General features: G+C 43.3%; 3 protein-coding genes and 1 long non-coding RNA gene across 7 annotated transcripts; 2 read left to right on the top strand and 2 right to left on the bottom strand.

Moving 5' to 3' along the window:
* Window positions 1–307472: 307472 nt before the first annotated feature.
* On the bottom strand, window positions 307473–655503 carry MID2 (midline 2). Its single transcript, XM_088444211.1, has 10 exons — window positions 654841–655503; window positions 634702–635411; window positions 518822–518917; window positions 446567–446674; window positions 434905–435053; window positions 426753–426880; window positions 425255–425398; window positions 343258–343419; window positions 328713–328920; window positions 307473–308597 (listed from the first exon to the last, which is right to left on the bottom strand). The coding sequence occupies exons 2-10, from the start codon at window positions 635359–635361 to the stop codon at window positions 308189–308191; spliced, it is 2064 nt and encodes a 687-aa protein (XP_088300337.1). The 5' UTR covers window positions 635362–635411; window positions 654841–655503; the 3' UTR covers window positions 307473–308188.
* On the top strand, window positions 377498–379391 carry LOC148508644 (uncharacterized). The gene is made up of 3 exons (XR_015869561.1): window positions 377498–377952; window positions 378360–378427; window positions 379256–379391. It is a non-coding gene; the product is annotated as an uncharacterized LOC148508644 (long non-coding RNA).
* Window positions 655504–666600: 11097 nt separating the features above from the next.
* LOC148508642 (uncharacterized) lies at window positions 666601–820254 on the bottom strand. 3 transcript variants are annotated; one of them, XM_088444209.1, is made up of 10 exons: window positions 819912–820254; window positions 819571–819649; window positions 773111–773218; window positions 752002–753633; window positions 743325–743424; window positions 731798–731949; window positions 718462–718574; window positions 711594–711674; window positions 675779–675901; window positions 666601–666889 (listed from the first exon to the last, which is right to left on the bottom strand). In XM_088444209.1, the coding sequence occupies exons 2-10, from the start codon at window positions 819623–819625 to the stop codon at window positions 666815–666817; spliced, it is 2439 nt and encodes an 812-aa protein (XP_088300335.1). In that variant the 5' UTR covers window positions 819626–819649; window positions 819912–820254; the 3' UTR covers window positions 666601–666814. The 3 variants fall into 3 exon arrangements, with proteins under 3 accessions (XP_088300335.1, XP_088300334.1, XP_088300336.1); XM_088444208.1 differs by having other exon boundaries at window positions 819571–820254; XM_088444210.1 differs by lacking the exon at window positions 752002–753633 and having other exon boundaries at window positions 819571–820252.
* Window positions 820255–968471: 148217 nt separating this feature from the next.
* On the top strand, window positions 968472–985009 carry LOC148508641 (uncharacterized). Of its 2 annotated transcripts, none has more exons than XM_088444254.1 (11): window positions 968472–968552; window positions 970979–971213; window positions 972691–974127; window positions 974736–974828; window positions 975382–975486; window positions 976217–976326; window positions 976734–976925; window positions 977829–977991; window positions 979515–979680; window positions 983966–984060; window positions 984324–985009. In XM_088444254.1, the coding sequence occupies exons 2-11, from the start codon at window positions 971066–971068 to the stop codon at window positions 984416–984418; spliced, it is 2604 nt and encodes an 867-aa protein (XP_088300380.1). In that variant the 5' UTR covers window positions 968472–968552; window positions 970979–971065; the 3' UTR covers window positions 984419–985009. The 2 variants fall into 2 exon arrangements, with proteins under 2 accessions (XP_088300380.1, XP_088300381.1); XM_088444255.1 differs by lacking the exon at window positions 968472–968552 and adding an exon at window positions 970507–970532.
* The last annotated feature ends 168424 nt before the right edge of the window (window positions 985010–1153433 follow it).

The raw sequence follows: 1153433 nt of genomic DNA, 5'->3' as shown, positions 1-1153433 counted from the left end.
GCAGGGTGCTGTGACATGGTGTAGGTTGATATGATATTCAGGGTGCTGTGGTGACATGGTGTAAGTTGATATGAGATGCAGGGGGCTGTAGTGACATGGTGTAGGTTGATATGAGATGCAGAGTGCTGTGGTGACATGGTGTAAGTTGATATGAGAAACAGGGTGTTGTGGTGACATAGTGTAGGTTATATGAGATGCAGGGTGCTGTGACATGGTGTAGGTTGATATAAGATGCAGGGTGTTGTGGTGACATGGTGTAGTTTGATATGATATTCATGGTGCTGTGGTGACATGGTGTAAGTTGATATGAGATGCAGGGGGCTGTAGTGACATGGTGTAGGTTGATATGAGATGCAGAGTGCTGTGGTGGCATGGTGTAGGTTGATATGAGAAACAGGGTGTTGTGGTGACATAGTGTAGGTTATATGAGATGCAGGGTGCTGTGACATGGTGTAGGTTGATATAAGATGCAGGGTGTTGTGGTGACATGGTGTAGGTCGATATGAGATGCAGGGTGCTGTGGTGACATGGTGTAGGTTATATGAGATGCAGGGTGCTGTGACATGGTGTAGGTTGATATAAGATGCAGGGTGTTGTGGTGACATGGTGTAGGTTGATATGAGATGCAGGGTGCTGTGGTGAAATGGTGTAGGTTGATATGAGATGCAGGGTGCTGTGGTCACATTATCTAAGTTGATATGAGATGCAGAGGAATGTGGTGACATGGTGTATGTTGATATGAGATGCAGGGTGCTGTGGTGACATGGTGTAAGTTGATATGAGATGCAGAGACTAATATGGTGACATGGTGTATATTGATATGAGATGCAGAGGAATGTGGTGACATGGTGTAGGTTGATATGTGATGCAGGGTGCTGTGGTGACATGGTGTAAGTTGATATGAGATGCAGAGGAATATGGTGACAAGGTATAGGTCGATATGAGATGCAGGGTGCTGCGGTGACATGGTGTATGTTGATTTGAGATGCAGAGAAATATGGAGACATGGTGTAGGTTATATGAGATGCAAGATGCTGTGGTGACATGGTGTAAGTTTATATGAGATGCAGGGTGTTGCGGTGACATGGTGTAGGTTGATATGAGATGCAGGGTGCTGTGGTGACATGGTGTATGTTATATGAGATGCAGGGTGCTGTGACATGGTTTAGGTTGATATAAGATGCAGGGTGCTGTGGTGACATGGTGTATGTTGATATGAGATGCAGGGTGCTGTAGTGACATGGTGTAAGTTTATATGAGATGCAGGGTGTTGCCGTGACATGGTGTAGGTTATAGAGATGCAGGGTGCTGTGGTGACATGGTGTAAGTTGATATGAGATGCAGAGGAATATGGTGACACGGTGAAGGTTGATATGAGATGCACAGTGCTGTGGTGACATGGTGTAAATTTATATGAGATGCAGGGTGTTGCGGTGACATGGTGTAGGTTATATGAGATGCAGGGTGCTGTGGTGACATGGTGTAGGTTATATGAGATGCAGGGTGCTGTGGTGACATGGTGTAGGTTATATGAGATGCAGGGTGCTGTGACATGGTGTAGGTTGATATAAGATGCAGGGTGTTGTGGTGACATGGTGTAGGTTGATATGAGATGCAGGGTGCTGTGGTGACATGGTGTTGGTTGATATGAGATACAGGGTGTTGTGGTGACATGGTGTAAGTTGATATGAGATGCAGGGAGTTGTGGTGACATGGTGTAGGTTGATATGAGATTCAGAGTGTTATGGTAACATGGTGTAGGTTATATGAGATGCAGGGTGCTGCGGTGACATAGTGAAGGTTGATATGAGATGCAGAGTGTTGTGGTAACATGGTGTAGGTTATATGAGATGCAGGGTGCTGTGACATGGTGTAGGTTATATGAGATGCAGGGTGCTGTGGTGACATGGTGTAGGTTATATGAGATGCAGGGTGCTGAGACATGGTGTAGGTTGATATAAGATGCAGGGTGTTGTGGTGACATGGTGTAGGTTGATATGAGATGCAGGGTGCTGTGGTGACATGGTGTAGGTTGATATGAGCTGCAGGGTGCTATGGTGACATCATGTAAGTTGATATGAGATGCAGGGTGCTGTAGTGACATGGTGTAGGTTGATATGAGATGCTGAGGAATGTGGTGACATGGTGTAGGTTAATATGAGATGCAGGGTGTTGTGGTGACATGGTGTAGGTTGATATGTGATGCAGGGTGCTGTGGTGACATGGTGTAAGTTGATATGAGATGCAGAGGAATATGGTGACATGGTATTGGTTGATATGAGATGCAGGGTGCTGTGGTGACATGGTGTAGGTTGATATGAGATGCAGGGTGCTGTGGTGACATGATGTAAGTTGATATGAGATGCAGAGGATTATGGTGACATGGTATAGGTTGATATGAGATGCAGGGTGCTGTGTTGACATGGTTTAGGTTGATATGAGATGCAGGGTGCTGTGGTGACATGGTGTAGGTTGATATGAGATGCAGGGTGCTATAGTGACATGGTGTAGGTTGATATGAGATGCAGGGTTCTGTGAAGACAAGGTGTAGGTTGATATGAGATGCAGGGTGCTGTGGTGACATGTTGTAGGTTGACATGAGATAAAGGGTGTTGTGGTGACATGGTGTAGGTTGATATGAGATGCAGGGACTTGTGGTGACATGGTAATGGTTGATATGAGATTCAGGGTGCTGTGGTGACATGGAGTAGGTTGATATGAGATGCAGGGTTCTGTGGTGACATGGTGTAGGTTGATATGAAAAACAGGGTGTTTTGGTGACATGGTGTAGGTTATATGAGATGCAGGGTGCTGTGACATGGTGTAGGTTGATATAAGATGCAGGGTGTTGTGGTGACATGGTGTAGGTTGATATGAGTTGCAGAGGAATATGGTGACATGGTGTAGGTTGATATGAGATGCAGGGTGCTGTGGTGACATGGTGTAATTTTATATGAGATGCAGGGTGTTGCACTGACATGGTGGAGGTTGAAATGAGATGTGGAGTGTTGTGTTGACATGGTGTAGGTTGATATGAGATGCAGGGTGCTGTGGTGACATGGTGTAGGTTGATATGAGATGCAGGGTGCTGTAGTGACATGGTGTAGGTTGATATGTGATGCAGGGTACTGTGGTGACATGGTTTAAGTTGATATGAGATGCAGAGGAATGTGGTGACATGGTGTAGGTTGATATGAGATGCAGGGTGCTGTGGTGACATGGTGTACGTTGATATGAGATGCAGAGGAATATGGTGACATGGTATAGGTTGATATGAGATGCTGGGTGCTGTGTTAACATGGTGTAGGTTGATATGAGATACAGAGTGCTGTGGTGACATGGTGTACATTGATATGAGATGCAGGGCATTGTGGTGACAAGGTGTAGGTTATATGAGATGCAGGGTGCTGTGGTGACATGGTGTAGGTTGATATGAGATTCAGGGTGCTGTGGTGACATGGTGTAAGTTGATATGAGATGCAGGGTGCTGTAGTGACATGGTGTAGGTTTATATGAGATGCAGGGACTTGTGGTGACATGGTGTAGGTTGATATGAGATTCAGGGTGCTGTGGTGACATGGTGTAAGTTGATATGAGATGCATGAGGCTGTAGTGACATGGTGTAGGTTGATATGAGATGCAGAGTGCTGTGGTGACATGGTGTAGGTTGATATGAGAAACAGGGTGTTGTGGTGACATAGTGTAGGTTATATGAGATGCAGGGTGCTGTGACATGGTGTAGGTTGATATGATATTCAGGGTGCTGTGGTGACATGGTGTAAGTTGATATGAGATGCAGGGGGCTGTAGTGACATGGTGTAGGTTGATATGAGATGCAGAGTGCTGTGGTGACATGGTGTAAGTTGATATGAGAAACAGGGTGTTGTGGTGACATAGTGTAGGTTATATGAGATGCAGGGTGCTGTGACATGGTGTAGGTTGATATAAGATGCAGGGTGTTGTGGTGACATGGTGTAGTTTGATATGATATTCATGGTGCTGTGGTGACATGGTGTAAGTTGATATGAGATGCAGGGGGCTGTAGTGACATGGTGTAGGTTGATATGAGATGCAGAGTGCTGTGGTGGCATGGTGTAGGTTGATATGAGAAACAGGGTGTTGTGGTGACATAGTGTAGGTTATATGAGATGCAGGGTGCTGTGACATGGTGTAGGTTGATATAAGATGCAGGGTGTTGTGGTGACATGGTGTAGGTCGATATGAGATGCAGGGTGCTGTGGTGACATGGTGTAGGTTATATGAGATGCAGGGTGCTGTGACATGGTGTAGGTTGATATAAGATGCAGGGTGTTGTGGTGACATGGTGTAGGTTGATATGAGATGCAGGGTGCTGTGGTGAAATGGTGTAGGTTGATATGAGATGCAGGGTGCTGTGGTCACATTATCTAAGTTGATATGAGATGCAGAGGAATGTGGTGACATGGTGTATGTTGATATGAGATGCAGGGTGCTGTGGTGACATGGTGTAAGTTGATATGAGATGCAGAGACTAATATGGTGACATGGTGTATATTGATATGAGATGCAGAGGAATGTGGTGACATGGTGTAGGTTGATATGTGATGCAGGGTGCTGTGGTGACATGGTGTAAGTTGATATGAGATGCAGAGGAATATGGTGACAAGGTATAGGTCGATATGAGATGCAGGGTGCTGCGGTGACATGGTGTATGTTGATTTGAGATGCAGGGTGCTGTGGTGACATGATGTAAGTTGATATGAGATGCAGAGGATTATGGTGACATGGTGTAGGTTGATATGTGATGCAGGGTGCTGTGGTGACATAGTGTAAGTTGATATGAGATGCAGAGGATTATGGTGACATGGTGTAGGTTGATATGTGATGCAGGGTGCTGTGGTGACATAGTGTAAGTTGATATGAGATGCAGGGTGCTGTGGTGACATGGTGTATGTTGATTTGAGATGCATGGTGCTGTGGTGACATGATGTAAGTTGATATGAGATGCAGAGGATTATGGTGACATGGTATAGGTTGATATGAGATGCAGGGTGCTGTGGTGACATGGTGTAGGTTGATATGAGATGCAGGGTGCTGTGGTGACATGGTGTAGGTTGATATGAGAAGCAGGGTGCTGTAGTGACATGGAGTAGGTTGATATGAGATGCAGGGTGCTGTGGTGACATGGTGTAGGTTGATATGAGATGCAGGGTGCTGTGGTGACATGTTGTAGGTTGATATGAGATACAGGGTGTTGTGGTGACATGGTGTAAGTTGATATGAGATGCAGGGAGTTGTAGTGACTTGGTGTAGGTTGATATGAGATGCAGAGTGTTATGGTAACATGGTGTAGGTTATATGAGATGCAGGGTGCTGTGACATGGTGTAGGTTATATGAGATGCAGGGTTCTGTGGTGACATGGTGTAGGTTATATGAGATGCAGGGTGCTGTGGTGACATGGTGTAGGTTGATATGAGCTGCAGGGTGCTATGGTGACATCATGTAAGTTGATATGAGATGCAGGGTGCTGTAGTGACATGGTATAGGTTGATATGAGATGCTGAGGAATGTGGTGACATGGTGTAGGTTAATATGAGATGCAGAGGAATATGGTGACATGGTATAGGTTGATATGAGATGCAGGGTGCTGTGGTGACATGGTGTAGGTTGATATGAGATGCAGGGTGCTGTGGTGACATGATGTAAGTTGATATGAGATGCAGAGGATTATGTTGACATGGTATAGGTTGATTTGAGATGCAGGGTGCTGTAGTGACATGGTGTAGGTTGATATGAGATGCAGGGTGCTGTGGTGACATGATGTAAGTTGATATGAGATGCAGAGGATTATGTTGACATGGTATAGGTTGATTTGAGATGCAGGGTGCTGTAGTGACATGGTGTAGGTTGATATGAGATGCAGGGTGCTGTGGTGACATGGTGTAGGTTGATATGAGATGCAGGGTGCTGTGGTGACATGGTGTAGGTTGATATGAGATACAGGGTGTTGTTGTGACTTGGTGTAGGTTGATATGAGATGCAGGGACTTGTGGTGACATGGTGTAGGTTGATATGAGATTCAGGGTGCTGTGGTGACATGGTGTAAATTGATATGAGATGCAGGGTGCTGTAGTGACATGGTGTAGGTTTATATGAGATGCAGGGTGCTGTGGTGACATGGTGTAGGTTGATATGAGAAACAGGGTGTTGTGGTGACATGGTGTAGGTTATATGAGATGCAGGGTGCTGTGACATGGTTTAGGTTGATATAAGATGCAGGGTGTTGTGGTGACATGGTGTAGGTTGATATGAGATGCAGGGTGCTGTGGTGACATCATGTAAGTTGATATGAGATGCAGAGGAATATGGTGACATGGTGTAGGTTATATGAGATGCAAGATGCTGTGGTGACATGGTTTAAGTTGATATGAGATGCAGAGGAATATGGTGACATGGTATAGGTTGATATGAGATGCAGGGTGCTGTGGTGACATGGTGTAAGTTTATATGAGATGCAGGTTGTTGCGGTGACATGGTGTAGGTTGATATGAGATGCAGGGTGCTGTGGTGACATGGTGTAGGTTATATGAGATGCAGGTTGCTGTGACATGGTGTAGGTTGATATAAGATGCAGGTTGCTGTGGTGACATGGTGTATGTTGATATGAGATGCAGGGTGCTGTAGTGACATGGTGTAAGTTTATATGAGATGCAGTGTGTTGCGGTGACATGGTGTAGGTTATAGAGATGCAGGGTGCTGTGGTGACATGGTGTAAGTTGATATGAGATGCAGAGGAATATGGTGACATGGTGTATGTTGATATGAGATGCACAGTGCTGTGGTGACATGGTGTAAATTTATATGAGATGCAGGGTGTTGCGGTGACATGGTGTAGGTTGATATGAGATGCAGAGTGTTGTGGTAACATGGTGTAGGTTATATGAGATGCATGGTGCTGTGACATGGTGTAGGTTATATGAGATGCAGGGTGCTGTGGTGACATGGTGTAGGTTATATGAGATGCAGGGTGCTGTGACATGGTGTAGGTTGATATAAGATGCAGGGTGTTGTGGTGACATGGTGTAAGTTGATATGAGATGCAGGGTGCTGTGGTGACATGGTGTTGGTTGATATGAGCTGCAGGGTGCTATGGTGACATCATGTAAGTTGATATGAGATGCAGGGTGCTGTAGTGACATGGTGTAGGTTGATATGAGATGCTGAGGAATGTGGTGACATGGTGTAGGTTAATATGAGATGCAGGGTGTTGTGGTGACATGGTGTAGGTTGATATGTGATGCAGGGTGCTGTGGTGACATGGTGTAAGTTGATATGAGATGCAGAGGAATATGGTGACATGGTATTGGTTGATATGAGATGCAGGGTGCTGTGGTGACATGGTGTAGGTTGATATGAGATGCAGGGTGCTGTGGTGTCATGATGTAAGTTGATATGAGATGCAGAGGATTATGGTGACATGGTATAGGTTGATATGAGATGCAGGGTGCTGTGTTGACATGGTTTAGGTTGATATGAATTGCAGGGTGCTGTGGTGACATGGTGTAGGTTGATATGAGATGCAGGGTGCTGTAGTGACATGGTGTAGGTTGATATGAGATGCAGGGTTCTGTGAAGACAAGGTGTAGGTTGATATGAGATGCAGGGTGCTGTGGTGACATGGTGTAGGTTGATATGAGATAAAGGGTGTTGTGGTGACATGGTGTAGGTTGATATGAGATGCAGGGACTTGTTGTGACATGGTAAAGGTTGATATGAGATTCAGGGTGCTGTGGTGACATGGTGTAGGTTGATATGAGATGCAGGGTGCTGTAGTGACATGGTGTAGGTTGATATGAGATGCAGGGTTCTGTGAAGACAAGGTGTAGGTTATATGAGATGCAGGGTGCTGTGACATGGTGTAGATTGATATAAGATGCAGGGTGTTGTGGTAACATGGTGTAGGTTGATATGAGATGCAGGGTGCTGTGGTGACATCATGTAAGTTGATATGAGATGCAGAGAAATATGGAGACATGGTGTAGGTTATATGAGATGCAAGATGCTGTGGTGACATGGTGTAAGTTTATATGAGATGCAGGGTGTTGCGGTGACATGGTGTAGGTTGATATGAGATGCAGGGTGCTGTGGTGACATGGTGTATGTTATATGAGATGCAGGGTGCTGTGACATGGTTTAGGTTGATATAAGATGCAGGGTGCTGTGGTGACATGGTGTATGTTGATATGAGATGCAGGGTGCTGTAGTGACATGGTGTAAGTTTATATGAGATGCAGGGTGTTGCCGTGACATGGTGTAGGTTATAGAGATGCAGGGTGCTGTGGTGACATGGTGTAAGTTGATATGAGATGCAGAGGAATATGGTGACATGGTGTAGGTTGATATGAGATGCACAGTGCTGTGGTGACATGGTGTAAATTTATATGAGATGCAGGGTGTTGCGGTGACATGGTGTAGGTTATATGAGATGCAGGGTGCTGTGACATGGTGTAGGTTATATGAGATGCAGGGTGCTGTGGTGACATGGTGTAGGTTATATGAGATGCAGGGTGCTGTGACATGGTGTAGGTTGATATAAGATGCAGGGTGTTGTGGTGACATGGTGTAGGTTGATATGAGATGCAGGGTGCTGTGGTGACATGGTGTTGGTTGATATGAGATACAGGGTGTTGTGGTGACATGGTGTAAGTTGATATGAGATGCAGGGAGTTGTGGTGACATGGTGTAGGTTGATATGAGATGCAGAGTGTTATGGTAACATGGTGTAGGTTATATGAGATGCAGGGTGCTGCGGTGACATAGTGTAGGTTGATATGAGATGCAGAGTGTTGTGGTAACATGGTGTAGGTTATATGAGATGCAGGGTGCTGTGACATGGTGTAGGTTATATGAGATGCAGGGTGCTGTGGTGACATGGTGTAGGTTATATGAGATGCAGGGTGCTGAGACATGGTGTAGGTTGATATAAGATGCAGGGTGTTGTGGTGACATGGTGTAGGTTGATATGAGATGCAGGGTGCTGTGGTGACATGGTGTAGGTTGATATGAGATGCAGGGTGCTGTAGTGACATGGTGTAGGTTGATATGAGATGCAGGGTTCTGTGAAGACAAGGTGTAGGTTGATATGAGATGTAGGGTGCTGTGGTGATATGGTGTAGGTTGATATGAGATAAAGGGTGTTGTGGTGACATGGTGTAGGTTGATATGAGATGCAGGGACTTGTTGTGACATGGTAAAGGTTGATATGAGATTCAGGGTGCTGTGGTGACATGGTGTAGGTTGATATGAGATGCAGGGTGCTGTAGTGACATGGTGTAGGTTGATATGAGATGCAGGGTTCTGTGAAGACAAGGTGTAGGTTATATGAGATGCAGGGTGCTGTGACATGGTGTAGATTGATATAAGATGCAGGGTGTTGTGGTAACATGGTGTAGGTTGATATGAGATGCAGGGTGCTGTGGTGACATCATGTAAGTTGATATGAGATGCAGAGAAATATGGAGACATGGTGTAGGTTATATGAGATGCAAGATGCTGTGGTGACATGGTGTAAGTTTATATGAGATGCAGGGTGTTGCGGTGACATGGTGTAGGTTGATATGAGATGCAGGGTGCTGTGGTGACATGGTGTATGTTATATGAAATGCAGGGTGCTGTGACATGGTGTAGGTTGATATAAGATGCAGGGTGCTGTGGTGACATGGTGTAGGTTGATATGAGATGCAGGGTGCTGTAGTGACATGGTGTAAGTTTATATGAGATGCAGGGTGTTGCCGTGACATGGTGTAGGTTATAGAGATGCAGGGTGCTGTGGTGACATGGTGTAAGTTGATATGAGATGCAGAGGAATATGGTGACATGGTGTATGTTGATATGAGATGCACAGTGCTGTGGTGACATGGTGTAAATTTATATGAGATGCAGGGTGTTGCGGTGACATGGTGTAGGTTGATATGAGATGCAGAGTGTTGTGGTAACATGGTGTAGGTTATATGAGATGCAGGGTGCTGTGACATGGTGTAGGTTATATGAGATGCAGGGTGCTGTGGTGACATGGTGTAGGTTATATGAGATGCAGGGTGCTGTGACATGGTGTAGGTTGATATAAGATGCAGGGTGTTGTGGTGACATGGTGTAAGTTGATATGAGATGCAGGGTGCTGTGGTGACATGGTGTAGGTTGATATGAGCTGCAGGGTGCTATGGTGACATCATGTAAGTTGATATGAGATGCAGGGTGCTGTAGTGACATGGTGTAGGTTGATATGAGATGCTGAGGAATGTGGTGACATGGTGTAGGTTAATATGAGATGCAGGGTGTTGTGGTGACATGGTGTAGGTTGATATGTGATGCAGGGTGCTGTGGTGACATGGTGTAAGTTGATATGAGATGCAGAGGAATATGGTGACATGGTATTGGTTGATATGAGATGCAGGGTGCTGTGGTGACATGGTGTAGGTTGATATGAGATGCAGGGTGCTGTGGTGTCATGATGTAAGTTGATATGAGATGCAGAGGATTATGGTGACATGGTATAGGTTGATATGAGATGCAGGGTGCTGTGTTGACATGGTTAAGGTTGATATGAGATGCAGGGTGCTGTGGTGACATGGTGTAGGTTGATATGAGATGCAGGGTGCTGTAGTGACATGGTGTAGGTTGATATGAGATGCAGGGTTCTGTGAAGACAAGGTGTAGGTTGATATGAGATGCAGGGTGCTGTGGTGACATGGTGTAGGTTGATATGAGATAAAGGGTGTTGTGGTGACATGGTGTAGGTTGATATGAGATGCAGGGACTTGTTGTGACATGGTAAAGGTTGATATGAGATTCAGGGTGCTGTGGTGACATGGTGTAGGTTGATATGAGATGCAGGGTGCTGTGGTGACATGGTGTAGGTTGATATGAAAAACAGGGTGTTGTGGTGACATGGTAAAGGTTATATGAGATGCAGGGTGCTGTGACATGGTGTAGATTGATATAAGATGCAGGGTGTTGTGGTAACATGGTGTAGGTTGATATGAGATGCAGGGTGCTGTGGTGACATCATGTAAGTTGATATGAGATGCAGAGAAATATGGAGACATGGTGTAGGTTATATGAGATGCAAGATGCTGTGGTGACATGGTGTAAGTTTATATGAGATGCAGGGTGTTGCGGTGACATGGTGTAGGTTGATATGAGATGCAGGGTGCTGTGGTGACATGGTGTATGTTATATGAGATGCAGGGTGCTGTGACATGGTTTAGGTTGATATAAGATGCAGGGTGCTGTGGTGACATGGTGTATGTTGATATGAGATGCAGGGTGCTGTAGTGACATGGTGTAAGTTTATATGAGATGCAGGGTGTTGCCGTGACATGGTGTAGGTTATAGAGATGCAGGGTGCTGTGGTGACATGGTGTAAGTTGATATGAGATGCAGAGGAATATGGTGACATGGTGTAGGTTGATATGAGATGCACAGTGCTGTGGTGACATGGTGTAAATTTATATGAGATGCAGGGTGTTGCGGTGACATGGTGTAGGTTATATGAGATGCAGGGTGCTGTGACATGGTGTAGGTTATATGAGATGCAGGGTGCTGTGGTGACATGGTGTAGGTTATATGAGATGCAGGGTGCTGTGACATGGTGTAGGTTGATATAAGATGCAGGGTGTTGTGGTGACATGGTGTAGGTTGATATGAGATGCAGGGTGCTGTGGTGACATGGTGTTGGTTGATATGAGATACAGGGTGTTGTGGTGACATGGTGTAAGTTGATATGAGATGCAGGGAGTTGTGGTGACATGGTGTAGGTTGATATGAGATGCAGAGTGTTATGGTAACATGGTGTAGGTTATATGAGATGCAGGGTGCTGCGGTGACATAGTGTAGGTTGATATGAGATGCAGAGTGTTGTGGTAACATGGTGTAGGTTATATGAGATGCAGGGTGCTGTGACATGGTGTAGGTTATATGAGATGCAGGGTGCTGTGGTGACATGGTGTAGGTTATATGAGATGCAGGGTGCTGAGACATGGTGTAGGTTGATATAAGATGCAGGGTGTTGTGGTGACATGGTGTAGGTTGATATGAGATGCAGGGTGCTGTGGTGACATGGTGTAGGTTGATATGAGCTGCAGGGTGCTATGGTGACATCATGTAAGTTGATATGAGATGCAGGGTGCTGTAGTGACATGGTGTAGGTTGATATGAGATGCTGAGGAATGTGGTGACATGGTGTAGGTTAATATGAGATGCAGGGTGTTGTGGTGACATGGTGTAGGTTGATATGTGATGCAGGGTGCTGTGGTGACATGGTGTAAGTTGATATGAGATGCAGAGGAATATGGTGACATGGTATTGGTTGATATGAGATGCAGGGTGCTGTGGTGACATGGTGTAGGTTGATATGAGATGCAGGGTGCTGTGGTGACATGGTTTAGGTTGATATGAGATGCAGGGTGCTGTGGTGACATGGTGTAGGTTGATATGAGATGCAGGGTGCTGTAGTGACATGGTGTAGGTTGATATGAGATGCAGGGTTCTGTGAAGACAAGGTGTAGGTTGATATGAGATGCAGGGTGCTGTGGTGACATGTTGTAGGTTGATATGAGATAAAGGGTGTTGTGGTGACATGGTGTAGGTTGATATGAGATGCAGGGACTTGTGGTGACATGGTAATGGTTGATATGAGATTCAGGGTGCTGTGGTGACATGGTGTAGGTTGATATGAGATGCAGGGTGCTGTGGTGACATGGTGTAGGTTGATATGAAAAACAGGGTGTTTTGGTGACATGGTGTAGGTTATATGAGATGCAGGGTGCTGTGACATGGTGTAGGTTGATATAAGATGCAGGGTGTTGTGGTGACATGGTGTAGGTTGATATGAGTTGCAGAGGAATATGGTGACATGGTGTAGGTTGATATGAGATGCAGGGTGCTGTGGTGACATGGTGTAAGTTTATATGAGATGCAGGGTGTTGCACTGACATGGTGGAGGTTGAAATGAGATGTGGAGTGTTGTGTTGACATGGTGTAGGTTGATATGAGATGCAGGGTGCTGTGGTGACATGGTGTAGGTTGATATGAGATGCAGGGTGCTGTAGTGACATGGTGTAGGTTGATATGTGATGCAGGGTACTGTGGTGACATGGTTTAAGTTGATATGAGATGCAGAGGAATGTGGTGACATGGTGTAGGTTGATATGAGATGCAGGGTGCTGTGGTGACATGGTGTAAGTTGATATGAGATGCAGAGGAATATGGTGACATGGTATAGGTTGATATGAGATGCAGGGTGCTGTGTTAACATGGTGTAGGTTGATATGAGTTACAGAGTGCTGTGGTGACATGGTGTACATTGATATGAGATGCAGGGCGTTGTGGTGACAAGGTGTAGGTTATATGAGATGCAGGGTGCTGTGGTGACATGGTGTAGGTTGATATGAGATTCAGGGTGCTGTGGTGACATGGTGTAAGTTGATATGAGATGCAGGGTGCTGTAGTGACATGGTGTAGGTTGATATGAGATGCAGGGACTTGTGGTGACATGGTGAAGGTTGATATGAGATTCAGGGTGCTGTGGTGACATGGTGTAAGTTGATATGAGATGCATGGGGCTGTAGTGACATGGTGTAGGTTGATATGAGATGCAGAGTGCTGTGGTGACATGGTGTAGGTTGATATGAGAAACAGGGTGTTGTGGTGACATAGTGTAGGTTATATGAGATGCAGGGTGCTGTGACATGGTGTAGGTTGATATGATATTCAGGGTGCTGTGGTGACATGGTGTAAGTTGATATGAGATTCAGGGGGCTGTAGTGACATGGTGTAGGTTGATATGAGATGCAGAGTGCTGTGGTGACATGGTGTAGGTTGATATGAGAAACAGGGTGTTGTGGTGACATAGTGTAGGTTATATGAGATGCAGGGTGCTGTGACATGGTGTAGGTTGATATAAGATGCAGGGTGTTGTGGTGACATGGTGTAGTTTGATATGATATTCATGGTGCTGTGGTGACATGGTATAAGTTGATATGAGATGCAGGGGGCTGTAGTGACATGGTGTAGGTTGATATGAGATGCAGAGTGCTGTGGTGGCATGGTGAAGGTTGATATGAGAAACAGGGTGTTGTGGTGACATAGTTTAGGTTATATGAGATGCAGGGTGCTGTGACATGGTATAGGTTGATATAAGATGCAGGGTGTTGTGGTGACATGGTGTAGGTCGATATGAGATGCAGGGTGCTGTGGTGACATGGTGTAGGTTATATGAGATGCAGGGTGCTGTGACATGGTGTAGGTTGATATAAGATGCAGGGTGTTGTGGTGACATGGTGTAGGTTGATATGAGATGCAGGGTGCTGTGGTGAAATGGTGTAGGTTGATATGAGATGCAGGGTGCTGTGGTCACATTATCCAAGTTGATATGAGATGCAGAGGAATGTGGTGACATGGTGTATGTTGATATGAGATGCAGGGTGCTGTGGTGACATGGTGTAAGTTGATATGAGATGCAGAGACTAATATGGTGACATGGTGTATATTGATATGAGATGCAGAGGAATGTGGTGACATGGTGTAGGTTGATATGTGATGCAGGGTGCTATGGTGACATGGTATATGTTGATATGAGATGCAGAGGAATATGGTGACATGGTATAGGTCGATTTGAGATGCAGGGTGCTGTGGTGACATGGTGTATGTTGATTTGAGATGCAGGGTGCTGTGGTGACATGATGTAAGTTGATATGAGATGCAGAGGATTATGGTGACATGGTATAGGTTGATATGAGATGCAGGGTGCTGTGGTGACATGGTGTAGGTTGATATGAGATGCAGGGTGCTGTGGTGACATGGTGTAGGTTGATATGAGAAGCAGGGTGCTGTAGTGACATGGTGTAGGTTGATATGAGATGCAGGGTGCTGTGGTGACATGGTGTAGGTTGATATGAGATGCAGGGTGCTGTGGTGACATGTTGTAGGTTGATATGAGATACAGGGTGTTGTGGTGACATGGTGTAAGTTGATATGAGATGCAGGGAGTTGTAGTGACTTGGTGTAGGTTGATATGAGATGCAGAGTGTTATGGTAACATGGTGTAGGTTATATGAGATGCAGGGTGCTGTGACATGGTGTAGGTTATATGAGATGCAGGGTGCTGTGGTGACATGGTGTAGGTTATATGAGATGCAGGGTGCTGAGACATGGTGTAGGTTGATATAAGATGCAGGGTGTTGTGGTGACATGGTGTAGGTTGATATGAGATGCAGGGTGCTGTGGTGACATGGTGTAGGTGGATATGAGCTGCAGGGTGCTATGGTGACATCATGTAAGTTGATATGAGATGCAGGGTGCTGTAGTGACATGGTGTAGGTTGATATGAGATGCTGAGGAATGTGGTGACATGGTGTAGGTTAATATGAGATGCAGGGTGTTGTGGTGACATGGTGTAGGTTGATATGTGATGCAGGGTGCTGTGGTGACATGGTGTAAGTTGATATGAGATGCAGAGGAATATGGTGACATGGTATTGGTTGATATGAGATGCAGGGTGCTGTGGTGACATGGTGTAGGTTGATATGAGATGCAGGGTGCTGTGGTGACATGATGTAAGTTGATATGAGATGCAGAGGATTATGGTGACATGGTATAGGTTGATATGAGATGCAGGGTGCTGTGTTGACATGGTTTAGGTTTATATGAGATGCAGGGTGCTGTGGTGACATGGTGTAGGTTGATATGAGATGCAGGGTGCTGTAGTGACATAGTGTAGGTTGATATGAGATGCAGGGTTCTGTGAAGACAAGGTGTAGGTTGATATGAGATGCAGGGTGCTGTGGTGACATGTTGTAGGTTGATATGAGATAAAGGGTGTTGTGGTGACATGGTGTAGGTTGATATGAGATGCAGGGACTTGTGGTGACATGGTAATGGTTGATATGAGATTCAGGGTGCTGTGGTGACATGGTGTAGGTTGATATGAGATGCAGGGTGCTGTGGTGACATGGTGTAGGTTGATATGAAAAACAGGGTGTTTTGGTGACATGGTGTAGGTTATATGAGATGCAGGGTGCTGTGACATTGTGTAGGTTGATATAAGATGCAGGGTGTTGTGGTGACATGGTGTAGGTTGATATGAGTTGCAGAGGAATATGGTGACATGGTGTAGGTTGATATGAGATGCAGGGTGCTGTGGTGACATGGTGTAAGTTTATATGAGATGCAGGGTGTTGCACTGACATGGTGGAGGTTGAAATGAGATGTGGAGTGTTGTGTTGACATGGTGTAGGTTGATATGAGATGCAGGGTGCTGTGGTGACATGGTGTAGGTTGATATGAGATGCAGGGTGCTGTAGTGACATGGTGTAGGTTGATATGTGATGCAGGGTACTGTGGTGACATGGTTTAAGTTGATATGAGATGCAGAGGAATGTGGTGACATGGTGTAGGTTGATATGAGATGCAGGGTGCTGTGGTGACATGGTGTAAGTTGATATGAGATGCAGAGGAATATGGTGACATGGTATAGGTTGATATGAGATGCAGGGTGCTGTGTTAACATGGTGTAGGTTGATATGAGTTACAGAGTGCTGTGGTGACATGGTGTACATTGATATGAGATGCAGGGCGTTGTGGTGACAAGGTGTAGGTTATATGAGATGCAGGGTGCTGTGGTGACATGGTGTAGGTTGATATGAGATTCAGGGTGCTGTGGTGACATGGTGTAAGTTGATATGAGATGCAGGGTGCTGTAGTGACATGGTGTAGGTTGATATGAGATGCAGGGACTTGTGGTGACATGGTGAAGGTTGATATGAGATTCAGGGTGCTGTGGTGACATGGTGTAAGTTGATATGAGATGCATGGGGCTGTAGTGACATGGTGTAGGTTGATATGAGATGCAGAGTGCTGTGGTGACATGGTGTAGGTTGATATGAGAAACAGGGTGTTGTGGTGACATAGTGTAGGTTATATGAGATGCAGGGTGCTGTGACATGGTGTAGGTTGATATGATATTCAGGGTGCTGTGGTGACATGGTGTAAGTTGATATGAGATGCAGGGGGCTGTAGTGACATGGTGTAGGTTGATATGAGATGCAGAGTGCTGTGGTGACATGGTGTAGGTTGATATGAGAAACAGGGTGTTGTGGTGACATAGTGTAGGTTATATGAGATGCAGGGTGCTGTGACATGGTGTAGGTTGATATAAGATGCAGGGAGTTGTGGTGACATGGTGTAGGTTGATATGATATTCATGGTGCTGTGGTGACATGGTGTAAGTTGATATGAGATGCAGGGGGCTGTAGTGACATGGTGTAGGTTGATATGAGATGCAGAGTGCTGTGGTGGCATGGTGTAGGTTGATATGAGAAACAGGGTGTTGTGGTGACATAGTGTAGGTTATATGAGATGCAGGGTGCTGTGACATGGTATAGGTTGATATAAGATGCAGGGTGTTGTGGTGACATGTTGTAGGTCGATATGAGATGCAGGGTGCTGTGGTGACATGGTGTAGGTTATATGAGATGCAGGGTGCTGTGACATGGTGTAGGTTGATATGAGATGCAGGGTGCTGTGGTGACATGGTTTAGGTTGATATGAGATGCAGGGTGCTGTGGTGACATGGTGTAGGTTGATATGAGATGCAGGGTGCTGTAGTGACATGGTGTAGGTTGATATGAGATGCAGGGTTCTGTGAAGACAAGGTGTAGGTTGATATGAGATGCAGGGTGCTGTGGTGACATGTTGTAGGTTGATATGAGATAAAGGGTGTTGTGGTGACATGGTGTAGGTTGATATGAGATGCAGGGACTTGTGGTGACATGGTAATGGTTGATATGAGATTCAGGGTGCTGTGGTGACATGGTGTAGGTTGATATGAGATGCAGGGTGCTGTGGTGACATGGTGTAGGTTGATATGAAAAACAGGGTGTTTTGGTGACATGGTGTAGGTTATATGAGATGCAGGGTGCTGTGACATGGTGTAGGTTGATATAAGATGCAGGGTGTTGTGGTGACATGGTGTAGGTTGATATGAGTTGCAGAGGAATATGGTGACATGGTGTAGGTTGATATGAGATGCAGGGTGCTGTGGTGACATGGTGTAAGTTTATATGAGATGCAGGGTGTTGCACTGACATGGTGGAGGTTGAAATGAGATGTGGAGTGTTGTGTTGACATGGTGTAGGTTGATATGAGATGCAGGGTGCTGTGGTGACATGGTGTAGGTTGATATGAGATGCAGGGTGCTGTAGTGACATGGTGTAGGTTGATATGTGATGCAGGGTACTGTGGTGACATGGTTTAAGTTGATATGAGATGCAGAGGAATGTGGTGACATGGTGTAGGTTGATATGAGATGCAGGGTGCTGTGGTGACATGGTGTAAGTTGATATGAGATGCAGAGGAATATGGTGACATGGTATAGGTTGATATGAGATGCAGGGTGCTGTGTTAACATGGTGTAGGTTGATATGAGTTACAGAGTGCTGTGGTGACATGGTGTACATTGATATGAGATGCAGGGCGTTGTGGTGACAAGGTGTAGGTTATATGAGATGCAGGGTGCTGTGGTGACATGGTGTAGGTTGATATGAGATTCAGGGTGCTGTGGTGACATGGTGTAAGTTGATATGAGATGCAGGGTGCTGTAGTGACATGGTGTAGGTTGATATGAGATGCAGGGACTTGTGGTGACATGGTGAAGGTTGATATGAGATTCAGGGTGCTGTGGTGACATGGTGTAAGTTGATATGAGATGCATGGGGCTGTAGTGACATGGTGTAGGTTGATATGAGATGCAGAGTGCTGTGGTGACATGGTGTAGGTTGATATGAGAAACAGGGTGTTGTGGTGACATAGTGTAGGTTATATGAGATGCAGGGTGCTGTGACATGGTGTAGGTTGATATGATATTCAGGGTGCTGTGGTGACATGGTGTAAGTTGATATGAGATGCAGGGGGCTGTAGTGACATGGTGTAGGTTGATATGAGATGCAGAGTGCTGTGGTGACATGGTGTAGGTTGATATGAGAAACAGGGTGTTGTGGTGACATAGTGTAGGTTATATGAGATGCAGGGTGCTGTGACATGGTGTAGGTTGATATAAGATGCAGGGTGTTGTGGTGACATGGTGTAGTTTGATATGATATTCATGGTGCTGTGGTGACATGGTATAAGTTGATATGAGATGCAGGGGGCTGTAGTGACATGGTGTAGGTTGATATGAGATGCAGAGTGCTGTGGTGGCATGGTGTAGGTTGATATGAGAAACAGGGTGTTGTGGTGACATAGTTTAGGTTATATGAGATGCAGGGTGCTGTGACATGGTATAGGTTGATATAAGATGCAGGGTGTTGTGGTGACATGGTGTAGGTCGATATGAGATGCAGGGTGCTGTGGTGACATGGTGTAGGTTATATGAGATGCAGGGTGCTGTGACATGGTGTAGGTTGATATAAGATGCAGGGTGTTGTGGTGATATGGTGTAGGTTGATATGAGATGCAGGGTGCTGTGGTGAAATGGTGTAGGTTGATATGAGATGCAGGGTGCTGTGGTCACATTATCCAAGTTGATATGAGATGCAGAGGAATGTGGTGACATGGTGTATGTTGATATGAGATGCAGGGTGCTGTGGTGACATGGTGTAAGTTGATATGAGATGCAGAGACTAATATGGTGACATGGTGTATATTGATATGAGATGCAGAGGAATGTGGTGACATGGTGTAGGTTGATATGTGATGCAGGGTGCTATGGTGACATGGTATATGTTGATATGAGATGCAGAGGAATATGGTGACATGGTATAGGTCGATTTGAGATGCAGGGTGCTGTGGTGACATGGTGTATGTTGATTTGAGATGCAGGGTGCTGTGGTGACATGATGTAAGTTGATATGAGATGCAGAGGATTATGGTGACATGGTATAGGTTGATATGAGATGCAGGGTGCTGTGGTGACATGGTGTAGGTTGATATGAGATGCAGGGTGCTGTGGTGACATGGTGTAGGTTGATATGAGAAGCAGGGTGCTGTAGTGACATGGTGTAGGTTGATATGAGATGCAGGGTGCTGTGGTGACATGGTGTAGGTTGATATGAGATGCAGGGTGCTGTGGTGACATGTTGTAGGTTGATATGAGATACAGGGTGTTGTGGTGACATGGTGTAACTTGATATGAGATGCAGGGAGTTGTAGTGACTTGGTGTAGGTTGATATGAGATGCAGAGTGTTATGGTAACATGGTGTAGGTTATATGAGATGCAGGGTGCTGTGACATGGTGTAGGTTATATGAGATGCAGGGTGCTGTGGTGACATGGTGTAGGTTATATGAGATGCAGGGTGCTGAGACATGGTGTAGGTTGATATAAGATGCAGGGTGTTGTGGTGACATGGTGTAGGTTGATATGAGATGCAGGGTGCTGTGGTGACATGGTGTAGGTTGATATGAGCTGCAGGGTGCTATGGTGACATCATGTAAGTTGATATGAGATGCAGGGTGCTGTAGTGACATGGTGTAGGTTGATATGAGATGCTGAGGAATGTGGTGACATGGTGTAGGTTAATATGAGATGCAGGGTGTTGTGGTGACATGGTGTAGGTTGATATGTGATGCAGGGTGCTGTGGTGACATGGTGTAAGTTGATATGAGATGCAGAGGAATATGGTGACATGGTATTGGTTGATATGAGATGCAGGGTGCTGTGGTGACATGGTGTAGGTTGATATGAGATGCAGGGTGCTGTGGTGACATGATGTAAGTTGATATGAGATGCAGAGGATTATGGTGACATGGTATAGGTTGATATGAGATGCAGGGTGCTGTGTTGACATGGTTTAGGTTTATATGAGATGCAGGGTGCTGTGGTGACATGGTGTAGGTTGATATGAGATGCAGGGTGCTGTAGTGACATGGTGTAGGTTGATATGAGATGCAGGGTTCTGTGAAGACAAGGTGTAGGTTGATATGAGATGCAGGGTGCTGTGGTGACATGTTGTAGGTTGATATGAGATAAAGGGTGTTGTGGTGACATGGTGTAGGTTGATATGAGATGCAGGGACTTGTGGTGACATGGTAATGGTTGATATGAGATTCAGGGTGCTGTGGTGACATGGTGTAGGTTGATATGAGATGCAGGGTGCTGTGGTGACATGGTGTAGGTTGATATGAAAAACAGGGTGTTTTGGTGACATGGTGTAGGTTATATGAGATGCAGGGTGCTGTGACATGGTGTAGGTTGATATAAGATGCAGGGTGTTGTGGTGACAAGGTGTAGGTTGATATGAGTTGCAGAGGAATATGGTGACATGGTGTAGGTTGATATGAGATGCAGGGTGCTGTGGTGACATGGTGTAAGTTTATATGAGATGCAGGGTGTTGCACTGACATGGTGGAGGTTGAAATGAGATGTGGAGTGTTGTGTTGACATGGTGTAGGTTGATATGAGATGCAGGGTGCTGTGGTGACATGGTGTAGGTTGATATGAGATGCAGGGTGCTGTAGTGACATGGTGTAGGTTGATATGTGATGCAGGGTACTGTGGTGACATGGTTTAAGTTGATATGAGATGCAGAGGAATGTGGTGACATGGTGTAGGTTGATATGAGATGCAGGGTGCTGTGGTGACATGGTGTAAGTTGATATGAGATGCAGAGGAATATGGTGACATGGTATAGGTTGATATGAGATGCAGGGTGCTGTGTTAACATGGTGTAGGTTGATATGAGTTACAGAGTGCTGTGGTGACATGGTGTACATTGATATGAGATGCAGGGCGTTGTGGTGACAAGGTGTAGGTTATATGAGATGCAGGGTGCTGTGGTGACATGGTGTAGGTTGATATGAGATTCAGGGTGCTGTGGTGACATGGTGTAAGTTGATATGAGATGCAGGGTGCTGTAGTGACATGGTGTAGGTTGATATGAGATGCAGGGACTTGTGGTGACATGGTGAAGGTTGATATGAGATTCAGGGTGCTGTGGTGACATGGTGTAAGTTGATATGAGATGCATGGGGCTGTAGTGACATGGTGTAGGTTGATATGAGATGCAGAGTGCTGTGGTGACATGGTGTAGGTTGATATGAGAAACAGGGTGTTGTGGTGACATAGTGTAGGTTATATGAGATGCAGGGTGCTGTGACATGGTGTAGGTTGATATGATATTCAGGGTGCTGTGGTGACATGGTGTAAGTTGATATGAGATGCAGGGGGCTGTAGTGACATGGTGTAGGTTGATATGAGATGCAGAGTGCTGTGGTGACATGGTGTAGGTTGATATGAGAAACAGGGTGTTGTGGTGACATAGTGTAGGTTATATGAGATGCAGGGTGCTGTGACATGGTGTAGGTTGATATAAGATGCAGGGTGTTGTGGTGACATGGTGTAGGTTGATATGATATTCATGGTGCTGTGGTGACATGGTGTAAGTTGATATGAGATGCAGGGGGCTGTAGTGACATGGTGTAGGTTGATATGAGATGCAGAGTGCTGTGGTGGCATGGTGTAGGTTGATATGAGAAACAGGGTGTTGTGGTGACATAGTGTAGGTTATATGAGATGCAGGGTGCTGTGACATGGTATAGGTTGATATAAGATGCAGGGTGTTGTGGTGACATGGTGTAGGTCGATATGAGATGCAGGGTGCTGTGGTGACATGGTGTAGGTTATATGAGATGCAGGGTGCTGTGACATGGTGTAGGTTGATATAAGATGCAGGGTGTTGTGGTGACATGGTGTAGGTTGATATGAGATGCAGGGTGCTGTGGTGAAATGGTGTAGGTTGATATGAGATGCAGGGTGCTGTGGTCACATTATCTAAGTTGATATGAGATGCAGAGGAATGTGGTGACATGGTGTATGTTGATATGAGATGCAGGGTGCTGTGGTGACATGGTGTAAGTTGATATGAGATGCAGAGACTAATATGGTGACATGGTGTATATTGATATGAGATGCAGAGGAATGTGGTGACATGGTGTAGGTTGATATGTGATGCAGGGTGCTGTGGTGACATGGTGTAAGTTGATATGAGATGCAGAGGAATATGGTGACAAGGTATAGGTCGATATGAGATGCAGGGTGCTGCGGTGACATGGTGTATGTTGATTTGAGATGCAGGGAGTTGTAGTGACTTGGTGTAGGTTGATATGAGATGCAGAGTGTTATGGTAACATGGTGTAGGTTATATGAGATGCAGGGTGCTGTGACATGGTGTAGGTTATATGAGATGCAGGGTGCTGTGGTGACATGGTGTAGGTTATATGAGATGCAGGGTGCTGAGACATGGTGTAGGTTGATATAAGATGCAGGGTGTTGTGGTGACATGGTGTAGGTTGATATGAGATGCAGGGTGCTGTGGTGACATGGTGTAGGTTGATATGAGCTGCAGGGTGCTATGGTGACATCATGTAAGTTGATATGAGATGCAGGGTGCTGTAGTGACATGGTGTAGGTTGATATGAGATGCTGAGGAATGTGGTGACATGGTGTAGGTTAATATGAGATGCAGGGTGTTGTGGTGACATGGTGTAGGTTGATATGTGATGCAGGGTGCTGTGGTGACATGGTGTAAGTTGATATGAGATGCAGAGGAATATGGTGACATGGTATTGGTTGATATGAGATGCAGGGTGCTGTGGTGACATGGTGTAGGTTGATATGAGATGCAGGGTGCTGTGGTGACATGATGTAAGTTGATATGAGATGCAGAGGATTATGGTGACATGGTATAGGTTGATATGAGATGCAGGGTGCTGTGTTGACATGGTTTAGGTTTATATGAGATGCAGGGTGCTGTGGTGACATGGTGTAGGTTGATATGAGATGCAGGGTGCTGTAGTGACATGGTGTAGGTTGATATGAGATGCAGGGTTCTGTGAAGACAAGGTGTAGGTTGATATGAGATGCAGGGTGCTGTGGTGACATGTTGTAGGTTGATATGAGATAAAGGGTGTTGTGGTGACATGGTGTAGGTTGATATGAGATGCAGGGACTTGTGGTGACATGGTAATGGTTGATATGAGATTCAGGGTGCTGTGGTGACATGGTGTAGGTTGATATGAGATGCAGGGTGCTGTGGTGACATGGTGTAGGTTGATATGAAAAACAGGGTGTTTTGGTGACATGGTGTAGGTTATATGAGATGCAGGGTGCTGTGACATGGTGTAGGTTGATATAAGATGCAGGGTGTTGTGGTGACAAGGTGTAGGTTGATATGAGTTGCAGAGGAATATGGTGACATGGTGTAGGTTGATATGAGATGCAGGGTGCTGTGGTGACATGGTGTAAGTTTATATGAGATGCAGGGTGTTGCACTGACATGGTGGAGGTTGAAATGAGATGTGGAGTGTTGTGTTGACATGGTGTAGGTTGATATGAGATGCAGGGTGCTGTGGTGACATGGTGTAGGTTGATATGAGATGCAGGGTGCTGTAGTGACATGGTGTAGGTTGATATGTGATGCAGGGTACTGTGGTGACATGGTTTAAGTTGATATGAGATGCAGAGGAATGTGGTGACATGGTGTAGGTTGATATGAGATGCAGGGTGCTGTGGTGACATGGTGTAAGTTGATATGAGATGCAGAGGAATATGGTGACATGGTATAGGTTGATATGAGATGCAGGGTGCTGTGTTAACATGGTGTAGGTTGATATGAGTTACAGAGTGCTGTGGTGACATGGTGTACATTGATATGAGATGCAGGGCGTTGTGGTGACAAGGTGTAGGTTATATGAGATGCAGGGTGCTGTGGTGACATGGTGTAGGTTGATATGAGATTCAGGGTGCTGTGGTGACATGGTGTAAGTTGATATGAGATGCAGGGTGCTGTAGTGACATGGTGTAGGTTGATATGAGATGCAGGGACTTGTGGTGACATGGTGAAGGTTGATATGAGATTCAGGGTGCTGTGGTGACATGGTGTAAGTTGATATGAGATGCATGGGGCTGTAGTGACATGGTGTAGGTTGATATGAGATGCAGAGTGCTGTGGTGACATGGTGTAGGTTGATATGAGAAACAGGGTGTTGTGGTGACATAGTGTAGGTTATATGAGATGCAGGGTGCTGTGACATGGTGTAGGTTGATATGATATTCAGGGTGCTGTGGTGACATGGTGTAAGTTGATATGAGATGCAGGGGGCTGTAGTGACATGGTGTAGGTTGATATGAGATGCAGAGTGCTGTGGTGACATGGTGTAGGTTGATATGAGAAACAGGGTGTTGTGGTGACATAGTGTAGGTTATATGAGATGCAGGGTGCTGTGACATGGTGTAGGTTGATATAAGATGCAGGGTGTTGTGGTGACATGGTGTAGGTTGATATGATATTCATGGTGCTGTGGTGACATGGTGTAAGTTGATATGAGATGCAGGGGGCTGTAGTGACATGGTGTAGGTTGATATGAGATGCAGAGTGCTGTGGTGGCATGGTGTAGGTTGATATGAGAAACAGGGTGTTGTGGTGACATAGTGTAGGTTATATGAGATGCAGGGTGCTGTGACATGGTATAGGTTGATATAAGATGCAGGGTGTTGTGGTGACATGGTGTAGGTCGATATGAGATGCAGGGTGCTGTGGTGACATGGTGTAGGTTATATGAGATGCAGGGTGCTGTGACATGGTGTAGGTTGATATAAGATGCAGGGTGTTGTGGTGACATGGTGTAGGTTGATATGAGATGCAGGGTGCTGTGGTGAAATGGTGTAGGTTGATATGAGATGCAGGGTGCTGTGGTCACATTATCTAAGTTGATATGAGATGCAGAGGAATGTGGTGACATGGTGTATGTTGATATGAGATGCAGGGTGCTGTGGTGACATGGTGTAAGTTGATATGAGATGCAGAGACTAATATGGTGACATGGTGTATATTGATATGAGATGCAGAGGAATGTGGTGACATGGTGTAGGTTGATATGTGATGCAGGGTGCTGTGGTGACATGGTGTAAGTTGATATGAGATGCAGAGGAATATGGTGACAAGGTATAGGTCGATATGAGATGCAGGGTGCTGCGGTGACATGGTGTATGTTGATTTGAGATGCAGGGTGCTGTGGTGACATGATGTAAGTTGATATGAGATGCAGAGGATTATGGTGACATGGTGTAGGTTGATATGTGATGCAGGGTGCTGTGGTGACATGGTGTAAGTTGATATGAGATGCAGAGGAATGTGGTGACATAGTGTAGGTTGATATGTGATGCAGGGTGCTATGGTGACATGGTATAAGTTGATATGAGATGCAGAGGAATATGGTGACATGGTATAGGTCGATTTGAGATGCAGGGTGCTGTGGTGACATGGTGTATGTTGATTTGAGATGCAGGGTGCTGTGGTGACATGATGTAAGTTGATATGAGATGCAGAGGATTATGTTGACATGGTATAGGTTGATATGAGATGTAGGGTGCTGTGGTGACATGGTGTAGGTTGATATGAGATGCAGGGTGCTGTGGTGACATGGTGTAGGTTGATATGAGAAGCAGGGTGCTGTAGTGACATGGTGTAGGTTGATATGAGATGCAGGGTGCTGTGGTGACATGGTGTAGGTTGATATGAGATGCAGGGTGCTGTGGTGACATGTTGTAGGTTGATATGAGATACAGGGTGTTGTGGTGACATGGTGTAAGTTGATATGAGATGCAGGGAGTTGTAGTGACTTGGTGTAGGTTGATATGAGATGCAGAGTGTTATGGTAACATGGTGTAGGTTATATGAGATGCAGGGTGCTGTGACATGGTGTAGGTTATATGAGATGCAGGGTGCTGTGGTGACATGGTGTAGGTTATATGAGATGCAGGGTGCTGTGGTGACATGGTGTAGGTTGATATGAGCTGCAGGGTGCTATGGTGACATCATGTAAGTTGATATGAGATGCAGGGTGCTGTAGTGACATGGTATAGGTTGATATGAGATGCTGAGGAATGTGGTGACATGGTGTAGGTTAATATGAGATGCAGAGGAATATGGTGACATGGTATAGGTTGATATGAGATGCAGGGTGCTGTGGTGACATGGTGTAGGTTGATATGAGATGCAGGGTGCTGTGGTGACATGATGTAAGTTGATATGAGATGCAGAGGATTATGTTGACATGGTATAGGTTGATTTGAGATGCAGGGTGCTGTAGTGACATGGTGTAGGTTGATATGAGATGCAGGGTGCTGTGGTGACATGGTGTAGGTTGATATGAGATGCAGGGACTTGTGGTGACATGGTGTAGGTTGATATGAGATTCAGGGTGCTGTGGTGACATGGTGTAAATTGATATGAGATGCAGAGGAATATGGTGACATGGTATAGGTTGATATGAGATGCAGGGTGCTGTGGTGACATGGTGTAAGTTTATATGAGATGCAGGGTGTTGCGGTGACATGGTGTAGGTTGATATGAGATGCAGGGTGCTGTGGTGACATGGTGTAGGTTATATGAGATGCAGGTTGCTGTGACATGGTGTAGGTTGATATAAGATGCAGGTTGCTGTGGTGACATGGTGTATGTTGATATGAGATGCAGGGTGCTGTAGTGACATGGTGTAAGTTTATATGAGATGCAGTGTGTTGCGGTGACATGGTGTAGGTTATAGAGATGCAGGGTGCTGTGGTGACATGGTGTAAGTTGATATGAGATGCAGAGGAATATGGTGACATGGTGTATGTTGATATGAGATGCACAGTGCTGTGGTGACATGGTGTAAATTTATATGAGATGCAGGGTGTTGCGGTGACATGGTGTAGGTTGATATGAGATGCAGAGTGTTGTGGTAACATGGTGTAGGTTATATGAGATGCAGGGTGCTGTGACATGGTGTAGGTTATATGAGATGCAGGGTGCTGTGGTGACATGGTGTAGGTTATATGAGATGCAGGGTGCTGTGACATGGTGTAGGTTGATATAAGATGCAGGGTGTTGTGGTGACATGGTGTAAGTTGATATGAGATGCAGGGTGCTGTGGTGACATGGTGTAGGTTGATATGAGCTGCAGGGTGCTATGGTGACATCATGTAAGTTGATATGAGATGCAGGGTGCTGTAGTGACATGCTGTTGGTTGATATGAGATGCTGAGGAATGTGGTGACATGGTGTAGGTTAATATGAGATGCAGGGTGTTGTGGTGACATGGTGTAGGTTGATATGTGATGCAGGGTGCTGTGGTGACATGGTGTAAGTTGATATGAGATGCAGAGGAATATGGTGACATGGTATTGGTTGATATGAGATGCAGGGTGCTGTGGTGACATGGTGTAGGTTGATATGAGATGCAGGGTGCTGTGGTGTCATGATGTAAGTTGATATGAGATGCAGAGGATTATGGTGACATTGTGTAGGTTGATATGAGATGCAGGGTGCTGTGTTGACATGGTTTAGGTTGATATGAGATGCAGGGTGCTGTGGTGACATGGTGTAGGTTGATATGAGATGCAGGGTGCTGTAGTGACATGGTGTAGGCTGATATGAGATGCAGGGTTCTGTGAAGACAAGGTGTAGGTTGATATGAGATGCAGGGTGCTGTGGTGACATGGTGTAGGTTGATATGAGATAAAGGGTGTTGTGGTGACATGGTGTAGGTTGATATGAGATGCAGGGACTTGTTGTGACATGGTAAAGGTTGATATGAGATTCAGGGTGCTGTGGTGACATGGTGTAGGTTGATATGAGATGCAGGGTGCTGTAGTGACATGGTGTAGGTTGATATGAGATGCAGGGTTCTGTGAAGACAAGGTGTAGGTTACATGAGATGCAGGGTGCTGTGACATGGTGTAGATTGATATAAGATGCAGGGTGTTGTGGTAACATGGTGTAGGTTGATATGAGATGCAGGGTGCTGTGGTGACATCATGTAAGTTGATATGACATGCAGAGAAATATGGAGACATGGTGTAGGTTATATGAGATGCAAGATGCTGTGGTGACATGGTGTAAGTTTATATGAGATGCAGGGTGTTGCGGTGACATGGTGTAGGTTGATATGAGATGCAGGGTGCTGTAGTGACATGGTGTATGTTATATGAGATGCAGGGTGCTGTGACATGGTGTAGGTTGATATAAGATGCAGGGTGCTGTGGTGACATGGTGTATGTTGATATGAGATGCAGGGTGCTGTAGTGACATGGTGTAAGTTTATATGAGATGCAGGGTGTTGCCGTGACATGGTGTAGGTTATAGAGATGCAGGGTGCTGTGGTGACATGGTGTAAGTTGATATGAGATGCAGAGGAATATGGTGACATGGTGTATGTTGATATGAGATGCACAGTGCTGTGGTGACATGGTGTAAATTTATATGAGATGCAGGGTGTTGCGGTGACATGGTGTAGGTTGATATGAGATGCAGAGTGTTGTGGTAACATGGTGTAGGTTATATGAGATGCAGGGTGCTGTGACATGGTGTAGGTTATATGAGATGCAGGGTGCTGTGGTGACATGGTGTAGGTTATATGAGATGCAGGGTGCTGTGACATGGTGTAGGTTGATATAAGATGCAGGGTGTTGTGGTGACATGGTGTAAGTTGATATGAGATGCAGGGTGCTGTGGTGACATGGTGTAGGTTGATATGAGCTGCAGGGTGCTATGGTGACATCATGTAAGTTGATATGAGATGCAGGGTGCTGTAGTGACATGGTGTAGGTTGATATGAGATGCTGAGGAATGTGGTGACATGGTGTAGGTTAATATGAGATGCAGGGTGTTGTGGTGACATGGTGTAGGTTGATATGTGATGCAGGGTGCTGTGGTGACAAGGTGTAAGTTGATATGAGATGCAGAGGAATATGGTGACATGGTATTGGTTGATATGAGATGCAGGGTGCTGTGGTGACATGGTGTAGGTTGATATGAGATGCAGGGTGCTGTGGTGTCATGATGTAAGTTGATATGAGATGCAGAGGATTATGGTGACATGGTATAGGTTGATATGAGATGCAGGGTGCTGTGTTGACATGGTTTAGGTTGATATGAGATGCAGGGTGCTGTGGTGACATGGTGTAGGTTGATATGAGATGCAGGGTGCTGTAGTGACATGGTGTAGGTTGATATGAGATGCAGGGTTCTGTGAAGACAATGTGTAGGTTGATATGAGATGCAGGGTGCTGTGGTGACGGTGTAGGTTGATATGAGATAAAGGGTGTTGTGGTGACATGGTGTAGGTTGATATGAGATGTAGGGACTTGTTGTGACATGGTAAAGGTTGATATGAGATTCAGGGTGCTGTGGTGACATGGTGTAGGTTGATATGAGATGCAGGGTGCTGTGGTGACATGGTGTAGGTTGATATGAAAAACAGGGTGTTGTGGTGACATGGTATAGGTTATATGAGATGCAGGGTGCTGTGACATGGTGTAGATTGATATAAGATGTAGGGTGTTGTGGTAACATGGTGTAGGTTGATATGAGATGCAGGGTGCTGTGGTGACATCATGTAAGTTGATATGAGATGCAGAGAAATATGGAGACATGGTGTAGGTTATATGAGATGCAAGATGCTGTGGTGACATGGTGTAAGTTTATATGAGATGCAGGGTGTTGCGGTGACATGGTGTAGGTTGATATGAGATGGAGGGTGCTGTGGTGACATGGTGTATGTTATATGAGATGCAGGGTGCTGTGACATGGTTTAGGTTGATATAAGATGCAGGGTGCTGTGGTGACATGGTGTATGTTGATATGAGATGCAGGGTGCTGTAGTGACATGGTGTAAGTTTATATGAGATGCAGGGTGTTGCCGTGACATGGTGTAGGTTATAGAGATGCAGGGTGCTGTGGTGACATGGTGTAAGTTGATATGAGATGCAGAGGAATATGGTGACATGGTGTAGGTTGATATGAGATGCACAGTGCTGTGGTGACATGGTGTAAATTTATATGAGATGCAGGGTGTTGCGGTGACATGGTGTAGGTTATATGAGATGCAGGGTGCTGTGACATGGTGTAGGTTATATGAGATGCAGGGTGCTGTGGTGACATGGTGTAGGTTATATGAGATGCAGGGTGCTGTGACATGGTGTAGGTTGATATAAGATGCAGGGTGTTGTGGTGACATGGTGTAGGTTGATATGAGATGCAGGGTGCTGTGGTGACATGGTGTTGGTTGATATGAGATACAGGGTGTTGTGGTGACATGGTGTAAGTTGATATGAGATGCAGGGAGTTGTGGTGACATGGAGTAGGTTGATATGAGATGCAGAGTGTTATGGTAACATGGTGTAGGTTATATGAGATGCAGGGTGCTGCGGTGACATAGTGTAGGTTGATATGAGATGCAGAGTGTTGTGGTAACATGGTGTAGGTTATATGAGATGCAGGGTGCTGTGACATGGTGTAGGTTATATGAGATGCAGGGTGCTGTGGTGACATGGTGTAGGTTATATGAGATGCAGGGTGCTGAGACATGGTGTAGGTTGATATAAGATGCAGGGTGTTGTGGTGACATGGTGTAGGTTGATATGAGATGCAGGGTGCTGTGGTGACATGGTCTAGGTTGATATGAGCTGCAGGGTGCTATGGTGACATCATGTAAGTTGAAATGAGATGCAGGGTGCTGTAGTGACATGGTGTAGGTTGATATGAGATGCTGAGGAATGTGGTGACATGGTGTAGGTTAATATGAGATGCAGGGTGTTGTGGTGACATGGTGTAGGTTGATATGTGATGCAGGGTGCTGTGGTGACATGGTGTAAGTTGATATGAGATGCAGAGGAATATGGTGACATGGTATTGGTTGATATGAGATGCAGGGTGCTGTGGTGACATGGTGTAGGTTGAAATGAGATGCAGGGTGCTGTGGTGACATGATGTAAGTTGATATGAGATGCAGAGGATTATGGTGACATGGTATAGGTTGATATGAGATGCAGGGTGCTGTGTTGACATGGTTTAGGTTGATATGAGATGCAGGGTGCTGTGGTGACATGGTGTAGGTTGATATGAGATGCAGGGTGCTGTAGTGACATGGTGTAGGTTGATATGAGATGCAGGGTTCTGTGAAGACAAGGTGTAGGTTGATATGAGATGCAGGGTGCTGTGGTGACATGTTGTAGGTTGATATGAGATAAAGGGTGTTGTGGTGACATGGTGTAGGTTGATATGAGATGCAGGGACTTGTGGTGACATGGTAATGGTTGTTATGAGATTCAGGGTGCTGTGGTGACATGGTGTAGGTTGATATGAGATGCAGGGTGCTGTGGTGACATGGTGTAGGTTGATATGAAAAACAGGGTGTTGTGGTGACATGGTATAGGTTATATGAGATGCAGGGTGCTGTGACATGGTGTAGGTTGATATAAGATGCAGGGTGTTGTGGTGACATGGTGTAGGTTGATATGAGATGCAGGGTGCTGTGGTGACATGGTGTAGGTTATATGAGATGCAGGGAGCTGTGACATGGTGTAGGTTGATATAAGATGCAGGGTGCTGTGGTGACATGGTGTATGTTGATATGAGATGCAGGGTGCTGTAGTGACATGGTGTAAGTTTATATGAGATGCAGGGTGTTGCGGTGACATGGTGTAGGTTATAGAGAAGCAGGGTACTGTGGTGACATGGTGTAAGTTGATATGAGATGCAGAGGAATATGGTGACATGGTGTAGGTTGATATGAGATGCACAGTGCTGTGGTGACATGGTGTAAAGTTATATGAGATGCAGGGTGTTGCGGTGACATGGTGTAGGTTATATGAGATGCAGGGTGCTGTGACATGGTGTAGGTTATATGAGATGCAGGGTGCTGTGGTGACATGGTGTAGGTTATATGAGATGCAGGGTGCTGTGACATGGTGTAGGTTGATATAAGATGCAGGGTGTTGTGGTGACATGGTGTAGGTTGATATGAGATGCAGGGTGCTGTGGTGACATGGTGTAGGTTGATATGAGATACAGGGTGTTGTGGTGACATGGTGTAAGTTGATATGAGATGCAGGGAGTTGTGGTGACATGGTGTAGGTTGATATGAGATGCAGAGTGTTATGGTAACATGGTGTAGGTTATATGAGATGCAGGGTGCTGTGGTGACATGATGTAGGTTATATGAGAAGCAGGGTGCTGTGACATGGTGTAGGTTGACATAAGATGCAGGGTGTTGTGGTGACATGGTGTAGGTTGATATGAGATGCAGGGTGCTGTGGTGACATGGTGTAGGTTAATATGAGATGCAGGGTGCTGTGAAGACAAGGTGTAGGTTGATATGAGATGCAGGGTGCTGTGGTGACATGGTGTAGGTTTATATGAGATACAGAGTGTTGTGGTGACATGGTGTAGGTTGATATGAGATGCAGGGACTTGTGGTGACATGGTAAAGGTTGATATGAGATTCAGGGTGCTGTGGTGACATGGTGTAAGTTGATATGAGATGCAGGGTGCTGTAGTGACATGGTGTAGGTTGATATGAGATGCAGGGTGCTGTGGTGACATGGTGTAGGTTGATATGAGAAACAGGGTGTTGTGGTGACATGGTGTAGGTTATATGAGATGCAGGGTGCTGTGACATGGTGTAGGTTGATATAAGATGCAGGGTGTTGCGGTGACATGGTGTAGGTTGATATGAGATGCAGTGTGCTGTGGTGACATCATGTAAGTTGATATGAGATGCAGAGAAATATGGAGACATGGTGTAGGTTATATGAGATGCAAGATGCTGTGGTGACATGGTGTAAGTTTATATGAGATACAGGGTGTTGAGGTGACATGGTGTAGGTTGATATGAGATGCAGGGAGCTGTGGTGACATGGTGTAGGTTATATGAGATGCAGAGTGCTGTGACATGGTGTAGGTTGATATAAGATGCAGGGTGCTGTGGTGACATGGTGTATGTTGATATGAGATGCAGGGTGCTGTAGTGACATGGTGTAAGTTTATATGAGATGCAGGGTGTTGCGGTGACATGGTGTAGGTTATAGAGATGCAGGGTGCTGTGGTGACATTGTGTAAGTTGATATGAGATGCAGAGGAATATGGTGACATGGTGTAGGTTGATATGAGAAGCACAGTGCTGTGGTGACATGGTGTAAATTTATATGAGATGCATGGTGTTGCGGTGACATGGTGTAGGTTATATGAGATGCAGGGTGCTGTGACATGGTGTAGGTTATATGAGATGCAGGGTGCTGTGGTGACATGGTGTAGGTTATATGAGATGCAGGGTGCTGTGACATGGTGTAGGTTGATATAAGATGCAGGGTGTTGTGGTGACATGGTGTAGGTTGATATGAGATGCAGGGTGCTGTGGTGACATGGTGTAGGTTGATATGAGATACAGGGTGTTGTGGTGACATGGTGTAAGTTGATATGAGATGCAGGGAGTTGTGGTGACATGGTGTAGGTTGATATGAGATGCAGTGTGCTGTGGTGACATCATGTAAGTTGATATGAGATGCAGAGAAATATGGAGACATGGTGTAGGTTATATGAGATGCAAGATGCTGTGGTGACATGGTGTAAGTTTATATGAGATGCAGGGTGTTGCGGTGACATGGTGTAGGTTGATATGAGATGCAGGGTGCTGTGGTGACATGGTGTAGGTTATATAAGATGCAGAGTGCTGTGACATGGTGTAGGTTGATATAAGATGCAGGGTGCTGTGGTGACATGGTGTATGTTGATATGAGATGCAGGGTGCTGTAGTGACATGGTGTAAGTTTATATGAGATGCAGGGTGTTGCGGTGACATGGTGTAGGTTATAGAGATGCAGGGTGCTGTGGTGACATGGTGTAAGTTGATATGAGATGCAGAGGAATATGGTGACATGGTGTAGGTTGATATGAGATGCACAGTGCTGTGGTGACATGGTGTAAATTTATATGAGATGCAGGGTGTTGCGGTGACATGGTGTAGGTTATATGAGATGCAGGGTGCTGTGACATGGTGTAGGTTATATGAGATGCAGGGTGCTGTGGTGACATGGTGTAGGTTATATGAGATGCAGGGTGCTGTGACATGGTGTAGGTTGATATAAGATGCAGGGTGTTGTGGTGACATGGTGTAGGTTGATATGAGACGCAGGGTGCTGTGGTGACATGGTGTAGGTTGATATGAGATACAGGGTGTTGTGGTGACATGGTGTAAGTTGATATGAGATGCAGGGAGTTGTGGTGACATGGTGTAGGTTGATATGAGATGCAGAGTGTTATGGTAACATGGTGTAGGTTATATGAGATGCAGGGTGCTGTGACATGGTGTAGGTTGATATAAGATGCAGGGTGTTGTGGTGACATGGTGTAGGTTGATATGAGATGCAGAGGAATATGGTGACATGGTATAGGTTGATATGAGATACAGGGTGTTGCGGTGACATGGTGTAGGTTGATATGAGATGCAGGGTGCTGTGGTGACATGGTGTAGGTTATATGAGATGCAGGGTGCTGTGACATGGTGTAGGTTGATATAAGATGCAGGGTGCTGTGGTGACATGATGTAGGTTGATATGAGATGCAGAGGAATGTGGTGACATGGTGTCAGTTGATATGAGATGCAGGGTGCTGTGGTGACATGGTGTAGGTTATATGAGATGGAGGGTGCTGTGACATGGTGTATGTTGATATGAGATGCAGGGTGCTGTAGTGACATGGTGTAGGTTGATATGAGATGCAGAGGAATGTGGTGACATGGTGTAAGTTGATATGAGATGCAGAGGAATGTGGTGACATGGTGTAGGTTGATATTTGAGGCAGGGTGCTGTGGTGACATCATGTAAGTTGATATAAGATGCAGAGGAATATGGTGACATAGCATATGTTGATATGAGATGCAGGGTGCTGTGGTGACATGGTGTAAGTTGATATGAGATGCAGAGGAATATGGTGACATGGTATAGGTTGATATGAGATGCAAGGTGCTGTGTTAACATGGTGTAGGTTGATATGAGATACAGAGTGCTGTGGTGACATGGTGTAGTTTGATTTGAGATACAGGGTGTTGTGGTGACATGGTGTACATTGATATGAGATGCAGGGTGTTGTGGTGACATGGTGTAGGTTATATGAGATGCAGGGTGCTGTGGTGACATGGTGTAAGTTGATATGAGTTGCAGAAGAATATGGTGACATGGTGTAGGTTGATATGAGATGCAGGGTGCTGTGGTGACATGGTGTAAGTTTATTTGAGATGCAGGGTGTTGCAGTGACATGGTGTAGGTTGAAATGAGATGTAGAGTGTTGTGGTGACATGGTGTAGGTTATATGAGATGCAGGGTGCTGTGACATGGTGTAGGTTGATATAAGATGCAGGGTGCTATGGTGACATGGTGTAGGTTGATATGAGATGCAGGGTGCTGTGGTGACATGGTGTAGGTTATATGAGATGCAGGGTGCTGTGACATGGTGTAGGTTGATATAAGATTCAGGGTGCTGTGGTGACATGGTGTATGTTGATATGAGATGCAGGGTGCTGTAGTGACATGGTGTAGGTTGATATGAGATGCAGAGGAATGTGGTGACATGGTGTAAGTTGATATGAGATGCAGAGGAATGTGGTGACATGGTGCAGATTGATATGAGATGCAGGGTGCTGTGGTGACATCATGTAAGTTGATATAAGATGCAGAGGAATGTGGTGACATAGCATATGTTGATATGAGATGCAGGGTGCTGTAGTGACATGGTGTAGGTTGATATGAGATGCAGAGGAATGTAGTGACACGGTGTAGGTTGATATGTGATGCAGGGTGCTGTGGTGACATGGTGTAAGTTGATATGAGATGCAGAGGAATGTGGTGACATGGTCTTGGTTGATATGAGATGCAGGGTGCTGTGGTGACATGGTGTAAGTTGATATGAGATGCAGAGGAATATGGTGACATGGTATAGGTTGATATGAGATGCAGGGTGCTGTGTTAACATGGTGTAGGTTGATATGAGATACAGAGTGCTGTGGTGACATGGTGTAGTTTGATATGAGATACAGGGTGTTGTGGTGACATGGTGTACATTGATATGAGATGCAGGGTGTTGTGGTGACAAGGTGTAGGTTATATGAGATGCAGGGTGCTGTGGTGACATGGTGTAAGTTGATATGAGTTGCAGAGGAATATGGTGACATGGTGTAGGTTGATATGAGATGCAGGGTGCTGTGGTGACATGGTGTAAGTTTATTTGAGATGCAGGGTGTTGCAGTGACATGGTGTAGGTTGAAATGAGATGTAGAGTGTTGTGGTGACATGGTGTAGGTTATATGAGATGCAGGGTGCTGTGACATGGTGTAGGTTGATATAAGATGCAGGGTGCTATGGTGACATGGTGTAGGTTGATATGAGATGCAGGGTGCTGTGGTGACATGGTGTAGGTTATATGAGATGCAGGGTGCTGTGACATGGTGTAGGTTGATATAAGATGCAGGGTGTTGTGGTGACATGGTGTAGGTTGATATGAGATGCAGGGTGCTGTGGTGAAATGGTGTAGGTTGATATGAGATGCAGGGTGCTGTGGTCACATTATGTAAGTTGATATGAGATGCAGAGGAAAGTGGTGACATGGTTTATGTTGATATGAGATGCAGGGTGCTGTGGTGACATGGTGTAAGTTGATATGAGATGCAGAGACTAATATGGTGACATGGTGTATGTTGATATGAGATGCAGGAGAATATGGTGACATGGTGTAGGTTGACATGTGATGCAGGGTGCTGTGGTGACATGGTGTAAGTTGATATGAGATGCAGAGAAATATGGTGACATGGTATAGGTCGATATGAGATGCAGGGTGCTGTAGTGACATGGTGTAGGATGATATGAGATGCAGGGTGCTGTGGTGACATGATGTAAGTTGATATGAGATGCAGAGGATTATGGTAAAATGGTATAGGTTGATATGAGATGCAGGGTGCTGTGGTGACATGGTGTAGGTTGATATGAGATGCAGGGTGCTGTAGTGACATGGTGTAGGTTGATATGAGATGCAGGGTGCTGTGGTGACATGGTGTAGGATGATATGAGATGCAGGGTGCTGTGGTGACATGTTGTAGGTTGATATGAGATACAGGGTGTTGTGGTGACATGGTGTAAGTTGATATGAGATGCAGGGAGTTGTGGTGACATGGTGTAGGTTGATATGAGATGCAGAGTGTTATGGTAACATGGTGTAGGTTATATGAGATGCAGGGTGCTGTGACATGGTGTAGGTTATATGAGATGCAGGGTGCTGTGGTGACATGGTGTAGGTTATATGAGATGCAGGGTGCTGTGACATGTTATAGGTTGATATAAGATGCAGGGTGTTGTGGTGACATGGTGTAGGTTGATATGAGATGCAGGGTGCTGTGGTGACATGGTGTAGGTTGATATGAGCTGCAGGGTGCTATGGTGACATCATGTAAGTTGATATGAGATGCATGGTGCTGTAGTGACATGGTATAGGTTGATATGAGATGCTGAGGAATGTGGTGACATGGTGTAGGTTAATATGAGATGCACAGGAATGTGGTGACATGGTGTAGGTTGATATGTGATGCAGGGTGCTGTGGTGACATGGTGTAAGTTGATATGAGATGCAGAGGAATATGGTGACATGGTATAGGTTGATATGAGATGCAGGGTGCTGTGGTGACATGGTGCAGGTTGATATGAGATGCAGGGTGCTGTGGTGACATGATGTAAGTTGATATGAGATGCAGAGGATTATGTTGACATGGTATAGGTTGATATGAGATGCAGGGTGCTGTAGTGACATGGTGTAGGTTGATATGAGATGCAGGGTGCTGTGGTGACATGGTGTAGGTTGATATGAGATGCAGGGTGCTGTGGTGACATGGTGTAGGTTGATAGAAGATACAGGGTGTTGTGGTGACATGGTGTAGGTTGATATGAGATGCAGGGTGCTGTGGTGACATGGTGTAAGTTGATATGAGATGCAGGGTGCTGTAGTGACATGGTGTAGGTTTATATGAGATGCAGGGTGCTGTGGTGACATGGTGTAGGTTGATATGAGAAACAGGGTGTTGTGGTGACATGGTGTAGGTTGATATGAGATGCAGGGTGCTGTGGTGACATCATGTAAGTTGATATGAGATGCAGAGGAATATGGTGACATGGTGTAGGTTATATGAGATGCAAGATGCTGTGGTGACATGGTGTAAGTTGATATGAGATGCGGAGGAATATGGTGACATGGAATAGGTTGATATGAGATGCAGGGTTCTGTGGTGACATGGTGTAAGATTATATGAGATGCAGGGTGTTGCGGTGACATGGTGTAGGTTGATATGAGATGCAGGGTGCTGTGGTGACATGGTGTAGGTTATATGAGATGCAGGTTGCTGTGACATGGTGTATGTTGATATGAGATGCAGGGTGCTGTAGTGACATGGTGTAAGTTTATATGAGATGCAGTGTGTTGCGGTGACATGGTGTAGGTTATAGAGATGCAGGGTGCTGTGGTGACATGGTGTAAGTTGATATGATATGCAGAGGAATATGGTGACATGGTGTATGTTGATATGAGATGCACAGTGCTGTGGTGACATGGTGTAAATTTATATGAGATGCAGGGTGTTGCGGTGACATGGTGTAGGTTGATATGAGATGCAGAGTGTTGTGGTAACATGGTGTAGGTTATATGAGATGCAGGGTGCTGTGACACGGTGTAGGTTATATGAGATGCAGGGTGCTGTGGTGACATGGTGTAGGTTATATGAGATGCAGGGTGCTGTGACATGGTGTAGGTTGATATAAGATGCAGGGTGTTGTGGTGACATGGTGTAGGTTGATATGAGATGCAGGGTGCTGTGGTGACATGGTGTAGGTTGATAAGAGCTGCAGGGTGCTATGGTGACATCATGTAAATTGATATGAGATGCAGGGTGCTGTAGTGACATGGTGTAGGTTGATATGAGATGCTGAGGAATGTGGTGAAATGGTGTAGGTTGATATGAGATGCAGGCTGCTGTGGTGACATGATGTAAGTTGATATGAGATGCAGAGGATTATGGTGACATGGTATAGGTTGATATGAGATGCAGGGTGCTGTGTTGACATGATTTAGGTTGATATGAGATGCAGGGTGCTGTGGTGACATGGTGTAGGTTGATATGAGATGCAGGGTGTTGTAGTGACATGGTGTAGGTTGATATGAGATGCAGGGTTCTGTGAAGACAAGGTGTAGGTTGAAATGAGATGCAGGGTGCTGTGGTGACATGGTGTAGGTTGATATGAGATAAAGGGTGTTGTGGTGACATGTTGTAGGTTGATATGAGATGCAGGGACTTGTGGTGACATGGTAAAGGTTGATATGAGATTCAGGGTGCTGTGGTGACATGGTGTAAGTTGATATGAGATGCAGGGTGCTGTAGTGACATGGTGTAGGTTGATATGAGATACAGGGTGCTGTGGTGACATGGTGTAGGTTGATATGAAAAACAGGGTGTTGTGGTGACATGGTGTAGGTTATATGAGATGCAGGGTGCTGTGACATGGTGTAGGTTGATATAAGATGCAGGGTGTTGTGGTGACATGGTGTAGGTTGATATGAGATGCAGGGTGCTGTGGTGACATCATGTAAGTTGATATGAGATGCAGAGAAATATGGAGACATGGTGTAGGTTATATGAGATGCAAGATGCTGTGGTGACATGGTGTAAGTTTATATGAGATACAGGGTGTTGCGGTGACATGGTGTAGGTTGATATGAGATGCAGGGTGCTGTGGTGACATGGTGTAGGTTACATGAGATGCAGGGTGCTGTGACATGGTGTAGGTTGATATAAGATGCAGGGTGCTGTGGTGACATGGTGTATGTTGATATGAGATGCAGGGTGCTGTAGTGACATGGTGTAAGTTTATATGAGATGCAGGGTGTTGCGGTGACAAGGTGTAGGTTATAGAGATGCAGGGTGCTGTGGTGACATGGTGTAAGTTGATATGAGATGCACAGTGCTGTGGTGACATGGTGTAAATTTATATGAGATGCAGGGTGTTGTGGTGACATGGTGTAGGTTGATATGAGATGCAGGGTGCTGTGGTGACATCATGTAAGTTGATATGAGATGCAGAGAAATATGGAGACATGGTGTAGGTTATATGAGATGCAAGATGCTGTGGTGACATGGTGTAAGTTTATATGAGATACAGGGTGTTGCGGTGACATGGTGTAGGTTGATATGAGATGCAGGGTGCTGTGGTGACATGGTGTAGGTTACATGAGATGCAGGGTGCTGTGACATGGTGTAGGTTGATATAAGATGCAGGGTGCTGTGGTGACATGGTGTATGTTGATATGAGATGCAGGGTGCTGTAGTGACATGGTGTAAGTTTATATGAGATGCAGGGTGTTGCGGTGACAAGGTGTAGGTTATAGAGATGCAGGGTGCTGTGGTGACATGGTGTAAGTTGATATGAGATGCACAGTGCTGTGGTGACATGGTGTAAATTTATATGAGATGCAGGGTGTTGCGGTGACATGGTGTAGGTTATATGAGATGCAGGGTGCTGTGACATGGTGTAGGTTATATGAGATGCAGGGTGCTGTGGTGACATGGTGTAGGCTATATGAGATGCAGGGTGCTGTGACATGGTGTAGGTTGATATAAGATGCAGGGTGTTGTGGTGACATGGTGTAGGTTGATATGAGATGCAGGGTGCTGTGGTGACATGGTGTAGGTTGATATGAGATACAGGGTGTTGTGGTGACATGGTGTAAGTTGATATGAGATGCAGGGAGTTGTGGTGACATGGTGTAGGTTTGATATGAGATGCAGAGTGTTATGGTAACATGGTGTAGGTTATATGAGATGCAGGGTGCTGTGGTGACATGGTGTAGGTTATATGAGATGCAGGGTGCTGTGACATGGTGTAGGTTGATATAAGATGCAGGGTGTTGTGGTGACATGGTGTAGGTTGATATGAGATGCAGGGTGCTGTGGTGACATGGTGTAGGTTGATATGAGATGCAGGGTGCTGTAGTGACATGGTGTAGGTTAATATGAGATGCAGGGTGCTGTGAAGACAAGGTGTAGGTTGATATGAGATGCAGGGTGCTGTGGTGACATGGTGTAGGTTGATATGAGATACAGGGTGTTGTGGTGACATGGTTTAGGTTGATATGAGATGCAGGGACTTGTGGTGACATGGTAAAGGTTGATATGAGATTCAGGGTGCTGTGGTGACATGGTGTAAGTTGATATGAGATGCAGGGTGCTGTAGTGACATGGTGTAGGTTGATATGAGATGCAGGGTGCTGTGGTGACATGGTGTAGGTTGATATGAGAAACAGGGTGTTGTGGTGACATGGTGTAGGTTATATGAGATGCAGGGTGCTGTGACATGGTGTAGGTTGATATAAGATGCAGGGTGTTGCGGTGACATGGTGTAGGTTGATATGAGATGCAGTGTGCTGTGATGACATCATGTAAGTTGATATGAGATGCAGAGAAATATGGAGACATGGTGTAGGTTATATGAGATGCAAGATGCTGTGGTGACATGGTGTAAGTTTATATGAGATACAGGGTGTTGCGGTGACATGGTGTAGGTTGATATGAGATGCAGGGTGCTGTGGTGACATGGTGTAGGTTACATGAGATGCAGGGTGCTGTGACATGGTGTAGGTTGATATAAGATGCAGGGTGCTGTGGTGACATGGTGTATGTTGATATGAGATGCAGGGTGCTGTAGTGACATGGTGTAAGTTTATATGAGATGCAGGGTGTTGCGGTGACAAGGTGTAGGTTATAGAGATGCAGGGTGCTGTGGTGACATGGTGTAAGTTGATATGAGATGCAGAGGAATATGGTGACATGGTGTAGGTTGATTTGAGATGCACAGTGCTGTGGTGACATGGTGTAAATTTATATGAGATGCAGGGTGTTGCGGTCACATGGTGTAGGTTATATGAGATGCAGGGTGCTGTGACATGGTGTAGGTTATATGAGATGCAGGGTGCTGTGGTGACATGGTGTAGGTTATATGAGATGCAGGGTGCTGTGACATGGTATAGGTTGATATAAGATGCAGGGTGTTGTGGTGACATGGTGTAGGTTGATATGAGATGCAGGGTGCTGTGGTGACATGGTGTAGGTTGATATGAGCTGCAGGGTGCTATGGTGACATCATGTAAGTTGATATGAGATGCATGGTGCTGTAGTGACATGGTATAGGTTGATATGAGATGCTGAGGAATGTGGTGACATGGTGTAGGTTAATATGAGATGCAGAGGAATGTGGTGACATGGTGTAGGTTGATATGTGATGCAGGGTGCTGTGGTGACATGGTGTAAGTTGATATGAGATGCAGAGGAATATGGTGACATGGTATAGGTTGATATGAGATGCAGGGTGCTGTGGTGACATGGTGTAGGTTGATATGAGATGCAGGGTGCTGTGGTGACATGATGTAAGTTTATATGAGATGCAGAGGATTATGTTGACATGGTATAGGTTGATATGAGATGCAGGGTGCTGTAGTGACATGGTGTAGGTTGATATGAGATGCAGGGTGCTGTGGTGACATGGTGTAGGTTGATATGAGATGCAGGGTGCTGTGGTGACATGGTGTAGGTTGATAGAAGATACAGGGTGTTGTGGTGACATGGTGTAGGTTGATATGAGATGCAGGGTGCTGTGGTGACATGGTGTAAGTTGATATGAGATGCAGGGTGCTGTAGTGACATGGTGTAGGTTTATATGAGATGCAGGGTGCTGTGGTGACATGGTGTAGGTTGATATGAGAAACAGGGTGTTGTGGTGACATGGTGTAGGTTGATATGAGATGCAGGGTGCTGTGGTGACATCATGTAAGTTGATATGAGATGCAGAGGAATATGGTGACATGGTGTAGGTTATATGAGATGCAAGATGCTGTGGTGACATGGTGTAAGTTGATATGAGATGCGGAGGAATATGGTGACATGGTATAGGTTGATATGAGATGCAGGGTTCTGTGGTGACATGGTGTAAGATTATATGAGATGCAGGGTGTTGCGGTGACATGGTGTAGGTTGATATGAGATGCAGGGTGCTGTGGTGACATGGTGTAGGTTATATGAGATGCAGGTTGCTGTGACATGGTGTATGTTGATATGAGATGCAGGGTGCTGTAGTGACATGGTGTAAGTTTATATGAGATGCAGTGTGTTGCGGTGACATGGTGTAGGTTATAGAGATGCAGGGTGCTGTGGTGACATGGTGTAAGTTGATATGATATGCAGAGGAATATGGTGACATGGTGTATGTTGATATGAGATGCACAGTGCTGTGGTGACATGGTGTAAATTTATATGAGATGCAGGGTGTTGCGGTGACATGGTGTAGGTTGATATGAGATGCAGAGTGTTGTGGTAACATGGTGTAGGTTATATGAGATGCAGGGTGCTGTGACACGGTGTAGGTTATATGAGATGCAGGGTGCTGTGGTGACATGGTGTAGGTTATATGAGATGCAGGGTGCTGTGACATGGTGTAGGTTGATATAAGATGCAGGGTGTTGTGGTGACATGGTGTAGGTTGATATGAGATGCAGGGTGCTGTGGTGACATGGTGTAGGTTGATAAGAGCTGCAGGGTGCTATGGTGACATCATGTAAATTGATATGAGATGCAGGGTGCTGTAGTGACATGGTGTAGGTTGATATGAGATGCTGAGGAATGTGGTGACATGGTGTAGGTTAATATGAGATGCAGGGTGTTGTGGTGACATGGTGTAGGTTGATATGTGATGCAGGGTGCTGTGGTGACATGGTGTAAGTTGATATGAGATGCAGAGGAATATGGTGACATGGTATTGGTTGATATAAGATGCAGGGTGCTGTGGTGACATGGTGTAGGTTGATATGAGATGCAGGGTGCTGTGGTGACATGATGTAAGTTGATATGAGATGCAGAGGATTATGGTGACATGGTATAGGTTGATATGAGATGCAGGGTGCTGTGTTGACATGATTTAGGTTGATATGAGATGCAGGGTGCTGTGGTGACATGGTGTAGGTTGATATGAGATGCAGGGTGTTGTAGTGACATGGTGTAGGTTGATATGAGATGCAGGGTTCTGTGAAGACAAGGTGTAGGTTGAAATGAGATGCAGGGTGCTGTGGTGACATGGTGTAGGTTGATATGAGATAAAGGGTGTTGTGGTGACATGGTGTAGGTTGATATGAGATGCAGGGACTTGTGGTGACATGGTAAAGGTTGATATGAGATTCAGGGTGCTGTGGTGACATGGTGTAAGTTGATATGAGATGCAGGGTGCTGTAGTGACATGGTGTAGGTTGATATGAGATACAGGGTGCTGTGGTGACATGGTGTAGGTTGATATGAAAAACAGGGTGTTGTGGTGACATGGTGTAGGTTATATGAGATGCAGGGTGCTGTGACATGGTGTAGGTTGATATAAGATGCAGGGTGTTGTGGTGACATGGTGTAGGTTGATATGAGATGCAGGGTGCTGTGGTGACATCATGTAAGTTGATATGAGATGCAGAGAAATATGGAGACATGGTGTAGGTTATATGAGATGCAAGATGCTGTGGTGACATGGTGTAAGTTTATATGAGATACAGGGTGTTGCGGTGACATGGTGTAGGTTGATATGAGATGCAGGGTGCTGTGGTGACATGGTGTAGGTTACATGAGATGCAGGGTGCTGTGACATGGTGTAGGTTGATATAAGATGCAGGGTGCTGTGGTGACATGGTGTATGTTGATATGAGATGCAGCGTGCTGTAGTGACATGGTGTAAGTTTATATGAGATGCAGGGTGTTGCGGTGACAAGGTGTAGGTTATAGAGATGCAGGGTGCTGTGGTGACATGGTGTAAGTTGATATGAGATGCACAGTGCTGTGGTGACATGGTGTAAATTTATATGAGATGCAGGGTGTTGCGGTGACATGGTGTAGGTTATATGAGATGCAGGGTGCTGTGACATGGTGTAGGTTATATGAGATGCAGGGTGCTGTGGTGACATGGTGTAGGCTATATGAGATGCAGGGTGCTGTGACATGGTGTAGGTTGATATAAGATGCAGGGTGTTGTGGTGACATGGTGTAGGTTGATATGAGATGCAGGGTGCTGTGGTGACATGGTGTAGGTTGATATGAGATACAGGGTGTTGTGGTGACATGGTGTAAGTTGATATGAGATGCAGGGAGTTGTGGTGACATGGTGTAGGTTTGATATGAGATGCAGAGTGTTATGGTAACATGGTGTAGGTTATATGAGATGCAGGGTGCTGTGGTGACATGGTGTAGGTTATATGAGATGCAGGGTGCTGTGACATGGTGTAGGTTGATATAAGATGCAGGGTGTTGTGGTGACATGGTGTAGGTTGATATGAGATGCAGGGTGCTGTGAAGACAAGGTGTAGGTTGATATGAGATGCAGGGTGCTGTGGTGACATGGTGTAGGTTGATATGAGATACAGGGTGTTGTGGTGACATGGTTTAGGTTGATATGAGATGCAGGGACTTGTGGTGACATGGTAAAGGTTGATATGAGATTCAGGGTGCTGTGGTGACATGGTGTAAGTTGATATGAGATGCAGGGTGCTGTAGTGACATGGTGTAGGTTGATATGAGATGCAGGGTGCTGTGGTGACATGGTGTAGGTTGATATGAGAAACAGGGTGTTGTGGTGACATGGTGTAGGTTATATGAGATGCAGGGTGCTGTGACATGGTGTAGGTTGATATAAGATGCAGGGTGTTGCGGTGACATGGTGTAGGTTGATATGAGATGCAGTGTGCTGTGATGACATCATGTAAGTTGATATGAGATGCAGAGAAATATGGAGACATGGTGTAGGTTATATGAGATGCAAGATGCTGTGGTGACATGGTGTAAGTTTATATGAGATACAGGGTGTTGCGGTGACATGGTGTAGGTTGATATGAGATGCAGGGTGCTGTGGTGACATGGTGTAGGTTACATGAGATGCAGGGTGCTGTGACATGGTGTAGGTTGATATAAGATGCAGGGTGCTGTGGTGACATGGTGTATGTTGATATGAGATGCAGGGTGCTGTAGTGACATGGTGTAAGTTTATATGAGATGCAGGGTGTTGCGGTGACAAGGTGTAGGTTATAGAGATGCAGGGTGCTGTGGTGACATGGTGTAAGTTGATATGAGATGCAGAGGAATATGGTGACATGGTGTAGGTTGATTTGAGATGCACAGTGCTGTGGTGACATGGTGTAAATTTATATGAGATGCAGGGTGTTGCGGTCACATGGTGTAGGTTATATGAGATGCAGGGTGCTGTGACATGGTGTAGGTTATATGAGATGCAGGGTGCTGTGGTGACATGGTGTAGGCTATATGAGATGCAGGGTGCTGTGACATGGTGTAGGTTGATATAAGATGCAGGGTGTTGTGGTGACATGGTGTAGGTTGATATGAGATGCAGGGTGCTGTGGTGACATGGTGTAGGTTGATATGAGATACAGGGTGTTGTGGTGACATGGTGTAGGTTGATATGAGATGCAGAGTGTTATGGTAACATGGTGTAGGTTATATGAGATGCAGGGTGCTGTGACATGGTGTAGGTTGATATAAGATGCAGGGTGTTGTGGTGACATGGTGTAGGTTGATATGAGATGCAGAGGAATATGGTGACATGGTATAGGTTGATATGAGATACAGGGTGTTGCGGTGACATGGTGTAGGTTGATATGAGATGCAGGGTGCTGTGGTGACATGGTGTAGGTTATATGAGATGCAGGGTGCTGTGACATGGTGTAGGTTGATATAAGATGCAGGGTGCTGTGGTGACATGGTGTAGGTTGATATGAGATGCAGAGGAATGTGGTGACATGGTGTAAGTTGATATGAGATGCAGGGTGCTGTGGTGACATGGTGTAGGTTATATGAGATGGAGGGTGCTGTGACATGGTGTATGTTGATATGAGATGCAGGGTGCTGTAGTGACATGGTGTAGGTTGATATGAGATGCAGAGGAATGTGGTGACATGGTGTAAGTTGATATGAGATGCAGAGGAATGTGGTGACATGGTGTAGGTTGATATTTGAGGCAGGGTGCTGTGGTGACATCATGTAAGTTGATATAAGATGCAGAGGAATATGGTGACATAGCATATGTTGATATGAGATGCAGGGTGCTGTGGTGACATGGTGTAAGTTGATATGAGATGCAGAGGAATATGGTGACATGGTATAGGTTGATATGAGATGCAAGGTGCTGTGTTAACATGGTGTAGGTTGATATGAGATACAGAGTGCTGTGGTGACATGGTGTAGTTTGATTTGAGATACAGGGTGTTGTGGTGACATGGTGTACATTGATATGAGATGCATGTTGTTGTACTGACATGGTGTAGGTTATATGAGATGCAGGGTGCTGTGGTGACATGGTGTAAGTTGATATGAGTTGCAGAAGAATATGGTGACATGGTGTAGGTTGATATGAGATGCAGGGTGCTGTGGTGACATGGTATAAGTTTATTTGAGATGCAGGGTGTTGCAGTGACATGGTGTAGGTTGAAATGAGATGTAGAGTGTTGTGGTGACATGGTGTAGGTTATATGAGATGCAGGGTGCTGTGACATGGTGTAGGTTGATATAAGATGCAGGGTGCTATGGTGACATGGTGTAGGTTGATATGAGATGCAGGGTGCTGTGGTGACATGGTGTAGGTTATATGAGATGCAGGGTGCTGTGACATGTTGTAGGTTGATATAAGATTCAGGGTGCTGTGGTGACATGGTGTATGTTGATATGAGATGCAGGGTGCTGTAGTGACATGGTGTAGGTTGATATGAGATGCAGAGGAATGTGGTGACATGGTGTAAGTTGATATGAGATGCAGAGGAATGTGGTGACATGGTGTAGATTGATATGAGATGCAGGGTGCTGTGGTGACATCATGTAAGTTGATATAAGATGCAGAGGAATGTGGTGACATAGCATATGTTGATATGAGATGCAGGGTGCTGTAGTGACATGGTGTAGGTTGATATGAGATGCAGAGGAATGTAGTGACACGGTGTAGGTTGATATGTGATGCAGGGTGCTGTGGTGACATGGTGTAAGTTGATATGAGATGCAGAGGAATGTGGTGACATGGTGTTGGTTGATATGAGATGCAGGGTGCTGTGGTGACATGGTGTAAGTTGATATGAGATGCAGAGGAATATGGTGACATGGTATAGGTTGATATGAGATGCAGGGTGCTGTGTTAACATGGTGTAGGTTGATATGAGATACAGAGTGCTGTGGTGACATGGTGTAGTTTGATATGAGATACAGGGTGTTGTGGTGACATGGTGTACATTGATATGAGATGCAGGGTGTTGTGGTGACAAGGTGTAGGTTATATGAGATGCAGGGTGCTGTGGTGACATGGTGTAAGTTGATATGAGTTGCAGAGGAATATGGTGACATGGTGTAGGTTGATATGAGATGCAGGGTGCTGTGGTGACATGGTGTAAGTTTATTTGAGATGCAGGGTGTTGCAGTGACATGGTGTAGGTTGAAATGAGATGTAGAGTGTTGTGGTGACATGGTGTAGGTTATATGAGATGCAGGGTGCTGTGACATGGTGTACGTTGATATAAGATGCAGGGTGCTATGGTGACATGGTGTAGGTTGATATGAGATGCAGGGTGCTGTGACATGGTGTAGGTTGATATAAGATGCAGGGTGTTGTGGTGACATGGTGTAGGTTGATATGAGATGCAGGGTGCTGTGGTGAAATGGTGTAGGTTGATATGAGATGCAGGGTGCTGTGGTCACATTATGTAAGTTGATATGAGATGCAGAGGAAAGTGGTGACATGGTGTATGTTGATATGAGATGCAGGGTGCTGTGGTGACATGGTGTAAGTTGATATGAGATGCAGAGACTAATATGGTGACATGGTGTATGTTGATATGAGATGCAGGGGAATATGGTGACATGGTGTAGGTTGACATGTGATGCAGGGTGCTGTGGTGACATGGTGTAAGTTGATATGAGATGCAGAGAAATATGGTGACATGGTATAGGTCGATATGAGATGCAGGGTGCTGTAGTGACATGGTGTAGGATGATATGAGATGCAGGGTGCTGTGGTGACATGATGTAAGTTGATATGAGATGCAGAGGATTATGGTAAAATGGTATTTGTTGATATGAGATGCAGGGTGCTGTGGTGACATGGTGTAGGTTGATATGAGATGCAGGGTGCTGTAGTGACATGGTGTAGGTTGATATGAGATGCAGGGTGCTGTGGTGACATGGTGTAGGATGATATGAGATGCAGGGTGCTGTGGTGACATGGTGTAGGTTGATATGAGATACAGGGTGTTGTGGTGACATGGTGTAAGTTGATATGAGATGCAGAGTGTTATGGTAACATGGTGTAGGTTATATGAGATGCAGGGTGCTGTGACATGGTGTTGGTTATATGAGATGCAGGGTGCTGTGGTGACATGGTGTAGGTTATATGAGATGCAGGATGCTGTGACATGGTATAGGTTGATATAAGATGCAGGGTGTTGTGGTGACATGGTGTAGGTTGATATGAGATGCAGGGTGCTGTGGTGACATGGTGTAGGTTGACATGAGCTGCAGGGTGCTATGGTGACATCATGTAAGTTGATATGAGATGCAGGGTGCTGTAGTGACATGGTATAGGTTGATATGAGATGCTGAGGAATGTGGTGACATGGTGTAGGTTAATATGAGATGCAGAGGAATGTGGTGACATGGTGTAGGTTGATATGTGATGCAGGGTGCTGTGGTGACATGGTGTAAGTTGATATGAGATGCAGAGGAATATGGTGACATGGTATAGGTTGATATGAGATGCAGGGTGCTGTGGTGACATGGTGTAGGTTGATATGAGATGCAGGGTGCTGTGGTGACATGATGTAAGTTGATATGAGATGCAGAGGATTATGTTGACATGGTATAGGTTGATATGAGATGCAGGGTGCTGTAGTGACATGGTGTAGGTTGATATGAGATGCAGGGTGCTGTGGTGACATGGTGTAGGTTGATATGAGATGCAGGGTGTTGTGGTGACATGGTGTAGGTTGATAGAAGATACAGGGTGTTGTGGTGACATGGTGTAGGTTGATATGAGATGCAGGGTGCTGTGGTGACATGGTGTAGGTTGATATGAGATGCAGAGGAATGTGGTGACATGGTGTAAGTTGATATGAGATGCAGGGTGCTGTGGTGACATGGTGTAGGTTATATGAGATGGAGGGTGCTGTGACATGGTGTATGTTGATATGAGATGCAGGGTGCTGTAGTGACATGGTGTAGGTTGATATGAGATGCAGAGGAATGTGGTGACATGGTGTAAGTTGATATGAGATGCAGAGGAATGTGGTGACATGGTGTAGGTTGATATTTGAGGCAGGGTGCTGTGGTGACATCATGTAAGTTGATATAAGATGCAGAGGAATATGGTGACAGAGCATATGTTGATATGAGATGCAGGGTGCTGTGGTGACATAGTGTAAGTTGATATGAGATGCAGAGGAATATGGTGACATGGTATAGGTTGATATGAGATGCAAGGTGCTGTGTTAACATGGTGTAGGTTGATATGAGATACAGAGTGCTGTGGTGACATGGTGTAGTTTGATTTGAGATACAGGGTGTTGTGGTGACATGGTGTACATTGATATGAGATGCAGGGTGTTGTGGTGACATGGTGTAGGTTATATGAGATGCAGGGTGCTGTGGTGACATGGTGTAAGTTGATATGAGTTGCAGAAGAATATGGTGACATGGTGTAGGTTGATATGAGATGCAGGGTGCTGTGGTGACATGGTGTAAGTTTATTTGAGATGCAGGGTGTTGCAGTGACATGGTGTAGGTTGAAATGAGATGTAGAGTGTTGTGGTGACATGGTGTAGGTTATATGAGATGCAGGGTGCTGTGACATGGTGTAGGTTGATATAAGATGCAGGGTGCTATGGTGACATGGTGTAGGTTGATATGAGATGCAGGGTGCTGTGGTGACATGGTGTAGGTTATATGAGATGCAGGGTGCTGTGACATGGTGTAGGTTGATATAAGATTCAGGGTGCTGTGGTGACATGGTGTATGTTGATATGAGATGCAGGGTGCTGTAGTGACATGGTGTAGGTTGATATGAGATGCAGAGGAATGTGGTGACATGGTGTAAGTTGATATGAGATGCAGAGGAATGTGGTGACATGGTGTAGATTGATATGAGATGCAGGGTGCTGTGGTGACATCACGTAAGTTGATATAAGATGCAGAGGAATGTGGTGACATAGCATATGTTGATATGAGATGCAGGGTGCTGTAGTGACATGGTGTAGGTTGATATGAGATGCAGAGGAATGTAGTGACACGGTGTAGGTTGATATGTGATGCAGGGTGCTGTGGTGACATGGTGTAAGTTGATATGAGATGCAGAGGAATGTGGTGACATGGTGTTGGTTGATATGAGATGCAGGGTGCTGTGGTGACATGGTGTAAGTTGATATGAGATGCAGAGGAATATGGTGACATGGTATAGGTTGATATGAGATGCAGGGTGCTGTGTTAACATGGTGTAGGTTGATATGAGATACAGAGTGCTGTGGTGACATGGTGTAGTTTGATATGAGATACAGGGTGTTGTGGTGACATGGTGTACATTGATATGAGATGCAGGGTGTTGTGGTGACAAGGTGTAGGTTATATGAGATGCAGGGTGCTGTGGTGACATGGTGTAAGTTGATATGAGTTGCAGAGGAATATGGTGACATGGTGTAGGTTGATATGAGATGCAGGGTGCTGTGGTGACATGGTGTAAGTTTATTTGAGATGCAGGGTGTTGCAGTGACATGGTGTAGGTTGAAATGAGATGTAGAGTGTTGTGGTGACATGGTGTAGGTTATATGAGATGCAGGGTGCTGTGACATGGTGTAGGTTGATATAAGATGCAGGGTGCTATGGTGACATGGTGTAGGTTGATATGAGATGCAGGGTGCTGTGGTGACATGGTGTAGGTTATATGAGATGCAGGGTGCTGTGACATGGTGTAGGTTGATATAAGATGCAGGGTGTTGTGGTGACATGGTGTAGGTTGATATGAGATGCAGGGTGCTGTGGTGAAATGGTGTAGGTTGATATGAGATGCAGGGTGCTGTGGTCACATTATGTAAGTTGATATGAGATGCAGAGGAAAGTGGTGACATGGTGTATGTTGATATGAGATGCAGGGTGCTGTGGTGACATGGTGTAAGTTGATATGAGATGTAGAGACTAATATGGTGACATGGTGTATGTTGATATGAGATGCAGGGGAATATGGTGACATGGTGTAGGTTGACATGTGATGCAGGGTGCTGTGGTGACATGGTGTAAGTTGATATGAGATGCAGAGAAATATGGTGACATGGTATAGGTCGATATGAGATGCAGGGTGCTGTAGTGACATGGTGTAGGATGATATGAGATGCAGGGTGCTGTGGTGACATGATGTAAGTTGATATGAGATGCAGAGGATTATGGTAAAATGGTATAGGTTGATATGAGATGCAGGGTGCTGTGGTGACATGGTGTAGGTTGATATGAGATGCAGGGTGCTGTAGTGACATGGTGTAGGTTGATATGAGATGCAGGGTGCTGTGGTGACACGGTGTAGGATGATATGAGATGCAGGGTGCTGTGGTGACATGTTGTAGGTTGATATGAGATACAGGGTGTTGTGGTGACATTGTGTAAGTTGATATGAGATGCAGGGAGTTGTGGTGACATGGTGTAGGTTGATATGAGATGCAGAGTGTTATGGTAACATGGTGTAGGTTATATGAGATGCAGGGTGCTGTGACATGGTGTAGGTTATATGAGATGCAGGGTGCTGTGGTGACATAGTGTAGGTTATATGAGATGCAGGGTGCTGTGACATGGTATAGGTTGATATAAGATGCAGGGTGTTGTGGTGACATGGTGTAGGTTGATATGAGATGCAGGGTGCTGTGGTGACATGGTGTAGGTTGATATGAGCTGCAGGGTGCTATGGTGACATCATGTAAGTTGATATGAGATGCAGGGTGCTGTAGTGACATGGTATAGGTTGATATGAGATGCTGAGGAATGTGGTGACATGGTGTAGGTTAATATGAGATGCAGAGGAATGTGGTGACATGGTGTAGGTTGATATGTGATGCAGGGTGCTGTGGTGACATGGTGTAAGTTGATATGAGATGCAGAGGAATATGGTGACATGGTATAGGTTGATATGAGATGCAGGGTGCTGTGGTGACATGGTGTAGGTTGATATGAGATGCAGGGTGCTGTGGTGACATGATGTAAGTTGATATGAGATGCAGAGGATTATGTTGACATGGTATAGGTTGATATGAGATGCAGGGTGCTGTAGTGACATGGTGTAGGTTGATATGAGATGCAGGGTGCTGTGGTGACATGGTGTAGGTTGATATGAGATGCAGGGTGCTGTGCTGACATGGTGTAGGTTGATAGAAGATACAGGGTGTTGTGGTGACATGGTGTAGGTTGACATGAGATGCAGGGTGCTGTGGTGACATGGTGTAAGTTGATATGAGATGCAGGGTGCTGTAGTGACATGGTGTAGGTTTATATGAGATGCAGGGTGCTGTGGTGACATGGTGTAGGTTGATATGAGAAACAGGGTGTTGTGGTGACATGGTGTAGGTTGATATGAGATGCAGGGTGCTGTGGTGACATCATGTAAGTTGATATGAGATGCAGAGGAATATGGTGACATGGTGTAGGTTATATGAGATGCAAGATGCTGTGGTGACATGGTGTAAGTTGATATGAGATGCGGAGGAATATGGTGACATGGTATAGGTTGATATGAGATGCAGGGTTCTGTGGTGACATGGTGTAAGATTATATGAGATGCAGGGTGTTGCGGTGACATGGTGTAGGTTGATATGAGATGCAGGGTGCTGTGGTGACATGGTGTAGGTTATATGAGATGCAGGTTGCTGTGACATGGTGTATGTTGATATGAGATGCAGGGTGCTGTAGTGACATGGTGTAAGTTTATATGAGATGCAGTGTGTTGCGGTGACATGGTGTAGGTTATAGAGATGCAGGGTGCTGTGGTGACATGGTGTAAGTTGATATGATATGCAGAGGAATATGGTGACATGGTGTATGTTGATATGAGATGCACAGTGCTGTGGTGACATGGTGTAAATTTATATGAGATGCAGGGTGTTGCGGTGACATGGTGTAGGTTGATATGAGATGCAGAGTGTTGTGGTAACATGGTGTAGGTTATATGAGATGCAGGGTGCTGTGACACGGTGTAGGTTATATGAGATGCAGGGTGCTGTGGTGACATGGTGTAGGTTATATGAGATGCAGGGTGCTGTGACATGGTGTAGGTTGATATAAGATGCAGGGTGTTGTGGTGACATGGTGTAGGTTGATATGAGATGCAGGGTGCTGTGGTGACATGGTGTAGGTTGATAAGAGCTGCAGGGTGCTATGGTGACATCATGTAAATTGATATGAGATGCAGGGTGCTGTAGTGACATGGTGTAGGTTGATATGAGATGCTGAGGAATGTGGTGACATGGTGTAGGTTAATATGAGATGCAGGGTGTTGTGGTGACATGGTGTAGGTTGATATGTGATGCAGGGTGCTGTGGTGACATGGTGTAAGTTGATATGAGATGCAGAGGAATATGGTGACATGGTATTGGTTGATATGAGATGCAGGGTGCTGTGGTGACATGGTGTAGGTTGATATGAGATGCAGGGTGCTGTGGTGACATGATGTAAGTTGATATGAGATGCAGAGGATTATGGTGACATGGTATAGGTTGATATGAGATGCAGGGTGCTGTGTTGACATGATTTAGGTTGATATGAGATGCAGGGTGCTGTGGTGACATGGTGTAGGTTGATATGAGATGCAGGGTGTTGTAGTGACATGGTGTAGGTTGATATGAGATGCAGGGTTCTGTGAAGACAAGGTGTAGGTTGAAATGAGATGCAGGGTGCTGTGGTGACATGGTGTAGGTTGATATGAGATAAAGGGTGTTGTGGTGACATGGTGTAGGTTGATATGAGATGCAGGGACTTGTGGTGACATGGTAAAGGTTGATATGAGATTCAGGGTGCTGTGGTGACATGGTGTAAGTTGATATGAGATGCAGGGTGCTGTATTGACATGGTGTAGGTTGATATGAGATACAGGGTGCTGTGGTGACATGGTGTAGGTTGATATGAAAAACAGGGTGTTGTGGTGACATGGTGTAGGTTATATGAGATGCAGGGTGCTGTGACATGGTGTAGGTTGATATAAGATGCAGGGTGTTGTGGTGACATGGTGTAGGTTGATATGAGATGCAGGGTGCTGTGGTGACATCATGTAAGTTGATATGAGATGCAGAGAAATATGGAGACATGGTGTAGGTTATATGAGATGCAAGATGCTGTGGTGACATGGTGTAAGTTTATATGAGATACAGGGTGTTGCGGTGACATGGTGTAGGTTGATATGAGATGCAGGGTGCTGTGGTGACAGGGTGTAGGTTACATGAGATGCAGGGTGCTGTGACATGGTGTAGGTTGATATAAGATGCAGGGTGCTGTGGTGACATGGTGTATGTTGATATGAGATGCAGGGTGCTGTAGTGACATGGTGTAAGTTTATATGAGATGCAGGGTGTTGCGGTGACAAGGTGTAGGTTATAGAGATGCAGGGTGCTGTGGTGACATGGTGTAAGTTGATATGAGATGCAGAGGAATATGGTGACATGGTGTAGGTTGATTTGAGATGCACAGTGCTGTGGTGACATGGTGTAAATTTATATGAGATGCAGGGAGTTGCGGTGACATGGTGTAGGTTATATGAGATGCAGGGTGCTGTGACATGGTGTAGGTTATATGAGATGCAGGGTGCTGTGGTGACATGGTGTAGGCTATATGAGATGCAGGGTGCTGTGACATGGTGTAGGTTGATATAAGATGCAGGGTGTTGTGGTGACATGGTGTAGGTTGATATGAGATGCAGGGTGCTGTGGTGACATGGTGTAGGTTGATATGAGATACAGGGTGTTGTGGTGACATGGTGTAAGTTGATATGAGATGCAGGGAGTTGTGGTGACATGGTGTAGGTTTGATATGAGATGCAGAGTGTAATGGTAACATGGTGTAGGTTATATGAGATGCAGGGTGCTGTGGTGACATGGTGTAGGTTATATGAGATGCAGGGTGCTGTGACATGGTGTAGGTTGATATAAGATGCAGGGTGTTGTGGTGACATGGTGTAGGTTGATATGAGATGCAGGGTGCTGTGGTGACATGGTGTAGGTTGATATGAGATGCAGGGTGCTGTAGTGACATGGTGTAGGTTAATATGAGATGCAGGGTGCTGTGAAGACAAGGTGTAGGTTGATATGAGATGCAGGGTGCTGTGGTGACATGGTGTAGGTTGATATGAGATACAGGGTGTTGTGGTGACATGGTTTAGGTTGATATGAGATGCAGGGACTTATGGTGACATGGTAAAGGTTGATATGAGATTCAGGGTGCTGTGGTGACATGGAGTAAGTTGATATGAGATGCAGGGTGCTGTAGTGACATGGTGTAGGTTGATATGAGATGCAGGGTGCTGTGGTGACATGGTGTAGGTTGATATGAGAAACAGGGTGTTGTGGTGACATGGTGTAGGTTATATGAGATGCAGGGTGCTGTGACATGGTGTAGGTTGATATAAGATGCAGGGTGTTGCGGTGACATGGTGTAGGTTGATATGAGATGCAGTGTGCTGTGATGACATCATGTAAGTTGATATGAGATGCAGAGAAATATGGAGACATGGTGTAGGTTATATGAGATGCAAGATGCTGTGGTGACATGGTGTAAGTTTATATGAGATACAGGGTGTTGCGGTGACATGGTGTAGGTTGATATGAGATGCAGGGTGCTGTGGTGACATGGTGTAGGTTACATGAGATGCAGGGTGCTGTGACATGGTGTAGGTTGATATAAGATGCAGGGTGCTGTGGTGACATGGTGTATGTTGATATGAGATGCAGGGTGCTGTAGTGACATGGTGTAAGTTTATATGAGATGCAGGGTGTTGCGGTAACAAGGTGTAGGTTATAGAGATGCAGGGTGCTGTGGTGACATGGTGTAAGTTGATATGAGATGCAGAGGAATATGGTGACATGGTGTAGGTTGATTTGAGATGCACAGTGCTGTGGTGACATGGTGTAAATTTATATGAGATGCAGGGTGTTGCGGTGACATGGTGTAGGTTATATGAGATGCAGGGTGCTGTGACATGGTGTAGGTTATATGAGATGCAGGGTGCTGTGGTGACATGGTGTAGGCTATATGAGATGCAGGGTGCTGTGACATGGTGTAGGTTGATATAAGATGCAGGGTGTTGTGGTGACATGGTGTAGGTTGATATGAGATGCAGGGTGCTGTGGTGACATGGTGTAGGTTGATATGAGATACAGGGTGTTGTGGTGACATGGTGTAAGTTGATATGAGATGCAGGGAGTTGTGGTGACATGGTGTAGGTTGATATGAGATGCAGAGTGTTATGGTAACATGGTGTAGGTTATATGAGATGCAGGGTGCTGTGGTGACATGGTGTAGGTTATATGAGATGCAGGGTGCTGTGACATGGTGTAGGTTGATATAAGATGCAGGGTGTTGTGGTGACATGGTGTAGGTTGATATGAGATGCAGGGTGCTGTGGTGACATGGTGTAGGTTGATATGAGATGCAGGGTGCTGTAGTGACATGGTGTAGGTTAATATGAGATGCAGGGTGCTGTGAAGACAAGCTGTAGGTTGATATGAGATGCAGGGTGCTGTGGTGACATGGTGTAGGTTGATATGAGATACAGGGTGTTGTGGTGACATGGTGTAGGTTGATATGAGATGCAGGGACTTGTGGTGACATGGTAAAGGTTGATATGAGATTCAGGGTGCTGTGGTGACATGGTGTAAGTTGATATGAGATGCAGGGTGCTGTAGTGACATGGTGGAGGTTGATATGAGATGCAGGGTGCTGTGGTGACATGGTGTAGGTTGATATGAGAAACAGGGTGTTGTGGTGACATGGTGTAGGTTATATGAGATGCAGGGTGCTGTGACATGGTGTAGGTTGATATAAGATGCAGGGTGTTGCGGTGACATGGTGTAGGTTGATATGAGATGCAGTGTGCTGTGTTGACATCATGTAAGTTGATATGAGATGCAGAGAAATATGGAGACATGGTGTAGGTTATATGAGATGCAAGATGCTGTGGTGACATGGTGTAAGTTTATATGAGATGCAGGGTGTTGCGGTGACATGGTGTAGGTTGATATGAGATGCAGGGTGCTGTGGTGACAGGGTGTAGGTTATATGAGATGCAGAGTGCTGTGACATGGTGTAGGTTGATATAAGATGCAGGGTGCTGTGGTGACATGGTGTATGTTGATATGAGAAGCAGGGTGCTATGGTGACATCATGTAAGTTGATATGAGATGCAGGGTGCTGTAGTGACATGGTATAGGTTGATATGAGATGCAGAGGAATATGGTGACATTGTGTAGGTTGATATGAGATGCACAGTGCTGTGGTGACATGGTGTAAATTTATATGAGATGCAGGGTGTTGCGGTGACATGGTGTAGGTTATATGAGATGCAGGGTGCTGTGACATGGTGTAGGTTATATGAGATGCAGGGTGCTGTGGTGACATTGTGTAGGTTATATGAGATGAAGGGTGCTGTGACATGGTGTAGGTTGATATGAGATGCAGGGTGCTGTGGTGACATGGTGTAGGTTGATATGAGATACAGGGTGTTGTGGTGACATGGTGTAAGTTGATATGAGATGCAGGGAGTTGTGGTGACATGGTGTAGGTTGATATGAGATGCAGAGTGTTATGGTAACATGGTGTAGGTTATATGAGATGCAGGGTGCTGTGGTGACATGGTGTAAGTTGATATGAGATGCAGAGGAATATGGCGACATGGTATAGGTTGATATGAGATGCAGGGTGCTGTGGTGACATGGTGTAGGTTGATATGAGATGCAGGGTGCTGTGGTGACATGATGTAAGTTGATATGAGATGCAGAGGATTATGGTGACATGGTATAGGTTGATATGAGATGCAGGGTGCTGTTTTGACATGGTTTAGGTTGATATGAGATGCAGGGTGCTGTGGTGACATGGTGTAAGTTGATATGAGATGCAGAGGAATATGGTGACATGGTGTAGGTTGATATGAGATGCACAGTGCTGTGGTGACATGGTGTAAATTTATATGAGATGCAGGGTGTTGCGGTGACATGGTGTAGGTTGATATGAGATGCAGAGTGTTGTGGTAACATGGTGTAGGTTATATGAGATGCAGGGTGCTGTGACATGGTGTAGGTTATATGAGATGCATGGTGCTGTGGTGACATGGTGTAGGTTATATGAGATGCAGGGTGCTGTGACATGGTGTAGGTTGATATAAGATGCAGGGTGCTGTGGTGACATGGTGTAGGTTGATATGAGATACAGGGTGTTGTGGTGACATGGTGTAGGTTGATATGACATGCAGGACGCTGTGGTGACATGGTGTAGGTTGATATGAGCTGCAGGGTGCTATGGTGACATCATGTGTTGATATGAGATGCAGGGTGCTGTAGTGACATGGTGTAGGTTGATATGAGATGCTGAGGAATGTGGTGACATGGTGTAGGTTAATATGAGATGCAGAGGAATGTGGTGACATGGTGTAGGTTGATATGTGATGCAGGGTGTTGTGGTGACATGGTGCAAGTTGATATGAGATGCAGAGGAATATGGTGACATGGTATAGGTTGATATGAGATGCAGGGTGCTGTTGTGACATGGTGTAGGTTGATATGAGATGCAGGGTGCTGTGGTGACATGATGTAAGTTGATATGAGATGCAGAGGATTATGGTGACATGGTATAGGTTGATATGAGATGCAGGGTGCTGTGTTGACATGGTGTAGGATGATATGAGATGGAGGGTGCTGTGGTGACATGGTGTAGGTTGATATGAGATGCAGGGTGCTGTAGTGACATGGTGTAGGTTGATATGAGATGCAGGAACTTGTGGTGACATGGTGTAGGTTGATATAAGATTCAGGGTGCTGTGGTGACATGGTGTAAGTTGATATGAGATGCAGGGTGCTGTTGTGACATGGTGTAGGTTGATATGAGATACAGGGTGTTGTGGTGACATGGTGTAGGTTGATATGACATGCAGGATGCTGTGGTGACATGGTGTAGGTTGATATGAGCTCCAGGGTGCTATGGTGACATCATGTAAGTTGATATGAGATGCAGGGTGCTGTAGTGACATGGTGTAGGTTGATATGAGATGCTGAAAAATGTGGTGACATGGTGTAGGTTAATATGAGATGCAGAGGAATGTGGTGACATGGTGTAGGTTGATATGTGATGCAGTCTGCTGTGGTGACATGGTGTAAGTTAATATGAGATGCAGAGGAATATGGTGACATGGTATAGGTTGATATGAGATGCAGGGTGCTGTGGTGACATGGTGTAGGTTGATATGAGATGCAGGGTGCTGTGGTGACATGATGTAAGTTGATATGAGATGCAGAGGATTATGGTGACATGGTATAGGTTGATATGAGATGCAGGGTGCTGTGTTGACATGGTGTAGGTTGATATGAGATGGAGGGTGCTGTGGTGACATGGTGTAGGTTGATATGAGATGCAGGGTGTTGTAGTGACATGGTGTAGGTTGATATGAGATGCAGGAACTTGTGGTGACATGGTGTAGGTTGATATAAGATTCAGGGTGATGTGGTGACATGGTGTAAGTTGATATGAGATGCAGGGTGCTGTTGTGACATGGTGTAGGTTGATATGAGATGCAGGGTGCTGTGGTGACATGGTGTAGGTTGATATGAGAAACAGGGTGTTGTGGTGACATGGTGTAGGTTATATGAGATGCAGGGTGCTGTGACATGGTGTAGGTTGATATAAGATGCAGGGTGTTGTGGTGACATGGTGTAGGTTGATATGAGATGCAGAGGAATATGGTGACATGGTGTAGGTTATATGAGATGCAAGATGCTGTGGTGACATTTTGTAAGTTGATATGAGATGCTGAGGAATATGGTGACATGGTATAGGTTGATATGAGATGCAGGGTGTTGCGGTAACATGGTGTAGGTTGATATGAGATGCAGGGTGCTGTGGTGACATGGTGTAGGATATATGAGATGCAGGGTGCTGTGACATGGTGTAGGTTGATATAAGATTCAGGGTGCTGTGGTGACATGGTGTATGTTGATATGAGATGCAGGGTGCTGTAGTGACATGGTGTAGGTTGATATGAGATGCAGAGGAATGTGGTGACATGGTGTAAGTTGATATGAGATGCAGAGGAATGTGGTGACATGGTGTAGATTGATATGAGATGCAGGGTGCTGTGGTGACATCATGTAAGTTGATATAAGATGCAGAGGAATGTGGTGACATAGCATATGTTGATATGAGATGCAGGGTGCTGTAGTGACATGGTGTAGGTTGATATGAGATGCAGAGGAATGTAGTGACACGGTGTAGGTTGATATGTGATGCAGGGTGCTGTGGTGACATGGTGTAAGTTGATATGAGATGCAGAGGAATGTGGTGACATGGTGTTGGTTGATATGAGATGCAGGGTGCTGTGGTGACATGGTGTAAGTTGATATGAGATGCAGAGGAATATGGTGACATGGTATAGGTTGATATGAGATGCAGGGTGCTGTGTTAACATGGTGTAGGTTGATATGAGATACAGAGTGCTGTGGTGACATGGTGTAGTTTGATATGAGATACAGGGTGTTGTGGTGACATGGTGTACATTGATATGAGATGCAGGGTGTTGTGGTGACAAGGTGTAGGTTATATGAGATGCAGGGTGCTGTGGTGACATGGTGTAAGTTGATATGAGTTGCAGAGGAATATGGTGACATGGTGTAGGTTGATATGAGATGCAGGGTGCTGTGGTGACATGGTGTAAGTTTATTTGAGATGCAGGGTGTTGCAGTGACATGGTGTAGGTTGAAATGAGATGTAGAGTGTTGTGGTGACATGGTGTAGGTTATATGAGATGCAGGGTGCTGTGACATGGTGTAGGTTGATATAAGATGCAGGGTGCTATGGTGACATGGTGTAGGTTGATATGAGATGCAGGGTGCTGTGACATGGTGTAGGTTGATATAAGATGCAGGGTGTTGTGGTGACATGGTGTAGGTTGATATGAGATGCAGGGTGCTGTGGTGAAATGGTGTAGGTTGATATGAGATGCAGGGTGCTGTGGTCACATTATGTAAGTTGATATGAGATGCAGAGGAAAGTGGTGACATGGTGTATGTTGATATGAGATGCAGGGTGCTGTGGTGACATGGTGTAAGTTGATATGAGATGCAGAGACTAATATGGTGACATGGTGTATGTTGATATGAGATGCAGGGGAATATGGTGACATGGTGTAGGTTGACATGTGATGCAGGGTGCTGTGGTGACATGGTGTAAGTTGATATGAGATGCAGAGAAATATGGTGACATGGTATAGGTCGATATGAGATGCAGGGTGCTGTAGTGACATGGTGTAGGATGATATGAGATGCAGGGTGCTGTGGTGACATGATGTAAGTTGATATGAGATGCAGAGGATTATGGTAAAATGGTATAGGTTGATATGAGATGCAGGGTGCTGTGGTGACATGGTGTAGGTTGATATGAGATGCAGGGTGCTGTAGTGACATGGTGTAGGTTGATATGAGATGCAGGGTGCTGTGGTGACATGGTGTAGGATGATATGAGATGCAGGGTGCTGTGGTGACATGTTGTAGGTTGATATGAGATACAGGGTGTTGTGGTGACATGGTGTAAGTTGATATGAGATGCAGAGTGTTATGGTAACATGGTGTAGGTTATATGAGATGCAGGGTGCTGTGACATGGTGTTGGTTATATGAGATGCAGGGTGCTGTGGTGACATGGTGTAGGTTATATGAGATGCAGGATGCTGTGACATGGTATAGGTTGATATAAGATGCAGGGTGTTGTGGTGACATGGTGTAGGTTGATATGAGATGCAGGGTGCTGTGGTGACATGGTGTAGGTTGATATGAGCTGCAGGGTGCTATGGTGACATCATGTAAGTTGATATGAGATGCAGGGTGCTGTAGTGACATGGTATAGGTTGATATGAGATGCTGAGGAATGTGGTGACATGGTGTAGGTTAATATGAGATGCAGAGGAATGTGGTGACATGGTGTAGGTTGATATGTGATGCAGGGTGCTGTGGTGACATGGTGTAAGTTGATATGAGATGCAGAGGAATATGGTGACATGGTATAGGTTGATATGAGATGCAGGGTGCTGTGGTGACATGGTGTAGGTTGATATGAGATGCAGGGTGCTGTGGTGACATGATGTAAGTTGATATGAGATGCAGAGGATTATGTTGACATGGTATAGGTTGATATGAGATGCAGGGTGCTGTAGTGACATGGTGTAGGTTGATATGAGATGCAGGGTGCTGTGGTGACATGGTGTAGGTTGATATGAGATGCAGGGTGCTGTGGTGACATGGTGTAGGTTGATAGAAGATACAGGGTGTTGTGGTGACATGGTGTAGGTTGATATGAGATGCAGGGTGCTGTGGTGACATGGTGTAAGTTGATATGAGATGCAGGGTGCTGTAGTGACATGGTGTAGGTTTATATGAGATGCAGGGTGCTGTGGTGACATGGTGTAGGTTGATATGAGAAACAGGGTGTTGTGGTGACATGGTGTAGGTTGATATGAGATGCAGGGTGCTGTGGTGACATCATGTAAGTTGATATGAGATGCAGAGGAATATGGTGACATGGTGTAGGTTATATGAGATGCAAGATGCTGTGGTGACATGGTGTAAGTTGATATGAGATGCGGAGGAATATGGTGACATGGTATAGGTTGATATGAGATGCAGGGTTCTGTGGTGACATGGTGTAAGATTATATGAGATGCAGGGTGTTGCGGTGACATGGTGTAGGTTGATATGAGATGCAGGGTGCTGTGGTGACATGGTGTAGGTTATATGAGATGCAGGTTGCTGTGACATGGTGTATGTTGATATGAGATGCAGGGTGCTGTAGTGACATGGTGTAAGTTTATATGAGATGCAGTGTGTTGCGGTGACATGGTGTAGGTTATAGAGATGCAGGGTGCTGTGGTGACATGGTGTAAGTTGATATGATATGCAGAGGAATATGGTGACATGGTGTATGTTGATATGAGATGCACAGTGCTGTGGTGACATGGTGTAAATTTATATGAGATGCAGGGTGTTGCGGTGACATGGTGTAGGTTGATATGAGATGCAGAGTGTTGTGGTAACATGGTGTAGGTTATATGAGATGCAGGGTGCTGTGACACGGTGTAGGTTATATGAGATGCAGGGTGCTGTGGTGACATGGTGTAGGTTATATGAGATGCAGGGTGCTGTGACATGGTGTAGGTTGATATAAGATGCAGGGTGTTGTGGTGACATGGTGTAGGTTGATATGAGATGCAGGGTGCTGTGGTGACATGGTGTAGGTTGATAAGAGCTGCAGGGTGCTATGGTGACATCATGTAAATTGATATGAGATGCAGGGTGCTGTAGTGACATGGTGTAGGTTGATATGAGATGCTGAGGAATGTGGTGACATGGTGTAGGTTAATATGAGATGCAGGGTGTTGTGGTGACATGGTGTAGGTTGATATGTGATGCAGGGTGCTGTGGTGACATGTTGTAAGTTGATATGAGATGCAGAGGAATATGGTGACATGGTATTGGTTGATATGAGATGCAGGGTGCTGTGGTGACATGATTTAGGTTGATATGAGATGCAGGGTGCTGTGGTGACATGGTGTAGGTTGATATGAGATGCAGGGTGTTGTAGTGACATGGTGTAGGTTGATATGAGATGCAGGGTTCTGTGAAGACAAGGTGTAGGTTGAAATGAGATGCAGGGTGCTGTGGTGACATGGTGTAGGTTGATATGAGATAAAGGGTGTTGTGGTGACATGGTGTAGGTTGATATGAGATGCAGGGACTTGTGGTGACATGGTAAAGGTTGATATGAGATTCAGGGTGCTGTGGTGACATGGTGTAAGTTGATATGAGATGCAGGGTGCTGTAGTGACATGGTGTAGGTTGATATGAGATACAGGGTGCTGTGGTGACATGGTGTAGGTTGATATGAAAAACAGGGTGTTGTGGTGACATGGTGTAGGTTATATGAGATGCAGGGTGCTATGACATGGTGTAGGTTGATATAAGATGCAGGGTGTTGTGGTGACATGGTGTAGGTTGATATGAGATGCAGGGTGCTGTGGTGACATCATGTAAGTTGATATGAGATGCAGAGAAATATGGAGACATGGTGTAGGTTATATGAGATGCAAGATGCTGTGGTGACATGGTGTAAGTTTATATGAGATACAGGGTGTTGCGGTGACATGGTGTAGGTTGATATGAGATGCAGGGTGCTGTGGTGACATGGTGTAGGTTACATGAGATGCAGGGTGCTGTGACATGGTGTAGGTTGATATAAGATGCAGGGTGCTGTGGTGATATGGTGTATGTTGATATGAGATGCAGGGTGCTGTAGTGACATGGTGTAAGTTTATATGAGATGCAGGGTGTTGCGGTGACAAGGTGTAGGTTATAGAGATGCAGGGTGCTGTGGTGACATGGTGTAAGTTGATATGAGATGCACAGTGCTGTGGTGACATGGTGTAAATTTATATGAGATGCAGGGTGTTGCGGTGACATGGTGTAGGTTATATGAGATGCAGGGTGCTGTGACATGGTGTAGGTTATATGAGATGCAGGGTGCTGTGGTGACATGGTGTAGGCTATATGAGATGCAGGGTGCTGTGACATGGTGTAGGTTGATATAAGATGCAGGGTGTTGTGGTGACATGGTGTAGGTTGATATGAGATGCAGGGTGCTGTGGTGACATGGTGTAGGTTGATATGAGATACAGGGTGTTGTGGTGACATGGTGTAAGTTGATATGAGATGCAGGGAGTTGTGGTGACATGGTGTAGGTTTGATATGAGATGCAGAGTGTTATGGTAACATGGTGTAGGTTATATGAGATGCAGGGTGCTGTGGTGACATGGTGTAGGTTATATGAGATGCAGGGTGCTGTGACATGGTGTAGGTTGATATAAGATGCAGGGTGTTGTGGTGACATGGTGTAGGTTGATATGAGATGCAGGGTGCTGTGGTGACATGGTATAGGTTGATATGAGATGCAGAGTGCTGTAGTGACATGGTGTAGGTTAATATGAGATGCAGGGTGCTGTGAAGACAAGGTGTAGGTTGATATGAGATGCAGGGTGCTGTGGTGACATGGTGTAGGTTGATATGAGATACAGGGTGTTGTGGTGACATGGTTTAGGTTGATATGAGATGCAGGGACTTGTGGTGACATGGTAAAGGTTGATATGAGATTCAGGGTGCTGTGGTGACATGGTGTAAGTTGATATGAGATGCAGGGTGCTGTAGTGACATGGTGTAGGTTGATATGAGATGCAGGGTGCTGTGGTGACATGGTGTAGGTTGATATGAGAAACAGGGTGTTGTGGTGACATGGTGTAGGTTATATGAGATGCAGGGTGCTGTGACATGGTGTAGGTTGATATAAGATGCAGGGTGTTGCGGTGACATGGTGTAGGTTGATATGAGATGCAGTGTGCTGTGATGACATCATGTAAGTTGATATGAGATGCAGAGAAATATGGAGACATGGTGTAGGTTATATGAGATGCAAGATGCTGTGGTGACATGGTGTAAGTTTATATGAGATACAGGGTGTTGCGGTGACATGGTGTAGGTTGATATGAGATGCAGGGTGCTGTGGTGACATGGTGTAGGTTACATGAGATGCAGGGTGCTGTGACATGGTGTAGGTTGATATAAGATGCAGGGTGCTGTGGTGACATGGTGTATGTTGATATGAGATGCAGGGTGCTGTAGTGACATGGTGTAAGTTTATATGAGATGCAGGGTGTTGCGGTGACAAGGTGTAGGTTATAGAGATGCAGGGTGCTGTGGTGACATGGTGTAAGTTGATATGAGATGCAGGGTGCTGTAGTGACATGGTGTAGGTTGATATGAGATGCTGAAAAATGTGGTGACATGGTGTAGGTTAATATGAGATGCAGAGGAATGTGGTGACATGGTGTAGGTTGATATGTGATGCAGTCTGCTGTGGTGACATGGTGTAAGTTAATATGAGATGCAGAGGAATATGGTGACATGGTATAGGTTGATATGAGATGCAGGGTGCTGTGGTGACATGGTGTAGGTTGATATGAGATGCAGGGTGCTGTGGTGACATGATGTAAGTTGATATGAGATGCAGAGGATTATGGTGACATGGTATAGGTTGATATGAGATGCAGGGTGCTGTGTTGACATGGTGTAGGTTGATATGAGATGGAGGGTGCTGTGGTGACATGGTGTAGGTTGATATGAGATGCAGGGTGTTGTAGTGACATGGTGTAGGTTGATATGAGATGCAGGAACTTGTGGTGACATGGTGTAGGTTGATATAAGATTCAGGGTGATGTGGTGACATGGTGTAAGTTGATATGAGATGCAGGGTGCTGTTGTGACATGGTGTAGGTTGATATGAGATGCAGGGTGCTGTGGTGACATGGTGTAGGTTGATATGAGAAACAGGGTGTTGTGGTGACATGGTGTAGGTTATATGAGATGCAGGGTGCTGTGACATGGTGTAGGTTGATATAAGATGCAGGGTGTTGTGGTGACATGGTGTAGGTTGATATGAGATGCAGAGGAATATGGTGACATGGTGTAGGTTATATGAGATGCAAGATGCTGTGGTGACATTTTGTAAGTTGATATGAGATGCTGAGGAATATGGTGACATGGTATAGGTTGATATGAGATGCAGGGTGTTGCGGTGACATGGTGTAGGTTGATATGAGATGCAGGGTGCTGTGGTGACATGGTGTAGGATATATGAGATGCAGGGTGCTGTGACATGGTGTAGGTTGATATAAGATTCAGGGTGCTGTGGTGACATGGTGTATGTTGATATGAGATGCAGGGTGCTGTAGTGACATGGTGTAGGTTGATATGAGATGCAGAGGAATGTGGTGACATGGTGTAAGTTGATATGAGATGCAGAGGAATGTGGTGACATGGTGTAGATTGATATGAGATGCAGGGTGCTGTGGTGACATCATGTAAGTTGATATAAGATGCAGAGGAATGTGGTGACATAGCATATGTTGATATGAGATGCAGGGTGCTGTAGTGACATGGTGTAGGTTGATATGAGATGCAGAGGAATGTAGTGACACGGTGTAGGTTGATATGTGATGCAGGGTGCTGTGGTGACATGGTGTAAGTTGATATGAGATGCAGAGGAATGTGGTGACATGGTGTTGGTTGATATGAGATGCAGGGTGCTGTGGTGACATGGTGTAAGTTGATATGAGATGCAGAGGAATATGGTGACATGGTATAGGTTGATATGAGATGCAGGGTGCTGTGTTAACATGGTGTAGGTTGATATGAGATACAGAGTGCTGTGGTGACATGGTGTAGTTTGATATGAGATACAGGGTGTTGTGGTGACATGGTGTACATTGATATGAGATGCAGGGTGTTGTGGTGACAAGGTGTAGGTTATATGAGATGCAGGGTGCTGTGGTGACATTGTGTAAGTTGATATGAGTTGCAGAGGAATATGGTGACATGGTGTAGGTTGATATGAGATGCAGGGTGCTGTGGTGACATGGTGTAAGTTTATTTGAGATGCAGGGTGTTGCAGTGACATGGTGTAGGTTGAAATGAGATGTAGAGTGTTGTGGTGACATGGTGTAGGTTATATGAGATGCAGGGTGCTGTGACATGGTGTAGGTTGATATAAGATGCAGGGTGCTATGGTGACATGGTGTAGGTTGATATGAGATGCAGGGTGCTGTGACATGGTGTAGGTTGATATAAGATGCAGGGTGTTGTGGTGACATGGTGTAGGTTGATATGAGATGCAGGGTGCTGTGGTGAAATGGTGTAGGTTGATATGAGATGCAGGGTGCTGTGGTCACATTATGTAAGTTGATATGAGATGCAGAGGAAAGTGGTGACATGGTGTATGTTGATATGAGATGCAGGGTGCTGTGGTGACATGGTGTAAGTTGATATGAGATGCAGAGACTAATATGGTGACATGGTGTATGTTGATATGAGATGCAGGGGAATATGGTGACATGGTGTAGGTTGACATGTGATGCAGGGTGCTGTGGTGACATGGTGTAAGTTGATATGAGATGCAGAGAAATATGGTGACATGGTATAGGTCGATATGAGATGCAGGGTGCTGTAGTGACATGGTGTAGGATGATATGAGATGCAGGGTGCTGTGGTGATATGATGTAAGTTGATATGAGATGCAGAGGATTATGGTAAAATGGTATAGGTTGATATGAGATGCAGGGTGCTGTGGTGACATGGTGTAGGTTGATATGAGATGCAGGGTGCTGTAGTGACATGGTGTAGGTTGATATGAGATGCAGGGTGCTGTGGTGACATGGTGTAGGATGATATGAGATGCAGGGTGCTGTGGTGACATGTTGTAGGTTGATATGAGATACAGGGTGTTGTGGTGACATGGTGTAAGTTGATATGAGATGCAGAGTGTTATGGTAACATGGTGTAGGTTATATGAGATGCAGGGTGCTGTGACATGGTGTTGGTTATATGAGATGCAGGGTGCTGTGGTGACATGGTGTAGGTTATATGAGATGCAGGATGCTGTGACATGGTATAGGTTGATATAAGATGCAGGGTGTTGTGGTGACATGGTGTAGGTTGATATGAGATGCAGGGTGCTGTGGTGACATGGTGTAGGTTGATATGAGCTGCAGGGTGCTATGGTGACATCATGTAAGTTGATATGAGATGCAGGGTGCTGTAGTGACATGGTATAGGTTGATATGAGATGCTGAGGAATGTGGTGACATGGTGTAGGTTAATATGAGATGCAGAGGAATGTGGTGACATGGTGTAGGTTGATATGTGATGCAGGGTGCTGTGGTGACATGGTGTAAGTTGATATGAGATGCAGAGGAATATGGTGACATGGTATAGGTTGATATGAGATGCAGGGTGCTGTGGTGACATGGTGTAGGTTGATATGAGATGCAGGGTGCTGTGGTGACATGATGTAAGTTGATATGAGATGCAGAGGATTATGTTGACATGGTATAGGTTGATATGAGATGCAGGGTGCTGTAGTGACATGGTGTAGGTTGATATGAGATGCAGGGTGCTGTGGTGACATGGTGTAGGTTGATATGAGATGCAGGGTGCTGTGGTGACATGGTGTAGGTTGATAGAAGATACAGGGTGTTGTGGTGACATGGTGTAGGTTGATATGAGATGCAGGGTGCTGTGGTGACATGGTGTAAGTTGATATGAGATGCAGGGTGCTGTAGTGACATGGTGTAGGTTTATATGAGATGCAGGGTGCTGTGGTGACATGGTGTAGGTTGATATGAGAAACAGGGTGTTGTGGTGACATGGTGTAGGTTGATATGAGATCCAGGGTGCTGTGGTGACATCATGTAAGTTGATATGAGATGCAGAGGAATATGGTGACATGGTGTAGGTTATATGAGATGCAAGATGCTGTGGTGACATGGTGTAAGTTGATATGAGATGCGGAGGAATATGGTGACATGGTATAGGTTGATATGAGATGCAGGGTTCTGTGGTGACATGGTGTAAGATTATATGAGATGCAGGGTGTTGCGGTGACATGGTGTAGGTTGATATGAGATGCAGGGTGCTGTGGTGACATGGTGTAGGTTATATGAGATGCAGGTTGCTGTGACATGGTGTATGTTGATATGAGATGCAGGGTGCTGTAGTGACATGGTGTAAGTTTATATGAGATGCAGTGTGTTGCGGTGACATGGTGTAGGTTATAGAGATGCAGGGTGCTGTGGTGACATGGTGTAAGTTGATATGATATGCAGAGGAATATGGTGACATGGTGTATGTTGATATGAGATGCACAGTGCTGTGGTGACATGGTGTAAATTTATATGAGATGCAGGGTGTTGCGGTGACATGGTGTAGGTTGATATGAGATGCAGAGTGTTGTGGTAACATGGTGTAGGTTATATGAGATGCAGGGTGCTGTGACACGGTGTAGGTTATATGAGATGCAGGGTGCTGTGGTGACATGGTGTAGGTTATATGAGATGCAGGGTGCTGTGACATGGTGTAGGTTGATATAAGATGCAGGGTGTTGTGGTGACATGGTGTAGGTTGATATGAGATGCAGGGTGCTGTGGTGACATGGTGTAGGTTGATAAGAGCTGCAGGGTGCTATGGTGACATCATGTAAATTGATATGAGATGCAGGGTGCTGTAGTGACATGGTGTAGGTTGATATGAGATGCTGAGGAATGTGGTGACATGGTGTAGGTTAATATGAGATGCAGGGTGTTGTGGTGACATGGTGTAGGTTGATATGTGATGCAGGGTGCTGTGGTGACATGTTGTAAGTTGATATGAGATGCAGAGGAATATGGTGACATGGTATTGGTTGATATGAGATGCAGGGTGCTGTGGTGACATGATTTAGGTTGATATGAGATGCAGGGTGCTGTGGTGACATGGTGTAGGTTGATATGAGATGCAGGGTGTTGTAGTGACATGGTGTAGGTTGATATGAGATGCAGGGTTCTGTGAAGACAAGGTGTAGGTTGAAATGAGATGCAGGGTGCTGTGGTGACATGGTGTAGGTTGATATGAGATAAAGGGTGTTGTGGTGACATGGTGTAGGTTGATATGAGATGCAGGGACTTGTGGTGACATGGTAAAGGTTGATATGAGATTCAGGGTGCTGTGGTGACATGGTGTAAGTTGATATGAGATGCAGGGTGCTGTAGTGACATGGTGTAGGTTGATATGAGATACAGGGTGCTGTGGTGACATGGTGTAGGTTGATATGAAAAACAGGGTGTTGTGGTGACATGGTGTAGGTTATATGAGATGCAGGGTGCTATGACATGGTGTAGGTTGATATAAGATGCAGGGTGTTGTGGTGACATGGTGTAGGTTGATATGAGATGCAGGGTGCTGTGGTGACATCATGTAAGTTGATATGAGATGCAGAGAAATATGGAGACATGGTGTAGGTTATATGAGATGCAAGATGCTGTGGTGACATGGTGTAAGTTTATATGAGATACAGGGTGTTGCGGTGACATGGTGTAGGTTGATATGAGATGCAGGGTGCTGTGGTGACATGGTGTAGGTTACATGAGATGCAGGGTGCTGTGACATGGTGTAGGTTGATATAAGATGCAGGGTGCTGTGGTGACATGGTGTATGTTGATATGAGATGCAGGGTGCTGTAGTGACATGGTGTAAGTTTATATGAGATGCAGGGTGTTGCGGTGACAAGGTGTAGGTTATAGAGATGCAGGGTGCTGTGGTGACATGGTGTAAGTTGATATGAGATGCACAGTGCTGTGGTGACATGGTGTAAATTTATATGAGATGCAGGGTGTTGCGGTGACATGGTGTAGGTTATATGAGATGCAGGGTGCTGTGACATGGTGTAGGTTATATGAGATGCAGGGTGCTGTGGTGACATGGTGTAGGCTATATGAGATGCAGGGTGCTGTGACATGGTGTAGGTTGATATAAGATGCAGGGTGTTGTGGTGACATGGTGTAGGTTGATATGAGATGCAGGGTGCTGTGGTGACATGGTGTAGGTTGATATGAGATACAGGGTGTTGTGGTGACATGGTGTAAGTTGATATGAGATGCAGGGAGTTGTGGTGACATGGTGTAGGTTTGATATGAGATGCAGAGTGTTATGGTAACATGGTGTAGGTTATATGAGATGCAGGGTGCTGTGGTGACATGGTGTAGGTTATATGAGATGCAGGGTGCTGTGACATGGTGTAGGTTGATATAAGATGCAGGGTGTTGTGGTGACATGGTGTAGGTTGATATGAGATGCAGGGTGCTGTGGTGACATGGTATAGGTTGATATGAGATGCAGAGTGCTGTAGTGACATGGTGTAGGTTAATATGAGATGCAGGGTGCTGTGAAGACAAGGTGTAGGTTGATATGAGATGCAGGGTGCTGTGGTGACATGGTGTAGGTTGATATGAGATACAGGGTGTTGTGGTGACATGGTTTAGGTTGATATGAGATGCAGGGACTTGTGGTGACATGGTAAAGGTTGATATGAGATTCAGGGTGCTGTGGTGACATGGTGTAAGTTGATATGAGATGCAGGGTGCTGTAGTGACATGGTGTAGGTTGATATGAGATGCAGGGTGCTGTGGTGACATGGTGTAGGTTGATATGAGAAACAGGGTGTTGTGGTGACATGGTGTAGGTTATATGAGATGCAGGGTGCTGTGACATGGTGTAGGTTGATATAAGATGCAGGGTGTTGCGGTGACATGGTGTAGGTTGATATGAGATGCAGTGTGCTGTGATGACATCATGTAAGTTGATATGAGATGCAGAGAAATATGGAGACATGGTGTAGGTTATATGAGATGCAAGATGCTGTGGTGACATGGTGTAAGTTTATATGAGATACAGGGTGTTGCGGTGACATGGTGTAGGTTGATATGAGATGCAGGGTGCTGTGGTGACATGGTGTAGGTTACATGAGATGCAGGGTGCTGTGACATGGTGTAGGTTGATATAAGATGCAGGGTGCTGTGGTGACATGGTGTATGTTGATATGAGATGCAGGGTGCTGTAGTGACATGGTGTAAGTTTATATGAGATGCAGGGTGTTGCGGTGACAAGGTGTAGGTTATAGAGATGCAGGGTGCTGTGGTGACATGGTGTAAGTTGATATGAGATGCAGAGGAATATGGTGACATGGTGTAGGTTGATTTGAGATGCACAGTGCTGTGGTGACATGGTGTAAATTTATATGAGATGCAGGGTGTTGCGGTGACATGGTGTAGGTTATATGAGATGCAGGGTGCTGTGACATGGTGTAGGTTATATGAGATGCAGGGTGCTGTGGTGACATGGTGTAGGCTATATGAGATGCAGGGTGCTGTGACATGGTGTAGGTTGATATAAGATGCAGGGTGTTGTGGTGACATGGTGTAGGTTGATATGAGATGCAGGGTGCTGTGGTGACATGGTGTAGGTTGATATGAGATACAGGGTGTTGTGGTGACATGGTGTAAGTTGATATGAGATGCAGGGAGTTGTGGTGACATGGTGTAGGTTGATATGAGATGCAGAGTGTTATGGTAACATGTTGTAGGTTATATGAGATGCAGGGTGCTGTGACATGGTGTATGTTGATATAAGATGCAGGGTGTTGTGGTGACATGGTGTAGGTTGATATGAGATGCAGAGGAATATGGTGACATGGTATAGGTTGATATGAGATACAGGGTGTTGCGGTGACATGGTGTAGGTTGATATGAGATGCAGGGTGCTGTGGTGACATGGTGTAGGTTATATGAGATGCAGGGTGCTGTGACATGGTGTAGGTTGATATAAGATGCAGGGTGCTGTGGTGACATGGTGTAGGTTGATATGAGATGCAGAGGAATGTGGTGACATGGTGTAAGTTGATATGAGATGCAGGGTGCTGTGGTGACATGGTGTAGGTTATATGAGATGGAGGGTGCTGTGACATGGTGTATGTTGATATGAGATGCAGGGTGCTGTAGTGACATGGTGTAGGTTGATATGAGATGCAGAGGAATGTGGTGACATGGTGTAAGTTGATATGAGATGCAGAGGAATGTGGTGACATGGTGTAGGTTGATATTTGAGGCAGGGTGCTGTGGTGACATCATGTAAGTTGATATAAGATGCAGAGGAATATGGTGACAGAGCATATGTTGATATGAGATGCAGGGTGCTGTGGTGACATAGTGTAAGTTGATATGAGATGCAGAGGAATATGGTGACATGGTATAGGTTGATATGAGATGCAAGGTGCTGTGTTAACATGGTGTAGGTTGATATGAGATACAGAGTGCTGTGGTGACATGGTGTAGTTTGATTTGAGATACAGGGTGTTGTGGTGACATGGTGTACATTGATATGAGATGCAGGGTGTTGTGGTGACATGGTGTAGGTTATATGAGATGCAGGGTGCTGTGGTGACATGGTGTAAGTTGATATGAGTTGCAGAAGAATATGGTGACATGGTGTAGGTTGATATGAGATGCAGGGTGCTGTGGTGACATGGTGTAAGTTTATTTGAGATGCAGGGTGTTGCAGTGACATGGTGTAGGTTGAAATGAGATGTAGAGTGTTGTGGTGACATGGTGTAGGTTATATGAGATGCAGGGTGCTGTGACATGGTGTAGGTTGATATAAGATGCAGGGTGCTATGGTGACATGGTGTAGGTTGATATGAGATGCAGGGTGCTGTGGTGACATGGTGTAGGTTATATGAGATGCAGGGTGCTGTGACATGGTGTAGGTTGATATAAGATTCAGGGTGCTGTGGTGACATGGTGTATGTTGATATGAGATGCAGGGTGCTGTAGTGACATGGTGTAGGTTGATATGAGATGCAGAGGAATGTGGTGACATGGTGTAAGTTGATATGAGATGCAGAGGAATGTGGTGACATGGTGTAGATTGATATGAGATGCAGGGTGCTGTGGTGACATCACGTAAGTTGATATAAGATGCAGAGGAATGTGGTGACATAGCATATGTTGATATGAGATGCAGGGTGCTGTAGTGACATGGTGTAGGTTGATATGAGATGCAGAGGAATGTAGTGACACGGTGTAGGTTGATATGTGATGCAGGGTGCTGTGGTGACATGGTGTAAGTTGATATGAGATGCAGAGGAATGTGGTGACATGGTGTTGGTTGATATGAGATGCAGGGTGCTGTGGTGACATGGTGTAAGTTGATATGAGATGCAGAGGAATATGGTGACATGGTATAGGTTGATATGAGATGCAGGGTGCTGTGTTAACATGGTGTAGGTTGATATGAGATACAGAGTGCTGTGGTGACATGGTGTAGTTTGATATGAGATACAGGGTGTTGTGGTGACATGGTGTACATTGATATGAGATGCAGGGTGTTGTGGTGACAAGGTGTAGGTTATATGAGATGCAGGGTGCTGTGGTGACATGGTGTAAGTTGATATGAGTTGCAGAGGAATATGGTGACATGGTGTAGGTTGATATGAGATGCAGGGTGCTGTGGTGACATGGTGTAAGTTTATTTGAGATGCAGGGTGTTGCAGTGACATGGTGTAGGTTGAAATGAGATGTAGAGTGTTGTGGTGACATGGTGTAGGTTATATGAGATGCAGGGTGCTGTGACATGGTGTAGGTTGATATAAGATGCAGGGTGCTATGGTGACATGGTGTAGGTTGATATGAGATGCAGGGTGCTGTGGTGACATGGTGTAGGTTATATGAGATGCAGGGTGCTGTGACATGGTGTAGGTTGATATAAGATGCAGGGTGTTGTGGTGACATGGTGTAGGTTGATATGAGATGCAGGGTGCTGTGGTGAAATGGTGTAGGTTGATATGAGATGCAGGGTGCTGTGGTCACATTATGTAAGTTGATATGAGATGCAGAGGAAAGTGGTGACATGGTGTATGTTGATATGAGATGCAGGGTGCTGTGGTGACATGGTGTAAGTTGATATGAGATGCAGAGACTAATATGGTGACATGGTGTATGTTGATATGAGATGCAGGGGAATATGGTGACATGGTGTAGGTTGACATGTGATGCAGGGTGCTGTGGTGACATGGTGTAAGTTGATATGAGATGCAGAGAAATATGGTGACATGGTATAGGTCGATATGAGATGCAGGGTGCTGTAGTGACATGGTGTAGGATGATATGAGATGCAGGGTGCTGTGGTGACATGATGTAAGTTGATATGAGATGCAGAGGATTATGGTAAAATGGTATAGGTTGATATGAGATGCAGGGTGCTGTGGTGACATGGTGTAGGTTGATATGAGATGCAGGGTGCTGTAGTGACATGGTGTAGGTTGATATGAGATGCAGGGTGCTGTGGTGACACGGTGTAGGATGATATGAGATGCAGGGTGCTGTGGTGACATGTTGTAGGTTGATATGAGATACAGGGTGTTGTGGTGACATGGTGTAAGTTGATATGAGATGCAGGGAGTTGTGGTGACATGGTGTAGGTTGATATGAGATGCAGAGTGTTATGGTAACATGGTGTAGGTTATATGAGATGCAGGGTGCTGTGACATGGTGTAGGTTATATGAGATGCAGGGTGCTGTGGTGACATGGTGTAGGTTATATGAGATGCAGGGTGCTGTGACATGGTATAGGTTGATATAAGATGCAGGGTGTTGTGGTGACATGGTGTAGGTTGATATGAGATGCAGGGTGCTGTGGTGACATGGTGTAGGTTGATATGAGCTGCAGGGTGCTATGGTGACATCATGTAAGTTGATATGAGATGCAGGGTGCTGTAGTGACATGGTATAGGTTGATATGAGATGCTGAGGAATGTGGTGACATGGTGTAGGTTAATATGAGATGCAGAGGAATGTGGTGACATGGTGTAGGTTGATATGTGATGCAGGGTGCTGTGGTGACATGGTGTAAGTTGATATGAGATGCAGAGGAATATGGTGACATGGTATAGGTTGATATGAGATGCAGGGTGCTGTGGTGACATGGTGTAGGTTGATATGAGATGCAGGGTGCTGTGGTGACATGATGTAAGTTGATATGAGATGCAGAGGATTATGTTGACATGGTATAGGTTGATATGAGATGCAGGGTGCTGTAGTGACATGGTGTAGGTTGATATGAGATGCAGGGTGCTGTGGTGACATGGTGTAGGTTGATATGAGATGCAGGGTGCTGTGGTGACATGGTGTAGGTTGATAGAAGATACAGGGTGTTGTGGTGACATGGTGTAGGTTGACATGAGATGCAGGGTGCTGTGGTGACATGGTGTAAGTTGATATGAGATGCAGGGTGCTGTAGTGACATGGTGTAGGTTTATATGAGATGAAGGGTGCTGTGGTGACATGGTGTAGGTTGATATGAGAAACAGGGTGTTGTGGTGACATGGTGTAGGTTGATATGAGATGCAGGGTGCTGTGGTGACATCATGTAAGTTGATATGAGATGCAGAGGAATATGGTGACATGGTGTAGGTTATATGAGATGCAAGATGCTGTGGTGACATGGTGTAAGTTGATATGAGATGCGGAGGAATATGGTGACATGGTATAGGTTGATATGAGATGCAGGGTTCTGTGGTGACATGGTGTAAGATTATATGAGATGCAGGGTGTTGCGGTGACATGGTGTAGGTTGATATGAGATGCAGGGTGCTGTGGTGACATGGTGTAGGTTATATGAGATGCAGGTTGCTGTGACATGGTGTATGTTGATATGAGATGCAGGGTGCTGTAGTGACATGGTGTAAGTTTATATGAGATGCAGTGTGTTGCGGTGACATGGTTTAGGTTATAGAGATGCAGGGTGCTGTGGTGACATGGTGTAAGTTGATATGATATGCAGAGGAATATGGTGACATGGTGTATGTTGATATGAGATGCACAGTGCTGTGGTGACATGGTGTAAATTTATATGAGATGCAGGGTGTTGCGGTGACATGGTGTAGGTTGATATGAGATGCAGAGTGTTGTGGTAACATGGTGTAGGTTATATGAGATGCAGGGTGCTGTGACACGGTGTAGGTTATATGAGATGCAGGGTGCTGTGGTGACATGGTGTAGGTTATATGAGATGCAGGGTGCTGTGACATGGTGTAGGTTGATATAAGATGCAGGGTGTTGTGGTGACATGGTGTAGGTTGATATGAGATGCAGGGTGCTGTGGTGACATGGTGTAGGTTGATAAGAGCTGCAGGGTGCTATGGTGACATCATGTAAATTGATATGAGATGCAGGGTGCTGTAGTGACATGGTGTAGGTTGATATGAGATGCTGAGGAATGTGGTGACATGGTGTAGGTTAATATGAGATGCAGGGTGTTGTGGTGACATGGTGTAGGTTGATATGTGATGCAGGGTGCTGTGGTGACATGGTGTAAGTTGATATGAGATGCAGAGGAATATGGTGACATGGTATTGGTTGATATGAGATGCAGGGTGCTGTGGTGACATGGTGTAGGTTGATATGAGATGCAGGGTGCTGTGGTGACATGATGTAAGTTGATATGAGATGCAGAGGATTATGGTGACATGGTATAGGTTGATATGAGATGCAGGGTGCTGTGTTGACATGATTTAGGTTGATATGAGATGCAGGGTGCTGTGGTGACATGGTGTAGGTTGATATGAGATGCAGGGTGTTGTAGTGACATGGTGTAGGTTGATATGAGATGCAGGGTTCTGTGAAGACAAGGTGTAGGTTGAAATGAGATGCAGGGTGCTGTGGTGACATGGTGTAGGTTGATATGAGATAAAGGGTGTTGTGGTGACATGGTGTAGGTTGATATGAGATGCAGGGACTTGTGGTGACATGGTAAAGGTTGATATGAGATTCAGGGTGCTGTGGTGACATGGTGTAAGTTGATATGAGATGCAGGGTGCTGTAGTGACATGGTGTAGGTTGATATGAGATACAGGGTGCTGTGGTGACATGGTGTAGGTTGATATGAAAAACAGGGTGTTGTGGTGACATGGTGTAGGTTATATGAGATGCAGGGTGCTGTGACATGGTGTAGGTTGATATAAGATGCAGGGTGTTGTGGTGACATGGTGTAGGTTGATATGAGATGCAGGGTGCTGTGGTGACATCATGTAAGTTGATATGAGATGCAGAGAAATATGGAGACATGGTGTAGGTTATATGAGATGCAAGATGCTGTGGTGACATGGTGTAAGTTTATATGAGATACAGGCTGTTGCGGTGACATGGTGTAGGTTGATATGAGATGCAGGGTGCTGTGGTGACATGGTGTAGGTTACATGAGATGCAGGGTGCTGTGACATGGTGTAGGTTGATATAAGATGCAGGGTGCTGTGGTGACATGGTGTATGTTGATATGAGATGCAGGGTGCTGTAGTGACATGGTGTAAGTTTATATGAGATGCAGGGTGTTGCGGTGACAAGGTGTAGGTTATAGAGATGCAGGGTGCTGTGGTGACATGGTGTAAGTTGATATGAGATGCAGAGGAATATGGTGACATGGTGTAGGTTGATTTGAGATGCACAGTGCTGTGGTGACATGGTGTAAATTTATATGAGATGCAGGGTGTTGCGGTGACATGGTGTAGGTTATATGAGATGCAGGGTGCTGTGACATGGTGTAGGTTATATGAGATGCAGGGTGCTGTGGTGACATGGTGTAGGCTATATGAGATGCAGGGTGCTGTGACATGGTGTAGGTTGATATAAGATGCAGGGTGTTGTGGTGACATGGTGTAGGTTGATATGAGATGCAGGGTGCTGTGGTGACATGGTGTAGGTTGATATGAGATACAGGGTGTTGTGGTGACATGGTGTAAGTTGATATGAGATGCAGGGAGTTGTGGTGACATGGTGTAGGTTTGATATGAGATGCAGAGTGTAATGGTAACATGGTGTAGGTTATATGAGATGCAGGGTGCTGTGGTGACATGGTGTAGGTTATATGAGATGCAGGGTGCTGTGACATGGTGTAGGTTGATATAAGATGCAGGGTGTTGTGGTGACATGGTGTAGGTTGATATGAGATGCAGGGTGCTGTGGTGACATGGTGTAGGTTGATATGAGATGCAGGGTGCTGTAGTGACATGGTGTAGGTTAATATGAGATGCAGGGTGCTGTGAAGACAAGGTGTAGGTTGATATGAGATGCAGGGTGCTGTGGTGACATGGTGTAGGTTGATATGAGATACAGGGTGTTGTGGTGACATGGTTTAGGTTGATATGAGATGCAGGGACTTATGGTGACATGGTAAAGGTTGATATGAGATTCAGGGTGCTGTGGTGACATGGTGTAAGTTGATATGAGATGCAGGGTGCTGTAGTGACATGGTGTAGGTTGATATGAGATGCAGGGTGCTGTGGTGACATGGTGTAGGTTGATATGAGAAACAGGGTGTTGTGGTGACATGGTGTAGGTTATATGAGATGCAGGGTGCTGTGACATGGTGTAGGTTGATATAAGATGCAGGGTGTTGCGGTGACATGGTGTAGGTTGATATGAGATGCAGTGTGCTGTGATGACATCATGTAAGTTGATATGAGATGCAGAGAAATATGGAGACATGGTGTAGGTTATATGAGATGCAAGATGCTGTGGTGACATGGTGTAAGTTTATATGAGATACAGGGTGTTGCGGTGACATGGTGTAGGTTGATATGAGATGCAGGGTGCTGTGGTGACATGGTGTAGGTTACATGAGATGCAGGGTGCTGTGACATGGTGTAGGTTGATATAAGATGCAGGGTGCTGTGGTGACATGGTGTATGTTGATATGAGATGCAGGGTGCTGTAGTGACATGGTGTAAGTTTATATGAGATGCAGGGTGTTGCGGTAACAAGGTGTAGGTTATAGAGATGCAGGGTGCTGTGGTGACATGGTGTAAGTTGATATGAGATGCAGAGGAATATGGTGACATGGTGTAGGTTGATTTGAGATGCACAGTGCTGTGGTGACATGGTGTAAATTTATATGAGATGCAGGGTGTTGCGGTGACATGGTGTAGGTTATATGAGATGCAGGGTGCTGTGACATGGTGTAGGTTATATGAGATGCAGGGTGCTGTGGTGACATGGTGTAGGCTATATGAGATGCAGGGTGCTGTGACATGGTGTAGGTTGATATAAGATGCAGGGTGTTGTGGTGACATGGTGTAGGTTGATATGAGATGCAGGGTGCTGTGGTGACATGGTGTAGGTTGATATGAGATACAGGGTGTTGTGGTGACATGGTGTAAGTTGATATGAGATGCAGGGAGTTGTGGTGACATGGTGTAGGTTGATATGAGATGCAGAGTGTTATGGTAACATGGTGTAGGTTATATGAGATGCAGGGTGCTGTGGTGACATGGTGTAGGTTATATGAGATGCAGGGTGCTGTGACATGGTGTAGGTTGATATAAGATGCAGGGTGTTGTGGTGACATGGTGTAGGTTGATATGAGATGCAGGGTGCTGTGGTGACATGGTGTAGGTTGATATGAGATGCAGGGTGCTGTAGTGACATGGTGTAGGTTAATATGAGATGCAGGGTGCTGTGAAGACAAGCTGTAGGTTGATATGAGATGCAGGGTGCTGTGGTGACATGGTGTAGGTTGATATGAGATACAGGGTGTTGTGGTGACATGGTGTAGGTTGATATGAGATGCAGGGTGCTGTGGTGACATGGTGTAGGTTGATATGAGAAACAGGGTGTTGTGGTGACATGGTGTAGTTTATATGAGATGCAGGGTGCTGTGACATGGTGTAGGTTGATATAAGATGCAGGGTGTTGCGGTGACATGGTGTAGGTTGATATGAGATGCAGTGTGCTGTGTTGACATCATGTAAGTTGATATGAGATGCAGAGAAATATGGAGACATGGTGTAGGTTATATGAGATGCAAGATGCTGTGGTGACATGGTGTAAGTTTATATGAGATGCAGGGTGTTGCGGTGACATGGTGTAGGTTGATATGAGATGCAGGGTGCTGTGGTGACAGGGTGTAGGTTATATGAGATGCAGAGTGCTGTGACATGGTGTAGGTTGATATAAGATGCAGGGTGCTGTGGTGACATGGTGTATGTTGATATGAGAAGCAGGGTGCTGTAGTGACATGGTGTAAGTTTATATGAGATGCAGGGTGTTGCGGTGACATGGTGTAGGTTATAGAGATGCAGGGTGCTGTGGTGACATGGTGTAAGTTGATATGAGATGCAGAGGAATATGGTGACATTGTGTAGGTTGATATGAGATGCACAGTGCTGTGGTGACATGGTGTAAATTTATATGAGATGCAGGGTGTTGCGGTGACATGGTGTAGGTTATATGAGATGCAGGGTGCTGTGACATGGTGTAGGTTATATGAGATGCAGGGTGCTGTGGTGACATTGTGTAGGTTATATGAGATGAAGGGTGCTGTGACATGGTGTAGGTTGATATGAGATGCAGGGTGCTGTGGTGACATGGTGTAGGTTGATATGAGATACAGGGTGTTGTGGTGACATGGTGTAAGTTGATATGAGATGCAGGGAGTTGTGGTGACATGGTGTAGGTTGATATGAGATACAGGGTGTTGTGGTGACATGGTGTAGGTTGATATGAGATGCAGGGTGCTGTGGTGACATGGTGTAGGTTAATATGAGAAACAGGGTGTTGTGGTGACATGGTGTAGGTTATATGAGATGCAGGGTGCTGTGACATGGTGTAGGTTGATATAAGATGCAGGGTGTTGCGGTGACATGGTGTAGGTTGATATGAGATGCAGTGTGCTGTGTTGACATCATGTAAGTTGATATGAGATGCAGAGAAATATGGAGACATGGTGTAGGTTATATGAGATGCAAGATGCTGTGGTGACATGGTGTAAGTTTATATGAGATGCAGGGTGTTGCGGTGACATGGTGTAGGTTGATATGAGATGCAGGGTGCTGTGGTGACAGGGTGTAGGTTATATGAGATGCAGAGTGCTGTGACATGGTGTAGGTTGATATAAGATGCAGGGTGCTGTGGTGACATGGTGTATGTTGATATGAGAAGCAGGGTGCTGTAGTGACATGGTGTAAGTTTATATGAGATGCAGGGTGTTGCGGTGACATGGTGTAGGTTATAGAGATGCAGGGTGCTGTGGTGACATGGTGTAAGTTGATATGAGATGCAGAGGAATATGGTGACATTGTGTAGGTTGATATGAGATGCACAGTGCTGTGGTGACATGGTGTAAATTTATATGAGATGCAGGGTGTTGCGGTGACATGGTGTAGGTTATATGAGATGCAGGGTGCTGTGACATGGTGTAGGTTATATGAGATGCAGGGTGCTGTGGTGACATTGTGTAGGTTATATGAGATGAAGGGTGCTGTGACATGGTGTAGGTTGATATGAGATGCAGGGTGCTGTGGTGACATGGTGTAGGTTGATATGAGATACAGGGTGTTGTGGTGACATGGTGTAAGTTGATATGAGATGCAGGGAGTTGTGGTGACATGGTGTAGGTTGATATGAGATGCAGAGTGTTATGGTAACATGGTGTAGGTTATATGAGATGCAGGGTGCTGTGGTGACATGGTGTAAGTTGATATGAGATGCAGAGGAATATGGCGACATGGTATAGGTTGATATGAGATGCAGGGTGCTGTGGTGACATGGTGTAGGTTGATATGAGATGCAGGGTGCTGTGGTGACATGATGTAAGTTGATATGAGATGCAGAGGATTATGGTGACATGGTATAGGTTGATATGAGATGCAGGGTGCTGTTTTGACATGGTTTAGGTTGATATGAGATGCAGGGTGCTGTGGTGACATGGTGTAAGTTGATATGAGATGCAGAGGAATATGGTGACATGGTGTAGGTTGATATGAGATGCACAGTGCTGTGGTGACATGGTGTAAATTTATATGAGATGCAGGGTGTTGCGGTGACATGGTGTAGGTTGATATGAGATGCAGAGTGTTGTGGTAACATGGTGTAGGTTATATGAGATGCAGGGTGCTGTGACATGGTGTAGGTTATATGAGATGCATGGTGCTGTGGTGACATGGTGTAGGTTATATGAGATGCAGGGTGCTGTGACATGGTGTAGGTTGATATAAGATGCAGGGTGCTGTGGTGACATGGTGTAGGTTGATATGAGATACAGGGTGTTGTGGTGACATGGTGTAGGTTGATATGACATGCAGGACGCTGTGGTGACATGGTGTAGGTTGATATGAGCTGCAGGGTGCTATGGTGACATCATGTGTTGATATGAGATGCAGGGTGCTGTAGTGACATGGTGTAGGTTGATATGAGATGCTGAGGAATGTGGTGACATGGTGTAGGTTAATATGAGATGCAGAGGAATGTGGTGACATGGTGTAGGTTGATATGTGATGCAGGGTGTTGTGGTGACATGGTGCAAGTTGATATGAGATGCAGAGGAATATGGTGACATGGTATAGGTTGATATGAGATGCAGGGTGCTGTTGTGACATGGTGTAGGTTGATATGAGATGCAGGGTGCTGTGGTGACATGATGTAAGTTGATATGAGATGCAGAGGATTATGGTGACATGGTATAGGTTGATATGAGATGCAGGGTGCTGTGTTGACATGGTGTAGGATGATATGAGATGGAGGGTGCTGTGGTGACATGGTGTAGGTTGATATGAGATGCAGGGTGCTGTAGTGACATGGTGTAGGTTGATATAAGATGCAGGAACTTGTGGTGACATGGTGTAGGTTGATATAAGATTCAGGGTGCTGTGGTGACATGGTGTAAGTTGATATGAGATGCAGGGTGCTGTTGTGACATGGTGTAGGTTGATATGAGATACAGGGTGTTGTGGTGACATGGTGTAGGTTGATATGACATGCAGGATGCTGTGGTGACATGGTGTAGGTTGATATGAGCTCCAGGGTGCTATGGTGACATCATGTAAGTTGATATGAGATGCAGGGTGCTGTAGTGACATGGTGTAGGTTGATATGAGATGCTGAAAAATGTGGTGACATGGTGTAGGTTAATATGAGATGCAGAGGAATGTGGTGACATGGTGTAGGTTGATATGTGATGCAGTCTGCTGTGGTGACATGGTGTAAGTTAATATGAGATGCAGAGGAATATGGTGACATGGTATAGGTTGATATGAGATGCAGGGTGCTGTGGTGACATGGTGTAGGTTGATATGAGATGCAGGGTGCTGTGGTGACATGATGTAAGTTGATATGAGATGCAGAGGATTATGGTGACATGGTATAGGTTGATATGAGATGCAGGGTGCTGTGTTGACATGGTGTAGGTTGATATGAGATGGAGGGTGCTGTGGTGACATGGTGTAGGTTGATATGAGATGCAGGGTGTTGTAGTGACATGGTGTAGGTTGATATGAGATGCAGGAACTTGTGGTGACATGGTGTAGGTTGATATAAGATTCAGGGTGATGTGGTGACATGGTGTAAGTTGATATGAGATGCAGGGTGCTGTTGTGACATGGTGTAGGTTGATATGAGATGCAGGGTGCTGTGGTGACATGGTGTAGGTTGATATGAGAAACAGGGTGTTGTGGTGACATGGTGTAGGTTATATGAGATGCAGGGTGCTGTGACATGGTGTAGGTTGATATAAGATGCAGGGTGTTGTGGTGACATGGTGTAGGTTGATATGAGATGCAGAGGAATATGGTGACATGGTGTAGGTTATATGAGATGCAAGATGCTGTGGTGACATTTTGTAAGTTGATATGAGATGCTGAGGAATATGGTGACATGGTATAGGTTGATATGAGATGCAGGGTGTTGCGGTGACATGGTGTAGGTTGATATGAGATGCAGGGTGCTGTGGTGACATGGTGTAGGATATATGAGATGCAGGGTGCTGTGACATGGTGTAGGTTGATATAAGATTCAGGGTGCTGTGGTGACATGGTGTATGTTGATATGAGATGCAGGGTGCTGTAGTGACATGGTGTAGGTTGATATGAGATGCAGAGGAATGTGGTGACATGGTGTAAGTTGATATGAGATGCAGAGGAATGTGGTGACATGGTGTAGATTGATATGAGATGCTGGGTGCTGTGGTGACATCATGTAAGTTGATATAAGATGCAGAGGAATGTGGTGACATAGCATATGTTGATATGAGATGCAGGGTGCTGTAGTGACATGGTGTAGGTTGATATGAGATGCAGAGGAATGTAGTGACACGGTGTAGGTTGATATGTGATGCAGGGTGCTGTGGTGACATGGTGTAAGTTGATATGAGATGCAGAGGAATGTGGTGACATGGTGTTGGTTGATATGAGATGCAGGGTGCTGTGGTGACATGGTGTAAGTTGATATGAGATGCAGAGGAATATGGTGACATGGTATAGGTTGATATGAGATGCAGGGTGCTGTGTTAACATGGTGTAGGTTGATATGAGATACAGAGTGCTGTGGTGACATGGTGTAGTTTGATATGAGATACAGGGTGTTGTGGTGACATGGTGTACATTGATATGAGATGCAGGGTGTTGTGGTGACAAGGTGTAGGTTATATGAGATGCAGGGTGCTGTGGTGACATGGTGTAAGTTGATATGAGTTGCAGAGGAATATGGTGACATGGTATAGGTTGATATGAGATGCAGGGTGTTGCGGTGACATGGTGTAGGTTGATATGAGATGCAGGGTGCTGTGGTGACATGGTGTAGGATATATGAGATGCAGGGTGCTGTGACATGGTGTAGGTTGATATAAGATTCAGGGTGCTGTGGTGACATGGTGTATGTTGATATGAGATGCAGGGTGCTGTAGTGACATGGTGTAGGTTGATATGAGATGCAGAGGAATGTGGTGACATGGTGTAAGTTGATATGAGATGCAGAGGAATGTGGTGACATGGTGTAGATTGATATGAGATGCTGGGTGCTGTGGTGACATCATGTAAGTTGATATAAGATGCAGAGGAATGTGGTGACATAGCATATGTTGATATGAGATGCAGGGTGCTGTAGTGACATGGTGTAGGTTGATATGAGATGCAGAGGAATGTAGTGACACGGTGTAGGTTGATATGTGATGCAGGGTGCTGTGGTGACATGGTGTAAGTTGATATGAGATGCAGAGGAATGTGGTGACATGGTGTTGGTTGATATGAGATGCAGGGTGCTGTGGTGACATGGTGTAAGTTGATATGAGATGCAGAGGAATATGGTGACATGGTATAGGTTGATATGAGATGCAGGGTGCTGTGTTAACATGGTGTAGGTTGATATGAGATACAGAGTGCTGTGGTGACATGGTGTAGTTTGATATGAGATACAGGGTGTTGTGGTGACATGGTGTACATTGATATGAGATGCAGGGTGTTGTGGTGACAAGGTGTAGGTTATATGAGATGCAGGGTGCTGTGGTGACATGGTGTAAGTTGATATGAGTTGCAGAGGAATATGGTGACATGGTGTAGGTTGATATGAGATGCAGGGTGCTGTGGTGACATGGTGTAAGTTTATTTGAGATGCAGGGTGTTGCAGTGACATGGTGTAGGTTGAAATGAGATGTAGAGTGTTGTGGTGACATGGTGTAGGTTATATGAGATGCAGGGTGCTGTGACATGGTGTAGGTTGATATAAGATGCAGGGTGCTATGGTGACATGGTGTAGGTTGATATGAGATGCAGGGTGCTGTGACATGGTGTAGGTTGATATAAGATGCAGGGTGTTGTGGTGACATGGTGTAGGTTGATATGAGATGCAGGGTGCTGTGGTGAAATGGTGTAGGTTGATATGAGATGCAGGGTGCTGTGGTCACATTATGTAAGTTGATATGAGATGCAGAGGAAAGTGGTGACATGGTGTATGTTGATATGAGATGCAGGGTGCTGTGGTGACATGGTGTAAGTTGATATGAGATGCAGAGACTAATATGGTGACATGGTGTATGTTGATATGAGATGCAGGGGAATATGGTGACATGGTGTAGGTTGACATGTGATGCAGGGTGCTGTGGTGACATGGTGTAAGTTGATATGAGATGCAGAGAAATATGGTGACATGGTATAGGTCGATATGAGATGCAGGGTGCTGTAGTGACATGGTGTAGGATGATATGAGATGCAGGGTGCTGTGGTGACATGATGTAAGTTGATATGAGATGCAGAGGATTATGGTAAAATGGTATAGGTTGATATGAGATGCAGGGTGCTGTGGTGACATGGTGTAGGTTGATATGAGATGCAGGGTGCTGTAGTGACATGGTGTAGGTTGATATGAGATGCAGGGTGCTGTGGTGACATGGTGTAGGATGATATGAGATGCAGGGTGCTGTGGTGACATGTTGTAGGTTGATATGAGATACAGGGTGTTGTGGTGACATGGTGTAAGTTGATATGAGATGCAGAGTGTTATGGTAACATGGTGTAGGTTATATGAGATGCAGGGTGCTGTGACATGGTGTTGGTTATATGAGATGCAGGGTGCTGTGGTGACATGGTGTAGGTTATATGAGATGCAGGATGCTGTGACATGGTATAGGTTGATATAAGATGCAGGGTGTTGTGGTGACATGGTGTAGGTTGATATGAGATGCAGGGTGCTGTGGTGACATGGTGTAGGTTGATATGAGCTGCAGGGTGCTATGGTGACATCATGTAAGTTGATATGAGATGCAGGGTGCTGTAGTGACATGGTATAGGTTGATATGAGATGCTGAGGAATGTGGTGACATGGTGTAGGTTAATATGAGATGCAGAGGAATGTGGTGACATGGTGTAGGTTGATATGTGATGCAGGGTGCTGTGGTGACATGGTGTAAGTTGATATGAGATGCAGAGGAATATGGTGACATGGTATAGGTTGATATGAGATGCAGGGTGCTGTGGTGACATGGTGTAGGTTGATATGAGATGCAGGGTGCTGTGGTGACATGATGTAAGTTGATATGAGATGCAGAGGATTATGTTGACATGGTATAGGTTGATATGAGATGCAGGGTGCTGTAGTGACATGGTGTAGGTTGATATGAGATGCAGGGTGCTGTGGTGACATGGTGTAGGTTGATATGAGATGCAGGGTGCTGTGGTGACATGGTGTAGGTTGATAGAAGATACAGGGTGTTGTGGTGACATGGTGTAGGTTGATATGAGATGCAGGGTGCTGTGGTGACATGGTGTAAGTTGATATGAGATGCAGGGTGCTGTAGTGACATGGTGTAGGTTTATATGAGATGCAGGGTGCTGTGGTGACATGGTGTAGGTTGATATGAGAAACAGGGTGTTGTGGTGACATGGTGTAGGTTGATATGAGATGCAGGGTGCTGTGGTGACATCATGTAAGTTGATATGAGATGCAGAGGAATATGGTGACATGGTGTAGGTTATATGAGATGCAAGATGCTGTGGTGACATGGTGTAAGTTGATATGAGATGCGGAGGAATATGGTGACATGGTATAGGTTGATATGAGATGCAGGGTTCTGTGGTGACATGGTGTAAGATTATATGAGATGCAGGGTGTTGCGGTGACATGGTGTAGGTTGATATGAGATGCAGGGTGCTGTGGTGACATGGTGTAGGTTATATGAGATGCAGGTTGCTGTGACATGGTGTATGTTGATATGAGATGCAGGGTGCTGTAGTGACATGGTGTAAGTTTATATGAGATGCAGTGTGTTGCGGTGACATGGTGTAGGTTATAGAGATGCAGGGTGCTGTGGTGACATGGTGTAAGTTGATATGATATGCAGAGGAATATGGTGACATGGTGTATGTTGATATGAGATGCACAGTGCTGTGGTGACATGGTGTAAATTTATATGAGATGCAGGGTGTTGCGGTGACATGGTGTAGGTTGATATGAGATGCAGAGTGTTGTGGTAACATGGTGTAGGTTATATGAGATGCAGGGTGCTGTGACACGGTGTAGGTTATATGAGATGCAGGGTGCTGTGGTGACATGGTGTAGGTTATATGAGATGCAGGGTGCTGTGACATGGTGTAGGTTGATATAAGATGCAGGGTGTTGTGGTGACATGGTGTAGGTTGATATGAGATGCAGGGTGCTGTGGTGACATGGTGTAGGTTGATAAGAGCTGCAGGGTGCTATGGTGACATCATGTAAATTGATATGAGATGCAGGGTGCTGTAGTGACATGGTGTAGGTTGATATGAGATGCTGAGGAATGTGGTGACATGGTGTAGGTTAATATGAGATGCAGGGTGTTGTGGTGACATGGTGTAGGTTGATATGTGATGCAGGGTGCTGTGGTGACATGTTGTAAGTTGATATGAGATGCAGAGGAATATGGTGACATGGTATTGGTTGATATGAGATGCAGGGTGCTGTGGTGACATGATTTAGGTTGATATGAGATGCAGGGTGCTGTGGTGACATGGTGTAGGTTGATATGAGATGCAGGGTGTTGTAGTGACATGGTGTAGGTTGATATGAGATGCAGGGTTCTGTGAAGACAAGGTGTAGGTTGAAATGAGATGCAGGGTGCTGTGGTGACATGGTGTAGGTTGATATGAGATAAAGGGTGTTGTGGTGACATGGTGTAGGTTGATATGAGATGCAGGGACTTGTGGTGACATGGTAAAGGTTGATATGAGATTCAGGGTGCTGTGGTGACATGGTGTAAGTTGATATGAGATGCAGGGTGCTGTAGTGACATGGTGTAGGTTGATATGAGATACAGGGTGCTGTGGTGACATGGTGTAGGTTGATATGAAAAACAGGGTGTTGTGGTGACATGGTGTAGGTTATATGAGATGCAGGGTGCTATGACATGGTGTAGGTTGATATAAGATGCAGGGTGTTGTGGTGACATGGTGTAGGTTGATATGAGATGCAGGGTGCTGTGGTGACATCATGTAAGTTGATATGAGATGCAGAGAAATATGGAGACATGGTGTAGGTTATATGAGATGCAAGATGCTGTGGTGACATGGTGTAAGTTTATATGAGATACAGGGTGTTGCGGTGACATGGTGTAGGTTGATATGAGATGCAGGGTGCTGTGGTGACATGGTGTAGGTTACATGAGATGCAGGGTGCTGTGACATGGTGTAGGTTGATATAAGATGCAGGGTGCTGTGGTGATATGGTGTATGTTGATATGAGATGCAGGGTGCTGTAGTGACATGGTGTAAGTTTATATGAGATGCAGGGTGTTGCGGTGACAAGGTGTAGGTTATAGAGATGCAGGGTGCTGTGGTGACATGGTGTAAGTTGATATGAGATGCACAGTGCTGTGGTGACATGGTGTAAATTTATATGAGATGCAGGGTGTTGCGGTGACATGGTGTAGGTTATATGAGATGCAGGGTGCTGTGACATGGTGTAGGTTATATGAGATGCAGGGTGCTGTGGTGACATGGTGTAGGCTATATGAGATGCAGGGTGCTGTGACATGGTGTAGGTTGATATAAGATGCAGGGTGTTGTGGTGACATGGTGTAGGTTGATATGAGATGCAGGGTGCTGTGGTGACATGGTGTAGGTTGATATGAGATACAGGGTGTTGTGGTGACATGGTGTAAGTTGATATGAGATGCAGGGAGTTGTGGTGACATGGTGTAGGTTTGATATGAGATGCAGAGTGTTATGGTAACATGGTGTAGGTTATATGAGATGCAGGGTGCTGTGGTGACATGGTGTAGGTTATATGAGATGCAGGGTGCTGTGACATGGTGTAGGTTGATATAAGATGCAGGGTGTTGTGGTGACATGGTGTAGGTTGATATGAGATGCAGGGTGCTGTGGTGACATGGTATAGGTTGATATGAGATGCAGAGTGCTGTAGTGACATGGTGTAGGTTAATATGAGATGCAGGGTGCTGTGAAGACAAGGTGTAGGTTGATATGAGATGCAGGGTGCTGTGGTGACATGGTGTAGGTTGATATGAGATACAGGGTGTTGTGGTGACATGGTTTAGGTTGATATGAGATGCAGGGACTTGTGGTGACATGGTAAAGGTTGATATGAGATTCAGGGTGCTGTGGTGACATGGTGTAAGTTGATATGAGATGCAGGGTGCTGTAGTGACATGGTGTAGGTTGATATGAGATGCAGGGTGCTGTGGTGACATGGTGTAGGTTGATATGAGAAACAGGGTGTTGTGGTGACATGGTGTAGGTTATATGAGATGCAGGGTGCTGTGACATGGTGTAGGTTGATATAAGATGCAGGGTGTTGCGGTGACATGGTGTAGGTTGATATGAGATGCAGTGTGCTGTGATGACATCATGTAAGTTGATATGAGATGCAGAGAAATATGGAGACATGGTGTAGGTTATATGAGATGCAAGATGCTGTGGTGACATGGTGTAAGTTTATATGAGATACAGGGTGTTGCGGTGACATGGTGTAGGTTGATATGAGATGCAGGGTGCTGTGGTGACATGGTGTAGGTTACATGAGATGCAGGGTGCTGTGACATGGTGTAGGTTGATATAAGATGCAGGGTGCTGTGGTGACATGGTGTATGTTGATATGAGATGCAGGGTGCTGTAGTGACATGGTGTAAGTTTATATGAGATGCAGGGTGTTGCGGTGACAAGGTGTAGGTTATAGAGATGCAGGGTGCTGTGGTGACATGGTGTAAGTTGATATGAGATGCAGGGTGCTGTAGTGACATGGTGTAGGTTGATATGAGATGCTGAAAAATGTGGTGACATGGTGTAGGTTAATATGAGATGCAGAGGAATGTGGTGACATGGTGTAGGTTGATATGTGATGCAGTCTGCTGTGGTGACATGGTGTAAGTTAATATGAGATGCAGAGGAATATGGTGACATGGTATAGGTTGATATGAGATGCAGGGTGCTGTGGTGACATGGTGTAGGTTGATATGAGATGCAGGGTGCTGTGGTGACATGATGTAAGTTGATATGAGATGCAGAGGATTATGGTGACATGGTATAGGTTGATATGAGATGCAGGGTGCTGTGTTGACATGGTGTAGGTTGATATGAGATGGAGGGTGCTGTGGTGACATGGTGTAGGTTGATATGAGATGCAGGGTGTTGTAGTGACATGGTGTAGGTTGATATGAGATGCAGGAACTTGTGGTGACATGGTGTAGGTTGATATAAGATTCAGGGTGATGTGGTGACATGGTGTAAGTTGATATGAGATGCAGGGTGCTGTTGTGACATGGTGTAGGTTGATATGAGATGCAGGGTGCTGTGGTGACATGGTGTAGGTTGATATGAGAAACAGGGTGTTGTGGTGACATGGTGTAGGTTATATGAGATGCAGGGTGCTGTGACATGGTGTAGGTTGATATAAGATGCAGGGTGTTGTGGTGACATGGTGTAGGTTGATATGAGATGCAGAGGAATATGGTGACATGGTGTAGGTTATATGAGATGCAAGATGCTGTGGTGACATTTTGTAAGTTGATATGAGATGCTGAGGAATATGGTGACATGGTATAGGTTGATATGAGATGCAGGGTGTTGCGGTGACATGGTGTAGGTTGATATGAGATGCAGGGTGCTGTGGTGACATGGTGTAGGATATATGAGATGCAGGGTGCTGTGACATGGTGTAGGTTGATATAAGATTCAGGGTGCTGTGGTGACATGGTGTATGTTGATATGAGATGCAGGGTGCTGTAGTGACATGGTGTAGGTTGATATGAGATGCAGAGGAATGTGGTGACATGGTGTAAGTTGATATGAGATGCAGAGGAATGTGGTGACATGGTGTAGATTGATATGAGATGCAGGGTGCTGTGGTGACATCATGTAAGTTGATATAAGATGCAGAGGAATGTGGTGACATAGCATATGTTGATATGAGATGCAGGGTGCTGTAGTGACATGGTGTAGGTTGATATGAGATGCAGAGGAATGTAGTGACACGGTGTAGGTTGATATGTGATGCAGGGTGCTGTGGTGACATGGTGTAAGTTGATATGAGATGCAGAGGAATGTGGTGACATGGTGTTGGTTGATATGAGATGCAGGGTGCTGTGGTGACATGGTGTAAGTTGATATGAGATGCAGAGGAATATGGTGACATGGTATAGGTTGATATGAGATGCAGGGTGCTGTGTTAACATGGTGTAGGTTGATATGAGATACAGAGTGCTGTGGTGACATGGTGTAGTTTGATATGAGATACAGGGTGTTGTGGTGACATGGTGTACATTGATATGAGATGCAGGGTGTTGTGGTGACAAGGTGTAGGTTATATGAGATGCAGGGTGCTGTGGTGACATTGTGTAAGTTGATATGAGTTGCAGAGGAATATGGTGACATGGTGTAGGTTGATATGAGATGCAGGGTGCTGTGGTGACATGGTGTAAGTTTATTTGAGATGCAGGGTGTTGCAGTGACATGGTGTAGGTTGAAATGAGATGTAGAGTGTTGTGGTGACATGGTGTAGGTTATATGAGATGCAGGGTGCTGTGACATGGTGTAGGTTGATATAAGATGCAGGGTGCTATGGTGACATGGTGTAGGTTGATATGAGATGCAGGGTGCTGTGACATGGTGTAGGTTGATATAAGATGCAGGGTGTTGTGGTGACATGGTGTAGGTTGATATGAGATGCAGGGTGCTGTGGTGAAATGGTGTAGGTTGATATGAGATGCAGGGTGCTGTGGTCACATTATGTAAGTTGATATGAGATGCAGAGGAAAGTGGTGACATGGTGTATGTTGATATGAGATGCAGGGTGCTGTGGTGACATGGTGTAAGTTGATATGAGATGCAGAGACTAATATGGTGACATGGTGTATGTTGATATGAGATGCAGGGGAATATGGTGACATGGTGTAGGTTGACATGTGATGCAGGGTGCTGTGGTGACATGGTGTAAGTTGATATGAGATGCAGAGAAATATGGTGACATGGTATAGGTCGATATGAGATGCAGGGTGCTGTAGTGACATGGTGTAGGATGATATGAGATGCAGGGTGCTGTGGTGACATGATGTAAGTTGATATGAGATGCAGAGGATTATGGTAAAATGGTATAGGTTGATATGAGATGCAGGGTGCTGTGGTGACATGGTGTAGGTTGATATGAGATGCAGGGTGCTGTAGTGACATGGTGTAGGTTGATATGAGATGCAGGGTGCTGTGGTGACATGGTGTAGGATGATATGAGATGCAGGGTGCTGTGGTGACATGTTGTAGGTTGATATGAGATACAGGGTGTTGTGGTGACATGGTGTAAGTTGATATGAGATGCAGAGTGTTATGGTAACATGGTGTAGGTTATATGAGATGCAGGGTGCTGTGACATGGTGTTGGTTATATGAGATGCAGGGTGCTGTGGTGACATGGTGTAGGTTATATGAGATGCAGGATGCTGTGACATGGTATAGGTTGATATAAGATGCAGGGTGTTGTGGTGACATGGTGTAGGTTGATATGAGATGCAGGGTGCTGTGGTGACATGGTGTAGGTTGATATGAGCTGCAGGGTGCTATGGTGACATCATGTAAGTTGATATGAGATGCAGGGTGCTGTAGTGACATGGTATAGGTTGATATGAGATGCTGAGGAATGTGGTGACATGGTGTAGGTTAATATGAGATGCAGAGGAATGTGGTGACATGGTGTAGGTTGATATGTGATGCAGGGTGCTGTGGTGACATGGTGTAAGTTGATATGAGATGCAGAGGAATATGGTGACATGGTATAGGTTGATATGAGATGCAGGGTGCTGTGGTGACATGGTGTAGGTTGATATGAGATGCAGGGTGCTGTGGTGACATGATGTAAGTTGATATGAGATGCAGAGGATTATGTTGACATGGTATAGGTTGATATGAGATGCAGGGTGCTGTAGTGACATGGTGTAGGTTGATATGAGATGCAGGGTGCTGTGGTGACATGGTGTAGGTTGATATGAGATGCAGGGTGCTGTGGTGACATGGTGTAGGTTGATAGAAGATACAGGGTGTTGTGGTGACATGGTGTAGGTTGATATGAGATGCAGGGTGCTGTGGTGACATGGTGTAAGTTGATATGAGATGCAGGGTGCTGTAGTGACATGGTGTAGGTTTATATGAGATGCAGGGTGCTGTGGTGACATGGTGTAGGTTGATATGAGAAACAGGGTGTTGTGGTGACATGGTGTAGGTTGATATGAGATGCAGGGTGCTGTGGTGACATCATGTAAGTTGATATGAGATGCAGAGGAATATGGTGACATGGTGTAGGTTATATGAGATGCAAGATGCTGTGGTGACATGGTGTAAGTTGATATGAGATGCGGAGGAATATGGTGACATGGTATAGGTTGATATGAGATGCAGGGTTCTGTGGTGACATGGTGTAAGATTATATGAGATGCAGGGTGTTGCGGTGACATGGTGTAGGTTGATATGAGATGCAGGGTGCTGTGGTGACATGGTGTAGGTTATATGAGATGCAGGTTGCTGTGACATGGTGTATGTTGATATGAGATGCAGGGTGCTGTAGTGACATGGTGTAAGTTTATATGAGATGCAGTGTGTTGCGGTGACATGGTGTAGGTTATAGAGATGCAGGGTGCTGTGGTGACATGGTGTAAGTTGATATGATATGCAGAGGAATATGGTGACATGGTGTATGTTGATATGAGATGCACAGTGCTGTGGTGACATGGTGTAAATTTATATGAGATGCAGGGTGTTGCGGTGACATGGTGTAGGTTGATATGAGATGCAGAGTGTTGTGGTAACATGGTGTAGGTTATATGAGATGCAGGGTGCTGTGACACGGTGTAGGTTATATGAGATGCAGGGTGCTGTGGTGACATGGTGTAGGTTATATGAGATGCAGGGTGCTGTGACATGGTGTAGGTTGATATAAGATGCAGGGTGTTGTGGTGACATGGTGTAGGTTGATATGAGATGCAGGGTGCTGTGGTGACATGGTGTAGGTTGATAAGAGCTGCAGGGTGCTATGGTGACATCATGTAAATTGATATGAGATGCAGGGTGCTGTAGTGACATGGTGTAGGTTGATATGAGATGCTGAGGAATGTGGTGACATGGTGTAGGTTAATATGAGATGCAGGGTGTTGTGGTGACATGGTGTAGGTTGATATGTGATGCAGGGTGCTGTGGTGACATGTTGTAAGTTGATATGAGATGCAGAGGAATATGGTGACATGGTATTGGTTGATATGAGATGCAGGGTGCTGTGGTGACATGATTTAGGTTGATATGAGATGCAGGGTGCTGTGGTGACATGGTGTAGGTTGATATGAGATGCAGGGTGTTGTAGTGACATGGTGTAGGTTGATATGAGATGCAGGGTTCTGTGAAGACAAGGTGTAGGTTGAAATGAGATGCAGGGTGCTGTGGTGACATGGTGTAGGTTGATATGAGATAAAGGGTGTTGTGGTGACATGGTGTAGGTTGATATGAGATGCAGGGACTTGTGGTGACATGGTAAAGGTTGATATGAGATTCAGGGTGCTGTGGTGACATGGTGTAAGTTGATATGAGATGCAGGGTGCTGTAGTGACATGGTGTAGGTTGATATGAGATACAGGGTGCTGTGGTGACATGGTGTAGGTTGATATGAAAAACAGGGTGTTGTGGTGACATGGTGTAGGTTATATGAGATGCAGGGTGCTATGACATGGTGTAGGTTGATATAAGATGCAGGGTGTTGTGGTGACATGGTGTAGGTTGATATGAGATGCAGGGTGCTGTGGTGACATCATGTAAGTTGATATGAGATGCAGAGAAATATGGAGACATGGTGTAGGTTATATGAGATGCAAGATGCTGTGGTGACATGGTGTAAGTTTATATGAGATACAGGGTGTTGCGGTGACATGGTGTAGGTTGATATGAGATGCAGGGTGCTGTGGTGACATGGTGTAGGTTACATGAGATGCAGGGTGCTGTGACATGGTGTAGGTTGATATAAGATGCAGGGTGCTGTGGTGACATGGTGTATGTTGATATGAGATGCAGGGTGCTGTAGTGACATGGTGTAAGTTTATATGAGATGCAGGGTGTTGCGGTGACAAGGTGTAGGTTATAGAGATGCAGGGTGCTGTGGTGACATGGTGTAAGTTGATATGAGATGCACAGTGCTGTGGTGACATGGTGTAAATTTATATGAGATGCAGGGTGTTGCGGTGACATGGTGTAGGTTATATGAGATGCAGGGTGCTGTGACATGGTGTAGGTTATATGAGATGCAGGGTGCTGTGGTGACATGGTGTAGGCTATATGAGATGCAGGGTGCTGTGACATGGTGTAGGTTGATATAAGATGCAGGGTGTTGTGGTGACATGGTGTAGGTTGATATGAGATGCAGGGTGCTGTGGTGACATGGTGTAGGTTGATATGAGATACAGGGTGTTGTGGTGACATGGTGTAAGTTGATATGAGATGCAGGGAGTTGTGGTGACATGGTGTAGGTTTGATATGAGATGCAGAGTGTTATGGTAACATGGTGTAGGTTATATGAGATGCAGGGTGCTGTGGTGACATGGTGTAGGTTATATGAGATGCAGGGTGCTGTGACATGGTGTAGGTTGATATAAGATGCAGGGTGTTGTGGTGACATGGTGTAGGTTGATATGAGATGCAGGGTGCTGTGGTGACATGGTATAGGTTGATATGAGATGCAGAGTGCTGTAGTGACATGGTGTAGGTTAATATGAGATGCAGGGTGCTGTGAAGACAAGGTGTAGGTTGATATGAGATGCAGGGTGCTGTGGTGACATGGTGTAGGTTGATATGAGATACAGGGTGTTGTGGTGACATGGTTTAGGTTGATATGAGATGCAGGGACTTGTGGTGACATGGTAAAGGTTGATATGAGATTCAGGGTGCTGTGGTGACATGGTGTAAGTTGATATGAGATGCAGGGTGCTGTAGTGACATGGTGTAGGTTGATATGAGATGCAGGGTGCTGTGGTGACATGGTGTAGGTTGATATGAGAAACAGGGTGTTGTGGTGACATGGTGTAGGTTATATGAGATGCAGGGTGCTGTGACATGGTGTAGGTTGATATAAGATGCAGGGTGTTGCGGTGACATGGTGTAGGTTGATATGAGATGCAGTGTGCTGTGATGACATCATGTAAGTTGATATGAGATGCAGAGAAATATGGAGACATGGTGTAGGTTATATGAGATGCAAGATGCTGTGGTGACATGGTGTAAGTTTATATGAGATACAGGGTGTTGCGGTGACATGGTGTAGGTTGATATGAGATGCAGGGTGCTGTGGTGACATGGTGTAGGTTACATGAGATGCAGGGTGCTGTGACATGGTGTAGGTTGATATAAGATGCAGGGTGCTGTGGTGACATGGTGTATGTTGATATGAGATGCAGGGTGCTGTAGTGACATGGTGTAAGTTTATATGAGATGCAGGGTGTTGCGGTGACAAGGTGTAGGTTATAGAGATGCAGGGTGCTGTGGTGACATGGTGTAAGTTGATATGAGATGCAGAGGAATATGGTGACATGGTGTAGGTTGATTTGAGATGCACAGTGCTGTGGTGACATGGTGTAAATTTATATGAGATGCAGGGTGTTGCGGTGACATGGTGTAGGTTATATGAGATGCAGGGTGCTGTGACATGGTGTAGGTTATATGAGATGCAGGGTGCTGTGGTGACATGGTGTAGGCTATATGAGATGCAGGGTGCTGTGACATGGTGTAGGTTGATATAAGATGCAGGGTGTTGTGGTGACATGGTGTAGGTTGATATGAGATGCAGGGTGCTGTGGTGACATGGTGTAGGTTGATATGAGATACAGGGTGTTGTGGTGACATGGTGTAAGTTGATATGAGATGCAGGGAGTTGTGGTGACATGGTGTAGGTTGATATGAGATGCAGAGTGTTATGGTAACATGTTGTAGGTTATATGAGATGCAGGGTGCTGTGACATGGTGTATGTTGATATAAGATGCAGGGTGTTGTGGTGACATGGTGTAGGTTGATATGAGATGCAGAGGAATATGGTGACATGGTATAGGTTGATATGAGATACAGGGTGTTGCGGTGACATGGTGTAGGTTGATATGAGATGCAGGGTGCTGTGGTGACATGGTGTAGGTTATATGAGATGCAGGGTGCTGTGACATGGTGTAGGTTGATATAAGATGCAGGGTGCTGTGGTGACATGGTGTAGGTTGATATGAGATGCAGAGGAATGTGGTGACATGGTGTAAGTTGATATGAGATGCAGGGTGCTGTGGTGACATGGTGTAGGTTATATGAGATGGAGGGTGCTGTGACATGGTGTATGTTGATATGAGATGCAGGGTGCTGTAGTGACATGGTGTAGGTTGATATGAGATGCAGAGGAATGTGGTGACATGGTGTAAGTTGATATGAGATGCAGAGGAATGTGGTGACATGGTGTAGGTTGATATTTGAGGCAGGGTGCTGTGGTGACATCATGTAAGTTGATATAAGATGCAGAGGAATATGGTGACAGAGCATATGTTGATATGAGATGCAGGGTGCTGTGGTGACATAGTGTAAGTTGATATGAGATGCAGAGGAATATGGTGACATGGTATAGGTTGATATGAGATGCAAGGTGCTGTGTTAACATGGTGTAGGTTGATATGAGATACAGAGTGCTGTGGTGACATGGTGTAGTTTGATTTGAGATACAGGGTGTTGTGGTGACATGGTGTACATTGATATGAGATGCAGGGTGTTGTGGTGACATGGTGTAGGTTATATGAGATGCAGGGTGCTGTGGTGACATGGTGTAAGTTGATATGAGTTGCAGAAGAATATGGTGACATGGTGTAGGTTGATATGAGATGCAGGGTGCTGTGGTGACATGGTGTAAGTTTATTTGAGATGCAGGGTGTTGCAGTGACATGGTGTAGGTTGAAATGAGATGTAGAGTGTTGTGGTGACATGGTGTAGGTTATATGAGATGCAGGGTGCTGTGACATGGTGTAGGTTGATATAAGATGCAGGGTGCTATGGTGACATGGTGTAGGTTGATATGAGATGCAGGGTGCTGTGGTGACATGGTGTAGGTTATATGAGATGCAGGGTGCTGTGACATGGTGTAGGTTGATATAAGATTCAGGGTGCTGTGGTGACATGGTGTATGTTGATATGAGATGCAGGGTGCTGTAGTGACATGGTGTAGGTTGATATGAGATGCAGAGGAATGTGGTGACATGGTGTAAGTTGATATGAGATGCAGAGGAATGTGGTGACATGGTGTAGATTGATATGAGATGCAGGGTGCTGTGGTGACATCACGTAAGTTGATATAAGATGCAGAGGAATGTGGTGACATAGCATATGTTGATATGAGATGCAGGGTGCTGTAGTGACATGGTGTAGGTTGATATGAGATGCAGAGGAATGTAGTGACACGGTGTAGGTTGATATGTGATGCAGGGTGCTGTGGTGACATGGTGTAAGTTGATATGAGATGCAGAGGAATGTGGTGACATGGTGTTGGTTGATATGAGATGCAGGGTGCTGTGGTGACATGGTGTAAGTTGATATGAGATGCAGAGGAATATGGTGACATGGTATAGGTTGATATGAGATGCAGGGTGCTGTGTTAACATGGTGTAGGTTGATATGAGATACAGAGTGCTGTGGTGACATGGTGTAGTTTGATATGAGATACAGGGTGTTGTGGTGACATGGTGTACATTGATATGAGATGCAGGGTGTTGTGGTGACAAGGTGTAGGTTATATGAGATGCAGGGTGCTGTGGTGACATGGTGTAAGTTGATATGAGTTGCAGAGGAATATGGTGACATGGTGTAGGTTGATATGAGATGCAGGGTGCTGTGGTGACATGGTGTAAGTTTATTTGAGATGCAGGGTGTTGCAGTGACATGGTGTAGGTTGAAATGAGATGTAGAGTGTTGTGGTGACATGGTGTAGGTTATATGAGATGCAGGGTGCTGTGACATGGTGTAGGTTGATATAAGATGCAGGGTGCTATGGTGACATGGTGTAGGTTGATATGAGATGCAGGGTGCTGTGGTGACATGGTGTAGGTTATATGAGATGCAGGGTGCTGTGACATGGTGTAGGTTGATATAAGATGCAGGGTGTTGTGGTGACATGGTGTAGGTTGATATGAGATGCAGGGTGCTGTGGTGAAATGGTGTAGGTTGATATGAGATGCAGGGTGCTGTGGTCACATTATGTAAGTTGATATGAGATGCAGAGGAAAGTGGTGACATGGTGTATGTTGATATGAGATGCAGGGTGCTGTGGTGACATGGTGTAAGTTGATATGAGATGCAGAGACTAATATGGTGACATGGTGTATGTTGATATGAGATGCAGGGGAATATGGTGACATGGTGTAGGTTGACATGTGATGCAGGGTGCTGTGGTGACATGGTGTAAGTTGATATGAGATGCAGAGAAATATGGTGACATGGTATAGGTCGATATGAGATGCAGGGTGCTGTAGTGACATGGTGTAGGATGATATGAGATGCAGGGTGCTGTGGTGACATGATGTAAGTTGATATGAGATGCAGAGGATTATGGTAAAATGGTATAGGTTGATATGAGATGCAGGGTGCTGTGGTGACATGGTGTAGGTTGATATGAGATGCAGGGTGCTGTAGTGACATGGTGTAGGTTGATATGAGATGCAGGGTGCTGTGGTGACACGGTGTAGGATGATATGAGATGCAGGGTGCTGTGGTGACATGTTGTAGGTTGATATGAGATACAGGGTGTTGTGGTGACATGGTGTAAGTTGATATGAGATGCAGGGAGTTGTGGTGACATGGTGTAGGTTGATATGAGATGCAGAGTGTTATGGTAACATGGTGTAGGTTATATGAGATGCAGGGTGCTGTGACATGGTGTAGGTTATATGAGATGCAGGGTGCTGTGGTGACATGGTGTAGGTTATATGAGATGCAGGGTGCTGTGACATGGTATAGGTTGATATAAGATGCAGGGTGTTGTGGTGACATGGTGTAGGTTGATATGAGATGCAGGGTGCTGTGGTGACATGGTGTAGGTTGATATGAGCTGCAGGGTGCTATGGTGACATCATGTAAGTTGATATGAGATGCAGGGTGCTGTAGTGACATGGTATAGGTTGATATGAGATGCTGAGGAATGTGGTGACATGGTGTAGGTTAATATGAGATGCAGAGGAATATGGTGACATGGTATAGGTTGATATGAGATGCAGGGTGCTGTGGTGACATGGTGTAGGTTGATATGAGATGCAGGGTGCTGTGGTGACATGATGTAAGTTGATATGAGATGCAGAGGATTATGTTGACATGGTATAGGTTGATATGAGATGCAGGGTGCTGTAGTGACATGGTGTAGGTTGATATGAGATGCAGGGTGCTGTGGTGACATGGTGTAGGTTGATATGAGATGCAGGGTGCTGTGGTGACATGGTGTAGGTTGATAGAAGATACAGGGTGTTGTGGTGACATGGTGTAGGTTGACATGAGATGCAGGGTGCTGTGGTGACATGGTGTAAGTTGATATGAGATGCAGGGAGCTGTAGTGACATGGTGTAGGTTTATATGAGATGAAGGGTGCTGTGGTGACATGGTGTAGGTTGATATGAGAAACAGGGTGTTGTGGTGACATGGTGTAGGTTGATATGAGATGCAGGGTGCTGTGGTGACATCATGTAAGTTGATATGAGATGCAGAGGAATATGGTGACATGGTGTAGGTTATATGAGATGCAAGATGCTGTGGTGACATGGTGTAAGTTGATATGAGATGCGGAGGAATATGGTGACATGGTATAGGTTGATATGAGATGCAGGGTTCTGTGGTGACATGGTGTAAGATTATATGAGATGCAGGGTGTTGCGGTGACATGGTGTAGGTTGATATGAGATGCAGGGTGCTGTGGTGACATGGTGTAGGTTATATGAGATGCAGGTTGCTGTGACATGGTGTATGTTGATATGAGATGCAGGGTGCTGTAGTGACATGGTGTAAGTTTATATGAGATGCAGTGTGTTGCGGTGACATGGTTTAGGTTATAGAGATGCAGGGTGCTGTGGTGACATGGTGTAAGTTGATATGATATGCAGAGGAATATGGTGACATGGTGTATGTTGATATGAGATGCACAGTGCTGTGGTGACATGGTGTAAATTTATATGAGATGCAGGGTGTTGCGGTGACATGGTGTAGGTTGATATGAGATGCAGAGTGTTGTGGTAACATGGTGTAGGTTATATGAGATGCAGGGTGCTGTGACACGGTGTAGGTTATATGAGATGCAGGGTGCTGTGGTGACATGGTGTAGGTTATATGAGATGCAGGGTGCTGTGACATGGTGTAGGTTGATATAAGATGCAGGGTGTTGTGGTGACATGGTGTAGGTTGATATGAGATGCAGGGTGCTGTGGTGACATGGTGTAGGTTGATAAGAGCTGCAGGGTGCTATGGTGACATCATGTAAATTGATATGAGATGCAGGGTGCTGTAGTGACATGGTGTAGGTTGATATGAGATGCTGAGGAATGTGGTGACATGGTGTAGGTTAATATGAGATGCAGGGTGTTGTGGTGACATGGTGTAGGTTGATATGTGATGCAGGGTGCTGTGGTGACATGGTGTAAGTTGATATGAGATGCAGAGGAATATGGTGACATGGTATTGGTTGATATGAGATGCAGGGTGCTGTGGTGACATGGTGTAGGTTGATATGAGATGCAGGGTGCTGTGGTGACATGATGTAAGTTGATATGAGATGCAGAGGATTATGGTGACATGGTATAGGTTGATATGAGATGCAGGGTGCTGTGTTGACATGATTTAGGTTGATATGAGATGCAGGGTGCTGTGGTGACATGGTGTAGGTTGATATGAGATGCAGGGTGTTGTAGTGACATGGTGTAGGTTGATATGAGATGCAGGGTTCTGTGAAGACAAGGTGTAGGTTGAAATGAGATGCAGGGTGCTGTGGTGACATGGTGTAGGTTGATATGAGATAAAGGGTGTTGTGGTGACATGGTGTAGGTTGATATGAGATGCAGGGACTTGTGGTGACATGGTAAAGGTTGATATGAGATTCAGGGTGCTGTGGTGACATGGTGTAAGTTGATATGAGATGCAGGGTGCTGTAGTGACATGGTGTAGGTTGATATGAGATACAGGGTGCTGTGGTGACATGGTGTAGGTTGATATGAAAAACAGGGTGTTGTGGTGACATGGTGTAGGTTATATGAGATGCAGGGTGCTGTGACATGGTGTAGGTTGATATAAGATGCAGGGTGTTGTGGTGACATGGTGTAGGTTGATATGAGATGCAGGGTGCTGTGGTGACATCATGTAAGTTGATATGAGATGCAGAGAAATATGGAGACATGGTGTAGGTTATATGAGATGCAAGATGCTGTGGTGACATGGTGTAAGTTTATATGAGATACAGGCTGTTGCGGTGACATGGTGTAGGTTGATATGAGATGCAGGGTGCTGTGGTGACATGGTGTAGGTTACATGAGATGCAGGGTGCTGTGACATGGTGTAGGTTGATATAAGATGCAGGGTGCTGTGGTGACATGGTGTATGTTGATATGAGATGCAGGGTGCTGTAGTGACATGGTGTAAGTTTATATGAGATGCAGGGTGTTGCGGTGACAAGGTGTAGGTTATAGAGATGCAGGGTGCTGTGGTGACATGGTGTAAGTTGATATGAGATGCAGAGGAATATGGTGACATGGTGTAGGTTGATTTGAGATGCACAGTGCTGTGGTGACATGGTGTAAATTTATATGAGATGCAGGGTGTTGCGGTGACATGGTGTAGGTTATATGAGATGCAGGGTGCTGTGACATGGTGTAGGTTATATGAGATGCAGGGTGCTGTGGTGACATGGTGTAGGCTATATGAGATGCAGGGTGCTGTGACATGGTGTAGGTTGATATAAGATGCAGGGTGTTGTGGTGACATGGTGTAGGTTGATATGAGATGCAGGGTGCTGTGGTGACATGGTGTAGGTTGATATGAGATACAGGGTGTTGTGGTGACATGGTGTAAGTTGATATGAGATGCAGGGAGTTGTGGTGACATGGTGTAGGTTTGATATGAGATGCAGAGTGTAATGGTAACATGGTGTAGGTTATATGAGATGCAGGGTGCTGTGGTGACATGGTGTAGGTTATATGAGATGCAGGGTGCTGTGACATGGTGTAGGTTGATATAAGATGCAGGGTGTTGTGGTGACATGGTGTAGGTTGATATGAGATGCAGGGTGCTGTGGTGACATCATGTAAGTTGATATGAGATGCAGAGGAATATGGTGACATGGTGTAGGTTATATGAGATGCAAGATGCTGTGGTGACATGGTGTAAGTTGATATGAGATGCGGAGGAATATGGTGACATGGTATAGGTTGATATGAGATGCAGGGTTCTGTGGTGACATGGTGTAAGATTATATGAGATGCAGGGTGTTGCGGTGACATGGTGTAGGTTGATATGAGATGCAGGGTGCTGTGGTGACATGGTGTAGGTTATATGAGATGCAGGTTGCTGTGACATGGTGTATGTTGATATGAGATGCAGGGTGCTGTAGTGACATGGTGTAAGTTTATATGAGATGCAGTGTGTTGCGGTGACATGGTTTAGGTTATAGAGATGCAGGGTGCTGTGGTGACATGGTGTAAGTTGATATGATATGCAGAGGAATATGGTGACATGGTGTATGTTGATATGAGATGCACAGTGCTGTGGTGACATGGTGTAAATTTATATGAGATGCAGGGTGTTGCGGTGACATGGTGTAGGTTGATATGAGATGCAGAGTGTTGTGGTAACATGGTGTAGGTTATATGAGATGCAGGGTGCTGTGACACGGTGTAGGTTATATGAGATGCAGGGTGCTGTGGTGACATGGTGTAGGTTATATGAGATGCAGGGTGCTGTGACATGGTGTAGGTTGATATAAGATGCAGGGTGTTGTGGTGACATGGTGTAGGTTGATATGAGATGCAGGGTGCTGTGGTGACATGGTGTAGGTTGATAAGAGCTGCAGGGTGCTATGGTGACATCATGTAAATTGATATGAGATGCAGGGTGCTGTAGTGACATGGTGTAGGTTGATATGAGATGCTGAGGAATGTGGTGACATGGTGTAGGTTAATATGAGATGCAGGGTGTTGTGGTGACATGGTGTAGGTTGATATGTGATGCAGGGTGCTGTGGTGACATGGTGTAAGTTGATATGAGATGCAGAGGAATATGGTGACATGGTATTGGTTGATATGAGATGCAGGGTGCTGTGGTGACATGGTGTAGGTTGATATGAGATGCAGGGTGCTGTGGTGACATGATGTAAGTTGATATGAGATGCAGAGGATTATGGTGACATGGTATAGGTTGATATGAGATGCAGGGTGCTGTGTTGACATGATTTAGGTTGATATGAGATGCAGGGTGCTGTGGTGACATGGTGTAGGTTGATATGAGATGCAGGGTGTTGTAGTGACATGGTGTAGGTTGATATGAGATGCAGGGTTCTGTGAAGACAAGGTGTAGGTTGAAATGAGATGCAGGGTGCTGTGGTGACATGGTGTAGGTTGATATGAGATAAAGGGTGTTGTGGTGACATGGTGTAGGTTGATATGAGATGCAGGGACTTGTGGTGACATGGTAAAGGTTGATATGAGATTCAGGGTGCTGTGGTGACATGGTGTAAGTTGATATGAGATGCAGGGTGCTGTAGTGACATGGTGTAGGTTGATATGAGATACAGGGTGCTGTGGTGACATGGTGTAGGTTGATATGAAAAACAGGGTGTTGTGGTGACATGGTGTAGGTTATATGAGATGCAGGGTGCTGTGACATGGTGTAGGTTGATATAAGATGCAGGGTGTTGTGGTGACATGGTGTAGGTTGATATGAGATGCAGGGTGCTGTGGTGACATCATGTAAGTTGATATGAGATGCAGAGAAATATGGAGACATGGTGTAGGTTATATGAGATGCAAGATGCTGTGGTGACATGGTGTAAGTTTATATGAGATACAGGCTGTTGCGGTGACATGGTGTAGGTTGATATGAGATGCAGGGTGCTGTGGTGACATGGTGTAGGTTACATGAGATGCAGGGTGCTGTGACATGGTGTAGGTTGATATAAGATGCAGGGTGCTGTGGTGACATGGTGTATGTTGATATGAGATGCAGGGTGCTGTAGTGACATGGTGTAAGTTTATATGAGATGCAGGGTGTTGCGGTGACAAGGTGTAGGTTATAGAGATGCAGGGTGCTGTGGTGACATGGTGTAAGTTGATATGAGATGCAGAGGAATATGGTGACATGGTGTAGGTTGATTTGAGATGCACAGTGCTGTGGTGACATGGTGTAAATTTATATGAGATGCAGGGTGTTGCGGTGACATGGTGTAGGTTATATGAGATGCAGGGTGCTGTGACATGGTGTAGGTTATATGAGATGCAGGGTGCTGTGGTGACATGGTGTAGGCTATATGAGATGCAGGGTGCTGTGACATGGTGTAGGTTGATATAAGATGCAGGGTGTTGTGGTGACATGGTGTAGGTTGATATGAGATGCAGGGTGCTGTGGTGACATGGTGTAGGTTGATATGAGATACAGGGTGTTGTGGTGACATGGTGTAAGTTGATATGAGATGCAGGGAGTTGTGGTGACATGGTGTAGGTTTGATATGAGATGCAGAGTGTAATGGTAACATGGTGTAGGTTATATGAGATGCAGGGTGCTGTGGTGACATGGTGTAGGTTATATGAGATGCAGGGTGCTGTGACATGGTGTAGGTTGATATAAGATGCAGGGTGTTGTGGTGACATGGTGTAGGTTGATATGAGATGCAGGGTGCTGTGGTGACATGGTGTAGGTTGATATGAGATGCAGGGTGCTGTAGTGACATGGTGTAGGTTAATATGAGATGCAGGGTGCTGTGAAGACAAGGTGTAGGTTGATATGAGATGCAGGGTGCTGTGGTGACATGGTGTAGGTTGATATGAGATACAGGGTGTTGTGGTGACATGGTTTAGGTTGATATGAGATGCAGGGACTTATGGTGACATGGTAAAGGTTGATATGAGATTCAGGGTGCTGTGGTGACATGGTGTAAGTTGATATGAGATGCAGGGTGCTGTAGTGACATGGTGTAGGTTGATATGAGATGCAGGGTGCTGTGGTGACATGGTGTAGGTTGATATGAGAAACAGGGTGTTGTGGTGACATGGTGTAGGTTATATGAGATGCAGGGTGCTGTGACATGGTGTAGGTTGATATAAGATGCAGGGTGTTGCGGTGACATGGTGTAGGTTGATATGAGATGCAGTGTGCTGTGATGACATCATGTAAGTTGATATGAGATGCAGAGAAATATGGAGACATGGTGTAGGTTATATGAGATGCAAGATGCTGTGGTGACATGGTGTAAGTTTATATGAGATACAGGGTGTTGCGGTGACATGGTGTAGGTTGATATGAGATGCAGGGTGCTGTGGTGACATGGTGTAGGTTACATGAGATGCAGGGTGCTGTGACATGGTGTAGGTTGATATAAGATGCAGGGTGCTGTGGTGACATGGTGTATGTTGATATGAGATGCAGGGTGCTGTAGTGACATGGTGTAAGTTTATATGAGATGCAGGGTGTTGCGGTAACAAGGTGTAGGTTATAGAGATGCAGGGTGCTGTGGTGACATGGTGTAAGTTGATATGAGATGCAGAGGAATATGGTGACATGGTGTAGGTTGATTTGAGATGCACAGTGCTGTGGTGACATGGTGTAAATTTATATGAGATGCAGGGTGTTGCGGTGACATGGTGTAGGTTATATGAGATGCAGGGTGCTGTGACATGGTGTAGGTTATATGAGATGCAGGGTGCTGTGGTGACATGGTGTAGGCTATATGAGATGCAGGGTGCTGTGACATGGTGTAGGTTGATATAAGATGCAGGGTGTTGTGGTGACATGGTGTAGGTTGATATGAGATGCAGGGTGCTGTGGTGACATGGTGTAGGTTGATATGAGATACAGGGTGTTGTGGTGACATGGTGTAAGTTGATATGAGATGCAGGGAGTTGTGGTGACATGGTGTAGGTTGATATGAGATGCAGAGTGTTATGGTAACATGGTGTAGGTTATATGAGATGCAGGGTGCTGTGGTGACATGGTGTAGGTTATATGAGATGCAGGGTGCTGTGACATGGTGTAGGTTGATATAAGATGCAGGGTGTTGTGGTGACATGGTGTAGGTTGATATGAGATGCAGGGTGCTGTGGTGACATGGTGTAGGTTGATATGAGATGCAGGGTGCTGTAGTGACATGGTGTAGGTTAATATGAGATGCAGGGTGCTGTGAAGACAAGCTGTAGGTTGATATGAGATGCAGGGTGCTGTGGTGACATGGTGTAGGTTGATATGAGATACAGGGTGTTGTGGTGACATGGTGTAGGTTGATATGAGATGCAGGGTGCTGTGGTGACATGGTGTAGGTTGATATGAGAAACAGGGTGTTGTGGTGACATGGTGTAGTTTATATGAGATGCAGGGTGCTGTGACATGGTGTAGGTTGATATAAGATGCAGGGTGTTGCGGTGACATGGTGTAGGTTGATATGAGATGCAGTGTGCTGTGTTGACATCATGTAAGTTGATATGAGATGCAGAGAAATATGGAGACATGGTGTAGGTTATATGAGATGCAAGATGCTGTGGTGACATGGTGTAAGTTTATATGAGATGCAGGGTGTTGCGGTGACATGGTGTAGGTTGATATGAGATGCAGGGTGCTGTGGTGACAGGGTGTAGGTTATATGAGATGCAGAGTGCTGTGACATGGTGTAGGTTGATATAAGATGCAGGGTGCTGTGGTGACATGGTGTATGTTGATATGAGAAGCAGGGTGCTGTAGTGACATGGTGTAAGTTTATATGAGATGCAGGGTGTTGCGGTGACATGGTGTAGGTTATAGAGATGCAGGGTGCTGTGGTGACATGGTGTAAGTTGATATGAGATGCAGAGGAATATGGTGACATTGTGTAGGTTGATATGAGATGCACAGTGCTGTGGTGACATGGTGTAAATTTATATGAGATGCAGGGTGTTGCGGTGACATGGTGTAGGTTATATGAGATGCAGGGTGCTGTGACATGGTGTAGGTTATATGAGATGCAGGGTGCTGTGGTGACATTGTGTAGGTTATATGAGATGAAGGGTGCTGTGACATGGTGTAGGTTGATATGAGATGCAGGGTGCTGTGGTGACATGGTGTAGGTTGATATGAGATACAGGGTGTTGTGGTGACATGGTGTAAGTTGATATGAGATGCAGGGAGTTGTGGTGACATGGTGTAGGTTGATATGAGATACAGGGTGTTGTGGTGACATGGTGTAGGTTGATATGAGATGCAGGGTGCTGTGGTGACATGGTGTAGGTTGATATGAGAAACAGGGTGTTGTGGTGACATGGTGTAGGTTATATGAGATGCAGGGTGCTGTGACATGGTGTAGGTTGATATAAGATGCAGGGTGTTGCGGTGACATGGTGTAGGTTGATATGAGATGCAGTGTGCTGTGTTGACATCATGTAAGTTGATATGAGATGCAGAGAAATATGGAGACATGGTGTAGGTTATATGAGATGCAAGATGCTGTGGTGACATGGTGTAAGTTTATATGAGATGCAGGGTGTTGCGGTGACATGGTGTAGGTTGATATGAGATGCAGGGTGCTGTGGTGACAGGGTGTAGGTTATATGAGATGCAGAGTGCTGTGACATGGTGTAGGTTGATATAAGATGCAGGGTGCTGTGGTGACATGGTGTATGTTGATATGAGAAGCAGGGTGCTGTAGTGACATGGTGTAAGTTTATATGAGATGCAGGGTGTTGCGGTGACATGGTGTAGGTTATAGAGATGCAGGGTGCTGTGGTGACATGGTGTAAGTTGATATGAGATGCAGAGGAATATGGTGACATTGTGTAGGTTGATATGAGATGCACAGTGCTGTGGTGACATGGTGTAAATTTATATGAGATGCAGGGTGTTGCGGTGACATGGTGTAGGTTATATGAGATGCAGGGTGCTGTGACATGGTGTAGGTTATATGAGATGCAGGGTGCTGTGGTGACATTGTGTAGGTTATATGAGATGAAGGGTGCTGTGACATGGTGTAGGTTGATATGAGATGCAGGGTGCTGTGGTGACATGGTGTAGGTTGATATGAGATACAGGGTGTTGTGGTGACATGGTGTAAGTTGATATGAGATGCAGGGAGTTGTGGTGACATGGTGTAGGTTGATATGAGATGCAGAGTGTTATGGTAACATGGTGTAGGTTATATGAGATGCAGGGTGCTGTGGTGACATGGTGTAAGTTGATATGAGATGCAGAGGAATATGGCGACATGGTATAGGTTGATATGAGATGCAGGGTGCTGTGGTGACATGGTGTAGGTTGATATGAGATGCAGGGTGCTGTGGTGACATGATGTAAGTTGATATGAGATGCAGAGGATTATGGTGACATGGTATAGGTTGATATGAGATGCAGGGTGCTGTTTTGACATGGTTTAGGTTGATATGAGATGCAGGGTGCTGTGGTGACATGGTGTAAGTTGATATGAGATGCAGAGGAATATGGTGACATGGTGTAGGTTGATATGAGATGCACAGTGCTGTGGTGACATGGTGTAAATTTATATGAGATGCAGGGTGTTGCGGTGACATGGTGTAGGTTGATATGAGATGCAGAGTGTTGTGGTAACATGGTGTAGGTTATATGAGATGCAGGGTGCTGTGACATGGTGTAGGTTATATGAGATGCATGGTGCTGTGGTGACATGGTGTAGGTTATATGAGATGCAGGGTGCTGTGACATGGTGTAGGTTGATATAAGATGCAGGGTGCTGTGGTGACATGGTGTAGGTTGATATGAGATACAGGGTGTTGTGGTGACATGGTGTAGGTTGATATGACATGCAGGACGCTGTGGTGACATGGTGTAGGTTGATATGAGCTGCAGGGTGCTATGGTGACATCATGTGTTGATATGAGATGCAGGGTGCTGTAGTGACATGGTGTAGGTTGATATGAGATGCTGAGGAATGTGGTGACATGGTGTAGGTTAATATGAGATGCAGAGGAATGTGGTGACATGGTGTAGGTTGATATGTGATGCAGGGTGTTGTGGTGACATGGTGCAAGTTGATATGAGATGCAGAGGAATATGGTGACATGGTATAGGTTGATATGAGATGCAGGGTGCTGTTGTGACATGGTGTAGGTTGATATGAGATGCAGGGTGCTGTGGTGACATGATGTAAGTTGATATGAGATGCAGAGGATTATGGTGACATGGTATAGGTTGATATGAGATGCAGGGTGCTGTGTTGACATGGTGTAGGATGATATGAGATGGAGGGTGCTGTGGTGACATGGTGTAGGTTGATATGAGATACAGGGTGCTGTAGTGACATGGTGTAGGTTGATATGAGATGCAGGAACTTGTGGTGACATGGTGTAGGTTGATATAAGATTCAGGGTGCTGTGGTGACATGGTGTAAGTTGATATGAGATGCAGGGTGCTGTTGTGACATGGTGTAGGTTGATATGAGATACAGGGTGTTGTGGTGACATGGTGTAGGTTGATATGACATGCAGGATGCTGTGGTGACATGGTGTAGGTTGATATGAGCTCCAGGGTGCTATGGTGACATCATGTAAGTTGATATGAGATGCAGGGTGCTGTAGTGACATGGTGTAGGTTGATATGAGATGCTGAAAAATGTGGTGACATGGTGTAGGTTAATATGAGATGCAGAGGAATGTGGTGACATGGTGTAGGTTGATATGTGATGCAGTCTGCTGTGGTGACATGGTGTAAGTTAATATGAGATGCAGAGGAATATGGTGACATGGTATAGGTTGATATGAGATGCAGGGTGCTGTGGTGACATGGTGTAGGTTGATATGAGATGCAGGGTGCTGTGGTGACATGATGTAAGTTGATATGAGATGCAGAGGATTATGGTGACATGGTATAGGTTGATATGAGATGCAGGGTGCTGTGTTGACATGGTGTAGGTTGATATGAGATGGAGGGTGCTGTGGTGACATGGTGTAGGTTGATATGAGATGCAGGGTGTTGTAGTGACATGGTGTAGGTTGATATGAGATGCAGGAACTTGTGGTGACATGGTGTAGGTTGATATAAGATTCAGGGTGATGTGGTGACATGGTGTAAGTTGATATGAGATGCAGGGTGCTGTTTTGACATGGTGTAGGTTGATATGAGATGCAGGGTGCTGTGGTGACATGGTTTAGGTTGATATGAGAAACAGGGTGTTGTGGTGACATGGTGTAGGTTATATGAGATGCAGGGTGCTGTGACATGGTGTAGGTTGATATAAGATGCAGGGTGTTGTGGTGACATGGTGTAGGTTGATATGAGATGCAGAGGAATATGGTGACATGGTGTAGGTTATATGAGATGCAAGATGCTGTGGTGACATTTTGTAAGTTGATATGAGATGCTGAGGAATATGGTGACATGGTATAGGTTGATATGAGATGCAGGGTGTTGCGGTGACATGGTGTAGGTTGATATGAGATGCAGGGTGCTGTGGTGACATGGTGTAGGATATATGAGATGCAGGGTGCTGTGACATGGTGTAGGTTGATATAAGATGCAGGGTGCTGTGGTGACATGGTGTAGGTTGATATGAGATGCAGAGGAATGTGGTGACATGGTGTAAGTTGATATGAGATGAAGAGGAATGTGGTGACATGGTGTAGGTTGATATGAGATGCAGGGTGCTGTGGTGACATCATGTAAGTTGATATAAGATGCAGAGGAATGTGGTGACATAGCATATGTTGATATGAGATGCAGGGTGCTGTAGTGACATGGTGTAGGTTGATATGAGATGCAGAGGAATGTAGTGACATGTTGTAGGTTGATATGTGATGCAGGGTGCTGTGGTGACATGGTGTAAGTTGATATGAGATGCAGAGGAATGTGGTGACATGGTGTAGGTTGATAGGAGATGCAGGGTGCTGTGGTGACATGGTGTAAGTTGATAAGAGATGCAGAGGAATATGGTGACATGGTATAGTTTGATATGAGATGCAGGGTGCTGTGTTAACATGGTGTAGGTTGATATGAGATACAGAGTGTTGTGGTGACATGGTGTAGTTTGATATGAGATACAGGGTGCTGTGGTGACATGGTGTACATTGATATGAGATGCAGGGTGTTGTGGTGACAAGGTGTAGGTTATATGAGATGCAGGGTGCTGTGGTGACATGGTGTAAGTTGATATGAGTTGCAGAGGAATATGGTGACATGGTGTAGGTTGATATAAGATGCAGGGTGTTGTGGTGACATGGTGTAGGTTGATATGAGATGCAGGGTGCTGTGGTGACATCATGTAAGTTGAGATGAGATGCAGAGAAATATGGAGACATGCTGTAGGTTATATGAAATGCAAGATGCTGTGGTGACATGGTGTAAGTTTATATGAGATGCAGGGTGTTGCGGTGACATGGTGTAGGTTGATATGAGATGCAGGGTGCTGTGGTGACATGGTGTAGGTTATATGAGATGCAGGGTGCTGTGACATGGTGTAGGTTGATATAAGATGCAGGGTGCTGTGGTGACATGGTGTATGTTGATATGAGATGCAGGGTGCTGTAGTGACATGGTGTAAGTTTATATGAGATGCAGGGTGTTGCGGTGACATGGTGTAAGTTGATATGAGATGCAGAGGAATATGGTGACATGGTGTAGGTTGATATGAGATGCACAGTGCTGTGGTGACATGGTGTAAATTTATATGAGATGCAGGGTGTTGCGGTGACATGGTGTAGGTTATATGAGATGCAGGGTGCTGTGACATGGTGTAGGTTATATGAGATGCAGGGTGCTGTGGTGACATGGTGTAGGAAATATGAGATGCAGGGTGCTGTGACATGGTGTAGGTTGATATAAGATGCAGGGTGCTGTGGTGACATGGTGTAGGTTGATATGAGATGCAGAGGAATGTGGTGACATGGTGTAAGTTGATATGAGATGCAGAGGAATGTGGTGACATGGTGTAGGTTGATATGAGATGAAGGGTGCTGTGGTGACATCATGTAAGTTGATATAAGATGCAGAGGAATGTGGTGACATAGCATATGTTGATATGAGATGCAGGGTGCTGTAGTGACATGGTGTAGGTTGATATGAGATGCAGAGGAATGTAGTGACATGGTGTAGGTTGATATGTGATACAGGGTGCTGTGGTGACATGGTGTAAGTTGATATGAGATGCAGAGGAATGTGGTGACATGGTGTAGGTTGATATGAGATGCAGGGTGCTGTGGTGACATGGTGTAAGTTGATAAGAGATGCAGAGGAATATGGTGACATGGTATAGTTTGATATGAGATGCAGGGTGCTGTGTTAACATGGTGTAGGTTGATATGAGATACAGAGTGCTGTGGTGACATGGTGTAGTTTGATATGAGATACAGGGTGCTGTGGTGACATGGTGTACATTGATATGAGATGCAGGGTGTTGTGGTGACAAGGTGTAGGTTATATGAGATGCAGGGTGCTGTGGTGACATGGTGTAAGTTGATATGAGTTGCAGAGGAATATGGTGACATGGTGTAGGTTGATATAAGATGCAGGGTGTTGTGGTGACATGGTGTAGGTTGATATGAGATGCAGGGTGCTGTGGTGACATCATGTAAGTTGATATGAGATGCAGAGAAATATGGAGACATGGTGTAGGTTATATGAAATGCAAGATGCTGTGGTGACATGGTGTAAGTTTATATGAGATGCAGGGTGTTGCGGTGACATGGTGTAGGTTGATATGAGATGCAGGGTGCTGTGGTGACATGGTGTAGGTTATATGAGATGCAGGGTGCTGTGACATGGTGTAGGTTGATATAAGATGCAGGGTGCTGTGGTGACATGGTGTATGTTGATATGAGATGCAGGGTGCTGTAGTGACATGGTGTAAGTTTATATGAGATGCAGGGTGTTGCGGTGACAAGGTGTAGGTTATAGAGATGCAGGGTGCTGTGATGACATGGTGTAAGTTGATATGAGATGCAGAGGAATATGGTGACATGGTGTAGGTTGATATGAGATGCACAGTGCTGTGGTGACATGGTGTAAATTTATATGAGATGCAGGGTGTTGCGTTGACATGGTGTAGGTTATATGAGATGCAGGGTGCTGTGACATGGTGTAGGTTATATGAGATGCAGGGTGCTGTGGTGACATGGTGTAGGCTATATGAGATGCAGGGTGCTGTGACATGGTGTAGGTTGATATAAGATGCAGGGTGTTGTGGTGACATGGTGTAGGTTGATATGAGATGCAGGGTGCTGTGGTGACATGGTGTAGGTTGATATGAGATACAGGGTGTTGTGGTGACATGGTGTAAGTTGATATGAGATGCAGGGAGTTGTGGTGACATGGTGTAGGTTGATATGAGATGCAGAGTGTTATGGTAACATGGTGTAGGTTATATGAGATGCAGGGTGCTGTGACATGGTGTAGGTTATATGAGATGCAGGGTGCTGTGGTGACATGGTGTAGGTTTTATGAGATGCAGGGTGCTGTGACATGGTGTAGGTTGATATAAGATGCAGGGTGTTGTGGTGACATGGTGTAGGTTGATATGAGATGCAGGGTGCTGTGGTGACATGGTGTAGGTTGATATGAGATGCAGGGTGCTGTAGTGACATGGTGTAGGTTAATATGAGATGCAGGGTGCTGTGAAGACAAGGTGTAGGTTGATATGAGATGCAGGGTGCTGTGGTGACATGGTGTAGGTTGATATGAGATACAGGGTGTTGTGGTGACATGGTGTAGGTTGATATGAGATGCAGGGACTTGTGGTGACATGGTAAAGGTTGATATGAGATTCAGGGTGCTGTGGTGACATGGTGTAAGTTGATATGAGATGCAGGGTGCTGTAGTGACATGGTGTAGGTTGATATGAGATGCAGGGTGCTGTGGTGACATGGTATAGGTTGATATGAGAAACAGGGTGTTGTGGTGACATGGTGTAGGTTATATGAGATGCAGGGTGCTGTGACATGGTGTAGGTTGATATAAGATGGAGGGTGTTGCGGTGACATGGTGTAGGTTGATATGAGATGCAGTGTGCTGTGGTGACATCATGTAAGTTGATATGAGATGCAGAGAAATATGGAGACATGGTGTAGGTTATATGAGATGCAAGATGCTGTGGTGACATGGTGTAAGTTTATATGAGATGCAGGGTGTTGCGGTTACATGGTGTAGGTTGATATGAGATGCAGGGTGCTGTGGTGACATGGTGTAGGTTATATGAGATGCAGAGTGCTGTGACATGGTGTAGGTTGATATAAGATGCAGGGTGCTGTGGTGACATGGTGTATGTTGATATGAGATGCAGGGTGCTGTAGTGACATGGTGTAAGTTTATATGAGATGCAGGGTGTTGCGGTGACATGGTGTAGGTTATAGAGATGCAGGGTGCTGTGGTGACATGGTGTAAGTTGATATGAGATGCAGAGGATTATGGTGACATGGTGTAGGTTGATATGAGACGCACAGTGCTGTGGTGACATGGTGTAAATTTATATGAGATGCAGGGTGTTGCGGTGACATGGTGTAGGTTATATGAGATGCAGGGTGCTGTGACATGGTGTAGGTTATATGAGATGCAGAGTGCTGTGGTGACATGGTGTAGGTTATATGAGATGCAGGGTGCTGTGACATGGTGTAGGTTGATATAAGATGCAGGGTGTTGTGGTGACATGGTGTAGGTTGATATGAGAAGCAGGGTGCTGTGGTGACATGGTGTAGGTTGATATGAGATACAGGGTGTTGTGGTGACATGGTGTAAGTTGATATGAGATGCAGGGAGTTGTGGTGACATGGTGTAGGTTGATATGAGATGCAGAGTGTTATGGTAACATGGTGTAGGTTATATGAGATGCAGGGTGCTGTGGTGACATGGTGTAAGTTGATATGAGATGCAGAGGAATATGGTGACATGGTATAGGTTGATATGAGATGCAGGGTGCTGTGGTGACATGGTGTAGGTTGATATGAGATGCAGGGTGCTGTGGTGACATGATGTAAGTTGATATGAGATGCAGAGGATTATGGTGACATGGTATAGGTTGATATGAGATGCAGGGTGCTGTGTTGACATGGTTTAGGCTGATTTGAGATGCAGGGTGCTGTGGTGACATGGTGTAAGTTGATATGAGATGCAGAGGAATATGGTGACATGGTGTAGGTTGATATGAGATGCACAGTGCTGTGGTGACATGGTGTAAATTTATATGAGATGCAGGGTGTTGCGGTGACATGGTGTAGGTTGATATGAGATGCAGAGTGTTGTGGTAACATGGTGTAGGTTATATGAGATGCAGGGTGCTGTGACATGGTGTAGGTTATATGAGATGCAGGGTGCTGTGGTGACATGGTGTAGGTTATATGAGATGCAGGGTGCTGTGACATGGTGTAGGTTGATATAAGATGCGGGTTGCTGTGGTGACATGGTGTAGGTTGATATGAGATACAGGGTGTTGTGGTGACATGGTGTAGGTTGATATGACATGCAGGATGCTGTGGTGACATGGTGTAGGTTGATATGAGCTGCAGGGTGCTATGGTGACATCATGTAAGTTGATATGAGATGCAGGGTGCTGTTGTGACATGATGTAGGTTGATATGAGATGCTGAGGAATGTGTTGACATGGTGTAGGTTAATATGAGATGCAGAGGAATGTGGTGACATGGTGTAGGTTGATATGTGATGCAGGGTGCTGTGGTGACATGGTGTAAGTTGATATGAGATGCAGAGGAATATGGTGACATGGTATAGGTTGATATGAGATGCAGGGTGCTGTGGTGACATGGTGTAGGTTGATATGAGATGCAGGGTGCTGTGGTGACATGATGTAAGTTGATATGAGATGCAGAGGATTATGGTGACATGGTATAGGTTGATATGAGATGCAGGGTGCTGTGTTGACATGGTGTAGGTTGATATGAGATGGAGGGTGCTGTGGTGACATGGTATAGGTTGATATGAGAAGCAGGGTGCTGTAGTGACATGGTGTAGGTTGAAATGAGATGCAGGAACTTGTGGTGACATGGTGTAGGTTGATATAAGATTCAGGGTGCTGTGGTGACATGGTGTAAGTTGATATGAGATGCAGGGTGGTGTTGTGACATGGTGTAGGTTGATATGAGATACAGGGTGTTGTGGTGACATGGTGTAGGTTGATATGATATGCAGGATGCTGTGGTGACATGGTGTAGGTTATATGAGATGCAGGGTGCTGTGACATGGTGTAGGTTATATGAGATGCAGGGTGCTGTGGTGACATGGTGTAGGCTATATGAGATGCAGGGTGCTGTGACATGGTGTAGGTTGATATAAGATGCAGGGTGTTGTGGTGAAATGGTGTAGGTTGATATGAGATGCAGGGTGCTGTGGTGACATGGTGTAGGTTGATATGAGATACAGGGTGTTGTGGTGACATGGTGTAAGTTGATATGAGATGCAGGGAGTTGTGGTGACATGGTGTAGGTTGATATGAGATGCAGAGTGTTATGGTAACATGGTGTAGGTTATATGAGATGCAGGGTGCTGTGACATGGTGTAGGTTATATGAGATGCAGGGTGCTGTGGTGACATGGTGTAGGTTACATGAGATGCAGGATGCTGTGACAAGGTGTAGGTTGATATAAGATTCAGGGTGTTGTGGTGACATGGTGTAGGTTGATATGAGATGCAGGGTGTCGTGGTGACATGGTGTAGGTTGATATGAGATGCAGGGTGCTGTAGTGACATGGTGTAGGTTAATATGAGATGCAGGGTGCTGTGAAGACAAGGTGTAGGTTGATATGAGATGCAGGGTGCTGTGGTGACATGGTGTAGGTTGATATGAGATACAGGGTGTTGTGGTGACATGGTGTAGGTTGATATGAGATGCAGGGACTTGTGGTGACATGGTAAAGGTTGATATGAGATTCTGGGTGCTGTGGTGACATGGTGTAAGTTGATATGAGATGCAGGGTGCTGTAGTGACATGGTGTAGGTTGATATGAGATGCAGGGTGCTGTGGTGACATGGTGTAGGTTGATATGAGAAACAGGGTGTTGTGGTGACATGGTGTAGGTTATATGAGATGCAGGGTGCTGTGACATTGTGTAGGTTGATATAAGATGCAGGGTGTTGCGGTGACATGGTGTAGGTTTATATGAGATGCAGTGTGCTGTGGTGACATCATGTAAGTTGATATGAGATGCAGAGAAATATGGAGACATGGTGTAGGTTATATGAGATGCAAGATGCTGTGGTGACATGGTGTAAGTTTATATGAGATGCAGGGTGTTGCGGTGACATGGTGTAGGTTGATATGAGATGCAGGGTGCTGTGGTGACATGGTGTAGGTTATATGAGATGCAGAGTGCTGTGACATGGTGTAGGTTGATATAAGATGCAGGGTGCTGTGGTGACATGGTGTATGTTGATATGAGATGCAGGGTGCTGTAGTGACATGGTGTAAGTTTATATGAGATGCAGGGTGTTGCGGTGACATGGTGTAGGTTATAGAGATGCAGGGTGCTGTGGTGACATGGTGTAAGTTGATATGAGATGCAGAGGATTATGGTGACATGGTGTAGGTTGATATGAGATGCACAGTGCTGTGGTGACATGGTGTAAATTTATATGAGATGCAGGGTGTTGCGGTGACATGGTGTAGGTTATATGAGATGCAGGGTGCTGTGACATGGTGTAGGTTATATGAGATGCAGGGTGCTGTGGTGACATGGTGTAGGTTATATGAGATGCAGGGTGCTGTGACATGGTGTAGGTTGATATAAGATGCAGGGTGTTGTGGTGACATGGTGTAGGTTGATATGAGATGCAGGGTGCTGTGGTGACATGGTGTAGGTTGATATGAGATACAGGGTGTTGTGGTGACATGGTGTAAGTTGATATGAGATGCAGGGAGTTGTGGTGACATGGTGTAGGTTGATATGAGATGCAGAGTGTTATGGTAACATGGTGTAGGTTATATGAGATGCAGGGTGCTGTGGTGACATGGTGTAAGTTGATATGAGATGCAGAGGAATATGGTGACATGGTATAGGTTGATATGAGATGCAGGGTGCTGTGGTGACATGGTGTAGGTTGATATGAGATGCAGGGTGCTGTGGTGACATGATGTAAGTTGTTATGAGATGCAGAGGATTATGGTGACATGGTATAGGTTGATATGAGATGCATCGTGCTGTGTTGACATGGTTTAGGCTGATTTCAGATGCAGGGTGCTGTGGTGACATGGTGTAAGTTGATATGAGATGCAGAGGAATATGGTGACATGGTGTAGGTTGATTTGAGATGCACAGTGCTGTGGTGACATGGTGTAAATTTATATGAGATGCAGGGTGTTGCGGTGACATGGTGTAGGTTGATATGAGATGCAGAGTGTTGTGGTAACATGGTGTAGGTTATATGATATGCAGGGTGCTGTGACATGGTGTAGGTTATATGAGATGCAGGGTGCTGTGGTGACATGGTGTAGGTTATATGAGATGCAGGGTGCTGTGACATGGTGTAGGTTGATATAAGATGCGGGGTGCTGTGGTGACATGGTGTAGGTTGATATGAGATACAGGGTTTTGTGGTGACATGGTGTAGGTTGATATGACATGCAGGATGCTGTGGTGACATGGTGTAGGTTGATATGAGCTGCAGGGTGCTATGGTGACATCATGTAAGTTGATATGAGATGCAGGGTGCTGTAGTGACATGGTGTAGGTTGATATGAGATGCTGAGGAATGTGTTGACATGGTGTAGGTTAATATGAGATGCAGAGGAATGTGGTGACATGGTGTAGGTTGATATGTGATGCAGGGTGCTGTGGTGACATGGTGTAAGTTGATATGAGATGCAGAGGAATATGGTGACATGGTATAGGTTGATATGAGATGCAGGGTGCTGTGGTGACATGGTGTAGGTTGATATGAGATGCAGGGTGCTGTGGTGACATGATGTAAGTTGATATGAGATGCAGAGGATTATGGTGACATGGTATAGGTTGATATGAGATGCAGGGTGCTGTGTTGACATGGTGTAGGTTGATATGAGATGGAGGGTGCTGTGGTGACATGGTATAGGTTGATATGAGAAGCAGGGTGCTGTAGTGACATGGTGTAGGTTGAAATGAGATGCAGGAACTTGTGGTGACATGGTGTAGGTTGATATAAGATTCAGGGTGCTGTGGTGACATGGTGTAAGTTGATATGAGATGCAGGGTGGTGTTGTGACATGGTGTAGGTTGATATGAGATACAGGGTGTTGTGGTGACATGGTGTAGGTTGATATGACATGCAGGATGCTGTGGTGACATGGTGTAGGTTGATATGAGCTGCAGGGTGCTATGGTGACATCATGTAAGTTGATATGAGATGCAGGGTGCTGTAGTGACATGGAGTAGGTTGATATGAGATGCTGAGGAATGTGGTGACATGGTGTAGGTTAATATGAGATACAGAGGAATGTGGTGACATGGTGTAGGTTGATATGTGATGCAGGGTGCTGTGGTGACATGGTGTAAGTTGATATGAGATGCAGAGGAATATGGTGACATGGTATAGGTTGATATGAGATGCAGGGTGCTGTGGTGACATGGTGTAGGTTGATATGAGATGCAGGGTGCTGTGGTGACATGATGTAAGTTGATATGAGATGCAGAGGATTATGTTGACATGGTATAGGTTGATATGAGATGCAGGGTGCGGTGTTGACATGGTGTAGGTTGATATGAGATGGAGGGTGCTGTGGTGACATGGTGTAGGTTGATATGAGATGCAGGGTGTTGTAGTGACATGGTGTAGGTTGATATGAGATGCAGGAACTTGTGGTGACATGGTGTAGGTTGATATAAGATTCAGGGTGCTGTGGTGACATGGTGTAAGTTGATATGAGATGCAGGGTGCTGTTGTGACATGGCGTAGGTTGATATGAGATGCAGGGTGCTGTGGTGACATGGTGTAGGTTGATATGAGAAACAGGGTGTTGTGGTGACATGGTGTAGGTTATATGAGATGCAGGGTGCTGTGACAGGGTGTAGGTTGATATAAGATGCAGGGTGTTGTGGTGACATGGTGTAGGTTGATATGAGATGCAGAGGAATATGGTGACATGGTGTAGGTTATATGAGATGCAAGATGCTGTGGTGACATTGTGTAAGTTGATATGAGATGCAGAGGAATATGGTGACATGGTATAAGTTGATATGAGATGCAGGGTGTTGCGGTGACATGGTGTAGGTTGATATGAGATGCAGGGTGCTGTGGTGACATGGTGTAGGTTATATGAGATGCAGGGTGCTGTGACATGGTGTTGGTTGATATAAGATGCAGGGTGCTGTGGTGACATGGTGTATGTTGATATGAGATGCAGGGTGCTGTAGTGACATGGTGTAGGTTGATATGAGATGCAGAGGAATGTGGTGACATGGTGTAAGTTGATATGAGATGCAGAGGAATGTGGTGACATGGTGTAGGTTGATATGAGATGCAGGGTGCTGTGGTGACATCATGTAAGTTGATATAAGATGCAGAGGAATGTGGTGACATAGCATATGTTGATATGAGATGCAGGGTGCTGTAGTGACATGGTGTAGGTTGATATGAGATGCAGAGGAATGTAGTGACATGGTGTAGGTTGATATGTGATGCAGGGTGCTGTGGTGACATGGTGTAAGTTGATATGAGAAGCAGAGGAATGTGGTGACATGGTGTAGGTTGATATGAGATGCAGGGTGCTGTGGTGACATGGTGTAAGTTGATATGAGATGCAGAGGAATATGGTGACATGGTATAGGTTGATATGAGATGCAGGGTGCTGTGTTAACATGGTGTAGGTTGATATGAGATACAGAGTGCTGTGGTGACATGGTGTAGTTTGATATGAGATACAGGGTGCTGTGGTGACATGGTGTACATTGATATGAGATGCAGGGTGCTGTGGTGACATGGTGTAAGTTTATTTGAGATGCAGGGTGTTGCAGTGACATGGTGTAGGTTGAAATGAGATGTAGAGTGTTGTGGTGACATGGTGTAGGTTATATGAGAAGCAGGGTGCTGTGACATGGTGTAGGTTGATATAAGATGCAGGGTGCTATGGTGACATGGTGTAGGTTGATATGAGATGCAGGGTGCTGTGGTGACATGGTGTAGGTTATATGAGATGCAGGGTGCTGTGACATGGTGTAGGTTGATATGAGATGGAGGGTGCTGTGGTGACATGGTATAGGTTGATATGAGAAGCAGGGTGCTGTAGTGACATGGTGTAGGTTGAAATGAGATGCAGGAACTTGTGGTGACATGGTGTAGGTTGATATAAGATTCAGGGTGCTGTGGTGACATGGTGTAAGTTGATATGAGATGCAGGGTGGTGTTGTGACATGGTGTAGGTTGATATGAGATACAGGGTGTTGTGGTGACATGGTGTAGGTTGATATGACATGCAGGATGCTGTGGTGACATGGTGTAGGTTGATATGAGCTGCAGGGTGCTATGGTGACATCATGTAAGTTGATATGAGATGCAGGGTGCTGTAGTGACATGGAGTAGGTTGATATGAGATGCTGAGGAATGTGGTGACATGGTGTAGGTTAATATGAGATACAGAGGAATGTGGTGACATGGTGTAGGTTGATATGTGATGCAGGGTGCTGTGGTGACATGGTGTAAGTTGATATGAGATGCAGAGGAATATGGTGACATGGTATAGGTTGATATGAGATGCAGGGTGCTGTGGTGACATGGTGTAGGTTGATATGAGATGCAGGGTGCTGTGGTGACATGATGTAAGTTGATATGAGATGCAGAGGATTATGGTGACATGGTATAGGTTGATATGAGATGCAGGGTGCGGTGTTGACATGGTGTAGGTTGATATGAGATGGAGGGTGCTGTGGTGACATGGTGTAGGTTGATATGAGATGCAGGGTGTTGTAGTGACATGGTGTAGGTTGATATGAGATGCAGGAACTTGTGGTGACATGGTGTAGGTTGATATAAGATTCAGGGTGCTGTGGTGACATGGTGTAAGTTGATATGAGATGCAGGGTGCTGTTGTGACATGGTGTAGGTTGATATGAGATGCAGGGTGCTGTGGTGACATGGTGTAGGTTGATATGAGAAACAGGGTGTTGTGGTGACATGGTGTAGGTTATATGAGATGCAGGGTGCTGTGACAGGGTGTAGGTTGATATAAGATGCAGGGTGTTGTGGTGACATGGTGTAGGTTGATATGAGATGCAGAGGAATATGGTGACATGGTGTAGGTTATATGAGATGCAAGATGCTGTGGTGACATTGTGTAAGTTGATATGAGATGCAGAGGAATATGGTGACATGGTATAAGTTGATATGAGATGCAGGGTGTTGCGGTGACATGGTGTAGGTTGATATGAGATGCAGGGTGCTGTGGTGACATGGTGTAGGTTATATGAGATGCAGGGTGCTGTGACATGGTGTTGGTTGATATAAGATGCAGGGTGCTGTGGTGACATGGTGTATGTTGATATGAGATGCAGGGTGCTGTAGTGACATGGTGTAGGTTGATATGAGATGCAGAGGAATGTGGTGACATGGTGTAAGTTGATATGAGATGCAGAGGAATGTGGTGACATGGTGTAGGTTGATATGAGATGCAGGGTGCTGTGGTGACATCATGTAAGTTGATATAAGATGCAGAGGAATGTGGTGACATAGCATATGTTGATATGAGATGCAGGGTGCTGTAGTGACATGGTGTAGGTTGATATGAGATGCAGAGGAATGTAGTGACATGGTGTAGGTTGATATGTGATGCAGGGTGCTGTGGTGACATGGTGTAAGTTGATATGAGAAGCAGAGGAATGTGGTGACATGGTGTAGGTTGATATGAGATGCAGGGTGCTGTGGTGACATGGTGTAAGTTGATATGAGATGCAGAGGAATATGGTGACATGGTATAGGTTGATATGAGATGCAGGGTGCTGTGTTAACATGGTGTAGGTTGATATGAGATACAGAGTGCTGTGGTGACATGGTGTAGTTTGATATGAGATACAGGGTGCTGTGGTGACATGGTGTACATTGATATGAGATGCAGGGTGCTGTGGTGACATGGTGTAAGTTTATTTGAGATGCAGGGTGTTGCAGTGACATGGTGTAGGTTGAAATGAGATGTAGAGTGTTGTGGTGACATGGTGTAGGTTATATGAGAAGCAGGGTGCTGTGACATGGTGTAGGTTGATATAAGATGCAGGGTGCTATGGTGACATGGTGTAGGTTGATATGAGATGCAGGGTGCTGTGGTGACATGGTGTAGGTTATATGAGATGCAGGGTGCTGTGACATGGTGTAGGTTGATATAAGATGCAGGGTGCTGTGGTGACATGGTGTATGTTGATATGAGATGCAGGGTGCTGTAGTGACATGGTGTAGGTTGATATGAGATGCAGAGGAATGTGGTGACATGGTGTAAGTTGATATGAGATGCAGTGGAATGTGGTGACATGGTGTAGGTTGATATGAGATGCAGGGTGCTGTGGTGACATCATGTAAGTTGATATAAGATGCAGAGGAATGTGGTGACATAGCATATGTTGATATGAGATGGACGGTGCTGTAGTGACATGGTGTAGGTTGATATGAGATGCAGGGTGTTGTGGTGACAAGGTGTAGGTTATATGAGATGCAGGGTGCTGTGGTGACATGGTGTAAGTTGATATGAGTTGCAGAGGAATATGGTGACATGGTGTAGGTTGATATGAGATGCAGGGTGCTGTGGTGACATGGTGTAAGTTTATTTGAGATACAGGGTGTTGCAGTGACATGGTGTAGGTTGAAATGAGATGTAGAGTGTTGTGGTGACATGGTGTAGGTTATATGAGATGCAGGGTGCTGTGACATGGTGTAGGTTGATATAAGATGCAGGGTGCTATGGTGACATGGTGTAGGTTGATATGAGATGCAGGGTGCTGTGGTGACATGGTGTAGGTTATAAGAGATGCAGGGTGCTGTGACATGGTGTTGGTTGATATAAGATGCAGGGTGCTGTGGTGACATGGTGTATGTTGATATGAGATGCAGGGTGCTGTAGTGACATGGTGTAGGTTGATATGAGATGCAGAGGAATGTGGTGACATGGTGTAAGTTGATATGAGATGCAGAGGAATGTGGTGACATGGTGTAGGTTGATATGAGAAGCAGGGTGCTGTGGTGACATCATGTAAGTTGATATAAGATGCAGAGGAATGTGGTGACATAGCATATGTTGATATGAGATGCAGGGTGCTGTAGTGACATGGTGTAGGTTTATATGAGATGCAGAGGAATGTAGTGACATGGTGTAGGTTGATATGTGATGCAGGGTGCTGTGGTGACATGGTGTAAGTTGATATGAGATGCAGAGGAATGTGGTGACATGGTGTAGGTTGATATGAGATGCAGGGTGCTGTGGTGACATGGTGTAAGTTGATATCAGATGCAGAGGAATATGGTGACATGGTATAGGTTGATATGAGATGCAGGGTGCTGTGTTAACATGGTGTAGGTTGATATGAGATACAGAGTGCTGTGGTGACATGGTGTAGTTTGATATGAGATACAGGGTGTTGTGGTGACATGGTGTACATTGATATGAGATGCAGGGTGTTGTGGTGACAAGGTGTAGGTTATATGAGATGCAGGGTGCTGTGGTGACATGGTGTAAGTTGATATGAGTTGCAGAGGAATATGTTGACATGGTGTAGGTTGAAATGAGATGCAGGGTTCTGTGGTGAAATGGTGTAGGTTGATATGAGATGCAGGGTGCTGTGGTCACATTATGTAAGTTGATATGAGATGCAGAGGAATGTGGTGACATGGTGTATGTTGATATGAGATGCAGGGTGCTGTGGTGACATGGTGTAAGTTGATATGAGATGCAGAGACTAATATGGTGACATGGTGTATGTTGATATGAGATGCAGAGGAATGTGGTGACATGGTGTATTTTGACGTGATGTAGGGTGCTGTGGTGACATGGTGTAAGTTAATATGAGATGCAGTGGAATATGGTGACATGGTATAGGTCGATATGAGATGCAGGTTGCTGTGGTGACATGGTGTAGGTTGATATGAGATGCAGGGTGCTGTGGTGACATGATGTAAGTTGATATGAGATGCAGAGGATTATGGTGACATGGTATAGGTTGATATGAGATTCAGGGTGCTGTGGTGACATGGTGTAGGTTGATATGAGATGCAGGGTGCTGTGGTGACATGGTGTAGGTTGATATGAAATGCAGGGTGCTGTAGTGACATGGTGTAGGTTGAAATGAGATGCAGGGTGCTGTGGTGACATGGTGTAGGTTGATATGAGATGCAGCGTGCTGTGGTGACATGTTGTAGGTTGATATGAGATACAGGGTGTTGTGGTGACATGGTGTAAGTTGATATGAGACGCAGGGAGTTGTGGTGACATGGTGTAGGTTGATATGAGATGCAGAGTGCTATGGTAACATGGTGTAGGTTATATGAGATGCAGGGTGCTGTGACATGGTGTAGGTTATATGAGATGCAGGGTGCTGTGGTGACATGGTGTAGGTTATATGAGATGCAGGGTGCTGTGACATGGTATAGGTTGATATAAGATGCAGGGTGTTGTGGTGACATGGTGTAGGTTGATATGAGATGCAGGGTGCTGTAGTGACCTGGTGTAGGTTGATATGAGCTGCAGGGTGCTATGGTGACATCATGTAAGTTGATATGAGATGCAGGGTGCTGTAGTGACATGGTATAGGTTGATATGAGATGCTGAGGAATTTGGTGACATGGTGTTGGTTAATATGAGATGCAGAGGAATGTTGTGACATGGTGTAGGTAGATATGTGATGCAGGGTGCTGTGGTGACATGGTGTAAGTTGATATGAGATGCAGAGGAATATGGTGACATGGTATAGGTTGATATGAGATGCAGGGTGCTGTGGTGACATGGTGTAGGTTGATATGAGATGCAGGGTGCTGTGGTGACATGATGTAAGTTGATATGAGATGCAGATTATTATGTTGACATGGTATAGGTTGATATGAGATGTAGGGTGCTGTGTTGACATGGTGTAGGTTGATATGAGATGCAGGGTGCTTTGGTGACATGGTGTAGGTTGATATGAGATGCAGGATGCTGTAGTGACATGGTGTAGGTTGATATGAGATGCAGGGTGCTGTGGTGACATGGTGTAGGTTGATATGAGTTGCAGGGTGCTGTGGTGACATGATGTAGGTTGATATGAGATACATGGTGTTGTGGTGACAGGGTGTAGGTTGATGTGAGATGCAGGGACTTGTGGTGACATGGTGTAGGTTGATATGAGATTCAGGGTGCTGTGGTGACATGGTGTAAGTTGATATGAGATGCAAGGTGCTGTAGTGACATGGTGTAGGTTGCTATGAGATGCAGAGTGCTGTGGTGACATGGTGTAGGATGATATGAGAAACAGGGTGTTCTGGTGACATGGTGTAGGTTATATGAGATGCAGGGTGCTGTGACATGGTGTAGGTTGATATAAGATGCAGGCTGTTGTGGTGACATGGTGTAGGTTGATATGAGATGCAGGGTGCTGTGGTGACATCATGTAAGTTGATATGAGATGCAGAGGAATATGGTGACATGGTGTAGGTTATATGAGATGCAAAATGCTGTGGTGACATGGTGTATGATGATATGAGATGGAGAGCAATATGGTGACATGATATAGGTTGAAATGAGATGCAGGGTGCTGTGGTGACATGGTGTAAGATTATATGAGATGCAGGGTGTTGGGGTGACATGGTGTAGGTTGATATGAGATGCAGGGTGCTGTGGTGACATGGTGTAGGTTATATGAGATGCAGGGTGCTGTGACATGGTGTAGGTTGATATAAGATGCAGGGTGCTTTGGTGACATGGTGTATGTTGATATGAGATGCAGCGTGCTGTAGTGACATGGTGTAGGTTGATATGAGATGCAGAGGAATGTGGTGACATGGTGTAGGTTGATATGTGATGCAGGGTGCTGTGGTGACATGGTGTAAGTTGATATGAGATGCAGAGGAATATGGTGACATGGTATAGGTTGATATGAGATGCAGGGTGCTGTGGTGACATGGTGTAGGTTGATATGAGATGCAGGGTGCTGTGGTGACATGATGTAAGTTGATATGAGATGCAGAGGATTATGGTGACATGGTATAGGTTGATATGAGATGCAGGGTGCTGTGTTGACATGGTGTAGGTTGATATGAGATGGAGGGTGCTGTGGTGACATGGTATAGGTTGATATGAGAAGCAGGGTGCTGTAGTGACATGGTGTAGGTAGAAATGAGATGCAGGAACTTGTGGTGTCATGGTGTAGGTTGATATGAGATGCAGAGTGGTATGGTAACATGGTGTAGGTTATATGAGATGCAGGGTGCTGTGGTGACATGGTGTAAGTTGATATGAGATGCAGAGGAATATGGTGACATGGTATAGGTTGATATGAGATGCAGGGTGCTGTGGTGACATGGTGTAGGTTGATATGAGATGCAGGGTGCTGTGGTGACATGATGTAAGTTGATATGAGATGCAGAGGATTATGGTGACATGGTATAGGTTGATATGAGATGCAGGGTGCTGTGTTGACATGGTTTAGGCTGATTTGAGATGCAGGGTGCTGTGGTGACATGGTGTAAGTTGATATGAGATGCAGAGGAATATGGTGACATGGTGTAGGTTGATATGAGATGCACAGTGCTGTGGTGACATGGTGTAAATTTATATGAGATGCAGGGTGTTGCGGTGACATGGTGTAGTTTGATATGAGATGCAGAGTGTTGTTGTAACATGGTGTAGGTTATATGAGATGCAGGGTGCTGTGACATGGTGTAGGTTATATGAGATGCAGTGTGCTGTGGTGACATGGTGTAGGTTATATGAGATGCAGGGTGCTGTGACATGGTGTAGGTTGATATAAGATGCGGGTTGCTGTGGTGACATGGTGTAGGTTGATATGAGATACAGGGTGTTGTGGTGACATGGTGTAGGTTGATATGACATGCAGGATGCTGTGGTGACATGGTGTAGGTTGATATGAGCTGCAGGGTACTATGGTGACATCATGTAAGTTGATATGAGATGCAGGGTGCTGTAGTGACATGATGTAGGTTGATATGAGATGCTGAGGAATGTGTTGACATGGTGTAGGTTAATATGAGATGCAGAGGAATGTGGTGACATGGTGTAGGTTGATATGTGATGCAGGGTGCTGTGGTGACATGGTGTAAGTTGATATGAGATGCAGAGGAATATGGTGACATGGTATAGGTTGATATGAGATGCAGGGTGCTGTGGTGACATGGTGTAGGTTGATATGAGATGCAGGGTGCTGTGGTGACATGATGTAAGTTGATATGAGATGCAGAGGATTATGGTGACATGGTATAGGTTGATATGACATGCAGGATGCTGTGGTGACATGGTGTAGGTTATATGAGATGCAGGGTGCTGTGACATGGTGTAGGTTATATGAGATGCAGGGTGCTGTGGTGACATGGTGTAGGCTATATGAGATGCAGGGTGCTGTGACATGGTGTAGGTTGATATAAGATGCAGGGTGTTGTGGTGACATGGTGTAGGTTGATATGAGATGCAGGGTGCTGTGGTGACATGGTGTAGGTTGATATGAGATACAGGGTGTTGTGGTGACATGGTGTAAGTTGATATGAGATGCAGGGAGTTGTGGTGACATGGTGTAGGTTGATATGAGATGCAGAGTGTTATGGTAACATGGTGTAGGTTATATGAGATGCAGGGTGCTGTGACATGGTGTAGGTTATATGAGATGCAGGGTGCTGTGGTGACATGGTGTAGGTTATATGAGATGCAGGGTGCTGTGACAAGGTGTAGGTTGATATAAGATGCAGGGTGTTGTGGTGACATGGTGTAGGTTGATATGAGATGCAGGGTGCTGTGGTGACATGGTGTAGGTTGATATGAGATGCAGGGTGCTGTAGTGACATGGTGTAGGTTAATATGAGATGCAGGGTGCTGTGAAGACAAGGTGTAGGTTGATATGAGATGCAGGGTGCTGTGGTGACATGGTGTAGGTTGATACGAGATACAGGGTGTTGTGGTGACATGGTGTAGGTTGATATGAGATGCAGGGACTTGTGGTGACATGGTAAAGGTTGATATAAGATTCTGGGTGCTGTGGTGACATGGTGTAAGTTGATATGAGTTGCAGGGTGCTGTAGTGACATGGTGTAGGTTGATATGAGATGCAGGGTGCTGTGTTGACATGGTGTAGGTTGATATGAGAAACAGGGTGTTGTGGTGACATGGTGTAGGTTATATGAGATGCAGGGTGCTGTGACATGGTGTAGGTTGATATAAGATGCAGGGTGTTGCGGTGACATGGTGTAGGTTTATATGAGATGCAGTGTGCTGTGGTGACATCATGTAAGTTGATATGAGATGCAGAGAAATATGGAGACATGGTGTAGGTTATATGAGATGCAAGATGCTGTGGTGACATGGTGTAAGTTTATATGAGATGCAGGGTGTTGCGGTGACATGGTGTAGGTTGATATGAGATGCAGGGTGCTGTGGTGACATGGTGTAGGTTATATGAGATGCAGAGTGCTGTGACATGGTGTAGGTTGATATAAGATGCAGGGTGCTGTGGTGACATGGTGTATGTTGATATGAGATGCAGGGTGCTGTAGTGACATGGTGTAAGTTTATATGAGATGCAGGGTGTTGCGGTGACATGGTGTAGGTTATAGAGATGCAGGGTGCTGTGGTGACATGGTGTAAGTTGATATGAGATGCAGAGGATTATGGTGACATGGTGTAGGTTGATATGAGATGCACAGTGCTGTGGTGACATGGTGTAAATTTATATGAGATGCAGGGTGTTGCGGTGACATGGTGTAGGTTATATGAGATGCAGGGTGCTGTGACATGGTGTAGGTTATATGAGATGCAGGGTGCTGTGGTGACATGGTGTAGGTTATATGAGATGCAGGGTGCTGTGACATGGTGTAGGTTGATATAAGATGCAGGGTGTTGTGGTGACATGGTGTAGGTTGATATGAGATGCAGGGTGCTGTGGTGACATGGTGTAGGTTGATATGAGATACAGGGTGTTGTGGTGACATGGTGTAAGTTGATATGAGATGCAGGGAGTTGTGGTGACATGGTGTAGGTTGATATGAGATGCAGAGTGTTATGGTAACATGGTGTAGGTTATATGAGATGCAGGGTGCTGTGGTGACATGGTGTAAGTTGATATGAGATGCAGAGGAATATGGTGACATGGTATAGGTTGATATGAGATGCAGGGTGCTGTGGTGACATGGTGTAGGTTGATATGAGATGCAGGGTGCTGTGGTGACATGATGTAAGTTGATATGAGATGCAGAGGATTATGGTGACATGGTATAGGTTGATATGAGATGCAGGGTGCTGTGTTGACATGGTTTAGGCTGATTTCAGATGCAGGGTGCTGTGGTGACATGGTGTAAGTTGATATGAGATGCAGAGGAATATGGTGACATGGTGTAGGTTGATATGAGATGCACAGTGCTGTGGTGACATGGTGTAAATTTATATGAGATGCAGGGTGTTGCGGTGACATGGTGTAAGTTTATATGAGATGCAGGGTGTTGCGGTGACATGGTGTAGGTTGATATGAGAAGCAGTGTGCTGTGGTGACATGGTGTAGGTTATATGAGATGCAGAGTGCTGTGACATGGTGTAGGTTGATATAAGATGCAGGGTGCTGTGGTGACAAGGTGTATGTTGATATGAGATGCAGGGTGCTGTAGTGACATGGTGTAAGTTTATATGAGATGCAGGGTGTTGCGGTGACATGGTGTAGGTTATAGAGATGCAGGGTGCTGTGGTGACATGGTGTAAGTTGATATGAGATGCAGAGGATTATGGTGACATGGTGTAGGTTGATATGAGACGCACAGTGCTGTGGTGACATGGTGTAAATTTATATGAGATGCAGGGTGTTGCGGTGACATGGTGTAGGTTATATGAGATGCAGGGTGCTGTGACATGGTGTAGGTTATATGAGATGCAGAGTGCTGTGGTGACATGGTGTATGTTATATGAGATGCAGGGTGCTGTGACATGGTGTAGGTTGATATAAGATGCAGGGTGTTGTGGTGACATGGTGTAGGTTGATATGAGAAGCAGGGTGCTGTGGTGACATGGTGTAGGTTGATATGAGATACAGGGTGTTGTGGTGACATGGTGTAAGTTGATATGAGATGCAGGGAGTTGTGGTGACATGGTGTAGGTTGATATGAGATGCAGAGTGTTATGGTAACATGGTGTAGGTTATATGAGATGCAGGGTGCTGTGGTGACATGGTGTAAGTTGATATGAGATGCAGAGGAATATGGTGACATGGTATAGGTTGATATGAGATGCAGGGTGCTGTGGTGACATGGTGTAGGTTGATATGAGATGCAGGGTGCTGTGGTGACATGATGTAAGTTGATATGAGATGCAGAGGATTATGGTGACATGGTATAGGTTGATATGAGATGCAGGGTGCTGTGTTGACATGGTTTAGGCTGATTTGAGATGCAGGGTGCTGTGGTGACATGGTGTAAGTTGATATGAGATGCAGAGGAATATGGTGACATGGTGTAGGTTGATATGAGATGCACAGTGCTGTGGTGACATGGTGTAAATTTATATGAGATGCAGGGTGTTGCGGTGACATGGTGTAGGTTGATATGAGATGCAGAGTGTTGTGGTAACATGGTGTAGGTTATATGAGATGCAGGGTGCTGTGACATGGTGTAGGTTATATGAGATGCAGGGTGCTGTGGTGACATGGTGTAGGTTATATGAGATGCAGGGTGCTGTGACATGGTGTAGGTTGATATAAGATGCGGGTTGCTGTGGTGACATGGTGTAGGTTGATATGAGATACAGGGTGTTGTGGTGACATGGTGTAGGTTGATATGACATGCAGGATGCTGTGGTGACATGGTGTAGGTTGATATGAGCTGCAGGGTGCTATGGTGACATCATGTAAGTTGATATGAGATGCAGGGTGCTGTTGTGACATGATGTAGGTTGATATGAGATGCTGAGGAATGTGTTGACATGGTGTAGGTTAATATGAGATGCAGAGGAATGTGGTGACATGGTGTAGGTTGATATGTGATGCAGGGTGCTGTGGTGACATGGTGTAAGTTGATATGAGATGCAGAGGAATATGGTGACATGGTATAGGTTGATATGAGATGCAGGGTGCTGTGGTGACATGGTGTAGGTTGATATGAGATGCAGGGTGCTGTGGTGACATGATGTAAGTTGATATGAGATGCAGAGGATTATGGTGACATGGTATAGGTTGATATGAGATGCAGGGTGCTGTGTTGACATGGTGTAGGTTGATATGAGATGGAGGGTGCTGTGGTGACATGGTATAGGTTGATATGAGAAGCAGGGTGCTGTAGTGACATGGTGTAGGTTGAAATGAGATGCAGGAACTTGTGGTGACATGGTGTAGGTTGATATAAGATTCAGGGTGCTGTGGTGACATGGTGTAAGTTGATATGAGATGCAGGGTGGTGTTGTGACATGGTGTAGGTTGATATGAGATACAGGGTGTTGTGGTGACATGGTGTAGGTTGATATGACATGCAGGATGCTGTGGTGACATGGTGTAGGTTATATGAGATGCAGGGTGCTGTGACATGGTGTAGGTTATATGAGATGCAGGGTGCTGTGGTGACATGGTGTAGGCTATATGAGATGCAGGGTGCTTTGACATGGTGTAGGTTGATATAAGATGCAGGGTGTTGTGGTGAAATGGTGTAGGTTGATATGAGATGCAGGGTGCTGTGGTGACATGGTGTAGGTTGATATGAGATACAGGGTGTTGTGGTGACATGGTGTAAGTTGATATGAGATGCAGGGAGTTGTGGTGACATGGTGTAGGTTGATATGAGATGCAGAGTGTTATGGTAACATGGTGTAGGTTATATGAGATGCAGGGTGCTGTGACATGGTGTAGGTTATATGAGATGCAGGGTGCTGTGGTGACATGGTGTAGGTTACATGAGATGCAGGATGCTGTGACAAGGTGTAGGTTGATATAAGATTCAGGGTGTTGTGGTGACATGGTGTAGGTTGATATGAGATGCAGGGTGTCGTGGTGACATAGTGTAGGTTGATATGAGATGCAGGGTGCTGTAGTGACATGGTGTAGGTTAATATGAGATGCAGGGTGCTGTGAAGACAAGGTGTAGGTTGATATGAGATGCAGGGTGCTGTGGTTACATGGTGTAGGTTGATATGAGATACAGGGTGTTGTGGTGACATGGTGTAGGTTGATATGAGATGCAGGGACTTGTGGTGACATGGTAAAGGTTGATATGAGATTCTGGGTGCTGTGGTGACATGGTGTAAGTTGATATGAGATGCAGGGTGCTGTAGTGACATGGTGTAGGTTGATATGAGATGCAGGGTGCTGTGGTGACATGGTGTAGGTTGATATGAGAAACAGGGTGTTGTGGTGACATGGTGTAGGTTATATGAGATGCAGGGTGCTGTGACATTGTGTAGGTTGATATAAGATGCAGGGTGTTGCGGTGACATGGTGTAGGTTTATATGAGATGCAGTGTGCTGTGGTGACATCATGTAAGTTGATATGAGATGCAGAGAAATATGGAGACATGGTGTAGGTTATATGAGATGCAAGATGCTGTGGTGACATGGTGTAAGTTTATATGAGATGCAGGGTGTTGCGGTGACATGGTGTAGGTTGATATGAGATGCAGGGTGCTGTGGTGACATGGTGTAGGTTATATGAGATGCAGAGTGCTGTGACATGGTGTAGGTTGATATAAGATGCAGGGTGCTGTGGTGACATGGTGTATGTTGATATGAGATGCAGGGTGCTGTAGTGACATGGTGTAAGTTTATATGAGATGCAGGGTGTTGCGGTGACATGGTGTAGGTTATAGAGATGCAGGGTGCTGTGGTGACATGGTGTAAGTTGATATGAGATGCAGAGGATTGTGGTGACATGGTGTAGGTTGATATGAGATGCACAGTGCTGTGGTGACATGGTGTAAATTTATATGAGATGCAGGGTGTTGCGGTGACATGGTGTAGGTTATATGAGATGCAGGGTGCTGTGACATGGTGTAGGTTATATGAGATGCAGGGTACTGTGGTGACATGGTGTAGGTTATATGAGATGCAGGGTGCTGTGACATGGTGTAGGTTGATATAAGATGCAGGGTGTTGTGGTGACATGGTGTAGGTTGATATGAGATGCAGGGTGCTGTGGTGACATGGTGTAGGTTGATATGAGATACAGGGTGTTGTGGTGACATGGTGTAAGTTGATATGAGATGCAGGGAGTTGTGGTGACATGGTGTAGGTTGATATGAGATGCAGAGTGTTATGGTAACATGGTGTAGGTTATATGAGATGCAGGGTGCTGTGGTGACATGGTGTAAGTTGATATGAGATGCAGAGGAATATGGTGACATGGTATAGGTTGATATGAGATGCAGGGTGCTGTGGTGACATGGTGTAGGTTGATATGAGATGCAGGGTGCTGTGGTGACATGATGTAAGTTGATATGAGATGCAGAGGATTATGGTGACATGGTATAGGTTGATATGAGATGCAGGGTGCTGTGTTGACATGGTTTAGGCTGATTTCAGATGCAGGGTGCTGTGGTGACATGGTGTAAGTTGATATGAGATGCAGAGGAATATGGTGACATGGTGTAGGTTGATATGAGATGCACAGTGCTGTGGTGACATGGTGTAAATTTATATGAGATGCAGGGTGTTGCGGTGACATGGTGTAGGTTGATATGAGATGCAGAGTGTTGTGGTAACATGGTGTAGGTTATATGATATGCAGGGTGCTGTGACATGGTGTAGGTTATATGAGATGCAGGGTGCTGTGGTGACATGGTGTAGGTTATATGAGATGCAGGGTGCTGTGACATGGTGTAGGTTGATATAAGATGCGGGGTGCTGTGGTGACATGGTGTAGGTTGATATGAGATACAGGGTTTTGTGGTGACATGGTGTAGGTTGATATGACATGCAGGATGCTGTGGTGACATGGTGTAGGTTGATATGAGCTGCAGGGTGCTATGGTGACATCATGTAAGTTGATATGAGATGCAGGGTGCTGTAGTGACATGGTGTAGGTTGATATGAGATGCTGAGGAATGTGTTGACATGGTGTAGGTTAATATGAGATGCAGAGGAATGTGGTGACATGGTGTAGGTTGATATGTGATGCAGGGTGCTGTGGTGACATGGTGTAAGTTGATATGAGATGCAGAGGAATATGGTGACATGGTATAGGTTGATATGAGATGCAGGGTGCTGTGGTGACATGGTGTAGGTTGATATGAGATGCAGGGTGCTGTGGTGACATGATGTAAGTTGATATGAGATGCAGAGGATTATGGTGACATGGTATAGGTTGATATGAGATGCAGGGTGCTGTGTTGACATGGTGTAGGTTGATATGAGATGGAGGGTGCTGTGGTGACATGGTATAGGTTGATATGAGAAGCAGGGTGCTGTAGTGACATGGTGTAGGTTGAAATGAGATGCAGGAACTTGTGGTGACATGGTGTAGGTTGATATAAGATTCAGGGTGCTGTGGTGACATGGTGTAAGTTGATATGAGATGCAGGGTGGTGTTGTGACATGGTGTAGGTTGATATGAGATACAGGGTGTTGTGGTGACATGGTGTAGGTTGATATGACATGCAGGATGCTGTGGTGACATGGTGTAGGTTGATATGAGCTGCAGGGTGCTATGGTGACATCATGTAAGTTGATATGAGATGCAGGGTGCTGTAGTGACATGGAGTAGGTTGATATGAGATGCTGAGGAATGTGGTGACATGGTGTAGGTTAATATGAGATACAGAGGAATGTGGTGACATGGTGTAGGTTGATATGTGATGCAGGGTGCTGTGGTGACATGGTGTAAGTTGATATGAGATGCAGAGGAATATGGTGACATGGTATAGGTTGATATGAGATGCAGGGTGCTGTGGTGACATGGTGTAGGTTGATATGAGATGCAGGGTGCTGTGGTGACATGATGTAAGTTGATATGAGATGCAGAGGATTATGGTGACATGGTATAGGTTGATATGAGATGCAGGGTGCGGTGTTGACATGGTGTAGGTTGATATGAGATGGAGGGTGCTGTGGTGACATGGTGTAGGTTGATATGAGATGCAGGGTGTTGTAGTGACATGGTGTAGGTTGATATGAGATGCAGGAACTTGTGGTGACATGGTGTAGGTTGATATAAGATTCAGGGTGCTGTGGTGACATGGTGTAAGTTGATATGAGATGCAGGGTGCTGTTGTGACATGGTGTAGGTTGATATGAGATGCAGGGTGCTGTGGTGACATGGTGTAGGTTGATATGAGAAACAGGGTGTTGTGGTGACATGGTGTAGGTTATATGAGATGCAGGGTGCTGTGACAGGGTGTAGGTTGATATAAGATGCAGGGTGTTGTGGTGACATGGTGTAGGTTGATATGAGATGCAGAGGAATATGGTGACATGGTGTAGGTTATATGAGATGCAAGATGCTGTGGTGACATTGTGTAAGTTGATATGAGATGCAGAGGAATATGGTGACATGGTATAAGTTGATATGAGATGCAGGGTGTTGCGGTGACATGGTGTAGGTTGATATGAGATGCAGGGTGCTGTGGTGACATGGTGTAGGTTATATGAGATGCAGGGTGCTGTGACATGGTGTTGGTTGATATAAGATGCAGGGTGCTGTGGTGACATGGTGTATGTTGATATGAGATGCAGGGTGCTGTAGTGACATGGTGTAGGTTGATATGAGATGCAGAGGAATGTGGTGACATCATGTAAGTTGATATAAGATGCAGAGGAATGTGGTGACATAGCATATGTTGATATGAGATGCAGGGTGCTGTAGTGACATGGTGTAGGTTGATATGAGATGCAGAGGAATGTAGTGACATGGTGTAGGTTGATATGTGATGCAGGGTGCTGTGGTGACATGGTGTAAGTTGATATGAGAAGCAGAGGAATGTGGTGACATGGTGTAGGTTGATATGAGATGCAGGGTGCTGTGGTGACATGGTGTAAGTTGATATGAGATGCAGAGGAATATGGTGACATGGTATAGGTTGATATGAGATGCAGGGTGCTGTGTTAACATGGTGTAGGTTGATATGAGATACAGAGTGCTGTGGTGACATGGTGTAGTTTGATATGAGATACAGGGTGCTGTGGTGACATGGTGTACATTGATATGAGATGCAGGGTGCTGTGGTGACATGGTGTAAGTTTATTTGAGATGCAGGGTGTTGCAGTGACATGGTGTAGGTTGAAATGAGATGTAGAGTGTTGTGGTGACATGGTGTAGGTTATATGAGAAGCAGGGTGCTGTGACATGGTGTAGGTTGATATAAGATGCAGGGTGCTATGGTGACATGGTGTAGGTTGATATGAGATGCAGGGTGCTGTGGTGACATGGTGTAGATTATATGAGATGCAGGGTGCTGTGACATGGTGTAGGTTGATATAAGATGCAGGGTGCTGTGGTGACATGGTGTATGTTGATATGAGATGCAGGGTGCTGTAGTGACATGGTGTAGGTTGATATGAGATGCAGAGGAATGTGGTGACATGGTGTAAGTTGATATGAGATGCAGAGGAATGTGGTGACATGGTGTAGGTTGATATGAGATGCAGGGTGCTGTGGTGACATCATGTAAGTTGATATAAGATGCAGAGGAATGTGGTGACATAGCATATGTTGATATGAGATGGACGGTGCTGTAGTGACATGGTGTAGGTTGATATGAGATGCAGGGTGTTGTGGTGACAAGGTGTAGGTTATATGAGATGCAGGGTGCTGTGGTGACATGGTGTAAGTTGATATGAGTTGCAGAGGAATATGGTGACATGGTGTAGGTTGATATGAGATGCAGGGTGCTGTGGTGACATGGTGTAAGTTTATTTGAGATACAGGGTGTTGCAGTGACATGGTGTAGGTTGAAATGAGATGTAGAGTGTTGTGGTGACATGGTGTAGGTTATATGAGATGCAGGGTGCTGTGACATGGTGTAGGTTGATATAAGATGCAGGGTGCTATGGTGACATGGTGTAGGTTGATATGAGATGCAGGGTGCTGTGGTGACATGGTGTAGGTTATAAGAGATGCAGGGTGCTGTGACATGGTGTTGGTTGATATAAGATGCAGGGTGCTGTGGTGACATGGTGTATGTTGATATGAGATGCAGGGTGCTGTAGTGACATGGTGTAGGTTGATATGAGATGCAGAGGAATGTGGTGACATGGTGTAAGTTGATATGAGATGCAGAGGAATGTGGTGACATGGTGTAGGTTGATATGAGAAGCAGGGTGCTGTGGTGACATCATGTAAGTTGATATAAGATGCAGAGGAATGTGGTGACATAGCATATGTTGATATGAGATGCAGGGTGCTGTAGTGACATGGTGTAGGTTGATATGAGATGCAGAGGAATGTAGTGACATGGTGTAGGTTGATATGTGATGCAGGGTGCTGTGGTGACATGGTGTAAGTTGATATGAGATGCAGAGGAATGTGGTGACATGGTGTAGGTTGATATGAGATGCAGGGTGCTGTGGTGACATGGTGTAAGTTGATATGAGATGCAGAGGAATATGGTGACATGGTATAGGTTGATATGAGATGCAGGGTGCTGTGTTAACATGGTGTAGGTTGATATGAGATACAGAGTGCTGTGGTGACATGGTGTAGTTTGATATGAGATACAGGGTGTTGTGGTGACATGGTGTACATTGATATGAGATGCAGGGTGTTGTGGTGACAAGGTGTAGGTTATATGAGATGCAGGGTGCTGTGGTGACATGGTGTAAGTTGATATGAGTTGCAGAGGAATATGTTGACATTGTGTAGGTTGAAATGAGATGCAGGGTTCTGTGGTGAAATGGTGTAGGTTGATATGAGATGCAGGGTGCTGTGGTCACATTATGTAAGTTGATATGAGATGCAGAGGAATGTGGTGACATGGTGTATGTTGATATGAGATGCAGGGTGCTGTGGTGACATGGTGTAAGTTGATATGAGATGCAGAGACTAATATGGTGACATGGTGTATGTTGATATGAGATGCAGAGGAATGTGGTGACATGGTGTATTTTGACGTGATGTAGGGTGCTGTGGTGACATGGTGTAAGTTAATATGAGATGCAGTGGAATATGGTGACATGGTATAGGTCGATATGAGATGCAGGTTGCTGTGGTGACATGGTGTAGGTTGATATGAGATGCAGGGTGCTGTGGTGACATGATGTAAGTTGATATGAGATGCAGAGGATTATGGTGACATGGTATAGGTTGATATGAGATTCAGGGTGCTGTGGTGACATGGTGTAGGTTGATATGAGATGCAGGGTGCTGTGGTGACATGGTGTAGGTTGATATGAAATGCAGGGTGCTGTAGTGACATGGTGTAGGTTGAAATGAGATGCAGGGTGCTGTGGTGACATGGTGTAGGTTGATATGAGATGCAGCGTGCTGTGGTGACATGTTGTAGGTTGATATGAGATACAGGGTGTTGTGGTGACATGGTGTAAGTTGATATGAGACGCAGGGAGTTGTGGTGACATGGTGTAGGTTGATATGAGATGCAGAGTGCTATGGTAACATGGTGTAGGTTATATGAGATGCAGGGTGCTGTGACATGGTGTAGGTTATATGAGATGCAGGGTGCTGTGGTGACATGGTGTAGGTTATATGAGATGCAGGGTGCTGTGACATGGTATAGGTTGATATAAGATGCAGGGTGTTGTGGTGACATGGTGTAGGTTGATATGAGATGCAGGGTGCTGTAGTGACCTGGTGTAGGTTGATATGAGCTGCAGGGTGCTATGGTGACATCATGTAAGTTGATATGAGATGCAGGGTGCTGTAGTGACATGGTATAGGTTGATATGAGATGCTGAGGAATTTGGTGACATGGTGTTGGTTAATATGAGATGCAGAGGAATGTTGTGACATGGTGTAGGTAGATATGTGATGCAGGGTGCTGTGGTGACATGGTGTAAGTTGATATGAGATGCAGAGGAATATGGTGACATGGTATAGGTTGATATGAGATGCAGGGTGCTGTGGTGACATGGTGTAGGTTGATATGAGATGCAGGGTGCTGTGGTGACATGATGTAAGTTGATATGAGATGCAGAGTATTATGTTGACATGGTATAGGTTGATATGAGATGTAGGGTGCTGTGTTGACATGGTGTAGGTTGATATGAGATGCAGGGTGCTTTGGTGACATGGTGTAGGTTGATATGAGATGCAGGATGCTGTAGTGACATGGTGTAGGTTGATATGAGATGCAGGGTGCTGTGGTGACATGGTGTAGGTTGATATGAGTTGCAGGGTGCTGTGGTGACATGATGTAGGTTGATATGAGATACATGGTGTTGTGGTGACAGGGTGTAGGTTGATGTGAGATGCAGGGACTTGTGGTGACATGGTGTAGGTTGATATGAGATTCAGGGTGCTGTGGTGACATGGTGTAAGTTGATATGAGATGCAAGGTGCTGTAGTGACATGGTGTAGGTTGCTATGAGATGCAGAGTGCTGTGGTGACATGGTGTAGGTTGATATGAGAAACAGGGTGTTCTGGTGACATGGTGTAGGTTATATGAGATGCAGGGTGCTGTGACATGGTGTAGGTTGATATAAGATGCAGGGTGTTGTGGTGACATGGTGTAGGTTGATATGAGATGCAGGGTGCTGTGGTGACATCATGTAAGTTGATATGAGATGCAGAGGAATATGGTGACATGGTGTAGGTTATATGAGATGCAAAATGCTGTGGTGACATGGTGTATGATGATATGAGATGGAGAGCAATATGGTGACATGATATAGGTTGAAATGAGATGCAGGGTGCTGTGGTGACATGGTGTAAGATTATATGAGATGCAGGGTGTTGGGGTGACATGGTGTAGGTTGATATGAGATGCAGGGTGCTGTGGTGACATGGTGTAGGTTATATGAGATGCAGGGTGCTGTGACATGGTGTAGGTTGATATAAGATGCAGGGTGCTTTGGTGACATGGTGTATGTTGATATGAGATGCAGCGTGCTGTAGTGACATGGTGTAGGTTGATATGAGATGCAGAGGAATGTGGTGACATGGTGTAGGTTGATATGTGATGCAGGGTGCTGTGGTGACATGGTGTAAGTTGATATGAGATGCAGAGGAATATGGTGACATGGTATAGGTTGATATGAGATGCAGGGTGCTGTGGTGACATGGTGTAGGTTGATATGAGATGCAGGGTGCTGTGGTGACATGATGTAAGTTGATATGAGATGCAGAGGATTATGGTGACATGGTATAGGTTGATATGAGATGCAGGGTGCTGTGTTGACATGGTGTAGGTTGATATGAGATGGAGGGTGCTGTGGTGACATGGTATAGGTTGATATGAGAAGCAGGGTGCTGTAGTGACATGGTGTAGGTTGAAATGAGATGCAGGAACTTGTGGTGTCATGGTGTAGGTTGATATGAGATGCAGAGTGGTATGGTAACATGGTGTAAGTTATATGAGATGCAGGGTGCTGTGGTGACATGGTGTAAGTTGATATGAGATGCAGAGGAATATGGTGACATGGTATAGGTTGATATGAGATGCAGGGTGCTGTGGTGACATGGTGTAGGTTGATATGAGATGCAGGGTGCTGTGGTGACATGATGTAAGTTGATATGAGATGCAGAGGATTATGGTGACATGGTATAGGTTGATATGAGATGCAGGGTGCTGTGTTGACATGGTTTAGGCTGATTTGAGATGCAGGGTGCTGTGGTGACATGGTGTAAGTTGATATGAGATGCAGAGGAATATGGTGACATGGTGTAGGTTGATATGAGATGCACAGTGCTGTGGTGACATAGTGTAAATTTATATGAGATGCAGGGTGTTGCGGTGACATGGTGTAGGTTGATATGAGATGCAGAGTGTTGTGGTAACATGGTGTAGGTTATATGAGATGCAGGGTGCTGTGACATGGTGTAGGTTATATGAGATGCAGGGTGCTGTGGTGACATGGTGTAGGTTATATGAGATGCAGGGTGCTGTGACATGGTGTAGGTTGATATAAGATGCGGGTTGCTGTGGTGACATGGTGTAGGTTGATATGAGATACAGGGTGTTGTGGTGACATGGTGTAGGTTGATATGACATGCAGGATGCTGTGGTGACATGGTGTAGGTTGATATGAGCTGCAGGGTGCTATGGTGACATCATGTAAGTTGATATGAGATGCAGGGTGCTGTTGTGACATGATGTAGGTTGATATGAGATGCTGAGGAATGTGTTGACATGGTGTAGGTTAATATGAGATGCAGAGGAATGTGGTGACATGGTGTAGGTTGATATGTGATGCAGGGTGCTGTGGTGACATGGTGTAAGTTGATATGAGATGCAGAGGAATATGGTGACATGGTATAGGTTGATATGAGATGCAGGGTGCTGTGGTGACATGGTGTAGGTTGATATGAGATGCAGGGTGCTGTGGTGACATGATGTAAGTTGATATGAGATGCAGAGGATTATGGTGACATGGTATAGGTTGATATGAGATGCAGGGTGCTGTGTTGACATGGTGTAGGTTGATATGAGATGGAGGGTGCTGTGGTGACATGGTATAGGTTGATATGAGAAGCAGGGTGCTGTAGTGACATGGTGTAGGTTGAAATGAGATGCAGGAACTTGTGGTGACATGGTGTAGGTTGATATAAGATTCAGGGTGCTGTGGTGACATGGTGTAAGTTGATATGAGATGCAGGGTGGTGTTGTGACATGGTGTAGGTTGATATGAGATACAGGGTGTTGTGGTGACATGGTGTAGGTTGATATGACATGCAGGATGCTGTGGTGACATGGTGTAGGTTATATGAGATGCAGGGTGCTGTGACATGGTGTAGGTTATATGAGATGCAGGGTGCTGTGGTGACATGGTGTAGGCTATATGAGATGCAGGGTGCTGTGACATGGTGTAGGTTGATATAAGATGCAGGGTGTTGTGGTGAAATGGTGTAGGTTGATATGAGATGCAGGGTGCTGTGGTGACATGGTGTAGGTTGATATGAGATACAGGGTGTTGTGGTGACATGGTGTAAGTTGATATGAGATGCAGGGAGTTGTGGTGACATGGTGTAGGTTGATATGAGATGCAGAATGTTATGGTAACATGGTGTAGGTTATATGAGATGCAGGGTGCTGTGACATGGTGTAGGTTATATGAGATGCAGGGTGCTGTGGTGACATGGTGTAGGTTACATGAGATGCAGGATGCTGTGACAAGGTGTAGGTTGATATAAGATTCAGGGTGTTGTGGTGACATGGTGTAGGTTGATATGAGATGCAGGGTGTCGTGGTGACATGGTGTAGGTTGATATGAGATGCAGGGTGCTGTAGTGACATGGTGTAGGTTAATATGAGATGCAGGGTGCTGTGAAGACAAGGTGTAGGTTGATATGAGATGCAGGGTGCTGTGGTTACATGGTGTAGGTTGATATGAGATACAGGGTGTTGTGGTGACATGGTGTAGGTTGATATGAGATGCAGGGACTTGTGGTGACATGGTAAAGGTTGATATGAGATTCTGGGTGCTGTGGTGACATGGTGTAAGTTGATATGAGATGCAGGGTGCTGTAGTGACATGGTGTAGGTTGATATGAGATGCAGGGTGCTGTGGTGACATGGTGTAGGTTGATATGAGAAACAGGGTGTTGTGGTGACATGGTGTAGGTTATATGAGATGCAGGGTGCTGTGACATTGTGTAGGTTGATATAAGATGCAGGGTGTTGCGGTGACATGGTGTAGGTTTATATGAGATGCAGTGTGCTGTGGTGACATCATGTAAGTTGATATGAGATGCAGAGAAATATGGAGACATGGTGTAGGTTATATGAGATGCAAGATGCTGTGGTGACATGGTGTAAGTTTATATGAGATGCAGGGTGTTGCGGTGACATGGTGTAGGTTGATATGAGATGCAGGGTGCTGTGGTGACATGGTGTAGGTTATATGAGATGCAGAGTGCTGTGACATGGTGTAGGTTGATATAAGATGCAGGGTGCTGTGGTGACATGGTGTATGTTGATATGAGATGCAGGGTGCTGTAGTGACATGGTGTAAGTTTATATGAGATGCAGGGTGTTGCGGTGACATGGTGTAGGTTATAGAGATGCAGGGTGCTGTGGTGACATGGTGTAAGTTGATATGAGATGCAGAGGATTGTGGTGACATGGTGTAGGTTGTTATGAGATGCACAGTGCTGTGGTGACATGGTGTAAATTTATATGAGATGCAGGGTGTTGCGGTGACATGGTGTAGGTTATATGAGATGCAGGGTGCTGTGACATGGTGTAGGTTATATGAGATGCAGGGTACTGTGGTGACATGGTGTAGGTTATATGAGATGCAGGGTGCTGTGACATGGTGTAGGTTGATATAAGATGCAGGGTGTTGTGGTGACATGGTGTAGGTTGATATGAGATGCAGGGTGCTGTGGTGACATGGTGTAGGTTGATATGAGATACAGGGTGTTGTGGTGACATGGTGTAAGTTGATATGAGATGCAGGGAGTTGTGGTGACATGGTGTAGGTTGATATGAGATGCAGAGTGTTATGGTAACATGGTGTAGGTTATATGAGATGCAGGGTGCTGTGGTGACATGGTGTAAGTTGATATGAGATGCAGAGGAATATGGTGACATGGTATAGGTTGATATGAGATGCAGGGTGCTGTGGTGACATGGTGTAGGTTGATATGAGATGCAGGGTGCTGTGGTGACATGATGTAAGTTGATATGAGATGCAGAGGATTATGGTGACATGGTATAGGTTGATATGAGATGCAGGGTGCTGTGTTGACATGGTTTAGGCTGATTTCAGATGCAGGGTGCTGTGGTGACATGGTGTAAGTTGATATGAGATGCAGAGGAATATGGTGACATGGTGTAGGTTGATATGAGATGCACAGTGCTGTGGTGACATGGTGTAAATTTATATGAGATGCAGGGTGTTGCGGTGACATGGTGTAGGTTGATATGAGATGCAGAGTGTTGTGGTAACATGGTGTAGGTTATATGATATGCAGGGTGCTGTGACATGGTGTAGGTTATATGAGATGCAGGGTGCTGTGGTGACATGGTGTAGGTTATATGAGATGCAGGGTGCTGTGACATGGTGTAGGTTGATATAAGATGCGGGGTGCTGTGGTGACATGGTGTAGGTTGATATGAGATACAGGGTTTTGTGGTGACATGGTGTAGGTTGATATGACATGCAGGATGCTGTGGTGACATGGTGTAGGTTGATATGAGCTGCAGGGTGCTATGGTGACATCATGTAAGTTGATATGAGATGCAGGGTGCTGTAGTGACATGGTGTAGGTTGATATGAGATGCTGAGGAATGTTTTGACATGGTGTAGGTTAATATGAGATGCAGAGGAATGTGGTGACATGGTGTAGGTTGATATGTGATGCAGGGTGCTGTGGTGACATGGTGTAAGTTGATATGAGATGCAGAGGAATATGGTGACATGGTATAGGTTGATATGAGATGCAGGGTGCTGTGGTGACATGGTGTAGGTTGATATGAGATGCAGGGTGCTGTGGTGACATGATGTAAGTTGATATGAGATGCAGAGGATTATGGTGACATGGTATAGGTTGATATGAGATGCAGGGTGCTGTGTTGACATGGTGTAGGTTGATATGAGATGGAGGGTGCTGTGGTGACATGGTATAGGTTGATATGAGAAGCAGGGTGCTGTAGTGACATGGTGTAGGTTGAAATGAGATGCAGGAACTTGTGGTGACATGGTGTAGGTTGATATAAGATTCAGGGTGCTGTGGTGACATGGTGTAAGTTGATATGAGATGCAGGGTGGTGTTGTGACATGGTGTAGGTTGATATGAGATACAGGGTGTTGTGGTGACATGGTGTAGGTTGATATGACATGCAGGATGCTGTGGTGACATGGTGTAGGTTGATATGAGCTGCAGGGTGCTATGGTGACATCATGTAAGTTGATATGAGATGCAGGGTGCTGTAGTGACATGGAGTAGGTTGATATGAGATGCTGAGGAATGTGGTGACATGGTGTAGGTTAATATGAGATACAGAGGAATGTGGTGACATGGTGTAGGTTGATATGTGATGCAGGGTGCTGTGGTGACATGGTGTAAGTTGATATGAGATGCAGAGGAATATGGTGACATGGTATAGGTTGATATGAGATGCAGGGTGCTGTGGTGACATGGTGTAGGTTGATATGAGATGCAGGGTGCTGTGGTGACATGATGTAAGTTGATATGAGATGCAGAGGATTATGGTGACATGGTATAGGTTGATATGAGATGCAGGGTGCGGTGTTGACATGGTGTAGGTTGATATGAGATGGAGGGTGCTGTGGTGACATGGTGTAGGTTGATATGAGATGCAGGGTGTTGTAGTGACATGGTGTAGGTTGATATGAGATGCAGGAACTTGTGGTGACATGGTGTAGGTTGATATAAGATTCAGGGTGCTGTGGTGACATGGTGTAAGTTGATATGAGATGCAGGGTGCTGTTGTGACATGGTGTAGGTTGATATGAGATGCAGGGTGCTGTGGTGACATGGTGTAGGTTGATATGAGAAACAGGGTGTTGTGGTGACATGGTGTAGGTTATATGAGATGCAGGGTGCTGTGACAGGGTGTAGGTTGATATAAGATGCAGGGTGTTGTGGTGACATGGTGTAGGTTGATATGAGATGCAGAGGAATATGGTGACATGGTGTAGGTTATATGAGATGCAAGATGCTGTGGTGACATTGTGTAAGTTGATATGAGATGCAGAGGAATATGGTGACATGGTATAAGTTGATATGAGATGCAGGGTGTTGCGGTGACATGGTGTAGGTTGATATGAGATGCAGGGTGCTGTGGTGACATGGTGTAGGTTATATGAGATGCAGGGTGCTGTGACATGGTGTTGGTTGATATAAGATGCAGGGTGCTGTGGTGACATGGTGTATGTTGATATGAGATGCAGGGTGCTGTAGTGACATGGTGTAGGTTGATATGAGATGCAGAGGAATGTGGTGACATCATGTAAGTTGATATAAGATGCAGAGGAATGTGGTGACATAGCATATGTTGATATGAGATGCAGGGTGCTGTAGTGACATGGTGTAGGTTGATATGAGATGCAGAGGAATGTAGTGACATGGTGTAGGTTGATATGTGATGCAGGGTGCTGTGGTGACATGGTGTAAGTTGATATGAGAAGCAGAGGAATGTGGTGACATGGTGTAGGTTGATATGAGATGCAGGGTGCTGTGGTGACATGGTGTAAGTTGATATGAGATGCAGAGGAATATGGTGACATGGTATAGGTTGATATGAGATGCAGGGTGCTGTGTTAACATGGTGTAGGTTGATATGAGATACAGAGTGCTGTGGTGACATGGTGTAGTTTGATATGAGATACAGGGTGCTGTGGTGACATGGTGTACATTGATATGAGATGCAGGGTGCTGTGGTGACATGGTGTAAGTTTATTTGAGATGCAGGGTGTTGCAGTGACATGGTGTAGGTTGAAATGAGATGTAGAGTGTTGTGGTGACATGGTGTAGGTTATATGAGAAGCAGGGTGCTGTGACATGGTGTAGGTTGATATAAGATGCAGGGTGCTATGGTGACATGGTGTAGGTTGATATGAGATGCAGGGTGCTGTGGTGACATGGTGTAGGTTATATGAGATGCAGGGTGCTGTGACATGGTGTAGGTTGATATAAGATGCAGGGTGCTGTGGTGACATGGTGTATGTTGATATGAGATGCAGGGTGCTGTAGTGACATGGTGTAGGTTGATATGAGATGCAGAGGAATGTGGTGACATGGTGTAAGTTGATATGAGATGCAGAGGAATGTGGTGACATGGTGTAGGTTGATATGAGATGCAGGGTGCTGTGTTGACATCATGTAAGTTGATATAAGATGCAGAGGAATGTGGTGACATAGCATATGTTGATATGAGATGGACGGTGCTGTAGTGACATGGTGTAGGTTGATATGAGATGCAGGGTGTTGTGGTGACATGGTGTAAGTTGATATGAGTTGCAGAGGAATATGGTGACATGGTGTAGGTTGATATGAGATGCAGGGTGCTGTGGTGACATGGTGTAAGTTTATTTGAGATACAGGGTGTTGCAGTGACATGGTGTAGGTTGAAATGAGATGTAGAGTGTTGTGGTGACATGGTGTAGGTTATATGAGATGCAGGGTGCTGTGACATGGTGTAGGTTGATATAAGATGCAGGGTGCTATGGTGACATGGTGTAGGTTGATATGAGATGCAGGGTGCTGTGGTGACATGGTGTAGGTTATAAGAGATGCAGGGTGCTGTGACATGGTGTTGGTTGATATAAGATGCAGGGTGCTGTGGTGACATGGTGTATGTTGATATGAGATGCAGGGTGCTGTAGTGACATGGTGTAGGTTGATATGAGATGCAGAGGAATGTGGTGACATGGTGTAAGTTGATATGAGATGCAGAGGAATGTGGTGACATGGTGTAGGTTGATATGAGAAGCAGGGTGCTGTGGTGACATCATGTAAGTTGATATAAGATGCAGAGGAATGTGGTGACATAGCATATGTTGATATGAGATGCAGGGTGCTGTAGTGACATGGTGTAGGTTGATATGAGATGCAGAGGAATGTAGTGACATGGTGTAGGTTGATATGTGATGCAGGGTGCTGTGGTGACATGGTGTAAGTTGATATGAGATGCAGAGGAATGTGGTGACATGGTGTAGGTTGATATGAGATGCAGGGTGCTGTGGTGACATGGTGTAAGTTGATATGAGATGCAGAGGAATATGGTGACATGGTATAGGTTGATATGAGATGCAGGGTGCTGTGTTAACATGGTGTAGGTTGATATGAGATACAGAGTGCTGTGGTGACATGGTGTAGTTTGATATGAGATACAGGGTGTTGTGGTGACATGGTGTACATTGATATGAGATGCAGGGTGTTGTGGTGACAAGGTGTAGGTTATATGAGATGCAGGGTGCTGTGGTGACATGGTGTAAGTTGATATGAGTTGCAGAGGAATATGTTGACATTGTGTAGGTTGAAATGAGATGCAGGGTTCTGTGGTGAAATGGTGTAGGTTGATATGAGATGCAGGGTGCTGTGGTCACATTATGTAAGTTGATATGAGATGCAGAGGAATGTGGTGACATGGTGTATGTTGATATGAGATGCAGGGTGCTGTGGTGACATGGTGTAAGTTGATATGAGATGCAGAGACTAATATGGTGACATGGTGTATGTTGATATGAGATGCAGAGGAATGTGGTGACATGGTGTATTTTGACGTGATGTAGGGTGCTGTGGTGACATGGTGTAAGTTAATATGAGATGCAGTGGAATATGGTGACATGGTATAGGTCGATATGAGATGCAGGTTGCTGTGGTGACATGGTGTAGGTTGATATGAGATGCAGGGTGCTGTGGTGACATGATGTAAGTTGATATGAGATGCAGAGGATTATGGTGACATGGTATAGGTTGATATGAGATTCAGGGTGCTGTGGTGACATGGTGTAGGTTGATATGAGATGCAGGGTGCTGTGGTGACATGGTGTAGGTTGATATGAAATGCAGGGTGCTGTAGTGACATGGTGTAGGTTGAAATGAGATGCAGGGTGCTGTGGTGACATGGTGTAGGTTGATATGAGATGCAGCGTGCTGTGGTGACATGTTGTAGGTTGATATGAGATACAGGGTGTTGTGGTGACATGGTGTAAGTTGATATGAGACGCAGGGAGTTGTGGTGACATGGTGTAGGTTGATATGAGATGCAGAGTGCTATGGTAACATGGTGTAGGTTATATGAGATGCAGGGTGCTGTGACATGGTGTAGGTTATATGAGATGCAGGGTGCTGTGGTGACATGGTGTAGGTTATATGAGATGCAGGGTGCTGTGACATGGTATAGGTTGATATAAGATGCAGGGTGTTGTGGTGACATGGTGTAGGTTGATATGAGATGCAGGGTGCTGTAGTGACCTGGTGTAGGTTGATATGAGCTGCAGGGTGCTATGGTGACATCATGTAAGTTGATATGAGATGCAGGGTGCTGTAGTGACATGGTATAGGTTGATATGAGATGCTGAGGAATTTGGTGACATGGTGTTGGTTAATATGAGATGCAGAGGAATGTTGTGACATGGTGTAGGTAGATATGTGATGCAGGGTGCTGTGGTGACATGGTGTAAGTTGATATGAGATGCAGAGGAATATGGTGACATGGTATAGGTTGATATGAGATGCAGGGTGCTGTGGTGACATGGTGTAGGTTGATATGAGATGCAGGGTGCTGTGGTGACATGATGTAAGTTGATATGAGATGCAGAGTATTATGTTGACATGGTATAGGTTGATATGAGATGTAGGGTGCTGTGTTGACATGGTGTAGGTTGATATGAGATGCAGGGTGCTTTGGTGACATGGTGTAGGTTGATATGAGATGCAGGATGCTGTAGTGACATGGTGTAGGTTGATATGAGATGCAGGGTGCTGTGGTGACATGGTGTAGGTTGATATGAGTTGCAGGGTGCTGTGGTGACATGATGTAGGTTGATATGAGATACATGGTGTTGTGGTGACAGGGTGTAGGTTGATGTGAGATGCAGGGACTTGTGGTGACATGGTGTAGGTTGATATGAGATTCAGGGTGCTGTGGTGACATGGTGTAAGTTGATATGAGATGCAAGGTGCTGTAGTGACATGGTGTAGGTTGCTATGAGATGCAGAGTGCTGTGGTGACATGGTGTAGGTTGATATGAGAAACAGGGTGTTCTGGTGACATGGTGTAGGTTATATGAGATGCAGGGTGCTGTGACATGGTGTAGGTTGATATAAGATGCAGGGTGTTGTGGTGACATGGTGTAGGTTGATATGAGATGCAGGGTGCTGTGGTGACATCATGTAAGTTGATATGAGATGCAGAGGAATATGGTGACATGGTGTAGGTTATATGAGATGCAAAATGCTGTGGTGACATGGTGTATGATGATATGAGATGGAGAGCAATATGGTGACATGATATAGGTTGAAATGAGATGCAGGGTGCTGTGGTGACATGGTGTAAGATTATATGAGATGCAGGGTGTTGGGGTGACATGGTGTAGGTTGATATGAGATGCAGGGTGCTGTGGTGACATGGTGTAGGTTATATGAGATGCAGGGTGCTGTGACATGGTGTAGGTTGATATAAGATGCAGGGTGCTTTGGTGACATGGTGTATGTTGATATGAGATGCAGCGTGCTGTAGTGACATGGTGTAGGTTGATATGAGATGCAGAGGAATGTGGTGACATGGTGTAGGTTGATATGTGATGCAGGGTGCTGTGGTGACATGGTGTAAGTTGATATGAGATGCAGAGGAATATGGTGACATGGTATAGGTTGATATGAGATGCAGGGTGCTGTGGTGACATGGTGTAGGTTGATATGAGATGCAGGGTGCTGTGGTGACATGATGTAAGTTGATATGAGATGCAGAGGATTATGGTGACATGGTATAGGTTGATATGAGATGCAGGGTGCTGTGTTGACATGGTGTAGGTTGATATGAGATGGAGGGTGCTGTGGTGACATGGTATAGGTTGATATGAGAAGCAGGGTGCTGTAGTGACATGGTGTAGGTTGAAATGAGATGCAGGAACTTGTGGTGTCATGGTGTAGGTTGATATGAGATGCAGAGTGGTATGGTAACATGGTGTAGGTTATATGAGATGCAGGGTGCTGTGGTGACATGGTGTAAGTTGATATGAGATGCAGAGGAATATGGTGACATGGTATAGGTTGATATGAGATGCAGGGTGCTGTGGTGACATGGTGTAGGTTGATATGAGATGCAGGGTGCTGTGGTGACATGATGTAAGTTGATATGAGATGCAGAGGATTATGGTGACATGGTATAGGTTGATATGAGATGCAGGGTGCTGTGTTGACATGGTTTAGGCTGATTTGAGATGCAGGGTGCTGTGGTGACATGGTGTAAGTTGATATGAGATGCAGAGGAATATGGTGACATGGTGTAGGTTGATATGAGATGCACAGTGCTGTGGTGACATGGTGTAAATTTATATGAGATGCAGGGTGTTGCGGTGACATGGTGTAGGTTGATATGAGATGCAGAGTGTTGTTGTAACATGGTGTAGGTTATATGAGATGCAGGGTGCTGTGACATGGTGTAGGTTATATGAGATGCAGTGTGCTGTGGTGACATGGTGTAGGTTATATGAGATGCAGGGTGCTGTGACATGGTGTAGGTTGATATAAGATGCGGGTTGCTGTGGTGACATGGTGTAGGTTGATATGAGATACAGGGTGTTGTGGTGACATGGTGTAGGTTGATATGACATGCAGGATGCTGTGGTGACATGGTGTAGGTTGATATGAGCTGCAGGGTACTATGGTGACATCATGTAAGTTGATATGAGATGCAGGGTGCTGTAGTGACATGATGTAGGTTGATATGAGATGCTGAGGAATGTGTTGACATGGTGTAGGTTAATATGAGATGCAGAGGAATGTGGTGACATGGTGTAGGTTGATATGTGATGCAGGGTGCTGTGGTGACATGGTGTAAGTTGATATGAGATGCAGAGGAATATGGTGACATGGTATAGGTTGATATGAGATGCAGGGTGATGTGGTGACATGGTGTAGGTTGATATGAGATGCAGGGTGCTGTGGTGACATGATGTAAGTTGATATGAGATGCAGAGGATTATGGTGACATGGTATAGGTTGATATGACATGCAGGATGCTGTGGTGACATGGTGTAGGTTATATGAGATGCAGGGTGCTGTGACATGGTGTAGGTTATATGAGATGCAGGGTGCTGTGGTGACATGGTGTAGGCTATATGAGATGCAGGGTGCTGTGACATGGTGTAGGTTGATATAAGATGCAGGGTGTTGTGGTGACATGGTGTAGGTTGATATGAGATGCAGGGTGCTGTGGTGACATGGTGTAGGTTGATATGAGATACAGGGTGTTGTGGTGACATGGTGTAAGTTGATATGAGATGCAGGGAGTTGTGGTGACATGGTGTAGGTTGATATGAGATGCAGAGTGTTATGGTAACATGGTGTAGGTTATATGAGATGCAGGGTGCTGTGACATGGTGTAGGTTATATGAGATGCAGGGTGCTGTGGTGACATGGTGTAGGTTATATGAGATGCAGGGTGCTGTGACAAGGTGTAGGTTGATATAAGATGCAGGGTGTTGTGGTGACATGGTGTAGGTTGATATGAGATGCAGGGTGCTGTGGTGACATGGTGTAGGTTGATATGAGATGCAGGGTGCTGTAGTGACATGGTGTAGGTTAATATGAGATGCAGGGTGCTGTGAAGACAAGGTGTAGGTTGATATGAGATGCACGGTGCTGTGGTGACATGGTGTAGGTTGATACGAGATACAGGGTGTTGTGGTGACATGGTGTAGGTTGATATGAGATGCAGGGACTTGTGGTGACATGGTAAAGGTTGATATGAGATTCTGGGTGCTGTGGTGACATGGTGTAAGTTGATATGAGATGCAGGGTGCTGTAGTGACATGGTGTAGGTTGATATGAGATGCAGGGTGCTGTGGTGACATGGTGTAGGTTGATATGAGAAACAGGGTGTTGTGGTGACATGGTGTAGGTTATATGAGATGCAGGGTGCTGTGACATGGTGTAGGTTGATATAAGATGCAGGGTGTTGCGGTGACATGGTGTAGGTTTATATGAGATGCAGTGTGCTGTGGTGACATCATGTAAGTTGATATGAGATGCAGAGAAATATGGAGACATGGTGTAGGTTATATGAGATGCAAGATGCTGTGGTGACATGGTGTAAGTTTATATGAGATGCAGGGTGTTGCGGTGACATGGTGTAGGTTGATATGAGATGCAGGGTGCTGTGGTGACATGGTGTAGGTTATATGAGATGCAGAGTGCTGTGACATGGTGTAGGTTGATATAAGATGCAGGGTGCTGTGGTGACATGGTGTATGTTGATATGAGATGCAGGGTGCTGTAGTGACATGGTGTAAGTTTATATGAGATGCAGGGTGTTGCGGTGACATGGTGTAGGTTATAGAGATGCAGGGTGCTGTGGTGACATGGTGTAAGTTGATATGAGATGCAGAGGATTATGGTGACATGGTGTAGGTTGATATGAGATGCACAGTGCTGTGGTGACATGGTGTAAATTTATATGAGATGCAGGGTGTTGCGGTGACATGGTGTAGGTTATATGAGATGCAGGGTGCTGTGACATGGTGTAGGTTATATGAGATGCAGGGTGCTGTGGTGACATGGTGTAGGTTATATGAGATGCAGGGTGCTGTGACATGGTGTAGGTTGATATAAGATGCAGGGTGTTGTGGTGACATGGTGTAGGTTGATATGAGATGCAGGGTGCTGTGGTGACATGGTGTAGGTTGATATGAGATACAGGGTGTTGTGGTGACATGGTGTAAGTTGATATGAGATACAGGGAGTTGTGGTGACATGGTGTAGGTTGATATGAGATGCAGAGTGTTATGGTAACATGGTGTAGGTTATATGAGATGCAGGGTGCTGTGGTGACATGGTGTAAGTTGATATGAGATGCAGAGGAATATGGTGACATGGTATAGGTTGATATGAGATGCAGGGTGCTGTGGTGACATGGTGTAGGTTGATATGAGATGCAGGGTGCTGTGGTGACATGATGTAAGTTGATATGAGATGCAGAGGATTATGGTGACATGGTATAGTTTGATATGAGATGCAGGGTGCTGTGTTGACATGGTTTAGGCTGATTTCAGATGCAGGGTGCTGTGGTGACATGGTGTAAGTTGATATGAGATGCAGAGGAATATGGTGACATGGTGTAGGTTGATATGAGATGCACAGTGCTGTGGTGACATGGTGTAAATTTATATGAGATGCAGGGTGTTGCGGTGACATGGTGTAGGTTGATATGAGATGCAGAGTGTTGTGGTAACATGGTGTAGGTTATATGATATGCAGGGTGCTGTGACATGGTGTAGGTTATATGAGATGCAGGGTGCTGTGGTGACATGGTGTAGGTTATATGAGATGCAGGGTGCTGTGACATGGTGTAGGTTGATATAAGATGCGGGGTGCTGTGGTGACATGGTGTAGGTTGATATGAGATACAGGGTTTTGTGGTGACATGGTGTAGGTTGATATGACATGCAGGATGCTGTGGTGACATGGTGTAGGTTGATATGAGCTGCAGGGTGCTATGGTGACATCATGTAAGTTGATATGAGATGCAGGGTGCTGTAGTGACATGGTGTAGGTTGATATGAGATGCTGAGGAATGTGTTGACATGGTGTAGGTTAATATGAGATGCAGAGGAATGTGGTGACATGGTGTAGGTTGATATGTGATGCAGGGTGCTGTGGTGACATGGTGTAAGTTGATATGAGATGCAGAGGAATATGGTGACATGGTATAGGTTGATATGAGATGCAGGGTGCTGTGGTGACATGGTGTAGGTTGATATGAGATGCAGGGTGCTGTGGTGACATGATGTAAGTTGATATGAGATGCAGAGGATTATGGTGACATGGTATAGGTTGATATGAGATGCAGGGTGCTGTGTGGACATGGTGTAGGTTGATATGAGATGGAGGGTGCTGTGGTGACATGGTATAGGTTGATATGAGAAGCAGGGTGCTGTAGTGACATGGTGTAGGTTGAAATGAGATGCAGGAACTTGTGGTGACATGGTGTAGGTTGATATAAGATTCAGGGTGCTGTGGTGACATGGTGTAAGTTGATATGAGATGCAGGGTGGTGTTGTGACATGGTGTAGGTTGATATGAGATACAGGGTGTTGTGGTGACATGGTGTAGGTTGATATGACATGCAGGATGCTGTGGTGACATGGTGTAGGTTGATATGAGCTGCAGGGTGCTATGGTGACATCATGTAAGTTGATATGAGATGCAGGGTGCTGTAGTGACATGGAGTAGGTTGATATGAGATGCTGAGGAATGTGGTGACATGGTGTAGGTTAATATGAGATGCAGAGGAATGTGGTGACATGGTGTAGGTTGATATGTGATGCAGGGTGCTGTGGTGACATGGTGTAAGTTGATATGAGATGCAGAGGAATATGGTGACATGGTATAGGTTGATATGAGATGCAGGGTGCTGTGGTGACATGGTGTAGGTTGATATGAGATGCAGGGTGCTGTGGTGACATGATGTAAGTTGATATGAGATGCAGAGGATTATGGTGACATGGTATAGGTTGATATGAGATGCAGGGTGCGGTGTTGACATGGTGTAGGTTGATATGAGATGGAGGGTGCTGTGGTGACATGGTGTAGGTTGATATGAGATGCAGGGTGTTGTAGTGACATGGTGTAGGTTGATATGAGATGCAGGAACTTGTGGTGACATGGTGTAGGTTGATATAAGATTCAGGGTGCTGTGGTGACATGGTGTAAGTTGATATGAGATGCAGGGTGCTGTTGTGACATGGTGTAGGTTGATATGAGATGCAGGGTGCTGTGGTGACATGGTGTAGGTTGATATGAGAAACAGGGTGTTGTGGTGACATGGTGTAGGTTATATGAGATGCAGGGTGCTGTGACAGGGTGTAGGTTGATATAAGATGCAGGGTGTTGTGGTGACATGGTGTAGGTTGATATGAGATGCAGAGGAATATGGTGACATGGTGTAGGTTATATGAGATGCAAGATGCTGTGGTGACATTGTGTAAGTTGATATGAGATGCAGAGGAATATGGTGACATTGTATAAGTTGATATGAGATGCAGGGTGTTGCGGTGACATGGTGTAGGTTGATATGAGATGCAGGGTGCTGTGGTGACATGGTGTAGGTTATATGAGATGCAGGGTGCTGTGACATGGTGTTGGTTGATATAAGATGAAGGGTGCTGTGGTGACATGGTGTATGTTGATATGAGATGCAGGGTGCTGTAGTGACATGGTGTAGGTTGATATGAGATGCAGAGGAATGTGGTGACATGGTGTAAGTTGATATGAGATGCAGAGGAATGTGGTGACATGGTGTAGGTTGATATGAGATGCAGGGTGCTGTGGTGACATCATGTAAGTTGATATAAGATGCAGAGGAATGTGGTGACATAGCATATGTTGATATGAGATGCAGGGTGCTGTAGTGATATGGTGTAGGTTGATATGAGATGCAGAGGAATGTAGTGACATGGTGTAGGTTGATATGTGATGCAGGGTGCTGTGGTGACATGGTGTAAGTTGATATGAGATGCAGAGGAATGTGGTGACATGGTGTAGGTTGATATGAGATGTAGGGTGCTGTGGTGACATGGTGTAAGTTGATATGAGATGCAGAGGAATATGGTGACATGGTATAGGTTGATATGAGATGCAGGGTGCTGTGTTAACATGGTGTAGGTTGATATGAGATACAGAGTGCTGTGGTGACATGGTGTAGTTTGATATGAGATACAGGGTGCTGTGGTGACATGGTGTACATTGATATGAGATGCAGGGTGCTGTGGTGACATGGTGTAAGTTTATTTGAGATGCAGGGTGTTGCAGTGACATGGTGTAGGTTGAAATGAGATGTAGAGTGTTGTGGTGACATGGTGTAGGTTATATGAGAAGCAGGGTGCTGTGACATGGTGTAGGTTGATATAAGATGCAGGGTGCTATGGTGACATGGTGTAGGTTGATATGAGATGCAGGGTGCTGTGGTGACATGGTGTAGGTTATATGAGATGCAGGGTGCTGTGACATGGTGTAGGTTGATATAAGATGCAGGGTGCTGTGGTGACATGGTGTATGTTGATATGAGATGCAGGGTGCTGTAGTGACATGGTGTAGGTTGATATGAGATGCAGAGGAATGTGGTGACATGGTGTAAGTTGATATGAGATGCAGAGGAATGTGGTGACATGGTGTATGTTGATATGAGATGCAGGGTGCTGTGGTGACATCATGTAAGTTGATATAAGATGCAGAGGAATGTGGTGACATAGCATATGTTGATATGAGATGGAGGGTGCTGTAGTGACATGGTGTAGGTTGATATGAGATGCAGGGTGTTGTGGTGACAAGGTGTAGGTTATATGAGATGCAGGGTGCTGTGGTGACATGGTGTAAGTTGATATGAGTTGCAGAGGAATATGGTGACATGGTGTAGGTTGATATGAGATGCAGGGTGCTGTGGTGACATGGTGTAAGTTTATTTGAGATACAGGGTGTTGCAGTGACATGGTGTAGGTTGAAATGAGATGTAGAGTGTTGTGGTGACATGGTGTAGGTTATATGAGATGCAGGGTGCTGTGACATGGTGTAGGTTGATATAAGATGCAGGGTGCTATGGTGACATGGTGTAGGTTGATATGAGATGCAGGGTGCTGTGGTGACATGGTGTAGGTTATAAGAGATGCAGGGTGCTGTGACATGGTGTTAGTTGATATAAGATGCAGGGTGCTGTGGTGACATGGTGTATGTTGATATGAGATGCAGGGTGCTGTAGTGACATGGTGTAGGTTGATATGAGATGCAGAGGAATGTGGTGACATGGTGTAAGTTGATATGAGATGCAGAGGAATGTGGTGACATGGTGTAGGTTGATATGAGAAGCAGGGTGCTGTGGTGACATCATGTAAGTTGATATAAGATGCAGAGGAATGTGGTGACATAGCATATGTTGATATGAGATGCAGGGTGCTGTAGTGACATGGTGTAGGTTGATATGAGATACAGAGGAATGTAGTGACATGGTGTAGGTTGATATGTGATGCAGGGTGCTGTGGTGACATGGTGTAAGTTGATATGAGATGCAGAGGAATGTGGTGACATGGTGTAGGTTGATATGAGATGCAGGGTGCTGTGGTGACATGGTGTAAGTTGATATGAGATGCAGAGGAATATGGTGACATGGTATAGGTTGATATGAGATGCAGGGTGCTGTGTTAACATGGTGTAGGTTGATATGAGATACAGAGTGCTGTGGTGACATGGTGTAGTTTGATATGAGATACAGGGTGTTGTGGTGACATGGTGTACATTGATATGAGATGCAGGGTGTTGTGGTGACAAGGTGTAGGTTATATGAGATGCAGGGTGCTGTGGTGACATGGTGTAAGTTGATATGAGTTGCAGAGGAATATGTTGACATGGTGTAGGTTGATATGAGATGCAGGGTTCTGTGGTGAAATGGTGTAGGTTGATATGAGATGCAGGGTGCTGTGGTCACATTATGTAAGTTGATATGAGATGCAGAGGAATGTGGTGACATGGTGTATGTTGATATGAGATGCAGGGTGCTGTGGTGACATGGTGTAAGTTGATATGAGATGCAGAGACTAATATGGTGACATGGTGTATGTTGATATGAGATGCAGAGGAATGTGGTGACATGGTGTATTTTGACGTGATGCAGGGTGCTGTGGTGACATGGTGTAAGTTAATATGAGATGCAGAGGAATATGGTGACATGGTATAGGTCGATATGAGATGCAGGGTGCTGTGGTGACATGGTGTAGGTTGATATGAGATGCAGGGTGCTGTGGTGACATGATGTAAGTTGATATGAGATGCAGAGGATTATGGTGACATGGTATAGGTTGATATGAGATTCAGGGTGCTGTGGTGACATGGTGTAGGTTGATATGAGATGCAGGGTGCTGTGGTGACATGGTGTAGGTTGATATGAGATGCAGAGTGCTGTAGTGACATGGTGTAGGTTGAAATGAGATGCAGGATGCTGTGGTGACATGGTGTAGGTTGATATGATATGCAGGGTGCTGTGGTGACATGTTGTAGGTTGATATGAGATACAGGGTGTTGTGGTGACATGGTGTAAGTTGATATGAGACGCAGGGAGTTGTGGTGACATGGTGTAAGTTGATATGAGATGCAGAGTGCTATGTTAACATGGTGTAGGTTATATGAGATGCAGGGTGCTGTGACATGGTGTAGGTTATATGAAATGCAGGGTGCTGTGGTGACATGGTGTAGGTTATATGAGATGCAGGGTGCTGTGACATGGTATAGGTTGATATAAGATGCAGGGTGTTGTGGTGACATGGTGTAGGTTGATATGAGATGCAGGGTGCTGTGGTGACCTGGTGTAGGTTGATATGAGCTGCAGGGTGCTATGGTGACATCATGTAAGTTGATATGAGATGCAGGGTGCTGTAGTGACATGGTATAGGTTGATATGAGATGCTGAGGAATGTGGTGACATGGTGTAGGTTAATATGAGATGCAGAGGAATGTTGTGACATGGTGTAGGTAGATATGTGATGCAGGGTGATGTGGTGACATGGTGTAAGTTGATATGAGATGCAGAGGAATATGGTGACATGGTATAGGTTGATATGAGATGCAGGGTGCTGTGGTGACATGGTGTAGGTTGATATGAGATGCAGGGTGCTGTGGTGACATGATGTAAGTTGATATGAGATGCAGAGTATTATGTTGACATGGTATAGGTTGATATGAGATGCAGGGTGCTGTGTTGACATGGTGTAGGTTGATATGAGATGCAGGGTGCTTTGGTGACATGGTGTAGGTTGATATGAGATGCAGGATGCTGTAGTGACATGGTGTAGGTTGATATGAGATGCAGGGTGCTGTGGTGACATGGTGTAGGTTGATATGAGTTGCAGGGTGCTGTGGTGACATGATGTAGGTTGATATGAGATACATGGTGTTGTGGTGACAGGGTGTAGGTTGATGTGAGATGCAGGGACTTGTGGTGACATGATGTAGGTTGATATGAGATTCAGGGTGCTGTGGTGACATGGTGTAAGTTGATATGAGATGCAAGGTGCTGTAGTGACATGGTGTAGGTTGCTATGAGATGCAGAGTGCTGTGGTGACATGGTGTAGGTTGATATGAGAAACAGGATGTTCTGGTGACATGGTGTAGGTTATATGAGATGCAGGGTGCTGTGACATGGTGTAGGTTGATATAAGATGCAGGGTGTTGTGGTGACATGGTGTAGGTTGATATGAGATGCAGGGTGCTGTGGTGACATCATGTAAGTTGATATGAGATGCAGAGGAATATGGTGACATGGTGTAGGTTATATGAGATGCAAAATGCTGTGGTGACATGGTGTATGTTGATATGAGATGGAGAGCAATATGGTGACATGATATAGGTTGAAATGAGATGCAGGGTGCTGTGGTGACATGGTGTAAGATTATATGAGATGCAGGGTGTTGGGGTGACATGGTGTAGGTTGATATTAGATGCAGGGTGCTGTGGTGACATGGTGTAGGTTATATGAGATGCAGGGTGCTGTGACATGGTGTAGGTTGATATAAGATGCAGGGTGCTTTGGTGACATGGTGTATGTTGATATGAGATGCAGCGTGCTGTAGTGACATGGTGTAGGTTGATATGAGATGCAGAGGAATGTGGTGACATGGTGTAGGTTGATATGTGATGCAGGGTGCTGTGGTGACATGGTGTAAGTTGATATGAGATGCAGAGGAATATGGTGACATTGTATAGGTTGATATGAGATGCAGGGTGCTGTGGTGACATGGTGTAGGTTGATATGAGATGCAGGGTGCTGTGGTGACATGATGTAAGTTGATATGAAATGCACAGGATTATGGTGACATGGTATAGGTTGATATGAGATGCAGGGTGCTGTGTTGACATGGTGTAGGTTGATATGAGATGGAGGGTGCTGTGGTGACATGGTATAGGTTGATATGAGAAGCAGGGTGCTGTAGTGACATGGTGTAGGTTGAAATGAGATGCAGGAACTTGTGGTGACATGGTGTAGGTTGATATAAGATTCATGGTGCTGTGGTGACATGGTGTAAGTTGATATGAGATGGAGGGTGGTGTTGTGACATGGTGTAGGTTCATATGAGATACAGGGTGTTGTGGTGACATGGTGTAGGTTGATATGACATGCAGGATGCTGTGGTGACATGGTGTAGGTTGATATGAGCTGCAGGGTGCTATGGTGACATCATGTAAGTTGATATGAGATGCAGGGTGCTATAGTGACATGGAGTAGGTTGATATGAGATGCTGAGGAATGTGTTGACATGGTGTAGGTTAATATGAGATGCAGAGGAATGTGGTGACATGGTGTAGGTTGATATGTGATGCAGGGTGCTGTGGTGACATGTTGTAAGTTGATATGAGATGCAGAGGAATATGGTGACATGGTATAGGTTGATATGAGATGCAGGGTGCTGTGGTGACATGGTGTAGGTTGATATGAGATGCAGGGTGCTGTGGTGACATGATGTAAGTTGATATGAGATGCAGAGGATTATGGTGACATGGTATAGGTTGAGATGAGATGCAGGGTGCGGTGTTGACATGGTGTAGGTTGATATGAGATGGAGGGTGCTGTGGTGACATGGTGTAGGTTGATATGAGATGCAGGGTGTTGTAGTGACATGGTGTAGGTTGATATGAGATGCAGGAACTTGTGGTGACATGGTGTAGGTTGATATAAGATTCAGGGTGCTGTGGTGACATGGTGTAAGTTGATATAAGATGCAGGGTGCTGTTGTGACATGGTGTAGGTTGATATGAGATGCAGGGTGCTGTGGTGACATGGTGTAGGTTGATATGAGAAACAGGGTGTTGTGGTGACATGGTGTAGGTTATATGAGATGCAGGGTGCTGTGACAGTGTGTAGGTTGATATAAGATGCAGGGTGTTGTGGTGACATGGTGTAGGTTGATATGAGATGCAGAGGAATATGGTGACATGGTGTAGGTTATATGAGATGCAAGATGCTGTGGTGACATTGTGTAAGTTGATATGAGATGCAGAGGAATATGGTGACATGGTATAGGTTGATATGAAATGCAGGGTGTTGCGGTGACATGGTGTAGGTTGATATGAGATGCAGGGTGCTGTGGTGACATGGTGTAGGTTATATGAGATGCAGGGTGCTGTGACATGGTGTTGGTTGATATAAGATGCAGGGTGCTGTGGTGACATGGTGTATGTTGATATGAGATGCAGGGTGCTGTAGTGACATGGTGTAGGTTGATATGAGATGCAGAGGAATGTGGTGACATGGTGTAAGTTGATATGAGATGCAGAGGAATGTGGTGACATGGTGTAGGTTGATATGAGATGCAGGGTGCTGTGGTGACATCATGTAAGTTGATATAAGATGCAGAGGAATGTGGTGACATAGCATAGGTTGATATGAGATGCAGGGTGCTGTAGTGACATGGTGTAGGTTGATATGAGATGCAGAGGAATGTAGTGACATGGTGTAGGTTGATATGTGATGCAGGGTGCTGTGGTGACATGGTGTAAGTTGATATGAGATGCAGAGGAATGTGGTGACATGGTGTAGGTTGATATGAGATGCAGGGTGCTGTGGTGACATGGTGTAAGTTGATATGAGATGCAGAGGAATATGGTGACATGGTATAGGTTGATATGAGATGCAGGGTGCTGTGTTAACATGGTGTAGGTTGATATGAGATACAGAGTGCTGTGGTGACATGGTGTAGTTTGATATGAGATACAGGGTGCTGTGGTGACATGGTGTACATTGATATGAGATGCAGGGTGTTGTGGTGACAAGGTGTAGGTTATATGAGATGCAGGGTGCTGTGGTGACATGGTGTAAGTTGATATGAGTTGCAGAGGAATATGGTGACATGGTGTAGGTTGATATGAGATGCAGGGTGCTGTGGTGACATGGTGTAAGTTTATTTGAGATGCAGGGTGTTGCAGTGACATGGTGTAGGTTGAAATGAGATGTAGAGTGTTGTGGTGACATGGTGTAGGTTATATGAGAAGCAGGGTGCTGTGACATGGTGTAGGTTGATATAAGATGCAGGGTGCTATGTTGACATGGTGTAGGTTGATATGAGATGCAGGGTGCTGTGGTGACATGGTGTAGGTTATATGAGATGCAGGGTGCTGTGACATGGTGTAGGTTGATATAAGATGCAGGGTGCTGTGGTGACATGGTGTATGTTGATATGAGATGCAGGGTGCTGTAGTGACATGGTGTAGGTTGATATGAGATGCAGAGGAATGTGGTGACATGGTGTAAGTTGATATGAAATGCAGAGGAATGTGGTGACATGGTGTAGGTTGATATGAGATGCAGGGTGCTGTGGTGACATCATGTAAGTTGATATAAGATGCAGAGGAATGTGGTGACATAGCATATGTTGATATGAGATGCAGGGTGCTGTAGTGACATGGTGTAGGTTGATATGAGATGCAGGGTGTTGTGGTGACAAGGTGTAGGTTATATGAGATGCAGGGTGCTGTGGTGACATGGTGTAAGTTGATATGAGTTGCAGAGGAATATGGTGACATGGTGTAGGTTGATATGAGATGCAGAGTGCTGTGGTGACATGGTGTAAGTTTATTTGAGATGCAGGGTGTTGCAGTGACATGGTGTAGGTTGAAATGAGATGTAGAGTGTTGTGGTGACATGGGGTAGGTTATATGAGATGCAGGGTGCTGTGACATGGTGTAGGTTGATATAAGATGCAGGGTGCTATGGTGACATGGTGTAGGTTGATATGAGATGCAGGGTGCTGTGGTGACATGGTGTAGGTTATATGAGATGCAGGGTGCTGTGACATGGTGTTGGTTGATATAAGATGCAGGGTGCTGTGGTGACATGGTGTATGTTAATATGAGATGCAGGGTGCTGTAGTGACATGGTGTAGGTTGATATGAGATGCAGAGGAATGTGGTGACATGGTGTAAGTTGATATGAGATGCAGAGGAATGTGGTGACATGGTGTAGGTTGATATGAGAAACAGGGTGCTGTGGTGACATCATGTAAGTTGATATAAGATGCAGAGGAATGTGGTGACATAGCATATGTTGATATGAGATGCAGGGTGCTGTAGTGACATGGTGTAGGTTGATATGAGATGCAGAGGAATGTAGTGACATGGTGTAGGTTGATATGTGATGCAGGGTGCTGTGGTGACATGGTGTAAGTTGATATGAGATGCAGAGGAATGTGGTGACATGGTGTAGGTTGATATGAGATGCAGGGTGCTGTGGTGACATGGTGTAAGTTGATATGAGATGCAGAGGAATATGGTGACATGGTATAGGTTGATATGAGATGCAGGGTGCTGTGTTAACATTGTGTAGGTTGATATGAGATACAGAGTGCTGTGGTGACATGGTGTAGTTTGATATGAGATACAGGGTGTTGTGGTGACATGGTGTACATTGATATGAGATGCAGGGTGTTGTGGTGACAAGGTGTAGGTTATATGAGATGCAGGGTGCTGTGGTGACATGGTGTAAGTTGATATGAGTTGCAGAGGAATATGTTGACATGGTGTAGGTTGATATGAGATGCAGGGTGCTGTGGTGAAATGGTGTAGGTTGATATGAGATGCAGGGTGCTGTGGTCACATTATGTAAGTTGATATGAGATGCAGAGGAATGTGGTGACATGGTGTATGTTGATATGAGATGCAGGGTGCTGTGGTGACATGGTGTAAGTTGATATGAGATGCAGAGACTAATATGGTGACATGGTGTATGTTGATATGAGATGCAGGGTGCTGTGGTGACATGGTGTAAGTTAATATGAGATGCAGAGGAATATGGTGACATGGTATAGGTCGATATGAGATGCAGGGTGCTGTGGTGACATGGTGTAGGTTGATATGAGATGCAGGGTGCTGTGGTGACATGATGTAAGTTGATATGAGATGCAGAGGATTATGGTGACATGGTATAGGTTGATATGAGATGCAGGGTGCTGTGGTGACATGGTGTAGGTTGATATGAGATGCAGGGTGCTGTGGTGACATGGTGTAGGTTGATATGAGATGCAGGGTGCTGTAGTGACATGGTGTAGGTTGAAATGAGATGCAGGGTGCTGTGGTGACATGGTGTAGGTTGATATGAGATGCAGGGTGCTGTGGTGACATGTTGTAGTTTGATATGAGATACAGGGTGTTGTGGTGACATGGTGTAAGTTGATATGAGACGCAGGGAGTTGTGGTGACATGGTGTAGGTTGATATGAGATGCAGAGTGCTATGGTAACATGGTGTAGGTTATATGAGATGCAGGGTGCTGTGACATGGTGTAGGTTATATGAGATGCAGGGTGCTGTGGTGACATGGTGTAGGTTATATGAGATGCAGGGTGCTGTGACAAGGTATAGGTTGATATAAGATGCAGGGTGTTGTGGTGACATGGTGTAGGTTGATATGAGATGCAGGGTGCTGTGGTGACCTGGTGTAGGTTGATATGAGCTGCAGGGTGCTATGGTGACATCATGTAAGTAGATATGAGATGCAGGGTGCTGTAGTGACATGGTATAGGTTGATATGAGATGCTGAGGAATGTGGTGACATGGTGTAGGTTAATATGAGATGCAGAGGAATGTGGTGACAGGGTGTAGGTAGATATGTGATGCAGGGTGCTGTGGTGACATGGTGTAAGTTGATATGAGATGCAGAGGAATATGGTGAAATGGTATAGGTTGATATGAGATGCAGGGTGCTGTGGTGACATGGTGTAGGTTGATATGAGATGCAGGGTGCTGTGGTGGCATGATGTAAGTTGATATGAGATGCAGAGGATTATGTTGACATGGTATAGGTTGATATGAGATGCAGGGTGCTGTGTTGACATGGTGTAGGTTGGTATGAGATGCAGGGTGCTTTGGTGACATGGTGTAGGTTGATATGAGATGCAGGATGCTGTAGTGACATGGTGTAGGTTGATATGAGATGCAGGGTGCTGTGGTGACATGGTGTAGGTTGATATGAGTTGCAGGGTGCTGTGGTGACATGATGTAGGTTGATATGAGATACATGGTGTTGTGGTGACAGGGTGTAGGTTGATGTGAGATGCAGGGACTTGTGGTGACATGGTGTACGTTGATATGAGATTCAGGGTGCTGTGGTGACATGGTGTAAGTTGATATGAGATGCAAGGTGCTGTAGTGACATGGTGTAGGTTGCTATGAGATGCAGAGTGCTGTGGTGACATGGTGTAGGTTGATATGAAAAACAGGGTGTTCTGGTGACATGGTGTAGGTTATATGAGATGCAGGGTGCTGTGACATGGTTTAGGTTGATATAAGATGCAGGGTGTTGTGGTGACATGGTGTAGGTTGATATGAGATGCAGGGTGCTGTGGTGACATCATGTAAGTTGATATGAGATGCAGAGGAATATGGTGACATGATGTAGGTTATATGAGATGCAAAATGCTGTGGTGACATGGTGTATGTTGATATGAGATGGAGAGCAATATGGTGACATGGTATAGGTTGAAATGAGATGCAGGGTGCTGTGGTGACATGGTGTAAGATTATATGAGATGCAGGGTGTTGGGGTGACATGGTGTAGGTTGATATGAGATGCAGGGTGCTGTGGTGACATGGTGTAGGTTATATGAGATGCAGGGTGCTGTGACATGGTGTAGGTTGATATAAGATGCAGGGTGCTGTGGTGACATGGTGTATGTTGATATGAGATGCAGCGTGCTGTAGTGACATGGTGTAGGTTGATATGAGATGCAGAGGAATGTGGTGACATGGTGTAGGTTGATATGTGATGCAGGGTGCTGTGGTGACATGGTGTAAGTTGATATGAGATGCAGAGGAATGTGGTGACATGGTGTAGGTTGATATGAGATGCAGGGTGCTGTGTTAACATGGTGTTGGTTGATATGAGATACAGAGTGCTATGGTGACATGGTGTAGTTTGATATGAGATACAGGGTGTTGTGGTGACATGGTGTAGGTTGATATGAGATGCAGGGTGCTGTGGTGACATGATGTAAGTTGATATGAGATGCAGAGGATTATGGTGACATGGTATAGGTTTATATGAGATGCAGGGTGCTGTGGTGACATGGTGTAGGTTGATATGAGATGCAGGGTGCTGTGGTGACATGGTGTAGGTTGATATGAGATGCAGGGTGCTGTAGTGACATGGTGTAGGTTGATATGAGATGCAGGGTGCTGTGGTGACATGGTGTAGGTTGATATGAGATGCAGGGTGCTGTGGTGACATGGTATAGGTTGATATGAGATACAGGGTGTTGTGGTGACATGGTGTAAGTTGATATGAGATGCAGGGAGTTGTGTTGACATGGTGAAGGTTGATATGAGATGCAGAGTGTTATGGTAACATGGTGTAGGTTATATGAGATGCAGGGTGCTGTGACATGGTGTAGGTTATATGAGATGCAGGGTGCTATGGTGACATCATGTAAGTTGATATGAGATGCAGGGTGTTGTGGTGACATGGTGTAGGTTATATGAGATGCAGGGTGCTGTGACATGGTGTAGGTTGATATAAGATGCAGGGTGTTGTGGTGACAAGGTGTAGGTTGATATGAGATGCAGGGAGTTGTGTTGACATGGTGAAGGTTGATATGAGATGCAGAGTGTTATGGTAACATGGTGTAGGTTATATGAGAAGCAGGGTGCTGTGACATGGTGTAGGTTGATATAAGATGCAGGGTGTTGTGGTGACAAGGTGTAGGTTGATATGAGATGCAGGGTGCTGTGGTGACATGGTGTAGGTTGGTATGAGCTGCAGGGTGCTATGGTGACATCATGTAAGTTGATATGAGATGCAGGGTGCTGTAGTGAGATGGTGTAGGTTGATATGAGATGCTGAGGAATGTGGTGACATGGTGTAGGTTAAAATGAGATGCAGAGGAATGTGGTGACATGGTGTAGGTTGATATGTGATGCAGGGTGCTGTGGTGACATGGTTTAAATTGATATGAGATGCAGAGGAATATGGTGACATGGTATAGGTTGATATGAGATGCAGGGTGCTGTGGTGACATGGTGTAGGTTCATATGAGATGCAGGGTGCTGTGGTGACATGATGTAAGTTGATATGAGATGCAGAGGATTATGGTGACATGGTATAGGTTGATATGAGATGGAGGGTGCTGTGTTGACATGGTGTAGGTTGATATGAGATGCAGGGTGCTGTGGTGACATGGTGTAGGTTGATATGATATGCAGGGTGCTGTAGTGACATGGTGTAGGTTGATATGAGATGCTGGGTGCTGTGGTGACATGGTGTAGGTTGATATGAGATGCAGGGTGCTGTGGTAACATGGTGTAGGTTGATATGAGATACAGGGTGTTGTGGTGACATGGTGTAGGTTGATATGAGATGCAGGGACTTGTGGTGACATGGTGTAGGTTGATATGAGATTCAGGGTGCTGTGGTGACATGGTGTAAGTTGATATGAGATGCAGGGTGCTGTAGTGACATGTTTAGGTTGATATGAGATGCAGGGTGCTGTGGTAACATGGTGTAAGTTGAAATGAGAAACAGGGTGTTGTGGTGACATGGTGTAGGTTATATGAGATGCAGGGTGCTGTGACATGGTGTAGGTTGATATAAGATGCAGGGTGTTGTGGTGACATGGTGTAGGTTGATATGAGAAGCAGAGGAATATGGTGACATGGTGTAGGTTATATGAGATGCAGGGTGCTGTGGTGACATGGTGTAAGTTTTTAAGAGATGCAGGGTGTTGCGGTGACATGGTGTTGGTTGATATGAGATGCAGGGTGCTGTGGTGACATGGTGTATGTTATATGAGATGCAGGGTGCTGTGACATGGTGTAGGTTGATATAAGATGCAGGGTGCTGTGGTGACAAGGTGTATGTTGATATGAGATACAGGGTGCTGTGGTGACATGGTGTAGGTTGATATGAGATGCAGAGGAATGTGGTGACATTGTGTAGGTTGATATGAGATGTAGAGGAATGTGGTGACATGGTGTAGGTTGATATGTGATGCAGGGTGCTGTGATGACATGGTCTCAGTTGATATGAGATGCAGAGGAATGTGGTTACATGGTGTAAGTTGATATGAGATGCAGGTTGCTGTGGTGACATCATGTAAGTTGATATAAGATGCAGAGGAATGTGGTGACATAGCATAGGTTGATATAAGATTCAGGGTGCTGTGGTGACATGGTGTAAGTTGATATGAGATGCAGGGTGCTGTTGTGACATGGTGTAGGTTGATATGAGATGCAGGGTGCTGTGGTGACATGGTGTAGGTTGATATGAGAAACAGGGTGTTGTGGTGACATGGTGTAGGTTATATGAGATGCAGGGTGCTGTGACAGGGTGTAGGTTGATATAAGATGCAGGGTGTTGTGGTGACATGGTGTAGGTTGATATGAGATGCAGAGGAATATGGTGACATGGTGTAGGTTATATGAGATGCAAGATGCTGTGGTGGCATTGTGTAAGTTGATATGAGATGCAGAGGAATATGGTGACATGGTATAGGTTGATATGAGATGCAGGGTGTTGCGGTGACATGGTGTAGGTTGATATGAGATGCAGGGTGCTGTGGTGACATGGTGTAGGTTATATGAGATGCAGGTTGCTGTGACATAGTGTAGGTTGATATAAGATGCAGGGTGCTGTGGTGACATGGTGTATGTTGATATGAGATGCAGGGTGCTGTAGTGACATGGTGTAGGTTGATATGAGATGCAGAGGAATGTGGTGACATGGTGTAAGTTGATATGAGATGCAGTGGAATGTGGTGACATGGTGTAGGTTGATATGAGATGCAGGGTGCTGTGGTGACATCATGTAAGTTGATATAAGATGCAGAGGAATGTGGTGACATAGCATATGTTGATATGAGATGCAGGGTGCTGTAGTGACATGGTGTAGGTTGATATGAGATGCAGAGGAATGTAGTGACATGGTGTAGGTTGATATGTGATGCAGGGTGCTGTGGTGACATGGTGTAAGTTGATATGAGATGCAGAGGAATGTGGTGACATGGTGTAGGTTGATATGAGATGCAGGGTGCTGTGGTGACATGGTGTAAGTTGATATGAGATGCAGAGTAATATGGTGACATGGTATAGGTTGATATGAGATGTAGGGTGCTGTGTTAACATGGTGTAGGTTGATATGAGATACAGGGTGTTGTGGTGACATGGTGTAGGTTGATATGAGATGCAGGGACTTGTGGTGACATGGTGTAGGTTGATATGAGATTCAGGGTGCTGTGGTGACATGGTGTAAGTTGATATGAGATGCAGGGTGCTGTAGTGACATGTTTAGGTTGATATGTGATGCAGGGTGCTGTGGTGACATGGTGTAAGTTGATATGAGATGCAGAGGAATATGGTGACATGGTATAGGTTGATATGAGATGCAGGGTGCTGTGGTGACATGGTGTAGGTTGATATGAGATGCAGGGTGCTGTGGTGACATGATGTAAGTTGATATGAGATGCAGAGTATTATGTTGACATGGTATAGGTTGATATGAGATGCAGGGTGCTGTGTTGACATGGTGTAGGTTGATATGAGATGCAGGGTGCTTTGGTGACATGGTGTAGGTTGATATGAGATGCAGGGACTTGTGGTGACATGGTGTAGGTTGATATGAGATTCAGGGTGCTGTGGTGACATGGTGTAAGTTGATATGAGATGCAGGGTGCTGTAGTGACATGTTTAGGTTGATATGAGATGCAGGGTGCTGTGGTAACATGGTGTAAGTTGAAATGAGAAACAGGGTGTTGTGGTGACATGGTGTAGGTTATATGAGATGCAGGGTGCTGTGACATGGTGTAGGTTGATATAAGATGCAGGGTGTTGTGGTGACATGGTGTAGGTTGATATGAGAAGCAGAGGAATATGGTGACATGGTGTAGGTTATATGAGATGCAGGGTGCTGTGGTGACATGGTGTAAGTTTTTAAGAGATGCAGGGTGTTGCGGTGACATGGTGTTGGTTGATATGAGATGCAGGGTGCTGTGGTGACATGGTGTATGTTATATGAGATGCAGGGTGCTGTGACATGGTGTAGGTTGATATAAGATGCAGGGTGCTGTGGTGACAAGGTGTATGTTGATATGAGATACAGGGTGCTGTGGTGACATGGTGTAGGTTGATATGAGATGCAGAGGAATGTGGTGACATTGTGTAGGTTGATATGAGATGTAGAGGAATGTGGTGACATGGTGTAGGTTGATATGTGATGCAGGGTGCTGTGATGACATGGTCTCAGTTGATATGAGATGCAGAGGAATGTGGTTACATGGTGTAAGTTGATATGAGATGCAGGTTGCTGTGGTGACATCATGTAAGTTGATATAAGATGCAGAGGAATGTGGTGACATAGCATAGGTTGATATAAGATTCAGGGTGCTGTGGTGACATGGTGTAAGTTGATATGAGATGCAGGGTGCTGTTGTGACATGGTGTAGGTTGATATGAGATGCAGGGTGCTGTGGTGACATGGTGTAGGTTGATATGAGAAACAGGGTGTTGTGGTGACATGGTGTAGGTTATATGAGATGCAGGGTGCTGTGACAGGGTGTAGGTTGATATAAGATGCAGGGTGTTGTGGTGACATGGTGTAGGTTGATATGAGATGCAGAGGAATATGGTGACATGGTGTAGGTTATATGAGATGCAAGATGCTGTGGTGGCATTGTGTAAGTTGATATGAGATGCAGAGGAATATGGTGACATGGTATAGGTTGATATGAGATGCAGGGTGTTGCGGTGACATGGTGTAGGTTGATATGAGATGCAGGGTGCTGTGGTGACATGGTGTAGGTTATATGAGATGCAGGTTGCTGTGACATAGTGTAGGTTGATATAAGATGCAGGGTGCTGTGGTGACATGGTGTATGTTGATATGAGATGCAGGGTGCTGTAGTGACATGGTGTAGGTTGATATGAGATGCAGAGGAATGTGGTGACATGGTGTAAGTTGATATGAGATGCAGTGGAATGTGGTGACATGGTGTAGGTTGATATGAGATGCAGGGTGCTGTGGTGACATCATGTAAGTTGATATAAGATGCAGAGGAATGTGGTGACATAGCATATGTTGATATGAGATGCAGGGTGCTGTAGTGACATGGTGTAGGTTGATATGAGATGCAGAGGAATGTAGTGACATGGTGTAGGTTGATATGTGATGCAGGGTGCTGTGGTGACATGGTGTAAGTTGATATGAGATGCAGAGGAATGTGGTGACATGGTGTAGGTTGATATGAGATGCAGGGTGCTGTGGTGACATGGTGTAAGTTGATATGAGATGCAGAGTAATATGGTGACATGGTATAGGTTGATATGAGATGTAGGGTGCTGTGTTAACATGGTGTAGGTTGATATGAGATACAGGGTGTTGTGGTGACATGGTGTAGGTTGATATGAGATGCAGGGACTTGTGGTGACATGGTGTAGGTTGATATGAGATTCAGGGTGCTGTGGTGACATGGTGTAAGTTGATATGAGATGCAGGGTGCTGTAGTGACATGTTTAGGTTGATATGTGATGCAGGGTGCTGTGGTGACATGGTGTAAGTTGATATGAGATGCAGAGGAATATGGTGACATGGTATAGGTTGATATGAGATGCAGGGTGCTGTGGTGACATGGTGTAGGTTGATATGAGATGCAGGGTGCTGTGGTGACATGATGTAAGTTGATATGAGATGCAGAGTATTATGTTGACATGGTATAGGTTGATATGAGATGCAGGGTGCTGTGTTGACATGGTGTAGGTTGATATGAGATGCAGGGTGCTTTGGTGACATGGTGTAGGTTGATATGAGATGCAGGATGCTGTAGTGACATGGTGTAGGTTGATATGAGATGCAGGGTGCTGTGGTGACATGGTGTAGGTTGATATGAGTTGCAGGGTGCTGTGGTGACATGATGTAGGTTGATATGAGATACATGGTGTTGTGGTGACAGGGTGTAGGTTGATGTGAGATGCAGGGACTTGTGGTGACATGATGTAGGTTGATATGAGATTCAGGGTGCTGTGGTGACATGGTGTAAGTTGATATGAGATGCAAGGTGCTGTAGTGACATGGTGTAGGTTGCTATGAGATGCAGAGTGCTGTGGTGACATGGTGTAGGTTGATATGAGAAACAGGGTGTTCTGGTGACATGGTGTAGGTTATATGAGATGCAGGGTGCTGTGACATGGTGTAGGTTGATATAAGATGCAGGGTGTTGTGGTGACATGGTGTAGGTTGATATGAGATGCAGGGTGCTGTGGTGACATCATGTAAGTTGATATGAGATGCAGAGGAATATGGTGACATGGTGTAGGTTATATGAGATGCAAAATGCTGTGGTGACATGGTGTATGTTGATATGAGATGGAGAGCAATATGGTGACATGATATAGGTTGAAATGAGATGCAGGGTGCTGTGGTGACATGGTGTAAGATTATATGAGATGCAGGGTGTTGGGGTGACATGGTGTAGGTTGATATTAGATGCAGGGTGCTGTGGTGACATGGTGTAGGTTATATGAGATGCAGGGTGCTGTGACATGGTGTAGGTTGATATAAGATGCAGGGTGCTTTGGTGACATGGTGTATGTTGATATGAGATGCAGCGTGCTGTAGTGACATGGTGTAGGTTGATATGAGATGCAGAGGAATGTGGTGACATGGTGTAGGTTGATATGTGATGCAGGGTGCTGTGGTGACATGGTGTAAGTTGATATGAGATGCAGAGGAATATGGTGACATTGTATAGGTTGATATGAGATGCAGGGTGCTGTGGTGACATGGTGTAGGTTGATATGAGATGCAGGGTGCTGTGGTGACATGATGTAAGTTGATATGAGATGCACAGGATTATGGTGACATGGTATAGGTTGATATGAGATGCAGGGTGCTGTGTTGACATGGTGTAGGTTGATATGAGATGGAGGGTGCTGTGGTGACATGGTATAGGTTGATATGAGAAGCAGGGTGCTGTAGTGACATGGTGTAGGTTGAAATGAGATGCAGGAACTTGTGGTGACATGGTGTAGGTTGATATAAGATTCATGGTGCTGTGGTGACATTGTGTAAGTTGATATGAGATGGAGGGTGGTGTTGTGACATGGTGTAGGTTCATATGAGATACAGGGTGTTGTGGTGACATGGTGTAGGTTGATATGACATGCAGGATGCTGTGGTGACATGGTGTAGGTTGATATGAGCTGCAGGGTGCTATGGTGACATCATGTAAGTTGATATGAGATGCAGGGTGCTATAGTGACATGGAGTAGGTTGATATGAGATGCTGAGGAATGTGTTGACATGGTGTAGGTTAATATGAGATGCAGAGGAATGTGGTGACATGGTGTAGGTTGATATGTGATGCAGGGTGCTGTGGTGACATGTTGTAAGTTGATATGAGATGCAGAGGAATATGGTGACATGGTATAGGTTGATATGAGATGCAGGGTGCTGTGGTGACATGGTGTAGGTTGATATGAGATGCAGGGTGCTGTGGTGACATGATGTAAGTTGATATGAGATGCAGAGGATTATGGTGACATGGTATAGGTTGATATGAGATGCAGGGTGCGGTGTTGACATGGTGTAGGTTGATATGAGATGGAGGGTGCTGTGGTGACATGGTTTAGGTTGATATGAGATGCAGGGTGTTGTAGTGACATGGTGTAGGTTGATATGAGATGCAGGAACTTGTGGTGACATGGTGTAGGTTGATATAAGATTCAGGGTGCTGTGGTGACATGGTGTAAGTTGATATGAGATGCAGGGTACTGTTGTGACATGGTGTAGGTTGATATGAGATGCAGGGTGCTGTGGTGACATGGTGTAGGTTGATATGAGAAACAGGGTGTTGTGGTGACATGGTGTAGGTTATATGAGATGCAGGGTGCTGTGACAGTGTGTAGGTTGATATAAGATGCAGGGTGTTGTGGTGACATGGTGTAGGTTGATATGAGATGCAGAGGAATATGGTGACATGGTGTAGATTATATGAGATGCAAGATGCTGTGGTGACATTGTATAAGTTGATATGAGATGCAGAGGAATATGGTGACATGGTATAGGTTGATATGAGATGCAGGGTGTTGCGGTGACATGGTGTAGGTTGATATGAGATGCAGGGTGCTGTGGTGACATGGTGTAGGTTATATGAGATGCAGGGTGCTGTGACATGGTGTTGGTTGATATAAGATGCAGGGTGCTGTGGTGACATGGTGTATGTTGATATGAGATGCAGGGTGCTGTAGTGACATGGTGTAGGTTGATATGAGATGCAGAGGAATGTGGTGACATGGTGTAAGTTGATATGAGATGCAGAGGAATGTGGTGACATGGTGTAGGTTGATATGAGATGCAGGGTGCTGTGGTGACATCATGTAAGTTGATATAAGATGCAGAGGAATGTGGTGACATAGCATAGGTTGATATGAGATGCAGGGTGCTGTAGTGACATGGTGTAGGTTGATATGAGATGCAGAGGAATGTAGTGACATGGTGTAGGTTGATATGTGATGCAGGGTGCTGTGGTGACATGGTGTAAGTTGATATGAGATGCAGAGGAATGTGGTGACATGGTGTAGGTTGATATGAGATGCAGGGTGCTGTGGTGACATGGTGTAAGTTGATATGAGATGCAGAGGAATATGGTGACATGGTATAGGTTGATATGAGATGCAGGGTGCTGTGTTAACATGGTGTAGGTTGATATGAGATACAGAGTGCTGTGGTGACATGGTGTAGTTTGATATGAGATACAGGGTGCTGTGGTGACATGGTGTACATTGATATGAGATGCAGGGTGTTGTGGTGACAAGGTGTAGGTTATATGAGATGCAGGGTGCTGTGGTGACATGGTGTAAGTTGATATGAGTTGCAGAGGAATATGGTGACATGGTGTAGGTTGATATGAGATGCAGGGTGCTGTGGTGACATGGTGTAAGTTTATTTGAGATGCAGGGTGTTGCAGTGACATGGTGTAGGTTGAAATGAGATGTAGAGTGTTGTGGTGACATGGTGTAGGTTATATGAGAAGCAGGGTGCTGTGACATGGTGTAGGTTGATATAAGATGCAGGGTGCTATGTTGACATGGTGTAGGTTGATATGAGATGCAGGGTGCTGTGGTGACATGGTGTAGGTTATATGAGATGCAGGGTGCTGTGACATGGTGTAGGTTGATATAAGATGCAGGGTGCTGTGGTGACATGGTGTATGTTGATATGAGATGCAGGGTGCTGTAGTGACATGGTGTAGGTTGATATGAGATGCAGAGGAATGTGGTGACATGGTGTAAGTTGATATGAAATGCAGAGGAATGTGGTGACATGGTGTAGGTTGATATGAGATGCAGGGTGCTGTGGTGACATCATGTAAGTTGATATAAGATGCAGAGGAATGTGGTGACATAGCATATGTTGATATGAGATGCAGGGTGCTGTAGTGACATGGTGTAGGTTGATATGAGATGCAGGGTGTTGTGGTGACAAGGTGTAGGTTATATGAGATGCAGGGTGCTGTGGTGACATGGTGTAAGTTGATATGAGTTGCAGAGGAATATGGTGACATGGTGTAGGTTGATATGAGATGCAGAGTGCTGTGGTGACATGGTGTAAGTTTATTTGAGATGCAGGGTGTTGCAGTGACATGGTGTAGGTTGAAATGAGATGTAGAGTGTTGTGGTGACATGGGGTAGGTTATATGAGATGCAGGGTGCTGTGACATGGTGTAGGTTGATATAAGATGCAGGGTGCTATGGTGACATGGTGTAGGTTGATATGAGATGCAGGGTGCTGTGATGACATGGTGTAGGTTATATGAGATGCAGGGTGCTGTGACATGGTGTTGGTTGATATAAGATGCAGGGTGCTGTGGTGACATGGTGTATGTTAATATGAGATGCAGGGTGCTGTAGTGACATGGTGTAGGTTGATATGAGATGCAGAGGAATGTGGTGACATGGTGTAAGTTGATATGAGATGCAGAGGAATGTGGTGACATGGTGTAGGTTGATATGAGAAACAGGGTGCTGTGGTGACATCATGTAAGTTGATATAAGATGCAGAGGAATGTGGTGACATAGCATATGTTGATATGAGATGCAGGGTTCTGTAGTGACATGGTGTAGGTTGATATGAGATGCAGAGGAATGTAGTGACATGGTGTAGGTTGATATGTGATGCAGGGTGCTGTGGTGACATGGTGTAAGTTGATATGAGATGCAGAGGAATGTGGTGACATGGTGTAGGTTGATATGAGATGCAGGGTGCTGTGGTGACATGGTGTAAGTTGATATGAGATGCAGAGGAATATGGTGACATGGTATAGGTTGATATGAGATGCAGGGTGCTGTGTTAACATTGTGTAGGTTGATATGAGATACAGAGTGCTGTGGTGACATGGTGTAGTTTGATATGAGATACAGGGTGTTGTGGTGACATGGTGTACATTGATATGAGATGCAGGGTGTTGTGGTGACAAGGTGTAGGTTATATGAGATGCAGGGTGCTGTGGTGACATGGTGTAAGTTGATATGAGTTGCAGAGGAATATGTTGACATGGTGTAGGTTGATATGAGATGCAGGGTGCTGTGGTGAAATGGTGTAGGTTGATATGAGATGCAGGGTGCTGTGGTCACATTATGTAAGTTGATATGAGATGCAGAGGAATGTGGTGACATGGTGTATGTTGATATGAGATGCAGGGTGCTGTGGTGACATGGTGGAAGTTGATATGAGATGCAGAGACTAATATGGTGACATGGTGTATGTTGATATGAGATGCAGGGTGCTGTGGTGACATGGTGTAAGTTAATATGAGATGCAGAGGAATATGGTGACATGGTATAGGTCGATATGAGATGCAGGGTGCTGTGGTGACATGGTGTAGGTTGATATGAGATGCAGGGTGCTGTGGTGACATGATGTAAGTTGATATGAGATGCAGAGGATTATGGTGACATGGTATAGGTTGATATGAGATGCAGGGTGCTGTGGTGACATGGTGTAGGTTGATATGAGATGCAGGGTGCTGTGGTGACATGGTGTAGGTTGATATGAGATGCAGGGTGCTGTAGTGACATGGTGTAGGTTGAAATGAGATGCAGGGTGCTGTGGTGACATGGTGTAGGTTGATATGAGATGCAGGGTGCTGTGGTGACATGTTGTAGTTTGATATGAGATACAGGGTGTTGTGGTGACATGGTGTAAGTTGATATGAGACGCAGGGAGTTGTGGTGACATGGTGTAGGTTGATATGAGATGCAGAGTGCTATGGTAACATGGTGTAGGTTATATGAGATGCAGGGTGCTGTGACATGGTGTAGGTTATATGAGATGCAGGGTGCTGTGGTGACATGGTGTAGGTTATATGAGATGCAGGGTGCTGTGACAAGGTATAGGTTGATATAAGATGCAGGGTGTTGTGGTGACATGGTGTAGGTTGATATGAGATGCAGGGTGCTGTGGTGACCTGGTGTAGGTTGATATGAGCTGCAGGGTGCTATGGTGACATCATGTAAGTAGATATGAGATGCAGGGTGCTGTAGTGACATGGTATAGGTTGATATGAGATGCTGAGGAATGTGGTGACATGGTGTAGGTTAATATGAGATGCAGAGGAATGTGGTGACAGGGTGTAGGTAGATATGTGATGCAGGGTGCTGTGGTGACATGGTGTAAGTTGATATGAGATGCAGAGGAATATGGTGAAATGGTATAGGTTGATATGAGATGCAGGGTGCTGTGGTGACATGGTGTAGGTTGATATGAGATGCAGGGTGCTGTGGTGGCATGATGTAAGTTGATATGAGATGCAGAGGATTATGTTGACATGGTATAGGTTGATATGAGATGCAGGGTGCTGTGTTGACATGGTGTAGGTTGGTATGAGATGCAGGGTGCTTTGGTGACATGGTGTAGGTTGATATGAGATGCAGGATGCTGTAGTGACATGGTGTAGGTTGATATGAGATGCAGGGTGCTGTGGTGACATGGTGTAGGTTGATATGAGTTGCAGGGTGCTGTGGTGACATGATGTAGGTTGATATGAGATACATGGTGTTGTGGTGACAGGGTGTAGGTTGATGTGAGATGCAGGGACTTGTGGTGACATGGTGTACGTTGATATGAGATTCAGGGTGCTGTGGTGACATGGTGTAAGTTGATATGAGATGCAAGGTGCTGTAGTGACATGGTGTAGGTTGCTATGAGATGCAGAGTGCTGTGGTGACATGGTGTAGGTTGATATGAAAAACAGGGTGTTCTGGTGACATGGTGTAGGTTATATGAGATGCAGGGTGCTGTGACATGGTTTAGGTTGATATAAGATGCAGGGTGTTGTGGTGACATGGTGTAGGTTGATATGAGATGCAGGGTGCTGTGGTGACATCATGTAAGTTGATATGAGATGCAGAGGAATATGGTGACATGGTGTAGGTTATATGAGATGCAAAATGCTGTGGTGACATGGTGTATGTTGATATGAGATGGAGAGCAATATGGTGACATGGTATAGGTTGAAATGAGATGCAGGGTGCTGTGGTGACATGGTGTAAGATTATATGAGATGCAGGGTGTTGGGGTGACATGGTGTAGGTTGATATGAGATGCAGGGTGCTGTGGTGACATGGTGTAGGTTATATGAGATGCAGGGTGCTGTGACATGGTGTAGGTTGATATAAGATGCAGGGTGCTGTGGTGACATGGTGTATGTTGATATGAGATGCAGCGTGCTGTAGTGACATGGTGTAGGTTGATATGAGATGCAGAGGAATGTGGTGACATGGTGTAGGTTGATATGTGATGCAGGGTGCTGTGGTGACATGGTGTAAGTTGATATGAGATGCAGAGGAATGTGGTGACATGGTGTAGGTTGATATGAGATGCAGAGGAATATGGTGACATGGTATAGGTTGATATGAGATGCAGGGTGCTGTGTTAACATGGTGTTGGTTGATATGAGATACAGAGTGCTATGGTGACATGGTGTAGTTTGATATGAGATACAGGGTGTTGTGGTGACATGGTGTAGGTTGATATGAGATGCAGGGTGCTGTGGTGACATGATGTAAGTTGATATGAGATGCAGAGGATTATGGTGACATGGTATAGGTTTATATGAGATGCAGGGTGCTGTGGTGACATGGTGTAGGTTGATATGAGATGCAGGGTGCTGTGGTGACATGGTGTAGGTTGATATGAGATGCAGGGTGCTGTAGTGACATGGTGTAGGTTGATATGAGATGCAGGGTGCTGTGGTGACATGGTGTAGGTTGATATGAGATGCAGGGTGCTGTGGTGACATGGTATAGGTTGATATGAGATACAGGGTGTTGTGGTGACATGGTGTAAGTTGATATGAGATGCAGGGAGTTGTGTTGACATGGTGAAGGTTGATATGAGATGCAGAGTGTTATGGTAACATGGTGTAGGTTATATGAGATGCAGGGTGCTGTGACATGGTGTAGGTTATATGAGATGCAGGGTGCTATGGTGACATCATGTAAGTTGATATGAGATGCAGGGTGTTGTGGTGACATGGTGTAGGTTATATGAGATGCAGGGTGCTGTGACATGGTGTAGGTTGATATAAGATGCAGGGTGTTGTGGTGACAAGGTGTAGGTTGATATGAGATGCAGGGAGTTGTGTTGACATGGTGAAGGTTGATATGAGATGCAGAGTGTTATGGTAACATGGTGTAGGTTATATGAGAAGCAGGGTGCTGTGACATGGTGTAGGTTGATATAAGATGCAGGGTGTTGTGGTGACAAGGTGTAGGTTGATATGAGATGCAGGGTGCTGTGGTGACATGGTGTAGGTTGGTATGAGCTGCAGGGTGCTATGGTGACATCATGTAAGTTGATATGAGATGCAGGGTGCTGTAGTGAGATGGTGTAGGTTGATATGAGATGCTGAGGAATGTGGTGACATGGTGTAGGTTAAAATGAGATGCAGAGGAATGTGGTGACATGGTGTAGGTTGATATGTGATGCAGGGTGCTGTGGTGACATGGTTTAAATTGATATGAGATGCAGAGGAATATGGTGACATGGTATAGGTTGATATGAGATGCAGGGTGCTGTGGTGACATGGTGTAGGTTCATATGAGATGCAGGGTGCTGTGGTGACATGATGTAAGTTGATATGAGATGCAGAGGATTATGGTGACATGGTATAGGTTGATATGAGATGGAGGGTGCTGTGTTGACATGGTGTAGGTTGATATGAGATGCAGGGTGCTGTGGTGACATGGTGTAGGTTGATATGATATGCAGGGTGCTGTAGTGACATGGTGTAGGTTGATATGAGATGCTGGGTGCTGTGGTGACATGGTGTAGGTTGATATGAGATGCAGGGTGCTGTGGTAACATGGTGTAGGTTGATATGAGATACAGGGTGTTGTGGTGACATGGTGTAGGTTGATATGAGATGCAGGGACTTGTGGTGACATGGTGTAGGTTGATATGAGATTCAGGGTGCTGTGGTGACATGGTGTAAGTTGATATGAGATGCAGGGTGCTGTAGTGACATGTTTAGGTTGATATGAGATGCAGGGTGCTGTGGTAACATGGTGTAAGTTGAAATGAGAAACAGGGTGTTGTGGTGACATGGTGTAGGTTATATGAGATGCAGGGTGCTGTGACATGGTGTAGGTTGATATAAGATGCAGGGTGTTGTGGTGACATGGTGTAGGTTGATATGAGAAGCAGAGGAATATGGTGACATGGTGTAGGTTATATGAGATGCAGGGTGCTGTGGTGACATGGTGTAAGTTTTTAAGAGATGCAGGGTGTTGCGGTGACATGGTGTTGGTTGATATGAGATGCAGGGTGCTGTGGTGACATGGTGTATGTTATATGAGATGCAGGGTGCTGTGACATGGTGTAGGTTGATATAAGATGCAGGGTGCTGTGGTGACAAGGTGTATGTTGATATGAGATACAGGGTGCTGTGGTGACATGGTGTAGGTTGATATGAGATGCAGAGGAATGTGGTGACATTGTGTAGGTTGATATGAGATGTAGAGGAATGTGGTGACATGGTGTAGGTTGATATGTGATGCAGGGTGCTGTGATGACATGGTCTCAGTTGATATGAGATGCAGAGGAATGTGGTTACATGGTGTAAGTTGATATGAGATGCAGGTTGCTGTGGTGACATCATGTAAGTTGATATAAGATGCAGAGGAATGTGGTGACATAGCATAGGTTGATATAAGATTCAGGGTGCTGTGGTGACATGGTGTAAGTTGATATGAGATGCAGGGTGCTGTTGTGACATGGTGTAGGTTGATATGAGATGCAGGGTGCTGTGGTGACATGGTGTAGGTTGATATGAGAAACAGGGTGTTGAGGTGACATGGTGTAGGTTATATGAGATGCAGGGTGCTGTGACAGGGTGTAGGTTGATATAAGATGCAGGGTGTTGTGGTGACATGGTGTAGGTTGATATGAGATGCAGAGGAATATGGTGACATGGTGTAGGTTATATGAGATGCAAGATGCTGTGGTGGCATTGTGTAAGTTGATATGAGATGCAGAGGAATATGGTGACATGGTATAGGTTGATATGAGATGCAGGGTGTTGCGGTGACATGGTGTAGGTTGATATGAGATGCAGGGTGCTGTGGTGACATGGTGTAGGTTATATGAGATGCAGGTTGCTGTGACATAGTGTAGGTTGATATAAGATGCAGGGTGCTGTGGTGACATGGTGTATGTTGATATGAGATGCAGGGTGCTGTAGTGACATGGTGTAGGTTGATATGAGATGCAGAGGAATGTGGTGACATGGTGTAAGTTGATATGAGATGCAGTGGAATGTGGTGACATGGTGTAGGTTGATATGAGATGCAGGGTGCTGTGGTGACATCATGTAAGTTGATATAAGATGCAGAGGAATGTGGTGACATAGCATATGTTGATATGAGATGCAGGGTGCTGTAGTGACATGGTGTAGGTTGATATGAGATGCAGAGGAATGTAGTGACATGGTGTAGGTTGATATGTGATGCAGGGTGCTGTGGTGACATGGTGTAAGTTGATATGAGATGCAGAGGAATGTGGTGACATGGTGTAGGTTGATATGAGATGCAGGGTGCTGTGGTGACATGGTGTAAGTTGATATGAGATGCAGAGTAATATGGTGACATGGTATAGGTTGATATGAGATGCAGGGTGCTGTGTTAACATGGTGTAGGTTGATATGAGATACAGGGTGTTGTGGTGACATGGTGTAGGTTGATATGAGATGCAGGGACTTGTGGTGACATGGTGTAGGTTGATATGAGATTCAGGGTGCTGTGGTGACATGGTGTAAGTTGATATGAGATGCAGGGTGCTGTAGTGACATGTTTAGGTTGATATGAGATGCAGGGTGCTGTGGTAACATGGTGTAAGTTGATATGAGAAACAGGGTGTTGTGGTGACATGGTGTAGGTTATATGAGATGCAGGGTGCTGTGACATGGTGTAGGTTGATATAAGATGCAGGGTGTTGTGGTGACATGGTGTAGGTTGATATGAGAAGCAGAGGAATATGGTGACATGGTGTAGGTTATATGAGATGCAGGGTGCTGTGGTGACATGGTGTAAGTTTTTAAGAGATGCAGGGTGTTGCGGTGACATGGTGTTTGGTTGATATGAGATGCAGGGTGCTGTGGTGACATGGTGTATGTTATATGAGATGCAGGGTGCTGTGACATGGTGTAGGTTGATATAAGATGCAGGGGTGCTGTGGTGACAAGGTGTATGTTGATATGAGATACAGGGTGCTGTGGTGACATGGTGTAGGTTGATATGAGATGCAGAGGAATGTGGTGACATTGTGTAGGTTGATATGAGATGTAGAGGAATGTGGTGACATGGTGTAGGTTGATATGTGATGCAGGGTGCTGTGATGACATGGTCTCAGTTGATATGAGATGCAGAGGAATGTGGTTACATGGTGTAAGTTGATATGAGATGCAGGTTGCTGTGGTGACATCATGTAAGTTGATATAAGATGCAGAGGAATGTGGTGACATAGCATAGGTTGATATAAGATTCAGGGTGCTGTGGTGACATGGTGTAAGTTGATATGAGATGCAGGGTGCTGTTGTGACATGGTGTAGGTTGATATGAGATGCAGGGTGCTGTGGTGACATGGTGTAGGTTGATATGAGAAACAGGGTGTTGTGGTGACATGGTGTAGGTTATATGAGATGCAGGGTGCTGTGACAGGGTGTAGGTTGATATAAGATGCAGGGTGTTGTGGTGACATGGTGTAGGTTGATATGAGATGCAGAGGAATGTGGTGACATGGTGTAGGTTGATATGTGATGCAGGGTGTTGCAGTGACATGGTGTAGGTTGAAATGAGATGTAGAGTGTTGTGGTCGCTTGGTGTAGGTTATATGAGATGCAGGGTGCTGTGACATGGTGTAGGTTGATATAAGATGCAGGGTGCTATGGTGACATGGTGTAGGTTGATATGAGATGCAGGGTGCTGTGGTGACATCATGTAAGTTGATATGAGATGCAGAGGAATATGGTGACATGGTGTAGGTTATTTGAGATGCAAAATGCTGTGGTGACATGGTGTAAGTTGATATGAGATGGAGAGGAATATGGTGACATGGTATAGGTTGATATGAGATGCAGGGTGCTGTGGTGACATGGTGTAAGATTATATGAGATGCAGGGTGTTGGGGTGACATGGTGTAGGTTGATATGAGATGCAGGGTGCTGTGGTGACATGGTGTAGGTTATATGAGATGCAGGGTGCTGTGACATGGTGTTGGTTGATATAAGATGCAGGGTGCTGTGGTGACATGGTGTATGTTGATATGAGATGCAGCGTGCTGTAGTGACATGGTGTAGGTTGATATGAGATGCAGAGGAATGTGGTGACATGGTGTAGGTTGATATGTGATGCAGGGTGCTGTGGTGACATGGTGTAAGTTGATATGAGTTGCAGAGGAATGTGGTGACATGGTGTAGGTTGATATGAGATGCAGGGTGCTGTGGTGACATCATGTAAGTTGATATAAGACGCAGAGGAATGTGGTGACATAGCATATGTTGATATGAGATGCAGGGTGCTTTAGTGACATGGTGTAGGTTGATATGAGATGCAGAGGAATGTAGTGACATGGTGTAGGTTGATATGTGATGCAGGGTGCTGTGGTGACATGGTGTAAGTTGATATGAGATACAGAGGAATGTGGTGACATGGTGTAGGTTGATATGAGATGCAGAGGAATATGGTGACATGGTGTAGGTTGATATGTGATGCAGGGTGCTGTGGTGACATGGTGTAGGATGATATGAGATGCAGAGGAATATGGTGACATGGTATAGGTTGATATGAGATGCAGGGTGCTGTGGTGACATGGTGTAGGTTGATATGAGATGCAGGGTGCTGTGGTGACATGATGTAAGTTGATATGAGATGCCGAGGATTATGGTGACATGGTATAGGTTGATATGAGATGCAGGGTGCTGTGTTGACATGGTGTAGGTTGATATGAGATGCAGGGTGCTGTGGTTGACATGGTGTAGGTTGATATGAGATGCAGGGTGCTGTAGTGACATGGTGTAGGTTGATATGAGATGCAGGGTACTGTGGTGACATGGTGTAGGTTGATATGAGATGCAGGGTGCTGTGGTGACATGGTGTAGGTTGATATGAGATACAGGGTGTTGTGGTGACATGGTGTAGGTTGATATGAGATGCAGGGACTTGTGGTGACATGGTGTAGGTTGATATGAGATTCAGGGTGCTGTGGTGACATGGTGTAGGTTGATATGAGATGCAGGGTGCTGTAGTGACATGGTGTAGGTTGATATGAGATGCAGGGTGCTGTGGTGACAGGGTGTAGGTTGATATGAGAAACAGGGTGTTGTGGTGACAAGGTGTAGGTTATATGAGATGCAGGGTGCGGTGTCATGGTGTAGGTTGATATAAGATGCAGGGTGTTGTGGTGACATGGTGTAGGTGGATATGAGATGCAGGGTGCTGTGGTGACATCATGTAAGTTGATATGAGATGCAGAGGAATATGGTGACATGGTGTAGGTTATATGAGATGCAAGATGCTGTGGTGACATGGTGTAAGTTGATATGAGATGCAGAGGAATATGGTGACATGGTATAGGTTGATATGAGATGCAGTGTGCTGTGGTGACATGGTGTAGGTTGATATGAGATGCAGTGTGCTGTGGTGACATGGTGTAAGTTTATATGATATGCAGGGTGTTGCGGTGACATGGTATAGGTTGATATGAGATGCAGGGTGCTGTGGTGACATGGTGTAGGTTATATGAGATGCAGGGTGCTGTGACATGGTGTAGGTTGATATAAGATGCAGGGTGCTGTGGTGACATGGTGTATGTTGATATGAGATGCAGGGTGCTGTAGTGACATGGTGTAAGTTTATATGAGATGCAGGGTGTTGCGGTGACATGGTGTAGGTTATAGATATGCAGGGTGCTGTGGTGACATGGTGTAAGTTGATATGAGATGCAGAGGAATATGGTGACATGGTGTAGGTTGATATGAGATGCACAGTGCTGTGGTGACATGGTGTAAATTTATATGAGATGCAGGGTGTTGCGGTGACATGGTGTAGGTTGATATGAGATGCAGAGTGTTGTGGTAACATGGTGTAGGTTATATGAGATGCAGGGTGCTGTGACATGGTGTAGGTTATATGAGATGCAGGGTGCTGTGGTGACATGGTGTAGGTTATATGAGATGCAGGGTGCTGTGACATGGTGTAGGTTGATATAAGATGCAGGGTGTTGTGGTGACAAGGTGTAGGTTGATATGAGATGCAGGGTGCTGTGGTGACATGGTGTAGGTTGATATGAGCTGCAGGGTGCTATGGTGACATTATGTAAGTTGATATGAGATGCAGGGTGCTGTAGTGAGATTGTGTAGGTTGATATGAGATGCTGAGGAATGTGGTGACATGGTGTAGGTTAATATGAGATGCAGAGGAATGTGGTGACATGGTGTACGTTGATATGTGATGCAGGGTGCTGTGGTGACATGATGTAAGTTGATATGAGATGCAGAGGATTATGGTGACATGGTATAGGTTGATATGAGATGCAGGGTGCTGTGTTGACATGGTGTAGGTTGATATGAGATGCAGGGTGCTGTGGTGACATGGTGTAGGTTGATATGATATGCAGGGTGCTGTAGTGACATGGTGTAGGTTGATATGAGATGCAGGGTGCTGTGGTGACATGGTGTAGGTTGATATGATATGCAGGGTGCTGTGGTGACATGGTGTAGGTTGATATGAGATGCAGGGTGCTGTGTTAACATGGTGTAGGTTGATATGAGATACAGGGTGTTGTGGTGACATGGTGTAGGTTGATATGAGATGCCGGGACTTGTGGTGACATGGTGTAGGTTGATATGAGATTCAGGGTGCTGTGGTGACATGGTGTAAGTTGATATGAGATGCAGGGTGCTGTAGTGACATGGTGTAGGTTGATATGAGATGTAGGGTGCTGTGGTAACATGGTGTAAGTTGATATGAGAAACAGGGTGTTGTGGTGACATGGTGTAGGTTATATGAGATGCAGGGTGCTGTGACATGGTGTAGGTTGATATAAGATGCAGGGTGTTGTGGTGACATGGTGTAGGTTGATATGAGAAGCAGAGGAATATGGTGACATGGTGTAGGTAATATGAGATGCAAGATGCTGTGGTGACATTGTGTAAATTGATATGAGATACAGAGGAATATGGTGACATGGTATAGGTTGATATGAGATGCAGGGTGCTGTGGTGACATGGTGTAAGTTTTTAAGAGATGCAGGGTGTTGCGGTGACATGGTGTTGGTTGATATGAGATGCAGGGTGCTGTGGTGACATGGTGTATGTTATATGAGATGCAGGGTGCTGTGACATGGTGTAGGTTGATATAAGATGCAGGGTGCTGTGGTGACAAGGTGTATGTTGATATGAGATGCAGGGTACTGTGGTGACATGGTGTAGGTTGATATGAGATGCAGAGGAATGTGGTGACATTGTATAGGTTGATATGAGATGTAGAGGAATGTAGTGACATGGTGTAGGTTGATATGTGATGCAGGGTGCTGTGATGACATGGTCTCAGTTGATATGAGATGCAGAGGAATGTGGTTACATGGTGTAAGTTGATATGAGATGCAGGGTGCTGTGGTGACATCATGTAAGTTGATATAAGATGCAGAGGAATGTGGTGACATAGCATAGGTTGATATAAGATTCAGGGTGCTGTGGTGACATGGTGTAAGTTGATATGAGATGCAGGGTGCTGTTGTGACATGGTGTAGGTTGATATGAGATGCAGGTTGCTGTGGTGACATGGTGTAGGTTGATATGAGAAACAGGGTGTTGTGGTGACATGGTGTAGGTTATATGAGATGCAGGGTGCTGTGACAGGGTGTAGGTTGATATAAGATGCAGGGTGTTGTGGTGACATGGTGTAGGTTGATATGAGATGCAGAGGAATATGGTGACATGGTGTAGGTTATATGAGATGCAAGATGCTGTGGTGACATTGTGTAAGTTGATATAAGATGCAGAGGAATATGGTGACATGGTATAGGTTGATATGAGATGCAGGGTGTTGCGGTGACATGGTGTAGGTTGATATGAGATGCAGGGTGCTGTGGTGACATGGTGTAGGTTATATGAGATGCAGGGTGCTGTGACATGGTGTAGGTTGATATAAGATGCAGGGCGCTGTGGTGACATGGTGTATGTTGATATGAGATGCAGGGTGCTGTAGTGACATGGTGTAGGTTGATATGAGATGCAGAGGAATGTGGTGACATGGTGTAAGTTGATATGAGATGCAGTGGAATGTGGTGACATGGTGTAGGTTGATATGAGATGCAGGGTGCTGTGGTGACATCATGTAAGTTGATATAAGATGCAGAGGAATGTGGTGACATAGCATATGTTGATATGAGATGCAGGGTGCTGTAGTGACATGGTGTAGGTTGATATGAGATGCAGAGGAATGTAGTGACATGGTGTAGGTTGATATGTGATGCAGGGTGCTGTGGTGACATGGTGTAAGTTGATATGAGATGCAGAGGAATGTGGTGACATGGTGTAGGTTGATATGAGATGCAGGGTGCTGTGTTAACATCGTGTAGGTTGATATGAGATACAGAGTGCTGTGGTGACATCGTGTAGTTTGATATGAGATACAGGGTGCTGTGGTGACATGGTGTACATTGATATGAGATGCAGGGTGTTGTGGTGACAAGGTGTAGGTTATATGAGATGCAGGGTGCTGTGGTGACATGGTGTAAGTTGATATGAGTTGCAGAGGAATATGGTGACATGGTGTAGGTTGATATGAGATGCAGGGTGCTGTGGTGACATGGTGTAAGTTTATTTGAGATGCAGGGTGTTGCAGTGACATGGTGTAGGTTGAAATAAGATGTAGAGTGTTGTGGTGACATGGTGTAGGTTATATGAGATGCAGGGTGCTGTGACATGGTGTAGGTTGATATAAGATGCAGGGTGCTATGGTGACATGGTGTAGGTTGATATGAGATGCAGGGTGCTGTGGTGACATGGTGTAGGTTATATGAGATGCAGGGTGCTGTGACATGGTGTAGGTTGATATAAGATGCAGGGTGCTGTGGTGACATGGTGTATGTTGATATGAGATGCAGGGTGCTGTAGTGACATGGTGTAGGTTGATATGAGATGCAGAGGAATGTGGTGACATGGTGTAAGTTGATATGAGATGCAGAGGAATGTGGTGACATGGTGTAGGTTGATATGAGATGCAGGGTGCTGTGGTGACATTATGTAAGTTGATATAAGATGCAGAGGAATGTGGTGACATAGCATATGTTGATATGAGATGCAGGGTGCTGTAGTGACATGGTGTAGGTTGATATGAGATGCAGAGGAATGTAGTGACATGGTGTAGGTTGATATGTGATGTAGGGTGCTGTGGTGACATGTTGTAAGTTGATATGAGATGCAGAGGAATATGGTGACATGGTATAGGTTGATATGAGATGCAGGGTGCTGTGTTAACATGGTGTAGGTTGATATGAGATACAGAGTGCTGTGGTGACATGGTGTAGTTTGATATGAGATACAGGGTGTTGTGGTGACATGGTGTACATTGATATGAGATGCAGGGTGTTGTGGTGACAAGGTGTAGGTTTTATGAGATGCAGGGTGCTGTGGTGACATGGTGTAAGTTGATATGAGTTGCAGAGGAATATGGTGACATGGTGTAGGTTGATATGAGATGCAGGGTGCTATGGTGAAATGGTGTAGGTTGATATGAGATGCAGGGTGCTGTGGTCACATTATGTAAGTTGATATGAGATGCAGAGGAATGTGGTGACATGGTGTATGTTGATATAAGATGCAGGGTGCTGTGGTGACATGGTGTAAGTTGATATGAGATGCAGAGACTAATATGGTGACATGGTGTATGTTGATATGAGATGCAGAGGAATGTGGTGACATGGTGTATTTTGACGTGATGCAGGGTGCTGTGGTGACATGGTGTAAGTTAATATGAGATGCAGAGGAATATGGTGACATGGTATAGGTCGATATGAGATGCAGGGTGCTGTGGTGACATGGTGTAGGTTGATATGAGATGCAGGGTGCTGTAGTGACATGGTGTAGGTTGAAATGAGATGCAGGGTGCTGTGGTGACATGGTGTAGGTTGATATGAGATGCAGGGTGCTGTGGTGACATGTTGTAGGTTGACATGAGATACAGGGTGTTGTGGTGACATGGTGTAAGTTGATATGAGACGCAGGGTGCTGTGGTGACATGTTGTAGGTTGATATGAGATACAGGGTGTTGTGGTGACATGGTGTAAGTTGATATGAGACGCAGGGAGTTGTGGTAACATGGTGTAGGTTATATGAGATGCAGGGTGCTGTGACATGGTGTAGGTTATATGAGATGCAGGGTGCTGTGGTGACATGGTGTAGGTTATATGAGATGCAGGGTGCTGTGACATGGTATAGGTTGATATAAGATGCAGGGTGTTGTGGTGACATGGTGTAGGTTGATATGAGATGCAGGGTGCTGTGGTGACCTGGTGTAGGTTGATATGAGCTGCAGGGTGCTATGGTGACATCATGTAAGTTGATATGAGATGCAGGGTGTTGTAGTGACATGGTATAGGTTGATATGAGATGCTGAGGAATGTGGTGACATGGTGTAGGTTAATATGAGATGCAGAGGAATGTGGTGACATGTTGTAGGTAGATATGTGATGCAGGGTGCTGTGGTGACATGGTGTAAGTTGATATGAGATGCAGAGGAATATGGTGACATGGTATAGGTTGATATGAGATGCAGGGTGCTGTGGTGACATGGTGTAGGTTGATATGAGATGCAGGGTGCTGTGGTGACATGATGTAAGTTGATATGAGATGCAGAGGATTATGTTGACATGGTATAGGTTGATATGAGATGCAGGGTGCTGTGTTGACATGGTGTAGGTTGATATGAGATGCAGGGTGCTTTGGTGACATGGTGTAGGTTGATATGAGATGCAGGATGCTGTAGTGACATGGTGTAGGTTGATATGAGATGCAGGGTGCTGTGGTGACATGGTGTAGGTTGATATGAGTTGCAGGGTGCTGTGGTGACATGATATAGGTTGATATGAGATACAGGGTGTTGTGGTGACAGGGTGTAGGTTGATGTGAGATGCAGGGACTTGTGGTGACATGGTGTAGGTTGATATGAGATTCAGGGTGCTGTGGTGACATGGTGTAAGTTGATAAGAGATGCAAGGTGCTGTAGTGACATGGTGTAGGTTGCTATGAGATGCAGAGTGCTGTGGTGACATGGTGTAGGTTGATATGAGAAACAGGGTGTTCTGGTGACATAGTGTAGGTTATATGAGATGCAGGGTGCTGTGACATGGTGTAGGTTGATATGAGATGCAGGGTGCTGTGGTGACATCATGTAAGTTGATATGAGATGCAGAGGAATATGGTGACATGGTGTAGGTTATATGAGATGCAAAATGCTGTGGTGACATGGTGTAAGTTGATATGAGATGGAGAGGAATATGGTGACATGGTATAGGTTGATATGAGATGCAGGGTGCTGTGGTGACATGGTGTAAGATTATATGAGATGCAGGGTGTTGGGGTGACATGGTGTAGGTTGATATGAGATGCAGGGTGCTGTGGTGACATGGTGTAGGTTATATGAGATGCAGGGTGCTGTGACATGGTGTAGGTTGATATAAGATGCAGGGTGCTGTGGTGACATGGTGTATGTTGATATGAGATGCAGCGTGCTGTAGTGACATGGTGTAGGTTGATATGAGATGCAGAGGAATGTGGTGACATGGTGTAGGTTGATATGTGATGCAGGGTGCTGTGGTGACATGGTGTAAGTTGATATGAGATGCAGAGGAATGTGGTGACATGGTGTAGGTTGATATGTGATGCAGGGTGCTGTGGTGACATCATGTAAGTTGATATAAGATGCAGAGGAATGTGGTGACATAGCATATGTTGATATGAGATGCAGGGTGCTGTAGTGACATGGTGTAGGTTGATATGAGATGCAGAGGAATGTAGTGACATGGTGTAGGTTGATATGTGATGCAGGGTGCTGTGGTGACATGGTGTAAGTTGATATGAGATGCAGAGGAATGTGGTGACATGGTGTAGGTTGATATGAGATGCAGAGGAATATGGTGACATGGTATAGGTTGATATGAGATGCTGGGTGCTGTGTTAACATGGTGTTGGTTGATATGAGATACAGAGTGCTGTGGTGACATGGTGTAGTTTGATATGAGATACAGGGTGTTGTGGTGACATGGTGTAGGTTGATATGAGATGCAGGGTGCTGTGGTGACATGATGTAAGTTGATATGAGATGCAGAGGATTATGGTGACATGGTATAGGTTTATATGAGATGCAGGGTGCTGTGGTGACATGGTGTAGGTTGATATAAGATGCAGGGTGCTGTGGTGACATGGTGTAGGTTGATATAAGATGCAGGGTGCTGTGGTGACATGGTGTATGTTGATATGAGATGCAGGGTGCTGTAGTGACATGGTGTAAGTTTATATGAGATGCAGGGTGTTGCGGTGACATGGTGTAGGTTATAGAGATTCAGGGTGCTGTGGTGACATGGTGTAAGTTGATATGAGATGCAGAGGAATATGGTGACATGGTGTAGGCTGATATGAGATGCACAGTGCTATGGTGACATGGTGTAAATTTATATGAGATGCAGGGTGTTGCGGTGACATGGTGTAGGTTGATTTGAGATGCAGAGTGTTGTGGTAACATGGTGTAGGTTATATGAGATGCAGGGTGCTGTGACATGGTGTAGGTTATATGAGATGCAGGGTGCTGTGGTGACATGGTGTAGGTTATATGAGACGCAGGGTGCTGTGACATGGTGTAGGTTGATATAAGATGCAGGGTGTTGTGGTGACAAGGTGTAGGTTGATATGAGATGCAGGGTGCTGTGGTGACATGGTGTAGGTTAATATGAGCTGCAGGGTGCTATGGTGACATAATTTAAGTTGATATGAGATGCAGGGTGCTGTAGTGAGATGGTGTAGGTTGATATGTGATGCAGGGTGCTGTGGTGACATGGTGTAAGTTGATATGAGATGCTGAGGAATGTGGTGACATGGTGTAGGTTAATATGAGATGCAGAGGAATGTGGTGACATGGTGTAGGTTGATATGTGATGCAGGGTGCTGTGGTGACATGGTGTAAGTTGATATGAGATGCAGAGGAATATGGTGACATGGTATAGGTTGATATGAGATGCAGGGTGCTGTGGTGACATGGTGTAGGTTCATATGAGATGCAGGGTGCTGTGGTGACATGATGTAAGTTGATATGAGATGCAGAGGATTATGGTGACATGGTATAGGTTGATATGAGATGCAGGGTGCTGTGTTGACATGGTGTAGGTTGATATGAGATGCAGGGTGCTGTGGTGACATGGTGTAGGTTGATATGATATGCAGGGTGCTGTAGTGACATGGTGTAGGTTGATATGAGATGCAGGGTGCTGTGGTGACATGGTGTAGGTTGATATGAGATGCAGGGTGCTGTGGTGACATGGTGTAGGTTGATATGAGATACAGGGTGTTGTGGTGACATGGTGTAGGTTGATATGAGATGCAGGGACTTTTGGTGACATGGTGTAGGTTGATATGAGATTCAGGGTGCTGTGGTGACATGGTGTAAGTTAATATGAGATGCAGGGTGCTGTAGTGACATGGTGTAGGTTGATATGAGATGCAGGGTGCTGTGGTAACATGGTGTAAGTTGATATGAGAAACAGGGTGTTGTGGTGACATGGTGTAGGTTATATGAGATGCAGGGTGCTGTGACATGGTGTAGGTTGATATAAGATGCATGGTGTTGTGGTGACATGGTGTAGGTTGATATGAGAAGCAGAGTAATATGGTGACATGGTGTAGGTTATATGAGATGCAAGATGCTGTGGTGACATTGTGTAAATTGATATGAGATGCAGAGGAATATGGTGACATGGTATAGGTTGATATGAGATGCAGGGTGCTGTGGTGACATGGTGTAAGTTTTTAAGAGATGCAGGGTGTTGCGGTGACATGGTGTTGGTTGATATGAGATGCAGGGTGCTGTGGTGACATGGTGTATGTTATATGAGATGCAGGGTGCTGTGACATGTTGTAGGTTGATATAAGATGCAGGGTGCTGTGGTGACAAGGTGTATGTTGATATGAGATGCAGGGTGCTGTGGTGACATGGTGTAGGTTGATATGAGATGCAGAGGAATGTGGTGACATTGTGTAGGTTGATATGAGATGTAGAGGAATGTGGTGACATGGTGTAGGTTGATATGTGATGCAGGGTGCTGTGATGACATGGTCTCAGTTGATATGAGATGCAGAGGAATGTGGTTACATGGTGTAAGTTGATATGAGATGCAGGGTGCTGTGGTGACATCATGTAAGTTGATATAAGATGCAGAGGAAAGTGGTGACATAGCATATGTTGATATGAGATGCAGGGTGCTGTAGTGACATGGTGTAGATTGATATGAGATGCAGAGGAATGTAGTGACATGGTGTAGGTTGATATGTGATGCAGGGTGCTGTGGTGACATGGTGTAAGTTGATATGAGATGCAGAGGAATGTGGTGACATGGTGTAGGTTGATATGATATGCAGGGTGCTGTGGTGACATGGTGTAAGTTGATATGAGATGCAGAGGAATATGGTGACATGGTATAGGTTGATATGAGATGCAGGGTGCTGTGTTAACATGGTGTAGGTTGATATGAGATACAGAGTGCTGTGGTGACATGGTGTAGTTTGATATGAGATACAGGGTGTTGTGGTGACATGGTGTACATTGATATGAGATGCAGGGTGTTGTGGTGACAAGGTGTAGGTTATATGAGATGCAGGGTGCTGTGGTGACATGGTGTAAGTTGATATGAGTTGCAGAGGAATATGGTGACATGGTGTAGGTTGATATGAGATGCAGGGTGCTGTGGTGACATGGTGAAAGTTTATATGAGATGCAGGCTGTTGCAGTGACATGGTGTAGGTTGAAATGAGATGCAGAGTGTTGTGGTGACATGGTGTAGGTTATATGAGATGCAGGGTGCTGTGACATGGTGTAGGTTGATATAAGATGCAGGGTGCTATGGTGACATGGTGTAGGTTGATATGAGATGCAGGGTGCTGTGGTGACATGGTGTAGGTTATATGAGATGCAGGGTGCTGTGACATGGTGTAGGTTGATATAAGATGCAGGGTGTTGTGGTGACATGGTGTAGGTTGATATGAGCTGCAGGGTGCTGTGGTGAAATGGTGTAGGTTGATATGAGATGCAGAGTGCTGTGGTCACATTATGTAAGTTGATATGAGATGCAGAGGAATGTGGTGACATGGTGTAGGTTGAAATGTGATGCAGGGTGCTGTGGTGACATGGTGTAAGTTGATATGAGATGCAGAGGAATATGGTGACATGGTATAGGTCGATATGAGATGCAGGGTGCTGTGGTGACATGGTGTAAGTTGATATGAGACGCAGGGTGCTGTGGTGACATGGTGTAGGTTGATATGAGATGCAGGGTGCTGTGGTGACATGGTGTAGGTTGATATGAGATACAGGGTGCTGTAGTGACATGGTGTAGGTTGATATGAGATACAGGGAGTTGTGGTGACATGGTGTAGGTTGATATGAGATGCAGATTGTTATGGTAACATTGTGTAGGTTATATGAGATGCAGGGTGCAGTGACATGGTGTAGGTTATATGAGATGCAGGGTGCTGTGGTGACATGGTGTAGGTTATATGAGATGCAGGGTGCTGTGACATGGTGTAGGTTGATATAAGATGCAGGGTGTTGTGGTGACATGGTGTAGGTTGATATGAGATGCAGGGTGCTGTGGTGACATGGTGTAGGTTGATATGAGATGCAGGGTGCTGTGGTGACATGGTGTAGGTTGATATGAGATGCTGAGGAATGTGGTGACATGGTGTAGGTTGATATGTGATGCAGGGTGCTGTGGTGACATGGTGTAAGTTGATATGAGATGCAGAGGAATATGGTGACATGGTATAGGTTGATATGAGATGCAGGGTGCTGTGGTAACATGGTGTAGGTTGATATGAGATGCAGGGTGCTGTGGTGACAAGATATAAGTTGATATGAGATGCAGAGGATTATGGTGACATGGTATAGGTTGATATGAGATGCAGGGTGCTGTGTTGACATGGTGTAGGTTGATATGAGATGCAGGGTGCTGTGGTGACATGGTGTAGGTTGATATGAGATGCAGGGTGCTGTAGTGACATGGTGTAGGTTGAAATGAGATGCAGGATGCTGTGGTGACATGGTGTTGGTTGATATGAGATGCAGGGTGCTGTGGTGACATGGTGTAGGTTGATATGAGATACAGGGTGTTGTGGTGACTTGGTGTAGGTTGATGTGAGATGCAGGGACTTGTGGTGACATGGTGTAGGTTGATATGAGATTCAGGGTGCTGTGGTGACATGGTTTGAGTTGATATGAGATGCAGGGTGCTGTAGTGACATGGTGTAGGTTGATATGAGATGCAGAGTGCTGTGGTGACATGGTGTAGGTTGATATGAGAAACAGGGTGTTGTGGTGACATGGTGTAGGTTATATGAGATGCAGGGTGCTGTGACTTGGTGTAGGTTGATATAAGATGCAGGGTGTTGTGGTGACATGGTGTAGGTTGATATGAGAAGCAGGGTGCTGTGGTGACATCATGTAAGTTGATATGAGATGCAGAGGAATATGGTGACATGGTGTAGGTTATATGAGATGCAAGATGCTGTGGTGACATGGTGTAAGTTGATATGAGATGGAGAGGAATATGGTGACATGGTATAGGTTGATATGAGATGCAGGGTGCTGTGGTGACATCGTGTAAGTTTATATGAGATGCAGGGTGTTGGGGTGACATGGTGTAGGTTGATACGAGATGCAGGGTGCTGGGGTGACATGGTGTAGGTTATATGAGATGCACGGTGCTGTGACATGGTGTAGGTTGATATAAGATGCAGGGTGCTGTGGTGACATGGTGTATGTTGATATGAGATGCAGGGTGCTGTAGTGACATGGTGTAGGTTGATATGAGATGCAGAGGAATGTGGTGACATGGTGTAGGTTGATATGTGATGCAGGGTGCTGTGGTGACATGGTGTAAGTTGATATGAGATGCAGAGGAATGTGGTGACATGGTGTAGTTTGATATGAGATACAGGGTGTTGTGTTGACATTGTGTACATTGATATGAGATGCAGGGTGTTGTGGTGACAAGGTGTAAGTTGATATGAGTTGCAGAGGAATATGGTGACATGGTGTTGGTTGATATGAGATGCAGGGTGCTGTGGTGACATTGTGTAAGTTTATATGAGATGCAGGGTGTTGCAGTGACATGGTGTAGGTTGAAATGAGATGTAGAGTGTTGTGGTGACATGTTGTAGGTTATATGAGATGCAGGGTGCTGTGACATGGTGTAGGTTGATATAAGATGTAGGGTGCTACGGTGACATGGTGTAGGTTGATATGAGATGCAGGGTGCTGTGGTGACATGGTGTAGGTTATATGAGATGCAGGGTGCTGTGACATGGTGTAAGTTGATATAAGATGCAGGGTGTTGTGGTGACATGGTGTAGGTTGATATGAGATGCAGGGTGCTGTGGTGACATGGTGTAGGTTATACGAGATGCAGGGTGCTGTGACATGGTGTAGGTTGATATAAGATGCAGGGTGTTGTGGTGACATGGTGCAGGTTGATATGAGATGCAGGGTGCTGTGGTGAAATAGTGTAGGTTGATATGAGATGCAGAGGAATGTGGTGACAAGGTGTATGTTGATATGAGATGCAGGGTGCTGTGGTGACATGGTGTAAGTGATATGAGATGCAGAGACTAATATGGTGACATGGTGTATGTTGATATGAGATGCAGAGGAATGTGGTGACATGGTGTAGGTTGATATGTGATGCAGGGTGCTGTGGTGACATGGTGTAAGTTGATATGAGATGTAGAGGAATATGGTGACATGGTATAGGTTGATATGAGATGCTGGGTGCTGTGGTGACATGGTGTAGGTTGATATGAGATGCAGGGTGCTGTGGTGACATGATGTAAGTTGATATGAGATGCAGAGGAGTATGGTGACATGGTATAGGTTGATATGAGATGCAGGGTGCTGTGGTGACATGGTGTAGGTTGATATGAGATGCAGGGTGCTGTAGTGACATGGTGTAGGTTGATATGAGATGCAGGGTGCTGTGGTGACATGGTGTAGGTTGATATGAGATGCAGGGTGCTGTGGTGACATGGTGTAGGTTGATATGAGATACAGGGTGTTGTGGTGACATGGTGTAAGTTGATATGAGATGCAGGGAGTTGTGGTGACATGGTGTAGGTTGATATGAGATTCAGGGTGCTGTGGTGACTTGGTGTAGGTTGATATGAGATGCAGGGTGCTGTAGTGACATGGTGTAGGTTGATATGAGAGGCAGAGTACTGTGGTGACATGGTGTAGGTTGATATGAGATACAGGGTGTTGTGGTGACATGGTGTAGGTTAAATGAGATGCAGGGTGCTGTGGTGACATGGTGTAAGTTGATATGAGATGCAGGGTGCTGTGGTGACATGGTGTAGGTTGATATGAGAAACAGGGTGTTGTGGTTACATGGTGTAGGTTATATGAGATGCAGGGTGCTGTGACATGGTGTAGGTGGATATGAGATGCAGGGTGCTGTGGTGACATCATGTAAGTTGATATGAGATGCAGAGGAATATGGTGACATGGTGTAGGTTATATGAGATTCAAGATGCTGTGGTGACATGGTGTAAGTTGATATGAGATGCAGAGGAATATGGTGACATGGTATAGGTTGATATAAGATGCAGGGTGCTGTTGTGACATGGTATAAGTTTATATGAGATGCAGGGTGTTGCGGTGACATGGTGTAGGTTGATATGAGATGCAGGGTGCTGTGGTGACATAGTGTAGGTTATATGAGAAGCAGGGTGCTGTGACATGGTGTAGGTTGATATAAGATGCAGGGTGCTGTGGTGACATGGTGTATGTTGATATGAGATGCAGGGTGCTGTAGTGACATGGTGTAAGTTTATATGAGATGCAGTGTGTTGCGGTGACATGGTGTAGGTTATAGAGATGCAGGGTGCTGTGGTGACATGGTGTAAGTTGATATGAGATGCAGAGGAATATGGTGACATGGTGTAGGTTGATATGAGATGCACAGTGCTGTGGTGACATGGTGTAAATTTATATGAGATGCAGGGTGTTGCGGTGACATGGTGTAGGTTGATATGAGATGCAGAGTGTTGTGGTAACATGGTGTAGGTTATATGAGATGCAGGGTGCTGTGACATGGTGTAGGTTATATGAGATGCAGGGTGCTGTGGTGACATGGTGTAGGTTATATGAGATGCAGGGTGCTGTGGTGACATGGTGTAAGTTTATATGAGATGCAGGGTGTTGGGGTGACATGGTGTAGGTTGATACGAGATGCAGGGTGCTGGGGTGACATGGTGTAGGTTATATGAGATGCACGGTGCTGTGACATGGTGTAGGTTGATATAAGATGCAGGGTGCTGTGGTGACATGGTGTATGTTGATATGAGATGCAGGGTGCTGTAGTGACATGGTGTAGGTTGATATGAGATGCAGAGGAATGTGGTGACATGGTGTAGGTTGATATGTGATGCAGGGTGCTGTGGTGACATGGTGTAAGTTGATATGAGATGCAGAGGAATGTGGTGACATGGTGTAGTTTGATATGAGATACAGGGTGTTGTGTTGACATTGTGTACATTGATATGAGATGCAGGGTGTTGTGGTGACAAGGTGTAAGTTGATATGAGTTGCAGAGGAATATGGTGACATGGTGTTGGTTGATATGAGATGCAGGGTGCTGTGGTGACATTGTGTAAGTTTATATGAGATGCAGGGTGTTGCAGTGACATGGTGTAGGTTGAAATGAGATGTAGAGTGTTGTGGTGACATGTTGTAGGTTATATGAGATGCAGGGTGCTGTGACATGGTGTAGGTTGATATAAGATGCAGGGTGCTATGGTGACATGGTGTAGGTTGATATGAGATGCAGGGTGCTGTGGTGACATGGTGTAGGTTATATGAGATGCAGGGTGCTGTGACATGGTGTAAGTTGATATAAGATGCAGGGTGTTGTGGTGACATGGTGTAGGTTGTTATGAGATGCAGGGTGCTGTGGTGACATGGTGTAGGTTATACGAGATGCAGGGTGCTGTGACATGGTGTAGGTTGATATAAGATGCAGAGTGTTGTGGTGACATGGTGCAGGTTGATATGAGATGCAGGGTGCTGTGGTGAAATAGTGTAGGTTGATATGAGATGCAGAGGAATGTGGTGACAAGGTGTATGTTGATATGAGATGCAGGGTGCTGTGGTGACATGGTGTAAGTGATATGAGATGCAGAGACTAATATTGGTGACATGGTGTATGTTGATATGAGATGCAGAGGAATGTGGTGACATGGTGTAGGTTGATATGTGATGCAGGGTGCTGTGGTGACATGGTGTAAGTTGATATGAGATGTAGAGGAATATGGTGACATGGTATAGGTTGATATGAGATGCTGGGTGCTGTGGTGACATGGTGTAGGTTGATATGAGATGCAGGGTGCTGTGGTGACATGATGTAAGTTGATATGAGATGCAGAGGAGTATGGTGACATGGTATAGGTTGATATGAGATGCAGGGTGCTGTGGTGACATGGTGTAGGTTGATATGAGATGCAGGGTGCTGTGGTGACATGGTGTAGGTTGATATGAGATGCAGGGTGCTGTAGTGACATGGTGTAGGTTGATATGAGATGCAGGGTGCTGTGGTGACATGGTGTAGGTTGATATGAGATGCAGGGTGCTGTGGTGACATGGTGTAGGTTGATATGAGATACAGGGTGTTGTGGTGACATGGTGTAAGTTGATATGAGATGCAGGGAGTTGTGGTGACATGGTGTAGGTTGATATGAGATTCAGGGTGCTGTGGTGACTTGGTGTAGGTTGATATGAGATGCAGGGTGCTGTAGTGACATGGTGTAGGTTGATATGAGAGGCAGAGTACTGTGGTGACATGGTGTAGGTTGATATGAGATACAGGGTGTTGTGGTGACATGGTGTAGGTTAAATGAGATGCAGGGTGCTGTGGTGACATGGTGTAATTGATATGAGATGCAGGGTGCTGTGGTGACATGGTGTAGGTTGATATGAGAAACAGGGTGTTGTGGTGACATGGTGTAGGTTATATGAGATGCAGGGTGCTGTGACATGGTGTAGGTGGATATGAGATGCAGGGTGCTGTGGTGACATCATGTAAGTTGATATGAGATGCAGAGGAATATGGTGACATGGTGTAGGTTATATGAGATGCAAGATGCTGTGGTGACATGGTGTAAGTTGATATGAGATGCAGAGGAATATGGTGACATGGTATAGGTTGATATAAGATGCAGGGTGCTGTTGTGACATGGTATAAGTTTATATGAGATGCAGGGTGTTGCGGTGACATGGTGTAGGTTGATATGAGATGCAGGGTGCTGTGGTGACATAGTGTAGGTTATATGAGAAGCAGGGTGCTGTGACATGGTGTAGGTTGATATAAGATGCAGGGTGCTGTGGTGACATGGTGTATGTTGATATGAGATGCAGGGTGCTGTAGTGACATGGTGTAAGTTTATATGAGATGCAGTGTGTTGCGGTGACATGGTGTAGGTTATAGAGATGCAGGGTGCTGTGGTGACATGGTGTAAGTTGATATGAGATGCAGAGGAATATGGTGACATGGTGTAGGTTGATATGAGATGCACAGTGCTGTGGTGACATGGTGTAAATTTATATGAGATGCAGGGTGTTGCGGTGACATGGTGTAGGTTGATATGAGATGCAGAGTGTTGTGGTAACATGGTGTAGGTTATATGAGATGCAGGGTGCTGTGACATGGTGTAGGTTATATGAGATGCAGGGTGCTGTGGTGACATGGTGTAGGTTATATGAGATGCAGGGTGCTGTGATATGGTGTAGGTTGATATAAGATGCAGGGTGTTGTGGTGACATGGTGTAGGTTGATATGAGATGCAGGGTGCTGTGGTGACATGGTGTAGGTTGATATGAGCTGCAGGGTGCTATGGTGACATCATGTAAGTTGATATGAGATGCAGGGTGCTGTATTGACATGCTGTAGGTTGATATGAGATGCTGAGCAATGTGGTGACATGGTGTAGGTTAATATGAGATGCATAGGAATGTGGTGACATGGTGTAGGTTGATATGTGATGCAGGGTGCTGTTGTGACATGGTGTAAGTTGATATGAGATGCAGAGGAATATGGTGACATGGTATAGGTTGATATGAGATGCAGGGTGCTGTGGTGACATGGTGTAGGTTGATATGAGATGGAGGGTGCTGTGGTGACATGATGTAAGTTGATATGAGATGCAGAGGATTATGGTGACATGGTATAGGTTGATATGAGATGCAGGGTGCTGTGTTGACATGGTGTAGGTTGATATGAGATGCAGGGTGCTGTGGTGACATGGTGTAGGTTGATATGAGATGCAGGGTGCTGTAGTGACATGGTGTAGGTTGATATGAGATGCAGGGTGCTGTGGTGACATGGTGTAGGTTGATATGAGATGCAGGGTGCTGAAGTGACATGGTGTAGGTTGATATGAGATGCAGGGTGCTGTGACATGGTGTAGGTTATATGAGATGCAGGGTGCTGTGGTGACATGGTGTAGGTTATATGAGATGCAGGGTGCTGTGGTGACATGGTGTAAGTTTATATGAGATGCAGGGTGTTGGGATGACATGGTGTAGGTTGATACGAGATGCAGGGTGCTGGGATGACATGGTGTAGGTTATATGAGATGCACGGTGCTGTGACATGGTGTAGGTTGATATAAGATGCAGGGTGCTGTGGTGACATGGTGTATGTTGATATGAGATGCAGGGTGCTGTAGTGACATGGTGTAGGTTGATATGAGATGCAGAGGAATGTGGTGACATGGTGTAGGTTGATATGTGATGCAGGGTGCTGTGGTGACATGGTGTAAGTTGATATGAGATGCAGAGGAATGTGGTGACATGGTGTAGTTTGATATGAGATACAGGGTGTTGTGTTGACATTGTGTACATTGATATGAGATGCAGGGTGTTGTGGTGACAAGGTGTAAGTTGATATGAGTTGCAGAGGAATATGGTGACATGGTGTTGGTTGATATGAGATGCAGGGTGCTGTGGTGACATTGTGTAAGTTTATATGAGATGCAGGGTGTTGCAGTGACATGGTGTAGGTTGAAATGAGATGTAGAGTGTTGTGGTGACATGTTGTAGGTTATATGAGATGCAGGGTGCTGTGACATGGTGTAGGTTGATATAAGATGCAGGGTGCTATGGTGACATGGTGTAGGTTGATATGAGATGCAGGGTGCTGTGGTGACATGGTGTAGGTTATATGAGATGCAGGGTGCTATGACATGGTGTAAGTTGATATAAGATGCAGGGTGTTGTGGTGACATGGTGTAGGTTGATATGAGATGCAGGGTGCTGTGGTGACATGGTGTAGGTTATACGAGATGCAGGGTGCTGTGACATGGTGTAGGTTGATATAAGATGCAGGGTGTTGTGGTGACATGGTGCAGGTTGATATGAGATGCAGGGTGCTGTGGTGAAATAGTGTAGGTTGATATGAGATGCAGAGGAATGTGGTGACAAGGTGTATGTTGATATGAGATGCAGGGTGCTGTGGTGACATGGTGTAAGTGATATGAGATGCAGAGACTAATATGGTGACATGGTGTATGTTGATATGAGATGCAGAGGAATGTGGTGACATGGTGTAGGTTGATATGTGATGCAGGGTGCTGTGGTGACATGGTGTAAGTTGATATGAGATGTAGAGGAATATGGTGACATGGTATAGGTTGATATGAGATGCTGGGTGCTGTGGTGACATGGTGTAGGTTGATATGAGATGCAGGGTGCTGTGGTGACATGATGTAAGTTGATATGAGATGCAGAGGAGTATGGTGACATGGTATAGGTTGATATGAGATGCAGGGTGCTGTGGTGACATGGTGTAGGTTGATATGAGATGCAGGGTGCTGTGGTGACATGGTGTAGGTTGATATGAGATGCAGGGTGCTGTAGTGACATGGTGTAGGTTGATATGAGATGCAGGGTGCTGTGGTGACATGGTGTAGGTTGATATGAGATGCAGGGTGCTGTGGTGACATGGTGTAGGTTGATATGAGATACAGGGTGTTGTGGTGACATGGTGTAAGTTGATATGAGATGCAGGGAGTTGTGGTGACATGGTGTAGGTTGATATGAGATTCAGGGTGCTGTGGTGACTAGGTGTAGGTTGATATGAGATGCAGGGTGCTGTAGTGACATGGTGTAGGTTGATATGAGAGGCAGAGTACTGTGGTGACATGGTGTAGGTTGATATGAGATACAGGGTGTTGTGGTGACATGGTGTAGGTTAAATGAGATGCAGGGTGCTGTGGTGACATGGTGTAAGTTGATATGAGATGCAGGGTGCTGTGGTGACATGGTGTAGGTTGATATGAGAAACAGGGTGTTGTGGTGACATGGTGTAGGTTATATGAGATGCAGGGTGCTGTGACATGGTGTAGGTGGATATGAGATGCAGGGTGCTGTGGTGACATCATGTAAGTTGATATGAGATGCAGAGGAATATGGTGACATGGTGTAGGTTATATGAGATGCAAGATGCTGTGGTGACATGGTGTAAGTTGATATGAGATGCAGAGGAATATGGTGACATGGTATAGGTTGATATAAGATGCAGGGTGCTGTTGTGACATGGTATAAGTTTATATGAGATGCAGGGTGTTGCGGTGACATGGTGTAGGTTGATATGAGATGCAGGGTGCTGTGGTGACATAGTGTAGGTTATATGAGAAGCAGGGTGCTGTGACATGGTGTAGGTTGATATAAGATGCAGGGTGCTGTGGTGACATGGTGTATGTTGATATGAGATGCAGGGTGCTGTAGTGACATGGTGTAAGTTTATATGAGATGCAGTGTGTTGCGGTGACATGGTGTAGGTTATAGAGATGCAGGGTGCTGTGGTGACATGGTGTAAGTTGATATGAGATGCAGAGGAATATGGTGACATGGTGTAGGTTGATATGAGATGCACAGTGCTGTGGTGACATGGTGTAAATTTATATGAGATGCAGGGTGTTGCGGTGACATGGTGTAGGTTGATATGAGATGCAGAGTGTTGTGGTAACATGGTGTAGGTTATATGAGATGCAGGGTGCTGTGACATGGTGTAGGTTATATGAGATGCAGGGTGCTGTGGTGACATGGTGTAGGTTATATGAGATGCAGGGTGCTGTGATATGGTGTAGGTTGATATAAGATGCAGGGTGTTGTGGTGACATGGTGTAGGTTGATATGAGATGCAGGGTGCTGTGGTGACATGGTGTAGGTTGATATGAGCTGCAGGGTGCTATGGTGACATCATGTAAGTTGATATGAGATGCAGGGTGCTGTAGTGACATGCTGTAGGTTGATATGAGATGCTGAGCAATGTGGTGACATGGTGTAGGTTAATATGAGATGCAGAGGAATGTGGTGACATGGTGTAGGTTGATATGTGATGCAGGGTGCTGTTGTGACATGGTGTAAGTTGATATGAGATGCAGAGGAATATGGTGACATGGTATAGGTTGATATGAGATGCAGGGTGCTGTGGTGACATGGTGTAGGTTGATATGAGATGGAGGGTGCTGTGGTGACATGATGTAAGTTGATATGAGATGCAGAGGATTATGGTGACATGGTATAGGTTGATATGAGATGCAGGGTGCTGTGTTGACATGGTGTAGGTTGATATGAGATGCAGGGTGCTGTGGTGACATGGTGTAGGTTGATATGAGATGCAGGGTGCTGTAGTGACATGGTGTAGGTTGATATGAGATGCATGGTGCTGTGGTGACATGGTGTAGGTTGATATGAGATGCAGGGTGCTGAAGTGACATGGTGTAGGTTGATATGAGATGCAGGGTGCTGTGGTGACATGGTGAGGTTGATATGAGATGCAGGGTGCTGTGGTAACATGGTGTAGGTTGATATGAGATACAGGGTATTGTGGTGACATGGTGTAGTTTGATATGAGATGCAGGGACTTGTGGTGACATGGTGTAGGTTGATATGAGATTCAGGGTGCTGTGGTGACATGGTGTAAGTTGATATGAGATGCAGGGTGCTGTAGTGACATGGTGTAGGCTGATATGAGATGCAGGGTGCTGTGGTGACGTGGTGTAGGTTGATATGAGAAACAGGGTGTTGTGGTGACATGGTGTAGGTTATATGAGATGCAGGGTGCTGTGACATGGTGTAGGTTGATGTAAGATGCAGGGTGTTGTGGTGACATGGTGTAGGTTGATATGAGATGCAGAGGAATATGGTGACATGGTGTAGGTTATATGAGATGCAAGATGCTGTGGTGACATTGTGTAAATTGATATGAGATGCAGAGGAATATGGTGACATGGTATAGGTTGATATGAGATGCAGGGTGCTGTGGTGACATGGTGTAAGTTTTTATGAGATGTAGGGTGTTGCGGTGACATGGTGTAGGTTGATATGAGAGTCAGGGTGCTGTGGTGACATGGTGTATGTTATATGAGATGCAGGGTGCAGTGACATGGTGTAGGTTGATATAAGATGCAGGGTGCTGTGGTGACAAGGTGTATGTTGATATGAGATGCAGGGTGCTGTGGTGACATGGTGTAGGTTGATATGAGATGCAGAGGAATGTGTTGACATGGTGTAGGTTGATATGAGATGTAGAAGAATGTGTTGACATGGTGTAGGTTGATATGTGATGCAGCGTGCTGTGGTGACATGGTGTAAGTTGATATGAGATGCAGAGGAATGTGGTGACATGGTGTAGGTTGATATGAGATGCAGGGTGCTGTGGCGACAACATGTAAGTTGATATAAGATGCAGAGGAATGTGGTTACATAGCATATGTTGATATGAGATGCAGGGTGCTGTAGTGACATGGTGTAGGTTGATATGAGATGCAGAGGAATGTAGTGACATGGTGTAGGTTGATATGTGATGCAGGGTGCTGTGGTGACATGGTGTAAGTTGATATGAGATGCAGAGGAATATGGTGACATGGTATAGGTCGATATGAGATGCAGGGTGCTGTGGTGACATGGTGTAGGTTGATATGAGATGCAGGGTGCTGTGGTGACATGGGGTAGGTTGATATGAGATGCAGGGTGCTGTGGTGACATGGTGTAGTTTGATATGAGATACAGGGTGCTGTAGTGACATGGTGTAGGTTGATATGAGATGCAGGGTGATGTGGTGACATGGCGTAGGTTGATATGAGATGCAGGGTGCTGTGGTGACAAGGTGTAGGTTGATATGAGATACAGGGTGTTGTGATGACATGGTGTAAGTTGATATGAGATGCAGGGTGCTGTGGTGACATGTTGTAAGTTTATATGAGATACAGGGAGTTGTGGTGACATGGTGTAGGTTGATATGAGATGCAGAGTGTTATGGTAACATGGTGTAGGTTATATGAGATGCAGGGTGCTGTGACATGGTGTAGGTTATATGAGATGCAGGGTGCTGTGGTGACATGGTGTAGGTTATATGAGAAGCAGGGTGCTGTGACATGGTGTAGGTTGATATAAGATGCAGGGTGTTGTGGTGACATGGTGTAGGTTGATATGAGATGCAGGGTGCTGTGGTGACATGGTGTAGGTTGATATGAGCTGCAGGGTGCTATGGTGACATCATGTAAGTTGATATGAGATGCAGGGTGCTGTAGTGACATGGTGTAGGTTGATATGAGATGCTGATGAATGTGGTGACATGGTGTAGGTTAATATGAGATGCAGAGGAATGTGGTGACATGGTGTAGGTTGATATGTGATGCAGGGTGCTGTGCTGAAATGGTGTAAGTTGATATGAGATGCAGAGGAATATGGTGACATGGTATAGGTTGATATGAGATGCAGGGTGCTGTGGTAACATGGTGTAGGTTGATATGAGATGCAGGGTGCTGTGGTGACAAGATGTAAGTTGATATGAGATGCAGAGGATTATGGTGACATGGTATAGGTTGATATGAGATGCAGGGTGCTGTGTTGACATGGTGTAGGTTGATATGAGATGCAGGGTGCTGTGGTGACATGGTGTAGGTTGATATGAGATGCAGGATGCTGTGGTGACATGGTGTAGGTTGATATGAGATGCAGGGTGCTGTGGTGACATGGTGTAGGTTGATATGAGATACAGGGTGTTGTGGTGACTTGGTGTAGGTTGATGTGAGATGCAGGGACTTGTGGTGACATGGTGTAGGTTGATATAAGATTCAGGGTGCTGTGGTGACATGGTTTAACTTGATATGAGATGCAGGGTGCTGTAGTGACATGGTGTAGGTTGATATGAGATGCAGAGTGCTGTGGTGACATGGTGTAGGTTGATATGAGAAACAGGGTGTTTTGGTGACTTGGTGTAGGTTATATGAGATGCAGGGTGCTGTGACTTGGTGTAGGTTGATATAAGATGCAGGGTGTTGTGGTGACATGGTGTAGGTTGATATGAGATGCAGGGTGCTGTGGTGACATCATGTAAGTTGATATGAGATGCAGAGGAATATGGTGACATGGTGTAGGTTATATGAGATGCAAGATGCTGTGGTGACATGGTGTAAGTTGATATGAGATGCAGAGGAATATGGTGACATGGTATAGGTTGATATGAGATGCAGGGTGCTGTGGTGACATGGTGTAAGTTTATATGAGATGCAGGGTGTTGGGGTGACATGGTGTAGGTTGATATGAGATGCAGGGTGCTGGGGTGACATGGTGTAGGTTATATGAGATGCACGGTGCTGTGACATGGTGTAGGTTGATATAAGATGCAGGGTGCTGTGGTGACATGGTGTATGTTGATATGAGATGCAGGGTGCTGTAGTGACATGGTGTAGGTTGATATGAGATGCAGAGGAATGTGGTGACATGGTGTAGGTTGATATGTGATGCAGGGTGCTGTGGTCACATGGTGTAAGTTGATATGAGATGCAGAGGAATGTGGTGACATGGTGTAGTTTGATATGAGATACAGGGTGTTGTGTTGACTTTGTGTACATTGATGTGAGATGCAGGGTGTCGTGGTGACAAGGTGTAGGTTATAGGAGATGAAGGGTGCTGTGGTGACATGGTGTAAGTTGATATGAGTTGCAGAGGAATATGGTGACATGGTGTAGGTTGATATGAGATGCAGGGTGCTGTGGTGACATTGTATAAGTTTATATGAGATGCAGGGTGTTGCAGTGACATGGTGTAGGTTGAAATGAGATGTAGAGTGTTGTGGTGACATGGTGTAGGTTATATGAGATGCAGGGTGCTGTGACATGGTGTAGGTTGATATAAGATGCAGGGTGCTATGGTGACATGGTGTAGGTTGATATGAGATGCAGGGTGCTGTGGTGACATGGTGTAGGTTATATGAGATGCAGGGTGCTGTGACATGGTGTAAGTTGATATAAGATGCAGGGTGTTGTAGTGACATGGTGTAGGTTGATATGAGATGCAGGGTGCTGCGGTGACATGGTGTAGGTTATATGAGATGCAGGGTGCTGAGACATGGTGTAGGTTGATATAAGATGCAGGGTGTTGTGGTGACATGGTGCAGGTTGATATGAGATGCAGGGTGCTGTGGTGAAATGGTGTAGGTTGATATGAGATGCAGGGTGCTGTGGTGACATTATGTAAGTTGATATGAGATGCAGAGGAATGTGGTGACATGGTGTATGTTGATATGAGATGCAGGGTGCTGTGGTGACAGGGTGTAAGTTGATATGAGATGCAGAGACTAATATGGTGACATGGTGTATGTTGATATGAGATGCAGAGGAATGTGGTGACATGGTGTAGGTTGATATGTGATGCAGGGTGCTGTGGTGACATGGTGTAAGTTGATATGAGATGTAGAGGAATATGGTGACATGGTATAGGTTGATATGAGATGCTGGGTGCTGTGGTGACATGGTGTAGGTTGATATGAGATGCAGGGTGCTGTAGTGACATGGTGTAGGTTCATATGAGATGCAGGGTGCTGTGGTGACATGGTGTAGGTTGATATGAGATGCAGGGTGCTGTGGTGACATGGTGTAGGTTGATATGAGATACAGGGTGTTGTGGTGACATGGTGTAAGTTGATATGAGATGCAGGGAGTTGTGGTGACGTGGTGTAGGTTGATATGAGATTCAGGGTGCTGTGGTGACTTGGTGTAGGTTGATATGAAATGCAGGGTGCTATAGTGACATGCTGTAGGTTGATATGAGATGCAGGGTGCTGTGGTGACATGGTGTAGGTTGATATGAGATACAGGGTGTTGTGGTGACATGGTGTAGGTTAAATGAGATGAAGGGTGCTGTGGTGACATGGTGTAAGTTGATATGAGATGCAGAGGAATATGGTGACATGGTGTAGGTTGATATGAGATGCAGGGTGCTGTGTTGACATGGTGTAAGTTTATATGAGATGCAGGGTGTTGCGGTGACATGGTGTAGGTTATATGAGATGCAGGGTGCTGTGGTGACATGGTGTAAGTTGATATGAGATGCAGAGGAATATGGTGACATGGTGTAGGTTGATATGAGATGCAGGGTGCTGTGGTGACATGGTGTAAGTTGATATGAGATGCAGAGGAATATGGTGACATAGTGTAGGTTGATATGAGATGGAGGGTGCTGTGGTGCCATGGTGTAAGTTTATATGAGATGCAGGGTGTTGCGGTGACATGGTGTAGGTTATATGAGATGCAGGGTGCTGTGGTGACATGGTGTAAGTTGATATGAGATGCAGAGGAATATGGTGACATGGTGTAGGTTGATATGAGATACACAGTGCTGTTGTGACATGGTGTAAATTTATATGAGAAGCAGGGTTTTGCGGTGACATGGTGTAGGTTGATATGAGATGCAGAGTGTTGTGGTGACATGGTGTAGTTTATATGAGATGCAGGGTGCTGTGACATGGTGAATGTTATATGAGATGCAGGGTGCTGTAGTGACATGGTGTAGGTTATATGAGATGCAGGGTGCTGTGACATGGTGTAGGTTGATATAAGATGCAGGGTGTTGTGGTGACATGGTGTAGGTTGATATGAGATGCAGGGTGCTGTGGTGACATGGTATAGGATGATATGAGCTGCAGGGTGCTGTGGTGACATCATGTAAGTTGATATGAGATGCAGGGTGCTGTAGTGACATGGAGTAGGTTGATATGAGATGCTGAGGAATGTGGTGACATGGTGTAGGTTAATATGAGATGCAGAGTTATGTGCTGACATGGTGTAGGTTGATATGTGATGCAGGGTGCTGTGGTGACATGGTGTAAGTTGATATGAGATGCAGAGGAATATGGTGTCATGGTATAGGTTGATATGAGATGCAGGGTGCTGTGGTGACATGGTGTAGGTTGATATGAGATGCAGGGTGCTGTGGTGACATGGTGTAGGTTGATATGAGATACAGGGTGTTGTGGTGACATGGTGTAGGTTGATTTGTGATGCAGGGTGCTGTGGTGACATGGTATAAGTTGATATGAGATGCAGTCGAATATGGTGACATGGTATAGGTTGATATGAGATGCAGGGTGCTGTGGTGACATGGTGTAGGTTGATATGAGATGCAGGGTGCTGTGGTGACATGTTGTAGGTTGATATGAGATGCAGCGTGCTGTGGTGACATGGTGTAGGTTGATATGAGATGCAGGGTGCTGTGGTGACATGGTGTAGGTTGATATGAGATGCAGGGTGCTGTGGTGACATGGTGTAGGTTGATATGAGACACAGGGTGTTGTGGTGACATGGTGTAGGTTGATATGAGATGCAGGGAGTTGTGGTGACATGGTATAGATTGATATGAGATTCAGGGTGCTGTGGTGACATGGTGTAGGTTGATATGAGATGCAGGGTGCTGTAGTGACATGGTGTAGGTTGATATGAGATGCAGAGTGCTGTGGTGACATGGTGTAGGTTGATATGAGATACAGGGTATTGTGGTGACATGGTGTAGGGTATATGAGATGCAGGGTGCTGTGACATGGTGTAGGTTGATATAAGATGCATGGTGTTGTGGTGACATGGTGTAGGTTGATATGAGATGCAGGGTGCTGTGGTGAAATGGTGTAGGTTGATAAGAGATGCAGGGTGCTGTGGTGACATTATGTAAGTTGATATGAGATGCAGAGGAATGTGGTGACATGGTGTATGTTGATATGAGATGCAGGGTGCTGTGGTGACATGGTGTAAGTTGATATGAGATGCAGAGACTAATATGGTGACATGGTGTATGTTGGTATGAGATGCAGAGGAATGTGGTGACATGGTGTAGGTTGATATGTGATGCAGGGTGCTGTGGTGACATGGTGTAAGTTGATATGAGATGCAGAGGAATATGGTGACATGGTATAGGTTGATCTGAGATGCAGGGTGCTGTGGTGACATGAAGTAAGTTAATATGAGATGCAGAGGATTATGGTGACAATGTATAGGTTGATATGAGATGCAGGGTGCTGTGGTGACATGGTGTAGGTTGATATGAGATGCATGGTGCTGTGGTGACATGGTGTAGGTTGATATGAGATGCAGGGTGCTGTAGTGACATGGTGTAGGTTGATATGAGATGCAGGGTGCTGTGGTGACATGGTGTAGGTTGATATGAGATGCAGGGTGCTGTGGTGACATGGTGTAGGTTGATATGAGATTCAGGGTGCTGTGGTGACATAGTGTAGGTAGATATGGGATGCAGGGTGCTGTAGTGACATGGTGTAGGTAGATATGAGATGCAGGGTGCTGTAGTTACATGTTGTAGGTTGATATGAGATACAGGGTGTTGTGGTGACATGGTGTAGGTTATTTGAGATGCAGGGTGCTGTGGTGACATGGTGTAAGTTTATATGAGATGCAGAGGAATATGGTGACATGGTGTAGGTTGATATGAGATGCAGGGTGCTGTGGTGACATGGTGTAAGTTTATATGAGATGCAGAGGAATATGGTGACATGGTGTAGGTTGATATGAGATGCAGGGTGCTGTGGTGACATGGTGTAAGTTTATATGAGAAGCAGGGTGTTGCGGTAACATGGTGTAGGTTGATATGAGATGCAGGGTGCTGTGGTGACATGGTGTAGGTTATATGAGATGCAGGGTGCTGTGACATGGTGTAGGTTGATATAAGATGCAGGGTGTTGTGGTGACATGGTGTAGGTTGATATGAGATGCAGGGTACTGTGGTGACATCTTGTAAGTTGATATGTGATGCAGAGGAATGTGGTGACATGGTGTAGGTTATATGAGATGCAGGGTGCTCTGGTGACATGGTGTAAGTTGATATGAGATGCAGAGGAATATGGTGACATGGTATAGGTTGATATGAGATGCAGGGTGCTGTGGTGACATGGTGTAAGTTTATATGAGATGCAGCGTGTTGCGGTGACATGGTGTAGGTTGATATGAGATGCAGGGTGCTGTGGTGACATGGTGTCGGTTATATGAGATGCAGGGTGCTGTGACATGGTGTAGGTTGATATAAGATGCAGGGTGTTGTGGTGACATGGTGTATGTTGATATGAGATCCAGTGTGCTGTAGTGACATGTTGTAGGTTGATATGAGATGCAGAGGTATGTGGTGACATGGTGTAGGTTGATATGAGATGCAGAGGAATGTGGTGACATGGTGTAGGTTGATATGTGATGCAGGGTGCTGTGGTGACATGGTGTAAGTTGATATGAGATGCAGAGGAATGTGGTGACATGGTGTAGATTGAAATGAGATGCAGGGTGCTGTGGTGACATCATGTAAGTTGATATAAGATGCAGAGGAATGTTGTGACATGGCATATGTTGATATGAGATGCAGAGTGCTGTGGTGACATTGTGTAGTTTGATATGAGATACAGGGTGTTGTGGTGACATGGTGTAGATTGATATGAGATGCAGGGTGTTGTGGTGACAAGGTGTAGGTTATATGAGATGCAAGGTGCTGTGGTGACATGGTGTAAGTTGATATGAGATGCAGAGGAATATGGTGACATGGTGTAGGTTGATATGAGATGCAGGGTGCAGTGGTGACATGGTGTAAGTTTATATGAGATGCAGGGTGTTGCAGTGACATGGTGTAGGTTGATATGAGATGTAGAGTGTTGTGTTGACAAGGTGTAGGTTATATGAGATGCAGGGTGCTGTGGTGACATGGTGTAGGTTGATATGAGATGCAGAGGAATGTGGTGACATGGTGTATGTTGATATGAGATGCAGGGTGCTCTGGTGACATGGTGTAGGTTGATATGAGATGCAGGGTGTTGTGGTGTCATGGTGTAGGTTGATATGAGATGCAGGGTGCTGTGGTGACATGGTGTTGGTTTTATGAGATGCAGGGTGCTGTGACATGGTGTAGGTTGATATAAGATGCAGGGTGTTGTGGTGACATGGTGTAGGTTGATATGAGATGCAGGGTGTTGTGGTGTCATGGTGTAGGTTGATATGAGATGCAGGGTGCTGTGGTGACATGGTGTAGGTTTTATGAGATGTAGGGTGCTGTGACATGGTGTAGGTTGATATAAGATGCAGGGTGTTGTGGTGACATGGTGTAGGTTGATATGAGATGCAGGGTGCTGTGGTGACATGGTGTAGGTTGATATGAGATGCAGGGTGCTGTGGTGACATTATTTAAGTTGATATGAGATGCAGAGGAATTTGGTGACATGGTGTATGTTGATATGAGATGCAGGGTGCTGTGGTGACATGGTGTAAGTTGATATGAGATGCAGAGACTAATATGGTGACATGGTGTATGTTGATATGAGATGCAGGGTGCTGTGGTGACATGGTCTAGGTTGATATGAGATGCAGGGTGTTGTGGTGACATGGTGTAGGTTGAGATGCAGGGTGCTGTGGTGACATGGTGTATGTTGATATGAGATTCAGGGTGCTGTGGTGACATTATGTAAGTTGATATGAGATGCAGAGGAATGTGATGACATGGTGTAGGTTGATATGAGATGCAGGGTGCTGTGGTGACATGGTGTAAGTTGATATGAGATGCAGAGACTAATATGGTGACATGGTGTATGTTGATATGAGATGCAGAGGAATGTGGTGACATGGTGTATGTTGATATGAGATGCAGAGGAATGTGGTGACATGGTGTATGTTGATATGAGATGCAGGGTGCTCTGGTGACATGGTGTAGGTTGATATGAGATGCAGGGTGTTGTGGTGACATGGTGTAGGTTATATGAGATGCAGGGTGCTGTGGTGACATGGTGTAGGTTGATATGAAATACAAAGGAATGTGGTGACATTGTGTAAGTTTATATGAGATGCAGGGTGTTGTGGTGACATGGTGTATAGTAGGTTGATATGAGATGCAGGGTGCTGTGGTGACATAGTGTAGGTTATATGAGATGCAGGGTGCTGTGATGACATGGTGTAGGTTGGTATGAGATACAAAGGAATATGGTGACATGGTGTAGGTTGATATGAGATGCAGGGTGCTGGGGGGACATGGTGTAGGTTGATATGAGATATAGGGTGTTGTGGTGACATGATGTAGATTGATATGAGATACTGGGTTTTGTGGTGACATGGTGTAGGTTAAATGAGATGCAGGGTGCTGTGGTGTCATGGTGTAAGTTGATAGGAGATGCATAGGAATGTGTTGACATGGTGCAGGTTGATATGAAATGCTGGATGCTGTGGTGACATGGTGTAGGTTGATATGAGATGCAGGGTGTTGTGGTGACATGGTGTTGGTTGATATGATAGGCAGGGTGTTGCGGTGACATGGTGTAGGTTATATGAGATGCAGAGGAATATCGTGACATGGTGTAGGTTGATATGAGATACAGGGTGTTGTGTTGACATGGTGTAGGTTAAATGAGATGCAGGGTGCTGTGGTATCATTTTGTAAGTTGATAGGTGATGCAGAGGAATGTGGTGACATGGTGTAAGTTGATGTGAGATAGAGGGTGCTGTGGTGACATGGCGTAGGTTATATGAGATGCAGGGTGCGTGGTGACATGGTTTAGGTTGATATGAGATGCAGAGGAATGTGGTGACTTGGTGTAGGTTGTTATGAGATGCAGGATGCTGTGGTGACATGGTGTAGGTTGATGTGAGGTGCAGGGTGCTGTTGTGACATTGTGTAGGTTGATATGAGGTGCAGGGTGCTGTGGCGAGATGAAATTGCTCCTGTGTGAAGCCAGGCGTGTTGCTAGTTTATCATTAAATTAATATATATTGTTTTCTATTTTGTAGTATTCAGACAGTGCATAGGTACACGTAGGTATTGGCTTTCATAATGTCTCTCCTGTTTGTATTTCATATTTTTATTAATCGTGTTTTTGTATCAATTTAAAATGAATGATCCTATACAGTGTGATTGATAATCAATATCTTCTTGGCATTAAAGTAACAAGATAAATCGGTGTAACACTGAGAACTTGTGTATTTTCTTGTTATTGTTCCTATAGAAATGCAGAGTGCCGCTGCTGAGTTAACCCTGTTGGTGTTGTTCAATACATTATTTGGTATTTTCTTCTATTAAAGTTGTTACATACAGTAAGTATTAAGCAAATAATAATTTGATAGTCAGTTTAGACCCTCAATTTTTAATAATCTGGACAATATGCTTGGTTTTATGCTTGGTTTGAATTAATAATTCTGTCAATCATCACATAAATTGTATCTAAGTATAACACAATTTCCGTAGTGGTATTTAATACCAAAACATTTGGAATCCAGTTGTAGATATAGTTATAGTAAAGTGAGCATAACATGTTAAATTAAGGTGAATTAGTGGGTTAGGTGTTACTAAGAAACCAAAATAAAGTTTTAGTGCATAAGAGTCACGAGTTAATAAAGAGAACAATAAAAATATGGTAAAGAATTTAATCAGATCTGGGCTTCTGGCTCTGTATGAAAATTGATACCCCACTCACATTAGTCTGCCCCCTCCAGTCTAACTTCCGCTCAACCAGACTTCCTATCACCCACCCACATATTGTGGTGATCCCTCCCCTTCCTATCACCATCTTCCGAAGTCCATATTTAGTAACTTCGCATTTCTGATGACCAACTGTCCCCCCTCTACCTACTTCCCCCTTTCCTTCCCTTTCACAAACTTTTCAAAATATGTTTTGGCTATTGCCTTAATACTGTATGTGTTCTCATACAATTGTTCTGATTATTGCCATTTTCATTTGGCTTGCATTCTGTTCTATGCTTATATTATAATTTGTCTATGTTTTATTACCAGTTTATTATTTATTACCAGTTATTCATATAGCGCACACATATTTCCGCAGCACTTTACAGAGAATATCTGTCCATTCACATCAGTCCCTGCCCCAGTGGAGCTTACAATCTATATTCCCTACCACATGCTCACACACATACACAGTAAGAACAATTAACCTACCAGTATATTTTTGGAGTGTGGGAGGAAACCGGAGTACCCGAAGGAAACCCACGCAGGCACAGATAGCATATCCAAACGCCATACAGTCTCCAATCTCTGACGTGTTTTTCTTCTACACGAAGAAGCTAAATGTGCCAGAGATTGGCTTTTAGAAGTGGTCATCAGCTGTTTTTACTGAACTCTACTACCCCGCAACAATTGCCCGCTGTATGCCATCCACCATTTATCCTACGGCGCTAGCTGGATAAGAAGCAGGTCTGCTGGGTGAGCTGCAAGCCTACACACAGCCCATATCAAATGTATACCTCCAGTATTCTACTACCTGCTAACTACGCTGGTCTCCAATATAGACAGCAGATGAGACCTCACTACAGCCGCCAGCCGCTGACTCCTGCAAGTGAGAGCGGATCTGCTGGGCTGTCAACTACAGGTTTATGTACATGCTGACGAATAGTAAGTCTTCATCATAATACATTTGGAGTGTAAACCAATACAGGTTATATAATAAGAATAAGGCTAATTACGACAATCCTACTAATTACTACATATCCTACTAAAGCCTACTATTACAACAAATTGAGATATTACAATACATTCATATTATTAGGCTAAGAGTGACTTGGCGGACTTATAAGTCAGAATTGTTACCTGTGGAGTCTAAAATCAAATCTGGATTATTTTCTTTTTTATCTACATTTTAAAAAAGGACTGGAGTATAGGGGGTAAATTTACTAAGATTCGTGTTTGGTCGAGATTGCAATCTCGGGTGAGTTTTCTCTATTTACACTGAAAAACTCGGATGAGAATGCAAACTCGATTGAATACACCATCAACCAAACTGGAAAGTTCTTTCAGTGAAAGAGATACACCTGTGGAATTTACCAAGAATCGTGATTACAATCACAGGTGTAATTGTAACAAACTTGGATCAAAGTAGAAGTTTCAAATAGGCCACCTCCTGAGCTGTGAGTTTGGCAGAAACAAACACAGATCAGTGTGATTTGTGTATATTTCTGCCTCTAAACACTACCTAAAGGGTTAATATAAAAAAAAAATTACTTAGAGTCTCCCCTCAAAAAGCATAACCAGCCCAGAGCTGCTCAGCCAGTCATGGTTCCTTAGTATACGAGAAAAAAAAATCTGTATTTACCCCGTACTTTAGGAAACAGCACTGAGCTGCTGAGCATGTCCTGGTTTAAAAATAGGGGGAAAAAATTGCGTTGGGGGTCCCCTCATTTGTTAAAATCAGCACTGGGCTCAAATCCGGCCGGGGTGTAATGCCACAGCCAGGGGACCCTTTCGCTGGGTCATCCTGGCCAAAGCATTATCACCCCAATCTGGTCAGCCCAAGCTGGGGATCTCAGGGGAGATGTGGATCCCCCAATAAAGGAGTACCCCCTCTCCTGAGCACCCCAGGCTTAAGCTGAAGCCCGGGGCTCTTCCCCGCACCCCTGGAGTGGTGGGTGCAGGGGTAATAGTGTTGAAATAATAATGTAAACTATTGTGCTTTACAGTGGAACTACAGGTGTCAGCGTGCCTGCCTTTTGGAACTTGTTGAACTTGTGGAACTACAAGTGCCAGCAGGTGGCTTGCACTCATAACCACGCTGTAAAAAAAATAGTTAAAAAACCACAAGACACACACACTGTAGATTGAACAATTTTATTGCACACACCTACCACACTCACACTTGTGTAGTAATCGAATGGGTTACCTGTAAAAAAAATCCTGTTATAATGCTATTAATCAAATGTTGATAAAGCATTATTTTTATGTTACATTTAATGATTCTTGCTAAACATATTATTCAATCAGCTAACTCCTAACTGACACCACACATTCCTCTTGTCCTGTGAAGGATAACCCCCCCCCCTTCCTTCTCTTTGTATTATTTTGTTGATGTCAGAACTTGATTGGAGTTTGGATCCGGAGTGGTCCCAGGAGTAGTACGTGGGGCCGTTTGCTGGCTTTGAAAAGATGCTGGCCTTAATGGGGTGTGTTTCATGAATGGAGGCAGGTGCAGGAGGTAGAAACTGTGACAACCAAGGGAGGCAAGGTATGTCGGACACTGGAGCCGGAGCTGGAGGCGTCCAAGGACACAGAACCCTCAGGGATGGCAGGACCCTCTATAAGGCAGGCGAGTGGAGCACGCAATGCGGACAGGAGTCAGAGGTGGAACGACCTGGAGCACAGACTGAGAGTTAGCAGGCTCACCATGACAGACTGCAGCAATACAAACAAGGGAGCTCAGGAACTAGCACACAGCTAAGCTGTGTAAAACGTTGCACTGGCAACTAAAGAGCCTCTTGACAACTCTTTAATACCCTAGGTAGTGCAGGATAGGTTGCTAGCCCTCCAGCCCAGGATGTAAGCTGATTGGTCCAATTTAGACATGTGACCTGGATCCAAGATGGCGACGTCCAGTGGTCAGCAGCACTGCTCAGGAATGCACAGCCTGCTGTTCAGCCAGCCACTACACCCGATCTCCAGGACCAGGATCACCTCCAGATCCTGGTACCTGCAGGAAAGACCATGCCAGAGCGCCCTTAGAGGTAAGGTCCGCACCGCTCGTGAACCTGCGGTCCTGGTCGTGACAGTACCCGCTCCTTTAGGAATGGCCACCGGACAGCTTTTAGGTTTCCCTGGATTTTTAGAATGGAAATCACGGATCAGACGAGGAGCCTGGACATCTGCTTTCAACCAAGATTGTTCCTCAGGACCTTAGCCTTTCCAGTCAAGAAGGTATTGTAATTGACCATAATGGAACCTGGAGTCCAAAATATGTTTAACCTCAAATTCTACTCCTCTCTCTGCCTGAATTTTGGGAGACGAGGGTAAGGATTTGAAGAATCGATTGAGAATTAAGGGTTTCAGCAGGGAAATATGGAAGGAGTTAGGAATTTTAAGGTACAGAGGAAGTTTTAACTTGTAGGCCACAGAGTTGATGACATCGGTGATAGGGAAAGGACCAATGAAGCGAGGGGCGAACTTCATGGACGGAACCCTGAGTGGCAAATTGCGGGTAGACAACCATGCTTGATCTCCCACCTTAAGACTTGGAACTGCTCTTCTCTTTCTGTCAGCCCTGAGTTTGTATCGGTGAGATGCTTTCTGAAGAGAGGAATGCACTAGAGTCCAGATTTTAGAAAAACCTTGTAAGGTTGTAGTCACGGCTGGAACATCGAAGATGGGAAAGTTTTTAAACTCAGGTACTCTGGGGTGAAGGCCGTAGACAACAAAGAATGGAGTTTGTCCAGTGGAAGTGTGGTAGGATCTATTGTGTGCAAATTCCGCCCATGGAAGGGAATCGGTCCAGTTATCTTGAGATGAAGTCATAAAAATCCTGAGGAAGGTCTCTAAGTCCTGATTCACTCTCTCGGTGGATCCGTTGGTTTGGGGATGGTATGCTGTAGAGAATTTTAATTTAACCCGGAGCACGGAACATAAGGATCTCCAAAATTTGGCCACAAACTGGACTCCATGGTCCGAAACGATCTCTGCAGGAAGTCCGTGTAGACGAAATATATGAAGGACGACAAGTTGAGCTAATTCAGAGGCTGTGGGTAATTTTTTCAAAGGAATGTAGTGTGCTATTTTTGAGAAGCGGTCAATGACTACCCAGATAGTGGAGAAGCCATTGGAGATGGATAAATCAGTAACAAAGTCCATTGATAAATGAGACCAGTGTCGATTCGGAGTGGAGAGTGGCATCAGAGCTCCTGCGGGAGGTTGTTTGGATGTTTTATGCTGGGCGCATAAGGTACAGGAAGAAATGAATTCAGAAACTTCAGACTTCATTGCGAGCCACCAGTAGAATCATCGTAGAAATTCCAGGCTCTTGCGAATGCTGGTATGCCCAGCAAAACGAGATGCATGTGCCCAAGTGAGTAGTCGTTTACGAAGGGTAGAAGCAACGAAGGTTCTCCCAGGAGGTGGCTGGATCTGGATGGTGGCAAATACCTTGGATTCTAGGACGGTAGTCTCCTTTAGAGCTTCAGAGAGGGTTCCAGAGGAAAAGGAGCGAGAGAGAGCATCTGCCGTCTGATTTAGAGAACCTGGACGAAATGTTAGGATGAAATTAAATCTGGAGAAGAATATCACCCATCTGGCTAAACGAGGACTGAGACACTGGATGTTTTTTAAGAACAGTAAGTTCCGATGATCAGTGCAGACAGTAATTGGAAATTGGGCTCCTTCCAGGAGATATCGCCATTCAGTAAGGGCTGCTTTAACTGCCAGTAATTCTTGTTCCCCGATTCGGTAATTCCTCTCTGCAGGTGAGACATTTTTAGAGAAGTATCCACAAGGATGAATCTTGTTATCTTCGAATTTTTGCGATAAGACCACTCCCACCGCTTCGGACGATGCGTCTACTTCCACAAAGAAAGGACGATTGATGTCGGGCTGTCTCAGGATGGGTGCAGAGATGAATGCCTGTTTCAGCATCTGGAAGGCCGTTTCAGCTTCAGGGAGCCACTGTGAGGGGTTAGCACCTTTACGAGTCAATGCCGAAATTGGCACCACTAGGGTAGAAAAACCTTTTATAAACCGTCTGTAGTAATTTGCGAACCCTAAGAATCTCTGTACAGCTTTTAATGAGTTAGGGCGGGACCAATCCAGAATGGCTTGCACTTTCTTGGAATCCATCTCCAATCCGGAGAACTTGATTGGAGTTTAGATCCAGAGTGGACACAGGAGTAGTACGTGGGGCCGTTTGCTGGCATTGAAAAGATGCCAGCCTTAATGGGGTGTGTTTCATGAATGGAGGCAGATGTAGGAGGTACAAACTGTGGCAACCGAGGGAGGCAAGGTATGTCGGACACTGGAGCCGGAGGAGGTGTCCAAGGACACAGAACCCTCAGGGACGGCAGGACCCTCTATAGGGCAGGCGACTGGAGCACGCAATCCGGACAGGAGTCAGAGGTGGAACGAGCTGGAACACAGACTGAGAGTTAGCAGACTCACCATGACAGACTGCAGCAATACAAACAATGGCGCTCAGGAACTAGCACACAGCTAAGCTGTGTAAAACGTTGCACTGGCAACTAAAGAGCCTCTTGACAACTCTTTAATACCCTCAGGTAGTGCAGGATAGGTTGCTAGCCCTCCAGCCCAAGCTGTAAGCTGATTGGTCCAATTTAGACATGTGACAGTGATGTTCATGTACAAATGAATATAACTTTCTCATGAGAGTGCCTGTGCTCTTGATGTGTCTTCAGAAGAATGATGGATTCATGGTCCCTATTGACAGTGGACTGGTAGGCTTTAATCATAATTTTGCTATACCCTTTACAAAGAAGTCCATCATTAAGTTCATCTGCACTCATGTTAAAAATGTTGGTACTGTATTAGGGTATGCAGTCGGGAAGCCGGCGCACGTAAGCCCAACAGACGGCTTCCCGACTTCATTATCCCAGCGAGGGTTAAATGACAGGCGTCTAATTCTAGAAGCCTGTCATTTTTCCGATGCCGGGAGACCGGCATCCTGATTGAAGTGATGCTGGGCGCCGCTGTGGACAGCCGCGAGGGGGGGGAAGGGTTAGGTTTAGGGCTCCCTGGGGGGACTTAGGGTTAGGCATTTCCCCAGGAGGTTAGGGTTAGGCTAGGGGGAGAGAGGGTAAGGGTTAGGCACCCCCGGGGGGGGACTTAGGGTTAGGCACCCTCCCCGGGGACTTAGGTTTAGGCGGTGGGGAAGGGGGGGTTAGGTTTAGGCACTTAGAGGGGGGATTAGGGTTAAGCCCTGGGGGGGAAGGTTAATTTAGAACATACTTACCTGCGGACGATTGGGATTTTCAGCCGTGTCGGCCTGCTGCTGCCGGGATTTGATAATTCGTATGTATTCCCTGTATTAGAACAGTGTTTCATGCTTTTCAGATATTCTTCCTTTAAATGTCAATGAAAGATGCGAGCTGGAATAATCCAATATTATTGGTGACTGTTTTATTATGAGACATGTTTGTTTTATTAGAACCTTTAGTACTAATTAGTACCTTTCTTGGTAGATGAGATGGTGAAATCCAGGAATGTTATGTATTCTTGGCCCATCTCAGATGTTAATTTTAAATGTAGTATGTTAATATATGTTATATGTTATTGTTACATTTTTGACTGAATACCACTAGGAGTTGTTGTGGGCCTTCCCAAACAATATATCTGAACTAGGGGTGTGCACCGGACACTTTTCGTGTTTTGTGTTTTGGTTTTGGATCTGGATCTTTCTTCGTGTTTTGGATCTGGATTGGTTTTGCCAAAACCACCCTTCCGTGTTTTGGGTTCTGGGTTTTGTGTTTTGGATCTGGATTTTTTCTTAAAAAATAAAAAAAACCCGCTAAAATCACATAATTGGGCCTTTTTTTGTTCCTACGCTATTAATAACCCCAATAACATTAATTTCCACTCATTTCCACTCTATTCTGAACACCTCACACCTCACAATATTGTTTTTAGGCCAAAAGGTTGTACCGAGGAAGCTGGATGACTATGCTAAGCGACACAAGGGGGCGGCACAAACACGTGGCCCATCTAGGAGTGGCACTGCAGTGGCAGACAGGAAGCCAATCAGCGTTATGGTGCCCATTTGCATGTAGCACGAACCCGGGAGATCCGTGCTACATGCATCTGTGTGATTGGCACAGAGCAATGACAGGTCCGTGAGACCCGTCTGTGCTGCTGTGGTAAAAAAAAAAAAAAAAACCTGTGTAAAAAAAGAAAAAAATGGCGTGCACCCCCCCAAAAAAGAGCAACCAGCCCCGGGCATTAGTAACCCAGTGCTGGGTGTGCTTAAATACAGGGGACAAACGACGTAGGGGTCCCCTGTACTTAAGCACAACCAGCACCGGGCTAGTCAGAACCAGCGCTGGTTGCCAAAATACGGGGGACAAACGACGTAGGGGTCCCCTGTATTCTGCGCAACCAGCTCTGGGCTCTGATCCGGTCCTGGTTCTGGAAATATAGGGGACAAAAAATGAGTAGGGTTCCCCTGTATGTTCCAGAACCAGCACTGGACTTTTTCTAGCGGGGGGCTGATGCCACAGCCAGGGGAGCCCTTTCACCGGGCCCCCCAGCCGCAGCATCAACCCTGACCGCTAGTCAGCCCAGGCCGGGGATCCCTGGAGAGCTGGGGACCCCCCCAATAAAGGGGTCACCCTCTCCAGGGCACCCCAGGCCCAGGCTGATAGCCCGGGGCTATCCCCGCCACCCCTGGTGGCGGTGGGTGGCGGGTTGATTGTGTGGTGTGGTGTAAATAAAGAATATCAAACATTGTCTTTACAAGTAGAACTGCAAGTCCCAGCTAGCCTGCCCCGCATGCTGGTACTTGGAGAACCACAAGTACCAGCATGCAGGGCATTAAGGGCCCACTAGTACCTGTAGTTCACCTGTAAAAAAAATGTTTAAAAAAACACAGGACACACACACCGTGACAGTATAAGTTTATTAAACATACATACACACACACACATGTACACATACTCACCTATGTAACCTGTAGCATCGGTCCACTTGTCCGGTAAAGTATCCCTAGGGGACCTGTGAAAAAAAACATACTCACCATCTCCTATGCGAGGTTCTGTCCTCTTCGTTCCAAAGTAGGCATCCCCGGACTTGGCAAAAAAAAAAAAACGAAAACGCGATCCACGAACTTAGTACCGTTCTATAGAACGGTACTTCCCGAATGAGAGCTTAGCGGCGGGGTATCACCATGGAAACCCCGCTGCTAAGCGTTCATTGGCTGAGAGAGGTCATCTCCCGTCTCTCAGCCAATGAACGGCTCCCTCCATTGTAGTCAATGGTGGGAACCGCAGGGTAAACTTTAATAACCTTGCGGCTCCCAGCATTGACTACAATGGAGGGAGCCGTTCATTGGCTGAGAGAGACGGGAGATGGCCTCTCTCAGCCAATGAACGCTTAGCAGCGGGGTTTCCATGGTGATACCCCGCCGCTAAGCTCTCATTCGGGAAGTACCGTTCTATAGAACGGTACTAAGTTCGTGGATCGCGTTTTCGTTTTTTTTTTTTTTGCCAAGTCCGGGGATGCCTACTTTGGAACGAAGAGGACAGAACCTCGCATAGGAGATGGTGAGTATGTTTTTTTTCACAGGTCCCCTATGGATACTTTACCGGACAAGTGGACCGATGCTACAGGGTTACATAGGTGAGTATGTGTACATGTGTGTGTGTGTGTGTGTGTGTGTATGTATGTTTAATAAACTTATACTGTCACGGTGTGTGTGTCCTGTGTTTTTTTTAAACATTTTTTTACAGGTGAACTACAGGTACTAGTGGGCCCTTAATGCCCTGCATGCTGGTACTTGTGGTTCTCCAAGTACCAGCATGCGGGGCAGGCTTGCTGGGACTTGCAGTTCTACTTGTAAAGACAATGTTTGATATTCTTTATTTACACCACACCACACAATCAACCCGCCACCCACCGCCACCAGGGGTGGCGGGGATAGCCCCGGGCTATCAGCCTGGGCCTGGGGTGCCCTGGAGAGGGTGACCCCTTTATTGGGGGGGTCCCCAGCTCTCCAGGGATCCCCGGCCTGGGCTGACTAGCGGTCAGGGCTGATGCTGCGGCTGGGGGGCCCGGTGAAAGGGCTCCCCTGGCTGTGGCATCAGCCCCCCGCTAGAAAAAGTCCAGTGCTGGTTCTGGAACATACAGGGGAACCCTACTCATTTTTTTCCCCTGTATTTCCAGAACCAGGACCGGATCAGAGCCCAGAGCTGGTTGCGCAGAATACGGGGGACCCCTACGTCGTTTGTCCCCCGTATTTTGGCAACCAGCTCTGGTTCTGACTAGCCCGGTGCTGGTTGTGTTTAAGTACAGGGGACCCCTATGTCGTTTGTCCCCTGTATTTAAGCACACCCAGCACTGGGTCACTAATGCCCGGGGTTGGTTGCTCTTTTTTTGGGGGGGAGGACGCCATTTTTTTCTCTTTTTACACAGGTTTTTTTTTTTTTATTTACCACAGCAGCACAGACGGGTCTCACGGACCCGTTAGTGCTCTGTGTCAATGACACAGATGCAAGTAGCACGGATCTCCTGGTCCGTGCGTGCATCTGTGTCATTGAAATACACAGCAGCACAGACGGGTCTCACTGACCCATCTGTGCTCTGTGTCACTGTCAATCACACAGATGCATGTAGCACGGATCTCACGAGTCCGTGCTACATGCAAATGAGCACCATAATGCTGATTGGCTGAGAGCCGTGACAGACGGCTCTGTCAGCCAATCAGCACTTTGCCCATTAAAGGCAAAGGCATTTTTTTTTAAATGGCCGCTCGAGGCAAAACCTCGAGATCCGACAGCAGATCTCGAGGTTTTGCCTCGGGAGAGGGATCCGGGGCAGACAGGGAGATCCGAGCTTGGGCTCGGATCGCCCCGGATCCCCGAAGTTCGGGTGGGTTCGGTTCTCAGGGAACCGAACCCGCTCATCCCTAATCTGAACCATATTATAATGTGCTCAGCATAACAAGCTTATATTACATTGAAGACATACTCTATTTCCCACCACCTGAGGTACAAGTTTGCGTATGGGGGGCATAAGTGGTCCCTATTACTGTACCTATATAAAGAATGTATCATTAAATTAAGTCATTGTTTTTCAATATGAACTGGAGAAATTTCAACTGTAAGCTGTTAAACCCCCTGTACTTTCTCATCTCAAGGTAGTATATGGTTGCATTTATTTCATAGTCATGGTCATGCTAGTATACATCACATGTACAGATCCATGTTTCTGTTATCATTCTACCCATGTATCTTGTCTAACTAGTATATTCACAATTTCTCTGGTATATGATGGTAGTTTCAGAACAAATTGGCTGAGTTGTAGATCTATACACCGGCTGGCTTTTTTAATCAGCCCTCCTATACAAGATACAATTGCCTGCATGGTGGACATATGTTATTTTTGTGCATTTTAAGCAGGGCATAGAAAGTGGGGATTTGGGGGATTTTGAACCATAAAAAGTCCTAATATTTTTTATTCATAGTACCTTTTTCAAAGGCCTTCTAAAATGTTTTCATGTTCTTTCAAATAAATGGCTGTGAGATTTAAAATCAGTTGCTAACAGCAAGCAGTATCTTGTAATTGCCCATAAATATATTTAATAAACTGTTCTCTCCTGCAAAGTACCACATTCATTGGCGTATGCAGAGGGGGTTTCTGAGGACCTAGAAACCTATCCCACCTGCCAGGCTGATACATCAACCCAGCTCCACCAGTCATTTTTTCTGTGAGATCGCACGCCTTGTCTCTGTCTTATCAGACGGCCCTCGGAGCTCCGAATGGGCTGTGATTGAAGCTGCTACCCATGCATGGAAGCTCTTCATAGCCACAGAAATGGACACATCCAGAGGTACTGCTGTGGTGCATAGCTAGTCTCAGGCAGCTCCCATTAGCCATTGAGTGTCAGTGACTCCCCTCTCAGCATTAAACCCTCTTTCTCCCAGCAGCCTGAAACCCTTCTTCCCCAGCAGCATTAAACCCTCACTCCCTGGCAGACTGAAATACTCCACTATCAGCCTGAAATCCTCTCTGCGACAGATTGAAACTCTCCTCCCTTGAAAGAACGAAGACCTCCCTGGCAACCTGAGACCATCCTTTTCCAGGCAGCACAAAACCCTCCCTCCCAGAAAACTGAAACACTCCCTCACCAGCAGAATGAAGCATTCTTTACAGCTCTTCTTGCTGGCTGCACTTCTGAGAGGTGCAGTATGGACGTTAAGTCTATAACATTAATTATGCAAAGTTTAGATCTTCACATTAATACTATTATAATTAGGTATTGCAAAATAGTAATACAAATTGTTATGGTCAGGGCATTGTAGAGAGGAAAATATATTAATAGTAATATTACTCAAATGATAACTGTATATATGAACTGGTTTTTGCAAATGTAAGGTCATTGAGAGAAGGTAAACTGGATGCCCTTTTTATGTTCTTTTGAGGTTCTGTTAAAATTCAACCCAAACAGATCAATAGGAGTCTTAATTACCCTGTGGACAGGAAAAGTCAATTACTTGACAGGCAATAGTAAACATCACCTTTTTTCTATGTCTGCATATAGTTGATTGGAGGATGCTTACCTGGCTCTTAACACAGTGGGAGGTAAACAGTAATTTGGGTAAAAGGGTATTCAGACTATAAGCCCCTCTATATTTTATCTGTTTCTGACTAAATAAGTATATTTCTACCGCAGTTAGAGGTTCCCAAAATCATAGAAATATACCTGAAGTCAGTATACTGGACTGTTGTGATTTGAGAGTCACTAGGATGTATAGTTTAGGATACATGAGGTATCTAGCACTTTGTGTGTTCACTACAAGTGGTTGCAAAAGAGTGGTGTATCATTCTGAATAATGGGCAGAGAGATAGAATATTCATTTTGAGTATTATACTCAACTCTGTACTCACTACTTCAGGACTTGGGGAACTATGCAATTGCAGTCCTGATGCTAATGTAATACCAGTCAAGATGTTACAGTCCTAGACTCTGACCATAGTCAAAGTGCAAATTCAGGAATACATACAGGGATCCGTGACACAAATAGTTCTATATATTTAGAAATAATAATAAAGCTTACCTATAGTGATATATATATATATATATAATAATATATAATAATTGTCAGGTAGATACTGTAGGTGAACATCTTTTTCAATTTTAAAATGATCCATCTGTCTGGATAATGAAAAAAATACATTACGTTGGACCTTTTTTTTTGCCTAATTTGTGTACAGTATGCTAATAGGACTAACAGACTTCTACGTTTTTCAGTCATCCAAATTAAACTTTTAGAATTAGAGCTTCATTGTTTTTATTATAAATGTGTCAACATGTACTGTGATGTTACATTGTTTATGGTTAGGCAGTATGTGAGTCATGTACAGTCTTCCCTTGTAAAAACGACTCAATATATGGTTTAATCATTTTTCTCCTTCTCTTTCACCACTTACTGTGCAAACAATACCAAAGAAAATATCAACAGACATATAAACTCGGCAAGAGCTCTCTCCATAGATTGCTAGTCTTATTTAGGCCTTTGTAATATGTATCACACTGCATGCTTTGTATGGTGCATCTGAATACCAAATGAAAAACTAATTTGAGCCATTATATTAAATGATGTGTGTAATAAGTATAGAAAATGATTATGAAATTGGCCAGTGTTAGCCATTTGCATAAACCTTGGAGAACCCTAAATAGTAAAATTGCCAATCTGGCCAACTGTACATTAGGGAATCTGGGTAACATTATGGTGATAATCTGATGAGGTTAATATAGTGTTAGTCTATAAAATGAAAATGACTTTTCTGTTTTAATTGGTGCAATTTTATAAGTTAAAACACTTCCACATCAGGAAAAGATCTGTTAGAACTGTTCTGTTATAGAACATCTCTATTATACAGTAGTGTACCCAGCGTAGCCAGGATGCAAACATCCCTATCCTATAATGCAGATTAATGTATTTAAAAAAAGAAAAGTGCTATCTAGAGATACAGTATGTATAATAATATACACAGTGATGAGAGTAATACAAATGTATAGTCATATGACTGTAACAACTGAATATACTGCTGAGGTTATAGTCAGAACAAACAGAAAAATGTAGGTTGGAAAGAAAGTAATAGCTGAGACTGGCATAGAAGGATATATGGAGATATAACTGAGAAGAGCAGAGAGCTTCCCAGAGGCAGAGAGAATAGAGAGGGAAAGAAGTAAGTAAAGAGTGAACAGTGTGTGGTAACACGGATTACCACCTATGCTTCTAATGAAATGACATTCACTTATGTGAGTCTTTGTGAAAGCAGAGTGCACGGTATGTGCTGTATCCTGAATCCTAAACTGCCTACACAGCTCCCAGCTGTGTCCTCTATGAGTCATCAGCACAGGGATATCATCCTGTACTTTTCCACCACTGAGGAAATTGATCGCTGCTGTTTTCTAAAAGGATCAGGTAATAAGCGGAATATGTGGCATATGTTTGGGCTGCTGGAAAATAACGCATGCTAAGCTACTGTACTGTAAGAACAATATGTTATTTATACTTCATGAGAGAAAAATCATTGGGGAGTTCAAAAAATACTCGTTATATACAACACATACATTTTGTACTACTTGGTTCCCATTGTATGTCTTATGTTTGAGCTTTAACTATGAACCATGAACCATCTCACCTATGGGGCTTTGTCTATAAAGCTCAGGCATTGTATGTCACACCGCTCATCTGTGTCTAATGTGGATCCACATGAAACTCTTAGCCCAGAATGGGGTTTTGGATAGTTTTCCTGGAGTGTGAGGATAACAAAGATGGATACTTGGGACCTATTATCTGCTCTGGATTTACCAGATATGTTTATTTATTATTATTTGGAGCAAAATAATTAAAAACTACTGAAATATATTTGATAATTGTCTCTTCCCTTGTGCATAAAACCTCTGGCTTTCTCCTCAGTAAGTTGGAAGATTTTGTTATCAAAAAGCAGAAATAACAGGTAAGCAACATACAAAAGTGCATTTATGTGTTTATGAGGTGTTGCACATATTTTACAGTTTATGTAATTCAAAATAAATACATAAAAGAATCAGCATGAAAATACTTTCTAAGCTCATCAAGAAACGGTAAACTTCCCAAGATGCTAGTTATCATTATAAACTTAATGGTGATGAATGGGATTTAAAAGAAAAGTTTGAAAGAAATAATAATGGATAAATAAGGATTGTGCACTTCCCAGACAGTGTTACATCACCAGTGCCCATAGCCTGGGCTGGTGCCAGTAATGCAGGGGACCCCACTGTGTTCATCCTCCGCATTAGCAGGAACCAGCCCAGACTATGGATAGGCTACATATGCTTTGTTTTTTATTATTCCGTATGGATTAAAGCCTGAAGAATTAAGAACATTTGTATTAATTTACATGATTAATACATTGCTGAAATACAGATTGGGAGTTTTTATTTAATTAACAGATTTTCTCACGGTGCCTGTTTTGGTTTTTTTTAGCATTTTTTTAAATATGGTGCTACAGGACAAAGCAGCACCAGCACCACCTGGATGCCAAGTTCTACAAGTGGCAACATGTGCTTTTACCCATGGGTAAGCTGGCACTTGAAGTTCTACACATGCCAACATACCAAGGCAAGTTATGTCTGTCTTACCTTGCTGCTACACCTGTCAGTGTCACATACAAAATAGCTTTTTCTATCACTTAACACTTTATAAACCCAACGCACATGTTATTTCCTGGGGAGTACCACAATTTATTTATTGGGGCAGCAAATTCAGCCCTATGCTGATCAGACTGGGCTTTGTCACAGTATGATAGGAGGAGACCATGCTGCCAGTGTGCCTATTATTGTGTGTCTGTCATAGCCTAGTGCCAGTTGTGGCTTATTGTCCCACCTATAATTGGCAACCAGCCCAGGCTATGAGTGATGGTACATTGAGCATATCTACCTGGATTTGGAGGGGGCTTTTCATGTGTTTCTATAGCCTGTCCCTTGCAATCACCTCTATACTGCCGCACATACCAGTGGTAGGTACATGCAGAACCCATTCACAGCTGAATGGGACATACCTTCCAACTGCTATACAGTTATGATGGCAGATAAGAGCCATAAAATCAGGACTGTCCCACCAAAATCAGGCTTGTTGGAAGGTATGTTAAAGTTGAGGGATTTTATTTAACCTTTCCTCCAGTGCTTGCGTAACCAAAATACTGTATGCCTCTGGGCAGGCATATCTACAGCTGCTTGAACCTCTGCTATTTACCAATTATGCATAGATTTCAGGGGCATTTTTAGAGACTAGTTGGCCTGTGTTCAGGGCATACTTGAGACAAATACAAGGTAACCTATGTATATATCAGGCGCAAAGTGAACACAATTAAAATATAATTAATTAATAGCTATAATGCAGCTCCCACTTGAAGTGCTGGGAACACTTATATGGCTATACAAAACTTAGGAAAATACAGAACAAGGGAGTGCATATAAAATAAGTATTGTTTATTATTACATGAAAAAATCACTAAAAGATAATAAAACAATGAAAAATAGAAACAGTGTCTATAGACAATAAATGCCACTGATTGGTCTCAAATTTCCAGCATAGAATTGACACTTAGATAGTGAGATGTTCCCATTAATTTTATGTTATGGCAGAGGTGCCACATAGTTCATGTGTTCACTCTCCAAAGACTTAATCTCACCACTAATGTTGATGCCCAGCAATATATGTCACAAAAAGGCTGCGGTGGGAGAACGGCCTCTGTGTATTACACTCCCCGGATGTTGACAGATTGTCCCCGCCTGAATACAATGTAGAAGCGGTCCTGGAAGAAACAAATCCACGGCCTTATGTAATATGGAGCGAGACTGTGAGTAAACGTGCACAGTTCAGTATCCAAGGTATCTCACCAATAACAAGTTAAATGTCCAGCAGCCGGTATTAACGTCAAAAAACAGATCTTAATGCATTTCTCCATTATGTATATCCAACGGTTTCATCAGAAGGTGTGGTACATCTTGACCAGGTCAGATATTTAAACTGGCATTATCCAATGATATTAGCCTATCAATTATTGGTAATCAGTAGTGGCAGATGATTTAAATGCTTAATAGCTGTATATAGCTGTTAGTATAAAAATAAATCAATCAATACAAAAATTACATAAAACATTAACAAAGGTTTATAAATCTAAATGGCATCGATAGAGAAATTCTATTAATCACAAAACATGCATATATACTGTATATGAAAAAGCAATTTATTAGAAAGTTAATTTATTAAAAAGTTATATGTTCATTTTCTATCGAAGACACTCCTAATATTGAAGGCTAAGACTTTGCAGCACAGCAAAGAGTGTTATAGGATAGCCTAGTGGGCTAATCGCAAGAGTCAGTAATCACAGGGTCATGAGATCTAATCACCCCAGTGACCTCCAACAAATATATGTCCAAATAAAAAGCCTCTCTCTTGCATAGTAAGTTAAAACGATCTCCACCTCTAACTGTTTTTTTAATATGTTCAACTCCCTGTAAGCTAAGAACCTTGACATCTCCCCCATGTGCCCGTTTAATGTGTTGTGATAAACTATGAGTACGCAGACCCTTCAGAGCATTTCTCCTGTGTTCCAAAAAATATGCGGGTTGTTCTAACGATGTATTGCACTCCACATTTGCAAGTATTATTATGAATAATGTATGAAGTGCGACAGTTTATATTGCTCTGAATATCAAATGATAAACCATTCGAATATGATCTAAACTGTGCACTTTTATCTAGCATAAACTTGCAGGTAATACAGCCTAACTTGCCACACTTAAAATTACCCTTCCTATGAGAATAGATGGCTAACCAGGAATTCAACTTGGGCTCTGTTATCACATTAGACCTATAACGGCTGGGTGCTAGATGTCTATGGAGGTTCATAGCTTTTTTTAAAAAAAAAAGTTATTTAACTTTTGGCTCATCATCAATCATAGTAGATAGTAGATTGTCCATTTTTTAGAAAGGGATAATTCCTTTCTATAACTGCTTTTAGATAACTAGAAAAGGCATTGAATTTAGTAAAAAATTTCAAATCAAATCCATCAACTGGATTTGTTTTATTTCCCTTTATCATACATAACAAAGAATCTCTATCTTTATTCAGAGCCGCTCCAAAGGCAGACTCCATAATTGTATCTGGGTAACCCTGAGATCTAGTTAAATCTCCTGCCTGTGCGTAAAACTGTTCGATGTCTAAACAACTACCTTTTTATTCTATAATATTGGCTCTTAGGGTTGTTTTTTAACCAGGGCCGATAATGACAACTACGATAATTAAGAAATTTTTACAATCAACTTTTTTCTGAAATGTAGATGTCAATATGGTGTCATCTCTGATGAAGAGGGTGATATCCAGGAATGTACAGTAATAGATGTTACGTGCATAGTGCCTGTGAATGTTAAATGTGAGTGTTAGTGTTAGTGTTAGTGTTAAGATGTGATAAAAAAGAAGAAGCTAATTGTAAATCTCCATCAAAAATCAAAAACAAATAGTCTATGTACCGACCATAGAGCACTAGGTTCACACCAAAGGGACCATCCCAGATCAGTTGTTCCTCCAAGCTACCCATATAAAGGTTGGCAAAGCTTGGCATGAATGAAGTGCCCATGGCAGTACCCATCACCTGTAAAAAAAACTTCCCATCAAAGGTGAAATAATTGTGTGAAAGTATAAAGTCAAAGAATTGATGTCTCTTTTCACTAAGAGAGTCATTCATTCTAAGAAATGTGTCCAAAACTTTTTTGTGTGGTATATCTGAATAAAGGGACTGCACATCACAAGTAGGGGTGTGCACCGGCCACTTTTTGTTTGGTTTTGGATCTGGATCTTTCTTCATGTTTTGGATCTGGATTGGTTTTGCCAAAACTACCCTTCCATGTTTTGGGTTCTGGGTTTTGTGTTTTCCATCTGTATTTTTTTGGAAAAAAGCATATAAACAGCTAAAATATCAGAATTTGGGGGTTTATTTGTTCTTACGCTATTATTAACCTCAATAACATTCATTTCCACTCATTTCCAGTCTATTCTGAACACCTCACAATATTGTTTTTAGGCCAAAAGGTTGCACCGAGGTAGCTGGATGACTATGCTAAGTGACACAAGTGGGCGGCACAAACACATGGCCCATCTAGGAGTGGCACTGCAGTGGAAGACAGGATGGCAGTTTGAAAAACTAGGCCCCAAAGAGTATATACTGCAAAGAAAAAAAAGAGGTGCAAGTTGGAATTGTCCTTGGCCTTCCCACCCACCCTTAGGTTGAATAAACAGGACATGCAAACTTTAACAAACCAATCATTTCAGCGCCAGGGTCTGCCACATGACTGTGGCTGAAATGATTGGTTCATTTGGGCCCCTACAAAACAAGCTGGCAATTAATCTGTCCCTGAACAGAGTGACTCTATAGAGGCAAGATGTCGTCCTCATCCTCCTCATCAACCGATTCCTCTCCCTCTTCAGTGTTGTCCTCATCCTCACAGAATATTAATTCATCCCCACTGGAATCCACCACCACAGGTCCCTCTGTACTTTCTGGAGGCTGGTCTTCCTGGAAGAATTGATCATTCATTTTGATGAACATCATCTTCTCCACATTTTGTGGAAGCAACCTCCTACGCCTTTCGCTGACAAGGTTCCCCACTGCACTAAAAACTCTTTCGGAGTACACACTGGAGAGGAGGCAACTTAGGTACAATAGAGCCAGTTTGTACAGGGGCCTCCAAATTGCCTCTTTTTCCTGCCAGTACAGGTACGGACTGTCTGACATGCCTACTTGGATGCTGTCACCGATGTAATCCTCCACCATTCTGTCCTTCAGTCCAGACCAGATGTCCAAACTTGGTCCTGCCTGCCCTGCATCACCACCAGTGGGTTTCTTAGGATATCTAAGTTGTTTCCTGGCAGCCCCAGTTGCTGGAGAAAATGAAGAAGGAGCTGTTGACATGTCACGTTCCGCTTCAGCTGACATCAATGTTCCTCATCAACTTCCTCCTCAGCGCCAGCTACACCAATATCCTCATCCTGTTGTTCATCAACAGTGACATCTTCAATTTGAATATCAGCAAGTGGACTGTGAATGCTCCTTCCAGCACTTGCAGAGGGCGTGCAAAAGGTGGAAAGAGCCACCTCTTCCCGTCCAGTGTTGGGAAGGTCAGGCATTGCAACCGACGCCACACTTGGACTCTCCTTGGGGATTTGTGATATCTTCTTAGAACGCACAGTTCTTTGCTGTGCTTTTGCCAGCTTAACTCGTTTGATTTTTGCAGCGGGAGGAGGGCTTCCATCGTCATGTGAAGCTGAACCACTAGTCATGAACATAGAGAAAGACCTTAGCCGTTCCTTGCCACTCCGTGTCGTAAATGGCATATTGGTAAGTTTACATTTCTCCTCAGATGATTTAAATGTTTTTTTTAAGGTCATTTTCCTGGCTACAGCGCACACAGGGCCTGATTCAGAGCCTGACGCTCTGACCAGAGCGCTCGCTCTGAATCAGGGCCCTCCTACCTAAACTTGGAGTGGCCTCCTGGCCGCTCGCATAGCTGTGGGTGACCACCCACAGCATATGCGAGCGGCCAAAAAGATGGTCGCGATGGTCAAGGCCATCGCGACCATCGGGCTTGCGACGAGACCCTGCGGTAGGGTCTCGGTGACCGCAAGCCTTGGAGTGATTTTGGCTCTATCAGAGCCAAAATCACTCCCACTGACATCACTAGTGATGTCAGTGGGGCCGGACCCAGACTGTAGGCGTTCCCATGGGAACGCTTCCGTCTGGCAACCACGCCCCCGGCACGCCCACCAAAGGGGGTGTGCTGTCACTTACCATCGACAGCACACCCCCTTTGGTGCGAGACCCGGAGCGACGGCTTCCCCGTCGCTAGCCGGGTCTCGTGCATGCGCACGACGGAGCAGCCTAGGGCACCATCGACCCGCTTGCGAGCGCTCAGAGCTCAGGAGCGGGTCTGAATCAGGCCCACAATTCACAACACAGAAAAGAAGAATTTTTTAATTTTTTGGAGTGCACTTTGGGGGGTTACACCACCCTTCAAGAGATGAGCCCAGGCAACACTGGGTACTTCTGCTAGTGTGTGTGTGTGTATATATATATATATATATATATATATAAGGGATGAGCGGGTTCAGATTTCTGAACGATTTAACTATAACGACGTCATTATCGTTCAAAAAAATCGTTCAGTTTCTGAGTTATAACGATAAACGATAATCGTTCATGCGCGTTCCCGTTTGTAGTTCATCATCCATTTCAGACTGACCAGCTTAATGATTTTCATTAAGGGAAGGAACATTTTTCGTTGATCGTTGAAAAAAATCATTGAAAGAATCGTTCATTACACTTCAAAAAATCATTCACTTTTTCAAGGGAAAAACTGAATGAAAATCGTTAACGAAAATCGTTCATTAACAAAATCATTACAGAAAAATAAACAATTTTAAAATGTTTAAATTTTTTGGGGCACTTTGGGGGTTACACCGCCCTTCAACAGACCAGCCGGCCCTTGACTTATGACACAGGTGCACGCTTGGCACTGCTACATTGTTGATGCACGTGCGGAGGAGAACCCCTTTAGGACTACAATGACACAGGAGCCACTGAAGCCCCCCCTCTTTTGTCTGCACACAGCTTCTATGAACAACACAGCCTTTATGGGGCAACAGCACTGCACAACACAGCCCAGCCAGCCCTTATGGACTTTGGACACAACCCATATGGACAACAGCAGCACCAGCACAGCAACCCCCACCCTCCCTCTTCACTGTCCACAGCCGCAGTGAAAAATGGCGCCGACGCGGGGACCTTTTATAGAATCCAAAACCCGCAAGAATCCGACAACAGGATGATGACGTTTTGTCTCGATTTCAGTTCAGAGCCAGGCGGGAAAACCCGAGTCTGACGGTTCCCGGCTCGGATCGGGGGGGCTCGGGGGGGGTTCAGATTTCAAAAATCCTAACGCGCTCATGCCTAATCACAAGTGACAAATGTATAAGTATCCTTCCAGATCAAATCTTTAATTAAATTTAAAAAATTTATGGAATTTCTAATATATGATTTTAATTTCACCATGTATACCTGTAAAAAAGAATCAGCAAAAGCAGATAAATTGGAAGTAAGGGGTCCAACACCTGAAATAATAGGACGCCCAGGAGGTGAATGAAGGGATTTGTGTATTTTGGGCAAATGATAATAGGTGGGAATAATAGGGTGTGCATTAAACAAGACAGAGTATTCGCCCCTGGATATCGCCTCATCCATCAAAGCCCTATCAAGATCACACTGTAATTTCTTCAGAAAAATATTTGTAGGATCTAATGTCATAGGAGTATAAAAATATTGATTATTAAGTTGTCGATAGGCTTCTAAGACATAATCTGTCCTACTTTGAATGACTGTACCCCTCCCTTATCTGCAGATCTAATTATGATAGACTCATCTTTAGCCAAATCCCTCAATGCTTTCCTTTCATTTGGATGCAAATTATCCCTGTTCTTTAGCTTAAAATTTGATGTAGAACAGATATCTTTAAACTCCTTAAGAGTAAGATTATAAAAGTTTTAATGGGTTCACTTTTGCATTGGGTAAAATTCTGACTTCTTTTTAAATTTTTTGAGGAAGGGGTCACACACATCAAATATTGGTTAAGCTACATCAGAACCATTGTTATCATCAAGTTCCATCAAAATTTGAAGAATTGCTTTAACAGAATCATCCACTATAGGGGCCCCATTTATACTTTTATTTCTCAAAGCCTTATTTGTAAAGTATTTTTCCTACAGAGGTCTTTTGTGAACCTAATAAGTTCAACAAATAATTCAAACAATTGTGGTTTCTGTGATGGAGCAAATTTAACCCTTTTGCTAACAACGCTTTTTCACTTTCTGTAAGTTCTCTAGAAGACAAATTAAATATACCCCTATTTCTTAAATCCTTCTTAAATCCTTCTTGCATTTTTGGATACATTTCCTCCTTCCTCCTCTATTTCCTCTGAATCTAATTCTTTTCTTTTGGGGGAATCTTGTTCTAAGAGGCTGTACCTGTTCGTTTTTTTCCACAATGGATATATGTCTTGTTCTCAAAAAGAATTCTGATGACTTTTCTGTTTCCACTGTGACATATATTGCTGGGCATCAACATTGGTGGTGAGATTAAGGGGGGTCATTCAGACCCGGCGCTGAGCGCTCGCAACCGGGTCGAAGCTTCCCCACTGGGCAAGCGCACGTCGGAGCCGGCTCTGACGTGCACATGCGCGAGACCCGGCTAGCGACGGGCGCTCCGTCGCTACGGGTCTCGCACCAAAGGGGGCGAGCTGTCGATGGTGAGTGACACCTCGCCCCATTTGGTAGGCGGGCAGGGGGTGTGGCCGGCCAAACGGAGGCATTCCCGACGGAATGCTTGCCGTTTGGGGGCGGCCCCACTGACATCATTAATGATGTCAGTGGGGAGCTTCCTGCTCGATCAGAGGAGGAAGCTCCCTGGGGCTTGCGGTTGAGGAGACCCAACCTTAGGGTCTCCTCGCAAACCCCGATGGTCGCGAAGGTCTTGACCATAGCGACCATCACCCTGGTCGATCGCAAAAGCTGTGGGTGGTAACCCACAGCCTAGTGATCGACCAGGAGGCGGCACTTAAAAAAGTAAGAGGCCGCCCTCATTCAGAGCGATCGCTTGCAGCAAGCGATCGACTCTGAATGAGGTCCTAAGTCTTTGGAGAGTGAGCACGTGAACTATTTGGCACCTTTGGCATAATATAAGATTAGTTGGAACACCTCACTATCTAAGTGTCAATTCTATGCCGGAAATTTGAGACCAATCAATGGCATTTATTGTCTATAGACATTGTTTCTATTTTTCATTGTTTTACTATCTGTTAGTGATTTTTTCATGTTATATTAAACAATACTTATTTCATATGCGCTCCCTTGTATTGTATTTTACTAAGTTTTGTATAGTCATATCAGGGCATACTTGCCTACTTTCCTGGGAAGTTGCGGGGGGTTCCCGATTTTTCAGATTGCTCCCCGCACCCCTAGAAGAGTAGACATATCTCCTGCATCATGCCCACTTCCTAGTGAAGTGAGGAGAATGAGGAGATTATACAGGGAATTTGCTGGTCCGTACAGGGGAGCAGGGCTAAAATGACATGAATTGCATCATTTAGCCCCGGAATCGGTATGATTCCCGGCAGCGGCAGGCCGACATCAGCAGAGATCCCGGCAGCAGAGGCCCGACAGCGCTGGAAATCCCGATCGTGGATAGGTGAGTATCTACTATCCTAACCTAAACCCCCTATCCCTCCTTAGGGGTGCCAAACCCTAACCTCCCTCCTAAGTGCCTAACCCTAATCCCCCCTCTAAGTGCCTAACCCTAACCACCCCCTTCCCCACTGCCTAAATCTAAGTCCCCCGGAGGGGTGCCTAACCCTAAGTCCCCCCCGGGGGTGCCCAACCCTAACCCTCCCCCTAGCTTAACCCTAACCCTCCCAGGGGTGTGCCTAACCCTAAGTCCCCCCCGGGAGCCCTAAACCTAACCCACCCCCCCGCGGCTGTCCGCTCGCGGCGCCCGGCATCACTACGAGCGGGATGCCGATCGCCGGTCTCCCGGCGTTGGGGAAATGCCGGGCGTCTACATCTAGACGCCCGGCATTTCACCCTTGCCAGGATATGACAGTCGGAACCGGCTGCCAGTATTTAGGCAGTCAGCTTCCCGATTGCATACCTTAGTCCCACCCCTTCCTCGCAGACCCACTAATCACAGCATTTTGCCACAACGGGGGCCGCGCCTATTGATATGAAGAGCCTGGCCCTGCCCCCGAAGCTGCATCTCCTCTCTATGCTTCTCCCAGAGAGGACTTATTTAAAGTCGGTAAATATGGTGCAAGGCCTACTGGCAGACACACATTCGACATTACTGTCATAGTCTCTCTTCTGAAATCTGCATTATATTTCTCCTGACCAGCAAATGAATAGTGCTGGGGAGAGCGATTAGGGGGAAGGGCACAAGATCCCCCATCACTCGGGGGCCCACATGCACTGCACACCCTGCACCTATTGCTAATACACCACTGATACATGCCCTTACTGTAACCTACTCTTACTACTGTTTAGCCACACTCCTTACTGGAGATGATTTTGTTAGGTTGTGGGGAGGGGATTGATTCTGCACAAGACCCTTTTTAAAAAAAATATTTTCTCATATAGCAACATATGTAGAACCAACATCCAATAACTTTTTGGTTTAGATACATAATATCATTGTGTCGGTGGTGTACTCTAAGGTAGAAGCTGAATATACAGTCAGAGGTTTCCTCCCAAAGAGGCGGGAGGGAAAGAAAAAACCTTTTTTGGGACACTCTTTAAAGAAACTATAAGCAAATGTGATAAAATATAATTTTATTAAAAATGCATTAAGAAGGGGTCAGTAGCTCCCTACTATACCCACATGTGTCCATTGGGAAAAAAATATGCATAGTAATCTATGAGGCGAAAATATGTACAGTATTTAACACTTTTGCTAAATTGCTTGTGTCTTAGATAGACACTCCCATATAATATTAGGGGGTCTATTTATCAAGCAGTGCAAAGCGTGGAGAAATGGACCAGTGGAGAAGTTGCCCATAGCAACCAATCAGCTTCTACCTATTATTTTATAGACTGTAATTGATAAATGCTACTTCAAAACTGATTGGTTGCTATGGGCAACTTCTCCACTGGTCCACTTCTCCACACTTTTCACTGCTTGATAAATAGACCCCTAGGTCATGTAGGAGAGATTCCTATAAACAGTATCCACAGCCTTTCAGCCAATGCAATGATAATGTTTTTCACAATTATAAACTTATGAAGAAAAATTAGCTTTTTCTTGAAAACATGGCATGCAAAATTGGTATCATCCAGAAAACATGGTCTGCAGCACTAGAAAACATGGCATGCAAAAATTGTGTCATCCGGAAAACATGGTCTGCAGTACCAATGTATCTGTAAAACCAAGTGCATGTATGATCGCTGTATATCTTATCATGACAAGAGCATCAAATATATATATACACATACATTTGAAACAAACAGTAGTTCCCAGTTTATGTTACTCTGCTTTACCAGGACAACAATTTTTCTGCATTATGTAGAGATTTTTGCCATGGACACCAGATCTACAGCGTTAAATATTTTAAATACATAATTTTCTCCATATTAAATATAAGTAAGGCACCAAGGTATAAAGATTTTTAAATACAAACAGTAGTCTGAGAGCAGTGATTCTGACACTTCTACTTCCTTTCCGAATGATTCTAAGATCAGTGAATGGAAGGTGAGAGAGTGTAAGACTGCGCAGACTGGAAGAACGTTAGTGGTGCTTCTGCTTTCCATGTTGCAGGCATGAGCCTTTCCCTGTTGTCATGTACATTGCAGGGATAGTTTAGTCTGCAGCTGAATGAGAGAGCACCGGAGAGAAGTACCTGATACCGTGGATTTTAGAGATGCCTGCTCCTAAGTATGGCTGTGGACTGGGTGCGTTTATCTGCCGGATCCCGTGTGCGCACCACGGGCATCCGGGTTGAGCTGCTGACGTACGTTTCGCCCATTCGTGGGCTTGTTCACGGGTAGCCTAGTCTGGAGTTCCCCTTCTTCCGGTTATATGCAGGGCTGTGGGGCGTGTATCTCTATGTGTGGCCAATCATCCGTGCGTGAGCCATGAGTGACAACCCACGCAGCCAATGCTGTATATTGTTTACATCTGATATTAATTAAGCCAATCAGAGGTATTTCTTTTGACTGACGATGATAAGAGCTAATCAGTAACAAGACATAGACTAATGATCAGATTTGATGAACGATGAACGATGAATGATTGAACGATTGAACAATTTTTACAATGAATTGAACTATTTCATCAACGATGAATGATTGAACAATTTCTGACAGTATTAAAATGAATGAAATCGTTAAAATCTGACTGCAAACACAGTCAATGTCAGAGATCATTATCTGACATGCCGGAACATGCATTGTTCGTTGATGCATGCCCTACATGTCAAAGATATGAATGATTCAGCAAAATCTTCAGACGGAGCTTGCTCTCATAGCCCCACTATTGGAAGGAGTGCCGGAGATGCGAAAAGGGATCCAAGTGGATCCCTCTGCCGCCTTCTCATGGACTCCCTGGTGGCTGTGCGCATGCGTGACCTTGGGTCATGCATGCGTAGCTGGGGCGACGGGGAAGGAGCTAAGTAATGCAGCTACTTCTGTAGCTGCGATACTAACCGCAGCTGTCCTCGCACTGGAGCAATGATGAATAGCTCCGGTGTTATTTATCCCCTGCTGCGAATTGGATACTTAAGTACCCCTCGCAGCGAGATAATTACTTAATCATCGAAATGCCCCTTAGAGAGAGTGTTATGTAAGTCTAATAGCAGATTATGGGCCCAATTCATTGGTGCATGCTGTTCGATCTCAATGCCGATGTTTACGTAGTTGAGCGATTATTTGCCACAGCGCATACGTGAAATTCTGTAAAACGCTCTGACACATGCGTTACACAAGGTGTACGTTCAAAAATTCTTTTGTGATCGGGAGAGACGGTATCAGAAATGGAGCGGCATGAGCGTTCCTGCGTGGTGACTGGAAAGTGGCAAATAAAATATGTTTTGTGGGCGTGTTATGGGTGTTTTATGGGAGTGTTATGAGCATATTATGGGTGTGTTATGGGAATGTCATGGGTGTTTTATGGGTGTTATGAGTGTGCTATGGGAGTGTCATGGGCATGTTATGAGAGTGTTATGGGAGTGTCATGGGCATGTTATGGGAGTGTTTAGGGGCGTGTCATGAGCGTGTTATGAGTGTGCTATGGGAGTGTCATGGGCATGTTATGGGCGTGTAATCAGCGTGTTATGAGTGTGCTATGGGAGTGTCATGGGAGTGTCATGGGCATGTTATCGGAGTGTCATGGGCATGTTATGGGAGTGTTATGGGAGTGTTATGGGCATGTCATGAGCGTGTTATGAGTGTGCTATGGGAGTGTCATGGGAGTGTTATGGGAGCGTCATGGGAGTGTCAAGGGAGTGTCATGGGCATGTCACGAGCGTGTTATGAGTGTGCTATGGGAGTGTCATGGGAGTGTCATGGGCATGTTATGGGAGTGTTATGGGAGTGTCATGGGAGTGTTATGGGAGTGTCATGGGAGTGTTATGGGAGCGTCATGGGAGTGTTATGGGAGTGTCATGGGAGTGTCATGGGAGTGTTATGGGAGTGTCATGGGAGTGTTATGGGAGCGTCATGGGAGTGTTATGGGAGTGTTATGGGAGTGTCATGGGAGTGTCATGGGAGTGTTATGGGAGTGTCATGGGAGTGTCATGGGAGTGTTATGGGAGTGTCATGGGAGTGTTATGGGAGCGTCATGGGAGTGTTATGGGAGTGTCATGGGAGTGTCATGGGAGTGTTATGGGAGTGTCATGGGAGTGTTATGGGAGCGTCATGGGAGTGTCATGGGAGTGTCATGGGCATGTTATGGGAGTGTTATGGGAGTGTCATGGGAGTGTCATGGGAGTGTTATGGGAGTGTCATGGGAGTGTCATGGGAGTGTCATGGGAGTGTTATGAGAGCGTCATGGGAGTGTCATGAGCGTGTTATGAGTGTGCTATGGGAGTGTCATGGGAGTGTTATGGGAGCGTCATGAGCGTGTTATGAGCGTGTCATGGGCATGTTATGGGAGTGTTATGGGAGTGTCATGGGAGTGTCATGGGAGTGTTATGGGCATGTCATGAGCGTGTTATGAGTGTGCTATGGGAGTGTCATGGGAGTGTTATGGGAGTGTTATGGGAGCGTCATGGGAGTGTCATGGGAGTGTCATGGGCATGTTATGGGAGTGTTATGGGAGTGTCATGGGAGTGTCATGGGAGTGTTATGGGCATGTCATGAGCGTGTTATGAGTGTGCTATGGGAGTGTCATGGGAGTGTTATGGGAGTGTCATGGGAGTGTCATGGGCATGTTATGGGAGTGTTATGGGAGTGTCATGGGAGTGTCATGGGCATGTTATGGGAGTGTCATGGGAGTGTCATGGGCATGTCATGGGAGTGTCATGGGAGTGTCATGGGCATGTTATGGGAGTGTCATGGGAGTGTCATGGGAGTGTCATGGGCATGTTATGGGAGTGTTATGGGAGTGTCATGGGTGTGTCAGTGACAGCAGTTGTGTTCTCAGATGCACAGCCAGCGGTGTTACAGTGTGCAATTGGGTGTTTCTGTGCTTGCACATTCAGGTGTTTGCTACTGTACCAGGGGAAGGCTGATACTACTATTTGCATATTATCGCAGACGCACAAGCACACGCAGTAGAGTCTTTGAACCAGGTCATATATGTAGGCTAATATTAGATCCAAGTTGCAATGGATCTTCCAGTAGTGATGTCAGCGATAATCTGATCTGGTGACATCAACTGGTTTCCTAACAACATCATAGTGATATCACCGGGTTTCCATGTCTTGTTCCTGCTTTGAACGATGAAATGCTCATGCACTTCTACACTTTGAACACTGTGCTAGGATTGTAATCCTTACTGACAGTCAGTCAAAAAAAAACATTCACACCTACTGTATCAGCAAGAAAACAATAACATTGATCAACATTTTACCTCCAACAATATCAAAGAATATATAGGGCTGTGAACCCCTTATTTCAGATTCATATGCCCCATTCTGTTGCAGATACTGCTACTGCTTTTAATTGTATATATATTAAAAAAACAGTATATGTGTCAGTAAAAAAATTATATCCATAAGTACATTTCTAAAAACTTGTATAAATAGTAGGTGCGCAGAAACCAACAGTTTTTGTCCATTCACTAACCTGAATCTAACATTGCTTACCAATTATCTACCCTGGCTCAGTAATATGCACTATTAACTTCATGTTTTTTTACTTTATAATCTCTTTATTTACAAAAGTGGGAGACAACCACATACTAACAAATTATACATTATCAAAGTACAAAGAAAAGCAAAGAATTGTTACAATTTGCAATGTAAAAATATGAGAGATTTGTCAAATCCACTTTGTTTTTTTAACTTTTTGTTGCATATTGTAAAATGTACAACAGTAAAACAACATATTAAGTTCAAGTTTACTATTTTGTTGCACTGATTTGGACTAGTTGTGTGTGCAGTAGGTCCACAGTCTTGTATAATCATCAAATCTTACCTACTGTAGTGTTATTAGATTTCCTAATCTATCAAGATATCTGCAAAAGTCTACCTGAACTACAGAGAATGCTATCAGCTAAACAGAGCTAATACTTTTCTAGCTATGGGGCTGATTCAAAGATGTACGGTACACCAATGGTTAGCGCACTTCTCTGATCATAGTCACTCTGTGCCGGTGCAGGACCAGTACTGCGCATGTGCCGTACAGGTCTGTGATGCCGCACGCAGAGCGGCAGCAGACTGTCAGTGATTGACATGCTGATGCTGTTTCTGGGCGGGGAGGGGGCGGCAGCGGTTGGGGGGGAGCGGCCAGGATCTCTGTTGGCTGATGGAGATTTCTTGGCCTCTTTTGAGCAACTGCGATTGCAGGCTTGAGTGACCCCATGGTCACTCAGCCAGCAGAAGATCACGCAGATGATCCGATGCGTCCACTGATGCAGCTCAGATCAGTAATGCACGCAGGAAGCAGCACGCCTCCTGATGCATTACAATATTAGTGCTATCGCAGCTGCTACCATGTTAGCTGCGATAGCAAATCATCCGAACCTGAATCACTCCCTATCAGGGGCGTATCTATAATGGGTGCAGGGTGTGCGGTGCACAGTCCCCCCTGGCATCAGAGCCTGAATCACCCCCTATCAGGGGCGTATCTATAATGGGTGCAGGGTGTGCGGTGCACACTCCCCCCTGGCATCAGAGCCTGAATCATCCCCTATCAGGGGCGGATCTATAATGGGTGCAGGGTGTGCGGTGCACACTCCCCCCTGGCATCAGAGCCTGAATCACCCCCTATCAGGGGCATATCTATAATGGGTGCAGCGTGTGCGGTGCACACTCCCCCCTGGCATCAGAGCCTGAATCACCCCCTATCAGGGGCATATCTATAATGGGTGCAGGGTGTGCGGTGCACACTCCCCCTTGGCATCAGAGCCACTGACCCTTTTTATGCAGCAGGAGCAGCAGGGGTTGTTGCGGGGTGCGATTTGTGTGCAAGAAGTGCGGGAGCTGTTGAAGCTAGAACATACTTGCCTGCCCTCCCGATTCGTCCGGGACCATCTCGAAAATTGGGTGCTGCTCCTGGCCCTCGAGAAAGGCAGGTAAGCCTCCCGGCAGCCGCTGACCTCACCGCCCCCCCCCCCCGCAGTTACAATGTTGGCAAGTAACGTCTACAATCTATCTGCCGAGGTTTCAGTTTTGGTGGCAGCCAGCCCCAGATGTCATGGAGGGGGCAGTAACACTATCATTATGTCTATACAGAGCAGCAATTTCTGCATATTTTAAGGACAGAATTGAATAATGAAGAGGCCCCTAAAGCTCTCTAAGCTAGCACTCAATACCAAGATCACATTGACACATTTGATCAGGTTCCCTGACTGAGACAACTGCATAGCAATATATTCTAGGAGCACATAGGGAATTTGACACATAATAAGAATGACAAGATTTTAAACCCGTGGAAGAAAGTAAGCCTGCAGCGCTTCATGCGCCATTCAAACCCATTCAACCTTGCTATAAGGACAGCAATGTAAAAGTGGCAAAGCTTGTGAGCAGGTTGGCCTTTTTAATGCTGCAATTTATAATATACAATGTACAGTATGACACTGTTAATGTATGGTTATGTTATACTGCTAATATTGAATGCAATATCCAGTACACTGATATACTGTATGTTAAATGTGAAAATAGTAAAGCATTTATTCATATATAAAAGATATGGGAGTTGTACAACACTTTGATGACTCTGCCTTGTGGTAACTGCAACTATTTTATTAATATGCTTTAAAGAATTTCAGAGCATCGTGCTACATATTACTGATCCTGGGGAAAGAGAGCACACTAAAGCTAAGCAATCAAAATAAAAAAAGCTATTACATGGTTCACAATTACATTCTCTGGTGACACAAGTGGAATTCAGAATTGGCGGAGTTCTAGCCACATTGTCTGTCCCATGCTAATTCCTCTCCCACCAGCTCCATGCTGGCATTGTACATAATTCATGGGTAAAGATATGTATTTATTTATGTTTTGAGTTCTGGTTTCAGTTGGCATTTGCCACTACAATAAGCTTAGCCATGTATGTTTACATTATCTTAGGGTTTGGAGTTTAGCATATGGTTGAGAGTTAGAAGCTAATGGTACGGTAAGTTATATGGTTGGCTTTATGGTTTTGTAACCCTTAATTGAAACCCTGACCTTAATAATTTTATTTCAAATATTAATTAATTTGTGCTGTAGACATTAATAAGCATCCCAGAAATCCATGTAAGATTGGGCTGGGAGGGGACTGTATGGTGAGTTGTAGGAGTAGATTTTGTTCTGAAATCATGTTACCAATGGACTGGCCATGGCAAACCAGCCCAACCTGTACTCTAAATCACAGATTACAACTATAGTGGATCATAATAGGGGTTCATCTGCTCAAGTCCAAGAGCAGTAACCGAGCTCACAGCTTTGCGTCCATCTGCCTTAGGGCCATGCAGAGCTGAATTATAGACAAGGAAAACTAGGCGCTAGTACCGATGCTCCACAAACTCATTTATCCTCCTTGCAACAAACAACAACATTAGTAATAACACAGAGAGGAGATGGGTGACTGTGGACTGAAATTAGTCCTGCAGCATCATATTGATAGGCACAATCACATACCCCTCATTTGCTTCATTTTTATGGGTGCTTGTAAAGTAGCTCAGGGTGCAATTCATGAGGATTATCTGTGAGAGAGAGAGAGAGAGAGAGAGAGAGAGAGAGAGAGAGAGAGAGAGAGAGAGAGAGAGATACATGGAGGCACACGGGACTCCCTACTATACTACATGGAGGCACTGCATATCAGTGCATATTGGTGTGCTGTTGATATTTTGCATCTACATACAGTATGTGTAGACCAGCCCCAGAACCAGGAGAGAGGTGCATGTGTCAGGACAAGTATAAAGCCGAGGCTGAATCATACATATTTTAGTATAAAAGCAAATAGGGACATAAAAATAAATGTAAAACTTCCCTTTTTCTATAAAAACTAGTACTCAGCCCAAGGAAGCAGTCAGTCTGAACCGGGAAACGCATTGCTTTTAGGAGAAAAAAGGAAGTTTTATTTTTATTTTTATGTCCTTGTTTTTATACTGAATGTCTTTTATACACTGTATATAATATTTCATACATAATTTGTTTATACAAGTTTCTAAAATGAACAAAATGTGTTAACATTAATTAACTTAATAAATATGACCATTTGAATTTATCGCTAGATTACTGATGATATGGTAAAATGAATATACCATTTGATCTTCACCTATTTTTTGAGAATTAACTCATCAGTGATTTATTTTATGGGAATTATTCCCTACCCACACTGGATAATATTAACCATGTAAGACCAACAGATATTGGACTCTTATAAATGATTGTCTAATGCTCTTTCTTATCCTAAATAGGGTTAGAATTATTTAAAAACCACACAAGTTATAAAAACAGAATACACAATTGCTTTCCCCCTCTCTTTTACATATCATCAGACTGAGAAGTTCGCGAATAATCACTGAGAAATACGCCACGATCATCAGTTGCTCTCGTAACCACTGGAGGACAATGATGCAATACTATTAATTATTCATTAATTAACCATTAATACTATTAATTTTTGCAACTACAACATGCAGTTGAAATGTTATCAAGGTGAGCATTTCGCATATAGGTGTCTCACCTCAAATTTTTTTTTTTCTACAAAAAATTGGTTATACTATTGTATGTTGTTTTTTGTTTCCTTCTTTGTTGCATTTGAGTTATAAACTACCTAGAAAATTTCCTTATTAAGCACCAGATATACCAAAACACTGCAACTTAACCACAAAGAGCCATTAGGTTGGTCTCATTACCTGGCCGCAGATCCAGAGATGCAATGGGGAATCATTTGGCGCAAGTTAACACAAAAATAAATGTGTTGTGAGTACTTGCAAGTTATGAGTCAGCTAGATTGCCTATTTCAGAATACCCTTATAATAATATCGGCATTTATCAGTCCTGCTGTGATTTTTATTGTGTATAGTTACTAGGGGTGAGCGGGTTCAGATTTCTGAAATCCGAACCCCCCCGAGCCCCCCCGATCCGAGGCCGATCCGAGTCAGGCTCGACTTTTCCCGCCTGACTCGGATCTGAAATCGAGGTAAAACGTCATCATCCCGCCTTCCGGATCTCGCGGGTTTTGGATCCTATATAAGGTACCCGCGTCGGCGCCATTTTCTCACTCGGCTGTGGACAGTGAAGAGGGAGGGTGGGAGTTAGGGCTGGCTGGGCTGTGTAGTGTAGTGTAGTGTAGTGCAGAGTAGTGTTGTGCTGCGCTGTGCTGCTGTTGTCCATAGGGGCTGTGTCCACTACTTCAAAGTCCATAGGGGCTGGCTGTGTTGTGCTGTGCTGCTGTTGTCCATAGGGGCTGTGTCCACTACTTCAAAGTCCATAGGGGCTGGCTGGACTGTGTTGTGCAGTCAGTTGTCCATAGGGGCTGTGTCCACTCCAAAGTCCTGTGCAGTGTCCCAATCCTAAAGGGGTGCTGTAGTGTTGTGCAGGGGGTGCTCTGTCCATCAGGGGTGCTCCCCCCAAGTGCTAAAAAAATATATATTTTTTCTGTGTTTGTGAATTGTGTGCGCAGTAGCCGCACGTGCATCAACAAAGTAGTGCCAAGCGTGCGCCTGTGTCATAAGTAAAGGGCCGGCTGGCTTGACCGTTAAAGGGTGCTGTAACACCCAAAGTACACTCCAAACCAAATAAAAAAATATTTTCTGTGTTTGTGAATTGTGTGCGCAGTAGCCGCACGTGCATCAACAAAGTAGTGCCAAGCGTGCGCCTGTGTCATAAGTAAAGGGCCGGCTGGCTTGACCGTTAAAGGGTGCTGTAATCCCCAAAGTACACTCCAAACCAAATAAAAAATATTTTCTGTGTTTGTGAATTGTGTGCGCAGTAGCCGCACGTGCATCAACAAAGTAGTGCCAAGCGTGCGCCTGTGTTATAAGTAAAGGGCCGGCTGGCTTGACCGTTAAAGGGTGCTGTAACCCCCAAAGTACACTCCAAACCACATAAAAAAATATTTTCTGTGTTTGTGAATTGTGTGCGCAGTAGCCGCACGTGCGTCAACAAAGTAGTGCCAAGCGTGCGCCTGTGTCATAAGTAAAGGGCCGGCTGGCTTGACTGTTAAAGGGTGCTGTAACTCCCAAAGTACACTCCAAACCAAAAAAATATATATTTTCTGTGTTTGTGAAATGTGTGCACTGTGGCTGCACGTGCATCAACAAAGGAGCAGCGCCAAGCGTGCGCCTGTGTCCCATAAGTAAAGGGCCGGCTGGCTCATTTCTTAAAGGGTGGTGTAACCCACAAAGTGCACTACTCTCCAGCAAAAATAAAAAAATATTTTCTGTGTTTGTGTGCGCCTTAGCCGCACGTATATATCAATATAACATAAATGGAGGACCAAACTTTCTCCGATAAAAATAAAATAGGGAAAGATCAAGAACCACTTCCTCCTAGTGCTGTTGCTGCTGCTGGAAGTTGTTCATCATCCCAGAGAGGAAGGAGGAACACCACTACTTTTACTAAACAATTGACCCTCCAACAGTCCCTAGCGATGAGGATGAAGTACGACAGCAGTCATCCTGAAGCAAAACGTATAACTGAGGCCTTGACTGCTATGTTGGTGTTAGACGTGCGTCCGGTATCCGCCATTAGTGCAGTGGGATTTAGACAATTGATGGAGGTAGTGTGTCCCCGGTTCCAAATCCCATCTAGATTCCACCTGCATCCTCAAAGCAGCAGCGGCAAGCGTGCGTCTGTCTGTTAAAGAGTGGTGTAACCCTCAAAGTGCGCTCTACAAACAATAAAAATAGTCTTCTTTTTTTTTTCTGTCTTTGTGAAATGTGTGGGCTGTAACCGCATCTGCATCCTTAAAGCAGCAGCGACAAGCGTGCGTCTGTCTGTTAAAGGGTGGTGACACCCTCAAAGTGTGCTCCACAAACAATAAAAAAATTCTTCTTTTTTTTCTGTCTTTGTGAATTGTGTGGGCTGTAGCCGCACTTGCATCCTCAAAGCAGCAGCGACAAGCATGCGTCTGTCTGTTAAAGGGTGGTGTAACCCTCAAAGTGCGCTCCACAAACAATAAAAATATTCTTCTTTTTTCTGTCTTTGTGAAATGTGTGGGCTGTAGCCGCATCTGCATCCTTAAAGCAGCAGCGACAAGCGTGCGTCTGTCTGTTAAAGGTTGGTGACACCCTCAAAGTGTGCTCCACAAACAATAAAAAAATTCTTCTTTTTTTTTCTGTCTTTGTGAATTGTGTGGGCTGTAGCCGCACTTGCATCCTCAAAGCAGCAGTGACAAGCGTGCGTTTGTCTGTTAAAGGGTGGTGTAACCCTCAAAGTGCGCTCCACAAACAATAAAAATATTCTTTTTTTTCTGTCTTTGTGAAATGTGTGGGCTGTAGCCGCACCTGCATCCTTAAAGCAGCAGCGACAAGCGTGCGTCTGTCTGTTAAAGGGTGGTGACACCCTCAAAGTGTGCTCCACAAACAATAAAAATATTCTTCTTTTTTTTTTCTGTCTTTGTGAATTGTGTGGGCTGTAGCCGCACTTGCATCCTCAAAGCAGCAGCGACAAGCGTGCATCTGTCTGTTAAAGGGTGGTGACACCCTCAAAGTGTGCTCCACAAACAATAAAAAAATTCTTTTTTTTTCTGTCTTTGTGAATTGTGTGGGCTGTAGCCGCACTTGCATCCTTAAAGCAGCAGCGACAAGCGTGCGTTTGTCTGTTAAAGGGTGGTGTAACCCTCAAAGTGCGCTCCACAAACAATAAAAATATTCTTTTTTTTTCTGTCTTTGTGAAATGTGTGGGCTGTAGCCGCACCTGCATCCTTAAAGCAGGAGCGACAAGCGTGCGTCTGTCTGTTAAAGGGTGGTGACACCCTCAAAGTGTGCTCCACAAACAATAAAAATATTCTTCTTTTTTTTCTGTCTTTGTGAAATGTGTGGGCTGTAGCTGCACCTGCATCCTTAAAGCAGCAGCGACAAGCGTGCGTCTGTCTGTTAAAGGATTACATCGGTGACAGCATCCAAGTAGGCATGTCAGACAGTCCGTACCTGTACTGGCAGGATAAAGAAGCAATTTGGTGGTCCCTGTACAAACTGGCTCTATTTTACCTGAGTTTCCCCCCCCTCCAGTGTGTACTCCGAAAGAGTGTTTAGTGCAGCCGGGAACCTTGTCAGCGAAAGGCGTAGGAGGTTGCTTCCACAAAATGTGGAGAAGATGATGTTCATAAAATTAATTATCAACTCTTCCAGGGAGACCAACCTCCAGAACGTACAGAGGGACCTGTGGTTGTGGATTCCAGCGGGGACGAATTAATACTCTGTGAGGATGAGGATGTACACAACACTGAAGAGGGTGAGGAATCGGTGGATGAGGAGGATGAGGACGACATCTTGCCTCCATAGAGCCAGTTTGTGCAGGGACAGATTAATTGCCAGCTTGTTTTGTGGGGGCCCAAACGAACCAATCATTTCAGCCACAGTCATGTGGCAGACCCTGGCGCTGAAATATTTGGTTTGTTAAAGTGTGCATGTCCTGTTTATACAACATAAGGGTGGGTGGGAGGGCCCAAGGACAATTCCATCTTGCACCTCTTTTTTTTCTTTGAATTATGTACTGTTTGGGGCCTAGTTTTTCAAACTGCCATCCTGTCTGCCACTGCAGTGTCACTCCTAGATGGACCACGTGTTTGTGCCGCCCACTTGTATCTCTTAGCATAGTCATCCAGCTACCTCGGTGCAACCTTTTGGATATAAAAACACTATTGTGAGGTGTTAGGTGTTCAGAATAGACTAGAAATGAGTGGAAATTAAGGTTATTGAGGTTAATAATAGCATAGGAGCAGAAAACCCCACAAATTCTGTGATTTTAGCTGTTTTTATGCTTTTTTAAAAAAAAATACAGATCCAAAACACAAAACCCAGAACCCAAAACACAGAAGGGTGGTTTTGGCAAAACCAATCCAGATCCAAAACACGAAGAAAGATCCAGATCCAAAACCAAAACACGAAAAGTGGCCGGTGCACACCCCTAATAGTTACTATAATTATTCTAGATGAGTGTTTGTAGCAAGCACATCCTGTCAGTTCAAATTCTCTCTTTATTATATATTCGTGCTGGATATTTCCTTAGTTACTGCAGCTTATTGTTAAATATATGATGTTTATGCTCCTTTAATTGTTATTCTATAATGCATATTGTTGTTCCTGTGAGGCAGTTGTATGTTACAACAAAGGAATCAAGTGCAATACATTCTCTGAACCCTAGAACTGCATTTTCTGTCTATATGATATAAGAAGGAGGAGGGAAAGCACTAATCTACTTTGGTCGGGCTAGTATTGTAGCTGCTTTGTGTAATGAGAGCACTACAAAACCTCACTATGCATGCATATAAGAACAATAGAGTGGACTCAAAGTGCATACAATTGCCCTTATTAGTGATAATGAATATAATAAAAGGACAAAGTCAATCCATATGTAAAATAAAGGTGGTTTATCTGGGAGAGGAATAAAGCCTCATGGAGAGATTATACCCAAAGGAACAAGGTAAATTATATACCTGGATTTTTGTATTGAAGTGCAAGGTACGGATATCACAGCAATATGACAGCTTCTGTACAGAAGCTCATTCAGACCTTTGTCCTGGCCAAACACGGAGCTGCCGATCGGAGCTGACCTCCGATCGCAACAGCGCCGGGGGGGGGGGGCAGCGGCAGGCAGGGGGAGCTGCGCCTTGGGGCAACAGCAGAGCCATCAGATGCCCCTGGGCATTCCAGTCACCCCTAGGCATTTGCTTATAATGCCTATGCCTAGGGCCGGCTCTGTATCAAGCCTTGAAGAGAGATAAAGTGGAGAAGAATCAGCTTTTAGCTGTCTTTTAAATGACAGTTAGAAGCTGATTGGTTGCTATGGGCAACTACTCAACTTTATCTCTCTCCAAGGCTTGATACATCTCCCCATTTGTCTTTTTAAATTTTTAAAAAAATTATAATAAATATTTGATTTTTTTTTTAAACACTCTTGAACACATTACTTTCATCATCACAATTTTGTTAAGTGTCTTTTCTCTTTAAACAATTAAGGGCAGGGGTTAAAGTGAGCCGGAACGGGGCAACCCACTAAACCCCGGCATCGCAGGGAGGCTCCATATGCCGGGCGCCCGCAGAGATTTTGTTACCAGCGGGTGCCCCGGCTCCCTCCTCGCAGCCCAGCCGGAGGCTGGAGCTCACTCATGAGCTCCGGCTTCTGGGTCCCGCTGTGTGCAGTGCACTATGGGACAGACATCATGACGTCATGATGTCTCTCCCATAGTTCAGACTGAGGAGCAGCCAGGCGGACCAGGGGGACCAGACGATAGCGGACACGGGAGCGGGGCTTTAGGTAAGTATTAATTTTTTTTTTTTGTGTAAGCGGCTTCACAATGGGGAACATTACTACAGGGGGCACTACTACTGGGAGCATTACTCAGGGGCACTACTACTGGGGGCATTACTCAGGGGGCACAACTACAGGGGGCATTACTCAGGGGTTATTACTCAGGGGGCACTACTACTGGGGACATTACTCAGAGGGCACTACTACTGGGGACATTACTATTGGGGGCATTACTCAGGGGCACTACTACTGGGGGTATTACTAAAGAGGAGCATTACTATTGGGGGCACTACTACTGGGGCACTACTACAAGGGTATTACTACTAGGGACACTACTATTGGGGCACTATTACAGGGGGATTACTAATGGGGGCATTGCATAGGGGTCACTGCATAAGGGGCACCACTCCTGGGGGCACTGCATAAGGGGGGCTCTGCATAAGGGGCACTACTACTCTGGGCTCTGCATAAGGGGCACTACCACTGTGGGCACTGCATAAGGGGCACTACCACTACTGGGGGCACTGCATAAGGGGCACTACCACTACTCTGGGCACTGCATAAGGGGCACTACCACTACTGTGGTCTTTGCATAAGGGGCACTACCACTGTGGGCACTGCAAAAGGGGCACTACCACTACTGAGGGCATTGCATAAGGGGCACCACCACAGTGGGCATTATGTGTAAGGGGCACCACTACAGTGGGCATTATATGTAAGGGGCACTACTGCTGTGGGCACTGTATAAGGGGCACTACTACTGTGTGCATTGTATAAGGGGCACTACTACTATTGGCATTGTGTATAAGCATTGTGTAAAAGGGGCACTGCTGTGTTTCACACATGTATAAGAGACACTACTATGTGGTGTAATGTGAATCAAGAATGTCCTACTGTGTGGCGTAATTTGTATCGGGAATACTATTACGTGACAAACCCCTTTCTTTTGAGACAACTCCCCTTTTTTCAGTGCGCGCTGTCCCTTTATTTACATTGCACAACAGAGGGTCGTGAGTTCCACCACTTCTCTAGGATCACTTTAAGCACTGATTAAGGGGCATATCGAATTGCAGGTGAAATTTAAAAAAACCTCAGGGCGCTGGGTTTTTCCTATTATAGAAATTAACGCTCCTTTTTCCTTTTTCAGCTTCAGAGCTGCAAGTCCTTTTTTTCCTAAAATCGTTATTTTAAGGGAAAATTGTTGGGATTTGCTTGAGAAACCCTAAGACCCCCCCCCCCCTAATGACTAATTAAGCAATTGGAAGTTTCTAAATAGCTTAATTACTCCAATAATTATCATTGGTTGTTAAAACCATTAATGGCCTCAAATTATACAAACATAAGGATGTTGTTAATACTTACACCCCAAATTTATTTAAGGTATTTATTTAAACGAAAAAAAAATAATTGCTTTATGTTCTTTCTTTCTTTTTAATTGGCCTAAAATGTCCCCAAAATCAACTTTTTTTCATTTTTCATTTTATTTGTTTGTAATAATACAAAATAGTTTGCTTTTTTAAAAAGCAATATATATATATATATATATATATATATATATATTTTATTTATTTTTTATATATATATTTTTTTTTCTTTGGGACTGTAATAACCATTATTACTGTTACCCAATATTTTATTTTATTTTTATTTTTTTAGGGTTATGTTCCCCATTTTTTTTAAATATATTCCCCACTGGGTTTTGGGTGAAAAAAATTAGCATCCAATTTTTTTCTAATGGATACTGCAGGTAAAGGAAGCATGTCTATAAAAAAGTTGGACGCAATCCCCGAGTCAATTGGATATGCACCTTAGAGTGCCCGTCCTTTAGCAAGGATAATACCAATTCCGTCAGTAAGCTTGAAACAGAACAAGAAAGGAAGGAGTATTGAAACTAGGAAAAGTACAGTGAGGAAAGTTTACCTTTAAGTGCAGCTCATGCCAATGGCAAAAAATGGGTGCCAGCCCCACCCCCTGAGCGCATGACATCATCATGTTGTGCACAGGGGGTGGGGCTGCCTGCACCAGGAAGTGCCCGAAGTATCCTGAGGGCGCTCTGAGAGGCTGTACAGACTGCAGGGTGCATGCCTGGTGTGTTCAAAGGACACTCCAGGCAGCACTGCAGATGCAATACTGTCTGCAGGGTGTCGTTCTGGGCTACTGGACATCCATGGTGTGATCCACTGAGCCCTGTGCAGAAGTGTATACTGATAATGTGAAGGTGGATGCATCTTGAAATGTGTATGGCTCTGCATTTGTGCAGAAATATGCTATGTTTCCCTGTTCTTGTTTGTATGGCTTTTAGATGATCTCTACTCTGACATATCTTCTGTGGGAACCCCAACAACACTTCATTATCAGTTGCTTCTCCTGTGCCGGAGGCAGAAGAATTTTACATTTAAGTATTCCATTACATCTTGGGAGCGCCCGAGGTATAACAATGGACCTCAGAAACAGACAGTTGTAATCTCTTTCTCTATAGAAAATAAAACAGTTCTAGTACTAGTGCTGACGTTGCTATTACTATTATACACAATTGTATTTTGTTGTCTTATGCATGAATTGATTTATATAGCAAATACTTTTTTAATTTGTAAGACCATAATTCACATGTAAGCACCCAAGGTGCAAGATTTGGTTGACAATACATTCTTAGATTAAGGAAAATGTAAACATATATTTATGGAACAAGTCATGTTGTTAGTGCAAATTACTTTGCGGCTCTAGTAGAAATCGCTCACTACACTAAACATAATCAGAACATACTTTTCAGTTGATAGGTAAAACTATTTTATGTAATATTGAGTAAGAAATTCACTGGAGGTTGATAAGGGTTTGCTGCTAAGTCAGCTCATACACTATGTGGATTATATTTCTTGGGTTTGTGAACACAGAGTAGAGAGATGTTAAAATCTCATTGTTCTGGCTTCTGTTCTAGGCTCCTCTGGGAACCGCTGTCTGCAGTACTTAATTCTGAGGCTTTATTCTGCAGTAAACTGATTGTCTGCATGGTAATGATAAGGCACCATTACAGGAATAATGTTTAGTGATAATGAGAGACACATTTACTGAACATTTCAAGTACATTTAGATTCTACACTTTACTACAGTGTGCTTAAGTAGATTTTTTTATCAATCAAGCTGAAATGTAATATTTACGGCAAACTTGTGGAATTTCCACAGGGACAGTTACAAGACAAGAATCTGAAACATACTTGTTGATCCTAATAGTGTCTGTCACCTATATGCAGGTACATTTTTCCATTTGCTTTGCTCAATGTACAGTATGAGTGGCTGAGAGAAATGGGGCCTAAGTTTCAATAAATATTGTGCAAGATTCTCCATATTAAATTGTGTATCAGACACTTTTGTAGAAAATAATTGCCAAAGTAACTAATGTGCAGTATAGTTACATTAATAAATAATAACTCTGTTAAGCAAAGTGACCTAAAAGTCAAGTTGTAGGATAAAAGAAATGTGGCTGCTCCTACTGTATGCCTACATCACTAGAGCTTGGTAATGTCTATTAGTATACCTGCCCTTCCACACTAATAAACACACGGTAAGCTAGGGGTGGGCAATAATCGGCCCCCCAGATGTTGTAAAACTACACATCCCAGGATGCCCTGCTACAGTTTTGCTATTTGGCCATGCTAAAAATGTTACAGTGCATACTGGGATTTGTAGTTCAACAACAGCTGGTGGGCCTCTTATTGCCCACCCCTATCAGATAAGCATATTAAAAAGACAGGACAAAAGAGTATTAATAGTTCTGTAACCACCTAAAATGTTAACATTTCTTTACAATTTTAGAATGCAGCACCCCATTCTCATGTGCTAACATGCTCGTGTTTAGGGGGCACAGAGTGAGGGTTCCCTGTTCTTCCCCCAAGTTGTTGTAGTCATTCCCTCTCCAGTGGATCTATGTATTCATGATGGGGACATGGCCACACATCCTTAAATACTACAGCCTGATATTATTATTGGTAAAAGTGCAACACATGAAAAGTACATGGAAATTCATAAGACATACATTCATATTCATCTGTTTTATCCATTAATTTCCCTGCATACAGTACTGTACCTCCATAACTTTATGTTCGGACATTTAGTGGCCTATCCAGAATTGGCTGTAAAATGGGCATACATTACACATTACAAATGTGCTAGGAAAAATAGCATATTACTGCACATATGCAAAGCTGTACAAATCATGAAATGCGTATGAGTCTGCATTAGCAGCATACAGTGTGCGCCTAGTTTTCTACAAATAATCATCATCAGTGTGAACTATCGATGTATATCCGCTTACTTACTGGTCTGCATGGATCCTGACATTTGTAAATGTGAGATTTCCTCCCCTATCTGGTCATAACTGTAAGTACAGTATGTTCGGAATGTGCTCCATTCTGCATTCTGGCATTTGCATGCACTGATTACTGAGCATGAGAAGTTCTAAATATTGCAAAAATATTGTACGCAAATTTGTTGGAAATGATGTGTGTGCAGGTGTTGTAATCTGAAGAGTCGATAGCCCTTTTCCTTAACCAGTGATTGTGGTTTATTCAGCAGTAGCAGGTACAGTCGTACTCACTGTTATATATACATTGATCAGGAGCAGAGCTTGAGTGAAGTGAGACTTCATACAGCTCACCAGCAGGTGTCCATTGCTCCTGCACATGCACAGTATTACATATGGCAGCCATCTTGGTATAGCCTCCCTGAAGGGACATTAAGTGTCCCTGGAGGGACATTAAGATGGAGTCAATAACCCCACTAGTTACAAGCTTCTCCATGTTACACAAACATTCAAATAAAGATTTCTCTTAGCAACCTGTAAAAGAAATTTGTTAAACACATAAAATTACATTATCATATCATGTGATTTTATCTTGGCCTCCTTGGAAGATACTTTAGCAAAATTTCCTTTTCTTGTAGCATGGGCCTTAATAACAGACTCTCGACTCATGAACTTGGAAATGCTGCAACCATCACAATATTTGATGCTTTTAGAGGTATATTAACTAAAGTGAGAGTTTTTAGAAGTGGAGATGTTGCCCATAGCAACCAATCAGATTCTACTTAACATTTAACTAGCACCTTCTAGAAGATAATAGCTAGAATCTGACTGGATGCTATGGGCAACATCTCCACTGGGGGGTGGTCCAAAAATGCAGGTGTGTCTGCCCATTTGAACGCCGTTTCATGGCCGTGCATAACTTAGCCACTGCAATTACATATGCAGCATGAGAGCTCACTGCATGCATGCAGACTTGCAGTGTCTGCAGCTGGTCAGACCTATTGTAAATGTTGTGTGAATGGCTGATGTGCATCGATGGTACCGATGTTTACACAGAAGAGCAATATTGGACTACTATAAAAAAGCAGTAGTGTGCGTCTTTATGCCAGCTGAGCTTTGGCAGCACTGCATTCCTTGCTGTCACACTCTGCTCAAATTGTGTGACTTACATTACCATTTGCTGCAGGTCAGGATTTCTGCCTGACCTTGTTCGGGAACCATGCACTGACATCACCATCATGCACTATGTCAGCTGGTAGCATTCTTCCAGTGGGAGTGCTCCTGCCTCAGCTGACCTCAACAGCCTATCAGGGACTGGCAGCAGAGTCATATCCCCTGTAAGAACTCCCACTGGTGCCAGAGCAAAGAGTTGCTTCCCAGTGTTAAGTTCTATCCTGTGGCTCCTTCGTGCAGAATACCAGCACTGCTACCTGGCTCAATATCTACAGTTTCTGAGTTCTGATTTGTGTGCTGCTGTATTCCAGTTTAGGAATCACAAGCTGCTGCAGTGAACTTACTTAGCAAACATCAGTTGCAGTCTATTATCCAGCTCAGTGCAATCACCAGCTGCACTGATTAGAGGATTCCTGCAATCAGCCTCTGCAAGTCTGTTCCTGACCTTGGCTTTGTTTCTGACCTGCTTCTGTCTAATCCCTGGTACTGCATTTGGTAATCTGGTTTGACCTTGGCTATCCTCTACGACCTGCACATGTCTGCTCTCTGGTACCTTGTTGTCCGTTTGGTTCAGACACGGCCTGTTCACTACGCTGAAACTCTTCTCCACTCCAACCAGAATTCACCAGCACCTGTATATGGGAACCTATTCTGAGGGCCGCGACCTGTGTGTCGGATGCAGCCAAGTCCATACCCTCTTGCAAGGGGCCCTGGTGAACACCACCAGCACATTAGACTCCATGCCTCAGAAATAGGTCACGCCAATCCCCAAATATGGGTTGCATCTATTTGTCATCCGAGAGTTGTGACACTTGCAAATTTGCAGCTGTTATCACAATTGCAATCAGTACAGGCCCAAAGACCGTACTGTGCTTCCAAAGGTTCTGAGATGTCTTACAGTTGGTTTTCGCTTTGACAATGCTTCAATAAGTGTTATGTCCTTTAGGGCAACTGTAGGAGAACAGTTCTTAAGATAAACAGTTGTGGACACAGCTTCCACCCAAAATTGTGTCATGGTCTGATTATTTTGTAGTTCTGGCTCAGGACCCTTGAGTCTGGCCAACATGCAAGAGAAATGAGGTGGCTTGATCCAATTTTGGCTCATGAGTATGAACAGGAGGCCGTAACACTATTACTAGTGTAGGAACCACGGACTTGTGATATGCAAGGATGCTAGACTGGATCCGAGGCGATTATCCAGGCCACTGGGCATCCCCTTGCTTAGTGACCTCAGGTGGCCTGCACAGCAGCAGTTGGACAGTGGGTCTGAGTGCAGTGTGAAAGCTGCGACGGTGACAGGTACCAGAAAACAGCGGCAGAAGGAAATTAGGAGGACAGTGTGAACGCTGCAGTGCTGGCTGGTTTTGGAGACATAGCAACAGCTGGATAACAGGTCTGTGAACAGTGTGGACGTTGTGATGCCGGCAGGTGAGCAATACTCAGCAAAGATGGTAAATAGCTGGAATCTACAAAGTAGCAATGAAATCACAGAGAACACGAATTCAGGATACAAAGTAAACCAGAATTTGTGACAGAACCCTTCCCCCCCCACACACACACACCTTCAGAAGTGACCACTGGACACTTAGGACGGGGCTTAGCATAATGCCAAAGATGAAATTTCTTGATAAAGTCTGAAGCGTGAACATCAGAAGCTATAATCCATCTGTGACAGGACATCATCCTTACAGTTCTGATGAAGATAAACTGGATACTTCAATGCTTTTTGCTACAGAAAGAGACTCCCAACTTTCATCTATAGAGGAAACACCTTCATATAATGGAGTATGGTGGAACTCAATAGTGAGAAGTTCCTTTTTCTCCACTGTAACAAAACTTGATTTTGTTTGATAATCACTTTGTGAGTCTTTAACTGTCAGTATTGAAAGTTCTTCCTGAATGAAAATATCATTGGTCTATTGTCTGACTCTGAATCAAAGACTCGTAATCCAAATCCAGTGTTGAGATTGGATCCTTTCTTTGATGAACAGCGTCAGAAGTAGATATAGTATTCAAAAGACCAGGACATCCTTCCAGACTATTGGAGAAGCACAAGAAAGTGTAACCCACCTTTAATTCTTGCATCCCTGACATTGATTATTGGATAGCCTTACCTTGGCTAGCTCAAAAGCTACTAATATGTTTACCTAGTAAATCTTGATCTGATAGTTTAGAGGATTTGGCATCTGATGAACAATTGGGAGGCAAATCGAGAAATTTGCATAGTCGCGATTGGTCGGGTTTCACAGCAAACTTTCGCTGCACGGCTTCACAAAAGGATGAAAGGTCACAAAGTACTGGATCTTCATTTTCCAAGAGTGAATTAGCCCACTCCAACACCTTACCCCAGAAGACTAGGATAAGGAACTTGACATCACGAATTGAATGGCAGGAAATACTGACGTCTTCTGAATGAGAGGTAGACTTTGGCTAACCAAATCATGGAATTGATCCAGATTCCCATCAAAATAATTGAAAAATTAGGTTTTAACTGAGCCAGACTGGGTAGAAGACTAGACTGAGTGAATGATCAAGAGAGACCCTCCTGGGGTAAGGTGTTGGAGTGGGCTAATTCATGCTGATGCACTTCTTAGAGCTGGAAGCAGGTTTGAAGCAGCTGGAAGGTAATCGATACGGGTCAGAACCAGAGAAGGTAAAGGCTGAAAAGGCATCACTCAAGTTGAAAATTGAATTGATAATATAACCAGAGTCCAATGGACAGTAATTTACTATATGATACTTGGAGCCCATGACTCATACTGGTAAGATACTAGAAGCCCTTTCCTGGTGTAAGGAGATGGACCCCCTCTTGGGTTTTGTCACAGGAGGCCCATCTTGGGGTTTTCAAACAGGAAACCCCTCCTGGGGTTTAGACATTGGAGACCCCTCCTGGGGTTTGGACACTGGAGACCCATCCTCAAGTTTGGACACTGGTGTCAACAATTCAGAAGATTTAGACTGAATAGATTCTGGACCAAACTTTTATTGTAGTTTTCAGAAAGTATGAAAATCTATGAAGAACAGGATCTTCAGGCTCAAGAAGGGTGTTCACCCATTCAAGAGCTCTACCCCTGAAATGCTGATAGAAATATTTCACCATATTAGTTGGAGTAATAGAGACGGATGATACCTTCTCAACATACATGAGCTATTGACGTGCCAAGGCATTAATTTGGGCATAGTCACCATTAAAATATATAGGTTGAATGTTGTGTGTGGTGAAAAGAGATGGCTCAGGCTGAATACCAATTCTTGAATCCGCTGTCAGGTCAATGGGTGTAGCATTGATGACTTTACAATTATCTCTTGATGTGACAGATGTGATATCTCAGATTTGTGACAAATTGCTTATTTAGGCCTGCATTCTTTGGCATGCATCTTGTGCTCTCTCTACTGGTTTATGGTTTGCTTGTTCACTGACACCATTTTGCTCTGAAGTATAGGCAATGGTCACTTGATGCTCTATTTCATAATTTCTTAAGCATTACTCCACCTCTTTGTTGTGATATATTCTCCATCGTTATCAGATATCAAGATCTTAAGTCTGTAATCTGTTTGCAGATTACAAGTGAGTTATAGAAAATCAATCACCGGGTCTCCCACCCTCCATCTCCCACCATATCACTCTACACAGTGGCAAGATGGCACCCATGCATCTGCAGTATTACATACAGTGGCCTTCTTGGTACAGAGAATGAAGCCTGCCTGGAGGTACACTAAGATGGGGTCTGCACAGTAGCGCACTCCTCCATAAACTAAATTACTCACTCTCTATCAGAACATTTCTCAATAAAACATGCAATATGCAAAGAAACATATCAAGATTTTTGAGTATCCAACAAGTGACGAAAAATTGGAGACATAAGTATGCTGAGAAAAATCTCACACAGTGCGAGATGAAATTAATTTTTAATTTGAACACTTTAGGCCCAAATGGTCACAATGTGGATTTTGAATTAAAATGGTTTTTAGATCCATAATGTAATTTTGCTCTAACGTAACTTTATCTAATTTAATCTGGTTGTCATATTTTTATAAGTTTTATTTATATAGCTTTTTACATATCCTTTTTATAGCCTATTTATTTTGTCTCCTATGGCTGCTAGTATGTTATACCTGTGATTATTTATTACTTACCTATGTTTTTTATATATTTTTTGCATGAATTGAAACTTTGGGGAAAATCTCCTAGAGAGAAATTGCCACAGGCAATACAGTATGTCCCCACCTCTTGTATAGGGATGGACACGAAGTACAACAGTAGTTTCTCGTATTGAGGCTGAGACTGTCAACTTGACCCTGAAGATTCCCCTTATTTATGAAAACTTTGGAGCTGATATACATATGGAATACATACAGAACACAGTTCTATTGTGGACAGCAAATATGGCGCCCATATGGAACGCAGAACAAATATGGCCACCTTTTGGAATGCAAACGGAAGTGGCGTGTGGAACGCACACGTCACTTCCAGTCGCAGAAAACAGGATATGGGCCGGGAAAGGCACCCGGCTCGGTTGAGCTTGTTTCCCCTTCGCACTAGGGACCTGGAAGTGACGTGCAGTGAGGGCGGAAGTGCGATTCCGTGCCCATAAAGTCCACCTAGAGTAGAAACTTGTCTGCTCACAGGCTCACTTTGCTCGATTTGCTTCGGGCTCGGTGGCTCGCTGCGCTCGCCACAAGATTGTGTTCCCCCTCTATGCCCACGTGGATGGTAGGGAATGATGTTGGACAGTATCTGTGTCAGGGTCCTCTCAGCAAAGGGAATCTAGACACTACCCATCCGGCTCAGCAGTATAAAGCCCAGAGAGATGGCTGCTGTGGTTATCCATTACTGAAGAAGGCGAAAATCTGAAACGTGTTTATACGGAGGATCGACGGAGACCTTGGATGAAATTGCCTTGATCCAAATCTGGCCCTGAACAAATCTGACTGCGGTGGTGCCGAGCTCTTACCTGTGGCCCAGGACCTTTCAGCTTTATAATAAGCAAGCCCACCGCAGCCTCTCTGAAGGGCGAGAATATTTTAAGGACTTGGTTATACATCCTACGGTCTGTTTTTTTTTCTACAAGCTTATATATATATATATATATATATATATATGTGTGTGTGTATATATATGTATGTATATGTTGTGTGCATTTCTTCTTCCTTTTTTTTATAAAACCTTGTAATTATCCATCTATACCCATTGTGTTTATCCCATCCCTTGGGGAGTTTCATCATATGGTATATGGTGTCATTTGTCTATAAACATCTGCATTGGACTTAACGCCGGTCACATGGTTATATATTTTCAGTTTGAGATGTAGACACACTTGTTGGTAACACTGATAATGATGAACACGCTAGTTTGTAGCTTCTGATTGGCATATTGTAGACTTTCCTCATTGTTTGTGTCTTCAATATACTGTAGGATTCTGTGGGCTCAATTTAGAATTTTTTTGCTACTTTTGCACATGAGAAGGAAGATTATATCTACTGTATTATAGAGTGTTTTTTTCCCATTTAAATCAAACCTAACATTAAATGCATTTTTTTACTATCAAAACAAATAAACTAATAAAACAAATGTTCTTCTGCTTATGACATCATTGCTACATTTAGTACTTATGTTTTGAATTTTTACATTATTATTTGTCCTTGTATCATTCTTATCACTGCAGCTTTTTCTCTACTGTGCATTTTGTTGTATTGTCCTTGTTTCTGTGATGATGGGTTATGTGGTATCATACTGACATCAACTCATATCAATGTCAGGGCAGACACTCTACTGAAACAAATTTTGCACCTGGTAATAAATGGGGATGTAAGGTAAGTTTATTTTCATGAAATAGATAGATAGATAGATATCCTCCAGCACACTAAACTGTGGGCACTATTATCATGTAGTGTAGGAATCAGAGAAGCCGTGAGGTGGCCTGGCAGCTTACCATGTGCTTATAAATGCATGCAACAAATATCTCTGAATTTCTATTACCATATAGTTTCATGTATTGTTGCAGGTACAACTTAGTGTGCTGGGGGAACTCTAGGGGATACTCCGCTTTCTGTTTTTCTGTTTAGTATGACCCCTCCCTTTCATACACCTGAAGATTATTGCCAAATTGATTTGAGCAGCTTCCGTTTTATGTTTGAAGTTTATTTCCATATCTGCATGGATTCCTGAAGACAGTGTGAATAAATACAATGAAACGTTGGATATAACTGACTGACTTTGGTGAACTTGTCATGTCCTGAGTACAGCTACCTTATTTTAATATCCATTCATATGCATTGAAGGCACAGAGCAAATGTAACAGATTTGGATAGCTGTTAGTGTCATTATTTTAATGAGGTTTTGCCATCTTTTACAGAAGTTTTGTTTTTAATCTTCACCTTTATTGCTGTAATTATATTTGGACATATGGCCGTATTCAATTAGAGGCGAAAAGTCAGAATCCGTGAAAAAATATTGCGGATGATGTCATTTCGCCAGATGGAAAGATTCCGCCATATTCAATTCCAAAAACATTTTGCGTACATGAAAAGTCAATGCAATGTAATAATCAGCGGAAAAGTTTTGCTTATGAATAGCAGGCGGAAAAAAGTGCAGAATTGCGGTTTTGGGGTGCAAACTGCAGGAACCCCGTGCACCCTTAGAACAGTCCCCCAAAGATAAACTGTGTCAAAAAATTTGAAAAAAGACTTTAGAACACCCCAAAAAAGTACTCTCATTTTGGGGGTGAAAAAGTGCAAAGTTGGAGGACAAACTTAAAAACTAGCGAAATAGACTTCTCGGGGGTCCCCAAGTATGGGGCAGGTGTTTTTATGATTGCAGGTGCTTCCTGGCAGGTGGATTTTTAACGTGATTTAAAACTTCACTTTAACAACTTAAAAATATGCAAGCCCCCATTTTCATGTACCCCAAATTTGCAGGGAGTAGTTATTTCCTCAAAAAAATAATGCTTAATTCTATTCTTCACCACTTGTGTTAAGACGCTAATTGGAACCAATTGCCACAACTTAAGTACCCCCAAATACCTTAATTAGGGCGAATCAGGGGCATCTATAGTGATCCCCAATGTTAGTGCATCTTTTGGGGGGTGTCAGGTTGAGTTCCCCATTTTTGACAGGACTTTTCACCTGTTTCAGTTTCGCCGGGTGCCGTTTTTGTGTCCTTTCTAACTGAATACGGCGAATAGCGGGAACGCGCCCGATACTTTTTCATATGCAAAACACACAATGTAGGCAAAAAGTCCGGCATGCGAAAAAGTATCGCGGCTGCGAAACTAATTTAATACGGCCCATAGTTTGTTTGGAAGATGCAGTACTGTTTTGATACAACACTGTCCTCTAAACTGACTGCTGTACTGCTGAATTTAGTAAGTGTTCCTTACATACTTACATCCTGTCACTGAGTATGACTGATCTTATGTCTGGAGATGGCGATGGAGGTTTAGGATTTATTTCATTAACCTTGGGTGATACCCTTAGTTTTTCGGAATCAGAAGCAGAAGTCATTCTTTTTAAGAAACAGCTGACTGAAGAGATTGAATCTGTACCATCAGATGAAATTTATAGAGACCGGGTATGTCTTAAAAAGAATGAGGTGGCTTACTTTTACCATGGTGCGACTTTGAGTGATTATTACAAAGAATAGAAAATTAATTTTCCAAGTACAAAATATACCCACCATTGCTAGAAAAAGCATCCCTGTCTCTTAATAATTGTTCTTTTGACTTGTTATTTGTTATTGAAGAGTCTGCTTGTAAACTGAGTTCTATCAAGGAAATTTGTTATTATTTAAATCCATTTAGAAGTCTATTTTAGAAGCTGACAGTAACACAGATTGAAATAACAAATGAAAGAACCAGATTGCAGTATATAAGAAAAAGCTTATTAAAGAAAAAGTAAAGCAAATGAGGACTATGAATATCACACAGTGTATCACTGGGTATCTGGCACCAAATCTAGGGAATCTAGGCTTTCCCTTTTTTCAGACATTAGAAATTTGAATCTCTTTCCGCTAGTGACATAAATGAATGGTGTAATGGTTATGGTTAGTATTACTGCCTCACAGCACTGAGGTCTTGGGATCAATTCCCACCATGGCTCTAACTGTGTGGAGTCTGAATACTTTTCCAGTGATTGCGTGGCTTTCCTCTGGCTACTCCAGTTTCCTCCCAGACAAAATATACTGGTACTGTAGGTTAATTGGCTTCTGACAAAAAAATTGTTCCTAGTCTGTATGTGTGTGTACACGTGGTAGGGAATAAAGAACCACCCATTAGGGGTCCATACAAATGCTCAGGATAGTGGTACAAAAGATATACCAAATGCTATCGTAAGTAAAAAAGGCAAAAACAAGGCAATCAAACATCAATAATCTTTAACCTATCATCATATCAGTTATCCAAAGTTGAAAGTAAAAGTTGAAAGTAAAGTCCTCTGTAAAGGCCTCTCATTCATGCCAACAGTACAGTTTAATCCTTTACAGTTGCAGATCAAACTGTACAAATTAAATTGTCTTGAAAGACTTGACACTTAAGAGCAATAGAACAGTCAATGATTATACATGGGTACTTCAGATTACTGCATAAATAATACAAGCAGGCATTAGACTAAGGGGTCTATTTACTAAGCAGTGTTAGGAGACAGAGGGAAAAGTGATAAGAAAGTGATAAGTTGCCTCCCAACTGTTATCTCACAGGCTGTGTTTGAAAAATGACAGTTGGGAGCTGATTGGTTGGCACCTTATCACTTTTCACTCTGTCTTCTAACTCTGCTTAGTAAATAGACCCCTGAGACTGAAATGGAGGTAGCAGGCTGAACTGGACTGGGACCGGAACGGAGGTAGCAGGCTGAACCAGACTGGGATCAGAACAGAAGTAACAGGCTGAACCGGACTAGGACCAAATGGAAGTACAGTAGCAGGCTGAACCAGACTGGAACTGGAATGAAGAACACAGGCTGAAACTTGCAGATTGATCCGGACTAGGACCGAAATGAATTACACAAGTTAGACTGGACTGGGACTGGAGCTAGGACAGCAGCTTGTACCAGAATGGAGCTGGAGCTTGTACTGGACTGGGATCGGAGGAGAGCAGCAACTTGAATCAGACTGGAATTCGAAGTAAATAGCAACTTGAAGTGAACTGGGACTGGCAGGAGAAAAGCAACTTGAACCAGAATGGAACCGGAGGTAAGCAGTAACTTGAACTGGACTGGGGCCAGCAGGTGAACAGCAACTTGAAGTCAGGCTGAAGAGGTGCAGCTTGGATACCAGCCCTATGGAAACAGTGTAGTACTTAAACTACAATACCTGGCGCTTGATTGTAATTCCAATACTGATTAGTTTATTTGTATATATGAGTATACATCACCTGCTAGCTAGTAACAACATTGGTTTAGTTAGAACCAAAAGAAAGAAAAAAATCTTTTAACAAGCTACTGGATTGTATAGTTACTGCGCAAGGTAATTGACCTTTACAAAAATAGCTGTACCAAACTTGGTTCTATTAACATTAAATATAAAAGGAAACATAAAAAATAGTATAAAAAATGCAAAAGTTGACAAATATATCCAATGTGTAATTGTATCTCTCTCCTCTCATATAATGTATATAAAAAACTTGTATTTCCAGATACTTTCTTTCAAATAAACCACTTCATTTTCTGTTTTGATACAGATGTATCTTTTTGTACAAAATATGGTTGGTTCATTCAACAGTTTTGCTACTGTGATCGGGTGTTAATAAAAGTGAAACTGACGTCCCAGTTTCCTTAAGACAGATAGCGTGCTCCTTATATGAATATCTCACATTCATTATGCAGCTTAATGGTAAAACAAAGTCTGCGTGGCCACGTTTGTTAGGTAATAAATACGGTCCGGAGGTTGTATCATGTAGTAGTAGTCATCCGGCCTGAGGTGCACGTGGTTGCTGGTCGGCTTGAATGTGAGCGGTGACTGCCGCTACGTGTAGCTGACATGACAAGGCTTGCTAGGCATTTAGTTCTCCAGCCTCTAGCAGTGTAACGATCGTCAGCCAGGGCGCTATTGCAGAAGATACTGTAGGAGGAAGCAGTCATGTGAGTGCAGGAGACAGGAAGTGACTGGATACTGGCACTCAGCTGATCAGAACAAACATGGCTGCGCCCATAACTTTTAGGAACGCAGTGACATACTATAGACCTGGTACAGAATGGCCCAACTTGATTAAGTATTGGGTATGAGTGACTAAGTCCAGCTTTGTGACAACTAGAGAGTTTACAGAAGGGCTTTAACTATGAATCAGTTTCTAATAGTTGTATCATTAAAACATTTCTGTGGATGCTATGCTATGAAGCGTTTAACAGCACATTGGAAGTACAATGGCTTATACTAATCTTTCCAAAGATAACCATCAAGCTCTGAACAATTTATCCAACTATACTGATATATTTTTTTGCCCTTCTAATAAGGATAGATCAAACTTGTATTTTCCAAAGAGACAATCAGTTTTTTACTATATGGTGTTGATGAGGGTTTGATTTCTTATGGAAGCTCTAGAACATCCTATTACACCATTGTTGAATACTATTCCCTAATATACACAAGAGCATTATTTATCATCCTGGATGGCCCATAATTGTGGCCCGTGGATCATTGTTTCAATTGGTATCAGACCTGGATTCCTTTTTGCAGCCTTGTATAAAAACAACAACCATTTTCTTTTACCAAATACTACTTCATTGCTGAATAAATTAAAGGATCTACCATATATCCCTTTGAAATGTTGGCTATGTAATGTAGAGGTCTCCAGCTTTTACACAGTCATACCTCAAGTAGACAACTTGCTGATACCAGAAGGTTATTGAAGAATAATCCATTCTACAAGGGTCATGATCTGGATTTGTTTATTGGAGATGGTACACTCATGTAATTTCTATTACTATGACAGTGGCAACTACCTCCAGATCTCTGGTTGTGCTGGATGGTAGTATTAATGTGGCACCATCGTATGCAAATTCAAATCTGTTTATGTTCGAGAGAGATTTATTTTCTTCCCTAATCCTGAGATTGCTGATAATATATTATTCTACACAAGATTCAGAAATAATTTACTTATCTTTTGGTGCAGCAGCAAAGAGTCACTCACAACTGTTATTGAGAGCCATAATTTCAAAGTTTCACACATCGGATTCCAGGTCCCCATTACCGAGTCTGTCAGTACTCAGCGTGCCCTATTTTAACCAAGAACTTCCAACAGCACATTGCCAGTACAACATATCTCTCTGAGGAACAGTACTCTGGTTCTTTGTTAAGTATCTGCTCCAGTACTGCATTGTAGTATTCTTATCCAGTGCTATCCAGAAAACCTGCTTCAGTATTGCTACACAGCATTCTGCTCCAGTATATCCAGCATACCTGTTCTAGTAATTATTTCACGGACCTTCTACCAGTTTGTTCCAGCACATCTGCTCCAGTATTGCTTAATTACTGACTAATTAATCTAATTGGAAACTTCCAATTGCATAACTAGTCATTAGGAGGGGTGCTGCCAGGGTCCCAGAGTATTTCCCAACCTTTTTTCCCAAAATTGTGGATTTTAGGAAAATTGGTCGTGCTCTGGAGGTGTGCAAAAAATAACCTCCTGGCGCTCAAAATAGGAAAAAATGCGCACCTAATTGAAAAGCAAAAATCCCGCACCTCGCAGGTGAAGGATTTTTGCTATTCTCGCCCCCAATTGTATTCTGTTCTCTCATTTACTTTTAGAGACTTCAAGGGATTAACATATGGGAAATGTCTATTTATGTGAAAATTATAAAATGGCTGTATGTACCCCAATGTACTACAAGATTTAAACAGATAAGCCCTTTAAAATTGTTAATTTACTATGAGGCTACCCATGGTTCCCTATAACAGTGCCCGAGCCTATACTAATGTATTTCCCCAGCCTATATACAGTAAGCCTCTCTCGGGGAGCAGGAAACTGCTGGAGTTTTTTTTTTATTGCTTTCAGATTTTAACACCTGGGAAACAATAAATGTACCAAAGATAGCTGCCACCATTAATTTATAATTGTGAATATATTGTTTTTGTATTTTGATGTTATTCATATCCAGTGGCGTAATATGGGGGATCTGGAGCAGGGCATGTGCACTGGGTGCCATTGGATCGGGCGATGCTGCTGGCCACCGGCCGCAGTCCAGGGCACGTGCGGTCCCCAGTACTACACAATAAAACACACACGCCGGCGGCGGCGGTGTTTGTTTTAGCACTGCAGCCAATAAGAGTCAGACAGACTCTTTTTGGCTGTTGCACCCAGGGCCGGAGCCGGGCTGGATCTCATTATGAGCTCCGCCTTCCGGCTCCTGCACTGGGTGAAGGGAGAGACGCCATGACATCTCTCCCACAGTCCCGATGGGACGGGAGCAGCGGTCAGTGGCGGCGAGCACAGGAACAAGGATTCCGGTAAGTAAACTATGTGTTGTATGTGTCTGTGTGTGTCTTATGCGTAAAAGGCAATACTGCTAGGGGCACTGTATATTTGGTACTACTGGGGGCACTATATATTGGGCACTACTGGGGACACTATGTACAGTATTGGGCACTACTGGGGCACTGCATAAGGGGTACTACTGGGGGCACTGTATAGGGGCACTATATAATAGGCACTACTAGGGGCACTGTATAAGGGGCACTACAAGGGCACTGTATAAGGGGCACTACTGGGGGCACTGCATAATGGGCATTACAACAGGGGGCATTGCATAAGGGGCACTACTACTGGAGGCACTGCATAAGGTGTACTGGGGGCACTGCATAATGTGCACTACAACAGGGGGCATTGCATAATGGGCATTACTACTGGGGGCACTGCTAATGGGGACATTGCATAAGGGGCACTACTACAGTGGGCATTGCATGAGGGGCACTACTACTTGGGGCATTAAGGGGCATATGGAATGGAAAGGAATGTTCCCAGAGTGACGAGAAACGGTGGTGTGTCATGTTTAAATGCCCCTATTTGTAAGTGGCCACACCCACTTTTTTAGCGTAAGCACATGGGGCGGCTCCATTTTTCATCTTGCCCTGGTCTCCAAATACACCAGTTATGCCACTGTTCATATTCCTTGTACTGTTGTTATTTACCTGCACTGAATGACCTTACTTTTGTGTTGGTAAAAATTACATCAGTTTAATTATAAATGAGTGATACAAAACTGTTCATAGATTTTGTGTGCCAGAATTACAAGCTGGCCCATTGGCTTTTCATTACCTGAAGGAAGTTCTCTGTGTAACTCATACCACTTCTTTGTATTATCTACTTAGAAACATCTAGTAGACAGTCCGAAACACCTCTAATTCCTCCTCTAACTCTGTGCCCTCCCCCGAATCCCCTTCTTCCACTGCTTCTATTGGCCGTGACTATAATACAGTAATTAAAGCATTGAGAAGTATCCATGCACCCACTTCCCATGCGTGCCTCTACTAGGGCCAGTTCTCCCGTTACGCATGGTACGCAGCTGCGTAAGGCGCCACATAGTGGAGGGCGCCTCAGCTGCGTACCATGCGGGCCGCAGGCAGACTGTGTCTCTGTGACACAGCTGTACCATGTGTGTAGCGCTGACCGGACGTTGTTCGGTCAGCGCTACACAGCATAAACACACAGCCGCTGGCAGCTGCGTGTTTGCTTTAGCAGCTGATGAGAGTCAGACAGACTCTCATTGGCTGCTGCTCCCACTGCCAGAGCCAGACATCTTCCGGCTCCTGCAGTGGGTAATGGGAGTGATGTCATGACGTGACGTCTCTCCCATAATGCAAAGTGGCGGACGGAGAAGCTGATATCAGCAGCGGGAGCAGGAGCGGGTTTCAGGTAAGTGTTTTATTTTTAAAATTTTATTACGTCTCTACTGCGGGGGGGAGGGGGGAAGGTGGATTACTACGGGGGCACCACAAGGGGGGGCTACTACTGGGGACACTACAAGGGGGGGCTACTGCTGGGAGCACTACAGGGGGGCTACTACTGGGAGGGACTACAAGGGGGCACTACTACAGGGGGGGCTACTACTGGGAGCACTATAGGGGATGTGGGCTACTACTGGGGGCACTACAAGGGGAGATTACTACAGGGGGGAATACTATGGGGGGCACTACAGGGGGGATTACTACTGGGGGCACTACAGGGGGGGATTACTACTGGGGGCACTACAGGGGAGGAATACTACTGGGGGCACTACAGGGGGGGATTACTACTGGGGGCACTACAGGGGGGACTACTACTAGGGGCACTACAAGGGGGGGACCACTACTGGGGGCACTATATAAAGGGCACAGCATAGGGGGTTCCACTACTGGGGGCACTGCATGGGGGGGAGTACTACTGGGGCACTATATAAGGGGCACTGCATAGGGGGTTCCACTACTGGGGGCACTGCATAGGGGGGTACTACTGGGGCACTATATAAGGGGAATACTACTGGGGGCACTATATAAAGGGCACTGCATAGGGGGTTCCACTACTCGGGGCACTGCATAGGGGGGGGAGTACTACTGGGGCACTACAGGGGGGGGAATACTACTGGGGGCACTACAGGGGGGATTACTACTGGGGGCACTACAAGGGTGACTACTACTAGGGGCACTACAAGGGGGAACCACTACTGGGGGCACTATATAAAGGGCACTGCATAGGGGGTTCCACTACTGGGGGCACTGCATAGGGGGGGGAGTACTACTGTGGCACTATATAAGGGGCACTGCATAGGGGGTTCCACTACTGGGGGCACTGCATAGGGGGGGTACTACTGGGGCACTATATAAGGGGAATACTACTGGGGGCACTATATAAAGGGCACTGCATAGGGGGTTCCACTACTCGGGGCACTGCATAGGGGGGGGAGTACTACTGGGGCACTACAGGGGGGGAATACTACTGGGGGCACTACAGGGGGGGATTACTACTGGGGGCACTACAAGGGTGACTACTACTAGGGGCACTACAAGGGGGGACCACTACTGGGGGCACTATATAAAGGGCACTGCATAGGGGGTTCCACTACTGGGGGCACTGCATAGGGGGGGGAGTACTACTGGGGCACTATATAAGGGGCACTGCATAGGGGGTTCCACTACTGGGGGCACTGCATAGGGGGGGGTACTACTGGGGCACTATATAAGGGGAATACTACTGGGGGCACTATATAAAGGGCACTGCATAGGGGGTTCCACTACTGGGGGCACTGCATAGGGGGGGAGTACTACTGGGGCACTACAGGGGGGGAATACTACTGGGGGCACAAGGGGCACTGCACAGGGGGATCGATACCAGGGGCACTGCATATGGGGTATCACTGCTGGGGGCACTGCATAGGGGGCCTACTACTTGGGGCACTATATAAGGGGAATACTACTGGGGGCACAAGGGGCACTGCACAGGGGGGACCACTACCGGGGTAATTGTAAAAGGGGCACTGCATAGGGGGTACCACTACTGGGGGCACTGCATAGGGGAACTACTACTGGGGGCACTACAGGGGGGACTACTACTAGGGGCACTACGAGGGGGGGACCACTACTGGGGGCACCATATAAAGGGCACTGCATAGGGGGTTCCACTACTGGGGGCACTGCATAGGGGAACTACTACTGGGGGCACTATATAAGGGGAATACTACTGGGGCACAAGGGGCACTGCACAGGGGGGACCACTACCGGTGGCACTGTAAAAGGGGCACTGCATAGGGGGGTGCCAAAAAATATACTCGCTTACCAAAAAATTTGGGCTAGGGCCGGCCCTGGCCTCTACCCCCCTCCTTATCTGTCCTTCTATCCCTATCTGACCCTCTGCTCCCTTTGGCTTGCTGACAAGTCTACCATTCTAGTGAAGCCAGCCTACAGTATCACATTTGGTACTAGGGCAGAATGATGCGAAATGCGTAATGGGCACAGCAAAGACCAAACTCCTTTGTGAAAGGGTGCCTGGTAAAAAAAACACAAATTCTTTAGAACTCCACGCCCTGTCTCAGGTTGCGTTAATCCACCTTAGAAGTGATAGAAGTCATATATACTTGTAAAATTGTGGCTGTCCAGAATTGAGATTAAAGGTTTAGAACACTGGACACTCCCTTCTCACCAGACCATGTATTATTATGTATACTATAGTCTATTACTGTTATTGTTCCTTAGCTTGTGTTTTATATATATATTGTACGCTTGTATGACATTGTATGTATTAAATAAATCACAAATGATGAGCTTCTTTGGGACCTCTGATGAAGTCTTCACGACAAAATGCATAAATTGGCTGCTCATTTTGTGTGTTGTCATGTCAATATCAAGGCTGATTTTGTTCCTGACAGATTCCTGGACTTTGTACAAGCTGTTTGTGGCATATCCAATGTTTTTACTTTGTAAGCAGTATGTGGTTGTTTTTATTATTCAATAAATGTGTAAACTTGCTAAATTATTCTGCTTTTTTGTGGCGTGTGATTTATTTTAGAAGAAACCCAGAAACACATCTTTAGTTTGGGTTCTTTCTAAGAAAAAAAAAGATATACTCTATATGGATCTCGACAGAAAAAATCATGGCTGAAAAGCTGTTTTATACAGAACTTAAGTACTGTACGAGCACAATTAGTGGGTCATTAACCTTTAAGGTGAATTTATTACACTATGAGAGCTCTCTTTTCTGATTGCTAGAACTCTATTTATCTTGATTTGATGCTGGCTCAGATTTTATTAAAAAAAGAGCAATCACTATCACACAATATCTATGCTCTGGAACTTTGACTATATGAATTATTCATTTGTGTAGTAATCTTGAAGTGTGTCCACGCCTGGTTTGAGTACTTTGCACAATATTTGCCATGCTTAATACACAGTAATTTCAATATTTGTGTCAGTTTGTGTAAGGGAAAAGAAAATAATAATTTCAGTCGCTACTTCAGGCCAGCACTAACCAGAGCTAGGAGTCTAACTATAACTGGAATAGACCATGTGACAGCTGCGATACCAAACAACAAATCATTGAACTGGAGATACGAGAAAAAGCGTGCACCTGTGATCCTAATAATACCATGCACTGCAATAATACAGATACGAGAAAAAGCATGCACCTGTGATCCTAATAATACCATGCACTGCAATAATGCAGAGAGGAGAAAAAGCATGCACCTGTGATGCTAACACCACGCACTGCAATAATACAGATACGAGAAAAAGCGTGCACCTGTGATCCTAATAATACCATGCACTGCAATAATGCAGAGAGGAGAAAAAGCATGCACCTGTGATGCTAACACCACGCACTGCAATAATACAGATACGAGAAAAAGCGTGCGCCTGTGATCCTAATAATACCATGCACTGCAATAATGCAGATAGGAGAAAAAGCATGCACCTGTGATCCTAACACCACGCACTGCAATAATGCAGATACGAGAAAAAGCATGCACCTGTGATGCAGACACTAGGCACTTCAATAATACAGATACAAGAAAAAGCGTGCACCTGTGATCCTAATAATACCATGCACTGCAATAATACAGATATGAGAAAAAGCGTGCACCTGTGATCCTAATAATACCATGCACTGCAATAATGCAGATACGAGAAAAAGCATGCACCTGTGATCCTAATAACAACACGCGCTGCAATAACGCAGATACGAGAAAAAGCATGAACCTGTGATCCTAATAACACCATGTGCTGCAATAATGCAGATAGGAGAAAAAGCATGCACCTGTGATGCTAACAACACCATGCACTGCAATAATGCAGATACAAGAAAAATCATGCACCTTTGATGCTAACACCACGCACTGCAATAATACAGATACAAGAAAAAGCAAGCACCTGTGATCCTAATAACAACACGCGCTGCAATAATGCAGATACGAGAAAAAGCGTGCACCTGTGATCCTAATAACACCATGCGCTGCATTAATGCAGATACAAGAAAAAGCATGCACCTGTGATGCTAATACCAGGCACTGCAATAATGCAGATACGAGAAAAAGCATGCACCTGTGATCCTAATAACACCAGGCACTGCAATAATGCAGATACAAGAAAAAGCATGCACCTGTGATCCTAATAACAACACGCACTGCAATAATGCAGATACGAGAAAAAGCATGCACCTGTGATGCTAACACCACACGCTGCAATAATGCAGATACAAGAAAAAGCATACACCTGTGATGCTAACACCACGCGCTGCAATAATACAGATACGAGAAAAAGCATGCACCTGTGATGCTAACACCATGCGCTGCAATAATACAGATACGAGAAAAAGCATGCACCTGTGATGCTAACACCAGGCACTGCAATAATACAGATATGAGAAAAAGCATGCACCTGTGATCCTAATAACATGCACTGCAATAATACAGATACGAGAAAAAGCATGCACCTGTGATCCTAATAACACCATGCACTGCAATAACACAGATAGGAGAAAAAGCATGCACCTGTGATCCTAATAACACCATGCACTGCAATAATACAGATACAAGAAAAAGCATGCACCTGTGATGCTAACACCAGGCACTGCAATAATACAGATATGAGAAAAAGCATGCACCTGTGATCCCAATAACACCATGCACTGCAATAATGCAGATACAAGAAAAAGCATGCACCTGTGATCCTAACAACACGCGCTGCAATAATACAGATACGAGAAAAAGCATGCACCTGTGATCCTAATAACGCCATGCGCTGCAATAATGCAGATTGGAGAAAAAGCATGCACCTGTGACGCTAACAACACGCACTGCAATAATACAGATACGAGAAAAAGCATGCACCTGTGATCCTAACAACACGCACTGCAATAATGCAGTTATGAGAAAAGCATGCACCTGTGATGCTAACACCAGGCACTGCAATAATGCAGATAGGAGAAAAATCATGCACCTGTGATGCTAACAACATGCGCTGCAATAATGCAGATACGAGAAAAGGCATGCACCTGTGATGTTAACAACATGCGCTGCAATAATGCAGATACGAGAAAAAGCATGCACCTGTGATGCTAACAACATGCGCTGCAATAATACAGATACGAGAAAAAGCATGCACCTGTGATCCTAACAACATGCACTGCAATAATGCAGATATAAGACAAAGCATGCACCTGTGATGCTAACAACATGTGCTGCAATAATGCACATACAAGAAAAAGCATGAATATGTCATCCTAACACCACGCGCTACAATAATGCAGATACGAGAAAAAGCATGCACCTGTGATCCTAACAACACGCGCTGCAATAATGCAGATACGAGAAAAAGCATGCACCTGTGATCCCAATAACACCATGCACTGCAATAATGCAGATACAAGAAAAAGCATGCACCTGTGATGCTAACACCACGCACTGCAATAATACAGATACGAGAAAAAGCATGCACCTGTGATCCTAATAACACCAGGCACTGCAATAATACAGATACAAGAAAAAGCATGCACCTGTGACGCTAACAACACGCACTGCAATAATACAGATACGAGAAAAAGCATGCACCTGTGATCCTAACAACACGCACTGCAATAATGCAGTTATGAGAAAAGCATGCACCTGTGATGCTAACACCAGGCACTGCAATAATGCAGATAGGAGAAAAATCATGCACCTGTGATGCTAACAACATGCGCTGCAATAATGCAGATACGAGAAAAGGCATGCACCTGTGATGTTAACAACATGCGCTGCAATAATGCAGATACGAGAAAAAGCATGCACCTGTGATGCTAACAACATGCGCTGCAATAATACAGATACGAGAAAAAGCATGCACCTGTGATCCTAACAACATGCACTGCAATAATGCAGATATAAGACAAAGCATGCACCTGTGATGCTAACAACATGTGCTGCAATAATGCACATACAAGAAAAAGCATGAATATGTCATCCTAACACCACGCGCTACAATAATGCAGATACGAGAAAAAGCATGCACCTGTGATCCTAACAACACGCGCTGCAATAATGCAGATACGAGAAAAAGCATGCACCTGTGATCCCAATAACACCATGCACTGCAATAATGCAGATACAAGAAAAAGCATGCACCTGTGATGCTAACACCACGCACTGCAATAATACAGATACGAGAAAAAGCATGCACCTGTGATCCTAATAACACCAGGCACTGCAATAATACAGATACAAGAAAAAGCATGCACCTGTGATGCTAACAACATGCGCTTCAATAATGCAGATACAAGAAAAAGCATGCACCTGTGATCCTAACAACACGCGCTGTAATAATATAGATACGAGAAAAAGCATGCACCTGTGATCCTAATAACACCATGCGCTGCAATAATGCAGATACAAGAAAAAGCATGCACCTGTGATCCTAACAACACGCACTGTAATAATACAGATACGAGAAAAAGCATGCACCTGTGATCCTAATAACACCATGCGCTGCAATAATGCAGATAGCAGAAAAAGCATGCACCTGTGATGCTAACAACACGCACTGCAATAATGCAGATACAAGAAAAAGCATGCACCTGTGATGCTAACAACACGCACTGCAATAATGCAGATACGAGAAAAAGCATGCACCTGTGATCCTAATAACACCAGGCACTGCAATAATGCAGATACAAGAAAAAACATGCACCTGTGATCCTAATAACAACACGCGCTGCAATAATGCAGATACAAGAAAAAGCATGCACCTGTGATCCTAGTAACAACACGCGCTACAATAATGCAGATACAAGAAAAAGCATGCACCTGTGATCCTAATAACACCAGGCACTGCAATAATACAGATACAAGAAAAAGCATGCACCTGTGATCCTAATAACAACACGCGCTGCAATAATGCAGATACGAGAAAAAGCATGCACCTGTGATCCTAATAACACCATGCGCTGCAATAATGCAGATACAAGAAAAAGCATGCACCTGTGATCCTAGTAACACCAGGCACTGCAATAATACAGATACAAGAAAAAGCATGCACCTGTGATCCTAATAACACCAGGCACTGCAATAATACAGATACAAGAAAAATCATGCACATGTGATCCTAATAACAACACGCGCTGCAATAATGCAGATACGAGAAAAAGCATGCACCTGTGATCCTAATAACACCATGCGCTGCAATAATGCAGATACAAGAAAAAGCATGCACCTGTGATCCTAATAACACCAGGCACTGCAATAATGCAGATACAAGAAAAAGCATGCACCTGTGATCCTAATAACACCACGCACTGCAATAATGCAGATACGAGAAAAAGCATGCACCTGTGATGCTAACACCACGTGCTGCAATAATGCAGATACAAGAAAAAGCATGCACCTGTGATGCTAACACCACGCGCTGCAATAATACAGATACGAGAAAAAGCATGCACCTGTGATGCTAACAACATGCGCTGCAATAATACAGATACGAGAAAAAGCATGCACCTGTGATGCTAACACCAGGCACTGCAATAAAACAGATATGAGAAAAAGCATGCACCTGTGATCCTATTAACATGCATTGCAATAATACAGATACGAGAAAAAGCATGCAGCTGTGATCCTAATAACATCTGCAATAATACAGATAGGAGAAAAAGCATGCACCTGTGATCCTAATAACACCATGCACTGCAATAATACAGGTACAAGAAAAAGCATGCACCTGTGATGCTAACGCCAGGCACTGCAATAATACAGATATGAGAAAAAGCATGCACCTGTGATCCCAATAACACCATGCACTGCAATAATGCAGATACAAGAAAAAGCATGCACCTGTGATCCTAATAACACCATGCGCTGCAATAATGCAGATAGGAGAAAAAGCATGCACCTGTGATGCTAACAACACGCACTGCAACAATACAGATACGAGAAAAAGCATGCACCTGTGATGCTAACAACACGCACTGCAATAATGCAGTTATGAGAAAAGCAGGCACCTGTGATGCTAACACCAGGCACTGCAATAATGCAGATAGGAGAAAAAGCATGCACCTGTGATGCTAACAACATGCGCTGCAATAATGCAGATACGAGAAAAGGCATGCACCTGTGATGCTAACAACATGCGCTGCAATAATACAGATACGAGAAAAAACATGCACCTGTGATCCTAACAACACGCACTGCAATAATGCAGATATAAGACAAAGCATGCACCTGTGATGCTAACAACATGTGCTGCAATAATGCAGTTATGAGAAAAGCATGCACCTGAGATGCTAACACCAGGCACTGCAATAATGCAGATAGGAGAAAAAGCATGCACCTGTGATGCTAACAACATGCGCTGCAATAATGCAGATACGAGAAAAGGCATGCACCTGTGATGCTAACAACATGCGCTGCAATAATACAGATACGAGAAAAGGCATGCACCTGTGATCCTAACAACACGCACTGCAATAATGCAGATATAAGACAAAGCATGCACCTGTGATGCTAACAACATGTGCTGCAATAATGCACATACAAGAAAAAGCATGAAACTGTCATCCTAACACCACGCGCTACAATAATGCAGATACGAGAAAAAGCATGCACCTGTGATCCTAACAACATGCGCTGCAATAATGCAGATACGAGAAAAAGCATGCACCTGTGATCCCAATAACACAATGCACTGCAATAATGCAGATACAAGAAAAAGCATGCACCTGTGATGCTAATAACACCAGGCACTGCAATAATGCAGATATAAGACAAAGCATGCACCTGTGATGCTAACAACATGTGCTGCAATAATGCACATACAAGAAAAAGCATGAACCTGTCATCCTAACACCACGCGCTACAATAATGCAGATACGAGAAAAAGCATGCACCTGTGATCCTAACAACATGCGCTGCAATAATGCAGATACGAGAAAAAGCATGCACCTGTGATCCTAATAACATCTGCAATAATACAGATAGGAGAAAAAGCATGCACCTGTGATCCTAATAACACCATGCACTGCAATAATACAGGTACAAGAAAAAGCATGCACCTGTGATGCTAACGCCAGGCACTGCAATAATACAGATATGAGAAAAAGCATGCACCTGTGATCCCAATAACACCATGCACTGCAATAATGCAGATACAAGAAAAAGCATGCACCTGTGATCCTAATAACACCATGCGCTGCAATAATGCAGATAGGAGAAAAAGCATGCACCTGTGATCCTAACAACATGCGCTGCAATAATGCAGATACGAGAAAAAGCATGCACCTGTGATCCTAATAACATCTGCAATAATACAGATAGGAGAAAAAGCATGCACCTGTGATCCTAATAACACCACGCACTGCAATAATGCAGTTATGAGAAAAGCAGGCACCTGTGATGCTAACACCAGGCACTGCAATAATGCAGATAGGAGAAAAAGCATGCACCTGTGATGCTAACAACATGCGCTGCAATAATGCAGATACGAGAAAAGGCATGCACCTGTGATGCTAACAACATGCGCTGCAATAATACAGATACGAGAAAAAACATGCACCTGTGATCCTAACAACACGCACTGCAATAATGCAGATATAAGACAAAGCATGCACCTGTGATGCTAACAACATGTGCTGCAATAATGCAGTTATGAGAAAAGCATGCACCTGTGATGCTAACACCAGGCACTGCAATAATGCAGATAGGAGAAAAAGCATGCACCTGTGATGCTAACAACATGCGCTGCAATAATGCAGATACGAGAAAAGGCATGCACCTGTGATGCTAACAACATGCGCTGCAATAATACAGATACGAGAAAAGGCATGCACCTGTGATCCTAACAACACGCACTGCAATAATGCAGATATAAGACAAAGCATGCACCTGTGATGCTAACAACATGTGCTGCAATAATGCACATACAAGAAAAAGCATGAAACTGTCATCCTAACACCACGCGCTACAATAATGCAGATACGAGAAAAAGCATGCACCTGTGATCCTAACAACATGCGCTGCAATAATGCAGATACGAGAAAAAGCATGCACCTGTGATCCCAATAACACAATGCACTGCAATAATGCAGATACAAGAAAAAGCATGCACCTGTGATGCTAATAACACCAGGCACTGCAATAATGCAGATATAAGACAAAGCATGCACCTGTGATGCTAACAACATGTGCTGCAATAATGCACATACAAGAAAAAGCATGAACCTGTCATCCTAACACCACGCGCTACAATAATGCAGATACGAGAAAAAGCATGCACCTGTGATCCTAACAACATGCGCTGCAATAATGCAGATACGAGAAAAAGCATGCACCTGTGATCCTAATAACATCTGCAATAATACAGATAGGAGAAAAAGCATGCACCTGTGATCCTAATAACACCATGCACTGCAATAATACAGGTACAAGAAAAAGCATGCACCTGTGATGCTAACGCCAGGCACTGCAATAATACAGATATGAGAAAAAGCATGCACCTGTGATCCCAATAACACCATGCACTGCAATAATGCAGATACAAGAAAAAGCATGCACCTGTGATCCTAATAACACCATGCGCTGCAATAATGCAGATAGGAGAAAAAGCATGCACCTGTGATGCTAATAACACCAGGCACTGCAATAATACAGATACGAGAAAAAGCATGCACCTCTGATGCTAACAACATGCGCTTCAATAATGCAGATACAAGAAAAAGCATGCACCTGTGATCCTAACAACACGCGCTGCAATAATATAGATACGAGAAAAAGCATGCACCAGTGATCCTAATAAAACCATGCGCTGCAATAATGCAGATACAAGAAAAATCATGCACCTGTGATCCTAACAACACGCGCTGCAATAATACAGATACGAGAAAAAGCATGCACCTGTGATCCTAATAACACCATGCGCTGCAATAATGCAGATAGGAGAAAAAGCATGCACCTGTGATGCTAACAACACGCACTGCAATAATACAGATACGAGAAAAAGCATGCACCTGTGATGCTAACAACACGCACTGCAATAATGCAGTTATGAGAAAAGCATGCACCTGTGATGCTAACACCAGGCACTGCAATAATGCAGATAGGAGAAAAAGCATGCACATGTGATGCTAACAACACGCGGTGCAATAATGCAGATACGAGAAAAAGCATGCACCTGTGATGCTAACAACACGCGCTGCAATAATGCAGATACGAGAAAAAGCATGCTCCTGTGATCCTAACACGCACTGCAATAATGCAGATATAAGACAAAGCATGCACCTGTGATGCTAACAACATGTGCTGCAATAATGCACATACAAGAAAAAGCATGCACCTGTGATGCTAACACCACGCACTGCAATAATGCAGATACAAGAAAAAGCATGCACCTGTGATGCTAACAACACACGCTGCAATAATGCAGATATGAGAGAAAGCATGTACCTGTGATCAGGGGCTGGCTGGCAACTTTTGCCCTGGTAGCAGACACAAGTAAGTGGCCCGGTTTCTCCAACAGCGCATTGCAATGGAGAAAAGATACATGATAATAGCCTCTGTAAGAAAGGTGTGCCTAATGTGAGTATGCTTTAAATGGTCAATGAAATATATGAAAAATTGTTATGTCAAAGAGCTATAAACAAATACAACGACCAGCCCCATCCCAAACCAGAAACTATTCTAGTGACCCCTACAAAATGCTCACAGCACTCTAGTGACCCCTACAAAATGCTCACAGCACTCTAGTGACAGATATACAATACAGGGACCATTCCTGTGACCATTATACAATACACGGATTATACTCGTGACCAATATACAATACAGTGACAATTCTTGTGATAGATATATAATAAAGGGACCATTCTAGTTTCTGATACGCAATATAGGGGACAGTCTAGTGACTGGAATAGAATGCAGAGACCATTTTAGTGACCGATATATCATGCATGGACCATTCTAGTAACCAATATATAATACAGGCACAATTTTAGTAACAGGTAAATAATATAAGGGATTATTGCAGTGACTGGTATACAATACAGGGACCATTCTTGTGATCATGATAATTTATAAAAAGTATGGTTAATAAATTCCCATTCTATAAGTAAAAAATAAATAAAAACATTACAAATGTGGCATAATAATAATGTATTCTACTACTTGTTAGTGAACAATAAGCAAACATCCCAGGTAGAATATCTGCATTATGCTCATAGGCTATGAAGCTACAGCACAAGTACTGTTCTCAATGATAAGTGACCACTATTGTAATGCAGAGAATATTATGGCGACCACCATATAAAGCAAGTAAAATCACAGTGACAGCCATATAATGCAGATAATATTACAATTACCACCATGTAATTCGAAGATCATAACAATATCCACAAGATAATGCAGAGAGCATTGCAGTGACCACAATATAATGCAGAGAACTTCATAGTGACCTGCATATAATGCAGAGAACATAACAGCAACAGTCTGAAAATGCAGAGAGCATCAGAGTGACCACTATATATGGTAATACACACCAACATATAATGCAGAGAGCGTCGCAGTGATCGCCATAAAACGGAGAGCATTGAAGTCACCGCTATATAATACAGAGAGTGTTGCAATGACTGCAATATAATATAGAGAGCATCACATTGGGCACCATATAATACAGAGAGCACTGCAGTGACAACCATAATACAGTGAACACCGCAGTGACCACTATATAATGCAGGAAACATCGCAGTGACCGCCGGATAATGCAGAGAGGTGTGCAGTGACAGCCAGATCAGGGAGCGTTGTGGTGACTGCCATATAATGCAGGGAGGTTTGCAGTGACCACCATAAAATGAAAACAACATTGCAGTGACCGCTGGATAGTGCAGAGAGATTTGCAGTGACCACCAGGTCAGGGAGCATCGCAGAGGCTGCTAGATAATGCAGAGAGGTTCGCAGTGATTGCCAGATCAGAGAGCATTGCTGACACTGCCATATAATACAGAGAGGTTCGCAGTGATCGTCAGATCAGAAAGCGTCGCAAAGATGTGCCATATAAAGCAGAGAAATTCGCAGTGATCGCCAGATCAGGGAAAGTCAAAGTGACTGCTATATAATGCAAAAAGGTACGCAGTGATCTCCAGATCAGGGAGTGTCACAGAGACTGCTAGATAATGCAGAGAGGTGTGCAGTGACAGCCAGATCAGGGAGCATCGCAGTGACTGCTTTATATGTAGAAAGGTTTGCAGTAACCACCAGATCAGGGAGCATCGCAGAGATGTGCCATATCATGCAGAGAGGTTTTCAGTGACTGTCAGATCAGGGAGCGTCGCAGAGATGTGCCATATCATGCAGAGAGATTTGCAGTGACCACCAGATCAGGGAGCTTTGCAGTGACTGCCATATAATGCAGAGAGGTTCGCAGTGACCGTCAGATTAGGGAGCATTGCAGTGATGTGCCATATAATGCAGAGAGGTTCTCAGTGACCACCGGATCAGGGAGCGTCGCCAAGACTGATACATAATGCAGAGAGGTTCTCAGTGACCACCAGATCAGGGAGCGTTGCCAAGACTGATACATAATGCAGAGAGGTTCTCAGTGACCACCAGATCAGGGAGCGTTGCAGTGATGTGCCATATAATGCAGAGAGGTTCTTAGTGACCACCAGATCAGGGAGCGTCGCCAAGACTGATAGATAATGCAGATAGGTTCTCAGTGACCACCAGATCAGGGAGCGTTGCCAAGACTGATACATAATGCAGAGAGGTTCTCAGTGACCACCAGATCAGGGAGCGCTGCAGTGATGTGCCATATAATGCAGAGAGGTTCTTAGTGACCACCAGATCAGGGAGCGTCGCCAAGACTGATAGATAATGCAGATAGGTTCGCAGTGACCATCAGATCAGAGAGAGTCACAGTGACTTCCATATAATGCAGAGAGGTTTGCAGTGACCACCAGATCAGGGAGCATTGTAGTGATGTGCCATATAATGCAGAGAGGTTCTCAGTGACCACCAGATCAGGGAGTGTTGCAGTGATGTGCCATATAATGCAGAGAGGTTCTCAGTGACCACCAGATCAGGGAGCGTCGCCAAGACTGATAGATAATGCAGAGAGGTTCGCAGTGACCATCAGATCAGAGAGAGTCACAGTGACTTCCATATAATGCATAAAGGTTTGCAGTGACAGCTAGATTATGGAGCAACGCAGTGACTGCTGTATAATGTAGAGAGGTTCGCAGTGGCAGCCAGCTTATGGAGCATTGGAGTGACTGCCATATAATGCAGAGAGGTTCGCAGTGACCATCAGATCAGGGAGTGTCGCAGTGACTGCCATATAATGAAGAGAGGTTTGCAGTGACAGCCAGATCAGGGAGCGTCGTAGTGATGTGCCATATAATGCAGGAAGGTTCGCAGTGACCGTCAGATCAGGGAGTGTCGCATTGATGTGCCATATAAATTATAATGCAGAGAGGTCGCAGTGAGCGTCAGATCAGGGAGTGTCATAGACATTTGCCATATAATACAGAAAGGGTTCGTAATGACCGTCAGATCAGGGAGCGTCGTAGTGATATGCCATATAAATTATAATGCAGAGAGGTCACACTGAGTGTCAGATTAGGGAGCATTACAGTGATGTGCCATATAATGCAGAGAGGTTCGCGATGAGCGTCAGAACAGGGAGCGTCGCAGTGACTGCAATATAATGCAGAGAGGTTCGCAGTACCCGTCAGATTAGGGAGCGTTGCAGTGATGTGCCATATAATGCAGAGAGGTTCTCAGTGACCACCAGATCAGGGAGCGTCGCCAAGACTGATAGATAATGCAGAGAGGTTCGCAGTGACCATCAGATCAGGGAGAGCCACAGTGACTTCCATATAATGTAGAGATGTTTGCAGTGACAGCTAAATTATGGAGCGTCGCAGTGATGTGCCATATAATGCAGAGAGGTTCGCGGTGGAGCGTCAGATCAGGGAGCGTCGCAGTTACTGCCATGTAATGCAGAGAGATTCATAGTGACCACCTGATCAGGGAGCGTTGTAATGGCTGCCAGATAACACAGTAATCGCCAGATTATGCAGAAATCAACAGTGACCCACATATAAAACATATTATGAATAAGCCCTCACACACAATAATAATACCCCCCACATTCACACACATTATTACATCACCCCCTGCACCGACAGCATTAAAACACCCCCCTCCCACCCCCAAGATAAAAATAACTACACACCCCCACTGCATAAGTGTTCCAACACCCAACAACCCCCCCCCCCCTCAAATATCATGTAAACATGTACACCTCCACTGGCACTTACCTGCCTGGAAGGCTGTTCTGTCTCTGGTCCCTGCGGACATCCAGAGTACAGGAAGAGATGACAGACAGGTTAAACTAGAGCAGGGATGGGGAACCTTCTGCCCGGGGGCCTCATAAGGCCCTCGGTATCATTTGGTCTGGCCCTCAGAGCTTTTTTCTGCTAGCCTCATTTATTTATCTATCAGGAGCACCCTTAGGATGCTTCAGACAGTCACACCGCTGCACTTACAGCTCCCTGGAACATCCTCAGGATGCTCCGTGCATTGCTGTAAGCACTGGGGATTGTGGCCCCGCCGCCATGTGATATGGCCCGCAAATAATGTTATATATATCAAAATAGCCCTCGGCAGGAAAAAGGTTCCCCACCCCATGACTAGAGAAAGGGCGGAGACTCGGGGTGAGGGGGCGGGGTCTTCAGCAGGGACAGGAGGATATAGATTAATATAGTCAGACAGGGTAAGAAAGTGGGCAGGGCCTTAGCCGGGAAGAGCCCAAGGGAATTGACAGAGGACACACAAGTAGGTGCACAGCCCCTGCAGTGGAGCGGTCTCGGAAGGAGTCCTGCTCAGTGTGCAGCCACAAGCTACATAGATGTGAGTGACAGACAGCCGGGTAATAGGCAGAGAATGCTGCCCAGCCGCTCTGATGCTGCTATAGTCGGAGCTACTGAGAGCACTTTCTGCCTGTCACTTGGCCGTCAGTCCTGCATGTGCACTAGTGAAAAAAACACAAGATCCTCCAAACAGCACCTCCTCAGGCCAATGCATATCGAGAACCTATGTTCTTTTTTTCAAGGCATAGAGGGCTTCTGGCAGTATGCGCTATAAATAGTAAAAGAAATAGAGGCACTTCCGGTCACAGCTGACGGATCGGAAGTGCAGGTCCGCTATATTTTTTCTCCCTGAACGGGAAACAAGAGTCACGGACGATGGCCTGGCGCTTATTCATATATTTGCAAATGTATGTAACTAATACCTCTGAAACTCTATCATCATGTAGGATTTAAGTATTTTTTGTTGACATTTCTGCAGTGTGCTGGAGGGAATCTTTTTTTCTATGGTTCAGTGTAAACCCCGTCCTTTACAAGCACCTGTGCTATGTCATTAAGCTGATGTGAGCGACCACCATACTTTTTGTTTGTACTCTTAGGGGTATATTCAATTGGGCACGAGGTTTAGCGAGGCTAAAACCCTGCGCCCCTTGCGGGCAATTTCGGAATCCCGCGGGTATGCGAGCTCCCGATACCTGCGGGATTCAATTAGAAAAACAGTGTACGCCTGGTTTTCAGCAATGAAAACCCCGCGCTGCGTAAATTAAAAGAAAAAAAAGGCACTTACCTACCCGGGTCTCCGCGGCTCCCAGTGGCTTCCCCTTTCTCTTCTTACTGGAGAGGGGGCTGCTGGGAGTCCCGGCAGCTGATGGGAGGAGCAAGGGCTGCTGGGAGATGTAGTTCTCCAAGCGCCCATTCCAGGGAGGCCACACACACCGCACCGGGGGTCACACACACTCATGCATACACACACACTCACTCATACACACTTAAATACACCACACACACTGACATGCCCTGCTGCAGAAGAGCCGGCTCCCGACGCTGGATGCAGAGGAAGATGCAGAAGACAGCACTGAGGAAGGTGAGTAATTAAGGACTAATTAAGCTAATTGGATAATTCGAATTGCTTAATTAGTCCTCAGGGCGGGTGCTGCGGGGGTGTCAGAGCAAGTCCCGGTGATTTTTCCTTAAATCATCGATTTTTGCTCAGGAGGTGCGTGAAAAAAACCTCCCTGTGCGTGTTTTTTGAAAAACCACGCACCTAATGGAATAGCAAAAAACCCGCACCTACAGGAAAAACCTTGCAGGTGCAGGTTTTTTTGCTATTCTCACACACAATTGAATATGCCCCTTAATATAGGAAACGACAATATTTAGGGTTTGGTTTAACAAATATGGAACTGATCACATAACAATGGTTATTGCAGCAAAAAGTGTGATTTTTTTTTACCTCCTAGAGAGAAACATATTGAATTAATCTGTGCAGACGCTGCTCCCTACCTGGATGCTGATCACTTACTGTACATTACATTTCACTACCAACACCACATCTCAGTTACAGAAGTGGAAATATCAGGTTCCTGACAAATTCCAGGATCCAAATGAAACACTGCAAAAGTAAAGTGACAACAATTATGTCGCAAACCTTAGAGGGCAGGGGCGTATTAATAGAGGAGGGGACGCATGTTCACTCACCGTCCGGGGTCCCCTCCTCTCTTCCCGGCTGCAGCAGCAGTAGACTCCGGCACTAGAGTGTGTCTGGAGTCTACTGCGCATGTGCAGGTCACCGGGAAAATGGTGCTGCAGCCATTTTCTCTGTAATTTCCTATTGCGCATACGCAAAACACCAGAAAAATGGCCACGGTGGACATACTCCAGGCATTTTGTGTAACTTTACGCCATGGGACTTCAGAGAGGTAAGTATAAAAAAGAGGTAAGTATAGAAAAAAAAAAGTTTGGGTGCACCGCATCGCACACTCTGCACCCATTATAAATACGCCCCTGTTAGAAGGTGAATACAGCAGCACCCCACCTTGTCTGTCTAGGCAGCAGAAATGGCTATTAAGGACCCTAAGAGAATAGTACAGTATGTACAATAACTCATCTACATTTTAATTCCAGGCAACAAAACATGAAAAATGCAAAGGGGGGTGAATACTTTTGCAAGGCACTGTAGCAGTGATGTGCTCTGCTTGGTGTCTTTGTTTAACTCGCAACAGTATTTGTAAATGGCATAGCCAACAAGGAATGGCTTCTATATCCTGCAGCTTCAACAAAAACAATAACAAATGACATTCCTTTATTTGAAAAAAAAAAAAAAGAAATGATTATGAGTTTTGTATTTATAGTACGAAAAAAGCTCTGACAGCAGCCAACCAAATAGTAATCATGAGTTCATTCATTCTGTTTGGAAATTACAAAAAAAGAATTTCCTATTCCAAACGGTGGTGTTAGTGCCTCATGAGTGCAATCAATAGTACCCGGGACATTTGGTATTCCTACTGTAGAATAAAATGCCCCTTTAAACTCCTGCCATTTAATCTCTCTCTGTGAATGAATACACTGAGAATCTTGTTTTCTTGCTCTCATGAACTGGAACAGACATAGCAAAAAGGTTGGCATTGAAAAAGCAGCGGCCATAGTGACTACCGTAAGCTGAAACACTATTACATGTTGAATTAAATTGTTGTTATAATAAACACCAAGATATTGTCATTTTCTGAATGCTGTTAGCAGACAGAAATGAAAAAAAATTACTACAATAAAAAAAAAGAAGGTTGATCAAGGGATATTGCCGTGACGCAAAAAATAAACATTGGGCCTGAATCAGAGCCGCTCGTAAGCTCCGAGCGATGTTCGCACATCTGCGCATGCGTATGGGCCGTAATGCGCATGCGCCAACCAGTCTGTGCGGTCGGAAATCGAGCGCTCGCAAAATAGCGAGTGCCTGCTAATTTGAGTGACAGGATGAGGCGTTTGTGGGTGGTAACAGGGGAAGGTGCTTGAAAACGGGGAGTGGAGATCCGAACGCAGGCGTGCCAAACGGTCAAAACGGGCGTTTTAAGGGTGTGCATAATTAACAAAGCAGCGTCATCGACCACGTCACTTGGTTGTTTCTTAGCCTGAACTGTTTGCATGATTGCGGTAGGAAAATCCTACCACAAGCACTGCGAGCAGTTCAGACGCCTTTCGATGTCCTCGATTAATCAAATAAATAGCGGAGATGACATAGGATGCGAGCGGCCAGGGGGCGTCTTTACAAAATAGCGAGCGCATGTTTCGTTCGCTCGCTCAGACATAGAGGCGTCAACAGACCGCAAAGAGCGAGCGCTCAATTTAAATAGAAGGCCCCTTTTTCTGAACGAGTGAGCGCAAATAGCGTCCGGCTCTGAATCAGGCCCATAGTGCGATGGGAGGAAGATACAACATGTTTTTATATTCTATCTTATAATTTGTATATCATGTTTACGAATACTTTTAATATAGAAACATGTTGTTTTATTTATTTTTATTATTAATTAAAAAATATAACATTCTATTTAATGTCGCATTTAAAGAATAGAATCAGTAGCTCCACTGTTAATAAGTTAAGTGCACTGCCGATCACAGATTAACGATTATTGGGAATATGCGCGTGCGCAAGACCCATTCTGCGAGTGTGCAGAATGGGTACTGCGTAGTCGCACGCAGACTCTTCTATGCCTCTGCCAGAAACGGGGGCATGTCCACCACGTTTTCCGGGAGTGGCAAGCCCAGGGACTGCGTCGACGCAGTGTTCTGGGCTTGCAAGTCGACTAGCCTGAGTAAGCTAGGCTTACTCTGCTGGCTGGCAGCCCGGCACCGTCCACCATCGCAACCATCGATGATGGGATCGCAAATGCAGAAAGGGGTGTTATACACCTCCTGCTGAATTTGCATAAGAGTTGATATTTCATGTCCATGTCCACATATTTGTTGCAATATTTCATGATCAGGGGTGGAGGAGTTGGGTGTTATATTGTCCATAGATTTTGTAATATCTGAATTGATATTGGGCTCTTGGCCTAATATTGCAGCATTTGTGGTTCAAAAAGGACCCTTCATGTCTGATAATGATGCAATCAAATTCATTAAGAAGCCCAGTAACTCTGATCAAGCTGCTTGCTCACAGTGTGGAATGGATGAAGCATGTTCCAATGTCAATGCAGAAAATGGAATACTGGTGTCATGTGATCAGAGTCTAGAAGAGCAGGCATGCTTTGAGGGAGCTTCTGTACAGAACTGCTAGCTGCCTAAATAAACCCTTTCTTCACAGACCCACTTCTCCCAGATTGTGGAAAAGCACCTGCTCAACTGGAAAAAGTAAGAAGAAAGGTGTAAAGGTAATGGTAGGTGCTGCTACTGTACTGTGATGTCTTGGAAATGCCCAGACCTGCATCTGACATTTCATGAGTCAGTTTGAATACCGGCTAGGCTGCTAATGGCAAGGAAACGTGAATTATCAGAGTTTGAATAGGGCATGATAGTGGGTGCCCGATGGATGTGACATTGCATTTCCGAAGTTGTTGACATTCAAAATTCCTTGGTCTATGGTGTCATGTGTGTACTGGGAATACCTCATGGAAGACATTACCACCCACCGCGGAGAGTGCAGTGGCCGACCACGGGTGCTTAATGATTGTGATCAGTGACATCTGGCCAGAATTTTCTGTGGTAACAGACAAGCGACACTGGCTCAAATCACATTCACATTTAATGCAGAAGGTACAAGACACATATGCAGCAGGTCAGTGGAAGCAGAAGACCCACAGATTGCCACTGTTAAAATTACGACACTGGACACAGCACCTCACCTGAGCTTGTGATGTTGCTATTGAGGACTGGCAACATGTGGCGTGGTCTGATGAGTCACAGTTCCTGTTGTTTCGAGTTGAGGGCAGAGTTCAGGTGTGGTGCAGACGCCATGAGGCCATGGACCCCAGGTGGTGCTTGGTGTGTTCACGTGGCAAGAGTTGGGTCTGCTAGTTCACCTGAACACGTCATTGACTGGTAACCAATACATTGCATTGCATGATGACCATTTGCAACCCTTCATGAACTTCATGTACCCCCACAATGATTAAATATTCCAGCAGGATAATGCACCGTATCATCAATCCCAAGTTGTCTAGAAATGGTTCGAGGACAGTTCTGACGAATGGTGTGGGAAGCTATCCAGATGGCATAGGTCAACATCTCTCCAGAGGTCTGACGACCACTTGTGGAATCGATGCTACGTTTAGTTGATGCATTACTAGAGGGTATTCTACATGATACTAGGCACCTATCCCATGACTTTTGGCACTTCAGTGTAATATAAAGATTATCATCCCTCCAGAGAAATTGGTGACAATTTCATACAGCAATTCTCGAAAGAATGGCTCCCCTAAATGCTGGACACTTCAGTTATTTCAGCTCAGCTGATAATCAAAAAGGCGATTTAAATCTCCCACACACACCCATGTTCCATGCCCAGATTCTAAGGGGTAAATTTACTAAGCCGAGAGCTTGGGATAGTGTGCAAACTCTGGAGAGTTTGTGCATTTTTTTCCACTCTCAAATTTATGTCAAACTCGGGAGAGAGATCTCCTTTGCTACGGGAATATACTAGAGTTAGCAAACTCTCTTCAATTCACCATTGACAAAACTCGAGAACCTTTTCACTAGTGAAGATAGGATTCTGGAATTTACCAAGCAGAGAGTTTCTAAACTCTCATGAGATGGGAAAACACCCCTGTAAAAACTCATGAAAAAAATACACCTGCCTGTGATCTGACAGTTTGGCAGAAACATACACAGATCGCTGTGATCCATGTATGTTTCTGCCTATAAATATAGAAAAAAATTTTAAATATCAGACAAAAAATGACATAGGGTCCCCCCCCCAAAAGCCTAACCAGCACCACTTGTCCTGGTTTCTAAAATTACGGAGAACAAAATGTGTAGGGTTCCATCGTAATTTAGAAACCAACACCAGGCTGCAGGGCCAGTCCTGGTTTTAAATATAGGGGAAAAAATTGCATAGGGTCCCCCTATATTTAAAACCAGTACCAGACCCAAAACGGCCCGGCTGTAATGCTACAGCCCGGAGACCCTTTCACCGGGGCCAAAGCATTATCAGCCCAAGCCGATCGGGCCAAGCCGGGGATCTCAGGGGAGGTGGGGACCCCCCAAAAAAGGGGTCCCCCTCTCCCTTAACACAGGCTTTGTCTGAAGCCCGAGGCTCTTCCCCACACCACTAGAGCATTGGGTATGGGGGTAATAAAGTGGGGAAATATAAGTAAAAAATTGTATTTTACAGTGGGAATACAGGTGCCAGCATGCCTGCCCTTTGGCACTTGTGGAACTACAAGTGCCAGCAGACAGGCGGCACCTGTACCCCCACTGTAACATAAATAGTTAAAGAAAGACAAAACACAAACACCGTGATTAGTAAAGCTTTATTACATACACCTACCCATTCACACATACTTACCTATACCAGATGCTTCTGTCCTCTTCTCCAGTAGAATCCTTAATGACTGGCCCTGCAAAAAAGATGACATACTCACCTATATCCTGGCGCTGGTCTCTGCAGTAATCCATGGACTTTGCAAATAAATAAAATGAGTTTCCCGATCCACGCACCCGGTATAAGTATGTGTGTTGCCAGTTGAGGTACTGATACCTCCCGAATGCCAGCTGACGGGACTGCAGGGCTTTGCAGTCCCGCCAGCCAATCAGTGGTCACGCTAACTGTAGAGCGGCCACTGATTGGCTCCGGCTACTGACTGAATATCACCAGGTGTACAGAATGGCTCTGGCCCGAGTTTGTCTTGTCTATTTCTCTTGTTTTGACTATCAGTTATTCATTCTTACTTTTGTGCATATTGCATGTAAATTCTATAAAACTCTGTACATCAGGCAAAGATTTCATGCACAGAAGAGTCCCACATTTTGGCATGCCACCTACTCTGTTGTGCTGCTACGGTGGTTTTCAGTTATATGATATCTATATTTAATATTCTCTGCGCATGTTACATTCTGTCAGTGGTTTTTCTGGCCTGATGTGCTAAACAGAAGGATGCCAGAGAAGGGCCCTATTTTATTACCATATTATAATGGAATCTAAGTGTAGTGGTGATACAAAGAGGAGTCGTAAGCCTCTTACTTTATATGCCAAGTTAGAAATGATTAAACTTAGTGATCATGGTATGTCTATAGGCGCACATCCACTAGGCGATATTAATGAGCGATTGCACGATTGCACATCGTAATCGTGCAATCGCTCATTAATTGTGCACAAATCGTGCACTACAATGTCAGAAACGACCAGCAATCATCGCCCGAACATGCTGGTCAATCTGCCGATAACAACAGCGACAGATTGGTCATGTTTGGGGATGAGGGAGGGTGCCTACAATGAACGACTAATCGTTCAGTGTAGGCACTGCAGGGGATGGGGAACGACGGTACGATTACGGTGTTGTAAACGTACTGTCTTTCCCTAGTCGCCTAGTGGATGTGCGGGTTATGGTTGAAATTGGAGGTAAGACTGTAATCATTTCACTTTTGTCTTTACATGACGGTTTCTAATATTTAATCTTACCAATGATGTAATAGTAAGTTGTTAGTGTTGTCAGAGATACACTTGTCACATTCTCTTATGTCTTTTGGTTTGCTGAGGAGAAATCCGGTTGCTGCAATCAGAAATTGTGTGACTCAGTAGAAATGAAATGCAGTTCCTACAAGTGACATGCAGTGTAACAACTAGACACCTAACCAGATTTGGGCACAACAATTTACAGGTTACTTGGAGTACTAGTGTCAATCTACTGAAATACAGATTACAGATGGCAGCAATTTCCACTTAAGAACTTACTGTAACAGCAACTTGAAGAAGAAACGGTAACTATAGAGATAAGACAGGTCAACAGTTGCATCTGGTGAAGAGTCTTGTGATCGAAAGAGGATGTACAGTAAATACTGTAGTTGTCAGAATTAGAACAGGACCAGATACTGTACTGTATGCAGTAAAAGATATATAGGGATGCTATAGGCTACTGGAGTTGGGAAGACAGCACTGTAAAAATAAGGCTACAATAAATATTATTGCACATTTTTTTATTTATATTCATTTTATTCTTTTAACCATTAATGTTTTCTGGAAAAAAACACATCCCCTTTTTGGTATATTCAGAAAGGGCAAAATATAAATTCAGTATCTGGTTTTGGAACAAATATATCATACATCAATGTGTGTGTTTTATACTGTATATAGTATAATAACTATAGTTTATAGTATATAAACTGAATTCACTTGGTTTAATCAAATTCAATCTTTTCAGTCTCATGGATAAATGATTTTTCCTGACAGTGCGTGGTTCCGGCTGATCTTGATTTATACAATATTAATACTATAGGAAAAAGGGGTTAAAGCATTTTGCAGAAATGTGTCCTGTGTCGGCGGCAGCCATGTTCTGTTTCTGCTTGTGGCTGCTGTCACGCTGTTAGGCATTTGTGATGTCATTTCTAGTTTATAATGGGCAACATGATAAAAGTAAGGAGGCTTGCAAGAATTGCATTTTAAAAATGAAGCTATCTATCCATCTTTTCAGCAGTGATGAGCAAGTGGATGAAACATGTCTCCTGCTGAATAATTCTGTGCAATTGAATCTTCCTGTTCCAGTAAGCGCTATAATGTTCTGTATCATTACACTGAGCTGTGTGCAAGTAAGTCTCATGGATCATAAACATCAGAGAAATGAAAACTTTGCCTAGAATAATGTGACAGGTTTCATATTGTAATGCGAACTTGTGGTAACTATTTTCTTTTAAAGTTGATATTCAAATGATAATCTGACATGGGCCACCTTATTTGACAATACTTCTTTATTATGCCACCAGCAGACTGTTGCTAAAGTGCCTTTATGCCAGTTCTCCCCCTTACTCTATTATGTGAAAAAGAACCTAGTGATTATTTTCAGCAAAATGCACCAGTGGATAATGAAATAAAGTGTATGTCTCACTCTGAGATTGTAAAGGAGGCATGCGATTGTACAACATCTCATTATGCTGAATATATAATTACAGAAATTTAGATTAAACAGGAATTTCAGATAGGTAAGTAGCTACAATTATTCAAATTCTTCTTGCAAGTTTATGCATGCAACAAATTAAACTTTGTAGTTTAGACATAAGAGAACTGCATGATTTCTCCTGTCCACTCCACGGTCTGTCCTTGTTACAATGGTGCACTAATATTTCCATGAAACATATCTAACAATTTGAGTTTATTGTATGATGGATACAGTAGCTGCATTTTAAAGTCCAAGGGGTATATTTACTAAAGTACAGATTTATAGAAGTGGAGATGTTGCCCATAGCAACCAATCAGATTTTAGCTATTATCTTCTACAAGGTGCTAGATAAATGTAGAATCTGCTTGGTTGCTATGGGCAACATCTCCACTTCTATAAACCAGCACTTTAGTATATATACCCCCAAGCTTTTTAGTACAGATCAATTTCCTATTGTAACAGAAATGACCACAGCAAGGTCCTTCTTTATTACATTTCAAATCCATTAGAGTTTAATTAATATTTTGCATACTTTTATCTCTGAAATGGTTACAAGGAAGCGTGTTGTCATAATATGTTCAGATAACGAGCTTCGTCTGCATTGTTTTCCGTACAGTATGGAGATGAGCAGAAGCTGACATGTTTTTTGTCTCTTTAGCAGCAATCATTGGGTTCCCTAGACAGTAAAGCCGTTAGTGACACCCAGAACCCTTCCCGTGTTACTGTAAATTCTGCACTGTTATAGCTTTGGAATATTGTAACATAAATTGGAGACAATCTGTTTACTCTGCAATATTAACCCTTCCTCATACTGTATGTACATTTCAAAATAGCTTTTTCTTTTAATATAATATTCATATAGTATACCTTCTGATGCAGGAAGACATTTTCACAGTCTTTCAAAAAATACCTTAAAAAGGTTTTAATTTAATAAAGCTAGCTAAGTTACAGTATCTGCCTCTCCCAACCTAGACCGCAGAACGTGTCACTGGCAAAGTTTCAACTAAGGAAGGATTTCCAAACCTTTCCCTCTCGCTGCAACCTTATGCTTATTGGAAACAATCCAGATCACGATGCCTGTGTCCAATCATTTTTACTCTAGTAAAAGGCTGTAATACAGGTGTATTACTGGTCACTGGCAGGCTTTGAGTCCAGATACATATGGTGATTCTTGGGGTCTACAGATGCATTCTTGCTGCAGGGGCATAAATGAGTCCATGAAATCTGGAGCGGGGAGCCCTGAGAGGATCAACAGAGACTTGTTCCATAATGTAAAGGTTGGACAAACAGGCAGCATGAATGAGATTTCAAAGGTGTGCAGGTGAAGGGAGTTAGCTGGGTCATAGAAAGAGAGCGTATTATTGTCATAGTCTAAAAGGACACCCAAGCGTTTTAGTTGTGGATGAACGTCCAACAGAACTTCCTTATTATTGTGCCTAACAAGGAAATTGTTATTACAGCGAGAGAAAACCCAAGAAGAGGTGTTCTTGCCAATCCATTCATTTTTTGGAGCAGACTTATAGGCAATTCCTACAGCGTACCTGAGGAGACAGAGGAGTATAATAATCAGTGCATGTGGAAGACGTGAACAAGTCTATCAAGTTTACAATGGCCTTAAATCTTATATTACTTTACTTGAATATCCAAGTCGTCATACAACATTTACTAAATACATTCCATCCTACCATGGGCTCACATCTGTGTTTCTACCAAGGACTTTTTTATCAACTCATAGGGGCAAATCCTATTAGATGCATGTTGCCGTTGCTATGGCACCACAATTTGTCCCCCCTCTCCCCTAGAGGCCTGATCTCACCCAGACTCATGGATTTTTCTATGCAACCCAAAGGGGCTGTGTACAAAAGTCAACAACTACAGAGGTAATGTAAGTGCGATATATAATGTAGCCATAGGATTGACTCCATAGGGGTTTTTATTTTCATTGCCAGTGGGCATGGTAAATAACTACTCTGTGGATACAGTTGCAGCCAAAGCATAGAGCTGCGCTGCCATGTTCCAGACAACAAAAATCTGTTTTAAATGGTTTGGTGCAAACACAGAAAAAAGGCTTGAAGATAAAGCAAAGAAAACCAGAGAATACAAATCATTACATTTATGTTGCATGATGGTGTTAATCACTTTTTACTTTTTTGTTGTAACAGACAGAAATATAGGAAACATGGAAGTAACTTTGCAGGACCCATATAAACACCTAACACACAGACACAGGTCCCATGGCAGATGCTACCATGGGGTGCCACTGATAGGAATCTTCCCTAAAAAAGTATTTAGACGGTCTAACAAAATTGTTTATCACCATTTGTGACATTAATCTTATAAATATCAATTATTATTATCAAGATTGTTTATCTGAAGGTTGGGTAAGGGACTAGACATACAATATGGCCCCATAGTAAGTAAGAATATTGGGGGAATAACCATTTATCTATATAAAAGCATTAATCAGTGAGAAAAGTCTCCTGTGATGATATCTCTTGTTGTACTGTATACAGTATACTGATTTAGACCAGCTAAGATAACTAGGCTATAGACAATGCCAACAGAAAACTAGTGAAAAGTGGCAATTCATTGAGAAAGACTGAGCCACAATGAGAAGAGCTGCAGCCATGCCTGGATTACATGTTCCGTCACACAAAGCTGATTATGATGCATTGCCTCCCGTTATCTTGTTAATGGATGCAAAGCACTATGTCAAGTTATGAAATATGATCATGTATTTCTTTATGCTGGCACCCACTTCTCATATACAAATACTGTACATGTAAAGTAGAATAAAAAGTACAAACTATTGGTGCCATCCTGAGATAAACATTATTAAATTGGATGGCATTATGAATTAAGGGGAAGCCTTCCACCCTGTCAGTTATGCAGCCCTAGGTACAGCCTTTCCGCCGTCCCAACAAGTGTGCGCTTGTCTGCTATATACTATCCTTATAATATTTATGAGAACTGTAATTTCCCCAGATGGATCTGATGGTCTGCTACTGGTGCCCGGACGTGGGCTATCTGCTGGATAACTGCGTGGTGCACGTGTATCAACAATAACGCGTTTCAGCCTAATGCCTTTTTCAAGTTGATATTTGCTAGTCTCAATATGGTATATAACCATGGATCCTCCAATCAGATCCTCGGTGGGTGTGTCCATCTGACTCTCCTCATTAGGATAATGTCTATAGTGGGTACACTGGTTGTCATTCGAAGTGATATTTCTTACATGGCATGGATATGGTTCCTCAGTGTGCCTCATTACATGCACATCTATTGAGGCACACTGGTGGCCTACCATTGGTGGCCTACGGAAAGAGGCACCCTAAAGGAGCTCTCTTATTCATCCACTAGAGCCACTGCTCAGGAACTTTAATCCTCACTGCATTGTACCATATTTGGATACTGTTCTAAATATTGAACATTTTAATATATATACAGGAGTATCAACAACTCCTTGAAATACATAAGATTTATTTTAATAAATACCATTATTACATAACTATCTGACATTCTTGTATTCACTTCTGCATTACTGGACATAAACTTCTCTATAGGTCAATAGACTAGGTTAGCGCTGGACACTACTATTTAACCCAAGCAATAAACTAAACTAACAGTACCCAAGTTAATGACAGCTGGCACCACCCATGCCCCCCCCCCCAACAAAAAAAAAAATCACCAGTAAAAATACAGTATTAAATACTTTGCACCCAACCATTAATAGAAGTTAAGAAAAGAGCCATTATTATCACACCCCATCAGAAGAATTGCACATTTTTCTATATAAGAGCCAATCAATTAATTAATACAGGTTAATATACAGTATACCTTTGGGAAGAGTCATCCAGCTGTTATATACAAAGACCCCAGTTCTTATTACTCATGGGGAGTTACCATTCTGTCGAAATACAAAATTTGCAACAACTTGGATTTAAGTCTTCCTACTGTACAAAAGGTTGGGTAGAGGTTGTCCAAAGTATAAAAACTGCTTTTTTTGCTTAATAAGGGGATGTTGATAATTAGTAGAATGATGACCCTTCCCTGCAAACCCAATGTCCGTCCATCAAAAATTAAAACAGACCATGGCCAATGGTTCTTTCTTAACATGTAATACAAATGTGAAGTTGATAAATAACAAATCTTTATCTCAAAATGTTCTAATCTTTCCACTTTCCAAAATATAATTAAAAAAAGTTGCTTTAGAAAGTTAACATTACAGGCAATACCCCAACAACCATGTGCTTCTCCATCTTTGTGAGATGAAAGCTCTATTAATGGTTTTACAATGAACTTCCTCTAAAATGGTGGGATGCAGAGATTTCATGGTGCCTTCATAATCATTTTGTAGTTCACATGAGGAACCCAACTCTAGACTGTACAGGTTGGCCTTAATTAAACTTCTCCTATTCACAGGTGTCTGTACCTTGATCTAACAATCAGAATGTCACCAAATGTGGTAGGGGGACTAATTATAGAAGCAGAATTCCGCAGGAAAAACATTTTGTGCAACAAGTTGCTGATAGGGGCAATGCCCTGTACAATGTGAAAACAGCATAAACATTGACAAAGAGATGTTTTTAGCTGAGTTATCCTTAGTGTAACATAATAAAGGTAATCAATGGTTTATTACAGTTTCGTCTAGTTAATAATTTGTCCATTTTCACGCTGTTGTCACATAGTACAGCGCCATGCTCCCATGTTGGTTACGTTTGGCTTTACATTTTATTACTATCTGTTTGCTCCCACAAACCAGGAGATTAACATTCCAACCAGCCAAATGATTGGCATGGTGGTCGTTCCGTGTATACTAGCATTGGATAACATTAAGAAAAATATGTCAAAAACAACAAATACCCCCCTTTCCCAAAAATAACAAACTCAAAACATAATATATAAAAAGAGCATGTCGTGCTGATCACCTATGTATGAACTATCTTTCAAAGCATGTACATGTCCTATATGCCACAATAACAAAGGTTACATAACATTATTAATACACAGTGTTTTTGACCTCAGCTTTGCCAAAAGCAAAACTGTTAATGTTAAGAGCATATACTGCATTTCTCTAACCTGTCACCAGCAAGAGGTAAACACTTCACTGATGTATCTCTGTCTAATGCAAAACAATGTTAAAAATTTATTAACTGCACAGTCTCAGTAGAAAGGGATTATGGGTAATAGCAATGAGCAAAGATTTTGCTTGTGGGTTTTTTATTAACTCGGCAAAACAGATTTCCTTCACACTAGAACCTAAACATTATGAACACCTCTGCAGCATGGAATGGGATTTTGTTACGCTTAGAGAGCCTGAAGTGCTATGTACCTTATTAAAAATGAATGTCTGAGGACTACACGCTGCATGTTAAACAGACTGTGTGTGAGATGTATAAAAAGAGTTGACAGCATCATTATAATAGAAGTTGTCAGGAACCAACTGACCACGTAGTGTGGAACTAGGGAGAGCTTGGGACGATAGGCAGAGTGCAGGAATCACACAGGGCCATTCAAAGTTATTGTAACAGACTTAGACATGTGTAATTTGAATTAGAGTGAGAAAAAAAATACTTTGCACCAGGAGAAAATTTGGTCATTATGGACATTTGCTGTCAGCTCCTTACTTGAACAGGTACAGTAAAATTAGAAACCTATATTAATTGATCAGTAGCGTATTTATAAAGGGTGTAGTCCGGCATCGGCGCTGCAGAAATCACCGGGAAAATGGTGCAGCCTCCATTTTCCCAGAGATTGCTCAGAGAATAATCACCGGGAACATGATGCCCACGCCGTGCGCATTTACCACTATCTACTCAAAACTGTGCAAGGGGAGAGGATGGGGCCTGCACCGATACTGCACACAAGCCCCCTCCTCTCTTAAACCAGCCCTTTAATAGATTACACAAATATTTATTAACATAAAACTGCATCCTGCATATTTGCCTATTTTTTAAAGTATTTCAGAGAGATTGTAAAAGCAACACCTATGAGCGCGGCGGTAAAGTGGGCGTGTACTGCTACATCTGAGAGGCGTTATTACATCCAAAGGTAAAAGTAAAGTAAAGGTAATTACATCCAAATGTAAAAGACCCCCAAAGCAGTTAGTAAGATCTATTTGTTGATGAAAACACATTCCGAAAATGCATGTAGCCATAGGGAACATTGTACCTTATAACCAATGCAGAAAAATTATACTAATGATCCCATTTGAATGTACAGATGTGTCCACATACATCTAGCCTCCTGGCGCGTTAAACAGCCCTTCTAGTCGCACCATGCTGTGGCGTGACTTGGCAGCACAGAGCGTCTTTTCGTGTGTCTTTTGTACATTCAAATGCGTCTTTTTCGCACAGCGATATGAAAAGATAGCACAAGCAGCTTCTGCTGATTAAAATGATATGCAGCATGCCTATGTTCTCTGCGCGTCTGCGGGTGTATCTGCATGTGAAATGCTACATTACAGTGTCAGCGGCTGCAACACTGTAATGTAGCGTTTAGCATGCAGATACACCCACAGGCACACACAGAACATAGGCATGCTGCATATCATTTTAATCAGCAGAAGCTGCTTGTGCTATCTATTCACATCGCTGTGTGAATAAGATGCAACTGAAGGTAAAAAGTTGCAAAAAAGACGCTCGGTGCTACCAAGTCACGCGGAGCTCCCGAGTTATGTGTGCTGTCACTTGTAGCGCACGGGGGATAGATGTATGTGGACACATCTGTATCTAACCATGGATTAACTACTGGTAATATGGCTACAAAAGTGCTGAGCAATTCAGAAGGGGAGTTTGTTTTGACATTGATGTTGCACTGAATTTTGCTCATTGGAGAAATTTGACTACACGCATAGTGGTTGTTATTAAAGCTACCGAGTCACACTGAGCTCCTGCGTTATATTGGGCGTATCTATAATGGGTGCAGGGTGTGCGGGGCCCCGCACCACACACCCTGTACCCATAGTATTACTTACCTCTCCGGAGTCCCACGTCAGAGCGGGAGGGTCCGGCGCTGTAAAAATGACTGGAAACGCCCCTGCACGTTATGCGTGAATCGACTGGTAGTGCAAGGAGGATAGATGTATGTGGGCACATCTGTATATATCTCTGTTTTTTTTATATTATAGCTTCATAATGGGGGTAATGTGCAATCAGGGAGATTGCTAGACTTCAGGGAGTCTGGAAGCAGAGCCGTAACTAGTGAATTTTCCCGGTGACCTGAGCATACTCTATAGACTCTGGGCGCACTCTAGTGCCCAGAGTCTATAACATCGGCGCTGGCCATGCACAGCTCAGTGCGCTGCCGGCCGCCGGACAGAGAGGAGGGGGCCCGTGTTGGAGACTGCACACGTGCCCCCTCCTCTCTAGAAATGCCCCTGCGCGTTATGCGTGAATCGACTAGTAGCGCACGGAGGATAGATGTATGTGGGCACATATGTATATGTCTCTGTTTTTTTTTATATATTATAGCTTCATAATGGGAGTAAGGTGCAATCAGGGAGATTGCTAGACTTCAGGGAGTCTGGAAGCAGAGCCGTAACTAGAAATTTTGGTGCACTGTGCGAGAGAGAGCATTGGTGCCCCCACCCCCCAAAAAAAGCACACACACAAATTTGGGCACTATAGAAATCATATCCAGTCCATCCTTAATATCGCTATCAAAATTATGTTTATAGTACCCATATCTGAGCTTAATTAATTTGGTGAGAACAGCGGCTCCATATTATGTGATATTTATTTATGTATTATTGTTATTGTGTTAATCTGTCTATGTAGTATAGAATTCTTATTAAATATATTTTGCAAAAAGCCAAAAGTATACACACAAATATATATATTTTATTTGTATTTTCTCTCTGAACACATAATCAGTGTCAGGGACAGGTAGCACAACCCAATTAATCACTTACAGTGAGTGACTCACTCACTAGGAGCGGCATTCCACATAGTACTTTATCCTGCCCCCATCCCATATAGTGCTTCCCCCATCCCACATAGGGCCTGATTCAGAGCCGGACGCTATTTGCGCTCGCTCGTTCAGAAAAAGGGTCCGGCTATTTAAATTGAGCGCTCGCTCTTTGCGGTCTGTTGACGCCTCTATGTCTGAGCGAGCGAACGAAACATGCGCTCGCTATTTTGTAAAGACGCCCCCTGGCCGTTCGCATCCTACGTCATCTCCGCTATTTATTTGATTAATCGAGTACATCGACAGGCATCTGAACTGCTCGCAGTGCTTGTGGTAGGATTTTCCTACCGCAATCATGCGAACAGTTCAGGCTAAGAAACAACCAAGTGACGTGGTCGATGACGCTGCTTTGTTAATTATGCACACCCTTAAAACTCCCGTTTTGACCTTTTGGTACGCCTGCGTTCGGATCACCACTCCCCGTTTTCAAGCACCTTCCCCTGTTACCACCCACAAACGCCTCATCCTGTCACTCAAATTAGCAGGCACTCGCTATTTTGCGAGCGCTCGATTTCTGACCGCAATGACTGGTTGGCGCATGCGCATTACGACCCATACGCATGCGCAGATGTGCAAACATCGCTCGGAGCGAACGAGCGGCCGCTTACGAGCGGCTCTGAATCAGGCCCATAATCCTTTCCCCATCCAACATAGTGCTATCCCCTGCCTACCATTCCACATAGTGCTTTCTCCTGCCCCCATCCCATATAGTGCTTCCCCCATCCTACATAATCCTTTACCCCATCCCACATAGTGCTATCCCCTGCCTCCCATTACACATAGGGTCTCATTCAGACCCGGTCACAAGCGCTGAGCCCTCGCAACTGGGTCGATGTTAAGATCCTGCGCACGCGCGCAGCAGCCGCACTGCGCGTGCGCAAGCCCCGGAGCTAAAGAGAAAGTCTCCTGCTCCGGAGCTCACTACAAAAGGGGCGGCTGTCGATGGTGATCGACAGCTCGCCCCGTTTTGTAGGCGGGGCGGGGGGTGGCTACACAAACGGAGGCGTTCCTGACAGAACGCTTGCCATTTTGTGGGCGGCCGCACTGACATCAGCAGTGATGTCAGAGGGGAGCTTCCTGCTCGATCAGAGCAGGAAGCTCCCTGGGGCTTGCGGCTGCAGAGACCCAACCTTAGGGTCTCGTTGCAAGCCCCGATGGTCAACCTGGTCTGTCGCTAAAGCTGTGGGTGGTAACCCACAGCTTAGCTAGCGACCAGGAGGCCGCACTTGAAAAGGTAAGTGGTCGTCCTCATTCAGAGCGAGCGGACGCTTTTTGCGACGCCTCTGAATGAGGGCCATAGTGCTTTCCTCTGCCTCCATCTCATATAGTGCTTCCCCCATCCTACATAATCCTTTCCCCATCCCACATAGAGCTATCCCCTGCCTCCCATTCCACATAGTGCTTTCCCTGCCCCCCATTCCACATAGTGCTTCCCCCATCCCACATAGTGCTTATCCCATTCCACATAGTGCTTTCCCTGCCCCCCATCCCACATAGTGTTTATCCCATTCCACATAGTGCTTTCCCTGCCCCCCATCCCACATAATGCCCATCTCATTCCACATAGTGCTTTCCCTGCCCCCCATCCCACATAGTGCTTATCCCATTCCACATAGTGCTTTCCCTGCCCCCCATTCGACATAGTGCTTATCCCATTCCACATAGTGCTTCCCTGCCCCCATCCCACATAGTACTTATCCCATCGCATATAGGGCTTTCCCTGCCCCCATTCCACATAGTGTGTATCCCATTCCACATAGTGCTTTACCTGCCCCCCATTCCACATAGTGCTTATCCCATTCCACATAGTGCTTTCCCTGCCCCCCATCCCACATAGTGCTTATCCCATTCCACATAATGCTTTCCCTGCCTCCCATTCCACATAGTGCTTTCCCTGCCCCCCATTCCACATAGTGCTTATCCCATTCCACATAGTGCTTTACCTGCCCCCCATTCCACATAGTGCTTTCCCTGCCCATTCCACATAGTGCTTATCCCATTCCGCATAGTGCTTATCCCATTCCACATAGTGCTTTTCCTGCCCACCATTCCACATAGTGCTTATCCAATTCCACATAGTGCTTTACCTGCCCCACATTCCACACAGTGCTTATCCCATTCCACATAGTGCTTTACCTGCCCCCCATTCCACATAGTGCTTCCCCCATTCCACATAGTGCTTATCCCATTCCACATACTGCTTTACCTGCCCCCCATTCCACATAGTGCTTAACCCATTCCACATAGTGCTTTACCTGCCCCCCATTCCACACAGTGCTTATCCCATTCCACATAGTGCTTTACCTGCCCCCGATTCCACATAGTGCTTATCCCATTCCACATAGTGCTTTCCCTTCCCCCATCCCATAGTGCTTATCCCATTCCACATAGTGCTTTACCTGCCCCCCATCCCACATAGTGCTTATCCCATTCCACATAGTGCTTTCCCTGCCCCCCATTCCACATAGTGCTTATCCCATTCCACATAGTGCTTTCCCTGCTCCCCATTCCACATAGTGCTTATACCATTACACATAGTGCTTATCCCATTACACATAGTGCTTTCCCTGCCCCCCATTACACATAGTGCTTCCCTCACCAAAGTGTTTTCCCATGTCCCCACTCCCACATAATGCTTTTCCCACCTAACATTAATTTCCACAAAGTGCTTTCCTCAATCTCACGTAGTGCTTTCCCTGCCCTCTTTCCGACATAGTGCCCCCCCCCAGTGGTCCTCCCAGGCAGGCTACACACCTTTAACAACACTGGCTGGAAACTGACAGACACCCAGGCCAGGGCTGTCTTCTGGCTCCTCTGAGTCTACTTCTTCCTCCTGTCCTGTCATGTCTGCTGCCGTAGGCTGTATACAGGCTGAGCCCTGGGGTGGGGGCAGGGCTCCTTGATGACTGAAGCAGTTCAGCTTACAGTAGGTCAGAGAACGGAGGAGTCATCATGCAGCTCCACCCCCACCCCAGTGCTCACTCCTCCTGTCCAGTGTCCAGTCCCTGGCATCAGACTGATGTGCTGTATTAACAAGTTATATTTATTTATATATCTTTGATATTTAATTAATTCCTCAACAATGACATAGTGTTTCAGTTGTTTTAATCCAATGCAAATTAAAATAAACAAAACACTTGGACAGCGGTTTGTTATGTACTAACCCACAGTTTAGCCTTGCTGATTGCTCAGAGGTTAGTAGTGGTTACGCCCCATTCGTTCATTGGAGGCTGTCTCTCACTCTCCGTAATGTTTATCAAGATTGCGAAAACATCGGTACAATCGAGTACCATCGCAGCCTCACGCACACTTGCACAAGGTCAGACCTTATTTAGAAATTGCTAACTTCCACGCACACTATGAGACCTCAGGCTGCGTAGTGCATCACAGTGGCTAATTTATGCACACCCATGCAATGGCATTCAAACGCACTGAAACGCCTGCGTTCAGCCGACCACCACCCCGTTACCACCAACAAATGGCACTACCTGTCAATCACTCTGCGATGGGTCTGTGAAGTCTCAATCGCAATGGCTAGTTCGCACATGAACACTGCGATGCGTACGCATGCTCAGTACACAACAATCGGCCAATTGCGTATTTATTAGCAACTGCATTCCTTGCTGAATCAGGCCCTTTATTTCATATATAGAGAGAGATTACGTTGGTTTAAGAAGTATAACACCCATAAAAAAGTGTATTTGTTTTGCTTTGTAGCTGCACTCCCTAAAGAATTTAGGTTCAGCTGATTGTGGGCATTTCTTCATTTTTAATTTTTCTGCAAATATTGCTTAAAGTTGTACAAACTTTTGTTTGACATTGTACGCCCATGGTTGTGAGATGCAAGTGCATGATTTAAAATGCATTTCAGTGATATTTAAAGCATAAACGTGAGTGTAACTACTGTACTTCCAAAAAATTAGGAACCTTGATGCTGGGTTGCAAGCTTAGTATACATGTTTTGATTAAAATATGATAAAACTACATTGCTAGTGTACACTGACCTTTGGGGCTTACGGTACCTGTGCATCTGTGTTCAAATAAGACGCAACTAAGGCACAAATCTGTGTAACCGCAGCTATTCTGCCACCTCTCACCACATTCCATTAGGCTCAATCTGTGACTTTGTACATAGGTTTTACCAATTCCGTTGCATCAAAAGTCTTATCTTACAGTCTCTGAGACTCTGTATGTTGCTACTATGTGACTAATAAGACGCTATATTTAGGAAAGAAGTACACTGCACTACCCGTCAGAGCCCCCCTGCAAACTATAAATTTGCACCCTCCTACAAATATGTTCTTTTGACGTCAATTTGTTTCATATTTACCCCTTATTAACGTTATGCCACACAGTAGTACCCCTTATTAACGTAATACCACACAGTAGTACCCCTTATTAACATTATACCACACAGTAATACCCCTTATTAACATTATACCACACAGTAGTACCCCTTATTAATATTATGCCACACAGTAGTACCCCTTATTAACATAATACCACACAGTAGTACCCCTTATTAATATTATGCCACACAGTAGTACCCCTTATTAACGTAATACCACACAGTAGTACCCCTTATTAACATTATACCACACAGTAGTACCCCTTATTAACGTTATACCACAGTAGTTCCTCTTATTGACGTTATGTCACACAGTAGAGCCCTTTATTCACATTACGTCACACAGTTGAGCTCCTTAATCACGTTATGCCACACAGTACAGTCCTTTATTCACGTTACGCCACACAGTAGAGTCCCTAATACACGTTACGCCACACAGTAGAGTCCCTTATACACGTTACGCCACATAGTAGAGTCCCATATTTACTTTACGTCACACAGTAGAGCCCCTTATTCACGTTACGAGCTGGCAGAGGTATGACGTGGTGAGCCATGATTGGCTCGCCGCAGCTGCTTCTTTGGCTGCCTGTCCACAAGTCGTGATTAACTTGCGCCCAATGCCATGTTCTGCAATGCTGACTCCGCTTAGCTTAGCCTCAAGTGGAGATAAGGCTGAGATGCATACAAACCTGAATACAAAACTGAATCGTGGAGATGAGGCTGAGATGCATACAAAGATGCATACAAACCTGAATCGCTAGTAGTTGCTCGAAGTTGTGTATGCTAAGGTGTGTAAAAGGTGTGTAAAAAATTCCAAGATCATCCACAAAACAGACTTGCGTGCAACTTTAAGTCATACTTGCCAAGTCTCCCTAATACCACATATAGTATAACCGGGATGTAGTCAGGAAGCCGGCGGTAGAAATACCATTCCAGCATTCCAGACAGGCACCTTTATTTTAATATAATTTCGAATTGTTATACTAGCTCCAAAAACAGGAAGCAATCAATAGAATAATTTCAAAACTTAATAGAATTAAGGGTATATTTACTAAAGTGCGGAGAGGAGATATTGCTCATAGCAACCAATCAGATTCTACTTTACATTTATCAAGCACCTTCTAGAAGATAGTAGCTATCATCTGATTGGTTGCTGTGGGCAACATCTCCACCTCTTAAAACCCGCACTTTAGTAAATATACCTCTAGTGTTTGAAAACTTGAACAGGGTACAGAAGCTACAGTACTAAAAATGTTGTCTCAATTTTAGGAATTCTAGTTTGAAATCATTTTGTAATCCAGGGATTTCAGGTTTACCAGGCTCCAGTCTCAGGATCCTGGGATTAATCAGGAATGAGTTAAGGAAAAAATAATTAAATTTAATATTTTTAATTCTTCATAGCAAAATAATAATGCAGTCTTGGCTCTTGCAGTCTGTTTTCCAGTTCTACCTACTATAAATGTGTCCTTATAAATCTAGCCTCAATACATCACTAAGCACAAGATGCCTGGCGCGAGTAAGCCACCAGGTCTCGTGCGACAATGCTTGCACCGGGCATCAGTTTTGACAAAAATAGATCTTAGTCGCAATGCGATTTGACTAGGACGCACCAGTAGTCTGTACTGATTAATTTGATATCTGTGTGCGACTGAGTCTTTATACGAAACAGAATGGAACTTGGCATGAAAAAAAACACGGCCACTGCAGATTCAGAAACTCAATCGCAAACAGATATACAGTACAAGTGTCACATGTCAAATCCATCAGTATAGTCTCCTGGTGCGTCTTAGTAGCATCACATTGCAACTAAGAGGCATTTTTGCAATAAAGATTAAAAAAATACACCTGGCGCTAGCAGATTCATGTGGGACCTGGTGCACGAAAGGGGCTATTTGACTTGACTACAGCAATGATGTATAAGGACACATCTGTAGTTTTCCTTCCTGCTAGATATCTCCCCTCCTGTCCTCTCTGCTAACCTATTCCCCCTCCTATGCTCTCAGCTAACCTGTCCATTGTGCTATCCTTCTCCCTCCCTGCTGCCCATCTGCAAACCTATCCTCTCTGCTATCCATCTGCCCCTCCTATCCTCTCTGCTATCCATCTGCCCCTCCTATCCTCTCTGCTATCCATCTGCCCCTCCTATCCTCTCTGCTATCCATCTGCCCCTCCTATCCTCTCTGCTATCCATCTGCCCCTCCTATCCTCTCTGCTATGCATCTGCCCCTCCTATCCTCTCTGCTATCCAACTCTCCCCTACTATCCTCTCTGCTATCCATCTGCCCCTACTATCCTCTCTGCTATCCAACTCTCCCCTCCTATCCTCTCTGCTATCCATCTGCCCCTCCTATCCTCTCTGCTATCCATCTGCCCCTCCTATCCTCTCTGCTATCCATCTGCCCCTCCAATCCTCTCTGCTATCCATCTAACCCTCCTATCCTCTCTGCTATCCAACTCTCCCCTCCTATCCTCTCTGCTATCCAACTCTCCCCTCCTATCCTCTCTGCTATCCATCTGCCCCTCCTATCCTCTCTGCTATCCAACTCTCCCCTCCTATCCTCTCTGCTATCCATCTGCCCCTCCTATCCTCTCTGCTATCCAACTCTCCCCTCCTATCCTCTCTGCTATCCAACTCTCCCCTCCTATCCTCTCTGCTATCCAACTCTCCCCTCCTATCCTCTCTGCTATCCATCTGTCCCTCCTATCCTCTCTGCTATCCAACTCTCCCCTCCTATCCTCTCTGCTATCCATCTGTCCCTCCTAGCCTCTCTATCCCTCCTGTCCTCCATGCTATCCTTCTCACTCCCTGTCCTTCTTGCTATCCATTTGCCCCTCCTAGCCTCTCTATCCCTCCTATCCTCCATGCTATATCCTTCTCCCTCACTGTCCTTCTTGCTACCCATCTGCCCCTCCTAGCCTCTCTATCCCTCCTGTCCTCCATGCTATCCTGCTCCCTCGCTGTCCTCCTTACTATCCATTTGCCCGTCCTAGCCTCTCTATCCCTCCTGTCCTCCATGCTATCCTGCTCCCTCCCTGTCCTCCTTGCTATCCATTTGCCCCATCTAGCCTCTCTATCCCTCCTGTCCTCCATGCTATCCTGCTCCCTCACTGTCCTTCCTGCTATCCATTTGCCCCTCCTAGCCTCTCTATCCCTCCTGTCCCCCATGCTATCCTGCTCCCTCCCTGTCCTCCTTGCTATCCATTTGCCCCATCTACCCTCTCTATCCCTCCTGTCCTCCATGCTATCCTGCTCCCTCACTGTCCTCCTTGCTACCCATCTGCCCCTCCTAGCCTCTCTATCCCTCCTGTCCCCCATGCTATCCTTCTCCCTCACTGTCCTGCCTGCTATCCATTTGCCCCTCCTAGCCTCTCTATCCCTCCTGTCCCCCATGCTATTCTTCTCCATCACTGTCCTTCCTGCTATCCATTTGCCCTTCCTAGCCTCCTTGCTATATTTAAGAACACTGAATAAAACACATTATTTTATCTAAGCCAATCCACAAATTGAACTCTGTCATCTTGTGATATATTAGACTAATTTGTTTAACTTTTTTATTTATTCAGTTATTTCATTATTTAATTTATATACATTGTACACATACACTATACCCTGGCACCGTTTTTTTGTTTCCCAGTGGATTAAAGGTTATAAGACTGAATAGGATCCACCTAGATTTAGGTATGTACTAAATTGGCAAAAATGAATGTATGGGAGTTTTTATTAAAAAAACCCCATTGATTATAATGTCAGTGTCTTTACAGTATTTGTTTTTTAATGTACTACAAGCCTAGGTGGGCTTTGCAATTCAGGACATACAGGCACTTGCATTTCTACAAACACCAACTTACCTAAACAGTTAAATGCTGCCAAAGCTTGCTGGGACAAGTAGAGTTCCAAGAAAACATTGCTGAAATATTTTAACTATTTATACCCCAACATTCACCAGGCACAGATGTTGCTAGGGGATACGTTTAATATCCCAACAGTGGGCATTCCGGTGGTCACAATACCGACGCCGGAATCCTGACACATAGGAATACTGGCACCGGCATCACGAATGCTGATGGTAAGTAGCAGGGTTGGGGGGAGGGTTAGGATTAGGGTTTAGGCCAGTGTTGGCTAACCTTGACACTCCAGCTGTTGTGGAACTATATATCCCAGCATGCCCTGCCACAGTTTTAGCATGCCCTAACAGCAAAACTGTAGCAGTGCATGCTGGGTTATGTAGTTCCATAACAGCTGGAGTGTCAAGGTTAGCCAACACTGGTTTAGGCACTAAGGGGAGGGTTAGGTACTAAAGGGCAGTTTACGTTTAGGCACCGGGGAGTGAGGGTTATGGTAGGGTTAGGGGTTAGGTACAGTATACTTATCTTCAGCCGTCGGGATGCTAATCTAGTCGGGATGCCTGCGTCAGGATTCTGACCGTCGGGATCCCGAATGTTGGCATCCCGTACCCAACCCATTGCTAGAGCTCTAGTGCATCAGAATAGTGCTATTTTTTTTCTAGGGGAGGATTCATATTTTTGTGGGGTTTCCATTTGGGCGGTGTACTCAAACTCAGGGCCTGATTCAGAGCCGGACGCTATTTGCGCTCGCTCGTTCAGAAAAAGGGGCCGGATATTTAAATAGAGTGCTCGCTCTTTGCGGTCTGTTGATGCCTCTATGTCTGAGCGAGCGAACGAAATATGCGCTCGCTATTTTGTAAAAACGCCCCCTGGCCGTTTGCATCATATGTCAGATTAATCGAGTACATCGAAAGGCGTCTGAACTGCTCGCAGTGCTTGTGGTTGGATTTTCCTACCGCAATCATGCGAACAGTTCAGGCTAAGAGACAACCAAGTGACGTGGCCGATGACGCTGCTTTGTTAATTATGCACACCCTTAAAACGCCCGTTTTGACCGTTTGGCACGCCTGCATTCGGATCTCCACTCCCCGTTTTCAAGCACCTTCCCCTGTTACCACCCACAAACGCCTCATCCTGTCACTCAAATTAGCAGGCACTCGCTATTTTGCGAACACACGATTTCCGACCGCAATGACTGGTTGGCTCATGCGCATTATGACCTATACGCATGCGCAGATGTGCGAACGTCGCTCGGAGCGAACGAGCGGCCGCTTACGAGCGGCTCTGAATTAGGCCCTCAGTCCTCAAGGACCTTAACAGGGCGAGTTTTCAAGGTATCCACAGGAATATTTAGTACCATCTGCAATTCTGTGGTGCAGTGGGCCCCATTCATCAGCAACGGACTGTCGCACTTTCCAGATCCCCAAACGCCAAGGTCAAGACTTTGGTGAAATCAAAAATGTTGGATTGCCCTGATTTGCCAATCTTGACCAAAATATGATCGGGACTGGCAAATGGGAGATTTTTAACATAAAGAATTCTGACGAATCGGCGATCATCTATGGCCGCTGATCGCGTTTTTAACCGGCAGTTCCTGCTGGATCGGGGAATCGGCCATCTGATGTATGGGTGTCATACTATTTTGTAGCAACAATATATGGGCATTTTTACATAAAGTAGGATTTTATATAAAGACTTTTAGATCTACCATCCAATAAGGGAATATACTGGTCTTTTAGAATCCATTAAAAACTAACAGATTGAAGCGCCTCTTTATAGATACTCCAAACCATACAGATGGGTCCACATACATCTAGCCTCCTGGCACGTTAAACAGCCTTCTAGTCGCGCTATGCCGTGGCGTGACTCGGTAGCGCCGAGCATCTTTTTATGCGTCGTTTTACCTTAAAATGCGTCTTATTCACACAACAATGCGAATAGAAAGCACAAGCAGCTTCTGCTGATTAACATGACATGCCTATGTTCTCTGTGCATCTGCAACAACAACAACAACAATAATAATAATAATAATAATATACCTAAAGCACAGGGAGCTACAAAACCTATGAAAACAGACTGAATAGGAAATTTTTATGAATATTTAAAGAGAAAACTGTTGCTAGTAAATACCATATGGCAATAACATTTCTAGGAATAAGAGAAAACTAATGTTTAAAATAAATACTACTACCTTCAATTTAGGCAATTGATAGGCATGACTGGCCCTGGGTATAGGGGACCTAGCTCCAGGGGGAGAGGGGGTGTCAAATATGCCAGACTGTCCATAGTCTGGATGGATGTAGAGATGTGCCTCGCTGACATCTGTGGCCGGCGCTGGGACTGGGCATCAGATCTCAGCACAGATGGAGGAGTCGCTTTTTAAATTTGGTGTTGGCTGCAAGCCAATAGCAGACCAGCAACCAATCAGGAGTGAGCCAATCGTGACGTTGCTTCACCCCCTTGCTCCAACTTTTATTAGCCATCACAAGCAGCACAAAGTCTGTACGATGGTGGAGGGTAGGCATAGAAGAATTCCTCAAGAGGCACAGAAGCCCACTAGAGGTGGCATTAAGAAAACAGAAGACGTCAGGTCAAGCCAGAAGACTCCAGGGCACCTACTGTAAGTCCAGGCGGCAAGTAGGCTCTTGCAAAAGAGCTTAGATTGCCCCCCTTACTGTTATGGTGAAGTGTGGCGAGAGTCAAGTAGCCAGCCAAGTCAAGCCAGTGCCGAGAGGAGTTGGCACATGTCAAACTGAGGAGAGGCCTGTGGAAGAGCCAGCGCAGAGGGTACCCCACTGTGCCCACCAAAATCAGTAGAGCAGGTAAGGTCCCAGTGGGACACCCTTTACTTAACTTCCTAGACCATCAGGGTGTTGGGCATTAGGTCCATGGCACAGTCAGGTGGTAGGAAAGCAGGCATGCTAGAAAGGAGGGGCAGTTGGAGCATCTTGCCTAGGGCACCAAATTGGGCAGAGCTTGCCCTGTTGATAGGACACTATTCTTTGTAGCTGGAGACACTCTCATAACTGCGACAGTCCCATAGGATTGGCAGACAGCAGATAAAAAGGGGACAAACACAGAAGCAGGAAATTATAGCCTGACTTTAATCATGAGTAAACATTGATAAGGTTCTGTGTGATATGATTGTGATATTTTTTGTGGGAAATGATTTGATGTTGCAGTATTTGTGTGATTTCAGGAAGGATCACTTAGGCCTATCAAATACAGATGAAATGCGAATGATCCGCCTTGACTCATGCAAATCAGTTTGAGCAGTCTCTTTTTTGCCCAAAAATGCGTCTTAGTTTCAAACGGATGCATCAAGCCCCTTCATGAGACTGAGTATGATGCACAACGGAACTTGGTATGAAAAAAGCCACGGCCACAGCATCGTAGCACTTTTTATACAGATTCAGACTCAGTCATACACAGAAATACCAGTGTCACATGTCAAATTAAAAAGTGCAGTCTCATTAAGTGGTTTAACGCATCAGACAAAAAAGATGTGAAAATGATGCTTGTCGCAAGCTGAGTGGCATGGGACCTGGCTAGCTGAGAAGGGCTGTATGGCATGACTGCAGGAATAGTGTATGAGGACATCTATGATCATTTTTTATAAGGAGGTAACTTTCAAACTGGATCTCAGAAATAAAATTTACTGTATATATAGAATAAGAAACAAAGGGCGCCTCCTAGTGCAATGAGTCAGTGCAATCTTCAATGTGGGCAAAAATTTTATGACGTGGTCACATACCAATAGGTATGCAAAGTGCAGCTTATCTGATATATAAAAGTATATAGCACTCTAATAACATGCCCACTCCTCCAACACAACCATGACACTCCCACAACAATCTCATTACACTCTTACAACACTTCCATGACACTCCCACAACACAACCATGACACTCCTACAATGCTCCCATGACACCCCTAGAACACTCCCATGACACTCCCACAACACTCCCATGACACTCCTGCAATGCTACCATGACACTCCTAGAACACTTCCGTGACACTCCTACAACACTCCCATGACACTCCTAGAACACTCTCATGACACTCTTACAACACTTCCATGACACTCCCACAACACTCCCATGACACTCCTACAATGCTCCCATGACACTCCTAGAACACTCCCATGACACTCCCACAACACTCCCATGACGCTCCTACAACACTCCCATGACACTCTTACAACACTCCCATGACACTTCTAGAACACTCCCATGACACTCTTACAACACTCCCATGATACTCCTACAAAACTCCCATGACACTCCTACAACGCTCCCATGACACTCCTAGAACACTCCCATGACACTCCCACAACACTCCCATGACACTCTTACAACACTCCCATGATACTCCTACAAAACTCCCATGACACTCCTACAACGCTCCCATGACACTCCTAGAACACTCCCATGACACTCCTAGAACACTCCCATGACACTCCTACAACACTCCTACAATGTTCCCATGACACTCCTAGAACACTTCCAGGACACTCCTACAACGCTCCCATGACACTCCTACAACTCTCCCATGACACTCCTACAACACTCCCATGACACTCCCACAACACTCCCATGACACTCCTAGAACACTTCCATGACACTCTTACAACACTCCCATGACACTCCTAGAATACTCCCATGACACTCTTACAACACTTCCATGACACTCCTACAAAGCTCCCATGACACTCCTAGAACGCTCCCATTACACTCCTAGAACACTCCCATGACACTCCTAGAACACTCCCATGACACTCCTACAATGCTCCCATGACACTCCTACAAAGCTCCCATGACACTCCTAGAACGCTCCCATGACACTCATAGAACACTCCCATGCTACTCCCACAACACTTCTATGACACTCCTACAATGCTCCCCTGACACTCCTACAACACTCCCAAAAGACAGAACAGTTCTACATTTCCCACTCATTTCACGCAAAGTGAGATCCAGCAGAGATCTGTCTGACTCACAGTTGGCTGGAGATACACAAAAATGCATACATTTGCTTCTGCACAAGCGCTGTGCACTAAACCTCACTATTTGTATCCATGAAAACACATGCGTGTGACTCAGAATCAGCCCCATAATGAGTGACAGATATTATGAGGCCGATTGGTCCCAGAATGCACCCAGCTGCCATTATTGCTTCAGGAAGAAGATGTCCTCCAACATTATAAGGCTACATTGTCTACCGTCACACGAAGTATGACGTATAGCCTTCCTCTGGTTCAGTGCAATTAGGGTTTCTGAAGGGATGAACTTGGACCTTTTTACAATTTGACGTAAAAATGAAGGTTTATGAAAGGTTACACAGGATATCTTTTTTACATACTAATTATGTATCAGTGAATATGACTCTTGTACTGTGTACAGTCATTAGGTCATGTTACTCCATTGCATACTATGATTAGGTATTATAAGTATGACTTGGACTCTGGACCAATGATGCCATGCTGATTACTCACCATGTAGAATTGCCTACAGCTACTTCCCAGTAATGGCATCCACTGTCAATAAAGACATTCCCAGTTGCCCCATAGCATCCTGTTCCGCTGAAGCGCTCAGGCGTGTGACTCTTCTTCAGGGAGCTGTCTTCCTTTTCCATTTGCATTCCATCATTGGAAATCTTTAGCTTTTTGTGTGCAAATTTAGGGTCAAGTTTAAATGGCTGACCTAGAGTTAGAAGTAACACATATACATGTTAATATGATGAAATTCAAACTGAACTATCTGCATTTGTCCTGAAAAATTTTTTTTTAAAAAGAAAAAATTATAATAACCGGACTATAAAAGTATGTCTACACATTTCATAAGGGGGCTGTGATCAGAGTTAACCAATCACATCCAAACTTTTGTCAAAGATACATCAGTCAGCAATGAAAGTGATCAACTCCAAATAAAGGACAGCTGTTTCTGTAGGATTTCCTTGCTGCACCTTCCTTCTTTGCACCCTACTGGGATTGTTATGGTCCAAGATCTCTTTGTTGAAAGATACCAATCAGACGAGGGGTATGCAAGATTTTCAAAGACAATATATGCACCATGGAACACTACAATGAGGACTATTATCAATAAGTTGAGAAAATGTGTCACAACAAGAACATTGGCAATCAGAATATTCCTCCAAAGTTAATGATATAATAAGGAGATAACTCATCAGGGAAGCTATCAAAAGGCCTACAGCAATATGAATGCATATCAGTATTTCTGCAGAAGCTGGTCATTCCCATGATGTGACAACAATCTTCTGCATTTTGTACATGTCTGGGCTATGGGATATGTAGCAAGACGAAAGCCATTTTTCAAAATTTAAAAACAACTAATACCCTTTTCAGACATACCGAGAATACCGAGGGTTGCCACGTATGTCTGAAAGGTACCGACCCGGCAACACGATCCCGGGTGGCCGATCCTTCAATCAACCAGGGAATTTCCCAGGAATTAAGTCCCGGGAAATTACCCTGCTTACGTCTGAATGGTGCTACCCGGGAGTAGTACTCCCGGGCTGCACCAGGCAGCTTTTACATTGAGTTGGTAGCGCAGAGCGTCCTATAGGACACTCCGCGCTGCCGCTCACCACCCCCCATGCCGGTGGCTGTGTCGATGTAGATCGAGTCAGCGACACAGGACCCCAGCCAGATGCCGGTACACCCGCCTACACTGGAGACCGCCGACTGGTCTCAGCCATAGCGGGCCACCCGCACTCCCGCTGGACCACCAGGGCAATTAAAGAAATAAAACAAATAATTTAATAATAAAATGTAAAAAAAAATGCTGCATTTGGATTGGCCGGCTGCCGGCAGCACTTTGATTACATCGATGACATAACTCAGCGGCAGCCGGAGAGGGGATAGGCTAGGAAGGGCAGGTAATATTAAAAACTAAAAAACCCTGCTCTTGTCTGAAAGCGGTCTACCTGGGAATTTCCCAGGTAGACGCTGTAGTGTTGGGGTCTTGACCAAATACCCGGGAATTTGCACAGGAAAAATTCCCGGGTCTGAGCATGAAATTTCCAGGGTCGTATGTCTGAAAGGGGTATAAGAAGTTTGCGGAAAAAATACATTCACACACCCCAAACCATGTGGCAAAATATCTTGTGGTCTGATGAGGCCAAGGTTGAACTGTTGGTCTTAATTCTAAAAATGTTGTCAGGATTGGGAAATAATAAATAGTTATAAATATCTAGATATTTTGGCACAAAACTTACTGGCCTTTGTCAGAAATGATGAATAGACCAGTGAGTCAGAGCTCAATCACATTGAAAACCTGTAGAATGACCTAGAGGGCTGTGCACAAGAGATCCTCTCAACGTATGATGAACACTGTACTCTCCTGTCTAGAAGATTGGGATGAAATTGCAAAGTCCAGGTGAACAAGGTTGATAGACACTTACTCAAAAGGACTCACTGCTATAATAAAAGCTATGGGTGCTAAGTATTACGTAGGCTGTGCACACATAGATGTATGTATATTTGCACATGTCACTGGTTTTGCACCCGCTCTTTCTCTAGATTTAATAAAGTAGCACCCACCACAGAAGTTTTGAGGAAACCTACCTATCCGGCGAGTGAGTTTCACACTCGTAATCATCCAAATTCAGATCTAACTTCACAAGCTCTTAAGGTACAGTACCGTACAGTACAGCTGCTGCCATCCAGAGGTGGTGTTAAGATTAGAAAAGCAAAGCTATTGCGGACCTGCTCCTCCCCCATTGCGAGCTATGTGGGCTGCAGGGACATGAGTAGTGAAACAAAAAGGTAGAGATAGCTGTGATGTCACTGCACGATTCAGCTTAATATGTACAGAGAAACAAAAATCATGCTCTCTTTCCAGGAGCAGCTGTATCACTCTCCAATAATAAATAATAAACCTGTCTTTGGTGACTGGCATTTCTGTGCATCTGTTGGTGATGTAGTACGGTTGGAACAAGAGGAGATAGCAGAAGGCAGAGACTACAAAACATGAACTAGGCACTGTATAAATCTTATAACAGCAAAGCTGCAGCCTGCTGGCAACCATAACTGTCCTTCGCCATTTATCATCGTGTCCTTCTTCTGCCGGGTCTACAGGAGGTTCTTGGTTTTGTGTTGCTCAATTACAGCTGTGACTGGTGAACTGTAAAGTGAGAGGACGGGATACTGCTACAGTAATTAGTGTGCACTATCCTTCACCCTGCTCAGACCGAGCACATTTTAATTCATCAAAGAACCTTTAGGTGTGAAAAGAACACACAGGGCCTGATTCAGAGGTGCAGGTTATTGCAGACGCAACTGCGTCTATTGCTGCAGTGTGTCTGCACCTTTATGCTAATGCTGCAGCCAATGCCACCAGCTGCGGCGCTATTCCACCACTGTGCGCATTAAGACGCACCATCAATCGCACCAGCCCTATGGAGGTGCCGATTATCTGTATGAACATGGCCGCCAGGGTCACTGCAACTGCGGCAAAAGATGCAGTCGCTTACAACACCACACCCACATCTGGCTAGCCACCCCTGTTACCACCCAGGTATGCCCACTGACATTGCTTCTCTCTGCGATTGTTCTGCGGCTCCCGGTGGTAACCATTCGGATGCATGTGCAGACTGAGAACATTATCCGTTTGCGTGCGACATCGACGGTGTCCCCACCACTGAATCACGTCTATAGGCTACTTCAGTACGGAATTACCTGATGTAATAAACAACTCATATAAAAAGACTTCTCACTTAGTGGGCATTTTGTGCTTATGGTTCCGTTACAGAGGTAAAACAGATTTGTCCCTTATATTCTATATTTTGTTGCTACAATACATTCCTATCTGTACAAAGACATTTAACAGTCAGATGGCACCTGTTGCATTCACCATCTGCATTGCATTCTAGAGTTGTCGGTGAAGTTGGTAGAAATGTTGTGACTCCAGCTTCAAAATAAAGACGTGTAATATTATATAACTATCAGTGATAACGTTAACACTTGTGCAGATGCCTGGGACTCATCAAACAACCATTACAAACAGTTAATTATATGCAAAAGAAATTATGATTTACATGTTAACTGCACATTTCTATCATTCGCTTTAGTTTTTAAACATACATATACTGTAGTTAATATATGATATTCCAGGATAGAATATATATTTTTCTCTCTATATGACAACTTACTATACCTGTGCTGAGACCACCGTTTCTCTACTACTAAGTCCTACATTCCCTAGTGCAAGCTGGAGTATCAAGTAATATAAGGAAGATGCAAAGACAAGGAAAGACCAGGTAAAAGTGTGTACTTATCATTTTTATTTGGTCATTTTGACTTCATTGTGTGTATTCACATTTTTATAAGATACTACACCAGAGGGCGCCGTGTTCCTTCTTTTCAGGGAAATCATTAAGTACAAAGTGGGTCACTCAGAAGATTGCTGCCACCCTAAAATCACTAAGTGAGTGTTTTTACTGACTGGTACCTATTCATATTTATTGAACTTCAGTATTTTGAACTTTTCCAATGTTCTAGTTCTCTATCACAACCGTTTGTAATTAGAACTACATTTAATACCTAAATAAAAAGAAACAAACTTGTCATTCAACAGTGTTTCACTCCTTATGCAGCAGTGTGAGGAAGACTTCTCCCCTATACAGCAGGTGTTCTGACCAGGTATTTGCTGACAGATTGGTAATTTAAGATTCAATGCTGGGAGCCAACAAAACCTCCTTTGCATGATACCCCCACCTGACCTACCTCCCCCACTCCTCACCTCTCATAAGAGCAACTGCCTCTGACTGGTTCAAGAGTTGTGGCTGGAAAACAATGGTGATGTCTATAATTTTGTGGTGATCATCAAATTTGTCTTTCTACCCCAAGGCATGGTCTTACAATGTAATGTGCTTCACAGTCTGGTTTGTCGTTCTGCACTTTCACAAGCACTGGATGCTATGGTATCCTAAGGTTTCGTAATTCATGTACTTCCATTGTATTACTCAAACCTATTTGTGCTACCTATAAGTATGGTTAAGTTTGTTCCCTCTTGGAGCTGAGTGGGGCCGGATTGGTAAAACATATCCACTTTATGATGGAATCTACATGTTAGGTGGTAACACACAGAGCAGGAGGAGTTTCTGTGTTGCTGATCAGCAGTTCAATCAGTTTGTGGTTCAGAATTTTATAGTTATCCCCATTTGCCATCAAACCCAAAGGTGATTGTGACGAAACGCTACGTCACAGTGCTACAGTCGCTGACACTGTAACGTAGAATTTTGCATGCGGAAACACGTGCAGTCGCTCACAGAACATAGGCATGCTGCACATCATTTTAAGCTGCTTATGCTAAATATTCACATCACTGTGTGAATAAGACGCATTTTAAGGGTAAAAAGTTGCACGAAAAGATGCTTGGCGCTACCAAGTTACGCCACAGCATGGCACGACTGGAAGGGCTGTTTAGCGCGCAAGGAGGCTAAATGTATGAGGACACATCTGTACATCATTGCTGCAGTTGCACCAAACAGCCCCTCCCGTGCGACCCTACTACCCCCAGGCGTCTATTTTGCTGAAAATGCATCTTAATCACAATGTGCTGCGACTAGGATGCACCAGAAGACTGTCCTTGTTAATATAATATGCAACACATGTACATCTGTGCCTGGGACTAAGATGCATTTTCAGAAAAAAGATGGCGGGCGCTAGCAGAGTTACACGGGACAATGACGGCTCACTTGCGCCAGGCATCTCGCGCCGTGAGGCGTATTCAGGTTAGATGTATGGGGACACATCTGTACACAATCCTATGTCCCCCAGTGTAACACATTTCTCTCATTTTTTCTCTAGTTTAATTGAGATTTTTTTATGCAAGTTGAATGTTCTTGTGAGCAACAGATTACCCCCCTAATTATTTTGGTTTCATTGTTTGTTTTCTCTGTCATTTACTGACTTCCTGTGATTATTGCCTGTAGGTGGAAGAGTTTGGAACTTTTTCCCTTTGCATCCAACTACCTACAGGCAAGGATTATACTCACTGTGCTGAGCCCAACAACACAGCTACTGCTACTGAAACTAGCACAGTGCTCTGTAATTACCAAATACCCGGAGACAGGTACAAGCGCTGTGCCAGAGGTTACAAACTGCGCACAGCCAGGAGCTGGGACTGTACCTGTGGTTGTCAACTGCCTAGAAGACATAAAGCTGGGTACACACTAAACGATGTGTGTACCCAGAGATGTCGGATGCGGCGGGGTTGCCGGCATCGGTAAGTGCATACACACTTGCCGATGCCGGCAACGACTAATTACGGTGGGGGGGGGGGCGGGGTGCAGCTGCATTCGGCAACATGGCATGGCTAACGATATCCCCAGATTGTACTACAAGGCAACTGGGGATATCATTAACGACCCACGGAAACGCGCATCATTAACGATATGGTGCGTACACACTGGATGATAAAACAAAATTGTCGCAACGATGTGTTGTTATTAGCGATATCATTTAAAATATCATCTAGTGTGTACGCACCTTAACCCTAACTTGTTTTTGGCAACTGGGGTTCGGTCTGTTGGTGTAACTTTCTGGGGACAGGGCCTAGCAGTAATGAATTAGCACTGTGACTGTATCCATAAACACATAAACCCACCAATAGCTACAATTGTTATTCTGCTTCTGTGAGTATCAAATATACCCCCAACTCTTAGATTGTAAGCTAATTGGACAAGGTCTTCGTTACATTCTGTCCTGCACTGCTAGGGCGACGGGACAGATCTTAACCTAGCAGGAGCCAGGAGAATAGGAATGTGCCGCCAGGAACGATAGATGGTGTGGGGTGCGGTACTGGACATGGGTAAGGCGCGGGACTGCGCAGTAAAGCCAGTGTTCAAGAACGGGGGAGAGTACGGGAAGGGCGCGGACTGAGCAGTGAGGGGGAGGATCCGGCAGACAGTAAGGTGAATCGCCATATGCCGGGTCCCTTTACTAGTAATATTAATATACATACAAGTTTTTCTCTTCTTATAATATTTGTCATAAAACCCCTAAAAAATTGTGTGGCATTTGTGTCACAAAGGACAAGAATCTAGAAAGGTTATACTATAATCAAGTAGAATTTTTTTACAATAAAGTAACTAGAAACGAAAATACTGTAGGTGCCCATAATCCTAATAGCGTTCTACCAACCTGATACATAACTTATAATCATACTTCTCAACATTCCAATTATTGGGTTCAGTACACTGCAGGAAAGTGGCATGTACCTTTATCGAAAACACCCTTACTTGGAAGGTATGAGAAATATCTGTGCTCCACAGCAAAACTGTGATGGCGTCCTCCACACAACACCATAAAGTCATACACACCGTAAAGTCATACACACCACAATATCTATTCTATCACTAGGCAATAGCAAATATGGTGCAGCTATAAGTGCATTAGTAACAATTTGACACATTAGTATATATTTACAGCAAACTTCTCAACCATCCCAATTTTAGAGAACTGTCCCGAATGCTAGAAATGAAAGAGTGTCCCTGCTTGCCATGGTGAGTGGACATCGCAATGGTTGGGAGAAGCCAGCACTGTCATGTGAAATGCCCCCTTTTGTAGATGACTTTACAGAAGGGGCCTGATTCAGAGCCGGACGCTCTTTCAGAGCGCTCGCTCTGAATCAGTGCCCGCCTTTGTATTTTTAGAGCGGCCTCCTGGCCGCTCGCATAGCTGTGGGTGACCACCCACAGCTAGTGCGGGCGGCCAGGATGATGGTCGCGATGGTCAAGACCATCGCGACCATCGGACTTGCGACGAGACCCTTGTGGTAGGGTCTCGTTGCCGCAAGTCCCAGTGGACTTCTTGCTCTTACAGAGCAAGAAGTCCACCCACTGACATCACTTGTGATGTCAGTGGGGCCGGCCCCAGATGGTAGGCGTTCCCATGGGAACGCCTCTGTCTGGGCAGCCACGCCCTCGGCCCGCCCACCAAAGGGGGCGTGCTGTCACTCAACATCGACAGCACGCCCCCTTTGGTACAAGACCCGGAGCGACGGTTTGCCCGTCGCTATCCGGGTCTCGCGCATGCGCACGACGGAGCCGCTTCCGTCGTGCGCATGCGCACTGGGCCAACATCGACCCACTTGCGAGCGGGTCTGAATCCAGGTTCCCCATCGCCATGTATAGGCAGCACCATCTGAAGATGGCATTACCAAGGGGTGAAAAGCTTCACTTTCTGCCACTTGTTACATTGAGCAGACACCACATTCCCTATCGAGACATGGTAAACTGTGGAAATATAGGGACGGCAAGCGTAAGTAATAAAATCTGCTGTATGTGGCTAAAGAGCAGGTAGCAATGATAATTGTCGCTGCTTCATAAGACATCGAAGAACCTCTGTTCAAAAACATCTTCAAATTTAGTTTTCTTTTAAAATAATGTCACTTTATCTGTGGTGGTTTCTGCTCTTTTATTTGTTACAAAGTGTTGCTGACACTGACATAGAGTCCTGATAGTAAGCCCCACATCACCACATGCATCTCCGTGACAGTAGCAATTAGAGAAGCTATAGGGAGCATTTTGGGTAGGATGCAGAAGGAATTCTAGTAGCAGTGTTACTGCAGAAACAATATGCAGGATATAAGCAAGTTTCCTGTGTGTAAACAGTCTCCTCTTAACGATATTCTGTACCTTAGTTTACGGTTTCTAAATACAATACGATCATATCGCAAACCTAATACATTTGCTTCAGGCAGATAAATGTTAAACCAAAGACATGAGCTTTATTGCTAAACGGTCCTGCATACATTATATTTGCCTAGCCAGACATCTGACTAAATTGTATTGAGTGTCTGATCTTTGAAAAGCAGTTATTTCCGAGACTAAGACAGAAGACAAGGCTTATAAAGAAAATGCACGTATGCAATGATTTCCTACTGTACAAGAGCAGAGTCATTTTAGCAGTACGAGATAGCATTACATTCAGAAGCCATAGTGAAAAGCAGTTTCCTCTTACCAGAGGCAGAAAATTAGGTTTTAATAGAAACTCTGCATCCTTTCTCACTTGGACACAGTAAGCATTAGATAGATGTGTTGTTGCTGGTTTCTTCTGGCTTAATTTTTCTGACAATAGGAAATAATGTTCAATTGTAACCAAGATTAGCAGTATAGAAAATACTAGGATATATATTAAAGTTTATAAGGAATTATTCCATGGAAATTCCAGATACACTTTTGCAGAGCGTACAATGGGCCTGATTTATTATGGATTGTTATTGCGATTACACACGCATGAGTCCGATTGTTGCGTACTGCACATGTGTATGCATTGCTGTGCACAAAGGCATCAATGCAGTCCCACAGGGACCACGCAGACCCATCGCAGAGTGATTGACAGGAAGTGAGCACTTGGGGGTGGTGATGGGGGGTGGTCGGGGAAATGCTGGTGTGTCAGTGCGTTTGCATGCCATTACAGGGGAGTGCATACTACGATGCCATATGCAGCTCGAGCTTTCACTGCATGCAAGTTCTGAGTGAGGTCAGACCTGTTGTAATTGTGCGTGAGGCTCCGATGGTAATCGATGTTACTGATGGTTTTGCAGACTTGCAGGTATTACGGATGTGAATAAGGGGTAGTGGGCATCTTTATATTGGGCTGCGACGGCATTGCGATTGCACACATAAGCATATTTTTGCAGAGGGTCTGCGTGCGTAATCGCAATTGCAATAGCGATCCGTAGTGTATCAGGCCCAATGTCTATGAGCCACTGTGAAAAAATGTAACCCAAATGAGTAGTTGTGCCGGAATCGGTATGAAATACCATCTGGCCGACAACAGCAGAGTTCCCGGCAGCGGTAGCCCTACAGCGCTGGAAATCCCGATCGTGGATAGGTAAGTATTTTCTAACCTAACCCCCTAACCCTCCTTAGGGGTGCCTAACCCTAACCTCCCCCCCAAGTGCCTAACCCTAATCCCCCCTCTAAGTGCCTAACCCTAACCCCCCCTTCCCAGCTGCCTAAACCTAAGTCCCCCGGGGGGGGGGGTGCCTAACCCTAAGTCCCCCCCGGGGGTGCCTAACCCTAACCCTCCCTCCCCCTAGCCTAACCCTAACCCTCCCGGGGGGGTGCCTAACCCTAAGTCCCCCCCGGGTGCCCTAAACCTAAACCGCGGCTGTCCGCTCGCTGCGCCCAGCATCCCTTCGATCGGGATGCCGGGCGACAGCCTCCCGGCGTTGGGGAAATGTCAGACATCTACATCTAGACACCCGGCATTTCATCCCTCGCCGGGATATGACAGTCGGGAAGCAGGCTGCCGGTATTAAGGCAGCCGGCTTCCCGATTGTATACTGTTGTATGCCCTGCATATACTGTACATGCTGCACTGGCCAAAATCCAATACTTCACAAATTGGAGTGAAAGGGTAATGAGGATTTAGCAAAGGAAAACAGTCAGAATACAGCAATGTGCGGTTGTGTTTTGTATATCACTACCCTGCAGTGGCGTCACTAGGGGGGTGCGGGCTACACCAGGTGACACCATCCGAGGGGATGACATGAAAATAGCAGAGCTGAAGAGGTGATGGACGACACACGCTGGGGGAGGCTGGGGGCTTCCCAGCAACTGCCGGAGTGCTGGGCAAGCCCCCAGTGTGACGACGATGGGGGCGTGGAAAATAATAAAAGTTCCTCGGCGCTAATAAAAAATAATCATAAAAATATATGAAAATATAGATGTATAAATATATAAATAAATAATATATATAGAGCAGCCAAGTCAGTCAGTTTCAAGTCAGTGAAAAAAAATGTAACTAAAACATACCAAACAAGCAAGAGGCGTATCTATAACAACTAAAACGGGTGCACACCCTGCACCCATTCAATACCTCTCATTCAGTACCGTGTCACCAGCAGCCTCACAGTACAAATCACCAGGAAAATGACACGCGCAGTGGTGAAATCACCAGGAAAATGACATGCGCAGTAGGGAAATCACCAGGAAAATGACATGCGCAGTAGGGAAATCACCAGGAAAATAACATGCGCAGTAGGGAAATCACCAGGAAAATTACATGCGCTGTAGGGAAATCACCAGGAAAATGACATGCGCTGTAGGGAAATCACCAGGAAAATGACATGCGCAGTAGGGAAATCACCAGCAAGAGGACATGCGCAGTAGGGAAATCACCAGGAAAATGACATGCGCAGTAGGGAAATCACCAGGAAAATGACATGCGCAGTAGGGAAATCACCAGGAAAATTACATGCGCAGTAGGGAAATCACCAGGAATATGACATGCGCAGTGGTGAAATCACCAGAAAAATGACATGCGCAGTAGGGAAATCACCAGGAAAATGACATGCACAGTAGGGAATTCACCAACAAGAGGACATGCGCAGTAGGGAAATCACCCGGAAAATGAAATGCGCAGTAGGGAAATCACCAGGAAAATGACATGCGCAGTAGGGAAATCACCAGGAAAATGACATGCGCAGTAGGGAATTCACCAGCAAGAGGACATGCGCAGTAGGGAAATCACCAGGAAAATGACATGCGCAGTAGGGAAATCACCAGGAAAATGACATGCGCAGTAGGGAAATCACCAGAAAAATGACATGCGCTGTAGGGAAATCACCAGGAAAATGACATGCGCAGTAGGGAAATCACCAGCAAGAGGACATGCACAGTAGGGAAATCACCAGGAAAATGACATGCGCAGTAGGGAAATCACCAGGAAAATTACATGCGCAGTAGGGAAATCTACAGGAAAATGACATGCGCAGTAGGGAAATCACCAGGAAAATGACATGCGCAGTGGTGAAATCACCAGGAAAATGACATGCGCAGTAGGGAAATCACCAGGAAAATGACATGCGCAGTAGGGAAATCACCAGGAAAATGACATGCGCAGTGGTGAAATCACCAGGAAAATGACATGCGCAGTAGGGAAATCACCAGGAAAATGACATGCGCAGTAGGGAAATCACCAGGAAAATGACATGCGCAGTAGGGAAATCACCAGGAAAATGACATGCGCAGTAGGGAAATCACCAGGAAAATGACATGCGCAGTGGTGAAATCACCAGGAAAATGACATGCGCAGTAGGGAAATCACCAGGAAAATGACATGCGCAGTAGGGAATTCACCAGCAAGAGGACATGCGCAGTAGGGAAATCACCAGGAAAATGACATGCGCAGTAGGGAAATCACCAGGAAAATGACATGCGCAGTAGGGAAATCACCAGGAAAATGATTATGCGCAGTAGGGAAATCACCAGGAAAATGACATGCGCAGTAGGGAAATCACCAGGAAAATGACATGCGCAGTAGGGAAATCACCAGGAAAATGACATGCGCAGTAGGGAAATCACCAGGAAAATGACATGTGCAGTAGGGAAATCACCAGGAAAATGACATGCGCAGTGGTGAAATCACCAGGAAAATGGCATGCGCAGTAGGGAAATCACCATGAAAATGACATGCGCAGTAGGGAAATCACCAGAAAAATGACATGCGCAGTAGGGAAATCACCAGGAAAATGACATGCGCAGTAGGGAAATCACCAGGAAAATGACATGCACAGTAGGGAAATCACCAGGAAAATGACATGCGCAGTAGGGAAATCACCAGGAAAATGACATGCGCAGTAGGAATTCACCAGCAAGAGGACATGCGCAGTAGGGAAATCACCAGGAAAATGACATGCGCAGTAGGGAAATCACCAGGAAAATGACATGCGCAGTAGGGAAATCACCAGGAAAATGACATGCGCAGTAGGGAAATCACCAGGAAAATGACATGCGCAGTAGGGAAATCACCAGGAAAATGACATGTGCAGTAGGGAAATCACCAGGAAAATGACATGCGCAGTGGTGAAATCACCAGGAAAATGACATGCGCAGTAGGGAAATCACCAGGAAAATGACATGCGCAGTGGTGAAATCACCAGGAAAATGACATGCGCAGTAGGGAAATCACCAGGAAAATGACATGCGCAGTAGGGAAATCACCAGGAAAATGACATGCGCAGTAGGGAAATCACCAGGAAAATGACATGCGCAGTAGGGAAATCACCAGGAAAATGACATGCACAGTAGGGAAATCACCAGGAAAATGACATGCGCAGTAGGGAAATCACCAGGAAAATGACATGCGCAGTAGGGAAATCACCAGGAAATTGACATGCGCAGTAGGGAAATCACCAGGAAAATGACATGCGCAGTAGGGAAATCACCAGGAAAATGACATGCACAGTAGGGAAATCACCAAGCAAATGACATGCGCAGTAGGGAAATCACCAGGAAAATGACATGCGCAGTAGGGAAATCACCAGGAAAATGACATGAACAGTAGGGAAATCACTAAGAAAATGGGTGCCACACCATTTCCCCGGTGACCTGCGCATGTGCAGTAGACTCTGGCACAGACTAGTGCCCATAGTCTACTGCTGTGCTCAGAGGACTGCCGGCCGCTGGGTAGAGAGGAGGGGACCCTGGACGGAGACTGCAAACAGGCCCCTCCCTTCTTAATACGCCGCTGCCACTAGCAATGCGGTCTCTCCCTTAGACCCAATGGTTGTCTGATGTCTCTCAAAATACGCTGGGTGCGTAATAACCAGGGCCGCAGCTAGGGTAGTGCGGCCGGTGCCATCGCACAGGGCACCACAGGTCAGGGGGCGCTGTTTGGGCATGTCAAATTTCTGTTTTATTCATTCTTGCTTGTAGCTTCCTCTTATTTCATCCCCAGCATCTCCTGGCCTCTCCTATCTCTTCCCTGGCCCTTCCCCATGAAGCCATGGCCCTTTTTTGAGTGCATTATGTCCCTTTGAAAAATGAGGGGGGCGCCAATGCTCTTTCTGGCACAGGGCACCAAAAAGTCTAGGTACGGCTCTGGTAATAACTCTTGTGCCAATGCTTCTGTAGCACTCACCACTATAATGCGGTACCTAAATCACCAATCTCTAAATATAAAAATTTGGATTTCCTGGCACATATATAAACTCTAAATGAACTGCTGAAGTGTAGGTATATTCTGGAACTTGTGGTTCTACGGGGAGGATTTCTCCATCTACTCTTTTATGTTTGTTGAGAATGGGGGTGTGACACGCGGCCAACCACCACACATGACAAATCAGGGAACGGGACCTTCACGACACGCGGCCACACCCCTTTTGGCAGGTGTGCGCCGAGGGGTAGATGACTGCTGCACTGAATAAAATATTAAATTATATTTCTATTTGGTAATCAATGTTTGTTTGCTGTCTCTGCCTTGTAGAGTGCTGAGGAATATGTTACACATCTGGGTACTTTTTAAGAGAATGAAGGCTGATTACCTAAACAACGAACAGGTTACATTAATTATTAGCATCTAATAAATAATTATAATATATCGAGTCTACCAAGCTTTGTCACTGAATTGTCGCCATAATACAAATGACCAAGCACAGCAGATGATACCATCCCATAATCTACAGCATTCTGTGCGGTGAAAATAATGTTCCTTTTAGATTGTTCTTTCTTATGAGCAGGGCTCTCCTTCCACTTATTCATGCCTGCTCCTGTCACATCTATCTATGCATCCTTGTCCCTTACCTACTTTATGTTCTCTGTCACCTGTTATTGCATCTTATGGACTGTACGTTTGTCATTAGGACTGCACTTATCTTAACCTATAAAAATATCATAGTCATGCATACCTCCCAACATTCATAGATAGGAGATCGGGACTCGGGTGTGTGGCCTTGTAGCAGTGTTGTTCAACCAATCCTACAATAGGTACATTCACAGTATGCACATTTTTGTAGGCAAAATCAATTAAAGATGGTGGTTGGTTTCTGGATACCAAGTGTGGGAATGACTGGCGAGAAGCTAAGCAATGTTCCCTGCATCCCCATATGCATCAGGTTTAGTTTAAGTAACTTAAGTCTCCACTTGTGCCCAAGGTGGTAATACATGTTGCCTTGCTGATAAACTGGCTGACACACATCAACATGCTGAAATTGGCCTGGCACTAATATACAAAATACCCCTGCTCATTAAGGGGTTAAGAAACAATGCCCTGATATACTCACTATTGGTCTTGAGTCTTGCTGGGTCACTATGTCTGCTCCCAGCCTGGTTAATTGCTTTGACCAAGAAGATGTAGCGTGTTCCACTCTGAAGCCCATGCACAGTGTAATGGTTCTGCTTGATATTAGGCACAATCATCCAGCTGTCCATGGAGCTATACAGACCTGCATTGAAGGACACGGGTTAGTACTATTGTATATTACATAAATGGTCTGTATAACAGTACTTCGAACAGGCATCTTAAACTGTTGGTTGGGACCCAAAACATTGGATCCCATGATGCTTTCATGTTTTGCCAAATTATTTTTGCACCTCAGGTACCAACTAGTACACACATTATTCAGTTTATTTTAGTGTTTTTTTGGAGACATACATACTGTAACAGCAATATCTGAATTTAAAGAGACATACTTAATAGATACCAAAATACAATTTAAATTAGATACGAACCATGAATCCTAAACAGAGCCACATCTAACCCGTACACAAACAATAAAGGTAAGAACTTCAGATTTAGAGGAAAAGTCATGCAATTAAATGTATGATGCCATGCTTGCCTACTGTCTGTCTAGGAATATCCAAGATACTCTCAAATTTTGTGAGATCCCATCCACTGAGGGCCATAGAGATGTACGGTGGGCCCAGGTAATACTTAGGCGCCATGGCCATATCCAGGAGGTGTGACCATGCCACCTCCAAAAAAAGTAATTAAAAACACTATTCATGCCGCACCAAAGTGGGAGTATTTGTCAACAGCTAGCCCAGGCCCCTCAAACAAGTCTGGGCCTGGGTAATTAGTATCCCCCTGCATCCTTGCATCCACTCCCAGAAGAGTGGGCATCCACTTGAATCGTGACCACTCAACTGGATCCAGCCCACATCCCCAGTGAATTGGGCGGTATGGGGGCATAATGACAGGATTTGCAGTGAAATGACTTGCAGCAACATAGTGGTGGTTGGAGAGCCCATAATGCAAATAATGTTACAGCACTACCATGCCATGGACCTGGGTCATTCCATGGTAACTCATGTTACAAAATGTCATAGCAAGTATCTGCATCTCTATCAACAGCAACTTTAAAAAAAACTGTACAGGAATTGCTAATTGTTTGCTACAGTATGTCACTTTGTAACGTGAGTTAGCATGGAATGACACACCTCTGAGATCTCCAGAAGGGGAGCAGTAAAAAGGAGGTAAGTACTGTATGAAACTGACCAATATGTATTGTTATGTTAGTGCACTCCATACCTGTCAACTTTCAGCTCCCTCCTTCTGGGAGGGAGCTGTCAGGCTTCCATGGCGGGGGGCGTGTTGCGGCAGAAAGGGGACGTGGTGCTGCAATGATGCAGCATTGGGGGCGGAGCATGGGTGTGACCGAGCGATCGCGTCATCGTGACCCAGCCCCCTTTTCACAATGCTGAGATTAATGGCATTGTGAATCAAGGGGCGGAGCCACGATGACGCGATTTAGCGGAAATTGGGTCACCGCCCCTTCCCCTCCCCACTGAGGGAGTTTCTATTGTTACCGCGGGTGGGGGGGGGGCTTGGTAAGTATGGTAAGTATGGTGCACAATATTCCCTATTATATTATATGCAGCATTACAGCATCTGAATACAATTATTTATTGCCACAAAACTTCCATAGTACATAGGCTGTTTTAGAATTAGAATGCCTATCATGTAAACTAATAAAGCAGGCAATATAGAACTTTCTAATCTTGAATAAATCTTTCTTTGATTTACAAACATCTTCAATAAGTAGATTTCACAGGGACAGCAGGCAAAACTCAGTGTGATGTGCAAATGTTTACACTGTGCTGAAACAATTCTGTCACCTAGGGATAACAAATCAGCAAAATAAACATAAGCCGGAAAGTACAATACATGTGCCCTTATAGAGCTAAAAATAAATATATACATGAATGTTAACTGCTGTGTTCATAAAGCACACAACAAATACAAATATTATGTATGGGAAATGAATAATAGTAGTCTTACATGATAGTGGGGTTTATGCAGCATTGATATTTTTTGGCATAAAAAATGCGGAAATCATCATTTCCGCATTTTTTATGTAGCTCCCCTATTCAGCAATGGGATAATGGAGAAGATAACGTAATTATCTTCTCCACTAATTCCCATTTCACAGAGTACCGCACTGTAGGGATCAGCCATTGATCTCTACAGTGCTTCAACGCTTTTTGCTATTCAGTAAAGCAAAAAGTGTTAAATCACTCGATAAATCTTTACTTTATATAACGCCATTTCAGAATGGCGTTATATGAAGAAATTACATTAAATTGCCCATAAACTGCAGGGACAGAAGAAAATGTTCCCATTTGTCCCTGCAGCATCCTGTAACACTGCCCAGTCTCTGTCCCTGCTTCCCGGTGACTGCCGGCAGGTAAGACCAATTAGAGCCTGTTAAAACTGCCGAAAGTGATTGACATGTGTATATAGGTTTTACATTGGTCTGTATACATGTATATTTACGTGCCTTTATATTTAACATTTATATATAAATGTTAAATATAAAAGCACATAATTATACATGTATACAGACTAATATAAAGCCTGTATACACATGTCAATCACTTTGGACATGCTGTATTTGTACTTACCCCTCTGCGGTCACCTCAAAGCCAGGACGGAGACTGTTTGGAAGCGCATGACTGAGCATGACTGCGCATGACTGAGCATGACTGCGCATGACTGAGCATGACTGAGCATGACTGCGCATGACTGAGCATGACTGAGCATGACTGCGCATGACTCAGCATGACTGCGCATGACTGAGCATGCGCAGTAGCAGAAACAGAAGGTATTGTTTTCGGAAACCGAATCCCTGCATAAAATAATGCTGAATAGCATCCAAAAATGTAATAATTTATAAAAAATCGTGACAATGTTGCCCGATAATATTTGCTGAATAGACCCCAAAGGCATTTATGGATATGATATTGTTTGGGCCATTCTCACCTCAGGATAAGAGTAATGATAAGTAAGAGATGGAGCTGGCATCAAAGAGTTATCATTATTTTCAACTAAATTAAGGTTAATGTGGTTTTAGTGGAATCTACAGTGGAAATGTGATATTCTTATTTGGAATCATGGAAAAATACTACAGGCCTAATTCGTATGTGGTCGCAATGCCGATATTTACGCAGACTGAGCAATTGTTAGCCATTGCGCATGTAAGCTGCACTGTACACGGTTTGAATTGCGATTACGCTCACACAGAGGATTCACTCGCAAAGTGAGTGACAGGTAGCCGGCATTTGGGGAGGTAACGGAAGGGTGGTGTCTGCGGCAGCTTAAGCAGGGTACTGCACACCTATATAATTGTCGGGCTGTTCCTTCCATTTCAACCCGTTCCTAATATTGAAAGAGTGTGTCTGCACCTTTCATCATGTATTATCAGATGAAAACCAGGTTGAATTGAAGGATTGCATGTTATGTGTTGTTTAATATTCGACTGCGCCAGATCGGACCAAGAGCGCACCATCAGACTTACTCAGAAAGCCGATGGCCGCCTAATCTGCATTTGATGTTTCCGATGTTGTGAGTAAGCGACGGATGTGAGTTGCTTTCAGTGGGCGCTGCTTTTTAGTAAGCACTGGATGGCGAGTGAGTCATTAGCATATTTTTGCAAACTGCGATCTACGAGAGATCGCAGCCAGGGGCGTCTTTACAGAGGAGGGGGCCCGTGTGCATCCCCCATCACGGGCCCCCTCCTCTCACCCTGGCAGCCGACTGACGTGGCTGGCCAGCCACCTCAGAATCAGTAGACTTTAGGCACTACAGTGTGCCCAGAGTCTACTGCGCATGCGCAGATCGCCGGGGATATGGCGCGGCCGCCATTTTCCCAGATATTTCCTCACAGCGCATGCTTAAAACTCTGGAAAAATGGCAGTGGCGGCCTTTTTCCAGCGTTTTAAGCAGCACTGAGACCCGACGCGGGACCTTGGAGAGGTACGTTTTAGATAATATGGGTGCAGGGCACACACTGCACCCATTATAGATATGCCCTTGATCGCAACAGCGATGGCATTTGGGTCCACATCTGCATCAGGCCCTATGTTTGGACACACGGTACATTTTTGCACTTGGTGAGTTTTACACCAAATTGGTTAAGCTATGCCTGACTATTACATAATAGCATAACCAATTTTATAATCCTTCATTTATTATAATACGTGGCACTGAATTATCTAAAAGATAAGCCTATAAGCAATTTTCTACTTTCTGTACTTAATTCACTAAGCACCGTATCGACTGAAATAGTCTCAGTCTCCTGAACTCATGCAATTTCACGCCCCTGAATCCAGGAGTATACATGCCGTCAGTGCAGGGATTGACAGAGAGTCAGGCTTAGAAGTCAGGCTAGCCTTTGCATAACAAGCACACTGTAGTGGTGACTGTCCATAATAAGGAAGGCCTCAGAAAAGCAAAATGCTAGGAGGAATCTAGGTTTCTACTGAAAACAGTCTTCAAAGTACATGAATCTATACCCTTTGTTTTTACTTTTCATTATAACCTTTTATTCTGGTTGCATGTAGTTATTGTACAGTAGAAATTGATATATAAGGATAATGTTTGCCAATTCACCGATGTACTTTGTTGATCTTCCTCCTGTCACATTTTCAGATATACTGACAGTCCTCACCATCATTATTCAGTCCTTCTCTCCCTCCTCCTTACTGGCTGTGTAATGGAGGATGAGGACAGGCACCAGAGTATACGTACACATGTACAAAGCAGTAGTTGGAATCTACTATTGAAGTATCCAACTGAGACATCTAGGACTTAAGTTTTTAACACAGTCACTTTTGATTATACACAACTCACAAATCCATAGCCCCTGACAGCTGTAACATTCACTTCCACTATTCCACTCACATTATGCTCGCCCTTTCATACAGTCCTTCCATTTATATTCTATAGTGTGCTTCCAGTGTAGTATAAGATATACAGTATCTGTGAACAAGCACATTGTATTCAGATTTTCCTACAGTAACTCACACATTTAACTGATACAATTCGCATGTAATTCAGAATCAGTTCTAATTAAGTTCTATATTATTATACTTTGCAAACTACAACTAGCACCAGGGATTTAAACTATGTGATTAATATTGCTTGTGTGTGTACCACCAACATGTCTGACAGTGCCGTCTATAATGGAACACGCTCAGCTGATGGTTGTGACAATAGGCTAAAGGGTAATCATTGTAACTTAACCTGATTTTTTTTATATTACATTTGTGTTTACCTTATTGAATTTAACATATATATGTATACAGGACTTTAATAACTTACTAGCTGTAAAGATGAACCAGTGAGAGCTCTTTACCTTTATCCCATAATATCCCCTACACATTTTCACCCAAAGAATGTCTATCAATCATTATTACAGGTAATAATCTACTCACAACAATTTGAGTCTGTAACCGGGAATTTGAGATATAACCGGGAATCAATTACAAAATGCAAATAATGTGAATCAGTGGCAAGATTTAACGAGGGGATGTAGAGCTGCACACCCACCCCTTCAACCTGCGGGAAAAATCCACCACCAACCGGTGAGCCCTCAGTGATTGCAGAGGCTTCCCATTGGAAGCACTATCAGCTAATCACATGCTGGGCAGGCATTCTGGACCATGTGGCCATCTCCAATGCTTCTAGGGCCTACAGCCCATGAGGTTCCTAGAATCTGTGGGGGAGAAAGGGGGAGGTGCACATGCACAAATTCCCCTGCCAGTTGTAATGGGCGTCTAGGGGTTCCAGCCAATGCAGTACCTAGAAGGTAGAGGGCTTATGTGCATTGGCGAGTCTTGGGGGTTTGTTTTTCCCCATACACTTCCCTGTCAGCGCTTCGGCTTGTGCGCAAGTCTCTGGGTTTCTTTTGCTTCTAGTACACACGCAGTGTTGCTTAGGGGGCCAGCCCCCTCAAGACCCCAGGTAGGAGCCGCCACTGATGTGGACCCATTTTTAGTTAAGCAAATGGACTTTATTGTATGTTCAACCCATGTCAATGTGTTATCTGCTTCCTGGTACTTGGAATTACCATCATATTAATATGCAACTACAAATGTGTCGACATACTGTACATCCATCCTCCGTGCACAAGTCGCGTTATAGATAAAGTATGAGTGCCAATATGATTCTGTAGCATTGAGCGTCTTTTTGTGCAACTTTTTCATTTAAAAGCAGCTCATGCTGATTAAAATGATATGTGGCATGCCTATATTCTGTGTTCCACTGCGGCTATATCTGCTTGAAAAATGCGACATTACAGTGTCAGCGGCTGTTAGGGAGGCCAATTCCGAGACCGGGATTTTGACCTAAAAATGGCCGCGATTGACTCCCTGGATTGTAAAACTCCAATCCTGATCCCAGTATTGGCCATAAATGTTTTTCTTTTAAATGTCGGCCAGCGCTGAGCACCTCCAGTAGAGTGTTCAGACACTGCCCAACTCCTCCTTTCCCTGGCTGGCACTGCGTAGCGTGATATGCATAGGCAAACGCAGGAGGGGTTTCCGTCTGCCTGGAAACCCCCCTCCCCAGCCCACACCATGACCACAATAGAAATAGTAATAGAATAGAATTTAACTAGAGCTGCATGTTCAGTATCACAACTGAAATAATTAGCACCACCTGTGAATCTTCTAACATGTATAGGCCAGTAATAAATAACCTGTGCACCAAATAGGATATCTAGAAAACATTCACTGTTAGGGATGTGCTGCTATAGAGCCCAATATGTACATATTTGTCCAGGGCAGTGCTAGGTTCTTCTGCTGCTCCCCCAGACTCCCAGACTTGCTCCAATGCCCTGGAATGGTGCCCACATTTGAAAAGAAAACATTCTGCTCAGAAAGGATGGACCTACGGCCGTATCTAATGGCATACTGTGATCGCTGGTGCTCTGTATGCTGCAATTATGACACACAATACACTTTGTATGATGCTTATTAAAGCTGGTGAAGTGCTAATTCTACCTTCTTCATGAACTGGCCACACTCACTCTAAAATCAGGCATTTGGAAACCCCCCTCTAGAAATCCTGCGTTTGCCACTGATATGAGGACAGAGGTCACGCTTTGCAGCCCGATGTCGGCTGCACCGCCAATCCACCGATCTACAGGACGCCGTCACAACCGAAAGCCCCGCCGCTAAATCAATGGGGACTGGATTTTTTTTTATTAAACCAGGTCAATCCCAGGTATCCTGGGATTTCGTTTTTTTCAATCCCAAATCCCGGGATTGAAAAAAGCCCTGGGATTGGCCTCCCTAGCGGCTGTGACACTGTAACGTAACATGTCACATGTAGATACAGCTGCAGTCACACACAGAATATAGGCATGCTGCATATCATTTTGTGCATCCTATTCACATCACTTTACGAATAAGGCACATTTTAAGGGAAAAATTGCAGGAAAAGACACTCGGCTCTACCGTGACGTGCCGCAGCATGGCGCGACTAGAAGAGCTGTTTAAGAGTAAGGAGGCTAGATGTATGTGGACATATATAAAGCTTTGTGGTTATGCCTGGAAATATGTATGATTATTTAAAGACTAACCTACTAAAACCTTATTCAATTAGATCTTTACGTTTTCTCCCATAAAATACTGCTCTGTTGAAGCTTCATGTATGGTAAGTAATCAGGGGAGAGAGAGGGAACAGTGGACTTTCTCTATTACATGTGCACTTCTATTTACATGTTTTATTCAGTGTGTCAAAGGGAGGCTATAAAGGCATCATTCTGAGGAACTGCAACTGGAAGGGATAAAATATGACCTCAACCCGTACAGAGTGACAGCATAAAACGATGTCTTTGTAATAGGCGCAATAAAGCAAATACCATGGAGATTAGTGTACATATACTGTACCAAAATAATTTAATATAATGATGTTAAAGGATATTTTAACCGTACACTCTCATTTTGTAGAACCCTGTAGATGTAAAAGGATCTCATGTTAGCAGGGTAGGTGCAAGGTTTTTGGGCACCCTAAGCAAAGATCCACCGTACCACCCCTGCTCCCAGCAATGCACTCTTCCCAGCCATCTGCAAAAAACCTCACCCATATGCTTTTAACCAAGCATTGGGAACAACATTTGTGTATGCACTGTGCCCAGGGGCGTATTTACAATGGGAGCAGGGTGTGCGAGGCACATGGGCCCCTGGGTCCAGGTGGGGCCCGCACCGCACACCCATAAAACTTACCGCTCCGGAGTCCCACGTCAGCCCCGGTGTCTGTGACTGTAAAAACGACTGGAAAATGGCCACCGCGGCCATTTTTACGTCGTTTGCGCATGCGCAGTACAGGGAAAATGGCCGCCGGGGCCATTTTCCCGGTGACCTGTGTATGCACACTTTAGTGTCCAGAGTCTATAAGTGCGACGTTGGCCGCGCACCGCTCAGTGCGCAGCCGGCCGCTGGACTGAGAGGAGGGGGCCCATGTCGGAGACTGCACACTGAAACGCCCCTGATTATACCACACATAAGTGCCCACTATACATAGTTATTCCACACATTAGTGTCCCAAATACATAAAATGCCACTCAGCAGAGCAGGGGTGAGGGGGCAGAGCAGCAGAGAGGGGGTTAGGGGTGGAGTGGGGGGAAGCTTGAGGTGACCGGGTTCCTTTACTAGTTGTTTCTATACAAAAGTTTCCTTTTGCATACTACAAGAAAGAAGTGGGATACATGATTCTACAGATAAGGAAATGACACCTAGAGCCACACCAAAAAATATATCAAGTTATAACATTTGCAAAACCTGATTATATTTTATGACCCTTAAGGTTCCTACACTCATAGCGATGTGCTCACGATGCGACATCATGCACGTTTTCCATTGAAAACTCTCCTTGGCAGCTCTGCACACGATTTGGTATTTGTAGAGTCCAATCTTCAAACGATCTATCGTACATCCAGACTTTTCTCCAGTGCATTGGGTCCCAGATTGTCAGATTTGCCCTTCAGCATGGAAGATCTGACGATGCTATATACGACCAGCGGGGATTCGCATTGCATCGTGACCGTGAGTGGGGACTCACGATTTACTCATGATTTGGGCATATTTTACACGATCTGTCATTCCGATGCGTCGGAATCGGCCAGATCATGTAAAATATCGCTATGTGTGTTGGCACCATTAGAGTGGTCATTTTAAAACACCACAAAACAGATTTTACAGAAACTCCTTGATTGTAAAAAATAGTAATTACACTGCATAACCCAAAGATTGCTGAGATGACTTACCTCCACTGGCTGTCAGATGTTTTTTAATAATATTTTTCTCTTCCCAGGCTCAGCTCAGCCTGATCATCTTCTGCAAGGGAAGGACTCGGAGAGAGATGGCCAGAGGGTGGGGGGCCACACTTGTAATATGATGTTGACATCTTGGGCGGACGCAGAGACCTTACACTGGAAATGCCAGTGGACCGCGAGGCCATGTGTGTGGAGTGGGGTGAGATGTCTGACAGCAGAGGCTTCGGCTGGTTAGAGAAGCGGCTCAATGTAAAATAAATACAACTTTTTGAGACATCCTTAACTTTTTAGTTTAATGGGCTCAACACTGGACTTTCAGCGTCTTGTGCCCTTAGACAGCTGCCTAATGGTGGCGCCGACCCTGCATGTTAGGGAAAAAAATAATTCAGGAGAAGCTTGTCCACACCAATGCCAGCATGGACCACTTCTCCAGTGACGTATTCATCTTTCTCATCATTATACAGATTTGCTTTGAGCTGTTAAGAAGCCCATTAATGTACCCAGATTTTACTATATCCAGTTCATTGCTAAGCAAAAATCATCCTTGTTGCCTCTAACATAGATCACTATTAAACCTTTTGTTTTCTGTGTGTACATTGTGTGGGTAATTGCTGTATTGCTCTTATTTATGTATCAGCTGATACTATCTGCTTTAATATTTCTATCATGCAGTCATTACACTGATTCACTTCAGTTTGCAGACTGAGCTAAGAAAAAATATTCTTCTCTAGAGCACCTCAAGATTTCCTCTTTGTAATAGCGAATTTGTATTGCTGTAACATCTTGCTCCTATTCACTCTTCTTTTCTGGTTCAGCAAACCACTGACAATTCTGCTTAAGTTGGTTTAGAGCACTGATAAGTAGGGAGTCTAAGTTGGAGAAATGGTGAGGATGGGCATACGCTACTTTATGCCAACCCAGGGCCCAGTATTAGAGCTGTCAAGACACTGAAGCTACGGGTCTATGTACTATGGGGTCTATGTACTAATGTCTTGGTGAGAGATAAAGTGGATGGAGATACCAATCAATCAGCTCCTGTCATTTTTTTAAATACAGCCTGTCAAGTGACAGTTAGGAGCTGATTGGTTGGTACTTTATCTCCATCCACTTTATCTCTCTCCAAGGCTTAGTACATTGTCTCTCTCTCTCTCTCCCCTAGCTGTGGCTACTACAAAACATGCCTGGTTTGGATATTTAGGGGCCTATTTCTCATTGAATATTTGTGGTATATCCCCCAAAATACTCATTTTCGGGCAATACCTGCAAATAATAAATATCACTGAATGTATGAAGGAGAGACTGCAGCAGATATCTACATATTCCTGACAGCCGCCGCAGCCCTCATAGGTTTCTATGGAGACTGTGAAAATGTCAGATTTACCAAGTTCTGCAATGCAAAGCAGACCGCGCATGCCCACAACCCCATGGTAGTAGTGAAATGATTGTGTTTGCAATTATTTCACTTTGTACACATGGCAGGGAAGGGCCAGCCCTGCACATGAAGGATAGTATATTTAGGCCATGTGTCATTTCTTTCCAATAGCGGCAATAAGAAATGATAATTATCAGGTATAAAACCTGATTGGTATATATGTACCTTAATATTATTGCCCCATATGTACCTTAATACTATTGCTCCATTACATCTACTAGCTTACACCCAAGTTCTAAGGTTTGGATCAACTGTAGTTTTATTCTTGTCTTCACACTTTGACTTTGCTGCCACTGATATATTTGTGTCATCTCTCATAACACTTTAGGGTAGATGTATGAAGCAGTGATCTAGTGGAGAACTGTGCCAGTGGAGAAGTTACCCATAGCAACCAATCAGCTTCTACCTATCATTTTATAGAATGTATTTGATAAATGCAACCTCAAAGCTGATTGGTTGCTATGGGTAACTTCTCCACTCTTTTCACTGCTTTATACATCTACCCCTTTGTTCCATAATTCAACGTGCTCATTTCTGTCGTTCTTAGCAAAGTGTAATTTGGCATTAGTAATGTTGGCGTTGATACGAGGTTTGTACCTTGCAGTGTAACCTTTAGAATTGTGCTGTTAAAGTCTTCACAGCGATAAAGACATGACACTATTAGCATTGTGATGCCTTCAGTGCTGCAGTGTAGACAATATGGGTGATTTCAACAACAGATATTATAGAATTTCTCTTTGAAGATATGATAATGCTTCCGTCACCAGCTGCATGTCATGCTCCGGCCCTTAATAACCACTTTCTTACCTCTCCGGTGTCTGTCCAGACTGGCACAGAGGTCCACTCACCCTGCTAGACTCTTCAGGGAGACAGGGTGATTGCTACTATGTCAGGGACAGTTGGCAAGTATGCCATGCATGTGAGAAAAAGACCAAGCTTGGCGCTAATCAAAGTACTTGCTAGGAACAGGTGCAGCTGTTTAATAGCAAAGGTTGTGCAATACCTATCAGAAAACCAGAACAAACAAATATATAAACTGCGCAGCTTTCCTAAAGTAATCAAGGTTTCAAGAAGTCAATTAAATGAATAAGTACATTTATTAAAAACATTTAGAAGACCACATAAGTAACAAAAATAAATCAAATAAAAATTAATAGATAGGCAAGAAATCCTCCTCTAGGATAATGGAGATATCAAAGTCCAATTAACTGCACCACAAGGGTTAAAAAGTGAGAATGTCGCGTAACTTCTCTGTTTCAATGTAAGAGACAATATAGCAATAGTTTGTTTGTTTGTTATTCCATGCATGTGCCCTGACTCCTCCTACAGCCACACCCCTAGCACATTGCGACGCACAGCGGTTGGTTGAGAGAAGGAGGAAAGGGTGGAAATACACTATTCTTTCCTGTATATTTGCCTTATTATATGGACTCTTTGATATTTACATATCTGCAGAAACATTTATAATGCAAACAATATATAATATTTACCCTGACGATATCAACGGTTTGTAAATGCTTTATCGGCTGCGTGTTCTTCTTTTGAATATGAAACAATTGGATTATGTATTACACAACTGATCTTTCAGTAACATTAAATTTCAATGGATAATTTCTTTAAAATGCAGTTTACAAACTACATGACACAATATGAAATCAATAGCCGTCCTATTCTAATTACAGGCAGTGCTATAATTTTCTGAGCATTTCAAAAGCCAATTCAGTTAAGCGAAAAATATCAAGCTATGTAAAAATGTCACAGAAGGATTATGGGTCACTGTTTATGCCCTACACATTCCCCTAAGACAGAGGGATCTCTTGTAACACTGAAAGAATGGGCAGTTGTAACTGGATTAGATTCATATCCTCAGGGCACAAGAGAGCACACAGTATGTCAGGAAGCAGAAAACATGGATAACACAGCTGGTTCTTACACGCTGAAAATTCTAACATCTATAAATACATGGCAGTGGGTAAAAAGCTGTATTCCAATTATATCTAACAAATGAGGAAGCAAAGATTCCTGCTCAATGTATAAAATATATGCCTTTGCCACAAGACAGAAGCCTTTGGAGGTCATGAGCTGCCACTAAAGTAAATGTGTGCTGGACATCTGATCTGCACAAGCTGACAGAGAGGTATGACATTTGTACAACTCCCATATATTTGGTAAATTAATAGAAAGTGGGACTCACTCTTATCTGTCATGAGACAATTGCAGAATATCCAAAGCTAATGGCTGTGAATGTCAAATATACTGAAAACTCAGAAGTCTGTAAGGATTAATGTGCATCCAACAGGAACTTTAAGTTATAGGTGAATAGCAAAAGAAAATTCATAGATGCAACTTCAACTTGACTGTTAGACAAATTTAAAAGGATTCTAACCTTATTGTTTTTTGTATTTGTCTATTGTGCAGGAAGTAAATGTGAACATATTGTCTGCTTTTGTTCATTCTGCGGGTATCTGGATGACAGGTCTACAGTAAAAAGTTAGACAGTCAATAGGTCGACACCAGAAGATCGACAGTCAATAAATGGACAGGTAAATAGTCAACAGTGACTTAGGTCGACAGGGTTAAAATGTCAACACAAAAATGTAAACTAATTACCTGTCGACCTAATGTCCCTGTCAACCTACTGACCCTGTCGACCTATTGACCATCAATCTTCTGGTGTTGACCTTTTCACTTCCTACCCTTGTATTGTAGATCTATTAATCCACACCCCATTCTGCGGATGAAGACCTTTCTGTGAGAAATAGCACATATAGCAGCGCTGTTACTGTGACAGACCTGACCATAATCCTGTGACAATGTCCCCGTCAGTAGCTTACTCAGGCCCCGCTGTCCCCTCCAACAAACCCAGGCCTGGGAAATCAGTAACCACCTTCCCCCTCTCCCAGCTCCACTGATTACATGGTGTCATTTATACTGTTGTCACTACTTACTGGTGGTGTATTAATGGTCATTTCTCTTACTGGTGGCTTGTTAATGTGAATTACTATTGCTCATAACTTGCCTACTCTCCCGGGAGTCCAGGTGACTCTGTGGAGAATAAACTGAACGATGTGTGCTCCGATGTGATTTTCAGTGTAACACATCATCTTAGACTCAAACACTCTATATTTTCCCATAATTGTGATATTATTTTGCATGAGGTGGGGCCTAAAAACACAAAGTGCTGTTTCCCACAGTGATCATCTGCATCTCAGCTTTGGGAATTCTCCCAGAGGTATAAACTAAAAGGTACACCAAGTACGAAACGCGTCAGTACATTACCAGTGTCGAAGACTGACTATCCCCAATGCTGACACCATCCGGCCTCCCTCAGCTCCTGCCAAGCATGGAGCACAGAGACCGGAAACAACAGTAGGGAGAAGAGACCGCCAGCGCTACAGAAGAACCGGAGGGAAGTAACAGGGCAAAGTTAGAGTAAGGCGGATTTCCAGCCATAAATGACCTATTCACACATTCCCCGGCTTCTTAGTGGTGCACAGAAAATATTGTAAGAGAGCTATTACATTATCGCTAATCAGCAACTAACTTTATTGCTTTTATTCACTTTAAATGCTATTTTTATTGTTTTATTGATGTATTGCTTGTTGACACAAGCTAACATGTTATTGCTACAGTTAAACCACACATAGCGCTCGGTTTTCAGAAAAGTTCCATGGAAAAACTTGAGTTGCTCAAGCACACACCAGTGCAAGTCTTATATACAATTTATAGAGTCCAGGACCAAAGCTAATTATTTATGGTCAATTTGATAGGCAAAACCAGCGCTGGAGGCTGCCAATCGTATAATATGTGAACATACAGAAGCACAACACTGTCCACATCACATAACTGAACCTAAGGAGGACAGCTAAGCACAATTATCTGAATTTAACAAATATCTCAATAAAAAACGTTTGGCCTAGGGCTGCTGTGAAACAAATGCTAATACTCTGCGGTGCCATGATTCAAGAAAGTTTGGGAACCACTGCTTTGATGTATATGTACCTGACCCAACCCACTTATCATTGTTATGGAGCTTTTAGATAGCATATTTATTTTTCTTTTAAGTGTGTACAATATTAATTTGAAACCAAAACTATTAATATTAAGATAAGATAAATTACGTTAACACAAATAAATGAATAAGAGCCAATAAATCAGTCACAAACACTTACAGTACGCACTGCATGCAGATAAACTATTTATGCTTTAACTTTGTTTTTTATTGCCTCCAAATGACTGGCCATACTGCATATTGCACAGAGTTTCCATGCAATTGCTGGCTCTATACAGTTGTACAAGTACTGGCTGGCTGTATACTGCATACTGTAGCTGTACTGTATATTGTAGAGATGTTCCAGCTCCCAATTGCTGTCCCTGTATTGCCATATATTGTACAAAGGGCCTGATTAACGACAGATCTCAACTGCAATTATGCACGCAATTGGCCCATTGTTGCGTGCTGCGCATGCATTTGCATCGCAGTGCGTGAAGACTCCACAGCGATCGGGACTGCGATCTTAGTGACTACGCAGACCCATTGCAGTGTTTGACAGGAAGTACCGTTCTGCGTTGGTGACGGGGGGAGGGGGGTCGGTCTAAAGCGGGCTTGCCAGTGCATTTGAACACCACTACAGGGCCGTGCATAAATTAGCCACAGTGATGCCATACGCAGCCTGAGCTCTCACTGCGTATCGGAAGGTTAACAATTTCTGGGTAAGGTCAGAGGTTGTGCAAGTGTGCATGAGGCTGCAATGGTACTCGATGTTACCGATGGTTTTGCAGTATTTGTGTAAGGTAAAGGGGGCATCCTTATGTTAGGCATTGCGATTGCAATCATTAGCATATCTTCGCAGTGAGACTGTGTGCGTAATTGCTATTGCGATCCTATTACTTGCTATAAGCGATCCTTACTGAATCAGGCCCAGAGATCCAACTACAGAGATTTCAAATCCCCTTGAAACCATATACTGCCCTCAGACATACTGTTTTGCCCATTATTCCTCCAAAGAGCAGTGCAAAAAACATTTTCAATTGAGGAATGAGGTTAATAGAAGAGGATAAATGGATAGAGAGGAGGTTAGGGGTGCTTTGCTTGGTAGTAGAGACGGAGTGCACAGACCTTTTCACTCCACAGAAATGCTCGATTTTTGCACCAGATCAGAGCCTCGGGTCTCGTCTCCATACTTACAGTGTAATGAGACACACTGTGCAAGGTTGTGGGTAACAAAAGAAACACCAAAGGGCTCTAACAGCTAGAACCTACTCAGGGAATACTGAACCTGGAAACCAATACACATAGTTTGTATTGATTATGCTAATGTTTTTACTCAGCTATGTAGCACATCCCATTAGAAAGAGTGTGCAGTCCAGGCCCCCTTTCCCAAAAATCATTTTACTCAGCAATATTTAAAGAGCAACATAGCAGTAGATGGGGAATGACCACAGTGTGTGTATACACATTTCTTACCAATTTAAGTGTTCTAAGATTTTTTTGATAAAAAGACGCTAAATATCATTTATCGCAACCATATGAAGTGTCTCTACTGCCACCAATGATAAATAGCTATGAACACACAGCCACCACATCCAGCTAATTATTATTATTATCCTTTATTTATATGGCGCCACAAGGGTTCCGTAGCTCCTTACATAGTACATAAACAAATGAGCACACAAGACAACAGTTATTAACAGTACAGAATGCAGGACAAATACAGGATTTATAAACAATGCTGCATAAGACCTAAATAAGCAGCAGGGTGTCAGTAACCAAGTTTTAGGTGCCATTGTAAATGACTGCATATATAATTTTATCAATGTGATATTTTCCCTTAGGAAAAGTAATTACTCCTATGCATTAAACTATGAGGAAGAACTATTTCTATTGTGACGTATTTCAGAAACACAACGGCCTAGATTTCTCAGATAAGCTGAAAGAAAGAAAACAATGGCTTAAGCTCATATTCTTTGCACCATACTGTATAAAGATACAGTGCTGTTTTTTTCTCTCGACAGTGAGACAACTCCTTTATAATTATTGTGAATTGAAAGGTTTTGATTTTACTTGAGAATCTTCAGATTTTTTTAGTAAATGTAGGCCATATTTGCCTACTCTCCCAGAATGGCCGAGAGGTTCCCGAAAATTTCTATGAAAAATAATTGTTTCTTATATATATATTTTTTTAAATTTAAACTGGCCTCAAATTAACACAAAATCATCTTTTTTCTACTTTTTTTTGTATTTTTCGCTTAATTCATTTGTGATTAAATGGAAAAAGTTTCCTTTTTACCATTTATAATTTTAACAGTTTAAAAGCATCCAGTACTTTCCTCATGCCTACTAACAGCTTCTATATGGTTCTGCTTAGGAAGTTGTCACTTTATTGGGGGCAAGGATGGTCTGCCAACTTTTTCATGCCCTTCTCCCAGGTCGCATTTTGTAGAAAAATCACACATACATCGATTCCAGCAATTATTCATTTCTATTGGTGCATACACACGGTAAGATCTGTCAGATGAATGATTGAACGATTTTACCAATGATTTGAACGATTGAACGATTTCAGTCAGTATTAAAATGAATGGAATCGTCCAAATCTGACTGCAAATACATCAGATGTCAGATATCGTTTTCTGACATGCGGGAACGCGCATAGTTCATCGTTGCAGGCTCACATGTCAGATTTTCTTTCAGATATGAACGACTGAATGATTTTTAAAAACGTTATCGTTCAGATCTGACACAAAATCTGACCGTGTGTATGCACCATAATATAATCTCACATTTCTCAGGAGTGCGTATACGTGTGATGTTTGCGAGTTTCATGAAACAACTTCGTTTTTGCAAACTCTAACCTATTTGGATTGATCCCATAGAACAGTGGTCCTCAAACTCGGTCCTCAGGACCCCAAACAGTGCATATTTTCTAGGTCTCCTCACAGAATTGCAAGCGAAATAATTGGCTCCACCTGTGGATCTTTTAAAATGTGCCAGTGAGTGATGACTGCACCTGTGCACCTGCTGGGTGAACTGGAAAACGTGAACTGTGTGGGGACCTGAGGACCGAGTTTGAGAACCTCTGCTATAAAGCAAAGAGAAGTGACCAAACTCAAAGTAGATTCTGAAGGTTCTATTTATATTTACAAGCACAGGAATGGGCAGTTCGATCAAGGCAGTGATGAGTTTTTGGATATATAGCTTATGCTATTTGGTCTTCCACCCAGGGACGTGCAGTCAGCCTCCCCTGTCATACTCCTGAGATTTGATATAGAAATGATTAGAATAATACAAAGAAGATATTTATAATTTATAAACATCTTCTTTATTTATTGTAATAATCTTTATAGTTTACACTCACCAGCTTTGTGGAGCTCCCTGGGACTGCAGGGAGAGGAAAGATTAGGCAGAACCAGCTCAGCCTCGCTTCTATATAGTCAGACACTGCTTGCCACACCATGGACAGTAAGCTGCACAGAAAGAGAGCTAATAGAAGTATGCCTCTATGTATAGGGGGCATGCCTTGAGCACTGATGGACACCTTGGATATGTCTTGTGACAAGGAAGTGCACTGCAGTGTTTAGAGATTGGAACTCCGTCAGCAGCAGCGAGAGAATACACAGTGATGCAGTTAAAAGAATCAATGGACACTGAAGCTTAGTGTAGTGAGGGGAGAGTTACAGTGAGTAGGGGGTGAGACAGGGTCCCATCATTCAGACCCATGTCCATGTGTGCCTCCCCAGCCATTGACCTCACTGCACGTCACTGCTTCCACCTAAGAAATTATTGACCATATAAGCAGCGCAACTTTTAACAACTTGTAATTAGTTAGACTATTAATAGTCAAAAATAGTATTAATAAATGGTTTCCCAAACTCGAATGTTAAGAGCTATTTCAAACACGACGGATTTGTCATTCCGGCAAAAAAAAAAACTGACTTTTTTTCCCGTTGTTTAATGTCAGTGGAAGTTACTAGTACATTAGGGCTTTCACACTGCACGAACACGGTACGGTCGCCGTGTTACAGCCGTGATAATTCCTGACTAGGACGGCTGCCGTCCACGGTCTTCAGTTTGACAGATTGAAAAGAGTTTCAAACACACGGCAATAACAATACACACAGCACAAAACCATTACTTGTGAAAGGGACTGATCCACAGGAAAAAAACCTGACTTTTCTTTGATTTGGTACGAAATGGACTGAAATCTGACAAATAAAATTATTAGAACCCGAGTGTGGTTTTGGCCACATCCCCTGGTCATAAAAATTGAAAAGGTACTACCCTAGTCAGGGAGTGGTGGGTCCAAACCAGTATTTTGCCTAGGGCCCCATGGATTATAATCTGGCTCTGCACTAGGGTCCATTTTTGGCAGAAGACATTTGCCCTACCAGTACTGTATGTTTTTGGACTTTGGAAGAAAACCCTCGTAAACAAACTCCACATTACAACATTAATTCATGCACAACATTTTTCTGAATCAGATTTTTCATATAAGATGTATACAGTACATTTTAAATGATTCCTGCAGCATCCTATGTGGAACTCTTTCTTAATGTCTTTCACATAACATACCGTTCCCCTCACCGTAGATATTTGATAGGATTAGCGGAGGATTTCTACTGCCCCAAGTGTGGGTTACCCAGGGGCGGATATATTTCATTTTTGTGTATGTGTCCGGTGACACGCCGATTCTGGACTCAAATACGGGGTTATGTCACTGATCACTTAATTATTTATCTTTAATACCTGAGTGAGCCATATTTGGTATTCTCCCCGAAGGCATGAGAGTGGCAAAGTGGGTACGTAAATTACTATTAGTGATAGCAGCTGCCAAGAAATGTATCATTCAGATGTGGATACAGCCCACTATCCCACCATTTTCACTTTTCTTAGAAAAATTATTTTACATTTTTAGTATGGATTGGCTGAAGCTTCACTTAAAAAAGAAAAATTCACTGAACACTCTTTTTAGTACATGGAAGAGTTATGCTGACACTCTATCCCCATTGCTTAAGGAACAACTTTGGCGATGTATCCAAAGTACAATATAGTGTGGTATGAAACGCGTCCTACTCCCCAAGACCCACCAATATCCACTCAGGATAGTGGTAGTATGCAGGTCTGAGTCTAATTATTTTTACATGTATCACTATATGAATATTGTTGATATTACAAAATATATATTTGAGATATACACTGTTGATTTTTTTCTTATGTTTTAAGTGTAATTTATTTTGGTATATTTGGCCTGATTTAGAGCCGCTCGTGATCGCACAGCGCTTGCAAGCGGCTCGATGTTTGGCCACTGCGAATGCGCCGCGTCCGGTGTGCGCGAGCTTGCCGAGCGACTGAACTTCAGTCGCTACGGGGCTCGCTTCAAGACGGGGCGGCTGTCGATGATGAGTGACAGCTCGCCCCGTTTTGTAGGCGGGTAGGGGGGGTAGCTGCACAAACACAGGCGTTCCCTTAGGAATGCCTGGCATTTGTGGGAGGACCAACTGACATCACTGCTGATGTCAGTAGTGGACTTCCTGCTCTATTAGAGCAGGGAGTCCACTCGGGCTTGCGGCAGCCGAGACCCTACCCCAGGGTCTCCTCGCAAGCCCGATGGTCGCAATAATCGCGATGGCCTCCAGCCCGCTCGCACAAGCTGTGGGTGGCAACCCACAGCTTTGCGAGCAGCCTGGAGATGAAAAAGGAGATGAAAAAAAAAAAACTGCGGCAGCGAGCGGGTCTGAATCAGGGCCATTGTCCTTTTTAATTTTGTTGTATTTATTATCCATGCCTCAATAAACAAAATTTGTTTAAAAAAAAAAAAAGATAGATACATTTTACAGTGGCAAAAAAGAGTGATTCAAAGAAATTGAAGGGTCTATTTATCATTGCTGGCTTGTAGGTGGCAGTGACTATTATGTACTGTATCACTGATTATCGCAGAGATAAATTAATGAAGTACCGCTGGTAATTATGGTATTTACCACTGATAAATCATGCCGCTCAGCTGCCTCTTGTGTGTATTTAATTTTCCCTTATACACTAAGCAGTAGCAGCCTCTACTGGGAAATGATGCTAATGCTGCAGCGGATGTGCTGTCTATTGAGACACCCAAAGGCTGCAGCTATAATCTGCCGTGGTGCAGGCAAAGGTGCATAATCAAGCGGACATTAGCCGCAACATTGGACGTCTGAGTAGCCCTAAGGTTGCTCAGAATTACCGAAGGTATTTGGTTGATGGTGTCAATGGAGCTGCGTCTTCAGACAGTCTATGATACCAGCATGATCCTAACATACCAGCCAACTCGAGTCCCCCCGTGTCACCTCCCAGGAAAGCATATCAAATCTGTGTGTATTTCCATGCAGGCCCGATCTGCGTCCAATGGAGGTAACATTCGGGTGGCAGATGCATACTTATAACATCAGGCACTGGTATCCACCTCTGAACTAGGCCCTATGATCATAGTTCTCTAACCTGTTGAGGGATCCGGTAAACCTTTCTGGCAGAGCTGGATCCCATGCTAAAAGTATTAACACCATCCTGGGATGACATTACATTGCAGGTCTGTGGGGACTGTATTAAACAGGGAAGAAGTAAAGTCCAGAGAAATCTCTGATTAATGAATTAATAAATTGTATGAAATGCAGCGATAGCCATTGTCATGATAGCATGATCCATGGAAATCATATATCTACTATATCCTATACTCTCGATTAAATCAAAAATTGCACAGCATAAATATTATAGACTATGACGGGATGTAGTTATGTTACAATCCCGACAGCAGAATGCCGGCTAGGGATTTATGATAGGCGTCGAAATACCCCAAAAAAAGCGCCCGCCCTGATTCAGTACGAGCGCTCGCTTTTTGCGAGCGCCTCTGAATCAGGCCCTATAGTTGTGAAACAAAATTCTAACAATGTATGATATATTATCTAACAAAACCCCTTAAGAGGTACAATAACCATAAGGATATATTAAGGACCTTCCATAAAATACCCTGTACCGATACTGGAGAATCAGTTTAATAGCACACATTAGGTTTATTAGATGAAACATTGTAACCATAATGTCTCATTAAGGCCTCTAGGGGCCAAAGTATCTAATCTCATAATCCAATTCGCCTCGCATTGTAATAATTTTTTACTTCGGTTCCCACCTCTGCTCATAGGGGGACATGATCAATAATTCTATATCGCAAAGTAGCGATATTGTGTTTAGCCTCAGCAAAATGTCTTGCTACCGGTTGTTCACTTGTACCGGTAGCAATCGCTGCCCTGATCGCTGTTGGGCCATCAGTATTCTCAAAGTGCACTCTGTCTTCCCTATGTACATTTTGGAACAAGGGCATGTAATAGCATATATGATATACGTACTGGTACAAGACAAATGGTACAGTATATATTGAAGTGGCCCCTGTATATGGATGAAAGAGTACTGAGCCTGTCTGTAAGAAACCACACGTAGTACAGTTAGAGCATCTGAAGCACCCCAATTTGGGGGCCCCCAAAAATGTGCTTTTCTTGTTTTTACCTAACTCAGTGATGTCATTACATACAAGGAGATCCCTCAAATTCTTTCCTCTACGATAACACGACATCAACATGGTATCTTTAAATGGTCTAAGGTCCTTATCAGTGCTAATGATAGGCCACAGTGATTTAGCTTTACGATTAATTGTAGTACTCATGTGGTAATATTGGTTAACCCAAATGTGTCTGTTGTCATTCATAACTGTTGCATTAGAATTATCTCTCAATAATAGCTCAAGCGGGACCACCAACGCTTTGTTTTTGGCCCGCTATAGTTCTATGCTGTTGTATATTCTCTGGGAAAACGTAATCAAAATATTTTCTAATTGTTTAATGCCCTCTTCTCGATCTTTTGCCATTCTCAATACCCTTAGAAATTGAGAGTAGGGCAACGCACATTTAAGCGGGGCTGAATGAGCACTACTCGCTAACAAATATTATTTCTATCAGTGGCCTTTGTATACAAAGACAGTACAAGTCTCCCATCCTTCTTAGTAATGGTCACGTCTAAGAAGTTGACCGTAGTTAAACTTGTCATATATGTAAGCTTTATGGGTCTATTCAAACTGTTGAAATTGTCAATGACCTCCGTAAAAGACTGTACACTGTCACGCCACACTAAGAACAAATCATCTATAAAGCGATAGAAAGCTACCAAATTTTTGGTAACTTCAGGGTCAGCGAAAAATATCTCATGTTTGACGGTAAACATATACGCATGAGCGTAGGATGGGGCCACATTGGACCCCATTGCGCAGCCAGATAGCTGCAGGTAATAGGCTCCGTCGAACATGAAATAATTGTGAGTTAATGTTTACTTTAGCAGTTGCATAAACAGCTCAACACTTGATCCTGTAAAAAGAGGATTTTCATGAATAAGCATCTCAGTATCATGCAACTGTTCTCCATTTGGGATACACGTATAAAGGCTAAACACATCGACTGAACACAACACACAGTCAGCTGGAATATCAGGAAGAGCAGCCAATGTAATCAGCGAACTGTTTGTATCTTTTAACAGTGTCGGCTTGGCTTGTACACATAGTTGCAATAATGCATCCAAATAAGTCGATATAGGCTGGTAAAGCAAGCCTCGAGCCGCAATAATCGGCCGTCCAGGTGGCTTCAGCAGATCCTTGTAGTTCTTAGAGATGAGATATAAGAGAGGTCTAATGGGGAACTTAACCTCCAATGCTTTCTTCACCGAGGGCAACAATTACCCTTAGGTACAAGCCTCCTCAAACAATAGATCCAGTTCATTTTTAAATTTGATGGTGGGATCTTGCGCCAATTTCCTATAGGTAGTAGTGTCCCCAAGTTGTTTAGTAGCTTCTTCTCTGTAATCTTCTACAATTAACACTACCAGGGCTCTGCCCTTATCGGCCTGTCGAAATACAATGTCATCATAGGACGCCAATTGCTTAAGAGCTAATCATTCAACTTTAGTAAGGTTCCAATACTTAGGTGACTTATTCTTAGGATTCTAGCTCACTGCTTCTTCTAATAGACGGATAAAGGTTTTGATAGACGCATTGTTACTAACCGGATCAAAACCGGATCTTTCTTGTAGCCCAAGAAGCTGCAGGGGTAAATCAGAGGGAATAGACAATTTGTCTGCAAAATATTCTTTAATTTTTAGACTTCTATTGCGCATATATATCTCTTTTTTCCATTGTATATTATCGAACGATAGAGTGGGGACAAATGATAGACCTTTCCTCAATACTGAGAGTTCCATACTCGACAACGATCCGTTAGATAAATTAAAAACTAGTTCCTGCGTCCCCTGGGCGGTCTTCCTCTGCCTTTGGTTTTGGCGACCTCTACGAGTCCACTTGGGCCTGGATCTAAAAAACAGGCTCTGGTGCGATTTCCCACTGGGGATTAAATACGTCCTTCGGAAATTTCCTAGATGCATCAGTTTCACTTTCAGTGGTTCCACTGTCTCCAGAAGTATCAAATCTTGATCTGTTATATGTTCGTCTGGAAATGGCCTTTTATCAGTTTTGGAATGGGCCCCCGTCAGCCAATTATACACGCGTTGTTGTTCATAGTCCTGATCAACTTTCTTCTTTTTTTCTGTCTTGAATCTCACCAGTTTATTTTTATTTGATTCAACTTGATTTAATTTAGAGATCCAATCTCTTTGTTTATCAGCCTGTAACGTGGGTATATGTATGTCCCCAAATGTTTTGATTTTTTCTTTTATAGTATTCATCTCCCCTTTGGACGCCTCTATAACTAGTAATAGTAAGTCAAATGAACACTTATTAAGGACTGATGTCCATTTCTTACAGAACTCCATATTATAACGTCCGATTGTAAGAACATTTTTGAGCCTAAACCCACATGGGATCTTGTTGTCTTTATAATAATTGGACAGGGTGAGTTCATTACAGAAAAAATCAGTTTCTTTCTTTTTTAGCCGTAGCAGGTCGTTAAATAATAATTACGATGATGTGGGTACAGACACATGCTCTGATAAAACTTCCGTAAATAAAATGGTCTCTGCCTCTGATTCAGAAAAACTCAAAATTGCTCCCTGTTCAAGGGTAATCCGCTGATGCAGACCTTCCACTTTCTCATTAGCCATGTTGCAAAATCATACAGATTTGTGCCGATCTTCAGCAGTGTCTTGCAACAAGGTATCTAGGCTACAAACTGGCCACAACCTATGTCCTCCAATGGTTATATGCACAAATTAAGTGCTAATGTGGATATTCCTGGAAAAGCTTAATAAATACTTCACAAGTGTTACATAGAGCTCTGCCTACAGGGCTGCAGCAACACGCTCCAGAACAATCCAATCCATTACATACACATAGCTGAGAATCCGGCACTCTCTGGTGCATCTAATTGCAGTACCGGGTGCCCTCCACACTGCCACTATAGTACTAAGTGGCACTGACACATACCAATCCAAAACTGGCGGCACTCCGGAAGGAAATAAACGAGAGAATCACATAGCTTATTTCAGCGACGTTTCAGCCCCTTTAATCAGCGCTTTTATCAAGCTTATCATACACAATACACAAAGTGACTGACCTTTAATAGCTAACCTTCCTTATAGCAGACATCCGATCACCCTCGTGTGCGCCGCCAACCGGCGGTCGCACCAGAAGCTGCGACAAACTCTCCCTCGTGAAATTACCATAGTGATACAACCAAACACTAAACCCAGCTACGTTGCTAAGTAACATGAATCTAAACATAACGGTACATACTGCTAGAAATGCAATTCAATCACTGTACCATAGTGTAAACTTACATAATTAAAATGAGCACAGGACTGACATCTCGCCAGAGATCAAAAGGATCATCTCGCAATGGCCGATGGGAGGAGCTGCTGCGGCTGGGCATGCGCAGTAGCCCTCCCTTGGCCATTTCACATATCATGACTTAATGACTGAGCGACTCATGGACGCTCCTATCTCGGTAGTGGCCATAAGAGCAGTCGGTCAGGTCAGTGTGTCAAGCGGCCCATCAGAGGGGAGAGGGGACCGGCCCTAGAGCTGCACAAATGTACCTGCCTGGGGGAAGGTGGCACCCTGCCCCCCGGCCCAGCCCGCCACAGCCTATCATAATGCCTGAACGAGGTAAGTCCAGGGCACCCGCCCTGTTAGCTGCGAAGGGTTAGGTTTAGGGCAGTTAGCGGGGTTAGCGTTAGGTTATGGGGGGTGGTAAGGGATATTCACCCCTAGGGGGGTGGGTTAGGCACCCCCAGGGAGAGGTTAGGGTTAGGCACCCCCGGGAGGGTTAGGTTTAGGGAGCGATAAGGGGGATAGGGTTAGGCACGAGGGGGGAAGGTTAGGGTTAGGCACGAGGGGGGGAGGCATGGGTTAGGAACCACTAAGGGAGGGTTAGGGGGAGGGGCAGGGGAGGTTAGCATACTTACCTGCTTCTGTCGGGATTTTCATCCAGTCGGGCAGCCGCTGTCGGGATTTCAATCCCATTCCACCATAACAATTACAACCAGAATGCAGAACTCAAGTGGTAGTGCAAAAATAGACAGATCATGGACAAATCTTTAAATTGAGCCTCGTCATAGAAAATCAAGGATCCAATTATGGTACTGTACAGTATATGCAATACTGCTCTATTATACTGTGTAGAAATAATACACTTTTTTCAACACCTTAACAGATACATATAGAATACATGTTTAAAATCAAATTAAGATCCTCCTCTGATTTACACAATGTTAGTGTCCGGTGCCTTCCAGAAGCAACATGAAGCCTCCTGCAGTCACAACCACAGATATCCAAACCGACGCTCACTTTTCTTTCTTAGCACACATCATCTTCAGAAAGTGTATGATTAATCAGTAACATCGAGAACCATCGGAGCTGCACGCAGGCCTTGCCCTACCCTGCCACAAGCACTGCGATCACTGAAGGCTGAAATACAACCAGGTGACGTGTACAATGACGCTTCTATGCTAATTATGGACGCCCATTAAATGCCGTTTTGACCCCCAGACACGCCCTCGTTCGCAGCAGCACTCCCCCATTCACAAGCACCTTCACCGAAGGGTAAACTTTAATAACCATGCAGCTCTCCATTGACTACAATGGAGGGAGCCGTTCATTGGCTGAGAGACAGGGGATGGCCTCTCTCAGCCAATGAACGCTTAGCGGCGGGGGTTTCCATGGTGATATCCCGCTGCTAAGCTGTCATTTGGGAAGTACCATTCTATAGAACAGTACTTCAGTTCGTTGGTCCATGCTGATTGCTTTTTTTTTTTGCCAAGTCCGGGGATGCCTACTTCGGACCGAAGAGGACAGAACCTCGCATAGGAGACGGTGATTATGTTTTTTTTTCACAGGTCCCCTATGGATACTTTACCGGACAAGTGGACCGATGCTACAGGAATACATAGGTGAGTGTGTGTACATGTGTGAGTGCATGTATGTTTAATAAACTTATTGTGTATGGTGTGTGTGTTTATTTAAACATTTATTTACAGGTGAACTACAGGTACCGTGGGCCCTTAATGCCCTGCATACACTATCAACCCGCCACCGCTATCAGCCTGGGCCTGAAGTGCCCTGGAGAGGGGAACCCCTTTATTGGGGGGTCCCCAGCTCCCCAGGGATCCCCGACCTGGGCTGACTAGCGGTTAGGGGTGATGGTTTGGCTGGGGGGCCCAGTGAAAGGGCTCCCCTGGCTGTGGCATCACCCCCCGCTAGAAAGAGTCCTGTGCTGGTTCTGGTAAATACAGGAGGAACCTATGCATTTATTCCCCCTGTATTTCCAGAACCAGGGACGGCTCAGAGCCCAGTGCTGGTTGCGCTGAATAATTTTTTTTATTTTACACATTCAATTTTCAACAGATGCGTAGATGGATCTCACTGCTGCATTCGTGCATCTGTGACTTATTGAATTTATTTTTTCAGGTGCATGCGCACTACCAGTGAGCCCTCTGTCACCCGCTGATGCCCCCTTTGCACTGCACCGCTGCCACTGCTCTGCACAACCGCTGCTGCCGCTACCCCGCACGCTTACTGCCGTCTCGTACTCTGCACCTCCCAAACCACCTCCTGTATGCTGTACCCTCTTCCAGCTGTGTTAGTGTACCATTTTGTTGCCCTTCTCCCCTGCAGGTGGCCTGGTTTGCTCATCCAAACCCTGATAATTAATACATTTTAAAAAACCTATGAAATTCCTTAGACAAAAATCCTTACGGTTTTACATATCCCATTAAGGCTTCTTAATGTTACAAGTCCAGTCCACGACTTGTCTCCTGCCAGTATTCCACCTGCTAATGACCATGCTTCTAGGTTGCCGGTTGCTAGGAGACCCAGACGTCGGAGGATTTCACAAGTTTCCTCCTAGTGTTGCCTGATTAGCAGCTGATCCTATTTGAACTTTCTGGACTGTCGCTGCCCTTTCAGCTATAGAGTTTTCATGTGGAACTTTTGGTTATGCAACTTGCTTTCTGTGCATCCAGACTTCTAGTTACTATCTGTACATGTTGCGTGTACTCTGCTCACCAGCTTCTAAGTGACCCAAGTACCCCGGGTTCAAGCATCGCTGTCTACTGGGCCCTCCAGGCCATCTAGCAATCCTGCTTCAAAACCACGTTTCAAGCATTGCTGTCTACTAGGCCCTCCAGGCTATATAGCAATCCTGATTCTATACCACGTTTCAAGCATCGCTGTCTACTAGGCCCTCCAGGCCATACAGCATTCCTGCTTCTACACCACGTTTCAAGCATCGCTGTCTACTAGGCCTTCCAGGCCATCCAGCAATACTGCTTCTACACCACATTTCAAGCATCGCTGTCTACTATGCCCTCCAGCAATCCTGCTTCTTCACCATGTTTCAAGCATCGCTCTCTACTAGGCCCTCCAGGCCATCCAGCAATCCTGCTTCTATACCAAGTTTCAAGCATCACTGTCAACTAGGCCCTCCAGGCCATACAGTAATCCTGCTTCTGCACCACATTTCAAGCATCGCTGTCTACTAGGCCATCCAGCAATCCTGCTTCAATACCACGTTTCAAGCATCGCTGTCTACTTGGCCCTCCAGGCCATCCAGCAATCCTGCTTCTACACCACACTTCAAGTATCGCTGTCAACTAGACCCTCCTGGCCATTCAACAACTTTAATTTTGGCTGTAAGTCTACAGTATATTCTATTGACTGTCCTATTGTATCAGCTCCTGTGGTTAACTGCAGATTCATCACTCTCACAGAATGGAATTTTTGTCACTCACAAAATGGTGGAGCTGCTAACTCACAGAATTGTGTGCTCATTGGAATACACACATGAGGTTTGAGCAGTTATGTGGCTCCCACATCCCACTCAGTGCCCACAATCTTCCCATTCGATCACCACAACAATCTCACTGGCTTACAACATCCTTCTCACCACATACATTTATCTCAATTAGAATACACCTTCAGCTCCCTTATTTTAAAACTATCACACTGTGTCTATGCATGTACACTTTCTTCCCCTATATGCTTCCATGCTGCTATATATTCCCCAATCACTACTGCTGTGTGGTCTCCCAACTGTGCTAGTCTGTGTTCTCTCATCCACACCAATCTGTCTTTCTCCATCCGCACCGCCCTGCATCCGTGCCTTCTCCACAGCAATGTTGCTGTCTTTCATCTGTGGCACTCTTTCTTCCTCCAGCTGTACTACTATGGTCCCCCTAACTGTGCAACTCTGTCTCCTCCCCCCACCCGCACTACTCTGTCTTCTTACCCATCCACACTAATCTGTATTCCCCAATCCCTACTGTTGTGTGTTTTCCTATTGTGTGTTCTCCTATTTGTGCTAGTCTGTATTCCCTTATCCACACCAATCTGTCTTTACCCATCTGCACTGCTCTGTCTTCCCATGTTCATGCCACTCTCTACCCCCATCCACGTCACTGTCACCCCAAACCATGCCACTGTTTCCCCCCCATCTGCACCACTGTTTTCCACCCATCTGCATTACTTTGTTCCTCTACCCTATCCGCACCACTGTTTTTCACCCATCTGCATCATTTTGGCTACCCCACCTCTCTGTTCTGCTTAACCTTCCTTCCCCTACTTGCCTTTTTGTCTCACCTATCCATGCTGCTCTGTCTTCTCCCCCATCCACACCACTTTTATCCCATCTGCACAGCTCTATTTTCTGCTTAGACCTCAGTTGCATAGACTGCATGTGTGTATTCCAATGAGCACACAATTCGGTGAATTAGCAGCTCCACCAATTTGTGAGTGACTGCAATCTCATTCTGTGAGAGTGTTGAATCTGCAGTTAACCATAGGGTGTGATGGCATACCATATCTGTATTGCGCAAGGAACACGTCCATTAAGGAGTCAGCTAGTAGGTTTTGTGAAATTTCAGATCATGTCTAAGAAGCCTTAATGAGACATGTAAAACCGTAAGGTTTTTTGTCTATGGAATATATATATATATATATATATATATATATATATATAAATAAAACATTGTCTTTTGGGGAGTGCATAAACTGGATTATACAACTCTATATGGGATCCAATTCCATGAATCTAAAATTCACCATTATCACCTCACACACTCTATGTATTATACTATATAAAAGGGGAATTGGATCCCATATAGAGTTGTATAATTCAGTTTAGGCGCTACCCAAAAAACAACGTTATCATTGTTAATTCCACATGCCCTTTCTGTCAAATGACCTTTTTGGGAATTAGCAGCCTTATTTGACTAATAGATAATTTACACCATCTGAGGATTTACAGTCACTAGCGCATTATTGGTATTTATATTTTCATAAATATATATATATATATATATATATTAAAAAAGAAAACATAGAAAGGGGACACCACATCGTGCTTAAAAGTATAACAATATTTTATTGCAATCTTTAAAAATGACAATGCGCGTACCAGAACAAGCGGTCAGAGCCTCCGCTAGCGTAAACAGTACAATAATAAGCAGAGGCAATCATTCGGTCTGTAACCTGGACGTCTCCAAGGACTTTTCTGGGAACTGGTTCCTCTGCACAATCCAAAACGCCAAGCCACGCCACTACACGTTTCATCGTAAGACTTCGCCCCCTTTCTATGTTTTCTTTTTAGTGTTGTTCCCGGCTGGATTCGGGGGTTCTTATATTGGGGAAGACGCCGATCCTTTTCAGATATAGGTTCTCTGCTTCACAATCCCACATTCATATGTGAGGAATTGGCTATAAGACGCTGTTTGTACAAACACTTGTGCGACTCATTCCCTGGACATTGGTATTGTTCTAAATTCTGAATTAAGCGCACTAATTATTTGTTATATATATATATATATATTAGTGCATCCGGAAAGTATTCACAACGCTTCACTTTTTCCACATTTTGTTATGTTACAGCCTTATTCCAAAATGGAATAAATTCATTTTTGTCCTCAAAATTCTACACACAATACCCCATAATGACAACGTGTAAAGTTTTTTTGATGTTTTTGCAATTTTAATAAGATAAAAAACACTAAGAAATCACATGTACATAAGTATTCACGGCCTTTGCCATGAAGCTCAAAATTGAGCTTAGGTGCATCCTGTTTCCACTGATCATCCTTGAGATGTTCCTACAGCTTAATTGGAGTCCACCTATGGTAAATTCAGTTGATTGGACATGATTTTGAAAGGCATACACCTGTCTATATAAGGTCTGACACGTGAAGTCCAAGGAATTGTCTGTAGACCTCCGAGACAGGATTGTCTAGAGGCACAAATCTAAGGAGGGTACAGAAAAATATCTGCTGCTTTGAAGGTCCCAATGAACACAGTGGCCTCCAACATCCGTAAATGGAAGAAGTTCGGAACCACCAGGACGATCGGAGGAGAAGGGCCCTAGTCAGGGAGGTGACCAAGAACCCAATGGTCACTCTGTCAGAGCTACAGCATTCCTCTGTGGAGAGATGAGAACCTTTCAGAAGGACAACCATCTCTGCAGCAATCCACCAATCAGGCCTGTATGGTAAAGTGGCCAGACTGAAGCCACTCCTTAGTAAAAAGCACATGGCAACCCGCCTGGAGTTTGCCAAAATGCACCTGAAGGACTCTCAGACCATGAGAGACAAAGATTGTACTCTTTTGCGTGAATGCCTAGCGTTATGTTTGGAGGAAACCAGGCACCGCTCATCACCAAGCCAATACCATCCCTACAGTGAAGCATGGTGGTGGCAGCATCATGCTGTGGGGATGTTTTTCAGCAGCAAGAACTGGGAGACTAGTCAGGATAGAGGGAAAGATGAATGCAGCAATGTACAGAGACATCCTGGATGAAAACCTGCTCCAGAGCGCTCTTGACCTCAGACTGGGGCGACGGTTCATCTTTCAGCATGACAACGACCCTAAGCACAAAGACTTGAGGCTGTAATTGCTGCCAAAGGTACATCAACAAAGTATTGTGAATACTTATGTAATGTACATGTGGTTCCTTAGTTTGTTTGTTTTTTATTAAATTTGCAAAAATCATAAAAAACTTTTTACACGTCGTCATTATGGGGTATTGTGTGTAGCATTTTGAGGACAAAAATGAATTTGATCCATTTTGGAAAAAGGCTGTAACATAACAAAATGTGGAAAAATTGAAGAGTTGTGAATACTTTCCGCATGCACTGTATAAAAATACATATATGTAGAAATAGTGGTTAAGAATAGTGCACAGATTTATACCCCAGGTAATTTTTTGCAAATAAAAAAGTGTCATCAAGAAAGAGTAAAATAACACACATCCTTTCAGTAAAGGTGGCAGCAGTCTTTCTGTAATTACGTTTGGCAGCCAGATGAAGGAATCTGAAAAGAGGTCTGGACAGAACATGCGCCTGATAGTGTAGTAATTTCAATACAAGTGCAAGTGCTCGAATTCAAAATGTGTGTACCAAATAAAAAATCTTTAAAGCTTATCTGAATTTCAATTGAGAAGCTCCCCAAATTGAGAGGAAAAACAGAATTTTTGAGGCTGAGCAGCATTCCCGAAAACAGGGTGGTGTCGCCCACGTTTCCCAGGCGGGACGAAATCAAAGTCTACATCGGTGGACACAGATATCCTGGCCTCACCAGCTGCCAGGCTTTGGTAAGATTTAGTAACTGCATTAGCAATTTAGATGGACAGAATTACACAGCTGCTTGTGTGCGGCTCTGCAATTCCATCCATCTATGAATCAGGCCCTAAGCTTGGTATGAGTTTTTGCCATCTATGTTGGAAGCATTTTTGATTATCACCAATGTCTGGGTATGAGCACAGGAAATTTATTTACATTTTCACTGTGTGAATCTGATGCACGTTTTTTATTGTATTGGCATACCTCCCAACATTTTGGATCCCTAAGGCAGGACCCCTGCACGTGCCAAAGATGCTCGTGTCTGAAAAGGGGCGTGGTCTCATTTCCACAAGGACACTCCCCCTGTGTGATGCTGTCATGGGGCATGTCCACAAGTCATGCCCCCATTTTACATCATGCTGGGGACGAGCCCAGCACCCTGTCAGCTGCTGGGCTCTCCCCAGCCCTCTTCCTGCACTAAATGGATGACGCACTCATGCATGCGGCATCCATTCAGCTTCACGGCACCGCTGCTCTCTGCTAAGCAGAGCAGAGCTGCGGCGGTGCCTGAGTGTCCCCAACTGCCCATGGGTGGGACGCCGGGACAGTCCCCAAAACATGGGATTGTCCTTCTGGAAATGGGACAGTTGGGAGGTATGTACTGAATATACAGTTTTTCAGCTTGGTAATTGAATCACATGTGTCATTTTGCGTTTTGTCAGTGCAGGGATTTTTTGGGATTACAGTGTTGTTTTTCAGCACATTATGTATTATTTCTTGGCATTTTTCTGTCTTAAGACCTTGTCACTTATTATAAAACAATATTACTCTATATTTTATTGTTTTTTATTTTTGGATACCCCAGAGAGTAAATGATGGTTTAAGGAAAAGTTTTTAATGCTAGTTAAGAAAAAAGGAACCGTTTGATAACCTATTATAATTCCGGTACACTTCCAATTGGATAGATTTATGGTGGTGGACACATGTTTGAGTTATATTTATAATATGATACACTAGATGGAGCTATTTTACATATATACAAAAATATATATAATTTTTAAACACTCCATGAATTTTTTCAAATAAGGTCCTAGCCACTTCCTAGTTATCATTATTACATCACGTGACCTGTCATAATGGAGCTGTGGCCCAGGGTGATGTCCAGACATCATCAGTTTCAGTCTTTTCAAAGGTAGTATTCAGTGGAGTGAGACGTATAATCAGGTTGTTCTTTTTATCGACATTTTTTAATAATTTGATATTAGCAAAGGAGAAGCAATTCAGACAACTGTAGGTAAATGGTCATTATAATTATTTACTAAGCAGAACTAAATCACTATATTTGGCAAAATAGAGCCACAGACACATGCATACATCAGCAGATATCAGGATACAAAGTCCATTGTAGATAACTTACTATACAATATAACAAAAGCTTACACAGGTATACACTAATCCACGGAGTGATATAATATTGAATATATTGTGTGAGAAAAGAATTAGGGTGGTGTTTGTTTTTGGGATGATGACTCACTTGTGTCTAGGGGTTAGTTATATGATAATATAATACATAAATGACCTCACATAGCCCCCTCCTCTCTTTAACCACCCCTGCTGGATCCCATATATAGCTAGCAGGCCCAGAGTGTTAGCTCAGAGATTATACCAGGTGTACCATGCTGACTTATTTTACTTATTACATATATCAACAACACTTCTCATGTTACAGAAGCAGCTCTTTTGCTCTTATAATTGTTATATATAAAAGGGATTGATATGTGTGACATGGCTACAAATGGAGTTTATTCACCTAACCTGTTTGTTTCTTGCATAGTTGCCCATAATCTCCAATGGAGGGGATAGCAGCAGTTTACATATCTATCCTCATAACATTTATTGTGGCTTTACTGGCTTTATCCATTTACTTCAGGTAAGTTACTATCATGTACAAATAAAGTAAGAGTTAATTTCTCTAGATAAAATGTATATTATTACTATATTATTTCCCAATTTAATTATTATTTTATTGATACAATAATAGACAGAGATGTGATATATTAATAAAGCCAAAAGAATATAAATAACTTGTATCCATTTTATCCTAAACCCTCGTTTGTAGGGAATGTAAAGTAAAATGTACAACACAGTTAAACCTGCTTTGCTATATTGTACTGTGATATCATTTGCTGCCCTGTGTGGCTGTGCTATACTGTAATACAATAGGCCCGCCTATTATATAATGTTACCCTATATATTGGTAATGAAATCCTATAAGATGGGGAGACCCCATGGTTCCTTTCTGTGTTCTGCCACTGAGCACTTCTCATTATTTTGTAGCTGTATACAAAGCAGGCTGGAGAGAATGCCATACAGGGACATAGAGTCCGGCTCTGACACGATACCAGGTAACAATAATAACTAGATTAATTAAGTGTAAAGTAAGGACCACAGGACAGAAAAAAATATGCCACAATCTCAGGGCCTGATACAGAGGACACACAGTTCATGTACAGCTGCCATTTCTCACAGATTCACAAGTGCAAAACTATGCAAATATCAGCTTGAGCGTTCCTCTTGTGTACTTCTGTGTGATGGACTGCGCTAACCCTGCAATGCCCGCTTTGTATATGTGACCAATGCTCATCTGCTCTGATGGGTCCAATCTCTCCACCATCATCTGCTCTGATGGGTCCAATCTCTCCACCATCAGCTGCAGCAATGAGAAGCCCCTGCCTGGCGCACAGCCTCCCTTGTCACTGTCTCACAATATGGCCACTATGACTGCGAAGCTGTGTAAGAGAACAAAGTCACATGACGAATACATGTACCCACAGCATGCTCCCATAACACGCCCATGCCACCAATGATATAGACACAAATGTTTGTTATTGGTGTTTGGAATCATAAATTGGGGCAGGATGCAGGAAAGGTAGAAATGTGGTCAAACCCTGTTTGTAATGCATATTGGCAGTGCTAATGCCGGCATGCATGGGAAGGGTGGTGGGATGTGATGTGCCATGCATCCCGCCCAAGGTCTCATTTTACCAGTACACATTAATACTGATTACTATTTACAAATAGAAGTGGGTTCCCGTTATCCTAATACTGCAACACATAGACAAATACTGTACATTATGATATTTCTTTTCTGGCTACATTGATAAATAGACCCCTAGATAACTAATTGTGGGCTGCTTATTATCCATTACTGTTTCTATTTTCTATTTTAATAGTTAATGAAGAAATGGAGTATGAAGAAAGTGATGTGGACGAGGAGTAGGGGAACCATCTGGAGGAAAAAGAGGAGAGCAGTGATAAATATATCATTATAAAACAAAAAATGAAAGTTCACTTTATGGACAAAGGCAAACAACAATAATGAAATAACTGAGAAGCAAAATAATAAATATACATTTTCCTGCCTATATGCTTTTTTTTTTAAGCTAATATTTAAATGTTGTTAATTATTTGTTGTAATACTATTTGTACTATTGTGATTAGTGCTCTGCAGCTGTGGACAGTGGCGAAAACAGGGTGGTATACACACAACACATGCATACATAGAGATACATTCATACACAAAGACTAAAATAACTGCAGATGTGAAACAAAGGGAAGAGAGAACCCTGCTCCTAAGGGAACTAAGAAGGAAAATAGGTGCTATAAGAGTGGTCTGTAATAGTACACACTAGGGATGAGCGGGTTCGGATTTATGGAGTCCGAACCCCCCGATCCGAGTCGGGTCTGAGTCAGGCTCGAGTTTTCCCGCCTGACTCGGATTTGAAATCGAGGCAAAATGTCATCATCCCGCTGTCGAATCTTGCGGGTTTTGGATTCTATAAAAGGTCACCGCGTCTGTGCCATTTCTCACTCCGGCTGTGGACAGTGAAGAGGGAGGGTGGGAGTTAGGGCTGGCTGGGCTGGGCTGTGTTGTGCTGCTGTTGTCCATAGGGGCTGGCTGGGCTGTGTTGTGCTTGTGCTGCTGTTGTCCATAGGGGCTGACTGGGCTGTGTTGTGCAGTCAGTTGTCCATAGGGGATGTGTCCACTCCAAAAGTCTATAGGGGCTGGCTGGGCTGTGTTGTGCAGTGTCCCATAAAGGCTGTAGTCCTAGAGGGGTGTTGTAGTGTTGCCCAGGGGGTGATCTGTCCATCAGGGGTGCTCCCCCCAAGTGCAAAAAAACAAATAATTATTTTCTGTGTTTGTGTGCGCAGTAGTCGCACGTGCATCAAGAAAGTAGCAGCGCCAAGCGTGCGCCTGTGTCATAAGTAAAGTTCCGGCTGGCTCGTCTGTTAAAGGGTGGTGTAACCCCCAAAGTGCACTCCAAACAAAATTAAAAATTCTTATTTTCTGTGTTGTGAATTGTGTGCACTGTGGCCGCACGTGCATCAACAAAGTAGCAGTGCCAAGCGTGTGCCTGTGTCATAAATCAAGGGCCGTCTGGCTTGTCTGTTAAAGGGTGGTGTAACCCCCAAACTGCGCTCCAAAAAAAAAATAAAAAAAATTTCTGTGTTTGTGTGCGCCTTAGCCGCACGTATATACTAATATAACATAAATGAAGGACAAAAATTTGTTTGATAAAAATAATAGGGAAAGATCAAGAACCACTTTCTCCAAGTGCTGAAGTTGCTGCCACTAGTTATGACATAGACGATAAAATGCCATCAACGTCGTCTGCCAAGGCCGATGCCCAATGTCATGGTAGAGGGCATATAGAATCCCAAATGACAAAAGTCAGGAAAATGACCTTAAAAAAAACATTTAAATCATCTGAGGAGAAACGTAAACTTGCCAATATGCCATTTTACGACACAGAGTGGAAAGGAACGGCTAAGGTATTTCCCTATGTTCATGACTAGTGGTTCAGCTTCACATGACGATGGAAGCCCTCCTCCTGCTACAAAAATGAAATGAGTTAAGCTGGCAAAAGAACAGCAAAGAACTGTGCGTTCTAAGAAGATATCACAAATCCCCAAGGAGAGTCCAAGTGTGGCGGTGGTTGCGATGCCTGACCTTCCCAACACTGGACAGGAAGAGGTGGCTTTTTCCACCATTTGCATGCCCTCTGCAAGTGCTGGAAGGAGCATCCACGATCCACTTGATGATATTCAAATTAAAGATGTCACTGTTGAAGTACAACAGGATGAGGATATTGGTGTAGCTGGCGCTGAGGAGGAAGTTGACGAGGAGGATTCTGATGGTGATGTGGTTTGTTTAAAGCAGGCTCCGGGGGAGACAATTGTTGTCCATGGGATGAAAAAGCCCATCATAAAAAGTCCATCACAGTCATGCCTGGGCAGAAGACCAAACATTCCACCTCTTTGGTCTGGCAATATTTCTATCCAAATCCGGACAACAACTGTCTTGCCATATGTACCATATGTAAAGGTAAATTAAGTAGGGGTAGGGACGTTAACCACCTAGGAACATCCTCCCTTATACGTCACCTGCAGTGCGTTCATAAAAAGTTACTGTCAAGTTCAGAAGCTTTGGCTAAAACCGTAAGCAGTCCAGGGACACCTAAATCCCTTTGTCCTGTTGTATCCACCAAGCACCTGCAAACCACACCGTCAACTCCCTCCTCGTCAATTTCCTCCTTAGTCAGGATCGGAAGTAGTCCTGCAGGCCATGTTACTGGCATGACTGACTCTCCTATCCGGGATTCCTCCTACTGCTGCTTTTGCTGCTGGGAGTCATTCAAATTTCTGCCCACTATCCCCATTCAGCGACTGCGTGCCGACGACTGGAGCATGAGCAAACAAACTTGAACCTGCCCTGCCATCACCTGAAGCAAGAGGTTGTGACGCGGTGGAACTCAACCCTCTATATGCTTCAGAGGATGGAGGAGCAGCAAAAGGCCATTCAAGCCTATACATCCACCTATGACATAGGCAAAGGAGGGGGTATGCACCTGACTCAAGCGCAGTGGAGAATTATTTCCGTGTTGTGCAAGGTTTTCTAGCCCTTCGAACTTGCCACACTTGAAGTCAGTTCAGACACTGCCAGATTGAGTCAGGTCATTCCCCTCATCAGGCTTTTGCAGAAGCAGCTGGAGAAAGTGAAGGAGGAGCTAAGATGGAGCAATTCCGCTCGGCATGTGGGACTTGTGGATGAAGCCCTTCATTCGCTTTGCCAGGATTCGAGGGTGGTCAATCTGTTGAAATCAGACCACTACATTTTGGCCACCGTGCTCGATCCTAGGTTTAAAGCCTATGTGGTGTCTCTCTTTCCGGCCGACACAAGCCTGCAGAGGTGCAAAGACTTTCAGCTGAAGCATAACGTGACATGTTAACAGCTCCTTCTTCATTTTCTCATGCAACTGGGGCTGTCAGGAAACAACTTAAGTATCCTAAGCAACCCGCTGGCGGTGATGCAGGGCCGGCAGGACCAAGTTTAGACATCTGGTCCGGACTGAAGGACCTGGCAACAATTTCTGACATATCTACTGTCATTGCATATGATACTGTCACCATTGACAGAATGGTGGAGGATTACATCGGTGACAGCATCCAAGTAGGCATGTCAGACAGTCCGTACCTGTACTGGCAGGAAAAAGATGCAATTTGGAAGCCCCTGTACAAACTGGCTCTATTTTACCTAAGTTGCCCCCCCTCCAGTGTGTACTCCGAAAGAGTGTTTAGTGCAGCCGAGAACCTTGTCAGCGAAAGGCGTAGGAAGTTGCTTCCACAAAATGTGGAGAAGATGATGTTTATAAAAATTAATTATCAATTCTTCCAGGGAGACCAGCCTCCAGAACGTACAGAGGGACCTGTGGTGGTGGATTCCAGTGGGGATGAATTAATACTCTGTGAGGATGAGGATGTACACAACACTGAAGAGGGTGAGGAATCGGAGGATGAGGAGGATGAGGACGACATCTTGCCTATGTAGAGCCAGTTTGTGCAGGGACAGATTAATTGCCAGCTTGTTTTGCGGGGAGCCCAAACGAACCAATCATTTCAGCCACAGTCGTTTTGGCATACCCTGGCACTGAAATGATTGCTTTGTTAAAGTGTGCATGTCCTGCTTATACAACATAAGGGTGGGTCGGAGGGCCCAAGGACAATTCCATCTTGCACCTCTTTTTTTTCTTTGCATTATGTACTGTTTGCGGCCTAGTTTTTCAAACTGCCATCCTGTCTGCCACTGCAGTGTCACTCCTAGATGGGCCACGTGTTTGTGCCGCCCACTTGTGTCGCTTAGCATAGTCATCCAGCTACCTCGGTGCAACCTTTTGGACTAAAAACAATATTGTGAGGTGTTAGGTGTTCAGAATAGACTGGAAATGAGTGGAAATTAATGTTATTGAGGTTAATAATAGCACAGGAGCAGAAAACCCCACAAATTCTGTGATTTTAGCTGTTTTTATGCTTTTTTAAAAAAAAATACAGATCCAAAACACAAAACCCAGATCCAAAACTCGAAAAAAGATCCAGATCTAAAACACGAAAAGTGGCCGGTGCACACCCCTAATATATACAGTGTGTGTATATATATATATATATATATATATATATATATATAAAGGAATCAAAGAACTGGCACTCGGAGACAACAAATAGACAAAAATTATGTATAATATTTAACGTTTTCGAGGTTACCACCCCGTCATCAGGACAAAATACATACAGCCACAAACAACACTTACCCCACCAATAAATACCCCATCAGTAGCCGTCTTCCATCACCGCGCACCACGAGCGCACACACCTCCCTCCGAATGCAGTCACCGCCGAACTTCCGGAACACCTTCCAGCCGTCACCATAGGAACTGCAGGCTTGCGTTCCACTGGCCGGCTTACTGCGCTCCAGTCCTGTCCAAGCATAGAACTGTCACCCGTGGCTTAATGCTGTGTTTTCCATATATATATATATATATATATATATATATATATATTGTGATATAAGCACTGGAGAAGCGCTGAATGGCTTCTATGTGTGTCACAGATTCCTGTCCTATGTGTTTTAAGACCCCAAGGTGAAGTCTGTTTGTAAAAACAGACTAGAAATGTCAGCTTTGGAGAAAAGCCGGAATGGGTCCTGGGGGGCGTGGATGTGAGGAGAGGGAGGGCTCCATCCATAGGCCACTCCAGGTCTTGGGCCTTTCAGTCTGGTAACAGGTTCATTAGGGCTTGCAGCTGGAAATGGCTAATATAAGCTGGGTTTGTTTGTGGCTGAGTGTCTCACACCTGGGGAAGTAGGCAAGCAGGCTAGCATGTCCAGAGACACTGTATGATTACCCTGTAAGTACTGTGCACGTGCTGTTATTGATGGTGAGCGCAGTAGGCCCTACCATTCTGGTAGTGAGGGTACCCACTGTTTAGTTAGTGCCCAGACGGGCTAGGGTTTTGTTTATGTTCTATTTTGTTTATGCGTTTGGAACAATAAAGACTGGCGCCAACCAGTTTGTACAAGAACCCCAAACTTGTGTCCTGTTTCTCCGGCTGCTGTGTGTGTAAAGAGGGAGTCCATCTACCCCAGGAGGATATATATATATATATATATATATATATACAGTATATATATATATATATATATATATATATATATTGTATATATTGTATATCCTATAGTGTGTCCTGGCAGCCCCACATTTTAAGGAAGAAAGCGGCACTCCTTAGTGATGAAAAAAGTTAGTTTTTCGTATTCATAGCATCATATACAAATAAACGTTGCAGTGTGTCGACGTTTCAAGGTCCTAAGACCATTTCATCAGGACTGTGTATAAAGTAAACAGTGTATGCAGGGGCGGATTGGGCCGCCGGGAAACCGGGACAGTTCCCGCTGGGCCGCCACCTCTCAGTAGTTTACACAGGACCGGGCCATTTAATATTATAGCTGCTGTGAACGGAGCTCAGCTCCGCTCAGGCAGCTTTGGGAGCTTCTGCGCATGGGCAGAAATTAATTATCCTGTCAGTCTAGGGGCGGGTGCTTACTACGGCAGCGCTGCGGCTGGAGCACTGACTCTAGTACAGGGAGAGAGAGAGAGTCATGCCGGCCGGGGCACCTGGATGAGGACAGCGCGGGCTGCACGGAAGGAAGAGGCTCCAACCAACTACAGTAGTAGGAGGTAAGGAGCTCAGGGAACCGGCTGCAGCCAGTCTTACCAGGGCTTAGGAGGAGATCCCCGTCCTCCAGCCAGCCGCTGGTAGTTGGAAGTTGGAATCTGGAGGGGGAGGGGGAGGGGCAGCAGTGCTGCACAGGGCGCAGCGCACTGCCGTCCTCCTACAGACCGGACCTTCACAGGGTGATAACATCCCCGGGGCCGGCACTGGCAGGGCTAGAGCATTGAAATCACTAAGCAGTGCTGTATACAGGTCAGTGTGTGGCTAATAGCAGAGCTTCAGGGGAAGGGTAAAATTAGGTCTTTGTAACTGTCCTGTCACTATGCCTTGTTGGTTGTATTGTTGTAAGCACTTGAAGGCTGTGGGGCAGTGTGTGTAGCTGTGGGGGCCATGTGTGTGTGTCTGTGCGACCATGGGGCAGTGTGTGTATGTGTGTGGCTATGGGGGGCATGTGTGTGTATGTGTGTGTGCGGCTATGGGGTAGTGTGGGGACAGTGTAGGTGTGTGTGCGGCTATGGGGACAGTGTGTGTGTCTGTGTGGCTATGGGGCAGTGTGTGTGTGCGCGGCTATGGGGGGCATTTGTGTGTGTATGTGTGCGGCTATGGGGGCCGTGTGTGTGTGTCTGCGGCTATGGGGCAGTGTGTGTGTGTGGCTTTGGGGACAGTGTGTGTGTGTGGCTATGGGGCAGTGTGTATGTGCGGCTATGGGGACAGTGTGTGTGTGGCTATGAGGCAGTGTGTGTGGCTATTGGGACAGTGTGTGTGTGTGCGGCTATGGGGACAGTGTGTGTGTGGCTATGGGGCAGTGTGTATGTGTGGCTTTGGGGACAGTGTGTGTGTGGCTATGAGGCAGTGTGTGTGGCTATTTGGACAGTGTGTGTGTGTGCGGCTATGGGGACAGTGTGTGTGGCTATGGGGCAGTGTGTATGTGCGGCTATGGGGCAGTGTGTATGTGCGGCTATGGGGCAGTGTGTGTGTGTGGCTATGGGGCAGTGTGTATGTGCGGCTATGATGCAGTGTATGTGCGGCTATGGGGCAGTGTGTGTGTGTGGCTATGGGGCAGTGTGTGTGTGTGGCTTTGGGGACAGTGTGTGTGTGGCTATGAGGCAGTGTGTGTGGCTATTGGGACAGTGTGTGTGTGTGCGGCTATGGGGACAGTGTGTGTGTGTGTGTGGCTATGGGGCAGTGTGTATGTGCGGCTATGGGGCAGTGTGTATGTGCGGCTATGGGGCAGTGTGTGTGTGTGGCTATGGGGCAGTGTGTGTGTGTGGCTATGAGGCAGTGTGTGTGGCTATGGGGACAATGTGTGTGTGCGGCTATGGGGACAGTGTGTGTGTGGCTATGGGGCAGTGTGTATGTGCGGCTATGGGGCAGTGTGTATGTGCGGCTATGGGGCAGTGTGTGTGTGGCTATGGGGCAGTGTGTGTGTGCGGCTATGGGGCAGTGTGTTTGTGCGGCTATGGGGCAGTGTGTGTGTGTGTGGCTATGGGGCAGTGTGTATGTGCGGCTATGGGGCAGTGTGTGTGTGTGGCTATGGGGCAGTGTGTATGTGCGGCTATGGGGACAGTGTGTGTGTGCGACTATGGGGCAGTGTGTATGTGTGGCTTTGGGGACAGTGTGTGTGTGGCTATGAGGCAGTGTGTGTGGCTATTGGGACAGTGTGTATGTGCAGCTATGGGGACAGTGTGTGTGTGTGTGTGGCTATGGGGCAGTGTGTATGTGCGGCTATGGGGCAGTGTGTATGTGTGGCTATGGGGCAGTGTGTGTGTGGCTATGGGGCAGTGTGTGTATGTGGCTTTGGGGACAGTGTGTGTGTGGCTATGAGGCAGTGTGTGTGGCTATTGGGACAGTGTGTGTGTGTGGCTATGGGGACAGTGTGTATGTGCGGCTATGGGGCAGTGTGTATGTGCAGCTATGGGGCAGTGTGTGTGTGTGACTATGGGGCAGTGTGTGTGTGTGGCTTTGGGGACAGTGTGTGTGTGGCTATGAGGCAGTGTGTGTGGCTTTTGGGACAGTGTGTGTGTGTGCGGCTATGGGGACAGTGTGTGTGTGTGTGGCTATGGGGCAGTGTGTATGTGCGGCTATGAGGCAGTGTGTATGTGTGGCTATGGGGCAGTGTGTGTGTGTGGCTTTGGGGACAGTGTGTGTGTGGCTATGAGGCAGTGTGTGTGGCTATTGGGACAGTGTGTGCGTGTGCGGCTATGGGGACAGTGTGTGTGTGGCTATGGGGCAGTGTGTATGTGCGGCTATGGGGCAGTGTGTATGTGCGGCTATGGGGCAGTGTGTGTGTGTGGCTATGGGGCAGTGTGTATGTGCGGCTATGGGGCAGTGTGTATGTGCGGCTATGGGGCAGTGTGTGTGTGTGGCTATGGGGCAGTGTGCATGTGCGGCTATGGGGCAGTGTGTGTGTGGCTATGGCGCAGTGTGTATGTGCGGCTATGGGGACAGTGTGTGTGTGGCTATGAGGCAGTGTGTGTGGCTATTGGGACAGTGTGTGTGTGTGCGGCTATGGGGCAGTGTGTATGTGCGGCTATGGGGCAGTGTGTGTGTGTGGCTATGGGGCAGTGTGTGTGTGTGGCTATGGGGCAGTGTGTATGTGCGGCTATGGGGACAGTGTGTGTGCGGCTATGGGGCAGTGTGTGTGTGTGGCTATGGGGCAGTGTGTATGTGTAAAATTGTATGCAGTTGAGGGAGTGGAGCCCCAAACTGATATCTTCCTTAAGGCCCCATGAGTTCTAAATCCATTTCTGCTCTATATTATCCATATTGGCTGTGTCCCTCCCTGCATACCCCTGAGCTGAAGAGACAGAAGATAACTAGTTAGCTTCACAATTGTGTGCCAGTCATGTTTCTCTCCCAGGACTCCTCTGATGCTCTGCGGGGCATGGCCTTCTAGGGGTGATGGGGAAGAGAGAGGTGAGGGGTTCACAGCTGCACTCTGGACTGAAAGTGAAATCCAATCCCCCCACATACCCTGACAAATGAGGAGCTACTCAAACTGGGCATTACAGTTCATCTAATGTTTAGGCATTACTGACTCACATTACTGAGGAAACGGGTTCAATTCCTGCCACGGCACTAACTGTGTGGAGTTTGTATATTCTCCCTGTATGTGCGTTGGTTTCCTTTGGGCACTCCCACTAAGCTACACTGGGACACAGACTGATGTGAAAGTGCTGCAGTATATGTTTGCTCTGTATAATTAACTGGTAGTAATAATAATACCGACCCTTCCCTCCCACACTGAACCTTTCTCCCCTCCAAGCTGGCCATCCTTTGCATACTAGTCCATTCTGGCTTATATCACAGTCAGAAGAGTTTCAACCCTCAAACCGCTTTGGAACTTCTGCATTATAACCACCTCCAAATCCCCAGCCTTCGCTAAGGTGATCTGTGCAGGATTATCTAATATTCTGTACACTGCAGTGTATGAGGAGAGTTGAAATAAACCACATAGATATGGAGAATAGGCTTGATGAAGCCACAATCGGAGGGCTGCAAATTAACCTAATAACGCCCAAATAAACAAAAGCCTGTGGCAAGGAAAACAGTAAAAAAAAAATTAATCTAACGTTTCCCAGGTCACTGAAACACTAAACTATTTAGTAGACTACACTGGATACTATTGAAATGAGCTATGGCTCCTTTATAAATGACTATCCTGTATGCACCTATCTCCCCTGTTTCTATCCAGCAGTCTGTAACAGAAGTACTGCACTGCTATGTTTCAAGTGATGCAAAGCATGTGTAGGTGACGGGAGATAAATAATGACAGAACTAGTTGGGGAAATTGGGCCAATTTTTAAATCAAGTTGCAACTAAATAATGTTGGGGCAAGTCAGGAGAGAAAGTCCAAAAGTCTTCATCTTTCAAGAAGAAAGACTCCACCTTCTAAATAGACCACGCCCCCCCATTTTAGGGCTGCTTCCAAAAACTTTCCCGGGCTGGTTTTCAATCCCAATCCGCCCCTGAGTGTATGTGACATAATCTTACCTTCTAAAGACTAAATAAAAAATCTAAAAGTAAACAATTAATTTATCTGATTAACAAACAATGCATCAATGATTACAAATGCTAATATTATTGTAATAACATGCACAAAAATAATAATGTATCTTAAGTAAAAAACTGTTACTATGTATAATGATATGACTATAAAATCAAGACTATATGACGGGAGGGGAACCTTTTTTCTGCCATTTTGATATATATAACATTAGTTGTGGGCCTGGTGCAGGCCATGCCCTCGCCATGTGATGTCACATGGGGTGGGGACATAATCGATGGTCATTACAGCAATGTCCGGAGTATCCTGATGATGTAAGAGCAGCTGTGTGACCGTCTGAAGCGTCCTAAGGACACTATGCAGCAGTGCCACCTGGGGATTCTGGCTGCTGGGTGCCACTCTAGGCACACTGCTAGCCAGATGAGGTTAGCAGAAAAAAGCTCAGAAGGCCAGACCAAATGATCCCACGGGCTTTATACGGCCCCCAGCCCTGAGGTTCCCCATCCCTGCTATATGATGAGTTTTAGAAATGTTCTCCACTTGTGTTTCATTTCTTTCCCCAGCATTGTCACTCTCTGCATAAACATGACTACTAAAAGTATAAGTCTGGCACTGAGAGTCATAACTCCTGACCTCATTTAGTTACATTCAAAAGGGGAGTCCATCTACTCTTCCGTGTATCTCCCTATCCTACACTTATACACAGATTCTTTCTTATAGCAGCTTTAGCTTATTAGCATTTGTCCCTCTCCATCTGTATTTCTAATTCAGGTCTTGCGTTCCTTCAGCCTCTTCTCCCTTTCTCTCATCTCTTCTTTTGTCTATCTTTGTCTCACACAAATGTCTTTCTTTGCCCTACAGTCTTATTCCCTTGTCCTCTCAAACATCACACACACATCTCTGTATCAAAATTCTTTTTCTCCCCTCCAGTCCTTTCTGCACTGACACCCAGCCAAGCACACATTCACATCAAAACATAAATTAAAATACCAATCTTTCTCTCTGTCTGTCTCTCTCTCTCTCTCTCTCTTCTAATACAGGGTTTGTGATGTTTTCTCTAGTAGTATCCAAACTTGTTTCTTTGTCCATATCATAAATAAACTCACAAGCTGTATAAGCAGCAGACGTCTAGTAAAAACTAAATAAAATACATAAAAACCCTAACAAAAAAAACCCCTTGGTTTTCATTGTTTTATTAAACCCAGATGGCATTTTACAACGTTTTCATATTCTCACTCCATACATTTCCCAGCTGAGTCATTTACAAATTAGGAAACATATTGTGAACCTAAAACATATTGGTGTTATATATCTAACAAACAAACAAACAACACTTAAAAAAAAAAAAATCTATTACAAAAATAAAAAAATGGGTTAATTCAGTGAAACTACTTTAAGTACTCTGGCTTACATGACAACTGTACCAGTCACAGAATACTGGAAGCATTAAATCGTCAGACAAACACTACATTAATAACCCTGACTGCACTTATACTGTATAAGTGTGTATCACTTGGAATGGATTACTTATAATATATAATAAAACCCCATTGTGAGCATTCATGTTCAGGAGTATGGGCCTGATTCAGAGCCGCTCGTAAGCGGCCGTTCGTTCGCTCTGAGCGATGTTCGCACATCTGCGCATGCGTATGGGTCGTAATGCGCATGCGCCAACCAGTCAGTGCGGTCGAAAATCGAGCGCTCGCAAAATAGCGAGTGCCTGCTAATTTGAGTGACAGAATGAGGCGTCTGTGGGTGGTAACGGGAAGGTGCTTGAAAACGGGGAGTGGTGATCCGAACGCAGGAGTGCCAAACGGTCAAAACGGGCGTTTTAAGGGTGTGCATAATTAACAAAGCAGCGTCATCGACCACGTCACTTGGTTGTTTCTTAGCCTGAACTGTTCGCATGATTGCGGTAGGAAAATCCAACCACAAGCACTGCGAGCAGTTCAGATGCCTTTCGATGTTCTCGATTAATCAAATAAATAGCGGAGATGACGTATGATGCGTGCGGCCAGGGGGCATCTTTACAAAATAGCGAGCGCATGTTTTGTTCGCTCGCTCAGACATAGAGGCGTCAACAGACCGCAAAGAGCGAGCGCTCAATTTAAACAGCCGGCCCCTTTTTCTGAACGAGCGAGCGCAAATAGCGTCCGGCTCTGAATCAGGCCCTATGTGCATGGCATACAACATTATGGGGTACATTGCTAGGCACATTAGGGATGTTCAGACCCTTGTCTTACTCCCAACCCCAATGTGGAGGTCTGCATTAGAGGTGGGTGTTCATTAGACTATGGTCTGCATTAGGGAATGGGGGGGGGGGGTCACTAGACAGGGTTCTGCATTAGGGGAGGGTGGTCATTAGCTATGGATCTGCATTAAGGCTGGTGGTCATTAGACAAGGATCTGCAATATGAGTGGGGGTAATTAGGCAAGGGTCTGCATTGGGGTGGGGGGTGGTTATTAGACAGGGGTCTGCTATGGGGTGGGAGTAAGTAGACAGGAATCTGCATTTGGTCTGGGGGTGTCTGCCTTAGGGATTGAGGGCCATTAGCTAATTAGGGGAGGGAGTCATTAGACATGAATCAGACCCGCCAACTGACTATTTTGACCGGTACAGTTAAAGAGGGCATCTGTGGATGCCAACAATCATTCCACGTTCAAAGTCTGTTGTTTTGCCATTATTTTACTTCATTAGTCTCTGCATACCTTCCCTTTTCCGTTTTTATACAGATTAAGATAGCCTACGTCAGCATTATCTGCAGAATAGACACTTTGCATAAAATCGCCTAGTGGTAATAATAATTCGGCCCTTCAAGTGTATATTGAAGTACACTTATAGGCACCAATATAAAAAACATATTAAAATACAGTGATCACAAAATACGCGCTATAGCGCGTATTTACGCATTACAGGCAGTAAGGTACTCACTTTTTAAAAATGAGCGGGTCCTGCAGGACGCGCTGTGTTAAAGCCGGCCATTAAAATCTTCAGCATCTCCCTGCATCCCCAACCAATCACTGCGGCTGTGAGCATATCCCCGTCCAATAGCCACCTGAGACCTCCGCTCCCGGTCACATGATACCGCCGGGGCCGGGCTTGCTGTCATTTATCCCCGAGTCTGGAGACTGACTGTCCCGGGCTTTCTCTCCCAAGCGCTATAACCGCTCCTCTGGGTGTCAGATCAGGGAGTGACTCCGGAATCCGGGCATTAGATCTGCATCCAGAACCAATGCAAGAATTCCGGTAATGAGCGAGATGGGTGTGTGACTGGGATTTGCTACAGGTTAGCAGGGCAGCCAGGTGTGGTGACAGCTCCATCCGCCCAGCCTCCTCCTATCAGCCTACATGCTTGTGCACATGGATCTGATAATAGCACAGCTGACGCTGCTGCTGTGTGCACAGAGAGGGGGGATGCTGGCAACAAGTAAGCAGCTGGCACTGTCACAGATGTTAGATTACACACATCATTATGGCAAACCTGCAGCACTGACCCCTTCTTCATTTATGAGATCCCATGTAACTATAATACTATTATTATTATACATATATACAGGGGTATTCATTATGGAGCGAAAACGCCATTTCTGCGAGGTTTTCGCTTGGATGACGTCATTTTCGCCGCTTTTATTTTAACACTGTATTGAATTTGAAAACTTTTCGCCGGTGCGAAAAGTAGATTGCATTCGACCCTGCGCAAAAGTATCACCAAGGAATGGGTGGCGAAAAAAAGTGCAGAATTGGGGTTTTGGGGTGCAACATTTTGGAAACCACCCTGGAACCATTAGACAGTCCCCCAAAGGTAAACTGTGTCAAAAATGTTTTTAAAAAAACCTCAGGAGACCCCAAAAAAAGCACTTTAATTTTGGGGGGCGAAAAAAAAATTGGGGGGTGCAAAGTTAAAAACTAGCGAACTACAATCTAGGGGGGTCCCCAAGTATGCCCCAGGTGTTTTTTTCATTGCACGTGTTTGCGGCAGGTGGATTTTTCACGTATTTTAAAACTTCACTTTAGCAACTTTTAAATATGCTCACCCCTATTTTCAAGTACCCCAAATTTGCTGGGACTACTTATTTTAAGCAAAAAACCCCTTCTAAATACTATTCTTCACCACCTTCCCATATCCCCAAAATAGCAGCTATTGAGCCCGTTTAAAGGGAATTGGTATGAAATACCCCCCTAACCCTAACCCTCCTTAGGGGTGCCTAACCCTAACTTCCCCCCCAAGTGCCTAACCCTAATCCCCCCTCTAAGTGCCTAACCCTAACCACCCCCTTCCCCGCTGCCTAAACCTAAGTCCCCCGGGGGGGGTGCCTAACCCTAAGTCCCCCCCGGGGGTGCCTACCCCTAACCCTCCCCCCCCCGCAGCTGTCCGCTCGCGGCACCCGGCATCCCTACGATCGGAATGCAGGGCGCCGGTCTCCCGGCGTCGGGGAAATGTGGGCGTCTACATCTAGACGCCCGGCATTTCACCCATGCCGGGAAATGGCAGTCGGGAAGCCGGCTGCCGGTATTTAGGCAGTCGGCTTCCCGATTGCCTCCCGTTTAAAGACCCCAAAAACCTTCAGCAGGGCTAATCGAGGGTATCCAGAGTGATCCCCCATGTCAGAGCATCTTTTTGGGGGTGTTAGGGAGATTTCCCCAAAAATCAGCGAAGTTTTCGCTGATTTCACATTCGCCGGGTGCCGTTTTCGACGATTTCATATTGAATATGGGCATAATCGGGGGCGCGCGCAATACTTTTTCACCGCCAAAAGCTCCGATGTGCGACGAAAACTTCGACACGCATAGACGGTGAAGTTTTCGTTTCATATTGAATACCCCTGATAATCTGGGGAGGTGTCTCCATGTCATTATACAGCACATTCACAGCACAAGGTCATTGTAATTAAATATATATATATATATATAATATATATGGCCAAATGTAATAGGTAGTCAGTTTTAGTAACAGTACAAACTCGCACTTTCTCGCACTTTTAAAAAGTGTGAGTTTGTACTGAAACTCGCAAATTCAATAGCCTGCGAACTTTTCAGCTCGAGGCTACTGCATTTGCGAGTTTAGGACTATGTAAACTGACACCTTTTAATGCGAGTAGCATTAAAAGGTGCGAGTTTTAGAGAAGCCATTGCAGATCAGTGAGATCCGTGAAGGCTTCTGTGTGTGTTTAAAAAAAAAAAAGTGCACCCCCTCCCCAAAAGCATAACCAGCCCCGGACTTTATAAAGCCTGTTCTGGTTCTAAAAATACAGGGGCCAAAAGGCGTAGGGGGCCCCTGTATATTAAGAACCAGCACAGGGCTTTGTTGAGCTGTTCCTGGTTCTGGAAAATCAGGAGACAAAACGAGTAGGGGTCCCCTGAAAATTCCAGAACCAGCACCAAACTCTTTCTAGCGGGGGGATAATGCCACAGCCAGGGAAAACCTTTCACCGGTTTCCCCGGCCAAAGCATTATCCCTGACCGCTAGTCAGTGTAGGCCGGGGATCCCTGGGGAGTTGGGTAACCCCCCAATAAAGGCGTACCCCTCTCCAGGGCACCCAGGCCTAGACTGACCTGACCTCCGCGGAGATGCTCCGCGTAAATGACCGGGGCACGCGTGTGCCCCGTCAGTGAAGGGGCCACCAGCCAATCAGGGAGCATCTCCGTCGGAGCAGCTCCCTGATTGGTTGAATGCGGTCAGCCTGTGTCTCCCATAGACTTCTATGGTGAGAATTCCCCATAGAAGTCTATGCAGGGAGCCGCTACATCGTAACCGCAAGATTAATTGAGGTTAATCTTGTGGTTACATCAATGATACAATGTCGCGACATTGTATCAGTGATGTTACCACAAGATTAACCTCAATTAATCTTGCGGTTACGATGTAGCGGCTCCCTGCATAGACTTCTATGGGGAATTCTCACCATAGAAGTCTATGGGAGACACAGGCTGGCCGCATTCAGCTAATCAGGGAGCTGCTCCGACGCTGGCGGCCTCTTCAATGACGGGGCACACGTGTGCCCCGGTCATTTACGCGGAGCAAAGGTATGTGTACACACATACCTTTGCTCAGTCCGCATGGACTGAGTGTTTGTTATTTTAACCCCTGGATTGCCTACTTGGACAAGTGGACGCGATCGACGCATAGGAGAGGTGAGTATGGACTTTATTTTTTCAGGTACCCCTATGGATTACTTCGGATACTAGGTGAGTATGTGTGAGTGTGAGTGTGCATGTATGTTTAATTAAAATTTTACATTCACGGTGTATGTTTGTTTATTTACGTATTTCTTTAGTTGTGGAACTACAAGTGCCAGCGGGCCCGTAATGCCCCGCATGCTGGTATTTGTGGTTCTCCAAATACCAGCATGCAGGGGAGGCTTGCTGGTACTTGTGGTTCTACAACTAAAGACAATATGGAGACTTTATTTTGAAACTTTACACTAACACTATCAACCTGGCACCCACGGCCATAGGGTGCCGGGGATAGCCCCGGCTATCAGTCTAGGCCTGGGGTGCCCTGGAGAGGGGGGCCGCTTTATTGGGGGGGTCCCCAACTCCCCAGGGACCCCCGGCCTGCACTGACTAGCGATCAGGGATAATGCTTTGGCCGGGGAAACCGGTGAAAGGTTTTCCCTGGCTGTGGCATTATCCCCCCGCTAGAAAGAGTTTGGTGCTGGTTCTGGAATTTTCAGGGGACCCCTACTTGTTTTGTCCCCTGATTTTCCAGAACCAGGACCAGCTCAACACAGCCCTGTGCTAGTTCTTAATATACAGGGGCCCCCTATGCATTTTGGCCCCTGTATTTTCAGAACCAGAACAGGCTTTATAAAGCCCGGGGCTGGTTATTCTTTTGGGGAGGGGGTGCACCTAATTTTTTTTAAATGTAAAAACATTTTACATAAGTACACACAGAAACATATACATATCTCATGGATATGTGCATGTTTCTGTGTTAATCTGACCTGCTCAGGATATACTCGCTAGCCTGAAGCAGGTCTAATATTTGGGGACCTTTGGTAATCTTTTTTTTGCGAGTCTGAAACAGACACCTTATTACATTGGGCGAGTTGATTGTTTTCAATGTGAAAACATCTGGATGCAAGTTTGAGAATGGGGAGTTTTAGTAACTGAAAAATGCGAGTTTTAGTGAACAGACACCCTATTACATTGGAGAGTTGTAAAAAATTGCGAGTTTAGCACCAAACTCGCAATTTACCAAAACAGACACCCTATTACATTTGGCCCATAGTATGGGTATAAGGGAGGGTATGAAGGAAAAGAAATCTGCATTCAGGCTCCTGTGCTGGCTTTTATTGATCTTATGTTCAAAACTGATTGACAATTTCATGAGAAATACAAAAGAAAATAATAGTTTTCTATGACCCTTATCACATATTTCCCTGGCAGTGATGTTAATCATTGCTGCATTTTTCATCCTTGAATTTTCAATCATTCATTGAGTTTTTCCCTGGGTCCAACCATTTAGAGAGTAACAATGGTCTTGGCCCAAGGCAAGGAGTATGGTCGACACTCGCTGCCTTGAGGGAGCAGGAAAACCTGGGCGTGAGTGTGACTGAGAGAAAATTGGGAGGGGGAGGTGTTTGTGTGTGTGTCTGCAGGGAGTGGGGGGCACTGTGCAGCTTCTGGGTGTAGGGAAAGTGTGCATTCCTTAGGTGTAAGGGCACTAGGTAGGCCTGTTACAGGGGCCCTGTCAGGGGAAGTGGAAAGTGCCCTAGTGGGTCCACTGCACAGATACCCACTCCACACATACATACTGACCACATACCCACTGCAGACATACGTAGTGCACACATACCCACTGCAGACATACGTAGTGCACACATACATACTGACCACATACCCACTGCAGACATACGTACTGCACACATACATACTGCATAGATGCCCACTGCACACATACATACTGACCACATACCCACTGCAGACATACTGTACATACTGCATAGATGACCACTGCACACATACTTGCATCTACCCTTGCCCTCTCTCTACCCCCAGCAATGTCACAACTACTGTTTGCATTTACCCTGTCTCTACCTCCATAACTGCTTGCCCTTACTCCCATCTAACCCAAGCTCTACTCCAAATTATTACTGTTTTTACCCCCAGCCCTACCCCAACTGCTGCTTGACCTTAACCCCCTCTACCCCAACTGCTACCTGCCCCCAGCACTGTCCCAACTGCTGCCTAACTTCACCCCCCCCCCCATAATATGTGATGGGACCCAGAAACAGTGGAGTAGGACCCCACTTTATTAAAGTGAGGGGTCCCAGGGACCCACAAATTTTAATTTGCTCAGTGCGATCACTGAAATATACAAATGTGGCATGTTAAAGATGCCCATACTCTTATGAACTTACTGGCACATGAATAAGCAGTAATTAGTAAATAAATCAACAGATTAAATTAATTCATGATTTGTAAAAAAAAATTCTAAAATAGTAATGTTTTTGCTTTGTCCCTCATGCACATTCCTATCAGAAACTGGACACCTGGGGAACATCACCTATGCAAATGAACATCTAAAAGCCAAAATATAGTGTACATTTGTGTAAACACCCTATGCAGCAATAGGCCCATTTACACAAAACAGATTGCTCACTAATCCATAATATTGATGTTATCATTGAGATTTTAAAATATCCTCTGAGTATGTAATATACTGTAGCACTTGCCACTACTGCTATAATAGAACTATTTCAGCAAAACTGATTGCTCTTTATTTGTTCATTTGTTCTTTGTAGATGCCTGTAATTTGTGTTATTGTTGCTATTGGAATTTTCCCTTTGAATAGCCTAATATAGCATCTTTCATGTCAGAAAACTAAAAATATGTAGTAGAGTCATTCCATGTGACTCACGTTACATTTCATGTTCACTTTTAGAAGTTTACATGCACCACTCACAATAATGAAGCTGAAATTCAACATTTTAAAATTATGACAATAATATATGGGGTAGGTAGTCATAATTAATGCTTAGAAGCAGAAAATAATGTACACTCTTAGTTAAATTTTAATGTTTATATGTGTGACTCATGTTACAAAAGAATGGACATATGAACTGAGGGGACTCATATATTTATTTAAATCTGTTCTTCGACATTATTTTTACAATATGATTTTTATTACTATTGTGGTACCCCTAAGTTAAGGTCACTCCTTGTTCTTTACCAGCCCCCTGTAGATTTTTTGCTTTGTAGTGTAAATGCTGCTTCCATTTATCCCTATGGTAGCTGTCAGCATGAACTTTCAGTGACCCTTCCCTCCTTGCCTGTACTGAGCATGTGCAGGAGAGTCTGGCAGATCCCTGGCAGGCCAGTGACAACTTAACCCGATGAACGATAATGACGAATGACCCGCGGGAACACGCGTCGTCGTTATCGTTCATCGTTTTTGTGTTAAAAATGGACGATAAAGTGGGCGACTGAACGATCATGATATCGTTCAGTCGTACACTTTAATCGCCCAGTGTGTACGCACCTTTACAAGGAAGTGGTAGAGGATGCTGATCTATGTGCATAAGCTGCTGATTTGAGAAAAACAGGATCTCAATAAGGCATCACCTTACCTACAGAAATATCTAACAAAGAAAAAATAGAGACCGTTCATACACAGGTGGCACTGTGTTGGTAAATGAAAACATACAATACGTCCCTTTTAAGGTAAGAAGTGTCCTCAAATGGTTCTTCTCCTTCTATTGTTTAGTAAGTCCCTCAATTCCAAGTGGGGTTCACATAGAAGAAATTATATGAACAACAAAAAGAAATCCAATGTGTAGTAAATTCTTACTACAACCAATGAAATTTAGTGCATGGTGTAATTTGATGTGCTGGTGCTCTATGAATGCGTACCCCATTCACAATGTAACACCAGTGGTATGTGCATATAAAGGTTTCTTTTATGACTGGTATGATGGATCACGTGCTTATGCCGTTACCTGGCCTTTTTACAGATAGATTTTGCATACCTTACTCACATGTAAGGAGGTTGAGGGTAAGCATATAAAGGTTTCTTTAAAAAACGTGAAAAACTTCAAATATCAACTGGTATGGCGTACCCCACTCACAATTAATCAGGCGTTTTCTTTCACGTCAAGGTATATTTTGCTCTCAGGGTGTAGCATTCACAAATATTTATTGCTTATACAGCTGAAGATACCTCGCAGTCCTGCTTATACATCGGTAACATCAGACCGTCACAATTACAGCAGGTCTCTGCCACCTGTGTATGAACGGTCTCTATTTTTTCTTTGTCAGTAACAACTTTTGCCTGGGAAAAATTCCTTGCACTCATTGAAAGCCTAAGTTGAGGGGTAGAGGAGCCTTGGGGCAGTTTGTGGCTGTGGGACCCTGACCAATAGTATATTGGGTCTTCAAGCAGCGGAGGTGGTACTACCCAGCAGAAGAATGATAAAAGTATGACAGCCAGAGAGAGAGGGGAGACACAGATGGAAAAGAGTTGTGCAGCAGAATCAGCCATGTAGCCCAAGGGAATAGTCTGTGTGGGCTGGCATGGACTTGGAGGATGGCACCAGATGCACTCAAGCAGTTGCAGAGCAGGAAATCAGGGATCAGTCCAAGGGGATGAAGTCCGGCGGATTCTGCTAGGGCCTGGAGACTGTCCAGAGGATCTACATCTGAGCATATTGCCTAAAGTCCCCTGCTATGGATGGTGTTATGCTGGTGGTTTCTGTGGGTTCTGTTCTCGCTGCCAAAGAGCTGCGGCTGGAGGAGGCGTGTCAACAGGATGTCCCCTCACCATTTTCCCCATTCGCCAGTGGAATTCAGTGCTGTGTGGAGGAAGGACTTGGACTGCCATAGTGGATGAGACCAATTGTGACCCCCCCCCCCCTCCCTTTAGCTGTAGTGAAGAGGGTTGATTATCAGATCCCTGGTATGGAGCCCTCCTTGGTGTTGATCCCAGTTAAATTGCCCTGTTCGTGGGAAGTCTCTGCAGTTCAGAATAGACCTATTGGTTGTTGTCCTATATAGCCTTTGGCAGGTTGGGCCTAATAGGATAGCTGGTAGCAGTGGCGGACTCAGGGGGGGTCGTATTTTTTTTTACAGCTGCACAGCCGCAAAGAGGATGAGACTGCTCCTGTCAGCCCTCCTCGGGCCGTGCAGCTTCCCGATGTGTGTGCCTGCCGGCGCCGTGTAAATGAACATTTGTTTGTTTGTCTATTTTGAAGAGAAGACCCAGCGCGCATGACGTTGCACTGCGCCACTGAAGAGAGGGCAGAGGAGCCGCGGCCCATGAGAGCACTGCAGTAAGAAGTGGGAATTGGGGCACAGAAGGATGCCTGCCGGGGTTGGCTGGAGAGTGGGGACTTCAAAGGGGTCTGCTGGATTTGGCTGGGGAGTGGAGACTAAGAAGGGAGGCTGGCTGAGGAGTGGGGACTTAAAAGGGGGGTTGACTGGGGAGTGGGGAACATAATAGGATGGTGGTGGGGGACATAAAAGGCTTGGGCTTCCTGGGGAGTGAGGAAATAAAACGCTGGGGAATGTAGAAGTGGGCTGCTAGGGCTGGCTGGGGAGTGGAGACATAGAAGGGGGCTGCTGATGCTGGGGAGAAGGGACATAAAAGGCTGGAGCTGGCTGGTGAGTGGGGACATAAAAGGCTGGGGTGTGGGATGTAGAAGGGGGCTGCAGGGGCTGGCTGGGGAGTGGGGACATAGGAGAGCTGCTGGGGCTGGCTGGGAAGTGGAGGACATAAACCTAGGGCTGGCTGGGGAGTGGGGGCACAGAAGGGGACTGGCTGGGGAGTGGGGATTTAGACGAGGGCCTGGCTGGGGAGTGGGGGACATAAAAGGTTGGGGAGTCAGGGCACAGAAGGGGGTCTGCTGAGGCTGGCTGGGTCGGTGGGGACATAGAAGGGGAGCTGCTGGGGAGATGGGACATTAAAGGCTTGGAGGTGAGGACATAAAAGGCTGGGGAGTGGGGATGTAGAAGGGGGCTGCTGGGGCTGGCTGGGAAGTGGGGACATAGAAGGAGAGCTGCTGGGGCTGGCTGGGAAGTGGGGACATAGAAGGAGAGCTGCTGGGACTGGCTGGGGAGTGGGGATTTAGAAGTGCCTCCCTGGGGAGTGGGGGCACAGAAGGGGGCCTGCTGGGGCTGGCTAGGAAGTGGGGACTTATAAGGGGGCTGGCTGGGAAGTGGAGACTTAGAAGGGGGGCTGGTTGGGGAGTTGGAATGTAGAAGGGGGCTGCTGGGGCTGGCTAGGGAGTGGAGACATAGAAGGGGACCTGCTGGGGCTGGCTGGTGGAGGACATAAAAGGCTGGGGCTGGCTGGGGAGTGAGGACATAAAAGGCTGGGGAGTGGGGATGTAGAAAGGGGGCTGCTGGGGCATGGAGACATAGAAGGGGGGCTGCTGGGGCGTGGAAACATAGAAGGGGGCTGCTGGGGCTGACTGGGGAGATGAGACATAGAAGGATGGGGCTGGTTGGTGAGTGTAGAAGGGGGGCTGCTGGGGAGTGGGGACATAGAAGGAGAGCTGCTGGGGCTGGCTGGGCAGTGGGAGACATAAAAAGCTAGGTCTGGTTGGGGAGTGGGGGCACAGAAGGGGACCTGCTGGGGCTGGCTGGGGAGTGGGGACATAGACGGAGAGCCGTTTGGCCTGGCTGGGAAGTGGGGGACATAAAAGGCTGGAGCTGGCTGGGGAGTGGGGATGTAGTTGGGGGCTGGCTGGGGAGTAGGGACTTAAAAGCCGGGCTGGCTGGGAAGTGGGGACATGAGAAGGGGGGCTGGCTGTGGAGTGGGGACATAGAAGGGGGCTGCTGGGGAGTGGACATAGAAGGGGACCTGCCGGGGCTGGCTGTGGAGTGGAGGACATAAGAGGCTGGAGAGTGGGGATGTAGAAGGGGGGCTGCTGGGGCTGGGTGGGGAGAAGGGACATAAAAGGCTGGGGCTGGCTGGTGAGTGGGGACATAATAGGCTGGGGAGTGTGGATGTAGAAGGGGGGCTGCTGGGCCTGGCTGGGGAGTGGGGACATAGAAGTAGAGCTGCTGGGGCTGGCAGGGGAGTGGGGGACATAGGGCTGGTTGGGGAGTGGGGGCACAGAAGGGGACCTGCCGGCATTGGCTGGAGAGTGGGGACTTAAAAGGGGTCTGCTGGATTTGGCTGAGGAGTGAAGACTAAGAAGGGAGGCTGGCTGAGGAGTGGGGACTTAAAAGGGGGGTTGACTGGGGAGTGGGGAACATAATAGGATGGTGGTGGGGGACATAAAAGGCTTGGGCTTCCTGGGGAGTGAGGACATAAAAGGCTGGGGATTGGGGATGTAGAAGGGGGCTGCTGGGGCTGGCTGGGGAGTGGAGACATAGAAGGGGGGCTGCTGTTGCTGGGGAGAAGGGACATAAAAGGCTGGAGCTGGCTGGTGAGTGGGGACATAAAAGGGGGTGTGGGATGTAGAAGGGGGGGCTGCAGGTGCTGGCTGGGGAGTAGGGACATAGGAGAGCTGCTGGGGCAGGCTGGGAAGTGGGGGCACAGAAGGGGACTGGCTGGGGAGTGGGGATTTAGACGAGGGCCTGGCTGGGGAGTGGGGGACATAAAAGGCTGGGGAGTCAGGGCACAGAAGGGGGTCTGCTGAGGCTGGCTGGGTCGTTGGGGACATAGAAGGGGAGTTGCTGGGGAGATGGGACATAAAAGGCTGGGGAATGGGGATGTAGAAGGGGGCTGCTGGGGCTGGCTGGGAAGTGGGGACATAGAAGGAGAGCTGCTGGGGCTGGCTGGGAAGTGGGGATATAGAAGGAGAGCTGCTGGGACTGGCTGGGGAGTGGGGATTTAGAAGTGCCTCCCTGGGGAGTGGGGGGCACAGAAGGGGGCCTGCTGGGGATGGCTTGGAAGTGGGGACTTAGTAGGGGGCTGGCTGGGAAGTGGAGACTTAGAAGGGGGGCTGGCTGGGGAGTGGGGATGTAGAAGGGGGCTGCTGGGGCTGGCTAGGGAGTGGAGACATAGAAGGGGACCTGCTGGGGCTGGCTGGTGGAGGACATAAAAGGCTGAGGCTGGCTGGGGAGTGAGGACATAAAAGGCTGGGGAGTGGGGATGTAGAAAGGGGGCTGCTGGGGCATGGAGACACAGAAGGGGTGCTGCTGGGGCGTGGAAACATAAAAGGGGGGCTGTTGGGGCTGACTGGGGAGATGAGACATAGAAGGATGGGGCTGGTTGGTGAGTGTAGAAGGAGAGCTGGGGAGTGGGGACATAGAAGGAGAGCTGCTGGGGCTGGCCGGGCAGTGGGGGACATAAAAAGCTAGGTCTGGTTGGGGAGTGGGGGCACAGAAGGGGACCTGCTGGGGCTGGCTGGGGAGTGGGGACATAGACGGAGAGTCGTTTGGCCTGGCTGGGGAGTGGGGGACATAAAAGGCTGGAGCTGGCTGGGGAGTGGGGACATAAAAGGCTGGGGAGTGGGGATGTAGTTGGGGGCTGGCTGGGTAGTGGGGACTTAAAAGCGGAGTTGCCTGGGAAGTGGGGACTTAGAAGGGGGGCTGGCTGGGGAGTGGGGACGTAGAAGGGGGCTGCTGGGGAGTAGACATAGAAGGGACCTGCCGGGGCTGGCTGTGGAGTGGAGGACATAAAAGGCTGGGGAGTGGGGATGTAGAAGGGGGGCTGCTGGGATGGGTGGGGAGAAGGGACATAGAAGGCTGGGGCTGGCTGGGGAGTGGGGATGTAGAAGGGGGGCTGCTCGGCCTGGCTGGGGAGTGGGGACATAGAAGGAGAGCTGCTGGGGCTGGCTGGGGAGTGGGGGACATAGGGCTGGTTAGGGAGTGGGGGCACAACCTGCTGGGGCTGGCTGGGGAGTGGGGATTTAGAAAAGAGCCTGGCTAGAAAGTGGTGGACATAAAAGGCTGGAGCTGGCTGAGGAGTGTGGACATACAAGGCTGGGGAGTGGGGATGTAGAAGGGGTTTGCTGGGACTGTCTGGGGAGTGGGGACATAAAAGGGGGGCTGCTGGGGCCACAAAAAGCAGACTACTGGGGATGGAGACACAGAAGGGAAGCTGCTGGAGCTAGGGACACAGAAGGGTGCTGGCTGGAGACACAAAGGGGGCTGTATGGGGATAGGGACACAGAAAGAGGGCTGGCTTGGGACACAGAAGGGGAACCACTAGGGACACAGAAGGGGAGCTGGCTGGTGCTAGGGACACAGAAGGATGGCTACTGGTGCCGACTCTGGACACAGAAGGGGGGCTGCTGGGGGTGGAGACACAGAAGGGGGGCTGGCTGGGGACACAGGAGGATGAATGCTAGTGATGGGGACACAGACGGGGAACTGCTGGGGATGGAGACACAGAAGTGGGGCTGTTGGAGCTAGGGACAGGCTGGCTGCAGGGCTGGAGTTGCATAAACACGGGGCGAGGGGTTGCCCTGCATTTATTACACTTCTAACATAATCGGTGCAGCCAAGCAGCTCTGCCTCCCTTAGCTCCCCTCTTTCTCAGCAGTGTCACGTCAAAGCAGGCTGATGTGAGCGATACTGCAGGGGCGTTAGTTTGAAGGTAAACAGTTTGCTGGTGCTGCCTGTGGCAATGTGAGGTGAATATTGAAGGAAGGATTAGGGTGCTGTGATGGGATGAATAATGAAGGAGGGGGGATTGTGCTATTATATAATGAAGGGGGGAGAGTGCATTGAAGTGGGGAAATGCTGTGAGAGGAAAACATTGAATGGTAAGGGATGCTGTGTCCAGATCTGCCTACTGATTCTCTCGTGCTGTCACCCACAACATCTGCCCCACATACACTCACCCTATCACCTACCAGACCTGTCCCCGCACACTTACCCTGTCACCTACCAGACCTGTCCCCGCACACTTACCCTGTCACCTACCAGACCTGTCCCCGTACACTCACTCTGTTGCTTACCATACCCATCTCCGCATACTCACCCTATCATCCACCAGTCCTGTATCCAATGACTCTATGACCCTGCCAAACAACAGACCTATGAAGTGAAGGGGAAATGCTGTGTGGTGAGGAGTGCTGTGAGGTGGCAGTGAAGGGGGGAGTGCTAAGTGGTGGGGAGTGCTGTGAGATGGCAGTGAAGGGGGGATTTCTGTGTGGTGGGGAGTGCTGTGAGGTGGCAGTGAAAGGGGGAGTGCTGTGTGGTGGGGAGTGCTTTGAGGTGAGAGTGAAGGGAAGATTGTTTTCTGGTGGGGAGGGGAGTGTTGTGAGTTGGCAGTGAAGGGGAAGTGCTGTGTGGTGGGGAGTGCTGTGAGATGGCAGTGAAGGGGGAATTTCTGTGTGTGGGGAGTGCTGTGATGTGGCAGAGAAGGGGGGAGTGCTGTGTGGTGGGGAGTGCTGTGAGGTGGCAGTGAAGGGGGGAGTGCTGTGTGGTAGGGAGTGCAGTGAGATGGCAGTGAAGGGGGGATTTCTGTGTGGTGGGGAGTGTTGTGAGGTGGCAGTGAAGGGGGGAGTGCTGTGTGGTGGGGAGTGCTTTGAGGTGAGAGTGAAGGGGGGATTGTTGTCTGGTGGGGAGGGGAGTGCTGTGAGTTGGCAGTGAAGGGGAAGTGCTGTGTGGTGGGGAGTGCTGTGAGGTGGCAGTGAAGGGGGGAGTGTTGTGTGGTGGGGAGTGCTGTGAGGTAACAGTGAAGGGGGGATTGTTGTGTGGTGGGGAGGGGAGTGCTGTGAGGTGGCAGTTAAGGGGGAGTGCTGTGTAGTGGACAATGAAAGGGACAGTGGGCCTGATTCAGACCCGGACTCTATTTGCACTCGCTCGTTCAGAAAAAGGGGCCGGCTATTTAAATTGAGCGCTCGCTCTTTGCGGTCTGTTGACACCTCTATGTCTGAGCGAGCGAATGAAACATGCGCTCGCTATTTTGTAAAGACGCCCCCTGGCCGCTCGCATCCTACGTCATCTCCACTATTTATTTGATTAATCGAGTACATCGAAAGGCATCTGAACTGCTCGCAGTGCTTGTGGTAGGATTTTCCTACCGCAATCATGCGAACAGTTCATGCTAAGAAACAACCAAGTGACGTGGCCGATGACGCTGCTTTGTTAATTATGCACACCCTTAAAACGCCCGTTTTGACCGTTTGGCACGCCTGCGTTCGGATCACCACTCCCCGTTTTCAAGCACCTTTCCCTGTTACCACCCACAAACGCCTCATCCTGTCACTCAAATTAGCAGGCACTCGCTATTTTGCGAGCGCTCGATTTTCGACTGCACTGACTGGTTGGCGCATGCACATTATGACCCATACGCATGCGCAGATGTGCGAACATCGCTCGGAGTGAACGAGCGGCCGCTTACGAGCGGCTCTGAATCAGGCCCAGTGAGTGCTGAGGTGGACAGTGGGTGCTGTTAAGGGGCAGTGAGGGAGTCAATGAGTGAGCTGTGAGGGGTCAGTATTATATGGAAGGAACTGGCAGTGAGAAAGCTGTGGAGGGGCAATCAGGGAGCTATGCAAGGGCAATGAGACAACAATGGAGGGAGTAATCAAAGCGATATGGAGGGAGGGGGCAAAGTGACAGATATGGAGGGGGTAGTAATATAGATATGGGTAGGGAGAGGGTAGACTGGCAGTTGCAGATTCAAAGGGAGGGATCTAAATTATTTGACACTTTTAAATGCAGGTATTTATTCCCCATCTCTTTTCCAGACAGGTCTGAAACTTTCCAAGATTTAGACAACTACCAAAGGAGGTTAGAACACCAGCTGGCAGGTAGGACATAAATATTCTTGGCCTTGGTTATTGTATGCCCTCAGCGTAATGAAAATGAGGACACGGCTCATGGGTATGGCATGCCCTGTGAGGCCATGCCATTGCTATGAGGATACACCGACTTTTTCAGGACTACCCCACTTTTAAACAGAGGCCCTGATTCAGAGCCGGACGCTCTTTGTGAGCACTCGCTCTGAATCAGGGAGGCCTGTTTTGTTTCTTTGGGAGGACTCCAGGCCGCTCGCTAAGCTGTGGGTGACCACCCACAGCTTAAGCGGGCGGTCAGGTGATGGTCGCGACCATCAGGCTTGCGACAAGACCCTTGTGGTAGGGTCTCATCCACCGCAAGCCCGAGTGAACTTCCTGCTCCAATAGAGCAGGAAGCTCACTACTGACATCATGGGTGATGTCAGTAGGGCCGCCCCCAAACGGCAGGCGTTCCTTCGGGAACGCCTTCGTTTGGCCAACCACCCCCCCGACCCGCCTACAAAACGGGGCGAGCTGTCGATCAACATCGACAGCCGCCGGTTTTGCTACGAGCCCCGAGTGAGTGAAGTTCTCACTCGCTCTGGGGCTCGCGCACGCGTAGTGCGCACGCTGCGTATGTGCACTGCCCGGCTTTCAACCCACTTGCGAGCGATATGGCATAGCGCATAGCGTGACTGGCGTATGGAGTGACTCCATTGGGCATGCAACAGAGATCCTATTGTAACCCCCCCCTCCCCCGGTGCTGACAGCAACCGAAGTGATGGCATTGCCGCAGGTGTGCATTTTAAAACGCACAATCAGTTTGTAATGCAGAGCCCACTACTAGTTTCCAAAGTCATGAAATCACTACAGTGTCTAAGGCTGGGACAGCGCGACATTGCCGCAAGTGTGCAACTTCAACTGCACAGTCCGTTTCTAATAAAGAGATCCCACTTTCACTGTGTGTGACTCCCGACCCACTGGGCATGCGCAGTGCTATGATCCTCCATATGCCATGCATAGCGCGACTGGCTTATGGAGTGGCTCCACTGAGCATGCACCAGAGATCTCCTTGTAATCTCCCCGGAGCTGACAGCCACCAAAGCGCCGACAGTGCCGCAAGTGTGCGTTTTAAAATGCACAATCAGTTTATAATACAGAGACCTCACTTTTAAACAGAGCCCACTACCAGTTTCTAAAGTCATGAAATCACTACAGTGTCTAAGTCTGGGACAGCGCTGACATTGCCACAAGTGTGCGTTTAAACACTCGCAAGCGCTCGAAACCGGGTCAATGTTTGCCCACTGGGAATGCGCACATCGGAGCCGGCTCCAACGTGCGCATGCGCAAGACCTGGCTAGCGACGGGCGCTCTGTCGATCCGGGTCTCGCACCAAAGGGGGCGAGCTGTCGATGTTGATTGACAGCTCACCCCATTTGTAAGGCGGGTCAGGGGGTGGCCGGCCAAAACGGAGGCGTTCCCAACGGAACGCTTTCCGTTTGGGGGCGGCCCCACTGACATCACCAGTGATGTCAGTGGGGAGCTTCCTGCTCGATCTGAGCAGGAAGCTGCCTGGGGCTTGCGAGTGCTGAGACCCAACCTTAGGGTCTCGTCGCAAGCCCCAATGGTCACAACGGTCCTGACCATCACCCTGGTCGGTCGCTAAGCTGTGGGTGGTAACCCACAGCTTAGCTAGCTACCAGGAGGCCGCACTTCAAGATGCAGCGGCCGTCCTTATTCATGGCGACAGTTTGCATCTAACGACTGGGTCTGAATGAGACCCTCAGTTTGTAATACAGAGACCCCTCTTTTAAAGACAGCCCGCTACTAAAGTCATGAAATCACTAGTCTGGGACAGCGCCGACATTGACGCAAGTGTGCAGCTTCATACACACAGTCAGTGTGTAATACAGAGCTGTGCATGCCTGTGAAACAATTTTATATAAAAGTACAGGACTCACACACTTAATGATTTAAAACTTTATTAGACATTCTTCTACAGCCCTGATTCCATGAGGAAAACGTTGTACTACAGCATATTGTACAGAATCACTGCTTCTGTCAGCCTATCATTGTGCGGTGATATAGAAAATGCATTGGAAATTAGACGCATGCACTGTGTAGTTAAGGAAAAGTGACACCTGGTGGACAAAAGTTGTATTACACGTTATGACTTTTTTTCATTGCTAAGCTACGTTCCGTTATGAAACTTTCTGTGTGGCGCGACTCATGGCGTAGTGTGTGGCGTGAAATGCATTACACTCTACACGGCGTATGGAGCAACAAACTAGCTGGGCACATCTGTACAATGCAGATTAATGTTCATGTTCATTGCTGAAATGTTGATGTTATGTAAGAAAACTGTATTTTATGCTCTGGTTACTGGTCTAACTGGTATTACTCTAATAGGTCTCCATATTTCATGCAACTGCTAGGGCAATTTATTTGAAAATTGTGGTTCTTGTTTTTTTTTGTTTGGGACTAAAGTTCTTTCACAAAATAGTGTTGTAACCTGCTGCAGCCTCCTCAGAGACTATTACTTGCTGGATAAAAATTGTATTCAGTGCACCAAGTGACTTGCTGCAGCCTCATCTATGTTAGGCCTAAACCACTGCAAAGGACTGTGCGCAATTCTAACTTGCCCCTTCAGAGCTGGACTATGCTAGCGCTACACTGAAAAGCGTAAAGAACTGGATGCAATGGATATTTGTAAGCTGTCTTCTGAATAGGGCCTGTTAGTTGGTTTCTTCCCCGAACAAAAATCCTTTAATAATTTGTAATTTTGTTGCAAATATTGCATCAAATCCCTGTTACAGAAAGTGGAAAGGAGATAATGTGTTGCTGTAACCTGACAATTGTTGCTTGAGCTACAATAAAATTGCATTGTACCTTATGATATGTGTATGTAATTGTGTCTGTAAGGAAAGGGGAACACTTCACATCAGGCTTGCCTCTCTGATCTACTTGAACCTAATTCATTGGGGTAAATTTACTAATAATCGAGTCTGATCGAGTTTGTTTTTTTATCAAACTTGATTTGTATCGCCGAAACTCGGGTGATTTTCCCGTTTTTAAACTAGCAAATTTACTAAGAAGAGAGTTTAGCTGAAAGTGAGATGGCCGATGGCCGATGGTGAAGCAGATCGAGATTACTCACCCGAGATTGCAGTGTCTTCTCTCTGGAAAACTCTCCCAAGCAAGCAGCCTGCACATATCAGAGACAAAATGAGTAGGGTTCACCCGTAATTTAGCAACCAGCACCTCCGTTTGGAGTACCTGGAATAAAGACCACATACACCTCTACCCGGCTCCTGAATGATCAGTGTGACTTGTCAGGAGCCAGCAGACAATCAGCGGCTGCTAACTGTAGGCTCCTGCCACACTGACCAGCCCATGAGGGAATAGACAAGAGCTGGAGCCAATCAGCAGGTGCTCTACAGTTAGAGGCCGCTGATTGGATGTCAGCTCCTGACAGTTCAAATAGTCAGGAGCCGGGTACCGGTGTATGTGGTCACACACATACACTGTTACAGTAAGCATATGGATCAGGTTCTGTTTTTTTATTTTGCCAAGACGCCTGGATGCTACGGAGACCAGCACGAGGATGGAGGTGAGTATAGGATCTTTATTCAAGGTATTCCAAATGGATTCTACTAGAGAAGGGGACCGACCAGCTGGGCAAAGGTAAGTATGTGTGAGTGAGGTAGGTAGGTGTGTAATAAAGTTTTACTTTAGACGGTGTATGTGTGTACTGTGTTTTTTTAACTATTTAATTTACAGTGGAGGTACGGGTGCCACCAACTTGCTGTCACTTGTAGTTCCACAAGTGCCAAAGAGCAGGCATGCTGGCACCTGTAGTTTCACTGTAAATTACAACACATTATTACCCCCGTACCCACAGCACCAGGGGTGCAGGGAATAGCCCCGTCTTCAGCGTAAGCCTGGAGTTTCGGGAGAGGGAGGACCCCTTCTTGGGTGGGGGCACCTCCCCTGAGATCCCCGGCTTGGGCTGACCGGCTTGGGGTGTTAATGCTTTGGCCATGGTGACCCGGTGATAGGGTCTCCTGTCTGTGGCATTACACCCCAGTCGGTTTGGGTCCGGTGCTGGTTTTAAATATAGGGGGACCCCTACGCATTTTTTGCCCTATATTTAAAACCAGCACTGGCCCTGCAGCCAGGTGCTGGATCCTAAATTACGGGGGAGTCCTACTAATTTTGTTCCCCATAATTTTAGAAACCAAGACTGGCTGAAATTTACCCCATAGTATCAGTTGGGACATTACACTATACACTCAAGACCCTAAACTTATGATTGACGCACAAACAAAAAACTGAAAGTTAACCAGACTATACTTAAAATCAATTTTGACATATGTTATATATACTTATGTTATATACAAATGTGACTCATGTTACATTTTTGTCCCTAGTCAAAAGGCTCTGATACAAATTACTCAAACCTGTAGAATCCATGTGAATTAATCAGTGTAGGCTTGTTTATTTTCCTGATTAACCGAAAGATGTATACATTTTTTATCTGGCTATTTCCAGTTGCTGCCAGCTTGCTCTATTGTGCTCACTAAGGGGGGTATTTATCAAAGACTGGACAGAGAGAAAATCGTGAGAGATAAAACACCAACCAATCAGCTTCTAATTTACATTTTACAAGCTGTGTTTGAAAAATGACAGTTAGGAGCTGATTGGTTAATACTTTTTCTCTCATAATTTTTTCTCTCATCAAGCTTTAGGGGCCTATGTATCAAAGCTGGGAGAGAAATAAAATTGTAACAAATAAATCGCCAAACAATCAGCTCCTAACTATCATTTTTAAAACACAACCTGCAAAATTGAAGCTGATTGGTTAGTACTTTATCTCTCAAAAATTTGTATCTCTCTCCCAGCTTTGATACATAGGCCCCTATGTACATAGACCCCTAAGTATGCACCATCTCTGATGTCCTTGATCTCACCTGGGTAACTCTTTCCATCATATTCAACATAGAACCAGTCACCAACGTTCACTACATCATCTGAAGTTACTGTGACAGTTACATTAAGTTAATCAGTAGTAAGAATTGAAGTTGAAAATGTCTTTGCATCTGCTGTAATACAATTTAATTTTCATGCATTATGTCCTATATTTCATGGAATGACCCAGTAAAGACAACTAGCAAATATCTAAGTCAATGGGCCAAATGTAATAGGGTGAGAGTTTAGAACATATTAGAGAAAACTCTGACATTTTTAATCTCAGCCAATGTAATAAAGTCACAGAACAAGCAAATGTTCATGTTTTTCAGACTCAAAAAACTCTCGAGAGTTAAACTCTCATCCAGGTGTTTCCTGTTTTGAAAATACAACTTGATCAATATATTGGGGGCTTATAGATCAAAGCTTGATGAATGATAAAATTGTGAGAGAAAAAGTATTAACCAATCAGCTCCTAACTGTCATTTTTAAAACACAGCCTATAAAATGTAAGTAAGAAGCTAATTGGTTGGTGACTTATATCTCACAATTTTATCTATCATCAAGCTTAGTGTGAGAGTTCTACTGCTAAACTCTCAACTTATTACATTTTGCCCCATATGTTTTATTTTATATATTTAATGATACTTTAGTATAAAAAAATATATATTTTTTATGTCCTATGTACAACTATTGTATGACAGATGATATCATAGTTAGCACCATTTAACCTATAATGTGAAAGCTATAGTGATGTATTACTGCTTAATGGGAAGTAGAAGCCAAATGAGGGCATATTTTATACGGATACGTCAAGTTGTGTCAGACATATGCTTTCCTTTTTGCACTTTAAATGGTTTGTTAACTTCCCTATGATTTGTGAGCACATCACAGGGGATTTGTAAATGATTATTTCAATCCAGTTCCTCATGGCCAGATTTATACACTGCTACATGGATAATTAAATTGGACAGAACCATTTTCAAACAATTACTTGCAGACGATTGCAGGTCAAAATAAATCAGATTTCATTATCCAGGTCTTCCATTACGAAATGAGGCTCATATTGAATTTAACAAACAATTACACTAAAACATCCATAACTGAAAATACAAAAAAGTGATTGTCTTTCATTTTTAGTTACAATTGACCTTTAAGAATACTAATTGAATCCCCTTATTTTGTGAGGCTGCAAAAACATTGGAGTGTTATTTCAATAAATATATAATAAAAACAATTCTGATACTGATTCACCTGCAAATGGATCACTACAAATCAAAAGTGCACTTATAGACATTTATATTGTGATAAAATATTACTGCAGGCAGAAAAGAACATAAACACAAAAAATTACATTTACGTACGTACACACACACACACACACACACACGTACTTTTCAAATGCTATTATTGCGGTAAGTTTTGTTTTATTCAGAAATAAAGGATTTGGAACCACGTTGTAAAAATCCTGCATTTGCCTCTGCTTTTATATACTTTGGATTAGGGATGTGCAGGCTCGGATAGGTTCGAGTTTGCACGTGGAGTTCGGATTTTTCCCTCCAAAAAAACGGAACTCAGAAAGAGGCAAAACGTCATCTTACATGGACGAACATCATCATTCCTGGACTTTTGTCCAGGAATGATGATGTTCGTCCATGTAAGATGACGTTTTGCCTCTTTCTGAGTTCCGTTTTTTTGGAGGGAAAAATCCGAACTCCACGTGCAAACTCGAACCTATCCGAGCCTGCACATCCCTACTTTGGATTATATGCACAAACAGTATTAAAATGTTTGTGCACAATTCATTAATTCTTTATTAGCGCGTGCTTAGTGTTCTTTTTGTCCTATTGAACAATTAATTATGCCCGTGCCATACCTTTATTCACCCATATCCAGCCAGGAGGTCAGATAAGAAATAAAAGATGCTTCTTCTGCATTTGAACAACCTTCCATTGCTAAGACGTGTGTATGGCCAAAGTCTACAGTAGTTTCAGTTGTGCACAATTTCACAAAAGACAGCGTTTTGGCTGGATATGGGTGAATTCGGGTGTTCCGTGGAGAATACAGGCCAGTTCTTTGCAGTGATGTGTCTGAATCAGAGCACAGATTACCGCAAAGGTATGTAACCTTCATTATTATCATCAACTCTCTTACTAGTTGCCTAGTTATCAGATGCATTTAAATCTGGATATTGGAAATCTAGATACAGTGCAGACTTACTTTGGAACTATAGTCTGAAAACATAACACAAAAGGCTTCTTTATATGGATGCAGACACAGTACAATATAGCATTGTTCAGAGCATCTGACATTGGCCCTCATTCAGAGCCATATGCTCTGAGCAGAGCGCACGCTCTGAATGAGGGCCGGCCTCCATGAAAATGGAGCGTCCTTCTGGACGCTCGTATAGCTGTGGGTCACCACCCACAGGCTATACGAGCGTGCATTTTGATGGCCGCGATGGTCGAGACCATCGCGACCATCGAAATTGCGAGCCGGAGCCTGCGGTTGAGGTTTTCAACCGCAAGCTCCGGAGTGATTTTGGCTCTATCAGAGCCAAAATCACTCCCACTGACATCACTAGTGATGTCAGTGGGCCGGCTTCTGACGGGAGGCGTTCCCGTGGGAACGCCCCCGTCAGGGAGGCACGCCCCCGGCACGCCTACCAAAGGGGGCATGCTGTCAATCAACATCGACAGCACGCCCCCTTTGATCAGACACAACGAGCGAAGGACTTTCCTTCACTCGTCGCGTCTGGCGCATGCGCACGACAGAGCTCCCTCCGTCGTGCGCATGCTCAGTCATAACATCGACCCACTTGCGAGCGGACAGCCGCTCGCGAGTGGGTCTGAATCAGGCCCATTGTCTTTCATTTAAGGCGTTAGAACTGTAAATCACATTCATGTCTGTACTCCACATCACACATAAACACAGCATACATAAGCTAAGGTAACTACAGAGGAATTACTATTTATAACTAGCTAGAAGCCAGACATGGATACAGTGGTCGAAGTGTGCCTGCTTCAACTGTAAAACTACTCGTACATTCCAATAACTTACATTTTTCCACACTTCTGCTGCCAAACTTCCACTGCAGTCACTGTTTAAATGTATACCATTATATAGATAAGAATAAACAGACAAACTGTATATACACATTTACAGAGGAGACAGAAATAACCGCACATCAAATGTATGTATACAGTGCATCTGGAAAGTATTCACAGCGCTTCACTTTTTCCACATTTTGTTATGTTACAGCCTTATTCCAAAATGGAATAAATTCATTTTTGTCCTCAAAATTGTTCACACAATACCCCATAATGACAACGTGTGAAAAGATTTTTTGAGATTTTTGCAAATTTAATAAAAAAAAATCAACTGGGAAATTTACATGTACATAAGTTTTCACAGCATTTGCTCAATACTTTGTTGATGCGGGTGTAGTAGGTATTACAGACAGCGGAAGCCTGGCAAGGGTGAAGATCCCAACAGCTAATTAGTTGAGTATCGCTAACCGAATTCCCCCCTCCTAACCCTCCTTTAGGGGTGCCTAACCCTAACCTCCCCCCCAAGTGCCTAACCCTAACCTCCCCTTCCCTGCAGCCTAAACCTAAGTTTTCCGGGGGGGGGGGGGTGCCTAACCCTAACCTCCCCCCCGGGGGTACCTAACCCTAACCCCCTCTTCCCCTAGCCTGAACCTAACCCTCCCGGGGGGTTGCCTAACCCTAAGTCCCCCCGGGAGCCCTAAAACCTAACCCTCCCCCCCCCCCGCAGCTGTCCATGCCCGGCTTACCTTCGTTCGGTATGCCGGGCGTCGGTCTCCCGGCTAGGTCTAATGACAGGCATCGGGATTTCGATGCCTGTCATTAGTACTTTGCCGGGATTAGACAGTCAGGAAGCCGGCGGTCGCCATTTAGACCGTTGGCTTCCTGACTACATCCCGTTGATGCACCTTTAACAGCAATTACAGCCCCAAGTCTTTTTGAATATGATGCCACAAGCTTGGCACACCTAAGGGCAGTTTTGCCCATTCGTCTTTGCAGCACCTCTCAAGCTCCATCAGGTTAGATGGGAAGCATCGGTGCACAGCCATTTTCAGATCTCTCCAGAGATGTTCAATCGGATTCAAGTCTGGGCTCTGGCTGGGCCACTCAAGGGCATTCACAGAGTTGTCCTGAAGCCATTCCTTTGCTATCTTGGCTGTGTGCTTAGGGTCGTTGTCCTGCTGAAAGATGAACCGTCGCCCCAGTCTGAGGTTAAGAGCGCTCTGGAGCAGGTTTTCATCCAGGATGTCTCTGTACATTGCTGCATTCATCTTTCCCTCTATCCTGACTAGTCCTCCAGTTCCTGCCGCTGAAAAACATCCCCACAGCATGATGCTGCCACCACCATGCTTCACTGTAGGGATGGTATTGGCCTGGTGATGAACGGTGCCTGGTTTCCTCCAAACATTACACCTGGCATTGACGCCACAGAGTTCAACCTTTGTCTCATCAGACCAGAGAATTTTGTTTCTAATGGTCTAAGAGTCCTTCAGGTGCATTTTGGCAAACTCCAGGCGGGCTGCCATGTGCTTTTTACTAAGGAGTGGCTTACGTTTGGCAATTCTACCATACAGGCCTGATTGGTGGATTGCTGCAGAGATGGTTGTCCTTCTAGACGGTTATCCTCTCTCCACAGAGGAATGCTGTAGTTCTGACAGAGTGACCATCGGGTTCTTGGTCTCCTCCCTGACTAGGGCCCTCCTCCCCCGATCGCTCAGTTTAGATGGTCAGCCAATTGTAGGAAGAATCCTGGTGGCTCCGAACTTCTTCCATTTATGGATGATGGAGGCCACTGTGCTCACTGGGACCTTCAAAGAAGCCGATATTTTTCTGTACCCTTCCCCAGATTTGTGCCTCGAGACAATCCTGTCTCGTTGGTCTACAGACAATTCCTTGGACTTCATGCTTGATTTGTGCTCTGACATGCACTGTCAAGTGTCAGACCTTATATAGACAGGTGTATGCCTTTCAAAATCATGTCCAATCAACTGAATTTACCACAGATGGACTCCAATTAAGCTGTAGGAACATCTCAAGGATGATCAGTGGAAACTAGGGATGTGCAGGCTCGGATAGGTTCGAGTTTGCACGTGGAGTTCGGATTTTTCCCTCCAAAAAAACGGAACTCAGAACGAGGCAAAACGTCATCTTACATGGACGAACATCATCATTCCTGGTCTTTTGTCCAGGAATGATGATGTTCGTCCATGTAAGATGACGTTTTGCCTCGTTCTGAGTTCCGTTTTTTTGGAGGGAAAAATCCGAACTCCACGTGCAAACTCGAACCTATCCGAGCCTGCACATCCCTAGTGGAAACAGGATGCACCTGAGCTCAATTTTGTGCTTTATGGCAAAGGCTGTGAATACTTATGTACATGTTATTTCTTAGTTTTTTTTAAATTAAATGTGCAAAAATCTCAAAAAACATTTTACATGTTGTCATTATGGGGTATTGTGCGTAGAATTTTGAGGACAAAGATGAATTTCTTCCATTTTGGAATAAGGCTGTAACATAAAATGTGGAAAAAGTGAAGCACTGTGAATACTTTCTGGATGCACTGTACACAGATAAAAAAACACACTGACACACACGGGGTCAGATACATTTAATTCTTTCAATAGCAATTTCACGTTGGACACCGTGACCTCTGCAAGCTGGTAAAATAACAATAAAATGTTATGATAATCAAATGTCTTTGCAGAATATTACTGGGAACGCAAGATTTTAATGCGGCTGTATTTCTGATTCAATCATTGTGAAAGAGGGGTAGGTGTTTTGTTCTCATTGCCTGGCTCCCCCTATATACTGTAATGTACATAAACAAAGAAAGGATTTACACAGCTGCCAAAAATTTTCATCAGTCCCCCCCAAAAAAAATCACCTAAGGGGGTATATTTACTAAAGTGAGAGTTTTTAGAAGTGGAGATGTTGCCCATAGCAACCAATCAGATTCTAGTTATTATCTTCTAGAAGGTGCTAAATAAATGTTAAGTAGAATCTGATTGGTTGCTATGGGCAACATCTTCACTTCTAAAAACTCTCACTATAGTAAATATACCCCACTAGATTCTTATTCAGAGTTGGATACAATGTAAAATGAATCCATGAAAAACACTTGAGATTTGCTACCTATGCATAGTTGTCAGCAAACGCAAGATGCCACCGACTCCAAAATAATAACGCTCCCAACTACTGTAAGTACCAGGAGCAGATGCTTCAGAAATATGGCAAGTGGTGTAACTTTATGATAAAAACAATAATAATGACTGCGCTGCCTCTGCGATGTAGCCAATGAGAAAAAAGAAGATTCATCACAAAACCTACATAACATAGACATAAACAACACAAAAATGTCCTCAAATGGTGCAGTCACATATATGAAAAACCACATATGACAAAAGGTAAGAAGTCCTTACTCTCAAAGGTAATTCTTTGTACTGTATATGAATGGGTTTCCAATTCCTTTGTCAAAACATTTTCCTTTTTTGTTACATCAACGCCAATCTCTTTATTTAAGAAATATTTTTTCACTGTTAGCTTACAAATATATTTAAATCTATAAAAAAAAACAAATGGATCAATTTGACTGTTAGGAGCAAACTTTAAATCCTTTTTCATAACCATTTCTTCATCTTCAGTAAGGAACGCATTATGAAGTTTCGGTTCCGGTCAGCGCCTTCTTCAGGTCCTGGCAAATAGTGGAATGCATAGTGGGTTTCTGGTTCCGGTCTCCCGTTAATGTGTCACTTCCACCCACGGCACTAGCCGTTGAGGGCCCGAACATAGAGAACACACCAGGGGACTATGGTTTAATCAGTGTAGGTATAAATGTTTGACACTTTGTCACCATGCTTCTGATGAAGGACGCACGTCCGAAAAGCTTTAAGATGGTGACTTCCAAATGGGGAACTGCTGCTGTAACCTAAATTACCCTGAGGAGGAAAGAGAGTCCCGGTCCTCTGGACCCCCAACCTGATTCCAGCTGGGAAGGTAACTGAGTGGCGACGGAGCAAGTGTGAATTCCTGTCCACAATTTGTGGTTATATGTTGTTAACAATGTTTAATATGTGAGTGTGATGTTAAAATAAATATTGTTCTTTTTTTTGGCAATATTGCACCATGTTCGCTTTTTTCTTTGCTTTTGAGTTATTAAGCATACCATGGATGTTACTGTGGATCTGCCTACTGCTTCAAATTTATACCCACACAAACGAAAAAGGAAAATGTTTTGACAAAGGAATTGAAAACCCATTCATATACATTCATATACAAAGAATTACCTTTGAGAGTAAGAACTTCTTACCTTTTGTCATGTGTGGATTTTCATATATATATGGTTGCGTCATTTGAGGTCTAGCTTCACTGTGAGCATTAAAGATGCTCAAAAAAACAGATCGCAGCTGCGATTTTGCACGGAACACAGCTGCGAAAATATGCTAACGCTTGCCAAAGCTCAGCTGGCATAAAGACGCCCACTACTGCTTTCTCATATTCGTCCAATGTCGCTCTTCTGCGTAAACATTGGTATGATCGACACACATCAGGCAGTCACGCAGCTGACCAGCCGCAGACTCCGCAAGTCTCCTTACATGAAGAGAGCTCTCATTCTGCGCATGCAAGAACAATGGCTCATTTATGCTTGCCCTTGAAACGGCGTTCAAACGTATATTCATGACTGCGTTTTTCTGACAACCCCCCTGTCACCACCCCCAAATAGTAACAGCCTGTCACGCACTTTGCCATGGATTGCTCTGTGCATCCGTAATCATAACGCGATTGCTGCGCACGCGCAGTGTGGCCTATATGCATGTGTGATGGCAAACAATCGCTCGATGTGCGTCCATAATCACAATTGTGTTCACTGCTGAATCAGGCCAACAGTGCACTATTCATTTTGTTTTCCACTGGCAACTCCAGCACAGCTGTAATCTAAAGTAAACAGCATGGTGGTCTTATTTTAATTGCCCTTATGTAATGGAAGAAGAGGAACAAGACAGTGGAAATGTGGGTAGACAAATAAGTAACCATATATAGATATCACATGTAAAGGTATAGCTATATTGAAAAACATTTTTCCCTGTTGACTGTGACCTATTGTGGTCAGTCAGTTGATTAGCACGATTGTTTATTTAATCATATTTTTCAACTGACACGTCTTTCTACAGCACTATAGAATCTCTTTGCCGTCTCTAGAAAACATGTCAACTCCCCGGCACAACTTATCTCACAGACCTGTGAACTGAGATATTGCTCTTCGGGGCCTGTTTGTTGAGCTTCAATCAGCCAGAAATGACCTGTTTTCCCAAAAGAACGTCTATCGGAAAGTTTTGTGCAATTTATTAAATGGCTAACCATCAGAGAAATCACAGATTTCTCCAGCTTTAACCATTTCTGTGTACATGATTTACTAAACACCCCAAAGTGTTACTTACCTTTAACATGGGCTCCAGAGACTTTGGCTGCTGATGAAAGGGAAATAATTGTGTGTGTGGGGGGGGGGGGGTGTATTAGTGGTAAATAGTGGCAGCACTTCATTATGCTCAGAAGCCTGCAGTGTGCCTCATGTTGTGGAGCATTGCAGAGCTGAGATTTCATGTTGGACATGTTGTGGAGCATTGCAGAGCTGAGATTTCATGTTGGACATGTTGTGGGGCATTGCAGAGCTGAGATTTCATGTTGGACATGTTGTGGAGCATTGCAGAGCTGAGATTTCATGCTGGACATGTTGTGGAGCATTGCAGAGCTGAGATTTCATGTTGGACATGTTGTGGAGCATTGCAGAGCTGAGATTTCATGCTGGACATGTTGTGGAGCATTGCAGAGCTGAGATTTCATGCTGGACATGTTGTGGAGCATTGCAGAGCTGAGATTTCATGCTGGACATGTTGTGGGGCATTGCAGAGCTGAGATTTCATGTTGGACATGTTGTGGGGCATTGCAGAGCTGAGATTTCATGTTGGAAATGTTGTGGAGCATTGCAGAGCTGAGATTTCATGCTGGACATGTTGTGGAGCATTGCAGAGCTGAGATTTCATGCTGGACATGTTGTGGAGCATTGCAGAGCTGAGATTTCATGCTGGACATGTTGTGGAGCATTGCAGAGCTGAGATTTCATGCTGGAAATGTTGTGGAGCATTGCAGAGCTGAGATTTCATGCTGGACAGCGAGATTATTGTAATGATATAGAGGGGCGAGGATGAGGCATTCCCAGGGGGAGCCTAGCCTTGTAGAGACAAATACAGCCATTTATAGTATATAAATATTTTGCTTCAGCTAGGAAATGGGCGAGTTTGTGTCTGATCGTATAATTGTAATGAGATTAAAAAAAAACACTTCCCACACACAGAAGACAGTGTAATAAATAAACTTACAGCAGGTCCCTTCCCAAACCCACAAAGTGCCCCATGCTGGACAGTCTGGGCTGCTTTTCAGCATGACGGCAAAGTTTTGTTTTTTACTGTTATCCTACTGTATAAAGAAGCATCTGTGGTCTGGGCTGAGGTGATTGTGGATCTCTTGCAGTTTTCCACTATTCAGCCATGGGTGGATTTTCTGCAAGTGATATTACTGCCGCTCAGACCACAGATTTTGTCAATTCATTCATGTAAGCTGGGATGGGAACATAGTAGTTTAATTCACAAAGCCCAGCACACGTGTGCTGCATACTTTCCATTCATCTGGCGTGCATAGTAAGATTCTGTCCAGTGTAAAGAGAAATGGTTCCTGAAAGAGTCATAGCCTGTTGCATGAATGCAGTTGTGCTGTATACAACATACGTTTAACACTTGCTGTATCTGTAATTTGTTATAAAAATGCCAATTTGTACATGCGCAAGACACAATAACACACATCTAGGCAATCTTCACATACAAATTGTCATTACACACAACAGCTATTATCAAGGCTGTATTCAGCATAAGGGCAGTGACAAGACTTGGGCCATGAAACATCTGTTACCATCTCCTCTCTGCTATAATGTAAATTAAATCCCTTTTTACAACAAAATACATTTGCAATTTGATTGTGTGCTGCCTCTTGTTCCTTTTCTGTATGCATTCACTTATTGCTGTGGGTTTGAAACTCCCTAAAACCCATCTGGTCCAGCACTAATTTACTCTTTATTGAAATGTTTGCTTCAATAGTTTGCATTGGCTATGTAACAGATCTATTTGGATTTAGCATTAGGCACAAGTAGGCTGGTGACAGGAGTCCTGCCTGCACAACATGTATATCAGACATGTTTCTCTTTCATCAGCAAAAAGTATCTAAAACAATGAAAAAAATAAAGTAATTTAAGTTTGCGTAGTCGGTATGCCCAGCTTTGTGACACCCCTGGCAAGGCTCGGGAGTGTTCTACAGTACATGAAATAAATATGATTACAAATGTTACATGCCTACAAGCTCTGATGAGATACAATAAAATATAGGTCAGATAATATTATACATGATGTTGATTTGAATACATATGAGCCGTAGTCGATCCTGCATTGCATGCACAGAAATAAAGGTTTATATCCACCCACCATGCAGAGTTGAGCACATCTTTGCAGTGCACCCACACTCTGCGCCTGATTCAGCAGTGCGATCGCACATTCCTGATTAGCGAGTGTGCAGAATGGGCCCTGTGTAGTCGCACGCAGACCCTTCTATGCCTTTGCATGATTGACAGGCAGAGGCATTTAAAGGGCCAGGACATACAGCTTTGCAAATGCGATTCTTGCAGAATCACCCCCTCTACCCGGACGCTTGGTTTGATAGTCATCATCATCATCATTGTGCACAGGCCTGTAATTAGTGCAAATGGTACACCTGAAAACAGGTATACTGAGCTTCTGCACAGCTCTATTATTATTTATTACCAGTTATTTATATAGCGCACACATATTTCACAGCACTTTACAGCGAATACTTGGTCATTCGCATCAGTCCCTGCCCCAGTGGAGCTTACAATCTATATTCACTACCACATGTACGTACACACTAGGGATAAATTAAAAGTTTTCTTTTTGTCAGTAGCCAATTAACCTACTGTACCAGTGTGTTTTGGGGCTTATGGGAAGAAACTGGAGGACCTGGAGAAAACCTATGCAAATTCAGGGAAAACATACAAACTCCACACATGTGACATTAGTCAGAATCAAACCCAAGACCTCAGTGCTGTGAGGCAGTAAGGCCAACATTTGCACCACCATGACACGCCTGGCAAAGCTAGACAGTGTTATATGTGAAAGGAATGACTCTGCACTGCCAGTACTTGCCTAGGCACAGTGCGAAAACATCCAATGACTTCTCCACCAACAGTTATACAGTCAACTCAGCATCAGGACATTAATTTTCAAGCATAGTTCTTTGAGAGTCAATGATGGCGTTTATTTAGACAAATTACCGGTAAGAAGCAGAAGAGGGACGATTTGCAAAGAAAGAGTTACAACAGAATTTCTATGCTAAAAAGGTCATTCACTTCAAAAGAGGGACATTTAGATTATATGATATAAATCCTTACAAAATATAAAAGTGTTAGAGCTACATATTCATACATGGTACATAAAGCTGCCTAACATAACTACTAGCTAAAAGGATTTCAAATATATTAACATGCCCTTATGCATTAAATGTGCACGTTTTATAGTGCATAATATGTACACTCAGCAGGGAAATATTCTGTATTACTAGCTGCTGTTACAAGCAATTTTGTGCTTGAAAAAAATATATAAAGAGGAAAAGATTAATAGTAATAGTTTATCATCGTTTCAAAGAAATGAGTAGGAAATACATGATTAGAATAACTTCATTTGGATAATATACTGCAACTCAAGAACAGAGGAAATCGAGCAACGAAAAATAACACTTGAATCCATAAAAAACTATATATATATATATATATATATATATAGATATATATACATACACACACAGTATATATACAGTACTGTGCAAAGCTTTTAGGCAAGTGTGGAAATAATACTGCAAAGTAAGAAAGCTTTCAAAAAATAGAAGTGTTAATAGTTTATTTTTATCAATTAACAAAATGCAAAGTGAATGAACAGAAGAGAAATCTAAATCTAATCAATATTTGGTGTGACCACCTTTTGCCTTCAAAACAGCATCGATTCTTCTAGGTACACTTACACACAATTTTGAAGGAACTCAACAGGGAGAACTAACCACATATCTTCTGTGGATGTAAGTTTGCTCAAATCCTCTGTTTCTTCATGTAATCCCAATCAGACTCGATGATGTTGAGATCAGGGCTCTGTGGGGGCCATATCATCACTTTCAGGACTTCTTGTTCTTCTTTACGCTGAAGATAGTTCTTAATGACATTGGCTGTATGTTTGGGGTCGTTGTTCTAAATTTGGAGCCAATCAGACACCTCCCTGGTGGTATTGTATGATGGATAAGTACCTGCATGTATTTCTCAGCATTAACAACACCATTAATCCTGACCAATTTCCCAACTCCATTTGCTGTGATGCAGCCCCAAACTTGCAAGGAACCTCCACCATGCTTCACTGTTGCCTGCAGACACTTATTATTGTACTGCTCTCCATGTTCCCCTTCTATTACAGGCAAATATTTTTGACTCATCAGTCCAGAGCACCTGCTGCCATTCTTCTGCACCCCAGTTCCTATGTTTTCGTGAATAGTTGAGTCGCTTGGCCTTGTTTCTACGTCAAAGGTACGGCTTTCTGGCCACAACTCTTCCATGAAGACCACTTCTGGCCAGACTTCTCTGAATAGTAGATGGGTGTACCTAGGTCCCACTGGTTTCTGCCAGTTCTGAGCTGATGGCACTGCTGGACATCATCCGATTTCGAAGCTGATGCACTAAGTTTCCTTGGCCGATCACTGCGTCTACGGTCCTCAACATTTCCTGTTTTTTTGTGCTTCTTCAAAAGAGCTTGAACAGCACATCTTGAAACCCCAGGCTGCTTTGTAATCTTTGCCTGGGAGAGACCTTGCTGATGAAGTATAACTACCTTGTGTTTTGTTGCTGTGCTCAGTCTTGCCATGTTGTATGACCTGTGACATGTAACGGTCTTCCACAACCTCACCTTTGTAGCAGAGTTTGGATGTTCCCCACCCAGTTGTAGGCATCCTACACAGCTGTTTCTGTTCCGGTTAATGACTGTTTCAACCTACATATGAAAATGATGATCATTATCACCTGTTTGTTATGATTGGTTAATCATACACTTGACTATAATTCTACAAAATCCCAGACTTTGTGCAAGTGTACCTAGAAGAATTGATGCTGTTTTGAAGGAAAAGGGTGGTCACACCAAATATTGGTTTGATTTCTCTTCTGTTCATTCACTTTGCATTTTGTTAATTGATAAAAATTAACTATTAACGCTTCTATTTTTTAAAGCATTCTCGCTTTGGAGCATTTTTTCCACACCTGCCTAAACCTTTTACACAGTATTGTATATATATATATATATATATATATATATATATATATATATATATATATATTTATGTCTGCAATATTGAATTTACTTGTAAAAGGAATTCTTACTGATGAAGTTGGCTTGCCCGGTATAAATGGTATATTGTAGCTCATAGGAACCAACACTGAATTCGTCATCTGAGATCCAGTGGACTGTTATGGTATCATGAGATGCAGTACAAAGCTCTTCTCTGATAGAAGGAGGGTTTGGAGCTGCCGATTTAAGTGAAACCAACATTAATGCACTTAAACAAGAAAACATTAGCAAACAATACATACAGCACCCAGGTGTCGCAGTGGGATTGGTACAGCGGTACTACATGTTAGTAATGTGATGTGACGTGAAGCATTATAACCGTTTTGACTTTAGAACTTTAAACATGATGGTAAAGAATAATGTTTAAAGCCGACATGGTTGCAATGCTTTACATACCTTACTATTATGTTGGCATACCGTATTCGACATAATGCTGTTCTCATTGTCATTTTCATCATTTAAAATATCGAAAACGTAATTTCAACCCATCACAGGACAGTCTCAATCTGGGAATCTGTAATTCAGGTTTCTCTCCCTTGTTACCATTTAAGGCTGTAGCTGTGCTTCTCAAACATGTCCTCAGGTCTCAACAACATTTATGTTATACAGATCTAGTCTCCTGGAATATCTGGTAGAATCCAGAATTTCAGGGAGCTTTCCCAAACTCCCCGGAGAGTAGACAGCCTCCTTCCATTCACTCAATTCCTAGTAAAGTAGGGGTACTGATTGGTGAAGCTAACCATGTCATCCTACACCCCTTCCCCACAGTTTCAGGCATTGAGCAGTGTGGAGAAGGGCTGCAATTACACTATTCCCTCCACCATTCCTCCTGCACTTTCCTTCCTTCCTTCCTTCTGCCCTCCAGCTTTTCTCAGAGGACATTATTACATTGTTGGCAAGTACAGTATGTCACAGAAACATAAGTGTATATATAAGATTATTGGAGCACAAATTAATGTACACATTAGAATATACTGACTTCCACATACATTAAACTTCACATAGCATATATTGTTTGTAGAATACATCCTTAAGTGGCGCAAGTCAGGTCAGTGACAGCCTGAGATATAAACATAAGAAATGCCCAGTGTAGGAATACCGTTATGGTCACCTTAATGCATGGGTTTCTGGGGAAAGCAGCCATGTACAGGAACTGTGAGTGAATTCACCTAAGGGGCAGTTGTTGGTCTTTATCCCAAATGAGACAGAAAATAAAACAGCAGGGTGTCCAGCTAGAAAATTGTGTATACACAAAATACATTTTGACTTTAAAGATATCTCTGCTCCACAACAGATTTACTACTGGCTGCTCTCAGGCTAGTTAGGAGTTTGAATGTTAGCTCTCATTGTAACTGATGTTAGCTGTTATCAGTTACTCCTTAGACATAGTGAGAAAACCTATCACTGCTATAAAATATATTAAACTATACAAACAATAACAGTGGAATTAAAAAAAACCTGGGACACCGATTAATAAAAATAGTTATAATTTATTAGGAAGATGAGTGAATTTATAGCACATTATCTTACCCGTTACATAGTCCAATCCTTCTAGCAATTTTTTCTCTCTGGAGAAATCCAGGGCAAAGTTTTCAAAGGCATCATTTAAATTGACATCAGGGATAAGAACTTGAGAAGATGTAGTTGCCATGGATACTCTGTCACAAGATAACAGCACCATTAAATATTTGGGTTGTTCAGTGACTTTTAACAATTGTGTGAAAGCAATTTCAAGTAAAATAAAAACTGGTTTCTTTCCTCTGTTAATGTAAGTTTCCTTCGGGTGCTGTTTCCTACCATAGACCAGAAACATACTGGTCTGTTAATTGGCTGCTGATGTAATTGACCCTAGTCTTTGTGCAGTAAAGAATTGAGGAGTTTAATTACTAAAGCCTTATCTCCTGCGAATATACTGCATTTTATTATATAGACCCTTTAGATTGCAACTTCACAGAAGCAAAAATGCTGTGAATGAGTAAACATTCTCTATAAACCACAGTGTATTATGTTGGCACAATATACTGTAAATGATAAACAATAACTAGTGGGAGGGGTAGTGCCATAAAGGTACAGCATGGTTGACTTTATGTTTCAAAATATCTGGAATGGCAATGGCCGTATTTAATCTATTAAACAAAAACAACAACAAAAACATTGTTTGCATTTTCTAGTGCTTTCCTAGGTCTTCAGTATGTAGAGCAAGAGAATTGACACTGTGAAGCGACAATGTCAGGAACAACAAAGGGGTAGGTTCAGTCAGCTGTGAGTTCTGTACTGTAAAGTCCAAGGTTAAATATCCGCACAAATCGCAGGATATTTTTGCCAAAAAAATTGGAACAGCTCACGCAACTCAATTAGAAACGTCAAGATGCTAGCATTGTGGTAATGTCACTTTAATTCTGTACTGTGCAAACTATATGAAGTGCATGGTACAGGGGAAATCATCCTGAACCCCCCAAAAATGGTAAATAAGAGCAGGAGACCGTAGGAGGCTGTCAGCGGCCATTAGCAAAGTATAATGCTGCCCACACACATAGCGATATTTTACCCAATTTGGCCAATTTCTACGCATCGTGACGACAAATTGTGTAAAAATATGAGATATGGTAAGAACTTACCCTTGTTATCTCTATTTCTACGAAGTCCATAGGGTTCCACAGGATACCTTGGGTATAGGTGATGACGTCAGGCATCGGGCACCATAGAGTTAAGTTTTCAGCCTCCCAGGATGCACTAGGGTCCCCCTCCTATACCCCGCCCCCGAGCGAAGGCATCTCAGTTACGTACCAAGCCATAGGCCGAAGGAGGAGAAGGAAGAGAGAGAAAAAAGATCTGGATACACACAAGAATCACATTCTCACCAGAGGGAGATGGAAAAACCGGTGACCAGAGCAAAGCCCATCTGCAGCACACGTGCGACAGGGCGGGAGTCCTGTGCAACCCTATGGACTTCGTAGAAATAGAGAAAGCAAAGGTAAGTTTTTACCATATCTCATATTTTCTACTTCAGGGTCCATAGGGTATCCACAGGATACCTTGGGGATGTCCCAAAGCAAAATCCTTTAAGGGTGGGGACGCTCCTGTGCTGAAAGGAGAATCCGCCGCCCAAAGGAAGCATCCTGAGAGGCAAAGGTGTCAAACGCATAATACCTCACAAAGGTATGGACAGAGGACCACGTGGCCGCCTTGCAGATCTGGACTGCAGAGGCACCACGTTGAGCTGCCCACGAAGGACCCACAGACCTAGTGGAATGAGCCTTCACAGAAGGAGGAACCGGCAGGCCTTCATGAAGATAAGCTTCTGAAATCGCCATACAGATCCAGGCTGCCAAAGTTTGCTTTGAAGCAGGCCAACCCTTTTTACGGAAGCCATAGAGGACAAACAAGGCGTCCGACTTCCTAAACGAAGAAGTGCGGTCAACATAAGTCCTTAGGGCCCGCACAACATCCAACGTGGCCTCACCCACTGAAAGGCCAGGTGAGTTAAAAGCCGGTACAACTATTTCCTCGTTAACATGAAACTGGGAAACAACTTTGGGAAGAAATTCAGGACGAGTGTGTAGCACTGCCCTGTTCCCATGAAAAATCAAGAAAGGGGGTCTACACGAGAGAGCCCCTAAATCAGAAACCCGTCTGGCTGAAGCTATGGCCAGAAGGAAAATAGTCTTAGCTGTTAGCCATTTAAGATCCACTGAGCCCAGTGGTTAAAACGGCGGTCCTTGGAGAGCCCTCAGGACCACAGCCAAGTCCCAAGGCGCCACAGGTCGAACAAATGGCGGCTGAATTCGCAGAACGCCTTGAATAAAGGTGCACACATCAGGGATTGTAGCAATCCTACGATGAAACCAGACAGACAGGGCAGAAACCTGCACCTTCAAAGAAGTAAGGCGAAGCCCATGGTCTAGTCCCGCTTGTAGGAAGACTAGCACTCAAGACAGACGAAACTCCCGCGGTGCATAACCTCTCGGTCGACACCACTGGAAGAACGTATGCCACACGTGATGGTATATTCTCGCGGAAGATGGTTTCCGAGCTCTTAGCATGGTTCGCACTACAGAGCTGGAAAATCCCCTGGACCTCAACATGGCCGTCTCAACAGCCACGCCGTCAAAGACAGCCGAGTCAGGTCCGCGGGAAGACAAGGACCCTGTGACAGAAGGTCAGGTCGTAGTGGCAACCGCAGAGGACTGTCCACGGACAGACCCTGAAGGTCTGAGAACCAGTGCCGTCTGGGCCATGCGGGAGCTATCAACAGGAGTGTCCCTCCTTCCTGTTTGAATTTCCGGATTACCCGCGGAAGAAGGGCAAACGGAGGAAACAGATAAGCGAACCGGAACGTCCACCGGACGGACAGAGCATCCACCAGAGACGCCTCTTCGTCTCTTGTGCGAGACCCGTACACCGGCAACTTGTTGCTCTGCCGGGACGCCATGAGGTCGATCTCTGGAAGACCCCACCTGTCCACCAGCAGTTGAAAAACATCCGGGTGCAGGGACCATTCCCCCGGATGAACGTCCTGGCGACTGAGAAAGTCCGCCTCCCAGTTTAGCACTCCCGGGATGAAGACTGCTGATATGGCCGGAAGATTGCGCTCCGCCCATACCAGGATCCGGGACACCTCCACGAGAGCTGCCCGACTTCGGGTTCCTCCTTGCCGATTTATGTAGGCCACGGTGGTAGCATTGTCCGACTGGACCTGCACTGGGTGACCTTGGAGAACCCGATGTGCCTGCTGGAGAGCATTAAAAACCGCTCGGAGTTCCAAGATGTTTATTGGAAGCTCTGTTCTTGCCTTAGTCCACCTGCCCTGGAACAAGTGTGGACCCGAGACTGCTCCCCAGCCCCAAAGACTGGCGTCCGTTGTTAACAGGACCCAATTCGCCACCCAGAACGGACGACCCTTGTTGAGATGGGTCGTCTGCAACCACCAGGCTAGGGACAGGCGAACCTCCGGAGTGAGCACCATCGTCTGGGACTTTAGATTCTGAGGCAGTCCATTCCATTTGGACAGGATCAGGTGCTGCAGAGGTCTGGAGTGAAACTGGGCATATTCCACCATGTCGAATACCGACACCATGGAGCCCAGTAACCTCATCGCCGAGTGCAGAGACACCCGGCGGCTCTGTAGACAACTGTGCACCCTCAACTGCAAGGCAGAGATCTTTTCACCCGTCACAAAGATCCTTTGCTGTCTGGAGTCCAATAAGGCTCCGAGTTGCAGAATCCGCTGAGACGGGATCAGGGTGGACTTCTGCTAGTTTATTAACCAGCCGTGCCATTGCAGTACCGCAATGGTCAGGTCCAAGTGGCGTAGAAGGAGCTCCGGAGATCCTGCAACTAAGAGAAGGTCGTCCAAGTACGGCAACATGCGGACTCCCTGCAGCCGCAGGGAAGCCGCCCTGACCGCCATCACCTTGGTGAAAACACGTGGTGCTGTCGCCAGGCCAAAAGGTAACGCCCGGAACTGAAAGTGGTCGCTGTGGATTGCAAACCTGAGGAACTGCTGATGGCGTAAAAGAATAGGGACATACAGGTAAGCGTCCTGTATGTCCAATGACACCATGTAGTCCCCAGGTTCCAGCGCCAGAATGATGGACCGTAGGGTCTCCATCCGAAACTTCAGTACCCGCAAAGACTTGTTGAGAGCTTTGAGGTTGAGTATCGGACAAAATGACCCATTGGGTTTCTGCACCAAAAAGAGATTGGAATAGAAACCCTGGCCCTTCTGGGAGAATGGAACAAGCACTATAACTCCAGCCTGGAGCATAGTGTGCAAGACCTTCCGGGCATTGTTCCGGTCTGATGGCAGACCCGTGGTGAAGAATCGAGACGGGGGTCTGTGCCGGAAGGAGAGGGCATACCCGTGGGAGACCACCTCGAGAACCCAAGTGTCTATCGTGGTGACCGAACAACACCGGGCGAACTGCAACAGGCGGCCTCCCACTTTGGGATCCCCCTAAGGGAGGCCCGGACCGTCAGGCCGCAGGCTTGTCATCTGGCTTAGGGGCCGGACGTCTGGTACTCCAGGCCTGCTTCTGGGGCTTGGCCGATTTTTTGGGGCCAGCCTGTCGGGGAAAGGACTGTGCTTTAGGCCTACCCTGGGCCCTATAAGGCCGAAAGGACGATGTAGCTGAACCGGAAGGAACTGCAGCAGACGGGAGACATGCCGATTTGGCTGCCGCCAGCGTGGCTACAATTTTGTCAAGGTCCGGACCAAAAAGAACTTCTCCATTAAAAGGCAACGCTTCCAAGCCCTTTTTGGAATCAGCGTCCGCCATCCAAGATCGCAGCCACAAAGTGCGACGAGCAGCAACAGCTGCCGAAGAGATTCGCCAGGGTACTAATAACCAAGGCCGCTTCGTTGATATAAGTGGCCGAATCCCGGAGATTGCCGATCAACTCCGTCTGTTCAGCTGAACAGTCGGAATCGAAGGACGCCTCCAACGTATCAGCCCAGCGCTCCATAGCTCTGGCAACCCAGCAAATGGCCATCGCTGGCCTAGCTGCCCCTCCCGCAAGGGAATAAACGGACTTTAGGCAGATCTCCACCTTGCGGTCCGTAGCATCCTTAAGGGAGGACATGGATGGCATGGGTAATGTGGCACTACGGACTAGGCGTGTCACATGAGAATCCATCCCTGTGGAGGGGATTCCCACTTAGAAAAATAATTATCCGCGAACGGATAAGCCACCGCCAAACGCCTCTGCGGCTGGTATCGTTTGCCAGGCTGTTTCCACGCCTCCTCTAAATGGTCCACCAACTGACCCGAAAGAGGAAACACTGTGGCGTCACCCTTAACATCCTTAAAAAAAGGCATATTTAGATTTAGACACCGGAGGAACTTCGTCCTCAAACACCAAAGCTGTGCGGACTGCCCGAATAAGTCCAGGAATATACACCTTGGACCTAGCGTCCGCCTCCTTAGTACGGAGAGGTTCCTGGTCGGAAAGATCCAGAATCTCCCCATCATCAGACGTCACTTCGTCATCCTCATAAGGAGCAGACAGAGACGCCACCGGCCGCTTATGTGGCCTCAACACAGACTCCCCTTGCAACACCTCCGACAAGTGCTGTACAGAACTAGTCAGGGAATTAACCCACGCCGGCTCCTGAGAGACCGGGAGAGGGGAAATAGGGAGACTGCGGGGTACCATCAATTGCCTCGGGAAACCCTGCATGGGTGACGACACCACTGATTGCTGGGACAATCGCATCTGTGAGAATGCGGGCTGCGGAGCTAACTGGCCCACCAAGGTTGTAAGCGCCTGAGCGAAACAAGCCCAGGGCGGCTCCTGTACCGGTGCTGTGACCGTAATCGGCCGCGCCAATAAAAAACACTGCCGGCATAGCCCTTCCGCGCTACCCTCCCCCTCCGCTATAGGTACTTTACACGTAGTACACTGAAGCCGGAGAGTAAAGTCACTCTCAGACATGATGATGGAAAGTATGTGACCCCTCTCACCAATACTTTTAGTATAGTGAGAGACCACCCTGCAGCACCGCACCGCAAGGGCTTTCTGAAGATGGCCACCGAGGAGCATAGAGGAGGCTGGCCTGGGGGAGGAGCGCTGCCAAAGGGCCAGTCGGCGTGTGCAGAGAGGGCTGTGTGCAGCGGTGGAGGCGCCGGCTGTGAGACAGGGAAGGCGCGCTCCCCTGGCATGCATATAACCCCTGGGACGCCGCAGCGCTACCGCTCTGCCACGGTCCGCTGTCCCAGGGGGGTAGTGGAAGCGCAGGTTAATACCTGGCTCCATGCTGCAGCCAGTTTCCAGGGAGCCCCCTGCCTGGAAACTTAGGCCATGTTCAGCAGGGTCCCACCGCAGGACCCCTGCTGCTTAAGGGACAGTGATAAGGCTGACAGTAAGAAAGTAAAAGTACAGGCAGCAGCCTGTAATCCCGCTTAAATCCGGCCATGGCCCAGAACATCTGGGGTCACCGCTAGCTGTGACCCCAGATGCTTACCAGCATCCCCGGATCGGTACCGGCGTTCTGGTACCGGCGGGGGTGTAGGGAAGACAGCATGGACGTCAGTACTGACAGTCCATGCTGTACTTCCAGATGTGCAGCCACAGCTGCAAAGAAGAAAACTTCAGGGGCTCTTCTAAGCCCCCCTCTAGCAGGTGCATCCGACTCCGGCCGGGCACCACAAGAAACTGGGATGCCTTGGCTCGGGGGCGGGGTATAGGAGGGGGACCCTAGTGCATCCTGGGAGGCTGAAAACTTAACTCTATTATGCCCGATGCCTGACGTCATCACCTATACCCAAGGTATCCTGTGGATACCCTATGGACCCTGAAGTAGAAATATGGGGAAATTGTGAGTGTCCACTCACGATCACGATGCCAATGTGCGTCCCCGCTCGTCGTACCTCGCATCTTCAGATCTGCTGTGCTGTAGGGCAGATTTGCCAATCTGGGACACAATGCACTGGCTGCACGATAGATCTTGGACATTTTTTACTCCAAATCATGACAACGACTGCCGGGGAGCTGCCTGGGGAGAGTTCAGGGGAAATCGTACACATCGTGGGATTGAGAACACATCGCTATGTGTGTGGGCACCTTAAGAGGCTTTTTAATAGTTATCACATAGTCTGGAAAGGCAACTCTGGCCTGTTATTGGTTTTACCTGCTTTAAAAAGTTGCATGACCTAGTTCACAGATAATTGAATCTGCTCCTGGAAATTAGCGACAGTGTGCAACAATGTATCTCAATAATATGAAGTACTATATCTTTCAGTATTTAGCTCTAATCCATGGCTTGCAGGATGGTAAGGAGACAAAAAATGGGTTTGCACTTCCTACCAGGGGCGTATCTATAATGGGTGCAGGGTGTGCGGGGCACACGGGCCCCCGGGTCCAGGGGTGCCCACACCGCACACCCAACTCAAATAGGTAATTATACATACCTCTCCGCCGATTCCCGAAGTGCTGCTCCGCAACGCTGAACCGGCGCTGTAGAGCAGCAAACACTCACTGGGAAAATGGTGGCGGCCATTTTCCCAGTGATCTGCGCATGCGCAGAAAAGATGTCCCCGGGAAAGTAGGCACGGGCGCCATTTGCATGCGCTGTAGATTCTGGCATGAAGCCAGAACCTATAGCTCTCAGTGCCGCTGAGCCGCAGTCAGAGAGGAGGGGGCCCAAACGGAGGCTGCACACGGGCTCCCTACTCTCTTAAAACGCCAATGCTTCCTACCTTTCAAAAGTTAATTATGCAGTTGTATATTTTGTGTGGTGGTAAACAAGCATGGTTAATATGAGAGCGAATTGGCTTGTACAAGTCTGTAGAACTTTAACAGGTGTACTATTACATAATAAGAGAAGAATACTGCCCTTCCCCATAAAGTAAAGCTTAAAATCCAAATACACTAGGTTTCCTACAATACAGTCACATATACTGTATTTCTATTAACAGCAAGTGTTAAGCCAGGTACACGCTGGAGCGATGTCAGGCCGATTTGCCATTTCGTAACTACATATCGCCTACAGTACATCGCTCACTGTGTACACATGATTGCGTGCTTCCGCGGTCGCTAGCGATGGTTGCACAATCACTTTTCAAGGGCATCGTTCTGATGTCGGGACGAATGCCTGTCACTCCAGTGTGTACCCAGCCTTACAGCAACCATTGCACTTCTCATCATTAAACACATGTAACAAGTGGATCTGTTGGTCACTTACCTATCTACTACAGTCTTGGCAGCCTGCAGGAACCTCGCATGATCCTTTTCCTTCAGGAGATGATCAGCTTGGTTAATTAGCACTGTGGATCGTTCCAGCCTCTGTCGACAGTTGGCAATTTGCTGAGCAAGTTTCCTTAACCTCATCACCTTAAAGACATTTTTGTTATATATAAGGTAAATTGTTTACTGAAATTTAAATATTTTAAATATCAAACAGGTCAGCAATATCCTCCATAACTGTGTGCAAGTTTTTGAGTAATGGGAAGATGGACACGCATGCAAAAGTTAAAGACAGAAAAACAGAAAATAATACATATTGAATACTTAAATATATAGATATATACTGTGATAAAGGTAGTCCCAGATGACAACACCTCACACTGATATGCTGGACCAAGTCCTCTATTTATTCGTCAGGAGGGTAAAACAGACAGTATGCTTGTTCAGCTCCAAACAGCAAACATACAAAAAGTCCTGTGACCCTGTCTCTTACTAGACATAAAAGCAGCTATCTACTGTATACACCGGACATTAGCTGGCATCGTCACCCCACAATGCAACACACTTAAATACCTCCACTCAAGCACTTACTGTACCCAGTGGTTCCCAAACTTTTTTGAAAAACAGCGCCATAGATTATCAGCATTCTTTCCATGGCACCTCTGGGCCAAAAGTTTCTTATTGAGAATTTTTAGCAAAAATTAAATGAAGTAAATTGTGCTTATATGTCACCCTTAGGTGCAGTTATGTGGTGGTTGGCAGCCATTTCTGATTGGCAGCCATTAGCACTGGTTTTGCCTATCACACTGATATTTGGTGCTGAACCTCCAACCCGAGGCACCCAGTTTGGAAACTACTGCACTAAGTAATTACTTAACACACAGCTGATTCCCCCACCTCTTGTCTCTGTCCGTGTGTTTATAATCCACAGCTTACAGTCTGTCAACAATCATTAGAAAACCAGGGATCGGAGCCCTTTGCCACAATATATAACACAACAGGACTCATCACCCACCACTGGTATCACCACCAGCCTCCAGTTGAGCCAGATCCCACATACTCTTGGGGTCACTTTACCTTTAAGTTTCTTTGCAAGGTGCCAGTGCCAGGATGGCACACCATCTAAGGAGACTAAGGAGAAGTGGGAGCTCTCCAAGGACAGAGCAGGAGGCGCACAACACCTACCTGTAGGTTAACCCCCTCTTTTGCCTACCAATGTAAGATGCCGTCTTTTTATTCTGACCTGTACTACAATTATAACAGATGCCTGGCAAGCTCATAGACCTACTAGTCAGTAGACCAAAGGTCCAGCAGAGGAGAGGTATTTGTCTAGAACCACACGTTAAGGGGCCCCCTAAAAGATTTACCCACTTCCGCCACCGAGCAAACACCACATTAATAATGTGAAGCAGGGGACAGATAATACCGTAACCGGAAAAAATGGGTGCTTTACAAGGACACACCTAATTAGACCACCTCCGCCATCCATAGAGAAGCAGTGTGTCTATGAAATAAACTAATTGGTCCTGCACACACGGCTCTTCTCATCATTTATCCACCCCCACACACCTCATACACACACAGGGGCGGATTGGGATGGAAAACCAGACGGGGACATTTCTGGAAGCAGCCCTAATGAAGGCAGGGTCTGTTGATGGGGGCGGGATACTCCCTCCTCATAGGGTCTACGCAGGCGTGGGCTTCTTTGTGATTTTGCTGCAGTTGCGGCAGCGACTTTCTGCTAATGTCATTACAAATCCCTCCCTGGTGTACATCCATACGTGTGAATGTGTAAGGATTGAGACGCCCACTGTCAGTGTCTACAGATGCTGCAATCATGCCATGTGTGTCTTTATACTCCACCATCAGTTGCACCATTGAAACTTGTACAAGTTCTATGCTAGAAAAGTTAATAACTGGCATATCAGGGGCGAATAAGTCAGTTAGTAGAAAGGGTGTGCAGAGGTTATCGCAAGCTGGTTCCTGGTTTGAAACAGAGCCATGGCGCTTTTTACCAACAGGTTTGTTTTTTCCCTGTGTCGAAGCTGGATAATTGGCTGAGACAAGATCAGTTTAAAATTGGCAAGACGCCATCTTGGAAATTAAATCGCAATACGCCATTTTGCGAATGGCCGCCCCAGCGCCATTTTAGATAAACTCACAATTAAGTACATATGGCGAGATTACTATTAGCACCATGCGATTGCATCTTTCATCATTTCTCATATACACAGTAATACGCACAATTGCGCTGTTAACTAGTCGCATATTAGCGAATGCGTAAGATCCTATATGAAAACACCGTTTAGTAGCGAAATGCGCACGCATCTGTCCCCAGTTAACTAGCGATTGTTGGTATGCATGCTATTTTTCAGTGCCTGACGTGATTGTTAAAATAAAAATGTTATACTTTTAATGCACTATGTGGCGCCCCCTTTATTCAGTTTTTTAGAAATCTTTTCCTGGTTGGATTCGAGTACACTGGGAAGACGACAACTGATAACAAGCAGTGTGCAAGCAGACTGACACCTTTTTTTCTGTGGATGTGGATTGCAGCCTGCAAATGAATTGAGCAATCCATTATTGGACTTGTAGTTCCACAAGGAAATGCTGTAAAAAACTGCACTTGCGCTCAAGCATATTCCATATACAGTCAGGTCCATAAATATTGGGACATTGACAGAATTTTCAGATTTTGGCCTCTATTCACCACCACAATGGTTTTGAAATGAAACAAACAAGATGTGCTTTAACTGCAGACTTTCAGATTTAATTTGAGGGTAATTACATCCAAATCGGGTGAACGGTGTAGGAATTACAACATTTTCAATATGTGCCTCCCACTTTTTAAGGGACCAAAAGTAATGGGACTATCAACTCAAAAGCTATTTCATGGACAGGTGTGGGCTATTCCCTCGTTATTTCATTATCAATTAAGCAGGTAAAAGGTCTGGAGTTGATTCTAGGTGTGACATTTGCATTTGGAATCAGTTGCTGTCAACTCTCAATATGAGATCCAAAGAGCTGTCACTATCAGTGAAGCAAGCCATCATTAGGCTGAAAAATCAAAACAAACCCATCAGAGAGATAGCAAAAACATTAGGTGTGGCCAAATCAACTGTTTGGAACATTCTTAAAAAGAAAGAACGCACCAGAGAGCTCAGCAACACCAAAAGACCCGGAAGACCACGGAATACAACTGTGGTGGATGACAAAAGAATTATTTCCCTGGTGAAGAAAAACCCCTTCACAACAGTTGGCCAAATCAAGAACACTCTCCAGGAGGTAGATGTATATGTGTCAAAGTCAACAATCAAGAGAAGACTTCACAAGAGTGAATATAGAGGGTTCACCACAAGATGCAAACCATTGGTGAGCCAAAAAACAGGAAGACCAGATTAGAGTTTGCCAAACAACATCTAAAAAAGCCATTACAGTTCTGGAACAACATCCTATGGACAGATGAGACAAAGATCAACTTGAACCAGAGTGATGGGAAGAGAAGAGAAGGAAAGGAACTGCTCATGATCCAAAACATACCACATCATCAGTGAAGCATGGTGGTGGTAGTGTCATGGCGTGGGCATGTATGGCTGCCAATGGAACTGGTTCCCTTGTATTTATTGATGATGTGACTGCAGACAAAAGCAGCAGAATGAATTCTGAAGTGTTTCGGGCAATATTATATGCTCATATTCAGTCAAATGCTTCAGAACTCATTGGACGGCGCTTCACAGTGCAGATGGACAATGACCCGAAGCATACTGCAAAAGCAACCAAAGAGTTTTTTAAGGCTAAAAAGTGGAATGTTATGCAATAGCCAAGTCAATCCCCTGACCTGAATCCGATTGAGCATGCATTTCACTTGATGAAGACAAAACTGAAGGGAAAATGCCCCAAGAACAAGCAGGAACTGAAGACATTTGCAGTAGAGGCATGGCAGAGCATCACCAGGGATGAAACCCAGCGTCTGGTGATGTCTATGCGTTCCAGACTTCAGGCTGTAATTGCCTGCAAAGGATTTGCAACAAAGTATTAAAAAGTGAAAGTTAGATTTAGGATTGTTTAGTTTGTCCCATTACTTTTGGCCCCTTAAAAAGTGGGAGGCACATATAGAAACCGTTGTAATTCCTACACCGTTCACCTGATTTGGATGTAATTACCCTCAAATTAAATCTGAAAGTCTGCAGTTAAAGCACATCTTGTTTGTTTCATTTCAAAGCCATTGTGGTAGTGAATAGAGGCCAAAATATGAAAATTCTGTCAATGTCCCAATATTTATGGACCTGACTGTATATATATATATATATATATATATATATAAAATATAGATAGAAATAGACTTTTAGTCAATCGGATGAAAGGGAATATATATTCGGTAGATTAGGTTCAGTGGTGCTGTGATTAGGTGCAGAGTTAGAATCCACACATTGCGTTCCAGTAAAAATAAATGAAAATGGTGCTTTACTTCCAGCATGGACACCAGTAAACAGAAATAGAAAATAATAAACAATCTAGCCATCTCTTACGGCACTAGCTCACTTTTTGAACCCTCTCTATAGAAGCAGCTAATCTGCATGAAAGTCTCTCACAGTCTCTGTGATTGGTGGTCCTTCCTGCCACATGCAGGACTGGACACTGGCCTCTTGGCCTGGTATACTTTCCTCAGCTTGTTGGCTGCCGCCTCTCACAAGGACAGTGTCAGAGGTATAGGGAACTCCCTGCCTCCTTGCAAGTATGATCCTGACCACCTGGTCTGCTTCACTCACACTGCCGCCCCACCTGGACTGTCTGACTGTGTCCACCAGCAGCCTCACCTGGGCTCTGGTCATATGGCAGCCATTACACATCTTCCCACAATGCTTATGTACTCAGTGTGGGCGGATCTCTCGTGCCACATACATAATCTGCTGCTCACCAGAACCATCTCTGGTGATACTGCCACATATCAACCTCCCCAGCTTGAAACCCCTGGGTTCAGTGACATGGGACGAGGCCATCTCATGATGATGTCCCTCTTCACTCTCCTCATGAGAGAAATTCACCTCATTCATGGTTATATAAACTCTTGTGATCTCTGGGGGTCTCATCCTCCAGATTCCAGAATTTATTTTCTCCAAACTTTTTTTCCCACTTTATGGTAGCAATGCTATTTCTTGCTTTCTTTATGCAGTACTTGAGGGTCATCCCTGGATACCACGTCAGGCATCAAGAACTTAAAGTTACTTTTCCCAAAGGGACATACTTCATCTTTACTTTTGCCACCTACATCAAAATCCAGCAAGTTGCTTTCCTCAGAATCTTCCGATTCAGACCAAGAACAGCTTTTTCTTTGTTTATTTTTCATAGAACAAAGGTTCCTGTTGCTCAAACCTCTAAAAGCCACACTTTTCAGCCAACTTCTGCTTGTCTTATCTTTAACCTTCAGCCTTGTATTGGCTACTGGCATACTTCACTGATGGCCCCTTGAAAGAAGAGGAACTAACAGTATCCGGAGAGTCATCATCATCATGATCACCACAACTTCTGGACCTTGGCTTTATGTCAACCGACCATGTACTGGCACTGCCACACTCAGATTCCAGACTCCCATGTCCACATAAGATACTTGAGTATTTACTCCGCTGATCCACAGAATTTATCTCATGGCTTTGATGGCTATCTGCCACTTCATTAAGGCATAGTTCTCTTTGACTTTCTTGTGCTCCCGATTTTTGAGTCTTGAAAATATGATGAACAATTTCAACATGTTCCACCAGCACAGGTTGAAGTTCACTATCCATAGAGGTCATTATTTTCAAATAATGTCTAGCTGGACTACTTGCTACAAGCTTTATCATGTGAGACCACTCCACTTCCCCACAGAAAAATTCAGCAGCATTGCAAGTTCCATCCTGCTTGCATGTAGGCATTGATTCACAAACATGAGTAGTATTCTTCACAAGACTCTCAGAATTAACTTTCTTTAAGGTTCTGTTTTGCCCTGGAAAACTGTGTGATTGAGTCACATTCACATCACTCTGAATACACGGCAACAAGTGAGCCTCATCATTTGAAGCCATCTCCATCTTCGTAGACTTTTGTACATCCTGCAGCTTTGCTTGACAGGTCAAGCGATCACCATCTGTATATGTCAGTTCTTTATTATCAACATCAGACACAGTTTTGCAATCTGGACCTGTGCCCCTTTTGGAGGACTTCATACCCTCACCTATCATAGTGAGTTGAAAGTCACTGCAAGGAATCTCATCCACGTTTCCAAGACGGACCTTTAGGGAATTTCCCAACTCTGATACTTCTTTCCCTTCTTGTGCACTGGTATAGTTAATGAGGACATCTCTATGGTCCCATTGCTGCTTAAAGACATAATTCTGGAACATCTTACTTAGTTCCCGCAATTCACTGTTTGTCCGCTGCTCATCACACAAGACACTCTGCACCGGTAGCATATCACTCTGCGTGCCAGCCTTTTCAAGATCAACCTGTAACAATTGCTGCTTGTGTTTATGTACTTCTGCCACACTGGGTTCAGCGAAGACATCGGACGCCATTTTAGGTCCAGAATCCAACTTCAAAATGATATTTCACTTATTTTCCTCTTCTGATTTTCCCACTACTATGTGGAACTTTTTCTGAGCCATAGACAGCTGCTCTTCCAGCTGGGCAATTTTCACCATGGCGCTTTCCAACTTGCTCTCAGTTTGCAGTAGATTGCGCTCCACAACTTCATGTTCAGCAAGTCTCAACTTTTGTACAATTATTTCAGACTCTGCCACGTATAATTCACTTTGCAACTCAAGTTCTTTGGTACTCCTCTCCACTTGGAAACTTTGGAACTGGTTCTGTGTACTTAGCAGACACTTCCCAAGGTTCTCACTCTGTTCTTTAAAACTTCCAAGACCTGCCATGGGCAAGGTTAAGCTCTCTCTCCAAAGATTCACTTTGCTTGGCAGCTTTATGCAGACTTTCCTCCAGGAATAAATTTCTTTCCATCAGACATTCTGAAACTGCTTTAGCTGCAACTAAACTGGAGTGGAGAGTTTGTACTTGCTCCTTACAGCTGACTTTAAAACGGATCATCTCCATCTCTTTTTCTTCATGGTCTGTGTCCCACTGAGTGCGAGTCTGCAGTATCTGGAGATGCTGCTCGTTTACTTCACAAAACTTTTCCGCCAGAGAACTTTTCTCCAATTCACAGTCTTTAAGTTTTACTTGTGTGGACACAATTAAAGAGTCTTTTTCATTTAATACCAGAGTCAGATTCGCCACTTTCACTTGCGTGCGCTCTACATCACTCCGTTGCCTCTGAACACCATCTTTCAATTCCTCCAGTTCCTGCTGAAGTACAAAGAGGACAATTCACTCCTTAATTCTTTTCAGCTTGTTCATGAGCATTTCTCTCATCAGTCAATTGTTCCATTAAGTCATCAATCTTTCCAGCATAATACGCATTACTTTCAATCAAAACTTTACACATACTGTTAAATTCTTCCAGGCTAATATAGTCCTCTCTGGACAGACCTTGCACCACACACTGACCACTTTCTTTTTACGCCTTGAGCTTTGCCCACTGTTGCTTGTTGGCTTCTTGCTGAGCTGCTGTAGCCAGCAGCAAGGCCTTCACCATGTCATCCATGTTATCTCAAAGGGGTAAGAGTGAAGCAGAATTTGACTTGCCTAATAACCATTGGATGACACCTTCATGGGGAACACGGGACAATAGTCTTTTCAGCCACAACAAATTGGGTGTCTGTCATTTTAAGGTTTAAATGCTGTTTATTTTTTTAGCACACAGTTTTCAACTTGCAACACTTGACTTTCAAATTTATACACTTCACAACATAACACAGTAAGTGCTTTGGTTGTCACTTGCACCAACTTTGATTGCAATGAACAGCATATAACAAGTCTCTCTCTTTCCTTTTAATTGCAAAAGAAAAAGTCCAGGACACAGAATAGCACACCTTGAAATTAATGAGCAGGTCCTGAGCATTCAGCAGAATATACCACTTTTTCTTGCAGGTTTTCAACATTAGAGGTTACACACATTTATCTTCATAGACACAGTATATACTGCATAACTCGTCATTTCAATAAATTTGCACACCTTTAAACCATGATTTGCAGGCATGCATACTTTTCCATGAAATACTTCAACAGACTTTAACTTTTTCTCTTTAGCATTTTATATACTTGCAACTTCACTTTTGCTAAACACTTCAATACTCCTGTTTCTGGCAAACTTTGCCTCTCCCATAAGCCAACAAATCTCCAGCAACTTGTGTAACACTTATTTCTCTTCCTTCCTAAGGAAAAGTGCACAATTGCAGCCATTTTGTTTTTGTAAATACTTCCATCACTCAGGTGCAGTGAGCCTCCTTTTGGAGTTCAATTATGTAGTGGAATAAGCATCCATACTTCCATTTGTATTTTTGCATAGAACCTTTATGCATAGAATCTTCTGCGTAGAATCTTTATGCCCGCATTCTCCACCATATTGTGATGTTGTGGGGCAATTAGCTCGGTAGATTAGGGTCAGTGGTGCTGTGATTAGGTGCAGAATTCCACACATTGCGTTCCAGTAAAAATAAATGAAAATGGTGCTTTACTTCCAGCATTGAAACCAGTAAATAGAAATAGAAAATAATAAACAATCTAGCCCTCTCTTAGGGCACTAGCTCACTTCTTGAACCCTCTCTATAGAAGCAGCTAATCTGCATGAAAGTCTCTCACAGTCTCTGAGATTGGTGGTCCTTCCTGCCACATGCAGGAATGGACACTGGCCTCCTGGTCTGGTATAGCTTCTTTAACTTGTTGGCTGCTGCCTCTCACAAGGACAGTGTCAGAGGTATAGTGATCTCCCTGCCTCCTTGCAGGTATGATCCTGACCACCTGGTTTGCTTCACTCACACTGCAGCCCCACCTGGACTGTCTGACTGTGTCCAACAGCAGCCTCATCTGGGTTCTGGTCATATGGCAGCCATTACACATCTTCCCACAGTGCTTATGTACTCAGTGTGGGCGGCTCTCTCCGGCCACACACACAATCTGCTGCTCACCAGCACCATCTCTGGTGATACTGCCACAATATATATACATACACACAGGTTCAGGAATTGTGGGTGGCGCTACTGAGGGTGGAGCTATAGAAATACAATTATATATACATATATACATATATATAGTATTTTGAAAAGAAAGCACTCAAAAGGGACTAAAATAAAACTTATCTTATAAAAAATACGTTTTGGCCCAGGACATTACGTCATAGTTAATGAGAGGTTCAGGAACTGAGTTCCTGCTGAAAAATGGCACTTTGTTTAAAAGTATCATTTGAAGATGGAGGATGTAGTGACAAAGTGGAGTACACTGACAGTCTGCAGTCACATAAATACCTGCTGTCACTGACAGAAGTGATGGCGGTTTGATTCTACCATTGACATTATTTAATATGCATAACACTGCACACATATTCACAATTTATGCTATCTTAAAAAAAAACTAAAAAACACAAACAATATGCCCATATTTCTTGTTTATATAGTATTTATTACCTGCATTGCTCGTACCCACTCACCAATCAGGATGTTCAACAGAAAAAGAACAGCAACAGTAACATGACCAAGACAATATGTATCTCATCCTTAGATACTCACTACGTTCTTTAACAGAATATATATTGTGAATTCTCAATATCTTCCAAAAAATGGCACAGTGAAATTTTTGGCTTGATTTGCTCAGAAATATGATGTCGGTACACAATAAAAATTGCACTGGTGGCAACAAGGTAAGTAAATGTAATGGGCGCAGAGTGTGCAGTGTGGGGCCTCCTTCTAATGCAAGGGACTGTGTGCAGGGGTGTTTTAAGAGAAGAGAGGGCCCATGTGCAGACTCAGTGTGGGCCCCTTTCCCTCTGGCAGTGCAGAAGATTCTGGCTTGGTGCTAGAATCTGCTACATATGCGCGAGGCCCCGGGAAAATGTTGCCTGCGCATTATTCCTGGGGACATCTATACTGCGCATGTGCAAGTCACCGGGAAAATGACCGCCGTCATTATCCCTGTGATTTTTGCTGCTCTGCAGCGTTGACCCGGTGCTGCACAGTAGCACTCTGGAGACTACGGAGAGGTAAGTATAACTATATATGGGTGCAGGGTGTGCGGTGTGGATCCCCCATGGGCCCAGGCGCCCATGTGCACCCATTATAGATATGCCATTGCCTGTGTGTGCCACACTTCCTACTACCATTATAGATACTGTATGCCACTATGTAAAAGTGCAAACACACAGTGCAAATGGCCCTTTGTGCCCATGTACCTGTATTTTACAGGTATTATATTTACATTTAAGTGGATAAACAAAATGTCATGAGCTGGCAGTGGTGGAGAAGACGAGTTATGGGAATTATTCCCCAATTTACCTCTTATTTCTCCGTACAAAAGAACTTAAAATCACCAGCTAATAAGTCGCTGGAATCACATCTCCCTTATACCTGCAAAACACTTTGCGCCTCCCACTTGCACTTTGCATCTCCCACTTGCACTTTGCACCTGCCGCTTGCACTTTGAGCCTCCCACTTGCACTTTGCACCTCCCGCTTGCACTTTGCATCTCCCGCTTGCACTTTGCACCCGCCGCTTGCACTTTGAGCTCCCACTTGCACTTTGCACCTCCCGCTTGCACTTTGCATCTCCCGCTTGCACTTTGCACCTCCCGCTTGCACTTTGCATCTTCCGCTTGCACTTTGCACCTCCCGCTTGCACTTTGCACATGCCGCTTGCACTTTGCACATGCCGCTTGCACTTTGCACCTGTCGCTTCCACTTTGCACATGTCACTTGCACTTTGCACCTGTCTCTTGCACCTTGCACCTGCCGCTTGCACTTTGCACCTGTCCCTTGCACTTTGCACCTCTTGCTTGCACTTTGCACCTGCCGCTTGTACTTTGCACCTGCCGCTTGCACTTTGCACATGTCGCTTGCACTTTGCACCTGTCCCTTGCACTTTGCACCTGCCGCTTGCACTTTGCACATGTCGCTTGCACTTTGCACCTGTCCCTTGCACTTTGCACCTGCCGCTTGCACTTTGCAGGTAATTCAAATAAAAACATTTAAGCACATAAAAATGACACCTGTAATGAGTACAGTCCAATGTCCATTCACTCATATAAGTATATTAAGCCATATAAGATTCTAAATCGATTGAGAAATGCAAGCTCATGCTTATTGAGGTTGGTAAATGTGCCTTAGTGTCAAACAATGACTATTACTGTCATCTTTATAGGGACACACTCCCCTTCAATCCTCCATTTACAGGGCTCCCATATGTCCTAGATTTACAGGAGAAAGCCAATTTATGAGACATGAAATGTTTAGCACAGTGCTTATCCTTTATGTGCTTAGATTGACAAGATTAGTGAGATTAGGATTTTAAAACTGTTCTCTTGTATCCAAAAAATAACAAAGAATGGCTTTTATTGACTAACAAATTTCATGTCACATAGATGTCCGGGTTTTCTACATTCAAATGATGGGATCTAAATCCATTTCGGTGTAGGACAATGCCACATATTCAGTCTTATACACTGTGAGATAATTATTTTGAGGCTGTCACATTTTATAACAATATACAGTGTCAGTTTTATTAACAAAATTAGGTCCTTACTTTTGTTTCTTTAATTTTTACTGCAATCATTTGCTTTCTTCTCTGTATAATGTCCATAAGCTCATCACATTCCTCATTGAGTTTTGCCTCATGCATGCTGGTGTTAACCTGTAGAAACACATTAAAAATAAACTCTTTTAGTGTGAGCACAATCCACTTATCACAGATGTAAAACCAATTTAGCAGAATAATAATGGGATGTTAAATAGACCACATGGTTAAATGCACCGTGCCATGAACTGACATGTTTAATTCCTTGCTAGTACTTTGCAACGGACTCCTTGTACAATCTGAATTTTCTTTCACTATACTGCTTACTACTTAAGGTGTATACACACGTAAAGATTTTCTGTCCAACCATCCAACTAGTTGATTGGTTGGAATGAAAATCTGGTAAGGTATGAAAGCAAATGACAATCAGCAATTTGCTCCCAAATGCCGTAAAATGGACAAAAACTGTTGTTTGAACAAATTGTTTAGATCAAACATTTAACAAACTTGTCTGACCGACCATTTTCATCTGTTTTCTGGCATTTAGGATCAAATTGCTGATCATCAGTTACTCCCATATGTTACCAGATTTTCATTCCAACCAATCAACTAGTTGGAATGCAGGTGCAATGTAAGATAGTTGACTTGTTGACGTTTAGAATGTCGACACACATTATTGTGACACCGGAGCACAGACACCATTAGGCCGGGTTATCTAGTGTGTGTATCTAGCCTTAGGGTGGGTACACACCTGAACGACCGGAAATCGTGCTGATGTTCAGAGCGATTTGCCTTCACCCTGGACATTGCATGACTTAATGAACGATGGAACGATTACTTGTTCCGTCCGTGATTAATATGTATGGTGCCGCATGCGATACAGAGTGATGGCCCGTGTAGAATGGCCAATCACAGGATATCGCATGCGACCGAGGGAGCGCGCAAATCAGGCATACACACTGCACGATATGCCCGATTTGTCGTTCCGATTTGGTTAAATCAGCCAAATCGGACCGATATCGTGTAGGTGTGTACCCAGCCTTAGACATGAAAGGTTAACCAATATTATTTGTCTGTCCTTTCTCTCTTATACTATCGAAAACTCCCCCATAACACTATGCCAATTGTACCAAATAAAATAAAAGACAGACAGCTTTCGCAGTCAGTCCAACTATTACAGTTTTGGAGAAAATAATGGAAGACTAACTGATAAAACACACAAAAAGCAACACAAGTCATTTGAATTTATGTTGGTGTGACTTTCACTTTAAACACTAAATAAAATTCAATGTGCTTCAGCAATTATTAAACATTTAATGATACGAAAAAAAGTTAAAAGTCTAGAATAGCATGTGTGTAAATGGACTTCAAACTTGCTGACCACGCTGCTAAAGCCACCAATTTATACAGGGATATATTATGTTACGTGAAATATGTTATGTGAAATTGAAAGTATGTAAAACTTAAACACATAAAATGGTGTTTGTTCATATCAATTTATAAGCCCATTACAGGTGTGTGTAAGGGAGGGGTTAATCTAGACAACAAAACCAGAACAGACAAAAACATTCCCCCAGCATTCTGCTCAAGGACGTACAATGTATGTGGACACATCTGTAGACCAGTAAAGAGATTTGCATCCTATATAATAATAGTAATTGTAGAGAGCTCAGTACATATACTGTATATGCAAAGATATGATTAAGCCACCCCCAAAACGCTGACTCCCTGTCATTCACTTTTCGAATGGATCCTCTGTGCACAGTGCGGCTGACATGCATGCACAATTGCAAACAATCGCTCCATCTGCGTAAAAATCAGCATTGCATTGCGTCCATCTCTAAATCAGGCCCAAATTCAGGTGCCACACAAAAAAACTCTTTACCAAACCTCATTTCACTGGTGGTCAGTATATTAACAATAAATAAAATACAATGCTCACTATATGTTAAAACCACTTGCCCTTTTTAGCAGCACTATTTACCCAATTTGATTTAAGTGCTATTCAATGTAAGCCCAGCCACAATTTATTGAAACCTAGCATTTGCACCCTATCCTCTACAAATCCTGTGTTTGCCCCTGGGCAGCAGAGGAGTCTGCATCAGACATCCATGCATCTGGTCAGCAGCCTCACCAGCCAGACCGGAGTAAGTACTAGTTATTATTTTACAAAAAAAAAGTCAAGTGTGAGGTGCACCCATACATGCTAACTTCCTGGTTGTCCCCTTTGGGGGGGAGGGGGTAGCCAGGTCGTCTCAGCAGGGATGGGTGTCGCAAGAAAGTGGGCGTGATGATGTCATCGTGGTCCAGCCTCTGCTACCACAATGCTGTAAGTACTGGCATTGTGAAGAGGGGGTGGGGCAATGATGACACGATTAAACGCAGATCGCATCATCTGCACCACCCATTTTTCGGGAGGCTCCCGGCCGTTACGGGAGAGCAGGTAAGTATGGGTGCAACAGAAAAGCCATGCGCTATATTGCAGAACTGTATATTACTCTATTTCATTAACATGTCTATAATACAAATGTTACAACAACAACAAAAGAAAACCTACATCAGATTCTATAGAGGCTGTTAAGTGGCGCATCCTCTAGGCGACTAGGGAAAGACAATACGATTACAACATCGCAATTGTACCATCGTTCCCCATCCCCTGCAGTGCCTACACTGAACGATTCAGTATAGGCACCCTCCCTCATCCCCGAACATGGCCAATCTGTCGTTATCGGCAGATTGACCGGCATGTTTGGGCGATGATTGATGCCGGAAACGATCAGCGGGAGCACGCTACGCTGGTCGTTTCCGACATTATAGTGCACGTTTAATGAGCGATTGCACGGTTACGATGTCGTAATCGTGGAATCGCTCATTAATATCGCCTAGTGGATGTGCGGCTTTAGTCTACTGGCATCCACATATTTTTACAGTACTCTATCCCTGCATGAAGAGGTTGTTGACTCGAGCTGAATTATAATATGGAATTCTGTGTAATTAGAGATTCTAATTGTACTGTAATCAATCATACTGTACAACTCAAATTAGCTGTCAATGAAGGGCTAAGCTGTTTTCTCACCTCTCCCTTAGCCAATGTTAAGTGTTGTAAGAATGTTGTAGGGAAAATCAATGCAAATTAACATTTTAGAAAGTTAATTGATACAGCCTATACCTTTACCGCTGCAGTTTTTATTTCTTTCCTAGATGTGGCTTCATTATTCTGCATGTATACACTTTTTATCTCTATGTACGTTTGGATGCTTCATTTATTTTATTATTCCTTATAAGATATATTTTGTATCATTTAATAACTCCACCAATGTTAGATGGTAATTTATTAAAGACATACACATGTAACTTGCCATGTGATGTGTGCTTATAACTATTCAGCAGTACAGTACTATATCTATGTAAGCCTCTAACATTTATATGTAACTGATAATTAAAAGTTAATCATATAACGTCTGTTACCTAAAAGTGAACAGCAAGGTAATTTAGTGCCGTCTATATAAAGGGAATTGTCCTGCTTTTGGAGGTGATACTACACTATAAATATCTTTTATCTCTGGACACCTCAGAACAAGGTTACATAAAATGGGATAACTAATGGAAATGAGAATTTGAAAGGTAAGAACCTGGGATGGATTATTCAGTACATTCTCCCCAAGGTACAAATCTATGGCTGACTGTTACGTCACAAAGCGACCTCCATTCTAATTTTCATAGCAAAGTTAATAGCTAATGCATGAATATGTAATTCATATCTATTTACAGTACATTACACGACACTGAAAAATAATATGGACGTTTTTAGATACTGAAAAAAGAATTTGCTCTGTGATCTCTTCCACTTGTTTCTCTCAATCTACAGTATATATCCCCAACTTATTGCTCCAGGCTCCCACCACCTCATTACATATTATTTAATTCCTCAAGCTGCACAGGTTTTCCTTCCATCCTCATTTTTTATTCTCTCTATACATTTAGGGGCCTATTTATCATTCTGATTTGTCCTGAAAAACATGCAGTGGTTTAAGAATTCCATTGTCTCCTCTATCTGCTTTTGTTTTTTTGTTCTCTATCTCCTTTAAAAGCTCATAATTAATGAAGTGTATTTGAATATAAGCAAAAGTGTTGACAGAAGATACATGAAGCTTATTCTGTAAGGAACCCAGAGAGGTGCATCCACCCGAGTCAAAAACATCAAATACCACCCTAACCCCACCCTTAATCCATGTAAAAAAGCGGGTGAGGTTGAAACCCAGGGTAAATTCGAACATATAGGAGTAATGGGGGATGGATATGAGGTAATGTTAAAATTAAATGTATAATAATTCCATATAGAGCCTGTAAAGGAGATAACTGGGTGTGAGCGAGCAGATTGAGGCCTATCAGGTGTAGCCAAACCTACAATAGCAGACATGAAGGGGATATCACACGCATTAGCTTCAACTTCCACTCACCGGGGTGTCTGGGAAGATGCAAACCAAACTGTTGCCTGACTTAAATGGGTAGCATAGTAATAAAGGTTAACATCAGGAACCTATTGCCCCCATTGGTGGTGGGACGATGGAGAGTCAGAAAACTGATGCGGGGAGGCCTGAATTTCCATACAAATTGGACAAACCACCTGTGTAATTGCAACAAAGTTGATTTAGGGACAGCAACAGGGAGGGTCTGGAAGAGGTAGAGTAGTCTAGGCATAAGGTTCATTTTAACTGCCACTATCCTATCCAACCAAGAAATTATTAGATCTCGCCATCGGAGGAGGTCCAGTTTAATTTTTTAAAGCATGGAGGGGGGGAGTTAGCAGAGTATAGGGTGTCGTAACAGTTATATAAACTCCTAAATATTTAATTTTAGAGGGGCGCCAGGCAAAGTTATAATTGTGATGCAGGAGATCCAAGGCCCTAGGTAATATATTGAGTACGAGTGACTCAGTTTTAGAAAAATTAATCTTATAGCCTGAAAGGCGTAGTCAGCCAAAACTTGAAAACGTTTCGGAAGAGACATATGGGGAGAAGTTTTGGTTAGGAGTACATCATCAGCAAAAAGAGACACTTTGTATTCAACCTTTCCGAGTGAAGTACCCCTAATATCTGAGTCAAGGCGAATTTGCGCTGCAAGGGGTTCAATGATGATCAGGGGTGACAAAAGGCACCCCTGTCTAGTGCTGTTGTTTATAAGGAAAGGGGACGAGAGAAGACCTTTCACCGAGACCCTAGCTGAAGGGGTAGTGGATGTCCTGGAGAAAATTGAAACCTAAGCCAAAGGCTCTCAAAGTTTGAAGCATGAAGGGCCAGCAGATCCAGTCAAAGGCCTTCTCAGCAACCAGGGAGAGCACCAGGGCTGGAGTTTGAGTAGAATTGATGGAGTGAATAAGAATAATAACTCGCCTGGTATTGTCCCTGGCCTGTCTCCCCGGTATAAAGCCAACTTGATCATTATGGACCAAGCTAGGCAATACTGAGTTCAGACGGTTGGCAAGTATATTTGCATAAATCTTAACATCGGTGTTCAACAGTGAGATGGGTCTCACTGAGCACAATTGGAGTGGTCCTTACCCTCTTTGGGAATAACAATAATCCTAGCCTCCAGGGCTTCCTTGGAGAAAGAACAACCAGACATCACACCGTTGAACACCGCAGCAAGATGGGGGAGAGTAAGGAGATAAAGAATTTATAGTAGGTGGACATAAAGCCGTCGGGGCCAGGGGCCTTGTTGGCCTCAAGGTTCTTTATCACTTCTGAGATCTCCTGCGCCTCAATTGCAACACTGAAGGATTCAAGGGCCGATGAGGATAGTTTAGGTAAATGACAGCTGGCTAAAAAGTTTTGTACCGAGTCCACAGCAGGTAAAGAGGTACCTAAAGAAGATGAAAGGTTATATAGGTTAGTATAAAATTTAAGAAACTCCTGAGTAATGTGTGAGGGATCCATGATAGATTCACCTGAGTGAGATATAATCGTCAGAACATTGTTCTGCGAAAGTTTAGATCGTAATCTAGACGCCAGCATTCTATCAGCTTTATCCCCTTTTTCGTAAAATGTTTGATTAAGCCATTTAAGAGAAGTCTCAGCTTTGGCTGTAAGAAGGAGGCCAAGTTCACCTCTGGCATCTACAAGGTTACAGTAATCATCGGCCAAGCCTGAGGTTTTGTGGATTTTATCTAGTCAAGTAACGAGATCCATGAGTTCAAGAAGTCTCTTATTTCTAGCCCTCCTAGCAAGAGCCGCTGACTTAATCAGAAACCCTCGGATCACTGCTTTATGGGCATCCCAGAGAAGCTGGGGAGAGATAGTAGGATTGGAGTTAGGAGAGAAATATTCTGGTCTCTCAGAGGCCAACTGTGACCGCAGGGCAGGATTCACATGGAGCCTATCATTAAGGCACCAGACATTAGAATGATTACGTAGAAAAGGAGATTCAATATCTACTATAAATGGGGAGTGGTCTGACCAGGTGCTGGGGTCTATGCTGGAGTCTAGGATTAGTTGTGTGGGGTCAACCCCAACAAAAATCATATCTAGCCTTGTGTGGATATCGTAAACAGGCGAATAGAAGGTAAAATCTTTAGCAGTAGGCTCTGTCACACCCCAAGCATCAAAAAGGAGTTGTTGGGAGAGAAACTGTTGTAAGGCATCAGAATTAGCACGAACAGAGCTAACCGACGAGCATGGGGGAGGCTTAGATCTATCAAGCCGTGAATCTAGGGTAGTGTTAAAGTCACCTGCCACAACCACTCTACCTCTTCTATGTTGGGACAACAGCAAACTTAGAGTGCGAAAAAAGCGTGGTTGTGCAGAATTGGGGGCGTAAACATTAACAAATGTATAAAGGGTATCATTTATTTCCCCAACCAAGAGAAGATAGCGCCCCTCTAGGTCCCGAATAACTAAGGAGGGAACAAAGGTGACCCGACAAGAGAATAGTATAGCAACACCTTTCTTTTTACGGGTAGGATCACAAGCATGATAAGTGGAAGGGAAGTATTTGGATTTAAGTTCGGGGTGACGAGTGCAAGCAAAATGGGTCTCCTGTAAAAATATAACATCACCTTGGAGTTAGTGAAGAGTATGAAACAGGGCAAACATCTGTGTCACACTTGTTTGTCTGCCCCGCCCCTTTACAATATAAGCTCTCACGAGCAGGGCCTTCTACCCTTTTGTGCTTCTCCTTATACTGTCATCTACTCCTCTCTCGGGCACCTAACACCTGGTTGCTTATGTCCTGTAGCTTATTTCAGTGTTTTTATCATGAATGTAGCAATTGATGTAATCCTTGTCCTGCATTGTATTGTACAGTAAGTGACTTGTTACTTGTTAACTTATTTGTACACAAAGGAAGAAACAGCGCTACTACTATTCCTTTGTGTACACATACTTCATTTTGAGGTTTGACTCACTTCATTAACTCTTTCCCCATTAATTTAGTTGATAGATCTCTAACATCTTATGAGTCTTTGTGTCTCCGCAACCCTCTCATTAAAGGTATCATATCTGTCAATTATAACCTTTTACTTTAAGTTAATTTACCGGATACACCAGACCATGAACTTCAGTGGGAAAAAGATCTGGGGAATCCACCCGATGAGGACACATGGTCTGTGGTGTGGGAGAGGGTATCCAAGTCTTCTATTTCCACCTTAATTAAGGAAAATGCCTACAAGGTATACTATATATGGTACCTGCCCATTTGCACAGAATGTATCATCTAGCCTCTGACCGATGTTGGAGAGGCTGTGGCGAGATAGGTACTTACATACACATATGGTGGTCATGCCCTAAAATAGCCAATTTCTGGGATGAGGTCACGTGATGTCAGTAGTGAGCTTCCTGCTCTATTAGAGCAGGAAGCTCACTGGGGCTTGCGGGAACGAGACCCTACCACAAGGGTCTTGACGCAAGCCCGATGGTCACAACCATCGCGACCATCACCTGGCCGCTCGCGAGCGGCCAGGAGGCTGGCTCCATACAAAAAAAAACGCCCTGATTCAGAGTGAGCGCTCTGAAAGAGCGTCCGGCTCTGAATCAGGGCCACAGTCCTGCTGAAATAAATATATTACATGAAATTAATCAGCAGTAGAAATATATTTGGGTCCCAAAACTGGTAATGCAGAGTGCATTGTAGTAACCACATTTATTAGGTATATACTAATTGCAAGGGGAAGAACTATGGGAGACAATGGAGGCACCTGCTGCCGGGCTCCAGCTCTGAAGGGGCACATCCACCATTGTCCACAACATATTCACCCCACTTCGGGCTGTAAATATGTACCTGGAGTGTACCGTTAAGGCCGACCAATAGATGGCACCCCTTCCCGGCACCTGAGAAGCCACCATACACTAGTGGAGAGCTCCATGTCAGACCATCAGCTGCTGTCTTCATCTATCTATAGCCTGTCTGCATGCGAATTGCTACATTACAGTGTCAGCGGCTGTGACGAGGGGGGGGCACCAAATTATAACTTGGCTCCGTGCATCTGGGATAAATTAACGCCACTGCTAATTGCTCATGGTGGAGCTTCACCCTGCTTAGTGAGCAGGAGGGTCAATATGTTTTACCCTTTATACATGTGCTGTAGAAAATACACATCAAGCATAATTGACACAGATTTGGGTTAATAGAGATTTGACTCACTGCAAGAAATGCACCATTTAAACCTTTAGTAGGTTGACAGAATCCAGGCAGGTGAATCCCCTTTCACTTCTGCTGTCTCATCACCACACATATAGTAGAGGGTGATAGATGAGAGAGTGGAGAGGCCCTGCCTGGGGTGAAAGATAGTTGGAAATGCACTTCTGCTGTCTGATCACCATACATATAGTAGAGGGTGATAGATGAGAGAGTGGAGAGGCCCTGCCTGGGGTGAAAGATAGTTGAAAATGCACTTCTGCTGTAGTGACACTACCCGTCTGTGCTGGTGCCAGACGACAGTGCAGCACTAGACGGGGGAGGTCCCGATGAGAGAGCGCGAAGAACGGTGTGTCTAGGAGCATGTGCAGTGGTCTGTATGCAGGTATTGCAGCACTATTTCAATAACAAAGGATAGGGCAAAAGACGCTGGTAGATTACATCACCATCTCGCTGCATGGGTATTTGCTTCAGCGGTCATATTCCAATGGAGATTGCTGCGTCCGTGTTTGCTGAAGATGACGATCGCTTCACCTAGAGGGCTTGTTCACATCATGACAGGTCTTAGAATTAGGAAGCAACCACTGCTTTAAATCTTATTAAGTTGGTATTTTACACATAATAATATGAAATACCCTACTGTAATATTTTTCAGATTGAGTATATAGTGCCAACCACTTTTTTGGATTGGCCAACTTAGATTGTTTTTTTTCTAGTGCGGGTCCCAACCCTTTTGTCTCTACTTTATCTCTCTCCAAGGCTTAGTACATAGACCCCTCAGAAAGTTGCAAACCATAACTATCTCCATAGTGTAAACATGGAAAAAGTACACTAGTGCACATGCTTGGGACAGCAGTAAGATGAGACGGTGCATCTTCCCTACTTCTCGTCGAGGCCACCATTGCGTATTAAGCTGCATTGGATCAATAGGGGGGATAATGATGATGTAAGTGGATGCATAAGATGATGCAGCAGATGATGACTGGTAGGACAGTGCTGGCTAAAGAAGCAGGAGAGCTGATTAATGCACAGGATTCGCCAACCCCATCGTCCTGCTGAGAGTGCTGAGTAGATAATACAGTAGTACTGTATATAGAACTCATACAGTAGCTCAGTCATTCAAAATAATGTATGTGAATTTGAATGGGTATGGCATGGGTATATGGAACACACTTATAATAAATTGCCAGCACAATAAATATTAAAACATTTTTTTTTTTGAGGATGTAAATAGGTTTGGCTGCTTGAAAACTAAATTAATCAGCATATGATGATGCAGCTCACTGGTAGATAATATATAATGTAAACTGGGGCACAGTGTGGCATGTAATGGGATTTGGGGGTATAGTGTGCATATAATGGGAATTGGGGCCACAGTATGGCATATACAGGGAATTAGGGCACAGTGTGGCATATAATGTGAAATGGGGGCATAGCATGGAATATAATGAGAATTAGGGCACAGTGTGGCAAATAATATGAAATGTGCACACAATGTGGCATATCATGGGAACTGGGGGCACATCACAGCATATAATAAGAATTAGGGTACAGCATGGTATATGTAGATTCGGAGCACAGTATGGCATATTATGTGAATTGGGGTTACAGTATGGCATATTAGGAGAATTGGGGGTACAGTGTTGAATATAATGGGAGATGGGTGTTAAGTCTAGAGAGGGATGGGGGACCCCAAATATATGAGTGTACCGGGCCACAAGATTTCTGTTGTATACACTGAATAGCAAAATCAGAATTCTTTAGAATACTTTAATACAAAATGAATCTACTTAATTTTTTTTGTAAATATGTGCACTGTACTGTATGTTTAATATGTAGTTACTACAGAATGTCGACATTGCATACCTCCCAACTATCCCGATTTTGGCAGGGGCAATCATGCTTATTGGGCACTGTCTCACTTTTACACCCACAGGTCGCAGTGTCCTGAGGGGGGTGGGGGAGTTTGGAGGTTTCACTCTCATATGCTGCTCTGCATAACAGAGCAGTGGTGAATGGATGCCGTGTGCAGCATCCATACATTACGGAAAGAGACTGGGAACACACCAGCAGCTTTGTATATGCTGGACATGCATGCTGGGCATGCCCCCAGTGTGACAAAAACCTGGGACGTGCCGTACAGCCACTCCCTGGACTGCGACACTGCACCCCTTTTTCATGCATGCGCACAGTATCCTGATATCAACCTACCCAATGTTGGGAGGAATGACACTGTAATGTAGACAGGTTCAGAATGTCGACATATGCTGGTAGAATATCAACATGTTTATAATGTTTACATTCAACATGTCAACATTGACAAAATGTCAACAAAATGCATATCTAGGTTATGGACATATGAGTGATAGGGCTAAGTTGCACTGTCGGCATTCTCACTGTCTACCTGCATAATGTTGACATTATGGTCAGTGTCGACATTGTGCCCATGTCAACGTCCTAAATGACGGCATTCTGAATAGAATACCACACCCGATTCTTTTTTGTTTTTATTGTATATTATATTATATTATGTAAGGAAAAGATGTGTGTTCCTCACTCATCACCACATTATATCTAAATGGCTGATTGTTTGGGCAGCTTGAATGGCTTTTGACAGAGGGGTTTGGTATATTGGGTCAACATTCATCATGTCTACCTAAGAATGTCAACATGTGGCATGTTGACATACTTGGTGTGTCGACATTGACCTTGTCAACATTCATCATACCAACAATGATGAAATGTTGACAAAATGTTCCTGTTGGTCTATCGGTGGCTTACTTGGTCTGGGCGGTTCCAGTTGTGTCTCCCGGCTCTGGCGGTCAGCTGACGACGACTTCTGTCTGTTTCTGAGGTGGGTCCGGCGATGACTATTACTAACCCCTGGTGCTTAGCCTCCCCTCCTGCAGCCTAACCCTAACCTTTCCTTTAGTGCATATCCCTAACCCTTCCCGCCAATAGTCTAACCCCAACCGTTCCCTTAGTGCTTATCCCTAACCCTTCGCTCCAATAGCCTAACCCCAACCCTCTGACGCTGCAGCGTATCCATAACTGTTCCCTTTGTGCATATCCCTAAACCTTCCCTTCAATAGCCTAACCCCAACCCTCTGACACCGCAGCTTAACCCTAACTATTCCCTTAGTGCTTATCCCTAAACCTTACCTTTATGGGTCACTGGTTGCATTCTAACCATTCTTCTGCATGCATACACAGAGTTGGAAAGGAGCTCCAGCAGGTGGGTGGGGCTAAATGATCAGGGGGTGCAGTCACCAGGACTCCAGAGTGTCAACTGTGAACAACCTATTGATGGCTATTGATGACTCTACCATCCCTGGTTTAAATGCATTGGCAGAAACCCATAGATGTCTCAGCCATCAATGGCTCAGTGCTGTGTATGCACAGACCTACACAAGACCTACAACATCAGCACAATGTAGCAGATGTTTATCAAAATCAGGCTACCGCTGCCTGCAGCATCGATGGGCAACTAGCAATGGCAAATATACTTGCCAATGATAGCTGCAAAACCATTGATGGTCAACCCTATGAACAACTGCTAGCCTGACAGGTATGAGGAAGGGGGGCCCTCAGTCTGGGCCTGATTCAGAGTCTCATGCAAAGCTGAAGTTCATGGCGTTGAGCTATCTCTTTGCAACAGAGTATGCACAAAAATCCCTAAAACCTCCTACAGCGTATGAGTTACACAATGTGTACCCACAAAGATGTAGTTGTGATTGAGAAGGACAGTATCAGAAATGTCTTGGAAAAGTGCTTGGTGATCCCGAATGGTGGCTGGGAGGTGGTGTGTTATGGGAGTGTCGCGGGCGAGTTACTGTATTGTGTTAAACAATGTGTGTCTCTAAGTCCCTGTGAGTTTATAGACAGTGTGTTGTGTGTGTGTGATAGACAGTATGTGTGTGTGTGTGCATAACTTTTTTGAGTTGTACAGTATACCGGAGTGAGAGCAGGGTGCATAGTGGGAGCAGCATGGAGTAAGGAGTGAAAGTGGGATGGGGAATGGAGGAAATGGGGTAATGCATGAAGAAGTAAGGGAGTGGGAGCGGGATGGAGTAGGGAAGGAGAGCAGAATGCATGGTCGGAGCAGCATGGAGTAAGGAGTGGAAGCAGGGTGCATGGTGGGAGCAGGATGGAGTAGGGAGGGGAACAGGATGCATGGTGGGAGCAGCATGGAATAAGGAGTTAAAGTGGGATGGGGAATGGAGAAAAAGGGGCAGTGCATGGTGGGAGCAGCATGGAGAAGTTCGGGAGTAGGAACAGGGGGCATGGTGGGAGCAGGATGGAGCAGGGAGGGAGAGCAGGATGCATGGTGGGAGCAGCATGGAGTAAGGAGTGGAAACAGGATGAGGAATGGAGGAAAAGGAGCAGTGCATGGTGGGAGCAGCATAAAGAAGGGAGTGGGAGCAGGATAGAGAATGGAGGAAGGAATAGTGCATAATGGAAGCAGAATGGAGATGTAGGGGAGTAGGAGCAGGATGGGGAAAGGAAAATGAGGAGCAGCCCATGGTGGGAGAGTGAGCAGGTTAAGGAGGAAAAGGATCAGCACATGCAGCATGGAGACGGGAACAGGATAGAGAATGGAGGAACAGGACTAGTGCATAATGGGTGCAGTATGGAGATGAAAGTGAGTGGAAGCAGGATGGGTAATGGAAGAGGAGAAGAAGCACATGGTGGAAGCAGCATGGAAAAGTAAGGGAACAGGATAGAGAATAGAGGAAGGAGGGGTGCAAAATGGGAGCAGCATGGAGATGTAAGGGGACAGGATAGAGAATAGAGGAAAGAGGAGTGCAAGATGGGAGCAGCATGGAGAAGTAAGGGAACAGGATAGAGAATAGAGGAAGGAGGAGTGCAAAATGGGAGCAGCATGGAGATGTAAGGGGACAGGATAGAGAATAGAGGAAAGAGGAGTGCAAGATGGGAGCAGCATGGAGAAGTAAGGGAACAGGATAGAGAACAGAGGAAGGAGGAGTGCAAGATGGGAGCAGCATGGAGATGTAAGGGAACAGGATAGAGAATAGAGGTAGGAGGAGTGCAAGATGGGAGCAGCATGGAGAAGGGGACAGGATAAAGAAAAGAGGAAGGAGGGGTGCAAGGTGGGAGCAGCATTGAGAAGTAAGGGAACAGGATAGAGAATAGAAGAAGGCGTAGTGCAAGATGGGAGCAGCATGGAGAAGGGAACAGGATAGAGAATAGAGGAAGGAGAAGTGCAATATGGGAGCAGAATAGAGAAGTAAGGGAACAGGATAGAGAATAGAGGAAGGAGGAGTGCAAGATGGGAGCAGCATGGAGAAGAAAGGGAACAGGACAGAGAATAGAGGAAGGACTGGAAGATGGGAGCACCATGGATAAGTAAGGGAACAGGATAGAGAATAGAGGTAGGAGGAGTGCAAGATGGGAGCAGCATGGAGATGTAAGGGAACATGATAGAGAATAGAGGTAGGACTGGAAGATGGGAGCAGAATGGAGAAGTAAGGGAACAGGATAGAGAATAAAGGCAGGACTGAAAGATGGGAGCAGCATGGAGAATAAAAAGGAAACAGGATAGAGAATAGAGGAAGGAGGAGTGCAAGATGGGAGCAGAATGGAGAAGTAAGGGAACAGGATAGAGAATAGAGGCAGGACTGGAAGATGGGAGCAGCATGGAGAAGTAATGGAACAGGATAGAGTATAGAGGCAGGACTGGAAGATCAGAGCAGAATGGAGAAGTAAGGGAACAGGATAGAGAATAGAGGAAGGAGAAGTGCAAGATGGGAGCAGAATAGAGAAGTAAGGGAACAGTATAGAGAATAGAGGAAGGAGAAGTGCAAGATGGGAGCAGCATGGAGAAGTAAGGGAACAGGATAGAGAATAGAGGAAGGAGAAGTGCAAGATGGGAGCAGAATAGAGAAGTAAGGGAACAGTATAGAGAATAGAGGAAGGAGGAGCGCAAGATGGGAGCAGCATTGAGAAGGGAACAGGATAGAGAATAGAGGAAGGAGGGGTGCAAGATGGGAGCAGCATGGAGATGTAAAGGAACAGGATAGAGAATAGAGGAAGGACTGGAAGATGGGAGCAGCATAGAGAAGGGAACAGGATAGAGAATAGAGGAAGGAGGAGTGCAAGATGGGAGCAGCATGGAGAAGGGAACAGGATAGAGAATAGAGGAAGGAGGGGTGCAAGATGGGAGCAGCATGGAGATGTAAGGGAACGGGATAGAAAATTATAGAAGGCGTAGTGCAAGATGGGAGCAGCATGGAAAAGGGAACAGGATAGAGAATAGAGGAAGGAAGAGTGCAAGATGGGAGCAGCATGGAGATGTAAGGGAACAGGATAGAGAATAGAGGAAGGAGAAGTGCAAGATGGGAGCAGCATGGAGAAGGGAACAGGATAGAGAAAAGAGGTAGGACTGGAAGATGGGAGCAGCATGGAGAAGTAAGGGAACAGGATAGACAATAGAGGTAGGAGGAGTGCAAGATGGAAGCAGCATGGAGAAGTAAGGGGACAGGATAGATAATAGAGGTAGGAGGAGTGCAAGATGGGAGCAGCATGGAGAAGGAAACAGGATAGAGAATAGATGTAGGAGGAGTGCAAGATGGGAGCAGCATGGAGAAGTAAGGGAACAGGATAGAGAATAGATGTAGGAGGAGTGCAAGAGGGGTGCAGCATGGAGAAGGGAACAGGATAGAATTGAGGAATGCGTAGTGCAAGATGGGAGCAGCATGGAGAAGGGAACAGGATAGAGAATAGAGGAAGGAAGAGTGCAAGATGGGAGCAGCATGGAGATGTAAGGGAACAGGATAGACAATAGAGGAAGGAGAAGTACAAGATGGGAGCAGCATGGAGAAGGGAACAGGAAAGAGAATAGAGAAAGGAGTGGAAGATGGGAGCAGCATGGAGATGTAAGGGGACAGGATAGAAAATAGAGGAAGGAGTGCAAGATGGAGCAGCATGGAGAAGTAAGGGAACAGGATAGAGAATAGAGGAAGGCGTAGTGGAAGATGGGAGCAGCATGGAGAAGGGAACAGGATAGAGATTAGAGGAAAGAGGAGTGCAAGATGGGAGCAGCATGGAGAAGGGAACAGGATAGAAAATAGATGAAGGAGGAATGCAAGATGGGAGCAGCATGGAGATGTAAGGGAACAGGATAGAGAATAGAGGAAGGAGGAGTGCAAGATGGGAGCAGCATGGAGAAGGGAACAGGACAGAGAATAGAGGAAGGATTGGATGATGGGAGCACCATGGAGAAGTAAGGGAACGGGATAGAGAATAGAGGAAGGAGGAGAGCAAGATGGGAGCAGAATGGAGAAGGGAACAGGATAAAGAATAGAGGAAGGAGGAGTGCAAGATGGGAGCAGCATGGAGAAGGGAACAGAATAAAGAATAGAGGAAGGAGGAGTGCAAGATGGGAGCAGCATGGAGAAGGGAACAGGATAGAGAATAGAGGAAGGAGGAGTGCAAGATGGGAGCAGCATGGAGATGTAAGGGAACAGGATAGAGAATAGAGGAAGGAGAAGTGCAAGATGGGAGCAGCATTGGAGAAGTAAGGGGACAGGATAGAGAATAGAGGAAGGAGGAGAGCAAGATGGGAGCAGCATGGAGAAGGGAACAGGATAAAGAATACAGGAAGGAGGAGTGCAAGATGGGAGCAGCATGGAGATGTAAGGGAACAGGATAGAGAATAGAGGAAGGAGAAGTGCAAGATGGGAGCAGCATTGGAGAAGTAAGGGAACAGGATAGCGAATAGAGAAAGGAGTGGAAGATGGGAGCAGCATGGAGAAGTAAGGGAACAGGATAGAGAATAGAGGAAGGAGAAGTGCAAGATGGGAGCAGCATGGAGAAGTAAGGGAACAGGATAGAGAAAAGAGGTAGGAGGAGTGCAAGATGGGAGCAGCATGGAGAAGTAAGGGGACAGGATAGATAATAGAGGTAGGAGGAGTGCAAGATGGGAGCAGCATTGAGAAGGGAACAGGACAGAATTGAGGAATGCGTTGTGCAAGATGGGAGTAGCATGGAGAAGGGAACAGGATAGAGAATAGAGGAAGGAAGAGTGCAAGATGGGAGCAGCATGGAGATGTAAGGGAACAGGATAGAGAATAGAGGAAGGAGAATTTCCAAGATGGGAACAGCATGGAGAAGTAATGGAAGCGGATAGAGAATAGAGAAAGGAGTGGAAGATGGGAGCAGCATGGAGATGTAAGGGGACAGGAAAGAGACTAGAGGAAGGAGAATTGCAAGATGGGAGCAGCATGGAGAAGTAAGGGAAGAGGATAGAGAATAGAGAAAGGAGTGGAAGATGGGAGCAGCATGGAGAAGGGAACAGGATAGAGAATAGAAGAAGGCGTAGTGCAAGATGGGAGCAGCATGGAGAAGTAAGGGAAGAGGATAGAGAAAAGAGAAAGGAGTGGAAGATGGGAGCAGCATGTAGAAGGGAACAGGATACAGAATAGAGGAAGGAGGAGTGCAACATGGGAGCAGCATGGAGAAGGGAACAGGATAGAGAATAGAGGGAGGAGTGTAAGATGGGAGCAGCATGGAGATGAAAGGGAATGGGATAGAGAATTGAGGAAGGAGGAGTGGAAGATGGGAGCAGCATGGAGAAGTAAGGGAACAGGATAGAGAATAGAGGAAGGAGGAGTGCAAGATGGGAGCAGAATGGAGAAGTAAGGGAACAGGATAGAGAATAGAGGAAGGAGGAGTGGAAGATGGGAGCAGAATGGAGAAGTAAGGGAACAGGATAGAGAATAGAGGTAGGAGGAGTGCAAGATGGGAGAAGCATGAACAAGTAAGGGAAAAGGATAGAGAATAGAGGAAGGAGGAGTGGAAGATGGGAGCAGCATGGAGAAGGGAACAGGATAGAGAATAGAGGTAGGAGGAGTGCAAGATGGGAGCAGCATGGAGAAGAGAACAGGATAGAGAAAAGAGGTAGGAGGAGTGCAAAATGGGAGCAGCTTGGAGAAGGGAACAGGATAGAGATTGGAGGAAGGAGGTGTGCAAGATGGGAGCAGCATTGAGATGTAAGGGAGTGGTAGCAGGATGGGTAATGGAAGAGAAAGAGCAGCTACTTTGTACTGGTCCCACGACCCTCTCTGCATCATGGTTGTATGGAGAGCTGCACATGTACAATATGTGCCTGATCCATGAATCTGTAAAGTGGCTTGTATTTTATGTTGTTTTTACCTGTTATCACACAAAAGCTAGCCGAGCTATTACAATGTATCTAACAAAAATAAATAAATAAACACGCAGCTTTGAAATCCTGTCTCCCCGTTCCTGTTGTGAGAAATTGCAGGCAGATGGATGTGTGCTGTGTAAAGGTAGCTGCAGTGCATTCTGGGGTTTCAATTTTACCCACTATCAAAATTTTCTCTATGATAAGCTGAATATTAGAAAGAGCCTAGCAGACTGCTTTATGCAACAACTAAGGGAAAGGGGATATAGCAGACACACCACTCACTGTAATCTGCAATTAAAATGTAACTGTTATTAGATTTATTGAAGCAATTAATGTATAAAAGGTAAACAAAAATCAAGGATTTCTTCTATAAAGAACAATGTGCATTTCTCAGTGAATAATCAATCGTTTTACTGGAGAAAAGGATACAAAATTGCTATTGATCTAGGTGCCTCCTCTAGCCACTGGTCTAATAATTCTATGCAGCCAAATCTGCAACTCTATAAAAATGTACTATTTAAAGTGATAGAACTGCCTCTGATTAATTGAATTACCTAGCTCAGTGGTTCCCAAACTTTTTTGAATCACGGCGCCCTAGTGCATCAGCATTGTTTTCATTGCACCCCTAAGCCAAAAGTTTTGTTATTCAGAAATTCAACAGAAAATGTAGTGAAGTTGCACATTGATATTAATTGTGCTTACCTTAATCATAGGCAAACGCAGGGGGGGGGGTTTCCGTCTGCCTGGAAACACCCCTCCCCAGCCCACTCCATGACCACAATAGAAATAGTGATATAATGGAATTTTACTAGCGCTGCATGTTCTTCTCAGTATCATAAATGAAATAATTAGCACCACCTGTGGATCTTTTAACATGTATCAGCCAGTAATAAATAACCTGTGCACCAATTAGGGGATTTGGAAAACATGCACTGTCAGGGATGCACTGCTATAGAGCCCAATATTTACATATATGTCCAGGGCAGTGCTAGGTTCTTCTTCTACTCCCCCAGACTCCCAGACTTGCTCCCATGCCCTGGAATGGTGCTCACATCTAAAATAAAATCATTCAGCTCAGGCAGGATGGCCCTAGTGCCACATTTAATGGCTTACTGTGATCGCTAGTCCTGTATATGATGGAATTATGAAACACAATACACATTGTATGACGCATATTAAAGTTGGATAAGTGGTAATTATGCCCTCTTCATGGACTGGCCACACTCACTCTAAAATCAAGCATTTGGAAACCCCCCTCTAGAAATCCTGCGTTTGCCACTTTTAATGACCAGCTTAATTACAATATTTTCCTATAACATTTGAGTATATATCTTGCTCTAGGAACATCTATAAACTTTACTTGTGTAAATATTATTATAGTGCTGTCTCCTGATTTAGATCCACTAGCCTTAATTAACTGTGGATCCGATTTTTAAGTTTTGGATATGTGATTTATTAATATTAGTATTTTTTTCAGTTCATTTCTTTTATTATCTTTGTTTATTTGAAGTTTTTTAATTTTGCATTTTTGTTGCAGTTTGTCACAATATGGGTGGTATCACTTGATGGCCTCCGGCGGGCGTAGCAACCATACCAACACTCCGGTCAGGTTGTGAAGTGACGCATGTCCGGCGTTTGCCGGAAGTCGAGCCCACGAGGCGGAGGACAGTCAGCGGGGACCAGACAGAGGTCGGAGAGGTACACAGGTATTTAAGGTGAGCAGTTTATGTTATGGTGTTTGATATATATATAGCCTGAGGAAGGGCATTAAAGCCCGAAACGTTGCCTTTACCCCATTGTGGAGAATCGTTATTTATAAAGTCCACTGAGTGCTGCTTATTGGAAATTATATATATATATATATATATATATATATATATATATTAAAAAAAAACTTACGGTTTCACATGTCCCATTAAGACAGCTTAGACATGATCTGAAAATTCATAAAACCTATTGAATTTCTGCCACTCAAACTTCAAAAGGCAATGAAATTAGGATAGTTAAGGCTGACGCCTTAATGGAAGTGTTCCTTGCGTAATACAGATATGGTATGCCATGACACTATGTGGTTAACTGCAGATTCAGCACTCTCACAGAGAGAGATTGTTGTCACTCACAAAATGGTGGAGCTGCTAATTCACAGAATCTGCAGTTAACCACATGGTGTCATGGCATACCATATCTGTATTACGCAAGGAACACGTCCATTAAGGCGTCACAATTAATGATCGTAATTTCATTGCTTTTTGGAGTTTGAGTGGCAGAAATTTGTGAATTTTCAGATCATGTCTAAGCAGCCTTAATGGGACATGTGAAACCATAAGATTTTTTGTCTTTGGAATTTCATAGCTTTTTTCAAATTTATTAACTATCAGGGTTTGGATGAGCAAACCAGGCCACCTGCTGGGGAGAAGGGCAACAAAATGGTACTCTAACGCAGGTGGAAGAGGGGACAGCACACAGGAGGTGGTTTGGGAGGTGCAGAGTGCGAGATGGCTGCAGGGGCAAGCAGTAGGTGTGAGGGGTAGCGGCAGCAGCTGTGCAGTGCAAAGGGGGCATCAGCGGGTGACACTGGTAGTGCGCATGCACCTGAAAAAATAAAATCAAAGAGTCACAGATGCACGAACGCAGCAGTGAGATCCATCTACGCATCTATGTTAAAAATTGAATGTGTAAAACAAAAAAAGGTGCCCACCCCCCAAAAGCACAACCAGCACAAGGCTTTTAACTGCCAGTCCTGGTTATGTTTAAATACAGGGGAAAAATTACGTAGGGGTCCCCTGTACTTAAGCACAACCAGCACCGTGCTAGTCAGAACCAGCCCTGGTTGCCAAAATACGGGGGACAAATGACATAGGGGTGCAACCAGCACTGGGCTCTGAGCCGGTCCTGGTTTTGAAAATACAGGGGGGAAAAATGCGTAGGGTCCCCCTGTATTTGCCAGAAACAGCACCAGACCCTTTCTAGCGGTGGGATGATGCCACAGCCAGGGAAGCCCTTTCACCAGACCCCCCCAGCCGAAGCATCACCCCTGACCACTAGTCAGCCCAGGCTGGGATCCCTGGGGAGCTGGGGACCCCCCCAATAAAGGTGTCCCCCTCTCCAGGGCACCCCAGTCCCAGGCTGATAGCCCGGGGCTATCCCTACCACCTCTAGGCAGTGGGTGCTGGGTTGATTGTGTTGTTTGCAGTAGTACTACAGGTCCCACCAGACATCCCCGCATACTGGCACTTGGAGAACCACAAGTACCTGCGGGAGGGGCATTAAGGGCCTGCTGGTACCTATAGTACCCCTGCAAAAGAAATAGAAAAATAAAAAAGACACCATTTAAAAAAAAATATATATATTATGCTGCACCTTCACCTGGGGGGCGGCAGCCTTTGCTCTTTTACATGGCTGCCGCTTCCCCCAGGACTTCTACATCGTCTTCATCTGGAGAGCGGCAGCCTTTAAGCTCTTTTGCACATCCACCGCCCATCCAGGGCTTCCGCGGCGTCTTCTTGGTTCAGCTGGTCTTCTCTCCAGCTCCCCGGGCGACGAACTGATTGGACGTCGCCTCGCACTGGCTGCATATAAGCCAGCCGAGGGGGTGGGGCGATGACGTCGCAAACAGTGATTGGCTCGTGGCAGACATCTATGAATTTCAAAAATGGCGCTGAGGAGACATTTTTGAAAAGGGCACGCTCAGGTCTCGGTTCGGAAGTCAATGGTGAGAACAGCTCATTGGCTAAGAGGCGGAAGGCTCGCCTCTCTCAGCCAATGAGCGCTCAGCACCAGGATTTCTGAACTGAAATCCCGGGCGGAGCTGTCATTCAGGTACGAGGGTCCGCATACTTTCGTTTTTATTTTTTGCCAAGACCCTGAATTGTCTGAAGAGGACAGATCCACGCATAGGAGGAGGCGAGTATGGAATTTTTATTACAGGTAATCCATAGGATTATCTACTTGGAGAAGAGGACAGAATGGGTACAGGGATACTAGGTGAGTATGTGAGATAGTGTGCGCATGTGTGAGTACATGTGTGTGTGCATGTATGTTTTAATAAAATTTTACTTTTCTACAGTGTGTGTTCTGTGGTTTATTAATATTGCTTTTGCTGTGGAACTACAGGTACCAGCAGGCCTGTAATGCCCCGCATGCTCATACTTGTGGTTCTCCAAGTACCAGCATGCGAGGTAGGCTTGCTGGGAACTGTAGTTCCACAGCAAAAGACCATATTTTAACTCTTTACTTGCACCACACTTTACACAATCAACACGGCACTCAACGCTCCAGGGGTGCCGGGGATAGCCCCGGGCTATCAGCCTGGGGTGCCCTGGAGAGGGACCCCCTTTATTGGGGGGTCCCAAGGGATCCCTCAGCCTGGGCTGACTAGCGGTCAGGGGTGATGTTTCGGCTGGGGGGCCCGGAGAAAGGGCTCCCCTGGCTGTGGCATCAGCCCCCCCCACTAGAAAGAGTCCGGTGCTGGTTCTGGTAAATACAGGGGGACCCTACGCATTTTTTCCCCCTGTATTTCCAGAACCAGGGCCGGCTCAGAGCCTAGTGCTGGTTGCGCTGAATACGGGGGACCCTTATGTCATTTGGCCCCTGTATTTAGCACAACCAGTACTGGGTCTCCAAAGCACGGTGCTGGTTGTTATTTAGGGGGCGGGGCCATGCCATTTTTATATATTTTTTTTAAACACAGAAGCAGGTATCACGGATCCTCCAGATCCGAGCCTGCATTCTGTGTGCTGCTACCTCCCCCAGGTCCTAACGCCTGCCCCACCACCGCCCGCACTGCCTCCGCTAAGGTCTGCTACTGTCCCCGGGTTCTGGCCGCAGCCAACGCCTGCTACCCCTCGGCACCTTTCCCCTGGGTCCTGCTGCAGCTAATGGTCGCTTCTTTCCCCCAAGCCCACCACCGCTAAAGCCCGCAAACGACGGCCATCTTTGTGCACCCAAGTGAAGCCACAGTGAGTGGTGGAGGCTCCTGCTTCGCCTGCGCAACAAATTCACATTTCCTATCTATTCAATGGCGCGTTCTTGAGGTAATAGTTTAAAAACTGTAACTTTCTAATTTACCTGAACTCCAAAAGGCCCTACCCTGGCACAATAGCTACCTAATAAAACAAACCCCAAGTCTAAATTCGTCCCCTACCCTGAGTTATGCCTTCCCAAAAATCACCCCATAGAGAACAACAGAAAAGTGGAGATTTCCATTTTTTTAGATGCAGCCTTAATATAAGGGCACGACTGTGCTCTTAGAATTATATATATATATATATATATATAGAGAGAGACATATTACTGTGCTGGACCTAACACGATATGAAACACATTAGTCATAATATAAGGATCAGACAGGCTCCACCTATTATATTGGGATTGCTGAATGTGTACTTAGGGCCTGATTCAGACCCACTCGCAAGCGGCTGTCCGCTCGCAAGTGGGTCGATGTTCTGGACTGAGCATGCGCACGACGGAGGGAGCTCCGTCGTGTGCATGCGCCAGACGCGACGAACGAAGGAAAGTCATTCGCTCGTTGTGTCTGATCAAAGGGGGCATGCTGTCGATGTTGATTGACAGCACGCCCCCTTTGGTAGGCGTGCCGGGGGCGTGCCTCCCTGACGGGGGCGTTCCCACGGGAACGCCTCCTGTCAGAAGCCGGCCCACTGACATCACTAGTGATGTCAGTGGGAGTGATTTGGGCTCTGATAGAGCCAAAATCACTCCGGAGCTTGCGGTTGAAAACCTCAACCGCAGGCTCCGGCTCGCAGTTTCGATGGTCGCGATGGTCAAGACCATCGCGGCCATCAAACTGCACGCTCGTATAGCCTGTGGGTGGTGACCCACAGCTATACGAGCGTCCAGGAGGACGCTCCATTTTCATGGAGGCCGGCCCTCATTCAGAGCGTACGGCTCTGAATGAGGGCCTTAGTGTGCTGAGTGCCTGATTCACAGATGTGCACTGAGGCATTCACAGCTGGGAACCCGCATACATCTGCTGTGTGAAAATATGTTAATGCTGTAGCCAGCTGGAAATGTATTGAGACGCCCACTGGCGGCCTTGCAGATCACTCCCCCAAATGGTCCCTGAATGGCAATCACTTTGCAAAGAAGTTCTCACGGCGAGCTGCACCGCAAAGGTATCGTAACATGTGCGCAGTGTGACTGTGACACATGCGCAGGTGACTGATAATCGCTCAACTGCGTAAATATCAGAATAGCATACATCCCTGAAGTCACTTCTGTAAGGTGCGGAAGACAGATGTCACTTATAACACATGATGCCAGTTCCATAGGGAATGTTTGTTGCATGCAAATAGTGAATATGGGTCGATACTGTCAACGGAGGCCTAGCTTTTGAATAAACTGTCTCATGCAATCACCTGCAAAAGAGAACACGGTGCAGCTACAAACGATTGTATATGGAAGGTCACATCCAATTTTTTGTAAGTTGTTTTTTTATTTTATCTCTGTTATGTGATTGAAATTCTCAAAATTGGATTTAATGTAACTTTCTACTTATGTAAATATATGCAATAAATTACATATGACTGGCAAAGAATAAATAAAATATCAATATAGTATGTTAGACAATAACGCTGCAGCACAAATACATTACTCCCAACCATCCCAATTTCAGCAGGACTGTCCCTATCGAGGGCTCTGTTCCACTGTAATGATATAACGATAGGGACTGAATTATCCAAGGCCACTCCCCTTTGACAGGCAGGAGAAGTCAGGCCTGCACTGATCTATGCTGAGCTTAACCCTATCAGATGCACTGCTTTTTTGCTGGTGGGATTGCAGAAGATTTGTGACAGGAACAGGGTTTAGGACCCGAGGGGCATCAACGGTGATTTAGAAAACAGCATCAAATCAGACGCTTAGTAAAAACTGTATTTTTACACTAAAAGCAAAATAAATACCAAATGGTTTCTGATTAGGCAACCTGCAGCTTAGTAAATTTACCTTTTAGAGTTCTGTCACTCCCAACTCTAAATCTCTCCTCACATTATAAATCTGCGCCATTAGCAATGCAGCATGGTTGCGTCGAGGTGCAAATTTGCTCCTTTTTTTCCTTCCCAATTTTGAATCAGCCCCATTGTGCATATATAGAGCCGTATTCAATTTGAGCGGACCCGCGATACTTTCCCGCCTCCTGGACTTTTCGCCTACATCGCGTGTTTTGTAGGCGGAAAAGTATCGCACGCATGCCCGCGTATCCCCGTATTCAATTTGAAAGTAGGCGAAAACGGGACCCGGTGAAACTTGAACAGGCGGAAAGTACTGTCAGATTTGGGGAAATCAGCCTGACACCCCCCAAAAGATGCTCTGACATGGGGGTTAGCTATGTGTACCCCCGATTTGGCTTGCTGAAGGTATTTGGTGTTTTTAAACGGGCTCAATAGCTGCTAAATAGCGTTTTTGTATAAGTGGTGAAGATTAGTATTCAGGAGGTTTTTTTGCAGAAAATAACTTATCTCAGAAAATTTGGGGTAATTGAAAATGGGGGTCAGCATATTTTAAAGCTGCTAAAGTTAAGTTAAAAAAATCGTGAAAAATCCACCTGCCGCCAGGCCCTGCAATGAAAAAAACACCTGGGGCATACTTGGGGACCCCCCCAGAGTCAAGTTCGCTAGTTTTAACTTTGTCCCCCAACATTTTTTTTTTCACCCCCAAATTCAAAGTGATTTTTGGGGGTCCTTAAGTGTTTTTTTAAAACATTTTTGATGCAGTTTACCTTTGGGGGAAAGTCTGAAGGCTGCACGGGGGTTACCGCAACGTTGCACCCCAAAACCAAAATTCATCACTTTTTTCCGCCCGCTATTCATAGGCGAAACTTTTCCGCCTATTACATTGCATTGACTTAGCGCCTAGGCGGAGAGTCTTTCAAAGTGAATACGGCGATACTTTTCCGCCTGGCGAAATTACATCATCAGCAAAACTTTTCCGCAAATTCCGGCTTTTCACCTCAATTTCAATACGGCCCATAGTTGCAGACTCACTGTCGGCTATTGGTAGCTGCAGAGTGACCATCTGCGGAACTGTTTCCCAGATAGCAATCAGGGCCATCTCTTCCATTGGGCTTGTTGGGCAGTTGCCCAAGGGCCTGAAGCTTGTAGAGGCCCGCCAACCCACCCCCCTACAGCTGCGGCCAGTTGGTAAATTTGTGATATTTTTATAAGCCAGCCGCCGGTGCACTGTATTCCGATCTAACATCCCCCCTCCCGGTGACAAGTACTCACCTCAGTCCCAGTTTCACTTCATCCGCCGGCTTCAGACCAATCTCTCTGCATGTGTGGGAGGTCTGATGGGCATGCAGGAGTGTTTCATTTTATTGACCATTTACATTTTTTTTCCGTGAATGGGTGGGTAGGGGCCCCAGTGCATTGCTTTGCCCAGGGCCAACACTGTTAAGACAACCCTGATAGCAATGCACATGCCGGCACAAGGAAAAAATCTCAATTTAAAGTCCTGCTTACGATATATTTTGCACCATTCTATTAATGTATTTCAACTTCCTTCTTCCTTCTTAAAATAAAAATCATGAGAGCAATGGGACATTTTCTGCTGTCTCTATTTTATATGCCATATTATTATGTTTGAATATTTTTATTACTATTGGGTGTTGCATTTTTGAACCTCTTTACTAACTTATCCTAACAAATTGTGTGTGCACAAATATCTTTAAATATGCACTGCAACCCAGTCAGATGTATTTCATAAATTGTTATAAAATATGGATTTAGGCTAAATTCCTGTTTTTATGCATGTGTTAGTTTCAGGGAACATGATGGGGGGGTGGTAAATTTGTATAAATGGCATGTTACCTCTCTACCACTGCAGGCAAAACCAGGTGGTTTATTTACTAAAGTTCGTTTTGTTTTGTTTTTTCGACATGCCATTCGATTTTGGTTCGATTTTCTTAGAGGAGATTAACTAAAGCCCAAATCGAATGTCAAATCGAACAGAAAAATTAATTTCATGTCAAATCGAATTTCTGCATAGTAAAACGAACTCCAAATCGAACTTCAAATCCCCAAATGAATGGAAGTGCTTCATGCTTTAGATTTTAGCATGAGCAGATCTATTTGACACAGATGCATGCATACATCAATGAGATGCATGCATGTATCTTAGTGTAAACAGCTTGATAAGTGTTAATTTAAAAAAAAAATAAGCGGAGTTCCCCCTAAAAGCACAACCAGCCTCGGACATTTCATAGCCAGTCCTGGTTGTGTAAATACAGGGGCAACAATGCGTAGGGTTCCCCTGTACTTAGCACAACCAGCACCAGGCTTTGAACCGGTCCTGGAAATAAAGGTGAAAAAATGCGTAGGGTTCCCCTGTAGCACCTGGCTATTTCTAGCGGGGGGTAATGCCACAGCGTGGGAAACCCTATCACCAGGTCCCCCGGCCAAAGCATTAACCCTGACCGCTAGTCAGCCCAGGCTGGGGATCCCTGGGAATTTTGGCACACCCCAATAAAGGGGTCCCCCTCTCCAGGGCACCCCAGTTCTAGGCTGATAGCCCAGGGCTATCCCTGGCACCCCTGGGCGGTGGGTGCCGGGATGATTGTGTAAAATGTGTGTAAAAATATAACTGTCAATTTTGTTTTTACCAGTAGAACTGCAGGTCCCAGCAAGCCTCCCCCGCATGCTGGTACTTGGAGAATCACAAGTACCAGGATGCAGGGCATTAAGGGCCCACTGGTACCTCTAGTTCACCTGTAAAGAAATGTTAAAATAAAGACAACACACACTGTGACAGTATACATTTATTACACACATACACACTCACACATACTCACCTATAATGCCTGGACTGGTCCTCTTCTCCATGTAGGCATCCTCAGACTTTTAAAAATAAAAAAAATTAAAAGTCCCAACCCACAAACTTCCCGAATGACGGCCTCAGCCGCGGCATTTCCCTTAGAAGTGCCGTGGCTGAGCGTTCATTGGCTGAGAGAGATGAAGTCAATAGTGAGAAACGCAAGGATACCAAGAGGGGTATTCAATATGAAACGTTAACTTCACTGTCGAAGTTAACGTTTCATATCGGAGTTTTTACCTGCGTTAAAGTATCGGGCGCGCTCCCGATTATACCCGTATTCAATATAAAATTAACGAAAACGGGAAACTTCTAAGTTGGATTTGCGTAAAGTTACAAATTTTTCCTTAAAAAAATTGTAAGACCCCCCTAAAGTTGTAAAAACATGGGGGATCACTATGGGTACCCCCGTTTTTGCCTTTAATTGAAAGTCGGGGATTTAAATAGCCGCAGCAGGTGTTTTTTTCCGACATTGAAGAAGTGATGCAGAAGAGCACTTAGGTTATTTTTTTCGTTTTTTTAAGTGGTCCCATCAAATTTGGGGTACATGAAAATGGGTACTAGCATATTTTGATGTCCCTAAAGTAAGTTTTTAAAAATTCTGCATTTGTGCACCTGCCGCTATAATTCTATTCTAGAAAAATTTGCCGCATACTTGCAGAATAGCGCTGAACCTATTTCCCTATCGTTAAACAATTTTTCCCCATTTTTATTTTTTGCACCCCAATTTTTAAATAAATTTTTTGGGGTGTCCCTATTTTTTTTAAAACTTTTTTTGACACAGTTCTTTTTTAAATGTCATTCCCAGGGGTGCAGGCTATTTTTTTTAAGCCTGCACCCCTAAACGCCAATTCTGCACTTTTTTTCGACACCTACAGTCAGGTGCATAAATATTGGGACATTGACAGAATTTTCATATTTTGGCCTCTATTCACCACCACAATGGCTTGGAAATGAAACAAACAAGATGTGCTTTAACTGCAGACTTTCAGATTTAATTTGAGGGTAATTACATCCAAATCAGGTGAACAGTGTAGGAATTACAACGGTTTCTATATGTGCCTCCCACTTTTTAAGGGGCCAAAAGTAATGGGACTATCAACTCAAAAGCTATTTCATGGACAGGTGTGGGCTATTCCCTCGTTATTTCATTATCAATTAAGCAGGTAAAAGGTCTGGAGTTGATTCTAGGTGTGACATTTGCATTTGGAATCAGTTGCTGTCGACTCTCAATATGAGATCCAAAGAGCTTTCACTATCAGTGAAGCAAGCCATCATTAGGCTGAAAAATCAAAACAAACCCATCAGAGAGATAGCAAAAACATTAGGTGTGGCCAAATCAACTGTTTGGAACATTCTTAAAAAGAAAGAACGCACTGTAGAGCTCAGCAACACCAAAAGACCCGGAAGACCACGGAAAACAACTGTCGTGGATGACAGAAGAATTATTTCCTGGTGAAGAAAAACCCCTTTACAACAGTTGGCCAAATCAAGAACACTCTCCAACTCTGATAAAGCCGAAAGCACTCCAGGGCTTGACCATAGCGACCATCTTTTTGTCCACTCGCTTTAGCTGTGGTTGGTCACCCACAGCTATACGAGCGGCCAGGAGGCCGCTCTAAAAACTAAGAGGGACCGCGCTGATTCAAAGCGTCCGGCTCTGTCAGAGCGTCCGGCTCTGAATCAGGGCCAGAGTCCATTCATGTTATGCCACACAGAGCCAATTCTTGTTATGCCACACAGTAATAATATAAACATTTAGCAACACAGTAGTGCCCCTTATAACTAGGGGTGTACACCGGCCACTTTTGGTGTTTTGGTTTTGGATCTTTCTTCGTGAATTGGATCTGGATTGGTTTTGCCAAAACCAGCCTTCCGTGTTTTGGGTTCTGGGTTTTGTGTTTTGGATCTGTATTTTTTTGAAAAAAAAAAAACATAAAACAAGCTAAAATCACAGAATGTGTGGGTTTTTCTGCTCCTATGCTATTATTAACCTCAATAACATTAATTTCCACTCATTTCCAGTCTACCTCACAATATTGTTTTTAGTCCAAAAGGTTGCACCGAGGTAGCTGGATGACTATGCTAAGCGACACAAGTGGGCGGCACAAACACGTGGCCCATCTAGGAGTGACACTGCAGTGGCAGACAGGATGACAGTTTGAAAAACTAGGCCCCAAACAGTACATAATGCAAAGAAAAAAAAGAGGTGCAAGATGGAATTGTCCTTGGGCCCTCCCACCCACCCTTATGTTGTATAAACAGGACATGCACACTTTAACAAACCAATCATTTCAGCACCAGGGTCTGCCACACAACTGTGGCTGAAATGATTGGTTTGTTTGGGCCCCCACAAAACAAGCTGGCAATTAATCTGATTAATTAATCTTTTGTTGATGCACGTGCGGCTTCAGAGCACACAGGGCCTGATTCAGACCTGGTCACGAGCGCTGTGCGCTCGCAACCGGGTCGATGTTGGGCCAGTGCGCATGCGGACGACAGAGCCGGCTCCATCGTGCGCATGTGCGAGACCAGGATAGCGACGGGCACTCCATCGCTCCGGATCTCGCAACAAAGGGGGCGAGCTGTCGATGTTGAGTGACAGCTCGCCCCCTTTGGTGGACGGGCCGGGGGAGTGGCTGCCCAAACGGAGGCGTTCCCATGTGAACGCCTCCATTTGGGGGCGGCCCACTGACATCACGAGTGGGAGAGATTTCGGCTCTGTTAGAGCCGAAATCTCTCTGGGGCTTGCGGCCACGAGACCCTACCACAAGGGGTCTCGTCACAAGCCTGATGGTCGCGATGGTCTTGACCATCGCGACCATCTTCCTGGTCACCCACAGCTATGGTCACCCACAGCTATGGTCACCCACAGCTATGCAAGCGGCCAGGAGGCCGTTCTAAAAAAAAAAAAGGCCGGCCCTGATTCAGAGCGAGCTCCACAGGGCCACAATTCACAACACAGAAAAGAAGAATTTTTATTTTTTTTGGAGTGCATTTTGGGGGTTACACCACCCTTTAACAGACGAGCCAGCCGGCCCTTTACTTATGACACAGGCGCACGCTTGGCGCTACTTTGTTGATGCACGTGCAGCTACAGCGCACACAATTCACAAACACAGAAAAAATATTTTTTTTATATATTTTTTGGTGTGCACTTTGGGGGTTACACCACCCTTTAACAGACGAGCCAGCCGGCCCTTGATTTATGACACAGGCGCACGCTTGGTGCTACTTTTTTGATGCACATGCGGCTACAGCGCATAGAATTCACAAACAGAAAAAAAAAAATTTTTATATTTTTTTGGAGTGCACTTTTTGGGTTACACCACCCTTTAACACACGAGCCAGCCGGCCCTTGATTTATGACACAGGCGCACGCTTGATGGCTACTGCGCACACAATTCACAAACACAGAAAAAAATTATTGTTTTTTTTGCACTTGGGGGGAGCACCCATGATGGACAGATCACCCCCTGGACAACACTACAGCACCCCTTTAGGACTACAGCCTTTATGGGACACTGCACTACACAGCCCTGCCAGCCCTATAGACTTTGGAGTGGACACATCCCCTATGGACAACCGACTGCACAACACAACCCAGCCAGCCCCTATGGACAACAGGAGCACAAAACAGCCAAGCCAGCCCCTATGGACTGAGTGGATACAGCCCCTATGGACAACAGCAGCACAACAGAGCCCAGCCAGCCCTAACTCCCACCCTCCCTCTTCACTGTCCACAGCCAGAGTGCAAAATGGCGCCGACGCGGGGACCTTTTATAGAATCCAAAACCCGCGATATCCGGAAGGCGGGATGATGACGTTTTGCCTCGATTTCAGATCCGAGTCAGGTGGGAAAACTCGAGCCTGACTCGGATCCGACTCGGATCGGGGGGGGCTCGGGGTGGTTCGGATTTCAGAAATCTGAACCCGTTCATCCCTACTTATAACACATTATGCCACGCCATAGTAATGCCCCTTATACATTAAGCCATACAGTAATGTGCCTTACACATTATGCCACACACAGGTAAGCCCCTTATAACATTAGGCCACACACAGTATTGCCCCTTATAACATTAGGAAACAAATAACAACCCTTATACATTATGCTGTCCCTTCAGTGTCCCTCCTGCAGCCTCTTACCTCTGCTCCCCTTGTGTCTGTCTAGCAGCGCCCTGTGTGCTATCAGCTGCAGCAGGTGAATTTGGTGCCGGGACGCCAGTGTACTGACATGCAGTCATTACTCAAAGGGATCTATCTGCTACCCTGCAGTTATTGATAGACAGCGCCGCCAGCATTTCAAATCTGCAGCCGATCACAAGCCAATCGGTACTCACGGACCAGCAGCCGCTTCTGATTGGCTGCCGATCCGAAGGTCTGATTGGCTAATGACTGGCAGCAGTTTAGAAATGACTGCGCCGCTGTCTCTTATGGGCTGCCAATGCTGCAACTGCATGCCTGTGTGCCAGCTGTAATCAGCTGACGGCCCGGCACCAAACTGCCAACAGTGCTGCCACCCAGGCCTCTCACTCGGCGGTACTGGCCGGACCAGCCCATCTGGCCATCAACCCTTCTGACATTTTCCATAACTACTATGAAAAACAAATACGTTTTTTAAGCGAAGCGCTCCTTACTGCAGCTGTAACTTGACACCTGCACCTGTCAGCCCAGGTGCTTTTGATTAGATGAGTAAAAAATTGTGTGTGAACACCGTGTCAAAGAATAAACAGCGCTGTATCTATTTAATTTATGTACAGAGACCAGCTCCCAGCTTCGTAACTTCTATAGTATTCTTAAAAAAACTAATATTTATTTCAAGATAAGGCTTCGCAATGCATACAAAAATAGAATCCAAAAAATAGTTCTTCCATATAGAACAATTTTTAATGTACACACTTCACAGACAAAAAGTCAAAAATAACGTCTCTCCCACAGCTCTTTATAAAAAAAGAAAAAATCACAATGTCCTATCAAGCAGAAAAAACACTTTCTATATCTTTCCACGATGTATGCAAAAAATATGAGGTGGGCTTACCGGACCTGCAAGGACCTCACGCACATGGCACAAAAATGATTCCATCTCGAAGGTATGTAGGGACAAAGGAAATCCTGTAGATCCTGTGTATGAAACCAGGATGGTATTTCCTAATGCGATAGATGAATCCCGAGCTCGGCTCTCACCCGAGTCCGTCACGGCTCCCTTAGACACCTTCTCATAGATCCTCGTGACTCTCACTCACGGCTATGCGCGGTTCTCACCCGCATATGTAAGTTTAACGTGCACTCGATATAGTGCGGCTCCTGAATGTTCCGGCTGACAACTCTCACATGCCCACAAATTTTTATTTTCCATAACTGCCAGATGGGCAGTCCAGCCCTGGCAGAACATTTCTTTGGGTGTTACATCTCTGCTCTCAAATCAAAACAGTTGGGAGCAATGGTTTCACTTTTGCATTATTAAAGGTTTGACTGTAGCAGCTTTATGTTGAACCTTTTCATAGCAAATCAATATTTACTAAAAGGTGACTTAGATTCAGCATACATTCTGCTCAGAATCAGGGCCGGATTATTGACAAGGCGGTACAGGTGGGCCTGTCTGCCACCTGCAGATGGACTTTTTTTTTTTTTTACACATCCATCCATAAACTCTGCCCGTCAAGGAGCCTTGTGCAGGTCTGGGGTGCAATTAGGTGCATTATGCTGCACTCAGTAAGGACTGAATCAGAGAGAGCAGCATGGGAAGTCCCTGCTGCTCGCCTCTCACACTGCAAAGTCACTCCCATAAGTCTCAGCACATGGGTCTGAGGGGCATGTCCTGAGCTCTGATGGGGGAGCTCAGCACATGCTGGCTGGAAGAGTCCTTAAGTGGTGGAGCTGCTGTGAGGAGGTCTCAGCTTTGCAGCATGGCCCATTTCTGTAATATCCCTTTCACATGGCTGGCAATAACTCAGGTTATTTCACGTGAACGCACTGCAATCCAGAATATTGCTCAGTGTGAAAGGGCCCAGTTGAAATAACTCGGGATGAGCGACCTGGGATTCCAACCCGAGTAGGGTCGAACACAGGTTCAAACGGCAAGTGGAGCAGTGTGAACGGGCAACCCGGGACTCGCGGGGGTGCTTTAAGAAAGGAGGGGGCCTGTGTGCAGCCTCCATTTGGGACTAATCCTCTCTGTCTAGGCAACGAGGCTTAACACAATGGTTCTCTGGGAGGACGAGGTGGGGGCTGATCTGGTTATGAGTTTATGTCAAGAGGATGTTGCCCCGGGACCCTATCTGTGCAGCGCCTGCTCACCTGAGGACCCGCCAACGCCGGGAATGATCTGCCACGGTCCGGATCCTGGAGAACTGTCAGATGCTGCTGGGAAGAACCAGCCTACTGAACTGCCGCCGAGCACTGCTAGGAGAGCCGAAGGATCCTAAAGGAAGACCTCATCGGTTGAGGGCTGCCGGGAGGAGTGCCCGCGAAAAAGAAGACCCCCGGAGGAGACGTGTGCTGCCGGAACTTAAAGAGGAGCCTTCCCAGTAAAAAGTTCCCCTCCGCTGCCGCCTTGAGGGATCCCTGTCGAGGGGAAGACCCCGCACATAAGACAGACCAGACTGCTGGCCAGCCGCAGGCAATGAAGGGGACAGCCCCAGAAGAGGAGAGAAGATCACCACCCCCTGCCGGGACCGCTGAGCAGCTGGATTATGACAGTGCTGCTGTCATGGACAAGGCAGAATACTGCTGCTGCAGAGAGCTGAGCCTACCCTGGGATGCAGAGCAGCACTCAGAAGACCGCGGAGAGGTAAGTATAAATAAATAGGTGCAGGCTGTGCGGTTTGGGCCCTTCTGTGGGGGGAGGGGGGGTCTGGGACAGTGCAGCAGCATACACTGCTGTGGAGTGGGCTGGCTACAGCTGCAGCCCACACTGCAGGGGTGGAGAGGGGGGCTGGAGGTGGCTGCTGCAACAGTGAAGCAGCTCACACTGCTGTGGGGTGGACGGGGCTGGCTACAGCAGCAGCGCTGAAGCTGCAAGTGGCAGTGCACACATCATAGGACGGAGCTTGATAGAGGTGAGGAGCAGGATTGGAAATTAAGCCGCTCTGCAGTTTTGAGTGGTAAGATCCTGCCTAATCCAGGCACTGCTGTTATTAAACAGGCAGCTGTACGGGCGGCGATCGCCCCCCTCCCCCTCCACTTCTCTCCCCTCCCTCGTCAAGTGTTAACAGATCAGCAGCATAGACTTTTGGCAGGCAGTACTGGCCGCGGGTTGCAGTACCGCCCCCCCCCCCCCCTTGGCCGGGCTCCCCTGGCGAGTGCCATCCTGGCCAATAGGAAGATATGCTCCTGCCTGCAAGTGTCTCCTCCTCTTAGTCCATCTCTAACATGTGTCTCCTCCCTCTTAGTCCATCTCCTTCATGAATCCTCCCTCTCAATCCATCTTCTGAGTGTTTCGCCCACGCTCAGTTCATCTCCTGCCTGTGTTCCCCCTCAGTTCATTTACTGCCTGTTTATCCCCCTAGCCCAAATCCTGATGGGTCTCCCCCCTCAGTCTATCTCCTGCATGTGTCTCTCCCCTAACAATCCATCTCCTGCATGTGTCTCCCCTATCTGTCCATCTCCTGTATGTGTGTCCGCCCCCTCCCCATTGCATGCATGTGTCTCCCGGACCCCTGCTTCTACTCCTCATCCATTAGGTACGTGGCTCCTGAGTATGTCTCCTCCCTCTGCTTTCTTCATTTTTTGCAGCTGTCTGCATTTTTCTACCTGTGTGTATGTTTCCATCTATCGCTACATCCTCTGTTTCCCCCTTTCTTCATTCCTCCTTGTCTTCAATTTTGTATTTATATACTGCATTTCTCACCCTATCTGTGCCTGTGCCCCCCACTCCCATTGTGTGTCTGTATATCTTTTTCTTTGTGTGTGTCTGTTCCTATATATCTCCCAACACACACTGTTTCCTTGTGCCCCTCACAAAGCACTTGTCCTGTTGCCTTGCACCCTGTCCCGCCTCCCCATCCCTAATCCTCTTCTGCTCTCTTCACCCCTTCTTTACCTCAGCAAAATGATTACCTTTGTTTCTCCTTGTCATCAGGACATCGCCAACTTCAGAACAAGAAGAGGATGAAGGCATTGATGCATTATATGGGTCCTGTTCATCAAACACAAAATCCCAATTGCAAATGCGCTAATGGTGTTAAGAGACACTGACAGACATGGATTCCTTATTAAAGAGGCATGCACTAAAGGACGACTGGATCACGATTGAGGGGCCACAAACCAGTATACTGACTAGGGCCCCATGAGGTTTTAATCTGGCTCTGCTCAGCATACATGTGAATGCCAATTTTAGTGAGGGCATTTATTAAGAGGAGATGCATTCAGCTCAGCTTTCACCACTGAAGCGTAAATATACATGCCTTAAACACATGTATGTGCCTTATACACATGTATGTGCCTTAAACACATGTATTTGACTTAAACACATGTATTTGACTTAAACACATGAATCTTTAAATGGAAAGGTGACACACTTGTGAAAACTATCTGCTGTTGGGTTTGCATACAACAAACACTATTTGCTAAGTCAGTCTTTTTTACATAAATATATAAGAATTAATATGCCTAATGCAATACTTTGAAATCTGAAAAAGAATACATGCAAAAATAAAGTTTGATGTATTTTCAATAGAGCAGCAATAGTCAGGTACACTGTATTCCGCTTACATTACCATAAAATTGTCTTATCAGCTTAATTAGTTTTATGGCTTTGGGGAATTTATTTGCTGTTATCCTGGCACGGGCATGGAGAGTTAAGATTTCAACACATTTTTCACAATTTAGAAAACATAAAAAAAGCACAAATATGTCTGCAAATGTTTTATCATTCTGCCATAATATTGTCCACTGCTTCACAACTCATGCGCCTGGAAACAATTTTTGTATATACTGCAGGCTAAACGTACACTAGGTTTTCTAGATATACTTTATTGGGAGGGATGTACCGTATATGGATGTGTCACTGTAGAGGGCAGGGGTCGAGAAAGGACTAAAGAGCCAGGTGTCCTTTCAGCTTTACTAGATCCAAGCTCAAGAACCCAGCAACACAACAGGAGTGATGAGTGTGATGGCCTGAAGAGAAGGGACTCAGATAAAATATGAACAGCATTTCCACCAGTGGAGGGCAGCACAGAGTAAGACAACATATTACACAAACTACACATAATTGAACCTTATAAAGAAAGGGCCTACACAACACATAAGCAGTCAAAGTGGATGCTGTACTACATTGCGGCGTACAACTCGGATAGTGGTTGATCGGCGCATGCGCAGGATCTGCACTGTGCATTTGCCAATCAGTGTCTGAAAGATCACTCGCAGTGCCACCATTTAGGGGCGGGATGAGGCGGCGACAATAACTGTTTTACAAAACACTGAAGTCTAGAGGCCAGAATGATTTCCTGGTCCTGGCAGAGGAGTTCTGGCGGCCATTCTGAGTAAGCTTAGACTTCATCAGATGGGCGATGGCTACCCGATAGTGATCCAATGCAGCACTCAGATCTGCAATGCTGGCAGTGGCCGTCTTTAGCCTTCAGATAGCTCCTGCACATTAGAACTTCTTTGAACAATAGCGTACAATTCTGAATCAGGCCCAATGTCCATGGCAGCAGCTCTCTGTGAAATCGCACCCAGCAATGAGTACAGTGAGACTGGACCTGTATCTGCCCATTCCCCAAAGATAAACTGGGTTCCGGACTATAGATAGACAGTAATTAGTTAGACAATGTCTAGATAGACACCAGATGTTAGACAGTTAATAGTTAGACAAGGATAAAAGTTCTACACAGACAAAAGTCAGACACATTAAAGTTAGACATGTAAAAAGTTCGACAGGTACAAAAGGTCGACAGGGTCAAAAGTTCGACATGAAACTGATCGACACAAAAATCGTCGACACATTTTTTTAAATATTTTTTTTAGGGTTAGGCACTTACCCAGATGGTTAGGCTTAGGCACCAAGGCGAGGGCTAGGTTTAGGGTGAAGATTAGGGCTAAAAAAAACAACAAATTGTCGCCCATTTTTGTGTCGACCATTTTCATGTTGAACTTTTGACCCTGTCGACCTTTTTTACCTGTCAAACTTTTTACATGTCTAACTTTAGTGTGCCTGACTTTTGTCTGTGTCGAACTTTTCTCATTGTCTAACTATTAACTGTCTAACATCTGGTGTCTATCTAGACATTGTCTAACTAATTACTGTCTATCTCTTATACCACACCCAGATAAACTTTGGGCTCAGGTTCTTTGTAGAGTCCCTGACAATCTTTTAGAGATCATGAATATGCAGTAAGCTTTTCCAGTTAATCACTGGCAGGTTAGAGGAAGCAATAATCTATATAAGCCCAGCAGTTTCCTGTTTACCATACATCCATACCTGACTTGTGCTTTATAGCTGTGTACTTGCCTTGTTATTTGTGCTACAGCTACTTCATACCTTCCAACATTCTGCTGTCCCATCCTGGAACTTCTCAAGTGCGCCAAAAGGGGGTGTGGCCTTATGTCCACGTAGTGATGCCCTTGGCGTGTGTCATTTTGATGGTGTCACCACGTGTCACCAGCCCCCCCCCGTTTCTCGTCACGCTGGGGGCGAGGCCAGCACTCTGGCAGTTGCCTCCAGCCTCTCCTGGCACTAATGGCTAACGTGTGCATGCGTGTGGCATCTACTCACTGCTGCTCTGCAGCTAGAACAGCACGTGACAAAGTATCCCACAACTTCCTGACCACCCGTGAGATAGTGCGTCCCTCTGGTAATAATGTATGCTAGTACAATTGCAAGTAAAATTGCAGAGCACAGCCCTCCTTTGCAATATAAGGTCTTCCGAGTTTGTGACACAAGAGTCCTTCTTCGCATGCCGGGCTGTGGGATACACTGGGAAGGATCCGATTGGAATCCTCTCAGGGAAAATGCAAAGAGAAGCCTGTAGGCTTCTATTAAGCAACGCCATCTATAAATGGCATTGCCTATCTGTGCCAAGTTTTGCTTAGCACTTATGAGGAATGCAGTCAAACGCCCGAAAATTACATTTTTAATGCATTTTTGCAGTTGATGCATCCCACCCAGGGCCTGTTAGAAGATTTTGGACAGACAATACAATGTATAGGATGTTTTGTAAATATATTTAAAAGAGCAAAAACCAGAGGAAATGCAAGGACTACAGGAACACTGAAAGCTAAAAGTCTCATGACAGATAGGATAACTAGTTTGGTAGTGAATATATAGGGGACATAATATTTAAGAAGAATGCCTGTTGAAAACTATTAGGGATAGGGTCACCCAGTGGTACTGTAAGAACAAAGCATAATTCCAGTCTCTAATAGTGAAATGGAACAGGATTATTGATTGTCAGTTAAAAGAGAAGAAAGGACAGGGACCTGGCGATAGTCAAAGAAGAGAGCGAAATGCCAGGGTGTGTGAGAAGGGCGGGGTGCAGTCTGTGACAGGTCAAGCATAGGACCTTTTATAAATGTGCAAACAGTACTCACCATGAGTACTCATAATAGTAGAGCCTGTATAAAAGAGGCAATAAAAGAGCACCCAACTCAGCACCATGGACCCTAGAGAGAAAGTCAATTGCTGATGACCAAGATGGTTGCTATGATCATCTGGGCTAAGGTCCTCCATGTGTAAGCAGAGAAAATACTAACTTTATGTCAGGATGCGGCCTGGAATTGGCCGCAACTCACCTCCGCACCGAGGTCCTTGGGTTTAGGTGTTCAGTCGCTGGGAGTGGAGGTAAGTGATGGCTGAGTATTCTCCCTGGGGCCTGCTAGAGTTTCCCTGCATTCGTCCTGGTTCCCGGGGTGCCGGGCATGGGCGCAGCCATGTTGGTCCATATCACCTGACTAGTATCTTCTAATGGTAGTCCTGTGGTCACTCAGCTGATCCTCTGATCTAATGACCAGCTACCCAGGGGTATTTAATCTGACTGCGGGAACAGGAAATTGCTGTTCAACTTCGCTGTTCCAGTGACTGTGACACTCACCAGTGTTTCTGTGTGTTAATTCCTCAGTGTGCTGCTTCAGCGTTCTCGCTGTTCTCCAGTGTTATTTGCATCAGCTCCCAGGCTGACTTCCAGTGTGTCATTTCAGTTCTCTCACTGAACTCCAGTTCTTTACATAACAGCTCTTGTGTTGTTGTTATTATTGTGCTGTTCATTTCCCCAGCTGCCTCCCTGTGTTACTGGTGTCAGCTTTCTTTTTTTTTTTTAAAGCTATATTTATTAAGGATTCACACAAAATACAGTAAAATATGTCTAAACAGAGACAAACAATCTTCTCTGAAAAAAAAAATAGGAATACACAAGAACAAAGTTCAGTGATAATAATAAAACTGTGGGATACCATTTTAAATTTTTAAGAGAAAGAGTAAAAAAAAGACCAGCAAAGAGAGCAAAAGATAAGGAGAAAAAGGAAGACAGCGTGACTAGAACTGTCAAAGAAGAAGAGTAAAGGGGGAAAAAAATAGAGAAGATTAGGTGAATGGAGAACTAGCATTGAAAAAGGACAACCAGGGCACCCAGACCTTATCAAATGTTCTGCAAGGGTGGTTAAGGATACTGGTCATGTATTCCATTCGCTGGACCGACCAGACCCTATTGATAACTGAGTGTGGGGAAGGAGACAGTAAATGTTTCCAATCAGCTGCCAGTTGACAGGTAGCCGATAAAATGTGCCTGATTAATTTGTTTTGGTAATAGGTGGCAACCGGAAAAGATATGGGTAGGAGAAAAAATTTGGGATCCAGAGGGGTCAGGGGGTGGGTAATTGAGATGATCAGATTCTTAATATCTATCCAAAAATTAGTGAGTTTTGGACAGCTCCACCAAATGTGGAAAAATGTGCCTTCTGACAAGCACCCACATCAGGATCTATCGGATGTGTCAGGAAACATCTTTTTCAGTCGGGAGGGGACCAGGTACCATCTGTAAAGAATTTTATAGATGTTCTCTTTAATTCTAACGCATATGAAACTGGAGGCGGCTCTCTCCCCAGTCTCCATCCAATCATCAGGGTTCAGGGTTTCACCCAGATCCCGATCCCAGACTAACTCGTGTGTGTCGCACGTGGAGTCTAAATGTGTAGAGAGTTCTAAGTATAGAGCCGATATTAGGCCAGCAGTGGAGGAGTGACGTAAACACAGCGTCTCAGTAGGAGTCAAAGGATGGTGAGCAAGGCGGTGTTTAACTATATTATGAAAGTTCCGGAATTGCAGATATTGGAAAAAATGTTTGGAGGGGATATGAAATTTAGACTGGAGTTCAGCAAATGAGGGAAAGGAGGTGTCATGGGTCAAATCATTAACATATCTAATACCAGCCATTTGCCAAGGGAGAAAAGCTAAAGGAGTCATACCAGCAGGGAACTCTGAGGAGTTAAATAATGGGATGACTAGGGTGGGAGATGGAGAGAGGCCAAATTTACGGGTGACTATATCCCTTAGTGACAGCGAATGAGATATAATAAGGTGGTCACGAACTCTTTTAGGGCGACGGGCTTTAGGGAGCCAAAGGAGGGAGGCAGGAGAAAGCAATCCTATGGCCTATTCCATGAGATACATTGAGCGAGTTGAGCAGAGAAATAGTAATGCTTAAAATTAGAGATACCTAGACCACCAGCCCGAGACGACCTCTGAAGAATTCGGAGACGTACCCCTGGTTGTTTTCCCGACCATATAAATTTTGTTGTCTGGGATTGGAGAAATTTGAAAACATAAAGGGGGACATGTATAGGGAGGGATTGGAAAAGGTAAAGGAGTCTAGGCAAGATATTCATTTTAATTGTATTAATACAACCTATCCAGGAGATGAAATGATCGGTCCATGAAGCAAGGTCTAATTTGATTTGGGAAAGAATGCGGGGGAAACTGTTTTGGAAAATTTGATGGTAATGTTTGGTTATAATAATACCCAAATATTTAATTTTTGGGAGATGCCATTTAAATGGGAAAAAATGTTCCAAAGAAACTTTATCATTTTGGGAGATATAAAAATCAAGGACTTCCGTTTTATCCAGGTTAATCTTATAACCAGAGAAATAACCGTATATTCCAATTTTAGTCAAAGTAGGGGAGAGCGAAGTAAGTGGGTTCAAAACAGACAACAAAATGTCGTCTGCATATAAGGCTAGTTTGTGCTCCGTGGACCCAACCAACACTCCGGATATACCTGAATTAACACGTATTCTAGCAGTCAGGGGTTCTATTATAAGGGCAAAAATAAGTGGTGAGAGGGGGCAGCTCTGTCGGGTACCATTGGATATATTGAATGGGGTAGATGTAGAGCCATTAGCGGAGACGGTAGCTGAGGGAGAGCGATATCTGGTGTCAGCTTTCATGCTAAGTACTAGTTAGCTCTCACCTGGATCCTTAACAATTCTGCATTACTGTCACAGCACGCTGGACACTGGCTGTCACTTACCAGGTCCGGCGGCACTGCAGTTCCGGGCAGCGGGCGGTGTGTCCCCGGCGTCCGCTGCTCATGTGTGCAGCGTCCATGGAGAATGGCTGCAGCTCCCCCTGCTGGGCGGCTGGTGAATTACAGGCGGCTGCGGCTCCTAGGAGCGTGCGTGCCGACCTGTAAGGAAATTTAAAAGGCCATACACATGTAGGGGTGACGTCACAGTAGGTGCCATTTTCAGAGCTGCCTATTTAAGGAAGTCCCTTGGAGCACTCCTGTGCCAGAATATAGGCTCCATTACCTTACTTCAGCATTCCAGTGTATATCCTGTTATCCATTCCTGACCTTTGGCTTACTTGTGACTCCGATTTTGCCTGACCCTTGGTACTGTGTTTATATTTGGTTCTGACCTCAGCTATTTCCTGAGACCCGCTTTTCATCTGCTCCCTGGTACCGTATTGTCTGTTGGTTCTTACCCGGTCTGTCGACTATGCTGAATATTCTCTATGCTCTATCCAGAGTTTCCCAGCACCTGTATAGGGGAACCTATCCTGAGGGCCGCGACCTGTGTGTCGGACGCAGCCAAGTCCAAACCTTCTTGCGAGGGTCCCTGGTGAATACCGCCGGCACATTAGACTCCGCGCCTCTGAAATAGGTCACGCCAATTCCCTAAATACGGGTTGCATCCATTATCTATCTGAGAGTTGTGGCAGAATACTCTGGCCCAAACAACATGGATGCTGCTGGAAATCCATCACCACGAGACCTGCTCGAGAATCTTCTTGCTAGGGTCGAGAAACAAGAACAAAACCAGGCTCAGATTAAGCAGACCCTAATGCAGCAAGTTGGTGCTGCTCAGCCGCCTCCGATGCAGTTAACCACCTCTCCTACAGTGACTGTACAAGCTACCGCCCCATTACACAGACCGAATCCTAACAAATATGATTGGGACCCCAAAGGCTGTCGAGGATTCCTGAATCAATGCTCAATTCAATATGAGGTCCAAGCAGAAAATTTCCCTTCAGAAGGTGACGTGATTTCAGTACTGTCCGGTCAGGCGTTGGCCTGGGCTTCACCGTTGTTGGAAAGGACTGACCCCTTAATCAATAACAGCGCTGAGTTTCTGAAAGTTTTTCGGAGGGTCTTCGATGAGCCTGGACGAGTATCCTCTGCAGGGTCAGCTATTTTGCAGCTGAAACAAGACAACCAATCTGCAGTACAGTATGCTGTGCACTTTCGAACCCTTGCTTCAGAATTAGGGGGGAATAATGAAGAATTGATTGCCGCATTTATGCAGTGGCTCTCTGAACAGATCAAAGATGTACTCGCATCCAGGGAATTGCCTACCACATTGGATGACTTAATCTCCTTATGTATCCAGGTAGATCTTTGCCACAGAGAGAGAGCAAGAGAGAAGGAACAGTCCCGCCGCTTCACCTTCAAGCTCGCTCCACGTTTCACAACACCTGTGGAATCTCCTGAAGAGCCCATGCAGGTTGGGAAGTCTCGCCTTCCTGCTGCAGAGAGGGAGAGAAGGTTCAAAAACAAACTCTGTCTGTACTGTGGTGAGCCGGGTCATCTTATTTCTGGTTTCTCAAAATGTCTAGGAAACGAGAAGGCCTAATTGATCGAGGGGTGGTCAGATTAGGTACGTTTCAACACACCCCAAAAGACTGTACTGTTCCTCAGTTTAACATTGATGTAACTCTGCTCCATGGGAATTCCTCTGAAGTCACTAAGGCCTTTTTAGATTCAGGTGCCGATAGCAACTTCATATCAGCAAAAAAGGTCGAAGAACTAGGAATCCCTAGTCTGCCTCTACAAACACCCCTTTGTATCATTGGAGTGGATGGGAATAAACTTCCCATAGCTACCATCCACTCTCAGACAACAGAGATTTCTATACAAGTAGGGGCGCTTCATCGGGAGCAGATTGCATTCTATATACTTCCGTCAGCTGGGAGTCCGGTCATCCCGGGTCTACCTTGGCTCTGCAAGCATGCCCCTGTTTTGGACTGGAAGGACCCTCAAATATTATCATTGGGTTCTCAATGCCACTGGTCCTGTCTGCCAGACCTCCACACCGAGTTATTCGGAGTTCAGTCGTCTCTCCGCAAGTTCAGCTTCCAGTTCCATATCTATCCTTCAGTGACGTGTTTAGTAAAAATTGTACAACATTATATTACCAAAATACTCCTCAGGAGCTTGGAATATCTAAAGCTCATACAAAAAAACACAAAGAATATCTCATAGTGTGATACAGGTTGAGTTTCCCATATCCAAAATGCTTGGGACTAGGGGTATTTTGGATATCGGAATATTCCGTATTTTGGAATATTTGCATATTAAAGTTAAATATTTTGGGAATGGGACCCAAATTTTGTGCATCAAAAAAAGTTTGTGTACATACATGAAATTCATTTATGTTTCATGCACACCTTATACACAGAGCCTGAAGGTTATGTTATACTACATTTTTAATAATTGTGAGCCTTAAACAAAGTTTGTGTACACTGAACCATCAGAAAGCAAAGGTTTCACTATCTCAGTCATGCTAAAAATATTCCGTATTTCGGAATATTCCGTATTTCGGAATAATTGGATAACGGAGACTCAACTTGTATATTCAGGAAATGTAATTAAATAACAGTGAGTGATCCCCCCCTTTTGTTGATGACTCGTACCAGAAGTGGTTGTCTACTATATAAAGTACACAAAACAGCATAAAATGTCCCTCCTCAAGGAGTGGGATCCCTTTTCCTCTAATTGCAAGGCTCCACAATCATATATGTAATGGAAAAACAGTTCCAAATAGTGTGATACTGTTTTTATTTTGCAAACACAGAAATATACAATCTTTAAAATTTGAATGTAAGATAGATGGACTCTCTACCAATGCATTTCGATACAATAGTATCTTTTTTAAGGCATGAGGAGGTATACACAAATAGCCGGTATATATACCCCACTTAATTACCCTAATGATTCCCAGCTAAAGCCTATTTCCAGACATGGATCAATTAGCCGGATAAGACAAACACGTGACCGGAAGTGACGTCACGGGCGTGAGAAAGAGGTCTGGAACACAACTACCGGTTATCACGGGGCAGCTGAACAGCACGGCAATGATGTAATTGGGATGGAAATGTGGAACAATACGGAGTGGAAGGAGCGGGTTGTCTATAGGGATGTTGTATGTCTTATCCAGCTAGTTGATCCATGTCTGGAAATAGGTTTTAGCTGGGAATCATTATGATACTTAAGCGGGGTATATATACCGGCTATTTGTTTATACCTACTCATGCCTTGAAAAAGATACTATTATATCGAAACGCGTTGGTGGAGGAGCTGAATGAGGATCGTTGGAAACTTTCCAAGAAGTCTTATAACAACTGCCAGGGACGCCTGATGTTTGGGCTTATGCTTTATAGTCTACTTTGTCTGGTAGACCATCTAGTCTGGTGAGAGTCCATCTATCTTTCATTAAAATTTTAAAGATGTATATTTCTGTGTTTGCAAAATAAAAACAGTATCACACTATTTGGAACTGTTTTTCCATTACATATACGATGGTGGAGCCTTGAAATTAGAGGAAAAGGGATCCCACTCCTTGAGGAGGGACATTTTATGCTGTTTTGTGTACTTTATATATAGTAGACCACCACTTCTGGTACGAGTCATCAACAAAAGGGGGGGGGGGGATCAATCACTGTTATTTCATTACATTTCCTGAATATATCACACTATGAGATATTCTTTGTGTTTTTTTGTATGAGCTTTAGATATTCCAAGCGCCAGAGGAGTATTTTGGTAATATATTTTTGTACAATTTCTTTGGTGGAGTGTGAGTGACACTTTTCTTTACCTTCTACCATGGGCTGCTTACAGGCTCATGGGATTTGTTACCATTGTCTTCACATTGTGTTTAGTAAAAAGGCAGCTGAGACACTTCCTACCCACAGAGAATGGGATTGTACCATAGATTTGTTACCTGGGAAAGTGCCTCCTCGTGGAAGAATTTTTCCTCTCTCGCTTCCCGAGTCCCCGGCAGTGACAGAATATATTAAGGAGAATCTGGAATGTGGTTTTATCAGGGTATCCAAATCCCCTGCTGGGGCTGGCCTGTTTTTCGTTAAGAAGAAGGATGGAGGTTTGCGACCATGCATTGACTATAGAGGTCTCAATGCGATTACTTTCAGAGACCGGTTCCCTCTTCCTCTATCTCTGAGATCTTTGATCGGATAAAAGGAGCAAATATCTTCACCAAGCTGGACCTTCGTGGTGTTTATAATCTAATCAGGATCCGGTCAGGGGATGAATGGAAGACGGCCTTTAATACTCATGATGGCCACTACAAATACTTAGTTATACCATTTAGTTTGAGTAACGCTCCAGCAGTTTTTCAAAAATATATGAATCACATCTTCCGGGACCTGTTATGCAAGTATGTGGTGGTATGTCTGGACGACATCCTGATTTTATCTGAAGATATAGTGAGTCATCGCCAGCATGTACGTGAAGTGTTGTCATGACTTATGGCTAATCAGCTTTTCTGCAAGCTTGAAAAATGCTCCTTCGAACAGGAGGAATTGACATTTCTGGGATATATCGTTTCAGGGTCTTGCCTTCGGATGGACCCAGAGAACATTTCCGCCATTGTTAACTTGCCTCTTCCAGCTGGATTGAAAGCCATTCAACGGTTCCTGGGGTTTTGTAACTCCTATCGTCAATTCATCAGGAACTACTCATCTATCGCAGCTCCCATCACTGCTCTTACAAAGAAGGGTCAGAATACTTGAGTATGGCCTTCTGAGGCAGAAGAAGCTTTTGCTCTGCTTGAACAATGTTTCCTTTCAGCACCCATTCTAAGGCAACCAAATTGTGACCGGCCGTTTTTCCTGGAGGTGGATGCCTCTATGGTTGGAGTTGGGGCAGTGCTATCCCAAAAAGATGAAGAAGGCAAGGGGTATTCTTGTGGGTTCTTCTCCCGTAAATTCTCGGCTCTGGAGAAGAATTATGCTGTCGGGGATAGCCATCAAGTTGACTCTTCAGGAATGGTGGTATTAGTTGGAGGGAGTGAAGTTTCCAGTGATAGTCTATACTGATCATAAGAACTTAACATACCTAAAGACAGAGTATTGTTTGAACTATCGTCAGTCCAGGTGGTCATTGTTTTTTGATCGATTCAATTTGGTGATTACCTATCGACCGGGTAATAAAAACATCAAAGCTGATGCTCTGTCCCGGGCATTTAGTACTGCTAAAATGGAAGAAGTAAAGGAAGATAAGCCCATTCTGAATCCTGCTTGCTTTGTAGCTGTCACCAGCAAGGACAAAATTCCGCTGGGGAAAACATTTGTAGCTTCCGAACTTCGCTACAAATTACTTCAGTGGGCACATTCGTCATGTTCCAGTGGGCACGCAGGAGTCAAAAGAACCTTGGAACTAATTCTCAGGAGATACTGGTGGCCAACGGTTCGGCAAGATGTTAGGGATTTTGTGGCAGCTTGTCATACGTGTGTGCAGAACAAAGTTCCACTGCACTCTCCAACTGGTCCTCTATTACCACTATCAGTGCCTGATTGTTCTTGGACTCACATCTCTATGGACTTTGTGACAGATCTCCCTTTGTGCCAAGGGTTTAACACTATCCTGGTGGTGGATAGGTTCTCCAAGACCGCTCACTTTATTCCTCTAAAGTGTCGACCCGTGAGCACCAAAATTGGCAGAGGTGTTTATTAGAGAAATTTTTAGGTTGCATGGATTTCCTAAATACATTGTTTCCGACCGAGGAGTACAGTTTACTTCTAGATTCTGGAGAGCATTATGCAGATGCTTTGGCACTAAGTTGAGCTTCTCCTCGACCTACTATCCCCAGAGTAATGGCCAGACAGAGCGAATAAACCAGGATTTGGAGAAGTTCATTCAGATGTATATTTCTGCCAATCAAGATGACTGGATCTCTCTGTTACCATGGGCTGAATTTGCCCACAATAATTTGTATCATGAAGCATCGGGGCACTCTCCATTTTTTTGGATATGGTTTGCATCCTATGTTACCAGAGCTACCAGGTCTTCGTTCAGTATCATGCCAACTGTGCATGGCACAGTAAGCCGCTTCATTTAGATCTGGAAGGAGGTAAAGAAGAATCTCTGCAAAGCCTCTTCAAGGTATAAAATGTTTGCAGATAGGAAAAGGAGGAAGGTTCCAGTGTTGAGGCCTGATGATAAAGTCTGACTGTCAACCAAACACCTGAGATTGAGAGTTCCTACTAGAGTTGAGCTGGTTCGGATCTGTCAGATCCAAACCCACCCGAACTAAGGGAATCCGAGTCGGATCCAAGCGGGCTCGATGTTTCCCGCCGACTCAGTTCTCCAAATCGAGGCAAAATGCAATAGACGAAATCTCGCGGCTCGCGAGCTTTCGTCTCTTATATATAAGGGACGCGGCGGGCACCATTTTTCACTCCGGCTGTGGACAGGAAACAGGGAGGGTGGGTAGTGTAGGGCTGGTGAGAGGTGCTGGTGCTGCTGATCCATTGCTGGTGTTGTTGTGTAACTTGTGTTGTGCTGTCTGCTGTGTCCATCTGGGCAGTTGCTGCAGTGCTGATCCATCAGGGCTGGTGCTGTGTTCTCTGCTGTGCTGTGTCCATCTGGGCTGTTGCTGATCCATCTGGGCTGGTGCTGTCTGCTGTGTCCATCTGGGCAGTTGCTGATGATCCATCAGGGCTGGTGCTGTGTTGTCTGCTGTGCTGTGTCCATCTGGGCTGTTGCTACTCCATCTGGGCTAGTGCTGTCTACTGCGTCTATATGGGCACAAGTTCTGGACCCAAATAAAGTGTCTTTTTTGGTTTAATAATAAATATATATATTTGTCTGTATGCGTGTTAGGCTTAGCCGCACAAGATCTATCAAGTCGGCAATGCAAGCTAGTGCTGCCCGACTCCAGTGGTCAACTGTGCTCTGGGCCGGAAGTTCTGGAGCAAAACAAATAAATAAATAACTTGTCTTTTTTTTTTCTAATAATTGTCTGTGCGTGTTAGGCTTAGCCGCACATGATCTATGAAGTCGGCAACGCAAGCTAGCGCTGCCCGACTCCAGTGGTCAACTGTGCTCTGGGCCGCAAATTCTGGAGCAAAACAAATAAAAATAACTTGTCCTTTTTTTTCTAATAATTGTCTGTGCGTGTTAGGCTTAGCCGCACATGATCTATCAAGTCGGCAACGCAATGCAACTGCTTCATGACCGCAGAAAATATGGAGGGCTGTCACATGACAGGAGAGCAAGGCCAAAAACCACATGTTGTAGCTGCCGCCAGCAGTGCAAGGCCATGAACTTCCTCATCCTCTATGAAGGCCCATGCCCCGGGGCTTAAGTCACGCCATCGATATGGTAAAGCTACTTTTACATAAGTAAAGAAAAAAAATGAACAGGCAAGTTGCCTTTCGATAAACAAAACATTGCCAATATGCCCTCCACTACACGAAATGGTAAGGAAAGATAAGGCCTTGGACTTTCTTTGGGAAGACTGCTGATTCTGATAGCCCTTCGGAAAAAACAACTGTGTGCCCTGAGGAATCGAAATCACAAATTCCAGAGGAGAGTGCAAGTGTGTCCGCGGTTGCCATGTGTGAGCCAGACCTAAATATTAGTGTACTGGAGGATCCTCCAAGTTCCAACATTTGTGTGCCCTCTGTAAATGTGAGGAAGGGCAGTCAACATCTTGCAGACATAGTCATTGAGGATGTTTCTGTAGAATTGCACATAGAGGATATTTTGGTAGTTGAAGGCGCTAAGGATGTTGATGATGAAGATGTTGGTGATGAGGATGCTGATGCCGAGGATGTCCTTTGTGTAAGTAAGGCAACAGCTGTTGCCCATGGATTGAAAAAGCCAAAGCCCATTGTTGTCATGCCGGGACAAAAGACAAAAAAATCCACTTCTCCCGTGTGGAATTATTTCCACCCCGATCCGGACAACAGTTGTCAAGCCATATGTGCCTGTTGCCATGCAAGAGTGAATAGAGGGAGGGACATAAACCACTTAGGAGCCTCCTCCTTGTTACGTCACTTGGAGCGCATTCATCAAATATCAAAGTGTATGTCGCCAAGTTCCAAAACTCAAAATGTGACACTGAAGTACAGTGTCACCTACCTGGTCCCTCTCTGTGAGATCCAAGCGACTTCGATTTCCAACACCAACACCTGCATCATCAACATCCTCATTCGTCATCGGGAGTAGTCCTGCTGCATCCAATGTTGGTATTCAAAGCATAATTGACTCCTCTCCTATCCGTGATTCCTCAGAAGGATCCTTGATGACTACGCCTGTTGTTGCTGCTGTTGCTGTGAGTGGATCTTCATCCCGGAAGGGGACCAGGAGGAAGACTACTTGTAGCGTATCCTCCAAAAAACAATTAACTGTCAAACAATTGTTTGCAAGGGCAAAAGTATGACAGCAATCACAAAGTTGCACAGCGGATTACTGACGTCATAACAGCTATGCTGGTATTAGATGTGCGTCCAGTATGCACCATTACTGCAGTGGGTTTTCAACAGTTAATTCAGGTCCTGTGTCCTCGCTACCAGATCCCTTCTAAATTTCACTTTGCTAGAAGAGCAATTCCAAATCTGTACAAGGACATTAAAAAAAACCTTATTAATGTCCTCAGAAATGCCGTTGTACCCACTGTCCACTTGACCACTGATATGTGGACAAGTGGGACAGGGCAAGCTAAGGATTACATGACTGTAACAGCCCACTGGGTAGGTGTATTGCCTACAACAGCAGCAGCAACATCTACCAAAAGACAGCTGATACAGAGGCAGGCTACTCTTTGTATAACTGATTTCACTAAGAGGCATACCGCTGAGAACCTCTCAGAAAAACTCAGGGAAATCATTGCTAAATGGCTTACCCCACTTGGACTCTCCTCTGGATTTGTGATTTCGGACAATGCCAGCAATATTGTGAGAGAATTACATCTGGGCGAATTCCAATACGTCCCATATTTTGCTCACACAATTAATTTGGCGGTGCAACGTTTTTTAGAAACTGACAGGGTCGTGCAGGATATGCTCTCGGTGGCCCGCAAAATATCCGGACATTTTAGACATTCGGCAACCACTTGTCGAAGATTGCATGACCAGCAGGTACTGTTAAATTTGTCCTTCCATCAGCTGAAGCAAGAGGTAGTAACTCGGTGGAATTCTACCCTCTATACGCTTCAGCTAGATGGAGGAACAGCAAAAGGCCATCCAGGCCTTTACAACGTACTATGACATAGGCCGTGGAGGGGGAATGCACCTTACTCAAGCGCAGTGGAGAATAATTTCCATGTTGTGCAAGGTTCTCAAACCCTTTGAACTTGCCACACGTGAAGTTAGTTCAGACTCTGCCAGCTTGAGTCAGGTCATTCCCCTCATCAGACTTTTGCAAAAACAGCTGGAGAAAGGAGGAGGTGAAACGGAGCGATTGCACAAAGTATGTTGGACTGTTGGATCAAGCACTTGATTCACTTCACCAGGATCCAAGAGTCGTTAATCTATTGAAATCTGAAAAATATATTTTGGCCACCATTCTGGATCCTAGGTTTAAGTCCCACCTTGTGAGTTTTTTTCCAAAAAACAAAAATCTAAAACTGTGCAAAGAGATGTTGGTAAAAAAAATTGTCAGCTGCAGCCGCACGTGAAACGCCATCATCTCCTCCTTCAGTTTCTGCTGTTGCCAGGAAAAGACTCAATTTTCCTTAGAGAATGCCTGCTGGTCATGCAGATCAGTCACCAAAAAATGACATCTGGTCAGGCCTGAGAGAACTGCCTACTAGTGACTCAAGTGTGTACTCCGAAAGAGTTTCCAGTGCAGCTGGCAACCTTGTCAGTGATCGGCGTAGGAGGTAACTTCCTCAAAATGTGGAAAAGATGATGTTCATTAAAATGAAGACCTCTACCAACAATTACATAAAAAAATGAGAGAGGCGCCTATGGTGGAATCCAGCGGGGACTAATTAATATTGTGTGAAGAGGATGTACACATTGATAGGGATGACGAGGACGAGGATGACGACAACTTGTAATGTAAAGCCAGTTTGTGTATGGGATCATTTTCATTTCCATGTCCATTGCACATTGGCAGCTTGTTTTATGGGGGTCCAAACAAACCAATCATTTCAGCCACAATTGGCAGTGCTTGTCACTGAAATGATTGGTTTGTTAAACTGTCCTGTTGCGTATACAACATAAGGGTGGATGGGAGGGCCCAAGGACTATTCCATCTTGCACCTTTTTCAAATCCATTATGTGCTGATTGGGGCATTGCTGCCTGACATTTTAAATTGGCTGCACCCAATGAATTGTTTTTTAATGAATTTATTATCAATTTTACAGCCAGGGGCTGCACCCAATGAATTGTTTTTTTACTTTTTTAATTAAAGTATTATTTGTTCAGCCCAGGGCTGCACCAATGAAATGTTTTTTAATTAATTTATTATCAAATTTTACAGCCAGGGGCCGCACAAACTATCAATTCTTCAATCCTCAAGGGAATTCAAACCATCATCTTTGCATAGTCCTCAACTCAATTATATCAATCAGTTTTGAGCCAGCAAGCTGGATGCAACCTTTTGGCCCTATAACTAGATGAAAAAATCAATATTGTGGGCTGTGAGGTGGTTAAAATTGACTGAAAACAAGTGGAAATAAATGTTATTGAGGTTATTAAGTCTGTAGGAACAAAAAAGGCCCATTTTATGTGATTTTAGCTGTGTTTTTTTTTTTTTTAAAGAAAAAATCCAGATCCAAAACCAAAACACGAAAACAAAACACGGAGGTGAGGTTTTGCCAAAAACCAATTCAGATCCAAAACCAGGGGAGATCCAGATCCAAAACCAAAACACGGGGGTCGGCGCACATCTCTAGTTCCTACGATGAAATTTGCTCCCAGATACATCGGTCCCTTCCAGATTCTTCAGGTGATTAATCCAGTGGCATTCCATCTGAAACTTCCTAATACACTTAGAATACCTAATGTATTTCATGTGTCCCTCTTAAAACCCCTGGTTCTTAATAATTTCTCGGCACCTGGCAGTCCTCCTCCTGCGATTGCAGTGGACCAGCGGGAAGAGTATGAAGTGGAACAGATTCTGGATTCCAGAGTTTTTAGAGGACCTGTTCAGTTCTTGGTGGACTGGAGGGGGTATGGACCTGAGGAGCGCTGCTGGGTCAAGGCCTCAGATATCCATGCACCCCATCTTCTTCAGAAGTTCCATTGAAGTTTTCCCTACAAACCATTTGTGAGGTGTTCTAGCGTTCCCGCTAGGCTGTTTTAGCGCGGCGCGGCGCCCTGCCCTCCTTCTGGAGGGCAAAAAGCACCCTGCCCTCCAGGAGGAGGGCAAAAAGCGCCCTGCCCTAACAGCCTGCGGGAGCCGTTCTCACCCGCGGGACGCAGTGTCCCGCGGGTGGACAAACATGCGGTGATCCGGTCACCACCGGAGAATAGACGCCGGGCGCATGCGCCCGGCATCTATTCTCCCTTTCTGCAGTGCTTGGGGGCTGCCTGGCATGTCCGTAAGCGCCGGGCACGCCCCCAAGTATGCCGAAAAGGAGACACGTCTTATAGACATGCCCCCTTTTCATAACCACGCCCCCTTTTCGGCCACGCGCACAAGATTGCCCTCTCTCGCTCCGGCGCCCTGCCTGCCGCCGGAGCTAGAGGGAACACTAGTGTTCGGTGCCCACCCCTAGAGGAGGGGTTATGTCACAGTGCGCCGGACACAGGCTATCACTTACCGGGTTCAGCGGTGCTGGAGTTCCGGGTGGCAGACAGTGTGTCCCCGGCGCCCGCTGCTCGTGTGTGCGGCATCCATGGAGGATGGCTCTGGCTCCCCCTGCTGGGTGGCTGGTGAACTACAGGCGGCTGCGGCTCCTAGGAGCGCGCGTGCCGACCTGTAAGGAAATTTAAAGGGCTATACACATGTAGGGGTGACGTCACAGTAGGCGCCAGTTTCAGACCTGCCTATTTAAGGAAGTCCCTTGGAGCACTCCTGTGCCAGAGTATAGGCTCCATTATCTTACTCCAGCGTTCCAGTGTATATCCTGTTATCCGTTCCTGACCTTTGGCTTACTTGTGACTCCGATTTTGCCTGACCCTTGGTACTGTATTTATATTTGGTTCTGACCTCGGCTATTCCCTGAGACCCGCTTTTCATCTGCACCCTGGTACCGTATTGTCTGTTGGTTCTGACCCGGTCTGTCGACTATGCTGAATATTCTCTATGCTCTATCCAGAGTTTCCCAGCACCTGTATAGGGAAATCTATCCTGAGGGCCGCAACCTGTGTGTTGGACGCAGCCAAGTCCAAACCTTCTTGCGAGGGTCCCTGGTGAATATCACCGGCACATTAGACTCCGCGCCTCAGAAATAGGTCACGCCAATTCCCTAAATACGGGTTGCATCCATTATCTACCCGAGAGTTGTGACAATTACTTTGTTACATTTCCCAGCGTTTCTCAGTGCAAGTCAGCGACTGGAACCTTTACAATTCTCAGTGCATTCCTGTGTTCCATTTCCCTGTGTTTCTCAGTGCAAGTCAGTGACTGGAACCTTTACAATTCTCAGTGCATTCCTGTGTTCCATTTCCCCGTGTTCTCAGTGCAAGTCAGCGACTGGTGCCAGTACATTTCTCAGTGCATTCCTGTGTTACATTTCCCTGTGTTCTCAGTGCAAGTCAGCGACTGGATCCTTAACAATTCTCAGTGCATTCCTGTGTTACATTTCCCTGTTTTGCTCAGTGCAAATCAGCGACTGGATCTCTACAATCCTCTGTGCACCCCTGTGTTATATTCTTTGTGTTCCTCAGAGCAAGTCAGCATCTGGATCATCTCCAGTATCCCTTTCAATTCTAGTGTTTCTTAATAATATAATATTCCTGGGGTTTCCAGTGCTAACTCTCATAAATATAGTTACCGGTCTTCCTGCCACTCTCAGGTACCTGTCCAGAGCGCCGCGACCTGTTCACTTGGTGCAGCGAAACCCATATCACAACAGGAGGGGTCATTGGTCAAGACCACCAAGTGAGTTAGACTCCACGCCTCTGGGCAGGTCTAGCCAAACCTGGGTTTGGCCGCAATAGGAAGACCTAGTCACTGTCACTCTCCTAGTTGTTCCCTAACCACCCTAACCCCTTGGCTTCTTGTCCTCATCTGAGAAACTTCCCGTATGGATTATGACACTTTAACTCTCTTACGTCTCCCTTATATAATCTTCCACAAATCCCAAATTTACTATTAGCTCAAACTCTAACTCCTGCTTAACACCCACATGTAAACCGTGCTCAGTAACTAGAATGATCCCATATTATATGTGGCTTCCTCAATTTGTACAAATAATCATATCATGTAATGTACTCAAAAAGTTCCCTGGCAAGAAGGTTTGTAGCAGCAGAGAAATTTATATATTGTCCAGTATATCAATTAATGTTTATAACATTTCTGAAAAAACTGCAGAGTAATCATTATGATACAGTCCTAGATCAAGGGTTAGAGATAGACACAGTAAAGCTAGGTACACAACTATACAATCGTCAGGCTATTCTTGAGATTTCGACCAATTCTTTCGATACCGCAAGCATGTGTAAGCACCTTCGATCATGTTTTGTTGGAAGAAAAGTAGTCGAAACGAAGGATCACTAATATAATCCGATTCGATGGGGCCATTTTCAACACAGACTGAAGTGTGGGTCTCATTCAGACCCGCTCGCGAGCGCAGGACGCTCGCAAGCGGGTCGATGGTACCCAAATGCGCATGCGCACGACGGAGGCTGCTCCATCGTGCGCATGAGCGAGACCCGGCGAGCGACGGGGAAGCCGTCGCTCGGGGTCTTGCACCAAAGGGGGCGTGCTGTCGATGGTGAGTGACAGCACGCCCCCTTTGGTGGGTGTGCCGGGGTGTGGTAGTAGTGGTCCCCCTGTGCAGTGCCCTCTGTAGAGGTCCCCCCATGCAGTGCCGCCTATGTAGTGCCCCCCAGTAATGGTCCCCCTATGCAGTACCTCCAGTAGTGGTCCCCCTTTGCAGTGCCCCAGTAGTAAGGGCCCCTGTAGTGCTCCCAGTAGTAAGCCCCCTGTAGTAAACCCCCAGTAGTAAACTCCCTGTAGTGCCCCCAGTAGTAAGCCCCCAGTAATGCCCCTTGTAGTAAGACCCCGTAATGCCCCCTGTAGTAAGCCCCCAGTAATGCCCCCTGTAGAAAGCCCCCGTAATGCCCCCTGTAGTAAGCCCCAAGTAATGCCCCCGTATTGCCCCCTGTACTGCCCCCTGTAGAAAGTCATGACGTCACTCCCATAGTGCATTGCGGGACCTTGAAGCGGAGCTCACACTGAGCTCCGTTCCTCCGGCTACCGCAGTGGGGAACGAAGGAGAAGGGCGCCTGCTGGTAATACACTCAGCGGGCGCCCGGCAAATAGGGACCGCACCCCCCCGTATTGACGCCGCTGGAGGTGGAGCGCCGATCAGCGACGCTCCATCTCCATGGCAGTGCCCGGAACGGCCCGGGGGACAATGGAGCCAGGTGCCCCCTTGAGGGCTGGAGCCCGGCGGCAAATTACTCCATTGTCTCCGGGAGTTCCGCCACTGTAACCGAGTGCAGAAACTATTATCAGGAAGTAGGTTAAGACCTATTTGCCTTTTAAACTTCCAGGACTAAATGAACCCACACAAGAGTGTTCAGCCAAGCAATCTGTGCTGGGATCATGTGACCACTGCTTTGTATATTCCAGCGTCCCGGTCACTATGCAACAAGTGGCCGCTACCCAAAATGGTGGTGATGGCTTGCTGTCCATGAGCCGTATTCTAACCCCCAAACTAGGAACCCTCACTACTGTCTGCATCTCCACTCTACCACACTCGCTCGTCTTGTATCAAGAGTGCAGGCCGGTTTACAAGTACCCTGTGCAAAAAATTGTGGAGCCCTCTCCTAATCCAATGGCAGAAAAAACACAAACATTGCCGACGAAAAGTCCCAGACTTTTTGCATGTCGGACTTTCGCCGTCATCGCTAGTTTTGCCTCTGGAAAAGTATCGCTGGTATGCCCGAGGCTGGTTAGTCTTTTGGGGGGGGGGGACTTGACGTCATTTTTTTTTACAAATTAACCCTATTTTAACCATTTACAGAAATAAACATACACATAATCACGATGATTTGTGTATGTTTCTGACCATCTCGCAGCTCAGGGGGTTGAGAGTTTGAAAAGTGATTTTGAGAGTTTGCTCCTATCTCACCCGAGCTTGTAATCCTGATTTTTGGTAAATTTGAGAGATGTATGTTTTAGGTGAAAAGTACTTCCAATTTGGCTCGATGGTGATTTGATTCGAGTTTGCTTTCTCACCCGAGTTTTACAAGTGAGATGAGAGAAATCTCTCTCTAACTCACCCAACTTTACCTTTAGTAAATTTGCAAGCAGGAAAAAAAATCAATAAATCACCCGAGATGGTCATCTCAAACTATCTCGATTCTTAGTAAATTTACCACTAAGAGGGGTATTCAATATGAAACGTTAACTTCACTGTCGAAGTTAACGTTTCATATCGGAGTTTTTTTCTGCGTTAAAGTATGGGCGCGCTCCCGCTTATCCCCGTATTCAATATAAAATTAACGAAAACGGGAAACTCTGAAGTTGGATTTGCGTAAAGTTACGAATTTTTCCTTAAAATAATTGTAAGACCCCCCTAGAGTTGTAAAAACAGGGGGGAACACTATGGGTACCCCCGTTTTAGCCTTTAATTGAAAGTCGGGGATTTAAATAGCCGCAGCAGGTGTTTTTTTCCCGACATTGAATAAGTGATGCAGTAGAGCACTTAGGTTATTTTTTTCGTTTTTTTAAGTGGTCCCATCAAATTTGGGGTACATGAAAATGGGTACTAGCATATTTTTAAGTCCCTATAGTAAGGTTTTAAAAATTCTGCATTTGTGCACATGCCGCTATAATTCTATTCTAGAAAACACCTGCCGCATACATGCAGAATAGCCCTGAACCTATTTCCCTATTGTTAAATAATTTTTTCCCATTTTTTTTTTTCACCCCAATTTTTTAATTATTTTTTTGGGGTGTCCCTAATTTTTTTTAAAACTTTTTTTGACACAGTTCTTTTTTAAATGTCATTCCCAGGGGTGCAGGCTATTTTTTTAAAGCCTGCACCCCTAAACCCCAATTCTGCACTTTTTTCGACACCTATTCAATGGTGAAAAGTTATCCCCGTTTTTTATCAAAGACTTTTCAAAACTGCGATAAGTCTTTGAAATTGAATACGGTGTAAAAGTAAAACCTGCCATAATGACGTCATATCTCCGATATTAACTCAAAAACGATGTTATCGCACCCATATTGAATACCCCTGTAAGTCTCACACGGGTAAAAACAAAACAACACACATTGGACCTCATTCAGAGTCGGTCGTAAGCGGCCGCTCGGACGTACGCATCCGATGTTTCCAAACCACGCAAGCATATGGTTAGTTGTGCGCATGTGCGTACGAGACCTTGCGATCCAAAATGCTGTCGATCGTATGGCTTACGAGCAGGAAGTGGCTTCTGAGATTTGATTGACATGAAAGGCCGTTTGTGGGTGTTGACGGGGGTGGTGGTCTAAAAACACAGGCGTTCCTCACCGTTTTCAGGGCGTTTTAGGGGCGTACATAAATTACCTGCTACGACCGACATAGAAGGCCGGAAGTAGTAAAACGTCACTCTGCGAGCAGGTTTGAGGCCTGGCTGATCGTACAGCTTGAGGTTGGGTACTTGATCTCGCAAGCCCCAGAGTACAATCGATACTATCGAATGTTACTGATGTTAGGATTGATGTTTCTATTTTGAGCCACACAATCAAGCAGCTAATAATCGTTTGTTATAGCTAATAACACTGCTAATTGGCTTGTAATTGATTCAGTTGCGTTTGCATTAGCGAATAATAAGAATAAATAAATTTCATGGGGATGGATTATTATATGCGTTTTTTTGTTAATTTTTGGTGTAATTTGCACACAGCACAAGCGGCCGTAACCATCAGAAGAAAATTAACATACAGCGACTGATACCGATTGACTTGATCGCTAACTGCTATCACTCGCTAGCTAGAGGAGGTGCAATGTTCACGTATGGGCGTCACTTTGGTTGTGACCGACCGGCCGTGCGATTGCTTCCTTTTTCAGTTTCTCGGTCGTTAGGCGTATAACCGAGCGGTCGCTTACGACCGACTCTGAATGAGGGCCATTGTCCCACACAGGAAAAAAAACACAAATGTCCCTCAAAGGATAAAAGAACACATACATTGTCCCTCATAGATAAAAGAAAAACACACACATTGGCACCTGCAGGAAAAAAAAAAACACACATTGTCCCAGGCAGAAAAAAAATAAAACACATTGAATTCAATAATTGCCCCCACAGGAAACAACAATAAAGCGCACATTGGCCCCCACAGGAAAAAAATCAAACAAGTTGGCCCCATAGGAAAAAAATAAATACAAATTGGAGGACGATTCATTTGATATTGGTGCCCGTAGCTCCCATCTAAAGTGACGGAGTTAATTCAATTGTTTGCGCGACTAGCCCTGCACTGGTCGCATGGTCTCATTTTCGCCCTGAAATGCACAGGTTAGCCATGTAAAGTGGTTTCATGGTGCTGGGCACCCAAAACAATTGAATAGCTCCCGGTCAGTTTAGACAGGAGCTACGGACAACCCCTCCCATTGATTCAATGATTGCTCCCACAGCTAAAAAAAAAAACACATATTGATATAATTTCATTGCTTACCTCAGCTCACAACAGGAGACTGAGTGAACTGAGCTAGATGCAGGAGGAGCTCCACTTCAGCCCCCAGAACAGTGAGCGCCCCCATAGAATCCAGCAACAATGGGTAGGAACATGGTTCTTCATTCAGAGGCGGCCGTACGGTCTACGACCGCACGGCCGCCTCGATGTTTGTCCAGTGCGCATGCGCACGAGGGAGGCGGCTCCTTCGTGCGCATACGTGAGACCCGCTACGACCGACAGCGCCGGGAGCCGATGCCGCGTTTCGTACTGACTAGAGTTATCGTGGCCCTGCCACCGGCTGCACAATGCTGGTAATCTCAGCATTGTGTAGTGGGGGCGTGGCCGTGGTTACGCAATCCAAGTCCCGCCTCCTTACCCACCCCCAAATTTGCATCACTCCCCCATGCTGTGCTGTTCTGGCTCCTCCTCCCGGAAGAGGCAGCCAGATTGCCGGCAACTCTGCTTTAGGGTCACTTCCGGCCCTGCCACATCTGAGCTACATGGAAAGGCTCTGAGGATGCGGTGGGCATTTCAGGTGTCAGCGGATGCCACACTGCGCCCCCTATGGGTTGGTACCCCTGTGCGGCTGCTCCGCTGGAATGTGCCTTGATTTGGACCTGCAAGAGTGTAAACTCTGTTATGCCCAGAGCCCTTCTTAACCTTCGTTTTCATGCCTTCATTTAGTTTGTCTACAATGTTTTATTCTATTTTTCCCATTGTGGCACCTTCCTGATTAACAACTGTAATAATTATAATATCCTCCAGCAACATTATACCAGATACCATGGTTTGTTTTTTTAATTAAAGCATTTTTACTGGCACCACTGTATACATACAGAAGGGAAATCAGATGTACAATATGCATATGTAAAGCAGGTTACAACATTTAGTCAAACCAGATGTTTTAAAATAAACTAAAATAGACAAACAAAAAACACATCAAAATGTTTTTAAAAGTGCTGTTCAGAAATGGTGGATGACGTACAACTGCGATTGTTGGAGATCTGCGCACACGCAGGATGTGCACTACACATGTGCAGGTCTCTTTCTGCAACTATGCCCCTAAGCTGCAGCATGATTGACATGTGACGGTTTGGGGCAGGGAATGGGCGAGAAGGCCCCCATTTTCTGGGAGTGGTGAGACCAGAGTCTCCGTCTTCCGAGGCAGATTTGCTGATCTCTGCCGCGACTGATGGTCACAATGGTGATCCGATGCTGCATCTACAGACGCAGCCCTCAGATCTGCAATGCTGTCAGGGGGCGTCTTTTGTTCTCAGATGCTCTTGCGACAGTAGCATATTTTCCAAAGACACAGCTGCGATGCTAACGGAGTGGCTAAATGGCAAAGTCTGTGGCGTGCCAAATAAGATTATATGGCACGATTTGGGCAGAGGTGTATTTGGACACATCTGTAATGCATGCTCAGTCATTGCTGGACTGTAGGCCAGGTAAGTATAATAGAAAATCAATTACCATATGGGTGGTTGATAGCTGATGAGGGATCGTCAACGATTTTTTTCACCTGAAGAGCCTCATTAAAGGTAGATCCATTTTCAAAAGTAGTGTCAGTGTAAGAAGAAATAGAGGGCCTGATTCAGAGCCGCTCGTAAGCGGCCGCTCGTTCGCTACGAGCGATGTTCGCACATCTGCGCATGCGTATGGGTTTTAGTACGCATGCGAGAACCAGTCAGTGCGGTCGAAATTCGTGTGCTCGCAAAATAGCGAGTGCCTGCTAATTTGAGTGACAGGATGAGGCGTTTGTGGGTGGTAACAGGGGAAGGTGCTTGAAAACGGGGAGTGGAGATCCGAACGCAGGCGTGCCAAAAGGTCAAAATGGGCGTTTTAAGGGTGTGCATAATTAACAAAGCAGCGTCATCGACCACGTCAGTTGGGTGTCTTTTAGCCAGAACTTCTGGCATGATTGCGGTAGGAAAATGCAACCACAAGAATAGCGAGCAGTTCATACGCCTTTCGATGTACTCGATTAATCTAATAAATAGCGGAGATTACGTATGATGCGAGCGGCCAGGAGGCGTTTTAAAAAAAAAAAAGGCCACATGTTTTGTTCGCTCGTTCAGACATAGAGGCGTCAACAGACCGCAAAGAGCGAACGGTCAATTTAAATAGCAAGCCCCTTTTTCTGGACGAGCGAGCGCAAATAGCGTCCGGCTCTGAATCAGGCCCAGAGTGAGAAGCAACACAGATACTGTAAGCAGGTAGCAGAGGGTGATAGATTGCAGACAAGGAAATTCTCCTGGGCATATGGTGCTGTCATAGTGGAATGCAGCTCTTTTAGTATAGTGCAGACGCAAGCATGATGAGACGCAAACTTGAGAGTACTAAGGACCTGATTCAGAGATGTACGCATCGCCGATATTTACGCAAATGGAGAAACTGTTAGCCATTGCACATGCAAGCCGCACTGCGCATGCGCAGCGATTGTTTTGTGATTATGTTCGTATATAGGATTTAAGCGCAAAGTGAGTGACAGTCAGCGTTTTGGGGGAGATAACGGGGGTGGGTAGAAAAACGCAGGCCTGAAGGACCTTTTACACGCCATTTTCTGGGTCTGCCTAAATTAGATGCTGCGGTCATGCTCGCAGCAGGAGAGCCCTCTGTGTCTGTGGAAACCTGTCATGTCTGCGGTATCTTAGACTTACTCAGAAGGCTGATGGCCGCCTGATCTGCGACTGATGGTTCCGGGTTTGTGCGTGAGCAGAGGATGTGAGATGCTTTCAGTGGGCGTCTCTATGCACTGGACGGCATGTGAGTCATTAGCATATTTTCGCAGCTGTTTGTTAAACTGCACATTGTTCTGAGGTAATTGCAGCTATGTGTGTGTAATGAAGAACTTTGCTTGGAACTCATCTTGAACTTGGCTGTTTAATTGCTAGTGACAGAAAGGAAGGGCACAATTACATACATGGACCTATTTATCACAGTGGATGAAAAGCTATTACTGGTAACACTGAGGGCCTGATTCACTACCGATTGCAACTGCGATTACAATAGCGATTACACACGCAGTCTCACTGCGATAGTAAGCTAATTCAATGTGTTCGTTATGCCGCCGCAGCACAACATAGGGATGTACACCCCCCGTCACCACCCACAAACAGTACTTCCGGCCAATCACTCTGCAATGGGTCTGCATGGTCAGTGCCTGACTGCAGTGGCCGGCTCATGCAATGCATACGCAGTACACAACAATTGTCCGATTGCGTACGTAATTGCAGTTGCGATCGGTAATGAATCAGGCCCTGAGAGGGATCGTTATTACTCCACCCAATACAAGAATTAATGTGCAAGCCAGGTACAGTATCTGGCTGATCACAGCTGCCCTCCCTCTTTACGACGTGTTTCGGTTGCTGCTTTAAGTAGTAATATACAGTTATTGATTGATGTTATTATTACCCATTTAGGTCTGACAGTTGTGTTTTTCTTTATCTTTTATTATTTTAACATCTTTTGTTTTTTACCCTTCTTTTTCCTTTCTGTTTTCTTTTCAAATATTTTCATTTTGCTTTTCTCTTTTCTTTCTGATTCTCTTGTCTTTCTTATTGTGTTTATTTCAGCCTATTCAGACCAGGGAGCTTTTCTTATAGGAATGTATTAGTTTCCCTGTGCTTGTTTTTTAATGATAACCCCTGCCTGCTTTGGGGAGGCAATTTCATCCCAGTCAGTGCCTGTGGGAAGGCTTGGTCCCCGGCCAATGTTCCAGCTGATCGTGGCCGCACACGCCCGAGATCAGACACAGTGTCCGTCTTTAGAGCAGCACAGGGAGTGCTCTGGTGTGTGGGGGCTATGCCCTAAAGGTGCGTATCCACTAGCAGATAGAGGAACAACAGTACGATTACAACATTGTAATCGTACAGTCGTTCCTCATAATGTCGTTCAGTGCAGGCACCCTCCCTCATCCCCGAACATGCCCATTTCAGCCGTTACTGGCAGATTGATCAGCATGTTCAGGCGATGATTGATGTCAGAAACGACCAGCGGGAGCGCACATCGCTAGTCGTTTCCGATGTTGTAGTGCACGATTAATGAGCAATTGAACGATTATGATGTCGTAATCGTTCAATCGCTCATTTATATCGGGAAGTGAATACACGGCTTAAGATCGCAGCATTTCCCTAAAGTTCTGTCTAAGTTTAACTGGGTTAAATATAGGGATGTGCGCCGTGCCCCGTGCTTTGGTTTTGGTTTTGGATCTGTATCTCCTTGTGTTTTGGATCTGGATTTGGTTTAGCAAAAACTGCCCCTTGCGTGTTTTGGATCTGTATTTTTTCTTTCAAAAAATCCTAAAAACAGCTAAAATCACATAATTTGTTTTTGTTCCTACAGTATTATTAACCTCAATAACATTTATTTCCAGTCATTTCCAATCAATTTTGACTACCTCACAGCTCACAATATTGATTTTTTTCATATGACAGCAGTGGGCAGCACTAACATGTGGCAGTTCAGCTTCCAACATGGCACAGACTGGCATTGCAGTGGTAGACAGGATGGCTGTTTAGTAAACTTAACAACCCCTAGGAATTTTAAAAACCAAGAATGTTTTCCTTAACTAGGTCAGAGGCAGACTGAGTTGGGATATGTTTATGGACAGGGAAAGGACGGAAGGACTGATTCGTTTTTAATTTATTTATTTTAATGTTTTGATTCTTAAAAAAAATTATGAGGGAAGATCAATCTAGGATCAAGTTCTTCAGTTCCTAAAAGACATCTTTGATCTGGAGGAGGTTGTTTTTATTTTTTATACATTTAATAGATATGAGGTGGCCTTGCTTGTGGAGGTGCTGCTGGAACATACTATAATCAGAAGATTACTAGTTTGTACTCTGGGACATTGTTAGGGATAATGGGGCCAAGACTTGCTGGTTACATCAGAGGAAAGCAGCCTGTTGTTCTCCGGCTGAACTAGAACTCCCAGCATCTGTGATGTTTGCTGGGCCTACTGGAAGTTATTTGTCAACAACAGGTGGCTTGCTTCAGGTTAGCACAGCCTGCTTTACGCACTGTATGTACCATCTAAATATGTATGTATGTGACCAATATACACACCCTGGCAGGAAGATGCTTTGTGCTGCTGCTCATACATTCTAACACCATCAACTTGGTGGTTCAGAATTTAAATTTTTTTTTAAATGAAAGGGGGATACAGGAGATGCTGTCTGTGGCCATTATAGTTTCTGGACATTCATAAACCATAAAATTAAAAATGTCAGGCAGCAATGCCCCAAATAGCACATAATATCTTTTATGAATACACTGCATTTTCCACTTACTGTGTCACAATATTTTTAACGAATACACTGTTTTCCACTTACAGTGTCACCTTATCTTTAATGAATACACTGCGTTTTCCACTTACAGTGTCACAATAGTTTTTACGAATACACTGATTTCCACTTACAGTGTCAATATTTTTTTGCGAATACACTGCATTTTCCACTTACAGTGTCACAATATTTTTTACGAATACACTGCGTTTCCACTACCAGTGACACAATATTTTTTACAAATACACTGTGTTTTCCACTTACAGTGTGAGAATATTTTTAACGAATACACTGCATTTCCACTAACAGTGTTACAATATTTTTTACGAATACACTGCGTTTTTCACAGGCGTAGCACTCAAGGATCCTTCTGAGGAATCATGGATAGGAGAGGAGTCATTTTTATAAAATTGGATGCAGGACTACTTCCTATCATGATTGAGGATGTTGATGATGATGCAGGTGTTGGTGGTGCAGATTGCAGGCGCTTGGATCTAACAGAGAAGGGAGCAGCAAGTTGACACTGAACTGATTGTTACATTTTTAGCCAAAGTTTCTGAATTTGAATAACACTTTTGAATTTGATGAATGCGCTGCAAGTGACGTAACAGGGAGGAGGTTCCTAGATGGTTACAGTCTTTACCTCTACTCACTCTTGCTTGGCAAAGGTTACAGATGGCTTGACAATTGTTGTCCGGATTTGGGTGGAAATAATTCCACACATGAGAAGTGGATTTTTTTGTCTTTTGCCCCGGCATGACAATAGTCTTTTTCATACTATGGGCAACAATTCTTGCCTGATTTACACAAACAACATCCTCGGCATCAACATCCTCATCAACAACATCCTCATCATCCTTGTTAGAAATATCCTCCTCATTCTCCTGGTGCAATTCCACGGAAGCATCCTCGATTTCTACATCAGCATGTTGATTTGTGCTGCTCATCCCCACATTTGCAGAGGGCACACAAATGGTGTCACTTAGTGTCACAATAATTTTTACAAATAAACTGCGTTTGCACTAACAGTTTCACAATATTTTTTTACAAATACACTGCATTTTCCACTTAGTGTCACAATATTTTTAACGAATACACTGCGTTTCCACTAACAGTGTCACAATATTTTTTACAAATACACTGCATTTTCCACTTACAGTGTGAGAATATTTTCAACGAATACACTGCATTTCCACTAACAGTGTGATAATACTTTTTATGAATACACTGCATTTCCACTAACAGTGTGACAATATTTTTTACGAATACACTGCGTTTTCCACTTAGTGTCACAATATTTTTTACAAATACTCTGCTTTTCCACTTACAGTGTCACAATATTTTTTATGAATACACTGCGTTTCCACTAACAGTTTAAATATTTTTTATGAATACACTGTTTTTCACTTATAGTGGTGCAATATTTTTAATGAATACACTGCATTTTCCACCTACAGTGTCACAATATGTATTATACACTGAGCTACCACTTACAATGTCACAAACAATACGTGTATGAAAATTATACTGCTGTCTGACCGGCAGCGTCACAGTAAAAAAAAAATAATAATAATATAGTACACTGGGGTACAGCACAAAAAAAAAATATATATAATTTTTTTATTAATTATATTATTAGCTTTTCATTTTTTATATACTGGGCACCCGTGGATGGACAGAACATCAATGGTTGGACACAGCAGACAACTACCCCTGGATGGACACAGCAACAGAGCCGTAGCTAGCACTCTAAGCGCCCTGTGCCAGCCCCGCCCCTTTTGCGTGTGACGTTATGACGTCGCGCACAAGGGGACGGGCCGCCGGCTACTGAAGCTCAAGCAGTGCCCGGAGCATCTTCAAGACGCGCTGGGCAGCTGTAATTATGGCAGGGTGCCTGCCTGTAGCGTCCGCGGGATGCTACAGGCAGCATGCTGCAGTGATGCTGGCTGCAGGGCGTTGGTACAGGCATCCTGCAGTCAGAAGCAGGGGCCGTGGGATGTCGACGGTGCTGCCCAGAGAGCCCTGCGCTCTGTGCGGCCGCACACCCATAGCTACGGCCCTGCACAGCAACCCCTGGATGGACACAGCAGTCCCTGCCCTGGACGGACACAGCAACCCCTGGATGGACACAGCAGCCACTGCCCTGCACAGATACAGCAACTCTTGGATGGACACAGCACTACACTCTCCACAGCCAGAGTGACATGGCGCCGATGACCGGGTACCTTTATAGTATATGACATTTTGCCTCGTTTTGAGATCAGAGTCAGCCGGGAAAATCCAATCCGAGCTCGGTTCTCGCCTCGGATCTGGAAGTATGGGTGAATCTGGTTCGCTGAGAACCGGACCCGCTCAACTCAAGTTAAAAATAGAGGCCACGTCAGTAGGTAACTTCTGTCCTCCTTATATTTGACAAGTAAACCGGATGGATTTGATGAATTAGTTTAGTCTGTGGCCTTCCTTCCTATGAGTCTGTGTGTTCAGAGTGGGTGCAATATTGTGCCTCTCCATTGAATAGAGGTAAGAGCAAGCATTGCCTCATGTTCTCTTTCATATGGTCTTGTTTTAATACTTCCCATGATTTAGAAATGGCTGGCTGGCTGGCATGGCAAATTTTCCTAATTTTTATGATCCTGATCCTACTGAGTTTTATAGTTGTGCGTTTGCTTAACCACTTCCCTGGCACTAACGCATGACATGCGACCGCAGCCAGGAGTGCGTTACCTGACTAGGTCGCATCTCGTGTTCATGCTGCTTCTCCGGCTCCCCCTTGTGTAATGGAGGAAATCCGATCTGCACATGTGTAGAACGGATTTCCTCCTCCTCCTCAGGCCCACTGGGAGTAATGGGGTGGTCTGTGACCACAGATATCACTCCCAATATCGCACCCCAGAATGCTGTGCAAACGGCACTCTGGAGCGTATGCGCCTAAAGTAAAAGTGAAAGAGAGGAAACATAGTTCCCCTCCGAGCACCAGTATGCTGATCTCTGCGCGTGCAGAGATCAGCTACAACAGGGGGGACTGATGATCCGTTCCCCCTGCACCATGCTCCGCTGCGATTTTCAACAAGGAGGTGAGGGGCGAGGCTAGGCACGGGCGGTCATGGGGGGGGGCATGTATTGTCACTAGGGGGAGGGGGTCATGATTAACATTAAAATATATTCTTTTCTCTGGGGTATAATATATACCTATATTTATATAAAAATATATATATATATATATATATATATATAAATTTCAAAGGGGTGCACTCACCAGTCTTCTAAAAGTCCTTTATTCCAACAATGAACAGTATAAACAGGATCAACGTTTCGGTCCCAGCCGTGGACCTTTGTCAAGATAACAATACAAGCAACTAACACCCGTTATGTACCCACCTTCTTAATTGCTAAACCCACCCACCTGCGGTACACATCAACATCTGAGTCAGTTACTGACCCAACAATACACATTACATAAGTATCTATATTGTGAGCTCCCATGTAAATAGAGGAGAGACTCCTTACCTAATCTGAGCGCAGCGATCCCTGTGCAGTGAACATACTGTCCCCGCTGCAGTGGGAGTCTAATGGAGACTGTCAGCGTGCGTTCCACTAACTCCCATTTCCTGTTTGTTGGAACGCACGCGTGCGTGTCATCCCGGCAACTCTGGTTACATTAAACTGCGGGATCACGTGATGGTTGCTTAGCAACCCGCCTGCGCTCGCGATGCTGTATAGAGTTATTAATGTAGATGCTAGTCTCTGGGGTCAGTAGCTGGATGGCACAAGGTAGTTAACCTTCCAATCCCAATCAGAGGAGGGTAAACAAACGGGAGAGAGAGTTACTAATGGACTGTGAACTTACTTCTAGCTATGCGCTGATTTTAAGTATTTCTGCATAGTTAAATACATAAACAAACATTTAAATATCTCCACATTTCAAAAATACCTTAACAGACATCAACAGGCTATGTTACAACAAACCTCTACTTCATTGCCAAAATGACCAAAAATTTATAAATAAGAAAATGAAAAAAATATGAAAAAATGAAAAAAATGAAAAAATGAAAAAAATATTATTATTGGTGGTGCACCCCTGAGTTTAGCTCTTATTAGGTCAATCTAAAAATATGCCCAGATGTATCACCTCATTTAGTCCTCTTGGGTAAATGGTATCCAGTTTGTGTATCCACTGTGTCTCTTTCCGCAGGAGTATCCTAGCGCGGTCGCCTCCGCGTCTCGGGGGGGGCAGCCAATCTATGATCATACATTTCAGCGAGGCTAAAGCATGTTGTGCCTCCTGAAAATGACGAGCAACAGGTTTATCCGAGGACCCGGTTGTTAAAGCATTCCTGATAGAGGATCTGTGGTTTGCCATCCTCTCGCGGAATGGAGGGATGGTCTTGCCCACATAATATAATGAGCAAGGGCATGTCAGAATATAAATTACATGATCAGAAGTACATGTGACTCAATGTCGTATTTGGATTTTTCGTCCTGTGTGAGGGTGATGGAAGAATTGTCCAACCATCATGTCCAACCATCATGTGCAGTTCACACATCTGTAACATCCTAATCTTGTTACATTTAACCAAGTCGGTGTATTCTGTGGCATGGTCATATCCGGTCGCATAAGCATATCTTTAAGGTTACGACCCCGTTTGTAGCTCATCAAGGGTTTCTCAGGTAGTCGTCCTTTCAAGATTGGATCGCTGGTGACTACATGCCAATATTCACGTGCTGCTTTGTTAATGAATGGTCCTGCTGTATCAAATGTTGTGGAGATGACAAAAGGATTAACCATTTCAATCTTGCGTTTTTTTGGGTTACCTTCTAGAAAGATATTTCTTGCCTTCAAGAGGCAACTTTCTATGGTTTTTGAGTTGTAACCTCTATTAAGGAATCTTTCTTGCAATTTCCCTAATTGGATTTCAGCTGTCTTAAGATCAGAATTATTTCGGAGGACCCGTAGAAACTGGGAAACTGGTAGATTGCGTTTTAAGGACTCAGGGTGATGACTTTTGAAATGTAAAAAGGTGTTACGGTCAGTCGGCTTTCTGTAGAGGGTGTAACCATAGCCCAAGTCAGTGGTGTATATGGATACATCCAAAAAATGTATACATGTACTATCATATGTCATCGTCAATTTAATCGGGGTATCAAGATTATTCAGGTGGTCCAGCATGCCCAGGAGTGACTCCTCAGAACCCCTCCAAATAAGCAGAATATCATCTATGAATCTACGGTAAAAACCAATACTACCTCCAAACGGCGAGAACAAATAGTTCCTCTCAAAGGCATCCATATAGTTGTTCGCATATGCCGGTGCGATGTTGCTACCCATTGCTGTTCCACTAATAATAATAATACTAAACATAATAAACTAATAATAATAATACTAAACATAATAAACAGTGGGGTTTATCAGCTGTTTTCCTAGGTGCTTTGCAACAGGTGTGCTTGGTGACTGAGTTTAACACTAATGTGATGGCTATGTCCATGTTATAATTCTGAGCAATAGAATATGGACTTGCAGTAAAGTGGGGTCCCGTGACGATGGGCTGCAAGCTTAAATGCATTGATCAATTCATGAACCAAAACCCCACTGTTTATTATGTTTATTATTATTATTAGTTATTATGGTGAGTGCAGAGCCCCTGTGATTTCTATTTAAACAATGTGGTTACATACCATGTTGCACCCCAAAACTAGGAATGGTGAGTGCCGTGGATTAGTGCTTTTTGTTTATTATGATTAATTTTTATAATTAATCATTTTTGTGATCACATTAGCTCATGCACCCCTATTAACTAGTTATTTAACTTGTGTCAGCTGTTTTCCTAGGTGCTTTGCAACAGGTGTGCTTGGTGACTGTCTCACATTTAAAAGCAAAGTTGCTGTGAGCTTTAAACCTTGATAGCATACCCTGAGTTTAACACTAATGTGATGGCTATGTCCATGTTATAATTCTGAGCAATAGAGTAGGGACTTGCAGTAAAGTGGGGTCCCGTGACGATGGGCTGCAAGCTTAAATGCATTGATCAATTCATGAACAAAAACCCCACTGTTTATTATGTTTAGTATTATTATTATTAGTTATTATGGTGAGTGCAGAGCCCCTGTGATTTCTATTTAAACAATGTGGTCACATACCATGTTGCACCCCAAAACTAGGAATGGGGAGTGCCGTGGATTAGTGCATTTTTATATATATATATATATATATATATGTATACACAACTCCAAGTCTTGATAAATAACGATAAAGGCACAAAGTGCTGCAACGTTTCGTACTTTATTTGCCCGTCATCAGGCTGCAAATTAAATAAATAAATAAATAAATAAATGAAGCCCGAAATGTTTCAGCACTTTGTAACTTTATCGTTATTTATCAAGACCTCAGAGTCCCACACTTGGAGTTAGGTATTAGTATGTGTAGCGGGCACCGTGGCAAACAACAAGCTGAAGGGAGTGTGCTGGGCCATTAGCAATATATATATATATATATATATATATATATATATATATTGCAAATAACAGGCTTGATAAAAACTAGTTATATGAATGTTGTGTTATCCTCACAGTTTAGAAACTTATTTATAATTGTATATAAATCCATGTAAAAAAACTCTCTAGTTACAGTAAATGAACTGTTGCTTCTTCTTGTTTATAACCTTCCCACAATAGTTATGAATTTTGTATTTATATGTAACTCTAGGGCAATTCCTCACAGATCGCGTGCTGTGCCAGTTTCCTTGCTCCCAACCTTTGGGCATCCTACCTTTCTCATACATTGTAATAAGTAAGTGCATGATAAGAAATAGAACTGTATACCATTAACTGTAATCATTATCAGAAGGGGATGTCCTAACTGAGTGGGGTAACGTATTTGTAATATAACTGAGGTACCCTTTTGTGGGTAATAGACCATAAGTGCACAGACATGCACATGTATACATAAAAATCTCAGTGCTTGTGCTCCCACAATACACTCCTGAATCTGCTGGTAGTAGTGTTGTTTTGGAACCTTTAGCCGACATCATTGCCAATAGCAGATCCCAACAGTTTCTCCACATGCAAATATGTAGCATTTGTCTTCAGTCAAACATTAATTATTAAAGGGATCCTTACCTCAACCTGCTGGCAGATTTGAATGAGTTTTGCCATCTGAGTTTCAAGTTCAGTGCTGTGCTTGACCAGACTGGTGATATTTGACTCCAGCGTATGCTATAAATCAGAGAGAAAAAGTGATATTTAAAAATAAGCACAAGTATCATAGAGCAGATACAACATTGAATTGTCTTCCTTATTTCAGGCTACAAACCTATTCCATTGTTATGTACACGTCATACCCATTAGGGTTTCGCTTACATTACAGAGTTCCTCCAATTTAATGTTTCCTTGCTGACCTGTCAATCATGTTCCCATTTACCATGATTTCTCTATATCAGCCTATACTGTATGTATATATTTTATATGTCATTGGTTCAGGTATGAAATCAAGCTGCAAATATATCAAGGTCTGAATGTTAGTTTTTTTCTTCTTTATTTGTACAGGATTTTGCAAAGAGCTTTTTAACCGATAATTAATCCTATGTTTAAACTGTAAGCCCTAGTGGTTGTTAAGCAGACATATAGGACCTGATTCAGACCCGCTCGCAAGAGGGTTGATGGTTGCCTAGTGCGCACAACACGTGTGTGCGAGCCCCGTAGCGAGTGAGACCTTCACTCGCTCCGGAGCTCGCAGCAAAACGGAGCGGCTGTCGATGTTGATCGATAGCTCACACCGTTTTGTAAGCGGGTAGGGGGGGTGGCAGAACAAACTGAGGCGTTTCTGAAGGAACGCCTGCCGTTTGTGGGCGTCCCTACTGACATCACTCGTGATGTCACTAGTGGACTTCCGAGTCTATTAGAGCTGGAAGTCCACTTGGCATTGCGAGTGCTGAGACCCTACCACAAGGGTCTCCTCGCAATGCCGATGGTCATGATAATCGTGACCATCGCCAAGCCACTCGCACAAGCTGTGGGTGGTCACCCACAGCTGTGCGAGCGGCCTGGATGCCGGAATAAAAAAAAAAATTCCCCGTCCTGATTCAGAGCGGCTCTGAATCAGGCCCATAGTTCCTTTCATACTTTAATTCCATTTGTTTTAATGCAGTTTATAAAACTTGTTACACTCCAAAAGACATTTGATAAGATTATCAAAGAAGCAATATGCTTAGTATGCTAACTTTATACATACTGCAAAACTGTCTCACTCATTTCTGCAGTCTGTAATGAGTATAGGCATGATACACAGGGGATGAGAATAGCTGAACACAAGTCAGTCTTAATTACACACGGGTTGCGTGCACAAAACTAATTGTGGATATTCAAATTATAAGCTTGGTTCCATATGCATCATCATTAGCAGTGCACAACTTGCACCAGCCGTATCCTATAGATGTGAGAGATCAGGCTTGAAGCATGCACAATGCTAATGAAAATGCAAGATCCATCACATGCAAATATGCGTCAGTCCACAGTGTTTATTACTGCCTGCTGTTCCACAAGCCACTTATATGCTTTGATGTTTAGCAATCTCTGCACAAGGTATATTGCACAAGTAATAAAGGAATCCAATAAGAGTGCAAGCTGGAACTACCCTCAAATTTCATGAAACTTTTGTTTGTGATTTTCAAGCTGTCTTCTCATATTTATCAACTGCAGCCATCTGAAATGTTTAAGCCAATTAGCAGATGTTCTTTAAACAGACCGACGACCGTAGTAATCCTCTGGAGTGTAGGCATGTTGGCAGCTATAAGTACAACAAGTGAGCTTTAGGTGATCCACTCTAGAAAAGTCTTCCAATTGTAGTGAATAGATGGCTGAAATTCAGTGATGTACAGAGGCATGAGCACCTCATGATGTAACCACTTTTTATTACATGTGCACTTTGATTACAAGTATCAATTGAGAACCTCATTATAACAAAGCAAGAATATAGGAGAACAATTAGCAGAATGTAAGGTATTTGTCCAGCTTAGGTTATTTGTGCATATATTTATATTAACCCCACTCCTGTTTGAGAAAGCTATGCCTGAATACTTAAATCCTGACAACAGCTGGATAAAGAAGTCACAGCAGCTCGATGAAAAAATATGAGAACTTACCTTTGTTATCTCTATTTCTACGAAGTCCATAGGGTTCCACAGGATACCTTGGGTATAGGTGTTGACGTCAGGCATCGGGCATCGGGCACCATAGAGTTAAGTTTTCAGCCTCCCAGGATGCACTAGGGTCCCCCTCCTATACCCCGCCCCCGAGCAAAGGCATCTCAGTTATGTACCAAGCCATAGGCCGGAGGAGAAGAAAGAGAGAGAAAAAAGATCTGGACACACACAAGAATCACATTCTCACCAGAGGGAGACGGAAAAACCGGTGACCAGAGCAAAGCCCATCTGCAGCACATGTGCGACAGGGCGGGAGTCCTGTGCAACCCTATGGACTACGTAGAAATAGAGATAACAAAGGTAAGTTCTTACCATATCTCATATTTTCTACTTCAGGGTCCATAGGGTATCCACAGGATACCTTGGGGATGTCCCAAAGCAGTATCCTTTAAGGGTGGGGACGCTCCTGTGCTGAAAGGAGAATCCGCCGCCCGAAGGAAGCATCCTGAGAGGCAAAGGTGTCAAATGCGTAATACCTCACAAAGGTATGGACAGAAGAACACGTGGCCGCCTTGCAGATCTGGACTGCAGAAGCACCACGTCGAGCTGCCCACGAAGGACCCACAGACCTAGTGGAATGAGCCCTCACCGAAGGTGGAACCGGCAGGCATTCATGAAGATAAGCTTCTGAAATCGCCATAGGGCTCCAAGCTGCCAAAGTTTGCTTTGAAGCAGGCCAACCCTTTTTACGGAGGCAATAGAGGACAAACAAGGCGTCCGACTTCCAAAATGAAGAAGTGCGGTCAACATAAGTCTTTAAGGCCCGCACAACATCCAAAGTGGCCTCACCCACTGAAAGGCCAGGTGAGTTAAAAGCCGGCACAATGATTTCTTTGTTAATATGAAACCGGGAAACAACTTTGGGAAGAAATTCAGGACGAGTGCGCAGCACTGCCCTGTTCCCATGAAAAATCAAGAAAGGGGGTCTACAAGAGAGAGCCCCTAAATCAGAAACACGTCTGGCCGAAGCTATGGCCAGAAGGAAAACAGTCTTAGCTGTTAGCCATTTAAGATCCACTGAGCCAAGTGGTTCAAACGGCGGTCCCTGGAGAGCCCTCAGGACCACAGCCAAGTCCCAAGGCGCCACAGGTGGAACAAAAGGCGGCTGAATTCGCAGAACACCTTGCATAAAGGTGCGCACATCAGGGATTGTAGCAATCCTACGATGGAACCAGACAGACAGGGCAGAAACCTGCACCTTCAAAGAAGCAAGGCGAAGCCCATGGTCCAGTCCCGCTTGTAGGAAGGCTAGTACTCTAGACAGACGAAATTCCCGAGGTGCATAACCTCTCGGTCGACACCACTGGAAGAACGTATGCCACACACAATGGTATATTCTCGCAGAAGACGGTTTCCGAGCTCTTAGCATGGTTCGCACTACAGAGCTGGAAAACCCCCTGGACCTTAACATGGCCGTCTCAACAGCCACGCCGTCAAAGACAGCCGAGTAAGGTCCAGGTGAAGACAGGGACCCTGTGACAGAAGGTCCGGTCATAGCGGCAACCGCAGAGGACTGTCGACGGACAGACCTTGAAGGTCTGAGAACCAGTGCCGTCCGGGCCATGCCGGAGCTCCTTCCTGTTTGAATTTCCGGATTACCCGCGGAAGAAGGGAAAACGGAGGAAACAGATAAGCGAACCGGAACGTCCACCGGATGGACAGAGCATCCACCAGAGACGCCTTTTCGTCTCTTGTGCGAGACCCGTACACCGGCAACTTGTTGTTGTGCCGGGACGCCATGAGGTCGATCTCTGGAAGACCCCACCTGTCCACCAGCAGTTGAAAAACGTCCGGGTGCAGGGACCATTCCCCCGGATGAACGTCCTGGCGACTGAGAAAGTCCGCCTCCCAGTTTAGCACTCCCGGGATGAATACTGCTGATATGGCCGGGAGACTGCGCTCCGCCCATACCAGGATTCGGGACACCTCTACGAGAGCCGCCCGACTTCGGGTTCCTCCCTGCCGATTTATGTAGGCCACGGTGGTAGCGTTTTCCGACTGGACCTGCACTGGGTGACCTTGGAGAACCCGATGTGCCTGCTGGAGAGCATTGAACACCGCGCGGAGCTCCAGAATGTTTATTGGAAGCTCTGTTTCTGCCTGAGTCCACCTGCCCTGGAACAAGTGTGGACCCGAGACTGCTCCCCAGCCCCGAAGACTGGCGTCCGTTGTCAACAGGACCCAATTCGCCACCCAGAACGGACGAGCCTTGTTGAGATGGGTCGTCTGCAACCATCAGGCTAGGGACAGGCGAACCTCCGGAGTGAGCACCATCGTCTGGGATTTTAGAGTCTGAGGCAGTCCATTCCATTTGGACAGGATCAGGTGCTGCAGAGGTCTGGAGTGAAACTGGGCATATTCCATCATGTCGAATACCGACACCATGGAGCCCAGTAACCTCATCGCCGAGTGCAGAGACATCCGGCGGCTCTGCAGACAACTGTGCACCCTCAACTGCAAGGCAGAGATCTTTTCCCCCGTCACAAAGATCCTTTGCTGTCCGGAGTCCAATAAGGCTCCGAGTTGCAGAATCCGCTGAGACGGGATCAGGGTGGACTTCTGCCAGATTATTAACCAGCCGTGCCGTTGCAGTACCGCAATGGTCAGGCCCAAGTGGCGTAGAAGGAGCTCTGGAGATCCTGCCACCAAGAGAAGGTCGTCCAAGTACGGTAACATGCGGACTCCCTGCAGCCGCAGGGAGTCCGCATGACTGCCGTCACCATGGTGAAAACACGTGGTGCTGTCGCCAGGCCAAAAGGTAATGCCCGGAACTGAAAGTGGTCATTGCGGATTGCAAACCTGAGGAACTGTTGATGGCGTAAAAGAATAGGGACATGCAGGTAAGCGTCCTGTATGTCCAACGACACCATGTAGTCCCCAGGTTCCAGCGCCAGAATGATGGACCGTAGGGTCTCCATCCAAAACTTCGGCACCCGCTAAGACTTCTTGAGAGCTTTGAGGTTGAGTATCGGACTATACGATCCATTGGGTTTCTGCACCAAAAAGAGATTGGAATAGAAACCCTGGCCCCTCTGGGAGAAAGGAACAGGCACTATAACTCCAGCCTGGAGCATAGTGTGCAAGACCTTCCGCAGTTCCAAGGCTTTGTTCCGGTCTGATGGCAGACCCGTGGTGAAGAATCGAGACGGGGGTCTTTGCCGGAAGGAGAGGGCGTACCCGTGAGAAACCACCTCGAGAACCCAAGTGTCTGTCGTGGTGACTGACCAACACCGAGCGAACTGCAGCAGGCGGCCTCCCACTTTGGGATCCCCCAAAGGGAGGCCCGGACCGTCAGGCCGCAGGCTTGTCATCTGGCTTAGGGGCCGGACGTCTGGTACTCCAGGCCTGCTTCCGGGGCTTGGCCGATTTTTTGGGGCCGGCCTGTCGGGGAAAGGACTGTGCTTTAGGCCTACCCTGGGCCCTATAAGGCCGAAAGGATGACGTACCTGAACCGGAAGGAACTGCAGCAGACGGGAGACATGCCGATTTGGCTGCCGCCAGTGTGGCTACAATTTTGTCCAGGTCTGGACCAAATAGAACTTCTCCATTAAAAGGAAACACTTCCAAGCCCTTTTTCAAATCAGCGTCCGCCTTCAAGGATCGCAACCATAAGGTGCGGCGAGCAGCTAAAGCTGCCGAAGAAATCACAGACGCCAGGGTACTGATATCCAAGGCCGCTTCGTTGATATAAGTGGCCGAATCCCGGAGATTGCCGATCAACTCCGTCTGTTCAGCCGAAGTCGGAATCGAAGGACGCCTCCAAAGTGTCAGCCCAACGCTCCATAGCTCTGGCAACCCAACAAATGGCCATAGCCGGCCTAGCTGCCCCCCCCGCAAGGGAATAAACGGACTTTAGGCAGATCTCCACCTTGCGGTCCGTAGCATCCTTTAGGGAAGACATGGATGGCATGGGTAATGTGGCACTACGGTTACTGAAGATGGCCACCGAGGAGCATAGAGGAGGCTGGCCTGGGGGAGGAGCGCTGCCACAGGGCCAGTCGGCGTGTGCAGAGAGGGCTGTGTGTAGTGGGGGAGGCGCCGGCTGTGACACAGGGAAGGCGCGCTCCCCTGGCATGCATTTAACCCCTGGGACGCTGCAGCGCTACCGCTCTGCCGTGGTCCGCTGTCCCAGGGGGGTAGTGGAAGCGCAGGATAATACCTGGCTCCACACTGCAGCCAGTCCCCAGGGAGCCCCTTGCCTGGGGACTTTGGACCATGTTCAGCAGGGTCCCACCGCGGGACCCCTGCTGCTTACCTGTTGTCCCCCTTAGATCCGGCCATGGCCAAAAACATCTGGGGTCACCGCTAGCTGTGACCCCAGATGCTTACCAGCATCCCCGGATCGGTACCGCGTTCTGGTACCGGCGGGGTGTAGGGAAGACAGCATGGATGTCAGTATTGACTGTCCATGCTGTACTTCCAGATGTGCAGCCACAGCTGCAATGAAGAAAACTTCAGGGGCTCTTCTAAGCCCCCCTCTAGCAGGTGCATCCTCTATAACAGTACAACAGTGGCGTAACTAGGACAGGGCGAGCAGGGCACGTGCCCTGGGCACTGTAGGGGGCTACTACTGGGGGCACTGCATCGGGAAGGGGAACCTTACTGGGGACTACTACTGGGAGAGGAAACTACCACTATTTAAGGAGCTTACTACTAGGAGCAAAAGGGAAACTACAACTTACTACTAGGGGACCACTACTGGGGCACTGCATGGGGGGGAATACTGCTGGGGGCACTATATAAAGGGCACTGCATAGGGGGTACCACTATTGGGGGCACTGCATAGGGGGACTACTACTGGGGGCACTATATAAAGGGCACTGCATAATGGGGTTACCACTACTGGGGGCACTGCATTGGGGGGACTGCTACTGAGGACACTATAAAGAGGGGCACTGCATAAGGGGGACCACTACTGGGGGCACTAAATAAGGGGAACTAATGAAGGGCTGCATAGGGGGGATGACTACTGAGGGCATTGCATTCTGGGGGTACTGTATAAGGGGAACTAATGGGGGGCTGCATAGGGGGACCACCACTGGGAGTACTGTATAAGGGGCACTACTATGGGCCTGCATAAGAGGGACTACAACTGGGGACATTGCATACTGGGGGTACTGTATAAGGGGCACTGCTGGGGTTAAGGTGCCTATGGAAAGGAATGTTCAGAGTAACGATAAAGGGGTGTGTGACATGTTGACATGCCCCATTTTTAAGTGACCACGCCCATTTTTCGCCCCCGCGTGCCTGCGACGTGCGCACAAAGGGGGAGGGGGGTTCCATTTTTAAATTTGCCTTGGGCTCCAAATACCCTAGTTACACCACTGCAGTACAAACTATACAATAAAATTGACTGCTGATAAAAAAAAGTATGACAACATGTTGGAATGTAACTGGTGAGAATCTGACCCCTCCCTCCTGTGTCAGTAATGTTACTTACATAGAGTTCCGGTATAACATACAGACATGCATGGAGTCATTCAAACACAGACATGCACAGAGTCACATACAGTAGACATACACAGGGTGACACACATACACACACACACAACAAACACAAGGGTCTGACATACATACAGGGTCACACATAAATACAGACTGGAGCACACAATATAGTGCGCGTTCCCCTCTCAATTTACTCTGAGTCTGTAGATTGCTGCAGCTCTACCCTCACCCATCTCCCATGGCACCAGCATAAATGTCCCCAACTCAGACTCCTCCATCTCCCTCTCAGACCTGCTTACAGCTCTGCAGCTATATATTAATGGGCCAAAAGAAGGCGGAACTGGACTCCCCCCACTCTGTCTCATAAGCTGGCCACACATCTAAAGAATATCTGTCCAACCATCCAACTAGTTGATTGGTTGGAATGAAAATCTAGTAAGGTATGAAAGCAAATGCCAATCAGCAATTTGCTCCCAAATGCCGGAAAATGGACCAAAACTGTTGTTTGAACAAATAGTTTAGATCAAACATTTAACAATCTTGTTTGAACGACCATTTTCATCTGTCTTCTGACATTTAGGAGCAAATTGCTGATCATCATTTACTCCCATACGTTACCAGATTTTCATTCCAACCAATCAACTAGTTGGCTGGTTGGATGTAAGTTGGTCTAGTGTGTGGCCAGCTGTAGTCTCCTACAGATCCTATTTTAACCATTGGGGGTATACATCTTATGATTCATTAGTCCCGTCTCCTCAATGTGCTCACACTGGAAGCCTGGGCATTCACTCCAAACAGCTCCCACTGAAAGGGAGACAGGACAGACCTTCAGGAGGAGGACAGCTACCGAGGTACGTGCGGGAGAGGCAAGACAAAGTGATGGGGGTGGAGTCAAGATGGAGTGGGTGGGGGGTGGGGAAGAGCAGAGGGGGCGGTGCTGGCAGAGCAAAGGGCGGGGTTGAGCATAGGGGCAGAGCCTGAGGTGACCCGAGAAATACTGGGTGCAATATACTAGTAATAAATAAATGAGTGGAACATATTTTCATTTACCTTTATCATGGATCTTACTGCAGAAATAGGATATATTGTTGATTATATATGATTATATCACTGAGGATCACATTTATATCTTCCATAACATTATACTTATTTAGTCAAACTACCGTCCACAAAATGTATTTTATGCTGGTGTCTTAGAATATGTTCAACCATTATTACACTTTATATAGAGATTGCAGGGTTGCAACTATGGGTGCTGTCATCACTCAGGGCCCAGGGGGCGGCACCGTCCCTGCCCCATGACACCTGCATGGGGCTTGCAGGATGTCTGGAACAGCCCCCGTACCCAGTAATACTGCTACAGAGCCATCCAGACCGCCCTTTCTGGAGCCGGGTGTTACGCCTCCAGGTGTGAACTAATAATGTCACAGGTTTATGGAGTGGGGCCAGCACAGGGCAGGGCAATACAGTGTACCGTATCAACTATTCACATACTGGGTATGTACATATTTTGATGGGTGCAACTTATTAAATTGTGATACAGAGAGAGAGAGAGAGACAACAGCTAGTATGCACTAAAGCAGGGGTGGTGAAACCCTTCCTTGAGGACCAATAACAGTTCATATATTCCAGACCACCTGTGGATCTGTAGAATGTGTCAGTTAGAAATAAATGCATCACATGTTTTAAAATGTGACAGTTACTGTAGTAATGACTAGACCTGTGCACCAGCTCTGTGGTCTGCAAAATGTGTAATGTTAGGGGCCCTCAAGGATTGAGTTGGCCACCCTAGCACAAAAGTATAAATACATCGTAGCTTCATTAAGAGATTATATGAAAACTCATTTGTTGAAGTAGCTACAAACATACATACAGTACCTACTCTCCCGGAAGTTACGGGAGCCTCCCGAATAAACCAATAAGGGTAAGAAAGAATCTAGGAACGTTGCACAACAAGAAGTATCAGAGTCTCATGTAGATCTTAATGCACTCTGAATTTAGAAATTAATCTAACTACAAAATATCTGCTCTGCAGCACATAATCAGCTTTCAACCCGCCGTGTACCAACATTTTCTGCTGGCACATTGGCTTTCTGGAGAAAAATAGCGGCAATGTTTACAGAGGAGAAGCCGTTTGCACAGACAGGGAAGAGGGACATTCTTCCTAGCAAAGTACAGAGTAGCTGCACCGCTTTGTCTAGTTTTGCAGAGCAGAGTAGAAACAAGACTTCATGAAGTGAGATTCCTTATTGTGTGGAAATCCAAACTGCACAAATGATCTGGCTGTCTTCAGGCCTCATCGTATACTTTTAATGGAACCTGTTTTGCATCTCCAAGTTGAACTGTGTCAAAGTACATTTCTAAGCAAATTTCCACATGTAATAAGGAGAGCTAGAGCTCCTGGTTCCCCTAATTGTCATATTTACTTAAGAAATGACTAAACTGAGCAGAATAAATCTGAAAGGTTTATACTAATAAATATTAGAAGGTTCTACTTTGATGTGATGTTTACACTTTTGCACAGAAACACTTTGAACATTTTTCACATCTCCACACACTTCATCCAAGTCAGAAGAATTTTGAAAGATTTTCATGTATTAATATTTCTATACTCAGTAGACTAGCACTTACATTTTACATGTATAATGGGTTGCCCTGATTTAAAAAAAAAGAAAAAGTGTATTTACTCTAATTGATCATATGTTCCCTATACATCAGATAGGAGCAAAGCAAAAATCAGGAATGGCTTTGTACCTGCACAATCTACGCTCCAATACAAGGGGTGCAAATACATTGATTTATTACTGCTTGCAGGGTAAACACTGACGGCTTTCGCATGTAGGGCCTGACTCAGAGTTGAACGCTATACTGATTTTCACGCAGTTGAGCGAATATCGGTGGTCTGCGCATGCATCGCAGCCACACTGCGCACATGCAGCGAATTAATTTCTAATGAGCTTACTGTGAGGATTCACTCGCAATTGATTGACAGGAAGAGACCGTTTTGTGGGTGGTTATGGGTAGTTCTGGCCAAAATGCGGGAATGTCGGGGCCATTTCCTGGGTGAGTACCAGCCAGCGTCTGCGATCGCGTAAGCAGAGAACAAAGCTCCAGCCTCTCAGTTACCTCGTCCATTCTGAGTGACCATAGACTCACTGGAGGAGTCGATGTTTTTAGGATCTGCGTCCAATGCCTAGTTTGTGTACGCAGTTGCAGGCAGCTGCGAGGGCCCCGTTGGGCGTCTCAATACAAATTCCGCCGGCTGAAGCATTAGCATATTTTAGTAATTGCTAAGCGGCAAAATTAGCAAATGCATTTGATTCATCATACAACTCTGACCCAGGCCTGTAGCCCACAAATATAAGTCAGATTTATTATAATTATTATACTGCAATTTAGGGCTCAATCCTATTAGGTGTGAAGGGGGCGAATTGCCGTTGCAAAGGCATAGAAACACCGGCAACGGCACAGCAATTCTCCCCCTCGCGGCCTTATCTCATCCCAGACTTGCACATTTCTACTCACAGCCCTATGGGATGCGGAACACACATGTACTGTAAGTGCGGCATACAGTGTGAGTGCAAGTCATTTGCACCTAATTGGATTGACCCCTTAGAGTTCAGCTAGGACACACCCCTCCCAATCTGCACATTTTAAATCTGCGCCACACGAGCTGCAACATGGTTTTGCAAGGTGCAAATTTACCCCTTTATTTGGCTTACAGCCAAATCTGAATCAGCCCTAAAGCGATTGAAAAAACATAAGAGCAGGAAATATTGAGGTACTTCTGCCATAAGACCGAGCAATTGATATTAAGGGGCTAATAAGTATTGAACCAATACATCTTGTATTATTTGCAAAATTACAAACAGATTAAAAAGTAAGATGTGTAAAAGTTCCTATATGTCTTGTCAGAAGATATTATATTATCGATATTTTAAGTCCTTGTGTTATTTTAGCTAAGTACAAATAATTGACCTACAGTATTTTCTCAGCTTTTACACTTCTTCAGTAAATGTATACACAGAAACATAATTAAATATATAGTTCTCCCCCGCAACAGCTTTGAAATACTGTAAAAAGAAAAATATAGGGGGTCATTCAGACCCACTCGCGAGCGGCAGTACGCCTGCAAGTGGGTCGATGTTCCCCACTGCGCATGCGCACGACGGAGGGAGCTCCGTCGTGCGCATGCGCGAGACCCGGTGAGCGACGGGCTTTCCATCGCTCGGGGTCTCGCACCAAAGGGGGCGTGCTGTCGATGTTGATTGACGTGCCGGGGGCGTGCCGGGGGCGTGCCTACCAGACGGAGGCGTTCCCATGGGAACGCCTACCGTCTGAAGCCGGCCCCACTGACATCACTAGTGATGTCAGTGGGAGTGATTTTGGCTCTGATAGAGCCAAAATCACTCCTGGCCTTGCGGCTGGGAAACCCGACCGCAGGGTTTCCCTCGCAAGTCCGATGGTCGCGATGGTCAAGACCATCGCGACCATCTTTTTGCACGCTCGTATTTGCTGTGGGTGGTGACCCACAGCTATACGAGCGTCCAGGAGGACGCTCCATTTTAATGGAGGAGGGCCGTGATTCAGAGCGAGCGCTCTGGTCAGAGCGTCCGGCTCTGAATCAGGGCCATAGTCCTGATTAAAATGACTTTGTTAACTAGAAAGCAGGGGTTTCATTCTAAAGTATATTTTTTTTAAAATGGGAGTTATTTCTGCAGTACTGTACCTGTAATATTCAGTAAAACTGAAAATAATATAATAACATGCAAAGCAATGATACAACAGGCATAGTGATTTAATAACATGCATAGTAATGCCTCTAGTCAGGAGGTTATATATACAGTCTCTTCAGTACCCACATCTGTCTTATGAAGTGAAAATCACTCAAATAGAAATGTTTACTTTCTCAAAATGCATAAATATATGAATGTATTTACATAAAATCAGGTCCTCTTCAACGGAGCTGTGATTTAGCATAGCACATGCCACATTATATACTGTTTATCTGTCCACTTTGCATTATGCAAGATTTATAAAGGCAGAACAGAGCTTAGCAGAGTAAAGATAATCCATTTGAAAGTATTTCTACATTTCTGAACACAGCAGACTATATAACACATCAATAATTCAAGTGACACAGAATTCCCATTAAATGATATGATTTCTACTAAGAGGAAAGGTTTCATAGAGGGGATGTTGCTTTACCCATCATGTAAATGATACCTTATTAATAGTTTAGGCCTTCCATGAAAGGACTTGTCTATCATTTCCAATGGGAAGCTTTAGGCAGGGACAAATGATGACATGTAATATAAAACTAACCATCGCTAAAATTAGATATCTATAAAATTATATACATATGTGGATCTGTAAAACAATTCAAATGTATTATACTCATATAAAAAAAGGAGGAATACATTCTAAACATACAACAATATATCAATATTGCATATCATACGTTGTCATGAACATACAATACGCCAGTTGATCAATGATGTATATTATACGCTGTGTGTAAACTCATATAATATATGACTGAATTGGCCAAGGATAAAAAGGAGGATCACAACTGGTCCATTAATGCCAATGTCCAATAGATGTATTACTATCAGTTTAGAACAATAATTGAAAATTAAAAAGAAGTCCTGTTCACTGTGGTAAATGTGGAAAAACCATGGGGGTCTCTTCCTGGATGTAGGCACTGATGCACTGGTGTTACATCCATTGGTGACATCAAAGGCATGGAAGATAATCCCCTGGTGGCTAGTTAGAATGGGGGGTGGTGAAGTCCAAATCCAATAAGTGAGCCTTCTATAGATAATGTTAAATGGCTTAACGCGTTTCACTGCTCAGGAGCATGCAGCTTGTTCAAAAGCATGTGGTGTATGTCCCTGCCAAGGTGATCTTATTATACAAAAGAGTGAAATTAAGGGGTCTATTTACTAATTCGTGTTAGGAGACAGAGTGAAAAGTGATAAGTAAGTGATAATGTGCCAGCCAATCAGCTCCCAACTGTCATCTCACAGGCTGTGTTTGAAAAATGATAGTTGGGAGCTGATTGGCTGGCACCTTATCACTTTCTTATCACTTTTCACTCTGTCTCCTAACACTGCTTAGTAAATAGACCCCTAAATCTGATACACTGCATGTTAAATTACCCCATTGAAAACTTTAAAAACAGATCCGCATATCATCTAAATCTCATTCAAGGCGATCTCATTCAGAGTTTAAATACAATTACACCGATTTGGATTAATAAAATAAGATAAATTCAGTACCTGAACAAAAGGCCGGATTTATGTTTTTAGACATACGGAGCTCCATAAACAAACTGTTCATGTGGTCCCAATCCTACAATCCTGAGTCCGAAAAAGCTTGAAAACATTTGTCTAGCAGGATCACATGGTACACAAAACTTTATTATACTCAGACAATCCAACACATAAAAACAATGTAACTTGTTTCCTGAGATCATGTGATGTATCTGATCCTATAAGGATTTATTTAGTGTTGGACATTACGTGATGTAAACACATAGTTATAATAGTCCGATATATGGATCTTTGGTGATCTATTCAGTATCAATTTATTAGTATATTAAAGCATGTTAGATGTTTGATTAATTTACTAGTTTGTTATAACTGTTGGTAATATATACTGCTCTCATAATGACAGACTTAATCCACGGCACTCAACCATCTGGGGTGCCCTTGGTATGTGACTGCACCATCTACATAAAAAATTTCATACAAACTCGGCACTTACTTAGTTTTCAAACTGTAATTCCTTTGAATACAGGGAATGTTAGTTGGAAAAATTTTGCAATAATTGTCAAACTGACCAACCACTTCACAGTCCTCCCATCTGGCCAGTCCCTACACTGACTCTCAAATATATGATCTTTGATCTGCCACATTTGGCTCAAGCTTGCACACATTTTAAACATGAATATGGGTCCTTACTTAAAGAGACAGGACCACACCCAGGGATATCAGTTAATAAGCACCTGGGGATCAAATGACAAAGTTTGTCTTACATTTGAAAAGCAGGTGCCCTAGCAAGTGTGACCACAAAATTTTAATAAATTACAGGTTTAATCCACGACACTCAACCATCTGGGGTGCCCTTGGTGACCACACCATCTACATAAAAAATATCATACACATTATATATATATATATATATATATATATATATAATGTTACCTTGATAAAAGAGCACGGTGGAGCTCTGAAACATTGGAAAACTTTGTGACATGCTTTACTACAAATTGACCTTTTTGGCAAAGTCTCGGAGTGCCACCCATTTATCGTCTATATGTCTATTACAACTACAGAGGAAGGCACCTGAGCAGTTGTTATTTTGGAGATGGAGTGCCGGTCCGCAGGGATTTCTGTATATAAATATATACATATATATACCCTTTATCAGGGTCCAATGTAGAACGCTACTCGCTTCTGAGTCACTGTCCCTCTGTTTGAACTCCAGATCGGACTGACACTTCGCAAGGAATAAAGGCCCTCATTCAGAGCCGTACGCTCTGAGCAGAGCGCACGCTCTGAGCAGAGCGCACGCTCTGAATGAGGGCCGCCCTCCATGAAAATGGAGCGTCCTCCTGGACGCTCGTATAGCTGTGGGTCACCACCCACAGGCTATACGAGCGTGCAGTTTGATGGCCGCGATGGTCTTGACCATCGCGACCATCGAAACTGCAAGCCAGAACATGCGGTTGAGGTTTTCAACGGCAAGCTCCGAAGTGATTTTGGCTCTATCAGAGCCAAAATCACTCCCACTGACATCACTAGTGATGTCAGTGGGCCGGCTTCTGACGGGAGGCGTTCACGTGGGAACGCCCCCGTCAGGGAGGCACGCCCCCGGCATGCCTACCAAAGGGGGCGTGCTGTCAATCAACATCGACAGCACGCCCCCTTTGATCAGACACAACGAGCGAAGGACTTTCCTTCGCTCGTCGCGTCTGGCGCATGCGCACGACGGAGCTCCCTCCGTCGTGCGCATGCTCAGTCCAGAACATCGACCCACTTGCGAGCGGACAGCCGCTCGCGAGTGGGTCTGAATCAGGCCCAAAGTGTGTTATTTTTACCCCAAGGTTTGGGATTTCAATCATCAAAAAAGTTTCTAGGCATAAACTGTCTGAAGAAGTTGGCAAAGAGTCTGTGAAAAGTGTAAGTAAAGTTTATTCAGAATTGGTGTATGCTGTATCTGACTGTCACTTTTTAAGACACAGATGTAATTGTATTTATGATGTATGAAACCTTCATAAATGCTGTTTTGTTTGAGAAATACTATAGACTCTTGAATTAAGGGAACCTGCACCAGAATGGACTCTGCCTACACTAGATCCTGTTAAGGAGGATCTGGATTCCTCTTCTACTTTCAAGGCAGCAAACACCACCAATTGGCTGGATTTAATTCCTCAAATGGACAGCGCGCTGGTACTTAACCTCTAAAACCTTTATAAGGGGCCTTTTGTATCACTGCTGTATTCATTGCAATTTCTGAGCCTGCTGTTATATTTTCTAATTTTCAGAAACATAACTTTTGGCTTGACCATGACCTTGTGGGTTTCTGGAACCCCTGATCTCTATGGACTCTGCTCTTTCTCTAAGGGGTCTATTCAATATCATTTGCGATTGGCCCACACAATTTAAGGATCTGACTCACCGCGAGTTGCAGAGACAGAGCCTAAACTATAGGAGTGATTCAGCATTGTTTCCGTTTAAGGCTGCTGCTCTAAAAAAGCAGCTATACAATCAATGAGCCTTATCGCTACTACTTTCACTGCTAAATTGTAAGCTGTGTTACTGTGCATGCGTGAACTGTTTTCACACATGCACACAGTGAGGTGTGGTGCAGTTCAGATGAAGCAGAGGGATCTGAAAGGATTCCTCTTCGCCAATAGGTCTCCTTCCAACACGAAGGAGTGAGACCCAGCAGGCTAACATTATCTGAAAATGCCTTCAGTTCCCACAGTCAAGCTCCAAAAGCTTCCAGTTTTCGTAGCTTGATGAAAAGTTGTCCCCATACTAGTGCATATGAAATTGTGCCACTTTGGGTCTGCAAGGAATGCAGGAGACATTATTTATTATATGTTCTGCACAGCCGAAATGATGAATGGATCAGATGCTTCATTTTGTCAAAACATCCAAAAACAAGATTACCAAATATATAACAGGGCATTTGATACCTGAGGACAACATTGCACATGCAAATAAAATGAGAAAGACCATTATTACTCAGACTGGATGGAAATATTCAGGATAATTAGGGGATGTGAAAGGTCTCACAGTTTATATGGAATGCCAAGTCCCAGTTGTATAAAGTTTGCTTGATCAAAGCAAATCTCACTAATCCACACATCTCGTGTATGATTTTCCTCGATTTGAACTAGTACAGCCTTTTCTATTGTTAAGACTGAGTTTCATTTTTTTCTGTTTATATAGAAAACACTCTCTAATATACAGTGTTGCAAAATTCAGCTAAGTGGATGCAATTCATTTCTCACCGCTGACATATGGATATCTTTAGAGACCTTTAATGTGCATAGTTTCTGGCGCGTTTCTCTGCTGTAAGCAATTTCATCAGAAGAATGTCCACTATTCCCTACTCCAACCTTTAATGACAAAATCAATACATTAATCATCACTAAATGCAAATAAATCACAGCTTGGCGTATTCCGCCTTTAGTGTTGTAATTGGTTTCTACACTGCAATTACTATGCCTACTGCCTTTTGTTTCATTCTGACCTAGTGGAATTTTGGAATAATACTACTACTGCTGCCTGGTTACCTGCATTATCTGTACGGCTTCATAATTCACTCCTTCTACAAGTTCAGTCTTGCTTCCAGCCATTGACAGCATCATCTGAACATGCTATACATTAACCTCTGTACCTGTGACCTAGATAAGGTTTTCTAATATCACCCCAGCTCCAGCCACTGCTCCCCAGTCTTATGACACTAGTCCTTGTAGTTTGGGGTTAGAAACTCTAAATGCATGTAATTCAACCTGGAATTTTGTTTGATAAAGAAAAACTAGCAAGATTGGTGTTATGGCAAAAACTTTGTAGTTCTGTCTTATGTGTATCAAAGTAATTATAAAGCAAATTTGGATTGCCTACAGAATAATCTGTTAATTAAGAAATCTTGCAATATTAAATGAGATAACTCTTATCTTAATTGTTAACAATCATAGCAAGTTTGTTTAAATTATAATTTTATTGATATATTACTTACAAGACAATACGAAAAATATAGTATAGTATAAAAGCTAGGGTTGTGGCTAAAACCTAAGGGTCTTTCGCAAAATTCAGGCTCACCCCAAACCTAATCCTGATTTCATGCAATTTTAATGCTCATGCCACAAAGTTGTCTCTTCCAAGAGCTACAATTTCAGTGAAGATTGTATCATTTCAGCATTTATTTTCATATGTCAGCGAGAGTTCAGATTCAGTTCATCACCTGGAGCATCTCCTGTAAAATGATTCAGTATTCAGCCAAATTCTAAATTTGAAATCCCAAAAATTTTATTTAAATAATTTACGCAATAAATAATTAATTGTGTCAAATATTGAAACATTCCCAAACAGTATATAAAATGTAATGATAAACAATACTGGCTGCTCCAAGTACATATGAATAATAATTACCAGAGACAGAAATGTGTGAGCGAATAGGATACCATCCAAATAAAGTTAATCTTGGGACATCTGTAGTACTCTATTGAAGTCTTTCTTGTTACGCCTATTACAGAGATTGTCATTTTAAGCTGTGTTATCTCTCTGCGTATAGACAAAGTACTTTAAACCCACAGAGTGAAAATCTGCCCTGTGCTGCCCCCGATCATGCTGCAGGGCCGCCGGGATCAGGATAAAGCTGAACAACCAGAGTGTCTCTAGGGATGCTCTGCATGTCTCTCAGGTGGATGTACAGGCTTCAGGGTGCCTTTCCAGGTCAAATGTTGGTGCAATGGGGAAGCAACTGTGCCACTCCCGTAGGCTGTTGATGGCAGCACCAATCGTCCACCCCTAGTTACAGCCCTGATATAACTTTACAAGTCCATCAAGCCTCTTTTTCTGTTGTATGTTCAGCACTGCAATCTAGTGATGTCATTTTCTAGATCTACTATTTATCATACCCTGGCACACTTATGGCACACTGCGGCATGCATAATAGTACAAGCTCCCTTAATGACCCTTTCATTTCAACAATAGCTCTAGAACTCTCAGAAGGCATCGAATACCACTTCTTGCAGGTTTTGCTGCTGGTCCATCATATCAAACTTCTATGTAAACAGAAACATACAGTGACAGTGATCCCATTTGTGCAAGTATCAATGCCTCTGCCCCTGGTTTTATTGATTTGTTTGCAAGGAAAATAACTTGAGCTATGACAAATGAATGTGATAGACTTTGTCTAGCCCCAATTATCCTCATTATAACTTCACTACACTAATATATCTATATTGAACAATGTTTGCTGTTATACAGGACTTTAGCATCATATCAACAAACAATATCCCTATTTACTACAGTATCTGATATGTTTTCCAAAAACACACTGGGCTTGAATTTGAGTTGCATGCAGCTGCATCTCGCCATATGTGAAATGGGTGTTTCTGGTTGTCAGCTGGGTGGATGCACAAAAAAGAACCATCTAATAGGACTGTCTTCTGTGTGTCAGCGGGATGTAGACATTGTTGCGTCCTATTTTGCCTTGTGCATATACCTAGGGGATGCCAATTTCAGGTGGATCTGTTGCTTCCAGGATAGGGTAGGTGTAAGAGCATCTGGGAGATGGATACCCTTCCTAGAATATATGATGTAGTGTGCTGGGCTTCAATTGTATTGGAAAAAGTAAAGGCAATTACTGAATGACTCCAACCTACTAGCCTCAAGTCTATACAACAATTTTTAGAACACACTAATTACTATTAGCAATTTATTTAAAGATAGTCTACTCTTGTTGCCCCAATCACAGCCTACAGTACAAAGGAATGGTCACTGAGGGCTTCAAAATCTTTTGACCTTTGAAACAGGCTTATATATCTGACCCTATTCTCAAGCAACCCAGCTCTTCTCAACCATTTTTTCTGAAAGGTGAATTTCTCTGCTGCAGGAATGGGTGCCATTCTTCCCAATGACCATCCATCGGAAGCTTCATCATTGCTGATTCTTCGCCCATAGATTTTGACCAGTTAAGAGAAATGACACTATAGGAGACAAAGAACTTTTATCCATGAAACTTACTTTGGAAGAGTGAAGAAAACTTTTACAAATCCCCCAAAATGGTCATTATTTACAGGTGGCTTGGTGCCTTAAACCTCACCAGTTGTCCAGATTTAATTTGGTGATAACATTTTGGCCTAACATTAAAATGGCGGCCAAATTTACTGGGCACATACTTCTCATTTAGCTGGTCATGCAGGAGTTAGGTAGACCCAAGATCTAATTTGTAGAACTGATTGGTTGCTCATTGTTTCCACTGCTCATTCCTGTGAATCTATAGACTCATACAGTATATCAATGTATTTGATCACCAGCCTACCAACCTAGCAAGGGGCACAAAACTACATGGGTCGTGACTGATAATTTTTCCAAAGTTGATAACTTTGTCCCAATTTCTTGTCTGCCTTCAGCTCCCATGTTAGGTGCTCTTTTAATTGAATAAATATTTTTTCTGCAAGGTCCTTGTGATCTTTGATCAGGGCATACAACTTCTATCCAAATCCTGGAGGTGCCTGTATAAATGCCAATTATATATCTCTACAGCCTACCATTCTTAGCAAAATGGGCAGACTGAGAGAGTCAATCATGATCTTTAGACCTTCATTAGAATTTATGCTTTATCTAGCCAAGATGACTTGATAGATTTGCTACACTGGCCAGAATTTGCCCATAATAATCGTTTCCATGAAACTTCTTATATTTCACCATTCTTTGTTATTTAATTTTGTCACCCTCCTCTTCCTGAATTTACATCTTTAACTTCTTCAAAGTTCCTGTTGCTTACATTTTTCGCACAGTCTCAGACATCCAGGCTCAAGTCAGTACAAAGTCTTTGCAGAAAGAAAAGATATGCAGTTGACTGGGGAGGTTGCAATAGGTTGTGAGAGGAAAGAAGTATGAGGTGACTGTAGGCAAGTCTCTAGAGAAGCACAGAGAGGCATTTGAGAGATGGGACGGCAATCTGAGAGAGAGTGTGTCACACCATGTGATTTAGAATGGAGAAATAACCGAATGCTTGACTAATGACGGAAAGATACCAATGGAGACAAAGAAATTACAGATGTTAAATAAGGCTGGGATGATACAGTAATTGATTTGTGAGGGGATAGGATCCAGTGAAATATCAGTAGGACGATTCTTCATCTTCATTTGTGAGATCAAATAAAGAGAAGGTGCCAAAGTGTGCAGAAGGGATTGAACAGGTTTTGGGTTCATATCAGATCTTGTCAATCTTGTCCTTGATGTAGGAAGAAATTGGCATAAGTGTTGGTGGTCTGACAGGTTGGTGTGGAAGGGCTTAGAAGATATTTAAATGTATTATAAAGTCATTTGCAATTAGAAGCCTAAACATTTAATAACATATTTGCTTGTCAGTGTCCAAAGCCTATCACTTGGTGTGGTATTGCCAGCATGTCTTAGGAAACTGATAGGTATGAGACTTCACAGGAGAGTTTTTGATGGCAGCACAATGTCTGAGATTGAGACAGAAACAAAAAAACAAATGTCATTGGCAAGTTTCAGCACAAGAAGAGGTATAATTACGATTGTCAGTGGTTCTGGTGGTAGGATTTAAAAAGGCAACAGTATTAAATACAAAACCAGGCAAGGTTTGCATTTAATATTATTACCATTTTAAATGTTACATCCAAATCCTGCAGCTTCGTAAATACAGATGTGTCCACATACATCTTACCTCCATGCGCTACAAGTCTCGTTAAACATAACGAGTGAGCGCCGTGCGGTTCGGTAGCGCCGAGCGTCTTTTCATGCAACTTTTTACCTTCAAATGCCTCTTATTCACAAAGTGAAGCGAATAAGATATCAGCAGCTTTGACACTGTAATGTAGCATTTTGCATGTAGATGCACCCGTAGTCACACACAGAATACAGGCAAGCTGCATATCATTTTAATCAGCAGAAACTGCGTGTGCATCATATTTGCATCACTTTGCGAATAGGACGCATTGGAAAGTAAAAAGTCACACGAATATACGTTCAGCGTTACAGAGTCAGACCCCGGCATGGCACGACTAGAAGGGCTGTTTCACATGCAAGGAAGTAAGATGCATGTGGACACATCTGTATGCCCTGATGTCTGAGATGAATACATAGCCCATGCTCATACCATATCACCCTCAGTGGTATAAGATTAGTCATTTTCATTTCATGTTTTGTTGTCATTGACAGAGCACAGAAACACAAGTCTATGTGACTGTGTGTTAGCAAAGCAATTAAAACAATGCCAGAGGGATTTTTTTGATCCTCCTTCTTTTTTGATAAAACAGAGTGTCAGAAATAAGGAGAAAGGACATAAATAAAAAGTTTGGTTATTAAGATTAAAAAAAAACATAGGCAAACAATTTAGATATAAAGTTCTGATGTACAGTTAAATCTGAATGCCTTCATAGTAACAGTTCACCAGTTGCAAACAGCATTATAAAAGGTTTTCTATCTTCTGCCTAGTTACCTACTTTAGTGTCAGCACTGCCAGGGAATACTTTGAAATTCTGCTTAAATCTTCATCGCCAGCTCCCAAAGAAATCTGGGACAGTACTGACCATCCAGAACAGCCTCCAGCATACACTGATGAAAGAAAATGTTGCCGTACAAAGAGCATCTGCTACCAAATTATTAATCCTCAGAATATGCTGGCTGTACTCTACATCTCCATAAATAACTTAAGAAATATAAAGTATCAGTTATATTATATTGTAAAACACACCAAGGTACTTAAATCAACCACATTTGATCTGTATAAAGAGCATTATTAAAATGTAATAACACAGTAAAGTTGTCTTTACAAACAAAGCTATTTAGTGAACTACTGAAACCGTTATCAGGTGGTTCAGACCTCTGGTAAAAAACAAAAAAACCTTAAGTAAGAGAGCTGGGGCCATTACTGGCCTTTTATAAACCTGCAGAAGCAGCCATAGTATACAGTATATGCAAATTTCAGCCATGGTATAGGAAGGACAGCACCATAGTTGTAGATGTGTTGATTCATAGAGACAAGGACGAGTACTCCATCCTAATCCTCATTGACCTCTCTGTTGCATTGACTATAGTGGACCATCATATTTTAATATAGTGATTTGTGGTCTGGCCAAAACCTTCTTAACAGGCAGAGCAGAAACATCATCAGGAATATGTTACTCTATATATATGCTGTTAAACCATTATCTTACCGGTTGTACCAGACCTGTAATAGGTCATTAAGAGGTCACTAAAACAGCATATAAACGTGCATAAGCTTGTTGGGTAAAATTGCAGGTTTTAATTGATTGAAAGCCCTTCAATCTAACTGGTTAACATTGGCAGCCATTGGAAGTGATAGTGGGTTTCTTTTTAATTTTTTCATTATTAGCTAATTTTCTTCAATGCAGAAACCAGAACAAGTTATAGGATATAGGGATATAGGGTGTGGCAGGTTAGAAGCGGATCAGTGATTGGCCTTATGGATGTGTTGGAACTCCCCACCCAATTTTACACACAGTTCTCATCTCAGCTTATACCTCCAGTCGTGGAACTTTTATCCTTCAACTTTTGGAGTAACTTGTTGTTATCATAGTCAAAGTATAGAATGAAGAAGAAGTAGGGTTCACAAAATCAAGTCATACCTCCCTGCATTGTGAGTGCGAAGATCGATACAGGGGGCATGTAGGGGCACCAGATAGAGGGCATTTCTCTGCCACATATGAGGTGTGGCCACATACCTACCAACTGTCAGGCAGATCGGGTCATTTGGGAGTTGGGATCAAATTGAGATTATGCTCGGTATCCTCTATCTAGGAACAACAGCACAACAAAATGGCTTTTGATCTATAAGGTGGATATAATTCTAATGCTCTATTATTAAATCATCAACCAACTCGTGTTTTGTATGATGTCAGCATCTATATCTATTCCAAAGTAATTTTTTACATTTTAAGGGAATGCTTGCTGCTGGGCATGTATTAAATCATTATAATATCACATGAGGGTAACAGTAAAGAGGTATAACATATCTGTTTGATTTTAAAATACTAGCCTTTAAAAATGATTCACTTTTCACTGCTGCAGCCAAGCCTTGAATACTAGGGACTATCACAGAAAACTTGTCACATATGTTTAGATTTAGTATTTCAAAAACTTTAATTGGCATTTGGGTTCTGCCATGCTATCTTGTTTAATAAGATTGATATTGATAACCTTTGAAGAGTACACTGTATTTTCACTGATTACTAATTTTAATCAAACAAGTTGGGTGTATGAATGTTTCATATATAAGTGCAGTGCACTTGCATCATTTTGACAGGAATCTCAGATCATTATTCTGTGTTTTTGGGGACTGTACTCCTTCTGGTTCTAATTCTCATTTTGTGACTACAACCTTGTTATCTCAACCACCCAACTTATGTCATGACATTTAACCTGACACTGCAGCTCTGCTTTTGCTTGCATAGAACACAAATGTCCGGGATAACATCACCACAATAATGGCTGGCTACAGGTTGCTCTATTAGGAGAACCTGGATCTGAAGGCGGAATGCATAAAGGTTCTTTGATCCTCGTCAAAAGCTCTTTCATACAGAGAGGATGATGCTGAGTTGAACACATATCGCTCATAGTAGCTCACACATTGCGTGCACAGAAATGAATGTGTACCTTTGCCTGTATGCAGAGTTGCACATGCCCTCTATTCGTATGCTTTGTTTGAAGCTCATCATCATCAGTGCGTCCAAATGTAACATGGTGTTTAATGCTACTGTACAACTCTGCATAGACTGTGGTTGCGCCAAAATGCTTTCAATGGACTTTGCCTACATTAGACCCCTCCTTACAGCCTAGTTATGCCTCTTCAGAGGTAAGTGTAGAAGTGACTGAAATATGTATAACTCAGCATAACTTATTCTTACATATAGTGGTTCTGGAGCATGCGCAGTGCAAAACATGTAACTGTTCCACTAAGCCTCAGGCCATTAATCCAGATGTTTTCTTAATACTGTAGTGTGAATATTTTTAACACATATGTGGAGCAAACAATATTTTTATTATGAAAAGAAACGCTTGATATCATGGATGAACCTATAGCTATCAGTAACTGAACATGAACCGTTTAGGGCGGTATCCAATTAGTCCCGAACATTGTTCAGGCACTAATGGATCCCCTGGGGCTATTCAATTAGCCCCCGAAGTGCTGTCTGATGCCGGCAATTATCGTGTTTTTGTTTTTGGGACCTGATGTATCCCAAGAAAAAATCAATGAAAAGTGCTGTTTTTTTCGCCACCGCAGCGAAAACACATAGGTCCGTAAACTTATCACGGATCCTATGTGTTTTCGTCCAAAATATCGTATTATTTCGTCTGAAATAATAGGATAGGGAGAACAAAAATTGGCGAAAAACGTGGATAATCGGCGAAAAATCCCTGTTCTTTGTCATTCCCAGCTAATTGGATACCCCCTATAGAGTCTGTTTGTAACTCAGTGTGGGACGTATTTTGCATAATAACACACTCTTACTGTACTTTTGCAACATCTACAGTCAAAGGAAAAAATTAAAAAATCATTATCGCTGGCTTCAATGTAATATCAAAATTTGTACCTCTGCTTACAAGTAAATTAATATTGTCGGATGATAACCAGTGGCGTAACTAGGGTATTTGGAGCCCAGGGCAAATTGAAACGTGGAGCCCCCCTACATGCTAGAACCAACAGTGTGCGTACCGGAAAAATGGTCGTGGTCACTGAAAAATGGTTACTGTCAACATGACAGTGTTTCTCTTCACTCTGGGAACAATCCTTTCCATTCCATATGCACCTGTATGCAGTCCCCCCTATGCAGTGCCCCTTGTACTGGTCCCTCTAATGCAGGCCCCCAGTAGTGCCCCTTATACAGTACCCCCGTAGTGGTCCCCTTTATGCAGCCCCCCATTAGTTCCCCTTATACAGTGCCCCCAGTAGTGGTCCCCCTTATGCAGGCCCCCAGTAGTGGCCCCTTTTATGCAGGCCCCCATTAGTGCCCCTTATATGGTCCCCCTTATGCAGGCCCCCAGTAGTGATACCTCCTATGCAGTGCCCCCAGGAGTGGTCCCCCTTATGCAGGCCCCCAGTAGTGTCCTTATACAGTGCCCCGAGTAGTGATCCCCCTTATGCAGGCCCCCAGTAGTGAACCCCCCTATGCAGTGCCCCTTACACAGTGCCCCCTGTAGTGGTCCTCCCTATTCAGTTCTCGCAGTAGTGGTCCCCCCTATGCAGTGCCCCAGGAGTGGACCCCCTTATGCAGGCCCCCAGTAGTGATACCCCTTATGCAGTGCCCCCAGGAGTGGTCCCCCTTATGCAGGCCCCCAGTAGTGCCCTTTATACAGTGCCCCCAGTAGTGGTCCCCCTTATGCAGGGCCCCAGTAGTAAGCCCCCCTATGCAGTGCCCCCAGGAGTGGTCCCCATTATGCAGGCCCCAGTAGTGCCCTTTATACAGTGCCCCCAGTAGTGGTCCCCCTTATGCAGGGCCCCAGTAGTAATCCCCCCTATGCAGTGCCCCCAGGAGTGGTCCCCCTTATGCAGGCCCCCAGTAGTGCCCTTTATACAGTGCCCCGAGTAGTGATCCCCCTTATGCAGGCCCCCAGTAGTGAACCCCCCTATGCAGTGCCCCTTACACAGTGCCCCCTGTAGTGGTCCTCCCTATTAAGATCCCGCAGTAGTGGCCCCCCCTATGCAGTGCCGCAGGAGTGGTACCCTTATGCAGGCCCCCAGTAGTGCCCCTTATAGAGTGCTCCCAGTAGTGGTCATCCATATTCAGTGCCTCCCCCTATGCAGTGCCCCAGGAGTGGTCCCCCTTATGCAGGCCCCCAGTAGTGCCCCTTATACAGTGCCCTCAGTAGTGGTCGCCCTTATGCAGGTCCCCAGTAGTGATCCCCCTGTGCAGTGCCCCTTGTGCCCCAGTAGTAAGCCCCTTTATATAGTGCCCCCCAGTAGCAGTCCCCCCTATGCAGTGCCCCCAGTAGTGGTCCCCCTATGCAGTGCCCTTATACAGTGCTCTCAGAAGTAGCTCCCCCTATGAAGTGCTCCCCCTATGTAGTGCCCTAAGTATAGTGCCCCCAGTAGTAGTCCACCCAGTAGTGGTCCCCCTATGCAGTGCCCCAGGAGTGGTCCCCCTTATGCAGGCCCCCAGTAGTGCCCCTTATACAGTGCCCTCAGTAGTGGTCGCCCTTATGCAGGTCCCCAGTAGTGATCCCCCCTGTGCAGTGCCCCTTGTGCCCCAGTAATAAGCCCCTTTATATAGTGCCCCCCAGTAGCAGTCCCCCCTATGCAGTGCCCCCAGTAGTGGTCCCCCTATGCAGTGCCCTTATATAGTGCTCTCAGAAGTAGCTCCCCCTATGAAGTGCTCCCCCTATGTAGTGCCCTTTGTATAGTGCCCACAGTAGAAGTCCCCCTTATGCAGTGCCCCCAGTAGTGTTCCTCCGATGCAGTGCCCCCAGTAGTAGTCCCCTGATGCAGTGCATTCAGTAGTGGTCCCCCCCAGTAGTGCCCCCAGTAGTGGTCCCCCGATGCAGTGCCATCAGTAGTAGTCCCCCCCAGTATTGCCCCCAGTAGTGGTCCCCCGATGCAGTTCCCCCAGTAGTAGTCCCCCCCCTGTATTGCCCCCAGTAGTGGTCCCCCAATGCAGTGCCCCCAGTAGTAGTCCCCTCCCCAGTAGTCCTCCCCGATGCAGTGCCCCCAGTAGAAGCCCCCCTCCTCCAGCAGTGCAGACAAGCAAACATGTAAAAAAAAAAAAAACACTTACTGTACCTGAATCCCAGCTCTGGCTCCTGCTCCCACCGTTATCCGCATCTCCGTCCTCCCGCGAATCAGTCTGTCTGACTCTCATTGGCTGCTAATTAAAACAAACACACAGCCACCTGCACGCGGCTGTGTTTGTTACTTACTGTATAGTGCTGACTGAACTCCGTCCAGTCAGCACTATACTGACCACGGTGTCCTGGACCACGGCCGGCGGCGCAGTCCGATGGCGCCCAGGGCACACGCCCTGCTCGACCCCCCTTAGTTACGCCACTGATGATAAATAAAAGTAAAATGCATATTTATTTAGGCACATAAAAACACATTAATACAAAATAGTATAATCATCCCCACTGGACTCAAAAAACTCTCACGATTTAAACTCTCATCCAGATGTTTTCCAATTTTGAAGATAAAACTCGAGCAATGCGACAGTTTACTGCTAAACTCTCACATTTTCTAAACTCTCACCCTATTACATTTGCCCACCATCTCTTAACCCAGACACTTTCTCCTACTATTACCCCATATCACTCTTTCACTTTGCCTCCAAAACAACATTGGGTATATTTAATGCGGATCACAGTTAACTCCACTCTATGCTTTATTCCTCACGTCAGTCTCTCTCTCATTTCTATTACTTCCACCTTAGAAATATTTCCAAAAAATGTTCTTACAATATGCTACAAGAACTCTTATTTGTTCTCTCATGATCTCCTGCTTTGACAATCTTTTCCTATCTCAACTATTCTCACCCTCATCTCTCTCTCCCTCTTATTCCATCCGTCTTCCCCTTTAACTGCCTATTCCGCTCCTCCTGTCTCTCCTGCTACTCTATCTATCTTTCTAACCTCTCTTCACCATTCCACTCTGTCTTGCTCTATTTCCTTTATAGTGTTTCTTAATCTTGTTATTTATTTATTTTATAACAAAGCACAAAACAATACAAAGGGGCATATTCAATTGGATGCGAGATTATCAAAATTCCCGGTCCTGCGAGGTTTGTCCTGTAGGTGCAGGATTTCTGCTATTCAATAAGGTGCGTGTTTTTTTTTATTTGTGAGCCGGGAGGTTTTTTTCCTCGCACCTCCAGAGCAAGTCTGATTTTTACTAAAATGGTTAATTTTAGGAAAGATCAGTGGGACTTGCTCTGGTATCCCGGCGGAACCCCCCTTAGGACTAATTAAGCAATTGGAAGTTTCCAATTAGCTTAATTAGTCCATAATTACTTACCTTGTGCAGTGCTGTCTTCTGTATCCAGCGTCGGCGGCCGGCTCTTCTACAGCAGGGTGAGTATGTCAGTGTGTGTGGTGTTTGTAAGTGTGTATGAGTGAGTGTGTGTTTGTGCATGTGTGTGACCCCCTGTGTATGTGCCCCCCCCCCAGTGTTAGTGTGGCCCCCCGGAATGGGCGCTGGGAGAACTACATCTCCCAGCAGCCCCTGGAGCCGACCAGCAGCCGCAGGGACTCCCAGAAGCCCCCTCTCCAGTGAGAAGATAGAGGGGAGGCCACCGGCAGCCGCGGAGACCACCCGAGACCCCAGGGCAGGTAAGTGAAGAATTATTTTTTTTAGATTTTTTTACGAGGCTCAGGGTTTCAGAGCTGAAAACCCTGCGAACACAATTTTTTTAATTGGGCACCACGGGTATCGGGAACGCGCATACCTGTGGTAATCCAAAATTGGGCGTCAAGTGGCGAGAGGTTTTTTCCTCGCTAAACCTTGCGCCCAATTGAATCTGCCACAAAGTTTAGTAATTCACCAGAAAATATAACCACAGCCCACATACTGAGACCATACATAGAGGTAAACAGGTAAGCTATATCATTACAAGCATGTCAATTTATAGACTTGTCTCAGATCAAAATGTATGTTAGATGTGTTTTTTTGTGAGTGAAGATAAGAACGAGAGTGTAATGCTGGGTACACACTGGCCGATATATTGCAGGTTAGCCGAAGGGATTAGGGTTAGGGACAAATAGTCACCCGAAAGCAAGAGGATCAGAGGACTGATTCAGAAGTGATGGTCACTTGACTGCCGGGAACCAGAAGACGCTGATGGACCCGCTGCAGCCATCGGGAGCAGGTAAGTAAATGATAAGCCACCAGGGACGATATGTTAACATTCTAACATCTTCAGGAAGGTTTTCCTCTCTCCACAGAGGAATGCTGTAGCTCTGACACAGTGACCATCGGGTTCTTGGTCACCTCCCTGACTAGGGCCCTTCTCCCCCGATCGCTCAGTTTAGATGGCCGGCCAACTCTAGGAAGAGTCCTGGTGGTTCTGAACTTCTTCCATTTATGGATGATGGAGGCCACTGTGCTCAATGCGACCTTCAAAGCAGCAGATATTTTTCTGTACCCTTCCCCAGATTTGTGTCTCGAGACAATCCTGTCTCGGAGAACTACAGACAATTCCTTTGACTTCATGCTTGGTTTGTGCTCTGACATGCACTGTCAAGTGTGGTACCTTATATAGACAGGTGTGCATGTCCAATCAATCAAAATCATGTCCAATCAACTGAATTTACCACAGGTGGACTCCAATTAAGCTGTAGGAACATCTCAAGGATGATCAGTGGAAACAGGATGCACTTGAGCTCAATTTTGAGCTTCATGGCAAAGGTTGTGAATACTTATGTACATGTGATGTCTTAGTTTTTTTTTTATTACATTTGCAAAGATCTCAAAAACTTTGAAGAGAAAATGTAATTAATTCGATTTTGGAATAAGGCTGTAACATAACAAAATGTGGAAAAAGTGACGCGCTGTGAATACTTTCCAGATGCACCATATATATATATATATATATATATATATATATTTAGGTGGGGCTGCAGTGCGGTCCAAAATCAAATGGGAGAGCCACACCAATTGCCAGTGAGTCCAGATGAGTGATGTTTGGAGAACAGTTGCAGTGACTGTTGATGCGACTCCCATATTTGAATTTTGGACCGGGCTCTGCAGCCCCACCTCTGTGTATATGTGTATATATATATATATATATATATATATATATAGATAGATAGATATATATATATATATATATATATATAGATATAGAAAATTTTGCAAGTCCTGCACACTCAAACGATATCGTTATAATTCTGGGTGCTTGGTCATATATTATGTATAGCCAAGAAGAACCAGAATTTCTGAAATGGAATTATAAAACTTCTCTTGCATTGAATATTGGTGTGCCGGTGTACTAGTTTGTTCTGGTTCTTCTTGGCTATGTATATATATATATACAGTCAGGTCCATAAATATTGGGACATTGACATAATTTTCAGATTTTGGCCTCTATTCACCACCACAATGGTTTTGAAATGAAACAAACAAGATGTGCTTTAACTGCAGACTTTCAGAATTAATTTGAGGGTAATTACATCCAAATCGGGTGAACGGTGAACGGTGTAGAAATTACAACAGTTTTTGGCCTCCCACTTTTTAAGGGGCCAAAAGTAATGGGACTATCAACTCAAAGCTATTTCATGGACAGGTGTGATCTACTCCCTCGTTATTTCATTACCAATTAAGCAGGTAAAAGGTCTGGAGTTGATTCTAGGTGTGACATTTGCATTTGGAATCAGTTGCTGTCAACTCTCAATATGAGATCCAAAGAGCTGTCACTATCAGTGAAGCAAGCCATCATTAGGTTGAAAAATCAAAACAAACCCATCAGAGAGATAGCAAAAACATTAGGTGTGGCCAAATCAACTGTTTGGAACATTCTTAAAAAGAAAGAATGCACCGGAGAGCTCAGCAACACCAATAGACCAGGAAGACCACAGAAAACAACTGTGGTGGATGACAAAAGAATTATTTCCCTGGTGAAGAAAAACCCCTTCACAACAGTTGGCTAAATCAAGAACACTCTCCAGGAGGTAGATGTATATGTGTCAAAGTCAACAATCAAGAGAAGACTTCACAAGAGTGAATATAGAGGGTTCACCACAAGATGCAAACCATTGGTGAGCCACAAAAACAGGAAGACCAGATTAGAGTTTGCAAAACAACATCTAAAAAAGCCATTACAGTTCTGGAACAACATCCTATGGACAGATGAGACAAAGATCAACTTGTACCAGAGTGATGGGAAGAGAATAGTATGGAGAAGGAAAGGAACTGCTCATGATCCAAAACATACCACCTCATCAGTGAAGCATGGTGGTGGTAGTGTCATGGCATGGGCATGTATGGCTGCCAATGGAACTGGTTCAATTGTATTTATTGATGATGTGACTGCTGACAAAAGCAGCAGAATTAATTCTGAAGTGTTTCGGGCAATATTATATGCTCATATTCAGTCAAATGCTTCAGAACTCATTGGACGGCGCTTCACAGTGCAGATGGACAATGACCCGAAGCATACTGCAAAAGCAACCAAAGAGTTTTTTAAGGCTAAAAAGTGGAATGTTATGCAATGGCCAAGTCAATCCCCTGACCTGAATCCGATTGAGCATGCATTTCACTTGATGAAGACAAAACTGAAGGGAAAATGCCCCAAGAACAAGCAGGAACTGAAGACATTTGCAGCAGAGGCCTGGCAGAGCATCACCAGGGATGAAACCCAGCGTCTGGTGATGTCTATGCGTTCCAGACTTCAGGCTGTAATTGCCTTCAAAGGATTTGCAACAAAGTATTAAAAAGTGAAAGTTAGATTTAGGATTGATTAGTTTGTCCCATTACTTTTGGCCCCTTAAAAAGTGGGAGGCACATATAGAAACCGTTGTAATTCCTACAACGTTCACCTGATTTGGATGTAATTACCCTCAAATTAAATCTGAAAGTCTGCAGTTAAATCGCATCTTGTTTGTTTCATTTCAAAGCCATTGTGGTGGTGAATAGAGGCCAAAATATGAAAATTCTGTCAATGTCCCAATATTTATGGACCTGACTGTATATATATATATATATATATATATATATATATATATAAAATAGTTCTGCTAGCTTGTGCGGCGCGTGAAGGGCGGTCCTATACACTTGGGTGAAGTATTTAGAGCCTCTGAGTGCAGCCTCATCTCTCTCTCTCTCTCTCTCTCTATATATATATATATGCATACTGTATGTATGTATATATATATATATATATATATATACTGTATGTATATATATATATACATATATATATCTACTATAAAAAAGCGAAAATTTGTCCTTCTGTCTTTCTATACAAATCCAGCAAGCCATGATCGTGAAATTTTACATACGAGCGTATTAAAACACAGCGGAGGCAACTAAACAAATTTGAAGTCGAAATTAATTACTGTTAATTTGTAATTAATGAAAAAACACAATTTTTGCATAGCATTCACCCTCTACAGGTCAGGTATGGAATTACAAAAGGATTTAGCTTATCTACTATTTTTCTTTTCTATCTTCTCTACTATATCAAAGCAAAAATGTGTCCTTCTGTACTTCTGTCTTTCTATACAAATCTACAGTTTACAAGCGAAGATCATGACATTTTACAAACGAACGAATTACAACATGGCGGATGCAACTAAAAAAATGTTAAATTGAAATTAATTACTGTTCATTTTTAATTAATTTAAAATCCCAATTTTTGCTGGACGCTCATTGTGGGGCCTCACGGCATATGGGTAGGGCCCCGGCGCAAGCATTTTGTGTTGTCATGCTTTGTCATGACCTTAATGTTTATTATCGAAGAGAGCTTTAGCAGGCTTTGCCTGCATTCTCAGCTCTCTGATTATACCAAATTAAGCAATAACATTTACTTCTTTCTTCCAACTGTGTCAAAATGATGACTTTGCAAGGACCCTGCTGTACTGTGAGCTGCTAAAATATTACACATGGAATGCTTCTCCCAAAGTTTTTCTGTGCAGAAAACAGGAAGTCGCTGTAGATGACCATCCTGGTATCAGAGCAACAGAAGCTCTTGGCCGTGTTTACACTGTACATCCTACAAATTTTGAATGCTTCCATATCTGAAGTTTGCTTTACACCGTTACAGGTCCTACTTCCATCGAAGACCTTAGGACTGTTGATGGGGAAGTTTGTCACACTTTTCGTGAGTCTTGCCTAAGGAGAGGTTGGTTGGAGGATGGTGTGCAAACAAACATTCTTAAAATCCCATGCAACGCCGGGTACTCCAGCTAGTATATAGACATATATATATATATAGAGAGAGAGAGGGAGAGAGAGAGATTACTATGGTAACACAATGATATAATTCTGCCATCATCTGGGATCATTCCAGTCCATCCCACAATAAGGAATCACTTGTAATAGTGGGGGAGATGTATTATAGCGGCACGCATTGTGTTAGTGCAACAACAGCTGCAGCTGTCAAATCAATAGCTGCAGCTGTTGGAACGGTCAGTGCCACTGACTGTTCATACATGGCACAGCATATCGGCGCACTATCTTGTAGGAAGCATTGCCGATGATGACAAGGGTGCATAGCGCCCCTATCATTCTTCTTGCTTCCCTGCATTATTACATGCAGGGAAGCAGTAACTGCAGCACTTAACGTGCACACTTACTGATTTTCGCCCCTTCATACATCCCCCCCATGTTCTAGTTGTTGTCAGCTAGGAATGATCCAATATTATAAGTGATTTTATAATAGTGATGTGCAGGGTACACCTAGTCCAAACCCACAAAAAATAAGCAAACTCTGTATATTTTTATATTTATCCACCACTGACTGACCCTTTTTTCTTTTAACTTCAAACAAAAATTAAACTAGGTACATTTGCCTCTATTCCTAAAGCTTTGTGAGAGAAATTGCACATACAGACATATAAAACAGATAAACTAGCCAATGTAAACTTCTACAAACGATGAAATAGAATAATCCCAGAGAAGTTTTTCCTGGTCTTGGTTATGAAGAGGTTAATTTTTCCTAGAATTTGAAGAATAACCTAGATCAGACACAGATACATAAAAAATGCAAAAAAAGTGACATCAAACGGTATCTTGATAGAGCGAATGAAGCCTTAAAACAGCTCTTGCTGTTCTACTGCTCATCAATTTATATATCTTATGTTTTACTGCTGCTTCCCATGTTTTTTTTTTTCATCTTTTTAATTACATTTCTACGGAATAAGTGCTATACAGAGTATGGAACGGTGGAAAAAGATTATTGAAAACAATCGACTATTATATATTTACATTATTATCATTATCTGTGTTTAAACATTCTGCATTTTATATTTGGTAAATTTTCCCTATTATGTGACCCAGACAGGGACTGATGTAGAGTTGGACATATGCATGTTTTTTTGTTTATAGTCTATTTCTGTCCTGCACATGCACGCTAAAAAGACTGACTCTTGTATCGTATCGGTACGTAAATTCACAGGCATCTTGCGCTTATGACTCCTTACATTTAGGGGTGAATTTACTAAGAATCGAGTTTAGGGGAGATTAAACTCAAACAGGTTCCCATGAACACGCATGAGTTTTTCCAGAACAAACTCTCAAACTTACCAAGAAGTGAGTTTTGCAAAATCGTGCTGGAGGTAATGAAATCCCACCACATGTTGTTTGGATGAAAGGCTGCCAGCACATCGACCCACTGCAAGAAAGCCATTTGGGCGGCGGTTGTGAGTGCAGTCAATATCACCCAGGACATTAGGCATGCCCGCAGTGCTATAAAAAGCTACCCTGACTGCATGCCACTGTGGCTCCTGGCTAGGGAAGCAGATGCATGTATCCATTAGTGGATGAAATGCCGCCATTACCTGAGTTAGGTTCCATGAGAATGTTGACTGGGATATCCTGAGAACTCTACCGGTCATAGACTGAAAATTACCAGTAGTCATAAAGTGCAACACAGCCAGAAGCTTATGCAGGCTTGAGACAGAGAGGGAACGTGCTGTGTAAGGGTCTAGGTCCAGTTTGACTTGGTCATATAGATGGAATATGTTGTTACGGTTCAGCCAGAACATCTGTATGACTGTGCCATCGGTCAATGCGTTCAGGTTCAAACGCCTCCTAAAGAACCGTGGACTGCGCAGCCTTTGTTGTAGCTGCATTACCTCATGAGCCTGCTCAGTTTCTTACTCCTGAGTCCTTCCAGCCTAGTGGTAGAGCCTCTGAAATCCCAGCCACATGCAGTGAATAGCACTGGTAGTAAATTCTGCCATTTTTGCTTCACACAAATTAATGCAGCTTATTTAGGCCCTGAATCAGACCCACTCGCAGCCGCTGGCCGCTCGCTGGGTCTGTGGGCGTTTTTTTTTTTGTGTCTCCAGGCCGCTCACAAAGCTGTGGATGACCAACCACAGCTTGTGCGAGCGGGTTGGAGGCAGGCGCGATTATCGCAAACCATCGTGCTTGCGACGAGACCCTGGGGTATGGTCTAGTTTCCGCAAGCCCGAGTGGACTCCCTGCTCTAACAGAACAGGAAGTCCACTACTGACATCACTAGTGATGTCAGTAAGCCCACCTACAAATGCCAGGCATTCCTAAGGGAACGTCTGCGTTTATCGGCCACCCTCCTACCCGCCCTCAAAACGGGGCGAGCTGTCAATCAACATCGACAGCCATGCACATCGACAGCCACGCCATCTTGTTGTGAGCCCCGGAGCGACTGAACTTCAGTCGCTCTGCAGGGCTCGAGCAAGCGCACGCCGGACGTGGCGCATGCGCAGGGCTATAACATCGAGCCATTTGCGAGCGCTCTGCGCTTGTGAGCAGCTCTGAATCGAGCACTTAGCCCCTTTCATAGGCATCATCATTGTGAACATGCGAATGCTTTCTCTTGGTGTAACCCTGGCACATATACTACTAGTGTTGCAGAACCGAAAACTTATTGAGATAATTCCGGCTTAAGGCCGTATTCAATTAGAGGTGAAAAGCCGTAATCGGCGAAAAAGTTTGCGTATTACCGCCTTTTGCCTGGTCGGAACTTATCTCCAAATTCAATTCCAGGCGGAATTCGCCTAAGCGGAAACTCAATGCAATGTAGTAGGCGAAAAAGTTTCTCCAAAGAATAGCAGATGAAAAGAAGTGCAAAATCTTTATTTTGGGGTACAAATGTGGGGAAACGGCCCCAGAGGACAAATCTGGCAAAAAAAAAAAAAAACCTAAGAACACCTCAAAAAAGTACTTTCATTTTTGGGGCAAAAAAGTGGGGGGACATCCATAAAAACTAGAGAAATAGACTTGGGGGTCTACAAGGATGGGTCAGGTGTTTTTGGGATTGCAGGTGCATTTTTGATATTTTTTAAAAGTTCACTTTAGAAACATTAAAATATACTTGCACCCATTTTCAATTACCCCAAATTTGACTGGATGACTAATTTTCACCAAAAAATACTGCTTCATGCCATTCTTCACCACTTTTACATAGACGCTTATAAGAAGCAATTTAAACTACTTAAGTACCCCAAACACTTGTATTAGGGCTATTAGTACACATCTACATTGGTTACCTATGTTAGTGCATGTTTTTTTGGGGTACAGACTGATTTCCCAACTTGTGACAGTACTTTCCGCCTGTTCCGCATTCGCCGCTTTCCGTTTTCGCGTGTTTAGGAATTGATTAGAGCGAAAAGCGGGGGTGCGCACGAAAAGTTTTCGCCTCTGAAACAAGGGAAGGAGGCGGAAAGTCGGTCAGGTGAAACTTGTCTGACTTTTCGCCTCTAATTGAATACGGGCCTTAGCATACACAAACTTACTTCTTTTTATTTTGGTCCATTTTTTCAATGTAAAATGAGTCCAACTGTACAACAGCCTCCAAAAATACTTCCAAAATGTAGAAGTAGAAAGGTTGCTCTGAAAATAGTCTATTTATGTTCATCTTGAGTTCTCCCAATCTTAAGGCGGGTATCCACTTGCCAATTAAAATGAGCGATTGAACGATAACGTTATCATTCAATCGCTCATTAATCGTGCACAAATCGGCCATGAAAATGTCGGAAACGTCCAGCAATGTGCGCTCCCGCTGCTTGTTTCCGACATCAATCATCGCCTGAACATGCTGATCAATCGGCCGATAACGACAGATTGACCATGTTCAGGGATGAGGGAGGGTGCCCACACTGAACAACATGTCGTTCAGTGTAGGCACTGCAGGGGAAGAGGAACGACCCTGCGATTACAATGTTGTAATCGTACTGTCGATCCACTTTCTGCTAGTGGATACACACCTTTAGAATACATCAAAAAATCATGTAAATGTGAATATATGTTTAAAGAGCATAATGATACGGTGCAACATTCCTCGTCCTCAGCTTGATGAGGCGAACGGCATTTCAATGTTTTGATAAATAAAAGATGGTGTTCCTTCCTCTTCCCACAAAAGGGATCAAAGCACCAGTGTTCACAACCAGAGAGAAGCTGCTCTGTAATAAGTTGCAGATGTTGCAGATCTGCAAGGAACAAAAAGAAGTGATTCTCCATGGATATACATGTTCAATAAATTGGTGACCAATTTGATCTTTTAAAGAATATTTTTATGTGATACTACAGGGCACAGGCGTGCCTGAATCCATATCATGATATGCACCTAAGTAGGGGTAGCAATTAAAGAAGCCACTAGAGGTGCTTACAGATGGGCAGCATAGTAAACGTGCTCTTGTGCCTAAATCCATCCAAAACATTTTTTTGAACAACTCTATTTATTGGTAGATTAGCAAATGACAGTGGGGCCGATTCAGCAGCGGACACTGATGGGGCAACTCATGCAGATTCCCGATTATCAGGAATCTGCACATGAGCAGGACCCGTTAATGTGAGGTCGCTTGCAGGCCCCCCTATGCCTCTGCCTGATTGATAGAAAGAGGCGTTTGCAGGGCAGTGCACATCGCCCTGGGAGGGTTGAGGCCAGGGTCTGTGTCCATGGACGCAGACTTCCTGGCCTCCCAAGCCGACCATCCGATGGTCACGATAGTGATCCCAGGCTGCGACAACGGTGGCAGCACTGGAATCACAGATGCCGACAGGAGGCATCTCTGCAACATTTTAATTTTAGCAGGACGGAATAGCAAAGCAGCTTGTGTGCAGCTTTGTAATTCAGTCTATTGCTGAATCAGCTCCAGTATCAATTATAACAAGCAATATTCCATATGTGAAATAAGAAAAAATACATGCCTGTATAATTCAGGTGTAATCAGCAAAACAAATAGTAAGCAGGAATATATTACAGAAGAGTACAGTATGTTGATCTAGTTTTTTTATAAGAAAAGGGAAGAGGGTGAGAGTGGGAACGAAAAGGGAAAAGTTTTGTGGCATTCCACTCCTATGGGGTTTGTGAAATACACATTTGCTGTTAAGCATCAGTAAAATTTAAAATACTTCTATAATAAATCATAAACATCTCGAAATTTGCGAAAAAGGACTAAAAAAAATATAGGGGTCTATTTACTAAGCAGTGTTAGGAGACAGAGTGAAAAGTGATAAGGTGCCAGCCAATCAGCTCCCAACTGCCATCTCACAGGCTGTGTTTGAAAAATGACAGTTAGGAGCTGATTGGCTGGCATGTTATTACTTTTCACTCTGTCTCCTAACACTGCTTAGTAAATAGACCCCATAAACTTGCACATAAATAAAAGAAAGAAAACACCAATCAGCATCAGCGGTGAAGTGCAATTGCAAACAGCAAATAACAAGTGGTTTGAAAATACTAGCAGCTGTTACCATTAGCATCCAGGATTTGCACCTGCCCTGGAACATCTGTAACTAATATGTCCTCCCAATTGCTTCAACACATCCTTACTGAACTTGGCTGCCTACAGTAGAAGACTCCTTTGTTCCACCACCAATTGTCTTTGGAAGGTGCAAACTGGTGTAAAGGTGCGTACACACGGACAGATACATCGTTATGATTTGAACGATAACAATATATCGTCCATATGGCACCATTTGTATGTAGCCAAAGATGAACGACGCGGACGATCAACAATATCTTTTGTCGTCGGTCCTGCAAGGCCAAAATTGACATTATCGTTATCGTTCATATCATTCCAGAATGAACAGAATGAATGATGAACGATATTGATGCAATGCCACCCCCAGGGAAACTCCCAGGCGCCATTTTGAGAGTGTAGCAGAGCAGCACAGACGCCCAGCGCTCAGCCCTCTGAAGCAGGTGAAGCAGGATTCCTGTAGAAAATGGTAAGTAGGCTTTACTGCCCACCAATGTGACACACACTGCCCACCAATGTGCCCTGTGCCTGCAATGTAGCCACTGCCCACCAATGTGCCCTGTACCTGCAATGTAGCCACTGCCCTCCAATGTGCCCACTGTCTGCAATGTAGCCACTGCCCACCAATGTGCCCGCTGCCTGTAATGTAGCCACTGCCCACCAATGTGCCCACTGCCTGCAATGTAGCCACTGCCCACCAATGAGCCCGCTGCCTGCAATGTAGCCACTGCCCACCAATGTGCCCTGTGCCTGCAATGTAGCCACTGCCCACCATTGTGCCCTGTGCCTGCAATGTAGCCACTGCCCACCTATGTGCCCTGTGCCTGCAATGTAGCCACTGCCCACCAATGTGCCCTGTGCCTGCAATGTAGCCACTGCCCACCTATGTGCCCTGTACCTGCAATGTAGCCACTGCCCACCAATGTCACACACACTGTTCATTAATGTTTAAATATGTATATGTCATATGTGTTTAGGTTCTCTCTTTTAATATGCACCAACCCCAACCCCCCAGGTTAACAGGTCCACTCTGTTAATATGCAGCCTGTGTAGGTGCTTGTGTATATTTTTAATAAAATGGGATTGTTTTTTTTATAGTTTTATGATTTTTTTTTCCCCATTTTTTCATTAGAAATGTCTCAACACTCGGAATTCTCGACGGGTTTTATAGAGCTATATCAGGGCAATGAATGCCTATGGAATATGAGGAGTAAGGAATACTCTGACCGTAATCTGAAAATAAGACATATGAGAAAATGGTCCTGTATAGCAAAAGCCACAAGAGAGATGCTGACGTACGCTGGGTCAAGAACAAGATACAGAACTTCCATACGGTCTTCCATAGGGAGCACAAAAAATATGCAGATGTTCAACGATCAGGAGCAGAGGCCGACGAAGTCGTCAAGCCAACTCTTTGGTATTATGACCTCCTTAGCTTTGTGTTGGAAAAAGAACCGGAGAGGCAATCAAGGCGCACCCTGGATCATGACGAATTGGACGACAGTATAGAGGCTGATCCTGAGATTCAAGATCAGATATGTATATTATATACATATATATGTATATTATATACATATATATGTATAATATATATATATATATATATATATATATATATATATATATAATTTCTTTTTTTTTTCATTTTAGAAATCTGTACTTTCGTAGTGCTAGAATGTATTTTTTTGTATTTTTTTGGGGGTGTTTAAATAAATTCTCGGATCCTTTTTTGGTCCTATTTTTCAATTGTATCTTACATTTTGTATTGGCAACAAACTAATTTTTTTTCCTTCCTAGTCCCTTAACTTGGACGTCGATGTTGCCTCTCTGGCAAGTGAGCATGCAGTACTAGAAGTGAGGGAGCTAGAGCCACCATCGCCAGCACAGTCAGGTGCAAAGAAGCGGAGGACAGCGTCAAGGGTTTCATCTTCTAGTTCATCACCGTCTAGGTCTGAGCAATTTTAGAAACGAGCAGAGGAAATATTACAAACTCCCACGGATCAATTTGTTGCTTTTGGGCTAAATATTGCAAATGAATTGCGAGCTATGTAGCCAACCCAACAGCTCCATTGCAGGCGTGTGATATATGAGGCGTTAGGACGTGGTATGATTGGAAGTCTGGATGATACCATGGCCATTAAACCATATATCCCACCGCAACCCACCCCACCGGCAACAAGCACTTATCTACCTTCTCCGTCGTATCCCACATTTCCTCCACAACATACCTATTCCTATGTTCTCCCACGTACCCCTGCGCCTCCTTCCTACCAACCTGCCACATCTGCAAGTAGCATGCCCTCAGCTTGGCTGAGCACTCTTCAGGGCGAAGAAGAGTATCATAACGATTAATTTATTTTTATTACGTTTTTCATGCTTGTTTAATCTCCGGTACTTTCACGATGATGATCATGAGTGGGTCATCTTACCATATTGTTGGCTTTTTCACTTCAAAAGCCCCTGTTCTTGAAATTTTTGCATTTGTATTTTTTTGGTTGACTCCTGTAGATACTGTATGGTCCAGTCTGGGTCTGCCTTTGGCCGGTTATGTCAGTTTCTAAATTGTGATTTCTACTATACAGGTCAAAATTTTCATATGCCTTAATTATTAAATCATTATATTCTTTACTGTAAAGGCACTTATTGGCCTGGTTATAATGTTATGACTCCCGTTCATATTTGTCCCAAAAAATATGGGAAATTTTGGCTTATAAAAATATGCAAATAATATATAAAAGTTGTCTTTTTGGTGCAATAGAGACACCAAATAAGTAATTGTAACAGTTTAATTATAGATGGTAATATTTATTAAAATTAATGTAATGTGTGAATTATTAATACCTGCCTTTGGATTGAGGACCATCAGATTTCCAATGTTTAGTACCAGGTAAGTGCAAAAAATAAACATGTCCAGGTAACCCCGCACCGCACACCCTACACGCATAATAAACTTACCTCTCTGGAGTCCCACCTCGCTGTAAAACAGTCTGGAAAATTTGCGCAGCAGCCACATTTCCATTTGCGCAGTACAGGGCAAATGGCCGCCACAGCTATTTTTCCAGGTGACCTTTGCATGCTCTATAGACTCTGGATACACTCTAGTGCCCAGAGAGGTGCGGGCTGACGAAAAGAGAGGTGGGGTCCGTGAAGAAGACCGCACACGGGCCCCCTCCTCACTAGAAATGCCCCAGCTAATGGGCCATTTAAAAATATTGTTGCTATGCATTATGAAATGTGAATTTCAACAATAGCTGTAGTGGCACTTATTGCCCACCTGTCATCTAAATGGGACTACCCATTACCCGACTTTATGAAAAATCCGACAAAAACCAGGAGGTTTTGGTCGCATTGTTCACAAAGTCGGGTAATGGATAGCCAGCAAGGACCAGCGATGCGTGTGCATGCTGGGTCCATGCCGACCCCGACTGTCTACTGAACATGCCCGTCAACCTAATGACACTCGTCAGGTTCGCATGTTCAGGGATAGGAGGTCAGGCTCATTCACTGAATGACGTCTAGTGAACACCGTTCAGTACGGTGTCCGCACCTCAGCGACATGAAGGTTTGAACGCTGGACGTTCAGACTTTCATGTCGGGTAATGGTTAAGATATCTCTGCAGTTCAATCGATTTATAGATACTGTATATCTTGTAGTTGTGTACTCACTGGTCGTTTACGTTTCCAGTTATGGGTATTTCCAGAATCAGTTTCCCTTTAAAGTGACCAAACAATTGTAATTCAATTACATAAATTATAAGGAATAATGACAAAGGTGGATGGTTAAATAACAAATATTTATTAAAAGGTACATTTTTAAATGCTTTGAATTATAAAGTATAACCATCTTTATATTTAAGTATATTTTATGGGAAGAAGCAAGTAGATAGCAAACATCTTTACACACGGGCATCCTGCCATGGCACAGAGCCTTCCTCGTTAAAATAGGCCATGTACTGGTCCCTGATCTGTTTTGCCCCTCTTGTGGCTACTTCTGGAATAGGTGGTCCCGAGATAGAGGCCCACAGATCCGTTTCCGGAAGAAAGTCCGGACACTCCGCTGGTATTGAGGTGGGTGGCCTTTGTGAAGTACTCTGCTGATGAAGCATGTTGTGAATTGCACATGATGCCAACATGACACAGTCGATTTTATCAACTCTCAAATTTATTGGCGTGTGGAAAACGCGGAACCTATTGCTTAAAATGCCAAAAGCATTTTATACTGTTCTCCTAGCTCTTGAGAGGCAATAATTAAAGATATGCCATTCGAGGTTTAATGCCCTTTGCGGGAAAGGCTTCATTATATGTTCTTGGAGGGCAAATGCCTCATCCGCAACAAACACAAATGATAGTCCATGTTTACATTCTGAGGATGGTGAAAGATTAAGGCCATTTGCTAACAGCCGCTCATAAAATGTAGTTTTTTTAAAAGTACCACCATCAGATGCACGGCCATTTTTGCCGACATCGACGAACATAAACTCCAAGTTTGCATTGACTATAGCCATCAATACTATTGAGAAATAACCTTTATAATTATAATATAAAGACCAAGATTTGGCAGGCGGTGTGATCCTTATATGTTTTCCATCTATCGATCCGCCACAATGGGAAAAATTCCACCTATGCTCAAAAACGTCTGCTATTCCTTTCCAATCCTCCTTTGATATTGGAAACTAGGGAAAAAAATAAAAATATATATATATTTAAGATATTTGTAGGAAAAAAAAAAATTCTATTTTAAAGATTCTAAAATATTTATACAGGCATATTACATTTGATTTGGATATGATATCCCAGCTGTCGGCATGCCACTGCTCATAATACCAGAAAAGCCAGCACAACAGCAAGAATCGCAACACCCAAAGAAGATAATGGTGTGTACTATTCAAACCCCTACTCTAACCCCTAGCTGTTACATCCCTCCCCGGTGCCTAAACCTAAACTCCCCCCTAGTACCTAAACCTAACCTCCCTGCACCATAATCCTAACCCTCCATCCCCATTGCATAACCTTAACCTCTCCCCTGGGGCCAAAGCATAACCCCGCTAGCTAATGCTACCCACCACCTGCACCCCAAAACTTAAACATACCAATAAACATTCCTTATATGTTCTGCAATACAACTGTTATTTGTTTTAATGTTACCCCCAAACACCTCAGGAAGAGAGCAGGAACGTACACAAGCTCAGAGGAACTGCCAGGGAGAGAGATAAACAGCATTTATAGTTTTTTGCAATCTCATGCTCAGGTCAACACAATTTTAATACATCACATTATTTGTGCTGCCTGCTTCACATTGGTGACCTGGTGAGGCAGGAGGCTTTATATCAGCATGATAATATCAGCTATAATACATGCCCCACACTGAGAGGGACCAGCATATATCAAAGGTCATACATAGCACAATATATATTACCTTGAAAAAGTGCGGCTGGAGAGCGATGTATATAGCCTTGCAGGTCTCCGGTATAATTAGTCCCAATGCCTGTGGTGATACTAGGGTTCCAAATTTAAGGTCTGCCAAGGATCTGCCAGTCGCTAAATAACCCAAGGTAGCCACCAGCCTCTCCTCAGCAGTAATGGCCCTCCTCATACTCGTATCTTGCCTCCGGATATATGGGGACACCAGGCAAAGCAACTCCTGGAAAGTTGTGTCATCCATCCGCAAGAAGTGCCGGTAGTCGTCCGGGTTGTTCTCACGGATTTGCGTAAGTAGTGGCATGTGGGAGAGAGAATCCCTCCGCAACAGCCAATCCTTCGTCCAGCACGAACAAGCCATTCTCCTCTTCTGGGCACCCTCTCTATGCGCTATTATAACAGCTCCAGCATAAACCAGTAAGACTTGCTGACGAATGGGATCCATCACAATAGAAAACTAGAAACACTTTGTTCAAGACAAGGCCAAAACAAAGGCAAGCAAATTAGCAGTGTTAAGTGTTCAGCAGGTAAACCTCATCAAACAAGCCACACAGCATAAATGCAAGGGATTAAAATGGCCCCCATATATTTATTTACTCAAATATCAAATATTGGCCACCCCCCCCATTTGAAAATACAGCCCAGATTTTGTTTTAAAACACTTTTTTTTTTTTTAAAGATATCATTGATCATTAGACTTGAACGATATATCGTTCATCTTTCAGAATATTGTTCATGTATGTGTTAACGATATCGCTCATTTTTAGCCCCAGTGAACGATGAATGATATCTTTCAACAATATCGTTGAATGATCAACTCACTGTGTACGCACCTTTAGTTCTAGAATCTCGCAAATCTGCATAGGCACATATGCATAAAGCCATATTTCTATTTCTGGGTATGAGATATGCTAGAATTACTGACAAAGTACACACTCTGAATCAGGCCATAAATGTATAGATTAAGTTAAGGATCAAGAGGGTGGAATGTGGACATTAAAACCTGTTGTATATGTCTTCCAGAGTTTGATAAAAGTTTTTAAAGAGTTGTGCAGGACACTGCTCCTAAACTCCATCCGGTAGAGTTACCAAAATCTGTTAAGCACCCCTTACAATGTGGAGCCAAGTTGCCTGCCTCTAGTTGGCAAATATCAGTTGCCTTGGTATTGTGGATTAATTTATTCTGAAAGCTCTAGTTAGATGGAACACCAGTTGGGTATAGTAAGAACCTAGCAGGTATCTATTTGTGATATTGTGTTTATTAGATTTTTAGTGTCTTTCCATTCAGTATATTTTTATCCTAAAGCAAATGGAACTACACTGTATTATCTCTAATTTCCTCCGATGTCAACTAATGAGATTCATTTGCGATTGACTCCATGATTTTCAGCATATAGTGTTAATATAAGGCAGTTTGTTGAGGCTTGGCTAACACTAAGCGATCAGAATATTGTAAAGTGCCTGAAAGTCAAACTGTTTTTAAGCATCTTAGATGCAAAAATGTAAAGAATTTTTTGTTTGAAGTATTGAATTTCACCTGTTAAATAATGCTAGTGGGGAAAGCATCAACATGTCACAGCCCAGATGTAAAAGTTTAACAGCTGGATTTTTTTGTTAATCGATTGTATATATAGAATAAATGCCATAGTTTCCGATCTCTATGAAGAGTTTGGGGAGTGATAAAGCTGGATCTGCTAACATGAGCAGAGTGTCATCCGCGGAAAAAGTGATATTTTATGGTGTTCTTCCAACTTTAATGGAAGTCTTTGATCCACGTGAATTTATGCAATTAGTGGCTCAATCAGTAGAGCAAAAATCAGTGGAGAAATGGAGCGCTCTTCCTTCTACTATTTTTAATATAAAATGGGGATGATGTCTCTCCATTAGCCGATAATGCTGGGGGTGTAGTGTAGGACCGAGACCCCATCAAGAAATTTCCCTGTGAATCCCACTGTTTGAGCACTCTAAACATGAATGGGCAAGATATTCTATCAAATGCTTTTTCAGCATCAAGCACTGTAGCCAGTGAAAAGCACTTTTGGACATAAATAGAGTGGTACTGTACAGGTTATTTGTGTGTTTGGTGTTTTAAGGGGACAATATGCCTAGGATAAAACCAAGCTGGTCTAGATGTGCACCTGAGTCTGTATATGAACCACAACAGAACCTGGGATGAAAAAAGCTGTGGCCACAACATTGTAGCACTTCATATTCAGATTCAGAGATTCAGTCGCACACATATATACAAGTCTCGCATATTAAATTAATCAGCACAGTCTGCTGGTGTGTCCTAGTCACATCAAATTGCAATTTAGATGCTTTTTTGGCAAAAAAATGCCCCAAAAAGATGCCTGGCGTTAGGAGAGTCTCACGAGGCCTGGCGCGCCGAAAGGGGCTTTTTAGCGCGACTGCATCAAAGAAGTATAAAGACACATCTGTAGATTCAATCTGTTTCCTTTTAGTTTACCATAGATTTCAAGTTCAAATTTCGTAGTGATACTCATCTATAATTTTACCATATCATAGGATCCCTCAATGGTTTTTGTATCACAACAATATTGGCTAAAGTATTTGCAAAGAAATGGGGACACTACTGCCAAAATATTTTGTAATATTATTTGTTAAATCATCAGAGCCTGGCACTGACAAGTATTTTAGGGGTCTATGTACTAAGCAGTGATAAGTGACAGAGTGAAAAGTGATGTCTGTGATAAGTGCCAGCCAATCAGCTTCCAACTGTCATCTCACAGGCTGTGTTTGAAAAATGACAGTTGGGAGCTGATTGGCTGGCACTTATCACAGACTTATCACTTTTCACTCTGTCACTTATCACTGCTTAGTACATAGACCCCTAAGTCTTTAATAGCGCCAGAGTAATATAACAGTCCCAAAGCTGGCAATGTTCACCGGAGGGTCATGGAAGAAGATTAGGGGGTACATTTACTAAAGTGAGAGATTTTAGAAGTGGAGATGTTGCCCATAGCAACCAAATCAGATTCTAGCTATTATCTTCTAGAAGATGATAGTTAAATGTTAAGTAGAATCTGATTGGTTGCTATGGGCAACATCTCCACTTCTAAAATATCTCACTTTAGTAAATTTACCCCTAGGAGTTAGAATTGCAAAATACTCTTTTTGATCTCATCAATAAGGCCAAGTGCATTCTTTTGTATTACCTTATTAGTCTGCCATGCCTCTACTTTGCAACCTGTTGGAGAAATGCCATGAGATAGCCTAAAGAGTTTGTCCATAGTAGTGACTAGAAGACAGTGTTGGGGCTGTAATGGGTTGCTGTGAAATAGTGTAAGCAGGCAATGATACTCAGATGTCATTTTGATTCTTTGATTTCTGCGTTCCAGCAGAAAGGCCAAGAATGTAGTGTGAGAACCAAATTAAGAGTGTTGCATTCTCCTATATCATCTTTTTCAGAAGTTGCCAAGTCTCAAACACCACTTTGGAATGAGTTCATCTATCTTGATCTCTATGGAGTTTGTCTTTGTGCCGATCAAAACTATTTTGAGATTAAATTCACCAATTGCCTTTATCAATTCCTGCTGGAACATTGCTTTATTTACATTAACCGATGATAACATTTTGTATATTGGACTAGAGCTCTGATCCTGCTGGGGAAGTGGGGCTGGAGGACAAGCACTAATTACAGTTTTGTAAGGTAGCCATTGACTTCCTTGCTAAGAACTGGGCTGAGTTTGTTGCCCTTGTTGGACATGTTATTGTAGAAAATGCATTCTATTTACACTGGGGTAATGAATTATTAAGTAGATATAGGCACAAACCTGTTAGATAACGATGTCAAAGACCCATTTGGTCCTGGGCCTTGTACAGGCCTCACATAATTTCAAGAGGTGAAGTTGCAAGTCTGAAAATGTTAGGTGGGGATATAGGGTCTCATTCAGACCCGGTAGCAAGCGCCGATGCGCTCGCAACCGGGTCGATGGATAGCCCTGCGTACGCGCAGCGGCCGCACAGCGCGTGCGCAAGCCTCGGAGCGAGAGAGAAACTCTCTCGCTCCAACTACCAAAGGGGCAGCTGTCGATGTTGATCGACACCTTGCCCCGTTTGGTAGGCGGGCCGTGGGGGGTGGCTGAACAAACGGAGGCGTTCCTTTCGGAACGCATGCCGTTTGTGGGCAACCGCACTGATATTGGGTCTTACGGTTGACGATACCCAACCTAAGTAGTAACCCACAGTTTAGCTTGCGACCAGGAGGCCACACTAAAAAAAAAGAAGCGCCCGCCCTCATTCAGAGAGAGCGATCGCTTCTTGCGACCACCTCTGAATGAGGGCCATAGTTTATCAGAGGTAACAGATATTTTCTGGCAAGCTGTAGGCACTAGGTTAATATTACACACAGTGCTGATTTTCATTTACAGACAATGCTTCATACAGAGGTGAAGATCTCTTGTGAGGACTGGTCCAAAAACTACTCCTATAGCACTGACGACCAGTAGACAAGAATGGACAGATCAAGCAGTAACCTTATACATATTATCTTAAATGTAGTATGGTACAAAACTGGGAAGTGTGCTCATCTGGGGAAGTTGGTAGCCTCCACCCTTAAGTGTTCACAAACTGCTTCCAACACTATCAAATTATTTATTAGAAAGGAGCCAAATTCTTCTAGGCAGTGTTTTGAAGCAAATAATCTGAAATAATCAGTTCTTAAGCCTCAATGAGTGTAGAGCTTGTCTGGCTAATAGCTGAGCTGTAAAGAGTGTTAAAATAAATTCTCATAATAGTTTATTTAATAAAGTCATTCATACATATACAGTAACTAGTCAATCACATATACACTGATGCATAAAAAATGAAACAAGTGAGTAGTGAGGAGTGACTGGAATCTGTCTCTTTTATATAATTGTTACTATGTTTATTCTTCTTTCAGTATGTAACATTTATTCGATTTTTAGTTATCAAAATGTAAATTCAATTTAGTAATCCAGTTGACGTGGTCCTTCCACATTGCTAGAAGCAATATAACCGATTATTAATGCTGAATTTGTTTTGGTTTGCTATACATACAGAAAGGCTCAGGGACAGATGCTGTGGGACAACATGCTCCCTTTATAACATCTGCAAGTGAATATAAATCTTGTAGGTCTTGTGTATCTACATAATAATCAAAGGGCACTCTCATAGCGAGATAGATACAACTGCTAAGGGACAACGCACCAAAAGAGAAACAGAATATTTTGACAAAGTATAACTCTGTATCAAAATCACTGGGGCTGAAGCAGAACAGCGTTCATAAAAAACAAATGCGAAAGTGAAAGATTTTACCACATCCCAGAGCTACAGATCACTCATTTACTCCAACTGCATCAAGAGCGGAAACACATACATATGCAGAGCAGTGCATATAGCCTGTAGCTGGCATTGGTATCAGATACACCAGGTTTCCGGCAGGCATATTTGCATATCAACCAATTCTCTCAGCAAATACTCCCATACCGTTAATTAGGGAAGCAGTCCGGAAGCCGACGGACGAAATCCCGACTGCCGGCTTGCCGACTGACTAATCCCGGCACCCGGCTTACCGATCGAAGGTAAGCCAGGCGCAGACAGCCGCGGGGAGGAAGGGTTAGTATAGGGGCTCCCAGGGGGGACTTAGGGTTAGGCACCCCCCTGGGAGGTTAGGGTTAGGCTAGGGGTAGGGAGGGTTCATGTCCAGCGGATCAAATCCCGACAGCGGCAGCCTGTCACGGGTGAAATTCCCGATCGACCCTAAGGTAACTATCCCCCCCCTAACCCTAACCCTCCCTTAGGGGTGCCTAACCCTAACCTTCCCCACAAGTGCCTAACCCTAATCCCCCCTCTAAGTGCCTAAACCTAACCCCCCCTTCCCCGCCGCCTAATCCTAAGTCCCCCGGGGGGTTGCCTAACCCTTTCTCTCCCTTTCCCTAGCCTAACCCTAACCTGCCCCCGGGGGTGCCTAACACTAACCCTCCCTTCCCCTAGCCTAACCCTAACCTCCCGGGGGAGTGCCTAACCCTAAGTCCCCCCCGGGAGCCCTAAACCTAACCCTCCCCCCAGCGGCTGTCCGCATCCGGCGCCCGGCATTACTTCGATCAGGATGCCGGGCGTTGGTCTTCCGGCATCTGGTTAATGACAGGCATCTAGATTATGACGCCTGTCATTAGTACCACGCCGGGATTAGAACGTCTGGAAGCCGGCGGTCGGGATTTAGACCGTCGGCTTCCAAACTACATCCACAGTAGATTAACCACAAATCCACCAATTCAAACCATGTGTCGCTGTCCCAATCTTTTTAATTTGTTTTACAATTTTATTAACCCACAGTCAATAGCTGGGAAGGGGATGTAGATAGGATACCGGCGGGCAGGATATTCCGACAGCCACATCCCGATATGGGACTAAAGATAGGTGTCGAAATCCCAACGCCTATTATTAGCCCCACTACTAAATCCCGGCGCCCGGCTTACCGAATGAAGGTCCTAGGTTTGGCACCCCCCTCTGGATGGTTAGGGTAGGGAAAGGGGGGGGTTATTGTTAGGCACTACTAGGGGGGGTTAGGGTTAGGTACCCCCGCTGAAGGGTTAGGTTTAGGGTGCGGGGAGAGGGGTTAGTGCCTAAACCTAATGGGGGAGGTTAGGGTTAGGCATTAAGGGGAGAGGTTAGGGTTAGGCACTCCTAAGGGAGATTTAGGGAGGGGGGAGGGGAGGGTTAGACTACTTACCTGATGCTGTCGGGACTCCGACCTGTTGGCCTGCCGTTGTCGTATTTGATCCGGCGGCTAAATAGCCGCTGGCATTATATACCAATTCCGTTGGGAAGACCCATTATGCTGTCAGCACAAAGCTGTTTTTTAATGGGCCTGTGCTGAACAGGCTGGGACTGCTAAACAATATAGATAGAGGCAATGGCGGAACTTGTGAGTGGTGGGCCCAGGTGTAAAAATTTGCTTTGGGCCCCCCTCCTCTGCCCTACTCCAAGTTCAAAGTTCAAAGTGCAGTGGGTGACAGGGAGAGGTAGCATTTTGCATGCAGATACACCTGCAGTCGCACACAGAATATAAGCATGCTGTATATTAGTTTAATCAGCAGAAGCTGGTTGTGCGTCCTATTCGATGTACAAATAAGACGTTTTTGAAGGTAAAAATTTGCACAAAAAGACGCTCGGTGCTACCAAGTCACATGGCTCTCACGCGTTATGTGTAAAGCGACTTTTAGTGCACGGAGTATAGATGTATGTGGACACAGTATAGTATGTTTTTTTTTCCTGCTCATTATTTTAATTTCTAAGTAATTTTAAGCATGTTTCTGTTTTTATTGGGCATATACAGTAATTGCTTATTTTTATTTTAAGTTATACATCCTATTTCTGTAGCATTTATTTTAATACAATTATATTGTAGTCATATGTTATGGAAATGCCGTTGACTAGTCTGCAGGTAAAATGCTATTGTTTATGGTTTTAAGGTTACCTAGTATGTTTGTGCCCATACAGCTTAAACATAATAAGCAAAACTAACAAAAAACATGCTCTGTTGTGGGGGACTACCCCTCTGCATCATAAAGTCAAAGCAGTATAGGAGACAGAAGACAGACTGACAGAACTGGGAGGCACAAACGAACAGGATTAGGACTCTACTCACTCTCTTTTCCCTGTGATTCAGGTACTGTAGCTACAGAGTGCACTCTTCCCTGAGCTGTGTGCTGGGCAACAGGTTACTACACCTTCACCCCTTTGTTTATAGATATAGAACTGAGAGGCATATTTTCACTCAATATTTGGATTAAAGTGTTCTCTCTTGTATTAGTTTTGTGGCATAAGTGAAGCTGGTGTGTAGCTTCTATTAAATGGAATAATAGGGTGCATGGGCACAATGCATAGCATTTGTCCATTAACTCTGGATATTTAGTTCAGCATCTTACCTTAATACACACATCAGATCTTCAGATCTAATGAATCTGGATACAACACATAGGCAACCTAGTCAATCGTTGACACTATTTGATTTATATCAGTATGAATTCAATGCACTAGTTATGTGGAACATCGCCCTAAGGGTGCGTACACACGGTACGATTAAAATGGCCGATATGAACGATAACGATATCGATCATATCGTTATCGTTCATATCGTGCATTTTTCGGTGTCCAACGACCTGCGATGCGCCGGCACGTATGGACGAAAGCAATATCGTCCATAGCCTGTGCATGCAGGCCAACCTGGTCGATATTGAACAGGTTACTATAGGGACCCGCAATCGTTGATCGCGGATCGCTATAGTCATTGGTAAATTGGTGGTGTGCTAGATGATCGATATCGATCATCCAGCACACCTGGCAGATCGTATAACGATATCGTTATCGTTGTCGATCGTCCCATGTGTACGCACCATTATAAAGTAATATAAAGTAATATCTGACAAAACGTGTAAAAATGCTCCACATTGCTCTAGATCCCTATAGCTGCTTATTCTTTAGATTCTTTATAGCTCCTGTGTCCACTACCAGCTGAAATGCTAGCTACTGTATTTTTCTTCTTCTTAAAATAAGATATGCTGATTTAACTTATTAATTTATGCTAATTATTTTATGCCTTATACTATAATAATAAACTTTTACATTATATTGTTAATTATATTTTTTACATTGAATTCTCTCTCTGCTGGGATTTAGCCAAATAAATGATTAAACTGCCACAATTTAACACTTCAGGTCTTACTGCAGTGTATACTGCCTGAATATATACAGCTAATGATGTACTTTCTATTACAACGGACATTATGGGGTTCATTTAGTGTTAGATTTGCACCATTTTTCTTTGCATGAGGCACATTGCCGTATACTTTGAGAATCGTAGCATGAATGGGCAAACAAAGGATGACTACAGTAATAAATTGTTCCGTAACTGCAACGTAATTAGACATGGCTGCAACCCCTGATACATATTTAGGGGCGTATTCAATTAGCATCGAAAAGCCGTTTCTGCTGTTTATAATGTAAATTATTATTGCAACGCCTGCCTTACGAAAAGGGTCGGTAATGGCCCTGAAACGTTGGCTGTATGGCATGCATTAAAGTTTTTTTCATTAAGAATCAAGTCCGGGAGTGCCGCTGATCTCTTTGCTTGGATATTCTACTTTCTGCAGAAGGCACCCTGGCTTACAATTTATACATTTTGAGTGCCGGTTCAGACTTGGAATATATATATATATATATATATATATACTAGCAACACGCCCCCACTTTCAATTTCATCCATATCACCACAGTCTCCTGCATCTCACAACAGCCCCCTGCTTCTTACTCCTGCCCCCTGCATCTCACAATAACCTCCAGCTTCTCACTACTGCCCCCTGCATTTCACCACAACATCCTTTTATTTTACCACAGCCTCTTGCACCTCACCACAGGCCCATGCTTCTCACTCCTGCCACTGGTTCTTACCATACATCTTACCACAGGCCTCTACTCCACACTCCTGCTTCTTACCACAGTCCCCTGAATCACACCACAGGCCTCTGCATCTCAGCACAACCCCTGCATCTCACTCCTGCACCCTACATCTCACCAGTGTCACCACAACCTCCACTGCTGCAGCTGGCTGGGAAGGGCAGGAGGATCATGGATGAGAAATTTCTATTGCAGCTACCATAAGCATTATCAGCAGCATGTCCCCGGGGCCGGGGTACCTGTGCATATTTCCACAGCCTCCATGCGCACCCCTCCCCAGCTGTCGAACATGGTGATTAGCAATGTCCTTTTTGAACAATGTACCCTGTATTTTCAGGGCTTCCTGTTGAGCTTCCTCACCGTGATGTCCCGGTCCAAGAACAACGCTGACTTCCATCCATGGGAGTTTACTCCTGTTCACCGAAGGCAAAGCAGGAACATCACACTGGTGAGGGAGCACTGCATGGTGGAGGAGTGGTAGCCGGAGTCTGCCTGCAGGTTCAGTGTAGGGATGGACATTGGAATCCAATTGTTACTAATCCAATGGTTTTTGTTCTGATGGTAGTGTTTGTACCATTTGATGGTGGCGGTCTTATATTTGCCACCATCGAATGGAAATAATTTGATGGTGTTCCGATGGTTGTTTGTTTTGATTAAATTCCTGATAGCTATACCTCCTCTGGCTCCTTCCTGGCTACTGTGACTGCATCAGGGGTCATGGGTTTGTTGGAGGCTGTCTCTCACTCTCTGTCTGCCTCAGACTTGACCCTGCTCACTCCCTGTCTCTCTCCCTTTTCTAGGCTGCTGCTAAGTAACAGGACACATTGCTAGCTCTGATTAGCTCTCACTTTGCTGTTTCAGCACCATGGACAGCTACTCTGCTTCAGCTTGGTGTAATATTATTAAACATTTTTTATGACTGCTTCACTAAAATAGTCACTGCTCAGCTCCCTTTTGTCACAGATGAATGGTTCATGCACCTAAACCTTCCTCGACCAATGATGTATAGAAAAGTGAATATCCCATGAAAATCCATCCAGTGGTTCAAGAGATTAGCCTGTAGGACCAGGAAGACCCTAGTACTGGAAACTTTATTTTATACCAGAGAACACCCCGGCACGGGAACAATTTAATCTCGCCACAGCCCCCTGCAACTCATAACAACCTACACCATGTCACCAGTCTCCTGCTTCTTACTCCTGTCCCCTGCATCTCACAACGGCCTACTGTTTCTCACTACTGCCCCCTGCATTTCACCACAGCATCCTATGTTTCACCATAGCTCCTTGCATCTCACCACAGGCCCCTGCTTCTCACTCCTGCATCTTACTACAGCCCCCCGCATCACTCCACAGGCCACTACATCTAAACATGACCCCCTGCTTCTTCCTCCTAACCCCTGCATCTCACCAGTGTCACCACAACCCCCACTGCTTCCGCCTTGCACTACCTGGAAGGCTATGCTGTCCAAGTCTCATTTCTGATGCCGGTAAAAGCTCTTCCACTCTGCGGACCTTTTAAACACATTTCGTCACATTTAGGAATTCATCAGTGGGAGTGATCAAGTGCAATAATCATGCTGCTTATATAGCGATCCATATTATTCTACTTGTCCTAATTACTTGGGCAATTATCCAATAGCCCATAGTTCAATTTACAATATTACTCAGAAGATTCACATTCAAAATACATGTTAAAAATACACATTAAAAATACATTCAGTACAGGAACAGCATTTTCCGAACAGTTTCTAAACAAACAAGAGTAATTTTTATAGATTAAACAGCGCCATTTTCTAAGTAATCAGCAGGCAATACATTTCTTGTTAGCTTATGTCTCTATTAGACCAGCGCCATCTTTTTGTAATAATATTGACAACCATTTTAATAAGACATTATTTGACTTGTAAATCTAAGTGTGTAAAATTATCAGATTGTATGTCCCTGTGGACTGTCCTACATTGGCAAAACCGAGCTGACATTTAAAGAGGAGAATGACTGTCCACAGATCCTCAATTAGGGCAGCCATTAATTCTGGACTTCGCATGAAGTCCCTGCTTATACCACAAACCAGCCTCCATTAGGGGAGGTACCTGAGCATTAAGATTACTACAGTGCGAGAACAGGTGGATCATGAGATTAGGCACTCTGGCACCCAAAGGTTTTAGTGATCAGCTGGGTCTCAACTGTTTCAATTAATAAGTATTCCCTGTTATAGTCAATTTTTTTTTATGACACTAACATTAAAATGTGTATTATTGATATAAAAATTAGAATTATCTCCTAAAGATTCCCTGCAGTAATTTTTGCTGTGAAGGATAGCATTATCACATTTTTCTAATTTGGGGATTCATTACTATATGGATCCTTGTGAGCATTATGTAAGATCTCTAATTAGTTGTTTATTGTATACTTGCAGCTATGTTTGTCTGTTGCATTGTTGATGGGAAGCTTTCACTGGATTACTTTAGCACTGCCGGCCAGGTGTGCAGTCCCGCTGCCAGAGAGGGCGTTCACATGGTGCATCTGATATTTAAGATAAGATTGTAACATTTCCTTTTTTTTCTGAGATAATTTTTTTTTATTTTATTCAATGTTTTTCAAAGAGTTACAACATAAGAAAATGGCCACAAATATAGAAGTTAGTAATATCTTAACAAGGATAATAAATGTACAATTTCTAAAGACAACTGCCAAAACAATTTTGGACAGGTGAAGGAATTGACGTTGAGCATTCCAACGTCAATCAAAGAGTATATGATCTTGAAGTTCCAATATAAGTACAAACAAATTATCCAGAGCGCCATTTAACACAGAATTAATGCTAAATTAGGAGGAAGAAGAAATGAAAGATGGAAGGGGGAACAGAAGGGACGTTGAAAGGGTGTCAGTCGGTGTGTGTCGCCAATGTAAACGATTCAGTGTTGAAATGGTGAAGCGTAAAGAGTGGTTAAAGGAGCTTCTGCTTCAAAGTGGTCTGTCCAGGGCTTCCAAACCTTGATAGAGTTGGTTGTTGTGTCATGTAATATGGATGTGCTTCTCTCCATACGAAACGTGTTCCAAATAGCATTAACGGTAGCTGCTATATATTAGGGGAGGTTGTAGACTTCCAACGTGTAGCAATATGACATTTAGCAGAGTTCAGTAGATGTTTAATGAGATTTTGAGTGGAGTGAGGGAGATAGGGTGTAGGATGAGAAAATAACGAATATCAAGGAGAATCAGGTAACCGCATCCCTGTAATTGTACTAACTAAATCATGGACTTCTTTCCAAAAGGGCTGTATATAAGGACAGGACCACCAGATGTGCAGCATGGTTCCCCGTTGACCACACTGATGCCAACAAAGTGCAGTAGTGGTTGGATAGATTTAGTGAAGGCGAGTGAGGACTAAATACCAGCAGAAGTACAGCTTGTAAGTATTCTCTTTGACACGCACTGAAATAGAACTCTTAAGCTGGCCACACACTAGACCAACTTACATCCAACCAGCCAACTACTTGGTTGGAATGAAAATCTGGTAAGGTATGAAAGCAAATGACAATCAGCAATTTGCTCCCAAATGCTGGAAAATAGATAAAAACTGTTGTTTGAACAAATTGTTTAGATCAAACATTTAACATGTCTGAGTGACCATTTTCATCTGTTTTCTGGCATTTAGGAGCAAATTGCTGAACATCACTTACTCCCATACGTTACCAGATTTTCATTCCAACCAATCAGCCACCTCTAGTCAATTTTTAGTCCATACCTCGGGGGACAGAGTCTCACCCACTATTCCCAGGCCATTTTATGCAATTCTTTTTGCAGTTGATGATAGGAGAGCAATAGCTGATATATGGTAGAGATCAGTCATTTAGTGCATTGAGCATTGCGTCAGCACAGCGATACTACTGGGGAGCTTGGAGCAGGGACAAAGGGCTTAGCAAAGATTGATAAAAGTGACAGATCTTCAAAAACTGATAGATAACTGTGTGTGGGAGAGAGAATCGACTGGCAAAGTCAGGGAAAGAATGTAATGGTGCGATATCTAATAAGAAAAGAATGTCATGGCGTGTCCATGAATGAAGGATGTTATGACGTGTCCATGAATGAAATGAGCAGTGAACTGTGCGGGGGGAAAGCAGGATTGTTCCAAAGAGGGGTTAAATATGGATGATAAGATCGAAGGTTATAAAGTCTAGTACAAAGGAACCAGTTAGCTAAGGTGAAGTGGACTATTAGCAGCAGTGAAGCCGGTGGTGGGGGAGCGTGAGGTAAACATCAAAGGAGGCTAGGGCAGGAATAAAATGATATTATTGGCCTCTATAGTCGTCCAAACTCTATAGTCTGGAGGGACATGCCAGTGTATGCACAGGACAAGGTGCACTACTGTATACAAAAGCATTTAATTAGGTCCGGGACTCCCACGCCTCCCAAAGTGTAGTGATTTTGAAGCAGCCGTATCTTAACTCTAGGTCTCCTTCTTGCCTCCTGTAGACAGGGATATCGTATAGGGAGTGATATATGCAATGCTTGGACCATTCTAATGAACATGATATGTTATAAAAAGTATGCTTAATAAATGTACTTAGTAAAGTGCTACTCTGCAAAATATCTGTAACTGTAATAAATTCAGACCCCAGATATGACCGCCCCACTCATTTAAAATGAGAACCCAAATCTACCCTTCTCATTCAATCGTCAAACCTTCTATTTAACATCCTCGTGGTTTAAAATTAGACCCCAGATCTGAGCTTTTTTGAAAATGAGAGCCCAGATCTGAGCTTCCCCTCATTAAAAATTTTACCCAAGACCTGTAGCAGTAAAACACGTCAATGTTTGCAGTATAATAATAAAAGGCCAGCAAAAAACTGTAAATATAAGCAGGGCGACCTACCTGAGGCTACTGGGCTGGTATTGAAACTGGCTCGCCTGCGCTCTCTGATCTCTCCTAACATGTACTGCTCTCCGCCTATGATGAGCGGTCCAGTAAAGGAAACCCGGTTAGACACGGGTAGCAATGAAGTGTAGTGTGGACCGCACTGTGCTGCAGACACAAGCTGGCAGAGGCAGCTGCATACGTCTAACAGCCAGGTTACCAGCAGAGAATTCTGCCCAGTCAGAGCAACCTGTGAGCATGCTCTGTCTACGCCCAGGATATTAGGCATATGTATACAATGTGCACCTGTGGCCCCATTGTAAGAAGGTCGTACACACACCCTCCACCCCTGCGGCACATCAAGTGGATAGGGACACTACAGGGTAAAGGGAGCGCTAGTAAAGCCTTCCACTGTGCTGCGGCCTCAAAGTGAGTGTGAGTCAGTGAAACAGTACGCCTGCTATTTGAACCACAGGCGGGCGGAAGTGGCCCACCAGGGTGTCAGTGGGTGGAAACTCGTCAGACGGCTGCTGTAACAGGAAAAAATTTTTCCTGTCTGCAGCAGCACAGCAGATACTTTGGGCCTATTTTGATGGTGGTCTGGAGCTGCAGCTCTATTCGGTCCATTGTTAGTCCAGCCTAGCACTGGATGCAGGTGTATGGAGTGTATGGAGCAAAGGGAGTGCTGATCACTTTAGTATATATATATATATATATATATATATATATATGTGTGTGACGATGCAACGGCTGCAGCTTTTTTCCAGATCCAGTTCCGTATACAGGCTCAGACGCACACAGATCGCATATCAAATTAATCAGCACAGACTTCTGGTGCATCCTAGTCACATCGCATTTGGACTAAGATGCATTTTCGACAAAAAAAGACGTCCAATGCTAGCAGAATTGCACGGGACCTGGCGGCTCACTCATACCAGGCATGTCACACTGTGTGGCATATTGAGGATAGATGTACAGTAGGGGGACACATCTATACAAACACACAGTGGCTTGCTAAAGCTTTCAACTCCCTAAAAAGTCAGCAGATTTACAAATTACACTTGCACACAGGGGCGTATTTATAATGGGTGCAGGGTGTGCAGTGCACACGGGCCCCTGGGTCCAGGGGGGGCCCGTACTGCACATATTGCACCCATATTATACTTACCTCTCTAGGGTCCCATGTCGGCGCCGGTGACAGCGCTGTAAAAACGCCTGGAAAATGGTCGCCAAGGCCATTTTCCCGTCGTTTTGCGCATGCGTTGTACAGGGAAAATGCCCGCCGCTGCGATCATTTTCCTGGTGACCTGCGCATGTGCTATAGACTCTGGGGACATTCTAGTGTCCAGAGTCTATCAGTGCCGCTCAGTGCGCTGCCGGCCGCCAGACTGAGAGGAGTGGGCCCATGACGGAGTCTGAACCCTCCTCTCTTGAAACGCCCCTGCTTGCACAGATTGTTCTAGACAGTGATTTTTGATAGCCAGTAGGGACTAAATGTAAATGTGGCACCTGTTCCTGGATGGTGGATCTGGCAGTGCTGCGCTGTATGCAGTAGAACTTCAACTGCATGCATCAGCACAGTCAGTGCTGCTGCTTATAGCACATGATGGCTCCCAAGTCCCCTCATCTGCGTCAAGTGACATATCAGTGACGCTGAGGAAGGGACCTGGACTATAAAGTAGCTCTGCTGGAATCAGGAGGTGACAGGTAAGTGATCAGCGGCAGAGATGTAGGACTCCATGTAGCATGGGCGGTGGAGTGGGAGTGTGTGTGCGGGCGGGGTGGGGGGGGGGTTGGTGGGCTCCGTGTAGCTGGGGGGGTTGGTGGGCTCTGCAGCTTGAATGGGGCCCCCACAATTTAGTAACCCTGGGGCCCCCACAAGCTTTAATTTGGCCTTAGTCGGACGGGCAGTTGCCCAGGGGCCCCAGCACATTTGAGGTTCCCACACTGCCCCAAACATTGTCCCAGGTCCATTTCTACCAGGCAGTTAACAGCACCAGGTTTTCCGCCAGCCTCTTCTACACCATTAGACAGGTCGCTGGTGGCTCTCAACATTAGCCGCACCTGCCGGCTAAAACATCACCAATAGGAGCCACCGGCTGGTTTACAGCAGATGCTGCCGCATAAACCCGCAGCCCTGCTGGAACAAGTCACCCTCTTCTACGCTGCCGGTAAGAGACATAGCAGTAGCGGTGACTTCAGGTGTGTGGGCGGCGTGTCGGTTATTGGGGGTGCAATATTATTGGTGGGGGACCCCACAACTTGGTTGCCCAGGTGCCCCCACAAGCCTTAATCCGGCTCTGGTGTCCTTGGTCTTGTGCTTGGGATCATTGTCCTGCTTAAAGGTAAGACTGAAGCAATGTGTCTTACAGTATAGTATCTCCCTAAATTTTGCACCATTCACCGGTCCTTCAATTTTAACAAGATGCCCAGTCCTCACTGAGGAAAAGCAGCTTCACAACATGATGATACTAGCTCCATACTTCATTGTTGGAATGGTGTTTGCTCATGTATGGACTGTGCTGGATTAATAACAGGGCAGCTGTCACAGTTGCTCAGGGGTCTCCACATACAGGGGTCTTCAAATATAACTGTATTTAGTGTGAGAGGCAATGTGTTATAATGTGAACTGTGGGTTCTGTGTGCCATCTTGTAATATGGGGGAACTACAGTGTGTTCAACACACTTGCTGTGTTCAGGAGTATTTACACATTATAATTTGTAATAACACTACCAGTATATCATTAAGGGGTCTATTTACTAAGCAGTGTTAGAAGACAGAGTGAAAAGTGATAAGGTGCCAGCCAATCAGCTCCCAACTGTCAATTTTCAAACCTAGCCTGTGAGATGGCAGTTAGGAGTGGATTGGCTAACACCTTATCACTTTTCACTCTGTCTCCTAACACTCCTTAGTAAATAGACCATTAGACAATGTTAATAGTAGTGGACCCTACAGATAGGTCCACACAGCCTTTCTAGTCGCACCATGCTGTGGCGTGACTCGGTAGCGCTGATCGCCTTTTTACCCTCAAATACATGTTATTCACACAATGATGTGAATAGATAACACAAGCAGTTCTGCTGAAAAAAATGATATGCAGCATGTCTATGTTCTCTGAGTGACTGCGGGTGTATCTGCATGCTAAACACTACGTTACAGTGTTACAGCCGCTAACACTGTAACATAGCAATTCGCATGCAGATACACCCGCAGTCACTTCGAGAACATAGACATGCTGCATATCATTTTTATCAGCAGAAGCTGCTTGTGCTATATAGTTGCATTCTTGTGCGAATAAGATGCATTTGAAGGTAAATAGACGCACGAAAAGACGCTCTGCGCTACCGAGTCACACTGAGCTCCTGCGTTATGTGTGGCGTGACTTGTAGCGCACGGTGGATAGATGTATGTGGGCACATCTGTACCAGGTAGTTTCCCTGTAGCCTCCCACAAACCGTAATCCAGTCTTGGGAATGAGCAGCGCCACACAGTGTATTGAATTGGGGCCAAAAAGCTAATTTTTTGTCTCATCTCACCACAAAACATTATCCCATATTTTAGCTGGGTCACTGATGTTTTCTGGCAAACTGTACTTTTATGTGGTTTTTCTTCAGTATTGGCATCCTTCTAGCCACCCTCCCCTACAGGTCAGATGTATGCAGAGTTCTTGATGACTGGTGCAGCAAATTAATTCTGTAGCTCCTTCAAAGTGATAGTTGGCTTCTCTGTGGTTCCCTCACGTCTCTTTCCCGCTCTGAAGCCAAGTTTTAAGGGACGGCGCTGTGCAGGCAGTGCCTGGGTGGTGTGACTCAGATTCCATTTCCTCACATGCTGCTCCATGGGATATACAAACACTTGGATATTATTTTGAAGCATTTTCCTATTTTGTTCATTCTATTGAGGAAATTCAATTGTTTTCTCGCCCCTGCCAATAGATAGCGCCCACCAGTGGCAAAACAATTGTTCTGCCATTTGGGTGCCCATAGCTGTGGCTGCACACATTTCTGCTTGTAGCCTCCTGAGGTGGCAAGCAGAAATGTACGAAAAGTCCATGGTTTGAGCGACCCCTAGCACGGACTTTAGACGGGGTTAGCCGTTGTGCAAAGCTAAACCCAGTTCTTCTGGGCATGTAAAAAGTAATGGACGCCCGATCAGACTAACAATTTAATTGCTCTGACATGCACCTATTACTTTGGGCGCCCAAAAAAACAGTTGAGTTCCCCCCTATATAACCATATCTTTAATTTTCTTAAAATGCTTTCTGGTCTTCGTTTTCACGTTTTATCCAAAAATGTTGATTCAGAGGTAGAGACTAATTGATATCCAATTGTTAGGGTGTAAGTTTGAAACTTCCATAGCACAGGGGGTAAATATTACGTCAGAAACATTTTGTAGGATTTTTTAAAAAATAAAACAGCAGAAAAATAATGAATAATGATCTCCAAAATGTACTTCTAACAGCCTACTGGTCAGCAATAGAAATACTGTCAGGAACAATCTATGAAAGTGTCAACTGTAATACAGGCAAATCTGTTGACTTTGCATAAGGTTGAATGTGTGTGTGTCTGCACGTTTGTGTGTGTGTATGTGTACAGAGATTTTTTTTATCTTGGTTCTTTAATACAGCATGTCCTATAGCATAAAGGTCAGACAGTCACTACTAATAAAAAGTGCTATCTCTCAAAGGAGCTTTTAACGAACATAATTATTACACATTTCTACCAATTACAAACTGTGCAAACTAAAGCATATTTAAGATGGACCTATGCGAGTTTAAAGAAACCCACTTTGTATTCTTATTTGTTCTTCTGTTACTTGAAAATGCACTACTAAGTTATATATTGATATGTTTATTACTATTATTATTATTACTATTACTATTATTATTATTATTATTATTCATTTTGGTGATAGTAATTGTCTATGGCTCACTTGGTCACAGTTCACTGAGCAAGTTTGTGCAAAGTCCAGTATTGCAATATAGTTGCTGTTTCTTTTGGTCATCAAGAGACACTGTAACAAAGCTTACACGCTTTAAACCTTCTACACTAAAAGTGACAAATTAGCTAGACACCAGTCTCAAATATATTCTGAGTGCATGCACTAATGATGAACCTGGAATGTGACCTTGGAGTGGTGGTGTACAGTATTTACCATTAAGGATTAGGATAATTGGGAATGTTTTCAACTATGGATGAATTATAACTTACATAGATCTAGTGTTCACAAAGGAAGTGGTGTTCCCATATAGCAGTATACCAGGCGTTTTACTTCTGAGATGTTACTTTTATAGTTAAACCAAGAGATTATTGCCATTTGCTTAGAAAAGTATCACATAATTCTATTGACCCTCACAGGATAATGCTATGATGATATGGGAGGTCAAGAAAAGAGAATCACAACATCACACCCACCCGTCCATCCATTTCACAAGGCAGTGAGTGGGATGCTAGAAAGTTATCTACTTTGCATGAAGTCAGTGGTGGACTCCCCTGGATGTTCCAGGTGTAGTAGGCTATATGAAGATATCACATTGCTTTAGAAGCAGCTACATATAACTTTCCATGTGTTAGGCAATGGAATGGAAGTTTTTATTAAACACTGTTATATGATTAAGGTTTCTTTTACACTCACCAAATAGTTCAAAAAGATGAATATAATAATCTCACTGACAAGTAGTCTTTCGTTTTTTCCCAGGACCAATACAACAAGTGGCTGACGCATACATTATACCCAGGCCTCGTCTCCTGCCTTCCCTTTCTAGGACAGGTTGATGAGAAAATGGCACCCAAGAATCTTATCTCTGTCTTGATGACAGTCCAGGAAATAGCAGCGCTGAGCAGGACTTGTGTGATTACATTTATATAAGGAGATCTACACAGATACTGCTTCATACAAATAAAAGGAAGATGAGTGGAGAGGATGGAGACAATGTGAGGCTCAGAACCAAGGGAACCAGATGCCAAAGACAAGAGATTCATTAGCACTCATTAGCATTCAATAGCACTCATTAGCATTCAATAGCACTCATTTGCATTCAATAGCACTCATTAGCATTCAATAGTAGCTTTTCCAAAATATTTGAATGAATACAGATTTGTTTTTTTTAGTTCAGAGTTATTTTAGGGATCTAAGCACCAAATATGTAAATAAGTGTGGTACAAATCGGTGTAGAAGGTTTAACTTAATGTAATATACCTAACATATCAATATTTTGCCACCACAAAAATGAATAACGTGTCCACCCACCTTCTCTGCAGAGTAGAGCAGAGTAGCTGCGATGACAGTGTCCCCAACCTCCCGACCGCCCGCAGGGCACTACGGCCCGTGGGTGAGACAGCGGAACAGTGCCCAAAAAGTGGACTGTCACGCTGAACTTGGGACTTTTGGGTGGTATGGGCAACTGTTGTCAATGCTCATTCATTATTAAATAATTCAATGCACTGTAGAATGATGAGCTTCAAATTGTTTAATAATTACCTCTTTCCCCTGGGTATACACCTTGATTTTATTTTGGGACTTGCTAGGTGTTGTAAATATAAGGGTTTTTGAATTATATAACCTTTGTGTACTGGAATTAATAAAACACAATCTGTACCCAGGAAAACAAGATGGTGGAAGGCTGTTTTTCAAGAACCTGTGATGTGCCTAGTATCCAAGGAAACATTTGTGAGTGTGACACGTAAGGTGCTTACACACTTACCGATTTTTTACACGATCTGGCCGATTCCAACACATCGGAACGACAGATCGTGTAAAATATGTCCTAATCGTGAGTCTCCACTCATGATCACAATACAGATTCGTGTCCCCGCTGGTTGTACATCGCATCTTCAGATCTGCCGTGCTGTAGGGCAGATCTGACAGTCTCAGTCACGATGCACTGGAAAAAGAAGGATGCACGATAGATTGTCACATTGGACACATATTTACATCAAATTGTGTGCAGGACTGCCGGGGAGCAGTTCAAGGGAAATTGTACATGATGTCAGATCGTGAGCAAATCGGTAAGTGAGTAGGCACCTTTAGGGGGCAACCCCAAATTATTATCAATTGAGGGGGGAGATCTATATAATAAAATAAGATACCTATATGTACTCAGTTACAAGTCTACAGTTGTGAGTTGAATGAGTGGGAGGCATCCCCAATGACCGGTTCCACTATATATTTGGTTGAAATTTGATTAACATAAAGGAGGATATTGGACTAGATTGGATATATATTCCCAAAACAGGATTACACTATTGTATTTTGTTATCTTCTTTTACTTATGTTTCTTATGAGAATCTCCATTGAAATGACAGGTTCCCATTAACAGTGGAGTATTTTTTTCTTTTATTTCAAAGAGCCATTATATCTGTTACTATTCATTGTATTTGACCTTACAGAGAGGTCCACATACATCTAGCCTCCTTACGCCTTAAACAGCCCTTCTAGTCGCGCCATGCTGTGGAGTGACTCAGCAGCGCCGAGCGTCTTTTCGTGTGTCTTTTTACCTTCCAATGCATCTTATTCGCACAGCAAAATTCCAAGTCACAGTGCCAGCGGCTGTATCACTGTAATGTATCGTTTCGTATGCAGTACACCCGCAGTCACACAAAGAACATAGGCATGCTGCATATCATTTTACTCAGTAGAAGCTGCCTGTGCGTCCTATTCACATTGCTGTGCGAACACGACGCATTTGAAGTTAAAAAGATGAAAGAAATGACGCTTGGGGCCACCGAGTCACACGGAGCTCCCGTGTTATGTGTAGTGCGACTTGTAGCGCATGGAGGATAAATGTATGTGAACACATCTATATAACCCTTTCCAGGCTGATGTGCAGCAACAATTGCTTCTTTCATATCACTGCAGATGTCTTTTCCACTTGGCATGGTGTGAAGACAAACCTGAATGCACCAAACCAAACTGGCACATGATCTGCTTTTATATAGAGGTAGTAGCACTTCCTGATTCTCAAATAATGAAGTGCATTCAGTTAGCTGAACCTGGCTGAAATTAACTTCCGTACTGATTTATTATTTATCACACTTGTTTTGATTTGTCAACTTTTTATTACTTGATGGCTAAATTATTATTAATTATGCAATGATTGCATCAAGCTCGCAATTATGTGGGTCATTTAAAAATATTTGTGGTCCCACTTAATTGTTTCTGGGTACCATCAAAATTTATGTTTTTTAAACACATATACACAAATAAATAAATATATATATTTATATATATAATATATATACCTAGCCATATGCCTCTTAAATGCCCCTCAGACCTCCCTATATGCCCATGAATGCCTGTCAATCTCTCCACATGCCATCAGACCCCCTTAAATGCCCAAAGAAGGAGAAGGGGAAAAGGGAAAATCGACGCACAGGCCAATATTAATGAAAATGTATTTATTCAGACATATAACCACTGTTCCCTATTCATATTTAGAATAAACCATATCGAGCAGTGGAGGTGCTCACTAGAGTAAAAACTTGGTATAAAGAAGAAGAAGAAAAGAAACTCTATTTTGTGAGCACTCTTTATGGAAAATGAAAATAATTAAAACATAACCTTTAATAATACTAGCTAATAAATCTATGGCAAAAGACAAAAGACTAGACAAAAAACATAGAACATAAATACACCCAAAAATTAGTCAGTAAGGTGGTCTGAAGGTATATGCTAATTTAGTAAAGCATCCTATCTCATAAAATACCCCTTAAATCGACATTTAATACAATGGGTGGTAAATAGAAAACATATTCACATATTTTGAAGATATTTGTACATCGAACAAGCGGCGAACATCTAAAGCAGCATAATAAACACATAATACCTCAATGGTCCTTTAGAAATCACACCAGTTCATATAACATGCTACCTAATAAGAATGAAGTAATAGGACGGGCAGGGTGGAGATTAATCCACCTATAATTCTACTTCCCCTCACTTAGCAGAGGCCATCAATGCGGGGTGATAGATCATCTGGTGGTATTATTACCCTTAGAAACAACAGTGTAACCGCAACGTTACTCACTATTTCGCTTCTGCTGTTAAGGGTCTTACATATTGCATTGGACCCTTAATGAGAGAGTTACTCTAAATGAGATTGTCATCAGTTAATAGAGTAGATAGTCATTACAGAGAAACTGATCTATTTTAGACATTATCTTCATATATATAGTAGTCTACGTTGCATCATTATTATTATCATGACTTGGTTAACCCTATTAAGGTCAAACGTTGCTTCAAACTACCAAGCCTTTAATTAAAAGGCAGTAAATGTTATTCTTTTGAAAAAATTGGGTATGTGCATATATTTTATATGATTAACACCCGAATATATAAAAAAGATCTTTCTTATCATTTTTATTAGTCCAAGTTCATTAGAGACAAACAATTTTGCATATCTAAGTGTCAGCGACTTTCTGCATCAAGCTATCCTTATTCATGAATTATTAGTCCGGGGTTAACTATTAATAACAAGGCATTTCATATTGATTTTTATCTATGCTTCTAATATACTTTGCTTGTGAAAGGCCTTGTTATTGAAGGATTCAATTACCAACTTATTATCCTTGAATTAACTTGAGACCTTTTTGTACATATTATTATAGGACAAGACCATTTTATTCTGTATTACCGTCAAAGCAACCATGGTCATGGTTCAATAGTACTTAATCTATGATAGGTTACTCACCTCTTTGACTATCTACTCTATTAACTGATGACAATCTCATTTAGAGTAACTCTCTCATTAAGGGTCCAATGCAATATGTAAGACCCTTAACAGCAGAAGCGAAATAGTGAGTAACGTTGCGGTTACACTGTTGTTTCTAAGGGTAATAATACCACCAGATGATCTCTCACCGGGCATTGATGGCCTCTGCTAAGTGAGGGGAAGTAGAATTATAGGTGGATTAATCTCCACCCTGCCCATCCTATTACTTCATTCTTATTAGGTAGCATGTTATATGGACTGGTGTGATTTCTAAAGGACCATTGAGGTATTATGTGTTTATTATGCTGCTTTAGATGTTCGCCGCTTGTTCGATGAACAAATATCTTCAAAATATGTGAATATGTTTTCTATTTACCACCCATTGTATTAAATGTCGATTTAAGGGGTATTTTATGAGATAGGACCCCTTAAATGCCCCTCAGATTCACCCACAATAGCTCAGAACAGCCCATCCTCCACTTGCCTTCAAACAGTACAATACCTCCCCATATGTCTCATTAGCAGTACAAATATATATGTTAGTAATAATGGTCTTTGACCTATTAAATATTAATGAGATTAGGTACAGCAACAGAGACATTATACAGAGTGCTACAATGGAGCTATAGAGATGAATCATATGGATCTATGAGAGAAACTGCAGGTGGTTGTGTGAGCAATAAGAAGCAGTAAATAATGTTATTGAGCTGAGGAATTGGAGAAGTTATATTACATTTTTCCAATCGTATAATAATTTATAGCAACTACATGCTCTCTGTTTTAGTGTTAGAGTTGCCAATGGCATTCTGTGAGCGAAGTTCAGCAGCAGCTGAAGGACCACAGGCTATCTGATTAATGTGCTTGGTGAATAGTGAGCTCTAGCCACTGATCACATCATGGGTCCTATTCATCATGACATAATTATCACTAGTGATAATTATGTTTTAAACTTGCTGCGAGTTTAAAAAATGTTTCGGAGATATTCATCATGCCTCCTTAACAAAAGTATCACTTACGAAAAGCTGCTCTTTTTGAGGAGTCAGCCTTTCGTAAAAGTGATACTTTTCCCCATGTAGATGAGGTATCCATGTCTGCAGTGCCCCAGACCTCTTAGCTCTGAGGATCTGCAGTGCAGACACAGCAGGGAGGGATCTTAATATAAACCCTCTGCTGTGGCTGCCATGAAAATCTTCACAAGCTGCCATGTAAACAGCAGCCTGTGAAGATTATCTGTGGCTGAACTGAGTTCAGTAACACCATCAAGTTCCGAAAAAAAATGCTTTTTCGGAACTTGATAAATAGCCCTGACACTTAGGAGTAAATTTACTAAGATTCGAGTTTGGGTGAGTTTGCAAAATCATGTCAGTTTAGCTGGTTTTTCAAACTCGCAAATTTACTAAGACCAAACAGGTGTGAGTTTTCTCTTCTCACTGTTAAAACTCATGTGAGTTTGCAAACTCGACTAAACTCACCATCGGCCAAACTAGGGAGTACTTTATATGAAAAAGTTGCAACTCGCAAATTTACATACAGTCGAGTTTACAATCTGGGGTGAGTTTGTAGCAAACTCACTGATAAATTGATGTCTCACATAGACCACCCCCTGAGCTGCGAGTTTGACAGAAACATACACAGATCAGTGTGATTTGTGTATGTTTCTGCCTGAATACCTAATATAAAGTGTTTTGTTTTTTTTAAATTACGTAAGGTCACCCCCCAAAAGCCAGTCCTGGTTCCTAAAATTACGGGGCACAAAATGAGTAGGGTACCACCGTAATTTAGGAACCAGCACCTAGCTGCAGGGCCAGTCCAGGTTTTAATCATAGGGGGAAAAATTGCGTAGGGGTCACCCTATAATTAAAACCAGCACCGGACCCAAAACGGGCGGGCTGTAATGCCACAGCCCAGAGACCCTTTCACCGGGGCTCCATGGCCAAAGCTTTATCAGGCCAAGCTGGGGACCTCAGGAGAGATGGGGACCCCCCCAAGAAGGGGTTCCCCCCATAAACCCCAGACTTGGTCTGAAGCCCGGGGCTCTTCCCCGCACCCCTGGAGCGCTGGGTATGGGGGTAATAAAGTGAGAAATTATTGTATTTTACAGTGGGACTACAGGTGCCAGCATGCTTGCCCTTTGGCATATGTGGAACTACAAGTGCCAGCAGACGACCAGCACCCGTACCCCCACTGTAAAATAAATAGTTAAATAAGGACAAAACACAATTTAAAAAAAAAAAAACATTTTACCTGTTTTTTACAGGTAGACCACACAAGCAGCCTTCACATACTTCCCTGATATGTGCAGGCTGCTTGCTCGGGTGAGTTTTGCTGAGAGAAAACACTGCAATCTCGGGTAAGTAATCTCATCTAAACTCGCAATTTGGGGGAAAAAACTAGTTCTCCTTCATCATCGGAAAACTCACTTTCAGCTAAACTTCTTAGTAAATTTGCGAGTTGCATAGGGGGAGTGGCCCTAGATTGCACACCCTAAGCACAATGTGAGGTGCTACCTGCTGAGACTTGTAGTGCTGCAAGCATAAAGAGACAAATTCAAGTGCAAATTAATTTGCGAGGTGACAAATGGGAAACTCACCCGATTTTCGGCGAGTCAAAGAGAGTTAAAATAAATTTACCCCTTAGTTTTTACAAAAGTATGTGAAAATGTTAAATTTTCACCGGCTTTCGTAAAAAATAGGTGATCAATAGACCCATAAGCCATACACTACTAGAGGAGCCTACCCTGAACTGACTCGGGCCCATTTATCAACAAGTTTTGTCATAAACAATTAGTTTTAAAACTCGTTGCGTATGATAAATTGTGCTTACGCCAATCAGCTCCCAACTGTCATTTTTCAAACAAATGACATTTGGGAGCTGACTGGCTGGAACATCATTATCATACGCAACGAGTTTTAAAATTCATTGCAAATGGTAAAACTCATTGATAAAAGCCCCTAAATCTTGTGGAGCAGAACGGAGGGCAGGAGAGTACCCGCTCCAGACCCTCATCTTTCTCTTATTCAAATGCCAGCATTAGTAGCATCCAACTGGCAAAAGAAAACAATGCTGCTGGTAGACCATGGGCGTCCTGGTGGAACATCTTATTTTTTAGTGCCCCACTGTCACCGTGGTGTAATAGACGTGCTGTGGCACATAAATGCTCTAGCACTGATTAAATCCAATATGTAACACTACAGATTTGAAATATAGTGTATTTTTTTTTTCCTTTGGAGTCAGCGCACGTGACTTCATGACATACCGCTGGAAGGAAGAGGTCAGAGGAGCCGTAGGGAGCAGCGCCAGCCAGACCTGGAGGAGAAGAAGCCAGAAGGAAGGAGCACTCTTCAAGGCGATAAGATAAGTCATGACTCATGAGACTTACCGGTAGTGGGCCGAAGGGGGAGGGGGGGCCCTGCCTATTATGTCAGTCCCGGGCCCCACAATTTCTGATGGCAGCCCTGCCTGTAGGGCACTCATGCGCACTAGCGCAGCGAAGCCGCTCGTGGGGACAGCTGATTTTGCATCAGCTGTCTACGCGCTCGTCCGCGGCGAGTTAGAATGTTAATTATCTTGGTCCATTTGGACCCCGATAATTAACATCATGAATAGGTCCCTATGTGTAAATGTCCCATTACACTCACTCAGCCATAGGTGGAGATACGACTGAGATGTGTACAACCCTAAATGGCCCTAAGTTGCATATGCTTGTATGATAAGAATAGCAAGATCTGGCCGCTATACGATCTGGCAGGTATCTCTGAATTAGGCCCAAATAGTATATAAATGGCATAGTTTTAAGGAATCAGTCACATTGAACTTTGTGGTAATAATGTAAAATCAAACATAGGGGTTCTAAACCTAATAGACATCACTGTCTTAAGATCACGCAGAGGTAGTTTACCATGATAGGAAAATAATTCCCAGACAGAAGCAATGGCAGCTGTTGAGAAGAGAGCTTTCTGGCTTAATGTTAAGTCACATACTGTAATTGAAGCTATTTTATATCCCAACTGAGGCCCATTTAACTCCGTGGTCCTTATGAATTGAATAAAGCCTCAATGTCCTGCTAGTCATAATTATGATTTATACTGAGTGTTATGTAGCCACAGAAGAAGCATACGGTGTTTGTAGAATGGCACTAGAGCAGAACAAATGAACACACTGCACATCACATGATATAAATGGCTGAGCAGTACAAATCATGGCAATCTAATAACACCCAAAGCAATGCAAGAGAAAACATGACAACACAGAACTATAAATAAAATCTTATATATATAATTTGCTTAGTCCCTTTGTCCAGAACGCTCTTTGAATTTGTATATCTCAAAGACTATATAAGATATTAATGTGATTATTTTGCGAGGGATTTCAATCAGCAATAAATTACAGAATTTGGATTAAAACTGTATAAAACTTGATGGAAAAAAAATCGACAAAAACCATAATAAATGCTTTGGTATAGCTAACCTTAAAATGTCAAGAAAACTGCCAGAACACAGAGCCGGCACATTGACCCGGGGGAAGCCGGCTGCTGTTCTCTCGCACTACTGGTGGTCTGTGCTCTCACATGGACCCGGCGCCCTAGCCATGTGCAGACGCAGTTTACGTTCTGCCCAGTTCAGCTCCTGATTGGCCACCTGGCTGCGTGACGTAGCTATTACATAATGAGGGAGGACTCGTGGGCGACATAACACATGAGGCTGCTGCCGTAGGGGGCGCTCTTCCCTCACCTACTTTCTTCAACACATCGATTTCAGGCTCGCAAGTCCCAGCCAATCTGCACTGGGTTTGCGCCTCGAAAGCAACGCCTCTGTTCTCTGCATTCCATGAGCGCTGCCGGCAGCCGCTGATTGGCAGGAGGCTGGGAGACGGTGAGGCGGAGTAAGTGTGCATTATCATGCATATACACTATATAACCATGCATATACACTAACACTATATACATACTTGCCTACTTTTGAAAAAGCATTTCAGGGAGATTGTGAAAACAACACCTATGAGCGCGGCGGTAAAGTGGACGTGTACTGCTACATCTGAGACAGGTGCTATAGAACTGACTTACATTCACATGATGAAAACACACTGATACTTTTCAGAAAATACATGTAACCATAGGGATCATTGTGCCTCATAACCAAAGCAAGGAAATAATACTAATGATCCCATTTGAATGTATATATCTTTTTTTAGTAACATAATGGGGGTAAGGTGCAATCAGGGAGATTGCTAGACTCTACAGGGAGTCAGGGAGTTTGCTACTATGTCCGCCGCTGAGTCTGCTAGATGATCAGGGCCGGATTTCGGGGGACCCGTCCGCGGGCCCTAGGCGGTCGCCTAGGTTGCCTGGTGGTAAATCCGGCCCTGGGTGTGAGCGTTGGACTTGCCCACACTTCCGGGGGGGCGGGAGCGACACCCAGTTTTCGGGAGGCTCCCGACCATTTCGGGAGAGTAGGCAAATATGAACTTAGGGCTTCTAAGAGAATCCAAGTCCCGGCTTGGGTCTACCTGCCAAGTTCAGATCCCAGACTGAGGCAAATCGTCATTTTCCACTGGGAATCTTGCGTGTTTTGAATTGCATATAAGTCCCTCCCTCATGATCAGACGCCATTTCACACAGGAGAGTGGAGGGAGTGGGTGTGGGACTATGGGCTGCGTACTAAAATGCCATTAGGATGCCATTGGGACGTCATCAGGACAGAGTGGTAGTAGGTAGATACAGTGGGTGTGGGAAGGGTGACAGCAGGCATCAGTGTAGTGAATGTGTGTTTGTTTGTCACACTCACACACTGTAAACAAACAGGCTACTGTGTGTGGTGCTCTTGATTGTTAGTTAAAGTGAACCTGTACTTTGTTTTCTCAAGGAAATGTATCACTACATTATATTGTTTGTCACTTGTGTATGAGGACGGGGACAGTGCTGATTTCATGATTATGGGGTATACTTACTAAAGTGCGGGTTTTTAGAAGTGAAGATGTTGCCCATAGCAACCAATCAGATTCTAGCTATTATCTTCTAGAATGTGCTAGATAAATGATAAGTAGAATCTGATTGGTTGTTATGGGCAACATCTCCACTTCTAAAAACCCGCACTTTAGTAAATATGCCCCTGTCTGTCCAAAAATACTCTGCTGAGTCTGAGCTGCACCCCAAGAAGACCTCTTCGTTTGGAGTCTTTTCCTGTTATAAAAAAATAATAATAATAAACCTACAGTCTTTTACAATTCAATTTAAAAATATTGTGTATTTAAAGAAGCATGTGTTGAGAGTGACAAGGGATATATTACTGTTCTATGTGTGGTGGTATCCCCCCATCATCTGCACCCCAAACAATTGTCACAAAGGAGACCTGTTCTGGTCCTTGTGCATAAAAAAATGGCAGTGTTTTATAAAGAGATTTAAAATAAATTGCATAGTGTGTTTTCTGGAGGCAGCTACTGCGTGAGGTGGTATCCCCTCCAACATCTGCACCCCAAAAACCTCTTTGTTTGGAGTCATCCCATTGTAAAAAAAATAATTGTAAAAAAAGAACTTTTTTTCTAGTTGTCGAAAATAAAACTGCAGTCTTTTTTAATTCAATTTAAAACTATTGTGTACTGTATTTCAAGGGCAATTCTATTGTGCACCACTTTTTTTATGGACTTTTACAAAATTGTGTGTGTTTCATAGGCAGTGTATATTACTGTACTTTACTGGGGTGCTCATGTTCTTTTGTATCTTGCAATGTCGTCCAACACCAGTTTCTCATACACGTGTATAAGCCCTGTGTCCTGCAGCTTCTCCAGAGATACAGAGTAGTATCATCAAATCATATCTGACAATTTGAACCCAGCCTGTTCTGGGCCTTCCACTGGATGGATTTGGACGACATCACATTATAATCTTAAAAACTTGAAGATTTAAACCTAGGCAGCTAGTAATGATTTAATTAATAATTATTAATATAATTGTAATTAATTATTGACTTCGAATCAGGTCACGAACAAAGCAGAGGTCAGGAACGAGCAGTAGGGATCACTGGGAATGCTGGTGTATGGGTGGGAGCCTATACTCTGGCCATACTTGCCTACATCCCGGCTGCTTCCTCCGAGAGGAAGCATCCAGGTCGGTATAGCAGGGGGCGGGGCCTGTATAGAGGGGGCGTGGCCGAACACATTACCAGTGTTTAGGGTGGGGTTGGGGGCGGAGCCACGTGATGCATCATTTAGGCTCCACCCCCGCTACACAATGCCGGTATTTCCGGCATTGCAAGGCAGGGGGCGGGGTTATGATGACGCGAATCGCGTCATCAGCCCCTCCGCAGCGGGGGTTTAGCGCTACATTGCGGGGGGGACTGAAGAAGTCAGGAGAGCTGCCTACTTTTCCGGGGGGCCGGGAGCGGCACCCGATTTTCGGAAGGCTCCCGGCCAAATCTGGAGAGTAGGCATGTATGACTCTGGCACAGAAGTGCACTCAGGAACTTCCTTATATAGGAGGAGGCTGGAATTTCCTGTGACTTGACCTAGTGGTGTGCTTGGCCCTTTACATTTCACACAGGTCGGGGAGAGTTGCGGCTGCCTGCACACTGATGCTGGATGCCATGGGAGAAAGCCGGATGACAGAGCAACGGGCGCCGGGCCCTTGTGCTGACCAGCTCTGCCGGACACGGTAAGTGTGTGCCGGTGTACGGCGCGCTGTGACAATACTTATATTAGTACTGTAATCAACCAGTGCTTTACGTGGCTTCCACTAAATACTCCACATTCATTTACCTTTGCTGGCCTCAAGCTTAATCTAGTTTTTGATTAAAGAAAACATTCTTAAGCATTGTATAGTTTATATTAAACTGCCATCCTGTCTGCCACTGCAGTGCACTATGCTTCATAGATGTGCTATCTTATTTTTTAAACTGACATGTGTTTGTGCTGCTGCTCTGTCGCTTACGTTCGCAAACCCTGCTCGCTGCAGCCTTTGGCCAATACAGGTGAAAACAATATTGTGAGCTGTGAGGTGGTCAAAATTGACTGGAAATGGCTGGATATGAACATGTTATTGATTTTAATAATACTGTAGGAACAAAAACAGGCCCAAATTTCATGATTTTAGCTGTTTTATCAATTTTTAAGAAATTCAAAACAGAACCAAAACACCTGATGGTGGTTTACCAAAACCAAAACCAAAACATGGGGATCTCTACTTTCATTACGATGCAATGTAACCAAACTTAAAAGTCCGTAAATTGGACCACAATCCCGAGTAACACTACAGTACTTGGCAGAAGTGTCTTACAAAATTCTGAAAAACAAATAGAACAAGATTTGCCCCAATTGTGCAATATATCTAAAATGACACCAATGAACTCAGATATAATGAGTGTGTGGTTTTCTAGCTTCGAACCAGATATTAGATAATATAGGCTTATTTGAAATGGATACTTCGTAAACAACCTAAAAAATAATGCATATCACATAGCATAATACCAACCAGGCTTGCTGACTTTCTGGCTGCCCTCTGCGGGAGGGGGCAACCAGGTCGGCACTGCAGGAGCCATGGCAGCGGCAATGGTGGGCGGTGCGGGGGCATGGTGGTGCGATCGCATCATCGCGGCTCCATCTCCTGCTTCACAATGCCGACATTTCCGGCATTATAAAGCAGGGGACGGGGCTATGATGACATGATTCAGCGTGACCACCCACCTCCGTTAGGTAAGTGCGGGGAGAAGGGGGGGAGTGGTGGGGGTGTGAGGAGTGGCGGCCAATCCGGGAGACTTACCCTCTTCTGAGGGGGCTGGGAGCACTACCTAATTTTCGGGAGCCTCCCGGCCATTGCGGGAGGGTCGGAAAGTATGCTTCAAAAATATCCGATTTATTATAAAAGTTAGGTAGCAAACTCACAATAAAAGAACTTGTTTATCGTGCGTATCTCATATAACTGATACTGGATCCAGGTAAGGTGGTATAGGAGACAGCTCTTCCTCCTGCCACAACAAGGTTGAGCCAAACACGCAGCAGCTGGTTATCCAGGATCAGAAGTGGATAGAAACCCTGACGTGTTTTGTCCTGAAGATGGACTTTATCAGAGGAACATAGATGTATTTTTTATAGGAATTTCTTTTATTTTCACGTGTGTGAATCTGCAGAACATTTAATGGACATTTATTTTCTTTATTTTAATTAATCTCATCATTAATGCTGTTTCTATAGGTATTACAAATTTGAAATATAAATTCTAACTAATGTGTGTTTGTTGTTTCAAGGGTGTAATGTTCATGTCTTCTGTCACCATACACATCAGTGACAAACTGTCTCTATGCAAGCTCGGACTGTTACTGCCATATGCGCACATTCAGAGAAAACCGTGAAAAAGAATTCATGTGAGATTGTTAAAGATTTTTTGCGAGTTTTCCACTTTTCGCAAATACACTCCGGGTGCTGCTGCCATGATCACCAGATATCAACATGAAAAATATCCCGATGTGATATGGACTGAGCGGAATTGGGTGAGGTCTAAGTGGTAGAAAAAAGTGCAATCAGCGCAGAAACACATCAGTAGACACCTGTGTAACCGGTCTGCCTGACAGTGAAGCATTTGTACTATAACTTTCTCCTGGGAAAATCACCAGCAAAGGACTTTACCTTTTCTGTGACGATGCAATCCTGCACCCATCTACCAGAGACACCGGAGAGAGTCACAAACCTGAGAGGAGGCTGTACATGAGACGCTCTCACAGACTATTGCTTTTACATCTCTTTGTCTATAATCAGAAACATTTCCCAATGGAGAACTTCATTTTACATTCTGCTGCTGCTCCAAGTCTGTACTTATAAACTGATATGCTTTGTGCACAACCTAACGCCCATATTCTCTGAGGGTACGGGTAACAACCAGTAGTGCATTTCTATAAACCTAATCAGTTAGAAGCATTTTTCCACTTGTCAGTATCACTTCTATCTTTTATATTGGTTTTAATGTTTTGTTTTAGTAAATTATTTTCGTTTCATTGGAGATATTTATCATTTTTGGAAGGTTTGTAATCTATTAAAGGTCTATGAAAGTGGCTGCTCTAGGCCCAAGGGTACACTGTCCAGTAGTTGTACGGCCCTTAACTTTAATTGGTAACCATTGTAAATAGGAAATATTCTGTATGCGGCCCTTGACAGGTTACTATATATTGGGACATTATTGAACTCATGCCACATAAAGGGGCTCAGAGGGGTCTGATCTCATATCCAGGGTCAAGAGGGGGATCTTCCTTGAGTATAAAGTGCATTAAGGGGCTCTGATTGCATATAAAGGGTCATGTGAGGCTCGGATGAAATATAATGTGCATGAGTGGGCTCTAACAAATACAGTATAATGCAGGCTTGCCGACAATCTGGCTGCCTCTACCAGAAGACGCAGCCAGCTCGGCACAGCTGGGGTGGCGTGTCACTGTTTTGAAGGTGTGGTGGGGGGTGTGACAGCATGATCGCATCATCATGGCCCCACCCCGGGTACACAATGCAGAGATTACCGTATTGTGTTGCCGGGGCCACAATGACGCATTTCAGCGTGAATCGCGTCATCAGCTGCCCCCGGACCAGCTAGTTATCAAAGGTAGGGTGGACGACGTCGGGGGTTGTGGGCGGGTGGCGCCAGCCGGGAGACTTGCCCACTCTTTCAGGAGGCCGGGAGTGACACACGATTTTCTGGAGGCTCCCGACCATTTCGGGAGAGTAGGCAAGTATGATATAATGGTCGTAACTATACTGGTCATCTCACAGTCACACCCACTGCCCAGGAATCTAAATATAAAAAGGTGGTAACCCTAATATATATTCTTACATTAATGTATATATGCACACAAACATATGTGTGTATTGTGTGATTGCTATATACATGGCATGCTACATAATAACCTGTCAAGAGTCTGCACTGTTTTGCCATTACTAGCTCTGATTCTCAGATTGATTAAATATATTTCTTCTCTTTGAAAGAAGGTTTTACAAAGTGCAGTGAGCTGAGCCTATAAAAGGAAATCTGGTAATGAGAACTGCAGGAATGTTCTAGTTTATATAGTGAAAGCACAGCTATGCGGCTCCAGCAAGTGTCTGTCTAGTATCGACACACAAACATATTAGAAATAAATCTCTGTGCACACAAAAATAAGCATCACCATAAAGAGTTAACACATGACGTCACGTAAATATACACTTTTCGTTGACTATTTTAGAGATTCGTGTTCAGATTTCTATGTTAAAACAAAAAGCCTATTCATTAGATGAAGGAAAAGATCAGATGCAGGGAAACTCCTTCCAAGGCAAATAATGTTATTTTAAAAGCAAAATTAAAATGTTACCTGCAAACCTGCTATCCATATGAATTTACACAGGCCCTGCTATCCATATGAATTTACACAGGCCCTGCTATCCATATGAATTTACACAGGCCCTGCTATCCATATGAATTTACACAGGCCCTGCTATCCATATGAATTTACACAGGCCCTGCTATTCATATGAATGTACACAGGCCCTGCTATTCATATGAATGTACATAGGACCTGCCAGCGTGAGTAAATCTTCAGTCATGCATTTATGTTCTAAGAGAAGAGGCATCTTTTCTCCTGACCTCCCAATAAGCCAAGGTTGTTTGATTTTCTGCATCAGACTGTGGCAAACATTATAGTACAGTGACAGTGATATGTAGTTCTTTGTGAGTACAGTCTGTGCCAGCCAGGGTGTGAGCTGAAGTTGGTGAGATTGATTATTCCTATGAAACTGCTTTTTAACCCCCTTTTAGCCACATGGTCATCCACAAGCCTTCTTATGGGACTATTTATCAATACATGGCAATAGAGCCGGTTTTCTATTGTACCACCTGTCGTCATAATTAATCAATTATTGCTGAGTGATCCTGGTCCAGACATAAGGTTTAAGATATTGGGCCATGCTTACCTACTCCGCTCCCATTGCCAGGTAGTATCCCCGGCTGCGCACCTGTCACGTCTGAAACTGGAGAAGAGGACGTGGTGGGCCTAAGTTGGGGAAAGAAACGGAGACGAGAGGCCTGGATGTACGTTCTCCTCATCCACAGGTCTTGAGTGTTGGCGAGACCTGGGCAAAGGTGCGGAGTCTAACCCACAGGATGGTGTTCGCCAGTGACCCCCCCAATTGGGATATGGGCTTAGCTGCACCCCGTGAGCAGGTCGCGGTCCTTTGACCAGGTACCCAAGCCCTGCAGGGATAGAGACACTACACCCGTGGCCCAGCGAGGATATGCCTGTTAGGCACAACACAGTCCCTTAAAATACTGTATAGAAAAAACCTTGACACGAGGATCAAAACGTCAATAAGGATTTCAAAGTGGGAAGCGACTCACGGTTACTTGAGACGTCACCAGAGATAGAAGGCACACGGGTAGAGGTGGTAAATGTTGTAGCACGGATGTCCACGGGAGACGTGAGGCACACAGGTGGGGATGGTAACACTGCTGCATGGGTATTCACCAGAGACATATAGGCACACAGGTAAAGGTGGGTACACTGCTGCACGGGTATTCACCAGAGACGTAAAGGCACACAGGTAAAGGTAGTAACACTGCTGCACGGGTATTCACCAGAGATGTTTAGGCACACAGGTAAAGGTGGTAACACTGCTGCACGGGTATTCACCAGAGATGTTTTAGGTACACAGGTAAAGGTGGTAACACTGCTGCTGTACGGATGAATAGGAACCTGGACCGGGAATTCACTAAGGCACGCTAGGAGACAACCATTGTTCAGGCAATTTCCCATAACCTGTGGGACAGTTTTATACCCAGGGGAACCCTTAGACAGGTGCACAGCATCAGCTGAAAACGAGCCTATCAGGAGGAAGGATCCCGTCACATGGGCCGACTGTCATGGCGGCGCCCATGTCCGGATTTGTGATGCCGGACACCAGTCCTCCAGGAAGCCACAGCAAGTGGGGAGAATCCTCAGCTTCTCCCCCGCCATCGCGCAGGCCGACAGACCACCCAGGATGAAAGGGGAAGCCGGCGGTGCGGTAAGCGGGCGCCGATCCCCGGCTGAGCCCTGACAGTACCCCCTCCTTTAAGGGTGAGCACTGAACACCCAACAGGCTTATCTGGGAATCGCCTATGAAAACTCTGGATTAGTCGCGGAGCATGTACATCAGAGGCTCTGATCCAGGCCCTTTCCTCAGGGCCGTAGCCCTTCCAATCGATGAGATATTGAAGGGTGTGGAATCTGTGCCGGGAATCCAAGATCTTTTCCACCTCAAATTCAGTGCCTTGTAATGTCTTGACTTGAGGCAATTTAGGGGAACACTTCTGAAAACGATTGAGCACCAGGGGCCGTAAGAGAGAAACGTGAAAAGTATTTGAAATCTTCATTTGAGGGGGAAGTTCAAATTTATAAGTTACTAGACTGATTATTTTAATGATACGATATGGACCGATAAAACGCGGAGCGAGTTTCATGGACGGGACTCTTAAGCGAATATTTTTGGAAGATAACCAGGCCCTGTCCCCGATTCTCAACAGGGGAACCGCCAAACGTTTCCTGTCCGCAAATTTCTTGTAATTCCTAGAAGATTGCTTTAGAGATAAGTGAATTTTATTCCATAGAACTGAAAAGGATTGAATCTCTTGATTCACAGCTGGAACATCTATAGATGGAAGCTTCTGGAAATCTGGAACTCGTGGATGTCTACCAAAAACCGTAAAAAAAGGAGTGGATTTAGAGGAAGAATGGAATTTAAAGTTATGAGAAAACTCTGCACATGGCAGGAGGTCCACCCAATCATCCTGGGAAGATGACACAAAGAGCCTAATGAAGGTCTCTAGCTCTTGATTGACCCTTTCCGTTTGACCATTCGACTGTGGGTGGTAGGCTGAGGAAAAGTTCAGTTTTATTCCACAGGTACTACACAGGGCTCTCCAGAATTTGGCTGTAAACTGAACACCTCGATCAGAGACTATTTCCCTGGGGAGACCGTGTAATCTGAAGATATCTCGAATAAAATTTTTTGCTAATTGAGGGGCAGAAGGAAGGCCAACGAGCGGGATAAAATGCGCCATTTTAGAAAAGCGATCCACGACCACCCATACCGTGTTATGGCCCTCATTCAGAGCCGTACGCTCTGAGCAGAGCGCACGCTCTGAATGAGGGTCGGGCTCCATGAAAATGGAGCGTCCTCCTGGACGCTCGTATAGCTGTGGGTCACCACCCACAGGCTATACGAGCGTGTATTGTGATGGCCTCGATGGTCGTGACCATCGCGACCATCGAAATTGCGAGCCGGAGCCTGCGGTTGAGGTTTTCAACCGCAAGCTCCGGAGTGATTTTGGCTCTATCAGAGCCAAAATCACTCCCACTGACATCACTAGTGATGTCAGTGGGCCGGCTTCTGACGGGAGGCGTTCCCGTGGGAACGCCCCCGTCAGGGAGGCACGCCCCCGGAACGCCTACCAAAGGGGGCGTGCTGTCAATCAACATTAACAGCACGCCCCCTTTGATCGGACACAACGAGCGAAGGACTTTCCTTCGCTCGTCGCGTCTGGCGCATGCGCACGACGGAGCTCCCTCCGTCGTGCGCATGCTCAGTCCATAACATCGACCCACTTGCGAGCGGACAGCCGCTCGCGAGTGGGTCCGAATCAGACCCTATGTCCCTTGCACCGAGGTAATTCAGAAATAAAATCCATTGAGATGTGGGTCCATGGAGCAGTTGGGATAGACAAGGGACGAAGAGGACCAACCATCTGTCTACGCGGAGTTTTATGTTGGGCGCATTTGATACAGGAGCGGACAAACTCCGTGACATCCTTCTTCATGGTCGGCCACCAGTACGATCGAAGTAAGAACTGGTAGGTCTTGGAGATTCCAGTGTGACCTGCGAACAAGGATGCATGAGCCCAAACCAGCAATTTTTTACGTAACTTAGGAGGTACAAAAATTTTCCCAGGTGGCAAGGACACTACTTGAGTAGGAGCAAATACAATTGGGTCAAAAATGGAACGAACTTGAGAACACTCTTCCTCCTCCAAGTTAGTCATGAAGGAGCGAGATAATGCATCGGCCTTCTTGTTCAACACACCAGGGCGAAACTGGAGTTTTAAATCAAACCTAGAAAAAAAAAGTGACCATCGTGCCTGCCTGGCATTTAACCGGTGTGCAGTTTGTAGATAGATCAGATTCTTATGGTCTGTAATAATCGTGACAGGAAATTTGGCCCCTTCCAGAAGATACCGCCATTCTTCTAAGGCTAGGCGCATGGCTAGAAGTTCTTGGTCGCCAATAATATAATTTCTCTCGGCAGGGGAAAATTTACGGGAGAAAAATCCACAAGGATGCATCTTCCCATCTTCAGCAGACTGAGATAATACCGCGCCTACTCCAACGGAGGATGCGTCCACCTCCACAATGAATGGTTTGTCTATTTGAGGCTGACAGAGAATGGGAGCTCGAGAAAAGGCACCTTTTAGGTTTTGAAAGGCTTGTACTGCTGGAACAGACCATTTAGAAGGATTGGCTCCTTTCCTTGTGAGGGAGGTAATGGGTGCTACCAGTGTAGAAAAGTGTGGAATAAACCTCCTGTAATAGTTTGCGAATCCTAGAAAACGCTGAGTACCTTTTAAAGAAGTAGGCAGGGGCCATTCAGAGATTGCCTTTAGTTTATCAGGATCCATCTGGAGAGTCCCCCCGGAGATAATATGGCCTAAAAAAGGTACTGAAGTTTGGTGAAACATACATTTGGAAAGTTTCCCTAAGAGGTGATGAGTGCGAAGGCGGAACAATACCTCCCGTACATGAAGACGATGACTCTGTAAATCTCTGGAAAAGATTAAAATATCATCGAGATAAATCACAACAAATTTATGAAGAATATCCCGGAAGACCTTGTTGACGTAACCTTGAAAAATAGCTGGTGCATTACAAAGACCGAAGGGCATTACGAGGTACTCAAAGTGTCCGTCTCTGGTATTGAACGCGGTCTTCCACTCGTCCCCGGTTTTAATTCGAATAAGATTATATGCCCCACGTAGATCCAGCTTCGTAAAAACCTGAGCCCCTTGAACCTTGTCAAACAGTTCTGAAATTAAAGGTAGCCGGTACCGATTTTTTATGGTGATTTGATTTAACCCTCGATAATCTATACAGGGGCGGAGTCCACCATCCTTTTTTCCTACAAAAAAGAAACCTGCCCCTGCAGGAGAAGAAGAAGGCCGAATGAATCCTTTAGCAAGGTTTTCCTTAATGTATTCCTCCATGGCCGCAGTCTCAGGCACGGACAAAGGGTAAACACGGCCACGTGGAGGACTTTTCCCAGGAAGCAAATCGATGGCACAATCCCAAGGTCGATGCGGGGGAAGTTTATCTGCGGCTTGTTCACAAAATACGTCAGCAAAATCTTGATAAGCCTCGGGCAAGCCCGGCTGGGGGGAATGTTTAGGAGACTCTGGTCGAAGGGACTTCTTAGCCGAGTTGGCAACCACCACTTGGTTACATACTGGAACGACCTTAGTCAAACAATCTTGGAAACACTGTGAACCCCAGGATAGGATTTGCATAGCATCCCAGTTGAACACAGGATTGTGTTTTCTCAACCAGGGCAGCCCTAATACCAGCTCATAGGAGGATTCGGGTAACACAAAAAATAACAGCATTTCATGATGTAGGCACCCAATTTGGACAGACACAGGATGAGAGAGTGAAGAAATGGGTAACCCCACCAGAGTTTTACCATCTAGACCAGACAGTAACAATTTATTAGGTAGGGAAACGACTGGAATACCCAAGGTGTGAATCAATCTCTCTGCAATAAAATTACCAGCAGCAGCAGAATCAATTAAAGCGTGAACCTTTCTTGTCCTGGACTTATGGGAAAGCGACACTACTAAAAGACTTTCGGATAATTGGGATGACTTGAGAATAACCCCCAACTGAATGCTCCCTACTTCAGTCAGGGTTTCGCATTTCCCACAAGTAAAGGACAATTCCTCAGAATGTGGTTAGGTGCAGCGCAATAGATACACAATTTATTTTGGAACCGTCTATTGCGCTCTGCCGGGGTGAGTTTGGCTCTGTTGACCTGCATTGGTTCGTCTTCACTAGCTAGGGTGGGTATAGGCGGACTAACAGCAGAAGAGCGGACTGGTAGACGTTCACCTCTTCCCCTACTAGCCCATCTTTCCCGATGGCGAAGGTCAATTTTGATACAGAGAGAGATAACGTCAGCGAAGGATTCTGGCAAATCTCTGGAGGCAAGCTCATCCTTTATCCTCTCAGAGAGCCCATGAAGGAAGGACGCTTTAAGAGCTTCCTCATTCCATTTTAATTCAGATGCCAGGGTCTGAAATTGGACTACATACTGCCTCACGGACCGTGTGCCCTGTCGCACTTGGAGGAGGTCAGAGGATGCAGAAGCAGAACGGCCTGGCTCGTCAAAAATTCTCTTAAATGCGGAAACAAATTCCTCGTAGGTAGATACGATGGGGTCGGCCCGTTCCCATAGAGGGGAGACCCAGTCTAACGCTGCTCCTGTTAATAATGAAATCACATATGCTACTTTGGCCCGAGACGTGGGAAAGTTCTGGGGAAGACATTCGAATTGGATTTCACATTGGTTGATGAACCCGCGGCACCGCCTGGGGTCGCCATCAAACCTTTCTGGAGTGGCAAGCTGTAGTCGGGGTTTGGGAGTAGGAACCACCGGTGGAGGACCTGATGGAGAAGGTACAGGAACCGCAGGTGGGGGAACCGGGAGAATAGAAGCCAACGTGGTTTGGATCGAAACCAGTTGCCTCGAGAGCTCCTGTAAATACTGAGCCACTTGTTGTTGTTGCGCCTCCTGGTTGTCCATCCGAGAGGTCAACTCTTGCAGAGACCCAGTACCTTGGGATCCTGCAGCCTCCATTGGGCCTGAACAAACTGTCACGTCTGAAACTGGAGAAGAGGACGTGGTGGGCCTAAGTTGGGGAAAGAAACGGAGACGAGGGGCCTGGATGTACGTTCTCCTCATCCACAGGTCTTGAGTGTTGCGAGACCTGGGCAAAGGTGCGGAGTCTAACCCACAGGATGGTGTTCGCCAGTGACCCTCCCAATTGGGATATGGGCTTAGCTGCACCCCGTGAGCAGGTCGCGGTCCTTTGACCAGCTACCCAAGCCCTGCAGGGATAGAGACACTACACCCGTGGCCCAGCGAGGAAATGCCTGTTAGGCACAACACAGTCCCTTAAAATACTGTATAGAAAATACCTTGACACGAGGATCAAAACGTCAATAAGGATTACAAAGTGGGAAGCGACTCACGGTTACTTGAGACGTCACCAGAGATAGAAGGCACACGGGTAGAGGTGGTAAATGTTGTAGCACGGATGTCCACGGGAGACGTGAGGCACACAGGTGAGGATGGTAACACTGCTGCACGGGTATTCACCAGAGACGTATAGGCACACAGGTAAAGGTGGGTACACTGCTGCACGGGTATTCACCAGAGATGTTTAGGCACACAGGTAAAGGTGGTAACACTGCTGCACGGGTATTCACCAGAGATGTTTTAGGCACACAGGTAAAGGTGGTAACACTGCTGCTGTACGGATGAATAGGAACCTGGACCGGGAACTCACTAAGGCACGCTAGGAGACAACCGTTGTTCAGGCAATTTTCCATAACCTGTGGGACAGTTTTATACCCAGGGGAACCCTTAGACAGGTGCACAGCATCAGCTGGAAACGAGCCTATCAGGAGGAAGGATCCCGTCACATGGGCCGACTGTCATGGCGGCGCCCATGTCCGGATTTGTGATGCCGGACACCAGCCCTCCAGGAAGCCACAGCAAGCGGGGAGAACCCTCAGCTTCTCCCCCGCCGTCGCGCAGGCCGACCGACCACCCAGGATGAAAGGGGAAGCCGGCGGTGCGGTAAGCGGGCGCCGATCCCCGGCTGAGCCCTGACAGCACCCCTCTACCGCGCCATGCCCCCTGCTTGTCCGACCCGGTTGCCCCCTCCCGGAGGGGGCTTCCAGAATGTTGGCAAGTATGTATTGGGTCTGTGTTCAGAGATATGTGCATGTGTAATTCGGCTAGCTTGTTTACATATACATAGTGGATTGAAAGCTCAGGCCTGGGATTTCAACTCCACTAATAAAGATAAAATGACAATGAAAAAAAAAAGTCTGCCAAAAATCAATAAAAATATTAATAAACAATCTTTTTAAAACAATTGCTGAATGAAAAAAAATATTTATTCACATAATAAAGAATTATTTAATTTAAAGCTGTGCACTGACCCCCTTATTTTGGTTTTGGTATTAGCTCTGAACCACTTTTTGTGTTTTGGCTTTGCACAAAATTCTTTGGGCATGATTCTATTCAGCGCGATGTAAATAGCGCCGGGAGATAGCTCCCGGAGCTATTCAATTCATCGCGATGTTAGGTCAGGGAAGGCTCGTTAGCGCGCCTTAAACAGGGTGTTTAGGCGCGATAACGGGCATTCCCCGACCTAACTTCTATTCTATTCAATACACCGCGCTGACAAGTCCAAGTCCGACTAATGATTTCTTCTCTCATCATTCCGGGGATGAGAGAAGAAATCCGACAAAAGTCCCGGCGCGAGGCTGTTTTCCAGGCGCGAAGGGCAGAAAACAGCCTCGCGCCGGGACTTTTGTCGGATTTCTTCTCTATGACTATTCTGGAACTTAGGGGTATATTTACTACAGTGCAGGTTTTTAGAAGTGGAGTTGTTGCCCATGGCAACCAATGAGATTCTACTTATTATTTATCTAGCAACTTCTACAAGATAATAGCTAAAATCTGAGTGGTTGCCATGGGCAACAACTCCACTTCTAAAAACCTGCACTTTAGTAAATATACCGCTTAGTGTTTGGTTGTGCTTTAAAAGTGAAAGGTCCAGAAAAGAACCACACTTTTGAAGCCTGAGATGTGAAAAGAATGTAGTATACTAAAGGGGGAAAGCTTTGACAAGGAACACAGAAGTCATTCACACCTGGATAACAATGCAATTTACGAGAAAATAACAGTGCGGGCAGGTGTATTCTCTGACTGTTTGGAATGGGGTATATGAGGAGCAGAGTGACTTACAGGACAGAAATCAGTAAAGCTTCCCAAAGCATTGCGTTTTCAGAAATCAGTGCAGAACAGAAACCACTGGCGAGCAGAAATCTCTGTAGACCAACATTGGAGACCATGGCATATGAAAATGTGTTTGGAGGAAATTAGTAACTGCCAGTGCAGGTGCAGTTTGACAGTTGATCCTCTGACTCACTGCTCTTCCATTGGAGCTCTGCCTGCCCCCCACTGGTTCATATAAGCCTGTGCCTTCAGATCAGTGCAGTTTTAGGCACTGGAAGACATCCTGAGCGACTTGCTTAAACCAAAGTTTAAAATCAGAGACTCCACGGCCTACTTGGTGGGCGCCATGTAGACCTCCCTAGCCCTGAGAAGCTTCAAGCATAGCCAAAAACCTAATCCTGGTCAAACTACACCACCATGCTAAATTTGGTGGAGCTAGGTACAAAACTCTGGCAGTGCATAAATGACAAACAGACAGGCACACACATTTTCTCGCTTACAACGATGGTCAAAAACAAGTAAATCATGTAATTTGTAGAGTTTTTTGTTCTTACATTGCTATTAATATCATTAGTGTTTATTTATAGTCATTTACAGTCAATTGTATATAGTTAGAGCAGCTGTAAAAACACAGAGCAGTTTAATATCAGATACACCACCTATAGAGTACAATAGAAATAAAGAGAAACAATGTACTTTTATGATACTGACACAGAAAATAATTAAATGGTGGCAGATTTAGAGGGAATTCCTTTTTAAAAATATATATATACTGATGATGTTGAAAAGACTGTATTGGGTAAGAACTTAAAGATTGTCCACATAAACTATTCTCCTGTTGTTGTGGATCAAGTATAGAATATGTCATTAGTAGTTTGTAAATGTGCCTGTACACATTCACCACAAACAACATATAACAAAAATCACACACAAGGTGCTATATGACAGGAGGATTGGTTGCTCTTATACTATTTGGTAACCCCAAGATTGTATAAATGCAAGAGCTAATACGTATTACAGACCATTAATTGTACACATAAAAAAACACCCTAAATTAAAGTTAGATGGTAAGTCTAAACCAGGACTGTGGAAAATAACAAAAAAAGGAAAACATTTTGAAAATTATAGTGCCAAAAAAAGACAGACTGACACCTTGGGCTAAATATAATAGGGTGCAAGTCTGATTGGTTGGCCATAGTCTTCAATAAAACAATAAGGGGGGAATTCAATTAGCCGCACTAATGCGATCATTGTAAGTTTATTTTCTTATACGTGCACCCGTTTTTCACACAATCCAATTCCAAAAGTCGCAATGCGGCATTCGCACGAAAATGATTCCAGGTCAAAGTGATATAGGATAACAATACAGTACTGTGTTAGTGACCCTAATAATAGTATTTGGGGTTCTTAAATTGTGTCAAATGGCTGTTTTATACATATTCCTCAAACAGTCAAATATTGATAGAAAGTGGGTTTTTTTGCAAAATAGATGTGTTTTCTAAATTGGGGTGCATATAATTGCCTACAAGTATATATTTGTGTCATTTAAAGACACTTTTAAAAAACCTTCAAAATACTCCTCTAATACTCACCTGAAACTTAAAAACACCTGACCCATTTATAGAGCTTCCCCATATACCCATATACATCAATTAACCAATTGTTCTGCACTTTGTACATTTTCCCCACAAAAATTACATGTAATTAAAAAAATATTTTTGCCTAATTAATCATTAAGGAGGGTGTCCCAGTGGTTCTGAACCAAGTCCCAAAATTTTCACCTTAAAATAGGGATTGTCCCCAACTTTTCATCTACTCAGTAGGTAGTGAAAAGTAATTTGCGAAAAATGCATGTTCAAAATTCGCACCCGCCAAAAAATGCAGCTAATAGGACAGCGCGATAAGTATAAATTTGTAAAAAAAAGCCATTTTTCGCTAAAAAGCAGGTAATCGTGGCTAATTGAATCCCCCCCTAAATATGGGCTCTAAGTTGAAGTCATTATTTTTTTTTTTAGAAATGAAACTTGTCATGATTAATGATTATAGCAAAACGTTTTTGAAAACAGAAAATGGAAATAAAAATACTGGAGAGCTAGAGGAATAGTTTTCCTTTCTGACTGTGCAAGACCAGTTTGCAACAGATTTCTCTAACCATGAATTAACTACTGGTAATATGGCTACAAAAGTGCTGAGCAATCCAGAAGGGGAGTTTATTTGTTTTGACATATTGATGTTGCACTGAATTTTGCTCATTGGAGAAATTTGGCTGCACACGTAGTGGTCCTTATTAAAGTGCTGTGTGGAAAAATGAAGAAATTAGGGCCTGATTCAGGATCACAACTGCGATTACGCACGCTATTGGCCGGATGTTGCATTCTGCGCATGCACGAACCAGCCTTTGCGATCAAAACTGCGATTGCAGTGACTACGCAGACCCATCGCAGAGTGATTGACAGAAAGTACCGTTTGCGGGAGGTGACGGGGGGGTGGTCGGAGAAATGCAAGCGTGCCAGTGCGTTTGAACGCCGTTGCATGGGTGTGCATAAATTATCCACTGCGATGCCTTACGCAGCCTGAGTACTCATATCGTGCGATGAGGTTAGCAATTTCTGAATAAGGTCTGACCTTGTGCAAGTATGCATGAGACCGCGATGGTACTCAATATTACCAACGGTTTCATAGTCTAGCTAAACATTACGGATGTGTGTAAGTTAAGGTGGGCATCCTTATGTAGTGCTGCTACAGCATAGAGAGCGCAATGGATTAGCATATCTTCGCAGTGAGATGCGTGCGTAATCACTGTTGCGTTCGCAGTTGCTATCCTTTGCTGAATCAGGCCCTTAAACACTCATTCTGCAATGATAGCCTTGGATCACACCACATTTTGACAGCCATGTATAAAAAAAGCATCACTATTGAATGATCCGCTTGATGAGCAGGTTACAAATTATTTGAGATACGTGTATGAATTGAATATGATAGCAATTTTAAGTGAAAATACCAAGACAGTGTCTTCCGATTGCCTCAGTAGATGCAAATTTTTTAGTCCAAAACCCTGTTACAACTTTAGGACATGTATGACTCCAACCCAAATCCATTCATCAGGAAATGTCATTTGCAAGCTGTACAGTGGCCCAAAGAATCGGGAAAGGAAAAAACTAGAGCTCTATCACCTTCAAAAAGCCCAAAGCTGCCATAGCTGGGAAAGGAAAATATGGCTCTATTATTATTTTTAAAAGTGTATTTTCCAGGAAGTGGCCATGCCAGAGCTGGTAGGTAGTCTCTGTCGGTTACACCCTTCAGGAGACGGCAACACAGAATAATAAAAATTATAATAATTTGTCCACTTATAAACAGCCTCATCCCTTAATAGCAACGAGACCCATATGGGCAATTCATGCTAAAACACCCAGTATGCGGCCTCCACTCCCTTATGACAGTAATCCATGTTTCATCTATCAGCCACGTGTGGTCTACTAAGTTTTTGGCCTTCTACATTCTAACACCTTAAATAACGCACAACAATTACAATATTTGATTCTTATGGGATGAGTCCCCTCTCCTTGAGGTCCCACTCCCACCCCTTTTCTTAATATGAAGGCTGCATGCTCCTTGTTCAATCCACATATTCAATCCACATACATCTAGCCTTCTTGTGCGTTAAACAGCCCTTCTAGTCATGCCATGCAGACTTTTTCCCTTCAAATGTGTCTTAAATGCACAGTGATGCGAAAAGTACGCACAAGCAGCTTCTGCTGATTAGAATTCTATGCAGCATGTCTATATTCTGTGTGCGACTGTGGTTATATCTGCATGTGAAATGCTATGTTTCAGTGTCACAGCCGCTGAAGTTACACCCACAGCCGCACACACAATAGTAGTACTAATACCAGCAGCACTAGTAGAAGCGTAAGCAGAGGATATTGCACTTGAGACTTGGCAACTTTCTCACAAGTATCTCTTCACATGTCTTAAGATCGGGGTCATTAGGAAAAAAACATGACATAGGACTAAAACCTAGAATCAAGTATTCTTGAAAAAAAGTAGTCAGCATATTGCAAAAGTTTGCACACCCTTGGGTCATTGCAAAGGGAATGAAGACAATGATCTACTTGGTGAAAATACTCTGCAGAATCGCTTGCTTTCATCATATCCTCCTGTAGCTTCTCTAAATGCTTTACGAGTAGTTTAATTAGGGATATGATTTGACTCTTTTTGTTTATTACACTTTCAAATGGCTTTAGGAGCTTTTTTACAACTGAAAGGTTTCTACAGTGTGCTGTAAGGTAACATGCCCTGCCTCTCTCTATCATGGTTAGATGTATTAGCTCTTGAGGACTTGCTGCTGTTTCTCCAGTCGCTCAAGCATATCAAGTGTGGAATTCCACCTAGTTAATACTTGATTTACATGATGATATGGCAGGTGATATTTTTTTTGCAGATGGTGGAAATGAGTACTTACTGTGCGACGAGGTTAGCAATTTCTGGGTAAGGTCAGACCAGTTGCAATTGTGCGTGAGGATGTTACTCGATGTTTCCGATGTATACGCAGGACTGCAAGGTATTACAGATGTGCAATAACGGTAGTGGGAGTCTCTATGCTGGCTTTGCGGTTGCAGATATTAGCATATTTTCGCTGCGGGTCTGTGTGCATAATCGCAGCTGTGATCACAATAGCGATCCATAGTGAATCAGGCCCAATTTGTGGGCAAAGCATGGAACATGTTTAAAATTGCCCATTCAAATCATTGCATAATGTTGGCTTTGTAATCACATATGAGAAATTCAGAAGTGAGTTTTAGTGGGGTGAGCCATTTGAATATAACATTATGAAGTTTACACAAGTTTACATGTGCCTTTGTGAAGACTGCAATACATTAATGCAGCTTCCCTTTGAAAGAGTTGGCAATGTGTGCTAGCACTGCTATGCTGACAGATTGAGGATGATGATTATGCTACTCCTGGCACTGCTGCTGAGGGTGATACATTTATCCAATGGGCTGTCATGGTCACGTAGTCTTTTGTCTGGACAGTGACTTTTGATCACAAATGCATAGTTAGGTGTATAGTGGGTACAACACTCTTTTTAAGGGAAGTAGTGACTTTGGCTTTGACCTCCCTGTAGAGCTGTGGGATTGCTTTTCAAGAGAAATGGAATCAAGATGGATATTGGTAACATGGACACATGACCTCTACTAATTAGCTGAAACATGTTGCATTACTGCAGATACTAGACACAGATCAAGTGCCAACATGGCTGTCATAGCTTGGGTTATCCACTGTAACAGGAAGATGGCTGTCATACACTCTTCCCCATTCAAACGATTGTTTGACATACAATTGATGGAAACTAGGCTTACTTTGGTTCCCCTTCTGAGATGATAATCTACCTCCAAAAGCAAAAGCCCTGGCGCCCACCAATTCTTCTTGGGATTATGGACTGCATAACAGGAGTCTGTCATAACCTGGTCATGTTTTCCCTTGCCACTCGGTCACTTACTGTTCCTGTGGGCAGCCGGCTCGCTCCCCGAGCTCAGTTAGTGCGTCCACTGTCCCTGTGAGATGCAGGCTTCATTGTTTCCAGCCTGCTAGCCCACAGCTCACATCCTGCCAGTCCTGGAGTACTACTGTTCCGATCACCTGATCGATCCGGCCAATCACTAGCCAGCCTGAGTCAGCCAGGATCATCTGACGCCGCTCATCCAATCCTGTCTAACCCCGGGGTATATATTCCAGCTTCTGGCTCTCAGTCATTGACAGTACAACGTCTAAGCTCAGTTCCTACTGAGCCTATGCAACACTGAGCTCCTGAACGTTAGAGTAAACTTTTGTGTCAGGGTAGAAGTGGAGGGTGCAGACACCGTTGTACCCATAACCTGTACCAGGGTGTCTATACACTTGGTTAACCCAGCCACCCAGGGAGGTTGAGACTTGCGTGCCTCAGCTAACAATGACATGAAGTCTGACATAACTCTTACCATGTCAGCGGCCCATGGAGGAGCAGGTGAGTCAGTAATAGCCATATGTCTGTTTGTTGTTACACTTAGAACAGATAAACAGTTTTTGAGAAGCCTTGGTTCTGTTGGACATGGTACACACAGTCACCCAGCTTAAACAGAAAAGACACAGAAAGACACAGAAATTACAGAGAAGGTTGGTTTGGGACACAGAGGAGGAGGTACCCCCTTTCCACAGATCAGATTCCCCTGAACTTACACCCCAGTTACTTACAGCCTCTTTACCAGGGAATGTAGTCAGGTGTTGTAATGTCCTGCAGCACAGGGATGGCATCCAGCCTTCTGTGTCTACACTGCAAACTTCCTGGTAAGTAGAGATGCAGTAAGAGCAACATGCATGTGTAGCAAAAAACGGCAGCCACGCTGTATACACAGCCACTTGCCGCGTAGAGGAGACCCGCGCTGCCTAAGCGCCGCCCCCTTCTTCATGCCCTAAGGGCTGTTAAAGATGGCTGCTATCTGAGGCCATTACCTCCCCCCCGCGCAACACACCGCGTGTTACAGAGGGGAGAGGGAGAAGCAGAAAGCCGCGCTGTAGCGCTCTGCATTAGCTACCCAGCACAAGCACTTGTACACTAAGTGCTGTAATAATGCTGGGCAGCGGCGGGGGTGGGAGCCGGGGGATGCGCAGCTGTTACTCACTGCGTGTCCCCGTAGAAGTCTCTCTGCAGCAGTCTTCAGCACATTCTTCTTCTGTTAGAAATGTGCTGAGGCGGTAAGGATCTGTCAGTGCTTTTAGTATAAGCACTGTGCACTCCTTCCTGCCTTCTATTAAGGACAGGGCGCCAGGTACCCGGACCCCACCTTTAGAGAGGTGGCGAAGGGTACCTAAAAGGTGTAAAAAAGATGTTAGAAAATAATAAAACTAATTCAATAAAATAAATGTATTGCTGGAGCACAGCAGATTGTGACCAGCTCCTAGTGGGCACATTTTCTAAACTGAGGGCTGATGGGGCATAGAGGGGGGGGGCTTCACACTTCTAAATTATTTAAAGTGCCAGCTCCAGCTATCCACGCCTCTATAGCCCAGCGTAAGCAACCTCCAGTGTCCCCTAGTGGATGAAAGAGAAACAATACAACCAGTCAGAAATGCACACTGTGCGGCTGCAGGGTGATAATCTTCCAGCAGTCGCCAATGGCAGAGGGACCTCCCGGCCCCTCTGCATCCCTGCACCCTCCCTCAGTGTCTGCCGTGCTGCCGATCACTGCTGATTGGGCAGCCTAGCAGGACCCCCCACCTGGTGACTGCAGAGAGGAGCAGATGCCAGGGATATGTAAATAAAAGTTTAGTTGGTCCGATAATCGACCATTGCAATCATGTTGGATACGTTTTAAATAGATATTCTTGTCCTAATCATAGAGAAAAAAACACAATTTCAGAGCAGTTTTTGGGAAAAAGATTTGCCAGTTAAGTGGTTAAACAGAACCGTGAGAACTGTGGAAATTGAGGGCCTCATTCAGAGATGTACGCAAGCCTGATGGTTTGAGTACATCTTTGAAGTAGAATATTGGTGCATGAGCAGGATTCTACATTGAGCTCTCTCACAATTCCCTAAAGCCGCAGCCTGATTGACAGTATGGGGGGGGTGGAGTGGGTGGAGTCGGCTGTGTTCCTGGAAACGGAGGGCTCCAGCACTTCCAGTTTTCTGGGTGTGCTGGGGCCAAGGTCTGCTCTTCTGATGCAGACTTCCTGACCCCAGTTGAGCGGTTCCATTGCCCATTCTAAGTAAGCTTAAGCTTACTCAGATGGGCGATTACTGCGGCCACTGCCACCAGCACTCGGATCGCAGGAGACATCTTTTTGCTATAGATGCCAGATTACAATATGTTTACATAGCTGCTGCGTCCAAACACACAGCATTGGTGCTAGTTGCATCCATCTCTAAATAAGGCCTTGAGCGCGGCTCTGAATTAGGCCCAAAGTGCAGATGCTGCAACAGTAAGAAGGAAACACTACACACATTGACGTAATCACATTGCAGAGCTGGAAGCACAACTTGCAGACTTAAGCTGGCCACACATCTAAAGATTATCTGTCCAACCAGCCAACTAGTTGACTGGTTGGAATGAAAATCTGGTAACTGACAATCAGCAATTTGCTCCCAAACGCTGGAAAATGGACAAAAACTGTTGTTTGAACAAATAGTTTAGATCAAACATTTAACAAACTTGTCTGAACGACCATTTCATCTGTTTTCTGGCATTTAGGAGCAAATTGCTGATCATCAGTTACTCCCATACCTTACCAGATTTTCACTCCAACCAATTAACAAGTTGGCTGGTTGGATGTAAGTTGGTCTAGTGTGTGGCCAGCTTTAAGCTGGCCACACACTAGACCAACTTACATCCAACCAGCCAACTAGTTGATTGGTTGGAATGAAAATCTGGTAAGGAGTGAAAGCAAATTACAATCTGCAATTTGCTCCCAAATGCCAGAAAATGGACAGAAACTGTTGTTTGAGCAAATTGTTTAAACCAAACATTTAACAAACTTGTCTGAACGACCATTTTCATCTGTTTTCTGGCATTTAGGAGCAAATTGCTGATCATCATTTACTCCCATACATTACCAGATTTTCATTCCAACCAATCAACTAGTTGGATGGTTGGACAGATAATCTTTAGATGTGTGGCCAGCTTTAAAGATGAGTATTGTGAAAGATGGAGAAACTGACTGAGAAAATGAGCATTGATTAACTGTGCGCATGGGAAATAAAATACACATGACTGAGAGAAAAGTGGAAATGTAATTAGCTCCAGAGCATTAGCCAGGAAGAGAAGAAGCACTAACCATACTGCTGAAGGAGTACTGTTCTAGTACCAGCAAGTGGGCTATGCGGATATGTTATAGACATGCAGAGTTCCCACACAAAAAGGGACATATCCTGAAACAAGCCCCCATAAGGGGGAGGACAACTGGAAAGACAATGACCTTATCAAAGCTCTATACAGTGTCTTGCAAATGTATTCACCCCCCTTTGCATTTTTTATGTTTTGTGAATTAAAATGGGTTGTTTGAAGCTGTGCATCATTTCATTCACAGAATATGTTTTTTTTATATTGTGAATCAAACAACATTTAGGACAACATAACAGAAAACTTCAGCGTGCATAACTATTCACCCCACTAAAGTCAGTACTTTGCCGAGCCACCTTTTGCGGCAATTACAGCTGCAAGTCGCTTTGGATAAGTCCCTATGAGCTTGCCACATCTTGCCCCTGGGATTTTTGGCCATTCCTCAAGGCAAAACTGCTCCAGCTCCTTCATGTTGGATGGTTTCCGCTTGTGAACAGCAATCTTCAAGTCTGACCACAGATTCTCAATTGGATTGAGATCTGGGCTTTGACTAGGCCATTCCAACACATTTAAATGTTTCCCGTAAAACCACTCGAGTGTTGCTTTAGCAGTATGCTTCGGGTCATTGTCCTGCTGGAAGGTGAACCTCCATCCTAGACTCAAATCACAGGCAGACTGAAACAGGTTTTGCTCAAGAATATCCCTGTATTTAGCACCATCCATCTTTCCCTCGACTCGAATCAGTTTCCCAGTCCCTGCTGCTGAAAAACATCCCCACAGCATGATGCTGTAACCACCATGCTTCACTGTGGGGATAGTGTTCTTGGGGTGATGGGATGTGTTGGGTTTGCGCCATCCCTTTTGGCAAACTCAAATCGTGTCTATTTATTTTTATCACTAAGTAATGGCTTTTTTCTGGCCACTCTTCCATAAATCCCAGCTCTATGAAGTGTAGAGCTTACTGTGGTCACATGCATAGATACACCAGTCTCTGCTGTGGAACTCTGCAGCTTCTTCAGGGTTACCTTTGGTCTTTGTGCTGCCTCTCTGAATAATGCCCTCCTTGCCCGGTCTGTGAGTTTTGGTGGGCGGCCCTCTCTTGGCAGGTTTGTTGTGGTACCATGTTCTTTCCATTTGATGATGATGGATTTGATGGTGCTCTGGGGGATCATCAAAGATTTGGATATTTTTGTATAAGCCAACCCAGGATTGTACTGCTTAACAACTTTGTCCCTGACTTGTTTGGAGAGCTCCTTGGTCTTCATGGTGTGATGCCTCTTGCTTAGTGGTGTTGCAGCCTCTGGGGCCTTTCAGAAAAGGTGTGTTAATACTGACAGATCATGTGACACTTAGGTTTCATACAGGTGGACTTCATTTCACTAATTATGTGACTTCTGAAGGTAATTGGTTGCACCAGAACTTTTGAGGGGCTTCATAGCAAAGGGGGTGATTACATATGCACATGCCAATTTTCAGAATTGTATTTATAAAGATACTTTTTTATATATTTTTTTCTCATTTCACTTCACCAAATTAGACTATTTTGTGCAGATCCATCACATAAAATTCAGATTTAAAAAATAAATAAATTACAGGTTGTAATGTAACAAAAAAGGAAAAAATCCAAAGGGGTGAATACTTTTGCAAGGCGCTGTAAACAAACAAGAAAAAAAGATGGTCAGGCATCTGACAGCAACGATTGTAATGCCATTGGAATGGGTATCACAGTAACACAATGCTGGCTAAAAAAAATAAGACAAGCGCTACATCCAAATAGACAAAGCCGTATGTAACAGGGGGCCTGATTCAGAGCCGGTTGCAAGCGCTGTGCTCTCGCAACCGGGTCGATGGTGGCCCGGAGCGCATGCGCACGACGGAGCACGCATAAGAACGCCTACCATCTGGGGGCGGCCCCACTGACATCACAAGTGATGTCAGTGGGAGAGCTCTGTTTGAGCCGAAAGCTCTCTGGGGCTTGCAGCCACGAGACCTACCACAAGGGTCTCGTCGCAAGCCCGATGGTCGCGATGGTCTTGACCATCGCGACCATCATCATGGCCACTCACTATAGCTGTGGGTGGTCACCCACAGCTATGCGAGCGGCCACGAGGCCGTTCTTAAAAAAAGACCGGCCCTGATTCAGAGCGATCGCTTTGTCAGAGCGTCTGGCTCTGAATCAGGGCCAGGATTCAGAGATAATATATACACCTTTGGGACAATTCAATTAGGTGCAAGTGTCCTGGGACGCAGCGGGTCCAATGAGAGGTAGGACAAATGAACTCAAGAAATGAAAATGTTACACAATTTACTTTAGTGTTTTCTTTTTTAACAGATTTTAGAAAGCGTATTGGTGTCAATTATGCGGTCAGGGTATGATGGTGAGATTTTTCCCTTGCCACGAGAGGTGACTGCTATGAGCCCTCCAAAATGGGTGCCGGACTATAGATAGACAGGAAAAGGAAAAAGATAGACAATGTCTAGATCAGGGGTGGGGAACCTTTTTTCTGCCAAGGGCCATTTGGATATTTCTAATATCATTTGCAGGCCATACAAAATTATCAACTTAAAAATGTGCCTGCTATATAGAGCCCAGCCCCACAGGAAAATTAAAAGACTCACCCAGGCCAGTATTGTGTGACTCCAGTTTAGTCTCCTCTCCTCCAAAATAACTACAGTACAGCAGCCAGGCAGCAAGGGGTGCTCCAGCAGGCACAGACACCCAGGGGTAAATTTACTAAAGTGAGAGTTTTTAGAAGTGAGTTTTAAAAGAGATGTTGCCCATAACAACCAATCAGATTCTAGCTATTATCTTATAGAAGGTGCTAGTTAAATGTTAAGTAGAATCTGATTGGTTGCTATGGGCAACATCTCTTCTAAAACTCACTTCTAAAAAACTCTCATTTTAGTAAATTTACCCCCTACTGTCTCACTCAGTCATCAGTCACTAGGTGTGGGGGTGCAGCAGCAAGGCTCACTCCCTCCTCCTTCCGTCCCTCAGATACTCAGCAGCACTGTATTTTTATTAACTGAAGACTGCCTGACTCCATGTCCCATGGCCACACCGCTGCTCTGCGCTGTACCTCTCTGTCCTCCTCCGCTTAAGATGTCTGCGGGCTGGCTGAAGGAGGACGGGTGACATGGGGCTGCATGGCACTGCGTGACTTCTGATGTCACACCGCGATGCCGCGCACAGCCGCACGCAGCTGGGCAGCATCTGAGCTGAGTGCTCAGCACTGCCCGGCAAAAAACATGAGAGGGGAGAGAGCCATAGCTGGCCGGGCCTTAAAAAATGGTCTTGCGGGCCGCATGCGGCCAGCGGGCCGGAGGTTCCCCATCCCTGGTCTAGATAGACACCAGATGTTAGACAGTCAATAGGTCGACTGGGACAAAAGGTTGACAGGGCCAAAAGGTTGACACACTAAAGGTCGACATGTAAGAAGGTCGACAAGTACAAATGGTCGACAGGGTCAAAGGGTCAACATGAAAATTGTTAACGCAAAATTGTCCTCACATATTTTTTTGTTTTTTAGGGTTAGGCACTTACCGGAGGGTTAGGGTTAGGCACCAGGAGGGAGGGTTAGGCACTAGAAGGGACAGTTAGGGTCAGGCACTTACCCCGACGGTTAGGGTTAAGCACCAGGAGGGAAAGTTATGGTTAGGAAACAAGGGAAGGGTTAGGGTGAAGATTAGGGCTAAAAAAAATTGTACAAAAAATTGTGTGTCGACTATTTTCATGTTGACATTTTAGCCATGTCGACCATTTGTACCTGTCAACATTCTTACATGTCGAACCTTTAGCGCGTCGACCTTTTGTCCCAGTTGACCTATTGACTGTCTAATATCTGGTGTCTATCTAGACATTGTCTACCTTTAACTGTCTATCTGTTAATCTACACTCCTCCAAAATAAAATGATGTGGGCAACAAGGTTCTTCGGCACCCTAGGCAGAGCTTCAGCTTACCAAGCGTTCCCCCAAGACCAACTTTACTACTTTCAAGACATGCCCCAAGCTGCCTACCAACTTTTATCTCACATACCCCTATGCCCAGCTTGTCCCTCACATGCCCATCTGCCCGCCAAGATTTCACATACCCTCCTGCTCACCATCTTTTCCCCCCACAGCTTTTTGCTTACATACTCTATTGCCTTAACCAAAGAAACAATAAGTTATATATAGATAGAGCACTATGGGCCACTAATATTAATTCAAATCTTCATACTTTATTGATTATTCATTAAAACACATTTCCCTTTCATTTCACTTAATTTGGAATAATGCTACATGATGTTTTAAAAATAATTTTACATAAAGAAGGTGCAAAATAAAGAAAAAAGTGACTTAAAATTTTGTATCAACTGCAACCTGTTCAGGATAATTATCTGCATATATAGGAATATTTTGTTTACCACTTTTCAAAGGTTCTTCCCGATTTTTATGCCTACTCCTACACATAATAAAAGTTTGAAAAGTGGTAAATAAGATATGCTAAAAAATACAGATAATTATATTCTAAATAGGTGCCGAGAATATATTTTATTCTTGTATGCATGGATGCATGCTCTGCCTAGCAGAGCAGCGGGTGTGCAGAAGGTGAACAAATGCCGTGTGCATCGCACGGCATCTGTTCACTATCGTAGGGAGAGCCTGGGGGGCTGCTCAGCATCTTTGAGAGTGCTGGGCATGCCCCCTATAGTGACGAAAACGGGGGGAAGCCGCGAGGCACCGCCCCGTTTTCAGTTGGATCTGCCCCTTTTGGAAGCCATGCCCCTTTTTCAGACGCGCGTGCCGATTCGGCGCGCGCCCTGTCCCTCCTTCCCTTTCTGAAAAGTTGGGAGGTATGGTGGCGTCCTCCAGGTGCCGACGTCCCTAGGCAACTGCCTAAAGCTGCCTAATGGTGGCACTGGCCCAGATGTGGGGGGGGGGGAGTGCACCAAGGTTCTATACACACAGATATTTGATAGCATTATGTGGTTATGTGCAGTATTAGAATTGTTAGGATCTGTGACATATTATAGGGCTATATGGTAACCTTACAATGCCATGGAGACAATGTGGGAAAAGTAAACAGTGAAGTGAAGAAGAATCAAAATATTCTCAGGAAAAGGATTATGTGATAGTACAAAGATGATTATATGGTGGCATGATGGAGCTGTTTATCTGGGTACAGTGCTGTTATGCTGGATGTGCAACGGTGTAAAGAAGGCTGTGAGTACAGAGGTGTCCACATACATATATCCTCCATGCACTATAAGTCGCGTTACACATAATGCATGAGCGCTGTGTGACTTGGTAGAGCCGAGCAACTTTTTGTGCAACTTTTTCCAGTCAAATGCGTAGTATGTGCACAGCGAATAGGCGCACAAGTAGCTTCTACTGATTAAAATGATATGCGGCATGCCTATATACTGCGTGTGACCACGGGTGTATCTGCACGTGGAAAGTTACGTTACAGTGTCAGCGGCTGTGACACAGGAACGTAATGTTTCGCATGCAGATGCACCCGCGGTCGCACACAGTATATACAGTAGGCATGCCGCATATTGTTTTTGCACAAAAAGACACTCTGCACTACAGAGTCACGTCACGGCGCAACTAGAAGGCCTGTTTAACGTGTAAGGAGGCTAGATGTATGAGGGCACATCTGTATTTGGGGAAAGGGATGCAATATATGCATAGAACACAGGGCTCTCTGGAGTCTATTTAAAAAATGAGCCATAACCACTTCAGCACTTGCTAAAGTGCTTATGAGCTCTGTCATGTATTTAGCAAACAGCCATAAGCTTAGCTTACCACTGTTTGTGACAGTCACGCTTACCACATTTATAGATGGCGCTGGCAGTACGGTCCCCATTGCAGGCTGCGAAGCCTACAAGCCTTTGCTGAGTCCCAGCCGGGTTGAAGCGCAATACGCTTGCCTAGACATCTGTCACATATGCGCATTAATCAGCTCCCCGGCGCTTGATGCTGTAGGCTGCCGAAAACATAGGTAAAGACACCACATAGATGAAGACATCGACAGAATATTTGTTAGTATCACTGTGATACTAAATAAAATATGTTGACGGTAATAAGTACCGTTATTAAATGGAACCCTATATGTTGTATAATTGGGTCTGATGTGAACAGTATTTATTTTTTAACCATGCTGCACATATTAAATATTTATGTTTGTATGTACTGTATGTTATGTGACACACTAAGGCCCGTATTCAACTGCCGGCGAAAAGTCTGAATCCGTGAAAAAGTATCGCGGATAACGTAATTTTGCCAGGCGGAAAAGTATCGCCGTATTCAATTGCAAAGACTTTTCACGTACGCGGAAAGTCAATGCAACCTTTGCACCCCAAAACCGCAATTCTGCACTGTTTTCCGCCAGGTATTCATAGGCGAAAAAGTTTCGCCTATGAATACCTGGCGGAAATAAGTGCAGAATTGCGGTTTTGGGGTGCAAAGGTGCGGAAACCACTCTGCACCCTTTGGAAAGCCCCCAAAAGATAACTGCATCAAAAATACGCAAAAAAAAAGAGGAAGACCCCAAAAAAGTACTTTTAAAATGGGGCGAAAAAGTACAAAGTGGAGGTACAAACTTAAAAACTAGCGAAATAGACTTTTGGGGGGTCTGCAAGTATGGGGGAGGTGTTTTTTAGAATGCAGATGTTTGCTGAAGGTGCGTTTTTTGCGGTACTTAAAACTTCACTTCAGCGATTTTTACCCATGCTTGCACCCATTTTCAAGTACCCCAGATTTGACTACTACTTATTTTCACCAAAATAAACTGCTTAATGCTATTCTTCACCACTTGTGCAAAGCTGCTATTTTGGAGCAATTGACAGCACTTAAGTACCCCAAATAGCTTCAGTAGGGCTAATAGGGGACATCTAGTTTGATCCCCAATGTTAGTGCATCAGGCTGATTTCCCCAATTGAGCCCACACTTTTCGCCTGTCAGAGTTTCGCCGGGACGCATTTTCACATCCTTTGGAATTCAATACGGTGAATAGCGACCGATAAGTTTCCGTAAAACACTCAAAGTCGATGAAAAGTGCGGCATGCGAAAAAGTATCGCCGGTGCAAAACTAATTGAATACGGGCCTAAGTATACAATTTTTACCATGCACATGCTACAGATGTGTCCTTACACATCTTTACTGCAGTTACGCTAAAAAGCAACTCTAGGACCGCCAGATCCGCTGAGACTCTGCTAGTGCCGAGCATATTTTTGCCTCTTTGTTGCCAAAACTACATCTAGTTTTTAATTAATTTGATATGCAACACTTGTATATCTGTGTGTCACTGAGAGGTCTATTTACTGCGCAGTGTTAGGAGACAGAGTGAAAAGTGATAAGGTGCCAGTCAATCAGCTCCCAACTGTCATCTCACAGGCTGTGTTTGAAAAATGACAGTTGGGAGCTGATTGGCTGGCACCTTATCACAGACTTATCACTTTTCACTCTGTCTCTTAGCACAGCTTAGTACATAGACCCCTAAGGGGTGAAATCAATTAGCCGCGATAACCCGTTTTTGTGCATTAAAGTTTGTAAAAGTGAATTTCGGGTGAAAAAAAAAAGTTGCGCTATTCAATTAGCCTGCAAGTTAGTGTGTGATAATTCCTCATAGGATTTCATGCAAATTTCTTTTCACTACCTCCAGAGCAGGTGAAAAGTTGGGGAAAAGTGTTGCGACATGCTTCAGAACCAATGGGACACCCTCTATTGCCAATGGGACACCCCTTAATGTCAAATTAGGCAAAAATAATTTTAATGAGCCTAATTTGGACAATAATTACGTAATTTTTGAGGTGAAAATGTGAAGGAAAATGGGTTAATTGATGTGGGACAGGTATATGGGGGTGCTGTATGAATGTGACAGGTGTTTTAAGATTGCAGGTGGGTGTACCCAGTGATGCGACACATGGCAGTCCGTACACACTGGGCGATCCGGTGCCCAACCGCCCGATATACCGCATGGTGCTGCATGGGATCGTCAGCCACATTGCCTGATTTTACTGCATGTACAAAAGATCAGGCGATGCGGCTGACGACCCAAAGGAGCGCACACTACACGATGTAGTGCATACACACTGCACAAAATTAATGATTTGTCGTTCCGATGCGTCAGAATCGGCCAAATCGTTAACAATGTCGTGTAGTGTGTACCCAGCTTTAGAGGTGTATTTAGAAGGTTTTTTTCAAAAGTGTCTTTAAATGACATAAATATATAGTTATAGGCATTTTTTGTACCCCCAATTTAAGTAGAACATTGACTTTGCAAAAAAAACTTGCTTAATCTAATTTTGTTTTAGAAAAATGCTTAGAACCGCCATTTGACACAATTTAAGAACCAAAACACTTTTATCATGGCCACTAATAGACGTCTAGGGGTACATTTACTAAGGTGGGAGTTCTATTAAGAAGTGCTGTTGACCATAGCAACCAATCAGATTCTACTTCTCATTTTATCTAGCACCTTCTAGAAGATAATACCTAGAATCTGATAGGTTGCTATAGGCAACATTACTTCTTAATAGAACTCCCATCTTAGTAAATTTACCCCTATACTGTTATCCTATATAAATTTGCCTAATTGGGGTATAGCCAGATTTCCTCATTTTCACCTATACTTATCGCATGTAAAACCAGCTAGAATTATCTTGCAAATGCGGAAGATGACTTTTCAAATTGAATTGAGGAGAAAACGGCAACGCGCATAGAGACAAAAAGTGAAATTAACGGACAATGGGATGAATAAATTAACACACAAAAAGTTTACTTTTTATCGTGGTTAATTGAATTCCCCCCTAAGTGTTTTATAATTACTTACATTATTTGTAAGCCGCCGCTTCTCGTCAGTTGAAGGTGAAAATTTTAACTGTTGAGTGCCATTTTACATTTTCACCTCTAACCCGCCAGGAAATGATGGCTTTTCATAAATAAAGCCCTGAGGGCCGGATTCAATTAGCCGCGAAAAGCCGAGATCGGCGAAAAGCGCAATGTTTTCACCTCATTTGTGTGTTTTGAGGCAAAGTTTTCACCTGCTTACTCAATGCGCGCACCAGCTTTTAGCCCTATTCAATTGTAAAACAGGCAAAAACACATATGGGCGAATGCAGCAATAGCGGAACTGGCAAAAAGATCCTTTTTTGGGGGGGAAATCAGTCTGTACCCCCCAATAAAGCCTAACTCACCTGGGGAATCAATATAGAAGTGTATTATTAGCCATAATAAAAGTTACTAGGGATCTTATTTTGAGCCAAAGGGCTGTTATATGCATATTTGCATAAGTGTGGAAAAATTATATTTAGCAGTATCGTTTATGAAAAACAATTGCTGGTAGTTAAATTGTGGGGTACCTGCAAATGGCGACTAGTATATTTTTGGGTTTGTAAACTGCAGAATATTTTTTTTTAAAATACACCTGCTGCAACCTCCTGCAATCCAAAAAACACCTGTCCCATCCGTAGAGCACCCCAAAATACCCATCCAAGTACTTTGGCCCCATTTTCCAAAACTTTTTAAATTTTTCGCCCCAAAAATTACGTCTTTTTTTTGGGGTGAATTAAGAACATTTTTTCTTTTTACCTAATTAGTCATTAGGGGGGGTGCCCAATGGGTTCTGAACCAAGGGCCTGATTCAGACCCACTCGCAAGCGGCTGTCCGCTCGCAAGTGGGTCGATGTTGTGTACTGCGCATGCGCACGACGGTGGGAGCTCCGTCGTGCGCATGCGCCAGACACGACGAGCGAAGGACTTTCCTTCGCTCGTTGTGTCTGATCAAAGGGGGCGTGCTGTCGATGTTGATTGACAGCACGCCCCCTTTGGTGGGCGTGCCGGGGGCGTGCCTCCCTGACGGGGGCGTTCCCAAGGGAACGCCTACCGTCAGAAGCCGGCCCACTGACATCACTAGTGATGTCAGTGGGAGTGATTTTGGCTCTGATAGAGCCAAAATCACTCCGGGCCTTGCGGTTGAAAAACTCAACCGCAGGCTCCGGCTCGCAGTGGCGATGGTCGCGATGGTCACGACCATCGCGGCCATCAAACTGCACGCTCGTATAGGCTGTGGGTGGTGACCCACAGCTATACGAGCGTCCAGGAGGACGCTCCATAATTATGGAGGGCAGCCCTCATTCAGAGCGTGCGCTCTGCTCAGAGCGTACGGCTCTGAATGAGGGCCCAAGTCCCCACTTTTTTACTCAAAAATAGGGACTTTGCACTTCTTTTCTCCTGCCTTTTGGTGAAGAAACTTTTTGCCTGCCTTTGCCTATGGAGTTTTCACCTAGGCGAAAACATCGTGGAATTGAATAGGGTGATACTTCGGAAACAGGCAAAAAACGTGCATCGGCGAAAACTTTTCGCTGATCGTGGCTTTTCGCCTCTAATTAAATACGGGCCTAAGTATATATATTTTCTTTTTTTGAATACTACAGCACAATTCAAATCTTTTGCAGCGCACACACATGACATACACCTCCCTACGCTTGCAACAGTAATTTGGTTAAAGGATGGTAATGTTAAAAATATGTTGGCAAGTGTATGACTAAATTGCCCATAGAGCTCACACAGATTTCTATGGAATGCAACCAGACATTCTGCATAATAGTAGTAACATTAATTATAAATGCATAAGGCTATCCAAGATATTCGTTTTGAGCTATGTTAATATAGTTGATCTGTTTACACAGCTCTCAGACAGAAATCTGTCATCACATACAAGAAACTGATTAAATTGGCATTGCACAGAGAAATGTTGCACAATATATTATGAAGAACCATAGGAAACAGCAGGCACTTGTAATAAGATAACTAGCCAGACAAGTTAGATTAATTACAGAAAGACTGATCAACCAATGACTTTCCCGAAAGCCCCATAGACTCTTGGATAACTATTTCTTCTGCAGCATTCAGTAATAAGCATATATAGAGGCTCATTAACATATTGGGCTCACCTATGCACCAACTGTATGTCGGAAAAGATGCATACAAAAATAATAATAATTAAAAAAGCATACTTTTGTGTATATGCACCTCAAGAGGCATACATCTGAAAAATAGCAGTACACTATTAGTGCCAGACGTACATCATTGACACACCAGCTCAGAGATGTGGCTTACCAATGTTAGGCCCAATCTCCTGATTACAACTGCTAGATTTAAAGCAGAAATTAGTTTCAAGGCAAAAGCAATCTTGAAACTAATTGCCACTTTAAATCTAGCGGTTGTATCGCCAGAATTGCGTTAATACCTGTAAATCTAAGCTTATTACATTTGGCCCTTAGTAGTAAATGTAAATTCACATTACCCTATTTGTACACAATATACTAATGTAATTGGAATCTTCACAATGAAGTGTCACAAAACACTAGAGAGAATATTGACTTGAAAGTTATTAATAAATGCAAAAGTCACATTTTCCATATAAAATTAAATTAAAAAACCCTTTTACTGGTCCTGTTTTCTCAATGTAATGATATATTGAGGCAATTACAGTTTTTATCACTGTGACAAGCAGCTGAAATTGCTCACTCAATGTTTTCTATCTCACTATGTCAAGTTTTTTTTAATACAATAACCTGCCTCATAATATATAATATAATTCATGGCTTTATCGTTTTTTTTATCAAAGAGCCTCAAGGTTCTTACATGCTGATATGCAAATGAAAAGACTATGGGCCATATTCAATTGCCGGCGAAAAGTCCCAGACTTTTCGCATGCCGGAGTTTTCGCCGCCATCGCCAGTTTTGCCTCCGGAAAAGTATCGCGCTCGTCACCGCGATTCGCCCTATTCAATTGCAAAGGACGCGAGAACGCATCCCGGCGAAACGGATATCTGTGAAAAGTACTGTCAGACTTGGGGAAATCAGCCTGACACCCCCCTAAAGATGTGCTGACATGGGGGATCACTATGGATACCCCCGAATAGCCCTGCTGAAGGTATTTGGGGTGCTTTAATGCTCTCAATTGGTGCTATTTAGCGTGTTTGCACAAGTGGTGAAGAACACAATTTAGCTGTTTTTATTTTTTTTTAAAATAAGTAGTCCCAGCAAATTTGGGGTACGTGAAAATGGGTGTAAGCATGGTTAAAAATCGCTAAAGTGCGTTTTAAAAAATCCTAAAAAACGCACCTTCAGCAAGTATCTGCAATCAAAAAAACAGGTTGGGCATACTTGGGGGACCCAATGGAGTCTATTTCGCTAGTTTTTAAGTTTGTCCCCCAACTTTTGTTTTTTTCGTCTCCAAAATGAAAGTACTTTTTTGGGCTGTTCTAAAGTATTTTATTAACTTTTTTTGACGCAGTTTACCTTTGGGGGACTGTCCCAAGGCTGCAGGGGTGTTCCTGCAACTTTGCACCCCAAACTCCCAATTCTGCACTTTTTTCCACCTCCGTTCACAGGCGAATCTTTTCCGCTGGTTACAAGGCGCAGACTTTTCGTACCGGCGGAAAGTCTTTGCAATTGAATACAGGGTTAAGTTCCCGCCTGGCGAAATGACGTCACCGGCGAGAACTTATCGCAGATCTTGGCTTTTCGCCAGCAATTGAATATGGCCCTATATTTAAAATGAACTTACAAGGCCGTTTCGGAACACGAAGTCAAAATCATGTGCAAGTTCTTAATATCTCCATTTAGTACACTGACTTTAGTATTTATAATAATGGCTAAAATTAGTAGGTAGGCTAGATAGACAGACAGACAGACAGACAGACACATAGATAGATAGATAGATAGATAGATAGATAGATAGATAGATAGATAGATAGATAGATAGATAGATAGATAGATAGATGTGTATGTACAGTATATAGAAAAATATCATACAGATCCAATGACAATCTGGTAGGCTGCTGCCTTTGTTTCTTTGTTTTTATACAAAAATAAGACTGTTCGTGGTTATGAGATTTATCAATCATATCAATCAACTCAAGTTTCATGAGTTATGTGTATCGTCTGTGCTTTCATACTTTTACTTCTGATTTATGGCTACATTTTCTTTTCTTACAGGAGATCATTTATCAAAAGAAAATATCATTACAGCCTATGGAGTGAAGGAGTTATAACAATACTTAAGGATACAAATTATAAGATCAGCGCTGATATATTTTCTCAAGAGTTCAATTTCTAGCTAAAGAATGTAATAGTTTCCTTCATCATATTATTTTGTAGAAGAACAGTTGTTTCCTGGCTGAATATGTTGGTCCTAAAATGGTAGTAGGTTGAATTACACTCTTTCCACAATAAATTTCTAGTGGTTCTGTAAACGGGATGCAGTCATAATCCCGACCGTGGGGATACCGGCGCTCAGGATGCAAGCACCTGTCTGAAACCTGATGCCGGCATCCCAACCGCCGAAATCCTGAAGGTAAGTAGCGGGGTTATGGAGAGGGTTAGCGTAAGGCACTAGGGGGAGGGTTAAAGTTAGGCACTAAAGAGAGAGGGTTAGGTTTAGGGTAGGGGGAGGTTAGGTTTAGGCACTAGGGGAGGGCTAGGATACCGACCGTCAGGTGTCGGTGTACTAACCCTGTCAGGATGCCAGCTTTGGGATTCTGACCGCCGGGATCCTGAGCGTTGGCATCCCGTACCCAACCCCTGTAAACTGGCAAAGCATAAAGAACATGTTTCCAAAATACATAGAAATACACACGTCTGTGCAAATAAAGAATCAGTGCTGGCCACAATTGTAGTTTGTAGACAAGCCTTACTGTGATGGTTTTCAGCAAAACAAAATCACGTGCACACACCAGGACCGGTGATGTTACTGAGTTTAAAAATTCAGATGATAAATATTTTCATTTCAAGAACCTCGGTGCCTTAATATGTGTGCACTTGGTAACAGCGCATGTTTTATTCCTACATATTACATTGTTTTATTAGCAATGCAAATAAATTCTTTATCTACCATGAACATATAATGATGTTTGTCTTTCCCCTGGCTTTTATGTAACTGCATTTCGGTAATCAGAATTTGACTGACAGGTATGCTATTTTGAATTACAAATGATTGCCTCACAGCTTTGCTCTTTAACAACTACAGTGTTTTAAACAGAATGTAAAAAACAACAACATTTTACTTAAGCTACAGTACTAAAACATTTTGCAGTAACGATATTTATAAAGAAAAACAGCAAATTCATATATAACATGTATATATGAAAACATAGCATTGCAGAAGTTGTGTCTGGTGATTTCTTAGTAAGCAGTTGTCTAAGTATGAATAGCTTTTAAAACAATGAAAGTTTAAATAAGCAATGTTATGTGACAAGCGTTGAATAACATAAGACTATCATTTTGAATACAATTAAGTTCCGGAGGAAGGGACTCTATGTACATGACATCCCTGGGAGTCACTGACCCACCCACTGGTTTGTGAGAAATAACACAACTTTTGCTGACACAGAAAATCAACCTACAGACAGACGCTGCACAATATTGTACAAGTTACAACACATACTATTTCTGACTGCCCATTCAATAAAGCAATTAGGAAAGTCATTTGCCCTTGTTGACACATCGGAAAAGACCATAATTAAGTTAGCAATCCAACAAAAATATTTTTTTTTTTTTTCTTCATACAGTAGAAAGTGAAGTACCTTTTAGGCATGCATCAGATAGACACTGTTCTTAGTTATCCAAGGTATGTCCATCACCAACAACACAACAACACAACTGCTAAAAATACATGTAACTAAAATACATGGTTGCTTTATGGTCGATTGCATATTGTAATTATTTCACTTGATTTTAGTGTATTTTTACACTTTTCACTCATTTTACTCTTTTCCGAACCGTACACATATTGTTGTTTCATCCCTTTAAAATGTAAACTGGGAATGTGATTGTATAGCTGTAGAACTCCATGCTACTCTGGCTGGCAGCATAGATAGTTCAGGCCCTATTGAAACTATGCGCCTCTTCATACTTCTTATAGTGGGTACACACTGGGCGATATATTGGACGATCAATTGATCAGTCAATATATTGTGCCCCCGTCGGCCACTGTGTACAGACGATATGTCTGTGAACTACATCGTTCACAGACATATCGCATTGGCTGTGTTGCACAGCCAATTAACAGATATGTCTGCAGACATACCTGTCCATCGGCAAGTGTGTACAGGCGATCAGCCGATCGCCTGTACACAGGTGCAGAGTGGGGGGGGGAGTCGCGAGCGGGTGCTACTTACCCGGGTTCGGCACAGCTCCCCATCCACAGCAGCCCAGCACACGCTGCTGTGTGCTGGGCTGCACTGGGAGACTGTCCAAAGCTGCAGCAGCCCGAGCAGTCTCCTATGCCAAAGGGGGGGAGCGATCATGCTAATCGCGCCCCCCTTTTTCTGTGCGCCGGGCTGAGGGGCACACGGGTCCCCCCTCCCCAGCGTGCAGCACCGCGCCGCATCGGAAATGGTTTTTTTTCCCCCCGAAGTGGGCGTGGCCACACCTCCCGTGATTAGGCCACGCCCCCTGTCCGCCCCCAGTCCGGCTCAACCCGCTGCAGCAGCAGATGATGGTCATTCAGTGTGTATGAACGACCATCATCTGCAGATACATCTGTCAGGTGTGTACCCACCTTTAGACTGGCTGCAAACTAATTAATAAAGTCAAGTAACAAATAGAGTAGATAGTAAGGGTAAACAAAACACAAGTACAGCTAATGCTGCGTACACACTGGCCAACATATCGGCTGTTCAATTGAACGGCCGATATATCGTGTGTGCGTCGGCCAGTGTGTACCACCGATATGTCTGTGAACGACATCTGTGATGCCCAATATATCGCTGCATATATATTGGTACAACGTGCTGCGTGTACTGGCGGTTAGCCGACCGCCCGTACACTTGCTGCACGGGCCAGCGGTGATTGACAACTCAACTGGGTGGGCGCATGTAAATGCCCGCCCAGTTGCGACGTCAGTCACAACAAATCGCGCAGTCTGTATACAGAACATATGTTTTGCATAGTCTGCACATATATATTGACTGATCTGCAGATATATCGGTCGGGTGTGCACCCACCTTAAGACAACTTGGTCATATTTGTCATAACTGCTAACTGTCCCAATTCAGGATCGGACAGTCCCGAGTTCAGGGGACTGTCCTAAAGGTCGGCACTTTTGTCTGGACTCATACAAATTTTGGGAAGTGCTGTATGTCCACCATCCGGGGCAACTGGTGTGTGTGGTAATTCAGGTTTGTTCTTAGGGGAGGAAGGTGGGTTGAGGACGGCTTAGCGCTTCCAAAGCAATAGATGTCATGGCCATGGGAGAATACGCCTGACGTGATTTACAAATGTGAAATGTTACAAGATATTGTATTGCATATAGTGCACTGATGAAGCAGATCTCAATGCAAGTAATTTATTTAAAAGATAAATAAGTAAAGAAAACTGAATTCCTACATTCTCAAACTGTTTGTAGAACAGAAATTCCCACAGTAAAATAAGTAGTTATGTATAACATGTTGAAGAAATTTTAATAAATACAGATAATATAACATGAAAGGCACTATAAGGTTTAAGTATAGAGTTATAGGGCACATGCAGTGAAAGTACTTTAATAGAGTAATGTCATCTAATGGAAACAGTTACAGGATTTATTGGATATTGAAGAGCTACAGTAGTGAGGCCGCACTGTTGCATTAATATATGCAGGCTGTGTATTACTGAGTTAAATCATATATATAGAAAACACATATTAAGGCTGCCATGTTAGGAATGGACCTTTTCTAACTCAGCAAACATCAGAGTGAACGACAGCTAGGTAGTCTAGCTCTGCAGAGACGCAATCCGTGTGTTGGCGTATTTATACATTGAGGAGAATCGGTATGTTGGCAGCCCGACAGATCGAAATCCCGACTGCAGCAGGTAAGTACCCTAACCCTCTCCCTAGACCTAACTCTCCCTTAGTGGTGTCTAACCATAACCTCCCCCCTAGTGCCTAAGCCTAACCTAACCCCTAGTGCCTAACCCTAGCCTCCCCCCCTAGTGCCTAACCCTAACCTAACCCCTAGTGCCTAACCCTAACCTCCCCCCTAGTGCCTAACCCTAACCTCACCCCCTAGTGCCTAACCCTAACCTCCCCCCTAGTGCCTAAACCTAACCCCCTCTCCCCGCAGCCTAAACCTAACCCTCCAGGGGGGGTGCCTAACCCTAACCTCCCCCCCTAGTGCCTAACCCTAACCTCTCCCCCTAGTGCCTAACCCTAACCTCACCGTTAGTGCCTAAACCTAACCCCCCCTCCCCGCACCCTAACCCCCCCTTTCCCTACCCTAACCCTCCCGGGGGGGTGCCTAACCCTAAGTCTCCCCGGGGGTCCCTAAACCTACCCCCCCCCCTGCGGCTAAACGCTAAGACATCCGGCTTACATTCGTTCTGTATGCCGGTTGTCAGGATTTTGTAGTGGGGCTAATGATAGGCATTGGGATTTCGACACCTATCTTTAATTCGATGTCGGGATGTCAGTGTCAGGATATCGTCGGGAAGGATTGCGCCCGCCGGTATTCTGACTACATCCCATAGAGACAGGGAGAATTAAGTCACAGCAGCTGAAATAACTGAATTCTAAGTTTTTTGGCCTATATCAGATCCCAAAAGGATACTGTCCTAAAGATCTGGAAGGTCCTTTGTCTTTTTAACAGATGTATATTGGTTGGTTAAAACAAACAATAATAATAATAATAATTATTATTATTATTATCCTCTATTTTTATGGTGCTATAAAATCTATTTTATTTTCACAGTTTACATCCAAACTTCAACATTTAAATTTTTGGTGGTCTGTAAAGTAGCACTACCACCTGGATTATTGGGGATGTAGTCAGCATCCCGGCGTGCGGGATGCCCAACGGCCTAAATACCGGCGCCGAAAGATAAGTAATGGGGTTTAGGGGGAGGGTTTAGGGTGCGGGGTTAGGCATTAGGGGGAAGGGTTAGGTTTAGGGTGTGGGGAGGGGGAGGTTAGGTTTAGAAACTTGGGGAGGGGGGGAGGTTAGGTTTAGGCACCGGGGAGGGAGGGTTAGGGGTAAGGGTTAGATTTACCTTGTTCCTTATGGTTATCAGGATTCTGACTATCGGGATGCCACTGTCAGTATTCTGACCAGTGGCATCCTGACCGCCGGGATCTCATACCCAACCCGGATCATTGTAGCTCTATCCCCACTCTAGAACACGGGGGACTGCTTCGTGCAGATGTTTTCCCCAGGGCCAAGTGGTTAGTCTCACATCCCTGGCTGCAATGCAGGGTTATATGATGCACTGGAGGACCAATGAGAAGCTATAATCAGGACACTGCATCTCCTGATTGGGTCTCCAGCTCAATCCTCTATTCTGCAGGCAAATTACAGCAATGAACGAAAATATTCACCAATGTAGTGGGGGTACAAGTTTAATCTAATTCTGCAATGAAGTAAAATATAATTGTGATTATTACAAGTAAATGAACAAGTCTTACCTTCAGTTTTTCAAATCGATCACTCAGTGAAGCCACCTGATGCTCTCTGTGCCTACCAACTAATTTGCATAAGGCACAAATAAGCTGATCATCGGCTGCACAGTACATGTTAACTTTCTCATTTTCGTGCTCCAGGCAAACAAGTCCACGGAAATGCGCATCTGGTACAGGTTCCACCAAACGATGGCTGGTGAAAGGCTTCTTGTTAGGGTGGGTAGCACGTAGACAACGGTCGCAGTAAGATACTTCGCAAGTGATACATGTCTTCACAGCATCTCTTGGTGGCTCCACCTCGCAGAACTGGCATGGAATCCTCTCTGCTGCCATGATTGGCACAGTTTTGTAGATCTTATCTCTAAGGTCGTCACTGGGAGAGCTCGGAACACTTACAGAGGCCTTCTGAAAACGATGAATAATATTCTGCAGAGTAACGTTACGTTTCAACCCTTCCAAGCCACGGTGATTGAGGGAAATGACATATCTGCAGGTTGGACACTGAAAAGCTTTAACAGGTTCCACTATTTCAGTGGAAGAATTTCCAGAAGCCAGTACACGGTGGGCACAGGTGAAACACAGGCTGTGAGCACAAGGAAGCAGAAGTGGATCTTCAAATAACTCCAGACAAATTGGACAGGTTAGTTCTGACTCCAGTGTTTCCATCTTTAGCTAAACCATTCAGATGTAGGATATCGTGGAGTGCATTCATTTACCTAGAGGAAAACCCAGTACACATGGTTAGACTTGTGGCATAAAAAGAGAGAGAGGAAAGAGAGCAAGAGAAATATTGTTAAACATTCATCACAAGGGATGAAAGGGCTTGCAGCTATACACCATGTAACTGTGTAAGGTGCAGGGAAACACACATGAAGACACAAACACTCCCAGCATCCTGCTCTGACACACATGCACACACGCAAGCATGAATCCAATAATTAAGGGTCTGATTCGGAGTCAGAAGAACTTGCGGCCATTTGTGTGTTTGCTCACGGCAGTCTACTTACCACCTCAAGCTTATACACATATCCGCTAGTCTATGCAGAAGGCCATGTGACCATTCTTTTTTTGGTCCACAGCCGTCAATCAGTATAGATACTTAAGCTGGCCACACATCTAAAGATTATCTGTCCAACCAGCCAACTAGTTGATTGGTTGGAATGAAAATCTGGTAAGGAATACAGGCCCTCATTCAGAGCCGTTCGCTATTTGTGGTCGCTCGTTTAAAAACAAGGGGTGGCTATTCAAATGATCCGTACGCACATTGCAGTCTGTTCACACCTCTAAGTCTGAACGAGCGAGCAAAACATACGCTCGTTTATTTGTTAAAAACGCCCCCTGGCCGCTCGCATCCTACGTCATGTCCGCTATTTATTAGATTAATCGAGTACATCGACCAGCGTATGAACTGCTCGCTATTCTTGTGGTTGGTGTTTGCTACCACAAATTTGCGAGCAGTTCTGGCTATAAAATAACCCAGTGACGTGGTCAATGACGCTGCTGTTTTAAATATGCACACCCATAAAACGCCCGTTTTGACCTTTAAGCACGCCTGCGTTCGGATCTCCACTCCCCATTTTCAAGCACCTTCCCCTGTTACCACCCACATACGCCTCATTCTGTCACTCAAAATAGCAGGCCCTCGCTATATTGCGTACCAACGATTTTCGGCCGCACTGACTGGTTCGCGCATGCGTACTAAAAACCGTACGCATGCGCAGATGTGCAAACATCGCTCGGAACGAACGTACTGCCGCTAACGAGCGGCTCTGAATGAGGGCCACAATCAGCAATTTGCTCCCAAACGCTGGAAAATGGACCAAAACTGTTCTTTGAACAAATAGTTTAGATCAAACATTTAACAAACTTGTCTAAACGACCATTTTCATCTGTTTTCTGGCATTTAGGAGCAAATTGCTGATCATCATTTACTTCCATCCGTTACCAGATTTTCATTCCAACCAATCAACAAGTTGGCTGGTTGGATGTAAGTTGGTCTAGTGTGTGGCCAGCTTTACACCCACCATATGCTGAATGCAAAGTATCTATCATAAACAGGCGTTCAATTTCTGTCCGCATGCTCCAAATGAGCACTGGTCATGCTGCATTCCCATGGGACGGATCTGTTCCGTGTGTACATGCAGCAACCGCCCCAGCTGCCACCAGAAATGCCCATTTCACAACTGTGTTTTCTCTCTGCGGCACATACACTGTCTGCGATTGCTTTCTGCGGCGCATGCACAACTTTGTTTTCTATCTGAGGTACATGCACAGTCTGCGATTGCTCTCTGCGGTACATGCACAGACTGTGATTGCTCTCTGTGGTACATGCACAGTTTGTGATTGCTGTCTGCGGCACAAGCCTAGTCTGTGATTGTTCTCTGCGGTACATGCACAGTCTGTGATTGTTCTCTGCGGTACATGCACAGTCTGTGATTGTTCTCTGCGGCACATGCACAGTCTGTGATTGCTCTCTGCGGCACATGCCTAGTCTGTGATTATTCTCTGCGGTACATGCACAGTCTGTGATAGCTCTCTGCGGCACAAGCACAGTCTGTGATTGTTCTCTGCGGTACATGCACAGTCTGTGATTGCTCTCTGCGGCACATGCCTAGTCTGTGATTGTTCTCTGCGGTACATGCACAGTCTGTGATTGCTCTCTGCAGTACATGAACAGTCTGTGATTGCTCTCTGCAGCACATGCACAGTCTGTGATTGTTCTCTGCGGTACATGCACAGTCTGTGATTGCTCTCTGCGGCACATGCACAGTCTGTAATTGTTCTCTGCGGTACATGCACAGTCTGTGATTGCTCTCTGCGGTACATGCACAGACTGTGATTGCTCTCTGTGGTACATGCACAGTTTGTGATTGCTGTCTGCGGCACAAGCCTAGTCTGTGATTGTTCTCTGCGGTACATGCACAGTCTGTGATTGCTCTCTGCGGCACATGCACAGTCTGTGATTGTTCTCTGCGGTACATGCACAGTCTGTGATTGCTCTCTGCGGCACATGCATAGTCTGTGATTGTTCTCTGCAGCACATGGACAGTCTGTGATAGCTCTCTGCAGCACATGCACAGTCTGTGCTTGCTCTCTGCGGCACATGGACAATCTGTGATTGCTCTCTGCGGCACATGCCTAGTCTGTGATTGCTCTCTACGGCACATGCCTAGTCTGTGATTGCTCTCTGCGGCACATGCACAGTCTGAGATTGCTCTCTGCGGCACATGCACAGTCTGTGATTGCTCTCTGCGGCACATGCACAGTCTGAGATTGCTCTCTGCGGCACATGCACAGTCTGCGATTGCTCTCTGCGGCACATGCACAGTCTGCGATTGCTCTCTGCGGCACATGCACAGTCTGCGATTGTTCTCTGTGGTACATGCACAGTCTGCGATTGCTCTCTGCGGCACATGCACAGTCTGCGATTGCTCTCTGCGGCACATGCCTAGTCTGCGATTGCTCTCTGCGGCACATGCCTAGTCTGCGATTCCTTTCTGCAACACATGCACAGTCTGTGATTGCTCTCTGCGGCACATGCACAGTCTGTGATTGCTCTCTGCGGCACATGCACAGACTGTGATTGCTCTCTGTGGTACATGCACAGTTTGTGATTGCTGTCTGCGGCACATGCATAGTCTGTGATTGTTCTCTGCGGTACATTCACAGTCTGCGATTGCTCTCTGCGGCACATGCACAGTCTGTGATTGTTCTCTGCGGTACATGCACAGTCTGTGATTGCTCTCTGCGGCACATGCATAGTCTGTGATAGCTCTCTGCGGCACATGGACAATCTGTGATAGCTCTCTGCGGCACATGCACAGTCTGTGCTTGCTCTCTGCGGCACATGGACAATCTGTGATTGCTCTCTGCGGCACATGCCTAGTCTGTGATTGCTCTCTACGGCACATGCCTATACTGTGATTGCTCTCTACGGCACATGCCTAGTCTGTGATTGCTCTCTGCGGCACATGCACAGTCCGCGATTGCTCTCTGCAGCACATGCACAATCTGTGATTGCTCTCTGCAGCACATGCACAGTCTGTGATTGCTCTCTGCAGCACATGCCTAGTCTGTGATTGCTTTCTGCAGCACATGCACAGTCTGCGATTGCTCTCTGTGGTACATGCACAGTCTGCGATTGCTCTCTGCAGCACATGCCTAGTCTGTGATTGCTTTCTGCAGCATATGCACAGTCTGCAATTGCTCTCTGTAGCACATGCACAATCTGTGATTGCTCTCTGCAGCACATGCACAGTCTGTGATTGCTCTCTGCAGCACATGCCTAGTCTGTGATTGCTTTCTGCAGCACATGCACAGTCTGCGATTGCTCTCTGTGGTACATGCACAGTCTGCGATTGCTCTCTGCGGCACATGCCTAGTCTGTGATTGCTTTCTGCAGCACATGCACAGTCTGCGATTGCTCTCTGCAGCACATGCACAGTCTGTGATTGCTCTCTGCAGCACATGCCTAGTCTTTGATTGCTCTCTGCAGCACATGCACAGTCTGCAATTGCTCTCTGCAGCACATGCACAGTCTGTGATTGCTCTCCACAGCACATGCAGTCTGTGATTGCTTTCTGCAGCACATGCATAGTCTGTGATTTCTCTATACAGCACATGCAGTCTGTGATTGCTCTCTGCAGCACATGCACAGTCTGTGATTGCTCTCTGCAGCACATGCACAGTCTGCAATTGCTCTCTGCAGCACATGCACAGTCAGTGATTGTTTTCTGCAGCACATGCACAGTCTGCGATTAATCTCTGCAGCACATGCACAGTCTGCGATTGCTCTCTGCGGCACATGCACAGTCCGCGATTGCTCTCTGCAGCACATGCACAATCTGTAATTGCTCTCTGCGGCACATGGACAGTCTGTTCTTGCTCTCTGCGGCACATGGACAGTCTGTGATTGCTCTCTGCGGCACATGCACAGTCTGTGATTGCTCTCTGCGGCACATGGACAGTCTGTGATTGCTCTCTGGGGACAGTCTGTGATTGCTTTCTGCGGCACATGCACAGTCTGTAATTGCTCTCTCGGGACAGTCTGTGATTGCTCTCTGCGGCACATGGACAGTCTGTGATTGCTCTCTGCGGCATATGCACAGTCTGTGATTGCTCTCTGCGGCACATGCATAGTCTGTGATTGCTCTCTGCGGCACATGGACAGTCTGTGATTGCTCTCTGGGGACAGTCTGTGATTGCTCTCTGCGGCACATGCATAGTCTGTGATTGCTCTCTGCGGCACATGGACAGACTGTGATTGCTCTCTGCGGCACATGCATAGTCTGTGATTGCTCTCTGCGGCACATGGACAGTCTGTGATTGCTCTCTGGGGACAGTCTGTGATTGCTCTCTGCGGCACATGCATAGTTTGTGATTGCTCTCTGCGGCACATGGACAGTCTGTGATAGCTCTCTGCGGCACATGCATAGTCTGTGATTGCTCTCTGTAGTACAGGGACAGTTTGTGATTGCTCTCTGCGGCACATGCACAGTCTGTGATTGCTCTCTGTAGTACAGGGACAGTTTGTGATAGCTCTCTGCGGCACATGCACAGTCTGTGATTGCTCTCTGCGGCACATGCATAGTCTGTGATTGCTCTCTGCGGCACATGCACAGTCCGCGATTGCTCTCTGCGGCACATGCACAGTCTGTGATTGCTCTCTGCGGCACATGCACAGTCTGTGATTGCTTTCTACGGCACATGCCTAGTCTGTGTTTGCTCTCTGAGGCACATGCACAGTCTGTGATTGCTCTCTACGGCACATGCAGTCTGTGATTGCTCTCTGCGGCACATGCCTAGTCTGTGATTGCTCTCTGCGGCACATGCCTAGTCTGTGATTGCTCTCTGCGGCACATGCACAGTCTGAGATTGCTCTCTGCGGCACATGCACAGTCTGCGATTGCTCTCTGCGGCACATGCACAGTCTGTGATTGCTTTCTACGGCACATGCCTAGTCTGTGTTTGCTCTCTGAGGCACATGCACAGTCTGTGATTGCTCTCTACGGCACATGCAGTCTGTGATTGCTCTCTGCGGCACATGCCTAGTCTGTGATTGCTCTCTGCGGCACATGCCTAGTCTGTGATTGCTCTCTGCGGCACATGCACAGTCTGAGATTGCTCTCTGCGGCACATGCACAGTCTGCGATTGCTCTCTGCGGCACATGCACAGTCTGCGATTGCTCTCTGCGGCACATGCACAGTCTGCGATTGTTCTCTGCGGTACATGCACAGTCTGCGATTGCTCTCTACGGCACATGCACAGTCTGTGATTGCTCTCTGCGGCACATGCACAGTCTGCGATTGCTCTCTGCGGCACATGCACAGTCTGCGATTGCTCTCTGCGGCACATGCACAGTCTGTGATTGCTCTCTGCGGTACATGCACAGTCTGCGATTGCTCTCTGCGGCACATGCACAGTCTGCGATTGCTCTCTGCGGTACATGCACAGTCTGCGATTGCTCTCTGCGGCACATGGACAGTCTGTGATTGCTCTCTACGCACTTGCTTAGTCTGTGATTGCTCTCTGCGGCACTTGCTTATCTGTGATTGCTCTCTGCGGCACATGCACAGTCTGTGATTGCTCTCTGCGGCACATGGACAATCTGTGATTGCGCTCTGCGGCACATGCACAGTCTGTGATTGCGCTCTGCGGCACATGCAAAGTTTATAGATATTCTCAATGTCCATTCACATTAGGACTTGAATCCAAATTAGGATTAGGCCCTAAATGTTTAATTTGGTTTACTCAAATTTAATTAAGTTATAAATAAAACGTAAAGGTATATGTTATCTTATGTACAGCATAGCTAATTTACTAATATTGCATTGAGTTGCACAAATTACAATAAACCATAAGAAAGAGCCAGACACTTGCTTTCATTGTTTTACTTTTACTAGACAGAGAGTAGCTGATGAGATGCTGTGGATGAGATGATGTGGATGAGATGATGTGGATGAGATGATGTGGATGAAATGCTGTGGATGAGATGATGTGGATGAGATGATGTGGATGAGATGCTGTGGATGAGATGATGTGGATGAGATGATGTGGATGAGATGCTGTGGATGAGATGCTGTGGATGAGATGCTGTGGATGAGATGCTGTGGATTAGATGATGTGGTTCAGTATAAAAGTGATGTTATTACATGGCCAATAACGCATGTAGTTGCCACATTTTCTGTGACATCAAATTGTCAGTCTCCTGGAAATTCCAGGACAGTAGGCACATATGTATATAACTCTGGGCCTGATTCAGACCTGTTTGTTAGGTTGTGTTCGCACGTAGCCTGCCGATGTTTGCAATATGCGCATGCGTATAAAACGCAGTGCGCGTGCGCGAACTAGTCCATGCGATCGGGAAGCGTTCGCTCGCTGCACATAGCCACATCACTAGAATGAGTGACAGGACAAGCTGTTTATTGGTGGTGACAGGGGATGGTCGATGAAAACGGGAGTGTGGTGGTGCGATTGCAGGCGTGTCTGTGCGTCTGAACTCCGTTTAAGAGGCGTCATAATACACGTTACATGGGCGAATTACACACTGAAGCACTCGCAGTGCTTGTGATAGGGTATGGTCAGCCACAAGTGCTGCGTATGAGTCAAATGTTACTCAATGTTACCGATTGAGCCAATAAACTTCCTTGAGATGACGTGGGAAAGTGGGTGTCTTAAGACAAACTGGTGGGCGTCTAAATACCGCGATTGCACGCCAAGACATAGTAGGCAAGCTAATGCCTTGCCGTGCGATCACGGGATATGCATACTTTGGCTGCGTGCGAACGCATCTAGCGGGCGGGTCTGAATCGGGCCCTCTATTTCATATGTGTTTATATGTGTTGATGAATGAGATCTGCCTTAGTCATACATGCCTACTCTCCCGGTTTTCGCAGGAGGCTCACGATTTTTCGGGTAACCCCCGGCACCCCCGGAAGGGTAGGCATTTCTCCCGCATTCTGCCCACTTCCTAGTGAAGTGGGCAGAATGAGAATACCCGCGGGCGATCGTGGGTCTCCGTGAAGGGGGCGGGGCTTAAGATGTGATTCTGCATGAATCACAGCGTTTGGCCTCGCCCACTATGTAAACTTTACCAATTGCGGCAGTTTTGCCCGTTAGGGGGCGGGGGCTTAATGACACAAATCGTTAGGCCCCGCCCCCCATCGCCCCCCCTGCTGCTTCTCTTACCCCAGGGCTTCTCCCGGGAAGAGATTATTAAAGGTAGGTAAGTATGGCCTTAGTACTCGCAAATAGGAGGTTAAATGTAATTTTAAATAGAACAGTGTCCTTCAGTCTGTGTCCTAGATAGACACTGGACCTGGGACGAGGTGCATAATTACGCCAAAATATCCATTACTCATCCTAGGTTGAGTAATGTAACCTGTTTGAGCTGCCCCCACAGCATAGTAGCCATCTCCATACTAGTTTTCCAAACTAACTGTCTCTGTTGCATCTTAGGGGATATTGTGGCTATAGTTTCAGGGTAAGCCATTATAAAAAGCCTTGCCCAACTATATGAAAACAGCAGTGCCCCCCAACTCTGGCTCTAAAGATGAAAGAGAGCTTTCTTACTGCTCGTACAGGGCTCTATGTGCAATGAGCACTGGCCCAACTCTCTACGCTTTTGGTTTACCCTTCCTGGCACCTTACCTTTGCACAAGCAGGGGAGAATATACTGGAGTTTTAGAAAGTAGTGTTACACACACACACACTATACTAGTTGTTCACCACTTACAGTTGGCCACAAAAATACTATACATGTGTCCTCATACACTGAAAACAATATTAGTTGTAGTTTTAAGAAATCTTAAAGCTTTAAAAAAAATGAATGCGCTATCGTCTTTACAATGATAGCCTGCTTAACTTTAACCTAAGGCCCAGAGCCCTTCTGTACAACCAGTATATACAAACTGTGACGTACATTATTTTCCTAAAGATCAGTACCCTTGAAATAAAAGAAAAAAATGTACGTAGTAAGAATCTTTCTCTTAGGAGCGAACAGCTACAGGTGAGTGAGAAAATATCACCTCTTCTTATGTCTGCGTTTATGACGACACCTCTCAGATCTGAGGACTGGCTACAAGGCAGCTGTGTAGAGGAAGCACTCTGGACCTCATTCAGAGTCGGTTGTTGCGGCTGCACGGTCGTACGGGAAAAGGGTCCGGATATGCAAATGATGCACTCGCAAGTTGCGTTCTTAATCGAATCGGTAGCTGGCCGACCAAGGGGAGGAAGCGGGCCGGAAGAAAAAAAAATACGCCCCCTTCTCGTACGCCATTACACGTCATCTCGCCGGGCATATAAGGATTAATCAAAACCATCAGGAACCATCGAAACTGGTCGTAGAGCTTAAGGGTTGACCATACCCTCTCTTAAGCACTACGATCAGGTCAGTGTACAAACCACCCATGTCACGTGTGCCATGACACTACTTTGTTAATTATGCACTCCATAAAACGCCGTTCGCATAATTAGGCACGCCTGCGTTCGGATCTCCACTCCCCGTTTTCAAGCACCTTCCCCTGTTACCACCCACAAACGCCTCATTCTGTCACTCAAACTACCGACCTGGCTGTGTTCAAGGAGAGAGAAATTTCTGATCGTAGCAGCTAGTTTTGCGCACGCGCATTGCGAACTTTACGCATGCGCAGTTTAGAGAACATCGGTGGCGTACGACCGTGCGGGCCGCTACGACCGACTCTGAACAGGGGTACAGATGCACATTTTACATGTTTAGATTAATAACACTTGTAGATTAATAACATTGAACATTTTACTCAGTCAGGGCTAAATTAATATATTTATTTTATTGGGGCCATTCCACACTTTGTAACTTTGCTAATATCAATGCCTGGAGGACTAATAAATAGGTGGCCAGAGCATGGATGAATTAACTTTAGCTTTTCCCTTATTCATAATTGCTAGCTAAGTGAAAACGAAGGGAATTGGAAAGCCGATTTCCATCTTAGGGTCCATTATATATAAACTAAAATAACAGGCAACTGACGTTATCATCATATGGGACTGGGAATAAAAAGCTCTGAATGTGGGGACAGTGTTCGCCTTGTTAGAGAGCGGACATGTATCACAGATACTCTTAAGAGCATCCGTAAGAGCATCCTTACTGTGACTGCTTTTGTAAAGACATTAAATTGAAAAATTATTATATATGTCTAAATATAATTTATCTGTGAATTTATCTGTATTTTTGTTTTTATTGTGCTAATAAGCTATGTTGATTGATTGAGCAAGTTCCCATGAGCTAGCTCTCCACTAAATGAATGTACAGTTCTTTTTAGAATTTTTTAGCCTCTTGATATATTATGTATACTAATTCAGCACTGTTTCTTGTTCTTGTGCCTATTAGTGCTGGCAGTAGGACTGTTTATTACCTAAAGTCTACTGTGAACTTTCTAGCTCGCTCACGGTTTATAAATAAGTTAAAAACATCCACTAAACTAACAGGAAATATGAAATTGATTGAATCTTGTGTCTATTTAAAAATAACCATCGAATAAACAAAAAGGGGAAATGTGTATGTATAAACAGGCGGAATCTAATCACCTTCCACCAAAGACAGAAGTTAAAAACAAAACGAACAAGGCAGAATGAATAAATGGAAAGGGGAAGTAGAAGGAAATAGAAACCTGAAAGGAAAGAAGACAGATATCCTGAAGCTCAACTAAGAAGATATAAGGAGAATAAATCTGAAACATATAAACTTAAGATGTTAGTCAGATATTATAGTGAAAGAATGGATGACGGCTATATATATATACAGTCAGGTGCATAAATATTGGGACATTGACAGAATTTTCATATTTTGGCCTCTATTCACCACCACAATGGCTTTGAAATGAAACAAACAAGATATGCTTTAACTGCAGACTTTCAGATTTAATTTGAGGGTAATTACATCCAAATCAGGTGAACGGTGTAGGGAATTACAACGGTTTCTATATGTGCCTCCCACTTTTTAAGGGGCCAAAAGTAATGGGACTATCAACTCAAAAGCTATTTCATGGACAGGTGTGGGCTTCCCTCATTATTTCAATTGAGCAGGTAAGAGGTCTGGAGTTGATTCTAGGTGTGACATTTGCATTTGGAATCAGTTGCTGTCGACTCTCAATATGAGATCCAAAGAGCTGTCACTATCAGTGAAGCAAGCCATCATTAGGCTGAAAAATCAAAACAAACCCATCAGAGAGATAGCAAAAACATTAGGTGTGGCCAAATCAACTGTTTGGAACATTCTTAAAAAGAAAAGAACGGCAACGGAGAGCTCAGCACCACCCAAAAGACCCCGGAAGACCACGGAAAACAACTGGTGAAGAAAAAACCCCTTCACAACAGTTGGCCAAATCAAGAACACTCTCCAGGAGGTAGGTGTATATGTGTCAAAGTCAACAATCAAGAGAAGACTTCACAAGAATGAATATAGAGGGTTCACCCACAAGATGTAAACCATTGGTGAGCCACAAAAACAGGAAGACCAGATTAGAGTTTGCCAAACAACATCTAAAAAAGCCATTACAGTTCTGGAACAACATCCTATGGACAGATGAGACAAAGATCAACTTGTACCAGAGTGATGGGAAGAGAAGAGTATGGAGAAGGAAAGGAGCTGCTCATGATCCAAAACATACCACTTCATCAGTGAAGCATGGTGGTGGTAGTGTCATGGCATGGGCATGTATGGCTGCCAATGGAACTGGTTCCCTTGTATTTATTGATGATGTGACTGCTGACAAAAGCAGAATGAATTCTGAAATGTTTCGGGCAATATTATATGCTCATATTCAGTCAAATGCTTCAGAACTCATTGGACGGCGCTTCACAGTGCAGATGGACAATGACCCGAAGCATACTGCGAAAGCAACCAAAGAGTTTTTTAAGGCTAAAAAGTGGAATGTTATGCAATGGCCAAGTCAATCCCATGACCTGAATCCGATTGAGCATGCATTTCACTTGATGAAGACAAAACTGAAGGGAAAATTGCCCCAAGAACAAGCATGAACTGAAGACATTTGCAGTAGAGGCCTGGCAGAGCATCACCAGGGATGAAACCCAGCGTCTGGTGATGTCTATGCGTTCCAGACTTCAGGCTGTAATTGCCTGCAAAGGATTTGCAACAAAGTATTAAAAAGTGAAAGTTAGATTTAGGATTCTTTAGTTTGCCCCCATTACTTTTGGCCCCTTAAAAAGTGGGAGGCACATATAGAAACCGTTGTAATTCCTACACCGTTCACCTGATTTGGATGTAATTACCCTCAAATTAAATCTGAAAGTCTGCTGGTTAAAGCACATCTTGTTTGTTTCATTTCAAAGCCATTGTGGTGGTGAATAGAGGCCAAAATATGACAATTCTGTCAATGTCCCAATATTTATGCACCTGACTGTATAATTTCTGAAAATGTGGTAAAACCTCAGAAAACTGCTGTTTTCAGTGGTTTAAACGCAATATATATGGCTCTGTATAGGTTTTAAAAAGTCTGGTAAGCTTAACTTTCATGGGCTTGATCCTAATTGGCAATGCCATCTACAAATGGTGTTGCCTGTAAAAATCTATGGGGTACTTTTAATAAAAAGATCCTGGAAATGTATCCTAAGGATTCTTCTCCACTGCCCCTTCCCCACGCGCATTGCACAAGCGCTGGTCAAGGGCGGCATATATGCACTATGAGTCTTGGGCCATAAACCTGAAAGTCAGTACATTCCCCTGGAAGATCTGTCCCAGAAGGTAAGTAAAACCATGCATACCAGCATTAAAAAACACAGGTATATAGTACAGGCGAATAAGGGCAGGATGTATCGCATTATAATAGCCATACATGATACATCCCACTCTTTGGGCCTGATTGAGAGTTGAACGCTAATGCTGTCACAGCTGTGAATTTGTACGCAGCTGCTATGCAAAAATATGCAAATGTCACAGCTGCCCACCTGCCATCTTTGTAAATCCAAGGATCTGCATAACATGTTTGTCTAACTATTTCTGCCTTGGAGTGCCGCTTCTTTTGTGCTTATATATTTGGAGGGGTACATCACCAAAAGGTGAGCACCCCAGCAAGTACCTACTGAGCTCAGACTTTAAGGGGGAATTCAATTCAGCACGCTGTTGAATAGCGACGGGAGAGAACTCCCGAAGCTATTCAATACACCCCGCTGTTTGGGGCGGGCTAAGGATTTTCTTCTCGCACCCCCCTGGGGATGCGAGGAGAAATCCGACCAAAGTACCGGGCGCGCAGCTGTTTTTCTGCTTAGCGCGGTGCTAACAGCCGCGCGTCCCGGCACTTTGATCAGAGAATGACGGTTACCAAGCCTTAACACACCCTTGTTAAGGCGCGATGACCGGCATTCTCCGAACACACAGCGCACTGAATTAAATAGCTCCGGGGTGCTCACTTTCAGCGCTATTCAATTCGCATTGAATTGAATTCCCCAAGAGAGTGCTGGTAAATTTGTTCTCTCTCTCTCTCTCTCTCTCTCTCCTCTCTCTCTCTCTCTCTCTCTCTCTCTCTCTCTCTCTCTCCTCTCTCTCTCTCTCTCTCTCTCTCTCTCTCTCTCTCTCTCTCTCTCTCTCTCTCTCTCTTCTCTCTCTCTCTCTCTCCTCTCTCTCTCTCTCTCTCTCTCTCTCTCTCTCTCTCCTCTCTCTTCCTCTCTCTCTCCTGTAGATAAAGTATATCAAATATTTTATACCTGCCATTTATGATTCTCCACCACAGAGAATAAATAACAGACTAGTTAATTTTAAAAGCTGCCAGCTTGCCCCCACGTACAGTACATGGTTATTGCTTAGCACTGGTGCTTTACATGTATAGGGTGAAAAGCTCCTGTAAAAGACAAGGCTTTTCACCTATTCATTAATCTGCTCTATAGTTTGGAAAGTAAAAGGCAAGAATGAGAATGTCTTATACACTGAAGTACCAAAAGTCATGGAACAGATGCCTAGTATCGTGTAGGACCCCCCTCTAGCCCGGCGAAGTGCAACAACTCGACGTGGCATCGATTACACAAGTGGACGGAAGTCCTCTTGAGAGATGTTGCTGTCTGGATAATTTCCCACAGCTCCCTGATATTTGTAGGTGCAGGATCTTGGGTGCGAGTGGACCTCTCCACCACATCCCATAAATGCTCGTTTGGGTTCATGTCCGGCGAACATGGTGGTCACACCAGCATTCGTTGGGGCGCTCCAGAATACTCGTTGAACCAATTCTGGACAACTTGGGACCGATGACAAGGTGCATTATTCTGCTTGAATATTCCATTGTTGCGGGTTACATGAAGTTCATGAAGGGTTGCAATTGGTCATCAAGCAATGCAACATAGCGGTTACCAGTTAATGACGTTATCAGGCGGACCAGTGGACCTCAACCCATGCCACATGAACACAACCCACACATTAAGGAACCATGGCCTCATGGGGTCTGAGTCACACCTGAAGCCTATCAGCCCAAAACAGCTGAAACTATGACTCATCGGACTATGCCCATATTGCCAGTTCTCCAGGATTAAATTAGTGACATCCCAAGTCCAGGTGAGGTGCTGTGTCCGGTGTCATAGTGTTAACATGGTAGGTCTTCTGCTCCCATATACCATGGAAGCTAAAGAACGCTGCACTGACCTCCTGGTTGTGTATCTGGCACCTCCTGCATTGTGGAATTGAGCCAGTGTCGCTTGTCTGTTACCATGGACAATTCTGGCCAGACGCCACTGGACACGATCATTAAGCACCGGTGGTCGGCCACTGTGCTGTCCACAGTGGGTGGTAATGCCTTCCATGAGGTATTCCCAGTACACGTATGACACCATAAATCGAGGAATGTTGAATGTCCGCACATCTTCGGAAATGGAATATCTCATCCGTCAGCGACCCACTATCATGTCCCGTTTGAACGGCAATAATTAACATCACCTTGCCATGAGCAGCATAGTCAGTGTTCAAACGGACTCACGAGATGTCAGATTACAAATTATGCAGGCCTGGGCAATGTCACAGTACGGTGACGCCACCTACCATTACTTTTACATACTGCTATCCCATGACTTTTATCACTTCAGTGTAACACTTCCATCAGGAATGTGCACAAAGGTCTGGCATAACAAACAGAAATGATGAGGGTTTCTTGCCAAAAAGGCTGTTGGCCCAGGACACAACTACCATACACAAAATATGGTCATTGAGGGTAGCACAATAGTAAGCAAAAATGTTAAATAGTCAGCCATTGTAGGTAGACAACAACATAACTGGAGGACCTAATAAACATATTTAAAAATAAAGCATTTTGAGAAATTGGTGGCATCATAATTACTAATACCCAGATCAAGACAGACTACTAAATCCTCATTCCATGTAATCCATATCCTCATTCCAAGTAATCATCATCATCATCATTCCATGTTATCCTCATTATCATTTCATGTTATCCTCATAGATATTACATGTTACCATCATTCTCATTCTGTTGTCCTCAACAACATTAGATGTCATCCTCATTCCATAATACCGTCATCCTCGCTCTATTTTATCATCATCATCATTCTATGTTATCCTCATCCATATTCCATGTTATCCTCATAGATATTACATGTTACCGTCATTCTCACTCTATGTTATCCTCAACAACATTAGATGTCAACCTAATTCCATAATACCGTCATCCTCACTCTATTTTATCATCATCATCATCATCATCATCATTCTATGTTATCCTCATCCATATTCCATGTTATCCTCATAGATATTACATGTTACCGTCATTCTCACTCTATGTTACCCTCAACAACATTAGATGTCATCCTCATTCCATAATACCGTCATCCTCACTCCATATTATCATCATCATCAGCAAGTTATAATTTGATTCCCCCCCCGTCACAGCCGCTGACACTGTAATGTAGCAATTCACATGCACACAGGCTATAGATAGACAAAGGCAGTGGCTGATGGTCTGACATGGAGCTCTCCACTAGTGTATGGTGGCTTCTCAGGTGCTGGGACGAGGTGTCATGTATTGGGAGGCCATGACGGTACACTCCAGGTACATAGTTATTACAGCCCTAAGTGGGGTGAACATGTTGTGGACAATGGTGGAGGTGCCCCATCAGAACTGGAGCCCGGCGGGCAGGCGCCTCCATTGTCTCCCATAGTTCTGCCCCTGTCACTCCATATTATCATCATCGTCATTCTATGTTATCCTCATTTATAATCCATGTTATCCTCATAGATATTACATGTTACCATCATTCTCACTCTATGTATCCTCAACAACATTAGATGTCATCCTCATTCCATAATACCATCATCCTCACTCCATATTATCATCATCATGCTAAATTATCCTCATCCATAACCCATGTTATTCTCATAGATATTACATTTTACCGTCATTCTCACTGTTACCCTCATCAACATTAGATGTCATCCTCATTCCATAATACTGTCATCCTCACTCCATATTATCATCATCATCATCATTCTATGTTATCCTCATTATCATTCCATGTTATCCTCATACAAATTACATGTTACCATCATTCTCACTCTATGTATCCTCATCAACATTAGATGTCATCCTAATTCCATATTACCGTCATCCTCACTCCATATCATCCACATTCCATGTTATGGTTATTCTCATTCTTGTTATCTTTGGCTATTCATCATGATTAATTATGGTGTGTGTTTTCACCTTTGAAGCAGCACATATTAACTATATTATATATCGGTTTAGGACTTTTAATAATATATGAGTCTACTTATTATAGAGCTGCAGTTATTAAGATTTAGTATTGCCACTTTTTGCAGCAATTACAAAATGCTGTACTGCAGCTATCTGTCATGTCGGGGATGTACTGAGAGCGTGTCCATTCATGTGCAGTTATTTTACCATGCAGGGATCAGGCTAAGCCTCTCCTACGTCACTGGTTCCCGTTGCCTGGTATAGCTATTACATTTAGCTTGCATCTATATATAAGCAAAGCTTTTGGCTGCATGGTAAATTGACCCAGGCTGCCACCCCATAAAGGTCTATGGGGGAGTAGGTACAAAGCACAAAATAGGTAAGCACCGGACAATCCCTGGGGATAACCTCTAGATAAAACGTAAGAAGCAGGGAAAGAGCCTTAGCTGTGTGTAGTTTATATATTGTCCTCATGCTTGCGTGGGTTTCCTCCCACATTTCCAAAAATATACTGGAAGGTTATTTGGCACCCGACAAAAATTAACCCTAGAGTATATATGTGTATGCGTAATCATGTGATAGGGAATATAGGGGGAGATTTATCAAAGCTTGGAGAGAGGTAAAGTAGAGAGAGATAACGTACTAACCAATCAGCTTCATGTTGTCATTTTTCAAACACAGTCTGTAAAATGACAGTAAGAAGCTGATTGGTTAGTACTTCATCTTTCTTGAAGGTTTGATGAATCTCCCTCTAAGTTCATAAATTAGAGTAAATTGTATAATATGTGGACCATTCCCTATAGTATTGTAGCTAACTATGTAAAAAATTAATATAAGCCGTCATAAGAAAATGAAAATTGATGTCTAGTGCAAATGCATTTATTGTGCATTTGTTATTAGTGCTTTTAGCGTCATTTTAAAGGGAATGGAGGTCACTAAAGGCATCATCACATGCTGTAAATATCATGACATGGAATTAGATGAACTCCCATAAAATATAATGCTAGATACTGTAAGATGCGCAAGTGAGTATGGGGTCATTAAAACCACGGGTTGTTAATGACCCCAATGGTTCTATAATTAAGACTTGTTTACATGCATTGTACTAGCATTAAGAAAGGAATCTCATGCATGTACAGTAATTAGTGCCAGTTGATAAGAAGTTAATACTGCTTTGTGTGGCAGATTACCATGGCCATACAGCCTTACAAGAGTACAGTATCCATTTAAATCACATTTTATATTTTTCATAAATCAAAATTAAGTCACTGTTTCATATATTTAATGGCTAATACAATACAACCCTCTATTCACATCATGGAAGTGCTATTTTGAAAAAAAATGTAAAAGATGAAACATTTGAACTGGCATTGTCAGTGTATTATAAAATGATGGATAGTGTATGAGTGAGCCAGTGTCCACTAACTTCAACATAGAGTATAGCAGTGTTGTCTAATGGTTTGGGTGACAACACCATTATAACACTTCATAATGTAAGTATAATGAAAACTGACCTACTATTGCTTACATGTTAATGACATCTAAATATATTCACTTTGTCATTTAATAATACTACTTATATATCCATTGATGGGGCTGCCATTTGTAACAACTAGAAATGTTGTACACTAATCAAAATAATAAATGATCTATACATAGTATAAAATAAAATCCCTGGTAGGTATCGGTCTGTGTGTGGGCTAATCTCAAGAATTTATGGATGGATTCTGAGGTAGTTATCACTATTCTATAGAGCGTTTGTGGAGGAAGATTTAGGTGTATGAAACATTAATTTATGACAAAAGGGAGCCGAGCAGGGACGATTTTAGTGAAGCAAGTCAATGATAAAACAGACATCCGAGCGCTTTCTTGGCTTACGCTGCCTAAACCGCTAAAGATACATCACAACGATGGACTATATTGTATGCCATGTAGAGATTGATACATATTATCCGGTTTCTCCAGAAAAATTGATGGAAGCCCTGTGTACTGATACAATATATTAGTTTTATCCCTTTCATTATCGTTCCTGACATTTATGTAAAAAATTATTCCTTAATTTCAAACGAGTCCAATCGGTAAGAGACTGCTGTTAGCATGACAGTAAATGAAGCACAAAGACAGACCCCTAACGTGGCTGGAGTTGACCTAAGTGGAGACTGTTTTGCTCATGAACAACTTTACGTGGCCCTTTTGCGTGTCACATCTAATCTAAATCTTTTCGTGTTGACGTCAGGAGGAAAAACTACTAATGTAGTCTGCAAGGAAATCTTATAAGACTATCGGCGTAATTCAAAATTGCTCCAGTGCGAAGCAGGGGTGGGTCGCTAGTAAAAAAAATATATAATAAAAATAATAAAACCATATGAAAATGTACATACAGGATGTGTTATAATAGCACAAGATGTATTTCTATTAGACATGTGCGGGTTCGGTTTTACTCAGTTCTTTTCGCCACATTAGCACAAGTTCGGATTTATCTTATTGGCTATCCATAACACGTGAGAGCCGAATAGCCCATAAGATAAATCCGAACTCATCCGAACTTGCGATAATGTGGCGAAATGAACCGAGTAGAACCAAACCCACACATCTCTAGCTTTTATAAATATAAATTGTGTTAATATTACATTACATGATGTAATATTATATACAGCAGAGAGAAAATATCTAAGAAATTAAGAGCAGAGTAAGATAGATGATAAAACAAAGCAGGCCAGTTTACTCACCATATGTGGCACAGTTATTAAATAGCATCTGATTTATCATGAAAAATAATGAGTTCTCCTTTGCTTTGAGGACAGAAAACATAGGTGTGCACTGAGCTGACTTATTAATAATGCCAACAAATAAACATGTTTCTTATCTCTCTCATTCATCTATAGAATGGAGCAAGCACATCATCACAACACACAGTATGTACTACAATAACTAACTTTTATATGATGAAGTATATTAATTGCATATGTCCATACAGTGACCTTTATTGTTTGCTCTAATTAATAGCAATAGAATACAAAACACATACCAATAATAATACAATGCAGAAATAATAATACTAATAATAAGTATAAATAAACTAATTCGCCATTTAGTAAACAGGTTGTAATTTGAATAGATCGGTAGCTAGTTATCTAGACAGAGATAGGGGGGGAGAGAGAGAGAGAGAGAGAGAGAGAGAGAGAGAGAGAGAGAGAGAGAGAATACACATATTTTGGTGTATTCAATACCAATAATAAAATAACATCACTACATATAATACAGGCTCTGCATTTTATTTGCTTGTAAATATACACGATTTGGCACAACACAAAAGTAATTCATATACAACCACCATACAGTGTGTGGCATGTTTATCGTGTGACAGTGTTGATGGTGGTGGGTATGGGGGCAGGTGCACCTTTGGGCACATCTGCATATGGTTTGGGTGAGGATCCTAGTTATACAGAGAATGACACATACATTACCCGTAACTTTCCCAGCGGCGGGCCATGCCTCCTCCGGGCGCCAGGGCGCTGTGCCAGCTTGGTGGGGGTGCAGTGTAGGGGTGAACACAACCCAGATTGTGGAGAGGGAGAAATCCCAGACTGTCAGGTGCAGGTTTCCCTAAAGTAGGACGTTCCCTGGGAGGGGAGCGCCGGGCGCTGAGCACACAGCGAGGGGAGCAGCCTCAGTCACTGCCATGAGTTACTATCAGGATAGGAAGCAGCAGGGGAACATCCATTATACAGCACCGGCGATCTCAGCTCTCTAGTTGTAGTGTGAGTGTGAGTGAGGCCACACACTTGCAGCTGCTACAGCCACTGTCACATCCAACACAGCCAATCAGGGGCAATAATCCAGAGTATGTGGGTGATGCTGCAATTTATCCGGTACACAGGAGCGATCTCCTCAGCTGCTGCTCTACTCCTGGCGTAACTACCTATAGGGCATCGTCCCCTGCCCAGAGTGTCTGACAGTGTGCCAGCAGCAGCCAGGAGACACAGGGCAGGTACAGTAAGTGTCTCTCCCCGGGAGGAGGAGTCATGGTGCCGCCGGAGAAAGTGAAATAAACACTGGAACTGCCAAGCGGGTTGTGGGGTCTGCTCCAGTATAGAGAAGGGATCAGTGGTGTGCCAGGGAGGAGATGACAGAGTCACAGTCATAGGCAGCTACTTCCAGTACTGATCCATCCTCACTCCCACACCCTCTCCCACACACTGGCACATACTGAAGTCAGACATAACCCCGGACAGCAACTGCTGAACCAAGGAGAGAGGGTTCCCCCTGCCCCCAGCGGTGCAGTACTGCAGCCTACTCTCTTACCTGGAATAGATCTCACTCACATAAAGTACATGTCTCCTCCACCTCTACATTTCACATTTATCATTCTGGTTAACTCATTCTTCTGTGGCTATGAATTATGTGCTAGGATTTTGTATGCGTCTGTGGATTTTTACAATATCGTGAGCTTAGGACAGGAAGCTATCTGCCTCTTGGTACTATATTTTCACATCATCATGGTACTCACTCATAATAACTGGCACAGCACCAAGGGGTTGAGAAAATGTGGCCACAGCCCCATTTTTATTTTTTATTACATAATCCTAAAGAGGAGGATTGTAGCCGGAGTGCGCCAAAGGCTTCTTGAAACAATGTCCACAGCTCATACTTGCTGACGTTGTGTACCTCATATCCAGGAGATTATGGGGAAAGTACCGCAGCAAGGTGGATGCATATAGATGGATACATGTACAGGTTGAGTCTCCCATATCCAAATATTCCGAAATACGGAATATTCCGAAATACGGAATAATTTTGGCATGACTGAGATAATCAAACCTTTGATTTTTGATGTTTCAATATGCACAAACTTTGTACAAGGCACAAATTATTAAAAATATTGTATAAAATTACCTTCAGGCTGTGTGTATATGAAACATAAATGAATTTCATTTCTGTACACAAACTTTGCTTGAGCCACAAAATAATTGAAAATCTTGTATAAAATTACCTAGAGGCTGTGTGTATAAGGTGTATATAACACATAAATGCATTCTGTGTGTACATTTGGGTCCCTTTCACAAGATATTTCATTATGATATTCAAATATTCCAAAATACGGAATATTCCGTTATCCAAAATGCCCCTGGTCCCAAGCATTTTGGATATGGGAGACTCAACCTGTATTAACAAATCAATATTATTGTAGCTACAATTAAGGCCAGTACACACTAGACGATGTCTAGTGTGTACTGACATCGTTAGCGAAGGGACCCAGCGGGGTGTCGGCATTGGCAAGTGCGTACACACTCGCCGATGCCGGGAGCCACAGCGGGGGCCATGCTGCGTTCTGCAACATGGACACAGCTAACATCTTCCGTCGGAAATGCTTTCAGGTTCGATGGGCAATGACGCTGATGACAGGCAGGAGCGTGCATCGTCAGCGACACAGTGGGTACACACTAGACGATGTGCCCAATATGTTGGTCCAATCCACCAAATCGGACGACATAATGACTAGTGTGTACCTGGCAGTAGTGATGACCATCAATGGTTCTGCCATCGATGGTTTTCCACTGCCAGTAATTAACTTTCAATGGCGGGCCATCGATGATTAAAATTTGTGCAAAAGCATAGCAAGGCCAGCGCTCACCATCGGAGATTGGCCTCCCATCATTGCTGAAAGCACTCACTATTGCCATCAGACCATCGATGGTTGTTACCCATCAGTGGTCGATGGTCACTTCTAGCTATAATGAGTATGTGTTATTTCTATGGTGCCACCAAATGTCTGTAACGTACAGTACTGGGAGAATTAGAATAGTATAAACAAGCGATATTATATTTTAAAAAAAAACAGTACAATGGCAAAAGTTAAACAGTAAGATAATGATAAAGGGCCTGACTAGATTTGTACGCTATACCGATGTTTACGTAGTTGAGCTATTATCAGTAAACCGAGCATGCATCAAATTGCTCATACACCAAGAACCATTGCCATAGTCACTCGCAGCAACTACAGTCAGGTCCATAAATATTGGGACATTGACAGAATTTTCAGATTTTGGCCTCTATTCACCACCACAATGGCTTTGAAATGAAACAAACAAGATGTGATTTAACTGCAGACTTTCAGATTTAATTTGAGGGTAATTACATCCAAATCAGGTGAACGGTGTAGGAATTACAACGGTTTCTATATGTGCCTCCCACTTTTTAAGGGGCCAAAAGTCATGGGACAAACTAAACAATCCTAAATCTAACATTCACTTTTTAATACTTTATTGCAAATCCTTTGCAGGCAATTACAGCCTGAAGTTTGGAATGCATAGACATCACCAGACGCTGGGTTTCATCCCTGATGATGCTCTGCCATGCCTCTACTGCAAATGTCTTCAGTTCCTGCTTGTTCTTGGGGCATTTTCCCTTCAGTTTTGTCTTCATCAAGTGAAATGCATGCTCAATCGGATTCAGGTCATGGGATTGACTTGGCCATTGCATAACATTCCACTTTTTAGCCTTAAAAAACTGTTTGGTTGCTTTTGCAGTATGCTTCGGGTCATTGTCCATCTGCACTGTGAAGCGCCGTCCAATGAGTTCTGAAGCATTTGACTGAATATGAGCATATAATATTGCCCGAAACACAGCAGTCACATCATCAATAAATACAAGGGAACCAGTTCCATTGGCAGCCATACATGCCCACGCCATGACACTACCACCACCATGCTTCACTGATGAGGTGGTATGTTTTGGATCATGAGCAGTTCCTTTCCTTCTCCATACTCTTCTCTTCCCATCACTCTGGTACAAGTTGATATTTGTCTCATCTGTCCATAGGATGTTGTTCCAGAACTGTAATGGCTTTTTTAGATGTTGTTTGGCAAACTCTAATCTTTTCTTCCTGTTTTTGAGGCTCACCAATGGTTTACATCTTGTGGTGAACCCTCTATATTCACTCTTGTGAAGTTTTCTCTTCATTGTTGACTTTGACACATATACACCTACCTCCTGGAGAGTGTTCTTGATTTGGCCAACTGGTGTGAAGGGGTTTTTCTTCACCAGAGAAATAATTCTTCTGTCATCCACCACAGTTGTTTTCCGTGGTTTTCCGGGTCTTTTGGTGTTGCTGAGCTCTCCGGTGCATTCTTTCTTTTTAAGAATGTTCCAAACAGTTGATTTGGCCACACCTAATGTTTTTGCTATCTCTCTGATTGGTTTGTTTTGATTTTTCAGCCTAATGATGGCTTGCTTCACTGATAGTGACAGCTCTTTGGATCTCATATTGAGAGTCGACAGCAACTGATTCCAAATGCAAATGTCACACCTAGAATCAACTCCAGACCTTTTACCTGCTTAATTGATAATGAAATAATGAGGGAATAGCCCACACCTGTCCATGAAATAGCTTTTGAGTTGATAGTCCCATTACTTTTGGCCCCTTAAAAAGTGGAAGGCACATATAGAAACCGTTGTAATTCCTACACCGTTCACCTGATTTGGATGTAATTACCCTCAAATTAAATCTGAAAGTCTGCAGTTAAACCACATCTTGTTTGATTCATTTCAAAGCCATTGTGGTGGTGAATAGAGGCCAAAATATGAAAATTCTGTCAATGTCCCAATATTTATGCACCTGACTGTATATCCTTCCCATGGATGTAACTGCCATAGGTGCAAGGGGTACAGCTGCAATGGGGCCCTGAGCCGAGGGGGGGACCTATCTTCCTTGTCAAAGTTACATGTGTTATATACATTTTTCACCAATGGGTGGTACATAGGGGTATTAGCACAAAGCTGCACTTGTGAATTCTTCAAGGGCGGCAGTTGTTAAAGTTCACACAGAAAAGACCAGCAGACAAAATACTGTGTCTGAGCAGAAGACCTGTGGTCATAAACAGCTACTGGATTCTCGAGCAGAACGCAGATTGGCAGACCTGTTCACTCCTGAAACAGTCAGCACTGCACACACAGTGGTTACCGGCGGTAGTCCGTATCTCCGGGACCCTCGGAGGGATTACAACTTGGATTAAGGCCTGGAGGCCACACCCCCTACCCACGAGGCCAAGTTGCCTTTTCCCGGCACGCGGCGCTGCAATCACTGTCAAATGCCTCTAGTTTGCTCAGGAAAACAGGAAATGAATAGTAAATGATAGAAAATGAGTCATGTGGTCTGACGAATCATATCTTCAATTACACCATACAGGTGGTAGGGTGAGGCTATGGAGACAACAGCACAAAAGCATGTATCCGTTTTGCATTGTCACGACTCTCCAAGCTGGCGGAGGCAACAGTTGTGTTGTGCGGTGTACTGTATCTCTAATGTCTGCTACAGACATCCAGGGGATGCTTACAAATCTGTTGATATCCCCTCAAAATGGACGTTTGCTGGGGATTTCCTGGAAAAAATGTGTTCAATAAATATGCCACAGACACAGAAAGCTGGGAACAGGAGGCGCCTACCGTTTATGTCATGTTGCATTGTCAAGGTAACCAGACAAAGTTGTGGCTCTCTCTGCTCACCAGTGTCACAGACACACTCTGCAAAAATGGCCAGAAAAAGGGAAAGAATAAAAGGAAATTAGGAAACCACAACTCTGGGGTCTATTTACTAAGCAGTGTTATGAGACAGAGTGAAAAGTGATGTCTGTGATAAGGTGCCAGCCAATAAGCTCCCAACTGTCATTTTTCAAACACAACCTGTGAGATGGTAGCTGGGAGCTGATTGGCTGGCACCTTATCACAGACATCACTTTTTACTCTGTCTCATAACACTGCTTAGTAACTAGACCCCTAAATCACAACAGGATCACCTAAATGATAAATAAAATGTATAAAATTAAACAAAGGTTTCCCCTCCGGAAATTAGTATCCCATAGCCTACAATATAGGTTAATGCCATCTAGAGATGGCGTTATCCCAATGGAGCCAAGCTCCGGAATGCTTCACATTCCAGAGCTTGGCAAGTCCGGCAGCACAGCAGCCCCATAGAAGCCTATGGGGGCTGCATTTGCAGACAAAAATAGAGGGACCATGGTAGATATCGGAGATATCTGCTGTGATCCCTCCATAGTGCTTCTGGGGGCTATTTAATTTTGCAGGTACCCCATAGTATGTTTCAGTCTGCAAATCACCATGAATTAATGTGACATATTTAATAGTCCTACCTTAGGGTGTTCCAAACAATACGTCCAACCAGATTGTTTCAAGATATTTTCTCGTTGAACTCCCTAGATGCAACTGTATCTTGACGGATAATCCATCTAGCTTCCATCTTGAGCAGTTCCTTTCACACAAAGTCAGATTTTAGTTCTGATTTGTCCCTTCCTAAAAGTAGTCATATATATCTATTTTATCTATTTTGGGTGGGTGTTAACACCTGTAAAAAGACACAAATTCAATTGTACCCAAACTTTGTTCCATCGCACCGTGGGATGCTGCAGGGCACTTGCAGGGGTGACATGGTTTGGTGGTCCAGGATCAAATCAAATTAAATTGTTTATGTGCTGTTGACTGCCAATCATTAAATATGTGTCAAATAGAAGCACAACCCTGTTTACCAGCACATAACTGAACATAAGGATGACAGGTAAGCGCAGTTAACGTAATTTAATAATTTTTATCGAATTTCTCCATAACAAACTTTTGGCCTAGGGGTCTTTTCAAGAAAAACACCTCACATCAGGCGTAATTTCATGTAAAACACATTTTAATACACTACCAGTCAAAGTTTTAGAACACCCCTTTTTTCGAGTTTTCACTGAAATTTACACAGGTTAATGTCTCAATGCTCTCTGAAATTAATCCACAGAACAAAACCACTTAGAGATTAAAAAAGAGAAATCACAGAATCATGTTGATTAACAAAATGTAATCTAAATTTTTGGCTCATGAAAGTAGCCACCGATTGCAGATGCCTGTATACCCGCCGAACACACTTGTGTCAATCTTTCTACAATGGAGATGAAATATTGATTGGGAAGTTCTACCCAACACTGTTGCAGAAGTTCCCACAAATGTGTTGCACTTGTAGGTAGCTTTGCCTTTACCATTCTGTTCAATTCATCCCAAACCAGCTTGATGGAGACCATGGGGTATATTTACTAAAGTGTGGGTTTTTAGAAGTGGAGTTGTTGCCCATAGCAACCAATTAGATTGTACTTATTTATCTAGCACCCTCTAGAAGATAATAGCTAGAATCTGATTGGTTGCTATGGGCAACATCTCCACTTCTAAAAACTTGCACTTTAGTAAATATACCCCCATGATGGCATTCCATGATTTGGAGCCTAACTACTTGTGCTTCTCCTCAAAGGTAGTTCTGACATAGACTGGAGGCACGTTTTGGATTATTCTTTTGCTGTAGGATAAACCCTTGGCCAACTAGACGTAGACCTGAAGGTATAGCATGGAACTGCAAAATGCTGTGGTATCCCTTTTAGTTCAGGGTGCCAGTCACCAACTCGGGATGCAGCAGAAGAGTCCCAAACAATCACGATTCCTCCCCCATGTTGCTGTCACAAGGATTTATTTGCTAAGCAAGGTCTAGTAAAAGCCACTGCTTCTTGGCGTGTTTTAGTCTGAAATTTAACAGTGCATTGCTTTTGATAGCAAAACATGGGGTAATTTGCTGTTTAAAGCATTGCCCTTTTATATATTTTTTAGTACATAAAGCTCACATACTGAGGAACCATTCTTTTGCCTACTTGATGGCATACAAAATCCTTGGATGATGAACCAGGGATTTCAAATTTTGATTCATATGTTTATAAGACCTTCATCCAGTCTTCAGTAGTTCCCTGGTGGTGCATCATGGCTCAGGGAAGCCTCTTTCAATTCAGCAGACAGCCAGTGGCAAACGCAGGATTTCTAGAGGGGGGTTTCCAAATGCTTGATTTTAGAGCGAGTGTGGCCAGTCCACGAAGAAGGCATAATTAGCACTTATCCAGCTTTAATATGTTACATACAAAGTATATTGTGTGGCATAATTCCAGCATATACAGGACCAGCGATCACAGTAATCCATTATATGTGTCATACATAATGTATTGTGTGTCATAATTCCAGCATATACAGGACCAGCGATCACAGTATAGCCATTAGATGCAGCAGTAGGTCCATCCTGTCTGAGCAGAATGTTTTTCTTCAGATGTGGGCATCATTCCAGAGCATTGGAGCAAGTCCAGGAGTCTGGAGGAGCGGCAGAAGAACCTAGCACTGCCCTGGACATATATTGTATATGTACATATGGAATCGATATGCATGGCCAGCGGTTCGATTCCCGGCAGCGCCTGGCCAACAAAAGCAGAGTTCCCGGCAGCGGAAGCCCGACAGCGCTGGAAATCCCGATCGTCGCTAAGGTAAGTATAAAGTAACCTAACCCTCCTTAAGGGTGCCTAACCCTAACTTCCCCCCCAAGTGCCTAACCCTAACCCTCCCCCTAGGCTAACCCTCCCGGGGGGGTGCCTAACCCTAAGTCCCCCTAGGCTAACCCTCCCGGGGGGGTGCCTAACCCTAAGTCCCCCCTGGGTGCCCTAAACCTAACCCTCCCTCCCACGGCTGTCCGCTTGCGGCGCCCGGCATCCCTTCGATCGGGATGCCGGGCGCCTGTCTCCTGGCGTCGGGGAAATGACAGGCGTCTAGATATAGACGCCCGGTATTTCACCCTTGCCGGGATATGACAGTCGGGAAGCCGGCTGTCGGTATTAAGGCAGCTGGTTTCCTGATTGTATACCGTACATTTTGGTCTCCTTGTTTACTGGATAGTGTATTATTATACAGTATTAATTAACCCTATTGATGGTCTATAGCAGTGCACCCCTAACAGTGGATGTTTTCCACATCTCCTAGTTGGTGCACAGGTATATTTATTACTGGCTGACACATTTTAAAAGAACCACAGGTGGTGCTAATCATTTCATTTGTGATAATGAGAACAACATGCAGCGCTAGTAACATTCTATTATATTACTATTTCTATTGTGGTCATGGTGTGTGCTGGGTAGGGGGTTTCCAGACAGAACCCCCCCCCCCTGCGTTTGCCTATGACAGCTGTAAGTTCTTGACCCATTAGTTGTTCCCTGAAGAGGAATTTTTTTAAAACTCTGAAATTTGCAGAATTTTTCAGCTTTTGCTAATCTAAACTTAAAAAAAAAAATTCTAGTAGTTTTGTGCTGAATGTACCTTTCTACTATTTCAAACACAAAGTAGCTGATAATAGTTATTTGGCATCTGAGTACTTAGCAGGTGTCAGAGCACTGACATATACCATAATATATGAATATTTTTCGTGACTGAAAATATGGCTATTTGCATTATTCACTACTATGGACAGCTCTGGAAACACTGGGGCAATTTTACATCTAGATGCATAAAAAACAAAAATAGTACTAATGTAGATTAATTACTAGATGTTATCATTTTACCCTCTTACGTACCATAAGCATACAGTATCTCCCTTGCTAATGATGTACCTCAGGAGGAAACACGTTGACATTTCATCATAATCCAACAGCTCTTACTGGGAATTTGAACAATAATAAATGTACTTTTTTTAAAATAGTATCCAATTCACCTTTTGATACTGTAGACACAATTCTTCCATTTTCCCTCTGCTACTCTCTTGTTGGACTGATTCACTATTTTGGCTTCCAGTACCAACTCTAAATTGATGACACCCTCCCTCCCCTACCAACTGTCTCTTTACTGTCTCAACATGGATGTCTCCTAAAGCGCAACATGTGCAAAATAGAGCTTATCATCTTCTCTTCTCCCAGAGCCACCACCTGCCCTTAATCTACACCACAATTTATTCAGCCCCCCCAAGCCTGCTGCCTGCAAAGTCACACTAGACTTTGCCATAGACCTTATTCTGCACATCCAGTCTCTCCCACTTCATTCACCTCCATCTTTAAATATTGGCTAAAATAGATTATTAGCAAAAAATGCTACCAAAACTCTTATTCATTCTCTCATCATTTCCTGCCTTCATTACTGCAGCTGTCTTCTATCTGGCATTCCCTTCACCTATCCATCATTGCTGAAAGCCTGTGGGCTGTCGGGAGTCGGGACGGAGGAAAGAGTACATCCATAGGCAAACGCAGGGGGGGTTTCTGTCTGCCTGGAAACCCCCCTCACCAGCCCACACCATGACTACAATAGAAATAGTAATATAATAGAATTTTACAAGTGCTGCATGTTATTCTCACTATCACAAATGAAATAATTAGCACCACCTATGGATCTTTTAGCATGTATCAGCTAGTAATAAATAACCTGTGCACCAACTAGGAGATCTGGAAAACATTCACTGTTAGGGATGTGCTGCTATAGAGCCCAATATGTACCTATATGTCCAGGGCAGTGCTAGATTGCTCCCAGCCTCCCGGACTTGCTCTAATTCTCTGGAATGGTGCCCACATCTAAAATGAAAACATTCACCTCAGGCAGTATGGCCTTACTGCCGCATTTAATGGCTTATTGTGATTGCAGGTCCTGTACATGCTGGAATTATCACACACAATACACTTTATATGACACATATTAAAGCTGGTTAAGTGCTAATTCTACCCTCTTCATGGACTGGCCACACTCACTCTAAAATCAAGCATTTGGAAACCCCCCTCTAGAAATCCTGCGTTTGCCACTGATATCACACGGCCAGCCAGCTCTCAAAGCCCTATGGGAACTGCCTGGGAGGAGTCAGGGGGTTGGCTAGCAGCAGCCATGCACACAGAGAGGGAAAGTAGCAGCCACGCACACAGCCGGGGGAGGGGGTCGGAGTAGCAGCTATGCATACAGTTTGGAGGGAACAGCAGCAATGCACACTGTAAGTGGGGGGGGGAAGCAGCAGCCATGCACACTGCCAGTGGTGGGAGGGGTAGCAGCAGCCATGCACACCGTCAGAAGGGTAGAGCATCAGCCATGCACATAGTCGGGGGGGGGGGGGGGGAGAGAGCAGCAGCCATGAGTCTTATTCTTTAAAGGGTTTGCAGACATAAAGGGTTAAGCCACTGATGAATGGTATATCCACTATTTAGAAGATTAAAGGAACCTTTACGGGCATGTATTTCACCAGGGACATGCAGTCAGGATAGACAGGGGAGACAGAGCCTCCCCTGTCATGCTCCTGAGATTTGATATAAAAATTATTAGACTAATACAAAGAAGATTTTTATAACTTATGAATATCTTCTGTGTGACTTTTAATAATTTTTATAGTTAACACTCACTGGGACTGTAGGGAGACGAGAGATGAGGCAGCAACAGCTCAGCCTCGCTTCTGTATTGTCAGACACTGCTTGCAGAGCTAGTGGCGGGGCCAAACCATGGGCAGTAAGTTGCACAGAAAGAGAGCTAATAGAGGCATGCCTCTAAGCATGGGGGGGCGTGCCTTGAGCAATGAGGGACACCTTGAAGGTGTCATGTGCCCAGGAAGTGCACTGCAGTGTTTAGAGGTCTGACCTCAGTCAGCAGCAGCAAGAGTAGACACAGTGATGAAGGTAGGATAATCAATGGACACTAAAGCTTAGTGTAGTGAGGGCAGAGTTACAATGAGTAGGGGGTTAGACGGGCTCCCAGCACTCAGACCCATCTCCATGTGTGCCTCCCCAGCCATTGACCTCACCGCACGTCACTGTATTTCACCTATATTGGGTGAGTGGAAAACTATAATGAAAGTGGCTTGTGAAGAAGGTATTATGCTTTTTAATTACCATCTTTTTCTTCTCTTCATTTGAGAGTTGAAAGGAACCACTCATTTTATATTGTGTACTTTGATTTGTAACTACTTAAAGAACGGGATGTAGTAAGGATGTCAACATTTAAAATGTCGACACCATAATGTCGACAAGGTCATTCAGGATGCCGACATGTTCAGAATGTCAACACTGAAATAATCTTGAAGTGTTCCAAATGTCAACATGAATGTGAACAGTCAGAATGTTGACATGTGAAATTAGGGTTAGGGTTTGGCTGCAATTACTGTTAGGCTGCAGTTAAGTTTAGGGTTAATGTTAGGATAATTATGAACAGGTCGAATCTGAATGTTGACATGCCACATATTGACATTATGAACATGTCGATATCCTGAATGTTGGCATTCCAGACCACACCCGAAAGAACAATATCGTTATTGCTTATACTGTGAATGCTGTGCTTACAAATTAACTACATCTTTGTTGCTGTTTAACAATTGTTTTACTGAATTACTCAGAAATAAAACAAAAAAGATTTGGTAACTTTGCAAATAACATCATAATACATTTTTATTAATCTCTTAAAAAGTATTACACAAATTACAGAAATTAACAGTATTTTAAAGTGAAATGTTTGTTTATAAGAAATGTCTTGGTCAGAAGATAGAGGCAAATGGATGTTCATTTAATTAGTGTCTTGTCTTCATTAAACATCTACTAACATCTGGCTGAGTGACCTTCTCTAACATAATGCCAGCTCACAAATGGATTGAGTGCAGAATGTCAGTATTGTCATCTTTCCTTGTAATGACTCTATGCAGTACATCCAGGACCTACAGTACAATAGAAGAAAACAGCTGTTAAACAAAATATACAGGTGAATCTACTAAAAGATTATTTTCTGCCTCTTAAAAAATCACTAGAAGTTGACAAAATACCCAGTAATTCCTGAATCCATTACACAACATTTGTTCTGTGCTATATTTCCATTTAAATAAAAAAGTGCTTTAATTAGCAATGTTTGAAAAATGTTTTTTTTTAAAAAGCATGAGCTTCACATGTAGAAGTCTTAACTTGCCATTCCAGTTAGTATAACAAATTCATGAAAAAAATATAAATACATGGGTGACCCCTGTCCACCTCCTAGTCCCTCACCTCCTAGTCCCTCACCTCCTAGTCCCTCACCTCCTAGTCCCTCACCTCCTAGTCCCTCTCAGTAGTACTGTTGCTTTTATTAAGGGAAACTTTGCAAAGTAAAGGCTGCACCCACCATCTGGAGAACACTGGCCCAGCACTGAATAGCGTTGGGGATTGTTTAGACCATACTGGGCTGGCAGGAGGATGTTGAACTGGATTGAATTACCCTTCATGAATAGCATTGGAGCAGGACACATGAGATGCTTGGTGCTGCTATTTGGATGCAATTACAGTCCAATCTAATTATTTTGATACCTTCAGTTCGGAATAAAGAAAATACGTTAAAAATATACCTACAGTGGTACCTGGCTCAGCAGTGCTTACATAGGATCTTTCCATCTTAATCTGAGTTATGTTGAAGGGGTGCAGTCAGGAGGACACCTTGTACCATATGTTTTAGATCTGTCCACAATTGACACCTATGTCCATCTTATTACTCAGATCACTAGCATCACGGTTCCTTCTTCACCTACTTACTTCTTACTACCCAGGCCTCTTTTGTGTCTTGAAACAGTCAAAAGCTTATCTGGCACACACTGAACCAGGGGCGTATTACTAGTAGATTAGTAATGAAGATAATAAAACTGTTTATCATATATTGTCGGGGAATAGATATTGCAAAGAGTGTAAGAAATGTAAAATATTTTAACCACCAGGAGTACATAGCGGCCATTTGGATCTGGCTGTTGGTGACAAATATTAAAAGGAAGGTTTTTTTCTTTTCATTAGAATGGCCACACCTCGGGATTTAGAATTATAAGAGGCATGAGCAACTATCTTTTGGCCTAAAATAGATAGTTTCCTTGGCTGTTAAATGTGTTTCTTGTAAAAAGGAAATATCAGCCTATTGTAAATTAAGATATGAAATAATTTTACAGCATTTAGCCGGAGTATTAATTCCAGGAACAAAATTTGAAATCATGCATAGTATTGAGAATAGAAACAACATATCACCAGAGTCAGATCCAAATCAGAATAAGAATCAAAATAGAATTTCGTCAAGACATATTGTAACAAAAAATTGTATTGTTCTGATAGAGAATATGTGAAAGACTAATACACAGAAATATTTTCTATGAAAGGTAAACATAAGAGAAAAAATATATAAAAAATATTAAAAAAGGAGAATTGGTAGAGGGATCTCTAACCAGCCCTCCGAATAAAAAAATAGTTAATAGAACATAAAACCAATCAAACAAGTTGGTCAACATGGTAAACAGTGTCAAGTGATTCCTATCCATTAATAGATATCACAGAGATATCTTAGCTAAATATCTCAAGACACCAACCTAAATATATATACAGTAATATTAGATATATAGATTTCTTGAGGAGTGTGGTCTCATATATGATAAGTCCAAATACATAGATAATATATATTGTCCTTAAAGAAAAAGAAATTTAGCAAGACATCAAACATGAAAACATGAGTAGATAAACGATGATAACCATTCGGCTAACCTGGAGACCATGAATATTAAACTGGTCATACAATTAGTAATAACAGCTGAATATAATAATTACGTATAACGATCAGGTAGACAAGTTTGAGGATTCATCCTCCTCCTCCAGAAATGCTAATGCATCTGCAGCAGATGTAAAGTCCTTGTTTCCTGAATCTCAGAAAAGGCGTGGTCTTGCTGGAAACAGTAAAGCAAATTTCTTTTGTGCTTTTATTGGTTTGTAGCATACAGGCGACATTTCTTTGCGGGCATGAGAGACTTCCGTCAAATAGTCTTGAAACATCAATAAACAATGATTATGCCATTCAATTGTGCCTTTTTTACGTGCTGCAGTCCATATTGTGGTCTTATGGGCAAAATTGAGGCATTGGAAGATGACTGTATGTGGGCGTTTGGCATCACGAAATGGGCCTAATCTGTGTGCTCTTTCTATTGCAAAATCAGGTAATCAGAGGAGAGATCCTAAAGCAGTAATAAATCTTTGCTAAAAAATGTATAGAGGTTATTTCGTCGAGAGCGATTTTCAAGATCACCTTATTTAATAGATATTGAGTATTCTTTCGTTCCTGATCCAATTGTTGCTGTAACTCAAAAGGGCCTGTTCATGTTCCTCAATCTTATATTGATTCATAACCACTTGTAGATCTGTGGAATCTAATTGTTCCTTCAGATCTTTAAGTGCATCGGCAAAGTTGTCCGCCTGTGATTCCATTATAGGAGTTATAGTGTCCTTTATAGCTCGGACTACATCCTCATATGTAAGTGGCTTGGCGGAATCCATGATAGTACTAGATGCAGAATGAAGAGTAGAGGCAGCAGGTATCGAGTTCAGGTCAAGGGAGTCAGTTGATGAAAAAATGTCCACTTGCAGAGCTAGCCCTAGGCATATGCATTCCAGGCAAATGCCTAGGGCATTTGAAATGCCTTAGGGGCATCCTCCGGCTCAGTGGCAGGTACCGTGGAACTATCAGCGGTGCAGCCGGTGCATTGCACTGGGGTCAGCAACAATGAAAGGGCCTGCAGCCAGCAGTACTAATAAAGAGTCAAACTGACTTATTATTACAGTACTCTGTGCTGCGGCTGGCCATGGGCCGTACCGAGGAAGGAGGCGGTCTGGCCTCAGTCTGGCCAGAGGAGGTGGGGGGTCCTTATCCTCATTCTACCTGACCAGGCTGTCTGTCTGTCACTAGACCCCCTGAGAACCAGCACCTCCCAGCGAGTCCCCACCCCCTCCTCTCTGTCTATTTTGCATGCACCCTCTTTTCCCTGACTGAGACCCTTCTCCCTTACCAAGAGTCCCCGCCCCTTCCTCTCCAGTCTAGCCCTCTGTCACAGTCTCTCTTCTACTCTCCTATCCTGTGCCATGGAGGAGCCCATCAGGGACTACACATCCTCTTCCAGGACAGGTAAGTGCCAGTGTCATCTAGGGAGGTGGTATCTGTATGCAGTGGGGAGGGGTATATATTTTTTTTTCTAGGAGGGTGGTTGGAGTGTGTTTTTTAATACCGTATGTGGTGGGGTAGTGTATTAATGTAGTGTTCATGTGTGTGTATTAATTTTATGTGTATGTGTGTGTGAGGGGTGTGTTCATCTGTGTTATAAGTTATATGTGGGTCACTGATGTTCTCACTGTAGCGCTCTGCATTATATGGAGCTCATTGCAACGCTCTCTGCTTCATATGGCTGTCACTGCGATGCTCTCTATATTATTATATAACCACTTACTAGTTCTGCCACTGGGCTGCAGCAAGTAAAATGGCCATTGGAGGGCATGCTGCGCATGTCCAACCGCTACCACTCCTCACGGCTCCGCCTCCATCAGCCACCCAGCGCCCACCAAATCCAGCAGGGTCGGTCCAGGAGCTGGAAAAACAAGCAGGGGTGGCCACAACTGCCTCCCTGGCCCTGAAGAGAGTAAGTCTAAGGGCCCAATTTATTAACGGAGCTAAACATCACTGACATTGTTTCGTTTAGTATGGCAGTGATACAAACTGAAATGCCACTGGTGTTTACCAATGCCTACCCCACCCGCCAGGTTACAGTAAAGTCCTTCTTGTCGGCAAGGTCCTCTGCTCAGCAGCTGGCAGCCCTACAATGCCAGCGACGGGCTTCTGTGTAATGCGCATGTGCGATGGTCCGTCTGTGCATGGGCATGGCACTTAACCCGGAGGGGACCCGGCAGAACCTGAAAGGCTTTGCTTAAGCTGATAAGGAAACACTTGGTCCCCATTGCCGGCAATGGGGACAGCATCACTCTCGCCATCTAAAAATCTAAAGATGACGAGAACAATGCTGTGACAAACAGCAGTCATCTTAGATAACCGCTGTTTGTTGAATACAGAAAGGATGACATAGCCCCCTTTAGCGAGCGTTAAAGGGGTTATGCATCATTGATAACGGGGCCCTAAGTAAGTTATCTGAGCTCTCAGGGGCACTGCTGGATGACTGAGAGGTGCTGACTGTGCTGGGAAAGGGGTGCATAGATGCCAGCCTGGCCAAGGGTGCTGACTGTGCTGGCTGACTGAGGGGTGTTGTGCTGGGAAAGGGAAGCATAATTAATGAGGCCAAGGGTGCTGTGCTGATTGAGGGGTGTTGTGCTGGATAAGGGGTGCATAATGAAGCCAAGGGTGCTATTCTGGATGAGGGGTGCTGGATGAGGCCAGGGGTGCTCTGCTGGGAAAGGGGTACTGGATGAGGCCAGGGGTGCTGTGCTGAAAGGGGAGAGGGGTACTGTTCAGCGAGGCGGGCAGTGAAGGGGGTAGTATGTGGTGATGTGAGGTGGGCAGCAACTGGATCAGTGTGTGTGCTGTATATGTGTGTGTGTCCATGTAGCTATATATCTATCGAGAGAGAGAGAGAGAGAGAGAGAGAGAGAGAGAGAGGGAGAGAGATGTAATTGATATGTTAAATGAGGGCAGATTAATCACAATTTTATGTCCTCGGCCAGACTCCTAAAGGAAGAAAGAAGAAGAAGAAGAAGAAAGAAAAGGGAGGAACACCTAAGAGGTAAGTGAAAACTGAGTATCATGATTGAAGAGGTGAGGGCGAGTGTCTGTAGAGTGTAGTGTGCTGGGATTATCTGCTAGGGGGCACCAGCCAAAATCTTGCCTAGGGCACCAAATAGGTTAGGGCCGGCTCTGATTGTTTGTATGCAGTTTTGCATACCTTCAAGTTTCTGTTTACCACTGGTTCCAGCCCAGTTCAAGCCTCTGGTTCTAGTCCAATCACTCCTGGTTTTTCTGCATTGCCTGGACTATGTTTTTGTTTCAATAAACAGTTTATATTTCACTATGCTCCTGACTCACAGCTGTCATTACAAGTATCCAGTTACTTTTTGTGGGGCACTCAAACTACTATAATATATAAAACTTAGCTTTTAATATGTATGCTATTAAAATAATGAAATAATGTGACAATCATCTATACGTGAACACTGAAAAAACAAAACAAACACAACATGTAATCTGGGCCGCAGTAGGTCCAGTTATGAGTGACTGATAAGAGATAGGGAAAAAAGTTTTATATATATCCGATCTCTAAATCCCAATATGGGTCAGACACAAAAATTATGACACTGTGGTCAAAAAGGCGAAAATATGTATATATTGAAGGGGATTTATATAAGGAAATATAAAGGATATCTGCCCTTCAATGTAATAGTCGGTGACTACCTAGTTAACTCCCTGTAAATAGGGGTAGTTCCGAAATTGCTGTCTATACTGATAAATTTCATACATGAAGCATCATCATATGGGAACAAATGTATAATACCACAATAAATGATTTATCAAAATAACATGCAAGCAGAAAAATACATAGACCACATAAATTACAGTTGTTCTCCAAATTGCTATCTAAATTGATAAATTTCATACATGGAGCGTCATCATATGGGAACAAGTATATAATACCACAATAAATTAAATATAACGTGCGAGCAGAAAAATAAAGAAATTAACCACATGAATTGTAGTTATTCTCCTGGGCACAGTGTATGTATATACATATAAAAAACTACACACACACACATATATATACACATGTGTATATAGATAGTGCTTTCTGATATATAATATCCGTGATCTTCATAGGCAAACGCAGGGGGGGTTTCCGTCTGCCTGGAAACCCCCCTCACCAGCCCACACCATGACTACAATAGAAATAGTAATATAATAAAATTTTACAAGTGCTGCATGTTATTCTCACTATCACAAATGAAATAATTAGCACTACCTGTGGATCTTTTAGCATGTATCAGCTAGTAATAAGTACACCTGTGCACCAACTAGGAGATCTGGAAAACATTCACTGTTAGGGATGTGCTGCTATAGAGCCCAATATGTACATATATGACCAGGGCAGTGCTAGATTGCTCCTAGCCTCCTGGACTTGCTCTAATTCTCTGGAATGGTGCCCACATCTAAAATGAAAACATTCACCTCAGGCAGGATGGCCTTACTGCCGCATTTAATGGCTTATTGTGATCGCAGGTCCTGTACGTGCTGGAATTATCACACACAATACACTTTATATAACGCATAATAAAGCTGGATAAGTACACATTCTACCCTCTTCATGGACTGGCCACACTCACTCTAAAATCAAGCATTTGGAAACCCCTCTCTAGAAATCCTGCGTTTGCCACTGATCTTAGGACAATTTCATTCCAAGAGTGATAGAAAGCAGAATAGTTTAAAAGAGGAAAGGCTCTCCACTATTGTATGGGAAAAATGGCTGCTGCAGAGAGTCTTGCATAAGCATAGGACACTGTGTGAGCGGATTCCACCCTAAACATGGGGATAGAACAAAAAGAAATAGATATATATAAAGAAAAAACTCTATATATTAAACCTCTGCGCTAATAAAAATCAACTAAAAAATGTGAATTGGCAGATAAATCACAGCAACCATTGCTTGTGCAGAAATTGTTCAGGACTCGATCAACGAAACATAATATATTTAATGATACACATAATAAATAAAAATGAAACAAAAAATTTACATATATCATATAGTACCTCTAAAAATTGTATACTGAGATAGCTTAAAAGTTGATAGCAATTGCTCTCATACAAAGTTCCTTATATAATAATGGTATTATCTCAATCTGTTAAATACCACTATCCCTTAATTGAAAAGTCCTGCTGCCATCCGTGTTTAGGCATATAAGGAAATATAGATGAGGATTTTGTCCTGCTATTGAGATAGATGATGAATTATCCTCATATGTGCATAGAGGTAAAAAATTGCAAATGTCCTGTTTGGATATTCAGTTCGTGAACTGGCCAGACTAAACAGCAGTTAAAGTTAATGCTCACCCTGCTGGTGTGCTCGATAGCCACAAGGCTTCCTGTTTGAGCTCCGGCTGAAAACAAGCCTTGGACCCAGTGTCAGCAACAGCCTGCCTTCCACTGAGGAGGTGTCATGGAAAGTAACAGCGGCCGCGCTGTATAGATACACTGTAGCAGTGGCGTTATCACGTGATTGGCACACCAGCGTCCTGGGCGATCTGGTCAATTGCTGCTCGATATCCTGGACTCAACAAAGTGGCTGGGGATCCCTCTGACACGTTTCGCCCCTATATGCAGCGGGGGCTTTCTAGAAATAATAGGACACAAGTATCTGCTGTTGGACATGGCATTTAGAGGGCGAATCTGATGACAATGCAGTGCAGACTCGCTCTCCTGCACCCCGCACAATAAGAGTACCTATAGCAGATAACAGTGTGAGGAATAGGACACAATAGTGTAAAAGAAATAAAAACAAAAAAAGTGAGAAGGGTTAATATTCCTCAGAATGCTGCTTCCTATGGTATGTGTGTGATACACAGTGAACCATAGGTGAGCGGTTCTGGGGATTCGCTAGTCATCAGGAAGAGTACAGGAGAGAGGGACATCCATGCAGAGAGCTAGCCCTGCTGTGCCCTGATGTAATGAACAGTGCAGGGCAGGAGAGAGGGTGCGCTCTGCACTCTGTTCCCAGAAGGAGATACCTGTTGTGTTTGCAGCTCGTGGTAGTCTGGTGGTTGTAAGGTGTTCCCTGAAGTGCCCAAACACGTCTTTCGCCGGAGGGGGCTTTCTCAATGGGTGGCCTTTTTTTTATATGTATATACATACACTGTGCCCAGGAGAATAACTACAATTCATGTGGTCAATTTTTTTATTTTTTTATTTTTCTGCTCGCACGTTATATTTCATATATTGTGGTATTATACACTTGTTCCCATATGATGATGCTCCATGTATGAAATGTATCAATTTAGGTAGCAATTTGGAGAACAACTGTAATTTATGTGGTCTATGTATTTTTCTGTTCGCATGTTATTTTTATAAATCATGTATTGTGGTATTATACATTTGTTCCCATATGATGATGCTTCATATAGGAAATTTATCAGTATAGACAGCAATTTTGGAACTACCCCTATTTACAGGGAGTTAACTAGGTAGTCACCGACTATTACATTGAAGGGCAGATATCCTTTATATTTCCTTATATAAATCCCCTTCAATATATACATATTTTCGCCTTTTTGACCACAGTGTCATAATTTTTGTGTCTGACCCATATTGGGATTTAGAGATCGGATATATATAAAACTTTTTTCCCTATCTCTTATCAGTCACTCATAACTGGACCTACTGTGGCCCAGATTACATGTTGTGTTTGTTTTGTTTTTTCAGTGTTCACATATAGATGTTTGTCACATTATTTCATTATTTTAATAGCATACATATTAAAAGCTAAGTTTTATATATTATAGTAGTTTGAGTGCCCCACAAAAAGAGAGTATCTTTCTCTTTCTTTTTCTTCTCATATAATACAACTCTCGAGGGACTTCTTGGGATTTTGACCCACATAGTATACTTATTTTGGAATACATCTACTATACAAGTGATTCTGTCAGTAGTCCCACCAGTGCTTAAGATATCATCATCCCCTTCTCCCTATACAAAGTTGAAGTATCCAGTTACATAGTACAAGAATCAATCTCTGCTGTAATTTTTTCCTCACAAAAATTGGAGGATTATATTTCAACTTATGATTTGAAATAACAGTTACCTTTATTTTAGGTACAGATCCAACCTTGAGAACATCAAGTATTCCCATTTCCATCTTGGTGCAATCCACAACAGTAAATTCATATTCAGTATCATGTGCCATGTCAAGCAGGATTCCATCAACCTGATAGGGGAAAGTTTAAATAAATTATAAGTAGTTCAGGCAAAAAATACTACTTGGTTTTTACTAGGTTGGCAGCACAGGACCCGCCTGTCTCTTTAGACCAAGGGTGGGGAACCTTTTTTCTGCTGAGGGCCATTTTGATATACAGTATATAACATTATTTGCGGGCCTGGTGCAGGCCATGCCACCTCCATGTGACGTGACACGGGACGGGATCACAATAGCCAGTGATTACAGCAATGCCCGGAGCATCCTGAGGATGCTCCGGAGAACAGTAAGGGCAGCGGTGTGACTGTCTGAAGCGTCCTAAGGATGCTCCAGACGGCACTGCTGCATAGTTTCTGGATGCAGTTCGCCATTCTAGGCACCCTGCTCTCCAGATGAGGCTAGCATAAAAAAGCTAAGAGGACCAGACTAAATGATTCCTGGGGCCTTATACTGCCCCCGTGCCTGATGTTTCCTATCCCTTCTTTAGATGATTGATTTCAATTATTTATTTTTGGTGTCCCTGGCCCAGAGCTCATGGAACAATGTTTAATGTTTTGCAACCAAGTAAACTGGAAAATGTTTATTTTTATGTGTGATAACAGTGATTGTTTATTTGATGTTCACATTATATTCTTATGTCTCTTGATTACATGGTATTGTTATTAATATGGGCATTCTGTTTTCTCACAAAAAGAATATCGCAATGATACCATGTAATCCTGTTTATTTTGTAGATCTCAATAAAAATATTATATAGAAAAAAAAAAAAAGTTCAGGCAGTAAACTTACTAAACTTACGAGAGAGGGTAATGAAAGAGATTTCCATTTTGTGCTCCTTATCTAAATTAATACAAAAGCAGCTGAATCTAAAGGGTTGTAAGCAAGGGCATAACTAGATATTTGTAGGTCCCATAGCAAAAGTTTGTAAGTGCCGGGTCATTCTGTGTCAAATCAACACACTGATTTTACCTCACCAGCTCAGATTTTGATAAAATTTGGTATATGGAGAGTATTTATGTGATTTAAGAAAAATACAAAATATTATTTAAATATATCATGTCGTTTCCAAAATATGGCTGTAAAGTTTTCAAAAATCTGTCAAAAACATACAACCAGCATATTTTCAAATCGCCATAGCAGCTCTCCTAATTAAGCTAGAGAGGTGGGGTAATTTTTCTGTGTTTTTTATGCCCTCTCCTATGATATACAACACAATAGGTTTTGTGAGGGAAAACTGTTTCCAAATTCAAACTGAAATATTTGATCATGATTATTATCGACAAAAAAGTTAAAAACATTTCTGGAAATAGTCTATACTAATGTTAAATGTTTGAAAAAATTATAAAGTGGGGGGATAATGGGTTCATAGTTAAAAATTATTTTAAGCAGGAGTAGGCGTTTGAAAAAAATCACGGCCTACTTTTAAAACCAATTATATGAGGGAACAACTAATATTAGCCCAACACTCAATATTTGAATTAAATGTATTTTCTCACATGTTGAGATTGTCAAAAAATAATTAAGAGAATTTACAAAAATTAAAATACAAACACAGTAAAATGACCCCACTCCAACCTCTCTAGCTTAATTTGGAGAGCTGCTATGGCGATTTGAAAATATGCTGGTTGTGCATTTTTGACAGATTTTTAAAAAAATACTTAAATTAAATTTTGAAACGGAATGAGATATTTAAATAAAATTTTGTATTTTTCTTAGACTACATATATACTCTCCATATACCAAATACCAAATTTGAACAAAACCTGAGCTTGTGAGTTAAAATTTCAACATAAAGTGTGTTGATTTGACACGAATGGCTCGGCCCCTGTATACCACCCAATAGTGAAAAATGTATATATCACATTTAACTTTGATAAGAAAGATGGACCCCCCTAACTCTGGGTCCCAGAGCAGCTGCACCTATTGCACCTATGGTAGTTACACCCATGGTTGCATGCCCAATATAGGTACACAAAAACTGTACACAGTATTTTCATTTATCCAACACAGAATTGGGTCTTAAATTAAAGCTTACTAAAAGAAGACAATAACATAACATAAAATATATTAAAGCGAACAATAAGTTTGCATACCAAAATAATGATTAGACAATAACGATCTGAGTTTATCAGTCACAAACTCCCTATAACAAACCTCTACAGTACACATAAATTAGCTAACTGCATTCCAAGATCACTCACAGGAAGTACTTCACCAGGAATTTTGTTGTAAAATCAGTTTTACAAGTATATTAGCATAGACAATAGAGATTCATATGTGCAAGGCTAAAATAATCACTCCAGTAAAGAGTGGTAATATTCCAAGGTGATCATTTCATGAGCACCTTAAGCCAGAACTTCCCAACCTTTGCCATTACAGTCCACATTTAAGGATATCCATGCTTAAGCAGAGGTGACTTATTAGTACCTCAGTCAATTTGATTTATCTATCTGGACTCAAACATGGATATATTTAAAACCTGGAATATAATGGTGGCGTTTGGGATCCTCTGCATAAGCAATAGAATATGCCTGGCCTTCCTTTTAATGTCTTACTAGCTCCATGCTGTATCAACGGGATGTAGTCCAGGCCAGAACACTGACACGGGAATCCCAACATCAGTTGAGATGCTGACACCCGAATACCGATACACGGTCCTCCTCCTGAAAAAGTCTGTCCATTTGGCAGTTTGATAAAAAGCGTTGAGGAGTTTCTGGTGTGAGGAGTGGTCCATACCCTGCGTTTGGTGACCTGACTCAGCTAAACTCAAAATTCTGTTCTTAGATGTACGTTTCAGATGCTGTTTTATTAAATGTGATTTTTTTATATATTACTCATTGATACCTATGTTCCCTCCTTTTTACATAACCCACGTGAGTGACAGTGTGGACGTCAGGACAAAAGCCAAGAGTCCTTTCGTACGAGCACATGCACTATATTATGGGTAGGGGTATTTATTGGATATAAGGTATATATTTATTGGAGTTTTTTTGCACAAGCAATGTGCACTTTTTTGCTGTGAACTAAGCAAATATATACTTGTGTGTTTTGTGTGATATGCACTAGTGCACTTTTATACACCAATATAGGTGGTAGTTATATGCACACAACACTTTTGTCATATTTATATGATATTTTACTAATACAATTAATTTTCAGATTTTTCACTATATTCAATCTCCAGAGTTTTACCTTATGCCACACCATACAGTGTAACTGGCTAACATCCACCGGTACTCCAGATCCCGGGGGCGTACCACAATGACGTCATCGCGCATCAGCGTAACGCACGTCACAGCACATCCATCACCATGGTAACCGAACAGTGCACTAGACATAAAAGTAAAGACAAAAGAGGCAGGGCATAATTTAGCCAGCCTCCGGTACCGTATGATCGACCATGTACCCCTTCTGAGGCGTGGAGGTGATAGAAATATGTTTTACTTAGGCGAGAATCTTTATGGATACATTACCTAGATGTCATTGTCCCTAGAGGGTTAAAAAGAGATGCTTCCATTAGCCTGTTTACAAACAATGTTATCGTTACCTATGTTGATGTTATAATATATTATTTCTTTCTGTTAGTTGTTTATTCTTTTACTGTTTTCAGTATGTCTCTGGATATAGCTCTTAACATGCATTTAAGTATCTACTGAGTTATGCCGTGATTATGCAATCTTTTACTTTTATGTCTAGTGCACTGTTCGGGTGGTTACCATGGTGATGGATGTGTTGTGAAGTGCGTCGCGCTGATGCGCGATGACGTCATTGTGGTGCGCCCCCGGGATCTGGAGTTCCGGTGGATGTTAGCCAGTCACTTTGTATGGTGTGGTATAAGGTAAGATGTGTTATTGTTTATTGTGTTATTCCTGACGAAATTCTAGTACAGAATGAAACGTTGACTTTATCAGCGTGTGTGTATCCCATTTTTTATCAGCTCTGAGTGCCGCATCCGTTTGTATATACATGTTGCTTTTTTGCATGACGAGGGCACCTGGCGCAGTTCATTTTGTTGCGTGAGTGCCGGACCATACTGGATTTATATATATATATATATACACATATACACATACAGACACATACAGACACACACATATATATATATATGCACTGTGTATATATATATATATATATATATATACACAGTCAGGTCCATAAATATTGGGACATTGGCAGAATTTTCATATTTTGTCCTCTATTCACCACCACAATGGCTTTGAAATGAAACAAACAAGATGTGATTTAACTGCAAACATTCAGATTTAATTTGAGGGTAATTACATCCAAATCAGGTGAACGGTGTAGGAATTACAACGGTTTCTATATGTGCCTCCCACTTTTTAAGGGGCCAAAAGTCATGGGACAAACTAAACAATCCTAAATCTAACTTTCACTTTTTAATACTTTGTTGCAAATCCTTTGCAGGCAATTACAGCCTGAAGTCTGGAACGCATAGACATCACCAGACGCTGGGTTTCATCCCTGGTGATGCTCTGCCAGGCCTCTACTGCAAATGTCTTCAGTTCCTGCTTGTTCTTGGGGCATTTTCCCTTCAGTTTTGTCTTCATCAAGTGAAATGCATGCTCAATCGGATTCAGGTCAGGGGACTGACTTGGCCATCGCATAACATTCCACTTTTTAGCCTTAAAAAACTGTTTGGTTGCTTTTGCAGTATGCTTCGGGTCATTGTCCATCTGCACTGTGAAGCGCCATCCAATGAGTTCTGAAGCATTTCACTGAATATGAGCATATAATATTGCCCGAAACACTTCAGAATTCATTCTGCTGCTTTTGTCAGCAGTCACATCATCAATAAATACAAGAGAACCAGTTGCATTGGCAGCCATACATGCCCACGCCATGACACAACCACCACCATGCTTCACTGATGAGGTGGTGTTTTGGATCATGAGCAGTTCCTTTCCTTCTCTTTTCTTCCCATCACTCTGGTACAAGTTGATCTTTGTCTCATCTGTCAATAGGATGTTGTTCCAGAACTGTAATGGCTTTTTTAGATGTTGTTTGGCAAACTTTAATGTGGTCTTCCTGTTTTTGTGGCTCACCAATGGTTTGCATCTTGTGGTGAACCCTCTATATTCACTCTTGTGAAGTCTTCTCTTGATTGTTGACTTTGACACATATACATCTACCTCCTGGAGAGTGTTCTTGATTTGGCCAACTGTTGTGAAGGGGTTTTTCTTCACCAGGAAAATAATTATTTTGTCATCCACCACAGTTGTTTTCCATGGTCTTCTGGTGTTGCTGAGCTCTCCGGTGCGTTCTTTCTTTTTAAGAATGTTCCAAACAGTTGATTTGGCCACACCTAATGTTTTTGCGCTCTCTCTGATGGGTTTGTTTTCATTTTTCAGCCTAATGATGGCTTGCTTCACTGATAGTGACAGCTCTTTTGATCTCATATTGACAGTCGACAGCAACTGATTCCAAATGCAAATGTCACACCTAGAATCAACTCCAGACCTTTTATCTGCTTAATTGATAATGAAATAATGAGGGAATAGCCCACACCTGTCCATGAAATAGCTTTTGAGTTGATAGTCCCATTAATTTTGGCCCCTTAAAAAGTGGGAGGCACATATTGAAACTGTTGTAATTCCTACACCGTTCACCCGATTTGGATGTAATTACCCTCAAATTAAATCTGAAAGTCTGCAGTTAAAGCACATCTTGTTTGTTTCATTTCAAAACCATTGTGGTGGTGAATAGAGGCCAAAATCTGAAAATTCTGTCAATGTCCCAATATTTATGGACCTGACTGTATATACAGTATTGTGCTGAAGTTTTAAGCAGGTGTGGAAAAAATGCTGCAAAGTAAAAAAAATTTCAAAAATAGAACTGTTATTAGTTTATTTTTATCAATTAACAAACTGCAAAGTGAATAAACAGAAGAGAAATCTAAATCAACTCAATATTTGGTGTGACCACCCTTGCCTTCAAAACAGCATAAATTCTTCTAGGTACACTTGCACACAGTTTTTGAAGGAACACGGCAGGACGATGTTCCAAATATTTTGGAGAACTAACCACAGATCTTCTGTGGATGTAGGCTTGCTCAAATCCTTCTGTCTCTTCATGTAATCCTAGACAGACTCAATGATGTTGAGATCAGGGCTCTGTGGGGGCCATATCATCACTTCCAGGACTCCTTGTTCTTCTTTACTCTGAAGATAATTCTTAATGACATTGGCTGTATGTTTGGGGTCATTGTCCTGCTGCAGAATAAATTTGGAGCCAATCGGATGCCTCCCTGATGGTATTGTATGATGGATAAGTAATCTGCCTGTATTTCTCAGTATTGAGGACACCATTAATCCTGACCAAATCCCCAACTCCATTTGCTGAAATGCAGCCCCAAACTTGCAAGGAACCTCCACCATGCTTCACTGTTGCCTGTGTACACTCATTATTGTACTGCTCTCCAGCCCTTTGGCTCAGAACTGGCAGAAACCAGTGGGACCCAGGTACAACTATCTACTGTTCCGAAAAGTCTGGCCAGAAGTGTTCTTCATGGAGGAATTGCGGCCAAAAGCCATACCTTCGATGTAGAAACAAGACCAAGGAACTCAACTATGCATGAAAACATAGGAACTGGGATGCAGAAGAATGGCAGCATGTGCTCTGGACTGATGAGTCAAAATTTAAAATATTGGCTGTAACAGAAGTCAGTTTGTTTGCTGAAGGGCTGGAGAGCAGTACAATAATTAGTGTCTGCAGGCAACAGTGAAGCATGGTGGAGGTTCCTTGCAAGTTTAGGGCTGCATTTCAGCAAATGGAGTGCTGCATGTTTTCTCTATAGGAGCCTGCATGCTCATATCCCCACTGGACAGATCATATAGGCTGACACATGATCTTGATGCATTCAATTTCATACAAAAATACTATTCATAGGCATCTGTAGAGTGAAGTGAGAAGCTAATGATAAGAATTTATAGTGAACAAAGCCATTGTACATATTTTAATGTTTGTTTGAAAGTCATTATGTGTTTTTGAGCTGTTACAATTAGAAATGAGCGGATCCGGTTCTCAAAGAACCGGACCCACCCCAACTTCACGATCTGGGCCTGGTTTCCGAGTCCGAACCTCAGGATCCGGGCCGGAATCTGAGTCTGGCTCGGATTTTCCTTCCTGACTCGGATCCCAAAACAAGGCAAAACCTGATCATCCAGCTGTAGGATTCTCGCGGGTTTTGGATTGAATCAGATAATTCCCCTAATTAGACTGTTGGAAAAGCAGCTTGAGAAACTGAAGGAGGCGCTGAAATGAAGTGATTCCGTTAAGTATGTCGGACTTGTACATGAAGCCCCTTATTCGCTTCTCCAGGATCCAAGGGCTGTCAGGCTCTTCGAAGAGCTGTTGGTATGCAAATTGTCAGCTCTAGTGTCAAATGATGCAGCGATGGCTCCTCCTTCGGTTCTCCAGCAAGTGCAGCAGCCAAGAAAAAACTAAACTTTCCCCAAAAAATTACCTACTGGTGAGGCAGGTGAGTCAACACAACCATGTTTTGACATCTGGTCAGGTCTAAAAGAATTGGCTACAATTAATAAGATCTCTACTGTGACTCCATCTGTTATGATCACCATTCAAAGAATGGCTGTGGACTATTTTAATGATAGCATCCAAGTAGGCATGTCAGACAGTCTGTTTGGCTACTGGCAGGAAAAAAAGGCAATTTGGAGGCCCTTGCACAAACTGACTTTGCTTTACTTGAGCTGCCCACACCCCAGTGTGTACTCAGAAAGAGTTTTCAGCACAGCCGGGAACCTTGTCAGCTATCAGCATAGGAGGCTACTTCCTAAAAATGTGAAAAAGATGCTGTTCATCAAAATGAACTACAAATGCCACAAAGAAGTCCTTTACCACCAATTACGTCCAAATATTACAGAGGCACCTGAGGCTGTAATGGTGGATTCCAGTGGGTAGGAATTACTATTGAGTGAAGATGATGTACTGTACACATTTATGAGGGTGAGGAATCGGATTATGATGGCGACAACATCTTACCTCTGTAAAGCCAATTTGTGCACTGAGAGATCATTGCCAGCAATGTCAGCTGCCTGTTGGTAGCTGGCTTTGTGGGGGCCCAAACAAACCAATCTCTTCAGCCCCAATTGGCAGTCCCTGTCGCTGAAGTGATTGGTTTGTTAAACTGTGCATGACAACATAAGGGTGAGTGGAAGGGCCCAAGGACAATTTCATCTTGCACCTCTTTTCTTTGCATTATGTGCTCTTGGTGCATTGCTGCCTGACATTTTTAATTTTATAGTTTATTAAACTGCCATCCTGTTTACCACTGGAGTGCCACGCTGTGCGATGTTGGAAGCTGAACTGCCACATGTTAGTGCTGCCCACAGCTGTCGCTTAGCTTAGTAAGCCAGCTAGCTTGATGCAATCTTTTGGCCTAAACTGGATCAAATCATTATTGTGAGCTGCGAGGTGGTCACAATTGACTGGAAATAAATGTTATTGAGATTAATAATACTGTAGGAACAACAGGCCCAAATTATGTGATTTCAGCAATTTTTATGATTTTTTAGAAAAAATCCAAATCCAAAACCAAAACACGCAAGGATGGTTTTGTAAAACCAAATCCAGATCCAAAACCTTGAGTGAGATACAGATCCAAAACGAAAACTAAAACACGGGGGTCGGTGCGGCGCACATCCCTAGTTACAATGTGGTACTTGGAAGAGAGGTGGGAGAGGGGATGAAAGACAGAGAGAGACAGAGAAAGAGAGACTATCTCAGATAGGAGAAAGAGACCAAGATTGATTAAGATAGGGAGTCAGAGCTCAAACATAGGGGGAGAGAGATAGGAAGACATTTAAAAAAATAAGTTACCTATATAGAGCTAATATTCTATGCATTTTGCTTCCCAGCGAATTATGGGTCCAATATACTAGTAACAAAATATTTAGAACCTCTGTAGAGTACTGTAGTAATAGTAATATGTTAAGTTCACAATGCCACAATTAAATAAATGTCCATGGTAACAATAGTATTGATATTTATACTACTGTAATAATATTTAGAAACATTAAACTAAAGAAATAGTTCATTAGTTTAACAAAAATTATATAATCAACTCATAAAGTAAAACAATACTCGCTAATGATAATAAGTAATGTATTAGATACTAACCAATACCAACGTAACACTATTTCAATATTTAAAAGATGTCTTAATAGTTAAAAGATGTAAACTTTATTATATAGATTAAAGAATCTTAAAGTGTGAATCATATCATTGTAGAATGTGCTGTTATTAACCTTTATCAAAATATTTCAACTATATACCTAAACATACATTAAAGTACTAAAAGAAACAGGACATTTACAATGAGAAAATGTATTACTTGTAAAATCTACTCATTCATAAGTAATGATTACAATAACATGTAATTTTTAATTACTTTACGAATAACCAATCTCATACCGGATATTTATATAATTAAACTTTTCGTATGACTAGTTTACAGACACATATACTGTAATTTGTTCAGCAGTCACATCCTCATTAATAATCTAAATCACTTTCAACCTGACAAAGCAGGTGCATCCATCTATAACCAACTCTATCTATAGCCATCGATCAAATTGAGCTACATAATAACTAACTATAAAGAGCTAAACAACACATTAAGGCCTTAACAATCAAAGCAGTGAGCTGTCTGAAAGAACTACAACTAAAAGAAAAATATTGCTATAATACAGAATTACTCCTTGTTGAGAAACATAATATATAAATATACAGTATGTATAATAATAACAACAACATTACTGTGATTTATTCTGCAACAAACCTAATAGAATTCATACAGTACATCAATACTAATCGTTATATATGTAACACGATATACCACTCTTGTGTGTTCGGTCACCCAAGGTGTGCATTTATCAGAGCGTGACCACACACCAAAGAGTGGTATATATATCCAATAAAATTTTGTATATATCCTATAAAATGTTGTGACAAAAATAGTTCTACGTGGAGCTGATGTAGGGTGAAAATACAGAATAGGAGATAAAAAAGTTCAGAATAGTCAGTTTAATTTGAATTATTTTTAATGATTAAACATGTAACTGGATAACAGTGTGAGTGAATATAACAATTCAACTTTCAGAATTGGCTGTTTAAACGGTTGGGCATTAATGACTACTGTCACTTTAAGGAGTATGATGTTAAATATCGTAGTCTAACTCGTCGTGGACGCCGGAGAAATTCATCATTGCTCCGTTGCGGAGACAGCTTATCTGAAAATAAACTGTCCCCGCGAGCAGCTTCAATGCTCCTTTTGGAGCAGTGACACTAGTCCGCATGTGTGACCTACAGGTCACACATGCGCACAAGAGCCCCGACGTCCGGCAGAAGGACCTGGACAGGGGTGTAAGAATCCGAAAGAATCCCTCTTCGCAACCCAGGACTCCTTCCATTAGGAAAGGAGTGGTTTATGAGCCTGGAGCAGGAGCAAACATTGTATTTTTGGAGCTTGATGAATTCTGTCCCCATACTAGTGTATGGGGGCAGCGGGCTATTCCGTGAGAGGAAGTTAAGTAGGAGATATCTGTGATATCTCCTGCTTTACATTCTTGATTAATTGGCCTGAATACTTAATTTGTACTATTGCATTTTCTCCTGCTTTTGTAGAAATCAAGTGATGATAAATAGAACCCATGAGTGGTTCATTTTGGAAAGAAAGTATGTGTTGAACAGTGAATTGTACTGGCAGGAAGTGCATAATGCTTCTTCAGGTTCAAAAGACACAGGCGCTAGTCAGCATAAAATTTAATAATTAATAAACAGAAAAATAAAATTCAAAACATATTAAAATGGCATAAATATAAGCAGAAAAATGTATAGACACATGGAAAATAAAAAATAATAAATAAATGATAATGCTCAATAAGCACAAAATAGCAGCCAATGCAAAATATGAATAATACTGGCACAGATGTGCCCTTCTGAGTTTAACTCTAGAACATATGATCATAAGAGATAGACACCATTACTCAACTCTTAATAGTTCAATGGTGGCTTGTTTCCATAAGCCGTAAGCCACACTTGAATTTGGATAAACGGTATATATTGCTGCAATAGGAAACAATGGCCCTCATTCAGAGCCACTCGCTAGCGGCAGTACGCTCGTTCCGAGCGATGTTCGCACATCTGCGCATGCGTACGGATCGTTATACGCATGCGCGAACCAGTCAGTGCGGCCGAAATTCATGTGCTCGCAATATAGCGAATGCCTGCTATTTTGAGTGACAGAATGAGGCGTATGTGGGTGGTAACAGGGGAAGGTGCTTGAAAATGGGGAGTGGAGATCCGAACGCAGGCGTGCTTAAAGGTCAAAACGGGCGTTTTATGGGTGTGCATAATTAATACAGCAGCGTCATTGACCACGTCACTGGGTTATTTTATAGCCAGAACTGCTCGCAAGATTGTGGTAGCAAAAACCAACCACAAGAATAGCGAGCAGTTCATACGCTGGTCGATGTACTCGATTAATCTAATAAATAGCGGACATGACATATGGTGCGTGCGGCCAGGGGGCGTTTTTAACAAATAAACGAGCGTATGTTTTGCTCGCTCATTCAGACTTAGAGGTGTGAACAGACTGCAATTTGCGAACTGATCATTTGAATAGCCACCCCTTGTTTTTGAACGAACGACCGCAAATAGCGAACGGCTCTGAATCAGGCCCAATGTCTGTTGCTTCAGAAGAAACAATATTGCCAAAGCTCCGTAATTCCTCAACAGAGGATTAGTACAGCACCGTTCTAGTTTAGGTTATTGTGAGAAATTCTCAGCTCCAAATCTGATAAAACTCCTTTCTAAAACAGGATATAATTAATAATGAAATTGTCCCAAAAAAAGGTGGCCATACGTAGGATAAGCCACTCCAACTAAAGTAAAGACTGCAAAGCCGTGGATTTTGTGCAGTAGCAATATGCTACATGTAGAGAAAAATATATACCAGTTAAGCATGCATGCTAGTTTTAAATGGTATGACTCACAATCCTGCCCGAATCCACCCAGCCAGCTAGGACTTGTCTCTTGGCTCTCTGCGGACACGTGCATATACAATGGTATGAGTAATCCGCCCGATGCGGTCACCCATCGGTGATCTGAGAGCTCAATGATATTTAGCCAGTCCTCGGTGTGCACCGCCAGTAGTCCGGTTGAGTCAGCTAGCAGTCTAATGCTTCTCTACGCGTTTCTCCGCCTGCAGAATATCAGCGGCTTCCTCCTTCCTTCTTCTTCAGGGTCAAGGCTGCCATGACTACTCACTGTTAGCTCTGCTGGATTCTGAAGTGGCTGCTCAGGTAAGTCCTGTTCAAGTTCTTTGACTAGATCATCATTGTACCAATCATCTTTGGTGAGGATTGATGTCAGGTCCTTTGAGTTATGTAGTAATTTTGACATTTCTTGAAATGTTATTGTCAGGTACGTGTATTTATGTCAATGAGACAGTGATGTGTATTTCTGTCAGTAAGGCAGTGATGTGCTGCTGTTCTCTGAGCAGTGTCTCTGTGAGAGATGTTATTGTTTACACTTGTGGAGTGATACTGCTGTGGCTTTGTTATGAGGTTTTGTTAACAGTGGGAAGTATGTGAAGTGTGTGGTCCTTTGAAAATAATGTACGGTCATGTGATCTAGTGTGTCCAATCATGTTGGTGGTAATATATATATATATATATATATAGTGACACAGTCGAGATAGGGGTCCCTCTCCTGGGGTAGATGGACTTCCTCTTTACACACGCTGCAGCTGGAGAAACAGGACACGATTCTGGGGTTCTCATGCAAGCTGGTCGGAGCCAGTCTTTATTGTACCAGGTACATAAATAAAACAAAACACAAACAAAATCAAAGCCCGTCTGGGCTCTAACTAGACAGAAGGTTCCCTCACTATCAGAACACTATAAACAAGTTCACGTCCACAGTACTTACAGGTCTGTATCAAAACAACGTCTCAGAGCAAGCTAGCTTGCGGGCCTGCTCTCCCAGGTGTGAGACACTCAGCCAGAACTAAACCCAGCTTATAACAGCCATTTCCAGGTGCAAGCCCTAATGAGCCTCCTACCAGGCTGACAGGCCCAACACCCGGAGTGGCCTGTGGATGGAACTCTCCCTCTCCTCACATCCACACCCCCAGGACTCATTCCAGCTTTTCACCAAAGCCGACATTCCAATCTGTTCAGCAGAACAGACTTTTCCTGGGGGTTTAAAAGACTTATGTGAGAAATCTAGGACACACATATATGCCATCCACAACTTTTCCAGTGCTTCTATCACATATTCCCCCCCCCCTTTGTTTTGACCTGTGGGGCAGAACAACTGCAGCCCCCAAACAATGAATGCATGACAAAGCATCTGCATTGGCCAGCTGGCTTCCTGGCCTGTGTTCTACCAAACATGTAAAGTTTTGTAATGCCAAGAACCACCTAGTTATTCTCCCATTGGTCTCTTTGTTCTCTGACATCCACTTCAACGGGGCATGGTCAGTGATCAGCCTGAATTTCCTTCCCACCAAATAGTACCTGAGAGTTTCCAATGCCCATTTTATGGCCAACGCTTCCTTCTCAACTGTAGCATAGTTTCTCTCATGTACATTTAATTTCCTGCTTAGGTAAAAAATAGGGTATTCCTCACCTTCCTTGCTCTGGCACAGGACTGCTCCTATACCTACTTCTGACGCATCAGTTTGCACAAACAAACTACCTGACAAAATCAGGAGTCATCAGAACTGGTTGGGAACACAATGCTCTTTTCAACTCCTGAAAAGCCTTCTCTGCTTCAGGGCTCCATTTCACCAGGACTTTCTGTTTGCCTTTGGTAAGGTCAGTCAGTGGGACTGCAATGGTGGCAAAATTGGGTATAAACCTCCTATAATACCCAGTAATCCCTAAGAAGGCTCTCACCTGCTTCTTATTCAGAGGTCGTGGACAGTTTTGTATTGCCTCAATCTTATTAAGCTGTGGCTTTATCAAACCTCTGCCAATGGTGTATCCAAGATACTTTCTTCTTCCATCCCTAGACAACACTTTTTTGGGTTGGCTGTCAAACCTGCCTTATAGATGGAGTCGAACACTGCTTGTACTCTGGGCAAGTGAGACTGCCAATCAGGACCATGAATGACCACATCATCCAGATAAGCAGCAGCATACTGTCTATGGGGCCTTAGAATCCTGTCCATCATTCTTTGAAAGGTAGCAGCTGCCCCATGTAGCCCAAAGGGCAACATCTTGTATTGAAACAACCCCTCCGGTGAAGAAAAAGCTGTCTTTTCTTTGGCATTCTCAGTTAACGGCACTTGCCAATAATCTTTGGTGGAGTCAAGAGTGGTTAAATATCTGGCTGTCCCTAGCTTAGTTATCCACCCTAGGCATTCGGTAGGCATCAAACTTTGACACACTGTTCAATTTCTGGAAGTCATTGCAGAAACGCACACTCCCGTCGGGCTTTGGAATAAGCACAATGGGACTTGACCACTCACTATGCGATTCTCCAATTACATCCAACTAACATTTTTTGTATTTTTTTTCGATACTGATTCTCTTTGGGCTTCTGGTAACCTATAAGGCTTTAGGTTAACCTTAACCCCTGGGTCAGTGATTATGTCATGTTTAATGACCGTGGTTTTTCCTGGTATGTCAGAAAAAAGCACCCTATTTCTGATCAGAAATTCCTTAACTTCCTGCTGTTGAACTGCTGACAGGGTTTTTGCCACTGTCACTTCGGGAACCAAGAGCCCTGGGTTTACTGGAGGGGCTCGGACAGCTGCCAGAGCTGCTCTATCCTTCCAGGGTTTTATAAGATTTACATGATATATCTGTTCTGGTTTTCTTTTCTCCGGCTGGTAGACTTTGTAATTAACCTGCCCCACTTTTTCTACAATTTCAAAGGGTCCTTGCCACTTAGCTAAAAGTTTACTTTCTACTGTGGGAACCAACACCAACACTCTGTCCCCAGGAGCAAAGAGGTGTAACCGAGCATTGTGGTTGTATACCCTCTGCTGTGCCTTTTGGGCCTGTTTCAAGTGCTATCTCACTATCGGCACCACAGCAGCAATTCTTTCTTGCATTTGGGAAACATGCTCAATAACGGTTTTATATGGACTGGACTGCCCCTCCCACATCTCTTTGGCAATGTTTAGTAACCCCCTTGGGTGTCTACCATATAACTAATTGAAAGGTGAAAACCTGGTGGAGGATTGAGGAACCTCTCTTATGGCCAACAACAAATAAGGCAACAAGTAATCCCATTCTCTACCATCTTTGTCGACTACTTTTCTTAGCATACGTCTTGTTAAACCTCTCGACTAACCCATCGGTTTGGGGGTGATAGACCGAAGTCCTTATCTATTCGATTTTGAACAGGCGGCACAACTCTTTCATGACTTTTGACATAAATGGGGTAGCTTGGTCAGTCAGTATTTCCTTGGGTATTCCCAACCTGCTAAAGACATGGACTAACTCTCTAGCAATGGTCTTGGTTGACGTATTGCACAACGGTATCGCTTCCGGGTACCTGGGAGCATAATCCATTATCACCAGAATATATTGATAGCCCTGGGCAGACTTCATTAAGGGTCCAACCAAATCCATAGCTATTCTTTGAAATGGCCCCTCAATAATGGGTAATGGGACTAGTGGACTTTTAAAATGTGGTCTTGGAGCATGATACTAACATTCAGAGCACGATGCACAATAGTCAGATACCTCTTTTTGGACCCTGGGCCAGAAAAACCTCTGCAAAATTCACTCAGTGGTTTTCTCTACCCCTAGGTGACCTGCCGTTATATGACCATGACCCAGATCTAACACTGTTCTTCTGTATGCTTTGGGAACTATTAATTGTTCCACAATATCTTCCCCTTTCTTAGTCACCTGATACAAAAAATCCCAACATACTGCCATGTGAGGATATGACAAAGGACTATCAGGGTCTAAGGGTTTACCATTGATCACCTTGACATTCTCCCTGGCTTTTACCAGAGTAGGGTAATTTAACTGCTCCACGGCAAAGACCTCTCTTCTGACCTCTAAATCTGGCAGACAATTAACTGGCTCAACAACACTTCCCATCTCAGTGGGAGGCACATCAGTTGGCGAGCCACCATCATGCTCTGCATTCTCTAGTTCGCCAATCATACTAGAAAAAGGGAACATCTCTGACTCTGAAGAAACTTCCTCTGCAACTATACCAGTAACCTTCTCAAATGGGTCAGGGTGATTTACCTCTGTGCACAATCGGCTTTCCCACAACTTCCAGAAGTGAGCAAAGGGCCTGATTCAGAGCTGAACGCTCTGACCAGAGCGCTCGCTCTGAATCTGGGCCCTCGTACCTTTTTTTGGAGCATCCTCATGGACGCTCGCATAGCTGTGGGTTACCACCCACAGCTTATGCGAGCGTCCATGATGATGGTCGCGATGGTCTTGACCATCGCGACCATCGGGCTTGCGACGGAGACCCTGCAGTAGGGTCTCGCTGCTGCAAGCCCAGGAGTGATTTTGGCTCTATCAGAGCCAAAATCACTCCCACTGACATCACTAGTGATGTCAGTGGGGCCGGCTTGAGACGGTAGGTGTTCCCATGGGAATGCCTCCATCTGGCAGGCACGCCCCCAGCACGCCCACCAAAGGGGGTGTGCTGTCAATCAACATCGACAGCACGCCCCCTTTGGTGCGAGACCCGGAGCGATGGAAAGCCCGTCGCTCCCTGGGTCTCGCACATGCGCACGACGGAGCTCCCTCCATCGTGCGCATGCGCAGTGGGGAACATTGACCTGCTTGCGAGTGTACTGCCGCTCGCGAGCGGGTCTGAATGACCCCCAAAGTCTCTTCCCAATATTGCATCATACATTAAGCCATGTACCAAACCTACAGAGACTATCGTGGAACCACATGGTGTCTCGATGTTCACTTCTGCAGTAATATAATGCATAGTATCCCCATGTATGCAGGTCACACCAACAGTTTTCCCCTTATGCTTCAAGGGGTTCACCAGTTCAGCTTTCATAAGTGTAACCAGGCTACCAGGATCTAACAGAGCCTCTACTCGGTTGCCTTCTAAAGTGAGTACACACATGTGCTTATCTGTCTCAGCCTGCCTATCAGCAGTACAGGCTGGCTGTGCAAAGAAAGACATCCTGCGGTTGATACGAGCAGTATTACATTGCATAGGTTCAGAGGTAAGCGAACAATTAGCCGCAATATGGCCGAAACCAACAAATCGGAAACACTGAATCACATTATAATCTAGTCTTTTGCGGGGTAGGAACCTTCCTGGCCTGGCTGGCCTATCTCCAGGTTCCACACCCTCAGTCTTAAGTAAATTCCATTGCCCAGCACCCTTTTCTCCTGGAACAGTCTTACCAGTGTCGATGGAAGTTCGCCGATGCGCCATCGTGGCTCATGGGGCAGACTCAACAGCTCCTCAGCTGCCATGTACCTCTCCACCAGTTCAACTAGCTGGTCTGCGGACTTAGGGTCTGCATGGCTCACCCACTTGCGCAGAGATGCAGGTAGCGATCGCAGGTACCGGTCCATCACGACTCTTTCCACGATCTGTGGTCCTGTAGCCATTTTGTGGTTAGATGGACGAGGTCATGCATCTGTGAACATTGAGGCTTTTCCATTTGGAACTCCCAGTGGTGGACTCGTTGGGCATGAACAAATGAGGTGACCCCCAAGCGAGTTAGGATCTCCCATTTTAGCTTTTCATAGTCCTTTGCATCAGCCAGGCACAAATCATAGTTGTGGTTCTCCAGACAGGAAGGGTGCCACAAGACTTGCCCACTGTTCCTTGGGCCAACTCTCCCTTTCTGTGGTTCTCTCAAATGCTATGAGACATGCCTACACATCATCACTTTGAGTCACCTTCTGTAAAAAATGACTGGCGTGTATGGAGCGAGTGTGGGTTGGAGGGTCAGTGGATGGATCTCCAGACTGGGCTACTAGGTGTTGTACTACCTCTTTTAAGGCCTGGCAGGTTTCCTCAAGGGTGACTTGTTGTTGCCTCTGGGCTGTCTCCAAGGCCAACAATTGCACATTGGTGGATTCCTGCTGAGCTATGGTAGCTTCCTGCTGAAGTTTGTTCGTTTCCTGCTGAGCTGCCGTAGCTTGGAGCAAGACCTTAACAATGTCCTCCATGTTGTCTTTAGGTGCAGGTTGGAAGCTGAACCTGGCTTCTCTAAGCATCTGCTTATGCCACCTTCATGGATTCCAAAATTACGTGTCTGTTCCTTTAAATTTTAAAGGAAATTTTTTTCCCTTGCTGCACTTTCAGTGTGTGAGTACCCGCATTCTCCACCAAACGTGACACAGTCGGCATAGGGGTCCCTTTCCTGGGGTAGAAGGACTCCCTCTTTACACACACCGCAGCTGAAGAAACAGGACACGATTCTGGAGTTCTTGTGCAAGGTGGTTGGAGCCAGTCTTTATTGTACCAGGTACATAAATAAACAAAACACAAACAAAATCCTAGCCCGTCTGGGCTCTAACTAGACAGTAGGTTCCCTCACTATCAGAACACTATAAACAGGTTCACGTCCACAGTACTTACAGGTCTGTATCAAAACAATGGGGTAGAGAGTTCAGAAGGTGTGCTCGCCCTATGTGTGTGATGCTAAAGTGGTAGTTTGTCGTGGTATGTGTGTGTTCGATGTCATGTGGGGAGTGATGGGGTGTGGGGAGGGAAGGGGGTCGGCTGGACTAGAGGTGGTGGGTGAGGAAATGAAGACAGAGACAGAATTGGGGGCCAAAAAATTTATTGGAAAAGTCACAGTGCTGATCCTGTTCAGTCCCAGGCACCCAGGGGGGGTGAGCGATCCACTGGGGGGTGTTTATGGGTGGAGACTGGGGAGGTGAGTGGACCCTTTTAGGGGGCACCTTTCCGTGCAGTTCAATAGACCGGCACGTTACCCCTGCTGGACCTTTGGTCAACAGTCTTAGGATGTCTCGGGGGGAGGGGGGTGGTGGGTCAGCAGCGGGTGTGGCGGTTGTGGATGTACACCCTGGCGGCGTCCCGCACAGGAGTATAAGTCTCGGAGTCACTTACCTACCGGTAGGGTTTGGTGGTGTAGATAGCGTGGGGTGCTGGTAGCTGGTTCTTGAGTTTTCTTTTCGGTGGTGCTTGGGATGAGTGCTGCAGTGTCAGCGGTATGAGGACTGGGTCTGTATGGGATGGCTGCTTGCTGGTGGACTGTGGGGCTTGGTGCACTGTGTTGCTGGTGTTCTGCTGCCGCTGCCTGGTGGGTGCCTGTTGGTGTGGATTGCTTTGGGATTGCTGCTGGGCGATCAGCTGCAAGTGGAGCTGGTGTTGGTCGCTCTCAGGGGGCGGTACGTGGTCACCTGGGTTCGGCAGGCGGAGTGGCGGTCAGGAGGGCTGTGCAGGGCTTTGCTAGGTGTGATACCTAGCGCGGCCCTGCGGGTGGTTGGTAAAGAGGGGGCTGGAATCAGCAAGGCTCTCCGCGGGGATGAAGAGCTCTGGTGTAAGCTAGCTGTGGTGTAAGGATGTAGGGCATCTCTAACGCGTTTCGGCAGGGGCTCTGCCTTCTTCAAGGAGGTAAGAAGTGTGGCTATGCACGTGTAGGGTTTAAATGTGGAGCTTCCAGGTTCTATGGTTGTTAGGTGGTGGGGATGGCCAATCAGGGCTTGGAGTGGGTGTGGCCTGTGTGTCTGATAAGTCGTGGGTGGTTGTGTCATACTGAGCCTGTTGAAAGGTGATAGCGGCGTCACGAGGTTTGGGCAGCCAATAGTGTACTGCGCTGGTGTGGGTGTGTCTGCTGGGGCTGGTGTACTGGGTTGCGTGTGCGGCTGCTATGGGGATCGTCACCGGCTGTGAATGGTCAGCAGCGGTCACGTGGTGCGGGCAGCCAATTGTGTGCTGTGCTGGTGTGGGTGTGTATGCTGGGGCTGGTGTACTGGGTTGCGTGTGCAGCTGCTATGGGGATCGTGACCAGCTGTGATTGGTCAGCGGTGGTCACGTGGTGCGGGCAGATTAATCGTGTGCTGTGTTGGGGTTTGGTGTGTTTGTATGGATGGAAGTGAGAGGTGGCTCTGGCATGTGTTAAGTTGAATGGGGATATGCGAAGAAACAATGTCTCAGAGCAAGCTAGCCTGCGGGCCTGCTCTCCCAGGTGTGAGACACTCAGCCAGAACTAAACCCAGCTTTTAACAGCCATTTCCAGGTGCAAGCCCTAATGAGCCTGCTACCAGGCTGACAGGCCCAACACCCGGAGTGGCCTGTGGATGGAGCCCTCTCCTCTCCACACCCCCAGGACCCATTCCGGCTTTTCACCAAAACCGAGATTCAAATCTGTTCAGCAGAACAGACTTTTCCTGGGGGTTTAAAAGATGTGAGAAATCTGGGACACACATATATGCCGTCCACAACTTTTCCAGTGCTTCTATCACAATATATATATATATATATATATATAAAAGGTCAATCCATGCTTTCTCATGCACCCCATGTGCAAACTCATTTATATTAACTTGTGTCAGCTGTCCTTTTGGTAGTATGATAGAAGATGTTAGGTGACTGCCTTACCTTTAAAAGCCAGTAGCTGGCAGGTGAGCTTTAAACCAGGTAACATTTTTTCAGTTTAAACTATGTGATAACAGCTACCAGGTTTTCATCAGTGTGACTGATAGTGTAGGACCCGCAGAGAAGTGGGGTCCCGTGATGTGGGCTGCGGGCTTAAAATGCATTGATCAATCCATGAACCAAATCCCCATTATTTATTTATTTATTTAGACATCATTGTGAGTGTTTAAACATGGTGAGTGCTGGGTTTTCTGTTTTTAATTATTTTAGCAATGTGGTCACAGGCCACTTGCACCCCAGTCCTGGGAATGGCGAGTGCAGGTCTGCACCCCAAATCTGGGACTGGCGAGTGCAGTGGGTTTCTGACTTTATATATGTATATATATATATATATATATATATATATATACATATGCACACACACACACATACACATATATACTGTATACATATTTGAATTACTCAATTACTCATCACCAAAATTATTGTGTTGCAAATATAAAAAGAACCAAAAGATAAAAATCACCTAGTTATACAGTATAATCAGATAAAAATTGTGCCCATCCAACAATAATAGAGTAATTGCTTTTTTCTGGTGGTGGTCAGCAGTACCTACAACCATTTTTGTGGTACAATTTCTAATTCTTATAACTAGTTTCAGAACTGGAATTAATTAGTGAGACAGTTTCGGAAATGAATAAAATAAATAACTAAAGACTTAAAGAGTATTGAAGCTATTATAATACCATCATAAAAAAGCACTGAACTTTTGACATAAGGATGAGCAAACATGGAAATTTATGCTCCCCATGCCCAAGTGTTTCTCATGTGCCCTGATGCATCAGATCTCTCCACATGCCCCTTTTGTGCCATCAGACTTTTTCACATGCCTGTTTTGTTCTTACATTTTTTCAAATTTACCTTTCATTCTACTGCTTCCAGTAAAGGGATGTCCTCAAATATCCTTTCCTGATGTAGTGTCTGTGTAGACAATGTGTGCACTCATGCTCCTGGGACAAGCATGGGGACTGACTAGGTGCCAATTTTCATCTTGTCCTGCATCCCCCTGGCTATGCCACTGAAGTCTGTTTGGGCCCCTGACAGTCTACTTGTTCCTTTGCAAGTATATTGGGTACTAAGTTAACTGAGCCAAACACATATCCAAGTGCAAGCAAATTTTTTTAAAAACCTGCGGCACAGTGTTTTTTCCACAGCCGTGAGGTTTTTCCTATTCAATTGCCCTGGAGCCATGGTCATTTTTTTTAGCAATTACCATTGTTTTTTTCTTGGAGCCCCAGAGCAGGTGCAAAAATGGGGAAAAATTACTATTTTCAGCTAAAACTGTTGAGACTTGCTTCAGAACCCAGGTATTGTATGTTACAGTGTGAGGTTACAACCCACTTCTGGGAAGCAGTCCTTCATGGAGGATAGACGCCTTACCACAGTATCCCCGACCACTATTACACTGGGGAACAGTCAATCTGTTACCAGGGATTTAAGAGTCGATTTTGATTAATTTTGTGCTCCTGATCGTGAATACGTCATGCTTATTTTTCAATTGGCTCTAGTTTTTGATATATGCATATGTCTTTAATATTTATGAAAAATTAAATTAAACAATGTTAAAAATAGTTAAAAAGATTATTTTTATTCTGATTAAATTTGATTCGTAAAATGTTATAAAAAGAAACAGGATAATTACATACATAAGTTGTGTTAGGAAGCTATGAGAACCGTTTTTGTAGGATTTTCTTTTGTATTCTTGTTGCGGGCAGTCCCTCTGCAGACTTCAAAAGTAATCGGCCATCATATGACGATCCCACCTTCCTTGATATCTTTCTTCCATTACCTGAATATCTTGGTGGAACCGTTCCCCTTTTCTTCGCTTAAATCTCCTAGATTGGACGGGAAGTGATCTAAATGGCTGTACAAAAAATGTACTTTAATACTCATGTTGGCACCTACTTTCTCTAAACATTTTAGCATGATGTGGACTAGTCAATGATAGTTGTCTGCCTTGTGATAGCCTAACATTTTTTGAATGACAGACACATAACTCAGCCATGCTTCAGATTCAGTTTCAGTCATAGATGTTGGAAAATGTGGATCCTTCACCAGTTTCCATATCTGTGGGCCGTCAAAAACTCCAGGCTTTAATTTTTCACTACTAAGAGATGGAAATGTTCGACAAATATACGTGAAACAATCGCCTGACTTGTCCAATGCTTTTACAAATTGTTTCATTAAACCCAGTTTGCTATGGAGAGGCGGCAGTATGATTTTTTTCCGGTCAAATAAGGGCTCATAAATGATGTTGGCTTCTCCTACAGTTATAACTTCTCTTAGACGCCATATGGTTTGCTGCCAGTGCTTTTGTTTTATACGACTATCCCATAAGCATATGTGACAAGGATACTTAGTATATCCACTTTGCTGCAAAAGAAGAAAGTTTACCATTTTTAAATCAAAACAAACAGATCACTGATGCTGAGAATAAGCTATTTTTTCTAAGACTAATGGAGCATACACACGGTCAGATTTGTCAGACTTGTCAGACTTGTCAGATGAACGATTGAACGATTGAACGATTTGAACGATTTTACCAACGTTTTGAACGATTTGAACGATTTGAACGATTGAACGATTTTTGACTGCATTAAAATGAATGGAATCGTCCAAGTCTGACTGTAAACACATCAGATGTCAGAAATCGTTATCTGACCATCGGGAACGCGCATCGTTGATCGTCCATCATTCAGGTAGGTCTGATATGTCAGATTTTCCTTCAGATATGAACGACTGAACAATTTTTACATCGTTATCGTTCATATCTGAAGGAAAAATCTGACCATGTGTATGCACCATAACAATGTTTTCATACTGTTCTTTAAGTTTTATTGAATGACTTTTAGGAATCAACGCAAATGTATTTCCATTGTGCAGTAATACGCATTTTAAGCTCCTTTTAGAACTATCCAAAAAGAGCAGCCAGTCTTCTGCTCGATATTCTGGTAAACCCATCATCTAGAGAAGATCCGGAATATTGTTGCAATACACAAGATTGTTATCTTGGCTAAATAATGGCAGTATGGCTTGCTCTCTATTTTGATATGACGTTATACAGTAGTAACATCCTGCTCAAGACAGTGCTTTTCTTGAAGTCTGGATGCTAAAAGCTCAGCTCCTTTTTTCGATAAATTCAAGTTTTAAAAAAATGTGTTTTTAGTAGAGGAACTTTCTTCAAACTCTCTTTCATCTGTGTTGTCATTGCAGTGGATGAAATTAACATTTCCACATCAACACATTCAACTTCGCACAAGATACAGGTAAATCTTCGCTATGTGGTATCGGTTGTTTTGCAGAATTCATACTTGGGTATTCCCATTTGCGTTTCAATTCATACCCTTCACATTTATAGCACAAAAATAGCAGTCACTCAAGTGATCTCTTGGCTCACACCACATCATAGGTATGCCGAAATTAAGTCCTTTTCGATCACCTTTAGTTCAATTTTCGGAGTGATTCCAAGCAGGCTTTACAAACTTTGTGAGGCACCCAATCTTGCCTTGCTGGTTTATGTGACATTCAAAATAAGCCTGATACACTTGTTTTATGAATACAGTTACTGTATATATTTTTTTCCTTTTGCAACACTATATTTGCTACAAATATAACAAAAAACATCAGGGTTGTTAGTACACCATCTCCGAAAAGAATTAATTTTTATGGCGAAAACGTTTTGTTTCACACATTCAATGCTAACTCGCATCAAAAGCAGAGGACGTACTGAACAAAATAAGCTCAACCGCCTAGAAATTTGTTGTGGTGGGACAGAGAGGGCCGAACTAGGAACAGGAGTGTGCTAACTGCGTCACTCGGTCCTCTCCGTAGCTCCTCTCTGTATGCTGGGAGGAGACGTGGCTGTGGTCTGAGGATGTCCCAGCAGGCTCAGCAGTGCACTGCCACGCCTCCTCCCAGCGATAGTGAGGAGAATTGAATGTGTTATGTGTTGCTCCTCTCTGTATGCTGGGAGGAGACGTGGCTGTGGTCTGAGGATGTCAGAGCACGGTCGGCAGTGCACTGCCACGCCTCGTCCCAGCGATAGTGAGGAGAATTGAATGTGTTATGTGTCTCAAACGTGACTACCAGCTACATTATCATAAATAAAACAAATGTCATTGTTGAAAGAGGGTAGTTGTTAAAAAAGCAAAACTAAGTTGATTCTGTTAAGTAAAGCAGGCCTAGACTAGTAAGGTACTTCAAATAGAGAAAATAATTGAATTTTATAATTTTTCATTCATTTGAAAACTGGAGCCAATTCAGCTATAGCCAAGATCTAATGCGAAAATAGGACCTGCGAGTACTCTCAAACCGATCTTAAATCCTTGGCAAGAAAAAAAAAATATATTTTTGTTCCCCTGTGTTATTTTACAGCGAGCCATCTCCTGAACACAGGGCCTGATTCAGAGCCGGACACTCTTTAAGAGCGCTCGCTCTGAATCAGTGCCCTCCCTCTCTTTTTTTAGAGCGGCCTCGTGGCCGCTCGCATAGCTGTGGGTGACCACCCACAGCTATAGCGAGCGGCCAAAAAGGTGGTCGCGATGGTCAAGACCATCGCGACCATCGGGCTTGCGACGAGACCCTTGTGGTAGGGTCTCATCTGCTGCAAGCCCTGGAGTGCTTTTGGATCTATCAGAGCCAAAATAACTCCCACTGACATCACTTGTGATGTCAGTGGGGCCGGCCCCAGACAGTAGGCGTTCCCATGAGAACGCCTGCGTCTGGCCAGCCACGCCCCCAGCACGCCCACCTAAGGGGGCGTGCTGTCACTCACCAATGACACCACGCCCCCTTTGTAGCGAGACCCATAGCGACGGCTTGCCTGTCGCTATCCGGGTCTCACGCATGCGCATGCGCACTGGCCCAACATCGACCCACTTGCGAGCACTCAGCTCTCGCGAGCGGGTCTGAATCAGGCCCTCAGTCCGCATATTCAATGGGACCCTCATGGCTCCCTACTGATCCCTACTGCACACACCGCCCACCTGCTGCTAGCACTGTTGTAACAGACCTGCCAATTCCAGGGACACATCTCTGCCAAGGAATACTCCAATCAGGAACTGACGTCAACTATATGTTAGCATTTTTTTTCCTGCAGGTTTTTTCTATCGCTGAGAATCTGATTGGCTGTTTGCTTATTGAACACTCCAGCTGATAGTACTTAGGGCTCGATTCAGAGCCGCTCGCTAGATGCGTTCATACGCAACCAGCGTATGCAAATCCAGCACACACCCAGCATGGCAGGAGATCGCACGGCAAGGCATTAGCACGCCCACTATGTCTTGGCGTGCGATCGCATTGTGTATGCAGATGCCCACCAGCCTGTCTTAAGACGCCCATTTGCGCACATCATCTCCAGGTAGTGAATGCAACCATCGGTACATCGGGCACCATCGGAAGCGAACGCACCGCTTGTGGTTGACTATAAACTACTGCAAGCACTGCGAACACTTTAGTGTAAATTTCTGCCTCTTAATTATGCACCCCTCTGAAAATGGCATTAAGATGCTCGGGCACGTCTGCGTTCGCACCCCCACTCCCCCTGTCACTCATTCTGCTGGGCTGTATATGCGCAGCGAGATTATACTTCCCGATCGCTTGGACTGGTTTGCGCTCACGCACTGTGACGCGTACGCATGCGCAGCATGCAAACATCATCTGCCTGCATGCGAACGCTTACCAGCGAGTGGGTCTGAATCAGGTCCTTTATTAATCTTATGTCTACAGTAAGTTAGGATGTCGCTGCTGTCTATTCAGATTACCTATATCTAATTCTTATTAGAACTATTGCAAAAAAAACATTTCCATTGTTTTTTGTAAAAGTATTTTTATTGCGGTACATTGAAACATAATAAATGTCAAAAAATAGTGAGTGGATTGCTCTGGATTTCTAAAGAGATAATCAGTGAATGTGGGGGTGCAGGGGCATATGCAGGATTTATATTGGGGGGTTCCATTATATATATATATATATATATATATATATATATATATATATATATATATATATAAACTACAAACCCTCCCAGCAAATAATATTTTTATCTCTGTATATATATATATATATTGTGACACAGTTAGGCTAGGGGGTCCCTCTCCTGGGTAGAGGACTCCTTCCTTACACACACACACAGCAGCAGGGAAGCAGCACACCAGTCTGGATGCAAGTACAAGCTGGTCGGCGCCAGTCTTTATTGTACAATGTCAGAAATATAAAGAAAACATAAATATAAATCCTAGCCCTGTCGGGGCACTAACTTCACAGGTAGTTCCCTCACTACCAGAACCTGGCAGGGCCTAATGCCCTCGCCAGCAACAAAGGCACAGCACAACACTCACAGTTAGGTTTCCAAGTGTCTCTGAGCAAACTCCCTGCCTGCTCTCCCAGGTGAGACAATCAGCCCTCAACACACTAGCTTATATTGGCCACCCTCAGGTGGGAACCCAATCAAACCTGTTACCAGGCTGCGAGAACCAAAACCTGGAGTGGCCGTGGGTGGAGCCCTCCCTCTCCTCTCACCCACAACCCCCAGGTCCCAAACCGGCTTTTCAAAAAGCCGAGACTCAAGTCTGCTACACTGCAGACTTTCTCCTGGAGGTTTAAAACACATAAGACAGGAATCTGGGACAAATGTACCTGCCACAGACCACTTTACCAATGATCCTATCACAATATATATACACACACTCGCACACATACAAATATATACACATACGAATACACGCACAAACAGTACACACATACATGCATACAAATACACACACAAATACATACACGTGCATACAAATACACACACACACAAATACTGATAATATCGTGGCTCCACATTACTGAAGCCAGTCGGGGGGGGGGGGGTTCAAGTTACTTAGAACCCCCCTGCGTGTGCTACTGGGGTGTATGTATTTCATTACATTGTATATAAAAAATTCGAATCTATTACCAGGACTCATGCTCTACGCACATCTCTGATGTTGGACCTGCACATGCGCAGAAACCACGCTGAGCATGTGTATTTTTGGGGCTGTGATGTCGCTCGCAGTGCCGCAAACAAAGCAGCATGATTGGCATGCGGATAGCAATTGATGGCAGCACCGGGACGGCAACATGCAGCATTACAAAAAATGGGGGTTGGTGGGGGGTGTTTGCCCTATTTTCTAGGTATGCTGAAGCCAGTGGCTGCGTCCTTGGGATCAAATTCACTGGCTTCAGCTGCATAGATTTCCCGGTGATCATGAGTAACTTGGTGGTGACCAATGTTCACGCAGTTGATCCGATGCTGCATCCTCGGACACAGCGGCGGATCAGAGAAGCCGGCAGGTGGTGTCTATTTACAAAAGACGCCTCCTGCAGCATTAGCATATTATTGCACTGTGTCGCTGTGTACAAAGACGCTGTGGCTGTGTGATATGTGTCCATCTCTGGCTCAGAGTAATAGAGCCTTTCTCCTATGTATACTATAAATGACAGTGCACTGCTTTATTCCATGTATGAATCAGGAAATCAGGCCTTTGACTTTTACATCTGCTACTAACACTGTCAGGCTTCATCTCTACCTTATCGTTGGCTGTGGGTGTCCGCATTTGTATGCCCGGGGAAGAAATACTGCTGTTTTGTAGCTGCACATATCTACACGTAAATACTATATGTTTCTTGTTGCAACAGAATGTTTTTTTTCCGCCTCTGCATCTAAAGTTGTAATAGCATTAATAGTTATTGAAGAGGTTCAGGACAATGGCAAAGTATAAAGCCATCAGCTGATAACAGAACTCCAAGGTGACTTCTCATGTCCTTGTAATCTAAACAAAAGAGTATATGTTATGCTGTGTAGCAGCTTGTAAATACTTGAAATAGTAAGTGAAGGAATTATACTGGTTATAGTGTTGAAGGTCATGAACTTACTATAAAATGTGAATTTAAAATAAATAAAAGTTAAGTGGGGATATCATCAAAAAAGCATGGGAACCGTTGTGTATGTGTACAGTTTCAGATGTGTGTTGCCTAATTCCTTTTCAAACTTGAATGGTTCAGTCAAGGTTCAGTTAATAAATATGCAGGGCCATAACTAGGGGTCTGTGACCTGTACCACACTGTCACTGACTCACAGTACCTGGAACGGCACCTTGCAGCCAGTAGCGCTACTGCAAAGCTCTGGGCAGGCACACTGCAGCATGCAGAACTGCCCGGGCAGTGCTCTACTTCCCAGAGCTGGCGCCATGCCCCCTAGTCATAACGTCACTGGTTTAGGGGGTGGACTCAGCAGAGGGTGCACTGAGACCCTGTTATGGCACTGAAAATATGACTTATTTTGTAATGTACTCTGAAAAATACTTTTTATATACTGTATATGTGTAATTTCCTTAAGCGCATCCCATACATATATTCTTTAGTGTGAAATAGTGGTAAAAGTTCAGCAAAATAAAATATCCATACATGAAATGAAAATCTATAATTAATTTATGTTATAATTAATTCAATTAAAAATTGTACATAATGTTCATATATAAGGTGGCTATTTTAAATGAATTATAAATGAATCCTAATACCAGTATACATTTGACAAAACGACACATAACAAATATGTTCTGGATAAAAAAAAGGATATATAAAAATATATATATATATATATATATATATATATATCCTCTTTTTATATATCCTGGTCAGCTGCTAAGGGGAACATTATCCCCCTGTGTAGTTGTTGGTACCTATGGGGAGACTTCCTTCTGAGTGCACATGTCCCCTGTACAGACGATCCCTCCTCCCCACCATCCTGTAGGTGCAGCAGCTGCTGAGGGCAACAGAAGTAGACTGAGTAAGCCTCCGATCACTTCAGAGGTCAGCGTTCCCAGTAATGCATTGCGCGGGTGACGTCATGACGTCACCCGCGCAGTGAGGAACCAGAGCGGCCGCGTCTGCTGGATCAATTGATCCAGTCTCCGGGATTCCGACTGCTATCGGGATTCCTGCGCTGGTATTCATAACTACATCCCGTCCAGTGGTGGTCTTAGACTCTATGCCAGTGTATTTGGTTGTGCCAATTTCACCCGTTTGCATTTATAATCTATGTGCATGTGTGTATTTTGATACATTCGCTGTCCGGTTTTGAGCTCCAGGGTTATTGTATCTACTTCGTGTTTCTCATTGTACACTGCGCACTGTTCCTACAGTGCCAACACATCTATGCCTCTCACTGGGCCTGATTCAGCATGGATTACAACTGCTAAAGCGTACGCAGGCGGCGGATTGGATTATTGCCTACCGTGCATGCATTGCAGTGCGCATGCACAAAGGCATCAGAGCCATCGCAGAATGGTTGACAGGCAATGAGTGTTTGGGGGTGGTGATGGGGGGGTCGGTGAAATGCAGGCTTGTCTGGCCATTTGAACGCAGTTGCATGGGCGTGCATAAATTAGTCACTGCAACGGCATACGCAGCTTGTGTACTCACTACGTACAACGTGGTTAGCAATTTCTGAGTAGTGTCAGACCTACTATAATTCTGTGCGAGAGGCCGATGTTACTTGATGTTCCCGATGTATACGCAGAACTGCAAGGTATTACGGATGTGAGATATCGGTAGTGGGCGTCACTATGCTGGCTGTGCGGTGGCTTTGTGATTGCATTCATTAGCATATTTTCGCAGCAGACCTATGCACTCTTCCCATAGTGCCAATACCTCCACAGATGTACATTATTGCATGCTACGTGCTGTACAAACAGTGCAAATACCTACGTGTACATTATTACATGATATGTGCCATACAGACAGTGTCAACACCTCTCTGTACCTTATTGCAAGCTATGCACTGTACAAATAGTGCCTACATATTCATGTACCATATGTATCTTATTGCATGCTACAAAACTACCACTTCTCGGAGTATCACAACTATACCCCTTTTGGTGTGTTCCACCATAGAAGCAAAACTCCATGGCTTTACACAAGTACAACTACTTCATATAGTTAGACTAAGGGGCATATCCAATTAGCAGCGGGGTTTACCCCGCAGCTAATTGTTGCGCTGTCTTCGATGAAGGGGCATCTTTAGAGAGGAGGGGGCCCGTGTGCATCCCCCTTTCAGGGGCCCCCTCCTCTCTCCCCGTGGCCAGCAACCGACTGGTGCGGCTGGTCGGCCACCGCAGAATCAGCAGACTCTGGGCACAAGAGTGTAACCAGAGTCTACTGCGCATGCGCAGATTGCCGGAGAAATAGTGCGGCTGACATTTTCCCTGCGATTTCCTCACAGCGCATGCACAAAATGCCGGAAAAGTGTCTGTGGCGGACATTTTCCGGCGTTTTAAGCAGCGCTGAGAGACCCGATGTGGGACCTCAGAGAGGTAAGTTTTAGATAATATGGGTGCAGGGTGTGCGGTGCGGGCCCCCTGAACCCGGGGCCTCGTGTGCACTGCGCACCCAGCCCTCATTATAGATAAACCTCTGCTTTAACGTGGAAACAAAGCCAAGCGACTCAACTATGCACGAAAGCATAGGAACTGGGGTGTAGAAAAATGGCAGCAGGTGCTCTGGACTGAAGAGTCAAAATTTTAAATATTGTAAAAGAAGGCAGTTTGTTCGCCGAAGGGGTGGAGAACGATATAATGAGTGTCTGCAGGCAATAGTGATGCATGGTGGAGGTTCCTTGCAAGTTTGGGGCTGCATTTCAGCAAATGGAGTTGGGGTTTTGGCAAGGATTAATAGTGTTCTCAATGTTGTGTGACTATGCAGGACCCATTCTGCACACTCGCAGAATGGGTCCTGTGTACACACAGATTCCTGATAATCGAGAATCTGCGATCAGCAGTGCACTTGCCTGCACTGATGTATCAGGCCCTATGTTCAGCGTAAAGAAGAACACGGAGTCCTGGAAGTCATGATATTGCCCCCACAGAGCCCTGATCTCAACATCATCGAGTGTGTCTGGAATAACATGATGAGACAGAAGGATTTGAGCAAGCCTACATCCACAGAAGATCTGTGGTTAGTTCTCCAAGATGTTTGGATTGGAACAACTTCCCTGCCAAGTTCCTTCAAAAACTGTGTGCAAGTGTACCTAGAAGTGCTGTTTTGAAGGCAAAGGGTGGTCACACCAAATATTGATTTGATTTAGATTTCTCTTCTGTTCATTCAGTTTGCATTTTGTTAATTGATAAAAATGGATAAAAAGAAACTATTAACACTTCTAATTTTGGTAGCACTCTTAGGGCCGCATTCAATTAGACGCGAAAAGCTGAGATCCGCAGAAAAGTATCGCCGATTGTGACTTTTTCACCTATCGAAAACTTATCTCCGTATTCAATTCCAAGTACTTTTCGCGTACGCGGAAAGTTAATGCAATGTAATAGTCGAAAAAGATTTGCCTCTGAATAGCAGGAGAAAAGAAGTGCATTTTTTTTATTTTGGGGTGCAAAGGTGGGGAAACCACTCAGAACCCTTGGGACATCCCCCAAAGGACAATTGCGTAAAAAAATTCCAGAAAAAAAACTTAACACCCCAAGAAAGTACTTTCAATTACGGGGCGAAAAAGCACAAAGTGAGGGGACAAATTAAAAAACTAGCAACATAAGGTTCTGGGGGTGCCCTAAAAAGGGGCCAAGGGTTTTTGGGGTTGCAGGTGCTTTTATGACAGAGGAATTTCACTTTTATTAAAACTTCACTTTAGCGATATTAAAAGATGCTAGCACCCATTTTCAGGTACCCCAAATTTGACAGGACTACTTATTTTCTCCAAAAAATACTGCTTTATGCCATTCTTCACCACTTGTGCAAAGATGCTAATTAAAGGCAATTGTGCAAACTTAAGTACCCCAAACAGTTTTATTAGGGCTAATCGGGCACTACTACATTGATCCCTGATGTTTCTGCATTTTTTGGGGGGGTTCAGGCTGATTTCTCCGATTCTGATACCACTTTCAGCCTGTTCTGACTTTGCATGTCGGCGTTTTTGCATCTTTTGGAATTGAATACGGCGAATAGCGGGGACGCGCACGAAAAGATTCTGTGGCCAAAAGACGCGATGTAGGTGAAATGTCCGTCAGGCGGAACTTTATTGCGGGTGCAAAACTAATTGAATACGGGCCAAACTTTGCAGCATTTTTCCACGCCTGCCTAAATCTTTTGCACAGTACTATATATATATATATATATATGCATGCAGTCAGGTCCATAAATATTGGGACATTGTCAGAATTTTCATATTTTGGCCTCTATTCACCACCACAATGGCTTTGAAATGAAACAAACAAGATGTGCTTTAACTGCAGACTTTCAGATTTAATTTGAGGGTAATTACATCCAAATCAGGTGAACGGTGTAGGAATTACAATGGTTTCTATATGTGCCTCCCACTTTTTAAGGGGCCAAAAGTAATGGGACTATCAACTCAAAAGCTATTTCATGGACAGGTGTGTGCTATTCCCTTGTTATTTCATTATCAATTAAGCAGGTAGAAGGTCTGGAGTTGATTCTAGGTGTGACATTTGCATTTGGAATCAGTTGCTGTCGACTCTCAATATGAGATCCAAAGAGCTGTCACTATCAGTGAAGCAAGCCATCATTAGGCTGAGAAATCAAAACAAACCCATCAGAGAGATAGCAAAAACACTAGGTGTGGCCAAATCAACTGTTTGGAACATTCTTAAAAAGAAAGAATGCACCGGAGAGCTCAGCAACACCAAAAGACCCGGAAGACCACGGAAAACAACTGTGGTGGATGACAGAAGGATTATTTCCCTGGTGAAGAAAAACCCCTTCACAACAACTGGCCAAATCAAGAACACTATCCAGGAGGTAGGTGTATATGTGTCAAAGTCAACAATCAAGAGAAGACTTCACAAGAGTGAATATAGAGGGTTCACCACAAGATGTAAACCATTGGTGAGCCTCAAAAACAGGAAGACCAGATTAGAGTTTGCCAAACAACATCTAAAAAAGCCATTACAGTTCTGGAACAACATCCTATGGACAGATGAGACAAATATCAACTTGTACCAGAGTGATGGGAAGAGAAGAGTATGGAGAAGGAAAGGAACTGCTCATGATCCAAAACATACCACCTCATCAGTGAAGCATGGTGGTGGTAGTGTCATGGTGTGGGCATGTATGGCTGCCAATTGAACTGGTTCCCTTGTATTTATTATTGATGATGTGACTGCTGACAAAAGCAGCAGAATGAATTCTGAAGTGTTTCGGGCAATATTATATGCTCATATTTAGTCAAATGCTTCAGAACTCATTGGACGGCGCTTCACAGTGCAGATGGACAAATACCCGAAGCATATTGCAAAAGCAACCAAAGAGTTTTTTAAGGCTAAAAAGTGGAATGTTATGCAATGGCCAAGTCAATCCCCTGACCTGAATCCGATTGAGCATGCATTTCACTTGATGAAGACAAAACTGAAGGGAAAATGCCCAAAGAACAAGCAGGAACTGAAGACATTTGCTGCAGAGGACTGGCAGAGCATCACCAGGAATGAAACCCAGCGTCTGGTGATGGTTATGCGTTCCAGACTTCAGGCTGTAATTGCCTGCAAATGATTTGCAACAAAGCATTAAAAAGTGAAAGTTAGATTTAGGATTGTTTAGTTTGTCCCATTACTTTTGGCCCCTTAAAAAGTATGAGGCACATATAGAAACCGTTGTAATTCCTACACCGTTCACCTGATTTGGATGTAATTACCCTCAAATTAAATCTGAAAGTCTGCAGTTAAAGCACATCTTGTTTGTTTCATTTCAAAGCCATTGTGGTAGTGAATAGAGGCCAAAATATGAAAATTCTGACAATGTCCCAATATTTATGGACCTGACTGTATAGGTGCGTACACACTGGGCGATAAAGTGGACGACTGAACGATAACGATATCGTTATCGTTCAGTCGTCCACTTTATCGTCCATTTTTAAGCCCAAAAAGATGAACGATGACGACGACGCGCGTTCCCGCGGGTCGTTCGTCATCGTCGTTCATCGGGCTGACATGCAGGCCAACCTGACGATCTCGTCAGGTTGCTGCATGTCAGGGAATGGGGGAGAGAGCCCGGGGCTGAACGATATCGTTAATGATATCGTTCAGCAGCTGTGCTCAATGTCATAAACGACATTGAGCACAGCCTGCCGGGGACACACTAGACGATATCGCTCAGGGAGCATATCGTCTAGTGTGTACGCACCTTATGTATAAATATATATACACACACACACACACAAACACACACACACATTTTTCAATGCATGTAGTTCAGAGGCAACATTCGCTCAATTCCCATCCATCTCTGCATTCGGCTTGTAATGCCTGTAGTCATAGATGTTTCTTTCAGATGCCCCAAGACTGCTCTCTATGATTTAAGATGGTTAAGCACTAGTGTTCTTTTTACTCTACCCTCTCCACCCAAACAGTCTTGGATAGCAGTTTGATACAGTTTTTAACCATAAATTAAATATACATAATAACATGAACTATTGCACTGTTACCTCTTTTAAAATGTGCCTTTTTATCACAATATGATTATGACATTCAACAGGTGCCTAGAAAAAACACTCATTGATCCCACTGTTTTGTTTCAGCAATTGTACTTTGGCCCCAGGCAATCCTAGTATTGGGGGTGAATGTTCCGGCCCCTACCTCTAAAATGGTGGCTCGTTACACTACACAGCCAATGGTGGGGGCTAAAGCGTTGGTGGTTTCAAGCCTGATGAAAATCGCTGCACAGTAACTGCAATATGCTTTTGCTGAGTATTGAATCAGGTGGTTTTGAGGCCAAAATTTCCATTGATTTTACATTTCCTCTTTCCTGTTTAACATTATTTCACTACATCCTTGAGTATCTTTATGGTCTTTGAACTCATCATTTTTTATATATTACAATTAACAACATGTATATTACAATTAATAACACGTATATTACAATATACCAACATGTATATAACAATTTACAATTAACAACATTAAAAGCTTTGTCAAGAAAATAGTGAATATCTACTTAGATAGGATGAAGTATAAACAGTGAAGACATGAACAGTTAGTGCCGACTTTGGCAGTGTTGACATAATGATTTCTGAACTGCCATATGTGTTCCTACCTGTGTAAGCAATTTTGGAAACATTTGACTTGACAGAATCTGTGTTCCTTTTGTCAGTGAACGAACAGCAATAGGACCCACCTACAATAGAGAATATATGACAAATCAAACACTAGATGACAGTTTTGTATAGCCATTGTATTTATCTGAGGCAGAGTAAGAATTTATTTTCGCCTAATAAGCTATTTGCATTGTGTTTTTACAGTTACATCATTTTAAGTAGCTGCCAACTAGACGTCAATTTTACATCAATTCCAAAATATTGATTTGTGTCATCGGAAATATACTAAATACTACTACTACTACTACTAATAATAATAATAATAATAATAATAATACTCTAATCAATCACTCTCAATTAAAATTAATGGGATGCTACGCTGGTTGACACATAAAAATAGTTTTACAGGATTCGTTTAAACTCTTGATACTGTGGTCTCTGAGTTTTTAGAAATCTTATACTCCATACAGTATGTATGTATAAATATGAGTGTGAATGAGCAACTATTATGTGTTCTATTTATCAAAACTGCAAACTTAATAAATAGTGCAACCATATAGCGTAGCTCTAATGAGGCCACATTGCGTCTGTCTGTCAGTAAAAGTCACACTTAGGAGCGCCGAGTGGGTACTTTATACCCGAACACGGGTCTGTTGGAGGGGAAGCAGCTAGATCCCCTTCCAAAGATTGACCCTGACGTCATCAGCCAGTGTCCAACGTTATTCCCTACCATCCAAGTGGGCATAGAGGGGGAATATAATCATGTGGCGAGCATAGCGAGCCATCGAGCCCGAAGCGTGACGAGCGAAGCGAGCCTGTGAGGGGCCAACTTTCTTTTTTTGCTGGACTGTGTGGGCAGGAAACTTCACCTCCGCCCTCAGTTCACGTCACTTCCAGGTACAGTATCTAAAGGGGAACTATACCTTTTCCGGTTGAAGCGCCCGTGCCCTTCAGGCCCCCATGCCTCTGATCCCGATGCTGTACTTCGGGCAGATAGAGAGGTCTGACTGCTGCAGGAGCCTCTCTCCCTAGCCCAGCACACATGCTTCTATCACACTGTGATGTGCTAGGGAGAAAGATAGGCTGCTGCAGTCATTCTCTCTCCCTGTGTGATGTGCTGGGGGGAGCGATCACACTCACCTTCCTCCCCGGACACCGGCACTCCCACACTGGACACCGCCCCCTCTGTACTGTGAACAGGGCCGGTTCTAGACATTGCGGAGCTCTAGGCGAAAGTTCCCAGTTGCGCCCCCCTCCCAAAAAAACCCAACCTTTTTTTTAGATGGCGTTCCTCTGTGCGCGCGCTTCCGGAAAGGGGGCGTGTCCTTGCGGAACACCCCCAATTCATAACACTGTGGGGCATGCCCAGCACTTACGAAGGTGCTGGGCTTCCCCCAAGCTCTCCCCTCATGGTGAATAATTGCCATGTGCAGTAATGCGCCTTACACAGTATGTCTTACACAGTAATGCTCTTTATAACACATTATGCCACATGCAGTAATGCCCTTTATAACACATTATGCCACATGCAGTAATGCCCTGTATAACACATTATGCCACACGCACTAATGCCCTTTATAACACATTACACCACACGCAGTAATGGCCTTTATAATACATTATGCCATATGCAGTAAGGCCCTTTATAACACATTATGCCACATGCAGTGATGCCCTTTATAACACATTATGCCACATGCAGTAATGCCCTTTATAACACATTTTGCCACATGCAGTAATGCCCCGTATAATACATTATGCCATACACAGTAATATCCTCTATAACACATTATGCCACACGCAGTAATGCCCTGTATAATACATTGTGCCACACACAGTAATTCCCTTTATAATACATTATCCCCAATTCAAATTACGACACACAGTGGTGCCCCTTTACACAATGCCCAAATTAGTGCCATTTATACAGAAGGCCCACAGTAGTAGTGCACCTAATACAATGCCCCAGTAGTAGTACCCCTTATACAATGCCCACAGCAGTGGTGCCCCTTATATAATGGCCCCCCCAAGTGGTGCCCCCCATGCAGTGCCCTCATTAATAGTGCCCGCAGTGGTAATGCCCACAGTAGTAGTGCCCCCATTGGTAATGTCCTCTATAATAGTGCCCCCATTGGTAGTGCCCCCAATAGTAGTGCCCACAGTAGTAATGCCCCTATAATAGTGCCCACATTAGTAGTGCCCCCAGTAGTAATGCCCCTTATAGTAGTACCCACAGTAGTAATGCCTCTATAAAAGTGCCCACAGTTGTAATTCTCACATTAGTAGTGCCCCCAGTAATGCCCCCTATAGTAGTGCCCACAGTTGTAATGCCCCCATTAGTAGTGCCTCCAGTAGTAATGCCCACTATCGTAATGACCCATTAGTAGTGCCCCCAGTAGTAATGTCTCCACTAGTAATGCCCCCTATAGTAGTGCCTCCAGTAGTAATGCCCCCATTAGTAGTGTCCACTGTAATAATGCCCCCTATATTAATGCCCCCATTAGTAGTGACCACTGTTGTAATGTCCCCAGTAGCAATGTCCCCTTATAGTTGTGCCCATAATAGTAATGCCCCCCTATAGCCATGCCCCCAGAAGTAATGCCCCATATAGAAATCCCCCCTATAGCCATGCCCCCAGTGCTGGTGCTTCTGAAAAAAAAATACAATTATAAAACAAACACAATACTTACCTTAAGCCCCGCTCCTCTGTCCGCTGCCATCTGGACCGACCGCAGCTCCACCACGGATCTATGGGAGGGATGTTATGACGTCACGACGTCCCTCTCATAGTGCTCTCTGTGGGAGCCGGAGCTCAGGTGTGAGCTCCGGCTCCTTGGACCTACGGGAGGGACGTCGTGACGTCACGACGTCCTTCCCATAGTGCTCTCTGCCGGAAGCAGGGAGGGCTGCCGCTGCAGGGAAGGTGCCAGGTGCCCTCTGATAACAAATATCAGTGGGCGTCTGGCAAATGGAGTCTCCCTGCAGCGGCTAGCGGGGGAGGGACCGGCGCTGTTTTTTTTTCTAGGATTTATTTTTTTTATCTCCTAGGGACTCAGTGGCGCCCTCTAGGGGCCGGTGCTCCGGGCGACGGCCCTGTTAGCCCGCTCCTAGAACCGCCAATGACTGTGAATATATTATATTTGTTTTCTTTTTCATAAGGAGGGAGTCTAGCCACACCTCCCAAAGTTGGACACAGCCCTGGTTATACCCACCCAAGACACTGTAAGGGGGTCATGCTGAGCTGGATACATTGTCTATTTCCTTTGCATATGATGCACAAATTTCTACTGCACATGAGAGCAAGAAAAAGGATGGATTAACTTCCAGATTTGGTACTTGAGCTTTTGCCCTTCTGCTCCATCCATGGGAGCTGTCTGTTCTTCCACAGCTTGCCTTAGGATACATACATTACAGTTTCACAGGTACTGTATACAACCCCAGGCACACTCCTTACATGACACATTCAGTGGAGATGTAGTACTATAAGGGTTCCATACCTGCCATTTGAGCAGGAATGACATAACACTAAGGGTGAATTGTGGTTGTATACATTTAAAATGTCGACATTTGAAAAGTCGACATTCCATAAGTCCAACATTCACAATGTTCACAATGATAGAATGTTGACATGGCAGAATGCTGACATTCACAATGTCGACATCCAATGTTTGGACAATTTTAGGGTTAGGTTGCAATGAGGGTTAGAATCAGCAATATTCACTTCCACTACAGACATCTGCACTCTCAACATGCCACCCATTCACAATGTTGACATTATGAATGTCGACATGTGACATGTCGAACTCCCGTCCATGTTGACAATCTGAACTTTGACAAATTGTACCCCACCCATTGTACCTCTCAATACCATTTTCTTTGGTAGGAGAAAGTACACACTAATGATGCTGGTCGCCTGCACTAGCTAGTGACGGATTTACCGCTAGGGAATGCAAGCTGCCACTTAGGGCCTGGCGGGGCCCGCCAACAGGGCTGTATAGGCCTTTTTACATCCAGTTCCAGCCTCGGCAGACTGTCAGCACATCTATTGGACAGCTGCTGGGTGCCGCTCTGTCTCACAGCCCTCCTCTCCCCACTCTGTGCTGTGTGCTGCCTGTGACCAGTAACGTCACACCCACAGGAGAGAGGAGCTCTCCATGCAGGGCCGGCTCTAGGGGTGTTCGACCAGTGCAGTTGAACACGGGCGCCACCCATAGAGGGCGCACCCCTCCCCAATACTGTCCCGCTGCTCCATCCGTGGGCTGGGCACGCGGCTGGTCTAATCAGGAGGTTGGGAACCCACACTGCCACAGCTGTGTGGTGGTGTCGGACCCTGGAGTCTGAATGGATGCTGCGCAGATGCACGCGGGATCCATTCAGTGACGGGAGAGGGCTGTGGGAAGCCCAGCTAGTGAGGCTCCTCCCTGCCTGACGTTATTTGGAGGCATGCAATGCGGGCATGCCTCCAAATAACGTCACACAGGGGACATGTTCTATGGTAATTAGACCACGCCCTCATTTTCGGTCCTGCCTCCATGCTGACTGGAAGGTGAGTGCCATTGGTAAGGAAGGGTCGTGGGTGTGTGTGTGGCTATGGGGGGCTCTGATTGTGTGTGGCTATGGGTGCAGTGTGTATATGTGTGGCTATGGGGTCCTGTGTGTCTGCTGGTATGGGGGTCCTTTGTGTGTGTGCAGCTATGGGGTCCTGTGTGTCTGCTGCTATGGGGGTCCTTTGTGTGTGTGCAGCTATGTGGGCCCTGTGTGTGTGCGGATATGTGAGCCCTGTGTTTGTGTTGCTATAGGGGCCCTGTAGTATGTGTGTGGCTATAGGGCAGTGTTTGTGAGGCTATTAGGGCAGTGTGTGTGTGTGTAATATTGCATGCAGTTGAAGGAGTGGGGCCCCTAACTGCTATCTTGCTTAGGGCCCCCTGAGGTCTAAATCTGCCTCTGGCACTAGCTAGTGGCTTCTGATTGGCTGATTGTGGACTGTTCTCTGAAGCTGATACTGTTTTCTTCATTGATCCTGCCCACTGTACTTTGTATGATTTTGTTGGGGTATTCTAGAATGTTTTTTATTTTGCAACTTTTACAGGTATTCACAAATAAAAAAGTTATACTACTATATTGTAGCATTTATTTTTCTATAAACCAAACCTAATACCAAATGCATATTTCACTATCAAAATAAATGTTAGCAAACTTTTCTTGTGCTTATGACCTGGGTGGGTGTAAGTGTGTGTATTTCTGGGGCTGAGCAGATTACTCTGACTCAATAAATGGATGTACAGTAAATATGGTATCTTTATATGCGTTTGGTTTAAGCATTTATTTTAAAACACAAATGAGCCCAACACCTCATCACCCTCATACAGTAAGTGACTAATAAAAGTCTCCAGTAACAGAGACTAGAAACTTCTACACAGCAAATATTAGGGTTTACTACAGATTCATCAAGATGCAGGTTGACATGCATCCAACAGTGAGTCTATAGGTACTGTGAAGATAAATGTATGCTCCAGTCAACATATTTTACATGTTATTTATTCAGGAGGAAACAATTTTCCTGAAACTAATGCAAACATCAGTCAGGCAGAAAGGTGAAGACTTTACATTAGTGATTGACTGTACAGCGTAAATGACTACTTCAAGGGTATGAATTTTGCTGCTAAAATGTATTTTGCTGCCAAGTTATTTTTAACAAAGCATAACCACAAACTGCTGGAAAACATGGCACTGCATCATGGGGCAAAACGCCAAATGGTCACCTGTTAGGCTGGATAGAGATTGCAAGTGTATTATGTGGAGCAAATGTATGATATGGTATGACACCCCCTTTTATAATAGATGCATAAAGCCCTGCAACATGAATGTTATCAATACTTCCATTATATAATTGAATAGTGTTAGTCTTCTTTTTACCATCCTTATGTCAACCTTCTGAAGACTACATAGCTAAAGTAAATTAAGGGGAGGCATTAGCTTTATACTGTATAAACCCTTTGGTGCTTATGGATGGTAAATTATTATATTCATTACAGTTAAGTGTATTAGGAGCCCACGTACTGCAGCAGAGACATCCATTTTCTTACTAGTAAGCAGTAAGGCGTGCCTTTGGATATTTCCAGAATGAGAGATCTGTGGAGAATGAACTGTGGGCCTGATTCAGACCCGGGCGCTATTTGCGTTCGCTCGCTGGCTAAAAGGGGCCGCTATTTAAATCATGTGCTCGCACTGCGTCGCGTAAAGCCGCCCACTTTTTAATAGCGAGCGGACGCACTATGCGCTCGCACCTGTATAAAGAAGACGCCCCTTTGCCACTCGCAACACACGTCATCTCCGGCAGTTGTAGGATTCATCGGGAACATCGAGAGCCATCGGAGCTGCTCGCAGCGCTTGTGGTAGCCTTTTCCCACCACAACATTGCGAGCAGTTCAGGCTAAAATACAGCCCAGTCACATGTGTAATGACGCTACTTTGCTAATTATGCACACCCATTAAACGCCGTTCTGACGGTCAGGCATGCCTGCGTTCGCACATCCACACCCCCGTTTTCAAGCACCTTCCCCTGTTACCACCCACAAAATAGCGGCCCGACTGCGGGCTACGGACGAGCACATCGTAATTACTGGTTCGCGCATGCGCATTGCGACTCATACGCATATGCAGTTTGCGAAAAATCGCTCAATGTGAGCAAGCGCAGCATAGCATCCGGGTCTGAATCAGGCCCTGTGATCACAAACCAAGTACAATTAGCTGCAGGAGTAATGATTGTCCAAACCTGATGAGGATGATTGCTAGCCAAACAGTACAGATGCTTGTCGCAACTGTGCTAACCTTATACATTTAGTATACAATCTATAGGTCACTCACACGATCCATGATTTGACCAGTAACTTCACAGTCTGAAATGTATAAAATCACATTTTTTGAGGAATCCAATAGAGATGAGACGCTTGTCAGTCCAAACCTTTGCAGCCAGTCTCCTAATGGGCACATAAAAATATATACAGTAATGCAGGGACAAAAGTTATATGTTCCTAATGTAACATTGACAGATGAACATTATCCCACCCCCCAAAAAAACAATCCTGCCTTATGTCTGAAAACAACATTTAAACATTAGCTTCTCTCCAGCACTAACTGAAGTCATTACTTTGCAGAGAGCACAAAGGTTGTGTATAAGGAATGGTGGAGATTGGTATGATAAGCCGGTGGCTGACGAGACACCTGCTGAAATCCCGACAGTGGAAGCCTGGCTGGTTGAGAATCCAGGCAGCGGTAAGTAAGTACTTTAACCTACCGCTACACCCCCTGAACCCTCCCTTGGTGACGCCTAACCCTAACCTCTAGAGGGGGTGCCTAATCCTAACCTACCCTCTAGTGGTGCCTAAACCTAACTCACCCTCCCTGCACCCTAAACCTAACCCTCCCAGGGGGTGCCTAGCCCTAACCTCTCTCATAGTGGCGCCTAACCCTAACCCCCCCCTTCCCGTAGCCTGACCCTAACCCTCCCGGGGGGGTTCCTAACCTAACATCCCCCCCTATGTTGCCTAAACCTAACCCCCCCCTTCCTGGGGACTTTGGCGTTACTTACCCATCTGGACGATCGCGATTCTGAGCTTCGAGATGCCGGCGTCAGTACCCTGTTCACTGTCGGGATATCATTGCCAGCATTTTGCCAGGCATCGGGCATCGGGATACGGGCGTCGGGACATGGACGCCCGGCATCCCGTCTGTCGGCAATGTGACTGCATACCGAATGGAAGGTGCTGATGGTTCCTTGACAAATGGAGAAGATGAAGCTGCAATCTCTAACTCACAAGCAGGTGGGTTAGAAACACCTTTAGCTTATTTCTTTATTAACATTTGTTGAAAAGTTGGTAAAAAAAACCAAATTAAAACATTTTATAAATTGGGTCATGCTGATTTATGAAATACAAATGTCTCTGATTTCAAGGTAAATATCAATTAATTTCCATCTATCTACAGTACATTGGGACAGATGTATTAAACTCTGGAAAGTGATAAAGTGGAGAGTGATAAACGACCAACCAATGAGCCCCTAACTGTTACAGGCTAGGAGATAAACTGTCATGTTAGGAGCTGATTGGTTGGTCCTTTATTACTTTCCACTTTATCACTTTCCAGGGGTTAATACATTTGCCCCAGTATCTTGTACTTGCTGCCCCTTGAGCTTAGAGAAGAGGATAAGGTGGGGAGGCTGATACCTGTAATTAAGCATGTCAGTTTGAGATATGCCTTATTTTGAGTTATACATATCCTTACATACAGTAGCTATGTGACATACATTTTGTCTCTACATAATATGAGTGCATGTTTAGGAGTTGATGATGATGATTCTTGTATTGTTGGTGTAGAATCCAGATACATCTATAGGCTATTTTTCAGCCAGTGGATTAAATTTATTTGCACTAACAAATAAAATGTCCAATTTGGCTTAAGCAGTTATACAGATTGTGAGGAATAAAATTTACCTGACTCAGAACTCAGTGACAAATACGCAGATCCCAAACATTTTAACGTGCTTTGATTAAAGTCTGAGGGGAAAATTTGAAGAGAGATAAAGTGATGCAATTGCCCAAAGCAACCAATCAGCTCCTGTCACTTATCTAGCACAGTCTTTGACGTGACAGTTAGAAGCTACTTGGTTGGTTTGGGCGAATTCTCATCTTTATCTCTCTCCAAGGCTTGATACATCTCCCCTTGAGATTCTTATTTAATTCATACTTAATCACTTGCTCAACCAGGATGGCTACAAATATAAGAAGCCAAAAGTGAGATTATTTATTGCGGGGCACATGGGGCTAAGAAAGTTATAAAGATGTTAAATGTTTATTGACACTCTTTAAAATAACAAAATGGATCCTCTGAGCTGAGTGAAATATTTCAAATGTAAGAGATGTGTGAAGAATAGAATGTGAATAAAAGTTACTCTTTGATGTGCTACAATATTACTGGTTATATGTGGTTACGGATTTTCATATGTAGTGATAATTAATGCTACCAGGTGAGGTATGAAATGCTAACAAAACTGACTATACCCCCAATTGCAGCTGAACCCTAAATACAGTCTATCCCTAACTTTAATTACAGCATAACTCTAACCCAAATTACAGCCTAACCCTAATTACAGCCTAACTAACCCTAATTACAGCCTAACTCTAACCCTAATAACAGCCTAACTCTAACCCTAAGTACAGCCTAACCCTAATTACAGCTTAACCCTAATCACAGCCTAACTCTAACCCTAATTACAGCCTAACCCTAACCCTACTTACAGCCTAACCTTAATTACAGCCTAACTCTAACCCTAATTACAGCCTAACTCTAACCCTAATTACAGCCTAACTCTAACCCAAATTACAGCCTAACCCTAATTACAGCCTAACCCTAACCCTACTTACAGCCTAATCCTAATTACAGCCTAACTCTAACCCTAATTACAGCCTAACTCTAACCCTAATTACAGCCTAACCCTAATTACAGCCTAACCCTAAACACAGCCTAACTCTAACCCTAATTGCAGTCTAACTCTAACCCTAATTACAGCCTAACCCTAATTACAGCCTAACTCTAACCCTAATTACAGCCTAACCCTAATTACAGCCTAACTCTAACCCTAATTACAGCCTAACTTTAAAGCTGGCCACACACTAGACCAACTTACATCCAACCAGCCAACTTGTTGATTGGTTGGAATGAAAATCTGGTAAGGAATGGGAGAAACTCATAATCAGCAAGTTGTGCCTAAATGTCAGAAAACAGATGAAAATGGTCGGTCAGACAAGTTTGTTAAATGTTTGATCTAAACAATTTGTTCAAACAACAGTTTTTGTCCATTTTCCGGCATTTGGGAGCAAATTGCTGATTGTCATTTGCTTTCATACCTTACCAGATTTTCATTCCAACCAATCAACTAGTTGGCTGGTTGGACAGATAATCTTTAGATGTGTGGCCATCATAACCCTAATTACAGCCTAACCCTAATTACAGCCTAACTCTAACCCTAATTACAGCCTAACCCTAATTACAGCCTAATCCTAATTACAGCCTAACTCTAACCCTAATTACAGCCTAACCCTAATTACAGCCTAACCCTAATCACAGCCTAACTCTAACCCTAATTGCAGTCTAACTCTAACCCTAATTACAGCCTAACCATAATTACAGCCTAGCTCTAACCCTAATTACAGCCTAGCCCTAATTACAGCCTAACTCTAACCCTAATTACAGCCTAACCCTAATTACAGCCTAACTCTAAAGCTGGCCACACACTAGACCAACTTACATCCAACAAGCCAACTTGTTGATTGGTTGGAATGAAAATCTGGTAAGGAATGGGAGAAACTGATAATCAGCAAGTTGTGCCTAAATGCCAGAAAACAGATGAAAATGGTCGGTCAGACAAGTTTGTTAAATGTTTGATCTAAACAATTTGTTCAAACAACAGTTTTTGTCCATTTTCCGGCATTTGGGAGCAAATTGCTGATTGTCATTTGCTTTCATACCTTACCAGATTTTCATTCCAACCAATCAACTAGTTGGCTGGTTGGACAGATAATCTTTAGATGTGTGGCCATCTTAACCCTAATTACAGCCTAACCCTAATTACAGTCTAACTCTAACCCTAATTACAGCCTAACCCTAATTACAGCCTAACCCTAACCATAATTGCAGCCTAACCCAAATTACAGCCTAAAGCTGGCCACACACTAGACCAATTTACATCCAACCAGCCAACTTGTTGATTGGTTGGAATGAAAATCTGGTAAGGAATGAAAGCAAATGACAATCAGCTATTTTCTTCCAAATGCCGGAAAATGGACAAAAACTGTTGTTTGAACAAATTGTTTAGATCAAACATTTAACAAACTTGTCTGAATGACCATTTTCATCTGTTTTCTGGCATTTAGGAGCAAATTGCTGATCATCATTTACTCCCATACATTGCCAGATTTTCATTCCAACCAATCAACAAGTTGGCTGGTTGGATGTAAGTTGGTCTAGTGTGTGGCCAGCTTTACTCTAACCCTAATTACATCCTAACCCTAATTACAGCCTAACTATAACTCTAGTTACAGCCTAACCCTAATTACAGCCTAACTAACCCTAATTACAGCCTAACCCTAATTACAGCCTAACTCTAACCCTAATTACAGCCTAATTCTAATTACAGCCTAACTCTAACCCTAATTACAACCTAACTCTAACCCTAATTACAGCCTAACACTAACCTTAATTACAGCCTAACCCTAATTACAGCCTAACTGTAACCCTAATTACAGCCTAACCCTAAACCTAATTGTAGCCTAGCCCAAACTACATATGTCGACATTGGGAAATGTTTAAAATGTTTGTATTATGTCAGTGTCGACACCCTGAACATGTTTACATCATATATGACCTATTCACAGTCAGTTTGATTTGCAAAACTAAAACTGTGACTTCCTCCGCTTGGCTGTGCCCTCCTCCTCATGGCTGCCACTCTCTGTCATACCTGGCTGAGATGAAACTGGATTGTGACTGGAGGTGTAGCTTCATTGACAGTACAGAGAATGCAAATAATAGCAGCCTACAATAGAAATATATTGAAGTAAATGGCCGGACTGTGCAGCCAATAAGTACCTAGTTCTTTATTTATGAAAAACGAGGGTTCCTTGCAGTGTAGAATGACTTTTTAACCACTGCTCCTGCTGTTTTACTAAGGTTGATTAAATAAGTGTTTTTTCATAGTTGTGGCCAATCAGATGCAGTCCTTATTATTATTAGCAGCTTTGCAGTCATCACTAACAACTTATACACTTACATAACACCAGGACCAAAGCTGACGTAAGTCAGACCCCTTCAGGGGCTACATTTGAGACTTTCAAAGCCATGTCAGACTCATTTTGGAATTACACACTCAGGCCCTCATTCAGAGGTGCTCGCAAGAAGCGAGCACTCGCTCTGAATGAGGGCGGCCACTTGACTTTTCAAGTGCGGCCTCCTGGTCGCTAGCTAAGCTGTGGGTTACCACCCACAGCTTTAGCGACCGACCAGGTTGATGGTCGCGATGGTCAAGATCATCGCGACCATCGGGGCTTGCGACGAGATCCTAAAGTTGGGTATCGGCAACCGCAAGCCCCAGGGAGCTTCCTGCTCTGATCGAGCAGGAAGCTCCCCACTGACATCACTGCTGATGTCAGTGCGGCCGCCCACAAAACAGCAGGCGTTCCTTAAACCTTCCGTTTGTGAAACCACCCCCCTGCCACGCCTACAAAATGGGTCGAGCTGTCTATCAACATCGACAGCCACCCCTTTTGTAGTGAGCACCAGAGCGAGAGAATTTCTCTCTCGCTCCGGGGCTTGCGCACGTGCAGTACGGCCGCTGTGCATGCGCAGGGCCTAAACATCGTCCCGCTTGCGAGCGCTCAGTGCTTGCGACCAGGTCTGAATGAGGTCCTCAATCCCTTACTGAACTTTTGTTGCAATTTCATACCCACTGCAGTAACATTTATAATCACTTCCTGCAATTTCATGCCCATTCCAGTCCTGTCTCAGCCACCTACAGTAGTTGCAGACAAAAAAAGATGCAGATTCCAAAAATAAAATGAAATTGAGACAGAAAAATCTCAAATTGCAGTAAAGACTGACTGTGAATGAAGCCCACTGTATATATATTAACTTAAGCTGGGTACACACTTATTGATATGTCATTTGAACGATATATCGGTAGTGCATCAGCAGGTGTGTACATTTGATATGTCTGTAAACGATGTCAATCACAGACAAATCAGGTCGGCTCTGCAGCACAGTCAATGCTGATATATCATGCACATATATATCGGTGCATCTGTATGTATGTAAGGGTGACCTGCCATCCGACCCATATGCTGGCCTCATGAACCACTGTCAATGACATCACTTCTGGTTCCTGTGGTCAGGCCTGTCGGGTTGCAGATTGATAAGTATATATGCACATATCATTTGTGCAGAACACTTACCAAATCGTGGATCTATGGGCCCATCGGGTGGCCGATTCATTGCTCAGTTGTGTATGCAGCACTAATGCCTAGCACTTAATATGAGATTTTCTCCTTCTCATAACGGGTTAAATGGAACTTCATGCTAATTTTGTATAGTCAATATAGTGTGCCTTAGATTTAATGTTTATGGTATGTTTTTGGTTTTATAGATACAGTAGGCCTTGAATTTATTTTGTGTCTTTCAGTGCCACAGTAAATTACAATGTTTTTTCTCACTCTTTCAACTTAATGTTCAAATTTGTAATATAATGGATTCTGCACTGGGAGCAAAGCAAAATTGTCATGTTGCACTGCAGATGGGGCAGATTTAAAATGTGCATAGAGATTTAGATTTGAGAAGGGCTCCAATTAGTACTAAAGGCCAGTGAGGATCTTCTAATGGATGTATTATACAGTTCTCCACTGCATTTATATTGTCCATGATTGGAGCAGTCCTCTCAGCAGTCGGGAGGTAAGAGACTTACTTGCCAAACAACTCTTGGTACATTGGGGGGAATTCAATTGAACACGATGATGAATAGCGCTGGGAATGAGTTCCTGGAACTATTCAATTGTTCCCATCACGCCCTGCACTTAAGTCGGGAGATCAGGGGCATTTAAGAGAGGAGGGGGCCCGTGTGCAGGCTCAGTGCAGGCCCCATCCTCTCTCCAGCGGTGCCACGGTGGCTGCGCAGCAGTACATTCTGGCTAAGTGCCAAAATCTACTGCGCATGTTTGGGTCTTCGGGAAAATGGTGTCAGCGCCGTTTTCCTGAGGACAGCAGTACTGCGTATGCACAAGTCACCGGGAAAATGGCCATCACCATTTCCCAGTGATTGTTGCTGCTCTGCAGTGTCAGCCCGGCGGTGCAGAGCAGTACTCTAGGGACAACGGACAGGTAAGTACAAAGTCTACAATGGGTGCAGGGTGTGCGGTATGGGCCACCCTGGACCCATTATAGATACACCCCTACGGGAGATGCAGGTTACAGCGCTTTAAGCCGGGTGTTTAGTCGTGGAAATCGGCATTCTCCGACTTAAGTGCGAGCCTCGATGCTGTCAGCGCACACCAGCATTGTGGCCCTAGTTTAGTCGGATATCTGGGAGGGTGCTAGCAGAAATCCTCCTGTCGGGAATAGCTCAGGGAACTCATTCCTGGCGCTTGTCAACATCACATTTAATTGAATTCCCCCCATTGCATTCCAAACAGCTTGTGTGGAGTGAGGCTGAGAGGAGCGCCGTTACACTGAAGCCTGGAGGGCACAATCTGGAGCAATGAAGTATTTTTAGGTGGATAATCTAAGGATTAGGGCCTCACCTAAACTTTCAGATGCTAGGGGTGGAAAGGGGCTGGACCTTTTCTCCCTGGGAACTTGTTGACAGGAGGGAATAAAACATCCTTCTGCCACTGGGCACAATGTATCCAGGTGTGACACACCACCAGATGGATATGCATGCACAATAGCAAAAAATAGTAAAATGATTATTGCTAACAAGTCTCAAATATATGTTGAAAAAAAAGAGAAAAGTACTGTCTTACTGGGGGCACTCATACTACCCAAATGAAAACTAAAACATAGCTTTTAACAGGGCCAGACCGCCCATCTGGCACTTTTGGCAAATGCCAGGAGGGCCGATGGCCAGATGGACCGGTCCGTTGTCAAACCCCAGTCGAGAAGCTCCACCTCCCGGCGCTCTGCTCGCCACACCTCAGTGACTCGCGGCGCGCCCCCGTGAGGCAAGACCACGCCCCCTTGAGGAGAGTCCAAACCCCTTTTGCGGGCGTGCGCACAAGGGGACTGCCAGAGCTGCTTAGCCAGTCTGTACTTGGCTTTTAATAATACTTGCTAATACACATCCATAGGAGAACGCTGCAGCAAGAAGTCAAGATTCAAAAAATTTAAATCCGACAATAGTAAGATTAAAAACTTATCAAATTAAGAATGGAAAACATTGATCCTGCTATTTATCTACATAGAGAGTGGGTATCAGTAGTCTGTTAGAAACATCTGAGATGTACTGTAATTGATCCAAAGCAATCATGTGAAATCTTTGGGGATGTCTCAATCACCAAAGTTTGGCGAAAATATGTCCAAACAATTATTCAATGTAAGTGGGAGACAAATCCCAAAATAGAGTTGATGCAGAGCATAACTCAGACAAAAATGCTAAGTAAGTCACATATGTCATATACAATATATGCCTAAACTGTCTATTTGCCTATTTTGGAATAATATGCCTTTTTTGGAATTTGTCTCCCACTTACATTGAATAATTGTTTGGATATATTTTCTGCGTGATTTAGGGCTCTATTTATTAACATTATTTTAACTAAAATAAAGTGAAAAAAGGTGTTTTCACACTTTTTTCACATTATTTTAGTATCACCTAAAGTTACTAAGGGCTCTATTTACTGCAATCCGCATTAAAATGCAGATTGTAGCATGATATTACCAACTGAATTCACATTGCGAATTCAGGCAATATCACAGGGGTTTATGAAAAATACCTTGCAGGGACAGAAGTGTGATAAAGCTCTGTCCCTGCGAATCCCCTTCACAGCCTTATCACTGTATTTTTCGGAAAAAAAAACAGTGACAAGGTGCCACGCATGTGCTGACTTGCCGCCGCTACCCCCTCACGATCGAACCCCCCTTCAACTGCCCTCCCCCCTGTCGTCCGCCCGCAACCCCTCCCTTTAAGTTGACTTACCTTCTGTTATCACTGCTCCGGTGATGTCCTCTGTGTCTCCAGTCAGCTGATCTCCCATCCTGCACTGTGACCTGGTCAGCTGACCGGGTCTCAGTGCAGGATGGGAGACCAGCTGACCGGAGACCCGATCACCGGCCCTGGACTGAGGGTAAGTTTTTTTTTTTACTATTTTCTTTTAGCAGTGATCAGCGTGTGGTCTGTTTAGACCACACAGCTGATCACTGGGGCCGGTTCTGGGCTCTGCTCAAATTTTATTTTTAGTAAATCCAAGGCACATCGCATTTCCCATTACAATTATGGGAAATGCGATCTGTTTACTAAAAATATGTGATAATTAGGGCTTAGAGTAGAATTTTATGAATTCTACTCCAATTGCCCTTTAGTAAATTTAGGTGAAACTAAAATAATGTGAAAAGGGTGTGTAAAACACCCTTTTTCACTTTATTTTAGTAAAAATAATGTTAATAAATAGAGCCCTAAAGGGCAATTGGAGTAGAATTCGTATAAATTCTACTCCAAGCCCTAATTATCACATATTTTTAGTAAGCAGATCGCATTTCCCATAATTGTAGTGGGAAATGCGATCTGCCTGGTAGTTACTAAAAATAAATTGTAAAAAAATAGGTGAGAAAGCCCTGTGATAATAATGCCACCTGGAGATGGCGTTATCAGGGCTTCCCCCCCCCCGGTTCCCCGACTCCTGTTTATGACAGGCAGAGCAGAGCCGGGAGCTGGGCTACAGTGATCAGCTGTGTGGTCTAAACAGACCACACGCTAATCACTCTAGAAGAAAAAAGGAAAAAAAATCCCTATAGTTTACAGAACCCCACCGCTGTCCTGGCGGCAGCTGGGGGAGATGGAAGGCAACACAGATGCTGACACTTCTCACTTATTGTTTCCGTAAAATAGAGTGAGAAGTATGCAGAGGCGATTCGCTGGAACATAGGGCCTGATTCAGACCCACTCACGAGTGGCTGTCCGCTCGCAAGTGGGTCGATGGTGTGCACTGCGCATGCGCACGACGGAGGGAGCTCCGTCGTGCGCATGCGCGAGACGCAATGAGCGAAGGACTTTCCTTCGCTCGTTGTGTCTGATCAAAGGGGGCGTGCTGTCGATGTTGATTGACAGCATGCCCCCTTTGGTGGGCATGCCGGGGGCGTGCCAGCCAGACAGAGGCGTTCCCAAGGGAACGCCTACCGTCAGAAGCCGGCCCCACTGACATCACTAGTGGTGTCAGTGGGAGTGATTTTGGCTGTGATAGAGCCAAAATCACTCCTGGCCTTGCGGTTGAGAAACTCAACCGCAGGCTTCTGGTCGCACTGGCGATGGTCGCGATGGTCAAGACCATCGCGACCATCATCCTGCACGCTCGTATAGGCTGTGGGTGGTGACCCACAGCTATACGAGCGTCCAGGAGGACGCTCCATATTTATGGAGGTGGGCCCTGATTCAGAGCGAGCGCTCTGGTCAGAGCGTCCGGCTCTGAATCAGGGCCATGGCTTTACCGTGAGCTATGTCACAGGTTGTGGATGTTAATACATCCGTGTGATAAATTACATTATCGCAATGCATTAATCATAGTTATTATCACTTAATAACCGCAAATAAATTGCGGATTTTGATAAATAGAGCCCTTAGTGATTGAGACATCACCAAAGATTTCACATGATTGCTTTGGATCTGAGTTGATTACATCTCAGACTACTGATACCCACTGTCAATCTTAATTTGATAAGGTTTTCATCTACTATTGTTGGTTAGAATTTTTTGAATCTTGACTTCTTGCTACAGCATTCTACTATGGATGTGTTTTAACGAATATTAACAATTGCACTACTTGTATTGAAACAGCTAGTAGTGGTCTGTAAAGAGAAGCTGCTGTTTTGGTAAGCTGACACTGACCGGCTCTGGTGAAGTGGAAGCTTGCATACATGTAACTTCCAGGAGCTGATCATTCTGCATCACCTGTTTTCTCCATGTTGGGCTTCAAGGCAGAGCTGGATGGAACAGTGAGCTTAGATAGCCTCGAAAGTGGCTGCAGGGCTATAAAACAGAGCTAAAGACAGCAGTGGACTCGTTTGTAAGTCCCTGGGCTTTGGAAGTGAGAAATCCATCTCTCAATGAATGAGCATAGTAACTTGCATGCATCCACATGGATCGATTTACAGGGATAGGGTCTTGATTGCCACCAGCTGTGATGTATGTTTGAACAAAAAGAAAAGGTGCTCTGCAAGCTCAGAATCAGAACTTTTAAGAACATCTTTGCTCTGTGCATTCCTGGTACCTTCAACTGGGAATACTGTCCTTTTTAGGACATTTGAGTGGAGCTGATAAACATCTATTACATCCAAGATTCTTGCATCTGCATATATCCTATCAAATACATTAAGCACCAAACACTTATATTTTTTCTGGCTGTCCGGAGTTCCAGCCCAGTGTCTCTGAATTTGCTCTCTGCTTGCTACCAAAGAGAACTGGTCCATAATAATTGGCCAGTGAGGGAATTAGTTGTCACCATCAAGAAGGTACTGTAGCAACGTGACCACACAAGTACCCTGAAATAAGCAGTTACAGGTGCCAGTGCAAGACCCTGGTGTTGGCAGTGACCTCTTATAATACACTAGGAGAAGTCAGTAATAGGCACATGCTGATGATAAGAAGGGAACCACTATACCACATAGGTGGTGAAGTCACCTAGGAATAGTGACACCTGTACCCATCCTGTCCCACTGTAACCTGTGATTATATTAGATGGGGATGGGCTGTAAGTGGTGGGATACTGTGTTAATGTGAGAAGTGGCACAGAGGCAAGTGGAATGACTGAGAATTAGATAGTGAAAGGAGCACAGTCCCCTAACAAAAGAGTAGTATTTGAGGCTCCTGAAGATTGTGACTCTTGGATTTCTCTCCATTTTTGATCTGGAGTGTATAATTTGCTCATAATTAAATTTTCCCTTATATGTTATGTAGTTGTTTCTTGTTAACCTCATTAAATTGAAAAGTAGAGACAAGTTCAAATGCCATAATATTTTTAAAGACTTTGGAAAGTATTTATTATATAACTAGCTGGGATACCTGGTATTGCCCGGGTTGTAGACTGGACTGAAGTACACCTGCAGCCTTTATTTGTTTCAACTGTCCTCGCCTATAATCCCATTCCATTGATTCTGAAAAGGACCCCACTGCGTGCAAACAGTGGCATAACTACCAAGGGTGCAAGAGGTGCGGCTGCTATGGTGCCCGAGCTGCCCCTGTGGCCCACTGCTCCCCCTGAACCAGTCACGCACACAAGATGGGCCGGTCCAGTCAAGGCCATTGAGGGGCCCGGGTGTCAGCGATGTTGATTTGGCGCTGTCCTGCCAGCTGATTAAAGCTGGCGCACTGGCAGGCAGTCATGGAGAGACAGCGCCATGGGTTGCAAGGCAATCAGAGCTCGCAGACCAGTGCCAGATTCAAATTTAGCCAGCACTGTCTGTCTGTTTCTGCCATTACCTGCAGGTGCACCAGCTGTAATTAGCAGGTGGCCCAGCCCCAAATCTACACCTGCTGGCTGCTGATGGCACATAGGGGGAGGAGAGTCTGCTAGCGGGACACAGGGAGGTCAGTTGCTGGGGGGCATAATGTGTAAGGGGCATTACTGTTGTGTGTAATAATGTGTTATATGGGGCACTACTACTATTTGGCATAATCTGCAAAGGTCATTACTGTGTGGTATAATGTGTAAGGGACATTACTGTGTAGTGTAAGGGGCATTACTGTGTGGTATAATGTATAAGGGGTACTTCCACTGTGTGGCATAATGTGTATAAGGGGTACTACTGCGTGTCATAATGTGTATAAGGGGTACTACTGTGTGGCATAACCTGAATGGGCTCTGTGTGGCATAACCTGAATGGCCTCTGTATGGGGGCAAATGTATGTGTTTTTTTTACCTGGGGGGGCCTTAAGATCCTGCTATGTTCCTCACAAAATTCTAGTTATGCCCTTGCTTTCCAACACAGAGGCTGTGGATTTGATAGGAACTTGTCATCAAGTTTCCTCAGACTGAGGATAAAAGGATACTTTAGTAGCTTTCTCACAGGTTTTTGGCAGACGCCAATTTCCACTGGAGCCAGCCCTGGAACCTGTGTAATATAAGAATGTCCCCATTTTAGTGTTTGTGTGAGAATGTGTGGCCCTGACGATGTTCAAACCTAGGCAAAAACCTAATCCTGGTCAAACTACACCACCATGCCAAATTTGGTGGAGCTAGGTCGAAAACTCTGGCCATGCATAAAGGATAAACAGACAAACAGGCTTTCTCGCTTACTATGTAGATGTATCTTTAACATAAAAACCATACAAATAATTATTTTTAAAATTCTGTAAATTCTTACATTATTATTAAAAGTAGTTACATTTACATATATATCTACGGCTCACATAATATATTGTGAATCCATAATTGAAAAACACCTACAGATCACTTACCTATTTTAGGTAGAACAAAACCAACTGGATTTGGCCACAGACCCTCAATGAAATCCCAAACCTCTCTGGTGAATAAATATTTCAAAGGCTGTAGTTGATTTAAACTGTTAATGAAAATGGAAATCTCTTTTTCTGTGCTTTCCAGATGTATTCTGCAATAAAAATAAAATTATTTCAAAAGGGATTTTCAAATGGAAATTCTTTCAGAGTCACGATGTAGATACTTAAACAATACTGTTTTCTATGTAGTTGTGCTTTTTAGTAGAGATGAGCGGTTTGGTTATATTTGATTATGTTCGGATATCATCAACAGCCTCATATTGACTATCTAGCTCTCACATGTTTTGGATAGCCAATCTTTTTAATAAAAAGTAGAAATGAGTGGTTCGGTTTTGACTCGGTTCTTTTCCCCAAATTAATGCAAGTTCAAATTAGTACAGATTTATCTTACTTGGCTATCCTAAACGAGTGAGAGATGGATAGCAAATATGAGGCCATTTTTGAGATCTGGACATAACCTACTTTTTGGTGATGGGTTTCTAAAGGCAAGATCAAGTAACAAGCACATAGATGTTGTTAGGGGGCTGATATAATTACAGGTGTTTACTATTGGAACAGATCTCCATCGCTTTACACAGTGGCATGGTAGTTATTATTATTATCTTTTATTTATATGGTGCCACAAGTGTTCCGCAGCGCCTTACAAAGTACATAGACAAATAAGTGAACAGGAATCCAGTCAATCGCAGTATAACAAAGGACAAAGACAAGGTTTATACACATTGCTGTGTAAACGATTAAAACATTCAAAATAGGGGGCGTGGCTTGGCTGGCAAGAGGAGCAGACGTGCCTCAGGCAAGCTCCTGGGTCTCCACTCATAACTGGGTGGTGTTCTGGTGCTTCCCCAACCCCAGCACACTAATTACAGTGCCGCTACCTGCCTCTACCTGCTCACCTGTAAATAGCCGGGCTCCCGCTGGTTTCCGGTCCCCTGCACGCCAACAATCCCGGTCGCGGCCTACACCATCTCAAAGCCGCGGCCTTGATTTGGTGGCTTCCCGCCGCCGCGACCCGCGGCAATCACCTCGTCTGGCCGCAGATCCTCCTCCTACCTCCCCCCAGCATCTCCGCGGACCCCAGGCTTTATTACCCGGCTGCAGGGAAGGCCTCAGGCTGACGGTTCCCAGCTCTACAGACCCACGAACGGACCCGGCCGCCATCTTGGAGGTGGCACTGGCGCTGACTCCGGCCACAGAGGTAGCTGCTGTTGTCCCTCACCTCTTCATACTGCCTGTATTCTTTGAAAGTGCCCCTTTTTGCCCTAAGAGGATATGGGCTGATACTCCCAAGATATCTGCAGCCCTGTAGTGACACTGGAGTGACTGAGCTATTTCCATTTATCTGCGCCCTCTGGTGGCTGCTCACTGCTATTACACTGGATTATCCAATATAATTTACATGTCTCCACCATATTCTCGAGTTTACTCTTATATGGCCTAGACACTTTCTGCACAGCTACACTCTCCACTTTACGGCTGCAACCGGAGAGTGGTTCACCCCGTGACAACACCTGTACTACATGGAAATGGGCCCCTCCGCATGCTGATGCCAGCTTAGCCATCTTTTAGGGGGAATGGTCTAACGGCAGCCTTGACCGCCATATACTCTGTTCACATATAATTTCCACAGTGCCTATCTTTTTTTTTTGCTTCGCAGTTAATATTTACCTCTTGCCTCATGATGAAAGACAGGAAAAGCTCTCAAAAAGACAGGAAGAGACCCCAAGCAAAGACCTCCACTCGCACGACGGATACCCCTTCTTCCTCCGATTTGCGACAGTTTCTACGACCACAAGAACATGTCCCTTCTGGTGATATCTCATCCCCTTCCTCTCCTAGGTTCTCCTTGGCCTCTGATTCCCCCTCCAGGACAGAGGAACATACCTTGGGCTCGGATCTTACATCAGAGATGGGCGGTATTTCACAGATCCTGCAGCTTCTACGCTCCATGCCGACAAAACAGGATTTTGAACAGGTGGAACGCAGGATCCAGGATACTGTCCGTTCCGAGATTGCATCCATTCAAACGGAGGTGTCTCGGCTGGGCACTCGACTAAATTCTCTAGAAGATTTCACCTCTGAATCTGCTGTTGCTCACAATGCTCTTCGAGCAGCTGTCCTCCGTCAGGCGGTTGAATTTCAGCGTTTTCAAGACCGACTGGATGATTTGGACAATAGAGGGAGGCGAAACAATTTGAGGATTCGAGGTGTTTCGGAAGATGTCCCTCCACAAGGCATCACTGACTTTCTTACCAGCGTTTTTAACGAGCTCCTGGGCCATGACCCCGGCTCTCCGATTGACTTTGATAGAGCCCACTGTGCACTATGGCCTAGAGGAGCACCGTCAGATCGACCGAGAGACATTATATGTCGCCTACACTATTACTCTCAGAAGGAAGATATCCACCGTAAGATCCGTCGTGTGGACGTTCTCAATATTGATGATCAACCGATCCAAATCTTTCAAGACTTATCCTGGATGACCCTCCAAAAACGTAGAGCATTACAACCTCTGACTGCTGAACTCCGCAAACTCGGCATCAAATACAGATGGGGTTTTCCCTTCAGCCTTCAAGTCTCTCACAACGGCAAGCTGTCTATCTTCATGGAACCAGCTGACCTTGCTTCTTTCTGCTCTGCCTTAGACATTCCTCTGGTCTCTCTCCCAGATTGGCAGGAGTCTTTGTTGCAGTCTATCCTGCCAGAGCTTTCTCATCCCAACAATGATTGGCGTCTAGTACAACGCAACCCGAAACCCCCTGCGACTCAATGTACATCCATGGCACCGGCTCCACTATAACGACTCATATTAAGATAGAATTATTAAGCCTAAGATAAATATTAAGCGTAAGATAGAATTCACTAGTGAAGTAGGTATAAAACCAATGTGCCTTACTACGGTCTCAACGGGAGATGTTTACTTTTGTGATTATACATAGGGACTGATGGCCAAAAGCCTCCTTTCTGGCTTTAACTCCCTTCTATTTTCATATATGTTCCATTGTATTGTGAGTTTATATGCTAAATAGGCATTTGGTATTTTTCTACTGACATTTCTGAGTGACGCAATCAAGTATTCGTTTTGCTAATATGGTATAGGCTTTACTCTGTTTCTAATGTTTTATATAGTGTTCAGAGTATACTTTATTCTCTGTTTTATATTTTGTATTCTAATTAAGGTTGTTGTTGTCACAGACCCCCGATGACCCCATAACCGCCTCGTTTTTCTTGGACTCGGTCATGCCCCTCATGCCCGAGCTCCCAAGTGGCGGTAGTGTATTGTTTCTACTCATTTTATTTTATTTCTCTCCCTGTCCACGAATTTAAATTTTTTTAGTTTTCACCATGTGTTGTGTTTTTTTTGTTTTATTTTTCTTTTTTCCTTTTTTCCCTAGTGTGTCCTTTCTTCCCGGCGGAGTTGATGCCCTCCTCCTCAGCTTGTGTTCTGTCCCCTGTATAGTAGATGATGGTGGTTAGCACTCGAGCCTCGACCATTAAATTGGTCTCGCTCAATGCAAAAGGTCTAAATTTGCCTGAGAAACGGTCTAGACTACTTCGAGACCTATTCGCTACTAAAGCTGATGTAGCGTTTATTCAAGAAACTCATTTTAGGTCTGATGCAGCCCCTACACTCAAAGACCATAATTTTCCTGTCTCCTTTTATAATAACAATAGTAAAAGTAAATCTCTCGGAGTTGCTATTCTCCTATCTAAGCGTCACCCATTCCAAGATGTGACTTCTTTGGCTCTGGAGGAGGGCAGAACACTCCTGGTCAAGTGCTCACTGTATGGACAGCTTTATACATTTATCAACCTTTATCTCCCCAACCAGAATCAGCCTGCCTTTCTTTCTACAGTCCTCGATCGGATTGCCCCACTGGTCGTGGGTATACCGGTTGTGGGCGGAGACTTGAATTGGCCTATCCAGCTGGAGGTTGATGTCTCGGGATCCCCCGCCAGGTCCTCATTGGCTGCCCACCGTAGGGTTAGGCGCACCCTCCATGACCACCAGCTGGTTGACACTTGGCGACTTCAACATCCGGGTGACAGGGATTATACATTTTATTCTCGACCTCACGATGTGTACTCCAGGTTGGATTATTTCCTTCTTCCACATAGATTTTTACACCTAATTCAGGCCACCACCATTGGAATAATTACCTGGTCGGACCATGCCCCTATCGCTCTGACCCTCGAGACCTCTTGCCCCCACTTCAAACAATGTGTATGGCGGCTTAATGAGCAAATTCTTGCCAATCCACGCTGTAAGTCTCAAATAATTGAATCAATTAATGACTATTTCTCTATTAATGAGACGCCCGAGGTCTCGGGGGTCACGGTGTGGGAGGCGCACAAATGTGTACTCCGGGGGAAACTCATCCAACTAGGTTCAATGTTAAAGCGAGAGAAATCAAGTAGGAAACTTACCCTGCTCCAACGATTGAAAGATCTCGAGACAACGCATAAGTCTTCCCCCTCCCCTCAGGTTTTGTCTGACCTGATTGAGACTAGAGCTGCCCTGAATGCCTTGCTCTTCGACGATGTAAAAAAGGATTATAGACTCTGTAGGAATCGATTTTTCAAGTGGGGTAACAAGCCGGGGAGATTGTTAGCGAGAGCCCTACGTTCCCAAAGAGCCACTTTATATATTCAAATGGTTAAGGATTCTGGGGGTGTCAGGCGCACGCTTACTCGTGACATAGCTGATGCATTTCGCTCGTACTACACCAAACTTTACAATCTTCAAGACCCTCTGACTCCTGAGTCCCTGGCCTCGTCTCGGGAGCTTGTGGCCCAGTATCTCCGTGATTCTGGCCTGCCCAGACTGTCAGAGGAAGACAGTGCTTGGTTAGATTCTCCTTTTTCCCTTTTAGAACTCGAGACAGCCCTTAAAAACACGCCATCTGGAAAAAGTCCAGGTCCAGATGGATTCACCATTGCATATTATAAACTTTTGCCCAAAATGCTTGATGCCTTTAATACGATTTCAAATGAATGTGGGTTCTCCCCCCCAATCTTTGGAAGCACACATTACAGTCATTCCTAAGGCAGGTAAAGACCCGACTCAATGCGCCAGTTATCGCCCGATATCCCTCCTTAATACTGATGTTAAATTGTTTGCGAAATTGATTGCCAATAGGCTTAAGACCCTGCTTCCTACCCTAATACACTCGGATCAGGTGGGGTTTGTGCCTGGGAGGGAGGCGCGGGACAATACTACTAAAGCCATAGATCTAATACATTTAGCTTCTGGTGGTTCCGTCCCAGTGGTCCTGCTATCCACTGATGCCGAGAAGGCATTTGACAGAGTCAGTTGGATATTTATGGAAGGAATTTTGAAACACATGGGTTTCGGCCCTGTAGGCTTTTATCGAATATTAGCGCTTTATCGTTCTCCCATGGCACGGATTAAAATTAATGGTGCACTCTCGGACCCGGTAAAAATAAATAATGGTACCAGACAGGGGTGCCCTCTCTCACCCCTTATCTTTATACTATGTATGGAAGCCCTTGCATGCACTATTAGACTCAACCCAAACATCACTGGCCTCAAAATTGGGGATGCTGATTACAAATTGGCTCTGTTCGCAGACGACCTGTTAGCCGTCTTATCCAATCCGGTTGTCTCAATACCCAATCTGATGGTCGAATTTCAGAAATTTGGCTCTCTTTCTAATTTTAAGGTGAACTATTCAAAGTCTGTAGCTGTGAATGTGTCAGCTCCACCCCACTCCATAGCTGGGCTCAAGCAATCCTTTTCCTTTTCCTGGCATCCCTCTAGCCTGAAATATCTCGGGGTCACCCTATGCACTGACCTTTCCCGTCTCTTTGCCGATAATTTTAAAAAGCTACTACATACCCTCCACTCTGAATTCAAAGACTAGGGTACCAAAAGGCTTTTGTGGCTTGGTAAAATTAGCGTAGTGAAAATGAATGTACTACCTAGGGTTCTATATCTTCTTCAGACACTACCTATACATATCCCCAAAGCCTGGTTCTGGGAATTACTCATTGTTGTTAGAAATTTTGTATGGGGTAATAAGAGACCGAGGTTTCAGCATGCTATCCTTTTTAGACGTAGACATATGGGAGGGCTTCAACTCCCACACTTCTCAGGTTACTATGACGCAGTGATGCTGGGCAGGATCATGGAGTGGTCCCGGACAACTGACATTAAACAGTGGGTTCACCTTGAAAATGTATCTTTGCCCATACATATAGCACAGTATCCCTGGATGTCTAAGATTCCTGTTGTCTCCCATCCCACTATAGGCCCAACTTTGGCTCGCTGGAATAGATTGCGTAAACTTCCCTGCGTGTCCTCAAAATTTTCCCCCTTGACTCCCTTGTTCAATAATCCTGACTTTCCCCCAGGGGTTGTTACCTCTGCCTTTTCCATTTGGATGCGATGTGGAGTGCAGCGAGTTGGCCAGCTGGTGGAGGAGGGGGGTGTGTCTTCCTTTTCTGTATTGCAGACTAAATGGGACCTCCCCCCATCTGAGATTTGGAGATACCTACAATTAAAGCATTTCATACAGTCCGGGGAATTACGTGCTGCTTCTGTCAGACCCCTGACTCTCTTTGAGGACATGTGCTTGGCACCTTTACGCCCGGCGCATTCCCTCTCGAGAGGATACGGACTTCTGATTGAGCACATGTACTCTGCTCTCCCTAAATATGTTAAAGACTGGGAACGTGACTTACAGCTGGACTTAACGGACTTTGATTGGAACAGAATTTTCCAGAATACATTTGTTAGTTCTGTTAGCTACTCTGTAATTGAAACACAATTTAAGGTTCTATCACGCTGGTATAGGTGCCCCATTACCCTGGCTAAGATGTTTCCTGGGGTGTCCGACAGATGCTGGAGGTGCAATGAGGAAATTGGCTCTCCACTACACATTTGGTGGGAATGTAGGCTTCTACGCCCCTTCTGGGAACAAGTAATATCTATCACCAAGTCGATTGTGGGCTCGGAGACACCCTCTGATCCTTCTTTCTGGCTTCTTAATCTATACCATGGTTCTCCAGCAACATATAAAAAATCCCTCTTAAAGTTCCTCAACAGTGCTGCGAAAGCTGTTATCCCAGTCCACTGGCGGTCTACTTCCCCCCCCACTCTTAAAGAGTGGTTTGCCCGAATAGACATGTACATGTCTATGGAGGACCTCCAAGTGACCCCAGAAAAGAGTCAAGAGTTCATCTCTACTTGGCATCCATGGCTGAACTTTAAATCTTCTGGAACATATCTGACGTCTGTGGCATGATCTTGATCACTTCTCCACTGATGGAGTTCTAATGGTAGATCTTGTTGAGGACAGGATTTAATTAACAACTCTATTTGTATTTTGAGGCATCTAACTCCTCCCCCCCACCCCCCCACACTTCTCCCTCCCCTTTCGTCCCAACCCCTTCCCTTCTCTGTTTGTCTCTAATTAAGTTATTTATTTATTTTTATGTTTACCTATATCTTAATCTTTTATTTTTTATTATATATTTTTTTTTTATAAATATTTTTTCTCATTGGACTAGATACCAACTTTTGGTTACGATTACTATGTTTTGAGTATATTTGAATGATCAGTCTATGTTGTGTGTGATCTTTATTTTGCATTCTGGTGTACTGTTTATTTGTTTTGATAAAAATAATAAACATATATTGGAAAAAAAAAACATTCAAAATAAGCTTTAGGGAGTCAGCATTCAAGTATTAGGTCCCTTTGTGGGGAGAAAGGAGTGGAAGAAAGTATAAGGAGAAGCACATGAGGGAAGATGGCACTGCTTGTAAGAGCTTACATTCTAAAGGGGAGGGGCAGACAAACAGTCATGACACAGATGGGGTATTTAGGGAGGAAAGATCATGTAGTGTATTAGGATGGCAGCTGGAAGGCCATGATGAAGTATTGGGTATTGAGAGCCTGTTTGAAGATTTGAAGAGAGGTGGATAGTCTGATAGGGAGAGGATAGAATTCCATAGGTAGGGAACTGCACATGCAAAATCTTGGAGGCGGGAGTGGTAGGAAGTAATCAGTTGGCAGGAGATACGGCATGCATTTGTTGAGCGAAGTGGATTGGCGGGAGTGTGAAGGGAGATGAGGTTAGAGATGTAAATGGGAGAGGATTGGGTGAGGGCTTTGTAGGTGAGTGTAAGAACCTTGAATTGGGTTCTGAAAGGGAAGGGGAGCCAGTGTAGGGCTTGAAGGAGGGGGGAGGCAGATGTAGAAAGTTTGGAGAGGAAGATGAGCCAAGCAGCAACATTGAGAACACATTGGAGCAGAGACAGATGTGGAGTCTGGGAGGCAAGATTGGAGGAGATTACAGTAGTCAACAGTAGAGGGTTTTCATAGCATCCAGGTTGAGATGTGTGAGAGGTGCTGAATGTGTGGGTTGAAGGAGAGGGAGGAGTCCAGGATAACTCCAATACAGCGCACTTTGAGCTAGAGGAGATAGTTGTGCCATCAATTGATAATGAAATTGTGGGAGCAGCAGGAGAAGTGGTGTCAGAGGGTGAAATCCAGGTTTCAGTAATGGCTAGGAGATGTAGGGAATTGTAGATGAAAAGGTCATGGGTGGAGACTAATTTATTACAGACCGATCTGGAATTCCAGAGGGCACAGGATGGAGGGACAGTGTTAGTGGGGGAGATGTGAATGAGATTATCAGGGTTGCTGTAGCATGGAGGTGAGATTAATTTGAGGGACCAATATGAATAGAGTATACCGATGGTGTGGGCACCTGTAGGAGGTGGGCAGGGAGGGAGTTTAAAGAGATATGAATGGCAGTGGCATGAAGTGACAGGGAGAAATGTGCAGGAGGAGTGTTGGGTAATAAGTTCACTCCCAACGAAAGCCTTATCTGTGTGGAGTTCATCTGGTCCTCTTGTATTTGTGTGAGTACCTTTGGGTGCTCTGGTTTCATTGTACAGTCCAAAAACACAGTGTTAGGTATATTCGCTTTCAACTAAATGGACCTTGGTATGTATGTGTATTTTTCTTTAACCCTCACTTTAAATCTCACACTATTGTGATGCATGGGGTGGTTCTGTTGGGTTGGCCTGGGGGGTCCCGTGCCCTGTATTTGTTCCATAGGAGTGTTAGGGACCTGCCTGATAGAGGTCACCTGGATGCAGTGGGCAGGTCCATAATTATGGCCATTATTATGCCAAGAACCTCTTATGCAATTTAGCAGTATTATTATTAGGTTCAGCATGGTAGAGTGTGTACTTGCATTTGTCTGTTTCTTCTTGCAGCACTACAAGTCTCAGCAGGTAGCACCTCACATTGTGCTTACGGTGTGCAATCTAGGGCCCCTCCCCCTATTTATGTGTGTATTGTAAATAGTTTAAACCGCAAGCTCCAATGTGAATGTGGTAGGGACTGATGTGAATGGCAAATATTTTCTGTAGACACTGAGCAATATGATTGGTGACATATAACCAATAATAATATTCACACAGTGATCGTGTAGAGCACACAAATTGCTTAGGATGGTCCCAGTTTTGCGCTGACATACCATTGTGCTGATATGTCTCAATGAAGAATCATGTCTACTCTAAACACAAGTTTTTCTCTGTAAATTTTGTTGAACAAAGTTAGAATTAGTTGATAATACTGTCTATGTCCTCCATTTAAAGCTGCGCTACCACCTAGTAAGATATTTTAATAAGGTGCCCATTAATGCACATCTATGCAGTCATTTCATTCCAGGGCTCCTCCATTACTCATATTGCCCTAAATGCATTAAAGAAGGTGTGAGCAAGAGAACCAATCACAGGCTGCAACCCAGAGATTAAGAGTTATGATTGGTCCTCTCATTTACAGCCCCATACACTGCCATTTAAAGTTGGTGAATGACCAGAAAACTTAAGGCGAGCATAGGCCCCATTTATCAACGAGTTTTATCACGGGTGATACATTTCACTGTGTATGATAAATGGTGCTCTAGCCAATCAGCTCCCAACTATATATATGCACACTGTATATATATACAGATCTGCTCCACTACATTGTTGTCCATAGTGCAGCGAATCGCACTATGCGTGGTCCGAGATGGACTCCCGCAATCGGAGACGCGCATTCGCATCTCCATAGGATGTAATGGGAGACGCACCTCCGCTATAGGGGATGCGCTTTCGCATTTCCATAGGCTTGAATGGACATGAGCTCCCGCGATTGGGGATGTGCCATAGCGTAGCGCATAGCGCGATTCGTGGGTACGTTTGTGCCATGATCAGCCACAATGAATGTGGGCGCATCTATATATAGTAAAAAAGTAATTTGCAGTAAAGTGGGGTCCCTTGATGGTGGCTGCAAGCTTAAATGCATTGATCAATTCATGAACCAAACCCCACTTTTTATTATTATTATTGTTAGTTATTATGGTGAGTGCAGAGTCCCTGTTATGTCCTTATACGTATTAAAACCCATGGAAAATGTCTGTGATTGCACAACAGACTTGATAGTGTTTGGGCTTTAGTAAAAGCTGGAAAAAGGTTCCTGGTGTTATGGATGGAGAGGGAAGACGGGTTCCATCATTAGGCCCTTTTCGGGTCTTCAGCCTGAGAGCAGGCTAATTAGTACGTGCACCTGTAAGAGGCTGATAAAAGTGTGTCAGGGGTTTTAATCAGTGTCTCACTACCTGCGGAAAGTGGCAGCAGGTTTATTAAGAGACATTGGGGGAAATGTACTAAGCTCTGGAAAGTGATAAATTGGTCAGTGATAAACTACCAGCCACTCAGATCCTAACAGGAGTTACAGGCTGTGTTTGAAAAATGACAGTAAGGAGCTGATTGTCTGGTAGTTTATCACTCTCCAGTTTATCACTTTCCAAAGCTTAGTACATCTGCCCCATTGTGATTTATGACTGTGAGTACTGTGCATATGCCTATGTTTGTGGTAGGGGCATTAGGTCCTACCACTTGAGAGAGAGGGAAACTCTGTGATTAGTTAGAGCCCAGATGGGTTAGGATTTTGTTTAATATTTTTCGTTTTCTGCACAATAAACTAGCTTTGGCTAATTTCATGGAAATCCTGGACTAAAATGTAAGCTTGAAGGTTAAAGTAATTGAGGATTTAATTTATTTAATAATACAGTAGTGAGTGGTGTTGAACCTTAATTTAGGGAGCTCTGATATCTGCTGCAGACCCTTTTCTTACATATGGATATTGATGCAGTAAAACCTCAGAAAACTACAAGTTTAGGAAGTTTTATCACAAAAAGGCTTTCATACATATCGCCCATAGTATGATTTCAGCTTTGTGTGGTGCCCACTTATTTTAAGTACATCCTCTGTATATACTTTGCCTGCACATAGTGCAGGAATTTTTTTGGTTAGATCTACCTGTTTCTTCTCATTACTGCCCCACTGGGTAAATATACTGTTTATACTAACAGATAACACAACCATACAGGACTTTGAGCCATGGTGTACCTATAAATGTGAGCAAGCTAGTTCTAGTACACTTACTGGGAGACTTTCTGCACTGTGTCTGGGGAGTGACAGGCTGATGCGATAACATAGCCTGTATCTGCTGGAATAACACAAACTCCTCCTGCATTCATGATTTCTGAAACACAAATAAAACCACACATTATACTGGATGAATACTATTCGTGAATGTTAAATGACAATTATTTTTTTTATTTAAAGCGAGTAAAAGCAGTAAGACCATCAATCTTAAATCCAAACACAACAACATTTTTTATTAGGTCACGTCACAAGATCATTCACATAAATCATTTGGGTAAAACCAGAAATGCTGCCTCTGATGAGCAGGCTCCTAAACCTGTCACAAAATGCCTGATCTAATCTAGATACACCCAGGTGCAAATCTGTACCCAAAATAATATAAACCCAGTATTCAAATACAATACCTAGGTCACTTTAATTCACTATAATACACTCATAAGCATAAATTGCAAATACACTACCTGTGAAATGTTTCAGAACACCCCTATTTTTCCAGTTTGTATTGAATTATAAGCAAGTAAAGTACAGGTAACAACCTTAAATGGTGCAAAGGCAAAAGTAAACTACTGAAGTTTAAAAAAAAGTATCGGTTGGCATAAACTGAATATAATGTAGATTGCAGAGTTCTATAAAAGGCTTTTTTCAGGGAACAAGTAATGGGTTAAGAACTTAGAGCTGCAGCAATGAAAAAAAGAGTCTTGTCTGGGCCATGAAGCACCACCAGTGGGCTACTGAAGCCTGGAAGAAAACCTTATGGATCCATTAATCTAAATGTAAAATCTGTGATTCATCATGCAGGGTCGATTAGACAAAATGATGGTTTCTCAGTGTTTGGGGTTTATATATTGAAAATGTACGAAGAGCAATACAGCAAAATACCCCACTTTTGCTATTAAAATAATTGCTCTTTTAAAGGACAGGCATAAACACTCCAGGTAGACACCTTTACTCTTAGTAAATAAACCCTTGTAACATAAACTGTGAAATGTGGATGAGGAAGCATGTTGATCTGGATCTCTTTTGCTGGATCCCCAGTAGAGAACTTGCACAGAGTGATTGGCACTATTAACTAAAAGGGTTACCACAGTATTTTGCAGTGCCATACAATACTCTCTGGTATATTATGCATAGTTGGTTAAAGCTTCAGCCTACAGCAAGATAATCCTCCTGGCTATGTCTGAATTACCTTTAAAGAAAAGAACATAACAGTATGAATAGAATGGCCAGCATAGTTTCAGGCCGGGATGTACCAAATGGAATATGTGATAAAAATCCCGTTTTCGGGGTTGTACAGCATTTTCCATATGTGCTATTGGGTGGCTGCCGTGCTCCAACGCGGAGGGTAATGCCACATTTTGCTGGCGTTACCCTATAGAAGTCTATGGGCCGGTATGAGGGATCCAATTGGATTGCTCCCAGCATGCCCCGCGTCCGCCGCGTCACTCTGCGCATGCGCAGATGGACTCCTTTGTTATAAACCCGGAAGTCCAGAGTGCAGTGCTGATTGCAAAGGACAGCTCTGATCAAAAGAGCTGTCCTTTGCTGTACTGATGGCATATGTTAGTACATATGCGATCAGTAGGGATGCGATGTCTGGCAGCATGTAACATACAATGTTAGTACATCCCTCCCTCAGTCTCCAGACTTCAACCCAATTGTGCTGGTTTAGGATGAACCAAATAGAAAGGTGAAAGCAAAGCAATCTACAAGGACAACACATTTATGAGAACTTCTGCAACAGTGTTGGGAAAAACAATATTTGATTTTCTTTGTAGAAAGAATGGCACTGGTGTGTTTGGTGGTTATATCTGCAAAAGGTGACTACTTTTATGAATCAAAATTTATATTAAATGTTGTTAAACAAAATGATTCTATTGTTTAATTTTTACCCTCAATTGTTTATTTGGTCTGTGTTTTAAATGTACATTGAGATATTGGACTTCCTACATTTCAATAAAAACTGTAAAACTGAGGATGTTCTAAAACTTTCGACTAGTTGTGTATTTAGAATTTTTAGTCCTTCTAAAATATAAATAGGTAAAACCTTTAATCCATATTTGTTTATATCCATGCACAGACACTGGTGTATTTGATGCTGATGTCTCCTGGTATAATTAAGTCAGTTCATATGTAATTATTCAATTTCAATCTTAAAACACCCCTACAGTCCCAATCCGGATGTCAGAGAAAAAAAACTGAAAATAGTGTCATTAGTCAATGCTTCTATTTCCATATGTAGACAGTGCAGGACAACTATACAGGTTGGAAATGGAAGACTTTACATTTACAAAAAACTAAGGTACATTAAAACCTATCCCTAGATTGCACTACTAGACTGTGGTTCTTTTTTCTTAACCTGTTCTTTTTCTGCTGACTTTAGGTAAAACAGCTTTGATTCCGTGCATGCCTCAGGTTCAACAAAAAGAAAACAGACCTGTAAAGTGTGGGCTAAAAACTTAATATAGAAATATAAATAATTTTCCCATAGAGGGTTTGTTGAATAAAATGAATAAACAGGTATTGTTATGTTGTTTCTATCTAGCCCATCCCTATGAAAGCTCAGACATGATATTGGGTGTGTCTGTTCATAAAAATCTTAGCTGGGAGACACTAATTATAAATGAATTTACAACTTGTTTTCTGGCAGGAGTCTGTGAGTATGGAATAGGGAGAGTGTGACTCAGGTTATAGACTCAGTTATCCGAGGAGATAAACTGCTGTTGTTTTTAATCTTGCAATCCGAGAGCTTGGTTGTGTGGATCCTAAAGCTGCTGCAGGAACAGTATGCTATGATACTGCTGTATACTGTATTCCTTGTTGTTGTTTTTCTTCTCTTTTAAAGAAGTGTATTTTTATTTTCAGTTTTTAAAAAAAGAGACCTCTGGCTTGTTTACTAGACCTCTTATGACACGCTACGACAAGCACAGTTTGCATTAAAAAATGTTCAGTTTTTTACTGGTGAGAAAAAAAGCTAATAGGTGCAGTTAGGGTTGTCGGAGGGGAGCGATCATCTCCCAAATACTACCACTACTGAAGATCTCCTACTTCTAATTGGAGTCATAGAATACTTTCCAATTGTATTACCATTTTAAATAAAAGAAAATGTGTTCTACCTGGCATCATTTGCAAATTATTTAGTCCTTTTTTGCTTTATTTGCCTCTCCAAATTTGGCCACCAGCCTTCATACAATATGCAGTAGGTTAAACTCTTATTGCCAATTTTTATGACACGTATCAAAAATGGTAAAGAATTTTGTAAATGAGGTCAGTTAGTAGCATTTTCAAATAGTGAAAACTTTTTCCATTTTGGCATAACCAGTTAATAGTTAGTAAAAGTGATGCATAGTTCTACAATGTACAAAAGTACTTATATTCTTCCCTCGTACAAGGACAGTAGGGTCTATTCATCATCACTTAATTTCTACTAAAGTAGGTGACAATTAAGATTTTCACCTATTTTTTAGAAATTAAGTGCCACAGCTATTCATAATTCTTGTAACGCAGGAGATATCACTGATATCTCCTGTGTTACAATTGTCCCCCGATAATTTTCACAGTTCCCATACTATAGTACGGTGTTGTGGAAATTATGAAATTCATCAAGTGCGCAGCTTCAAGACAGGCTGCAAAGAGACAGTGAAGCGAAGTGAAGTGAAATGTCCCCTTATTCCAAAAAGCTGTCACTGCAAAAGGAGCAGCGTTTCGGAAGAGAAAATTAAGTATAGGAGGCTTGATGAATGCCTCCAATACTAGGATTGAACTCACACCGAGTTCAATCCTTAATTATCATAGGGGATATTTTTCCCTTAATGAGTAGACCCCCATGTCACAAACCTCAAGTTATCCCTGGCAGTACTGAGAATCCTTTGTGCATCTATTTACAGCAACTTGTAGATGAAGAAATTAAATGTTATGTTTGCCCCTCATCAACCTCAAAATATGCAGTCACATCATGGGCATTTTGTACAGAAAACATAAATTTGTTTAAGTGGGATCTGAGACTAGAGGGTATATTTACTAAGAGTTGATTTTAAATCTATTTGGTTCGATTTAAAATTGCTAAAAATAAATCAACATCGATGTTGTGTTTCTGCGGATAAATCACACATTTGCTAACAGACAATTTTTGGTTTGTTTTTTAAGTATTAATAAATGTGTAAATTATCCCCAGAAATACATTGATGTTAATCAATTTTAAATTGATTAAAATCGACCTTTAGTAAATATACCCCTAGACATGAAAGAACGAGTTAGACCATTTTAGACATTGTTTGAATTTTGACCATTTCTTGAGTATCAAGATGCAATATAGGAAGTTTATGAAAAAGGAATTATTAGGCGAAAATGCTTAAAATTTAAGTGTAATTTAATTTAATTTTTAAATTCTAGAAAAACATAATTACAAAAAGAAAATGTAAATAGATTTATTTCCGTATAAAACATCTTTTCAAACTTTCAAAAATAGAACCATTAATAATATCACAAACACACTGAAGATCCACTTATCTCTGCTCCAGCACATAGATGTGCAGCTTTAAGGTCTGAATATCTCTCTGGGGTGTTCTTGCGGTTATACTGATAATGTGTCTAAAATACAGAATTAGCCCTTTTGGGATTCTCAGGATGACGGGGAAGAAAGGAATGTATGCGTTACTGGGGTAACAAAAGTCCTGGGTGTAAAGGGTAGGAACAGTCTACAATTGTATTGTATATGTGTTAGTATGATTTAAGGAACTTTGTTATAAATAAAAATCAACTAAAATGACCTGAATAGACTATGGCAATGCACAAAATAACATCTAACTATAACTATATAACATCTACTTTAAATCATAACAATTTAGGAAATGAAATTCCAAAGACAGAAAATGTAATTGAGAAAATATGGTTCATCAATTCTTTTAAAGTTACATAGGGTCTGATTCAGAGCCGCATGCACTGCTGATGTTCAGAGATGAGTGATTCAGAGATGTCTTGGAAAAGTGCTGGACATTCCTGGGCAGTGACTGGGAGGTGGCTATACAGAATCACGACGATGGTCCATTTTATGGGTGTGGTATGGGAGTGTCGCGGGTGTATCACCAAAGTGTTTGCATACTCAGACATTCAATCATTCACTCTGGGGGCCACACTATGAGCACTGAAAGTGGATATGGTAGTCCGTGCACATTCATACGCATGTACACCAGTGAAGCACTTTGTAGTGATATTTGCATAGTCATACACAAGCGACCGCCAGTAGATGCAGCCTCAGTAATCTCTAAACTAGGCCCAGAGTGGTCTACATGTATCATCAATATATAAAGGAAAGAAGAAGAAATAAGTGTTGTAGGGAGGAATGTAATGGTCTGTGATGTGCCACCATGATGTACGACAACACATGTTTCCAAGAATTATGGTAGCCCAACATTGCTAATTTTCCATCGCACCTATATTGGTGATGTTAGTTGCTACAAGTTGCTGGTGTTCTGATGCTGCTCTACTGATATTGCCTGGAATTGAATTCCCTCCATAATGTAGTAATTCACTTAAAGAGAGAAAACGACTGTACACAAAGACTGCAAATTCTCCCCAAGACTTCACGTGCCTTTAAACACCTCCGAACTTGACAAATCCAGTGCCAGTGTTCCCCTTCCATGCTTGTACTCACTTTATTGATGTTCAAACTGGCTACACCTATACTTCTCCACTATGCAAAAGATCTATGCCTCTGCACTCATTTCCTACTCCAGTTACAGGGCTTTTACCAGGTTTCACTCACTCCATAGAATGTCCTCCCTCGCACAACAAGACTTTCTTCTAGCCTCCACACTTTCAAGCAGTCCCTGAAACCTGAGACAAGCTTACCAAAATCCTGAAACACCCAACCACTTTAAGTTATTCTACCCAATAATGGCCCTCTCCACAGTTCACACCAAATTCTCTTTCCATACTCACACAGCCCTATTTGCACATCTTTATGAATGGATTATATAGCCCACCACACACTTGGAAATCTAGCAAGAACTATTAAGCACTTATGCTCATGTATCATACTCTTTTTAACCATAGATTGTAAGCTTGTGAGCAGGGTCTGCTTAGATCAGCGTCTGTTATTACCCAGTTTTATTACTGTGCTCCCAATTGTTAAGCACAATAGAATATACAGTTACTTTATACATAAATGTTAATAAATAAATAATTTATCTTTCAAAATCTTTGTGGATCAAGTCTATACTCAAGGGATGGAATTATCATGTAATATAAATATGAATTTCCGACAATAGCTTTCAATAATGAAAATAATGGGAATCCTATGGCACCTCAGCAACACATTTAGACAGTCTTTTTCAAGTCAATCAAGTCTACAGTTGTAATTTGTTCAGTCTTATCTCCCACCCAAATAATTCAGTGACAACTTCCAAATCTTGTATTCCTTCTAAGGTCAACAGTTGTCTTAGTTCTGTCTTTGGGTATCCTGGGACACTCCTACTTAGAGAACAGATATATATGCTGGCCCTGCTACTACATATACTACTAGCACTACAACTGTGCATATAATTAGTGACAAGAGATGAACTTACCTTGCAAAACAATTTTTGATAATGGGGAAGTCATTTTTTGGTGAATTAATTCCATAATCTATTATTATTAATTCAAACAAATAAAGTAATTGAAAACATTTTTGGGTATACAGAGGTGTTAAAGTGTATTACTGTATCTTAACAGAACTGGCAAGAAAATAATTCTATAAATATTATTGCATTTAAAAATAACAGTATTTTAGGCATTGAACAAACACTGTAGATGTGTCCCAGTTTTCTGTTTCAGATATATGGGACCCTAAGACATTAGGGGGTAAATTTACTAAAGGTCAATTTCAATTGATTTTAATCAATTTTAATTGATTTTAAATTGATCTAAATAAATTTATATCAAAGTTGTGTTTCTGGGGCTGATTTAGCTACAGAAACACAGTATCAATTTAGATTGATTTGAAATCAATTAAAATGTAAGGAAATTGACCTTTATTAAATATATCCCTAGGAGTCCCAATTCTAGGAAAAATCATTATTTAGCAAAATAATTTATTAAGTTGCATATTGTGTTTTTGTATAGCTTCTTTATATATTTAAACCAATTGTTGTTAACAGGGACAGTACACTAGAACAGTGGTTCCCAAACTTTTTTGAATCACGGCGCCCTAGAGTGTCAGCATTATCTTCATGGCACCCCTAAGCCAAAAGTCTTTTATTGAGAAATTCAAAAACAAATCTAGTAAAGTGAAGTAAATTGTGCTGACCTGTCATCCTTAGGGTCAGTTATGTAGTAGGGGACAGGTTTGTGCTTCTGTTTGTCAACATATTTACATTACATTGACCATAAATAATTTGATTTGGTGCTGGAGCATCATCCTGAGGCACCCCTGCAAGTGTCCCAAGGCACCCCAGGGTGCCACGGCACACAGTTTGGGAACCACTGCACTAGAACATTATATTTGATTAACGTATGCATACAATTCCATAAAAAATGTTGGAAAAAACATTATTTTTATGCCATTATAATGTGGTACTAATGAGTGTTAGTTTAGAAGATCTATTGTGCATACGTTACAGAGATGCTGAGGGCATTATTATAAAGGTGTAGGTGTGACTTAACGTCACAACATTCATCATAAAGCCAGCTGATCCCAGTCAGATGATGAAAATTGCTCCATCAAACCCCTGTTTAAGCCGGATGATTCACTGTTTCTCTGTTTGCCCATATTTGGGAGTCAGGGAGATTATGGCCGAGGTTGCCCATGAGTCTATTTGTGGTTCTTGTGGACAACTCATCCTAATCAGATTTATAGTTTTTTCTACCTTTCATGAACTCCATATAAGTTTTGTCCCTTTCCTACTTAGTGTTCGCTGTGTGTCAATTTGATAGATTTCACTTTTTCTTAATAGATTCACTTCTGCTTGTTTTATTACTTTTGTTTATATTATCACCACCCTCTGCTTCTTCTGCCACTCACTTTTTTAATATATCACTTTTTATAATGATCGTACTGCTCAAAAGAATAACAAATCATTTGGATAAGTAAATGAACCCTAGTATATGAAACCAACTATTAAACCAGGAAATGCCCTGAGCCAATGAGGGTTATTTCAGTTTTTTTCTTGATTTTTATTGCAAATTTATTTTTGGACCAATGAAATAACCATTAGGCCACTGTCATATGTCTTGATAGATGAGATGGATAAGGTGCAATTTTGTCTACCAATCTTCTTACTTTTTCTCAATTGCTGGAAAACGTCTAAATAATCTTTTTTTGCTCTAAAGCTAATTGTCAAACCTACGGATCTGTGTCCAGTTTGGCAACACGACACAAGTGATCAAATTTGACAGTGTTAGCCAGATCTCACTGAGGCACATTGGTGCCATTCCTTGAAGACCAGAGGAACAGAGCACCAATAGCCACGGGCAGACTGCAAATTAAGCCATATATGAGGATTCAACATCTTCAGACATTTTTTATGGTAAATTGAAGTCTATTCACATGGCAAATATAAGCTACACTGGCCAGATTGGTTGTTGTAATCACTGTGTGTGCTGCCAGGTTTACGTTGTGTGGGATTATTTAAGCAACTTTAACAAAAATTAAGTATATACAATTGTTACAGACATTTACTTTTTCAAATGAGGCACTTACCTGCTATTGTCTTAATTGATGCCACTTTCTTAGCAGGAAGTGGGCACAGCATACGGCCTTGCTGAAACAGTCCATGTCTAAGGAATGGCTCACCCCATGGCAGATGTGGCATCACCACAGTTCCATTAAGTAAGGTGGTCAGAAAGCAATAGAAGCTTACAATCCCAAAGAAGATGCTAAATGCAATAGTGGTTTCACCAGGCAGAATATTTAGGGTTTGCAGCAAAACATTTATAAGCAGGACCTCAAATGTAAGTGATTTTATGAACCAAACTTTGTTTAGCGTGATTAAACTACCAGTAAAAAAAATATTTAAAATTAAAAAGCAGATAATGTCAATAGCTATATGAAATCTATTCACCGACACGCAAAAAGTCGCGTATTTCATAAGGCCCCAAATAATCCACCAAATCCCATGAAAGATAAAGGCACTGCTTTCAAAGGTTTTACCAGCAGACAGGGAAAATAAACCAGTTACGTATACCATGCTTCCAGTCACCATAACCAGAATAAAGCTAGCATGTGTTTCCACAGTAATTAAAAAGGCTGCAAGAGTGTTAAATGCATGGCCAATTACATCCACGTCATGAAATTGAAAGCTTGCAGAATAAGAACAGCACATTATTTTTGGGGGTTTTATACTAAGATTTCGTAGGCAGGAAAATATTATCTCCTTTAGACCATTTCGTTGTGAAATTTTGAAATCTGTCTTCGACATGTAAAGTCTAGTCAGTACGTAGATGATTGAAGCTAGGAAGATAACCAAATTAACTGCCTGTGGTGCATCATGGGAAATTCCGCTAGGGAGGGTCAAAGTGGCACAATAAACTGCAAATAGTAATATGTATAGACCAAAATACAGATTATGCAAGGACATAATGCAACCTAAAGAGCAAAAAAGGATTGCAAACACAACCATAAATGGGAGAGGAAGTAATGGCATGTTTGACAGATGGGGTTGATTTAAAAGTGAATATCCTTCTGCAAATTTCAGTACAGCCAAGAAGCTGAAAAATGTGGCATGAAATATGTCACATGCCCTAAATGATGCAACAGAGACCATAACTTGGTACATTGCTGATGTGAACATCCAGTGGGCTTGACCAATGAAGAAAATGTTAGATGTTCCAATCAATTTTCCACAGAGTACACTTGATGATACCATATTGGCTATTATTCCTGCAACAATAAGATGGTTCCTTGATATACGGTTTCTGGAATTGACTCTGATCTCCTTCTGGAAAGCAGTTTTATTTTTCAGGATACTTAGAAACCTCATTGCCACAAGATAAATGCTAATAACTGTAACTATCATAAAGTTACACGCAATACCAGATGGACCAAGAGTCACATCATCAAACAAAGCAAGAACATGAACGTTAGCGAGACCCAGTGCAAAAGCCATAAGAGGCAAAGGCCCTTTTTTATGAAGCGTCCCAACACATCCTATTATAAAAAAGGCAGTTGAAATGGCTAGTAAGCCTGGGAATACTGCTGCATGGAACTGCTCTGAGCCTGAGAGGATCTTGTTATCTATTAGGAGGTGTACAATGCCAGAGTTTGACCAGAGGGCTGATACAGTCATACATAATGTTACAGTCAGGGGGTCAGGGCTGAATTTTTTCTGGATTCCTGAAATAAAGCACAAAGATTGTAAGTGTGTTTATAGAATTATTTTAGTAAATTTACATGCATAAATCATTTTACTATAACCTGGTTTTAAGTAAACTAATATTAATATTCACCTGTGTCCAAATACTTAAAAAAAATAAAAAACATTTTCACATTTAGGGGGCAATTCAATTCAGCCCGATTGCCGTTATGTGCAGTTCCAAAATGTCACATCAGGGTCAGCAACATCGGCAGTTTTATCTTGCACACCATAGAGATATGCAGGAAGACTGGTGATGCTGAGGGCAAGACAAAGCCCTAATAGGGCGATAATCAACCCTGTGTCGGCCACTCCCCCTGCATATGTGATGTCACTACCAGGGACATCATGAGCAGGGACAGAGGCTCCAGGACCAGGAAGATGCTCTGGGCACCCTGAAAGCCACAGGCTGATTCTACAGGGGAGTGATTGTACCACTTCCTAAGCTATATGCAGCAGGAGTGGTTTGCCCACCCTCAGTTATGGCCCTGGTTGAGAGTGCCATACAGTATATGGTGAATATGTGTTCAGCCGAACGTTGTGGTCTTTATGATACGTTGCCCTGAATTGAAAACTCCCCTTAATTTTGACTGCAGGATTTTAACACACATTAATACAATCTAAAGTTAACAAATCATACATAATACACATAGTTTCAGGGGTTAATGTATATATTTATCTAAAATAAATTCATCATCATACTCTCCTTCATTTCTCAATGTAAACACTTAAGATAGATAATAGCTCGTAAGATAAAAATAAATGAACCCTATATGCTCATACTAGCACTGATTGGTGTGCAATGAAAGTTTAGTCTTCTTTAAATTTGTGTTAAATTATGTAATTTAACTTTTTTTTTTGAAGGTATAATGATCTTTGAGAGCTCTTGTCCACTAAATAGAGACCCCAGGAATGTGATACTGTAGTTACTACTCATGAGGCAGGGGTGTTTTATGAGAGGAGGGGGCCCGTGTGCAGACTCAGTGCGGGCCCCTCCTCTCTCTAGTGGTGCCACGGCGGGTGCAGTAGATTCTGGCTTAGTGCCCGAATCTAATGGGCACGTGCAGGTCTCTAGGAAAATGGTGCCCGCACTGGTTTCCTGGGGACAGCTGTAAATCACCTGGAAAATGGCCACCACCATGTTCCCAGTGATCTTTTGCTGCTCTGCACTCTGGAGACAATGGACATGTAAGTATAAAGAGTATATGGGTGCAGGGTGTGCAGTGTGTGGCCCCCTGGACCCAATGGTCTGTGTGCACCAAACACCCTGCACCCATTATAGATACGCCCCTGTCATGAAGACACAATCCATCATTACCCAAAGCCCACAACCCCAGGCAGTCTTGAACAGTCATAGCATATTTCAAAGTGGGGCTGATCACATTGTAGGAGTAGGAGTGGTACGAGGGATGGAGGATGGTCACATCCTTTTTTGGCCCACATCTCCTAATAAAGATATACAAGCTTGCACTGACCAGTATAGGAGCTGGTTATCATTATAATAGAGGGTGCCCATGATGCTGTTATAGTTATAATCTACATAGTCCGACTACACCTGGAGCCGGTTATAAAATTAGGATGGACTGCATTTCATATGCAGGGAGTTAATTAAATACCCAAGCCTGTGGGTGTCGGCCTCTGGACAAGAAGGGGCTAGTTGATTAGTGAGGTAGTGTTGTGGGGTGGGGTTAAGTTTGGTTAGCCTATAGGATTGGCAGCCATTTCATAGAAATTTCTCTGGTGGGCTGTTTGAGCAGGTGATGTGCTAGTGACCGGAAAACTTTACTTTATGTAACTTATACTTCTATTTCTTCTCTCTGTCTGTCATCTCCTTCTCTCTGCCCCTCTGCCTGTTTTTCACTGTTCTTATACCCTGTATTCTGCCTTGCTCTCTTCCCATTTATTTCTATATCTGCCTTAATGTCTGTTCTCTCTTCCTTTTTTCCATTGTGTATATACTGTATAACACTGATGGTAGACACACTGCTATGTATAATAGTGCTGAGTATACACAGTGTATAGTGATTACACTGATGGTAGCACACTGTTATGTATAATAGTATTGAGTATACACAGTGTATAGTAATTACACTGATGGTAGATACACTGCTATGTATGATAGTACTGAGTATACACAGTGCACTGTATAGTGATTACACTGATGATGAACAAATTGCTCTGTATAACAGTACTGAGTATGCAGAGTTCATAGTAATAACACTGATGATGTACACAGCTTTGTATAATAGTGCTGAGTATACACAGTGTATAGTAATTACACTGATGGTAGACACACTGCTATGTATGATAGTCTGATAAGTCAACTTTCACACTTTATGCAGATTGGGTGGCGTACTTGGTCAAAGCAACAGCGAAGGCATAAGCCTAGCAGCGATAATTCTTCTGAATTGGAGGACATGGTTGAAGCTGTACATTGTTCTAACATTCCAATTCGGGCCAGGCATGCCCCTGGTGTTAGAACGTGTTTGCATATGCCTTGTCACATTTTGATTAGCTGCGTTACTGCGATTTGGACCTACTAGCCTGTCAGATCTTTTTTTTGTTTGTTTTTTTGCCCTTCTGCTATACAGCATGTTATTAAGCCAGCATGGAGGGGCTAGCATATCGGTCCTTAGCTCCCAGGACCTTGCAAGTTACCAGGCTACTTGGTTGGCATGGCGTTATTTTCGGCCCATAGAGGGAACTGAGACGAGACTAGAAGAAAGCTTATTCTTGCTTTTGAGTAGAGCTTGTTGCATTGGGACAGGTCAGGTGCTATAGTGGTAATGATGTTAGCAGGCCTGTCGCAATTTTTTTTTTGCCTTGGACCTGGAGGACCTTTCAAAGTATTTCTTGGTCAAGAGAGCTTTGAAGGGGTGGGCCAAGTTGGTCCCTGCTCCTCCTGTTGGTCAGCACCCAATCTATTTGTGTCTTCCTGCGTGGTTATTACAAGTTTTTTCGGCAGTTTTTCAATTTTTTCAGTCCGGATTGGTGAAGCTACATTGACTGTTGCAGTGGGTTTTTTCCGTTGATCAGAGTAAGGCCATGAGCTGATGAAAGTCTAGTGCTTATAAATAGACCTTAGACTATAGTAAAATGTTGCTTTATATCCTAGCTTGAGGACTAGCTACTCGTCATATTTGGGGGTCCTGAGGAATTTTGTTTTACCACTAGTTTTTAACTTAGGCTGCATGCCGGCTGGTGGATGTTTTGTGTTTTGCCTCAGATCAAGTTAGGATCCCCCCTTCCAACCCCCCCCTCTCTCCCTGTATTCTTCTGTCTTTGTTATGCTTTTCTTTCATATTTGTGTTCTTCTTGTGTATTTATTTAATATATGGGATTTATTCCCAGTTTTGTAGAGGGTTATATGGTTTAAGGATTTTTGGGGTTCCATTTCAGTTCATTTGGAGACAAGCATTGTCATGTGCCCCTATTGTTTAGTTTTGTGATTTCCTATCATTCCACAGCAGGTCAGGAAAGCTGGTTTTGTCTCCTGGGGCCCTGGAGGTGGTCAGAAGATGGTTAAATCTGGTTGTGAGTTGCAGTGTCCGGGGTTTTGGAGGAGTGGTCGTTTTACATGCTTTGATTAAGTCCAGGGATGTTCATCTTTAAAAGATGGATGGTGCATTGGAATGTCAAATGGTATTTTTGTAGAGTTATTGAGGAGTTAGTTGGAAGAAGTCAAGGTGTTGTAGATTAGGGTATGGTGGTGGTGTGGTCCTTAGCTGGGAACCGCTGTTGGCGGGAAAGAACGGTAGCAGTCACCATCTGTCTTTGGAGCTTGAGATGCTCTCCCTTCCAATACATGGCTTAGGCTGATTCTACCCTACTGGAGTCAGCGGCAACCACCTAACCAGGTGGGCCTCATGTCGTGTCATTGGGGTGGGAGGTGGATACCTTGGGCGTGGTAATGGGCTGGCTGCTTGCCTCCCATTTAGAAGATCGGTGTGAGTATGCAGTTGGTGATCTTGCATTGTGGGGCCGTTCTTTCTGCGCCACCATACTTTGTCTGTCTTTCTTTCTTCTTCTATTAGTTCAGTTATACATTAAATAGTTTAATTAGTTTAAAAATAAATAAAGCTGACCTTCCTTTCCCCTTATACAACTCTCTGTGTCGTTATTTCATTATGATTATGGTTGATGGTTTACCCTGCACTGTTAAAAGGGAACACTCATCAGGCAATGGGGAGTTTAGTAGGACGGAGTGCATTTCATATGCAGGGAGTTAGTTAAATACCCGAGCCTGTGGGTGTCGGCCTCTGGACAAGAATGGGCTAGTTGATTAGTGAGGTAGTGTTGTGGGGTAGGGTTAGGTTTGGCTAGCCATAGGATTGGCAGAGAGTGGGTCAGTGCTATTTCAGAGTTGCTGCTTGGCAGCCATTTCATGGAAATTTCTCTGGTCGGCTGTTTTCCACCCTTCCCCCCTTATTCATTGCATTGTTGTGTATCGGCTTCTCTTGTGGCAGTAAAGAAAGGTAGCAGTCACCATCTGTCTTTGGAGCTTGAGATGCTCTCCCTTCCAATACATGGCTTAGATTGATTCTACCCTACCGGGGTCAGCGGCAACCACCTAACCAGATGGGCCTCACGTCGTGTCATTGGGGTGGGAGGTGGATACCTTGGGCGTGGTACTGGACTGGCTGCTTGCCTCCCATTTAGAAGATCGGTGTGAGTATGCAGTTGGTGATCTTGCATTGTGGGGCTGTTCTTAATGCGCCACCATACTTTGTCTGTCTTTCTTTCTTCTTCTATTAGTTAGTTCAGTTACACATTATATAGTTTAATTAGTTAAAAAATAAATAAATCTGACCTTCCTTTCCCCTTATGCAAGTCTCTGTGTCGTTATTGTATTATGAATATTTTAATGGTTTACACTGCACTGTTAATTGGGAACACTCATCAGGCGATCGGGAGTTTAGTAGGACGGAGTGCATTTCAAATGCAGGGAGTTAATTAAATACCCAAGCCTGTGGGTGTCATCCTTTAGACAAGAAGGGACTAGTTGATTAGTGAGGTAGTGTTGTTGGGTAGGGTTAGGTTTGGTTAGCCTATAGGATTGGCAGAGGGTGGGTCAGTGCTATTTCAGAGTTGCTGCTTGACAGCCATTTCATAGAAATTTCTCTGGTCGGCTGTTTCCCTCCCTCTCTCCCTTATTCATTGAGTTGTTTGGTGTCGGCTTCTCTTGTGGCGGGAAAGAATGGTAGCTGTCGCCATCTGTCTTTGGAGCTTGAGGTGCTCTCCCTTAAAATACATGGCTTAGGCTGATTCTACCCTACTGGGGTCAGAGGCAACCACCTAACCAGTTGGGCCTCATGTCATGTCATTGGGGTGGGAGGTGGATACCTTGGGCGTGGTAATGGGCTGGCTGCTTGCCTCCCATTTAGAAGATCGGTGTGAGTATGCAGTTGGTGATCTTGCATTGTGGGGCCGTTCTTAATGAGCCACCATACTTTGTCTGTCTTTCTTTCTTCTATTAGTTAGTTCAGTTATACATTAAATTGTTTAATTAGTTAAAAAATAAATAAAGTTGACCTTCCTTTCCTCTTATACAAGTCTCTGTGTCGTTATTGTATTATGATTATGGTTAATGGTTTACCCTGCACTGTTACGAGGAAACACTCATCAGGTGATGGGGAGTTTACTTGCAGGTAGATACACCATGTTTTTAAATGTATTATTAATTTAGTTTAAATATCACTACTTTTATTAAACCAAGACCAGCTCTAATCTAATTGGTGTTATTTCAAAGTTTGTTTTTTGTTCTTTAATACAAAGTTGCTCTTTTATCTAGAGTCTCATTTAACTTTTTTTAAGCAATTTACAGATAATGTATTTAGTAATGTGTAGTTGAGTGCCCTGTCTACAATAAATACTGACATACATAACATTAAGTGTCAGGGACCCATACCCCGTATCCCTGATGTGAGGCTTGCACCTCTGCTATAGACAGAGCACCGTAATACAAATACCTTACTTACTAAACTGCCACCACCAATGTAAATGATTCAAAGAGGCCACCGGTCCTCTAATACCCCAATAATTGCACAGGCTTGGCAACAAGATTCCCACGCAGTTAATCTTTTCCTTAACCTATCCCCAATTGCGCAGACTGGGCGTCCCAGACGACCACACAGTTCGCTAAGACCACAATAGGTGTAGCGTCACCCTCTTCAAAGACTAGGTTTCGGAGCATATATGAATTAAACTAATAAAGAACACTTTATTTACAGAAAAAGGAGTACATTGCTTAAAAGAATGTTACAGAGAAAAGAATGGTTACAAAGGTACATACATGTATTGCAATCGAAAATAAAAATTGTAGAAAAAAACTTACAGAAAACAAGCAGCGTTCTGCCCAGAAGGAATGGTAAGAAATGCAAGGAATGCAGGTTAAACTTCAATGTGAAATTGATCCCCCAGTTTGAACACAGAACCCAGGACTTCAATCCTTTTTATCAGAAGAGCATCACACCTCAGGTGATGTCATCCCAGTCCGCTCTGGTGGATTAGATAATTGGAGGACAGGAACCTCCCAGCTAGCTTCTAAATCCTTTTAAACTTAGAACCGGAATAAGCCTAATAACTTCCCCTGCGGATGGATTACCTAAAATATGGGGTGTTCATCTTACTGGTCCTTATTTTTTCTATTATAAAAGTGTAAATAGGATGGGGTTGTGATGTTGCTTTCTTGAGATATCTCATATCTTTAAGACTGTATGTCTCAGTGATCTGGGAATCGCACTCAACCTGGATATGGAGTCCCATTATATGTATATAATTTTCCAAGCTTCCAGCTATCACTGATACATCAATTTTGTCACATAAACCATTCAAATATGATTGCTCTTTGATCTGCTATATCTCATCACACCTGAATGTCAGTCTGGTTACTCTTTGTTGTACACCCCCTATGGTGCTTGCTTCTCGTAGCCACAAACACAATCCACATGTCCTGGTGACAATGTTATTATAATTGAATGAACTGGCAGATGGGCTCTAAGCTAGACAAATCTGTTTTGTATTTCCTGACTTCGTTACCTGAGCTATTCTGACTGACGTTAACCAAAGTCTTCCTGCCTTGTACACTTCCAAGCATAATTAACATGTGAGTCATATGACATTAGCATCTTATTGATCAGTGAGGGGCAAGAGTTCAACAACAACTTATTAGTGGACAACCCATTCATAGAAAATCTATAATTATTCACATTAAGTATTATATTTAGGTATAATATGTACATAAACAACTATTTAGGAATGTGGGCCATTTTTACTGTTTTCTGTTCTCTATGCTGCTTTACACACCAGTCCAGGAGGGACATGCATGGTAATTAAACATAATTAATATGCAACCACATCTTCCATCACACCACTGCTTTAAATAACAATTCTAACATATAGTGCAACTATACTCCAAGCATAGAGCACTGTGAAAGCTCAAGGACTCTATGAACAATAGTACATAGTCAGGTGAAGATGTCCATATACAGTATTAGGATATTTTCCAGTAGGCTACTGGCCACTTGGGGCTGCCTGCTATCTTTTATATATTTTTTTCTCCATATTATGCTTTCTGCATTGTGAATGTTCTATGTAATGCTTGGCAGTTAGTAGAATGCTCTGTGTATTTTGTGGTGGTCTCTGGGATGCTTTGTTTTGTTTAATGATAATTGATATGCTCTATGTATTGTATGGTAATCACCACAATACTCTCTCTATTGGATATCGGTTATGATGAAGCTTTCAGTTTTAAAAATCTACCACTAGCATGCTCTCTATTTCGTATGTCACTAGATTGCTCTCTGTATTGCATATCAATAGGTTGCTCACTGTATTGTGTGGCAATTACTGTGATTATGTCCTCATGCTATTGTGGTCACTAAGATGCTCTTTTTTGTTTGATAGTGACCGCAATGCTCTCTGTGTTGTGCAATGGTCACTAGGATGTTTCTTTACTGAATAAAGTATATGCCACTAGGTCACTATCTGTATTGAAGTTCCTACCCATTTTCCCTTAATTACAATAGTATACATTGCCATCTGTCCACCATACACAGCAAGATAAATTTGCTTAAGTAGGGGAAATTATTAGCAATAGCAACAATTAGTAATTTATATTTAGCAGTTTTTACACATTAGCGACCTCATATAGAGTTTAATTAATTATGTGTTTCGAATGAGCATCTTGCAAAAAATAAGAGTTATGGTAGACTTAACTTTGTTAGCTCTTTTTCTTCAAGGTACATAGGGTCCACAGGGATACCATGGGGAAAATATGGTTGGAGTGATCCAGGCACCAGACAGTTAAGCTTTCAGCTCCCAGGGAGCCTCAGGTCCCCCTCCACATATACTCCACCCCTGAACACAGGCATTCAGTTTTGTAAACAAGCCCAAGGCAGGAGAAGGAAAGGAGAAGGAAGGACAATGTAAACCAGAAACACTATCACACAAGATGAGGGAATCCGTGACTGAAAGAAAAATTACCCAATGCAGCCAGGTGTGTCAGAGTGGGTGCCCTGTGGACCCTATGGACCTTGAAGAAAAAAAGTTAATAAAAGGTAATTCTACCATAACTCTTTTTCTTCTTCAGGGTCCATAGGGATCCACAGGGATACCATGGGAATGTCCCAAAGCATTTCCCCTAAGGGTGAGGACATTCCTGAGCAGAAAGGAGAACCTGCAATCCAAAGGAAGCATCCTGAGAGGCAAAAGTGTCAAAAGCGGAGAACCTAAGAAAAGGACATATGGCTACCTTGCACAATTGTTCAGTAGAGGCACCACGACGAAATGCCCATGATGGTCCCACAGATCAAGTAGAATGTGCTGTCACCAGGTTTGGAACAGGGAGATCAGCCTGCATGTAATCCTGAGAGATAGTCATATGCAAACATCTAGCCAGAGTTTGTTTGTTAGCTGGCCAACCTCGTTTGTGAAAACCATATACAGTAGCACAAAAAGAGCATCTGATTTTCTAATAGAGTTTGTACGATCCACATAGATACAGAGAGCACAAACTACATCCAGGGAGGCTTCACCTACAGAAAGGTCTGAAGACTGAAAAGCTGGAACCACAATCTCTTAGTTCACATGAAAATGGGACACTACCTTAGAAAGATAACCCGCACTTGTAATGAGGACAGCTCTATCCTGGTGGAAAATCAAAAAGGGGGAGCGACAAGAGAGCTCTGCCAAATCATAGAGATAGCGAGGAGAAACAGTATCTTCTACTGAGTCCAGAGGTTCAAATTGGGGAGCTTGTAGCCCCTTGAGAGCCAAAGACAAATCCCATGGTTGGACAAAGGGTGGCTGAACTCCTTTGCTGGAAACAAACTGACAGCACAGAACCTGTACTCTCAGGCTGGCCAGGTGGAGACTTAGGTCTAACCCAGCCTGGAGAAAAGCCGGGAAACCCTAAAAACCTTAGGGTCATACTTTCTGTTGGAACACCATTGACCAAAAGAATGCCAAACTCTGTAATAGATGTGGGCAGAGTAAAGTTTTTGTGTCCTAAGCAATATATGAATCATAGAGCTGGAGAAACCTTTGGCTCTTAAGATGGAAGACTCAAGAGACAAACCGTCAAAGACAGATGAGGAAAGTCCGGATGCAGGGTGGGATCCTGTGCTAACAGATCTGGCCATAGAGGAAGAGGAAACGGAATGTCTATGGATAGATTCCGTATGTCAGTGAACCAATGATGCCTGGGACACGCCAGAGCTTCTAATATTACTGTTTCTCCTTCCTGCTTGAATTTCCTGAGGATCCTTGGGAGGAGGGAAATTGTAGGAAAGAGATACACCAGCTTGATGTCCCATCTCACTGCCAGCGCTTTCACAAAGGCACCTGAGGGATCAATGGTCCTGGACCCATAACTTGGGACCTTGTGGTTGTGATGTGAGGTCTAAGTCTGGTAGGCACCATTTGTTCACCTGCAGTTGAAAAACACCTGGGTGGAGAGCCCTCTCTCCGTTGTGTATGTCCTGACGACTTAAGAAGTCCGCTTCCCAATTGAGGACTCCCAGTATGAATATTGACGAGATAGCCAGAAGATGATGTTCTGCCCAGATCAGAATATTTGTCACTTCCCTCATGGCTGTGTGACTTTGCGTGCCTCCCTGATGATTGAGATAGGCTACTGTGGTCACTTTGCTGGACTACCTGGCCTGCCTTGGTGTAGGTCCTGTGCCTTGATGAGCACTTTGTATACTGTGCGAAGCTCCAGGATGTTTATGGGCAGGTGACTTTCCTGATTTGTCCATCTTCCCTGAAAGGTGTGATGACCTGTCACCACCCCCCATCCACGAAGACTGGCATCTGTGGTGAGGAGCACCCAATTTGGAATCCAAAATGGGTGACCCTTGTCCAGATGAGCCTTTTGTAGCCACCATGAGAGAGATAGCCGAACCTCTGGAGTGAGAAGGATCCTCTGGGACTGTATTTGATTATACTGACCATTCCATCAGGAGAGAATTAATTGTTTCAGAGGTCTGGAGTGGAACTGAGCATATTCCACCATGCTGAAGGTGGATACCAATTACTCCAGGATCTGCATCGCTGATATAATGGATACCCTTCGTTTGTGGGGCAATTTGCATACTCGCAATAATAGTGTTGAAATCTTGCCCCAGATGTACCATCCGCTGTACTGGAGAAAGAGAAGATTTTTTCCAATTGATGATCCAGCCGTGCATCTGTAGGCAGGCAATAGTCAGCTGGAGATGGTGTTGTAGAAGAGCTGGAGACTGTGCCAATATCAGAAGATCATCCAGGTATGGCAGTATTCTGATTCACTGATGCCTGAGGTAGGCTGTCATAGCCACCATTATTTTGGTGAAAACCCGAGGTACCATTGATAGACCAAAGGTGTCAGGTTTGGATTATATTTTGAACCCGGGGTGGATACAAGAGAAGAAACTGGAATGGGTTTGCAGTATTGAAATGCAGAAGGTTTAATAGGAGAATTATAATTCATGAAATGGTGATAAATAAATAAACTGGCAGAAATAAACAAGTCCAAGTGATGTGTGGCTGAAAACAAATGTCTTGCAGGAAAACAAAGTCCAATTAGTGAGCCTGGGAAACAGATGTCAGGCAGAGAAAACAAAGTGCAATGAAGGTGTGACTGAGGAACAGAGGTCTGAAGTACTGAAGTGGGTTCTGAGTCCGGAGAGCTGAGGGTTCACAAACCGTGGGGTGAGTAATGGGGTATAGCAGGGTAGATATGGGTATCCGGGACCCACAGCCTGTGATGGAGACAGAGCAGGAAACGGAGCACTGCTGGGACTGCAAATATCACACCAAGCTAAGAAGCACAGAGAACTCTTACACAGCTTGCACTGTATAAACGTTGCACTGGCAACTAGAGGGCATGCTGAACACCTTTAAGAACCATGGGAAAGTGCATGATAGGCTGCTGAGAGTAAACACAAGATAAGCCAACCTGATTGGCCCATTCAGGTCACATGTCCAAAGCCAAGATAGCGGCGCCCAGCAATCCCAGTGTGGCAGCGCTGCCAGTCTTACCTGTCACCACATGGCTTGTACCCCTCATACATCCACGCGCACCTCACACCAACCTCCAGACACCAGAACCCCCACTGGTATGACTGCGCCAAAGCACTCGCACAGGCAGAGACCGCGATTTACCAGGTACAACAACTCTGGTCGTGACAAAAGGGCAGTGCCTGAAATTGATAATGTTGTTGCAGGACAGCAAACTATAGAAATTGTTGGTGGAATTGCATAATAAGCACAAGCAGATACGCATCCTGAATGTCCAGGGAAGCCATAAAATCCCCAGGTTCCATAGCCAAAATAATTGACCGAAGAGTCTCCATACGGAAAACATGGATAAACTTGTTGACGGTTTTCAGATTTAGAATAGGGCGATGAGACCCATTTTGTTTCTGAACCAATAATAGACTGGAATAATAACCCCTTCCTTGTTGAACCACAGGAACCGGGATTATCACCCCTTCCCACAGCAGGGAGTAAATGACCTCTCCTGGAGGGCCAAGGCCTTGATAAAATCCAATGGGGGAGTCGTACAAAGAAACTTCTGGGGCGGAAAGTGAGGGCATACCCCTGAGAGACCACTTTTCAGACCCAGGCATCTGTTGTTGTTTGATGCCAGTAGTCCGCAAATTGAAAAAGTTGGCCTCCCACCGTGGGATCCCCCAGGAGGAAGCCCGCTCCATCTGGCAGAGGGTTTATCATTCGGCTTAGAAGCTGGACATCTGGCTGGCCAGGACCTCTTAGTATGTTGCTTGGTGGTCCTGCGAGAACTAGACGGTCTGGAGGAAGACTGTCCTTTTGCTCGTCCCTGAAAAGAAGTCTGTCTAGACTTTGATGTAGCTATTGATGGCAGACCTGCAGATTTTGAGGCTGCCAGAGTAGCCACTATCTTATCCAATTCTGCTCCAAAAAGGATATTTCCATAAAAAGGTAAGGATTCTAGAGCCTTCTTGGATCCCACATCTGCTTTCCAGGACCTTAACCAAGGGGCTCTATGAGCAACAACTGAGGCTGCCAATGCTTTAGGAGCCAGGAGCCCAGCATCTATTGCAGCTTCTCCCAAATAGAAGGCCGATTCCTGTATGTGGGAGATATATGTCAGCTGTTCTCTGGTAGCATTTGGTAGAGCATCTTCCAATGCCCCCGTCCATTCTTCCACAGCCTTGGATACCCAAGCTGCAGCCATAGCTGACCCAGTAATAGCTCCAGACAATGAAAACAATGCTTTGAGACATGTTTCAAGTTTTCTATCTGTAGGATCTTTAAGGGCAGATGCTGACAGAATAGGCAATGTAGCACTCCTCAATAAATGTGTCACATGAGCATCCACAGTAGGAGGGACTTCTCACTTAGTACATTCAGTAGGTGGGAAAGGATACAAAGATGCTAATATTTTTATAACATGGAACAGTTTATTCAATTTATTTCATGCTTCTATAAGTTCAGTGAGATGCTCAGAATCAGGAACTCAGCTTTTACCATCTTCTGTTGTTTAAACACTGGAGCCTTATGTCTAGGAGCCGGCTCACCATCCTGTATATTTAGGATTGATTTTCCTGCACCAAAGAAGGGACATCCACTGTAGTAGGGTGGTCCTCGTCTCCCGAGATAAACACTGGAGAAGAACCCGGTGCATCATCTGATTCCTCTGATGATGCGTCTGAACCTACATGCTGAGCAGACTGACAAAATTATATCGTCCGGTTAGGCGCTTTAGTGACTACTGGTCTGTTCGCAGCAGCTGACTGAGCTGACTTGCCCTGGTGGTCTAGTGGGGGAGCGGACACAGCGGTCTCCCCACTACAGCAACCTCCGGCAGGTCTCCAACCACCAGAGGTATGGACTGCCACGTGGTTCCCCACGAGCGGGGAAACACCTTAACTGCAACCCCATGCTTCCGGCTGCAGTCCCAGGTCCCAGCATCGCCGCTAGCCAAGCTCTGCTGGTGCCCGCCGAAGTCACCAGTCCGGTTACTGGTGTTGTGCCGCCGGGTAGGTGGAGCAGCAGCACAGGCGTCTTTTAGGATGCCTAGCGCTGCTTGCACTAACGTAAAAAATAGATAAAATAAATAAAACATAAAATAAAGCTTGGCACTGCCTGAGCAGTCCCCCTGTTATAAAGGTGAGTCTGAATCCTGCCACACCAAACTCAAAATTGAATGCCTGTGGCCAGGGGCGGGGTATATCTGGAGGAGGACCTGAGGCATCCTGGGAGCCGAAAGCTTAACTGTTTTGTGCCTGGATCACTCCAACCACATTTTCCCAATGGTATCCCTGTGGATCCCTATGGACCCTTAAGAAGAAAATTTAGTTTGCATGCGTGTGTGTTTGCATGTTTGGATGCATTTAATGCAGAGATTTGGCGTGACAATTTTACTTATAATCAGTAATGTTGCATCACCCTTTTCATAACATATTATATATGCAATGTAATGTAATAAAGTATCCAATGTACAATACTGAATTATGTCTGGACAGTGTTATTAGTAAATGTGAAAGTCATATTTTCCATTTTAAATACTCTGACACTAGTCCAAATGAAGATGTCAAATAAGAAATCAGAATCACAATTTGACAAACTATAGCTGTGACACTGAATTAATTATTATGAAGTATTATATGGGCAGCACAGATGGTGTAATGGTAGCATTACTGCCTCACAGCACTGAGGTCGTTGGTTCGATACCCACTACGGCCCTAACTGTGTGGAGTTTGTATATTCTCCCTGTGCTTGCGTGGGTTTCCCCCGGGTACTCCGGTTTCCTCCCACACTCCAAAAATATACTGGTAGGTTAATTGGCTCCTAACAAAATTATCCCTAGTGTGTGTATGTGCGCATGTGGTAGGGAATATAGATTGTAAGCTCCACTGGGGCAGGGATGGATGTGAATGGCCGAATATTCTCTGTAAAGCGCTGCGGAATATGTGTGCGCTATATAAATAACTGGAAATAATAATAATAATAATAATAATTATATGCTTCAGGGGCCAAAGTAGCTAGATAGTGCTGCTGTTGTCATAGAAGGGGGTTTCCAAATGCTTGATTTTAGAGTGAGTGTGGCCAGTCCATGAAAAGGGCATAATTAGTACTTATCCTGTTTAATATGGGTCATACAAACAGGGCCGGATTACCAATGGGGCGGGTGGAGCTTCAGCTCCAGGCCGCCCAGTAAAATAGGCCCACAGCATCTGCTGTGCTGCTGCAGACAGGAAAATGTTTTCCTGCTACAGCAGCAGCCTGCCAGTGGTCTTCTGAGGCTCCTCCCACAACCGCAAGCCCCGCCCCCTCCCGCGGGCCGCGACCCCCCCGCCTCCTTCACAGGGAACAGTGGCATCTGCCAGATTATTGGAAGCAAGTAGCATTGGGCCCCCCTGTCACATGCATATCCTCCTCTCAGGTTCCCCCAGCGGACAAGCTTTGCTTGCCTTCTGTCTGCCTCGACAGATGCCCCGCCCCCAGCTTGCCTCTCCTGCTCCCATTGGACAGGCATAGTGTGTGCATTGCACAGAAGATGGCAACGTGGGTGAGAGCGCTGCCATATACAGAGGTGCCTCAGCCCTTCTCTCCTGTCCTGTCATCCTGTTTATCATTCCTACCCCTGCTACTTCCCCATATATGTGCCTCTGCTGCCTACCAATTTCTGTGCCTCACTCAGACTTCCATATTTTTGCCTTTGCCCCCCTCCTTATATGTGCTTCTGTCCTTTTCTCATCTTTCACTGCCCCTTCCCTATACCTGTGCGTTTGCCCCTTCCCAATGTTTTTGCCTCTGTTCTCCTTCATATCTGTGTCTCTGTCTCCTCTCTACTGTATGTACAGTATACCCATGTCGAGCGACTGCCAGGTAAACACAATTTTCAGTTATTAAGCCATTATGGTTTTTTCCCCATTTAAAAAAAAAAAAAATTGCTTTATTTATTAAAAGTTGAAAAAAAATTTTTTAACCCCACTTGCCTGGCGTGGTCCCATCAGATGCAACCACACCGAGCTTGGCTTTCCTTGTCATGGTTGCATCCGATGCGACCAGTCAGAAACGCTTTCTCTCCGCTGCTGGAAGTTAGCTGCCAATCTAAGAGGGACCTTCCGGCCCCTCTGCACCCCCAATTTATCCCGATCACTGCTGGCCACAGTGGCCAAGCAGCTCAGCATCTCCCAGCAGCCGTGGCTCCGCGCCGCCCCCAATCACTGCTGGCCACATTGATCGGGCAGTGTGTGTGTGCGTATATATATATATGTATACATACTAGGGATGTGCAGGCTCGGATAGGTTCGAGTTTGCACGTGGAGTTCGGATTTTTCCCTCCAAAAAAACGGAACTCAGAACGAGGCAAAACGTCATCTTACATGGACGAACATCATCATTCCTGGTCTTTTGTCCAGGAATGATGATGTTCGTCCATGTAAGATGACGTTTTGCCTCGTTCTGAGTTCCGTTTTTTTGGAGGGAAAAATCCGAACTCCACGTGCAAACTCGAACCTATCCGAGCCTGCACATCCCTAATACATACACACACTGGGTATATAGATGTATATTGTATACACTGTTATACTGTGGGTGTGTGTGTACTGTGTGTATATATGCAGTGTTTATCTCTGCCCCCCCATTCCGTCTCCACTCTGTCCAGCCGTGCCCCCCCCACTTTGACAGAGCTCCACCTGCCAACCCCCATCCCCGCCTCTCACCCCGCCCCCTTCTTTCGACCCGCCTCCGTCTCCAATAAATTATTAAATTATTTTGGGCAGGATGTACTAAGGGAAAAATGAGGTAAAAATCCTGTTTTCTGGCTTTTTACCGCATTTTCATATGTACTAAGCCCCGGCCACCCTATTTTCGGAGCGGAGGGTAACACCAGAAAACTTGGCATTACCCTATAGAAGCCTATGGGCTTCTTACCGCAACATGCTCCCGATGCTTCGCTGCCCCGCAGTCGCCCAGCACTGGCCCCACTCACCTCAGTCTCCTGATTGCCGGCCCGTGCTCCTCCTGGGTCCTCCGCCTCCTTCTCCTCCTAATCTTCCGGGTGCAGAAAGAAAAAGGAGGAGGAGCCCGGGACTTCCTACACAGGTCACCAGCAGGAAGCTCCCAGGCATGGAGGGGACGGAGATCCCCTCACCCGGCATCGGCTGATTCGCAAAGGGCAGCTCTTATCGCAAGAGCTGTCCTTTGCGATACTAATGACATGTTAGTACATATGTGATTAGTCATTTTGCGGTGACTGGCGGGATGTACATCACAAGGTTAGTACATCCCGCCCTTGGTTTTTCTTAATCTATAAAACTACCTTTTTCAAAACATAATTTAATAATAAATAAAAAAATCGACAATTTTGGGGAAATTTTTTTTACATTTTTTAGCCAATTAAGTGGTTAAATACTTTAGCTGTTTATTTTTTTGTGTGCGCGCGCGTGCATATATATATTATATTATATGTGTGTGTGGGTTTAGACCAAACCCCCAAAGCACTGGTCACCCTCATCATGCTGGTCATGCCTCCTGCGATAGCACACAATAGGCCCTTCATAAATTTCAGCTCCAGGCCCATGTGGACCATAATCTGGTACTGCATACAAAGTGTATTGTATATCATAATTCCAACATATACAGGACCAGCGATCACAGTAAGCCATTAAATGTGGTAGTATGGCCATCCTGCCTGGATGAATGTTTTTATTTTAGATGTGAGCACCATTCCAGAGCATTGGAGCAAGTCCAGGGGTCTGGTGGAGCAGCAAAAGAACCTAGCACTGCCCTGGTCATATATGTACATATTGGTCTCCTTATGATAGTGTATTATTATACAGTATTAATATTTAAACCTATTGATGGTCTATAGCAGTGCACCCTAACAGTGCATGTTTTATTACTGGCTGACACATGTTAAAACGATCCACAAGTGGTGCTAATTATTTAATTTGTTATCCTGAGAAGAACATGCAGCACTAGTAAAATTCTATTATATTACAATTTCTATTGTAGTCATGGTGTGGACTGGGGAGGGGGTTTTCCAGGCAACCAGAAACCTCCCTCCCCTGTGTTTGCAACATCATAATCATGTACCGTCATGTATCTTTACACTAGTTTCTCAGTAACTGAAGAAGATACAACTCCTAAAAAGCATATCTGTAAAAGTGTCTTACCCCTTTTACACCAGAGCAAAAACCTGGGTTATTGCTGGGTCTACCCAGGTCGCAGCTCAGTGTAAAAGGGTCCCTGAAAAATAACCCAGGTCAAGTGACCCAGCAATCCAACCTAGGTAGCTACCAGGGTTGGACCCAGGATGAACCCGGGTAATGGTGCAGTGTAAACGGTGCAACCCAGGTTATCTGACCTGGATCATACCTAAAATTAGCTGATTGGTGGTTGTGGGGCATTCACCTCCCACTTTTTATGATCTCACAGGTTTAGCAGGGCAGACCTGAGTTCAGTGTGAACAGGGCTGACCTGGGAGTAACCCAGATCGAAGGTGCAGTGTAAATGGGTCTGACCTGGGTCTGACCAGCGTTGGAACTATGTCCAAAAACCCAGGTCGGACCTGGTGGAAAAAAGGTATTAGTCTAATTAGGTCATATCTCAAGGGGTTTGCTATACCTACATGTGCATGGTCTAACTGTACTGAGATTACACGTGTCTGCCCCCATTTTGCATCTCCAGGCAAAAGTGTTCGCAAGTCTAATTTTTTGCGCAAATCTAGATATGGATGTAGATTGGTGTGCAAATGCAGTATGGAAATATTTACAAATCACAAATATACTTACATCCATCTCTAAGTATATTTGTGAGTATATTTGTGAGTATACTTACATCCATCTCTAAATGAGACCCTAATTGAGTAAAATGATATTGGGGTCTATTCATGTAAAACATGAACTGGCTCCTGAAAAATATCACTATATATTGCATCACATCATTGCGATATATAGTACAGTTTTGTAGCCATTCATCATTTACACTTACCTGTCCGGCAACGTCCGCCGGTAAATACAGAGCCCGATATGTCTTCTTTCCACTGCGCATGTGACGTATCTGAGAGCAGCAAGTCACGTCAGACCTGCTGCAAAGGACGCTGGTCTACAGGTGGCGGAGCCAGCGCTAGGTGCCGGGCAGAGAGCAGGAAGTATTCAACTTCCCTTCTCTTTTCATCGCGCAGCACAGATTACACTATCCTGAGATGGCGAATCTGTACACACCAGAGGAACAGAAACTGAGCTTTCCGTTCTTCTATGAATAGCAGTCACCATACAAATGTATGGTGAGGGGATGCATACACAAAGCTGTGGTGCCGCTGGAGAAGAAAAACCTTCTCCACAGTAACCCCCTATGTGAATTGATGAAAGCAGTGAAAAGCTCTGTTTTCAGCTTTTCACTGCTCTATGAATAGGCCCCTTTATTTCTAATTTCCTATCTATTACTATATTGCTATATACCAGATGTAGAAGTAATCTAAGTATATTATACTCTCGTCAGCCGTGAGCCTTCACAAACATGCTGTTCCTGTATCCTTATAATAACTGTTATAGTATTTGCCACAATCACTTAGCTTAAGGGGTATATTTACTAAAGTGAGGGGTTTTAGAAGTGGAGATGTTGCCCATAGCAAACAATCAGATTCTAGCTATTATCTTCTAGAAGGTGCTAGATAAATGTTAAGTATAATCTGATTGGTTGCTATGGGCAACATCTCCACTTCTAAAAACTCTCACTTTAGTAAATATACCTCTAAGTGTTAATGCAGTTTTCATCACACCAATCTGGCCTTCAGGCTGTGCCTAGCCAATACTAGCTTTTAGTTTAGCCATTAAATAGCATTTGGTTTAATAGTATTGCAGACATTTTGTGTATAAATAAAGATGGTAAAAGCATAAGTTGAAGTTATTGGACACAGGATGCTAATGACAGACAAGGGTCCACTAAGGTTGGAATTAATTTGTACAAAATTGAATTTACCTGTATGTGCTAAAATCAGAGCTAAAATAATCAGTACAATTCCCAGAGCTGATCTGGATACAAGGGCTCTAGTTGAGTGGTAGTTATATACGGACAGCACCAAAGTACCTGAAATAAAGAAAAAAGCATTAAAATTAAACAGAAATCAGAATAAAATCAATATTGAGACATATTAAATCTGATAATTTTGGTCTATCTGGTGTAATAAATAAACATATCTAAGGGTAGATTCAATTACAATCGAGTTGCTGTCAACCATCAGCAGCTCACATTGCGCATTTATCAGTTCATTGTGGTAGGCTGATTATCTTCATACAGTACCTCCATAGGCTGCTAGCAGTGTGCCTGACTATACCTTATACTGTTACTGTAAGCATGGCTGTTAGTTTGTCTCCGACCAGGTTTGAAGTTCATCTTATGCTAGGTACACACTAGGCCGATGGGTAAGCACTAGGCCAATCCGTGCCACGTCTCTGCGGCATGTGTACAGGCGATTGGCAGGTCGTCTGTACACAACAGCAGATGCGCTATATATCTGCAGATATATTGGCCATCTGCTGTGCTGCACAGCCAATGTGATATGTCTGTGAACGACGTTGTTCACAGACATATCGGGGGTAAACACCCTCTGACGCTCTAGCGATATATGAAATCGAATGGCCGATATATCGCCCAGTGTATCCCAGCTTAAGAATACTGATCACTCCATTCCTTCTGAGAGTTCTGTCTATCATCATCCGGCAATCACTATCTGGGGATTGCTTATCTGTTTGGTGGATTAGAGCACTATTAACACTATGGAGATTGGAGAACACTCCTAAATGTGGACATCACTATCTGGCTCTGTTTATTACCCCATTAGGATCCCTGTACCGGTAATTGCCCCAGACTATATTTCAATTGGTCATTTGAGACTTTCAAGTTTCTCTACTTTATATTCTGTAGATTTATGCTCATCGTTGCTCCTCATTAATTTTGAATAGCCTAAGGCCCGTCTTAGGCTGCATTTTTATGTTTTGTTTTTTTGTTTTAGATGATCACAATATTGTGTTTCTATAATGAACTAATGTTGTGCGCATTATATGTGGATTGATTCCATTAGTTATTAATGTTGATTAAATAGTAAAGGTTCTGACTCATTATAAATCTGTAGGTTTAATTTAGGTGCCTTTTCCTAGTTTTGGTAGTTTGTGCTGTAAATGTCAGAGATATTTACTCAAGTAGCTGCAACATTATCTGTGGTTACAAATTTTTATCAGTGCCCTAAGGTTTTTTTTGTTCCCCGTTTGTACACAGGACCAAGCAGCTGCTACCCATGCTGTAGGGCCCCATTACCAGATTCTACACCCAGGGCTGCCGAGAGCTGAACGGGGCCTGGGGGGTGTGACCACATCAAAGAGGCGTGGCATAGCAACCTCCGAAAAAAAGAAAATACTGCGTGCCGCACTACCCTGCTAAGGTGGACATTTGTTCCCCTCTGCAGCTGATCTGGGCCCCCGCTGGGCCCCTCCAACAAGCCTGGGCCAGAGTAATCAGTAATCCCCTTCCTCTCGGCCTCCCTTGCTACACCAGCTTCTCAATAGTAACACATGCTTCCAAATGTTCATTAAACTAAGAGTCTATGATTTCTTTAGACATTTATTGCACTCTCCACGTTTGGCATCTCCCCACATGATTTCATTAATTATTTAAGCAAGACTTGGAACTACTAATGCTAACTCAAAACTTTCATCTTTGCATCACATTAATACTTGAATGTTAATTAGATTTTGGATTGATATCTTACCAAAATATTCAACTTCTTATCAGCTACAATTTATTCACATATTCAGGAACATTAGTGTCCAGGATATGTTGATATTTAGTACAATCCATTCCTCCTTCACCTGGACAATATTTCCTATGCTACAAACTGCCACACAACCCCAAAGCATATTAGTTCCACCCCATGCATAATGGTTGCAAAGATGCTCTTTTCGTTAATTGCTTCCCTTGTGTTTATCCAAGTATATCTTCTGTGTTTATTTCTAATGACCAAAACATTCCATTTCAATTAATCAGTTGACAGTAGCACTATCCCGATCCTAATGGACCATCTTGAAGTTGTTGACATTTTTGAATAAACCACGCTGAACTGAGGACTCAGTGGCAGATCATAATTTAGGCATATGTAATATAGAGCTAGTGGAAGAGTCCTGGGCACACTAGGTGTCCCTCCATTTAGAATAACCTGTCCAGGTTCTAAGCTCCCCACTTCTTAAAATGTGCAGAGCAAATGGGAATGTATCAGACAGAGCAGAGGGATATCCTGGCTAGCTCTTCCTGTAGTGCTGCTGGCTGCTGCTCCTACATGTCAGTGACCGGCTGGGAGTGTGAGGTTTGCTTTAATATAAACCATTTGATTAATAGTAAAACTCAAAAAATTGAGTTCTGCCATTAATAATTTTATTAATTCCACATTTCTTACCTTCATGTGGTAATACAAAAGACTAATAATAGGTCTGGAAGAACATCAATAATGAGTTTAAGGGGTGCATCAATTTCTCTAACATAAGTTATTGCAAGTATGATCCTTTACATAACATCACATAACATAACATAACATAACTTAACATAACATAACATAACATAACATAACTTTGTATACACTTTCCTGGGAAGTAATATTCTTATAGACATTTGTTTGTTTTCCTGCTGTGAAACATAGAAACATAGAATTTGACAGCAGATAAGAACCACTTGGCCCATCTAGTCTGCCCTTGATAAATCCTTAGAGCCAGTTGACTTTAACTATAAGGGCCGCCATTCCCAAAAAGCTTTATGAGCTTGCTGGTTCTCTGATGCTACGAGAACTGTAGCGTGGACAGTAACAACTTATCTAAGGCTGTACAGTATATTTGAGTGAGTATAACAGGACGCATTTGGTATGATTTACCGCCGGCCGCATGGCAGAGGCAGCCCGACAGAGGAGGAAATCCCGATCGTCCTAAAGGTAAGTATAAACTAACCTAACTCTACCCCCTAACCCTCCTTTAGGGTGCCTAACCCTAACCTCCCCCCCTGTGCCTAACCCTAATCCCCCCTCTAAGTGCCTAAACCTAACCCCCCCTTCCCCGCCGCCTAGACCTAAGTCCCCCGGGGGGGTGCCTAACCCTAACCTCCCCCCGGGGGTGCCTAACCCTAACCCCCCTTCCCCTAGCCTGACCCTAACCTCCTGGGGGGTGCCTAACCCTAAGTCCTCCCGGGAGCCATAAACCTAACCCTCCCCCCCCCGTGGCTGTCCTTGCTTGCCGCCTGGCATCCCTTCGATCGGATGCCGGGCGCTGGTCTCCCGGCGCCGGTAAAATGACAGGCGTCTAGATTTAGACACCTGTCATTTAACTCTCACAGGGATTAAGCAGTCGGGAAGCCGGCGGTTGGTATTGCGTCCGCCAGTTTCCTGAACATATACCAACAGGACACCTAAAGAGTAAATACTTTTCCAATACTTTCTGCCAGTATAATACAGTTTATAAATAGTTTAGGTGGTAGTAATGTGCTTCATATAAGAGGAATCTAATAGAACAGTGTAACAACTACCAGGAAACATTGAAACGCTTATAAACAGTAACAAAATGCCAATTGTAGCCAGAAAGTACTAGGATAATGTACAATATTCAGTAAACTCAATATTGGAGAAACGGTTAAGATAACCTTATAGTGTAACAAGGTGCAAAAGGTATAAAACCGAGTACATAATTAAAATGGATTGAAGGTCAAGCCAGGTGGCAAACAAAGAACAGAGGCCCTGATTCAGAGCCGGACGCTCTGACCAGAGCGCTCGCTCTGAATCAGGGCCCACCTCCATTAATATGGAGCGTCCTCCTGGACGCTTGTATAGCTGTGGGTCACCACCCACAGCATATACGAGCGTGCAAAATGATGCTCGCGATGGTCTTGACCATCGCGACCATCGGAACTGCGAGTAAAAGCCTGCGGTTGAGTTTCTCAACCGCAAGGCCAGCAGTGATTTTGGCTCTATCAGAGCCAAAATCACTCCCACTGACATCACTAGTGATGTCAGTGGGGCCGGCTTCAGATGGTAGGCGTTCCCTTGGGAACGCCTCCGTCTGGCAGGCACGCCCCCGGCACGCCCACCAAAGGGGGCGTGCTGTCAGTCACCATCGACAGCATGCCCCCTTTGATGAGACACTCCGAGCGAAGGAAAGTCCTTCGCTCGTCGGGTCTCGCACAGGCGCACGACGGAGCTCCCTCCGTCATGCGCATGCGTAGTGGGGAACATCGACCCACTTGCGAGCGTACTGCCGCTCGCGAGTGGGTCTGAATGACCCCCAGAGTTCACAACTGGAGAGCAGATTGATACAATAGCATCTTGGACCATGGATGCACAACTGAGGCAGAATATATTACTGGCAATGAGGCCAAGTCCTGATTGCCTTTTAATTCACAGTGACCCAATCAGAGACTGCCCCATGCAGGAGTGTGTAGTGAAAATCTGTGTGGGGTCATGTCAGCTGCAGTGCATAATGATAAATGTCTCAGTCGCTTAGCATCAGCCAGTGATAAGCAGTGGCCAGTCCCAGATTAAGGTCAACATGGGCTCAAATTTATCCTGGGCCTATTGTGTGATTCCGCAGGGGATGTGATCAGTACTGCAGAGAAGTTCTCCTGGGTGGGCAGGTGCAGTGTGGTGGCACACTATATTACTGCACCACCTCCCCACACTACATGACTATTTTACCTCCCCACACTACAACCCACACTATATTACTGCACTACCTTCCTAAAACAACCTCCCCATACTTCATCACCATGGTACCTCCCAACACTACACCCATGCACTGCACTACCCCCCCATACTACATCACTACACTAACTTTCCACACTATATCCCTGCACTGCCTCCAAACTTCACCACTATGTACCTCCCAACACTACATCCATACACAATATATTACTGCACTACCTTCCTAAAACAACCTCCCCATACTTCATCACCATGGTACCTCCCAACACTACACCCATGCACTGCACTACCCCCCATACTACATCACTACACTAACTTACCACACTATGGGCCTCATTGAGAGGCGGTCGGAGGATGCAAGCGGTCGCTCAGAAACTGGGCGGCCGCTTGCATCCTGACCGCCCGCCTCTGTTTCGGTCGTTAGGCTCTGGGTTAACACCCACAGCTCTAACGACTGCTCCGGTGATGGTCGCGATGGTCAAAGACCATCGCGACCATCGGGGCTTACGATGAGACCCTAGGGTAGGGTCTCACTTGTCGTAAGCCCCGGAGAGCTTCTGGCTCTGTCAGAGCTGGAAGCTCTCCACTGACATCACTAGTGATGTCAGTGGGGCCTCCCCCAAATGGCAGGCGTTCCCATGGGAATGCCTCCGTTTGGGCTGCCACCCCCCAGGCCCGCCTTCCAAACGGGGCAAGCTGTCAATCAACATTGACAGCTCGCCCCCTTTGGATCGAGACCCGCTACGACCGGCGCTGTCGGTCATAGCGGGTCTCACGCATGCGCACGACGGCGCCGTCGTGCGCATGCTCTGTGGGGGGCCATCGACCCGGTCCGAGCGCATCGGCGCTAACGACCTGGTCTGCATGACCCCCTATATGCCTGCACTGCCTTCAAACTTCATCACTATGTACCTCCCAACACTACATCCATACACAATATATTACTGAAAAAGAATAACAGATAGAGGTAGCGCAGAAAAAATGGTAAACATAAAATATAAAAATAAGTTTCATTTATATTGCACATCTAATGAATTTAAGTCGCAATAATACATAATAATTATTAAGTAATGAATCAATATATAAAAAGTATTATATGCCTCTGTTACCACTGTTAAAAATAATTAATTAAGCATATGTGCCTATCGAAAATTATATAAAAAATATTATAGTTGAAAAAAAGAAAAAAGTTTTCAAATTAAAATTAAAAATGTCACCCAGTTAAGTCTCAATGAAACGCAGTATACTGTTCGCTGTATTACTGTTTGTGGTCTGTTTAGGACTGATAGTAACTTTGTAACTCCTCACATTGAAACTGTATTAATGCAGTAGCTACTATTTGTGAGAGAATCCTCTTTCACCTTCCACAGAATGTCGTTTTAAATAAAGACAGTCAATGCGATATCCTTACATCAGGGATAACATTATATTAAACAATCCGCCTACTGTTGAAGAAAAAACTGGATTCTATTTGAACAACAAAGTCAGTATGTTTTGTTGAATCCCAGTGAAATAAGTATTTTTATGTTGCTTCTGTACATAATATCAAATAGGTTTGGATTGAAATTGTACAGACCTGAATCTTATGTTCTGTCCGGGAGCAGTTCCTTGTATAGAGTGCTTATAGTACCTGTTATTAGTGTTTATCAGGTGGGTAGATGTGAGCTACCTGTATTAGCTGTAACCGGTCCAGACCATGATAAATTTAAACCAGCACCTGCCTTATGCTCTGAGGTATTATATGCAGCCATTCACTGTTCCTGTAGTGAAAGCACGTGTATTGCGGCTGTATTGTCCTGGTGGTGTATTGTCCTGGTGGTGTACCACTACCAAGAGACTTGTGATTATCAGAATGATGGCTATGCACACAATTAACAGTGGTTCAGAGGAAAAAAAAAATTTTTAGAGCAATATTTCTATACCACCGACGCTTTTCTCAACCTCAAAGACTGGCGAAACAACCAGTATTGGAATATTGCTTTACATTTTTTTTTTATCACTCCACTCTACATCACTGAACTACCTACCTACTCCACATACTGCATTACATTCATGCACTAACCCACCCCACCCCCTACAGATAACATTAATGATAACAGGCACTTATCATTAAGGAAGATCTTTGTCTTTTTACTGTGGTCTCTTTATGTGGAGTAGCATTGGAGTAGAATAAAGGGAGGAAGTCTCAGGCAGGAAATGGAGGAAGAAGTATCGGGCTTGGTCCTGGAGGGGAAGGAGTAGAAGAAGAGAGAGATGTAGCTGGGTAGAGGAGCAGGAAGGCAGGGCATGCCTGAAGATTGGTATAGGAGAAGTAGAAGAAGAGAGGAAGGCAGCTGAGTAGAGGAGCAGGAAGGGGGTGGGCCTAGTTCTGGGGATGAGAAGAACTACTTGGTATGTCTCACTCTTCCATGCAGCAGAGCAGCTCATGGGTGGCTGGTCCTGGAGGAGGGGCCAGCCATGGCATGAGAGCACATCAGACTGTGAGCATCAGTGGAGATGGGCAGCTGTCACACGCGGGCCTGGAGACCCCAGAATCAGACCCCGTCGCTTACCTGTGCGGGCGCTGACCCGCGCTGTCTTCCGGCTCCCGCGCTGTACGCTGCTGTCCTCTGGAGGGTCCCGCTGCTGTGCTGCTCCCACACCGGCTCAGCTACCAATGTCTACCCATGGCTATCCAGCCGCTCCTCGTAGCCACTCAGCTACCAACGTCTACCCACGGCTATCCAGCCGCTCCACGTAGCCGCTCAGCTACCAACGCCTACCCACGGCTATCCAGCCGCTCCACGTAGCCGCTCAGCTACCAACGTCTACCCACGGCTATCCAGCCGCTCCACGTAGCCGCTCAGCTACCAACGTCTACCCACGGCTATCCAGCCGCTCCACGTAGCCGCTCAGCTACCAACGTCTACCCACGGCTATCCAGCCGCTCCACGTAGCCGCTCAGCTACCAACGTCTACCCACGGCTATCCAGCCGCTCCACGTAGCCTCTCAGCTACCAACGTCTACCCACGGCTATCCAGCCGCTCCACGTAGCCACTCAGCTACCAACGTCTACCCACGGCTATCCAGCCGCTCCACATAGCCACTCAGCTGCCAACGTCTACCCACGGCTATCCAGCCGCTCCACGTAGCCATTCAGCTGCCAACGTCTACCCACTGCTATCCAGCTGCTCCACGTAGCCTCTCAGCTACCAACGTCTACCCACGGCTATCCAGCCGCTCCACGTAGCCACTCAGCTACCAACGTCTACCCACGGCTATCCAGCCGCTCCACGTAGCCTCTCAGCTACCAACGTCTACCCACGGCTATCCAGCCGCTCTACGTAGCCACTCAGCTACCAACGTCTACCCACGGCTATCCAGCCGCTCTACGTAGCCACTCAGCTACCTACGTCTACCCACTGCTATCCAGCCGCTCCACATAGCCACTCAGCTACCAACGTCTACCCTAGGCTATCCAGCCGCTCCACGCAGCTTCCTAGCTATCTCGTTACTGCCGCATTCCTCAAACCCCTGTCAGTCCGCTGCACCCTCTCATGCGGAGAAACTTCATTAAGCCAAGCCTCCTCCAGCGAGCGTCTGCGCCAAACAATACAGATCCAAGGCCCAGTCCGGGAACACAGCTCCTAAATTCCACGCTTGTGACCGTTTGCACTGGCCCGATGGACTCGGCAAGTGGTCAAGGATCTGGGATAGAAGCCTCGCAGGATGTACTATCCCGTCTGGAACGACAGGAGACCTCTCAGGCTCAGCTGATCCAATTTATCCAAGATATGTCGTCACGCCTGGACAACATCCAGTCCTTACTGGCTCATCCCGCTCCCGCTGGCTCCCAAGCCGCCTCTCCTCCTGTGGTGTCACCTGCTCCTCCGGTTCTACCTCCCGCTCATCTTCAGCTCTCCCCTCCGAGCAAGTTCGATGGCAACCCCAAATTATGCAGGGGTTTTTTAAATCAATGCGAAATCCAATTCGAGCTACAATCCGCCAACTTTCCGACGGCCAGAACCAGGGTGGCATATATCATCTCTCTACTCTCTGGCCAAGCACTCGATTGGGTCTCGCCCCTTTGGGAGAAGTCGGATCCCCTGCTCTCCAACTACCCCGAATTTGTTGCTACATTTCGCAAAATCTTTGATGAACCCGGAAGAACCACCTCCGCATCAGCTGATATTCTACGCCTCCGTCAGGGCAGCAGGACCGTCGGCCAATACGTAGTTCAGTTCCAGACTCTGGCTTCATAAGTCAATTGGAACGAGGATGCCCTCATCGCTGCCTTCTGGAGTGGCCTTTCTGAAAGGCTCAAAGACGACTTAGCTTCCCGTGACCTTCCAACCAGTTTGGATGGGTTAATCTCCCTCTGCAAACAGGTGGATCTCCGTCACAGGGAGCGTGCCTTGGAAAGAGGCAGATTTGATCGTGGAAGGCCACATCCAGTTTCCCGCTTACCCTCTCCTCCTCTGGGCGAAGAACCCATGCAGGTCAACCGCTCTCATTTATCGGCTGAGGAGCGTCAGAAAAGGCGGAGGCAGAACCTCTGTATGTACTGCGGATCTCCTCAACATTTAGTTAAAACTTGTCCCATTCGTCCGGGAAACGCCTCCTCCTAACTTATGAAAGAGAGGTTAAGTTAGGAGTTGCCATTGAATCACAAAGGAAGTCTGATTCCACCATCCAGGCTCATTTAAAGTGTCCTCGAGGTTCCAAAGCTGTATTAGTTCTCCTGGATTCCGGAGCGGCAGAGAACTTTGTCACTACTGAATTTGTCCAGAAGCATCAAATCCCCATGGAAGCATTGCCTCGAGTCATCACTTTAACCGCCATCGATGGTAGTCGCATTTCTAGTGGAACCATCACCCATCGTACAACACCACTTAAACTTACCATTGGGGTGCTCCATTCCGAACAACTATCCTTCCTAGTGATTCCCAAAGCCTCTCATTCTTTAGTCCTCGGATTACCCTGGCTACAGAGACATTCACCTCAAATCAATTGGACCACCATGCAAATAATCTCCTGGGGTTCCAATTGCTTCAAAGGTTGCCTTCAGCGGGTAATACCTATCAGATCTTCCGTTGTACGGGATTCTACAGACCTGCCCAAAGCCTACGATGGGTTTCAGGACGTCTTTTGCAAACAGAGCGCAGACCTGTTACCTCCCCATCGTGATTGGGACTGTCCCACAGATCTGATTCCCGGGAAGAATCCTCCTAGGGGCCGAACCTATCCTCTATCTCTCCCTGAGACTCAGGCCATGTCGGAGTACATTACGGAAAACTTAAATAAAGGCTTCATTCGACCTTCCACGTCTCCAGCAGGGGCTGGATTTTTCTTCGTAAAAAAAAAAGATGGTGGCTTGCGCCCGTTTATTGACTACCGGGGTCTTAATGAAATAACTATTAAGAATCGCTACCCTCTTCCTCTCATCACAGAGTTATTTGATAGAGTCAAGGGAGCTACAGTTTTTTCCAAACTCGACCTAAGAGGAGCCTATAATTTAATTCGTATCCGTCCAGGCGATGAATGGAAAACGGCCTTCAACACCAGGGATGGGAACTACGAGTATCTCGTTATGCCCTTCGGCCTCTGTAATGCTCCGGCCGTCTTCCAGTTTTTCGTCAATGAAATCTTCCGGGACCTCTTGTACAAGTGTGTGGTCGTTTACTTAGACGACATTTTGATTTTTTCTCAAGACCTCCAAACTCATCGAGACCAGGTCAAACAAGTCCTTCTGAGGTTGCGGTCCAATCAACTGTTTTGCAAATTAGAGAAGTGTCTGTTTGAGGTCTCAAGTGTACCATTCCTGGGATACATTATCTCCGGAACAGGCCTTCAAATGGATTCGTCAAAACTACAAGCCATTCTTGATTGGTCTCTTCCTTCTTCCTTAAAATCCATACAAAGATTCCTAGGATTTGCCAATTACTATCGCATGTTTGTAAAAGGTTTCTCGACTCTGGTAGCTCCGATTACAGCCCTCACCCGCAAGGGAGCAGATCCAACTATATGGCCCGTCAAAGCTACCTCTGCATTTCAACTTCTTAAGCAAGCCTTCATCTCCGCTCCCATCTTAAAGCAACCAGACTCCACCCGGCCCTTTATCCTGGAGGTGGACGCATCCTCTGAAGGTGTCGGTGCAGTGCTCTCCCAGCGATTTAAAGATGAAAAACTTCATCCCTGTGGTTTCTTTTCCCGGAAGTTTTTGCCTGCAGAGAAGAACTACACCATTGGAGATCAAGAGTTACTCGCCATGAAACTAGCCCTCGAAGAATGGCGATATCTTCTAGAAGGAGCTCATTACCCCATTACCATTTTTACTGACCATAAGAACCTCCTTTATCTTAAATCTGCAAATTGCTTGAACCCTCGTCAAGCCCGGTGGGCAATGTTTTTCTCCAGATTTAATTTCAAAGTCTCCTATCGCCCCGGTTCACAAAACCTCAAAGCCGACGCACTCTCCCGTTCCATGACGAGCAACCCTGATCTACCCATGGAGCAGCCCCAACCAATCTTGAATTCCGCTTCCTTCGCCTCTACTCAACTATCTTCTATACCCCCGGTTGGGAAGACTTTCGTCGCTCCGGAACTCCGCAAGAGGTTACTGCATTGGGCTCAAGCTTCCCGGTTCTCTGGTCACCTGGGTATGGATAAAACCCTAGAATTTATCCAGCGGTCCTATTGGTGGTCTTCGATGAAAAAGGACGTCAGGTCTTATATGTCTTCATGCATCAAATGTGCCCAACACAAGATACCTCGGCGGGTTCCACACGGTCAACTCCAACCTCTTGCAATTCCATCTAAGCCATGGACTCACCTATCTATGGATTTCATCTCTGATCTTCCTCCATCTCGGGGCCACAACACAATTTGGGTTATCGTGGATCGTTTTTCTAAAATGGCTCATTTCGTACCACTTACTGGGCTTCCATCTGCACCTCTACTCGCCCAGAGCTTTATAAAAGAGATCTTCAAGCTCCACGGCCTTCCTCAAGAGATCATCTCCGACAGGGGAGTACAGTTCGTAGCGAAGTTCTGGAGGTCACTCTGCTCAGCCCTTCAGGTAAAACTCACATTTTCTACCGCTTATCATCCCCAGACCAACGGTCAGACCGAAAGGGTCAATCAAGACCTTGAACAGTTCCTGCGCACTTTTGTCTCCTCCTCCCAAGATGACTGGATTGAACTTCTTCCTTGGGCCGAATTTGCCCACAATAATCATTATCACACATCCACCAGCTCAACTCCTTTTTTTACAGTTTTTGGTCAACATCCTCGAGTGCCAGATTTCCCTCTTCTTCCCACATTAGATGTGCCTGCGGCCAAAATGTCCCTTCAACGATTCTCCAACATCTGGGAAAAGGTTCGTTCCTCTCTGACTAAAACATCAGCCCGGTACAAGAGATTTGCTGACCGCCAAAGACGAGCGATTCCAATTTTCTCCGCGGTTCATTGGTCCATTCCCAATCATCAAAGTCCTGAATCCTGTGGCTTACAAGTTAAAGCTTCCTCCATTTCTTCGCATTCCAAGTTCCTTCCATATTTCTCTTTTAAAACCACTAGTCTTAAACCGATTTCAGAAGGTCCTGCCTAAAGCTTCTAGTGTTCAAACACAGCAGGGAGAGGAGTTCGAAGTTGACAGAATCTTAGATTCCCGTTGTCGATACAACCGTCTTCAATACCTTATCGACTGGAAGAATTATGGTCCGGAGGAACGAATCTGGATAAATGCCTCCGATGTCCATGCACCCCGTCTGGTCAAAGCGTTCCATGTGAAATTTCCTCATAAACCAAGGAAGTGTCCGGTGGCCACTCTTGAAGAAGGGGGTACTGTCACACGCGGGCCTGGAGACCCCAGAATCAGACCCCGTCGCTTACCTGTGCGGGCGCTGACCCGAGCTGTCTTCCGGCTCCCGCGCTGTACGCTGCTGTCCTCTGGAGGGTCCCGCTGCTGTGCTGCTCCCACGCCAGCTCCTGCTCACGGCTGGTCCCCGCTGACTACCTCCAGGAAGCGCTGTCCTCCGGTCCATGGGCGCGGCCATCTTGGATTGCCCATGTGACCCCACTTCCACCAATGAGGAGCCTTCTCCTTCTCTCTCAGCATGTCAGCTCCCAGTGTCCACTATAAAAGGATCCCCAATGCTCACACAAGTTGCCAGTGCAACTAGTTTCTTAGTTTAGCTAAGTAGCCTTCCCACTGCGCTCCAGCTGCTCCACGTAGCCGCTCAGCTACCAACGTCTACCCACAGCTATCCAGCCGCTCCACGTAGCCACTCAGCTACCAACGTCTACCCACGGCTATCCAGCCGCTCCACGTAGCCGCTCAGCTACCAACGCCTACCCACGGCTATCCAGCCGCTCCACGTAGCCGCTCAGCTACCAACGTCTACCCACGGCTATCCAGCCGCTCCACGTAGCCGCTCAGCTACCAACGTCTACCCACGGCTATCCAGCCGCTCCACGTAGCCACTCAGCTACCAACGTCTACCCACGGCTATCCAGCCGCTCCACATAGCCACTCAGCTGCCAACGTCTACCCACGGCTATCCAGCCGCTCCACGTAGCCATTCAGCTGCCAACGTCTACCCACGGCTATCCAGCCGCTCCACGTAGCCTCTCAGCTACCAACGTCTACCCACAGCTATCCAGCCGCTCCACTTAGCCACTCAGCTACCAACGTCTACCCACGGCTATCCAGCCGCTCCACGTAGCCTCTCAGCTACCAACGTCTACCCACGGCTATCCAGCCGCTCCACGTAGCCACTCAGCTACCAACGTCTACCCACGGCTATCCAGCCGCTCTACGTAGCCACTCAGCTACCTACGTCTACCCACTGCTATCCAGCCGCTCCACATAGCCACTCAGCTACCAATGTCTACCCTAAGCTATCCAGCTGCTCCACGCAGCTTCCTAGCTATCTCGTTACTGCCGCATTCCTCAAACCCCTGTCAGTCCGCTGCACCCTCTCATGCGGAGAAACTTCATTAAGCCAAGCCTCCTCCAGCGAGCGTCTGCGCCAAACAATACAGATCCAAGGCCCAGTCCGGGAACACAGCTCCTAAATTCCACGCTTGTGACAGCAGCAGGGCGAGTGGGTGCACTACCTGATATTGCCAGTGCCACCCGCATTAGGATTTTAGATGCTAGACACATTGCACTGCTCATTCAAGATTAACAGCCCTCTGGATGAATCTTTTAATTTCCAGACTGTCCAGAGGAATCCCTGTTATTTGGCAACTTGCAGCAGATATTGTGGGTTTATTTTCATGGGGTGCCTGGAGCTGTAGCTACACAAACCCCATTGCTAATCCAGCCCTGGCAGTGGCTTGCTATTCACAATCATTTCATTGTAACAATTTCTTCCTTCACCTACCTATACAAATCATTATAGATAATAAACTCATGGAGTCTGAACCTCTTAGGGATAAGAGGTAGGAAGGAAGGATCCATTTTAATATGTATGTATCTCTCAAGACTATTAATATGGTATGGCTATTGAAGTAGGGCTTGGTGCTATCCAACTGGTTAATGTTAGATATGCCCACAAGAAGGAGGAGAAAAGTAACTAGTTGTTTGTGGATGCACTCAATTAGGAATTAGTAACAATAATACATAACTTTTAACTTTTATTTATTTAATATTGAAAAAGGAATACAATAATGAGTGTCTACAGGCAACAGTAAACATGGTGGAGGTTCTTTGCAAGTTTGGGGCTGTATTTCAGCAAATGGAGTTGGGAATTTGGTCAGGATTAATGGTGTCCTCAATGCTGAGATATACATTCAGGTACTTATCCATTATGCAATAGCATCAGGGAGGCGTCTGATTGCCTCCAAATTTATTTATGCAGCAGGACAATGACCCCAAACATACAGCCAATGTCATTAAGAGCTATCTTCATTGTAAAGAAGAACAAGGAGACCTGGAAGTGATAATATGGCCCACACAGAGCCATGATCTCAACATCATCAAGTCTGTCTGGGATTACATGAAGAGACAGAAGGATTTCAGCAATCCTACATCCACAGAAGATCTGTGGTTAGTTCTCCTGCCGAGTTCCTTCAAAAAGTGTACCTAGAAGAATCAATGGTATTTTGAAGGCAAAGAGTAGTCACACCAAATATTGATTTGATTTAGATTTCTCTTCTGTTCAATCACTTTGCATTTTGTTAAATTAATAAAAATAAACTAATGTAGCACGGGGTATTACATTATACAGGCAGGTACTCGGTAAAGCAATGTCTTTAATGGCAGCAGACACTGCACTTTAGCATACTCAGGTTTAGGCCTGAAAACAAAGGCACATAAAGAAAATAAATAAACACAAAAGGTCCCAGCACTCCTCCTGCTTAATAGTCAGCAGTGCTTGCAGTCACAATCGGCCATGCTCTCCCAGCATAGCCCTTGGTCCCTGGCACTACAACACTCTCTCTACTAACTGGCCGCTAGTAAAGCATCAGTGCCAAGAGCATCAAGCAGATGAGAGTTTTAAACTCTTCCTGTTCTGCTGACTTCCTGCAGGCTCTGAGCAACCTGGAAAACCACAAATGATGGGTTAGAACTGCGCTCTGCTGTATGGGCAGATGGGATGTGAGATGTATTGTTTGTGTCGGGGTGCTGCACCTTCCTAAAAGCAGGAGTAACGGGTCCTGTGTAACGATATAATGGGGTAGAGGGTGCGGAGGGTGCGCTCGCCCTATGGGTGTAATGCTGGAGTAATAGTGTGTTGTGGTCTTTTGTGTTCGATGTTGTTTGTGGAGTGATGGGGTGTAGGGAGGGAAGGGGGTCTAATGGACTGGAGGTGGTGGGTGAGGAAATGAAGACAGAGGCAGAAATGGGGGCCAAAGGGTTTATTGGAAAAAAACAGTACTAATCCTGTTCGGTCCCAGGCACCCAGGTGGGGTGAGCGATCCACTTGGGGGTATGTGTGGGTGGAGACTGGGGAGGTGAGTGGACCCTTTTAGGGGGCTCCTTTCCATGCAGTTCAATAGACCGGCACGTTACCCCTGCTGGACCTTTGGTCAACAGTCTTAGGATGTCTCGGGGGAGGGGAGTGGTGGGTTGGCAGCGGGTCTGGCGGTTGTGGATGTACACCCTGGCGGCATCCCGCGCAGGGGTATAAGTCTCGTAGTCACTTACCTACCGGTAGTATTTGTTGATGAAAAAGGCTTGGGCTGCTGGTAGCTGGTGTTAGTTTCCTTTTGCAGATGCGGTGTTGGATGGCTGCTGCGGTGTCAGCGGTTGGAGGAAGCTCTGTGTGTGGTAGTGGCTTGCTGGTGCACTGTGGGGCTTGGTGCACTGCGTTGCTGGCGTTCTGTTCCCGCTGCCTGGTGGGTGCCTGCTGGTGTGGATCGCTTAGGGATTGCTGCTGGACGAACAGCTGTGAGTGGAGCTGGTGTTGGTTGCTCCCAGGGGGTGGTGCGTGGTCGCCTGGGTCTAGCAGGTGGAGTGGTGATCAAGAGGGGTGCGAAGGGCTTTGCTAGGTGTGATGCCCAGCGCGGCCCTGCGGGTGGTGGGTAGAGAGGGTTCTGGAAGCAGCAAGGCTCGACCGAGTTCTCTGCAGGAATGAAGAGTTCTGGTGTAAGCTGGCTGTGGTGTCAGAATGTAGGGGGTCTCCAACGCGTTTCGGCAGGGGCTCTGCCTTCTTCAAGCCTTCCCTCCCTACACCCCATCACTCCACAAACAACATCGAACACAAAAGACCACAACACACTATTACTCCAGCATTACACCCATAGGGCGAGCGCACCTCCGCACCAACCTGGAAAACCAGTAGTTCAATATTCTACTGAAGCTGCAGAATGTTACACTCTTGTTTTCCTCTCCCACTGTGACAACCTGGAATTCCATACCTCCACTGTTAATGCAGAACGCACAGGCTTCACTCCAGCCTCCCTTGGAGGGAGCTGATCCCACAAGAATGTGGGCAATTCAGGTGAGAAACAACCCCTCTCATCACACTATTAACACTTCTATTTTTGTAAGGATTCTTACTTTGCAGCATTTTATCCACACCTGCCTAAAACTTTTTCAAAGTACTGTATATGCAGAACAAAAATAATAAAATGAAAGAAGTATTATCAAAGATTAAAATGGTATACATTGGAAGAAAGTAATTGTCCATATGTATTCGTCCATGTGCATTAGAATATTGTTACGAATATGGAGTCTCGCTGAGTCCCTAGTAGTTATTTTGTTGGGATGTAGGGAGGATGAGGAGGATCCCTCAGGGTACCAGGCGGCAGGGACTCCCAGCAGTCAGTTAAAATTATAAATTATACGGATCCTATGTGTTTAATCATATAATATTTATCCAGGGATTGTTAATTGGTATGTGTCAGTAGGGTGTTGTATGATGATATCATAGTAATGGGCCTATTTATCAAATGGAGAAAACCGTGTTTCTAAGAAAGATAGACCATTACCCATATCTATCTAAGCAGCTCCCACAAGAGAAAAGATATGCTGACGAAAGCTTCCCCATGCAGAGCAAGGTGAAATCAATTTAACAAGGATCAATAAATAAGTCTCATAAGATAGCACCACTTTATCATATAATATAGGAACAAATGTAACAAATACACAAGATACATATGGAATATATAATATTAATGCCCTCACTCTAATCATTAGTTAACCTTTTCACTCCCCTAAAAACAGGGAGGGGAAAAAGACAAATTCCTTTAATGCCAAAAAACTGACATGACCAGGTATTGCCTTGCTTATATTCACCTACTCCATAACTATAACTATGGCAGGGGCATTACATGCAACCCACAAGTACTACACCAGTTTATTCATGACATGTAATCAGATGCAGGACACTAATTACGCAGAGCATCATGCTCAGAGACCAGCACAATTAAGACGTGTTTATGCTTTTTTGCCATTTTTTGAAAATGTTATCCAGATTAATCAGTTTCAGGTTCTGAAATATGCCATAATTAAGGCTAAAAAAAAGTCACAGGTACATATAGTATAGAAAATAGATGGAAACAGTATTTTACAAGAACAACTGTATATTGTAGAGCGCTGTTTCCATTTATTTTTTATCCTATTTCTATTATTATTTCTATGTTTTTTATCCTATTTCTATTATTATTTCTATGTGAGGACTGACTATGCTCTTATATATACAGCTGCTCACTATAATATTGGATCTATACACTCCGTGGTAGCGCCTCATTGGTAATTTATTGATTACCATTCCCCATTTTTACAGGTAAAAATAGTGAAGTCTATGTCCATATGTTCTCATTACAAAATGCATCCGAACTTGTACCAACCTAATATGCACCAGATTTACACCAAGTGTAAGAATTGCACATTTATGTCAATATGCTGAGCTCAAAAGATATGTCCAGCTCTGATTTAGTAGCATGTGTGTCATATTTACGACAGGCTTATATTGTTGAAGCTGGAGAGTACTACTGTGTATACTCCATATAGGTTCCTTCAGAGAGACTTCAATCCCTTACCAAGATGGCCGCTGTCTATAGTTCTGCACATGTGCAGCACAATCTTGTCACTGTGTTAGAGGCAGCACAACAGTGAGATAAGGATTTTATCCACTTAGCTCCTCAGAGACACTGCCTAATCAACCCTCGCAGAGAGCTGATACAACTTGCAACCTACACCATTACTGATACAGAGAAACCCATATGACAGGAAAGCAAATGCACAAAACACAATAGATGTAATTTCAGCATCGGATAAAACATAATTGGTGTTTACAGTAAAAACTACCAATATTGTGTCAGATTAGGTAACTTGAATTCACAATAAAATCACATTATAATTAGGGTAGTGGTGCAACCCAAGAGTCAAAATAGTAAAATATGCAACAAAACAGCAGATTGTTAGGGTGTGTAGGGATAGTTACCCAAAAGCTCAGTCCAGCAACAGCCTAGAAGGCTGGGATGAAGCAAAGTAGTGGCCTGTGGGCAAAATGACGAGATGCAACCTTTGGGCTGTGTAGCAGCCTTGAGGGCTGGTAAACTTGGTTAGACGCGGCCTTTGGACCGAATAGCAGCCTTTGGGTTATGTAGCAGCCTTGAGGGCTGGTAACCTTGGCTAGATGATGCCTTTGGGCCAAGTAGCAGCCTAGAGGGCTGGTAGACTTGACTAGATGACGCTGGGATGTGCAAAGTGCCGCTAGGATGACACTAGCGGCAGTACACAGTTTTGCGTAATTAGGACGCTGAGATAACCCGATAAGTGCCGCAGAGATGATACTAGCGGCAGCACAAAAGTTTGCGTATTAAGGACGCTAAGTTGCGCTAAGTCCCGCCGGGATGACACCAGCGGAGGTACACAAGATTGCGTACTCAGGACGCTGATATGCACCAAGTGCCACCAGGATGACACTAGCAGCAGTACACACAATCGTGTATGCTGGAGTGCGACCTGTGCCACTGGGTTGACACAAGCCACTGGACCCTGGGTTGCGCACACTCGGCATTGAGTGCGGCCTGTGCCACCTGGATGACACAAATGGCAGAGAACAGGAATGCAGACAGTGCCACCAAGATGACACTACTGACAGGTAGTATATGTGCGGACCGTGCCGCCTGGATGACACAAATGGCAGGAACAGCAAAGCTGACTAGATACTGGGAACTCAACACTATTACAGGAGACTATGCCAGAACTGGAAACACGTGAAACGCTATCACCGGCATCGGGGAAGAGTTTACACCAGAGGGATATAGAGGCAACTCCCAGAATGATGGACAAGAGGTAGGAGGAGTTTCAGCAAATGCGTGCTCGGCGTTCTGCTCGCCCTGCATTCACAGTGCGTCGGCTTGTGACACAGATGCTGTAAATGGAGACTCATATATGAGGCACTCAGCTGCAAAGAGTATACAAAAGGATAAATCCAGCACATTTGTAGAACAAAATGCATTTTATCCACACACTAAAAATTAACTAGATTGTTACCATTCAGGTGCTAATCACTTCAATATGCCTGTGGTCACACATTAAACCAGGGTAAATTACCATATGGGAACTTATATCTAATTAAGCACAAAATGTATAATTGTTGCGCTAATAAGTACATCACAAATATCATATATTTATCTTGGCTGAAAGGATTTATTCAAAACACGCATGTTGTTGTTAATTGATATAGCTGTGTATTTTATAAAGCTTGATAAGCTCCCTATAGGAATGAAACAGTTATGAGAGGTATTCAAGTGCTACTTTTGCCTGACCGTTAATTGACTGCCGCAACTTATTGAAGTGAGTCTAGGGGATGTGCGGGTTTATAGGAGTGAAGATGTTGCCTATAGCAACCAATCAGATTTTACCTATTATCTTCTATAAGTTGCTAGAAAAATGTTATGTAAAATCTGATCGGTTGTTATGGGCAACATCTCCACTTCTAAAAACCTGCTCTTTAGTAAATATACCCCTAAGTCTGGAGAAGCAGTATATACCGCACCCCAATATATACCACCGCATCAGTGAACTATCGTGCTACACGGCTCTGAGTGATTACAGCCTCAAACTACGGATCCGTGTGTCCAGCCACGGCTATTTTATGCTCAGTAGCTCTGTCGGAGCCGGCCAATCTGGGACACTGAATGCTGTATGTTGACTACATAGGCGTCTTTATAATGGGTTCAAGGTGTCCGGTGCACATGGGCCCCTGAGTCCAAGGGGGCCCACACTGCACACCCAGGTATTTATATTTACCTCTCCTCCATTCCTGAAGTGCTGCTCCGCAGCGCCGGACTGGCACTGTAGAGCAGCAAACACTCACTGGGAAAATGGCGGCAGCCATTTTCCCAGTGATCTGCACATGCTCAGAAAAGATGTCCCTGGGAAAGTAGGCCCGGGCACCATTTTCTCAGGGACCAGCGCATGCACAGTTGATTCTGGCATGAAGCCAGAATCTACAGCACACCTCCTCCCCTGACAGAGAGGAAGGAGGCCAAACTGAGGCTGCATACGGGCCCCTCCTTTCTTAAAACGCCCCCGGTTGACTACTCCTTTGCATATTAAAGACTCACAATTCTAGCTAGATCAGTGGCGGAACTAGCGGCGGTGCAGTCGGTGGCTTGCACTGGGGCCAGCTGTGGTGCAGGGGCCCATAGCCACTGCACCCACCACCAGTGTCCCCTGGGCCCCACAGTATGTAAGTGTAGTGCAGACCGCAGTGAGAGTGGTCCGCACTACACAGTGGCGGCCTTGTGTTTGTTATAGCAGCCAATGAGAGTCAGACAGACTCTCATTGGCTGCTGAGTCCACGGAGGGAGCTGGTTGGAGCCCTTTTCAGGCATCTGGGCTAGAAACATCTGTAGAGGAACCTCACCTGTGAGTGGGGAGAAGAGTGAAGAGCGCTTGATTGTCACCACCCAGTATAACACCAAAGCACCTATTTTTGGCAAGTCTGTCAAAAAACATTGGCAGATAATAGGAAGTGACCCCAACCTGAAAAATCTGAGGAGACCACCACTTGTTGCGTTTAGAAGGGGGCCGAACTTGAAGCAGTTATTAATGAGACCAACTAAAAATTTTAAAAAGGAAGGCGGCTCATCTTGGTTGTAACATAAAAAGGTTGGATGCTTCCGTTGCCTTGGCTGTACCACCTGTGGGGGTATGATAGCAGGCAAGGAATTTGATTGGCATAAAGCACTGGCTTACATGCACGTCAACGCATGTTATTTATGTGCTGATGTGTCCTTGCGGACTCTACTATATTGGTAAAACAGCTTGGAGTTTCCGTGAAAGGATGGCCAATCACAGGAGTTCCATTAAACAGGCTCTGCATGATGGACATAGTGATAAACCAGTGGCACATAATTTTTTGCAAAATGGATATCAGGTGGCTATGTTGAAGTCCATCTTTATTGATCATGTCCATAGACCTGATAGGACAGCCTGAGGGGTGGTGATAGGAATAAAATGTTGCTGCAAAGATAAGCACACTGGATATTCAAATTGGACATGCATGCTTCGAGAGGTTTAAACGAGAACATAAATTTCAAGTGTTTTCTATGATTTATGGCAAGGCTGTCCTTGATTGGTGGTAGTATTGAGATATATATATTTTTTTTTCATTTATTATTTTTTATTATTTATTATTATTTATTATTTTTTTCATTTTCTTTTTTATGTTGAGCATCTCACTTTAAATTTTCATTTTTTATTTTAAATGTTTTATCATAATATTGTTTTCTTAGTTTAATAAGGTTTCTGTTTTGCATTTTTAGTATAAGTCTGTTGAATGTGGGTAATGGGTTATTAATATTATGTTAAGTTGTTTATTCTGTATATGGCACCTTGTTTAAGTTACTTACCCCAAGGGCCAAGCAGATGTGTGCTCTAGAACTTGGCTACCAATCAATCCCTTAATTTTATCTGTGGTATATGAGCTTTATTATGTTGCCAACACGGAACGTTGCATTTAGGTGTATGTGTCCGGCTGGCTTAGTTGATCCTGGCGGGTGCGCATGCACGGAATGAATAGTAGATTTAATTACACAGGTCCCGGAGGTTGCGGCTTACATAGCTGGACCTGTGGAACTCATAGATGGAGCGCATGACGTCATTTCTAGATACTCGGAAGTGCGGGAACTCCTGACTAGTCTGGCTGGAACGCACTCCAGGCGCACCATGAATGCACACAGGTGTGCTTTGATTGCCTCGTGGAGCACATATAGGATGATTTTGGGGTAGGTAATGTTTAGTTTACTTCAGATGCTGAATGTGGAGCTGTTATGCTGCTGGTCTCTGACGACCCAAGGGGGCCGAGGTCGACAGTCTAAATGAGTATCAAATAATTGTCTGAAAAAGCATTATGGATTGTTTACTATTATATTGGCTGCTTTGCTAATGTTTGGTGTTAGCACCATGTTATATTGCTGGAGGATTACTTATCTGCATTGTTGCTATATTATTGGCACTATACCAACATGTGCCAGGAGTCAAAACGTATTTCACACTGGGTGATGATTAGAGATGTGCGCTGACCCCCGTGTTTTGGATTTGGTTTTGGTTTTGGATCTGTTTCTCCTCTGGTTTTGGATATGGATCTGGTTTTGGATCGTTATCCTTGGAGTGTTGTTTCTTGGTTTTGGTTTTGGATCTGTATTTTTTCCAAAAAATTATATAAACAGCTAAAACCACATCATTTGGGCCTGTTTTTGTTACAGTATTATTATTTTTTTTTCTAACGAGTTTATTTGTAGATTTTACAGAAGTAAAGTAATACAACAATACATACTCCAATAAAGAGGTATATGTAATAATCAGATCGACAAAAACAATATGATATCATGTTAGCACATATATCAACAATCCAATCTGATTAGAATAAATCATATAGAGCAATACAGAATATTGGATAAATATACATGGAAAGCAGGACTACGTTGGGGGCAGAGAGATGAAAAAGAAAAAGAAAGAGAAGGAAAGAAGAGAAAGGAGGGGAAAAATATGTTGATGGGGACATGGGAATTAAAGAGGAGACTGAGTCCAGAATTCAACAAATAATAGGTGAAATATAATCATTAAAGTAGAAGGTTCGAAAAGCCTGAGGGTAGAGATCCATGTGGTGTGGTGTTATTATAGAGAAACCAGTCACCCCAAACTATAAGAAACTTATGGGAGGTGTTATGGAGATAAGCTGAAATCTTCTCCATGGCCGCCACATGCCAGATTTTATTTATGAGTTGCTGGCGAGGAGGAGGGTTGATATCTTTCCAATGCTTTGCAACTAAACATCGAGCTGCGTTTATGATATGTGAGGAAAGCTTATCAGCATGTGGATTGAGGCCCTCAAGTGGACAGCCAAGGAGGAAGGACCAGGGAGATTTAGTCAGTGGTATTTTTAGTATGTCCGAAAGGAGGACAGCAACCTCATCCCAAAATTTGGCTATCTTAGGACATGACCACCAAATGTGAATGTAGGTGCTTCCTACAGTATTATTAACCTTAAAGACAATCATTTTCAGGCATTTCCATGCATTTATAACCATCTCACAGCTCACAATATTGATTTCACTATTTTTCACCAATATAGGCCAAAGGCTGTGGTGAGCTGGCTGGCTAAAGTAAGCAACAGAGCAGCGGCACAAGTGCATGGCAATTTAAAAAAATATAGGACATCTATGAAACATTGCCACCCAGCAGTGGCAGACAGGATGGCAGTTTAATAACTATAATAATTTCAGGCGGCAATGCCCCAAATTGTGCAAAATGTAAAGAAAAGAGGTGCAAGATGGAATTGTCCCTCCCACCCACTCTTATGTGGGATATTAAAAAGGACATGCACAGTTTAACAAACCAAGCACTTTAGCGACTAGGACTGACACTTTCGTGGCTGAACTCTTTGGTTTGTATGGGCCCCCACTAAACATATTTTGGAAGAACTACCTTCAATTAGTAAGGAGGAGGTTGATGATGAGGGTGTTGGTGGTGGAGATTGCATGTGCCGGTCCAAACTGCTGGTAGCTGATACTTTACTGCTTGTTATTAATTTACACATTCTTATAATTTTGTTAATTAAATTGCATGAACTCGCTGTAAATGGCGTAACAGGGAGGAGGTGCCTAGATGGTTAATGTCCCTTCCTCTGCTAACTTTTTCTTTACAAATGGAACAGATGCCTTCACAACTGTTTTCAGAATTTAGATTTAAATAATTCCACACCCAAGTCGTGGCTTTTCTGGCTTTTTTTTTTATCATGAGCCAGAACTGCTGCCACTGGTGGCTGATTTACGCAAACAACACCTCAACATCATCATCCTCAATAGCATCAGATAGGACACGAATTTCCCCATCACCCTCCTTTTGCACTTCCTCCATACTATTATCCTAATTTTCTATTATTTCACAATCTAATACTAGCACAGCCGTCATGGCTTCAGTAATCCGCTGTGAAACTGGGTGACAGCTGTTATATTTACTTCCTCTATCAAAGGACTGTTTAATAGTCAATTGTTTTTTTAAATTACTACTAGTAGTAGTCTTCTTTGTCCCTTTCTGGGATGAAGATCCACCCCCAGCAGCAGCAACAGGCATAGCACTCAAGGATCCTTCTGAGGAATTACGGATAGGAGAGGAGTCAGTCATGCTTATGAAAGTGGATGTAGGACTACTTACGATCACGATTGAGGATGTTGATGATGATGCAGGTGTTGGTGGTGGAGATTGCAGGAGCTTGGATCCAGATAGAAGGGAGCAGCTAGGTGACACTTGACTGATTGTTGTTTGTTTTTTTGTCCTCAAAGTTTTCAGCATTTGAAATACCCTTTCCAATTTGATGAATTGCTGCAAGTGACATAACAGAGAGGAGGTTCCTAGATGGTAAAAGTCCTTACCTCTACTCACTGTTACATGGCAATGGTTACAAATGGCTTGGTAAAGGTTGTCTGGATTTGAGTGGAAATAATTCCACACATGAGAAGTAGATTGTTTGGTCCTTTGAACAGGCGAGGCAACAATGGGATTTTTCCCACCATGGGCAACAACTGTTGCCTGATTTACAGTTTTTACATAAACATCCTCACCATCAACATGCTCATCATCATCAACATCCTCATCATCCTTGTTGTTATCACCAACTACGTAAATATCCTCCTCATCCTCCTGGTGCAATTCCGCAGAAGCATCCACGATTTCTTTGTCTGCATGTTGACTTGTGCTGCTCATCCCCACATTTGCAGAGAGCACAAAAATAGTGGAAGGAGGATCCTCTTCAAGTACAATATTATAAAGGTCAGACTCACATATGGTAACAACGGACACACTTGGACTCTCCTCGAGGATCTGTGACTTTTTGGAGACAATTTTTAATTTTTTGTACCTCTTCTACAAGCAGAAGGGCTTAAATCATCACAACTAGAACCACCAATCATAAATAAAGGCCAAAGCCTTATCCTTCCTTGCCACTTCGTGTAGTGAATAGTATATTGGCAAATTTTAGTTTCTCTAAAGGTGACTTAGCTTTAGATTTTTTTTTCTTTAACAGGGTAAAAGTTTTTTTTTTTTACATGGCCTGACTTAAGCCCTGGTGCATCGGCCTTCATAGATGATGTTGATGGCCTTGCATTGGTACTATGACTGCTGCCGGCAGCTACAAGACTGGTATGTGGAACCTACTTTCCTGTCGTGTGACTGTCCTCTATACTAACTGCGCTCTTACAGTAGTGTCGCCAAGCAATTATAGTGAAACTAACGCACACAACCACACACAAAAAAAAAAATTTTAAAACTGGGGAAGAGCACCCCTGAACGAGGCAGCAGCCCGTTGTTAAATGACAAATGCAACAATCCTGAGCAACTAAGTTGCTGATAAGTGTGACTAATGTGCACAAACACACACAGAAAAAAACTTTATTTTTTTTGCAATTGGGGTGAGAGCACCCCTGAATGAGGAACCAGCCCCTTGATAAATGACAGATGCAGCAATCCTGCGCAACTACGTTGCTGATAAGTATGGCTAACACGCACACACACAGAAAAAAACACTACTTTTTATTTTTTTGCACTTGGGGGGGGAGCACCCCTGAACAAGGCAGCAGCCCCTTGTGATGCAGCAATCCTGCGTAGCTACGTTGCTGATAAGTGTGGCTAACGCACACACATATACACAGAAAAAAACACTTTATAATTTTTTTGCACTTGGAGGGAGAGCACCCCTGAATGAGGCACCAGCCACTTGATAAATGACAGATGCAGCAATCCTGCACAATTACGTTGCTGATAAGTGTGGCTAATGCGCACACACACACAGGAATAAAAACTTTAAATTTTTTTTTTTGCATTTCGGGGGTACAGCACCCCTGAGCAAGGCAGCAGCCCCTTGATAAATGACAGATGCAGCTATCCTGCGGAACTACGTTGCTGATAAGTGTGACTAACGCACACACACACAGAAAAAAAACACATTATTTTTAATTTAATTATTATCTGCAAAAGGAAACTAACACCAGCTACCAGCAGCCCAAGCCTTTTTCACCAACAAATACTACCGGTAGGTAAGTGACTACGAGACTTATACCCCTGCGCGGGACGCCGCCAGGGTGTACATCCACAACCGCCAGACCCGCTGCCAACCCACCACTCCCCTCCCCCGAGACATCCTAAGACTGTTGACCAAAGGTCCAGCAGGGGTAACGTGCCGGTCTATTGAACTGCACGGAAAGGAGCCCCCTAAAAGGGTCCACTCACCTCCCCAGTCTCCACCCACACACACCCCCAAGTGGATCGCTCACCCCACCTGGGTGCCTGGGACCGAACAGGATTAGTACTGTTTTTTTCCAATAAACCCTTTGGCCCCCATTTCTGCCTCTGTCTTCATTTCCTCACCCACCACCTCCAGTCCATTAGACCCCCTTCCCTCCCTACACCCCATCACTCCACAAACAACATCGAAAACAAAAGACCACAACACACTATTACTCCAGCATTACACCCATAGGGCAAGCGCACCCTCCGCACCCTCTACCCCATTATATCGTTACACAGGACCCGGTACTCCTGCTTTTAGGAAGGTGCAGCACCCTGACACAAACAATACATCTCACATCCCATCTGCCCATACAGCAGAGCGCAGTTCTAACCCATCATTTACGTTGCTGATAAGTGTGACTAACGCACACACACACAGAAAAAAAACACATTATTTTTAATTTAATTATTATTTTTTTGCACTTGGGGGGGAGCACCCCTGAACAAGACAGCAGCCCCTTGATAAACAACAGATGCCGCAATTCTGTGCAGCTATGTTGCTGATAAGTGTAGATAATGTGCACACACACAGAAATTTTTTAATTTTTTATTTTTTTTGCACTAGGGGGGGAGAGCACCCCTGATGGACATAGCACCACCTGGACAACACATCAGCACCCCTTATGGACTGCAGTGACACAGGAGCCTTCTGTCTGCAGCACAGCTCCTTCTAGTATATAATATAGACAGTGTCAGTAACCACCCTAAGGACAACAGGCACAGCACAGCCCAGCACAGCAGCCAGCCCTAGTAAATGGATATGGACGGAAAGGACAACAGCCAGCCAGCCAGCCAGCCAGTCCCTATGACAAGTGACAACAGCCAGCCCCTATGCAGTATGGACATTAATAAGCCAGTGACAAGTGAAAACAGTAGCCAGCCCCTTAAACATACAGTAAGTTGCAACAGCACAGCACAGCTCCCTCCTTTCTCCTCACTCCCCATAGCCAGAATGAAAATGGCGGCGATCGCGGAACCTTTTATACAATCCAAAACCAGTGAGAAGATGAAGTTTTGCCTCGTTTTGAGATCCGAGTCAGGCTGGAAAACCCGAGCCGACTCAGATCTGGCTCGGATCACCTAATTTTGGATGGGTTCGGATCTCTGAAATCCGAACCCGCTCATCTCTAGTAGTGATGAAGATGTTTTGTCTTTGAAAACATTAAAAGGAATAATTTTTTATATTTCTATTTCTGCCCTCTTAATTCGGATTCTTATTCATGGCTGCAGTCACATTGTTAGCCCTTTTGAGTGAGCACCTTGACGGTGGGAAAATAAGGACGAGTGCATTAATTTTTATTAGAGATGAGCCAAACCCTCCCGAGTTTTAAGATCCAGGGTGAGAACCAAACGTGCGTTCGGTTCCCCCGCCGGGCCGGATCTGAAACCGAGGCAAAACGTCACGGATGAGAATCTTGTGGCTCGCGGGTTTTGGATTCTATAAAAGGTCCCCCCGGCCGGCGCCATTTCACTCCGGCTGTGGAGAGTGAAGTGGGAAGGTGGGAAGGTTTGGTGTTGTCCATCTGGCTAGTGCTGCTGTCCAAGTGTCCATCTGGCTTGTGCTGCTGTCCAAGTGTCCATCTGGCTGGTGTTGTGCTGTTGCTATGTTTCTACTGTACATCTGAGCTGGCTGCTGGTGTTGTCGATCTGGGCTGTGCTGTGTGCTGTTGTCCATACAGAAGAAGAGGGGGACTGCTAGGGCCAGATTAAGTATGGGGGGGTGACAGGGGTGGTCGTCCCTGGGCCCCCACACATAGAGGGGCCCCCACACAGGATTGATGTGACCCTGCCAAGAACAGGTGTCCAGCAGCACCTGTTCCTGGGTGTAGTGGCTGTTCTATTGCATGCAGCACAGACTCAGAGCGGCTCCCGAGTCCCCTCATTAGCATCATGTGACACATATCCATGATGCTGAGGAGGGAACCCAGGAGTAGCTCTGCCGGCCAGGACACATAAGGTAAGAGAGGCTCTGTATGGGGCTGGAGGGGTGTGCGGGACCAGACAGTCACAGGCACCTTGTGGCTGTAGGGGATGGAGGTGGTTGGGTAGGGTAGGCACAGGCGCTGTGTGGCTTGGAGGATGCCCCACAATATAGTTGCCCCAGGGCCCCCACAAGCCTTAATGCGGCCCTGGGGGCTGCAGTGGCTCCTGTGTCACTGGTTGCAGTTCATAAAGGGGTGCTGCTATGTTGTCCAGGGGCTGCTCTGTCCATCAGGGGTGTGTTGTCCAGGGGGTGCTCTGTCCATCAGGGGTGCTCTTCACCCCCAGTGTGAAATTTTTATTTGTTTTTAAAGTATTTTGTTTTCTGTGTGCGTGTTAACAATCCGCACTTATCCGCAATGTAGCTGCACTAGGGGTGTTGCCTGTGTCATTTATCAAGGGGCTACTGCCTAATTCTGGGGTTCTCTCCCCCCAAGTTCCCTTAAAAAATTTCAAATAAAAAAAAGAAGTTTTTTCCTGTGTGTGTGCTTGTTAACATTACACACTTATTCTTAATGTAGCTGCACTAGGGGTGTTGCCTGTGTCCTTTATCAAGGGGCTGCTGCCTAATTCAGGGGTCTTCTCCCCCCCTCCCAAGTGCCTCAAAAAAAAAAAACACTTATTTTTTATATGTGTGCTTTAGCTGCAACTTAACTGCTCTATAATTGCTTGGTGACACTGCTGCAAGACCACAGTGAGTATAGAGGACAGTCACAGGACTGAGAGCAGGATCCACACACCAGTCTTGTAGCTGCCGGCAGCAGTCATGATGATGATGATGCAAGACCATCAACGTCATGTATGAAGGCCGATGCACCATGGCTTAAGTCAGGCCATGTAAAAAACCCAGTAAAATCAACTTTTACCCTGTTAAATTCCAAGAAAAAAAATCTAAAGCTAAGTTAGCTTTAGAGAAACAAAAAAGTTGGCAATATGCCATTCACTACACGAAGTGGCAAGGAAAGGATAAGGCCTTGGCCTTTATTTATGACTGGTGGTTCTAGTGATGATTTAATCTCTTCTGCTTGTAGGAGAGGTACAAAAAAAATGTAAATTGTTAAGATGAGTAAGACACCAGATCCAACTATGTGCTCCGAAAAATCACAAGTCCCCGAGGAGAGCCCAAGTGTGTCCGCTGTGCCATGTGTGAGCCTGACCTTTCTAATACTGTACTTGAAGAGGATCCTCTTTCCACCATTTGTGTGCCCTCTGCAAATGTGGGGATGAGCAGCACAAGTCAACATGCTGATGTAGAAATAGGGGATGCTTCTGTGGAATTGCACCAGGAGGATGAGGAGGATATTTATGTAGTTGGCGATAACAAGGATGATGAGGATGTCGATGATGATGTGGCTGTTGTTGCGGAGGAGGTTTGTGTTAAAAAAAACTGCAAATAATCAGACAACAGTTGTTGCCCATGGTGGAAAAAATCCCATTGTTGCCTAGCCTGGGCAATGGACCAAAAAATCCACTTCACATGTGTGGAATTATTTCCACCCAATCCAGACAACCTTTGCCAAGCCATTTGTAATCGTTGCCATGTAACAGTGAGTAGAGGTAAGGACCTTAGCCATCTAGGAACCTCCTCCCTGCTATGTCACTTGCAGCGCATTCATCAAATTGGAAAGGGTATTTAAAATTCTGAAACTTTGGGGACAAAAAAAGCGAACAACAATCAGTCCAGTGTCACCTATCTGGATCCAAGCACCTGCAATCTCCACCACCTACACCTGCATCATCATCAACATCCTCATTCATGATTGGAAGTATCCTACATCCAATATCATATGGAATGACTCCTCTCCTATCCATTGTTCCTCAGAAGGATCCTTGAGTGCTATGCCTGCTGCTGCTGTTGCTGTGAGTGGACCTTCATCCCAGAAGGGGACCAGGAAGAAGACTACTTTTATTAGTTCAACCAAACAATTGACTTTCAGACAGTCCTTTGCATTGACGAACAAGTATGAAAGCAAACACTCAGTTGCACAGCGGATTACTGACGCCATAACAGCTATGCTGGTATTAGATGTGCGTTCAGTATCCATCTTTAAAGCAGTGGGTTTTAGACAGTTAATGGAGGCCCTATGTCCCCGCTACCATGTCCCTTCTAGATTCCACTTCTCTAGAATAGCAATTCCCAATCTGTACAAGGACATTAAAAGAAACCTTATTAATGTCCTCCGGAATGCCATTGTGCCCACTGTCCACTTAACCTCAGATATGTGGACAAGTGGGACAGGGCAAACTAAAGTTTACATGACTGTGGCAGCCCACTGGGTATGTGTATTGCCTCCAACAGTGCAAACAGCAGCAGCTAACAAATGCCAGCTCATTCTGAGGCAGGCTACTCTGTGTATCACTGGTTCCACTAAGAGGCATACCACTGAGAACCTCTTAGAAAAACTCAGGGAAATCACTGCAAAATGGCTTACCCCACTTGGACTCTCCTCGAGATTTGTGATTTCTGACAATGCCAGCAATATTGTGCAAGCATTACATGTGGGATGTCACGACCCTGTCTAGTTTTCACCTTTTGCCTGGAGACTTACCCATGCCAGCTGTCTCATGGATCTGTGTGTGTAATCTGCCTGGGAGATCTGCTCTGACCATGTTGGCTGCAGCACATCTCTGTGTGCATTCATTTCCACAGTGATTATTCACCTGGACCCTCCTCTGTCTGTGAACACTGCTAGCCTTGATTGGAATCACAGGTGTAGTTCTGACTCTCAGTACTGCAGAGATCATTGCTCCCTCTGCATGTTGTGCCTCCACCACTCAGAGTGCTACTGCCAGACCACCTGACCATATCCTCCAATTCCTGCGAGACCCAGGGTATAAACACCCTCCTCTGATAGCATTCTGGGCCTGAACATCTTGTTACTTCCCGTGGTGTATAGTTGTGCTACTTCTGAGTACAAGTGTATCCCAGGCTCCTTCTGGTTCCTAGACCAGTTCATTCGGTAACCCTGCTAACAGCTATACCTGGTGCATCCTGCAATCCTGTTGGTTCCTAGACCAGTTCATCTGAAAATCCTGCTTACAGCAAGACCTGGCAAATCCAGAAATCCTGCTTACAGCAATACCTGGCAAATCCAGAAATCCTGCTTACAGCAATACCTGGCAATCCAGAAATCCTGCTTACAGCAATACCTGGCAAATCCAGAAGTCCTGCTTACAGCAATACCTGGAGCATCCAGAAACCCTGCTAGTTCCCAGGCCAGTGCAACTCGTGTGTTTCAGCATAAGCTATAAGTGAGTTCCTGCGCTCCTGACCTTAGCCTTGTGCTCCGCTGCTTGCCCTACTCCTGGTTGGTCCCTGGCTCCCTGCAAACCTGCACCATGTTACCCTGCCTTGCTTCCTGCTGTGGATCAACTCCTGCTCCTTCTACCTTCCCACTCCTACATGAAGCTTAAGTTCCCAAACCTACCTATTCCTTCCTGAACCTTTTTCCCAATTACCCAATCCAGCCTGCACCTGAGTTCCAGCCTTTGTCACAGCATTTCCGGAATACCCTGTTTAGCCCTTGTCCCAGCATTACCTGATTTCCCTTTAGCCATTGTCAAATCTCTCCAGTCCGGAGTCAAAGCCCAAGTTCTTCAGTTCAATCCACGTCACTCCAGTCTGGAGTCAAAGCCCAAGTTCTTCAGTTCAATACACGTCACTCCCGTCCGGAGTCAAAGCCCAAGTTCTTCAATTCAATCCACGCTACTCCAGTCCTGAGTCAAGCCCAAGTTCTTCAGTTACCCGTTCCACTCTACTCCAGTCTGGAGTCAGAGTCAAGTTCCAAGTTCACCAGTTCAACTCAGCAAGTCTTCCTGCCGGTCCCAGTCCGGTTCCTCCAAGTTTTCTACTGGTTCCAAGTTCCTGTCATTTATCATCAAAGGCAGTTCTCAGTGCCCCATAAGTCTTTGCAATAGAGCTATTTACCTCATCTATGATTCCTGTCATGCCGGTCTCCGCTGAATCCAGTTCATCACCTGAGTCAGGTAACTCTCAGACACCAAACATGACATGGGAGAATTCAAACACATCCCATGTTTCACACAATTAATTTGGTGGTGCAACATTTTTTTAAAAAATGACAGGGGCGTGAAGGAGATGCTCTCAGTGGCCCGTAAGATTTCTGGAAGTTTTTGACATTCAGCAACTGTGTATCAAAGATTGCAGAACCAGCAAGAACTGTTGAATTTGGCCCCCTGCCATCAGCTGAAGCAAGAGATAGTAATAAGGTGGAATTCTACCCTCTATATGCTTCAGTGGATGGAGGAGCAGCAAAAGACCATCCAAAGCTACACTATGGCCTATGACATAGGGAGAGGAGTGGGAATGCATCTTAGTCAAGAGCAATGGAGAATAATTTCCTGTTGTGCAAATTTCTCAAACCCTTTGAACTTGCCACATGTGAAGTTAGTTCAGACATTGCCACCTTGAGTCAGGTCATTCCCCTAATCAGACTTTTGCAAAAGCAGCTGGAGAAACTGAAGGAGGAGCTGATATGGAGTGATTTCGTTATGTATGTCGGACTGGTAGATCAAGACCTTCATTTGCTTCACCAGGATCCAAGGGTCGTCAATCTCTTGAAATCAGATCACTATATTTTGGCGACCGTACTTGTTCCAAGGTTTAAGTCATACCTTGTGTCTTTCTTTCTGACAGACATAAATCTGAAAAGATGCTGTTGGTGAAAAAATTGTCAGCTGAATTGGCACTTGACAAGGCATCTTCTCCGCCTTTAGTTTCTGCAGCTGCCAGGGAAAAACTACATTTTCCTAAGAGACCCACTGCTGGTGGTGATGCTGATCAGTAAGCAAAAACTAGTGATATCTGGTTGGGTCTGAAAGAACTGCCTACAATGAGTGACATGTGTACCGTGACTTTGTCGGATACGGTCACCATTCAGAGAATGGTGAATGACTATTTTAGGGATAGCACCCAAATAGGCATGTCAGACAGTCCGTTTCACTACTCGCAGGAAAAAGAGGCAATTTGGAGTCCCTTACACAAACTGGCTTTGCTGTACTTAAGTTGCCCACCCTCAAGTGTGTACTCTGAAAGAGTTTTCAGCGCAGCCAGGAACCTTGTCAGTGATCGGCGTAGGAGATTAATTCCCCAGAATGTGGAAAAGATGATGTTCATCAAAATGAATTACAAATTCCACAAGGAAGACCTTTACCAGCAATTAAGTAAAAAAATCTACAGAAGAGTCTGTAATGGTGGATTCCAGCGGGGACAAATTAATATTGTGTGAAGAAGAGGATGTACACACTGATGGGGATGATGATGATGATGATGACAATGTCGACATGTGATCTTACCAATGTTGTAAAGCCAGTTTGTGTATGGGATCATTGCCAACAATGTCCACTGCGCATTGGCAGTTTGTTTTGTGGGGGGTCCAAACAAACCAATCATTTCAGCCACAGGTGGCATCCCTGTCGCTGAAGTAATTGGTTTGTTAAACTGTGAATGTCCTGTTTCATATATACAACATAAGGATGGTTGGGAGGGCCCAAGCACAATTCCATCTTGCACCTTCTTCCTTTCCATTATGTGCTGTTTGGGGCATTGCTGCCTGACATATTTAATGTTATGGTTTATGAATGTCCAGAAACTGTAATGGCCACAGACAGCATCTCCTGTATGCCCCTTTCATTTTTTTTAAAGAAAATTCTGAACCAACTGCTGCTTGTGTCAACCCAGCGGCACAAGTCACACAACAGTGACATTCAGCCCAGGGTTCTGAGCCCTCAAGGCTGCTACACGGCCCAAAGGCCGCATCCTGCTGCACGGTCCAAAGGCCACCTGTAGTCACTCCTCACCAGGCCTTAAGGCTCTAACGGCTGCAACTTGCCAAGAGTTACAGCCCTCAACACCGTTGCAGGACTGGTTCCTAATCATAGCTCTGTATTCCAGTACTGCTCAGCCCAGAGGCTGCATCAGCAATTAACTATCAACTATCAATTCTTACTTCAGTCAGTGGCTGCACCAATTATCAAGTATCAACTCTTCTTACTTCAGTCAGTGGCTGAGCCAACTATCAATTCTTCAGCCAGTGGCTGCACCAATTATGAAGTATCAACTCTTCTTACTTCAGCCAGTGGCTGCGCCAACTATCAGCTATCAATTCCTCCTTCAGTCAATGACTGTATCAATTATCAACTATCAATTCTTCAATCCTCAAGGGGTACCTTAGCCATCATCTTTGCACAGTCCTCAACTCTATTTATCACTCAATTTTGAGCCAGCAAGCTGGATGCAACCTTTTGGCCCTTAACTAGATGAAAAAATCCATATTGTGAGCTGTGAGGTGGTCAAAATTGACTGGACATGAGTGGAAATAAATGTTATTGAGGTTAATAATACTGTAGGAACAAAAACAGGCCCATTTAATGTGATTTTAGCTGTTTTTATGATTTTTTTAAGAAAACATCCAGATCCAAAACCAAAACATGGGGGTCAGCGCACATCCCTCATTTTTAGGACTATAATATATATATATATTAATTACAAACCCCTTGCGTTTGCTCCTGGATGGCTCTGTAGTATTTCTGCTGCATGTTTAGCCTAGGAGTGTAGCAGCGAAAACCAGGGCCATAACTAAGGTACATGGCTGTTCTGATGGATAAATTCTGCTGCAGGTGCAGCTTCACCAGCGCTCTTCTACATCTAGAGCAGGTGAGTTATACTGCCTAATTATTGTGTATCATCACTGAAGCCATTGGATTCACACTATATTTGGCAGTGACACCTGGATAACAGTAGTACACCAGAATCGGTACTTCTTCATTGTACAGGACAAATCAGATTTATCATGCCCCTTCCCCATGAGGTCACATCCGTTTTTCCGATGCTAATCTTATCTACCTATAACAAAATAAAGGGGGGGGGGGGGGAGAGAACCAATGCTCTTTCTGGCACAGGCCACCAAAAAATCTAGTTACAGCTCTGGCGCCACCCCTCCAACTGGTTAAGCCTAGTGTTGGTTTTGGAAAATAAGGTGGACTCCACAACATCACACCCCCTAATTTCAAATACCAGTCTAGGTTTGGAGACCCAGGGCTAGTCATGGAATTCGGGGGTGACCTCACACATTTTTTTTGTTTTTACCATTTATAAACATTTTAAGCAAACAAAGCTTGCTTAACCCAAACTTGCCTGACACAGGCACGTCTATTGTTTGGGTGAGTTTGCTATAATTTTCTGGTCGGTTTTTGGTAGTTTTTCATATATACAACTTGATTCCACACAAGATCAAATAGGACATAATTTATATAATAGATCCCAACATATTAGCTGTTTTGACAAAATACATATAGTACAGCTCTTGGTTGGTGGTGCTCCCAAATTTTAAGTACCTAAACTTTATATTTTTCTATTCTTGCCAGAAAGCAAGGAGAAGACAAAAAGCTGTTTTTTTGCCTTCTCCTTGCTTTGTGGCAAGAATAGAAAAATAAAAAGTTTTGGTAGTTTTTGCAAGCCAATGCATAGTAAATCTGCGATTTGTGTATGTGTCTATGTAAAATAGTTGGTTTGATGTTCTAAAGACGGTCATTTGTCAATTTTTCTGTCAATTTTGCCTTTAGTAAATGGGCAGATTGTAGAACTGATGGAAAAATTACCACAAAAAAAAACTGGACCCTTAGTAAATGTATCCCTAAATGGTCTGGTGTGGAAGAATTTATTTTTCTGATACTTTCCTCTTTCTTTCCAATAATGTAGTTTTTGGTTATACTTAGATGGCTGCACATAATACTAGTATTGATAAAAAATTTGTGTGAGATGCTTAGGTGAAGTAAAAATTGTGAAAAACAGTATTTGTTCTTGCCAATCAGAGACCTTAAGTTGGTTTTAGAGTTCATTGACTAAGGAGGTCAAAGAGGATACTGTAATAAATTATGAATGTAGACACACTCAACACAATCAACCTCCTTTTTGGGTTGATCAGTTGCCATGGAAACCTCTGAGTAGCGAATAAGTGACATCAGATGAACATACTGCTTTTAATCACTGCATAAGGGGGCTTAGATCGCTAGGAGCTTCCTGATTGGCTCCCTTCACTTTACAGTATAGTGCAAGAAGCTTCTGACTGCTTTGCTAAGTATAGGAGCAGCCATGCTGTTCCTGTGTAACACCTGTCTTGATTCTGGCCCTGAGCTGATTGCAAATTATATTGTCACTTGCCCTAATACATGCTTTGGACCAGAGTACTCTCTGGATTGCTGCCTGTCATTATGATCAGCTTTGGAGTAAGACCCTATTACTAGGTACCTAAGACCTGGATGCAACCAAATTTCAGTGACCACCTTCTCTCTTGGGAAATCGGGATGCTAAATGAAAAGTAAATGGTTTGCCTGGTTCTAGGGGCTTATTGCATAAATGTCAATGTCTGGCCTTACATATGCATTGAAACAGTTGCCAATGAAATCAATGATAGTGGAGACAAATAAAGCAAGATCTGTCACCCCTAACTCCTTCCTCTGTAGACTCCCTTAGCTATCTCCTATACCAATTATTGTGTTACCACTTACAGCTTAGCTATCTCCTATACCAATCATTGTGTTACCACTTACAGCTTAGCTATCTCCTATACCAATCATTGTGTTACCACTTACAGCTTAGCTATCTCCTATACCAATCATTGTGTTACCACTTACAGCTTAGCTATCTCCTATACCAATCATTGTGTTACCACTTACAGCATAGCTATCTCCTATACCAATCATTGTGTTACCACTTACAGCTTAGCTATCTCCTATACCAATCATTGTGTTCAGGGCCATAGCTAGGGTAGTACAGCAGGTGTCATCGCACAGGGCACCACAGGTGAGGGGGCGCTATTTGGGCATGTCAAATTTCTGTTTATTATCATTCTTGCTTGTAGCTTCCTCTTATTTCATCCCCAGCATCTCCTGGCCTCTCCTATCTCTTCCCTGGCCCTTCCCCATGAAGCCATGGCCCTTTTTTGGGTGCATTATGTCCCTTTGAAAAATGAGGGGGGGCGCCAATGCTCCTTCTAGCACAGGGCACCAAAATGTCTAGTTACGGCTCTGATTGTGTTACCACTTACAGCTTAGCTATCTCCTATACCAGTCATTGTGTTACCACTTACAGCTTAGCTATCTCCTATACCAATCATTGTGTTACCACTTACAGCTTAGCTATCTCCTATACCAATCATTGTGTTACCACTTACAGCTTAGCTATCTCCTATACCAATCATTGTGTTACCACTTACAGCTTAGCTATCTCTTATACCAATCATTGTATTACCACTTACAGCTTAGCTATCTCCTATACCAATCATTGTGTTACCACTTACAGCTTAGCTATCTCCTATACCAATCATTGTGTTACGACTTACAGCTTAGCTATCTCCTATAGCAATCATTGTGTTACGACTTACAGCTTAGCTATCTCCTATACCAATCATTGTGTTACCACTTACAGCTTAGCTATCTCCTATACCAATCATTGTGTTACATCTTACAGCTTAGCTATCTCCTATACCAATCATTGTGTTACGACTTACAGCTCACCATTTCTTGTGGGATATGGAAATCACCGATCCTTTGGCTTCGTTGGCAACTTTCCTAAGTAAACTTGGGAGGATGTCCTCCTTCCATATCTGTCTCTGCCTTCCGCATTCCCTTCCTCCATGCTCTGTCCGTCACTCTAACTTAACTACACAAAGCCAAATTAATTAAAATGAAAAATGTAATTGTTAAATGACTGAATATGATCTGCATGGATAATATTTAACAAATGTTGTAATTCATCTGCCAGACCTGTATATCTGGGTGTGTTCGCATCATATTAGAAAAAATAATAAGGGAGCACACACTCAGCTGCTGATTTAAAATGTATTTACTTAGATCTGTTTAATAAACAATATATAAAACACAGGTGGAAAAAAAATCATTGTACATAAATTAGCACCAACAACCGATATTGCACATGCTACTTGATATTGTTAGTATAAATAGTCAGTTGGCAAGTAGTAATTAGGCAGCAAAGCACAGATGATTAGATGGTAAATCAGAGTCATGCAGCAATAGCACAGATATTTACGTAGTTCAGAAGTCTATCTTAAAGTGGCACAGTGCCGCGTGTTGTTAGTTATACAGCTTTTACACCTAAATTCCGGGTCCAAACGACCTCCCTAAAGCTTAAATAGAGAAATTGACTATATTGCATGCATGTAAAACAACTTTTCAACTGAGCTTTGCTTTAATCCATCAGATGGCTGCACTGTGCCACTTTTAGATAGACTTCTGAACTAAATATCTAACGATATCAAGTAGAATGTGCAATATCGGTTGTTGGTGCTAATTTCTCTACAATGATTTTTTCCACCTGTGTTTTATAGATTTTTTATTAAAGAGATCTAAGTAAATACATTTAAATCAGCAGCTGAGTGTGTGCACCCTTATTATTTTTTCCAGTTTATTTGACCTATTTTTGTGGAGTAACCAGACCCACATTGTAGGGGTAGCCTGGATCAGACTGCAGTAACACATACATACGTTCTGTATTAATAAGCGCTCACTTTTTCTTTTTGATTTTTTACCTTCATATCATATTATCCTGAAATGAAAGTTTCAAAACATTCTCCAGAAAACAATGCATGAATTATGAATTCATGCATTTTTTTAGTAGCCAGAAGTTCATGCAATTTTGTAGTAGCCAGGAGTAAGGGATTTATCGTAAACATTTAATGCAACAGCGAACCCAACACAAACAAGAACAATGTAAACTCTGGGCTATACTCACTTATTTAGGTATTTATAATTTGTTTGATAAGTACAGTAAGCTCGATTTGCCTGTTCTACAAAATCTTTCACCTGCTGCCAGTTTAGCCCGTATACCAGCATCCAAGCTTATCAGTGAGATCTGCATTTCTGCGGAGATTGCATACATTATGTCTTCTTGAAATACAAAACAGTTTTCAAAGAAAAACAAATGAATAATATGTCCCTAAATATTATTACAACTTTCAAAATACAAATACAGTACGATCCTTTCCAAAAATGCCAGTTCTGTAAAAACAACTTATTTTTATGCCTCAAAATAACAATCATATTAATATAACTACAAGGATAAAATAGATTTACTGCAAAACTACAGAAAAAAACACGCTGAAAAACAGCAGCCTACACCTTATCTAATAATTATTTTTGAAGCACACACTTTCACTATCTTTAAATGTATATAATTAATTATATGTGATAAATTTGAATTTTAGAAGCCATTAATTAAATATCATGTATGAATAACAATGAAAGGGTTGATGCAGCGTTGAACGTTTGCAGGCTGTATATTACATTCTTTTGTAGTGCTCTAGAACTCAGTGTACACAAGTATGGGTGATGCAGAATTGTATGGTCACTAGGGCAGAGCTGGTGCAAGTGTGCACTGGTAATGGTGACTGGTATCAGCACAGGTGTACAGATAGGGTAGGTCTGTACACAACTCAGCACATGGGTGAATATATGCATTAGGTTCATTTAGTTCTGAACATGCAATGTGGGAGCAATTACGGACAATTTGCTTTCAGCTCTGTATCAGCCCCTAAGTGTAAGTGATGCTCCCTACAGCATTCTCTGGACATGCGGTTACATTTTACTCATATTGATATATGCTTTGTAAACTACATTATACTTATTTAATACTTTGAATCCATGTTTCTATCCATCTATAGCGCAAAAGTAAACTTATTACCAGCGGCAGCTCCTACACTCTTAGATAAGAGGGCTGCCGCCGCTGAGTCGCTCACCCTATACGCAGGTCCCGGTGCCTGTTAGATCGATTACACAGCTGGCATTGGGACCAGGCCAGGGCCTAGCCTGGTCCCGGCGTCTGCTGCATAATCGATCTGACAGGCACCAGGACCTGCTCATGCGCAGTAGCGGTGGGGCACCGCTCCGTGCATGCGCATATCACCAACTTCCAAAGGGCTGCATTGACTGCAGCCCCAAGGAGCCGGTTAGGGCTGGTGGAAAAGCAGAGAAGCGGCTTCATACAGGAAGCCGCTCTCTGCTAATAGACAACTCCCCCTGAGACTGCCTGTTGTATATGTGACTGGCAGGTGGTGCTTCCAATAGGAAGCTACTGTCAGTCACAGTCACAGACTGCACTGACTACACTGAGGTGGCGGATTTTACTGGGGGGGGCTGCAACCTCGTAGCCCCTAGGCAAAATCTGCCACTGCTTATTACTATTATTATTTATTAACATTAACTTATAGCAGTGGCATAAGTTCATTCCAGACGCCCGGAGCCAAGTTATAATTTGGTGCTCCCCCCCGTCACAGCCGCTAACACTGTAATGTAACAATTCGCATGCAGACAGGCTATAGATAGATGAAGGCAGCAGTTGATGGTCTGACATGGAGCTCTCCACTAGTCTATGGTGGCTTCTCAGGAGCCGGGAAGGGGTGCCATGTATTGGATGGCCGTGATGGTACACTCCGGGTACATGGTTACAGCCCTAAGTGGGGTGAATATGTTGTGGACAATGGAGGAGGTGTCCCCTCAGAGCTGGAGCCCGGCGGCAGGCGCCTCCATTGTCTCCCATAGTTCTGCCCCTGACATAGCACTTTCCAATCCTGATGTGGGAACAAAACAGTAATAGAACAATAAGACTGGGTAATAACAGACAGGCTAACAAGCAAGAGAGCCCTGCTCGTAAGCTTACAAACTGGAGCAGGCAATTCTTTTCTTCCTCACATTCAGCACAACTACACAAAGTACAGTATATGCATTGTTTCTTTAATGTTTCATTTAAAATATGATATACTGATTTAAAACATTAAGGGGGGAATTCAATTAGCCACAATAAGACGCTTTTCCACAAAAAACAGCTTAGCATGTGAATTTGTACTTATTGCACAATCCAATTAGCCGTGTTTTTTTGCGGGTGGGAATTATCCATACCATTTTCCAGGGCCAAAACTAGGATTTTTGTCACCCCTGGCAATGCAATTAATTGGCGCCTCCCCCAAAAAATACAACATAGAGGACAAAAAAGGGTGTGTGGTATTGTGACACAGTAAAGCCCCTTATAACTAGAGATGTGCACCGACCCCTGTGCTTTGGTTTTGGATCTGGTTCTCCCCTGGTTTTGGATATGAATCTGGTTTTGGATTTTTTTCCTTGGAGTTTTGTTTCTTGGTTTTGTTTTTGGATCTGTATTTTTTCTAGGGATGTGCAGGCTCGGATAGGTTCGAATTTGCACGCCGAGTTCGGATTTTTCCCTCCAAAAAATGGGACTCAGAAAGAGGCAAAATGTCAGGAATGATGATGATAAAAGTCCAGGAATGATGATGTTTGTCCATGCAAGATGACGTTTTGCCTCTTTCTGAGTCCCGTTTTTTGGAGGGAAAAATCCGAACTCGGCGTGCAAATTCGAACCTATCTGAGCCTGCACATCCCTAATTTTTTCCAAACAATTATATAAACAGCTAAAACCACATAATTTTGCCCTGTTTTTGTTCCTACAGTGTTATTAACCTTAATAACAATCATTTTCAGGCATTTCTAGGCATTTTTAACCACCTCACAGCTCACAATATTGATTTCACTATTTTTCACCAGTACAGGCCAAAGGCTGCAGCGAGCTGGCTGGCTAAAGTAAGCAACAGAGCAGCAGCACAAATGCACGGCAGTTTAAAAAAATATAGGACATCTATGAAACATTGCCACACAGCAGTGGCAGACAGGATGGCAGTTTAATAAACTATAACAATGTCAGTCGGCAATGCCCCAAATTGTGCCAAATGTAAAGGAAAGAGGTGCAAGATGGAATTGTCCCTCCCACCCACTCTTATGTGGGAAATTAAAAAGGACATGCACAGTTTAACAAACCAAGCATTTTGGTAACTAGGACTGACACTTTCGTGTCTGAACTCTTTGGTTTGTTTGGGCCCCCACAAAACATTTTTTGGAAGGACTACCTTCAATTATTAAGGAGGAGGTTGATGATGAGGGTGTTGGTGGTGGATATTGCATGTGCTGGTCCAAACTGCTGGTAGCTGATACTGGACTGCTTGTTATTAATTTACAAATTCTTATAATTTTGTTAAACAAACTGCATGAGCTTGCTGCAAATGACGCAACAGTGAGGAGGTGCCTAGATGGTTAACGTCCCTTCCTCTGCTAACTTTGGCTATACAAATGGAACAGATGCCTTCACAACTGTTGTCAGAATTTAGATTAAAATAATTCCACACCCAAGACATTGCTTTTATGGCTTTCTTTTTATCATTAGCAAGAACTGCTGCCACTGGTGGCTGATTTACGCAAACTACATCCTTATCATCAACATCCACATTAGCGTCAGATAGGACACAAATTTCCCCTTCATCCTCCTTTTGCACTTCCTCCACACTGTCATCTTCATTATTTATTATTTCACCATCTAATACTAGCACAGCCGTCATGGCGTCAGTGATCCGCTGTGAAACTAGGTGACAGCTGTTATACTTACTTCCTCTATCAAAGGACTGTTTAATAGTCAGTTGTTTTTTTTACATTACTTCCGATCATGAATGAGGATGTTGATGATGATGCAGGTGTTGGTGTTGGAGATCGAAGGCGCTTGGATCCCACAGAGAGGGAGCAGGTAGGTGACACTGGACTTGTTATGTTTTGAGTTTTGGAACTTGGTGACATACACTTTGATATTTGATGAATGCGCTCCAAGTGACGTTACAAGGACGAGGCTCCTAGGTGGTTTAGGTCCCCCTCTACTCACTCTTGCTTTGCAATGGTTACATATGGCTTGACAACTGTTGTCCGGATTGGGGTGGAAATAATTCCACACTTGAGAAGTGGATTTTATTGTCTTTTGCCCCGGCATGACAACAATGGGCTTTGGCTTTTTCAATCCATGGGCAACAGCTGTTGCCTTACTTACACAAAGGACATCCTTGGCATCAACATCCTCATTACCAACATCTTCATCATCAACATCCTCATCATCCTTAGCACCTTCAACTACCAAAATATCCTCCTCCTCCATGTGCAATTCCATAGAAGCATCCTCACTGACTACGTCTGCAAGATGTTGACTGCCCTTCCCCACATTTACAGAGGGCACACAAATGTTGGATACTCCAGTACACTAATATTTAGGTCTGGCTCACACATGGCAACCGCGGACACACTTGCACTCTCCTCGGGGATTTGTGATTTCAATTTCTCAGGGCACACAGTTGTTTTTCCCGAAGGGCTATCAGAAGAATCAGCAGTCTTCCTAAAGAAAGGGCAAGGCCTTATCCTTTCCTTGCCACTTTGTGAAGTGAAGGGCATATTGACAATTTTTTGTTTATCTAAAGGCAAATTTCCTTTCAATTCTTTTTTCTTAACTTCAGTACAAGTAGCTTTACCATATCGGTGGCATGTCTTAAGCCCTGGGGCATGGGCCTTCTTAGAGGATGAGGACGTTGACGGCCTTGCACTGCTGGCGGCAGCTACAACATGTGGTTCTTGGCCTTGCTCTCCTGTCATGTGACAGCCCTCAATATTTTCTGCTGTCTTGAAGCAGTGCCACAAGCACCAATAGCGTAGCCAAGGTGTGGTTACAAAATTCACACACGTACAGTCGTGCGCACCCAGAAAAAAATTTGACAAAGAAAAGACAATTGATTTTAATTTTTTTTATGCTCAAGAACTTGGGCCCAGAGCAGCGATTGATCACGACTGGAGTCGGGCAGCACTAGGTTGCAACTTGCGTTGCTGGCTGGATCTTTTGCGCTTAAGCCTAACAAGCACACACACGCAGAAAAATATTACACTAAAAGACACTTTTTTTTTGTTTTACTATTTTTTTTTTTTTGGGAGTCCAGAACTTGGGCCCAGATGGACGCTGCACACCAGCCCAGATGTATTCTGCACCAGCCCAGATGGGCCCAGCAGGGCACCAGCCCAGAATGGATCAGCAGTGCACAAGCCCAGGACACAGGACACAGCAGACAGCACAGCACCACTCTCCCAGCCCTACACTACCCACCCTCCCTGTACAGTCTCCACAGCTGAAGTGAAATGGCGTCCGCCGCGTGGTCCCTATATACTACATTGATCATAGAGAAGTAAGCTCGCGAAATGCAAGATTTCCGACTCTATGGTTTTGCCTCGGTTTTGAGATCAGAGTCAGGCAGGACACTCCGAGCCTGCTTGGATCCGACTCGGATCTGCAAAATTCAGGTGGGTTCAGTTCTCTGAGAACCGAACCCGCTCATCCCTACTTATAACATATTATGCCACACATTAATGACCCTTATAACACATTATGCCACAGTAATGTCCCTTACAATTACAACACATTATGCAACACAGTAATGCCCCTTATACATTAAGCCACAGTAATTCCCCTTATACATTATGCCACACTAATGCCCTTTTACATTTATGTCACACTAATGCCCCATATACATTATGCCACAGTAATGCCCCATATACATTATGTCACAGTAATGCCCCATATACATTATGTCACAGTAATGCCCCTTACACATCATGCCACAGTAATGCCCCTTATACATTATGTCACAGTAATGCCCCATATACATTATGTCACAGTAATGCCCCTTACACATCATGCCACAGTAATGCCCCATATACATTATGTCACAGTAATGCCCCATATACATTATGTTACAGTAATGCCCCTTACACATCATGCCACAGTAAAGCTCCTTACACATTATGCCACAGTAAGGCCCCTTACACATCATGCCACAGTAATGCTCCTTACACATTATACCACAGTAAGGCCTCATTTACATTAAGCCACAGTAAGGCCCCATCTCCCTTCTCTTACCTGCCAGGGCCGGGCCGTGCGGTGGGTGCCCCCTTAGCCCCCCATAGTTGCGACCCTGCATTTGCCACAAAAAATTTGGTGAAAAGTTGGGCAAAACTCCTATTTTTAGCTTAAAATGTCAGCACTTGGTTCAGAACCACTGGGACACCCACCTTTATGACTAATTGGGCAAAAAAAATGCTGTTAACTTAATCTGCCCAATAATGACGTCATTTTTGGGGTGAAAGTGTGCAAAGTGCAGGAAAATGGGTTCATTGATGTGAGACAGGTATATGGGGTGCTGTATGAGTGCGTCAGGTATTTTTAAGATTGCAGATGGGTGTTAGAGGAGTATTTTGAAGATTTTTAAAAGTGTGTTTAAATGACACAAATATATAGTAATAAGCATTTTTATGCACCCCCAATTTTAAAAAAACATGTATTTGGCCAAAAATCACTTCCTTTACTTTATATAATTATTTCACTGTTTTAGAAATATGCATATAACAGCCATTGGACACATTTTAAGCCTCAAATACTTTTATTAGTGCCACTAATGTACTTTTATATTGTTATCCAATATCAGTTTTGCTCTTTTCGCGCTAATTGAATTTCCCCTGAATGTGCTAAAATAACTACTGAAGATTTATGAAATATGTATGTTGAATAATAGATCACATTAATTAAATTAACTTACCTGTTATCCTTGTCATTGAGATAGTTAGAAACTCAATAATCTCTCCTTCTGACATCAGCTCTGAGTAAGTGTTCCAATTCTAGTGTAAGAAGATTACTTATTATACAGATGCTTGTACCACTACTGCCAGCAAATGTCTTCTGTCTCTCTTACATTCTTCTTGTGCTTCTAATGTTATGCTGACATCAGAAGAACTACAGACAAAACCTGTTTTAGCAGTCTATGAGAATAATTACTTCATTAAAGGGAGGTGTCTACTTTAATTTGGCCTTACACAGACTGATGTTAAAGGAAAAGAGAAAGTCAAAATTGTCACACATCGGGGTCCAAGTCCCCGTTACCTGGCCCGGCAGTGTCACATCACGGCAGCAGTGTTCCCCCTGGCAGCAGAAAGCGTCTCCTAGGATTTTTGATGCGATCACTGTCGACAGCTATAGCACATGCTCCATCCAGCCGATCAGTTCCAAGGGTGCCCTGCTTAAACCTGGACCTGTGATCGGACCTTTTTCCAGGACGTCTTTCCAGAGATTAGTATCTAGGCTCCTGGTGACTTAGCTTTTCTGCATCGTTCCATTCCATCCACTGCTTCGTGCAGCATGTGTTCATATTTGTTCAAGTTGTCAGCATTGCTACAAGATTCTGCACTTGTTTCTGTTACATGTTCCATCACTGCTAACAGCAAATAGCGTTTGTTTCAGCTACAGATCTCCAAGCAGTCCTACAATTATCTGCACCTGTTTCAGTCACCTGCATTGCAAGAGTAGCCTGCTCCTGATTCAGTTCCAGTTACTTGTGGTTACCAAATGTATTCAACTCTAGTTACAGTACCAGTGGTTACCAAGTGTATTCAACTCTAGTTACCTGTGGTTACCAAGTGTATCTAGCTCCTGTTACCTGCGGTTACCAAGTGTATTCAACTCTAGTTACAGTACCAGTGGTTACCAAGTGTATTCAGCTCCTGTTACTTGTGGTTACCAAATGTATTCAACTCTAGTTACAGTACCAGTTTTTACCAAGTGTATTCAGCTCTAGTTACCTGTGGTTACCAAGTGTATCTAGCTCCTGTTACCTGTGGTTACCAAGTGTATTCAACTCTAGTTACAGTACCAGTTTTTACCAAGTGTATTCAGCTCTAGTTACCTGTGGTTACCAAGTGTATACAGCTCCTGTTACTTGCGGTTACCAAGTGCATCCTGCCGACAGAACGTTATTTGCATTTACTAGTGCACTCCGCTATTGACTCTGCCCTGCATTCGAAAAAGATGGGGCTGGGCTGTACATCTTAATTTAAACATAATAAGAGGTGCTACCATGCTAAGACCTGTAGTTCTAATGCAGAAAAAAGGAAAGGATGCAGATGCATACTCTGAGCATAGGCATCCCTTCCTTAAGTCCTAGATACATTTATCTAGGACTTACCTATAATAGTGCCCATTTAATTAGTATGGGTCCTGCACATTGCAATACACACATGTAATTGGCACTATTATAGGTAAGTCCTAGATAAATTGATATAATGTGTCAGTATTAGGGATGTTAGGGACTCAACTGATGAGGTCACCGTGATGTGGTAGGTGGGCAAACATCTTTGGCCAAACATATACTAAGAACCTTAAGAGAGAACCATGATAGTTTATTATATTTATTTGGATATCTAGTATTCTAAGGGGTCTATTTACTAAGCAGTGTTAGGGGACAGAGTGAAAAGTGTTAAGGTACCAGCCAAGCAGCTCCCAACTGTCATTTTTCAAACACAGCCTGTGAGAGCAGTTAGGAGCTGATTGGCTGGCACCTTATCACTGTTCACTATGTCTACTAACACTGCTTAGTAAGTAGACCCCTTAGTGCTTAGAGTGTGCATCTGCATGCCCCCTTTTTTCACAAGTGCACCCAGCAGCTGATCCAGTTTCCAGCATCAAGTATTTATAAGTGTGTGCTACATCTGTAACAGTATCCACCTGCCTGCATTTATTAGTGCTTTCTGCATCTGCTCCAGTCCACATTCATCTTCAACCAGGGCTGCCCTACAATGCATCTATTCTAGCTGGTATTACACCTCACGCAGCTTCACCTGTGCCCAGGGGTGTCTCTAGGGGTCAGAGCGCACCTGGCAGACTAAGGGACTGGCGCCACTCCTCCAATGATTGCTCCCACTGGAAATAAAATAACACACACTGATTCATTGCCCCCACAGCCAGAAGATAAATAAAAACAAACATTAAATCCCTCCAGCCCCCTACAGTAGTCTGAGTAACCTCACTTGCTGGGCTGTCCCGGATAGCTGCAGTGCTAATTGCAGGAGACCAGCCTCCAGTCACTTCAGAAAGTCCAGACCAGTGAGTGTCTCCCTCCAGAGAGTCCAAATTAGACCAGTGGAACTTGGTCCCACTCCCTTTCTCCATCACCTTCCTCAGCCCCCATCACCTTCCTCAGCCCACAGCCACATCACCTTCCTCAGCCCACAGCCATATCACCTTCCTCAGCCCACAGTCACATCAACTTCCTCAGCCCACAGTCACATCAACTTCCTCAGCCCACAGACATATCACCTTCCTCAGCCCACAGTCACATCAACTTCCTCAGCCCACAGCCATATCACCTTCCTAAGCCCACAGTCACATCACCTTCCTCAGCCCACAGCCATATCACCTTCCTCAGTTCCCATCACCTACATCAGCCCACAGCCACATCACCTTTCTCAGCCAGCTCCCATCCCCACATCACAGACAGATCCCAACTTCTCTGGCCCAAGTCCTCACGCTGCTGTACACTCCTCCTGCCTGCTCAGTCCTCAACCCCGCAGGTCCCGGCCGCTGGAGTCAGCAGTGCAGCATGTGCCCTGACCGCTCCCTGACCTCTGCTGTGAAGGGCATCCAGATGCTGCCATTAGGCCTGTGTCATCTCTATCAAAGCATACATAGTGTGTGATGTCACACGTCACTAAGGGGATCACGTGGTCGCCCAGTGCTGCCAGATCCAGACTGAGTCTGTCACTCTGTAGTGATTGCGACAGTCTCAGTGTGTATGTGTATACTAAGCGCCGGGTAGCCGGGAAATCACTGGGGCCCCTGGTGAAGGGCCATTCTGGCCAATAGGAAGCTACACCCTTGCCTGTGCATACCCCCTGCTTAGAATCATTCACAATACTCTAAGTGTAAACAGCTCCTGTAGGCTTTCACAACTACAGTTACTACAAGCACTTCACAATTGCCATCTGCTGCTTGCACCTTCTGTATTACTTACAAGAAAAAAAAGTTTTTTTTTAGCAATTCCGCACAGAGGGAATAAGGGGTTACTTCAATATTGGATATGAATGTATATCAAATCTCCCAAAACTAACCTATAATAATGACTGAAAGACAATTCTTATAAATTCTACCAGACTACCATATATAGATACCTAGGTATTGTTACTGGTAAGTCAGTGGTGCTCCCCTAAGCCCGACATAGTTAAAGTTTACTCACAAAGAAAAGAGAAGAAAATAGGCTTTGTTTGGAGGCACACTTTCAGGGAGATTGATAGGTTAAAACTTAACTTTTACTAGTATACTAACTAAAATAAAGGAGTTCAATATAGATCTTAAAATGTACTAATGTACATACTTAAAATGTACTAATCAACTGGTAATAGTTGCTGCAAATTGCGAAATATAAGTTTATTTTGTATAAATCTAAACAGTGTCATACTGTAATCCATCCACCAGTAATCCTTTAAACTCTCATACAGTAGGTAGTATAAATGAATGTAATTCTTCTATATTATACCTCCAGATGAAGTGCTAATCTGTTACTAATTAAGGTATCAATATTATTGCAATGAAGTGATACCACTTAATTGTATCATAAATAATTGTAGAAGAAAAAAAGAGAAGAGGTTTTTCTTCAAACGCAGGCAAAGAAAAACAAAAAAATCAGATTTTGAATAATCTCTATAATAATCCCATCCAACAATAAAAGGTACAATTATCTATTGAAACAATTGTGTTATTGTAATAGGCCAATTCCAGTAATGTGTAAAATGAATATGTGGCATATATATACATATATATATATATATATATATATATACATATATATATATTGTGATAGGATCACTGGTAAAGTGGTCTGTGGCAGGTACATTTGTCCCAGATTCCTGTCTTATGTGTTCTAAACCCCCAGGAGAAAGTCTGCAGTGTAGCAGGCTTGAGTCTCAGCTTTTTGAAAAGCCGGTTTGGGACCTGGGGGTTGTGGGTGAGGGGAGAGGGAGGGCTCCACCCACGGCCACTCCAGGTTTTGGTTCTCGCAGCCTGGTAACAGGCTTGTTAGGGTTCCCACCTGAGAGTGGCCAATATAAACCTAGTGTGTTTAGGACTGAGTGTCTCACTTGGGAGAGCAGACAGGGAGTTTGCTCAGAGACACTTGAAAACCTAACTGTGAGTGTTGTGCTGTGCCTTTGTTGCTGGTGAGGGCATTAGGCCCTGCCAGGTTCTGGTAGTGAGGGAACCACCTGTGAAGTTAGTGCCCCGACAGGGCTAGGATTTGTGTTTATGTTTTCTTTATGTTATTTCTGACATTGTACAATAAAGACTGGCGCCGACCAGCTTGTACTCGCATCCAGACTGGTGTGCTGCTTCCCTGCTGCTGTGTGTGTGTGTAAGGAAGGAGTCCCCTACCCAGGAGAAGGACCTCCTAATCTGACTGTGTCACAATATGGTGGAGAATGCGGGCAATCACACACACTGAAGTTGCAGCAAGAGGAAAAATTTCTGTTTAAAAATTAAAGGGACAGACACCCAATTTGTAAGTGTGGAAATAACGCTGTGTCCTTGGAGTCCCATAGAGGAGGCGTCAGCCAATGCTCAGAGAGGCAAGGTTCAGCTTCCAACCTACACCCCAGGACAAAATGGAGGACATAATTAAGGCCTTGCTCCAAGCTACAGCAGCTCAGCAGGAGACGAACAAACTTCAGCAGGAATCTATCAGGCAACAACAGGTCGCTATTGAGGAAACCCACCAGGCCTTAGCGGAAAACAGCCAGGCCATAAGAGAGGTGGTACAGCACCTGGTCGCCCGGCCCAGAGATGTTAATACTGGTCCTCCCACCACCACTCACTCCATACGAGCCAGTCACTTCCTCCAAAAGATGACTTTGGGCGATGATGTGGAGGCCTATGTCGCCGCATTTGAAAGAACGGCCGAAAGGGAGAGTTGGCCCAAGGAGCAGTGGGCAAGTCTGGTGGCACCTTTTTTGTCTGGGGAGCCACAAAAAGCATATTTCGACTTATGCCTGGCTGATGCCAAGGACTATAAAAAACTAAAACAGGAGATCCTAACTCGCTTGGGAGTCACCACCTTTGTTCGTGCCCAATGGGTCCACCGCTGGGAGTTCCATAAGGACAAGCCTCCACGTTCACAGATGCATGACCTCGTCCATCTGTCCTCAAAATGGCTACAACCCGAGACGCTGACGGGACCACAGATCGTGGAAAGGGTCGTGATGGACCGGTACCTGCGATCATTACCTGTGACTCTGCGCAAGTGGGTGAGCCATGCAGACCCTAAGTCCGCGGACCAGTTGGTCGAGCTGGTGGAGAGGTCCATGGCGGCTGAGGAGCTGATGAGTATGCCCCACCGAGCCCCGATGGTGCACCGGCAAACTCCCACAGACACTGGTAAGACTGTTCCAGGGGAGAAGGGTGCTGGGCGGTGGAATGTACCTAAGACTGAGGGTGTAGAACCTGGAGACAGGCCTGCCAGGCCGGGAAGGTTCTTGCCCCGTAAACGACTAGACATTAATATGACTCAGTGTATCTGATGTGGTGACTTCGGCCATATTGCCGCTAATTGTTCACTTACAACTGAACCTATGCAATTTGATACTGCTCATGTCTACCGCAAGGGCTTCTTTCTTTGCACAGACAGCCTGTATGGCTGACCGGCAGGCTGAGACTGATAAGCACATGTGTGTACTCACTGTAGATGGCAACCGTGTAGAGGCACTGTTAGACTCTGGTAGCTTGGTGACACTTATAAAAGCTGAGCTGGTGAACCCCTTGAGGCGTAAGGGGAAAACTGTTGGTGTGACCTGCATACATGGGGATACTCGATATTATGTTACTGCCGAGGTGAACATCGAGACACCATGTGGCTCTGCTATAGTTTCTGTGGGTTTGGTGCATGGTCTGATGTACGATGCAATATTGGGGAGAGACTTTGCTCACTTCTGGAAGTTGTGGGAAAGTCGTTTTGTTCCAGAAGTGAACAACCCCGGTCCATTTGAGAAGGTTGTCGAATGTAGTGGAGGAGGGAGTTTCTTCTGAGTCAGAGTTATTCCCTTTTTCTACTAAGGTTGGTGAACTAGAGAATGCGGAGCGTGACGGTGGCCCGCCAACTGATGTGCCTCCCATTGAGGTGGGAAGTGTTGTTGGGCCAGTTGATCATCTGCCTGATTTAGAGGTCAGAAGAGAGGTCTTTGCCGTGGAGCAGTTGAATGACCCTACTTTGGTATATCCAGGGCCCTTAGTTCCCGAAGTGACAGTGGCAAAAACCCTATCGGCAATTCAACAACAAGAGGTCAAGGAGTTTCTGATCAGAAATAGGGTGCTGTTCTCTGACGTACCTGGGAAAACCTCGGTCATTAAACATGACATCATCACTGACCCAGGGGTTAAAGTTAATCTAAAACCCTATAGGTTACCAGAAGCACAAAGAGAATCGGTGTCGAAAGAAATTAAAAATATGCTAGAGTTAGGGGTTATTGAAGAATCACATAGTGAATGGTCAAGTCCCATTGTGTTGATTCCAAAGCCCGACGGGAGTGTGCGTTTCTGCAATGACTTCCGAAAGTTGAACAGTGTTTCAAAATTCGATGCCTACCCGATGCCAAGAGTGGATGAACTGATTGAGAGACTAGGGACGGCAAGTTATTTAACCACTCTTGACCTAACCAAAGGGTATTGGCAAGTACCGTTAACCGAGAGCGCCAAACAAAAGACAGCTTTTTCAGCGCCAGAGGGCTTATTTCAGTACAAGATGTTGCCCTTCGGGCTACATGGGGCACATGCTACCTTCCAAAGAATGATGGACGTGGTCATTCATAGTCCTGATTGGCAGTCTCACTTACCCAGGGTACAAGCAGTGTTGGACTCCATCTATAAGGCAGGTTTGACAGCCAACCCAAAAAAGTGTTGTCTAGGCATGGAGGAAGTAAAATATCTGGGATACACCATTGGCAGAGGCCTGATAAAGCCTCAGCTCAATAAGGTTGTTGCCATACAAAACTGGCCACGGCCTCTGAATAAGAAGCAGGTGAGAGCCTTCTTGGGAATTACGGGGTACTACAGGAGGTTTATACCCAACTTTGCCACCATGGCAGTCCCACTGACTGACCTGACCAAAGGCAAACAAAAAGTCATGGTAGAATGGAGTCCTGAGGCAGAGAAAGCTATTCAGGAGTTGAAAGTAGCGTTGTGTTCCCAACCAGTCCTGATGACTCCTAATTTTGAAAGGGAATTTATAGTACAAACCGATGCATCAGAAGTAGGTATAGGAGCAGTCCTGTCCCAGAACAAGGAGGGTGAGGAACACCCTATTTTCTATCTAAGTAGAAAGTTGAATGTACATGAGAGAAACTATGCCACAGTGGAGAAGGAGGCGTTGGCCATAAAGTGGGCATTAGAGGCTCTCAGGTACTACTTGGTTGGAAGAAAGTTCAAATTGATCACTGACCATGCCCCTTTGAAGTGGATGTCCGAAAATAAGGACAGTAATGCGAGAATTACGAGATGGTTCTTGGCGTTACAAACTTTTAAATTTGCAGTGGAACACAGGCCAGGAAGCCAGCTGGCCAATGCAGACGCGTTGTCACGCGTTCATTGTTTGGGGGCTTCAGTTGTTCCGGCCCACAGGTCGAAACAAAGGGGAGGGATATGTGATAGGATCACTGGTAAAGTGGTCTGTGGCAGGTACATTTGTCCCAGATTCCTGTCTTATGTGTTCTAAACCCCCAGGGGAAAGTCTGCAGTGTAGCAGGCTTGAGTCTCAGCTTTTTGAAAAGCCGGTTTGGGACCTGGGGGTTGTGGGTGAGAGGAGAGGGAGGGCTCCACCCATGGCCACTCCAGGTTTTGGTTCTCGCAGCCTGGTAACAGGCTTGTTAGGGTTCCCACCTGAGAGTGGCCAATATAAGCCTAGTGTGTTTAGGGCTGAGTGTCTCACCTGGGAGAGCAGACAGGGAGTTTGCTCAGAGACACTTGAAAACCTAACTGTGAGTGTTGTGCTGTGCATTTGTTGCTGGTGAGGGCATTAGGCCCTGCCAGGTTCTGGTAGTGAGGGAACCACCTGTGAAGTTAGTGCCCCGACAGGGCTAGGATTTGTGTTTATGTTTTCTTTATGTTATTTCTGACATTGTACAATAAAGACTGGCGCCGACCAGCTTGTACTCGCATCCAGACTGGTGTGCTGCTTCCCTGCTGCTGTGTGTGTGTGTAAGGAAGGAGTCCCCTACCCAGGAGAAGGACCTCCTAATCTGACTGTGTCACTATATATATATATATATATATATATATATATATATATATATATATATATATATATGTATACTAATATATAGTCCTTTTGAACAAGTGGAAAAAAAACGTAGAAATACAAGTATAAAAGATATTAACACAAGTGAAACAAGGTATAAACAGGTTTTCATTACAGTGTCACATACTGTATATGTGTTCTATCAGGCAATTAAAGAAAAGCACTGGAATACAAACATTCGCATACTGTAAATACAATCCAGTTTCACATAAATTAGCCTGTAAGCAACACTATATACATTCTGGAGACAAGATCTTAAGTGGATGTATGTAAATATATTTTCAACATTGATTGAGCACCCATCCCACTGTGTGACATAATATCCTGCGAATCCACCTTCAATAACAAGTATCAAAACATTCTAAAGCCTTCAATATGCCAAAGATATGGTACACAAATGTTCAAAATGCACCATTGAGAGTATATGGAACAGTTATCATACGGCAAACACAGTACCAATCTGCTCATAAATATCAACACATTCTGTACCGATTAGAGTACAGGCTAATCTCAGTATTGGAGCCTAATACCTGTATTTCCAGCAAGGAGAGGGTTCATTGTATGCTAATGATCTCAGCTGAGATAGGGTTAAGTATACAGATAGAAATGCTGATGTCTAAATAACTAGCCCCCCTCTACTCCTTACCATCATATGATTAAACATAGATGATAATATAGGAGAAGGAGAGCAGTCTGCAGGAAGGAAGATAAACTATCTGACTGAGGTACTCTGATATGAATACTGCCCTACACAATAAACTACACAATAAGGGTTCTCCTTCAGATAAAATAGATTTATACTAACAGTGAGGCAATTGCTGAGGGAAAGATTCCAGATTACAGACTATGGGGTCTATTTACTAAGCAATGTTAGGAGTGAAAAGTGATAAGGTGCCAACCAATCAGCTCCTAACTGCCATCTCACAGGCTATGTTTGAAAAATGACAGTTGGTAGTTGATTGGCTGGCACCTTATCACTTTTCACTCTGTCTCCTAAAGGTGCCAACACACTTGGCAATTTTTTTACACGATTTGCCCGATTCCGACGAATCGTGATGACAACTCGTGTAAAATATGCCCAAATCGTGAGTTTCCACTCACGATCACGATGCCGATGCGCATACCCACTGGTCGTACATCGCATCTTCAGATCTGCCGTGCTGTAGGGCAGATTTGACAATCTCAGTCACGATGCACTGGAATAGTTAGGAGGAACGATAGATCGTTTATCACATTGGACAGTTTTTTAACACCAAATACTGCCCACTACTGCCGAGGAGCTGTTGGGGAGAGTTCAAGGGCAAATTGGACACATCGTCGGATCGTGAGCACATCGCCATGTGTGTAGGCACCTTAACATTGTTTAGTAAATAGACCCCTAAAGAGCTATCCTAATCCCGTCAACTTCACTAATAAATACGGAAAAGGCAGCTCCTATATTAACCACAGTGGAGTCACAGAATATTGAATCCATTAATATCAGAGACCTGCATTCACTGACTTTGTTAACTTAAAAATCTTCAGGAATTAAGCCAAATAGACACAGACAAGCTCAATTCCACAGAGATATAATTATATATATGCCCTAATAATCCACCTTCGCAGCTAGGGATTACCATCTAGACTGAAAACATAGGTAATGAGGAAGCGCTGTATGTTTTACATGAATTAGAGGGTGTAACGTGTATTAGTAAGCGGCAAATGATTGAAAAATGTATATACAATATGTTGTAATTCATGCGTGTAAAAAATGTAAGTGAAACATTGTGTCGAAAAAATGTAAGTAAAACAGGTGTATATAATATATTAATCAAAAAAGGCAGTTATCAAAAAAATAAATGAAATAAGATATAATTCTATCATAAAAACATATAAAACCTACTTGTAAGAATATAAGTGGAAAAAACAAGTTAACCACCGGCAATGTAAGTCCTAAAAAATGTACCATAGGTGTATAATGTCCATGCTCTAATGAGGTTCCTGCTGCTGTAGTGCATTGTCACAGGAGACTATCCCTACCTTACCATAATTCAGGGGTGGGGAACCTTTCTTCTGCAAAGGGCCATTTGGGTATTTATAAAATCATTTGTGGGCCATACAAAATTATCAACTTAAAACTTTGTCTGCTATATTAGGTCAAAAATTGAATTAACTCACCCCTAATGTGATGACTGGAACTGGAATCACACTTACTTCTTTGTGGGCTCCGGCAGCCAAGAGGAGGGGGAGGCTGTCTGTATGTTGCCAGGCAGAGTCTGGAGGGGCAGTCCCCTATGGTCGTATGACAGGCAAGTTGATAAGGCAGCCCTGGGATCCCCTCAGTCCAGCGCTGATGTAACCAACCCGATGACAGCCCTGTACACAGCCCCGCTGCATTGCCTGCTGCTGCTGAGGGGGAGAGAGCCCTGCATGCCCACTGCGCTGCCTGCTGCCGCTGAGGGGGAGAGAGCCCTGCATGCCCGCTGCGCTGCCTGCTGCCGCTGAGGGGGAGAGAGCCCTGCATGCCCGCTGCGCTGTCTGCTGCTGCTGAGGGTGAGAGAGCCCTGCACTCCCGCCATGCTGTCTGCTGCCGAACCCTGCATACCCCCTGCACTGTCTCTGCCAACGCTGAAGGGAAGAGAGCCACAGCCGGTGGGGCCTGATGAAATTATCTCTCGTGCTGTATACGGCCCATGGGCCGGAGGTTCCCCATCCCTGCACTAATTGATGCCTTATCACCTCTGTTAGAGGTATAGCTGGTACTGCTGCCGCTGCTCCGGATCTCTCCCCAGCTTTTGTATATGTGATAGACAGGCTGGTGTGAAGTGTGCTCTCCGTCTTCGGCTCTATAGATGAGACGACAGCAGTACCAGCTATACCGCCAACAAAGGCTATAAGGCATCTATTATGGTAAGTTAGGAATAGTCTTATGCGGCATTGGACTACAGCAGCAGGAACCTCATTGCCCCGCAAAAGAGCTATAACATTATACACCTATGGTACATTTTTAAGGAGTTACATTGCTATGTTTTTCCACTTATATTCTTGTATTGTTTTATTATTATTTGTGTTATTTTTAGAAGTAAGTTTTAGATGTTTTCATGATAGAATTATTGCTCATCTAATTTTTTTTATGACTGACTTTATGTATTGATTAATATATTGTTATATAAAACTCTTTTACTTAAATTTTTAGACACAATTTTTTACTTACATTTTTTACACGCATGAAATACACACTATATATATATATAAATATATATATATATAAAACTCACAAACCCTCAATGCGCTAATGAATGCAAATATTTGTACCAATTAAGAGAAATATAACACCCAAATAAAATGAAAGCTGCTCCTCCTGTACAATCCTTGCCAGAACGGATCTATAAATAAGACATAAAAACAAGATAAGAAGGCGCTAATAGTGTAGTATGTCAGACACTGAATAATTTCAAAAATAAGTAATGTGCGTACATTCAGTATTGTATATTTATGCTTATCTCAACTCTAATCAATGAAATGATGAGTCAGGACACGATTTTCATAAGATATCCGGAAACCCAGCATCAAAAAAACAAAAACCAAGAAAGGATCATGGTGTAGTATATCAAAACTTTATATTCGCAGCATATGGTTATGAACATGTACAGAATAAAAACTTGGTTTGTAGCATTTCATTCAAGCATAATTCACCCAAACCCAGGAGTCCAACGTAATCCAACTGAATGGCACCGAATTCAGAAGATCTCCGTGATACTGCCTCCAAGGTGTGGACGAGTACAACCAGGAACCGCCAACGTGTTTCGTTTGTAGACAAACTTCCTCAGTGACCACCCACAGCTATAGCAAGCGGCCAGGAAGATGGTCGCGATGGTCAAGACCATCGCGACCATCGGGCTTGAGATGAGACCCTTGAGGTAGGGTCTCGTTGCCGCAAGCCCTGGAGTGGTTTCGGCTCAAACAGAGCCGAAAGCACTCCCACTGATATCACTTGTGATGTCAGTGGGGCCGGCCCCAGACGGTAGGCATTCCCATGGGAACGCCTCCATCTGGGCAGCCACGCCCCCGGCACGCCCACCAAAGGGGACGTGCTCTCACTCAACATCGACCACACGCCCCCTTTGGTACGAGACCTGGAGCGACGGTTTGCCCATCTCTATCCGGGTCTCGCGCATGCGCACGACGGAGCCGGCTCCGTCGTGCATATGCACACTGGGCCATCATCGACCCGCTTGGGAGTGCTCAGCGCTCGCGAGCGGGTCTGAATCAGGCCCTCTATTCCCAACTCTGAATCATGCCCTAAGTTACAAGAAATAATAGTAATAAATGCACAGTATAATTATATTCATCGTAGATGTTTATTGCATTAAATTATGTTTACTAGAACTGTTTTGGGAAATAAACCACATCATTTTTATGCTTACATTCATGTATGTAACTGTATCTAAGAGAACCCCTACGTCTCTCAACCATTAGTGCAAATATGATAAAGGGGATAAGAAAAAAAGATGCATTTATTAAGGGACACAACAGGTGTAGTTCACAAAGTCGACATTCGAAATGTCCACACAAGAATGTTGATATGGTCTGAATGCCAATATTCAGAATGTTGAGATGGACAGGATGCCGACATTGCCAGAATGTTTAAAAAATCTGAATGTCAACAGTATACCGACACAACAATGAAAGTTGAGGTGCATGAGATTGGAAATAATATTAACAGCATACAGTAATAGAACTTCAAACAAAAAAGGAGTGTAAGTAATGGGCAAACTAAGGAGCTGATTCAGAGATTTGCACAATGCCAATATATACGCAGATTAAGCAATTGTTTGCATATGCAAATGTGTGTAAGCCGTACTGCGCAAACACACAGCGATTGGTTTGTGATTATACTCGCACAGAGGATTCACTTGCAAAGTGAGTTACAGGTAGTCAGCGTTTGGGGGAGGTAACGGGGTGGCTAGGTAAATGCAGGTGTGTTGAGACTGTTTAAATTCCGTTCCATGGGCGTGCATAAAGTAGCCATTGCGATCTACTTCACAGTATGAGAGCTCTCAGAGTGTTAGGATCCGCAGGTTGTGGATCATCTTGGTGGCAGGTCCCAGCCACAGTTGTCACTGGGACACTGCATCATGTCCTGTCTTTGTTCCGGCCTATTATTCCTGTCATGTTTTGACTCAGGTTCTCACTAATCATCATCTGTCGGTGTGCAGCTCAGATGCACACTAACCTGTGATTAGGAAAGGCTCTCTGCAGGGAATGGCTCTGATTGGATCCTGCATCTCATAAGTTATAGCCAGTCCTGCACTCCATGCCGGTTATACGGTCTGTTGTCCTGGGAGTATGTTTGTCTGGTCTCACCTTGTACCACAGTTCCTCTTTATTTCCCCAGTGTTCAGTACATGTATGTTTGTTCTGCAGCACCCATGTATCATACCTTGCCGCTGCCTGTGGCAGCTTCATACCTCAGTCCTGCTAAGCTGTGTCTTTTTGTGTCCATTTGAGTCAAGTCTTACCTCAGTCCTGCCTAGCTGTGTTTGTTTGTGTCCACCAGAGTCTGTCTACAGTGTTCTCATCCTTGCTGCTTCCAGTCTATATTCCTGCTTTGACAAGTTCACCTGTTTGCTGTATTGATCCGGACGCACCTCGGCCGCTAGGCTGCATCACGTGGCTTCAGTCACGCCACGGGCCTCAAGCCTGCATCATCCAGTTTCAGATGCACCTTGGCCGCAAGGCCGCATCACCTGGTTCCAGTCATGCCACAGGCCTCAAGTCCGCATGTTCTGCCCGATTCACACATCAGCCCTCAAGGCTGCTTCGTCCTGTCTAAAGTAGCACCTGAGGCCTCAAGGCTGCACCATCCTGTCACAAGTCACATCTCTGTCTTCAAGTCCTGTCTCAAGTTGTACCTCAGCCATCAAGGCTGCACCATCCTGTCTCAAATCGCACCTCAGCCCTCAAGGCTGCACTGTCCTGTCTCCAGTCACATCTCTGTCTTCAAGTACTGTCTCAAGTTGTACCTCAGCCCTCAAGGCTGCACCGTCCTGTCTCAAATCGCAACTCAGCCCTCAAGGCAGTGCCATCTTGTCTCAAGTCGCACCTGAGCCCTCTAGTCCTGTTTTGCCTGTCTTGTCCTTGTTAGTCCAATATTGCCTGTCTTGTCCTTGTCAGTCCAGTCTTGGCTGTCTTGTTTTGTACTCCTGCCTGGCAGCTATAGTCACTGTCCAGTCTCTATTTGTCCGGTGACCCAGCTGCTATATAGTCCCAAGACACTCCTCTGACCATAGTGAACTGTTGCTGCTTGTACCATCTCTCTGCAGCATCACTCCAGTAGTCCTAGTAGCGATCCCATCACTGTGTGGGAATCGTAACAGTTTGAGACAGGTCAGACATCACTCAGAAGCTGCGTGACTGCCCGATGTGCATTGATGTTCCTTATGTATACTTGCCAACTCTCCCATTGGTCAGGGAGACTCCTTGATATAGTAGCAATCTCCCTGACTCCCTGAAGAGTCTAGCAATCTCCCTGATTGCACCTTATCTCCCATTATGAAGCTGTTATACATATAAACAAAATAGAGATATATACATTCAAATGGGATCATTAGTATAATTTCCCTGCATTGGTTATAAGGCACAATGATCTCTATGGCTACATGTATTTTCTGAAAAGTATCAGTGTGTTTTCATCAACAAATATATCTTACTATCTGCTTTGGGTCTCGTTTATATTTGGATGTAAATCAATTTTATGACACTCCCCCCAGATGTAGTAGTACACGTCCACTTTACCGCTGCACTCATAAGTGTTGCTTTCACAACCTCCCTGAAATTCTTTGTCAAAAGTAGGCAAGTATGTTCTGTTGAAACAAGATAATAAATTCTGCGCTCCACAACAGTGAGAATGCTGCTCAGTAAAGTTGTGGTCCACACCACACATAAATAGATAAAATACAAAATACAATATACCAAGCGCAAAAAACTTTTAGGGTACCAAAGATTTAAAATGTCCGTAATAATTGGATTTCCTGGAAGTCAGTCCATAGGTGTATTATAGCAGAATTCAAGTAAATATGTGTCTTTAGCGTACCCAGTGTGACATTCCTTGGCTATGTCATCTCTGGTTCTAGTCTAGAAATGGACCCCAAGAAGATTCAGGCAATCCTGGATTGGTCCCGACCTCAATCTCTGAAAGCCATTCAGAGACTGCTTGGATTTGCCAATTATTACAGACGTTCTATCAAGGGATTTTCTGCTTTGTTGGCTCCCAACACGGCCCTGACTCGTAAAGGCACTAGTCCTGCTCTATGGTCACCTGAGGCAGAGACAGCCTTCCAGCTGTTGAAGCAAGCGTTTATTACAGCCCCAGTTCTAAGACAACCAGACCTGGATAGACCCTTCTTGTTGGAGGTCGATGCTTCATCAGAGGCAGTGGGAGCCGTCCTATCCCAGCGCTACGAAGACAACCGGGTTCACCCTTGTGTAGACTTCTCCCAAAAGAAATGGAGAAAGGTGCCCTGCATGCAAGTTGGAGATCAGGTTTGGTTGTCTACCCAGAACCTGTGGCTCAGAGTACCCTCAATGAAGTTTGCTCCATGTTTTATCGGACCCTTCTCCATCATTGAAATAATTAATCCTGTGGCTTATCGCCTTCAGCTCCCTTCATATTTGAAAATCCCAAACTCCTTCCACATTTCCCTACTCAAACCTCTGATCCTGAACAAATTCCGCAAGGTTCTTCCTGTTCCTCCTCGTGTTCAGACAGAAAGTGGCGTGGAATTTGAAGTCTCCCAGGTCCTGGATTCCCGTGTCCGCAAGGGTCGTTTACAGTATCTCCTGGATTGGAGGGGTTACGGCCTGGAAGAACACTGCTGGACCGATGCCCGAGACATCCATGCTCCCGCAATCATCAGGAAGTTTCATACTGCCCATTCTGAAAAGCCTGGTGAGTGTCCTGAGGCCACCCATAAGGGGGGGGGGAGTACTGTCATGACCAGGGTTTCCCGGCATGGTGCTCGGCAGGTGAAACCTGTGAGGATGCTGTGGTGGGGGGCTCTTGGCAGTGGTGCTGGTGCCTGGCGGGGAGCATTGGCTGTGCGTGGACCTGTTTGGGCATATTGTCACTCTGTGCTGGGTAGGACTGTCGGTGCTTCCATTCTGCTCCTGCATGGGTGCCGTCATCTTGCTTTCAGCCATGTGACCTAGTCGGCCAATCCTGGCATGTCACATGCTTACTCTCTGACCATTCACAGCTTAGCACTACGTATTTAGGGGAGTTCAGAGCTCCCTTGCATTGCCAGTGCAACGTGTTTCTCAGCGCAAGCTGAGAGAGAGTTCCTGAGCTTGTCCGCCTGCCTGTTGGATCTCTGCCTAAGCCTGCTTTACCTGACCTGCTCCACACCCTGCTGGAATCCCCTGCCTCCTCCTATTGCCTCTCCCTTGCCTGAGTACCTGTGTCAGCTGTACCTTGCACCCTGCCTCCTCTTACATTTCCTCTGGACATTATTCCTTTCAGCCTGCAATTCACTTCAGCCTGCAATTCATTTGAGCCTCACAAAACCTGGAATACTGGAATGCCTTCTGTTATCACTACCTGGACTTTTTCCCATTGCTTCACTACAGTTCCCAAGTGCACTTTAGTGCTAAACCCGGACTTTCTGTTTTGCCACATTCATGTCTGTTCAGCCACTCATTAAAAGCTCCACGTTTATTTTTAAATCTGCTTCAGTGTCTGCTCCTATTACCACCCCGGGTCCACAACAAAAGCAGAACCTCACAACGTGGACTTAGCCAATGAGCATCTAATGTATTTACCAGCTGCTGTGCGACCTGAACACTTTGTGCCAGACTCTGTTCCCCCCATGCTGTCCGGGCCATTCAGAACTCCATCATCCACTGGTCCTAAATACACCCCTTCCACCCTTATAAACCCCCCAAAAAAGGTACTTACCATCCGCAATGCAGCATGATCGCTGTGTGCCCTTTCCGTCCAGAACTACATTGTACAGGATCCAAGATGCTGATGTCTGGGGTAAAATTAGTTAAAATTTGCTTTTGTTTTTTTAAAGTTATTTTGATTTCAGATTACCTACCTTATTTTGATGATTAGAGATGTTGTGACATCATACATTAGGAATAGCTTCAATTGTCTTTTGGTTCAGGGTCAGTTAGAGGATGCATCAAATTTTTCCATCTTTCATATTCCATTTGAATCCGATGTCTCAGGTCATGGTCCAATGGTATGGTATGGTATTGTTTGGCGGGGTATGGTATTGTTTCACTTCAGCAGTCTGTGTAGAAGTTTCACCCATGTCCTGCGTTGAAGTTTTGGGCATGTCTTGAGGTGTGGTGGTTGTGAACTGTTGGGATGATCTTCTGATATCTTCTGCCATCTGATAGATGTTGGTGGCAATCAGTGTGGTGTTGACATTCACCTGTTGTTGCCAGCTAAGAATGTGCTTTATCCCAAAATTCATCTGCTCCAACAGATGATTCCACTGAGCCTGTGATGCTGAAATACAATCGATACTTTGACCTATTGTGATCATGAGCTGGGCATGTAGACTCTGCGTTCCTTCCTCTGCAACAGTCTTAAATATTGTTCTTCCATCCTCTGTGACATTGTGGAAACTTCCTGTGACAGTCTTGAGAATTGCTGTTCCATCCATTCCCGATCTGTTGCCTGGCGCTCAATTGGATGAGATTCTGCATTCGTAGGGACAGCAGGTTTAACATTTTCTTCTTGGGTCACATGTAGGAGAATGGCTTCTTCATGTGATGCTTGGACAAATTGTTCTTCAGTTTCCTCTAGGCTTAGTGGTATGTCGCGGTCCTCATTTCTGGTTTCTTGTTCCACTGTGCTGATGCGCTCTTTGACAGGCGTGTCAATTACCTCTTCGACAGGCATGTCAATCACATCTTCAACAGGAGTGTCAATCATCTCTTTGACAGGCATGTCACTCACCTCTTCGACAGGTGTGTCAATCAACTTTTTGACAGGTGTGTCAATCACCTCTTCGACTGGTGTGTCAATCAACTTTTCAACAGGCGTGTCAATCACCTCTTCAACAGGTGTGTCAATCACCTCTTCAACAGGTGTTTCAATCACCACTTCAACAGGTGTGTCAATCACCTCTTCGATAGACGTGTCAATCCGCCCTAAGACACTGACTTTGGCTTGGCCACTTCGCGTATTATCTCTCTTGCCAGTAGAGAAAAGTCTTAGCCTCTTCTTTTGTGTGTTATCTTGCATTTTTCTGGATTCGCCTTTCTTCCGAGGTGTTCTTTTCTTGCATGGCATCATTTTTTGGGGCTCTTCTCGTTGTTGCCAGGAGTTTCTTCTTCCTCGACAAGCTGGAAGTACGCCTTAGTCTTCCTCTCCCACTCCTTTAGTTTCTTTGGTTTGGAGTTGATCTTCAATTGGGTCATCCTCCTACAATCCCGAAGTTTTTCCTTATAGCTGTCAATGTTCCTCTCTATTCCTCCAGTGTCCGTCACGGTTTTTGCAATCTGTTGCCAGGTACAATTATTCATTTGAGCATTCTTTGCCTGTGGACCAAACAGACGAGAACTGTGTATACTTACCGCATCAATGAGCGACTCAGTGAAGTTAAGCGCTCTGCTGCTTGTTCCCTCATCTGAATCTTCCTCTGATTCCCGTGGATTTTCAATGGGTGACTCAGACCCACTCACAGGCTGTAATGATGTCATTGCCTGCTGGTCTTCCTCCACAGTCGAACATTGCTCTCGCTCTTCCTCCACTGAACAAGGAGGCTCTATGTGTTCCCTAGACATTCCTTAAAAACACTGTTAATTAACATAGTAATATTGAGATAAATGAAAAAAAAAAATCAAATATAATAATGTAATCATTTTGCTCAAACATGGCTATCCTGAAAACATGATCAGTAAATTCAAGTAAATTCTCCTTTGGAGGTGGTTTTTCTTTATTTTTTCCTGAAAAAGAAAGAAAGGGACCATTGAATGGATGTAAACAGGTATAATATAAATAAGACTTTTCTCTACTGGCAAGAGAGATAATACGCCAAGTGGCCAAGCCAAAGTCAGTATCTTAGGGCGGATTGACACGTCTATCGAAGAGGTGATTGACACACCTGTTGAAGAGGTGATTGAAACACCTGTTGAAGAGGTGATTGACACACCTGTTGAAGAGGTGATTGACACGCCTGTCGAAAAGTTGATTGACACACCTGTCGAAGAGGTGATTGACATGCCTATCGAAAAGTTGATTGACACACCTGTCAAAGAGGTGAGTGACATGCCTGTCAAAGAGATGATTGACAGTCCTGTCGAAGGTGTGATTGACATGCCTGTCGAAGAGGTAATTGACACGCCTGTCAAAGAGCGCATCAGCACAGTGGAACAAGAAACCAGAAATGAGGACCGCGACATACCACTAAGCCTAGAGGAAACTGAAGAACAATTTGTCCAAGCATCACATGAAGAAGCCATTCTCCTACATGTGACCCAAGAAGAAAATGTTAAACCTGCTGTCCCTACGAATGCAGAATCTCATCCAGTTGAGCGCCAGGCAACAGATCGGGAATGGATGGAACAGCAATTCTCAAGACTGTCACAGGAAGTTTCCACAATGTCACAGAGGATGGAAGAACAATATTTAAGACTGTTGCAGAGGAAGAAACGCAGAGTCTACATGCCCAGCTCATGATCACAATAGGTCAAAGTATCGATTGTATTTCAGCATCACAGGCTCAGTGGAATCATCTGTTGGAGCAGATGAATTTTGGGATAAAGCACATTCTTAGCTGGCAACAACAGTTGAATGTCAACACCACACTGATTGCCACCAACATCTATCAGACATGCAACAACAACATGGCAACAACAGTTCACAACCACCACACCTCAAGACATGCCCAGAACTTCAACGCAGGACATTGGCGAAACTTCTTCGCAGACTGCTGAAGTGGAACGATACCATACCCCGCCATTGGACCTTGACCTGAGACATCGGATTCAAATGGAATATGAAAGATGGAAAAATTTGATGCATCCTCTACCGGACCCTGAACCAAAAGACAATTGAAGCTATTCCTAATGTATGATGTCACAACATCTCTAATCATCAAAATAAGGTAGGTAATCTGAAATCAAATTAACTTTTAAAAAACAAAAGCAAATTTTAACTAATTTTTCGCCAAAATAATTATTTTACCCCAGACATCAGCATCTTGGATCCAGTACAATGTAGTTCTTGATGGAAAGGGCACACAGCAGTCATGCTGCATTGCGGTTGGTAAGTACCTTTTTTGGGGGGGTTTATAAAGGTGGAAGGGGTGTATTTAGGACCAGTGGACGATGGAGTTCTGAATGGCCCGGACAGCATGGGGGGAACAGAGTCTGGTACAAAGCGTTCAGGTCGCACAGCAGCCGGTAAGTACATTAGATGCTCATTGGCTAAGTCCACGTTGTGAGGTTCTGCTTTTGTTGTGGACCCGGGGTGGTAATAGGAGCAGACACTGAAGCAGATTTAAAAATAAACGTGGAGCTTTTAATGAGTGGCTGAACAGACATGAATGTGGCAAAACAGAAAGTCCGGTTTAGTGCTAAAGTGCACTTGGGTACTGTATTGATGCAATGGGAAAAAGTCCAGGTAGTGATAACAGAAGGCATTCCAGTATTCCAGGTTTTGTGAGGCTCAAATGAATTGCAGGCTGAAGTGAATTGCAGGCTGAAAGGAATAATGTCCAGAGGAAATGTAAGAGGAGGCAGGGTTCAGGGTACAGCTGATACAGGTACTCAGGCAAGGGAGAGGCAATAGGAGGAGGCAGGGGATTCCAGCAGGGTGTGGAGCAGGTCAGGTAAAGCAGGCTTAGGCAGAGATCCAACAGGCAGGCGGACAAGCTCAGGAACTCTCTCTCAGCTTGCGCTGAGAAACACGTTGCACTGGCACTGCAAGGGAGCTCTGAACTCCCCTAAATACGCAGTGCTAAGCTGTGACTGGTCAGAGAGTGAGCATGTGACATGCCAGGATTGGCCGACTAGGTCACATGGCCGAAAGCAAGATGGCGGCACCCATGCAGGAGCGGAATGGAAGCACCGACAGGCCTACCCAGCACAGAGTGACAATATTCCCAAACAGGTCCACGCACAGCCAATGCTCCCCGCCAGGCACCAGCACCACTGCCAGATGCCCCCCGCCACAGCATCCTCACAGGTATCACCCGCCGAGCACCATGCCGAGAAACCCTGGTCATGACAGTAAACCCCCCCCCTTATGGGTGGCCTCAGGACACTCACCAGGCTTTTCAGGATGGGCAGTATGAAACTTCCTGATGATTGCGGGAGCATGGATGTCTCGGGCATTGGTCCAGCAGTGTTCTTCCGGGCCGTAACACCTCCAATCCAGGAGATACTGTAAACGACCCTTGCGGACATGTCTGAACATGAGGAGGAACAGGAAGAACCTTGCGGAATTTGTTCAGGATCAGAGGTTTGAGTAGGGAAATGTGGAAGGAGTTTGGGATTTTCAAATATGAAGGGAGCTGAAGGCGATAAACCACAGGATTAATTATTTCAATGATGGAGAAGGGTCCGATAAAACATAGAGCAAACTTCATTGAGGGTACTGTGAGCCACAGGTTCTGGGTAGACAACCAAACCTGATCTCCAACTTGCATGCAGGGCACCTTTCTCCATTTTTTTGGGGAGAAGTCTCCACAAGGGTGAACCCGGTTGTCTTCATAGCGCTGGGATAGGACGGCTCCCACTGCCTCTGATGAAGCATCGACCTCCAACAATAAGGGTCTATCCAGGTCTGGTTGCCTTAGAACTGGGGCTGTAATAAACGCTTGCTTCAACAGCTGGAAGGCTGTCTCTGCCTCAGGTGACCATGGAGCAAGACTAGTGCCTTTACGAGTCAGGGCCGTGATGGGAGCCAACAAAGCAGAAAATCCCTTGATAAAACGTCTGTAATAATTGGCAAATCCAAGCAGTCTCTGAATGGCTTTCAGAGATTGAGGTCGGGACCAATCCAGGATTGCCTGAATCTTCTTGGGGTCCATTTCTAGACTAGAACCAGAGATGACATAGCCAAGGAATGTCACACTGGGTACGCTAAAGACACATTTCTCCAGTTTGCAGTAAACATGATTATTCCTTAATCGAGATAACACCTCCTTCACATGTTTATGATGTTCTTCTGGAGAAGATGAAAAAATCAATATATCGTCCAAATAGACAACTACTGAGATATATAGTAAATCCCAAAAAATTTCATTTACAAATCCTTGAAAGACAGCAGGAGCATTACATAATCTGAAGGGCATCATAAGGTATTCAAAATGACCATCCCTGGTATTAAAAGCGGTTTTCCATTCATCGCCTGCGCGGTTACGGATGAGATTATAGGCCCCTCGCAAATCTAATTTTGAGAATATGACAGATCCTTTGACTCTGTCGAATAACTCTGTGATTAAAGGAAGTGGGTACCGATTCTTGACCGTTTTATCATTAAGACCGCGATAATCTTTACATGGTCTTAGGCCTCCATCCTTCTTAGCAACAAAAAGAACCCAGCTCCGGCAGGGGAGGTGGAAGGATGAATAAACCGCTTCTCCAAATTCTCCTGGATGTACTCTGACATAGCTTTGGTCGCTGGCAAGGATAGAGGATAGGTACAACCACGAGGAGGCATCTTGTCTGGCAATAAATCGATTGGACAATCCCATTCTCTGTGAGGAGGTAAGATGGTGGTGTTAATGAGACTGTTCTCCTTACAGGTCGTATCTTGGGAAGACAGGATATATGACAGTCAGGCCGCCATGAAAGGATTTGCACTGAGCACCAATCTATCCTGGGATTGTGCTGGCGTAACCAGGGTAGCCCTAAAATGATGTCTTAAGAGGCTTCAAGAATCACTAGGAATTTCAGAGACTCAGAATGCAATGCTCCAATATGGACCAGTACTGGCAGAGTTTCTTTGGTAACAACTCCATTAGTCAGAGGGCGCCCATCTACAGCGGTCAAGGAAATCGAATGCTTGAGAGAAGAACAAGGAATCCGTAGTTTGTCAACTAGACTGGAAGTCATGAAATTTCCGGCTGCTCCAGAATCTAACAAAGCAGCAACAAAGACAGGCTTTGACTTGAAATCTAAGGCTAGGTTTAATACAAAATCTTTACTGGTTGGGGACGGACTCATTACTCCTAACTAAATGTCCCCAGGGTCAGTTAGGAATGAGCATTTCTGATTTATGGGAACAGGAGGCCACCAGGTGACCCGCATCTCCACAGTATAGGCAGAGGTTTTTTAATATTCTTCTCTGGCATTCCTCTTTGGAGAGATGGGTGTGATTCACCTCCATAGGCTCTTCATCTGTAGAAGGAGGAGATGGATAGGTAGTAGAAGGAGGAGATGGATGGGTAGTAGAGGGAGGAGATGGACGGGTAGTAGACGGAGGAGTAAATGACCTTTGCCGGTCAGTTCTGTGCTTTTCAGCCTGACGTTCTCTGAAGCGTAGGTCAATCTTATTACAGAGGGAAAGCATATCATTTAGGTTAGCAGGAAGGTCACGGGTGACCAGATCATCCTTTAGTCAATCAGAAAGCCCATACAAAGGAGCAGGTGTAACTCTTGTTGCACTAGGAGTGGATAGAGAAGTTTGCAAATTATCCTGTCATTTAGGTATTTCTTACATGAACTGAGCCATTAGGTTTTCCAAATGGCCTGCCATGCACCAGAATAAATCTGCTCCAGACTCCTGTCCAGTGGCCGAGTCCATTGGGCCAGTGCAAACTGTGAGGTTCTGGTTTTGTTGTGGACCCGGGGTGGTAATAGGAGCAGACACTGAAGCAGATTTAAAAATAAACATGGAGCTTTTAATGAGTGGCTTAACAGACATGAATGTGGCAAAACAGAAAGTCAGGGTTTAGCACTAAAGTGAACTTGGGAACTGTAGTGATGCAATGGGAAAAAGTCCAGGTAGTGATAACAGAAGGCAGTCCAGTATTCCAGGTTTTGTGAGGCTGAAATGAATTGCAGGCTGAAGTGAATTGCAGGCTGAAGGGAATAATGTCCAGAGGAAATGTAAGAGGAGGCATGGTGCAGGGTACAGGTACTCAGGCAAGGGAGAGGCAATAGGAGGAGGCAGGGGATTCCAGCAGGGTGTGGAGCAGGTCAGATAAAGCAGGCTTAGGCAGAGATCCAACAGGCAGGCGGACAAGCTCAGGAACTCTCTCTCAGCTTGTGCTGAGAAACATGTTGCACTGGCAATGCAAGGGAGCTCTGAACTCCTCTAAATACGCAGTGCTAAGCAGTCACTGGTCAGAGAGTGAGCATGTGACACACCAGGATTGGCCGACTAGGTCACATGGCTGAAAGCAAGATGGCGGCATCCATGCCAGAGTGGAACGGAAGCACCGCCAGGCCTACCCAGCACAGAGTGACAATATGCCTAAACAGGTCCACGCACAGCCAATGCTCCCTGCCAGGCACCAGCATCACCTCCAGACGCCACAGCATCCTCACAGGTATCACCTGCCAACCACGATTGGATACTTTACGTTGAGAAGGGGACGTGAACATCTGGGAGCAGGTGAGTATGTATGTGTATGTATGTATGTAATAAAATTTTATTTTCATTGTGTGTGTTGTATTTTTTTACACATTTATTTACAGGTGAACTACACATACCATTGAGCCCTTAAGGCCCCGCATGCTGGTACTTGTGATTCTCCAAGTACCAGCATGCGGTGGAGGCTTGTTGGGACCTGTAGTTCCATTGTATAGACAATGTGAAATATTCTAATTTTTACACAATACACCTACACTATCAACTGACCACCCACCACCCAGGGGTGGGTTAATAGCCCTGGGCTATCAGCCTAGGCCAGGGGTGCCCTGGAGAGCGGGACCCCTTTATTGGGGGGTCCTCAACTCCCCAGGGATCCCTGGCCTGGGTTGACTAGCGGTCATGGCTGATGCTGCGGCTGGGGGGCCCGGTGATAGGGTACCCCTGGCTGTGGCACCAGTCTCACGCTAGAAAGGGTCCAGAGCTGGTTAATTTACGGTGGAACCCCACACATTTTTTCCCTGTAATTTTAAGAACCAGGACAGGCTGACAAGTCCGGAGCTGGTTAGTCTCTTTGGGGGGGACCTCATGTAATTTTTTTAACAATAATTTAAAAACATTTAACAATTTACAAAAGAAAACAAAAACAAAAAAAAATTATTTGAGTATGATTCAGCCAAACTAGCAGATCTGGAGGTGAGTGTTTAAAACGTCAATTTGGCAAACAGTTGCAGGCATCTCACACGAGATTCACAATTAGATTCTTGGTAAATTTGCAAGATTTTTTAGGTGAAAAGTACTTCAGATTTTGGACGATGGTGATAAGATTCGAGTTTGCTAGCTCGCCCGAGTTTTGCAAGTGAGATGAGAGAAATCTCTCTGTAACTCACCCGACTCTTAGTAAATGTACCCCTTATAGCAGGGGCGTATCTACCCATTGGCCAGGATGGCACTCGCCAGGGGCGCCGACCAAAGGGGGGGCGCCTCCCGGCAGTGCCATCAGTAGCCAAGGGGTGGACAAGTCCCCCGGGCCCCACAAGTGTAGGGCAGAACGCAGTGAGAGCGGTCTGCCCTACACAGTTTACAAACAGACAGCCGCCAGCGGGGGATTACTACTAAGGCACTGCATAAGGGGTGTAGGGGGCACCAGTACATTACATTGCCAGGGGCGCTTGGATCCCTAGATACACCCCTGCCTTATAGTTATGGTTAACTTAAATATGCAGTGTGACCATTGGAATATGTTATTATGTAGGAGTCTGATCTTAAAAAGTGGGAAGGTATTTACTGTGGTTAGAGGGGGGTAGGCTGGTTTCCAAACTGAAACTGAGTCAGCATTTTTTTTTCATTGAGGATAACTTCATTTGAATGTGAACACATTAAAATTATCAGTGTTTGTTATGCCTGACTATAAGTTCCTGACATGCTATAACTACATTCCAATACCACAAAGTATAGAAGTTACTTACAGTACATAAATGGTTTTGAATTTGAAAGTGCACTTTATAAATTGTAAATATGGTCTAATTAATACAGTTGTTGAATTTATGGAAATCATTATGGTGGTGGGTTATATAGGTTTCAGGTCCAAAGAACATAGCAGAATCCTTTTTCTTCTGTGTATTTTCATCATTATATAGATCTGTGGAACTGGAAAAAAGAGGTATAACACAAACAGGGGTATTCAATATGGGAGCGAAAAGTCCGTGCTGGACTTTTCGCTCCACATCGGAGATTTTCCTGGGATAAAGTATCGTGCGTGTGCCCGCTTTATCCCCGTATTCAATATAAAACCTACGAAAACGGGAACCTGCGAAGTGGGATCTGCAAAAAAATGAAATTTACCTGAAATAAATTGTAGGACCCCCCCTAAAACTGTAAAAACATGGGGGATCACTATGGGTACCCCCTTTTTAGCCTGCAAATGAAAGTCTGGGATTTAAATAGCCGCAGCAGGTGTTTTTTTTTCCCGACATTGAAGAAATGTTGCAGAAGAGCACTTAAGTTATTTTTTTTGTTTTTGTAAGTGGTCCCATCAAATTTGGGGTACATGAAAATGGGTACTAGCAAATTTTTAAGTCCCTAAAGTAATATTTTAAAAATTCTGCAACTATGCACCTGCCGCTAATAATCTATTCTAGAAAACACCTGCCGCATATTTGCAGAATAGCCCTGAACCTATTTCCCTATTGTTAAACACTTTTTCCATTTTTTTTTTTTTTACCCCAATTTTTAAATTCATTTTTTGGTTGTCCCTATTTTTTTTTTAAAACTTTTTTTGACACAGTTAGTTTTAAAATGTCATTCCCAGGGGTGCAGGCTATTTTTTTTAACCTGCACCCCTAAACCCCAATTCTGCACTTTTTTTCACCACCTATTCAGCTGTGAAAAGTTATCCCCGTTTTTTTTCAAAGACTTTTCGAACCTGCAAAGAGTCTTTGAAATTGAATACGGTGTAAAACCAAAACCAGCGAAAATGACGTCATTGGTGCAAAATTATCGCAAAAAATGACTTTTCGCTCCATATTGAATACCCCTGAAAGACTTTAAAACATGTTTATGTAAAATAATGGACTGTTCATTCTATTATGGAAAAAGTTTGACAGGAACACATGGACAAAACAAGCTGTTGCTCTACAGTTCTTGAGAAATTACAATACACTACATGTCCATTTATATAAAAATAAATTTGGAATACACCATTTTAGTCAATGTTGTAGAGCATGATGAGAGTTATAATAGGATGTTTAGTTTTCAGATTAGATTTTACAGTTGAATTTTAAACCATATATTACAGAGTCAAATATGATGTAAAAAGATACTAAATTATACTGTAGTACTTCAACAATATTCCTACATATGGCTCTAACTATATGCTTCCAACACACTGACAAAGTTGTATTGTTGTACACTATGAAACTATTAATAATACCACTTCAATGTCTATTAGTAACCCTAAACAGTAGTTACGGACTATATAGTCCATTTTATTATTTATGAAAAACTAAGTCAATACCAAAATACACATAAAATTAAAAATAGAATCTTTGTTAAGACAAAAGTCTGATGACTCTAAAGGACTATAAAAGAACAATCACTGTAATGTTGAATATTTTGACTGTAGACACTCAGCCATCTCGAGACAGAACCTATACTGAACTCACCTATAAAGTCCATAACTTACAATTCTTAATTAAAACATAATATCAGATCAACAGTTGTCAAAATATAGGCCTACAAATGGATGTAAGCACAAAATTTTAAAAGGACACACTAATCCGGTTACCAACACCTGTGTTAGTGTTACTCAGCTGGAGATTAAAGTCTAGCAGTTAGCACGTCATATGGGCTACAATTTGAAAACAGAAGCAGGCCTTTATCAGAGATTATAACTATTCATTGATTTTACTTAGGTGTAGTGCAAAGGGTAGGGAAACAGGTTTAATTTGATTTGTGGAGAGTATAAAGGACGGTGGAATAAATTGTGTAAAAACAAATTTAGTACAATAATAAATATTTTTTCATTTTACATAGTAAACAATGAAGTGCTGTATCCATTCTTGATTGTCGGTATGGCCATTCATGAATGTTTTCTGTTTGAATATAATTTGAGCACCATTGTAAAAGAGTATACATAGGACACAAGTTAGGCTAAATGAAGTTTTAGGCTGAGGTATAATCAATAAATTATGGTACACATTTCAACTATGCTGAAAACAAACATAACAATAACATTATACGAGATGCATGAGCTTATATATTTATAAATTATTATTATTATAAATGTATACTTATATATGGTTCCAAAATATAGCATGGAAACTTAACATTCACATATTTAAATATATATATGAAACTGTGAGTGAGGAATGAGATGTGCGTGTGTACATATATATATATGTGTATGTACATGTGTATATATATATATATATATGTGTATATGTTGAGTCCATCATGAATCTCATGCATAAACACTGCACATTTCGCACAGTTGCGCTGCTAACATGACGCTCAGTAGCGAATGCACAATATCCTGCATGCGAACGCTGTTTATTAGCTGCATGCATGCACATCTGCCCCAAATCAGATAAACATAACTAACGTCTTTTCCCATATACCTAATACTTACATAATGTACACTTACACAAAAGGTTCCATAGCTATAAAGTAAAAGATCCACGTTTTATTCATTTATTACAAATGCTGTGAAATAAAGACTATTTTGGTATCTAAGGTTTAATACATGATAAGTAAGCCGTGTTTGATATTATACTGACCCGCACTTTATCCACAGCTTTCCGGTATCAACGGTGTGAAGATCGGAACATTCGTTCGCAACTTATGGACCGTAAAGACATAAAGAACCAAAATGTATTTTTGTGCATGCAGGGGAAATAGAGGAGGCAACAAGCTGTTAGAGGCTGTTCTGTGTCCAATTGAACCAACCTGTTAAATGCCCTGTAACAAATGCACCCGCACTGGGAACCAATGGGATCAGCAACAAACTCCTCTATTGTGTTGTCTATTTCTGGGGGGGTATAAATATGTGTGCTCTGACCCTGGGTTTCTAGTCTTCTTGCTGATTGCTGATTGACGGAGGTTATCTTGCTGATGCCGGGATCTGGTCCAGAGCGCCTGCGTATGTATAACTGTACTTGGGTCTGTATAATTTCTTTGCGCTAAATTGTACTTAGAGAATAGCGTGTAACTGACTGTACTTTTACTTGAATAATACTTTGTGCTTTGGAACCACAGGTTCAAGGTCTGGAGTCTTTATTTACTGTATGACTGCGTTCGCAAAATAGCGTCATCCTTAGAGGTTTATAGGAAGGATATTAGAAGGTATAGGCAGGAGTGTATAGAGGTTAGAATCCAGAATCCTTAGTTGGGGGCTCATAGTGAAGTCACTTACCTGTTCACACGATAAAATATGGTTATCGATATCTCTCCAAAGGGTAGATAGTGGCCACACGCAGTTTTCCTGCAACCACTCTATGCTGAGAGATCGCTATCCGCTATCGTGTGAGTCAAGGTACGCTGACTAGAATCCAGGGACAAGAAAGGAAAAAGTTTGTTTTCCTTTGTTGATAGTATTTTGCATTTAAAAGGGGTGTCGCAGTATTGCGCACGCGGCTAAGTCGCATTTTTGCGCACAATAATGACACACTTTTGCATACGCAGCTAAGGGTACATCATACGGTTGTGTAGTAGTCGCATTATTGTGTATGCGACTGGTCGCACAATAGCGTATACGTATTTCCGGTTGTGCTGCCACGTGTTTAAACAAAGCCATTGAGGTTTACATTTTTCAATTGTTGCTAATATCTGGGTTAACGTGTATTTTTCTGCGCAGGAAAAAAGTGTGTAACTGAGTGTTTGTTTAGGGTGTAACACAGGACCTAAATGTTAAGGGTATCGTAGGACCCTTAAGTGCTAGGCGCAGGAAGGTGGCCTAGTTACTCGGTAGCAGCATACCGTTTACTTTTACACAGAGCAGGTGTATGGGTTGTTATTTTTGTTAGGGTTCGGCCCCCAGCGTGATTATAGTGTTCAGTAATCAATGTGTGTGATCTGTTAGGCTTATTTGAACACTATAATTGAACCGCATAATTTTGGTTAGATTATGATTGTGAGCTGGTGGGAGGGTGGACGAAATCAACTGGAACAAAAAGGGTACTTTGCTGCCTCCTAGCAGTTGAAAGGTAGTCAAAAAGGGATTGCTGAGCGGAAGCGGCCTTTACTTCCGTAGGTGAGTGGAAGCGTCTAGAAGTCCTCCATAGGGTTTGCGGATACACCCTTTTTCCAAGGCGTTCGCAGGTAAGTGAAAGTATCTTAATTGTCTTTCACCAGTTAAAATTTTTATTGAAAAAGTAGGAGTTGTCCCAAGATGGGAGCCACGCAAACAACAGAAATGTTAGACAATGATATGCTGCTAATGGAGGCGCCGCTTGGATCGGCCCGTCCTATTATGCATACTAAGTACGGTACTTATGCAATAAGGTATTGTGACGTATGGTTTAAAATAACGATGAAGAGAGTTAGACCATTTCCCAGAATTGGTAGTTTTGATAAAGATGTATTGGATAATGTCCAGGACCACATCAGTCTGATGCGGTCTCGAGGTAAGAAGGTAAAATATTATGAATGTTTAAAATTGTGGCAGCATGAAGGGGATGCGTGGCTTAAAAATGTGCAAGCGACACAAACTAGCATTGCGAGCGCATTGCCAGCAAATACACCCGTGGTGCTGGATTGCAATGCGTGCGAGCCGCAAAATGGCACGCACGTGCGGCAAGGTAGCGTTGCGGAAGGTATTGCCTGCAGTTCACGCGCACCACCGCCACCTTATGTGGATGGGGGTGCAAGTACAGTTATTGAAAAAAAACCATAAAAATGTAACAAGCAATTTGTACCCTCTCTTATGCAACTATAAAGAAAATGTTCATGATGTGGATGATGAGCCTATTGTAATGTCTGCCATTTCTCATGCTGTACAAATGATAGATGCTGTACCACGACAATCACGAGTGGTGCCGCCATCTCCATCGGTAACAACAAGGGAAGTGCTAACACCCTCTGCACCCGTAGAGGAAGTTGTTAATACCATACGTAGCAGCAACAGATTAAACCCCCAGCCAGGTAACAAAGTCAAAGGTAGCAGCGCTGCCAGTCTGCATCCCATTCGGACAAGAACTGTTCTGAATGGAAATGCAGATGCGAACAGTGTAGTGCCCACGAGGGAAGTGGTAATGCATTGTCCTTGGACAAGGGCAGAACTAAATTCCATCATAAATGATTTCCCCAATCCCAAAAAGGAACTAGCCAAATGTCAAAGATTTTTTTAGGAATTTGGGTAGTTCTCATGAGCCAACTAATAAAGATTGGCGAATGGTGTTTAAGGGCCTGTCTACCACGCAATATCGACGTGACAAAATTATCACGGATTGTGTATTGGATGGTGACGTTCCCTTAACAGACCAAGTAAACCAAGGTAACATTTCCCGCATTGTAACTCAATTGGGTATATATTTTCCAGTAGTAGTTAACTGGAACAAAAATTTTCACCATAAAGCAAAGGAGAGTGAATCTGCAGAAGATTATTGCGACCGGGCTCTGCAGGCTATCACCCAGTACACTGGGATAGAGAATATTAAAGATAACATTCACCACAGGGGAATGATTGTCACCATACTCATGGATGGCCTTAAAGAGAACCTAAAAAACCTAGGTTCAGACCTCACAGCCTGGCTGGAGGGGAGTCACAATAGATACCCTCAAAAGAATCTTCCATAGAACATGATAAAAACATCTCAAACGAGAGAGAGACACAGAGCGAGAAACTAATGGCTGTCAGTATTCAAGCTCTGGAAGGAGTGATGGTAAACATCACAGCCAGCAGACCACACCTGCACCCACACCCACACCTGCACCTGAACAGTTATACGCCCTCACTAATCCTACACCACAGCAAACACAGCCTTATCCCACTTATCCTACACAACCACAAGTCCATACTACCCACAAGCTCCATACCTCCCACAATATCCTTTTCCTCAATATCCTTACCCATACCCACCACTTTTCTCTCCTGCTCAACCCACACAACAATCCTTCCACAAAAGTGTTTTAATTGCAACCAGCCAGGACACATAAGTAAGAGCTGCACGGCAAAGAGGGTAGGACCCCCAAACCAGGCAGTACCTGGATATCCCCATAAGGGATATGCACAGAGACCAGCATATGTCCAACAGGCACCAGCTCCCATTGTGGCCATTAATGCTTTATTGGAGAGTGAGAGCCAATGCTAGGAGTCGGGTCATACTTGTGGTCTGCAGATAGACAGGTTGACGGGAAGTATTAGGGAAAAACTTTTAATGGTAATTGATATAACTGATACCCAATCTCTGTTCTGCTTTCTTCCCTGTGCCCTAACACCCTGACTGTCAGTATTTTTCTTTTCCCACCTAGGGGGAGGTGTACACTACACATGGACACGAGTGTCCCATGGGTTCATAGACAACCCCAGTATCTTCTCCCAGGCCTTATATGATTGTTTACAATCTTTTCAACCTGCCAACGGATCTGTTCTAATGTAAAATGTGGATGATTTATTGTTGTATTTAGGTCATGTTTAAATGATATTAAACTGTTGTGCTTTATCTCTCACACACAGGACACAAGGTCACTAAGGACAAATGGCAGCCATTCCAGGCTAAGGTCAAATACTCGGAATACTGTCCAACCCTGGGGCTCAGGCAATATTTAGAGCAGTAGATATTGATAACAGAATTTAAATTGCAGGAATTTGTGTACAAATACAGTATCCCTAGAATAATTGAATATAGGAGGGATACTAATTTCACAAGTAATGTCTTCTATAACCTGTGTAAGGGGATGGGTATTAATATCAAGATCATCTCAGACCATCTGTCTACCTGTCCTCCTTTGAGATACTGTTTAAAAGGCAGCCTCATGTGAAAATATGATAATGAGGTTACTGTGCAGTGTCTCACGAAGATGAGTAAGAACAACTGAAATTGAAAATGTTATTTTCCAACATATCTGATGCAAACTGTCATGATGTCAAACCTGGGGAATTTGTTATGATCCAAATTTTTTTTTAGCTCAGGTTGTTTGACTGATCGGTGCAAAGGTCTGTATCTGACGTTGTTGACAAAGTACCACATCCTCAATGGGTGGCCAGGGAAGATACGTGGGTCCATTACACTCACTATAGGGAGGTTAACCAACCTGTGGAGATACAAAGCGGAGACGAGGCCGACAACGTGGACCTGTCGATTGCGAGCTTGTGCCGGGAGGATTAAAAAGGTGACAGTGAGAAACCCGAGCTAAAAGAAAACTGTAGATCAGTGTCGCAGCAAGGGATTGTTCTGCTGTGTTCAATTTTGTATTCTTCTTCCAGAGTTTCCCTCATCTTGGTTTGTTTGGGGATACCCTTGTTTCTGTGATGGAGGACCAGGGCCGGATTAAGGTCTGTGGGGGCCCCTGGGCAACAAACATGTGGGGGCCCCTATTAAATGTGGACAAACTAGGGGCATGCACAATGGGGACCTTATGCAGAGGCCACAGTAGTGGTGCCGCTTATGCAGTGCCCCCAGTAATGTCAGTGCTCACAGTTGTAGTCTCCTATATGCAGAGCCCAGAGTAGTAGTGCCCCCAGGAGTGGTGCCCCTTATGCAGTGCCTATTCAATACCCCCATTAGTAGTGCCACTTGTAGTCATGTCCCCAGTAGATATGCCCCCTATTGTAGTGCCCCGAATAGTAATGACACCTTTATAAATGCCCCCAGTAGTAGAGCCCCGAATAGTAATGTCCCCTTTATAAATGCCCCCAGTAGTAGAGCCTCGAATAGTAATGCCCCCCAAGTAGTAATGCCCCTTGTGGTAGTGCCACCAACAGTAATGCCCCCTATAGTGGAGCCCTCTGTATAAATACCCCCAGTAGTAATGGCCCTGTATTAGTGCCCCCAATAGTAATGCTCCTACTGTAATAGTGCCCCCTTTATGTAGTGCCCAAGTAGTAATGCACCGCACCCAAGTAGAGCCCCCAATAGTAATGCCCCCCCTGAGTATTTCCCCCAGTAGTAATGTCCCCCTGAGTATTGCCCCCAGTAGTAATGCCCCCAAGCATTTACCCCAGTAGTAATGCCCCCCAAGCATTGCCCCCAGTAGTAATGCCCCCCAAGCATTTACCCCAGTAGTAATGCCCCCCAAGCATTGCCACCAGTAGTAATGCCCCCCAAGCATTGCCCCCAGTAGTAATGCCCCCCGAGCATTGCCCCTAGTGGTAATGGCTCCCGAGCATTGCCCCCCGTATTAATGTCCCACGAGTATTGCCCCCTGTATTAATGTCCCCCGAGCTTTGTCCCCAGTAATAATGTCCCCCGCATATTGTAATAAAGCTGCTTGTACACACAAAAAAACCAACAACTAATACTTACCTTAAACCCCGCTCCCACGTCTGCTGCTGCCGTCCGGTCCGCTCGGCTGCTCCTCCGCACTATGGGAGAGACGTCATGATGTCTCTCCCATAGTGCACACTGCGTGAGCCGGAAGTCGGAGCTCTCGAGTGAGCTCCGACTCCGGCTGCTGCTGAGGGGAGAGAGCCGGGTGCACGCTGGTTACCAGCGGGCGCCCGGTAAATTGACCCTCTCTGCGGCGCCGGGCTGAGGTGGCCCGGAGGAGGCGGAATTGGTTCCGTCTCCTCCGGCGCACGTTAACCTCGTGTGGGAGCCCTTTACGTGTGGGGGCCCAGGGACGACCGCCCCTGTCGCCCCCCCATTAATCCGGCCCTGTGGAGGACCGATAGAGGAGATGGAAGCTGATGGCAGTGCCGATGGAGTGGAGTCAGGAGGAGTGCAATGCCAATCAGGGGAGTGTCTGACCAATCTTAGTACTGTTATTGTTAAGAGAGCTATAATTCCGGATACTTGGGGACGGTGTGGATGTTTATCATCTGAAGATTCCTGTATTTGTGAGCTTTGTGGGTCCCTAGTTGATGAGAACTGCATTCAACGGTGCTAGCCTAAATATAACCCGTACTGGGGTTGGTATCCTTTAGAGGATTATCATAGCATGGTAGGCAAAGTGTTAAATCAAACCGATTGCTGGGTGTGTTCACATGTGCCACAGGGACAGCATAACGTAGGGCTGTTGCCATTTCTGCTGAATATCACGGAAATTTTAGAATTACAAAAAGGGAAAACATTGGATGGAAAATTCCTCTCATCCAAACCACCTCATTTCAAACTCTATCAATTCCAAGTAGTTAGATCACTTTTGTGTTTAAACATAACCAACCCTAATAAACCTGGGAGTTGGGAAGTGACGGGGAATAATCAGACGATGACCTCACAGAGAGCTGATAATGAGTCCATAAACCATGATCTGTTACGTTCAATTAAATCTAGTGGGAAACATTTTAGGTACCGGTACACATTGAGTTCCACCAAAGAAATTATTGGTAAGGTACCAGATGATTATTGTGCAAAAATAATACAACCAGAGACTTGCATGTACCAGATGGAAGACCCTGAGATAGGATTGTTTGCAAGGGAAATGTGTTTAATGATAATGATGCATACTATTCCTTATGTTCTCCCCGATAATGTGTATTTTATATGTGGAAGAAAGGGGTATAAGTGGCTCTCCCCGAGTTCCGAAGGTTTGTGTTAGCTGGGAAGAGTAGTCCCAGAAGCTATGACCCTCACACATGTTGAAATGCTTGGTATCCATAAAAACACACCATCACCATATCTTCACACGCAGTATGAACACAGAGGCAAACAAAATATGATACCTGGTGACGTGCATAAAGCCACTCAGTTAATTAGTGAGACAACTGGTTTCCAAGTTTTAGTCGCACTGGATCCCACCAGAATCGCTCATTAAATTAAATTTTAGATATATTCGGGAACTTGCTAAATTAATAGATAATATCACCGAGATGTATGATGACACATTCAGGTATACAGGGAGAGAATTGCAAGCATGCAAGAAAGAACTGATGCAACACAGACTAGTGTTAAATTATTTAACTGCTGTTACTGGAGGGTATTGCGTAACTTTTGCCACCCAATTTGGAGTGAAGTGTTGCACCTATGTCACCAATGATACCAGTGACCCTAAAGAGGTGATAGACCGGAAGATGGACGAAATTCTGCAGCTGAAATGGGAGTTTCGTAAGAACCATAATGCTTCAGTGGTTGCAGTAGGGGAGAAAATAGAAGGATGGGTGTCATGGTTGAACCCAGTGAAATGGTTCTCAGGCCTAGGGGAATGGGTCCAGGAAGTGATCGCCAGCATAGGCAAATTCTTGATCCTTATACAGATTGTCATCATAGTAATTGGCCTATGTGTCCGGTATGTTCCTATTGTGTTGAAGTGTGGAAAATGTAAAAATAGAGTAAGACGACAGAACGAAATTATGATGGTGGTCAGTAAGGGCAATATGAATACTGAGGTAAATATAGAACTGCATTACAACCCTGAACTAGGAAATACCATCATCTAATGTATTATATTTAGACATGCATAGAATGTATTATTGAAATGTTACTTTTGAAACACCTCAGATAATGTAAAGTCTCAATTTCCCTTCAAGACTGCCTTTATAAGGACTGGTGCATCCCCACATCTTTCACATGATCTCCCAAGGTCCGCGGTGTGCGTATAATGGTAGTTTTATGTACCCTCCTAGAGACACATTATTGATGGATTAAGAACCACCTTGTGCCATCCCCTAATAAAATTAAGTAATATGTATGCCTAAAATTAATTTTAACATCAGGATGTGATAGCATGTTGTTCGCTAACAGAGGGTGGACTGTCGAAGCTGGATTAGTGGCTGAGACGGAATCAGAGTAAAAATTAGCGTGCGCGACGCCATTTTAGAAACAAGAATCTGCAAGACGCCATTTTAAGTTACAACTCACGAGTTAAGTACAGATGGCAATGTTTTTGATAATCTACCAAAAACAACTAGAAATACAGCCCCTGAGAAAAGTAAATAGAATAGACAATACACCAGAATACTGTGAGTGTTTTACATACAAATTGGGAATCCCTGTATATAGACAAGTATAGTTGTGGCAATTGTAATATAACCCAGACATTGATCTACACAATTGAATTTGTCTGAATCCTAAACAGGTTTCAGTCCCACACCCAGACAGAATGGCCCCGGCTTCACAGCTGGGGGTAACACATTTGCATTGCAGTTTGAAACTGTGAGTGAGGAATGAGATGTGCGTATGTACATATATATATATATATATACATGTATAGTCCATCATAGATAGAATCTCATGCATAAACACCGCACATTACGCACAGTTGAGCTGCTAACATGACACTCAGTAGCGAATGCACAATATCCTGCATGCGAACGCTGTTTATTAGCAGCATGCGTGCACATCTGCCCCAAATCAGATAAACATAACTAGCGTCTTTTCCCATATCCCCAATACTTACATAATGTACACTTACACAAAAGGTTCCATAGCTATAAAGTACAAGATCCAAGTTTTATTCATTTATTACAAATGCTGTGAAATAAAGACCATTTTGGTATCTAAGGTTTAATACATGATAAGTAAGCCATGTTTGATATTATACTGACCCACACTTTATCCACAGCTTTCCGGTATCAACGGTGTGAAGATCGGAACATGCGTTCGCAACTTAGGGACTGTAAAGACATAAAGAACCAAAATGTATTTTTGTGCATGCAGGGGAAATAGAGGAGGCAACAAGCTGTTAGCGGCTGTTCTGAGTCTTTATTTACTGTATGACTGCGTACACAAAATAGCATCATCCTTAGAGGTTTATAGGAAGGCTATTAAAAGGTATAGACAGGGGTGTATAGAGGTTAGAATCCAGAATCCTTAGGATATTTGCAGCTAATGGTTTTTATAGGGTTTCAAATGGGAGGGGTTGAGAGATAGTTTAATAAAAAAATGACCTATTAGAAAACTTTATTTTGAAAAAAGTGAGATTGTTAGAGAGTACGTGTCTGGGAGGTGAGGAGGGTGGCTTGATAGAGACGGGCGTAGCTGCTATTACCGGGGGTACTGAGAGATAACGGGGTGCAGTTTAGATGGATTTCTGCACATGCAGGTTGGATGGTGGCGGATTTAGCTTGAAGCGCAGGCCTGCAAGGGCATTCTGGTACCTGTAGTACCATGTGTAAATATAGTGACGGGCGTAGCCTCTATTACCGGGGAGGGCGGCAGCGCCTAGAGCTGTGTGAAGGCAATGGCTGAGGTGGTAGACAGATGCATCTAGTGCTAGTCAAATCATGGGCTGAGGTTTAAGGTGATAAAGGGGTGCAGGGTAGATGAATGTCTGCATGGGCAGGTTGGATGGTGGTGGATTTAATGAAGGGAGCGCAGGCCTTTAAGGTCATTCTGGTACCTGTAGTACCATGTGTAAAAATAGAGATGGGTGTAGCCGCTACTACTGGGGGGGACGGCTGTGCCTAGAGCTGGGTGGAGGCAATGGCTGGGGTGGTAGACAGATGCGTCTAGTGGTAGTCGATTAGTGGGGTGAGGTTTAACATGATAAAAGGGGTGCAGGGTAGATGAATGTCTGCATGGGCAGGTTGGATGGTGGTGGATTTAATAATAGAGGGAAGCACAGGCCTGCAAGGGCATTCTGGTACCTGTAGTACCATGTGTAAAAATAGAGACGGGCGTAGCCGCTATTACCGGGTGTAGTGAGTGATAACGGGGTGAAGTGTAGATGAATGTCTGCATGGTCAGTTTGGATGGTGGTGGAGTTAATGATAGACGGAAGCGCAGGCCTTCAAAGTCATTCTGGTACCTGTAGTACCATGTGTAAAAATAGACACCGGCGTAGCCGCTATTACTGGGGATAGTGAGTTATAACGGTGTGTAGTGTAGATTAATTTCTGCATGGTCAGGTTCAATGGTGGTGGATTTAATGAGAGAAGGAAGCACAGGTAGCATTTTGTAAAACGAAGAGTGTGAGCTACATACATACATACATATAATTATCGGACATACATATCATTAACGGAAATCCTAGAAATTAGTTTGAAAGTCGATCTTTTAGCTATCAAACTTTTACCTGTCTATCTGTGACTTGTTGTTTAATTGTTTTATTTGTCTATTTTATTATATTCTCTTTTCATGTCGATCTTTCATTTGTCTATGAAATGTCCGTCGATTTTTTTACTGTATCTATCAATTTCTTGTTGATCTTTTTTTGGTGGATTTTTTTCTTGATGATCTTTTGTTTGTCTATCAATAGTCCGTCGATCAATTTTATGTCTATGATTTATGTTGTCAAACTTTCTTCTGTTTGTGTTTTATATTGACGATCATGTATGTGCCAATTTTTGAAATCTATTATATTACTGTCGATCAAAACAATATCTATATATATCTTAGTCGATCTTTTCATTTTTCTATTACATGTGTTGTCGGTAATAAATCTATCTATAAATGTATCTATCAATCTTTGTGTAGTCGATCAACATCTGTAGAAAATTCATTATTGTCGATCTTCTATATGTCTATATTTGTTATGATTACCAGTGACCACTCCTGGTAAGCCGTCTAGAACCCAGGCTACGAGGTCTTCTGCCACTAACAACCGCCTGTTTTTCCCTTACAGATAAATTGCTCATCAGTACTTAGGCGGCCACTTGGACTTACTGTTCGGAGTAGTAGCAGCTTAATGGAGAGTCAACTGGAATCCTGAGATGAAAAGAAGGAGTTTTGTACAGGAAGAGCAGATAATATTGTGGGAGAGCTGCAGCTTGAGATGCGTCTAGTGTGCCGATGGTGTGGCAAATGCCATTGGTAGACAGTCAATGGTAGAGCTGTGGCTTTGGATGCTGATGGTGTGGCAAATGTGCCAATGATATGGCTTGTGTGCTGATGATGCGGCTTGTGTGCCAATGGTGTGGCAATAGCCATTGGTAGACAATGTATGGTAATGCTGTGGCCTTGAGAGCCGATGGTGTGGCAAGTGTGCCGATGATGTGGCTTGTGTGCCGATGGTGTGGCAATAGCCATCAGTAGACAGTAAATGCTTATGCTGTGGCTTTGAGAACTGATGGTGCGGCAAGTGTGCCAATGATGTGGCGAATATGCCGATGATGCGGCTTGTGTGCCGATGGTGCAGCAATAGCCAATAGTTGATAGTTGAAAGTAAATTCTGCGGCTTGGAGAGCCAATGGCAGCACGGAGGTGAAGGTGCGGCTAGGAAGCCATAGAAGAAGCTGGAGACCCAGAAACAGCACAGAAGCTGTAGATGCGGCAAATGTGCTGAAGGTGCGGTAAGAGCTGATGGTAGAGGAGTAAGTAGTTGGTTGTACAGCTTGGGGAGCCGATAGCAGCATGGTGATGTAGGTGCGGCTTGGAAACCATCAGGAAGCTGGAGAGCCGGGAACAGCACAGAAGCTGTAGGTGTGGCAAATGTGCCAAAGGTGCAGCAAGAGCCAATGGTAGAGGAGTAAGTAGTTGGTGCTGTGGCTTGGGTAGCCGATGGCAGCATGGTGGTGTAGGTGCAGCTTGGAAGCCATAGAGAAGCTGGAGAGCCGGATGTAGCACAGAAGACACTTCGGGAAGGTCGAAATCTGCATCACGAGGAGGAACAAAACACTGACCATGCAGCCAAGCCAATGGAACTCAGACACACTATAGTCGGCGAGGCGGCAAAAGTCCAGTGTGTACAAAATAGAGGGAATCACCAATTGATAACTTTGGATAACGCGTCACTTCCTGAGGCGTGCCAATCGCTTAGTGACAGGAGAAACTGGAGTAACTCCATCCTGACTGGGTAACCTGCTTGAAGGAGACAAGTCATGACCGTGACTTGTAACAGTACCCCCCCTTTCACATGGGGTTGAAGAACCCCCAGAACCTGGTTTGTCTGGAAAATCCTGAAACAAATGTCTTCTCAGCCTGGGAGCATGTAGAGCAGTCTCAGGAACCCAGGAGCATTCCATAGCCCATCAAGTGGACTAAGAACTGCAGACAACCCATGGAAATTCTAGAGTCCAAGATCTTCTTCACTACAAACTCGTGTTGGCTGTGGAATACAACAGAAGCAGGCCTGGATGAGAACCTAGGATTGAAATTGGCTGAAGAGAAGATCGGCTTGAGCAAGGAAAAGTGGAAGGTATTGTTGATACAGAGAGAGTAGGGCAATTGAAGTTTGAAGGCTACCGGGTTCACCTGTGAAATGATTCGAAACAGACCAATAAACCTAGAACACAACTTCTGCATAGGTTGGCGGAGCTTGATGTTTTTGGTGGAGAGCCAAACCAAATCCCCCTTCTTAAATCCACATGACCTCCGATGTTTGTCAGCAGAATTTTTGGAGCATACAGATACCTTCCAAAGGCTTTGATGAATCTTACTCCAAATTTGACGGAGCCGAGAGACAGAAGATGAGGCTGGTGAACTGAAGTCAAAAGCGTTTGCCTCAGATGTTGCCCTGCAACACAGAAGAATGGGGATACCGAAGATGCAGAATGGCATGAATTGTTAAAAGCAAACTAAGCAAGCAGTAGATGGGATTCCCAGTCATTATGACACTATGGAAACATAACAGCGTAGATATTGTTCCAGACACAGGTTAACACGCTCAGTTTGTTCATTGGACGGCGGATGGTAACCTGAAGACAGGCTAAGGTCAATACCAAGGGAAGCACAGAATGCTCTCCAGAACTGTGCCACAAATTGTGTTCCTCGGCCCGACACAATATCCATTGGTAAGCCATGTACCTGAAAGATGTGTTGCAGAAACAGGTTGGGGAGTTGTTTGGCAGAAGGAAGCTTCGGCAATAGTATAAAGTGCACCATTTTGCTAAAATGGTCCACCACGGTCCAGAACACGGAACATCGAGCAGACATTGGGAGGATGACGATGAAATCCATGGCGATGTGGGTCCAGGGTTGCCTAGGTATGGAAAGTGGAAGTAACAGATCTGAAGGAGCTGTCTGAGCTGTCTTATTCTGGGCACAGACCTCACATGCCAGAACAAATCAACACACATCTTTGGTCAATGAAGGCCACCAAACAGAGCAGGAGAGCAACTCTAAGGTCTTACTGATGCCTTGGTGACCGAAACTCGACAAGTGAGAAAATCCAGTAGAACTGCTCTTCTAAACTTCTCTGGAACAAAGAAACGACCAGAATGCTTCTCAGGAGGTGCCTCTGATTGACAGGCCAAAATGAGATCAGACAGATTTCGGGTGATGGCACAAAAGAAGGAGTCCAAATGATAGCTTTGTCTGCCCTGGAGACCTGTTGTATACTGTAGGTTCAAAGCTCCTGGATAGGGTGTTAGCCTTGATGTTCTTTGAACCAGGATGGAAGGAGATGAGAAAGTTGAACCGGGTGAAAAATAATGTCCAACATGCTTGCCACGAGTTCAACCTTTTAGCAGACTGAGGACCTCATTCAGAGGCAGTCGTTAGTTGCAAGCGGTTGCTCTGAATCAGGGCGGCCGCTTGCATCCTGAACGACCACCTCCTTGTCGATCGCTAAGCTGTGGGTTAACACCCACATCTCAAGCAACCGACATGGGTGATGGTCGCGATGGTCAATACCATCACAACCATCGGGGCTTAAGATCAGACCCTAAGGTTGGGTCTGGGCACTCGTGAGCCCCAGGGAGCTTCCTGCTCTGATCGAGCAGGAAGCTCCCCACTGACATCAGCAATGATCAGTGGGGCCGCCCCCAAATGGCAAGCGTTCCGGCGGGAACGCTTCCGTTTGGGCAGGCATGCCCCCTGCTGCCTCCCAAATGGGGCGAGCTGTCACTCACCATCAACAGCTTGCCCCGTCTCTAAAGGAGTATCAACTGGAATCCAGAGCAGAAAAGAAGGAGTTTTGTACAGGAAGAGCAGATAATATTGTGGGAGAGTTGCGGCTTGGGAGCTGATGGCGAGAAGTATGCTAAAGGTGCAGCTAGTGTGCCAATGGTGCGGCAATAGCCATTGGTAGACATTCAATGGTAGTGCTGTGGCTTTGAAAGCTGATGGTACGGCAAGTGTGCCGATGGTGCAGAAAATGGGCTGATGGTGCAGCTTGTGTGCTGGTGATGCGGCTTGTATGCCGATGGTACGGAAATAGTCACTGGTAGACAATAAATGGTTATACTGCGGCGAATGTGCTGATGATGTGGCGAATGTGCTGATGATGTGGCTAGCGTGCCGATGGTGCAGCAATAGTTGATAGTTGAAAGTAAATATCTGCGGAGAGCTGTTGGTAGCACGGAGGTGAAGGTGCGGCTAGGAAGCTGTAGAAGAAGCTGGAGACCCAGGAACAGCACGGAAGCTGTAGGTGCAGCAAATGTGCCAAAGGTGCGGCAAGAGCCGATGGTAGAGGAGTAAGTAGTTGGTGCTGTGGCTTGGGGAGCCGATGTTAGCATGGTGGTGTAGGTGCAGCTTGGAAGCCATAGAGAAGCTGGAGAGCCAGAGGTAGCACCACGAGAAGGAACAGTACGCTGACCATGCAGCCAAGCTGATGGAACTCACAGATATGCTATAGTCGGCGAGGCAGCAAAATTTCAGTGTGTACAAATCGAGGGAAGCACAAATCACGCTGCACTGTGGATGACATGTCACTTCCTGAGGCGTAACGATCGCCTAGTGACAGGATAAACTGAAGTAACCCCGTCCTGACTGGGTAACCTGCTCGAAGGAGACAAGTCGTGACCGCGACTTGTAACAATATTTTAGTGTAGTCGATGCTTTGGTTGTCGATTATGTGTTACTGTTGATCGATTGTTAGTTTATCTAATGTTGTTGATCTTTGTATTGTAGATGTTATTGTTGTAGATGAATAGACCGTATACCATTTGTATGCAGTTGCTTAGATTTGCAATGGCACCGGCCGGCATCTACAACATTTACATATTTTTGCTACAGATGAGTGGGTTCGGTTTCCAGGAAACTCAACCCACCCAAACTTCACCTTCCCAACGTAAGATCTTGCATGTTTTGGATCCAACCCACGGTGATTCAGGAGCTATTTTGACCGTCGGATGAGTAGGATACAGCGGAGCTGTGGAGTTCAAGTTCAAGATCACATTCAACTTCAAACTTCAAAGCAACACTTTGATGGGCAATGGCACCCAGGAGTGCTGAGAGGTGGGGGAGCAGGTACTAACTGCCCAGGCCCGGACCTGTTGGAGGGACCCTAGACCTCATTCAGAGTCGGTCACAAGCGCTGAGTGCTCGCAACCGGCTTTATGGTTAGGCCCTGCGCACGTGCAGCGGCCACACTGCGCATGCGCAAGCCCTGGAGCGAGAGAGAAACCCTCTCACTCCAGAGCTCACTACAAAAGGGTCGGCTGTCGATGTTGATAGACAGCTCGGCCCATTTTGTAGGCGGGGTGGGGGGGGTGGTTTCACAAACTGAGGCGTTCCTGACGGAAGCTTGCCATTTTGTGGGTGGCCACACTACCATCAGCAGTGATGTCAGTGGGGAGCTTCCTGCTTGATCAGAGCAGGAAGCTCGCTGGGTCTTACGGTTGCCGAGATCCAACTTTAGGGTCTCGTCGCAAGCCCCGATGGTCACGATGGTCTTGTGCAGCTTAGCTAGCGACCAGGAGGCCGCACTTAAAAAAGCGTCCGCCTTCATTCAGAACGAGTGGTCGCTTCTTGCGACCGCCTCTGAATGAGGGCCCCTGTCCGATGCCACCCCTCCCTCCTTTTTACCTGTCAGCAGCCCAGCACACACTGCTGTGTGCTGGGCTGTAGTGGAAGACTACTCACTGCTGCTGAGCAGCAGCAGCAGAAGACTCCTCTGCCTGTGGGGGGGAGCATTCACATTGATTGCACCCACCTGGATTTGTGCTGGGCTGAGGGGCTCATGGTGCACCCCTACCCAGTGCTCAACTCTGCTTCGGTCACTGCAAAAAGGTTTTTTTATCCCCCCCCCCAAGGGGGCATGACCATGCTCCCCCTTTCCTCAAGAGCTGGTTGCACCCACATGTCCCTGACTCCCCAAGAATAAATACTGGCCAAGCTAGTTTTTTCTGATAGGCAGTCAGCAAAACATGTTTTTTTTTTTTAATATAGTACAGGAACATCTATATTGTATATTATTAGTACTTGTGTAAGGTATTTATACAAATTAGTGTGTGTTGAAAAGACATCAGGCCGTGATACTGTGTTTAAAAAGTCTAACACTAATGGTCAGTAGGTCAAGGGTCACCGCCTTAATATTATTTGCACAGTGCATCACAGTCAGTGGTCAGTTTGTTGTTATAAATAAAAATTAGTGTGTGTTGAAAAAACTTCAGGCCATGATACTGTATAAATGTCAATAGGTACACTATCAGTCAGTAGGTCAAGAGCCACCACCTTAAAATTATCTGTTCAGTGTCTCGCAGTCAGTGGGCAGTTTGCTGTTATTAAAAAAAAAAATGTGTGGAAAAAACTTCAGGCCGTGATACGTGTATCAGTCATTAGGTCAAGGACCACCGGCTTAAATAATATCTTTCTGCACAGTGCTTTGCTTGCAGTTGGTGGGCACTGGGCAGTTGTTGATTTTCTAATAAGTCAAAGTCTTTTTGGTATGTGGTGTGTTCAAAAAACTTCAGGCTGTGATGCAGTGTGTAAGTCAGTTGGTCAAGGGCATCAGCTTATATTATATATCTCTGTGCAGTGCTTCGCTTGCAGTTGGGGGCAGTTGTTGCTTTCAAAATAAAATCAAACTCTTTTTGGTGTGTGTTCAAAAAACTTCAGGTGTCAATATGGATCACAACGATCAATCGATAGAACAGCAGGAGCAGCAACCAAGTACTGGCATTGCAGCTTGCTGCCACAAGTCATGACAATACTAGTCCTTCAACTTCATCTACTAAAGCGGGTGTTCAAGGGCATAAATGGTTTAAGTCAGGGCATCTGAAGTCAGAACAATATTTTCAATTGCTCAAAAAAACATCACCTCTAATAAAGGAAAAAAGTTTCCTGCAGAAAAACATAAAATTGCCAAACTGCCATACGCAGTGGCAAGGAAAGGTTCACGCCTTGGCCTATATTTCTGAGTGGTGCCTATGCAACTGCTGTCAGTCAGGCATCTTGTTCTGCCTCACATAATGATGTAAGACCATCTCACTCTAGAAGAGGTGTCCAATAAATGAAAACAGGAAAGTCAGTGCTTCAAAACACAAAGGATGAAGAACCAACTGTGTGTTCAGGAATGTCACAAATCCCTAAGGAGAAAAAAAAGGAAAAAATCTGCGCTGTCTATAATTTGTACTGGTGTTAATATTGTATGTAAACTAAACCACAGATGATACTAAAAACATAAAATACCATATATTTAATACATATGGTATTTTATGTTTTTAGTATCATCTGTGGTTTAGTTTACATACAATATTAACACCAGTACAAATTATAGACAGCACAGATTTTTTCCTTTTTTTGTTCTTTTTGATCTTCTCTTCAAACCCACACAGAGTTTGATATCTGCAGCAGTCTTTATTATATTGATTATCGTTTTAGCGCCAGAATTGTTTCTTTCTTCTTAATCCCTAAGGAGAGTTTAAGTGTGTCCGCGAGTGCTATGTGTGAGCCTTACCTTTCTGGTTCAGGATATGTAAAGAAGCCTCCTTCCACCATTTCTGCACCCTCTACCAATGTGAAGATGAGCTGCACAAGTAAAGATACCGACCTAATATTTGAGGATGCTACCGAGGAAATGTAATAGGATGAGGGAGATATTTGTGTAGATGATGCCATAACAAGGATGTTGATGATGAGGATGTTGTTTGTGTAAGTCAGGCACGAGTGGATGCAGTTCTTGTCCATGATAAAAAGAAGGCCATTGCCATGCCTGGCATAAAACCAAAAAGTCTACCTCTTATGTGTGGAATAATTTTTACCCAAAACCTGACAACATCTGTGGCGTATGCAAAGCCTTAATAAGTAGAGGTAGTGAAATTAACCATCTAGGAACCTCCTCCATGTTACATAATTTGCAAAGCGTTCATGAAAATTTTTTGGCAAAATCTGAAAACTCTGCTAAGGTAATAACAATAAGCAGTTCAGTGTCAGTTTGCTCTCATCTCCCAGCACCTGTAACCTCCACTACCAACACCTTCATCATCAATCTCCTTATTAATGATCGGAGTTAGTCCTGTAACCAATATGCTAAGGCTAATTTATTCAGGATTCCTTAGAAGAATCATTGCGTGCTAGACCTGATGCTGCTGGGGGTGGATCTTCATCTCAGAAGGGGACCAAGAATACTAGTAGTGGTTTCAAAAACAATTACCTGTTAAACAAGCCTTTCCAAGAAGAATCAAGTGTGACAGCTGTTACCCAGCTGCACAGCAGATCACTGAAGCCATGACAGCTATGCTAGTATTAGATCTATTGCATCTGGTTTTAGACAGTTAACTGAGGTCCTGTGTCCCCGCTACCAAAATTCCATCTCGGTTCCAATTTACCAGAAAAGCAATTCCTCGCCTGTACTAGGACATTAAACATAATTAATTCTTGGCCTACACAAATACCATTGTACCCACTTTCCTCTTAACCACAGATATGTGGACAAGTGGTACTGGGCAAATTTAAGTTTTCATTACTGTGACAGCCCACTGGGTGTGTGAATTGCCTTTAGCAGCAGCAACAGATAACACAAAATGCCAGCTCATTCCCAGGCAGGCTACCCTCTGTATCACTGGCTTCACTAAGAGGCATACTGGTGTCAACCTGTTCTAGGGAAAATTAAGGGATGTCATAGCAAAATGGCTTATTCCACTTGGACTCTCCTCAGGATTTGTCATGTCTGACAATGCCACAAATATTGTGAGAGCATTATAGCTGGGTGAATTTGAACACATCTCATGTTTTGCTCACACAATCAACTTGGTGGTGCAGAAAAAAAAAAAAAAAATGACAGGCATGCAGGAGATGCTGTGTGTGGCCTGAAAAATTTCCAACAGTTTTTCCATTCAGCAACTGCAGCGGCAGCTGCAAGAAAAGTTAATTTTGCCATGCCATCAACTGAAGCAAGAGGTAGTAACAAGGTGGAATTCCAACCTTTATATGCTTCAGTGAATAGAGGAACAGCAACAAACCATATGAACCTACACAACAAGCCATAGGGAGAGGAGGGGTAATGTACCCTAGTACAATGCAGTGGAGAATACTTTCTGTGTTGTGCAAGATGCTGAACCCATTTGAAGTGTGACTGGGTAGCGCTGAACGTCTTTTTGTGCGTCTCTGAGCAAGTGTGGATGTGTCTGCATGCAAAATGCTACGTTACAATGTCAGTGGCTGTAACACTGTAATGTAGAGTTTAGCATGCAGATACACCCGCAGACGCACACAGGGCCTAATTCAGAGATAAACGCAACTGCAATTTGCATGCAGATAGAGCGATTGTTTGCCATTGTGCATTCGTATGCCTCGCAGTGCACGTGCACGAAGGCAGCAGTGCGTCCACTGTGCATTCATGCAGACCACGGAGGCCCATTGCAGATTAATAAGAAGTGACCATTTGGGGGTGGAGACGGGGTGGTTATCGAAACGCAGGTGCGCCTGGCTGTTTGAACGCCGTTACGTGGGTGTGCATAAATTAGCCACTACAATTGCATATGCAGCTATGCGTGGCAGAAGAGCTCCCTGGCCTGCATCAGGTCAGAACTTCTGCAAGAGTAAAATGGCCTCTGATGTACTTTGATGGTACCGATGTTTACGTAGGTATGCATAGTTGTACACATGTGAGAAGGCAGTAGTGGGCGTCTTTATGCTTAGGTGATCTTTGCTAACATTTGCATATTTTTGCAACTGCATCCTGTACGGAGACGCAGTTGCGGTTGCTTTAGCGTACATCTCTGAAACTAGCCCACAGAACATACTCATGCTGCATATCATTTTAATCAGCAGAAGCTGCTTGTGCAATCTATATGCATCGTTAAAAAAAGGTAAAGAGATACATGAAACGACACTCTGCACTACAGCATGGCATGACTATAAAGGCTGTTAAATGCACCAGGAGGCTAGATGTATGTTTGAAAAATCAGCTCAAGAAACTAAAGGAGGAGATGCAGTAAAGCGATTCTGCTAGGTATGTTGGATTTGTAGATCAAGTCCTTTATTCGCTTCGCCAAGATCCAAGGGTTGACAGCATCTTCAAATTGGATCACTAAATTTTTGTGACTGCGCTTGATCCAAGGTTTAAGTCATATGTCATGTCTTTCTTTGCAACTGACACAGATCGTAAGAGATGCAAAGAGCTCCTGGTGAGCAAGTTGTCAGCTCAAGTGGCACATGGCACGATGATGTCTCCTTCTTTAGTATCTCTGGCATCTGGGGCCGCCAGGAAAAAAACTAAGCTCTCTGAAGAGAACCACTGGTGATGATGAGTCAACACAACATTTTGACATCTCATTAGGTCTAAAAGAGTTGCCCAAAATTATTGACACCTCTGCTGTAATGCAATCTAATATGATCACCATCCTTTGAATGGTGGAGGAGTATTTTAATGACAGTGTACAAACAGACATGTCAGACAGTCCCTTTGACTACTGGGAGGAAAAAAAGGCAATTTGGAGGCCCTTGCACAAACTTGCTTTGCTGTACTTAAGCTGCCCACCCTCCAGTGTGTACTCAGAAAGAGTTTTCAGCATAGCCAGGATCCTTGTCAGTGAAATGCATAGGAGATTACTTCCTCAAAATCTGGAAAAGATGATGTTCATCAACATTAACTATAAATTTAAACCTTTACCACCAATTACATCAAAGTACAGAGACTTCTGTAAGGTATGCAATCGGGAAGCTGGCACACGTAAGCCCGACAGCCGGATTCCCGACTGCTTTATCCCGGCGAGGGTTAAATGACAGGCGTCTAATTCTAGACGCCTGTCATTTTGCCAACGCCGGGAGACCGGCGCCCGGCATCCCGATCAAAGTGATGCCGGGCGCCGCTGTGGACAGCTTCGGGAGGGAGGGTTAGGTTTAGGGCTCCTGGGGCGGACTTAGGGTTAAGCATCCCCCTGGAGGTTAGGGTTAGGCTAGGGGGAGGGAGGGTTATGGTTAGGCACCCCCAGGGGGGACATAGGGTTAGACACCCCCCAGGGGACTTAGGTTTAGGTGGCAGGGAAGGGGGGGTTAGGATTAGGCACTTAGAGGGGGGATTAGGGTTAGGCACTGGGGGGAAGGTTAGGGTTAGGCTTCCCTAAGGAGGGTTAGGGTTAGGGGGTTATTTTAGGTTAAAACTTACTTACCTGCGGACGATCGGGATTTTCAGCCATGTCGGCCTGCCGCTGCCGGGATTTGAACCGCCGGACACAAGTTGTATGTATTCCTTCAGTAATTGTAGATTCCAGCAGGGATGAATTAATATTGTGTGAAGATGATGTAAACACTGATGAGGGTGATAATGATGATGACATCTTGCCATTGTAGACATCACTGACAGCACTTTTAGCTTAGCCACTTTAAGACTGTCATTAACAACAACACAGTTAGCTGCCCATCGGTAGCTTGTTTTGTGGGGGCCCAAACAAACCAATCACTTCAGTCACAAAAGTAACAATCCCTGTCACTGAAGTGATTGGTTTTTAAATTGTGCCAAAGGCGTAACTAGGGGTGGTCGAGCAGGGCTCCTGCCTTGGGCACCATCTGACTGGCAGCACCCCCGTGCCACAGTCCAGGACACTGGTGGCCAGTGTAGTGAGGACTGCATGGAGTGTAGTCTGCACTACACTGTAACAAACACCATTGCCGGCTAGTACACTTGTACTACCCAGCCACAATGTGTTTGTTTTGGCAGCCAATGAAAGACTCTCATTGGCTGCTGCACCCACTGCCAGAGTCGGTCTGGAGCTCACTCATGAGCTCCATCTTCCGGCTTCCACAGTGGGTGATGGGAGAGATGTCATGATGTCTCTCCCATAGTGCAGAGTGGACTGGCCCAGGAGGATGGAGGAGCAGACTGCGGCGGCCGCAGGAGCAGGGATTCAGGTGTTTTTTTGTTTCTGTTTTTATGTTTGTCTTTGTCTGGCACTGCTGGGGGGGACTACTACTGGGGGCACTATATAAGGGGTACTACTACTGGGGGCACTATATAAGGGACACTACTGGGGTCACTGCATAGGGGGGCACTACTGGGGGGGTACTGCATAGGGGGGACCACTACCGGGGGTACTGCATAGGGGGGACCACTACTGGGGGCACTGCATAGGGAAGACCACTACTGGGGGCACTATATAAGGTGCACTACTGGGGGCAATGCATAGGAGGACTACTACTGGGGTCACTGCATATGGGGGACTACTACTGGGGCACTGTAAAAGGGGCACTGCATAGGGGGGACCACTACTGGGGACACTGTATAAGGGGCACTACTGGGAGCACTGCATAAAGGTGACCACTATGAGGGTCACTGTATAAGGGGCACTACTGGGAGCACTGCATAGGGGGACCACTACTGGGGACAATATATAAGGGCACTGCATAGGGGGAACCATTACTGGGGGCACTGCATATGGGGGACTACTACTGGGGCACTGTAAAAGGGGCACTGCATAGGGGAGACCACTATTGGGGGCACTGTATTAGGGGCACTACTGGGAACACTGCATAGGGGGGCACTACTGGGGTCACTGCATAAGGGGGACCACTACTGGGGGCACTGTATAAGGGGCACTACTGGGGGCACTGCATAGAGTGACCACTACTGGGGGCACTGTATAGGGGGACCACTACTACTGTCACTGGATAAGGGACATTACTGGGGGCAATGTATAAGTGGTACTACTGTGGGACACTACAGGGTGCACTGCATAAGGGGCACTGTATAAGGGAGCACTACTGGGGGAACTGTATAAGGGTGCACTACTAGGGCTCTGTATAGGGGCACTACTACAGGAGGCACTGCATAAGGGGCACTGCTACTGGGGGCATTACAAAAGGGGCACTACTACTTGGAGAATTAAGGTGCATATGGAATGGAAAGTTCCCAGAATGACGAGAAATGGTGGTGTGTTATATTGACATGCCCCCAAATTCCTGTGACCATGCCCCTTCTGGCATGTTACCACGCCCACTTTTCCGGTGCTCGACTATGGCGCACGCACCTACTGGAAGAGGGGGGCTCCATTTTTAACTTGCACATGGCTCCGAATACTCTAGTTTCACCAATAAACTGTGCATGTCCTTTTTACTAATCAACATAATTTTGGGTGGGAGGACCCAAGGACAATTCCATTTTGCACCCGTTTGTTTGTAATATGTGCTATTTGGGGCATTGGTTACTGTCTTTTTGCATAGACGACAAACATTTTTATAGCTTATTAAACTGTCATCCTGTCTGCCACTGCTGTGTGGCATTGTGTGGTGTATATTACACCACAGTGTAATATACACATATCGTGACACTAAGTACAAAGGCAGTGTAATATTCAACACATATTGTGTGACACTATAAGTGGTAGCACAGAGTATTCATAAAAAATATTTTGATACTGTAAGTGGAAACGCAGTGTAATATTCAACACGTATTATGAGTCACTGTAAGTGGTAGCACAGTGTATTCATAAAAAAATCTTGTACCACTGTAAGTGGTAGCGCAGTGTGTTATTATTTTCTTGTTCATAAAAATCTTGTGACACTGTAAGTGGTTGCACAGTGTTTTACTCTTAAAAAAATCTTGTGACACTGTAAGTGGTAGCGCAGTGTTTTATTCTTTTCTTATTCATAAAAATTTTTGTGACACTCAAGGTGCATATACACGCAACAATTTTTTTAACGATTATCGTTAACGATATTGTTTATCATTCAATCATTGAAAAAATCGGTCACTTTCTGAGTTAAAACGAAAGATTATCGTTCATGCGCGTTCACGTTTGTAGTTTATAGTTCAGTCAGACTGACCAACTCAACAATTTTTATTAAGGTAATATGCAAAAATCGTTTGTAGTTCAAAAAAATTGTTCATTACATTTAGTTAATGAACGATTTTCATTCATCTGCCGTGGAGCAGAAGGGAGGTTTCTGTCCTCCCTGAGCTTGCCTTAGGACACCTGCGTTACGGTTTGACAGGTGTACCGCTGGATTACAGGGAAACATTTGCGTATGGTCTCCCTGTAAATCACAGAACCAGCCCTGGACCCTTTCTAACAGGGGACTGATGCCACAGCCAGGGAAGCCCTATCACTGGCCCCCCCCCCCCAGCCACAGCATCAGCCCTGACTGCTAGTCAGCCCAGGCTAGGGATCCCTGGGGAGTTGGAGACCCCTTCAAAAAAAGGGGTCTCCCTCTCCAGGGCACCCCTAGCCTAGGCGGGTTGATTGTGTGAGTGATGTATAAAATTAGAAGTACTAAAACATTGTCTTTCCAGTAGAACTGCAGGTCCCAGCAAACCACCCCCACAATGAAAGGCTCCTCCATTAAACTCAATGGTGGGAGCCACAGGATAAACTTTAGTTACCCTGCGGCTCCCACCATTGAGCACAATGGAGGAGCCGTTCATTGGCTGAGGCGGGGCCTGACCTCTCTCAGCCAATGAACGCACAGACACGGAGATTCAAAGGAGGAAGCCGCGTCTGTGCGCTTCATTCGGGAAGGAATAATCATTCTGGTTAGAATGATTATTCCTTAATGCGATGGTCGACAAGGGGACCACTGGAGGTAATATAGGTGAGTATGTGTGAGTGTATATGTATGTATGTATTAAACTTATACTGTGTAAGGTATATGTGCATTTCTTTCAACATTTCTTTACAGGTAAACTACAGGTCCCAGTGGGCCCTTAATGCCCCGCATGCTGGTACTTGTGGTTCTCCAAGTTCAAACATGTGGGGGAGGCTTGCTGGGACCTGCAGTTCTACTGTAAAGACAATGTTGTTAATTCAAGTTTTAACACTACACCTACACTATCAACCTGCCACCCCCCGCCCAGGGGTGGCGGGGATAGCCCCAGGCTAGGCCAGGGGTGCCCTGGAGAGGGGGACCCCTTTATTGGAGGGCCTGGCTGACTAGCGGTCAGGGCTGATGCTGCGGCTGGGGCACCCGGTGAAAAGGCACCCCTGGCTGTGGCATCAGTCCTCCACTTGAAAGGGTCTGGAGCTGGTTTTAAATATAGGGAGAACCTCACGCCATTTTTTATCACCCTATATTTAAAACCAGCTATTTTTCCCTGTACATCCAGAACCAGTCCTGCTTCCCATAGCCCAGTGCTGTTTGTACTGAGTACAGGGAGACCCTAAGTAATTTTTTCCCTGTACTTAGTCAACCAGACCTGGGTTTCAGCAGTCCGGGGCTGGTTCTGTTTTGGGCGGGGACCTCATGTTTTTTTTTTCTTAATTTTAACTCTTTAGACACTTTTCCAGGCAGATACATGCAGGCATCTCACTGATGTCTGCATGTATCTGTGTGAGAACAAACTGCTCATGCTGAAAGTGAAAGCATGAAGCAGTTCTATCATGTCAGGGATTTGCAGGTCATTTTGAAGGGTGATTTGCCGTCCGATTTGGACATGAACATGCCAAATCGAACAGCAAATCACTGTTCAAAACCGACTCAAATCGAATTTGCTTTGCAAATCGCAAAACAAATCGAATAATAGTAAATGCAGTTAAAAAACAGTTTTCACTGCATTCGATTTGAGTCGATCTGAAAAGAGCTAAATCACTCCTCAAATTGACCTGCAAATTGACCTTTTGTAAATTTACCCCTATATCTCTATTAAACACACTTGCCAGTTATGACCCAAGGTTGATGCCTAACGAAACCTCTTTATCTGGATTTATATTAAGTGCTGGATTCCATTAACTTATTCACAGCACATGCAATCTATTAATCCTTGAATCGATACTTTTACATTTGCATGGGACATTGTTGCAATTTGAATCCCCACTGGATACAATTGCTTTTAATACTACATCAATTTTGCTACTACAGAAATGAGATCCATTGTGGTGTATTAGATAGAACCTTTTTATAGTAACAGGTTTACTGTTGGTGCTCAGTCCAATTGTTGCTGTACAGTTTTTTTTATATATATTATTTATTTAGTATTATACAGTATGATTAATTTTAATTAAAAAGAAATTGTGTATATATTTGTTGCTTTAACACCAGCGCAGTATTTCTTGATTTATTCACCGTAAGTGGTAGCGCAGTGTTTACTCTTAAAAAATCTTGTGACACTGTAAGTGGTAGTGCAGTTTGTCATTCTTTTCTTATACATGAAAAATGTTGAGACACTGTAAGTGGTAGCGCAGTGTGTTATTCTTTTCTTATTCATAAAAATATTGTAACACTAAGTGGTAGCACAGTGTGTTATTCTTTTCTTATTCATAAAAAATCTTGTGACACTGTAAGTGCTAGCGCAAATATTCAACTTTTCACTTCTTTCCTCAATCGTAAATAAATTATTAGTTTACATGTTGACTACAAGACCACAACAAAGTGCTAAATAACATGCAGAATATATAAAACATAATGACATCACTGTAAGTGGCAGCATAGTGTGTTATTCTTTTCTTATTTATAAAAAATATTGTAACACTGTAGTAAAACGCAGTGTTTTACTCTTAAAAATCTTGTAACTGTAAGTGGTAGCGCAGTGTGTTATTCTTTTCTTATTCATAAAAAATAGTGACACTGTAGGTCATTGATACAGCAGTATAATATTTAAAATTGGTACAAATTGACATGTGTGCTGTAACCCACTTCATACGTGATTGTTGATATGGAGAATGACCAGTTGAGAGGAGAGCAGGAACCGCATACTAGGGCTGGAGCTGCTGCCAGTGCCACCAGTCATGACGACACTAGTCCGTCTACGTCATCTACTAAAGCCGATGCACAAGGGCATACAAGGCTTAAGTCAGGGCATCTAAAATCAATGAACCAATCTTTTGCATTGGTTTAAAAAAAATCAAAGGGAAAATTATCTGCAGAAAGACATAAAATTGGCAATATGCCTTTCACCACACAAAGTGGCAAGGAAAGGGTATGACCTTTATTTATTATGATTATTATGATGATGTAAGCCTTTTTCCCTGTAGACATTTAAAAAAAATAAAAATCGTTAAGGCTCAGGAACCAACTGTGTGCTCAGAAATGTCACAAATCCCTGAGAAGAGTCTAAGGGGGTAAATTTACTAAGGATCTAGTTTGTGTGAGTTTGCAAACTCACGTGAGTTTAGGCATTTTTTTCATCTCGCAATTTACTAAAGACAAACTCGAGTGAGTTTGAAGTGAGTTATCTTTTTTCACTGTTAAAACTCATGTGAGATTACAAACTCGAAAAAACTCACCATCAGCAAAAATAGGGAGTACTTTGTGATTTGTGTATGTTTTTTTTTTAACTTGTTTAAGTAGGGTTAATTATTTAAAAAAAAATTATGTGAGGTCCCCCCCCAAAAGACTAACCAGCGCCGGGCTTGCCAGCCAGTCCTGGTTCTGTGTATGGTTCTACTGTAATTTAAGAACCAGCACCAGGCAGCAGGCATAAAGCTGATTTTAAATAGAGGGTGATAAAAAATGGCGTGAGGTTCTCCCTATATTTAAAACCAGCTCCAGACCCTTTCTAGTGGGTGACTGATGCCACAGCCAGGGGTGCCTTTTCACCGGGTGCCACAGCATCAGCCATGACTGCTAGTCAGCCCAGCCCTCCAATAAAGGGGTCCCCTCTCCAGGGCACCCCTGGCCTAGGCTGATAGCCCGGGGCTATCCCCGCCACCCATGGGCGGTGGGTGGCGGGTTGATAGTGTAGGTGTAGTGTTAAAACTTGAATTAACAACACTGTCTTTACAGTAGAACTGCAGATCCCAGCAAGCCTCCCCTGCATGCTGGTACTTGGAGAACCACAAGTACCAGCATGCAGGGCATTAAGGGCCCACTGGTACCTGTGGATCACCTGTAACAAAATGTGTAAAAAAAAACAAGACACACACACCATGAAAATAATGTTTTATTACATACATACGCATGCATAGAACGCAATAATCGGCTGGTCGCGTGCGTAATCGCAGTTGCGATCGGTAGTGAATCAAGTCCTAAATCCTAGTGGATTATCACATTGAGTAAGCTCAATTAATCCAGATATTGACAGTAATGGCAATATACCAGGGGGCCAGTTGCCCTATTGGTAAAATCAAAAAGATTATCTAAAAGCCAGACTTTGTGATATGCTATGATGTCTTGTGTGCCCCGCTTTAGAAGCACTTGTCAAACCTATTTGTGTTTCTGAATATATACTTGGAACCAAATAGGTTATACCAATAATTTTGAGAAGAGATGCAGAGGAGTTTTGCAGTATGCTCATAATGTACTCCACCTGGTAAACATACCATACTATCTTACAAAATGAACAAATGATAGGGGGTGATGACTTCTTCCAGGCAACAGCCTATACTACCATGCACATAATATCTGATGGAACTGAGCACCAGAGAGCCAATTCCATTCTATGTGAAATGGGGCTGCCATAGCTGGTGACAAAAAGTAAATACTAGATGTTTACAGGAAGCACAGCTCCATGAAATGTACCTACCCAGTATGGGGCATTGTCTTTCTCATGGGCAATACTGGCAGGGCCACAAGAGCGCATTTGAATAGAATCAGTGTGGGTTGCCATCTTTTCTATAGCTGTGATCGACGGCCCTACTTTCCCCTTTATAAACTCTGGTCAGGTGATCAGTTCAGCCAATGACATCCTCACTCTCTCTAGCAGGCGTGCTATTTAAATTTACTTAGTTGGCAATCCATGATGAGATCTTTTCTCAGCTTCCTAGGCTGCTGAATATATATTTATAGTCATTGCTTTTTTTAAGTAAAGTACAGAGGTTATTCAACACAGATTTAACAGATCTTTATTTGTGAGTGCCGCCGCTATCCTGGACTATCATTGAATTCTGCGGCGGAAGAGTGCCGAGCCTATGCTGCATTATATAATATATATATATATTAGGGGTGTTCACTGTCCACTTTTCGTGTTTTGTGTTTTGGTTTTGGTTTTGGATCTTTCTTCAACTTTTGGATCTGGATTGGTTTTGCCAAAATCACCCTTCTGTGTTTTGGGTTCTGGGTTTTGTGTTTTGGATCTGTATTTTTTTTTTAAAAAGCATAAAAACAGCTAAAATCAAAGAATTTGTTTTTTTTTCTTCCCCTACGCTATTATTAACCACAATAACATTCATTTCCACTCATTTCCAGTCTATTCTGAACACCTCACACCTCACAATAGTGTTTTTATGTCCAAAAGGTTGCACCGAGGTAGCTGGATGACTATGCTAAGTTACACAAGTGGGCGGCACAATCACAATGCCCATCTAAGAGTGACACTGTAGTGGCAGACAGGATGGCAGTTTGAAAAACTAGGCCCCAAAGAGTACATACTGCAAAGAAAAAAAAAGAGATGCAAGATGGAATTGTCCTTCTGCCCTCCCACCCACCCTTATGTTGAATAAACAGGACATGCATACTTTAACAAACCAATCATTTCAGCGCCAGGGTCTGCCACACGACTGTGGCTAAAATGATTGGTTTGTTTGGGCCCCCACAAAACAAGCTAGCAATTAATCTGTCCCTGCACAAACTGGAACTGCACAAGATGTCGTCCTCATCCTCCTCATCCACCGATTCCTCACCCTCTTCAGTGTTGTCCTCATCCTCACAGAGTATTAATTCGTCCCCGCTGGAATCCACCACCACAGGTCCCTCTGTACTTTCTAGAGGCTGGTCTCCCTGGAAGAATTAATAATTCATTTTTATGAACATCATCTTCTCCACATTTTGTGGAAGAAACCTCCTACGCCTTTCGCTGACAAGGTTCCCGGCTGCACTGAAAACTCTTTCGGAGTACGCACTGGAGGGGCGCAACTTAGGTAAAATAGAGCCAGTTTGTACAGGGATCACCAAATTGCCTCTTTTTCTGACATGCCTACTTGGATGCTGTCACCGATGTAATCCTCCACCATTTTGTCAATGGTGACAGTATCATATGCAGTGACAGTAGACATCTCAGAAATTGTTGGCAGGTCCTTCAGTCCGGACCAGATGTCCAAACTTGGTCCTGTCTGCCCTACATCACTGCCAGTGGGTTGCTTAGGATACCTAAGTTGTTTCCTGGCAGCCCCAGTTGCGGGAGAAAATGAAGAAGGAGCTTTAGCTGACAGTGTTTTCGCCAGCAGGTCTTTGCACCTCCGCCGGAAAGAGAGACACCATGTAGGCTTTAAAACTAAGATCGAGCATGGTGGCCAAAATGTAGTGGTCTGATTTCAACAGATTGACCACCCTCGAATCCTGGCAAAGCGAATGAAGAGTTTCATCCACAAGTCCCACATACCTAGTGGAATCGCTCTATCTTAGCTCCTCCTTCACTTTCTCCAGCTGCTTCTGCAAAATCCTGACGAGGGGAATGACCTGATTCAAGATGGCAGTGTCTGAACTGACTTCACGTGTGGCAAGTTTGAAGGGCTGGAGAACCTTGCACAATACGGAAATCATTCTCCACTGCGCTTGAGTCAGATGCATACCCCTTCCTTTGCCTCTGTCATAGGTGGATGTATAGGCTTAAATGGCCTTTTGCTGCTCCTCCATCCTCTAAAGCATATAGAGGGTTGAGTTCCACCGCATCACAACCTCTTGCTTCAGGTGATGGAAGGACAGGTTCAAGAGTGTTTGCTGGCGCTCCAGTCTTTGGCACACAGACACTGAATGGCGAAAGTGCCAGAAATTGTTCGGGCCACCTAATTTATTGTGTGAGCAAAACAGGGGACGTGCTGGAATTTGCCCAGATGTAATGCTTGTACAATATTGGTGGCATTATCAGATATCACAAATCCCCAGGAGAGTCTGAGTGGGGTAAGCCATTGGGCGATGATTTCCCTCAGTTTCTCTAAGAGGTTGTTGGTGGTGTGCCTCTTACTGAAAACCAGTGATACACAGTGTAGCCTGCCTTGGAACGAGCTAGCGTTTCTGAGATGCTGTTACTGGTGACGCTGCTGTTGTTGCTGCATAAGGCGATACATCTACCCAGTGGGCTGTCACAGTCATATAGTCCTTAGTCTGCCCTGTTCCACTTGTCCACATGTCCACATGTCCACATGTCCGTGGCTAAGTGGACATTGGATACAACTGCATCTTTTAGGACACTGAGGACACTTTTTCAGACGTCTCTGTACATTCTCGGTATCGCCTGCCTAGTGAAGTGGAATCTAGACGGGATTTGGTACCAGGGACACACTACCTCCATCAATTGTCTAAATTCCACTGCACTAATGGTGGATACCGGACGCATGTCTAACACCAACATAACTGTCAAGTCCTCAGTTATCGGCTTTGCAACAGGATGACTGCTGTCATACTTCATCCTCCTCGCTAAGGACTGTTGGAGTGTCAATTGCTTAGTAAAAGAAGTAGTGGTGTTCAAACTTCCTCTCTGGGAAGATGAATGACTCCCAGCAGCAACAGCAGCAGCAGCAGCGGCAGCAGTAGGCGTAGCAATGCGGGATCCTCCGGAGGAATCCCGGACAGAAGAGTCAGTCATGCCAGTGACATGGCCTGCAGGACTACTTCCGATCCTCACTGAGGGGGAAATTGAGAAGGAGGGAGTTGACGGTCTGGTTTGCAGGCACTTGGATACAACAGGACAAAGGGATTTAGGTGTACCTGGACTGCTTAAGGTCTTAGCCACAGTTTCTGAACTTGACAGTAACTTTTTATGAAGGCACTGCAGGTGACGTATAAGTGAGGATGTTCCTAGGTGGTTAACGTCCCTACCCCTACTTATTTCACCTTTACATATGGTACATATGGCAAGACAGTTGCTGTCCGGATTTGAATAGAAATATTTCCAGACCAAAGAGGTGGAATGTTTGGTCTTCTGCCCAGGCATGACCGTGATGGGCTTTTTCATCCCACAGACAACAACTGTCTCCCCCAGTGCCTGATTTAAACAAACCACATCACCATCAGAATCCTCCTCATCAACTTCCTCCTCAGCGCCAGCTACACCAATATCCTCATCCTGTTGTACTTCAACAGTGACATATTCAACTTGAATATCAGCAACGGGGCTGTGGGTGATCCTTCCAGCACATGCAGAGGGAGTGCAAATGTTCGAAGGAGCCACCTCTTCCCGTCCAGTGTTGGGAAGGTCAGGCATCACAACCGCTGCCACACTTGGACTCTCCTTGGGGATTTGTGATATTCTCTTAGAATTAGAAAATACAGTTCTTCTCTGTGCTTTTGCCAGTTTGACTCGTTTCATTTGTCTGGGAGGAGGAGGGCTTCTATTGTCATTTGAAGCTGAACCACTAGTCATGAACATAGGGAAGGACCTCAGCCGTTCCTTGCCACTCCGTGTAGTAAATGGCATATTGGCAAGTTTACGTTTCTCCTCAGACGATTTAAATTAATTTTTTAAGGTCACTTTACTGAACTTTGGCTTTTTGGATTTTACATGCCCTCTACTATGACATTGGGCATCTACCTTGGCAGACGACATTGATGGCATGCCATCATCCTTGTCATGACTAGTGGCAGCAGCTTCAGCACTAGGAGGAAGTGGTTCTTAATCTTTCCCTATTTTATCCTCCAATTTTTTGTCCTACATTATTTTAATGGAGTTAATCACCCCTATTAAAATATTTTTTTGGGGGAGCAGCAGCTCTCCTTGACAGACAGCAGCACAGGACCCCTGCGCAGCTGTGACAGTGACAGATACACCGATGACAGTGACAGGTGTTTTCTTTATGACAATGACAGCTACACCGACGACAGTGACTGGTGTTTTTTTATGACTGACAGCGACAGCTACACCGATGACAGTGACTGGTGTTTTTTTATGACAATGACAGCGACAGCTACACCGATGACAGTGACAGCTACACTGATGGCAGTGACAGCTACACCGATGGCAGTGACAGCGACAGCTACGCTGGTGACAGTGACAGCTACACCGATGACAGTGACAGGTATTTTTTATGACAGTGACAGCTACACCGATGACAGGGCCGCAACTAGGGGGGGGCTGGAGGTGCACGTGCACCGGGTGAGCCGCTGTACCTGGTGCCAGTGACCTCCAGCCCGGCGCTGCAGAGAGGCTCCAAGCCGGACGTCCGCTGGTAATATTTATTACCAGCGGGCACCCGGCTCCTTCTCTGCAGCGACGCGGTGTAGCCGGAGCCGGAGGCTGGAGTTCTCTCCCGAACTCCAGCTTCCGGCTCTTCCCACGGGCACTATGGGGGAGACGTCATGACATCTCCCCCATAGTTCCAAGGATTAGCCGGCGGACCGGACGCGACGCTGGATGCAGGAGCGGGGTTCAAGGTAAGTATTTTTTTTTTTAATAAGCTGCACTACAGGGGCATTATTATGGGGGCAGGGGCATTACCACAGGGGCATTACTATGGGGGCATAGGCAATAAGGGGCATTACTAATGGGGCATGAGCACTACAGGGGCATTACTATTGGGGCATGGGCACTACAGGGGCATTACCACAGGGGCATTACTGTGGGGGCATGAGCACTACAGGGGCATTACTGTAAGGGCACTACAGGGATATTACTATGGGACATGGGCAATACAGGGGCATTACTATGAGAGCATGGGCACTACAGGGGCATTACTATGAAAGCATGGGCACTACAGGGGCATTAATATGGGAGCATGGGCACTACAGGGGCATTACTGTATGGTGGGCACTACAGGGGCATTACTATGGGGGTATTAACATATGGGCATTACTATGGGGGCATTACAATATGGGCACTACTGCAGGGGGAATTACATGGAGGGTGCCAAATTACTGTCTTGCCCCTGGTGACAAAAATCCTAGTTTCGGCCCTGCCGATGACAGTGACAGCGACAGCTACGCTGATGACAGTGACAGCTACACCAATGACAGTGACAGCGACAGCTACGCTGATGACAGTGACAGCTACACCCATGACAGTGACAGCTACGCTGATGACAGTGACAGCTACACCGATGACAGTGACAGGTGTTTTTAATGACAGTGACAGCTACGCCGATGACAGTGACGGCAACAGCTACACTGATGACAGTGACAGCTACACAAATGACAGTGACAGATACGCTGATGACAGTGACAGCTACACCGATGACTGTGACAGGTGTTTTTTTTATGATAGTGACAGTGACAGCTACACCGATGACAGTGACAGCTATGCTAATGACAGTGACAGATATTTTTTTATGACAGTGACAGCTACACCGATGACAGTGACAGGTGTTTTTTTATGACAGAGACAGCGACAGCTACGCCGATGACAGTGATGGCAACCTCTTGGAATTAGTTTTTGTCGATGATAATCCGATAGAGATGTCCATGAAGCAGATAGTCAATCTCCCGTTTCTTAAGTCTTAACAATTGGTGGTATAGGTCTTCTATATTAATGCACTGACTGTCTTACTCTTGGTCCAATTCAAACAATATTTTACTAGCATCCAAATCTGTAAATGACAGTGTGCCACCTGTGATAAGCTTAATTCCAGTGGTGCCAGTATCGTTAGGCATAAGTGCACCTGCACCAAGTTCAATGTTAGATTCCATATTAGAAGTTGTAATCGTACATACAATGGATGGTGGTAAGCGAATTTACCAATTATTTACTTTGGGTGCACGGACACTTCTGAAGTGCAAATCGCACAACAATGTATATATGTGCAATGGTCCAGCACTCCTTTTGTATTCCAAGTCAACCACCTGGGTGCTCCCGTTATGATAAATGTAGAGATGCTGTGGAAAGTACTTATAAACAAGTACAAAACCAAACGGGTCACTCCGGGACTTCTTACAAATAATCCTTTATGAAAATGTCATGTTGTTAGATCAACGTTTCGGGACTGTGCAGAGTCCCGTCCTCAAGATCACAGACACAATAAAAACAACAACAAAGTGCGCTTACCTTATATCCCTTATCCCACTCTTTCAAGCTGCCAACGGAGGGGAGCGGCGTCCACGTCCATCCAGAGTCGAACACTGGTGACGTCATCGCCAATACCATCCATTTCTTGGATGTACAAATTTGCTTGAATCAAGGTCAGATCAGTACATCGGTGTTCTATAAGCCTACGGACAGGAACACACTTTTGGAGTCAAGTAGCCATCATCCAAGAGCTTTAAAACAGGCCCTTCCTTATTCCCAAATGCACAGAATAGCACGAATAACCAGTAATAAAGAAGATCTTCCTAAAGCTCTGGACTTAGCAGTGGATAAATTTAGAAGCAGGGGCTACAAATTAAAACATCTTTTGAGTATAAAGGACAAAATCTTAAAAACAGAGAGATCAGTGCTGTTGGAGAGTAAAAAATCGAATAAAAGCATAGCTAAAAGTGACAGGTTTATTTGGTCTACCAAATATTTTACGGCAAGTCCGGTTATACCATGAGTATCAAGAGCAACCTGGCCTATCGTGTCTAGTGACCATGATTTACCTGTGTTCAAAAACACTAGACCTATGGTCAGTTATAGAAGAGGCCGCAACTTGCGGGACATTTTAGTAAAAGCCGATGTCACCAATCATTCACAACAACCAGGACTCTTTGGACAGGTTAAGAAAACCAGGGTGCTACAAATGCCCATCGTGTACTACCTGTGGCTATTTGAAAACTGGGTCTCAATTCAATCACCCACATTCGAACGTAATATATAAAATCAGGCATGTTTTAACTTGCAGCACACAATTTGTCATATACTTCATACTCTGTCCGTGTAGCAAATACTACGTTGGGATGACCACTCGTGCGTTTAAGGAATGCATGGCTCTACACCGCTCGGCCATCAGACAATCGATAGCGGGAAAGGATATAGAACAGCCAGTGGCTAAACATTTCAAACAACAGAACCATACACTTGCTTCCCTAATTTATACACACCCCTGCAACGCCATTGAAACGCACTGACACGCCTGTGTTCGCTCGACCAGCACCCCGTCACCACTCACAAATGGCACTTCCTGTCAATCACTCTGCCATGGGTCTTCGTAGCCTCTGCGATCGTAGTCCTGATTGCAGAGGTTAATTCGCGTATGCGCACTGCGATGCATGCGCTGTGCACAACAATCAGCTGTATAAGCAACTGCGTTCTTTGTGGAATAAGACCCTATGTTGGCACCTGTCTTGGCACTTTATTTGTAATTGTATTATGCACATGTTTTTTTACATGCACTGATATAACGTTTTACCTGTTTTAGCCTTTCCCCGCCTGGTCAGGGTGCCGGGATGTATTGATCTTGTTTGTGTCCGTGGTAGCTATGGGACACTGTAGCTGATCTTCCTTGGATACTGTCCTAGAGTTCCCCGTGTCTGTAGGACGCTGGTTGATGACGCCTCTTATTTACGGCACCCGGAGCACGAAGAGGGGAGAATGGACACGATACCTCATTCGTTAGTGTATTTGATTTAAGCTAAGCACTCGCACTTTACTCTGATGAAAAGGCCCTTCTACATGTGACTATAAGTTTATAATATATATATATATATATATATATAGAAAAACCGCCAGGTTTACCAGAAAAGCCAGCACATCACCATCACTGGTGTGTCCCATATTAAAAAGTATGCCTTGCCGTGGCTGGAGGTTTACCATATGTTTGCAAATGTATGTAACTGAGATCTCTATACATTGCTTTTATCATATAGGATATAAGGGTCTGATTCAGCAAGGAACGCTGTTGCTTATATGCACACAATCGGTCGATTGTTGCGTACTGCGCATGCGTATGCATTGCAGTGCGCATGGGCAAACTAGCTACTGCGACCGGGACAGTGATCGCAGAGGATACGCAGACCCATGGCAGAGTGATTGACAGGAAGTGCTGTTTTCGGGTGATAACAGGGGGTGGTCGGGTCAGCGCAGGCATGCCAATGCAATGCAACGCCGTTGCATGGGTGTGCATAAATTAGCCACTGCGGTACCAGATGCCACCTGAGGCCTCATAACGTGTGATGAAGTAAGCAATTCCTGAGTAAGGTCTGGGCTTCATTAATTGTCCGATGTTACAGATTGTTTCTCTATGTTGGCCAATTATACGGATGTGAGTAAGGGGAAGTGGGCATCCTCATGTCAGGCTGTGATCGCAATGCGAATGCAAACATTTACATGTCACCGCTGATTTTAGCAAATGTGTTGTGTGCGCATAAGCAGAATAGCGATCCGTAGTGAATCAGGCCCTAAGTCTCTTTTGCTGGTCCACTGCAGTGTGCAAGGGGAACTTGTTTTGTTTTTTTCTTTTTTAAACTCCCCATCACCAGATGCATGTCTTCCCACTCCCAGTGTAATGTAAAACCAGTACACAATAACATAATGAAATAATGACACTGAGACTTGCTTAAGGGGAAAGGAAGGTCAGATTTTATTTATGTTACCTTTTTAAACTATTAATAACTAATTAAACTAGCAGAATACTAAAACATTAAATAATCTTATAAAAAGGAAAAGACAGACAAAGAATGGTGGCACTAAAAGAATTGTCCCACAATGCAAGATCCACAATCTGTCACTCCATACTCCACCACTACCAAAATGGGAGGCAACCCATTACCCATTACCGTGCCCAAGGTATCCACCTCCTGCCCCAATGACACAACATAAGCTCACCTATAGTGATGGTACTGCTGACCCCAGTAGGGAAGAATCAGCCTAAGCTATGTATTGGGGGAGAGCTCTTGAAGCTCCATAGACAGATGGTGACTGCAACCGTTCTTTCCCGCCAACCAGGGACCTCAGCCGAGGACCGTGCCACCACCATAACCTAATCCATAACCTCTAAAATACCCATAACTAGATCCTCAACAAACAAGAAACAACCCTCATCATTCAAATGCACACCATCTGAATGGAATAAATGAGAATCCCGAAAACAAATTAAAAGATGTGAGATCACACCTCCTCTAAGACTGCATACTGGCTAACCACCAAATTCACTAGACTCCTAGCCGCATCCAGGGCCCCTGAAGACACATCACCACGCCACGTACAGGTTGGAATAATTTCTGACCATATTAGCACACAAAATGGCCACATGGCCGCAATGTTCACCTAACCAGTCATCATGGAACACCGCAGTTCCAACCCCATTCAGAAAGTCATATCATTTCCACCTAAATTAATGATGAGGACCAATGGGAAACCAAACGAACTAACAGACCAGGACAACAAATCATACAGAGTATCCTAATGCATACCCCTAACCCAACCATCTAACTTTTTCTAAGACAGGGAACTGACAAGGACCATGCACAAAACAAGACCGTCTGGCCCAATGCACAAAGGAATGCCCAACAATCCACACAGGAGACAAATCCACTTGAGCAGCTGTAAGATAAACTGTGAGACTGTTGAAGACAAAAGAGAAAGACCAGAAAGAAAGAGACCTAGGCCTTTAAGAAAAATAACAAAATGGGGGGGCGGGGAAGGGTTCCCAACTTGACCTGAGGCAAAAACACAAAACAACATGGGTTAAAAGCCAGTGGTAAAACAAAAATTCCTCAAGACTCCCTCTAGAGTGACGAGTAGCTAGTCATTCAAGTTGGGATGCCATACTTACCGAGAGCAGATATACTGCCTGTAGGCATTGAAATTCCAGCACCTCATGCTTTTATCTACTCCACCGAGGAGCCTGAAACAGCGGCCAACGTGGCTGCCCCGATACGGAAGGAATGAGTCCCAAACTCTCTTGCTGGGAGACCAACCGCCTCCAAGCATCATTTAACAACCCAAACAAATTGAAAAACAGGTTATTGGAGATCCATCAGCATGCATTAATCAAGCCCCTCCTTTCACTGAAGGACGAAGGTCTTCGTATCTCCTTGCCCAAACCACTGGACACATTGCAGCATCTGAGCAAGTCGGCATGGAAACGGAATGACCCCTTCCCACCTGATCGGTCTTAGACTGATGAATTCTGCACAGCAATGCGGAGTCATCTACAAAAACATGTGAAGAGAGCAGCGCAGGGAGCCACCAGTTTGAGGGTGCCCCAAGCTCCGAAACCCCGAAATCCCCGTGATACGCCATCACGAACGCCATACTAAACAACCACACCTCGAGATCAGATGAACAAACAGATAACAAGGCCTGCAACAATCGTGCCAACAGTTGCAAATTGATAGGATGCGAACTGGAGCCAAACGCGCCCAACCCTTCAAAGCCTTCTGCAGCAAGAAGTTCTTTGAAAGGTGCTTCAACCCCTTCACCCAGAAAAAAATGGGACAACCCAGCCAAGGCTTGTGCATCGTGCAGCCGATCCACCTTTTCTTGTGGAAGACAGCACACCCCCATCAGACTCACACTCCCATCCCTAAAAAGGAAATGACCGGCGAGGGCCCTTTCGTCTTATCGAGGACGACGAGTACACCGAACTCCGCGAACAATGAAAGAGCCCCCACCAACATGTTAGCACAACGTGAAGATTCAGGGAGACCCACTAGCAGGAAATCATCCAAATAGTGAGCCACTTCCTGCTCCCTCACAGGTAAATAAGAGACACAAGTGCGATAACATGCTGAACCCCTCAAAATATGCGCATGAAATGGATCAACTCATAGGAAAGCATCTATCTAGATAAAACCTATCCTCCAGTCAAAAACCCATAAACCGAAAATAATCCGGATGCAGGGGCAACAACAGGAAAACGGACTCAACATCTATCTTGGCCATGAGGGCCCTGGCCCCAAAGGACTGGACCATATCAAACGCCTTTTTAAATGACTGATAAGTCACCCGACAAAGGTCCTCTGGTATTGCATTAATTTAGGACCCCCCCCGACCAAGACAGATGCCCGATAAGCCAAAATTTCCCTGGGACCCTCTCTGGGACCACCCCCACCGGAGACAGAACTAAATCCGGTAGAGGGGACCCACCATACAACCCAAACTGACCTCCTTCATGACCTTCTCCCTAACTGCAGAAGGAAACTAGCCTGCCGAATGTAAGTTCTGCGGCGAGCCTGTGCGAACTTCACCTAATACCAGTAACCCGAAAACCATGAAGGAAACCAGTCCACAAAAACCCAGCCTCATTGCACTGTGGGTAAACGTCATTCCAGCGCAACAAGGCAGTGATTCCGACTGGTGTGGAGGCCCTACTTTGCACCAGGACCCCCAGGCTCTCCTCCTGATGAGGGGCCACCACCCTTGACTCCCGGGACATGACTATAATCCCTTCCGCATCGAAGACATTGGTGACAAAAATTACACTTAGCGCCATAGGGGCACCTTCCGCTGTTGAACACAAAGCACTTTCCCTTAGACCCAGCCACCACCCGGAGAGCACCGCCCCTTTGTCAGCCACCTGCCTGCGCTTAACGCCCATAAGCTCTGCACATGTCCATTAGGGGTTAGTTGGTTGCCTCAAGCCAAACCTCAACGTCTTTGGAGCCAAACTTCATGACAGTTGGGCCATGCTGCTTACAATGAAATTCCTCATCGTAAGTACGCCACACATAACCCTGTGCTGACCGGTACAGACTATGGATCAAATGTAAATAACAAACCATATTCATGTATTCATCGGGGTGCGTATGTAAATAATATGCCATGAACACGCAAAATCCACTCACCCAATTTGTATAGGATTTATACGAGTCAAGTGCCTTCTCTGTCTTCGCTACCACCAGCACCTTACTGGCTTTAGAAGTAAGCATAAAAATGTCACTCCCGGACTCTAGGCTGGATATCTCTAAGCACCGCCATATTTGCACAATGCATAGCCTCCTCGGGGTCCTCCAAACCAGAAGAGCTAATACTACTAGACCTGCGCCAGCGACACTTTGCAACCCCTTTGTCATCACAGGATGATTCTGATGAAGTCAAATTTGTGGACGACGTGGAAGACTCACCCCACTGACTCCTCCCAGAGTGCCGTCGCTGCTTGCGTGACCTGTCCGCAGAGTTATGTCTCAAAGTCTCAACTTTTGAAACCTGTGAACTATCACCTGCACTGGAAGCACTTTCTAAGGAGACCATATCCGCCTGCCAATCCCCATCAGAAGTGGTACCTAAATCACCAGAGCTGCCAGCCTGTTCCCTGACACCAGACACCACATCTCCGACCTCCAGACTCACAGCAGCACCATCTGGGGAAGAAACAGATAAAGAAGCAGGAGGAGGCACTACAATAAGACCACCAGAGCCCGTTGCATCAGAGAAAGAAGACATAGCTGTAACATTCGTATTCGGCGGATTACTAGAAACCCCTCCCAGTGCATTCACCCCTGGACCCACGCAGGAGGAGGGGGCCCCCACACCACCAAGCACTGGTGTCAAAATTTGTAGAAACTGCACCACCAGATGAATTAACTGAGCCCCCAGCTGCTGTAAATCAACAGGCGGTGCTTGAACCCCAGACGCCATAGCACCGAGACCATGACAGTAACAGAGTCATGGCGGAAGCCATGACTGTCATTAATGACGCTAGCGGGGATACAGCTACGCTGGACACAGCGCTACCCTCCAGGGCCAGCGGCGCAAATGCCGATGCCACAACCGGAGGGCTGGGGCAGGAGCCAAGGGGCCAGAGTGAGCCGTGGGCAGTACCCCAGCCAACACCTGAGTGTATGTCATGGCTCCCTCTCCAAATGGTTTGCCTGACCCACCTCTGGAAAACAGCAGTGCCAAAAGCCCCCCTCCTGTAACCTACTAGACTGTGGAGCCTGCAGCTACCTACCAGACAGCACCTGTACGTTTTGCTGGTGCTGTGCCCTGCCACCCCCAAGAGGATCCCAGCCAGGACTCAGAGCCAGTGTCGCCATGATAAACAAGAGACAAGCATGAGGGGAAGGAGGCATATGCGCCCCGCAGCGGAAATCTGCAGCAGAACTGCCCACTGGGCGATTGGCCTCCCTATGGTACTTCCCAGACCCCCTTTGGCCATTATCACCTAACGGAGTCCCCGGCCGATCGCCTTATGTACTGATTAGCAGCACCGCCAGGTGCACTCGTCTGGCGCGAAGGCAGGAAGTCGTTGCTGATGCCTGACCTTGTTGCAAGCCGTACCCAGCATCCATATACCGAGCGGGGACGGACACACTGCGACGGGGGTGAGGCATAGTTAAGTTGCGGGGTTGGGGGATACACTCTGCAATGACAAAAAACAGCATGCGCTGCACTGCAGGGCTAGGAAGGAAGGCAGAGCTAGATGGAGAACAAGTGTGATGGAGAACAGAGGAAAGAGGGAGAGCGACTGAAAATAAAAGTGAAAGAAATGGAGAGTGAGAAAAAAGAGGGAGACAACTATGAAGATAGCAGGAATAAAACGTAGGAAAGGAGACAGAAGTACCAGCAAAATACCACAAAGCACAAATTAGCTTATAAACTTATGAGACACACTGCAGCAAAACAAATCGAAAAGGAAGATATCCTGAAATGGCTGCTACAGCAATCTCCCTGAAACCCCACATCCCTCCTATAGGCTGACCCAACTCCCCCCATCCCATAATACTATGTAATAACTAAAACATTAACCCTCTCTAGCCCATAGTCAGACATTCACTGGCTCAGGTGTTTAATTTTACTCCTTGCATATGAAATGCACTCCGTCTTAAATATAAAATACATGATGTGGTTTATATATATATATATATATATATATATATATATATACCAATTCAATCAGTAATGCATAAGTATTTGATATCCAAAGTGGGAGGAAAAAATTAAAAAACAATTATCAGAGATGTGCGCCGACCCCCGTGTTTTGGTTTTGGTTTTGGATTTGTATCTCCTCTTGTTTTGGATCTGGATTAGTTTTGCCAAAACCGCCCTTGCGTGTTTTGTTTTTTGATCTGTATTTTTTCTAAAAAAAATCATAAAAACAGCTAAAATCACATAATTTGGGCTCGTTTTTGTTCCTACAGTATTATTAACCTCAATAGCATTTATTTCCAGTCATTTCCAATCAATTTTGACCACCTCACAATATTGATTTTTTTCATCTAGTTTAGGGCCAAAAGGTTGCATCCAGCTAGCTGGCTGACTAAGTGACAGCAGTGGGCGGCACTAACATGTGGCAGTTCAGCTTCCAACACGCATACAATGTGTTATACAGTGTGGGTAAGATACAGCAATAGTGCACTTACTGTGACAGCAGTGCGGGGTGCTGGTGGTGTCCTCAATGCGAGTGTGCCAGTGGTGTCCTCAATGCAGAAGTGCCGGTGGTGTTGGAAGTGTGGCGGTGTTGGCAGAGTGGGGGTCCTACAGTGTCCTGAGTGCATAGTGTCGGCAGAGCGGGGGTGCCAGGGTGTCCTCAGTGCAGGAGTGCTGACAGTGTTGGCTGTGCCCTCAGTGTGGGAGTAGCGGCAGTGCGGGGGTCGCTGACGGCATCCTCAATACGTGGGGTGGTAGTGCGGGGGTGCTGGGCAGTTCAGCTTCCAACATGGATACAATGTATTATATAGTGTGGGTTGGATACACCAATAGTGCACTTACTGTAGCAGCAGTGTCGGCAGTGCGGGGTGCTGGCGGTGTCCTCAGTGCAATCCAAAACACACAAGATCTGTTTTTCAAATCCGAGTTCTGAATTGCGAAAAGACCCAGTTCAACTCGGAACCTAAAAGTGATTCTGAACTGAGGCTCGGTTCAGGTATGCTTGGTTTTCTCAAAAAACGAGCTGCTCATCTCAAGTATATATTAGATAGTAGATAGATAGATAGATAGATAGAAATGCAATTGTTTGGGCATCTATTTGATCTGCCTATTAGTTTTCATGACTTTCTCGCTTGACCAATCAGAATGGCATTGCGCAATTCAATTCTTTCTGTTACGCCACCTAATGGGTGTGCATAGTGATGGTCGTCTAGGCAAGGCAGTGTAGTATTTGTTGTATTATCAGTACTATTTTTTTTTGCATAGGTTCACATATTAGTTTATATTCAGTTTACTTATATTTCTTTGTTTTTGTTTGTTTTTTTAGTAAAAGTAGTTTCTGAGGGTTAGTTTGTAATTTTTTAGCAGGTCACTTAGTATGAGGGCTTTTTTGTTTTTACATTTTATTTTCTTAACTTTCTGCTGAGTTTCAGTTTGCACAAGTTTTACCAGTGTTTCAGGTTGAATAGACTGTTCAGTTTATATAAATAAATGTGGACCGAAACACTGGCAACTATTTCTACAAATGCTAATAAAGCTTATGTATTATTTAAACAAGCCTGGAGAGTGCCTTAATCTCCATAACCCGTGGAGTTACTTTTGGTTTGGGTTTATATATATATATATATATATATATACACACACATCCGGTATATGATATGACAGGGGAAACAAGCAATCCATATGATCAGAGACAAAAAGGGACATCAGTACTTACCATAGCCAACAATAGGAGCTCCATGATGTCCACATGCCCATAGCGTTCAGGGAAAGCCCCGACAGCAGTTTCGTTAGCAGTTCATCAGGAGGCCACTACCACAATAGCAAACCCAACAAGTTAGTTACCCCCTTAAAACAAACAATTACATTCACCTGTGTGTAACACCTGGTACGCACCACGACACATCCTTCAGCGCACACAAAACTCCCGCCACACGGGTTGCACATCAACACCGTCATGCCATGTCGCAAAGACTTGCAGCAGACAGAACAGAAGTGATGTGCCCAACCGCACGGAAGATCTAAGAGTTCTGGTGCGCCGGAAGGACGGTCACGGTGATGCTGCGAACAACACCGCGTGACACAGCCACCATAGTCTCCTAGGCAACGTCGCTCCACAGGAAGTGAAGCAGTGTTGCCCAGTAACCGAAGTAAATAAACAAAAGCGCAAAAATACATATTGGGACTCAAACAAATAACCATCAAGAACATATAATAATGTATCACATAGAGAAATTAACTCTAGGTTATGTTTATATAAACTATTAATGGTATTAAGCTACAATTTTGTAAGAAACAATGTAAAGATGAAACACAATCTAATAAATTTTGTAACAACACAGTCAAATGTATGCAGGCTAGTTTGTAAAGTCCAACAACTCTACTATTTATCCCAAAAAGGGGGAAAAGGAAAATTCCCCATTCAGGCCATGAGGACTCATGGTACCTAGAAGATGAATCCATTTACACTCCTTCTGTAACAATAATTTATGTCTATTACCTCCCCTCCTTAATGGTTGCATATGGTCTTTTGGCATGAAGACAAAATCTTTGATTGTATGATCACTTGTTACGAAATGCTTAGCCACTGGTGGTGTTATAGATTCAAGTTTCACACTCGCTTTTTAATGGATGATCTGTGCATGGAGATTCTTTCCTTTACCATTCTAATTGTTTTGCCAACATAATATTTGTTGCAAGGACAAAGAATAAAATAAATTATAAACTTATGTTCACAATTCATCCAATGTTTCAGATGGAATACTGTACCCTTCGTAGGGTTTATAAACGAAAGACCTGTCTTCATGTACTGGCAATTTGTACAACCAGTACATTTAAAGGTTCCTTTAGTGGATTTAAGCCAACTCGTTGAGGTAAAAAAAGTACCAAAGCTTATGTCAGAAAACACTATTTGGTCCTTTAAATTGGAGCTCCTTTTAAAAGCGTTGTGTTTTGACAATATTCCCGAAATATCGGGTCAGTTAGAATTATGTGCCAGTGTCTGAGGATGGCTTGTTTTATGTACTTAGATGCAATTGAATAGATGCTCGAAAAAACCAGCTGTTCATTTTCATTCATATTGCGTTGTTTAGGCATAAGTAAATCTCCTCTGTTCAACTTTTTGCATCTTTGTATGGCATTGCTCACTTCTTTGTGATCATATCCTCTATCAAGAAAATGTTGTCCCATAGAGTCTAATGCTTCTGACAATCTCTTGTGATCCGATGTAATTCTGGCCACTCTAATTAGTTGTGAGAAGGGAAGGCCTCTCATAAGACGTTGGGGATGGAAATTAGTTGCCAACAGAAGAGTCATTTTATCCATAGGTTTTGTGTAGAGTTCAGTAGAAAAGTGATCTTTGTCTATTTTAATGCGCACACCCAGATACACAATCACTTTTGGACTGTACACATAAGAAATAAATGAATAGAACCTGGCAATACATTCAAGCTATCTACAAACTCCTTAAGCATCATCTCGCCACCAGTCCATAACAAGAAAAGGTCATCTATAAACCGAACGTAAAATCCAATAAATTGAGAATATATGGAATTACCCATAATATGTTTGTTCTCAAAATGATACATATAAAGCATTGAATTGAACATCTGTTCTTTTCTAAAAATTAGTTCCTGCCTTCCAAGGGCGTATATTAGACTGACCAACCAACCAGGGATAGACCCTCAATTCTCTTTTCACCTTGCGATGCTTAGACTTCTTAAACAACAACAATTCAGATCTAAAGTTGTTGACTGTTTCATCTAGTTTTGCTAACCAATCTAAACTTGTATCATTCTTACACACATCTATGCCTGTACTTTCTGAGGTAGAAATCTCTTTCTTAATGTTGTCAATATCTGTATTGATCTGTTGAACTATTAAGACCATCAGGTCAAAACTACATTGATTTAGAATTAGACACCATTGCCTACAAAATTCTTTGTTGTTTTTGCCCAACGTGGGCTGGTTTCTAATCCTAAATCCTCTTGGTATAAGTCCTTCTTTATGATATTGAGAAATAGTAAGCCCATACAGTTCCAATTTGACCAGTCTTTTGCGCAATTCAATAAACAAGTAATGGGTCCCTTGCGCACTGGATAACTTACACTAGTTGTTGCGGGGTGTGCTGCGAGTAGAACAGAGGTGCCTCATCCTCTTAGGTTTGCAAATAGAAGAGAGTGGTTACCGCGCTCAACCCTTGGATGGTATATTTTGCATAATTCAACAAGTCCTCAAAAACCTCAGACGGGCTATCTGTGTCAAAATTCAGTTGTGAAGTGTTAGCAAATAAAATTTTGGATGCATCCTTCTCTAAAAATATCTTCATGACCATAAAGTCCACAGCATCAGGTTCCATGATGAATGTAATCCTTTAGTCAAGAAATGTATATTTGCAAGTAGATCAAAAAATAGCACAAAAAAATTTGTTTAAATCACTTAGATCTTGTATTAAACATCTGTGGTGCCAGAATCAAAAAACCATAGAAGGTACATGTAATAGGACAAAAGAATCTACACACACTTTGTTAGTATAGTGAAAATGAAAATATCAGGTCCAGGTAAATAATGTAGAAAAATATTCAACGCAATGTGGAATATAGACCAGCACACTAAAGTATAAATAGTTCATTTAATATCCATTATATAACAGGGGAAACAAGCCATCCATATAATCAGACACAAAAAGGGACATCGTCACTTATCATAGTCAACAATTTAAAGGACCAAATAGTGTTTTCTGATATAAGCTCTGGTACTTTTTTTTACCTCAATGAGTTGGCTTAAATCCACTACAGGAGCCTTAAAATGTACTGGTTGTACAAATTGCCAGTACATGAAGACAGGTCCTTCGTTTATACACATCAGATGAATTGTGAAACTAAGTTTATAATTTATATTATTCTTTGTCCTTGCAACAAATATTATGTTGGCAAGACAATTAGGAAAGAATTTCCATGCACAGATCATCCATTAAAAAGCAAGTGTGAAACTTGAATCTATAACACCACCAGTGGCTAAGCATTTCGTAACAAGTGATCATACAATCAAAGATTTTGTCTTCATGCCAAAAGACCATGTGCCACCATTAAGGAGGGGAGGTGATAGACATAAATTATTGTTGCAGAAGGAGTGTAAATGGATTAATCTTCTAGGTACCATGAGTCCTCATGGCCTGAATGGGGAATTTTCCTTTTCCCCCTTTTTGGGAGTTGTTGGACTTTACAAACTTGCCTGCATACATTTGACTCTGTGTTGTTACAACATTTATTAGATTGTGTTTCATCTTTAAATTGTAGTTAACATATTTCCATAGCGAAGGTTCCATTTTTAGTGGAACATGCGGGTTCACAGTGGGCTCATTGTTATTGGTTAATGGGTATTATTGTTATATAGATGCAGAGGAGTAGCGTGGTAACGGCGCCCGGAGAAAGTGCATGTCATACCGCCCTCCCCCCTGTACTGAACTGTGACATTGGGGTATGGCCAGCAAATAGTGGCAGTATCGAGCTGGGCATTGAGGTCCCATTGGGGTGATAGAATGCTTCGGAGTGAAAAGGAGAGAATACGGGCAAAGAGCCAATCACAGGGTAGAGAGGAGAGGGAATTAAAGAGGTGAGAACGTGATCGTAATCAATCTGACATGTAAGGGGAGGTGACAGAAGATGGTTACAGAGGAGGGAGGGCCGTAGGGGAGGTGACAGAAGATGATCACAGAGGAGGGAGGGCCGGAGGGGAGGTGACAGAAGATGATCACAGAGGAGGGAGGGCCGGAGGGGAGGTGACAGAAGATGATCACAGAGGAGGGAGGGCCGGAGGGGAGGTGACAGAAGTTGATTACAGAGGAGGGGGGGCCGAAGGGGAGGTGACAGAAGATGATCACAGAGGAGGGAGGGCCGGAGGGGAGGTGACAGAAGATGATTACAGAGGAGGGAGGGCCGGAGGGGAGGTGACAGAAGATGATTACAGAGGAGGGAGGGCCGGAGGGGAGGTGACAGAAGTTGATTACAGAGGAGGGGGGGCCGAAGGGGAGGTGACAGAAGATGATCACAGAGGAGGGAGGGCCGGAGGGGAGGTGACAGAAGATGATTACAGAGGAGGGAGGGCCGGAGGGGAGGTGACAGAAGATGATTACAGAGGAGGGGGGGCCGAAGGGGAGGTGACAGAAGATGATCACAGAGGAGGGAGGGCTGGAGGAGAGGCAATCTGGGCTGCTTGAAATGTAGAAACGGATCTTAGATCTGTAACTTATTTAGGATATAGAGCAAACAAACTGAGATAAAAATAACAGGCGGCCGTCACACTGTGCAGCACCCCATGAATTCCGGAACCCTGGATGGCGTTCTCTGTCCATTTTAGCGCCCGGAGCACATGCTCCACTGGAACCACCCTCGCTACACCCCTGTATAGATGTTAGTCGTGACTCTTTTTTAGAAAGCTTAATACCATTAATAGTTTACATAAAAATAACCTAGAGTTAATTTCTCTATGTGATACATTATTATATGTTTGTGATGATTATTTGTTTGAGTCCTGATATATATTTTTGCACTTTTGTTTATTTACTTCGGTTACTGGGCAACGCTGATTCACTTCCTGTGGTGCGACGTTGCCTAGGAGACTATGGTGGCTGTGTCACGTGGTGTTGGTTGCGGCGTCAACGTTACCGTCCTTCCGGCGCACCGGAACTCTTAGATTTTCCGCGCGGTTGGGCACATCACTTTTGTTCTGTCTGCTGCAAGTCTTTGTGGCATGGCGTGACGGTGTTGATGTGCAACCCGTGTGGCGTGGGTTTTGTGTGCGCTGAAGGATGTGTCGTGGTGCGTACCAGGTGTTACACACAGGTGAATATAATTGTTTGTTTTAAGGGGGTAGTTAACTTGCTGGATTTGCTATTGTGGTAGTTGCCTCCTGATGAACTGCTAACGAAACAGCTGTCGGGGCTTTCCCTGCACACTATGGGCATGTGGTCATCATGGAGCTTCTATTATTGGCTATGATATGTACTGATGTCCCTTTTTGTGTCTGATTATATGGATGGCTTGTTTCCCCTGTTATATCATGGATATTAAATGAACTATTTGTACTTTAGTGTGCTGGTCTATATTCCACACTGAGTTGGATATTTTTCTATATTATTTACCTGGACCTGGCACCTTAATTTTCACTACACTAACTGAATGTGTGCAGATTCTTTTGTTTTATATATATATATATATATATATATATATATTTATTGTGTATATATTATATATTGTGGCAGTATCACCAGAGACGGCGCTGGTGAGCACCAGATTCTGTGTGGGGCAGGAGAGATCTGCCCACACAGAGAAGAAAAGGATTTTGGGAAGAGGTGTACGGGTTGCCGAGTGAACTCAGTCCAGGGAGGACTGAGGCAGAGCAGTCCAACTCTGGGACTGAGCTATGGTACCTGCAAGGGAGCAGGCCAGACTGTGAGAGGCAGCAGCCAACAAGCTAAGGAAGCTATACTAGGCAAGGAGGTCAGTGTCCAGTCCTGCATGTGGCAGGAAGGACCACCAATCTCAGAGACTGTGAGAGACTTTCATGCAGAGTAGCTGCTTCTGTAGAGAGGGTTCAAAAAGTGAGCTAGTGCCCTAAGAAAGGGCTAGGCGTTTATTATTTTCTGTTTGTTCCTGATTATGCTGGAAGTAAAGCACCACGTTCATTTGTTTTACTGGAATGCCATGTGTGGAGTCTGATTCTGCACCTAATCACTGCACCGCTGACACTAGTCTACCAAGCTAATTACCACAAGTATCACATATGGTGGAGAATGTGGACATAAAGATTCTACGCACACAGGTCTACGCAACAAGATCTGCACAGAAAGTGGATTACAGCAGCTAATGGAAATATGGATGCTTACTGCACCTGCATAGTGGACTCAACAGTGCAAAGCTCATCAGGTTGGTGAGTGAAGATAAAATCTGTTTTGAAATATTTAATGGAAAAGTTGTATGCATGTCTGAAAAATGTGCTACAAAGTTTGCTAAAAGTTGTGCACTTTCTTCAGCATTGGAAAGATTAAAATAACTTGTGTGGTTTATTCTGTTGAAATCAAGCTCATTAAGACAAGATGTGTCTAATTATGTGGCCTAGACATTTCTTTTGCAAAGAAAAGAGCAAGTGCTATGTTGATTGCTGGACTTTGTAGTTCCACAGAAGTGAAAGCAGGTGCTGTGTTATATTGTGCTGTAAATACAATAGAAAGTCAAGTGTTGTTACAAGTGAAAGAAGAACTGTGCTAAAAAACAAAAAAGTGTTTAAAATTTAAAGGGACAGACACCCAATTTATTTTGGGGAGAAAAGACTGTGGTTCTAGGCTCTAGATGGTGCTGACATCTATTCAAGCCTGAACCCTGCCTCACTTCTAAATCACCAGACAACATGGATTACATGCTGAATGCCTTGTGGATGGCTACAGCAGCTCCGCAAGAAGCCAACAAGCAGCAGTGGGCAAAGATCAAGGCCCAAAAAGAAAGTGGTCAGGGTATGGTGCAAGGTCCGTCCAGAAAGGACTATATCAGCCTGGAAATGTTTTGACAATATGCATAAAGTTTTGAATGAAGGTAATGCGTATTTTGCTGGGAAGGTTGATGACTTAATGGAGCAATTAGCTGATGAGAGAAATGTTCATGAACAAGCTGAAAAGAAATTACGGAGTGAATTGTCCACTTTGAAAATGGCATTTGAGCAGCAAGAAATAAAAAAACGTGAAGTTCTTAAAGAGACAGACCTAAAATTGGCAGCTATGTCTGAACGCCTTGAGGAAGCTAAATTTTTCCAATGTGTTACAAAGTATGAGAATGATGTGCTCCTAGCAAAGAATGACGTATTAGAGCAGGATGTTGTGGAATTGCAGCAAAAGTGTGTGGTACTTCAGCAGGAAGTGGAAGAATTGAAAGAAGGTGTCCAGAGACATCAGAGTGATGCAGAGCGTACGCAAGTGAAAGTGGCAGATCTGGCTCTGGTGTTAAAAGGAAAAGACTCTTTAATTGTTTCCACACAAGTAAAACTTAAAGATTGTGAATTGGAGAAAAGTTCTCTGGCTGAAGAGTTCTCTGAAGTACAAGATAAGTATCTCCAGATGCTGCAGACTAGCGCTCAGTGGGAAACTGACAGTAAAGGAAAAGAGATGGAGATGGTCCGTCTTGAAGTAAACTGTAAAGAGCAAGTACAAACTCTCCAATCCGATTTAGCTGCAGCTAGAGCAGTTTCAGAATGTTTGACGGGAAGAAATGCATACCTGGTGGAAAGTTTGCATAAAGCTGCAAAGCAAAATTAATCTTTGGAGAGAGACCTTAACCTTGCCCATGGCAAGGCTTGGAAGTAGCAAGAACAGAAGCAGAACCTTGAAAAGTGTCTGCTAAGTACACAGGACCAGTTGCAAAGATTCCAAGCGGAGAGGAGTACCAAAGAACTGGAGTTGCAATGTGTATTAAAAGTGGCAGCGTCTGAAATAGTTTTATCAAAGTTGGGAAATTCCCTAAAAGTATGTCTTGGATAAGTGGATGAGAGTCCTTGCAGTGACTTCCAGCTCACACTGATAGCTGAGGGTGTGAAGTCCCCCCAAAGAAACATGGGTCCAGATGGCAAAACCTTGTCTGAAGTTGATGATAAAGAACTGATGTATACAGATGGTGATCGCATGACCTGTCACGCAAAGGTACAGCACGTACAGAAGTCTACGTAGATAGTGATGGCTTCAAAGGATGAGACTCTCTTGTTGCCGTGGATTCAGAGTGATGTGAATGTGACGCAAGCACACAGTTTTGCAGTGCAAAGCAGAACCTTAAAGAAGGTTAATTCTGAGAGTCTTGTGAAGAATAATACTCAGGTGTGTGAAACAATGCCTTCATGCAAGCATGATGGAACTTGCAATTCTGCTGAATTTGTCTATGAGGAAGTAGGGCACTACGGGAAAATGTGCCTGAAATCCTTAAAGCTTGACATGCTCAAGAATGAATCTCAAGTGCTTCATATAGAAAGCAAGAAGTACCACAAAGTGAGGAAAATAAATTCTGGAGGATGAGACTCCCAGAGGTCACAAGAGTTTGTATGACCATGAATGCGGTGGATTTCCCTCATGAGGAGAGTGAAGAGGGACATCGTCATGAGAATGCCTCATCCCATGTCGCTGAACCCACGGGTTTCAAGCTGGGGAGAGGGATATGTGGCAGTATCACCAGAGATGGCACTGGTGAGCAGCAGATTCTGTGTGGGGCAGGAGAGATCATCCCAATCAGAGAAGAAAAGGATTCTGGGAAGAAGTGTAAGGGCTGCCGAGTGAACTAAGTCCAGGGAGGACTGAGGCAGACCAGTCAGACAGAGCTCACTGTGCTAGCAAGCCAGTGAGGGCCAGGAGACCTGAGCCTAGACCTGTGAGATACAGGGAAGGCTGTCCAACTCTGGGACTGAGCTATGGTACCTGCAAGGAAGCAGGCCAGACTGTGAGAGGCGGCAATCAACAAGCTAAGAAAGCTATACTAGGCCAGGAGGCCAGTGTCCAGTCCTGCATGTGGCAGGAAGGACCACCAATCTCAGATACTGTGAGAGAGACTTTCAGGCAGAGTAGCTGCTTCTGTAGAGAGGGTTCAAGAAGTGAGCTAGTGCCCTAAGAAAGGGCCAGGCATTTATTATTTTCTGTTTGTTCCTGATTATGCTGGAAGTAAAGCACCACGTTCATTTGTTTTACTGGAATGCCATGTGTGGAGTCTGATTCTGCACCTAATCACTGCACCACTGACACTAGCATACCAAGCTAATTACCCCAAGTATCACAATATATATATATATATATATATATATATATATATATATATATATATATATTAGGGGTGAGCGGGTTCGGACTTCTGAAATCCGAACCCCCCCGATCCAAGTCGTATCCGAGTCAGGCTCGACTTTTCCCGCCTGACTCGGATCTGAAATCGGGGCAAAAAGTCATCATCATGCTGTCAGATCTCGCGGGTTTTGGATTCTATAAAAAGGTACCCGCGTCGGCGCCATTTTCTCACTCTGCTGTGGACAGTGAAGAGGGAGGGTGGGAGTTAGGGTTGGCTGGGCTGTGTAGTGTAGTGTAGTGTAGTGCTGTGCTGCGCTGTGCTGCTGTTGTCCATAGGGGCTGTGTCCACTCCTCCAATGTCCATAGGGGCTGGCTAGGCTGTGTTGTGCAGTTTGTTGTCCATAATGGCTGGCTGGGCTGTGTAGTGCAGTCAGTTGTCCATAGGGGCTGTGTCCACTCCAAAGTCTATAGGGGCTGACTGGGCTGTGTTGTGTAGTGCAGTGTCCCAGTCCTAAAGGGATGCTGTAGTGTTGTCCAGGGGGTGCTCTGTCCATCAGGGGTGCTCCCCACAAGTGCAAAAAAATATATATATTTTTTCTGTGTTTGTGAATTGTGTGCGCAGTAGCCGCACGTGCATCAACAAAGTAGCGCCAAGCGTGCGCCTGTGTCATAAGTAAAGGGCCAGCTGGCTCGTCCATTAAAGGGTGCTGTAACCCCCAAAGTGCACTCCAAAAAATATATTTTTTTCTGTGTTTGTGAATTGTGTGCACTGTACGTGCATCCTCAAAGCAGCAGCGCCAAGCATGCGTCTGTCTGTTAAAGGGTGGTGTAACCCCCAAAGTGCACTCCAACAAAAATAAAAAATTCTTCTTTTCTGTGTTGTGAATTGTGTGCGCAGTAGCCGCACGTGCATCAACAAAGCAGCAGCGCCAAGCATGCACCTGTGTCCCATAAGTCTGTTAAAGGGTGGTGTACCCCCCAAAGTGCACTCCAACAAACATAAAAAGTTATTTTTGGTGTTTGTGAATTGTGTGCACTGTGGCTGCACATGCATCAACAAAGGAGCAGCGCCAAGCATGCATCTGTGTCCCATAAGTAAAGGACCGGCTGGCTCATCTCTTAAAGGGTGGTGTAACCCCCAAAGTGCACTCCAACAAAATAAAAAATTCTTATTTTCTGTATTGTGAATTGCGTGCGCTGTAGCCGCACGTGCATCAACAAAGGAGCAGCGCCAAGCGTGCGCCTGTGTCCCATAAGTCTGTTAAAGGGAGGTGTAACCCCCAAAGTGCGCTCCACAAAATAAACAATTCTTCTTTTTTTTCTGTGTTTGTGTGTGAAATGTATGCGCAGTAGCCACACGTGCATCAACAAAGGAGCAGTGCCAAGCGTGCGCCTGTGTCATAAATCAAGGGTCAGTTGGCTCGTCTGTTGAAGGGTGGTGTAACCCCAAAGTGCTCCAAAAAATAAAAAACAATTTTTTTTCTGTGTTTGTGACTTATGTGCGTTGTAGCTGCACGAGAATCAACACAGTAGCAGCGCCAAGTGTGCGCCTGTGTCATAAGTCAAGGGTCGGTTTGGACATCTGGTCCGGACTGAAGGACGTGCCTACAATTTCTGACATGTCTGCTGTCACTGCATATGATACTGGCCCTGATTCACAGCCGGACACTCTGACAGAGCGCTCGCTCTGAATCAGGGCCATCCCTGCTCCTTTTAAGAGCGGCCTCCTGGCCGCTCGCATAGCTGTGGATGACAACCCACAGCTGTAGCGAGCGGCCAAAATGGTCGCGATGGTCAAGACCATTGGGCTTGCGACGAGATCCTTGCGGTAGGGTCTCGCTGCCACAAGCCCTGGAGTGCTTTTGGCTCTATCATAGCCAAAAGCACTCCCAATGACATCACTAGTGATGTCAGTGGGGCCGGCCTCAGACGGTAGGCGTTCCCATGGGAATGCCTCCGTCTGGGCAGCAACGCCCCCAGCACGCCCACCACAGGGGGCTTGCTGTCAATCACCATCGACAGCACGCCCCCTTAGGTGCGAGACCCATAACGACGGCTTCGCTGTCATTCGGGTCTCGCGCATGCGCACGACAGACCCGGGTCCATAGTGCGCATGCGCACTCGGGCAACATCGTCCCAGCGCTCACGAGCGGGTCTGAATCAGGCCCTCTGTCACCATTGACAGAATGGTGGAGGAATACATCGGTGAAAGCATCCAAGTAGGGATGTCAGCCGTACCTGTACTGGCAGGAAAAAGAGGCAATTTGGAGGCCCCTGTACAAACTGGCTCTATTTTACCTGAGTTGCCCCCCTCCAGTGTGTACTCCAAAAGAGTGTTTAGTGCAGCCGGGAACCTTGTCAGCGAAAGGCGTAGGAGGTTGCTTCCACAAAATGTGGAGAAGATGATGTTCATAAAAATGAATTATCAACTCTTCCAGGGAGACCAGCCTCCAGAACGTACAGGGGGACCTGTGGTGGTGGATTCCAGCAGGGACGAATTAATACTCTGAGGAGGATGAGGACGACATCTTGCCTCCGTAGAGCCAGTTTGTGCAGGGACAGATTAATTGCCAGCTTGTTTTGTGGGGGCCCAAACGAATCAATCATTTCAGCCACAGTCATGTGGCAGACCCTGGCGCTGAAATGATTGGTTTGTTAAAGTGTGCATGTCCTGTTTATACAACATAAGGGTGGGTGGGAGGGCCCAAGGACAATTCCATCTTGCACCTCTTTTTTTTCTTTGCATTATGTACTGTTTGGGGCCTAGTTTTTCAAACTGCCATCCAGTCTGCCACTGCAGTGTCACTCCTAGATGGGCCACGTGTTTGTGCCGCCCACTCGTCTCGCTTAGCATTAGGGGTGTGCACCAGCCACTTTTCGTGTTTTGTGTTCTGGTTTTGGATCTGGATCTTTCTTCATGTTTTGGATCTGGATTGGTTTTGCCAAAACCACCCTTCCTTGTTTTCGATTCTGGGTTTTGTGTTTTGGATCTGGATTTTTTCTTAAAAAATAAAAAAAATGCTAAAATCACATAAAATGGGCCTTTTTTTGTTCCTACGCTATTAATAACCCCAATAACATTAATTTCCACTCATTTGCACTCTATTCTGAACACCTCACAATATTGTTTTTAGGCCAAAAGGTTGCACCGAGGTAGCTGGATGACTATGCTAAGCGACACAAGTGGTCGGCACAAACACGTGGCCCATCTAGGAGTGGCACTGCAGTGGCAGACAGGAAGCCAATCAGCATTATGGTGCCCATTTGCATGTAGCACGGACCCGGGAGATCCATGCTACATGCATCTGTGTGATTGGCATAGAGCAATGACAGGTCCGTGAGACCCGTCTGTGCTGCTGTGGTAAAAAAAAAAAAAACCTGTATAAAAAAATGGTGTGCCCCCCCCCCCCCCAAAAAAAGAGCAACCAGCCCCGGGCATTAGTGACCCAGTGCTGGGTGTGCTTAAATACAGGGGACAAACGACGTAGGAGTCCCCTGTACTTAAGCACAACCAGCACCGGGCTAATCAGAACCAGCGCTGGTTGCCAAAATACGGGGGGACAAACGACGTAGGGGTCCCCCGTATTCTGCGCAACCAGCTCTGGGCTCTGATCTGGTCCTGGTTCTGGAAATACAGGGGAAAAAAATGAGTAGGGTTCCCCTGTATGTTCCAGAACCAGCACTGGACTTTTTCTAGCGGGGGCTGATGCCACAGCCAGGGGAGCCCTTTCACCAGGCCCCCCAGCCGCAGCATCAGCCCTGACCACTAGTCAGCCCAGGCCGGGGATCCCTGGAGAGCTGGGGACCCCCCCAATAAAGGGGTCACCCTCTCCAGGGCACCCCAGGCCCAGGCTGATGCATGGCGGGTTGATAGTGTGGTGTGGTGTAAATAAATAATATCAAACATTGTCTTTAGAAGTAGAACTGCAAGTCCCAGCAAGCCTGCCCCGCATGCTGGTACTTGGAGAACCACAAGTACCAGCATGCAGGGCATTAAGGGCCCACTAGTACCTGTAGTTCACCTGTAAAAAAATGTTTAAAAAAAACCCAGGACACACACACCGTGACAGTATAAGTTTATTAAACATACATACACATGTACACATACTCACCTATGTAACCCTGTAGCATCGGTCCACTTGTCCGGTACAGTATCCATAGGGGACCTGTGAAAAAAAACATACTCACCATCTCCTATGCGAGGTTCTGTCCTCTTCGTTCCAAAGTAGGCATCCCCGGCCAGGCAAAAAAAAAAACGAAAACCCGATCCACGAACTTAGTACCGTTCTATAGAACGGTACTTCCCGAATTTGAGCTTAGCGGCGGTGGTCACCATGGAAACCCCGCTGCTAAACATTCATTCAGAGGTCATCTCTCGTTTCTCAGCCAATGAACGGCTCCCTCCATTGTAGTCAATGGTGGGAGCCGCAAGGTTATTAAAGTTTACCCTGCGGTTCCCACCATTGACTACAATGGAGGGAGCCGTTCATTGGCTGAGAGTCGGGAGATGACCTCTCTCAGCCAATGAACGCTTAGCAGCGGGGTTTCCATGGTGATACCCTGCCGCTAAGCTCTCATTCGGGTTTTCGGGTTTTCTAAGTTCGTGGATCGGGTTTTCGTTTTTTTTTTTTGCCAAGTCTGGGGATGCCTACTTTGGAACGAAGAGGACAGAACCTCACACAGGAGATGGTGAGTATGTTCTTTTTTCACAGGTCCCCTATGGATACTTTACTGGACGAGAGGACTGATGCTACAGGGTTACATAGGTGTGTGTGTATGTATGTTTAATAAAATTATACTGTCACGGTGTGTGTGTCCTGTGTTTTTTTTAAACTTTTTTTACAAGTGAACTACAGGTACTAGTGGGCCCTTAATGCCCTGCATGCTGGTACTTGTGGTTCTCCAAGTACCAGCATGCGGGGCAGGCTTGCTGGGACTTGCAGTTCTACTTGTAAAGACAATGTTTGATATTCTTTATTTACACCACACCACACTATCAACCCACCGCACCAGGGGTGGCAGGGATAGCCCCGGGCTATCAGCCTGGGCCTGGGGTGCCCTGGAGAGGGTGACCCCTTTATTGGGGGGGGTCCCCAGCTCTCCAGGGATCCCCAGCCTGGACTGACTAGCGGTCAGGGCTGATGCTGCGGCTGGGGGGCCCGGTGAAAGGGCTCCCCTGGCTGTGGCATCAGCCCCCCGCTAGAAAAAGTCCAGTGCTGGTTCTGGAACATACAGGGGAACCCTACTCATTTTTTTCCCCTGTATTTCCAGAACCAGGACCGGATCAGAGCCCAGAGCTGGTTGCGCAGAATACGGGTGACCCCTGCATCGTTTGTCCCCCGTATTTTGGCAACCAGCGCTGATTCTGACTAGCCCGGTGCTGGTTGTGCTTAACTACAGGGGACCCCTATGTCGTTTGTCCCCTGTATTTAAGCACACCCAGCACTGGGTCACTAAAGCCCGGGGCTGGTTGCTATTTCTTGGGGGGGTGCACGCCATTTTTTTCTTTTTTTACACAGGTTTTTTTATTTTTTTACCACAGCAGCACAGACGGGTCTCCCGGACCTGTCAGTGCTCTGTGTCAATGACACAGATGCAAGTAGCACGGATCTCACAAGTCCATGCTACATGCAAATGAGCACCATAATGCTTATTGGCTGAGAGCCATGACAGACGGCTCTGTCAGCCAATCAGCACTTTGCCCATTAAAGACAAAGGCATTTTTTTTAAATGGCCGCTCGAGGCAAAACCTCGAGATCCGACAGCGGATCTCGAGGTTTTGCCTCGGGAGAGGGATCCGTGGCAGACAGGGAGATCCGAGCTTGGGCTCGGATCGCCCCGGATCCCCGAAGTTCTGGTGGGTTTGGTTCTCAGGGAACCGAACCCGCTCATCCCTACTTAGCATAGTCATTCAGCTACCTTGGTGCAACCTTTTGGACTAAAAACAATATTGTGAGGTGTTCAGAATAGACTGGAAATGAGTGAAAATTCATGTTATTGAGGTTATTAATAGCATAGGAGCAGAAAAACCCACAAATTCTGTGATTTTAGCTGTTTTTATGCTTTTTTTCAAAAAAATAGAGTCACAAAACCCAGAACCCAAAACACGGAAGGGTGGTTTTGGCAAAACCAATCCAGATCCAAAACACAAAGAAAGATCCAGATCCAAAACCAAAACATGAAAAGTGGCCGGTGCACATCCCTAATAAATAAATATATATATATATATATATATATATATATATATATATATATATATATATATATATATATATAAATAAAGAGAGGGCACACAACAATTCCATAGAAAAGTAGATAAAGATTTTTTATATTGAGACTCATGTCATATAAAACGGTTGACATTTCGGTTTCAAGGACCTTTGTCAGGACAGCCAATCCTTTCCATAGTACAACAAAAAAGTGTCACCAGAATCCAAAGGTAAAAACAACCACTTACCTAGGGATGTTGTGCCAATGTTGTGGATGTATACCGGATACAGACGCTGTGTAGCCGGAAGTGGTCTACTATAACGGGAAGTGCAATCGCATCAAACTGGCCCACATTTAAATAAAGGGGCTGTACTGTTCTCAGTTTCGGGAACTAACAGTGCATTAGAGCCGGCCAAGCTGCAAAAACAACCAGCACAAGTGCAATATTCCACAATGTATAAAGCTGAGTACACACTGACAGATTGGCCGATCAATTGATCCGCCAATGTATCTGCTGCCCTTCGGGCAGTGTGTACCCGCAATATGTCGGCGAATGCCGCCATTCACCGACATATCGCATTGGCTGTGCTGCACAGCGATGGACAGATATGTCAGTACACACACAGCGGCATCCACAAGGAGGGGGGCGGGACACGCCCCCCGGTCACCCCCGCCCACCGGGACATGCCCCTTGGTCGCCGGAACCTGCGGGCAGACACAGATGATGGTAGTTCAGTGTGTACGAACAACCATCATCTGCAGATCACTCGATCTGCAGATATATCTGTATAGTGTGTATCCACTATAAGTGCACTAATAATAATGCACTGCATCAGATACCAACTAGCCATAAAGTGATAGATAACAAAAAGAGCCTCAGGAGGTCCCTGACTGATTGAGTTGTTTTGGTGCCGGGGTGTCCAATTTATAGATCCAATTAGTCTCAAATTTCTGCAGTATCAGTTTACAAACTCCAACTCTTATCAGTTTCAAAAATCAAGTAATCTGCATTTCAGGTTTGTGACTTGATGGCCCATGCATAAAAAATGTTGGGCTACAGGTTTATCTGTACTCCCCATTATAAGGGCCTTGACGTATGTGTCAGGATTCAAGTGGGGTTTCCCCTGTATGATCATACTTGCAGTAAACAATGCTTGATTTAGATGAGCAAACAGGTAACAATATTCACATAGGCATTTCTGAGTAACTGGTATGCAATGGTAATACAGTCCAGGATAATGCAGGGAATAGAAACAAACTTTTAGGATGAAGACAAATGCTGGATGAAGTATATGGATACACAAAGGACCTCATTCAGAGGCGGTCGTTAGTTGCAAGCTGTCGCACTGAATCAGGGCTGCCACTTGCTTCCTGAATGACCATCTCCTTGTCGATCGCTAAGCTGTGGGTGATGGTCGCGATGGTCAAGACCATCGCGACCATCAGGGGCTCATGACCAGACCCTAAGGTTGGGTCTGGGCACTCGTAAGCCCCAGGGAGCTTCCTGCTCTGATCGAGCAGGAAGCTCTCCACTGACATCAGCAATGATGTCAGTGGGGCCGCCCCCAAATGGCAAGCGTTCCGGCGGGAACGCCTCCGTTTGGGCAGGCATGGCCCCTGCTCGTCTCCCAAATGGGGTGAGCTGTCACTCACTGTCAACAGCTCGCCCCGTCTGCTGCGAGACCCCTAGCGACAGAGCGTCTGTCGTTAGACGGGTCTCGCGCATGCGCATGACGGAGCCGGCTCCGTCATGTGCATGCCCAGTGGCAACATCGAGTCGGTTGCAAGCGCTCTGCGCTTGCGACCGACTCTGAATGACCCTCAAAGTCCTGGTTGACAAATAAATAGCAGTGTTGACTGAAATGTCCAGAATGTACTATAAAGTGCTGGTACACTAAGAACTTGATTATGCACAGGTGAAAACAGATGATTGAAGTCTCTGATCTAGAATGCTGCAGAGCAGTGCAGAGAATCTGGAAGGCACTAATAGTTCTGAAGAATATGCCTTGGCAAACACACTGAATACCAACACAACACAGTCCCGGGTTGTAATTGCAGTTTGACAAGCAGGTGAAATAATAACTGGACAAGTCCTGGATAGTGGAGCTCTGGTAAAGCAGATAAATGTCCCAGACAACTCACATGAGACTCAAAGAGGATATCAGGTAGCAGGGACCAGGCTCTGGAACAACAGGAAACACAAGGAATACTAGCTGGTAGTATAATCCGGAGTGCAGACACTGAGGCAGACTTGACTTGATGAACTGGCACCAGGGAACTTGGTGGCTGGTCTATATAGGAAGTTCAGGTGCAGCTCACAGCTGCTGCATCAACTAATTGCTCAGGTGATACTAGACCAGAGTGCTGAAGTACCAGGGAAGAGAGCAACATCCCAGGCAGGGAAGAGAAACTGCACAGATCGATCAGGAAACATCCGCATGGTCATCCCCACATATGCAATCCCACAGGGGCATGTCATTAGGTATACCACATGATCCATGGTACAGTGTAATTTTCATCCAATTTTAATGTTCACTCCACTTTGTGGATAAGGAAATGTAGGGCCACTTTGCATAGATCTGCAAGTAACACATCTGGTACAACAAAAATGGCCTGGTTTCTATTTCTGCAACAATGTAGTGTCATGATGGAATCTAGGATGTGCCATAAGGCAAATCAGCATTTGTTTCAGTTTAGGCCCTCTGTGGTATGCCATCACTGGAGGTTTTCTTCCATTCATACCCAAAGTAGGGTCTCTATTTTCAACCTTCCAATGTTTATTAAGGGATTTTTTTCATAAAATGTGAGTAATTGTCATAATTAGTCATAAATATTAGTCTGTGATTAGATATATCATTATTAGTTGATCTCCTATTCTTCAGAAGAGATCTGGCTCTAACACAGCAAGTATCCAGATCCATGTTGGTGTAACCCCTCTCTTTAAAGTGAGTTTTCATCTCCTCTAGCTGTTCTTCAGCCATATAATTCTTTGGTATTGTTCCTCAGGACTCTCATAAACTGTGATATGGGGAAACTTTTTTCAATATCAGAGAATGATGATTAATTGCATAGAGCAATGTATTGCAATTCCAGAACAAGGTAGTGCCTAATTTTGGACCTTTATGAGAAATGGTAATGTCCAGAAAATCCATTTTACACATGTCTAATTTGTACATAATGGGTTAGCCAGTCCAGTAAAATTTAAGTGTCCTGACTATATTAGATAAACCCTCATACGTGCTATTCCAGATTAAGAAGATATCATCAATGAATACTATATCAGTCCTAAAAATTGGTGCAATTTGGGTGTACTCAAGTTCACACATATACAGATAGGCATAAGATGGTGCCAAATTCAGAACCCACTGCAGTCCCTGATGTCTGCATATAATATTCACTCCCATACATAAAGTGATTTTATTTAAGGACAAGCTCAACCAGTTCCATCAAGCATTTCACTGGTGGACCACTCCAATAGCCTCCAGAAAGATGCTTCCAGATTGCATCTAGACGTGAACCATGAGTAATAATGGTGTGCAACGAGTTGACATCTTGACAACACAACCATTGTCACAAGTAAAGCAGTGTCAGGTAAATTATCAAGACAAACAACTTTGTCAAGAAATCCCCAGTATCTCTTAGGTAACTGGCCATCTCTCTAACCAATGGTAGCAAGAACTATATTCTGAGGAGAGACTGCAGATATTATTGATTATTGGACTATATATATATATATATATATATATTAATATATATATATATATATAATGTGTGTGTGTGTTACTACGGACGCCACTTAAACAAAGAGAGGCAACAGTGGAACTACCCAAGAACTGGTACTCAGCATCTTTATACAACAGCCACAGGCTGTGTAATAACCAGACAAGGTAATGAGACAATCTTGTTGAAAAAAATGCTGCTTACACAAGAAGGGGTAGATGTACTAAGATCCGGAAAGTGATAAATTGGATAGTGAAAAACTACCAGCCACTCAGCTCCTAATTGTTGGGCAAGATGCATCAATAGGAAAAATGCAGTCAAACCCCAAAAATGCAGGTTTAACCGCATTTTTCATATGCACTAAACCCCAGAGTGCGATACACTCTGAAACTTAGTTGCGGTTGGTAACGCCATCCTCCTGACATTACCCATAGAAACCTATGGGCTTCTTTCTGCAGAATACTGATAGAGGGATCCCTCCCAGCACCCCATGAGCCACACACATCCTTCTGCGCATTCACAGACCCGGAAGTCCCAGCATCGCAAAGGCCGCTCTTACCGACAGATCGGTCCTTTGCGGTGATCGTCCTGCTTACCGGCGTTACCAACGCCGGCATGCATGCGATGACTGGCGGAATGCATCACATTGCGAGTGCGATGCGTCGTGCATCCCGCCCCAGTGATGTTACAGGCTGTTTTGAAAAATTACAGTTAGGAGCTGATTGGTTGGTAGTTTATCGCTCTCCACTTTATCACTTTCTAGAGCTTAGTACATCTGCCCCTAAGACCAGGGGCAGAGCTATGGGAGACAATGGAGGCACCTGCCACCGGGTTCCAGCACTGAAGGGGCACCTCCTCCATTGCTCACAATATATTCACTGCACTTAGGGCTGTAACTATGTACCCGGAGTGTACCGTCACGGCCACCCAAGACATAGAACCCCTTCCCGGCACCTGAGAAGCCACCATTCACTAGTGGAGAGCTCCATGTGAAACCATCAGCTGCCACCTCGTCTATTTATAGCCTGTCCCTACTCACTGGTGTCGCTGCTCCTCAGCAGCTTCATTTGTCAGTGTGACACATCCGGTGACACGTCCGGAGCCCTCCTCACCCACAACTCTTTGTCTCACTCCTCCCTGGCAGATGTATCTGCATGAAAAATGCTCCATTACAGTGTCAGCGGCGGTGACGGGGACCACCAAATTATAACTTGCCTCCGGGCATCTGGGATGAACTTATGCCACATTATATAGGGGATGAATATTAGTGCAATAATGTAAATTGGTGTGCATACTCATGTGGAAAAAGCAGCAGTATATTGACAAGAATGTTATTACCATTAATCTGTTGCTTCTCTACTAACCATCTAATTAATGTGGAAAATTGACTGGAATTATTATCACTAATTTGCTGCTTCTCTACTAACCATCTAATAGCTACTAACCATCTAATAGCTACTAACTAACTTGAAATTATAATGGTTTACTCTATGTGGATATCATAAGTACCAACACATGGTTATAGAGATAAAAATATATTTCTCATTTGGTTACATATGAACTGTGATTTAAACATCTATTAAAGAAAGCAGATTTTATGGATTGTGGATTTTGAAAAGAATGTGAACGTCCTATTATATTGTATTTGTATGCATTTTTATTTGTTTTGTATTTATTTTTAATATATTTACATTTTTTAATATGTTTATTTTATTTGGATTATAATAAATTGCACTTCTTATTTTCCCTACACCAAGACCGCTCCATATTTCTTTCCTTGTTATAAACCACACAATCTGACTGACTCTGAATGTGAAATGATTGTAGCCACTCATACTGTAGCAGCATTAATCCAGCAGACAAAAAACTGGGTCTGAGGGCCTGATTCAGAGCCGGACGCTCTGACCAGAGCACTCGCTCTGAATCAGTGCCCTCCTCCCTAAAAATGGAGCGGCCTCTTGGTTACCACCCACAGCTTATGCGAGCGTCCATGATGATGGTCGCGATAGTCAAGAGTCTTGACCATCGTGACCATCGGGCTTGCGACGAGACCCTGCGGTAGACCGCAAGCCCTGGAGTGATTTTGGCTCTATCAGAGCCAAAATCACTTCCACTGACATCACTAGTGATGTCAGTGGGGCCGGATCCAGACGGTAGGCGTTCCCATGGGAACGCCTCCGTCTGGCAGCCACGCCCCCGGCAGGCCCACCAAAGGGGGCGTGCTGTCAGTCACCATCGACAGCACGCCCCCTTTGGTGCGAGACCCCGAGCGACGTATTCCTCATCGCTCGCCGGGTCTCGCGCATGTGCACGACGGAGCTCCCTCCGGCACAGATCACAGCACAGCACCCCTCTCCCAGCAAAGCACAGATCACAGCACCCATCACCCCTCTCCTGGCAGATCACCCAGCACCCCAGTCCTCATCCTGCAGAGCACCCTCTTCTACCAGCACAGCATGGTGGCACCCCTCACCTGACCCAGCATCCTAGCTCTCACCCAGCTCCCCGGCCCTTACCCAGCACAGCACCCTCCTCTCCAAACATGGAGTCAGCACCCACCCTCACCCAGCACCCCGGCCCTCACACAGCACAGCAGCACCCTATCCTAACACAGCATGATGCCAGCACCCACCTTCCCCCAGCACCCCTATCCCAGCAGAGCACCCCTCTCCCAACAGTGAGTACCACAGCACCCTGGCCTTCTCCCTTTTCCATACTTGCTTGTCCTGAGCGCAGCCTGCAGAGCTGCTCGACTGGAGGTACAACAAGCCGTGGCAGGCAGCAGCAGTATGTGATTGCTGGAGGCAGAGTCTGTAGCCGTGAGGTGTGACTCACTACTCCGAGCTCTGTAAAGGCCCTTGGGCAGCATGCACAGGGATTGTGGCCATTTACTTATAGTTCTAAATGAGCCTCTGCCCATGTGCAGAAGCTGATTCTGATGACAGTAGCAGACGCTGCCAGCCACTAATGTAACTATCCCAGTGCATGCTGCCCCAGAGCCGACACGGCGCTAATCATTATCTGCCGTCCAGGTGCACCACCGCCTCAGACCACTATTGGCTGTTCCTCCGCTACCTGCTCACTGTTTGCTGCTGCCGGGCCCGATTGGAGCTGTCAGCTGAGTTCCGATCATGGATGCTGTCAGAGTCTCTGCCCAGCCGGCAGCAGGTGCCCTGGCCGTACCTGCCCCAAACCTTGGATGCCCCTTGACATTTGCTCATTTACCTATGCCTATGGCTGGCTCTGTCTTCGTGCGTGCATCTGAATCTGTACTGCAACTCTGTATGAACACCATTGGGATGTATGCGCAGTGTAAGTATCCACTAGACGATTAAGTTGAACGATTGTTCAATCGTTTGCAAATCGTTTGCACATGTGTCTAAAACGACCAGCGATGCGCGTGCCCGCTGGTCGTTTAGACATCTATCATTTTTCCAACATGCTGGTCAACCTGACGATATCGTCAGGTTCAGCATGTTTCCAGATGACCCTGCACTGAACGTCTGCTCGTTCAGTGCAGGCTTATCACACGACTGACAAACGACTGAACGATTACAATGTCATAATCGTGCAGTCGTTTTCAGATCTTGTAGTGGATACCTGCCTTAACTCAGACACATATACGCATATGAAAAACATCTCAGAAGAAATAATTAAAACACATTGGCCCCTACAGGAAAACAACACACATATTGTCCCTCACAGGGAAAAATAAAACACATTTGCTCCCACAAGAAAAAATAAAACATATTAGCCCCCACAAGAAAAAATAAAAACACATTGGCCTCCACATTAATTGCACAGAAGACTGACCTGTCAGGTGCTGCAAGATGAATCGGGCTGGACCTAATTGCCTTGCGGGCCCAATCTGTCCCGCCGGTCAATATCATAGAGGTTACTGCAGGACATCATTCAGGGGGAAGCTGTACACATGCCAAGGTGCCTACCTGTAGTGTCCAAAGTACACTACATATGGCACTGCGGCAGAGATACTGACTGTAGGTTGTTGTTCCAGGCACCCTGCTAGCCAAAATCAAAGGCTGTGGGGCAATGATGGTGCCACCCACAAAGTCCTTCACTCTGTGAGGCACAATTGGACACACACACCAGCTTTGGCCCTGCTGCAGGGCTCCCAAGTGGTTCATCTCCCAGCTAACGGCATCCGTAACTGCCTGCTAGCCGGAGCGGATGATTGCTTCCGGTTTGAGTTCCACATTGGAGTGCGAATCCTGGAAATGCAGCAGCCGGCAGCTAGTATGAATCGACCAGGCAGGTGGGAGAGCCAGGGGCTGTGGCAATCAATTGAGGGGAGCACGGGACTGGCTCAGTGGGAGCTGTCTCGTACTCCTGGTGGCTCAACTCATGGATGGATAGTAGATGCTAACCCATACTTCAGGATTGGCGAGACCCAGTACTGAGTCTAACATGCCAGCAGTATTCATCAGGGACCCCCGCAAGGAGGGTGCTGGTGTACTCTCGATAATAGCAGAGTATGATGAAGGCGTACAAACGTAGTTGACAAGCCATGTCAGAATCAAACGGACAAGAAGGTACCAGGGATCAGGCGTAACCAGGTCATGGAGAATAGCCAAACTCAAAACCGGAATACCAAGTACAGTACCAGGGAGGAGATGGATTCAGGTCACGAGCAAGCCAAGGTTAGGAACGAGCAGTAGGGATCACTAGGAACCCTGGAGTATGGTTTGTAGCCTATATTCTGGCACAGGAGTGGCCTCAGGAACCTCTTAGACTTGGAGGAGACTTGAATTTGGCACCCATGTGACGTCCACTATGGTGCGCCTGGCACTTTAAAACTACTGCTAAGAGGCCCGCGCAGCCGAATGGAATCCGCAGCTACTATATACGGAAAGTAGAGGAACAAGTCATCGCGACCGCACTGCCGCATAACCCGAGCGACTGGACATTGTAGCAGTGGGCGCCGGGGACCACCCGCCCGCTGCCCCATAGGAGACCAGCGCTGCCGGACCCGGAAAGTAGTTGCCGGGATCTGGAATGCTGTTACAAGCGGAATGGAAAGTGGACAGACTTGTTCAGTGCCTGAGATGGGCAATAGTGCACCAAATTACTAGATTTGTATTAAGGGCAAAAGGTGGCCCAACTAACCTGTTAGTGTATATATATATATATATATATATATATATATATATATATTAGGGGTGTGCACCGGCCACTTTTCGTGTTTTGTGTTTTGGTTTTGGATCTGGATCTTTCTTCGTGTTTTGGATCTGGATTGGTTTTGCCAAAACCACCCTTCCGTGTTTTGGGTTCTGGGTTTTGTGTTTTGGATCTGTATTTTTTTGAAAAAAAGCATAAAAACAGCTAAAATCACAGAATTTGTAGGTTTTTCTGCTCCTATGCTATTATTAACCTCAATAACCTTAATTTCCACTCATTTCCAGTCTATTCTGAACACCTCACACCTCACAATAGTGTTTTTATGTCCAAAAGGTTGCACCGAGGTAGCTGGATGACTATGCTAAGCGACACGAGTGGGCGGCACAAACACGTGACCCATCTAGGAGTGACACTGCAGTGGCAGACAGGATGGCAGTTAGAAAAACTAGGCCCCAAACTGTACATAATGCAAAGAAAAAAAGAGGTGCAAGATGGAATTGTCCTTGGGCCCTCCCACCCACCCTTATGTTGTATAAACAGGACATGCACACTTTAACAAATCAATCATTTCAGCGCCAGGGTCTGCCACACAACTGTGGCTGAAATGATTGGTTCGTTTGGGCCCCCACAAAACAAGCTGGCAATTAATGTGTCCCTGCACAAACTGGCTCTACGGAGGCAAGATGTCATCCTCATCCTCCTCATCCACCGATTCCTCACCCTCTTCAGTGTGTACATCCTCATCCTCACAAAGTATTAACTCGTCCCCACTTGAATCCACCACCACAGGTCCCTCTGTACGTTCTGGAGGCTGGTCTCCCTGGAAGAGCTGATAATTCATTTTGATGAACATCATCTTCTCCACATTCTGTGGAAGCAACCTCCTACGCCTTTCGCTGACAAGGTTCCCGGCTGCACTAAACACTCTTTCGGAGTACACACTGGAGGGGGGGCAACTCAGGTAAAATAGAGCCAGTTTGTACAGGGGCCTCCAAATTGCCTCTTTTTCCTGCCAGTACAGGTATGGACTGTCTGACATGCCTACTTGGATGCTGTCACCGATGTAATCCTCCACCATTCTGTCAATGGTGACAGTATCATATGCAGTGACAGTAGACATGTCAGAAATTGTTGCCAGGTCCTTCAGTCCGGACCAGATGTCCAAACTTGGTCCTGCCTGCCCTGCATCACCGCCAGCGGGTTGCTTAGGATACCTAAGTTTTTTCCTGGCAGCCCCAGTTGCGGGAGAAAATGAAGAAGGAGCCGTTGACGTGTCACGTTCCGCTTCAGCTGACAGTGTGTTCACCAGCAGGTCTTTGCACCTCTGCAGGCTTGTGTCGGCCGGAAAGAGAGACACCACATAGGCTTTAAACCTAGGATCGAGCACGGTGGCCAAAATGTAGTGGTCTGATTTCAACAGATTGACCACCCTGGAATCCTGGCAAAGCGAATGAAGGGCTTCATCCACAAGTCCCACATGCCGAGCTGAATCGCTCCGTCTTAGCTCCTCCTTCACTTTCTCCAGCTGCTTCTGCAAAAGCCTGATGAGGGGAATGACCTGACTCAAGCTGGCAGTGTCTGAACTGACTTCACGTGTGGCAAGTTCGAAGGGCTGAAGAACCTTGCACAACACGGAAATCATTCTCCACTGCGCTTGAGTCAGGTGCATACCCCCTCCTTTGCCTATGTCATAGGTGGATGTATAGGCTTGTATGGCCTTTTGCTGCTCCTCCATCCTCTGAAGCATATAGAGGGTTGAGTTCCACCGCGTCACAACCTCTTGCTTCAGGTGATGGCGGGGCAGGTTCAAGAGTGTTTGCTGGCGCTCCAGTCTTCGGCACGCAGTCGCTGAATGGCGAAAGTGGCCAGAAATTTTTCGGGCCACCCAAAGCGTCTCCTGCACGCCCCTGTCGCTTTTCAGAAAATTCTGCACCACCAAGTTTATTGTGTGAGCAAAACATGGGACGTGCTGGAATTTGCCCAGATGTAATGCCCGCACAATATTGGTGGCGTTGTCAGATATCACAAATCCCCAGGAGAGTCTAAGTGGGGTAAGCCACTGGGCGATGATTTCCCTCAGTTTCTCTAAGAGGTTGTCGGCGGTGTGCCTCTTACTGAAACCGGTGATACACAGCGTAGCCTGCCTTGTAACGAGCTGGCGTTTCTGAGATGCTGCTACTGGTGACGCTGCTGCTGTTGCTGCGTAAGGTGATACATCTACCCAGTGGGCTGTCACAGTCATATAGTCCTTAGTCTGCCCTGTTCCACTTGTCCACATGTCCGTGGTTAAGTGGACATTGTGTACAACGGCATTTTTCAGGACACTGAGGACACTTTTTCTGACGTTTCTGTACAGTCTCGGTATCGCCTGCCTAGTGAAGTGGAATCTAGACGGGATTTGGAACTGGGGACACAGTACCTCCATCAATTGTCTAAATCCCACTGCACTAATGGCGGATACCGGACGCACGTCTAACACCAACATAGCAGTCAAGGCCTCAGTTATACGTTTTGCTTCAGGATGACTGCTGTCGTACTTCATCCTCCTCGCTAAGGACTGTTGGAGGGTCAATTGTTTAGTAAAAGTAGTGGTGTTCCTACTTCCTCTCTGGGATGATGAACGACTCCCAGCAGCAGCAGCAACAGCAGCAGCGGCAGCAGTAGGCGTAGCAATGCAGGATCCTCCGGAGGAATCCCGGATAGGAGAGTCAGTCATGCCAGTGATATGGCCTGCAGGACTACTTCCGATCCTGACTAAGGAGGAAATTGACGAGGAGGGAGTTGACGGTGTGGTTTGCAGGCGCTTGGATACAACAGGACAACGGGATTTAGGTGTCCCTGGACTGCTTACGGTCTGAGCCAAAGTTTCTGAACTTGACAGTAACTTTTTATGAACGCGCTGCAGGTGCCGTATAAGGGAGGATGTTCCTAGGTGGTTGACGTCCCTACCCCTACTTATTTCACCTTTACATATGGTACATATGGCAAGACAGTTGTTGTCCGGATTTGGATAGAAATATTGCCAGACCAAAGAGGTGGAATGTTTGGTCTTCTGCCCAGGCATGACCGTGATGGGCTTTTTCATCCCACGGACAACAACTGTCTCCCCCGGAGCCTGATTTAAACAAACCACATCACCATCAGAATCCTCCTCGCCAACTTCCTCCTCAGCGCCAGCTACACCAGTATCCTCATCCTGTTGTACTTCAACAGTGACATCTTCAATTTGCATATCAGCAAGTGGACTGTGGGTGCTCCTTTCAGCACTTGCAGGGGGCGTGCAAATGGTGGAAAGAGCCACCTCTTCCCGTCCAGTGCTGGGAAGGTCAGGCATCGCAACCACCACCACACTTGGACTCTCCTTGGGGATTTGTGATATCTTCTTAGAAAGCACAGTTCTTCGCTGTGCTTTTGCCAGCTTAACTCTTTTGATTTTTTTAGTGGGAGGAGTGCTTCCATCGTCATGTGAAGCTGAACCACTAGTCATGAACATACTAGGGATCGACCTTAGCCGTTCCTTGCCACTCCGTGTCGTAAATGGCATATTGGCAAGTTTACGTTTCTCTTCAGCTGATTTAAATGTCTTTTTCAAGGTCATTTTCCTGAACTTTGCCATTTGGGATTGTATGTGCCCTCTACTATGACATTGGGCATCGGCCTTGGCAGACGACGTTGATGGCATGTTATCGTCTATGTCATGACTAGTGGCAGCAGCTTCAGCACTAGGAGGAAGTGGTTCTTGATCTTTCTCTATTTTATTTTTATCGGAGAAAGTTTGGTCCTCCATTTATGTTATATCGATTTGATATATACGTGCGGCTAAACACAGAAAATAATTTTTTTTTTGGTTTGGACTGGAGTGTACTTTGTGGGTTACAGCACCCTTTAACGGTCAAGCCAGCCGGCCCTTTACTTATGACACAGGCGCACGCTTGGCACTACTTTGTTGATGCACGTGCGGCTACTGCGCACACAATTCACAAACACAGAAAATAATTTTTTTTTAGGTTTGGACTGGAGTGTACTTTCGGGGGTTACAGCACCCTTAACGGTCAAGCCAGCCGGCCCTTTACTTATGACACAGGCGCACGCTTGGCACTACTTTGTTGATGCACGTGCGGCTACTGCGCACACAATTCACAAACACAGAAAATAATTTTTTTTGGGGTTTGGACTGGAGTGTACTTTCGGGGGTTACAGCACCCTTAACGGTCAAGCCAGCCGGCCCTTTACTTATGACACAGGCGCACGCTTGGCACTACTTTGTTGATGCACGTGCGGCTACTGCGCACACAATTCACAAACACAGAAAATAATTTTTTTTGGGGTTTGGACTGGAGTGTACTTTCGGGGGTTACAGCACCCTTAACGGTCAAGCCAGCCGGCCCTTTACTTATGACACAGGCGCACGTTTGGCACTACTTTGTTGATGCACGTGCGGCTACTGCGCACACAATTCACAAACACAGAAAATAATTTTTTTTTTGGTTTGGACTGGAGTGTACTTTCGGGGGTTACAGCACCCTTAACGGTCAAGCCAGCCGGCCCTTTACTTATGACACAGGCGCACGCTTGGCACTACTTTGTTGATGCACGTGCGGCTACTGCGCACACAATTCACAAACACAGAAAATAATTTTTTTTTTGGTTTGGACTGGAGTGTACTTTCGGGGGTTACAGCACCCTTAACGGTCAAGCCAGCCGGCCCTTTACTTATGACACAGGCGCACGCTTGGCACTACTTTGTTGATGCACGTGCGGCTACTGCGCACACAATTCACAAACACAGAAAATAATTTTTTTTTAGGTTTGGACTGGAGTGTACTTTCAGGGGTTACAGCACCCTTAACGGTCAAGCCAGCCGGCCCTTTACTTATGACACAGGCGCACGCTTGGCACTACTTTGTTGATGCACGTGCGGCTACTGCGCACACAATTCACAAACACAGAAAATAATTTTTTTTTGGTTTGGACTGGAGTGTACTTTCGGGGGTTACAGCACCCTTTAATGGTCAAGCCAGCTGGCCCTTTACTTATGACACAGGCGCACGCTTGGCACTACTTTGTTGATGCACGTGCGGCTACTGCGCACACAATTCACAAACACAGAAAATAATTTTTTTTTAGGTTTGGACTGGAGTGTACTTTCGGGGGTTACAGCACCCTTAACGGTCAAGCCAGCCGGCCCTTTACTTATGACACAGGCGCACGCTTGGCACTACTTTGTTGATGCACGTGCGGCTACTGCGCACACAATTCACAAACACAGAAAATAATTTTTTTTTTGGTTTGGACTGGAGTGTACTTTTGGGGGTTACAGCACCCTTAACGGTCAAGCCAGCCGGCCCTTTACTTATGACACAGGCGCACGCTTGGCACTACTTTGTTGATGCACGTGCGGCTACTGCGCACACAATTCACAAACACAGAAAATAATTTTTTTTTTGGTTTGGACTGGAGTGTACTTTCGGGGGTTACAGCACCCTTAACTGTCAAGCCAGCCGGCCCTTTACTTATGACACAGGCGCACGCTTGGCACTACTTTGTTGATGCACGTGCGGCTACTGCGCACACAATTCACAAACACAGAAAATAATTTTTTTTTGGGTTTGGACTGGAGTGTACTTTCGGGGGTTACAGCACCCTTAACGGTCAAGCCAGCCGGCCCTTTACTTATGACACAGGCGCACGTTTGGCACTACTTTGTTGATGCACGTGCGGCTACTGCGCACACAATTCACAAACACAGAAAATAATTTTTTTTTTGGTTTGGACTGGAGTGTACTTTCGGGGGTTACAGCACCCTTAACGGTCAAGCCAGCCGGCCCTTTACTTATGACACAGGCGCACGTTTGGCACTACTTTGTTGATGCACGTGCGGCTACTGCGCACACAATTCACAAACACAGAAAATAATTTTTTTTTTGGTTTGGACTGGAGTGTACTTTCGGGGGTTACAGCACCCTTAACGATCAAGCCAGCCGGCCCTTTACTTATGACACAGGCGCACGCTTGGCACTACTTTGTTGATGCACGTGCGGCTACTGCGCACACAATTCACAAACACAGAAAATAATTTTTTTTTTGGTTTGGACTGGAGTGTACTTTCGGGGGTTACAGCACCCTTAACGGTCAAGCCAGCCGGCCCTTTACTTATGACACAGGCGCACGCTTGGCACTACTTTGTTGATGCACGTGCGGCTACTGCGCACACAATTCACAAACACAGAAAATATATTATTTTTTTAGCACTTGGGGGGAGCACCCCTGATGGACAGAGCACCCCCTGGACAACACTACAGCACCCCTTTAGGACTGGGACACTGCACAGGACTTTGGAGTGGACACAGCCCCTATGGAGAACTGACTGCACAACACAGTCCAGCCAGCCCCTATGGACTTTGAAGTAGTGGACACAGCCCCTATTAACAACAGCAGCACAGCACAACACAGCCAGCCCCTATGGACTTTGAAGTAGTGGACAACAGCAGCACTACACTACACTACACTACACAGCACTAACTCCCACCCTCCCTCTTCACTGTCCACAGCCGAGTGAGAAAATGGCGCCGACGCGGGTACCTTATATAGGATCCAAAACCCGCGAGACTCGGAAGGCGGGATGATGACGTTTTGCCTCGATGTCAGATCCGAGTCAGGCGGGAAAAGTCGAGCCTGACTCGGATCGGACTCGGATCGGGGGGGCTCGGGGGGGTTTGGATTTCAGAAATCCGAACCCGCTCACCCCTAATATATATATATATATATATTAGGGATGTGCAGGCTCGGTTCTACTCGGTTCCGTTCGGTTCTTTTTACCGAATCTTATTGGCTATCCAAAACTCGTGACAGCTGAAACCCAATAAGATTCAGGAAAAAAATCCGAACGGAACCGAGTAGAACCGAGCCTGCACATCCCTAATAAATATATATATATATATATATATATATACATATATATATCTGTATATAAATAGTTCCAAAATTGATCCGGCACTCACTGTTTTAGATGAAAAATACTTGCTCCGGTGACCTCCTATTACAGGGAACCTTCAGTTTTTCCGATGTTCAAGCTGAAGGGATTTTGCATAAGGACCCAGTTTTTGATTCCTCTGTGGATACCTCTAATGAGGATATATACAAAGAGCTGTTCAAATTAAAGAAACGTGAATTGGATTTCCTACTACATAGCCGTACATTATCCGATTATTATAGAGCCAAACAAATACCAAGGGGTCTTCGTATCCACAACACTCCTACTATCGGAAGATATAGTATTCCCTTTTGTAAACGTTGGATCTCTATTTTAAATAAATGTTCTATGGACTTGATTTTATTGATTATAGAAGAATCCACATGGGAATTCAATGCAGTTAAAGAAAGAATTGCGGTATTAGAAAGAGTACATCAAGAGTACAACATGAATTAAAGTCCAACAAGATTATGAATTTCATAGGGTATATCCATGGTTGGCGTTCAGTACTAATATCCAGAGGCCAGGCCGTTCCTATTCTCAACGTACACAAAGATCATTCAAAACATTTTCCAGTACTTCTGCCAGTGACACGGAAGATTCTAGTTATCAACAAAAACCCTCTCAACAAGGAGAGTCCCCTTTAGGCAGGAGTACTGTGGTAGGCATGACCACCAGAACAAAAAAACAACCAGGAGGGGTGGCCAGACCTGGAGTTGATACTTATTTGCAACCTTGCATCCAAGACACCTTTACCTATTTAAAAGACAAAATCCAGTGATTTCCGAGCAGATTTTTTTGTATTATCGATACATCGATGATCTGTTAATATTCTGGAAAGGAGACATACAAGAGCTGTTATTAATTGTCTCTGCACAAAATGCTTACTCCAGCCCAATCAAATTAACCACTCAATATAGTTGTAGTGAGATTAATTTCTTGGATGTTAACATCAAAATCAACAACTCTACAATTAGTACATCGGTGTATGTAAAGCCTACAGACAGGAACACTTTGTTGCAATATGATAGCTTTCATCCACGAACTACTGTGTTTGGCCTACCATACTCTCAATTGTTAAGGGTCTGTAGGATCACCAGTGATAAAAATTAAACTGAGATACAATTAGATTTGATGATGAAAAAATGTTTGCATCGAAGGTATCCTATAAAGCTACTTCAAAAAGCTAAGCATAAAGCAGACAGCAGTTGTTAGTACCTAAAGAAAATAAACAACTTCAAAGGGTGATACCATGGATCAATGAATTTAATGTAAAAAGTGGTTCTATGTCCACACATGTTAAAAAATGGTGGCCTGTAATTGCCACTGATCCAGATATTTCCCTTTTACATGACACTCGAGTCATGGCAAGTTACACACGCAGCCGTAACATCAAAGACTATGTAATGAAAACAGACATTACCTCTTTTAAGTCATCGTCTGTTATTAATTTTTTAAGCAGGAAAAACGGATGTTTTAAATGTCTTGGCTGCAGCTATATGCAGATAGGGATTTATGTTGTTCATCCCTATTCAGGGAAGAAATTCAGTATTAACTGGCCCCTTACATGCAGTACGCGGTTTGTGGTGTATGTTCTGTCTTGCCCATGTGGGTTTATTTTACGTGAGCCAGACAGATCGTCAGTTCAAAGATAGAATGGCCCAACATCGAGCCGCCATCAGAGCTGCGCTTTCGTCAGGCAGCAGTGAACAAACGGTGGCCGGGCATTTTGCCCTTTTGAAGCACAACATAGCCACAGTGCTTTATAAGATTATAGACCATGTTCCAGATTCAATAAGAGGGGGTGACAGGTCCAAAAAATTGTTGAAGCTCGAAGCTTCATGGATTTTTAGGTTAGACACTATGGCTCCCCGCGGTTTAAATGAAACGCTGGGGTTGAGCTGCTATCTTTGAATATGCCTTTATGATAGATGCTTTTGCAATATTTTTCATGATGTTTTTGTTTTTTCTTACCTACAGTTTGTTAAAACTGTTGTTCTTTTTTGGATTTATTTAATTAATTTAAAATTGCTGTTTTTCAGTTGATGTCTATTACAACACCAACTTATGTGTGGCTTTTATGCTATATTGGATTAATTTGATGTTCATCTATTTGTTATAGAACATAATGTCCATATGATAGTTGTGTGTTTTTTCCATTTGAGTAAGAGTATTCATATCCTTCTCAAATTTGAAGTATTTTTCCATATATGGGGGCATGGCAAATTGTTGCTATGCCTGCAGAGTATTCACACGGTGATTTGATGTATGAGATGCATGTTTTCACATGATGTTTACAAGATGTATATTGAATTGTTTCTGCTATATGAGTACAGTAGTAATGGGTAACATCTTTATGTGATTACAATTTATAGTAGCCCATTATTGGATTAGTAATACACATGAAATTTGATTCATATTGTTTATATACATACATCATCTTTATGATTTATTTATGCTATCTATTGACACTCTTTGTTTATTTTAATTTCATTTTAGCATTTTTTTATGTATATGGGTAATTTTTACACATGTAGTGATTGGTGTTTTCAAAAGTCTGGCAATGATATAGGATTTTAGATATTTATTAGAGTTACATGCATTGTCATTATATATTTATTGGCCAGAGTTGTGGGTAACCTGGCATTGTAATAATATTATTTATTACACATTTTTCACATTCACATTATATAGTCTTATGTTTCACTAATTTTATATAGATTGATTTAAGCACATTCATCATCACAGATTTTTTCATATTTTTACACATATTGTTTCTTTTTACACAAAATTGATTCAGATTGATTTGATTTTTTACATATTGATTGGCTGTTTTTATATGTAACCACGTGTGTTTTTTGTAAAGTACAGTTGTATTTATATGTGTCATTATGTTTGTTATACAGCGTTGCCATGACTACTGAATTACCACCCATCATGTATCGTGATCCTGTGCGCCCGGCGTGGCCGTGTGACCAACAGCTGCACACAGTGATTACCTGTGTGCTTGTTGACTGAATTCTGGGACCCGGCGCGGCGCAGAGGGTTGGTGCATATTGTTACGTCCGGTGGGATGAGTTATATAAGCATGTTTTATTATCAATGCTATCATTTATGACATCCTGATAAAGGAGCAGATGGCCCTGAGACGTTGATGAGATGAAGATGTAAATTAAAGCATAGCACTGCTCCACTTGTTTCACAAGACTTCTGAGTGCCGCCTTCTTCGTTTGTATATATATATAATATATATATATATATATATATATATATAAAATATTGATAAATCTTTCTCTCTCACACTATAAGTGTGCTGCTAAAAAATAATCCACAAATATAAATATAAAATATAAATAAAGGCTGCTGGGAATGCAACACTTGTGTTATTGTCAGTGCAAATTCCAAATGACATGTTGTTACGTACACCAATATACTTAAGAACTGTCCACAGAATTCTGGACCTTGATCAGGGCAGCACAAATAAGAATTTTTTTTAAGCAATCCTCTATCAAGTTGTGTACAATAAATGGCAAATGTACTTGCTGGTTTTGCAGCCCTATAGCATACTAGCAATATGCAGTGATAGTATGGAAGTTGTTTTGTTGTAAACAACCACTAGATGACAGCATTCACTATGATAGACACAACAAACTGTAACATTCTATCTCAGAAACATGCATTAAATTCAGGGCCTGATTCAGACCCGCTCGCGAGAGCTATGCGCTCGCAAGCGGGTCGATGGTGGCCCAGTGCGCATGCGCGGGTCGATGGTGGCCCAGCCGGCTCCGTCGTACGCATGTGCGAGACCCGGATAGCGACGTGCAATCTGTGGCTCCGGGTCTCGTACCAAAGGGGGCGTGCTGTCGATGTTGAGTGACAGCACGCCCCCTTTGGTGGGCGGGCCGGAGGTGTGGCTGCCCAGAAAGAGGCGTTCCCATGGGAACGCCTACCGTCTGGATTTGGCCCCACTGACATCACTAGTGATGTCAGTGGGAGTGCTTTCGGCTCTGGTAGAGCCGAAAGCACTCTAGGGCTTGCGGCAACGAGACCCTACCACAAGGGTCTCTTCGCTAGCCTGATGGTCGCGATGGTCTTGATCATCGTCATGTGGTCACCCACAGCTATGCGAGCGGCCAGGAGGCCGCTCTGAAAAACAAGAAGGACGGCCTTGATTCAGAGCGAGCGCTCTGTCAGAGCGTCCGGCTCTGAATCAGGCCCTCAGTTCAGAATGATGGGCCTCATTCATCACGGATCACAATTGTGATCGCAGCTGTGTAACGCTACAGCTCAGCCAGCATAGAGACGCGCACTACTGCTTTCTCACATCCATAATACCTCGCAGTCCTGTGTATATATTGGTACCATCGGAGAACATCGGCCCATCACGCAGAATTACAGCAGGTCTGACCTGTCTCTGAAATTGCAGGTCTCGACGGTCACAGTGAGTACACAAGCTGCGTAGTCAATCGCAGTGGCTAATCTCTGTACACCCATGCAACAGCGTTCAAACGGACAGGCATGCCTGCGATTCTCCGACCACTCACCCGTGACCCCCCCCCAAAACGCTCACGGCCTGTCCCTTACTGTGCAATGGGTTTCTGCCTGCATGCTTAATTTCAGTGCGATCGCCGTGCATGCTCAGTGCAGTGCATACGCATACACAATAATTGGCCGATCTGCGTATGCGGTTGCAATTGCGATCCGTGCTGAATCAGGCCCTATATGTGCAGATGCTGGGCCTGATTCAGACCCGGCAGTTGTAGGATTAATCGGGAACATCGAGAACTATCGGAGCTGCTCGCAGCGCTTGTGGTAGCCTTTTCCCACCACAACATTGCGAGCAGTTCAGGCTAAAATACAACCCAGTCATGTGTGTAATGAGTGACGCTACTTTGCTAACTATGCACACCCATTAAACACCGTTCTGACGTTCGGGAACGCCTGCGTTCGCACATCCACACCCCCGTTTACAAGCACCTTTCCCTGTTACAACCCACAAACGGCACTATCTGTCACTCAAAATAGCGGCCCGACTGCGGGCTACGGTCGAGCACTCTCCCATCGCAATGACTGGTTTGCACACGCGCATTGCGACTCATATGCATGCGCAGATTGCGAAAAATCACTCAATGCGAGCGAGCGCAGCATAGCATCCAGGTCTGAATCAGACCCACTATGTTTGCACATCATGTATTAAAGGGCAAAGGATAAGATTACATTAACCTAATCTTAAATTATATATTTGGATTCTATATATAGACTGTTCTGTATTCACAACAGTAAAGCTCTGCTGCATACAAGAACTCATCTCTAGTCTTGATATGACAATAGAATGCATTGAAAATGTTCTAGACTAGTAGCTTGGCTATTTGTATTTGTTATATAGAACACTCAGTTAAACTACAAAATAAGAAAGAGATAAAAGAGGGCACATTTCATTTGTTCTATCTAATTGTATTCTTTCTTATTACAGTACAGCGCTCTGCACACAAGGGCAGTCCGGCTCTCTATATAAACTATGCCGCACAGACATCTTTTATGTGTAATTTTAGCCTTATGCCAACTCTGTCTGACTTTGATAGTTTTTTTCAACATTTTAAGGTTAGGTTTAGGGGTTAGTGTTTAGCACTTGAGGGATGGTTAGGGTTAGGCTGCCGAGGGAGGATGGTTAGGGTTAGGCACTAGGGGGACAGCTAGGCCAGGGTTAGGCACCAAGGGGGAGGGTTAGGATTAGGGTTACATAAAAAATCTGTAGACTTTTTAACCATCTCGACCTTTTGAAATGTCATCCTTTTGTCAGTAAACCTTTTGTACATGTGGACCTTTGTGAATCCTGACTCCTCCCATCTCTACTTATTACTCCTCCCACTTCCATTTCTGGCCCCTCCCATTGTATTGTTATATTTATTTAATTATTCCCTCCCCAACTCTTCACTTATATGTATATTTAATAATTTTTTTGTTGCTCCCCTTACCAGTTCACTACCGTTCATGATCCACCATCACTTATATATATTTAATGATTCTCATCACCCTTTACTTATATGTATGTGTGTATTTGTTTTGTGTAATACTGTTTTTTCCCTCTCCCCCCCTTTCACTTAAATATTTTGGCCTCTCTTCACTTGTACTGTACAGTATATATTTTAAGATTGTGTCACTATGTGGGTCTGATTCAGCAAGGATTGCAAGTAAGAATTCGCTCGCAGTATGCCGATGTTGCATTTCTGCGCATGTGTGTGTGTCTTAATGCACGTGTGTGAACAAGTCATTGCGATCTCCGATGTTGATTGACAGGAAGTGTCGTTTGTGGGTGGTGGCGGGGAGTGGTCATGCAAACGCAGGCATGCCTGTGCGTTTGAACGGCTTTACAGGGGCGTGCTTAATTAAGCTTGTGTGACGGCATACACAGCCTTATGTCTCGATGTACAAAGGAAGCTGCCACAATCCTGCGGCAGGTCAGGGCTACCACAGTTGTGCGTATGGGTTTGATGGTTCTCAATTACCGATGTTTTTGCAAACCTGCGTACTGATCAAGCATAGAGTAAAGGGAGGTGGGCTGGCTTTATGTAGTGCTGGGCATCTTGTGTTGCGATTGCCGTGCATATGCATTCATTAGCATTCTCGCAGTGGCCAGGTACATGCAATCTCTTACTTACGATCCTTGCTGAATCAGGCCCTGTATGTATATATATATATATATATTTACTGGCTTTCTTCTTCCTATCCTCTTCTGTCTTTTTTTCTGTATGGACTGCTGGAGGCGGAGCTGGACTCAATCTGACAGGGCGGCTTTAGCACTTCTAGGTGCACACTGCCTCTGGCTGCTGCTGTGCTTGGATGCTCCTCTTCGAGTCAAGGATGAGATGTGATGATGTCATTACCTCATTCCCCTGTCACAGCACAAACGGCAGCACTGCCCGTCCACCATGTGGCCGCTTCAGGAAGGACAGCACGGCCGGGAGATAATCTTGCGAACTATCCTTTGCAGCGGGTGCTCGGTACCCCATTACTGTCGACAGCGGAGCGTGTGTGCGTTACTAGGGTGGCATTGCTGGGCAAGTGTATTCCTGGCCAAGGGGAAGATACGCACCTGCAGTCAATCTTTAATATCACACCCATTGATTCAATAAGGACCATTTATAGGTATGGTGTGTCTTGTGTCTCAGGGGTCTATTCATGAAGTCTTGGAGAGTGATAACAAGAATGGAGATAACCTGCCAAGGCAAAATAGCAAAACCATTGGTACAATCGAGTACCATCGCAGCCTCACGCACACTTGCACAAGCTCTGACCTTACTCAGAAATTGCTACCAACCACGCACACTATGAGACCTCACACTGCGTAGGCTATCGCAGTGGATAATTTATGCACGCCCCTGCAACAGCGTGCGAATGCCCTGGCACACCTTTGTTTCCCCAACCTCCCCCCTGTCACCACCCACAAACAGCACTTCTTGTCAATCACCCTGCAATGGGTCTGCATAACCTCTGCGATCGCAGTCTCGATTGCAATAGCTAGTGCGCGCACACGCGCTGCAATGCATGCGCAGAACACAACAATCCGCCAACTGCATGCGTATTAACAACTGCGATCCTTGCTGAATCAGGCCCTGAATCAGGCTCTGTGTGTGAGGCAGGGCTGAGAGCTCTGACTCCAAGTCCAGCGTGACAGCTTTTTCATTCTATGCATAATGCTGCTTTGTGCAGCATCAGCATGACTGAGTCACACTGCACGGCCACCCAGCAGCACTCCTCAGGCTGAGGGGTTGATCACGGATGGTCGGTGCCTTATTCAGAAGAACCTCCTTGCGGGCTGTGATTGGCCCTTTACCCAGCCCTGTGAGGTTTTGTGGCATTTGGCCCACTGTGACTTTATCCCACCCTGGCTGAATGGCTAAGTTCTATCTAGTAGTAGGCTGAGTGTGTCCTCCTGCACATCATTCAGGGCCTGATTCAGCTTTGGGAATAGAGTAAGATATAGAAAGTAACTGTGAACCTGGACAAACCGGAATCAGTATGATTTACCACCGGCCGCAACTCCCGACAGCCGAAGCCCGGCAGTGAAGATCCCGACAGGTGAGTATTTTTTCTATTTACTAATCAAACCTCCCCCCCCTAACCCTAACCCTCCATTAGGGGTGCCTAACCCTAACCCCCCTCTAAGTGCCTAAACCTAACCCCCCCTTCCCTGCAGCCTAACCCTAAGTCTCCCAGGGGGGTGCCTAACCCTAACCTCCCCCTGGGGGTGCCTAACCCCAAACCCCCCTTCCCCTAGCCTAACCCTAACCTCCCAGGGGGGTGCCTAACCCTAAGTCCCCCCCAGGAGCCCCTAACCTAACCCTCCCCCCCCCACGGCTTACCTTCGATCGGCAAGCTGGGTGTTGGGCTCCTGGTGTTGGTCAGTCGGGATTTCAACGCCGGTCATTAGACACTTGCCGGGCTTAGAGAGTCGGGATACCGACAGTCGGCATTTAGACCGTCGGCATCCCGACTGCATCCCGGACAAACCATGTTGCAATGCAAGGGGTGCAAATATATAATTTTTTTTGCATGTAGGGTTTTTACTGGCTGCTTTTGCATGTAGCCCACAATACTGCACATCTTTATTTTTACACTGCAATTTACATTTCAGTTTGGAATTGGATACACTCCTTCCTAATCTAAATCACTCTGCACATTTTACATCTGCCTCACCTGCAGTGCAACATGGTTTTACACAATTACTTGCTATCTTAATCTATTCCCAAAGCTGAATTGAACCCTCAATTCTTCCTTGGCATGATCCATTCCTTTCCTGGCTCTGCTTGCAGGAGGTGAGATCCCTTAATAGTAGGGGTGTGCACCGGCCACTTTTCGTGTTTTGTGTTTTGGTTTCGGATCTGGATCTTTCTTCGTGTTTTGGATCTGGATTGGTTTTGCCAAAACCACCCTTCCGTGTTTTGGGTTCTGGGTTTTGTGTTTTGGATCTGTATTTTTTTGAAAAAAAGCATAAAAACAGCTAAAATCACAGAATTTGTAGGTTTTTCTGCTCCTATGCTATTATTAACCTCAATAACCTTAATTTCCACTAATTTCCAGTCTATTCTGAACACCTCACACCTCACAATAGTGTTTTTATGTCCAAAAGGTTGCACCGAGGTAGCTGGATGACTATGCTAAGCGACACGAGTGGGCGGCACAAACACGTGACCCATCTAGGAGTGACACTGCAGTGGCAGACAGGATGGCAGTTAGAAAAACTTGGCCCCAAACTGTACATAATGCAAAGAAAAAAAAGAGGTGCAAGATGGAATTGTCCTTGGGCCCTCCCACCCACCCTTATGTTGTATAAACAGGACATGCACACTTTAACAAACCAATCATTTCAGCGCCAGGGTCTGCCACACAACTGTGGCTGAAATGATTGGTTCGTTTGGGCCCCCACAAAACAAGCTGGCAATTAATGTGTCCCTGCACAAACTGGCTCTACGGAGGCAAGATGTCATCCTCATCCTCCTCATCCACTGATTCCTCACCCTCTTCAGTGTGTACATCCTCATCCTCACAAAGTATTAACTCGTCCCCACTTGAATCCACCACCACAGGTCCCTCTGTACCTTCTGGAGGCTGGTCTCCCTGGAAGAGCTGATAATTCATTTTTATGAGCATCATCTTCTCCACATTCTGTGGAAGCAACCTCCTACGCCTTTCGTTGACAAGGTTCCCGGCTGCACTAAACACTCTTTCGGAGTACACACTGGAGGGGGGGCAACTCAGGTAAAATAGAGCCAGTTTGTACAGGGGCCTCCAAATTGCCTCTTTTTCCTGCCAGTACAGGTATGGACTGTCTGACATGCCTACTTGGATGCTGTCACTGATGTAATCCTCCACCATTCTGTCAATGGTGACAGTATCATATGCAGTGACAGTAGACATGTCAGAAATTGTTGCCAGGTCCTTCAGTCCGGACCAGATGTCCAAACTTGGTCCGGCCTGCCCTGCATCACCACCAGCGGGTTGCTTAGGATACCTAAGTTTTTTCCTGGCAGCCCCAGTTGCGGGAGAAAATGAAGAAGGAGCCGTTGACGTGTCACATTCCGCTTCAGCTGACAGTGTGTTCACCAGCAGGTCTTTGCACCTCTGCAGGCTTGTGTCGGCCGGAAAGAGAGACACCACATAGGCTTTAAACCTAGGATCGAGCACGGTGGCCAAAATGTAGTGGTCTGATTTCAACAGATTGACCACCCTGGAATCCTGGCAAAAGCGAATGAAGGGCTTTATCCACAAGTCCCACATGCCAAGCGGAATCGCTCCGTCTTAGCTCCTCCTTCACTTTCTCCAGCTGCTTGTGCAAAAGCCTGATGAGGGGAATGACCTGACTCAAGCTGGCAGTGTCTGAACTGACTTCACGTGTGGCAAGTTCGAAGGGCTGGAGAACCTTGCACAACACGGAAATCATTCTCCACTGCGCTTGAGTCAGGTGCATACCCCCTCCTTTGCCTATGTCATAGGTGGATGTATAGGCTTGTATGGCCTTTTGCTGCTCCTCCATCCTCTGAAGCATATAGAGGGTTGAGTTCCACCGCGTCACAACCTCTTGCTTCAGGTGATGGCGGGGCAGGTTCAAGAGTGTTTGCTGGTGCTCCAGTCTTCAGCACGCAGTCGCTGAATGGCGAAAGTGGGCAGAAATTTTTCGGGCCACCCAAAGCATCTCCTGCACGCCCCTGTCGCTTTTCAGAAAATTCTGCACCACCAAGTTTATTGTGTGAGCAAAACATGGGACGTGCTGGAATTTGCCCAGATGTAATGCCCGCACAATATTGGTGGCGTTGTCAGATATCACAAATCCCCAGGAGAGTCTAAGTGGGGTAAGCCACTGGGCGATGATTTCCCTCAGTTTCTCTAAGAGGTTGTCGGCGGTGTGCCTCTTACTGAAACCGGTGATACACAGCGTAGCCTGCCTTGTAACGAGCTGGCGTTTCTGAGATGCTTCTACTGGTGACGCTGCTGCTGTTGCTGCGTAAGGTGATACATCTACCCAGTGGGCTGTCACAGTCATATAGTCCTTAGTCTGCCCTGTTCCACTTGTCCACATGTCCGTGGTTAAGTGGACATTGTGTACAACGGCATTTTTCAGGACACTGAGGACACTTTTTCTGATGTTTCTGTACAGTCTCGGTATCGCCTGCCTAGTGAAGTGGAATCTAGACGGGATTTGGAACTGGGGACACAGTACCTCCATCAATTGTCTAAATCCCACTGCACTAATGGCCGATACCGGACGCACGTCTAACACCAACATAGCAGTCAAGGCCTCAGTTATACGTTTTGCTTCAGGATGACTGCTGTCGTACTTCATCCTCCTCGCTAAGGACTGTTGGAGGGTCAATTGTTTAGTAAAAGTAGTGGTGTTCCTACTTCCTCTCTGGGATGATGAACGACTCCCAGCAGCAGCAACAGCAGCAGCAGCAGCAGTAGGCGTAGCAATGCAGGATCCTCCGGAGGAATCCCGGATAGGAGAGTCAGTCATGCCAGTGACATGGCCTGCAGGACTACTTCCGATCCTGACTAAGGAGGAAATTGACGAGGAGGGAGTTGACGGTGTGGTTTGCAGGCGCTTGGCTACAACAGGACAACGGGATTTAGGTGTCCCTGGACTGCTTACGGTCTTAGCCAAAGTTTCTGAACTTGACAGTAACTTTTTATGAACGCGCTGCAGGTGCCGTATAAGGGAGGATGTTCCTAGGTGGTTGACGTCCCTACCCCTACTTATTTCACCTTTACATATGGTACATATGGCAAGACAGTTGTTGTCCGGATTTGGATAGAAATATTGCCAGACCAAAGAGGTGGAATGTTTGGTCTTCTGCCCAGGCATGACCGTGATGGGCTTTTTCATCCCACGGACAACAACTGTCTCCCCCGGAGCCTGATTTAAACAAACCACATCACCATCAGAATCCTCCTCGCCAACTTCCTCCTCAGCGCCAGCTACACCAGTATCCTCATCCTGTTGTACTTCAACAGTGACATCTTCAATTTGCATATCAGCAAGTGGACTGTGGGTGCTCCTTTCAGCACTTGCAGGGGGCGTGCAAATGGTGGAAAGAGCCACCTCTTCCTGTCCAGTGCTGGGAAGGTCAGGCATCGCAACCACCACCACACTTGGACTCTCCTTGGGGATTTGTGATATCTTCTTAGAAAGCACAGTTCTTCGCTGTGCTTTTGCCAGCTTAACTCTTTTGATTTTTTTAGTGGGAGGAGGGCTTCCATCGTCATGTGAAGCTGAACCACTAGTCATGAACATACTAGGGATCGACCTTAGCCGCTCCTTGCCACTCCGTGTCGTAAATGGCATATTGGCAAGTTTACGTTTCTCTTCAGCTGATTTAAATGTTTTTTTCAAGGTCATTTTCCTGAACTTTGTCATTTGGGATTGTGTGTGCCCTCTACTATGACATTGGGCATCGGCCTTGGCAGACGACGTTGATGGCATGTTATCGTCTATGTCATGACTAGTGGCAGCAGCTTCAGCACTAGGAGGAAGTGGTTCTTGATCTTTCTCTATTTTATTTTTATCGGAGAAAGTTTGGTCCTCCATTTATGTTATATCGATTTGATATATACGTGCGGCTAAACACAGAAAATAATTTTTTTTTTGGTTTGGACTGGAGTGTACTTCGGGGGTTACAGCACCCTTTAACGGTCAAGCCAGCCGGCCCTTTACTTATGACACAGGCGCACGCTTGGCACTACTTTGTTGATGCACGTGCGGCTACTGCGCACACAATTCACAAACACAGAAAATAATTTTTTTTTTGGTTTGGACTGGAGTGTACTTTGGGGGTTACAGCACCCTTTAACGGTCAAGCCAGCCGGCCCTTTACTTATGACACAGGCGCACGCTTGGCACTACTTTGTTGATGCACGTGCGGCTACTGCGCACACAATTCACTAACACAGAAAATATATAATTTTTTTAGCACTTGGGGGGAGCACCCCTGATGGACAGAGCACCCCCTGGACAACACTACAGCACCCCTTTAGGACTGGGACACTGCACAGGACTTTGGAGTGGACACAGCCTCTATGGAGAACTGACTGCACAACACAGTCCAGCCAGCCCCTATGGACTTTGAAGTAGTGGACACAGCCCCTATTAACAACAGCAGCACAGCACAACACAGCCAGCCCCTATGGACTTTGAAGTAGTGGACAACAGCAGCACTACGCTACACTACACTACACAGCCCTAACTCCCACCCTCCCTCTTCACTGTCCACAGCCGAGTGAGAAAAGGGCGCCGACGTGGGTACCTTATATAGGATCCAAAACCCGCGAGACTCGGAAGGCGGGATGATGACGTTTTGCCTCGATTTCAGATCCGAGTCAGGCGGGAAATGTTGAGCCTGACTCGGATTGGACCCGGATCGGGCGGGCTCGGGGGGGTTCGGATTTCAGAAATCCGAACCTGCTCACCCCTACTTAATAGGAGTGAATGTGTGTGAGACTGACAGCAAACATTCTGACACAAAATGATTATTCTACTGCACCAGGGCCTGTACAAGGTTCCTGGGCACCCTAGGCAACATTTCACCCACTGACCCTGCTCCCCCTAATTCATACTATGCCACACACTGAAACCGGTGATACACAGCGTAGCCTGCCTTGTAACGAGCTGGCGTTTCTGAGATGCTGCTACAGGTGACGCTGCTGCTGTTGCTGCGTAAGGTGATACATCTACCCAGTGGGCTGTCACAGTCATATAGTCCTTAGTCTGCCCTGTTCCACTTGTCCACATGTCCGTGGTTAAGTGGACATTGTGTACAACGGCATTTTTCAGGACACTGAGGACACTTTTTCTGACGTTTCTGTACAGTCTCGGTATCGCCTGCCTAGTGAAGTGGAATCTAGACGGGATTTGGAACCGGGGACACACTACCTCCATCAATTGTCTAAATCCCACTGCACTAATGGCGGATACCGGACGCACGTCTAACACCAACATAGCAGTCAAGGCCTCAGTTATACGTTTTGCTTCAGGATGACTGCTGTCGTACTTCATCCTCCTCGCTAAGGACTGTTGGAGGGTCAATTATTTAGTAAAAGTAGTGGTGTTCCTACTTCCTCTCTGGGATGATGAACGACTCCCAGCAGCAGCAACAGCAGCAGCGGCAGCAGTAGGCGTAGCAATGCAGGATCCTCCGGAGGAATCCCGGATAGGAGAGTCAGTCATGCCAGTGACATGGCCTGCAGGACTACTTCCGATCCTGACTAAGGAGGAAATTGACGAGGAGGGAGTTGACGGTGTGGTTTGCAGGCGCTTGGATACAACAAGTGCAACAGGTTTGCAGGCGCTTGGATACAACAAGCGCCTGCAAACCACACCGGGGGGGCTCGGGGGGGTTCGGATTTCAGAAATCCAAACCCGCTCACCCCTACTTAATAGGAGTGAATGTGTGTGAGACTGACAGCAAACATTCTGACACAAAATGATTATTCTACTGCACCAGGGCCTGTACAAGGTTCCTGGGCACCCTAGGCAACATTTCACCCACTGACCCTGCTCCCCCTAATTCATACTATGCCACACATTAGTGACCCCAATTTGTAATATGCCACAGGGCAGTGTCCTAAATTCATAATATACTATATAGAAATGCTCCAACTAATATGCTACACAGCATAGCTCCAACATCATAATGTACCTCATAACATTGCCCCAATTCATAAAATGACACACATCAATTCCAGAAATTCATTATATGCCACACAGCTATATTCCCATTTCATAATTATGCTGCACATCAATGTCTCCAACATATAAAACATGCCACACATTTGTACTCCCAATACATAATATGCCACACATTTGTGCCCCAGTACATATGCCATGCAGCTCTGGTCCAAATTTATTGTATGCCACATAGCCATTAATTATGCCACACATGTCACACGTGCCCCAAATTCTTTATTTGCAATGCAGCTCTGTCCCCAATATATTATGCCACACATCCGTGCCCCAATACATATTTATGCCACACATTTCTACCACAATATATGTCATTACCCATTAATACCCCCACACACACACTAACCATTTTAGCACTCATTAACACACATACACATGCTGCCATCACTCATTAACACACACAAACATGTTGCCATCACTTGTTAACGCACACACACATTGTCAGTCCTAATTACCTCACACACACCCTGCCAGCACTCATTAACACGCCACACACACTAACCCTGTAAGCACTCAATAAAGCCACCCTACACACACACACACACACACAGGACCTCATTCAGAGTCAGTCGTTGTGGCTGCACGGTCGTAAGGTAAAAGGGGCCGGATATGCAAATGAAGCGCTCGCAAGTTGCGTCGTTAAGATGGGATCGTTAGCTGGACAAGCGAGGGGAGGAGGCGGCCGTAAGACCAAAAATACGCCCTCTTCTCGTTCCCATTACACGTCATCTCCGGGCATATAAGGATTAATCGAGACCATCGGGAACCATCGGAGCTGGTCGTAGACCTTAAGGTTGACCATACCCTCTCTTAAGCACTACGATCAAGTCAGTGTAAAAACCTCCCTTGTCACATGTGCCATGACACTACTTAGTTAATTATGCACTCCCATAAAACGCTGTTTGCATAGTCAGGCACGCCTGCGTTCGGATTTCCACTCCCCCGTTCACAAGCACCTTCCCCTGTTACCACCCACAAACGCCTCATCCTGTCACTCAAACTAACGACCTGGCCAAGTTGAAGGAGAGAGCAATTTCTGATCGTAATAGCTAGTTTGTGCACGCGCATTGCGAATTTTACGCATGCGCAGTTTGGCGAACATCGGTGGCGTACGACTGTGCGGCCGCAATGACAGACTCTGAATGAGGTTCTCACTCACTAACCCTGTCTGCACTCATTAACCCACACACAAGCAACCCACTCCTTAAACACACACTAACCCACCCATTAATCCTTTCATCTCGCTAGGGGCTGGGGAAGTTCCTGCGTCAGCCTTAGTCACCAGTAGTCCCAGCCGGGACTGAAAGAGACATCCTTAATTTTTTTGTGGACCCAGTAGTGCCCACTAGTGGCTGGTGCCCTTATCAGCTGCCTAATGGTAGCACTGGCCCTGTACTGCACATTGTGAATTTGTGCACTGGATGGGGTTGCACACTGGTTATATTGTGTGTATACTGCAGGGCCAGTTCTAGACATTGTGGAGCTCAGGGCGAAAGTTCCAAGTTGCGCCCCATCCCCCCCCCCCCCCAAAAAAAGAAGAAATAAATAACTTTTTTTTAGATAACACGCAGTAATGGCCTTTATAACACATTATGCCACACGCAGTAATGCCCTTTATAACACATTATGCCACACGCAGTAATGCCCTTTATAACACACTATGCCACACGCAGTAATGCCCTTTATAACACATTATGCCACACGCAGTAATGCCCTTTATAACACATTATAACACACACAGTAATGCCCTTTATAACACATTATGCCACACGCAGTAATGCCCTTTATAACACATTATGCCACATGCAGTAATGCCCTTTATAACACATTATGCGACACACAGAATGCCCTGTATAACACATTATGCTATATGCAGTAATAACCTGTATAACACATTATGCCACATGCTGTAATGCCCTGTATAATACATTGTGCCACACACAGTAATTACCTTTATAATACATTATCCCCAATTCAAATGACACCACACAGTAGTCCCTTATGTTATGGCACAAAGTGGTGCCCCTTTTACATAATGCCAAAATTAGTGTACCTTATACACAATGCCCACAGTAGTACTGCCCCTAATACAATGCCCACTGCAGTGGTGCCCCTTACACAATGGCCCCAGTAGTGGTGCCCGCCATGCAGTGCCCCCATTAGTAGTACCCCCAGTGGTAATGCCCCCTATAGTAGTTCCCCCAGTAGTAAAGCTCCACAGTAGTAACCCCCCAATTAGTAATGCCCCTATAGTAGTGCCCACAGTAGTAATGCCCCATTAGTAATGCTCCCCAGTAGTAATGCTCCCATTAGTAGTGCCCACAGTAGTAATGCCCCCAGTAGTAATGTCCCTTATAGTAGTTCCCCCTGTAGTAATGCCCCCCATTAGTAATGCTCCCCAGTAGTAATCCCCCCATTAGTAGAGCCCCCATTAGTAATGCTCCCCAGTAGTAATCCCCCCCATTAGTAATGCCCCCATTAGTAGAGCCCCCATTAGTAATGCTCCCCAGTAGTAATCCCCCCATAAGTAATGCCCCCTATTGTAGTGCCCCCATTAGTAATGCTCCCCAGTAGTACTGCCCCCATTAGTAATCCCCCCCTATAGTAGTGCCCACTGTAGTAATGTCCCCAGTAGTAGTGCCCCCAGATATAATGCCTCCTGTAGTTGTGCCCACCTGTAGTTGTGCCCACTAGTAGTAATGCCCCCAATAGTCGTCCCCCCATAGTACTGCCCCCCAGTAGTAATGCCCCTATAATCGTGCCCCCAGTGCTTCCGATTGAAAACAAAACAATACTTACCTTTAGCCCTGCTCCTGCTTCCGCTGCCGCTGCCTTCTGGTCCGACCGCGGCTCCTCGGATCTATGGGGAGACGTCATGACAACATGACGTCCCTCCCATAGTACTCTCTCTTCTGGAAGCCGGAGCTCAGAAGTGAGCTCCGGCTTTCGGCTGCCCTGCAGGGAGGGAGCCGGGTGCCTGCTGATAACAAATACCAGCGGGCGCCCGGCAAATGCAGCCTCCTGGCGGCGGCGGCTGGGGGGGGGTTTGGGATTGGTGTATTTTTAAAAATTTTTTATTATCCTTCTAGGGTTTTTTTCAGGGGGGGGGGACTCAGTGGCGCCCTCTAGGTGTTATCTGTTAGCCCGCACCTAGAACCGTCACTGGTATACTGCTACTCGTTACACCTTATACTCCTTTGCAAACAACCCACATTATCCATAGGGTAATATACTGGTAGAATGCACAGTGTATGTTGCAGTCAGACTGACTCCATAGGGTATTACACTGCCAGTATATTACCCTATGGATCCAAAGTGCAGTATTTGCAGTATTTTACCCTATGGATAAAGAGTGCAGTATATCCACTGTATAATCAGTCTGCAGCATACAATGTACTGTATATCTAAAAACTTGGATATACTGCACATTGGATCAATAGGACAATGCTTTGGGCATAATGCACACAGGAGTCTGGATCCATCAGGAAACACACTGGACACACTGCCCACATGATCCATAGTAGAGATGAGCGGGTTCATCCTAGTCGGACCCAAGCGGGCTCGGATTGTTCCCACCGACTCGGATCTTCAAATCGAGGCAAACTATAGAGATAAAATCTCACGGCTCACAAGCTTTCGTCTCTTCTGGGCTGTTGCTGCTGATCCATCAGGGCTGGTGCTGTGTTGACTGCTGTGTCCATCTGGGCTGTTGCTGATCCATCTGGGCTGGTGCTGTCTGCTGCGTCCATCTGGGCACAAGTTCTGGACCCAAATAAAGTTTTTTGTTGTGTAATATATATTTGTCTGTGTGCGTGTTAGGCTTAACCGCACAAAATACAGCAAGTCAGCAATGCAAACTAGTGCTGCCCGACTCCAGTCCAAAGTTGTGGAGCAGGAAAAAAAAATTGTCTTTTTTTTCTAATAATAAATAATTATCTGTGCGTGTTAGGCTTAGCCACACAAGATCTATCAAGTCGGCAACGCAAGCTAGTGCTGCCCGACTCCAGTCCAAAGTTCTGGAGCAGAAAACATAAAAAAAACTTGTCTGTGTTTTCTAATAATTGTCTGTGCATGTTAGGCTTAGCCACACAAGATCTATCAAGTCGGCAATGCAACGCAACTGCTTCAAGACCGCAGAAAATATGGAGGGCTGTCACATGATAGGAGAGCAAGGCCAAGAACCGCATGTTGTAGCTGCCGCCAAAAGTGCAAGGCCGTCAACTTCCTCGTCCTCTATGAAGGCCCATGCCCCGGGGCTAAAGTCACGCCATCGATATGGTAAAGCTACTTTTACAGAAGTAAAGAAAAAAAATCAAAAGGCAAGTTGCCTTTAGATAAACAAAACATTGCCAATATGCCCTTCACTACACAAAGTGGCAAGGAAAGGATAAGGCCTTGGACTTTCTTTAGGAAGACTGCTGATTCTGATAGCCCTTCAGAAAAAACAACTGTGTGTCCTGAGAAATCAAAATCACAAATCCCGGAGGAGAGTGCAAGTGTGTCCGCATTTGCCATGTGTGAGCCAGACCTAAATACTAGTGTACTGGATGATCCTCCAAGTTCCAACATTTGTGTGCCCTCTGTAAATGTGGGGAAGGGCAGTCAACATCTTGCAGACATAGTCATTGAGGATGCTTCTGTGGAATTGCACATGGGGGAGGAGGATATTTTGGTAGTTGAAGGCGCTAATGATGATGAGGATGTTGATGATGAAGATGTTGGTGATGAGGATGTTGATGTCGAGCTGTTGCCCATGGATTGAAAAAGCCAAAGCCCATTGTTGTCATGCTGGGACAAAACACAAAAAAATCCACTTCTCACTTGTGGAATTATTTCCACCCCGATCCGGCAACAGATGTCAAGCCATATGTGCCCGTTGCCATGCAAGAGTGAGCAGAGGGAGGGACATAAACCACCTAGGAACCTCCTCCTTGTTACATCACTTGGAGTGCATTCATCAAATATCAAAGTGTACGTCGCCAAGTTCCAAAACTCGAAACATAAAAAGTCCAGTGTCATCTACCTGCTCCCTCTCTGTGAGATCCAAGCGCCTTCGATCTCCAACACCAACACCTGCATCATCAACATCCTCATTCATCATCTGGAGCAGTCCTGCTACATCCAATGTTGTTATTCGAAGCATGTTTGACTCCTCTCCTATCTGTGATTCCTCAGAAGGATCCTTGATGACTACGCCTGTTGCTGCTGCTGTTGCTGTCAGTGGATCTTCATCCCAGAAGGGGACCAGGAGGAAGACTACTTGTAGCGTGTCCTCCAAAAAACAATTAACTGTCAAACAATCGTTTGCAAGGGCAAACAAGTATGACAGCAAACACACAGTTTCACAGCGGATTACTGATGCCATAATAGCTATGCTGGTATTAGATGTGCATCCAGTATCCGCCATTATTGCAGTGGGTTTTCAACAGTTAATTCAGGTCCTGTGTCCTCGCTACCAGATCCCTTCTAGATTGCACTTCGCTAGAAGAGCAATTCCAAATCTGTACAAGGACATTAAAAAAAACCTTATTAATGTCCTCAGAAATGCCGTTGTACCCACTGTCCAATTGACCACTGATATGTGGACAAGTGGGACAGGGCAAACTAAGGATTACATGACTGTGACAGCCTACTGGATAGGTGTATTGCCTACAACAGCAGCAGCAACATCTACCAAAACACAGCTGATACAGAGGCAGGCTACTCTTTGTCTAACTGGTTTCACTAAGAGGCATACCACTGTGAACCTCTTAGAAAAACTCAGGGAAATCATTGCTAAATGACTTACCCCACTTGGACTCTCCTCAGGATTTGTGATTTCGGACAATGCCAGCAATATTGTGAGAGCATTACATGTGGGCGTCCCATGTTTTGCTCACACAATTAATTTGGTGGTACAACGTTTTTTAAATACTGACACGGTCATGCAGGAGATGCTCTTGGTGGCCTGCAAAATATCTGGATATTTTAGACATTCGGCAACCGCTTGTCGAAGATTGCATGACCAGCAGGTACTGTTAAATTTGTTTCATCAGCTGAAGCAAGAGGTAGTAACTCCGTGGAATTCTACCCTCTATATGCTTCAGCGGATGGAGGAACAGCAAAAGGCCATCCAGGCCTATACAATGGACTATGACATAGGCCATGGAGGGGGAATGCACCTTACTCAAGCGCAGGGGCGAATAATTTCCGTGTTGTGCAAGGTTCTAAAACCCTTTGAACTTGCCACATGTGAAGTTAGTTCAGACACTGCCAGCTTGAGTCAGGTCATTCCCCTCATCAGACTTTTGCAACACAGCTGGAGAAACTGAAGGAGGAGGTGAAACGGAGCGATTGCGCAAAGTATGTCGGACTGGTGGATCAAGCCCTTGATTCACTTCACCAGGATTCAAGAGTCGTCAATCTATTGATATCTGAAAAATATATTTTGGCGACCATTCTGGATCCTAGGTTTAGGTCCTACCTTGTGAGTTTTTTTCCAACAGACAACAATCTAAAACTGTGCAAAGAGATGTTGGTAAAAAAATTGTCAGCTGCAGCCAAACGTGAAACGCCATCATTTCCTCCAGTTTCTGCAGCTGCAAGGAAAAGACTCAATTTTCCTTACAGAATGCCTGCTGGTTATGCAGATCAGTCACCAAAATAATGACATCTGGTCGGACCTGAGAGAACTGCCTACTAGTGATGTTTTCTACCATGACTATGTGTGATACGGTCTCCATTCACAGAATGGTGGAGGACTATTTCAGAGATAACATCCTAATAGGCATGTCAGACAGTCCCTTTCAGTACGGGTAGGAAAAAGAGGCAATTTGGAGGCCCATACATAAACTGGCTTTGCATTACTGAAGTTGCCCACCCTCGATTGTGTACTCCGAAGGAGTTTTCAGTGCAGCTGGCAACCTTGTCAGTGATCGGCATAGGAGGTTACTTCCTCAAAATGTGGAAAAGATAATGTTCATTAAAATGCTTTACAAATTCCACGAGGAAGACCTCTACATACAATGACATCAAAAAATGACAGAGGCACATATGGTGGAATCCAGCAGGGATGAATTAATATTGTGTGAAGAAGAGGATGTACACACTGATGTGGATGACGAGGACGATAACGACAACATCTGATGTTGTAATGTAAAGCCAGTTTGTGTATGGGATCACTTCCATGTCCAATGCACATTGGCAGCTTGTTTTATGGGGGTCCAAACAAACCAATAATTTCAGCCACAATTGGCAGTCCTTGTTGCTGAAATGATTGGTTTGTTAAACTGTCCTGTTGCATATACAACATAAGGGTGGGTGGGAGGGCCCAAGGACTATTCCATCTTGCACCTTTTACTATTCCATTATGTGCTGATTGGGGCATTGCTGCCTGACATTTTAAATTAATGTTATGGTTGGTTTAGGAACCAATGATTTATTTTTAAATTAATTTATTATCAAGTTAACAGCCAGGGACTGTTCTAATGAATTTCTTTTTATTAATTATTCAGCCAGGGGCTGCACCCAATTAATTGTTTTTTAAATAATTTATTATCAATTTTACAGCCAGTGGCTGCACCCAATGAATTGTTTTCAATTAATTTATTATCTATATAACAGCAGGGGCTGCACCGATGAATTTCTTTTTATTAATTATTCAGCCAGGGGCTGCACCCAATAAATTGTTTTTTAATTAATTTATTATCAATTTTACAGCCAGGGGCTGCACAAATGAATTTATTTTATTAATTATTCAGCCAGAGGCTGCACCCAATGAATTTTTTTTTGATTAATTTATCAATTTTACAGCCAGGAGCTGCACAAATGAATTTGTTTTTATTAATTATTCAGCAAGGAGCTGCACCCAATAAATTGTTTTTTACTTTTTTAATTAAATTATTATTAATTATTCAGCCCAGGGCTGCACAAATGAATTGTTTTTTAATTAATGTATTATCAATTTTACAGCCAGGGGCTGCACCAACTATCAACTATCAATTCTTCAATCCTCAAGGGTATCCCAACCATCATCTTTGCACAGTCCACAACTCTATTAATAATTATATCAATAAGTTTTGAGCCAGCAAGCTGGATGCAACCTTTTGGCCCTATAACTAGATGAACAAATCAATATTGTGAGCTGTGAGGTGGTCAACATTGACTGGAAACGAATGGAAATAAATGTTATTGAGGTTATTAAGACTGTTGGAACAAAAAAGGCCCATTTTGTGTGATTTTAGCTGTTTTTTTTATTTTGTAAGAAAAAATCCAGATCCAAAACCAAAACATGAAAACAAAACACGGAGGTGAGGTTTTGGCAAAACCAATCCAGATCCAAAACCAGGGGAGATCCAGATCCAAAACCAAAACACAGGGGTCGGCGCACATCTCTAATCTACAGGGTAATATACTAGGTATACTGCACACTGGATCCATAGGGTAATGCACATTGTTTGTTAGATACACACTGTATATACTGCTCATTGTGTAAATAGGATATACTGCCAGCATTAATCTGCTCATATGTCTGAAATTCCAAGTGTGATTAAGAACACAACAGCCTCATCTTCTATACAGTACAAAGGGCCTGATTCAGAGCCGAACGCTCTGACCAGAACATTCGCTCTGAATCAGGGCCCTCCTACCTAAAAATGGAGCGGCCACTTGGACGCTCGCATAGCTGTTGGTTACCACCCACAGCTTATGCGAGTGTCCATGATTATGGTCACGATGGTCAAGACCATCACAACCATCGGGCTTGCGACGAGACCCTGCGGTAGGGTCTCGGTGACCGCAAGCCCAGGAGTGATTTTGGCTCAGAGCCAAAATCACTCCCACTGACATCACTAGTGATGTCAGTGGGGCCGGACTCAGACGGTAGGCGTTCCCATGGGAATGCCTCCGTCTGGCAGCCATGCCCCCGGCACGCCCACCAAAGGGGGCGTGCTGTCAGTCACCATCGACAGCACGCCCCCTTTGGTGCGAGACCCCGAGCGACGTATTCCTCATCGTTCGCTGGGTCTCGCGCATGCGCACGACGGAGCTCCCTCCGTCGTGCGCATGCGCATTCGGCCAACATCGACCCGCTTGCGAGCGTCCTTCGCTCGCGAGCGGGTCTGAATCAGGCCCAAAGTTCATGTCCAGATTTTGTTAGTTAAACATTCCCACTGATACATCACGTGCAAGTCCGACACCGATGTCCACATGTTCTCTGCCTACACGATGACCAAACCCATAAAATCCATTACTTCTATTTAAGTTTAAAATACAGTAGGGTAAACAGTAATTGGAAACTATCCCAATGTATTGTATGTTATTAACAAAGGGGCAGATTCGGAGTTGCACACAGGAAGGATGTAATTCCACCCACATTTTCCCATATGCAGAGTTGTATCCATCCATAGGCTTGGTCTTATAGCCATCAACATCATTATCAGTGCACACTGCACCAGACCTATCCTTGGTACAGAGATCCATCTAAAAACAGGTGGATCTCTGCATTTGCACAACCCTGTATAGCCTGTAATTCCATAGACACGCCCTCGCTAAACTTTGCCCATTACCGCTCAGTCACACCCCTTTAGCCACAAGCTGCATACAACTATCCTGCAGAATTATATCATATGGTCCTTGAGTATAAAGCTGTTTTTTCTTCATTTGTGGGTGTGTAAGCTGCTAGTCTAGTGTTTTGCGCAAAAAGTTTACCAGATTATTTTGTATCCTCTGTCCTGGAAGTGACAAACCTGGTGCCCTGGAACAGAACGGTTCTGAAGCACGTCAGTGACTGTCAAATTAACATTGCTGCCTCATTGATGATTGCCGCCTTCGGGATTCGTGAAGTGCTTTTTACAATGTCTGCAAGAGGCAGAGGGTCCCTGAAACGTAAGAGTCAATCAAGACCATAAATGTTTTGATTTTTCCAACAGCAACTGGCCTTCAGTCACAAGCACACTGGATATGGATGAGTTGTATGATGAGAGAACTATGGCCAAATGCTTTCTGGAGCAACTTCAGACTGATGATCAAAGGAAGAGCAAAGGTGTCTCTGCAAGGTGGATGACTGCATTTAAAACGTTTGATCTACCAAATATTCTGTCAGTCATCTCCGCCATTCTGAGCAATATCTCACAGCGTATTGGCCCCGATATCTATGCTCCGCCTTCGGGGAGGAGACATTCCTTCACGGGGAAGGAGCAGGAGAAATGTTCGTCTGTCGGCAGACCGACAGTTAACTTGCAAAATATCGTATTGGACGGGCATGCTGGACAATCCGGCATGCCTGACCGATCCATATTTTACCCTTGGTTGCCCGCACACACAGTTCAATTATCAGGGCGATCCACTGATATCTGACAGATCACCCCGATAATTATATAGTATATGCCCAGCATAACTGACTGAACACTTTCAACAGAAACGAAGAGGTTATTTTTGTTGTATTTCCTTTCAAGATTGTTGTGTTGGAAATTGGAATGTTTGCACTTACTGATTTCCACTTGATTAGGATGGACTGTTCACAGTGTTCAATCGCAAGTCACTCTGTGTTGCTTTTTCTAAAACTCAACATAGTCTACAAACTGGTTGTTCAACACAAACACCAAAGAACCAGATCAGTGAGTTTCCAACTTGAAGTGATCAGTTTGTTTATGCACTGTCCAAACTGCTGGATTAGAGAACAATCTAGGGCTCTTGCAAGTCATGGATCAATTTACTACCTTAGTCAATTATTGTTTCTTAATTTGGTGGAATTTACCAGTTTGACTAATGCAAATTGTACAGCACGTGGGTAAATTTTTTTTTTAAATGCAACTTAAATATAAATTGAAAAAGAGAACTCTCTGGATTCTGGGATATCACACATAAGGAAAGAGCACTCTTTTTCCATGACAGTCCTAGACAGGGCCGTAGCTAAGGTAATGCGGCCGGTGCCATCGCAGAGGGCACCACCATGGGCGCCGAGAGGGGGGGAGTGGGTACAGTTTACCCGGGCCCAGGCTTGCTAGAGGGGCTCGGCGGGGCCCGGGTCCGGCGTCGCCCCCCCCTCCCCCTCACAGCAGCTCAGCACACAGCTTGTGCTGGGTTGCTGCGTAAGATTGCTCGCGGCTGCTGCAGCCGGAGCAGTCTCCTATGGCTGTGGGGGGGAGCCATAGGAGACTGCTGATCGCGCCCACTGATCGCGCCCGCCCCCCTTCTTAGCACCGGGCTGGGGGGCTTACGGCGCCCCCCTCCACGGCGCTGAAAAAGTGATGTTTTTTTTTAAAAGGGGGCGTGGCCACGCCTCCCACGATAAGGCCATGCCCCCTCCATTACCCTGGCCCGGCCAGGCTCTTAACACCCCTGGGCACCACAGGTCAGGGGGCGCTGTTTGGGCCTGTCAAATTTCTGTTTATTATCATTCTCACTTGCAGCTTCCTCTTATTTCATCCCCAGCATCTCCTGGCCTCTCCTATCTCTTCCCTGGCCCTTCCCCATGAGGCCATTCCCCTTTGTTGGGTGCATTATGCACCTTTGAAAAATGAGGGGGGCGCCAATGCTCTTTCTGGCACCAAAAAGTCTAGTTACGGCTCTGGTCCTAGATTGTCCCACTGATTGTTTTCTCATATGACATCTCCTAGTAGAAATAAAAGGATAACAAATTCATAAAACAGACAAGCAATATAAAAAATCTAATTATGTTAAATTGTTTGCCTAGAGGATTATATTATAAAATAGTGAAAAACGTAGGTAGCAATTGTCGCTAAAAAAAAAAATCAGAAACATTTACAAAGTTCCTGTAAAAAAGATCATAAGCAAATCCGAATAGAAAAAAAATAATGTATTTATTATTTTGTCACATAGATGGAATGGTCGTATCTGCCACCAGTCTAAGTAAATCCATGTAAAGATCAGCTATGTACAGTAGAGGTTAGCAAAGGGATCTGCTGTTTATAATATTCTTAATATTATAGGATGATAAGGCCTCTTCTATACCTATAAGTAGTATTTCATAAAACTCTTTACATACCAGTAATTTTATATTGCCTTGTATCTATCTGCTCCTGATTTGCCATTGTTCACAATAAATTAGATGTTACACTTTAGAAAATTAGAGCACATTAAACTGTGTTCAGGAAATGTCATTTAATTCTGACAGCAGAGGGTGCTAAAAGGGCATTACCGTATATGCAACTTACAAAGCAGTGATGGTGCCCATGCCCAGCCAGCCCCAACAGCTAAAACCTGGGTAGCATTTGATATCAGCACACTTGTTACAGCAAAGGGGGTAGCCTGAGATTGTGCCAGAGCACCACATTAATAAAAATGACATTACTGCACCACCTACTTCATTGGCAGAAGCCAATTACTATGCTGCGGTGTCCAGCTGTAACCCTGGGTATCAGTTCCAATCAGCACACTTGTCAACCATATGGGTACAATATTAGATTGCACAAGACAGAAGTGTCCCCCCAGTGAGGTCCATAATACAGAGGAGAAATAGTGTAAAGGTAATTTAGCCACACTGCGTTCCAGCTTCATGCTACCTGCATGTTAAAGGAAATTTTCTGCTGAGTTGCCCAATCAGATGTATGTCCTGGCCTTTTATATACTATTTGCCCATTAGGAAGTATGCATCTAGATGTTATTGATTTCTACAACCAAAGTAAAAAAACAAAAAACTTCTGCTACATTGAGATCAGTTTGTTCTAAATGGATTATCATCAAGGATTAGCTCTCTAGCAAAGATGACTAATATTACATGAACCTTAATTTGGCAGTCCCTGAACCCTCCAAAGCCATAATATACAATGCTGGGGCTCAGTTTATACTATTTCTGATCAGTTTAATGTTATGTTTTGGTTTTTTTTGTTATTATATTTCCAATTTTGAGGTCCTGCTAATTATTGCTTATTTGTTATCTTTTGTAGTTATCATTGATAGTAAAATGTATTATCGTGGATTGTATTTTTGGGTATTCAGTAATTTAAAATTTCTGGTCTCCTATAATTTAGAGTTAAATAATAAAATACTGGTGCTAAAAGGTTATACAATATTAATTTTTGTTAATAATTTAGTTTATTTATTTAGCCAGCATTAGAAATGTTGTGACCCATTATGAAGAGAGAGTGCTGTCATGGTGTGTTAAAGTAAACTACATTGGGACTTTTGGGGTTTCATCCACAGAGCCATAGAATGGTGCATGTGCACACCCTTTGGCAGGCCTGACCCCAGATATATCCATGCCCTGTTACTTTTGTTGGAGAGGAGTGTCACAGTGCTGCCTGGCTATGCATGACATTCATAAAATTGAGAGGTTCAGAGAATTATGCTACTTGGAAGTTTGTTATGGGGATGGAGATGAAGCAGGAAAGCTGTGAAAAATCACAGATGATCCAGGTGACAATCCAAATCCTGATGAACTGGAAAAGGCCAAGGGGCCCATAGCCCTATCTGTGGAACAGCACGTGTATACCATAATTCACAGGAAAATATCAGCACATGACATGTGGATGTCCTGCGGGCAGCGTATAATGATAAATCCTGATGAGGATAAACTGGAGGCGTGCACTGTACGGTACCAAACTGAGTGCATGCAGAGACATAAATGAGTACAATGACAATATTTTGTCCATATCTTAGCAACTGACATCTGTAGGAGTCCAGTTGAATGATGCTACATCGCAATGGCAATGCTACAGAACTTAACGCTGGAATTTGATTTCTTGGTGGTGGATTTGTAGTCAGTGCAACTAAGTTATCAGGAAAGATCAAGAGGGCTAAACTACTGCAGTTCCAGGAATGCATACCAGTTGAGACAAACGCTGATAGTTTTGCTTTGCTCACAAAGAACAATAAGCCCAATAGGCCTAAGTACAACTGTTTTTTATGTCCTAAAGCGGGACATAAAGCCTCTAAATGCAGACTGAGATTTAAGTGGTGTGCAGAAGAAACATTCTAAAAGGAACAAGTCAGCTTTAAATATCATAGACAGTCACAGGAAGTATTGCTGGTACATGGACTCAGGAGCCACGAGGCACTTCAGTTGTAATCAATAATAGTTTACATTGAGCATGTGTGACCCTATAACAGTCAGACGGATGGAGACAAAGACCTTACAGCCACAAATATTGGGACAATCACGGTGTGCCTCAGAATTAAAGGAGAACCATAGTCACATTGTCAAAGCCAGATGATTGGCTGAGGCAGAATCTGTTTACAATCGGAAGCTGCATGACGCCATTTTGCGAATGGCCGTCCAGCACCATTTTAAGTTACAACTCACGAGCTAAGTACAGATGGCAATGTTTTTGGTAATCCTTTTAGAAGCCATGACAAGCCTATTCTGGGGACAACCTTGCATAGAAAAATACCAAAACAACTAGGAAAACAGCTTCCTGAGAAAAGTAATTAGAAAAGACAATACACCAGGAACTGTGGGTGTTTTTCCATGTAAATGGAGAGACCCCACATGTGGACAGGTGTAGCTGTGGCAATTGTAATATGGTCTAGACACTTGAATTTGACTTTATGTACAATGGTAAGAAATCTGCTTGAAAAGAACTGACACAGGTATCCTAATTAAGCAGAAGAAAACTTTGAAACATCCTGTCTGACAGGATGGCTGGTGCCATCCTGTCAGACAGGATGGCACCAGCAATCGGCTAGGGGTCTCCACCCTGCTTGAGAGTGAAGCTCACTGCCCATAACACATTGCATTGCAGTTTAAAAATGTTAGTAAGGGAAGATATGTATATGTGTATATATATATATATATATATATATATATTATTATTATTATCATTTATTTATATGGCGCCACAAGTGTTCAGCAGCGCCTTACAAGGTACATATCCAAAAAGTGACTTACAGTAAAATACAATACAATGAAGGACAAGGACATGGATAATATACATTGATACATAGGTGGCCATAACACCCACATAAGCAGCAAAGCATAGGCACCAAGTGTTAGGTGTCCTAGGGCTCTATTTATTAACATTATTTTTACTAAAATAAAGTGAAAAAGGGTGTTTTCACACCCTTTTCACAATATTTTAGTATCACCTGTAGTTATTACAGGGCAATTGGAGTAGAATTAGTAAAATTCTACTCCAACCCCCAGTATCACTTATTTTTAGTAAAGCAGATCGCATTTCCCATAACTGTAATGGGAAATGTGATCCAACCACAGTTACTAAAAATAAATTGTAAAAAAATACCGGGGGAAGCCCTGTGATAATAACGCCACCTGGAGGTGGCGTTATCCAGGGTCTCCCCCGGTTACCGGGCTCCCACTCTGCTCTAACAGGGAGAGCAGAGGCGGGAGCCGGTACCAGTAATCAGCTATGTGGTCTAAGCAGACCGCAAGCTGATTACTGTAAAAAAAAGAAAAAAAAAATTAAACATTTTTTTTTTACTTACCTGAATCCAGGGACCGGTGATCGGGCCTCTGGTGATGGCTCCTCTCCGGTCAGCTGGTCTCCCACAGTGCACTGCTGCCCGGTCATCAGGTGATTGGGCCCCAGTGCAGTATAGGAGATCACCTGATCGGGAAGCCCGGAGATCACCGGAGGCCAGGAGGATGCAGGTAAGTGTAATGAAGGGAGGGGGGGTCGCGGGGGTCCATGATCGCAGGGGGTGGGGCTTAGCACCGGGGGCAGGGCTTAGCGTTGGTGGGGGGGTAGTAGCGGTGGTCGGTCGGCGCATGCGCGGGCTTAGTCGCGGTATTTTTTCCAAAAATACCACGACTAGAGTGCGGATGGGATCCGCAGGGACAGAGCTTTATCGCAAGCTCTGTCCCTGCAAGGGATTTATAGTAAATCCCTGTGATATTGCCTGAATTCGCAATGCGAATTCACTCGGTAATATCACACTACAATCCGCATTCAATATGCGGATTGTAGTAAATAGAGCCCCTAGTGGTGAGTAAGAAGTAGATGAACATATAGTAAGGAGAAGCACAAGAGGGTAGAGGGCCCTGCTCGCAAGAGCTTACATTCTCAAGGGGAGGGGCAGACAGATGGGTGTGATACAGATGGGGAAGACAGGGAGGAGGGAGCATGTAGTAGCAAGTTAGGATGAGAGCTGGAAAGCGGTGATGAAGTAGTGGGTCTTGAGAGCCCGTTTGAAGGATTGTAGAGAGGTGGAGAGTCTGATGGGGAGAGGGAGAGAGTTCCAGAGGTGGGGAGCGGCACGGGCAAAGTCTTGGAGGCGGGAGTGGGAGGAAGTAATCAGCTGGCATGAGAGGAGGTGTGCATTTGTTGAACATAGAGGGCGGACAGGAAAGTGAAGCGAGATGAGGTCAGAGATGTAAATGGAAGATGAGTGTGTGAGGGCTTTGTAAGTGAGTGTGAGAACCTTGAATTGGGCTCTGAAGGGGAAAGGGAGCCAGTGGAGGGCTTGTAGGAGAGGGGAGGCAGATGTAGAGCGTTTGGAGAGGAAGATAAGCCATGCAGCAGCATTAAGGATAGACTGGAGAGGAGCGAGATGGGATTTGGGGAGGCCTGATAGGAGAAGGTTACAGTAATCCAATCTTGAGATGACCAGTGAGTGTATTAACGTCTTAGTTGCATCCTGGGTGAGAAAGGGTCTGATCCTGGAAATATTTTTAAGATGGAAATGACAGGACTGTGAGAGGTTCTGGATATGTGGTTTAAAGGAGAGGGAGGAGTCCAGGATAACTCCAAGACAGCGCAATTTGGGGCTAGAGGAGATAGTTGTGCCGTCAATTGATAAAGAAATAGTGGGAGGTGAGGTTATGTGGGAGGGTGGGAAGATGATCATCTCAGTCTTAGACATATTAAGTTTAAGAAATCGCTGGGACATCCAGGAAGATATAGCAGAAAGACAGTTGGAGATCCGAGTGAGGAGAGAGGGAGAGATGTCAGGGGAGGAAAGGTAGATCTGAGTGTCGTCAGTATAGAGATGATAATGGAGGTCAAAAGAGCTGATGAGTTCACCTAGAGAGGATGTATAGAGGGAGAAAAGGAGTGGTCCAAGAACAGAACCTTGGGGGAACACCTACTGTGAGAGGATGTGGGGGGGAAGATAGGCCATGAGAGGAGACAGAGAAGGATTGATCAGAAAGGTAGAAGGATAGCCAGGAGAGGGCAGTGTCATGTAGACCAAGGGAGTGAAGGATTTGCAGCAGGAGAGGGTGGTCCACAGTGTCAAAAGCAGCAGAAAGGTCAAGGAGAATGAGTAGAGAGTAGTGGCCTTTGGATTTGGCAGCAAGGAGGTCATTGCTGATATATATATATTAAATCCATCATAAATAGACTCACATGCATAAACAACGCACATTACACACAGTTGCACTGTTAACATAACGCACATTAGCGAATGAATGATATCCTGCATGTGAATGCTGTTTATTAGCTTCATGTGTACGCATCTGCCACAAGTTAACTAGCGTTTTTTCCCAAACCCATAATACTTACACACTGCACACTCACGTAAAAGGTTACATGGCTTCAAAGTGTAATATCCAGGGTTTATTCATTTATTGCTAATGTTGTGAAATAAAAGATTATTTGGTATCTAAGATTTAGTACATGATAAGCAAACAGTGTTTGGTGTTGTACTGATCGACTCTTTCTCAACAGCTTTCCGGTATCATCGGTGAGAAGATCGCAACCTGCATTCTCAATTTATGAACAGTAGAGAGTTAAAACACTAAAATGTACTTTGTAAAATTAACATCTTAGATTTGCATGCAGGGGGAATAGAGGAGACAATAGGCTGTTGACCTGTGTCCATTTGAATCAACCTGTTAAATATCCTGTAACAGATGCACCCGCACTGGGAACCAATGAAACCATGCCTACCTTTTCTATTGTATAGCTTATCCCTGTAAGGGTATAAATGTGCTTACAGACTCCAATCTGGAGTCTTCATGCTGATGCTGTTGATGGAGGTTTATTAAGGATGCCGGTAACTGGTCCCAGTGCGCGTGCGTATGTATAACTGTACTTTGGATCTGTATAATTTCTTTGCGCTAAATTGTCTTTAGATCACAGCGTGTAACCTACTGTTTTTATGTTGAATAATATACTTTGTGCTTTGGAAACACATTTTCAAGGTCTGAAGGCTTTTATTTTACTGTATGACTGCGTATGCAAATAGCGTCAATTTTAGAATGTATAGGCAGGTTTTAACATACATCCAGGATGAGTTTTAGTAGCAGATTTGGGGTCCAACCTCATTGCCATAAGTGTTCTAGAAGACAAATGATTCAAGGTCGAGTTTACAGAGGGCAAGTATGTTATGCAAAATTAAAAAGGGACTGTGATAGCAACAGCAAATTCAGCAACCCGGTTCCAGCAACTATATGTCCTAGACATGGAGGAGTGTTCTGCAATGGTGGCCTATGATTAAAGTCAAACTATGGAGCTGTGGCACATGCATCTAGGCCATCTGGGATATGATAATGTCCAGAAACTCCTTGATGGGATGGTGATGGGAATAGCCATGAATGATACTCACTTTGTGGCCCTGATGTGGGAGCCAAATAAGGAGTGAGCAGCCAGGGCGTGCAAGGGTAACCACTGTCTCCTGTGAAAAAACAAATACAACAATCAGGATCATTGTGTATCAAGCTTTGCATTGGTTTCAACTAAAGGTGTCCACTTACCCAGAAGCCATGCATCACCAGCTTGTAGGTTGTCTAATTTAGGCCAAATCCCTGATTGCCGGATGACGAAGGAATCATGTGCACTCCTGGGGAATTTGGCATTCAGGGACAGGATCTGGAGGGAGGCATCACATACCACCATTACATTCAGTGAATGATAGTGCTTGCGGTTCCTAAATATAGCCTCCAGCCTTGCTGGAGGCTGAAGTGGTATGTGAGTGCCATCCACAACCCCTATGATGTGTGGGAAGCCAGCTATTTGGTAAAAATTGGCCTTCGCCACACTAAGGGAACCCATATCCAATGGCATTTTAATAAAATGATGGAGGTGTTTGAAAAGGGCCTCCATCACTGCCCTCAGGATCCTTGAAAAGGAGGATTGGGATATTCCGGCAACTATTTCCACCGTGGTTTGAAAGGATCCTGAGGCACAGAAATGTAACACCGACATTAATTGTGTAAGTGGTGGTATTGCTGTAGGAATGTCAATTTGCCGTTCAAGATCACTCTCTATTAATGAGAGAGTGTCTATGATGATTTGTGGAGAAAGACGGTATCGTCTTAAAACCTCATCATCAGGCAGTCCAAAAAGGGTGACACATGTTCTATATATCTGGGGCCTTGCACGCCTATGATACCTATGCCTGGGACGAGGTTGAGGTTGGTCGGGTTCCGGAAGCAAGGCCAAGATAATACGACCAACATCAACCTGAAATGGAAAGCCAGGTAGTTAATGTTTGAGTCAAATGTGAAACAAAAAAACGACTTATCTTTTGCCAAAAAGCCAAATATGCTTACAGGCTGGGGTATTGTCATGAGTCCAACAACCTACATTTCCAAAATAGAAAATCGTTTTAGAATTTTTGTTTGTCAGATTTGAATCCAAACACTTTTTTAAATGCGTTAAAAGATAGAAGGGAGCACACATTAGTTAGGAAATGCACGCTACATTTAGTGGACAAACAAGAATGTCCAAATTTTATGCAAAAAACACATTAGTGCGCTAAATAGTTTGCATTTTAACATGGGGAATAAGGAGACATTAGTGCGCTAAATAGTTTGCATTTTTACCTGGGGAATAAGGAGACATTAGTGCGCTAAATAGTTCGCATTTTTACATGGGGAATAAGGAGACATTAGTGCGCTAATTTTTTAAGGAGGTCAAAATTACATACAACTCAAACAATATTACGCCAAAGAGTACGCTATATTTCGTGTTAAGACAGGATTGGTTAAAGAAACAATTACAAATTACTTAGCCAAACATATGCGAACACCAACACATCGAAACTGTAACTTCCGGCATTAAAAATGACTTACAAAAAACTGACAAATAAACCAAAGTCCAAAAACTTCACGGGGGCAATGCCAAAATAACTGGTAAAATAAAAAAAAATAAAAAAAAAGTACTAACATTTTTTTAAAAAATACGATTATTTTTAAAGGAGTTTTTGGAAAATACTTACTCAAATAAGAAAAAAATGAAAATCCAAAAAACAAAAAGCGTACGTAAAGAAAAAGAAAGTGTACCGAAAAAAAAAAAAAAAAAATCAGAAACTTCTCCCAAAAACTCCAACAAACTCCAACTAACGCCAAATCCACAAGCACAATCCACCATTAACCACCCGCCACCACGACTCCAGTCACCCAAAGCCATAAATAGTGTTTATTTTCCCGCTCAAATTAAGGACGGACAATAGGAGCGCACAATCAATGATGCGGACGAGTAATGCGGACGCAGGTATAAATACGTCACGGAAATCCCAAAACGGTCTGCTGTAGTGAGACTTGAAAGACAAAAATGTCTAATGAGCAGCAAAGCACGGGCCAAGAGGCGCACGGTAAGTATTGGGATTTTTGGGGTAAAAGGATTATTTTAAACCTTACTTTTGTGAACGTTTGACATCACAAATTAAAATCTGTTTTATACACAAGGAGTGGAGGATGCCATGTCAGAGGCTGCTGGGCCTAGTAGGCCAACAAAAGCTACCCCCAAAAAAAGGCAGCCACAATTCACAAGAAAGGAGATGGAGGTTTTAGTCTAAAGGTGCACTGACATCCTGCCACAGGCAGATAGGAATATGGGTGCAAGCCAAAAGTGGAAAATGTGGGATGATATAGCCAGTGCTGTCAATAGGGTGGGTGAGTTGGTCCGTACAACCCCGGAGGTCAAACGCCGGTACGTAAAAACGACATTAAAAAAAAATTGGTTACAGGGCCAAATACTGCAGGAATAACGCCAACTTTGTCACCCACAGATGGAGCGACTTATTGGCTGAAGCAAAAACTGTCTGATAGGGCTAGGCATGCAAGGGGGACAGGTGGGGGTCCCACCCCTGTGTCATTGGAGCTTAATGATTTGGAGGAGCTGGCACAGAGGTGTGTGCAGGCTGAGGAGGTGTTTGGCGTGTCCAACATGGATACGGACATGCCAGACTTTGCGGCTCCTCATGTTGTCCCAGGTAAATGTTGTAATGTTACCAACTCAGAAATGTGTTTGTGACACTATGTAGATTGTAATGTTACTCTTTTAATTTTTCCAACAGAGACACAGGCGAATGAGTCTGCTCCAGAGGGGAGCGTTGGCCGCAGAATTTCTGCTGGCTCTGCAGGGGAGGAAGCAGTAGATCAGGCTGGGGACCCTGCAGAAGCCAGTCCAGGGCAATCCCCCTCGCAGGCAGTGGCCCTCCTCACGGATCTCAATTTTAAATCGGATCACCACACGGAGATTCTGCAGAGGATGGACAGCAGTCTGCTACGGGTGGTGGAGGCCATGGAGCAAAATGCTGCGGCCAACGTGACCATTGCTCAGGCCCTGGCTGACAATGCTGGGGCTAACATCAGGATTGCAAATGCCCTGGAGCAGCTCGTTCGCCAGCACATGTTGGAGCCGGCCTCCCTTCCTGCCGGAACATCAGGACCCTCCCCCTCGGGCACAACAACAGCCATCCCTCCAAATGTGCCTAGCCCTATGCCTAGTCCAGAGGCCACAACATCTGCCTCTGGACAGGCCAGCCGAAGGACCTCCCGGACACGGTCCGGCTCCCTCCCTACCCCGGCCAAACGTGGCAATAGGCGATGACAGCACTGGCTAATTTTCCCACAATCCTTCTGTGCTTGCCCTATATTCCTTAAGGGCCAAAACTTCCCTCTCCTTTCTTGTGAATTGTTTTTAATTTGTGTTATTTTGTGTTGGCCAACTGCCACTATTTGTGTTTGTGTGTTTTGTTATTATTTTTTATCTTTATTTACGTTATTCAGATGTGAAATATGCAAATTACACATAAAAAAAAAATGTGTATCAAAAATAAAACATCTGTAAAATCTGCTCAATTGTATTGTGAAATTTTTCAAAAACTGATTAATAGGTAATCCTGCATAAAAATTAAAAAACAATAGAAGGGAAATCTAAACATTATTTTGGATTTAGAAACCAAAGGGCAAAAATCTATTTATTAGTTTTAAAGAACACTTTGCAAACCTAAAAAAAAAAAACATTTTCCTTGGCCCCTTAAAAATGAAGCAATAACCTAAACATGCTGACAATATTGTTGCATAAAAATAAATAAAAAAAAACACATATTTTACACAAAATTTGGTAAGCTAATTGATTGTCTAATCCAGAAATTAGCAGCTGAGTAGTTCACCTGCGTACGGTTTTGTGCTAGAAAAAAAAAAGCGATTTGCTAAACACATTACAAGCTTGTTTGCAATTCTAAGTTGATTGTTTTTGTGGTCTCAATTGATAAATCGGAAAACCATCGATGAGACTCAGGAGGAACGAAGAGACCATCGCCATTGTGGTAGAGAATACCAGACCACAAGCTGAGCGAGCAGTTTGAATGGAAAGTGGATCAGACAGTGACGTATGACTTTTTCCGTTCACATTGGCCATTCGCATGAGATAATTTATGAACGCCCAAAAAACGCCTCGACATGCCTGCGTTTTCCCATCTCCACCCCCGTCACCGCCCCAAAACGGACTGTTCTGTCAATCACATTTGACATGTCACTTCCTGTTCGCTATTCGACGAACGACTGGAAAAATGATCGCAATCAGCCGTACGCACATGCGCACTGTTACACCGACGCATGCGTGGTTTGACAACATCGGACCGCTACGAGCGTACGGCCGCTTACGAGCGGCTCTGAATGAGGGCCATGCTTCCTTCATCTGGTGTACATGCTTGCTTTATTGGGCGGACATGTTTCCTTGATCGAGCGTACATGCTTCCTTCAATCAGACATTTACAAATGTGTTGATTTTTTAAAGTGGGGCAATTCTTTTGTGTCAGTTTGGCAGTGTGTCCAGAAAGCAAGCAAAGTAGCAAACAAGAAAGATAATACTGAAGGAGTAGCTCACACATACAGTGGAAACATACTGGACACTGTTGTGTATGCTGCCTCACCAGCTAATTTGTCTCCAAATAAATGACATTTTATTGACTAGAGTTTATAAAAATAATTTAATCCAATATCCAGGAAGGACCAGCACATGAATAAATCTGCTTTCACCAAGGCATAAGTGAGTAAATCTACATCTGTTTAATCTGAATATTACACCAATTTATACAGAGTAAACTATATTTTGTTCTCTGCTCTAGTCATACATGTGCCACAGCGATTCTCCTACTGAATGCTTTAATTATTTTACTGTGGTGCAAATTCCTAATGACATTTTATTATGTAGACCAATAAACCATAGAACAGTACACACATTTTGGGATCTCGAACAAGGCAGCTCAGATACAATTATTAGTTTTACGCAATACTCTATCCAGAATAAATGCTGAATTTATGTGCAGCTACTACTGTCCCATAGGTTATTCAACATTAGTGACATGTAATGTTGGTATGGGGGATGCTTTGTTGTAAACAACCACTAGGTGACAGCATTCCCTATGATAGAGAGAAAAGACTGGTGTAACATGACATTCTGGGGTTTATTCATCATCACTTGATTTCTACAAAAGCAGGTTAAAATGAACATTTTCACCTACTTTTGTAGAAATTAATTTTTGGGGCCATTCATAATAAAGGTACCGTTAGAGATATCACAGATATCTCCTGCTTACATTTCACTCCCAATAGCGTTTGCTCCCATACACCTGCTCCTTCCCTATGTGAAGGAGTCCCAGGTTGCACAGAGGGATCCTTTTGGATCCCTCCACCCTGTCTGGCTCCTTCCGCCAGGCCCCTGCGTGAACTTTAGTTCACGCAGGCACAATGGCGCTGCCAAGCTAGACTTGGCAGTGCTAAAATTTCACTGCTACGAAAGTAGCAGTGAAAACATTCGGGGAGACAGCTGATTTTTGGTTCAGCAGTGTCCGTGCTGGAGCAATGATGAATTGCTCCAGTGCTCAGCGCAAGTTAGAATGTTAATTATTTGGGTCTTGACAAAGGGACTACATAGTCCCTAAATGTTGGTGTCACATCATTTTTATGTATTCCTAAATACACGTTTTTGATATTTCTAAACAAATCTCCGAGTGCCGCCGCCTGTTTGTACTGGTACAGTGGATGGAGTCTTTCCAGATGGCACCGGAGCGATTGAATCACCTTAGGGTGAGTGCCAGTCCGATTTGGTTGGTTGTGTGTATATATATATATATATATATATATATATATGTGTATATATATATATATATATATATATATATATATTGTTTATAGCACAGGAGATGATTGAATAAGAAATTATTACAAAGTAATAGCACTGCAACAGAAAGCAGTAGAAATTAAAATAAAGTAAAATGCACAAAATAACGAATAGCATAAAGGTAAAAAAATTTGCAATTTAGATTCTTATCATTTAGGAGAGGTGCAGTCTGGGGAAGTATGGTACAATGCCTGTAATTAACAACGTCCCAGACCCAGATACTAATACAATGCCTGCAGTTACCAATGTTCCAGAGCAAGAAACTAGTACTATAGATGTCAACTTTCCAGAGCCAGAACCTAGCATAGTGCCTGTATTTGCATACTTCCCAGTGCAGAACCTAAAACAATATGTGTACTCTAACTACCAACCAGAACCAGAAAACAAGTATTGTACCAGCAATTATCAACTCGTCGGATCCAGGAACTAGTACAATGCCTATAATTACCAACTTCCCAGAGCTAGTAACTAGCAATGTACCAAAACCTTGCCCAATGTTTGCAATTGCCAATTTCCTAGAACCAGAAACTAGCACGATGCTTGTAATTACCATCTTCCCAGAGGCAGAAACTAATACTGTATCTGTAATAACCAACTTCCCAGTGCCAGAACTAGTATTGTACCTGCAATGACCAACTTCCCAGAGCCAGAATTAATATTGTACCTGCAATGATCAACTTCCCAGAGCCAGAAACTAGTATTGTACCTGCAATGACCAACTTCCCAAAGCCAGAACTAGTATTGTAACTGCAATGACCAATTTCCCAGAGCCAGAACTAGTATTTTACCTGCAATTGCCAACTTCCCAGAGCCAGAAACTAGTATTGTACCTGCAATGACCAACTTCCCAGAGCCAGAAACTAGTATTGTACCTGCAATGACCAATTTCCCAGAGCCAGAACTAGTATTGTACCTGCAATGACCCACTTCCCAGAGCCAGAAACTAGTACTGTACCTGCAATAACCAACTTCCCAGAGCCAGAAACTAGTACTGTACCTGCAATGACCAACTTCCCAGAGCCAGAACTAGTATTGTACCTGCAATGACCAATTTCCCAGAGCCAGAATTAGTATTGTACCTGCAATGACCAACTTCTCAGAGCCAGAAACTAGTATTGTACCTGCAATGACCAACTTCCCAGAGCCAGAACTAGTATTGTACCTGCAATGACCAACTTCCCAGAGCCAGAACTAGTATTGTACCTGCAATGACCAACTTCCCATAGCCAGAACTAGTATTGTAACTGCAATGACCAATTTCCCAGAGCCAGAACTAGTATTTTATATGCAATTGCCAACTTCCCAGAGCCATAAACTATTATTGTACCTGCAATGACCAATTTCCCAGAGCCAGAACTAGTATTGTACCTGCAATTACCAATTTCCCAGAGCCAGAACTAGTATTGTACCAGCAATGACCAACTTCCCAGAGCCAGAAACTAGTACTGTACCTGCAATGACCAACTTCCCAGAGCCAGAACTAGTAATGTACCTGCAATGACCAACTTCCCAGAGCCAGAACTAGTATTGTACCTGCAATGACCAACTTCCCAGAGCCAGAAACTAGTATTGTACCTGCAATGACCAACTTCCCAGAGCCAGTACTAGTATTGTGCCTGCAATGACCAACTTCCCAGAGCCAGAAACTAGTACTGTACCTGCAATGACCAACTTCCCAGAGCCAGGACTAGTATTGTACCTGCAATGACCAACTTCCCAGAGCCAGAACTAGTATTGTACCTGCAATGACCAACTTCCCAGGGCCAGAACTAGTATTGGACCTGCAATGACCAACTTCCAAGAGCCAGAAACTAGTACTGTACCTGCAATGACCAACTTCCCAGAGCCAGAACTAGTATTGTACCTGCAATGACCAATTTCCCAGAGCGAGAACTAGTATTGTACCTGCAATGACCAACTTCTCAGAGCCAGAAACTAATATTGTACCTGCAATGACCAACTTCCCAGAGCCAGAACTAGTATTGTACCTGCAATGACCAACTTCCCATAGCCAGAACTAGTATTGTAACTGTAATGACCAATTTCCCAGAGCCAGAACTAGTATTTTATATGCAATTGCCAACTTCCCAGAGCCATAAACTATTATTGTACCTGCAATGACCAATTTCCCAGAGCCAGAACTAGTATTGTAACTGCAATGACCAATTTCCCAGAGCCAGAACTAGTATTTTATATGCAATTGCAAACTTCCCAGAGCCAGAAATTAGTATTGTACCTGCAATGACCAATTTCCCAGAGCCAGAACTAGTATTGTACGTGCAATGACCAACTTCCCAGAGCCAGAACTTGTATTGTACCTGCAATGACCAATTTCCCAGAGCCAGAATTAGTATTGTACCTGCAATGACCAACTTCTCAGAGCCAGAAACTAGTATTGTACCTGCAATGACCAACTTCCCAGAGCCAGAACTAGTATTGTACCTGCAATGACCAACTTCCCATAGCCAGAACTAGTATTGTAACTGCAATGACCAATTTCCCAGAGCCAGAACTAGTATTTTATATGCAATTGCCAACTTCCCAGAGCCATAAACTATTATTGTACCTGCAATGACCAATTTCCCAGAGCCAGAACTAGTATTGTACCTGCAATGACCATTTTCCCAGAGCCAGAACTAGTATTGTACCTGCAATGACCAACTTCCCAGAGCCAGAAACTAGTACTGTACCTGCAATGACCAACTTCCCAGAGCCAGAACTAGTATTGTACCTGCAATAACCAACTTCCCAGAGCCAGAAACTAGTATTGTACCTGCAATGACCAACTTCCCAGAGCCAGAACTAGTATTGTACCTGCAATGACCAACTTCCCAGAGCCAGAACTAGTATTGTACCTGCAATGACCAACTTCCCAGAGCCAGAAACTAGTACTGTATCTGCAATTACCAACTTCCCAGAACCAGAACTAGCATTGTACCTGCAATGACCAACTTCCCAGAGCCAGAAACTAGTATTGTACCTGCAATGACCAACTTCCCAGAGCCAGAACTAGTATTGCACCTGCAATGACCAACTTCCCAGAGCCAGAACTAGAATTGTAACTGCAATGACCAACTTCCCAGAGCCAGAAACTAGTATTGTACCTGCAATGACCAACTTCCCAGAGCCAGAAACTAGTACTGTATCTGCAATGACCAACTTCCCAGAACCAGAACTAGTATTGTACCTGCAATGACCAACTTCCCAGAACCAGAACCTGGCACAATGCCTGTAATTACCCACTTTCCAGCATCACTTCCCAGCACCAGAAACTAGTATTGTACCTGTAATTTCTCACTGCCAGGAACTGCTTTGCTATCTGTTGTTATCAATTACCCAGAGCCAGGTCTAACACTTTACTTATATCTACCAACAGCCTGGAGCCACAATTTCACACAGTGGTTGTATCCAAGAGCAGCTACAATTATTATTCTACTACAGTACTTTACATATCAAGAGTTTCCCCACCACTTGGATTGTAAGCTCATTTGGGCAGGTTCATGTTTAACTTCTGTTTCATGTCACTGTATGTTAGTTGTTTGGATCACAATGTACTGTACAGCGCTGAGTACTATGTTAGAGTGTTAGAAATAAAAAAATAATAAGAATTGTTCAGTAAATATTATTACATCATTATATAGTATAAGCAGTGCTTTTTTCTGTGAAAAAAAGAGCCAATTACCACCTAAAGATACAAGTTGATCCAAGAACCATACTAGTATCCACTCCCTGCTAAATGTGCAGATACTTTTGTTATTCATTTCTGATATCATTTCACATTATATATTATATCCCCCCTATAAAAGGTGGATGAAGTCAGGAAGTCGTCGGTCGAAATGCCGACCGCTGGCTTCCCAACTGTCTAATCCCGTCAGGGGTCTAATGACAGGCGTCGAAATCCTGACGCCTGTCATTTAACCTATGCCAGGAGCCCGACGCCCGGCATACCGATCGAAGGTAAGCCGGGCGGCCGGGCGAGGTCAGCCGCGGGGGGGGAGGGTTAGGTTAAGGGCTCCCGAGGGGGCTTATGGCTAGGCACCCCCCAGGGAGGATTACGTCTAGGCTAGGGGAAGGGGGGGTTAGGGTTAGGCACCCCCGGGGGGGAGGTTAGGGTTAGGCACTGGGGAAGCGGGGGTTAGGTTTAAGCACTTACAGGGGGGGTTTGGGTTAGGCAATTCGGGGGGAGGTTAGGGTTAGGTACCCCTAAAGGATGGTTACGGTAAGGGGAGGGGGTTAGTTAGCACTTACCAAAACAGCTGTCGGGATCTTCACTGGTGCCGGTCTTCCGGCATCGGGATTAGAACCACCGGACATGCCTCCGATGGTATTGCATACCGATCCCCCAGAAAAAGGTGCTGGTACTGCGTACCCATGTGTATTGCATACCCATGAGTACCACCACAAGAAAAGCACTGAGTATAATAGACAGGGAACAAGGAACAACATTTTGTCTTAATACTTCTAATTCTGCAGATATTAATTTAATGTTCTAATTATTGTTTCTATGTTACATGGTAGTTGTGATTTCTAACAAGGTTTATTTATGCAACATTAAACATTTTAGGCTAGGAAATTAGGTTAGGAAATTAAAGAAAAAGTTTGATATTAAAAATAAAGCCATCATTGACTCAGGTAATTGTTGTCCCTCCCAGAATAGAACTATAAAATTATAAATAACTCCTGATATCGGTGATATCATACATTATCATAGTCACACAGTATGAGGAAGTCACTGGAAATACTATATATCACTGAGTAAGGTTATCTGTAACAGGAAACAAAAACACTTTGGAAATTCTAAAGACTTAAGAAAGTCTCCACCCTTAGAGGTGGCAGATACTATAAAACCTGTCTCTCAGAGCACAATCACAGCAAGCAGTGGATGCTGCTACAGAGATCCGAGCAGCTGTTCCCTGAAAAACAGGTCTTATATACATTTCTGCATCTTGCATTTTAAGGTAGGATTTTTGTCATTGTTATGTATATATGTAGAATTTTCAATTTATATTACTGCAATGTTTCCTGATAAATAGTTTGTGTGACTTGGTATGTTTTATGATTTGGGGACTGTTTTTATCTCTAATTACCAGTAATAATGACAAAGAGCATGTATAGTGTGGGAGAAACCAAATACTGTGCCTCATTTTCAGACAGTGGGCCTGATTCAGAGATTTACAGGAATCCGATATTTATGTAGCTGTTAATGATCTGCGCTGAGATCTGGTCCTTCGATGTTGGTCGCAGTGCCCCTAAAGCCGCAGCATGATTGATTTGCTGCTGGCGTTTGGTGTTGTTGATGGGGAGCGTTCCAGAAAACAGGTGCGTGTCGCCGCCTTTTTCTCTTCGTGCCAAAGCCAGTGGCTGCATCCATAGACGCGGCTTCACTGGGCTCCGGCAATGTGATTTTGCTGGACATCCTGAGTAACCAGATGACCGATGTTCACGCATTTGATCTAATACTGCGTCTTCGGACACAGCGGTCGCTGTCTTTTTACTTAAGACTCCTCTTGTGGCTTTTGCATAAGTTGGTATAACGGCTGCATGCAAATACGCAGTGGCGGCTAAATTAGCATACTGTACATCTCTGTATCAGGCCCAGTGTGACATGACAGTGATGCACTTGTGATCAAGGCCCCTCCAATACTTTCATGGGTCTAAGGCAAGTGTGATATTATTTTCCCCATTAGGGTCCCAGAAAGGTCTACAGCTTCAGTTAAGTTTAGGTATATTTCTGTTTAGGTTACAACTTAACGTAGATTTAGACCTATGATATTGGGCTACTTTTAGGGCAATGTAGGTGTCATTTAAATGGTCCTGTTTTTCTCAGATGAGAATAAAGAAATGTACTGTAGGTAAAGCAAGTGAAAAAGTAATTCTGCTATTTCAGTGTAAATAATTCAAAAATATGTAATTAAGTTTACTATCTCCTTATCAAGACCTTTATTATACCTTTATTGTACAATTGCATTTTCTATATTCAACTAGCAAATTAAGAGGAAATAATTTCACTGTTTCTTTCTATGGCCCTGTGTGGATATTTGCTTTTTCTGGTGCACAGTGCAGGCAATGGCTTCGGCAATTCATTTAAAACCAAATCATGTAACTGAAAGCTAAAGTAAAATAACTGTTTGGAATATCACACATATTTCCAAATTGTCCTGGATTTTCTCACAGGTTATGTTCTACTTTTCATGTTCAGTTATAGAAGAAGATAAAAGGAGAAGTGAATTCATAAAACTGAAATATACATGAGAATACTAGCCAAGATAAATAAATGTAATTAATGGCTGCTAACGTATGTGGCTGGAGGCTGTATATGATAAATAGCTATAAAAAACATTGGGCCTAATTCAGAGCCGAATGCTCTGACCAGAGCGCTCGCTCTGAATCAGTGCCCTCCTCCATGAATATGGAGCGGCCTCCTGGCCGTTCGCATAGCTGTGGGTGACCACCCACAGCATATGCGAGCGTCCATGATGATGGTCGCGATGGTCTTGACCATCGCGACCATCGGGCTTGCGACAGAGACCCTGCGGTAGGGTCTCGCTGCCGCAAGCCCTGGAGTGATTTTGGCTCTATCAGAGCCAAAATCACTCCCACTGACATCACTAGTGATGTCAGTGGGGCCGGCTTCAGACGGTAGGCGTTCCCATGGGAACGCCTTCGTCTGGCAGGCACGCCCCCGCACGCCCACCAAAGGGGGCGTGCTGTCAATCAACATCGACAGCACACCCCCTTTGGTGCGAGACTCGGAGCGAGGGAGAGCCCGTCGCTCGCCGGGTCTCGCGCATGCGCACGACGGAGCTCCCTCCATCGTGCGCATGCACAGTGGGGGAATATCGACCCGCTTGCGAGTGTCCTGCGCTCGCGAGCGGGTATGAATGACCCCCATTGATCACTAACAATAATAACTGCTCACAAAGTACTGCTATAAAAAGGTGACCAGCAAACATAGAATAGATATAAGAACCTTCATTTATTTATTAATTAGTCACACAGAATAGTGACGACTGCTGTCAGTCTCTAAAGCTGGGTACACATTGGAGCGACAATGGGCCGAATTGCCATTCCATAACAGTAAATCGCCTACATCGCTCAGTGTGTACGGCCAATGTGCTGCACATCAAACCTGGTATGTTACTAAAGGACGGAACATTGATTGTTCCGTAGTTCATTAACTCGTTCAAGTGTGTATGGGCAATCCCCGTTCAAGAGAATTCGAATGCCCATTGCTCCAGTGTGATTCCATGGATACCTATGCTGTGACAGATTACTGATACAGTATTTATTCATGATTGCTTGCACATAAACACATTTCTATACAAAAGCTAATATTTAATGCTGACTTATGGATAAAATGATGGATCAAAACTTTTTTTTCCAGGACATTTTATGAGAGTACATATTTGGATGAATACATATATTGGAGAAGAGTAGTTTTCAGCAAGTCATTTCTATAGAGCACATTACCATGGAGGGATTTCCTGCAGTGTTTTACAGTGAACCTGCCGTGCTGGGGCTTCTTGCAAATGCCGTCAGTGCTTTCCTCGTTTGTATGCAAAACTTCTCTCTGTTTAATACCTCTATCACTGCTGGAGGAGTGGAAAACATTCTCGCAGGTAAGATTCATTTTGTTTTATTTCTGTGTTTTCCTACAGTAATATAGAATTTTATGTCTCTTGTATTTGGCTGTCTCTTATAGTGAGTAGAGTCCTTCTAGGCTACTTTATTATTTTGTAAAAGTACTATTATAATATTTATTTTAAGTACGGTGTATTGTATGGAGAGACCTATTAACTATGTCTCCTGATGTAGCTCAGCCTATATAGTAAAGGACAAGGATATCATCATGGGCACAGTCTGTTGTGGATGTACTAATTACCAGCTAATGAATAAAGGAATTCCCATACACTAAAGACCCTACACACTACACGATATCTTTAACGATTTGGCCGATTCCGACACACAGGAAAGACAAATCATTAAAATATCTGTAGTATGTATTCCCTATATCGTGCAGTGCGCGCTCCCGTGGGGTTGTCAACCTCATCGCCTGATCTTATGTGCAGCAAGTAAGATCAGGTGATGCTGCTGACGATCCCATGCAGCTCTATATGGAGAAGGCGGCATATCGGGCGGTTGGGCACCAGATCGCCCAGTGTGTGTACGGACCGCCCGATATGTTGGCCCTGGGATCGTCAGCGACATCGCTGGTAAACACATTGTTTAGTGTGTACACAGTTTAACTTTTATTGCAGAACTGATTAATTTCATAGTATCATCAGTTCAGTATGCTCAGTAAAGAAGTGACCATGTCCATTGTCTTTAGAACAGACACAAGAAGAATTTACAGTTTGGCCCTTATTTTACCACATTAAAGCGAGCTCTAAACCCATCAGTGGAGATGTTTAAAACTGTTTCAAATTGGTTGTTAAACCACTTCAAATGTACAAAAAGAAATTAAAATTAATTAGATTAAATGCTTACATTTGAGCTAAGATTTGAGCAAGGAGAATAGGTTCAACATGTTTGAGTTGGTTTGAATAATTTTTGCGGCTCAAAATTATTTTTTTTTGCAAATGGATCATAAAATGTAACTATGTAAGTTTAAACATGAAAGATTTTACAATTTGTTTAATGTGTTTAACCTGCCAGCTGGGAACACAAACTCTGAACTCAAACAGTTTAAGAAAAAAAATCATAATGGTCAAACCAAACTTGAATTTCTGGGCAGCTTTCAATCAAATTTTAAACTGGCCTAAAAAGTTTGAGCATCTATACTTTGTATCATTGTTTAGAGACTTTTAAGCTTAGATAGACTGGGCCACATTTCATGTGGGTACACTATAGACATCTTCCACATCCAGATAGTATAATATTTACAGTGTCACTATAATCATATCCAAGTGATAAAACTGGCACTGAAATAAAGCAGATAAAGTGCAGACTTTTGAATAAAAATATGGTGTATTATGTTTTCATGATCAATAATACTGCTGCAGCTTCAATAAAAATTCCTTAGTTAAGTAAGAAAGGCTTAAGATAGCTGTAGGTATTTAATATAATGTTATTTATTTTCTCATTTAAACATTGCAGGTGTTCATCTGATTCTAATTGGAGGTGTAACTCAGCTCATTGCTGGATTTCTGTCCTTTCGAAAGTATGACCATCTAAGTGGCACCTCATTCCTGGCCTTCTCTGCTCTGTGGAGCAGCTATGGTGCGACTCGTATCATTGTGGGCTCAGAATCAGTTTCCCAAAATAGCTCAGCTGTGCCAGCCCTTCCTCAGATTCCAGTTAATGAGGGTGCAGTGGCCGGGCTGGTAGCTTATATTTTCATTGCATTCATCCTGGCTTTCTGCTCAGCAACGGTCAACTATATAATGCCTTTTGTATTTGGGGCCCTAACACTAACTCTAATCTTTGAGGCAATAGGGCTGTTTGGTCGATGGGCCCTGGTAGTCTCTGGTGTCCTGGAGTTAATAATAGTGTTGTGCGGACTTTATGGTGCAGGAGCTCTTCTACTGAAAGGCATCACTCAGAAATATGTTCTTCCAGGCTTTGGTAACTCTCTTTTCAATGTCCTGCTACTGGGTTCTGCCAATCGCAACTCTTCAAAGACTACCGGAGAAGAGAAGAAAAAAAATACAAAGTATGCTGAACCCATGGCACTGGGTTACCTGTGTGACACCATTTCTCCTTTCATTATGGCTTTCTACTGCTTTGGATACATGAAAATATTCTATGTAGGTTCCATATGGATCAGCATCAATGTTATATCTCAATTGTGTTCTAGCTACTACAGTTATCTACGGGATGACGTTTACCATGCCACAAAATTTGCGTTCCACGGAACCTTCTGGCTGGTCAAGGCATGGGAAGAGTTTACCGTTACAGTTATTCTCACACCCGGAAACGTCTCCTACAGCAGACACCTGATGGTTGGTGACTGGTTCTTTTTGGCTGTGGCATGTGTGTTCTGCTTTTTATCATTAAATAAAGACATTCTAGAAGTCATTAACAATACTGCATTTGCCCTCATTACTATATCCACAATCCAGCAGATACCAAGCACTGCTGCTTACATATTCTTTGGAGTGACTTGCAGCATATTTACTGTAGTTTCCCTTTACACAACATTTGCCAGTCTTGTTAATTCAATTGCAGAGAAAGTACTAATACCCATTGGGAACATAGTGATCTCAAGTGCCAAGTTTCAGGATGCCTTGTTATGGGGCAGACGAAGCCTGCAAAAGTCTGGACAGGAATTGGACATCAAGGAAAATCTCAGCTCCCGCTCCTCAGATCCCCTATTCTACATCTGCAATGGATTAGCAGCACTGGCTGCTATCCAGAGTTCATTGGACAATACAATCCAAGCACATTTGTCTATTCCTTGGGTGCTTATACCTGGTGCTATTATGCAACTATACGTCTGTAGAATTGATGTCAAAGGAGGTCGAAGATTTGGCTCAATTCTGCCATTTTGTTATGCGGCTATCTGGGCTACATGGGTATGGCTGCGTTTTGCAGGTAAGAAGTCTATAAGTACAGGCACAATTAGACATTGCTTTGTCAATGTAATCAGATTAGACTAGGGGTGGGCAATAAGCTGCCTCCCAACTGTTGTAGAACTACACATCCCAGCATGCCTTACCACAGTTTTGCTATTTTGGCCATGCTAAAACTGTCGGAAGGCATGCTGGTAATTGTAGTTCAGCAACAGCTAGAGGCCGCTTATTGCCCACTCCTGGATTAGACTGTTCTTCTATATATAAACAGACCATGGTGTAATGAATAAATACTATAATATTTATACAGTATGCTGCAATTATACTATAAAATCAGTTCCTGTAAGTACTGTATGATTGATAAAGAGTTCCTCATCCATAGTAGCCAGTTTATCAACTTCCTATGGAGAATTAAGCACTTACATCAAATTGCTTTTCCATATTGAATTCAGAATGAAAATATCATCTTGGTTTTTACATTTCACTGTAAATTTGTTGAAAAATTGAAAAAAGCAGTTTACTGGAATTCATGTAGTATTTATGAGTAGAATACAGATAACACTGGCAAGGACTTACTAAAATTATATTTCTCTGTCAATTATGAAGACTACTTTATAATATTTCCCCTAGGTTCTTTGCTAGGAATCGCTACAAATAATGATGGAGGATTCACAGTTGGTGCAATCGCTTTTTTGATAGTCAACATATTTTTAGTTGCCTTTGGTAAGTACAATTTAAATATCATTTGCATCTGCAAAATTGTAAATTGGGGATAAGTTTAGGACTAAGCAGAATATATTTTCAGGCAAAGCTTGGATGGTGGAGGGAGATATTTTACTGCACACCGCAGACTTCCTGTCCATGGGAGTTCATTGCAGTCAGTGTCTTCAGACTTTTTGGATTTCAACTCTGGGAGGTCCTAGTGGCAACTTGTGAAGGGGCATAGCAACATGATTTCAGTGATTCTAACTTTGCCCCAAGCCATAATACTGTGTGTCTTGTCATCATGATGCTGGGGAGGGGCCTTTATGTTGCGATTTGTAGTGTATCATGTCATCAAACACCCACTCCAACCACTTCACTAGGGAAAGGGGACGGGTAGAATGTGAGAAAGTTTTCTGTTGCCCGAAGAGTTGAGCAGAGGAGGCAAATATAATATAAATACTATAAATAGCTTCTCTATGAAAAACAATTTGTGTTTCAGTTTTAATGACCATCATATTAGCCTGTCTCCATAACAACCAAATTTGAAGGTTTTATTTTTCACTTTATCCAGCCACTTATGCTAATACAGTCCTGCTGCTTCTAACCCTTATAATGGAGGCCGTGATTGTCAGTTTTCTTCTCTTCACATTGGAAAGACTTCCTCTTGAACTTGAAAGTAAGTGTTGAGTATTTCCATGGACTAATAATAATTGTCAACATTTGAAGTATAAATTCCAAAATGTTGCACGTGAGCACATTATGCCAGTGTGGTGCAATCATGTAGCTCTCAGCCATCCAGATTTCAGCAGAACGGTCTTGTTTTTGCATTCCTGTCTAGGAGTCTCAGGAGTCCTTGGTTCCTCTGTATGTGTCCCACATTGCCCCTGGGACTCATGACTCGCTGTACTTGGATACTAGACTAGTGTAATGTGGAGCTCTTAGGTTATGCACAACAATTTCCACATATTAGAATTTGGCTTTATATATGATTAGATACATTTTCAAATAATTTTTTTTTTTTTTTAAATGATCACATGAAAACAATTGCTTCACACATTACAGTTAGGCTAAACTTTTGATGTGTACTTAGAACTCAAAAGACACACTCATAAGAACTTAGATCACTTTAGATTAACATGTTTCAGTATTGCCCATTGTATTATCGATTATCAATAAATTCAGACAGTGACATGTGATTGTATCCAGTCTGCTGTATCTAATCTGTCAGTCACTTGTAAATCATTCAATGTTTTAGGCTCCACTTAAGTACTGGTGCCCTAAGTTTGCATAATGGTAGTGTTACCACAGTCTACAAATAAAAATAATTGTCTATAAAGAGGCTTTATTTAATGTTGATTTTTTATACAAAATAAATGGCCTTACCTATTCATTTACTCCTTCTCTAGTAACGGTGCTGTCCATCTTTAGCATCATTTGTCTCTATGGCTTATTGGCATCGCTGACAAACTGTTTGTTCAACAAAGAGCTAATCCCACTGGGGCCTTCAGTGTTCAAGGTAAAGTAAATATATATATATATAGCTTTAATAATACAACTATTTACAGACAAATATCTAAAATAAATAATCTAAATCTTCAACTGTATACAGAAACTCATATAATAATGACTCGTAAGCTTTGTGGAGCTACAAGTCCCAGCATCCCTTGACAGCCTCTGGCCGCCATGAAATTCTTGGTCTTAGAGGTCTACAATAGGTGGAACGTTACATATGACCTACTGGTGCTGTACAGTACATCAAGATGTTTTCAGTTTGCAGTTATCACAACACAGTCAATGCACTTGTCACATCCAGTGTATATAAGAATCAGTACACATAAACAGACTGCTCAATATTACATTAACATCTTAAGAATCAGCAAGTACAGAAGAATATAATTTAATTTGTGATCACTTTCACCATAGAAGGTGGAGCCAGAGAAGGAAGAAGTCTCCAGCTCATGTCTCCTTCCTGAGTCTCGACGTACAAGCGGTTTGAGAACGATAGTGAAAATACTGGAGAGTGGAGGTGTGTGTGGAATTCCCACAGACACAGTCTATGCACTGGCTGCTTCTTGCAAACACCCAGAAGCCATCAAGAGGATTTATACTATAAAGGTGAGACTAACATGTTCTATGCTAGATTTATCTGTGCCACCCAGGAAATGAAAATGCTAATAAATTGAAACTACACGGATGTAATGATGTGATGGCATGTAATGTGGTGCTCAGGAGAATATTGTGTCAGCCTATCTATATCTTTATTTATACAAGTGGAAATTGAATTTGACAAGTACTTAAAAGAAATGTAACACATAGAAATCCAGATGCAGTAATCAGAGCTGTGGCAGACACCCTTTTATAATTTTGTCACATGGCCCAGTATATTCTAGCTGCACCTCTGAAACGATGTATATTTCCTACATTTGTGCAATTTTGTTCCCTCAGATTGGGCTGTTACCCAATTTCTGGTGAGGGTTTTTAGAAGTGGAGATAGCAACCAAGCCCATAGCAACCAATCAGATTCTAGGTATTATCTTCTAGAAGGTGCTAGATGAATGAAATGTAGAATCTGATTGGTTGCTTGCTATGGGCAACAACTCCACTTCTAAAAACCCGGACTTTAGTAAATATACCCCTAAGAGTCACCAGAAATTGTGTAACAGCCCAATCTGAGGGAACAAAATTGCACAAATATAGTAAATATACCCCTAAGAACTCTTTGCCTGCTAGTGGAAGCAGAGAGATTAGCTGCTCTCTCTGAGCATAGGACAGTGAGGAATTTAAAGTTCACTCCTGAAATATCTGTAATTGAAAAAATATAAGATTTGGGTTACCTCTTTTATTTTAGAAAATATATGGAATTTATTAAGGAAAGTATATGAAATATCAAAATAAATGTTGTTTTGTTTCCGTTTTTTAATCTGTATTGAATTGTACATGGAGTTAGTAGAAATAACAACGACCGGCATGATAGATTTACTGCATTTATAATATTGTTATGTACCTCTTGTGCTGCAGGAACGACCATCAGAGAAACCCATCTGCATCTGTATTTCTAACTTGGAGCAGCTGCGGGTAATAAATCCTCCTTTCAGTCCTCTGTTGTGGAGGTTCATGGACTCAGTCTATCCTGGAGGAATAAGCTGCATTGTGAAGAAGGGTGAATGGCTTAAAAGATTAGGTAAGTAATGTATGTAGTACACTGCTATACTATCACTTATTATGCATCAGAGACATAACAAGCATAAGAACAATATAATATCCAAGGACACATTGCTGCAGGTAGGTGCACCTCACCACTTCTTACATGGTACAGTATAGACGGGCTTTAGGACATTACAATTTCAAATATACTATATTATTTATTTAGTACATTGCAACAAGTATTATATATCTTGCTGTCGTGAGAAAGGTCAGGCCCTGATAATATAGGGGGAGATCAAACATTCGGGGACATGGCTATGCCTCATTGTGAACATAGGACACCCTCTGCTGACACTGAAGGTGGCTTAGTAAACACCTCTTGGAAACATGGCTGCACCTCCAGCGGGCCAAGGCCCTCTTCTAAGTCACCACGCTGGCCTAAGTACTTTGAACTCCATTTTGACGCACCTTATTGCCTTAATACATTTTGAGAACAAGAGGAGGTTATAATTAGTATGTCCATTTTGAATTATGAATGTATATTTTACACATATTTAAGTGTTGAGATTTATCAAGAATTAGAGAAGCTACATTACACTTTTCCAGGTTTGTCCATTATATTTATCCCTCCCTCCTGCCCCTTCCCTCCCTGTCTCATTATGCTTTTATTTATCAAATTAAGCCTCATTTTACCTCATTGAAATTTGTGAATGAATCTGATATTTTGCATTTAGGGCCTGATTCACCATGAAACGCAATGTGAATGCAATAGCGATTCCGCACGCAGTTCAACTGCGATAGTATGCTAATCCACTGCAATCGCAATGCCACCACTGCACTACATAAGGACGCCCACTTTACCTTACACACATCCGTAATGTTTAGCAAGACTGCGAAAACATCGGTACAATTGAGTACTATCGCAGCCTCATGCACACTTGCACAAGCCCTGACCTTACTCAGAAATTGCTAACTTCAGCGCACGCTATCCGGCCTCAGGCTGCATAGGGAATCACAGTTGATAATTTATGCACACCCCTGCAACAGCATTCAAACGCATTGGAACGCCTGCATTTCCCCGACCACCCCCCCATCACCACCCACAAACGGCACTTCCTGTCAATCACTCTGCGATGAGTCTGCATAGTCTCTACGATCACAGTCCCGATTGCAGTGGCCGGTTTGCTGCACACACTGCAATGCATGCGCAGAACACAACAATCGGCTGATTGCGTGCGAATTAGCAACTGTGTTCCTTGCTGAATCAGGCCCTTAGTTAGAAATCCTTAAAATGCTGCTTGTCACACCCTGGGAGAGCAGAAACAAAACATAATTTCTCTAAGTAATTTGACAGTCACATTTCACAGTAATACTGTGAAGAGAATGATGGTAGACATTTTGCTAATGTAATTAGAAATGAAATGGACTAATCGTTACATGAATACAATACAATGGTTTCAGAAGGCTATGTCCATACTCCAGAGAGAAGTCTACTCTTCATACAAAGTTTTAATGGTAAAACGTTAACAATGGCTTTACCAGGTTTTCTTTGTGTTCTAGGTGTGGGGCCTGCCTATGAATATGTTGGAACCCAAGACTCCATTATGATCAGAGTTCCTGATCACTCTGTCACAGCCCATCTTACTGACATGACAGGACCTTTAGCAATCACCTCTGCCAATCCAAGTGGAGAAAGCGATAGTACTCACCATGACCACGTGATAACGTAAGTAACGTATACAGGGATAGATGTACAAAGCTTTGGAGAGAGTAAAGTGGAGAGAAATATTGTCTCAAAATCAACCAGCCTTTCATAGCAAAATAAATTAGAAGAAATGTTTTAATAATAATTCTAATAATAAATCATTCATCTACTTTGCATCTTTCTGGCAGTAGATACTGTCTGCACTTGTTCATACCAGCTCTTTCTAAGAATAGCCTCCCATCACATATTGTTACATATTGTAATGTTTAGTTTCATTTAATGAGACACTTCTTTCTTCTTACAACTCCCATCATCTCAGTCACTGGAGGGAATTCTCTTGTTTTGCCTCAGTAGGGGGCGAGCAGAAATGTGTGAGAAACCCCCTGGTTAGGACGCACTAACCGCAGTTAGCGCGCCCTAACCAGAACTTTGGACGTGTTTAGCCGTTTTACACAGCTAAACCCGGGGCGAAGACGGCGATAAATAATGATCGCCCACAACAATTGAATTGCAACACTGGGCGCTCATTAACTATCACGCCATAAAAAACAATTGAATCGCCCCCACTGACTGTAACACCATCTCCACATTGCACTCTCCAGAGCTGACTTGTTCTGTACTATGTACAGCTCCGTAATGAGATGTCATGGTATTTCTGGTCTATTTCTTGTATTTGGCAAGATATGATATGATTTTTAAAGTGATTCTAAACCTACTTTTTCTTTTTACATATTTATTTTATTGAAATTTACAAAAATTAGTTATAAACAAATGTAATATAAAGGTCTCTAAAATCATAATGGTAATCAATGCACACAATCCATACACACAAACTCTATATTTTGTATGTTTATTTTGTATGTGTTTAATATAAATATTTGGGATGAATGTAAAATATAACAAAACAACATTCTTGTTATAGGACATTAGTTTTAAAGATAGTGCTAGTACTCAGAGTGATATATCCTCACAAATCTCCCCTCTGAGCCAGACCCACTCCTTTTGCCCCATCAGTGCAGGGCCCTCCCTACTCTTTGTTTTCACGTTTACATTGCTTTTGTCTACCTTATATTAGGGATGAGCGGGTTCGGTTCCCTGAGAACCGAACCCACCCGAACTTCGGGGATCCGGGGCGATCCGAGCCCAAGCTCGGATCTCCATGTCTGCCCCGGATCCCTCTCCCGAGGCAAAACCTCGAGATCTGCTGTCGGATCTCGAGGTTTTGCCTCGAGCGGCCATTTAAAAAAAAATGCCTTTGCCTTTAATGGGCAAAGTGCTGATTGGCTGACAGAGCCGTCTGTCACGGCTCTCAGCCAATCAGCATTATGGTGCTCATTTGCATGTAGCACGGACTCGTGAGATCCGTGCTACATGCATCTGTGTGACTGACAGTGACACAGAGCACAGATGGGTCAGTGAGACCCGTCTGTGCTACTGTGTATTTCAATGACACAGATGCACGCACGGACCAGGAGATCCATGCTACTTGCATCTGTGTCATTGACACAGAGCACTGACGGGTCCGTGAGACCCGTCTGTGCTGCTGTGGTAAAAAAAAAAAAAAGACCTGTGTAAAAAAAAAAAAAATGGCGTGCCCCCCCCCCCCAAAAAAGAGCAACCAGCCCCGGGCATTAGTGACCCAGTGCTGGGTGTGCTTAAATACAGGGGACAAACGACGTAGGGGTCCCCTGTACTTAAGCACAACCAGCACCGGGCTAGTCAGAACCAGCGCTGGTTGCCAAAATACGGGGGACAAACGACGTAGGGGTCCCCCGTATTCTGCGCAACCAGCTCTGGGCTCTGATCCGGTCCTGGTTCTGGAAATACAGGGGAAAAAAATTTGTAGGGTTCCCCTGTATGTTCCAGAACCAGCACTGGACTTTTTCTAGCGGGGGGCCAGGGGAGCCCTTTCACCGGGCCCCCCAGCCGCAGCATCAGCCCTGACCGCTAGACAGCCCAGGCCGGGGATCCCTGGAGAGCTGGGGACCCCCCCAATAAAGGGGTCACCCTCTCCAGGGCACCCCAGGCCCAGACTGATAGCCCGGGGCTATCCCCGCCACCCATGGTGGCGGTGGGTGGCGGGTTGATTGTGTGGTGTGGTGTAAATAAAGAATATCAAACTTTGTCTTTATTAAAGTTTACCCTGCGGTTCCCACCATTGACTACAATGGAGGGAGCCGTTCATTGGCTGAGAGACGGGAGATGACCTCTCTCAGCCAATGAACGCTTAGCAGCGGGGTTTCCATGGTGATACCCCGCCGCTAAGCTCTCATTCGGGAAGTACCGTTCTATAAAACGGTACTAAGTTCGTGGATCGCGTTTTCGTTTTGTTTTTTTGCCAAGTCCGGGGATGCCTACTTTGGAATGAAGAGGACAGAACCTCGCATAGGAGATGGTGAGTATGTTTTTTTTCACAGGTCCCCTATGGATACTTTACCGGACAAGTGGACGATGTTACATAGGTGAGTATGTGTACATGTATGTGTGTGTGTGTATGTATGTTTAATAAACTTATACTGTCACGGTGTGTGTGTCCTGTGTTTTTTTTAACATTTTTTTTACAGGTGAACTACAGGTACTAGTGGGCCCTTAATGCCCTGCATGCTGGTACTTGTGGTTCTCCAAGTACCAGCATGCGGGGCAGGCTAGCTGGGACTTGCAGTTCTACTTGTAAAGACAATGTTTGATATTCTTTATTTACACCACACCACACAATCAACCCGCTACCCACCGCCACCAGGGGTGACGGGGATAGCCCCGGGCTATCAGCCTGGGCCTGGGGTGCCCTGGAGAGGGTGACCCCTTTATTGGGGGGGTCCCCAGCTCTCCAGGGATCCCCGGCCTGGGCTGACTAGCGGTCAGGGCTGATGCTGCGGCTGGGGGGCCCGGTGAAAGGGCTCCCCTGGCTGTGGCATCAGCCCCCCGCTAGAAAAAGTCCAGTGCTGGTTCTGGAACATACAGGGGAACCCTACTAATTTTTTTCCCCTGTATTTCCAGAACCAGGACCGGATCAGAGCCCAGAGCTGGTTGCGTAGAATACGGGGGACCCCTACGTCATTTGTCCCCCGTATTTTGGCAACCAGCGCTGGTTCTGACTAGCCCGGTGCTGGTTGTGCTTCAGTACATGGGACCCCTACGTTGTTTGTCCCCTGTATTTAAGCACACCCAGCACTGGGTTACTAATGCCCGGGGCTGGTTGCTCTTTTTTGGGGGGGTGCACGCCATTTTTTTCTTTTTTTACACAGGTTTTTTTTTTTTTTTTACCACAGCAGCACAGACGGGTCTCACGGACCTGTCATTGCTCTGTGCCAATCACACAGATGCATGTAGCACGGATCTCCCGGGTTCGTGCTACATGCAAATGGGCACCATAACGCTGATTGGCTTCCTGTCTGCCACTGCAGTGTCACTCCTAGACTGGCCACGTGTTTGTGCCGCCCACTTGTGTCGCTTAGCATAGTCATCCAGCTACCTCGGTGCAACCTTTTGGCCTAAAAACAATATTGTGAGGTGTGAGGTGTTCAGAATAGAGTGGAAATGAGTGGAAATTAATGTTATTGGGGTTATTAATAGTGTAGGAACAAAAAAAGGCCCATTTTATGTGATTTTAGCGTTTTTTTTTATTTTTTAAGAAAAAGTCCAGATCCAAAACACAAAACACAGAACCCAAAACACGGAAGGGTGGTTTTGGCAAAACCAATCCAGATCCAAAACACAAAGAAAGATCCAGATCCAAAACCAAAACACAAAACACGAAAAGTGGCCGGTGCACACCCCTACCTTATATGTCCCACATGTATGTACAGTGTGCCCTGTTTTCCACACTATCTGGTGATGTGGCACATTACAAGTCAACGATGATGATAATAATAATAATAATAATAATAATAATAATAATAATAATAATAATAATAATAATAATAATAATAATAAGTCTTATTGAAGGCTTCAACAATTACTGCAGTTCCACTTTTATCTCCTCCCAGAGTTTTGTTAATCTAATGTGTGATAATCTTTTCACAATACTGTACAATAGTTTGGGAGTGAGAGCGCTTGCAAAGACGTGGCAGACACAAAGCCCGAAATTTGCCCATACAGATAACATAAAATGATGTCAGAGATATATATTGGCTTGTGCTAAGCACAATTAAACACAGGTAGTTTAGTGACCCTTACAGTGATGCCTACAGTATATTAGTTAGAGATAAGAGAGACTACCATTATATTGTATCATGTGTAATGCAGAGAACAATATTTCCTCAATAGAGTTCAATTATAATACTGTAAATGTCATTTTTTTTTACAGACGTCTGAACCATAAACTGGATGCGATTCTGTGTGACGGTTATTCCAATGAGCTTGTGGGATCAACTGTAGTGATTTGCACCAAAATAGATGAAGGTAAATATTTTTATCTCTCACAGCCTTCAAATATCTTAAACCCTCTCTGAAAACCCATAACTGTATTACAGCTTACTGTATATTTCTGCATTAAATCAACAAGGCAAACCAGCAGAACAACTTCAATGATTTCAATGCATGATATCTACCATATGAATACAAAATACTCTTCCAAATCTCAGTCTGTCTGGTAACTTACACTGGATCATCATCACTTAATTTATTTATGTTATTTACTAACATATCTCATTATTCCTTTTCAGGGACCATCAGTATATTACGGGAGGGTTGTGTACCCGCTGCCAGGATTATGCAGCTGTTTGAGCGTGCCAAGAACATGGAACAAAATGTGCTGTAGCAACATGGAAATAAATGTAATTGACCACCTACCTATTTACATAAACTACAAGTCCCGCAGGCGGGACCCAGATTTATGCCTTGTGTAAATATATTTATATATGTGTGAAATGATTGTGAGCTTAATGTATCTATTGTTCAACTGTAAATTGGAAAATGAAGAATTGTTTTAGTGATACTTGTTTTGCTATGTAGGCTACTGTCAAAACTATAATAAAACAGTAACGTCAAATGTATATCACTTATTATCATTGTCCCAACTATTCTTTCTAAGGTACATACCATGAAGTATGGCGGCTTATCAGCAGTTGCTCCACAGCTGTATATTATTATATAATGACTATCCAGCATCAGAAGAGAGATAGTTTATACTTACATGTATTAATGTATTTGCTGTTAAGATATCATGACATTTGAAATACAACTAAATTCTGACTCCTATTTCAAAAATCTAATGTTTTCAAAATGATTTATTTTGTTCCTCCTTAGTATGATACTAAATGAAGTGCAATATCTTATTCTACTGTCCTGATTTTGCAATGTGCATTATACAAATTAAATAAACTTAGCCAAAACCTGGTGTTTCCCTATACACACTAGCTAAGGAGATTTTATGGACACTAGTGTATGGTTAATGCTTTACACACTAACTCACTTGAGAGGTGAGAGACAGGATCTGAATCTGGCAGCGGAGCATATCGCACCAAAAGGTGGCCAAGGATGGAGGAAATTATGTACTATACATCCAACACAATGTACGTACATACAGACAGATACATGATACATTTTAGGTTGAGAAACTATTTTAAAATGCGACAACATTGTTATTAGTTTTTTCTAACTGTATGGCCTGCTAAAAATTACAAAGGTGAAAAGTTAAATCCATGTGTAACATATCTTTACATATATAGAGACACTGATAATGGATACAGTACTGTATATAAATGTATACTCAATATAAATAACCATTAAAAGTTAAACATATTAAAAAGCATATAATAAAACAATTTAACAACTGCATAAGGTGCACTACTGGGGGGGCACTACTACTGGGGCATTGGATAAGGGGCACTACTACAGTGGGTACTGCATAAGGGGCACTACTTCTGGAGGCATTGCATAAGGGGCACTACTACTGGAGGCATTGCATAAGGGGCACTACTGCTGGAGGCACTGCATAAAGGGTACTACTACTGGGGGCACTGCATACGGGGCACTACTATAGGGGGCACTGCATAAGGGGCACTGCTACTGGGGGCATTAAGGTGCATATGGAATGGAAAGGAATGTTCCCAGAGTGAAGAGAAATGGTGGCGTGTTCACACCCCCCCATATTTCAGTGGCCACGCCCCTTGTGCCATGTCACGACCACTTTTTTGGCACCATTTTTTTTTTCTCACCCTGGGTGCCAAATATCATAGTTACACTCCTGCTCTTAAGTAAAACAAATAATAACCAGTACGGCCCTCTGAGCTGTTTTCTAGCATTGTATGCTTGGGAGTGACTAAGAAAGGTCAGGGCATATGTCGAGATCAATACACGTAAATACAAGGAGTAGCCACATGAGGAATTAAACTGGGTCAAATACAGGAGTTAGGATCAAAGTGTTGGAGGAAGTTTAGGTGCCAAACAAACTCAACAGGTTACTGAAGAAATGTTATCCAGATGTCAAAGACATATCCATGGATTTCCATCTAAAAAGGGACTTGACTTTAATGTAAAATTACTTCTGAGTCTATGTGGGGAATTGAATTTTTTATTATATCATTTTAATTATTTTATTGTACTAAAAAAAGGTAATATTCCGGACTCTTTTTTCTCGTTGTCCTTCTCTTACTCTCCAAGCTATATAATAAGAACATTTTTCTAATAGAGAGGTGACAAGTGATATGTGACATAGGAAGTATTTCTATAATTTGACTGCCTCATAAATTCAAGTGAACTCTATTATTGGTATTTGGTCAGAATGTCGACATGTACAATGTCAACATGGAGACATTATGTCGACATGTAGCATGTCAACGTACATAAATGTTAACATGTTCATTATGTTGACATTGTGCATAACATTTTAGTGCTAGATTTAGGTTTAGTATTAGGTTTAGGGTTAGGCTAAAATAGTGAAAAATCATACATTATGTCAACATCTTGACTGTCGATATGCATAATGTCAGCATAATGAACATGCTGACATTAAGACCATGTTGATGTTTTTGGATGTCGACATATAACGGTAGTGCTTTCCTCTCAGCATCTTGGGAGACATATGCAGTGTCTGTTAGGAGATTTCATTCTGCAGCACGAAACACTGCCTATTATCACCATAAGGATTTACTTTATAAGTATTCAGCACATCATTTATTCAGCGCCATTTACTCAATTTTTTCCAATATTATCATTTTCAAGCTTATGGAGTTGGCTGCATAATAAATAAGGAAGAACAGCTCAGTTACTACCCATATCATTATCCGCAACTGTTTTGGATGGCAAACTGTGAGTGTTGAACAGGAATTGCCATATGAGAACTGTTGATTACTTATTACTTATTATTTAAATACTTTTTAATAAGAAAAATATTTACAAATAGATTTTTTAAAGTGCAGCACTAACATCCAATGAAGAACACTAGCTAAAATTTCTGTACCACAAAACTGGATCAGGGTTTAGTGTAAATTGTATTATGAACATGTTCACTGCCATCAAACTGGTAACATTTGATTGAATTTTTAACCAGTTCAACATTTTCTATCACCTCGATGACTGATGTTGCACTTTATAGGAAAATATCCACTGTCGAAATCTGTTCTGTCAGTTCCAACAATATGACATAAATTCACTAAGCAGCACTTTACAAAGCTGGATGTAAAGGGACAATAATATTAAATACAAACCACACCTGGTTTAGTACTTAATATTGCCCCTTTAAATCCAGCATCCTAAACCGCAGCAGACAAAGAGGCTTTGAAAAGTGATGCTTAGTAAATTTGGGATGGGTACGGTCATGTACCGACGGCTCCCGGCATGGGTAGAATACGACACTTTGTCAGTCTGTATTCTAACCCTCCCCCTCTCCCTAACCTAACCCTAACTCTCCCTCCCTGATGCCTGACCCTAACCCCCCTCCTAGTGACTAAACCTAACCTCTCCCTCCCAGCACCCTAAACCAAACTCTCCCCCTTCAGTGCCTAACCCTAGCCCTCCCCCAGTATCTAACCCTCCCCCCAACCACGCTACTTATCTTTGGTATTCTGGTGGTCCGGATGCCGGCATCGGGATTCTGACAAGTGTCGGGATACCAGCGTCGGCATGCTGAGCGCCGGAATCTCCGCGCTCGGGATATTGACTGCATCTTGTAAATTTACCTCTACATATCTAAGTCTACAGATCATTCTGAAGTACTCAGGGGTTTTGGGGTGTTTTGAATATGACTAGGAAATTCTACTTTGGTCAATTATAAAAATTAAATATTAACTTAGTATTTTATATACATATATTCTGTACAACTACTATATATGTTCTCACAGCACTGAGGTCCTGGGTTGAAATCCTGGTCATGTCCTATCTGTGTTGAGTTTGTATGTTCTCTTGTGTCTCCTTGCGATTCCTTACACATTCCATAAAGATACTGGTAGGTTAATTGGCTTCTGATAAAAAATAAACCCTAATTTATTTGAGTGTGTACATGTGGTAGGGAATATAGATTGGAAGTTACAATAGGGCAGAGAGTGATATGAATGGCTAAATATTCTCTCTTAGGGGCCTATTCATGATGTTAATTATAGGGATCCGAACGGACCCCGATAATTAACTTCTAACTCGCCGCGGCCACCGGAGCAATTCAGCATTGCTCCGGCGCAGTGGCAGCTGATGTGAATTCAGCTGCCCCTTGTGAGCGGTTTCATTGCTCCTTTTCGGAGCAGTGAATCTTTTCACTGCTCCTGTTGGAGCAGTGATGGTGGTGCACATGCATGACCTACAGGTCACGCATGCACACAAGAGAAGGAGCTGGACAGGGGCGGAGGGATCCGAATGGGAAAGAGCAGGTAGCGATACACAAGCGGGGGTATTCGCTATCTGAAGATTGTGAATGCTCCCACAGTCAAGCTCCGAAAATATAATATTTTCGGAGCTTGATGAATTCTGTCCCCATACTAGTGTATGGGGACAGCGGGTCATTCTGCAAACGGAAGGTACAGTAAGTAGGACATATCTGTGATATCTCCTGCTTCACCTTCTTAATGAATGGCCCGAATACTTAATTTTCACAATTACAGGTGAAAATTTGCTTTTTCACCTGCTTTTGTGAAAATTAAGTGATGATGAATAGGTCACTAAAGTACTGCAGGACATATGTACACTATACAAACAACTGTTTTATATAGGATGTTCCATATTATACCCCCCTTCCTACAAGTACTTTGTTGCAGAGCATTTCTGCAGGTGAGCCACAGTAACAAATAAAAGAAAGATAGGCAATAAGAAAAGACAGTGAAACGAGAATAGGATGTCATATAATGAGAGGTGTGTTAAATTACACAAACTGAACTGGTTAAACCTGCCACACTAAAATTCTCCATAAATTCACGAAATAAATTATGCCAATTTCCTCCTGCGTGGGGATTGCCTGATGGGAGGGACACGTAAATAAATAGATGGATACACTTCGGTAGCTTGTAAAAGTTTTGCAATGTGTAAGTTATTTATTAAGCTTGCAAACAGATACTGTACATGACATACTTTCCTGGTGCTTACTTTTGTAAACAAAGGACTATGCAAGCGCAGATTGTTCTAGGCGGGTGTGGAAAGATCTACAGTAAAAAGGTAGACAATGTCTAGAGACACCAGGGGTCAAATGTAATAGGGTGAGAGTTTAGAAAATTCACATTGGTCGAGTTTTGTCTTCAAAATGGGAAACATGTGGATAAGAGTTTAAATCGTGAGAGTTTTTTGAGTCTAAAAACATGCGAGTTTGCATGTTCTCGGACTCTATTACATTGGGCGAGTTCAGAGCCAGCCCTAGGCATAGGCATTATAAGCAAATGCCTAGGGGCGACTGGAAACCCAGGTGCATCCGACGGTTCTGCTGCATCATACCCGCACCGCACCGCCCGCTCTCCGCTCCCCCCCCCCCGCGCCATAACCATTTTTCCCTGACTGACGAGAATATCTGTGAGTGTGCATGACTTGAGCAGCCGGCTAGTGCTGGGGCTGACTGTAGGGGGAGCTGCAGCAAAAGCGCACAGCCCCTCCAAGGCAGTCTTCCTATCATTCTGCAACATGCTGCTGATCCTGAGGGCTTGCTGACAGCATCGGGTGACACCTGTCAGAGAGTGAGTCCTTCTCCTTCCCCAGCGCCCTGGAGCTGCAATGCAAGTGAGTACCAGTGTGTAGTGCCAGTGGGCGTGGAAGGTGCCTGCGGGGGTAGGAGATGACTTTTACATCTGTTGTATTTATTTGGCTCAGGCTGGCTGTGTTTGAAAGAGGTGTATGTGTGTGTGTGTCTGTATAGGCTTTGTCTGCGTGTGTGCGTCTGTGTCAGCGTGTGTGCATGTGTGCGTATGTGTCTGCGTGTGTGCATCTGTGTTAGCGTAGGTGCATGTGTGTGTCTGTGTCAGCTTGTGTGCATGTGTGCATATGTGTCTGCGTGTGTGCATCTGTGTCAGCGTGTGTGCGTGTGTGCATCTGTGTCTGCGTGTGTGCGTCTGTGTCAGCGTGTGTGCATGTGTGCGTATGTGTCTGCGTGTGTGCGTCTGTGTCAGCGTGGGTGCATGTGTGCATATGTGTCTGCGTGTGGGCGTCTGTGTCAGCGTGTGCGTATGTGTCTGCGTGTGTGCATCTGTGTCAGCGTGTGTGCATGTGTGCGTATGTGTCTGCGTGTGTGCATCTGTCAACGTGTGTGCATGTGTGCGTCTGTGTCAGCGTGTGTGCATGTGTGTGTATGTGTCTGCGTGTGTGCATCTGTATCAGCGTGTGTGCGTCTGTGTCAGCGTGTGTGCGTCTGTGTCAGTGTGGGTGTGTCTGTGTCAGCGTGTGTGCGTCTGTGTCAGCGTGGGTGCGTATGTGTCAGCGTGGGTGCGTATGTGTCAGCGTGGGTGCGTATGTGTCAGCGTGGGTGTGTCTGTGTCAGCTTGGGCGCGTCTGTCAGCGTGTGTGTATATGTGTCAGCGTGGGTGTATATGTGTCAGCGTGGGTGCGCCTGTCAGCATGTGTGTGTATATCAGTGTGGGTGCGTCTGTGTCAGCGTGTGTGGGTATATGTCAGCGTGTGTGCGTATATCAGCGTGTGTGCTTATATGTCAGTGCGTATGTGTCAGCGTGTGTGGGTATATGTCAGCGTGGGTGTATCTGTGTCAGTGTGTGTGTATGTGTCTGTGTGCATGTCTGTGTCCATCAAATACGCAGGGTAGTGTATAGATCCCCTTCAGTATTTGTACCTGGGAGTGACAGTGGAAGTACAGTACCATGCCTATACTGTCCACAAAAAGAAGAAATTTGTTCGCTCGCCACAGGTTTTCATTCCCCCTCTGTGGCCACGTGGATATTAGGGAATGACGTTGACATCAGGGTACAAGTACCGAGAGATGACGTGGGGGGGAGCAGATGATGCAGGAGGGGAAAGCGATGGTGTGCTAACAAATGACTCAGGGGGAGAATGTGTGGCTGAGAGACACAGGGGGCAGGAAATTACACAAGGGACACACATCTGGGTGAACCGCTGTTGTATGATGATGACCTTATTAATATTCCTACACAAACAGGCATCTTCCGGACGATGTGACCTACATGAATAGTGAATACCGACTGAAGACACCGTTTTCTCAGGGAAGATACATTTCTTCAGGGTTTCCACATTGTGAGAAACCACCATATAGGTAAGGTGCATATGGAAATATTTTTGCCTTGTCTATGTGTGTTTGTGGGGGGGGGCGCCGTTCTTCTTCTTGTCCTGGGCTCCGAAGACCCTAGTTACGCCACTGCTATGGGGTTATTACTACTGTATATGGGCACTACTACAGGGGCATTACTATGGGAGTACTACTATAGAAGCATCACTATGGGGGTATTACTGCTATATATGGGCACTACTACAGGGGCATTACTATGGGAGTACTACTATAGAAGCATTACTATGGGGGTATTACTGCTATATATGGGCACTACTACAGGGGCATTACTATGTACGTATATATGTATATATATATATATATATATATATATGTGTAGGGGGCACCAGTCAAAATTTTGCCTAGGGCACCAAATTGGCTTTGGCCGGCTCTGGGCGAGTTTAAAAAGTGTGAATGTTTACTGCTAGACTCTCACATTTTCTAACCTCTCACTCTATTACATTTGGCCCCAGCTGTTAGACAGTCAATACTGTAGGTCGACAGGGACAAAAGGTCGACATGGACAAAAAGTCGACACTCTAAAGATCGACATGTAAAAAAGGTCAACATGTACAAATGGTCGACAGAGTCAAAAGGTTGACACAAAAATGGTCAACACATGTTGTTTTGCTAACCGTAATCTTCACCCTAACCCTCCCCTTGGTGCCTTATCCTAACTGTCCCTTCTAGTTCCTAACCCTAACATTCCGGTAAGTGCCTAACCCTAACCCTCCCTCCTTGTGCCTAACTGTAACCGTCGGGGTAAGTGCATAACCCTAACCGTCAGGGTAAGTGCTTAACCCTAACTCTAAAAAAAAGTGTCGACCATTTTGTGTCAACCATTTTTGTGATGACCTTTGACCATGTCAAGCATTTATACCTGTCGACCTTAATGTGTCAACCTTTTGTCCCTGTCTACCTTTTATCCTGTCGACCTATTGACTGTCTAACATCTATCATAGACATTGTCGACCTTTTTACTGTAGATCTTTAGGATCCCGTTCTAGGCAATCAATTCAAGATTGACCATTTCTCCATTCCTTGTTATTGTGTAAGGTGGTCAGACACAGGCTGACTTCAGTCATCTTCAGATCACACTTACTGATTGTATTTTCAGACTTCCCTTGTTGTTTTAAACTTATTTTTTCTGTAGTATTACTGTAGAAGGTGGGTTATGTGACATTGTGATGACAATAGGCCTGATTGAGATAACTTTACTGATTCAGAGTAAAGGCCCGTTCATACTGGCCGATGTTGATGAACGATTTGAAGGATAATGATTTAGTTCAACGATATATCATTCAAATCGTCCAGTGTGTATGAAGTGAACAATGAACGATGCACACTCCCATGGGTCGTTAACAGCGGCGGATTGGGCCGCCGGGAAACTGGGGTACTTCCTGCTGGGCCGGACATCTCTCTCATTAATAGCCCCTTCAGAGCCTTCACTGCTGTGGCCGCGCATGTGAGAAGCGGTAGTGGAGAAAGCCGGAGATGTCAGACAGCCTGGCCGTGCAGAGACAGCATGGCTGGCAGTAACACGGCTGCAAGTAACACTGCCTTGCAGTTACCTCTCCCCACCACCAGGTGTCTCACTCCAGTGTGGCCTCCTCAGACAGTACAGCTTGAGCGTCGTCACTGGCTGAACTCCTGCTCTTCGATCGGATAACACGGCGGCAGAGACACAGAGGAGTGTCTCACTGGTGGTTCCCGAAACTTCAAAAGGAAGCAGGCACCACCCCTCTTTCACCAAGGCCATGATGTGACTGTGGGTGCAGTGAGACCAGCACTGGAAAAAGGCTGGTAAGTGACCCTCTAGGGGGGCTGAACACAGCTGCCAGCACACACTGATATGTGACATTGTTATTATATAGGGGAGAGGAAACAGTACAGTGACATATGAGGGGGAATAACACAGCCCCCAGCACACTGCTATGTCACATTGCTATTATATAGGGAAGAGGGAACAGTATAGTGACATATGAGAGGGAATAACACAGCTGCCAGCACATTGCCATGTGACATTGTTATTATATAGGGTATAGGGAACAGTACAGTGACATATCAGGGGGAATAACACAGCTGCCAGCACACTGCTATGTGACATTGTTATTATATAGGGGAGAGGGAACAGTACAGTGACATATGAGGGGGAAAACACAGTTGCCAGCACACACTGATATGTGACATTGTTATTATATAGGGGACAGGGAACAGTACAGTGACATATGAGGGGGAATTACACAGCCCCCAGCACACTGCTATGTGACACTGTTATTATATAGGGGATAGGGAACAGTACAGTGACATATGAGGGGGAATTACACAGCCCCCAGCACACTGCTATGTGACATTGGTATTATATAGGGGAGAGGGAACAGTACAGAGACATATGAGGGGGAATTACACAGCTGCCAGCACACTGCTATGTGACATTGTTATTATATAGGGGACAGGGAACAGTACAGTGACATATGAGGGGGAATAACACAGTTGCCAGCACACACTGATATGTGACATTGTAATTATATAGGGGAGAGGGAACAGTACAGTGACATATGAGGGTGACTTACACAGCTCCCAGCACACTGCTATGTGACATTGTTATTATATAGGGGAGAGGGAACAGTACAGTGACATATGAGGGGAAATAACACAGCTCCCAGCACATTGCTATGTGACATTGTTATTATATAGGGGATAGGAAACAGTACAGTGACATATGAGGGGGAATAACACAGTTGCCAGCACACACTGATATGTGACATTGTATTTATATAGGGGAGAGGAAACAGTACAGTGACATATGAGGGTGACTTACACAGCTCCCAGCACACTGCTATGTGACATTGTTATTATATAGGGGATAGGGAACAGTACAGTGACATATGAGGGAGAATAACACAGCTCCCAGCACACTGCTATGTGACATTTTTATTATATAGGGGAGAGGGAACAGTACAGTGACATATGAGGGGGAATAACACAGCTCCCAGCACCAGGGTTGCCTACCTTTAATATTCTCTTCCCGGGAGAAGCCCGGGTAAGAGAATCAGCAGGGAGTCGGCGGGGGCGGGGCTTGACGATTTGCGTCATTAAGCCCCGCCCCCTCGCGGTAAAATAGCCGCGATTGGGCACAATTTACATAGGGGGCGGGGCCAAATACTGTGATTCATGCAGAATCACAGCTTAAGCCCCGCCCCCTTCACGGAGACCCGCAATTGCCGCGGGTTTTCTCCAAATTCTGCCCACTTCACTAGGAAGTGGGCAGAATGCGGGAGAAATGCCTATCCTTCCGGGGGTGCGGGGGGTTACCCGAAAAATCGGGAGCCTCCCGCGAAAACCGGGAGGGTAGGCATGTATGCCCAGCACACTGCTATGTGACATTGTTATTATATAGAGGAGAGGGAACAGTACAGTGACATATGAGGGGGAATTACACAGCTCCCAGCACACTGCTATGTGACATTGTTATTATATAGGGGAGAGGGAATAGTACAGTGACATATGAGGGGAAATAACACAGCTGCCAGCACACTGATATGTGGTATTATATAGGGGAGAGGGGACCATAAAGTTATATATGATGAGATAACACAGCCCCCAGCACACACTGATATGTGGTATTATTATATAGGGGAGAGGGAACAGTACAGTGACATATGAGGGGGAATAACACAGCTGCCAGCACACTGCTATGTGACATTGCTATTATATAGGGGAGAGGGAACAGTATAGTGACATATGAGGGGAAATAACACAGCCCCCAGCCAGTAGCGGCTCTAGGCCCGGGCAAGCCGGGCCGTCGCCCGGACAATTGAAAACGTCCAGCCCCCAGCACACTGCTATGTGACATTGCTATTATATAGGGGAGAGAGAACAGTACAGTGACATATGAGGGGAAATAACCCTGCTGCCAGCACACTGATATGTGGTATTATATATTGGAGAGGGGACCATAAAGTTATATATGTTGAGACATATGATGAGCACACACTGATATGTTGTATTATTATTATTATATAGAGGAGAGGGAACAGTACAGTGATATATGAGGGGGAATAACATAGCTCCCTGCACACTGATATGTGGTACCAGTATTATTATTCTATTGGTGAGATGGGGCAGTACAGTGATATAGAAGGGGGAATAACACAGCCACCAGCACACACTGATATGTGGTATTATTCTATAGGGGGGAGAGGACAGTACAGTGATATATGAGGGGGAATAGCACAGCTCCCAGCACACTGATATGTGGTAGTGTTATTATATAGAGGAGAGGAGATCGTACAGTGATATATGAGGAGGATTAACAAAGCTCCCAGCACACACTTAAATATGTTATTATTCTTATATCTAGGTGAAGACACTATACAGTGATATGAGGGGGAATAAAACAGCCTCCAGCATACACTGATATATGGCATTATTATTATTATTATATAGAGGAGATGGGATTGCACATTGATAAGTGATGAAGAAAAAAACAGCTTTCATCTCTCTATCTTTCTATTTCTCTCGTTTGTTTCTCTCACTCCCCCATCTCTCTCTGACATTTCTTGCTGTCTCTCCTCCACTTGCCCCCTATATACCATCAGATGCTTTTAGATATGTCATCAGATCCTGCCCCTTCACAGACTCCACCTCCTCCCATTTAGGGCTGCTGCAGAAATTTCCCGGGCTGGTTTTCCATCCCAATCTACCCCTGGTCATTAACGATATCCCCAGTCGGCAGTACATGCGGCCCAATCCGGGGAAATTGTTAGCGATGCCATGCTGCCTAATGCAGCATGGCCCCGTTTCCCCCCCCCCCCCGGCGTCGTTCGCCACTGTCGGCATCGGCAAGTGTGTATGCACTTGCCAATGATGCCGAAGCCACCCCCGCCGCTGATGACATCTCCATGTACACACATCGTCCAGTGTGTATGGGCCTTAAGAAAGAGCAAGTAACTGTGCATCTTGGTAAAAACATTCTACACTGCAGGTGGGGCAGATGCAAAATGTGCAGAGAGATTTAGGGCCTAATTCAGCAAGGATTGCTACTGCGATCGCAATAGCGATTTTGCACGCAGTCTCACTGCGAAGATATGCTAATGATTGCAATCGCGATGCCATACGCAGCCTAACATAAGGACTACCCCTTTACCTTACACACATCCGTAATGTTTAACAAGACTGTGAAACCATCTGTAACATTGAGTACCATTGGAGCCTCACGCACACTTGCACAAGGTCTGACCTTACTCGGGAATTGCTAACCTCATCGCACGCAGTGAAAGGCCGAGCTGCATATGGCATCACAGTGGCTAATTTATACACGCCTCTGCAACCACGTTCAAATGTACTGGCACACCTGCATTTTTCCGACCACCCCCCATCACCACCCCCAAACAGTACTTTGGGTCAATCATTCTGCGATGGGTCTGCGCAGTCCCGATCGCAGTGGAGTCTTCGTACATGTGTGCTGCATTGCATATGCATGCGCAGACCGTAACAATCGTAACCGATATGGGCGGATCGCCGCGATAATTGTAGCGTGTGGGGGGGCAACTGAGGGTTAAATATTACTCGGTCGGGCATGCCGGATTGTCCAGCATGCCCGTCCGATGTGATATTTCCCGGTAAATTGTCGGCCGCCTCGGGCAGTGTAGGCCCAGCGCAGCCGACAGACAGACATTTCCTGTGTTCCTTACTACGAAGGAACAGGGAAATGTCTCCTCCCCCGGGGGCGGAGCGCAGATGTCTGCCGAATACACTGTGAGAGAAATCTCACAGTGTATGCCGGCGACTTCTGCGGCTGACAGCCGGCCAGATAAAATGTCTGTCGGTCTGACAGACATTTTATCTGGTAGTGTATGCCCAGCATAAGTTGCAGTGTAAAAATGAAGCTGTCCAGTATTTGTGGGCTACACGCAAAAACAGCCAGTATTTACCCTGCATGCAAATAAAATGTATAATTTAAGATGCATTGGCTTTATTGTAAAAATAAAAAAGAGAGAGGGAGATATATTTGTTATCTTAATTTAGGCTTCACAGATCCTAAATTATCTGAACCATTATTAGAGTACATGTAATCACCATTACATTTTCTACATATATGACTTAAAGAGAAGTGCAAGGGAGGCTGGATTAACTGGTTATTAAGTTTTGTTTTTTGTTTTTTTTCAAAAACCATGCATAAACTATATGGTTAGTATCAAGGGCATTCATCAAACTTTTAACACAGTATATAGCTGAGATATCTCCACCATTCAGTACAAAATAGAATTCAGCATCTATCCCCATAGTAACATTGGCCCTTCCTGATGATTAGCAGGGTGTAAAAAAACAATGTGTACCCACTATTATTTAATATAGAATATACAGTATATTCTTTCTTATGACTACTATAAATAATACAATAATAGATTTTTACAGTATAGTATTCAGGAGTCACCATCATCATGCCTGTTACAAACAACTTTTAATTTTACTTTTAATTTAAGGTTTTCCTATGAATTGTGTAACTACAGGGTAATATATCCAGTTTGGTAAAATCACTGCTTGATATATTCACCCCCAATGTGTCATAGTGGTTAACAATTAAACAGAGTCACAGCAAATGTAAAATACTCTATACAATCTGCTTCTAAAAAATAATAAAGTTGTTATTGCGTTAGAAAGGACAGCTGGCTTAGACTGACTACTATCCATAAATGATACAAAAATGAAAATATTGTTATGTTAGAAGTACAAGCTTTTTCCTTCTCCCATAGGTGTGCAAGCTGTATAATACATAGTATTGTATCACTTTTACCTTTGTACTGTGACAGAGGCTGATTGGGAACTTTGGCCCTATAAAAAAAAAGTGAAAGTAGCCTAACATAGGCAGTATCAAATCACCTGTATGCAGGACCAACAATAAAGCTAACAGTGTTAACACAATGTTATCCAGGGAAAGATGTTTTCTTTGGGTACAGGTGTACCAAGAAAAGAAAACTTGAGGTGGGATGTACTAACACTAAAATATGGTCAGACCTCTAAATACTGCCGTTCTCAGAGGTTGTGTGATACCCCGCCAGATTGTATAGGGTGATGTTGTAGTGTTCAGGTATCTTACCAGAGGGAATAGATGGTCACACTCCACATCAAAGGTAAAGGAGTAATCCCGCTACAGTAACTGATGATGACTGTTGTCAAGTAAGTTTCTATTTACCAGAAGAGGTAAATCTTCAAACAAGTTGGAACAGTGTAATTTGTCTTATGCTGCATAAACAATTAATGATTTTGTTAATGAACGACTTTCATTCGATTTTCCCTTGAAAGTGTAATGAACTATTTTTTTGAACGATTTTTTCAACGATGAACGAAAAATGTTCCTTCCCTTAATGAAAATCGTTAAGTTGGACAGTCTGAAATGGACGATGAACTACAAACTACAAACGGGAGCGTGCTTGAACGATTATCGTTCATCGTTGTAACTCAGAAAGTGAACAATTTTTTGAACGACTGAACGATAACGACGTCGTTATCGTTAAATCATTCAAAAAATCGTTACGTGTGTATGCACCTTTAGTTTTAATTAAGTTTAAGAGAATAATACATTCATAAACATTCTCAGGTTAGTAATATAAACAAAAAGATGGAATTATTTAATTTACTGGAACTTAACAATATCTGCAGTTTTCTTCAATTAACACCTGTTAATTACATTACCAAATACAATAAAGCTAACACTTAAATTAACAAGGACAATTTACATAGTCTTAAACACTATAAACATTATGATATCAGGAAAATATAGTGAGATAAATCACCTTAAATATACTCTAAATGTAGAAATAATTCAGTGCTTTCTCTAGTACGGTTGTCCTGCTGGATCTGTAGAGGTGGTGCACATATGATATACTCTTACGGTCTTTTAATACCACCAGGCGTAAATAACCAGTCTCCTAGCTTTCAATTCTGGTTGAACATACAGTATATATATTTTGGAGTAGTAATGATAGTGAAGGCCGGTCCTTACTAACTAGCTCCACTGAGGGAAAGGAAGCTCCAAAATTGCAGGCTCAGTTTGTGACTAAAATATTTTCTTTTAAAAACAGTTTATAGCTTCTCTTTTGCCACTGTATATATCTGTCTGCAGAGTATTTCAGCTGTCCGCTGGTCACTGCAGGGTGCATACACACGGGACGATCTGTACCACCAACGACATGAAAAATATCTTTCAGTGAGTCATCCTGCCACATCTCTGAACATGCAAAGTTAACGATATCGTCCAGATTGGCCTGCATGTACGGATGATCATAGATATCATTATCGTTCATGCGGGAACGCACATCGTTGGTCGTTCACTGAATAAAAATGAACGATATGAATGATATATCGTTGAACGATATCGTTATCGTTCATATCGTAACTATATATCTGTCCATGTGTATGCACCTTTAGGGCTGAGTAACGGGAGGTGGCTGTAGTAAGTCACTTATTATGGGATGGCTAGCTGCTCTGTTACAGCAGTAGGTGTATGGAGGTGTGCAGCTGTGCTAATAAGCAGGGAGTGAGAGGTGGGGAGGTGAGAGGAGCGATTCCCTGCAGCTGATGTGTAATGCAGTTTAATAGGACTGTGTATCTTACAGATCTCTTCTGACGTTTTCACCTGTGTACTGGAGGAGTAATTTAAGAAGAGGCTCACCGCCCTTCTTCCAACCAGCTTCTTCACTGGGTCTCTGGATGCAGCACCTTGCCCGCCTCCCCGGCTGTCAGCGCTGTCAATCACTAGGTTCCAGCTGCACCGAGAGGGAGCTCCGGGGAACATCTCACACACAGCATTCCCATTGTGCAGCGCCGGTCTCTGGTCATGGCAGAGCTTCAGGAGAGCGGCACAGCGCAGGTCCTCTCCTCAGCACATTTACCTCCGGGCTCCCTGTAACTGGCTCTGTGTAACTGTCCCCCTCAGCCACCTGCAGGTTCTGAGTCATGTGACCGGCTGCTGACTCCCCACATACTACCTGCACCAGTACTATGCATATGGTCATTTACAATATGGATCCATATTACCCATTGGGGTAGATGTATTATAGCGGCACTTAACGTGCCGCTATAATGCTTCCTGCTTCACCTCTTTACCGAGGCGAAGCAGGAAGCACTACCGATGAGATGTATAAACATCTCATTGGACGGAGAGGGGGAGCGTTAACACCACCCTCCAGCGCTACCCGCTAGAGACAGCAGCGCATCAGCCTAGTGTTGATGCGCTGTGTCTCTTCCCGGCCGGCTCCACTGAGCAAGCGCGGGATCTCGCAAGTATCGCGAGATCCCCGCGTGGAGCCCTGGAGCCAGCAGCCGCCGCAGCAGGGGACAGCGCTGTCCCTGCTGTGGGGATAGGCTAGCGCCAGGCTGTAGCTGTCGATAACGACAGCTACAGCCAGCCGAACGGTCATGCATTATGACCGTTCGTACATGGCCCTGCTGTCGGCGCTGCTATCTCGTAGATCGCAGCGCCGATAATGACAGGGGCGCATAGCGCCCCTGTCATTTACCGCCCAGACCCCCGATCATACATCGGGGAGAAGCGGTATCAGCGCACATAACGTGCGCTGATACCGCTTCAGGGCTTCATACATCTCCCCCATTCTGTGCTATATACACAGTGCGCAATTTATTTATTTATTTATTACCAGTTATTTATATAGCGCACACATATTCCGCAGCGCTTTACAGAGCATATTTGGCCACTCACATCAGTCCCTGGCCCAGTGGAGCTTACAATCTATATTCCCTATCCCACACATACAAACTAGGGTTAATTTTTTGGTAGGAGCCAATTAACCTACCAGTATATTTTTGGAGTTTACATGTTCTAATTACAGTATTTACATATATTCATTTATAATACATCTCTAGCTTTAGTGGTGTACCACAGTTAGACTGCATTTCCCATATGTACCAAGGTCCGGAAAGTGAAACTTTCCAGAGCTTGCACCCAATAGGCAATGTCATCTATAGAAGCCTATGGACTTATTTTCGAATAAGTCCCAGGGAAAGATCCAATAAGATCCAATAGCAAAAGTGCAGCTTTATCCAGGTGAGAGCAGACTGCCCAGCGCCCTGCTCTCCCTTTGCCCCTGGGTGAAACTTTAATACAATTTTTTTAAAAGTTTGTATTTGTAATAAAAAAATAGGCAATCTCCAAGCAGCCCCATGAGGCCACTTGTCTAACAGGAAAAGTTATGAATAAGCACCTGCAAATTCCACTCCTGCTTTTCGCACCAGGGGGTCTATTCACTAAGCCTTGGAGAGAGATATAATGGAGAAAGATAAGTCACAGCCAATCAGCTCCTGTCACTTTACTGCACATGCTGTGTTTGAAGAATGACAGTTAGGAGCTGATTGGCTGGGAAGTATCTTTCTCCATTTTATCTCTCTGTAAAGGTGCGTACACATGGGTCGATTTTTTTGGATGACTAAACGATACCGATGTCGTTATCGTTCAGTCCAAAAAATTGTCCAGTTTCAGCCAGAAAACGATGAATGATAACTACCAATGTGCGCTCCCGTTTGTAGTTGGTAGTTGCCGTTCATCGCCCGAACCTCCTGTCCAACCTGATGATATTGTCAGGTTGAACATGTTTGGAGATGAGGGAGGGAGCCCGGCACTGAACAAAATCGTTCTTGATTTCGTTCAGTGTTTGTGCTCAGTGTCGTTAACAACACTAAGCACACCCCTGCCGGGGACACACAGGACAATTTCGTTCGGGGAGAAAAATGTCCCATGTGTACGCACCTTAAGGCTTAGTGAATAGACCCCCAAATGAGTACTGCAAGGGTAGAGACAATGCAATTAGTATCATTATGCTACAACCCTCTGTTTGCATAATGACACGGCTTGCATCATTATGTGGCCATAATTACACATTCTCACTGAACTGTCAACAAGACCCCACTCACTTCAGAGGACACGGGATCTGGTACAACAACCTACTCAGACTGAATTGTTTCAACTGGGAACTCCCATTTCAGGCTACCAGAATATATCTACACTGTATATATCTTGCACCTTATGAATTCCTAATGATCTGTATACCTAAATGTCACTATTTAGCATTTTAAGTCACCCAAGAAATAATTGCTTTTCAGATTTTGAGTGTGGCTCCAATGCACAAAAAGATATTATTCACATAAAAAGCATTTAGTTACACGCTGTGATCTAAATACAATTAGCGCAAAAGGTTATACATAAACAAGGCATAGTCGATACATTACGCAAGCGCACTGGTCACAGTTACAGTCATCAATCCAGAGGTCTGTGGTCATCCAAGAGAATGGCTACTAACTGGGACCGGGACACAGGCTATGTACCCTAACAGATCATGATAACAACAATGTAGACAAACATAATTCCATTGGTTCTTGCTCTTGGTCTTTGTAGTACACTGTAGTTCATAGGACAGTTCACTAAGGGTATGTCCCAATTCTCCAGATTACATTGTCATTCTTTAATTGATTTAAATTAGATAGAGATAGATTTTTAGAATAGGATCAAAGAGCGCTCCTGATAACTAGAAACAGGCAAATAATATTCCAAATATCCAAAAAAAGTTCTTACAAAGTTCCTTTATCTTTTTCTTTTCTTTATGCTTCTTTCACTCAAAGTTTTTTCAATATGAAAAAGAAAACAAGAAAAGACAAAATCTGTATAAACTCTTTAAACGTTCTTAGTCACTTCAAAAAGACATATGTGGAAATAGGTATCTTCAAAATTAGCACTCAATGTGTATCCACCCAACAAAATTTATATCCATCAAAAAAGTAATAATTGTGAAATGTAATATACTTTACTCACTTAGTAACTACATATACACCTGCTCATCAAGGTATGTTTACTCTATAGACGACACAATCTAGTCAAGGGAAAGCATACCTTACTCACATTATTGATATGTATCTTCCTCCTGTAAAGGTATCTTTATTTGGGTTTTCTCCACAGGATCTCATATGCAAAAGTCACGTTATTATTTTGTAATGACAAATTTATTTACTTTAAAAACATGAAGAATGCCTTGAGAAAGACTTGTTCGAAACGCGTTGGTTGCTGGGAACTGTGCAATTGAAAAGGACCAGAATTTCTGAACTCTTGAACTATTGGAGGTATTTTTAGGTGACTGTACTGTTGATCCGGACAGCTGTACAAACTTACCATCTATGTTACCACTATATAACTCCCTCCCTGTCTCTTGGAGAACAATAATCTGTGGACTTTCTTGGAATTGTGGTGTTTTTTATGAAGAAGAAAAATTCCTCATGTTTTTAAAGTAAATAAATTTGTCATTGCAAAATAACAACGTGACTTTTGCATATGAGATCCTGTGAAGAAATTTATTTAAGATGTTTAAAATAACATTTCATAATACATTTTATGCATGGCTAAATCTATACATCATCTGATGGTACACTCTAATTCAGGATTGTAATACAGTTCTTCCTTGACCTTGGTATCCATAATATCATTGCTCATCACAATCATCTCGGTTTCTCTGTTTGCCCTTGTACATTTTCCACACTTCAATACATTATGAACACACCTGACACATAAGCCAATTACTAACATGACAATCAGTATAAGGATCAGGAGTTTACCCACAGTAGTAACCAGTTCCTGGACCCACTCTCCTAGACCGGAGAACCATTTCACAGGGTTCAACCAAGTGAACCACTCTTCTACCTTTTCCTCAACTTCAATCAGTGAAGCATTATGGTTCTTTCGAAATTCCCATTTCAGCTGCAGAATTTCATCCATCTTCCGGTCTATCACCTCCCTGGGGTCACTAGTGTTCATAATGCGTATGAAGATATGGAGATGGTGTATTTTTATGGATACCAAGCATTTCACCATGTATAAGGGTCATAACCTCTGGAAGTATCCTTCCCAAATAACATAAACCTTCAGAACTTGAAGAGAGCTACTTATACACTTTCCTACCACATATAAAATATACATCATCGGGGAGAGCATAAGGGATAGAAAACGTCATAATCGTTAAACACACTTCCCTAGCAAGTGCTCCTATTTCTGGTTCTCCCATCTGATCAATACATGTTTTTGATTTTAATACCTTGGCACAATATCCTTCTGGTACCCTACCAACCATTTCTTTGGTGGAATTTAGTGTATATTTATATCGGAAGTGTCTTCCACCTAGTCTAATTGTGTGTAAAAGTTCAACATTTATAGGTTCATTATCAGCTCTTAGTGAGAAGGTCATCATCTGGTTATTCTCCATCACTTCCCAACTTCCTGATTTACTGAAGTTGGTGATGTTCAAACATAAAAGTGATCTATCTACTTGGTACTGGTGGAGTTTAAAATGAGGTGGTTTGGACTTAAGGAATTTTCCGTCCAGTGCATCCCCTCTTTGCAATTCTAAAACCTCAGAGACATTCAATGGGAATGGCACTAACCCTACATTATGTTGTCCTTGAGGCACGTGACAGCATTCCAACAGTCAGTTTGGTTTAGAACTTTGCCCACCATGATATGATAATCTTCTAAAGGATACCCACCCCAATATGGGTTCTACTTAGGCTGGCACCATTGGATGCATCTCTCATCGACTAGGGACCCACAAAACTCACACATACAATAATCCTCAGATGATAGACCTTCACACTGTCTCCAAGTTTCAGGAATAACAGATCTCTTAGCAATTACTGTACTGGGTTTGGTCAGATACTCCCCCGATTGGTTTAGAGCTCCTTCTCCCAACTCCACTCCATCGATATCGATATTAGCTCCCCTCTCCATTTATCTGTCCTCCGTCACAGAAACCAGAATCCCGAAACAACCCAGGATGATGAAAACTCTGGGAGAAAACACAAAGATAACCACAGCAGGCCACTCCATTGCTGAAAACAGTGATCTACAAATTTCTTTAGCTCAGGTATCTCACTGTAACCTTTAACCCTCCCGGAACAGACTCGCAATTGACAGGTCTACATTATCTGCCTCGATTCCATCTTGTCTCATCACCGGTTGGTTGTCCTAACAGTGAGTGGAATGGACCAAGGTATCTCTCTGCCACTTTCAAGGAAGTGGTACTCATCAGCAACACTTGATACGGACCTTCCCACCGATCTGTCAAACAACCTGAATGCAAGAAATTTCTGATCATAACAAATTCTCCAGGTTCAACATCTTGACAGTTTGTTTCTGGCATATCATGTGACAACAATTTCAGTTTCTGCTGTTGCTGCTTCAACTGTTTACTCATTGTTATAAGATACCTTACAGTAACCTCATTGTTACTTTTCAAATCTTCCTGCTGACTTATAATCAAATGAGGTTGTCTACCAAACAGTACTTCAAAGGGTGACAGATTAAGAGGGAGTCTGGGAGTTGCCCTGATGCTATGAAGGACTAGTGGTAATGCTTCTGGCCACCCCAGTCCAGTTTCTGCCATGATCTTACTTAATTTTTTTTAATAGTACCGTTCATCCTCTCCACATTGGCACTGGCTTGCTGTTGGCAAGGGGTGTGAAATCTACTATTACTACCCATCAACTTACACATGTTCTGGAAGACATCACCTGTGAAATGAGTACCCCTATCACTTTCAATAATTCTAGGGATACCGTATCTGCAAACAAACTCCTGAACAATCTTTTAGGCAGTGAACGTAACAGTATTAGTGGCAGCTGGGTATGCCTCTACCCAGTTAGAAAATACATCTGTACAAACTAATACATACTTGAAATTCCTGCAGAGTGGTAATTGGATGAAATCAATTTGTATTACCTGAAAAGGTCCATCTGTCGGAGGAACGTGGGATGGCTCGGTTGGTATTGTTTTTCCAACGTTCTTCCTCAAGCATGTCAAACAGGACATTGCCATCTTTTCGACTTGGGAAGAGAAACCTGGTGCACACCAATACGCCCTGACCAACTTGCACATACCTTGCTTTCCCAGGTGAGTCAGACCGTGTGCTGCCTCAGCCAAGCTTGGGTAGTATGCCTTGGGTGCCACCGGCTTACCTTGTCCATCTCTCCAGAGTCCAGAGGACTCTTGCCTACATCCCTTAGATCTCCAGACTGCCTTTTCCTGAATGGAACACAAATTTTGCATCTCAATTAATTTCTGCATATCAATTGTTTGGAAAACCATCATCATTTGATTAATTGGCATATTCACTATTAAACCTGCTGCCCATTTGGCAGCTTCGTCTGTCCTGTTATTGCCCAGTGATACCAAATCATCTTCACTTGTATGGGCTTTACACTTAATGGCGGCTACTGCCTTAGGCATTTGGACAGCTGTGAATAGTCCTTTTATATGTTTTTAGTGTGCGACTGGTGTGCCTGTTGCTGTCATAAAATTTCTTAGATGCCATAGAGCACCAAAATCATGTACTACCCCGAAGGCATACCTAGAGTCAGTGAAGATATTAGCAGATTTGCCTTTTGCTAATTCACATGCTCTCCTTAGTGCCACCAGCTCCGCCACTTGGGCCGAGTGAGGTGGACCAAGGGGTTTGGCTTCTATGATGTCTTCGTCATTTACAACAGCATAACCTGTACATAACTCTCCAGTGTCAGTTTGTCTATGACAACTCCCATCCGTGTAAAATGTCACATCTACATTTTCTAAAGGTGTATCACGTATGTCAGGTCTTGCAGTAAAGGTCTGATTTAAATATTCCATACAATCATTTGCATCAGTATACCTGCAAAACTTACCTTCTGCCAGCAACTCACCTCTCTCCTCCCTTTGTGCATCCTGAGGCACATATGGTAAATACGTTGCTGGGTTTAACGAACTGCACCGTTTAATGGTGATGTTTGCAGGTGCTACTAGAGCTAGTTCCCATTTCGTGAACCTTGCTGAGGAAACATGTCTGGTTTGGGCAGAATTCAGCAAAGCAGATACAGCATGGGGTGTATAAACAATCATATCATGGCCTAATACTACATCCTCACTCTTACTGACCAATAGCGCAGTTGCTGTTACACTTCTTAAACATGTTGGGAGTGATCTTGCCACAGTGTCCAATTGTGTACTGTAGTATGCTATGGGCCTACTGGTATCACCATGTTTTTGTGTGAGGACACCTGCTGCACAACCATCAGTTTCCATACAATACAAATCAAAAGGTTTTTCATAATCAGGTATTCCCAATGCTGATGCTCTTGTCAGACTTTCCTTAAGATTAAGGAAAGCCTGCTCTGTTTCCTCTGTGTGTCTGACACAATCGGGCTTTGAGGAAGAGACTAAGGCCCTCATTAATAGCCGTACGCTCTGAGCAGAGCGCACGCTCTGAATGAGGGCCGCCCTCCATGAAAATGGAGCGTCCTCCTGGATGCTCGTATAGCTGTGGGTCACCACCCACAGCCTATATGAGCGTGCATTTTGATGGCCGCGATGGTCGTGACCATCGCGACCATCGAAACTGCGAGCCGGAGCCTGCGGTTGAGGTTTTCAACCGCAAGCTCCGGAGTGATTTTGGCTCTATCAGAGCCAAAATCACTCCCACTGACATCACTAGTGATGTCAGTGGGCCGGCTTCTGACGGGAGGCGTTCCCGTGGGAATGCCCCCGTCAGGGAGGCACGCCCCCGGCACGCCCACCAAAGGGGGCATGCTGTCAATCAACATCGACAGCACGCCCCCTTTGATCAGACACAACGAGCGAAGGACTTTCCTTCGCTCGTCGCGTCTGGCGCATGCGCACGACGGAGCTCCCTCCGTCGTGCGCATGCTCAGTGCATAACATCGACCCACTTGCGAGCGGACAGCCGCTCGCGAGTGGGTCTGAATCAGGCCCTAAGTCCTGTAATGGCAAGGCCAAAATAGAAAAACCTGGGATCCACATTCTGCAGTATCCACACATTCCCAAGAAGGTATGGATTTGCTGTTGGTTACGTGGCAGTGTCATGCTCTGTATGGCCTGGATTCGGTCAGTAGTCAGATGTCATAACTCCTGCGTTAGACAGTGTCCTAAGTATTTAACCCTGGACTGACATGGCTGTAGTTTGTCCTTAGCAACCTTGTGTCCTGTTTGTGAGAGATGAAGAAATAAAGGTTTAGTATCATTTAAACATGACATAAACGAATCAGAACACAACAATAAATCGTCCACATATTGTATTAGACAGATACATTGGCAGGTTGAAAAGATTGTAAACAGTCGTGTAAGGCCTGGGAGAAGATACTGGGGCTGTCTATGAAGCCCTGGGGCAATCGTGTCCATGTGTATTGTACCCCCCTGTATGTAAAGGCAAATAGGTACTGACAGTCAGGATGAAGAGGGACAGAGAAGAAGGCAGAACAGAGGTCAATGTCAGTAAAATGGGTGGCATTTGGTGGGATCTGCATTAGAATGACAGCTGGATTCGGCACTACGGGGAATTGGCTCTCTACTACCTTACTAACCCCTCTAAGGTCCTGTACCAGCCTATAACCCCTCCCACCACTCTTCACAGAAAAGATGGGACTGTTGGCTACACTTGCTGTACGGACTAAAATTCCCTGTTGTAATAACCGCTCAATTATGGGATAAACCCCTATCTCTACCTCCTGTTTTAATGGGTATTGGGGAGTTTTTGGAGCTTGCCTACCACTTTTTAGATTTACCATTATGGGAGCTACATTTGCCATCAATCCAGTGTCCTGTCCATCTTTGGTACAAAGTGAACCTGGTATTTGAGATAACATCTGCTGTACCTGAGATGGATTCTTATCTGAAAGAGTAGAGTGAAACATTAACCTTTGGGGAGTATCCAATATATCCCTCACCTCGTACGCAACTCTCTCTGGGATATCTAAAAATATACCATCAGGGGTACAATAAGTGACACATCCCATTTTACATAACAAATCCCTTCCCAGTAGGTTAGTAGGGACCGCTGCTGCCAGGAGAAAGGAATGCCTGGTATGCAATGGACCGATAGTAACCTCTGCAGATTTGGTTAAAGGATAATATTGCACTTTACCCGTTACTCCCATTGCTGGTACTGTTTTGCTGGTCACCTGTAAATTATATGGAGATTTTATCACTGATCTGGTCGCCCCTGTGTCTACAAGAAAATAATGTTTAGTACCAGCTACATCAACTATCATTACAGGTTCTTCTCTACTATCCCCAGTTAACCTGACTGGCTGTAGACTACAGGTGTGACCTGACCACTAGAGCTGCCTATCTTCTTCCAGCAAAGCATTCACTGCTGTGACGTGAGCAGGTGATGGCTGGAATTGTGAAGAATTCTGTGGGTGCCCCTGCTGTGGGTATCTCGGTGTTCCCTGGTTTGGCGTTTCCCACTCTTTGGCTTTACAGAACTTACTTATGTGGCACTCCTTGTTACATCTGTAACACCTTCGTGATTGATGTGTTGTGAAAGGTTATTGTTGTGTGGGTTGGGGAATGAGGAAAGATTGTGGATGTATGTAGGGATAAGGGTTTGGAAGTTGTATGGGATGAGTGTATTGTGGCTGTGTGTGATAAGAGTGCTGCGGTGTTGTTTGCATTCCTTTCAGAGCTTGAATACTAACAGCCATTAGTTTCTCGCTCTGCATTTCTCTCTTCCTAAAGATGTTTTTGTCATGTTCAATTGCATAATTCCCTGAGTGTGTCTACCGTAACTCCCCTCCAACCAGGAAGTGATTTCTGAACCCTGGACTTTAGAGTGTCCTTAAGACCATCCATAAGCACTGTGATTGTCCTTTCACTGTGATGGGTGTTATCTTTTATATCCTCTATGCCTGTGTATTGGGTAATAGTCTGCAGCGTTCTGGAAAAATAATTAAAACACTAGAACTAGGCGCAATCTCCTATATTAGAGACTATATACATGAAAATGATAATAAAGCAGCCACCCAATGTGTAAATCTGAAATTACACTATAGAAATAGAAGAAACTGTTAGATATGTCACCCTGACATATCAAGGGGGCGCTAGCAAATTAATAACTGAGCACATAAATTCCAATAATTATAATATTAAAATTACAAACATATAAAACAAACTGACAATAAATTACTTAAGAGCATTACAGAACATATATACCAAAAATTCCACTGAAGATTCCGTGATGCCAAATGTAGCGATTGAAACAGTATAGTTAGTGAGGATTAATGTCCCATACAATAAATTGGTCTATGGCAATATAGGGTTAAAGATGTCCCAATAAGGTTAGCTTAGTCAACAGCAACATAGGATATATAATGTCCAGCTATATAGTCCCAGCTGTCTTCAAAAAATCTGGGGTATCGCTGGTCCAGTATTTACCTTGTTCCAGCTGTGACCAATGCTCCAGGCAAGTTGTCCGGTAACAGATGTAAAACCCCACAAGCCGTTTGCCTTGCTCAAGCTGCAATCACTTGACTCCGGGCAGTAATAATAAAGACACTGGCCCTGATTCAGAGCCAGACGCTCTGACAGAGCGCTCGCTCTGAATCAGGGCCGGGTTGTTTTTTTTTAGATCGGCCTCCTGGCCGCTCGCATAGCTGTGGGTGAAAACCCACAGCTACAGCGAGCGGCCATGATGATGGTCGCGATGGTCTGGGCTTGCGACGAGACCCTTGTGGTAGGGTCTCGTGGCCGCAAGCCCCAGAGAGATTTCGGCTCTAACAGAGCCAGAATCTCTCCACTGACATCACTCGTGATGTCAGTGGGGCCGCCCCCAAACGACAGGCGTTCTCATGGGAACGCCTCCGTTTGGGCAGCCACCCCCCGGCCCGCTCACCAAAGGGAGCGAGCTATCACTCAACATCGACAGCTCGCCCCCTTTGGTGCGAGACCTGGAGCGATGGAGTGCACGTCGCTATCCGAGCCTCGCGCATGCGCAAGATGGAGCCGGCTTCCGTTGTGCGCATGCGCTCTGGGCCACCATCGACCCGGTTGCGAGCGCTCAGCACTTGCGACCTGGTCTGAATAAGGCCCACTGTCTCCTCCGGTCAGTTTAACAGCACAACATGTACTCACTTGGATTGTTTAGGTGGGAGTTAGGTTTGAATTAGATTCCAATTGTAAATGTCCAGTGGAAGGTATGTGATGGTAATAGCTGTCCTTTACGCGTTTATATATATACATTCACATATACATTTCCACGTATATATATCCTCAAACTGGTTATTATTTATTTTACTTCTGTCTGAACTAAAAGAATAGAAAAGAGAGAAAAAAGAACTCTTGGTGGGGGCACACAATAGGTATTGAGATATGGCTGTTATAAAAATTTACGTTTAATAGGCAAAGTTTAAAAAAAATATTTTAGCAACTAACAATCAAACAAACAAATAAACAATACATATGCATAAATCAAGGGAGAAACTCTCCACTATGGATTGTAGAGAGCCAGGCGAGATAATACTACAATGATATGAATATTTATATGTGCCTTTGGCACCAATAAATTCAATAAATTCACAGTATAGGCATATAACTCCACCTTTGATACTACTATCTATAATAGGAAACATTTCCATTCATTTGTAGGAGAGATAATTATATATATATATATATATATATATATGTAAATATAAATGCCTGCATTCATTTTGAAGTTGATATAGAGAAATATCATCAAATAGATTGTACACTGTGTGTATAGTAAAATTAAGTGGTTGATTAAAATGTAATATGTACCATTAGATATTATGAATAGACCCCACACAGAGTAAACTTCAAAAAACTAGACACAACAAAGCACAAAAAACACCAGAATGGACCTAATTAATATATTCCCAATTGAATTTATGATACACATGAAATGTCAATTAGCATAGTATAATGGTATATAGATGGCAATTATAAAAAGCAGTCAATCGCTTGTCCCTCTTATTAGATAAATAATATGCTGCAGATAGAAAAAGAGGGGGGTCCAGCACAATGTATGTAAGTAATAGTTAAATAAGCTGGCAGGTTAGGTGGCCGTCTGCCCTGATGCGCTGGGCAGTGCAGGGGGTATATGCCACTTACCTGTTCAGCATGCGGTCCTGGTTTGTAGTCTGCAGTGCTGTCAGTGGTGCTAGTGCATGCCGCTGTGTATAGTTGGAAAACCGGAGTCACGTGTGCGCATCACGTGACCCGGAAGTGTCAGTCTGATGCGCGTTTCGCAGATACAAGGCTTGCTCACAGTCCCAACCCTGTAGACTTAGCAGAGGGTCCACCTTCTTGTACCCGTTGCTGACCAATTACATCATCTCATTTGTAAGTGATAGACCAAATGGCCTATCAGTAACGTGCATCTATCTGTCTACTCATTACTGGATCAGCCTGTGATGGGCATATATACTAGCCAATCAGAAGGCTAGAAAAGCAACAATGTGCAGAATATGATGGACATGTGTATAAGCCAATCAGGAGGCTGGAAAAACGGCAATGTGTAAAAGAGAATCTTTCTTAATACATGACAGCCTACTGATGACACAGATTATCAATAAGAATGATGGTTAGTGCCACAGGGAGGGGAGGTTAACATATAGCAATACATATAAAATTTTATTAAGTAAATTAAACATAAAAAAGACATTGGTTATAATGTATATAAGCTGACTCAGAGGAGCACCACAAACTTCCTTATCGATAGGTCTGTTAGACTGTGGTCGTATGATCCATGATAGGAGCATTATTACATGTGTGTGTGTATATATTTAGTTTGTTATAGGTATTTTTAAGAGATAATATAAATCATATAACAGCAGAAATCTTTTCAGTGCGGTTTCAATCTTTTCCCTTTGTGAACTAAAAGAATGACAGACAATGGGGTTTTGTCCTGTTCATGGATGGAGCAAGCTATGGCAAACAATCTGATCATTTTAACAAAAGGCTCTGCTAATACAACTGTTAGTTCTACTTAACTACATCAGCATTGGATACAAGGCCTACATTTGTTAACAATAGCTACACGTCTGGCAATTGTTCATAAATCCACATGCTGGACACTTCAATTGTGCATATCAGTGTCTGGGTTACATTTCAATTGACACAGACATACTGTGTATATATTTGAAGTAAACACTCACAGTATCTTTGTGTATTCTTGATTATTTGTCAAAGATATGTCTACAAGACAAGTCTGTCATCACTGAATATATGAAGTCTTTAAATATATATAATTATATGTGTATCCGTGCGTATGGGGTATGATAGGATTTTAAACAGTATGCAGTGGTAATGCGATCGCACAATGCTAATAATAGCATATTAGCATCACACACCATGGTTTCATGCTGACGACGCAAGATGGCGTCATCAGAGGCAACCTAAAATGGCGTAGCTCAATATTAATTTTAAGATCTGGTCTCAGCCAATCATCTGGCTTCGACAACCTAAATAAGCAAACTTTATTACTATTATTATTACAATTGTTGTTTATTTATTCTAAATTGAATAAATTAGATCAATTCACTCTTTATTCTAATATTTCTGAACTAGATGAAAGAATAAAAAGGAGATTTCTTAACAGGTGTGGTTCTGTGTGCCTTTCAGCTGGCATATTAGATAATTTTATATTTTAGTAAAATATTGTTTAAATGACATCAGACAAATATTAGTCTTGTTTATAATTTTATGCTTATTGTGGGGTTTTAGCAATGTAAAGTAGGTTTATAAAAGAGCCTACAGTATTTCTACTGTTAGATACAAATAAACTTGAATTTGTTTCTGTGTCATCCCAGTGCTATGTAGCAAGGTCCCATGGAGGCACCAAGCAGCGTGGCGGTCCTGAATCCAAAGAGATTCAGGCCCCATACTCCCATGCAATGGGGCCAGGCAGAGGCATTCAGCATGTTGGCAGGCCTGAGTCCCCATCACTGCCCCACAAGGTCGATGGCACGCCGGAATCTGAACAGTTTCAGGCCCAGCCAGTCACAGTGACGCATTTTAAAATGCATTATCATACATTATCTGCCAGTTTGTTGGCAGAGAGGGAGCAGTGAAGAGCTCCTAAAGTCTAAGGAAGAGAGAAGACGCCAAAGACACCAGAAGCCTTGAGAATCAGCGGTCATTTTAAAGAGCTTAACCAGGCCTCCACCCAACAGTTGAAGAGAGAATAGCCAATTCCTGACAGAAGAGGGGTCAGAGAAAACGTCGAAAGTCCTGGGGCAGATTTGTACTACGCAAAAGAGCTTAAGCAGGCCACTGCTCTTCAGCATGCACACACCAAAAATTCAGGGTCGGCGAGTATTGGTCGCCTCAGGTGAACACTGCCAGAAGTCTTCAGATGGTGGGAGTTGGCCCACCTAAGAGAAACACCATGAGTAAGACCCTGCCTAAACCAGGACTGGTTCAGCCAAAGACACAGGAACGGGTAGGACCCCAGTGGGGACCCTGTATTTATTTTACTTATATTGTATTTCCATTGTCGGACATTAGGACAATGTCCAATGGTGGCACTAGGCCCTAATCATCAGGGACTAGCCCCACGGTTAACAGGCCAAGCCACTGAGCACTGTAATCACTATAGCATCTGTATCAGGCCACTTGTTAGGTGGGCACTAGGCCCGAGCCACTGAGGGCACTAGCTCCTATAGGAATTGTATCAGGCTCCTTTGCTGTGGGGGCACTAAGCCCGTACTAGGTGTTCATTACATTATATGTAACTGTATTGTAATTGTATTGGTGGGGAATACAGTAGAAGTGTGTTGTCGATGTTACAAGTCCAGTCCAGGTCTTGTCTCCTGCCAGTATTCCTCCTGCTCCTGACCATGCTTCTAGGTTGCCGGTTGCTAGGAGACCCAGACGTCAGAGGATTTCACATGTTTCCTCCCAGTGTTGCCTGATTGGCAGCTGATCCTATTTGAACTTCCTGGACTGTCACCACCCTGTCAGCTATAGAGTTTTCATGTGGAACTTTTGGTTATGCACCTGCTCTCTGTGCATCCAGACTTCCAGCTATAATTTGTACGTGCTGCGTGTATTCTACTTACCTGCTTCTAAGTGATCCAAGTGCCCTGGGTCCAAGCAACGCTGTCTCCAGGGCCCTCCAGGCCATACAGCTATCCTGCTTCTATACCACGTTTCAAGTAACGCTGTCTGCAGGGCCCTCCAGGCCATACAGCTATCCTGCTTCTATACCACGGTTCAAGCATCGCTGTCTACTGAGCTTCAAGGCCATACAGCTATCCTGCTTCTATACCACGGTTCAAGCATTGCTGTCTACAGAGCCTTCCAGGCCATACAGCTATCCTGCTTCTATACCACGGTTCAAGCATCACTGTCTACAGAGCCTCCAGGCCATACAGCTATCCTGCTTCTATACCACGGTTCAAGCATCGCTGTCTACTGAGCCCTCCAGGCCATACCGCTATCCTGCTTCTATACCACGGTTCAAGCATCGCTGTCTACAGAGCCCTCCAGGCCATACAGCTATCCTGCTTCTATACCACGGTTCAAGCATCGCTGTCTACAGAGCCTCCAGGCCATACAGCTATCCTGCTTCTATACCACGGTTCAAGCATCGCTGTCTACTGAGCCCTCCAGGCCATACCGCTATCCTGCTTCTATACCACGGTTCAAGCATCGCTGTCTACAGAGCCCTCCAGGCCATACAGCTATCCTGCTTCTATACCACGGTTCAAGCATCGCTGTCTACAGAGCCCTCCAGGCTATACTGCTATCCAGCTTCTAAACCACGTTTCAAGCAACGCTGTCTACTAGGCCCTCCAGGCTATACAGCAATCCTGCTTCAACATCACGCTTCAAGCAACGCTGTCTACTAGGCCCTCCAGGCCATACAGCAATCCTGCTTCAACATCACGTTTCAAGCACCACTGTCTACTAGGCCCTCCAGGCCATACAGCAATCCTGCTTTAACACCACGTTTCAAGCATCGCTGTCTACTAGGCCCTTCAGGCCATACAGCAATCCACGTTCTCAACACCACGTTTCAAGCACTGCTGTCTACAAGGCCCTCCAGGCCATACAGCAATCCTGCTTCAACACCATGTTTCAAGCAACGCTGTCTAATAGGCCCTCCAGGCCATACAGCAATCCTGCTTCAACATCACGTTTCAAGCACCACTGTCCACTAGGCCCTCCAGGCCATGCAGCAATCCTGCTTTAACACCACGTTTCAAGCATCGCTGTCTACTAGGCCCTTCAGGCCATACAGCAATCCACGTTCAATACCACGTTTCAAGCATCGCTGTCTACTAGGCCCTTCAGGCCATACAGCAATCCTGCTTCAAAACCACGTTTCAAGCACCGCTGTCTACTAGGCCCTCCAGGCCATCCAGCAATCCTGCTTCTACACCAGGTTTCAAGCATCGCTGTCTGCAAGGCCATCCAGCAATCCTGCTTCTTCACCACGTTTCAAGCATTGCTGTCTACTAGGCCTCCTGGCCATTTAACAACTTTAGTTTGGGCTGTAAACCTACAGTATATTCTATTGACTGTCCTATGGTTTCAGCTCCTTATTGCACCATTGACAAGTTGCGTTTTCACTGGTCCATCATATCATTTATTTAGTAAACTGCCATGATTTAAATATTCTTCTTGTGTCTGTTCTTCGATGTGCCACGTATTTCCAACACCTCCATCTCGGTCCTAGCAATTGCTAGAGGATCGTAACAGTCGATAGATTAGTCCACTACACCCAGCCAATAGTTTTCATTATTGCTTCACCGGGTAAGTCAGATATTTAGGGTCCAGATATCTTCTCTGTAGTCAGGCTATTGTCATTGTAGTACAGCCGTGGGAATGTGCTGTTGCATTGAGATTAATTTTAAGTATTGTGACTATGCATCCATCAAAGTGACTAGAGTACCTCAGTGAGTGTAATCCGTGTCTTGTGTGTTATCCCTACCCTCTTCATTTCCCGAGTAGTCACACCATGGTGCTTGGCACCAGGATGTTACTAAGGCTGAGGCCAAGCCTACCGATGATGACCATTCAGATTTAGCGCATCTGCCTTACTTTGCAGGGATCTGGATTTTCCTCACTCACTCTTCGCATTCAACTTACATTCCATGACAAGTCACTTTCGATGGCGGCCTGAAGGGGAGAGCAATGGAGCAAGGTAAGTACCCGACTACACCTGCATGACAGCAGGCTTACACACCTCACATTTACCTAATATAGTGTGCTGTGATCTTATACGTTTCTTTTCTCTGCTGTTACTTAGAATCATCAGAAAATGCTGTATAGCAGAGTTTGTCATTACTCTGTTATATCCTTTGTTATATCAATTTAGTAGCATTTAAATTAATTCAGTCCTAAGATAAACTTGACAGAAGTTACCAATTCTGCTGCAAAGATAAATTCATATATAGAAAGTTTTAGTGTACTATCATTCAACAAACATTTGTACCATACCCAATTATTGTGTCGTAAATATATAATTCAGTCATAATAACTAACTTTTGTGGTCCTTCTATCCCCTGGCTACTCATACCCTCAGAACCATCCCTTACATTCTCTACATTTGAAGTTCATGCTATACGCCTCTCCCAACCAGTACACCTCAGAGAAGCTATCATTTACCGTCCCCCTGGCCCTCCCTCCAAATTCCTTGACAACTTTGCATCCTGGCTCACTCACTTTCTCTCCTCAGACCTTCCCTTTATTATCCTAGGTGACTTCAATATTCTAATTGATAGCCCCACAGAATCCACTGCCTCCAAACTCCTCACCCTCACTTCTTCATTTGGCCTCTCCCAATGGACCTCCTCACCCTCCCATGCGAGTGGGCATTTGCTTGATCAGGTATTCACTCACCGTTGTGATATTTCTGCCTACTGTAATTCCCCATTCCCCCTCTCTGATCATCATCTTCTCTCTTTTAACCTATCCCTCTCTCCTTCCCCCTCCTCTACCTCCGAAAGCCACCATCACTAAGCGTAACATTGAAGTTATTTACACTGCTTTCTTTTCTTCCCTACTTGACTCTCCCCTATCCTCTCTTTTTCCTGCCCTGAACAAGCTGCTTCCCTATACAATGCCTCCCTTACTTCTGCTCTTGACTCTGTTGCTCTGGCGATCATTACTCACCCTCGAAAATCCACACATCAACCCTGGCATTCCAAATGCACCAGATACCTGCAAAAATGTTCACGAACTGTGGAGCGACAGTGGAGAAGATCACGCTCTAAGGCAGATTTTTTCCATTTAAAATTTCTGCTGTCATCCTACAGTGCTGCCCTTTCCCTCACTAAACAGTCATATTTCAATAATCTCATCTCCTCCCAGTCCTCAAATCCCCAGCATCTCTTTTCCACCTTCAACTTCCTCCTCTGCCCACCCCCTCCTTGTCTCCCCTCCTTGCTCTCTGCCATTAACTTTGCTAACTATTTTACATCTAAAATTGTTTCCATACATCAGGACATCCTATCCAACCAGTCCCCCAGCTCTCCACCTCCTCCTTTCCTGGATCACCCCACCCCATCTACTTTACCGACTTTGACATCCTTCTCCCCTGTATCTGGAGAGGAAGTAATGGCCCTCATCCAGTCCTCCCCCCTTCCACATCCCCCCTTGACCCCATTCCCTCCCGCCTCCTCCACTACCTCTCTCCTTCGGCCTGCTCCCATCTTGCCAACCTCATTAATCTCTCCCTCTCATCTGGCACTGTCCCTTCTGCATTTAAGCATGCTCTTGTCTCCCCCATTTTTAAAAAACCTACCCTTGATCCTAATATTCTCTCTAACTACCGTCCCATCTCTCTCTACCCTTTTGCCTCCAAACTCCTTGAGCATATTGTTTACAACTGCCTTACCACATTTCTTTCCTCCCACTTCCTCCTTTACCCTTTTCAGTCTGGCTTCCATTCTCTCCACTCCACTGAAACTGCCCTCATGAAAGTCAGCAATGACCTCCTTGCTGCCAAATCCAAGGGCCACTACTCCCTGCTCATTCTCCTTGACCTCTCTGCTGCTTTTGACACAGTGGACCACCCTCTCCTGCTGCATATCCTTCACTCCCTTGGTCTACATGACACTGCTCTCTCCTGGCTGTCCTCCTACCTCTCTTACCATTCTTTCTCTGTTTCCTCTCATGACTCCTCCCCCCACTGCCTCTTACAGTAGGTGTTCCCCAAGGTTCTGTTCTTGGACCTTTCCTATTTTCTCTCTATACGTCCTCTTTAGGTAAACTCATCCGCTCTTTGACCTCCATTATCATCTCTAAGCTGATGATATTCAGATCTACCTTTCCTCACCTGATCTTTCCCCCTCTCTACTGACTCGTATCTCCAACTGTCTCTCTGCCATCTCTTCCTGGATGTCCCAGTGATTTCTCAAACTTAATATGTCTAAGACTGAGCTGATTGTCTTCCCACCTTCCCACATAACTTCATTTCCCACTATTTCTCTATCAATAGATGGCATCACTATCTCATCTAGTCCCAAAGTGCGTTGTCTTGGAGTCATCCTGGACTCTGCCCTTTCCTTCAAACCACATATTCAGAACCTCTCACAGTCCTCTCATTTCCATCTCAAGAATATTTCCAAGATCAGACCCTTTCTCACCCAGGATGCCACCAAAACCCTCATACATTCACTTCTCATCTCCAGATTGGACTACTGTAATGGTATCTGGCCTCCCCAAATCCCATCTCTCTCCTCTCCAGTCTGTCCTCAATACTGGTGCTCGGATCATATTCCTCTCCAAATGCTCTACATCTGCCTCCCCTCTCCTACAAGCCCTCCACTGGCTCCCTGTCCCTTTCAGAATCCAATTCAAGGTTCTCACACTAACTTACAAAGCCCTCACCTATTCCTCTCCTATTTACATCTATGATCTCATCTCCCTTCACTCTTCTGTCTGCCCTCTTCGTTCACTTAATACACGCCACCTTTCATGCCAATTGATTACTTCCTCCCACTCCAGCCTCCCAAGATTTTGCCCTTGCTGCTCCCCACCTTTGGAACTCCTTCCCTCTCCCCATCAGACTCTGCACCTCTACAATCATTCACGAGCTATTAAGACCCACTACTTCATTAAAGCCTTCCAGCTCTCATCCTAACTTGCTGCTACATCTTCCTTCCTCCTCGCCTACCCCATCTGTGTCACTCCTGTTTGTCTGCCACTCTATTTTAGAATGTAAGCTCTTTCGAGCAGGGCCCTCTACCCTCTTGTGCTTCTCCCTACTGTATTTTCATTTATCTCTTACTCCCCACTAGGGCAACTAACACTTGGCTGCTTATGTGGGTGCAAAGGTCGCTAATATAGCTATGTTTATTATCCATGCCCGTGTCCTGCTTTATATTGTATTATATTGTAAGTCGCTGGTTACTTATCTGTTTATGTACTTTATAAGGCACTGCGGAACACTTGTGGCGCCATATAAATAAATTATAATAATAATAATAACTTAAAAAGCAAACACTTCAGTGCATATAAGTCTCTCAAGTCTGTGTTCAAAATCTTCTGTATCTTTGGCAATATATGAAAATGTACAAGCCCAAATGTAATAGCCTGTGAGTTGCAGGCATGGAACGATTTTGGTGAGTGGCTAGATTTAGAGACGCAGTCATCAAAAAGACAAAACCAGGTTGGTTTTGCTGTATAAATTATTGCAGCTTGAAATCTAGCCACCAAATAGATTAAATAGTGCATGTGCTGCAATGTGCAGGCTATTAGATTTGAACGACAGGGACTTTGAACACTGTAGAGCAGAGATAGAAGTACTGATATATACTGGATTTTCTGCTTATTAAGTTATTAATTAAGACTGATGTATATACTGTATGTAGAACACAATAATTGAGTTTTATGTAGTAGAACATTAAAACCTTCCATTGCAGATTTTATAGCTTCAGCAGTGCTTTGCTTAGACACTGAAGTATACGGTTGTAATATTTATGTGGATAAAAGCGTTGCTGTTTATTTTGTATATTTAAGATATAATTGTGTTTCCAGCTGTTCTCTAGTGTTGCTATATTCAATTATTTTCCATTTATGCTGCTATAGTATTTAGCATTAATTAGTTTGCTTTTCAACTGCTATAGTATTTACAACAACACTCATTCAGTACTTTTGTTTCTGCTAATATGTGTATAGCATTCATTACATACAGAGGCGTTTCTAGAGAGGAGGGAGAGGGGAAGATGATCGTGAGGGGGGAAGAAGGAACGTTTGCAGTGCGTCACTGGTCCCCAAAGTTTGCCGGCAAACTACCTCCATCAACAGAACCATCAACGGAACCACTGGATTCAGTCTGGAATAGTGAGACTGTTCTAATTTCACTGGTGATTCAGTGATATTGAATGCGGACTGCACCTCAGATGAGTTCATTCATTTAGAGACGATAATTTATCACTGGACTAATTATTATGTATCTCAGAGACATTTGAACAAGTATTTACAGAGTAAAACGCTCAGAGGCGTGTCTGACATACTCTTTTTATATAGGATTGCACTGTCTTATGTTATATGTTGTTTGTGTATATGTTTGTACCGGTATTTACCAGTTTTATTGTTGCATATGGATTCCCATTGCTTTACATATTAAATTCTTTTTAATTTAACTTGAATTGTGTTTCTGCATATTATTTTATATATATAACATAGAGTTGACATGGGAAGCGCCAGAGGTTCTGTCCTTTATTGATTTATCTAGAGAGGAGGGGGACCCGTGTGCAGTCTCCGTCACGGGCCCGCTCCTGCCCACACACATACCGATGTGCTCACAATCCGATTTCTTGTCCAATTTCCTCATGAACTTTCACGGGAGCTCCCTTGCCGTCGTGATCACGATTTTGCAAAAAAGACACCCAATCTGTTTTACGATCTCACGATCTATCAGATCGCACGCATCGTGAGATTGGCCATAACAAATCGTGAGTTTAAAAAAAAAAAAAAAACAGGCTCTTGACTATTGGTGGGAAATTTAAATAGCCATAACAATGGGAGGGGCTATCTAGGGAGTATAAAAAGCAGGCACCCTTTAAAATGTGTGTACATTCTGCTCTGCTACTAGATGAGGCTAGGTGTATTCCTGCTGAATCCTGTACATTTCTACTGTGCTCTTTGTATTTGGCTTGCCTTTTACAAAGTGTGTTCTAACTGCAAGTGTGTGCTACCTACCTGCATTCTATCCTGTTCCTGAATTCTGTACTGATGCATTCCTATCGGTCTAGAGTGTTGGTCGCTGAAGCCGGGGTCCGAGAGATTAGGAAGAGGGCCCAGCGAAGAAGGACGAGAGCATGCTGGACCAAGGAGTGGCTTCTACAAAGGGATACCCGCTCTCACATGTCCCTGCTGATGGAGATCAAGGAGAACAACCCGGATGACTATCGGAACTACCTGTGCATGGCTGACGCCACCTTCCAGGAATTGCTGCATCTGGTGACCCCCCACATCCAGAGACAGGGCACAAGGTAGCGGAGGGCAATCCCTGCTGAAGAGAGACTGGTGGCTACCCTGAGGTACCTGGCTACAGGAAGGTCATTTGAAGACCTGAAGTTTGGAACACTCATCTCACCTCAGTCCTTGGGTGTTATCATTCCGCACATTGGTTTCTTGTGTAAAGAAATTTTTTTTTTTACTCAATATAAAGCAAAAAATAGCCTTCATTTAGTACAATGTGCACTGACCTGCAGGCAACTGAAAGTGTGCACTAAACTGTGTGCAATATACTTTTTTTTTATAACAATTTCACAAAAGAACATTATCACCAAATTTTATGAATCCCATTAGTTTGAACAGTCCAATACACACATGGCACAAGTACACATTGTGGCCCTGACTTCCACCAATGTTTACTTGTGCCATGTGCGTAGTGACCTTGTCCAAATGGCGTCATCACTACCCTATCCCATGCAGCAAGCACCTATTAGAATTCATAAAATTTGGTGATATTAAAAGCAAGACAAAAAAACAACCAAATCAAATATCACCAAATTTTATGAATCCTAATAGGTAGCCGACTGTATGTGATAGGGTGGATCAGACGCCAGTTTGAACAGGCCAATACACACATGGCACAAGTACACATTGTGGCCCCGGCTTCCAGCAATGTGTACTTGTGCCATGTGCGTAGTGACCTTGTCCAAATGGAGTCATCACCACCCTATCCCATGCAGCAAGCACCTATTAGAAATCATAAAATTGGGTGATATTAAAAGCAAGAAAAAATGTACATCTCTGTATATTGGGGTGACTCATCTGCTGCATCCAGCAGAGCATTATACAAGGTCGTGCTGGTGCTTGGGGTACTTGGAGGGGGAGTAATGTCTAACTGGGCAGGGGGGGGATGGACATACCTATTTGGGGCAGGGGAAAATAGCATTGGGTCTGCTATGTATGTAGAATTTGAGATATTATTGCTCATACATCGATTCAACAGGTCGTAGTTTAACCTTAGAAAATTTCTTTGGATATCTGTATCCATATTTCTCAATGTGCTGTTGACATGAGCTGTGAAATCATCTATTGCATCTGGGGATTTCTGCAGCAGCCGTTCTGCATTTTGGAAAAAATTGTCCTCACGTTCAGTAAGGTTCTCCTTTCTCCCTTGTTTTTTTTAATTTTATTTTGGGTTGTTGAGAAGATGAGGGTCCAGGTGGAAGTGGAGTTTCCACTTGTGTGGTATTCTCCGGCTCACTGTCACCACCGAGCAGACTGAGGTCCAGTGTGGATGCTAAATCAGGGTCTTGGGTGGGAGTCTATATAGGGAAAAAAGATATAAAAAATATTATAGTCATATTTTAACCCCTTTTTTTACTATTTTTACAGTTTCCTAACACCGTGGAGGAGTGGACCAGCATCGCGAAAGATTTTGAACAACGTTGGAATTTCCCTAACTGCGGAGGAGCCATTGATGGGAAACACATCTGCATCAACCCACCTGCCAACACCGGATCATATTACTACAACTACAAAGGATTCTTCAGCATAGTTCTCATGGCAGTGGTGAATGCCAACTACGAATTTCTGTTTGTGGATGTCGGCAAGAATGGCCGTGCTTCGGATGGTGGGTCCTTCAAAAAGACAGCTTTCTACCAGAGACTCGCCAACAAAACCCTCAACTTGCCCTCACTGGACCAGACAAAGCACGGCCTAAGTTACATTTTCATCGCAGACGAGGCTTTTGCATTACATGAACATGTGATGAAGCCATTTGCACAGAGGGGCCTGACCAGAGAGAAAAGGATCTACAACTACCGTCTATCCCGGGTACGGCGCATTGTGGAAAATGCGTTTGGAATTAATGAGCAACCGCTTCCACATTTTCCACACCACCATCAATCTACGTGTGGAGAAGATAGACTGGGTCGTGATGGCGTGCTGTGTGCTGCACAACTTTCTGCAAAGAAAATCTACTCAACGAGGACCAGTCCCAACTAGACCAGAAGATGTAGGACCCCTGGAGGACATTGAACATCTGACATCTGTCTGCACCACCAACTACAACAACATCCACCACACGTGCCGAAGAAGTGAGGGAGGAGTACATGACCTATTTTAATGGACCAGGTGCTGTACCATGGCAGGAGGACTGTCTGTGAACTACTGACTAAATTGGACATTTGGGATTTAACAACAAACACATTAAGAATTTTGGTTTAAACTGTGTCACTACTTACCAAGACTTCTGCAACCTCCTCTTCTCCCTCACGCTCAGCCATCAAGATGATAGATTCCCTTTGAGGCTCTTGTTCACTGATGAATTACATCATATGGTAGTACCACAGCGCAGGACTATATATTTCATCTGTGCCCGCTCCTGATTTTTTGGAGTCATCCACCTTCTTTTTTTCTTTGATGTACACTGACCTGAGATTTTGAATCTTTTGCCGTACAGTTTTCTGGCCTGCATCAGATATGTATTTTTTCGTATACTCCAAAAGTTCCTCCAGTGTGGCCAACTTGTGCAACTTCGTTGTGGTACTTCCGAGAACTGATCTTCAACAGACACTCTTTCGAGTGCAGGATTTCAATGAATCCTGTAACGAATTCACGTTCAGAATCCATGGACATTATCTATGAAGAAGAAAAAAAAAGACATTTAAATATTTGTGTATATAGTTTTGTTAAATGTAATGTTGTTATAGTTCACATTTTTAATGTTTTAATATTTTCTTTTTTTACAGGTTTTAAAAATGTAACGTTGTTATAGTTCACATTTTTAGTGTTTTAATATTTTCTTTTTTACAGGTTTTTAAAGGTTTGGTATGGTATTGTAATTGTGTTTTCTTTAACAGGAATGTCATGTGTTCATTTATTGGTAATATAAAGTTTTTCTTTGTTTGACAGCATGGGTCTTCCACTTTTGGGCCTGTCGCTGTTGTAGAACTACAGATCCCAGGATGCCCTAAAAACAATTTTAACATGCTGTTATTTCCCAAGGGTGGGTGGCAGGGCATCCTGGGATCTGTAGTTCCACAACAGCTGTAGACCAAAAGGTAGAAGACCCCAGCTTTAAATGATGTGTGTTTTTAAATATAATGTATGGTGATTATTTTGTTAAATACGTGTTTATTTTTTACTTTTTTGTAATATTACTTAAAATGTTTTTATTTTCTGTATTGAATTGATTTTATACATGTTTTTTATTAATATAATGTTATTTCAATATGAATAATCTTCCTGGAATGTATTTGTTTATCTTGATTAAATATTTTTGGCTATTAATTTTAAAAAAATTTGATTGGTTTTCTAATTAATTATTAGGTGGCCCCATTACATTGTTTGCAAGTTAGTGGTTAGGTAGGGGGCACACATTGGTGGGTAGTGGGAGCTTAATGCATGACCCAGCCACCGCCCGCCTTATTCCAGTGGGCGGTGGCTGGGTCATGCATTTATTACCTGGGGGCACACATTGGTGGGCAGTGGGAGCTTAATGCATGACTCAGCCACTGCCCGCCTCATTTCGGCGGGCGGTGGCTGGGTCATGCATTAATTACCTGGGGGCACCCATTGGTGGCCAGTGGGAGCTTATTGCATGACCCAGCCACCGCCCGCCTCATTACGGCGGGCGGTTGCTGGGTCATGCATTTATTACCTGGGGGCACACATTGGTGGGCAGTGGGGAGCACATATTGGTGGTCAGTGTGGTTGTATTTAAACTGTACCAATACTCACCAAAAATTGTCCAAAACAAGAATCCAGTGTGCAGGCTCCTCAATGTGCGACTGTCTTGCTCCATACATGATGCTGAACAAGATGGCGATGGGGCGTATCCAGGCTCCTGTCAGTGAAATACTGCATTGTGCGATGAATCGTACGATTCGTCGTGAGGGAAAAAAACCCTCACGATCGGCTTCTATCGTGTTCATGGTTGGCTAATCTGCCCTACAGCATGGCAGATCAGAAGATGTGATGTACGATGAGCGGGGACGCGCATCGGCATCGTGCTCCTGAGTATAAACTCTTGATTTGTACTTTTTTTGCCCAATTTGTCGTCACGATTCGTCGAAATCGCCCAAATTGGATGAAAAGTCGGTATGTGTGTGCGCACCTTCAGTCTGGTGGCCGGCAGCACACTGAGCGCAGCGCGGCCAACGCCGCACTAATAGACTCTGGGCACTAGAGTGTGCCCAGAGTCTATCGTGCATTCACAGGTCACCGGGAAAATGGCAGCGGTGGCCATTTTCCCTGTACTGCGCATGAGCAAAACAATGGGATGTTTTCACTGGCACCGGCGCATTGTACTTATTTACTATTTAATACTGACACCGGCGCCAACGTGGGACTCCAGAGAGGTAAGTATAATATGGGTGCAAGGTGTGTGGTGCGGGCCCCCCCTGGACCCAGGGGCCTGTACGCACCGCACACCCGGCACCCATTATAAATACGCCCCTGATTACATACTGTATAGCTTCAGCAGCGTTGCAGTTAGATACTGAAAAATACTGTTGTGATATCCATACAAATTATAATGCTGATCATTATTTTTTTTGAATTGGAGCACATCCACTGCGCAGACTCCATGCTACTGCTCCTCCAGGGAACCTTTGTTCTCTCTACCAAGATGTTCGCTGCCATAAGTACTGCGCATGTATGGTGCCATCTTGTCACTTTGTAAAAATGACTTAGTGGTAAACAGATGTGTATCACTTAGCTAAAGTGAGACCTGGTATTATCCACTATCCACAGTAGTGTAACTATAGAGGGTGCAACGGGTGTGCTTGCTATGGGGCCCAGCAGCTTTGGGGGCCCACCGGCCCAGCAAGCAACCCCCTGAACCCTGCCGGGCAAGCAGCCCAACATGTTATGTAATGTAGTCTGTCATGCCGGGCTGACAGAAGGGGTGCGGTGGCAAGCAGTGAGCACTCCTCTAGGAGTGGGAATAGCATGAATGTGTAGGTGGAGTTGGAGCTTCGGCACCAATAATGTCAGGGGGTGGGAAGTAAGCTGTTTACCGGGAGCCAGCAAGTTTGGCTCAGTGCCGATATCCACTGTCACTTATCAGCAGGAGACCGATGGCAGAAGACCTCCGATGGGGAGGCAGTTATTATACCGGCGGACTGTATGCCACCAGTCTAAATACTGACGCCTAAAGCCCGACACGAGACTTAAGATAGGAGTTGAAATACTGACGCCTATCTTAATCCCGACGCTAGAAGACAGACGCCGGACCGATCGGGATAAGTCTGGCGCATCTTAACTGTTAGCCGTGGGGATGGAGGGTTAGATTTAGGCACCAAGGGAGGGTTAGAGTTGGAGGGGGGAGAGGGGAGGGTTAGAATACTTACCAGCTCCAGGCGGGATATCATCCTGTCGGACTTGTGCAGTTGGGATTTGAACTGGCCGCCAGTATTTCAATCCCATTCCCCCCGATGTGCTATCTGACTGAACAGACCAGAGGAGGGACACTGAAGAGGCCATGCTGCACTACAGGAGCAGGTTAGCAGAGCAAAGGGGAAGCTGCATTCAACAGGCAGCGGGGTATCCAGCGGGATGTGTAATAAATGGGGTAGAGATAGAGGCAGAGGAAGGCACAGAGAGGGAATTGCATTATGTTGAAAACATACACAAGTATATGTAGTGTAGAAATATCATGCATTGTGATGTCACTGAAATATTGCAGTTACCTAGATAATGATGAAGATGGCGGCTGTGCTCTTTTCTGTAGATTGCAAACTGAGGGTCCATTTTCTGCATAGCCGGGCACAATGTGTGATACCCCTGAAATGGTTACTGTCCAATTTCTAAAATATGTATGTATTCAATTCATGTTGCCCACTGTATATAAATAACTAAAATTGCTAATTCATGTATTTACACAGTTAGTAGGGCAGTGAAGCTTGGAACTTGGAACAAGGGGAACTTGGAACGGACTACCCACACTGGGCTATGGATACTAAGGGGCATGCGGCCAAGGACAGGGCATTACAGCTGCAGCATAGGGGAAACCTTCCCCCTAGAGTAACATAGGTGGCCAGTGAGTAGAGCAGCGCGTGCGTTCGGCGGGAATGTGACCGGCATGGAACTGCTGATATAACCCACGAGGGTCACTGGGTAGAGCCGCCTGAGGTGAGAGGAGAACGGGACTCACCGGAGCGCGCTGAGAGGATAATTCTAAGCCAGAAGGAGAGAGCCTATTGCGGAGCAGCCGGGAAGCTGGCAGAGCACTGCCGGGAGGAAGCAGCGTCAGCGGGGGCTGCCCCCGAGCCTTCTCCTTCAAGGAGATTGACAGCTGGAGAGTGCCGGGTGCTGAGGTGCGGTTTCCACAGGATAGGACGGAGCAGCTGGTGATGGAGGTGGAGCAGTGAGTACTCTGACCCACCCCTAACACGGTCTCTGTCAGCCAAATACATTCCCTGTCATAGTTAGTGCATCACAGCTAGGGGATAAATTCTAGCAGGCTCTAAGCAGCCCGGATCCTTAGTGACTCTAGTGTAAGCTATATGCGAAATGTACTGAATCCAGCAGAAGGCAGAGGGCCTGATTCAGAGCCGGACGCTCTGACCAGAGCTCTCGCTCTGAATCAGGGCCCTCCTACCTAACATTGGAGGGGCCTCATGGACGCTCGCATAGCTGTGGGTTACCACCCATAGCTATAGCGAGCGTCCATGATGATGGTCGCGATGGTCAAGACCATCGCGACCATCGGGCTTGCGACGAGACCCTGCAGTAGGGTCTCGCTGCAGCAAGCCCTGGAGTGATTTTGGCTCTATCAGAGCCAAAATCACTCCCACTGACATCACTACTGATGTCAGTGGGGCCGGACTCAGACGGTAGGCGTTCCCATGGGAACGCCTCCGTCTGGCAGCCACGCCCCCGGCACGCCCACCAAAGGGGAGGTGCTGTCACTCACCATCGACAGCACGCCCCCTTTGCTGTGAGACCCCGAGCGACGGATTCCCCGTCGCTCGCCGGGTCTCGCGCATGCGCACGACGGAGCTCCCACCGTCGTGCGCATGCACACTTTGGCACCATCGACCCGCTTGCGAGCGTACAGCGCTCGCGAGCGGGTCAGAATCAGGCCCAGAGTCCCATACAGTGACAGTTCCTCATCCTTCAGGGAGAATACAGTGTACAAATCTCATTAGTATCTGTCAGTGTGTACCCAGCTTAAGTGAGCAGCAGTACTCTCAGTCAGGACTCAGGGAGTCTAGCCAGGAGAAATTGCAATTAGATTGCTACAATTAACTTTAATTGAGCCTAATCAGATACAATTCAGCTAATACTAAAGCGATAGTGTTGCATGAAACATTGGGCCTGATTCAGAGCCGTTCGCTATTTGTGGTCGTTCGTTTAAAAACAAGGGGTGGCTATTCAAATGATCCGTACGCACATTGCAGTCTGTTCACACCTCTAAGTCTGAACGAGCGTGCAAAACATACGCTCGTTTATTTGTTAAAAACGCCCCCTGGCCGCTCGCACCATACGTCATGTCCGCTATTTATTAGATTAATCGAGTACATCGACCAGCGTATGAACTGCTCGCTATTCTTGTGGTTGGTGTTTGCTACCACAAATTTGCGAGCAGTTCTGGCTATAAAATAACCCAGTGACGTGGTCAATGACGCTGCTGTTTTAAATATGCACACCCATAAAACGCCCGTTTTGACCTTTAAGCACGCCTGCGTTCGGATCTCCACTCCCCATTTTCAAGCACCTTCCCCTGTTACCACCCACATACGCCTCATTCTGTCACTCAAAATAGCAGGCCCTCGCTATATTGCGTACCAACGATTTTCGGCCGCACTGACTGGTTCGCGCATGCGTACTAAAAACCGTACGCATGCGCAGATGTGCAAACATCGCTCGGAACGAGCGTACTGCCGCTAACGAGCGGCTCTTAATGAGGGCCATTGTACCCAGGCAAGTTACCAATATTATTCAGCAGGAGAAGCAGAGAGGATTACATTGTGAACATTAATATCCACGACAAGTAACTATAAAGGTGCATACACACACAATGATTTTTTGAACGATTATCGTTAAACGATATCGTTTAACGATAATCGTTTGAAAAAATCGTTCACTTTCTGAGTCAAACGATGAACGATTATTGTTCATGCGCGTTCACGTTTGTAGTTTGTAGTTCAGTCAGACTTGTCAACTCAACGATTTTCATTAAGTTAATATGCAAAAATCATTTGTAGTTCATAAAAATCGTTCATTACATTTAAATGAACATAGAAAATGATTTTAGTTAATTTTTTCAAGGTAGAAAATCGTTTACTAAAATCGTTCATTAACTCAATCGTTGTGTGTGTATGCACCTTAACTGCTTAAATAGCATCAGTGCAGGATTTTGCATAGAGGACACTTTGTCTCATCCTCCAAAAAAAATTATCCTTCAACTCAGGCAACGTTTGCAAATACTGACTACTAGATAGACAATCTCTTGCATGCAGTGAAAGAATTAGAGACTATTGTATTTTTTTTTTTGGTGCACCAAGTAACCATTGGTCATAGGGCCTGATTCAGAGCTGAACTCTCTGACCAGAGCGCTCGCTCTGAATCAGGGCCGTCCCAGCTAAATTTGGAGCGGCCTCTTGGCCGCTCGCATAGCTGTTGGTGACCACCCACAGCTTATGTGAGCGGCCAAAAAGATGGTCGCGATGGTCAAAGACCATCGGGCTTGCGATGAGACCCTGCGGTAGGGTCTCGCTTCCGCAAGCCCAGGAGTGATTTTGGCTCTATCAGAGACAAAAATCACTCCCACTGACATCATTACTGATGTCAGCGGGGCCGGACTCAGACAGTAGGCTTTCCCATGGGAATGTCTCCGTCTGGCAGTCACGCCCCCGGCATGCCCACCAAAGGGGGCATGCTGTCACTCAACATCGACAGCACGCCCCCTTTGGTGCGAGACCCCGAGCGACGTATTTCTCATCGCTCGCCGAACTTCCCTCGCGAGCGGGTCTGAATGACCCCCATAGTTTCTTCATTTATGCAATTATGCCTGAATGTGGTGCTATATGTATGTTTGCTGTTAACTTATTTTTCCGCTGTTGGATCGAGAATCCAGAGTTCCCGTTTAATAAATTTCACCAATCCAAGTATAATTTATTTGCTTAAAGTGTGTTGAGCCAATCGTATTGTATTAATGTATTATAATGTTTGTGTGAAAATTGCTTCTTGTTACCTGAATACAATGAAATACTTCATTTAATTGTACCCTATTGCCTGTATCTAATCATCACATTCCGGAAGATTTCAGGACTATCCAGGGCTGTGAATTGATAAGGAAATATTCTGTTACACCACACCTAGGACTTACTTTAGAACTGATTTTGTGGTGGGTGCAACAAATGTATACACTCTAGTTGAGACCTGAGTTGGAGGGGCCCTTAAAAATATTGCTATGGGGCCTACAAAGTTCTAGATACATCCCCGGCTATCCAGACACTGTTCCAGCATCCTGCACTGCTTCCCGCATCCAGCATACACTCACCGGCTGGTGAGATACTGTATATGACACCCGCTCCACACAAGCTCCACTCCATCCTGACCAGAGTGCGTGTAACTGTGAGTACTGCTGTACACTGTGTAACATCAATAAACCACTCTACTAGTTAAGCAACCAGACTGTTCATAGTTTTCAGACATCCGCTGGTGTGTTCAAGAACTTTGCTAATTCCTCAAGTGTGTATACATATACTGTATTTCCAACAATTTTGTTCATCTATAATAATTGCAGTACCCCTTAGTTCAGAGATATGCCTCTTCATGGATCTCAGTATATTGGCACCTATGTTATATTCTGATCTCAAGGATATTCATTAATTATTTACATATTTTGATTATAATATAACAGCTTACTGCTGTTTGCTAAATACTGACATAACCCCATAGTGAGTGCTAAAGGGGTTATGTCTTGTTCTTCAATGGAGCCCAAGGTCACTACACTGCTGCACGATCTCAGATTCTGATTTTCCTTTATAACGTACACATCCATTATTTTGATCATTTGTAACCATTTGTGGTGCATGCCAAAATGCAATATAGATATTTTAAATGTTGGCTTTAACAAGACCAGAGGTAGTGAGAAAGTCAGGAGACTCCCAAACAGTATATAATAAAGAGGAAGGGGGAGGGGACGGGGTCAGATGAATAAAACATAATTTTTTCTGTGTTAGGTTAGTGATTTGCAATGTTCTATTTGTTTTTTATTTGCAAACAGTTTGCTACATGAATAAATCTCAACAAATGTCAAAATACTATTGTATAAGTAGTTATTAAATAATATACATAAAAAAGATCTGAATGTGGCACTCCCTATGACGGTAGAAGATGGGAATTTCACCCTTAGTTTCTTTGATAAATGACCCTCATGCTCTTATTCTCTTTCTCTGAAAAATAGCCTGAAGTGTCATAATCATCCAGAGTTTCTGCATTCCTTAAGCAGCACAATGTGATCACAAACAGACTATGCAAATCTCAATGTCCTCAAACTGTGACGAGTCATATTCCTTGGATCAGTAACAAGATAAGAGTTCAAGATAAGAAAGGATTGGAACTGGCTACATACCTGTTACACTGCTTTTACTGGAAACATAGACAGTGAAAGAAAACTCAAACATTCTCAGTTGGTTAGAATTGAAGATGGCTTTGTTGTGTTATAAAGGGTAATGCCTATTCTGTGATTTTAAAGTTACTAGGTCATTTATCATATATATGTTATAACTTCAATCTCACAGTCACTTAATTACCTACTAAACAATATTATTGTGCTGTTTAATAAATATGCTAGTAAAATCATTTTGTGTTAGTCCCTTGATATTTATATTATAGTTATAGTTTGGTGTTTTGCACTGTTTATTTTTATTTTTTAAAGGTATGTAGTAGTTCCTGTGTGAGAGTATGAACACAATGCTTTGGGTTGGGACAGGTTGCAACTTAAGGGGCACCAGCCATGTTTAGGGCAGCAAGTTGGTCTGGACCAACTTTGGGAGTGTGGAACCTCTTTATGGGATTAAGGCACACGCACTACATTGGCTGGATCAGGGCCAGATTAATAATGGGGTGGGTGGAGCTACAGCTCCAGGCCCACTATGAAAATAGGCCCACAGGATCCGCTGCAGTGCAGACAGTGTTGAGAAAAAAATAAAAATTCCCTGTCAACACTATCTGCACTGCAGTGGATCCGGCAACACTGTCTGAAGAATCCAAAGCACCAACCATTCATTCACCCTTCCTGTTCCACCGCTGGCTGGGCCATCCGAATAGCTTCAGCTTGTAGTATGAAGCCCATCCTGTGCAAAGCTCCACTCACATAACAGAAGCTAGGTCATGCTAAAGAGCTCCCCTGGGCTCTCCACAATTGTGTCCCCCCAGGGTAACCAGAAGCGCACCCATTCACCCTCCCACCAGCCAATTTCGGCAACTGAGTTCACAGCTGGGCATAGAAATTATGAGTAGTCAGCCCTGCGACTGGAGGGTAGAAGCTGAGCTGCCTAGCACAGGGGTAGGAGCAGCTGTCACCGGCCGAGCACCATGTATAACCAAAGTACCTTCCCACAGGTCTGTGTAATGTCTGTCACATAAGTATGTTTGCATTTTTGTGTATATGTGTGTATGTTGTCGAAGCTGGATAATTGGCTGAGACAAGATCAGCTTAAAATTAGATCGTAAAGACGCCATCTTGCGACTGGCCGCAAGACGCCATTTTAGAAAATGAGATCGCAAGATGCCATTTTGCGAATGGCCGCCCAAGCGCCATTTTAGGTAAACTCACACTTAAGTTCATATGGCGATATTACTATTAGCATCATGCGATTGCATCCTTCACCAATTCTCACACACACATTAATACGCACAATTGCGCTATTAACTAGTAGCATATTAGCGAATGCATAAGATCCTGTATGAAAACGCTGTCTATTAGCTTCATCCGCACACACTAGCGTCTTTATATCAAACCCCAAATACTTGCACAGTACATATTCACATTAAAGGTCTCATAAGTTTTAAAGTATAAGATTCAAGTTTGTTCATTTATTATAATTGCTGAGAAATAAAGGTTATTTGGTAGCTAAGGTTTAATACATGATAAGTAAGTCATGTTTGATATTATACCGATCTGCACTCTTTCAACAGCATTTTGATATCGTCAGTGTGAAGATCGCAACATGCATTCTCAACTTAGGGACCGCAGAGACTTCTAGCACCGAAATGTACATTATATGACCAACTGTTAGGATTTGCATGAACAGGAAACCAGAGACAGCCAGTTGTTAGAGGCAGGATAGTAAAAGGTATAGGCAGGAGTGTATAGAGGTTCTAATTCAATATCCTTAGTTGGGGGCTCATAGTGAAGTCACTTACCTACTCACACGATACATACGGTTATCGATATCTCACCAAAGGGTGGAGTGGCCACATGCAGGGTTTACCTGCAACCGCTCGGTGCTGAGAAATCGCTACCCATTTTTGTGTGAGCCAGGGACGCTGACTAGAATCCAGGGACAAGAGAGGAAAAAGTTTGTTTTCCTTTGTTGATAGAACCTTATGTTTAGAAGTGTGCCACAGTATTGAGCACGCAGCTGAGTCTCAGTTTTGCACACAGTCAAGACGCACTTTTGTGTACGCAGCTAAAGGTTGTCATACGGATGTGTGGTAGTCGCATTATTGTGTATGCGACTGGTCGCACAATAATGTATACGTACTTCCGGTTGTGCTGCCACGTGTTTGAACAAAGCTGTTGAGGTTTACATTTTTCAATTGTTATCAATATCTGGGTTAACGTGTATTTTTCTGCGCAGGAAAAAAAGTGTGTAACAGTGAGTATTTGTTGGTAGGGGTAACTTGTTCCCTAAAGTTAGAGGTACCGTTTGACCTTTAAGGGCTAAGTGCTAGCCGCTCGGTAAGCAGCTTACCTTTCTATACACAGTAGTAGGTGTACATGTTGTCTTTGTTGTAGAGAGGTGCATGGAAGTAGCCGACTTAAACTTCCATAGGTGTGGAAGTTGCCTTCTTAAATCTTATCCGGGTGTGTGGAGTAGCCTTCTTCAAATCTTCACAGGTGTGTGGGCGCTGCCGTTTAAATCGTCCACAGGTAAGTGAAAGTATCTTGACTGTCTTTCACCAGTTTAAATCTTTATTGAAAAACGTAGGAGTTGTCTCAGAATGGGAGCCATGCAAACAATAGAAATGTTAGACAATGATGTGCTGCTAATGGAAGCGCCCTTTGGATTGGCCCATCGTATTATGCAGACTAAGTATGGTACTTATGCAATAAGGTATTGTGATGTATGGTTTAAGATGACGATGAAGAGTGTTAGACCGTTTCCCAGAATTGGTAGTTTTGATAAAGATGTATTAGATAATGTCCGGGATCACATCAGTCTGATGCGCTCCCGAGAGAAAAAGGTCAAATATTATAAATGCTTAAAGTTGTGGCAGCATGAAGGGGATGCGTGGCTTAAAAATGCGCAAACGACGCAAACTAGCGTTGCGAGTGGATGGTCAGAGAATACATCTGCAACGCTAAATTGCAATGCGGGCGAGCCGCAAAATGGTGCGCACATACAGCAAGGTAGCATTGTGGAAAGTATTGCCAGCAGTTCACGCGCACAACCTCCACCTTATGCGGATGGAGGTGCAAGCACAGTTATCAAAAATACCCATAAAAATGTAACAAGCAATTTGTACCCTCTCTTAAGCAACCATAAAGAAAATGTTCATGATGTGGATGATGAGCCTATCGTAATGTCTGCCATTTCCCATGCTGTGCAGATGATAGATGCTGAACCACAACAATCACGAGTGGTGCCGCCATCTCCATCGGTAACAGTAAGGGAAGTGCTGGCCTCCGCTGCACCCGTAGAGGAAATCGTTAATACCATACGTAGCAGCAGCAGATTAAACCCCCAGCCAGGTAACAAGGTCAAAGGTAGCAGCACTACCGGTCTGCATCCCATTCGGACAATAACTGTTCTGAATGGAAATGCAGATGCGAATGGTGTAGTGCCCACGAGGGAAGTGGTAATGCATTGTCCTTGGACAAGAGCAGAACTGAATTCCATCATAAATGATTTCCCCAATCCCAAAAAGGAACTAGCCAAATGTCAAAGATTTTTGAGGATTTTGGGTAGTTCTCATGAGCCAACTAATAAAGATTGGCATGTGGTGTTAACGGCCTGTCTACCACGCAACATGACAAAATCTATCACGGATTGTGTATTGGATGGTGACGTTCCCTTAACAGACCAAGTAAACCAAGGTAACATTTCCCGCATTGTAACTCAATTGGGTATATATTTTCCGGTAGTAGTTAACTGGAACAAAATTTTCACTATAAAGCAAAAGGAGAGTGAATCTGCAGAAGATTATTGCGACCGGGCTCTGCAGGCTATCACCCAGTACACTGGGATAGAAGATATTCAAGATAGCACTCACCACAGGGAAATGATAGTCACGGTATTCATGGACGGTCTTAAAGAAAACTTAAAGACTCGAGTTCAGACCTCACAACCTGGCTGGAGGGGAGTCACAATAGATACCCTCATAGAATCTGCCATAGAACATGATAAGAACATCTCAAAGAAGAGAGAGACCCAGAGCGAAAAACTAATGGCTGTCAGTATCCAGGCTCTGGAAGGAATGACGGTAACATCACAGCCAGCAGACACACTTGCATCTACACACACACTTACACCTGAACAGTTATATGCCCTCACTAATCCCACGCAACAGCAAACACAGCTCTATTCTACTAATCCTACACATCCACAGGTCCCATACTAACAAACTTCATACCCCCCACAATACCCTTATCCTCCATATCCCTACCCATATCCATCACCTTTTCCCCCTGCTCAAACCTCACAACAACCCGTGTCTTCATCCGATCCACAAACATGTTTTAATTGTAACCAGCAAGGACATTTAATTAGAAACTGCAGAGTAAAAAGGGCAGGACCCTCAAATCAGGGAAAACCTGCATATCCCCATAAGGGATATGCACAGAGGCCAGCAAATATCCAGCAAGCACCAGCTCCAATTGTGGCCGTTAATGCTTTATTGGAGAATGGTAGCCAATGCTAGGGGTCAGGTCATACCTGTAGTCTACAGATAGGTTAACGGGAAGTACTAGGGAAGAACCGGTCATGATGGTTGATGTAGCTGGTACTGAATATCCTTTTCTTGTAGACACAGGGGCGACCAGGTCAGTGATAAAATCTCCCGTTAATTTACAGGTGACCAACGAGACAGTACCAACAATGGATGTAACAGGTAAAGTGCAACATTATCCTTTAACAAAGTCCACAGAGGTTACTATTGGGCCGTTGCATACCAGGCATTCTTTCCTTCTGGCTGCTGCGGCAACTACTAACCTGCTGGGTAGAGATTTGTTATGTAAGATGGGATGTGTCATATATTGCACCCCTGATGGTATATTTCTAGATATCCCAGAAAGAGTTGCGCACGAGGTGCGGGATATGTTAGACACTCCCCAAAGGATAATGTATCACTCTACCAGTTTAAATGAAAATCCATCTCAGGTAGATCAAATGTCCCAAATTCCAGATTCCCTTTGGACTAAGGATGGACAGGACACTGGATTAATGGCAAACGTAAGCCCCGTAATGGTAAATTTAAAAGGCGGTAGGCAAGCTCCAAAAATTCCCCAGTACCCACTAAAACAGGAGGTAGAATTAGGGGTTTTTCCAATAATTGAGCGATTATTACAACAGGGAATTTTAATTCGTACAGCTAGTGTAGCCAACAGTACCATCTTCCTGGTGAAGAAGAGTGGTGGTAGGGGTTATAGGCTGGTACAGGACCTTAGAGGTGTTAATAAGGTAGTAGAGAGCCAATTCCCCGTAGTGCCAAATCCAGCTGTCATTCTTATGCAGATCCCTCCAAACGCAACCCATTTCACTGTCATTGACCTCTGTTCTGCTTTCTTCTCTGTGCCTCTCCACCCTGACTGTCAGAATTTATTCGCATTCACATACAGAGGTGTACAATATACATGGACATGATTACCCCAAGGTTTCATAGACAGCCCCAGTATCTTTTCCCAGGCATTGCACGACTGTTTACAATATTTTCAACCTGCCATTGGATCTGTTCTAATTCAATATGTGTACGATTTATTGCTATGTTCTGATTCATTTATGTCATGTTTGAATGATACTAAACTATTGTTGCTTCATCTCTCGCATACAGGACACAAGGTTGCTAAGGACAAACTACAGCCGTGCCAATCCAGAGTAAAATATTTGGGACACTGCCTAACCCAGGGGTTACGACATCTCACAAATGATAGAATCCAGGCCATACAGAACATGACACTGCAGCAGAATTAACAGCAAATTCGTACCTTCTTGGGAATATGTGGATACTGTAGAATGTGGATCCCAGGTTTTTCTATTTTGGCCTTGCCTTTGCAGGACTTAGGACCTCATCCAGAGTTGGTCGAAGTGGCCGCACGGTCGTATGGGAAAAGGGTCCGGATATGCAAATGATTCCCTCGCAAGTTGCGTCCCTAAGTTCGGATCGGCTGCTGGCCGACCAAGGGGAGGAAGCGGCCGGAAGACAAAAAAATACGCCCCCTTCTCGTACGCATTACACGTCATCTCCGGGAATATAAGGATTAATCGAGACCATCGGGAACCATTGGAACTGGTCATAGAGCTTAAGGTTGACCATACCCTCTCTTAAGCTCTACGATCATGTCAGTGTAAAAATCTCCCATGTCACATGTGCCATGATGCTACTTTGTTAATTATGCACTCCCATAAACCGTATGCACTCCCATAAAACGCTGTTTGCATAATTAGGCACGCCTGCGTTTGGATCTCCACTCTCCCGTTTTCAAGCACCTTCCCCTGTTACCACCCACAAACGCCTCAATCTGTCACTCAAACTACCGACCTGGCTGTGTTCAAGGAGAGATAAATTTCTGATCGTAGCGGCTAGTTTGCGCACACACATTGCGAACTTTACGCATGCGCAGTATAGCGAACATCGGTGGCGTATGACCGTGTGGCCGCTTCGACCGACTCTGAATGAGGTCCCTAGTCTCTTCCTCATAGCCCGATCGTGTCATACACACAGAGGAATCAGAGCAGGCTTTCCTTAATCTTAAGGATAGTCTGACAAAAGCACCTGCATTGGGAATACCTGATTATGAAAAACCTTTTGGTTTGTATTGTACGGAAGCCGATGGTTGTGCTGCAGGTGTCCTCACACAAAAACATGGTGATGCCAGTAGGCCCGTAGCATACTACAGTGCCCAATTGGACACTGTGGCAAGATCACTCCCCACCTGTTTGAGAAGTGTAGCAGCTACTGCTCTATTGGTGAGTAAAAGTGAGGACGTAGTATTGGGTCATGATATGATTGTCTATACTCCCCACGCTGTATCTGCTCTGCTGATCTCTGCTCAAACCAGACACGTCTCTTCAGCTAGGTTTACCAAATGGGAACTAGCTCTATTCGCACCTGCAAACATCACTGTTAAACGTTGCAGCACGCTGAACCCAGCAACGTATTTACCATATGTACAACATGATGTACAAAGGGTGGAAGGAGACGAGTTGCTGGCGGGAGGTGAGTTCATCGGACATAATGATGCACATGATTGTATAGAATATCTAAATCAGACCTTTACTGCTAGACCTGACATACGTGACACACCTTTAGAGAATGTAGATGTGACTTCTTACATGGATGGGAGTTGTCATAGACAAACAGACACAGGTGAGTTATGTACAGGTTATGCTGTTGTAAATGACACAGACATCATAGAAGCTGAACCTCTTGGTCCTCCTCACTCAGCTCAGGTGGCAGAGTTAGTAGCACTAACAAGGGTGTGTGAACTGGCAGCAGGCAAGTCTGCTAACATTTACACTGACTCGAGGTACGCGTTCGGGGTGGTGCATGATTTCGGGGCTCTATGGCATCTGAGAAATTTTATGACAGCAGCAGGCACACCAGTTGCACATTCCCAACACATAAAACATCTTTTAGAAGTAATCCAACTGCCCAAACCAGTGGAAGTACTTAAGTGTAAAGCCCATACATGTGAGGATGATCCGGTGTCACTGGGCAACAACAGAGCCGGTGAAGCTGCAAAATGGGCAGCAGGGTTAAAAATATTTTCTCCAACTGAACAAATTATGTCTTTCCAAACAATTGATATGCTGAAATTAATTCAGATGCAAAATTTGTGTTCAATCCAGGAAAAGTCCATCTGGAAGTTTAAGGCATGTGGGCAAGAGTCCTCCGGTCTCTGGAGGGATGGACAAGGTAAACCAGTAGCCCCCAAGGCATATTACCCCAGCCTGGCTGAGGGAGCACATGGTCTGACTCATCTGGGAAAACAAGGTATGTGTAAATTGGTGAGGGCATACTAGTGCGCACCAGGTTTTTCTTCCCAAGCAGAAAAGAGCAATTTCCTGTCTGACCTGCTTGAGGAAGAACATAGGGAAAGCGATCCCTACCGAACCATCCCACATTCCACCAACTGATGGACCTTTCCAGGTGATACAAATTTATTTCATCCAATTACCACCCTGCAGGAATCTCAAGTATGTATTGGTGTGCACTGACGTATTTTCTAATTGGGTTGAGGCCTACCCAGCGGCCACTAATACTGCTGCGTTTACTGCCAAGAAAATAGTTCAGGAATTTGTATGCAGATACGGTATCCCTAAAATCATCGAGAGTGACAGGGGTACTCATTTCACAGGTGATATTTTCCAAAATATGTGTAAGCTGATGGGTATTAATAGCCGACTTCACACCCCCTACCGACCGCAAGCCAGGCCAGTGCCAAGATAGAGAGGATGAACTGGACTATTAAAAATAAGTTAAGTAAAATCATGGCAGAGACTGGACTAGGTTGGCCAGAAGCATTACCGTTGGTCCTGCATTGTATAAGGACCACTCCCAGACCCCCTCTAAATCTGTTTCCCTTTGAAATACTGTTCGGTAGACAACCTCATTTGATTATAAGTCCAAAGGAAGACTTGAAAGGTAACAACGAGGTAACTGTAAGGTATCATATCAATGAGTAAGCAATTAAAACAGCAACAGCAGAAACTGAAATTGTTGTCCCATTATATGCCTGAAACTAACTGTCATGATGTTGAACCAGGAGAATATGTTATGATCAGAAATTTATTGCGTTCAGGTTGTTTGACTGATCGGTGGGAAGATCCGTACCAGGTGCTGCTGACAAGTACTACATCTTTGAAGGTGGCAGAGAGAGATACCTGGGTCCATTCTACTAATTGCAAAAAGGTCAATCAGCCGGTGGAGAAACAAGTCGGAGACAAGGCTGATAGCGTGGACCTGTCGATCGCGAACTTGTTCCGGGAGGATTGAAAAGGTCGTAGTGAGATACCTGAACTAAAAGAAATTTGAAGGTCTTGTTGTGGCAATGGACGGGCCTGCTGTGTTCATTTTCATATTCTCTTTTAGAGTGTTCACCATTCTGGTTGGTTCTGGGATATCCAATTTCTGTGATGGGGGACCGATTGAGGAGATGGGAGCTGATGGCAGTGCGGATGGAGTGGAATCAGGAGGAGTGCTATGCCTATCAGGGGAGTGTCTGACCAATCTTAGTACTGTTATTGTTAAGAGAGCTGTTATTCCGGATACTCGGGGATGGTGTGGAGGTTTATTGTCTGAAGATTCCTGTATTTGTGAGCTTTGTGGGTCCCTAGTTGATGAGAACTGTATTCAATGGTGCCAGCCTAAATGTAACCCAAATTGGGGTGGGTATCCTTTAGAGGATTATCATAGCATGGTAGGCAAAGTATTACATCAAACTGATTGCTGGGTGTGTTCACATGTGCCACAGGGACAGCATAATGTAGGGTTGGTGCCATTTCCACTGAATATCATGGAAATTTTAGAATTGCAAAAAGGGAAAACATTGGATGGAAAATTCCTCTCATCCAAACCACCTCATTTTAAACTCTATCAATTCCAAGTAGATAGATTACTTTTGTGTTTGAACATAACCAACCCCAATAAACCCGGGAGTTAGGAAGTGACAGGGAATAATCAGACGATGACCTTTTCACAAAGAGCTGATAATGAGTCCATAAATCATGATCTGTTACGTTCAATTAAATCTAGTGGGAGACATTTTAGGTACCGGTATACATTGAGTTCCACCAAAGAAATTATTGGTAAGGTACCAGATGGTTATTGTGCTAAAATAATACAACCAGAAACTTGCATATACCAGATGGAAGAGCCTGAGATAGGATTGTTTGCAAGGGAAATGTGTTTAATGATAATGATGCATACCATCCCTTATGTTCTCCCCGATAATGTGTATTTTATATGTGGAAGAAAGGCGTATAAGTGTCTCTCCCCGAGTTCCGAAGGTTTGTGTTACCTGGGAAGAGTAGTTCCAGAAGTTATGACCCTCACACATGTTGAAATGCTTGGTATCCATAAAAACACAGCATCACCATATCTTCACATGCAGTATGAACACAGAGGCAAATGAAATATGATACCTGGTGACGTGCATAAAGCCACTCAGTTAATTAGTGAGACAATTGGCTTTAGGTTTTAGTCACACTGGATCCCACCAGGATCGCTCGGGGTACATTAAATTTTAGATATATTCAGGAACTTGCTAAATTGATAGATAATATCACCGAGATGTATGATGAGACTGGTGCAACACAGGCTAGTGTTAAATTATTTAACTGCTGTTACTGGAGGGTATTGCGTAACATTGGCCACTCAATTTGGAGTAAAGTGTTGCACCTATGTCACCAATGATACCTACAACCCCAAAGAGGTGATAGACCGGAAGATGGACGAAATTCTGCAGCTAAAATGGGAGTTTCATAAGAACCATAATGCTTCAGTGGCTGAAGTAGGGGAGAAGATAGAAGGATGGGTCTCATGGTTGAACCCAGTGAAATGGTTCTCAGGCCTAGGGGAATGGGTCCAGGAAGTGATCGCCAGCATAGGCAAATTCTTGATCCTTATACTGATTGTCATCATAATAATTGGCCTATGTGTCCGGTGTGTTCCTATTGTGTTGAAGTGTGGAAAATGTAAAAATAGAGTAAAACGAAAGAACGAAATTATGATGGTGGTCAGTAATGACAATATGAATACTGAGGTAAATATAGAACTGCATTACAACCCTGAACTAGGAAATACCATCATTTAATGTATTATATTTAGACATGCATAGAATGCATTATTGAAATGTTATTTTTAAAACACCTCAGATAATGTAAAGTCTCAAATTCCCCTTCAAGACTACCTTTATAGGACTGGTGTATCCCCACACCTTTCACATGATCTTCCGCGGTGTGTGTATAATAGTAGTTTTATGTCCCCACTCAGAGACACATTATTGATGGATTAAGAACCACCTTGTGCCATCCCATAATAACACTAAATAATATATAAATGTAAGCCTAAATTAATTTTTAAAATCAGATTGTGATAGCATGTTGTTCGCTATCAAAGGGTGGACTGCACCATGTATAACCAAAGTACCTTCCCACAGGTCTGTGTAATGTCTGTCACATAAATATGTTTGCATTTTTGTGTATATGTGTGTCTGTTGTCGAAGCTGGATAATTGGCTGAGACAAGATCATCTTAAAATTAAATCGTAAAGACGCCACCTTGTGACTGGCCGCAAGATGCCATTTTAGAAAATGAGATCGCAAGACGCCATTTTGCGAATGGCCGCCCAAGCGCCATTTTAGGTAAACTCACACTTAAGTACATATGGCGATATTACTATTAGCATCATGCGATTGCATCTTTCACCATTTCTCAAACACACATTAATACGCACAATTGCGCTATTAACTAGTAGCATATTAGCGAATGCATAAGATCCTGTATGAAAACGCTGTTTATTAGCTTCATGCGCACGCATCTGCCCCAAGTTAACTAGCGTCTTTATATCAAACACCAAATACTTACACAGTACATATTCACATTAAAGGTCTCATAAGCTTTAAAGTATAAGATTCACGTTTGTTCATTTATTATAATTGCTGAGAAATAAAGGTTATTTGGTAGCTAAGGTTTAATACATGATAAGTAAGTCATGTTTGATATTATACCGATCTGCACTCTTTCAACAGCATTTTGATGTCATCAGTGTGAAGATCGCAACATGCATTCTCAACTTAGGGACCGCAGAGACTTCTAGCACCGAAATGTACATTATATGACCAACTGTTAGGATGTGCATGAACAGGAAACCAGAGACTACCAGTTGTTAGAGGCTGGACTGTGTCTATTTGAATCAACTTGTTAAATGCTCTGCAACAGATGCATCCTCCTGGGAACCAATGGAATCAGTGACAAGCCTCTCTATTGTGTTGTCTGTTTCTGTGAGAGTATAAACATGTGTGTTTTGACCCCAGTCTGAGTCTTCTTGCTAAATGCTGATAGACGGGGGTTTCTTGCTGAAGCCTACATCTGGCCCAGAGCGCTGCGTATGTATAACTGTACTTGGGACTGTATAATTCTTTGCGCTAAATTATACTTAGATCATAGCGTGCAACTGACTGTACTTTTACTTGAAATATCACTTTGTGCTTTGGAACCACAGGTAAAAGGTCTGGAGTCTTTATTTACTATATGACTGCGTACGCAAAATAGCGTCATCCTTAGAGGTTTATAGGAAGGATATTAGAAGGTATAGGCAGGATATTAGAAGGTATAGGCAGAAGTGTATAGAGGTTCTAATTCAATATCCTTACTGTATATGAATATAAAAGTATATGTATGTGTATATACTGTGTGTGTATGCATGTGTCTGTATGTATGTGTGCATAAATATGTATAAATATATATATATGTGTGTGTGTGTGTGTGTGTGTGTGTATGTGTATATAGGGAGCTGCTGAGGCTGGATCAATGAAGGGTGATGATGATCAATAATCATCACCCTTAAGCATTGTCGCAGGCTGCAGACTGCAGTTGTGTTGGCCTCCTACCTTGGCTCTGCTTTACTACAGCGCAGCCGCAGGCTGCACTGTATTATAGATATAGATCTTCCAGCATCTTGCTATCCAATTTATTTCATTTCATGGACCATAGTATGTGGCTGTGATGTCCTCTGTATTTTGTGGTGATTGTTGGAGTTATGGCCGGCACTGATGCTCTGTGTTATGGCACTCACTACGACGCTCTCTATATTATACAGTGGTCACTGTAATGCTCTCTGTTTTATATGGCACTCATTGTGATGGTCTCTGTATTATATGGCAGTGACTGTGACGTTCCCTGCATTATCTGGTAGTGACTGCAATGTTCTCTCCATTATATGGTGGCCACTGCGATGCTCTCTATATTATATAAAAACAAAAAAAGAAAGGGCGCGGGTCTCAACAGTGACCAACAAATTAGATGTACTGCTGCTCTCTAAAAGGTATTGTCAACCTTTAATCAGAAAGAAAAATATATAATTTAATGAAGATTTGACCCTTCAAAAAATGATGAGAGCGCTGTACATCTAACAGGAATGAATATTAATAATTTATTAGAATGAAAATTCATATATATATTTCCATAATAAACAATAACAAATATAACATATAATAACATAGACACAAATAGATAATTATTAATCACACAAATATAAAACTCCAATCAATCAGACTGAGGAATATCCAAGGATTTTAGTATATAAATATATTGCACTTCATATGGAAATCATTAGTCCTTAGATTTTCCTTCTATTAGTAAAAAAATGTGAGTAGAAAGCATTCATTTTTATGTTAGTATGCTCCTTACATCCAATTTAGAGGAGGTTCCTTAGAAGCTTTGATAGTAGGATTAGTAGTTTCTAATCAGCCAAAAAATAGGATAGTCACTTACATCACCTGGGTAGTGGGTAGATTGAATTCCCTTTTATTGTAATCAATATTCTCCTCAGGTGGATGTCCTTGTAGTGAATCCTCTCTTAAAAGATAAATCCGCTATATATGTTTGAATGGATCCAGCAACCCAATATTCAATATGCCATGTCCTTACTCCCGACCCTGAATGGATTCAATCAGGAGTATGCTGTATCCTCCAATCGGGACAGCCTGGTATTAAAGTCAGACAGGCATAAATGACCAACAGTTCTCACCAGACTCCTAACTGGTTCCAATGGTGCTGGATCTGGTCAAGCGGTAAGGTATCCAAAAGCAGTCCAGTTTATTTCATTTCACAGGCCAAAGTATGTGTCTGTGATGTCCTTTGTATTTTGTGGTGATTGCTGGAGTTATGGCCGGCACTGATGCTCTGCGTTATGGCTTTCACTGCGACGCTCTCTATATTATACAGTGGTCACTGTAATGCTCTCTGTTTTCTATGGCACTCATTGGGATAGTCTCTGTATTATACGGCAGTGACTGTGACGCTCTCTGCATTATCTGGTAGTTACTGCAATGTTCTCTCCATTATATGGTGGCCACTGAGATGCTCTCTATATTATATAGTAGTCAGTGTGATGTTCTATGCATTATCTAGTGGTCACTGTGATGTTCTCTGATGAGGATGATATCTCACATGCAATATATAAAAGTGATGAAATATACACCTATCCAAATTCCTTATGTGTCAGGGTGTAATTACCCTATATAGTGTGTGAGAACACACTACAGATCGATGTTGTTGCTGGCTTGTAAGTAAGTATTGGTAGTTGGGGTAGAAATACAGGTACTAGGGAGCGTGATGTAGTATGGACTGGGATGAGTTTAGCACTGACTGCGGACGTCCTGTTAGTCAGTGTCTAGCTGCTGCAGGATGATTGATGTGAATATGGATCTTCCTGGGGCAAGATTGTTTAATGAAACAAAAGCAATATGGAGATGGCAAGCTGTGAGACTCCTGTCCCCGGAGGAATCGGGGACAGGGGTCCCACAGCTAGCCATCTGCATATTAGCTTTGTTTCATTAATCTAACTAACTTTGCCACAGTATTACTGTTATTGATACTGTATTTATTGCATCTATGTATATTCATCCATTTATGTACACATTTTAATTGTTTATACTTTTTGTGAACAAGTCACAAGTAAATTCTTTTCATTTGCTATTTCATTGATATCGACTATACTTCTTCTGAATTCCATCCATCACATACAACACCAAGGGGGTCACAGAGCGTAATTACTACCTATGATTTAATAATTACTGCCAGAAGGCCAGACACCCTTTTCTGTAAATGCAGCCCCCCGCTCATTAGGACACAGTCCAGTGCGCAAATAACTTCCATACCTCTTATTATATTAAGCTACACACTCACATAACCATTTACAGTATGTACTCCCCCCAACTGCTGTGTGACTTGTTATGTTTTCCTATATATGTGTATGTTCCACCTACTGACAGGCTCCACCTGACATTACCTGACATGAATTCCACTGATCATTGCATGTTACACTGGCCTCACATACCACCAATGTGGCTAGGGCTAATGATGTGCTATCCCTGCCTCCTTATGTGTTTTGGTATTGTCTACAATACATGAGGCCACTTTGAGATTCTTTTCCAGGTATACTTTAAATCCCCCATCCACCCCTGGATTTGTTTCTGTTTGTGTAGGTCAGTGAGTGAGGAGTATGCTGGAAACAATTAAGTTTATGGGTGCAGACAAGTGTGAAGGTAAATTAATAATTTGTGGAGAAAATAGGATGCTGGAGAGTGGAGAGAAACACAAGTGCATACATCCATCTTCATTTATATACTCTCCACATAAACAAGGGAAACTGTATTACACAGCTGCATACATCCATCTTCATTTATATACTCTCCACATAAACAAGGGAAACTGTATTACACACCTGCATACATCCATCTTCATTTATATACTCTCCACATAAACCAGGAAAACTGTATTACACAAGTGCATACATCCATCTTCATTTATATACTCTCCACATAAACCAGGAAAACTGTATCACACAAGTGCATACATCCATCTTCATTTATATACTCTCCACATAAACCAGGAAAACTGTATCACACAAGTGCATACATCCTTCTTCATTTATATACTCTCCACATAAACCAGGAAAACTGTATCACACAAGTGCATACATCCATCTTCATTTATATACTCTCCACATAAACCAGGAAAACTGTATCACACAAGTGCATACATCCATCTTCATTTATATACTCTCCACATAAACCAGGAAAACTGTATCACACAAGTGCATACATCCATCTTCATTTATATACTCTCCACATAAACCAGGAAAACTGTATCACACAAGTGCATACATCCATCTTCATTTATATACTCTCCACATAAACCAGGAAAACTGTATCACACAAGTGCATACATCCATCTTCATCTATATACTCTCCACATAAACCAGGAAAACTGTATCACACAAGTGCATACATCCATCTTCATTTATATACTCTCCACATAAACCAGGAAAACTGTATGACACAAGTGCATACATCCATCTTCATTTATATACTCTCCACATAAACCAGGAAACTGTATGACACAAGTGCATACATCCATCTTCATTTATATACTCTCCACATAAACCAGGAAAACTGTATGACACAAGTGCATACATCCATCTTCATTTATATACTCTCCACATAAACCAGGAAACTGTATTACACAGCTGCATACATCCATCTTCATTTATATACTCTCAACATAAACCAGGAAACTGTATTACACAAGTGCATACATCCATCTTCATTTATATACTCTCCACATAAACCAGGAAACTGTATTACACAAGTGCACACATCCATCTTCATTTATATACTCTCCACATAAACCAGGAAAACTGTATTACACAAGTGTCTACATCCATCTTCATTTATATACTCTCCACATAAACCAGGAAAACTGTATTACACAAGTGCATACATCCATCTTCATTTATATACTCTCCACATAAACCAGGAAAAATGTTTTACACAAGTGCATACATCCATCTTCATTTATATACTCTCCACATAAACCAGGAAACTGTATTACACAAGTGCATACATCCATCTCCATTTATATACTCTCCACATAAACCAGGAAACTGTATTACACAAGTGCATACATCCATCTTCATTTATATACTCTCCACATAAACCAGGAAACTGTATTACACAAGTGCAGACATCCATCTTCATTTATATACTCTCCACATAAACCAGGAAACTGTATTACACAAGTGTACACATCCATCTTCATTTATATACTCTCCACATCAACCAGGAAAACTGTATTACACAAGTGCATACATCATCTTCATTTATATACTCTCCACATAAACCAGGAAAACTGTATCACACAAGTGCATACATCATCTTCATTTATATACTCTCCACATAAACCAGGAAAACTGTATCACACAAGTGCATCCATCCATCTTCATTTATATACTCTCCACATAAACCAGGAAACTGTATTACACAAGTGCACACATCCATCTTCATTTATATACTCTCCACATAAACCAGGAAAACTGTATTACACAAGTGCACACATCCATCTTCATTTATATACTCTCCACATAAACCAGGAAAACTGTATTACACAAGTGCACAAATCCATCTTCATTTATATACTCTCCACATAAACCAGGAAACTGTATTACACAAGTGCATACATCCATCTTCATTTATATACTCTCCACATAAACCAGGAAAACTGTATTACACAAGTGCATACATCCATCTTCATTTATATACTCTCCACATAAACCAGGAAAACTGTATTACACAAGTGCACACATCCATCTTCATTTATATACTCTCCACATAAACCAGGAAAACTGTATTACACAAGTGCACACATCCATCTTCATTTATGTACTCTCCACATAAACAAGGAAACTGTATTACACAGCTGCATACATCCATCTTCATTTATGTACTCTCCACATAAACCAGGAAAACTGTATTATACAAGTGCATACATCCCTCTTCATTTATATACTCTCCACATAAACCAGGAAAACTGTATTACACAAGTGCATACATCCATCTTCATTTATATACTCTCCACATAAACAAGGAAAACTGTATTACACAGCTGCATACATCCATCTTCATTTATATACTCTCCACATAAACAAGGAAAACTGTATCACAAGTGCATACATCCATCTTCATTTATATACTCTCCACATAAACAAGGAAAACTGTATTACACAAGTGCACACATCCATCTTTATTTATATACTCTCCACATAAACCAGGAAAACTGTATTACACAAGTGCATAAATCCATCTTCATTTATATACTCTCCACATAAACAAGGAAAACTGTATTACACAGCTGCATACATCCATCTTCATTTATATACTCTCCACATAAACAAGGAAAACTGTATTACACAGCTGCATACATCCATCTTCATTTTTATACTCTCCACATAAACAAGGAAAACTGTATCACAAGTGCACACATCCATCTTCATTTATATACTCTCCACATAAACCAGGAAAACTGTATTACACAGGTGCATACATCCATCTTCATTTATATACTCTCCACATAAACAAGGAAAACTGTATTACACAAGTGCATACATCCATCTTCATTTATATACTCTCCACATAATCCAGGAAAACTGTATTACACAAGTGCATACATCCATCTTCATTTATATTCTCTCCACATAAACCAGGAAAACTGTATTACACAGCTGCATACATCCATCTTCATTTATATTCTCTCCACATAAACAAGGAAAACTGTATTACACAAGTGCACACATCCATCTTCATTTATATACTCTCCACATAAACCAGGAAACTGTATTACACAAGTGCATACATCCATCTTCATTTATATACTCTCCACATAAACCAGGAAAACTGTATTACACAGCTGCATACATCCATCTTCATTTATATACTCTCCACATAAACCAGGAAAACTGTATTACACAAGTGCATACATCCATCTTCATTTATATACTCTCCACATAAACCAGGAAAACTGTATTACACAAGTGCATACATCCATCTTCATTTATATACTCTCCACATAAACAAAGAAAACTGTATTACACAAGTGCATACATCCATCTTCATTTATATACTCTCCACATAAACAAGGAAAACTGTATTACACAAGTGCATACATCCATCTTCATTTATATACTCTCCACATAAACAAGGAAAACTGTATTACACAAGTGCATACATCCATCTTCATTTAAATACTCTCCACATAAACCAGGAAAACTGTATCACACAAGTGCATACATCTATCTTCATTTATATACTCTCCACATAAACCAGGAAAACTGTATTACACAAGTGCATACATCCATCTTCATTTATATACTCTCCACATAAACCAGGAAAACTGTATTACACAAGTGCATACATCCATCTTCATTTATATACTCTCCACATAAACCAGGAAAACTGTATTAAACAAGTGCATACATCCATCTTCATTTATATACTCTCCACATAAACAAAGAAAACTGTATTACACAAGTGCATACATCCATCTTCATTTATATACTCTCCACATAAACAAGGAAAACTGTATTACACAAGTGCATACATCCATCTTCATTTATATACTCTCCACATAAACAAGGAAAACTGTATTACACAAGTGCATACATCCATCTTCATTTATATACTCTCCACATAAACCAGGAAAACTGTATCACACAAGTGCACACATCCATCTTCATTTATATACTCTCCACATAAACCAGGAAACTGTATTACACAAGTGTACACATCCATCTTCATTTATATACTCTCCACATCAACCAGGAAAACTGTATTACACAAGTGCATACATCATCTTCATTTATATACTCTCCACATAAACCAGGAAAACTGTATCACACAAGTGCATACATCATCTTCATTTATATACTCTCCACATAAACCAGGAAAACTGTATCACACAAGTGCATCCATCCATCTTCATTTATATACTCTCCACATAAACCAGGAAACTGTATTACACAAGTGCACACATCCATCTTCATTTATATACTCTCCACATAAACCAGGAAAACTGTATTACACAAGTGCACACATCCATCTTCATTTATATACTCTCCACATAAACCAGGAAAACTGTATTACACAAGTGCACACATCCATCTTCATTTATATACTCTCCACATAAACCAGGAAACTGTATTACACAAGTGCATACATCCATCTTCATTTATATACTCTCCACATAAACCAGGAAAACTGTATTACACAAGTGCATACATCCATCTTCATTTATATACTCTCCACATAAACCAGGAAAACTGTATTACACAAGTGCACACATCCATCTTCATTTATATACTCTCCACATAAACCAGGAAAACTGTATTACACAAGTGCACACATCCATCTTCATTTATGTACTCTCCACATAAACAAGGAAACTGTATTACACAGCTGCATACATCCATCTTCATTTATGTACTCTCCACATAAACCAGGAAAACTGTATTATACAAGTGCATACATCCCTCTTCATTTATATACTCTCCACATAAACCAGGAAAACTGTATTACACAAGTGCATACATCCATCTTCATTTATATACTCTCCACATAAACAAGGAAAACTGTATTACACAGCTGCATACATCCATCTTCATTTATATACTCTCCACATAAACAAGGAAAACTGTATCACAAGTGCATACATCCATCTTCATTTATATACTCTCCACATAAACAAGGAAAACTGTATTACACAAGTGCACACATCCATCTTTATTTATATACTCTCCACATAAACCAGGAAAACTGTATTACACAAGTGCATAAATCCATCTTCATTTATATACTCTCCACATAAACAAGGAAAACTGTATTACACAGCTGCATACATCCATCTTCATTTATATACTCTCCACATAAACAAGGAAAACTGTATTACACAGCTGCATACATCCATCTTCATTTTTATACTCTCCACATAAACAAGGAAAACTGTATCACAAGTGCACACATCCATCTTCATTTATATACTCTCCACATAAACCAGGAAAACTGTATTACACAGGTGCATACATCCATCTTCATTTATATACTCTCCACATAAACAAGGAAAACTGTATTACACAAGTGCATACATCCATCTTCATTTAAATACTCTCCACATAAACCAGGAAAACTGTATCACACAAGTGCATACATCTATCTTCATTTATATACTCTCCACATAAACCAGGAAAACTGTATTACACAAGTGCATACATCCATCTTCATTTATATACTCTCCACATAAACCAGGAAAACTGTATTACACAAGTGCATACATCCATCTTCATTTATATACTCTCCACATAAACCAGGAAAACTGTATTAAACAAGTGCATACATCCATCTTCATTTATATACTCTCCACATAAACAAAGAAAACTGTATTACACAAGTGCATACATCCATCTTCATTTATATACTCTCCACATAAACAAGGAAAACTGTATTACACAAGTGCATACATCCATCTTCATTTATATACTCTCCACATAAACAAGGAAAACTGTATTACACAAGTGCATACATCCATCTTCATTTATATACTCTCCACATAAACCAGGAAAACTGTATCACACAAGTGCACACATCCATCTTCATTTATATACTCTCCACATAAACCAGGAAAACTGTATTACACAAGTGCACACATCCATCTTCATTTATATACTCTCCACATAAACCAGGAAAACTGTATTACACAAGTGCACACATCCATCTTCATTTATATACTCTCCACATAAACCAGGAAACTGTATTACACAAGTGCATACATCCATCTTCATTTATATACTCTCCACATAAACCAGGAAAACTGTATTACACAAGTGCATACATCCATCTTCATTTTTATACTCTCCACATAAACAAGGAAAACTGTATCACAAGTGCACACATCCATCTTCATTTATATACTCTCCACATAAACCAGGAAAACTGTATTACACAGGTGCATACATCCATCTTCATTTATATACTCTCCACATAAACAAGGAAAACTGTATTACACAAGTGCATACATCCATCTTCATTTATATACTCTCCACATAATCCAGGAAAACTGTATTACACAAGTGCATACATCCATCTTCATTTATATTCTCTCCACATAAACCAGGAAAACTGTATTACACAGCTGCATACATCCATCTTCATTTATATTCTCTCCACATAAACAAGGAAAACTGTATTACACAAGTGCACACATCCATCTTCATTTATATACTCTCCACATAAACCAGGAAACTGTATTACACAAGTGCATACATCCATCTTCATTTATATACTCTCCACATAAACCAGGAAAACTGTATTACACAGCTGCATACATCCATCTTCATTTATATACTCTCCACATAAACCAGGAAAACTGTATTACACAAGTGCATACATCCATCTTCATTTATATACTCTCCACATAAACCAGGAAAACTGTATTACACAAGTGCATACATCCATCTTCATTTATATACTCTCCACATAAACAAAGAAAACTGTATTACACAAGTGCATACATCCATCTTCATTTATATACTCTCCACATAAACAAGGAAAACTGTATTACACAAGTGCATACATCCATCTTCATTTATATACTCTCCACATAAACAAGGAAAACTGTATTACACAAGTGCATACATCCATCTTCATTTAAATACTCTCCACATAAACCAGGAAAACTGTATCACACAAGTGCATACATCTATCTTAATTTATATACTCTCCACATAAACCAGGAAAACTGTATTACACAAGTGCATACATCCATCTTCATTTATATACTCTCCACATAAACCAGGAAAACTGTATTACACAAGTGCATACATCCATCTTCATTTATATACTCTCCACATAAACCAGGAAAACTGTATTAAACAAGTGCATACATCCATCTTCATTTATATACTCTCCACATAAACAAAGAAAACTGTATTACACAAGTGCATACATCCATCTTCATTTATATACTCTCCACATAAACAAGGAAAACTGTATTACACAAGTGCATACATCCATCTTCATTTATATACTCTCCACATAAACAAGGAAAACTGTATTACACAAGTGCATACATCCATCTTCATTTATATACTCTCCACATAAACCAGGAAAACTGTATCACACAAGTGCACACATCCATCTTCATTTATATACTCTCCACATAAACCAGGAAACTGTATTACACAAGTGTACACATCCATCTTCATTTATATACTCTCCACATCAACCAGGAAAACTGTATTACACAAGTGCATACATCATCTTCATTTATATACTCTCCACATAAACCAGGAAAACTGTATCACACAAGTGCATACATCATCTTCATTTATATACTCTCCACATAAACCAGGAAAACTGTATCACACAAGTGCATCCATCCATCTTCATTTATATACTCTCCACATAAACCAGGAAACTGTATTACACAAGTGCACACATCCATCTTCATTTATATACTCTCCACATAAACCAGGAAAACTGTATTACACAAGTGCACACATCCATCTTCATTTATATACTCTCCACATAAACCAGGAAAACTGTATTACACAAGTGCACACATCCATCTTCATTTATATACTCTCCACATAAACCAGGAAACTGTATTACACAAGTGCATACATCCATCTTCATTTATATACTCTCCACATAAACCAGGAAAACTGTATTACACAAGTGCATACATCCATCTTCATTTATATACTCTCCACATAAACCAGGAAAACTGTATTACACAAGTGCACACATCCATCTTCATTTATATACTCTCCACATAAACCAGGAAAACTGTATTACACAAGTGCACACATCCATCTTCATTTATGTACTCTCCACATAAACAAGGAAACTGTATTACACAGCTGCATACATCCATCTTCATTTATGTACTCTCCACATAAACCAGGAAAACTGTATTATACAAGTGCATACATCCCTCTTCATTTATATACTCTCCACATAAACCAGGAAAACTGTATTACACAAGTGCATACATCCATCTTCATTTATATACTCTCCACATAAACAAGGAAAACTGTATTACACAGCTGCATACATCCATCTTCATTTATATACTCTCCACATAAACAAGGAAAACTGTATCACAAGTGCATACATCCATCTTCATTTATATACTCTCCACATAAACAAGGAAAACTGTATTACACAAGTGCACACATCCATCTTTATTTATATACTCTCCACATAAACCAGGAAAACTGTATTACACAAGTGCATAAATCCATCTTCATTTATATACTCTCCACATAAACAAGGAAAACTGTATTACACAGCTGCATACATCCATCTTCATTTATATACTCTCCACATAAACAAGGAAAACTGTATTACACAGCTGCATACATCCATCTTCATTTTTATACTCTCCACATAAACAAGGAAAACTGTATCACAAGTGCACACATCCATCTTCATTTATATACTCTCCACATAAACCAGGAAAACTGTATTACACAGGTGCATACATCCATCTTCATTTATATACTCTCCACATAAACAAGGAAAACTGTATTACACAAGTGCATACATCCATCTTCATTTAAATACTCTCCACATAAACCAGGAAAACTGTATCACACAAGTGCATACATCTATCTTCATTTATATACTCTCCACATAAACCAGGAAAACTGTATTACACAAGTGCATACATCCATCTTCATTTATATACTCTCCACATAAACCAGGAAAACTGTATTACACAAGTGCATACATCCATCTTCATTTATATACTCTCCACATAAACCAGGAAAACTGTATTAAACAAGTGCATACATCCATCTTCATTTATATACTCTCCACATAAACAAAGAAAACTGTATTACACAAGTGCATACATCCATCTTCATTTATATACTCTCCACATAAACAAGGAAAACTGTATTACACAAGTGCATACATCCATCTTCATTTATATACTCTCCACATAAACAAGGAAAACTGTATTACACAAGTGCATACATCCATCTTCATTTATATACTCTCCACATAAACCAGGAAAACTGTATCACACAAGTGCACACATCCATCTTCATTTATATACTCTCCACATAAACCAGGAAAACTGTATTACACAAGTGCACACATCCATCTTCATTTATATACTCTCCACATAAACCAGGAAAACTGTATTACACAAGTGCACACATCCATCTTCATTTATATACTCTCCACATAAACCAGGAAACTGTATTACACAAGTGCATACATCCATCTTCATTTATATACTCTCCACATAAACCAGGAAAACTGTATTACACAAGTGCATACATCCATCTTCATTTATATACTCTCCACATAAACCAGGAAAACTGTATTACACAAGTGCACACATCCATCTTCATTTATATACTCTCCACATAAACCAGGAAAACTGTATTACACAAGTGCACACATCCATCTTCATTTATGTACTCTCCACATAAACAAGGAAACTGTATTACACAGCTGCATACATCCATCTTCATTTATGTACTCTCCACATAAACCAGGAAAACTGTATTATACAAGTGCATACATCCCTCTTCATTTATATACTCTCCACATAAACCAGGAAAACTGTATTACACAAGTGCATACATCCATCTTCATTTATATACTCTCCACATAAACAAGGAAAACTGTATTACACAGCTGCATACATCCATCTTCATTTATATACTCTCCACATAAACAAGGAAAACTGTATCACAAGTGCATACATCCATCTTCATTTATATACTCTCCACATAAACAAGGAAAACTGTATTACACAAGTGCACACATCCATCTTTATTTATATACTCTCCACATAAACCAGGAAAACTGTATTACACAAGTGCATAAATCCATCTTCATTTATATACTCTCCACATAAACAAGGAAAACTGTATTACACAGCTGCATACATCCATCTTCATTTATATACTCTCCACATAAACAAGGAAAACTGTATTACACAGCTGCATACATCCATCTTCATTTATATACTCTCCACATAAACAAGGAAAACTGTATCACAAGTGCACACATCCATCTTCATTTATATACTCTCCACATAAACCAGGAAAACTGTATTACACAGGTGCATACATCCATCTTCATTTATATACTCTCCACATAAACAAGGAAAACTGTATTACACAAGTGCATACATCCATCTTCATTTATATACTCTCCACATAATCCAGGAAAACTGTATTACACAAGTGCATACATCCATCTTCATTTATATTCTCTCCACATAAACCAGGAAAACTGTATTACACAGCTGCATACATCCATCTTCATTTATATTCTCTCCACATAAACAAGGAAAACTGTATTACACAAGTGCACACATCCATCTTCATTTATATACTCTCCACATAAACCAGGAAACTGTATTACACAAGTGCATACATCCATCTTCATTTATATACTCTCCACATAAACCAGGAAAACTGTATTACACAGCTGCATACATCCATCTTCATTTATATACTCTCCACATAAACCAGGAAAACTGTATTACACAAGTGCATACATCCATCTTCATTTATATACTCTCCACATAAACCAGGAAAACTGTATTACACAAGTGCATACATCCATCTTCATTTATATACTCTCCACATAAACAAAGAAAACTGTATTACACAAGTGCATACATCCATCTTCATTTATATACTCTCCACATAAACAAGGAAAACTGTATTACACAAGTGCATACATCCATCTTCATTTATATACTCTCCACATAAACAAGGAAAACTGTATTACACAAGTGCATACATCCATCTTCATTTAAATACTCTCCACATAAACCAGGAAAACTGTATCACACAAGTGCATACATCTATCTTCATTTATATACTCTCCACATAAACCAGGAAAACTGTATTACACAAGTGCATACATCCATCTTCATTTATATACTCTCCACATAAACCAGGAAAACTGTATTACACAAGTGCATACATCCATCTTCATTTATATACTCTCCACATAAACCAGGAAAACTGTATTAAACAAGTGCATACATCCATCTTCATTTATATACTCTCCACATAAACAAAGAAAACTGTATTACACAAGTGCATACATCCATCTTCATTTATATACTCTCCACATAAACCAGGAAAACTGTATTACACAAGTGCATACATCCATCTTCATTTATATACTCTCCACATAAACAAGGAAAACTGTATTACACAAGTGCATACATCCATCTTCATTTATATACTCTCCACATAAACAAAGAAAACTGTATTAAACAAGTGCATACATCCATCTTCATTTATATACTCTCCACATAAACAAAGAAAACTGTATTACACAAGTGCATACATCCATCTTCATTTATATACTCTCCACATAAACCATGGAAACTGTATTACACAGCTGCATACATCCATCTTCATTTATATACTCTCCACATAAACAAGGAAAACTGTATTACACAAGTGCATACATCCATCTTCATTTATATACTCTATACATAAACCAGGAAAACTGTATTACACAAGTGCATACATCCATCTTCATTTATATACTCTCCACATAAACCAGGAAAACTGTATTACACAAGTGCATACATCCATCTTCATTTATATACTCTCCACATAAACAAAGAAAACTGTATTACACAAGTGCATACATCCATCTTCATTTATATACTCTCCACATAAACAAGGAAAACTGTATTACACAGCTGCATACATCCATCTTCATTTATATACTCTCCACATAAACCAGGAAAAATGTATTACACAAGTGCATACATCCATCTTCATTTATATACTCTCCACATATACAAGGAAAACTGCATTACACAAGTGCATACATCCATCTTCATTTATATACTCTCCACATAAACCAGGAAAACTGTATTACACAAGTGCATACATCCATCTTCATTTATATACTCTCCACATAAACCAGGAAAACTGTATTACACAAGTGCACACATCCATCTTCATTTATGTACTCTCCACATAAACAAGGAAACTGTATTACACAGCTGCATACATCCATCTTCATTTATGTACTCTCCACATAAACCAGGAAAACTGTATTATACAAGTGCATACATCCCTCTTCATTTATATACTCTCCACATAAACCAGGAAAACTGTATTACACAAGTGCATACATCCATCTTCATTTATATACTCTCCACATAAACAAGGAAAACTGTATTACACAGCTGCATACATCCATCTTCATTTATATACTCTCCACATAAACAAGGAAAACTGTATCACAAGTGCACACATCCATCTTCATTTATATACTCTCCACATAAACCAGGAAAACTGTATTACACAGGTGCATACATCCATCTTCATTTATATACTCTCCACATAAACAAGGAAAACTGTATTACACAAGTGCATACATCCATCTTCATTTATATACTCTCCACATAATCCAGGAAAACTGTATTACACAAGTGCATACATCCATCTTCATTTATATTCTCTCCACATAAACCAGGAAAACTGTATTACACAGCTGCATACATCCATCTTCATTTATATTCTCTCCACATAAACAAGGAAAACTGTATTACACAAGTGCACACATCCATCTTCATTTATATACTCTCCACATAAACCAGGAAACTGTATTACACAAGTGCATACATCCATCTTCATTTATATACTCTCCACATAAACCAGGAAAACTGTATTACACAGCTGCATACATCCATCTTCATTTATATACTCTCCACATAAACCAGGAAAACTGTATTACACAAGTGCATACATCCATCTTCATTTATATACTCTCCACATAAACCAGGAAAACTGTATTACACAAGTGCATACATCCATCTTCATTTATATACTCTCCACATAAACAAAGAAAACTGTATTACACAAGTGCATACATCCATCTTCATTTATATACTCTCCACATAAACAAGGAAAACTGTATTACACAAGTGCATACATCCATCTTCATTTATATACTCTCCACATAAACAAGGAAAACTGTATTACACAAGTGCATACATCCATCTTCATTTAAATACTCTCCACATAAACCAGGAAAACTGTATCACACAAGTGCATACATCTATCTTCATTTATATACTCTCCACATAAACCAGGAAAACTGTATTACACAAGTGCATACATCCATCTTCATTTATATACTCTCCACATAAACCAGGAAAACTGTATTACACAAGTGCATACATCCATCTTCATTTATATACTCTCCACATAAACCAGGAAAACTGTATTAAACAAGTGCATACATCCATCTTCATTTATATACTCTCCACATAAACAAAGAAAACTGTATTACACAAGTGCATACATCCATCTTCATTTATATACTCTCCACATAAACCAGGAAAACTGTATTACACAAGTGCATACATCCATCTTCATTTATATACTCTCCACATAAACAAGGAAAACTGTATTACACAAGTGCATACATCCATCTTCATTTATATACTCTCCACATAAACCAGGAAAACTGTATCACACAAGTGCATACATCTATCTTCATTTATATACTCTCCACATAAACCAGGAAAACTGTATTACACAAGTGCATACATCCATCTTCATTTATATACTCTCCACATAAACAAGGAAAACTGTATTACACAGCTGCATACATCCATCTTCATTTATATACTCTCCACATAAACCAGGAAAACTGTATTACACAGCTGCATACATCCATCTTCATTTATATACTCTCCACATAAACCAGGAAAACTGTATTACACAAGTGCATACATCCATCTTCATTTATATACTCTCCACATAAACAAGGAAAACTGTATTACACAGCTGCATACATCCATCTTCATTTATATACTCTCCACATAAACCATGGAAACTGTATTACACAGCTGCATACATCCATCTTCATTTATATACTCTCCACATAAACAAGGAAAACTGTATTACACAAGTGCATACATCCATCTTCATTTATATACTCTATACATAAACCAGGAAAACTGTATTACACAAGTGCATACATCCATCTTCATTTATATACTCTCCACATAAACCAGGAAAACTGTATTACACAAGTGCATACATCCATCTTCATTTATATACTCTCCACATAAACAAAGAAAACTGTATTACACAAGTGCATACATCCATCTTCATTTATATACTCTCCACATAAACAAGGAAAACTGTATTACACAGCTGCATACATCCATCTTCATTTATATACTCTCCACATAAACCAGGAAAAATGTATTACACAAGTGCATACATCCATCTTCATTTATATACTCTCCACATATACAAGGAAAACTGCATTACACAAGTGCATACATCCATCTTCATTTATATACTCTCCACATAAACCAGGAAAACTGTATTACACAAGTGCATACATCCATCTTCATTTATATACTCTCCACATAAACCAGGAAAACTGTATTACACAAGTGCATACATCCATCTTCATTTATATACTCTCCACATAAACAAAGAAAACTGTATTACACAACTGCATACATCCATCTTCATTTATATACTCTGCACATAAACAAGGAAAACTGTATTACACAAGTGCATACATCCATCTTCATTTATATACTCTCCACATAAACCAGGAAAACTGTATTACACAAGTGCATACATCCATCTTCATTTATATACTCTCCACATAAACCAGGAAAACTGTATTACACAAGTGCATACATCCATCTTCATTTATATACTCTCCACATAAACCAGGAAAACTGTATTACACAAGTGCATACATCCATCTTCATTTGTATACTCTCCACATAAACCAGGAAAACTGTATTACACAAGTGCATACATCCATCTTCATTAATATACTCTCCACATAAACAAGGAAAACTGTATTACACAGCTGCATACATCCATCTTCATTTATATACTCTCCACATAAACCAGGGAAACTGTATTACACAGCTGCATACATCCATCTTCATTTATATACTCTCCACATAAACAAGGAAAACTGTATTACACAAGTGCATACATCCATCTTCATTTATATACTCTCCACATAAACCAGGAAAACTGTATTACACAAGTGCATACATCCATCTTCATTTATATACTCTCCACATAAACCAGGAAAACTGTATCACACAAGTGCATACATCCATCTTCATTTATATACTCTCCACATAAACCAGGGAAACAGTATGACACAAGTGCATACATCCATCTTCATTTATATACTCTCCACATAAACCAGGAAAACTGTATGACACAAGTGCATACATCCATCTTCATTTATATACTCTCCACATAAACCAGGAAACTGTATTACACAGCTGCATACATCCATCTTCATTTATATACTCTCCACATAAACCAGGAAACTGTATTACACAAGTGCATACATCCATCTTCATTTATATACTCTCCACATAAACCAGGAAACTGTATTACACACGTGCACACATCCATCTTCATTTATATACTCTCCACATAAACCAGGAAAACTGTATTACACAATTGTCTACATCCATCTTCATTTATATACTCTCCACATAAACCAGGAAAACTGTATTACACAAGTGCATACATCCATCTTCATTTATATACTCTCCACATAAACCAGGAAAAATGTTTTACACAAGTGCATACATCCATCTTCATTTATATACTCTCCACATAAACCAGGAATCTGTATTACACAAGTGCATACATTCATCTCCATTTATATACTCTCCACATAAACCAGGAAACTGTATTACACAAGTGCATACATCCATCTTCATTTATATACTCTCCACATAAACCAGGAAACTGTATTACACAAGTGCAGACATCCATCTTCATTTATATACTCTCCACATAAACCAGGAAACTGTATTACACAAGTGTACACATCCATCTTCATTTATATACTCTCCACATCAACCAGGAAAACTGTATTACACAAGTGCATACATCATCTTCATTTATATACTCTCCACATAAACCAGGAAAACTGTATCACACAAGTGCATACATCATCTTCATTTATATACTCTCCACATAAACCAGGAAAACTGTATCACACAAGTGCATCCATCCATCTTCATTTATATACTCTCCACATAAACCAGGAAACTGTATTACACAAGTGCACACATCCATCTTCATTTATATACTCTCCACATAAACCAGGAAAACTGTATTACACAAGTGCACATATCCATCTTCATTTATATACTCTCCACATAAACCAGGAAAACTGTATTACACAAGTGCACACATCCATCTTCATTTATATACTCTCCACATAAACCAGGAAACTGTATTACACAAGTGCATACATCCATCTTCATTTATATACTCTCCACATAAACCAGGAAAACTGTATTACACAAGTGCATACATCCATCTTCATTTATATACTCTCCACATAAACCAGGAAAACTGTATTACACAAGTGCACACATCCATCTTCATTTATGTACTCTCCACATAAACCAGGAAAACTGTATTACACAAGTGCACACATCCATCTTCATTTATGTACTCTCCACATAAACAAGGAAACTGTATGACACAGCTGCATACATCCATCTTCATTTATGTACTCTCCACATAAACCAGGAAAACTGTATTATACAAGTGCATACATCCATCTTCATTTATATACTCTCCACATAAACCAGGAAAACTGTATTACACAAGTGCATACATCCATCTTCATTTATATACTCTCCACATAAACAAGGAAAACTGTATTACACAAGTGCATACATCCATCTTCATTTATATACTCTCCACATAAACAAGGAAAACTGTATTACACAAGTGCATACATCCATCTTCATTTATATACTCTCCACATAAACCAGGAAAACTGTATCACACAAGTGCATACATCTATCTTCATTTATATACTCTCCACATAAACCAGGAAAACTGTATTACACAAGTGCATACATCCATCTTCATTTATATACTCTCCACATAAACAAGGAAAACTGTATTACACAGCTGCATACATCCATCTTCATTTATATACTCTCCATATAAACCAGGAAAACTGTATTACAAAGCTGCATACATCCATTTTCATTTATATACTCTCCACATAAACCAGGAAAACTGTATTACCCAAGTGCATACATCCATCTTCATTTATATACTCTCCACATAAAAATGGAAAACTGTATTACACAGCTGCATACATCCATCTTCATTTATATACTCTCCACATAAACCAGGGAAACTGTATTACACAGCTGCATACATCCATCTTCATTTATATACTCTCCACATAAACAAGGAAAACTGTATTACACAAGTGCATACATCCATCTTCATTTATATACTCTATACATAAACCAGGAAAACTGTATTACACAAGTGCATACATCCATCTTCATTTATATACTCTCCACATAAACCAGGAAAACTGTATTACACAAGTGCATACATCCATCTTCATTTATATACTCTCCACATAAACAAAGAAAACTGTATTACACAAGTGCATACATCCATCTTCATTTATATACTCTCCACATAAACAAGGAAAACTGTATTACACAGCTGCATACATCCATCTTCATTTATATACTCTCCACATAAACCAGGAAAAATGTATTACACAAGTGCATACATCCATCTTCATTTATATACTCTCCACATAAACAAGGAAAACTGTATTACACAAGTGCATACATCCATCTTCATTTATATACTCTCCACATAAACCAGGAAAACTGTATTACACAAGTGCATACATCCATCTTCATTTATATACTCTCCACATAAACCAGGAAAACTGTATTACACAAGTGCATACATCCATCTTCATTTATTTACTCTCCACATAAACAAAGAAAACTGTATTACACAGCTGCATACATCCATCTTCATTTATATACTCTCCACATAAACCAGGGAAACTGTATTACACAGCTGCATACATCCATCTTCATTTATATACTCTCCACATAAACAAGGAAAACTGTATTACACAAGTGCTTACATCCATCTTCATTTATATACTCTCCACATAAACAAGGAAAACTGTATTACACAGCTGCATACATCCATCTTCATTTATATACTCTCCACATAAACCAGGGAAACTGTATTACACAGCTGCATACATCCATCTTCATTTATATACTCTCCACATAAACAAGGAAAACTGTATTACACAAGTGCTTACATCCATCTTCATTTATATACTCTCCACATAAACCAGGAAAACTGTATTACACAAGTGCATACATCCATCTTGATTTATATACTCTCCACATAAACCAGGAAAACTGTATTACACAGCTGCATACATCCATCTTCATTTATATACTCTCCACATAAACAAAGAAAACTGTATTACACAAGTGCATACATCCATCTTCATTTATATACTCTCCACATAAACAAGGAAAACTGTATTACACAGCTGCATACATCCATCTTCATTTATATACTCTCCACATAAACCAGGAAAAATGTATTACACAAGTGCATACATCCATCTTCATTTATATACTCTCCACATAAACCAGGAAAACTGTATTACACAAGTGCATACATCCATCTTCATTTATATACTCTCCACATAAACCAGGAAAACTGTATTACACAAGTGCATACATCCATCTTCATTTATATACTCTCCACATAAACCAGGAAAACTGTATTACACAAGTGCATACATCCATCTTCATTTATATACTCTCCACATAAACCAGGGAAACTGTATTACACAGGTGCATACATCCATCTTCATTTATATACTCTCCACATAAACAAGGAAAACTGTATTACACAAGTGCATACATCCATCTTCATTTATATACTCTCCACATAAACCAGGAAAACTGTAATACACAAGTGCATACATCCATCTTCATTTATATACTCTCCACATAAACCAGGAAAACTGTATTACACAGTTGCATACATCCATCTTCATTTATATTCTCTCCACATAAACCAGGAAAACTGTATTACACAGCTGCATCCATCTTCATTTACATACTCTCCACATAAACAAGGAAAACTGTATTACACAGCTGCATACATCCATCTTCATTTATATACTCTCCAGATAAACCAGGAAAACTGTATTACACAGCTGCATACATCCATCTTCATTTATATACTCTCCACATAAACCAGGAAAACTGTATTACACAAGAGCATACATCCATCTTCATTTATATACTCTCCACATAAACAAGGAAAACTGTATTACACAGCTGCATACATCCATCTTCATTTATATACTCTCCACATAAACCAGGGAAACTGTATTACACAGCTGCATACATCCATCTTCATTTATATACTCTCCACATAAACAAGGAAAACTGTATTACACAAGTGCATACATCCATCTTCATTTATATACTCTCAACAAAAACCAGGAAAACTGTATTACACAAGTACATACATCCATCTTCATTTATATACTCTCCACATAAACCAGGAAAACTGTATTACACAAGTGCATACATCCATATTCATTTATATACTCTCCACATAAACAAAGAAAACTGTATTACACAAGTGCATACATCCATCTTCATTTATATACTCTCCACATAAACAAGGAAAACTGTATTACACAGCTGCATACATCCATCTTCATTTATATACTCTCCACATAAACAAGGAAAACTGTATTACACAAGTGCATACATCCATCTTCATTTATATACTCTCCACATAAACCAGGAAAACTGTATTACACAAGTCCATACATCCATCTTCATTTATATACTCTCCACATAAACTAGGAAAACTGTATTACACAAGTGCATACATCCATCTTCATTTATATACTCTCCACATAAACAAGGAAAACTGTATTACACAAGTGCATACATCCATCTTCATTTATATACTCTCCACATAAACCAGGAAAACTGTATTACACATGTGCATACATCCATCTTCATTTATATACTCTCCACATAAACAAAGAAAACTGTATTACACAGCTGCATACATCCATCTTCATTTATATACTCTCCACATAAACAAGGAAAACTGTATCACAAGTGCATACATCCATCTTCATTTATATACTCTCCACATAAACAAGGAAAACTGTATCACAAGTGAATACATCCATCTTCATTTATATACTCTCCACATAAACCAGGAAAACTGTATTACACAGCTGCATACATCCATCTTCATTTATATACTCTCCACATAAACAAGGAAAACTGTATTACACAAGTGCATACATCCATCTTCATTTATATACTCTCCACATAAACCAGGAAACTGTAATACACAGCTGCATACATCCATCTTCATTTATATACTCTCCACATAAACATGGAAAACTGTATTACACAGCTGCACACATCCATCTCCATTTATATACTCTCCACATAAACAAGGAAAACTGTATTAAACAAGTGCATACATCCATCTTCATTTATATACTCTCCACATAAACCAGGAAATCTGTATTACACAAGTGCATACATCCATCTTCATTTATATTCTCTCCACATAAACCAGGAAAACTGTATTACACAGGAGCATACATCCATCTTCATTTATATACTCTCCACATAAACAAGGAAAACTGTATTAAACAAGTGCATACATCCATCTTCATTTATATACTCTCCACATAAACCAGGAAAACTGTATTACACAAGTGCATACATCCATCTTCATTTATATACTCTCCACATAAAACAGTAAAACTGTATTACACAGCTGCATACATCCATCTTCATTTATATTCTCTCCACATAAACAAGGAAAACTGTATTACACAGCTGCATCCATCTTCATTTATATACTCTCCACATAAACAAGGAAAACTGAATTACACAGCTGCATACATCCATCTTCATTTAAATACTCTCCACATAAACAAGGAAAACTGTATTACACAAGAGCACACATCCATCTTCATTTATATACTCTCCACATAAACAAGGAAAACTGTATTACACAGCTGCATACATCCATCTTCATTTATTTACTCTCCACAAAAACCAGGAAAACTGTATTACACAGCTGCATACATCCACCTTCATTTATATACTCTCCACATAAAGCAGGAAAACTGTATTACACAAGTGCATACATCCATCTTCATTTATACACTCTCCACATAAACAAGGAAAACTGTATTATACAGCTGCATACATCCATCTTCATTTATATACTCTCCACATAAACCAGGGAAACTGTATTACACAGCTGCATACATCCATCTTCATTTATATACTCTCCACATAAACAAGGAAAACTGTTTTACACAAGTGCATACATCCATCTTCATTTATATACTCTCCACATAAACAAGGAAAACTGTATTACACAAGTGCATACATCCATCTTCATTTATATACTCTCCACATAAACCAGGAAAACTGTATTACACAAGTGCATACATCCATCTTCATTTATATACTCTCCACATAAACCAGGAAAACTGTATTACACAAGTGCATACATCCATCTTCATTTATATACTCTCCACATAAACAAAGAAAACTGTATTACACAAGTGCATACATCCATCTTCATTTATATACTCTCCACATAAACAAGGAAAACTGTATTACACAGCTGCATACATCCATCTTCATTTATATACTCTCCACATAAACCAGGAAAAATGTATTACACAAGTGCATACATCCATCTTCATTTATATACTCTCCACATAAACAAGGAAAACTGTATTACACAAGTGCATACATCCATCTTCATTTATATACTCTCCACATAAACCAGGAAAACTGTATTACACAAGTGCATACATCCATCTTCATTTATATACTCTCCACATAAACCAGGAAAACTGTATTACACAAGTGCATACATCCATCTTCATTTATTTACTCTCCACATAAACAAAGAAAACTGTATTACACAGCTGCATACATCCATCTTCATTTATATACTCTCCACATAAACAAGGAAAACTGTATTACACAAGTGCATACATCCATCTTCATTTATATACTCTCCACATAAACAAGGAAAACTGTATTACACAGCTGCATACATCCATCTTCATTTATATACTCTCCACATAAACCAGGGAAACTGTATTACACAGCTGCATACATCCATCTTCATTTATATACTCTCCACATAAACAAGGAAAACTGTATTACACAAGTGCTTACATCCATCTTCATTTATATACTCTCCACATAAACCAGGAAAACTGTATTACACAAGTGCATACATCCATCTTGATTTATATACTCTCCACATAAACCAGGAAAACTGTATTACACAGCTGCATACATCCATCTTCATTTATATACTCTCCACATAAACAAAGAAAACTGTATTACACAAGTGCATACATCCATCTTCATTTATATACTCTCCACATAAACAAGGAAAACTGTATTACACAGCTGCATACATCCATCTTCATTTATATACTCTCCACATAAACCAGGAAAAATGTATTACACAAGTGCATACATCCATCTTCATTTATATACTCTCCACATAAACCAGGAAAACTGTATTACACAAGTGCATACATCCATCTTCATTTATATACTCTCCACATAAACCAGGAAAACTGTATTACACAAGTGCATACATCCATCTTCATTTATATACTCTCCACATAAACCAGGAAAACTGTATTACACAAGTGCATACATCCATCTTCATTTATATACTCTCCACATAAACCAGGGAAACTGTATTACACAGGTGCATACATCCATCTTCATTTATATACTCTCCACATAAACAAGGAAAACTGTATTACACAAGTGCATACATCCATCTTCATTTATATACTCTCCACATAAACCAGGAAAACTGTAATACACAAGTGCATACATCCATCTTCATTTATATACTCTCCACATAAACCAGGAAAACTGTATTACACAGTTGCATACATCCATCTTCATTTATATTCTCTCCACATAAACCAGGAAAACTGTATTACACAGCTGCATCCATCTTCATTTACATACTCTCCACATAAACAAGGAAAACTGTATTACACAGCTGCATACATCCATCTTCATTTATATACTCTCCAGATAAACCAGGAAAACTGTATTACACAGCTGCATACATCCATCTTCATTTATATACTCTCCACATAAACCAGGAAAACTGTATTACACAAGAGCATACATCCATCTTCATTTATATACTCTCCACATAAACAAGGAAAACTGTATTACACAGCTGCATACATCCATCTTCATTTATATACTCTCCACATAAACCAGGGAAACTGTATTACACAGCTGCATACATCCATCTTCATTTATATACTCTCCACATAAACAAGGAAAACTGTATTACACAAGTGCATACATCCATCTTCATTTATATACTCTCAACAAAAACCAGGAAAACTGTATTACACAAGTACATACATCCATCTTCATTTATATACTCTCCACATAAACCAGGAAAACTGTATTACACAAGTGCATACATCCATATTCATTTATATACTCTCCACATAAACAAAGAAAACTGTATTACACAAGTGCATACATCCATCTTCATTTATATACTCTCCACATAAACAAGGAAAACTGTATTACACAGCTGCATACATCCATCTTCATTTATATACTCTCCACATAAACAAGGAAAACTGTATTACACAAGTGCATACATCCATCTTCATTTATATACTCTCCACATAAACCAGGAAAACTGTATTACACAAGTCCATACATCCATCTTCATTTATATACTCTCCACATAAACTAGGAAAACTGTATTACACAAGTGCATACATCCATCTTCATTTATATACTCTCCACATAAACAAGGAAAACTGTATTACACAAGTGCATACATCCATCTTCATTTATATACTCTCCACATAAACCAGGAAAACTGTATTACACATGTGCATACATCCATCTTCATTTATATACTCTCCACATAAACAAAGAAAACTGTATTACACAGCTGCATACATCCATCTTCATTTATATACTCTCCACATAAACAAGGAAAACTGTATCACAAGTGCATACATCCATCTTCATTTATATACTCTCCACATAAACAAGGAAAACTGTATCACAAGTGAATACATCCATCTTCATTTATATACTCTCCACATAAACCAGGAAAACTGTATTACACAGCTGCATACATCCATCTTCATTTATATACTCTCCACATAAACAAGGAAAACTGTATTACACAAGTGCATACATCCATCTTCATTTATATACTCTCCACATAAACCAGGAAACTGTAATACACAGCTGCATACATCCATCTTCATTTATATACTCTCCACATAAACATGGAAAACTGTATTACACAGCTGCACACATCCATCTCCATTTATATACTCTCCACATAAACAAGGAAAACTGTATTAAACAAGTGCATACATCCATCTTCATTTATATTCTCTCCACATAAACCAGGAAAACTGTATTACACAGGAGCATACATCCATCTTCATTTATATACTCTCCACATAAACAAGGAAAACTGTATTAAACAAGTGCATACATCCATCTTCATTTATATACTCTCCACATAAACCAGGAAAACTGTATTACACAAGTGCATACATCCATCTTCATTTATATACTCTCCACATAAAACAGTAAAACTGTATTACACAGCTGCATACATCCATCTTCATTTATATTCTCTCCACATAAACAAGGAAAACTGTATTACACAGCTGCATCCATCTTCATTTATATACTCTCCACATAAACAAGGAAAACTGAATTACACAGCTGCATACATCCATCTTCATTTAAATACTCTCCACATAAACAAGGAAAACTGTATTACACAAGAGCACACATCCATCTTCATTTATATACTCTCCACATAAACAAGGAAAACTGTATTACACAGCTGCATACATCCATCTTCATTTATTTACTCTCCACAAAAACCAGGAAAACTGTATTACACAGCTGCATACATCCACCTTCATTTATATACTCTCCACATAAAGCAGGAAAACTGTATTACACAAGTGCATACATCCATCTTCATTTATACACTCTCCACATAAACAAGGAAAACTGTATTATACAGCTGCATACATCCATCTTCATTTATATACTCTCCACATAAACCAGGGAAACTGTATTACACAGCTGCATACATCCATCTTCATTTATATACTCTCCACATAAACAAGGAAAACTGTTTTACACAAGTGCATACATCCATCTTCATTTATATACTCTCCACATAAACAAGGAAAACTGTATTACACAAGTGCATACATCCATCTTCATTTATATACTCTCCACATAAACCAGGAAAACTGTATTACACAAGTGCATACATCCATCTTCATTTATATACTCTCCACATAAACCAGGAAAACTGTATTACACAAGTGCATACATCCATCTTCATTTATATACTCTCCACATAAACAAAGAAAACTGTATTACACAAGTGCATACATCCATCTTCATTTATATACTCTCCACATAAACAAGGAAAACTGTATTACACAGCTGCATACATCCATCTTCATTTATATACTCTCCACATAAACCAGGAAAAATGTATTACACAAGTGCATACATCCATCTTCATTTATATACTCTCCACATAAACAAGGAAAACTGTATTACACAAGTGCATACATCCATCTTCATTTATATACTCTCCACATAAACCAGGAAAACTGTATTACACAAGTGCATACATCCATCTTCATTTATATACTCTCCACATAAACCAGGAAAACTGTATTACACAAGTGCATACATCCATCTTCATTTATTTACTCTCCACATAAACAAAGAAAACTGTATTACACAGCTGCATACATCCATCTTCATTTATATACTCTCCACATAAACAAGGAAAACTGTATTACACAAGTGCATACATCCATCTTCATTTATATACTCTCCACATAAACAAGGAAAACTGTATTACACAGCTGCATACATCCATCTTCATTTATATACTCTCCACATAAACCAGGGAAACTGTATTACACAGCTGCATACATCCATCTTCATTTATATACTCTCCACATAAACAAGGAAAACTGTATTACACAAGTGCTTACATCCATCTTCATTTATATACTCTCCACATAAACCAGGAAAACTGTATTACACAAGTGCATACATCCATCTTGATTTATATACTCTCCACATAAACCAGGAAAACTGTATTACACAAGTGCATACATCCATCTTCATTTATATACTCTCCACATAAACAAAGAAAACTGTATTACACAAGTGCATACATCCATCTTCATTTATATACTCTCCACATAAACAAGGAAAACTGTATTACACAGCTGCATACATCCATCTTCATTTATATACTCTCCACATAAACCAGGAAAAATGTATTACACAAGTGCATACATCCATCTTCATTTATATACTCTCCACATAAACCAGGAAAACTGTATTACACAAGTGCATACATCCATCTTCATTTATATACTCTCCACATAAACCAGGAAAACTGTATTACACAAGTGCATACATCCATCTTCATTTATATACTCTCCACATAAACCAGGGAAACTGTATTACACAGGTGCATACATCCATCTTCATTTATATACTCTCCACATAAACAAGGAAAACTGTATTACGCAAGTGCATACATCCATCTTCATTTATATACTCTCCACATAAACCAGGAAAACTGTAATACACAAGTGCATACATCCATCTTCATTTATATACTCTCCACATAAACCAGGAAAACTGTATTACACAGTTGCATACATCCATCTTCATTTATATTCTCTCCACATAAACCAGGAAAACTGTATTACACAGCTGCATCCATCTTCATTTACATACTCTCCACATAAACAAGGAAAACTGTATTACACAGCTGCATACATCCATCTTCATTTATATACTCTCCAGATAAACCAGGAAAACTGTATTACACAGCTGCATACATCCATCTTCATTTATATTCTCTCCACATAAACAAGGAAAACTGTATTACACAGCTGCATCCATCTTCATTTATATACTCTCCACATAAACAAGGAAAACTGAATTACACAGCTGCATACATCCATCTTCATTTAAATACTCTCCACATAAACAAGGAAAACTGTATTACACAAGAGCACACATCCATCTTCATTTATATACTCTCCACATAAACAAGGAAAACTGTATTACACAGCTGCATACATCCATCTTCATTTATTTACTCTCCACAAAAACCAGGAAAACTGTATTACACAGCTGCATACATCCACCTTCATTTATATACTCTCCACATAAAGCAGGAAAACTGTATTACACAAGTGCATACATCCATCTTCATTTATACACTCTCCACATAAACAAGGAAAACTGTATTATACAGCTGCATACATCCATCTTCATTTATATACTCTCCACATAAACCAGGGAAACTGTATTACACAGCTGCATACATCCATCTTCATTTATATACTCTCCACATAAACAAGGAAAACTGTTTTACACAAGTGCATACATCCATCTTCATTTATATACTCTCCACATAAACAAGGAAAACTGTATTACACAAGTGCATACATCCATCTTCATTTATATACTCTCCACATAAACCAGGAAAACTGTATTACACAAGTGCATACATCCATCTTCATTTATATACTCTCCACATAAACCAGGAAAACTGTATTACACAAGTGCATACATCCATCTTCATTTATATACTCTCCACATAAACAAAGAAAACTGTATTACACAAGTGCATACATCCATCTTCATTTATATACTCTCCACATAAACAAGGAAAACTGTATTACACAGCTGCATACATCCATCTTCATTTATATACTCTCCACATAAACCAGGAAAAATGTATTACACAAGTGCATACATCCATCTTCATTTATATACTCTCCACATAAACAAGGAAAACTGTATTACACAAGTGCATACATCCATCTTCATTTATATACTCTCCACATAAACCAGGAAAACTGTATTACACAAGTGCATACATCCATCTTCATTTATATACTCTCCACATAAACCAGGAAAACTGTATTACACAAGTGCATACATCCATCTTCATTTATTTACTCTCCACATAAACAAAGAAAACTGTATTACACAGCTGCATACATCCATCTTCATTTATATACTCTCCACATAAACAAGGAAAACTGTATTACACAAGTGCATACATCCATCTTCATTTATATACTCTCCACATAAACAAGGAAAACTGTATTACACAGCTGCATACATCCATCTTCATTTATATACTCTCCACATAAACCAGGGAAACTGTATTACACAGCTGCATACATCCATCTTCATTTATATACTCTCCACATAAACAAGGAAAACTGTATTACACAAGTGCTTACATCCATCTTCATTTATATACTCTCCACATAAACCAGGAAAACTGTATTACACAAGTGCATACATCCATCTTGATTTATATACTCTCCACATAAACCAGGAAAACTGTATTACACAAGTGCATACATCCATCTTCATTTATATACTCTCCACATAAACAAAGAAAACTGTATTACACAAGTGCATACATCCATCTTCATTTATATACTCTCCACATAAACAAGGAAAACTGTATTACACAGCTGCATACATCCATCTTCATTTATATACTCTCCACATAAACCAGGAAAAATGTATTACACAAGTGCATACATCCATCTTCATTTATATACTCTCCACATAAACCAGGAAAACTGTATTACACAAGTGCATACATCCATCTTCATTTATATACTCTCCACATAAACCAGGAAAACTGTATTACACAAGTGCATACATCCATCTTCATTTATATACTCTCCACATAAACAAGGAAAACTGTATTACACAAGTGCATACATCCATCTTCATTTATATACTCTCCACATAAACCAGGAAAACTGTATTACACAAGTGCATACATCCATCTTCATTTATATACTCTCCACATAAACCAGGGAAACTGTATTACACAGGTGCATACATCCATCTTCATTTATATACTCTCCACATAAACAAGGAAAACTGTATTACGCAAGTGCATACATCCATCTTCATTTATATACTCTCCACATAAACCAGGAAAACTGTAATACACAAGTGCATACATCCATCTTCATTTATATACTCTCCACATAAACCAGGAAAACTGTATTACACAGTTGCATACATCCATCTTCATTTATATTCTCTCCACATAAACCAGGAAAACTGTATTACACAGCTGCATCCATCTTCATTTACATACTCTCCACATAAACAAGGAAAACTGTATTACACAGCTGCATACATCCATCTTCATTTATATACTCTCCAGATAAACCAGGAAAACTGTATTACACAGCTGCATACATCCATCTTCATTTATATACTCTCCACATAAACCAGGAAAACTGTATTACACAAGAGCATACATCCATCTTCATTTATATACTCTCCACATAAACAAGGAAAACTGTATTACACAGCTGCATACATCCATCTTCATTTATATACTCTCCACATAAACCAGGGAAACTGTATTACACAGCTGCATACATCCATCTTCATTTATATACTCTCCACATAAACAAGGAAAACTGTATTACACAAGTGCATACATCCATCTTCATTTATATACTCTCAACAAAAACCAGGAAAACTGTATTACACAAGTACATACATCCATCTTCATTTATATACTCTCCACATAAACCAGGAAAACTGTATTACACAAGTGCATACATCCATGTTCATTTATATACTCTCCACATAAACAAAGAAAACTGTATTACACAAGTGCATACATCCATCTTCATTTATATACTCTCCACATAAACAAGGAAAACTGTATTACACAGCTGCATACATCCATCTTCATTTATATACTCTCCACATAAACAAGGAAAACTGTATTACACAAGTGCATACATCCATCTTCATTTATATACTCTCCACATAAACCAGGAAAACTGTATTACACAAGTCCATACATCCATCTTCATTTATATACTCTCCACATAAACTAGGAAAACTGTATTACACAAGTGCATACATCCATCTTCATTTATATACTCTCCACATAAACAAGGAAAACTGTATTACACAAGTGCATACATCCATCTTCATTTATATACTCTCCACATAAACCAGGAAAACTGTATTACACATGTGCATACATCCATCTTCATTTATATACTCTCCACATAAACAAAGAAAACTGTATTACACAGCTGCATACATCCATCTTCATTTATATACTCTCCACATAAACAAGGAAAACTGTATCACAAGTGCATACATCCATCTTCATTTATATACTCTCCACATAAACCAGGAAAACTGTATCACAAGTGAATACATCCATCTTCATTTATATACTCTCCACATAAACCAGGAAAACTGTATTACACAGCTGCATACATCCATCTTCATTTATATACTCTCCACATAAACAAGGAAAACTGTATTACACAAGTGCATACATCCATCTTCATTTATATACTCTCCACATAAACCAGGAAACTGTAATACACAGCTGCATACATCCATCTTCATTTATATACTCTCCACATAAACATGGAAAACTGTATTACACAGCTGCACACATCCATCTCCATTTATATACTCTCCACATAAACAAGGAAAACTGTATTAAACAAGTGCATACATCCATCTTCATTTATATACTCTCCACATAAACCAGGAAATCTGTATTACACAAGTGCATACATCCATCTTCATTTATATTCTCTCCACATAAACCAGGAAAACTTTATTACACAGGAGCATACATCCATCTTCATTTATATACTCTCCACATAAACAAGGAAAACTGTATTAAACAAGTGCATACATCCATCTTCATTTATATACTCTCCACATAAACCAGGAAAACTGTATTACACAAGTGCATACATCCATCTTCATTTATATACTCTCCACATAAACCAGTAAAACTGTATTACACAGCTGCATACATCCATCTTCATTTATATTCTCTCCACATAAACAAGGAAAACTGTATTACACAGCTGCATCCATCTTCATTTATATACTCTCCACATAAACAAGGAAAACTGAATTACACAGCTGCATACATCCATCTTCATTTAAATACTCTCCACATAAACAAGGAAAACTGTATTACACAAGTGCACACATCCATCTTCATTTATATACTCTCCACATAAATAAGGAAAACTGTATTACACAGCTGCATACATCCATCTTCATTTATTTACTCTCCACAAAAACCAGGAAAACTGTATTACACAGCTGCATACATCCATCTTCATTTATATACTCTCCACATAAAGCAGGAAAACTGTATTACACAAGTGCATACATCCATCTTCATTTATACACTCTCCACATAAACAAGGAAAACTGTATTATACAGCTGCATACATCCATCTTCATTTATATACTCTCCACATAAACCAGGGAAACTGTATTACACAGCTGCATACATCCATCTTCATTTATATACTCTCCACATAAACAAGGAAAACTGTATTACACAAGTGCATACATCCATCTTCATTTATATACTCTCCACATAAACAAGGAAAACTGTATTACACAAGTGCATACATCCATCTTCATTTATATACTCTCCACATAAACCAGGAAAACTGTATTACACAAGTGCATACATCCATCTTCATTTATATACTCTCCACATAAACAAAGAAAACTGTATTACACAAGTGCATACATCCATCTTCATTTATATACTCTCCACATAAACAAGGAAAACTGTATTACACAAGTGCATACATCCATCTTCATTTATATACTCTCCACATAAACCAGGAAAAATGTATTACACAAGTGCATACATCCATCTTCAATTATATACTCTCCACATAAACAAAGAAAACTGTATTACACAGCTGCATACATCCATCTTCATTTATATACTCTCCACATAAACCAGGAAAACTGTATTGTACAAGTGCATACATCCATCTTCATTTATATACTCTCCACATAAACAAGGAAAACTGTATCACAGGTGCATACATCCATCTTCATTTTTATACTCTCCACATAAACCTGGAAAACTGTATCACAAGTGCATACATCCATCTTCATTTATATACTCTCCACATAAACCCGGAAAACTGTATTACACAGCTGCATACACCCATCTTCATTTATATACTCTCCACATAAACAAGGAAAACTGTATTACACAAGTGCATACATCCATCTTCATTTATAAACTCTCCACATAAACCAGGAAACTGTAATACACAGCTGCATACATCCATCTTCATTTATATACTCTTCACATAAACCAGGAAAACTGTATCACAAGTGCATACATCCATCTTCATTTATATACTCTCCACATAAACAAGGAAAACTGCATTACACAAGTGCATACATCCATCTTTATTTATATACTCTCCACATAAACAAGGAAAACTGTATTACAAGTGCACACATCCATCTTCATTTATATACTCTCCACATAAACCAGGAAAACTGTATCACAAGTACATACATCCATCTTCATTTATATACTCTCCACATAAACCAGGAAAACTGTATCGCAAGTGCACACATCCATCTTCATTTATATACTCTCCACATAAACCAGGAGAACCGTATCACAAGTGCACCCATCCATCTTCTTTTATATACTCTCCACATAAACTAGGAAACTGTAATACACAGCTGCATACATCCATCTTCATTTATATACTCTCCACATAAACAAGGAAAACTGTATTACACAGCTGCATACATCCATCTTCATTTATATACTCTCCACATAAACCAGGAAAACTGTATCACAAGTGCATACATCCATCTTCATTTATATACTCTCCACATAAACAAGGAAAACTGTATTACACAGCTGCATACATCCATCTTCATTTATATACTCTCCACATAAACAAGGAAAACTGCATTACACAAGTGCATACATCCATCTTCATTTATATACTCTCCACATAAACAAGGAAAACTGTATTACAAGTGCACACATCCATCTTCATTTATATACTCTCCACATAAACCAGGAAAACTGTATCACAAGTGCATACATCCATCTTCATTTATATACTCTCCACATAAACCAGGAAAACTGTATCGCAAATGCACACATCCATCTTCATTTATATACTCTCCACATAAACCATGAAAACCGTATCACAAGTGCATACATCCATCTTCATTTATATACTCTCCACATAAACCAGGAAAACTGTATCACAAGTGCACACATCCATCTTCATTTATATACTCCCCACATAAACAAGGAAAACTATTACACAAGTGCATACATCCATCTTCATTTATATACTCTCCACATAAACCAGGAAAACTGTATCACACAAGTGCATACATCCATCTTCATTTATATACTCTCCACATAAACAAGGAAAACTGTATTACACAAGTGCATACATCCATCTTCATTTATATACTCCCCACATAAACAAGGAAAACAGTATTACACAAGTGCATACATCCATCTTCATTTATATACTCTCCACAAAAACAAGGAAAACTGTATTACACAGCTGCATACATCCATCTTCATTTATATACTCTCCACATAAACCAGGAAAACTGTATTACACAAGTGCATACATCTTTCTTCATTTATATACTCTCCACATAAACCAGGAAAACTGTATTACACAAATGCATACATCCATCTTCATTTATATACTCTCCACATAAACAAGGAAAACGGTATTACACAAGTGCATACATCCATCTTCATTTATATACTCTCCACATAAACAAGGAAAACTGTATTACACAAGTGCATACATCCATCTTCATTTATATACTCTCCACATAAACAAGGAAAACTGTATCACAAGTGCACACATCTATCTTCATTTATATACTCTCCACATAAACAAGGAAAACTGTATCACAAGTGCATACATCCGTCTTCAATTATATACTCTCCACATAAACAAGGGAAACTGTATTACACAGCTGCATACATCCATCTTCATTTATATACTCTCCACATAAACAAGGGAAACTGTATTACATAGCTGCATACATCCTTCTTCATTTATATACTCTCCACATAAACAAGGAAAACTGTATTACACAAGTGCATACATCCATCTTCATTTATATACTCTCCACATAAACCAGGAAACTGTAATACACAGCTGCATACATCCATCTTCATTTATATACTCTCCACATAAACAAGGAAAACTGTATTACACAGCTGCACACATCCATCTCCATTTATATACTCTCCACATAAACCAGGAAAACTGTATCACAAGTGCATACATCCATCTTCATTTATATACTCTCCACATAAACAAGGAAAACTGTATTACACAGCTGCATACATCCATCTTCATTTATATACTCTCCACATAAACAAGGAAAACTGTATTACACAAGTGCATACATCCATCTTCATTTATATACTCTCCACATAAACAAGGAAAACTGTATTACAAGTGCACACATCCATCTTCATTTATATACTCTCCACATAAACCAGGAAAACTGTATCACAAGTGCATACATCCATCTTCATTTATTTACTCTCCACATAAAACAGGAAAACTGTATCGCAAGTGCACACATCCATCTTCATTTATATACTCTCCACATAAACCATGAAAACCGTATCACAAGTGCATACATCCATCTTCATTTATATACTCTCCACATAAACCAGGAAAACTGTATCACAAGTGCACACATCCATCTTCATTTATATACTCTCCACATAAACAAGGAAAACTATTACACAAGTGCATACATCCATCTTCATTTATATACTCTCCACATAAACCAGGAAAACTGTATCACACAATTGCATACATCCATCTTCATTTATATACTCTCCACATAAACAAGGAAAACTGTATTACACAAGTGCATACATCCATCTTCATTTATATACTCTCCACATAAACAAGGAAAACAGTATTACACAAGTGCATACATCCACCTTCATTTATATACTCTCCACATAAACAAGGAAAACTGTATTACACAGCTGCATACATCCATCTTCATTTATATACTCTCCACATAAACCAGGAAAACTGTATTACACAAGTGCATACATCTTTCTTCATTTATATACTCTCCACATAAACCAGGAAAACTGTATTACACAAATGCATACATCCATCTTCATTTATATACTCTCCACATAAACAAGGAAAACGGTATTACACAAGTGCATACATCCATCTTCATTTATATACTCTCCACATAAACAAGGAAAACTGTATTACACAAGTGCATACATCCATCTTCATTTATATACTCTCCACATAAACAAGGAAAACTGTATTACAAGTCCACACATCCATCTTCATTTATATACTCTCCACATAAACAAGGAAAACTGTATTACACAAGTGCATAGATCCATCTTTATTTATATACTCTCCTCATAAACCAGGAAAACTGTATTACACAAGTGCACACATCCATCTACATTTATATAGTCTCCACATAAACAAGGAAAACTTTATTACACAGCTGCATACATCCATCTTGATTTATATACTCTCCACATAAACCAGGAAAACTGTATTACACAGCTGCATCCATCCATCTTCATTTATATACTCTCCACATAAACCAGGAAAACTGTATTACACAAGTGCATACATCCATCTTCATTTATATACTCTCCACATAAACAAGGAAAACTGTATTACACAGCTGCATACATCCATCTTCATTTATATACTCTCCACATAAACCAGGGAAACTGTATTACACAGCTGCATCCATCCATCTTCATTTATATACTCTCCACATAAACAAGGAAAACTGTATTACACAAGTGCATACATCCATCTTCATTTATATACTCTCCACATAAACCAGGAAAACTGTATTACACAAGTGCATACATCCATCTTCATTTATATACTCTCCACATAAACCAGGAAAACTGTGTTACACAAGTGCATACATCCATCTTCATTTATATACTCTCCACATAAACAAGGAAAACTGTATTACACAGCTGCATACATCCATCTTCATATATATACTCTCCACATAAACAAGGAAAACTGTATTACACAAGTGCATACATCCATCTTCATTTATATACTCTCCACATAAACCAGGAAAACTGTATTACACAAGTGCATACATCCATCTTCATTTATATACTCTCCACATAAACAAGGAAAACTGTATTACAAGTGCACACATCCATCTTCATTTATATACTCTCCACATAAACAAGGAAAACTGTATCACAAGTGCATACATCCATCTTCATTTATATACTCTCCACATAAACCAGGAAAACTGTATCGCAAATGCACACATCCATCTTCAATTATATACTCTCCACATAAACCATGAAAACCGTATCACAAGTGCATACATCCATCTTCATTTATATACTCTCCACATAAACCAGGAAAACTGTATCACAAGTGCACACATCCATCTTCATTTATATACTCCCCACATAAACAAGGAAAACTATTACACAAGTGCATACATCCATCTTCATTTATATACTCTCCACATAAACAAGGAAAACTGTATTACACAGCTGCATACATCCATCTTCATTTATATACTCTCCACATAAACCAGGGAAACTGTATTACACAGCTGCATCCATTCATCTTCATTTATATACTCTCCACATAAACAAGGAAAACTGTATTACACAAGTGCATACATCCATCTTCATTTATATACTCTCCACATAAACAAGGAAAACTGTATTACAAGTGCACACATCCATCTTCATTTATATACTCTCCACATAAACCAGGAAAACTGTATCACAAGTGCATACATCCATCTTCATTTATATACTCTCCACATAAACCAGGAAAACTGTATCGCAAATGCACACATCCATCTTCAATTATATACTCTCCACATAAACCATGAAAACCGTATCACAAGTGCATACATCCATCTTCATTTATATACTCTCCACATAAACCAGGAAAACTGTATCACAAGTGCACACATCCATCTTCATTTATATACTCCCCACATAAACAAGGAAAACTATTACACAAGTGCATACATCCATCTTCATTTATATACTCTCCACATAAACAAGGAAAACTGTATTACACAGCTGCATACATCCATCTTCATTTATATACTCTCCACATAGACCAGGGAAACTGTATTACACAGCTGCATCATTCATCTTCATTTATATACTCTCCACATAAACAAGGAAAACTGTATTACACAAGTGCATACATCCATCTTCATTTATATACTCTCCACATAAACCAAAAAAACTGTATTACACAAGTGCATACATCCATCTTCATTTATATACTCTCCACATAAACCAGGAAAACTGTGTTACACAAGTGCATACATCCATCTTCATTTATATACTCTCCTCATAAACAAGGAAAACTGTATTACACAGCTGCATACATCCATCTTCATATATATACTCTCCACATAAACAAGGAAAACTGTATTACACAAGTGCATACATCCATCTTCATTTATATACTCTCCACATAAACCAGGAAAACTGTATTACACAAGTGCATACATCCATCTTCATTTATATACTCTCCACATAAACAAGGAAAACTGTATTACAAGTGCACACATCCATCTTCATTTATATACTCTCCACATAAACTAGGAAAACTGTATCACAAGTGCATACATCCATCTTCATTTATATACTCTCCACATAAACCAGGAAAACTGTATCGCAAATGCACACATCCATCTTCAATTATATACTCTCCACATAAACCATGAAAACCGTATCACAAGTGCATACATCCATCTTCATTTATATACTCTCCACATAAACCAGGAAAACTGTATCACAAGTGCACACATCCATCTTCATTTATATACTCCCCACATAAACAAGGAAAACTATTACACAAGTGCATACATCCATCTTCATTTATATACTCTCCACATAAACCAGGAAAACTGTATCACATAAGTGCATACATCCATCTTCATTTATATACTCTCCACATAAACAAGGAAAACTGTATTACACAAGTGCATACATCCATCTTCATTTATATACTCTCCACATAAACAAGAAAACAGTATTACACAAGTGCATACATCCATCTTCATTTATATACTCTCCACAAAAACAAGGAAAACTGTATTACACAGCTGCATACATCCATCTTCATTTATATACTCTCCACATAAACCAGGAAAACTGTATTACACAAGTGCATACATCTTTCTTCATTTATATACTCTCCACATAAACCAGGAAAACTGTATTACACAAATGCATACATCCATCTTCATTTATATACTCTCCACATAAACAAGGAAAACGGTATTACACAAGTGCATACATCCATCTTCATTTATATACTCTCCACATAAACAAGGAAAACTGTATTACACAAGTGCATACATCCATCTTCATTTATATACTCTCCACACAAACAAGGAAAACTGTATCACAAGTGCACACATCCGTCTTCATTTATATACTCTCCACATAAACAAGGAAAACTGTATCACAAGTGCATACATCCGTCTTCAATTATATACTCTCCACATAAACAAGGGAAACTGTATTACACAGCTGCATACATCCATCTTCATTTATATACTCTCCACATAAACAAGGGAAACTGTATTACATAGCTGCATACATCCTTCTTCATTTATATACTCTCCACATAAACAAGGAAAACTGTATTACACAAGTGCATACATCCATCTTCATTTATATACTCTCCACATAAACCAGGAAACTGTAATACACAGCTGCATACATCCATCTTCATTTATATACTCTCCACATAAACAAGGAAAACTGTATTACACAGCTGCACACATCCATCTCCATTTATATACTCTCCACATAAACCAGGAAAACTGTATCACAAGTGCATACATCCATCTTCATTTATATACTCTCCACATAAACAAGGAAAACTGTATTACACAGCTGCATACATCCATCTTCATTTATATACTCTCCACATAAACAAGGAAAACTGCATTACACAAGTGCATACATCCATCTTCATTTATATACTCTCCACATAAACAAGGAAAACTGTATTACAAGTGCACACATCCATCTTCATTTATATACTCTCCACATAAACCAGGAAAACTGTATCACAAGTGCATACATCCATCTTCATTTATATACTCTCCACATAAACAAGGAAAACTATTACACAAGTGCATACATCCATTTTCATTTATATACTCTCCACATAAACCAAGAAAACTGTATCACACAAGTGCATACATCCATCTTCATTTATATACTCTCCACATAAACAAGGAAAACTGTATCACAAGTGCATACATCCGTCTTCAATTATATACTCTCCACATAAACAAGGGAAACTGTATTACACAGCTGCATACATCCATCTTCATTTATATACTCTCCACATAAACAAGGGAAACTGTATTACAGAGCTGCATACATCCATCTTCATTCATATACTCTCCACATAAACAAGGAAAACTGTATTACACAAGTGCATACATCCATCTTCATTTATATACTCTCCACATAAACAAGGAAAACTGTATTACGCAAGTGCATACATCCATCTTCATTCATATACTCTCGACATAAACCAGGAAAACTGTATTACACAAGTGCATACATCCATCTTCATTTATATACTCTCCACATAAACAAGGAAAACTGTATTACACAGCTGCATACATCCATCTTCATTTATATACTCTCCACATAAACAAGGAAAACTGTATTACACAGCTGCATACATCCATCTTCATTTATATACTCTCCACATAAACAAGGAAAACTGTATTACACAAGTCCACACATCCATCTTCATTTATTTACTCTCCACATAAACAAGGAAACTGTATTACACAAGTGCATAGATCCATCATCATTTATATACTCTCCACATAAACCAGGAAAACTGTATTACACAAGTGCACAGATCCATCTTTATTTATATACTCTCCTCATAAACCAGGAAAACTGTATTACACAAGTGCACACATCCATCTACATTTATATAGTCTCCACATAAACAAGGAAAACTTTATTACACAGCTGCATACATCCATCTTGATTTATATACTCTCCACATAAACCAGGAAAACTGTATTACACAGCTGCATCCAGCCATCTTCATTTATATACTCTCCACATAAACCAGGAAAACTGTATTACACAAGTGCATACATCCATCTTCATTTATATACTCTCCACATAAACAAGGAAAACTGTATTACACAGCTGCATACATCCATCTTCATTTATATACTCTCCACATAAACCAGGGAAACTGTATTACACAGCTGCATCCATCCATCTTCATTTATATACTCTCCACATAAACAAGGAAAACTGTATTACACAAGTGCATACATCCATCTTCATTTATATACTCTCCACATAAACCAGGAAAACTGTATTACACAAGTGCATACATCCATCTTCATTTATATACTCTCCACATAAACCAGGAAAACTGTGTTACACAAGTGCATACATCCATCTTCATTTATATACTCTCCACATAAACAAGGAAAACTGTATTACACAGCTGCATACATCCATCTTCATATATATACTCTCCACATAAACAAGGAAAACTGTATTACACAAGTGCATACATCCATCTTCATTTATATACTCTCCACATAAACCAGGAAAACTGTATTACACAAGTGCATACATCCATCTTCATTTATATACTCTCCACATAAACAAGGAAAACTGTATTACAAGTGCACACATCCATCTTCATTTATATACTCTCCACATAAACAAGGAAAACTGTATCACAAGTGCATACATCCATCTTCATTTATATACTCTCCACATAAACCAGGAAAACTGTATCGCAAATGCACACATCCATCTTCAATTATATACTCTCCACATAAACCATGAAAACCGTATCACAAGTGCATACATCCATCTTCATTTATATACTCTCCACATAAACCAGGAAAACTGTATCACAAGTGCACACATCCATCTTCATTTATATACTCCCCACATAAACAAGGAAAACTATTACACAAGTGCATACATCCATCTTCATTTATATACTCTCCACATAAACAAGGAAAACTGTATTACACAGCTGCATACATCCATCTTCATTTATATACTCTCCACATAAACCAGGGAAACTGTATTACACAGCTGCATCCATCCATCTTCATTTATATACTCTCCACATAAACAAGGAAAACTGTATTACACAAGTGCATACATCCATCTTCATTTATATACTCTCCACATAAACAAGGAAAACTGTATTACAAGTGCACACATCCATCTTCATTTATATACTCTCCACATAAACCAGGAAAACTGTATCACAAGTGCATACATCCATCTTCATTTATATACTCTCCACATAAACCAGGAAAACTGTATCGCAAATGCACACATCCATCTTCAATTATATACTCTCCACATAAACCATGAAAACCGTATCACAAGTGCATACATCCATCTTCATTTATATACTCTCCACATAAACCAGGAAAACTGTATCACAAGTGCACACATCCATCTTCATTTATATACTCCCCACATAAACAAGGAAAACTATTACACAAGTGCATACATCCATCTTCATTTATATACTCTCCACATAAACAAGGAAAACTGTATTACACAGCTGCATACATCCATCTTCATTTATATACTCTCCACATAGACCAGGGAAACTGTATTACACAGCTGCATCCATCCATCTTCATTTATATACTCTCCACATAAACAAGGAAAACTGTATTACACAAGTGCATACATCCATCTTCATTTATATACTCTCCACATAAACCAGAAAAACTGTATTACACAAGTGCATACATCCATCTTCATTTATATACTCTCCACATAAACCAGGAAAACTGTGTTACACAAGTGCATACATCCATCTTCATTTATATACTCTCCTCATAAACAAGGAAAACTGTATTACACAGCTGCATACATCCATCTTCATATATATACTCTCCACATAAACAAGGAAAACTGTATTACACAAGTGCATACATCCATCTTCATTTATATACTCTCCACATAAACCAGGAAAACTGTATTACACAAGTGCATACATCCATCTTCATTTATATACTCTCCACATAAACAAGGAAAACTGTATTACAAGTGCACACATCCATCTTCATTTATATACTCTCCACATAAACCAGGAAAACTGTATCACAAGTGCATACATCCATCTTCATTTATATACTCTCCACATAAACCAGGAAAACTGTATCGCAAATGCACACATCCATCTTCAATTATATACTCTCCACATAAACCATGAAAACCGTATCACAAGTGCATACATCCATCTTCATTTATATACTCTCCACATAAACCAGGAAAACTGTATCACAAGTGCACACATCCATCTTCATTTATATACTCCCCACATAAACAAGGAAAACTATTACACAAGTGCATACATCCATCTTCATTTATATACTCTCCACATAAACCAGGAAAACTGTATCACATAAGTGCATACATCCATCTTCATTTATATACTCTCCACATAAACAAGGAAAGCTGTATTACACAAGTGCATACATCCATCTTCATTTATATACTCTCCACATAAACAAGAAAACAGTATTACACAAGTGCATACATCCATCTTCATTTATATACTCTCCACAAAAACAAGGAAAACTGTATTACACAGCTGCATACATCCATCTTCATTTATATACTCTCCACATAAACCAGGAAAACTGTATTACACAAGTGCATACATCTTTCTTCATTTATATACTCTCCACATAAACCAGGAAAACTGTATTACACAAATGCATACATCCATCTTCATTTATATACTCTCCACATAAACAAGGAAAACGGTATTACACAAGTGCATACATCCATCTTCATTTATATACTCTCCACATAAACAAGGAAAACTGTATTACACAAGTGCATACATCCATCTTCATTTATATACTCTCCACATAAACAAGGAAAACTGTATCACAAGTGCACACATCCGTCTTCATTTATATACTCTCCACATAAACAAGGAAAACTGTATCACAAGTGCATACATCCGTCTTCAATTATATACTCTCCACATAAACAAGGGAAACTGTATTACACAGCTGCATACATCCATCTTCATTTATATACTCTCCACATAAACAAGGGAAACTGTATTACATAGCTGCATACATCCTTCTTCATTTATATACTCTCCACATAAACAAGGAAAACTGTATTACACAAGTGCATACATCCATCTTCATTTATATACTCTCCACATAAACCAGGAAACTGTAATACACAGCTGCATACATCCATCCTCATTTATATACTCTCCACATAAACAAGGAAAACTGTATTACACAGCTGCACACATCCATCTCCATTTATATACTCTCCACATAAACCAGGAAAACTGTATCACAAGTGCATACATCCATCTTCATTTATATACTCTCCACATAAACAAGGAAAACTGTATTACACAGCTGCATACATCCATCTTCATTTATATACTCTCCACATAAACAAGGAAAACTGCATTACACAAGTGCATACATCCATCTTCATTTATATACTCTCCACATAAACAAGGAAAACTGTATTACAAGTGCACACATCCATCTTCATTTATATACTCTCCACATAAACCAGGAAAACTGTATCACAAGTGCATACATCCATCTTCATTTATATACTCTCCACATAAAACAGGAAAACTGTATCGCAAGTGCACACATCCATCTTCATTTATATACTCTCCACATAAACCATGAAAACCGTATCACAAGTGCATACATCCATCTTCATTTATATACTCTCCACATAAACCAGGAAAACTGTATCACAAGTGCACACATCCATCTTCATTTATATACTCTCCACATAAACAAGGAAAACTATTACACAAGTGCATACATCCATCTTCATTTATATACTCTCCACATAAACCAAGAAAACTGTATCACACAAGTGCATACATCCATCTTCATTTATATACTCTCCACATAAACAAGGAAAACTGTATTACACAAGTGCATACATCCATCTTCATTTATATACTCTCCACATAAACAAGGAAAACAGTATTACACAAGTGCATACATCCACCTTCATTTATATACTCTCCACATAAACAAGGAAAACTGTATTACACAGCTGCATACATCCATCTTCATTTATATACTCTCCACATAAACCAGGAAAACTGTATTACACAAGTGCATACATCTTTCTTCATTTATATACTCTCCACATAAACCAGGAAAACTGTATTACACAAATGCATACATCCATCTTCATTTATATACTCTCCACATAAACAAGGAAAACGGTATTACACAAGTGCATACATCCATCTTCATTTATATACTCTCCACATAAACAAGGAAAACTGTATTACACAAGTGCATACATCCATCTTCATTTATATACTCTCCACATAAACAAGGAAAACTGTATTACAAGTGCACACATCCATCTTCATTTATATACTCTCCACATAAACAAGGAAAACTGTATCACAAGTGCATACATCCGTCTTCAATTATATACTCTCCACATAAACAAGGGAAACTATATTACACAGCTGCATACATCCATCTTCATTTATATACTCTCCACATAAACAAGGGAAACTGTATTACAGAGCTGCATACATCCATCTTCATTTATATACTCTCCACATAAACAAGGAAAACTGTATTACACAAGTGCATACATCCATCTTCATTTATATACTCTCCACATAAACAAGGAAAACTGTATTACACAAGTGCATACATCCATCTTCATTCATATACTCTCGACATAAACCAGGAAAACTGTATTACACAAGTGCATACATCCATCTTCATTTATATACTCTCCACATAAACAAGGAAAACTGTATTACACAGCTGCATACATCCATCTTCATTTATATACTCTCCACATAAACAAGGAAAACTGTATTACACAGCTGCATACATCCATCTTCATTTATATACTCTCCACATAAACAAGGAAAACTGTATTACACAAGTCCACACATCCATCTTCATTTATTTACTCTCCACATAAACAAGGAAACTGTATTACACAAGTGCATAGATCCATGTTCATTTATATACTCTCCACATAAACCAGGAAAACTGTATTACACAAGTGCACAGATCCATCTTTATTAATATACTCTCCTCATAAACCAGGAAAACTGTATTACACAAGTGCACACATCCATCTACATTTATATAGTCTCCACATAAACAAGGAAAACTTTATTACACAGCTGCATACATCCATCTTGATTTATATACTCTCCACATAAACCAGGAAAACTGTATTACACAGCTGCATCCATCCATCTTCATTTATATACTCTCCACATAAACCAGGAAAACTGTATTACACAAGTGCATACATCCATCTTCATTTATATACTCTCCACATAAACAAGGAAAACTGTATTACTCAGCTGCATACATCCATCTTCATTTATATACTCTCCACATAAACCAGGGAAACTGTATTACACAGCTGCATACATCCTTCTTCATTTATATACTCTCCACATAAACAAGGAAAACTGTATTACACAAGTGCATACATCCATCTTCATTTATATACTCTCCACAAAAACAAGGAAAACTGTATTACACAGCTGCATACATCCATCTTCATTTATATACTCTCCACATAAACCAGGAAAACTGTATTACACAAGTGCATACATCTTTCTTCATTTATATACTCTCCACATAAACCAGGAAAACTGTATTACACAAATGCATACATCCATCTTCATTTATATACTCTCCACATAAACAAGGAAAACGGTATTACACAAGTGCATACATCCATCTTCATTTATATACTCTCCACATAAACAAGGAAAACTGTATTACACAAGTGCATACATCCATCTTCATTTATATACTCTCCACATAAACAAGGAAAACTGTATCACAAGTGCACACATCCGTCTTCATTTATATACTCTCCACATAAACAAGGAAAACTGTATCACAAGTGCATACATCCGTCTTCAATTATATACTCTCCACATAAACAAGGGAAACTGTATTACACAGCTGCATACATCCATCTTCATTTATATACTCTCCACATAAACAAGGGAAACTGTATTACATAGCTGCATACATCCTTCTTCATTTATATACTCTCCACATAAACCAGGGAAACTGTATTACACAGCTGCATACATCCTTCTTCATTTATATACTCTCCACATAAACAAGGAAAACTGTATCACAAGTGCATACATCCGTCTTCAATTATATACTCTCCACATATACAAGGGAAACTGTATTACACAGCTGCATACATCCATCTTCATTTATATACTCTCCACATAAACAAGGGAAACTGTATTACATAGCTGCATACATCCTTCTTCATTTATATACTCTCCACATAAACAAGGAAAACTGTATTACACAAGTGCATACATCCATCTTCATTTATATACTCTCCACATAAACCAGGAAAACTGTATTACACAAGTGCATACATCCATCTTCATTTATATACTCTCCACATAAACCAGGAAAACTGTGTTACACAAGTGCATACATCCATCTTCATTTATATACTCTCCACATAAACAAGGAAAACTGTATTACACAGCTGCATACATCCATCTTCATATATATACTCTCCACATAAACAAGGAAAACTGTATTACACAAGTGCATACATCCATCTTCATTTATATACTCTCCACATAAACCAGGAAAACTGTATTACACAAGTGCATACATCCATCTTCATTTATATACTCTCCACATAAACCAGGAAAACTGTATTACACAAGTGCATACATCCATCTTCATTTATATACTCTCCACGTAAACAAGGAAAACTGTATTACACAAGTGCATACATCCATCTTCATTTATATACTCTCCACATAAACAAGGAAAACTGTATTACACAAGTGCATACATCCATCTTCATTTATATACTCTCCACATAAACAAGGAAAACTGTATTACACAGCTGCATACATCCATCTTCATTTATATACTCTCCACATAAACCAGGGAAACTGTATTACACAGCTGCATCCATCCATCTTCATTTATATACTCTCCACATAAACAAGGAAAACTGTATTACACAAGTGCATACATCCATCTTCATTTATATACTCTCCACATAAACCAGGAAAACTGTATTACACAAGTGCATACATCCATCTTCATTTATATACTCTCCACATAAACCAGGAAAACTGTATTACACAAGTGCATACATCCATCTTCATTTATATACTCTCCACATAAACAAGGAAAACTGTATTACACTGCTGCATACATCCATCTTCATATATATACTCTCCACATAAACAAGGAAAACTGTATTACACAAGTGCATACATCCATCTTCATTTATATACTCTCCACATAAACCAGGAAAACTGTATTACACAAGTGCATACATCCATCTTCATTTATATACTCTCCACATAAACCAGGAAAGCTGTATTACACAAGTGCATACATCCATCTTCATTTATATACTCTCCACGTAAACAAGGAAAACTGCATTACACAAGTGCATACATCCATCTTCATTTATATACTCTCCACATAAACAAGGAAAACTGTATTACACAAGTGCATACATCCATCTTCATTTATATACTCTCCACATAAACCAGGAAACTGTATTACACAAGGGCACACATCCATCTTCATTTATATACTCTCCACATAAACAAGGAAAACTGTATTACACAAGTGCATACATCCATCTTCATTTATATACTCTCCACATAAACCAGGAAAACTGTATTACACAAGTGCATACATCCATCTTCATTTATATACTCTCCACATAAACCAGGAAAACTGTATTGCACAAGTGCATACATCCATCTTCATTTATATACTCTCCACATAAAAAAGGAAAACTGTATTACACAAGTGCATACATCCATCTTCATTAATATACTCTCCACATAAACAAGGAAAACTGTATTACACAAGTGCATACATCCATCTTCATTTATATACTCTCCACATAAACCAGGAAAACTGTATTACACAGCTGCATACATCCATCTTCATTTATATACTCTCCACATAAACAAGGAAAACTGTATTTCACAGCTGCTTACATCCATCTTCATTTATATACTCTCCACATAAACAAGGAAAACTGTATTACACAGCTGCATACATCCATCTTCATTTATATACTCTCCACATAAACAAGGAAAACTGTATTACACAAGTGCATACATCCATCTTCATTTATATACTCTCCACATAAACCAGGAAACTGTATTACACAAGTGCACACATCCATCTTCATTTATATACTCTCCACATAAACATGGAAAACTGTATTACACAAGTGCATAGATCCATCTTCATTTATATACTCTCCACTTAAACCAGGAAAACTGTATTACACAAGTGCATACATCCATCTTCATTTATATACTCTCCACATAAACAAGGAAAACTGTATTACACAGCTGCATACATCCATCTTCATTTATATACTCTCCACATAAACAAGGAAAACTGTATTACACAGCTGCATACATCCATCTTCATTTATATACTCTCCACATAAACCAGGAAAACTGTATTACACAAGTGCATACATCCATCTTCATTTATATACTCTCCACATAAACAAGGAAAACTGTATTACACAGCTGCATACATCCATCTTCATTTATATACTCTCCACATAAACCAGGGAAACTGTATTACACAGCTGCATACATCCATCTTCATTTATATACTCTCCACATAAACAAGGAAAACTGTATTACACAAGTGCATACATCCATCTTCATTTATATACTCTCTACATAAACCAGGAAAACTGTATTACACAAGTGCATACATCCATCTTCATTTATATACTCTCCACATAAACAAGGAAAACTGTATTACACAAGTGCATACATCCATCTTCATTTATATACTCTCCACATAAACCAGGAAAACTGTATTACACAAGTGCATACATCCATCTTCATTTATATACTCTCTACATATACAAAGAAAACTGTATTACACAGCTGCATACATCCATCTTCATTTATATACTCTCCACATAAACAAGGAAAACTGTATTACACAAGTGCATACATCCATCTTCATTTATATACTCTCCACATAAACCAGGAAAACTGTATTACACAAGTGCATACATCCATCTTCATTTATATACTCTCCACATAAACAAGGAAAACTGTATTACACAAGTGCATACATCCATCTTCATTTATATACTCTCCACATTAACCAGGAAAACTGTATTACACAAGTGCATACATCCATCTTCATTTATATACTCTTCACATAAACCAGGAAAACTGTATTACACAGCTGCGTACATCCATCTTCATTTATATTCTCTCCACATAAACAAGGAAAACTGTATTACACAGCTGCATCCATCTTCATTTAAATACTCTCCACATAAACAGGGAAAACTGTATTACACAAGTGCACACATCCATCTTCATTTATATACTCTCCACATAAACCAGGAAACTGTATTACACAAGTGCACACATCCATCTTCATTTATATACTCTCCACATAAACAAGGAAAACTGTATTACACAAGTGCATAGATCCATCTTCATTTATATACTCTCCACATAAACCAGGAAAACTGTATTACACAAGTGCATACATCCATCTTCATTTATATACTCTCCACATAAACCAGGAAAACTGTATTACACAAGTGCACACATCCATCTTCATTTATATACTCTCCACATAAACAAGGAAAACTGTATTACACAAGTGCACACATCCATCTTCATTTATATACTCTCCACATAAACAAGGAAAACTGTATTACACAGCTGCATACATCCATCTTCATTTATATACTCTCCACATAAACCAGGAAAACTGTATTACACAGCTGCATACATCCATCTTCATTTATATACTCTCCACATAAACCAGGAAAACTGTATTACACAAGTGCATACATCCATCTTCATTTATATACTCTCCACATAAAGAAGGAAAACTGTATTACACAAGTGCATACATCCATCTTCATTTATATACTCTCCACATAAACCAGGAAAACTTATTACACAAGTGCATACATCCATCTTCATTTATATACTCTCCACATAAACCAGGAAAACTGTATTACACAAGTGCATACATCCATCTTCATTTATATACTCTCCACATAAACAAAGAAAACTGTATTACACAAGTGCATACATCCATCTTCATTTATATACTCTCTACATAAACAAGGAAAACTGTATTACACAGCTGCATACATCCGTTTTCATTTATATACTCTCCACATAAACAAGGAAAACTGTATTACACAAGTGCATACAACCATCTTCATTTATATACTCTCCACATAAACCAGGAAAACTGTATTACACAAGTCCATACATCCATCTTCATTTATATACTCTCCACATAATCCAGGAAAACTGTATTACACAAGTGCATACATCTATCTTCATTTATATACTCTCCACATAAACCAGGAAAGCTGTATTACACAAGTGCATACATCCATCTTCATTTATATACTCTCCACATAAACCTGGAAAACTGTATTACACAAGTGCATACATCCATCTTCATTTATATACTCTCCACATAAACAAAGAAAACTGTATTACACAGCTGCATACATCCATCTTCATTTATATACTCTCCACATAAACCAGGAAAACTGTATTATACAAATGCATACATCCATCTTCATTTATATACTCTCCACATAAACAAGGAAAACTGTATCACAAGTGCATACATCCATCTTCATTTATATACTCTCCTCATAAACCAGGAAAACTGTATCACAAAGTGCATACATCCATCTTCATTTATATACTCTCCAGATAATCAAAGAAAACTGTATTACACAAGTGCATACATCCATCTTCATTTATATACTCTCCACATTAACAAGGAAAATGTATCACATAAGTGCATACATCCATCTTCATTTATATACTCTCCACATAAACCAGGATAACTGTATTACACAAGTGCATACATCCATCTTCATTTATATACTCTCCACATAAACCAGGAAAACTGTATTACACAGCTGCATACATCCATCTTCATTTATATTCTCTCCACATAAACAAGGAAAACTGTATTACACAGCTGCATACATCCATCTTCATTTAAATACTCTCCACATAAACAAGGAAAACTGTATTACACAAGTGCACACATCCATCTTCATTTATATACTCTCCACAAACACCAGGAAACTATATTACACAAGTGCACACATCCATCTTCATTTATATACTCTCCACATAAACAAGGAAAACTGTATTACACAAGTGCATAGATCCATCTTCATTTATATACTCTCCACATAAACCAGGAAAACTGTATTACACAAGTGCATAGATCCATCTTCATTTATATACTCTCCACATAAACCAGGAAAACTGTATTACACAAGTGCATACATCCATCTTCATTTATATACTCTCCACATAATCCAGGAAAACTGTATTACACAATTTCAAACATCCATCTTCATTTATATACTCTCCACATAAACAAGGAAAACTGTATTACACAGCTGCATACTTCCATCTTCATTTATATACTCTCCACATAAACCAGGAAAACTGTATTACACAGCTGCATACATCCATCTTCATTTATATACTCTCCACATAAACCAGGAAAACTGTATTACACAAGTGCATACATCCATCTTCATTTATATACTCTCCACATAAACAAGGAAAACTGTATAACACAGCTGCATACATCCATCTTCATTTATATACTCTCCACATAAACAAGGAAAACTGTATTACACAAGTGCATACATCCATCTTCATTTATATACTCTCCACATAAACCAGGAAAACTTATTACACAAGTGCATACATCCATCTTCATTTATATACTCTCCACATAAACCAGGAAAACTGTATTACACAAGTGCATACATTCATCTTCATTTATATACTGTCCACATAAACAAAGAATACTGTATTACACAAGTGCATACATCCATCTTCATTTATATACTCTCTACATAAACAAGGAAAACTGTATTACACAGCTGCATACATCCATATTAATTTATATACTCTCCACATAAACAAGAAAAACTGTATTACACAAGTGCATACATCCATCTTCATTTATATACTCTCCACATAAACCAGGAAAACTGTATTACACAAGTCCATACATCCATCTTCATTTATATACTCTCCACATAAACCAGGAAAACTGTATTACACAAGTGCATAGATCCATCTTCATTTATATACTCTCCACATAAACCAGGAAAACTGTATTACACAAGTGCATACATCCATCTTCATTTATATACTCTCCACATAAACCAGGAAAACTGTATTACACAAGTGCATACATCCATCTTCATTTATATACTCTCCACATAAACAAAGAAAACTGTATTACACAGCTGCATACATCCATCTTCATTTATATACTCTCCACATGAACCAGGAAAACTGTATTATACAAGTGCATACATCCATCTCCATTTATATACTCTCCACATAAACAAGGAAAACTGTATCACAAGTGCATACATCCATCTTCATTTATATACTCTCCTCATAAACCAGGAAAACTGTATCACAAGTGCATACATCCATCTTCATTTATATACTCTCCACATAATCAAAGAAAACTTTATTACACAAGTGCATACATCCATCTTCATTTATATACTCTCCACATAAACAAGGAAAACTGTATTACACAGCTGCATACATCCATCTTCATTTATATACTCTCCACATAAACCAGGAAAACTGTATTACACAAGTGCATACATCCATCTTCATTTATATACTCTCCACATAAACAAGGAAAACTGTATTACACAAGTGCATACATCCATCTTCATTTATATACTCTCCACATAAACCAGGAAAACTGTATTACACAAGTGCATACATCCATCTTCATTTATATACTCTCCACATAAACAAGGAAAACTGTATTACACAGCTGCATACATCCATCTTCATTTATATACTCTCCACATAAACAAGGAAAACTGTATTACACAAGTGCATACATCCATCTTCATTTATATACTCTCCACATAAACCAGGAAAACTGTATTACACAAGTGCATACATCCATCTTCATTTATATACTCTCCACATAAACCAGGAAAACTGTATTACACAGGTGCATACATCCATCTTCATTTATATACTCTCCACATAAACAAGGAAAACTGTATTCACTAAGTGCATACATCCATCTTCATTTATATACTCTTCACATAAACCAGGAAAACTGTATTACACAGCTGCGTACATCCATCTTCATTTATATTCTCTCCACATAGACAAGGAAAACTGTATTACACAGCTGCATCCATCTTCATTTATATACTCTCCACATAAACAAGGAAAACTGTATTACACAGCTGCATACATCCATCTTCATTTAAATACTCTCCACATAAACAAGGAAAACTGTATTACACAAGTGCACACATCCATCTTCATTTATATACTCTCCACATAAACCAGGAAACTGTATTACACAAGTGCACACATCCATCTTCATTTATATACTCTCCACAAAAACAAGGAAAACTGTATTACACAAGTGCATAGATCCATCTTCATTTATATACTCTCCACATAAACCAGGAAAACTGTATTACACAAGTGCATACATCCATCTTCATTTATATACTGTCCACATAAACCAGGAAAACTGTATTACACAAGTGCACACATCCATCTTCATTTATATACTCTCCACATAAACAAGGAAAACTGTATTACACAGCTGCATACATCCATCTTCATTTATATACTCTCCACATAAACCAGGAAATCTGTATTACACAGCTGCATACTTCCATCTTCATTTATATACTCTCCACATAAACCAGGAAAACTGTATTACACAGCTGCATACATCCATCTTCATTTATATACTCTCCACATAAACCAGGAAAACTGTATTACACAAGTGCATACATCCATCTTCATTTATATACTCTCCACATAAACAAGGAAAACTGTATAACACAGCTGCATACATCCATCTTCATTTATGTACTCTCCACATAAACCAGGGAAACTGTATTACACAGCTGTATACATCCATCTTCATTTATATACTCTCCACATAAACAAGGAAAACTGTATTACACAAGTGCATACATCCATCTTCATTTATATACTCTCCACATAAACCAGGAAAACTTATTACACAAGTGCATACATCCATCTTCATTTATATACTCTCCACATAAACCAGGAAAACTGTATTACACAAGTGCATACATTCATCTTCATTTATATACTGTCCACATAAACAAAGAAAACTGTATTACACAAGTGCATACATCCATCTTCATTTATATACTCTCTACATAAACAAGGAAAACTATTACACAGCTGCATACATCCATATTAATTTATATACTCTCCACATAAACAAGAAAAACTGTATTACACAAGTGCATACATCCATCTTCATTTATATACTCTCCACATAAACCAGGAAAACTGTATTACACAAGTCCATACATCCATCTTCATTTATATACTCTCCACATAAACCAGGAAAACTGTATTACACAAGTGCATACATCCATCTTCATTTATATACTCTCCACATAAACCAGGAAAACTGTATTACACAAGTGCATACATCCATCTTCATTTATATACTCTCCACATAAACCAGGAAAACTGTATTACACAAGTGCATACATCCATCTTCATTTATATACTCTCCACATAAACAAAGAAAACTGTATTACACAGCTGCATACATCCATCTTCATTTATATACTCTCCACATAAACAAGGAAAACTGTATTATACAAGTGCATACATCCATCTTCATTTATATACTCTCCACATAAACAAGGAAAACTGTATTACACAAGTGCATAGATCCATCTTCATTTATATACTCTCCACATAAACCAGGAAAACTGTATTACACAAGTGCATACATCCATCTTCATTTATATACTCTCCACATAAACCAGGAAAACTGTATTACACAAGTGCACACATCCATCTTCATTTATATACTCTCCACATAAACAAGGAAAACTGTATTACACAGCTGCATACATCCATCTTCATTTATATACTCTCCACATAAACCAGGAAAACTGTATTACACAAGTGCATACATCCATCTTCATTTATATACTCTCCACATAAACCAGGAAAACTGTATTACACAAGTGCATACATCCATCTTCATTTATATACTCTCCACATAAACAAAGAAAACTGTATTACACAAGTGCATACATCCATCTTCATTTATATACTCTCTACATAAACAAGGAAAACTGTATTACACAGCTGCATACATCCATTTTCATTTATATACTCTCCACATAAACAAGGAAAACTGTATTACACAAGTGCATACAACCATCTTCATTTATATACTCTCCACATAAACCAGGAAAACTGTATTACACAAGTCCATACATCCATCTTCATTTATATACTCTCCACATAATCCTGGAAAACTGTATTACACAAGTGCATACATCTATCTTCATTTATATACTCTCCACATAAACCAGGAAAACTGTATTACACAAGTGCATACATCCATCTTCATTTATATACTCTCCACATAAACCTGGAAAACTGTATTACACAAGTGCATACATCCATCTTCATTTATATACTCTCCACATAAACAAAGAAAACTGTATTACACAGCTGCATACATCCATCTTCATTTATATACTCTCCACATAAACCAGGAAAACTGTATTATACAAGTGCATACATCCATCTTCATTTATATACTCTCCACATAAACAAGGAAAACTGTATCACAAGTGCATACATCCATCTTCATTTATATACTCTCCTCATAAACCAGGAAAACTGTATCACAAAGTGCATACATCCATCTTCATTTATATACTCTCCACATAATCAAAGAAAACTGTATTACACAAGTGCATACATCCATCTTCATTTATATACTCTCCACATTAACAAGGAAAATGTATCACATAAGTGCATACATCCATCTTCATTTATATACTCTCCACATAAACCAGGAAAACTGTATTACACAAGTGCATACATCCATCTTCATTTATATACTCTCCACATAAACCAGGAAAACTGTATTACACAGCTGCATACATCCATCTTCATTTATATTCTCTCCACATAAACAAGGAAAACTCTATTACACAGCTGCATACATCCATCTTCATTTAAATACTCTCCACATAAACAAGGAAAACTGTATTACACAAGTGCACACATCCATCTTCATTTATATACTCTCCACAAACACCAGGAAACTATATTACACAAGTGCACACATCCATCTTTATTTATATACTCTCCACATAAACAAGGAAAACTGTATTACACAAGTGCATAGATCCATCTTCATTTATATACTCTCCACATAAACCAGGAAAACTGTATTACACAAGTGCATACATCCATCTTCATTTATATACTCTCCACATAATCCAGGAAAACTGTATTACACAATTTCAAACATCCATCTTCATTTATATACTCTCCACATAAACAAGGAAAACTGTATTACACAGCTGCATACTTCCATCTTCATTTATATACTCTCCACATAAACCAGGAAAACTGTATTACACAGCTGCATACATCCATCTTCATTTATATACTCTCCACATAAACCAGGAAAACTGTATTACACAAGTGCATACATCCATCTTCATTTATATACTCTCCACATAAACAAGGAAAACTGTATAACACAGCTGCATACATCCATCTTCATTTATATACTCTCCACATAAACCAGGGAAACTGTATTACACAAGTGCATACATTCATCTTCATTTATATACTGTCCACATAAACAAAGAATACTGTATTACACAAGTGCATACATCCATCTTCATTTATATACTCTCTACATAAACAAGGAAAACTGTATTACACAGCTGCATACATCCATATTAATTTATATACTCTCCACATAAACAAGAAAAACTGTATTACACAAGTGCATACATCCATCTTCATTTATATACTCTCCACATAAACCAGGAAAACTGTATTACACAAGTCCATACATCCATCTTCATTTATATACTCTCCACATAAACCAGGAAAACTGTATTACACAAGTGCATACATCCATCTTCATTTATATACTCTCCACATAAACCAGGAAAACTGTATTACACAAGTGCATACATCCATCTTCATTTATATACTCTCCACATAAACCAGGAAAACTGTATTACACAAGTGCATACATCCATCTTCATTTATATACTCTCCACATAAACAAAGAAAACTGTATTACACAGCTGCATACATCCATCTTCATTTATATACTCTCCACATGAACCAGGAAAACTGTATTATACAAGTGCATACATCCATCTCCATTTATATACTCTCCACATAAACAAGGAAATCTGTATCACAAGTGCATACATCCATCTTCATTTATATACTCTCCTCATAAACCAGGAAAACTGTATCACAAGTGCATACATCCATCTTCATTTATATACTCTCCACATAATCAAAGAAAACTGTATTACACAAGTGCATACATCCATCTTCATTTATATACTCTCCACATAAACAAGGAAAACTGTATTACACAGCTGCATACATCCATCTTCATTTATATACTCTCCACATAAACCAGGAAAACTGTATTACACAAGTGCATACATCCATCTTCATTTATATACTCTCCACATAAACAAGGAAAACTGTATTACACAAGTGCATACATCCATCTTCATTTATATACTCTCCACATAAACCAGGAAAACTGTATTACACAAGTGCATACATCCATCTTCATTTATATACTCTCCACATAAACCAGGAAAACTGTATTACACAAGTGCATACATCCATCTTCATTTATATACTCTCCACATAAACAAAGAAAACTGTATTACACAAGTGCATACATCCATCTTCATTTATATACTCTCTACATAAACAAGGAAAACTGTATTACACAGCTGCATACATCCATTTTCATTTATATACTCTCCACATAAACAAGGAAAACTGTATTACACAAGTGCATACAACCATCTTCATTTATATACTCTCCACATAAACCAGGAAAACTGTATTACACAAGTCCATACATCCATCTTCATTTATATACTCTCCACATAATCCTGGAAAACTGTATTACACAAGTGCATACATCTATCTTCATTTATATACTCTCCACATAAACCAGGAAAACTGTATTACACAAGTGCATACATCCATCTTCATTTATATACTCTCCACATAAACCTGGAAAACTGTATTACACAAGTGCATACATCCATCTTCATTTATATACTCTCCACATAAACAAAGAAAACTGTATTACACAGCTGCATACATCCATCTTCATTTATATACTCTCCACATAAACCAGGAAAACTGTATTATACAAGTGCATACATCCATCTTCATTTATATACTCTCCACATAAACAAGGAAAACTGTATCACAAGTGCATACATCCATCTTCATTTATATACTCTCCTCATAAACCAGGAAAACTGTATCACAAAGTGCATACATCCATCTTCATTTATATACTCTCCACATAATCAAAGAAAACTGTATTACACAAGTGCATACATCCATCTTCATTTATATACTCTCCACATTAACAAGGAAAATGTATCACATAAGTGCATACATCCATCTTCATTTATATACTCTCCACATAAACCAGGAAAACTGTATTACACAAGTGCATACATCCATCTTCATTTATATACTCTCCACATAAACCAGGAAAACTGTATTACACAGCTGCATACATCCATCTTCATTTATATTCTCTCCACATAAACAAGGAAAACTCTATTACACAGCTGCATACATCCATCTTCATTTAAATACTCTCCACATAAACAAGGAAAACTGTATTACACAAGTGCACACATCCATCTTCATTTATATACTCTCCACAAACACCAGGAAACTATATTACACAAGTGCACACATCCATCTTTATTTATATACTCTCCACATAAACAAGGAAAACTGTATTACACAAGTGCATAGATCCATCTTCATTTATATACTCTCCACATAAACCAGGAAAACTGTATTACACAAGTGCATACATCCATCTTCATTTATATACTCTCCACATAATCCAGGAAAACTGTATTACACAATTTCAAACATCCATCTTCATTTATATACTCTCCACATAAACAAGGAAAACTGTATTACACAGCTGCATACTTCCATCTTCATTTATATACTCTCCACATAAACCAGGAAAACTGTATTACACAGCTGCATACATCCATCTTCATTTATATACTCTCCACATAAACCAGGAAAACTGTATTACACAAGTGCATACATCCATCTTCATTTATATACTCTCCACATAAACAAGGAAAACTGTATAACACAGCTGCATACATCCATCTTCATTTATATACTCTCCACATAAACCAGGGAAACTGTATTACACAAGTGCATACATTCATCTTCATTTATATACTGTCCACATAAACAAAGAATACTGTATTACACAAGTGCATACATCCATCTTCATTTATATACTCTCTACATAAACAAGGAAAACTGTATTACACAGCTGCATACATCCATATTAATTTATATACTCTCCACATAAACAAGAAAAACTGTATTACACAAGTGCATACATCCATCTTCATTTATATACTCTCCACATAAACCAGGAAAACTGTATTACACAAGTCCATACATCCATCTTCATTTATATACTCTCCACATAAACCAGGAAAACTGTATTACACAAGTGCATACATCCATCTTCATTTATATACTCTCCACATAAACCAGGAAAACTGTATTACACAAGTGCATACATCCATCTTCATTTATATACTCTCCACATAAACCAGGAAAACTGTATTACACAAGTGCATACATCCATCTTCATTTATATACTCTCCACATAAACAAAGAAAACTGTATTACACAGCTGCATACATCCATCTTCATTTATATACTCTCCACATGAACCAGGAAAACTGTATTATACAAGTGCATACATCCATCTCCATTTATATACTCTCCACATAAACAAGGAAATCTGTATCACAAGTGCATACATCCATCTTCATTTATATACTCTCCTCATAAACCAGGAAAACTGTATCACAAGTGCATACATCCATCTTCATTTATATACTCTCCACATAATCAAAGAAAACTGTATTACACAAGTGCATACATCCATCTTCATTTATATACTCTCCACATAAACAAGGAAAACTGTATTACACAGCTGCATACATCCATCTTCATTTATATACTCTCCACATAAACCAGGAAAACTGTATTACACAAGTGCATACATCCATCTTCATTTATATACTCTCCACATAAACAAGGAAAACTGTATTACACAAGTGCATACATCCATCTTCATTTATATACTCTCCACATAAACCAGGAAAACTGTATTACACAAGTGCATACATCCATCTTCATTTATATACTCTCCACATAAACAAAGAAAACTGTATTACACAGCTGCATACATCCATCTTCATTTATATACTCTCCACATAAACAAGGAAAACTGTATTACACAAGTGCATACATCATCTTCATTTATATACTCTCCACATAAACCAGGAAAACTGTATTACACAAGTGCATACATCCATCTTCATTTATATACTCTCCACATAAACCAGGAAAACTGTATTACACAGGTGCATACATCCATCTTCATTTATATACTCTCCACATAAACAAGGAAAACTGTATTACATAAGGGCATACATCCATCTTCATTTATATACTCTTCACATAAACCAGGAAAACTGTATTACACAGCTGCGTACATCCATCTTCATTTATATTCTCTCCACATAGACAAGGAAAACTGTATTACACAGCTGCATCCATCTTCATTTATATACTCTCCACATAAACAAGGAAAACTGTATTACACAGCTGCATACATCCATCTTCATTTAAATACTCTCCACATAAACAAGGAAAACTGTATTACACAAGTGCACACATCCATCTTCATTTATATACTCTCCACATAAACCAGGAAACTGTATTACACAAGTGCACACATCCATCTTCATTTATATACTCTCCACAAAAACAAGGAAAACTGTATTACACAAGTGCATAGATCCATCTTCATTTATATACTCTCCACATAAACCAGGAAAACTGTATTACACAAGTGCATACATCCATCTTCATTTATATACTGTCCACATAAACCAGGAAAACTGTATTACACAAGTGCACACATCCATCTTCATTTATATACTCTCCACATAAACAAGGAAAACTGTATTACACAGCTGCATACATCCATCTTCATTTATATACTCTCCACATAAACCAGGAAATCTGTATTACACAGCTGCATACATCCATCTTCATTTATATACTCTCCACATAAACCAGGAAAACTGTATTACACAAGTGCATACATCCATCTTCATTTATATACTCTCCACATAAACCAGGAAAACTGTATTACACAGCTGCATACATCCATCTTCATTTATATTCTCTCCACATAAACAAGGAAAACTCTATTACACAGCTGCATCCATCTTCATTTATATACTCTCCACATAAACAAGGAAAACTGTATTACACAGCTGCATACATCCATCTTCATTTAAATACTCTCCACATAAACAAGGAAAACTGTATTACACAAGTGCACACATCCATCTTCATTTATATACTCTCCACAAACACCAGGAAACTATATTACACAAGTGCACACATCCATCTTCATTTATATACTCTCCACATAAACAAGGAAAACTGTATTACACAAGTGCATAGATCCATCTTCATTTATATACTCTCCACATAAACCAGGAAAACTGTATTACACAAGTGCATACATCCATCTTCATTTATATACTCTCAACATAATCCAGGAAAACTGTATTACACAATTTCAAACATCCATCTTCATTTATATACTCTCCACATAAACAAGGAAAACTGTATTACACAGCTGCATACTTCCATCTTCATTTATATACTCTCCACATAAACCAGGAAAACTGTATTACACAGCTGCATACATCCATCTTCATTTATATACTCTCCACATAAACAAGGAAAACTGTATAACACAGCTGCATACATCCATCTTCATTTATATACTCTCCACATAAACCAGGGAAACTGTATTACACAGCTGTATACATCCATCTTCATTTATATACTCCCACATAAACAAGGATAACTGTATTACACAAGTGCATACATCCATCTTCATTTATATACTCTCCACATAAACCAGGAAAACTTATTACACAAGTGCATACATCCATCTTCATTTATATACTCTCCACATAAACCAGGAAAACTGTATTACACAAGTGCATACATTCATCTTCATTTATATACTGTCCACATAAACAAAGAATACTGTATTACACAAGTGCATACATTCATCTTCATTTATATACTCTCTACATAAACAAGGAAAACTGTATTACACAGCTGCATACATCCATATTAATTTATATACTCTCCACATAAACAAGAAAAACTGTATTACACAAGTGCTTACATCCATCTTCATTTATATACTCTCCACATAAACCAGGAAAACTGTATTACACAAGTCCATACATCCATCTTCATTTATATACTCTCCAAATAAACCAGGAAAACTGTATTACACAAGTGCATACATCCATCTTCATTTATATACTCTCCACATAAACCAGGAAAACTGTATTACACAAGTGCATACATCCATCTTCATTTATATACTCTCCACATAAACCAGGAAAACTGTATTACACAAGTGCATACATCCATCTTCATTTATATACTCTCCACATAAACAAAGAAAACTGTATTACACAGCTGCATACATCCATCTTCATTTATATACTCTCCACATGAACCAGGAAAACTGTATTATACAAGTGCATACATCCATCTCCATTTATATACTCTCCACATAAACAAGGAAAACTGTATCACAAGTGCATACATCCATCTTCATTTATATACTCTCCACATAAACCAGGAAAACTGTATTACACAAGTGCATACATCCATCTTCATTTATATACTCTCCACATAAACCAGGAAAACTGTATTACACAGGTGCATACATCCATTTTCATATATATACTCTCCACATAAACAAGGAAAACTGTATTACACAAGTGCATACATCCATCTTCATTTATATACTCTTCACATAAACCAGGAAAACTGTATTACACAGCTGCGTACATCCATCTTCATTTATATTCTCTCCACATAGACAAGGAAAACTGTATTACACAGCTGCATCCATCTTCATTTATATACTCTCCACATAAACAAGGAAAACTGTATTACACAGCTGCATACATCCATCTTCATTTAAATACTCTCCACATAAACAAGGAAAACTGTATTACACAAGTGCACACATCCATCTTCATTTATATACTCTCCACATAAACCAGGAAACTGTATTACACAAGTGCACACATCCATCTTCATTTATATACTCTCCACAAAAACAAGGAAAACTGTATTACACAAGTGCATAGATCCATCTTCATTTATATACTCTCCACATAAACCAGGAAAACTGTATTACACAAGTGCATACATCCATCTTCATTTATATACTGTCCACATAAACCAGGAAAACTGTATTACACAAGTGCACACATCCATCTTCATTTATATACTCTCCACATAAACAAGGAAAACTGTATTACACAGCTGCATACATCCATCTTCATTTATATACTCTCCACATAAACCAGGAAAACTGTATTACACAGCTGCATACATCCATCTTCATTTATATACTCTCCACATAAACCAGGAAAACTGTATTACACAAGTGCATACATCCATCTTCATTTATATACTCTCCACATAAACCAGGAAAACTGTATTACACAAGTGCATACATCCATCTTCATTTATATACTCTCCACATAAACCAGGAAAACTTATTACACAAGTGCATACATCCATCTTCATTTATATACTCTCCACATAAACCAGGAAAACTGTATTACACAAGTGCATACATCCATCTTCATTTATATACTCTCCACATAAACAAAGAAAACTGTATTACACAAGTGCATACATCCATCTTCATTTATATACTCTCTACATAAACAAGGAAAACTGTATTACACAGCTGCATACATCCATATTCATTGATATACTCTCCACATAAACAAGGAAAACTGTATTACACAAGTGCATACATCCATCTTCATTTATATACTCTCCACATAAACCAGGAAAACTGTATTACACAAGTGCATACATCCATCTTCATTTATATACTCTCCACATAAACCAGGAAAACTGTATTACACAAGTGCATACATCCATCTTCATTTATATATTCTCCACATAAACCAGGAAAACTGTATTATACAAGTGCATACATCCATCTTCATTTATATACTCTCCTCATAAACCAAGAAAACTGTATCACAAGTGCATACATCCATCTTCATTTATATACTCTCCCCATAAACAAAGAAAACTGTATTACACAAGTGCATACATCCATCTTCATTTATATACTCTCCACATAAACAAGGAAAACTGTATTACACAGCTGCATACATCCATCTTCATTTATATACTCTCCACATAAACCAGGAAAACTGTATTACACAAGTGCATACATCCATCTTCATTTATATACTCTCCACATAAACAAGGAAAACTGTATTACACAAGTGCATACATCCATCTTCATTTATATACTCTCCACATAAACCAGGAAAACTGTATTACACAAGTGCATACATCCATCTTCATTTATATACTCTCCACATAAACAAAGAAAACTGTATTACACAGCTGCATACATCCATCTTCATTTATATACTCTCCACATAAACCAGGAAAACTGTATTACACAAGTGTATACATCCATCTTCATTTATATAGTCTCCACATAAACCAGGAAAAATGTATTACACAAGTGCATACATCCATCTTCATTTATATACTCTCCACATAAACCAGGAAAACTGTATTACACAGGTGCATACATCCATCTTCATTTATATACTCTCCACATAAACAAGGAAAACTGTATTACACAAGTGCATACATCCATCTTCATTTATATACTCTCCACATAATCCAGGAAAACTGTATTACACAAGTGCATACATCCATCTTCATTTATATACTCTCCACATAAACCAGGAAAACTGTATTACACAGCTGCATACATCCATCTTCATTCATATTCTCTCCACATAAACAAGGAAAACTGTATTACACAGCTGCATCCATCTTCATTTATATACTCTCCACATAAACAAGGAAAACTGTATTACACAGCTGCATACATCCATCTTCATTTAAATACTCTCCACATAAACAAGGAAAACTGTATTACACAAGTGCACACATCCATCTTCATTTATATACTCTCCACATAAACCAGGAAACTGTATTACACAAGTGCACACATCCATCTTCATTTATATACCCTCCACATAAACAAGGAAAACTGTATTACACAAGTGCATAGATCCATCTTCATTTAAATACTCTCCACATAAACCAGGAAAACTGTATTACACAAGTGCATACATCCATCTTCATTTATATACTCTCCACATAAACCAGGAAAACTGTATTACACAAGTGCACACATCCATCTTCATTTATATACTCTCCACATAAACAAGGAAAACTGTATTACACAGCTGCATACTTCCATCTTCATTTATATACTCTCCACATAAACCAGGAAAACTGTATTACACAGCTGCATACATCCATCTTCATTTATATACTCTCCACATAAACTAGGAAAACTGTATTACACAAGTGCATACATCCATCTTCATTTATATACTCTCCACATAAACAAGGAACACTGTATAACACAGCTGCATACATCCATCTTCATTTATATACTCTCCACATAAACCAGGGAAACTGTATTACACAGCTGTATACATCCATCTTCATTTATATACTCTCCACATAAACCAGGAAAACTTATTACACAAGTGCATACATCCATCTTCATTTATATACTCTCCACATAAACCAGGAAAACTGTATTACACAAGTGCATACATTCATCTTCATTTATATACTCTCCACATAAACAAAGAAAACTGTATTACACAAGTGCACACATCCATCTTCATTTATATACTCTCTACATAAACAAGGAAAACTGTATTACACAGCTGCATACATCCATATTCATTTATATACTCTCCACATAAACAAGGAAAACTGTATTACACAAGTGCATACATCCATCTTCATTTATATACTCTCCACATAAACCAGGAAAACTGTATTACACAAGTCCATACATCCATCTTCATTTATATACTCTCCACATAATCCAGGAAAACTGTATTACACAAGTGCATACATCCATCTTCATTTATATACTCTCCACATAAACCCGGAAAACTGTATTACACAAGTGCATACATCCATCTTCATTTATATACTCTCCACATAAACCAGGAAAACTGTATTACACAAGTGCATACATCCATCTTCATTTATATACTCTCCACATAATCAAAGAAAACTGTATTACACAAGTGCATACATCCATCTTCATTTATATACTCTCCACATAAACAAGGAAAACTGTATTGCACAGCTGCATACATCCATCTTCATTTATATACTCTCCACATAAACCAGGAAAACTGTATTACACAAGTGCATACATCCATCTTCATTTATATACTCTCCACATTAACAAGGAAAATGTATCACATAAGTACATACATCCATCTTCATTTATATACTCTCCACATAAACCAGGAAAACTGTATTACACAAGTGCATACATACATCTTCATTTATATACTCTCCACATAAACCAGGAAAACTGTATTACACAGCTGCATACATCCATCTTCATTTGTATTCTCTCCACATAAACAAGGAAAACTGTATTACACAGCTGCATCCATCTTCATTTATATACTCTCCACATAAACAAGGAAAACTGTATTACACAGCTGCATACATCCATCTTCATTTAAATACTCTCCACATAAACAAGGAAAACTGAATTACACAGCTGCATACATCCATATTCATTTATATACTCTCCACATAAACAAGGAAAACTGTATTACACAAGTGCATACATCCATCTTCATTTATATACTCTCCACATAAACCAGGAAAACTGTATTACACAAGTCCATACATCCATCTTCATTTATATACTCTCCACATAATCCAGGAAAACTGTATTACACAAGTGCATACATCCATCTTCATTTATATACTCTCCACATAAACCAGGAAAACTGTATTACACAAGTGCATACATCCATCTTCATTTATATACTCTCCACATAAACCAGGAAAACTGTATTACACAAGTGCATACATCCATCTTCATTTATATACTCTCCACATAAACAAGGAAAACTGTATTATACAAGTGCATACATCCATCTTCATTTATATACTCTCCACATAAACAAGGAAAACTGTATCACAAGTGCATACATCCATCTTCATTTATATACTCTCCTCATAAACCAGGAAAACTGTATCACAAGTGCATACATCCATCTTCATTTATATACTCTCCACATAATCAAAGAAAACTGTATTACACAAGTGCATACATCCATCTTCATTTATATACTCTCCACATAAACAAGGAAAACTGTATTACACAGCTGCATACATCCATCTTCATTTATATACTCTCCACATAAACCAGGAAAACTGTATTACACAAGTGCATACATCCATCTTCATTTATATACTCTCCACATAATCCAGGAAAACTGTATTACACAGGTGCATACATCCATCTTAATTTATATACTCTCCACATTAACAAGGAAAATGTATCACATAAGTACATACATCCATCTTCATTTATATACTCTCCACATAAACCAGGAAAACTGTATTACACAAGTGCATACATCCATCTTCATTTATATACTCTCCACATAAACCAGGAAAACTGTATTACACAGCTGCATACATCCATCTTCATTTATATTCTCTCCACATAAACAAGGAAAACTGTATTACACAGCTGCATCCATCTTCATTTATATACTCTCCACATAAACAAGGAAAACTGTATTACACAGCTGCATACATCCATCTTCATTTAAATACTCTCCACATAAACAAGGAAAACTGTATTACACAAGTGCACACATCCATCTTCATTTATATACTCTCCACATAAACCAGGAAACTGTATTACACAAGTGCACACATCCATCTTCATTTATATACTCTCCACATAAACAAGGAAAACTGTATTACACAAGTGCATAGATCCATCTTCATTTATATACTCTCCACATAAACCAGGAAAACTGTATTACACAAGTGCATACATCCATCTTCATTTATATACTCTCCACATAAACCAGGAAAACTGTATTACACAATTTCACACATCCATCTTCATTTATATACTCTCCACATAAACAAGGAAAACTGTATTACACAGCTGCATACTTCCATCTTCATTTATATACTCTCCACATAAACCAGGAAAACTGTATTACACAGCTGCATACATCCATCTTCATTTATATACTCTCCACATAAACCAGGACAACTGTATTACACAAGTGCATACATCCATCTTCATTTATGTACTCTCCACATAAACAAGGAAAACTGTATAACACAGCTGCATACATCCATCTTCATTTATATACTCTCCACATAAACCAGGGAAACTGTATTACACAGCTGTATACATCCATCTTCATTTATATACTCTCCACATAAACAAGGAAAACTGTATTACACAAGTGCATACATCCATCTTCATTTATATATTCTCCACATAAACCAGGAAAACTGTATTACACAAGTGCATACATTCATCTTCATTTATATACTCTCCACATAAACAAAGAAAACTGTATTACACAAGTGCATACATCCATCTTCATTTATATGCTCTCTACATAAACATGGAAAACTGTATTACACAGCTGCATACATCCATATTCATTTATATACTCTCCACATAAACAAGGAAAACTGTATTACACAAGTGCATACATCCATCTTCATTTATATACTCTCCACATAAACAAGGAAAACTGTATTACACAAGTGCATACATCCATCTTCATTTATATACTCTCCACATAAACCAGGAAAACTGCATTACACAAGTGCATACATCCATCTTAATTTATATACTCTCCACATAAACAAAGAAAACTGTATTACACAGCTGCATACATCCATCTTCATTTATATACTCTCCACATAAACCAGGAAAACTGTATTATACAAGTGCATACATCCATCTTCATTTATATACTCTCCACATAATCAAGGAAAACTGTATCACAAGTGCATACATCCATCTTCATTTATATACTCTCCTCATAAACCAGGAAAACTGTATCACAAGTGCATACATCCATCTTCATTTATATACTCTCCACATAAACAAGGAAAACTGTATTACACAGCTGCATACATTCATCTTCATTTATATACTCTCCACATAAACCAGGAAAACTGTAATACACAAGTGCATACATCCAGCTTCATTTATATACTCTCCACATAAACAAGGAAAACTGTATTACACAAGTGCATACATCCATCTTCATTTATATACTCTCCACATAAACCAGGAAAACTGTATTACACAAGTGCATACATCCATCTTCATTTATATACTCTCCACATAAACAAAGAAAACTGTATTACACAGCTGCATACATCCATCTTCATTTATATACTCTCCACATAAACAAGGAAAACTGTATTACACAAGTGCATACATCCATCTTCATTTATATACTCTCCACATAAACCAGGAAAACTGTATTACAAAAGTGCATACATCCATCTTCATTTATATACTCTCCACATAAACAAGGAAAACTGTATTACACAAGTGCATACATCCATCTTCATTTATATACTCTCCACATAAACCAGGAAAACTGTATTACACAAGTGCATACATCCATCTTCATTTATATACTCTCCACATAAACCAGGAAAACTGTATTATACAGCTGCATACATCCATCCTCATTTATATTCTCTCCACATAAAAAAGGAAAACTGTATTACACAGCTGCATCCATCTTCATTTATATACTCTCCACATAAACAAGGAAAACTGTATTACACAGCTGCATACATCCATCTTCATTTAAATACTCTCCACATAAACAAGGAAAACTGTATTACACAAGTGCACACATCCATCTTCATTTATATACTCTCCACATACACCAGGAAACTGTATTACACAAGTGCACACATCCATCGTCATTTATATACTCTCCACATAAACAAGGAAAACTGTATTACACAAGTGCATAGATCCATCTTCATTTATATACTCTCCACATAAACCAGGAAAACTGTATTACACAAGTGCATACATCCATCTTCATTTATATACTCTCCACATAAACCAGGAAAACTGTATTACACAAGTGCACACATCCATCTTCATTTATATACTCTCCACATAAACAAGGAAAACTGTATTACACAGCTGCATACATCCATCTTCAGTTATATACTCTCCACATAAACCAGGAAAACTGTATTACACAGCTGCATCCATCCATCTTCATTTATATACTCTCCACATAAACCAGGAAAACTGTATTACACAAGTGCATACACCCATCTTCATTTATATACTCTCCACATAAACAAGGAAAACTGTATTACACAGCTGCATACATCCATCTTCATTTATATACTCTCCACATAAACCAGGACAACTCTATTACACAAGTGCATACATCCATCTTCATTTATATACTCTCCACATAAACAAGGAAAACTGTATAACACAGCTGCATACATCCATCTTCATTTATATACTCTCCACATAAACCAGGAAAACTGTATTACACAAGTGCATACATCCATCTTCATTTATATACTCTCCACATAAACCAGGAAAACTGTATTACACAGCTGCATACATCCATCTTCATTCATATTCTCTCCACATAACCAAGGAAAACTGTATTACACAGCTGCATCCATCTTCATTTATATACTCTCCACATAAACAAGGAAAACTGTATTACACAGCTGCATACATCCATCTTCATTTAAATACTCTCCACATAAACAAGGAAAACTGTATTACACAAGTGCACACATCCATCTTCATTTATATACTCTCCACATAAACCAGGAAACTGTATTACACAAGTGCACACATCCATCTTCATTTATATACTCTCCACATAAACAAGGAAAACTGTATTACACAAGTGCATAGTTCCATCTTCATTTATATACTCTCCACATAAACCAGGAAAACTGTATTACACAAGTGCATACATCCATCTTCATTTATATACTCTCCACATAAACCAGGAAAACTGTATTACACAAGTGCACACATCCATCTTCATTTATATACTCTCCACATAAACAAGGAAAACTGTATTACACAGCTGCATACTTCCATCTTCATTTATATACTCTCCACATAAACCAGGAAAACTGTATTACACAGCTGCATACATCCATCTTCATTTATATACTCTCCACATAAACCAGGAAAACTGTATTACACAAGTGCATACATCCATCTTCATTTATATACTCTCCACATAAACAAGGAAAACTGTATAACATAGCTGCATACATCCATCTTCATTTATATACTCTCCACATAAACAAGGAAAACTGTATTACACAAGTGCATACATCCATCTTCGTTTATATACTCTCCACATAAACCAGGAAAACTTATTACACAAGTACATACATCCATCTTCATTTATATACTCTCCACATAAACCAGGAAAACTGTATTACACAAGTGCATACATTCATCTTCATTTATATACTCTCCACATAAACAAAGAAAACTGTATTACACAAGTGCATACATCCATCTTCATTTATATACTCTCTACATAAACAAGGAAAACTGTATTACACAAGTGCATACATCCATATTCATTTATATACTCTCCACATAAACAAGGAAAACTGTATTACACAAGTGCATACATCCATCTTCATTTATATACTCTCCACATAAACCAGGAAAACTGTATTACACAAGTCCATACATCCATCTTCATTTATATACTCTCCACATAATCCAGGAAAACTGTATTACACAAGTGCATACATCCATCTTCATTTATATACTCTCCACATAATCCAGGAAAACTGTATTACACAAGTGCATACATCCATCTTCATTTATATACTCTCCACATAAACCAGGAAAACTGTATTACACAAGTGCATACATCCATCTTCATTTATATACTCTCCACATAAACAAAGAAAACTGTATTACACAGCTGCATACATCCATCTTCATTTATATACTCTCCACATAAACCAGGAAAACTGTATTATACAATTGCATACAACCATCTTCATTTATATACTCTCCACATAAACAAGGAAAACTGTATCACAAGTGCATACATCCATTTTCATTTATATACTCTCCTCATAAACCAGGAAAACTGTATCACAAGTGCATACATCCATCTTCATTTATATACTCTCCACATAATCAAAGAAAACTGTATTACACAAGTGCATACATCCATCTTCATTTATATACTCTCCACAAAAACAAGGAAAACTGTATTACACAGCTGCATACATCTATTTTCATTTATATACTCTCCACATAAACCAGGAAAACTGTATTACACAAGTGCATACATCCATCTTCATTTATATACTCTCCACATTAACAAGGAAAATGTATCACATAAGTACATACATACATCTTCATTTATATACTCTCCACATAAACCAGGAAAACTGTATTACACAAGTGCATACATCCATCTTCATTTATATACTCTCCACATAAACCAGGAAAACTGTATTACACAGCTGCATACATCCATCTTCATTTATATTCTCTCCACATAAACAAGGAAAACTGTATTACACAGCTGCATCCATCTTCATTTATATACTCTCCACATAAACAAGGAAAACTGTATTACACAGCTGCATACATCCATCTTCATTTAAATACTCTCCACATAAACAAGGAAAACTGAATTACACAGCTGCATACATCCATATTCATTTATATACTCTCCACATAAACAAGGAAAACTGTATTACACAAGTCCATACATCCATCTTCATTTATATACTCTCCACATAATCCAGGAAAACTGTATTACACAAGTGCATACATCCATCTTCATTTATATACTCTCCACATAAACCAGGAAAACTGTATTACACAAGTGCATACATCCATCTTCATTTATATACTCTCCACATAAACCAGGAAAACTGTATTACACAAGTGCATACATCCATCTTCATTTATATACTCTCCACATAAACAAAGAAAACTGTATTACACAGCTGCATACATCCATCTTCATTTATATACTCTCCACATAAACCAGGAAAACTGTATTATACAAGTGCATACATCCATCTTCATTTATATACTCTCCACATAAACAAGGAAAACTGTATCACAAGTGCATACATCCATCTTCATTTATATACTCTCCTCATAAACCAGGAAAACTGTATCACAAGTGCATACATCCATCTTCATTTATATACTCTCCACATAAACCAGGAAAACTGTATTACACAAGTGCATAGATCCATCTTCATTTATATACTCTCCACATAAACCAGGAAAACTGTATTACACAGCAGCATACATCCATCTTCATTTATATTCTCTCCACATAAACAAGGAAAACTGTATTACACAGCTGCATCCATCTTCATTTATATACTCTCCACATAAACAAGGAAAACTGTATTACACAGCTGCATACATCCATCTTCATTTAAATACTCTCCACATAAACAAGGAAAACTGAATTACACAGCTGCATACATCCATATTCATTTATATACTCTCCACATAAACAAGGAAAACTGTATTACACAAGTGCATACATCCATCTTCATTTATATACTCTCCACATAAACCAGGAAAACTGTATTACACAAGTCCATACATCCATCTTCATTTATATACTCTCCACATAATCCAGGAAAACTGTATTACACAAGTGCATACATCCATCTTCATTTATATACTCTCCACATAAACCAGGAAAACTGTATTACACAAGTGCATACATCCATCTTCATTTATATACTCTCCACATAAACCAGGAAAACTGTATTACACAAGTGCATACATCCATCTTCATTTATATACTCTCCACATAAACAAAGAAAACTGTATTACACAGCTGCATACATCCATCTTCATTTATATACTCTCCACATAAACCAGGAAAACAGTATTATACAAGTGCATACATCCATCTTCATTTATATACTCTCCACATAAACAAGGAAAACTGTATCACAAGTGCATACATCCATCTTCATTTATATACTCTCCACATAATCAAAGAAAACTGTATTACACAAGTGCATACATCCATCTTCATTTATATACTCTCCACAAAAACAAGGAAAACTGTATTACACAGCTGCATACATCTATTTTCATTTATATACTCTCCACATAAACCAGGAAAACTGTATTACACAAGTGCATACATCCATCTTCATTTATATACTCTCCACATTAACAAGGAAAATGTATCACATAAGTACATACATCCATCTTCATTTATATACTCTCCACATAAACCAGGAAAACTGTATTACACAAGTGCATACATCCATCTTCATTTATATACTCTCCACATAAACCAGGAAAACTGTATTACACAGCTGCATACATCCATCTTCATTTATATTCTCTCCACATAAACAAGGAAAACTGTATTACACAGCTGCATCCATCTTCATTTATATACTCTCCACATAAACAAGGAAAACTGTATTACACAGCTGCATACATCCATCTTCATTTAAATACTCTCCACATAAACAAGGAAAACTGAATTACACAGCTGCATACATCCATATTCATTTATATACTCTCCACATAAACAAGGAAAACTGTATTACACAAGTCCATACATCCATCTTCATTTATATACTCTCCACATAAACAAGGAAAACTGTATCACAAGTGCATACATCCATCTTCATTTATATACTCTCCTCATAAACCAGGAAAACTGTATCACAAGTGCATACATCCATCTTCATTTATATACTCTCCACATAATCAAAGAAAACTGTATTACACAAGTGCATACATCCATCTTCATTTATATACTCTCCACATAAACAAGGAAAACTGTATTACACAGCTGCATACATCCATCTTCATTTATATACTCTCCACATAAACAAGGAAAACTGTATTACACAAGTGCATACATCCATCTTCATTTATATACTCTCCACATAAACCAGGAAAACTGTATTACACAGGTGCATACATCCATCTTCATTTATATACTCTCCACATTAACAAGGAAAATGTATCACATAAGTACATACATCCATCTTCATTTATATACTCTCCACATAAACCAGGAAAACTGTATTACACAAGTGCATACATCCATCTTCATTTATATACTCTCCACATAAACCAGGAAAACTCTATTACACAGCTGCATACATCCATCTTCATTTATATTCTCTCCACATAAACAAGGAAAACTGTATTACACAGCTGCATCCATCTTCATTTATATACTCTCCACATAAACAAGGAAAACTGTATTACACAGCTGCATACATCCATCTTCATTTAAATACTCTCCACATAAACAAGGAAAACTGTATTACACAAGTGCACACATCCATCTTCATTTATATACTCTCCACATAAACCAGGAAACTGTATTACACAAGTGCACACATCCATCTTCATTTATATACTCTCCACATAAACAAGGAAAACTGTATTACACAAGTGCATAGATCCATCTTCATTGATATACTCTCCACATAAACCAGGAAAACTGTATTACACAAGTGCATACATCCATCTTCATTTATATACTCTCCACATAAACCAGGAAAACTGTATTACACAATTTCACACATCCATCTTCATTTATATACTCTCCACATAAACAAGGAAAACTGTATTACACAGCTGCATACTTCCATCTTCATTTATATACTCTCCACATAAACCAGGAAAACTGTATTACACAGCTGCATACATCCATCTTCATTTATATACTCTCCACATAAACCTGGACAACTGTATTACACAAGTGCATACATCCATCTTCATTTATATACTCTCCACATAAACAAGGAAAACTGTATAACACAGCTGCATACATCCATCTTCATTTATATACTCTCCACATAAACCAGGGAAACTGTATTACACAGCTGTATACATCCATCTTCATTTATATACTCTCCACATAATCAAGGAAAACTGTATTACACAAGTGCATACATCCATCTTCATTTATATACTCTCCACATAAACCAGGAAAACTTATTACACAAGTGCATACATCCATCTTCATTTATATACTCTCCACATAAACCAGGAAAACTGTATTACACAAGTGCATACATTCATCTTCATTTATATACTCTCCACATAAACAAAGAAAACTGTATTACACAAGTGCATACATCCATCTTCATTTATATGCTCTCTACATAAACAAGGAAAACTGTATTACACAGCTGCATACATCCATATTCATTTATATACTCTCCACATAAACCAGGAAAACTGTATTATACAAGTGCATACATCCATCTTCATTTATATACTCTCCACATAATCAAGGAAAACTGTATCACAAGTGCATACATCCATCTTCATTTATATACTCTCCTCATAAACCAGGAAAACTGTATCACAAGTGCATACATCCATCTTCATTTATATACTCTCCACATAAACAAGGAAAACTGTATTACACAGCTGCATACATTCATCTTCATTTATATACTCTCCACATAAACCAGGAAAACTGTATTACACAAGTGCATACATCCAGCTTCATTTATATACTCTCCACATAAACAAGGAAAACTGTATTACACAAGTGCATACATCCATCTTCATTTATATACTCTCCACATAAACAAAGAAAACTGTATTACACAAGTGCATACATCCATCTTCATTTATATGCTCTCTACATAAACAAGGAAAACTGTATTACACAGCTGCATACATCCATATTCATTTATATACTCTCCACATAAACAAGGAAAACTGTATTACACAAGTGCATACATCCATCTTCATTTATATACTCTCCACATAAACAAGGAAAACTGTATCACAAGTGCATACATCCATCTTCATTTATATACTCTCCACATAATCAAGGAAAACTGTATTACACAAGTGCATACATCCATCTTCATTTATATACTCTCCACATAAACCAGGAAAACTGTATTACACAAGTGCATACATCCATCTTCATTTATATACTCTCCACATAAACCAGGAAAACTGTATTACACAAGTGCATACATTCATCTTCATTTATATACTCTCCACATAAACAAAGAAAACTGTATTACACAAGTGCATACATCCATCTTCATTTATATGCTCTCTACATAAACAAGGAAAACTGTATTACACAGCTACATACATCCATATTCATTTATATACTCTCCACATAAACAAGGAAAACTGTATTACACAAGTGCATACATCCATCTTCATTTATATACTCTCCACATAAACAAGGAAAACTGTATTACACAAGTGCATACATCCATCTTCATTTATATACTCTCCACATAAACCAGGAAAACTGTATTACACAAGTGCATACATCCATCTTAATTTATATACTCTCCACATAAACAAAGAAAACTGTATTACACAGCTGCATACATCCATCTTCATTTATATACTCTCCACATAAACCAGGAAAACTGTATTATACAAGGGCATACATCCATCTTCATTTATATACTCTCCACATAATCAAGGAAAACTGTATCACAAGTGCATACATCCATCTTCATTTATATACTCTCCTCATAAACCAGGAAAACTGTATCACAAGTGCATACATCCATCTTCATTTATATACTCTCCACATAAACAAGGAAAACTGTATTACACAGCTGCATACATTCATCTTCATTTATATACTCTCCACATAAACCAGGAAAACTGTATTACACAAGTGCATACATCCAGCTTCATTTATATACTCTCCACATAAACCAGGAAAACTGTATTACACAAGTGCATACATCCATCTTCATTTATATACTCTCCACATAAACCAGGAAAACTGTATTACACAGCTGCATACATCCATCCTCATTTATATTCTCTCCACATAAACAAGGAAAACTGTATTACACAGCTGCATCCATCTTCATTTATATACTCTCCACATAAACAAGGAAAACTGTATTACACAGCTGCATACATCCATCTTCATTTAAATACTCTCCACATAAACAAGGAAAACTGTATTACACAAGTGCACATATCCATCTTCATTTATATACTCTCCACCTACACCAGGAAACTGTATTACACAAGTGCACACATCCATCGTCATTTATATACTCTCCACAAAAACAAGGAAAACTGTATTACACAAGTGCATAGATCCATCTTCATTAATATACTCTCCACATAAACCAGGAAAACTGTATTATACAAGTGCATACATCCATCTTCATTTATATACTCTCCACATAAACCAGGAAAACTGTATTACACAAGTGCACACATCCATCTTCATTTATATACTCTCCACATAAACAAGGAAAACTGTATTACACAGCTGCATACATCCATCTTCATTTATATACTCTCCACATAATCCAGGAAAACTGTATTACACAGCTGCATCCATCAATCTTCATTTATATACTCTCCACATAAACCAGGAAAACTGTATTACACAAGTGCATACACCCATCTTCATTTATATACTCTCCACATAAACAAGGAAAACTGTATTACACAGCTGCATACATCCATCTTCATTTATATACTCTCCACATAAACCAGGGAAACTGTATTACACAGCTGCATACATCCATCTTCATTTATATACTCTACACATAAACAAGGAAAACTGTATTACACAGCTGCATACATCCATCTTCATTTATATACTCTCCACATAAACCAGGACAACTGTATTACACAAGTGCATACATCCATCTTCATTTATATACTCTCCACATAAACAAGGAAAACTGTATAACACAGCTGCATACATCCATCTTCATTTATATACTCTCCACATAAACCAGGGAAACTGTATTACACAGCTGTATACATCCATCTTCATTTATATACTCTCCACATAAACAAGGAAAACTGTATTACACAAGTGCATACATCCATCTTCATTTATATACTCTCCACATAAACCAGGAAAACTTATTACACAAGTGCATACATCCATCTTCATTTATATACTCTCCACATAAACCAGGAAAACTGTATTACACAAGTGCATACATTCATCTTCATTTATATACTCTCCACATAAACAAAGAAAACTGTATTACACAAGTGCATACATCCATCTTCATTTATATGCTCTCTACATAAACAAGGAAAACTGTATTACACAGCTGCATACATCCATATTCATTTATATACTCTCCACATAAACAAGGAAAACTGTATTACACAAGTGCATACATCCATCTTCATTTATATACTCTCCACATAAACAAGGAAAACTGTATTACACAAGTGCATACATCCATCTTCATTTATATACTCTCCACATAAACCAGGAAAACTGTATTACACAAGTGCATACATCCATCTTAATTTATATACTCTCCACATAAACCAAGAAAACTCTATTACACAGCTGCATACATCCATCTTCATTTATATACTCTCCACATAAACCAGGAAAACTGTATTATACAAGTGCATACATCCATCTTCATTTATATACTCTCCACATAATCAAGGAAAACTGTATCACAAGTGCATACATCCATCTTCATTTATATACTCTCCTCATAAACCAGGAAAACTGTATCACAAGTGCATACATCCATCTTCATTTATATACTCTCCACATAAACAAGGAAAACTGTATTACACAGCTGCATACATCCATCTTCATTTATATACTCTCCACATAAACCAGGAAAACTGTATTACACAGCTGCATCCATCCATCTTCATTTATATACTCTCCACATAAACAAAGAAAACTGTATTACACAGCTGCATACATCCATCTTCATTTATATACTCTACACATAAACCAGGAAAACTGTATTACACAAGTGCACACATCCATCTTCATTTATATACTCTCCACATAAACAAGGAAAACTGTATTACACAAGTGCATACATCCATCTTCATTTATATACTCTCCACATAAACCAGGAAAACTGTATTACACAAGTGCATACATCCATCTTCATTTATATACTCTCCACATAAACAAAGAAAACTGTATTACACAGCTGCATACATCCATCTTCATTTATATACTCTCCACATAAACAAGGAAAACTGTATTACACAAGTGCATACATCCATCTTCATTTATATACTCTCCACATAAACCAGGAAAACTGTATTACACAAGTGCATACATCCATCTTCATTTATATACTCTCCACATAAACCAGGAAAACTGTATTACACAAGTGCATACATCCATCTACATTTATATACTCTCCACATAAACAAGGAAAACTGTATTACACAAGTGCATACATCCATCTTCATTTATATACTCTCCACATAAACAAAGAAAACTGTATTACACAGCTGCATACATCCATCTTCATTTATATACTCTCCACATAAACCAGGAAAACTGTATTATACAAGTGCATACATCCATCTTCATTTATATACTCTCCACATAAACAAGGAAAACTGTATCACAAGTGCATACATCCATCTTCATTTATATACTCTCCTCATAAACCAGGAAAACTGTATCACAAGTGCATACATCCATCTTCATTTATATACTCTCCACATAATCAAAGAAAACTGTATTACACAAGTGCATACATCCATCTTCATTTATATACTCTCCACATAAACAAGGAAAACTGTATTACACAGCTGCATACATCCATCTTCATTTATATACTCTCCACATAAACAAGGAAAACTGTATTACACAAGTGCATACATCCATCTTCATTTATATACTCTCCACATAAACCAGGAAAACTGTATTACACAGGTGCATACATCCATCTTCATTTATATACTCTCCACATTAACAAGGAAAATGTATCACATAAGTACATACATCCATCTTCATTTATATACTCTCCACATAAACCAGGAAAACTGTATTACACAAGTGCATACATCCATCTTCATTTATATACTCTCCACATAAACCAGGAAAACTCTATTACACAGCTGCATACATCCATCTTCATTTATATTCTCTCCACATAAACAAGGAAAACTGTATTACACAGCTGCATCCATCTTCATTTATATACTCTCCACATAAACAAGGAAAACTGTATTACACAGCTGCATACATCCATCTTCATTTAAATACTCTCCACATAAACAAGGAAAACTGTATTACACAAGTGCACACATCCATCTTCATTTATATACTCTCCACATAAACCAGGAAACTGTATTACACAAGTGCACACATCCATCTTCATTTATATACTCTCCACATAAACAAGGAAAACTGCATTACACAAGTGCATAGATCCATCTTCATTGATATACTCTCCACATAAACCAGGAAAACTGTATTACACAAGTGCATACATCCATCTTCATTTATATACTCTCCACATAAACCAGGAAAACTGTATTACACAATTTCACACATCCATCTTCATTTATATACTCTCCACATAAACAAGGAAAACTGTATTACACAGCTGCATACTTCCATCTTCATTTATATACTCTCCACATAAACCAGGAAAACTGTATTACACAGCTGCATACATCCATCTTCATTTATATACTCTCCACATAAACCTGGACAACTGTATTACACAAGTGCATACATCCATCTTCATTTATATACTCTCCACATAAACAAGGAAAACTGTATAACACAGCTGCATACATCCATCTTCATTTATATACTCTCCACATAAACCAGGGAAACTGTATTACACAGCTGTATACATCCATCTTCATTTATATACTCTCCACATAATCAAGGAAAACTGTATTACACAAGTGCATACATCCATCTTCATTTATATACTCTCCACATAAACCAGGAAAACTTATTACACAAGTGCATACATCCATCTTCATTTATATACTCTCCACATAAACCAGGAAAACTGTATTACACAAGTGCATACATTCATCTTCATTTATATACTCTCCACATAAACAAAGAAAACTGTATTACACAAGTGCATACATCCATCTTCATTTATATGCTCTCTACATAAACAAGGAAAACTGTATTACACAGCTGCATACATCCATATTCATTTATATACTCTCCACATAAACCAGGAAAACTGTATTATACAAGTGCATACATCCATCTTCATTTATATACTCTCCACATAATCAAGGAAAACTGTATCACAAGTGCATACATCCATCTTCATTTATATACTCTCCTCATAAACCAGGAAAACTGTATCACAAGTGCATACATCCATCTTCATTTAAATACTCTCCACATAAACAAGGAAAACTGTATTACACAGCTGCATACATTCATCTTCATTTATATACTCTCCACATAAACCAGGAAAACTGTATTACACAAGTGCATACATCCAGCTTCATTTATATACTCTCCACATAAACAAGGAAAACTGTATTACACAAGTGCATACATCCATCTTCATTTATATACTCTCCACATAAACAAAGAAAACTGTATTACACAAGTGCATACATCCATCTTCATTTATATGCTCTCTACATAAACAAGGAAAACTGTATTACACAGCTGCATACATCCATATTCATTTATATACTCTCCACATAAACAAGGAAAACTGTATTACACAAGTGCATACATCCATCTTCATTTATATACTCTCCACATAAACAAGGAAAACTGTATCACAAGTGCATACATCCATCTTCATTTATATACTCTCCACATAATCAAGGAAAACTGTATTACACAAGTGCATACATCCATCTTCATTTATATACTCTCCACATAAACCAGGAAAACTGTATTACACAAGTGCATACATCCATCTTCATTTATATACTCTCCACATAAACCAGGAAAACTGTATTACACAAGTGCATACATTCATCTTCATTTATATACTCTCCACATAAACAAAGAAAACTGTATTACACAAGTGCATACATCCATCTTCATTTATATGCTCTCTACATAAACAAGGAAAACTGTATTACACAGCTACATACATCCATATTCATTTATATACTCTCCACATAAACAAGGAAAACTTTATTACACAAGTGCATACATCCATCTTCATTTATATACTCTCCACATAAACAAGGAAAACTGTATTACACAAGTGCATACATCCATCTTCATTTATATACTCTCCACATAAACCAGGAAAACTGTATTACACAAGTGCATACATCCATCTTAATTTATATACTCTACACATAAACAAAGAAAACTGTATTACACAGCTGCATACATCCATCTTCATTTATATACTCTCCACATAAATGAGGAAAACTGTATTATACAAGGGCATACATCCATCTTCATTTATATACTCTCCACATAATCAAGGAAAACTGTATCACAAGTGCATACATCCATCTTCATTTATATACTCTCCTCATAAACCAGGAAAACTGTATCACAAGTGCATACATCCATCTTCATTTATATACTCTCCACATAAACAAGGAAAACTGTATTACACAGCTGCATACATTCATCTTCATTTATATACTCTCCACATAAACCAGGAAAACTGTATTACACAAGTGCATACATCCAGCTTCATTTATATACTCTCCACATAAACCAGGAAAACTGTATTACACAAGTGCATACATCCATCTTCATTTATATACTCTCCACATAAACCAGGAAAACTGTATTACACAGCTGCATACATCCATCCTCATTTATATTCTCTCCACATAAACAAGGAAAACTGTATTACACAGCTGCATCCATCTTCATTTATATACTCTCCACATAAACAAGGAAAACTGTATTACACAGCTGCATACATCCATCTTCATTTAAATACTCTCCACATAAACAAGGAAAACTGTATTACACAAGTGCACATATCCATCTTCATTTATATACTCTCCACATACACCAGGAAACTGTATTACACAAGTGCACACATCCATCGTCATTTATATACTCTCCACAAAAACAAGGAAAACTGTATTACACAAGTGCATAGATCCATCTTCATTTATATACTCTCCACATAAACCAGGAAAACTGTATTACACAAGTGCATACATCCATCTTCATTTATATACTCTCCACATAAACCAGGAAAACTGTATTACACAAGTGCACACATCCATCTTCATTTATATACTCTCCACATAAACAAGGAAAACTGTATTACACAGCTGCATACATCCATCTTCATTTATATACTCTCCACATAATCCAGGAAAACTGTATTACACAGCTGCATCCATCAATCTTCATTTATATACTCTCCACATAAACCAGGAAAACTATTACACAAGTGCATACACCCATCTTCATTTATATACTCTCCACATAAACAAGGAAAACTGTATTACACAGCTGCATACATCCATCTTCATTTATATACTCTCCACATAAACCAGGGAAACTGTATTACACAGCTGCATACATCCATCTTCATTTATATACTCTACACATAAACAAGGAAAACTGTATTACACAGCTGCATACATCCATCTTCATTTATATACTCTCCACATAAACCAGGACAACTGTATTACACAAGTGCATACATCCATCTTCATTTATATACTCTCCACATAAACAAGGAAAACTGTATAACACAGCTGCATACATCCATCTTCATTTATATACTCTCCACATAAACCAGGGAAACTGTATTACACAGCTGTATACATCCATCTTCATTTATATACTCTCCACATAAACAAGGAAAACTGTATTACACAAGTGCATACATCCATCTTCATTTATATACTCTCCACATAAACCAGGAAAACTTATTACACAAGTGCATACATCCATCTTCATTTATATACTCTCCACATAAACCAGGAAAACTGTATTACACAAGTGCATACATTCATCTTCATTTATATACTCTCCACATAAACAAAGAAAACTGTATTACACAAGTGCATACATCCATCTTCATTTATATGCTCTCTACATAAACAAGGAAAACTGTATTACACAGCTGCATACATCCATATTCATTTATATACTCTCCACATAAACAAGGAAAACTGTATTACACAAGTGCATACATCCATCTTCATTTATATACTCTCCACATAAACAAGGAAAACTGTATTACACAAGTGCATACATCCATCTTCATTTATATACTCTCCACATAAACCAGGAAAACTGTATTACACAAGTGCATACATCCATCTTAATTTATATACTCTCCACATAAACCAAGAAAACTCTATTACACAGCTGCATACATCCATCTTCATTTATATACTCTCCACATAAACCAGGAAAACTGTATTATACAAGTGCATACATCCATCTTCATTTATATACTCTCCACATAATCAAGGAAAACTGTATCACAAGTGCATACATCCATCTTCATTTATATACTCTCCTCATAAACCAGGAAAACTGTATCACAAGTGCATACATCCATCTTCATTTATATACTCTCCACATAAACAAGGAAAACTGTATTACACAGCTGCATACATCCATCTTCATTTATATACTCTCCACATAAACCAGGAAAACTGTATTACACAGCTGCATCCATCCATCTTCATTTATATACTCTCCACATAAACAAAGAAAACTGTATTACACAGCTGCATACATCCATCTTCATTTATATACTCTACACATAAACCAGGAAAACTGTATTACACAAGTGCACACATCCATCTTCATTTATATACTCTCCACATAAACAAGGAAAACTGTATTACACAAGTGCATACATCCATCTTCATTTATATACTCTCCACATAAACCAGGAAAACTGTATTACACAAGTGCATACATCCATCTTCATTTATATACTCTCCACATAAACAAAGAAAACTGTATTACACAGCTGCATACATCCATCTTCATTTATATACTCTCCACATAAACAAGGAAAACTGTATTACACAAGTGCATACATCCATCTTCATTTATATACTCTCCACATAAACCAGGAAAACTGTATTACACAAGTGCATACATCCATCTTCATTTATATACTCTCCACATAAACCAGGAAAACTGTATTACACAAGTGCATACATCCATCTACATTTATATACTCTCCACATAAACAAGGAAAACTGTATTACACAAGTGCATACATCCATCTTCATTTATATACTCTCCACATAAACCAGGAAAACTGTATTACACAAGTGCATACATCCATCTTCATTTATATACTCTCCACATAAACCAGGAAAACTGTATTACACAGCTGCATACATCCATCCTCATTTATATTCTCTCCACATAAACAAGGAAAACTGTATTACACAGCTGCCTCCATCTTCATTTATATACTCTCCACATGAACAAGGAAAACTGTATTACACAGCTGCATACATCCATCTTCATTTAAATACTCTCCACATAAACAAGGAAAACTGTATTACACAAGTGCACACATCCATCTTCATTTATATACTCTCCACATACACCAGGAAACTGTATTACACAAGTGCACACATCCATCGTCATTTATATACTCTCCACATAAACAAGGAAAACTGTATTACACAAGTGCATAGATCCATCTTCATTTATATACTCTCCACATAAACCAGGAAAACTGTATTACACAAGTGCATACATCCATCTTCATTTATATACTCTACACATAAACCAGGAAAACTGTATTACACAAGTGCACACATCCATCTTCATTTATATACTCTCCACATAAACAAGGAAAACTGTATTACACAGCTGCATACATCCATCTTCATTTATATACTCTCCACATAAACCAGGACAACTGTATTACACAAGTGCATACATCCATCTTCATTTATATACTCTCCACATAAACAAGGAAAACTGTATAACACAGCTGCATACATCCATCTTCATTTATATACTCTCCACATAAACCAGGGAAACTGTATTACACAGCTGTATACATCCATCTTCATTTATATACTCTCCACATAAACAAGGAAAACTGTATTACACAAGTGCATACATCCATCTTCATTTATATACTCTCCACATAAACCAGGAAAACTTATTACACAAGTGCATACATCCATCTTCATTTATATACTCTCCACATAAACCAGGAAAACTGTATTACACAAGTGCATACATTCATCTTCATTTATATACTCTCCACATAAACAAAGAAAACTGTATTGCACAAGTGCATACATCCATCTTCATTTATATGCTCTCTACATAAACAAGGAAAACTGTATTACACAGCTGCATACATCCATATTCATTTATATACTCTCCACATAAACCAGGAAAACTGTATTATACAAGTGCATACATCCATCTTCATTTATATACTCTCCACATAATCAAGGAAAACTGTATCACAAGTGCATACATCCATCTTCATTTATATACTCTCCTCATAAACCAGGAAAACTGTATCACAAGTGCATACATCCATCTTCATTTATATACTCTCCACATAAACAAGGAAAACTGTATTACACAGCTGCATACATCCATCTTCATTTATATACTCTCCACATAAACCAGGAAAACTGTATTACACAAGTGCATACATCCAGCTTCATTTATATACTCTCCACATAAACAAGGAAAACTGTATTACACAAGTGCATACATCCATCTTCATTTATATACTCTCCACATAAACAAGGAAAACTGTATTACACAAGTGCATAGATCCATCTTCATTTATATACTCTCCACATAAACCAGGAAAACTGTATTACACAAGTGCATACATCCATCTTCATTTATATACTCTCCACATAAACCAGGAAAACTGTATTACACAATTTCACACATCCATCTTCATTTATATACTCTCCACATAAACCAGGAAACTGTATTACACAGCTGCATACATCCATCTTCATTTATATACTCTCCACATAAACCAGGAAAACTGTATTACACAGCTGCATACATCCATCTTCATTTATATACTCTCCACATAAACCTGGACAACTGTATTACACAAGTGCATACATCCATCTTCATTTATATACTCTCCACATAAACAAGGAAAACTGTATAACACAGCTGCATACATCCATCTTCATTTATATACTCTCCACATAAACCAGGGAAACTGTATTACACAGCTGTATACATCCATCTTCATTTATATACTCTCCACATAATCAAGGAAAACTGTATTACACAAGTGCATACATCCATCTTCATTTATATACTCTCCACATAAACCAGGAAAACTTATTACACAAGTGCATACATCCATCTTCATTTATATACTCTCCACATAAACCAGGAAAACTGTATTACACAAGTGCATACATTCATCTTCATTTATATACTCTCCACATAAACAAAGAAAACTGTATTACACAAGTGCATACATCCATCTTCATTTATATGCTCTCTACATAAACAAGGAAAACTGTATTACACAGCTGCATACATCCATATTCATTTATATACTCTCCACATAAACCAGGAAAACTGTATTATACAAGTGCATACATCCATCTTCATTTATATACTCTCCACATAATCAAGGAAAACTGTATCACAAGTGCATACATCCATCTTCATTTATATACTCTCCTCATAAACCAGGAAAACTGTATCACAAGTGCATACATCCATCTTCATTTATATACTCTCCACATAAACAAGGAAAACTGTATTACACAGCTGCATACATTCATCTTCATTTATATACTCTCCACATAAACCAGGAAAACTGTATTACACAAGTGCATACATCCAGCTTCATTTATATACTCTCCACATAAACAAGGAAAACTGTATTACACAAGTGCATACATCCATCTTCATTTATATACTCTCCACATAAACAAAGAAAACTGTATTACACAAGTGCATACATCCATCTTCATTTATATGCTCTCTACATAAACAAGGAAAACTGTATTACACAGCTGCATACATCCATATTCATTTATATACTCTCCACATAAACAAGGAAAACTGTATTACACAAGTGCATACATCCATCTTCATTTATATACTCTCCACATAAACAAGGAAAACTGTATCACAAGTGCATACATCCATCTTCATTTATATACTCTCCACATAATCAAGGAAAACTGTATTACACAAGTGCATACATCCATCTTCATTTATATACTCTCCACATAAACCAGGAAAACTGTATTACACAAGTGCATACATCCATCTTCATTTATATACTCTCCACATAAACCAGGAAAACTGTATTACACAAGTGCATACATTCATCTTCATTTATATACTCTCCACATAAACAAAGAAAACTGTATTACACAAGTGCATACATCCATCTTCATTTATATGCTCTCTACATAAACAAGGAAAACTGTATTACACAGCTACATACATCCATATTCATTTATATACTCTCCACATAAACAAGGAAAACTGTATTACACAAGTGCATACATCCATCTTCATTTATATACTCTCCACATAAACAAGGAAAACTGTATTACACAAGTGCATACATCCATCTTCATTTATATACTCTCCACATAAACCAGGAAAACTGTATTACACAAGTGCATACATCCATCTTAATTTATATACTCTCCACATAAACAAAGAAAACTGTATTACACAGCTGCATACATCCATCTTCATTTATATACTCTCCACATAAACCAGGAAAACTGTATTATACAAGGGCATACATCCATCTTCATTCATATACTCTCCACATAATCAAGGAAAACTGTATCACAAGTGCATACATCCATCTTCATTTATATACTCTCCTCATAAACCAGGAAAACTGTATCACAAGTGCATACATCCATCTTCATTTATATACTCTCCACATAAACAAGGAAAACTGTATTACACAGCTGCATACATTCATCTTCATTTGTATACTCTCCACATAAACCAGGAAAACTGTATTACACAAGTGCATACATCCAGCTTCATTTATATACTCTCCACATAAACAAGGAAACTGTATTACACAAGTGCATACATCCATCTTCATTTATATACTCTCCACATAAACCAGGAAAACTGTATTACACAGCTGCATACATCCATCCTCATTTATATTCTCTCCACATAAACAAGGAAAACTGTATTACACAGCTGCATCCATCTTCATTTATATACTCTCCACATAAACAAGGAAAACTGTATTACACAGCTGCATACATCCATCTTCATTTAAATACTCTCCACATAAACAAGGAAAACTGTATTACACAAGTGCACATATCCATCTTCATTTATATACTCTCCACATACACCAGGAAACTGTATTACACAAGTGCACACATCCATCGTCATTTATATACTCTCCACAAAAACAAGGAAAACTGTATTACACAAGTGCATAGATCCATCTTCATTTATATACTCTCCACATAAACCAGGAAAACTGTATTACACAAGTGCATACATCCATCTTCATTTATATACTCTCCACATAAACCAGGAAAACTGTATTACACAAGTGCACACATCCATCTTCATTTATATACTCTCCACATAAACAAGGAAAACTGTATTACACAGCTGCATACATCCATCTTCATTTATATACTCTCCACATAATCCAGGAAAACTGTATTACACAGCTGCATCCATCAATCTTCATTTATATACTCTCCACATAAACCAGGAAAACTGTATTACACAAGTGCATACACCCATCTTCATTTATATACTCTCCACATAAACAAGGAAAACTGTATTACACAGCTGCATACATCCATCTTCATTTATATACTCTCCACATAAACCAGGGAAACTGTATTACACAGCTGCATACATCCATCTTCATTTATATACTCTACACATAAACAAGGAAAACTGTATTACACAGCTGCATACATCCATCTTCATTTATATACTCTCCACATAAACCAGGACAACTGTATTACACAAGTGCATACATCCATCTTCATTTATATACTCTCCACATAAACAAGGAAAACTGTATAACACAGCTGCATACATCCATCTTCATTTATATACTCTCCACATAAACCAGGGAAACTGTATTACACAGCTGTATACATCCATCTTCATTTATATACTCTCCACATAAACAAGGAAAACTGTATTACACAAGTGCATACATCCATCTTCATTTATATACTCTCCACATAAACCAGGAACACTTATTACACAAGTGCATACATCCATCTTCATTTATATACTCTCCACATAAACCAGGAAAACTGTATTACACAAGTGCATACATTCATCTTCATTTATATACTCTCCACATAAACAAAGAAAACTGTATTACACAAGTGCATACATCCATCTTCATTTATATGCTCTCTACATAAACAAGGAAAACTGTATTACACAGCTGCATACATCCATATTCATTTATATACTCTCCACATAAACAAGGAAAACTGTATTACACAAGTGCATACATCCATCTTCATTTATATACTCTCCACATAAACAAGGAAAACTGTATTACACAAGTGCATACATCCATCTTCATTTATATACTCTCCACATAAACCAGGAAAACTGTATTACACAAGTGCATACATCCATCTTAATTTATATACTCTCCACATAAACCAAGAAAACTCTATTACACAGCTGCATACATCCATCTTCATTTATATACTCTCCACATAAACCAGAAAAACTGTATTATACAAGTGCATACATCCATCTTCATTTATATACTCTCCACATAATCAAGGAAAACTGTATCACAAGTGCATACATCCATCTTCATTTATATACTCTCCTCATAAACCAGGAAAACTGTATCACAAGTGCATACATCCATCTTCATTTATATACTCTCCACATAAACAAGGAAAACTGTATTACACAGCTGCATACATCCATCTTCATTTATATACTCTCCACATAAACCAGGAAAACTGTATTACACAGCTGCATCCATCCATCTTCATTTATATACTCTCCACATAAACAAAGAAAACTGTATTACACAGCTGCATACATCCATCTTCATTTATATACTCTACACATAAACCAGGAAAACTGTATTACACAAGTGCACACATCCATCTTCATTTATATACTCTCCACATAAACAAGGAAAACTGTATTACACAAGTGCATACATCCATCTTCATTTATATACTCTCCACATAAACCAGGAAAACTGTATTACACAAGTGCATACATCCATCTTCATTTATATACTCTCCACATAAACAAAGAAAACTGTATTACACAGCTGCATACATCCATCTTCATTTATATACTCTCCACATAAACAAGGAAAACTGTATTACACAAGTGCATACATCCATCTTCATTTATATACTCTCCACATAAACCAGGAAAACTGTATTACACAAGTGCATACATCCATCTTCATTTATATACTCTCCACATAAACCAGGAAAACTGTATTACACAAGTGCATACATCCATCTACATTTATATACTCTCCACATAAACAAGGAAAACTGTATTACACAAGTGCATACATCCATCTTCATTTATATACTCTCCACATAAACCAGGAAAACTGTATTACACAAGTGCATACATCCATCTTCATTTATATACTCTCCACATAAACCAGGAAAACTGTATTACACAGCTGCATACATCCATCCTCATTTATATTCTCTCCACATAAACAAGGAAAACTGTATTACACAGCTGCCTCCATCTTCATTTATATACTCTCCACATGAACAAGGAAAACTGTATTACACAGCTGCATACATCCATCTTCATTTAAATACTCTCCACATAAACAAGGAAAACTGTATTACACAAGTGCACACATCCATCTTCATTTATATACTCTCCACATACACCAGGAAACTGTATTACACAAGTGCACACATCCATCGTCATTTATATACTCTCCACATAAACAAGGAAAACTGTATTACACAAGTGCATAGATCCATCTTCATTTATATACTCTCCACATAAACCAGGAAAACTGTATTACACAAGTGCATACATCCATCTTCATTTATATACTCTACACATAAACCAGGAAAACTGTATTACACAAGTGCACACATCCATCTTCATTTATATACTCTCCACATAAACAAGGAAAACTGTATTACACAGCTGCATACATCCATCTTCATTTATATACTCTCCACATAAACCAGGACAACTGTATTACACAAGTGCATACATCCATCTTCATTTATATACTCTCCACATAAACAAGGAAAACTGTATAACACAGCTGCATACATCCATCTTCATTTATATACTCTCCACATAAACCAGGGAAACTGTATTACACAGCTGTATACATCCATCTTCATTTATATACTCTCCACATAAACAAGGAAAACTGTATTACACAAGTGCATACATCCATCTTCATTTATATACTCTCCACATAAACCAGGAAAACTTATTACACAAGTGCATACATCCATCTTCATTTATATACTCTCCACATAAACCAGGAAAACTGTATTACACAAGTGCATACATTCATCTTCATTTATATACTCTCCACATAAACAAAGAAAACTGTATTGCACAAGTGCATACATCCATCTTCATTTATATGCTCTCTACATAAACAAGGAAAACTGTATTACACAGCTGCATACATCCATATTCATTTATATACTCTCCACATAAACAAGGAAAACTGTATTACACAAGTGCATACATCCATCTTCATTTATATACTCTCCACATAAACAAGGAAAACTGTATTACACAAGTGCATACATCCATCTTCATTTATATACTCTCCACATAAACCAGGAAAACTGTATTACACAAGTGCATACATCCATCTTAATTTATATACTCTCCACATTAACAAAGAAAACTGTATTACACAGCTGCATACATCCATCTTCATTTATATACTCTCCACATAAACCAGGAAAACTGTATTATACAAGTGCATACATCCATCTTCATTTATATACTCTCCACATAATCAAGGAAAACTGTATCACAAGTGCATACATCCATCTTCATTTATATACTCTCCTCATAAACCAGGAAAACTGTATCACAAGTGCATACATCCATCTTCATTTATATACTCTCCACATAAACAAGGAAAACTGTATTACACAGCTGCATACATCCCTCTTCATTTATATACTCTCCACATAAACCAGGAAAACTGTATTACACAAGTGCATACATCCAGCTTCATTTATATACTCTCCACATAAACAAGGAAAACTGTATTACACAAGTGCATACATCCATCTTCATTTATATACTCTCCACATAAACAAGGAAAACTGTATTACACAAGTGCATAGATCCATCTTCATTTATATACTCTCCACATAAACCAGGAAAACTGTATTACACAATTTCACACATCCATCTTCATTTATATACTCTCCACAGAAACCAGGAAACTGTATTACACAAGTGCACACATCCATCTTCATTTATATACTCTCCACATAAACAAGGAAAACTGTATTACACAAGTGCATAGATCCATCTTCATTTATATACTCTCCACATAAACCAGGAAAACTGTATTACACAAGTGCATACATCCATCTTCATTTATATACTCTCCACATAAACCAGGAAAACTGTATTACACAATTTCACACATCCATCTTCATTTATATACTCTCCACATAAACAAGGAAAACTGTATTACACAGCTGCATACTTCCATCTTCATTTATATACTCTCCACATAAACCAGGAAAACTGTATTACACAGCTGCATACATCCATCTTCATTTATATACTCTCCACATAAACCAGGACAACTGTATTACACAAGTGCATACATCCATCTTCATTTATGTACTCTCCACATAAACAAGGAAAACTGTATAACACAGCTGCATACATCCATCTTCATTTATATACTCTCCACATAAACCAGGGAAACTGTATTACACAGCTGTATACATCCATCTTCATTTATATACTCTCCACATAAACAAGGAAAACTGTATTACACAAGTGCATACATCCATCTTCATTTATATATTCTCCACATAAACCAGGAAAACTGTATTACACAAGTGCATACATTCATCTTCATTTATATACTCTCCACATAAACAAAGAAAACTGTATTACACAAGTGCATACATCCATCTTCATTTATATGCTCTCTACATAAACATGGAAAACTGTATTACACAGCTGCATACATCCATATTCATTTATATACTCTCCACATAAACAAGGAAAACTGTATTACACAAGTGCATACATCCATCTTCATTTATATACTCTCCACATAAACAAGGAAAACTGTATTACACAAGTGCATACATCCATCTTCATTTATATACTCTCCACATAAACCAGGAAAACTGTATTACACAAGTGCATACATCCATCTTAATTTATATACTCTCCACATAAACAAAGAAAACTGTATTACACAGCTGCATACATCCATCTTCATTTATATACTCTCCACATAAACCAGGAAAACTGTATTATACAAGTGCATACATCCATCTTCATTTATATACTCTCCACATAATCAAGGAAAACTGTATCACAAGTGCATACATCCATCTTCATTTATATACTCTCCTCATAAACCAGGAAAACTGTATCACAAGTGCATACATCCATCTTCATTTATATACTCTCCACATAAACAAGGAAAACTGTATTACACAGCTGCATACATTCATCTTCATTTATATACTCTCCACATAAACCAGGAAAACTGTAATACACAAGTGCATACATCCAGCTTCATTTATATACTCTCCACATAAACAAGGAAAACTGTATTACACAAGTGCATACATCCATCTTCATTTATATACTCTCCACATAAACCAGGAAAACTGTATTACACAAGTGCATACATCCATCTTCATTTATATACTCTCCACATAAACAAAGAAAACTGTATTACACAGCTGCATACATCCATCTTCATTTATATACTCTCCACATAAACAAGGAAAACTGTATTACACAAGTGCATACATCCATCTTCATTTATATACTCTCCACATAAACCAGGAAAACTGTATTACAAAAGTGCATACATCCATCTTCATTTATATACTCTCCACATAAACAAGGAAAACTGTATTACACAAGTGCATACATCCATCTTCATTTATATACTCTCCACATAAACCAGGAAAACTGTATTACACAAGTGCATACATCCATCTTCATTTATATACTCTCCACATAAACCAGGAAAACTGTATTACACAGCTGCATACATCCATCCTCATTTATATTCTCTCCACATAAACAAGGAAAACTGTATTACACAGCTGCATCCATCTTCATTTATATACTCTCCACATAAACAAGGAAAACTGTATTACACAGCTGCATACATCCATCTTCATTTAAATACTCTCCACATAAACAAGGAAAACTGTATTACACAAGTGCACACATCCATCTTCATTTATATACTCTCCACATACACCAGGAAACTGTATTACACAAGTGCACACATCCATCGTCATTTATATACTCTCCACATAAACAAGGAAAACTGTATTACACAAGTGCATAGATCCATCTTCATTTATATACTCTCCACATAAACCAGGAAAACTGTATTACACAAGTGCATACATCCATCTTCATTTATATACTCTCCACATAAACCAGGAAAACTGTATTACACAAGTGCACACATCCATCTTCATTTATATACTCTCCACATAAACAAGGAAAACTGTATTACACAGCTGCATACATCCATCTTCATTTATATACTCTCCACATAAACCAGGAAAACTGTATTACACAGCTGCATCCATCCATCTTCATTTATATACTCTCCACATAAACCAGGAAAACTGTATTACACAAGTGCATACACCCATCTTCATTTATATACTCTCCACATAAACAAGGAAAACTGTATTACACAGCTGCATACATCCATCTTCATTTATATACTCTCCACATAAACCAGGACAACTGTATTACACAAGTGCATACATCCATCTTCATTTATATACTCTCCACATAAACAAGGAAAACTGTATAACACAGCTGCATACATCCATCTTCATTTATATACTCTCCACATAAACCAGGAAAACTGTATTACACAAGTGCATACATCCATCTTCATTTATATACTCTCCACATAAACCAGGAAAACTGTATTACACAGCTGCATACATCCATCTTCATTCATATTCTCTCCACATAACCAAGGAAAACTGTATTACACAGCTGCATCCATCTTCATTTATATACTCTCCACATAAACAAGGAAAACTGTATTACACAGCTGCATACATCCATCTTCATTTAAATACTCTCCACATAAACAAGGAAAACTGTATTACACAAGTGCACACATCCATCTTCATTTATATACTCTCCACATAAACCAGGAAACTGTATTACACAAGTGCACACATCCATCTTCATTTATATACTCTCCACATAAACAAGGAAAACTGTATTACACAAGTGCATAGTTCCATCTTCATTTATATACTCTCCACATAAACCAGGAAAACTGTATTACACAAGTGCATACATCCATCTTCATTTATATACTCTCCACATAAACCAGGAAAACTGTATTACACAAGTGCACACATCCATCTTCATTTATATACTCTCCACATAAACAAGGAAAACTGTATTACACAGCTGCATACTTCCATCTTCATTTATATACTCTCCACATAAACCAGGAAAACTGTATTACACAGCTGCATACATCCATCTTCATTTATATACTCTCCACATAAACCAGGAAAACTGTATTACACAAGTGCATACATCCATCTTCATTTATATACTCTCCACATAAACAAGGAAAACTGTATAACATAGCTGCATACATCCATCTTCATTTATATACTCTCCACATAAACAAGGAAAACTGTATTACACAAGTGCATACATCCATCTTCATTTATATACTCTCCACATAAACCAGGAAAACTTATTACACAAGTACATACATCCATCTTCATTTATATACTCTCCACATAAACCAGGAAAACTGTATTACACAAGTGCATACATTCATCTTCATTTATATACTCTCCACATAAACAAAGAAAACTGTATTACACAAGTGCATACATCCATCTTCATTTATATACTCTCTACATAAACAAGGAAAACTGTATTACACAAGTGCATACATCCATATTCATTTATATACTCTCCACATAAACAAGGAAAACTGTATTACACAAGTGCATACATCCATCTTCATTTATATACTCTCCACATAAACCAGGAAAACTGTATTACACAAGTCCATACATCCATCTTCATTTATATACTCTCCACATAATCCAGGAAAACTGTATTACACAAGTGCATACATCCATCTTCATTTATATACTCTCCACATAAACCAGGAAAACTGTATTACACAAGTGCATACATCCATCTTCATTTATATACTCTCCACATAAACCAGGAAAACTGTATTACACAAGTGCATACATCCATCTTCATTTATATACTCTCCACATAAACAAAGAAAACTGTATTACACAGCTGCATACATCCATCTTCATTTATATACTCTCCACATAAACCAGGAAAACTGTATTATACAATTGCATACAACCATCTTCATTTATATACTCTCCACATAAACAAGGAAAACTGTATCACAAGTGCATACATCCATCTTCATTTATATACTCTCCTCATAAACCAGGAAAACTGTATCACAAGTGCATACATCCATCTTCATTTATATACTCTCCTCATAAACCAGGAAAACTGTATCACAAGTGCATACATCCATCTTCATTTATATACTCTCCACATAATCAAAGAAAACTGTATTACACAAGTGCATACATCCATCTTCATTTATATACTCTCCACAAAAACAAGGAAAACTGTATTACACAGCTGCATACATCTATTTTCATTTATATACTCTCCACATAAACCAGGAAAACTGTATTACACAAGTGCATACATCCATCTTCATTTATATACTCTCCACATTAACAAGGAAAATGTATCACATAAGTACATACATCCATCTTCATTTATATACTCTCCACATAAACCAGGAAAACTGTATTACACAAGTGCATACATCCATCTTCATTTATATACTCTCCACATAAACCAGGAAAACTGTATTACACAGCTGCATACATCCATCTTCATTTATATTCTCTCCACATAAACAAGGAAAACTGTATTACACAGCTGCATCCATCTTCATTTATATACTCTCCACATAAACAAGGAAAACTGTATTACACAGCTGCATACATCCATCTTCATTTAAATACTCTCCACATAAACAAGGAAAACTGAATTACACAGCTGCATACATCCATATTCATTTATATACTCTCCACATAAACAAGGAAAACTGTATTACACAAGTCCATACATCCATCTTCATTTATATACTCTCCACATAATCCAGGAAAACTGTATTACACAAGTGCATACATCCATCTTCATTTATATACTCTCCACATAAACCAGGAAAACTGTATTACACAAGTGCATACATCCATCTTCATTTATATACTCTCCACATAAACCAGGAAAACTGTATTACACAAGTGCATACATCCATCTTCATTTATATACTCTCCACATAAACAAAGAAAACTGTATTACACAGCTGCATACATCCATCTTCATTTATATACTCTCCACATAAACCAGGAAAACTGTATTATACAAGTGCATGCATCCATCTTCATTTATATACTCTCCACATAAACAAGGAAAACTGTATCACAAGTGCATACATCCATCTTCATTTATATACTCTCCACATAAACAAGAAAAACTGTATTACACAGCTGCACATATCCATCTTCATTTATATACTCTGCACATAAACAAGGGAAACTGTATTACACTGCTGCATAGATCCATCTTCATTTATATACTCTCCACATAAACAAGGAAAACTGTATTACACAGCTGCATACATCCATCTTCATTTATATACTCTCCACATAAACAAGGAAAACTGTATTACACAGCTGCACACATCCATCTTCATTTATATACTCTCCACATAAACAAGTGAAACTGTATTACACAGCTGCATAGATCCATCTTCATTTATATACTCTCCACATAAACAGGGAAAACTGTATCACACAGCTGCACACATCCTTCTTCATTTATATACTCTCCACATAAACAAGGAAAACTGTATCATACAGCTGCACAGATCCGTCTTCATTTATATACTCTCCACATAAACAAGGAAAACTGTATTACACAGCTGTATACCTCCATCTTCATTTATATACTCTCCACATAAACAAGGAAAACTGTATTACACAGCTGCACACATCCATCTCCATTTATATACTCTCCACATAAACCAGGAAAACTGTATTACACAAGTGCATATATCCATCTTCATTTATATACTCTCCACATAAACAAGGAAAACTGTATTACACAAGAGCATACATCCATCTTCTTTTATATACTCTCCACATAAACAAGGGAAACTGTATTACACAGCTGCATACATCCATCTTCATTTATATACTCTCCACATGAACAAGGAAAACTGTATTACACAAGTGCACACATACATCTTAATTTATATACTCTCCACATAAACAAGGAAAACTGTATTACACAGCTGCATACATCCATCTTCATTTATGTACTCTCCACATAAACCAGGAAAACTGTATTACACAAGTGCATACATCCATCTTCATTAATATACTCTCCACATAATCAAGGAAAACTGTATTACACAAGTTCACACATCCATCTTCATTTATATACTCTCCACATAAACAAGGAAAACTGTATTACACAGCTGCATAGATCCATCTTCATTTATATACTCTCCACGTAAACAAGAAAAACTGTATTACACAGCTGCACACATCCATCTTCATTTATATACTCTCCACATAAACAAGGGAAACTGTATTACACAGCTGCATACATCCATCTTCATTTATATACTCTCCACATAAACAAGGGAAACTGTATTACACAGCTGCATACATCCATCTTCATTTATATACTCTCCACATAAACAAGGAAAACTGTATTACACAAGTGTATACATCCATCTTCATTTATATACTCTCCACATAATCAAGGAAAACTGTATTACACAAGTGCATACATTCATCTTCATTTATATACTCTCCACATAAACAAGGAAAACTGTTTTACACAAGTGCAGACATCCATCTACATTTATATACTCTCCACATAAACAAGGAAAACTGTATTACACAAGTGCATACATCCATCTTCATTTATATACTCTCCACATAAACAAGGAAAACTGTATTACACAAGTGCATACATCCATCTTCTTTTATATACTCTCCACATAAACAAGGGAAACTGTATTACACAGCTGCATACATCCATCTTCATTTATATACTCTCCACATAAACAAGGAAAACTGTATTACACAAGTGCACACATCCATCTTCATTTATATACTCTCCACATAAACATGGAAAACTGTATTACACAGCTGCATACATCCATCTTCATTTATGTACTCTCCACATAAACCAGGAAAACTGTATTACACAAGTGCATACTTCCATCTTCATTAATATACTCTCCACATAATCAAGGAAAACTGTATTACACAATTTCACACATCCATCTTCATTTATATACTCTCCACATAAACAAGGAAAACTGTATTACACAGCTGCATAGATCGATCTTCATTTATATACTCTCCACGTAAACAAGAAAAACTGTATTACACAGCTGCACACATCCATCTTCATTTATATACTCTCCACATAAACAAGGGAAACTGTATTACACAGCTGCATACATCCATCTTCATTTATATACTCTCCACATAAACAAGGGAAACTGTATTACACAGCTGCATACATCCATCTTCATTTATATACTCTCCACATAAACAAGGAAAACTGTATTACACAAGTGTATACATCAATCTTCATTTATATACTCTCCACATAAACAAGGAAAACAGTATTACACAAGTGCATACATCCATCTTCATTTATATACTCTCCACATAAACAAGGAAAACTGTTTTACACAAGTGCATACATCCATCTTCATTTATATACTCTCCGCATAAACAAGGAAAACTGTATTACACAAGTGCATACATCCATCTTCATTTATATACTCTCCACATAAACAAGGAAAACTGTATTACACAAGTGCATACATCCATCTTAATTTATATACTCTCCACTTAAACAAGGAAAACTGTATCACACAGCTGCACACATCCATCTTCATTTATAAACTCTCCACATAAACAAGGAAAACTGTATTACACAGCTGCACAGATCTGTCTTCATTTATATACTCTCCACATAAACAAGGAAAACTGTATTACACAGCTGCATACATCCATCTTCATTTATATACTCTCCACATAAACAAGGAAAATGGTATTACACAGCTGCAGACATCCTTCTTCATTTATATACTCTCCACATAAACAAGGAAAACTGTATTACACAAGTGCATCCATCCATCTTCATTTATATACTCTCCACATAAACAAGGAAAACTGTATTACATAGCTGCACAGATCCAACTTCATTTATATACTCTCCACATAAACAAGGAAAACTGTATTACACAGCTGCATACATCCATCTTCATTTATATACTCTCCACATAAATAAGGAAAACTCTATTACACAGCTGCACACATCCATCTTCATTTATATACTCTCCACATAAACCCGGAAAACTGTATTACACAAGTGCATACATCCATCTTCATTTATATACTCTCCACATAAACAAGGAAAACTGTATTACACAAGTGCATACATCCATCTTCTTTTATATACTCTCCACATAAACAAGGGAAACTGTATTACACAGCTGCATACATCCTTCTTCATTTATATACTCTCCACATAAAGAAGGAAAACTGTATTACACAAGTGCACACATCCATCTTCATTTATATACTCTCCACATAAACAAGGAAAACTGTATTATACAGCTGCATACATCCATCTTCATTTATATACTCTCCACATAAACCAGGAAAACTGTATTACACAAGTGCATACATCCATATTCATTTATATACTCTCCACATAAACAAGGAAAACTGTATTACACAGCTGCACACATCCATCTTCATTTATATACTCTCCACATAAACAAAAGAAACTGTATTACACAAGTGCATACATCCATCTTCGTTTATTTACTCTCCACATAAACAAGGAAAACTGTATTACACAGCTGCATACATCCATCTTCATTAATATACTCTCCACATAAACCAGGAAAACTGTATTACACAAGTGCATACATCCATCTTTATTTATATACTCTAGACATGAACAAGGAAAACTGTATTACACAAGTGCATACATCCATCTTCATTTATATACTCTCCACATAAACAAGAAAGACTGTATTACACAGCTGCACACATCCATCTTCATTTATATACTCTGCACATAAACAAGGGAAACTGTATTACACTGCTGCATAGATCCATCTTCATTTATGTACTCTCCACATAAACAAGGAAAACTGTATTACACAGCTGCATACATCGATCTTCATTTATATACTCTCCACATAAACAAGGAAAACTGTATTACACAGCTGCACACATCCATCTTCATTTATATACTCTCCACATAAACAAGTGAAACTGTATTACACAGCTGCATAGATCCATCTTCATTTATATACTCTCCACATAAACAGGGAAAACTGTATCACACAGCTGCACACATCCTTCTTCATTTATATACTCTCCACATAAACAAGGAAAACTGTATCACACAGCTGCACAGATCCGTCTTCATTTATATACTCTCCACATAAACAAGGAAAACTGTATTACACAGCTGTATACCTCCATCTTCATTTATATACTCTCCACATAAACAAGGAAAACTGTATTACACAGCTGCACACATCCATCTCCATTTATATACTCTCCACATAAACCAGGAAAACTGTATTACACAAGTGCATATATCCATCTTCATTTATATACTCTCCACATAAACAAGGAAAACTGTATTACACAAGAGCATACATCCATCTTCTTTTATATACTCTCCACATAAACAAGGGAAACTGTATTACACAGCTGCATACATCCATCTTCATTTATATACTCTCCACATAAACAAGGAAAACTGTATTACACAAGTGCACACATACATCTTAATTTATATACTCTCCACATAAACAAGGAAAACTGTATTACACAGCTGCATACATCCATCTTCATTTATGTACTCTCCACATAAACCAGGAAAACTGTATTACACAAGTGCATACATCCATCTTCATTAATATACTCTCCACATAATCAAGGAAAACTGTATTACACAAGTTCACACATCCATCTTCATTTATATACTCTCCACATAAACAAGGAAAACTGTATTACACAGCTGCATAGATCCACCTTCATTTATATACTCTCCACGTAAACAAGAAAAACTGTATTACACAGCTGCACACATCCATCTTCATTTATATACTCTCCACATAAACAAGGGAAACTGTATTACACAGCTGCATACATCCATCTTCATTTATATACTCTCCACATAAACAAGGGAAACTGTATTACACAGCTGCATACATCCATCTTCATTTATATACTCTCCACATAAACAAGGAAAACTGTATTACACAAGTGTATACATCCATCTTCATTTATATACTCTCCACATAAACAAGGAAAACTGTATTACACAAGTGCATACATCCATCTTCATTTATATACTCTCCACATAAACAAGGAAAACTGTTTTACACAAGTGCATACATCCATCTACATTTATATACTCTCCACATAAACAAGGAAAACTGTATTACACAAGTGCATACATCCATCTTCATTTATATACTCTCCACATAAACAAGGAAAACTGTATTACACAAGTGCATACATCCATCTTCTTTTATATACTCTCCACATAAACAAGGGAAAC

Source organism: Taudactylus pleione, unplaced genomic scaffold (assembly GCF_031769625.1).
Source record: "Taudactylus pleione unplaced genomic scaffold, aTauple2 ptg000352l, whole genome shotgun sequence".
Taxonomy (NCBI): Eukaryota; Metazoa; Chordata; class Amphibia; order Anura; family Myobatrachidae; genus Taudactylus; species Taudactylus pleione.
Note: the sequence above shows the minus strand (reverse complement) of the source record. Positions and strands in the feature narration are given on the sequence as shown.

Coding starts and splice junctions, on each gene's coding strand:
- LOC148508641 (XM_088444254.1), top strand. CDS start 971,066: ATGGAGGGATTTCCTGCAGTGTTTTACAGTGAACCTGCCGTGCTGGGG. Junction 974,829..975,381: donor CATATTTTTAGTTGCCTTTG/GTAAGTACAATT, acceptor CACTTTATCCAG/CCACTTATGCTAATACAGTC. Junction 984,061..984,323: donor TTGCACCAAAATAGATGAAG/GTAAATATTTTT, acceptor ATTCCTTTTCAG/GGACCATCAGTATATTACGG.
- LOC148508642 (XM_088444208.1), bottom strand. CDS start 819,625: ATGTCAGAAGGAGAGATTATTGAGTTTCTAACTATCTCAATGACAAGG. Junction 718,575..731,797: donor TTTTGTTCTACCTAAAATAG/GTAAGTGATCTG, acceptor TGTGCCCATTAG/GAGACTGGCTGCAAAGGTTT. Junction 675,902..711,593: donor TTCCAAAATTGCTTACACAG/GTAGGAACACAT, acceptor TTCCCCTATCAG/GTTGATGGAATCCTGCTTGA.
- MID2 (XM_088444211.1), bottom strand. CDS start 635,361: ATGGAAACACTGGAGTCAGAACTAACCTGTCCAATTTGTCTGGAGTTA. Junction 518,918..634,701: donor ATCGATTTGAAAAACTGAAG/GTAAGACTTGTT, acceptor TCTGATTTATAG/CATACGCTGGAGTCAAATAT. Junction 425,399..426,752: donor AGGATTGGACTATGTAACGG/GTAAGATAATGT, acceptor TTAAATCGGCAG/CTCCAAACCCTCCTTCTATC.